Below are 1,153,433 nucleotides of genomic sequence, written 5' to 3' on the forward strand. Positions count from 1 at the left end.
CTGGTCTGCTGAGCAAGTTCCAGGACAGCCAGGGCTGCACAGAGAATAGCAAACAATAAATAAAATATAAGAAAAATAAATAAATAAAAACCAATAAAATAGAATAATAAAATAGAATACTGCCCTTGACTATGGAATGAAACCATAAAGATCTAAAAAATGATAAATAATAAACAACCAATTAATAGTCGTGGGCTCTCCCTCATTGTGGCTGTAAAGGGAGGGGGCACAGATCTAGGGAGGGCTGCTGTGAATTGGGGAGGAGTCATGTTTGAATGGGCATAGGAGATGAAGGGTTATTATGTGAGTTTGTGTGTCTTTGGGATTTCTGGAATATTCTTATTTTGTGAACAAACTTCTAAAGGGTCATGTACTTCAGTATTTATAATAATTTTGAAAAATAATAGTGTGTATGCGCCCATGCTTATTAATCATTTTGGCATGTTCATTCTCAGGGTGTGCTAAGTGTCTTCCAGGCCTTTTTCTTTTCCTTCCTTCCTTTCTTTCTTTCTTTCTTTTTTTCTTTCTTTCTTTTTTTGTTGAGTCTGGCCTCTAACTTACTATGTAGCCAAGAATGGCCTGGACCTTGTGACCTCACACCCCACACACCCCACTTCTACCTCTTAAGTGCTGGGACTACAGATGAGCACCACCGTGTCCTATTTATGGGCTGGGAAAGTATTTTAGCAGCTGAGACACATTCCTAGGCCCACTGTTTTTCTGTTTTTATTTGCTTTGTTTTTGACCCCCAAGGTAGCCTCAAACTCATGATCCTCCTGCCTCCGGGTCTGAGATTATAGGAGTGCACCATCATGTCTGACTTCTGATCCTGTTTTTGATGAGTGATTTCCCTCCTGTGAACTTCTACCCACATCCTCCCCCTTCTCTGCATCCCTGAACATTGGCATCTATTTCTGCTAATAACCCTTCTTGTTGGGTAATCCACAGCCGTGCCCCTTTCTCTCCTTGGGAACCATGTGAAGTGTCTCAATACCCCTTACCTACCTGCTCTTCATTACCGTGTAGATTCACAGGATTTCAGAGCTAGAACAAACTGAGGTCATCTGTCCCAAACTTCTCATTACATGAAAGGGAAGAAGAAGAAAAGGAAAGTCAGAGGTTAAACATCATCTTCAGCAGTAGCTGAGAGAGGAGTTGAAACAAGGCTAATTACAGGATTCCCACAAGACTGCTAATCAGGGGAGGCTCCTGGCCCCTGTCATGGAGATGCAACTGTGGTGAAGGGGGGGTTTTTGGATACTGTACTTGAGAAAAGCTGAGGAACCGCTAGGGAGACAGAAAGTGATTGGGTGTGTGTCTGTGTGTCTGTGTGTACATACAAACAACCAATTGCCACTGTGTGGATACAAGAAAATAATAAGCAAGGGCAGAGATGCTGAGGCAGAAGAGAGAAGCACTGAAGCAGATGCAGGGCAGTCAGGCAGGTCCTCACTGTGGTGGTTGGATGAGAATGGTCCCCATAGGTTTCTATTTGTGAATGCTTGGTCCCCAGTTGGTGGAACTGTTTGGGAAGGATTAGGAGGTGTGGCTTTGTTGAAGGAGGTGTGTCACTGAGGGTGGACTTTGATGGGGGCAGCAGTTATAAAAGAAATATAATAAATTAAACAATCCTACCTCAAAGGAAACAGTAGACTTAATTTATATCTCATTTAAATTAGACATAACTGTACTCAAAGGGATGAAGTTAGAGGTCAGAAATGAATAAGGGAGAGCAAATAGAAGGAACATCCTGGGCATGAAACCCACCTGGCTCTGGCTTCCTTTCTTGACATTTCCCTCTTACAAGAGCACCGCCATAGTACTATCTTGTCACTAGTCCTCATAAATAAGTCACTTTACTCAGCCTTATGTATTTCATTACAGTGACAGAAAGCAGACCCATGAACCTAGATTTTATTTTTACTTCTTTCTGATGCCCTCTGGAGAGTTCCTAAAGAAAGTTTCCTACTCACAGATTGTTCTTCATATCAAGTAATGAAGTCAATTCTGTATCATCTGGTATAAATTCAGTGGTTTCAGTATGCAAAACAACTGTTTCTGCATATTGCAAATCAGTAACTATATGGAAAGTTTCTTTAAGATCCCTTAGTACCATGAGAATAGTATATAATTCTGACTTTTAGACAGACTCATAAGGGCTTTGTTCCACTTTACTTAAATCTCTGATTTGTAACCTGCCCTTCCTAATTTATTTGCATCAGTATAGAATGTAGGAGCTCCCGTTATTGGTATGTCACACACAATGAGAGGAAGGATCCAATTAGCTTTCTTTATAAGATTAATTCTATCACTTTTGGGATAGTTGTTATTAATCTCTCCCAAAAAATTACTACAAGTTTTTCACCAGGGTTCATTTTCTTCCTATAATTTTTAATTTCATCAGTAATAAGAGGTACTATAATTTCTGCTAAGTCTATTTCTACTAATTGACAAAGTCTCAATTTTCCTTTTATAATTAATTCAGAGACCTTTTCCACATAAGATTTTAATTTTTTACTCAGTTTATGTGGTAAAAAAAAGATTCATTCTAAGATAATATCTTCCCTCAGCATTAAAGTTCTTACAGGAGAATATTTGGAGGGTAATATGACCAGAATGTAGTTAAGATTTGGATTTCTCTTCAATTAAAGTCAATTCTTTCTTAACTTCAGCTGATAATTTCCTGGGACTATTTAAGTCTTTGTCACTATCTAAGATTTGGTTTAAATAAATTATTTGATCATGTTTTATCCCAGAAGTGGGCTGTAGAATGGAAATGTCTCCTAGCAATCTCTGGAAGTCATTAAGAGTCTGCAATCAATCTCTCCTAATTTGTGCTTTTTGTGTTCTAATTTTCTGTAAACATATTTTATAACTTAGATAATTTATAGAATCTCCTTTTTGTATTTTTCAGGAGCAATTTGTAATCCCCAACAAGGCAAAACTTTCTTTTCTTCTTCAAACCCTTCCTAAAGTATCTACATTTGAATCACATAATAAAATGTTGTACATGTAATGGTAAACTATAGATTCAGGAAATTGTTTATGTATTATTTGCAATGGCTGACTTACAAAATATTGACACAGGGTGGACCTATTTAACATTCCCTGTGGGAGAACCTTCCACTGATATCTCCTAGCAGACTGAGAATTAAATTATTATAAGTAGGTATTGTGAAGGCAAAATTTTCTTTGTCTTTTTCTTATAAAGATATAATGAAGAAACAATCTTTTAAATCAATAACTATAAGAGGCTATCCATTAGGCAATAGGGAAGGCAAAGCAATTCCAGATTGTAGAAGGCCTGTTGGCTGAATCACCTTATCAACAGCTCTTAGATTTGTCACTGTTTTCCATTTCCCAGATTCCTCTTTAATAACAAATACAGGATAATTCCAAGGGCTGGTTGATTCTTCGATATGCTGAGCATCTAGTTGCTCCTGTCCCAGCTGTTTTAAAGCCTTCAGTTTCTCTATTATTAAAGGCCATTGTTTAACCCATATAGGTTTCTTAGTTAACCATTTTAAAGGTAGGGCCCTTGGTGCCTCTGAGAGTTTGCTAGTTGTTTTGTGTTTTTGTGCAGCCTGAATGATTGGTAACAGTACCTTATAATATTCTTCCCAGAAACATGAGTTGGTTTATGTTTGATTTCTGGGACTGCAGACATGTTAATCTTGATATTCCATTGCTGCAACAGATAATGACCCCATAGATTCACTGTTATATTGGCTACATATGGCCTCAGCTTTCCTCTCTGTCCTTCTCACTCTTTGCATTCAACCCATCTTGTGTTTTGTTTTACTTGAGATAGGGTTCCAATTTCTAGGAATTAAACATCTACCCCCTGAAGAGGCAAATTCAGATGCCAAGATTCTGGAGTAATAATAGTCACATTCACTCCCATGTCCAATAATCCTTCAATTATAATGTTATTTATTTATAGTCTCAGCATTGGTCTTTGATTTATTTATAGAAGCAGGGCAAAATATATGTTTCTTATTTGCTGCTGAAATTTCTGATCCATTCTCCATTATAATAGCATTATGGTTTTTTACAGCAGGCACTGGATTTTCCTGGGAAGGTGTGTCCCTCACAGTGACTGGGAATGCCTGGACCATGTTTGACCTGGGGTTCTATGAGAGGCCCCCCAAAGAGTTTCCAGTGATAACAGGTTGCCTTGTTTGTCTCTTGTTAATCTGTATTTATTGGTTCAATGTTGGCCTTTGCTGCATCTTCTATATAATCCAGAAGATTGAGACCTTTTATTTTTATTATTCTCAGAAGAAACATTATTTCTAGGAATGCCTTGTCTACAATCCTTTCTCAGATGACTTATTCTACCACAATTAAAACATTTGCTATTTTGATGTCTCTTCTACCCAAGCCTCAGTATTACAATCGAATGATTCAACATTAAATGTATGTAGAATCCATTCAACCATTGGTGCTGATCTGACCTTTAAAGGCCCAAGCTTCTTTTTGCATTTTAGTTGGCATTTTCATAAGTCAAAGATTCAATAAGTACTCGTCTAGCTTCTGGATCTGTTACCCCACTTGTACAGCTTCATTTAATCTTTGTAAAAAGTCACTGAAGGATGCTTTTGGGCCTTGTATGACTTTAGTATATGATTCAATTCTACTTCTTAGTTCTTGACTCTTGTCCCAAGCATTCAAGGCTGCTGTATGGCATAGGGACAAGATGTGTTCATTGTATATAGCTTGACTATTTAGATCAGCATAATGGCCCTCACCAAGAATTTGATCTTTGGAGGCCTCAAATGCTCTGACTCTACCTCGATGTTCCAGAGCCTTATCCTCCTCTCTCCAATAGCACTTCCACTGTATCTGTGCCCATCTTCTAGCTCAGCTGAGACTAACTGAAGCCAATCATGTGGCATTATCTTATTTCTTGAAGCCCTTGTCTTTACCAGCTACCTGACATATGGGGAATGCCTGCCATAAGATACTACTTGCTTAATATCTTTTAGATCTTTCATACATATAGGTTCCTATTTACATTCTGTATATCCTTGGGTATTGAGTATTTGCTGGCTTTTCAGATGCAGTAACAGGATAAGTAGCTAAAACTGTTGGTAAGTTATCTCTCTCTCTGAGAGGTACTGGGAATAGTAAATTATAACTATTGTCCTTTTTCTGTACCTCCTCTCCTGCTTATCAGTTCTGACAAGTTCCTCAATCGATCCAAATCTTTTTATAACTGTCTTTTGTAAAGCCTGGATCTCTTGATCTGTGAATATTTCTAATGATTTCATCAAAACAATTAATTTCTGGTTCTCATTCTGCACATGTGATTCCAAGGTTTAAAATTTTTCCATTAATGGTATCTTCTCATCCTTAGAGATTATTTGGATGGTGTATAGATTGCCTTCCTGGAGGGATGTTCTATCTGCTATCTTACCATAACTTTTTAACAGATTTTGATTGTCAGTTTCAACAGTATGAATCCTTTCAGATAACTGCTCAGTACCAGTCTGTAAAGACTGTATCATTTCTAAAAGTTTCTTACTTTTTACTCTATTATCAAACCATTTCTTTAAGGGTATAATATGAAGAACAAAACTAATAGCTACCATGACCACAAAAATATATGTACCAGGTAGGTCATACAGCTCTTGCAGAAATCCATTCATAGTAGAATAAAAAAGGTTGTTAAATTTCTGGATGGTGATATTGTATGCAATTATCTTGGGGCTGGTTTACAATTTTCAAATTTATTTTTTATTTATCAAATTAACTTAATCTGTTATAATTTTCAGAAAACCGTTGTAGGTGTAATAATCTTGATTGGCCAGCAGGTGTCACAGTTGTGGCAGTAAAGCAGGTACCTGAATTACCTGATACTTAGCAGAATTACTAACAAATTTAGCAGCACACCTGCATAGGGAAGGTCAAGGAACCCAGGGCTTGCAGGCAGTTGCAAGTCGCAGGGTTAGAGGCCAGAGCTTGGGCCAGTGGCACTTGGATCCAAATTGGGAACCCAAGTCTGTGTCCCAGGTGCAGGGTTAGAGCTCCCAGGGTCAGAGCTCAGCCTGATCAGAGCAGGCATGGCAGCAACTGGGCCTCAGGAGCCCACCCTAGCTTGGGTAGCGGCAGTGTGCCACATAGGCCAGAGGCCAGAGAAGCTGCAGAGGAGTTGTGGCAGGAAGCTGAGGGCAGCGGTGGGTAACTCAGATGCACAGTAGGGCCATGCAATTAAACTGGGCCGGCAGGAAACTGCTAAATCGTGCAGCAGGCCAACCGAGCCAAGCCATGTGCAGATGTGGGGAGGGGTAGCTCAGCTGTGTGGGGTGGGAGGAGGCCACGGTGGGTCTGCCTAGACCCAGGCAATGGCGTGGGCTCAGACCACATGAACACCAATTTGTAGTAGTACCAAAGAGTTCCACAAAAGCCCGGAATGGAGTATAACAAAGGTTTATTTATTGGGGGATAAACTCAACAGTAACTGTAGCATTCTGCAATCCTCTGCATGCACTGATAACTGGAACCGAATCCGTGCACGGATCTGCACTTAACAGTACATGAGACCACGCCCAAAGTGATATCTTAAAGACTATTGGCTGGAGGAGTTCCCACAACATCTGTCTGCCTCTTCTCTCCTCCATTCTCCTCAAGGACCCCACCTTTCCCGGGTTCGATGATGCATCATCCCTCAGTTCTCTGAGCTTGTTGATTTCCTTTATCCTCTTGCTGTTCTGTCCCTCTGCTTGGCCCTCTCTACTAATCAGTCTTCAAATTTGCCGATACTTTCTTCTAATCCATCAAATTTGGTATCAATTGGTGGGTGAGTTTTTCATTTCAGCCATTATATGTTTCAACTCTAGAATTGGTTTGGTTCCTTTATGCTATTTCTATTGCTTTGTTGTATTCTCCATTGGAGCAGATGCTGTTTGCTTCCATCTCGTGCATTAGATACGATATTTTTAGTTCTTTGAATATACTTATAATGATTGATTTGAAGTGTATCTACTAAATCAGATTTGTGCTCCCTCAAGGTATTTTCTGTTTTCTCCTGATGTTACCTTATATATCCCATGATTTTCTGATTTTTTTTTTGCGAGTCTTGTGATTTTCTGTTGAAAATGAACATTTTATTTATTTATTTATTTATTTTAACAGTTCAGTAGCCTTGTCCCCATCTGGGTCCCTGGATTCTACTTTTATTGTTTGGGGGTTTATTTCATGACTCTACTGTTATTTTGTACATTTTATATTCTCCACAGTGTGCAAGATCTGAGTTTTCTGTTAGTTTTCTTTTTTTAAAAGAAGTTTTATTTTCATTTTTAAGTCTTGTTTCCTGCGGTTCACTCCTAGGTCAGTATAATTTAGTGGTCAGCCAATGACTAGTCTGAAGATCTCTCTAAATGCCGTGTCTGTGTGTCTTCCACCCTTTCTCAAGGGGATATGCATGGGAAGGCATGCAGACGAAGCTTAGGCAGCCACCAGATGGCCTTAACTTTCATTCCCAGCTGCCTAAGGACTCAGGTCAGCCAGAGGCGACCGAGACTTTCTGCCTTGTAATGTGTTTCCTAATCATTCAGGCACACAGAACATTCTAGATCCTCAGGAATGTTAGAGTTTGAAAAATGTCCAGGGCTTGTCTATTTCTCAAAGGTCTCCCTGTAAACTTTTATTGCTGGCCACATGCTTGTTTTCTGCAACCAAAATTACAGCCTTGGGCAACTGAGATATTGCTGGGTACTCACTGTTTTTGGTGACACGCATAAGATAGTTTTATATCAATCTGTGAGTCAAACAAATTGCCACAGCCAGGCGTAGGAGTGCATGCCTTTAACTCCAGCACACAGGAGGCTAAAGCAGGCAGCGTTCTGAGTTCAAGATCAGCCTGATCTACAGAATCAGTTCCAGGACAGTCAGGGGATACACAGAGAAATTCTGTCTCAAGCCCCACCCCCAATAAATAAATAAATAGCCACAACATTCCAGGAATGGGGGGTTTGCTAATTTGGACAACATGTTGATTATTTCAATAGGATAGGGTTTTGATACAATTCTGAAAACACCAAATCTATTAGCTTTGACATTGCTAAAGTTTTTAAATACTTATTTATTTTTATTTTATATGCATTGGTGTTTTTGCATAGGTGTCAGGTGCCCTGAACTTGGATTACAAACAGATGCTGCCATGTGGGTTCTGGGAATTGAATCAACACAAGCATCATCACAACCAAAGTCAATCCCAAGAAGAAGATTTATGCACTGTATCCAGTCATTAAAAGGTCATCTGATATCATCAAAAGCAAGTGGAAAATCCATACTCTTTCATGGAAGGAAATATGTTTTTAGCGATTCTGCAGAAGACAGAGGATGTTGGGAAGCCTAGGGACAGGAAACACAAAGGATAGAGTGGAGGCCCTCAGACAACACAATATGAATGCAGGTGAACTAAACCACAAAGTACAGAGACTCTAGATAGACACAAAAAATCTAGGGGCTGGAGAGATGGCTCAGCAGTCAAGAGCATCTGTTCCTGCAGAGGACCCAGGTTCGATTCCCAGCATCCACACACTGGCTCACAACCACTTGGAACTCCAGCTCCAGGGCACCTGACACTCTGTTCTGACCTCCAGGCAGACACGCGGTGCACAAACATGTATGCAGGCCAAGCATTCACACATATAAAATAAAATTGAAAATCTCTAAGAAAATCTAATAGTACATCACTAGCAAGAAATCATTCAAGCAAAGGTAGAAAATTTAAAAGCTTTGAAAATCTAGGTATATTAAAAAAAATAGAGCTCCAGAAAAGTAATTTAAAAAAACAGAATAAAAATTAATTTAAGTTAAAAATAAGATAAAGGATAAAAAGAAAATTTATAGATTAGTAAGAAATAACAAAAGAAGAAGTAGCTATAAACATAGAAACACCCAATGAAGTAGCAGCATGGCCTCAAACTACACAAGCGACAACCAGATGAAATGGAATTGCTATGTGCACAATTGCATAGCAAACCTCTTTTAGAATATGATGGATCAAGAAGACCAAATATAGGTGCATTAGTCAGTTTTCTCCAAATATCTCAGGCTGAGAACTTACAAAGAAAGAGTTTTATTTGGCTCACAATTTTGGAGGCTGGAGTCCAAGGAACACAGGGCTGCCCACCCCACCCCATGCAATGCCATGGTGTGTGACACAGTGAGAGCTTGCATTCTGTCTGTCTGTCTGTCTGTCTCTCTCTCTATCACACACACACACACACACACACACACAGAACAGGGAGAGAAAGGAGGACGATGGAGTGGGGCCAATCTTCTGAACTTCCACTCTGTCCCGTCTCTAAAGGTCCCAGAACCTCTTTGTACCTCTAGACAGTAACCAAGGGTTCAACTCGGAGCCCCTCCATGGACACATTCAAACCATGTCTAGACCATGGCAATAAGGAAGATAGAATATTTGCATGGTACAACCATATTGTTGTGCACATATATTTTATATCTAACAGAGAAAATGTCCACAACCTACAAAAAAATAAATTACAAAGAAATGACACTCAGCCACAGTGAAACGAGGTAAAAATTTTCGTTAAAAGAGAGCACACTTAACAAAATTCTGTGTTCCTGAAAACTGGTTTGTCGGGTGGTGGTGCACTTTTTTAATGCCAGCACTCAGGAGACTGAGGCAGGTGAATCTCTGTGAGCTCCAGGACAGCCTGGTCTACAGAGTGAGTTCCAGAACAGCCAAGAAACCCTGTCTCAAAACAAAAACAAAAAACAAAACAGAACAAAAAGCAAGACTTCTGTGTTCCTGGCAAAAAAAAAAAATTGAAATTATCTGTGGGTTAAAGAGGAAATGTTGCTAATAGTATAATACCACAGACTGGGTAAGTCATAAAGGTTTATTGTAGTTGGCCATTCTGCTGGTAGTGTTCTTTTGTAAAGATTTTATTTATCACTATTTTTTTGGAGTAGTATTATATATGGGGGGGGGGTGACTCATGCACTACTGTGCGCGCACGGAAGCCAGAGGATAACTCTGTGGAGTCAGTTCTCACATTCCAGCCTTGTGTGGGTTCCAGGGACTGAGCTCAGGTCCTCAAGCTTCTGCAGCAAGTGCCTTCACCTGCAGAACAATCTCACCCGCCGGGACAGTGTCCTGTTGTCAGTATGGAGCCAGAACGGGGCGTTACTTGTGTGGGTGTGTCCTCTACACCTCCCCTACCCCCTCTATCGTTTCTCTTGTCTCCCTTCAGTCTCCTTTTTTTTTTTTTTTTTTTGTTTTTGCTTGTTTGTTTGGTGTGTTGAGACAGGGTTTCTTTGTGTAGCCTTGGCAGTCCTAGAACTAACTCTGTAGACCAGGCTGCTCTCCAACTCACACAGATCACCGCCTCTGCCTCCCAAAGGCTGGGATTAAAGACCCGTGCCACCACTGCCCAAGCCTCTGTCTCATTTTAGGGCCACCACGGGAAAGACACCTCAATAATGTTAAGTAATCCTACTCACCTCCCTAAAGCCCTACCTCTAAACACCACAGTTAGATTAAATTCCTACCGTCTCAGTGCCCACGAGAGGTATCTCATGCCAAGGTCAAGTTTGGAGAGTACAAGCCACACTGGAGTCCTCACACAGGTTGCTCTGCTGTGTCGTGCCTGTTAAGGTCTAGTTCTTAACATACTCTGCAGACACCTCTGCCTCTCGCTGTGTTAGCCCCTTTGCCGCCTTTACCCACTGAGCCAGCTCACCCACCCCCCAAGCAAGAGATTTCAGTGGGAGCAGAGAACTGAGGGTTTACTTCAATTTGTGTGGCAACAGATCTCATCTTTTCCATTTCATGGAGGATCTGTTGAACGCTTAGCGAAACCGGACTCGTTGTAACCATCATGAAGCCTCTTTGAAATCACGCGGAAAGCTGGGGAAGCTGGGAAGCCATGTTGGAGGGGAGGGCTAAGGAGCAGAAAGCCAGCATCTGTGAAACTGGCTCTTTATTTGTGACTCTGACCTCATGTGGCCCCGCAACCATCCTAGGAGACTCGTGGTACACACTGCCATTTCTCCTGTTTCTGAGCTTTTGCACTGACCCAGCCCACTCTGATCAAGATGAAAGCAGCATTGGGGTAGCCTGTGTACTCCGAGCTAGCAGAGCTGGCAAGACCAGTTTCTTCTAGGCCAATCCTAGTGGGAATCAGCATAGCAGATTTCCAGATTCCCTCTCTGACTCGCCTCTTGCTTCTCACAAATACAGCTCAACTCTTCCTCTCACGTTCTCCTATACTTTCAGCCTGGGATAGCAGGACTTCAGAGGCCAGCCCGGCACAGTCCTCTGCAACTTTGGAAAGGGACCAGGTTGCCCAAGTAAGTGAGAAGTGAGAATCCGAGTATGTTTGGTGCCCCCTAGTGGAACACTTTCACCCCTCCCGGCCCGGCTCCCTCTTTGTTTTCTGTCTTCCTTGCTTTTAGGTGCTCTTTTCAACTCAGCTCACACACTCTGACTTCTGGGGGAGAAGTAGAAAATGGTTCTCCCGGCTTGAGGATGCTCCTGTCCCTTGCAAAGGGCAGAGGACAGCAGGTGTTCGAGGCTGCAGCCAGTGGGGGTTGGTTGAATAGAGCAAAACTTTACAGAATGCTACAGGGAGGTTCTCACATTGAAGGTGCCTGTCTGCCCCTCGCGTCCCCGGCGCAGTGGTCCCCATGCTGGAGTCCCAGCCATGAGAACAAGGCATCAGTTCCCATGGGTTGCATCCACCCAAGCCATGACAGGTGACTTAGCCTGTAGGCTGAGCTTAGGGCTCAGTGTGGCTACTCTGCATGACCCCAGAAACTTGGCATCAGGCTAGGAGAAAGAAATGAGTATTTTTAAAACTTATTATCATTTATGTGTCTGCATGTGTGTACCCCAGGTGTGTGCAGTGCCCATGGAGGTCAGAAGGCATCCTTAAAATCTGAAGTTATAGGCAGTTGTGAACTGCCCAATATAAGTGCTGGGAACTAACCTCTGGTCCTCTGGAAAAGAAGCAGGCGCTCTTAGCCACTGAACCATCTCTTTAGTGACTTTGATTTTATGATCTGTCTGTTGCTCTCAGATCTCATACTGACAGCCTCATGAGACCCTGGGTTCACGGGCACAATAATAATGATTATTGAAACCTTTGTTCATCTTTTGTTTCATTATTTAGTCAGTAACCAGGGCAACATCCTTACTGTATCTGTGGGATTCATTTCCAATGACTTTGTTGCTGTTCAGTGTTTTCCTTCTTTCCGGATGCAGAGCCTTCTCTCCCGGACATTACCACGGCCAGTCCATCACAGACATCTGTATTCAGCCCTCACGGGGCTCAGATTTATCATTTACAGCACAGCCCTCAGGAGAGCCTTGAAACTGTGCTGGCCACAAGATCTCCTCCTCCCGGAGGCAGCGTCAGAAGGCTGTGGAGTTTGCTGTGCCATGCATACATCCATGCCATGGATCTACTATGTAATTATTATAATTCTCAGCAACTAAGTTGACTGCTCTGAGCCTCAGTTTCCCCGGATGTCAACTGATCATTACTTGAGGAAATTGCAAACATTATTGCATGTGGATATCTGGCACAGAGGCAAAGTTCAGCCAGTATGCACCCTTCTTTCCTTTTTTTTTTTTTTTTTTTGGTTTGGAGGGCTTATGGGATGCTCATAGGATGTAGTTATCTGGGTAGGAACACAGCAGGGATAGTTTGAGAGCGAGGTTCTCACTTCTCTGAGAGGTTGGGACTCTCCAAGGTCAGACAGGTATGGTTTGGCACTTTTCCATTCCTGAAATTTAGTCATGTCACTCATAACATGAGGCCATGGTTGTAGCTCATAACTAAATGAGATGAGCTTTGCCAAGCTCTTAGCACAATGCCCAGAGGGTTTGCTAGTCTGGTGGCCCAGATTTGTCCCTAAGCAGCAGGTCTCCCAGAACCTGCTAACTTCCGGTATGTCCCAAATGCCTTGTGGTCTCCTGTGCCCATGTGTTGTAGAGTAAAAAATCCAAATTCTTAAAACCTTTTAAATACTATATTCTGTAGGTCTTTGAAGTGTTAAAGATTATCTAACTCAACTATACCTTTGCATATCTAAAAAACCTAACTAACATGACTACAAATTTGACTATTACAAATGACTATTAATCTGTAATTTTTAATTATATATTACATTTTAAATGAGCTATATAAACATAATACCTTAAAGAGAATAGAAACAGAATAGTCCAGACCCCAATGAAGAATGTACCAATGGGCTTCCCAAGCAAGCACCCAGCAGAACCACCCTGTCCCTTGCTGAGTTGGCATGGGCATGTGTGAGACTGTTGGTAAGTGTTGTCTGGCATTGCTGTGTAGGAAGAGGCTGTGATGCCAAGTGTATGAGGGGATTTAAGACCAAACAGAGCTAAGCAGAGCTGACTACAGAGCCCTGTGAGCCCTGAGAAATAGGGGATTTCTAAGAGGTGGCAATAAATTGTCATCATTTTCTAAAGTTGTGGGGCTGCAGACCCCTTCTGACCTCACTCCCTATCACTCCACCCTGCTAGGACTACCTAGTCTACAAAACTCACTCTGGGCAAATAAGAACGTTTGTAGCAACTTGTGACTCATTCAATATTTACTTTCTGCTATGCCGGAACCAAGCCCTGTTAGAATGTCACCAGGCTTGCCATCTTAGAGAGTCACCAAGATGGGAGCTAAGGATTATGTTGACTTTGATCTTGTGACACCCACCTGACCAACTGGTTTGAGGAGCTGACAGAGTTTAAATCATAACTCAGAGTCGAGTCTGTGACTCCACACTTGCTCCCTCCATACGCCGACTTATTTCACAATCTCCATGAGGTTTTTGTTTTGCTTTGTTTCTATATTATGTGCATTGGTGTTTGCCTGCATGCATGTCTGTGTGAGGGTGTCGGATCCTCTGGAACTGGAATACTGAAGTTACAGACATCTGTGAGCTGCCAAGTGAGTGCTGGGAATTGAACCTGGGTCTTCTGGAAATACACTGCTTCCAACTGCTGAGCCATCTCTCCAGCCCTCTCCATGAGGTTGTTTCGCTTTGAACACCCCTTCACTCAGTCATCCCGTCTGCCCGTGCTTCTTGAAATACCCACTGTTTAAAAGCTGAACTTGTTCTGTCTCAGTGTTCAAGTACCGCGTCTTAGTCTGCCCTTCCCTTCTAAGTGCTCAGCTTGATTCCCAGCCAGGTTCTGCTATGGCAGCATCGTGGAGTTCAACCTTCCATAGCTACACAGATAGAGCGGCACCATTAGCTCCATGTCCTAGGAAAGCCTTGTTGTTGGTGTTACTCTGATAGACAGTGCAGTTCCCATGTTCTACCCGAACCCAGGAGCATGGCCTGGAGATGTGCTGAATGGCTAGCTTGACCACAGTGCTCCTATGTGACTTGAAATGTCCCCTCCGGCTCCACACTCTCCTCCACCTCAGCCTGTTTCTGCCTCACCCATCGTACCAAGAAGGCAAAAGTCAAAGGATCAACCAGGGAAAGTAGCACAATCAAGAGCCCTTAAGGAAGTTTATAAAGGCAAAGTGACAGACCCCAGGGTAAAGAGAAAGCAAAATTAAAAGACTTTATAATTTGAGCAACAGGCAAGATACTTGTCAGAAAAAAAATCTATCCCATGCAAATAAAATCTGCTTTATCGATCTGAGGTCAGTCAACAATTAGCTGTTGTTTGGGGGTTTGCCATTGCAGTTTCCCAGTTCATGGAATGGGCTGAAGAGGAAAACCTGTTGTGTGTATTCTATGGGAGAGCACCGGTGACATCAGGTTGTTGCAGGGGACCATAATTCTACACATGAGCAAACCAACTCTTTGGAATAGGGTCATCAGAGTGGTAGGCCAACTTTAGAGACCTAAAAGCATAGTAGATGGGTTGGCATGGTGGTGCACACCTTTAATCCCAGCACTGGGGAGACAGAGGCAGCTGGATTCTTGTGAGTTCCAGACGAGGGTGGCATAGTGAGTCCCTATTTTGTTGTTCTATTTCTTTTCTTTCTTTCTTTCTTTCTTTCTTTCGTCCTTCCTTCCTTCCTTCCTTCCTTTCTTTTTTTAAACAAAAATAAGGTCAATGAGGCCTAGAGATGGCTCAGTCAGTAAAATGTTTGCCATATGCAAATGTAGGAACCTGAGTTTAGATTTCCAGCACCTACAGAAAATAGCAGGGCATGGGGGCTGGAGAAACAGCTCAGTGGTTAAGCTGTTCTTCCAGAGGACGCAGGTTCATTTCCCAGTACCCACAAAGCAGCTCACAACTGCCTATAACTTCTGTTCCAGGGGATCTGATAGCCTCACGCAGACATTCGTGCAAGCAAAACAAAAATACACATAAAATACATTTTTTTTAAAAGGCAGGACATAGCAGTGGCAGCATGACCCACAATCCCAGCACTGGGGAGACAGAGACAGGAGGACCCCTGGGGCTCACTGGCCAGTATCTACCTTTGGCCTGATAGATGCACTCCTGCATATACAGCAAAATCTCATGTCCTGGTGTAAGATGCATCAGAGCAAGCATGGACTCAGAGAGTGAGCTGGTGACCATGCCTACCACAGGTGATAACTGTGACAAACCGCTACCCAGGTGCCAGCAAAGAAGGCAGAGGGAGTGCAGTGAGTGAGGCCACCTTTAGCAGCGGCACCCAAGCTCGAGGTGGGCAACAAAGGACACAAAAGATGCGTTTGTATTTCAGACTGCTATTAAGAATCATTCAAGGGGCCGGGCGGTGGTGGCGCACGCCTTTAATCCCAGCATTCGGGAGGCAGAGGCAGGCGGATCTCTGTGAGTTCGAGGCCAGCCTGGTCTAGAAGAGCTAGTTCCAGGACAGGAACCAAAAAAGCTACGGAGAAACCCTGTCTCGAAGAAAAAAACAAAGAAAGAAAGAAAGAAAGAAAGAAAGAAAAGAAAAGAAAAGAATCATTCAAGGAAAACCTTGTATTCTGAAAGTAGGAAATGAAAACACTGTGACTTTGGGACCACTGAAATAGAATAAAGGGGGAAGAAGACTGTGCTGCTGGCCTAGCTCAAGTCCCCATAGACAGGAATCCCTCCACTGCAGCCTACGAACATGACTACTACGGACATGGCTACTATGGACATGGGTGGCTACTATGCAGACACCATGGACCTCCCTGTAATGCTGGTAAGACTGGAGAGAGAAACAGAGCTTTGGGTCCAGGATCAAACCAACCACTCTTGGTACCCCAGGAGAACCCTTCTGATGTGACTTTTACCTGCTATTGGGGGTGGGGGAGGAAAAGGGGAAGGGATAGGGATAGGGAGAACCAGTAGCAGCTGATCCAATCAGCCATCTGCTGGCTGCAAATCCCAGCATCCCCACAACTATCTATGGAGCCAAGAGCGTTTGCACAAGACCGTAAAGAGACCAATGCGCGAGAGGAACCAACTGAAAACCCTGCCCTGGCCATCAACAGGAGAGCAGTGCCGAGTGACCCTTGGATTACACTCCCCAGCTGAGTGACCTAAGGAAGTAACCGCTCGAAAGTAAGACAAAAAGCACAGCCATGACCTCACCAGTACAAAGAAATAGCTGAGCACTAAGGAGGAAGACTAAATCCAAGGCTTGGACGTTGGAGCGTTTCCCATTATTCTTTAGGAAACGACCAGTTTTCCCCCAACAATTGGAAATCCATGAATGCTGGCACCGGTCCCCACACAGCATCCTCTCCAGTTTCAGCATCCTGCAGATCCGCTTTTCCTGCCTAGCCTCCCCTCATCCTGTTTTTGGCAATACAAATTGAAAGAAGAAATATTAGTATCACATGAGGAAGAACTCTAAAAAGAGAAATCTGATGTCTGTAATAAACTCTCTACTTCTTTTGTTCACTTTCACATGTCTGTGCGAAACCTCCGAGTGTGGAGAACGAGAGGAACGCCAGCCTCTGGACATGACGCAGCCACTGCCTTCTTGAGCCCAGAGCAGCTATGATTGTCTGCACAAGGATGGACCTAATAGCATCTGTCATGGCTCCTGGAAGATACATGGTGTTTTGATAGGTGCTAGTCGGGAAGGGGTCACAAGCCCTGGCCCTTCCCTAAGAACATACAGGTGGTTAATGGACACTGTGAGACAGTTTCTCCACTGGTGAAGCTGCTTGTAAGTTGCCCACGCTCCTGCCGACGCTCCTGTAAGCAACCCTATTAACTCTCTGGTTCACCAAGCTAGACTTGAGCAGAACCATTTTTTTGGTCTGTCATGGTACCCTGTCCAGGTGGAGAGAGAGCTGTCTGTTCATCTCTCCAGCGAGAGTTCACACAACATTTAAGACAGTTTATGCTTTTGTTTCTTTGTAGGATGAGGGAAGGCTAACATTTTTTTCTTTTCTTATGGAGCTCTTTGAAGATATATAGTAAAGAATTTCTCAAAAAATGATATTTTTTAACCTTCAAAGACAAAAAGAAGTCTCAGGTCCTGAAGCCACGGACTTCAGGGAGCTGAAGCCTGATTCTGCCACCTGCTTGCTCTGGAACCTCAAGTAAGTTACCCTCCAGCTTTGTCACTGGTAATGGTGACTGCATCCCATGAGTAAAGATTAAATGAGCTAGCACAGACGAGTGTTTGGCCCGAGATAACCAGGAAAGCATCTGGTGGTGAGCCAGATAGCCATGAATGGAGGAACCAAGTGGACAGGGACTTGGTTAACCACATCAGAACCACTCGGGGAACGCAGTCGAGAAAGAGAATTCCGCCCCCACCCAGGAGATCCTGATGGCTCACGGGAGTCCATCTTTGTCTATACACTCTCACAATCGGAAGGACAGCTGAGCTGGGGAGATTCTAGCACAGAAGCTAACACCCCAAGTTTGGAATTAGAGGATAGGGCAGTGGTTGTGTCTTAGCCATGACCCAATGTGGGACTTTCCTAAGATTCTGTTTTCTCATTTATAAAATGGAAGATTTTTTCAAACTTACTTTATGTTGTGTGAGTGTTTTGCCTGTACTTCTGTGTACCATGTGTGTGCCTGGTACCCGAAGAGGCCAGAAGGGGATGGCAGACCCCCTATAACTGCCATGTGGGTTTAGGAAACCAAACCCAGGTCCTCGGAAAGAGCAGCTAGTGCTCTTCATGGCTACCCCATCTCTCCAGCCCCAAACAGAAGATTTAACATCAATTCATTCATTCAGTTCTCGTGGGGGAACTCATGGGAAAGCTGGCTTGCTGGGATGAATAGAGCACAGACTTCAGAACGACAGGGATTTGGGTGCCTGCAGAAGACAAGCCAACTTGCGGGGACTGTACCCACCCCATCTTCTTCCTACTGCAACCCAGGATTTTTCTGAGCTTCTACTATGCCAGGATGATAGAGCTTCAGTCCCAGGTCAGGGAGATGGCTGAGTAGGCAAAGTGCTTGCTGCAGGAGCCTGAGGACCCTAGTTCAACTGCCACAATCCATGGTGAAGGAGCGTGTTGATGCTGGAAAGTTGTCCCCTGACATATACCCAAGCTCTGTGACACATGTGTGCCTGCATTCACATAGACAGTACACATACATAATAATAAACAACAGTTTAAAATATCTGTCTTCCCAGACTCCCTTACAGTTGGACCAGCCTTGTGACACAGTTTATAAAGGAATCAGCTTAGGGGTGCAGGGATGGCTTTTGCTTTCCACGCTCTGTTTCTCTCCTTATCTTGTCTTCCCATCTTCTTACAGCCTGGAAGGCAGGTGAGAGGCCTGGCGATAAGGCAGCTGTCTTCTGGCCATGAGTACAAACATGGGTGAGAACAGGCTGAGTGTGGCAGGGCCCCCAAGATGACGGGATAACAGGCTCTCTCTGCCATCACTGAGTGTGGCAGGGCCCCCAAGATGACGGGATAACGGGCTCTCTCTGCCACCTCTGAGCAGCTGTGCACTTTGGGTTTCTGTCCCCCTGGAGAGCTGATGTAGACAAATGCTTAAGGCAGAGGTGAGTTTGTGTTAGTTATCTCTACTGTAAGGTTTCACAGGAAGAACTGGAAAAAGACAGATCCTAGAAAATGTCCCCACCAGTGGGCATTCATGCATCTCCTCCTTTTCTCCACCTGTGAATCACTTGACATTTGTACAGCCAGGATCCTAAATCCAATATCTTACGTTTTCTTAACTTTAGAAAAAAAAAAAATTGTTTGTTTTGTTGCCTGCTTGTAAATCTGAGAGCCACATGCATGCAATCCCTACAAAGGCCAGAAGAGGGCATCAGATCCCCTAAACTGGAGTTACAGATGGTTTGACCCACAGGCTGATGCTGGAAATTGAAATCAGGTCCACTGAACCATCTCTCTAGTTCCTATTTTCTTGATTGTAAGGTGGAAGAATTAGGATGTAAAGAACTTCCTTTGGGGGCCAGGCATGGTTGTTCACACCTTTAATCCTAGCACTTGGGAAGCAGAGGCAGGCAGATCTCTGTGAGTTCAAGGCCAACCAGAGAGAGACCCTGTCTCAGAAAAAAACAAAAATCAGCCTCGGGAATAAAGGCCTGGGAGACAGAACAAGTTCATTACTACTACACCATATCCAAACAGATGTTAAAATCTCCATGTGCTCTCTCAGGGAGGAATATGGGATTGATTCTCGGTGCCCTTTTCCTGGTGGCACATACTTTTGGGAGTAAGAAACTTGGGGGTGGGTTTCAGTGTTGGGTGCCATTCTTATCTTAGCTCAGCATAGCTTTTATAGGATTAGTGACTCCCTGCCTCCAGGAAGGCCCAGGACCCATCTAGATCAGCTTCCCTCCCTGTCTACTGCATCCTACAGGTCCTGCTGTCTTCCTTGCCCAGTCAGCTTAAAGCCATTGCTTCTGCCATTGCCCCAGTGTGGGTCCAGTTGCATCAGAACCCTATACTGAAAGGCCTTGAAAGCCTCAAAATTAGCAAATGCAGAGGAACTTTTCTACAAAAGCAAATGTGTTCTCCCATATCCTAAAACGTTTGCGTGGCAAATAAAATAATAAAATAAACTGTTGGCCTGGGGAGACTGTCCAGCAGGTAAAGCTGCTTTTGCAAACGCAAGGACCAGATTTTGATCTCTAAAAACTATGCAAAAGTGGAAGGCGTGGTGGTATGTGTGTGTGATCCCAGTGATGGAGAGGCAGATGAGGGAGGAGAGGGTTCTGGGGGGTGCTGGCCAGTCAGTTCTTGCCAAATGGTGAACTCTAGACCAGTGAGAGACCCTGTCTCAAACGAGGTGGATGGCGCCCCTGAGGTTGTCCTCGGGTACACACACACACACACGTATACAAACACATAAAAAATAAAAAAGTAAAAACCTCCTTTTACTACAAAGTGAAATCACGCAATGAGTGGTTCCTGTTGCGCCTCTGGCATAGACACGGCTTTCCCCCTTAAGGCTCCCTGCGGTCCGGAGCAGGAGCCCTATGCCACCTCCGAGTGCTCTCCTCCAGCAGTGTGTGGTGCCCTCTCAGCCCTTCCAGTCCTTGTGCTCCTCCCTCATGGCCTTCACAAGCCAGTCCCGTTCTGACCCCTGCTCGGAGTCGCTGGCGTCACTCCCCTCCATGGCCAGCAGCTTCGAGTAGTTGATCCTCTGTTCTCGGGGCAGCCTGGACTGGGTGGACAGGAACAAGGCCAGCCAAAGCAACAGGCCCACACAGCAGGCTTGGTAGAGCACAGCTATGCCGAAGCGCATGACAACGAAGCCCCCCGCAAAGCTGCCTAGGCTGCCACCACTCTCATAAAAGTGACCTCGGAACACAGAGCCTAGAGACCTCTCCACGTCAGAGGTGGACAGGTCCTCTATGGAGACCCCCACGGCCCACCACAGAGCCCCACTGCTGATGGCACTCAGGATCTGAACCGGTAGGACAGACCACCAGCTCCAGATGAAGGAGTAGTAGAGTAGCTGCAGGGCCAGGCAGCCCAGCCCCAGACCCAGCACACCCACCCGCGACAGTTTCCTAAGCAACCAAGTTCTGAACGGATGAAACAGAATTTCTCCTAGTAAACTGAGAGCCACCGAGAAACCCATCACCAGCTCGCTGCTGCCATGGTCCTTCATGTGCCAGAACAGGAAGTTCTGCACCGTACTGGCAGTGGCTCCTATCCAAAGGACAGTGAAGGCTAGGAAGATGAGGCGGGCGTCACTCCGTATGAGGGACAGTGCTTTGGTGGTTTTGTAGCTGGGCCCCCGTTTCTGGTTGATGGGGACAGGAAAGGCTGTGCTCAGCGCTAAGGCCAGAGTACTGAGCAGCGCATAGCTGTAGAAATGAATCACGCCCCGAGGACCATTGGTCACCAGGAAGCATTCCAGATGCCCCACCAAGGCTGCGATGCCACACACACCTGCTGACATACCCAATAATCTCCAGAGCCACAGGTCTCTGTTCCGGTCTGTGGCGTCAACAAAATCCAGGTATTCGTAAAGACTGTCATCTGCTACCTGTGCCAGAGGGGCTGTCAGCAGTTCCCAGAATACCACAAACCCCAAGGAGAGGATGAGGGTCCACTGCGGCCCTTTCAAGGAGTGGCTGAGGGCCTGGGCATCCCGCTGGGCCTTTGACAAGTTGCCTGGACTTCCAAGGGTTGTACTTCCAGGGAGTGGACCCAGGGTAGCATTGCCCACTTCAAAAGTCCCTTCCTGGGAATTAACTCTCAACCCGGAAGTGACAGGATGGCGAGCTTGGGTAGTGATCCTGGCTCCTGCAACAGAGTCAACTAAATAGGCCTGCAGGCCGCCAAGTATTCCTTCTTGATCTTTACCAAATCCGTTTGGAAAGCCAGACGTGTCCAGGGCTCTGGTGTGTCTGCTGCCTGGGAGGCTGGGTGCTCCTGCCCTGTGGTTTGGGACTGATACCTGGGGGGAGGTCATGGTCACAGTTCGTGGTAGGACAGTGGAGATCACTCTGTTGCTTCCATTACAAAAGTAATTGCCCGGATTTCTGTCCGCCGGTGGGATGAGGACCATCAGGAGGCTGGCTCCTGCGGAGCCCAGCAACGAGCCAGTCAGAAACATTCTCCTTTTGTGGTAGCGTTTAGCCAGGAAGGCACAGAAGGGAGTCCAGCAGGCGGCGACCAGGTGCTTGGTTCCCATGAGGACGCCCACCCAGGGTGCGGTCACACCCAGTTGCCTCAGGTAGAGGGTCAGGAACGGGGTTACACAGGCATCCCTGACCCCGCACACCAGATGGAAGAGCCTGGCCACCCCCAGTGCCCTGGGGACGTCCCACTGCGGGTTGGGGCTCATGGCTGCGGGAGTCCGTCAGACCCAGAAGGGCACAGGACCGGGCTGGACGCGGGGCGCGCGGGACTCCATGTCCCGGGGAGGGAGGATCACGGGCTCAGGGTTCCGAGCAAATCGGACTGCGCCTCCAGCCCCCGGCGTCGCCTCCGGTCACCTGGCCAACGGCTGCTTTACTCCCCCACGTCCGGCCACCCTCCCGGAAGTGGCCCCGCCCCAGGAGTGAGGCATGGCGGGGGCGGAGCCCGCGCACCTGTTGTCAGCACCTACAGCACCTGCGCCCCACCTGCGCCACCCGTGAGTAGCATCGAGTGAGGCTCAGCGCGTTTGGAGCTTGACCGTGGGCGCTACCCGGCTCCTGAACTGCCTCAGGCATGAGAAACTGTCAGGGTCAGGATAGGGACGAGACTGGGAGAAGAATAGGGCGAATGACATCCGCACATCTCTCTTCCTCAAGTCTGTTCAGAGGAACACTGGTCAGTGGCCATCCGGAGTTGGCCCTGTTTATCTTAAGTGACATCGCCATCACCAAGACTCACACCTCCCCTCCCCTGCTTTGCTCTTATCAAGGGCACTTTTGTCTATAAATCCTTCTGTTCACCTTATTGCTCCCGGGGAGGCAGCTGCTTTGGCTCCCAGACCAAAGAACAATTGCACCACATGTAAACAGCCCCAGAAGAGGTGTGATCTTGGGTCATACTAAATATATACCTCCCCCCCTCCCCCAGGCATTTCTTGTCTCACATGAACAAAGAAAGATTCCAGTGGTTCAAATTATTTGGGATTGTATCATAGGCTTTCCTCCAAAACGGCCAATCATCTAATTACTGATTTAGTAATTTTTCTATTCTCACACCCAGGGCCTCCATGCAAGCTAGTCGAGCACTCAACCACTGAGCTACATCCCAGCCCTGACCTGGTCAGCGCTTCATTCAAGGCTTGCTCATTGTACCTAGTTTGACTGTGGATTGGAGGGTGTGGGTGTTTGCCGACCAGTATGTATGTGTGTAGCTGAATTTGACTCAATAATGGCTTTCACTGTAAACTGGTAGACAGCCAAGATCCCCAGCGCATTCACTTAACCTTCCTGACTGACAGGCTTGTAATGGTTACTTAAAAACTCGGGATTGCTCGCTGGGTATGGTGACATATACCTGTGAGTCAACACTTGAGGATGGTTCACCCTCAGCCTCAGCTGTGTGAGACCTTGTTTATAAAACTAAATAAAAACAAAACAAAAATCCAAATGATTAATGGTGTGTGGTGGCTTCGTCATATAATCCCATCATTTGGAGCTGGAAGCAGGAAAATCAGTTCAAGACTGGCTTTAGTTACCTGAGACCCTGTCTCAAAAATGTCAACCAATGAATTAACCAAACACACACGTGCGCACACACGCACGATTATTGTGAGTGTTCAAACTGGTATGCAGCTGTTCATATCACCTCAGTGCAGAAAAAAATAAAGTCCCTGCGCAGACTCAGTGGAACTGTCATCATTACCAGTTTCAAACCACTGAGATCCCCCAGCCCACCTCCTTCAGCTGTCAGACATTACCCTCACTTGCCAAACTCCACAGTCTCTCCCACAGCTGCACTGGGCTTGTCTGCGTCTGCCCACCTGAGAAAATGTTCCCTGCTTCCCATGCCATGGGGGAGCAGAGACTTCCTGGAAGCCTAGACTGCCTTTGGGCCAATCTATTAAACTAACCTCAGAGCCCTACTTACTTCCTTCTTGGTTTGAGAATGGGTCCTGGGACTTTGCCCCATTCCTGGAACAATGAGGTCAGAGGTCAAATGCCAGAGCCATCCCTCATCCTGTATTGATTTAATGAAACTGTTCCCTGTGCACTCGGATATTTGAACACTTGGTCCCCAGTTGGTGGCATTGCTTGGGGAAGCTTAACAGGCTTTGCTGAAGGAAAGTATGTCACTGGGGTTGAATTTTGAGAGTTTAATTTTGTTTTAAAACAGGATCTCATGACCAGGGGTGGTGGCGTATGCCTTTAATCCCAGAGAAAAACCCTGTCTTTAAAAAAACAAAACAAAACAAAAAAACCTCCACCCCCAAAAGAGAAAAAGTCCCTACTAGGACTCTACACTACCTCAGGCATGAGAAACTGTCAGGATCCAGAAAAAAAGACTGGGCTGTCCCAAAACAACAACCAACCCACCCAAAACAGGCCAGGTTGGCCTCAAACTCACAGAGATCCACCTGCCTCTGCCTCCTGAGTGCTGAGATTACAAGCATGAGCCACCACATCTGGCAAGGGCTTTGAGAGCTTTGATCTCTCGGCTTCTTTATTATGTTTGAAGATGTGAGCTCTTGCCTTCTGGCTGCCATGCTCGTAGCTTGTTGCCACTCCCTCTCACCATGATGGACTCATATTCCTCTGGAACCATGAGCCAAAATAAACTGTTTCTCCGGTTGCTTTTTGGCCATGATGTTTTCCATAGCAACGGAAGAGGAAGCAGTATAGATTCCCGATTTCAAAGGGATCTGCCATCTTCTCTCTCACTGTCCTCTGGGACTCTATCGAGCTGACAGGAAGGGACTCGGATCTAAGCCCCTTGGACTTGGTCTGTTTCTCTCCCACCCTGCAGCTGGTGATGGGGCCGAGGACACTACAGCTTTGTTTGTCCCTGATCTTTTGTACCTGGATATGTGTAGTGACATTTTATTTGTATTTTAATAACTAAAGCTTTCCTGAGGGTCGGTGCAAAGCAGCCACACTTGTCAGCCATACAGGCGAGGCAGTGGTGGCCACACCTTTAATCCCAGCAGCCACACCAGTTAGCATAGAGGCCAGGCATGGTGGTGCATGCCTTTAATCCCACTAGAGAGGAATATAAGGCAGGAGGAGGCAGGAACTCACTCTCTTTCAGTCTGAAGATTTCAAAGAGGTAAGAGCTCTCTAGTGGCTTGGCTGCTTTTGCTTTTCTTCAGGTTGAACCCCAATATCTGTCTCTGGGTTTTTATTATACACGTTACAGATGTGCAATTTTTTTTACTTAAAACGTCATTATTATTATTATTATTCTTTAATTCTGGTTTCTCTGATGCTGCCCTGCATTCCTGCCTCTACTTGGGAGAGTCCTGAAGTTAAGAAAAATTAGGTGATGAAAGAGTAGGGGGAGCCGGGTGGTGGTGGTGCACGCCTTTAATCCCAGCACTTGGGAGGCAGAGGCAGGCGGATCTCTGTGAGTTCGAGACCAGCCTGGTCTACAAGAGTAGGGGGCCAGACCACAGCAGTGGATATGACACAGAACTGTGGCCTGGCCTAAGAGAATCCATTCGGTTAGATTAAGTTCTGCCTTCTGATTTCTTTTGCAGTACAAATAAGGCCACAGGGATGGCAAAGGTGATTACTGTCAAGCCTGTCGACCTGAGTTCTGTTCCAAGACCATACCATGGAAGGAAAGAACAAATTTCTACAAATTGTCTTTGATATATTTATACATACATACATACTGCAGCACACACATGTGCACACACACATGTGCACACACACACACACACACACACGCAGAAACACTTTAGAGTGCTTTTATTGATGCTATCATTCTCTTCTCTACTGAGACAGACCGCCTCAGTAGGGGTAAACCGTGACCTGAGAGCTGGGAATAATGGTACAGACTCAGCAGGAAGCAGGACAGTGTCCCTTCCTTCCTTCCTGTTTCTTCCTCAGCCAAAGGACTCTGTACAAAAATTGTACCCATCAGCTCCAACCCCCTTTTAATGGTGCTGGGGTCAAGCCCAAGGCCTCCAATGTACTAAGTAAGTGTTCTACCACTGAACCACCCAGCTATACCTGTAACCATTTGGCATGGGTTTTCAGGACTCCCTAGCGAGCCTAAATTGGCTTGAGAAGTGGGAGATGAACATCAGCACAAAAATGATGTTCTGGAAGAAGCCGGGTTGTTTGAGCATGTGTTCATTTCATCCCAGCATTGTCCGGCAATCCATCAGCCTTGGGACAGGTCCTTCTTCATCACAATCCAGGATCTCTCACCTCCCAGGCTTTCCTGACTCCTGGTCCAAGCAGAGCTGCCCAGGGAGCTGTTGGTCTGAGTGTTATGGGTGGGTAGGTAGTGTTTCTTTCTTCCTGGGTCTGCTGCCCTGGATCCAGACCTTCTATTATCCTTCAGGCTCACTGGATGACGCCAGAGAATGTGTTGATGGGCATCAGAAGAGGACTGGATTTGGCTGTATTCTTTTCTCTCTCCTGCCCATGTGGATGGAACCCCGCCATCTTGGATTTCTGAGACCGTGAACATGGCTCTGGGCAGGGGCCAGCCTCAAATCTGCAGTGGGGAGAGACCAGTTTGGAAGACTACTCTCAGGGATGAGACACACCCAGCACATTGAAAAGGCAGACCAATTGTTCTCGGGTACAGAGGAAGGGTCACAAAGAGGACAGAGGACAAATCAGAGAAGGAGGTCATAGTACACCAATATTCTCTGATAGGGAAGATGCTTGGATCTAGGTCACTGTGCCTCTGTGTCTATCTCCCTGGAGAAAACCTGCCAAAGTCACAAAGTGGGGGTACAGGTGCTCCAAAAGGGGGAGCCTCTGATGAAGGGTCAGTGCCAGCAGAGGGGCTAAAACAGGAGGACTTGCAGGCTGTGCGCTCCTAGGAATCCTGGGACCATTTAGCACTAGTCATAGGGCATGGTCTAAAACCTGCCTGGCTACAGGTACTCTGATAAGTACCCTGGGCCAAAAACAGGAGACTGTGGGCGTTTCAATTCTTCCTGTGGGAACTGGAGTCCTGGGGTAGAAGCCCTCTCACCTGACCACGTCCCTGAAAGTGCGCCGGCTGTCCTTGTCCAGCCACAGCGTCAGCAGCCTCTGGTCTTGGCTCTGGACTTGGATACTGGATGTCCGAAAGGTGTTTGTCGCTGTCTACATCAGAGAAAGTTTATGTAAATGTCACCTTCGCTCAGCAGCCGGTCCTGCCAACATGTCCCACCGTGGGATCTGGTGTGTTTCCTCCCTCCATCCCAAGGGGTCCCTGCCCTTTTCCTGCTGGTGACTGAGCAGTGACTACATAAACTGCCCCCATGTTCCCTCGCATGGGATGCTGCTTCTGTTCTGCAGTTCTTTCCTTGACCTGTTAGGCTTCATTATGAATACAAAATAGAACACGTGGGCAGTACCTGGTGAGTTATCAAGCTAGAGTTTCTGCATGCATCTTGATCATCTCCTAGAGCAACCATATTGCTAGGTGGCCCTGGTTCTCAGTATTAAATTATATGCATAATTCTTTACCTGGGGCAACATAACCAGGGTGTTCAAGAAATTGTCAAGTAAAACTCTAAGCCAGTGGGAAGCAGCCCCTAGGCATCCTGACTCTAGACAAAGGGGACTTCCAGAGAGGCCCTTCCTATGGAAAAGAGAACTCTGGTCCTTGGGGTGCCAGGAGGGCCTTGCAGAGTCCCCCACACATAGACAGGAGCTTTTGGCAGTACACAGACAGCCCTAGGTGTCAGGAAGCCTCAGAATCTGTTTCTCGCAAGTGGTTTCAACCCTGCATGCTTATAAGAATCACACAAGGGGCAGAAAGGTGTAAAAGCCAGGTGTCGGGGAGAACTGGGGCAAAACAGTGTCCTCTGGATATGACAGGACCATTGTGCTCACAGCAGCTGTGGTCGCCTGCAGAAGACCTGCACAAGAACAAGTCAGTCAGTGTGTGAGCTCCGAAGCGGAAGGGGCCCGGGTCAGTCAGAGTGCCAGCACAGAAGCGGAAGGGGTCCAGGTCAATGGGTGTGCCAGCATGGAAGCGAAAGGGGTCCAGGAGCCCTGTGTGCTATAGTTTTTTTCAACTTGACACAAACCAGAGTCCTGGGATATGTGCTCAGTTATATTCACAGCAGCATTGTTTGTCATAGCCAGAACCTGGAAACAACCTAAATACCCTTCGACCAAAGAATGGCTAAGGAAATTGTGGTATATTTATACAATGGAGTACTACACAGCAGAAAAAAAAATAATGACATCTTGAAATTTTCAGGCAAATGGATAGAGCTAGAAAATATCATTTTGAGTGAGGTATCCCAGACCCAGGAAGACAATTATCATATGTACTCAATCATAAGTGGTTTTTAAACATAAAGCAAAGAAAACCAGCCTACAAATCACAATCCCAGAGAACCTAGACAACAATGAGGATCTAAGAGAGACATATATGGAGCTAATCTACATGGGAAGTAGAAAAAGACAAGATCTCCTGAGTAAATTGGGAGCATGGGGACCTTGGGAGAGGGTTGAAGGGGAGAGGCAGGGAGGGGAGCAGAGAAAAATGTAGAGCTCAGTAAAAATCAGTAAAAAGCAAACAAACAAACTAGAGTCCTGGGAAGAGGGGAATCAGTTAGGAAAGTGTTTACATCAATTGGTTGATAGGTAACTCTGTGGAGTATTTAAAAAAATTAATGATTATATGGGAGGGCCCAGTCCACTGTGGGCAGGTGACCCTGGGTTCTATAAGAAAGCAGGCTGAGCAAGCCGTGGGGAGCAAGCCAGTTAAACAGCATTCCTCCATGGCCTCTACTTCTGTTCCTCCCCTCAGGTTCTTGCTTAAATTACTTCCTTGGCTTCCCACCTTGATGGATTCTAACCTATAAATTAAAATAAACCCTTTCCTCCCCAGGTTGTTTTTGGTCAGTGTTTTATCACAGCAATAGGGATGCAAAGAGCCCCCATCCCCCACGGAGGAGGAGGAGGACAGGTGATGGCTTCTGGGGTGGTGGAGAGCCAGTCTTAACAAAGAGTGTGGCCCCAGGTAGGTCCACAAGTCTCCCACACCCAGGAGAATATGAACAGGACAGTGGGATTTCATGAGTTATTGTTTCAAGAGGGCAGGCCTGGAAAAGTAGCACAGGTCTTTAATCCCAGCACTCGGGAGGCAGAGGCAGGCGGATCTCTGAGCTCCAAGCCAGTCAAGGCTAAACAGTAAAGGCTTATAACAGTGTGTGGGACACAGCACCGTGTTAGTGTTGGATCCTCATTACTATTGCTGTTGTTATTGTTGGTTGTAATTCCCCCAGAAGAACGTAAGCATAAACAGTAGTCTTGGTGATGAAGGAGGCGCTGTGTTAAGAGGAAGAAGGAAGGGGTTGGGGATTTAGCTCAGTGGTAGAACGCTAGGCCCTTGGTAGAGTCCTCAGCTCCAGGAAAAAAAAAAAAACAAAAAACAGAGGAAGAAGGAAAACTCCTGAATATTTTTTTTCTCTGTTTGTCCCCTAACTCAAACCCCTTCTCCCTTTCCCCTTATGTGAATCTGAATAACTGATTCGCGAGTGGAGAAGAAAGAAGCCCACAAACATCCATTAGATGGGAGGGGAGCAGACCGACCCCATGACGGAGCCTGACAAAGGGAAGAGATGCCTGGTTGCGCGGTAGAATCTGAAGCAATTTGTGTCCCCTAGAGCTCTTATCTGTGATGGAGGGGTTACTCTTATCTGTGATGGAGAAGTGTATTGTGGCAGGTGAGCAGGCCATGGAGCCCACTGCGCTGTAACTAGACAGTTCACCAGATGGTTGTCTGCACTGGGAAGCCTCTAGTCACCTTCCAGAAATACCCAGAGGAGCTGCAGAGGCATGAGATCCTGCATAAAGAGGGGCCTAGGGGCAGCCAGGATTAATCAGTTTATAGGCTGTGCTCAAACTGACTGTACCTGGTGAGGGATAGGGGTCACCTAAGTAAAGAGACTGACTGAGATCTGATGAACTGGGTGTGACCTGCTAAGTATAGCATCCTGAATCAGTGTTCTTGCCCCTGGTACTTATGGGGTTCTTCAGGTGTCTGCCACGACCCAGACTCACACTCCAGGTGACCAGAGGCCATCCATCTACTAGCCTCCTCTCATACATCTGCCTGTTGCATTTGCCTCTGGGGTCTACATGCCAAGGCACACGCCATCTCCTGGGCTGTGGACCATGAAGACAACATACATCTATAATGCAACTCTGGAGGCCAGTGGCAAGGGCCAGTTGCAAGTTTTGCAAAGGATGCCACTCCGCAAGATGAAGGAACAGGCAAAACGCTCCTCTTCCCTGCTGGCATTGGTTTGTTCCACACCTGAAGCATCTTTTTTCTGTCCTTGCCTTGTTGCTGTCAGTCCTACCTATCAAGCATGCAGCCAGTCAAAGGCAAGCCCACTGAACCTGCCACGGGGCTCTTGCTGGTCCCAGCTGGGGGCACCTTCCCTCCACCTCACCAAGAGCTTCCCCTCTGTGGCTTGGTGTTTACCATCTGATGAAACCTGTGTGTGTGTGTGTGTGGGGGGGGGTCCTAGGAGAGGAAACACACCTACTGGAATTTCACTTAGCAAGTCAGCAAGAGATAAAAAAGGGAACTTGCTGGGCTGGTTAGCTTAGATATCCAAAAGCCCCTAGCCAGGTTATTTAATGAGGTCAAAGGAGCAGAGGTTAGTAGAAGGAACTGACTCCAAAAGAGAAGTTGCAGTTCAGGGTAACCAGGCCCACCTTACAGCTTCAAGCTTAAAGACCCTTCCCATGCTAAGGCAGATTCGAGCCATCAGAGCAATTTAGAGCCAACAGAGTTCTCCTGCTGTGGACAGCTCACCTTGGAGAAGTGAGCTTCAGGTGCAGGGGTGAGATGTTGGAAGCCCTGGGTGACTAGTGAGCATCCTTGAGGTCTGCTATGTGCCAGATACCCTGAGTGCTGGAAGCCCCAAGATAAGGACTCACTTCCAGAGCCCCCACCCCACCTCTCTGCCATGCCATTTACAGGGCTGCAGTGTTCCCATAACTGTCCCCAGAGTCTGGGCGAGCACAAGAGGGGGGGTACTCAGCTCACCAGGGAGTGGGGGTAGGGAAGAAGCATCAGGACAGCCTCCCCCACATCCCTCACTCACAGAGTGTATTGCAAAGAGAATGTGGGAACAAGGATAACACAGCAAAGCCCAAAGGTGCAACTTGTAGAACTCCTAGGCAGGGAATTGAAATAGAAAGGTTAAAAAAAAATAAAGAAAAAATTTTGGAAAATATTCCAAAACCATGAGACAAATAAAAGAATGATGTTCTCATCTAAAACAAGGCTACCATGGTATCATTATGAGTGGGAGCATGAACAGGATATAAAGAAAGAAAGATTATCTATAAATATGAGAAAAATCAGCTTCACTAATTTGAAGAGGCAGAAATCTAGGTTAAAACCATGCAGAATTTGATGACCAGATTCACAAAGATGAAACAGGTCAACTAGTGGATTGACCGCTTTTTAAAATTATGACCACATATGGGGTTGTGACACAGTGGGGGTGGGGTCTGGAGACCAGTGTGGTAAAATGTCCAGATGAACGGATGCCAGCTCACTAGGGAAGGTTTCAAAGGCAAAATCATGAGTGTTAGCATCTGTTTAACCCTACGCGTGTTCCCACTGGCATGCTTATAATAGTGAAAGAAGATCTTTTAATCTTACAAAAAACATTTCAAAAATCATATATGTATATGCAACCATCATTAAGAAATATTTAATGACATAATAAACAAGATCCCATCAGGACTGATGTACAAACCTTTCATATATATGAAATATATATGTTTTATATATATTTATTTTATTTTTAAAACAGGGTCTTACTATGTAAACTGGAAGTTGACCTGGAACTCACTCTCTAGATCAGGCTGACCTTGAACTCACGGAGTTAAGTAGCACTCTACCTACCGAGTGCTGCTTAAGGCATGCACCACCATTCCCAGTTGACTTCATGTATTTTTGAGCAAAAATGTTACTATAGACCACTATCCACTATATCTATCAATTATATAAAAATATAATTCATGAAAAATCACCCAAAGTATTTATACTAGAAAAAAATGTCTCCAGCTATCCTAACCATGACTCAAAATAAACACTGAAACATTTCATCTGGAGATGAAAACATGACTTTGAAACAGAGAAATGGAAGGACTGAAAAGCCCGTGGGCTTTGCAACGCCGAGGTGACTTTGCTGCAGTCGGGGAAGTTCACAGCAATAGCTGTGAGCAAAGTGGTCGTGGGTCAGACCTCAAACTCTTACAAGTATCTTTTTTAAAAAGCTTGGCTGAGACAGGAGAAAGGAGCTGGTAGCCAGGGAGAAAACATGGTCAAGGTAGAGTTTCTTGTCTGTTTCTAGGATGGAGAGGAGGCCTGGGTCTGTCTGCAGAGGAGGGAGCAGGGAAGAAGGAGAGGTCACAGGCAGAGAAAGAGAAAAGAGACTCCAAAGACCACCAGGAAAGAGACTGACTGACATCAAGGCTCCAGGTGAGGAGGAGTTTGTTGGGGTCTGCTCAGTGTGGGTGCAGAATTTATTTCAGAAGCTATCTGCACACAGCCTGTCTGGTGGGTGATGCCCAGGAGTCAATGTTGGTGTGAGCACCGTTCAGGTGGGACCGTGAGGCTCTGGGGTCAACTTAAGTGTAAGTGAATTGAGAGAAGCTGTCAGAGGGAGAACAAAGGGGGAGTCTCATACCCTTATCACTAAATATCAGTTCATTCAAGGCAAAGCCGAGGGGCGTGCGTGTGTGTGTGTGTGTGTGTGTGTGTGAGCGCGCGTGCGTGCGTGCGTGCGTCCAGAGGAACAGTGAGAGTGAGAGAGCTGCATGGGTGTCGTCTGTCCTGGAGGAGTCTGGTTGCAGGGCTGTGACTGGGATGAGACGGGTGGGCAACTGTGGTTGTCAGGGGATGCCTTAGTCCTCAAATGGGCTGCAGACGGAAGACGGGGCTCGGTGCCTTTCTTATACCTGCAGAGCCTCCCCATTTCCCACACTGATTGGAAAGTCCCACGGCAGGAGTGAAGGGTCACCAGTCAGCTCCCTTTCTCTGAATTCCTTCCCCACCCTCATCCCCCACCCCTGCAGGCTCCTTCACCAGCTGCCTGTCCCCCTCTGCTTGTCCCCCTTCCTAATCCACCCGAACTCACAGTGAACGACCTTCCTGCAAGATTGGAGGACTTGACCACCTCCGTCACACTGACATGTAGACAAGTGCAGTTTGCAGCAGAAGCAGCATTTGGTGAGGTGCAGTGGGAGAACCCTGAAACCAAATGAAATGGGGGGGTGAGTGGGAAGCTGGAGACTCGGGGTCCTAAGAAACCCCCCGTAACCCTGTCTTCTCCTCTGCTTCCAGTTCACCCCGCCCTGTGACCTTCACTTCTGGGTTCCATGTTGGTCCTAACCACGCTTTTGTTCTTTCTTCCTTTCCCATCTCCTTCCCTGGAGAATCAACTGAGTTTCTGAACCCCTGGTGATCACCAAGCCAAGTCCTAGGGCCCCATATTGATAAAATGATCTCACTGTGTAGCCCCGGCTAGCCTGAAACTCAGAGATCCGCCTGCCTCTGCTTCCTGAGTGCAGGGATTAAAGGAATGTACCACCATACTGGGCTTTCCTATCTTTGTAATTTTTTTTTAAATGCATTCGGTAGTGTTGGGAATTGAAACTGGAACCTCAAATGTACTAGATAAACATTTTATCAGCAATTCACATCCCTAGTCCCCACCCCACCCCACTTCTTAACAGTGTATCAAAAAGTCACCATGTGTGACCACTGTCAGGCCTAAGTTCTCTCTGCCAGCTAAAGATGGTGCTTAGAGCAGCGTGCTTCTTGGGTGACTCTGGTCTCACCTCTGTGATGGCTCGGGGGTAGGATACAAGTGCGAGTCTTATGAAGGAAAAGGAAGGATACAATACTTGGCCTCCCCTTTTCTCCTCTTCCCCTCCTCCCCTTCTTCTTCTTTGGCAGGGTCTCCTCTAGTCCTATCTGGCCTCAAACTTACTATGTAATCAAAGATGACCTTGATCTGAACCCTGTGCCCCCCATCCTGAGCTTGCTCAGATTACAAGTGTGTGCCACCAGGTTCACCGTGGGCAGAGCTAACATTAGCGGTTTACTATGTGCACACAAACTAGTGTCTAGTACCTGTATTTTCTATTTAAAAGTATGAAAGTGACACATCCCTTGCCCAAAGTCACACAGATAGCAAGAGGCAAAAAGGGTAAGGATTCTGCCTCCCCAGCTCTGCCCCTGCTCTCCTGGTCCACTGCTTCACAGCCTCTTCCAGACCATGAGCCCCTGGCAGGACGCTGACATGCCACAAGAAAGACTGTCTTCTAGAATACGAACGTGTCACAGGTCACCTGAGAGTTCAGTTCACTTGGACTTCTTTCTGTGCTGGATGCCTCTGTAAGAGCACTGATACAGGAGGTTGGGCGAGAGGATGCCACGTTCGAGACCAGCCTGGCCTACATTGTGAGACGCCATCTTATTTTGAGACAAATTTGTGTGCATAAACATGACTTCATTTATTCAACAAATTGTTTGTGATGGGGGCTCATGATGTAGCCCAGGCTTTGAATTCATGATCTCTTTGCCTCAGCCTCCCGAGCGCTAGGATTACAGGCCTGGGCACTGCACTGTCGTCCTGAGGAGCTGCTGGGTGCCAGGTACCTTCGAGGTACTGTGGAGACTGATGAACAGATACAGTTCTGCCCTAGGTGAGCTCTCTTGAATTCTCAGAAATGATCTCCCCCAAGTTTGTGTGGGTCATGGCCCTGAAGCCTAAACTGTGGAATTTCGCAGAGACTATGGGGCAGTGGAGAGGAGCGCTGAGTGAGGGTGCCTGGCTCAGGACTCTTGCAGGGGTGACCCTGAGAAAGTGTTTAATTTGCTTCAATTCCTTTCAGGAAGGACTTAGGAATACTGATAATACTGATCTCAGAGAATTCATATGCACCTAACAGAATGCTGCTAGGCTCCTGGGAAATATGTTTGGTGCTGGTTATCCGTGCTGCCATCTCTTCTTCCCTCCAGGGGACCAGGGAGCGCTTGTGAAGCTCATGCCGAGGCTGTCTGAGTCTATGTGAGCTGATTTCTTTACTGTTGCTCCATTTCATTTATTCATTTATTTTTATTTTGGAGCAATATGAAAAAGCCACCATTTCCCAGCAGAAGCCGCCGGCTCTGGAGGCCTAATTCAGAGTGGAGAGGCCTTCTGCCCCACTCCAGCTGTGGAGGCCCTGTCCCAAGGCTGGGATAGTCTGGGTTGTTTGGCAGTGGCCCTCCTGAGGGCAGGGGTCTGGCTTTTCTCAAGGCCTCAGCTCTTCCCAACCAGAGCTCTTTGATGCAGGGAAGTTGTGAGAGCTCCACCCCCACCCGGTTTCCCCATCTCCTGTCAGTCAACCCTTTTCCCTCCTCTCTCCCCGATTTTCTCCTCTTCCCTCCACCTCTTCACTCTGCATTCCCAGATCCTCACCTTCGGTGTCACTGGCTGGAATGGTCTTCAGGACCAGGCCAGTGGCCCGCAGAGAAGCAGTGACCTCCCGGGGCCTGTGGCTGAGCAGGGTCTGGGGATGGGAATTGAAGAGCTAAAGAGGGGGTCCTGAGAATGTGCCCTTCCTGCATCTTCAGGTCTCACATCTCCCTGTCCTGCGAGTCTCCCTGGGGTGCTGATACCAAAATGGGCCTGTGGGAAGAGGCTTAGACATCCCTAGTCCCCAGTGAGCCAATGGGTACCTCATAAGGAAGAAGTGTTTGAGCAAGAAACCAGCTTTCATTCCTTTTCTTTTTCTTTCTTTCTTTCTTTCTTTTTTTCTTTCTTTTTTTGACAAGGTCTCACTGTGTAGCTCTAGCTGGCCTCAGGCTCACAGAACTCCACTTGCTCTGTTTCTAGGCGTTACGACATGCACCGCCATGCCCATCCAACCCTCTAATTTCTTAGAGCACATTGCCGCCTTGCCTGCATGTGAGGTCAATTTCACCCTTACTCCATCCTTGCAGAATGCTCTAGAGTCTAAAAGAATCCAAGGATATCGTCAAGAAAGGGCGTGTGTGGCTTCCTTTGGCTCTGTCTACAACCCCCATGTCCCAGAGGCTGGCTGGCTTTCACTGGCCATGCCACCTGGTCCCTGCTGGCTGTGCCAATGACACCGACCTTCTGGTAGCACACAGACAGTTCAGCTCCTGTGCCTTCAGCTGTCCCCTTCCTGCGGGGTGAAGATCCCTCTGAGGGGAGATAAGAGAGTGTATAAGGTGACATTCCCTCCCCCGTGTCGTTGAGGCTTAGCTGCTGAATAGACCTGGCAGCTGTCTCTGGGTGGAGAGGTGGCATCTTGGGGAGACTGCCTTTCAATATGGGGGTGTTCTGAGGTAGAGAGGTAAGTGTGGCCCTAGCATTCAGCAGAGGCCCATGATGTAGCAGGGCGACCATAAGGGTGGCATCTGGTGAGAGGCGGGAGAGTGAGGGTAGGGGAAGCTGAGCCAGGGTGAGCTCGGGGAAAGGGAACAGAAGCTCACCTTTGGGGGACTTGGAGTCTTGGATCTTCAGCTTCAGCTCTGTGAGGAAAATCTCCTCTGTAGGGTCATGACTCAGGTTGGTGAAGATCTAGAGACAAGAAGAGGCAGGCAGGGAGGGAAAGAGGGAATGAGGAAATGAGGGGAGGAGGGAAGACGGGGGCTTGGAGAAAGCCTGAGGTGTCCCACCCAACCGCCTGCCAGCGCTAGGTTCTGAGCTACACAGAGGGGATGGCCACATCAGTCCTGACCTCTTCAGCAATGTAAGCTAACAGATGCCCCCAGTCATAAGCTGTTTTGAAAAGTTCTTGTCACTTGCATCTAAGTCCCTTTCTGAAGCAAAAGAATGGAGAGGAAGAATCAGGAGTCTCTGATTCTGATAAAACCTGTTTACCACATACCGGTAAAAGCTACCATGGGAAACTAACCTTAGGACAGAAAAGGAAGAAACCACAGCCTCCACAAATGGCTCCTACCTATCGTCATCAACTGATAAGACGTGGGTCATTTGGGAAACTGAGGGAAGGACTTGAAAGCTAACTTCTCTTCCATTGTTTAATGCTATCAAAGGCATGGAGCTTGAAAACACAGTAGGAGAGGAAATTGAGACCTGGAGAAAGCCTGATCCTTGAAGTTCAATGCTATGCACACCCTGAATGGGAACATGGACCGACAATTCATGGGTTCAGAATGTGGTTGTTTGGGTTTTAGGTGACCAAGTGTAGATGATAGAGACAGAAGTTCTTGTCTGAGAAGGAAGGGCCAGGAGAAGGGCATCAGTCTGGTCAAGGGCATAGATGGAGAGGTTCATACTGAACTGGAGAAGGTCCATGTGCACCAGGAGAGGCCCTGGGGGAACAGGAGTGGGTGTGGTGTGTTCTGAGCATGGACAGGACATTCAGGGGACCCAACAGTAGGAAAGTCACTCACTGAGGGAAAGGCTTGAGGAAAATGATGAATAGGAAGGGTCCTCTAAGTGTCTTAGAGGAAGAGGAAACTGGCCGGGGATCTCCATGGGCCAGGATGAAAGGGTGTGTGGTACTAGTGGGCTTGTGTTTTGCTAGGAAGAGAAAAGGGAAACAAGGGAAGCAAACAGAGTCGTTCAGATGCAGAATTGACGAGCAGGAAAAGAAAAGAAGTAATAGGTATCAGAGGGGAGGCTGGAGCTGAGAAAATACAGGGATCTGAAGGTCTCCAAGCAACAGAAGAGAGGATGGTGGGAGAGCAAACGAGAGTGCCTTGGGAACGTGTAACCAGAGGACGGTTTACCGTTTAGAGCAGGCTACCCCTGACTCTCAACCTTCTGCTTGAATTGGAGGGCTTCGAAGTAAATAATGACCAAAGATAAAGTTGTTAAGAGCAGCCAGGAACTGATTTGCAGCTGAGTGACCAGTATCTCCCCAGAGCCAGAGGATTTATGTGATGGTTAACAAGGTCGTGCGGGCTGGCATGGTACCCTGGGAACCCCAGGGGAAAAATGTACCTTAACCTTGTAGAGCTGAAAATAGATGGGTTGGGTGCCCATGCGAACATAGTAAGTGATGACGTCCAGGATAAAGGGGTCCACGGTCCGGGATGTGTCTAAGCAGGGAGGCTGTAAGGAGCAAGGCAGTGTCTTCAGCAGCCACTCACCTCCAGGCTGCTAGGGATGCACCATTGTCTCAGTGAGAAACTCCAAAGCCCTCACGCTCCCTGTGATCTGGCCAAATCTGTCCAATCCTTCAACATCCTCCAAGCCATCCTGGCCATCTGGTTTTTTACTTCTAACCAAAATACAAATTACCTTTTTGTTTTGTTTTGTTTTTTGTTTTTGTTTTTGAAGACAAGGTTTCTCTGAGTAGCTTTGGCTGTACTGGAACTTGCTCTGTAGTCTACAGTGGCCTTGAACTCATAGAGATACACCTGCTTCTGCCTCCCACATGCTGGGATTAAAGGCATGCGCCACCAGCATCCGGCTACAAACTACTTCTAATGAGACCACGTCTCTGGTGAGCTGGTTAATTTCATTTGCGCCGATTTACTGAGCTGTGAAGCGGTGTACTAGCTGCCTGAGGATGTAACTAATGAGGGAATTGCCTGGGTAGAAGTGTAGGTTTGAATTGGACACTCACTATCTAGAATCCTGGGCAAAAGTTATTCAGATATTTTGAGGTTGGAGTAATCTTCAAGGGAGACGTAAGAGGTTGAACTGCATGGTGGGTGATATCCCTTTGCTCTGGCCACCTCTTATCTATTAATAAACTCATTAAGGAAAAAGAATGTTGAGTTAAACTACACAGTGAGGCTCTGTCTCAATATGAGCCAACCAGCAATAGTCACTTGGTGCTGGGGATGGGCTCAGCCCCTTATCCTCTGTGGCTGTCTTAGTCCTGTGACAGCAATGTCAATGACTGTCAGACAAAGAACAGAGCATCCGTACAGAATGGGATACAGGCTGAGTCCCCTTATCAGAAATGCTCGGGGCTGGAGGTGTTTCTGACTCCATGATTTTTACCCCTTCAAATTTTGGAATATTTATGTGTAGATGAGATACCTTGGCAACGGGGCTCAAGTGTAACCATGAAATTCCTTTTGTCTCATATGTACCTCATCCTCTAAACCCAAAGATAATTTCACACATTTTTAGTGTGCTTATGTTTTGACTACGACCTGTCACATGAGGACAGGTGTGGAATTTTCCACTTGTAGAATCATGATGGTGCTCAAAAGTTTGTGTGTCAGAGTATTTCAAGTTTTGGATTTCCAGGTTAGGAATGCTCAAGCCATGACACAAGACTTGGCAAGAGGCTCAGATTTGTCTTAAGCATTCCTTATCTAACCCCAAATCTCTTCTGATTCTCACATCTGCTTCACTGAAATAGTCCTTCAAAAAAACATGCTTGGTCAGGTGTGGTGGAGGCAGAGGCAGAGGTAGGTGGATCTCTATGAGATCAAGGCTAGCCTAGACTATAAAGTAAGTTCCAGGCCAGTCAGGACTACACAATGAAACCCTATCTCAATGTTCCCCATCCCCAATTATGCTGATAATACATCCTGATAACACATCATTGCTTCACAGTGTCTTCAGGTCCTTCACATGGGAACTGCTTTTGGAAAGGCCATACAACTGATTAACTATAAGAGGAGTAGAAGGAGAAAGCAAATCTTTTATGTGCCCTGGTTGGAAGAAAAACTACCAGCAGAAGAGAAGAGCCAAGGCCTCCAGAGAACTGTCACTTATAATCTTCTCTGGCTTTCCAGGGGGAACGCATTTTAATACCCTGCTAAACAGTCTTTTGTGTATGTGCAAAAACAAAACATCTCTAGGTGCTATTCTTTTTTTTTTTTTTGGTTTTTTGAGACAGGGTTTCTCTGTAGCTTTTGGAGACTCTCCTGGAACTAGCTCTTGTAGACCAGGCTGGCCTCAAACTCACAGAGACCCACCTGCCTCTGCCTCCTAAGTGCTGGGATTAAAGGCGTACACCACCACCGCCCGGCTCCAGGTACTATTCAGAAAACAGGTACACACATCCAGACATCTTTGTGTGCATAAAACATGTAAGACAAAGCCCCCAATCAGGCAGGCAAGAAACACAATAGAGACCTTAATTCAGTGACCTGTCAAAAGGCAGATGTGTACTTTTTACGAAATGTTTTCAAATGTTATCTTTTAAGAAATAGAATAAGCCAGGCGGTGGTGGCGCACACCTTTAATCCCAGCACTTGGGAGGCAGAAGCAGGCGGTGCTCTGTGAGTTGGAGGCCAACCTGGTCTATGAAGTGAGTTCCAGGACAGCTAGAACTGTTACACAGAGAAACCCCATCTTGGAAAACAAAAATAAAACAACAACAACAACAAAAAGGGAAACAAAACAAACAAAAAATAAATAGAATGAGTAGTTTGATAACATATATAAACCAGCAGTTTCTTGTTATATTGGCAATACATTCCTTCCCACTGGGACGAGAGAAAGACACTCACCATGACAAGAAGCGCACTACACGATGTGAGGAATGAGCTGAGTGAGAAATGGGGAGAAGGAAATAAGAAAGACTGTTCAGTCCCCGAAGGCATAGAAGAAAACACTTAGGAAATTACATTGTGCCCCCAGAGAGAGACACTTAGTATGTGAAAGGGGCTGATTCTTTCTCTTTAATCAAAATGCCAATAGATTTTAAAAAAAAAAAAAATGGGTCTGGTAAGATGGCTCAGTGGTTAAGTGCACTTGCTGCTTTTTTTGGAGGACCAGAGTTAGGTTCCCAGCGTCTGTGTGAAGCTCACAACTGTCTGTAGCTCTAACTCCAGGAGCTCTGTGCCTTCTTCTGGCCTCCACAGGCACCTGAACACGTGTGCACGCATGCGTACACAAAATAAAATAAAAATAAGCTGGGCAGTGGTGGTGCACGCCTTTAATCCCAGCACTTGGGAGTCAGAGGCAGGCGGATCTCTGTGAGTTTGAGGCCAGCCTGGTCTACAAAAGCTAGTTCCAGAAGAGGCTCCAAAGCTACAGAGAAACCCTGTCTCGAAAAAGCAAAAACAAAATAAAACAAACAAAAAACCATGCGAATTCTAGTTTATCAGGAAAGATAAGCCAGCATATCCTGAAAAGTTCTGTAATAGAGAAATAATGCTGTAGGCTTACCCTTCCAGATATCAAAATAGAATCATATTAACTTGTACATGCATGAATCCATGAAAGCATAGATCCCATGTTCCCAGAAATAGCATCACACAGATGTAAGAGTTCAGTCAGGGACACAAGCAGAATATCAGATGGATGAGGCAGGATGGTTTATATAACTAACAGCTTTGGGAGAGTCTGCTAAGCATTTGGGAAAAATAAGATTACATACACACTTCAGATGAAAGGCTAAAATTATTTGTGTATGGGCTCATTATTCAGTTATAAAAATCCAGACTGTAACAGTGTTTGAGTCCTGTGATCCCAGGCTGTAAGAGGCCAGAGGCCCAGGGCTGGTGAGATGGCCCAGGGGCAAAGTGTATTGTACACTCCTGGAGTCCCAAATTCAATCCCCAGAAGCCATGTAAAGCAACAAAGTTGTCCTCTGACCTTCACAAGAGTGCTGTGGTATGCATGCCCCCTCAAACACACAGACACAGACAAAGGGAGGAGGAGGAGGAGGAGGAGGAGGAGGAGGAGGAGGAGGAGGAGGAGGAGAAGGAGGAGGAGGAGGAAGAGGAGGAGGAGGAGGAGGAGGAGGAGGAGAAGACACTTTTAAAGGCAGAGGTCATAGGGATAAAAGTTCTACATCTAACAACAGAACACGGTAAACTCTAACTAAAAAACCTAATGGGAAAACGACAAAGTGTAAAGACCGAAACCCTCCGCGGTATTTACGGCACTGAGCTGGTCTATGTGTGAACAGCAACAGGCTCTCAAGGCAGTCATGTGTCCCCTCTCTAGCCTGCCCCTGTCAGTCATGGTTAGGGATGGCAGATGCAGTCTGCAGTCAGATCCTCCGGTTCCCAGGGTAGGGCTGGGGCATCGTAGTTTACTTTCCTGCTTTGGGCAAGTTAGCTAATCTGTTTCTGCTTCAGCTACCTGGCCTGTAAAATGGAGACACGGTATGGTGACAATGGCACTTGGAGACATCTGTCCCCATCTTCTGTGAGAACTAAACGAACAAATCCCATGGGTTGATTCTGAGGTCAGGGGTTGCCTGCAGCATGTAACTGGGGTCTCCTTCTGACTCAACCTCCCTCCTCATCTGAGCTTTTTAAATATTTTCCACCTTCATTCATGCTCCTCACACTCTTCCTGCCCTCTCCCTTCCCCTCCCTTCCTCCCTCCTTCCCTCCTCCCTATCTCTCTCCATCCATTCCCTCCCTCCCCTCCCCCCCTTCCCTCGCTGCTCCTACCATCTCGGCCAGCTTGAGGATGGCGGGACACAGGGTGTTGACAGTGCTTTCGTACCATGGGTCCGCCCGACCGAGGAAGGAAGCCAGCTCTCCCAGCTCAGGCTTTCTGGATGCCTCTGGATTCTGGGGATTTGGGGAATAAAGGGACAAACACACCTGTCAGACCCCCCCCCCCCTCCTAGTCTGGGTGCCCCAGATACCAAAGTCCAGTGCTCTGTGACCACGGTCAAGTCATTTAACCTCTTGGGCTCAGTTCCCATACTGTGTGAAGACACATTAGCGCTCTGTAGCATAAACTCAAATGAAACGGAAGAGCTTTGGCCGAGGGTCACTTGTCTGTGACACTGAGGAGGAAACACTGGTGACCTTTAAAGGGCAGAGATGAGTATTGCTTGGCTCTTGTTCTGGTGAGGATGAGCGTGGATGCATCTCCCCCGCCCTCCCAACACCAGTGGACTCTGGAGATCTGCCTCAGACTTTCTCTCCCGTGGAGGGAGGGAGGGGAATTCTCTCATCAGATGAAAGCAAAGAATATCAGTACAGCTAACAACGTGCACTGTGAAGATTATCTAGAGAGAGAATATTCCCTTTTCTAAAAAATACCTCAAGCAAAGACATCAAAACGTGCTTGCTTGGGCCAGAATGGGTGTGGCCTTGAGTTTTATCTGTGGCTGTGCCTGTGATGACGTCATCTCTCAATTCTACATCTAAACAGTGCAGCTTGGAAAATCAGCTTAGAGTCTGCCTCACTTACTAGAGGAAATTCTCTAGGATTACGTAAAACCACTCAGAATGTTTTTCTTACTTTTTAAGCTTTGTGTAATTGTTTGCTTCGTATTTAAAAGCAACCCCCTTGAGCAACATCATGGGCACAGACATGGCGAAGGCAGGGCGATGCTCTCGAGAACTCTGAACCCAAGCTTTGGGTGCCTGACATCCTTGTCCTTAGCCTCCCTCTCTCTCGGTTTCTCTCTCTCTCTCTCTCTGTTTCTCTCTCTCTCTCTCTCTCTCTCTCTCTCTCTCTCTCTCTGTTTCTCTCTCTGTTTCTCTCTCTCTCTCTCTCTCTCTCTCTCTCTCGTTTCTCTCTCTCTCTCTCTGTTTCTCTCTCTGTTTCTCTCTCTCTCTCTCTCTCTCTCTCTCTCTCTTTCCCTCCCTGCCTCCCTCTCTCCTGAAGCATGTACTCTCTCGTCTCTACTTAATAAACTCACTAACCCTCCTTCACTCCGGCTCATCCTGTGGCATAGTCAAGGTCTGGCTTCACAGAGTGGAGGTCCCCAGGGCCCCTCAATTCGCTGCTCAGCACTGATAATTCCATTACAAAGACAAGAGGGGGGTCCAGCAGAGGGGCCTGCTGTGGCAAAACCTGCGTCTTGACTTCTGACCTGGAAGGCTCCTTCCAAGTCTCTCTCAGCTCTACACGCTGAGGTAATGTTCTCGACCCTGAGCCAGGGAGCTAGGCTGCCAGTGATCCCCACCCCTCCCTCTCTTCTCTGACGAGACCATTGCTCCTGACCCTTCCAGATGTTTCCATGGTCCCCTTGGCCCTGACCCTCCCTGTCCAGTCACCTGAGGTGCCAGCACAGGGATGTAGTAGAGCTGCAGGCTGAGTCTAGGAGTGAGGCAGAACTTCTTGGCTTCCCGTTTCCTGGCAACAGGCAACAAGGTAGAGTGGGTAAGAGCCTGGGGTTGGGTGTTGGCATCAAATAGTCTCGGCTTTGCTGTTTATCATGTATTGACTTTGGGTAATTTATACAAGCTTTCTGAGCCTCCGTTTACCCATTTGTGAAATGGGAACAGTTGTCATTTCCTGTCAAGCTGATGGCTGGGCACTGGGGATACTCTGCAATGTTCTCCCTTACCCACCCCGGCCTTTCCTCCTGTCCCTCTAATACCTATTTGGACCTTTTACCAGCTCATTCCAGACCCATCCACACTCCCAACAACTCCAGTTCCCAGTCCCTCCTCAGGTCCCACCTGAGTCTGTAGTAAGCCTGGGCCAAGCGACCCAACATCCTATCGTCTCCCAGCACGAGCACACGGGCTGTATGCACCCTGGAGACTCCAGGCAGTAGTTCCCCGTCCCCGCTGGGCCTGCCGGTCCTCCGATGCAACCCTGGGGGTCCATCCCAGCTGCCAGGCATGGAAAAGTCCGGGGGCCACACACGCTTCTTGATGCCCCCCTTGCGCTGCAGTGCAGCCCGCTCCATCTCTGAGCTGCTGGAATCTGGGAGCTCATCACTCCCCAAAGGAAGATCTCGCTCAATCCCACTGTCAGTGGACACCCTGGCCAAGTCCCTGTCTGGCCTAAGTCCTTGTAGATCCAAGGCCTCTAAGTCAGCACTGAGGCGTAGCTGGGAGCGGGGACGAAGGAAGAGTACCAGTTCTTTCCCTGGAACAGGAGGACAGGGGAGTGTCAGGATGGCAGGGACCCCTGGTTGACACACACAGACAGACAGGAGCCCAGACTTGTGAACACACACAGACAGATAGGAGCCCAGACTTGTGAACACACACAGACAAACAGGAGCCCAGACTTGTGAACACACACAGACAGACAGGAGCCCAGACATATGAACACACACAGACAGGAGCCCAGACTTGTGAACACACACAGACAAACAGGAGCCCAGACTTGTGGACACAGACAGACAGGAGCCCAGACTTGTGAACACACACACACACACAGACAGGAACCCAGACTTGTGAACACGCACAGACAGACAGGAGCCCAGACTTGTGGACACAGACAGACAGGAGCCCAGACTTGTGAACACACACACACACAGACAGGAACCCAGACTTGTGAACACACACAGACAGACAGGAGCCCAGACTTGTGAACACACACACAGACATACACTCAGCCATTTCTACAGGAGCTCATAGGCTCGGGCACGTACAGAGCTGCTCCTGGTCGGTCCACAGGTGGAAGGTGATGTAGGGGCTGGGCAGGGGGGTGCTTGGCAGTCGGTCTTGAAGAAGGTCACCTGAAGAAAGGGATAGGCTGTGGGACTGTGAGGAGAAGGGCTATAGGCAAAATAAAAGCCCAGAGAAACTGAGGGAAGTGAGTCAACACAGGGCTATCCTGCCCACTCTGTCCAGCCTGGGTTGCCAAGTACAAGCTTTAGTATGCTCGGCACACTGACTTCTGAACAGTTTCTAGCCCGTTTCCCTTGCACCTTGTAACTGTTATGGCTAAAGAAGCTCCATTTTGTGCTAGGCATCCATCGTGGTACCCACCAGCCATTTGTCTCTGACTCTACTCCCTGGAAGATCAGTTCCCAGGAACCCTCACTCAGTGACTCCCTCACCCAAAAACGTACAGCCATAACTATCTCCTTGTTATGATATAACTAACTGCTTTTTCTCTTCTGTAATTTGCTTACTCAGATACACAAAGATCATTTTGAGTTGCCTTAACCACCTAACTTGGCAGAACAGAACAGGTTTTACTTGCTTGCATGGATGTGGAAGAGCTTCATGGGGTTTTCCCCTTTAAAAGTCCTTCCCTCATCCCTCCTTCATGGCAGGGTCAAATTCGGCTCAGAGATTGTTCGTCCTGCTAGCAGCTAATCAATAAATCTTTCAATTATAATTGGATTGAGTCTTTGGTCATTTCCCAGGGGTCACAAACCCCATAAGAGTGACCATATGTTCTGACACTCTCAGGCTGACATGTTCCATGGATGCTTTTGGTGACTGAGCAGCAGGACACACACTGGAATGGTCCTCCCACAACCAGTACACACACGTTCTGGGATGTTGAAGCCCACTCACGGACCTTGCTCCCCTGGGGGTGTGGCACTGCCTTATCAACATTCAAATAGAAAGGTGTGCAGAGTTCAACCCCAAGGGATAAACAATGCTGACACCTAGTACATCCCATTCTGTGGAGGTGTTCTGGGGACTGAATCTGTTGGTTACTATGCCACAGCAAGATCCGAATCCTGGTTCTGCCATTCACTAGCTGAGTGACAGGCTGCTGACATTTAAACCTCTTTCAAATCAGTGTCTAAGTCTCCTCTGTAAACTGGGTGCTTTTCCTTTTTTTTTTTTTTTTTTTTTTTTGGTTTTTAGCTTTGAGGCCTGTCCTGGAACTAGCTCTTGTAGACCAGGCTGGCCTCGAACTCCCAGAGATCCACCTTCCTCTACCTCCTGAGTGCTGGGATTAAAGACGTGTGCCACCACTGCCTGGCTCATTTTTACTTCTTGTACAAATTATTTGGTTTGGCACGTCATAGATTTAAATACAGGTTAAATGTTTAGAACAGCTAATGGGATAAAGTGGGGCACTTTGCAGGTGTGAGTAATCATGATCATTGTTAACCACTTGTTTAGCCCCAGGCCTGCCAAGTCCAGACCCCAGAATCCTGGACTCTATCTGCACCTTCTGAAATCTCATTCTGTCCAGCCTAGCTCTTTGGCGCCCCTTGCGGAAGTCCCCACCGCCCCCCCCCCCCCCCCCCCCCCCCCCCCCCCCCCCCCCCCGCTTACCGACGCAGTGCCTTCTTGCGGCCGCCGGCCCTAGCAGCGAGCAGTAAATCTCCTCGAGTCTCTCCAGGTGTCCCAGCCGGCTGGGGCTGTCCTCGCTAGCCACCTGCTCTATAGCAGCCACTACAGTGTGGAAATAGTATTCCAGGACGCGACGGGAGCTGGCCTATAAGGACGGACATCAGAGCTTGAGTCCTATCCTTCAGCCCACCTACTCCACTCCTATGCCAAACTGGGGGGGGGGGGGGGAAGGGCCACCAACAGTCCCGCATGGCACGATCCTTCGGCTCCTGGGGGCTGGGCAGGAGCTGCCAGGTGACGGATTCGGGATTCCACGTCCAGAGCCTGGGTTTCTGTCGGGCTATGGCTGTGGCCCCCTGTTGCCTGTGGCTAGACAGTGGCTTCATACCCTATAATGGGGGGATAGTTAGGAAGAGTCCACCAAAATAAAGAATTCAAGATGTGGGGTTCAGACCGGAAAATTTCGGATGCAAAACTAGAACAGAATACTCCGATGCAGTTTGAATGGGCGGAGTCAGGTCTGAATAATAGGCTGGGGGGGGGTCGCTGACGTCCTCCCCACTTCCTGAATCAGGATGAGCAGGGGACACCTGAACCCTTACTCTGGGTGCCTGGTTCCTCCCCCTGCAGCAGGTCTCTCCATCTTCAGCCTGCATCCAATCCAGTCTTGCCTAGATTTCCCTGCTACGCACAGAGGGTCACTCCTAATGGCTTCAGTCCTCCCGTTCCCCATCCGCCAGAAGTTCAACCCCTGGTGCTCTTAGCCAGAAGGATTTCTTGGACTAAGGCGGACTCAGCATGGGTGGGGGGGGGGGGGCGTGGGATGGGAGTGGCGGTCAGTGGAGGGCGGGGAGGCGGGTGTGGGGGAATGGGGGGGGTGAGGTGGAGCGGCAGTGGCGGTGGTGGTGGTGGAGTTGGTGGAATAAGCATAGGGAACAGCTGGCATGCCCGACAACAGGAGTAGAACACTGGCTAAATGTAACAGTAAATGCATACTGTGTAGCCCTTACCAGTACATGTTTCCCAAGGGATATGTTTGCACAGCCATGTTTTTAACGGCATGGGAAAATACATATTATATAAAGCAGTTGAGTTTGGGAGCTCCATGTGTCAGTAAGGAGTCAGAATGGGGGCCAGACAAGGCCAGACATTTTAGCTCAGTCTCTTTGTTTCTGTGTGAGCATGAGTAGAGGACCCATTTCTCTGTGCCTTAGTTTCCCATCTATGAAGGCAGATGGTAACTGCTTTTCACAGTGATGTGGGAGAATGTTACAATGTGATCAAGTTTAGCACAGTATCTGGACCAACAGTCTATAAACTGGTTATTAAATCATCAGTGTTATCATTATTAAGGATATATAACAAATGCTCGTTTCTGCTTTTTGTTTGTTTTTATTTTTTCAAGACAGGGTTTCTCTGTAGCTTTGGAGCCTGTCCTGGAACTCACTCTGTAGACCAGGCTGGCCTCGAACTCACAGAGATTGTCTCTGCCTCCTGAATGCTGGGATTAAAGGTATGGGGCACCTCCGCCTGGCTCTGTTATTTCTAAGAAGTTTCTTTTGAATGATTTTTATTTTTATCTTTAAGGGGCTTATCTGTATTTTTTGTATTTCCTTTAATAAACATGTATGAATTGTTGATTTGTGGGGGAAAGGGTGACGTGGAGGAGTAAGAGGAGTGCCCAGGGTGGGGTGTTAAATACCTTCAGCTTCCTGTTCAGAGCACCTGCGTGGCAGGCATCCCCCAGAGCTGCCTGCAGGGCGTGAGAGACCACATGGCGCATGCAGGCCTCAGGTGTCTGCTGCTCCTGGGCCGCCTCAATCTCCAGCAGCAGGGCGCTGCACACGGAGGCGGAAACCAGCTCAGGGTCCACAAACAGGAACACTCTGGGGGCAAGAGTGGAAGGGAGGGGCTGGCTGGACATCCCAAAAGCTTGGATGGAGATCCCAATTATATAACACCATTGATAACAAAAGCAGTTTCTAGTGATTAATTCCCCTAAAAGGAGAAGCTTTGGGTTTGGAAGCCTATCATTGGAACGACAACCAGAAGAAGCGTGGACGCAGAGGCTGGCGTCTCACAGCCCTTTTAGAGCTGTGAGTTCCCTCAACTGCAAGGTTCCACGTGGGGGGTGAGGTTAAATTCTTCATCCAGGGAAGTTCCAGTCTGAGTCCTGCTTTCTGGTCTTCAGCATCCTGGTCCAGTGCTCATCACCCTTTGGGGAGACCTTAAACCTCTCCTTCTGGTAGTGGAACACTGACCCATATAAGTCTCATCTTTGCTCATCACCCCCATTAGGCCAGAAAACTGACTCACCCACACTTCCCTTCCTCAGGAAACTATGCCATGCTCTCTGCTCCAGCACTAATTCCCCTGCTGCCCTGTCGCTCCGCACCCTTCCTGAGCATAGCTCCCAAGTCTCAAACCTACATGGTGCTGCTCAGCTAAACCCACAGACTTGCCTGCAGTAGAGAGAGGCACTTATTCCCACTGCACCCTTCTTCCCCTTACCATTTTTCTTCCAAACAATAGCCAGGGACACTCTTCGTCTTATCTAATGGCTGAGAATTCATTGAGGAAAGCCCCCAGGGTTCAGTCCCTGCAGCTACCACTGATTTGATTGGATGTGGCTTCTTTGTGGCACAGAAACAGGATGTGGGGAGGCATGAAGACTGAACAGCAGCATTCCCCTGAACCACGTGGTTCTTCTGCCCAGGAGCAGGGTCAGAAAGGCCCAGAAAACGGTATAGCCACCACCCTTGACCTGGAAGTGCATGCCACTGTCGGGCCAGTATGGAAGCTCTGGTAAGATTATCTCTTTGTCTGGCCTCCTCTTCCTTTCCCCTGCCAGTGAACAGTTGTGAGGTACCCAACACTTTGAGGGAGCCACAGGGAGCAGCCATCCCCAGGCCTCTTACCTCTCCTGGTAAGGGTACAGTTCACTTATCAGGTTCTGCTCCGCAATGACAGTCCTTTGGAACAGTGTACCTGCAAACCAGACTGCATCAGTGAGCCAGCATCTGGGTCTCTGACTCCAGTTCTTTTGGAAGGAGCCGAGAGTTTTGAGCTCTTGGGCATCCTGGAGAAAACAGCCTGCTGTTGGGTGGTGCCGCGTTGCAGCATGGGAGGCCAGGATGCCCAGCAGCCCTCACCTGGGATGGCTGCCTCTGTTTTCAGTGCTATGGCACAGTCCAAGGCGACCGTCGAGTAGGGGGCGGGCAGGGTCAGCAGCCTGGTGCAGAAGGTGTAAGCTCTATGGTAGAGATCTTCCGTGATGCCTGTGGCCTGCTGAGAGGGAGGGGTTGATGCTCTGGGTCTTGAAGGGTCTGGGGGTGGCATGAGTTGGGGTGGGTGCAGAAGAAAGTAGGTTGGGACTGACAGCCAGACTGGCTTCGGGCTCTCCACATTCTCTGGTTGCAATCTCTCCTCCCAGCATTTCTGAGACCTTCCTACAATACCTTAGCCAGACAGAAATCCATCCCTGCATTCCCGGCAGCTCAGTTCTCTCCCAGCCTTAATGCTGGAGCTATGTGGCACATTTCTGGGCACCTCCGGGTTTGGAAACTTGGCGCTGCTTCCTCTCTGCACTCCCGTGAATCTCACAGGTATACGGTACCCCACAATGCCCAGAGACTTCTTTCCTCCCCTCCCCCTTCTTCCTCAATGGGCTTGATTCCTTTGCCAGAGCCCAGCCCTATCCTCATCCCAGATGCTGCAGTGACACTCCCCATATCCCCCTCTCAATTCCTTTAACCACAAGTGCAAAACATTGTTTTCTTATGTCTTGTCTCCATGTAGAGACCACCAATTATAAGAAATCAACAGTTCTGGTCCATTTTTAGGATGATGTGCAGTTAGAGTTCATCAAAGAGTCACCGACAAGAGGCAGGCACTAGGCCCCTTCTCCTAGCTTGTCTCAGACTCAAGCCCCAGGATATCCGTTAGGTAAGGCTTTGCATCCTGGACCAATAGGACTGGGAACTGGGAAGGGGCCTATGCTAGAGGAGCATGAAGATGATAACTCTATGAGGAAGAGAGGGCAGGGGTTTCTTGAAATCAGGGATTTAAAAACCTCTGTCGCGTGCCAAAAGGCCACACCAGCCCCTTTTGCCTTTTCTCTGTCTTGGAGCCCTATTCTGCAGAACTGAGTATTAAAAATGGTTTTGTGCAAGGTAGTGGTGGCACATGCCTTAATCCCAGTACTTGGGAGGCATTGGCAGGCAGATCTCTGTGAGTTCAAAGTCAGCCTGGTCTACAAAGTAAGGATAGCCAAGGCTGTTTACACAGAGAAACCCTGTTTCAGAACAAACAAACGAACAAACAAAAACCGGTTTTGTTTTCCTTCATCTCTTGAATTTGTTGCTACAGAGTGAGAATCTTGTTACTCACAATGATGACGTACAAATGAACAGCCCAAGGACCACCCACTATTGAAGATTCTCTATTTGTTCTCCACACTGTCTCAACTACCTCATTGCCTGTCCAATTTAACTCTGTGTAGGAAGGAAAGCACAGAGTGTTTGGAAAGGCAAGACCAGGCTTGCCCTAGCAGAGATTGAGCATCAACTAGGAAGACAGGACAGGGCCATGTAACTTGAAGCTCCTGTCCTGTGGGTGCTGGGAATAGAATCTGGATCCTCTGGAAGAGCAGCAAGTGCTCTTAACCACTGAGTCATCTCTCCAATCTCAGTCACTCAAATTTGATCCCAGAATAAATTATCTCTTAATCCCTTTGAGAATTGTGACTTTTTTCCCCAGCCTCACGTGAATCACCTTGACCCCAGCCCATCTCACCTTAGTGAGCACGTACATTAGCGTGAGCAGCAAGGGAATGAGGACACGCCGTACATCCTCCCTTTCTGCCTGGAAGACAGGAGACCCTTGCGTCATGCTGGGCTGGGTGCTTCAGGGACGACCACATCCTAGCTACAGGTTAGGCTGGAGGTTACAGAGAATTAGGTGGAAGGCAGTAATATATTATGCCAAGGGGAGTGGAGAGGGGAAGAAGGGAATAGGGTAAGGAGCAGCAAGGATGTAGAAGCCATCTCGGAAGAGCAGGGGAGATGGAAGAATCCTCGTGCGAGGCAGGTAGGGTGGGAAAACTGCATAGACTCCACACGGGAGCCAAAGGTAATTGACAAGCAAGGTCCCAGCTTGGGAGCCGTATTTCCCAAGCAGCAGAGTGCAGGACATGGATAATTTTAAGTAGTACAAGAATAAGACTTAACGGTTGCACACATGTGTGTGGAGTATACACATCTTTCGTTTCTGCCCAGCAATGTAGGTTTTCTGTTTATGGCTATGGTAACTGAGTTTCTTTTTGAAATATGCTGATTCAAGTAAAGACGGGATTGAAAGAATAGAAAATAGCACTGAGCTAGAAGTCAATAAAGAAGACATGGCTGGTAAAAATAAAGCCTATGGCCCCCGCACGACCCAAGTTGGAGCCCCAACCTGATGGGGCTCCTCTCTTCACTCCATCCCCCACCCCTGCTTCCCTCAAGCTTGAGCACCAACCTTCTCCAGCTCTCTGAGCAGAATCCGGACCAGGATGGAGCTCTTTCCTGGATCTCGCTCCACCTTCTTATGCAGAGACCATCTCCACATGCCTGGGCCAGAGACAAGGTCATGGCTGAGTGGCTGGGAGGCACCTAGAGGCTATCCCCCCTCCCCCCAGCCCTCGGTCCTGGAGTGTGATTGGCCAGCTACATCTGACCCTGTCATCAGAGATGACTCCAGGTACGTGTGGTGAGCTCCTCCCGTGGCTCTTTCTGGACTGTGAGCTCCCAGAAAACAAGGGGAGAGGCCACGGGAGGGGGCAGGGATGTGTGCGTGGAGCGTGGAGAAGGGATGTCTGCAGCCCAGAGTTCCAGACACCTGTGGAATGTTTCCAGGTCCTAGAGGAGAGTCTTGTTTGGAAGTAGAAGTGGGGAAGGTGACCAGGAAAGAGGTTGCCAGAGCCCGATTACTGCCTACTGTATGGCCGTCCACTTCTCTCTTTCCTGAGGCTTCAATTTTCTTGCTTTCAATCACCCACCACCAACTATGGTCTCAACATACTGACTCTAGGAGGGTTGGACCAGGAAGCAGAGAAGCATCGGGTAGATTTTCGTAAGAAGACAGCTAGGCTGGAAATCCCTCATCTGAGAGCTCACTCCAGGCCTAGGCCTTTCCTGGAATGCCTGAGGCAGCGCTGGCTGGATGGGACAGGGGAGGGGGTGGTGGTGATAGGGGTAGGGCTGGGGGTGGGATGGAGTAAGGGTATAGGGGGGGGGGGGTCAGGAGTGGTTGCTTCCTGCTCCTGCTCTTACCACGATTACTCTGGAGGGCCGGGGTCGGGGTGTTGAGCTCTCGGAGCACAGCCTGCACACTTCTCTGGAAGTCCAGCTCCACATCTGAAAGCAGGGAACCTTGAGGCCAGGAGCTGTGGGGCTCAGCCCATCTGAGCTCACTGCTGCCCTGCCCCTGTCCTGCTTTTTTAAGATGAAGTAAAGGACGTAGAGACAACAGTAAAGTCAGACATAAGGTAAGAAAAGGTAAGAAGCCCCGAGGCAAAACATAGATGAAGAGAAACAGGTTACGTTATAACAACTAGCAAGAAAATAGCTAAGCTAAGGCCAAGCATTCAAATTAATAAGTTTTTGTGTCATAATTTGGGAGCTGGTTGGTGGCCTAAAAGAAAAAGCCTGCTACAAAGGTGGGCATGTGGAGGTCAGAGGGTAACCTCCAGGAGTCTGTTCTGAGTGTCTGTCATGGGTTTTGGACATCCAGTTAAGGTCACCAGGCTTTCAAGCTTCTTCTGCCTACCAAGCCATCTCGCCAGCCTAGGTGGAGAGACTTTGTTTGTTGTAGAGACAGGGATTTTTTTTATGTAACAGCCCTGGCTATCTTGGAACTTCTTTGTAGACCAGGCTGGCCTTGAGCTCACAGAGATCTACTTGCCTCTGCCTCTGAGCGCTGGGATTAAAGGGGTGCACCACCATACCTGGCTCAGGTCAAAACTTTGATTCCTAGATAGATAGGGTCTACATCCTTGTTCACATGGAAAAAGTCATAGAAGACAGATGGGGGGCAGGGTCATCTACAATCCTTATGTAACCCTTATGTTTGAGAGAAGAAAATAAGGCAGAATAGAGACAAAAAATGACGGGGAAGCGAGATGGGGAGAGCCCTCACCCTGAAGTCTGCTTGGAGCTGAGAAGCAAGAATTCTAGCAAGAATACACACTGCAAGGCTGTCTGCCCAGACCACTATTCCTCTCTTACCCAGACACTTCTGGTTAAACCAGCAATGGCTCAGGTTTAGGATCTAAATGTATTTGATCTTGGGTGAGACTCACTCCCTTCCCGAGCCGGAGTCTAAGAACCTAAGTTAAGGTATTACCTTTGTTCCAGGTAAAGACTCCTAATCCCTGCAATCCAGACTGTGATCACAAGGAGTGTAACCTTTGAGGAGCTCCTCAGCACCCCTCCCTCCATGAGCGCTCTTAGGTTCCTCAGTCTGTGATGTTTTCCATGCTGAACAAAGATAATGGCTTCAAAGCCACCAAAGTCCTATATTCAACAGTTGTAAAGACAGTGGAGAGGGGCTGTTTGGGGGAACCTCACATCCATGTTCTTGGGGTGTCTTGTCTTTCCTTCTGAGCACCTCTTTCTTGTAAACCTCTATAAAATATCTTTATTTTTTTTTTTAAAAAAGTCAGCTGGGCAGTGGTGGCACACACCTTTAATCTCAGCACTCAGGTTGCAGAGGCAGGTGGATCTCTGTAAGTTCAAGGCCAGCCTGGTCAACAGAGCCCCGCCCAAAGTCATATGAATACTGTCCCTGGTAGTGATAGCAACATTGCTCGATTTACCCTGTCCCAGGTGATGCTAGTGACCTTGCTCCACACTCCTCTTAGTCTCAGCCTTGGCCCCTGTCCTGACTCAGGCTTGTCCATCCCACTTTCATCAAGAAACACAAATGGGCACGTCAGCTCAGAGAGAATCCCCAGCCTTCCATACCCCTTGTCCCTGTGATACATATGAACCTGACCTGCCTCCAGCAAGAGCCCTGCTGAGTCTTGGGAAGTTTCTGCTGAGTCCCCACTCTGCTCGGAAGCTGGGAACCCCAGTCTTTCTGTATTCTGAGTTGAGTCTGCTTTCTCTCCCCTGCCAGCCTTGAATGAAATCTTCCTCGCCATTTGACAAGCCTCGGAGTAAACTTTATTTTCCTTCTGAAGGCTATGCTGACATGGCAGACAAAGGAAGATGGCGAATATGCAAATGATTTAGCAAAGCCAGGAAGCCCCAGCGCCTATTTCACCGCTCCTCTGCCGGGTCTGTAAGTGATGCTGTGCTGGGAACCTGTCCAGTTCTGTGCTTGCTGGCCCTGCAGAGCGCGGCGGTGTTTTTCTCACTTGTTCCCAAGAGAGATGTCCTCTGATGGCTAATTTTGGCTCCAGGTTCCTCCACCATCACTACTACACTGTGAAACTGTCCTCCGGATTCCTCTCAGACCCCGCATGCACGCACACATGCACGCACGCACGTGCACACACACACACACACACACGTGCACGCATGCACACACACACACACGTGCACACACACCATCCCCTAGGAAGTCGGCCCTCACACTCAGGCTCTCTGCCTATTCTCCGTCTCACAGGTGTTTCCTTGAGCAAATCCTCACACATCTTGGTGTCTGCTTCCTGGAGGAGTCAGGCAGGATGGGAAGGATGGAATCACTCCCCACAAGGACAGATTTCCCTTGCTGTAACTTCCCGCCAAGACTGTTCCTGTACACAAATGATTTATCTTCTCTAGTCGACAGACAACACAAACCACACACCTCAGGGCTTCCCTTTTTGACTTGGCTGCCAAGAGCCTCACAGCTAAGTTAGAGTCCAGTCCCAAACATCAGCTCATGTCAAGGGGCTGGGGCCTCTCTTCTTGCTTCCTCTTCGCTGCCCCAGCTTTGTGTTTTGTTAGACCTTAATTGTCTCGGATTCCTTTAGCAGGCTAGGGGCTACATATGTCAACAGCGGCAGGTGGTGGCTCAAGTTGAACCACTGAGGCCAAGCTATCCTCTGCCCTAGTGGCCACTAGGCAGCCTCAACCCATGGCTTTGAGGTGGGCAAGTGTAAAGCCTGGAGATGATCACCATCTCTAAAGCGCTCACTTTCCTCCACCTCTCACTTGTCTCTGTGAGACGCTTGTCACTGTCAAGGCCTAATTCCCAGCTCCCCCCAGTCTCCCCAGTCTGAAGGAGATAATGGCCAGGGTTACCCACGGGGACACTTTGCTGAGCAGGGCCATAGCTCTCCAAATTTGTCAGGAAGCCACTGGTCCAACCTGCCCTCCCATCTAACCATCTCTACCTTGCATGAATATTTGATGAATTAATGCAAGGTAAGTTATTAGTAAATTAATTGATATTTTCTCTTTCTTCTCCCTTCTCCCTCCTCTATGCCTTTTCAATCTTTCTCTTCCTTTTCTTCCCCCCTCCTTCCTTTGTTCTTTCTTCCCATGGCTTCCTCCTGATTTCCCTCTCTTGAATTTTTTCCTTCTTTTTTCAATCCCCTTTCTCTTTCCCTCCCTCCTTTCTGTCCTTCTTTTCTTTCCCTTATTGTCCTCTTGATGTGGACTACATAAAAAAAATTAAACCAGTGATGGTTCTGATCTGTCTGTTTTTCAAGTTCCAGAGAAAAATAGAGAAGCTGCCAGTAGGCCCTGGAGATAGCTCAAACAAACGCTGTTTTGAGTGCCTTCAAAGCCCACCCAGACTCAAGCTTTGCCCACAGGTGGCTTGTTGACGTGGTCTGTTCAGGCTTGTGTGGTATTTTCTGAAAACGAAATCAATTGCTGATGTTGTAGAACCAGGAAGTTTGTCTAAAAGTTGTGTGCCTGGCATCTCTTGCAAGTCTGAAAGTCTGTTGACCCTAGGAGTGAGTCTTTCTGACATGGGGTGATGGGAAGCAGCTGGCCAGGATGTGGTGCTTTTCTCTGCTTTTCCCTATCCTGTCTCTTCTGCCTTCCCTGGTTTCCATTCTCTGCCTGACCCTGAAGACCCCAGTTAGCTAACTGAGCTGACCTGGGTTGTCCAAAAAGAGACAGAGGGAAACGTAGTGTTCTCAATTCCAAGAGGCTAAACTCCCCAAGACCAGGAAAGAAAAGGGGTTATGGGGTCTCAGGGGAAAGGGCACCTGCGCACCAAGTGAATAGTGTTGTGCCATACATAATATTGGATGCCATACATGAACCTCCTGAATCAACATTGGCCAGAACACAGGAATGGCCCCCAAAGTAGCCTTCATATCCCTTTAGGCCATACAATCCTGCATAGCTGGTTCTGGAGGCCCCAGTCAAATGGACAGATCGCAGCTCTTCCCAGGCCTTGCAAGCCTAGCTCTAAGGAGAAGGAATATGAAATAAGGGATGACACTAGAATTCATAATGATCTTGGTATTGCGGGATATTACAATTAGGCATTATTCACACTTCAAGACAATGCTAAATGTTCATCAATTCAAGAAAGATAGGAAGACTACATTTCCCAGACTCCCTTGCTGTTGGAGACCTGTGCAGCAAATTCTGACCAATGGAATGAGACAGAAGGGAAGCCTGTCATTTGCAGGGCTGGTGATAGAATTTTCTGTCAGCAGTGTCCTTACAGGATCCGTGCTGGAGATGATGGTGCCACGAGACGGAATCCTCAGACCCTGGATGACTGCTGAGAGACCAGTTTGGAGTGTGATTAAATGTGAAATGAGTATTGCGCTGATAACTGGAGTCATTTGTTACAGCAGCTAGCATTCCTTGACTGACTCACAGATAGACCGAATACTTCTCAATGTATAATTCATGTGATTCTGAGCAAAAGTCCCGTGACATTGGCAGGTACAACGTTGTTCTGTTTTATAGATTCCAGGTCTTGTCCTATTTTGCCTCTTTAACTGCCAAATGTCATATATACAGGGACCTTAAAAAATCTGGAGAGGCGGCTAAAGGATTAAAAGCACTGGCTGTTCTTTCAGGGTACCCAGGTTCAATTCCCAGCACCAGCATGGAGGCTCAAAACCGTCTGTAACTCCGGTTCCTGGGAATCTAATATCTTCTTCTGGTCTCTGTGGAACCAGACACTCAAGTGGTGCATAGATACACATTCAGGCAAAACATCCATTCACATAAAATAAAAACTTCTAAAGATTGAGAAAAAAACCAATCATCTAACTTATAGAGGGGACCCTAGAGCCTCCCCTCCATTTTATAGGTGGGGAATGAGGCTTGCAGGGGGAATTTTATTCATTCAAGGCCACAGGACTGTTAGAAATAGAACTTGCTTGGTCGTTTGCTCTATTTGAAAGTTGCTGTCTTCAAAAGAGCCAGACTCAGGAAGACAAACATTGCATGTTTTCTTCCATAGGCAGAGTCTGGATCTAAATGTGTATGTGTGTGAGAGAGATGAGTGGAGGGGTATAAGAGGGAAGGAGGACTCTAACAGGAGAGGGGGGGGGGACAAGAGTCGATAATGAAGCATTTATGATAGGGAGCAGTAGGAGGAACTTTAGGAACCGGGGATAAACACTAGCAGTTCTTTTTTAAAATTATTTTTCTTTTTAGTTTTTCAAGACAGAATTTCTCTGTGTAGCTTTGGTGCCTGTCCTGGAACTTGCTCTGTAGACCAGGTTGGCCTCAAACTCACAGAGATCCGTCTGCCTTTGCTGGGATTAAAGGTGTGTGCCACCATCACTCGGCAGCAGTTCTTATTATTCACCATTCAGCTACACAACCTGCAGGCACTTGAGAACACACATTTGTGTGTGTTTGTTACTCTCTCAAGATTTTCACACTCAGGGTGTTACAGCCCCTGGCTGGGCATATGACCCTCCGAGGCCTGGAAACGCGCTCGCCCATGGCATTGACGTTCCTCACCGAGCAGTCAGGCCTCCTGGAGATGCCCTCCCCCACCCCACACACTGACCTGAGCTCTCCATGGAGCCTGTCTGGGGTGAGGAGGATGTGGTTGTCTCAGGCAGCAGAGTGGAAAGTAGAATGGCGGTTTCTACACAGAGATTGTTCTGCAAAATAAGAGGCAGCTTGTTAGTGCGAGAGATGGGAAAGTGCAGACAGTATATCCAGGATACGTGCCTGCCAGCTGCAGCGCAAACCTCCAGGTAGGAAACATGGGGCAGCTCCAAACCGGAGGAGGAAGCTTGTAGAAGGAAACCAGAAATCAAGCAAGAGCCATGAAGCAACAAGGTTTGTTTTCCCCATTCTTCTATAACCGGCCTGGCAAGACGCCAACCCAGCAGTCAAAAGTGCACACTGAAGGCTCTTAGAAAGAGGTCAAAAGTTGGGGGTGGGGACGCCTGAGAGATGACTCAGGAGTTAAAAGCACGAATTGCTCTTTCACAGGACCAGAGCTCAGTTCCTAGCATCCATAGTGGACTGCTCACAACCACCTGTAACAAGTCAGATGCCAGGGCAGCTGGTACCCTTTTCTGGCCTCTATGGACAGAAGGCACATATGTGGTGCATATGTATATAAACAGGCAAAACACATATCTTTTCAAAAAAGAATATAGGGACATCAAATAACATTAAATAACACTACCAATCAACTGAATTTAATCAACACTTATAGAACCCTATATGCAATAATTTCAAGTGTACATAATATGTCTAGCAGGATAGGCTGTACAACAAACCTTAACAAACTTAAAATAATTGAAACCATACAAAGCAAGCTCACAGACCCTAATAAAAGTAAACTTGAAATAAAAACCATAAATATAACTTTTAAAAAGTCTTCAGATATGGACTGGAGAGATGGCTTAGTGATTAGGAGCACTGGCTGCTCTTCCAGAGGACTTGGTTCAATTCCCAGCATCCATATGAAGCTCACAATTGTCTATAACTCCAGTTCCAGGGGATCGAGTACCCTAACACAGATATACATGTAGGCAAAGAAAAACCACCAATGCAGTATAAATATATACATATATATACACACACATATATGTACATATATGTTCAAATAGTCAGGTATTGGCGGCCCACACTTTTAATGTTTTAATCTCAGCACTTAGGAGGTCTTCAAATATATGAAGCAATATATTTATTTTAAAATGTTTTTAAAAGATTTAATTTTAGTGTATATGTGGAGGGAGGGGTAGGAGCTGTGCACCTGTATGCAATGCCCACGGAATCCAGAAGAGAGTATCAGATCCTTGGAGCTGGAGTTGCAGGCGGTTGTGAACCACACAAGTGTTCATAATCCCTAAGGCATCTCTCTATCCCTCGGGACTCATTTTAAAGGTCAATTCCTCAAGGCGGAAGTGACATCCTGGTATCTCATGCAAGACAACTCTTGTTCAGACTTTGATTTCAGTCCCAGCATCAGCATTCCTCCATCTGCTCTCCTCCTCCTTCTCTTCCTCCTCCTCCGCTAATGGTTAGAATGTGAGCTAAGCACTACCTTAGCAGCACTGATGCAGGTGGACCATGGGTGTATATTACACTGTGTGATGAGTGGGTGAAGGTGGGAGTTACTGCTACAGGGCAGAAGTCAGTGAATGAGAGAACCAGGGAAGAACTAAGACCTCCGGGTCAGTTATGGTTGCCTCCCTTGCCTTTTTCACCCCTCCCTGACCCCTGCAAACCTCACAGACCCACTTTGGCCCTAAGTAAAATGAATGCGCAGGTAAGGTAAGCTTATAATGAGCGTAAGATCATTTCAAAGAAAAAGAAATCTAGGCCGATTTTCAACAGAAAAGAAACCTCGGCTGGGTGTGGTGGCATTCATCTTTAATCCCAGCACTTAGGAGGCTGAAGCAGGTAGGTCTCTATGAGTTCCTGGCCTAGCAAGCACCAGAACAGCCAGGGTTATGTAGTGAAACAAACAAACAAACAAAAAACAAAACTAAGTAGAAGAAAACAACAATAACAAATCAATTTGATGTTTAATGTTAAACATAGAGGCATTTACCATCCCTGACAAATGCCTCTTCATCTGTGTGTTTATTCTCTCAGAAGCGGGCACATCATCATTTATCCAGTGTTTGCACCTGTTTGTGTGGGTACCAGAGCTACACTGTGCTGCCCCCTTGGTCCTCCTCCTACTGAGAAACTGATCTACTTCCTGGCCTCTGTGGCAGCTGAGGTCAGTCCTCAGGGAAGCTGCTCGCACGGAACAAGAAGTGGAAACAAACAGAATTCAGTTTATTCTCAAAAGGCATCAACATCTTGTTTATCATCGTAGGAACTAAAACTTACTCTGTTACACTAACAGGTGCCTCCCATTGGTTTCTCAGGAGTCTTGATGGCAGCTGATTGGTCCATGCATGTGCTGTGAAGAGCGTGGACGCTGTTGCAGGAGAGGCCACTTCCACCCTCTCCCGAATGACTCCTGCGTGCTCTACCTGCCAGTGTGTGACTCCTCTGCCCAGAAGTGAGAACTGAGCCTTGCCAAGGGAACAAATGGGCTCTTGTCCAGCCCAGGACACCAATGGCCTTTCTGTGATTTAGCCAGGAGGAAGGTGAGGTTTTGTACTTCACCCTTCTGAAGACATGCTTGCTATAATTATCCACTCAGAAGAATGCCTTTTCTTACTTTAACAAGTGCCTTCTGTGCTGGCTACAGCCCTGCACCAGCCACTGTTGCCTTCCACCCAAGGGCCAGCCTTCAGAAGACTGGGAAATCAGATGAAAGTGTGGTCATCTTAAATATAAACTAGGGACCCAAATCAGAGATAACTGTCTATGAAAAGGGTATGACATTTCCCCCTATGGGCTTAGAACATCCTCTCAGCTGATTCAAAGGCCCCTCTGGCTCTCTTCTCAGTTTCTGAACATCTATGAAATACTATACATATGGCAATGCCCAAGAGTCAGAGATAGATGGATGAAATACAGCCTTGTTGCTAGGGACTACTGGTCTACCTTGTACAACTTTCCTTTCTTTCTTATTACTATGAGATGTGTGTGTGCATGTAACAGTGCATGTGGAGGTTAGGAGACAGCCTTGTGGAGTCAGGTCTCTCCTTCCATCTTTTCCTGGGTTCCAGGAATCAAACCTGGGCAGTCAGGCTTGAGTGGCAAGCGTGCCTTACCCACCGGGCCATCTTGCAGGCCCAGTCTATAACTTTTTAATGACCACAGCTTGTCTCTATTTGCCCAAGACTCTTCAAACAGGCTCACATACTCCTGGTCCACTACTAAGAATAATTAACAGACCTGATAACCACAGCTTGTTTGTGTTGGTTTAACTTTTATCAGTCTGATTAGGCTAAGCCATGCCCAGTTAGCCGATAAGACATTGTTTCTACGTATGTCTGTGAGGGTGGGTATTAGTCAGCCTTCCGTTACTTTCAGTAGAAAGTGCCTGAGGAAATTAACTGACGAATAGAGAAGGCTCATTTTATTTAATGATTTGGAAAGTTTGAGGCCACGATCACTAACTACCCTGCCGCTTTGGGTGAGGCAGCACATTACGGTTGAAGCAAAACACCAATTTCCCAATCCAGAGAGCAAGAGATACAGAGGAAGCGTGGGGTGCGCTGGCGCACACCTGCAATCCCAGCGCTCAGCAGGCCAAGGCAGGAGGACCACAAACTTGAAGTTAGCTTGAGCAACTGGAAAGACCTGGGAGAGGCAGGCGAGAGGAAAGAGTCAGGATGACAAAATTCCCTTCACAGAATGCCTATAACGAGCTAAATCTCTCTCACTAGGCCCTACCTCTTATAGATTCTAAGATCTCCCAATAGCACATGCTGAGATCCAAGCTTTTAACACATGAGCCTCCAGTAGACAGTCAAGATCTAAACCACAGCAGGGTATTTCTCAAAGAGACTAGCACTTAACTCAATGGACTCAGTAAAGAAGATCCACCCTCACTCATGTGGTTGGGCAGCATCTAGTTACTTGATTGCCTAAACAGAACCAAGTGACAGAAGCAGGAAGTTCAACTTCTCTGCCCTTGACATCAGTACTCCTGGTTTTCAAACCTGAATCCAATAAAAACTCACACCACCAGCTTATTTGCTCCCCAGTTCTTTGGACTCAGGCTACAACCACAGCATGAGTTTTCTTGGGTTTTTAGCTTGCTGAGTGCACACTGTGGGACCCCTTGGCTTCCACAGCCACATGAGCCAATCAAAAGGCTAGTCTTTCCACATCTGTTCACATCCTATTGGCTGTTTTTCTGCAGCACCCTGACGTCATTGGTGCTTAATCAGTTCCCCCACTTCATAGAGTCGCAGGCTGATAGTGGAGAGTCTGGACACAATGTTTTTCCTAGTTAATGGTTAAACTTCACTTTTTATATTAAAATCCCGCATGTGTTCAAAATCAGAAGGCACAAGTGACTCTAAAGCAGAAGCATCATTGTCATTATCCTCTGGTCCATCCATTCTCTTCCCCAGAAACATCCCGCAGCTTTGGACAAGCTGTATCTGTGGCCAGCACTGAAAAGTCAGATTTAATATGTACATCGAGATTTGAGCTTTTATTTAAAATAGGGGACCAGAAGATCTGACAACACTGGGCCCATAGTTCTGCACATCAACGATTAGGTGGCGTTGAAGTACAGTTGTTCCTGTTGAAAGTGGCCTCTTGACTTTTGTACCCCACAATATCCATTCTCTCTTCTGCTCACTAAGTCATTCTGGGCCATCTTTACATGCCAGAGCTGCCCCACAAACGAACAGAAATGGCGGTTTTGCTGGGTCAAGTGGCACAGACATGTAGCACCAACTGTTATGGAGGCTGAGGTAGGACGGTCCAAAGTTCAAGGCCTTGTGGGGCTGCAGAATGAGTTCAAAGCCAGACTGGAAAACCTGGTGAGACCTTGTCTCAAGGCAAAAAAGTAAAGAAGGGTGTAGAGCGCTTTCTTAGCTTATCTGAGGGCCTAGGATCAACCCCAAAACTATGGTGTGGGGGAGGCTCCGTTGAAATGAACTAGGTGGATGGACTCATCCATTCACTCAGCTGTTCACCGAGCATTGTTTGTATTGCACTGGATTCCAGGTATATGGAAACAAAATAAAACTTATAGTGGGGGTAGAGCGCCTGGACAGCAAAGTAAACAATTACATTGTGTTCTGTGAGACAAACGCAATAGAAGTGGAGTTGAAAAGGAGGAACGAGAGGTCCCAGAGCAAAGGAGGAGGGTATGAGAGGTCCCGGAGCTAAGGAGGGGGGTACAAGAGGTCCTGGAGCTAAGGAGGGGGGAATGAGAGGTTCTGGAGCTAAGGAGGGGGGTACAAGAGGTCCCTGAGTTAAGGAGGGGGGAAGCGGTTTTAAGGACTGATATTATGCTGAAATGTTTTTTATTTTTATTTTTCATCATAAATGGACAGATTGCAATAATGTGCACTTACCAGTCACAAAGTGATGTTAGACATGTGTGAAATATGGGGTGCTGAGATCAAATGAACTGACCTCCCCCATCCTGTTCTTAACATTTTCTGTGCTAAAAATACTTGTGTTTTCTCTCTTAATTATTTTTTCTTTCTTGCTCTTAGCGATCCTTTCTTCTTTCTTCCTTTCTTCCTTTCTCTTTCTTTCTTTCTTTTTTTTTTTTTGGATTTTTTGATACAGGGTTTTTCAGTAGCTTTTTGGTTCCTGTCCTGAAACTAGCTCTTGTAGACCAGGCTGGCCTCGAACTCACAGAGATCCACCTGCCTCTGCCTCCCGAGTGCTGGGATTAAAGGCGTGCGCCACCACCGCCCGGCTTTCTCTTTCTTTTTAAAGATCTATTTATTTGTTATGCTTTTTATTTAACTTATTTATATTATGTGCTTTGGTGTTTGGTTATGTGTGTTTGTATGAGGGTGTCAGATCCCCTGGAACCGGAGTTAAAGACAATTGTGAGCTGCCATGTGGGTGCTGGGAATTGAACTCAGGACCTCAGGAACAGCCGTCAGTGTTCTTAACCTCTGGGCCATCTCTTCAGCCCCTTTTCCCTTCCTTCCTTCCTTCCTTCCTTCCTTCCTTCCTTCCTTCTTTCCTTCCTTAATTCCTTCCTTCCTTCCTTCCTTCCTTCCTTCCTTCCTTCCTTCCTTCCTGTCTTGTTTTTTGAGACATGGTTTCTCTGGGTAGTCCTGGCTGTTCTGGAACTCACTCTGTAGACCAGGCTGGCCTCAAACTCACAGAGAGCCATCTGTTTCTGCCTTCCTAGTGCTGAGATCAAAGGCGTCTGCCACCATTACCCAGCCTTAATGATTTTCAAATACAAATGGTCTTCAGCCTATGATGAGATTGTATCCTGATAGACCTATCATAAGCTAAAACATGTACTTGCCTTAACTTACCCAGCTCGCAGCTCAGCCCTTTCTGTCTTAGACGTGCTTGGACTTATACCAGCTTATATACAGTAGAGCAAAACCATCTAACATGAAGCCAAGTTCATAATGAAGTGCTAAGTAGCTCATGGGATATATTCAGTACTGAAAGCAGGTGGCTGTGCGGGTGTGCTTCCATGCCCCTGTAAAGTCAACACTCATGAGCCAGGGACAATCTGTACATAAGACACTTTTGTTAACCACAATCACCATGCTTCGGGAATATCTCCAGCAATGACTTGCTCCTAACTGAAGCTTCCTGCTCTTCAATCAACATCTCTTCATTCCCCACCTCTCAAGGGTATGTGCTGCTCTTATTAAAAGGGCAATTAGAAATCTCCTGAGGGGGAGTCACATCTGGATAGAAACCTTCAGGGGACAGCCATCTGCAGCAGAGATATCTTAAGAGAACAGAGGCCAAGTCCTGAGGGAGGAGGGTGCCTAGGGTCTAAGAGGGAGTGCAACCATGGAGCAGTAAGCATGGGGACAGTGGAAGATTGAGAGTCAGTTCCCCGTGGGTTTGTGTTTATGAGTAGTTTAGGAGCTTTTGTGAGAGTGTCTCCAAGTGTACAGGAAACACAGTTGGCCTGGAGGATGATGTCTGTCATCCCAGCAATACTTTACTAAGCAACGGAATGTCTCCTTTCAGGGGAAAGGCTGCCTAGTTTACTTATGGTTACCCAGGGTCCAGGTTTTCCAAGCCCAGGGTCGCCCTTTTGTGGTTCAGTGACCCCTTTGGGTCAGCTCCTCATTAACTACGTGGACTTGGGCAGCAAGTACAACTGATGAGCAAGATACCCACTGCTCACTTTCAGGAAACCATGAGGAATAAAGTCCTTTGTCTCGGCCTGTGGAGACTCATGCCTTGTGCGGTGCCCTCAAGCGACAGTTGTAAGGACTAAACAACCCCTCACCATTGTTGGACCAATGGGATGACTCAGTGGGCAAGGGGGCTTGCAGCTAAGTCCGATGACCTGAATTTGATCCTTGGGACCCACAGGGTGGAAGGGAGAAGCAGCTCCTACAAGCTGTCCTCTGGCCTCCAGGTGCTTGCTACACACACATACACACACACACACACACACACACACACACAATCAAGGCAAAAAGATCCTTCACCATTCTTGATAAAGGGATGAGATCGGAAACAAAAAAGGGGGAGTGACAGAAGGAGAACTGGGGTGCTGGGGAGCTCTCCCTTAAGTCAAGAATCTTAGCAAGGGACAGCCCTTGGGGCAGGTGCATTCTCAGCAAGCCACAGCCTTAAAGGTGAAACAGGTGGGAAAAGCGAATGGAAGCCCCTGGGCCCTATAGCTGTCGCAAGCCTGTCAGCAGCCCAGCTCAGAGCATCTGGGCTGGGATGAGTGCCACAGCTCTGAAGGAGCCAGACCTGGCAGCCCCGTCCTTTCCTAGACTCTGCTGCAATCCTGTCTCCTAGGGCGGGTCCTGTCTCCTAGGGTGGGCTGTCTAGTTGCCCAGAGAGAAGAACGTTTTATTCCTGTACGGCCTGGTATAGCCCCACCTGCAAAGCCAAAAGGAGCGGAGGAGCTGAGACAGGGAACTTGCAGGTAGCCTTGCTGTTTTCCTATGACCCGCAATTACCCGCTCCTGCCCAGAGAGACAGAGACAGACAGAGACAGAAAAAGCCCACGGAGCCTATGTCTCCCACTTCCAACACCTCTCTCTCGCCCTTCCCGCCAAAGTGTCCTCCTCAACTTCAGGGGCCGCTCACATTTAACGGGCAACAGATCTTGCTCTTTCTTTTAACTAAGCAACAGCATGTGCTCACTGGGCACATCTCCAAACTGCAGCCTGTGATTAGTGGGCAAGCAGAAGTGGGAGGCAGAGCGCTGAGTTTCTGAGACCCCCTCAGCCCACAGCCCCACAGGGCCAATCAGGATTTTAACTATTCCTAAGGACTCGTCTCTCTGGATGTCCCTGTGAAGGCCCGCAGGCCGACTTCCTTGGGGTGTCTCTCCCAGGATGGAAGGAAACACCTGGATGGGACAGAGCAGTGAGGGCAGTAACATTGTTCCTGGGGAGCCTGGGAGAGTCTGAGGGTCCTGGATGCCGAAGGACCGCAGGAAGTGAAGCCTGACCTTCGTGTACCTTTCACAGGTGACCAGAGGTCTTGGAAACAGCGGGAGGCTGTTGTAGCAGGCCTCTGAGGCGTGCTGAGGCCCTGCATCCCGACCCCATCCTCCTGGGGTCTAACCCATTCTATCACTGGGGCTACTGGTCTGAAAGACTTACACCTCTATGCCTCCATTTTACTTTATTTACCTACTTATTTACATGGCCTCGGATGGAACTCTGGGCTTTGTGCATGCTTCGCACCGTGCTCTGTCACTGAGCTGTACCCTCAGCCCTCCTCATCTTTAAAGGAGACCCCATTGCAGCACCTGTCACATAGGATAGGGTGCAAGACTATGCCAGGGATGACACCTACCTGGAGCCAAATCCGTGAGTGAGGACAGGCCCACACCGGGCTCCTCCATGATTCTGGGCACCTTTTGCCATACAAAGTCCCCAGGTCTCTGCTCTCTCATCCTAAGTCATGCGCCCACTGTCCTGCTTGTTTGCACATTGGGCTCCTTCCCCTGGGGGTGCTCCTGGGCTCCACCTTTACACACAAGCCCTCCCTACCTCTGAAGCCTCACCCTGGTATCACCTCCTCATGGCTGACCCATTTCCCCGAGTTTTGCTTCACGACGGAACTAGTGTGTCTTACTATCTGTCTGTGTCAGACACCCAAGGCAGGAGGCCAACATCTCAGGGACAGAGGATCCCCCCCCCCCCGGGTCTGTGTGTGTGTGTGTGTGTGTGTGTGTGTGTGTGTGTGTGTGTGTTTAGTATCAGACAGCCCGGCATTACAATAGCTAAATACCCAGAAGCAAGATGGACAGATGATCGTCTGGAAGCAGCATAGCTAGGGATTCAGGAATCTCTAGGGAATCTCCCTGTACACTTATCCCTTCTGCAACCTGCTGCAGCTTGCTCCCCCTGTGACCTCCATCTATTCCTAACCTAAGAGGGGTAGTGAAGCTCTTACCCAGCTACCCTCAAGTTGCTGAGAGAATCGTGACCACACAGCATTGGCATTAGCCTCATTGTCGCCAGCAGGTACAGAGTTCAACGGACAAAACTAGGGAGGTCCCCTCATGGGACCTCGGGGTCCTCTCCTCTTCTGAAAATAGGCTGAACAGAAATAGCTGGCAGAAATCTTAGTAGTTACCACATCAGCATAAGCCTTCAAAGACTCGGGTTCCTGAGGTTTCTCTTTCTGGCATTCTCCTCCATGGCTAGCATCTAGGTTCTGTCTCTCCCAACGCCCTCCCCAAGACTCCACCCCAGTGGACACCTACCTCTGCTGGGTTGCAGTTGTTCACTGTCCCAGATCCTCCAGCCAATGGGCTCTGAGGTCCTGTCTGGGAGGCCAACAGCCCCAAAAGACCAGCTATCCCCAAGAAGCCAAGGAGAGCCTGTAGATCTATCTGATTGTGGGCTCCAGATCTTCAGAGAAAGCTCTGCCTTACACAGCCAGTCTTGCCCCTCCCCTTCCTTCCCCTTCCCCTTCCTCAGGGCCCTCAAAGCCCCTCCCAGGCATATCCTGCTGGGCTGTCTTTTTTTTTTTAAGAAGTGGGTGTGGTGACCCACAGTCCCAGGGGGTTCCTCATTTTGACTTACTACTACAGAGGGTCCAGAGGGAGGGAGGGGTATTTCCACAAGGATCCACTCTCATACTTAGGAGGTTGCAATGCAGTAGCCTAGGTTTCCCAGAGGTCCAGGTATCCCAGCTGTGTCCTACTCACACTGGGCATCTGGGCCAGATGCCCTGCAGGATCCTCCCACTCAACATGTACAAGCCGAACGATTTCACTCCAAACCTGCATCTCTGTCTCTCAGTTCAGAACAGAAACCCCAAGTCATCACAGTATCTGCCCCAATATTTGCATCTGAGCCACACCAAGTCCCCTCAACACTACTTTCCTCATCCCAAAAGCAGACACTGTGGGCTTTGTCCTGAGCCATGGCAAAACCGTTCTCCACCTGTTTCCCTTAATCTCACCGGCTCTTCCATTGGTAAACGGCTCTGGCTCTGGAGAGAGGTAGATTGCCAAGGCTGTAATTTAAGCACCTAGATCCAGTCATGCCTGAAACCCCATTGCCTCATCTAGTTCTACGCTGCTCAGCTATGTGACCCAATGAGGTCCCTGCTTTTTAAAGATTAAGTCTGTCTGACATAGGCCTCGGTCACTTGCAGCCTTGGGGCCATGAGGTTACAGGGTTTTATTTGTTTGTTTCCCTGTGGGGCCTTCACTAGGTTCTGTGCTCACTCTCATTTTGTAGAAGAAACCGTAAGAAAAACACAGTTCCATGGATGTGTATTATTTTTCCCCTCTGGCTCTGCCCCCTCCCATTACTTTCTTTCCTGACTCTTCCAGGTGACCAAGATTAATCCTATCAGAGTCTCTTCATTGGTGTTCTGAGGCCATACGCCTCCCGTGAGTTCTGGGGTAGTACCAGTCAGGTTAGTTCTTCCATTTATGTGAGAACGCATGGCTCATCCAATAGAGCAGATGGAAAATGAATGCATGAATGACAGGGAACATGAATGGGTGGAATGAATAAGCCCAGTGTGCGATAGAGGCTCCAGCCAGCAGCGGCAGTGTGGACCACTCGCCTTATCAGCCTTGGCCTAACTGAATCGGAAATCACAAGCCGGGCCTCGGTTCTTGTGGCTGCACCGCTCTTATCAGCGGCCTTTCTGCAGCTGGTGTGGGTGTGGTAGCCATGCAAGGGACAGCTTGGTGGCTGCAGACAGGCCCAGCGTTATCCCTTACACAGAGGACTGGAAGCATTTTCCGCTTTGAAGATGTGCACCTGTTAGACAGTCAGAAAAAGGACAGAGTGGAAAAGGAGGCAGAGATGAGAAAGTTCTGCCCCCAGCCCTGGCCCTGGACACAGCCCGGCCTCTTTCCAGGCTGGCAACACAGCGTTTGACCCAACCATGGGACTTCTTACTTCCCCTTAGGGTTTGTTTTATCTGAGCCTGCTAAGCCACGCTGTTCCGGGATCTCTCATCTGCACCCATCTCCCGTGCCAATGGGAACAGTGATTCCCCCGATTCCCCTGCCGCAGAATGGAGGGTCCAGGGCACAGACACCTTCAGGGGACTGTGCAAGCGTGATCTCTCTCTCTCTCTCTCTCTCTCTCTCTCTCTCTCTCACACACACACACACACACACACACACACATCAGCCTTCCTAGCATGCCTCTGGCTGTGGGACCCCTTCTCTTTGGGGTTCTATTTCTTCATCTATACCCTGAGGTCTTGGAGAATGTGTTCAAAACGGTTCTTCAATATCTCAGCTCTCCAGAGGATTCTGGTTCCAGCTCATTTTGCTCAGGGAAGACATCTGATTCCAGGCCATATAGGTCCTTTCCTTCATAGGTGTATGTGGGTGGGGGGTAGGGCTGCCCAGAGCCACCCCAACCCTGTCCCCCTACCATTCCAAAGACTTCAGGGGACTAGATCAAGCCAGCTCAGCCTGAAGCTACCAGGTTTCCTTCCTGGCTCCCTTCAGCTTGGGCAGCACAGACTTGCCTGGGGCAGGAAAAACCTACTCTACCAAAGCAAAGTTTCCCCTCCTCCACCCCTCTGCCCCCCCCCCCGCCCCGCACTGCTGATGGTGTAGAGAATGTTACTTCAATCATGAGACCAGAGCTCTCTTGAATCCTATCACAATGAAGCTAGACTCAGATACATACATAAACTTTGCTTTTCTGGGCCTCGGTTTACTCTTGTGAGATACTGAGAGGGACACATAGCTTCGTGGTTAGGTACCACGAAGATGGAGGCTACCATACTGTCTGTGGGACCTTAAGTAAGTTATTCAAGGTCTCTGGTCTCAACTTCTCTACCTGTAGAATTGGTGTAACAGTACCAACCTCCCAGAGGAGGTACATATGATTTCGCATGAACACGGGGGTCCAGAACACGTGACCCGTGAAGAGGTAAGTACCGGGTCACTGGGAGGCCCTGCTCAAGTGGTCACGACTAAGAAGCTGAGCCTTCCACACCTACCTCCCTAAATCTCTCAGGGGGGTACATGGGGCAGCTGGGGCCACAGCTGCCTTTCCAGGGAGCACTCAGAGCCTCAGATGTGCCTGCAAGCAGAACACAAAGGAAGACACTCTACCAATAGATAGAGCCACCTGCTTGCTGTGCCTCCAGTGGGGGTGGCGGACACTTTGTCCTCCAAGCAGCTTTTGCTTGGACTTTACTGAAAGGGTTAGATAGAGATTCAGATATGTGGGTAAAGGAGGAATAGACCCCCCCCCCCCATCTCCTCATCACACACAAGGAAACAGGAAGTCCCTGGAGAGGTAATGGGCCACTTGGTTTCTGTGTGTCGTGCCTTCCCGGTCCCCCGAGACTCAGCCATTGTTTCTTAGGTGCCTCCTTTTCAGGAAGGTTCCGAGGCCCTCACAGACTCAGCAGAGCTGACTATAGCTCTGGCTTTCAGCTCACAGCACCCCTGGGGACAGACAGATTTCCTGAACTACAGACTCAGTAGCACAATCCCCTTTTACATACTTCCTCTCAGACATCCCACAACACCCCTGAGAATAGACCTGCCTTGCCTTTAGGCGTAAGGTGTAGTTTGCAGATGTGTAAGGTGGCTAGGGTTGCCCACGGAGGATAGCGTGTTTTATCATACGGGTCCAAAGTGCCTGAGAAGCGCTCAGTGCAGACCTGGACTCACCCCACTGCTTGCAATAACACCACACACAGCTTAGACCCCTTAGATGATCCCTAAGTGTTTGTGTCTGCGTGGAAAGAACGAATCTCCCACTTTTAGCCCACTGAGCTCTTGACATGCTCGGCGGCCGACTGATGCCATTGCAATCTCCTTAGAGCCAAAGCGATTATTCTGGGATGCTGGAGCTGGCAGCCTCCACTGTCCAACACTCCCCTTTCCCTCCTTGCGACCCAAGTGGAAAGACCGTCCTCAGGTGTGCAGGGCATTATCGACCTCTCTTCCCTTGCTCTCCCTAGTAGGATGGATCCAGGTCCTCTCTCTCTCATCAGAGACAAGAACCTCAGGCCCATCCCAGCCCAGGGACATCAGGACATACAAGTTAGGTTTCTCAAGTGAGCGATACGGAGAACTCCACTGTAGAGATGTAGAGGTGTCTCCCTTCCGTGGGTGAGCGTGTGTGATGAGGCTGAAACGGAGGAGTGTCAATGAAAATTTAGCACAAACATGTGTTCTAAGAGTGGAAAATTACAAATAAGCAAAATAATCCCCTAAAGCCTTACTTCTGCTACATGTGAAATACTTTTAAATTTTATTTTTATTGTTTGTGTGTGGGTAAACTAAACAGTGTGTGTTTCTGTGTGAGCGAATGCCAAGTGTGGGAATGCTTTTGGAGGCCAGCAAAGGGCATCAGATCTCTTGGAGCTGCGGTATAGGCGGTTGTGAGCAACTTCAAGCAGGCGCTGAGCATTTGAGTCCTCTGGAAGAGCAGCCAGCGTTGCTGAACCATCCCTCCAGCCCTGAATTGATAAATGCAAACTCTAAACAGTTCACTGACAGGCTCCATACTTGTAGGCCATTAAATATACAATAAATCAATTTTATTTGATAATAATATTAAATTCCATTCATTGATTCATGCCATGTTGATCATATGGTAGAACAACATGTTCACACAGCAAGTTAAAGTACACTGAAATACATGGTTGTTCCAGAATCCGGCAGATACGCGGACAGCTAGGATGGAGGACACAGTGGCTCTGTCCACAATCTCTCAAGTAATGAGCACTCTGGAGTTTCACGGGCTCCTATAAGCCCAAGAGCTTTGGAGCAGAACAGTTCTGGAGGGCCAGAAGAGGGACTCTCTGCACAACTTGTTTAACTCCCAAAGGTTCCTTACCTGCCTGTGCTAGCCCAAGTCCTGGTCCAGCCTGCCACCTTATCACCCCAGCCACATTCTGTCAGCTTTTTGAGCCCCTCCAGTCTGGCAGGCTTACATTTCAGGTTCTTGGCCTATTGTGTGCCAGTCCTTCCCGGTGCATGAGTGCCCTGTCTCTTCCCTTTGATATTCACCTCTCTGCTCCTCCGAGATCTTGTCCAGAGAACACGTGAAGACGGAAGCTGTTGCACAGTTGAGAGGAAGTGAGGGCACTGGGACCAGTCTGCTAGGGAAGTGGGGGAGGATTCATACCCAGGTGGCCTTTCCTGACTCTGCCTCATCCCTAGGTGGGGAAAGGTCAAACGGGGACTGTCGTGAAGCATGAAAGTCCTTGAGGTCAAAGGTGGGGCATCAGCGGCAGAGGGCAAGGCACCAGTCTTTCTCGGGCAGCTGCTAGGAGCCAGGCTCTGGGCAAGGTTCTTCAAGGGCCCTCCCTTTGAGAATTTACTTCCCTTTTACTTTAGTACTGAGGAAACGGAGGCTCAAAGATATGTATTAACTTCCTCTGGTCGTTTAGCTAGAAAGGAACCAAGCTTATCCTGAGACTCAGAAAGGGGCTCAGAAGAGAAACCGTACCAGGTCCTAGCAATGGACCGAATATTAGTGCTGTTTTTCAAGGGAACCAGGGAACTCAAGAAAGAAAGCGTGTGAGTGCGTGTGTGATGGCGGTGGTAGGATAGAGATGGTGTCAGAGGCAACGAAGAAAGGTCACACCGGTCTTCCTCCTCTCTATGCCTTAAAGAGACTGACCTCTAGACAGAACCCCCAAGTCTTTGACAAACCAAAGACGGACCCAGCCAAGGGCTCGGAAAAGAAACCTATAACCACTCCAAGACTCAGACTTTCTTCAGGGCCACTTGGCTATGCCTCTCCTAATGCTCAGAGGACTCTCTAAGGTTAGGCAGCCAGGCCTCTCTCTCTCTCTCTAATGGCTGTTTTCTTATCAGATCTCCGAGGCTCCAATGCCACTGGCCATATGTCCCTGGCCCATGGCAGGGCCTAGAGCGGAATCCTGATGCAAGCCAGGACAATTGGGCTCTCCACAGAGAGCAGCTGTCCTGGAGAGAGGTCCAGGAGAAACCGCACTTTCCTGTGCAGGATGGTCCTGAATTGCACTAGGGCAGAGCACCACTGAAAGTCATGATGGGGAGGCAGAGAAGGGAGCACAGGTCAGGACCAGCCTGTGCTGGCTGGCTGAAGGACTGCTGGGGTGGCTGGCTGTTCTTCTCCGGCTTGTAGCAGGGTGACACTTCACACCTGTAGGGCAGGGTAGCGTAAGAACAGGGCTCCGCAGGCCTTGGGTGGCAGAGAAGGAACACCCTTCCCTTGGACCACCTTTCTCACCTGACCACACTCTGTAGGATCTTTCTCTCGTCCTGGTCTAGACACACGGCAAAGGGACAGCTGCTGGAGCCAATGATCTGCACCTTGTCCACTTTGATGTGCGATGTACTGATCTGGAAGAGGAGCGCTAGTCAGGCCTCGGAGCCCTGGCCGCACCGTTACCAGCCCTGGGGACTTCCTTCCCCTAGAGGGGGACTTCCTTCCCCTAGAGGCGCCCATAGGAACTCGTGTGTGTGTGTGTGTGTGTGTGTGTGTGTGTGTGTGTGTGTGTGTGTTTGGGACAGGACTGGCGGGCAGCTCTTGTGTGCTGACCATCAAGGCAGACTACCTTTCTGCAGTCTCTGCCTCTGAGGCCGGGGGAATCAACCTGGAGACCCCAGGGTTCCCTGACATGGCGCCCACACTGGATCAGACGTGGTGACCCTGAATGGATATCACACAACCACACAATCTTTTCATATACATGCACCGTCCACATTCTAGACCTGCGTGTACCCCCCAGTCACACCCCACATGTGCCTCTCATTTCCCAGCAATCCCTTATCTGTCTCTCATACAACACTTGGTCACCTTCACATGCAGTCCTCCCCTCACTCCTGCCAGGGGTGTGGTGGTGGTGGTGGGGACTGTGAGAGAAGCCCTTAGCCCTTACCTGGTTAAAGCCCTTTTTGGACTTAGGGGTCTGCCTTTTCAGTACTTCTGTCAGGGTTAGCGTCAGCGCCTCCATGCTGGAGTCTGAAGGTCAAGGGCGACTCAGGCCAGGCTCAGGACCTCTTCCATTCCCCACCCCCCACTCCCAGCCATCCTCTCCAGCCCGCTCACCTAACTCCTCTGGTTTCTGGCAGGCCTTGTTGAGGTTGACAGAGGTACAGACCTTCTCTAGGTTGCTCCAGCGGCTTCGCCCACTGATGGCTCCCTGGAAGGCAGCAGGGCCAGACTCTTCAACCCAGAGCCCTGGAGCCTGGTGCCTGGGAGGGTCTGGATGCTAAGGAACCACCTCTTGGTACCAAAGGAAATCTGGGGGTCACTGGAGGGCCTGAGAACACTAGAGGCAGCTCTAGGCCTGAGCTCTGGTGAGGAAGGAGACCAGCGCAGGCCTCACTTACCTTGCTGTAGATAATCTGTAGTGTTAGAGGAACAGCCTCCCGGTCATCATAAATGCCCAGCCGTTTGCTGCCCGGACCTGTGCCACACAGACATACTCTTCATTCCTCTCTTCCAGTGTCCCCACTTCCACAGGTACCCCTTCCTCTGGCCTAGACTCTTCAGGGCCCGAACTCTCCAGGGCCAGGATTCCCTCTGTACCCTACTCCTCCCTCCCTTTAGTCTTTCCCCTGCTCCCCACTCAGAGGACTCCACCTCCCACAGCTCCCTCTTCTCTTCTGACCCCACCTCCTAACAATCTCTCTAAGGGGTCCCCCGGTGCCCACCTGAAGCCTTGATAGCACGCGTGGCCGCAGAGTGACCCAGCTCCAGAGACTGGATGAAGATCTCAGTAGACTTCTCGCCAGTGACGAAAGTCAGCTGGAAGGAGCAGGACCGAGCATGTACATCAGTGTGAACTCCTTCCAGCACAGGGGTTTCTAGGGGTGAGGGTGGAGGGCTGCGGGCTCCCAGGAAGTCTGGGAGAAACAGGACGCATGCCTCACCTCGGTCTGATAGACCTGCAACAACACTGGGCGGGCCGCAAAGCGACAGTAGTAGAGCAACATGTCGGCCAGGATGGGCAGCTGGGTGGACGAGCCTTCCAGGGGCCGAGATTCCGCCTTCAGGGACTGCTGTGGTAGACGGGACAGCCAAGTCAGGTGGGAGACGCGGCAGAGTGAAGAAGCCATCAGAGGAAGGTAAGGACACACGCAGGCAGAGAGAACAATTTGGAGGCAGACAGAGCAAGAGGGAGAAGGGGAAAAAATAAGAGGGAATCTGGAGGGAGAATTGGGTCTGGAGCCAGTGTAGCCTTGGGGCCCCACCTTGCCTGGCACACATGCCTCTCGGGAGACAAGCCAATAGATAAGAAAGAGAGCTGGCACCTAAATTCCTTTGTGCCCTTCTGAGGATCTGCCCCCCTTTACCACAGTGGCCCCATCTCTTGTCCCAAGCACCCCATTCAGTCCCCATTCTGCTTCTTACATAGCCTTCCTCTCCCTTCCCAAGCCAGCTCTCATCCTCCATGGATTTCCCCAAACCCAGAATCTTCAAAGTGTGGCTGAGTGACAGCAACCAGCAGGCTCCGAACCCTACCACCAAGTCTCTCACCTGGCAAAGGACTTCAGGAGGCAAGTACATGAGGCCCAACACATTGCGTTCATACCAGGGGTCAAGCACACCGAGGTAGTGAGAAATGTCATTGGTACTGTCCTCCCACAGGGGCATGCCAAACTCCTAGGGTAAGGGACAAGAGTTAGCCCCAGACCATCATAGCTATGAGGCACAAGATTACATCTGTAACCCCGAGCTGAGTGTCTCTGTCTCTAGAGAATTACGATGACATTCCATCTTTGTCATACAGCAGAATGTCATACCCAAGTGCAGGGCAGAGACCTAGAAACAAGGGTAAGGCAGGAGTAAGCGCTCGCAGACACAGGGGATCGTTTTTGGATGATTTTTCAACCAGTACCTAGAACCCACTCTTGTCTATTCCACTTGCCCACCCCATCTGGCCCAAAGTTGGGGAACATACTGCAGGGCTGGGGTGCTTCAAGGGGTCTCCAGGGACTGGAGTTGTCTGGCTCAGAGAGGATGGGCAGGCACCGGAGCTGGCTCCATGGCTTCGCTTCACAGGTACATAGAAGAACTGAAGCTTGAAGAACCGTGTGAGGAGTGGGTGACTGTTCTCCAGCCTCCTAGTGAGGAGACAGTGAGAGGAGAACCCACAGTGACTCCAGGACTTAGGTGGGCTCTATAGTCCACCAGTGTCACAATCCTGATGCATAAGGCAGAGCGATGACACCCTGCTCCCATCCTTACCTGAGCTTGCTATATGCCCGAGCCACCTTCCCTGAAATTCGATCAGAGCCAAAGACCACAACCCGTAGTGTGGAAGCCTTGGGGTCCTCATCCCCGCTGAGGAAGGGGCGGCGGCGCTGGTGGTGTGAGGGCGGGGCCAAAAGCCAGCTGGGTAGTTGGGTACTGAGCTTGGGTTGGGGTAGGGAGCGGGAGCGCTGAGCCCTGGAGGGGAACTGGGCTGGACAGTCCAAGGGGCCGCTGAGGCTCCCTGCCCGCCGTAGGTGCAGGGACGGGTCCGAGCTGCCCTCCAGACTCCGAGAGTCCCTCCGCAGGACCAGCTGGCTGGTGCTCTTCAAGAGTTTATAGATCCTGTTGAACTTTTGCCCAGGCCTGCGGTGACCCTGGCGTTGCTGCCTACCGGGCTTCTTGGGCCACTCTGGGGAGCTTTCCTCACTGTCCTCCACGTAACCACTGTCCACGCCATCCGAGAGGCCTGAGACGAAGGTGGTCAGGACCTGGCGGGACAGCACTGGCCCTGGGGCCTGAGAGGAGCTAAGCAACAGAGTGGAGTCGTGAGACACCAGAGAGCTGGTAGAGAGTAGAGAGTCTCTCTCGGCAGAATGCCTGTCGACCTCCAAGTCCTCCTCTTCCTCCTCTTCATCATCTCCCAGGATCCCTGGCTGCAACAGCTCCTGTTCCTTGAGAAGGACTTCCTGTAGGATGTCTACAGGGAGACAAAAGCAGTGTTCAGGTTGGTGTCCTTTGAACCCTCGCAGAGGGGGAAGGCTCTGGAAGAGCAGGAGGCGTTTTGTTCAGGACTATAGAGTACCCCCACCCACTAATGGCGAGAGTAGTGGGAGGTCCCAGAGGAATGCGCATCACAGGTGCAGAACCAGACACACAAAGCTGGCGGTCTGGGTCCGGCGCCCTGGTTCTGCTTGCCCCTTACCGAAGCTGTCCTGGTTCCAGCTGTAGGTGTAGCACCTGGCAACAGGGATGGGGATCGTGTGGAGTTTCCCAGGCTTTGCAGTGTCTGTAAGGGCAGGGAAGACAGGAAGAGGGGACTGGGACGGGGCCTTGCAAAATGGCCAGCCAAGTCCCCTGGGCTTACAGAAGAGGCCACTGTGGAAACAGTGCAGAGAGGAGGCCGCAGAGCTGGGTGGGCTGAGGCCGACTGAAAGCTGGGATACCTGCTTGTCAGCTACAGGGCCGCCCTTTCTTAGCTATGTGGGCATGGGCAGTCACAGCCTCTGAGCCTCGTTTTATTGTCAGTATAGGAAAAGCATAGAAACCCTTTAAACGATTTGCTTGCGTGGTTTTTGTTTTGGGTTTTGTTTTTTGATTTTTTGTTTTTTGGAGACAAAGTTTCTTTGTGTAGCCCTGGCTGTCCCGGAACTTGCTCTGTAGATCAGGTCAGCTTTGAATTTGGAGCTCCGCCTACCTCTGCCTCCTGAGTGCTGGAATTAAAGGTGTTCATCACCACCGTCTGTCTGGCTTACACGTTTGCTTTGAGACAAGGTCTCGCTATATAACTGGCCTCAAACCCATACTTTTCTACCTTAGTCCTCCCAAGCACTGAGATTACAGGTGTGTGCCACCATGCCAGGCTCCTTAAAAGGTTGGATGGGGAACATAGTACCTGAAGCTGCCAAGCCATGCTCAGAATCTGTGCTGCCTAACTCCGTGGTAAGAGCGGGAAGGACATCTCTAACCTCCTTTAGAAGAGGAAGTGATTGGATGTTGGTGGGCCCAGGGACATGTACAGTAAAGAGATCAGCCCAATTGCCCTGGGTGAGTTCTTTTTCTCTTGCCAACACAATGGCAACCCAGCCTTGTATCTTCCCACAGGAACTCTGACTGGGGACTTGAGGGGCACCCAGATGCTAAGGAACCCAACTGGAACTGGAAGTTCCTGTGGGGCAGAGCTGCCAGGCCAATGGTGTACACAGTCTGGGTACCAGAATAGATGCAGAAAGGTGGACGGAGTGGTTGTCCCCAGCCCTTACCTAAGATGCCAGGGAAGCCAGCTTTTTCTCCCACTGCCTTCAGCTTGGTCCGGAGCCACTGTCGGGCCTCTGCTGCATCCCCAAAGCCAGACGCCAGCTCCTGGGCTTCTGTAGTCTCGGCAAAAATGTCCTCGAGCTCTTCTAGCGTCTTGGACTAACAGTGCAGGAGGAGACAAGGTGTGTTCCTGGCCCACGGCCAGGCCACCTATCTTTCCCCATTCCCAGCACCTGACCAAGGACAGCAGAGAGCAAACTGCTCCCAGCCTCCTCACCCTCCTGGTGCTTGAGTGGCTAAGGAGCTGAGCCCCCGTGATCCCACTGCCCTCCTAACTTCATTTTAAAAGTCGGGGGGGGGGGTAAGCCCAGAGGGAGCATTGCAGAGTGGGAGGAATGTACACACCCCTCGTGCACACAGAGTGGTGAAGGGTTGTTCACACAGCACAGCTAACTGGTCACAGAGTCAGGGAAAGGAACCAGACCTTTATCCAAATCTCATCCCCATCCCCATGGCATGATTCCTTCCTCTGGGACTCTCAGTACCAATACCCAGCCCAGTGCCTGGGGCGTGGCCAGATTCTGGCCAAGACCCAGCTGCACATCATGGCTAGCCCACAGCCATTGTTTAGCAGTGGCACTCAGGGCTATAGAGGCTAGCATATCCCCAGAGCAAAATGCTTCTTCACAGACCCGGGTTCCCCGGTCCTTACCTGCAGCTTGTGGTGCAGGCTAGGGAGGTCACAGTGGGCCCCAAAGGTGGCCTGGAAAGCGTGCAGGAGCAGGGTGGTGTAGGCGCCATGTGGTGAGTGTCCGGGTGCACACAGTTTGTCTGCCACAGCCAGGAACTCAGCCTGTACCTCAACCGGGTTCAGCAACAGCACAGTGCTGGGGACACAGAGGACAGGCCATGGGGCTGCTGCATCGTCCGTGCCAGTGGAACTCCAATCCACATGGGACTCCTTACAGGGAGGCGGAACTAGGAAAATGACAGCAGCCGCCTGGAAGGGGCTGGAGTGTTGGGCGTCCATTTCCTTGGGGGAATGCTTATGATTACGCTGGAGTGTTTTGCATGAAGAGCTTTCAAAGACTCTTGGAACTGAACTTTAAGCTGGAGAGAAGGCTTAGCAGTTAGTCATATACTGCTCCTGCAGAGAGCCTACATTTCCAGCACCCACGTGGTGGCTCACAACCATCTGATACCCAGCCCCAGAGGATGGGACACCTCCGGCACTTACACTCACATACCTATAGCCTCCCCCACCACATACAAATAATTAAAAATAAATGTATATATTTTAAAAACTGAAATTAAGGAGCTGGTGATGTAACTCAGTTAACAGAGTAATTATCTAGCATGCACGAAGTCCTGGTTAGATCCGCACATGAACTCTGTGTGGTGGTGCAAGCCTATAGCCCCAGCACTGGTGAGGGAGACTCTAGAGGATTAGAAGGTCAAGGTCAACCTTGTCTATATACCAGTTTCTAGGCTAGCTAGGAAGAATCCTGTAGGAAGAATCTACAAGAGATTCTTCTTCAAAAACAAACAGCAACAAAAACCTGAACTTTACTTTTAAACCCAAGTTTCACCTTGAGTTTTACTTAAGACAGGGTCATGCTATGTATGCCAGTCTGGCCCATGACTCTCTGCCCTTAGTCTACTGTGCCGTCTTGATTTCACATAGTCATTTATTCCTATTCACAAAGGATGACGACTAGTCTAGCTGACCTGAAGCACAGTGACCATTCTTCAGGGCAGAGTGAGCAAGCCTACCATGGGTTGTCATTTATTGTGCCCAGAGGAAAGGGTGTCAACTCAGGCCTGCCTCCGAATCCTCCACTCTGGGGACATCTTTCCAAGCTAGCCCAGAAGCATCAGGCTTCTAGCTTGGGGCTGGGAGAGGTAAGTGCCGGGCCACCTCTCCCTCTAGCAGGACACCTGGGGTCTGTGGTATCCATGTTCAGAGTTCTTCACTATGGAAACTTTCAAACTCATTCAAATAATCAGAGAATCAGGGAGCCTGAGGTGCCTCATAGCGGCCTTTCTCATTTCTCTGTGGATTTCAGAACCTCATGTTAACCCACAAGGGCTGGAGCAGAAACGCCCTGCATCTGCTCTCGGTCTCACAGTCCCACATTGCACTAAACTCCAGGACAAGAGGCTCCCTGGAGGCAAGGGTCCTGCCAGGCTTTGCAGGGGTCTGCCCTGGAAGGAGGGGAGCAGGTCAGAGAGGCTGGGTTATGTTTTTGTTTTCCAATTTCTCTACTCAGAATTAAAACGAAGCAGGCTCTATGGACAGTTGCCCGGCTGAGGCCCTGCTGAGGAGGGCCTGCTGAGCCCCACTGTATGCAGGACAAGGATAATGGAGCCTCTGCCCTGTCCATCTTGATTTCTGTGCTAAAGATCTCATCATTGCTCTCAGTTTACAGACAATGAAAATGAGAACATTTCCTGGTAACTTTGGTGTTGCAGTTTCCTCATTGGAGAAGGTCTTTTGCACAGGGTTGGTATGAGGTTTAAAGAAATCTATGCATATAAGGATGCTTAGGATGCTGAGGGGCTGGAGAGATGACTCAGCAGTTAAGAGCACCGCCTGCTCCTCCAGAGACCCAGGTTTGATTCCCAGCACCCACATGGTAGCTAACAACCCTCTGTAATTCCAGCCCTAGGGGATCTGATGACTTCCTCTGACCTCCACAGGCACCAGCTACACACAGTGAGCACAGACATACACACAGGCAAAACACCCATGCGCACAAAATAAAGACAGAAAGTTTAATTTAATAAGAGAATCGTGCTCAGAGTTCCAGTGACCAATGAAAAGGTATTGGTGGTTGTTCACTAGTCTACCTCTCCAGGCCTCTGGAAAGACCTATCTACTTACTAAACTATTGTACACTGCCTCCTTACCCAAGGTCTCAGTTGCCTGCAGCCATCTGTGCTCCAAATATATAAAATGAAAAATTCTAGAAACAAACAATTCATGATTTTAAACCCCAGGCAGTCCAGTTCCATTTGCTGGAGACCCAAATCTTCCTTTTGTCTGGCATATCCACCCTACACACGGCCTGCCCACCGGTCATTAAGTCAGTCTTAATGATCATATGAGTCACCCAGGCACTGCAGGTTTTGCGTTCGAGTGATCCTTATGCTTCTTAATAATTTTACCAAGGGGGCTGGAGAGATGGCTCAGAGGTTAAGAGCATTGCCTGCTCTTCCAAAGGTCCTGAGTTCAATTCCCAGCAACCACATGGTGGCTCACAACCATCTGTAATGAGGTCTGGTGCCCTCTTCTGGCCTGCAGGCATACACACAGACAGAATATTGTATACATAATAAATAAATATTAAAAAAAATAAAAAATAAAAAAAAAATAATTTTACCAAGGCACATGCTGGCATTGGGATATGCCAAAGAGACACCAAAAGTTCTCGCAGGTAGAGGATTCGATACTATGCATGGCTACAGGCACCTGCTGTGTGGCTAGGATCAGATCTGCGGCAGGTACAGGACTGACTGCCCAAACTTTCTATCTTCTCTGTTTCTCAGCATCCGCCACAGGCTTTCTGTGGGCTCGTTTTTAACTTAGAAGTGTGTTTCAAGCGCCTAAGCAGTGTGTGTTCAGTGGTGTGATGTGTCTGTGTGTGGGAGGGGTGGGGTAGGGAGAAGGGAAGGGATGGAGAAAGAGAGAGAGGTCGATCCTGGGTCCCTGGGTTTCTGGCACATCAAGATGACGCAGCATGGCTCAGTGGTTAAGAGCACTGGCTGCTCTTCCAGAGGTCCTGAGTTCAATTCCCAGCAACCACAGGGTGGCTCACAACCATCCATAATGAGATCTGGTGCCCTCTTCTGGCCTGCAGGCATACATACATACAGAATATTGTATACATAATAAATAAATAAATCTAAAAAAAAGAAGTCCTCAGCATGGGCCCATTCTCTAGTGTTTTTCCAACTACAGACCCAAAAGAGCCAGGTGTGACGACTCCTGCCTGAAGTCTCAGCACTCAGCAGACTGAGGCAGGGAACTGACACAAATTGCAGGCCAGATGGGGCTACATAGTAAACTCGAGGCTAGCCTGAACTACAGTGCAAGACCCTGTCTCAAAAATAATTCAAAACCAACACACACACACACACACACACACACACACACACACACACTGCAGCCCAGGACTCAGAGGTGGAGATAGCATCAGTATGTGGAGTCCAAGTCAAATCTTATTATTTAAATGGAATAGGATAATAGCACTTGAGAAGGCAGGGGACCAAGAGTTCAAAGCTGGCGTCTGTTACATAACAAGTTTGGGGCAATAATTAAATAAGTTAATAAGTAAGGACAGTACAGAACTTATTATGAGTGATAGTGTTAAGCGTCATGAAACTCTCCCCACTGCTGAGCCAAATGATTTTTTAAATTTAAGATAGGGTCTCATTATGTAGTTCAGGCTGGTCTTTAACTTATAATCTTCTGTCTTACATGCGAGAATTGCAAGTATGTGGCACCACGCCTGGTTTAAAGTGTATATTTTAGTATCAATCCAGACCAAAAAGAAAATAGAAAGCTTGGTTTTAGTAACAGGAGAAAGACACCATGGAAAAGGCAGGGGTCCTTAAGTAAGGTTCAGTCAAATCCTGACTCAGACACTCGCTAACTGTGTGATCCCGGGGAAATTCTTTGGCCTCTCTGACCTCCAATCTCTTCACCTGAAAATTAGAGATGAAGAACGTAATGTGTCCTTGTTCTCTTTTAGAATCTGAAGGAAGAGGACCGGAGAGATGGCTCAGCAGTTAAGAGCACTGGTTGCTCTTCCAGAGGACTCAGGTTTGATTCCCACCCACACGGTAGTGTGCAACCAATCATAACTCCAGCCCCAGGAGATCTGATACTTCTGACCTCTGTGGGCACAGATACACATGCAGACAAAACACTCATAAAAATGAATATTTAAAAAAAAATCAATCTGAAGGAAGACCCTAAGCCCGGATAAAGGAATTCAGGCACAAAACACCACCATAGCTGCCACAGTTCCCAGGAGTCCTTGTGGGTTGGTGACCCATTGGTAATGGGTGAGCGCTGGATGCAGGAGGATGGGAAAGAGTGGAGGGTCCTTGCCCTGGTCCTCCCTCCCCCAAGAACACTCACACAGTGGAACTTCGGTGGCTCCTGATGGGCAGGCCCTGCTCAGCCCTCACCAGTCGCTGGTAGGAGATCCCTGTAGACCAACAAAGAACACAGGGGAGAGGGTAGGTAGGTTAGATCCCCAAGCAATGCTCCTGGGCCTCCCTACAAGCCAGGTCTGGGCAGTCGGGCTGGGCAGTCGGGCTGGGAGGGGCCCATGGGGCTTTTGCTTATGTGGACTGGTCCCTCTCCACCTGTAACACATACCCTGTGACCTCTGCCTTCATACCAAAGCCACCCTGGGTCCCTCCAGCTGCCCTCTGCCCCTTCTTGACCACTTTGTCCAGGCCCCGCCCCCAGATCAGGAGCAGGCTGCAGGAGAGAAAGGGATGTAAGGTTAGAGTCCTCTGTCTCCCTCCTGTATTCTGGCTCTCCCATATGGCCTTGAGCAGACACAGTCGTTTGACCCTGGTCCTCAGTTCCTCCTGAAGAGACAGCTAAAGGGGACACCAGACCCATTTGAGATTCACCAGCTTGGCCTTCCTGGGAGGTGGAACGTCATGGAAGGGAGAGTTCAGGCCCAGGAGGCTGTCAAATAGTTCCTCGATCCTTGCACAGTGTGACTCACGCCTGGTGTCTTCTTGCAGCGGGGAAGGATGTGTGTGCCAGGCACCCATCAGCCTTCACACTCAGCCCCAGATTAGCTAGGCAGCACCCTTCTGCTCTCCTCTTCTCTGCCTGGCTTCCCACACCACCTCGGGGACCTAGGTCTTTCTCAGTGCCTGCTTTTTCTGAAGCTCAGTCCCCATCACAGCCTGCCCCCCTCCTCCCCCACGACTTCAAACACCCTGAAAGGAAACAACATCCAGAAATAGTCACAAGGAAGTCCCTGTTGGGCCCAGGGAACCCCTGGCGGGACTGAGCTGAGGAGCAGGAGGGAATTCCCCTAGGATGCAGGAAAGTCAAGAGAACTCTAAACAAACACAAAGGCCGTGAATTTTGTTTAATAAATGGCAGGAAATTACCAATTGTGCTCTTCTAACTTGGGACCTAATTATTTTAATTGTTGGCCTTTTGTGTGATGTTTGATTTTTGCAATTGTCACAGATGTTAAGGTTAGGTCTACTTTGCTAATGGCATCCTTAAAACAGGGGCTTCTACTTAAGTCTAAGGATTCGGGGTGCCATCTAGTGGCCCTTCCCATACTTTGCAAAGATAAATTCGACCCCACCACACCTTCTGCCAGGACGACACAGTACAGACTAACGTTCTTGCAAGCCAACAAGCAAGTCTTCTTCTGGCTTTATTTCCCTTTTCGTGTGTCTGTGTGTGCATGCGCGTGTGTGCGTGTGTTTGTGTGCTTTGCTGGAAAGAGTGTGTTAGGCAAGTACCCTACCTCCCTAGTTCTACCTAATGTTTGTTTGTGTGTGTGTTATACTTGTGTATGTGTGTATGCATGTCTGCATGTTTATGGACAGGTATGCACATATTAATGTGCATGCAGTGTATGTGTGCACTTGTGGGGGCCAGAGGTTGGCATAGGGTGTCTTTCTCGAAGGTTCTACACCTTATAGGCAGAGGCAGGGTCTCTCACTTGAACCCAGAGTTTGCTGGTTCTGCGACCTAGCCAGCCAGCTTGCCTTCGGGATTCCCTGGGTTTGCCTCCCATGCACTGGGATTGCACGTAGGCTCTCAGTCCTGTACAGGTCACATGGCACTGGTAGGCAGGGCTCAGTTCTTCACAATTGTATGACCAGAGTTTCACCCAACTGAGCAACAGTCTCCTCAGTGCTTTGTCCATGATCAGTCCACCCCCCCAGGGCTTCTCATCTTCACTTCCAGTTCTGCCTCTGTTGACCTAGGCTGGACAGCCAGTCACACCCCAAGCCATAAAGTCCCGGTCCCTGAATATAACAAGTTCCCCAAAAGCCAGTCTGTGGACTTCTGAGCCCACTGCACCCCACACCAAGTGTTTTCCCTGGCCCCAAGCCCAACTGCCCAGCCTTTCTCCATTTCCCTTGTCTATGTGCCTTGGACTCTTGGGCACTGTTGGCAACTGCAGTCTCTGTGGTCACTCTTCTGTGACATTCACGATGAGGACCACCCCCTCACGCTACTTCCCTAGGCCCGTGTTAAAGTATTTTCATCGCCTCATCTTGTGATAGAGAGTGCTGGCTGCTTCCTGTGTACTTCCCTGCTTTACTCTGAAGCACCAAGAGGGGAATATTTGGGAAACACTGGTACCTCCTGACCCAGAGAAAGCTGTGTTCTGAGCTAATGGCCTGTCTGAATAGTCATGACACCCACAGTTCCAAGTAGAAATGTGACCCTTTGATAAAACTCCCAACCCTACCATGAAGATACCTCTTCTGCCCTCTCCTGGTTATGGCCTCTACTGCATGACACGAGGTGAGGGGTTTGCGGGGTGCACTGGTGGGCTAGGGCCTGAGCTGGGAACGTCCTAGGATAGACCGACACAGGACATTGGACTTTACAGAATTCCCCAGAGGAGCATGGTGCTGACAGAAAGACAGGAACAGCTGGGTCTTCCAGCTGTCTCGATAGGAATAAGGTGTCAAGAAAATGGGAGAGGACTTCACCACGGCTTTGGGAATTAAGCAGAAATGTAGGTTCCTATACTTGTTTGTGTGTGCGCGCGGACAAGCTGCTTGCTGCCCAGCTCCTGTGTCATCATCAGAACAATTAGCCTACCAGCTGCCGCACCAAGGGCTGTTCTGAGGACATACGGGACCACACTCGCCATGCTGAACATGCTGTGAGCACATGGCATCTCTGTCATTAATAGCAGAAGTCCTCCTTTGACGGGGAGACTCCGAGGGTAAGCAACTGTGCAAGATCGTTAGCTAGCATGCGCCAAACCAGATCTCTGTCACACTATGTCCATGTTCCTTCCCTCACACTCGACTGTAGAGCCTGCACGGGGAGGGGAGTGAATTTCTCATGCATGTATATGTTGGAAATGGGTCATCTCCTCACCCATGTGTCTGTGGCCTGGTGAGACATAATTCTTGAGGTTTGTATGCTTTGAAAATTGCTGAATGCCTCACGTGGAAGGTGCTGGTGTCACCAGCCAGGATTCCAGGTCAGCCCTTGGTAGGCAAGAATAATATTCTGCATTAGCACGTGAGCAAGGAGTCAAGGCTCAATAAATACATAGGCTTCAGGGGCTGCCGCCATTGGGGATGGAGTCAAGAAAAAAAGGGAAGTCCTACTTCGATAAACACGCACTTCCTCCATACAGATGAAGACAACTAGCTGCTGTCTCCATAGCAACTGGAGTCGCTGAGACTTAATTGGGGAAGGGCATAGCTCCCTAGGTCCCTTGTCATCTCTGTTTATGACTGTGACAGGACTTGTCTCTGAAGCTATCAGCATCTAGATGCTTACTGCCCCCTGCAAGATGAAATCAGCAGAAGAAGCACTTCACGGATTGCCCCCAGAGACAGGCAGCACTGTGTGCCTATTGCTCAGATGGGAAAACTGAGATTTATGTAAGCTCCACATCTATCCAAAAGGCCTACCAGCTAGAGAGTAGCAGACTCTGAACCAGGATTTGGGATCGCAGAGATCTGGTACCAAGTTCAAGGAACCACAGAGCAATTGGCCTCTCCTTCAGGGGCTCAAGCTCCCTGGTCTCTATCCCAACCTTCTCCTACGGCCCCCCTTGGTCAGGCCTACTGAGGATGGGAGGGGTTGTGCAGAATAAGTACCACCAAAAATCACACTAAGACATTCCCTAATAAGTCGGCTTCCAGGTCATGTAGAAGAAAGTAACTGTATTTAATCCACAACTTGCTGGGAACAAGGGCTTGGCTTCTATGAAAGTAGAGGTATCCTTGCAGAGAGAAAACTCACAAGCATGTTTGCTGTTCTGTTTGGTTTGGTTTTTCAAGACAGGGTCTCTCTGTGCAGCTCTAGCTGTCCCAGAACTCACTCTGTAGACCAGGCTGGCCTCAAACTCACAGAGATCTGCTTCCCAAGTGCTGGGGTCAATGCCCATACATGGCCATGCCTGGATACTCTCCTGTCTTTCTTGAAGTCAGTTAGTTCCACTACCTTGCTATTGGCTCAGCAGCAAATGGACTCTAACGGTGATCCAGGCTCAGTATATACCTATAGGAGCCTTTGAGCTATTTAGAAACGAGTCTCGGGAGAGGCCATAGGTTCCTATTTCAGTTCCGCTCGCCCTGCACAGAGGGATGGGCAGGTCTGTGAGAACTTCCTGCTCTTGGCATCTGACTTCTTCCAGGTCCTTAGTGTGTGTGTGTCTGAAACCTCTCATAGTCCAGGGAAATACCAAGGACTCAGCAATGAGTGACCACTTTGGGGCCCTCCCTGTTTTGAGGCAAAGGGCCCAGCCTCCATTTCTACCACCAATGGCTCCTTTGCCTGGCTCTTGACTCCCAAGCTTAGCATCTCTTTATCCTAGGGTCATGGCCTCACCTCCACCTGCCTCTCCACATCTGTTTTCTGGGCAGAGGAGAACAGTGCTTCTGAACAAAAACCCACAAAACATCTCAAGTCATAGCGTGCATCCAGCTAAGGGTAGCCAGATGGTTCTGCTTGAAAGTGGGAAGCAGCCTCCCCAGAGGTGACATTTCTCCCCCACACAGCATCTCCCTGGACTACTTCAAATAAAGAAGCCGTTCAGTTCTCAGAACGCACAGAGGCCCTGACAAGGCAACCGAAGCTTAAATCCTTTCTCTCAAGATCGCAAAAGGAGAGGAAAGCTTTGCTTCCTGGAAAGGGACCCCAGTCAACAGCCAGAAGCCAAGACAGGCCCATGACAGAGATGGCCCTTACGCCGGTTGCCCATCTAGGATGCTGTGTTAAGTTGGGTCGGCAGATCGTCTACTAAGAATAGCCTGTAGCATCTTTCTGGATGCAGTGACTTCTCGGGAACTTAGAACTCTAAATTCTCCACCTGCATCCCCACCGCATGGAGAGGACCATATTATTGGAAGACTTCAGGATCCGCCAGCCTCACCCACCTGCTCTGATTATTTGTGCTGACTGGTTGTGGGGGAAGAGATGGCAAAAGTCGGGGAGCAGACAGACCACTTGACTGGCTGAGAAGTAAGTCATGGACCTTTACGATGGAATTTGAAAAGAAAATTTTAGGCCTGAGCTTTTTAGCACCCCTGATTTGGGGAATAGGATGTCAGCTTGTGTTCACTGTATATGACAGCACTAAAATGTTGCTGATACCAAACACAACCTCAAATGGGTCAATATTGTGATGGAAAAGCAAAAGGATTACAATGTACAATGTATTTGGGGGTAGATTTTTCAGTCAGCTGATGTTAATCAACATCTTTTTATCTAAGTGGCTGCTTTTAAATATCATTTTTAAAAGATTTTTATTTTACTTTTCTGTTGTGTGCATACGGTGTCTGTGTGTGATCGAGTGTACCTGTGGGTGCAGGTGCGCTCGGGGGCCAGAAGAGGGCGGCAGATCCCCTGGAATTGGAGTTGAGGTGGCTGTGAGCTGCCCTCTGAGAGTTCCGGGAACTAAATTCAGATCCTCTGCAAGAGCAGTGTTTGCTCTTAATTGCTGAGGCATCTCCCCCGTCTCCATCTTAGAACACTGCCTAGCATTCTACAAACAACTACTACCATCTGCTGGACCATGGTAATTCTTCAGGACTGAGCTTTGCACTGTTTAGCGACACGGTCATTCTTCAGGGCTTTGCACGGGTTAGTGATTAGGAAGAACACATCCGATGAATGTCCGTCTGCTACATCTTTGCACAGCCTTGGGTATTCTTCTGGACTGAGTTCCAGAATGGAACAGAGCACGAAAGGTGATGCTGGAGCTAACGCAGATCTCTTTTCCCATCAATACTGGTATTTTCAGTCTTTGAAAGCCTGCCAGTCTGAAGGGGGAAGCATGTCTCCCTCGAATTCTGCATCTGCACATTCCTAGTGTGTAGGGATTGTTCGGCCACTCAGTACATGAATCATGCATGTCCTTGATTACATGAGTCTGCCGGTGTTTTTAATTGACTCAAAAGAACATTCATAGGTCTGAAATAATTTCTATCAGTGTATATACACACACTTACATACTTTACTGTGTGGTTTATGTTCCACTGAAGAGACTTCAAGTCCATGCTTCTAGATCCTCACACTTCCCTGTGGCTTTTGTCTTAAGACTGTGTGACGGCTCTTCTCCATCTAGTCCAGGTTCAGGTACCGGTTTTCTTCTACCAGTTTTATTGTCTTGTTTTCCATGCTTGAATCTTTTACTCGTCTGCAAGTTATTTTATGTTTGAGATGGAGCCTCATTTTGATTTTTATTTTTCTTGAGACATGGTTTATCTATGTAAACCTGGCTGGTCTGGAACTCATTATAGAGACCAGGATGGCCTCAGACTCACAGAGTTCACCTGCCTCTGTCTCCAGAGGGCTTGGGTTAAAGGTGTGCACGAACAAGGCTTTGCTGGATTGCATTTTGTAGGGTAGATTTTTCAGCTCATTTTAAAAATGATTCTGGTACCATTAACTAAATGATTGAGGTTTTTATTACTGGTTTCAGGGTGTCTCTTTGCCATACCATAGGTTTTTTTTGTATTTAACTTGATTCTAGATATTACCTTCTGTTTTACTCATTTATTTCTACTCCAATATGTGCTATTTTAATAATTTTAGCATTATTAAAGATCTAGTAATGCAAATACCTCCTTATCAGTCATCTCTCTTTTTAAAATAAACACATAGCAAATGAATAATTAAATGCTTTTGTAGACTGATATTTATAATCTCACACAGGCTCTAGTTATCCCATTTTAAATGAGCTTGTTACTTTGATTTGGTTACATTGTTTTCATGATACCCAATGCTATTAGGATATTGGTTCAACTCCACAATGTATCTCTTCAATTAATGGTCTTTTATAGCGCCGACTTCTCTGTGTAGGCTGTTCACACTTCCCATTTTATATTTTTCAGATCTTATCTCAGTTGTGTTCCCACTCCCTCCCTGCTTCCTTTGCCCCTCCCTCCCTCTCTTCTCCTTCCCTCTCTCCTTTATCTCTTTCTTTTTGAAACAGAGTCTCACTCTGTAGCTCAGACTGGCTCTCAAACTTGGAACAACCCTCCTCCTCTGCCTCCAGAGTCTGGGATGTTTTCCTACTGGGTGGAGCTGGTAAATGGGGAAGCTAACCTTCTTATTTTCTCCATGTGGCTTACTCATCCAGGTGACTATCCATGGCTTAGATAAGCCATTGGGTGTTATAAAATTAAAATGCTACCTCTTCCAGATGAAGAAATAGTTTTGGTCTCTTTTTGAATAGGCAAAATACATAAAAGGAAAACCAGAAGGATGCTCAAGTTGAAAGGGAACACTTGTAGCAGTTCATCTAGGCTGTTGCCATATTAAAATCACTTCTGTGGCAATAGTTTCCATATATCGAGGGGTTTTGAATATCAAGGAGCTAAGCAAATGTTTTAGAAGCATCTACTGAGATGACTTCCCCGGCATAGACGCGTGGTCAATGACTCTGGTATGGGGCAGTCTCCCAGCAAACCAGGCTCGGTTGCTCTTCCTCTTGCTCTGTCATGGATTTCTTCTGATTCACATTTTAAAACAGCATCAGCAGTGGCTGACATGGCTCAGTAGGAAAGGGTGCTTGCCGCCCAGCCTGCTGACCTGAGTTCCATCCCCAGGACCCACGTGGTGGAAGTGGAGAATTGGCTCCCAGCGGTCCTCTGACCCCCTTGTGCACAGCAAGGCACACTTGTGCATCATCACTCCCACACAAAAGAAATAAACGTGGCTTAAAATGGCGTCCGCATTTCCTCAAGACCCCTTACTGTTCAAATCCAAACTACGAAAGACCCCAGAAGCACAAAGTCCTTGCTTGCACGTGTCTACTTGTCAGGTCAAGACAACCACCAGCCCCCTCATTCCCAGCAGCAGGCACTGTTCCTGAGAAAGTCATTCCTGCAACTACCTATCTGCTCCCAGGGCAAAGAGAGCAAATAAAAGCCTTTTGCCATTATTGTGGAGACTTCTCTGAGTGAGCTGCACCGCCCCGGAGAGCCCTGGCTAATGCTCTGGCCTCCCTGAAAATTCCTTCCTTAATCACTTCTCACGTTGACTGTTTTAACTTGTGCAGGCCCAACCATCTGGTGATGGTGAAGTACACTGTGAAGGGGGCACTGCCAGCTCCTTATCAGGGCATGGGGAAGGGTGAGGTGGCCCCTATGAGAACTGTTCAAGAAAAGCTAGTTCTCCTAGTCATGTGATCCCTGGTCCCCTTGCTCCTCACCTGGAGCCTTGAGCTCAGCATCAATGAAGGTGAGCAGCTCTTGGCAGATGCTACAGTAGGGAACCGGCCAGGTCAGGAAGCAGTGGTAGGTGCTGGCTGCCTTTAGAAGGAGGTCTGAATCCGGTGGGAAGTGTGGTGTCTAGGGTGGGATGGGACAGTAAGAGATGAGCTAGGTAAGGAAGAGTTTATTTATACTCCAGGACGACATCTACTCCCTTTCTGGAATACCCCACAGAAGACACACATTTCCTGGGAGCGGTGTCTCAGGGCAATATCAGAGAAGATTGAATAACAGATGGACAAGATGGTACCCCGAGTGTCTCTATAGCAACGGACTTGGTTTTCATCAAATAAAACACAGTTTCACCGAACACTTGAGGAAGCCTCTCTGACACGCTGTCAACTCGGAGGTCATAAATGGTGTCACTGCTTCCACTCACTTTGAGGAAGCATTTTCAGCGTGTGTGCTGTTCATATGTAAATATCCTCATGAGAGGCAAATATTTTTACTCTTAGGGTGGACTGAGGTCAATGTATAAGCAGTCATTTGGTTCACCGGTCTGGTGAAAAACAGGGTTGATCACAGCTGGTAAAGCTGATCCCTAGGGTGAAAGAGGCGACCGACATCTTCCCATGTCATTCCCATGACCATGCTATGGCATGGTTCCTCATGGAGCCCAGAGATACCAGGCACCATGGCAACCATTTATGGTGACTAGAGGCTTCCTTCCCAGGGTGAAGTTAGGAAGGGATCAGATCAAAGCCCAATGGTGTCATCACTCCCAAGTTTCTCTGTTTCTCCTTAGAGCTGTGAGGCCTGCGGCCAGGATGGCGGCCACTCCTCCCTCTCCTCCCTCTCAGCTCCTGGCCCACCTGGACTTACACAAAGGACGGTGGAATAGAAAAGCAGAGCCAGTGGGGCGAGGAGGTCATAGGTGCCTTTTTCTTGGACCTGTGGAGATGACAGGGAGGTCAAGGTCTCTTGGCTACCATGCAACTCGAGGCATAGAGAATGGCCCACCGTCTCTGCTGTGCTGACCCAGCAGATGAATTCAGACATGCCCTTCTCTCTCGCAACTACTGCTCGAGCCCTTCCACAAAGCTCCCCCTGTTGCTTCTCGGTAGTGGGTTTGGGAGTTGAGCTCTCCAGAGGGGGCATGGCTCTTGAGGCGGGTTGCTCGTGATCAGCAAGCAAAGGCACCAAGTGACTCTGATACCAGAGGGATGATATAAATGCTGCAAGAAGTAACGGACTTAAGTGATGGACTTTCTTCTAGGGATAGTCAGCTAAGAGAGAGAATCATCTTTACAGCTCAGTCATTCATTTTTAAAAAAGACAAATAACTTAAAAGAGAACCATTCGTAAAACAGCTGGAGTCTATTTTGGGAACTTGGCCCCTTCTGGAATCTCGGTTCAGTTCAGCATTCATAAAAGCCTGCACACTGAGCTGTCAGAGGAGGCCTCAGTTTCCCTTTCCAACCCGTTTTCCCTTCCTTGTTACTATTGCTGGGGATCCTTCTGAGAAAGAAGTTCAGTAAAGCCCCCACCCCACTCCTTCTAGTCCACACCTTAACTTACAAGCAGCACCTATCCTAAGAGGCAGCTTGAACTCAGGTCTTCGTAGCACCTGAGAACACCCTTCCTAGAGAGACTGGGTGCCCAGTGTGGCTGATGGGCTCCTGGATCTGAGGAAGCCATCCAGATGGTCCAGGAGCCTCAGAGCTGACCTATGTCTTGACTCTACAGAGTCAGGTCCTAGCTATGATCACCAATGTCTGGATCACCCTCACCTCTCGGGTCTTCCGTAGGATCTGTTCCAGGAGGATGAGGAAGTGGCCTGGGTCCCTGCTGACCAGCTCCTGTAGGCTCCAGCAGTTCAGACACAGTCCAGCTAGATAAGGGACACATTAGGCTGGTGGTTAGTTCCACTCTCTCTGGCTAGCCACAGGCAGGGCTGTAGAGAAAATGGGTTTCTTCTGGAATCTTGCTGTGGGAGAATATACCTGAATATTTCTAAAGAGATTCTGGAGATATGCCATCATTAAAAGTCCCTAAGGACCATCAGGACATAACAAAGCCAGACCTGGTGGCACGGGCCTGTAATTCCAGCATTTGGGAAGCTGAGGCAGTTGGATCATGAGTTAAGGGGCACAGTAGGCTACATAGTTCAAGGCTAGCCTGGGCTACATAGTGAGTTATATTGAGTAGCAATAACAATGATGGCAACAAAACAGAAAAGCCCACAAGACTTAAGGACCTATTTCTTATTCCTGCACTGGCTGGGAGCTCCCTAGCTATGAGGGTGGCTGATCCCTCAGAGGCCAGTGAATCTGCTGAGACTCTGGCACCTCGGGATACTGCAGTGGCCGCACCACCACGCTTGCCCAGCTTTCCTATAGTGGGTGCCAGTTCCTACCAGAGGCGAGGAAGCTGGGCCGGAGGTGGAAATCGCTAAAAGAATAAAGACAGGAACCATGAGGAGTTCCACCCCAGATCCAAGAGCAAAGAGTCTGCCACAGTCACTGGGCTCCCTAAGAGGGTTTGGTGGAGTAGCCCAGGAAGGGGAAGCTTGATTCACTAAGTTGAAAAGCTCCAAGCATTTGTCACTGTGACTTCCCCCAACTTTCTTAATGGGTTGCTCTCTTTCCCTGAACTCAGCAAGGGCAAACCCCTAAAAATTAAAGAGGTGGTGTGGGGAGTGAGTGCAGTGGGGGTGGACGGGGATGTGACCTTCATGCAGCTGGGGGTCCAAGCCTACTCAGGCATACGAGCAGCTTTCAAACCCCTGGAAGTGTATCCATATACCTATAGATTTTTTTTTTCAAAACTTGCGAAAGGCCTGGGGTGGTAGCTCGATGGTAGAGCACTTGTCTAGCATTCATGAGACATTAGACTCAACACCGAGTACTGCGGGAAAGAGAGGGGGAAACCAGCAATAGGAAAGCAGCCTGGCAGAAGGCAGGAAGTTTCATGCTTCTTAATTTAACGATGCCTGACCCCAATGCTATGTAAACTTTGACTCCATCAAAACCAGGGAAGAAAGGAAGAAGAAAAAGCATTCTTTACTGACCACCGACTATGAGCTGGTATGGTGCTGGGCCTTTGCACACACTCTCTCTGCCCACTTTCCCATCTTCTAGTCGTGATTATTCCCATTACCCAGACAGGAGATTGGGAGTCCCACGAAGACAAGTGGAATGTACAAGGCTGCACAGTCAGAGGGAGTTAATCCAAGTTTATCTGATTCCCAAGGACAGAGAGAGTTGTCCACAGAGGTGACATCTGAGCAGAGAGGGGGTCAGCCTCCAGGGAAGAGATCCAATCAGCAAGTCCAAAGGTCCTGAGGCAGGAAAGAAGCAGTAGAGGCTATCTGTCTCAGAGCAGGGAACTAAGTGGCAGTGTGTTCCTTCGGTAGCACAAGGCATTCTCACAAGTAGGCTCCAGCCTCCAGGGACACCACCATCTCAGTCTGCAGACACCCTGCAGTCTGGCTGAGATCCTCTCTTTGTTCTATTTAAGGAAGAGCAAAGTAGGGCTGTGGAAAGAACTAGAAAAAAGCAAACACTGTTGGGGGAGAGCTGACTGGAGTCCTGGCTTCTCTTTTGGAGATAGGGGCTATGTTTCTAGCAGGCTCTATTCTGTGTGTCTACAGATGCTAAGGAAACAAGACAATACTAAGAGAAGGAAGAAGAGAAGGAGGAGGAGGAAGGGGAGGAGGAGTAATAGGAAGAGAGAAAAGAGGAGGAAGATACTATGAGAGAAAGCAGAAGAACCTGCTAGGGGGGAATTTTAAACAGAGGCTGTGCCTGCCTCCTGCCCAGGTGAGGTGTGGGGGACTTGCTCACCTGGAACACAGGGATCGAAGCAGAATCTGCTGGGTGCCATACCTGGCCTCTGGGGCTTCACTCAGTTCTACAGTGTATCCCAATTCCCAGACCTACCTGACCAGGGTGCAGAACGGCGTCCAAGGCTCAGTCCATGCAAGCATCGCTCCAGGGCATGCTGGATGCGGTCCTCTGTGCACGTTGTGGCTGCTGGCTGCATCCTGAGTCATTGCCTGCATGGAGGATAAACACCTGTCAGCCTTCCTGGAGAACTTCAGGTAGGGGAGCAAGGCAGTGGTAAAAGTGACAGAGGCTCACAGCCCACTTGACTACTGTGGGCACTGTGCACACAAGGAGGAGGCAGCTTCCAGAAGGTTCATCTGTGCAGCAGGAGAAAGCATCTCTGTGACAGAAAAGCATGGAGTGGGAGGAAAAGAGGGTTAAAGAATGGGAACCAAGGGGGACATGGGACATGCCTGCTCACCAGGCAGTAGGGAGTGTTGCCAAGGGTCTAGCAAATGCCCAGAGATGTCCAGAGAATGAGCAAACCTCAGATGTTCGGGCAGGGGACCTCCAGGGGGGAATCACAACCATGTGGGGGGTTTCTTGTGGCTTTCCAGACCTGTGTCTTCTAGTCTACAGGGTCTCCCTCCACATCTGCGCACCCCAACACCAGTGCTAGGGCTAGAGCAAAGGTGGGGTTCTGTCCTCACACATTTCCATCCCCATCCCCATCCCATACATCCTCCTTCCTGAGGCCTAGGTCCTTCCCGCCTTAACCTCTTATTTGCTGTCTATCCAGAGCCCTTGCCCGGCCCTCTTCTGCATTTTCCCGAAACTCGGTGGCTCAGCTGGAGGGCCACAAAGAGGGCCACTTCAGAAGGGGTTTTAACACCAGGAGGGAAACTGAGAGCCTCCAACAGGGCCAACCCCATGTCTGGGTTCTGGGGAGGGCTCCCCGGGTCCTTGAGAAGTCATGGCAGGTAGCTTGGTACAGCGACTAAGCCAGGTGGTGGCGTCCATCAGAGAGTGAGACCTTAACTGGACTCTGATTTTTGCTGGTCATGAGATTTGTGGCAAATGCCTGAGCTTTCCCCCCCAAACCTCAGTTTGTTCATCTGTGAAGTGGAGACGGTGGTGTCCGGATGTCAAGAGGCTGTGGGGAGCGTGCAGTGAGATCTGTATCATGCAACCCTCTCTGCCACTCTTGCCTGCCCTCAGGGGTTCAATCTACTGTAGACACTGTCCCCAGCCTGTCACATCAGGTCATCCGGAAAGCAGGGGTTGGAACAGTTCTGGGGAATCTGAGGACCAACCAGGAAACCAGAAGAGGAAGCAGAACCTCCTAACTGAGCCATGCAAACGACATGCAAAGAGGGGAGGGATGACCCCCTCCCCCAATCGGCTCAGATCCCAGAGTCCCAACCTAGGCAAATCCTCCTGCCTCTCCAGTCTGGGGGAGAACCAGCACTCCCTGAAGTAAGCTCTTCGTGAGCTGCTCCACTGATGACCGAGAGAGCGATGCACCACGGAACTGGGATGGCACAGTGGCACCCACGTGTCTATGCCACCTTTCATTTCCTGACTGCCTTCTATGTGCCCGGGACAGAGCAGACATTTGTTCCTGGGTGGAACAGGAACTCCATCAACTATACAAGATGGGGGACTCCTGCAAGGTGACAGATAAAGAGAGTATGATACTGGGAGAGTATAATACTGGGACACTGCCCAGTCGACACTAAGTTGTTTAGGGCCTCCAAACAGGGGATTTAAAGCCAGATAGGGATACCTAGGATCACGTGAGAGGAAGGGTATTCCATAAAGATGGGATAGTATTGCCAAGGTCTGGGTGTAGGAATGAAATTGCTAAGGACAGATTCTGGAGCCATGTGTTAGGACAGTAGAACACAGCCTGTCCCAGATCCCATGGCCCTGGAGGCTGGGATGGTGAACTGGGTTCGGAAGAATTTTTGCTTAGTATTCATGACTAAGCCCCTGAATGTTAGCCTCGGTGATGCTGGGAGGCCTCAAAGTACCTCTAAGGTCTTTTCTAACAACCGTCACGCTTGCCTTTGAACCAGATATAATCCACTGCCCCAGACAGATAGGGCAATTTTCTGGGCTCGGCTCTTCTTTTATTTTGGGCTGTGCTGGTACCCAGTGTGACTAAATGATCATGCTGAGCCCCTGTCCTCAGTTACAGTCCAAACACTAGTACCTATTCAGTCTGTTCGTCAGCCCTGAGCTGACAGCACCTGCTGAAGGAGCCAGAACACCAGGACCCTTCATAAAGACAACCTTGGAGATCCACATCATGACCCAGTCTGTCCTCATAGCTGCTCCACCATCGACTGCAGGCCGAGTTCCCGAGGGAGACCAGAAGCCACCCCAGTAAGTCCTTCACTTTCCACAAGGGGTGTCTGGAAGTCGGTGTAGATAAGGAGCTCACTGTAGGCCACCAGGAGTAGGGTAGAACTAGAAAGAAGACACACTGCTCCCAACAGTTCAAGGGGGACAGGTAGGACTTTCCTTCCTCCCTAGCTGTGGCTGAGCCTGAACCCCAGGTATAAAGCGCTGAATGTCCTACATCCTACAGCTCTATGGAGAGGTAGCTCAGCAGTCAAGAGCACGTACTGATCCTGCAGAGGATCCAAGTTCGCTTCCTAGCACCCACAGCTGCAACTCACAACCACCAGATCCAGGGCATCCAACACCTCTGGTCTCTTCAGGCACCTGCACTCACACACATGTAATGTAAAATTAAATGAGTCTTTAAAGTTCCATTAGCCGGCTAGACGGGGCTGCGATGACCTTGGTACTGTTTGCACGAACCTGGAATGGCAGTGTGTGTGCGCGCGCTCATCACCGCCACCTTAAGACTGCAAAGAAGAAAAGAGTCAACCTCTCTGGAAGGTGTGCAGCCCCTCCAAAACCAAAGGCTTGAGGGATTTAAAAAGGGTATCTGAGGATGTGAGCCTCCTACCAGTTGAGGCACCACCAAGTTTACTCCCAGTTCATCAGGAGCATTGGCTGGGGGCAGGGAAGAGGCAGGAAGAACAGTTTGCACATCCACTGTGGGGGGAGGGGTCTGGGCGCCAGAAAGACAGCAGAACTTAAATGGTGTTGCTAACCTAGTCCAGGAGACCGTCATCAGGGTAGGAAAGCCCAGTAGTATGGGATGGAAGGCTGGACCATCTATGCAGGACAATAGCAAGGCAGGAGAGAAAGATGGGCAATTAGTGTCCCAGAAGAATAGAACAGCTTGCCTGAGTTAACACAGCTAAGAGGTAGCAAAGCCAGAATGTAGAGCCAGGAAGTCTAGGTTCTAAACCATGCACACACTGTCCCTTTGCAAATAAGATGCAGTTAGAAAAAGAAATGGAGGAAGGAAGGAAGGAAGGAAGGAAGGAAGGAAGGAAGGAAGCCAGTGCATGCCCCCATTCCAAGGGAAAACTCAGTTACCAGAATTTTGCTTGGCAGGGTTTATACTTCCAGTTGCTGATGATCTTAAGCCATGACATGTCTGTGTACACCAGCTGCCCAGCCCAGTCTGCCTCTTCCAGACAATGGACACTCTTATTAGCCAGAGAGAGGACATGCTACAGCATAATGGGGCTCTGGGCTCCACCTCTCTAGCCTGGAGGTTGGATAAAACTGAGTGAACTGAGAGTTACACCACCTTTCTGGTCTTGCTGGGGTGACCAGCATGAGTCGCCTTAGTCTTACATGGTCAGGATGCAAATGTGAGTCTTCTCGGCAGACACTTTTCCTGCTGTGTCCTTGTCCTTACAGGTATCAGAGCCCAGTATCCTGGTCTGCCACTATCAGCCTTTCCCCAGTGTCAACAGCATCCCTAGTACCTCTCCAGTGCCTGCTAACCCATGGCTTCTTCATCCTTCTTCCTGTGGCCTCGGTGTTCTCTGGTTCTAAGGAGACGATCAAGGTCTTCTCTTTGGAAAGCCAGATGTCCTCAGAGCCCGGGGCAGAGTTTCTGGTGTGCTGGGATCCCTGGCATACTGTGGTTATCTAAGTGTTGGTCCAAGCTCTTAAGAATTAGGATCCAGGGCTAGAGAGATGGCTCAGTGGGTACCAGAACTGATTGCTGTCCCAAAGGACCGGGTTCCAATTCCCAACACTCACCTGGTGGCTCACAACTGCCTGTATTCACAGAATCAACCTCTTCTAAACTCCTTGGACACCAGACAGGCACATGGTGCACAGACAGACATACAAGCAGACAAAGCACCCATGCACATAAAAATAAATAAATGCATTTTTAAAAGTTAGGATCTACTGGACGCTGGACCCGGAGAACCTGAGGAAAGCAGTAGAAATTCAGTGGAGGAGTCCCTTGGAGAACTACAGAGATGAGAGTGGCCTCATCCAGAGCCTCGTGGGTCAGGTCAGCCCTTGTGCTCAGTGCTGAGCCTGCACGTTCAAGACGGCCTGATGACTCAGTGACACGAGCCACTCTTTATGACTTGTGGGCAGAGCCCCATTGGCTCTGGAAAACAAGGGACAGCAGACAGTAGGATGACACCTTTTACAAACACCTGGAAAGCAAGACCTAAATTGTTCAGGCTCTAATGCCCAACCCTGGGATCCCCTCATGAAGAGGAGCCCCCATTGCAAAATGCCAGCGGCTATCAGGCAGGCTCCCCTGGTGGGCAGTGTTGAAACATTAAACAGTGGCCACTTCCATGTCCAAGTTCCTCTTCTGAGCCAGTGCAGAGGGCTGGCGACCTTCCTGAGGACCCTGAAGAGAGTCGGGAGGCTTTTCCCTGAGACACAGTGGGAGCCCGAAGCAAGAGCCCAGATAATGGGTAGTCTTGGCAGCCTTGGCATACGGGCGAGCACACCCTCCCGCCAGCCGTGAGTCATCTAGGCTCTCAGCTCTTTCCCTCTAAGTACTTTTGAATCGCTTTTCTAATTTCTCCTAGAGTTACTGGAACAGGTTTTCAGATGTCTGTTTTGTGAATTCTGCTTTGTTTTCTGACATCATTCCTTTTCATCAAGATTTCAAAACGTATTGGCAAGGCCAGGAATTCCCGTGCCATTTTGACGGTGATTTCTGAGTCTGTGGTCCTAGACCCTCTCGTCAGGATGTGTCGCTATATTATCTAGAGCATAGATTCAGATTTGCATTAAACACTTTATGGAAGATTACAGTTGCTGAAATAATTGTTTTTGACATTTACGTTAGGTATCGTAACCATGGTGATAGCATTGTGTGAACAGTGGCTGAAAGTCTGACTGTCTCATTGCTCACTATTGCATGTTTGTGTACTCTGAAGTTCTTTATTTCAGTTCATTTCTTGCTCAGCTGGGTGTTCTGAATAATTGCAGGCTGAGTGTGTGGCTAAGGTGTGAGATCTTATAAGGCATATGTCATTCAAGAACTACAGCCCTGCCAGTGATCGAGCTGGCGACATTCATCACACTTCCTCCCAGCCCCACTCAGTGCTTATAGAAACTGCAGTGAGCAACAACAAAAATGGCTGCAGCAACAAAAGGAATTAGACGATGTGATTGAGCAAAAAGTAGCATAGAAATTAACATTATCTCGTTCTAAAATTACGATACGCTCTCAGGAAAAGGCCCACGCTGAATAGCATCAAGAGAAACAAAAGCAATGAACTTTTAAGAAAAGCAGTTTTTAGGAACAAAACTCGAGAGACAGAAGAGAAGACGACAGTAAACGGAAACACGCATCCTCTCATTACGCCGGAAGGTCCACAGTCATATAGAAGCACTGCAAAAAGGATCACCGGCCTAAACAGAAACAATTAAAACTGCAAACCTCTTGGACCCAGAAGAAGAAGATGCATCCCCCTGGGTTTGTAGATGGCTCCCTGGAGATACACCTCTATTAATATTCCCTGCAGCTGTGATAACACACCATGACCAAGGCCGTACAGAAGGAAGAGTTTATTTGGGCGCATGGTTTCAGAGGGTCAGAGCCTATAATTCTGGGAACAGCATGGCAGCCATGGCAGGCAACTGGAGCGGAAGCTGGGAGTTCACATCTAAACCGCAGGCACCAAACAGACAGAACAAACTAGAAACAGGTGAGGCTTTTTTCTATCCCAAAGATCACCCCTGGTGACATTTGTCCTCTCTCAAGGCTGCACACACCAAACCTTCCCAAACAACTCCACCAACCAGGGGCCAAGCATTCAAATGCCTAAGACTATGGGCAACATTTCTCATTCAAACACTGATGGTACACACTGAAGAATCCCAGGTCACAAAGGAAAAACAGACAAATTAGACCTCAGAGACAAAAGTAAGTTAGATCTAAGGACCAAGACTGCATGAAAGGCGACAGTCAAGGGTAAAAGGCTTCTTGTCATTTGAGAGATGAAAGGCTAAACTCTAGACTAGGTATAAAACTCCTACAACTCGACCCCATCACCAGCACCACCTTCCATTCCCAACAGACAAAGGCCTTGAATAAATCCTTCTCCAGATAAATATGCAGGAGGCTAATAAACACCCGAAAGGGATTTCAGAGCAATGAGATGGCTCACTAGGTAACAGGCGATTTCCACACACACGCGTGTGACCTTTGTTCAATCCCTAGAAACCTACATAAAGGAAAAGCAGGAAAAAAGACTTCACAAAATTGTCCCCTGACTGCCCGGGGCCATGGCAGGTGCACCCCATACACATATATCATGCCCCCCCCCACCTACACAATAACGCCCATAGTCATAGGATACTTTTCACTACTGATCACCATGGAAATGCAACTCAAAACCTAGGCTACTCCAATTAGCTTGGCTATTATTAAAGGGGAGAAAAAACAACCAAGCAAAAGTGAGCGTATGAAGAAGCCAGGGTCTTATGAGATGCTGCTTTGGGGATGGAAAGCAGTGTGGCAGCTATGGAAGAACAACAAGGTCCTTCAAAAGAGGGACAGGAGAGTTGACATATGACCTGGCAACTCCACTTCCGGATTTGGGCTCAAGATAACTGAAAGCAAGTTCATGAATGGCCATGTTCACAGAGGCATTTGTTACAGGGGACGAAGAGTGGGCACACCCCAAGCATCCACGAGTAACTGAACAGACAAACAAGGTGCCTCTCTCTGTCTCTGTCTCTGTCTCTGTCTCTGTCTCTCTCTCTCTCTCTGTGTGTGTGTGTGTGTGTAGTTATTCAGTTTGACACACACTACATTGCAGATGAACCTTGAGCAAATTATGATGGGTAAGCAAGTGAGTTGCAAACAGAGGAATACATGACTGCCCTTGTGTGAGGCAGACAGAGGAATGCATGACTGCACTTGCGTGAGGTAGACAGAGAAATGCATGACTGCCCTTGTGTGAGGTAGACAGAGAAATGCATGACTGCCCTTGTGTGAGGTAGACAGAGGAATGCATGGCTGCACCTGTGTGAGGTGGACAGAGGAATGCATGGCTGCACTTGTGTGAGGTAGACAGAAGAATGCATGGCTGCCCTTGTGTGAGGTAGACAGAGAAATGCATGGCTGCCCTTGTGTGAGGCAGACAGAGGAATGCATGGCTGCACTTGTGTGAGGCAGAGCAGTCAGTCATAGAAATAGAAAGTTGACTATGGCTGCCTGAGGCTGAGGGAGGAGATAGAAGTGGTTTAATGGGTACAAACATGTTAAGATGAACGAGTTCTGGAGACTAGTAGAGACTGGGTGAATGGGCTAAGATTGCTCAACAGGGTGGGGTGCGGTTCTGCTAGTAAAGGGCTTGTGACCCCCACATCAACGAGGGTGACGGTGCACAACTGGAACTCCAGCACTCAGAAAATGGAGGCAGTGAGGTCACAAGTTCAGAGCAGTCCTTAGCTACACACGGAACTTGACTAGTCTGGGGCTACATGAGACACTGTCTTTAGAAAAAAAGGTATTTTTTAAGGCTATTGAATAGTTGAGTGAAACATGGCTAAGACGGTATATTATATGGTATGTGCATTTTACCACAAATCGAAGAAAAGCATTAATTGATGTGATATTCCACAGGAATGTCAATTCATCATGAATTTCAGCCCAGCGCAGTTCTCAACCTTCCTAGCGCTGCAACCTTTTAACACGGTTCCTCATGTTGTGGTGGGCCCAACCATAACATGTATTTCATTGCTCCTTCATAACTGTAATTTTGCGGCTGTTATGAATGGTAATGTAAATCCCTGATATGCAGGATACTGGATGTATGATCCCCAAGGGGATTGTGACCCACAGGTTGAGGATGGCTGGTCTAGAGAGGAGGAAGGAATAAAGAGGAAGACAAGAAGGAGCGGGAGGGGAGGAGGGCAGGCGGAAGGCCGGATGGCCTATGCTACACAGTTTCACTTGCTGATTCCATTTGACAATCACAGCTCCTGAAGACACAGTCATGGCTACCCACAATTTCTGCAGCTCGAGCAGGTTAAGCCATTTATTTATTCATGTTTCTGTCACCACAGTTCCTATGGCCTGAGCTGGAAGCATAGCCAAAGCTGATCCTTTCTCCACGCTGCCCACAGGACTCAACTCCATCCTTTTCTAGACACGCAGAGGTCTACCTAGGCTGTGGGCATTGGGTAGAGGCCTCAAATATGACTGGCAAGAGTTGGTTCTCCCTTCCATCATGGTGGCGCACGCCTTTAATCCCAGCATTCGGGAGGCAGAGGCAGGCAGATCTCTGTGAGTTTGAGGCCAGCCTGGTCTACAAGAGCTAGTTCCAGGACAGGCTCCAAAGCCACAGAGAAAAACCCGTCTTGGAAAAACAAAAAAATATAATAAATGATATTTCATACCTCTGTTTTGTTTTGAGACCCAGGCTGGCTTCATAAACTCCCCCCACCCCATGAACTTTTGATCTTCCTGTCTCTACTTCAGAAGTGCTGGGAGTCCAGTCATATAGCATCACACTTGGTTTGTGTGGTGCTAGGGATTAACCCAGGGAGGGCTCAGTGCACGCTGGGCAAGCCTTCTGCCAGTTGAGTTACATCCCCAACCTCGACATCTCGCTTTTCATTCCACAAAGAATGGTGTTGTACCCGTTAAAATGAGAAAATGGTTCTCTCTTGTGCTCTTCCTGTGCAGTGTGCTGGCACATTCTGGGCAGGGTATGTGATGTGAACCTAAGGATGTCTGGAGAGCAGAAGAAGCAGAGCAGCCAAGGACTCTGGGGACACAGAATGACAGAATGACGTAGCGGCAAGTTCCCAGGGTTTTCTTCTTGTTCCCACAGCCTCAGCTCCACAGTGAACAGCTGGCAACCTAGAAAGCCAGTGCATACAGACAGGAAAAGCTGACCTTTTCCCAGGACAAGGAATGGGGCAGCTGAACAAGACCCTGCCTTCTAGCCGCAGGGTCTCTGCTCTATCCGAGCTCCATGGAGAGAGTATGGTGTCGCTACCACCAGTGAGGGTGAGGGCAGGGCTTCAGTTTCTGCTCTGCCACCTACAGAGAGGCTCCCAAGTCCTCTGTCAGAAGACTGAGGAATCCAAGTAGAAAGCCAGGTCCATCATCCTCACAGAGGTCGAGTTCCCTCCCACCCCTAGTGTCAGTAGACAGTGGAACCCGGGCTTCCACCCCAGACAATACGCATCCCCACCCCCAATAGGTGGTGTTAAGGGAAGCCTAGTGCAGAGTCTGGACTCTCACTGGTGCTGCGGTAGTGAGGTCATCCTCTCTCCCATCACCATGGTAACACTGGAGTAGTAATGATGCACTCCTGCCCCTTGCAGCCAGAGAGGCCTGGGTAGAGGCCACTCCCTCTCTACCCACTAATAACAACGACCCTCCCCATCATCAGCGGGGTGGAGTATGGAACCAGGACTTCTACCTCCCACCTGGCAATAATGTGGCAGGGATCCCCACTTCCCTGACGAAGATGTATCCGAGAAGGCAACTAAAACCTACGACTGAAATAAGATTCAGAGCCTCATAACTCTCACCGTACCCACAATGACCATGTTTTAACTAAAAGAGATTGTCATGGGGCTGGGGAGATGGCTGAGTTTGTGCGTCAGCCTGAGGGCTTGGGCTTAGAGCCCAGCATCCATGCAGACAGCTGGGCACAGCGGTGCGCATTTACAACCAGGGCCCTGGAGCCTGGACAGGAGAACCCATGACGCTCACTGGACATCCATTGGTGAATCGATTAGTTTCGAACTCAGGGAAAGACTATCTCAAAAAAAAAAAAAATCGCAGGGGAAAGAAATGAAAAGCCACCTAATGTTGACCTTGGCCTTCACAAGCACACAAACACACTAATAAGTACACACACACCACAACACACACACATATGGCCATTTAAAAAATTGTCACCTCAAGAGCAAGGAAGACCTCAAACTTAATTTTAAAAGTCATGGACAGGGCACTGGAGAGAGGACCCGGCTCTGCTGTTAAGGGTGCTTGCTGATCTTGCAGAGGACCTGACTTCTGCTCCCAGCACCCACATCAGGTGGTTCACAGTTCAACACCAGTCTCAGGGATCTGATGCCTTCTTCTGGTCTCTATAAGCACCAGACAGGCATACAGTGCACTACATTACATACAGGCAAGCACTCACATATATAAAATAAAAACAAATAAATCCTTAAGAAATTTGACAAGCTGGAGTTTATAGTTTTAAAACCTATCTTCTTTGAGATTATGAGTAAATGAAAAACAAGCTAGAAACTAGAATAAAACATTACACACACATGCACACACACACAGAGCAAATGATTCCTACCCCAGAAGTGAACCCATGCTTAACAAAGGACACACAAGTGGGCAATAAACATATTAAAATATTGTCAGAACCGTTAGTCGTTGGCAAAACGAAGATTCAAAACCACAATGAAACAACCCAACACTAGAATATCTAAAATAAAAACTAACAATACCAAGTTGATGAGGCTATGGAACAATCATTCACTGTTGATGGAACTGTGAAATGGTACAAAGTTGAAAAACAGTTTGGCAATTTCGCAAAATTAACCAATCGCCTAGCCTTTAGCTCAACCAGTCCACTCCTTTCCACGAGAGAAGTGAAAACCTTTGTTGACAAAAGAGTTGCTCAATACTGCTCACAGGAAGCTTTGTTCAGAATAACCTCCCCATGACACCAACCTGACCCATCAACACAGGGATGATTTGCCACTATACAGTGTATTACTACACGACAGTGTTTCGTTATTGAGCCATACACGGAAGATGGAAGACTCGTGAACACATGTAATAGCATGGATGAAACCCCAGAACACAGTGTGAAAAGAAGACGCACGAAAAACAACAGGTACTTGTTTTTACAAGAAATTTTAAAACAGACAAAATTCATTAGTGGAGAAACGAATCAAACGGTGGTCACCTGGAAGATGACAGAGAAGAGGGCGCAGGAATGGGCATGAGAGGGTGCTCACAGTTCAAAGCCTACGGGTTTGGGAACCTGCTGGGAATCCCAGAACCCGCAGAACTGGCCTTTCAGCTTTGACTACAGTGCCCTGTTCATCCCTTTAATGGTTCCACCCCATGGCCTGACATGGGGCCTAGGCTGCTTCTTACCCAGTGATATGAGTATACAAACCAAAGCCCCACCCCAATATGGCCCCATAATGTTATGCCCACATGAGCAATAGGGGATATTCCTCAGGCCTGAGGGGAAATCACGTCGACTACAACACCCAGTGAGTCAGTCTGCATAGATGTTGACTAAGTCACTTTTGGACACCCACGGAGAGGGCATGTTGCCTGGAAGACCAGCTTCCTCCTTGATTTCCTCAGCTAGGGGCCAAAGAAAGAGGTGCAGGTCAGAACCCAAACTCCCTCAGCAGCACCCTTAAGGCCAAAGCATGAAGACAGGACCTGTCTTTGGCTCTCTCCTTTCCCTCCTCCTCACACTAACGAGATAACCACTCTGGGGAAAATCTATGCTGGGAACAGAGAAAAACTCTGAGTTCCTGGATGCTCCTGTCAGAATGGGGCTTCCATGAGATTTCAGTTAATATCTTAAAAATTCTTCACTTTTTTCCCTTCTTTTAAATATACAACTTAATTCTTTTTTTTTTTAATAGTTTTTTGAGACAGAGTTTCTCTGTGTAACAGTTCTGGCTGTCCTGGAACTAGCTCTTGTAGACCAGGTTGGCCTTGAACTCACTGAGATCCACCTGTCTCTGCCTCCCAAGGTGCTGAGATTAAAGGTTAAAGGCATGCAACACCACCACCAGGCACTTAATTATTTCTTTAAAAAAAAAAAAGATTTAATGTATGTGTGTTTGCTTGCATTGCGTGTGCTTGCGTGGGCCAATCTACACTAACCTTAACTGCCTCATTAACTAGATGCTATCGTTCATCACCACCTCCTTCAAGATTTGATGGTGTCCCAGGTGTTGCTCTGACAGAATTGAAGACCAATCTGGTGCCAGACCTACCCGATACCAACTTCCCTCTGGCTACACCCACCTCTGTGATCTCTGCTGGAAAATGTTGCCATGAGCTTTCGGTAGCAAAGACACCTGGGTTTGAGCCAGCTGGTCAAATGACGAATGGGACCCTCACTGTGGTAAATACATGGTCTGCTTGCCTGCTGCACCATAATAATTTAGTTCTCAAGTGTGTCAATGTTGCCATGGCCACCGCTGAGACTCAATTCTACATCTGCTTTGTGGATTGATGCCCCACTGACCGTGAGGTTGACATGACCAGTTTCCCACTGTGGTATCTGATGGAGATCTGGATAGGTTAGGGCAAGCTGTGTGGGTACTAAACAGCATCACTGCCATTGCTGTGATACTCCTGGGCTACAAGTTTGATTTGACACAAGGCTTGCCTTTGGTAACTAGTATATGGGTATGTTAGTCATTGCTAACCAGTTTTTAAATTCCAACTAGCTGCACCTAGAAACATCTAAAAGATAGCCTGAATTGAGGGACTGCCTTGACTAGGCTGGCCTGTAGGCATGTCTTTTGGGGGATTAACTTCATTGTTAATTGATGGAGGCTTTGAAAGACAAAATAAGTAAAAATCCATTGCCAGACTCCAAGCCATCTGGATTTTCATCATCTAGAAATTTCATTATCTGTTACTTTGCGCTTTACTTTTAGAATAATTGATTCCTTTAGAATAATTTTTATGTAATTCTTTGTGTATGAGAGAGGAAAAAAAAAGAGGGAGAGAGAAAGAGAGAGAGAGAGAGAGAGAGAGAGTGTGTGTGTGTGTGAGAGAGAGAGAGAGAGAGAGAGAGAGAACGCCATGTGTGTGTAGGTACTTTCAGAATTCAGAAGAAGGGGTCAGATCCCCTGGGGTTGGAGTTACAAGCTGCTGCCACTCTCCTCATGTGGGTGCTGGGAGCTGAACTTGGGTCTTCCAGAAGAGCAGTAAACACTCTTAACCACTGAGCCATCTCTCCAGCCCCCAGTAATTTTTTTCTATGTGAAACGTGTCGAGTTTGTGTTCCGATATCCATTGTTGTGCTATTGGTTGAGAAGATTTCTTTTCTACACGATATTATCTGGTTTCTATGGTCAGAGATGAGTTGACTGAGCACTTGTGTGGATCTGATTCTGGGCTCTTTGCTCTGCTCTGCTGGCCTACTGTCTATTTCTCCCCAGTACGCTACAGCATAACGGTATGTCTTGAAGTCAGTAGTGGCTCATAATGACAAAGTAACTTTGGATTTTTGTTTGGATTTCACCGATGCCATAAATCAATTATGGAAAAATTGGTACCCTAACCATAGTGAGGTTTCCTGTCTATGAACATGGAATGCCTCTCCATTTACTTATATTTTATTAGATTTCATTCACTGGTTTTGGGGTGTCCACATATAAACCTTGATACACTGAATATTTCATTACAGATTAGATTCTACATAAGTTCTTCATTTTGATGGCTATGTAGATGATACAGTTTTTTAATTTTTAAGATATATTTTTAATATATATATACATATATATATATATATATGAGTATTTGTCCTCATGTGATTGTGCACTACATGTGTACTTGGTGGTGAGCCTCCATAAGGGTGCTGGGAATCAAACCTGGGTCTTGCACAACAAGTGCCCTTAACCACTGAGCCAACTCTCCAGCCCAATGGTACTGGGTTTTTATTCCAAATTCCAACAATTCACTGCTGATCTATATAGGAACACAACTGACTGTTAATAATATATATATATATATATATATATATATATATAGTCACACACACACACACACACATATATATATTCTACCCTCTAACCTTGCTATAACTGCCTGTCAGTTCAAGAAATTTTGATATTGCTGCTGAATCTTTAGGATTTCATATAGACAGTCCTCTCAGCCACAAATGAGACTGGTTTTATGACTTCCTTCCCTTTCTGTAAATGCTGTATTTCCTTTTCTTGGGTTTTGCATTGGCTAGGGCAGAAAAGTACAAACTTGAGCAGGAGTGGCAAGTGAGCATCTTAATAGGGAAGTGTCTAGCTTCTCGACACTGCGCTTTTAAACACCACCTCTGTATGCACGTTTTCTCTGTCTAGAGCCCCTAGAAAGACCTGCCTCTCTAGCCTTGGTTTGTTGTGCATAGGTGCAAGACCGTTGAATTTTTTTTCTGAATCTATTGATACGATCATGACTTTTCTCGGCTAGCCTGCTGAAGTGGTGGGCTGCACGAGCTGACTTTCAGATGCTGACTAACCACCACGTGCCCAGAATAAATCTTTCATTGGTCTACAGTGTTTCTGGTTGCGGGGCAGAGCGCTTTTATGCACTGTTGGATAAAATTGCTCTCAGCTGTGCAGACCTTTCTAGACATTGGCATGGGGGATATTGACCTATATCTGCTCTCCTATTTCTCTCTCTTTAAGACAGCTAGGTAGCCAAGATTGATCTTGAACTCTTAATTCCCCTGCCTCTACCTCCTAAATTCTGGGATTACAGGCTTATGCCACTAACCTCTCTGGGTCATGATTGCTTTCCTATTAGTCAGTCATCACTAATTGGAACTTGAAGTTAAAAAACGATACATTGGTTTACATACCTCTTTCTGATTTGGGCATTAGTGTAATGCTGACCTCAGAAAGTGAGTTGAACCTGAACATGGTGGTGCACAGTTTTGATGCCAGCACTTGAAAGGCTGGGGTAGCTGGATCCCTGAGAATGAGCTCTGAGGCCAGCCTGGTTAACACAGTGAGCTTCAGGACAGCCTGGGCTACACAGTGAGCTCCAGGACAGCCTGAGCTACACAGTGAGCTCCAGGACAGCCTGGGCTACACAGTGAGCTCCAGGTCAGCCTGGGCTACACAGTGAGCTCCAGGTCAGCCTGGGCTACACAGTGAGCTCTAGGTCAGCCTGGGCTACACAGTGAGCTCCAGGTCAGTCAGGGCTACACAGTGAGCTCCAGGTCTGACTGGGCTACAGAGTAAGCTTCAGGCCAGTCAGGGGTACACAGTGAGATCCTTTTCATACAAAGAGAATCAAGGAACACACACCCCTTCATCTTCTATTTTCTGGGATGGATTTCAGTATGCTATTAGTTAGCGTTTTTCCTTAAACGATCATCAGAATTCGTGAGCGACACCACATGGGTCTGGTGCGTCCGTTTTGGAATTGACTAATTATTAATTTGCTTTATCTAATAGACAAAAGCCTATGCAGGCGATTTATTTCTCCTCGCATGAGTTTCAGTAGAAATAAGGAACTTGTCCATTTCACCCAAACTGCCACATTTGCAGGTTAGAGGTGTTCACAATCTCCCTTTTATCCTTTCACTGTCAATGGGGGTTGGTGCAGAATTTCGCTTTTTTATTGAGATATAGTTCCTGAAACATGAAAACTCATCTGTAAAGTGTTCACTCTGGATTTTAGAATACTCAGTATATTATATAACCATCACTACTGCCTGCTCTTACACATTTCCACCACCAGGAAGCCCCGTACCCACTTCCCTATCCCCTGTCAACCAGGAATCCACTTCCATCTTTATGAGCATTTCATACAAACAGAATCATGTGATATATAGTCTTTTGCATTTGTGTTTTCTCAGTTCATGTGTTTCCTAGGGTCACATATTCCATGTGGACATGCCTTAAATATATCTTCAATAACTAACTATACTTATGGATCAAACTTCAGACCTGGGGAATATGTAGACTCCACCAGAGCAAGGGAAAAGATGAGAAGCATTGTCCAGCTGTGATCCAACTGTCGCCATCTATACGAACAGAAAGGAATTTAGCCAGGTAATTCATCTGTAATCGATAAGAATCATGCTTGCATCTCCTAGGCCTAAATAAACTGCTGCGTAGCTGCATGCCACCTGCTTCGGTGGAACCCCTTTCCTGCCAGGTGCCGAAGTAGGAAGTCACTTGTACATAGAACAGCCCTTAAGGATTGGCATTATTTATTCCCGTTTGACATACAAAGAAACCATGAATCTGAGAGATGAAGCCACTTTCTCAAGACCTGTAGCCAGTGAGAGCCAAGATGAGAACTCAAGGAGCCCAACGCCTAAACTCTGCTCAACTGTCAGGGAACACCTAGAATTCTTGACCTAACTGCTCCAATAATAAACATCTCTTATGGCTTTTGTTTTTTGATTGATTGCTGTGAGCCCACCCGACAGTCTGGAGAAGTCTAGAGAACTCTCTTCAGAATAATGCTTGAAATGAACGAGATTAAATCTGTATGATTGCAAAGGAAATGCATCCCAGGTGTGATGGTTACTGCTGATTGTTGACCTGACAAGAGTCAGAATCACCATGGAAACAGACCTCTGGGTAACTCTTTGAGGGAGGTGCTAGATTAGGTTAAGTGAGGTGGGAAGAACCATCATCTCATGAGCATCTTCTGGGCTGTGTTAAAAAAAAAAAAAGAAAAGAGAGAAGCGGGGGGGGGGGGGGGGTAGAGAGATGGCTCAGCAGTTAAGAGCACCTGCTGCTCTTCCAGAGGACCCAGGTTCAGAGATCCGGCATCCTCACACAGACATATATGCACATAAAATAAAATAAAATAAAATAAAAATAAATACATTATTTATGTATTAAGAGAGAAAGAAGCAGGGGTGTGGGAGGGAGGGGTGGAGAGATGACTCAGGGTTAAGAGCACTGGTTGCTCTTCCAGAGGACCCAGGTTCAATTCCTACCACCCACAAGGCTACACACAGCTCTAATCCCAAGGTATCCAATGCTTTCTTCTGGCTCCCTGGACAGCAGGTATGCCGGTAGTGTAAAGACATACAGGCAGCTCAAACACTCACACACATAATAAAATTGAGAGGAGAGAAGAGGAGCTGAGAAACTAGAGTGACAAGACAAGGAACTAACACTCCATGGAAATACAATTGTTAATTATCTTAAAACAACCAGGTTTCTAAAGTAATAACATATGCATCCTTCTAAAGCATCGAATAACAAAACCCAGCCGTAAGTCTGGTTTCCAACACCACTCTGAAATATTAAAAAGCCTAAGTAACGAAAGCTATCTGCAACCCACTGTAGAGTGATGTGCACACATCTGGATTTCTGTTGGTGACAAAGACACAGGTGCTACTGAGATGACTGTGGCTTATTGACTGTATTCATACTGAAAGGGAACGCTAACCTTCAGTTAGAACTGAGTGACAAAAACGATGTCACCGGTCCTCCATCCACATTCGTGGGCCCCTAGGTGAGACTTTCTACCCCACCCCCTATCCTCTGTCTCGGAGCTGTGAAACCCTGAGGAATGGGGACATGGGCCCGGGGCCTGCTATCAGTTGTTGATGCTTATATCTTGTGGTCCTGGTGTGACCTTGCTGCCACTTCACGCATCCAGTTCAGAGCTCCCACAGTCTGCTTGCTTTCTGGGTACTCCCTAAACAGCCTATCACCAGCTCCCAGCTATGCTTGTCTCCCTGTGTCTAGAGACACACCCTGTCTCTAGGGGCGATTCGGTGCCTCTGCTAAGCAACATCTCCAGGGTCTAGGGTGGTGTGGGGAGTTTCTTTTTTTTTTCCTCTTCAAAGCTCCAAATGTCTTTATTTTTTTTAATTTATTTATTTATTAAAGATTTCTGCCTCCTCCCCGCCACAGCCTCCCATTTCCCTCCCCCTCCCCCGATCAAGTCCCCCTCCCTCATCAGCCCGAAGAGCAATCAGGGTTCCCTGACCTGTGGGAAGTCCAAGGACCACCCACCTCCATCCAGGTCTAGTAAGGTGAGCATCCAAACTGCCTAGGCTGTGTGGGGAGTTTCTGATCTCTCATATCAGACTTCTTATATGAATTCAAAAGGGCAGTCCCCGAGCTCAGTTCCCCTGGGATGAGGCATGGTGTCAAGACTACAGCAATAAATGAAAACTCAGGGGCAGCTATCTGCAGAGGAGGGAAGACAGGCGAGGACCTCTCACAATGGAAGGCACAGCTCATCTCATGCCCTGGGGCCCTGCTTGGAGGACAATGGGGCAAGCCACATAACTTCTGGGTTATAGCTTCTTCAGAATGAAATGGGATTTCCATATTGCCATACTATGGGGTGGATAGCTACAGCAAAGCAGCCTGATTAAACCAACCATCAGACATCCGCAGCGCTAATCCCTGACCTGATGAGACTTAGGGAAAACCCCAGAGGTGACTCTAGGAAATAGCAGCACTTTCTGGAGCTTTCCTAAAGATCCAACACACGGATAGCCACAGCCTCTCTCCTTCTTGTTTTTCCTCTTTACTCCAGGCACGTGAAGACAGTCTCTCCTCTTTCTGTTAGTGTCCCCATGAACACAAAGTGATATCTGAGAGCTCCTCCAGCTCCTCTTTTCAGAGAGAGGTGAAGGACTTCTCATATGGTGATGTCACACCATAATGGGGCAGAAGTAGGTTGGGGATAGCCACTCCAACTGCCCTGGCCACAGCAGCTGCCATAGGCAGAGGCAGCTTTATTTCCAGTCTAACCACAGTAAAAGGGTGGGGCTGGGGCAGAGGGAGGCTCAGGCACTCCATCGAAGGATAGCCTGACTTGAGACCCTTCATCACGTTTCCATGGTTACCTCATCTGACCCATCTCCATCGCAGTCCCTGGGGCTGAGGAAGGAGGCTACAGAAGCCAAAAGGAAAGCCAGGAGAGGAGGGTGGGCAGGCAAAGAATGCCAGGAGGAGGCTTGCAGGGCTGCGTTGCTTGGCAACACCCTCCAAACAACCTGGGCCTGACACAGATGAAAGGAACTCAAAAAACAAAAACAGAAAAGTCAAGATGCACACCAGCAGCCCCAGTGTTTCCTGTTTTTCTAACAAATCAATGATGATTTCCAAGAAAAGCAAGATGCGCTGCGCTCACCCCAGGCACAGCCGCAGAATTTGCACATCTGGTCTGTGCTTCGAGAGCAGCCAGTGGTGGGCTGGGGCAGAGGATGTGTCAAAACACCCCAAGACTCTGCAGCTTGAGGATCCTGAGAGGAGCAGGGCCAGGGAACCACCTGTCATAGCCAGCCCAGGAGGTAGTGACCCTTTACTCCCTGCCAGTTCACCCCAAAGCTGCTCCAAATCCCATCTGTCACACTAATGCATCAAAGACTCAGCCGTAAGATAAAGAAACCAAAAGGCACTCCATCCCTAGAGAGCCCTCTGCGCCGGGTTACATGGGGGCTTCCCCCAAGCCAGGCCTATCTATATTCCCTGGGAATTTCTAGTAAGATGGTGTAAGGGCTCCAGGAAAGACCAGTAGAGCTGTGTTTCCTTGGCAACAAGAATTTGATAAGTAGAAGCAAGGTCACACAGGAAGCTTCCCACAAGGGGTCCTACCCCACCAAGTCCCTAGCCTCCCCCTTTTCTGTTATAGAGGTTTCCCAGGTTCCTAGTCAAAACTTCCTCCACGGATGGTCAGGCCTGATCAGGGACTGAAGATAAACCTCCAGCCTTTCTCCTTGTCTCTTGGCCTCCCCAAGAAACCATGCCTGCTGCCTTCTACCTAAACCTATCCAGGAAGCTGCCATTGTCCCTAGGAAAGTCCTTTTACACCTGTCTCAGTCCTTCTTTCTCCTCCACAACCAACGCCCCCCCCCCCCCCCCGACAGTACCTCCTCATCCTTACTTGGATGTTCCAGGCTCTAGGAAAACACCACCTTTCCTGTGGGTCCTGCCAAGTTGGGGATTTCATTTTGCTCACTCAGGCTGCAGGCAATTCATGTCTAAGCAAGCTCATCTTGCTGCCCAGCTCAGTCCTCCTGCACCCAGCAGAGGTAAGACAGAGGCAGGCTGTAAGCAGGGAGCCATGGAAGGAGAGAAGGAGAGAAAAACATTTTGAAGTTTATCCTTTCTGTCTTATTCCTGTTTAGCAGGTACCTTAGCTGGGTGGATCTAATGTTCATGTTACACACAGAGACACATACACCTTGCTGACTCATAGAAAACTAAGCTGCGGGCTGTGACTATTGCGTCTTGAATGCAGTCATGGGTTACCTATCAACAAGGGAAATGCATCTTAGAGATAGACAGGCTGTAGGAGCTGGGCATGGTGGTGTACGCCTTTAATCTCACTCCGGAGGCAGGGGCAGGCGGATCTCTGTGATTTTCAGGCCAGCCTGGACTACAGGGAGAGTTCCAGGCCAGCCAGGGCTGTTACACATAGAAACCCTGTCTCAAAACACAAGCAAACAAAAGATATGCTGTAGGAAATGCATCATTAGACTATCTGAGGGTCGTGCAGACATTACAGTGCACTAACATGAACACAAGATGCAGGATGCAGGAGGCTGCTGCTGCTGGCACAACATGCTATGCAGCCCGAAGACATTCCAAACTAATATTTAAAAGCAGAATATAGTAAACACGTAAGCCAGTAACAGTGACACAGGTCACTTATTGTCATTATGAAGATACTATTACTCTACATAATGACGCACTCTGTCCTTTAAGTGATGGGTAGCATGCCAGCATCATCAAATGCATGAATGTCCCTATATGCTCAAATGTGCATCTCTTATGACCAAGGACGTTTCCTCCATTGGTGGTCATTGACTGTCACGCCTAAGAACTAATGACTACTGCACAATATTCTTCAGCTGTGCCCAGAGGACACAATCTTGTTGGGTGCCTTCTCTGGGTCTGGCCCCATACCTGCCCCCTTCTTCAGGGACCTTCTCTGGAAAGGGGGCACTCAGAATTCATTTATGAATACAGTCCTTCCAGGTACCAGCATTTCAATATTTTGTTCAGGAATGATGAGGGAGAGGTTTGCCTTCTCTAGAAAATAGGAGATGGAAACCTAATCGCTAATAATATGGAAACACAAAACTCCTGAGGCCAACCCCACTCCCATAGCTGTCTACAGGCCTCAGAAGTACCTGACCACCGCAGGAATGCGGGTACCCAAGAGAAACACCAGAATGCTCTCAGCTTGCTCAAATACAATCCTGGAGGCCCAGGAACCTGCCACAACAGCACACAGGGACCTCACATAGACCCTGTAACCTGACACTGGAGGGAAAAAATATACAGCTATTCCTTTATTCATTCAATCCCCAATTTCCTAGTAGGAGGCTAACAAACACGTATCTGTTGAGCTCCCAGCAAATGAATAAGCTTGCAGCAGAGGGGTGCAGAAGAGTCCTTTCCTTCCAAGAGTGTGAGGCTTGGGTGCAGACAGCCATGCTGTGGAGCAGTCCAGGGAGCCAGCGAGCCTTTCTCACTAAAACGGCCTGGTCTGGCCCCTATCTCTCACTTTGCAGCGGGGGAGGAGGAACATACATACCCACCCAGGCAGGCGCTGACCCTTACCCACTCAGATGGCACAGCCTCCAGGACTCAGTAGATTCGTTGGGAACCAGTCACTTGGTGTAGCATTTAGTCAGATGCCAGCTCCATGGGAATCCACCATGACAAACCGACAGGCCACTTAACCCCTGTTCTACAGGCTGCTCCTAGGGGACAGAACACTAACCCCAAAGCTATACTCCTCCCTCCCTCCCCCAACCAGCTCCTGACAGTGCTTGAGCCAGGAGACTCCAGGATGGACTCAGAACAAGCTAAGACTCTCCTGTTGGCAGGAGAAGAAAGAGAAAAGTTCCTGAAAACACAACCATAGGAAAATAAAATGTATGGATGGGTATGGTGGTGCCTGGCTGTAAGCCCAGCACTTGGGAAACTGAGGTGGGAGGATGGTGACCTTGAGGTCAGCCGGGGCTGTATACCTGGGCTGCATAGCAAGTTCCAGACTGGTCTTGTCTATGTAGTAAGGCCTGGTCTCTCTCTCTCTTTTTTTTTGTCTAAGTAATTATTTTAAACTTTATTTAACGTTATTTCATGTGCATTAGTATAATGATGTCAGATTCTTTGGAACTGGAGTTACAGACAGCTGCAAGCTGCCACGTGGGTCCTGGGAATTGAACCCCGGTCCTCTGGAGGAGCAGTCAGTGGTCTTAACCACTGAGCCATCTCTCCAGCCCCAAGACCTGGTCTCAAACAAAAACAAAACAAAATGTAAAATAACAAGAATAAGAAAATGGAAGGGTTATGATATGATTGTGGTACCCAAAGATGGCCATAATGGAGTCTCTACAGCCCAGTAGACTCTAGTTCCTTAAGAGTGGACTTAAGGAACTTAATTTTTTTTTTAATATTTATTTATTTATTATGTATACAATATTCTGTCTGTGTGTATGTCTGCAGGCCAGAAGAGGGCACCAGACCTCATTACAGATGGTTGTGAGCCACCATGTGATTGCTGGGAATTGAACTCAGGACCTTTGGAAGAGCAGGCAATGCTCTTAACCACTGAGCCATCTCTCCAGCCCAAGGAACTTAACTTTTAACTTCCCTGTTCTTAAACTGAGGTATGCCTATGACTGCGACAATCAGCGGGCTACAGTGGAAGTGGCCTGATGTCATTTCCAAGACCGGGTTATGAATGGCAAGGCAGGGACTGTCTCCTCTTCCACCAGGAGTTTGCCTTGACGTGAGGAGGTTTAAGACTCATGGGGAAGAATCTGCAGTCACTTCGACCCACAGTTCTGCTCTCCAGATAGTTTGTCTTCCCAGCTGTGGCTGCACGGAATGCTAAGCACACCACTCACACAGAGACAACACCCCACTATACCAGACCCAACCTCGACACCCCCATAATCAAGGAAGTAGCTAACATCCTACAGCACTACATTTTAGGGAAGCTTCTTTCACAACCATAGTGCGTGGGACATACACACTGGGCATTGTGACAGAAACACTGACAGAGACCAGGCCATGTGACTGGAAGCCACTGTGCCACATGTTCAGTGAAGTCTATATGGAAACCCAGAAAGAAATGGTGCTGTGCACAAGGCAACTGAGACAATGGCAGCAATTCAGAGGTAGAAGAGCCCTTAGGGATTGTCCATCCTATGCTCATGTACTCAAACAAAACCCTTTCTTTCTATCTATCTATCTATCTATCTATCTATCTATCTATTTGGTTTTTCGAGACAGGGTTTCTCTATAGCTTTGGTGCCTGTCCCGGAACTAGCTCTTGTAGACCAGGCTGGCCTCGAACTCCCAGAGATCCGCCTGCCTCTGCCTCCCAAGTGCTGGGATTAAAGGAGTGCGCCACCACTGCCCGGCTTGCAAAACCCTTTCTTATCTAGCAGATACAACCACAGGACACTCAGTGCTGGGGCAGACTCAAAGATGACTAACACATTGGTTGTCCATTGTAAACATTGAGCTCCACTGATGTTGGCATGACGTCATCGCTTTCCGAGGACCTGAACAATCACAACAGAACACCAAGCATACTCTGCCTCCAGAGCCTTCATTTGCCATTCTTTCTCCTGAATTCTTGCTGGCTCACTCCTGCTCTTCCTTCTGGCCTTTACACTACGTTGTCTGTGAGGACTCCTGCCAGGTCCCACCTCCAGTACTTCATGCCACATCTCCATCAACAAGTCACACAATAGACACTTCTATTGGTTCTCAGACAGGATCTCACTAACTATCTCTGGCTGTCCTGGAACTCACTATGTAGACCAGGCTGGCCTCAAACTCACAGAGATCCACCCGCCTCTGCCTCCTGAGTGCTGGGATTAAAGGCACACAGCACCATGTCTAGCACGTTTTAGGTTTGCACTGAGTTTTCCATCTTCCGCTCCTTGCAGCCCCATTTAGAAGAGCGATGGCTTCACCATTAAGCACATTTACTGCTCTTGCAGAGAGCCCGGGCTGAGTTCCCAGCACCCACATGGCAGCTCCCAACCATCTATAACTCCAGTTCAATGTCCTCTTCTGACCTCCACAGACACCATGCACTTATAGCACATAGACATGCACTCGGACAAAATGCCCATACATATGAAATAAATCAATCTAAAAAAACAAGTATATTTAGTTTTGCTTTTTGTTTGTTTTTTAAAGAATATAAGCACCAGGGGTTGGAGAGATGGCTCAGTGGTTAAGAACACTGGGTGCTCTTGCCAAGGACCCAGGTTTAGTCCCAGCACCCACATGGAGACTTGCAACTGTCTGTAACTCCAGTTCCAGGGGATCTGATGCCCTCTTCTGGTCTCTTTGATAATTTTGTGCACTGTGCACATACATCTATGCAGGTAAGCACTCATATACATAAAACAAAAATAAATAAATTCTTTTTTTAAAATGTTGCTGGGTGTTGGTGAGCACATGCCCTTAATCCCTACACTCAGCAGGCAGAGGCAGGTGGATTTCTGTGAGTTTGAGACCACTGTGGTCTACGGGATGAATTCCAGGACAGCCAAGGTTGGTACGATGAGAAACGCTGTCTCAAAACGTGTGTCCCCCCCCCCCACCAAAAAAGTAAGCAAGTCAGTACCAGGTGCTCTTAGAATCATGCATGACTCGTGTTGGATGGACGGATGGACAGATGGATAGAGACGGATGGACAGATGAATGAATACAATGACAAAGAAGTCCAAAGGAAAACAAAGGAAGAAGGAAGCATTAGAACTACAGTTCAGACTTTGCTTTTCTTGCCTGGGTCATAAAGCCAGACCCACAGTCTGGGGACAGCAAGGACTTCAGCTGGAATGACAAGGACCAGGCCCATCAGACTGAAACTGGATCTTCAACTCATCTCCTGGAAGATCACAGAAAACTCGGAGACTGCTGCCTTTGAATCTGACTGCAGGGCAAGCTGTACAAGGCAGAAGTGAAAGGCAAACATGGAGGACACGAGCACCTCACCCTAGAGCTTGTAGTCCTCACTGAAGACGACACAGGGCAGAAAATGAGTCACAGATTTTGAGGAAGCAGACTTCCAAGAGACCGACACTTGAGAGGAAAGAAAACTGAAAACCAAAGCCATTCATGCAGGCATGTGGTGTCGTCGGGGGAGGGGGCAGGGGAGTGCAAAGACGGCAGGGTGTTAAGTGCAGACAGGACCCCGGCTAAGAATGCATGTGTTGCATTGAAAGTGTGTTACAAAAGCAGGGCTTGAGAACGACAGGAGACACCTCAGAGGCCCTGCCAGGCTGTTATCAAAGTCCAGCGCAGGGTATGTCCACCCCAGGTGAAGGTGCTTGCATGAAGTCAGACCTCCACTGCCATCGCTTTCCTCAAGGAGACGGCTGCCCTAGCACACAGTGTGGGTCAAGAGTGGCTTACGAAGTCCATAGGACATGTGTACTGAGGGTCTACAGCAGGGGTTCTCAACTTTCCTAATGCTGTGACCCTTTAATACAGTTCCTCACATTGGGGTGACCCCCCTCCCCCGCAAATATAAAATTATTTTCGTTGTTACTTCATAACTGTAGTTTTGCTACTGTTATGAATTGTAGTGCAAATATTTTTGGAGGCAGAGGTTTGCCAAAGGGGCTGTGACCCACAGGTTGAGAACTGCTGGTCTATTACATGATGGGCCTCCCAAGGCATTAAGAGCTCAAAATTTCATAAATCTCATGGATGGGGGAAGGGTGGATCCTGAGTGGTTATCACATAATGTCACAGGAGCAGCAAGAAAAATTCCAAAAAAAAAGACAAACAAGCCTGTAGAAAAATAGGCCAAATACTTGAGTCTATACTTCGAGAGAGCAGATAGCTAGCTAACCACTAAATACATGAAGAGGCCCTCCATTTCATTAATCATGAAGGAAATGCAAATTAAAACCACAGTTTGATAGCACCACACACGAAGAAGAAAGGCTGCAAGGAATAGGGAAAGGAGGGTCTGTGGGGCCTCACACCAGCATGAATGCTCACAGCTGCTGATGGGACTGTAACCTGCAGGACGACTTCCACACAGAAACCCCCTCAGCCTGGACAGGGCTTAGGACACAGTCAGAGAGCACAGAAAAAAGCATCCAAAATGGCTTTTGAACTAGAAATAGCCTCAAAAGTTCGGTATACCAGTGGCGTCACCATAGGGGAGATGCAGTAGGGGCTTGGAGGTGGGAGAGTGGACACTGGCTAAGATTCTACAGAGGAGGAGCTTCCAGAAAGTACTGGAGTAGAAGGAAGAGCTGTCCTGGGCAGTGAGGAGTGGATAGCGGAAAGGGAGACTGTATAATTTCTCTAAGGAGCCATTTGGTCCCTTTAAAGCTGTGGTTCTTAACCTGTGTGTCACAACCCCTTTGGCAAACCTCTATCTCTAAAAATATTTACATTATGATTCATAACAGTGGCAAATTACAGTTATGAAGTAGCAATAAAAATAATTTTATGGTTGGGGGTCAGCACAACATGAGGAACTGTATTAAAGGGTCTCAGCATTAGGAAGGGTGAGAGCCGCTGCTCTAAAGGCTAACCATGGCATGGGCACATTAGATGAAGCTGTCTGGGCTGGCGTGGGAGCCTATGAATGGTCTCTGATGGCAGACTAAGGACAGACGGGCTTATACAAGGACTGTGTGGAGCCATTGCTGAAGCTTGACTTGATGAAAGACATACTCAACTGGCTAGGAGTTTTCAGGAGCCACGGAGTGGAGAGAGACTGAGGGAGAGGCTCTGATAAAAAAAAAGGGGGGGGGAGCTGAAGGGGTGGGAATGAAATCACAAGTAGGCAAACGCTCTCCCACTGAGCCTACCCCAGGGTCTACTGCTTATGTTAAACTTTGGGTAATAAGGGTGGATATATTCATCTTGGACAAATGAAGAAAAGGAACCACTTCTGAGTGTCTGTACAACTGGAGAAAATGACAGCTGTGTGAGAGAAAGAGGGGCAAAAGTGGACAGAGGGGCAAGGTAGAATCCTGGGAACCCAGCAGTCCTCAAGGTGGTTTCTCTATGTGCAGTTAAGAGGCATTTCCTAACACTAGGATACGGATCCTGGAACTCCAGGGGCTAGAAAGGGTTTGTTGATTTGTAACAAACCAAGGCAATCAGGTACAAAAACAACAGCCCTGAATTGTAGCAAGTCTTGTAACAATCTCGAGATACTATAAACATGACACTATAAATAAACATGACCCTGAAGGTAGCTCGGTAGGGTGGTTCCTTTGCAGACTTAAACTCACATAGAAGGTTTCAGCATCTTTATCTCAGGAACACCCACCATAAAATGCCAGAGACCTCTGCTGTTGGACCTGTGTGGAGTGCCATCCTTTTAAAATATGCTAAAATCTACAAAACATGAAATGTCGCTGTTCTGTACATATAGTGTGCAGCTCGGTGGCATGAAACTTCATATCACACGCAGTCATCCCTCTCCTTCATCCCTTACACGTTTTCATCATCCTGCACGGTAATAAGACACAAGCTACATGCTAACTCTGTGCCCCTCCCTCTCGGCTTCTGGCCGTCTCTAATCTCTTTTCCATCCCTCTGGCTTTGACAGCAGTGGGCAGCTCCCATAAATGGAAGCTGACAGTATCCGTTCTTCTGTGTTCGGCTTATTTCACTTAGCATTGTGAATTCAAGGCTCCTCCATGTTATAACAGGTGCCAGAACTGCATTCCTTTCCAAGGTTGAAGAGTACTCCACTGCACATATGTAGCACATACAATTGTCTACCAATGGACACGAGATGATTCTATCTTTTGGTACAACATGTCACTTTTGATGTGTGTATGAGGTATTGTGGATGTCAGTGAGCACATATGTACAAGCCACGGCACGTGTGTGGAGGTCATAGGGTAACCTCGGGTTTGGTCCTCACCTTCCACCTTATTTGAGACAGGGCCTCTTCACTGTAACTGCTGGATACACCAGGCTAGTCCCTGACTGTCTGGGTTTCACCTCCCCGTAGGGATGCTGGGATTACAGATGTGCCTGGCTTTTTGCAGATTCTGGGGATTCAAACTCAACTTCTCATGCTTAAGCGGCAAGTGCCTTCCCTGCTGAGCCATAGCCGACACACATGTCATTGTGTATGTGTAGTTTTCGGTGGGGCTCTCAGGACATGCGTGTTTCATGGCAGACGCAATGAAGTACAGCGGTGGGGAGTCACTCAAATGAGCAGATTTCAAATACCACTGAGACTCCTGCTTGCCCTTTTATCCACTCTCCTTTCTTCTCTAACAGTAACCTTTAGAAGCTTCAGGGCACATTTCCCCATGCTCTGCGGCGGTCCCTGGAGGGTGGGCAGACACTGAGGAAGGTGACTTCCAAAGCATACTACTAAAGGAATCACATCTGCCCCTTCCCAGCCCTCCTCTCAATGGCCAGATGGAATAGGTGATGATAACCACTAAGGCAGCCATCGTAGACCATCGGACGAAAGCTACACACGGAGGAAGCAAAGAGCCACAGTTTGAAGGAATCTTGGTTCCTGACCTGCGAGGCTGTCCTTAACATCTGGATTGCTCGGTAACCCAGAGCCAGAAAGACAATTATCATATGTACTCACTCACAAGTGGTTTTTAAACATAAAGCAAAGAAAACCAGCCTACAATTCACAATCCCAGAGAACCTAGACAACAATGAGGACCCTAAAAGAGACATTCATGGATCTAATCTACATGGGAAATAGAAAAAGACAAGATCTCCTGAGTAAATTGGGAGCATGGGGGCCATGGGAGAGGGTTGAAGGGGAGAAGAAGGGAGGAAAGCAGAGAAAAATGTATAGCTCAATAAAATCAATTAAAAAACATTGAAGAGAAAAAACATCTGGCTCACTCACACTCCGCTGTTATAAGAGAGGGGAATAAACTCCTTGTTTGTGTAAGCCACTAGTGGTCTGGTTCTCTTCCAATACAACAGACCAGCCAATGTGCTCATGCCTCTGTCCATGCTGAGTCAGAACTGGAGTGTTTGTTTATCTCTTTCTGTGTCATTTTGATACAAACAATGGATTTCCCCCAAATTCGTGCAGTATGATTGATGGTGTGTGACCTTAAATGAAGACCATATTGTGTGCCAGAAATTCCCTTGTAGGAGGACACCTCATAAAAGTCCTCCAAAGAAGTGGCATCAACTTTCTAGATGGGTTGCTGCCTCTTTGTGATCTGTTCTAGAGGCCACAGTGACAGGGACTCAGGGATTTTTCAGGCCAAGCTTTCCTTCCTTCCTTCCTTCCTTCCTTCCTTTGCTTATTTTTTTTTTTTTTGAGATAGGGTTCCTCTGTAGCTTTGGAACCTGTCCTGGAACTCGCTCTTTAGACCAGGCTGGCCTTGAACTCACAGAGACCCACCTGTCTCTACCTCCCCGAGTGCTGGGATTAAAGGTGTGCGCCACCATCCCCCCGACCCAGGTGAGCATTCTTAGGCATACACAAAGTTGACCAGGCAGTATTGATGCAATTCTCTGAGAGTTCCTGTTTCAGTGACAGATTAGGGACCATCTGCCACTGACCCACAAGTTTACCATGAGAATAAACAACCTTTCGTGACTACTTTTCCTCCCTCGAAGACAGCAAACAGTTCAGTGAGACAGATGGTCCTACCTTTATCTTCTGAGCTAATCTTGGGAGTGCTACAGCCCACAGGAAGAAATCCTTATCTACGAAAATGTGGGTGAGAGAGAAAGGAACGAATGACGTTCTCTCAAGAGGCCGAGCTCTAGACCCAAGATGGGAGTGTGGCCTTCATTGCATGGTGACCCTAGTCCCAACCAATCAAGTCCTTCATCCTCCCCTCAGAGGAGCCTGAGGACTGTAGAATTTAGCCTTGGCCTACAAAAGGCATTCTCAGGCAGCTACATCCACCTCAGAGGACAGCTCAGAACTTTGTGCCAAAGCGGGACATGAAGGAGTGGCAGTTGGTGACATCCATGAGGTGTCCTTATTTGGTCCATCATTGAGGGCCTATGTCTGTCCGCTCCTCCACATCACTACTGTCCTGTGCATCTGGCTCAGGTACCTTCTGGAACAAACTTTTCACACAACGCTGAATAGTTTACAAAATTTGGGCCTGAGCTTGGCCTCAGAGATTCAGAACTGTGTTTTTCTGACACCTTCAGGCTTTTTCAACGCTGCTTCTCATCTTCCTCCACGGCCTCAGAGAAGTTTCTGTCTTGATGCATCTAAAACTCACGGTAATCCTCCTGCCTCAGATTCCCAAGTACTGGGTTCAAAAGCATGTATATCATCACAGCCAGTGACTGGATATTTTTACTAGCAAATCTTTTAAAGGGCCACATCTTTATCACCGTTTGTTTTCCTTTACCGTTCATAGCAAATGTTCTGACATAAACCAATATTCTCACATCATAACCCACAATCCAGAGTGCCGCTGTCATGCAGGCTTTCACACCTCAGCCCTGAAGCTGGGTGGCTCATACATTCCATCCTTTCTCTGCTGGGTTCAGAGAAATAATGCACTTTAAAAACCGGTCTTGTCGGGGCTGAAGAGATGGCTCAGTGGTTAAGAGCCTGCGCTGTTCTTGCAGAGGTCTTGAGTTCAATTCCCAGCACCCACATAATGACTCACAGTTCCAGTTCCAGGGGGCCTGACACCCTCACACAGACATACACACAGGCAAAACACCAATGCACATTAAATATAAATAAATAAATAAAAATATTTAAAACCAATGGCGCACGCCTTTAATCCCAGCACACAGGAGGCAGAGACAGGCAGATCTCTGTGAGTTCGAGACCAGCCTGGTCTACAGAGCTAGTTCCAGGACAGGCTCCAAAGCCACAGAGAAACCCTGTCTCGAAAAAACCAAAAAAAAAAAAAAAAACGAAGCCTTGGATCTTTCAAAACTGAGCTGTGGGGTGGGTGGGCCTCTCACTCCAGAGAAATGCGGAGGGCATGCCTACACTCCTGGCCAAGAAGACCTAAAGAAACTTCCAAGATCTTTGCAGATGTTTACATCTGGGCCTGGGGACAATAAGGGGCTCTGGTGACATGGCAATGGGTCCAGGCAAATGGTTGGGTGCCCCAGAATTTGCTATGCCCCTTGAGGAGACAGGAAGGCCATACCAGCCTCCTCAGGTCATATAAGCATGGGTGCACAGAAGAGGTGACACTCTACATCTAGGTGAACCCCAAATCCGAAATGGGAGTTCTGTCTGCTGGACAGGTTTTCCCATAGACTACTCCTTCCCAGAGAGAGGATCCTTCCTCTCCAAAAGTACAGCTCTCCTTCAGAGAAAGAAAGAGGGGACTAGGCAGATGGCTTAGTTCATAAAGTGTTGGTCGTCCACACGCAATGGCCTCAGTTTGGATCCCCAGGACCCATGTAAGGAGGCTGGGCACCACAGCCTGCAATCCCAGTGTGGGGAGAGGGGATAGGGGTGAGGGGGGGGGAAGCAGGGACAGGAGGATGCTGGAAGCTCACTGGCCAACTCATCTTGCTGGATTGGGGAGGTCAAGGTTCAGTGTGAGACCCCGTCTCAAAAAGAAATAACGTGGACGACAACAGAGGAAATCATTGAACAATGACCACTGGACTCCACAAGCATGTGGACATGCACAACCCCAGACATGTGTGTAGTACACACATACAAACATGTACACATGCATATACCACACACAGAAGGAAGAAGAAAGAAAGAAAGAAGGAAGGAAGGAAAGAAAGAAAGAAGAAAAGAAAGAAAGAAAAAAAGAAAGGCAAAGGAAAGAAAAGAGAGAGAGAGGAAAGGAAGAGGGAGGGACTAGGAAAGAAAGGAAAATAAGAATCCTGTCCTTCCTCATGCTGGTCCATGGTCTCTTCTTGGAGTCAGAGAAGGAAGCTTATTTCTATTGTTGTTCTAAAGGGTTCCCATCCCTCTGCAGGGCTGTGTCTGTGGTTTTGCAAGTTATAAAGGGCAATGTGTAAAACATCATAATAGTTTATAGTATTTTCTTCCCAATTTAAGCACATGTATTCTCCATCTCCCTTGACCTATGTGGTAAGTCAAACACCCCTAGAGATGTCTGAAGAATCCCCCAGAAATGCCCCAACCATTTCTTGTCTCACTCCTGAAAACACAGCTCCCAGTTGCCCCACAGCCTACTGGGTAGGCGGGACAGGAAGCCCCTAGGCCATCTAAATACTGTGTTGCAAACAGACTTCCCCAGCCTCCTGTACACAAGCTGTAACAGACTGGCCTGTCAGGGGTTGGGAGAGGCTCCTCAGGACTTTCCCCACCCCACCCACCCTCTGTCGTTGCAGAATGGACTGGAAAAGGGTCAGCACCTGCAGTGTGCCAGAGCCCCTGGGGTCGAAAACAGTCTCAGAGGCCATCTGCCTTGTCCTGTTCAGAAGTGTCTGAACCTGTCAGTCACTCTCATGAAGCCAGTGAGATGCTTGGAAGGTAGAGCCCCTGGGGGAGTTGCAGTGAAATTCCCTGGGAGGGTTCAAAACCAAGCTTGAGAGGACGAGACTTCATAAAGAACACAGTGGGACTGTACTGTAGCCTAAGGGAGGCCAAGAACATTAGACTTTCCCCGAAGTGGGATGCAGTCGAAGGGGTCTGGCTGCAGTAAGGAAGAATATTTTGACTCTTGTTAAAGAAAGGAAGAGCCTGTAACAAAAGCCCTCCACAGGTGCACAGTGAGGGAAACTTGAGTGGATATGGGAGGAAAGGATGGGGAGGTAAAAGAGTCAGGGAGTTGGGGAGCATCATCACCACGGGACAGAGTGGAGAGAAACGGATGCTGGGCAGCACTGGAGATGATGCCAACATTTCAGAACCGGAGCTGAGCTGCAGAGGAGACAGAAATGGGGAAGTCCATAGAGGAAGTGTGTCAGGTCCCAGCTGTGTGCACAGTGACACAGTGCATCCAAGGGAAAACAGCCAATGGGCGCTTGGAGACAACACTTGGGGAGAGAGAGGACCGAGGCCAGAAGAGGACTGGCCGGCTAGAGGCATGAGCGGGAAGGGAAAAACTGCAGTTAACAGCAGACGGCACCCGACTTCCATAGAAACTTTCAAGAAGTGAGACTCAGTGGGACATGTTCGCAATCCCAGGAGGGCCCAAATTAGAGTCATTTTTGATGAAACTGCCCAGCTTTGGGATTGTTCCCTGTAGATTTAAGTCAGGTTTTCATAACGATCACTTTTTTAAAGTTTTGTGGGTTTTGGGTTTTTTTGTTGTTGATTTTGTTTGTTTGTTTGGTTTCTTTTTTTTTCTCTTTTAGACAGTCTTGCTATGTAGTCTGGAAAAGATAGCAATATTGGAAGGAAGGGAGAGAGGGAGGGAAGGAAAGATGGAGAAAGGGAGGGAGGGAGGCAAGCCCAAGAAAGACATAGGCAAGAAAGAGGTTATTGGAATTTTCCAGTGTAAAGGCAACATGACTGTAGATGAAACCGTCCAATCAAGCCTTGACGGTCAGTAAGGATTGCCACAACTGTGGCTTGAAAAGGGACTTATAGTTACAGGGAGTCTTGTCACAAGGGACACCAGGAGGGGAGGAATAGGTCCTTTCTACTGTACCGTCAGAGCACTTCCCAAAAGGCTGCATCCAGAGAGCAGCCTAGAAACTTCCTGGAGTCAACTGGTCCAGGAGGCAACAGACTGTGTACAAAGATTAACCATCACATCTCCTGTCCCCTCTAGTAACCTGAGTGTCTGTCACATCACAGCCCTATAATCCCCCAGCATAGTCGTGAACCAAGGCTCTGAACATCTAGGGTTCTCGTAACAAATCTCCCAAGATGTCAGCATAGAAATGAATGCAAAATTCAAAGCCTTCTGAAATATTGGCTTGAAAGTCCCACATTCCAGAGGCCATTCACACTTGGCTCACCATGGAGGTTGGTGGCTGGCTGTGACGGCTGGATGGAGTCTGCCCGTGGGACTTTTAGCAGAACTTGGTGTATCAGCAGAAGCAAAGAACAAAAGACCCCAAGCAGAGTTCACACCCCAGACTCAGGCTACGCGCGAAATCTCGTCTCCAGCCGCGGTCACCATGGACAGTGAGGGTTTATAACAGCCAGGGGGAACACGCTGCAAAGCAGAAATGTGGGACTTTTGAGGGAACTGCCCAGCTTTAGGATTTGCTCCCTCAAAGTCACTAAACTTACATTTGAATAATGTTTTTTCAGAACAATCGCTTGAAAAAAAAAAGTTGAGTCGTTCTTGCTGTGTAGCTTAGATTGGCCTCAAACTGGCCTCAACTTTCTCAGAGGCAGGTGCTGCCACGCCCAGACAGAACACTGGGTCAGCTGCCGTTGCTAGGAGTGAGCAGAGAGGTATAGAGGTCTTTCACACTCCACTCTCATGGCTGTAGCACCAGTAGGCATCCCTCCCCAAAACACTTCCACCAATGGGGAGAACTATCAACCTGTGACCTGTTCCGACTTTCTCTAAGTCCTTCCTTGAAGTGAGCTGAACTCGATTTCCTTTTCATCTCCTCTCACTGAGCCCATTTATATCTGATTCACCTTTTCCAAAGGACACAGCCCTTCAAACATCTGCAGAAGGGTGGCTCCTCGCTCGTCTCTATTTAGAGAAAGTTTGGGTTTTTTAAATAATTTTATATCATGTCATCACTGCCCCTGCCTTGGTTACATTTCTCTGGGCATAACATGGGCGCTTGAGCAGCATTCTCCTGAAGCTGACAGGGAGAACTAAGTTGCACTCAGAGGGAGCTGAGTTTTTTTTCCACCAGTGTCCTGTGGGAAAGACGTTCACACAAACTGAAGGATGTGTGAAGTGAAGACTCGGTGGTTGACTGTCAAGAAGCAGAGATGATTCTCTGATGTCAGTTCTGGGTGGCTAGGGATAAGAGGTGTGCCCCTAAGAGACCTAAGATGTAGCGGAGAGAAGAGCACGGAGGCCGGGGTCCAGCAGCAGAGGACCCCAGCCACAGAACAGGTCTCACAGCTGGCATGGGACAGACCAGGGTCCCAGGGTGCAAGAGATAAGGTGCCTCCAAACTCACCCTGCAAAGCAGCACACTAGACATGAGTGACAGCAGTGAGGGCAAACTCACCATGTGTTGGGGTAACTTGAACCTTAGATGTTCCCCAAAGGTACATGTATGCTAAAGGATTGGTCTCCAGTCTAGTGCTATTCAGGGGTGATGGCACCTTTAAGAAGTGGGGGGCTGAGGAGAGGTCTTTAGGTCACTGGATTGCACCTATGTAGGAGACTAAAAGACTCCAGAATGTCTTTGTCTGTCTCTGTCTCTCTTTGTATCCCCTTGTCTGTCTATCTGTCTGTCTGTCTGTCTCTCTCTCTCTCCTATCTCTCTGTTTCTATCTCTCTGTCTCTCTCCCTCTGGTTTCCCAGTCATGATGTAAGCAATTTTAGTCTACTTCATTTCAGCCACGACCTCATAGCAGCCACGACCTCACCACAGCCTCATACGATGAAGCCAATCCATCACAGATTCAAAGCTCCACAACTTGGAGCCAAAGTCAGCCCTTTCTTGCTACTACTCGGTTATTTCGGGTGTCTGACAGTGCCGCGAAGCTAGTACCTAAGTTCAGATGCAAAACTAAAGAGGCTCACACTGAGCAAACCTAGTACTGCATTTAAAATAATTACTGAATTCAGTCCAGAAATGCAAGGAAGGCTCAAGGCGAGGAAGTTATGAGTATAATGTGTCATATAAACCCATGTCAAGGTGAAAGAATACAATAAATTCCTAGTATATGTTTAAAAATGTACTTGACAGCCTTAATATTCAGTCATGCTTTAACATTCCTTGTAAAGGAGTGATTGAAGAAGACGTCTTTCAACATATTCTTTTGTTGCTGATACATCACAACCACATCAAAGAAGGAGGCTTAAAGACAAGCCAATCCCCAGGAACAGGGCTTTGGAGACAGGAGTGGCAAAGAACTGACGGTGGCCATGTCTTCTTTGTCCCAAGTCCTAGGCATAAATCCAACCCCCTGGGTGGAAAGTAGAGTGGAGGAGCTCCCGGTCATCACTCCACTGGCAAAGGCAGTGCTCATCCACCATCTTGGGAATAGGTTGAGATCAAATCTCCACACATAATCCAGAAGATGGCAACTGAACATGGCAACACACGCCTATAGTTCCAGCTCTCAGGAGATGGAGGCAGGAGGATTTCAAGTGAGAGGCCAGTCAGAGCTAGCTACAGAGTGAGGTCTCTCATTAAAACATAAAGTCCAGAAGATGTCCTTAGTGTGAGATCACGAAGTTCAGCAGTCCCCTATCACGTGCCTCAAAGTCTCATTAGAGAGTCACTAAGGTGGTTCCTCCGGTGCCCTCTGAGGACTATTACCCACTGCCACCTGCAGCTTGCCTCTGCCAACAGCTGCCTTTTCTGCAGAGTCTCACTGCACAGAAACCATTGTGTTTTCTGGGACATAGCTTACTAAGCCAGGCTCATGGCTATAGAAGTCTAAGAAGACCTTAGAGTTTCATGTAAAGAGACTGTGTATGTGCATGTGTTCACATATACATGTGTGTTCACCCTTTCACTGGCATTTCAAAGGGGTCCACTATCTAGAGCAGTGGTTCTCAACCTGTGGGTCTTGACTCTTTGGGGGGTTGAATGACTCCCTCACAGGACTCACCTAAGACCATTGGAAAACACAGCTAATTATACTATGATTCATAGCAGTAGCAAAATTACAGTTGTGAAGTAGCAACAAAAATAATTTTACGGTTGGGGGGGTCACCACAACATGAACAGCCATATTAAAGGGTCGCAGCATTTGAACCACTGCCCTCCAGAGTTTCAGACTCTTCTGGAAGAACTGTAGGTGTAGACGACGTGATCTAGCTAATGCAGAAAACCCCAAGTGGAGGTTGGCCACGTCGGCCAATTTGGGTGGAAGTGGTTGTGTGAAGATTTGTCTGACAAGAGCCCACACCACGGAGCCACACAGGAACAAACAGTCAACCAAACACCCAGTCGTATGTCCGAGTGGATGTCGGAGTTCTTGGAAGACAGCTTTCGACAGAGAAGTGGGAACTGGAAGATGGAGAAGCCGGGAGAATTATTACATAACACAGAGAATCAAGAGCTGGGTTTCTGAACTTGGCGAGAACACAGTGACCAAGAGGGGCCAGATAAGGGCATGGCTACAATGGGTAGACTTTTCTATGGATGGAGAGACTCCCAGGGCAACTAAGAAAAGCATAACTACCAAGGGTCCAGAGTGGTACATGATCTCCAGCAATAAACAGAGAGAAATAAGAGGGAGTTTCCCCCCACTGCAATGGTATTTTAAGACCTCAATGTCTACAAATTGCACCTTGGAGTAAGGGAACGGGAAGGAACATGAAAAGAATCCTTGGTCCCATATCAAGCATGGGCCCAAGTCACAATATCTAATTTCAGAAGAAGGAAACCCTCATGATCACACAGGCACCCTGAGTTGTTGGGGGACAAATTCATGAGGGAAGATATCCACAGCCACAAGCAGGTATCTGACAATTATTCATCTCATTATCATGAGTATTCTCTTCTTTTATTGCATATCTCTCTCTGGTCTCAAGTGAAATATGACATAATTCTAAACCCTAAACTTCCTTCCTGGAATCCCATAGTGGCATGTAATTCCCACACTTAGAATGAGACCATCTGTGAGTTGGGTGTCCTGAACCACTAGACCACAGCTCCTTGAAGGTAGGAGCAATGCCTGCTCTCCGTGTCTTCTGGGCCTGGTCCATGACTGTACAGCGAGCATGTTCCACAGGAAAGTGCTGACTATGGAGGGCTGGGCAGGATCAAATGCCACATTGTTGTCATGTAGACAAGGGAAATGACACTCAGAGAGGCATCTGATCGCAATTGAGGCTTTGTGGCTACAGTGAGGTAGACACAGGACCCCTAGGCTGGAGTACACCTTCAGTCCTCACACATCCCAACCTTGCCCCTGCCATGAAGAAACCACGCAAGTTCATTTGCCTAAGTCAACACGATAACAAGACTCCAGAGGACATGAAAATGAGAAGCACAACAGTCTCTAGGGACCCCGCCCTGCTGGCCCTGACACTATCCTGCACCTACGCAGCTTCTAGTGGGATGTGCAGGGAGGGCCTCTTGCCTGAGATCCCAGGAAGACTCAGCTTGAAGTGGTGACAACTTGAAGCCACACTGATCACGAACAGGCCATGGCTGTGTCAGTTCCTGGTTAGTCCCTGTGGGCCAAGGCAGTCAGTGACACCTAGGGAGGCCATGGAGGACAGTAGCTTAGAGTTGCAGGGTGACATCGGAGTTGGGGGAGACTCTGGAAGATGGAGCTCAAACTGTCCACTGAGAGAGGAATTTTCAGTTTACTAGGTGGGTAGAAAAAGGGGAGAACAGTCTGGGGAGGGGGAACGAAACAGTATCTTCAAAGTTGAGGTCAGACTGAGCTTCTCAAGAGGAATCAGAAGGATGGACCTAGGCTTGGGGTAGATTTGGGATCTTCCATCACGGTAGCAACACGAGGCAGGAGCCCCCCTGAGGCCAAGATCTACTGGCCAGAACCTGGGACCCAAATGATAGTGAGGAGACTCGTGCTCTGAGCTATGAAAGCTATCTGCCCTCTCACCTATCATCCCATTGTGATATCTATGCCTTAAACATCCAGAAGTCACCTAACATATAATCCCAATTATCCAAAAGGTAGCTGCCAGCCTAGAAGAAAAGGGGGGACTACCTCAGAAGGACAAGGCAAGGTCCATACTTGACGACCACAGGCCACCACTGGAGTTTCCCCCTCTCTGGTCAAGAGCAGATGCCAGAGTCAGCCCAGGTCTGGCATTTTCTGATTGAGTGGCTTCAGCACCCCATTTTCTTATCTGCAAAGTGGGGGTGATAGCCACAGCTATCTCAGTATGGATATCAAGACGAAAGGGCACGAAGCATTTAGCACAGTGTACAACACACCACAAAACTGCAGCCTAAGGGGGAAAAGTCACGTAGAAGGATGAAAGAGGAGTGGTGGGGAATGTATCAGAAGCAGGTCCTGGGTGCAAGAGAGGAGGGTGGGTTAGAACTAGCAGATCACATGCCGGAGAAGTTACTAAATCGGGCCTGGTGTGCATGACTTAACAAAGTAGCCAACACGGTCTTTAAAACAAGATATTATAGGTGTGGTGGTGTGTGCCTTTAATCTCTGCTGAAAAGCAATTCAAAAAGCACTTGGGAGGCAGAGGCAGGAAGATCTCTGAAAGTTCAAGGCCATCCTGATCTACACCAGTGAATTTCAGGTCAGCTAGGGGCTACACAAAAACAAACAAACAAACCCAAAAACTAGGCACCACAAAACATTTGGTGCTTATGAAGTATAAGTTCTTAAATGTATGCAGAATTGAAGGTGACATAATCTCTGTGTACTTGTTACCTCTAAAGCATTTCCCCAAATCTGTAAAATATACCCTGCATTTAACAGACTGTAAGATGCCATTGATGTCATTTTGTGCTGACAAGGAAAATTATTGGGGCTTATTATAATTATAATATGTTAACTTTAGCATTGCTACACTAGGAATGTAAAGTGGGCATAGCAGAACTGCCCATAATCTCCAAATTCAAGGCGAGTCTCAGCTACATACTGAGTTGGAGGTCAGCATGGGGTACAGACTGAGACTACCTCAAAAAACAAACAAACAGAGCAGGGGAGACGGCTTCCCTCCAAGCTTGACAACCTGAGTTCGTTCCCTGGTCCTCATCGAATAGGAGGGAACCAATTCCCTCCACATGTACCATGGCAAGCACACACATGCACACTTACACCCACAAAATGAATAATAAACGTTTTAAATAATAACTGATCCATAGAAATAAAATGTGAACACACGGACATCTCCAAACTGGGGACATGTGCTTATATGTAATATGCATTGCCATCCCGTTCATCTGTTCCAAAGGCGAGATCTCACACCAGGCTACTTACACACATACCCATAGTTCACAGTTCAGCCCCTTGGTTGGGATGAGCCCCTTTAAATAAAGGTGCTCTATGGACTTGTAAGGAACCTAAGTGGATGTCTCCTGTGTAGCTCTCATTGTATCTGTCTCTATTCATTTCCCACATGGTCCTGTGGATCAGAAGCACACAGCCCACTTTACAAATAAGGAGACTGAAGCAAGCAGGCAGAGGGATGTCATATGCCAGGGCCTGGCTGGAACTCGGGTCTCTATTACATTTTACACGTGGTTCCCACGCAACAGCGTCACCACCACCATGGCCTTAAGGACCTTATTTAAAAGCTGGTTCACCTTGGAAAGCTGTCCTGTACAGCTGGGGCCCAGCGATTCTGTTTTGGCAGGCACTGCAGGAGCGAAACACAGTTCTGGGAACCCGACCTTACCAGGTGGTCCACAGCAGGCAAAAGAAAGCCAAGCCCAAAGCCAAGAGGAGTTCAGCCATTCAGAAGGGGCCTTCAGGTGAGCCGGCCTGCTTTCAGCTCTCCGGCTGCCCATAGCCACCCCTCCTCTCGGCAGGAGTCTTAACTCGCTTCATACCACATCCTGCTGCTTTCATCTCGCCTTCCTTTTCCCTCTGAAGAGCCTCCTTCCTCCTACTGTCCTGAACGTCTTATGTATTTACCACCACTACCCTCGGATGGGCCATCATGCCGGCACTCGAGCACACACGTGTCTGCGCACATACATTCATACACTCCGACAAGCGTGTCTCCAGCGTGTACACAGTGATTCTCTGACAGTGCTCGGCGCGCAATTCCCTAGAAAAGCAGGGCCCACGCTCACTAACATTGGGCAGCCTGACACTCCATGGAGGACAATGCCCAGGTCCCGATGCTAAAGGACTCCTGCTGTTCACGCTCCCAGAGAGTTCAGAGCCAGAGGACTGCAGGCTCCTTTACTCCAGAGCTCCGGGTGGCCTGTGACCCAGAAGGAGGCTGCGCGCACACTTGGCCTCATAGTTACTTAAATCTTGATAACAGTCCGGGGACGCCCCTTTTGTCTCTGGGACAACCCCCATGGGTTTTTAGACCCGTGGCCCTGAGGTGGACTTTAACTGCGGGACTGGAAGACTGCCAACTGCCCAGCTTACAGGTTGCAGTTGGGGTACACTGCACCAAGATGGTCCCGACCCACTCCGGCTGTGCCTCGAGCTCTCACACATGCCCTTAGTAACCCCCCTGGCTGCCCAGTCACACACCTGCAGTCCCCGCCGGGCGCCGAGCCCCTTTCCAGCGGCGACTCCCTGCTGCAGGGGTAAGGCCCAGTCCACCGTGCCGCTGCTGGAGCCGGGCAACGGGTCCCAGCATCTGTCCAGGATCTATAACCCCGGGGGCGGGGCTTCGAGGCGGGGCCTCGAGGGGGCGTGGTCTGGGCAGGGCTAGCCGCCCGGCTATGCTCTCCCGCCCTCTGGTGGCCGGGTGGCTTCAGGCCGGCACCACCAGCCCTTTGTGCTCTAGGTAGGATTCAAAGCAACTGAGGAGTTGCCCTGAACTGGGACCCCACCTGCCTGGGAAGTACAGGCTCTGGCTGGTGTACCAGCACCGAACATACAGTCCCCCAAGAGTAAGGTGAGGTTCGGGGTGGGGGGGGGGGGGGCGGAAGAACTTTGTGTCTGCGCAGAAGGGGTGGGTGGGGGCTTCGGGGAAGGAGGAGAAAGAGGAAGCTCGGATGAGCTGCTTCCTTCTCGCATTGCGACCAGAGCCCCACTTCCTCCTACTACTTCTATTTTTTCGGGTGCTCTTAACCCTTAAAAGACCTGCACCCCTGCTATGCTGGATGGGAACTCTGACTACAAGGACCTTCCAAGAAACTTCCAGCCAATCCAACCTTCCAGCGCTGCTTCCCCAGCCTCTGGTGCCGTGTGCCGTCACCTCTTCACAGTACCAGAATCTCCTGTCTCTTCAGTATAATCCCCATCTTCCCAGGAGTAGGTCCCAAACAGACCACAAGGTCATACGTTATTGTTGGTCAAAAGCCACAGCCCTACCTGAAGGCTAATGTGAAAACCCTATGGCTTTTCTTTTCCTGACTCCCTAAATACCAAGAAAAAGCAACTTCCCCAAATGGACAGAAACAGAAAGTACCCTTCAGGCGGGCACAGAAGTTGGAAGTGGAGGGAAGGGGCGCGATGCCCGTCATGGACCTCTCCACAGTGGTCTTGCGTCTAACCACCCGTTTACAGAGGGGGGAGCCCAGCCCTGGGCAACGTGGTCCGCACAACTGTTTCCCCTGACTCTACTTTGCTCAGCACAAACATGCTGAGGTTTGTAAGAGGAAGAGGAGAGAGACTGAGGAAGCCGGCTCGTGGAGAAAAGGAGCAGACAAGATTGACAGTGTGCGCCAGATGGAAAGATGGAACAGAACGCTATCCACAGGCAGATAAGTGCCAGGAAAGTTTTGAGCTGTTTGACTTCTGTGTCTTTAGTGTCCCTAAAACTGAAGGCAGAATAAAACCCAAACCCCAGGAAGCTCTGAGCCTCGGAAACCCAGTGTGTTGCCCTCCCATGATGCTCTCTTTCTTACTAGCAGCTGTGGCCCAGATGTTGAGTTTGAAATGATCCTCCCTTCAACACTGGGTGTGTTGTTGTCCCTGCAGGGCTGACCACCAGCCAGACCTCAAGAGCACCTGGCATCTTCTGGACAGAAATTAGAATGAGAGCTAGCAGAAACATTTCCCGGTGCAGCTGGGAAGACCCAAGTGCCTCTGTGACTTAGTGGCACCTGGCTGCGTCCCAACCAGATCACCCCTTTCATTGTTTTGCTTACAAACACAGATATTTGCGATGGCTCTCCTCTCCTTCACTGCCTGATGTTTCCAAAGAGCAGCCTGCCCTGTTTCCACTTCCCCATCTTACATTTTTATTCCACAATGTTCTAAAAGAAGGTCACCAGGAAAACCTCAAATGCCAAATCCAGGGTGCACATTCAGACTCTACTGTTACTACCTTTCCGAGGAAACTCCCCCCTCTGGCTCCTGAACCCCTGTCACCTCAGACCACTGTGTCTTTTTCTTCAACCTCCCTTTAATGTTGGAATCATTGCATCCTTGCATGAGACTGCTTCTTTTCCCCCAGGGCAGTCTCATCCATCCTTCCATCCCACTCGAAATGGTTACCCCAACTTCTCTCTTGAGCTGAAACTCTGAGATTCGGCAGTGACTGCACCTTGGCACCGCAGTCATCAGTGCCAAGACACCTTCCCAACAGGCTCCAGCCCTCATCAGCACTGTGCAGAGGGCAAAGCTTCCAAGTAGGAAGCCTAGACAGCCGGCTCGCCTCCCAATTCTAGCCTGTGTCCTTTAAAGCTAACGTCTGCTCACGGTAAACCATACTACACAGAGCACCGGGAACGGAGTCTTCGCTGGGTTCCCATCCCTCTCTGCCCTTCTACACTCGAATTTCTATTTAGATTGCCTCCCCTCACTCACTTCCCTCATCAACTGTCCCTGTACTCACAACCAGTCAGCAAATCACTTCAACTGCCACTTCTTCCCTGGTAAAGACTGATTCCTGGTGAGCTGGGGAACAGACAACCCGGATGTCAGAGAGAACACGACACAATGAGAACCCTTAGCATCCTCTAAATGGTGCTCCCCCTACCCCAAAAAGGGGAAAATAAAACATCCTGCATTTATGTTTTCAGTGTTTGGGAGAATATGTAAGGATTGTAGACTGAATTATTAAGAAATTCCAAGATGGGGCTGGAGAGATGGCTCAGAGGTTAAGAGCACTGGCTGCTCTTCCAGAGGTCCTGAGTTCAATTCCCAGCAACCACATGGTGGCTCACAACCATCTTTACTAAGATCTGGCGCCCTCCTCTGGTACACGGGCATACATCGAGGCAGAATGTTGTATACATAATAAATAAATAAACCTTAAAAAAAAAGAAATTCCAAGACTGGGTGGTAAGTGGCGCGTGCCTTTAATCCCAGCCCTGGGGAGGCAGAGGCAGGCGGATCTCTGAGTTTGAGGTCAGGTTCCTCTGGTCTACAGAACAAATTCTAGAACAACCGGGGCTACACAGAGATGCCCTGTCTCAAAAGCAAAACAAAATGAAAGAAAGAAAGCAAAGAAATTACCAGCAGGGACCAGCAAGAGGGCTCCGAGGGAAAAGGGATCACCTCACAAGCTTGGCCACCCGAGCTCCGTCTCTGGAACCCACGATGGAAGAAGAGAACAGTCTTCTTCAAAGTTGTCCTCTGGCTTCCATAGGCATGTACCGTGGCATATATGAGCCCGCACCTGCATACACACATCACACACACACATGCATTCATATACACACATCATACACACACAAAATTCTAAAAGAAAGAAATTGCCAGCAAGTATCATCAGTGATTGGTAAATACAGTGGGCCAGAGGGCCAGGGAGATGGCTTGAGTTAAGAGCACTGTTGCTCTTCCAGAGGACCCTGGTTCAATTCCCAGTACCCACACATCAGCTCATAACCATCTGTAGTTCCTAGGGGATCTGATGCCTTTTTCTGGCTTCCTTGGCTATCAGGCATAGATGTGGTATACAACAGACATACATGCAGGTAGAACACCCATGACTGTAAAATAAAATAAAAACTAAATGTTTTTAAGTGCCAGATGTTGTGGTACAAACCTTTAATCCCAGCACTCAGATCTCTGTGAGTTCCAGGACAGCCAGGATTACACAAAGAAACTGTTTCAAAAAGATGAAAAATAGACAAAACAACAACAAAATACTCCTAAAATTTTTTGAAATTAAAAAATAAATGCAGTAGAACAACACATGATGATAAATGGTGCTGCAAACAGGTCCCCTTTTACAAAACCTAACTCCAACATGATGGTTAAGAACATGAAACTTTGTAGTTTTGATTCAGCCATAACATGATGGTTAAGAACACGAAACTTTGTAGCTATGATTCAGCCGTACTTGTTCCTCCCTGGAGATGAATCAGTGCTCTTATAAAGGGGACCCCCAAAACTTCTTTTCACCACCTTGTCTCATGTGTGGACTCACAGATGGCCCCATCTGTGAGGCACAGGCACACAGCAGGTGCTGACTCTGCCATCTCTTTCCGTCTTAGGCTTCCCAGGCTCCAGAGCTGTGAGAAACGTCAGTTGATTTTCAGCTACTCAGTGTGGGTTGTTTTTTTTTTTTTTTATATTGCAGCCTGAAGGGACTAAGAAAAACAGGCTATCTGCTTTGCCAAATAGTTCCCCATCAGATGTGTTACAGTTACAGGGAGAAAACAGAAACTTAGAGTGGAGAAACCAGACAGACACACCCTATGCCAGCTGAACAAAATTGACATCATCAGGGGTCACGTGACTTGGGGGGCTGAGAAAGGTGTGTCCTGTCTGAGGTGCTCTTGCCTCGGTCCAACCGTGAGCAAACAACATTAGACTAACCCAAACTGAGAGAGGGAGTTCGAAATACTCGCCAGTGTCAAGGTTGAGGTTCACCAAGATGGGGTGGCGGGCACTTTCATACAATAGTGTAATGAGAGATTCAGGATTGGGTCCTGGACTAAAAGAAGGACATTTAAAGGAACAATTGGCAAAATTTGACTAAAACCTTCCCATAGCATATTTGTGGCATATTCCAGTGATCCCAGCACTGGAGAGGCTAAGGCAGGAAGGTAATTGAGGTCAAACCCACATTAAGCTACATAGCAAGATCCAGTCTCAAAACAAACAAACAAACAAACAGTGTCTATACTAATCCTAATTATTTAAAGGTTTATTTTTATTTTATGTGTCTGTGTTTTATCTTCACAAATGTCTCTCCACCCCATGCATTCAGTGCTCTCAGAGTCCAGAAGAGGGCATCAGATCCCCTGGATTTGGAGTTACAGAGGTTTGTTTGTCTGTGGGTGCTGGGAACTGAACAGGGGTCCCCTGGAAGAGCATCCAGTGCTTTTAACCACTGAGCCATCTCCCCAGTTCCCCAGTCCTAGTTTCAGTGATCATATGTCATGTTTGGTCCTGAATTTAGGAGAGCTAGGTGATGCTTTATAAACACTATGTAGTTACAGCTTATTTTTACCAGTCCAAATTATTTCAAAATATAAACCAGCTTTAAAAAACAAAAATTAAAATTTCCAAGCCTTGAAAACTGCTGAAAAGTTTCTTGTTTTACTTTAACTTGATACTAAAATCTACATGTCGAACTGAAGATGAATTTCTCTATGATAAAGGTATAAAAATCTCAGATAATAAGACGGGTAAGTTGTAGTATCCAACCTCAACTTAAAACAATAATGTGAAGCAGGGACTAGAACTCCATTGGTAAAGTACTTGCCCGGCATGCGCAAGGCCCTGGGTTTGATCCCTAGCCCCACATAAACCAAGTCACCCCTGTGATCCTAGCACTTAGGAGATAGACACAGGGGGCTCAGAAGTTCAAAGTCATCCTTTTGTACAGAGCAAGTCTGAGGCCAGCCTGGGCTACATGACACCTTGTCTCTATTAAAAAAAGAAAAAAGTAATGTGTTGGGACAGAGACACCTGCTTTTGACCTCCACGGGCATCAGGCCATACACATAAAATAAGTAAATATAAAAAAAAATGAAGTAAGGTTTACAGTAATGCTGACATGTTGGATGAGCCTGGGAGGATGAGGACATAGTTGATGTCTAAAGGACATTAGACAGCACACACCTTTCACCCCAGTGCTTGGCAAGCAGAGGCAGACATGTCTCTGTAAACTCTAGGCCAGCTAGGGCTACACAGTGAGACCCTGTATCAACAAACAAACAAACAAATGGCAAAATCAAGTAGACTAGGAACACATGAACTACCATTGTGTGCCTTCTTCTGGCTGAGGCAAGGACTTGCAAGGGGGAGCTTATGGGTAGCCCTGGGATATGAGATGAGGTTTGACCAATGTGTCCCCGTTTTAAAATTCAGATTGGATGTTGAGAAACTGACAGTGGGACCAAACTGCACCTTGCTCCCAGACCAGTCCTTTGGTGTTGCTTTCTAGAAGGCTGTGACCCTCTTCCCAAGTCAACTTTGCAGGTTGATATCTGAACCTTATGGAGAAAAGGGAAGAAGGAAAAAAGATGTTTCCCTTAGGGTCACTGGGAGCAGGGGATGGGGTGGGGGACATAGAGCAAGGGTCCAAGACGGCTGGAGAGGAACATGCCCTGGTTCTGTCACCTTAGAGGGGAAAGCGTGGCTTTGAAATCTCAATGCTTTGTACCCTGGTATACCCAGAGAGACTGACTCCAGCACAGTTATTGCTGGGAAATGCCGCAGAAACAACGAAGAAGACCTGAGCCTAGATCAGAAAGATAAACATCTCCACAAGCCAGGCAGGTCAGACTCAGGGACAGACTCGGGAGATGGGGTTTCCTTAACACATCGTGACAGTTCATAACAGCCTGCTTATACTTTCAAGGCTCCCTATGTGGGCCTCATGGAAACATCTCTCTCTCTCTCTCTCTCTCTCTCTCTCTCTCTCTCTCTCTCTCGTGTGTGTGTGTGGGGGCACTTGTGTATGTGCGTGTCCCAACATCAATGCAGCTTTTGCATGTTTTTCTTGGAATGTTCTATTTTCTGGTGGCATTTTCCATTTAATCCTTTCAACGACACCCACTGTGTACTAACCCTCTAGGGATACTTTCAACGACACCCACTGTGTGCTAACCCTCTAGGGATACTTTCAACGACACCCACTGTGTACTAACCCTCTAGGGATACTCTTCGCATCCTCGGAGAAGTATGCTGCCCCATTTCCCTGGATGCACACAGCCCTCTTGGCCTCTTTTATTTCCACTACATTTTCTAGAGCCACCATTAAAAGAAATATTTCACGTTCACCTAATTCCATAATAAGAAAAGCAATTGCACAAACACAAAAACTGGTAACTGACCCTTAACCCCGATGTCTGGGAAACGATTGGATATGGAGACAATGGGGTACAGATAGATTGCTAGCGAAGTAAATGAAGAGACCTTGAAAGAGGGCCCCTGGGTCCTAGCCTCAGCCTGCTGTGACCCTGTGGAAAGGCAGGAACCAGAAGGTCCAGATCTTAAGAGATTTAAAGACAAAAAGGAAATTGGAATTCTTATCTGAAATTCCCTAATCTTTAAATGCTTGGCGACTAATTCAAAACAGTATTTTAAAATCCCTTCCTTATAAGCTAACTAGATACGACCCACTGGCATTCAGCCTGTGACATCTGTTCTGTATTACACAGGTGGGACCGTGCGCCTGTGAAAGCCGAGCTATTTCTGTTAATGTGAGCTCATTTGTTCCCACCGGAGGGGAGACAATTAGTTTATAAAAGGGGGAATCGATATAAAAGTTTATTAATGTTGTCCATCATGTGAATAGGACTCAGGAGACCCTGCACTACAATTACCCTGATAAGATGTCCCCTGATAGGAACTCAGCGGCTAGACATGCAGGGTGACTTTGGTGATGTGATAAATGGTATTTGTCTCGATCAAACTGCAGGGTGATGCCTGAGGAGGAGGAGGTGCATAGAAGAGATACGGTCTTTAATCATAAAATCATCTTGATGAAAACAAGGAGTTTTGTCATTGTAAATAACAGAAAATAATGTGGGAAGAAAACAGAGGGTTAAATTCAGGAAGGAAAAGTCAAATTTATCATTATAAACAGATTATATACATGTAATGACTACATATAATATACAATTATACATAATATATCAATATAATATATTATATAATATTATATAACATGTAGATATAATATATAGATATAATATATATAATGAGTGTCTACCTAAGAAACCAATGAGCTAAAAATATTTAGAACTAATAAGGGAACTCAGTGAAGAAACCATATGCAAAACAAACATATGACATCCAGCTACTCCCCACACACAAGCAGGCACCAAGTAGAAAGTATAATAGAAAAGAAACACAGCTATTTTATCCACCCCAGCCACAAAGGTGCCTGGGAATGAAGCGGGCAAGGGGCTCAAAACAACCAAAACAATCTGGAGAAAAAAGGTGAAAGGTTGGAGGACTCACATTTCCTGTTCCAAGATGGAGGAAAGATAGAGCAGCTGGGACAGAGATTCCAGCATGAGTGTGACAAAGGAGAGGAATAGGGCCGAGAGTCAACGTCCACACCCTCACTTTTCAGCCACAAGGGCCAAGAGCTTCCGCGAGGGAAATGAATTGTCTTTTCCACAGACGGTGCTGACGCCGCTGGGTATCCACATGCAAAGCAGTGGAGCTGGCCCACACCACACACAAAACTTAATTCAAAACAGTTGAAAGCCCTGTCAGAGATAAGACCACGGACCTCACAGAAGAAACATGGGTGTAGATTTTGGTCCTCCTCCTACAGTTATGTGGTAGCTTCTTAGAAATTATCAAAAACAAAGGCAATGAAAATGAGAAACAAAGTAGACATCATGAAAAATTAAAACTCGTGAGCTTCAAGAACACCATAAAGTGTGGGAACTCGTGCCTTTCATCCCAGCACTTGGGAGGCAGAGAGAGGTGGATCTCTATGAGTTCAAGGCCAGCCTGGTCTACAGAGTGAGTTCCAGGATAGCCAGGGTTACATAGAAAAACCCTGTCTTGCAGAGGGTCAGGATTGGTTCCTTGTACCCACTTGGTAGCTCACAACCTTGTAACCCAGAGTTAGGAGCTCTGGTCCCTTTCCTAGGCTCCTCAGGAAGCTGCATGCACGTGCCTGCCCCCAACTCACACGGATAGAGTTTTAAAGTCTTTTTCTTTTTTTTTAAGAAAAAGAATACCATAAGGAATTGAAAAGATAACACAAAATAGGAGATTTTTCTAGGTCATGGTAGGAGAAGATAATTTGAATCTGAAATAGATCAAGAATGCTTACAACTCCCAGATGGTGGCACACGCCTTTAATCCCAGCACTCGGGAGGCAGAGGCAGGCAGATCTCTGTGAGTTCGAGGCCAGCCTGGTCTACAGAGCGAGTTCCAGAGCAGCCAGGGCTACAGAAGAATCCTGTCTCGAGAAACATAAAACAAACAAACAACCAAAACAACAACGAAAGTATTCCTATAACTCAATAATAAGTAATCTTAAAATGGGCAAAGGGTCCAAATGGGCATTTCTCTAAAGAGAATGCATGAATGGCCAAGCATGTGAAAAAAGGCCCAGCATCATCAGACAGCTGCCAATCAAAATTGCAGCGAACTGTTTCACGCAGTTATTGGAGAGACTAACAGGTGTTGGCAAGGAGGGGAAAAGTTAGAACTCTCAGACTTCTACTGCTCCTGGGAGCATTAAATGGCACATCCAGCTTGGAAAATAGTCTGGTGATCCCTCAAAATACTAAAAACAGAGTTACCACAGAACCTAGCGATTCTAATCCTAGATATAAACCCGAGAGAAATAAAAACACATGTCCACCACAATATCCTGCACATGGATGTCTGTAAGAGCATTGCTCAGGATGGTCAAAGACAGAAGTGGTACATATGTCCATCAGCTGAGCAGTAGATAAATGTAGTCTGGGTTTTTTTTTTTGTGGGAGGAGGGGGTGTGTTTCAAGACAGGGTGTCTCTATGTAACAGCTCTGGTTGTCCTGGAACTTGCTTTGTAGACCGGACTGGCCTCGAACTCACAGATAGCTGCCTGCTTCTGCCTCCTGAGTGATGGGATTAAAGGCCTGTGCCACCTCCACCTGGCAATTGTAATGTTTTTACACAACGGATAGTCCTTGGTTGAAGGAGAAATGCAGTTGTGATGCTTGCTACACTACAGATAAACTTTGCACATATTACGATAAAAGAAAGCAGCCACCTTAAAGGGGCCACACATTGTTTGATCCCATTTATATGAGCTGTCCAGGGCAGACATCTCTGGAGAGACAAAAAATAGACTGATGATCGCCTAGGGGTGGAGGGTTTGGGGAGCAGGAAGTTACAACTGGTGGGTGTTTGATTTCTTTTGAACGTGTTGAAAATGTTCAAAAGTTGACTGTGGTCATAGCTAAATGATTTTGAGTATATTAAAATACACTGGTGTGTGGTGTGTGTGTGTGTGTGTGTGTGTGTGTGTGACTAGGCCTTGGGTACTCTAGGCTAGTGATCTATCCTTGAGCTCCCTTGCTTGCTCTCTATGCTCCTGCTGCTCTGAAGTAGGGTGTTACTAAGTTCCCAGGCTTGAAATCCCAGATCTTGAATTGCTCTGTAGCCAAAGAAGGTCTTGTGCCACCAGTGTGCCTCATTTTGAGTTGGAAATTTTAAATGACTGAGTTATTTGATATGTGAGACATATCTCCATAAAACTCTTATAAAAACTATAAATTTGGTCTGGGGGTGTGGTTCAGTTACTAGAGTACTTACCTAGCAGGTACCTGAGATGTCCTGGGTTCGATCCCGAGGACTGCATGAAATGAGGTATATCTGAATTCACAGCATTCAGGAGATAGAGGCAGGAGGATCAGAACTTCACAGTGACACTCAGGTACATCGTGAGACTGAGACCAGCCTGGGTACCTAAGATATATAAGACTTTGCCCTTTCGTTTATGACAGACAAAGTATCCCTGGTTAGCCTGGAAGTCATTATGTAGATGGGGTTGGCCTCAGATTCACGAAGATCTTCCTACCTCTGCCTCCTGAGTGCTGGGCTTAAAGGCCTGCGCCACCACCATCTGCCAGTTGTAAGCATTCTTAATCTACTCCAGATTCAAATGATCTTCTCCTACCATGATTTAGAAAAATGTCCTATTCTGTGTTATCTTTTCAATTTCTTATGGTATCCTTTTCTCCCTCTGCCCCTAGGTACTGGGACTGGTGCACTGTGCCACCGTGCCCAGCAACAAGACATTTTACTCTGAATTTCAAAGCGATTGTATGAAGTATGCTATTTTTTCTCAAATGAGTGTATTGTTATAGTATGGTTGCACTCAAAAGCCAACTAAGGATTAGAGAGTCAACGCAGTTTTAAGCTTCATCGTGAAACAATCTTTAAAGGATGGTCAAGAAACTTCCAGAGGACTAGAAATGAGGCAGAAGTTGCTGTCCGAGATGAAAATGTTCTAGAAAGCCCCAGAATTTAAGTACTGTGGCATCAGGCATAGGCACGTGCCTGCAATCCCAATAGGAGGGAGACCAAGGCAGGAGGGGTTCAGGTTTGTGGACAGCCTAGGGCTACAGAGCAAGCTCCTGTCTCAAAGTGCTTTTGCTTTTTTTTTTTTTTTGTCTGATTTTCTTTCTTAATTTTTCTGGTTTTTGTTGGTTTTCTTTTTGGAGGGGAGGGTCAGGGAAGAACATGAAGTTACCTGGGTAGGAAGGATCTAGGAATAATTTCATTTGTATGAAAAATTTAAGTAAGCCTAAAAAACACCCAAAATAACAGAATAACTGAGTGAATGCATGAAGTGCCTGGTTCTAGTGTCGACCGTGCAATAGAACAAGGAAGTGAAGTTTATCTGTCAGAAGCGAAGATGAAGCCAAAACATGTTAAAAGAATAAGACCCATTATTCAATAAATGGTCTAAATTGACAACTAACAAATCCTTAGGAGGAAAATTCAGTGTGGGCTACACCTCACATTGTAGACTACTAAAAATCCGTGACCGAAAACTCCGTAGATCAAAATTAAACTGAAAGAGTCTGGAAGAAGAAGGAGAAAACATATATGCGATATTGGAATGGTGGCTGACACCAAACTCAGAAATGAGGAAAGAAACGACCGATTTAAATACGTGTAGTTGTAATCGTCATAAACACTCATGAAAAGGCAGATGACATTCCGTGACAAAATCCTCACAGCCTCACAGCACATAGCAACAGTTTCCAACCTTAAGATATAGTGCATTTGACAGGAAGTTTACGTGTCCAAAATAAAAGTGAAGAGATAAGTAGGCAGTTCATCCTAGGTGTTCAAGCATCAATAAGTCTGGGAAAATGTGGATATGCTTAATGCAAAAAGGAAAAAACAGAATGCACGTAAACTTCCACCGACGATAGACAACAGAAACAGAAATCATATCATGCTGACTCTCCGAACATTTGGGGTCTGAAGTTCCCTAGGGGGTCACAAGAAGCGTAACTTTGGGGTTGTATATGTAAGCTCAGTATCTACAACACCGAGCCCACTTTCAGGAACTTCTGTGAAGGAAAGAAATATTCTCTAAAGCACACGGACTTTTTAAAATTGGTATTTATCATTATTTCAAGTGTTTATTTTCTTTTTAATTGTGTGTGTGTGTTTGTGTGTGAGTATGTGTGTGTTCTATGTGCACAAGAGAGCGGCTACCCTTGGAAGACAAGAAGGTGTGAGGGCAGTCGGGAGCTGTCATTGTTAATCTATAGAATGGTAGAGCATTATGAAAATCTAATAAAAATAAGTGTGGTTTCAAGACAGCATGGAGGCTAGAAAAACAGTACTTGTGGAGTGTACCCAGCATAGTCACCTCCCCTCTCTGGAAAATAAAGACCTTTCTAACCTAGGAACTCTGTCTGTATTTACAGAAATGTTATGAGGTTCTTTGTTTAGTGTAATTTATTTATGTGTATGAGTATTTTACCTGAATGTATGTATGTGTTCCATGTACATGCCGGGTTCCTGTGGAGGTCAGAAGACACTATTGGGTTCCCTAGACTTGTAGTTAAAGATGGTTGTGAGCCACTGTGTGAGTACTGGGAACTGAACATATGTCCTCAGCAAGAGCAGCAAGTGCTCTTACCTGCTGAGCCATCTCTCCAGGCCCTAACCTAGAAACTCTGCTTCTAGGATTCAGTTTTAAAAGTTCTAACAAAAGGATGTGTGCACACATACATGTATGCATATGCACACACACACACACACACACACACACACACAGGTTTGTAGCTAAAACGGCAAGCATTACTGATAAAACAACAACAGCAATTCCTTCGATCTTACTGTTCTCTTTGAAGGAGGGTCCCTATGTAGTCCTGGCTCTTCTGGAACTGTCTATGTAGAGCAGGCCAGCCTTGAACTCACAGAGATCCTCCTGACTGCGGGGTCTACAGGTGTGCACCAAATCACCTGGCCTTCCTTCAATCTTAATGAGGAACAGACTAGATAAAATGTGATGGTAGACAGCTTAAATGAAAAGACAAACTGGAATTTAAGAAAGGACAATTCTGCTCAAAGACCAGCATGAAGTGCAGGCTAAGCTGAAAACAAAACAGAGGGAAGAGGAAAAAGTAAACCGAGAAAGCGTTAGTTACAGTTTATTCTGTTGCTGTGACCCAAAGGAACTTGGGGAGGAAAAATTTTATTTCACGTTATCACTGAGGAAAGCCAGAGTAGGAACATGAAGGCCTGCTTGCCTTTCCACACGGTATGTTACCTCTGAGCAAGAAAGCCTGACAGAAACCATGGAGGGTTGCTGCTTGCTAGCGGGCTCACAGCTCCATGTTTAGCTAGCCTAGGATCATCTAGCTGCCCAGGGAGCGGTGCCAGCCACAGTGAGCTCCACCCTCCCACGTCAATTATTAGGACAATGCCCGTAGGCATGCCCACAGGCTAACCTGACTTGGACAGTCTCTCATTTGAGACTCCCTTCCCTGGTGTCTCTGTTTGTGTCAAACTGACAGTTAAAGCTAACTAGGACACACACAGACAGACAGATAGACAGACTGAAAGTAAAAGGATGGAAAGAGAAAAAGAAAGGCTCTGCAGATACGAACTCCACCGGCAGTGGTGAGTCAAGAAGATTTCAGAGCCAGACGGAAGAGCGGAAAAGCGTCGTGGTCTGAATATGCAATGCCCCTGCAGACTCAGGTCTTGGACTCCATCCCCAGCTAGTGGTGCCTACTTTGGGCCATATGGAAGTCTTAGGAGGCAGGGCCTCCCTGGAGGAACCAGAGCACTGGGGCACAGCTTTCAAGGTTCTGTCTGGTCCTCAGTCCCTTCTGTGTTCTCTGCTCCCTGCCCACAGTGAGGTGAACAGCCTCCTCTTCCCCCTGCCTCGCCACAGTGCCTGAATCAACAGAGCCAAGGAGTGGGGACTGGACTCTGGAACTAGAACCCAAAGTCAAACTTTCCTCTAAGTTGTTCTTCGCAGTGTTTGGTCACAGTGGGGGGAGAAGTGACAAGTATGACAAGCTTTATGAGAGGCAGAGATGGAGTTGGTGAGGTGGCGGGCATGCCTGTAGTCCGAGACGCTCCAGAGGCTGAGGCAGGAAGACTGCTGGTCAGGAGTTCAAAGTCTGCCTGAGAAGCATAGCAAGCACAACCCACCTCTGTCTGTCTGTCTCTCATTTTCTTTCTCTCTCACACACATACATATCATGCAGTAATACACTCATAATTCATGCCTTTAATCCCAGTACTTGGAGGTCAGAGAGAGTAAGCAGAGCTCTGTGACTCTGAGGCTAGCCTGGTCCACATCAGTACATTGAGGCTAGCCTGTTCTACAGTGTGAGTGCCAGATCTAACATGGTACATTGGGGGTTCCAGATCTAACAGGGTTACCTAGTGGGATCTTTTCTCCAAAAACAGAAAGGGACGAAGAAAAGAAAAATAGTAGCAACACTATAGATTTGGTTTTTTAACTAACCTGGATTTGATGGATATATATAAAGATAGAGAGAGCCCTGAACACAGTGATTAACAAATCATATTTCTCTCAAACACACGCACAGAACATTTACTGAGATGAATCATGTACAAACCACAAGGAACATCTCAGAACCTTCCAGAGAACTGGTATCATGCAGACTACATTTCTGACCACAGTGCTGTTCAGTTAAGTGTCAAAAACAAAAACCAAAAAGTTTCCAAGTATCACAAAACTGGACACTTTTAAATAGTGCCCTGTCAAAGAGATCTAGAAAGATGATGGAAAAAAATAAGTTTTATTAACTAAATGATAATGAAAATATTGTATATCAAAACTGTAAGACACTGGAAAAATTGAAAAAAAGTCCCCACCCCACAAAAAAAAGGCCCAATAGGGCTGGAGTGCAGCTCAGTAGTAGAGCCTGTGTGTAACATGCCAAGGGTCCTAAATTCAATCCCTAACACCACATTTAAAAACAGAAAAGGGGGTCGGGCAGTGGTGGCGCACACCTTTAATCCCACCAGCACTTGAGAGACAGAGGCAGGTGGATCTCTGTGAGTTCAAGGCCAGCCTGGTCTACAGAGTGAGTGCCAGAACAGGCTTTAAAGCTACATAGAGAAACCTTGTCTCGAAAAAGCAAAAACAAAAAAACATAAAAAGGGACTGGGAGGTGATGGACTTTAATCCTAGCACCCAGGAGGCAGAGCAGGCGGATCTCTGTGAGTTTAATGCCAGCTTGGTCTACAGTGCAAGAATCAGGCCAGCCAGGGCCACATAGTGAGACCCTGTTCCAAAAACAAACAACCCTCCCCAAAAGCAAACAAACAAACAAATTCTTCTATAAACAGAAAAGGAGTCTTTGAGAGGCTCAGTGGATCAGGGTGATTGCCACTACAGCTGACCATCCCAGAACCAAATAAAGACAGAAGATGGTTGCTTGAAAACACAGTCATACACCTGGGAAGACAGATACGAAGTAGAAAGCACAAGTAAATGGTATTGCGACTGAGGAGGAAGACGCGACTACAGATGAAGTAGAGGCTGGGAATTGAGAAAAAAAAAAAAAAGAAAGAAACAACAGACCCATATAGAAAAGCTGGCATTGGGTGGTAGTGCTCCCTCTGCTGGACGATAGCTGCTATGCAACCGCCAGGAATTGGGTTTGCTGTGTCTTGTACAGGAGGCTGGACAGGGATCTCAGTGGGAGGCTTTTGTGGGAGTAGGGGAGTAGTCTTAGGTCACAGTCCTCTGGGAGCAGGAAGCTGTGGTTGCTAGTTTTTGCACACACTGTCATCATGGACGCATGGGCCAGTGGAAGGCTTTACCAGTTCCTATGGTTTAGGGATTTCGGTTCTTGACATGGCCACACTCATGTCAACAGAACACATTCACTCAGCACTCCAACAGCTCCCTCAAGTATTGTAATTAACTTCACAGCAATAAATTTCAAAACTTACGGGAAATGGGGATTAAAAAAAAAAAGACAAACTAAGACCATGAAGAAATAGAACATGTCTAGGTGCCTTGTTTAACATGTCAGAATACAGGACTTGAGTCTGTGGCTCAGTGGTTAGCTTGGAACCTTGCCAAGCAGGAAGCCTTGGGTGCCAACCCTAGCACTATTCAAACAGGGTGTGCAGGCTCATGCTATAATCCCAGCACTTGAGAGGTGGAAAGGCGGGTCAGGAGTTCAAGGTCATCCTCTGCTCTGCTGGGAGAGGGACCAGAGACTGACTCAAAACAAACTTGCAGAGCAATCTTAAATATTTTTCAAAAATGGCTTAGATTCCTTTAATCCCAGCACTCGGGAGGCAGAGGCAGGCGGATCTCTGTGAGTTTGAGGCCAGCCTGGTCTACAAGAGCTAGTTCCAGGACAGGAACCAAAATCTTCAGAGAAACCCTGTCTCGAAAATAAAAAAAAAAAAAAAAAAAAAAAAAAAAAAAAAAAAGGCTTAGATTACTTTACAGATGAGTTCTACCAAACTTCCAAGAATGGGTCATTCTAGTCATGTCCAAACTACCTTCAAGAAAATTAAAGTCCCCAGGTTTTTGTTTTGTTTTGTTTTTTAAATCCTGTATGGCTTGGAACTCTCTACATAGACCAGGCTGGTCTCAACTTGGATATCTGTTTGCCCCTGCCTCCCAAGTGCTAGGATTAAAGTCATGTGCAAGCACACCAAGCCATCCCCAGCTCATTACAACCTTGATACCAGAACTAGATAAAGATAATGGAAGAGCTGGGCATGATAGCACCCAGCATTCAGAAGGTAGAAGCATCTTTGTGAGCTGAGGCCAGCTTTGTCTAGTTAGGATTTCTATTGCTGTGAAGAGACACCATGACCATAGCAACTCTTATAAAGGAAAAACATTTAATTGTGAGGTGGCTATATTTTCAGAGGTTTAGTCCATTGGCATCATGGTGCCACATGGTGCGTGCGGGCAGATGTGGTGCTGGAGAAGTAGCTGAGTGTCCTGCATCTCAACAGGAAATAAACTGAGACACTGGGTGTGGCTTGAGCTGAGACCTCAAAGACCCCGTCCACAGTGACATACTTCCTCCCACAAGGCCACACCCACTATAACAAAGCCACACCTCCTAGTAGTGCCACTCCCTTTGGGGGCTATTTTCTTTTAAACCACCACACACACACATACACACAGAGTTCCAGGCAAGTCAGGGCTACCTGGAAAGACCCTATCTTTAAAAAAAAAAAAATCATGTGAGAAAAATTTCAGGCCTATTTGTCAGCCTCCATGTAGAGATTCTGGGAAAACAAAAATGATGACACAATATGACCACTCACAGGTTTGTCCCAGGAAAAAAAACAAGGGTAATTTGACAGGAGAAAATTCCACAATATCATTCATCATGCTGTGTGAAAGGAAATACACCTTGTGATCACTTGATTGAATGCTGAGAAAGCACTGATAAAATATAATAAGTTTGTGAAACAACAAGAAGCTGTTAGAAAACAAAACTAGAACTCCCTTAACCACAAGTAAGGTATCTAAAAACACCCGTCACAAGCAACTGCACAAGATGCCTTCAAGATGGGAAATGCAGCACACTTGGTAGAGAGATGCCTAGAATGCACAAAGCCCTGGGTTCAGTCCCCAACACCCCATTAAACTGGGCACAGTGGCATACACCTGTAATACCAACACTTGGGAGGTGGAGGCAGAAGGAGCAGAAATCACGTTCATTGCCAGCTCCAATGAGAGTTCGTGACCATCTGGACTATCTGAGAACCATCTTACAAACAAATCATTAGAAGCATCCTTTTTAAGATCAAAAGCAACAGTCTAGAGAGATGGCTGAGTGGTTAAGAGCACTGGTTGTTCTTTCAGAGAACACGGGTTCAATTCCCAGCACCCACATGTCTGCAATTCTAGTCCCTCTGGCTGCTGTGGGCACCAGGCATGGTACACATACATACACACAGTTGTAAAAACTCATATTCATAAAAATAATAATAAAATAAGAACAAATCTTCAAGAATAAAACCAGAAGCCAGATACACCATAAACGAACCTTACAATTTATCCTAAGAAAAATAAAGACCCTCCCCCAAAGGTTACAATAGAGCACATATTGTACAATTTCATTTGGATAAAATGTTCAAGATATTCAAATTCATAAAAAAAGAGAGTCAATGTTGTTTGCTGGGGGAGGGTTGGTTAGAGGGACACAGTGTGATTTGGCTGCTGGTGGTAGAGACGGGATCTCTATTTGAGGCACTGAAAATGTTTATTTTGGCTGCACAAGTCTAAATAGAATAAAACCCACCAAATACCAGGATAAAATTGGGTGAATTGTCTGAGATGGGAATTTTATCTTCGTGAAAGTGTTCTTGAAAAAGCAGGCAAAGAGCTGTAGTATGTTGCCAAGAAAAGTGAATCTGGAATCAAAGCATAGAGACTCAAAACAGTCCGGGGAACGAGGATTTGAGTCTGAATTCCAAGGAACCTCATAAAAAGCCATGCATGGCTGCACATACCTCTAACCCCAGAGTTGAGGGACAAACTGGTGGATCAGGGTAAGTTCCCTGACCATCCAGCCCAGCTGAATGTCTTGTTCAGTGGGAGACCCTGTCTCAAGAGAATAAGGTAAAGAATGACGGAAGAAGACAACTGGCTTCCGCTTTAATCCTAGCTAGCCTGATCTACAGAGCGAGTTCTAGGATAGCCAAGGCTACTCAGAGAACCCCTGTCTCAAAAATCAAAATAAACAAAGAAACAAACAAACAAACAAATAAATAAAGTAAAAACAGAAATCAACAAGATGGCTAGCTGCAGGAAGGATTTCTGAACAACAAAGAATCCATTGCCATGTTCCAGCAGCTAAAAAATATTCTAAAAATTTATAACAACAACTCAATGTAAATATAAACATATATAAACTATAAAACATGTACAAGGCAATACACAGAATTAAATATGTAAAACTTCACCAGAAAACATTTAAAAGCTGAACTGGTAAGGCATTCCATTTTCATGAATAAGTTGTACTGTGAAAATGTCAGATCTATTTAAATGGATTCAAGCATTTCCAAAACGGCCAGAACCTCCAAAATGTGTTCCTCCATGAAAGCAATGGGAACCATAGCAAAATCAACAACAACAAAAACCCAGAAAACAAAGCCCAAACAAACAAAAAAAACAACAACAACAATAACAAAACCCAAACCTATGGAATCTAGCTAACCAAAAGATTTCAGTAACAGGAGAGCACACGAGTCATAGCTGACTTTCAGAAAAATGAGCTTTATGGTCTTTAGCTCCTCCATCTCTCTCTCTTTTTCTCCCCATCTCTGGCACAGACTTGAAGAGCAGGAAACCCCCTTCCTAAAAAACTGGCACCATTTGACCTGTCTGACATCCCCCTGGAAAAGCCCCATTCATAGATCTTGGGGATTTTTTGTTTGTTATTAATTTTTTTTACTTCTTTTCTGTATTTTTGAGGTTTTGTTTTGATTTGGGCTGACTGGGAGCTTGCTCTGTGAGCCAAATCCAACTCCCAGGGCCTAGAAGGGAAGCAGAGGTAATTGTTGAACAACGCAGCTGCCCCAGGCAGCAAAAGCAGCTAACACAGAGAAATGCCTGGGAAACCCGGGGAACGTGCTATCATGAAGGACACCTGGAGAGCCTTACACAGGTGCTAGGCCGTGTGCACGTGCAGAAATACTCCACATATGCACTGTCTCTCCTTGCTGTGAACACACACTGACAAGAAGCCACTTAACGAAGAAAGGCTTTGTCTGGGCTGATGTCCATCGGTCCATCCTGACAAGGAAGGCATGGTGGTAGGGTAGTCAAGCTGCTGGCCATACCACACTGTATCCAAGGCAGGAGGCAGGGTGAGAGGAACGATGTGGATTAGCCCACTTTCTCCTTTTCATTCAGACCAGGCCCCCAGCCCGTGGGACAGTGGCAGCCACATTTCAGGCAGGTCTCCCTTCTGCAAACCCTTTAACAAACACATTCAGAGCTGTGCCTACTAAAGATCTTAAACCAGCCACAGCCAACAGCAAAGATGGACCACCACATCGAGAGGGGCCTAACCTCTCACCGCCGAAGTTCTACTCACACGTAAAGACAGGTAAGGTGGGGTGGTGAACTCTCAGAGCTTTGAGGGAATTCCCAAGCACTGAAGGACCGTGCCTTTCAGCCATCAGCTGCCCTCTAAGCTAACTGAGCAGGCACTTCCTTGGGCACCTAGGACTTTGTTCTAGGCTAGGAAATACAGGCTAGAATTAGCAGGAGAGCACACAACTTCAATCCCAATACTCGGGGAGGCAGGGATAGTCTGATCACTATGTGTTCAAGGTCAACCTAGACATGGCAAGTTCCAGAACAGCCAGAGTTACATGATGAGACCCTATCTCACTAGATAGATGGTAAATAGATAGATAGAATGATCTATCAATAGATAGATGATAGATATATAGATAATAAGTAGATAGATAGATAGATAGATAGATAGAGATAGATAGATAGATAGATAGATACAGACAGACAGACAGACAGACAGATGGACAAAAGAAGTCACAAAACAAACAAGTAGTTCTGTTATTCTACAACAATAAAAACAAAAGCAATATAGGCTGAAAAAGGTGTGATTAATTTCTTTATCTAACTCTTTTTAAAGCTTATTTTTATTTTGTGTAAGATTGTTTTGCCTGCTTGTATTTTCAGATCAATCGTTCATGGTGCCCTAAGCAGTTAGAAGAGGGTGTCAGATCCCCTAGAATCGGAGTTGTAGACAGGTGTGAATCACAATGTGGGTGATGAAACAGAACCCAGGTCGTCTGGAAGAGCAGCCATTGCTCTTAGTCACTGAGCCATTTCTCCAGACCTCATTTCCAACTTTAAATGTCCTGTTGCGAGGGCTGGAGAATGTCGCTTAGCTGACGGAGTGTTTATCTAGCATGCTGGAAGCCCTGGGCTCAATTCCCAGCACTATTTAAAACTGGGTGTGGCTGTGCAAACCTGTAAACCCACTACTTTGGAGGTGAAGACAGGAGAAATCAGAGTTCAAGGTCATCCTTGGCTACCTGGGGTGTGAGCAGCCAGACTGGGCTATATAAGACCCTATCTCAAACAACAATAATAACAAAAAGAAGTCCTGTTATGAGACACTCTAAGAAATAGGATTGTAGGCCCCTTCTATGGGAAAGAAAACTGTCAATATAAGTTGCCTGAGGAAATCCAATAGTTAAAATGTCAGACTTACTAGACAGACTGTAAATATGTTTCTCTATAGCTTTGGAGCCTGTCCTGGAACTCACTCTGTAGACCAGGCTGGCCTTGAACTCACAGAGATCTGCCTACCTCTGCCTCTCTAGTGCTGGAATCAAAGGCGTGTGCCACCACCACCTTGCAACCCTACAGTTCTTATCTCCAAATATATTTTTTGTTCCAGGATGCTCACTTGATTTTTTTTGTTTTGTTTTGTTTGGGACTAGGTTTCTCTGTGTAATCCCAGCTGTCCTAGAACTCACTTTGTAGACCAGGCTGGGCTCAATATCACAGAGATCCACCTGCCTCTGCCTCCCGAGTGCTGGGATTAAAGGCGTGCACACCCACTGCCTGACTACTTTATTGTTTTTAACATTGCTTTCCACTGAAATTGTATTCATTTTGTCTTTTTATTTCCATTCAACATACTTACAATAGTCATTTTAGAGTATTTATTCCAAAGTTTGGATCACTGCAAGGTCACCATTGTTATCTGCTTCTTTTTCTTCACTTTTGATGATGCTTTCTTCCTTCTACACATGTCCTTTTTTGTTTGTTTGCTTTTTTTTTTTCTTTTGAGACATGGTTTTACTGTATTACAGTCCTGGCCATCCTAGAACTAGCTCTATAGACTATGCTGGCCTCAAACTCACAGAGATTCTCCTGCTTCTGCCTCTGGAGTGCTGGGATTAAAGGTGTATACCACCTTGCTCATATTTTTTTTTTATTGAATCCCAGACAGTGTTTATGAAAAAGTGACAGAGATGGAAGTCAGTGTTGCTTTCCCATAGTGAGGGGTTGTCCTTTCCTCAGAGACATTCAACATGAGGATTTGATCACCTTGGGCCATTCAAGAATGAGGTAGGTAGGATGGACTCAGAACACCTCTGCTGTGAGACTTTGCTGGAGTGGGCAGGGCATGTAGCTCAGTCACAGAGCATTTGCCTAGCATACACACAAGGTTTGATCCCTACACACACACACACACACACACACACACACACACACACTTGTTTTGAGTTGTTGCACAACAGAAATAACTTCCTTCTGCATTCTATTTGGAAGAAGTCCCACAGATAGAATGGAGGTTTGTAAGAATGGCCTCCATAGGCTCATATATTTGAATGTGTAGTCACTAGGGAGCAGCAGTATTTGAGAAGGATTAGGAGGTGTGGCTTATTGGAGGAAGTATGTCATCACTGGGGATGGGATTTGAGGTTTCCAAAGCATGCTCTCTCTCTCTCTCTCTCTCTCTCTCTCTCTCTCTCTCTCTCTCTCTCCTGCCTAGAGAGCAGGATGCAGAACTCTCAGCCTCTTCTCTAGCACGTCTTCTTGCATACTGTCATGCTCCCCACCATGATGAGAATGGACTGACTGTCTGAAAGCAAGCCCCCAGTTAAGTGCTTTCTCTCATAAGCATTGCCTTGGTCATGGTGTTTCTTTACAGCAACAGAGCAGTGACTAAGACAGGTTAATTTCAGAAAACAAAACCTTAAAAATATAGGCTATTTTGTATGAAATTAAAGCTGGATGTGAATGTGTTTGTTAGAGTGAAGGTTTTGCTATGTAGCCCAAGTTGACCTTAAATTGTAGCTCTTCTGCTTCATTCCCCTGAACACTGGTTACACATGTGGGTTACAACTCCTAGCCAAGGAAAGGGTTCATTTCTTTCTCCTTTTCTTTTTTTTCAGTTTTTGAGACAAGATGGCCTGGAACTTCCTATGTGGACCAGACTAGCCTCAAAGTCAAAGACATTTGTCTGTCTATACCTCCCAAATGCTGAGCCTGAAGGTAGCAACACCATACCCAGAAAGGAAAGATTTCTTAAACAAGATGCACAAGTCTTCATGGTAAAATAAGACTCAGCCATTTTAAACACTTCAAAACTAGTGATTTCTACTAATTAAAAGACACTATAGGCCTGTCAAAAGGCTCAGTGGCTCCACGCATAAATAAATAAATAAATAAATAAATAAATAAATAAATAAATGCAATTTTTAAATTAGATTAGGTGGTGTGTGGTGGTACATACCTTTAGTCCTAATACTTGGGAGGCAGAAGCAGGTGGATTTCTGTGAGTTTGAAGTCAGCCTGGTCTACATAGTGAGTTAATAGACAGCCAGGGCTGTGTAGAAAACCCGGTCTCAAAAAAAAAATCTTTTTAATTATATGTATGTGAGTATAAATATGAATGCAGGTGCCCATGGGGGCCAGAGGAGTTGGATCTCTCTGAGCTGGAGTTACAGGGGGTTGTGAGCCACCCTATGTAGGTGCTGGGAGTAGAAGCTAGGGCCTTCTGCAAGAAAAGTGCAAGCTCTTAGCCACAGAGCCATCTCTCTGGGTCAATTAAAATATTTTTAAAAAGACATTATTGTGAAAAGACTACAAACTTGGAGAACCCATGTACAACAGCCACTTAACATTTAGAATATGTAAGATTCCTCACAAATCAGGAGGTTGAATGTTTCTGGGGAAAACAAACAGCCAAACAAGGCATGATGGCCCAGGACTTCCAGTGAGCCCCAGTTGAGGGCAACGGTTGGGAAGGGACTTGGTAAGCAGGGAGTGGCCTGGCTTCCAGGGACTTGCAGAGACCTTGGGTCACCCTGAAGCTGGAAACCTTCCGCCTTTGCAGACAAGGACCTTCCCCTGTTGAGTGGACTCGGCCGTGGTCAGGCTCGCCAGTGCTAACTAGGTGGTCAATGAGGAGACTGGCTGGTCTGATGACAATGTCATCAGCATTTGTTGGCATTGGGGGGTGTCCTCTGCTGTCCTGCTGGTGGCCAGCAGTGTTCAGAGAGCTCAGATAGTCACACTGAACTACAGAAACAACACAGCATCGGACTAAGGCAAGGAGACTCGGTGTCACCCTCCATTGCTCTCCCCTTGACCTTCTCTAGCCTGAACCCACAAGCTGGCTCAAACTCAGCATCCTCCTGCCTCAGGAAAATGAGTACTGGGATTATAACATGCACTGTCACATACAGTATACCTCTTTATTAATGTGCTTAATTACGCGATTGACTGGCAGATCTAATAGTAGTAATAGAAGTAAGTGATATTTACTATTGCTTTTTTGTAGGGTTTTTTTTGAGACAGGGTTTCTCTATAGCTTTGGAGCCTATCTTGGAAGTAGCTCTTGTAGACCAGGCTGGCCTCAAACTCACAGAGATCTGCTTGCCTCTGCCTCCCGAGTGCTGGGATTAAAGGTGTGTGCCACCACGATCCGGCTTCCAACTATGTTTATGATTAAGAAAATTGCTAATTTGTCAAAATTTGACAAAAGTCACTAGTAGTGTTTTATGTCTAATGAATAATAAATTCCTTTTTCAAGGACATGTTAAATTTCAGCTGAAGTGGCCAGACCTAGTCGAGTACGCCTTTAGTCCAAGCACTCTGGAAGCAGAGGCAGGTAGACCAGTCTGACCTACAGAGTCAGTTCCAGGACAACCAGAGCTGCACAGGGAAACCCTGTCTCGAAAAAAAATTCATTTGGAGCTGAGTGAAAAGCTCAACCAGGTGCAGAACCTGCAGTGTAAATGGAGTCTGCGCCCACTAGGGGGTGCTAGTATTTTAGAAAGAGGAGTATCTGGCTGACCTCAGACCCAGCTCCAGACCATCTCTTCCCTTCCACCTCTGGGCCTTTCCACACTCTGGTAAAGAGGGGAGGTTTGGCTTTGCTGTACTAACAGCTCCCCGTTTCAGCCAGTTGGGGTAACCAGAACACAGAAGAGCACCCGGGACTCTAGTTCTGAGCCCAGGCTATGCCCCACATCTTTCTTTGAGGGATAGCCGAGTCCCATGAAGACAATTTCTGGTGAAATCTGAGGAAGGCCACTAGCCTTCTGGAAAGTTCTTTCCACTCTCTCCCTCACTGGAGTCAATGGTTGGCAAGCTACTTCCACCCTGAGTGTGTTGATGTGACAGTCAGAGCTGCCAAAGTCTGTAGAGACCTGAGTCCTCTCTGAACAGGAATCTCTGCGACTGAGCAGGCAGAGAAAGCCCAGGTCAGCCATTCCCACCCCCTAGCTCTAAGCACCAGCCCCCCAGGAGCAACTTTAAAAGCACTTGAGAGGCAGTGTGATGGGGTGGCTATAATCACGACCCCTCGGCCAAGTGCACAGTGCTTCCCCACCAAAGCAGAGCCCTGACAAGCTGTGTAGGAAACCAAGCCTAACCAACTCCTTACCACAAGGCTAGCAAATCATGGAATCCCTTTGCCTCTGTAAAATGAAGAGAGGGACAGCCTTGACCTTAGGAGGTTGTTACGTAGACGTGACTCAGAGAACAAAATGCACTCCGAAGATTGCCCAACCCATAGGAAGTACCGAATGGGGACCTACTGCTGTCACCTGTTGGCACACAGGGAAGAACTTGAGAAAGTACTTATGCCATTCTTGCCTCCTTGCTTCCACTTCCTTTTCTCATGACTCTCTGTTTTTATCTAAGAAGTTAGCCTCTTTCCCTCTTTTTAAAAGTCTGTTCTCTGGCTGAGCATGTAGCTCAGTGGAGAAATACTTGCCAGTATGCAGCAACCATGCTCCTATTGAAGGCCGAGCAGCAGCATCCAAAACAGTTGTCAACAAAAACGCCTTTGTGTGACCTTCTCTGTCCTGCCAGGCTCAACAGGTGCAGTGGGAAAGTGACTTTGTCTCTTTACATGCTTCCGACACTGTGGTACCATTGACGCCATGACTTTTATCTTCGTGGGGGCTCTGCCATAGGGCTGAAGGGCACAGTCCTGAAGTCAGATTCCCTGTGCCCAAGTGCTGGCTATGAGGTTTTGTAGCTCTGGGACTTCCACTATGACTCAGTTTCCTCATTTGTGAAATGAGGAAGTAGGCATTAGAAACCTTGTCCTGGTCCAGTTTTTAGGACTGTATGGACACATAGCAAATGATGGACAAACGCCAGCTGCTACTATGGCTCCTTGATCACACCAGGCTGCCTCTGGATCACAGCCTTCACCCGCTCTGTCCCGGCCACTGGGGAAATTGTCCTCTCTGTTCTCTTCACCCAGCTAAGACTGTCTGTCTCAAGCCTCAAGTTTCAACTTAAATGTCACTTCCTCAGTTGTGACCAGAGTCCCAGCCCCTATGGTTTCTATGCATCTTTTTCTTTTTTTAAGGTTTATTTTATTTTTGTCTCCTGTGTATGTGTGAGTGCCTACGTGTATATATGTGTACCACTGTGTGCCTGGTGCCCATGGAAGCCAGAAGAGGCCATTCATTCTCCTGGAACTGGACCTATAGGTGGTTGTGAGCCATCATATAGGTGCTGGTATTAGAACCCAGGTTCCTTTGCAAGTGCTCTTTCCTGCAGAGCCATCTCTCTCTATACATCCTTTTTATCCCCCGCTCCCCAGGACAGAGTTTCTTCTGTCCTGAAACTCACTCTGTAGATCAGGTTGGCCTCAGACTCAGAGATCCTACTGCCTCATTTCCCTACTGCTGGGATGGAAGGTGTGTGCCACCATGGCCTGGCTCTCTCTCTACTTCTTGTACTGCTTATCTGTGTCGCGGTCACACAGATGCTTATGCTACCGTTTATCAAATGTCTGCCTTTCCCTCTAGGCTTGCAGCCCGAAGAGCACACAACTATATTTGCCCAGTTCTGTGCCCATTGAGCCTGACATGCCAGAGGGGCCAATAAATGTCTATACCCTAAATAAACCGGATAGGCTTATAAACTGCTGGTGCCTGGTGGCGCCTGGGTGGGAAACCATCTGAGCTGAGGCTTGAGTAGCAGAAATGAGAGCCACAGTCCCAGTTTTCCGATCCTTTTGCTTGTTGGTGGCTCCGGTCCCTCAGCTGCCCTTTTTAGATCAGAGCGTCTGGGAAGAAAATTCTTGAACATCAGACTCCTTGCTGTGGGTGCCCAGATGGCCTCGATATGTCAACTGGCCAAAGTGACAGAAGAAGGCGTAAGGAGGATGAGAGGCACTCAGGTCTGGGTCTACTAGTGCAGTTAAATTCCAGGAATACCAGTGAGGGGATCAGGCCATGTCTTACCTGCCTTGCAAGACAAACAAGCCACGAGTCGAGGGGGGCAGCGGGCAGGGACACACCACCGCCACACGAGAAGGGAAGGGCCAGATGTACAGACCGGAAAATGCCTCAATGCAGGTGCAGGTGAGCATAAAGAGCTGTGCCCCGTGAACAAGCCTGTGCTTGCCAGCGTGCCAGAAACTTCGTCCGAGGGAGCTCTGGGCTCTCTGGCCCTGCTCCTGAGAAGACGGGAAAGAATAGCCTGTGATTGACATGCGGAGCACATAGAACACAGGAAAGTCTCCCAGGCCAGGGCTCTGGCCCCAATTGCTAAAATCAGGATTATGTCTGTCCTGATTTACTTCCCAGCTGGGTCGTGCACAAAAGCCTCCAAAAGGCCACCAGATTGTGCATGAGATTGACAGGGAGGCTAGCCTCTTTTGGGTCTCCCTTCCGGACACAGGGCAAACATGAGGGGAGAAATTCAGCTTAAGAGGCCTGCCTTCTTCTGGACTCCTCTTTGAGTGCCGGCTCAGACAACCGTGTTTGTGTAGACTAGAAAGAAACTAAATGCCTTTTACAAGTCCAGCTCTGAGCAGAGCCAATGGCACCCTAGCTAACAACGCCCAAGCGGTTTTGATCCTGAACTACTAGTGCCCAATGGAGAGTCTATGGTTGAACTGGAAATTTGTGGGGAAGTGTTTTTGGCTGTCATGGTGTTGGGGGGTCACTACTTCTACTAATCACCAGGGACAAGAAGTTCCAGGTAACTGTAGTGTATGGCAGGGAGGAGACCGTCACGCACAACACAGCGGTCCCTTTTCCCGTATCTTTAATAATACTACTCTAAACATCACACAAATTAAAAACAAAGAGCACTGGTAGGCAAAGATCAACTTTACCTTGTCTTGGAACACACATTATTTTATTTTATTTTTACAATGTTAATACTCATTAACGTTCCAAAAAAGCAATTTGACCAAACACGGGGAGCACTTTGAAAAATCAGGTTGCTGGTAGCAACACACCTCTATCAGCCTTTGGTCTCCCTGGTCATCTCACACACAGACACAAGTATTTACGCACTTCCGTATGCCATCTTGTGTCCTTGTGCCCAGACACTTACATCAGATTTTACTGTGTGTGGCTTTTTCTTCTATCCCTAGTAAGACATTTTGATTCACCTGGAAGAGGACGGTATGAAGCTCAGAAGGCTGTATCATCTATAAATTCCATTTCAGGATGCCTATGGGATGTCTGCTTATCAGATGAAGGGTAACTGTGGGAGACCTCCGGTGCGGGCGGCTGCACGGTGCTTGGGTGGTAGTACAAAGCAACCGTGGAGCTGAGCTCTGCTCAGGCTGTGAGCCCTTGATCTATAGACGGGTTTTCTCTGAATTGAATCCAACTTTTTTCCAGTGAATAGTTAGAGAAAGTTCCTGCATTATGAGGGGCGTTGCGCACATGTGGACCATAGCTACAGTACTGGCAAACCCCACATCATCTACCCAAAGCCAGAGTTTTATTGTGCTAAAAGTCCTGGGGAAGGCATCTTGGCTGCCCAAAGTGGTGTGTCTGTGCCAGCTAGCGGACTGTGGGGAAGCAGCCTGAGGTCTTTGCAGTTACTCCACACCATGATTTTATATATATTAATTCATGCACTACAAAATCTTTAGGACATAGACCCTCTTATCCTCATATCGCAAATGAGGAAACTAAGGTACATGCATGCACACACGCACACACATACTCACAAAAGAGGAAACAGAGGCTTGAGGAGCTTCAAGGAGCCATTGACAGACAAGGCTTGGGTTGAAGCTCCAGAGCAAGTTGCTGACTGCGAATAGCTGTGGCCTAACACATGGCTGCTGTCATGGGAAACAGTACTCTGCTTCAAAGATTATCATGAGTCTGTAGAGAGGCCTTCCGTTGGCCCTGGAAATCTTTGCACTAAGGTGCAAGGGTGGTATTACATTCTTCCAGAATATCATTGGACTCTGGAATGACAAAATCCACCAACTATTCTGTAAGGCTCTTGGGTCCAGAGCCTGAATCACGTCTGTGTAGCCAGCCAGTGCTTACTCTAGAACCTGGTATGGATTAAATGGAATAAGTATCATTTAACATTATATTGAGATATAATTCATAGACCACCCAACTCATCCACTGAAAGTGTACATACAATTCGTTGGTATTTAGTAAATTCAGAAAATTGTGCCACCATCATAAAAACTGCCTTTCATTGCTTCAGAGCAAACATCACACCCGCTAGTGGTCCCTCCCATTTCCTTCTGTCAGCTCCTTTCCTGAGCAACCACGTGTCTACTTCCTGTCTCTGTTGATTCACCTATTCTGAGCATCTCCTTAAAAATGGAACCATGTAATAGACATATGGTCATTTTGTGGAGGAACAGTACTCCATCAGACAGTTATATCATGCTTTCACTCCGATATTTTCTTGCTGGATGTTTGAGCTGGACTATTGCAAACATCTGTGTGCACGTTCTGTGTAGATGTGTTCTTAGCTCTCTTGGGTACATCCCTGAGACTGGAACTGCTGAGTCATAGGGCACTACTGGGTTTTCTGAGTAGCTGCTGGACCGTTCTATCCTCCTAGCATTCAGTGAGAGATTTGGATTTCTCCACATCCTCCTCAACACTTTTTTCTGTCTGTTGTTGCTTCTTTACTGTCTGCTGTCATTCTGTGAATACAATGTACAGATCCTTAGACAGTGGCTGCAGAACGAAACCACGACAACCACAAAGAAGTGTGGAGGTGAAGGGAGAACAATGGACTTGTTCAAGGCAATGGAGGCAGCAGCAACATAACCTATAAAGCTTCTGTTGGTTTGTCTTGAGACCAGATCTCACTATGTAGACCTCTCTTGGCTGGGAACTTACTATGTAGGCAGGCTGGTCTCAAACCCACAGAGATCCACCCACTTCTGCCTCCTGGGTTGCTGGGTATGTGCACCAACCTACTCTGCTTTTCTTTCTTTCTTTTCTCTCTTTCTTTCCTTTTTTTTTTAACATAATCTGTCTTGGGACTGGAGAGATGGCTCAGTAGTTAATGGCGCTCTCACAACCATCTGCAACTCCAGTTCCAGGATATATGATACTCTCTTCTGACCCCCATGGGCACCAGGCACATACATGGTGCATACATACATAGATACATGCAGGCAAAACACCCAAACACATAAAATAAAATATTAATTTTTTTTTAAAGAAAAAAAGAAAAGTAAACAATGTGAGGGGCTGGAGAGGTGGCTCAAGAGTTAGGAGTGGTCACTGCTCTTGCACAGGTCTCGGGCCCATGGCCCAGCACTCACATTTGAGTGGCTGACAGCTGCTTGTAAGGTCAGCTCTAGGAGATCCAGTGCCCTCTTCTGGCCTCCAAGGACACTGCGAACACGTAGTACACGTACAGACAAGCAGGCACCCTCACACACATATAAATAAAAATAAATAGCTGGTTATGGTAGCTCATGTCTTTAATCTCAGCTCTTGGGAGGCAGGGGCAAGCAGATCCCTGTATGCTTAAGGCTATCTCTGTCTGTCTGTCTGTCTCTCTCTCTCTCTCTCTCTCTCTCTATGTATATATATATATATGTTATACAATTATATATGTATATATAATTTTTAAAGAGAAAGAAGACAGCACTGAGGAGGCTGAGGCAGGAAGATACCCATAAGTTTAAGGGCAGCCTGGGCTACATGATGAGTTCCAGACAAAGACAGATGTATGATAGACGAAGAAAGAAAGTAAGTGAATAAGCTGGGTCTGATGGCACACAATGTAAGCTCAGCACTCAGGATCCTGAAGCAAGAATTCTAGGACAACCAGGGAGACATAGTAAGACTCTGTCTCAAATAACAGAACAAGGGGAGGAAAGGGAATGGGAGAAAACAGGGGTCTGAGGGTTTAGTTCAGCAGCAGAGCACGCCTAGCACGGTGGAGCCTTAGTAAATCCCCAGGGGGGTGGGGAAGATAAGGAGTTTGTCCTAGAAAGTGTAGTAGTGAATGCCTGCTCCCAGCACCAGCGCTTGAGAGACAGTGGCAAGATCATCCACAAATTTGAGGCCAGCCTGGACTACATAGTTCCATGGCAAAGACCCTATCCCAAAATTTTAAAAGAGTCTAATCTAAAACCAGAAAGAAATGTCTACAGCTAAAAACCGAAGACAGTGATTCAGTAGCTAGTACTGAATAATCCTGTACAGATAATCGTGCCTTGTTAAACTTCCTGGTCCTCTGCTATGCTTTGGTGTCTGTGGAAAGCACGGAAAGCACGGGCTTCAACTTCTTTCTGAGTCATTGCTAACAACATCCCTTTTACAGTGACTGAAAGGCGGAGACTCTCTCTCCCCCTGTATCTAGCTAGGGACCCGTTAACAGAGAAGTGTAAAGACTCAAAAGGACAGCAGAGGTACAGCGGCGCACACCTCTAATTCCTGCACTCTGGGGAAAGAGGCAGGTGCGGGATCCTCAAGTTACAGGTCAGAGTGGAGCTACATAACAAGACCCGTCTTTAACACGAACAAACATTGCTTCCTGAGAAGCACCTCTGTAATCCCAGCACTGGGGGAGGCAGAGGCAGGTGGATTTCCGGGAGTTTGAGGCATGCCTGATTGACATACTTACGGAACTCCACCAAGCCAGCCAGGGATACATAGTGAGACCCTGTCTCAAACAAACAACAAAAAGCTGACTATCCAAACTCCCCTCACCAAAGGTTATCCCAGGAGCATTTCAAGAGCACGAAAATCTAATCACAGTACAGAACTCCAAAATAGGAAGGCGGCTAGCGAAAGGAATGTCAATAAGTAACAAAGACAAAAAGGAAAGCGAATAATGCAGTTTCAAGTCTCAGTGAGCTGACAGCGAAGGCCCACAGTGTAAAACTTTAATAATGGCCTGAAACTCAAATCCTAGTTGAGCTATGCTGGTGTCCCGTGTGAACCGTCTAAGGTACCCAAGGTTTTGAGAATGATCAGTGAGAAGGTGTAGCGCTCTCTCGAGGAACACGGAGTGTCTTCCTCCTCCTCCTCCTCCTCCTCCTCCTCCTCCTCCTCCTCCTCCTCCTCCTCTTCTCAGATGATCTTAAATTCTTCCCTTTCAGAGGTATAAATGACCCATTTCCAGGAGTCAATGGTGACAATTCTCCATCTCTTTAGTCATTTAAATGGTAATTACCGAAGGCAGACCAGCTAGCCACCGTGCATCAAAGGTCCAGTTAGCTTAACTTGAAGTGAAGGGCTGGGCACTTAACTTCGCACGTCCTCGGACAAGCCCGTCTGCTAGCCCATGCTCACCCCCAGCTTCTAGCCAGACACCAGATTTCTCCAATTTTTCAGACCAACTCAAAGCTAAGGTGAATGGCTGGCTTTCTCTTGGGTAATTAGTGTATCTCTAATTGCATTCATCCCGTCCTCCTTGACTGTCCTAGCTGCTCCATAGCCCCCAATGTCACTGAAACCTACGTCGCAGGCCGCAGGACGGGAAGGAGTCATTGAGATTCTGGCAACGTTCACCCGGTACCAGCGTGACCCCGTGAGTGAGTGAGGAGCCTCTAGGGCCGGGCAGCCGTGACACCACCTGGCGGAACCTGGGGGAAGAGTCTCAAAAGAAGGCTCTCCTTTGCTCCCGGCGCAATCCAGCAGGATCCAGCGAGAGCTCGCTTCCCTCCACTGCCCCGCGTCTCGCACCCCCCACCCGCAGGTAAGTAAGGCAGTGGCTGGAGCTTAGCTACTGCCCCGCGCTCGATAGCTCTGGCTGGGGCTGCGGTCGGCGGGTGGCGCCCAAGTTTTTGGAAGGCCTCGGAGGGCAGCTTCGGTACGCACCGCCTGTTTGTTGGGGGGGGGGGGTTAAAGGGGGTGGCCCCAGGCTGGAGCTATCTGAAGGCGGCCACCCGGGGCGGTGCACGGAGACGGTCGCCCTCACGCAGCAGGAAGCACGCCCGAGCCACTGCCCGGTGCACTTGGTGCGCTCTGGCAACAGAGATGCCCACCAGCCTCAGCCTGCTCCCAGCCGCGACCCCGGCTCTGTGTCCGCCCGCCCGCCCGCTCTCCCTGCGGTCGCTCACGGTCACGCCGGCAGGTCGCGCTCGGCGTCTGGCCAAGCCTGCCCGAGTCCCGCCGCGCCCGCCCCTCGGGCCACCCCGCCCGGCCCTCTCCGCGCAGCGCCCCTCGCAGTCCCCATCTCCGGCCGCTCGCTATTTTCACACCTCCCAGTGGCCCGGCCTGGGCGCCTGATTCAGTGCTTAGTAATTAATTTGGCGTTTCAGAATGGTCAGCGGGCTGGATAATGGGCGCATTCATACCCCGGGCTAATCTGAACAGAGGTGGGAAGAAAGGCTTTCACAGACAGAAAATGCCATTCGCTGAGCGCTCAAAGGGGCTGTCACTCCCAGAATAAATCGCCGCCGCGCCCGCCGGCTCCTCTGCCCATTTCCATACTGCCCCGGCCCGCGCCTCGGACCCGCCGGCCTCTGTCTGCGCGCCCGGGAATCTCTCGCCGAGGGCCTTCGACGGGAAAGTCAGGCAAGAGCTAGACCCAGGCTCAGGCCAAGACGGCTCGGGAAACAGGAAGCCGGGGTTAAGGACACCGGGGACAAAGAGCTAGATTAGAAAAATCAAGTGTCGAGCTAGAAGGAGGCGCAGCTAATTGAACACAAGGATGTTAAAGCTCTAGGATCACCGGTCTAAAACCCGTTCGCAAAAGCGTCGGAGGGTGCCCGAAGTCACACCGCGAGATCCTAGGTGTCCGCAACGAAATTGCGAGTGGAATAAAAGGTTGTAGAAACGGGACCCGCCTGGTGCAACCCCGACCAGAGGCCAGACTTTATTTTTGGTTCTTTGATATATCCAGCCCTTCGTCCCGGGGGCCCAGGAATTCACGTGGCATCTGTACTGCTTGTCACTTCTGCCTCTTTTTCCTTAAATGGCTTCTTAACTCAGAATAGTTTACACTCTGACCCCCCAAAATCTGACCCCCAAAAGTCTACTGGTCTGAATGTTGGAGCCTTTCCCTGGTGGCGCCCCCTGTCTTCTGGTAGGATGGGATCCTGCACTCCAGCCACAACCCTAATGCCCACAGCAGGGCTCTGGCGAGGGCAGGTGGGCTGAGCTGGCTTTGCTCCATCCAGAGGGAAGCTCTTGGGACGATTTTCCTGAGGACAGGGCTCCTTGGGTGTCCGTCCACCTGGCTTGGCAGATTGGCCCTGAGGTGTTGGCTCCTTCAGAGTTTGGACCTGCAAAGAGAGCGCTGGGAAGGGGCTGTTCTGGAAAGGCCAGGGTGTGCCCAGGAGATGGAATTCCATGCCACTCACCAACTTCTGACTGGAAGTCACTCCTCCCTTCTGAGGCTCAGTTTCCTCGTTTGCAAAACAAGGGTAAAATGAGATCACATTTGGCCCCAAGTGCTGGAGGCTCTGGGTAGAAGGATCCCACACAGTCCTCACACCTCCAGCCACCAGCCCCTAGAGCACACACCCCTGGCATCTTCCCAAGTCTTCACCAACACCTCCTTGGAGTGTTAGCAACCCCGCATTTTCTCTCAGGGTGGTTCCACCCACCCCTTGCTGCGACTGGGTACTAGACTCCTACTCTCCTAGAAACTGCTTTCTAAGTGTCTCTAGGTATGGGGGGGAGAGCAGAGTCAGAACACTGCATTAATTTATCTCCATTTTTATACATTTATGCTTTTACATTTTTTGTTTATTTTTCGGTGTACTCCAAACACCCATGCCATAGTGAATGTGGAAGTTAGAGGACAACTTGTGGGAGTCAGTTCTCTCCACACGTGGGTCCTGGCAATCAAATTTAGGCCATCAGGGTGGGTGGTGGCAAGTGTTTTTACCCATGGAGCCATATCACCTAGACCACCACATTTTAAATGAGCTTCCCCCAAACATTGAAGCCAGCGGTACAGGGACCATATTAAAGAAATGCAGCCCACACTGGGCTCTTCCCAGAAGACCCCTCTCTCCCAGGTTCACAGCCTCTGATTGTTCTCCATAGCTCTTATTTGATCAGCAAAGGCAGACAAGCAGGCTGGTAGCATAGTGAGTGAAGCCTACTTCTAGAAACTACAGTCAAGTCCCAAGAAGCTCAGCATCCGGTTAGATGGGAACTATAGGCTGACTGGACACTGAGTCCCTCAAACCAGCATGCTTCCATAGTTGGACCTATGCTTGCACACTGCCAGCACTGCACAGACAGCACAGTTCCCTTAGCCAGGGAAACCTGTCTATAGCAGGGACAGGGCGGCCAGCCACAGTGGGACGTGTGCCAGCAATAAGCCAGGTATGAGCTCTGACCTAGAAAAATCTAGCACCCGATCCTTTACCACACTAGGCTAGAAAGACACAGGCTAGGAGAAGGTGTGAGGTAGCAGAAGGAAGGACAGAAAGAATGGGAGACAGTGAACGGGGGGGGGGGGACAGTTAGGAGCAGAGAGGGGGCAGGGGTAGGACAAGTCCCTATTTATGTAAGCCATTTGTAGCTGTGGATTGTAAAACCGGGCAGGATCCTCAGGAGTAATTCATAGTGTTTGGACAAGACAAACATTGTTCTGCTTTAAACAAACCTCCAGAAAGGTCAGCTTGGTTCATCCCTTTGCTGTGAGTTCCTGAGACTAACCAGATGATGAGAAAATCAGATCTTAGAAGAGGGGGCCCAGGCAGGAGCCAGTGGCCTCCTGAGCCCTTGGTGTGCTGGGCGATGCTACCCAGTACAAGAAAGGGGCGTTGGCTCCTGGTGGAAAACCTTGGGTCCTACTCTGGAGCCAGAGGACATTGGATGCATGGGTGCATATCACAGACGATGGGATTCCCAAGCATCATCCAGATTCTAGGGCAAAGTGAAGACTTGCCATTTGAGTGAAGAAGTGATGGGAAAACAGCTCCTAGAGGAAGAACTGAGTTAGACCCAATAAACTCAACCCCAGACATGCTACCGGACACCAGAAATTCCATGTTCCAGACATTTAACATTTAGACATTCTAGCCAGGCCCTTCTTGGTTCCCTTATCAAAGAGTGCTCCTGAGCAGCCATTCCTAGGGCTGATCATCCCAGTTCAATTTATGGTCTCCACCTCTCTCTTCCCTAAGACAGTTTCACAGCTGACTTCTCCACCACCCCCAGAGCCTTCCAAGCACCCAGGTCCATCAACAGTGAGCCAAGTGCTCCGAAAGTGTTAGCTGCCATTATAGTGGATGGTTTTGACTGCATGACTTCACCAGTGCCCAGCTGAAGACATTTTTTAAATTGTTGTTTACCGTGTAGGCTCATTGTCTTATTAATTAATAATATTTTATTAACAATGTGGGCCAATATTTCTGTGACATCTACTCTCATTTCCTCATACATGATCTCCAGTTGTTCAAGGTAATTTGTATCCCTCTCAGGACAGTGGGTCCCCTGGTGGATGGTAGAAGTAGTAGTGTCTGGCTAACTGATTCTTTATGAACTAAAATCAGCTAGTGCTTTTGACACGTCAAGGTCTTTTGAAGATGATTTTGCTTTATTGGGTCAGGGATGAAACCTAGTGCCTTCGGACTTGCTGAGGATCTCAGCAACTTCTCCGAGGCTGTGACAAAGTAGCCTGACAGAAATAATTTGAGGGAAAAGGTGTTTATTTTGGCCCAAAGTTCATCCTAGTTTGGGTATGCCCCAGCAGCAGGAGCTGGAGGAGGCTGCTCACATGGCATCCACAGTCCAGAAACAGAGGGAGACAAATGTCTGTGGTCAGCTCACTTTTAAAACTACAGGCCAGGGTCTTAGCCTAGGGAATGACGCCACTCACAGTGGGCGGGTCTTCCCACCTCCATTGATGTACCATGGCCAGAATCCCTTCTCCCGGGTGATTCTAGTCCTCACCAAGTTGACAGTTGGGATTAATCATCATTCCAGGCCTGAACCTTATCACTTAGCTTCACCCCCAGCCTCTTGATAACCACAGAAGGAAGAGAAGAAGAGGGGGAGGGAGGAAGAGAGGGTTTCTATCCATATTTTTCACAAGAGGAAGTCTGTGTTCAGGGAGGTGAAGTGCTTTGCCCAGAACTACAGGATGTTAATGCAGGTGCGCAATCTTGGGTCTGCTGGCCACCCAAGTAGCTCCCCGTGAGACCCCATAAGCCAGGTGCTGGGCCTCAGGCGTGGCAGTGGCCCCCTAGGCTGAGCTATATACATCAGCTGTATGTAGTCTCTGGCATCATTCTGAGGCTGGCATGGTGGCCCTCCTAACTGATGTCAGCTTCTGTGCCTCCCAATTCCTAGTTTCCTTTGACACCTTATTCTGGTTGAAATGTCCGTGCGCTTACCCAATCTGTTTGGAATCAGTGATCCGTGTCTCTTCTCCCATGCTGCCTCTTGGAGTTAGGTCTCTAGATTCTCTCCATGTGATATATAAACCAGTCATAGCTCATTTTTACTGACGTTTGGGGGAAAGTAAGCTGTTCCATATAATTGAATTTTGTGGTCAACAGAAGCTCACACCTTTAAGCAGAGAAAATTTCTAATGTCATCATTTTCCAATAAAAAGAACTACTTCTTTTTATTGTTCTCCATAGCTCTTATTTGATCAGCAAAGGCAGACAAGCAGGCTGGTAGCATAGTGAGTGGAGCCTACTTCTAGAAACTAAGTCAAGTCCCAAGGATTTACAGCCAATCAGAGCAGCGTAGGTGAGCTCAGCATCCGGTTAGATGGGAACTATAGGCTGACTGGACACCGAGTCCCTCAAATCAGCATGCTTCCATAGTTGGACCTATGCTTGCACACTGCCAGCACTGCACAGACAGCACAGTTCCCTTAGCCAGGGAAACCTGTCTATAGCAGGGACAGGGCGGCCAGCCACAGTGGGACGTGTGCCAGCAATAAGCCAGGTATGAGCTCTGACCTAGAAAAATCTAGCACCCGATCCTTTACCACACTAGGCTAGAAAGACACAGGCTAGGAGAAGGTGTGAGGTAGCAGAAGGAAGGACAGAAAGAATGGGAGACAGTGAACGGGGTGGGGGGGGGACAGTTAGGAGCGAAGAAATCATGACCCTCCCCCACCTAAATCAGCAGAGTAGAAGGTAGCAGGTGTTCTCTGGGTGGGGTTGGATGGGCGACCCACAAGCCATTCAGTGACTCACAGCCATCTCTAGAAACATCCCTGGTGAGGGGGTTTAGTCTCCGTTGCCTTTGTTTCCTTCTCTGCAGTCTGGGGTGGGGGAAGGGGTGCGAGATGAGGCACTAAGGCCTGCACTGAACCTTTACACAGCCACGCCTTTGGGAATTCTGACCTGCACCCTCAGGCTGGCTGGGATCCTCCACTTGGCTCAGTGCATCACCAACCCAGCAGTCTGCCAGGGCGCCTCATCTGGGAGTTTTCCGGCCCTGTGGAAGAATGGAAGATTTCTGACCTCAGGTTATAAACACCTTTGAATGAAGCGCTCTCAAGGTCCCTGTTAACCAGAGTTCCCTCACAGCAATGGTTCTCCCCGTTCCTAATGCCACTACTCTTTCAGACAGTTCTTCACACAGCAGTGACTCCCCAAAGGGGTCATGACCCACAGGCTGAGAACCACTGCCTTAGGAGGTTCTTTCTACTGCCAAATTCATTCCCTCGGGACTGGGTTATGGATCATGAAAGATGCTTCCAACTGGACTCTAGCCAGGAGGTTTACAATACTGAAAAGTAACCAACGCCACTTCCAAAGCTCAGAACTCAGCATTGTGAGGAGGTGAGGAGTCGGAAGGCCTGAGGTTGCGGCCAGCAAGAAGAGGCAAATAACTGGAGAACTTGTTAAGAGCTGAGTGTTCCTGGTCCCTCTTTGTTTCTTATATTCCCCACAAATCTTGTTTTTTAATTGGAGGGGGGTGCTTGCGTCACCTTGGTCTAAATTTCAAGTGGATGCGAGTGGGGTGGGAGTGGCTTCTCTAGGGGCAATTGATAAATAGAAGCAGCCATGTAGTATGTATGTAGATGTGTGTGGAGGGCACCACCTGGTATTTAGAGGCCATGGGTCAGAGACGTGGGGAGAGGGCCGGGCCATGCTGCTCAGGGAGTAATTATGCCAACAGGCACCTTGGTGGGGTCTGTTATTGAGGCGTTTGAATTGGGTCTTGAAGGAATAGATACTTTTCCAGTCTTAGCTAATAACCTTCCATTCTCTCTCAAATTCTTTCTACCTGCTGTGTTCTGTGTCCACCCACAGAAAATGTTTTTCTAGGCATCCTCTCTGAGGTGACATCACTCCAGAGTCCTCTCTAAGCTAGCAAGTTTGAGTCAGGGCATCCTCTTGTTCCTTCCGTTATAAATGTTAATGAGTGGAATCCCAGCTCAGGGGCCCCCTACAAGTTTCTCCACCCGGAGATCCATCCTTTCATTTACACCCTTTGTTTCCTTCCTCGGGGAGGATCTTCCATCCATGACAAAGCCTCCCCCACTGTGACCCAGTTTCTTTATTTTAGGAGTACTTAGGGTGGGGTCTTGTCAAAAAGTGTTTTTTGCAAATGAAAATAAATTACATCTGCTGGGTTCTCTTATCCACTTGCATTTTCCCTCCTTCAAAGAGCCTGGGAGATGAAAGGACTGGATGGATTTGGGGTTTGTACTGATGGCTAGGAGCAACTCAACTCAGGAATCCTCAACCAAGAAGCCTGCACCAGGGGAGACCTGACCTGAAGATGCAGATAAAGGACCCAACCCGAGTAAAGGAGTAATCTCTAGAAACCCTGAACATCGGACAGGCCTGCTCCTTACATTCTAACTTCCTTTCCAGAACCCTCCAGGCACCTGCCAGTCTCCATGCAGCCAGTCTGGTGAGCCAGACTCTAGATGGCTCCAAATGAAAAAACACCTCCAATTCTTCCAGGCTGAGAGATCTGGCAAGTAGATCTGAGGATTGTAATTATTAAAAACAAAACAGGCTGGGGCTTGGGAGGCAGCTCAGTGGTTCAGAACTATCCTAGCATGTGTGAGTTCCTACATTAGATCTACACACACACACACACACACACACACACGCACACACACATATGTACACACACCAAACAAAAGCCCATCATATATGGAACCACCACTCTTTTCAAATACCTATAGCAGACTTATAAAATGGGTGTGGTTACTTCCATTTTATAATGGCTAAAGCAATTCTTCAATGGTACAGTAACTTGTTTAAAGTCATACCAAGTGTAAGTGGTGAACAGGAATCAAGGCTTAGCCTAAGCCAACTTCTTTCTGTTTCTCAAGGGGACACGATCCATTGGGGGAGGCCATATACCTGTATGTCACCTCTGGTTACAGTTTTTATTCCACGTTGGGGTCCTGGGAACCAAGTCCTGGAGGTCTTAACTGTAGCGGAGAGGTGCTCAGAAGTGCAGCGGATCCAGGCCAAGGTTTACACTCTGGCAGACTTCAAGCTCCTCCCTTCTCTCCAAGGACTGAGCCTTGCCAAGCTACCCTGTCCGTAGGTGCTAAGATCTCTGAACTCTGGCATCAGACTTTTTAAAAAGTTAACGTTTACTGGTTTTATTTTATGTTTACGAGGGGTTTGCTTGCATGTCTATCAATGTGCCCTGTTGTGTGTCTGGTGCTTGTGGAGTTCAGGAGAGGGAGTTGGCTCTGCTATCATGTGGGTGCTGGGAATTGAGTCTGGGTTCTTTGGAAGATTATCTAGTGCTTTTAACCACTAACTTCTCTCCAGTCCCCCATAAAGCTATTTTAATTCCCACATCTGTTCTTCTTACCAGCGATGGGTTAATGATCTCCCTGTAAAATAGAAATATGAAATCCTAACTCAGTCTTAGGAAGATGACAAGCTCGTAACTGCCTGCTGGATCACAAGAGGACTATGCCTCCAGCAGGCACAGCACATGCTCGGTTTCAGAAGTAAAACTCAGTCCAGCAGTAGTGGCACATACCTGTCATCCCAGTACTTGGAAGGCTGATGCAGGAGGATCTCAAGTTCAAGGCCAGCCTGAGCTATATGGTGAGACTTTGTCTCAAAAAACCAAAACAGTAAGACCTGTGTGCTAGGATGTATAGCTCAGTAGTAGAGCAGCTACTTAGCATGAGTAAGACCCTGGGTCCTATCTCAAATGCTGAAAGAAAACTAAGGTAAATGGATAAATACATAAGGCAGAGCTCTTCGTTATTTATGAGATGGAGGCCACCCTTCTCCCTTCCCCCAGGTCTCTTGTCCTCTTCCTCCCAAGCTCTTGGCCCTGGCCTCTGGGCCCCAACTCTCGGGTACTCCCTCCTCTGAATCTTCGTCCTCCTCATTGACTGCTCTTCTCACCTCATGCTGCCACATAGCCCACCCTTCCTGGGGACCCCCACTCCCCTGCAATGCTCTTTCTGACCCATACTACATATGCATGATGCACAAGACAGGACCTGCTACCCCCTCCAGTCCACCCACAGCTCTTCCATCTCTTATTTATTTATTGTATCCATAAAGTTTGATTCAGACATAGTCATACCCATTAGTTTATATTCTACCTATGATTGCTTTTGTATGGCAAGTCAACACATTGATGAATAACTGCAACGAACCATCTGGCCTGAAAAGTATAAAGCAATTATTATATAGCTCTTTAAAATAAAAGTGTATTGACAATAGATGCTAAATTAAAGTAGAATAAAAAATAAAGTGTTCCAAGAAATTATCTTAAAATCAGCAATGGTCTATATAGATATTATTGTAATCCTTCCATCTTTATTAAAGCAACAGCGGGAACAAACCCAAAAGACTTCTGTTTCTTTCAGACTAGCATCACAAGGCTGCTCTGCTTCCTACAGCTCCCCTCAGCCCTCTAAGCTGTTCCACTCCTTCCTTGCTTTGAGACACCGAGATGGGTGAGAGACTCTCTCCCTCAGCCTGAGGCCGGGAGAGAGTCAACACCAGATAACAACACAAACAGCACCTTGCCTCCTTGTCTTGAAGCCATTGTTCCTTCCAGGGACCTCTCCCCTCCACTGGTCCTCCTGGGCCTTGTTATCCCCTCCACCTGTGGAGTCCTGATCTCTGGCAACCAGTTTGGGGTCAGAGCCTCCTCAGTAACCTCTCACCATAATTCTTTGGTCTTCCCGAATTCTCTCACTATCTCTGTCCAGAAGAAGTTTCAGAGAGGATAGAAATCGCACCTTAGCAGCATTGTCCAAAGCAGGGATAACCAAGCAATTGCTTTCAATGTCATTGGTTTGAATTTCTTGATGCTGCAATAGAAATAACTGCATATGGTTCCTGGTCAAATTATTGTACAGCACAGCTGTCTTTAGAGACTTTACAAGGCTGTAGGGGTTCTGCATTTACATGGGTGTCCCGTGACAGCAGGCACTATTATACACCGTCTTCCTTGCAAAAGATCTTCAAGCTCAGTCGGGCCTTTATTCTCCCCAGCAAGCATTGTCTTTATCTCAGGGAACAAGGACCTGTGCAGCTTTGGTGCCCTTAAAGGCCCTTCCCCCACTCTCAGCTGAATGTACCACTTCCTATTTCATTGAAACCTGGGACACTTTTAGCCACCTGACTGATCAAATTGCCACCTCTCTCTCTCTCTCTCTCTTGCTGGCTCCTTCCTATCACAGAAGGCACGTTCAAATAGCCTTATCTTACAAACAAAGGAAAGCGGGAGGGGGGGGGGCTGCCCTCTTCGGTGTCACCTTCCTGCTAGGCCCAGCTTTCTGTCCTACCGCTTGTCAGCGCACTTACTGGAAGCTGTCTGCACTTGTTATCTCTACTTTCTCACCTCGCTTTCACTCCACAACCTAAGGCAGACTGGCTTGTGTCCCCACCACTCTAGGCCAGGGCCTGTCAAGGTCACCAATGGCTTTCGCCCTTCAGATCTTATCTTGACCTCAAAGGCCTGTGGCGGTGGTGATCACCCCTCTTTCCTTTGAAACACTCTTGCTCCTCAGTTGTTAGGACACCTGAGTCCCCGGATTCTTCTTTTCAGACTACTCCTAAGTTATGACATCCCCTCTCCCTCAGCATGCTTTGTCCTTGAGCTTTGCAGGTATGGGAGGGTTGTAAGCCCAGAATGGTGGCTCCTCCCTCCTAATGCATTCCTTGCAGAAACACCTGGGAATTTGCTTTCTCACCCAAGAGCTCTACTGTTGTTTTGAACTCATTTGTACCCTGGATCCTGCTGTTCAGAGACCGACATGCCTTCATGGGGTGTATTTATAACCCCCACTTTGAGAAGAAACACTTGGACATCTGTTTTGTTCATTTGTCTCCTCAGAAGGCAGCATGCTTCAGGAAGGGGCACAGGCAACTGTAGAGTGCACTCAGTGGGAGAGGCTGCAGGCTGCTCACAAACCCAAGTTCCATAAAAATCACCAGAAGAGAAAAATGGGACCAATTTGCCTAGAAAAGAGAGAGAGAGAAAAAAAAAAAAAGAGGCTCATTTCCAAACTCCAAAGAGACAGACAGGTGAGATTTGGGTTGCTGGGCAGAGTCAAAATAGACCAAATGTAAAAGTGGTGAAAAGAGAGAAGTTTTAGCATATTCCAGAAGAGTATCCTGCCTAACAGGAAAACTAAAGGAGATCAAGTTAAACCTTAAGTGACCATAATAAAAGTGGAACGTGCTGTCTCTCCAGTCCCTGCTGAAGCTCAACGGTCTAAGCTCGGCTAGCAGTGCAGAAAAACCACAAGCCAGGGAGGGCACTTTTAAACTCACTGTCTCTCAAGCTTGTCACATAAGCCCCACTGAAAGCTCTCAGCAGAACCAGCATGGCGAACAGTCTGCAGTCCTGTCCTTTAGCTACTCCAAGATGTACCGAGAGATCAGGGAGCTGAGCACCCCAATTTGTCTCCTTCAGATCCCCCTTTTGGCAGGATGTGTTTTCCTGACTTGTTCTGCTGTGATGCCGTCCTCTTATATAGAGGGCTGATCACAGCGCCTGCCCGGTGGAACTAACTCACTGTTGTGATCATGGGGATGCTTGCTCGTTACCTCACACTGGGTCCTCTTTATGAGGCCCCCCAGGAGAAACCCCTGTCTGATTTTAGTACCAAGAAGAGTTGTAATTCTCTTGAGCAATAGATCTGTTTTTATCTCATGGACACTGGGAATTGTGTAAGGGACATGGTCTCCTTTTCATTTTGGCCGCAGGAAAGCTTAGGAACAAATTGGTTGTCCACCCGCAGGAGGCAAATAGACCATCCCAGGGTGCCTTTTGGCATTATTCCCATGTCTACTTTGTCTTTCCTTTGCTTTTTTCCTTCCTAGTTTTCCTTCCTATTGTATTATAGAAAATTGAGACTGTATCAGAAAAGATAAGTCAAAATCACTGACCTCTTCCCTTTTAGGACGTAACTACTACTAACAATGTATTCTTATAGACACATTTTAAAAGCAGAAATGACACTATATTATGCCTATTTTTCCAATTTTCTTTTCTAGTGTCATGAAATTCTTTCCAAATAATTAAATCTTCTTGAAATAATTAAAAATTTCTGTGTAGCTTCAGCAATTTAATACTGATACTTCCTATCTCTTTGTCTACTACATGGCTAGCTTTCTGTATACATATTGATATACTCGCCTAGTTGCAGTATTAACAACTGAATCAAGAGCCTTCTGCATGCTAGGTAAGCACTCTACCAGCAAGTTATATGTGCAGCCCTGGTTTTAGGTATATTTACATCTTTATATTTAATGTGACAGTTTGTGTGTTGTGTAATTACACTATGTATGCATATGTATTACAAATTGTAATATTCCTGTGTGTCAACTTATTTGATGCCCATGTTCCTATGAGATCGAGATAATGGGTATTCCCCCTTTATAGGTGAGACAGCCAAAGACTTGCCAGGGCCACAAAGCAGAAGCAGTAGTTGGACCCAGGCACTCTGGCTACAAACTGTGTTCTCCCAATGCTCTGTCGCCTTCCAGCACACCACTGAGATTTCAAAGTCCACTAGGGTTAGGCATTTCTTTTGTCCCTTTCACTTCATTCCGAATTTATGTTATTTTGCCAAGTTTTAAGTACCCTTGTAACTCACCTGCAGTCTTTTCTACCACAAGGCAAGGCATAAATAAACAGTCCAAAGTGGTAAACGACACAAGCAGGCAAAGCTAAACACAACCCCAGAGACTCGGGGTGAGTCCAGGCTGTCCCCACGATGACATGGATTTATTTCCTTGGGCTGTGGCTAGCTCCCCTCTGTGGAAGATCTGGCGTGGGTGTCCAGCTTTCAGGAAGACCAGGAGGCCTTCATCCAAGGAAAATGAGCTGGACCAGTCCAGCCCTGAGGGGCTTTCTTAGATTCTCAGAGTCTGTAACAGTAACAAAATGAAGAGTTAAGGCATGGAGCAAGAAAGCCTAGGTCAGAACCAGGGTCGGAGCTTTTCATCCAGGTCTGTTACTGGATCACACATTTTCAAAGAGAAATAACAGTAACCATGTTTCAAAGGCACAGTACTGTAGATTCTCACCCCTGAACTCTTTGGCTGTGGCTGCAAGACGGTCAAAGGTTACCATTCTTGTCCACAGTGCTTTTGTTAAGGTGACAGAGACTAAGGCCAGAGGCTGGGTGGCCCGAGGACACCTCATGAGAATGTAATTGGGTGAGATTATCCATTTGACAAAAGTGAAGAGAAAGCTCGGGATTCTTTGAGATGGGGTGTATTGCCCAGGCTGGCCTTGAACCCCTGGGCTTCAGTAATCCTCAAGCCTCAGACTCCGGAGTAGCTTAAATGACTACCCATAAGAGAACACCATCGTCTCAGTATGAGCCCAGGTTACTGTATCCAGATTTGATTTTTACTAGCCTGGAGACTTGGGGCAAGTTATCCCTAACCCCTAGACCTCACCGTCCTCAGCTGAATAATGGAGTCAATTGTCATTCTACAAACCTATTATGGGAATCTCCATAGGGACACCTTAAAAAACAGCAGCAAGGAAGTGCCAAGAAGTCAGCTTCAGGGGACCACCGGAGGACTGACAGACCTGAGTAGGCCCACCAGCCAGGTGCATTCTAGCTTCTTGGCCCTTAGCCTCGAGTCCACCACAGCTTCCAGGCCTGAAAGGAAATTTCATTCTTTACAGACGGGCCTAAGGCAGTGCCAACTCTGGGAGGTTTAGGCATTGCCCCTTGTCACCATACCCTAGGGCCTCGGGGCAGGAGTAAAGAGCAGGTAGGGTTCACGTCCCCTTCCTGTTCCCCCTTCCGCACGCCTCTGGGGCTGAGTGACCATAGGGGCACGGCCCTGTGCGCGGTGCCACCCGGGCCACCAGGCTGGGTTAGAGGAAGGCTGGACCTCGGCGCAGAAAAGAAAACAAACACAGATGTGTTTGGCTGGGACTCGGAGGGAGAAAGCCGTCCTCGCCCCCACCCCACCCCCACAGGGTGCGCGCGGGCCCTGCCCCCTCTCCGGGGTTTCCCCGGGCGCTCCTCTCGCTTTCTCTTTGTCTCTGGTGTTCTTTCTCGGGCTCCCAGGTTCCCACCCGCTCGCTCTCGCCCTCTGGAGCATCCCGGGCCGGTTGGCTTTAACTTTCTTCTTTCCCGGGGTTAAAACTTTGCTCGAGAGCGGGCGGCAGCTTGCCGACGTTATTGGCCGGCGCCCCGCCCGGCGGCCCCGCCCCCGCGCTCCCCTCCGCCCCCCACTCCCAGCGCTAGTGGCGGCGGCAGCGGCGGCGGCGGCGGCGGAGCCTTCGGGGGCGTGCGTGCGTGTGTGAGTGCGCGCCAGCGAGCCGGAGTGTGTGTGTGCGCCCCGGGCGCGGGCAGGGCAGCACTCCGACCGCGGCGGGAGCCGGGTGGCCGCGTAGTCACTCGGGAGGAAGAGGCGGCGGCGGTGGCGGCCGGGGCCGGGGCTGGGGCAGCGGCGGCCGCGCTGGGCATGGAGCTGGCAAGCCCGCGCTGAGACAGGACGAGCCTGCTAGCAGCCAGCGAGAGGCTCTCTGCCGTCCGGCGCGCGGGCTCCCCGGCCGGGGCCAGGCAAACTTTTCTTTCTCTTTTGCCATCACTTAGAGGTAAAGTCCCCTACGCGGAGTCCCTCCTGGGGATGCGACTGGGGAGGGGGCATTTGAGAAAGACCCGAGGTGGTGGGATGAAAGGGACCCTAGCCCTGCGGGATTGGGGGACCTGGAGCCCTGCTGAGCCCGAGAGATTTAGGGGGCAAGGCGGGCATGGCCGCGGATGGGCAGACGGGCGCGGGCATGCCCCTCGGTTGGTGGCGAAGCTATCTGGAGGCCGCGGAAGAAGGGAGGAAGGGGAGCGGGCTGTGTAGGCTTAGAGGCCCCCCTCGATCGCCGGCTCCCGGGACTTCGGAGGAGCGAAGCGGGCAGCTCCGGGGTCTGTGCCCCGGGGAGCCGGGCAGTCGCCCGCCACTCTGTCGAGGGCTGTAGGGCGCAGGGCAGGCTGGTTGCCTGTTGGTTGAGGGCTGCTCCCCTCTCTCCGCAGGCGCCTGGTGCGGCGTGCGGACCGACTCCTCGGCGCAGCGGGGCCGGGGCAAGCTGGCCACGGCATGATGCGCGTTGTGTGGGAGGCGCTGGCGGCGCTGGCGGCGGTGGCGTGCCTGGTGGGCGCGGTGCGCGGCGGGCCCGGGCTCAGCATGTTTGCCGGCCAGGCGGCGCAGCCCGATCCCTGCTCGGATGAGAACGGCCACCCGCGCCGCTGCATCCCGGACTTTGTCAACGCGGCCTTTGGTAAGGACGTGCGCGTGTCCAGCACCTGCGGCCGCCCCCCGGCGCGCTACTGCGTGGTGAGCGAGCGGGGCGAGGAGCGGCTGCGCTCGTGCCACCTCTGCAACTCGTCCGACCCCAAGAAAGCGCACCCGCCTGCCTTCCTCACCGACCTCAACAACCCGCACAACCTGACGTGCTGGCAGTCCGAGAACTACCTGCAGTTCCCGCACAACGTGACGCTCACGCTGTCTCTCGGCAAGAAGTTTGAGGTGACCTATGTGAGCCTTCAGTTCTGCTCGCCGCGGCCGGAGTCCATGGCCATCTACAAGTCCATGGACTATGGGCGCACGTGGGTGCCCTTCCAGTTCTATTCCACTCAGTGCCGAAAGATGTACAACCGGCCGCACCGCGCGCCCATCACCAAGCAGAACGAGCAGGAGGCCGTGTGCACCGACTCACACACCGACATGCGCCCGCTCTCCGGCGGCCTGATCGCCTTCAGCACGCTGGACGGGCGGCCCTCGGCGCACGACTTCGACAATTCACCGGTGCTGCAGGACTGGGTCACAGCCACCGACATCCGCGTGGCCTTCAGCCGCCTGCACACGTTTGGCGACGAGAACGAAGATGACTCGGAGCTGGCGCGCGACTCCTATTTCTATGCAGTGTCTGACCTGCAGGTTGGCGGCCGCTGCAAGTGCAACGGCCACGCGGCGCGTTGCGTGCGCGACCGAGACGACAGTCTGGTGTGTGACTGCAGGCACAACACAGCCGGCCCCGAATGTGACCGTTGCAAACCCTTCCACTACGATCGGCCTTGGCAGCGCGCCACGGCCCGCGAGGCCAACGAGTGCGTGGGTGAGTGGGGCGCCGCGGCGCCGCGCGCGGTGGGTGGAGACGCGGGCAGGGGCTCCTGGACCTCGCAGCGGTGGGTTTTTCGGAGCGCGGACGCCAAGCGTTCGAGCATCTCGGGATTGTGGGTTGCGGGAACGTTACAGTTGTTGTGGGACGCGCGTTTCGAGACGTGTGGGACCTGGGAGAACTGTGGTCAGGCAGAGCGATATGCCTGATCCGGCAGCACCCGGTCTGAATGCCTGAGTATGCATCCTCGTACCTATTTTGAAACCAAGAAGCCGCTAGTAGACTGCCACCGGAGGTCGGGGGTGGAGGGAGTGGTTTGGAGAAAATTTGCCGACAGGTCTTCCTAATCCCAGATCCAAACGGAAACACGTTCACTGCCTTCCTCTCAGTTTGCTCAGAGCCTGGGGTTCACCTCCGCCCCACCCCCCTTTTCTAAGGCTGCAGCTGGGCGCGCGGTTGGGGACCAGGGACGTTCCAGAGCAACAATCACGAATCCCTTGGGAGATGGCAAAGAACTCTTTGCAGCTTGGGACCAGTTGGGTACCCAGCAAATGTCACTTTTGCACTCTGCATTTATCTTTTATGGTTTGATCTTTTTCTTTTTTTCTTTCTTTCTCCCCCTCCTCGTTTGAATAGCGCGTTCGTGTTAGCAAAAAGAGAGTGATGTGATTTCAATTAATTACTATCTACAGATTACAAAGGAGACCTCAGTAACTATTTTAAACTAATTCAATCCTGATCCAAAAAAAGGAGTCTACCAGATTTTTTTTTTTGTTGTTAGCTCCGGGGTTTGGTGAAATTGAACAGTTTTGAATTAACTAAGGACCCTTCGTCTCGATTTTTAATGGAGTTTCAATTCCTGAAAGAGAAATCTGACAAACCCGGTGCTGGTGAATAAGCCCGGGTCAGAAAGGAAGCTAAGAAAGGGTGTGTTCAACTTCTGAATTCTGCAACTTTGTTGCTGCAGAAACTCCCAGGCATCAGTTTTTCCAGAGAGAAGGGGGTGGGGGAGAGGACTTTTTCAGTTTTAGATGTAAATGTCTAAATCATTTATGAAAATCATCTAGTCCGTAATATGCCATTTGGTGAGCATCTTTTGTGAACATACAGATTTATCCCCCCTCTCCCTCCTAACCCCAGAGAGCCAGTGCAAGGCTCTTCAATCGCTTCGCCGTCGGAGGCACATTGCAGAGCTAGCTGGTCCCCACAAACACACGTTTTGAAGTCTGGTTCTGATTAATTGTGTCATGTTGTTGTCGAATAGTTGGTGCCTCATGACTGTGGATGCAGACTTTTGAGCAGGCGAATGGAAAACATGTCTCGGAGGGTCGGTGCACAGAGGCCCAGGCAGGAACCCTGGTCTGCAGACGCCCGCGCCTCCTGTTGCTTTGCAGGGCCTCCCATTTAAAAAGGCAGCGTGTTCCAGCTTTTGCGGACCTAATTGAACATCCCCTAACCTTCAAGAGACAGAAGATCTAGCTTCCAGTGTGGGACTTTTCAGGCGTCTGTAAAGCAGTCGCCCCAGATTTAGTGGTCTTGGGGAATAAAATGCCTTTGATCTGTTCGGGTCCCTGGGAAATGTTAGTTTTCCCCATCTCTTCTCCTCTTTGCCTCTCCTCTTTTCTTTTCTTCCTTTTGTGTTGAAAACCCCTTTATTGGCATTTAAAGGGATTCCCAGGGTTTTGCTATCACTTTTAGTTTGTATGTGCATATGAACGATGGCTGTTATGGCCCCCAGCGGGGTTTAATTGGACAAACCTGAGTGCATACATTGAGGTGAATAATACGGATTTGTGGCAAAAATATTGCTAGCTTGAAGGTTCCTCCTGTCCTTGGTGTTGGTCACGCCTCACTCCCATCTATCCCTGTCACTTAGGCTGCGAAGACACAACCTGTTATTTGTTATAATGATAGTCTTAGACATGAAATAATCTCTCCAGTTTAGGATTTTTGTCTTTCTAACAAAGCACTAACTACGCACAAATTGGATTGACCCCCCCTCCTTTTTTTTGCGCCAAGTTGAGCAATCAACATATTAACTAATGTAATTAGCAAGTGGTTTTTGTTCAAAAAGTTTAATTAGGCCTAGTAAGTACATAATCTACATGACAAATGATCGGCTAACAATATTTCTTCAGGATTTTACTGAAGTTATTTTAATTCTTCGTAGTTAAAGTATCTTTGAATAGTGCCAATTATTCAGTCATTTCATAAAAGTCAAGCTAACTCAGCTCTGTCGGAGTTATTTACAGCTTCCTTTCCGAAGAGATGTTCTGATACCTTGTAGCTGGGACGGGGACATCAGATTGAAGTTCCCATAAAATCTTAATTGAAGTCTTAGCGATTTTTCCGTCACTCCGTTAGAAGGAAAGCCAACAAGGACAATTTAGAGGTGATTTACAGCGAGAGGCCCAGCTTTTTATGGAAAGGCCCTGTGCTGGAGATGTGAGTGAGTTAGTATTTGACAGGTGCTCTGAGATCCTGAAGGCGCTGTGCTAGGAGAAGCATTAATAAATCCTTTAGATACTAACCTATACCTTCGGCAACTGAGATGCGCCCCAACATAGCCCCACTCTGTGAATGTCACACTGTTGACACGTGAAGTGAAACTGACCAGACTGCTAGGCTGTTTACAGCTAAGGCAAAGGATTACAGTTTTTTTTTTTAATTAAAAAAAAATCAAGCACCATCACCATGCTATTCTGGTTCTTCTTTAAGAAGTAATAAGATATGATTTATAATAGGCCTAAGCGGGACAATTCTCTAGATTAGCTTCCATCCCCCCCTCAACAAACTCCCTAAGAATATAGACTACTGAATATCCTCCTCGAGGCCTAGGCACTGAGAGATTCCTAAGCACTGACTACAGCTCATGTGTTTTCTTAGGTCGAGCTTTCATTTCAGTATGGCTTCAAGGCAAGTTTCTCTGAAGAGCAAATGGGAACTGTTGTGAGGCCAGTGTTTTAAATACAATTTTGGATTTCTTCTGGACAGAAAGAGCTCTTGAAGTAATATGAAAGAGAATACTACGTATGCCCTTACATCTTGGACAGCTCTCAGCGGAATAACCAAATACTTTCTTCCGACCATATGTATCAGTGGCGTTCACATGCTTTAATACACATGTGCATTTACGTCGAGTGTGTGAAGAAGCACCCTTGCATTGTGTGTGGGAGGGGTCTACATCGGAGGGAAAAATGCGTGAACAGTTTTAAACCACCTGGATTGCTGGACCCTCCCTTCCCCCCTTCCTCCTCTTTTTTTCCATTCAAAAGAGCATCTGAAGACCATATTGTGTTTCATAAGTTACTGACATCAGTTTTAATCAGTGTCCCCCTGACGTGGGAGCTGTGTTAGTATTTAGTGCCTGCTGAAGCATGATGTTTAATCTTACTGTGGGGATGTCAGTGTGAGTCTCTGCTTGGCTTGTGACAGGTTGAGATTATGAAAACTCGTTTTGCGACTCACCTGATGGCTTTGCATTGCCCAGCCGTAACCTAAAACCCACACAAAAGGCGCCTCTGCAAGATGAGCACAGTGCTGGGCTGGCCTCCTATGGTCATGGGTACCTGCCACATAATGCTCATAATTGTTTAGACATGGCTTTGAGGAGGGGTGCAATCCACATGCTGCAAGTAGCCCTGGTGCTTGGGGGTACCCTCATCATTCGTCAAGCAAGGGAGGTTACATCGGAGGAGTTGCCATGAAAAAAATCCAATGCCCCGCTAAAGATCCATGCTATATGGATCAGAAGGCCAAAAATATTTGCTGGCTCGTCCAGTGCCTGGCACCTATCTGTGAATGAGTGTATGTTTTTAATACTCATAGTAATTATTATAATTACTGTCATTATGATGATTAACTCTTGAGGGTTTATTCTTTGCCAAGCACTCGCATTAATTTACTTATTTAATCGTTGCGACTCTGAGAATAATGGGCACTATTATTGTCCTTATTTTAGAGATGAGGAAACCATGGCCTGGAGACATGGCATGGTTTACTCAAAGCCCAGAGCTGGTAGGTGGCAAAGCTGGGCCTCCGGCCCCCTGATTACACTTCGTTTTATTGCACGCATGTTGTGCTGCTTCCGCATGGAATGGCTGGCGGGATGACTGAAAGGATGGATGCATGGGTGCTGTTTACACACAGGGCGAAAGGTGGAGCAACCTGTTACTTCTTGCTAGAAGGAGAGGTAGTATCCTTAGGTATGCTGGCTTGTAGTCTACCATACTGTTATTATACTATATTAGTGCATACTGAAACATGAAGTTGCAGATGACTTCTCTGTCATCACTGGTAGGCACGGTGTAAGAAGGGAAAATTATAATTCAAGAGGGTCTTTTTCACCCCCCTCTTCAATTTTTTGTTTGTTTGTTTGTTTGAATTGATTGAACCCATGTCTTGTTGCATGCTCGGTAAGCGCCTCATCACCAAGCTGTGTCTCTCGGCTTGTTTGCGTGGAGGTCAGGGAACAGCTAGCTGAGTTGATTCTCTTTCCACTATGTGTTTCCCGTTTTGTTTTGTTTTCCTTCAAGATTATCAGGATAGGTGGCAGGCTCCTCTACTCTCTTAGCCATGTCTTGGCTGGCCCTAATTTATTGGTGTTGTTATTTGTTTTTGACAGGGACCATCTTTGTAGCTTTTGCTGCCCTGGAACTGACTTCATAGACCAGGCTGGTCTCTAACTCAGAGATCTGCCTGCTTCTGCCTTCTAAGCTCCGAGAAAGGCATCCGCCACTATGTCTGGCCCTTCCTCCCTCCCTCCCTTACTTTCTTATTTAGATACAGACTTGTTAATTTGCCCAAGTTGACCTTAAACTTAAAACCAAACCAACCAAACAAACAAACAATTTTTTAAATGTTGTATTTATTTTTGTGTCTAGGAGTGTCATGCCTGCATGTTTACAGATGCTTTTGGACCATCTGGGTGCTGGGAATCAAACCCATAACCTCTGCAAGAATAAGTGCTCTTAACCTCTGAGCCATTTCTGCAGCACCATAGCCCTGTACTTTGGATTTCCCTGCTCCAGCCTCCCAGATAGCTGGGATGCCACCACTTGAGTGTTACCATGCCCACATGTGGCCAAGACCTGGTCTTAGGCCTGTACTGGTTCTCAAAGGTCCAGGTGAAGTGGAACTGGTAGTCAAAAAAAAAAAATCCTCTTTATAAAGCTTTTCTCTTTATACCCCAGGTCTGGTCATCTTATTGCTTCTCTGTAATATAGTGAAAACAAAAAACAAAACCAAACAAACCTAGAAAGTGGCTGAAGGTGTTGCTGCAGAGTGGAGTTTGCTGAAGAATGCAGTGGTTCAATTGTCAGTTAGATGCCCTTAGGACAGTCAGCAGCACAAGGCTGTCACTGTAGGTGTCTCTAGGCCCTAGGCAACTGGAGTGAGGTCTCAGCTGGGGTCCTCATTAGCGCCTGTGAGCGAGGAGGCTGCTCCCAGCTCTGTGCAGGGAAGGGAGGTAAGAAGTCAGAGCCAACACTCTGGGGCCAGCAGGCCTGCATTTTCAGGCTCTGCCAGCTCTCCTTTTAGCCCTGCCCAGACTCCTCTCTGACCTCCTCCTCCTCCTGGAGAAAAATGAGATCCTCGGAAAAGTATTTGAGACTTTATGTCCAGAGTAAATATTGGAAAGGCAGTGGGTTGCGATTCAGATGTTCCCTGGAAGGGGTCCCCTCGTTTGCTGCCCACAGCTGGTATCGATAATTCCTTCTTGAGATGAGTTGTGCTTTTCATTAAGTAAATTTTTTGTCTTGGGATTAAACCAACATTGTATTCTTAATAGACTTTTATGTTTACACTTCAAAAGTCCACTGGGTTGTTATTCGTGTTATCTTGATGGCTTCTACAGTGTCTGCTATGCACACTGGCTGCACCAAAATAAATGGCTCTCTGGGGAACTGGATTATAAAAGAGCCTTATCTGTGGATGCACAAGGATGGATATTTTGTGAGCCAGTATTTTTTTTCCCCCTTCCTTTCAGAAGCGACTACCATGCCTTGGGTTTCTATAGTGCCTTTTATTATGGGGAGACAAGAAGTCTTGGGGGGCTTTTGAAATGTTCAGGACTTAAGCCTTATACTTTAGAGAGTAGCACATAGCATTTTGCCTGTCTTCTAGAAGCCTCGGAAGGCAAGCACTGGTTTGGGTGGCCCGGGAACCACAGTTTAGACCCCTTCACAGGTGGTTGTCAGGTTGAGTCCTGAAGACAGACCACAAACCCCCACTGAGAAGCAGGCATTGTATGAGGTACTCTCTGTGCGCTTTGTTCAATTAATCAGATGGCCACAAGGGACAGAAGCCTTTCAGAAACAGATGTTGCTGCCACCAAAGGGCAGTTTGTATACACAGGGACCAAGTGGAGACTCGTCTGCAGGGCACATCGGAGAGAGCAGGGGGTATCAGAGGCATTTGTTTCTGAAGCTGATCACATAAAAGCCGTGTCCTATTATAACTGACTCCCAGGGATTGTTGCTTTGAATGAAGTTTGGAATAAGTGAGCCTCCCAGGCTACTCCGCTGGACAGGGACATTGGCCTCAAAGCTGTCTGCTGTCATGAGATTGGACTGCTGGGTTGGAGTGACTTTAGTATTCCCATGTTCTTATTCTTATTCCAAACGCGTAAACTCACAACTAGGTTTTCATTTTATTTATTTACTTTTGGTTTTTGAGACAAGGTCACCCTAGGTAGCCTGGGCAGTCTGAAACATCTGTGAAGCCTATGTCCCTTCTGAGTGCTGGGATTATAGGCATGAGCCAGCCATACCTGGATAAGAAGTGGATTTTAATTTGCTTCTGTTCTTTTTGAATTTCGTTTTTAAGTGTGTGTATGTATGTGTATGTGCACGTGGTGTGGTGGTGGTGTGTGTGGTGTGGTGGTATGTATGTGATGTGATGTGTGTCTGTGTGTGGTGTTGTGTGTGTTTAATGTGATGTGTGTGTGTGGTGTGGTGTGGTGTGTGTGACGTGATGTGTGTGTGTGGTGTGGTGTGTGTGTCTATGGTGTGGTGTGTGTGGTGTGGGATGTGTGGGTGTGTGCGCTCACATGTGCACGCCTGTAGAGACCAGAGGTATTGGATCTCCTTGGAACTGGAGTTACAGGTGGTTGTGAGCTGCTTGGGAGTGTGCATGCTGGGAGTTAAACTTGTGTTCTCTACAAGAGAAGTATGTGCTTTTAACCACAGAGCCATCTCTCCGGCTCCCTTAATTTGCTTTTAAAAAGTTTATGGGGCTGGAGAAATGACTCAGTGGTTAAGAGCATTTGCTGTTTCCCCAGAGGACTAGTGTTTCATTTCCAGCACCCACACCAAGTGGCTCACAGCTCTCTCTAACTCCAGCTCTAGGGGATGTGATGCCCTCTTCTGGCCTCCATGGTCACCCAATACATGTGACATATAGATATACAGACAGACAGACAGACAGTCACACACACACACACACACACACACACACACACAACTTGGGGGCTTGGAAAAGGGTAAAAGGGTAAGTCTATGATAAGATGCTTATTACACAAATTGAGGACCTGGGTTCAGATCCCTATGACCCATGTAAAAAGCTGGCCATGGGAGCACCTGTGTTCCCAGGACCGGGGAGGTGGAGCCAGGAGGATCCCTAGAGTTTGCTGGGCAGCGATTTATTAGACTTGGTAAGCTCCAGGTTCAGTGAGAGGCCCTGTCTTAAAAAAGAGGTGACGAATGATTGAGAAGGACACCCAGAATATTTGCACTTGTACTTCCGTGTACACGTGCACACACCATGCAAACATGTCTACACATACGATATACATATTTTCAGTTTATGCTCAGGCTAGGGGTGTAATTTAGAGGGAGATTTTGATTAGTGTGTACAAGCCATAGGTCTGAGTCCTCAATCTGCAATAAACCAAAAGAGCTTTATGTAAATTTCCCCTGATGTCCAGAGTCAGAGACCCATTCACTAGCCAATTCTTTTTATTTAGTTTTTTATTTTGGTGGGGAGTAAGTTCTGGGGGTCAAATCTCTGGCTTTGAGCACTTTAGGCAAATGCTCTACCACTCTGCACCCCTAATGTCAGTTTTCGTTTGTAGAAATATCGGTCCTGGCTTGGGGCGGCACTTCACTGGGTAAAGCCCTTGCCGTATGAGTCTGCTAACTTGAGGTCAGAGCCCCAGAACCCACATGAAGATAGTTGCCGAAGAATAGGTCTCTGCTAATGCCAGCGCACCCATGAGGAGATGAAGACAGAGTCAGGGAAGTCTGGTGTATAAAGTGGTGAGCAAAGTAGAGAGACCCTACCCCAAGCAAATCAGAACATGAGGATTGAAATGGTTGTCCTCTGACCTCCATCCGTGTGCTGTGGGACATGTGTGCCTGCACTCCACACATGCAGCGTGCACACACACACACATACACACACACTCACATACACACATACGCACACGCGTGCGCACACACACACACTCACATACACAAATATGCACACGCGTGCACACACACATACACACACTCACATACACACATACGCACACGCGCGCGCACTCACACACACACTCACATACACACATACGCGCACGCGTGCACACACATACACACACACTCACATACACATGCACAAGCGTGCGCACACACACACTCATACACACATACGCACACGTGTGCACACACACATACACACACATACACACACTCACATGCGTGCACACACACATACACACACATATGCACACGCGTGCACACACACATACACACTCACATACACACATACGCACACGCGCGCGCACACACATACACACACTCACATACACACATACGCACACACATGCACACACACATACACACATACACACATACATACACACACTCACATACACACATACGCACACGCGTGTGCACACACACATGCACACACACTCACATACACACATACGCACACGCGCGCGCACACACATACACACACTCACATACACACATACGCACACACATGCACACACACATACACACATACACACATACATACACACACTCACATACACACATACGCACACGCGTGCGCACACACACATACACACACTCACATACACACATACGCACATGCGTCCACACACACACTCACATACACACATACGCACACGTGTGCACACACAATACACATACACACTCACATACACACATACGCACACGCGTGCGCACATACAAACACATACAAACACACTCACATACACACATACGCACATGCGTGCACACACACACTCACATACACACATACACACACGCGTGCGCACACACACATACACACACACTCACATACACACATACACACACGCGTGCGCACACACACACATACACACACTCACATACACACATATGCACACGCGTGCACACACACATACACATACACTCACATACACACATACGCACACACGTGCGCACACACATACACACACTCACGCGTGCACACGCACATACACACATACACACACGCGTGCGCACACACATACACACACATACGCACACGCGTGCACACACATACACACATACTCACATACACACATACGCACACGCGTGCACACACACATACACACATACTCACATATGCACATACGCACACGCGTGCACACACACATACACACACTCACATACACACATACGCACACGCGTGCACACACACATACACACATACTCACATACACACATACGCACACACGTGCGCGCGCATACACACACTCACAAGGAAATATCAGTCCTTTTCCATTTTCAGCTCCTGGGTGTAGGTTCAAAGCTGTGCACATTACTTGTGTCGTCGGTTCTGTATTTGGATGGAGAGAAGGTCCTGTGGCCCTGGATTGAGAGATGCAGGATGTCTCTTGTTGGAGCCTTTTTCTCTTTATAAAAACTACTATCCCAAGCCTCCTTTCTGATGGATGTTTATTCTGAAGCATCTTCTGGCACTTCAAGCATAAAAGAAAATGCCATATGAGGGGACAGGAGGACCACCAAGGAGTTGAAAAGGGTCCTTTGCCGTGAGCTGTGTAAAATCCTCCCTGGAAGTCTCTAGGTAGGTAACTGGAGTCACACTGCAGTGCACAGAGGCTTGCAATGGAGACCCAGGAGACAGACGACTCCTCCGTGGAGGAGACGTCTAGGTTTCACAATGGCTTGACTTTTCAGAGGTCAAAGTAGATTTGTTGGGTGAGAAACTTCTAAGGGAGACAGTAATGCGCAGTACATCCCAGCATGGGCAGAACCTGGCTGGAAGGATGCTCTGCCAATCTACGAGAATGCAGAATCAGCCTGTGTGAGATCGCAGCTGTCTGTCGATGGCCACATTTTAGTTGGTGTGTGTGTGTGTGTGTGTGTGTGTGTCCTTTTCTGTCCCTCCTGGATGTTGCTGAAGTTTCTAGATTTTTTTTCCCCTGAGATTTTTTTTTTCTGTCACAGATAAGAGAGATTATTAGTTGTCGTGTCCGATTTTCACACATTCCAGAGGCTCCACACTTAAGTTAGACAATCTGTAGGACCACAGGCATCTCGAAAGGGGCTGGCTCTGGATAACTGAGTTCTAAATAAGGAAATGAGAGAGATCTCATAATTTCCGGAGGCCCTGTGTATTGTGAGGCATTTCATATTTATTCCATATTGAAGTCCCAAAGTGAGGAACACTTCCTGCCTGCCAGATTGCCGTTGTCAGGCTTCTGATTCCGTCTCTTCCCATTTGAAGTGGCTGTGGTGAGTACGGCTGCACCGTCTTATCCACAAGGAATATGTTCCAAGGCACCCATTTTGGATGTCTTTAGTTGTGTGTGTGTGTGTGTGTGTGTGTGTGTGTGTGTGTGTGCATAATACTGAACCCATGTATAATGCTTTTTTTCTTTTGTTTTTTTTTTAAAATTTATTTACTTTTGTTTATGTGGTTTGATATTTTGCCAGCAGGTAAGTCTGTGTGAAAGTGTCAGATCTTGGAATTATAGACTGTTGTTAGCTGCCATGTGGGTGCTGGTATTTGAGCCCGAGTCCTTTGGAAGAACAGTTAGTGCCTTTAATTACTGAGCCTTCTCTCCAGTCCAGTGTTTTTTTTTCCCCTATACCTACCTTGTCTATTCTGACGTTCAATGTGTAAACTATGCATCTATAAGAATATGGCATATTGAAAGTTAAGTGTGCTCTCTCATTGCCAAAATATTGTACTGTGGGTCTTATCCTCAGCATGCAATTTTTTTCCTTCTATATTCAAAAAACTTTTGTCCTTTTAAAGGAAGTGTTTCATGACATTTGGACACACCTGGATTGTGAGCATCACTTCTGTCCTTTCGGGCCATGGTTCAGTAAAGCAAGTGCTTGAACAAGGACACTGTGGTACTGACAGGACTGATAACAGATATGGCCAAGTGATCAACAAGTGGATTATACAGCCTGGATACACCACATAGAGGCCTGGTTCACGTTCTCGGCAGTATGGAGCAGGACAGCTTGGTTTCCCATCCTAGTACCCAGTTCGAGTGTAACAGTTGCTTATTTCTGGAATCTTCCATCGAATCATTTGTGACTGAAAATCCAGAAAACAAAATCTTAGGTGATGGGAGATGACGGTACCTAGCAGATGAACTACACCCTCCCTGTCCCTATCTATCTGATGGGAGATGACTGTACCTAGCAGTGAACTACACCCTCCCTGTCCCTATCTATCTGATGGGAGATGACTGTACCTAGCAGTGAACTACAGCCTCCCTGTCCCTATCTATCTGATGGGAGATGACTGTACCTAGCAGTGAACTACAGCCTCCCTGTCCCTATCTATCTGATGGGAGATGACTGTACCTAGCAGTGAACTACACCTTCCCTGTCCCTATCTATCTGATGGGAGATGACTGTACCTAGCAGTGAACTACACCTTCCCTGTCCCTGTCTATCTGATGGGAGATGACGGTACCTAGCAGTGAACTACACCCTCTCTGTCCCTATCTATCTGATGGGAGATGACTGTACCTAGCAGATGAACTACACCCCATACCCCACTCCTATCTAGAGCCAGTGCAGGCATTGCTAATTATTACAGCATGCTCTCTTTCTAGGTCCAGAAATGATCTTATAGTACCAGAGCTATATGAGATGAAAAAAACTACTTGCCTGTTTTTGTCATAGACTGTAATAGGAGGGCCACTTATTTGTCCTGGCTGCCCAGTACTGAAATAACCACATAGAAAACTATATTGATTAAATTACTGCTTGACCCATTAGCTCTAGCTTCTTATTGGCTAACTCTTACATATTAATTTAACCCATTTCTGTTAATCTGTCTATCACCATGTGGCTGTGGCTTACTGGGAAAGTTCCCAGCATCTGTCTCTGGTGACTCCATTGCTTCTCTCTCTGACTCCGCCCTCTTCCGCCCAGCATTCAGTTTAGTTCTCCCCGCCTAACTCTGTTCTACCCTATCAGGCCAAGTCAGTTTCTTTATTCATTAACCAATAAAAGCAACACATAGAAGAAAGGACTTCCCACACCAGTAGACTGTTTTCCTTGACTGTCCCTCCCGCTTCAGATAAGTATCATAGGTTGGGTGTTTTGGGAGCATTTACTGTTCAGACGGGTCTGTTGGGTCTGGGCATGTAAGGAGATATAAAATAAACTGCTCCTTGCACTATTGAGACTGTGTACATGGAGAGGGAAACACTGGTCCACATGGATTGGCTCCCTTAGAATGAGGTGCTGTGCCCCATGTCTAGGACACAGGGGAGGCACTGAGGGTCTTGAGGGGCAGTGGAGTTCAGCTTTGGGTCCCCAATCAGGGAAAGATTGAATGTGTGTCCGACTAATGTTTTCCTCCTGAACTTGTTCTTATGTAGTGTTTTTTGTTTTTTTATCATGCCAAGAATTTGAGAAACCACAGTTCCCTGAAAAGTGTGGTTCCCAGGATGTCAGCACCAAGCAGGTGCTCCCAGCCGCAGAGGCTGTTTTTGGACAAAAGCTTGTCACTGCCCAGCCCTGGTTGGCCCCAGGTGGTTGGGGCAAGACCAAGTCTGCGTGAGGCTGAGGGGCGAGGAGTCTTCAGAAGCCACAGTCTCTGCTCTTTGCTCGCATTCAGGCCGGTGCAGAGCATGCTGAACAGTAAAGCCCCAAACCCAGCATGAAAAAAGAAACACATTGTGTTTACAGATACAGAGTTTGGCATGGCAAGCATAAAAGTACCTGGGCGTACTCCAGGCAGGGCTGTTGGACACAGGCCCCCTGCCCACAGCCCTGTGGCCGATGTTTTCTCCCAGAAGCCAGACCTCAGAGGTGGGCAGATTGATAGCCAACTCTTTCTTCCCAGACACAACCCTGTCTCACTTCGTGGCTCAGTCCTGGAGAAGAATTCACTGTGAGAAAGAGCTCGGCCTCTCAAGCAGCCACGAGGAAGGAAACCGAATCTCTCTCCGAGCCACAGAAGTCAGCCCTTCGGAAACCACAGTTTCGGGCAGATTGGCTGTCATGGTACCCAAATAGGCTAGGACAGAGCAAGGCTGAGCAATCTCCTTGTGTTTCTTACCTTGGTTACCTTATTATCTAAATCAAGGGTTGAGATAAATGAAAGTTATCTGCCCGAAAAGCAAAGCTCTGTTCTTCGTGACCCACAGAACATTCTTGTTCTGAACCAAGGTCAGGGAACACAGCGTTCCATTTCATAATGTACGAGGTCTCAAGATAGACACGGGGATTTTTTGATAAAGGAGCCCCGTTCTGGCTTTGGGTGCTTGAATCTAGATCCCAGCCAGCATTAGGACCTTCAGCTCTCCGTGTTGATTGCCTGGTAGCTGGAGACCCAGTTAGAGACCACTGCATGCTGAGCCTTGGAGGGCTCAGAGGAGGGACCTAGAGGCGGGTGTCGACTGCAGACTTAGAGCATGGTCGCTATGACCTGTTCCTAAGCACCTTGTAAATAATCACCTCGGTTAAGTGCTATACCAGCCCTACGAGGCTGGCTCTGTAATTAATAAGTAAACTTCTCTGTGGCTGCATAGCACATGACCCCTCAGTGCTCAGCTCAGTGACCTGGCACGCCCCACTCACACTTGCATAACCAGTGGCCCCATCAAGACCTCACCGGCACACTGGAAGCTGCTCTGTGACCCCTTCAGGGCACCCTGCCTTCTGAAGCCCACCAAGATTGGGTTTTAGTTTGTGACTTTGTGTAGATAGGATTTTTAATTTGATACGGCCACTGAGGTGGCTATCCTTGTGTGGCAGTGATCTGTGAGCTTCACTGACTTCCCAGGATTTTGCGATGTAAGAGTATCACGGCACATTTCCCCGTTCTATATAGAGCAGTGTATGTTTGTTTCTCTGGGTATGGTCTCTTAAAAAACACACAGCCTTGACGATACTGATCCATGTCTTTTGAAACATGTAGGAATAAACTTCTGCCAGGGAAATCTGAAATCAGGACTGCTGGGCCCTGGACTCTGAGTGTCTGGTCAGCCATGATAGACAGACAGTGGCTGTGCAATTGGTAGAGAACAGCAGGACGGCTTTACGTCCGTACAGCCATCCTCTAGGTGAAGAAGCCGAGGCTAGGCACAGTGTGCCAGGCCGTAAGGTTTGTGGGATTTAGAAACCTAACCTCATGGCTCCGGAGTCTTGCTTTCTTTGACCGTGCATCCTGGCTCCTCATCTTTATCCTGTGTCCAACCTGGCAGGAGAAAATGGTCATACTGTGTAGACGGAGGCTGCTTGCTCATTTCCCGGCTACCCAGACCTGAAATAATCACACAGAAACTGTATTAATTAAAGCATGGCTTGGTCAATAGCTTAAATGTATTTCTAGCTAGTTCTCGTATCTTAAATTAACCCATCTCTACTAATCTGTGCTTCACTATGAGGTTGTGGCCTCCCGGAAAGGTTCCAACAAACTCTCGCATGGTGGTTATACGGCTTCTCTTCAACTTCGTCTACTCTTTCTCTAGATCTTTTCCAGCCTGCCTATATTTTGTTAAGCCATTGGCTGAAAGCAGATTCTTTACTAACCAATGTCAATAAAGCATATTCCTAGCATATAGAGGAGAATCCCACATCAATACTGGAAAGCAGAAGAGACTTGCTGGGGATCTTCTACTGCTGGGCCTCAATTCTCTGTCTCATAAAGTGTATCATTGGATTGCTAAAACCCTGTTTGCCTCAGACACCATAGTGTGCACAGTTGTCTGAGCCCATACCACCTCCCCAGTGTTTGCAGCCTGCCTCCCCCTCTGCCCTGCCAGCAATAGCGCTGCATTGAAATGTGTTTTCTGTCTGCTCCCTCTGGGGTTCCCTCAAAAGACTGTGGCAACCCCATTTGGAGACCTCCTCTGGCCTTCCCTGCAAGGTAGTTTCCTTCCCTGAGATTCACCCCCAAGTGCCTCCCATTCCTCGTCGGCAATGACATGGGCCTGTTCCTTCTTTACCCTCCCATGTGTTGGCTAGCCAGATCATGTGTGTTCAGCTGGCTTAGTTCTCACAAAGTGGACACACCTGAGTATCTGTGCTGAAATCAGGAAATAAGATATTTCCCAGAGGCCCTTAGTTCCCTCCCGACCACCAGTACTCCAGAACTTTGGCTTCTCACACTGTAGCATTTTGCCTGTGCTCTTATTTTGGAGGCTGGGCCTCACTTGGTAGCTAGTGAAGTCTCTCTTCAAACTCTAGATCCTCTCCAGCGCTGGGATTATAGGCACGCATTGCCATGCCAGGTTCTTGAGTTTTGCCCGCTTTTGAACTTTGTATAAACGAAATCAGACTGTGTGTTCGCTTCAATATTGATGCCTTTTGCTCAGCGTTTTTCCTGCAAATGCCTTCAGTGTGGCTTCTCCGATGGTCCTGGTTAGTTTGATGGATGATCTCAGGTTCTTGGGAGCACGGATTCTCCTCCTCATTTTGTCTGCTGACCTTTGCTCATGGTGAATGATTTCCTTATGCGTTTTGTGCTTTCTGACTGTGAGCTTATTTTTATTTCAGATTTTGTGGAAATCCCTCTGGTCTCAGTTATGAAAATGACCCGGTGTTTTTTTTTTTTTCGCAATGATTCTGCCAGAAATTGAATGGAGACCAAATTTTTCATTCATTCATTAATTAATCACCTTGGAAATTATTATTTTAAACAGGGAGGAATAAGCATGTAATCGCTAAACCTGCTCAGGCCTGATGTTTCATTTCTCCCTTTCCAAAGAGCTTCGGCAACACTGAAACTTTGAGGGATAAAGACCTTAGTATCCCACACTCAGCGTATTTGGAAGGTCCAGGTGTTTTCTACAGTGCCCACCCACCTCCATTCCAGTCTGTTCCCACCCCCAGCCAGTGATAGATTTTGTCTCTATGTCAGTTGCCCACCCGTTCCTGGGAGCCCCCAGAGCACTGATGCTGTAGGGCCCTACCTGGTTTGCACCCCAGCTTCTCTCCCACTCTTCTCTTCCAGCCAGACTCTTAATGTACGAGACAGATGCATACTTACGTTGGTGCCACTGGCACCTTTCTGTGGGCATTGGGTGTGCGTGATGGCACGTCTTCAGTCAGCTAGCACCTTGTGCTGACATTCCCCCATCTTACTCAGTATTGCGAACAGCGCCCCTATTCATGGCTGCCTGTTTGTCTTTGCCCCCATATCACCTTTATTCGCATATCTCCCTTTCTCCTATAACACTTACATCACCTTCTAGCATACAAGTTAATTTACTCATCATGTCTATTAACTGTATTCCTGTGCTTCCATTTTAAGATACACATGTGTGTATGTCTGTGTGCATGTACGTGCAGGTGTGTGTATACAGCACACAAAGTCAGCATGCACATAGAGGCACACTGATGCCAGAAGAAGGCATCAGGTATCCTCCATCCTTCTCTGGCTATTCTTTTGAGGCAAGATCTCTCCCTGAATCTTGGTCTTCCATTTATTGGCTGGTTTGGGGACCAGCAAGCCCCACTGACCTTATAGACATTTTCGGGGTGCCTGGCTTCTTATATGGGTGCTAGGATCTGAACTCAGTCTTCATGATTGTGCAGTAAGTGCTCTTTGGCCTCCTCACCCATTTCTGCATGCCCCCCCCCCGCAGTCTACCTCTTTTTGAGACAGGATCTCCCTATAAAGCCTGAGATGGCCTGGAACTTGCTCTGTAAACTAGGCTGACCTGATATAGATCATCCTGCCTCTGCATGCTGAGTTCTGGGATTAAAGGAATGTGCCATCACTTTGGGCAGATTTATTTAGTTTTTAATTATGTATCTATCAGTATGTCTCTGTGTGGTTTTGTGCGTGAGACTGCAGGTGCCTGTGGAGGCCAAAGGTATTTGTAGGTCCCCTGTGCAGGTGCTGGGAACGGAACTCAATCCCTGGAAGAGCAGCGAGTGCCCTTAACTGCTAAGCTGGGTCTCCAGACCACAACTTGAGTGTAAATTTACATGAGACCAGAAGTTCTTGGCTGTTTAAATTATGAGGGGACTGACAGAGTGTTCACCAGGTGATGCCAGCACTCGGGAGGGTGAGGCAGGAGGCCAGCCTGGGCTTCTTAGTCTCAAACACACACACACACACACACACACACACACACACACACACGAGAGAGAGAGAGAGAGAGAGAGAGAGAGAGAGAGAATGAGAGAGAGAATGAGAATAGCAGGGCTTCTCTCATTTGCAAGGCTGCCTCTCCTGGCTTGTTTGCATGCTAAAGCCCAAGACCCAAAGCCTTAAGGCCTACCTAATAATCTGTCCTTTCCCAGGTCTCTCTCCTTCCTCCTCCCAGCTACTCATCCACACCTCATGACCTCTGGGGGCTCAGTGATTCTCTGAATATTCAGATTCTCTTTGCCTCTACCCTCTGAGGGTTTCCTCTTATTTTATGAGATCTGCCATGCATCACATGTATTTTGAAATTACATTCCGTTTAGTATTTCTAGATGCTTGCGGTGGTCGGGGCTCTGTATTACCTCAGTCTACTTTGTTGCCAGAGTCTAAGATCATATATTTTCATCTCTTCTGCATCTGGAGTTATTTATGACATGCGGTGTGAGGTAAGGATGTCTATTGTTTTCGTCAGATATTTAGCCAGCTGTTCCGTGGCAGCTCTTGAAAAACGTTCTTTGTCACTGACTTGAGATGCTGCGTTTATTAAATGCTGAAGTATTATATAAACTTGGATCTGTTTTCTGGACTTTCCATTTTGTTTGACAGCTCTATCTATTTTCCTGTCTCTTCCTATCTGGACAATGCATTTCAGGATCTGGCTCGGTGCTCATTCCTTCTTTTCCATTTGTTCTCACGGTTACTGTTGAAACTGTTTTGCATCCATTTATGTATTTGTATGTGTGTGTGCATGTGCATGTGTGTACCTATGTGGAGGCATGTCTCAATGGGTGTGTGGAAGTCAGACAGATTTACTCAGTTTCCCAAACATTAATTATCTTATATGTCTATCCCACCCTGATCAAAGCCAAGAAAATTGGTGCTGACACTAGTGTCTAACCTGCAGACCTTCTTGACTCTCAGTGACCATTCTTTTCATGTCCTCTTTTGGTCCATGGTGGAGCCCACCCAGACCCTCTGTACTCAGGGCTCCTGTATCCTCAGACTTCAGCTGGGGCAGCCTCTCACCCCTTCAAGGCCTTCCCACCCTTTAAAGAGAATTGACTAACCAGTTATTTTCCAGAGTGTCTCTCTTCTGAGATTGTCTGCTGTCTCTTGATGATCAAATTCAAATAATGCGTTTTTAGTCAAAATCCCACAGAAGTGATGTTGTACCCTTGGTTCTCCTTTCCAGTGGCCAAAGGACACCAAAGGACAGAGAGTTGTTTCCTTCCTTCTACCATGTGGGTCTCTGGGACCAAACTTGAGTTCTCAGATTTACCAGCAAGTGTCTTTTCCCCACTGCGTCATCTTGAATATCTTGCTTCTTGCTTGGCTTAAAGAAATAAACTAAATTTAATTTTTTTAATAAATATTTATTTATTAATTATGTATACAATGTTCTGTCTGTGTGTATGCCTACAGGCCAGAAGACCCCAGTACAGATGGTTGTGAGCCACCATGTGGTTGCTGGGAATTGAACTCAGGACCTTTGGGAGAGCACGCAATGCTCTTAGCCTCTGAGCCATCTCTCCAGCCCCCTTATTTTAATTTTTTTACCACTCCCCCTCAAAAAAAAAAGCAAAAAAGAGTCAGACAAAGTGGTACATGCCTTTAATCTCAGCATTTAGGAGACAGAGGCAGGTGAATCTCTGTGAGTTTGAAGCTAGAGCTACTACATAGTGAGACTCTGTCTTGAGACCAACAAACAAATTATTTATCTGAGTGTTTTGCCTACATGCATGTGCTCCATATGCATGCAGTACCCAGCAAGGTCGAAAGAAGGCATTGGAACCTCCTTTAGAGTTGGGGAGGGTCACCACTTGGGTGCTGGGACCAAACCCTAGCCCTCTGCAAGAGCAATGAGTGTCCTTAGCAGCGCAACTGTCTCTCCAGCCCCTGGCTTGGCTTTTATTTGTCCTTGGCCTCAGATGAGTTTGCCCTTTATTATTTTTCAGCTATTGTGGTTCTTGCTTGACTTGGTTGATCTGCTTGTTGGCCTGTCGAGTTTGTCGAGTTTCATTGCAAGCACCACTGATAATTTGATGATGGTGTTGCTAAAATGAATTTGGTTATAGTCAATAACTCTGTAATCTTTAAGCTGTCACACATCTACCTGATAGTTGTATATAATGATCAGTCATTTCAGGGTCTCCATTGGGGCTGTTAGAGTTTCTAAAGGGGGGGTAGAGGATAGTTCTAGGCAAAATCACAAGTTGCTGCTTGGGTCTCTCCCTGTTTTTTATTCCAGATGGAATTTTAAAATATACTTGCTGAGATGTAGCTGATGTCTAATGAATCACACATATTTAGAGATTGTGATTTGGTAGGTTTGGCTTGTGTGTATGTTAGGACCACCATAGTCAAGACAAAGGAATCAGTCAGCCCCAAACATTTGCTGGTGTCCCTTGGTCATCCCTCCTCTTTCCTACTATTGTGCTTTTTGTTGTATTTTTCTTTTCTTAAAAATTAAAGAATGCATTAATTATATTTGTGTAATACTGTGGGGGGGTGGGTAGGGCATTCACAGCATGGTATGTGTGGGGCCAGAGCCTGACTCAAAGGACTTGGTTCTCTTTTTCCTCTATGTGGTTCTGGGGATTTAACTTCGATCCCCAGGTTTGCTGGTGAGTCCTTTAACCCAGTGACCATTTTGCTGGCCCCAGCTTGCCTTTCCTTAAGTTTTACATAAATGGAATCATATATATTCTGTGTGTGTGTGTGTGTGTGCGCGCACACCTGCGCAGGCATGTGTGAAGACCAGAAGTTGACATCACTGAGATGTCTTCTTCAACTACTCAATGGCTCTTTTCTCCCACCTTCCTCTGTGTGTCTCTGCTGATAACTCTCTTCCTTTGTCCCTTCTTCCCTGGCTTCCTCACCTGTATCCCCAGCATGTGGACTGCCGGACCTGACTTTTGATGTGGGTGTTGGCTACTTAAACTCAGGTCTTCGTCCGTGTGCCTGGGCCATCTCGAACCTACTTTGTATTCCTGGACTGTTCTTTTACCCCGTGTGGTTATTTGGCTACTTCTTCATCAGTGATGTATGTGTTGATAATACAGAATATGGCTATATTACAGTCGGCCTGTTGACCTCCTGATAGGCGTTTGTTTGCAGTTTGGCTGTTTGTATGGGTAAAGCAGTTGTGAACATTCCTGCACAAATTATTCTGTGGGTGTGCGCTTTCATCTGTTTGGGGTAAATGCCGAAGGATGGAATGGCAAGGTGATGCAACAGATGTAGCTTCAACTTCTTAAAAAGAAGCTGCCAGACTCCTTTCTAGATGCTAAGCCCGCAGTCTGAGAGTTCTAGTCTCTTCAGTCCCCATTTTCTAATGGTATTTGAAACAACCAGTCCTGTCAATTTTAGTCATTTCTATAGTTGTGTAGTTGATGGCTTTACAATTTTATCTTAAAGCAGAAGCATAGAACAAAGACATTTGTTTGTGTCTTTTATATACCTGTCAGGAGAGTTGATGAATTCCTTTATATTAGAATCATACGTTTAAAAAAGTTTGTTCCTGTGTAGGCATGGTAGCACTAGCCTTTAATCCCAGTACTTGGGAGGCAGACGAAGGAGGATCTCTATGAGTTTAAGGCCAGTCTGATCTAGGTAGTGAGTTTCAGGCTATCCAGGGCTATACAGTGAGATCCTGTCTCCAAAACAAAAACAAAATGCCTTGTTCCTCTCTCGTAATGCATTTGTTTGGTTTTTTTAAGATTTATTTTTATGTATACATTTATGTACTTATTATATATACAGTATTTATGTATTTATTATGTATACCGTATTCTCAGTATTTTATCTGCATGCAGGCCAGAAGAGGGCACCAGATCTCATTACAGATGGTTGTGAGCCACTATGTGGTTGCTGGGAATTGAACTCAGGACCTTTGGAAGAGCAGACCGTGCTCTTAACCACTGAGCCATCTTTCCAGCCCCCATTTGTTTTTGATTATGAAAGAAAATTTCCTTTCTCGACTTACAGGATATTAATGATGTAATTATGTATAGAAAGCTGTTGATTTTGTGTGTGTGTGTGTGTGTGTGTGTGCATGCGTGTTGGGGATTGAAATCAGGGTCCGGCGATAAGGATGAGTGTGGTGTCATTGAGCTACCCTGTCAGTGCTGCTGTGATCTTTGAACTAATATGTTCCAACCTGCAGCTGTACTGAATTCATTTAAAATTGTTTCTACAGTGTTGCTGTTGACTTCCCACTGTATAATCCAAAGGCTGGAACACTGTAGCCTTTCTTTTCCTAATGCTTGGACCTTTCATCTACTTTTCTTGTCTTACTCCTCTGGCTAGCTCTTCAAACTGACAGTATGTAACAATGTTGTAAGTGTACCCTGCTTTGATCCTGAGTGTTTCTGGACTTATTACATCATAGAATATGCTGTGTGGTGTTACTTTGAGGTAGATATTCTGCTCCTGGTCTACTAGGAGGGTTGGCCTTTTTGAAATTCAAGAATATATAGGGTATTTCCCATCCCTCCATTTTATTTTGTTTTGTTTTGTTTTTTTGAGACAGGTTTCAAGGAAGCCCAGGCAGACTTTCCTTGAGTTAGCTATGTCCCTTGAGCTCCTGATCGTCTTGCCTCTGTCTCCAAAGTGCTGAGATTCTAGGCTTATGCCACCATTCCCAGCTAAAATCATTTAGAGATGAATCAAAAATAATAAGTTTCCTGCTTTGGCTGTTAATATGATGGATTACATGAATTAACTTCTGAGATATAATTTATACTACATATATCAGCTTTTGGGTGGCTTCTTTCAATTAGCATCATTTTCATGGTTCACCTGTGTTTTAGCATAGGTCTGTGTTTCACTGCTTTGTATGTAAATGGAGGCTGCTCCTTCATTTCCCAGCCACCCAGGCCTGAATAATCACACAGAAACTATATTAATTAGATCACTGTTTGGCCAATGACTCAGGCATATTTCTAGCTAACTCTTATATCTTAAATTAATCCATTTCTATTAATCTGTGTATCACCACGAGTCTGTGGCCTACTGGTAAGGATCCAGCAGGCTTTTTTCTCCTTCTGCAGCTACATGGTGTCTCTTTGAGTCTGCCTACTTTCTCTCTATTTATCTGTTCTCATTTCCTGCCTGGCTTTCCTCCGCTAAGCCATTGGCTGAAACAGCTTCTTTATTAACCAATGGTAATAAAGCATATTCATAGCATACAGAGAGGAATCCCACATGATCTCCCCTTTTCTGTCTAAATAAAAAAGAAAGTTTTAACTTTAGCATAATAAAATTACATATAACAAAATAGGTATCACACAAGAATTTATCCTTTATTATTACTAAGGGAAACTATAACATTTTATTTTATTTTTTGTTTACGAGTTCTTTTTCAGATTTGACTTATAATGAGTATTGCTGCTGTCACACTGGTGTGAAGTTTTTGTGTGGATTTGTGTTGCTGTGGTTTGGGAGTGTAAAGCCCCACTGTAGGCTCATGAATTTGAACCCTTGGTTCCCAGTTGGTGACACTTTTGGGGAGTGTTATAGAGAACCTTGATGGAGGAACTTGAGATTTTGAGCTTCCTGTGTGTGGACGAAATGTGATCAGCTGGTCCATGATTACTAGGCATCCATACTTTCTTGTCACAGTGGGCTCTGTCTCCTCTGAAACCGCAAGCCCAAATTAACCCTTTCTCCCCAAAGGTGCGTTTGCCAGGATAACCTATTCCAGCAACAGCGAGTTAACTAGCACATATGTATTTATTTCTTTATGTACCCAAGAGTGGAATTTCTGGGTCATAAAATACCCAACGTGTTGAAGAACAGCCAAACCGATTGCTCTGCAGCTGCACCCTTCCACAGCCTCACCCGCACCACAGGGGATGCTGGTTCATCCTTACTCACCGTGTATCTTTTCATAGCCGTCCTGGTGACGTGAAGTGGCATCTTGTTGTGGTTTTGTGATTGCCCAAGTTTGAATTATTCCAGTTCAAATCATATTATTCTTTGCTAATATTTTGTTTGGGAATTTTCGATCTCTGTTTGAAAATGAGATGTAGCTGAACTTCCTTTTTGTCGGCCTTTGTATCGAGGCTGCTCTGACTTTATGAAACAGAGCAGGGAGTTTCCACTCTTCCCTTGCCCTCGGACGGTGTAAGTGGCACGGAAACAGCTGGTCCTGGTCGGTTTGGTAGAGTCGAGCCCATCTGGGCCCTTCCATTTTTGGAAGTAGTTATTTGATAACCATTTCAATTTATTCCATACTTCAATGTTGATTCAGGAATTTTCAACTGCTCTTTGAGTCAAATCTGGCCATTTATTTTCCAAGAAAATAATCCTTACCCAGATTTTCATTTTTAAGCACAGTTATATATAGTAATAGCAAAAATATATTAAAAATTTCCATATGTGGCTCTGTCATCTCTGTATGTCGAATAGTAACATTTACTCTCACTCTTTGCCTGGGTTGGCTTGCCTTCTTGACATTTGTGAGAGTGGCTATGGGGGCTTCAGATCACACTCGTGAGTATTCCTGTGTGCTGGGTCTCCGTGTTGCGTACATACTGTGAACGCGCCCTTCCGCAGATCTCTACAGCTCCGTGGATCAGGAGTGTTTCTCCGTGTTACAGATGGTTGGATAGTCAGCACATGGCACTTGTCTGGAGTCACACACAGCCTCGATCTGGAATTCAAAAAGGACCGTGTTTTCAGAACCAATGTTCTTTCTTGCTCACTAGTCTAGGCTGCTACTTGTTATTATTTTTGAACTTTTACTACACTGAGTGATTGACAGTTGTTTGTGTTTGTGAGTGTGCACACATGCATGTCCCAGTGTGCTTGTGAAGGTCCAAGAACAACATGGGGCAGCTGGTTCTGTCCTTCCACTGTGTAGACCCTGGGATCAGAACTCAGGTTATCAGGCTAGGCAGCAAGTGAGCCAGTTTGCCAGCCCTACCACTCACTTTTGAACAGTTTTTTTTGTTTTCTAATTCTCTGCTCTTTTATCTTTGCTAATTTGATACTTAGGCTACTCGTAATTATGGTTTAATTCTCAGCTAAGTTAATATTATTTTCTTATTTGTGTATATCAGTAAATCATTTAAAGCAATGACTTTTCCTCTTTACCATGGCTTTGACCACTTTTGATATATACATTTTGGTTCATGTAGTTCTTATTGACACCGTTTTTTACAAAGATGTCATTGTAGTTTTGACATTCCTTTTGTTCCTGGATATCCCACACACATACATATATGTGTGTGTGTGTATGTGTACACACACACGCGCATATATAAATATATATATATGTATATATATATATGATTTTTTTTTCAGATAGCGCCTTTGTATTCCAGTCTGGCCTTGAGCCCTCTTCTCCTGTTCTGCTAGAATTTTAAGTGTGTATCACCACACCTGGTTCCAATTTGTTTTGTTGAAGCTGGTAGAGATATTTCAGTTTTGTTTTTGAGGAACTGAGGTTTGAACACAGGGCCGAACACATGCCTGACGAGCATTATGTGTTGAGCTGTACCCTACTCCGCTTTTTACTTCCCTCCAGACAGGGTCTAACCAAGTTGCCTAGGCTGGCCTTGAATTGGTCATCTTAACCTGCATCCGCCAAGAGGTTCTGAGGTTTGAAAATATATATTTCTCTTAGATGTATTCCTGTATTTCATTAATACAGGGTGGGTGCTTAGCCTGCATGTGTATGTGTACCACATTTGTGCTGGTGCCCACAGAGGTTAGGAGAAGCATAAGATCCCCAAAACTGGAGTTGCAGGCAGTTGTAAGCCAACATGTGCTAGGAACTGAACCTGGCCCTCTGCAAGAGCAGCAAGTGCTCTTAACCACTGAGCCACCTCTCCAGCCTCTTGGAAGCCCGCCCCCCACCATAATCTCATGAGTATATATGGTCACCTTGTCAGTGTCCATGGGAACCAAAGTACTGGATTTGGCATAGCAGTTCAGTATGTTAATGAAGTCAGTCATACTATGATTGTATTCTTCACACACCTGTAACTTTTCCTTTTGTGGCCCACGGCCGAAACTCTTGTAGTGGAAGACTTCAGCGTATACGGACTCTCAATATTTAACAAATTAGTGGACAGAATCCCTTGACCTTAGAAACAGTTCAGAGCTGTGCAAAAAAGCCTTTACCAAAGAGACAAAGCCCAGGGTAGTACCAGAAGGGAGGCTCCACAAAGCCCAAAGCCTCCTGTGCAAGCCTGGTTGGGTGCTGGGGATTGAACTTGGGGACTCACACTTGTGTGTGGACTCTAAGCTTCACCGCAGCCCAAAGCTGGTTACTTCCTGCCCACACCACGTAAACGTGCTTTGTCCTGAGCTTTCGTGTAGCCTGACTGACCGAAAGACTGCTCCTGGATGAGGTGGGGTTGGGCAGATGGTCCCTCAGCCCCCTTGAGCTCTGTTGTTCTTCCATGACGGTTTTCAGATTCACTGCTGTGGGCTTCCAGGACGGCAGTGAACTGGGAGTGAAGGTTGGAAGCCAAAGAAAAAGACAAGATGATTCCCAGGCTGAAGCCGAAGCTGGAGCCATCTGAACCGACAGCTGGCTGAGTTCATTGCTTTGGCTCGCTCCTGACTTTACAAGAGCATCTGCCCCGTGGCCTTTCTGCCTGGCACCTAGAAGTCAGTCTACAAAGGGCAGGATGGTGAAGCCACTAGGACTCTTGAGACGCCACCTCCCAGAGTAAAATAATATGTCCCCCAACGGCTTGGTTTGGCTGTGGAAGTGCTAGTCCCTGGGGCTCTCGACTCTATAGCGTGTGTCCACAGTCAGCTTCCTGCGGAACGAGCAGATTCCATGCCTACCTCTATTTCTCCACGTCCTCTTGCCAAGGGGGTGATTAACTCATGGGAGGAAAGATGGGCTGTGAAAGAGAGGAGGGCGCTTCACCGAGCACAAGCAAGAAAAGGGCTGCAAATTAATGAGCTAAGTATCTAATTTAAGAAATCAGGGAAAAAAGGAACAGAATAAGGCAGAAAAAAGGGGGGGGGAAGGAAGAGATAAAAATAAGAACAGAAGTCAATGAACTAGAAAACGACTATTCAACAGGGAGGACCAACCCACGCCAAAAGTGGGTGGTTTGGAAAAACTAATAAAAATAAACAAATATCTGGGAAGAGTCGTCAAAGAAAAAAAAAAGAAGAGAAAAATAAATACCATTTGGAATGAAAAGGAGACCTAAGTACAGAGCTGGCACAGAATTAAAAAGAAAATCTAGGGTTAAGGTGGTGGTAGAACACTTGCCTAGCATACACAAGGTCTAGATTTGAGTCCCAGAATATCTTTGAAATTGAGATAATGTCACGAAGTACTTTATGCTATTATGCATATATCAATGACAGGGTCTCTGTATGTAGACCTAACTGTTGGAGCTTGCCTGTAGACCGAGCTGTCCTCGAGCTCACAGAGACCCACCTCTGCCTCTGGAGTGCTGGATTTAAAGATATGCGCCACCACACCTGTGCTACCATGTCTGGCAACGTTAATAAGTTTTGAAAGTATAGTTCCGCATTTATTAAATCATTGGAACACTTTTCATAGAGCAGTCCCTTGACAATTTGAATTAAAAGTTTTGTATGGAAGCAAGATAGAAACAGCTTAACTCGGATTTTATTGAAATTCCAAACCTGTGTTTTAAAGGACAGTGTCAAGACCATGGAAGGCAGCTTGCAGAATGGGAGAATGTAGCTGTAACTCAGATAAAGACTATGTAAATAAAATTTAGACGTGTCCTTAAAAAGATAACGGAATTTATAAATAGAAAAAAAGCCCTACAGTAGTTTTCTAAAGAAGACATGTGAATGGCAGATAAGTACATGAAAAGATGTCCAACACCATAACCTGCCAGAGAAATCCAAAGAGGACATACCCCCGACTAAAATCAAGGACGGATAAGCGGCTGAAGAGCTGGCTCAGTGGTTAAGAGCTCTTGCTGCTATTCCAAAGGACCTGAGTTTGGTTCCCAGGACCCATGTCAGGCTGGGCACAATAGCCTATAGTGCCAGCTCCTGGAGATCTAATGAGACCATGTTCAGGACTTCACAGGTACTGTCACACATACAGTTACACACACACACACACACACACACACACACACACACACACACGTATATATACACCCCCCCCCCCCCCAAGATAGACATAAATAAAAGCAAATAGGTCTGTGGCAGGGCATTGTGGGGTAAAGGAAGTGTGGGGATGTGATTTGGTGCTCAGTACCTGCATTGAAGTTGCTTGGTAAGTAACTTCCAGAATTTTCCAGCCATCCAAAAATTCAGAGAGGTTATTGGCCTCAGTTCCCAGTTCCCTTCTCTTTGCAGAGAGAGAATGTATTCTCTCTTCGGTGCTGTTTCAGCCTGGCAAGGAGCCCTCCCATCATCCTGGCCCGGTATCTGAGAAAAGGTGCATCCTGGGAGAGGTGGGGATTTGCCTGGGTTTGAGACGGTGCAGTGGCCCTGGCAAGGGCAGAGAGAACTGTGGGGGCCTCGGGAAAGTGGCCTGGTCGAGAGGCTTTCTCACAGGCTGTGCTTGCCAGGCCGCTTAGCGTTACACCAGCTTCTAAACAAAAAGAGTTTTTAGACACAAAGGAAAGCTCAACCTGGCCACTGCCAGGCCTGCCTGGTTTGGCATTTGAGTTCAGAAATTCAACTTGTCAAAGCTCACAGACAGCCCAGGCCATCCTGGGAGCTCTCCTGCCCCCACTCAAGATTGCCAGAAACCTGCTCCATTGCTGACCTGGGTCTCTTTCATCAGAGGTAGATTGGAGCCAGCGCCTGGGGCACGGATTTTGCAGACCACAGAGCCTGGGCTGCAGGCCCGGGGTGGTGGTCCTTGCACCTGTCCTAGATACAGCCTCTCCCTGCTTTGCAGAATGGGGGGTGTTTGCGCTGGAGTGGTTTTCTTAACGGATCTCTCTTCTAGCTTTATTGAAATGTATTAATTATATATATTTACCATATACAGCAGGGCATTTTGACAAGCATACACATTTTGTCCTCTGTGTCTGTGGGTACTGAATCCAGACATCAACGTGCTGAGGACTGAAGATGTTAAACAGAATGTGCTTCAGAAGAATGAGCATGTAGGAATTTTTTTCTTCTTCTTTTTGTCATTGTCCCCTAAACAGTACGGTATACCAAATGTCTATGTTTAGCATTTATATTGTTAGGTCTATATAATCTAGTTATAATTTCAAGTATTGGGGGAATGCGTGTAGCTTCTGCACACACACACGTGCGCGCACACATACCAGCATTCTGCATGAAGCATGTGCACATTGGAGGAGTACCCTAGGGAATCACAGTGCCTCAGGAGGACTGAGGAGATTCATAATACTGTTTTCCCAAGCTTTACTGAGATATAAATAACAAATAAAAGTTGCACATATTTAAGGTACACAGAATTTTATTTTGAGAGATAAATATATTGTGTGGTGATCATTGCCACAGCCAAAGTAATTAGCATACTCATTACCTTCCATAATTATTTTTGCATGTGGTGAGAGCATTTAAGATTTGCTCATAGCAGTTGTCATTATTTTGTTTGTTTTTTTTCTGGCAGGGCCTTACTATATAGCACCAGCTGTGCTAGGACTCACTATGTAGACCAGGCTGGCCTCGAACTCACAGACACCCAGCTGCCCCTGCCTCCCGAGTGCTGGGATTAAAGGTGTGCGCCACCACACCTGGCCTCATAGTGGGTTTTCAAGTATTTTAAATATTATCATTATTTTTTCTGCAAAGTCAGGCCTCATGCTATGCAAGGGCTTTATCATTGTGATATATCTCTATCCCTCCATATATTATTGAGCATTTTCAAATAGGGAAAACTAGATAGTTAACTTTTTTTTCAGCTTTCAAATATAGATTTTCTGACTATTTTTTTAAAGCCCTTTTCCTAGACCAGATGCTCATTATCATTACGTATGCATCAGGCGAATACATCACGGAAGAGTCCCTGGGCAGCCTGGAGAATGCTCACCAGAGACGAAGGAAAGCTGTTAACCAGTGAGATAACCAGATGTATGAAAAGTCAACAACTGGGCTGCCTCATGTTAGCTCGGTGGAGATCCCAGTGGGTATTCCGCCTGGTACATGCTGTTTTATGCCACATGTTAGGTTGCCATGAAAAAGAGGACAGACACCACAGTGTGTTGGGAATGAAGGGTAGACAGTAAGTGGAATTGCCTCTCCCAGAAAAAGAGCCTAGCAACAGTGCTACTATTTCCAGAGGGGGTTTTCTGTGACGGTGGCCATGAGATGGTTGTTTAGACCAGTGGGTCTCAATCCTCCTAATGCTGCACGACCCTTTAGTACAGTTGTGCTGACCTCCAACCATAAAATTATTTTGTTGCTGCTTCATAACTCTTATTTTGCTACTGTTATGAATTGTAATGTACGTATCTCATATGTGACCCGCCCAAAAGGGATCATGACCCACAGGTTGAGAACCGCTGGTGAGCGTCATGGGCCATACAGAGTGGATTCCTGGTGAGCTGAGATGTTATCTTTCAGGGTAGCCACTCTGCCTGTCTAGAGCATGAGAGCCCACACTGTGACCAGCTGCCTGTCCTCGTTTGCCCAACCTGTTTCACTGGGGCCATGGCTTCTGATTGCTTGGTGAACAGAGACAAAGAGGGTGAAGGGAAAGGGATGTGAGGGAAGGATTAATTTCTCTGTTTGTTCTGTAACGGGAATGTTCATGTTGAGGGGTGGGAGCCTTTCTTTGGGATGAAAATCTTCCTCTCAACAGTTGCCCATAGGAAGTGGTGGTGGGGTTCACAAGAACAAGAGTTGGAGAAAGAGAGCACATGCTAAGTCTTTGCAGTGAGGGAGTTTGGCCAGCTAGGAGGGTCAGGATGCAGTGTCAGGGGCATGGGTTCAGCTTCGTGGCTCTGCAGAGCCTACTGCAGCTCAGCAGGCTCAGCGGCCAGCAGGAACACAAGCCTCCAGCAGGGCAGCACAGCGAGGGCTTTGGAATGCTAATGGATCTTTGGGGGTTGGTAAAAAGAGCATTTCTGTCACCACAAAGGGAAGAAATGAGGGGCAGAAAGGAATTTTGGTTCCGAAGTTTTCCTTAGGGGAAGGCCAGACAATGTGGATTTAAATGGACAGTTTTATCTGTTGCGATAAAGGGGGACAGGGCACACTTGCTGCCTTGGCAGCTTCCTGGTGGGGTTAAATGGCTACCAGGGTGGATCAGTCAGCTTGGGCGCAGGCCCCATGGCTAAGGGCAGCCAGTTGATTTGAGGATCCGTGCTGGTGCCCAGGTAATAGGAGCCACTCTGCTCCCTTTGCTGCATCCATTTGTTCATTCATTCATTCATTCATTCACCCATCCATCCATTCAGCCATCGGTCCGTCCATCCACTCATCCTTCGGTTGCTGTGTGTCCCGGTGGTACCAAAAGGTACAAACAACAATGGACAAGGAGGGTCTCCATTGTCATGGAGTTTATGCTCCATGTAGAGAACAGGTGTGAAGGAAGGAAGGGAGGATGGAGGGAAGAGAGGAAGAGAGTGAGCTCATGTCAGTGATCAGAGGATGGTAGAGGTGGCCTTGCCTATGAGGCCGGATCTGCAGAAACTGGAGACAAGACCATTCCAGGTCATGAGAACTAGTGTGGGAGTCTGGAGGTAGGAAGGAGCTTGCTGCCATTGAGAAGAAGCAGAGTGGGGAGGAAGGGGAAGACGGGGAGACAGGGCTGCCATCCTCTGGGCATCAGGAGGGGCTAAGATTTGGTTCTGAGGACTACAGAGAATTGTTGGAGGTTTTTAGGTCAGATGGTTGCTGAAAGATAGTGGGAATCAAGGAGGGAAAAGCAAGGAAGGGTCCCTGGGTTGAGTGACCCTCAGGTCACCCTGCCCTGCTGTTCTGGGCTCAGTGCTGCTGGCTCTACCTGGAGACTGGTGTCAAAGCCAAAATACAACTCTCCCCAAAAAGGGTAAGAGATGGCTTATCTTGGAGTCAAATATGAGTGACCGTAGCCTTGGAACATAGATTCAGGTCACCCAAAATTTTACATAACAACACTGTAATAGTTCTGTCAAGTTTTATATTAACATAACAAAGAAAGACAAATTGAGACATTTTCAGATACGCTGGTGGAAACATCAGGTAGGCGGCCTATATGAAGCAGAGACATCTCTGCTGTAGGTCACAGATGTTGCCTGTTGACACTCTGAGCCTGTTGGCTGGTGGAAGCCAGTTGTCTGTTAGTTAAGAAACTCTAAGTTAGGCCAGGCACAGAGGTGAGCAAGGAATGGCTGATAAGGGGGCTAAAGGTAGCTCAAGATAAATTATAACCAGGCTGTGTACCTGCGGCATCCCTACGCCGGGCAGTCGTTGCAATTCTATTCAGCTAACCAGCCTTCCGGGAACTTTTGTTCGCATTGGCCACCCCTGGGGGAGTGTGTGATGCTCAGCTGAGGATGGCTTAGAGCAGGCGAGGCTGAAGTAGGCACAGCTGTGGTGTGGGCCACTCGTGGTCCAGGATGAACATGGTTATAGTCAGCACATTGGGAAAATGTCTGTGGCCCTGGAGTCTAGCATATGAGCATTTGGCCCAGCTTGTCCGCGCTCTGCCCTCTGAGATGTGTTGAGGACAGAGGGCCCAGGGCCTGGAGGGAAGACTTGGCCTCGATGGAGGGGAGCCATTTGTTGAAGGTGATAGGAAGGGTGGTCACACCCCTGGCAGCTAGTATAGCCCTGTACCTTTCCTTTCCTCTGGGTGTGTGTGCCCACACCCCAGTAGCTTTTTTCTTTTTTAAATCAGTCATCCACCCTGCCCTACAGGACATCTCTTATATGGCTTAGGAGCTGTAGGAACAATGGGTGAAGTCTCAGTTTGTGACTTGGGTTTAACTGAATATAGCAGGGGTCCCAGAGAAATGAAACAGTGACGTCTCTGAGTGGAGGACTCAGAATCACCTCTCCTCCTTGGCCAGAAGGCTTGCTATGGTTTGGCCATAGTTCAGATGTGTGCCCTCAAGATTCATAGGTTGGAAGCTTTGTCCCCATGTGACAGCGCTCGGAGGTGGTACCTTGAAGGTCCTCATGTCTTCGGATGTATGTCCTTAGAAGGGTTCCCCTAGCTTCTCTCTGGTGACCTGTTTTGAGAAGTGATGCCATTCTTATAACACTTCACCAGAAGCCATCTCAACGAGGCCAGCTGGGCTTGTTTGGACATTTACCCTCTAATACTGTGACCTAAATAGTCCTCTTTACTTTCAAAAGTATCTAGCCCTAGTTATCTCGTTACAATAACGTGAACTGGACTCCTGGAGAGCCGCTAATGAGTAAGAGCTGAGTCAGTAGCTCGCCCGAAGATGATTCTCTGAGTCCAGCGAGAATGCTTTCAGCTGATCGGGGAGCAGTTTGGACGAATCTCTGGCAGGGGGTGTGGATGGAGGTTGTATACAGGCTGGCAGCAGGAAGCCAGTTGGAAGGCTATTGTAGTTCAGAAGAGGGGGCGTTAGCCTGGACTGGCAGAAGAGTGAAGGGGGAAAGGGAGAGGCTTGGGGACGGGTTCAGTGCAAGGTTGAAAAGACCCGGAGACTAGAAAGAGTAAAGAGAATGCCAGGAATGTCTTTTGGTCCAGTTGAGAGCTCCACACTCCAGTCAGCAAGGCAGAGACCTCTCTGTGGTAGTGTGGGGCCAGCCTCCTGGCCTCACTTGGTTTTCCAGTGCCTCCTAGCTGCAGGGTTATTTTTGCATACAAACTTTCATCTGGAAACTCAGTGGGTAAGTCAGATAGAGAGAGGCCTAGTGAGCTGCGCCAGCTGAAGGCAATATTGAGGGGGCGGGGCCTTCGTGCATCATCCTTGTTCCCCTCCATGGGACTCTGCTCTCTGCTTTTTCCCCTTACTCCACCTCTGACATGACCAAAGGACCCCAAGACTCTCCCAGACCAACTTATGCAGCCCAGTTTTTGGCATTGCTGGGTACACTGCATCAATAGTAGGCAACGGGGAGTGTTTGCGGGAATAACTCCATCATGTAAGCCTCAGTTTTACTTGTAGCTGGCTGGCTGCACACAGATCTAGGACCCCAAAGTCTGTTGGCTAGCTATCCCAGGGTGCCTCCCGCCCTTCCTGATGATCTGCTTTCTAGGGGCAGTGGTGCGACTGGTCTACCGTTGGGCACCCTTCTTGCTGTCAAGTCAGCATGCCCAACACACCCTTGTTTTCCTTGTGCTCTCGGTTATCTTCCACCCTGCCATGCTTTGGCTGTGGTTTCTTCCTTGGTTTTATAATGCCTCTGTGTATGCATGCTTATCAAAGATCTCCATTAAACCTTCAGTGGGAAGGCTGAATTGTTAACCCACATTGAAGCCTTAAGATCGGATTTGAGAGTCCACATAATGAAGTATATTTTCCAGAAAGTTCTACCCGACTCCTTGAAGTGTAGCCTTTCTGTCTGGTAGTTGTGCTAAAGGTGGAAATCCTGCACGCTGGCCATGTCCCTACCACGGATCTCCAATACCAGCCTCTTAAGTGCAGCATGCATTTTATCTCAACCATTTTGAATAATGACTTTACTGAAAAATGCACTTTTAACCTATCTGCCTTTTAATACAGAGCGCCCGAGACAGACTCCAGCCTTTTCTCTGTGATTCATGTCATGTAAATATTAACAGCTAAGGCAAGATCTCCCTGTGCAGCCCTGGCTGGCATGGAATTCTCTATGTAGACCAGACTGGGCTCTAACTCACAGTGATCCCCCTGTCTCTGCTTCTTGAGGACCAGGATTAAAGATATTTATCATTTCAACTGTCCCAACCCTTGTATTATATTGATTGTGGCACTATATGGGAGGATTCAGGGCCCTTGTTCTGGCCCTAAATGACCCCAGGTAGCTGAGTTAGCGTTCCCTTACTTTCCTTATCCGTAAGAAGGGATAGTTACATCTGCTTGCAGGATTTTTATAAGCATCAGAGTCTACATAAGATACTTGGTTTATGGAGGAGAATTTTTTTAAACCCTCAAAAGGTACCTTTAAGGAAAAACTTGGAAATAATGACAACAGGTTAAAGATATTAGACATTTTCCGTCATGATTTTTTTTTTTCCTGAGTCTGACCATTTTTCTTTGGGGGCAGGCACAGGTATTAGTAAGTCTCCCTTAGCATTAGTCTTCAGGTGTGAGGGAAACCCAGGAGACTAGTGGTAGAGCCTTTGAAGAGCCCACATCTTGGAGCCAGATTGCCTGAGCTCTTGCACGCACGATGTTGAACTTGTTATGAAGCTGTCTGAAGTGCAGCTCTGCCCACAAATAACCCTGAGGAAAACAGAACAGGTATGAACTGAGCTCTCAGATATGACCTCAAAAAACATTATAGACCAAGTTTATTATATGCATGTATAAAAATGCCACAGTAAGACCCAATTGTATAAAATAAAGGTGTTAAAGAAAAATCAAATTAGGGTTAGGGATATAACTCAGTTGACCGAGTGCTTGCCTAGCTTACCTGAAGCCCTGGGTTATCCCAGCACTCAGGAGGTGGAGGCAGGAGAGTCAGAAGTTAAAGGCTAGCCTGGGCTACAAGAGACTCTCCTCAAACAACAGCAGCAACAACAGTAAAAAAAAAAACACCCCAAATTAAACATAGTATTGTCATATGTCATCCAGCAATTCCGCTCCTAGATTTATACCCCAAAGAACTGGAAGCTGATAATGCAAAAACAAGTAACTTGCCCAAGAATGTTCATTAGTGCTGCATTCTGTCTAGTAGCTGAAGGAAACAACTCAAATGCCTACCAAAAAAAAATAACAATATATCCACACCAAAATATCATCTAGCTACAGCGTGGATGAGCCACACAAACTCTACACTAAACAACAAAATCAGCACGAAAGCTTACTTGTATGAATGTATTTATGGGAAGTGTCCAGAATAGGCCAAGATGTGTGGTTGCCAGGGATTGGAGGAAGAGGAAAATGGGTACAAGTTATTCTTGAAAAGGGATGAAAATATTTTGCACAGAAGTGTTAGTTGTTGTGGGTTATTGTGAATGTCCTAAATGCCACTGATTCTATTTCTTACGTGGTAATCTATATGTTAGACAAATTTTCCACTGACTTAGAAGGGGCTCTTGTAAATGAGAAGACCTAAGAGGCCGTCTCAGGTGTCTGTTGCTGGGACAGACGCCATGGCCCAAAGCAACATGGAGAGAAATGAGTTTATTTCATCTTCCTGCTCTCAGATCACCCTCCATCTCTGAGGAAAGTGGGAGCAGGAACTCAAGGCAGGAACCTAGAGGCAGGAATTGATGCAGAGGCCCAACTGAGAAATACTGTTTTTCTGGCTAGCTCCTCGTGGCTTTCTTAGCCTGCTTTCTTGTACAACTCAGGACCACCTTCCTGGGGTTGGCACCGCCATCAGTGTTTTGGACCCTCTCATGTCAATTACCCGTTAAGAAAATGCCTCTCAGGCTTGCCCACAAGTGAGTCTTATGGAGGCATTTTCTAAATCATGACTCCCTCTTCTCAGATACTCTAGCTTGCGTCAAGTTGACAAAGTAACCAGGACAATTGAGCCCCTGTTAAGTTGACACACCAACACAACACTACCAAACCATAGCCTTTCATTTCTTTCTTATCCCCAAGATTATCTCATATTAATATCTCAGTAAAGAATGCAGAGGGCAAGTCTAACTACGAAGCTATATATGGTATGATCATATCTGTGAGTACTCAAGTCCTTTCCTCAAAGCAGAGGTCTAGAGCGGCAGGAGAAATTTGGGGTGACGAAGTCACCTGATTCTAGGCATGTGCGTGGAATGAGTCTTGAGCACCTAAAGGGAATGGTGGAGCTGATCATTCCAGGGGGCACTTTGGCTAGAAGTTGGCCGTTGGGTCTGGGGATGGAGCAGGAGTGTTGTGACAGATGGCAGGGAGGTGGGGCACGGCTACTGTAGTAGGCACGTGGTTCACCAGAGGCATAGGTTGCTGAACCCTGTTGTTTCCCTGGTGGCCCATGAGGGTCTGGACCCCACTGCTCAGCGGTTGGGATCCAGAACCTGATTTTGGTCTGGGAAAGCGGTGATATACTGTGACTATGGCATACAGCTGCGAGAGCGGTAAGCCTAGTGGTTTTGCTCCTTCATCCAATCTTGTGTCTCAGTTGAGTTTTAGGCCTTGATACTGACGGTTCACAAAGAGCTTTTAAAGTTGGCTTTGCATTTTGATAACCCCAGGTTTTTCTTGGAATGAGTTTCCCAACTCCAAGTGCGAGGTCATGGCCCAACAAAAGACTTTTATACTGCTTCCTGGCTAAGCAACAATCTAGAAGAATGTTGTTTCTGTGTTGAACCCAACAATTCAGGATCTCCCAGATGCCACGATGAGTTCAGGGACTCTGGGCAACAATGCTTGAACTTAGACCCTTCCTGAAAATTTTAGGCCATGTGATTATCGAGCTGGGCTGTTTCTCGGGCTTTTGGACACATTGTGTGAGACCACTGCCCAATATTCTGCTGTCGAGATATGACTTCCCCAGGTGTGCACTTAACACACGCTTCTTTACGGGCCCGGGGAACCTTCGAGGAAGGGAACAAGCCCTCCTACCCTCATTTGACAGGGTTTTGAAATGCTAATTCTCAATCTTGAAGTATTCTGACAGCCGGGAATGTTATTCAGGGCAATCAGGCACCTCGATGATTACTCGGCGTGAAAGGTAAATTGCTGCTATCCAAGAAGTCACCTGCTTTTCAAGAGAAAGCGCAGGAAAATAGCACAGAAAATTGCACTCCAGGGTTACCACGTTTCACGTATCATGAGATGGGGCGAGCTGACACTCAGTGCATCTGTAGGTGTGTCAGCTGGTAGTAGAAATTTGATGGCATTCACTAGCTTGTCCTTATGTTTAAAAGAAAAAGAAAAGAGGAAAAGAAAGAGCGGGATTATGGCGAAGGTTTCCCGGATTTGTTAGGAGCCTGTGTGGAATCTGAAAGCTCATCTTGACTTCTTACTTCTCACTGAGCGATCCTGTCCCAGATAGGAAGCTGTCAGTACCATGCCAGACGAATGCTCTGCTACTGAGCCACACCCTTAGCCTTTCATCCCTCGTTTTATAGGTGCCATTTGTAAATCTTTGCATTTTTTTTTTTTGCCACAGTTAAACACAGAAGGGCATTTCTTTTGGGTCCAGAGTGACAGCCAGTTTGTGTGTGTGTGTGTGTGTGTGTGTGTGTGTGTACACTACATGTTCAAGTATGTGCCTGTGTTCTTGAGGAGGCCAGGGGCTAACACTGGGTGTCTTTCTCTGTAGAGCTCCATGTTTATTTGTTTATTGACAGGGTCTCCATGTAACCCTGGCTGGCTTGGAACTTGATACAAACTAGACTGGCTGGCCTCTCACGCAAAGAGAGCCTGGGATTAAAGGAGTCCGCTGTCATGTCCCGCCTTCCACCTTGTGTTTGGAGACAGGATCTCTCACTGAACCTGCAGCTCAACTGATTCTGAGCAAGAAAAGCTAGGCAGAGGGCTTCGGGTCCCTCCTGTCTCTGACACTTGCATATGTGTGCCAGTGTAAGGACAGTGGATGGGGAGGTGGGGATTCCATTATTTTACCTTTTATTGTACGTTCAAAGAAAAGCAGGAAACTCTATTTATTTATTTGAGATTATTTGAGACAGGGCTTCAGATTGGCCTGGAGCTTACTGCAGTTCTCCTGCCTTTGACTTCCTGAGTGCTGCGAATACAGAGTGAGGTGCAGATAATTTCTAGGAAACCATTTTATTTTATTTTGTTACATTTTTTATTGATTTTTATTGAGCTCTATATTTTCCTCTGCTCCCCTCCCTACTTCTCCCCTACCCTTTAGCCCTCTCCCATGGTCCCCATGCTCCCAGTTTACTCAGGAGATCTTCTCTTTTTCTACTTCCCATGTAGATTAGATTCATGTATGTCTCTCTTAGGGTCCTCATTGTTGTATAGGTTCTCTGGGATTGTGAATTGTAGGCTGGTTTTCTTTGCTTTATGTTTAAAAACCACCTATGAGTGAGTACATGTGATAATTGTCTTTCTGTGTCTGGGTTACCTCACTCAAAATAATATTTTCTAGCTCCGTCCATTTGCCTGCAAATTTCAAGATGTCATTATTTTTTTCTGCTGTGTAGTACTCCATTGTGTAAATGTACCACATTGTTCTTATCCATTCTTTAGTCAAGGGACATTTAGGTTGTTTCCAGGTTCTGGTGATGACAAACAATGCTGCTATGAACATAGTTAAGGGCAATTGAGCAGCCTTTGGGTATATACCCAAAAGTGGTATTGCTGGGTCTTGAGGAAGGTTGTTTCCTAATTTTCTTAGAAATTGCCTTACTGATATCCAAAAGGGCTTTACCAGCTTGCACTCCCACCAGCAATGCAGAAGTGTTCCCTTTTCCCCACAACCTCTCCAAGCATAAGTTGTCATCAGTGTTTTTGATCTTGGCCATTCTTACAGGTGTGAGATGGAATCCCAGAGTTGTTTTAATTTGCATTTCTCTGATGACTAAGGATATTGAACATTTCCTCAAGTGTCTTTCAGCCGTTTTCAGTTCCTCTGTTGAGAGTTTTCTATTTAGGTCTGTACTCCATTTCTAAAATTGGATTATTTGTTCTTTCAATGACAAATTTCTTGAGTTCTTTGTATATTTTGGAGATTAGACCACTGTCTGATGTGGGGTTGGTGAAGATCTTTTCTCATTTTGTAGGCTGTCGTTTTGTCTTGTTGACCGTGTCCTTTGCTTTACAGAAGCTTTTTAGTTTCAGGAGGTCCAATTTATTAACTGTTCTTCTCAGTGTCTGTGCTATTGGGGTTATATTTAGGAAGTGGTCTCCTGTGCCAATGCATTCAAGTGTATTTTCCACTTTTTCTTCTATGAGGTTCAATGTGGCTGGGTTTATGTTGAGGTCTTTGATCCATTTGGACTTGAGTTTTGTGCATGGTGATAGATATGGATCTATTTTCATTCTTCTACATGTTGATATCCAGTTATGCCAGCACCATTTGTTAAATAGCTTTTTTTCCATTTGATATTTTTTTTTGTTTCTTTGTAAAAAATCAGGTGTTGGAACATGTGTGGGTTAATATCCAGGTCTTTGATTCAGTTCCATCAGTCCTCCTGTCTGTTCTTATGCCAATACTAGGCTGTTTTCAGTACTGTAGCTATATAGTAGAGTTTGAAGTCAGGAATTGTGATGCATCCAGAAGTTCTTTTATTGTACAGGATTGTTTTGGCTATCCTGGGTTTTTTGCTTTTCCATATGAAGTTGAGTACCTTTCTTTCGAGGTCTGTGAAGAATTTTGCTGGGATTTTGATGGGCATTGCATTGAATCTGTAGATTATTTTTGGTAAGATTGCCATTTTTTACTATGTTAATTCTACCTACACAAGAGCATGGGAGATCTTTCCACTTTCTGATGTCTTCTTCAATTTCTTTTTTCAAAGATTTAAAGTTCTTGTCATACAAGTCTTCCACTTGTTTTTGTTAGAGTTACTCTGAGATATTTTATGCTATTTGTGGCTATTGTGAAGGGTGATGTTTCTCTGATTTCTTTCTTCGCCCATTTATCATCTGTGTAAAGGAGGGCTACTGATTTTTTTTAATTAATCTTGTATCCTGCTACATCACTGAAAGTGTTTATGAGTTGTAGAAGTTCCTTGGTAGAATTTTTGGGATCGCTTATATAAACTATCAAATCATCAGCAAATAATGAGCGTTTGACTTCTTCTTTTCCAATTTGTAGCCCCTTGATCTCCTTTTGTTGTTCTATTGTTCTAGCTAGGACCTCAAGAACTATATTGAATAGATAGGGAGAGAGTGGACAGTCTTCTCTTGTTCCTGATTTCAGTGGGATTGCTGTGAGTTTCTCTCCATTTAGTTTGATGTTGGCTGTTGGCTTACTGTATATTGCTTTTATTATGTTTAAGTATGTTCCTTGTATCCCTGCTCTCTCCAAAATCTTTATCATGAAGGGATGTTGTATTTTGTTGAAAGCTTTTTTGGCATCTAATGAGATGATTATGTGGTTTTTATCTTCCAGTTTGTTTATATGGTTAACAGATTTTCGTATGTTGAACCATCCCTGCATCTCTGGAATGAAGCCGACTTGATCATGGTGGATGACGGTTCTGATGTGTTCTTGGATTTGATTTGCCAGTATTTTATTTAGTATTTTTGCATCAATATTCATGAGGGAGATTGGCCTGTAATTTTTTTCTTAGTAATGTCTTTCTGTGGTTTTGGTATCAGGGTAATTGTAGCCTCATAAAAAGAGTTTCGCAATGTTCCTTCTGTTTTTATTGTGTGGAACAATTTGAGGAGTATTGGTATTATTTCTTCGTTGAAAATCTTATAGAATTCTGAGCTGGAACCATTTAGTCCTGGGCCTTTATTGGTTGGGAGACTTTTGGTGACTGTTCTATTTCCTTAGCAGTTATACGTCTGTTTAATTTGCTTATCTGGTCTTGATTTAATTTTGGTAAGTGATATTTATCCAGAAAGTTGTATATTTCCTTTAAGTTTTATAGTTTTGTGGAGTACAGGTTTTTGAAATATGACCTGATGATTCTCTGTATTTCCTTCGTGTCTGTTGTTATGTTCTCTCTTTTTATTTTTGATTTTGTTAATTTGGATATTCTCTCTCTGCCTTTGATTAGTTTGGAAAAAGGCTTGTCTATTTTGTTGATTTTCTAGAAGAATCAACTGTTTGTCTCATTGATTCTTTGTTTTGTTTTCTTTGTTTCTATTTTGTTGATGTTAGCTCTCAATTGGATTATTTTCTGCTGTCTAGTTTGGTCTTTTCATTGTGTCCCGTATTTTCTGGATATTTTGTGTTAAGCCTTTGTTAGATTTAATGTTTTCTTTCACTGATGAGTCTGTTTCCTCTATTGTATCTTCAGCGCGGGAGATTCTCTCTTCCATCTCTTGTATTCTGCTGTTTGTGCTTGCATCTGTGGTTCCTGATTGTTTTTTCATGATTTCTGTTTCTATCATTCTCTCAGCTTGTGTTTTCTTTATTGTCTCCATTTCAATTTTCAAGTCTTGAATAGTTTCTTTCATATGTTTTATTGCTTTTTCTTAGTTTTCTTTAAGGGATTTGTTGATGTCTTTCAATTTTTTGTTTGTATTTTCCTCCGTTTCTTTGAAGGAATTTCTCATTCCCTTTTTAAGAGTCTCAAACATTCTTCTGAAGTTATTTTCTTCTGCTTCATCTATATTTGGTTGTTCAAGCCTTGCCGTTGTAGGGTCACTAGGTTTCACTGGTGTCGTGCGTGTTGCTGTTGGTGTTGTGTGTGTTCTTACCTTGCCTACTCATCTTTTCCTCTAAGTGGTGTAGTTGGGGCTGTCTGTGACTCTGGTGATCAGTCTTCCAGGTGTCAGTGGCTCCAAGGCTCAGATGGTTGCTCCTCGTGGTGCAGTCAGTGGCACGGTACCAGTTACTCTGTTGGTCACTCCGTGCTCCTGGAAGTCACTCCTCACTCCCAGGATTTGCTCTACTCCCATGAAGTTTGCTGTCCCAGGCCTGCTTTGGCCTAAGTTGCTGGCTAGAGACCTGTTTCTGTAAATGTCCTTGGTCTGGATCTGCTCCTGAGGAGGTCCATGGCTTGGGGTTGGTACTGCGAAGGTTTGTGGATCATGCCTGGACCTGCAGAGGTCTCTGGTTCCTGCCTATTCCCTCAGAGGTCCCAGACTCATGCTTGGATTCACAGGGGTCCTGGCTCAGGTCTACTCCCTCAAAGCTCCCAGATTCACACCTGAACCACAGAGGTATCTGGCGCTGGCCCACTTGCTCAGCAGTTGCTCCCCTATACCTGCTCCTGTGAAGTTCGCTCTTTCAGGCCTGCTCTGGCCTGGGTCACTGACCCAGGCCTGCTTCCACAAATGTACCTGGTCTGGATCTGCTCCCGCTCCCGTGGAGTTCACTGTCCCAGGCCTGCTCTGGCCAAGGTCACTGGCTCAGTCCTGCTCTTGTTGGAAAACTTAATTTATACACATGATTATAATTATCAGAACTGACCATAAATATACCACACTCTTTGTTCATCCTTTTTTTTCATTCTAGAGTCTCAGCTAGAATGCACCTGCAGCTTCAAGTATACTCAAGTGTCTAGAGGAAGGTTAAGCTCACCAAGGAGTGTAACATGTAGGAGAATGCAGAAGAACAGAGGCTCCAGTGTGGAGCACCTTGCATTGATTGCTTTCTGTATGGATCAAATAGGGATCTCTGTAGCAGGTGTATAGCATGGATGTACTGAGCCCACGGATGGCACACATCATGTTGAAATGACGTGGATGGCAGGGACTGCTCATGATAATGCCCACTCAGATTACTGGGTAGAATTGAAGCTGGGCAGTAGTGATGCACACCTTTAATCCCAGCCTACTGAGTTCCAGAACAGCCAGGACTACACAGAAAACCATGTCTTGGGGAACAAGAATTGAGTGTGATGAAGTAATGCATATTGAGTTGGAGAGAGAGAGCAAGAGAGAGAGAGAGAGCGAGAGAGAGTGAGAGAGAGAGAGAGAGAAGGATCCTGAATATTTTGCATCTTAGTTTCTTTGAGGCTCTGCTACTATGAGATAACAGTTTTCATTGTGCTAAAAAGCCTTTGTGAGTGGGATAAGGCACATTTTCTTTAAATACATTCTCTCTGCATCCATCTGCATACACAGTGTGTATATGCACTACCACCATCTTTATGATTTTGACTCTTAGGGTTCAAGCCCAAGTTCTTTGGCTTGGAAATTAAGACTTTTCTTGGTTGTCTCCAACCTTTATCAGCCTCCCCCTTTCAAATCAGTGCGGCTCAAGGGCTGGGGTCTAGAGTTCTTCAAGGCATCTCTGTCTGTCTGGTCCCTCACCAGTCAAATAGGGGTTGAGACTCCAGACTTGGTGCCAAGAGCCAAGCTTCCTTATTGTTCAGGTACTGAAGCCACTCAATTGCTTCCCCGCTAGAGCTTGGACCATATCACAATTCCTCAGTGCCTCCCAGGACTTCCAGTTCACTGGAGACACTTCATAAATGTTTGTTAACTGTATGAGTGAGTACGTAGGCAAGTTGAAAATGGCTTGTTCATCTTTGGTCAACTAGAGGGTCAGGCTATGTCCTGTTTTTATAGGTTTTCTTTTATTTCAGACCTTTAGGAGGGGACCAGGGTGGGACATAAGGCACGAGAAGAGAGTGCTGGTCTCCAAGCCACAGCAGCGGGGCAGGTGGACCACTTGTCCTCTTTGTGGCCATGGCACTCTGGTCAAGTTCCTAGCCCTCGCTGCTTTAACTAACAAACCCATCTGTGCTCCCAAGTTGAAGCTGATTTTTCTTCTCCTTGCAAACAGCTCCTGGCTTTCCAGAGGCTTCCTCTAGACTGTGTGGCTGCTCTGTCTCTGGGGGATGTGTGGACGGGTTTTACAATCCCATGGGGCAGGGGCCTGCTAAAGCACTTCACCCAGTTATTGAGTTGGAACCTCTTAGGCACCCGCATCTCGCTTTCCCTCCCAGGGATTTTCCTATGAAAACATTGGAAAGGTTTCTTCTACTAGTTTATAGTTATGGGAATTAAAAAAAATGAATGGAAATGAAGTTTCAAGGACATTTCTTTTCGGTTTTTCTGTAAAGATTAGTTTCATTCCCACTTTATTGGCTTCTGGTTATTCTAGAGCGGAAGAAGGAACACTTTTTCTCCTTCCGATTTCGTAATTAGGAAACCTCAACAGCTTCTGCGCACAAGCTATTTTGGTGGCTGCGGATTAATCACTTTCACTGTGTTAGAAACAAAACAGTGGAGCCAGCGAGGTCATTTCCTTTCCTAGGCGTTTGAATTCTGAGCATCCTCCTCCCTTCTGCTTCCCATAGACTTCCCCTCGGAGGCCTGGCCCTGTCTGCATCCCATAGATCCAATACCTTTTGTCCCCTGCTGGGATTTGAGGATGGCATCTAGCCAAAAAACGGGAGTGACTTGAAATAAGAACTTGAAGATTGAGGCTGGGGAGATGGCTCAGTGGTTAAGAGTACTGGTGCTTTGGCAGAACACCTGGGTTGGTTCCCAGCATCCACATTGGGCAGCTCACACAGCCTTCATTCCAGTACCAGGGGTTCTGATACCCACTTCTGGTATCCTCAAACACTTGCATGCCGGCAATGCACTATAGACAAGAACTCACACACACACTCTCTCTCACACATACACACAAGCAAACAAAGAATATGAAACCAGGAGACTTGCTGATTCCCGGGTGCTTATAAGGAAAGAGCTGACAAGATGGGCCTCCATTTAGTTAGTCAAAGATCTGAATGTTTAATATCGTCTTAGAGCCTGCTATGTCCTGCCTTCATCTCTCTGGGTAACTGTAGCAAGACCCAGTGTCATGCTACAGACCAAGTAAACCATTCATAAGTCAGATAAAACCATCTCCCAGGATGGGAGGTGAGTCAGGGCATTCAGCACTCTTCCTCTTAGGAGTCTCTAAAGTCTGGTGCGGCCAAAGGTTAGGTTGGACCTGCACCCCAGTCTGGGTTAAAGCCCTAGTCCTCCTCCTTCACCTTAATTTAACTCTGTGACTCTGGGAACATGTCTCAGCCACTCCGTGACTCAGTTTCTCCTAGCTATTTGGAATGACTTATTATTATGCAGCCCTGTGATTGCTGGAACAGCAGGGCTGAGTGAGTGTGGTAAATGTTGGCTGTGAGCCCTGTGGGGTAGTTTTCATGCAAAGTGTGACAGAAAGAGAAAGGTAGAACTCCTCGTCCCAGTGGTACCGTAGAGTAAGCTGCCCTGATTTGGAATTCAGTTTAACTTTATTTACTTACTTATTTGTTCGTTTGTTCATTCGTGTGTGTGTGTGTGTGCGTGTGTGTGCGTGTGTGTGCATGTGTGTGTGCATGTGTGGGTGTGGGTGTGTTGCTGGAGGTAGAGTCCAGGGCCTTGAGTTTGCAAGACCAATGCTCCATCCCTGAGTCCCAGCCGCAGCCCCTGAATCTCACCTTTAAAGGGAGATGGTCTCCAAGCTGAGACGCTATCATTTTGTCGAGTCTGGCAGCAGATCCCTAACTTGATCCTACCAAGATTTTGAGGGTAGCGACTTCGCCTCATTCTGTCCTTATCCATTGTAGCCTCCTGCCGTGTTGGTTCCTACCAGGCTTTTCTGTGTCCCCAAGTCCCCCTCACTTATTTTTTCTCCACTCTGAGAACTTTCCAAATTAAGAGAACAGCCGCTGAAGGCTATGGTATGGAGAGCCCAGCTCCCTCTTCCCTCCTTCAGTTACTTGAGGGAACCTTTTGGAGATCTCTGGGGACACAGATCCATTTTTGATATGCCATGGTGGCCTGATCCCTGATACCGTGGGATGGAGTGAATTTCTTGCCAACTTCTCAGGCATCTGAAGGCAGCCCCTGGAGCCACCATGTTAAGCCCCTGACACGGTCCAAGGTTTGCTCTAAGCCTGTTTTGATCACTTTCCTAATCTAATGATATTTCTTCACATTCTTAGTAATTAGACTCTGTAATCCCTTCATTCGACACCGTTTGACCTTTATCTTAAATTGAATTTTTTAAAAATATGACTTTAAAAGAATCCCACAGGATGTGTTTGCAGAGAAAAATAGTATATTAAAAGGAATTACAGTTTCTAAGTCTTGGACTGGTTCATACAAGCTTTGGGTAGGTTGTATAGATTCAGATAACTGATGTACCTAATCCGCCTGCCCCGAGCAGTGCAGAAACCATCCAGCGGTCTTCCAGCCTTGGAATGGAGCTGTAGTTAAGAGAAAAACAATGCCATCCATTGGCAGGTGCCCCACAGTGTTTCCCTATGCCTTAGGAATGGATTAAAGTCACATTCAGGGTCTTTTTCCCTCCAGGATTCCCGAGACACTCTTGAGTCCCAGTTTGAAATCTGAATGGATGCTGGGGTTTGGCCAGGGTCTGTGGACTTGAGAAGTTGCCTTATATTGTACCACGGTACCTAGGTGTTCCAGCCCCCATACATGGTCCAGGATCAGCTTCCTGCAGGGACAGGAGAAGCTGCAAGCCTTTGGGACATCTGGGAAAGCAGGCAGGCTTGTGTGATGGGGAGAAATCTGGGCTGGGAAACCAGCTTTGCCTTTCTCATAGCTGAGGACTGGCAACATCCTTCTGAGGCCAGAACTTCATGGGGAGCACCTTCTGTGTATAAGCCACCATTTCCTTGGGGTCCCTGAGTAGTCCCTCACCCTGGCTTTCTAGCTTCATGCCAGCACCCGCCCTGGTGGCCCTGGAGCCTGGGTTATTTGCTGTTTTTTCAAGTGTACACCACACCCTTGAACTGTCTGCCAAGAAGGACCATTGTTCGTGAGAATTCCTCCCTGGCTCCGGCTAACCCTTAGATGCACTATTCTGGGCTTGTGGTCCTGAATTACTCGCTCTCTCTTTAAAGTCTCCAACACTCCCCTCACTTTTTCTTGCCTTTCCCTAGCCCAATCTTCTCAGCAAGTTTTATCTTATTGTCTGAAAAGCTTTGAGAAGTGGGCGGGGCTGCAGAAACTGAGCTGGCATCCAAGAGGCCGCTTGACCTGGTCTCCACAGCAGCTCTTCATCCAGACCTCGGGGAGGAGGTAGGGAGGCCCCTGAGCTGTGACAGAGGAGGATGGGCAGGTACCCTAGCGGATGTGTGCAGCTGATGGGAAGTGAGTGGGAGTTGGGGTGGGGTGGAAGATGGCAGAGAAGGTAGGCCGAAGAACGAAAGCCAGTATTTCCCTCAGAAACAGCAGATTAACCTGTAGAATAGAGGTCCTGCCAAGCCCAACTTCCTTGTTCCCAGAAACCTTGGCACACGGGCTCCCTCTCTGGCAGAGGCCCACCCTCATCAGAGGACCCAGCGGAGCAAGTGCTGTGATTTTTCTTCCCCTGCCTTTTCTGGCAATCCCACATGAGCCTGCTTACTTTTTCCTTCCCTTTCCTTCCCCACCCTCCTGTAGCAGGGAGTTGGTTCTGGTTAATGTTGAAGATCATAACATGATTACCCTAAAGTCTCATGAAATTAAATCACTTTTCTTCAAAGAGAAAGAGGTTGGGGAGGGGACTGTCTGGCTGGTAGGCCAGTGAGGGACGAGCGGATATTGAAAGCAGGCTGGCAGCTGCCTGGAACTCTGCACTGCGGAGCCCGAGAGAGCCAGGGCAGCCACACATGGGGGCCGGGTTTGCCAACAGTGGCTCCGAGGCCTTGGGTCGCCCACCTGTGCCCTAGACACCTGTCTTCCAGGGTCTTGGGGGGCTGGGAGGTGAGAATCAGAGCTGGGGGTGACAGTGGGGGCAAAAGATTCAGGGAGATGGACCTGAAGGATAAGTGGTGTGGGGGGAACTGAACTCTAAATAAATGCCCTAGAATGTTCTCTATCACCCACTAACGTGGGAGTTCTTGGAGTCACAATATGAATTTAAGGTCAGTTTTTCCTACCAGAAGAATTTGCAATGCATCCTTAGCCTTTATAGGCAAAGCACTGACTGCAGAGTAGCAGGGGCATCTTCTCTTTATCATCAGATGTCCTAGGCTCGCCACATGTTAGAGCTGGAGAGGCCCCTGCCGCCCATCCTCATCAGACATCTTGGAAAGAACATCCATTCATCTCCTGTGTACTTAGCACCGTGAAAAATACCCGGCTTCAGCTCCCGTGAGCTTTGGGAGCCTCCTTGTCCTTGCCGAGAAGTGAGGATCATCATTCCCAGCTCACAAGCTCACGAGGGGGTTGTGAAAACAAGAAGTGACTTGGCTCACTGGCTAAATGTCTGTGACCCTGGCCATTGTGCTACATTGCCTCTTCATAGATCCTCTGGGTATGCTGTCTTCCCCAAAGTCCATTTCTTGTAGAGACTATGGGAATTATATTCGATAATTTGGTTTCACCTCCTAGAAAACAGTGGTTGGCTTGGGCAGTGCCCAGTTTGGAAAGTGCCAGCTATGAATGTAGCCCTGTGTACCCTGCGTACCTTACAGTGGATACATTGGTTCCGACATCCCCCCTCCAGGCCAGTTTGCAAAGGGGAACATGAAAGAGTTATAATACTGAGAAACAGCCACCAAAGATACTCTATTCTTGCTGCTGCTGACCCAACACCCTGAAGCTAGGACCCAGTGGGTCTGTGAGTAAAGATTCAGGGAATCCGACCTGCTGGTAGCAAGAGCCAGTGCCCACGCCATAGCAAGGCGGACATCTGAGGAGGCTGCTGAGTTGGTCACTTGCATTAGAAATGTAACAGGCACAGGAAGGGGACCTGACATCGGCGGGGTGGCCTCCTATGGAAAGTTCAGCAAGTGCATATTTCTGAGGGTTTAGGGATGGGATGCGGCCAGCTCCGTCTGGAGCTCTGCACAGTGACTCATCCTCACCGGGGTCACAAAGCATCTTGCTGCACTTGGCCTTGGGCTGAACTCCTCACCTGGCCAGCCTTCTCGAAAATGTGTGTCATTCCTTGCGAGGCAGAGCCGTGGAGCGGGTGAGCGAGCGTGCACATCACTGGAAACTCTTCTCCGCCGTCGGAAAAACAACTCCCAAGTTCATGAGTCGTTGACTTCAGAGGTGTGACTGTGAAGGATGGAGCCCACTTTTTTTTTGTTTTTCACAAGACAAACCCAAATGGATAGGTCCAGATGAGCATCTTACCCATGTTAGTAGCCTCCTTGGGAGCCGAAACACTTCTTCCGCTGGCCTGGAGAACTGTTTTACCAGCTCCCTGGGGGAAAGCTGGTCTTGTTACTTTATAGCTACAGTTCATTTTAATCCAAAACCAACATCACCTAAGCCTGATCCCAGAGTCTGCTCACCAGATTTGACACCCAAGGGTTGAAGCTGGATGTTAAAGTCCTGTTCAGGTCCAGGGCCCAAGAGCAGCCACCATCTGGAACATTCAGAAGTCCCTGAAGGGCAGCTCCCCAAAACAAGTCTCAGAAACGCTTTGGGCAGCCGCGGCTCTGGTGGGATCGGCGAGCAGTCCTCACCCCGCCTTCCCAGCATGCAAGAATCTTCCCTGGAGGATTGTGTAGGTGTGGAAGTGACTTGTTATGATCTGGGCTTGCTAACGAGTCAGCCCCACCTTGCTGTCTTTGGGCCTGGTTGCCTGTGCACCCAGCCTGAGTCTTGTAGCACACTCTGTGCCCTTCCTTATTGGTGACTTGATTTTGATAATCACCTCCTATGTATAATTTACCTGCCACCATCCAGGGTGTGGGGGGTTCCCAAGATTTCCTCTCCTGTGTCTGGGTTCTATGCTGCCACAGCTGTACTTTTGCTAGGTGGCTTCACTTCCTGAACTTGGATGTCTGTTTAGAGTGTCTTGGCTCCCAGTTTAGAGTCGCCAGTGTTATATCACCTACACCAGGCTGCAGTTGGAGGGAGGGGCTGTGCTTTGAAGATGAAACTTTGGCCACACAGCAGTCCTGCCCCCGTTCATTGCTTTTTTCTGAGGAAGGTATGGTTGGACAACAGGGTGAACCTTGGCCTGGCTGTGTTCTCCAGTTCTTTCCTGTGCGGGACATTTTGGGATGAATGGAGACGAGAAGAGGAAGGGATTGACAGCAGCAGGAGGTAGTGTCTCCAAGGTATAGACAACCCACCCACATCTCCAGCTGGAAATGGAAAGATTCAAAAGACAGAGAAGAAATGGAAATAACAATGTAGATTTTGGCCAGAAAGAGGGACAAGGTTGGGGCTACGTGTTTTTTGAGGACCCAGCCCAGAAGAGCAGGAGTTCAGATAAATGGGAGGTGAAAGGGAGGGCGGCCAGGAGCAACAGGATAGCGGAGGTGGGGCGGTGGGCAGAGTCCTAAGACTTGGCTTCCATTCACACCATACCATCAGCTCCTTTTAGCACTCTGAGCAAATCCTCTCAGCTTTGGGGGCCTCCTTGTCCTTGCTGAGAGATGTAGATTGTCATTCCCACTCTGAAAGCTCACAGGTGGTTGTGAAAACAAGATGAGATGTGGCTTCTTGGCTAATGTCTGTGACCCTGGCCACTGTGCTACACTGCCTCTTCAGGAGAGTCCGTGGAGCACACAGCATGGAGAACTGAGTTGTTTTTTTTTTTTTTTTTTTTTTTTTTACAAACCAGAACATTCCATAGCCATAGATTTCTTAGAGTAAAAACCGTCAAATGTTGGGAATGCAGTGTGGGGGCTACTCAATAATGTTACCATGATCCAGTCACATCATTAGATTAGTATATAGCCGGGTAGGGGAGCATCTATGACTGTCAGTTAGAGAGGTCCTAATTCTTACTCATATATAAGGAACAAGAGCTGAGTTGGAGCAATCCATTCATTCTGTATCAGTATCATCCCTGCCTGGTCCCCAAAACCACAGCAGTGGCTGCTCCCTACTCTTCCTGGAGCCCAAGCCTGAGCACCTGGAACACGGACTGGAGTGTCTGGGATCATATCATCCCTGGACTAGCAGGTACCCCAGGGATAATGAGCCAGATTCGCACCTTTTGCAGATGGAGAAACCGCAGTTCAGAGAATTGCACACACTATTCTGGGTGTTTAGAATCAGTTAAGTAGACAAAAGCCACTTGGGGTGCTCCAGTGGCATCAGTAGGTTTTTTTTTGAGACAAAATTCCCCATGTAACCCAGGTTGTCTTGGAACTCATGATTCTTCTGCCTTAGGCTCCATACCTAGCTAAGCGTCCCCCCAACCTCCTTGAAAATCCTTTTCTTCCTCTAGTACCTTCTGGCTCTTAGGGCTTCTAAAAGGAATAGTCCCTGGGGCAGCCATGTTTTCTGGGCTCCACCACACCCATCCTCAGTCTTCCCACAGTTCGCCACTGAAACTGTTGATCTGAGATATCCAGTGGCCTCCACAGCTAATCCATGCCCCTGCTGCCTTTCTCCCTTCTCCAAACTCCTCTTCTCTGGGGTTTGAGGAGCATTCCCTTTCTTCATGTCTCCCGTGAGACCTCAACTCTCCTCTTTCTTGGTATGTCCACCTTTGCTAACTCCCGGAATGGAAGTTTTTGAAGTGACCTCGGCCATTCACGAGTTCTCTATTATAGTCTCTGTGACTCAATTTACCGAGGAGTGGTGCCGGTCTTCCGTGGTCTAGTCTTTCTTGGAAGATTAAAAATTGATATCTTTAACTTAGAACTCTTGAAATTTCAACTTATTAATCAAAGTATACTCCCTCTGAAGTCTTCTCTCCATATACCCATGAGAGTAAACCAAGGGGTCCCCTCTTGGCCTGATTTGACCTCTCAATCCATTGCCTGGTGTTTATTGATTACCCCTTTGTGATGTCTCTTCGTTTTCGTCTTTCTGTTTAAATTGCCGATACGCAAGCACTGTTCATATAAGCCGTATACCTTCCAGTCGCTCTTCTCACTGTTTACTCTGGACCCCACCTCCTGGACCCACGTGCCTTCAGACCCACACTTACTGGAACATGTTCCAGCGTAACATGTTCGCTGTGAAGAAAATACTCGAGGCTGGGTAGTTTATAAAAAGCAGGTTCTAACTCCACTTGCAAGGCAAGTATGCTACCTCCCTGCTGAAGGTGCTGTTTCAGCTCATACTCGGGAGACTGGGAAGTTTAAAAGCATGGTGCCTGCATGTGCTGGGAGTCTGGCGAGGACCTTCCTACTGCCTTATAGCTTGGTGGAAAGCAGCCCACCACGGCAAGACCCAGCAAGCAAGCATTCCAGTCTCTTCGACAGCCATTAATGCCTCCGCTCTCATAACCTCGTATAATCTTAATCACACCTCAAAGGACCACCTTCACACACCATTAGCATGTGGATTTGGGGATTAAGTTTCCAATGCAAGAACTTGGGGGGGTGCGGTTGAAATCAGGAAACGTGACAATAAGGAAGCAAGCCTGTGGGTTGATGCAGAGCTCTGGTGTCAGGCCTGCCTCTTTCAATGTATTTGCTCCTTTGGGGAGGTCATTGATGGCAGAAGGTAGACTTATGAGTGACAGGAAGCTGAAGCGTGCACAGGCTAGCTGCCTACCTGGGAACCTCATTTATGTCCCCCAGCTGAGAACAATAGCTGGTTAGATAACTGAGTAAGTCAGGTAAACATTTGAATATTCAGTTTGAACGTCAGGCCTGGAAATGCACACCCATTTGCCAAGCTTTTTCTTGATCTTTGGGTCTGGTGACCAGACCAGGGTTTGGGTTGACTCTCCCATCTCCAGTTTACTTTCTTTTTTTTTTTTTTTTTTTTTTTTTCGAGACAGGGTTTCTCTGTGGCTTTGGAGCCTGTCCTGGAACTAGCTCTGTAGACCAGGCTGGTCTCGAACTCACAGAGATCCGCCTGCCTCTGCCTCCCGAGTGCTAGGATTAAAGGCGTGTGCCACCATCGCCTGGCTCCAGTTTACTTTCTTAAATTGAAGTGATTCCTTAGAAAAAACTCGAGAAGTTCCTGGGTCTAGAATCTTCTGGGTATTTGTTTTTATAACACCACAGTCTTTTCTAGAGCTTGCTTCTGCACCTCATCTGACTGTGCTCTGCTGTTGTCTCTCCTGCTGAGTTTTCGGGACTGGAATGATGGCGTTTCCCATACTGTTTTTGTTTTGTTTGTTTGTTTGTTTGTTTTTGGCTTTTTTGAGACAGGGTTTCTCTGTGGTTTTGGAGCCTGTCCTGGAACTAGCTCTTGTAGACCAGGCTGGTCTCGAACTCACAGAGATCCACCTGCCTCTGCCTCCCGAGTGCTGGAATTAAAGGCGTGCGCCACCACCGCCCAGCTTACTGTTTTTGTTTTTTGAGACAGGGTCTCACTATGTTGCACTGGTGCCTGGCCTGGAACTTGCTATGTAGACCAGGCTGATCTAGAACTTAGAGAGATCCGCCTGTCTCTGCCTTCCAATTGCTGGACTCAACATGTGTACCACCACACCCAGCTCACGCTGTTTGTGTGAGTGCACACGTGTATGCGCATGCATGTGTGTGAGTGTGTGTTTTCAGTGTTGAGGATGGAACTCACAGTATGCAAACATTCTGCCACTGAGCTGAATTCTCAGTTCTTGTTTATATTATTATAATTTATGATGTTGCCTAACTTGACATTGCTTTAATTTTTTGAGATTTATTTATTTTAATTTACACAGATGAGTGTTTTGCCTGCATGTGTATTTATGTACTGCTTTGTGTGCATGGTGCCATCAGAGATTTGGTCCCACCCCTCTTCCTGTGTGCCCTGCTATTGGCCTTGGGAGAGGTGTCATTGATTTGTATACCACAATCAAGATGGGTCATGGTCCCTGGGACATAACTGATCCACATAGTCCTTTCTTGCCTCCAGAAACTGATGTAGGAATGGATGGGACCCAGTTTGGTATGATGAAGCATGGGGGGACATTGGCTTCGGGTTTTTGTAAAATAACTCTTCTAGGTGTGGGAGAATTCTGGAAGCAGCTCTCCATCCTGCTCTTTATGGGTCTGGAGTCTGAGACTGTGGCATTCTTTTTGTCCCTGAGGGCCACTTGCCCTGATAATCAGAAGATGCATCTGCCTGGAATGATGTCATGTGCTTCTGGGCCCTGTCCTTTGAGAAGCCGTCAAACCACTGCTGAGTTGCCCATAAAGACCCTCTGGGTGCGAGGACACGGACTGATGCCTTAGAAGCACTGGGATCAGGATGATAGCTCTTTTATGACAGCATTCCTTTAAGCCGCAAGCTCCCTGAGTACGTTTCTGAAAGGATAAGCGTAGCGATGAAGACTTGTCAGCTTCTAGGAGCAGGTGCATTATCTAAGAAAAACACGTGCACAGCCTCCACAGACACATTGGGATAGGGAGACAATGTTTTCACAAAAACATAGGATGGTTTGAAAGGAAACAGCAACAACAATAAAATAAACAGAAATCAGACCTAAACAACAACAGCAAAACTCAATATGGCTGTTTTGTGTGGTCACTTTGTGAGAGGGGAAACCCCAGCTCCAAACTGTCACCATTCCACTTCAGAAACAAGTTGCTGTTTTGGGGTGGTCCTTGGAGGATGTGGGAACCTGTTACAGGAGATTCCCACCTGGAGAGCAGTATTCCAAGAGCAGTGGCTTCTTGCTCTGCGACACTCCAGGGAGGCCTCTGGACATTGCAGCGTGTAGCGTGGCTCGCCTTTGGGGCTCACTGGCTTCGGTTTTGTTCTTAGCAGGTCTGGTGCTCCGAGCAATGGGATGAAGCACTCAGCTCCACGGTCTCTACCAGAAGGCTACAGGAACAAATACAAGCCAGGCTCCTGGGTCAACTGCAGCTTAATCCCTGTGACGTAGCACCCCCAGAGCACACTGGCTCAGGCAGACGATGCTTGTCTTACTTAGTGGCGGGGAGGTAGGAGGTGCACTCGATTAGCAGGCAGATGTGTTTCATGATGTCATCCAGGACAGACCCTTTATCCTCCCAATGGCAGTGATCCTGTTTTCTTCCTGTTCACCCATCCTCTGTGAGGTGATCCTCATCTTCCTGGTGGAAGCTTATCTGCCATTGGCTGGGCTTTACTCCCACCTGCCAGAGAGGCAAGAGAAAGGAGTGGAGAGCAGTTTTCCTTCAGGGAGCAATGGTGTGTGGCATTTCAGCTTAGCTTCCTTCAGCACACGACTGAAGCTAGCGGTAGAGTGTCCTACCTGCATGGCCGTGGGTCCCAGTAACTGAGAAATGGATAGCGAGGACCGGGGGCTTCTCTGTCACAGAGCCTTGGTTCCTGCCTCTCGGAACAAGGTCCCCAGGTCCCTGACAGTTCCTCAGTCACACCCTGCCCCTATTAAGCCTCAGAGCTTGCATCTATATAGTGGAAATAGTTATAATGCTTATCCCAGTGACACAGGCAAAGGCTCTGCGTGGTGCCTGGCAGGGGTGGGCTCTCAAACGGTGGCTGTCAGTCAACCAACAAACAAATAGACTTTGAGTGCCTGCTGTATGTCAGATGTGTGCAGGGTGCTGGAGACGGAGAAGGGAACAGCTGGAACCTCTGTCCTGGGACACAGGGGTACACTAGCCCTCCCTACCTAACCTTTCTTCCCTGGCTGTCTCTCCGGCTGCACATGGCGGTGCGGGGGCAAGCCAGGTCTCTGTAAGAAGTAAAGGGCTCTTACAGGAAGTAGTAGTGCCAAAATAAGGTCCCCTCTTTCCCCAACTGCTAGTTTAATAAGATTGCCGAATAAAAATCAGGTAGCATCCCATTCATTACTTATCAAAAAGTTATTTGTTTTTTTCTGTGAAGTTTTGTGTGTGTGTGTGTGTGTGTGCGCGCGCGCGCGTGCATGCTTGTGTATGCAAGTAAAAGTAGGTGAAGAAAGAGAAGCTGTCATGCCATAAATAAAGACAAAAACAACAATAAACAGGGCCTGGAGAGACGGCTCAGTGGTTAAGAGCACTTGTTGCTCTTGCAGAGGACCTGGTCTTTATTACCTAGCATCCACGTGGTGACTCACAATCATCCATAACTCTAGTTCCAGAGGATACCCTCTTTTGGACTCAGCAGACACGAGGCACACACATAATGCACATACATACATGCAGGCAAATATACACATAAAGTTTAATAAATATAAAATTAAAAAAAACCTAGCAAAGTAATATTAAAGTCACTCAGCTAGTCAATAATGTGCTGGTCGTGGGCCAGGTGTATCATGATGGTCTCAGGAGGTCGTGTCGTGTAGTGATGATACAACCATCTTAGTGTGCTGAGGCTCCCCTCACGTTTGCCCCAGGGGGACTCAAACAGGTGCTGGGGAGCTGGAGAAAGAGAAACCAGAGTCAGTCATAGCAAACAGTTAAGAAAGGCTTTCTAGAGGAAGTGCATTATCATCAACATGGCCACCTTGTTGAGCATTGTCGGTGACATGCACCACCGCCATCACCCTCAACGTTGGTTAGTGTCGTTGATGACTGTCGTCATTATCGCTGTCACCCGTGCCACCGCTGTCATCATCACTCTCATCGCCGTGGTCACTGAGCACTTCCATGGTGACCTTTGGGAAGCATGTAGAAGAGAGAATGAGGCTCATAAAGGCCGTTTGGCCAAAGTCATTCAGTGACCATCTCAGTGAAGCTACAGGGGTCAGGCAGAGCCCTGTCCTTTGAGAGGTTGGTGTGGTGAAAGTGAGGGTGGGCTGGGTCGGATCCTTCCAGCCAGGTTGACCTTTGGGATCCATCTTGATGACAACAGGAAGAAGCTGCTGAAGTGCTTTTACCCCTGAAGGATCAATGTGGTTGCTAGGTGGACCGTGGGACTGGGCACAGGGGCACTGAGGCAGGAGTGTAGTATTTGGGACAGCAGATCTGAAGTGTCCATTGCCTCCTATGTGGGGGAGTCTTGGGTGGGGCTGAGGGAAGAAGCCCACTCCTGACCCGACTTAGACGGAGTCACCCTTAGAGCTTCCTACACGTGTTCATTTTGAGAAAGACCCAGAGGATAAAGTCACACTGGGGAGGCAGATTTCACACTCTGGTTTTTGAGGACAGCAGCCTACTCCTGGAACTCGGGGTTTGTGCTGATTTGCCCAATGGCTTTCTAAAATAGTGGTTTAGTTCATTTTACGGAACTGTAACACAACACCCGAGTTAATGGACGTCACAGGAGGGAAGTCTTGAGGTTTGCTCATGGTTGCACAACTTCAGTCCGTGACCACTTGGGCCTCTTGCAGTGCGTCACATCATGGCAGAAACACACGACAAAGGAGGCCTGCTCATGTTCCAGAGACAGGAAGGGCAAGGATCATATAGCTTCCTTCCCAGGACTACCTTCAGAAGGTTCTTCCACCTCCCACTAGTACTCCAGGCCTTCAGAACGTGGACCTTTGGGGAATCCAGGACCTAAACTCTAGCAGATAGCTTTCATCTTGAGCGAGATCTGCGTGTCCTGACCAGTTAACTGCATTTGAAGACACTGATGTACAGATTGCAGATCAAGATAGTTACAGTCTAGGTCCACCCTCAAGTGTTCCTAGCCTGTGGCCACCAAACCCAGGCTTGTGGTCCAGGGTAGCACAGTTTATCTGAGCATGCCTCTAAAGACTGAGGGTCTAACTGACCCTGATATCTCAGGGTGGGAGAGATGGGCTCCTTGTGAATCCTGTCCCCAGGGAGCCTGCTTGCTACTCATGACACAAAGGCTTGTCCCTACCAGTAGACCAAGTGAGGCCATTTTGTCCCAGGTTTTCTACTGCTGTTGTCCGCCTCTGCAGAGGATTCAGCTGGGTGTTCCTTCCATGCCCAGTGCTCAGGGAGACACTGAGTAGTAGCAGTGAGTAGACCAGAGCTGCAGCTCCTCTTAACTCAGAGGTGGTTAGGAACAGACCACTCTGTAGGGACGGGCAGGAGTGGAGAGAAATAAGAAATAGCTCAGGAGTCCCTGCGGGGTCCTGAGTGAGCATCCACCTCTGGGCTAGCCTCCAGGGTCTTTTGACTACTTCTGTGACTTAGCATCTTACACTTGACAATTTTGAGGGCTTCCTAATGAATTGGAACACAGGGTTCTAGGCCCTGGACCCAGCAGGAGTACTAGCTCACCCAGCAGCCCTGGGCCAGCCCTTTTCTGTCTCTTGGGGCTCATTCTCCTTTTGGTGTGTTAGTATTCCCTGAGGCAGCTACACCCCAGTGGCACATACTGCCTGGGGACCCCAGGCCGAAGGGCAGATGACCTCGGCACCACTTCTGGCTAGGTTGTACATTTGAATACTGAGACCTTGGGCAGACCCGGAAGCCTGGACCAAGTTCAGATGTCACAGATGGGGGATTTTTCTGCATCAATTATCTTCTTTGCGGGTTGTGGGTTTTCAGACGAGGCTGGCAGCTTGGCTGAGCCACAGTAACCATTTCCGAGCTGGCTGGAGACACAGAGTGGAGGACCTCAGGGTGGAAAAATCTGTCTGTTCCCTTCCAGTATCAAGAGTTTGGATGGTTCCAAGTACAGAGGAACAGGCGCGCTCCGAGTTCCTTATGGCGAGGCACCACGAAACCCTTGCACCTGTTCACCCCGCAAAGCACGATGTGTCTGGATCATTTAAACGGTTGCCTTTACTGATTAATTTTTCCCAGCACCATGCTGGACCACTAGTGTGGCGGTGACAGTCTTTGTGGTGGGGAGCCGAGAGACCAGGCCGAGGAGCCCACATTTTGTGCTACCTTTATTAATAATTTAACAGCATGCGTTTTGGCTGCTTTTCAGCTCCCACCTCTTTATACCTTGATACACCCATTAGAGCCATGTCCCGAATGGCCAGTTTCTTATTAATAACACACAGCGGTTTTTTTTCCCCAGAAGATGCTCCCAAATACCCTCTTTTCTTAGCTCCTGGTGAGTTTCTCACCGCTGGACAGAACATGTCAGTCACCCCTTCTGAGAACGATTCTACGCCTCCACTTTGAATTCTTGGCTTCTCTAGAACCTTCTGCTGTACTCCAGCCTGAACCCTTCAGCAGTGGAGAAGGGTCTTGTGTTCCCAGCAGCAGCCATACACTTGATATCATCTGTGTCCAAGCAAAGGTCTCATCTCCCCTGCCACCAGCCTCCCTCAGTTTACAGGGAGTCTTAACTGAGTGCCAAGTAGAATGTTTGAGAAGCATTACCAGCTGTGTGGTCTCAGTAGTGGATAACTGACCCAGACTGCTCCTGCCTGTGCCCCTGAAGCCCAGACCCATGTGCAAACCATCCTTTCTCTCCACATGGACATTTGAGGACAAGGTAGGATGCTGAGGCCCCGGGAGCAGGCCTGTGTTGTGCTGGCAGAGATGGTATTAATGCCCATCTCTTCCCACTGCCCAGCACTTGCCACTCTTCTGTAGGAACCAGGCCACCAGACTTGATTTGCCTCACTTGGCAGAGTAGGTAAGGACTCACTGAGCAAGGAACGTCATTTAATGCTGCTGGGAATCTGTAAGTGAAAAGATGGGAACATCCCCTGCTCATCGTGCCCAAAGCGGCTTTCTGGGGACCTTGTTGTGGCTGGCTTCCTGTGGCCTGCCTTTGCTGGCCCTCTCTCTGCCTGGGTACAGAAACCAGGCCAAGTGCCCAGGGAACACTTCACTTTTTGTTATGAGGAAAGAATTAGAAAGTCAAATTCTGCTCTCATCTGGGAGCCAAGAGAGGGGAGCAGGGAGCTGGGTACCTGAGGAGGCTCAGTTGTCCTTTGGGGTCTTGCCCATCCTGAGACTGCTGTGGGCCAGGAAAAGGGTGTCTGGAAGCTGGGCAGCCTCTCTGCCCCTTCTGCTTCTCCGGCAGGATGGAAGCCTCTGTCCCCGTCTGTCATGAGCCTGGGGTATGTTACAGCTGACCGGAGGGAGAAGACTGAAAAAGAGCCAGCCCGAGAAGGCCATGAATGCCAGGTGGAGATGGCTGTGCCAAATGAAATGTCCCCAGAGAGTAGGCCATGCATCACTTTCTACAATACCACCTCATCAGAGAGTGAGCTCCTTCTCACGAGCGACCTCAAAGCCGAGCTGCTCCCTCTGTCAAGCTTCCAGTTACGCTGTTTGGGGTGTGTGTGTGTGTGTGTGTGTGTGTGTGTGTTTACAGAAATTAGAAGAGTGTTGGATCCACTGGAGCTGGAACTACACAGGTGGTTGGGAGCTGCTGGATGTGGGTGCTGGGAACCAAACTCTAGTCCTATGGGTTGAGTCATCTTTAGTCTCTTAATGGTTTTTATTTTAGCTTGATTTGAGAGAGGATCTTACTATGTAGCCCTGGCTGGCCTAGAACCATTCTGTGGACCGTGCTGGCCTCAGAGTCAAAGAGATCCACCTGCCTCTGCCTCCTGAGCACTGAGATCAAAGGTGTGCATCTCCACGCCCAGCTTGTATTCGTTTCAATTGTAGCAACACACACACACACACACACACACACACACACACACACACACACACAATTTCGCACCTTCTCTGTTTTTGGATGCACAGCTCAGCAGCGTTAGTTAGAACGTTGATACTGTGCAACCACCACAGCCATCCACCTCCAGAGTCTTTCATCATCACAAAGGAACCCTAACCCCCAGGAAACACTGGCTCTCCATTCCCTAGCCCCCACGCCTACAAGCACCTTGCTACTCTTCCTGTCTGTGAGTCTGACTATTCCGGGTACCGCCTGGAATGGATGTGCTTATTTCACTGCGCAGTTTCTTCATGGTTCATCTGTGTTACGAGTGGGATGTCAGAATTTCCTTTTTAAAGCTAAATAGTATGCGACTGTGTGGATAGCCCGTGTTTTCTTTATTCATTCATCTGTCTGCGGACCTTGACTGCTGTGAAGAATGAAGCTATGAATATAGATGTACCCAGGCTTTCTTTTAAAAATAACTTTTAAGAAACATTTTCTTGTCTCAGTAGTCTATTCATTGAAAACATTTAGAAATGTGGGCAAGTTAAAAGAAAAAAAAATCACACCTTATTCCCTTACTCGGAGACACATAATATATATTCTGTTGACATTTTGGTAAACAGATTGAACATTCCAAAAATCTGAAATCTGACATGCTTCCCTGTTTGCAGATGTTTGAATGTTGACATGCCTCCGCAAGTGGAAAATTCCACAGCTGACTTCACTCCACAGGTCAAAGTCCAAATGCAGGTGTGTGGGCATGGTGGCATTGTGGTTCCATAATTTCAGCACTTTGAGAGGCAGAGGCAGGAGAATCAGGAGTTCAAGATCATCCTCAACTACTTAGTGGATTGGAAGCCAGCCTGGGCTACCCTGTCTGAAAACAAACAAAAAACAAGGGGCTGGAGAACTGGATGTGCAGTCAAGAGCGCTTACTGGTTTTGCCTAAGTTCTGAGTTCAGTTCCCAGCACTCACTTTGAATGGCTCACAACTGCCTGGATTTCCACAGTGGATCCAACACCTTCCTCTGGCCTTGTATGCATATGCATATACATATATATATACACACACAGACACACACACGTATAAAACAAATCTTTAAAAAAAAGAAACAAATCATAACAAGACAAAATGCAGGCACACTAAATATGTTGTATGAAATTATGTTCAGAACTTTATAATGTATATGTGAAAGAAAACTCAACTTTATATTTAGACTTGAGTCTCATCCTTGAGATAGTTCATCATGTATTTGCAAACATTCTAAAACCCGAATCACTTCTAGCTTCAAACTTTTGAATATAAGATAGTATATGCTTGTATATGCTCTCTCTCTCTCTCTCTCTCTCTCTCTCTCTCTCTCTCTCTCTCTCTGAGACAGGGTTTCTCTGTGTAACCTTGGCTGTCCCAGAACTCACTTTGTAGGCCAGGCTGGCCTCGAACTCACAGAGATCTGCATGTCTCTGCCTTCGAGTGCTGGGATTAAAGTGTGCCACCCCACAGAAGCTCACTTTGTTTCATTTTTTTTAAAAAAAATGGATGCAATTTGTGCATATATTATTAAGTAACCTTTTTAAAAGCTCTCTGTATGTAGTCAAGGCTGGCCTTGAACTCCTGCTTCCACTTCCCACATGCTGAGATTATATATAACCTGCTTCTTAAAAACCTCTTATTTCTCTTGCTGTTTCTTGGATTTTCTGATTTCCCAGCATTTTAGTGCATGAATGTATTACAGATTTTAAAATGTGCTGGGTCTGAAAACTGTTTCTGGTTTACTAATTACTGACAGTTCAGGGAGACACATCTTTAGAGCTGGATCACTGGGTTCCAGGATTGGCTTTTTTCTTGGGATAGATTCCCAGAACCATGGTTGGTGAATCTGCGGGTGTATACCTTTTATCGCCCCTCCCCACCTCTTTCTAGCCACCCCCCTTTTAAAAGAGAGAATCAAACTCCATATCCTATGTTGGTTTGAAATTATGGAGTAGCCGAAGTTGGTCTCGAATTCTCAACAGTCTTCCCGCCTCACCCTCCCAGGTTTTAAGAATACAGTTATAAGTTACACCAGGCAAAATCTTTTGAAGCTTTTCAACATGTTGGTGAATTGCTGGGTGGCTAGGTTTCACATCTTTGTCAGCAACAATAGAGGATAGCAGGGTTTCAAGCTAACCTCCAGCTGGTATTGAGTATTATTATGTAAAACACTGTTCATTGGTATGGTAAGAAATAGTGCCGTGGTGTGCATTCCTTTGAATTTAAACAAGTATAACACACCTCAGAATAACTCTTAACAAGCTGGGCATAGTGGCATATGCCTTTAATCCCAGTACTCAGGAGGGAGAGACAGCTGGATGTCTGTGAGTTTTAGACCAGCCTGGTCTACAGAGTGAGTTCCAGGACAGCCAGAGAGCTAGCTACCTAGTGAGAAAAAAACAAACAAGCAAGCAAACAAAACCAAAAATCTCTTTACTATTTGTGTTCCTTTTTTGGGGAGAGGGGTGCTTACTTACAATCTCATGTTTTTATTTCCATAGAGGGGCTAATGTTTTGTTGATCTTTAGAGGACAGAAATGACTTCCCAGGTTAGCCCTTGCTGCTGCACTCTGCTTCTTGCGCTTGTTGATATAAAAATCTATTTTAGCAACCAGGTGTGTTGGAACGTACTTACAACAGAGACAAAGGCAGGAGATCAGGTGTTGGAGGCCCTCCTCAGCTACATAGCAAGTTTGAGGTCAGTGTGGGCTACTTGAGACTATATCTCAAATATGAACACACCAGAAAGACAAGTGTTTAATTTTTTAGTCTTTTCTAAGTTTTTCTTTTAAACTTTTGCCTTTGGTGTCATCCTTAGCATACTTCTCAATGATGCTATGGACATGCTTCAACATTCTAGTTTATTCTAGCCACTGTACTTCATCTCTCATTCTTATACCTTGAATCCATTCCTATTATGGGCTGGAGTCCAGCCTTCCCTTTCCCTATCCTTATCTGCTCTTCCCTTCTGCTGTATGCTTGGGTCTGTTTCTGGAGTTCTTTCTGTCTAATGATAGATATCTTTGTTCTTTTGCCAGTACCACACTGTTTTAATATTTTAATTAGTTATGAATAATCATGGAATGAATCCCATGATTACAAAATTTCTTGGCTTGGCCTTTTGCATTTTATTTCCAAATGAAGTTTAAAATGATTTAGTTAACTAAAAAAAAAAAAATCCTTCGTGATTCTGATTGAAATTGCATTGTTTACATAAGAATGCTGAAGGAATGGAATATTTACAATTTTCCATTTTCTCTGGAGAGTCAGTGTCCACATGGTTTTCTGAGGTTGGTTTCTGCATGCTTTGAGGTGCTCTCATGTGAGGAATAGTGTGTTTCCAGAGGTAAACATAGGAAGGAAGAAGTTGTTACTGTATTTAATTAATGACAGGTCTGCTTGCTGGACCTACGGGCCGTCTTGAGTTTCATATTCAGCAATGACAATTCTTTCTCTTCCGTTCCAACGTTTCTGCCACACATTATCTTTTCTTGCCTTATTGCATTGGCTACATCATCTAGAACAATTTTCAATAATGGGATGATAACAACCCTCCTTGTCTTAATTTTGATTTTAACTGTGATACCTCCAGTGCTTCCATTTTTTCTGCCTGAAGAATTTTTTTCCTCAGGCTCACATTGATATTTCAGAGGCATTATTAACACATCATCTAATTCTGACTTCCAGTCATACGGTCAGGAACCAATGGATTTGCCACATGTATTTGATTTGTGGGTCCCAAACCTCTCTCTCTCTCTTTCATCCTCTTTACTTTCATTTGCTTCGTTGACTGACACATCCTTGCATCTCTTCTCTCACTCCCAAGCTGTCTGTTATCAATTACTTCCACTTCCAAGAGTTATCCTTCCCCCTGTTTCTTTTCTAAACTCTTGTGTTAATTGAAGCCATAATTCACAGACGTGGAAAACATTTCAAACACTACAGAAGTGAAAACGCAGAAGTTCAAACTCCAAATGCTGCTGCACAGTGGGAGTCCTTATGTGCCATGTGTTTTTCACCCTGGAAACAGCAACCTTTTTCCTTCTTTCTGCTGTGTTCCGTGCCTACACAGGACAGAAAGGAATCCCATATCTTTGCAAACCTTTACTGTCTGCAGAATAAGTGCTTCTTTCCCCCACATCAGTGCTTCAGTGCTGTGCCGTTAGCTTTGTGTAACAATGTATTTAAACAGTTCCCATATGGACCTTGGCTTTTTGAGGCTTTTGTTATAACAGAATAACTCCAAGGGAATATTCTTTTAAGAATAAGGTTTTGTTCTCCTTTTCCACTTTTCTGACCTGCTTAATCTATTTTCTCTGCTCTCCTCCAGACAGGAAAATAGACAGCTTTCCAAAATGGAGTTTGAACTGAGAATAAATAGGTTTCCAGGTTCTCCCTCGCTGCAGTTCTAAAGATGAGGTCGAGAGCCCTTGTCTGTGGCATGCATCCACTGTATTGCTTACTATCCTTGTTCAGTCTTATCAGCATCCTATGGAGGGTTTGGGAGTCACGGGACCCTTGGCAATGTTGTCCCAGGTGTCCTGAGATACACCTGTGCAAGCAGAAATGCGTTCCTCCCACGATAAACAGAAGGCTGTAGGGAGTGAGAGGGGACCCACGGAGGGTAGGTTGGAGGAGGACTCACTGCAGTGTGTGCTGCACAGCACAGAAGGTGGAAACCGAGTCTGGTGGGGCTGCAACATCAGGCAGGAGCCTTATTCTCCAGGTTTCATGACGTGAGACTCAGTGAGCAGCTGTCTTCCCAGGACTTGGGCTACACTGAGCGGGGACTTTGTGGGAGGAGGCTGTGGACACCCCAGCACAGGGAGAAAAGCAGCACCCTTAGTGACTAGGATATGGATGGGAGAGGCCAGCAGGATGCCGCTGGAGACCACTGAGATGGATGGGTTTACAGATGAGCAGTTTCTCACTCTTTTCCCTCAGGCATGGAACTTTGCTTTTAACCTTTGATGCTCATTTCTTTCTCTCTCTAAAAGCAACTTGTTGATATTTTTGGAATTTAAGAAAATGCAGAAAGAAAAAACTCAGAAATTTTTCCTCCCAGAGAAAATACTGATAACATTTTAGCATACATTCTTCTACTATTCTTTCTACTTTTCTTACATAAAATGGAATTATGTACTTTTTTTTTTTGGTTTTTCAAGAAAGGGTTTTTCTGTAGCTTTAGGGCCTGTCCTGGAACTCACTCTGTAGACCAGGCTGGCCTTGAACTCACAAAGATCCCCCTGCTTCTGCCTCCCAAGTGCTGGGATTAAAGGTGTGCCACCACCGCCAAGTATACATTACTTTTTTTTTATTTATTATCCTCACTAGCTTAGGAAAAAGAAATCCAAATTCAAAAATGCAACCTGTGTCTACTCAATGCATATTGTTTTTTTTTCCATCATGAAGCTGTAAACCCATAATTCCATTCATCATAACTTGGTACTGTGTGTGATTTTTTTCCCCCACAGTGTGGTGTTTGCCTTTTTAACTGTATTTATGGGTTTTGGTGTTTGGGATTTTGTTTATATGTTTGGAGACAGGCTCTCATGTAACCCAGGCTGACCTCTAACTCCCCACAACTTCCAAGTGCTGAGATTAAGGCTTGTGCCATCACACCTGGCTTTCAGGTTTTATTTATTTTTAATTTGTGAGGCAGGATCTCATGTAGTCCAGGTGTCTTAGTTACTGTTCAGTTGGAATGATGAAACATCACGACCAAAGCAGCTTATAAAAGAAAGCATTTAACTGGGAACTTGCTTACAGTTCCAGAGGGTTAGCCCATTTCCATCATGGTGGGGAGGCAGGCTGCAGGCAGGCAGGCATGGCGCAGGAAGTAGCTAGAGCTCATATCTTGTCCTGCAAGTTGTAAGCAAAGAGAGACAGAGGGAGAGAAAGAGAAAAATTGGGCCTGGAATGGGCATTTGAAACATCAAAGCCCACCCCCAGTGACACACCTTCTTCAATAAGACCATATTTCTGAATCCTTCCCAAACAGTTCCAGTAACCGGGAACCAGACTTTCCAACATATGAGCCCATTGGGTCCATTCTTACGCAAAACACCACTCCAAGCCTGCCCCAGACTCTCTCTGTAACTGAGCGTGACCTGCAGTTCCCAGAGACCTCCTGTCTCTACCTCCAGAGTGCTGGGATACCAGCATACACCACCATACTTGGTAGTCTTGTTTTGTTTTAATCTAAAGAGTGTTGTTGGTTTAAAATCTGGAGGTTGATTTTTTTTCTGTCATCCTAAGAGGTAGCATCCTTCCCCATAGGCTTTTTGTTACTGTTGAACTATTGCTAGGCTGCAACTTTCCCAGACAGTTATTTTCAGTTCGCTTGTTCTTTGTGGAGGCCTCCGTACCAGCTGCTGACTGCTAGCTGTTTCTTGGAGCCCACATCAAACTCCTTGTCATCTGTGAAGCTTCCTGAATCCTCTAGAACTAGGTTTTTCCTTTCCAGGAAGTGTGCTGTGTGTTGCCTGAATTGTGCTCAAAGCTTACTGAAGGTGTTTGTAGAATTCTGACGTCCTGTGTTCATAGACGATGCAAGCTGTCTGAGGTCTAGAAATGACTTTCTATGACTGTGAGCCCATAGTAGGACCTCTGTAAGTATTACTGTGTGGAGTCCAGTTGAGTTTGAGTAGACTAAAAGGATTGGGTCTCGTTTAGGAGTTGATTGAGGAGCCTCAGAACAAGACCAGACATGGGTGACTGTTCTTTTACCGACAGCGGAATTCTCTGAATTGTTTGTGGTGTGTGTCCTGAAGAAGAACTTGTTGTTCTAAAGAATTGCACATTTGTATTTATGACAATGTTGACTTTTTACATCAGGCACTGCCAACCCAGTGACATCTGAGACTCCTGGCAAAAGGCCTGATCCCCGGGACACTGTTATAAGCAAACACAGTGAGTGAGGAGCAGGCCAGCTGTGTCTGATCCGCTCCAGGGAACCTGACAGCAATCTGGCCAGGTAGATGGAGAATTAGCCTCATCTTATGTAACAGCTCAGTCCTGCTTCTACCCAGAGCCCTAGCTAGGCACCTTCGGAATGCCACAGCTGTAGAAGACATCGAAGTCCCTGCTCTTTGCTGTCTTGTTAGAATTTTGCAACCTGTGTCTAAATCATAGAAGGGAATTACAAACCTGACCAAGTGCACAGGTTCATTAGTCATCTGAGAAACTCAAGTTCAAGTCACCAGGCACCGCCAGAGTGCCTAAAATGAAAAAGATGGAGTATACCAAGTGCAGGTGAACTGCAGCGAAGGAAGTAGTGTAAACTGGCCAGGCCATTTTGGGGAAATAGCTTGTACTATCCCACCCCTAGATATGTATCTGTCCGGAATGTGGATGTATGCTTTTCAGAGACATGTACTGCAGTGTTTGCGGCAATAGTATTTATGACACTAGCTATAAATGCACTTCAACAGCACAACAGGAAGATACCTATAGGATACGACAGCATATCATGTAGGAGTTCCGTACAGAATGAGCCAGTGTCTATAATCTACAAGACATATCACACTTGATTCACCTAGCCATGTGGAGTAAAAGAAGCCAGACACAGGCTGTGTGGTTCTGTTGTATAAAGTGTGAAGACAGGCAAAGCTCGTGTATACTGTAGGAGGATGCTGTTGCCCTGGTTGGCTGGGGATAGTAGGGGTTTAACTCGGGGCATTGGACTTGCAGGTGAATGCTGTATCACTGAGCTACACTTCTCCCCCAGGCTAGGGTTCTGGTTCTTACCCGATGCTAATTCCCATGGATGTGTTCCATTTGTGAAAGGTCTCTGAGTAGTACACCTGGTGATTAATTTCCTGACAAATTTATATGCCAACCAAGAGTTGAAAGGTGGAGGCTGGAGACAGGTCTCATTGGTTAAGAGCATACACAGGTCCTGTGGAGGACCTGAGTTCAGTTCCTAGCATCCTCATCACGCAGATCACGCAGCTCACAACCACCTGTAACTCCAGCTCCAGGGAATCTGATGCCCTATCTGGCTTCCATTGGTAGCTGCTCTCTCTCCCTCTCCCTCCACATCACACACTTTAATTAAAAGACAAAGGTCTATGCCTTCACCCAAACCAAAAGCTACATACTTATATACCCGTATGTCCATAGCATCCTGTTCACAATACCAGAAGTAGAAACAACCTTAGTGTCCATAGACAGTAATCAAATAATCAAAATGAGGTACCAATGCACATTGTGTTTAAGACTATAGAAGGAAGGAAGTCCTGACGCATGCAATAGTGGGAACTAACCCCAAAATATTCTGCTAAGTCAAAAAAGCTGGCTGGTCACCAGAGAACAAGAGCCATCGGAGTCCACTTTTGTGAGATCTCCCAAAGACAGAAAGTAGGCATCCTAGGTGGTTGCCAGGGACTGCTGGTGGGATGGGGAAATGGGAAGGGGGTGTTAGTGTATCATGGGACAGAGTTTTATTTGCCGGAAGACAAAAGCTCTATGCAGGTGACTGTATCCAAGTGTCAGTGTGCATAATGCCACTGACCTGGACACTCAGAAATGGTTAAGATGGTAAATTTTCTTGTATATATTTGATCATAAAGACATGTCCATGATGGCAAATGATAATATACACGGGAGTCAGAGACAGGACAGCGTAGACTAGAGAAAAGCTCCAACAGCAAGTGCCACTGGGGAGCCCAAACCAGAAGCCCTGAAGAGGAAGGACCCACTAAGAGCCTGGGAGGTAACCATCCAGCCAGATCTACTAGACCAATGGATGGCCTGCAGAGCCTGGTGCTCTGGCGTGGAATGCCATACAGAATGAGTGTGTATGACCCATACTGATTTTGGAGTTAAAGGAGCCTGTCCTCTCTGGCTGCCTAGATGCTAACACCAGGACATTCAGCTCTGCCCGTCTTCTGAACTCAAACAGCATCACTGCCAGCTGCTGGAGCTGGGGAGGTGACTTGGCCAGGGGAAGGGCAGGGCATCCCCCCTGGGCTTTGTCCTGCTCGGTGAGAGGCTGGGACCGCATCCCTGAGCTGGCAGCCAGGGCTTGCTGCCTGCTGGACATTGCAGGGCTGAATTCCTATATACTGAAGGCATTCTTGTGCCAGGCCTCTGAGTGGGGAGGGCGGGGGTGACTGTGGGAGCAGAAGCTCTCTGGCTTTGTGGGGTCAACTAAGAGACCGTATCACAAGAGGGAAGGCTGATGTTTTACTCTGGCCATCAGGATATGCCCAGAGAGCTGCCCTCAGTACCCGACCTTTAGGGAGAACCTAAAAGACAGTTACTACACCTCAGCCCAGGCTTCCAGGGGCAACCGCTGGGTCAGCTCTGGCCACTCTGGCTGTCCTGTCCTAGGAAATCTGGCTTTTCTTCCTCACCACATTGGCCATCTGCTGCTCGTTCCTTTAGGCGGCCAGTTGTCTCTGTGTGCCCAGTCTCTCTTTCTCCCTCTCCCCACCCCTCCTCTCTCTCTAGGACCTCCTGTGGTCCAAGCTGAATTCAGACCTGCTGTGTGTCTGAGGATGACTTTGAACTGCGATCCTTCTGCCTTCACCTCCTGAGTGCTGGGATTGCAGTTGTGTGATAGCACACTCACGGACGTGGTGCTGCGGACTGAACCCAGGGCATTGTGCATGCTGTGCAAATACTTTGTGCACTGAGCTGCATTCCCAGCCCCTACCCCCAACTCACCATGCAATTTTTTAAAAGACATTTGCAACTGATGTGTATGAATGGTGACAGCCCTGGAAACTTAAGGGACATTTAGGAACTGAGGAAAGATAAAAGTTCCCAGGTAGATATCAGAGGAGTCATTAATCCAGCATAATCCTTCCCATTGAGATGATATTGTTAGACACCTTTCCAAGTGCAGGAGTTCTTCAGTGTTTGTGATTATCATGCCTGGTTTCTGTGGGAAGAGCAGGCGTGGGCTGATGATGCCACGCTGAGATGTGTATTTGCTCACAAAGGAACTTGGAGCTGCTCGCTCCAGCCTACTCTTTCTTGTGCTGTCTCTTCACACTGTTGATAAAGAATGGCCAGTTTACCTCTGGAACTGGGAACCTTCTCCCTCCCTAACTTGCAGTAGGATAGGAAAAGAGACTCAATGGAGGTGGGGGTGAGTGAGAAGGAAGAGTGAGTCACATGTCCTGCTTTGATCAAATCAGGCTTTCCTGGCGGGGGTGAGGTACCAAACAGATCATCTCCGTCCAATGACCAGCTGGGGCATCCCCTGGAACTTGCTGACTGTGGATTCTTGGGTCCACACCACCCTATGCCTGATTCTGCATATCAATGGGATTCTCCATTACTTCTGTGTGCACTGAAGTTGGAGGTTGCCTGGGTGGGCCACCTCTCCTGATCTAGAGTTGGCAGGTGACTTATCTGTGGTCATGTAGGTAGTTCATTGAACAGGTGGAACTTTCAGCACACTGTCTCACCGGGCCTGTGGATTTATGCCTGGCTTAATTTTATTTGCATTTTGTATCTTTGGGGAATGCCTTGGGGTTTCGATTGCTAAGACAAAACACCATGACAAAAACCAATCTAGGGATGAAAGGGTTTATTTCATCTGACAGCTTGTAATTTATCTTCCAGGGAAGTCAGGGCAGGAACTCAAATAGGGCAGGAACCTGGCCATGGGAGCTGGTACAGCGGCCATGAGGGATGCTGCTTATTGGCTTGCTCAGCGTCCTTCCTTCTTTCCCTTCTTCCCTCCTTCCTTCCTTTTTTTGGAGACAGGGTCTCTCTGTGTAGCCTTGTTTATCCTCAGACTCGCTCTGTAGACCATGCTGACCTCGAACTCACAGAGATGTCCCTGCCTCTGCTTCCAAGTGCTGGGATTAAAGACATGTGCCACCACTGCTGAGCTTCAGCCTGCTTTCTTGCAGCTCTTCGCACCTCCAGCCCAGGATTGGCACCACCCACAGTGATCTGGGCCCTCCTACATTCATCATCAATAAAGAAAATGGCCTATATAGACTTGCCTACAGGCCAGGCCTATGGAAGCGTTTTCTTAATTAAGATGACCCTAACTTGTGGCACATGACAAAACACTAACAAGCAAAGGGCATTTTCATAGCTAGATGGCAGAACTTTGGCGTAGCCCAGCCTCCGAGCTGGCACAGCATGCTCAATGGCCGAAAGGCTCTGGGTTTGGTTCTTTTCTTTTTTCTTTCTTAAAAAAATGTACGTCGGAGTTTTGCCTACATGTATGTCTGTGTAAGGGTGTCACATCTCCTGAATCTGGAGTTACAAGACAGTGGTGAACTGCCATGTGGGTGCCAGGAACTGAAAGCAAGTCCTTTGGAAGAGCAACCAGAATGGCCAGTGCTCTTAACTGGAGCCGTCTCTCCAGCCTGTGGATTTGCTCTTAACTGGAGCCCTCTCTCCAGCCCGTGGATTTGCTTCTTAACGCAGAGCAGCTCTCTGGTCCCTCATGCTAATGAGCAGTTTGTTGTTGCGTTGTCAGCATCTCAGTTCCGGTCCTGTAAGGAGATCATGACACTCACATCGTGTATTTTTCTTACCTCCATACACCGGTCCCTTAAAGTTTAAGGAGCTGGAGACATGGGGAGGTAAGTGCTTTTGAATGAAAGAAAAAGGATGGCGTTTGGGAAGGTGGCCACATGATATTAGCCTCTCACATATTCGCACTTGGGACCCTGGGTAAAATGCTAATATAATTTCTATTTGTGACACCCTAGATTCTGTGATTCTGGGGCAGAAGTTATCTTTTAGGTGCCAAATTTGTTTAGCTATTATTACCACATGTCGAAGTGTTTCGAGACATTTTGTAACGCAAACACTAGAATCTGCGTCCACTTAAGTTTCCATATGCATTTTAATTGCATTTTAATTAAAGACTGAAATGGGAATTCTTTGTGTCTCAGCCAGTTGGGAGCAAAGAATTTTTAGATGGGCAGATAAAATGTTGTTTTTTTTTTTTTTTGCTATTGCAAAATACATGTGGGTGCTCACTCACCAGTTAGGACCAAGAGCAAGCTGAGGAGGAAAGCCACATGGACATGGAGCCACTACGTTAGATTCCCAACTCGTACAGCCGAGAACTGGGCGTGGAGGCCCAGTGTGTAGTTGACCTCTTTGAAGGTCTTCTTAAGTGGAGGTCATTCGATGGGTGGTTTATTATGGTAGGCAGAGGGCGGCAAACTCTGGTTCATGAACAAAATCAAACCAGTCACCTGCTTTTTGTTAATGACACCTTATTGATATACAGCCATGCCCAATTCACAGTCCTGTGCAGTGTTGCAACATTGTGACAAAACCTGTATGTGTCTTCGAAGCAGAAAATACCTGTCTGATTCTTTAGGGGGAAATACTTGATAACCTGGCCTACCGTCCCTCTGGATAATGCTTTCTAAATTTTTAAAAATGCTTTAAAAATTTTTGTTTTATATACATTGGTGTTTTGCCTGCATATATGTCTGGGTGAGGGTGTTGGGTCCTCCAGAACTGGAGTTACAGACAGCTGTGAGCCACCATGTGGGAGTTGAACCTGGGTCCTCTGGTAGAGCAGTTGATGCTCTTAATTGCTGAACCATCCATCTCTCCAGCCCCCTAAATTTTCTTTACATATTGTAAATGATTGGAACTTATTAATTTGCTGGAGCATTCATTCACTTATCGAATATGGTTTCATCCTTGTGGCAAAGAATAGCTCAGGAGCCATGGACCCATGTTGGGAAAAATGTGTAAAAGAAGATTGTGGGCTTTGTACAAATCTTCAGGGAACTAATACAGGTATGGGGTTTGGAGTGCAGATAACAGAATCTGCTAGTTCAGAGTGCATGGACTGTGATTGAGAGTTTGGATAATTTGCTGGTGGTGGGCAGGTCTCTGTGAGCTGGAGGCCAGCCTGGTCTACAGAGTGAGTTCCAAGATAGCCAGGGCTACACAGAGACCCTTTCTCAACCCCCGCAAAAGGGGTTTAGGTAATTCAGAGAATTGCTTGAAAGAGTGAAGCAGAGACACTGTGCTGATTTTTCAAAAATGAACATTCCAAACTACTCTAGAATAAGCCACCAAGAACTGAAAAGCCAGCAGGTTACAGGCAATGGTTTACAGCTCCAGAACCTTGGCTCCTAATGCATCATCCTCCCATGAAAGGGTATCTCACATCTTGACACTCTCTGAACTAAGGCATCATCAAAACCTAATTAGTCTGAACCATATAGATCCTAGCTGCAAGGGAGTCTGGTAAATATTTCCATCTTCTAACTCATGGGTGTTAATCAAATAATTCACAGCTGCTTCCCTGGTAGTTTTGTCTTGAAAGATAGGTATAAAATATGTTCAACTCATTTATTTCACATTAATTTGGGGAACATAATCATTATTTTGTAAATATAATCAATGAACTCAGTCAAGATGGCCAAGGAAGTGGTGGTATGGGAGACATTCTGAGACTTGTCTTTAATATCTGCCCATCATCTCCCAAGGTCACAAAGTTACAGCCTCTGGGAAACCTTCCCAAGGTGGAATCGGTGCTCAGCCATCTTCCGTATCCTCAGAATGGTTTGTTATGTCCAGGGAGTTTATGCCTTTTATTGGGTTGTTATGTCCCACATTTTATCTTCCATTTCTTTCTGTGTGTGTGTGTGTGTGTGTTCATGCACATATGTGTGTTCGTGCACGCATAGGTGTTCTACTTGGTTGTATGTCTTACTTTTGTTGCTGTTGTTGTTGGAGATCTTTCCCAGTCTGTTTGAGTCCTTTCCCTGCGATTATTCACATCCTCCGATACAATCTTTGCTTCATGTGAATTCTCATGGGAGCCAGAGGCCTGCACCCATCTGATGCAGCCCAGCTCAGACTCTTCGTTCTGTGCTAGCGAACCCCCTGTAGGTGTTTCCAGGTGTGAAGAACAGCACTTCCTTTGCCTACCTAGGTATATTTGCTTTCTAGGACTGTGACAACAAATGACCACAAACTGGGTGGCCTTTGAAAACAATGGCGGTTTTAATTTCTCACAGTTCGGGAGGCTTTCAGTCATAACGGTGCATTAGGCTCTTCACTCCCAGCTGCTAGCAGCACTGGCTGGGTGGCAGGTCATTAGGGCCTCATGCCATCTCCTTCTCTGCCATCAGTTACTGGTTTAATGTTCACTCAAAGTCCAAGATTAGCTTCAGTCAAGAGCCCTACATTATATCTGGAAAGATGTTACTTCTAAAGGAAGTCACATTTGCAGGAACTGGATGTTAGGTCGAGGACCCATTTTACAGGGAGAGGGAAGGGTCATAGTCTTATCCCAACACTGCTGTCTCGGGCAGCAAAGGGAAAAGCCTAGTGTGGGGGATGGGTATAAGATGTAGATGAGGGAAATGAATTCTGGGAAAGGCAGTATATTCTGAGATGCAGGAAGCTTGTACATGTTGGGCATTGTGTTTTTTCACAATTTTTTTTTTTATCAAGTCCACATTTTGAGGAAACAGGCAGTCACCTCCTTATGGCCACCAACCTGTTGCCTGTGGTGGAGCTATGCTTGTGATTGACCCCAGGAGAAGGGAACCTTCAGCAGGATTAAGGGCTGGTTGCTGATAAGCAAGTTAAGTCAGTTTGTAAGGCCCATAGAAACCAGCAGGACCAAGGGCAGAAAGAAGACCATTGACCTTCAGCATCTGTGAGTACCACATTGGCACAATCATCTACTTGCTAAAATTTATGTGTAACCCTCCCCCTACCCCCAAATAAATATGCCCTCTCCTGCGTGTTTACAGCAACGTGTGCCAAGAGGTGAAAGATTTGAGTCATGGCATGTTCACGTTCCCAGGCGAGGTCAAATGAGGAGATGCTCTTGTCTCCGGCCCATACTGTAAACACGTTTGAGCTCTCAGACTGTAAACAAGTGTTCTCTTCACAGTCTCCCTGCTGCTGTGTTTTCACATTCTGCTGCCTTTTTCCCCTTGGTGGTTTTGTTGTTTTAGATGGCACTTGAGCATGGCGCTGACATGCTGTCTAGTGACCTGAAGTGGTGTGTCTTTCAGAGAAAATGGAGGTGTTGGATCTCACTTTGGTTTAGGCTTAGCTTACAGTGCTGAGGAATCAGCTGTGTGTGCTAAGTAGGCATCTTTTAACACACGCTCAGTGGACAAGACTGTGTATCCATCTGCAAGAATATTGCAACCAGAGGCTGCAGGAACTTAACCCAGTGTTTCTCTTCAGAGCAATGGTGGGTAGTCTGTAACTCGGTGTTCGCAGCAACTTTATGGACTGTCACTACAGCGAATAATGAGAGCCAGCTGGAGCTGGAAGAACCCACTTCTGAAAGTGATTACAGAGCAGGATTGGGGAGAAAATGTCCTGAGATTGGCAGCCTTGTGCAGTAGAAGCAGAGGTTTCTCTGGAGAGGCCCAAGACTAAAGGCGGTGGGGCAAGATGGTAGTAGAGATGAGCTCACCACGGACACTGAGAATTTGAGGTGGTAAGTGCCCAGTCAATATCTGTGGAACATACAGCAAGAGGTGGATCTTCGGGGATATTGGCCTGTGTAGCTTAGTAATTGAGTGCCTGCCTAGAATGCACGAGTCCTTGTATTCCATCCCCAGTAACATATAAAAGGAAAGCATATTCATTGAGGCGTGGTTTATGTAACAGCAGAAGTGTCCAACAATGGGGAACGTAGTTAAGTCGACTCTAATGTAGCCATAAAATGAAATATGTGTGATTCAGCTATTCAGATGTTGTGAATTATTTCTTGACTTAAAAGGAATAAGACAGGAAAGGCAGGATTTAAAATAGTGTTCTTTTATTTCTTTTAAAAATGCATATGCATTTATTTAGAAGAGATCTGTGTGACTCTGCTAAAGCATTTACGGAGGCAGTGAAAGTCTGTTAAGGGCTGGGGATGTGGCTCAGTGGTAGAGTGCTTGCTTAGCAGTGTGAGGCCCCGGGTTCAACCCCTAGCATGGCTCTAGGGTAATAAAGTTGCTTTGCATATATAAAAATGGGTCCTCTAAGGTGGACCAGGTGTCTCAGCAGGTAAAGGTCTTGCCACTAAGCTGACAGCCAGAGTTTGATCCCCAGGAGCCAAATGGTGGAAGGAGAGAGCTGAACCCATAAATTGTTCTCTGACCTCAACATGTGCATCATGAGAATGTGCACAATGACATACACACACACACACACACACACACACACACACACACACACCAAATAAATACAATGAGAAATATAGATGCATCTGATTGAATAGTGTCTGGTGTTTTAAGTAAAAAAAAAAAAAAAAACAAAACCTAAAGTGGAGACAAATGACGACCTCCTGGCCCTCCTTCCTCCCAGTTCTCTCATAGTTTCATAGTTACTGGTCTCACCTACGATGCAGTTTTAGACATGAAATCATGGTGCACCCTGAAGGGCCCCTGAAGGCGGTCCTTGCGTTTTCTAGAACTTGACATTCTAAGAAATGTGTGGGAAATGTTCCCTGCATTTTCCGTGGGTAGCTGAGTTGGGTGTGGAACTGGAGCCCCGTGCTGTACAATGGGGCTCCAACTTGATGCTCCTCCAGCAAGCCTGAGGTATCCTGAAGGTAGAGAAAAGAAGACCTAAAGAACTCGGACGCATTCGTCACAGCACTCCAGGATTTGAGGCCGATTCTACTAGCTCAGGGCAGTTCACAAACTCTTTTGAGTTTGAGGTGGGCCAGCTGGAAAGAAACGGAGGTCATCTTGAGCCTCATTTACATGGCAAACCCCCCCCCCTCCCTCAGCGCTCCGGGGTATGCAGGCATCACATGGACCAGTTATCTGTTTTCCATCTCAGAGCTTCTCCGTCCACACGAGGCCCCAGGAGCTGGACAGATCCCAGCCAAGGAGAGGGGCCTAGCAGTGCTGTGGATGCTGTCACTCCCCCCTGTGTGCCATGCGGATGCTGATGTGAAAGCCAGCTTCAGACATGCTTTGGTGGCCTCAGAAGGGAAGCAACAAACAGGCAGGAGCCAAGATCAGTGCCCTGACTCATTCTTCCACCCGGGGTTGGTGACACAAGATTCTGACATTTCCTGAAGCCACAGCCCCCAGAAACAACGAACAGACCCAGGCTGCCCGCTCTGCGTGGAGTTTACCGCTCTTGGTCTGCCCTGGTGTATCAGAGCCTAGCACTCACCCATCTCCCAAGATGGGGAGGAAGGATTGTGTGAACCCATCTCTGTGAACAGTGGGAGAATTTTCCTCTCATAAACAAAACAAACCTGAACAGAGGGGTGGCGGCCCTGGGGCAGGCTGGGTGGCCCTTTCCTTCAGCCTCTGCGTTTGTTTCTCCATGGGGCAGATTATGGAAGCTTTGAGAGGCTGGAGAGCCTCCTGTGAGCCTCGTCATCATGTTTGGTTAACTAGCACATCGCTCTAACAAGAGGCCAGGGGCTCTGTTGCCGTGGAATGGCAAACCATTTCAACCCACATCCAGGGGCAGGTGGGCCTACAGAACACCCAAGGGGGGCAGACACTCTTTCTTGGCAGGCAGTCAGGGCAGTATGGGCAGAGCCCTCACTACCATAAGGAGCGCAGTTTTGGCCTGCACCCTGTCAGCCAGGCTTTCGGAGGCCCTGCTAGCTGCCATGGTGGGAGATTCCTCCCTAGCCCCCAATCCTTCGTGTCCCATTCTCCTCTCACATCTTGCTGATTGCTCCCTGTCTCATTTACAAAGCTTTTCCAAGCTTGCTGGAGAATGTGGGGCTGCCAATGCATGCCTCCGCTAGGAAATCATGGCCAGCAAACACTCCCATCCATACATTCTCATTGTCACTCTGGAAGGCCCCAGGAGGTCAGCTTCCAATGGTTTCACAGCCCTGTCTGGTTTGTGCTGTTTGGGGCCTGACTGCCCTTTCTCAGAGGTGATGTAGCTCCTCTTCTGTCTAGAAAATACGCTGAGAAAGGTATTCTAAAGGCAGCCAAGAAGTAGGAGGTAGGAGCGATCTTGCTATTCAGGTACACGTATGGGGTTTAAACTTTTTTAAGTTGTAAGTACATCCTGTCCATCTGATGTGGGTATCTTGTCTGTTGTCAGAGAGGATCTGTGGCTGAGGAATTCGGGTGCAGCTGTGAGAGTGTGCATTCTGACCCCCTGTGGATGGGGTGGAGAGGGGTTGAGATGGCCGAGCTGGGGCTGGGTGGAGGAGGGAATCCCTGCAGAGGGAAGGAGTGCTTTTAGGACCTCCCGGATCAGACATGATGTTATAGGAAAATATGCCGCGGCTGAGGAAATAGCATGCGAACAGAGAGAAAGCCGAGGGGATGGGGCAGGGAGGCTGAGGACATAAAGCAGATTCTCATCGGGAGCTAAGCGAGATGCTGCCTGGGAGGCTCCAGGGGTGGGAAGGAAGACGATGAAGGATGGTCTGTATCCAAGGGAAGGGCCAAGCGTTGGAGCATGGGGTCATGGTAGTGGGGTGGCTGGAGATGCTGTGAGCCTTAGCAGCACGAGGACATTCATGCTGGCACTGAGCCACCGGAAATGTTTCCTGGAGGTCCCATCTATGTGGGGCTGTGTCCTCAGGGTCTCTATCTGAAGTTCCCAGCTGGAAAGAGGGAGCTTTCTTGTCTGCCGTGTCCCCTTGGAAAGGAATGAGAGGGCTGAGGTCTGCCCCTTTATGTGTTGTGCATGGTGGAAGCCAAGAAGAACCGTAGCTTGTGTGGGGTAGGACACCAAGGACCACTGCGTTCTCCAGGTATGTATGTGATTTGGGCCAGTTACTGAGTCCTCCTGTGCCTCGGTTTCCTTACCTATAGAAGGGGAAAGACAAGTTTTATGCTATGTAATTAATCATATAAAGTAGACAGTTCAGTGGTGTTTCTTATATCCGGAGTTATGCAGCCGCTTTCCGTCACCCTTGAATAAGCCTTGTATATATTAGCAGTCATTCCCCATCACCCCTGCCCTGTCCCAACCCTTGGCAGCCACTAATCTACTTATGTCTTTATGGATTATGACATTTCATAACAATGTGACCTTCTGTGACTGGTAACTTTTAACATCATGCTTTCAAGGTTTGTTCACATTTAACATACCAGGCCTTTATTCATTTTTATGGCACAGTAATATTCTATTGTAGGGATATACCACATTTTGTTCTTATCCATTTATCAGCCAAGGAACAGCTTGAGTTGTTTATATTGGATGGATGAGGCTGCTCTGAACGTTTGTGTACATGGCCTTTGTGTGGACACATGTTTTCAGTTTTCCTGGGGATGCATCCAGGATCACTTGGTATTTACTTAACCTTATGAGGAACTGCCAGACTGCTCTCCTAAGTGACTCAACCTCTTTATCTTCCTACCAGTAAGGCACGAGGGTCCGGTTTCTCCACACCCTCATCCACACTGTGGCTGGGTTATTTTCCTCTCACCATTATGCAAGGCGTGGACTGGTGTCACTGTCATTCTGATTTGCATTTCCCTGTTGGCAAAGAAAACTAAACCTATAGTTTACCATCTCCCCCTCCAAATCCTCCCAGGTTCCCTCCTCCTTGTTCTCTTTCAAATGAAGAGCCTCTTTTTCTTTAATTATGGTTACACACACATATATACGCATACATACATATTGCTAAATACATAAATATGCTCTGTCTGTATAATGTTGCTTGTTTGAATGTTTCCAGTGCTATTCATTTGGTACTAGGTAACTACCTGACATGCTCTTCTCTGGGGGAGACTCTTTCTCCCCTTTTAACGTTCCTTAGTCACCTGTAGTTCTTTGTCTAAGATTGACGCCTTGTGAGGCACACCCTGCCCCATCCACCTCAGCACATCTGTTGGCGTCATCCTTATTCAGGTCGTGTCTAGGCAGCCATGTTATTGAGACTCCATAGGTGTAGCCTCTGGCATTTCTAGGAGGCACACTCACAGCTCACTTCCTGTTCCTTCAGCTCTTACAGTCTACATCCCCTCTTCTGCCACAACCCCTGAACCCAAGGGGTGGAACTTGTGTTTGGAGTGTATCAGTTGGGACTGAGCTCGGCAACTCTGCCTTTTGTTTGACTGTGGTGTTTCTCCACCTCTTCAGCACCTTGGCTTACACTTGGTGGCCGTTGGATGTCTTCCGTGAAGAAATGTCTGTACAGAGCCTTGCGCATTTTCAGTTGTCTAAATAGGTCTTAGAAGTGTTCGCAAGCAAAGCTAACAGATGAGATTCTGTGAGCTGCTTGTCGACTCCCCAGCATTGGTGGACCAGCCTCTCTTTTCTGAGTGAAGGATTTGGGTGACCTGGGTGACCTTTGAAAGTGGCCAAACATGGGGGAGCATGGTGGTGGCTCACATTTCCTTCAGCTTTCTTCACATAGTTCTGTTTGGGGGAGGGTGGATCACTTGCTACCCTACCTCAGGCTGACTCCCATCTGATCCTTTTCCAAATACCTGGAGTGGGGCTCACCTGTAGTGCAGGCCTGGCCACTGGGGGCCACTTCAGTGCTGCTCAGAATAGCCAGGTATGGATTAATGACAAGGACAGCTGTGAATGACAGGGTGAGACCGTTTCTCTGTTGTGTGGACACTGTAGAATGCACTTGCCCAAACCTGGACAGCATAGATCAAGAGATGGTAAACACTGGATGTTGGGTTACCACCTGCACAGCACAGCACAATACAGTGAACTGGTTTTTATTAAGTAAAAGGAGTTACTCTTAAAATAGTGATAAAATATGGGGCGAACTAGAACCACATACACGTAACCAGCTATTTGTTACCTACGTCATCAGCTACTGTATTGTACTTTGCACATGAGTATGTGTTCTTCATTATACAGCTAGAGTGGAATGTATTTATTGTGTGTCATCACACATAAGGACTACTGTCGGATATGTGTTATACTTGACTTAGACATTATTTTGTACACAGACTGGCTTTCGATTCTGGTCTTCTGTAAGTACACCCAAGAGACTGCCCCAGAGAGTGTTGGCTGATGCATTTATTTCTTGGGAACATCTAGATTTGCCACGTTCTGCCCCGCCCACATCCTCCTAGCACCCCTCCCCATGGTATCACAGTGATGTCTTTGGTCCCTCTGTCACTTTCATGTCACTTGCTCTTAAAGTGGTGCTCGGGCTGGCATGAGCTTTGTTGTCCGTTTGCCTTTTTATAACCAACCCAAATCCTTTGGTATTTCCAAAGGTGATGAATGCCTGCAGGTCCAGCTTAATCCTTAGGCTTCATGTGATCCTTTGCTATTCCTCGAGACCTCCTCACATTCTGGAGAAAGCCAGCAGGGATTTGAAGGATCATCTCATGGTAGCTATCCCAAGTTTGGGAGGAGAAGGACTGTATCTTCATGCTGACCATGTGGTTACAGGAAAAAAGGAAGGAAGGATGGATGGAAAGAAAGAAAGGAAGAACGAAAGAAAGAAAGAAAACCAAATGGTCCAGTGACGGTTGGTGGAGAACTGGATGTCAGTTAAAAGCCCGAGCTGGCTACAGAGTGAGCCTGCTCCCACAGCCAGTGGTCAGTGAAGCCCTCCCAGTAGTTATACTCTCCGATTTCCTCTTCGGGGACACTTCTTTCCCTAGGCCATTGCACTGCAGTCCTAGTGCCTGAAGTTCTCCTGACTGTCACCTGGTCAGGAAGCCCTCCACTCTACTCTCCTCACGCGCAGGGGAAGTTCATGTTTCCTTCGGCAGAATATCTGGCATTGAGCCTCGTCCAATTTTTCATTTCTTTCCCCATCTTCTCATCGGTGCTATTCCAGGCGTGCTTCCTCTGTGATCCCCGTCTCTCCCCCCACTCAGCCCTATGCTCATTCTTTCCCTGGGACCTCTGTGCAGTTCTCTGCATACCTGGGTTGTTATTAGTCTGGCGCTGTGATAATTTGTGCTCGCTCACGCACTCTGCTGAGGCCCCACGGCTTCCTTCCACTCCTTTTTTGTGTCTGTAAGCCCCACCCCATCCCATAGGAATGTGGTCGGCAGAATGCTCCAGCTGGCTAGCCACACCAAGGCCCCAGCCCAGGGCTGGCAACTCTGGTCCTCAACTCATTTTTCCCTGGCAGTTGTAAGTCCCTGGGTGCTAGGGACCAGCTACCCTTTGAGCCGACAGCCCTGGATTTCCTTTCTCCCCTAGTTGATCTCACACCCCCCTCAGGTCAGTCCTCCTAGGACCTCTTTGCAGATAGCTCACTGCTGCGGCCACTTCCCTTGACACCTTCCAGTTTGTCAGTGTTCCTCTACATGTGAAAGGGCTGAATAGGATACAGTGGGTGCCAGCGGGATATTATACCCCTCTCTGTCTGCACGAGTTTTGAGGTTTAGGGTGTTCATTATAGAATCTGTCTTTATCTATCTGTCTGTCTATCTATCGCCTATCAATTATCTTTTTGAGATGGGCCTCATAATATCAGTGGACATGAACTCACTCTTTATCCTAAAATAATCTTTCACTTTTGATCCTCCTGTCTCCACCTCCCCAGCTCTGGCCTTATGAGTGTGCACCATCAAACTTGGTGGTGCAGTTCTAGGGATGAGATCCAAGGTTTTGCACACGCTAGGCAAGCAGTCAGTGAACTAACTGGACTGCGTCAGCAGCCCCAGAATTACTGTTTTAAAACAACATCTCTACCCTCAAAACCTTAAGTTCTGAACAGTGTGGGTCAAAGTGACTTGAATAGGAGTCTTGGAGATCGGACAAATGGCTTTTATTTCTTGGTGACACCACTGAGCAGACAGAAAAGATGGCAGGGAGTTTGACCAGGGGAGTTTGGATCTGGAGGGCTGGCATTAGATACCAAGGTAAGAGTGGGAGATTATTCTAGAACCTCAGAATTGAGCTTTCGTTTCTGATCAGACTGCTGTGTTGTATCTGTTATGTTGCAAAGGCAAAGCTGTTGTGAGTAGAACCAAGGGTAGAGGACAAGGTCAGGAGCATTATGCAGCGGTCTTGTCCCTGTTAATATTCCTGGCCTGTCCACTGCCGGAATGAGCCGTCTCTGTGTGCCTCCAGCCTGTGCAGCCCTGCTGCTCTGAACTTAGCACACACACTGTGTTTCAGATTGCTGGGGGCTGTGTAGCATTTTGTTTCATGGAAGTATTCTTGTACCAATTAGCTGGTTCTATTTGGAGTGGAACAAGTTTTCAGATTTTATTTTCCTACTGCAAGCTTTGTTTTGTCTTTGCATTATTCTCAGAGTTCCATTAGAATAAAATCCCTAAGTAGGAACTGGGGACCCAACAGAAAGCCCATTAAAAACTTTTTTTTGTATGAGTGTTTCCTTGCATGCATGTATGTGTGCTATGTGTGTGCCTGCTACTGTGCCTGGCATCCTTGGAGATTATGAATGGCTGTGAGCCATCACATGGTCACTGGGAGTTGAGTCCAGGTCCTCTTCTGGCACTGTGAGTGCTCTTAACTGGGGAGCCATCTCTCCAGCCTGCCTCGTCTATATGTTTAATGGTTTTGCTGCTGGTGTCATCCTTGACGCTTAGTCCCAAGATGTTGTAAGTTTTTACTTGTATCAGCTTCCAGTAGATCTTTGCAGTTTTTCTTATTACATTTCAGTGTGTGTCAATCCAAGGTGTGGAGGTAGACCACGACTCATCAGTCTCACTGGTTACGCAGTTGCCTGTGGTCTCTAATCTTTCTCTCCAGTTGCTTGTCCGCTTGTCCAGTTGTTTCATTGTGGATTTAGCATTTGACCACGGGTTTTCTCTGTCATTGTCACATGATTCTATTTGTGATCTCCTGTTATTTATTTATTTAGACAGTCTCACTGTGAAACTCTGGCTAACCTGGAACCCTGTAGACCAGGCTGGTCTTGACCTAAGAGATCAGCTCTTCTGCCTCCCGAGTGCTGGGATTAAAGTTGTGCACCACCACACTGACATCAGGATACATTGTAGGATTTTGGAGCTGGGTATGGTGACTCACACCAATGATCCTAGCTTGTGGGAAGCAGAAACAGGTAGATCAGTGAATTTGAGACCAGACTGAACTACATAGCAGGATCCTGTTTCAAAAAACCAGCTAGGCAGCCGGGAGGTGGTGACCCACACGTTTAATCCCAGTATTCGGGAGACAGAGGCCAGTCTGGTGTACAGAGCGAGTTCCAGGACAGTTAGGGCTGTTACATAGAGAAACCCTGTCGTAAGAAACCAACCAACCAACAAACAAAAAACTAGGCCTGTAGCTTTGAGTTAGAACATTTCCCTAGAATGTTCAAGGCCCTAGGTTCCATCTCAGCCTTGGGTGAGATAGATGTGGGGGGTGGGGAGGACTGTGGGAAACCTTCTGAATGGCACACCAACAGAGAGGCAAAGAATTGTTCTCCTTGTCAGGCTTCACGTTTGGGAAACACTTAGGATCCCTGGCCTCCGTGATGAGGGTTGGTCTGCACTTTTTGGAGTGGTTCTCCAGCAGTGTGGAAGACGGCGGCTTCATCTTTGCATGGAAGAACACTCAGGTCTGCCTGGCAACCTGTGACTGTCTCCTGACCCCAAGCTTTGTTAGGCACATGCCCCCCAGGAAGGGCCATGCCCCTCAGTTCCAGGACGAAATCTCCTTTACGTCCATTTTTCTTTAAAAAACAAAACAAAACAAAAAACCCAGCAACCCTGAGGTGAGGGCTACAAGGTGGACGCTGATCTCACTGGGTCACCCTTTCTTCAGTGCATCCCTGGGCTGTTGCCATGGCAGTGGGGTGGATAGACATGTCTTGCTTGGGGCCCCCCTTCCTCCAGCTTCTCTCTCTGGATTCCACTTCCTGCCCTCTGAGTGAGCTTGTGGGTGGGAACCCTGCTGGGTGGTCTGCCCAGATTTCCAAGAGATTGGTGGCCACACCTTGTACACTGCCTAATATGGGCCCAGGCTAGGCTGAGACCACACTCAGCTGTGCTTTCGTTTCCAATGATGCTGACGATGATGGTGGTGACGAGGATGGAGGATGAGCAGTTCCCATCATGACCAGACAGCAGCCAGATGATGAGCTGGAAATCCTACGCAGGCCTCCTCCCATGACTGAGTGCCAACCTACTTCCTGCCCTAAAAGAGAGATTTTGTGTGTGTGTGTGTGTGTGTGTGTGTGTGTGTGTGTGTGTGTGTGGTGCTCTTTTCGTCCTATTGGCCGTGGGAGTAGAGTTAAGTGGCTAAGCTTCCCCACCCCAAGACCTGATCTACTAGGATATTTTGAACTTTTTCTATGCTTTAGTTTCCTCTCAAATAGGGATAATACTTAATAGGTTCAATATAAGGAGTGAATAAATGATTATGTAATGATTTGCATGCACTTTGCAGTGGTGGCACACACTGTGTGTTCACAGCTACTGTTGCTGTGGGTTTTTTTTTATTTTTAAGTCAGAATCAGAGTCTTACTATGTAGCTTATGCTGGGCTTGAACATGCGATTCTCCTGCCTCAGCTCCCCACGTCCCAGGATTACAGGTCTGCCCCACCGTGCTGCCTAACTTTTTTTTTTATAAAGATAGCTTGCTATATAGTAAAGTATGACCTTGAAGTTATGATATTCCTGCCTCTGCCTACTATGTGCAGGGATTACACACATGGTTCTCTTCCTGCCTCTACCTACTGTGTGCAGGGATTACACACATGAGCCTCTACCTGCCTCTGCCTACTGTGTGCAGGGATTACACACATGAACTGACTCACACCCAGCGTATGCAGTGCTAGGGATCAAACTCAGAGTTTGAGCGTGCTGGTCAAGTACACCACCAACTGAGCTCTTTCTCCTGCTCCAAGCCCCAACTCTCTGCCCCATCCTTTTAAACAGGGTCTCGATAGAGAGCCCAACTTGAGCTCTCATTTCCCCTGCCTTAGCCTCCAGGGTGCCAAGGTAACAGGTGACCATGCCTGGCTAATGTGTCTGTTTTCTGTGCACCAGAAGTTCACGGGGGCTTTTTTTCTGCTTGTGTTCGTCATCACACAGAATGGAGTTTCGGTGTGCCTCCTACATTCTGTCCTAGACTTTTTACCATGGTACCAGATCTAACCTACACACTTAAAATGAGGTGTTAGGTCCATTTTATAGATAAGAAACCCAAGCTTTGTGCTTCTAAGGTACTTGACAGCATCATGTGACTGACGGGTGACAGGGTCAGGAATCGCTCCCACACAGGCTATCTGCAAAGCAGCGTTGAGATGAGTGAGTGAGGTGAATGGGTGAATTGAGGGAGAAGCAGGAGCCTTTCCAGGACAGTATGGCATTCTGCAAATCGAATAGGGTCCATGGTGTGGTGTGATGCAGAGCTAGTTCGAGATGGTTCATTTGTAAGGAAATGAAAAGTTGGGGTTGGGGTATAGAAATGCTTTGTCCAAGGAAGAGGCTTAAACATTCCAGGTGGACTCCCCCTGCCCCATGCTAGTGCTGTGGTCGATCCCCTTCTACCCTGATGCAGTAAGGCTGGGAGCTGCTAGGGGTGGTCCCTGGAGATAGATGGCTTGGAGTTCAGCTCTGATGGCTGGTAGCACTGGGCCAAGAGGCTATGTGGGAGCCATAGAGGCAAGCCCAAACTGGAGACACACCAGGCTCTGGCCTTGAGAGAAACAGTGGGGAAGTTCAGCTGTCAGGGACAAGAGATTGGGGGTGGGAGTCTAGGCTGAGTACGCTGTGGGGATCCAAGAGGGATGTTTTGAAGGAGAGACTCAAACTCCCTTTTAGCCCCGAGGAGGAATGTGTGGCAGTCTACCTTGTCCTTCCTGAAGAAGACCTTAGTGATGGAGAGGGAGGCCTGGGGGAGATGGGATCTGCTCAGTGACCAGGGGCCCAGAGCGGGCAAGATGAGAGAGACAGTATATATGAAAGGAAGCTAGGGTGCCTGCTGCTGATGATGCGGGGTGCTGTGATTTGGGCCATGTTTTAGTAAGATTACCCTAGTTGCTTTTGGGAAGCAAAGATGGAGAATAGACAATGGCCAGAAAGCTATGGGAGGTTCTAGGGAGAGATGGCGGAGGCTTGGGTGGGCCGTGGTGGCCACAGTGATGATCTGTGTGATAGGTACTGTCACCAGGACTTGATGAGTTGTTGCTGAGAAGAATGGAAAGAGAGCTGTGACACATGAGTCCCTCTTGAGTATTGCTATGAATCTGGAGTTTGATGTCTCTGGTTCAAGGATGAGGATGAGGGCTATTTTGTCCCCTCTTGGTGACATAGGCAAGCATGGTGTAGGGGTTGGCACAGGTAGTTAATGGACCAGGCTCTGTCTGGGATCCTTAGAGGTCCTTAATTCCTTAGATACTCTTGATCTTGGTAAACTTTAGAGGCACAAGGGGCAGAAGAAGCCAGGATCAGACACCTCAGGCCCCCTACAAGCCGTCTTAGGGACCTGGAAAGTCATCTGAGAACACGTGGGCCATTGCCAGTGACCTTACATAGCATGGGCAGAGTGACTACCAGGGTTCAGGAGGAGAGTTCTAGTCATCCAAGGACACCCCCTAACACAAGCCTTTGCTGTTTCTATGGCTCATTGGGGACGTGTGGAGGGTGTGGGAAGTGAGAAGGTGAAAGGGCGGGGTGGTAGTGATGACAATGGTGCTTGTGTCATAGGCCTTGGGCCTAGGAGCTGACATGACGGAAGACATGATGTCCCTAAGCTGGCAGCCATCTTTAGCCTGTGAGCTTCTTGCAGTTTAGAGCAGTAAGAATGCCCCCATCACCATCCACATCCCCTCCTTGTCTCAGGCTACTATTTTAGCTGACTTTCTCTGTCTGAACCTAAGGCACCTTGATGTTTTCTGTTGCATCAAATTGTGGGAGGAGGAAATCTCTTGCTTTCTTGCTATGCCTGATCTTCCAGTGTCCACAGAAAGACCTTACTCATTTTGTGGGGCCTCACAGAGTATTCTTTCCCAGCCCAGTTCGTGGGGCCATCTGGCTGGAGTTCACTTAACCCAATTACAGGGTGACAAAAATCAGAATTGCTTAGGAGCTTCAGGGATTAATGGGACAGAATAGAAGCTAGTTAGGCAAAAAGCCCATTGACTGTTCATTCATCCACGGTTCTGTGGGGCGGAAGAAAGCAGGTCAAAGAATGAATCAAGGAGCTTGCAGCAACATTGGCAATGTGTAACCCTGGCTAATGCCTGCCCCTCTCTGCTTGCAAGACAAGGGGTGCTGCGTGTTCCCCCCAAGTCCCTTCCTGCAATAACACTCCCAGATGTGGGGTTGATGCAAAAATGCAGGGCAGAAATAAACACCTTTGTTTCACTGTTGCAAAGTTTAGATGCGGGAATGTGAAAAGCACCAAGCCAGTGTGGGTAGGGCTTGCAGCAGGACTTTGGGGGTCACCATCCAGGCCTTCAGGACTTAAAAGGCTCTGCTCTGGCAAGTGGCCAGGGAGCTCAAACCTAATGAAATTTAGACATTTTACCTAAAAGCCCCAGAGAGCCAGGCCTGTGTGGAGGGAGGAGCAGCCTGAGGTGGGGACCCTGAGCTGGATGTGGAGGAGGATGCTGCAGAAGATCTCAGGACTAGCTTCCGGTCTGAGCACCGGCTTCTGGTCTGAGCACTGCTTTTTTGTTCATTTGCCCCCTTGCTCCTCTTTGGAAGGTATTCTAAGTGATGCATTGCGTTTCATCCTGTCTTGAGGTTCTATTAAGACTTAGTCTGATTGCCTATGTCAAGAGGAAAATATAAGTAAAATCAAGACCCCCCCCCCCCAAGTACCTCATATTCAGTGTTTTTGACCCCGAATCTCTGTTTGACACTGTTACCGATGCCTGTGGTGTTCCCCACACTGCCACTTCGTAGACATTTTGGAGCGCATTCTCTCTGGATCTTCTGGCTGCCGTATCCCAGTGTGCATTTGTGGGCATCCTGCTGACACAATATGGGAAGGTGTGCATCTCAGCATTGTAGGAAAGCTGACTCTAATGAAGGAGTTGAAAGGCTGTGACCTCACAGGGTGAGTGACAGTGTCCAGACCTCCTCTTCTAGCCACCTGCCTAGACACTGATCTGGAAGAAGGTGTCACATGTAGCCAGGCACCTGAGTGTTGGTACTCATGGTCCTTGAGATGTTTTATCTTAGTGCCTGAAAGCCATCGAAAGCTTGCTCACATACCAAGATGACAGTGTGGTGACTAGCGGGTTAGTGGTGGCTGGCTGCTTTCCTATCCCCTTCTCCTAGGAGTTGCCTGCAGTTCTGGGTTCTCAGCAGCCCATGCTCTGGGCTCCTCCTTCTCATCCTTTGATTGTTAATCAGCCATACCCTTCCGTGAGCATTGTGCATTTCCACCTCCAGACCTCTGCTCTTGCTGTTCCGACTGCCAGCTTCGCCCTCGTCTTTAGCCACTTGGAAGGTACTGGGCACCGTCCCCTGCTTCCAGCCAGTCCTCTCCATGCGCGCACTAAATGAGTGGCCCTCAAGGAGGGGCCTCCTTCCTCTGTCGTGCCCTCCTCTTGTGTTAGAATTTGAGGTCCTCACCGTGCCACACTCTGCTTATCTCTGTGCCTATCCCAAGCCAGTGTGGGTAGGCTTGCAGCAGTACTTTGGGGGTCACCATCCAGGCCTTCAGGACTTAAAAGGCTCTGCTCTGGTGACTTCATGTTGATGAGTCCAGGCCTCAGGTTTTCTTAGCGGTTAAGACAGCGTCCTGCTCTTCCAGAGGACTTGAGTTCAGTTCTCAGCTCATCAGACGGCTCACAGCCTTCTGCCTATAGGTCCACTTCCAGGGAACCAGATACCCTCGTCTGCTCTCTGTAGCTGCCTGCGTGTTTGCTTAGCCACACATACAACACATAAATAAAAATAGGCCTTTTTTAGAAATAGAAGTTGAAAAGTCCTACCAAACGGGGAATGAATAGAGACTCTCTCTGATTGGCTGTGAGGTGCACCCCTTTACTCAAGGGGTCTCTATTAACATTCTTCAGCCCCAGAGTGAGTGACTTCTTGCCAGTCCCTCCTCAGTGATCACTGCATGCTCGCCTTTCTCGGTGTTCTTTGTACTACTGGGGTGCTCTCTGGATCTCACTAGAAAAAAGCAAGCTTCCTATGACTGCAGTGAATACTTAAGCTAAAGATGTATCCAGGAGAAAGGTGGATCAGCTCAGTATAAGTGGCAGCCTGTGATTGATGGTCCTGTTGGGCCTGTGGAAGTCCATCCTCCTGACAGGGAATGTGAGGGGGGGTGGGATGAAGTGCTTACCTCATGGTTAGGGCTTCACAGTCCCCTCCAAGGCTGTTTTAATACTCTGAAGCCCTCCCAGAAAGTCCCCTTTGGAATTTCTACCTCCTAGTCATGATAAGCTGGGGACCAAGATTTTAATGCATGGGCCTGTGGGAGACTTAAGATCCAGACTGTAGTGGTTGGCTAGATTAGGGAATGGTGCTAGTATTAAAATCTCCTGGAGCTGGTACTAAAATCTCCTGGGGCTGGTACTAAAATCTCCTGGGGCTGGTACTAAATCTCCTGCAACTTAAAAAAAAGTGTGTGTGTGTGTGTGTGTGTGTGTCGGTTTGTGTGTGAGTGTACATTTTGCACGCGTGTGATGAGAGGACCACTCAGGTGTCAGTCCTTGTCATCTGCCTGGTTCGAGACAAGGCCTTTTTGCTGTTCTGTAGCATATGCCAGGGTAGCTGGCCCCAGGGCTTCCAGGCCTGCTCCTGCCTCCACACCCTGTCTCGCTGCAGGGACTGTTGTGACCACGCACACACACTACCATGTCTGGCTTTTGTGTGGATTCTGGGGGCTCACACGGAGGACCTCAAGCTTTCATTGCAAGTGACTTAACAATCCCCCCAGCTCCTCCTGGAACGTTCTAAGAATGCTTGTGCTAAAGGGCTGGAGAGTTGGCTCCGTGGTTAAAGAGCACTGGCTGCTCTTCTGGAGGACCTGAGTTCTATTCCCAGCACCTCCATGGTGGCTCACAACCATCTTTAACTCTAGTTCCGGGGGATCTGATGTCGTCTTTCAACCTCCGTGGGCGCCGCACGTGGCGTACATACATGAACATAGGAGAAACACTCGTACACATGAAATGAAATGCAGTTATTAAAAAAATAAAATTTCCTGTGTCAGATCTTCCCTGACTAATGAAAACCTCAGAGGGTTTCCAGGTGAGCATAGTGCACACATGGAGAGAACCGTCAGAGGGGACAGCTACTCTGCTCTAGAAACCACTTCCTTTCGTGCCTGGCCCTGTGCCCTCAGGTTCCATATGCATCAACCCTTGCCATTTAGAGCCCCGTGTAGAACATGAAGTTTCAGGGTGTGCGTGGACAGAACTGCTACAGCCTGGAGCTCACACATACCCTGCTGAGGCCTGCCTCAGGTCCGTCTCAGGGTGGCTCCTGGCTGGGAATTTGCCCACCTGAGGTGAACTCAGTCCTTCAATGCTGTCTTTTCTTGTACCTGCTTTGGTGTGCTGGGTTAGGAGAGGGACAAGAAGCCTTGTTCTTGGGATTGACATTTTAAGTTGGGAGACCTCCTTTGGAGTTCAGTACTGAACGTCACCCCCATTACACACCTCCATGTTTCTATCCCCCAAACTCCAAACCAAACCCATGGCATTCTCTTCATGGATGGTGAGGATCATAGGCCCAATGGCCTTCAGCTCCTAACAGTCTTTAGTTCCTCCCGTGTTCTTCAGTCCCATGCCTTCACCTCAAGGCTGTAATTCACTTCTGCTGGGTTTTTGCCCTTCCACCCGTGTCTCTCGCTGGTCCCACCTTTAATCTCTAGGGAAAGTCACTGTTCCGTCGAGATGGGTCTGAGGTCAGCTGCTGCCTGGGTCTGGATGGCTCCCTTCTATTCCTCCTCCGCTTACTCCTCACCTGCATCCAGATGATTCCTGTGTGGCCTCCCAGCCAGTGAGACTGCACCTGTGTCCCCACGGGCCGCTCCCTCAGGCCGCGGAGTCTTTGAACATCGTCCCCCTGTTCTTGAAGAACTCAGGCCCAGCAGCCGCTCATTAGACGCTGTCATGGGTTACCTATTTCAGGCCTTGCCACCTCCAGGCTCTGCCAACCCCTGCTCGAGTGCAGTGTCCTCCAAGTCCCACAACTTCTTCCCACGTTGGTGGCCCAACCCTGTTGCCTCAGTCCGTGCACGCAGGGCCATTCTTTCAGCAGGGACTGGACTTCCATTTCTCTGGGAACTATTAAGGCCTGGAGCTCCTGCCCTAAGGTGCAGTTCAGTATCTGCCAAATGTGTCTGCCTCCACCATTTACAGGGCATGTAGGAGACCAGAGGTCCAGGCGGGTCCTCCATTCCGCTTATGAACACCATCTCACACCTGCGCACTGAGCCCAAGCAATACTCTGAGAGCAGCAAGAATGGCCCTGGGCCCCGCACACTCCTGTACTGGCATCTTGTACTTCTGCACCGTCCTATGGTTCTCGCCCATGGCATCCGTCCTCAGTCCCCCTGGGGTGTTCTAGTCCTCTTCCTCACCTCCCCCAGTGTCCAATTCAATCTGTGTTCTGGAATCCTCCTGGAGCCAATCAACCGTCCCCCTATTTTTGAGATCATCTGCCACTTTAGCTTAGGGTAGCCCCAGACCTAAGGCAATCTTCCTGCGTCTGTCTCCCTAGTGCTGCCGAGATTACAGGTGTCTGTCATCACTTCGGATCTCGTGGTTTGTTTTCAAAGACACCAGTCTTGGCTGAGGATGTTGTGCAGTTGGTAGAAGGCTTGCCTAACACGCTTGAGATCCTGGAGTCAATCTCTAGTGCTCCATGAACAAACAGGGGGTGTGGCTACTCACTGTAATCCCAGCACCCACAAGGTGGAGGTCGGAGGATCAGAAGTTCAAGGTTATCCTTGGCTACACAGTGAGTTCAGTTTCAAGGCCAGCCTGGGCTACATGATGAGACCCATTGTTAAAATGAATAGGGAAAGGAGATAAATTGATCTGGATGCCACATCTTCCTGTCCTTTTCTTGAAAACAAGGAACACACACTACGAGACTGGGGCAAATTCAGGGGCGTCAAAGCTCTGCTCTTCCTGGAACTTAAAACACATTCTCTGACTCCTCTGTCACCCCCACTGTGGCAGAGGGAGGGAGGCAAGGAATGTATGAGGACGTAGGAAAAACATCCCGTAACTCCGACAAAGCTTGCCCCTCTTTGAGGTCTGCAGAGTCCCACAGCCCACACTTCCCCCAGGGGCTGTGTTTTTCCTGTGCCATTTTCTCCGCCTAGAATTTCTGGTCCTCTGCCACCCAGTTCCCATCTGTTGTTCAGGGCCTCAGTGAGATGACATCTCCTCCAGGAAGGCCTCTCAGATACCACCGTAGAAATGGTGTTTTCTCCCACTTTGTTGAGGACCGGGATCTGGAGTTTATTCATGCATTGCCCTTCTTTGCCTCTCAGACTCAGCCTCTGGAAGCCCCACAATGCTGGTGCTGTTTGCTTCCACCTCCTTACCTTCCCTCCTAGGTCAGTTATATGAAGCCACTGATCAGCACTGGCTGAGAGAGGGCTGTCTCTGGCTGTGTTCCCAGCACCTACATGGAACTGGCTTGTGGTAGGCACTGGGGAGATCTTTCAAGGGAACAAACATTGAATGAATGAACAAACAAATGTGTAGCATCCACTAGTCCCGGGGCTGGAATGTCTCTACCGTGAAGAGTTGGTTAGCATTTCTAGCTTTCTCAGGGTCTGATGTGGGGGGTGAGATGGATGTTTCTGGATGCCCATATATCTGCAGTGAGTCAGGCAGACTCTGTTGAAGTCAGTCATCTCTCACAGGACACATGCAACCATATTTGCTCATGTTTGCTTCCCTGCCCTGCTTCACCTTTCCCCACTAGAAGTCCAGCAAGATCTTCTGGCCTGTTGGCTTGCATAAACACTCTCTCTCTCTCTCTCTCTCTCTCTCTCTCTCTCTCTCTCTCTCTCTCTGTGTGTGTGTGTGTGTGTGTGTGTGTGTGTATGTATGTATGTATGTGTGTTCCAGCCAGTGACTTTAAACTGTCTTTAAATGATTGCTCAACTTGAAAACCCCTTCAGGCTGGTGTCTGAGGTGGTTTGGATCACTGTTGAGCATTTCATTCCTTTCCCCAAATTGCTCATTATTTCATTTGCATAAATTTTCGTGGTGAGATACTGCTCCAGGCCTAGGTAGCTCAAATAGACCTCTTAATGGGGCAGTCGAGACCAGTGGCGGGGATGTAGTCTGGGCCCAGCACACGCGTCTGCAATTTTCTCCCTGTCCTTTACCAGAACTCCGACAACTGTGAGCTCTGGAGGAGACAAGAATGTTCTACTTCCAGGAGGCCAGCTCGGGGCTCCGCAGCTGCTCTCCAGACACTGCCTCTCCCTGACCTCAGCCTGTCCCCCCTCTCTGCACCTTGTCACCAAGGGCCCTATGTGGTTAGGAGACAGAGGCCAGATGGACTCTTGCTTCCACCTGGGATCTGGCATCTCCTGCTGTCAGTCAATCTATCTGCACCTCCTCATTGGGCAAGGGCCTGGTGCACCATCGGGTCATGTGTAGGTGCTGGGGTGGAATAGGGGAGGGACATCTTGAGCTGCCAGAGACTACAGGGCATAAGGTGAGTAAGCTATATGGGTACAGGCAAGGAGACTGGCCAGCGGAGTTTGAGCACAGGCTGTGAGAGGGAGACTCGGGACCTGTGGGCTGAGGATAGTGGTCTGTCGAGGGTTGTGGAGGCTGCTCTTAATCCCTCCTCTAGAACTGAGCTTTGCACAAGGCATGCCTCAGTATGTAGTCTCATCCACAACCACACAACAAACTATCATTCACTGAGCCCTGGCTTTCAGGTCACGGGCCAGGCTGAGGGAGGACAGGCTCAGTCTTCAATTGGGCGGTCTCCACGAAGGAAGCACACTCAGCCGTCACCTGCTTCATTATAAGGTGGAGGGTCCATGCTGCCCCTCAAGACTTTGGTTTTTCAATAACTCCTTCTCTAGCCTCAGTCAGACCAGTGTCCCAGCCCAGTGAGAGAATAGAGGAGACCATGACTACATGTGGTAGTATTTAATTAAACACTTTTAGACTGTGTCCCAGTGCGTCATGACTTTGTCTTTATCTGTCCATCTACCAACCCACTCATATACCCCATCCATCCATCCATCCATCCATCCATCCATCCATGCCATCCAAGATCCATCTATCTGTCCATCTACCCATCCATCCATCATGAGTTTACTACATTCTTATTATATGTGGTGCATTTTGACACCTTAATTTGCTTCTGTTTTTTTTTTTTTAAATATTGTACGTGATTCACTAAGTTGGTCCAGTAACCTGCTAGTGAGTTGTGACCTACAGATTGATAAGAGGTCATCACACTGGAAAGTTAGCTGCTGGCTTAGGGGTGTTTCTGGAAGACTGCATCAGGGCCTATGGGCTGTGTGTGTGCTCTGGGTCACCAGGAAAGGGCAAGACCTGTGCTTGAACTGCAGACACACCAGAAGCTCAGGTACGAGAGGGGCATTGCCTTCCTTCACCCACTTTGTGCCCCTCTCTGGCTGTGCAGCAGAGTGGATGCCCTAATTTTGGGAACAACAGAAACCAACTACAGAGGAATTTTGCTTTTGAAGTCAAATTCAAGCTTGGAAATGAAAGTTCACCACAGTCCAGGCTTGTGTTGGGATCCCCCATCTAGAAGTAGAGCTCATGGAGGTGACCTGACCTCAACCAGGTTTGTATATGAGGATATTGGTCAATGCCCATAATCTTGAGGCTGGGTTTGCCGGCTCTGTGGGACTCCGAGGACTGGAGAAAAAGGCAAGGCTCCTTTAGGTAGCTAGTACCACCCCTCATAGCGTAAGAGTTTGTGAGGAATAGACCTGCCACAGAAGGGGAGCACCCCTGACTGTTTTGACTCTTGGACTAGCTGACAGAGGATCAAAAGCCCACGTTTGTGGCAGTGTACCAGTAAGGACTGCTGGACTTGGCCTAGAGACAGAAGTGGGTTCAGGAGAGACTACAGGTGAACTGAAGGTGGAAACAGGACTCAGTGAGGGATCCGGTCATTGGGCTGGGGGCAGGGAGGAGGTGGCAAAGGTGACATGCAGATTTCTAGTTCGAATGTGCGGGTAGATAAAAGACAGTGGTGGAAGGTGACTGGATTTGGGAGGGATATCATGGCTTTGATCTTGGACCATGAAAAGCTGGAAGTGCCTTTGAGCGATGTGAAATATGGAGAAGGCATTTGACATAAACATTCCAGAAGCTCAAAGATATCTGGACCGGATACACAAACCTGGGAGTCATCACTCCTCAAGAAGATAATAATTGAGTTGGGTGAGATTACCAAGGAAGATAGTGGAGTGAGAGGAGAGGAGGCCCCGCTTCTCCTAGAAGCAGTTCAGGATTACTGCAGGACTGAGCAGGTTGAGCCCCAGAGGGAGTCAGCACCATGGAGGAAAACAGGCTTGTGTGGTACTAGGATAATCAAAGGAAAAGAGTAAGGTCATCCCTGGCCATCTGAGGGACTGAGTCCAACACCCCCATGGGTAGTAAATTCCTCATGCTCAAGTTCATTACCTAGAATGGTACCCGGTTTGCACAATATAGCACTGCACACTCTCCTGTGTGTTTTACATCATCCCCAGGTGACATCAACACCGAATACAGTTTTACAAACAGCTGCATGTGTAGGCTCAGTGCAGGAGCAATTTTTTTTTCCTTGATAATTTCAGTCTGATGAGGCTGTTGTATTGGAATTTGGAACAAGAGTACCAAGAGCTGACTGACTGCATTGCCGAAGAGATGAGCAACCTCTGTCTAAACTGTCAACAATCTAGAAAGAGAGATGCAGCTATCTGGTGACTTATTGCATGGTGGATGCTGGTGACCTGAACTTGGAAGCCAGGAAGGCAGAGTGTCGTGGGTTGGGGTGAGGCAGTGAAGGCTGAGCTTTTCGGTGATGAGAGATGTCTTGTAGGGAGAGGACCAGCCTGAACATATAAATAGGATGAGAGTTGGGACCAAGGGGAAGAGATTGATTGGTCCAAGGCACAGCTGACAACCGCTGTAAGTAAGGGGAAGGAGGAGGGTGTTCGCCTTAATGGATGTGACCTTGGGGTTGACTGGCCTCTTATTAGGGCTTCCATTTACCCTGAGAACAAAAGGTGAGGGCACAGATTCCCAGGAGGGACTTGATAGGGAGCAAAGAAAGAGAAGGTTTGACCTAGAAAGTCTTTCTAGGGAGTAGAAGAGACAGTTGGTGCATCTCCAGGACAATCTTTTGTTTACTTACCGACTCACAGGTATCACCATGGACACCTGAGTTCCAGGCTGTGTTCCAGATCCCGGACAGACATCAGTGAATAGCAACAGAAGGGATGAGAAAATCAGTGGAGCTTCGAGCTAGGTCAGGAAGCAGAGTGGATGAGTCTGTATTGAAAGTGTGGCTGGCCTTCTGTGTCCAGGGGCTCTGCATCCATAGATGGAACCAGCTGCAGTTTAAAACAGTTTTGAAGAAAATTATAGGTTGGGGGACAGTATGTAGGTCAGTGGTAGAACGTGTCCTTAGCATGAACAAAGTTGTGGACTCAATCCCCAGGGCAGTGCCACCCTCCATGCCAACAAAATAAAAAAAAATAACTATATCTGTGGGTTGGATGTAGGGCACATGCCTTTAATTCCAGCACTGGGGAGGTAGAGGCAGAAGAGCTCTGTGATTTCAAGGCCAGCCTGGTCTACATAGTGAGTTCCTGGCCAGCTAGAGCTACATAGTGAGACCCTGTCTCAAAAAAGAAAAATTACGATCATAGTGCACAGATGCAGCAAAGTGTTCTTTGCATGGATCCCCAGATGATGGGGCAGAGAAGACAATACAAAAGGCTGTGTGGGAGTTCTCTGCCCATCCTGTGCCCTCCCAGGAGACTCTGACTATTGTCGCCAGGGTCTTGGCACTAATCCCCCATAGATAAAGAGGGATGATTGCACATGCTGTAAGGTGACAACCAATAAAGTCATCAAGTAAAGCGTGCAGATGCGCTAAGCTGCTAATAAAGAGTTCATGGCTGCTTCTAGATGACACGTAAGCCCGTGTCTCTTTAAAGTTATGTGTGCTTCGGAGTGCTTCGGAGAAACAGTGCCAGGCATGGATTAAGAAGACTGGGGTGGTGGGCTTGGGGTTTTTAGTAGGGAGCTTGGGGAAGGATGCCGAGGAGGGGAAGTGAGTTAAGACTTCAGGTGGAAAGAGAGTAGAAGGAAGCTGTCTGTGGACATGAGTGGTCATGGACTGATGTGTGTGTCCATCTTCCTGAGGTGGGTTTTGTGCGGAAGGACCAGCAGGGCATGGGGCAGATAAGAGAAGAGGTCATGAGGAATTGCTCACAGACTAAGGGCCCAGGGCTGCGACTTCTTTCCTAAAGCATGACTCAGAATGGTGTCAAGGCCTGGAGTGAAGAGAAACAGAATCATAGCCAGGAAGCCAGGAGGGGTTGGTGGACTACAGCTCAGGAAGCCATTTCCCCCAAAGTGTTTTCCTTCACCAGAGCTTGAGGGGTACATGACATCCTCCCTGGGGACTCTGTCAGCCCTTTGTGCAGATGCCAGTAGTTTCAGGTGCCCACAGCAGAAATCATGGAGGTGTGTGTTGGCCGTATGCTCCTCTTTGCTCTGTCTTCATCCTTGCTCTGATGTCATGGCTCACCCCTCTCGAAAGGCATTCAATCCCATGTAAACGAGTAGCAGGCTACCAGGGAAGCTTTTCTGTGTGCTTGGAGAGATGGTGTGGCTTCAGTGTTGCTCTCATTTCCAGTTCTAGATGCTTTGGGTTCTGGAAAGGAGAGGCTGTGACAGTGACAGACCCTTAAACCTATGGGTAAGGGCACAAGCCAGTGTGACCACCATCATACTTTAAACCAGCAGCTCCTTGGAGACAAGCTGGCCTCACCTGAGGATTCAGAGGCCTTGAGGCTCCCTGGTGACCTGAGCACACTGCCATTTGCTTTTTATCCAACCTCCTGTGATGGACTCCAGTACCTGGACCACCTCTGAGTCCAGTGTCTCTGACATCTCTAGTAGATATGCTGGGAATGCCTGGAACAAGTCCTGTCAGTCATGGCCATAGTAATGTCAGCCGCTGTTGGCAGATGGGTATCATCGCTGCTGTCATTCCTAGATAAGGAAGCTAATGGATGAGAGGTTAACAGACAGCCAAGTTCAAGTGTCGTGTGCTAGCCTGTGACAGATAGGATCTGACCCGGCATGTCTGGCCCCAGACTCACCCTCTTCCTTGCCTCATTAGGATGAGCTTTGCTCATCTGATAAGGAGGCTGTAATTGCTCCTTCTTTCTGGTCTGGCAAGGAGGGACTGACAGCTCAGGTGACTGGCCCAGCCCACAAGTGGGAAGTGAGACAGGCTGAATGCCTAGCTTCCTTGCACCTGTTACCTAGCCCCAGTGGTGTTTGCCAGTGATGCAGATGAACACACAGCAGTGAGCTGGCCCATACTCTGGCCCAGTGAATCTGCTTTGCAGCTTGTTTGCATTTGGTGAGTTAATTTGCTTTCCAGACAGAGCCACAGACCAGTGTCGCTGCCTCCTCAAGTGTGCCCCTCCCTTAAGGGTCCTAATGTTTGCCCCATGGCTCCCAGTATGGAGCTGCTGGCCAAGGGAGGGTCAGAGTGAGAGGCAGCCAGGCTGGCCAGGGCCAGGGGCCAGCGATGAGGCTAGCACTGCCTCCCCTGGAGGCCGGCCTGCTCTTCGGCTGCTGCTGGCGCATGAAATCCGAACTCTGGAGGGAAATTTACTGCACAATAAAGGAAGAATGGCCCACTTTGGGGACAATTAAAACCACATTACTATGGAATTACAGAGGACGCCGAGGGAATTAGCCACATGCAAAGCAGCCAGGAGTGCCAAAGCCAAGAAATGTGGGGCGATCACACAGGGCTCCTCACCCCCAGACTTGTACAAGGGACCTGTCTGGTTTTCAAACCCTGGGAAAACATTTCCAAAGACTACCTGAGGGTAGTCAGAAGATAGCCCTGCCTGGCCTAGTGTGTGCCCTTGCTACTTCTGTTCTGGTCAGAGAGCCAGCCAGGTCACGGGGTTGAGTCTAGTAGGGATGACTCTACCTTGCTACTTTCCAATAGGGACCGAGAAGTGTTGCTGAGTGCCTTCCAGTCCCTTTGCCACTGCTGTGAGCCGTGTGAACTACTGGAACCTCAACATCTTTAGCTGTAAGATGGGGAACAGTTAGACCTTCCCCACCTGATGCCTCTGATCATGTCTCTGTCCTTTTAACATTTGTGGTTTCTCTTAGTGAATGGCAGTCTGGTTGGACCTTCATGTGCTTGGGTTCCACCATGGAAGAATCAACCTACCTCAGATCAAAAATATCCAAAAAGCATTTGCATCTGCATTTAAAAAGTCTATAGATCTTTTTCCTTCCTAGCAATTTCCTTAACTATCCAATACAATCACAGTTTGTGTTGCAGCAGACATTGGAATGAATCCAGACACGATTGAAGGATTGGCAGACACAGGAGGATGGACAGGTGCTAGATAAACACTGGTGACATTTCTTATAAGGGACTTGAGCATCCTTGGATTATGGTGTCCATGGGGCTCGGGGTTGTCTTGGAACCTATTCCCCATGGACACACGCAGGACACAGTGAGTGGAGTGAGGAATCTTACAAGGTGCAGGGAAGGGACTCTAGAATCTTGGGGCTGTGAAGATTAAATGGCCCTAGGGTTCACAGAGGCACTGCGGGCACATCCCCTGTTCATATACCAGTGGACAGCGAGGGTTAGCAGCGGTGGCAAGTGTCAGCTGCCCTGTCCGTGAGTACTGACCCCCAATGCCACCTGGTGCCCTCTTCTCCCTGTTGTTGACCACATCCTTCAGATTGTGGTTTCTGATGTTTCTGTGATTTCCCATGTTCTCTGTCTTCTCTTCCTTAGACTTCCCATGAGCTCCCACCTCCTTTTAGACACACCAGAGTTCTAGGTTGGAGCTCCTTTCCTCTTTGGGGACAAGGCCTCAAGGAAGGGACAGCCTTTCTTATTGACACGCGCAGGACCTATACATAAAGCAAGCAGCAAAGCAGTTTGGCACCTTCTATTTCTTGACACAGGCTCCCCTTTCCTAGAAGGGTCTGTCCCTTTGGGGTTCTTGCCTAGAATCTAGGGTGCATCAATCTTAAGTCCAGGGGGAAAATGTTCAGGCTACTTAGCCCTGACTCTTCACAGTGCTGGCCTGACCCAGAGATGCCAGCCGTAGTAAGCAGTTGGTGCATTTCCTCAGAAGGCCAGTCAATCCTGTTGCCTTTGAAACCCCCAAATGTGGCTGCATTTATTTGTTTGGTGTATGTGTGTGCCAGAACACAAGTGTGGAGGACAGAAGACAGCATGCGGAAATTGGTTTCTCCTTCCACCATGTGAGTTCCAGGGATCAAGCACAGATTGTTGGGCCTGACAGCAAGTTCCTTTATCTGTTGCACCCTAACTCAGCCACTCCTGTTGCTTCACTACAATAAGCCAGCCCAGCACAGAACTGCCTTGGTGTTTCCACGAGGAAGACTTACAGGCTTCCGTGGGCTGTGTTTTGCCATAAAGACAACACCATTCCAGAAGGGCTGTTTGGATCCATTTTCTACAGATAAAGCCTGTGTTTGCCTCCATCTCTTTTCCATTTACACAGTGTAAGGAAATTGCTCACTGTGACTTCCAAGTGCTCACTGTAAGGGACCAGGGTCACTTGCAGATTTGACCCCTGTTCTAACTTCTGAGCAAAAATATTCACTGGGCCAGGCCAGCCGCAAGTCTGCAACAGTCTCTCACCCCTGAGGCCCAGAAATGATCTGTTTGAAGGTTTTACCTCCTCTCCGGATCGGGAACCTCCTATATCTTGTACCTCTACTCGAATGTCTCCAGGCATGGCTTTGTTCCTCACTTCCAGGGGTGGCCCATTCCAGCTCCCTTGATCAGCTGGAATCTGCTGTCCCCTGTCATTCTGTCTGCGTGGTGGGTCACCCACATTCTCTTCCAGGACATAATTTTTAATTAAAGTCTTTAATTATAATCCCATAAGCCCTTTACTGATCTCTAAATAAATTTTACCTACCGATTTGATTAAAATAACGAGATCCAGAATTGGGGCTCAGATTTTTGATGAGTCCCCTCATGAAGCATGCTGATGAAAAGCTCTTTGTTACTTATTTTGAGCCACTTAGGTCACACTTGCTTTCGTCCACCCTGCCCGTGCATAAGAGGGAGATCTTTGCGTGCGAAGGTAAGGCATTCTGGGGAATAGTAAGCTTCCTGGGTACCTGGGTGAGGTAGAGTGGCATGCTTGTTTTCTCTGTATCACACAGTGGGGACACTGTCCAATGGCCAGTGCCTTCCCTTTTCTTATACATCTCCATATGGTCTTAAGGGGTCACAAGATGCACCAGACAAGTGGCACTTTCTTTAATCCCAGCTTTTGGGAGGCAGAGGCAGAGTGAGGCAGATCTTGGTGAATTCAAGGTCAGTCTGGTTTGTGTAGTGAGTTCCAGGACAGCCAGGGCTTTGTTGTGAGACCCTGTTTTGAAAATAAACACAAACAAACAAACAAAAAGAGGTTGTAGGATTTCTGTTTTGTTTCAGCAGTGGGTCTTGTGTGCAGGGAAGGGCAAGTTGGCGCAGATCAAACAAACACCACAGAACCAGACAACCCTTTAATTTTTTTAAAGCCTCATTCTATGGGGCCCCTTTAACTTATGAGTCTCACCAGTGCTAAGACCAGTAGAGTTGCCTTTGAAAAAACTGCCATGTGGATGAAACCACACAAGAGGCAAAGGTTGGGCTTATGAGGGTAGGGGGTGTGTTGGGGATAGGGAATTGCCGTGCAAGCCTTGGGATGTATGATACTAAACATCTCTTCCTGCCATTCGTGTTGGAGTAGGCATCCCGTGCAGTCCTTGCCGGGTGAAATCTAGCAGCTCTGGTTGTCAAATGCATTTGGAGAATGAGTGTCGGCAGAGAATGGCTCACCAAAACCCTGCCTCCGTCATGGTCAGGGGACCTGTGGAGATGAGGCTCTTGGCTGTGTGCCATGTGGAGGCCCTGTAGCCGTGTAGGCTGACTCGTCTCTGGAGCTCGAAACCCAAGTCAGAGTCAGCCAGAAGGTTGTGCAGCTAGCTGGTCATGTAGAGAGGGACGCGGCTTCTGGAAGCTGCGGTGAAAGGAGGGCTTCATCCCTGCCATTGTGCATCCTCCCCACTGGTATAGAACAGAGGAGCTGCAAGTCATTAAGCCCTCAACCGATGCCAGCCTCCCCCATCACTACTGGAGTCCTGCATGTGCCAGCCTTGGTGATGGGACCCATTACAGATGGGAAATGACTCCAGGGAGCTGGGAGCCAGGCTTGGCCTGTTCCCCTGGCAAGTCAGCTCTCATACGTCCAGCGCATGGAGCCTGTGCACCACCTCTGGGGAAAGCGATTGGAAGGAAGCCCCCATGCTGCAAGCAGGCATCTGGCAGGGCATATGAGTCACAAGGCAGAGGATTTCATGGCAGTGCCTTCCCCTCCAGGGGAGGGGGTGAGCTTTTCTCAGACAACTGCCTTTGCGTTGAATATTATCTATCTGCCTTTCGGAAGGATTCCAGTAGCCAGGAGGCGGGTTATCAAGCTCAGGACCATGCAACTCTTCCCATGCAGGTGGTCTGGTGAGTGCCCTGGACTAGTTAGGTAAAGAGTTAGCCATCGCTAACTGTTGCCAGGTCCTTGGCAAAGTCTCTGCCACATTCTCCCCATCTCTCCCATAAGAGGGTAAGCTAGGGAACCTTGGAAGGCCACTCCTCTCCCAAGCTCTGTGTTGTCGTGGGGGAACATCCCCTTTCCTGTTTGGCTGACAGAGCTCCATCATGAGTGGAAGTGGACTAAGACATTTCTGCTGTAAGTCACTCTCTGGACCTCTGTTTAAAATAAATGTTTTCGGATGCTTTGTCAGCTGTGTGTCTGTACACCAGGTGTGTGCACCACCTACTGCCCACAGAGACTAGAAGAGGGCGTTGGGTCCCCTGGAACAGGAGTTACAGACTGCTGTGTGGGTGCTGGGAATTGAACCTGGGTCCTCTTCACCACGGATCCACTTTCCAGTTCCCTGGACCTCCGTTTTGAAACCTTTATTATTATTATTATTATTATTATTATTATTCCCTCGAGAATAATGGGCTTTGCATCTCTTCAGAAACGGGCAGCTGTGGAAGGTTCCAGAACAGGGTGGTGACACATTGAGAAGAATGTTTGAAGAGAGATTTGGAGTGAAGGATTGCTTGGAGGTGGGGAAGGACTAGATTTGGGAATGGGACATAGTGGGCCAAGGATGACCTCCCTGGGGGGAGGTGACAGGGCAGATGGAGTCCCACCCTCCAGCTGTTGGAACCTGGCTCTGGAGAGGGCGGATCTGAGGAGGGTTGCAGACGAAGAATTGATGGCTGATCAGGGCTTACCCAGACCTCGGCCTTTCCTCCACAGAGAGGACTGGGGAGAAGGGTGTTTGTGCAGAGCAAAGCCTGAGTGGTCCTGCACAGGGAAGGCCTGGGCCGGTTAGGAGAGGGTCATTTCAAAGCCTTAGGGGAAGGCGGAGCAGCCAAAAAAGGGCAGGGGAAAGAAAAGGCTAAGATGTTTACAGAGAAAAGGAGTCAGTGGAAAAAATGACGGCAAGGTCAAGTAGATTTGGGAGATGGCCCTGCAGTCAACAGAGGGGAGGGGACAGTGGCCTTGCACAGAGGGGAGAGTGAGCCTCTAAGCCTTGGCTGTACTCTCAGGTTGTTCCGACTCCAGGGCCTTCATACTGTCGGTGGCCCTGGCCCCAGCTTTGAAATGTCCTTTGCTGCTGCCCATTCACAGGGACTCTGTTCACTGGAGGGTCTCCCTGTCTGGTGGGAGCTGTTTCTGCTCACAGAGGGAGACGGGGCTGGCCAGACTTCAAGTTGTCTGTCTTGACCCCAAGCCTTTCTCCAGATGCCCAGAGGCTGGGCTGGGTGGGGGCCCAGGCTTTCTTGGCAGCTTCTTTGTCTGCCTGTGGACAAAGGGGCCGAACCTTTCCCAAGCCCCACAGGTGTGAAGAACTTGTGACTGTAGTGTTTGCTTGGCCCTATTAGTGGCCTGAAGGACTGTTGACAGAGGTTCGCTTTGTGATCAGACTTGGCTAAAGCTCCCTAAGCCCTCAACAAACACTGGCCACTTATCTGAGAGACTTTATCAGAAACCATCTAAGCCGGTCTTTGGCAGGCAGGCCTCCCTGGCCGCCTCACTCAGGACCCTGCATTTCCAAAGCACTTCCCACATTGTTTTCCGTTTCTCCTACCACCCACAGCATCCCTGCTATCAGAATGGAGCCTTGGTAAGTAAGGAAGAGGCAGTCAGATTTTATTTTCAAATTGGAACCTTAGGATAAAGGACTCTTTGAGCCTGTCCTCCAAGAGGATTCTCTGAGAGGAAAGGGGCTACTTTGGGATAATTTGGCTTTAGGAGTTTCTGGGCTCATAAGAGTGGAACCCTATTCACTTTGGGCTCTTTAGTTAGAACCCTTCAGCCTGCTCCAGCCTCAGAGGATCCTACAGCGCCTCCCCCCATGATTGTGTGTCTGTCTGTCTATCTGTCTGTATGGTGTTTTCCACTATGCCATGGGCTACATTTAACCACTTGTGGTAGAAGGCACTGTGAATACACATGTATTACTCTTCCTGTGTCTGTAGATTTGTAATAACTAATAGTAAGACAGCTATCGTAGCAGCAGACCATAACAAATGTTCCACATCTGCGCTCTTAAAATACCTTAGCACTGAGCCTTCCCCATCTCAGTGGTGTGGGAGGCTGTAAGCTGAGTGGCCCCGGTGCTGTGAAGTATGGTTGGACTACTGTTGACCCGAAGGGCCATATCTGCTCAGGTGATCCAGGTCACTGACCTGGGCTGGGAAAGCTCCAGGCAGTGGAACCATTCCCTTTGCTGTTTGTCAAAATAGGTTCCTTGGCCCAGGACCCTGATGAGTGGCCCCCATGCTCTCCCTCCCTGGAAGACCCAAGCATTTGCCATTCCCATTCGCCACACCTTACCCTGCCAAGACTGGCCACCTCTACCTGCAGGACCCCTCCTGAGAGCCACGGTCTTAACCCTGATCTACCTGCGCCTTCCCCTTCCCCGTTTGCTTGCTCTGTCCAGCCTAACCTATGCTACTCCCAGAGGCCTCACTGCTTCCCGAGATGCCTCTGTCCTGATCTCACGGGTGGGTTCCCATGTCTGCTGATGGCAGTCTTCAAGTCTGTACTAAGGTATAGTAAGATGCATTTCCAGACATTTAGGGGCGGGCAGGGGGGCGGGGAAGTCCACCATACAGAGGAAGGGTCAGACTGAATGAGTTCATTTTTCAGAAGAGAACATACAGGCTCAGAGGGGCCAAGTGGGTAAAGAGCCTTTCACTTGGTTCCCTCACTCTTAGTGACGGTGAATGGCTGCATGCAGGGTGGCTTTTCAAATATATGTAAGGTATGGTCCCATGTATCCTGCCCCTCTGTGAGCCCCAGGGCCTGAGGTCTTGGGCATTCTTTTCCTCCTCTTTTTCCACATTTTCAGCTCTCCTCCCCTGAGCCCTGGGGTAGCCTTGAGACATTATTCTACATTCCTTGAATTGAAAACCACAACTGGAGAGACAGAGGAGGTGCTCCTGTCTTGCGAGAGGGGAAGGGAGGTAGGGTTAATCAGGTCCCACCGAGGAGTTCTGTTAGTATCTGCAGAGTGAAATGAGTGGGTGATCATGCCAGGTGGGGTAAGTGGGGGGTGTCATCACAGCTCCCTCTCTGGCCTTAAGGTGCCTTACCTTGCCTCTCCCATTCTCTAGGATCCCCAAGCACTGCATACCCTGGGCTCTGTCCTGCCCGCTGTGGAAGGGCGTGTTGCCTGATTCTTCATTTCGGTAAATGAGTTCCCCCAGTCCTGTATGAGGATCATGTTTGCCAATGGTTTTATTAAGTTGAAATTGAGAAGAGGCAGCTTCAGTGATCGGATGCTCAAGAACCTTGACTGGCACCAGGCTCCTCCTGTGTCATGTCCCCTTCTCTTGGTGGTTGCCCGTGCCCTCGAGTTTACATTGACTGGTCTCCACTGCACTGTCTCTGGCCATTTGGCACCTCTGGGTACAATCTATAAGTCTTGCATTAGTAGTGGGCCTCAAGCTGAGACAGCAGAGACAACGGGATTAACTGACTACATCTCTGGAGGCTCTGTCCTGCTCACTGTCGTATCCCAGTTCCTTGTGGAGCTCCTGACTTTTAGAAGCCTTCGGTGTTTGTTGACTGCCAGTGCGCCTGCAACCGAACTTCCCCGTTATAAAGCAACACCTGGAATCTGCGGTATAAATGGCTCATCCGTCAGGGTTACCTTCATCTAGCTTACCTTTAAACACAATTGCCATGAGGTACCAGAGCACTTGAGCCCATCTTACCTCCGCCTCTCCTCCAAAGAGAAGCCTTTGAGAATTCAGCTCAGCACCATCCCCTGGTGCAGACAGGAGCCAGGTGTGTGCAGCCACGGTTGCACAGCTGGGTCTTTTTAGGAGTTTCCACAAACTAGACTCCAAAGACACTGTGGGAGGAATGGTTACAATTAATAAACAAGGGACAGACAATTTCCAAGTAAATAGTGTACCAAATAGAGTAGCAAGGTCATAAGTAAAAGAAAATAGGAGTAGCCTCCAACTCTTAAAAATAGCTCTCAAATATTTTTATGACTTTGCGGCAATTATTTAAGAAGTATTTTTTGTTGTTTTTGCCTTGTTTTGTTTTAATGAAGCTAGAGACCTGTCCACTGCCTCCTCATGGGTCACCTGCTGGAAGCATCACCCTCACCTTGCTGCAAGGCACTTTCTCCACAGGGTGGGTGACAGTCCAACTGGGTTCTTCTCCATTTGGTTCCATCGGGTAGCACAAGTCCACAGGCCGAAAGCAGCTGTGTGACCTGGGAGTTTGTCATACATCTCTCCGAAGGAGCTGGGGCTGTTGCTCAGTCTGTAGAGTAAGTGCTTGTTCAGCATGCAGGCAGCTCTGGGTCCCGTCCCCAGCAGTGTATAAACTGTGTACGGTGGCCAGCATCAACCTGTAATCCTAGAAGGGGGGCAGGAGTATCAGAAGGTGGAGGACGTCCTTGGCTACCTCGTGCGTTTGAGGCCAGCTTGGGCTAAACAAGACTGCTTGGGGAGGGGGTGGAGGGGTGTGGAAGAAGGGGACAGACATAGTTCTGGAACTTGGCATAGTGGGGCATGCCTGTAATCCCAGCACTTGGAGGGGCTGAAGCAAGAGGATCACCACAAGTTCAAGGCCATTCTGGACTATATAGTCATACTCTGACTCAGAGAAAGAGAAGCCCCTGAGGGAATCCCCAGCTGGACTGATAAATGCAGGTGCAGCGGGAACAGTAAGGGTAGAGCATCCCCCCCCCCGGTCTCTGGGTCTCCTTTCAGGCCCTGTCCTCTCTATCTGGTCCCAGATGGACCCAACAAGATGGCTGTCTTCTGACTGTCTGTCCCAGGAGCTCTACCCATAGCTGAGAGATCCCAGGTCTTTCATGGACCTGTCTCCCCTCTGGGAATAGACACCAGGAGGCGGGACTCTCTTACTTGCTTCCAGACATCCTAAAATCAAGCCAGAGTAGGCTTCTTTTTCTTTACATGGTACCCACAGAAACAGTGAGGGAAACCGGAAGTACTGACCATGTTCGAGTGATACAGATGCTTCGCAGTGTGCCTCCGAGGGATCGGAGAGCTCAGGGTTGGGGACCAGTTTCTTTCACAGAGAATACCTAGTCTGGTGGTGGCTCATGACCTTTAATCCCTGCACTTGGGAGGCAAAGGCAGGTGGATCTCTGTGAGTTCAAGGTCAGTCTGGTACGTGGTGAGTTACGGGACAGCCAGAGCTGAACTACATAGTGAGACCCTACCTCAAAAACAAAAACAAAGAAAGAAAGAAAGCACCGGCCTGCAGATGGTGTTTTGCAGGTTATTTTTGCCAGTCCAGAGGTAGACATGTAAATCTAGAATTCTGTTACCGATTGTATAAAGAACACAAGCAAGTTTCTCAAAAGAACTGCTCCATAGAGGAAGGATGAAATGAAGCCAACTGCCTATTCATCCGTCCATCTGTAGCATGAATAATAAAAACCCAGAGATAGATATTAGGGTTCAATTCGAAAACCAGAAAAGCAAAGCAGCCAAACTGCTAGAGAAGTCTTACCTCTACCAAGACGGGGTGACTACAGACTAACCAGACAGCCTTTCTCTCCTCTCATTTTATATTCCCTCTAGTGCTGAGATTAAAGGTATAGACCACCACCGCCTGGATTTATTTCTCCATTGATCCTTTGTAGCCCAGGGTGGCCTTGAACTCACAGAGATCCATCTGACTCTGTCTCCCAAATCATGGGATTAAAGTATGTGTCACCATTGCCTGACCTCTAGCAGCTTTAGCTTTGCCTCTGGTCTTCAGGCAGGATTTATTTATCAAAATGAAAATAATATACCACTACAACATCTCCCTCCCTCCCCCCCCCCCCTCCCTCCCTCCCTCCTTTCTTTTCTCCCTCCAATCATCCAGTCCCATGGTCCTGTGTGATAGGAGGACAGAGAAGGGGCTCTGGGTCCAACACCAGAGCTTCTAAGCAGGCCCATGGCCTGATGGCCTTCCTGTTTTCACAGACAAGCCAGAACCATGTGAATTTTGGAGAGTCACAATATGCGTTAACAATGCTTTCTGGACCTGGAATAATCTTAGTAGGTGTGCGGCTTAGTTTATCAGGTGTTTGGGGGAGCGAATCATACACCTATGTTTTCATAAATTCATCGAATAGCTGAGACTCAGTTCTCTGTGTTCAGAGCCCTAGGAAGAGTCTATAGGGTATAGATGAAGGGTCTTTTCACTAAAGTACTGAAGTCTATTTAAATGGAATTAAATTGTCTGATCAAAGCACAAAGATGAGTTTAAATTAATTCAGAGCAAGAATGCTGGAAAATTACAGGTCTATGCCTTTAGGATGAGGGCCAGACAGCAGATCCTCTTGGTCCTATCTATCTACTTTCCTGTGTGCCTGCCCATTCATATACCCATTCAATTAGCCACCCCATCCACCAACCCACCCCGTCCTACATCCTTTCCGTTCATCTAGTTCATCCACCAATCCATCTCACTCATCCATCCCATGGGTCCATCCATCAACCATTTCATCTATCTCCCCACCTCCCCCATCCATCTTCTCCATCCATCCATCTTCTCACCAATCAGTTTATCCACCCACCCATACCACTTCCTTATCCATCCATGCACCTTCTCTCTTGAGTGTGTGCTTTCTCTTAGCTGTACAATAAAAATGTAATCAAGGCTTGCTGTGGGCTAGCAGATCAAACCTTCTCCTTGTCCCCAGTGAAGCAACAAAGTTGATTAAGAACATCTGTCCCACTCGATCAATGTGAATTCTGATGTGTGTGCTCCTCCGTCTGACCATTTCCTCCGTTAAGGGAGGAGTCCCTTGGGCAGTGTGTACATCCCCTGCCTCAGTATCTCACCCAGTTCAGGTGTGGACTCGCATACAGCTAGTGTTTGTGTGTGTGTGTGCTGAATAGAGTTCCGCTGCAGGTGTCGAGGGGCTGGGTAAGTTCAGGTTGACACGAGAGATGAATGAAAAGACTTAAAGTTGGAAGTTAAGGACTCAGAGGACGTTTGGGTGGGGGAGGCAAACAGGAGTTGGCTCTTGGTCCGCTTTCTCTTTCTGTCAGGTTCCTGGTTGGAGGGGTGGAGTTGGGGATTCATTGCTCTTCTTACCCCTCCCTGCCTCTCCTCGGGAACTTGAGATACAGCCATGGGAGACAAATGTAGCTTATCTGAACATGCTAGCTAGCGGGGACATAGCTGAGTCTCTACGAGAGATGGGGGATCCCTAGATAAACTACCAAGTCTTACCAGTGGGGCAGGGCTCCTTGATCTGGGCCAGGCTGGTCCCCCAGGAGGGTCTCAGCTTCCCCCACCCCTGTCTCTCCTGAGTTGACCTCTGTTCTCACAAGGCTGCCCTTTTCCTTCCCACCGTGAAATCTGATAATGAAACTAATACCCAATATTTTTGCCTGGGAGAGAAGCAGGAGATAAACAGGAAGGCACGAGGGATTAGGGTGTCTCTCGGAGGCAAGGCCTGCGGTTGGTGGGAGTTGGGTGACACCTCTTTGTGGACCTGAGGGATCCAGATGTGAGCCACTTTGCCCAATGCATTTTTCCATTTGTGTAGAGAAAATAAAACAAAGAGAAAAGAAAACAAGCTGTAAAATACTTTGCAGAAGTCCAAGCTTGGGTAATTATCACTTGATGTTCCCTGACAGCCCAAGGAGGGGCAGGGGCTGCTTTTTGATGTTGGCCTCCGAGTTTTCTTTTGTATTAGCAGTTGTTTGGAAAGAACCTTTTGTTGGTGTGAGCTGTGCATAGAAGGAGATTCTAGCTTGAGTTTTCCAAAAGGGGGGGGGGTAAAAAAAAGGCAGCCTCACACTCCCAGAGGACTGTTGGATGCTGGGCAGCTAGAGAGCCTTCTTTACAGAGGGGACACAGGGGTGTGTCTGCTTCCACGAAGGACCAACAGATGCTGGGATGAGACCTTTCTGTGTGCAGAGGGCACCTAAGAGCAGCGAGGCCCTGGGGATCCTGGCAGATTCCTAGCCCTGGGCAGGGAGGGACACCAGGTCTTGGGGGTTCTGTTCTTGCAGGAATGATCCAAGCTCTGGTCTGTGGTTCAGGCTCAGCTGTTCTGTATGGTGATGCTGGGGTAGTCTAGCATCAGGACGACCTAACTGCTCCAGGCCAGGACTCTCCTCACTGACTTCTCAGTGCTGGGCTGGCTGGTTGGTCACTGCACATCTCTGAGTAAGTCCTGTCCCTTGTCTAGTTGAATGAGTCCACAGAGGCAGCGGCTGTGACAGTCCTCCACGTAGAGGGTGGAGGGAGATGCAGCTTCTGTGTGCTCGGTTCAACTCATCACTTGAGGACACCTGCGCAGGGACACTCCAGTTCTTGGGACTCAGGTTTGTTCTCGAGTCCAAATGGTATTCTATCTGCTTCTATCTTCAGGATAGGCGCTATCTTGACACCTCCATGAAAGCCGACCTTGTCAGCTGAGTGACTACGGGGCACATGATTTGGGGACTGACTCTTGGAAGAATATTCAAGGAAGCTTATGACACCAGAGAACAAAATCAAAGTGGCAGTTGTAAAGAAATAAAATATTCACAAGTAAAAATAGCATCCGAATAAGAAACCAGTAAAAACATTTACAGCTTACATAGTGGAGAAGGCCAGTGTTTTAAGCCAGCCATAGAGAGAGGAAAATTGGGCCATGGCCTGAGCAGGCAAGGCGTGCATGAAGATGGAAATGGAGACACAAGAAGATGTACTCCCGTCTTCTGTGATCATAGATACCGGGCGGGTATCATGTGTGGGTCTTTTCTCCAGACAGTTTGCAAACTTTTTTTTTTCAAATGCTGATACCAAATGTGTGTTGTTATTCTTTTCAAGGGTGTGGTGAAATAAGAGCTGTCACTTCCTGCTAGTAAGAGGCAAAGCCAGTTCAGCCTTTCTTGAGGGCAACTTGGCATTTTCGATCAAATGTTAAAAATACGGAAAATCAAAGCTTAACTCAGAATTCTGCCTTGAGGAATGCGCTGTCCATCAGGAGATGTGTACGTTCTAAGGTGGCTCCAGGTTTAACCCTGAGCAGCAGGGAACAGCCTGGCTGGCCAGCTTTGAGATATTGCTTGCCCAGCGTGTCCATCTCTCACTAAAGATCCATGGTGTAATACACTCTAAGAACCACGCAATCTTTAAAGATCATATTGGGTCATATTCTACCTAAAAATTGTCCATTCTGAAAAAGAGGCTTCAAAGCTGGATGCAGATAGGTATGACCTATATTTCTAGAAAATAAGAAATGGTCCCATGGCTGGGCCCAATAGAAAGCCGCTGTGGTCACAGTGGTTCGTGGAAACAGGAGAGAACTTTTCCCTTTTTGCTTTTGTTTATAAGTGTATGGCTTTAAGCATTATAGTTTTTCTTAGTTATGATAAAAAGGTAATTAGATATAAATCTTTAAACTCACCAAGATAAGATAGATAATAGAGTATTTTCGCTAAGTTTGCACAATATTAATGGAATAGGTATTGTAATTGTAATTCTTACTTGATAACTGTTTTGTTGTATGTAATTTTACTATGCTAAAGTTAAATTTTTTGATTAGACAGAAAAGGGGAAGTGCTGTGGGATAATTCTTCTGTACACTGTGAATATGTATTGCTGTCATTGATTAATAAAAAAGCTGCTTTGGCCTATAACAAGGCAGAATAAGTCTAGGCAGGGAAGCCAGACTGAAAATACAGAGAGGAGAAAGGTGGAGTTGGGGAGACATGAGCCAGCTGTCCAAGAAGCAAGATGCCAGAGGACTGGTAAAGCCGCAGCCATGTGGCAGTACATAGATTGATAGAAATGGGTTATTTTAAATGTAAGAGCTAGTTATTAGTAACCCTGAGTATAGGCCAAACATTCTGTAATTAATATAAGCTTTTGTATCTTTATTCGGGACCAGGTGGTTGGGACAAAAGAAAAGCCCCGCCTCCATTCACACATCATTTCCTTAGAAATTCCATAAACATGTGTAGAACACATCCTAAAAACAAGACAGTGTGAATGTGATTAAAGTATGCCATACACATCTATGAAAATGCCATGACGATGCTCGCGATTTTGTATGATTGATATATGCTTTTTTTTAAAAAAAAAAAAAAGTAGGGTAAGAACAAGTGTGGTTGGCTTACAGCTGACAGTGTCCTAGGGTTTGAAGCCCAGAGAAAAGCTGGGGGGGGGGGGCATGATCCTAGTGTGAGGTAAAAGGATAATCGTCCTTTAGGGGACATGCTGGGGGCCTCTGCCAAGCAAGAGCTAGAGGTGAACTTGGAAGTGACATTGAAGTCACACCTCCTGGATGACAACATGACTGCAGCCTTGAAGAAGGGTCGACATAGGGGACAGGAATACGTGCTGGTCTTGGACGAGGAGGGGTACCCCCACACTTGGAATGGTCTAGAAATTGACCAGAGCTCAGAATAAATGAAATAGGAGAAGCTAGGGAGTGAGCTGAGGCTGGGGAGTGAGTAAGTCTGACCTATGAAGAGCCTCCAAGACTATGCTAAATGATTTTGACTTCTTCCTTATGGACACCACCCTCAGGTTGGTGCTTAGAAAAACCCAGCTTTGGTCACAGTCATCTCTATGAAATGATCCCAGCACTCCCTGAGGGCACAGAAATTCCATCATGGAATCCGTTCTGTAAAGTGGCATCGTGTTTGCACACACACATCTTCCTATGTTTGTGTAAAATCCCTCATTCGAGTGCGTCTCTAGATATGTTATACTGCCCAGTAAAATCTAAATGTTATGTCAGTAAATACAATGTCATTTTTAGGGATTAATGGCAAGGAAAATAGTGCCTTTCCGTATAGATGCAGTTCTCCCCAGATATTTTTGATCCACATGGTTGGTTGAATCTTGCAGATACAGGCTGACGGAGGCAGAATGGAGAGGAAGGAGCAAATGAGGGGGAGGTGCCTCTGGAAACCCCAGACTTGGAGCTGGAAGTGAGGGTTTGCAGGGTCATGGGCAAAGAGGTAGTGTGAGAAGCAGGAGTTAGGTCCTAAGGGCATTGCGGCAGGTGGATGGCAGGGTGAGAGGTACTCACTTCCGAGCTAGAGCACAGACCGGGGAAGTGGAAAGAAGTAGACTGGCGGGGGAAAGCTGTAGAGAAGAAAGCTGGAGGTCTTCTGTGGTTTTGGATGGTGGGAAGGAGAGGGGGAGTTGGCAAAGGAATGGGAGAAAGGAGGTGTGAGTGAGGGTAGAGGTGGAAGCCAGGGCGTCTGGTATGGTCTGTTCCCACTGAGGGACTTAAACACATTTATTTCTCCCAGTTCTGGAGGTTGCAAGTCCAAGATCCAAGATCATGGTGTGGGCAGGACTTTAACACACGGGTTTCAGGAGGCCTCAGCCTGGGCGCTGTGAAGTGCGTGCAGCGAAGGAGCTAAGGACAGGATCCCAGAGCGTGTGACTTTCCGCTGGGATGGACCTCTCTCCCCAGGGTGTCGGCCCTCCTCTCCCCTTGCGCTGATGGCTTCTGTCTGTTTCCCTTGCAGCCTGCAACTGCAACCTCCATGCTCGGCGCTGCAGATTCAATATGGAGCTCTACAAGCTGTCAGGGCGCAAGAGCGGGGGCGTCTGTCTCAACTGCCGCCACAACACTGCAGGCAGACATTGCCACTACTGCAAGGAGGGCTTCTACCGCGACATGGGCAAGCCCATCACCCACCGGAAGGCTTGCAAAGGTAGGTGACCTTGGGGGTCAGGGAACAGGGATTATTTTTTAGGGATCCTAGGCTCCCTCTCTTCCCCTTCTCCCTTTCTATTTCTTCTTTCTTCCTTCCTTCCTTCCTTCCTTCCTTTCTTTCTTTCTTTTTTTTACTAGTTCCTTTACAAAGCAGAGCAGACTAAGGTGTGTGCGTCCCCCCCCCCCGTTTCTGTCAAGGCCTTCCTGGTATTTGGAGGTGTAAGCCAAAACAACTGGGCAGTGGAGACACAGCTCAAAGAAGAAAGCAGAAGGCGCAATCCTTCCGAGGGTGCAGGGCTGGGCTCCCGACACTTCCCCCTTTGCCTCCCTCCTTCTCAGCACAGGTGTGCTGCATACCAGAGGAAAGAGAGCCATGTTCACCAGGCTTACAGTCGGGGACAAAGGACCCTCTTTTCCCGGCCCCTCACAGAGGCTCTTCTCTGGATGTGTGTGCGTGAGCTGCCTCCCGTCCCACCCCCATCTCACACACAGACACACGAACACACAGTCGAGGTGAGGCTGGCAGTTTCAGGATCGGGGTCTCAGAAGGAACCTTTAATCCATCTGTAAATAACTTTACTCTTCAGGACCCTCCCCACCCCACCCCACCCCCAAAATATTAAAAGGAGACAGGCAACTATTTTTTTTCGCCGAAGCAAGCACTGATGTTTTAACTTTCTGCTGTTTGTTTTTCTCTCACCAACAAAATGAAGCAAGCAATGGTCAGATGACTCAGAGGGGCTGATGAAATGCCAGGGAGCTGAATGAGGTGGGAGGGAAAAGTATCCCCCCCCCCCATTAGCTTTGGGGAATTCCAGAGACTAAGAATCTCTTACTCCAGTATTGGGGTCTGGGGCCAGAGCATGTCTGAGCATGGCTTCTCAAGATGTTTACATCCAAGGGCTCCTGGAAGACAGTGGGCGTTTAGGGACCCTGACTCAGGAGGGTGCAAAGCCATGGTAGATATCGCTGGAGTGAGGCACTGCAGTGGACGACCCTTTCTGGATGCTGCTAGCCTCTGAATGAAGCAGAGGTGTTGTCTTCAGACTCCAGATGTTGGTCACCTATATACAGGCTGACTATAAAACTTGAGGATACGGGGTTCCTTGTGTAAAGATGATAAGGAATTTCAGAATGACAATGGCAGAGTTTCAACCAGGTGTGTGTCCTCCTGAGCATGGAGCCACCTCTGCATGTACAGAATACTTCCTTGGTAAGCAAACAGCAACAAAAATTGGCTTTGCCGACTCTTCCCTCTGAGAGAGAACTGGATTCCACACGTACAAATGAGTAAGGTGTTTCTCAAGATGCAGACGGGCTCTCATGCCATGTCTGTGGCCATCGGCTACCTTTGATGGTTGCCAAGAGAATTTGAGCATAAAGGTGGCGGGGCTATTTCCAAGTCAGAGAGACAAAAGATTTGGGAGAGAATGCTCCAGGAAACTGAGAATGGGCGGGTGGCCCAGACAGTGATGCCCAAGGAAGTTCTACACTGTTCGGAAGGTGTGAGCAGGGCAAAGCTAGGGAGACAGTTTAGAGTCTTCAGAGAACAGAGTTGAAGATACCCAACTCCTTTGCCTATATCCAAAGTGTCTGTTGTCTCTTTTGTAGAAGAAATGGAAGCCAGGATCTTGTAAACAATTGGCTGACACACATTTATTAGTCATTTAACCAGGGGCAACCACTTCAGCAGGCAGTCCTGTGCTGGAGAACAAGAAGACCCATGTTCTCCGAGAGGAAGGATGCAGGCTACTTCCCTCCCTGCTGGTTTTTCCTATTGGGGCAGAGATGCTCATCTTTCTTTGCCAGCTGGTTACAGACAGATGGGGGTGCTGCTGTTCTGTGACAGATGCTGGGGCCAGCCTAAGTGGCTGTCTTCAGTTGCAGCCGTGTCCCCAGCATTGGTGGGAACCCAGAAATAACTTGGGGGACAGAGGAACCAAGGATAGATGCTGGACTGGAAGATGTGTGCTTCTGAGTCTCTTGGTCAAAGACCCACCTCTCTGCCACCACTTGGGACCCTTCTGCCTGTCCTCTAGGGCCACGTGGCTTAAGCAATGGTTCTTTGCAGGCAAGCTTCTTGGCTCCAATCTTGTGTTCTTTTGACAGCCTGTTCTCCGGGCATCCAGAATATGGGTAACATTCTGTCTCTCACCCTAGCCTCTAAGAGTGCCCCTGGGGAGCCCCATCCTAGGCCCTCACAAAAAGGCTCCACTTCTTTGCTTTACCCTAATTTCACAGAGGAATTGGGACAACTGGCCCTCAACTCCCAAGCTGGCTCTAGAATGACCGTGGGGCCCTCTTTACCCCCTGACTTCTCAGGGCCTGGGAGGGGCCCGGGCAGGGGGCCGAGGCCACCCATACACTGCTGGTGATTGGCTGGCTCAAGACCTTGTTCAGTGTCGAGCAGGGGTGGACCCAGACAAGAACAGCTTGGAGCAAGGGCATTTGATTCCAAGCATTACTCTGCAGTCTCCCCATTTGGGAAGTTTCATAGCAACAAATTTGTTGGGGTCTTTCTCCCCTCCCCTAGTTTAGGAGCAAACCGGGACTGGCAGGGTTGGTGCATACAAAGGGCCGTAGTAAACATGTCCAGGGAACAGGCCGCTGCACTCTCGGCTATTCAGGGCGATTTCACAGCGCTGGGCCAGCCTCATTATGGTGTGGGCTGTTGTCCTATACAAAGTCAGATGAGATGAATTTCTCCCCTTTCTCTGCGAAATGGTTTGTGAATGATACTCGTCCTGGGATCTGTCAAAAGATAGGAGTTTTTGTTTACCATTTGACTTCTTTATGGACTGCGGAGGCACTTTCTTTCTATAGCCTCCAAAGAGGACGTTGCTATTTAACCATCTCAGCCATGCCTCCATTGATAACAATATTAATTTATCATTTTCCCGAACCATCTGTGATGGATAAAGACATTCCAGGAGGCTCCCGTGAACCGAATTGTGATGAGAATTAAGAAATTAACCACCACATCTAGCTTCCCCGTCACAAAGGGGCCCTCGTTCCATCTCACTGAGCAGCAGCCTGTTCTTCCCGCTCGTTGCCCTGCCCCCTTCACTTCTGCACTGAATGTGGCTGAAAGAAGGGCTGCTAAGGAGGTGCCCGGGCCTTAGGAAGATGCAATCATTAGCAGGGCAGGAGCAGGAGACAGCAGCACTCACCAGCTCTGCAATGCATCCCGTTCTGTCTTCCTGCAGCTCTGCCAAGGGTTGGGGGAGGGGGAGAAGTGAGCACCCACTCCAGCCCCCTCTGGCTTCTTGGGGCTACTGTGTGGAACTGTCCCAGTCACGCCTCTCCCCCGCCCGCCCCACCCCGCCCCATCCCCAGTTGTACCCAATAAAAATTTCTTTCGAATTTTTTACTTTCCCTTCTTGGTATCATGAGCGCATTTTCCCCGACTTGTCATTCTTGGTTGTGTGTGAGAATTACCTGGGATGTTGCAAAATGCTGCTTAGGTCCCACCCCAGAAATTCTGGTTTAATTAATGGGCTCAGATGAGAGGTAGGCACCTGCCTTGGAAAAGCTCCCCAAAGCTGAGTGAGAGCTGCTGGGGTGGTGGGGGTTGGGGTGTAAGGAATAAAGATGGCAGGTTGCTGTTGGGGTGGGTTCAGGAAAGTCTCCAGGGGTGGAGACTAAGCCCTACAGCTAACTCCTTTGAGGGGAGAGATTACTAATTGATGAATTGAAATATTTTAAAGACTTTTGATGAAAACTTGGAGCGGGCACTTAAAATTCTTTTCATTCGAAATCTTCCTGGGTGAGGCAGGGGCGTCATTTGTGTGCGCATGTGTGCAGATTTAAGTCCCTCCCACACACCTCTTCCTGATACCCCGGCCATTTCCACTCACCCCATAAAAGCCTCCGGTGTATACTCTTCCACTTTTGGGGTCCCTTGTGACAGGTCCATTTTCTGTCACAATTTGGGCGGTTTGGGGAGAGGCAAGAAGGTAGCTGCGGCTGTCCATCGCGGCTCCAGCTTTGAACACAGAGAGCCCCATCTCCGGATGACCTCCTGTTTGCAGTGAGAGGAAGTCAGGAGAGAAGATGCCAAAAGCTTAACTCAGTGGGGCCCCACTGCCATAGCTTTGCTGTGCTGTCTTAGGGGTGGGGAGGAATCAAAGCTGCAGCTTCAGGAATGGCTCCTGTCTACAGTCTACAGCGCATTGGGCCATCTCATGGCACCTTAAATCCCAGTCATTTACATGTGGATATGAAGAGAATGTGGCATTACCTTCAGGTTTCTGGCCTAACATTCCATATTCCATCTGCCATACTTGAGGAGTCCAAACTCTTTCCTCTCCCTGATGCAACAGGGGTCATTTTTTTTTCAATGATTTATTTATTTTTGTTTTGCCTGCATGTATGTCTGTGTATGGGTGTTGGACCCTGGAGTAACAGACAGTTATGAGCTGCCATGTGGGTGCCAGGAATTGAACCCAGGTCCTCCGAAAGGGCAGTCAGTGCTCTTAACCACTGAACCATCTCTCCAACCCTCCAACAGGGGTCATTCTGTATAGCAGTGTGTTTGTGATTAGGAAACGTCAAGAAATAAGGTAGGGTGATTTTGCTCAGAAGTCTCTAGAGATGGCAAGTGTCCTTGGTCCTGTGGCACACCGTCACCACTGTGGGGAAACAGCACTCCTCAGCCGAGCGCTGGAGCCAGCTCCCTGGGAATCGTTGCTAGCTCTGCCTTCTTGGGTGTACCCCTCTGGCCTATTCTCACTCCTGGACTCCACATGGACATTCCAGGGGTCCCCAGTGCTTGATCTTTGAGTTCCCTAAGTTCATGGTGCTTCTGGGCATGGTAGGCAAGGTGTTGAGGATATCTGACTTGGGAAACAGTCTCTCCTTGGGGCTTCTGCTGCAGGACACCAGGTAGACCTAGCATACTGGCTTCAGCTCAGGCTCCTGGTCAGGGCTCAGGTTCTGCTTCTGGGTGAGGTGTGCTGCACAGCCTCGGCTTTCCCATCTGGAGCTGGGCAGAATGCTTTCCCCTCCCTCTTAGAGTCGTGGTATGGATTAAGTGCAGTGCTCTACGCTGGCATACGTGCCCTCTGCACACGCTACCCGCTGTGATTATTTGAATAGCTCGTGGAAAACAGAGGCACCGGAGCCCTCGCAGTTGTTGGTGGGCACACAGAACAGGGGGCACGCCTTGCTTAGTCCTCCTGCTGTTTGCTTCCTGTCGTTATTTGTTTTGGTGACCCAGTGGGTTTCATTAGGGTTGCTTATAGGGTCCAGGATGAGGGATACTTACAGGAGCCTGGGTCCTTACCAGTGGCTATACCACTGAAGAAAATCTCTCTCCCTTCCCCAATGACCATTATTTTTTATAGCTACTCATGGAGGGATGAGCCTTGTGAGTCCCTCCCCCTAGCCATTACCTATATGTCTTAGGAAGAGGGTGTTCAAGGGGCCCTTCTTCTCCCAATGATGGGATGTTAATGGGCCCAGTCTTGGGTTTTGAGCCGTTAATCACTGCTGTGGGATCAAAAGTGCAATAGCAATGCCACATTCCAAAGACAGGACTCTATCTCACCGCGTTCCGTCCTCCAGCCCTTAGATTCCTTCTGCCCCATCTGTGATCCCTGAGTCATGGGAAGGGTGGTAGAGAAATCCCATTCATGCCTGAGAATGTAACCGTTCTTACTCTCAGCTCTTAGACCAGATAGGAATCTCTGCCATTCTTCCTACCAACTGCAAAAAAGGTTTTCTCTGACCAAAGCTGACTAACTTGTGGGTATAAATATAATTATTTACGTGGTGATTTGACGGGCATGTCATGCCCATTTAAGGCTTACTTAGCTCCTACGTAACACTTGGTCACTGGCGTCACTGAAAGGACTCACTCAACACCTGTTAGATTCTGTGGCCCATCCCCACAGGACAGAGGGCTAAGGATTTGCCCCAGTACCGTCGTGCACTGTCCATAAAGGATTTGCATGCTTCGGAAGCAGAAATGATGAATGAGCCGAGTGGTGGAGACGTGCCCAGCAGCTGCTTGTGGAGGCTCGGCGCAAAGCAGGGGACAGCTGTATACAGCCAAAAATGGTGAAAGCACCACTCACAAGAGTAGGCTGCATCTAAGGACTGCCTCACCATCCCGCTGTACCCCTACTAGGTCAGGTGCTTGGGTGGGACCAAGTTCTCAGGTCCTTCCCAGTCCAAGCCCATGTGTACAACTTTCAGCATCCGTGGCACTCTGGGAACATGCTAAGGACATGGTCTTTCCTCCTCAGCTGTAGAACAGGTGCAGGGAGACTACAGTTCACTAGATCACAGCGGCTCACATAATCCAGTTTAGAATTATGGGCCCCCCCCTCCCCCTGCACTTCCTGCTGTCTACACCTTGATCTGAAGTGTCAGAGGAAAGGCAAGGCCGTGCAACCTAAAACTTTGATTCTTCCTTGCCTTGTTAGCAACTGTTGTGGGAGAGGAAGACCTGGCTTGGAGGAGGTTGACACAGACAGCTGACGTGAAGGCTGGGGATTATCTGTGGATATCCACAGTCGGCTCCCCATGCCCCATTAGCACCCGGAGAGTGTGGCTTTTGCGTTTGCCGTGATGCAGGATGTGAGGGATTGGCATTGCCTCTCTGCCTCATTCTTCCCTCCAGATGCACAGGACAGATGAGATGATCTTTCCCCAGAGGAGAAGGCAGCAGATTGGGCCCTGACTCACGTTGCTGTCTGATAGTGAGATCATTTGTTCATTGAGTCTGTGAGTGTTTGTCGAGGGCCTGGATGTTCTGTGGGACTTCCTACTGGTGGGACGTCAGCAACAATGGAAAAGAGTAAAAGAAGCTAATTATGGAATGAGGCGAGGGCCATGGGAGAAATAAACAGCTGGAAGAGAAAGTCACCAGGAAGTCCCTGAGGATAGAACATTTGAGAGGAGACCTGGGATGTGAGGAGAAAGCACAAAGTCAGGAAACAGCAGAGGGCTTGGTAGGCCCTTGGTCTGAAGGGAAGAAAGAGAGTGATGGAGGAAGGTCATTGGCTAATAAAGGAACTGCCTTGGCCCATTTTATTGGTTAGAAGATAGGTGGGAGGAGAAAACAGAACAGAACGCTGGGAGGAAGAGGAAGTGAGGTCAGTCTCGACAGCTCTGCTCTCAGGAGCAGACGCCTCAGAGAGACGCCATGCCCTGCTCCCGGGATGAAGCTCTGACCCAGGATGGACATAGGCTAGAATCTTCCCGGTAAGTGCACCTTGGGGTGCTACACACAGATGATTAGAAATGGGCTAAATTAATATGTGAGAATTAGCCTAGAAGAGAATGGGCCAAGCAGTGTTTAAAAGAATACAGTGTCCGTGTAATTATTTCGGGGCATAAGCTAGCCGAGCAGGCAGCCAGGGTGTTGGGGACACAGCCCCGCCGCCCTAATTACTACAAGAGAGTGCAGGGCAGGGCCATCTTGCTGGCATCTGGAGAGGAGCAGATTCTGTCCCCAAAGTATGAGAGGCCAGTGCAAGACCAAGGGCAAGAGTCACTTGGGATCTGCTTGCATTTACAGAAGCTCCTTCTAAAAGATAAGCCACAGTGGAGAGACAGCACTCACGTGGTCCATATCCCACCAAGGGTGTTGTTCCAGGGTGGAAGGAACTCTCAGAAAGCTCAATAACAAGAAGGCAAATGATCCAATTAAAAACGGGCAAAATATTTGAACAGACACTTTCTCAAGGATGGACAGATGGCACATGAACACAGGAAACATTAGCTGACGTTGGGGAAATGCAAATTAAAATCACAATGAGATCCCTCTCATTGAAAATAAAAAATATTAGCCACTTAACAATCCCATATGCTTGGCCAGGACAAGGGCCTGCTGGTGGGAAGAGAGCACACTGTTGGTGGGAATTCCACGTGGCATAGCTGCTCGGGAAGATAGACCAGCACGTCCCTGCCAAGTGACACCCATAGCTGTCATAACATTAGGATCCTGCTCACAGGTATTTCTCCACGAGAAATGAAAACATACGTCCAAAAGAAAAACAAAAACAAAAACAAAAACCAAAAAACAAAACAAAAAAATCTATAGTGTTCTTATTTGTTATTATCCCAAACTAGAGACAGAACCTGAGGGTGTGCCAGTGTCTGCACGGACAGAGTGGACAGATGCCCACTGAAGAAGACGGCCCAGCGTTAGTGAAAAACAAACTGATTCTTAGCCCGCCACAGACAAATTGCAAATGCATGGTTAAGTGAGAAAGGTTGGACCCACCAGGGAACCCGCTGGCAATCCCATTTGCCCGTGCTGTAGACATTGTAAATACCGTCTAATTCCAGGATAAGACATTTTGCAAAAGGTGAAACTAGAAGGAGCGGAGGCTGACTGCGGAGGAAGGAATTCCTGAGCGAGCTCAGTGATCAGAAGAACCTGCATCTGTGATAAAAGTCTGTAGACTGTACAACCCTGTGCAAATTACAGCAGTGATGGACAAGATTCCTTCCCTAGAGCTCTAGTTTGGGTGTGTCTGCCCAGAGGTTCACTGTGGGGCGCTTGATCCTCAGCGTAGCAATGTTAGGAGGTGTGGAACTTTTTTGTTTTGCTTTTGTATTTCAAGATAAGGTTTCTCTGTATAGCCCTGGCCTGGATTTCATTTTAGACCAGGCTGGACTTGAATTCAGAGCCACCAGCCACCATCTCCTGGCCTGGAAGTATTAATAGATGGGGCCCTAGGACTGGAGAGCTGGCTTGGCTCAGTGGTTAAGAGCACTTGCCGCTCTCCTAGAGGATTTGTTTCCAGTGCCTACAGCAGGTAGTTCAGAACTGCCTGTAACTCCATTTTCAGGGGACATATCCCCCTTTGGCTTCTGCAGGCACCTGCATGCATATAGTGCAATACACATAAATAAATAAAGACAATTATTTTTTAAAAAAGAGGCAGGGCCTAGTAAAAGATGATCATGTCTGCAGGGCCATCCTCCTGGGAGAGGATTAATGTCAGTCTCATGTGGCTTTGCTTCTTGTGGCAGTGGAGAGTGAGGGGTACACAGCTCAGCCCTCAGCCCTGGGTTCAGTTCAGCACTAACAAACTGGGAAACTTGGGGTAAACATGGCCGTCTTATGTTTCTCTGGCTCTTTGTCTATACATGAAGCTGTTCCCCTTTCTTCCTCTCTATCGTGCTGTGGTCTAACCAAGTGTTCCTTTCCTGGAAGCCAAAACAGATGGGGCCACCAATCTTTGACTTTTAGTCTTTAAAACAAAATGTTGAATATACCTTTTCTTTTTTTCTTTCCCCTTCATTCTTTCTGTGCTTTCTAAAACAACATTGACCTCAGACTCCTGACTTTCCTGTCACAGCTTCCTAAATTCTGGCGCTAAATGTGTGTGCTTTCATGCCCTGCCAGCCGCTTTAAAGCAACCAGCTTCAGGGTGTTTCACAGCAACCGAGAATGGACTAAGAACTTAGGACCCTGTTCCAGGGTCTTTTTCATCCCGTCTCCTTCACAGCTCTGAAGTCATTAAGAGCTACCTCTAGCCTGCTTTCAGCATCTAATCCCCTCCCTTGTCCGTGCTCTGCTCGTCTCCTGTCTTGCTTCCGCATTAGGCTCCATCCACTGCAGATGCCCAGGTAACCTTGGCTGTCTCTTGCCTGTTTCTTCTCTTGGTTTCTCCACAACCTCCTTTGGGGCCCAGGAGAGCCCCTAGGAAAGAGGTAGCTTGTCTGGGGTCCAGCACAGGTACGCTAGCTTGGAGTGCCAGAAAAAAGCACGGTGCACCTGCTGACTCAGACAGCAGATAGTTAATCTCTCCCGATTCTGGAGGCTGGAAATTCAAGGTCAAGGTACCAGCTGGGCAGATTCTTTCTGAGGGCCAGGAGGGAGGGATCTGCTGCAGGCCTTTCTCCTGGGCTTACAGATGGTGCCCTTCATCCTGTGTGCTCACATGGCCTTTCCTCTGTAGCCATCTTGTGCCTCATCCTCATCTTGGGCGAGGACATCGGTCATTGATTAAAACCTACTCCAATGACCTATTTTTACCTAATTGCCTCTAAAGAATTCATATGTCACATGTAGGCTCTGGGACTAGGACTTCGGGGTATGCATCCTGGGGGCTTGGCATGCGAGTCCATCCTTCACATGGGGCCAAGGCAGTAAGTTTTCAGGGCTCCTGGAAGCCTAGGGGACAGCCAGATGGCATCTAGATTGGGGACTGAGGCTCTGTTTGTTCTGTCTCCCAGTTTCAAAGGGACCAATGCTGAACCACACCACTCCTACGAGCTTGTGTCCTAGATTGCTGCCTCTTGCAGGTCCTACTTGATCTCAGTCCCTGGAGCCTGAACCATACCGTTCCTACAAGCCTGTGTTCTAGATTGCTGCCTCTTGTAGGTCCTACTTGATCTCAGTCCCTGGAGCTAGGGTGCCCAGGAAAAGTAGCCACATTTCCCATAGGAGCCTCAGAAGATTTCCATCTGACCCTGTGAGCTGCTGGAAGGGCCAGACCCTTGCTTATGCTCACGCAATTGGAAGGTAAGGGTCATGCCTGAGTGTAGGAAGCCAGTGGTAAGCACCAGCCACCTCTAGGCCCTCTATACCACAGCTCCTAGAAGTCCCCTCCATTGATAAGGTCCAGGCACAGTACTAGTGAGTGTTTGAGCAAGGTGCGCCCTGCAACACAAGCCCCTCCCCCTGCCCTGACCCAGGACACTGAGATGAGCAGCAGCGGTGGGGTTAAAGTCCATACTCTGGACCCATGGAGACAAAACCTTTAGAGGAGTGTAGTCCTCTGTCCTTAGAGAGATGCCACCTGCAATCCAGGGAGAGGGGGTACTAATTCAGTGGCAGTGACAGGCCAGGGTCCTCTGTCATCTGTCTGAAACCACTTGGGTTCTCTTAAACAGTCTGTCCCTGGCTGGTGATCCAGCACAAAAACAGCCTGGGTTCTCTGCAGCCAGCCACATTCGTGGGAAACCTGACCGTGCCATGTTCTCAGGGACCTGCACTTCCTTCTGGCCTCACATTCTCTCTTCATGGAAAAACCTCTGGTAGCCTGTTTCCCATGAGCAGGTGCTGCCTGCCCCATGCAGCTTGGCGACCTGTATGTATTGGCTTCCCTCTAAAAGTCATGGCTGGCTTCCAGGGAAATGGAAGTCACCAGGAGGGCTTCCTGTGGCAGAGGGTATTCCAGCCTGGGCCCTGTTCTCAGAATTATGGAAGTTCTCTGGTGATCCCCTCATTGGAGCCTCTACAACGTCAAAGGCCCCCCCGCTTGCCTCATTCACCACTTAACTATCCTGCTGTGAGCTGGTCAGTGTGGGTGCATATGGATTATGTATGTATGCTCCCGTGAGCGTGTCCATGTGTCTGTGTTTACAGGCTAAGGGACTATAGCAGGAGCCTCTGGCTTTCTCATCCTAGGGCTTTGCCCTGAGTCTTCCCTGGCTCCCACTCTCTTTGACAAAGGCTGTCGGGATTCTGGATTTCACACTTGTATTATCCAGGGCTCTCCAGAGGAACAGAACTTACAGAATGGATGCACACACTCCAGAATCCCGAAGAAGTAGGCTCTAATGCCAGTGAGGAATGGACTTGCCAGTGAGAGTGGAGCCAAGCCGGCAAAGAGAGAGCTGGCTTCCTTTCTCTGTGTCCTTTGAATAAGGTGCCACCACAAGGGGTGTGGCCCAGATTAAAGGTGGATCTTCCCATCTCAAAGAACTGGATTAGAAGAGGGCCTTCCCACTTTAAATAATTCAATTAAGAAACAATCCCTCCCAGGTGTGCCCAGCTGCTTGGATTTTTGTTAATCCCAGATATGGTCGAGTTGACAGCTAAGAAGAGCTAGCTGTCACACCACTGTAGGGGACCTTACCTCAAGGGCACTGCCCTGCGTTGGCTTTTCTCATCACACTGAACACCCACCTTCTTTGCTCAGGTGTGATTTGAGCCATTCAACTTCCCATGTCGGTGGGGAAGACCTTACTCTGGGGCTGTTTGCCTGGGAATTGGGAACGAGTGCCGGGTGTGGCTCCATCCGGGTTGCGTTTGGCTTCAAGTAACAGCAGACCTACCTCACAGTGATTTCTACAGGGCAGAGTTAATTTCCCCTTGGAAGAAACAGATGTAGAGAGGGGGTCCTGAGGGTGAGGGGTCTGCTCTTCTCTCTCCTCAGGGCTGCAGATCCTTCCTGTGTCTCCTGTCTGTTGTGGATCCTCACCGGCCTGTTCCCTTGTCCTTCCGCAGCCATACTGTTTCCACAGGGTTGTTGTGATGTCACGGCGCTGCTGTGTCTATAGGAGTCTTGATGAGTTCACCTCTGCTGGCAGATGCTCTATTGGTGGCATGCTGCAGCCTGGTGATGGTCACAGAGGTCTGAATGTGACCTTTTAGTAACTTCCATGCATAGATAATGACTTGTTAGTGTGGAAGCATGCTACATACTGCTGCCCCAGTTAGACCAAAGGCATGGGTTTGACTTTCGATGGAATTTTGGGAGAAGGATTTGGAAAGCTAGCAGCAAGCTAGCTTACATCTCTTCTGAGGATGAACTGTTAGGATGAGCTGACCATACAGAATACATGCTAAGAACCGTCCTCCTCTGCTGCAGCAGGCTTCTTCCGGTCCCCACCCTTCCCAGCAGCGGGCCAGCCACGGAAGCTGAGGTCACAATGCATAGTTTTCAGTGCTCCTCCACCCCCGGAGTTTGTGCTGGGTGGGCTCCTGCCAAGACAAGGACACTCTGGGCCAGAGCTGGTGCCTAGGTGTGACGTGGTTTAGAATCTTCACTGACCAAGTAACCTTTTGCAACCTTCTAAGGATCCAGGAGTCACTGGCACACAGTTGTATTCTCCTGGCATTCAATGACTTTAAGGATTGGCAGTGGGCTTGCAGAGCAGGCCAAGAGAGGTCAGCTGACACAAGAACCTGGTGTCCCCACATGCCAGTGCCCAAACCCACATCTGTGGCTCATGACTGTGGGATCCTGTGCCGTGGCCCTCAACTTTCACATGGCCAACCGTGTGCCTGTATCACTCACCTTTCCTACTGCAGGGCAAGGTCAAATCCCTTCCTCACTGCCATTCTTCCCACAGACCATCAAGATTAGATCTGTTCTTATTGCTAACTTTAAAGAGGGTGCAGACTTGAATTCAGTGTACACGGATGAAGACGGCATCTCAGCAGAGACGTTTCCCCCTCTACAATGACATCTTTGTTCTTTGTCTCCTGGCAGTGACAGACGCAGCTTGAGGGAAGACAGGTTAAGTTTGGCTCACGGCCTCAGAGGGCTTCTGTCCAGGATGACAGAGGTGACATCCCCATGCATGGCGCACTTGAGCTTGAGGGGGCCTGTTTATGTGGGACGGAACGGGGAAATGAGCAGAGAAAGCTGGAGCCAGGGGCAGATAGAGCCACCAGAGGCCCACCCAGTGACCTACTTTCACCAGAATTGCACCACAAGCCACACACTAAATGCTCTAAACATGGGAGAGCTACGAGGGACATTTCAGAGTCAAGTCTAAGAAAGGACCAAGGTGGGAATGGTCCGGTGCTTCTCAGGGATCCTGTGTCATTGCAGCCAGCAAGCCGCTGGCCTGCCAGGTCTCTTCAGTCCTCCATCCTGTCAAACCCAGGCCCCTCCTCATCCTAGTGCTTCCAGAAGTTTTTTTTTTGCGTGTCCTGACGCCACGGGCACCAACATCTGCTCGCATTGTTCTCCTCTCTGCGCGCTATGGACAAGCTGGCTCGAAGGCACACATTGCTCCCCCATCTCCCGGATGCTCCTCGCTGCACTCCCAGGCTGGAGGCCTAGGGAGAGGCTGCCTGTTTTAGGGCCCATTGAGAAGGGAATTTTTACATTAGCTCTTTTGGAATCTCAGTTCTCATTTATTTTCCTAGATATTTTTGTACTCTTTGGGGACAGAAACACAGCAGCATATGGCATGAATTGAGATGGCTGTAGAATGCATTGCTGGCTCACACTGCCCTCCTGGGCTCCTGCAGCAGGGACAGGCACAACATGGCCTCCTTTACCCCCATCCCTTCATCAGCGAGTCCACTGCTCAGGCACAGGTGGGCAGAACCTTGGCAACCTCTGCCTGCCGGTGGGGGTGCGGTAAATATTGCTTAGAGCCTCGTGGTGGTGGCAGAGATCTCCCCCCAAAGTTCTGGCTGCATCATTGCGGGAACACCGTGGGAGAGCTCCCAAATGCAGTTGGATGTGGGGCCACCCAACGGCTCACTCTTCAAAACCAGGAGCAGGGGGGTCATAAGGTTCACACAGTGACCTCTGACGTGAAAACAGTTGGCCTTGCTTCACTCCCAGCTTGACTGTTCCATTCTTGGGAGGCCCCTGGGTGGTTTGCCAGTTCACCAGTTACCCATTTAGTTGGGGTTTTAAGATAAAGCGTTGTTGAGACCCAGAAGTCTGGGTTCTGGGTATCTGCCTGCTGAGCAAGTAGGGGTAGCATCCTGGGCGCCTCTTTCTTTGCCTCCCTCTGGCCAGCATCCTTAAACTTCATCAGCTAAAGACCCTACTCCACCCAGGGAATCCACAGAGAAATCTGGGGGAGATGTCAGTACCTTTACCCTCCAGCGTCCCCGTCTCCATCCCTTGACACTGTATTTGAGTACCAGCCTTCCTCCTGGGCTCTGAAGGTGTTCCCCGGCTCCCCTCTCCTGTTCCTCAAGCAACCCTTTGAAGTAGGTCCATTTTGATTTCGGTTTCCCATTTCTTGCTAGGTAGGCACTCCACCTCAGAACTTGTGGAACATGTGTGGGCTTGGTTAGGCCCACCTGTCCATCGTTTTCTATTCTTTTTCTCTGGGGTAGGGTCATGGGACACCCCTGGGTAGGGAAGGGCACTAACTGCCTCTCTGACCCTTCTGTCTTGTGTTCTTCGCAGCCTGTGATTGCCACCCTGTGGGTGCAGCTGGCAAGACCTGCAATCAAACCACTGGCCAGTGTCCCTGCAAGGACGGCGTGACAGGCATCACCTGCAACCGCTGTGCCAAAGGCTACCAGCAGAGCCGCTCCCCCATCGCCCCCTGCATCAGTATGTGTAGCTCCTTCTCCCCTCTGCTTGGGTGGGGCACCCTGTGGGGGCTGGTTCTGATGTCCAATGGGTTTAGCCGTCATCAGTGGGCATCTCTTCATTCACTGGGGCTCAGTGAGATCCTCTGAGAGACTCCAGGCCTGTAAGTTCCTTCAGATGTGGCTATGTACATTAGAGCCCTCAGTACTGACAAACACCGGGTCACTGGCTCCGGGGGGCAGCAAGACTCCAGTTTGAGCCCCACTCCTACATGGCACTTTGACCCCACCCTGTGGGGATAGGGGCCTGCCACGGCTGCAGATTCAGAAGAGAGCAGACCGAAAGCCTTGAGCCTTTGAGAGAAGTTATTCAGGTTCTTGTTCATGGCCCCTGTGGTCCCTGTGAAGGATTAATAGAGCTTTGGAGTGGGGGTCCCAGAGAAGCATTACAGGGAGAAGGTGGGCCATCCTGACCTTGGCTCTGAAGGGTCTCTGTATTTCACATCTGGTAAGTCATGCCGCTGTGACCACGGGCAGCTCTTGCTGGCAAGTGAAGCCTAACCCAGAGAGGCCCAGCCTCATCCTGGTGATTCCTTGGCTAGGGCTGGCCAAGCCAAGAAGGGACGGCTGAAGCACAAGAGCAGGAGAGAGTCACAGCAAACACACCAGAGTCCAGGGAACCAAGTAGATTCTCTAGAGAGTGGGCTTGGCGCGCTCTGCCCAGGGAGCTGGCTGCTGGCTGCTGGCTGCTTTTGAATGGCACAGTGCCTTTAACCTTTATAATGATTTAAACAAAAATCAAAGGAAGGATACTGCTTTGAGACACAGTAAATACCATGCAAAGTCCCTGGGCATGGTTGTGTGAGCTTTGTAATCCCAGTGCTTGGGAGGCAGAGGCAAGAAGAGTGCAGGTTTGAGGCTAGCCTGGGCTACCTAGGGAGACCCTGTATTTAGAAAGAGAAGAAGGAAATGAAGAAGACACACTGTCTGCAGCTGCTTATGTGGAACGGCACAGCTGCAGCGGATATTACCTATGGAGCCTGAAATATTTACTACTCGGCCCCTTTCAGAAGTCAGTCAGTCTCGTCTGCTGAGGGTTTCAGAGTTCCTCAGTGGGCTCCAGGGACTGATTAGTGATGGGAATTCAGAACGGGCCCGAGAGCCTTGGGGCCTCGGAGTCTCTTTATGCTGGGAGCCACCACTAAGTCCTAGGATGTCCCTCACAGAAGTTGCCATTGTCATCCCTGCTCCAAACAGGTTGGGCTGCTTAGACAGCCTGCATCTCACCTGTCCCACTTATGTGTTCTGACCTGTCCCACTCCATGTGGCCTCTGCTTCCAGAGCAGGTCAGCTCTCTCAGTTCCGGTGGCAATTCTGACTAGTCTATGAATCGAGAGTCCCTGTCAGGGTGTCCCTGCAGGTCCACAGACAGCAGATGACCCAGTGCTAGCCCGAGGGACTGGATCCTGCTGTCCTCCCGGGGTACAGGAGAAGGAAAGGGTGCTTAGGTGGGCTGTCACTCAGTGCAAGGGCACATGCCTAGTGTGCCCCAGGCCTTGGGTTCACCCCCCACCCAGCATTTGAAGGAAGGGGTGGAAAGAAATCCTTCCGGAGATGACATCCAAGCACCACTCTCAGGGTCTGTAGAAACCCTTCTCTGTGCACGTGCCAAGGTATGAGACGAACATTTTTAGAAAGTCAAGTATATCTGGCCTCTGGAAACATGTTCTGCCACTGCATAGCCTCTTTATTAAAGAGGGAAGGAGCTGCTGGGTCGCTCAGAAAGGCAAGAACTATCATTTCAAGATCCCTAGGAAAGAGCATCCTGAAACCAACTTTCAAAACCAGTGCCTGTGCCCGCTCCCACGCTCTGTACTTTCTGACTTGCTTTGGGGATGGGAGGGCTCAGGTTCAGGGAGCCATGGGCCGCTGTACACACTGAATTTGGGAGGCCAGCGTGCCCCATTGGTGTGATCCCCTTTTGTAGACCATTAGATCGGGCCATTTGGACGTTGTTTCCAGAGAGTTTCTGCTGGGACCAATGTAACTTTGTAGGACTAAGGAAGGGCCTGGCTTCGGTCCAGCTTCCTAACGAGCTGCTGTGACCGGACACCAAAGAGATGTGTGGATAAAGTCCCCGAGGGTAAATCTACCCCTGCTGTGGGCTGCTTCTGCTGTCTTTACCTCCGAAAAGTTACAAAGCATGGTTCCTCTAAAAGACCCAGACAGAGCTCAGGTCGAGCCTGAGGAACATCTGACCACGGACTCAGACGGTGGTACAGACAGAAGGACCAGAGGTTGCTCACAGTGTTTGTGTGCTCCTCCTAGAGCAGGGTTCTCGACCTTCCCAATGCTGTGGCCCTTTAATACAGCTCCTCATGTTGTGCTGACCCTAACCATAAAATTACTTCGTTGCTGCTTCATAACTGTAATGTTGATACTGTGACGAATCGTAAAGTAAATATCTGATAGGCAGGATATCTGATATACAAAGCCTGGGAAAGGGTCGTTCGTTCCCCCAAAGGGGTAGTGACTCACAGATTAGTAAGAACCACTGTCCTAGAAGGACTTTGGTCTTGTCTATAGAGAGGAATCCTGCACTTTTGACAGCTGGTGGCTGAATCTGTGAAGGTGACTGGCTGAACTTCTTCATGTGTCAGAGCACAGGGATAGGTCCAGGAAGTGGCAGGGTTGAGCTGCTTCTCCAGGTAGAAGAGAACGCTCAACACAAAGGCCACGCCTTTAGGAGCCCTGCCTCTTGCAGTCACATCCCTGTCTACCAGCTAAGAGAAGGCCTTAGCCAGACTGCAGGTGCATCTACTCCATAAGAAGCTTCCCCAAGAGCAGGCCCCCAGCCCCTCACACACCATCACTGCTTCTAGATCCTTCCTCCCACCTGTGAGTTCACAACGTAGGTAGTCATATCATGATGGACAGGATGGAGAGGAGTCGGACTGAGATGGACATGCGTGTCAGGTCCTGGGTATAGCATCAGCCCAGTGGACCGCCAGCCCCTCCTGCTGCCCCCACTCCTGACCCTCCTTAACAGATGGGACCCGTGATTTTTCCCATCCCAGTGAAGACAGGGGAACGCATTGAGAGCCCAGGATCCCCAGGACCCTGCTGCCAGCTCCCCTTTTCTCCTGGCTTTTCTTCCTTCAAGCTGAGTGGTGGAGTGGGTAGGGGGGAAGGAGGCTGGAAGGTTGGGAGGAGTCTGTGCTAAGATTACCCTTTTCTTTCCAAGAACAAAAATGATGTCATTTTAACTTTTTTTCCTTCCTCCCTTTTCTAAACCTCACGAAGAGATTCCTGTAGCGCCACCCACCACCGCAGCGAGCAGTGTGGAGGAGCCGGAAGGTGAGTGCTTTGGTTGTTGTATTGGCTGTGTGGTAGGACACGAGTGGGAACATGGGTGGGGACTAGAGGCCAAGCCCCTTCTGTCTCACTCACACGCTGTCAGGGGGATCGGCTTTGTGTGCGTGGTCCCCTCAGCTGTCCTGAAGAAGGAGCTGCCGGACACTTCGTCATAGTTCTGCCCCTAAGAATGAAGTCAGAGGATGTTTTATCAGAGCCAAGGGCCAAGAACCCTGAAAGTGGAAAGTGGCACTCTTCCTCTCCCTCGGAGGTTAAGAAGCTGCCAGATCGTCAGAAATACTAGGGCCAAGGACGCCTCTCCTTCCTGGGGTTGCAGAGGAAGGAGTACCTGGGCATGGTTCAAGGTCAGAATTCAGGAGCTCTGAGACCCAAGATGGAAAGGTAATCCCATTTTCACATCCACCTGGTACCTGAAGATGCAGCCTTTACTTCATGACAAAGGTAGGTTCCCTGCCACAGCTGGCAGCAGTTCTGTGATGCGCTCACCATAGCAACCGTAGCTGTGTTCCCATTACAGACTTGGTGCAGATACCATGGGATAGGATGTGTGTCCCTGGCTGCTTCACAGTTACACGAGTTCCCAGTCCCATCACTAGTTGCTCATCTGCTGTCATTGAGAAAGCGCGTATATAACATGGCTGCACCATTAACTTGGGAGAGTTTAGATAACTGGACTTCAGTAGTATTTCCCTGTATCCATGTAGATGCCCTTTGCCGTAAGATGGGGCGATGTCCTGATAAGATTATTGTGAGACTGTAAAATGCAGTAATATATAATGCAATAGTAAAATGCAATAATAATGCATAGCTTAGCAGGGCATCCTCGCCCCTCTGAGCTATGAACAATGGATGAGTGTTGTGCCTGCTTGGGTGAGTGGATGGGTACAGCTCCCTGATGCTGCCCAGTGTCACAAGAGAAGGAAAGCTCCAAGCCCGTTCTGTCAGCCCAGGGAATGACACGAGTTGAAAGCATGGCTTTACTCAGTGCATGCTGTTTTCACACTGGAGTAAATCAAGACTATTTTAGCATCAAAAATCAATTCTGAGAAAGGGTTTCCTGGGCTTCTTGGTGGAGGAGATGTTTCACGTCCATGGTCTGGGTACACAGGGAGCTAAGAGTCCCACAGGATGCTGTGCCCTGTGAGGTCTATCCAGGGCCACATCTGGAGACCCTGGTCCTGGGGTAAGAGTGGTAATGAGTGGAAGATTGACATGAGGGCCCCAATCAGTCTGGGAACTTTTCTTCCTGAGTGGCTCTGTAGGGAGCCATGGGTGAGCTTGCACACTCAGGTGGCCACCTGACTCTGGGTCTAGGGGAGGACTGTCCTGGGAGCGTGAGAGAAAGCGGTCAGGACTTGAGCATCCACAGCTCAAGTAGCCTTAGCAGCTGCACTGGGCTGCCGGAGTCCTGCTTAGACAGTCCGAGATATCCCAGGCCTGGGCAGCTGATAGAATCCCTGGTGGGAGAAGGGTAATGACAAGGGATGAGGACACCCATCGCAGGGTGCCTGGGTACTAGATACCAGAGTAGAGGTATAGAAGCTGGAATCTGCCCTTCTCAGCATTGTCTCAGAGGAGGACAGAAGCTGATCGTTTTCTATACTGATTTTTTTTTTTAAATGAAAAGTTTGTTCTCCCCAGCTTCTTGAGAAGTTAAGGCAGGAGGATCACTTGTGCTCACAAGTTTGAGGCCAAGATGGGCAACAAAGTTGCCCTGTCTCATGAAAACCACAAACACAAGCAAAAACTGTCTTCTCTTGCTGAGGACAAGGATTCTTCTTTTTAAAACACAGGGTGGGTTTTTTTTGTTGTTATTATTTATCATTAAAAATAAAGTCAGGGATTGAGGGTGTAGCTCAATTGAGCACATGCTCAGCACGCAGGTTTAATTTCTCCCATCAATTAATTAAAAACAAGAATTAGGGGACAGTAGTTTTGAAGCAAGATGTTAAAGTGGAAATTGGATTTTTTATGTGTGCATGTGTTGGCATGTTCATATGTATGTGTGTAAATGTACATGTATATATTACCACATGTTACATGCCTGAGGCTCAAAGTTGGCCACAGGCATCTTCCTAAATCGCTCTCTGCAGGTGGAGTTTTCTGTGTCCCAGCAGTCGCTCTCAAATAGCCAACACAGAGGCTTAATATTAATTATAAATGCTCGGCCGATAGCTCAGACTTGCTACTAACTAGCTCTTACAACTTAAATGAACCCATTGCTATCAATCTATGTATTGCCATGTGGTGTGTCGCTTTACCTGTCCTCCAGCATGTCTTGTCCCCTCTGTGTCTCCTGGTGACTCCTCAGACTCTGCCCTTCTTCTCCCCAGAATTTTCCTAGTCTGGCTCTTCTGCCCAGCTATAGGCCAGTCAGTTCTCTATTAAGCATTGAGAGTAATACATATTTACAGTGTACAAAGATTGTTCCACTTTAATTTTTGAGGCAGGGTCTCTTGCTGAACTAAGCTGACTAGTCTATCAAGCTAGCTTGTTCTAGGCGTCCCCTATCTCTACCTCCTGAGGGCTGGCATGACAGGCAGCTGGCATGCCTGTCCAGCTTAAATGCTTCTGGGTATCTGAAGTCTAAAGTATACATTGAGCCATTTCCTCAGTTCCAGAATTTCTCTCCCTCCCTCCCTCCCTCCCTCCCTCCCTCTCTCCCTCTCTCCCTTCTTCCCTTCCTTCTTTAAGATTTGTCTGTGTGTGGGTATCCTCAGAGTCCATACAGGGTCTTGGACTCTGGAGTTGGTTGTGAACTGTCTGATGTGGGTGCTAGGCATTGAACTTCAGTCCTCTGGAAGAGCAGAAAACGCTTTTAACCACGGAGGCATTAATTCCTTCAGCCCCCAGATTTGGTTCTTGATACTTGGTGGTCTTGTGACTAGTCAAAAGTGGCAATGACACACATGAGGAGACCTGGATGAGCTTTGGGGCTGCCCAGGGTTGTGCAGGGGTAGGGTACACAGCTTGCCTTAGGACAAGCTAGACTTCGATGGGCTGTCTGTCTCGTGGAAGGTTTTCTGGACCCTGCAACTTGACTTTGAGTTTTTCTTGTCATGATTTTTGACCTTTATCTTCTGATAGAAATGGGCAGTTGAAGGGGTGAGGGGGTGGGGGCGCTCCTGAGATGTCTACACCTACTACAAGAAGCCCATGTGAAGCATCTGAAGGTTCTGGGCTTTAACAGACAAGTCTAAACAGCTGTGGCACTGGGGAACCAAGCCTGAGGCTGTGGAGTGCTCGCTCCAGCCCCTCTGAGCCACACCCACTCCTAAACTCTGGTCGTCCTTCTAGCAGCCTTTGGTTAGCTAATTACCTCCTCTGACTCCTTTGGATTTTGTGACTGTGGTTTCTTCACTTAGAACCTTCGCGAATATGGCCAAAAGTGAACCACTCCAGTGCTTTGCTTGCAGGGGTCATGGGAAATCGGGTTTGGGGCTTGGAGCAACGCCTGGGACCTCAGCTCAATCTCTGCAGCCTGTCCTGGTGGGCTTTGCAAAGCAGAGGCCTTTGCTGTGGCTGATCTTTGGGATGTCCTATCATCCCAGGAACCTGGCTGGCTAGCTGAGACATTGAGCTGGAGGCTGGGAGGCACCTGGGAAGTGGGGGCCCTGTGCGCGCCCACATTGAGTGAAAACCCTTAGTGAGGCCACCTGTGGAAACTGCATGCAGCCACTTACTAGAGGAGAATTAGTAAGTCATGAATTTATTCTCTAAGCCGAAGGATGAAACTTCACCCTGAAGTCAAGCCCTTGAAGAGCCAGCTTCCTTGGAGAATGTTCTTTACTGCTCCCAGGCAGTGTGGCAAGGACTAAGAGGTCTGCAGCAGAGAAGGCCAGGAAGGGAGATAGGAAGCCCCCACACAAAAGGGGTGTCACGGCCAAGGCTGTTTGGGACACATCTAGTAACTGGTTAGAGGGCCCGCCACTCCCGTGGGTACAAGAGAAACACCTGCCCAGGCCAGCTCTAGGCAACTCTTGCCCTGCAGTGGTTTGCTTTTATGGACACGCGGGTCCACAGGAGGAGCTCAGGTTTGGATGGCTCTGAGGGTTTGGCTGCAACTACAACTTCTCCTCCCCCATTGAAACAGGAAGGGGTGGGGTCTTGTGCTTCTACCCTGGTGCCCCTGGGCAAGAAGGACCTTTTGCTCCTGCTAGAGCTTCCTAGAAACACCTGCTTACTCCCCTGCTGCCCCTGACAGTCAGCTTCACCTGGAATGCTTCCCGAGGCACGTGGGCCACGATGGTAGACACGCCTCACCTTGGCTCATTTGCACAGTAAGCTGCTTTCCTTGCTGGACCATCCTGCTTGCAGCTAGCTTCAGAATACCCCGTGAGATTCCTTGGGGGTTGAGGAGGAAAGAGACATGCAGGACTGCATCAAGTCCACGTGAGCCCCACCCCCACCCAACCTGGGCTGTGGACCTTCCTTCAGAGCCTGAGAAACCCATAGCAAGGGAGAGTAGCCTTTGCTGCATCCCCCTCCCCATTTCCAAGGCTCTTCTTCCTTGTGGATGCTAGACATGGGCTAAGGCCCACGAGTAGTCTTTCAGGAGAGCCCAAAGAGAAGACTGCACAGCTGGTGTGCTCGAGGATGCTGCCCCCAGTGCCACCAGGTATGTGAGGGGGTGGGAGTAGGGGAGCGGAGGGGGTATGTGTATGTAGCCTCTCCAGCTTTTTGCTAAAGAAAATGAGTTTATAGAGTTTTGCAGCATGGGCCAACCTGAGCGCTCAGATCCCAAGAGCCCTGCCGATCTGATTTTGCCATCTCTTTCTCTGTGTAACTTATCCTGAGAATCCTGTTGTGAGAGGCCTGTGGTGGGATTATAACGCAAGCACAGGTGCTTCAGGGGTGAAAGCCCCAAACAGGAATTAATAAAGCCACAAGAACAGCTGGGTTTGGAGGCACAGGCCTGTAGGCCTGTAATCCTGCGACTCAGGAGCCTGAGGCAGGAGGATCACAAATTCAGGACTTGCCTGGTCTATAGAGCAAGGTCAAAGTCTGTTTGAACAAATTAGTGAGACCTCTGTCTCAAGGTCAGAAAGTAAAAGGAGGACCGAGCATAAAGCACAGTGGTAGGATGTTTGCTTGGTATGCACAAGGTCCTGGGTTCCTTCCCCAGGACAGAAAACAGACAAGAATCCAGCACAGGGCAAGGGTGTTGAGGTGATGTGCTCGGCTTCCGTCTGCTCTTCTGTCCAGGAGGGTGGGGTTGGGGCAGAACACATATCATTTCTGTAATAAATAATATTTTAATTAGAATAGCAACAGAATGCCAAGCAAAAATAAGTGAAGCAATAAAAATCTGGGGTGAATTGTTTTTTAAATTGTCAAAATTGAACAGACAGGGAAGAACAGAAGGAAATGGAAGCTCATACCATGCTAGGGGGAGCAAGACTCAAATTGTCAAAATGCCAGTTCTCCCAGAAGTGACCCAAAGATTTAGCATAATTCTGGTCACCGTCTCCATGAGATGGGGCAAGATGCTAAAGTTCAGCCAGAGAAATCAATGTGTAGTATGAAGAGCCAAGGCTTGTACTAAAGGTGGCTAATGAGGGTAGTTAGGTCTACTGGGTATTTCAAAATATTGTAAGCAGGGTGTTTAAATGAGTGTAGCATAGGAATGCAGAGGGGTCAAGAAGGGTTTGGTACCAGGACAATGTGGCTGCGGACGAGGGAGGCAACCAGCAAATGCTGCTTCGAAAACTGGTTCCTTACTTACCAACATACTTCTGCAGTCTGTCACCAGAGGGATAAAGAGCAAATAATTAACCAATCTGTAATATTCTAAAAGTATCCACCCATGGGATCTCAGGGCAAGGAAGTCATAGGACTTTAAACCCCAGATCATAAAGGGAAAGGTTTTGTAGATATAAATGGAAAACTCCTATACTTCAGAAATCTCTCTAAGCAAAATAAAAGGTCAACTCGAAGCTGAGAAAGCTATTGTGATGTGGCTGGCCACAGGTCAAAAATCCTCAATAAATAAAAAGCACTTAGAACTCAATAAGAGAGCCTAATGAGCAACTGAGGTGAAGTGAACTAGAAACTCAGAGAATTTGTACAAAAGGCAATGAGTACAGGAAGGATTAGGCTTATTAGTAACCATGACAGTGTTGGCAAGAGTATTTGCCGTCTTAAAAACTTACTAGGTTTGGTATTTTGTGTATGTGTACAATACTAGGGGATTGAAACCAGGACCTTGCACACATGAGGCAAGCACTCTATCAGTAAGCTATTCTCTAGTCATTTTTTTCTTTTTAAGAATTTTAAGATTTAATTTTTAAAATCATTAATGCATATGTGTGTGAGTCTGTGTGAGTTTATGTGCACCAAGAGTGCAGGAACCCGCTGCAAGCAGAGGAGGGCATTAGAGGCCCTGGGACTGGAGTGACTGACAGAGGGTTGATAGCCACCACGTGGACGCTGGTTTCCTGGCCCTCCAGAAGAGCAGCAGTATGGTTCACCACTGCGTCATCTCCAGGCACCACCCCTTTTTAGTTTGAGACAGGGTCTCACCAAATTGCCCAGCCTGGCCTTGAGATTTTAGCTGGGTTACAGGCCCAAGCCACCAGATTTGGGAGATTTGAAAAGGGCTGGAGAGAGACACTTGCAAGCTTTCTGCTGGGGGCGTGACTTGTACCTTACAGGAAGAGAGATTGGTCACCATATCCAGACATATCCGTGGGCTCACCTCTGCCTAAGGAAACAGTGGTGTTTAATAGGCTTTGGTGCCAAAGATGACGATTGTCACAGTTTGTAGGCATCAAAGAGCAGTCTGTTTCTTGAGACAGGTTTTGCTGTGTAGCCCTGGCTAGCCTAGAACTCAATTCTATATATAGATCAGGTGGGCCTTGAACTTGGAGTAGTCCTCCGTGTCTGCCTTACCCTGGCACTGGGACCGCAGCTGTGTGCCAATACACCCAGCTCGAAGCACCTGGCTGTTATTCGGCGCTGTTTGCTCGTAGGATATAAGAATGGAAGGATGTTTACCATATGCTGCCGGTGACAGAGCGACCTCTGCAGCGGATTGCACGTAGCGTCAGCTTTGCTGTGGAGATGGGTTTATAGAGTATTTTGGTGAAAGCGTTTCATTATGTCTGTGTGTTTCGCTGCTTCTTAACCAGGGGCTCCTCTGTTCCCCAGGGGACATTTGGCACTGTCTGAAGACATTTTCAGTTGTCTCAACGGGGGTAGGGAGCCACAAGCATCTCATGGGTGGAGGCTGCCAGACACCCCACATGCATAGGACAGCCCCATAACAAAGAGTTCTCCTCCGTCCCTCAAGGCCGACAGCACCAGGCTGTCAGAAATCTTGCTGTATTTATACAGGACAAACCTATATGTTCTCTGCAAATTCACTGAGAGCCCAGGCTTCCTGGGTGGACTTCTTACTCGTACAGCCCACTGCTTGGATGGCACCGAGGAGTCAGAAAGCCCAGGACCATTAAGCCAGCTGGTATTCTGTGGGATTGTGTCTGTTTGCCTGCTCTGTTTTCTTCCATGCTAAAAATTCATCTTTCAAAATTTGTCTCAAGTTTCACTATAAATTGATGGATCTCTCCTTAATGTGGCTCAACTCGTTAAACATTTTTTTACATTATTTATTTGCCATGGCATGAATGTGGAGGTTGGAGGACAGTTTGCAGGAGTTGGGGTTCTCCTTCTACCAGGGGGGTCCCGGGGATTGAACTCGGGCCCTCAGGCTTGGCAGTGCCTTTGCTCTCTCCCTAGTCTGAGAAATCTCACTGAAGTACCAGGAATGGCTAATAGAAGCATGCTCGTTGTTTAGACTTAATAATTTGGTTCTGCTGTGTGTGTCAGCCTCTCTTTGATTAGAAAAAAAATACTTTTAGGCCTGGGATCAGATCCAGGGTCTTGTGCATGCCAAGCAAGTACTCTTCCCCTGGGCTACACCCTCAGCCTTACCTAAACGCCTTTAAAGAAAAATTTAGACATTATGACAGTCTATCCCTAAATATTTCAGAACGTACCTCTGAAAAATAAGTGTCTTGACTTATAATAAATTCCATGTTTAGGAATTTCTTGGTTGTCCTCCCAGTATGCTGTGCAGCGGGGTTGCTTGTGACTTATTCACTAAGCCATCCCATGATGATGCGACCCACTTAGGATCCTGGGCTGCTCTGAGAGACGATGAATGGGAAGTGTCACCAAGTGAATAGCGCTGCCAGTGTGGTCTTCACTGTCACTGGGAACCCATGTGCCCTTGAGGGGTAGCCATGCTGTGTCCCTGAGCTCAGGCCAGCCCCTGGCTTTGTGGATGTGTGAGCTCTGAGTTTCCCTCACGGGGGCACCTCAGAGAGAAATATCCAGAACCATCTTGTGTCTTCATGGTGAGTGTAGAGAGCATGGAAGCTGAAAGACTGTGAGCATTTTTTTTAAAGGGGTATCATTCCTGGGTGGGGTGTTTTTGGTTTGGTTTGGTTTTGAGGCAGTGGGGGTAGAGCTCAGGGTTCTTCACATTCTATGCAAGTTCTCTAACCCAGTCTCATACCAGTGTTTCCACCCTCGGCGCAAACTCACTTCGGGCCTGAGTGCTTGTGGTAGTGGTGAGGCTGTCTGTCCACACTGGAAGGAAGGGATGGAGCTTCTCAGGCAAGTGACGACAATTGGGTGTCTCCTCGGGACAAAGCAGCCCCTGGTTGAGCAACACTGGGTTAAACCCAGATGTCTTGACATCAGCACAGCTGCCAGAACTCTCAGCGAAGGAAACCAGAGATAGGGCCAAGGAAATATGGGCCTCTTCCACTAGCCAGTGGGACTTGCTCCTGCCTGCTGGCATGAGGCCAGACTGATCCCATAGGTATCATGGGATGTATTCTGTAGTAGGTTGAACTGTGTAGAATTATACCGACACATCACTGCTGGGGAATCCCCAAGTGGCAATGTAATATGGTGTGACCCGTCATTTTCTCTCTCCCTCTCTGAATTCCCCCTCTAATTCTCTGTTCTGTCCTCCTTCCCCCATCCCTGCATCCCTTCGCCCTTCTCTCTCCCTTCCCCCCTCCCCTACATCCCTGTCTACTACCTTTCTTGTTCTCTTTGCTTTCCCTGGTCCCCTCCCCTCCCCCTCCTTGCTCTCCTCTTCATGGGTATGCACAGAGGGCAGGGCAGAGGGCAGACTGGGTGCAGGCAAGGCTAAAAAGCATCTGTCCCCACAAGGGTTCCCTATCACCCTAGCGGCACAAAGCAAGTCACCCTATTGTTCTTCTGTCTCTGGGCCTTTGCAGGTGGAGGGGAGGACAAAGGGATGAGCTCAGAGGTCAGAGGAGCAAGTGGGGTAGAATATTTAGCCATTGGATGCATGATGGGGCAAATGACAGGTGTCAGGGAAAGAAAGAGGATAGGGGACCCTAGCGCCACACCCATGTCCCACATCCCAGAGATCTCACTGGCAGAGGCTGTGGGGGTGGGGTGCAGGCTTCAGAGCTTGACCAAGGCAGGGAAGACGACAGGACATCTCGGGCTGTGCTAGCCCGTACCTCTGCCTTGAACCCCTAAACTCCCAGTGAGTACCTGCTGGGCTAGGATGTTGCTGTCAGTGCTGCCCTTAAAAACCCCAACAGCCAGTGAAGTGGGACAAGTGAATAAAAACCCCTCCAATCCTGAGACTGGAGTATAGCACCCGTGGCAGCTTCTTTGATTAGATAGACTAGCAGATGCCACGGCACCCAGACTTAGTGATTATAACAGCTGCCAGTGGAGCCATGGATTCCACCCTTAAGAACCTGGCTATGAGTACTTGCCCCAGCCCTGTGGAAGATCCTGCAAGCCACTCCGGAGCCCTGAGCCCAGGCCTTATAGGAGCCATGGAGACGGGCTAAATGGCCCTTTAAGTACCCCTTCAGCTTAAAATCCTGCAGCAAGTATCAGACATGGTGGCATACACCTGTTATCTCAGCATTTGGGAAGCTATGGCAAGAGGGTTGAGAATTTGAATTTGAGGCCAGACTGGGTTACATAGTGGGTTTTTGGTGAACCTAGGCTGTGTATCAAGACCCTGGGGCCTTTTTGGAAGCCAGCTGTGGATCGCCTGAATTTGTTTCCCATTCTATGGTCAGCAGCTGGGTCTGGTGGGCCAGTGCTGGCCTTCTGTTCCCAGGGAAGGTACCTGGAAGTAGCCTGTGAGGCCGTTTTTGGATTATGTGGAGGTGGCTGGGGGAGTTTGCATCAAGGTGTGAATATGGCCATGGGAGGAAGGATGACAGGGTTTGCCTGGTTAGCAAGGAGACTTTCTCTGGCACACACGGCCCTTCACACTGAAGAGGGCCTGAGGTCAAAGGCTACAGATGTCCACTAAGTGGCTTGATGCGTAGCCTATCCCTGCTCCCACCTCACCACCTCTAGATTTTGAGGTGGGCGGAAGAGGGAAAGAGGATATACGGGTATATCTGTGCCACAGTGTGTTAGAGGGGTCAGGGGGTAGGTCTGGTGAGCTGGTTCCTGCCTTCCCTCTTGTGGCAGGGTTTATGCCATGCTGGCTGGCCCATGAACTTCCAGACATTCTCTTGTCTTCACTTCCTGTCTTGCCCCAGTAGCGCTGGGACTCCCGAGGTGTGTCAGAGCTTCTGCTCTTTTCACATGTGCTCTGGAGATCAGAGCAAAGCTCGGGGCCTTAGGCTTGTGTGGCAAGTGCTTTTATCCCCTGAACCATCTTGCCAGCCTTTTACCTCCCCTTGAGCAGGACATCTTCTTTGCCACTCTCTCTCTCTGGACTCTCAAAGTTGTAGGTGTGGCCCGTGAAATCGGTCCCCTCTCTCTGTTGCCAGCTTGCTTCCAGATGTGACTAAACAGCGACCCACTTCCTGTTCTCTCCTTCAGAGAAGCCAGCATTTCCCAGAGTCTGACAAGTGCGGTCATATTGTCTCATGGCCTCTGCTTAGGCGTCGAGTGCAGTTGGGTATGGTGGCACACACTGGTGATCCCAGCACTCAGGAGGCTGAGATGGGAGGATCAAATATTCCAGGCTAGCCTGGGCTATGTAGTGAAACTCTAGCCTTCAAAACAAAACAGCAGTGCATTTTGGAATCAAAGACAGGACAAAGAACCCATCTTCCATACAGAGACACCTAAAATGGACATATGGCAGTGGAACATACCTGTTCACTCTGACACCCAAAGAGGGTGAACATCCCTTCCAATGCTCTTCAGGGCATCATGCTGACAGTTTGAAATTTGCTAGGCTGGAATTATTTTGGGGATGAGCAAGCTTTACAGATGACTTCCCTGCCCTCCCAGAGTGTGTGTTGCTAACCACTCTCTGCATCCTGTTGCTCAAACAGTATCTGGGAAGTAGGATTTGTGATGCTCGTACCAGCAGGAGCCTAGAGACAGAGCAGTTTTAGGGCCTTCACATCTCTTATGGAAGAAGGCGCATCCTAGAGGCAGCCGAGACTTGCTCTAGGCCACACAGGAGGTTGGCAGTGTATAAAGTCAGCCTGCCTTCCTTGCAGAGAGAAGAGGAAGGGGTGAAAGGTCCCTCCCTCCTACTGGAGAGAGATCTGGGCTGTTTGAGACAATGGACTTCCAAGAAAGCTACGTCAAGGTTTTCTTTTTAAATTTTACTTTTATGTGTATTATTTTGTGTGCATGAGTGTTGCGCTTGCATGTATGAATGTGCACCCTCACACACCTGGTGCTCCGGAGGTCAGAAGAGGGTATCAGATCCCCTGGAGCTGAGTGACAGATGATGGTGAGCTGCCATGTGGGTGCTGGGAACTGAACCCAGATCTGCAAGAGCAGCCAGTGCTCTTGACTGCTGAGTCATCTTTCTAGCTTATACTTTCAGCCCAAACTGGTCTAGAACTCACCAAGGTAGCTCCTTCTTCCTCACCCACCCGAACAGGTAGCATAGGCCACAGCTTCCTGGCTAAGTATTTGTACTGTCGCAGGAGGCCACCTCCTTCAGCTGCAGGGATAGGTAGGCCCACTGAGCTTCTAAAGCTTCGTGGGAGTCTCCATCATTCCCAGACAGAGAAGCCTCCAGGTCTGTTTCGGGGGCCAGAAAACCCAGCATTGTCTTCTCGCTGGATGTCAAGCCTGCCTTTCTTCCTGTGTGTTAGTTAGAGACCTTAGGTGCCAGCCATTTGTACAGGTTATTTGGAGTCAAGTATCTTAAGTTCGGCTCTCCCTAGAACCTCAGGAGCCTAAGATGGGAGTTGTTGTGGGGGTGGTTTACTGAGGAGTGTTCCCAGGCAAGGATGGCACGAGAGTGTAGGGCTGAGAACATGTGGCCTCTAGACTAGATGAGGCTCCAAGGAGGAAGCCACGAGGAGACGCTCTAGATAAAGGCAGAAGCCAGGACATTACACTGGCCAGCATCAGTTGGCGATTGGCTGTGGACTCCCTACTGGAACTAGATAGACCAAAGCTTGTGCCTGCCTAGACATGGCCCAGCAAAGCAGTGTGCACCAGACAAAGGCTGCGAGCGTGTGTGATTGGCAGCCAGAACCTGTGGAGCTGCGTGTGCTGGTCCAGAAAGGAGGGGAGAGCAGGACACCCACCGCATCTGCTACCCTCAGTGACCATGGATTCAACTAATCATAGATTTCAAAGAAAACAAGACAGACGAAAAAAACCTCATCTATGCGGAACTTGCCCCAACATTGTATCTTTCCATGAAGAATACAGTAACTTGAACATCTTCATTGCATCGGGTACTATAAGCCAGAGATGATGTTAAGTGTGGGAGGATGCATACCTTACTGTCTAAGGAAGTTGAGTGTCCTCAGCTTTTGGTCCCTGTCAGGGGTCCTGGACCTCTCTGATTTTGAGGGGCAATGGTAGTCACTAACTTAGAAGGTTTTGTTAGGGACCATGTATGGGTTTCTCTTTGCCCACCCTGGCAGTTCTCCACTGTAGAAAGTGTTGGCTGTTCTCTGGGGTCCCCATGCCTTCCTCACAGCTAGCTAGTCAGTCACTCGGTCTTACTAATCTCACACCTCCTCTCTGCCATGCACACCACCGCTGCTGCTGTCTTTACCTGGAACCGTTTAGCTTCTTACGATCCTGCATTGGTCAGGCATGTGCAGTAACAAACATTTCTTGTAGTCTAGTCATTGTTTGCCCACGTAACAGCCGTCACCCACAGGTATTCTTGGTTGGATGGTTTCCTCTTGGCAGTGAGTCCATCATATGGCTCTGCCATCCCTGGGGCCACAGAGTCGCTTCTGGGAAGCCCATGGGTGACTTCCATAGGCTTAGCCTGGAAGTGTTCAGTGTCATTTGTGTTCATGTCTCTTTTGTTAGAACCCAGTCACATGACCATGCCTAACAGCAAAGGGTGCTGGGTAATGCAGGCCATATATATGCATACATGGAGAATGACACAATGGTTGGTTACCACGTACAGTTTGCACATAAATCATCTGGACCACTGTGCTGACTTCTGGCCCATCTGTGGCCACCTGCCACTGTGATGCTGTAGTAATCGGCATCAGAAAGCAAGGCCATTTTTCTATGTAGGAAGCAGTTTAGCCCAGTCTTAGCCAGGAGTGTGCTTCCTGCCTGACAGCTGCCTGGGTTTTTGAGGGACAGGCAAACTGAGCAAGGGTGCCACCGGGTTCCAAGGCATGACCTCATCAACGCTGGCTTAACCAACCAAGCTGACTAGGCAGCCAGCAGAGGTGATGCACCAGAGCGATGACCATCCCCTTCTTTCACGGCTTCCCAGGGAGCCCAGCGCAGCTCATCTGAATCCCCTTTTGGTGTTGACAGCAATTCCAGTTTGTGTCCACTGTTGGCTCTCACTGGAGAAGTATGCAGAGAGCCAACTGGATCCCTGTTGGGACAGCTTTGTTTTCCCTGCTGAACACAAAATCCCCTGTTCACTGGGAAATCTGACAAGGAGACCCCGTGGGGCAGGCCGGTGGGAGCAGATACCAGTGAATACAGCGGCCCGAATAGTTTCAGCTTATTAAAGGCGAGTACACGGGATAACTCTGCCCGCCGAGTGGGAGATAGAATGGGGGCACAGAGCTGTTACAGTGGATTAGCAGCCGCAGGCGGACAGACGGAGGCAGGTGCGGCTTTCTCTGCAATTTGGAAAGGCTTAGGGAAGGCAGAGCCTGTGCTCTGAATCCTTGTCTTAGCCTCGTTTGGGCAACAGGCTGAAAGTGGGGGATTTCTTGTTCAGCCAGGCTTGGGAGTAGTTTTTATGTTCCCCTTGTCCCTTCACCAATTCCCAGAATTCCTTGGGAATTCTGAGGAAGTTGTGCACTTATCCACTTATTCATTCTCTGCCCATTCATTCATCCACCATGCATTTTTAGGATCTCTCACGGGTACCGGGGTTACCGTGCTGAGCAGACAGGGACCCTTCAAGTTGTACTACATGAAAAAGACATGTAGGTACAGTGGATGGTTCTAATTCCATTTTTAAACTGTTAACCAAACTCCACAGGCATTGATGTCACCTTCTGTGGCCCAACTGTCATTGCTGAGAGCATGCTGGGGCCTTGCTGTTTAACGAATGAAGCCTCAAGTCCAAAGTGGCGTGCTGATCTTCCAGATGGGCTACTGTTTCCTAACGGCACAGATGGCAGATAAAAGGGGATGATCCAGTGGTCCCTGAGTATCCACGGGACCTTGGGGGTACCAGAATCTGCAGATGCTTAAGTCCTTTTCATAAACTAGCATTGTTTTTGCACACAGTTGTCCTGCATCCTTCTGGACACTTTAACTCACCTCTTGATTGCATTTGCCTAAAATGACACATGTGCCATGCACACACTGTGTATTTTCTCAATTTAATTTTTTATTTATGACTCTGTGTGTGTGTAGGTATATGCACATATGAGTGCATTACTTGCAAAGGCCAGAAGAAGGCATTGGATTCTTTGAGGCTGGAATTAACAGCTGAGGTTGGTACTAGGAGCTGAGCTTAGGGCTTCCAGAATAGCCGCAAGCCCTCTTAACCACTGAGCCATCTCTCCAAAGAATGGTTTTCTTTAGAGAATGATAAGATGTCTGTGTTTAATGTGCATGCCTTTTCCCCCTAAAATATTGTTTATAGTTTGTTGAATTTGTGCAGGCAGAGCTGTGATTATGGAGGACTCACTGAACTTGGTGTCAGCGATAGAACTGGAAATTCAGAGTCTTTGAGCAAAAGCTCTGAAATATTGGTCATAGAAGGCAGAATTGGAATCTTGGGAGAGTCTTAGGGTGCTACCTCAGGCCTCTTAGTATGGATGTAGATCTTTGTCTCTGGATCTTTTCTTCCTGGGATGGGTACCTATCCTCATCTCTCCTAGCAAACACCCCTCACCAGCTGGGTGGCTCATCATAAGCAGACAAAAGCTCTGTACTTTCCAGGGTTTGCAGAACTCATGGGGGAGGTGCGAGTTTTGAACTTGGATGCTGATGAAAGGTTTCAGAGCTCGTGAGCATGTCGCTGGGAGGAAGGAACTAGTCTGGATCATCCCTCAGAGTCACCAGGGAGCTCAACTACCAAGTGAGGAGGAGGCACCTGAGACCAGGCAGCTCTGAGTTAGTCCTGTGAGTTAGTCCCAGGGGTTGCTCCTTCCCGACTTCCAGCAGAAGTTGGTGTTGTGGGTACCAGCTAGGACTCATGCCCCTGATGTCAGAGAACTGAATGGTGCTTTATCCACCAGAGGCGTTCTGGATTCTCTCTAGAGGCCTGACCGGAAACTTCCTAGCAGGTAGTTCAAGGGTACTCATTGCCTTCACAGATGTGACTCCAACCTGGGTAAAACCCTGCTTTAAGATGAACTATCAAAGGGTTTGGTTATAGTTTGGTGGTAGAATACTTTCCTAGCACATGTGAGAGTCTGGGTTTGATGAGAGAGATGTGGAGGCAAATATGAATGGATATTGCTTTTTTTTTTTAAATGAGGGTCTTAAGCCTCTGTGGATATTGATTGGTACCTGTGGATGGTCCTAGAGTGTTTGAATCTCCCCTAGATATCGGGGTGACTGTGTACACTATGTTCATAATGTGGCTGTAAAATTTATTTTCAGTATTTGTAAACAAAGAATAATTAAGCTCTAAATGACAGCCTGAGGGGCTTCCCTTGTGGATAGCAGTTCTACCTCTATGAAAAATTTCACCATCTACCGCTTCTCCCCCGAGAAATAGAAGAGCAGCTAAGTGGCCCCCAGTGTGTGCTGGCTTCCTGTCACGCTTCCCAGGGAACCTGGAACTGTTTCTCACTCAACACAGCTAGCCACAAAGTGAAGAGGAGGTGATTCTGTCTCCTCTGCACAGCGACAGCTGAGGAACAGGGAGGCTGGCTGGCCAGACTCTGCAGGGCTTCTAAACACCACACTGGTACCTGAGGGAGTGGGCTCTTCTGTAGAAGTCTGGAGGACTCTCCCGTTGGTTCAACAGGTGGGCTGGTGTAGGCTGTTCCAGAAGGTGGACCTAAGGCCATCTGGAGGGTAACAGAAGTCAGGTGAGGCTCAGCCAAAGACAGTCCTGTTCTACCCTTCGGCTAATGGGAAGAGAACTTGAGCTAAGCAAGGATGGGTCTGCTGCTGGGGTCATGAGAAATCCTGTAGCTTGGGCACAGTGAGTTTTGGGGCCTGTGTGCATTCCAGCAGTCCGTGGAAAGTTACAGCGCGGGTTGTCGATGCAAAGATTGCGTCTGCTTATCCTTTAAACATGAAGAGTACCTTACCGAGTTCTAGGCCCCAGATGGTGCTATGGGTGCCAGCGAAGCCTGTCCTGTGTAGCTGGCCAGGGAAGCAGGTGGTCTGGATGACATTTATTGATAGGGTGTCCCTTGTCAGTCCTTATTTTATTTTCTAGAGATAAGTTATCGCAAGCAGGAGCCCCCCAGTGTCTTGTCTTTCTCGCTTCTTTCTGTGATTTTCTTTCCCTTGTCTGAGTTCTTATTCAGTGCCCATGCCAGAACTCATTTGTCATTCTGATGAAGGATTTAGAAATAGTTTGGGGAAAAGGAATTTCTTCCCTGGGTCCAGCAACACTTTGAACATGGCAGGCTGTGAAAATGGCTTGATTTCCCAAAGGCATGGCTGGTGGTCCGAAGGGCAGGGCATCGTGCGCACACTGGAGGCAGAATTCGGGGAGGGGAGTGATGAAGGATGGATGATACACAGTAGCAGCCACATAGACATGCTTGCCCAGGTTCCTTAAGCAGGGGCAGCCCTTGCACTGGACAGAGACACTAAGGGGTTCGTGCTCACATGGTTCTCCGAGTTCCCATGTCTTTTTGGACAGAGAGACCTATCTTGGGAGTTCCAGGAGTAGCTGACACAGCCTTTTGGGCCTCTGTCTTCTTACGGGTGGCATACTAGTTCTACTTCTTGGTGGCATAGGTCACACAGTGAGCAAGATGCAGAGTGCATTGGCAGGGGTCGTCCTGGTTTTCCCTACCACATCCACATGTTTCTGCTACTCGGATTGGACACTATTGCCCTCCAAGGCTGAGGCAGTATCGGCAGGTGGGGTGCGGGGCAATCCTAAAGCCTGGGGTGGTCTGTGTTCTGTCCCCTCTGCATAACTGACATTGACTGGCGACCTGTGGGAGGACAGCTAAGGGTCAAGAGAGAATTCTAGCCGTCTGGGAGCTGCTTTAGCCAGCCAAGGTGTCCTCTCTCCAGTCAGGAGGGCGTTCTGCAGCCCCAGAGGCTCTGGGCAAGAGGCTCTAATCTAATTACATGCTTTATTTGAGCCAATTTGTTTTCCAATCCATCTTGTTCAGCAAGAAGAAAGAGCATGCTGAGGGCTCATTTGCACCCTCTTGTTCCAAGGGGAAAAGAGGGGCTGCTCCCTCCTGTGGTCAGTACAGCCCCTGACCTCCTCCAGCCTGGAACCCCACCCCCAGTCAGGCCGCAGAGAAGAAGCCCGAGCCAAGCCGTCCTAACCCTGTCATCAGCCACAGGCAGAAGGGCCTGGCTGTTTATCCCACTTTCTTAAGCCCGGCAGAACTCTGTCTTTTCCTTTTGGGGGTCCCAGTGTGTTAGGAAAGATTGGAGCATGCTACCTCGAGGCCAGGTAGCATGGGACCGGGGCTGCTCCTCTCTAGGGCTCTCCCCTGTATAGACCTCCCATCTCTGGAGCGAGAGCTGCCTACAGAGTCCAATGGCTGGTATTTAAAATCTGCAAATATATTTTCATAATAAGCTGGTGGATTTCGGATCTGTGTTATTAAAGTCCAAATAAAACACCAAAGCCCATCCAAGCTCCCGGGAGAGGGAAGATTTATCGACTCCCACCCTCCTCCTCAGGCAGGGCTCTGTGTGTGCCAAGCCTCACTTTTTATGGATTGCGGTGTTTCCCAAATTGCCTTTTTCCATCCTTTGGAATCTTGCTTCCAGCCTTTACTTTTCTGCCGCTGACCCAGACTGGCTGCTTCCTGTGGGTTCTGATACTGAGCCTAGTGACTTCCGGTCTTGGGCTAAGGCAAGTGGGGCCTAGGGTCTTGGCCTACCGCATGCAGCCGCAGCCTGAACTGTTCAGCAAATACTTCCTGAGGGCCTGATGAGTGTCCTCGTCCCTGGGGACCCGGCATGCAGCCCCTGACTCCAGATAGGAAAGGAGACACAAATAAACCGATAGTCCCTTCACTGCAGTGTGAGGCATGCCCCGAGGAAACAAATCCTCTAAAGACAGCAGGACAGGCAGAGGTCAGCCATAACTCAAGGCATCAAGGACATATTTGAGCGAGAGATGTCTTTGGGCTTAAACAGAAATTGGATGTGACAGAAATCCAGTAAAGTTGGTTTTCTCTCACGATTCTTTAAGTTAGAGTCAGAATAATGAGGGCTGCAATGATCCTGGTACTGATTACATGTCAGGCCTCATCGTAGCAGGATTGTAAAAGATGACAGCCATATCTCCAGTGACCTCAGTCAGGAATCCGAAACTGTAAGGCACAGTGCTGTACTCAAGGAGACATGGTTGTGTAGGGCCCTGGCACCAGCACCTCTATGCCTCTGTAGCCCCCTCCCCACCAGCACCGCACACCCTGAGGACAGCTCACTGCCCTGCACAGGGGCTGGAGGTGCTCTTTCTGTAGATGGCAGCTCGTGCCTCAGAAGGCATCTTGGCCTCCTATCTCCTGTGCCCCCCCGAACCCGCCACCTCCATCCAGTACCAATGTGTACAGAGTACCCAGAAGATTGAAGAACTCACTAGCCAGTATCTCGTGAGCAGCCAACCAGCCATTGCCAGTGCCATAGAGCCTGTGTTTGTGGCTCTACTTATCTGGGTAGCTGTGGTCACTGCCCTTAGCTTATTTTATACTGTCTGGAGGTCCCCAGGATCATTGGTAATGAACCCTGTATCAAGTCTGGGGACACTAAGGTCTGGTTGCTAGGAGGAGGAATAGACCATTCCAGGCTGGGAAGTGGGTGCTAAGAATCAAGGTTCTCCACTGAACTCAGAGGGAGGCTGCCCACCACCTGACTAGGAACAGGCTCAAACGAGGCTCAGTGGAGTCTCAAAAGGAAAGGCACTGAGATCCAGATAGAGCTGCTGAGCCTGGAATAGCCCATTGTGTGGGTTGTCTCTCATACCCAAAGGGCACTCTCCACCCTGTACTTCCAGGTGGGTCCCCCAAGTTGCCCCTAGTCCAACTGTCATATCTAACAGTCTGTCCTCTCCCCGCTGGCCCTGTCATCCTGCCTAGATCCTGCAGTGTGTTGCTATCACCATCATTGCTACTACCCCAGTTCACTGATGGAGACATAGAGGCTCAGGATAGTCAAGGGCCACGGAGCAGAAGACACACTTGTAGGATCCATTTTTACTGACAAGAATGGTTTTTGTTAGCGCCCCCCACTCAGTTTCTTCCACTTAGAGCCGAGGTCTCCATAGTGAGCTGCTGGCAGGGCGAGCCATGTGGACAAACATGGAAGAGAAGGCCTTATTGTTAGGAACATAGGCTTTCGAAGAAAGGGAGCTTACATACTGGGGAGACTGTGGCAGATTTCTGGGAGCCCTTGTGTGACATGGTTACATTGCGTGACTTTCTGTCTACCTCACCAGGATGACCTTCCTGTCTCTGTGGGTCTCCACTTCTCCACTTGCCTCCTGACCTTCTCAACTAGTGTGCCCAGTTCACAGACTTCATTTTCTGGGTTTCGTTCTTTCATTGACACTCACAGTGAAACTCATGTGACTGGCCTGCCCCCCCCACCCCCGTGTCATTGTGCCAACTGCTGTTCTGTTTGCCTCATGATATACCTAGAACCAGAGTCAGCCGTGTAGGGAGGGCTTAGGAGAACTTCCCAAGCGAATGGTAAAATCATAGAAACAGTGTGGCTGTGTCAGAGGAGAGTGGCCTCAGGATTGGGACATTCAGTGCCAGGCATGCTTTAACCACTTGGCATGAGTGTGTGTGCACGCCTACCTTTGCTGGTTTCCTGGGCAGAAGTGCCTTCTTCCCTTGGCTAAGGCGTGCTTCTTTGAAATTTGAAATTGAAATATTTACATCTCTTCACTGCTTTCAAATTAACTCTCTTCTCTCTCTCTCCCCCTCTTTCTCTCTCTCTTTCTTTCTTTCTCTCTGTGTGTATTGTCTGTCTGTCTGTCTGTCTTTTTTTCTTTTTGTTTTTTGAGATAGGGTTTTACTGTACAACAGTCCTGACTGTCCTGGAACTAGCTCTGTTGACCATGCTGGTCTTGAACTCACAGAGATCCAGCTGCCTCTGCTTGCCAAGTGCTGGAATTAAAGGAGTGCACCACCACCGCCCAGCTTGGGTTTACTTTCTTGTGATTCACCTTTTCATCTCCTTGAAGTTTTGCCAGTCTCATTTTTATTGAGTCACAACAGTTTTTTGTGGGTTAAGGACCAAATCATTTGCTTTCTTTGTTTCAACATTTTGGGTCGTTTTCCTTTTAATTATTACATATTTTGTGCATATGTGTCTGTCTGTTTATCTGTCCATGTGTGTGTGCTGGTGCATACACCTGTGGAGGTCAGAGGACAACATACCAAAATTGGTTCTTTCCTTCTACTATGTGGGCACCAGGGATTGAACTCAGGTCACTGGGCTTGGCAGGAGGCACTATTTACCTTCTGAGCATCTTGTGGGCTTCCTCCCACTTGATTGTCACAGAGGTTGCAAAGCACAGTATCCTCAGCTCCTATGTCAGTCTGTTGCTAGAAGTGGCTTCATTTCAGGAGCCCCATGGCTCAAGGTTAAGTGGACATGTTTTTGTTAAGGGCAGAGGGACTTAGGGGAGATGAACCAGTGGGTGAGCCCAGCAGCACAGTAGAGAGATAGTTGCATGGTGGTTCAGGGCGCAGATCTTTTGGAGGAGTGGCTCATTGCTCTGACAAGTGCTTGTTGGTGAGAGGGTTGGAAAGATGGTCTTGCCTGACAGAGAGGAAATCACCTACAGTGACCAGGAGCAAGAATTGGAGTGCTTTCCCCATCGCCCCATGATAGCTGTTGCGAGCTCCCTGGATTACCCTGGGCACCCGAATGCTGACATTGAAGTTGGAATTGTTGGCCTGGGCAGAGTTCATGCTGCCTACAGTTGCAGGTCAGGCAAACTGGCTCCTCTTGTCTTTTATCACCTGCTGGGGAAAATGACCTGACCCAAACAGATAGATGCCCTTGTCTCCTTAAGCTATTTCCTCCAGTCAGAGGGAACCAAGAACCCTTACCCAGCACCCAGCCATTGGGGCCAAAGCTCACCCAGTTCCCTAGGTTTTTTTATCCCATGGTGGACCACACTGACTATGTTCCTCACTTACCCTAGCCAGCCCAGAACTTCCCAATGGCAACAGGAGCAGGGGCAGAGGTATGGCTGGAGAGTGGACCAGGGCTACGAGAGGGAGACCTTTGCCAGCTCCCCGCCCTGCTCTGAGGGGAGGTGCCAGCTGCGGTGCCACAGGCCGCCAGGCTCTGCTTGCCATATGCTTGGAGATGCGCCTGGAGCAGCGAGCAGGCTGGCCCAGCAGGGTTTTGGCACCTGGGCACAGGAGGCAGAGCAGAGGGGGGCAGCTACCCAAGGTGCAGCAGAGGCCTGAAGGGGCTTGGCCTGCGGGGCACCTCTTGGCTCTTGCCTGAGGGTTGGTCAGGAGAACAGTTGGGAGGATGAAAAGGAGGTAGGCTGCTCCCAAGAGGGGCTGGGATGCCAGCCAGCCGAGATGAGCCTTTGCAGGCTGGGCAGATGGCCCCTTCTGGGTCCCAGCAGCCCTCCCCCGGACGGATAATGTCCAAGTGGAGACCAGGTGGCACCAGGGGCCAACCCTGGCAGCCCTTGTCTGTGGTGGGGGAGGAGAACCTGGTGGAAGGAGCGTCTTGGAGCAGGTGCCCCTAAAGATCTGCCAGTGTTTACCTGGCTAGTCGCTCAGCCGGAGATCTCTAGGGTCAGGAGTGCGATGGCGGGTGCTCAGACCACTAAGTAGAGTGGGTAGGTTTCTAGAAAGGAGGCTGATGACCATGGGTCGGTAGGATCTGCCCTGTCTGGTCCCAGGTCTTTTGTATGAAGGTTGAGACACGAAACTGTGGTGTTGCTTGTTTCTTCACATCGTGAAATGATCAGTTTCAGGGCTGCTAATGCAGTCTCTCATTTAAGAGTGGTCCATCCTTTTCTGTTTCTTAATAAACCAAGCAGCGTGAAATGGCCGCATCATCGCAGGCTCCTAACCTGGCTCATTCTAGACATGTCTGTTCACTTTGGTCATTTCAGTTCTCCTGAAAGTGTGCCTTTCCTTCAGATTCCAGGACTTTCGCCTGGAGTCGTTGTACAATAGCCTTCTAATTCACAACATGTCTTTAGGTCATGGCTCTCTCATTCTTCTCAGCCTGTCTGTTTTCTTTCTTTTATTCATAATTAGACATGACAATGTTTTGTCTGGCCTTTATTTTAAAAAAAAGTTTGTTTGGAGGCATTTCAGAGAGTCAAGCTTTGGGTGTATTTGTAATTTTAAGCCCCCCCCCCCATTCTCCTTATTTCTGCTTCTGCTGTTATTAATTCATCCTCTCTCTGAGTTTTGTTTTACTCTTTTTTTTTTTAAAAAGAGTTTCTAGGGCTGAGTCTGGTTTGCTTATTTTGATCCTTTCTTCCGTCATAACAAGTATTATTAGTTACACTGTGGTCAGGAGGTGTGGCCTGTACAATTTCAGTTTCTTAGAATTAATTTAGCATTTTCTACTTACGTGTGTGTGTCTGTCTGTCTGCCTGTGTGTGTGTGTGTGTGTCTCTCTGCTTAATATATTTCAGTGAAATCTTATTGCGCATATAAAATAATCAAAACACCGTTACACTTGTTTATCGTGTGTATCTGTGTGGCTAGAGGTGTGTCATGATGCAGATGTGGAGGTTGGGGACAACTTGGAGTTGGTTTTCTTCCACTTTCTGGGCTCTGGGGATTGAGCTCAGGTTGTCAGGCTTGGCTGCGATCTTCTTTACCCCAGAACCATCTTGCTGGCCTCATAAAATGATTTTACTGGTGACCTTTTGTTGTGCATTTTGAGTGAGCATTCTTGCTTTGGATTGTGCCCTTTCTGATACGAACATTTCTACTTCTTGGCTCATTTTTTGTCTGTTTGCATTTGCTGATGTGCAGAACCTTTGTCCCCATTTAAATTATCTTTTAAGATTTCCCCTGTATCCTTGCGTACAGGTCACCTTTCTTGTCAGGATTACAAAGTGCCTGATGAAACAACTTGAAAACAGGAAGGATTTATTTTAGGACCTCAGTGGGGGTCATCAAGGTGAGGCAGGGAGTATCCAGGATGGAAGCGCAGGAGAGGGAAGGGACTGCTCTCTGACTTTTGTCGTCTCTGAGCCTCTGGCTGCTGGATGTGTTGGGTCTCCTCCCCTTGGCAGCTTCTCTGGAAACACTGGCATGGGGGAGGGGGAGCAGTGACTCTGTGGGTGTCTCCGAGTGTGTGCCACTTGAGTGCAGTGCCTGTGGAGGCCAGAAGGGGGTATCCGATCTTCTGGAGTGGGATTAACGGGTAGTTGTGAGCTGTCAATGTAGGTACTGAGAACTTAACCCCTGTTAAGTGTCCTTAACTTCTCAAGCTCACAAGCCAGCTCCCACCTAGGTGATTCTAAATGCAGTTACATTGACAACGAAGGGTAACTGTCAACACCTTCTTAAGCAGGAGTTGAGAATGTGGAATCAGGTTTTGAAAAGGAGTGGTATATCCTTCACTTTCATCATTTTATGTCAAATAGTTGATTTTTGTGTTTTTTTTTTTAATTTGTTTATTTTATTTCATGTGCATTGATACTTTGCCTGCGTGTATGTCTGTGTGAAGGTGTCAGGTCCCCTAGAACTGAGGTTACAGAGAGTTGTGAGCTGCCATATGGGTGCTGGGAATTGAACTTGGGGCTTCTGGAAGAGCAGGCAGTGCTCTTAACCCCTGAACACTCTCTAGCCAACCCCTCTTGCCCACTCCTCTTTTATGATCTTATTGTATAAAAATGCCTTCTTATACTTTCTATTTTCTCTGGCTTATCTTTTGACATAATTTTATTTGTAATTTATTTCTTGAGTTCTCTGGCATTTTGTGGTATTTCAAAAGAAGTATCTTATTTGGTAGAGTCAAGCATAAAATAACATCTTTGACATTTTTATTTAAGCAGTTTGATTCCCTGCCTTATTCTACTGGTTTTTGCTAATATGATCTAAAGTTACACCTAAATTCTTTTTTTCCTTTTTTTAAATTTATTTATTTATTAAAGATTTCTGTCTCTTCCCCGCCGCCGCCTCCCATTTCCCTCCCCCTCCCCCAATCAAGTCCCCCTCCCTCGTCAGCCCAAAGAGCAATCAGGGTTCCCTGCCCTGTGGGAAGTCCAAGGACCACCCACCTCCATCCAGGTCTAGTAAGGTGAGCATCCAAACTGCCTAGGCTCTTACAAAGCCAGTACGTGCAGTAGGATCAAAAACCCATTGCCATTGTTCTTGAGTTCTCAGTAGTCCTCATTGTCTGCTATGTTCAGCGAGTCCGGTTTTATCCCAGGCTTTTTCAGACCCAGGCCAGCTGGCCTCGGTGAGTTCCCGATAGAACATCCCCATTGTCTCAGTGTGTGGGTGCACCCCTCGCGGTCCTGAGTTCCTTGGTCATGCTCTCTCTCCTTCTGCTCCTGATGTGGACCTTGAGATTTCTGTCCGGTGCTCCAGTGTGGGTCTCTGTCTCTGTCTCCTTTCATCGCCTGATGAAGGTTAATATTCAGGAGGATGCCTATGTTTTTCTTTGGGTTCTCCTTCTTATTTAGTTTCTCTAGGATCACGAATTATAGGCTCGATGTCCTTTATTTATGGCTAGAAACCAAATATGAGTGAGTACATCCCATGTTCCTCTTTTTGGGTCTGGCTTACCTCACTCAGGATAGTGTTTTCTATTTCCATCCATTTGCATGCAAAATTCAAGAAGTCCTTATTTTTTACTGCTGAGTAGTACTCTACTATGTATATATTCCATACTTTCTTCATCCATTCTTCCATTGAAGGGCATCTAGGTTGTTTCCAGGTTCTGGCTATTACAAACAATGGTGCTATGAACATAGTTGCACCTAAATTCTTATAATCAGATATTCTTAATGTTCTTTTGTAAGCATTTTAACAGTTTTGATATTTGCTTAAGTTTTAGAACCAAATTTGAAATTTTTTGTTTATTGACTTCAGGGACATGTTGTGTTTATAGCACAACTTTCCCTTATCAAAGTCCTCAATTTTTTTATTTACCTCATAGGTGGTTGGAAGGCAAATATTGAGTTATTTTCTGAGCTCTACATACTTAAGATTGTGTGTGTGACTGTGACTCTTGTGTATGGAAAGACTGTCTAGCTAGGTATAAAATTCTTGTGTTGAAAGTTTCTTCCCTGAAGACATTGTAATCATTCCTCAGTAATCATCTACCCATTTCTTGTTATTGCTCTTTTTCTATCTATATGTATGTTTTTCTTACTGTAGCATTTTTCATGTATTTCAAAGATATATCTGGGCCTTGACCTGTTTTCCTTGATTTTGAAATAAAATGCATTGAACCCTTCCTTCTGCACATGTGGTTCTGTCCTGGACTCAGAAGTCCTACCCCTACTACTCAGAAGTCTGATTTCCATTTTTCTTGGGCCTTGGCTGAAGTCCAGGCATGTGTCAGCTCTCCCCTCCCTTGGATGCCCTTATTCTCGCTAGTCTTCCCATCTTAGCCTTTTCCTCTGCATAGCGAGAGTTTCTGCAGGGTGTGTTCTCTCTGCCGAATCCTTTTCCACAGTTTTGCTCTCCCTGCTGCTGCAGAAGTGAATTGTAATTGTGCTGCTGGGTTTCTGAATTACTTTAGTTTCTATTTTCCCAACTCTTATGTACCCTGGGGCTTTGGAGTTCAGCACCATTTCCTCCCCAGTTTCATAGAAAAGCTCTATCTTTTTAGATGTTTTTGAGCCTGTTATGTCCATTGTAAGTGATTGCTTCTGAGCTTCTGGAGAGGTTAGTAGATGTGAGGGTTTATGGCTGTCACATATTTATGGCTTGGCCCTTTGCAGAGCCCCATGTCAGACAGGTGGAGCTCTGTCCCCTTGCTACCTGGCTCTGTGGGGCTGGCATCTGCTCCTGTCACCATGTCCTTCCGATTCTCCGCATCCATGATTTAGATAAAATACAAGTTCAGAGAGTCAGTACAGATGGCTTGCAGTCCTACCTTCCTTACCCCTGCCCTGCCCATGCTTCCTATTTATTTTCTGCTCATTGTCTTGCTGTCATCTCCTCTTCCTCCTCTTCTTCTTCCTCCTCCTTCTCTTCCTCCTCCTCCTCTTCTGTGATCTTTCTTTCCATCAGACAAAGAACTGTTTCTGCAGGTAAAACCCGGATTGACTTTGCCTCATCCACCACCATCTGCCTTTAATTAATTGAGATTGCTCCCAGATTCAGGCATTGGGTCATCTATCAGTTCCATTCCTGGCGTTAGTGTGAATTTTCATCTTTTCACTGTCTTTATAGCTGTCTCGGAACAGAACAAGGAGAGGCCCTGTGAGTGGCTGCCAAGCAGATACCATGTTGTTGCAAGAATCAGAGCAGGGCTTTCAGCTGGTATTTGTCTCTAGTTGTGTGTGATGATAATGAGGGAAGCCAGCACGAGGCCATTTTCCTTACCCAAGGACCACTTGTCCAGCAACCGCAGTGATCTGAACCTAACGTGGAGTGCACAGCTCTTATGTATCCGTATTCTGAAGGTTCTTCGGTTTCTCCAGAGGAAACTGCTTCAGCCCATCCCTCCCAGCCTCTAACAGGGTGGTGTGTTTGCCTAGCTCAGTATTGAATTGGAACGTGAAAGAAAAAGGGAGATTTTGCAGAGGAGAATGGCATCTCTCTCTCTGAGTTTGAGTTAACCACCTGTCTGACCTTTCCTCTGCTGAGCCAGGCACTGGGTGCAACACCATCTCTCGTATTCTGGACCCACCAGGGAGCACTCAAAATTCAGACATGCAGGCTGCTGCTTCGGTGAAGGAACTCAGAGCCTGCTGTGGACAGATCTCAGCCTGAGTGGTGGTTGAAACCCCAGGGTATCCTACTTCAGGGCTGGCCCGGGCGACAAGGGGTTAGGCTCACAGGCTGCCTCAGGGAGGCTTTCGGAACCTTAGATTCTCTTTTGTTCAGTGGACTGGTCTACAGGTAGAGAATTCATCAAGCCACAAGGCTTCCTGAGAGCTGGCCGTGCCACCAGGGTGTGTGCAGCCTTTGAGAAATACCAAGATGGCTGGGCCCTGGTATGCAAGTTCTGAAGCACTGAAGTCATTACACAGTGGTGACTGCTGCCCATTCTTGGATAATATCTGTCCTGGGTGTACATTTAGCTCTAGAACTTTGGCTATTCCCAGGGTATGGGCAGTGATGCTGAAGGTTTGGGGGTAGTTTGGTCCTAGGACTTGAATGTTTTTCCTTTTACTCTGTAGGATGGGACTCCCCTTGGGCAGGCCCAAGCTCAGCTTTTCCACTATTTTAAGTTGGGCACCATATCTCCCTCTTACAATAGTACCCTTTCCACCTGGGTTGTTGCATGGGTAATACTTGGTGAGCCTGGGTGGAGGACTCGGGGCAGTGTGACTTCTTCATTATTGGAAATGAAAGCACTCTGTTGGGCCAACAACTTCATGAAACATTACACAACACTTCCAAGTGGACTCTAAGCAGACCCTGCAGGGATATCGTTTGGCTCCACCTGCATCTCAGTTTGCCTCCCTAGGTGTGTAGAGCACAGCGCAGGAGACTGACCAAGCCTACTCGCAAACACCGGAATGCATGCACAACCTGGTTTCCAAATCTGTTCACAAGCACCGGAACGTGTGCACAACTTGGGTTCATCCATGGAGTGGCTGCTGCCCGTGTGACGGCACAGGCACTCAACACAGATGCTCCCGGCAAGGAAGGGCAGCCGTGATGAATGATGCTGTAGTAGACGTCTGTCTGGGGGCTGCATCCTTTCCTGCCTTCTTTGTGCATTGCCACTCAGAATGAACTCCATACTCTCTGGAGAGCCTGGCCCTTGCAGTCAGCAGCCCAGCTGGCAGAAGAGCTTGACACTGTAGTCTCTTCTGTCCCTGGGCAGGGCCATCCTGAGGTGGGGCCAGAAGGATAAACCACAGGGCAAGGAGGAATAAGACATGATTTTCTTCCCTTTCTTGAAACTGGCTGCTGAATTTGAGCCCCAAGAGGCTGGCCCCCAATTGTGGAATTTGGGCCACGGCTCCTGATGGTGGATAGTCACACTGGTTAAGGGAGGCGTTGGTCAGGGCATCTGGTGTCTGGAGAGAAGAGCTACTTGCTGGGGGCTGCAGACAGGTTCTGGAGAGGTGGCCACTGAATGTGCCCTGCAGATCATAGCCACAGGCTGGGAGCAGACAGAGGTGTAGTGCACCTGTCCTCCCATTCTGCATCCCTACGTGCATCTCCCATGTTGACCTTGGTAGGTAGCGTACCTAACTCTGAGCCTCAGTTTTCTTACCTGCCCAATGGGAACAGCATGGTTAGCTGAGAGACCAACTATAAGACTTTTGGGGAGATTCAGCACATATAGCGTTGCCATCATGGCAAGTGGCTGGCAGTTTCCTGCTGGGCTATCATACAGACCTCATGAAGAGATTGTTACATCATCTAATAAGTGGAAGTCACTGGCGGGAGAGAACAAGGTTAGGCTACATTCGAGGGTGGGGTCGACAGAGCTACTTCAGGAGATGGAAACTACTGAACAAAAGCATCTCCTGTCTGCCTGGCTCTCTTAGAGCCTAGAACCCCCAAAGCTGTGGCCTGCAGGTATGGCCAGCAGCCAGTGGCCGGCAGGCCTGCCTCTCAGCAGTGGGGCCCATTAGGGCTAAACTCTTTTCGTGGGCATTTTCCTTGCACACTTCACTGGAGTGGACACCAAAGGGGTTTTCAAATGTTTCATGGACTGCTAATTTCCCCTGTGACCTCTTTTGTTGGGGCCTAACCCCAGCCAGAGGCTTCGTGCCATGAAAGCCAGCGCCTGACACAGACCCCAGCAGCAGGGCGACAATGAGGCCTCTATCTGCTTTAATCAAGCTCTGGTTGAATCTTAAGGCAGAAGGAATTGGGGTGGCACTTGGAAACCCTGGGTGGCATGATACAGTGGTCCCAAAGGCTCTCGTGGAGGCTGAAATATTTCACCAGGCTGAGGGGAGAGAGGTGGCTTTTGTCCCAATGGTCTCTTTAGAAAGCCAGCCTGTCTTGAATGGCCACCCGCTTGGCCTGGCCCATGGATACCACTGGGTATCTAGGGAGGTGGCCCACTCGGCCACCAGCCCATTCTTTAGTGGCCTAATGAGTTTCTGTCTGTGTCCTCCCCTGCAGACTGTGACTCCTACTGCAAGGCCTCCAAAGGGAAGCTGAAGATGAACATGAAGAAATACTGCAGGAAGGACTATGGTGAGTGTGTGTGTGTGTGGGGGGGTGGCTTGTCGGTGACTTGTGTCACAGAGTCCCTGGGGTCCGTGAAATCTCATGCCCAAGAATGCCTTGTCTCTTCCCAATCGCTCTGCACAGGGGCATCCAGACCAGTAGGGGACACGGAGGCTGGGATTCCTAGTCTGGACTCTGTTAAACTCTGCTCCAGAGGGCTGTGTGGCTGCAGCCCACACGTTTGCTCTCTGGTCTTCTGTGTCCTCACTCATACCCCACCCTTTGTCTCAGTCTCCTGCTTGAACGAGGTTCTCCAGCACTGGAGTGGGTGAGAGCCATGGACTGTTTAGGGGTACCCCCGGGGCGTGGCAAGATAAAGAAGAGTCTGCACTGTAAGCTATGCCCCCCCCCCCAGGACCCTGAGCAGTTCCCGAGGCTTTCAGAGGGAACCCATGCCACATGGGGGCCCACACTGGACCAACTGCTTGAGCCAGACTTGTGGTTTTCTCCTTAATCAGGCTAGTAGCCAGGGCTTCTCAGCATATAGAAATTCATGATTAGATACAAGGGAATTTTGAGAACTTCTGAAACCTCATTTTACTGTGAGCATCTACACACACACCCCTCACACTGAAGACAGAGAGGACCTCAAGAAGCCAGACAGCCCCACTTGTCACTGGCCATGTGACCTTCCCCAGAACCAAGCAAGAATATACAGGTTTTAGGTGTTGACTCACAAATTGTCAGGCTGTGGGCATCCAGGTTCAAACCCTACCTTCCACCGGAGGTCCATGGCCAACTTCCCAAAGAACAGACCCCTTAAAGAATGGGCACCCCAGAGCACTGCAGAGCTTCCAGCTCCCACTGCGGAACAAACCTGGGTTACTGCGAGCTCACTACCCTTGAGAAATACAGGAAACATTGCCTCCTTCAAGCTGAGGTGGCAGCTACAGGAAGATCTGACTTCTCAGGTTCAGCCCCCATCTCTGCCAGAGACTGAGAGAGGTAGGCCCCCAAATGTCGTTCCCTGTCCCTCCCCCAGCCTGTGGGCTGAGAACCTGCGGCTTCTGTACTCTCCCAGGCTTGGCCTTGAGGCCTGATGGCTGCTCCTGGCAAAGTAGAAGGTGGGGTGTAGTCAGGAATGCAAGGGCTAACTTACCGCTCCCACCCCATCCCCAGCACTGGGCCAGGAATGGGAGCCAGCAGGCCTGCCTGAGGAGGAGTGGGTGGGGTTCAGTGTGGAGCTCTCTGGGGAGGGTACTGAATGGGTAAAAAGGGTTGATCCACAGTGTCAGTTCTGTTCTTTAGATGGGAAGGGGAAACTCGACAGTTACTGACGAAGATGCCATGATCTACCTGATTCTTAGTCTGGTTTTGCTCTCCTCCAGGGTCACCCTGGCCTCTGATAGTGTTTTCATCTACACCAGGTTAACAGTGACTTTTCTTCACAGATTTAAGGCTGGGGCTTCCCTGACTGCGCTCGCTTGCAGTGGGTGTTCCTGTAGTTAGCAGGAGGCATTCTTCTTGGGTAGGGAAGGGCTGGGTATGGCTTCTGGGCCCCACATTGGCCTCTCTCTTCGGGTACACCTTTTCAGGGATGACAAGGCCCGAGCGTGCCTTGCCCCTAGTGTCACTGCCTGACTCTGCTTTCTCTCCTCCAGCAGCCTTGGGAGGGCCCGAGTTAGTCCATTTTCTGTTTCCCTAACAAAACATCTGAGGTATATTTTTGGCTCATGGTTTCTGATGTCCAAGAGCATGTATGGTACCTGCATCCACTCAGCTTCTAGTGAGGGCCTTGTACTGTGTCAACCCGGGTAGAATGTGCCATGGAAAAGATGAGGGGGACACAGGGAGCCAGGTATCTTGCATAACCTGCTCTCAAGGTCCTAACTACCTTTCATAGGACCTTCATGAGCATGAAGCCCTTTGGCCCCAGAATACCTCCAGAGACCCTACCACCTCTCAGCAGCCCTCTTGTGCTGGGGACGTTATGATCCATAAATCTGGCAAAGACATACCATGTTCTAAGGACCACTGTGGTTTTTAGTTTCAAGGCTCCCTTATGCAATAATGTCATTTGAAGTAAGGGTGGTCTCCTCAGTATGGCTCAGAAGAGCTAGGCACTATGGGATATGTAGTGCCTCGTGGGTGAGAAGGGAGTAAATGGTAGACCACAGGGGCTGGGTAGGGTGGTAGGCAGGTACATGGCAGTGAGTACCGCAGGGGGTTGCCCAGCAGTGTGAAATTTACTCTTAGATGGAGAAATGCCTCTCACTGGGCTCTGTTGGGCGGTGGAGACTCTTCTATGTGTCCTTGGTTGGAACCATATAGCCTGAGTTAAGTGTGTTGAGATAGCCCTCCTGCACTTGGAAGATGTGGCTAGCCCAGGGAGAAGTTGGACAGGAAAGAAGCTGCCTAAATACAGAGGAGGTGAGACCAGGTGAAGAGAAGAGCTGGCTCGGAGGCTGCCTTATCCCTCTTGCTTGCTGACTGACACTCCAGCAGGGGGCCAATTAGGAAACACATTTCCTTCCCATCTAGGGCACTTGGATGTTCCAGAAGCTGCTAATTAGAACCTGGGTTTTGCCACCCCTGCTGAGAGAAGAGCCCCTTTCTCCTCCAACCCCACCAAGTGAGGCTTGACCCGGGGCAGCTGGAGAACTCTGATTCAGGCTCCGCTAATGCTGGATGGTAGCAGTGGACAGAAACCTATAGCCCAAGGAGGCCTATGGGAAGAGACTGGCTGGGCAACCCAAGGTGTGCCAGACCGAGCGTGGGTGGGTAGATACTAGGCAAGGCAAGAAAAAAACGGGGATCAGGGAGAGCCTCATGACCGGGCCTCAGCAAGTTGCTGGCTCCTATCTAGAGAGACCCCCGCCCCCCGGGTGGGAAAGATGGGTCAATCCTTTCCTGTCTGTAAGCTTCACCAGTCTGGGCTTCCGTTTGATATCGAGGAGATATGATATCAAAGTGCCAGCACCATGTCTAAGGGGGTTATTAGTAGCCAATGGAGAGCAGGTCATCCATCACCTGTCCCCACCTCTGCTGAGGCACCTCAGTCCTCTGTTGCCCTCTAGGGGAATCCAGCTTACCTTACAGATGTTCGAAAGCCAGGGCCAAGACAAGTGTGAACCCCTACCACGAAGACGGCTTTTATTCTTCACCCTTCTTTTGTGGGATGGTCTGTGAGAGTGCACCGTGTGTGTACACGTGCTTCCCCTCCCCACCACGACTGCCATCCTCCCACCCCCCACCAGCCCAGACATAGAGGGAGCAAATCTGCCTGGAGCTGTCCTACCCCGAGACTCCTTCCCTTGGAGTCCCATTGCTCTAGAGGCCTCTATCCCTGAGGTCAAGGGCTGGGGCCCTCCACTTCGTGGGTGTCTCCTTTCCCGAGTTCCCCTGCTTCTTGAGGAAAGGCTCCTCTGACATTTGTCATGCCTTTGTACAGTGTCTGCCACTGCATTGAGCTGCTTCTCGCAGACACCACACGCATGTGGTGGTCCGGCCACAGGGACCTAGGGAGTCCAGGCACTTCAGCCCATTCCCACCTTCAATCAACATCTTCCTGCTGCACACATCCACAGAGAGCTCTCGGCCCTGTGCTGCGTACTGCACTCACAGATCTGCATGGCTCACAGGTTGCCCTCAGCGAGTATACATTTGGAAGAGAGCCCTAGAAGAAGCCTGAGTGGGGCTGTCCAGGGCCTGGCTTGGCCTTACGAGGGAGGGAGTCTGAGTGGCCTGGACCCACCAAGCAGGAATCCCTAGTAGCAGGAGTCCATGCACAGAAGCTGGTGTAAGCGGATAGAGAGATCAGAATTGGCCTGCTGGGTGAGCAGAAACCACTGTGACCCCACTGAGGGTGACGCCTGTCCCCCAGCAGCTGCCCAGGGAGCCTAAGTGTCCTCTTCCTTGTCCCTGGGATGCACATGGGCTCCTCTTGTGAAAGGTGAGATCATCTCCCTCTTGCCAATTCTTGGAAAAGTGCTTCATTCCCAGAAATGTTTATTAGTCACCCCCTTGTTGAAAGACGTTTTGGCACCACCAGATGGAAAACTCAAGATGCTTTCACACGAGCCTCAAGGGTTCCACCTGACAGCCTGGGCTGGTGCTTTCAGAGGATGCAGCTTGAGGGGAAGTGCTGTGGGCAGGCGTCTTGGCCTGCGTGGCCTGAGCACCGAGGGAGAGCTCTGGTGTATCTCAGTATACATTTGTGCCTTGGGAGCTCTGGAGTCGGTGAACTAGGGTGAGGATAGCGGACCCAGGGCTGGGCTCCCCTGATGGCCCTTGGGAACACCTGCTAGCCCTGCCTCACCCTTACCTGGTGTTCACCAGCCATGAGGAAGCGAGGAGTTCTTAGTACTCTGGTTCACCAAGACCCAGCAAGGGAAAATAGCAAGCCCAGTATTGGGTGCTCTGGAATCCCCTGAGCAATCTTCTTCCCCACGCTGGTGATTTAGCCTTCGGCAGCCTAGAAGAGACATAACCACCCTTAGAGGGCTCGCAAATTCATATCCTAGTGGAACACTGAGTCTCAGCTCCAGATCAGGCTTGGAGGGAAAGCCACAAGACATCTTGATGGGCAAGGAAGAAGGTGGTTCCCATAGCAGGGAGCCCCTGAGCTGGCATGCAGAGATGACAACGTAGTGAGGGGCAGCAGTGATGGTGGTGGTGGAGATGGATTTCTGGGGGTGAGCAGGGAAGGAGGCAGATGTGGAAGTGAGTGGATTAGGAGTGCTGGAATGGATCAGATGCTTGTTTGTGGTGACGGGACAGTCATGGTGGAAGTTCTGCTTCGAACAACAGGGCCCAGTGCTAGCTCTTGTCTCTTGTCTCAGACTGGGAATAAGGGAGTGGGGTCTCCTAGCTGTGGACATGGAGTTTTGCTACCTCGTGAGTATTGTCTCTTCTCAGTGACCCTGGGATCAAGTGTTTCTCAGCAGCCCCAGTTCCTTCAGAGAGCAGATACCTTAGCAGCCATGCCATAGAGGTGAACTTACTGCACCTGCTCCAGCAACACTGGGGATGGACGCGGTATTAGAGTGCCCCAGGGCTGCCTTTTCAAGGCAAGGCTCTGATGTGCACCAGAGGCTGCTGGTAGTGATTTCTGGGAAGAGCCATGTCAACCGGACATCCTCTGAGAGAATGGGGCGCAAACCAGACTGCAGCATGCTCTTTCAGTGGCTTGCTGACCCTCCCTGGGGTCGCTGCCCCCCTGAGGATCCTCCTGTTTCTCCAGCCAGATGTGACCCCCCCTCCTGAAGAGTGCCAACCACATCTGGCTGCCAGATGTGGAGCTGGATCTGCATGAGTCAGGCTGAGGTTGTGGAATGTGGGTGACCACCAGGTTGGGCAGGAAAGGCCAGGCAGCCCCAGTGACAGCCGAACAGCAAAGGTTCTGTGCCCACAAGAAAGTGCCCCCTGGGGAGCAAGGTGGGGGGCTGGTACAAGCAGGGTGACTCTGCAGCCCTTCCCAGCCTTGAGCCTGGCCTGATGCCACTGTTGCTGCAGCCAGTCCAGAAAAAGGAGATGGCTGTTCTGGGTGTGGGCAGCACCAGGCCCTCATCTGCCTGTGTGCTGGTCTGTCTTGTTCTTTTTTGCTCCTTGTGGTCTCCTGTGTTTTCCTAGGAGGGAGACATGGCTCAGGGGGGCTCAGAGAAACCACAGAGGTTATCTGGGAAAGGGTGTCTTTCCCGTTTTACAGAGGCTCAAAGCGGATGGTCTAGCCTGTGAGTCTAGTGAGCCAGAATGGAGCTGGGGTAGGCATCCCAGGGATTGCGTCTCTATTGCAATGACACCCTCATGCCAGACTCTGGCATTCCAGTCTCTGGTCCCAGGCTTTCTTTCCATCAGTCTTCATAGACATACCAGATTCTCCCTACTTGTCTCGAAAGATGTCCCCAAGCAGCCTTCAAGGCTTTGAGAAACATGGCCTGAGGTTCCCACATCTCCCAAGCTCTCACACTTGAGCTGCCCTTGATGAGAGAGCCCAGCCCTCTGCAGGGGTCGGTGTGTAGCCCTGCTGGCTTTGTGCTGTGCTTGCAGTAGGGCCCCAGGCACCCTTTATTTCCTGGGATAAGCAAGTGTGGAGTGGTTTGGTTTTAAGGAACTTGAGGGTATTCAGGGTCAGGGCTAATGTCTTCCTCTAAGATGGTTCTCAGATGTCCTACTCTAGAAGATGGCCTCGCCCCTCTCAAGAATGGAGCAGCAGAAGGCAGCAGCCAGGATTCGAAGGCTGTGTCCCTGGCTGCTGGGCCTGGCCGAACTGCTACAGAGTATCTTATGTGTGTGTGGGTCTGCATCTCCACAGGTGCCACCCTCGGTGCAGGGCTTGACGCTGGCCTGCGCGTGGGTGGACAAGGCTGCATTTCATGGAAGCAGCCGAGGCTGTGACATGCTCTTTCCACCTGGAGATTTACAGGGCTTTTGATTTTAATGGTTTCTGCGGGATCAGTGTCCTCCCCCATCCTTCCTGGCTGCTTTCTCTGAGGCAGGTGGGTGTCAACCCTTCCTTAGCTGGACCGGCCCAAAAGGAAAGCATAGGTGGGTAGGGAGGCGAGGAAAAGCAAGGGGCAGCTTAGGAGGGACAGCTGTGGGTGGCCCCCAGGGCCCACTCTGAGCAGCCTATAAATCTGAGAGGCAAGAGGCTTCCCCCACAGAAGTGCTGGAGAGAGGGGCACGGCCAAGGGGAAACAGTTCCTCCCTGCTGAGTCTCTGTTCTGTGGATGGCCCAGCAGGTGGCTTCTGCTGTGGTGGGCCTTTCTCTTTGGCGCTAAGCTCTGAATTGGCCAACAGAGGTGTCTGTTTGCATAGGCCCAGCCTAGGTGGGGATATTTGACCTCAGAGGCAGGTCCTTTAAACCTCTGCGCAGGGCCATCAACTCCTGTTCTCTCCTGGAATTGCCAGGTTCTTGGGAGGCCTGGAGCTCCTCGCAGGCCCTGATGGCCCCTGGTTCAGAGCTGAAGTGGGCCAGGAAGGGAGGTGGGTTTTGAGCGAAACTGGTTCTAGGGAGAGAGCAGCAGCGAGTTTCCCTATGGGGGCTCCAAGCACAGAGTCTGGCCAGGGGCTCCCTATGCGGACTTCAAGTTGCCTTTAATGGCCTGGGGATTTCCTGGACACTGGACCTTAGTAGGAAGTTGAGGCCTTTGGGAAGGGTGGCCACTCCCTCACTTTCATGGTAGAACAAGCCTGGAGCTGCAGCTTGGGATATGCGTAGGCAGGGGTTGCAGTCTGTACTCTATGCCCAAGAGAGACAGACTTCAAGGCACCCTGGCTGCCCTGGGCCTGCCCCTTAGACACTCTTCTCCACCCTTGGCCTCACATCCAGCCCCTACACCAAGAGCAGCTCAGGTGGCTTTTCAAGCCGGACTCCTGTAGGGACTGGCCCTCCCTCAGAGTCCTTCTCATCCCCTGAGCCACATCTGGACTCGGCCGGGGGACTGAACAGGTGCTCCTGCTAGCTGGAAATGTGGCTAGAATTCAGGTAAGGGAAGATGGGCTTTTTGGCTTACCCCGCCCTGGTGGCTGAGAAACAAGCTAGCATGGAAATCCATCCGGTGACCCGGTACATTGCCGAGAGGGACTGCCTGCCTCACCTAGCCACAAGGTGCTAAGCTCAGGGCTGCGCATTGGAGAGGAGTGCTTGGCTTCCTGTCTGGGTTTTAGGTAGCCCCTACCCCTCGTTAGACTTCCTCTAAGGATCTGCTCCATCCCATAGCTGGTTCCTCCCCAAGGAGCTCAGCTGGGGTTGCAGACAGCCTGGAGGGCTCTTCTAGCCCAGGCTTAACCTGGACCAAGCACTTTGAGGCACTAGGTCATATCGGCTGTTGCTAGTGAACAGGGTTCAGGGAGGGAGGGTAGGTTTGTGGTGTGGCGTCTCTTCTATACAGCAGGGCACAGGCCAGTGCTTGCTCCATGGGCCCTCCTGCCTCTTCCCCACTCTGACTCACGCTGAGGTTTTTTCCATTCCACCAGCAGCAACTTGTAACTTAAGGGCTCCCAGTGTGCTCTCCATGTCCATGGTCACCTTGCTGTGAATCATCTCCCTCCTTTCTGAATGGAGGAGACTTCATTCGAACCCCATGTCCCAAGTCTTTTGCAGGATAATATTAGAGTATTTACCTCACAATAGGAGTTTAGCAGTCAGGCTAATAGGTGGGGGCAAGTTTCGTTGTGTGGCCAATTGCAGCGCGCTAACAAAGTACAGCTGACTGTATAAAAATCTATGGATTGCAATCTGGGTGGCTAAGAATTCTAAGATCAAGGTACCAGCAGAGCCAGGATCTGGCAAGGGCTGTTCTCTGCTTCCAAAATGCCACCTTGTTGCTGTGGCGTCACATGATGGGAGGGGCAAGGGCTCACTTAAGTTATTCAGAACCCTGTGTGGCCCCAAGACTGGCAGAGCGGCTGATGAACTGTGCTCAGTCACCTGGCCACGTGGTATCTATCACATACACACATCTAGGTGTAGTCGAGAGCCTTTGGTCATTCCTGATCAAGGCAGCAGCCAGCAGCCGGTCAGAGGTGACAGCAGCCCTGGTGTGTGCCACGCGGCTGCCAGAGCACACGCTCCCTAAGCGCACAGAGCAGGTCTGTTTGAGGTCGCTGTTGCAGTGTGTATTCTCAATCTTTTCAATGGTATGTGCACTGCAGGGACTTGGCCCATGGGCTGCGTGTGCAGCTCATATTTGGTGGGCTTTGTAATGTACAGAGGCGTTGCCAAGGGCAGCGGAAATGTGGATTTTTTCCAGCATAATCACATGAATCCTCCTGCCACCCTCCCCTGCCCCTGGCCTATGCTGTCTCAGCCTGCAGCTAGGAAGGTCCCCCCGGTAGGCGGCTCATAAATGCCATTTCTTCAACCTCTTAATTCTTGAACATAGCAGTGTCTGGTGGGGACCTTCAGGGCTCAGATAAACAGGTTCTTTTGAGGTCTGTGATAGTTGTTTCTAAGGAGTGGAGGCAGGGGCTGCCTGCCTTTCCACAGTAATTGACTGGGAGAGAGAGGTCTGAGGTAAGGGTGAGTCCTGAGGCTGCCAGCGCTGCCCACTATCAGAGCCATGCTGTTGCACAGTTCCCAGGGAGAAGGAAAGTGTCCTGGGGAGTCAGGGGACCCAGGCCGAGGCTGGACCTGGTCCAGCCAGCTCTCATCTTGGGCACTTTATTGTAAAGCTAAGACCCGCTTAAGCCTGTTCATCAGGCTGAGGCCCAAGACTCCCCTGAGTACCCTAATCTCTTACGGGCGCCTGTTACACTGGAATGGAGTCACCCTCGTGACCTCATCGTAATCGTCTCTGGAAAGCCCTTGTCTCTAGATCCAGTCATTCTCTGAAGTGAAGGGTGTGAAAACTCCAACAGAGGAACCTGGGGCATCAGTGCCGAGTCTGGGATTAGTCTCCATCTCCAAGGACCCAATCAGGGAGGCCTCCACATATCCAGCCCATGTCTGACGGAACAACACTGACTGGTGGAGGGTTGCCACACAGGGAAACCGCTGTGTCCTGAGAGAGGTTCATTCTGTATTCAGCTCAGTCCCGGGAAAGGAAACCAGGGCTGGGGCGGTAACTCTTCGATCACTTAGCTAAGGGGGCACTCAGTTGCCACGGTGACCTCTGTCTGTAGTCACTTCTCTAGGTTGGGGAGGGCTTCTCCACCCCCACCCTCAGAGTTCACACTGAGTGTTGAGTCCCTTGGTGACAAAAACATGGAAACGGTTGCCATGGCAGCCATTCTTTGGAGCCCTCAGACTGAAGTGCAAAGTTCAGGATGCCTAGGAATAGCTGAAATGAAAATATGGGAAAATCCGTTACTTCCCTCACCCAGGAGGGTGAGTTGGAACATCCGGTGCTCCCCTGCCCTAGGACCTTGACCAGGCAGCATGGACACAGGAAGGGAGCAGGGAAGCCCCCAAAGACCTTGATGGGGAATCACCTGGAGCAACAGGGACCAAGGTGGGAGGTGACAAGCTGGGCTTCTCTGGGGCCATGAAACCACTGCTGCTCTTTCTCAAGAGGGCTCAGTACATTCAGTGGTAAGGTACTCTTCACTGTGGTCCAAAGAGTAACGCTTTTCTGCCATGTGGGATGACGAGCACAGGGTGTGACATATGGGGTCAGCACAGGCCCTGGCTCTGGGTTGGAAAAGATGGTTGCTTCCCTTGAATGAGGCTGAGCATAGTCGAGACCTTCTCTAGGAATCTCCTGGACTATAGAGGGAGAATGGCAATTCCCAAGTTTCTGCAGCCAGCAATGTTTGGGAAGCTAAGGTGTACACACAACATCACTTAAAGGCTCCCAAAAGCCCTGCGCCAAGGAAATTCTTGAATGGAACCTGGTGCTCCACTTATTTCAACAAAGGTCCTCCATCTTTTTTGTATGTGTATACACATGTGTGTTTGTGTGTGCATGGGTATACGTACATATGTGAGCAGACCAGAGTCGAGTTTGGGTGTCTTCTTTGTGCTCCACCTTTTGTACTGAGACAGTCTCTCTCTGAACCTAGACCATGACAGGCCCCAAGGACCCCCCTGCCCTGGCACTGCGATTGTAGGCATGCACGTTGTGCCTGTGAGTTCTGAACTCATGTCCCCAGTGTTTGTCTGAGAAATGGTTCACTGACTGAGCTCCCTCCCAGCCTCCTCCTCGTAAACATTCCCTTCTCCTTTAGAATGCATCATGCTGTCTTCAGTAGCGGCATTTATCCTCAGACCAATAGCATCAGCAGTCCTGGGGAGAGCAAGTGAAATGGGGGTGCTCTGAGCTTCACCCAGTTCTGTTGAATCAGAAGCCTGGGGGTGGAGCCAGCACTATTTTCAGAAGCTCTCCAGGGGAGTCTGGCACACTCTGATTTGAGAACCCTGTAGAAGGGAAAATACTGGCTGAAGAATTGGGGTGGGGGGTAGGGCTGAACCTGAGAGGTTCCAGGGGAGCTGAAGCCTGGTGGGAAGGGTTTGAGGACTCTGGCTACCTGGCAGGTTCTTTCGCTACTGGTTATGGAGAGCCCATGATGGGCTCTTCTAATTGTGTTGAAGTTAGGAGTGTGTTGTGGGTGCATCTTAAAGCTTGGGGTGAAGTGGTAGGAGCATTTGGGGGTATAGGCATGTGAGGTGGTCCTCTTTTCCAGACTGTGAGGGGTCAGCATTGCGGTCAGCATTGCTATCATTGAGGCCATCTGTCCTGGGAGAGGCAGGTAGATCTTACCCAGGGAGCTAGGGGTATCTAGCCCCGTTCCCCGGAGTCGTCTTTGTGAACCTCAACATCTCACAAGATGGGACTTGTCCCAAGAGGCAATATTAAGTGGCACCTTCAACAAAGGCAGGAACAACACTTCTTGGAGTAGTGGCAGCTGGGGTTCTGGGATCACCTTTGCTGCAGCTCAGCTACTGCCAGCTGCGGAGCCAGCCCTCTGCAGATACTTTCCGGTCCCACTCTTTCCTCCAGGTTCTTATAAGGCGTGGTGCAGATAGGGCCCATCCCATCCCAGGATCTGGGCACCTGGCTGCACTTCCCAACCATGGCCCACACCCCTGCTTGCTTCCTTGTAGCTGTCCAGATCCACATCCTGAAGGCAGACAAAGCAGGGGACTGGTGGAAGTTCACGGTGAACATCATCTCCGTGTACAAGCAGGGAACAAGTCGCATTCGCCGCGGTGACCAGAGCTTGTGGATCCGCTCACGAGACATCGCCTGCAAGTGCCCCAAAATCAAGCCCCTCAAGAAGTACCTGCTGCTGGGCAATGCTGAGGACTCGCCTGACCAGAGTGGCATCGTGGCAGACAAGAGCAGCCTGGTGATCCAGTGGCGGGACACGTGGGCACGGCGGCTGCGCAAGTTCCAGCAGCGGGAGAAGAAGGGCAAGTGCAAGAAGGCCTAGCGCGGAGGTGGCGCGGGCACGGTGCTGGCAGGGGCTGGCAGCCTTGGACTTGGCCCACCATGGTTTTTCTGGGAGGGGGGAGGGTGGGGGCAGGGCGAAGTCTGCATGGGGTGGGGCCCTCAGCGGCTCCGCCCCAGCCCCCACTCTCACACCCCTGGCTGTGCCCTTGTGTGCATGGCAGAAAGTACCCTGTGTTGACAGGCCAGGCCCTGGAGAAATGAGGACAAGACATAGCTACCTCATGGTGCGCCTTCCAGAACAGAGATGCGCTTCCCTAGGGCTAGGTGGGGGTCGCTGTGGAGGGGCTGGGTGCCCGAGAGGCGGGCACAGAATGGCACAGTGGACCACAGTCACTGTGTTTGATTGTTATTGAAGGGGATGTGAGAAGAACTGTGAATTTTCGGGCCTGCAGCCTGGGCAAGGGGCAACCAGCCACCATCAGACACTAGTCATGCCCCCTCTTTTCTCCATCACCTGCTGTCTAGGAATTCCCACAGGACTCCAGACTCTGACAACAGGTCCCTATGTCAAAGGGCCAGATGGCACTGGGATCAGCCAGCTTTGGGTCTCCACTGCCACCTGCTGGGCTGGTCTCCTGGGTGGAGTTTACCATCTGTAGGGAGGGGAGGCCCATCCTGGGACCTGCCCTACCCCAGTAGGGCCGACCCAGGCTTCTGGCCCATCAGAGGGCCTAGGGCCTAAGGACACCCCTGAAGCCCAAGCCGGGTGGTCATTGCCTTTGCTGGAGCTGCCTGTGGGAGGAGGCACTGCAAACCAAAACCTCCCAGAGAGTTTCCTTTCTGGAAACTTGGAAACAGCCCCTTTTATGACATTTTCCAGGGGAGGGGGAGGGGGTACCGGCGGGGTTTAGGGTAATGACACTATTTGTGTAATGACATCAGCTCCCACAAGGCCTCACAGCAGTGTCAACAGCTGGAAAGGGCCTGGTCAGGCCTGGAATGCCAGCGGCTGTAGAGGCCATTTGGGCCAGACTGAGGGGAAGGGGCTTGCTTAAGTCAGGACAGGGTTGCTGCTCAGCAGGGTGCCTGGGTGTCCAAGCTGCAGGTAGGCAAGGCCAGGACAGGTCAGGTTGCAAGGGTCCAAGGGAGCTGTGACCGCTTACTGTTGCTGCCCTCACTGCTGGCCCCCAAAGGGAAAGAACAGGCTACTAGGTTAAGTCCACCGGAGCCCACAGCTGTCTTGGTCTAGCCTGGGCAGTCTTATCCATTCCTTTCTGGCTGCTTTCTGTGTGGCAGTCCCCAGGTCTTCCGTGTGCCTAGCCCTCTTTGCTCTCAGAGGCTTCCTGTCCTCATGCAGGCAGCCCCAAGCTTCTCTGGTTTCTTCACCGTTCCCTTTGCCTGCCTCCCTGCACTCGGGCCTCCAGCCTCACGCCCCGCACACTGGATGAGAGGCCTGGCTTCCCTCTCAGTCAGGAAATTGGGTTCATTTCCCCTGCCCATTTTGGCTGTCCCCAAAGGCCAGGAATGAAGCTCGGCTCCTTAGTGACATTCTCTCTGCATCTCCCCATTCTGCCCACGTCACCACTGCCATTTACTGAGCACCTGCTTGGTGCCAGGCACTTTATGCAGATGCTCCTGGCTTGTCCTCATCACAAATCCACGAGACAGGGACTCCTGTCCTCATTTTCACCAGTAGAGAAAGGTGTATACGTGCCCAAGGTCACACCAGCTTTGGTACTCAGACCCTGGCCTTATCATAAATACACACCAGCTCTGTTAGCCCACTGGGCACAGTGGGTGGGGTTAGCATGGAGACAGGCAGCTTGTCTCTAGAGAACGCTGAGGATGTGAGCCTGGAGAGGTCTGAGACAGACACAGTACCACCTTTCGAGGAGACTTCGAGAGTGGCGGGGTACAAGGAGTCATTTCCTAGAGGATAGCCTCAGGAAGTCCTGGGGCTCAGGACAGCTGTTGGCCATCAGAGAGGGCCTAGAGAGGTAACTCGGCTGCTCCAAGTGTGGGAAGGAAGGCTGGAAGGTTCAGAGAGGCTGGCGGGGTGCACAAAGACCAGGCCTGCCTTGGGAAGGGTCCTGGGGCTTCTCTGGTCCAAGCCTGAGGTTGGTAGTCAAGGGCCACTATCCAGGCTCAGACAGCCAGTGTGGTTTGTTGGGTGCCATCTGCAGCAAACAATAGCACACTGCACAGCAGGTGTCCTGTTTCTGTATCAGCATAGCTTCTGTCCTGACCAGCTTCAAACTATGAGCCTTGAGTCCTAGTCTTGCCTTGGTGTCCACTGAAGCCCCTTAACTAGTGCTGGGGGCCAGCTGAGCAACAAGACATCTTTCTGGACATCCACCAAGGCATCCTGCCCTGCCCCCAATTGCCTGGCTATTGGGGGATTATGTTGTGAATGGTCAAATGAACCAGGTTATGGATGAGGTCAACGTTGCCATCTCTGTAACTAGCCAGAATCCAGTCCACCTCTCTGCCTGAGAGCCAGCCTTGGGGAAGCAACTGTCTTCCACCCACCCTTGACCCCACCCTAGGGAGAAGATGGGAAGGGGAAAGGAGAGGTCCCATTGTACAGTTAGGAAGGGATGCAGAAATGGAAGTAGGTCTTTGCGTTTGAGAGTATATTAACAGAGTTGTGATATGTAGGTCTTTGAAGAAAGCCGTACCAGGTTAGTCACTTACTGGTCGAGATTCCCCAGCTGTCCTTCCACTCTCGAACTGGGTGGTCTGGTGCCCCTGCCACCAGAATGCCTCATTTGCTGACACACAGTCACACAGTGATGTGGGGTAAAGGAAATGGCGTGCTCCTGGACACCCCTGTGAGCCGTGACATCTGGATCAGACCTTCTGTCCTGGAAAGCTGGGCAGGACCATGGGGCTCCTTCAGATGGGAGGGTCAGATGCCTGAGGCAAAGCCCAGGGAGGCTGGAGTGGCCTGAGGACCTTAGGAACTTTCTAGAACTCTGCTTCGGAAGTTTTATACAGGCAGTGAGTACAGGCTTAGAATTGCCCTGAGCTGGAACAAGACTGAAAAAAAAAGACCTTTTGGGACTGACTTGGAAAATGGTTCCTTTAGGGTCTCAACACTTCAAGGACTCCATCCAAGAAGCCTAGGAGAGTGGGCAAATTAGGCTCACTGATGGGCCATGGTTCACAGACAGGCATTCTTGTGGACCAGAGCCATGCCATACCCCAGGGGTATCAAAATTGTCTTTGTGGGGCCTTGCCCCTGCCTAAAACTAAGCCAGCCTCACCCCATCAGTGGCCATCCTCCCCTTTCCTGCTCTGGATACCCTGGCCTCCCTCTGTGTTACCGATTCTGCTCACTCAGAATTGTAAATGTTTAGTTGTGACCATGACATATTGTTTGGGTCAGTGTTTCTTTCCAATGCATACTAATATATTATGGTTATTATATATGAATATATTTAATGACATGGAGAAAGTTGTGGATTTTCTTTTTTTTAAGGGTTTTTTTGTTGTTAGAGTTGTAATGGACCCAGATGAACTTGTAACGTGGGCCCTACATGATAGAACTAAATTCAGATATCATTAAATAAACTCTTGTATACTGTTCTGTGTCCCAGTCTTTCTTGGTGGCCTAGTCTATGGTGGTGGCATAGGGGAGGTAGAAGGGTGGAGACTTCCAGCAACTTAAGGAGTATGGCGTCTTGCCCTAGAACACCCCAGCAAGACAAAATCGTGTGTGTTTTAAACAAAGAGCCCTAACTACCCAAAAAAGGCAGGAAAAGAATAGCCTTGCTTAGTAAGTCCTGGGGGCTTGCTGGCTCTGGCTGCTGTTCTAAGCTAACAGGCTCCCAACTGGGGCAGTCTGTATTGCAGTTCCTAAGTCACCACTGAGGCACACTGTTCCCATTCTCCGGAACTCCCAGACATGGGGATAGGGAAAAAGGGGTTTCTCCTGACTTGCCCTACTCTCATCAGCAGCATGGGATGGGGCAGCCTTTGACCTCCCCACTAGATTCAGAGCCTGCAAGCCCTTCTAGACTTTTATACTACCTCTTTCTTCTGTTCAAGATGTGAAGTAGAGATGAGGAAATCCAGGAGGCTGATGAAACTGAAGAGATCATGCAAAAAGATTTTTCCCCCCAGCCTGTTGCTGGGGCTTAGTGCCGAGTGGGTTCTGGGTCCATGCCAGCGCCACACAGCCACCAGGAGCTGAGCTCAGTGGTTTTTGGAAAGGCTATGTTTAAACTTCCAAATGGTTGTGATTTCTTTACTGAACAACAAGTCAGCCCCTGGGAGGATGTGTTGCCATGACCCTTGGGCCTGACCCTTCTACACCCAGTGATTTTGAAGACAAGACTCACCTGCTGGTCTGGCCCAACCCCTCAGCAATGTGGATTTCTGGGTGCCTTTGCTTTGAGGGCATGGCAGCCTTCCCCTGCCGTAGAGCAGATAGGCAGCTTGAGGTTGACACTGTTGGGTTGACTTCCACTGAGTAGTTAGCTCTGAGGTAGGGTTCCAGGGCAGGCAGGGACACACATGGTGTCCCAGTCCATCCTAGAAGTAGGTCCTTCTTGAATGCCAATGCCTGGTGGTGGTAGTTTGGGACAGAAAGCAATACCTGGTTGGCTGGCCAGGCTGAGGAAGAGCGAGCCTTGTCTGCAGTGTCAGGCTTCAGGGCTGGGGCTAAGAGTTCTGTGACCATTGGCAGTTTGGTCATGTTAAGCCAAGAGTTCAGTTCTCAAGGACTTTTATGATACAGCTTTTTTCTCTCCACAAAGCTCTCAGTGTCTGATGTGTTCTGGCCCCTCACAGCTGGGCTCTCAGCTGGCAGGAACACACTGCTGACCAGAGGCATGAAAACGGACCGAACAGTTCACTTACCTGCTAGGGCCTTCGCTTGGCTGGGGAGACGAGGTGCTGATAAATCTGTCCAGTGCTGAGAAAACAGAATACAAGCAGGGTCTCTGCTAAGCACTGGGCTAAGGTGGTGGGAAGAGTGGAGGAAGCCCCTAAGGAAGTTGGCAGACTTTATCAGGGGGCTGGTTCGGTATGAAGGCCAGAGGCCTACCAGGGAGGGCTCCTGCATTGCTGAGGCTCACCCATCCCATCTTTGCATCTCCCAAGGACAGGGCCCTGTAATGGGGATGCCCACCAAGGGTAGACACACCCTGTGGTCTCAGACTAAAGGAAGACAATAAGAACTTCACCAAGAAAAGCGGGAGTGCAAGAACGGCAGCCAGTGAGAAATACCGACCGCGGATGGCCTAACTCATCGCTTTATCAACTCAGAGACCTGCCAGGACAGCAAGGCATTCTGGAAGGAGATCAGAGCCTTTAGTTGTTGGCATGTAGCTGGGAAGAAGCCTGAGTAGCCCTCTGGTACAGTGAGAGGATGAATGAGTTTAGTTTTATCTTTCTTTAAAGTAAGAAGTAGGGGGATATCTGCTACACTTCAGCACGGTCCACACAAAAGCTGCTCATATAACCACCTGGGGAACAGGGCACACAGCTATTTGGCTGGCTGCTGGCACTTCTGACAAGCAGGACACAGCGCTTCTGAAGCTGAGGACCAGCTGGGACTTCTGCAAAAGCCCCGTGGTAGGAAAGCCCCAAGGATCTACACTCAAGGAGAAGGTCCATAATCCCAGCAGGCTTGCTGGCAGCAGACTAAAAGGATACAGGGGTTTCCATGTCAGTTCTGGGAAAGCCTGGTGGATGCTGTGTCTAGGCCCAGAAATTGCAGACCTGGTGAGGCGGTTATCTTGGGGCTAATGACAGCTAAGGTTCAGCGTAGTTATTAATAATCATAAAGTTTAAATGCAACAAAAGTACTGGTTGTGCCCAGGTATCTGGATTTCTTTATATGGTCTCCAGACTTAAAATGCATATAATTAATAATCTGTTAAGTTAAACAGTTCATATGCTGTTATTTTAATAAGGTTTATTTGCATTGACAGAGCGCCCCCCTCCAGGAGAGGGTGCTCCGGCTGCCTTGCTACTCTTTGTTCTGTGAGTGGTGCAAGACTTAGTCTGTAGTGCAAGGCCTACAGGTCTGAGGCTTCTAAGCTGGGAAACCAGGTCTTGCAAAATGTACTGGCAAATACCACTCTCCAGGAGCCATCTTACCTGGGTTTCGAGGCAGCAGATTCCCTGGCACACCCCACCCAGCTGGGTATGCCTGGCTACTGCTGGTCTGATCGAGTGATATAACCTCCCAGGCAGCTTCCCCTCTACTGTCCCCTGCCCATGGGTGCACAGAAGTGAAGCAACTTGTCTGGGGTCACACTGCTAGCAATGCCCATTCAGTCAGAACAGAAGCGACTGTGTGCAGGCCTGGGCCAGTGTCTTCCTGAAAAAAGGGCTTTCAGTGTGGCTGAGCCAGGCCTCCATGGCTCTGATTCAAAGTGCCCCACGAGTTGCCAGGGCTTCGTGCTGAGCAAGTCAAGAGGAGGTGAGAAAGCCAAACAGACTGTCAATGCTGCCTCTTCGGACCCCCAAAGTGGGGGGCTCCAAGGAGACACTGTTTGTACAGATTTGGGGTTTCCCACAAGACTGGATGATGGAGCTCTACGGATTCTTACTCTTCCTTTGGATGGTCCATTAGCAACCAGCCTGCCCTGACAAATGTGTCCCAGGGCACACTGCATCTGGAAGCGTGGGCCTGCAGTCCAGCGCAGCCCCTTTCTTCCCAATCCCATGCCCCTGACACAAGTCCACTCTTCTTTCCCTCTAGTCTGTTCATCACGGTACACTTCATACCCTCTCAGCCATTTGCCACCTCCTGGCATACCATGGCCCTGTCATCTTGCTGAGTCTGCTCCTAGGGCCTTCAGACCTTCAGGAACTCAAGCATCACTGGCCAATCAGCAGACGACTTCGCCCCTGCCTGGCTTATATTCCAGTCTCTGCACAGTGGAAAGCAGTACTCGGGTCCCTGAGCTATTGGCCACCGGGGCTTCGAGTGGTTTGTTCTGCTTGAGTGCACACCCAGTCCTCACAGCAGCCCTGTGGGGCACGGTGGGGCAGGGCATGGTTGTCCCTTTTTTCTAGGTGAGGCCACTGGCACAAAAAGGGAACTGCCCATGGCCACAGAGCTGGTAAATAGTGTGGCAATCCTTGGGCTGTTTGCAGTATGTTTCTTACTCTGTTTTCCATAACTTCCTGTTCACTGGTGGTGCAACAGGGCCCAGGAAGTAGGTCAGCTGAGCTGGGAGCTCAGGCAATGGGGTCTTGAGGTGACCATTTCACTGCTGGCCTGAAGCTCCCAGAGACCCTTTCCTCTGCCACAGGTGTCCAACCTGCCTGTATTCTGGAGTAAGTCGGAGTCAAGCAGGTGTCCAGACTTCTGGAGCCCAGGCCTCCAAGAGCATCTGGCCTCCTTGGTCTCAGGGTCCCAGGAAAGGGCCTGCTCTAGGTGACACCGAGGCTTTCTTCTTGGTGTCCGACTCTGTTCAGAGAAGATTTTGCCAATGAAAGTCACAGGACTCCTCCACCCAGAGCCCCTACCACAGCCTGGCTCCTCCTCACTGAAGCCAATGCCATGGCAAGCGCTATAGCATTAGTCTTAACTCTTCCTCCTTTTACCATGATAAATGAAGGCTAGCTGCCCATCTTGCTTTCCATACAGAGAGGAGAGACAGCATGCTGCCTGGGCCTCTGCACCCTTCTGATCAGAACCCAACCACCTGCGGGCCTGGTATATTTTTCAGTCAGTTCTACTTTTGGCTCATTCTCTGACATGCGTGTATACACGCCCTCATTCTGGACTTGCATGGCTGTCACAGCCAGTGGAGAAGCTGATAAAGGCAGCCCCCTCCTGCTTTTAACCACGCCTCCATCTGACTGCTCCTAGGCCAGTCTCGAAGGGTTTTTGGCTACTTAGAAAGGTGTCAAATTTGGCTTTTGTTGTTATTTTTTGAGACAGTCTCTGTCTGTCTGTCTGCCTCTTTCTCTCTGAAGCCTGGATTGGCCTCAAACTCAGGGAGCCACCTGCCTCTGACTCTTGAGTGCTGAGATTAAAGGTGTGCGCCACCACACCCAGATTTTGTTATAGGAAGGCATCGACGTTGAAGGATGAGTTTATTATCTTTGCAAAATGGAAAAGGGTGCATGTCCAGATATGAAGAAGGTCCAGAAACTCTTCAGAGCACAGCTAGCACTGCCAGGAGGCTGAGCTTTGTGGGCAATTAAACACTGCAGGCGGACAGAGTGGCTGTTCTGTACTTGACATGTCCACGTGGCTATTCCTTCTGCATGCCTCTTGTCTCACTTCTGCTCTGCTATCTGGACACCCAGGCACACGGTCACCCACTTATTTCCACATGGGCTCATGACTTCCCCTATGCAACTGGCCTCCAAAGTTATACACTACATATAACATGATATCCCTCAGGATGCCCAGCACACAGAGGGTGACTGGCATCCACTGGCAGCTGTGGGCGGTGACCACCTGAGGGATTTCTGGCTAGCAACAAATCACTGAAAGAAGAGAAGGGAGACAACTGGGCCAGTGGCTCTAGAAAGGTCTCCAGAGCCGTTCATCTCTGCTCCTCTACTGAAGCAAAGGACACCAAGAGCCTGGAGCGGTGGAAAATTTATTGAGAGCAGGTGTTGTATACCAAAAGGGTGCTGGGCTTTCATTCATCATTGGCAGGTGTCACAGCGGGTGGTCCCTTTATTGCTATCAGTTGGTTGGCCACACTGCAACGACCACAATAGCCACGAGCAGCAATAAAATCACCATTATCATCCCTGAAAAAGAGAAGCAGAACATGCCTCTTTTAATGAGCCACACCAGAAAAAAGCATTACACTCTTGAAGTACCTGGAGAGGGCAGTGGGCATAGCTCTGGCTTTCTAGGTCACTGGACACAGCAGGTGGGGCTCCAGGGGGCCTATAAACAGCCACTGCCCCCTTGAGAGCCGTGTCAGTGGTTCTGGTTGCAAGACAGAATCCTGGGAGGGCCAGGACCAGGCCTCAGCATTTGGCTCTCCTGTGCACACCAAGTTCCTAGCTCCAGCTTTTGAATCCCTCTTAGGTCACAAGCATGGTGGCTGTAGATGAAGGTCATCTTTGTCACACAATTTAACATTGCTGAGGCACCAATAAAGCACAATGCCTCATGTTAATAGGTCACTTTTGGCTGTGGTCTATTTCTGTGCAACTTATGAATGGTTAGGATAGTTTATTTTTTAAAGCAGGATCTCATATGTCCCAGGCTGATTTTGAACTCACTTTGTAGCCAAGAATAACTTCAAACTTCTGATCTTTTTGTTGCCACCTTCCAAGTATTAGCATTACAGATGTGTGTCACCACATCTGGTCTGTGTGGTCCTGGAGATTGTAATCCATGGTCTTGTACATAGTAGGCAAGCTTCTGCCAACTATGAGCTGCACCCTCAGGCCACTTGGACATTTTTAAATGGTCACCAAAAGAGTGAAGGGAGCTATGACATGCTGTCTGTGGCCTCTAAAGCCTACATTATTTATTTGTGCCCTTGTAGGAGTTGGCCAACCCCTGTTGTGGTACTGGATTCTGGCCATCAGTCTTCATGTCTTTCAGCTAGGGAGTTCCTTTCTCTCTTCCTTGTGAACTTGGCTATGCACAGCATCTCAAGGCGGGCTCTAGTGCCCTGTGCAGCTACCGTGTCGACATGTTTGCAGTAAGCAGGTATGCGCACATGTGTTAACACTGTCGATTTTGGGGCTCAGGAGATTGTTATCTTTTCATTCATTTCCATCTGGGGAAGCACTTCCGGTAGCCTGAGTGCTCCCTGTGGGCAGAGTCCCACTGCTGCCTTCATCTGCTTCCAGTGCAGCTTGTGACTGAAATTCTGCTCCTGGTTGGGGAGGGGCTACACCAGGCAGTATCAGGAGAGGGAAAAGACAGTGGGCACGATGCCGGAGGCCAGGCTGGCAGGGCCCATGGTGGGGCACAGTCTTAGGACTTCAAGGCCTGGAGTTCATCTGGGAAGAGGGGCTGGTTTTTGGGAAATATGTAGACAAGCCAGAGGGGGGCATGGCCACTCCAGCTCAGGCAGGCTCCCAGTGGTGAGACTCCGGAGGCTGCAATTGGCGGTGGTAGATCTGCCATGGTAACGATGGAAATGCCATGATAACCAGTGGGGAGGAAGGAATATAGAAAGAGAACTGATTTTCAAGGCAGAAACACCCATGGATTTCAGTCTTATGCAACTACAGGAAGAGGCCTTGAGCCCCAGCTGATCTGGAACAGTAAAATACCAGACTCAGCCTGCCTTGCTCCAGACTCAGCCAGGTCCCCACAAAGCTGAGAGGGCCATCTTTTTGGAATGTGAATTCAGTCTGGCTGTCTGTGCTCAAAGCTGGCCTGTCATTCCAGCTGAGGTCCTGTGTCTCTAGCCTAGAAGGCTGGGCGTCATCGGACTCCGCTGATCCTCCAGTTCCTTGGAGTAGCAGCCACCTGCCTCCTTCACTCCAACAGGCCACACCTGCCTGCTGGTTCTCTGTCCACACTGGGGTCACTTCCTGGTGATCTCCTTGGTGACCTGCCATCACTGGTGCCTTCTATAGCTGCACATCTCTAGGTAGGACTTAGGAGCATCACTTTTGAGGTGCTAGCTCTTATCTGTGCCCTCCCTGGAAGGTAGGTGTTACAGAAGAGACTGCTCCTTCCCCTTCACCAATACAGAGCTGGCACAAAGAGGCAACCGTACAAATGTAATAAATGAAGAAGCGCACTGAATATCTGGAAGGGCAAGAGCAGACAGTAAGACACGAGGGGTGGTGAAGAGGGAGGAGGAAGCTGGGAAATGTGTCAAATAGGAAACTCAGAAGTGGTCCATACCAACCAACAAATGTCATGGACCCGGAGACAATTTCTTGGGTTCTAGAGGTTTGAAGGGGACAGACAGTTTCAGTAGAAGGGGTGGGGTCTATGAGAACTATTATCAATATAGGTGTCTTTAAAGATGCTGACGTGTCTATCACAAAAACTGGGTTAGATACCTCAGTAGCATCATGATGGGGAACACACACACATACACACGCATTCAGGCACACACACAAATGTATGCACACCTGCACAAGAAGGAAGCGTGCTTCCTTTTTGACACCTTAGATAGTAAGTTGACCGCATGTGATAAAGTCGGCGCTTGTCCAAAGGTGAAAAGGGAACTTCAACAGCAAAGATAAATAAGACTTTTATATTTTAAGCCATTTCAGGCAAACACAGGCTCTTTGAGAGGTCATTTCAACAGGCTTAAGTAAACACAGCACTGAGTGGATCAAGGAAGCCATTTCTAGGTGAGAATAAACAGTGATAGGCACAGGCCAGCTACAGCTTTGGGACCCTTTGGGCCAAGGAGATTTGACTTAGGGACCTTATCACCACAACCGTGTCTCAAAGTGACACCCCAACTACAGCACCTTTCTGGAGACGTCCCGGAAGTGTATCCTTGCAAAGCACCAGAGCTCAGCCCTGCTAATCACCAGGTTTGGGGCTCTGTAACACGGGTGTATTACCTGGCTCACAGCTCCGCAATTAGTCATTCACCTCTCTGTTCTATATCCAGGGAGCAGAGGTTCTGGGAGGCTGCGTGGGACTCCAGATGGGTCCGCTCTCAGTTTATGCTCTCAACCCCTTCTCGTGGCTGCTCACCCAGAGGTCCTAACGCCCAGCAGAACACAGGGGACACCAGGCAGAGAGGCCCAGACTCTTGGGGCTGAAGAGCTAGGATACGATTTCTTTTCTTCATCTTCTCTTTGCACCCTCGCTCTACTTTTTATGGTGGAAAATTTTAAACACACACACAGCCAGGAACACGGACTGTCATGAACCCCAGGCTTTAACAAGGCCCAGTTCTCAGCCAGCCTGCTTTCGTCTGCACCTTCACCCGCCCCTGTGACCAGCAGTGTCCCTGGTCCAGCTTGTCTATAAACTTGCAATAAGAGTCACTGGAAGATGAGGCACGACCACATAACCAGCGAGCTTGACAGAGGCAGACCAGAGCCCCCCACTTGCTGACACGGAAAGTGGCTCTAGGCTTGCAGGACGGCCTCTGGAACAATCTGAACATACTGAGTCAAGTGTCAAAGACAGAAATTGGTTTGGTTTTTTCCCCCCCTCCTAACAGTGCTCAGGCCTCAGGGGTCTCACCATCCATCCCCAGCTAAGGAAATGTTTGACATTTCAGAACAGAACTGACAGGGGAACTCCTGGGAGCCTGCCAACTTCTAAACAATGAGCATTCGGGATTCGGGGCCCAGCCCGGCTCAGAACACCTGTGAGGCTCCGGCTTCGGGTCGCTTCCTCTGCATTTCACTCAGCTTCTGCCCCGGCACTGCAGGCACTTGGCCAGGCAGATGTTTGCTCCCAGAGTCCCTCCCAGGGGCAGGCACAAGGTGCCAAGGGTTACAAGAGTGGGGGAAAAACTGTCCATTTCCTTTGGTCAGTTTACCAGATGAATACCCAACGCTCAGGATATTTACAAGTCCTGCACGTGGCAATTTAAAAAGATGTAAAAAAACAAAAGCCCCTTTCAGACTGGGAAGGGACAGTAACAGTGTGGCTTTGGAACAGGGCATGTTTTCTGAAGATTGTTCATCTGAGTTAATGGCCCGTGCTTTTTCCAGTGAAACATGGAAACCGATGAGTTGGTGTTGCCAATGCCCCCGCGGTGGCCGAGAGTAGGTAACTGCTCTTCATGTTCACTGCATGCTAACTGCATGCTAACTGCATGGGTAAGAAGAAACAGAAGATATGGAGGCCAGCTTTTCTAGGGAATGCCAGCCATTTTACCCTGGAGTTGCAGGGTAGTGTGGGAGGGAAACACACAGGATGGGGGAGAGGTGTGGAATTGGGAGGCAGCAGGGAAAGGTGAGGCGCCCTTGTCCAGAAGGTCTTTATATCCAGGCTTGTCCCAAGGAAAGCCATCTGGACGTCCTGATACTTGTTTTAAACCTGCTCTGCGTACGACACTGTGAAGAGTCGGGTCAGCAGGCCAGCCCCGCACAGCCACGCACCTGTGAGGATGGGACACCCATGACCAACGCCTGCAGTCCACGAGCCTCCCCCACAGTTGCGCTGTCAAAGGTGACATTTGCTTAAGTATTAACCAGTTGGTTCTTGCAGTTCAAACATGGATTTTAAAAAATATTTTATTTTATTTTGGCAGCAGACTCCTGAGCCAAGGTGAGGATTGAGCAGGACAAAAGACAGACCCGGAATATTTGTTTTCAAAAGTTCATGTAAATGTCCCCTTGAATCCCAATACTAGGTAAATAAGCCAAGAAAAGAGAAGACCGTGGGGGGGAAGATGAATGTGTTTGCTTTTTGCTGCTTGGATTAATCGACAGCTGGAAAAGGCATCCTACGCGAATGCAGACTATGCACCTACCCTGTTCATGGTGTGGACACCAGTTTTCCCCCAACCAGCCCCACAGCTCAGTGGGCCAGGGAGCCAGACACCGATGGGCAGAACAGAACAGCCCCTCCCTGCCCCTGGTCTCATTTTTCTTGATGATGCCACAGGTACACCTGTTAATTGCCTCCAGTAATGTTTTCATTACAACACCAGGCAAAAGGCAAACACCTCCCCTGAGTTTGGTTTTGTCTTGTCTGACAGCCAAACCATCACTTTGAGCTTTCCTCTCTGTTTCAGATAGGGCAGGATTATTCTCCATCTTCAGGACGTGTGCCTGTTAATGTATATGCCAGCACATTTCGTCTCTTGCTGGCATGGGACTGATCAGATACGCTAGGCTGGTTGGCCTGTGGGCTTCCCTAGTGAGCCCCTGGGATTCAGTTGCCTTTCCTGAGCCCTTCTCCCAGATGGTATGATCACAGGCATGCATTGTTTTGGGCTCTGGGGTTCTAACTCACATTCTTGTACTTGCAAGGTTTTACCAACTGAGTTATCTCTCAGCTCACCCTCCATTGTCCTCATGAGCACCACAGTCTCTACCTGTTCCTTCTACCTATGGCCTTCTTCTGCTCTCAACTGACTTCATGTCTTCCACGAAGGCTGCTCAGCCCCACATATCCGCCTCTCCTCGAGACCAAGAAACATCTACAAAGCTGCATCTATACGAGGCCACTGCTGAGGAAGGACAGCCCTTTAACCGTCTTATGTTATGGATCTCCCCCCCCCCCCACCTCCGCAGGTCATAGAATCTCCTCCGAAAAGAAAGATAAGGCGCAGTCTAATGGGGTAGAGGGACACTGGTTTTATAATCAGGGACACAGGACTTCAAGTCTACCACTAAGTAGCTAAGATACCCGAGGAAACTGTCTCAACTCTGAGTTTGGTTCTACCATTTGTAAAATGAGGCCAGAAGGCAATGGCATCACAGACACGTTAAGAGGATCTGATAAGGACATGCAGTTTCCGGAACATAACCGGTTCTCAGTAAATGAGAAAACAGTGGGCATTCCTGTCTACCCACTGCCAAGAACAATGTATGGGAGATGCTCCATGTCTCTGAACGTCCCACAAGACAGCCTGTGTCAGAGTCACCGCAGAGTAACATGTCACTCATTCCAAGGAAGAGGAGCGAAGGCAGAGGAACACCTGGGTGGCATTTAGTAGAAACAGAGCCCAGTTTTCTAGCCGGGCAGGGCCACGATGATGGCGTCCAGGAAAGGTTGGAAGTTCACAGTGGAATATCTGGCAGCATCCGCCTCGGTTATTAGCTACAGGAAGGGCAGCTGTGCTGGTTGATGCCGGCTGGAGTCAAAGGCAGGCAGAGCTCAGCCAAGTGGATGCCAGGTGAGACAAACTGTGAAAAGCTGAACTGTAAAAGCCTCGGAGGAAGTGGAGGTCAGAGCTGGAGCACAGACTGAGGATGGAGAAGGAAAAGGTTAAAATAAACCGAAAGGGGACTTACTTTTAGCCTGTGGGCAATTGGGGAGGAGGTACAGGGAGAAGGCCGTGGACTAGGAAGCCTGGGAGTTGTAGCTATTTGGGTATAAACAGAAGAATTACTAACACCAGGGACACTGAGAATGACAACAGCCACACAAGGAGACCAGAAGTCACATGTAAGAACAATAAGAAAATGTACCTATGCCTTTAATCCCAACACTCGGGAGGCAGGGACAGGCAGATCTCTATAAGATCAAGGCCAGCCTGGTCTACATAGTGAGTTCCCGGTCAGCTAAGGCTACATAGTGAAACCCTGTCTAAAGAGAAAACACTGTTTTACAGTGCCTAAATCCTGCTACTCCCTCCACAGGGCAACCATTGCTGGGAGTAGAATTCTATTTCCTAAGGGAGCCCCTTGAAGGTTGCTCGCTGCCCAGCAGGCAGAGCTCGCTTTGGGCAGAAGCCCCAAATCTCTGGGTGAGTGTGTCATGGAGCTGGGCTCAGCCAACAGGAGAGGGCAGCCTGGACTGGTCATTCGAGTCCTGGGAAAGAGGCACGACATGGCTTGGGACATGTGAATGACAAAGTGGCTCCTCAAAGGACCACACGGCAAGGCAAAAATTTGGCCAGCATATAGGACCTACCTTTGTTTTGCTTCTGATTGAAAACAAACATGGGGATTAAACAGCATTTAATCTTCGCTTTATTTTGGTGTTGTGCTGAGTGAAGGTAACAAACAGGCCCTGCCTTTAGGTGACAAAACTGACTGGGGAGAGTTATGCAGAGGCAAGAAGACAGCCTGCAGATGTCCCCCTGGTCCCTCTGCAGCCTCTGCAGGCAAACTGCCCAGTCCCCTGTATACACAGCTTCCTCGGGATCAAGAGGGGACGCACACTTATGTCCCAGGCTGTATGTGGTTTTGCTGGGATCCAGAGTCTGGCACACTGTGGGTGCCAATGGTGAGTTGCCTTTCAGAAGAGCGGCAGCCCCCTGAAGGCAAGAAGCGTGATTATTCCCCAGATGGTTCTTTAGAAAGACCAGGCCAGCATGACCCAGGGGTGTCTGGACTAGACAGAGACACCTTGCTCTCTCTTCTGAAGGCCCAGTCCCACCTGAGAGAAGCCCCTAGTGCTGGCATCACAGTAGCCTGGCAGCCATGTTGACAACAGTACAGAAAGCCCTGACAACAGGGAAGCAGAAGAAAAAGAGAAGGTGACAGCAGTTACAGAGGCACATCTGGGGGCCAGAGGGAAAAACTGCTCTCAGCAGGAAGTGGGAAGCGAGGAGGCCACCTGAAGTGGGGGAGGGAGAAGGAGAACTGGCCTAGTAACAGGAAATTAAAAGGAATTAAGACAGTGAAGGAGGCGGGGCCAAGAAGCTGGAGGGCAGCCTAACAGTTTAGGGCAGGCTCTCTGGATCCAGGGCCTGCGCTCGGCCCAGCATCAGGTATCAGGTAGCTGTGGAGCAGCAGTCAGGGCCCTGGTCCATGAACTAGCCAGCAGTTGGTCAACAGAGATCCTGTGTGTGAACTCGCTTCACTGGACAAATCAAGTCACAAGAGGTGAGACTTGGTCAAGTGGTCCCAGTGTGGCACAAGAGCACTGCCAGAAGCCAGATGTGATTGGTGGCACATGCTCGTGATGCTAACACTGCATTAGGGAGGCTGCAGAAGCCAGATGTGATGGCACATGCTCGTGATGCTAACACTGCATTAGGGAGGCTGCAGAAGCCAGATGTGATGGCACATGCTCGTGATGCTAACACTGCATTGGGGAGACTGAGGCAGAGGGTCATGAGTGTGAGGTTTTCTTGGGCTACATATGAGTCTTTAGTATATATTTTTAAAGTACTACCCTAGAAAGGATTTACCTAGGAGAGTGCCATGTATCCATATCAGAACCTAACAACAAATGGTCACTAAGTGTCTACTACGTGCCAAGCCTCTTTATGGGTCTGCCAGTCTCAGGAGGGCAACAGGAAACCAACCGACCCCTGAAGAAACTAATCTGAATCCTACCTACCTCCCAAAAGGAAGCAAACTTTGCGATGATGGTGTTCCCTAGAGGGAGTAAGCAAAACATGGTTGTTATAGTTGTTTCCTGCGCGAAAAGTGCTGATGTTTCTAGGCCCTATCTGTGTTCTTAAAGCGTTGTTCACTTCCTGCCTCTGAAAGACACTCGGCACGGACTCACAGCAGTTCAACAGCAGAGTCCAATTGCAAATAGATAATCCTCATATCGGCAATCAAAAGCAGCACACAAGAAGTTGTCAGGGCAATAATTTAAAGTCTATTCTCTGGCGCATCAATACTGCGAAGAAACATCCCCTGGCTGTGCTGCGTGTTAACCCCGGGAATGCAAATCTGTCTGGCAGGAATTCAACTGTCTTGGAAAAGCCAGGCAGGAACACTGTTACAGATATCTTGTTTTGACAATTCCCTCTGGACTTTGTGTCAAAAGATTTCTGGATGGTTCCGGCCAGGTTATGGATTCCCTATAACAAACTCCTTCATTTGTCCTGCTTAGACGAAGTTGAATCACCTGGCATTAATTAGGGACACCTGGTAAGGTGACCCAAGGGCTCTGCTGCTGATGTCCTAACTCAGGGCAGAACATAGCATTGTCACCCACCCATCAGTGGTTAAAAGCGGAGCACCTGGGCAGGGGGCCAAAGGTTCTGAGATCCATGGGGAGTCCCTGAGCTCCAGACTCCAGGGCAGCACGTGAGAGTTGGCCTAGTGGCCTTGGATCTTCACCCTGAACCAGCTCTACACCCAGCTGACATGATGGAGTCCTTGGGCTGCATCTCCTGACTCTGAATGCGTCTGGTTCCAAACGGAAACTACAAGGACGGTGGCACCTTCCCCACCACCGACTCCTTCTTTCAGCCACATTCTATGATATAAGTGTTCTCTAATGGATGCTGTAGATGCTCTTTGGAAAAGTCGAGATGTAAAAAAAAGATAAGCTCCAATTCTGAAGCAATAGGTACTGGGAGTAAGTATCAGGGCATTACAGCTCAGCCTCTGTAAGTGAGGCCAACAAGAGTATGCTGGAGGAGCAGATTAATTGCTTAGATCCCTCCTCCTCCAAGGCATCCATGCACGGGGACCCCTGAGTGTCTGGTTCAGGTAGATCCCAAGCAACCACATGAAGTTCTTGCCATTACTGTGCTTTTAGCAAGGACCATATCTATTAACTTCATTAGTGCTGGGAGCTTTATATGCGCTGTGTATATGCCTGAGCTGCGCAATAAATGTCTAAATAAACACATGATAAAGGGCCTCACTCCTGACATGGCTAGGGAGGCAAAAACTGCACTGCTAGTCTCTGAGAGTCTGTATCTTAGATCTACATCAATGGATAGTGCAGCCCAGCAAACTGCTGCCTCATGACTTGGCAGGGGAGGCCAGGAAAGTGAGGCCACAAAGGCAAGTAGATAACTGGATGAGGCAGAAGCTGCTGAGAACCAGGGAGAAAAGCACCTTCTTTCTTCCGGGTGGGGATCTAGGTGGCCGCTCAGAGCCACGTCTCCTCTCTTCAGGTCTGAGGGGCACACGGGGAGGAAATACTAATACATTTTAGAAATTACCCATTCAACAGCAAGGCGTGGGAGCATTCCGCAGGTAACTCGGGGTGCCTTTCCACATGGCATCAGGAAATTTCCACCCTTAAATATTAACAGCATGGAAGCTTAGAAAGAACACATTACGAGAGTCTCTTGGAATGAAGGGTGATGTAATGACAACTGGAAGCAGACAGGGAACTTATTATAGAATGCGCCAAAGGGAGAGCTGGAGAGTAAGGCCTCCTCAATGGGTCCCAGCACTTTCCAGGATGCGAGGAGTCGGGCAAGGCGCTGGTTCCCACTTGGTCTGTGGGGGACATGGGATCTCATATGAATCAGGAAGTGGTGTGCTGTTCCTGCTGGAGCTGCTATCCATCAAGTGACCCACTTCGAGTGCTCTGCGCCTAAATGGAAGCTATACTCCAGATGACGGCTGCTTTTATTAGGAGCTGCTTTGCTTCACCGCAGCACAGGCGGAGAGCCGGGCTGCGGTGTGGCCACCAGCTGGTCTCCAAAACCGAGAGGACGCCAGGTTGAGGCTGAAGAAGTGAGATGAAGTAACAGATTCAAGATGTCACCTTCTGTTAGGAAGATCTGGGGTGAGAGCACTTCTGGGAATGTTGGAATTGCTAGCACCATTTCCAGAGCTTCAGGTGAGAGACAGTCTGTCATCCTGCAGGCCACATTGCCCCACCTAGTCTCTGCCGTCCTCTGGCCTCCAAGGTGACACGAATTACACAGGGAACCATGGACCATGGTGGCGAGGACATAAGAAAGACAACTGTTAAGGGCTATGGGAGAAAAGAAAAGTAAAGGCTGGCAAGAGAGAAGCCAGACATCTTTCACGTTAAGAACCTAACCTTTTCTCAAGTAACTAGAATTTAAGTCTTAACTACTTGTTGTGGCCGTGACTTGTTCCCGTCATGGAAGGAGAAAAACTCAAAAGGTCACTGTAGTTTTCAACTGGTCACCATCAGGCTATCCGAGCTCTCTCGTCCGTTACCTTCATGCATGGTACACAGCCCACTGGTGCAACAGAATGAGAGGCCCATGACAGGAGCACATGTGCACGATGCCAGGGCTCCGCTCCCTCTTTGCACGGAGGCAGCAGGGGAGACGAGCGAGCCCCCACCCCTGACAAGTACTGGTCAGTTAGCTCCCGTCTGTGGGCCTGACCACTCTCAGCAAAGCCAGAGCTCGCTGCCAGGCTTTTCTTGAAAACTTACTTTCTCTCATGCTTCCTCAGCACTACCATGAAAAAAAGAGTCCAAAATGTATGCTCATAAAATCCCCCAACTCTCAGCATGTGTACAGAGGTGACTAAACAAAGCCTGGAGATACAGTGGCATTCATATCTGGTCTATGGGAGGTATAAAGTTAGTTTTCACCCTCATGACTGGATTTTACACTTAGGAAACAGAAATCCATGTCTCTGAGCATTTCCAGAGATGATTACTGTGGGAGGGGGGCAGGGGTGGTTAATGGAAAGACCCACCCAGAAGTGAGTAGCGGTATCCTATGGGCCGCAGGAAAAGAAGAAGTCGGGTAAGTGTGGGCACCCTCCTTCCTCCACTTTCTGAACTGTCCTGATGTGGACTGGCCAGTGTGGACTGAAGCCTCTCAACTATGAGCCACAATAAATCCTTTTTCCTTAGGCTGCTTCCTGTTAGGCATCTCATCCTGGCACCAGGAAAAATAACTTTAATGAAAAGGGACATGTGTCTGCACAGTACCCCGAGGTCTCTTCTCCCTAAGATGTGGAACACAGCTTTAATGCTAACGCCACAGTGAGAAACTTGGTGGCATGAACGAAGTGACAACTGCACCTGGCCAACTTTTCATTAGCAGGATGAAGGCTATAAGCTTCGTGAGCTGTGGGACCCAGCACGACGGGTATGGGGAGAAGACGACATTTCAGCTGTGTTCTCCATCGGCTCCTGGGAAAATGTCTTCTATCCACAGCAGAATTCGTGCTTGCAGGCCAGTCTAGGGAATCACAGGAGCACAGCACAGCCAGGGTGCACGGCTCTCCCATGAGCATGCCGCATGAATGCAGGCCTCTCACACTACAGAGTGAAGGAACTTGTCCGTTCTTCATGGGGGACGTGCAATGATGCCACCTCCATTCCTACGACCCTCAAACACTCTCCACTACCCCCACTACTCCCAAAGACCTCCTTCTATGAATAGCATGCCATCTGTGACCCCTAAAATTTTCCCTCTGTGCAGGGAAGCTTTTTAATGATATTCTAGCAGCAAATGCATTGAAACCTCAGAGCTAGAACTGGGGACCCCCAATCACCCTTGGGGCCTGAGACACATGCCTCAGGTAAGCATTATGAGCAGACTGGACAGTGTTTCTATTGAACCTTCTAGAAACACAGAGAGGATACCAGGTCCTAGGTGCTAGAATATGATTAAACACTTGAACAAAGATTCTGCCAGGAAAGAGGATTTAAGGAGGAAGGATACACTGGATCAGAGCTGGAAGACAGGGAACAGCTATATCTGGGGAACAGCACGAGTAAGGCTTGGGCCACTTCAGAGGGCCTGGCAAGGTGGGAATCTTTTCCTCTCTCTGCTTAAGAGGTTCGGTGTGTGGGGCTGCAGTTCCTGATGATACGTGTGCTTAGCATGTGCGAGGCCCTGGATTTGGTCCCCAACACTGGTTAAACAAATTAATAAATGTAGACATTTGATGCGTAAGGGCTGAAATAGGTCAGAAATGTATGGTTACATCAAAGGTCACATTGGTAAAGGACACGTGACCAAGTGTGTCTGTCATGTGACATGGGAAAAATACAGATATCTGCCTTCTGAGGGCATGCTGTTTGCACCAACAACAAAAGGCATTTGAGACTAATATTAAGGTGGTGTCATCAATTTGAGCTTATCTGCTCTTCTGGGAAGAAAAGTAGATGATCCAGAATGTGAGATCGGGGTTTGAAATATTTGCTGGCTCACGTTAAAGCTGCTGTCAGCTATGTCAGATGTCAGTTCATAGAGCACTAAGAAGGTGAGTCGCGACACATCCCCCAAATGATCAGGTTTCTACCTGAGCTTCCCACTCTCAATATGCCATGCTTGCTTGCATCTCTGGGAATGCTCGCTTGCACCTCTAGGCCTGGTATGGCTCTTTATACTGCTCAGAACCTCTGCCAGCTTCCCTATACCCAGGGATGGCACTGAGCCAGCTCAAGAACACTTTCTCCCTACAGACTCAGACTCCTCCCGCAAGCTCACAGCATCTTAGGCCTGCCTTTCCTATGATTCTGTGCAGAGATTGTATACGCTGCAAAAAACTAACTTCCTTCCTCCGTCTGTGAACTCTTTGAGATAGCAGGCCATGCTTTTCTGTGACTGTGTCCTGCCTCTTACCACCTATGTACAGAGGTTCTATGATCCCATCCTGTAACCCTTAATGAGGCTTTCGTGTGACCCCATCAGTGAGTCACGGGTTAATATTATACAGTGCATTTGCACAGACAAAACATGGCTATATCACTCTATTACCTGATAAAATCTTTGGGGACTAGGTCTTACATTTGGTCTATCATTGACTAAAATGTCATTTTACAGTGCATGAACATACATTCAGCATTTATCTTTGCTTTGGTTGAATGGGCACAAGTTCATAACTTAGATTCACTTTCTGGAATATTAGAAGTCAGTGACTGACTTATTAGACTCCCAGTGATTGGCTCAGTGGCAGTTACCAAACAGCACCTGGAACAGAGTAACTGCTCCATAAACATGTGTTCAATAAATGGATGAATAAACAATTAAATTATGGACAGAGAAGTCATCAAGGGAACTGAAAAGTTCTGGTTTTGAAGAACTACAAAGTGGCTAAATTAATTTCCAAATTCAAAATCAGTATATTTGTTCCACATTCGTGACTAGCAACCTAGGTGTGAAATTCTAGGCAGGCATAGTCTGTTCTTGCTTTCAAGTCAGTGACTGGGCCGAGCTTTCAGTAAAATGGAAGGCTGCCCGTGAGTTTCTTCCTGAGATGACGTGAACTCGGGGTTTCCAGCCATCAGACCCTTCTCTGTACTGAACTGGACCACCCCACTTCACAGTTCATCTCTTCCCTGAACCTTTTCACCATCCTTTCTTTGAAGACATCCTTGAGAAAAAAGTTACTGAAAATTACCTGCAATGGAAGAGTTTATGCTAAAGGGGCTTTGCTCAGTATAATGGGGCCAGGCCCCTCCGACCACACCCAGGGATCAGGGTCTGCAGGTTTCTCCTAGTGCTGAGGTTTGAGAACTGCTGGTTCAGAGATTTGGATCAAAAGCTGACAACAAAATACCCACTAGTATGAAAGGAAGGTCTGTGTTCTTGGGGCACTAGATGGTAACTAGGCAGGGCCCTGGGTAGTAGGAAGGTCCCTGGTGCCAGGGGTGACCAGTACCCGGTCTCCAATGGTTCATGAAAAAGCTTCGTGGGAAATGGGATACATATTTGACACACAAAACTGACACAAGTCAACCCCCACAACATTCCCCTAGCTTCATTTCCTCCTGAGGAGGCCTGCAGGGCCCACAGCAGCAGTTGGTGGGGACAAAGGACTGCTCCTGTTCATGACAAAGGGACTCCCAGAAACATGCCCACCAGACTGCCAGACTTTCCATCTAACGTCGGGAGCTATGTCTTGTCTGCCCAGAGTCTCCACTCTTGTTCCTCACAGAGCAGAAGGTAGGGCCTAAAAGAGGAAGGGCGGAGATGAGGCTTAGACAGAAGAGGGTAGGCTGGCCTCAGTCCCCAACATGACAGCTGGACCAAGGTTCCTGGTAATGAGCTCCCGTTTTGAAAGACACCTGTATTTTCAAGCCCTTAAAGGATACATTGCAGACTCTAAGTGTACACCAGTCAAGGGAGGAGCGCCCTTCTCACTCTGGTGGAACCAGCCACCATTGCTGCCACTCCAGAGGACACCCACAGCTAGCCTCCTGCACGAGCTAGTCAGAAGGCATTCACGCAGGCCGTCTGTGAGCGGAGGCCTTCTGGAGTAGTGTGGTTAGGAAGCGGGAGAGGGACTGTCCAATGATTAGTTCCTCATGGTCCCCACATTCTTCACACGTATTGCCTGTACCCCCCCCAGAACACGCTGCATTCTTGATAGTGGGAGTGCAACCTAAGTTCTGTCCCCTCTGAGCACTCTTTATGGGCACACTGAGACAGGCTGGAGCTTTGCATTTCCTTCCTTCGCGCCCCTCCTTCCCACTGCCACACTCTGCGAGCCGGTCCTTGCTCTCTTTCTAAGAATGTAATAAACATTTCAGCACAATCTTTCAATCCACATTATTTATAATATTCTGAACATCCATCGAGCCTGGCTAGCTTGCTAAGCAATAAATCAACCTTAACAACACACATACAAAAAAAAAAAAAAAAGGAAAGGAGGGGGGTCACCCTTGGCGAGGCTTGAGCCTGAGATGTTTCATTGCCCAAAGGGTTTCGTTATGGTTCAGAAAAGCGAGATGGGATGAGCCTGGGGTTTAGGATGACATGAAGTCAGGAACTGGACTCCACAGGCATAATCATAACTTTGTATAGACCTCAGACGAGCTTACCTCTGGGGTGTCATGACGATAAATGAGATACGTGGGAAGCACTCTGAGTGCCTCAAAGAAAAGCAAGTGAGCCCAGCTCTCCTTGCTGAGTCCCAAAGGTCATCTTCTCCAAACAGAGGGGGACCAAAGGCCCCTTCCCCTCCTGGAGCTGCTGTCACTGCTCATTAATGTCCCCCTGGCTCTCAGTGAGGGAGAGTGAGGAAGCATAAGCATGTTTAGGACAACCTGGTCCCCAAGTCTGGCTCCAGTCCCTACCCAGAGCAGGGACTTCTTCTCCCACTGCCAGGGAGGGCTGTGCCAGGCCACACACAGCCAGAGAGCTCTCTGCCTGCCGAGGATTCTGCTCCTGCTGGGGTGGGACTTGGACAAGGAAATCCAAGCCTCGTGGAGCAGGCCTGTGTTTACGTGGCTACTCCTGGTAGCTGCAGGGCGTAGTCTACGTTCTGGGACCACTCCCTGGGCATCTTTTGTCAGTTTCCAGGGCCTAAGGCGCTGCTTCTCTTCTGTTCTGATGGAAGTGCCGAGTGTAGGATTAGAGTCATCCAGTGATAGCCCACACGCTTAACAAATAGAGTCTGATGCTGGCGTGCGGGAAATGGTTGTAACCAGTCCTTGGGCATGAACCTTCACCCCCTTGCTGGCTGGGGTCAAGCAACCTCTAGAGGGGATTTGATATTCACTTTGCTTTCCTCCATCACTGCTACCACTAAATATCTAACACAGCTAATGTGTGACACACATCTGTTTGAACAAAGCTGTCAAGACCACGGAGACTTCTTTCCAGTGTCTATCGTGACAAAGAACACTCCCACATCTTCATCATCACCTCCTAAGGTTGACACCTGCTTAGGTCTGCATTTCTTTTGCTCTAATAAGTCCACATCCTCGGCTGCAGCCTACCTGGATTGAGCACTTTCCCTAGGCCTCTTGGATTCCCCTTCTTCCACCATCACTCCATCTCTGAAGACATCCCTCAGCCATGGTGCTCCTCCGTTCTCCCTCTCCATCACTTCTACCCAGAGAACTTGTCCAGCTGCTGCAGGGCACCATGGCCGCCCTATGACGCCACCTTACACCCACTCCCTGACAACGGCATTCTACTTTTTCCTCTCTGGTTACAGCGTACATGCTTTCATCTCTCTGCTCAGATGGTAACAAATAACCAAGCTGTGACTTTAAAGAGGATCATTGTGCTCAACTTCTGACCTTATCCAAAAACAGGGGGACAGCAGTGTATATGTATCACTAAGGATCTGCTCAATAAACAATCGCTTTCTCACTGCAAAGGCTCTTTTATTCATGTGACGTGGCATACCCACGACCCTTCATATGGGATCTGTTCTGATCAGACTTTGGCAGAAGGGCAAGCCAAAATGGTTGATGCAGGCCTCATGGTTTACAAGCCAAGCCATGGTGACTTGGGAATACAAAGTGAAGCCAGCCACTCCATAGCTTAGCACATGAGGCTGAGCAGGGAGAACTCAGATGGGAAACAAGGAGTTTGCCTCGCTGAGCCATATGCTTCCTTACAGTGAATGTGACCCTTATGATACCCGCCTCTCCTCTCTCTCTTTCTCTCTCTCTCTCTCTCTCTCTCTCTCTCTCTCTGTGTGTGTGTGTGTGTGTGTGTGTGTGTGTGTGTGTGTGTGATCTCTGGGGGCTCCTCCATGGAAAGATTATGCAAAAGCAGGTTTAATTATAGACACGCATATCTTAAAGCACAAATTCTGACTAAAGAATAAATTTCCAGGGGCAAGATTTTTGGCCATCAGCAGGGGACGGGACCTTCCCAGCACTTCTGCAATGACAATGTTCAGGTCACTGGTGAAATTCCCGAAAGATGAATAACATTACTTGCAGTCAGGGTGACCTTTCACCATCCATCCCCACCAGAGCTTAATGCTAAGCAGGAGATAGGAAAAACATCTTCATGGCTTCAGCCAAGTACAGCGCACACTCTCTTCCGGTTAATGTCTCTGAGGTGCTGCAGAACCTCCCACAATTTCTCAAATAAAAACTTGAGGCTCTATGGAGACAGGCTGTGGGTAGAAGGATCTGGAAATGAGAACTGGCAAGAGCTGGTGATGACAGGACTCCCACGACTGTGGATGGGGTCAAGGCAGAGGAGAGGGAAGCCCATCAGCCTCCATGCACTAATCTATTCTGTCCCAGGCAAGCATCAGTTGATAGTGGGAATCAACAAGGCTTAAGAGAGACACCTGTCCCAGGAATCTGCAAGGTAGCCAGGGGTGACAGACATCAAATAATCACACAGTGAAGCAGTTAGGTAAGAGGGAACAGAAAACAAGCCATTATATGAGAAGAAATAAGACAATGAAGTTGTCAGAACAAAGGCCATCTCAGCAGGAGGGGAAGGAGTGAGCACTAAGCACCCGGACAGTCACAGAACTCAGAGAGCCTTGGAACTGGTTGTGACAAACAGAGACATGAAGGTAAATCTGGAGTCAACTCATGTCTGCAGTACCTGGAGGCCATGATGAGAAGTCACTGGGGGTAAGGCAGGAGTGGCAGGATCTCATTTATGTTACATGGTTATCTGTGCTAATATATGGAGACTGGACAGGAGGAACCAACCATGTGTGTCTGTAAGACCTGTCTGAGAAAACTACTTCAAAGGACTGCTTGAGAGTCTGAGCACAGCACCCAGCATGGCACCGGAGTGGTGGCAATACAAATGGCTTCCTTTTGGAAAGAAAGGGGGGCAGGTGTGAAGAACTGAACCCTATTTTAGCAACTGGGTCAGTGGCATGGTACTTACTAGGAACTTTAGGGGTTCCCAGATGTGATGGATCTGGGATGCTGCAAATACCAGGTGCACAGTCCAGGGGAACTCAGAAGAGAGACGGCCAGATAACAGAGGTGAAGGCACAAAGCAGCAGGGCGGAGAGAGGAGCAGCAGCAGGGGAACCAAGGGGAGGGAGTGTTGTGTGGAGACTCCCACGCCAAGGACTGGCAAAGGGGACCGAAAGAAGCCCATGGTTCGCCCACCCACTGAGGGTGTCAGCAGCAGCAGGTACCGAGGGCTGCTGTGCACCAAGGCTACACTCTTCACCTTCTATGCCTCATCTTTTAGTACACTGCTGCCTGGCAATGATGGCACCATCACCATGGTCACTGCTATGGCACCTGAAGGTCCAGAGTATTTTCTCTTTAGAGTTGGGATTTGAAGCCAGGTTTGATCAACTGCAAAGAGCTAACAATAATGTTCACAACTCCAGAAAAAGGACAAAGAAGATGATTGTGGTGGGGCCATGTGATTTTTTCCCCCTTTTTTTCTTGGTTTTTCAAGACAGGGTTTCTCTGTGTAACAGCCCTGGCTGTCCCAGAACTTGCTTTGTAGACCAGGCTGGCCTTGAACTCACAGAGCTCTGCTTGCCTCTGCCTCAGAATGCTGGGATTACAGGTATGCACCACCACTGTCTGACTTTTTTCCCCCTCCTGGCTAGGGTGGGACCTTTAAGAGGTGATTAGGACCTGTGGGCTCTGTCTTTAAGAATGGATTAGTAGGTTATCTGGAGATTGGATCTGTCATAAAAGCCAGTTTGGCTTTCTCTCTTAGGGCATCACATGGCCACAGAAGCATGTCTATGCTGCCTCAGGACTCCACGGAGACTCTGCCAGCAAAAAAAAACCTCTCACTATATATGCAGCTCCTTAGCTGTGGGTCTTCCGTCCTCCAGAAGTAGCAGCTGCATAAACCTTTATTCTCCATAAGCTACTCAGTCTGTGGCATTTAGTTACAGTAACAGAAAATTACACAGCTTCCAAACTGCCTTCTCTGCTTCCGTAGGTGGTGCCCAGTTTTGCACCAGACTACGACAGGCTTCTCATTATCTGCCCGATCACAGGACAGCCCACCATCAAACAGGTCTTTTTGTTGTCCAAGTCAAACATTTTCCTAACTGCAAATTCAAAAGCTTAATTACATCTATTCTTTGGTTTCCCCTTTATACTCAGAAGAAACAAAAATTGCTGTTTGTAGAAAACAAGAAGGTCTAACCTTGAAATAACAAAATGAAATTAACAGAAAACTGTGAACTAAAGGTTCATTAAAAATACATTGTTTTGCAGGGCACTGATGGCACGGGTCTTTAATCCCAGCACTCAGGAGGCAGAGACGGGCAGATCTCTGTGAGTTCAAGGCCAGCCTGGTCTACAGAGTGAGTTCTAGGAAGACTCCAATGGCTAGAGAAAAACCTTGTTTAGGAAAAAAAAACCCAAAACAAACAAAAAATACATTGTTTCCTTCCCCATGCCCACCCTAAATGACATCCTTTAGCTATCTGATAGGCCACATATTCACAGAACTCTTACCTGAGTCCTCCCATCATATCCCCCTGACATGAGCACATCTCCCTAAGCCAGAAAAAAAGAAAGAAAAAAGGCTACACAGAAGAAACCAATAGCCCAGAATAAAACATGCAAATAGAATAAAAACAAGAACAAAACATTCAACTCTTAATAAAAACTGAAACAGGATCTCTCAGGAACTTGTGAAGATAAGTAGAGATTTCCCCATTTTACAGATAAGGAAAACTAAGGCTTGGAGAGGTTAAGTGTGTTGAATCTCTTCTAAAAGATTAGCCTAAGGCAGAGTGAGGTACAGCAGATCAACAGTGACATCGATATGAGATTTAGAGGTGTGTGCTATATACACAGGGGCCCGAGTGTTGTCAAGATGAATGTGGGCAACGGAGAGCCTCTGAAAGGTTTCAACAAGTGACGGCAGAGCTGGGGGGGTGGGGTGGGCAGAGCAAACCTCCATTTTCCAAAGACCCCTGCCCTGACTTTTACTTCAAGAAGAGACGGGAAGGAGCAAAGCAGAGCCAGGAGACAAGTTAGGACCTGACAGGAGCAACGCAGTGGAAAGCGAGGGTGGGCGAAGGCTGAGGAGCGGGACGGCAACTACGGACCCCACAGGTACTAATGCTGAAGAATCAACAAGAACTAGAGGCGGATAGGATGTGGGGCTGAGCAGAATCAAGAATGACACTGGGGATTTGGCTTGAGACTGAGTGGCTGGTGGTCTTGCTCATCAGCATGGGGAATGAGGAAACGAGAAGCCGGGCTGGAGATGACAGGAGCCAGTTTTGACGTCTCCAGATTATTACAGCAGGCTTGGACAGCACAGTGCTTGTTTTGCTCCCACCAGGATCAGAGAGAACTTCTTTGGGGGCAGTGTTCATGTTGGGGTGGGGGTCATTTGGGGACCCACATCTACCGTGAGCACCCGAATGTGATGCCTGTTTGGTCCTCAGTCATCACAAAGGTGTTGAAAGGGCTCTGCTATGGGTCTAGCAGTGACGGCTGGCACAAGAGCCCTAGAAATGCCCTCTTGGGACCTCCCACTCAGTGGCTGAGGCAGAGGCTACTCTCTTTTCCTTCTCTTTACCCCGAGAGTCTCAGACACATATTTTTTTATATAGTTAATTTTTTTGTGGTCTGTAGATAGTTTCTTACTGTATTCCTTTCTTTGTCATCTTGGAGTACATTCTTTCACTGTTCTTTCAAACATGGGGTTTAAAGCATGGGAATATTTTCAACAGAAAAGTACTAGAAACCATCCCTTTCACTCATAAAACACTGATAAAACCTTCAGGAAGTGGTTCCTGGTGAAGTGATGTTAGGTCTCAAGGATGTACCCTTAAAGAGGACACAAGGACCCTGGCTCCCTCTCCTCTCTGCTCCCTGCTTGTCATGAGGCAAGCAGCTCTGATCTACTATAGGCTCCCCAAGATAATCTTCTGTCTTACCACAGGCCCCCACATAACGAGCCAACCAATGACAGACTGAAACCTTCTGGAAGCAGGAGCCACAGTAAACCCTTCCTGCCACAGCAGTTTTCTCAGGGGCTTTTGCCAGAGAGACAGAGAGCTAACGCGGGCGCTGCTCCTGCTGTGTTCGTCCCTTGTAACTATCACATCACCTTGTAACTTCCTCTTAAATATGCAACACAGTGCTGACCAAGGGGGAGCCAGCACTTCTTGATTAGATTAGACACGTCCCTGGCCCTGGCCGACATATACTGCCAAGAAACCAGAGACTCCCTTGCCTGGTGGCAGCACACACAACTTAAAAATTCTGAGAAGACGTTTGGGCAAGAAATGTGAGGCTAGGACGATGGAGATAAATCTTGTTTTCTCTCTTCCGTTACCCAGCTGAAGAACTGCATATACCTGCCCTCCACACTCACGACTCCATCAGTCCAGGCTGAGTGCAGCGTCATAAGCTAAAGGGAGTTAAGCAGTTGTGGCAGAACCTAGACAGGAAGCCGAGGGACGAGAGAGTCCAGGAAGCCCAGCAGGTATCCACAAGAGGAAAAACGGACCCCTCAGAGCTACAGACCCTGGATGGTGGGATCCCAGCAGGCTAGAGTCTAAGAGGCTCCACCACAGAGAGCTCGCGGCACTGTTCACAGAACATCGGAACCTCATGACCTTGAGGAGTATCACACTTTGTGTGATAATTAGAAACTTCTTTTCTTGGGCATCCCGAAAGCACTGAGCCCTTGGTCCGATCCCAGCATCCCTCCCTGACATACATAAAGAAATTACTTTTCTCAACTGAGTCTTTCCTTCCTATAAATAATCTAACACTTTCTATATTTAAAGTAGACTTTTCAGAGTTTTCATGACACTAGATTAAAACAGAAACTCAGGAAAAATGTCCTGTGACAACCGGGACTCTGTAGCTCCACAGTGAATGCAAACGTTCTTTTCACAGGCTTAAGATAAAAGTGAGTTTAGAAAGAGTCGTTCCTGATGCCTTGGGTGTCCGTGGGGCACCGTGCTTCATTTTGTAAGAGTTATTTTGTTAATCAAACAAAAATTTATCACAGTCCCTTCAGAGAAGTCTGGAAGAAACTGTAAGCCAGATAGTACTTGAGGGTTTTCTTCTGAACCTGAGAGCCGACAGTTACAGCACTGGGGAAGGCCATTTTACTGTGGTGTATTTCCTCGGGAGAGGAAATGATTTTTAGAATACTGAAGCCTTCTTTATTCTAACACAGACGAGCAACACCTGTACACAATCTTTTGAGACAACAATAAGACTTTTCTGGGGTTTTGTGTCATGACCGTTTAATTTAATAGCCCTGAGAGTTTAAACAGGACACTAATACCTCAGTTAGCTGGCATGGTCAGGGAACCGGAGATTCCAGTTAATGTAATTTTTCCATCAGCTAACAGCGACCCATCTGTGTAGTGAGATTTCCTCAGCAGGGTGAGGGGACTTGGACAGCTCTTTCCAGGGGTCACGACTGCATGGGTTGCCTCTCAGGTTTATGCTTCTTTTTTAATCAGCATTTTGCCTCTCATAAATCGTAACTAATAAACCAACACTCAACCATGTAGGGAAAGGCTTACCAATACAAACAAACAAACAAACAAACAAAAAGGCTAAGTTCAATTCATAACACTAGCTAAAGAAAAATAGATCCAGAGGCAAAATAAAATATTTCCCTCCCAAGCACGCAGCAACATCAGTTAACAGGCCAGGCACGGTCTGTCCCTGGGGAAACGGAGATAAACAATCCATATTTTTGGACCTCAGAAGCTTGTAGTTTACATACAGATGATGCAGGAAACACCAGAAGACATCAGAAATGACAATTGTTTAAAGAACAGGACCAGGCATCAGACCCCAGACTTGACACGTGCCGTGCTGAAGCAGACTGGTTTTCACCCCAGCCTCTGAAAAGTACTTTGCTGTGGCTTATTTCGGACATGGTCTCACTATGTAGCCCTGGCTGGTCTGGAACTCACAGACTTGGTCTACCCCTGCTTCCCTGAGTGCTGAGATGGCGTGTGCCACCACATTGCCGGAAAATTACATTTGCCCTAGATCTTTTAATCAAAAGAACAATGACTAACTCCATATCTACACTTTAACTTATGGGAATGAGTGAGCCATGTAAGCTCTCAGAGAGGTAACTGGCAAGCAGGTAAAATGAACAATTTCTCATTGGACTTGGTAGGGCCCACAGATCCTGGGGTCCTTCTTGATCTTCCCCCTATGTATTAGTGGTGTAAAGTCTTTCACAGTTATAGATGAGACTGGTTTTCAGCAGGCAGCTTCAGCCTCAGAATCTTGAGGATTTTAGGTTCTATTCTCCAGCTCCCCAGCCTCCATGCCTAAAGATTCCTTTTCATTGGTCCAGAACGGGGCTCAGGAATTGGGATTTTTAGCAAGAACACCATGTGCTTTATCATCAAGGAACGTCTGAGAACAGGGTGCTGGATAATGTGGTGTAGTGGCTAGTTTTATGTTAACTTGATACAACCTCTTATTGAGAAAATGCCTCCATAAGACCCGGCTGTAAGGCGTTTTCTTAATTAGTGATTGATGGGGGAGGGTCCAGCCCACTGTGGTGGTATCATCCCTGAACTCATGATCTTGGGTTTGAGAAGAAAGCAGGCTGAGCAAGCCAATAAGCAGCACCCCTCCACAGCCTCTGCATTGGCTCCTGTCTCCAGGTTCCTGTCCTGTGCGAATTCCTGACCTGATTTTCTTCGCGGACGTGTAAACCAAATAAACCTTTTCCTCCTCAACTTGCCTTTGGTGACGGTGCTTTATCACAGCCATAGAAACCCTAACTAGGACACATGGCATATCTACTAATCACAAGTTAGGGTGCGACTTGGAGAGAAAAGGGGAAAGCATATTTCCAGGCTCCAAAGCCTGGAGAATCAGGTGCAGGACACCAGGAATGTGAACTTTAAATAAAGCTCGCAGCAGTATATGGTTTGCAGAAACATGCTGTCTGGTGCAGAAAAACCACTGCAACTCTATTTTGCATGTGTTGAATATAAACTGCAGAGCACACACAGAAAGCAACAGCACTGAAGTCCTGGTTAGGAAGGGGGAAATATCTAAGGTAATCCAATAGATCCCACGTCCCTGGACAACTCATTGTCTTTGGTGCTGTAGGTTCCAATCTGAGATAAAGTGACCATTTCTCTGGGGTCTTTAGAGTTATTACCAGCCCAGTGCATGGCCAGCAACAAGATACCCCGACACAGGCATATCGGGCAGACTCAGCGTGGCTACGGCTGCAGTTGTAGTTTAAAACAAGGGTCACCTTCGTTAAGCAAAAATCAAGTGGCAAAACGTCTGTTGGAATAGTTATGGTCTGGATATCATGTCTGAAAGCTGCATATGATGCCACTACATGCAGCGTCCACTGCTGGTCTTAAATGAACACACTGTTCACTACAAATTCTGCTGAAATAAACCTGTCTTCACATACAGTTGCTAAGGTACTTGTGCTTAGGCAAACAAATAATTTAAAGGCAAACAATACCTTGCTTTTTCCCTTCCAAAGTGACGAATTTAAATACTTCTGAAGAGCTGTCAGACTTCTGCAGCGTCCATATTAAGCACTTCACACTTGCCAAGGACTATGTGGACCTTTTTGTAAAAGCCAAGGGAAATAACCAGACTGGTGAGGGTGTGTGTGTGTGTGTGTGTGTGTGTGTATGGCAAGGTCATAAATGAGATGAAAACCTGCACTTGGACTCTTCCCTGTGAAGTCAGTCTAGGCTTCACCAAATGGTTGAACTCTCAAAGCACCTTGGCCCTTGGCTGACTTGATCTGGAACCCCTGCCCATGTGGCTCAAATTTGCAACTTACATGTTCGGTATGAAAACAAAGCTGCTAGTACAGGCGTCTTCTCCAAAAGAGAAGAAGAAAGTCATACACTTTGCTCCCTTCCTCCACGATCTCCGGCTTCCAAACACAGCTATTGTGGCTTTGGAAGCCTATACTGTCTGCTCCGGAGGGGTGGGCAGTTAGACAAAAACACCACCTTTAACTCACCAGAGCCATCGGTTTTAGACATGCGCAGTACAAGCAGTTCTTTCTCATTTGGGAAAGAAAAGTACTCTCAAAAGATTTAGGGGGAGGAAGGCTGGCCGGGTTATTTCACCCCAACACATCTTTCAAATCTGATAACTTGTAAGCTCATGGCTTCCATTCTCATCTTCAAACTTCAGACGACACTAAGCTGCCCACAGCAGCTGCAGAGGGCGAGCCTTTAAATGAAATAAAGAAGTAATTGCTTCGGGGAACAAAGACAAGAATAAAAGGCCCCGTTAGTCTGAACTATGTGGCCCCATGGGACGGTGTGTGGTATTTATGTATTCCTGACTGCTATTGTCTGGCATGGCAAGAAGGAACCCCTGAGCAATCCTGGAGAACCTGGCTTAAAAAGAGGCTGGGGCTCAAACTGCTAGTCTTTCACGCCTCAGTCACCTCCCTGTGTCTTCTTTATCTGTGACAGGGAAATATAACACTATTGACCCAATGGGTTGCCATGGGGGAGGGGGCTGAATGTCATACGCTGATGTTCTTAAACATGGCGGACTGCATACCTACTGCATCTCTGTCCCCTTCCCAAGCCCCAACCTACAAGTGTAAGGGAGAAATAGCATAAATCTAAGAACCCAAACAGAATGAAAAGTCCAACCAAATCTGGTAATGAACTACGGGAAAATTAAAGGCAGACGATTATGCAATCGGTGACTCTTGGGAGACAATGAGGGTAAGGTTCGGAATGCAGACCAAGAAGTAACTGGTGCACTAGTATCCTGGAAAGGAGCAGGGACAGAAGGATGGTTGGGTTAAAAGCTGAAGGTTAGGTTAAAGAATACAGCCCAGAGAGCCAGCTTCCACATGTCCTCTGAATGTGTGCATGACACCCCCCACAAAAAAACCCAAACAAGGGGAAAAAAAACAAATCTCAACAATTTAACAGTAACTTTATAAAACTTTCCAGGGGCAATCAAAATGGTTTTCTATCCAAAAGGGGGAACATCTCAAATTACAAATTGCTACTATGTACAGAAAGAAAAGGAACAAGGCTGCTGAGAAGTTTGAGACTAGTTCAACTTAATAAAGTTTACTTGCGCAAGGAATAGGTTCTAGAACTGGACAGTACTCTAGACTAAAGATGATCCTGAATGCTCCCTGCCGGCCAATGGTTTATAACCAGAAAGATAGAAAATGACATACAAAGATATACAAAGATTACTGGATTGGTGTGGCTGGGTTTTTGCCTTATTTGGGCATAATCTGAGAGTCTTCAGCCTGGGCTCAGCTCCTGAGATTGGGTAAATTTAGTTGCTTAGTTACAAAAGCACATCTATGTTAGGCTACAACCTGCTTCCTTATCAAGAGAGGCCATCATGAGTCTGCTGTATGGTACAGCCCCTTTAAGGGCCAAAGCCATTGTCTGTCTGGTTTAGGCCAACTTACTCCAGTTCAACAGTGGTTCTGTTCTACACATTTCTGGTCGGTGGACAAACTCTCGAGTCACGTTATGAAGAGACAATTTAGTACCTGCTCTGTTTCTGTCCTGGTCATTTTTCTGTGGCTGTGATAAGACGCCATGACTAAAGGTCACTCAAGGAAGTGGGAGTTTATTTTGGCTTAGGTTTCAGAGGGATACAAATCCATCATGGAAGGGAACATGGCGGCAGGAACAGGAAGTAGGCAAGTCTATAAACACTGGAAGGTTGCCTTCAGTGATGCACTTCCTCCATCAGGGCTTCACTTCCTAAAACTCCCCAAACAGCACCATCTACTGGAGATCAAGTGTTCAAATGCCTGAGCCTATGACAGACATTTCTTATTCAAATCACTACAATGTTTGCCCATGAAAACCTCAACAAATCTGGGCAACTGGGACTGGCAAAGCAAACAGTACTAAGGAATCAAGAGTAACTAGGCTGCATTATGCTGTTCCTGGGGGAGGGGGAGTCCTCTCCTGCCCAGTGTCCTCCACTAAGAAGGACACTCCTCTCTTGAGGGTAGGATTGGGGTGTAGAGGGTCTCCTCACTTTAGGGGTAGCCTGAAAAATGAGTATAGCACAGCTATGGGGCACTGGAAAGGGTGGGGAGAAACAAGGTTACCACTCGATCTAAGAGGAGGGTCACAAACCTCGTACGGCGGCACACACCTATTAGCAGCACTTAGGAAGTCAGTGCAAGAAGACAGGAAGTTCACAGTCATACTTGGCTAAAAAGTGAATCTACGGTCAGCCGGGGCTACATGTGACTGTTAAGTGTTTTCTGGCCAACAAACCTCTCTGCTGATGCAAATAATCCCAATCAGACCAAATCAGACCGAATTAAAAGACGCCCAGGTTTAATGGATGGCAATGAATGGCAATACTTCCCAGTGGTCACAGGAAAACCCGGAGAGGGGAAGAGGGAAAAGGGGAGACCATGGGGAAACCTGGAAACATGGGGAAACCTGTTCATTCTCGGGGGGGGGGGGGGCAGCTTAAATAGCCTGTGGGAGTGATCCTGACCTTCCCTGGGGAGGGGTCACTATTTGGTGGACTTTCTTGAAGGTGAAATTTTGACCAAGGCCCCTTCCAGGGGAGGGAGCTTATGCCAGGAGCTGGGGTGAAGTCCCCAGCCAAACAATCCAGACTTTTTGTATAAAGGGGTGCCAGGAAGTTGAGGTGACACTTCCGTTCAAACAGTGACATTGTCTTTAAAATAATTAATAATAATAATAATAAAGTAGGGTCAACTCAAACAAATGTGGGCATTAACCAAATGGAAGGAGTCATGTGCAGTCTTACTGTGCCCCATAGATTACATACTTCCCTCACTGTGTGAAACAGTTGATACAAGGAAAAAGCTTGCCTTTCTTGGAAAACCATGCCCCCCTCCTTTATCATTGTGTGCACATTATATTTCCCTCTTTGATTGGTTTTCCAGGATTCTACTCTCAGTACTAGATTTAATGCTCAGAGAAGGCATCAGTCAAAGGATTTGATACATCCTATTTATGTTCTCTTCCACATTTAAACATCTTCTCTGTCTTCCTAACAGCTTTGAGACTTTATATGTATATACACATCTTTTATTATAAGCTCCCTCGTGTCTTCTTTGTAATACATAGGTTACAACTATAAATCAACTCTCTCTTGGGCTAAAAGCTGGGCTGTCTTTGAGTGGCTCTGCTTTATAGAATTCTTAAAGACTGAGGTGGGGGAAGAATTTAGACTTTGGCTAGTCTGCAAGCACTGCTGGCCAGTCTTCATCGCTGAGTCTTCTCTGCAGGCTAACCCCCATCAACTTATCCACTTATTTATGCTTTTGTGTATATTTTGCTGCTGTTTCCAAGGAAAAGTACTTTTTGAATCCCTCCAGCCTCGCCTGAGTTGAACTAAGGGGAAGCGGGGTTGTTTTCTTCGTGTGTCTGTGTTTCTGAGTGTTGGATGTGGTACTGCCAACTAAACAGAGCAGAACTAGAATTCAGGAAGAAGGCGTTCGAGTTGAGCGCAGAGGCACAGCGAGTCCAGGAGGTCCAGAACTGGCCCCCAAGTGGATGGCTGCTGTCCCTCCCCATCGGGCAAACCCTTTATCCAGTCAAAGAAGAATACCAGACCAGCAGTCACTGAACGCAGGGATTCCATAAGGGTGTCCTAAAGTTAGTAACGTGACCCCACTGGCAGTGTCAGCCATGCAGTTCTGGTGCTTGTGGGTTGGGGAGCTCCACCTCTGCAGCTTTGAGGATGGCACCCCTGCAGGCTGGAGTGGAGGGAGTAACAGGCACATGCAACCAACTGGGTCTGGGTCCATATACTTAGAGGGCTTTGCCAGCATGGAACGAAACTAAAATCTGTTTATTAAACTTGACACTTTCCTAATAGACACCAGACTTCACAACAATGGATTTCCACAGTCAAACCAAGGGAGTGTGATTATGTGCTCCCCTAGCTGCCTACCAGGCAACCCGGTGTGCTGGAGTTTTAGGCCTACAACACGTTTCCTCTTCTCACCTCCAATGGAGAAGAAGGCCCCCTCTACACTTGGGCATGGGCCCCTTCCACGGTACAGCTCTTAGCTCTGGCTCACCAGTCCTTGCAAAATCATTTCCCTCAGCTAACCTAGTCTAGAGATGACAGACTTTCCCACTAAGCTAGTGCGCCTTCCCTTCCCTGACTATCCTTGAGCTAGTTCTAGAACTTATTGTTAGTTTGTGTCCTAAATGTTAGAAACAACCGCCCAATATGACCTGTCTGTCCGTTCTCCCAAAACCCTCAGCCTCACACCAGGCCAGCAAGCAGAGGCTACTTACAAGATGAATTCAAATAACTGAATGAGAAGGGAGAACACAGGAAGTATATGAAGACTTTCATCAGGATAGTGCTTGGGCAAGCAAATCTCAATTCAATTTACGTAATTATGACACTGGCTTATATGATAGTTAATCTTCACTGTCAACTTGATTGCATTAACATCACCAATGAGACATGGCTCAGATGGTGCTGAGAAGGCGTTTCCAGAGGTTTGCCTAAGAAGAGCAGACTTAGCCTAAATGTGGGTGCATCATCCCATGGGCTGAATAAAAAGGAAGCCACTGGCTTTCATCTCTCCACTCCCTGACTGCGGATGCAATATGACCAGTGACATCATACTCCTGACACCATGGCTTCTCTGCCATGATGGGCTGTGTCTCCACGAACCATGACATAACATAAACCCTTGCTAACTTAAGTTGTTTTCGTCAGACATTTTATCAGCAGTGAAAAAAGGAACTAATGCAGAATCCAGGTTCCAGAAGTGGGAGTGCCATTGTGATGAACCTGTGCACACGGTTCTAGGCGTCTGCAATAGGTTTATGTGAAAAATGCGGATGACTTTGGAGCTGTGGCTGAAGAAACCCTGGAATTCTGTCAGCAGAGCTCAGCGGCCATTCTGGTGGGAGTCTGGAAGACAGGAATCTGAGAGAAATGCAAATAGCAGAGGCCCAGCTCGTGGTTTCAGAGAGAGGAGGGACTCAGAGGCTATTCTCATACTGCTTCTGGCAAAGAACCTGGCTGTGCCCTGAAAAACTGAGTGAGGTTGAAATCAAAAGCAAAAGACTAAGTTGTTTGGTGGAGGAAATTTCAAGATAGTGTAAGTCTGAGCTGTGCTGTGTTACTGTGAATTTTCTTCTCCCTCTCCCTTCTCCCCCTCCCTCTCCCTCCTTCCCTCTGAGGCAATAACTCACATTGGCTGGTTTAGAACTATGTAGACTAGGCTGGGATTACAGGTATGTGTCACCAAAGCCTGGGTCACTACTCTTTATTAGATCTATAGTAAAAAAGGGAACAGAAAGCCACAGATGTGCAGCTGGCAAGGAATGAGGGTGAGTTTAAAGGCGTAGAGAAAGCAGCTGCCACTGTTAAAGAAATCAGCTCTATCTGAACCAGGGAGATGGCACAGGGAGTGAAAGTGTTTGCCTTACACGCCTGATGACTGGAGTTCAAGTTCCAGAACCTGATTTGAAAAGACGGATATGGTGGTGGGCATTTTTAGCCCAGCATTGCTATGGTAGATAGGAGGCAGGGACAGAAGAACTGGCAGAAAGCCCATGGGCCAGTTAGCCTAGAGTGTGCAGCATAGCAGTGGAGACAGGGAGACCCTATTTGAAAAAGGCAGAAGGTGAGAACTGGCCCTTCAGATTTGCCCATGTACCTCCACATGCATGCTGGGGCACATGCCTGCCTGCACCCATACACATATGCATACAAACAAAATTAACTTAAAAATTGTTTTAAAAAACAAATTAGCTCTATTAAAGAGAAGCCTGGTGCCCTAAAGACTCTACCAAGTGGAGGGCCACCTTTGTGAAATGCTAATTAATTCAAAAGGAGAGAGCCTGCACTGAGAATCACACTGACAGGGCTTCTGTCTGAGAACAAGGCTGAGGAAGTGTTTCCCCAGGTTCAGCAGCCAAAGCGCACAGAGGCCACAAGAGGGGCAGGATAAAAGGGGCCAGAGCACGCTTCAAGCTGGCAACAGAACTTGGCAATGTTGACCACAAAGTGTGGGGTTTGCAGGAATGTAAGTTACAAGGTCATGGAAGTTTGTACTGATGTTCTAGAAAGTCTCTGAAGTCAGGCAATATATGGCAGAACTGTGGGATTTCCCGAAAGGAGCCCCCCCCCCCACCTTGAGGGGTCACTGCATGAAGTTGTGACGGTGAAGCAGGGAGCCCAAGAGTCAGGGATGCCAGGCATGGAGCAGAACTGCCTAAGAAAGAGGCAGAATGGAGTGCAAGCTGCAGAACTAGAAGGGTGGGGCTATGAAGGCCTGTCGGAACCTGAGATGCCCAGATACAACGAGCAGCAGGTTTGGTGGTTTTCCTCCATGGTCCTGCTCTTGTTTTGTATGATCTTTCTTTGCCGTGTCCTTGTTCCTCCTTTCTGGAGTGGGCATACACACCACTGTATAGTGCAGGCATGCAATTTCTTACCTTATAGGGGCTAACTCAGAAGACTGTCTTGGGTCTCCAAAGAAACTCTGAACATTTTGGGGGACTTTTTTGATACTGTTGAGCCTCTTGACTTTGGGGATTCTTAGAGATTAACTGAATGCACTTTGCACCCTGAGATGGCCCAAGCCTTCGAGGGTCAAGGGTAGAATGCTATTGGATAAAGTTGATGTGTTTGGGTGTCAGCTTGACAGGATTCAGAATGTCCCATGAGACACACCTCTGGGTATGTCTGTGGGAATGCTTCCAGAGAGGGCTACAGAGAGGGAAAAGCCCACCCTGAATGCGGGCAGCATTACCCCACCACTTAGGATCCAAGACTCAATACAAAGGAAAAAAAGAAGGAAGCTAGATGAAATGTGACCATTGGCTTCACATTGCTGTCTGTGCCTTCCCTGCCATACTTCACTGTATCCCCTTAAACCAAAGCCAGGAATAAGCCCTTCTCCGTAAGTTCTTGTCAGGTCGCTCTTCACAATGATGAGAAGATGAATACAGGTAGAAACAATGAATAATACTTTGGGAGATAAAGAGTCATACACTTCCATGTTTAATGGGCAGGTAAAGAAAATAAAAATAGGAGTGTCAAACACTATTCTTGAGGTTGTATGTGTTATAGTCAATTTAACCCTTCTAAATCCAGGATTAGGCAGTTAACATCAGCATCCTTGGTATTGCTAAAGAGACAGAAGAAAGGGGTGCCCAGGGTCACACAGCCACTTCAAGAAGGAACTGGATTCCGACTTAGAAAGTTAGACTTGAGGTGCCTCACACTGGCTGCTTCATTACCGCGATCCTAGGGAAGGCATTTGTTTGGCATCTCTAATTTGTCTGGGAAGGCTCAAAAGGTCTGGAATGCTAGAGGCTGCTCTTCTTTTTAAATTATTATAATTTGAACATAGGAAGAGGCAGTTCAGTTTCATGAAGCAGTTTTGAAGAACTGTCATGGGCCAGATTAATGTCTTTTGGGTACATATACACAGAAGAGGGGGGAAGAGATCGCTTGATGATCTAATAAGAAATACTGGGATAAAGAGGCCGTCATCTGCAAACTGTCTTCACATTCAGTATTGACTCTGTGCTCTGGAGTAACCCAGGGTGTTATGTCTAACTTTCCTAATGGGTTATAATTCACAGCCATGGTCGTATTTGTTTTCCATTTTACAGATGAAGTAAATGATGAAGATCAGTGTCCCGGCCCACAGATGGACTTGGGTTTGGGTTTTCTGACACCTACTCCAGTGCTGTTTGCCACCACATTCTGCTCATTTGGCCTGAGGCCAGCAAAAGTCAGGATGCTATCAAACAGGAGTGCTGGGCCGAGAGCCTAATGGTGCCTGTGGAGAAAGAGAAGCCCCTCCTTCTGAGCTTCCCGCCTCCGCTGTGTGTGGTGCACACAGAACTCCATACTGGACCCTATATAATCGATTCGGGGGGCTGAAAACTGAACAGAGTCACAGGAACAGAAGACTCCTGCATGGAAGAAAGGATCTCTATCACGGCCACTTCGGATGGTGCTACAGCATCTGAAGTCAGATGGTTCATGAAGGAGCGCGTCGGCAGCCTGGCCCGCTTCAGAACAGACGGCATGAGGCTGACTGGAAACTCTGAATTACTCAGGATTTCCTGGGTGCAAGCAGAATATGCAACCAAAGAGTCTCAAGCACAAGGGCACAGGGCACCTCAGTGGGGAGGAGTCAGGAAGAATGGGAACCTACACAGGCTGCTCTACCAAAATACATAGATGAGGTGCTGGCTGTTGGTGATACTGTATTTGGAGACGGCGTTCTTAAGGAGGGAAAGGTTAAAGGAGGTCATAGGTTGGGGCACTAAGGCAACAGGACAGACTAAAGGGTCTCTTTCTGACTGTGTAGAAAGGAGCTGTCCCGGGAACGTAACAAGGAGACACCCATATACAACCCAAGGAGAGAGTCCTCACTAGAAACCAATCTTGTTGGCACCCTGGGCTTGGAGTTCCAGTTTCAGAGCCTGTGGGAGAAGCCAATTCTGTGTGTTTTGTTTCGGCTTTAAGTGCAGAGGGTGAGCTCAGGACATACTTTATGATGGATTTACCACCCCAGCCCCCATTTCTGTTGTTTCTAAGCCACGTTTCCTGGATTTTCCAGCAGCTCAAGTGACTAACACCGTGAGCTGCGGCCTAGCCATCCTCCGGCCTTTATCCAACAATCACCAGTCAGCTTCTTTTATATTTTTTTAAATACAATATTTTATTAATTCTTCAAGAACTTTGTGTATTTTTATATTCACCTCCATTCTTACCCCTAACTCCTCGAAGACCCACCCCTCCACCTCCCAACCCCTCACAACATGGTGTTATTTTAAAAATAATCCACTCAGTCCAATTTTTAGCACATATACTCACAGGTGTGGGGCTACAGAAACACGGTTGGTTGGACCTATCAGAGCCACACCCTTAAAGAAAACTGAATCTTCCTCCCAAGAGCCATCAATGGCCTATAGCTCCTCGGTTGGGGTGGGGTTCCAGAGCCCCTCCCTCCACTACACTGGAATGTGTCGACCACACCTGCTGTGAGCACCGCACGTCATATCCGGAAGTCCTCTTTCTTCCTACCTCTTCTACAAAGCTCCCCTCCTCACCACGGCCACCCTACAGAAAAAGATTTCATCTTAGAACCCATAAGACTTTACAGACATAATTTAAAAAGAGTAAGTCTGTCTGTTCCATGGACCTTGGGACTCCTTGAAAGAAGAGAATCTCGTCAGTTTTCTGATCCTCGCACGGTACTTTCTGAAGCCTGCAGCATGGTGCCCAGCACCCACTGCGCCTCCTCACAGTGGCCTCCCCTAACTGCAATTCGGAACTGTGTTCACGCATCTTACCGTTCTGCGTAGAGCCTGGTAGTATATGCACAGACGTTTACCAAAACAAAGTGAATATCGCTCCAAAGCAGTGACATGACTACGGAAACTCACCCTGAGAACTGAAAATGGAGGTCTAGCTGCTGTTAATGGAACTATTCTTCTCCTACTTCAAATGCCAAGTAAGCTAACATTAGGAGACGCCTAAAAGGAGGCAGCAGAACGAAGAAGAGAGAGGGGACAAGAGGTAAACAGAGACGTTTTTGAGAGAATGAACACGAATACTTTCAATTTCAGGACTGTGACTGCCTGGACAAGCTGAATAGAAGTCACAGCCACAAGACTGGGCACCAGCAAGTACTCAATAAATGTCTGCCTGGTAGCCAGGGACACAATCGGAATCACTTTATAAAGAAAAGAGGAGGCTGGACATATTGGCACATTACCTGCAATCTATGTACTTAGGCAAGGCCAGCCTGGGCTATATAGTGAGTTCCAGACCAGCTGGAGCTCCACAGCAATGCCCCGTCTCAAAAAAAAGTGTGGGACGAGAGAGAGAGAGAGAGAGAGAGAGAGAGAGGACACCCTACTGTATATTAAGCAGCATGCCTACAGACAATGCTACCTTTGTATACTTAACAAGGCCAGCTGGGGCAGTCCCTTAGGCGAGGATAACCCATGACACAAAGAAGCCCTTTCTGCCCCTCCCCCCTCCGCTCTACCCAGCACAGTGCCCCTTCCACAGGTGTGTTCCTATTTGAGTCAAGGTTATCCTCATCTTTAGTCTCTGTCCACACTGGAAACATGGCTGGCTAGAACACTGTTTCCAGAGCCTGAGCAGGAATGGACTCCCTGGAGTCCTGTGCTCCTCCTGTGCTCCTGAGATGGACACCGGGCAGCTAAGACTCCCAAGGACTGGAGACAGTGTGTCCATGAGACAGTGTGTCCATGAGACAGTGTGTCCGTGAGGTGGAGGGGACAAAATTTTCCAACCTCTGCATTCCTGCTCCAGGCCTGGCACTGGGCACAGGAGACAGTTCCCGGCAGTGCAAGTAAGAAGCCCAGGTTTCCCCGGAGTGCCCTTCCAGCCTCTCCCGCCTGCTCTCTCTTAAGCATCTGTAAGCAGACACTTCAGAGACCACTAGGCCTGAGTGGCACACAGCCCAGCAAACACTCCTCTGCAGGTCCTAGCCCTTCTAAGTGGCGAGGGCAGATGTGGCTGAATGGAAAGATGCTCGAGGGGACTTAGCCTGTGACCAATTAAGCCAGATGTGCCACCCTTGCCACCTGACTTTTTCTTAGGAGTGTTCATGTGCACCCCCCACACCTGACTTTTCTTAGGAGTGTTCATGTGCACCCCCCACACCTGACTTTTTCTTAGGAGTGTTCATGTGCACCCCCCACACCTGACTTTTTCTTCGGAGTGTTCATGTGCACCCCCCACACCTGACTTTTTCTTAGGAGTGTTCATGTGCACCCCCCACACCTGACTTTTTCTTCGGAGTGTTCATGTGCACCCCCCACACCTGACTTTTTCTTCGGAGTGTTCATGTGCACCCCCCACACCTGACTTTTTCTTCGGAGTGTTCATGTGCACCCCCCACACCTGACCTTTTCTTATGTGTGTTCATGTGCACCCCCCACACCTGACTTTTTCTTCGGAGTGTTCATGTGCACCCCCCACACCTGACCTTTTCTTATGTGTGTTCATGTGCACCCCCCACACCTGACTTTTTCTTCGGAGTGTTCATGTGCACCCCCCACACCTGACCTTTTCTTATGTGTGTTCATGTGCACCCCTCCCACACCTGACTTTTTCTTCGGAGTGTTTATGTGCAGCACCCCCCCCACACACACACACACACTTCATTCAGTCTCCTTTCCTTGAAGCAGATCATTTCCCTTTGCCCTGGGGGTGGGGACCACCGTCAGAGGGCCATCCTGGGTTCACATATGCTCCTGTCTTCACACAGTACTGGTGATAAGGAGCCTCTTCTCTGGTGTGCACAGACACTGTGGCCATTCTCTTAGAGCCTGTGAGTTCCGACTGGAACTGGGGCGAATGTGGTTCCGGAAGGAAGGGATTCAAAAGACTACCTAACCAGACTGGGGTCTACTGTGTCTGCAGAGCCAGTTCCAGAGAGAAGACCACTGTGTCATAAGAAAAGGAGGGTGCCTGCTCCTGTCACCTTCTTCCTTCACTTAAGCTTGGTTGCACCCACTCTTACCTCTGGTCAGTCCCTAGATGCTGCCCGCCCCCTCTGGTACTCCGAATGCAAAGCAAACTCGGCTACATTTGGTTTGCATTTGCCTCCATCAACCAGCCTTCCCAGCTCCTGCAGATGAAGATACTTAGAGCAATTAGCTAAGTCTTTAAACTCAGGCATGCCTCAAACTAAACACGAAGCATACAAGATACCCGTCTACCTCGCCTATTTTTTTTCTTTTACAAATTTCCACATTTAAAAATTCCCCAGCTGTTTTAAGGGCCAAAGAACTTAGATGTGACACATATTTCAAAGGCAGTGTCAGGCCTCACCCATTCTCCATCCTTTGCAAGCACATGAGGACTTTCCCAAGAATGTGCTGCCTGTAAGCAAAAATAAAATCAGGAATGCTACCTCTTCTTTCCCTGGGAGAACCTTCTTCCCCCTTTAAGCTGACATCTCATGTCCGTCTCCGATTGCTCTTTAGTGTAGGTAGTAGTCTCCCGTGTGCCCAACTCATCTCTAGCACCTGAAGCTCTTGTCCAGCTTCAGTGTTCTCTACTGCTCCACAAATACCTACTCACTTAAAACCTATGTCATCTAATGCTACCTTTGAAAATGAGCTCAAGCTGGCCAGGGCCCTTCACCTCCCCACCCTTCTACATGCTTCTAACTTCAGACCAGATCTTTTTTACACCTTCTTTCTGCTCTTTTCACTTTGGAAAACCAAGTCCCCCAAACGTATGCAAGAATGACAAACTTACAATGTCTAAACCCCACCTTCGGGTAGGAAGCCAAGTGTGATAAGTGACGAGTGGGAAGCGAGGCTGTCTTTGTCTGCCGAAACCTCCTGCACAGGGGTGTGCAGAGAGCGCTCAAACACCCTGAGTGACGGAGAGTTCAGACGCTAGATCTCTGAGCATCTAATTCCAGAGCTTCTCTGGATTCTAAAACAATAACTCAGAGAGAAAAACTTGAAACATTAGGGTTGATACTGGAGATGACAAAACTCCCTCAATTTTAGTCTGAGATAAATGGCAAGATCTCATCAAGATATAATATACAAATACAATGGTTCCTGCTTGCTGGGCAGCTTTCTGAGACATTCTCATTGCATACAGGTGTTCCAGATGACCTTCAGAACCATGATATCAAAGAGTCACCTTCGGAATTAGATTGTATGAAATGGATGTATTAGTTTGGGGAAAACTATATGTCTGGGTTAGGGTTTCTTTCTCTTTTTTAAACGATTTATTAATTTATTTATTTTTGAGACAGGGTTTCTCTGTACAGCCCCGGCTATCTTCAAACTTGCTCTGTAGATCAGGCTGACTTCAAACTCACAGAGATCTGTCTGCCTCTGCCTGCCAAGTGCTGGGATTAAAGGTGTGCACCACCATTGCCCGGCTTTGGTTTGGGTTTCTATTGCAGTGATAAACACCATGACCAAAAGCAATTTGGGGAGGAAAGGGTTTGCTTCATCTTACTGCTCTCAGGTCACTCCGTCACTGGGGGAAGTCAGGGCAGGAATCTGAGGGTAGGGACCGAAGTAGAGGTCATGGCTGAAGGCTACCTCGTGGAGTGCTCAGTCTGCTATCTTAAATCACCCAGGACCACACCTGCCGGGGAGGGGGGCGGCCTATGGTGAGCTGGGCCCTCCCACATCAATCTTTCATCAAGAAAATGCTCCACAGGCCAATGTGATCAGGGCATTTTCTCAGTAGAGGTCTTCTCAGGCGACTCTAGCTTGTGTCAGGCTGACAACAACCCATCCTGGTCACTACAGATCCAGTCAGATTATCTGGGAGTGTGGTATGCATGGTAGGCCCAACATCACTCAAATATCTATTTAGACAATTCATTTATCTACCTCGCAACTGTCACTCCGACCAAGCTGCTTTATAAAATCTGGCCACAGGCTAAGCCAAACACAGCAATTCACCCCTGCCCCCTTTTCCCAAAGACAGACAGAAGATCCCAGCCAGACCAGAAAAGCCTTCACCAAAGCCTTCCTCCGTGTTTTATACAAGAAATGTCTCCACAGAATAAGAAAGGCTTGTATACAGGACTCTGAGTGGCCACGTTCCCCACCCTAAAGAGCAGTGTAGCTGAAAGAGTAAGATAATGGCAGAAATAATGTGCCATTCACTACCCCAAATGATGGAGTCTTAAGGGAATCAGAAACAAGTCATAAGATTACACACACACACGCACACTCACAAGTACATGCGCGCACATGCATGCAAACACCCGATTACTGTGGCAATGCATGGCATTCCCACATGTCCAACTTGCTCATACTCTCGGCAGCTGTACCCCACAGCACCGGCACTCAGGTTCTCATCCAGAGCCACGCTCATCCTTCCCAATGGTGACAACTGTTTCTCCTTCACTTCAGCAAGTGTGAACCAAGCTTTGACCCATAGGTATATCTGGGTTTCCATCATAGGTTCAGACACTTCTGGAGTTTTTATAGTTGTCATTGATGTGGCCCATTCTTGGTGACACTTTTCTAAGCAGTTACAAATGCTGTATGAGAACATCGTTTCCATACATTTACTTTCTATCCAGCAAAAGGCCCGGCTTTTTACTTTTTCAGTTGCTTCCCTTGGCATTTCCAGTGAGGCAATTGCAAATATCTGCAAACAACCGTTTTGGTCTCTTTTCTTTATTATTTAATATTCTGCATATGGCAGACACTTGGCTTGACAAGTTAATGATATGTGTTAGTGATGGATGACAGGGGACAATCCTACTTTGTCCATGATCCAATCTTCTAATTTTTCATCATTAAACAGAGTGGAAGCATTTAGTTTGTGATAATTATTATTTAGTATGATAATTAATGCCCTTTAATTTCTAGTTTCTAAAGAACTATTTTTAAAAGAAAAAGGTCTAAGCACAGACAGTGAGTTCTATTAAATGTCTTCTGAGTGTCTATTAAGGTGATCAGAGGGCTTTTATCCACTTATTAATGAACTGAATTATGCTAATACGTCTCCAAATGCTGACTTCTCTTTGCATTCTTGAAATTAATTTGGCTCTGGGCACCATGCTTTATTCTTTTAATAGAAAACTGGATTCAATTTGCTCATATTTGATTTGGGATTTTCCTTGGGAGGGTAATAAATTTGTAGTGAGCCTGGCCTGCAGACTTGGGTGTTTGTGTTAGCTTGGTTGGGCTCTGATATCAGGGTTATTTTAACTTCATGAAGTAAAATGAGAAGCTTTCTTTCCTTTCTGTATTCTCAAACATTTTATCCAGCATGGAAAGTATTTTTTCCTGGAAGTCTAAGAGTTTGCACCTATAAAACCGTTCAGCAGTGTATTACTGGGGAGCCGTGCTTTGTTTGCATCTCCAGTTCTCTGTTACTATCCAGGCTAAGTTGTATAGGACAAATTAAACTGTTTTGGACATGTATTATCTTCTAGAGCATCACCTTCAGTGGGCTTTAGTTAAATTAGAATAGATCTACAAACAGTATCTTCTCACCATGTCTTCCGAACGGCTGGGGCTCGACTCACACCACTGAGCTGCACACAAACACTCCTTGTTTAAAGTCCAGCCCCTCATTTTTAACGAGCACTATTCTTCTTAATTGTATGTGATACCATTCGTTTAATATCTTTTTAAGTCTTGCAGACGGTTCTATATATATATGGACAAGCCCCCTCCTCTGTTCTTGAAGTTGGTTTATTCTTTAAGTTCTGAGTTAAATGAGGAGAGAGGTAGCAAACCAGCTCAATCCACTGGAAATGCAGAAACAAAGGCCTCCTGAACACCCCCAGTAGCCCACACCCCAGTAATGTGCTGGACTGAAAGGCCCATCTCAAGAAGGCCACTTTTCTCACCCTTTTTGTGGCAAGGGAAAATATCCTGCACGAAGCAGACATTTTTTAGACTTCAGCTTTTCAAACGTGTGGTACTTGTGAGAAAGGGTGTTTTCAAGCCCCTCTTCACTTAACCTGCCAGCTCCCATGGGAGACCATTAGCTCAGGCTGCGACAATGAACTGAGGGCTTCTTCTCCAAGGCTCGCACAATCCCCAGCTACTTATCATGCAAACAACCTGGGAGACTCATTTTCCTTGCCGTGCAGGAGGAGGGGTAAATTACGGAGATAAGTAGATTATTGGGGAAAAAGTCACACTCGGAGGCCTTATGAAATGATTAAACCCTGGGAAATCCATCCCCCTAAATCCCTGGCCCCTGATAGTGCACACATTCATTCCTGGACCCGGTGATCTACAATGGAGAACCTTCTTTACAAGTGGCAAGTGCTCCCACTCGGCGGATTTTCATTTAACTTTTCAAACAGTGAATTCTTTCATTTCGATGGGTAATAGTCATCATCTATGAAGCAAATTAAAGGACAGGGATCAACTATCAGACTTGTAAGTTTTTAAAGTTTTCTGAACTAGGAAGACTTGGGAGGACAGTATGCTATGATGTGACATGCAGAGGTTAATGCGAAAGGGAGTGTCATCGTGACCCATGACCTTTCCATATTATGTTGACAATGTGAAGCTACCTCCATTTTTGCAGGTGAGTGGGTAAAACTTAGATAGGCTAAGGAACTCTCCCAGGGTCTTCTCTACAGAAAACCAATATCTAAATATTACCCTAGACTGGTCTTGGAATGCAGCAGAAAAAGATAGCTCTCGAATTGCTACACTCCATTTGGAAGAGTGTGGCTTCCTAGACATATGAGAGTTATGTTTGATCTGGTAGTGGTGCTGGGGTTTTAACCCAGGGCCTCTCAGGCAAGCACGCTGCCCCATCCTATCTCCCAGTCCAGGAATTTATATTATGAAAGAAGAGTTAAAACAGAAAAGCCGTCAACCTGACTATTTAGCTTTAACAGTATTGTACTATATTTTACAATATGCTTGAGATTCAAAGTCAGGATAATATGGGAGAAAGAGAAACAATTTTCATTAAAAAATATTTTGTGGCTATTTTAATGGACTATTGCTTTAAGAAGCTACAAAATGTAATATTAATAATGAGATATTAATTAGATTTTCAGTTAATAGGGAAATAGTTTTAATATCTGTGTAATAGTGCACACATGTTTTGGCATGTTTATTTTAATTCTGATTAAAAGAAACCAGAGGAACCCAAACAGAGTAGTGTTAATATGAACACAGATGATTTGAATCTTGGTTAAGCACTTACTGTGTGACTTTGGGCAAATGACTTAACTTGTCTGTGCTTTTAATTTCTTCATCTCTAAAATGCAGACCTTCCAAGTCCTACTAGACTGCTGTGAGGATCTGCTGAGCTAAGAAAGGGCCCATACACATAGGTTATTTTATTAATGTAGCCAATACTACATTCTTATTATTAATTATAGAGAGAAACTCATGCGGTACGGGACACTGGGGAATTCTAAGAGACATGAAGCATGCATGTAGGTCAAAGGGGTGGGGAAGCTGGGAGCTGGTAGAATGGGGCCGAGGTGATGACTGGCTTGGCGGGCTCACACGGAAGGCAAGCCCACTCCGCCAGTACGGCAGTTACTGTCACTCTGAGCTAAGGGGCAGATATGACTGAAGAGGGAAAGTGGGATGACAGGATGGGTCAGAGGGAGGAAGCTGTAGTTATGCATGGAGCAGGTCCAGAAGTCCTCATGGCAGGTTGGCTGAGACAGAGAAACGACAGCCTGCAGTGCTGGACGGGCCCTCCATCTCAAAGTGTGCGTGTCCAGGATGGTGGTAGGAAGACAGACTCAGAGAATCAAAACATTCATCAGGTAGGGATTTTTGTGGTTGTTTATTTTTAGGTTAAAGATGACCCTACTCTCGCTTACTAAATGGAAACCCTAAAGGGGCAGGAATAAAAATCTCAGGATAATCAGAAAACTAAGTTGAGAGAAAAAACACCAGGAAGGGCATAGCCAGAACTATTTCAACAGCCCCTCTGTCCAGCTGCCTGTGGGGTTACACAGGATGACAAGAATTAGATGTCAGAGTCCTCCCTGCAGAGACAGAGGAACACTTCCCATCGCCAGCTTCCAGTTCTGACCCCGCGTGCACAGCTCCGACTTCGTGCTGTTCACTTCTAGAAACCAGGCCACCTGTGGGATTCTTCTGACAAAGAGATGAGGGCAATGGAGTTTTCTGGCAATTTTCTAACCACTGTAGTTGAGGAGGGAGAATGCGGGAGTTGGAGTGGGGAAGTGAGGGAGACAATCAAACCAGTTGCTGGGACAGTAACTTGGGAAGCGATAAGCTCTATAAGGCATCGGCCTTTTAGCATCTGCTTACATCAGTGATCTGATTGTGCCCTGCAGTAAGAAATCATTTATGCACCTGAAGAGCTCCTGTACTGACCTGAAGAATATCCAAGCGACTTCTGTGTCCTTCCTAGAAACCAGAAAAGCATCTTGAACCCTTTGACAAATGAAGAACAAATTATTCTATGCTCCCACTGGCTCATGGTGATTTCTAATGTGGTGTGGGAAAAGGACTGCCAGGTGGATCTCTGAGGTTCCTTAACATACACACCAAACCTCTAAACTCTCTGTTTTCAGGCCTGCCCTACTTGTACATGTAGTGGCATTTCACTTGTATTTTAATAAATAAGAGTTGCCTGGGTATCAGGAGAGTAAAACAGCCACACTGGCCAGCCTTACACACCAGCCAGCAATTATATACACCTTTAATCCCAGTAGCCACACTAGTTGCCATAGAAACTGGGTGATGCATGCCTTTAATCCCAGTGGTGCACACCTTTAATCCCAGCCCTAGAGAGGATTATAAAACAGGAGGAGACGGCTCTCAGACACAGTCTCATTCTGAGATTCCTGGAGGCAGGGTTGCCATTTTCAGACTCAGGTCGAGGTAAGAGTCAGGGGCTGACTGTTCTACTTTTCAGGTCTTCAGGTTGAACCCCAATATCAGTCTCTGAGCTTTGATCAAGCATGCTTCAATACACGAGCTTTCCAGTAGATTATGATACTAAGAATATATCTTTTGCAGCTGTATATGCTCTGTAATGACTGATACAGAACATACTCAGAGAATACTTGTTGAAGTCTAGATATTACCTGGGACAATAAGGCAGGCCCTGTGCTCCGTGTTACCAACTGTGCTGCTGTGACTAATAGCAGGAAACACACGATTTGGTCTTCATCCAGTCTCTTGGTATTTGTTCCACAGTGATGATGACTGACTGGTAGCTGGGTACTCTTAGATGCCCTTGGAATGGCAGATGCTTACCACGGGCATTGAGCACCATGGCTAGCGAGAAATTTTCAGGAAGAAATGGACGTGGAAAGCTGGGTTGATAATCCATGGGCAATGCTTTCATCAATCATGCCTACACAATGAAGCTTCTATAATAATCCAAAGGACAAGCCTGGGAGCACTCTGGGCTGTGGGTGCTGAGTGCTCGGAAGTGCTGGGGGTAGCATGGTCAAAGAGTGCATAGAGGAACACAGACATGCAGGCCATAGCAGCAACAGAAGTGAACCGGTCTTATGGACTAAGCCTTTATATGGGGCCGTGACTCTCACTCCAGGTGGATGGCACCACAAGTGAATCAAATGGTATGATACCCAATTGGTATCAGCAGAGAACTGACATGTGGGGAAACCCCAAGCGTGTCTGGTGGCAGAAGCGAATTACTGAGAATGAGGAGACTACAGCAGGAGAAAACAAGGGGTTTCTCCCCAAATCTCAAACGCAAAGGAGATGTTTCTATAGCATTTGCTGACTCCTCTGGGATGAGCAGCAATAGCAGACATTAGATCATATGGAGTCTGTAAATATTTAAGATGCGATAAACAGAAAGAGGGCAAGAAAGGGCCATGGCTCTGTAACAGTGAAGAAAGCCAAAGAGGAATCAGTGAGAGAAAACACTCCACACATTTCCAGAAAGTAAACAGGCTGAGGCTGACTGCTAACACAAGGCAGAGGCTGAGGTCTGGAGCACACATGAGAAGGAGCCTGGCAGGAGCATAAACCTGCCCAGCACTGCCCCACAGAGGGTCCGGATAGTGGACAGCAAGAGTGAGGGTGAAGTCAGGGTTCACTGAAAATCGTCGTGCCCATCCCACTCACCATGTGACTGGTACCAGGCCCTCGTACCTCCCTTTCTGCAGAGAGCTGCAACAATTTCTGAAGAAACTGAGTCAGTTGCCCCTGGGCCTTGGAGCTGCTAGTATGGGCAGCAACTGTTGTCCTAGAGCACAGTCCTCCAGAGGGAACTCCAACCTGTCACCCAGCTCTGTCCAGTTAAAGACCAGCCCCAGGAACCTGCCCCGGACACACCTAGCACTCAGGCAAAGTCTGCAGCATGAAATAAAAAACAGACAAACAGGAAAGACTCGTTCTAGGGATAGAGAAATAATGCTAACAACTGAAGAAAATGTGAAAACCACACACCAGACAACAATCACTAGTTAGTATTTATTTTCCTAGGACTTATTTTATTTGTGTGTTTCATATGTGTGTGTGTGTGTATGCATGCTTAGTGCCAGTAGGAGTCAGAGAGGGAGCTGAAGTCCTTGAAAGTGAAGTTACAGATGGTTGTGAGCCAACACGTGGGTGCTGGTAACCCAACCCAGGTCCTCTGCAAGATCAACAAATGCTCTTCACTGCTGAACCATCTCTGCAGACCACAATCAATTAGTTGAAAATATATGGAAAGAATACTGTATCTATGAAAACAATGATTCTACTGGAATAACTGAGAACAGTGAACTCTCGTAGCTGGGGGTGTAAGCCCTTGGTAGAGAGCATGCTTAGCAGGCGTGAAGCTCTTGGCTCGTCTCCAGTACCTCTATTACACTGAAACAGAAGACTAAGAAGACGAAAGAGCTCTTAGACATTCCAAGACCCACAGTCTCATACACAGTCACACATATTTGAACAGCAATAAGATTAAGAGAAAACAAGCAATAACGACATAAATTACAAACAAACCGGAATAGCCATCAGATTTCTCATCAGCAACATTGTATCTTATTTGACATTATATTCTGAAGGAAATTTGTTTACAATTTAGAATGTTGTAGCTGTCAAACTGTCAATCAAACAGGAGGATGGGAAAGTTTCTTCCCATATACGAGAACTCACAAGGTCCACCACTCTAACCCTCCCCCCCCTTTTAAAATTAAAAAAAAAAACAAACAATAAACCCAAGGTTGAGGAGATATTTCAACAGAATGATAGGACGAAAGTGTAGCAGAATGTGGCCTTATTGACTTCTTTGAGTTTATGTAATAAATTCCAAATCCGCAGCAGCACTCGGTTAACCCACCACAACATGGCTCCCTTGGAAAAGGCACTCCCTTGCCTAGGATGGCAGCATGGGCCTTTGATCCCAGGACTCTGGAGGCAGAAGCAGGTGGATCTCTCTGGGTTCTGATTCTGTTATATTTTAAAAGCTAAAAAGGGAAAACTCATGCTACAAGAGTGGGAGGTCCGACGTGTCCTATATGTCCGGCGGGCACCTTGTCGAGAGTGTGCGCATCTGCATCCCCAGGTTTTCCTACCTGGGCTCTAGGTGGCCACACCCTAACTAAATGTGATTGGCTGAAACTATCAGTTGTTAATTTCCCCATCAGAGTTCCAGGTCAGCAAGGGCTACACTCTTGTCTCAATAAACAAACGACAAAAGAGAAATGGGAGAGTGGACTGGCCGGTTCCTCTACCCTCCCTTCAAAACCGCATTTGTGTGAAATATTTAATTATTATCAAAGATTTCTAAAAAGAAAATTTCTGTTCTGTAATCTGGACTTCTGGGCTCATGACCACAAAAAGACTAAGTGTTGACATATACTCTTGGGTCTTTTTCCTTCAATATGGTTACTATCCTTGGATGACCCAGGCATGAGCCAGCAGCACCCAGGCACTAGTGGGAAATCAAGATGGCATCCTCATAGCGCATGAGGTAAAGGATGTGAAAAGTATAAATGACGGGTTATGGGTCATCTCAAGGAAAATCTCCCTCAGGCTCACTGCCGGAACAACCCTGGGCCCTACTGGACTTCCATGGCCCCCGCTAGGCAGAATAAGTAAAATGTCTTATATTTTCCTTTTGAAAGCGCTAGGAACAGCTCAAGGATTTGCAGAGCAGAATGAAAGAGAAGCTGTCACTGAGTTCCTTAGGACTCACACAGCTTGAAAGGAAAGAGGAGGCCCACAGGGGGCCTGAGGACCAAGCCCAGCAGGGGAGACTGAGCACTTCCCCAGCCCAGGGGGTGGGACCAGAGCTCTTAAAGCCACAGATCTCCTCTGTGGGCACAGAGGCCCTCACAGCAGGGATCCATTCACACCAGTCACCCTTGGAGACTGCTATTTATGCTAAAGAAATTTATCCCACTCCATTGTCTGCTTCTTGTCCAGAGTTCTCTTGGATCCCTTGTTTACGGCCTTAGTCCTATATTGTGAGCAGTGCAATGGACAGGCCATTTCAGAGGGCAGGGATGGCTAATGATGGGTCTGTTAGCTCTGAGTCAGCCTTGCCTTTGTGAACCAAACCCAATTTGGGTACATTTGCTTAAAAAAAAAAAAAAAAAAAAGTAAAAACCTCATTTGAGGTTGAAGAACTGTGAGTTGTGCTCCATTCCTTCGGCGGGGAAAAGGACACCAGGGAAACCTGCAATCTTTATAATATTTATGCTCCCATTCTTTTGGTGGCAGAGAGACACTGCTAGCCCTTACAGGTGCAGGCACAAACACTATGGCTTCTGAAGATTAGCAAGATCTTGAAAACTCTGCAGCGGCCTTCTAAGTCACCAGAGGCATGCTAATTTTTATCTTGTAAAAACTGTGTAGGGAAGCCCCTTCCGAAATGTTTGCTTTGGAGCAGGAATTTAAACATATGGCACTGCTTTCCTGAATTCTCTGAACCAAATCCTTATAAATCCCTTGAGTTGACAGATCAATTATTCCTTCTAACAGTTAATGAACAATAACCCTTGGAAATTTCCTCCTTCCCTGAGCTTAAAACAGGGAGGAAAAAAAGTTAAAAACCTCAGAGGGGGGAAAAATCAATTAAAGACTACAGAGCAATAAAAAACAATTAAATTCATTAGTTTTTTAAAGAGCTATACTTTCTTTGAGAGCTATGATTTTTACATTAAAAACACATCAAATAACCCTGTACTTAATAACTATCATAAATGTTCCTAAATATGCCTTAATTTCATATTGAGTCCAATCAAAGGGAGGGAAGTAAGAAATGGCAGGGGGAAGAGCTGAGACAAGGACTACAAAGGCAATTAGTAAAAGTGGGGGTTCGGAGAACGCTCTCAGGGGTGTGGGGTGGGGCTGGTGGAGAAGGAAGGGAGGTGGACATTGCAGAGAGCAAGCCCCTCCAGGGACACTCACCTCTGACTACAGGGGGCAGTTCTAGATTGTTTCCTTCCTCCGCTGATGGAAGGAGGAGGTGCCAGGGGCTCCTGGATCCGACAGGCTGCACAGTCAACATGAATGGTGCACTAAGAGTCAGGGTGGCAGAAAGGTCTGGCATGATGCGAGAGCACAAGTCCCAGTGGAGCAGGAGGGCATGGGCTGTGTCCGACGGATAGCATACTGTAGCCAAACATTTTAACTGAAGAGGAAACGAGTGCTGTGTGCTTCATTTTTAACTGGGGAACTGGAGCATGGCAGTGGCCCTGCTGATGACCACTGCCCCCTCTCGACTAGTTCTTAACAGTGAAACGGCAAAGCTTTGTATCTGCCTTCTGCATCCTTAACAGCTCTGGAGGTGGATGCCCAGAGGGTCATATGCATGCCAGGAGCACCACAGACCTCTCCACTCTAAGCTCCTGGTGTATAGTGTAATGTGTGCAAACAAAGGGGAAAATGTTGCAATCATAGCTCTACTACTTGGTCTCAGTTGCTTTATCTGTAGCATAGGGATAGCTGTAATAAACCCAAAGTCACGAGTAGAAAACATAATGAAATAATCCTGATATTCCAATCTGTTTATAAGGGCATATAAAATTGTGCACCAACTATGGACCAATATGATTCTAAATCAAGGATTAACCTCACAGATTTGACCTCTGAAGGCACACAGGTTCCCACAATAAGAAGGACCCCTTGACGGAACAGCTATATTGACCATCGTAATAATTTCTAAACAAGAGACATTTTTACTTCGTACTGGGTCCTAGATAGACCTGTGTGGTTCAATGAGAGGGGTCCACGAAGCAGATGTCCATGGATGCACGGCAAATGACTCCCAGGAGAGCTGCGAGTCTACAGTAGACATAACGCAGCTTTTCCAGTTGCTTAGTGTTAGAGCCATCTCTCGCATTTGTAGAGTGGTTTGTGTATGAATTCAGGTAAGAAGCAGGGCAGTCAAAGGGGCCAAGCCTGGTCCTGCTTTCCCACAAGCTAGTACTGGGACAGTCAAGAACCAGGACTGTGGAATGTGGGACCAAATCAATTCTCCAGAGACTTCAGTGGCATCCATGGTCCCTGATGGCCAGCACTAGTTGAGCCAGCTAGTGATCTGCATAGGGCAGCAGCTGTGGCCATGAGGTACGCATTCATTATTTTTCTTGTGGTCATGACTCTTGAATACCTGGCAAAAGACAACTTCAAGGAGGAGGGGTTTACTTTAGCTTACAGTTTTGAGAGGCTACAGTCTGCCACACAAACAGGTGGCTCCATGAAGACAGGAGGACCACTGGGACTCTTCATCTCTCCACATCTTGGAGGAAGAGGAAGCAGAGTGTAGGCCAGGAGTAAGGCAAGCCTATAAACCTCAAAGCTTGACGTCAGTGATCCCTTCCTCCAGCAAGGCTCCACTTCCCAAAGGTTCCATCCACAACCTTCCAAAATAGTAGCCTAAGCTGGGGACCAAATGTTTAAATATGACCCTGTGGGAGGAGGCTCACGTTTGCTGTGGCTATGTTTCCAGTCACCTTTGAGTCCCCTCCATTTCCAGCCTGAACACCCAGCACACTCCATGCTTTCTTTTTCAAGCTACTCAGCAGCCTTTCTCTTCCCTAAAAACACCCTCCTCCTCTCCCATCCCCCCCTCCCCGGCTTGAGATAAGGTACCAACCACTACATAGTACAAACTTGGGGCAATCCTCCTGTCTCAACATCCCAAGTGCCAGGATTATACGTGTGGGTAACCACACTCAGCTTTAATATCCTTTCATAACATTCTTTAAATATCCTTCTATATTCAGCTGATCAGTAGTTATGTTGCTGGTAGCTAACCTTTTTCTGACATAGTGCTGGGCTGTTAGAGTTACTAACTCAGTAATTTCTAAGCCAGTTGACAGCAAATTGGTTCTGGGAGCTGAGGCAGGGCTGGGGGCTGTGTGTCACTGGTGCTGGGATGAAACTTCATGTACATCTCTGTACATAAGGGCCGCTGGAGAATAGCTGGTCCACACACTCTCTGAAGATAGAATCTTTCGAGAATAATGGGTGATCTAAATAATATTTAAGCAAAGATGCTAATAACCAGAGAGTGTGCTAAGCAATCTTGTGGGTAACAAGCTTGAGTCTGGCCAGCTCCCAGGGATACACTTTAGGGCCAATGTCCACCTTGGGGCTTCTAAGGATATCCCCAACTGTCATCAAATTGTCAAGGCTGAAGCTCTGGAAATTCCACATCACTCAGGAGCAGAATATGAGATGTCACTCCTCCAGGGTATGTAATTAAGATGGTGGCTGAGTCCCTAATGGATTTCTAGAGCATGATAGAGTTGAGGTGTTCTGGGATTTGAAAACCAGGGACCACTTAGGAAGAGACTCCCCATACATACGACAGCCACAGGAAAAGAAAAGCAGAAAGCCGTCAGGGTCCTGAATATGCCGGTCTGCCCCTGGGATAGCTGAATCAAGGATGCTCTAGCGAGTTACTGCTTTGTCTTTTCCAGACGTTGTACTAAGTACAGCAAACAGAATCTACATTTGACCAAGGGCTGTGTGTGTGTGTGTGTGTAAAGGTCCAGGCGAGCTCACTTTCCAGTCATACTGGACTCCTGGCTGAAACAAAATTACTTGGCTTTTGGCATCTTATCTTTATTTCTACAATGTCACCTGGCTGACTGGCTGATTTCTAGTCACTGGGTGAGGGACCGTCGGTACTGGACAGTATCAATGGCCTGTAAGAATAGAATGCCCCAATCATGAGAGTTCTCTGGAAAGCCCAAGGTGCAACCCATAGGGTTCTGAATAGCAGGCATATTGAGCCAGGGGACTGGGAGAAGAGCAAGACAGATATGGAACTGGGTTCTCGTGCAAACCATAGGGCAGTACTGAACGTGAACCTAGCACACAGGGTCAGTCCCCTGGTTGACAGGCAAATGGCAACCGCACAGCATTGGCTAAGCATTGTCAGATGCCACAGAGCAGGCAGCAAGGGCACAGACAGTGAGGAAAAAGGTCGGAGCATGCAAAATCAGCAAGGTAGGAGGGGGAGACCAGGGGTTCCCAGGTGGACAGGTCCAGGGCTGCCTTGAAGTAGTACGGAAGACCCCAGCAGTGCCTGCAGCTGGTCACTGGTGAGAAGAAGGCGAGGGTTTGCAGGGCCTAGCTCAGAAGGAGGCAGAGGGCAGAGGTATGGATACCCTGGGAGGTCCTGAGAGCTTCAAAGCAAAAGGCAGGGATGGGTAGGGAGAGAAACAGAAGGGAGAAAGCTTTCCAGAATAAAGTACTCATACCCAGGGCTTTATTTGAATTTATCACCTCTTATTAGAGTCTTTTGAAATGCGAATTAGCTGATTAACCACTGCTCACAGCCTCCCAACTGTTCTTTATTCTCTGGCATTCAGCAACTTTGTTCTAAATAGGGTAGGCCACAGTAGCCCACCAGGGGGAAATTATTCTCTGGGTTACAAGAACAGTGACCAGGCAAAACTGTGCCCTGGGCTGGAGGATCACGTGATGGGGGTGGGGGCCGAGTCTACACCTACAACCAGGCTCTGGCCACCTCTGGCTTATATCCTTAGCTCTGGCCGATCACCAGGACTTACAGGGACTCTGGAGAATAAAACCGACCCGACCCTCCCCCACCCCCTTTATGTTTACTATCTTGGTTTTCTAAAAGGTTCATTAGTCTAGGTCTCCTGGGAATGGATGCATACTTGCTGTAGCGCTGTTTGGGACATGGTTCACATGTATGAACAACAGGCTGGTCTCTGGCAGAGCCGGGCTCCCACTTGCTGTAGCGCTGTCTGGGACATGGTTCACATGTATGAACAACAGGCTGGCCTCTGGCAGAGCCGGGCTCCCACTGGCTGTAGCGCTGTCTGGGACATGGTTCACATGTATGAACAACAGGCTGGCCTCTGGCAGAGCCGGGCTCCCACTTGCTCCTGCCTCCAGTTTGGCAACACAACACAAAGGCGGCCTGGCTTGTATACACTTTCCAGGCTGAGCCCCTATTCAGAGGGGGCTGCAGTTTGTGCGTAATGGGCCCCCTACAGACAAAGCCAGCAAGTTTCTTAATTAAGTCTAAGTGAAAGACAGATCCCGCTTACATCTTCAGAAACCCTTCCCTCAGAACTTCAAAAACACCCTACACTGCCTATCAAACCCAGGCGCGGATAACTAGCTAACAATTTTTCCTCTTTTTAAATATAGAAAGCCAGGCCCCGGCGCCACTCCTCAGTCCCCTCTCACTTTCCCCGCAATTTTAGACATGCCTCTGGTTTATAAAACAGGAGACAAAGGGACTTCTTGTGTGTCAGAGGAGCCCTCAGAGGGTCTGAATTTCATTCCGGCCTTCCCCACAGCACTGCGTTGTCTAAAGAGCTCTTTACTGCTTTAGTCTCATTAACATTTCCACGAGGAATCAAAGGACGAACCAGAGAACCAGCATCCCTGTCTGTATATCACACAAGGACAAGTCCGCCACGGGAGCTTGCTAAAAAATTAATTATTAGCTAATTGCCTTCTCGGAAATATGATTTTTCACATCCCTCCCTTCCCCTGCAGCCGCCTTCCAGCCTAGCCCCAGAAACCCTCTCGCAAACAGGCCTTTCTGTTTTCTGGGCTTGGCTGTGATAATGTTCTTTGCAAACAGAAACCAATTATTCTGCAGCAGTAAGTCACCGCGAGTATGAATTGCTTTAATTTTTCCCCCTTTTAGCAGCTGCCCAGGGTGGGTTGTGAGGTGGCTGCAATAATGAATCTGGATTGAATACCAAAGCAGCACCCAGGCCGGGCGTCCTGCGGGGAAAATGATGTTAGGAAATAAAAGTGCATTTTCCTTGCGAGCTGCTAATCAATGAGTTAGACATGGCCCAGAATGCGCTTTCCACTTGGAATTTGCATTGCCAGCGCGGCTTCGTGCTTTCCAAGAGTCCTGTGCACCTGACTGGCTTGTAAAAATGTCACCTTACTGTTAAAGTGCTAAACACGCCCTGTTTCTCTTGCCTGTTTTCTCTCTCCCTCCCCCTTTGCCTTTTTCCTTCTACAATTCTTTGCTCTCTCATTAGAAATGCCCGGCAACGCCTGGCAGACAAAGACACTGCAAACAAAGTGGGTGGAAAGGGGAAAAAATTAAAAGGAAAAAAAGTGCAGAGGAATTCTTCATTCACTGATCTTCAGAATACATTAATATCTGAAACTGTTGGCACAGCCTAAAATACTTGGGCAGCTAACAATGCAGGCAATGATTCGAAGTCTGGGATCTTCAAATAAACCCTGGTGCTGTCATGGCCACCAGGAAGGAGAAGAATGGCGATATTAGCTGACCTTCGTTTTGTTGTTCCCTCAGAACTGACTGCTGGACCTCTGTTTGCTTGTTACTAGGATTTCTTGACAGAAAAATTTGAGCATTTCCCAGGCAGCACAAGAGCCAGTTTATTAGGTAAATAAACCAGGCCGTAAGCAGCTTTTTCTGCTCTATAATGGGAACTGGGCGAGGTGGAAGGAGGCTGAGCTGGAGTCGTGGAGAAAGACCAAGGAAACGAGAACATCGTTATTTACCTGCAACCAAAACCCCAGTGAACAGTGAGGACAGAGCAACAAATTATCAAATCAATGGTTGGTTAACTTAGCTAACATCCCTCTCCCAAGTTAAGGAGGACAGAGCTGACAAAACACTGAATCAATGTTCCACTGATGGTTAACTTAGCTAGCATCCCCCACCAAGGAAGGACTCACCAAAGGAAGCAGCAAACCCTGTGGCTTTCCTCAGAGAGCAGGCACTGCCAGTTCACACGCTCCGGAAGACGGTTTGATAATGCATTCAAACGGGGCTAACGGTGGAGGTCATTTACCTGTCGGGATTACTTAAACATTTTCACATTATCCAAACCATTCCCCAGTGACGCTCTGACCTTAATTAATGTAGACAAATCAGCAATGCAGAGCTGAGTCATTTTTAGAGTGTGGCGATCAGCAGGGCCTTCAGACTGTCCATACTGTGTCACAGTTGTCAATGGTTACGTATCTCTCTGTGTCTGCTTACTGCCCCCATCTACTGCGGCATAAGCTCCATGAGGGTGCTGAACACTCTTAACCCTCCCCTATCAGTGCAGCATGGAGAATCCAAAGTAGACTTCCCAATGGAGCTGATGATATTTTCTGGCTATCTCTCGGAAAATGCATCCTGTCACAAAAACGCTTTCAGCTACTACGCCACACAGAAAGGAGATGCATCAAAGCAACCGCTCAATCCATGGTGGATGATGGTCCCAGGGATATAGGCTGTTGTCATCCCCACTGCCTCCTTCCTCAAAATCCATGGATGCTCAAACCCTTACATGAGACAACAGAGTATTTGCATATCACCAGGTTCATCCTCTTCTATACTTCCTTTCTTGGTGTGTGCTGGGGACCTAACACAGGACCTGATCACCTCTAGATGAATTATAATACTGAATATGAAAATGCAATAAAATGAATGCTACACTGCATTGTTTAGGGAACAATGCTGGGAAGGGTGGTATCTGCATATGTTTGGTGTAAATGCATTTTTTTTCTCAAGTATTTCTTTTCTGTGGTTGCTTAAATCTACAGATGTGGGACACGACCCAAAGGGCTGGAGGCCGGCTCTGCTGCCCAAAGCGGTGATGTTCATCTTCACTACAATGTGTGAAACTTCCAGTAGCTCTCAGTTCCCAGCTTCAAATTAAAACATGCCTTACACTAAACCCTGGAAAAGATTTCTCTTGCTTCAAGTAGGAAGGACATCCTGCAACGAGACGCACGTTTCCCAAAGTTTAAAGCTATCCGGTCACTTTGTTAGAAAATAAAGATAAAGAAAAATCTCAGGCTCTGAAAGAAAACTTAGTCCGGTAGTTCATGTGCTAGTATCTCAAGGTGTTTAAAAGAGAGAGGCAGTTTGTGTGAATGTAGTGCGTGTCTGCACAGAGAAGCAACTGCAAAGATGAACTCTAAATCTTAGCAGCCATTGTCTGGAGGAAGAGGGCTTTCAGTTTGTTTACATTTCTCTATTTACTATTTTCTACAGTTTTTAAAAGACTTACTTAGTTTTATTTTATGAATATTAGTGCTTGCTTGTTTTCTTCCTGCATGTACATCTGTGTACCATGTTCGTGCCTGGTGTCCACAGAGGTCAGATGAGGGTGCTGCATCCCCTGGAACTGCAGGTATGGATGGATGTGAGTTGCCATGTGGATTCTGGGAAAAGAACCCAGGTCCTCCGCAGGAGTAGCAAAAGTGCTCTTAATTGCTGAGTCACTACTCCATACCCTCACCCTTTTTTTATCTGAGACAGAATCTCACTGGAACTTGCTATGTATACAAGGCTGGCCTCCAACTCACAGAAAGCCTTCTGCCTCTGTTTCCCCAGTTCTAGAATTAAAGGTGTGTGCCACCATGCCTGCTACAACAATAACTTTACAACTGGAAAAAAACATCAATAACTGTAAAAATAAATTATTACTAGTAAATGAGAAGGAGAAAGATTCCTCAAAATTTTTACACACACATATACACAGAGAGAGAGAGAGAGACACGACAGCTTCAGTAAAACAATAGGCTGCCAGGGTTTATCTAGATGAAGCATGCACACACGTGTATGTGCCGAAAGTGTCCAAGGATATACGGGAACATTCTTGGGGAAGGCGTTGGTACTATTTACTTATTTCTGAAACAATGGTTCCATAAGACCTAAGGAACTTCTTCTTAGCTCTAAGCAACCATGTTTTACATTTCTGGTCTTAAAAGAGATCATACTCAGGGATGCTCAGTTACTTTGAATAGGTGTGACATTCCAGGCTGACGGGTATTCATACCTGTCGACAGCTGTGAATTAGCATTTCAAACCCCTTCTAATGTGACTTATGAACTTGTTCTGTGTGAGGCTTCAGCACCTTGCAGAAAAGCAAACGTTGAATGCATACCAGGGGGAAAACCCTTCTGTGCTAGGAAGCAGGAGCCACCAGGAGCGCGAGGGAGAGTTCCCACTGTGGAAAGACAATGCTCGGCACCTAGAGTGCAAAGTCAAAATCACCATGCCAGAAATTAGGAATAGAAAGGGCTTTTGATCTTTAATTGGGGACTTATGGAGGGTGGTAAGCATGCTAGGGAGAGAGGCTTGAAGATAAAAGGGACATTAGTACCCACCAACAGTTGTCACCTTTAGAACTGCTTTGTGTGTTTTAGCTCATTCCTGCAAGGTTACAGCCAGAAAGGGGTGGAGGAGAAATGAATTTCAGTATATTTAAGTAAATGCCAAGTTCAGCTCAAGATGTCCCTTTGAAAGTGTATCTGAGACAGAAAATGCAATGCAGGAGCCTAAGTCACTCAAGAAGTGACAAAGGACTGATGGTCACCATCAGGAAAATTCTAGGCAATGCCTAAGAGGATTAAACACAGGTTTCTAATGCAAGCTGTTTGTACAAATGCACAGGGAAAAAAACATCTTAACATTCCATAGGAATACATTCATTTAAAAAAAGAGCCTTCAAGTGTAAAAACTGAAGTGAAGGGCTGGAGGGATGGCTCGGCAGGGAGGAACTTGCTGTCCTTCCAGTAACCTGCGTTAGGGTCCCAGCACCCACAATACTTTCCCCCTCAAACTCTGGGACATGTACATGCTAAGGAAGGAAGCATTTTTTTTTTTCCAGCTGAGCTATATCCCCAACTCTAGTTCCTTGCCCTTAATTTTACTTTTTTCTTTTTTTCTTTCTTTCTTTCTTTCTTTCTTTTTTTTTTTTAAGGTTTTTTTGAGACAGGGTTTCTCTATAGCTTTGGAGCCTGTCCTGGCACTAGCTCTTGTAGACCAGGATGGCTCGAAGCCCTTAATTTTTCAAAGCCTTAACATGGTTCAAGTATGGTAATCTCTCCCCAAGTACCAGAGTTAAAGTCTACCAATTCTACTGAGAATTCAGTTGAGAAACTGAATTAAATACGACATGAACATATGCTGAGGTTTATTTCTTTATTTATTGGACTCGTATGTCATAGCTTGAGTGTGGTAACTAGGAGACAGCCTGTGGAAGCAGGTCTTTCCTTCTACCATGTTGGTGGCAAACATCTTTACCCACTGAGCCATCTTGAAGGCCCATATGAATATATTTAATATTAAAAATATAAAAGTGGGCTGAAAGATGGCTCATCAGTGGCTAAGAGCACTTGCTGCTCTTGCAGAAGACCTGGGCTCGGTTCCCAGGACCCACATCAAGCAGCTCCAGTTCTAGGGTTTCTGATGCCCTCTCTGGCCTCAGGAATACTTGCATTTATGTGGTTTACATGCGAACACACAAACGAACATATACATAAATACAAATACACAGAAATCTTAGAAGACTATAAAGGGCTGACATCTGCACAAGGAAACTACAGAGGGCATCGGATGTTTTGAAGGTAAGTAAGAGCTGGCACCATACAGCCACTTGCCACCTGTCAGTCATGCCTTCTGAAGGCCACTTCCCTGCTGTTTCCAGTCCATGCAACTCAGCTAGGTTGCAGGCATTGATGCTAAGCAACTTCCTCCCCTCCGGTGGCTGGCCCTCCTTCCAAATGCTCCATTGTCTGATCTGATTATCTAGAATTAGTAGACATCCACCTTAGAGCTTCAAGCCAGATCTAGATGTCCAGTATTCAAAGTGTTTTTGTGGCAACTTCGCCCCACTCCGACCATCTTTCCTTCAATTCCCTCGGCTCAAGGGATAAGGGCCTCCCATGCCAGGCATTGTGCCAGTTAATGGCTTTTCTACAGAGGTGCAGGCCTGGCTTGCTTGTTTTGATCCTCCAGACTCCACCTCTCAGATAACACTATGTACCACTTCCCTGGCTTCAGGACTGGTTTGTGTCTTTAGCGTCTTGCACAGTAGACTGCACATTATAGAAGGCTGATAATGAATGAATAAACAAAAAAGTGAAAGGACCAAATGAGACAGAGTGAGGTGTGTCAGTGAAGGACACAGGTAATAGGCACCTGCCAATCAGTACATGATAGGATGGACACTACAGCTGTCTGTCATAATGCAGAAGTGGGGAATCAGGAAGACTGTCTAGTGCAGTAATTCAACTTGAATGAGTTTTCTATACCCCAGAGCAATTCAGTCACTATTTATGGCAAGGGGGAATCCAGGTTTGCCATTTGTTTAGCTCTCTGAATCATGACGGTATGTGGTCAAGGAGGAACTGTTGCTTCATGTCCTTTCTGTGAACCAGCAGGGTCTATTTCCATGTGTCCAGGAGTCTTGCCCGTACTTACTGGACCAGAGTCTGCACTCAAACAGGATCCCCAGAGGCAGGGTCCAGGCTGGTCAGAGGCTAATTGCCAGTAAAGGGAGATGAAGGCTAAAAAATGGTTTTCTGTGTAGGGGTAGGGAGACGAAGCAGGAGTTGTGACTGGCTTCACAGGCCAGATCCGAATCCCTGGGGAAGAGTCCTGGGGGTCAAGGATGCTGTGTGATGGGGAGGGGGCGAGGAGTGTGCTGGGGGTCAAGGGAGTAGTGAATGGGAGAAATAAGTGAGGAAGGATGGCTAGACCGGGTGTGGGGTGAGATCTACTTATTAGAAACTGTGCTGAGAAGGGTGGTGTTTTCATTTGCTTTGGCGTGTGTGTGTGTGTGTGTGTGTGTGTGTGTGTGTGTGTGTGTGTGCAATATTGGGTTGGATTGGGCCGTTTGTGCCCACCAAAGGGTCCCAAGCTTGGAAGTGATGAGGTGGTTTGAACTCCCATCCTTGCCTCTGTGCTTTGCCTCCTTCCACTCCCTTCCCTGAAATACCTTTCTTACCCAAACCATCAAAAGCCTCATCTGTTGACTATGAACTCACAGACCTTCAGGTAACAGCAGCTGGAAATGAACCCTTGCCGTTGAGTTCTTGCAACACTTTGGATGAACTAATCAAAGGGACCTAGTCTGGCCTCTGTCCTGCCTTATTTGTCTGCTGTCTTCTCCTTCTTCTATCAACCACAGCTCCTCAAAGAAAAGTTCCCAAAGGGCCAACAGAGATGGCTCAGTGGCTAACGGCGCTTGCCATGATGACCTGGGACCCACAGAGTGGGAGGAGAGAACTGTCTCTTGACAGCTGTCCATATGCACGGTGCCATGTTGCTCTGTATCAATTTTCTCTGAGGTTGAGCCTTCCATCCTGGAGGGAAACTTCTTGAGACATAGAATGTAACGGAAGGTGAAAGAGCAGCAGATTTTAGGACGAGGTGTTTAGAAAGAGGTGAAACAACAGAACATTGGGGGAGGGGGGTAAAGCATTTCATCCTAGAGGGAAGTGTCCTTTAGACAGGAAGTTAACAACTCTTTGGCTTCAGGAAATCCCTGAAACTGACCAGTGTCACTAGGCCCTTCCCTCAGGAGTAAACAATAAAGACTGCGAGTCATCTCGGGCAAGCTGAGCAGCCTGGAGAAAGCAGAGCCCAGTCCAGCTGCCTAGAAGAGGGCCATCTGGAAAGGACGCTCTCTAGCCTGCTGAGCTGTCTGTAGGCTGTGCAGTGTGCTCTAGGTTTCCAGCTTCGGTGGGCTGTCACTCGCGCTGGGGTGGGCTTTGGGGATGTGGTTGCCTGTGAATCATTCCTGTTCTTGTAAATAGGAAATCCAGTTGGATTTTGGTGTATCAGTAATTTGGTTCATTCGTGGGCTCCCTTTCTGGGGTGAGTAGATACATAGACTGTGTCTCCCCAGGAAAAGTCTGGCACACAACACATGCGTGTCCATATGCATACAACTTATACACACTCAAACAAACAAACAAATAAATAAATTAATAAATGCAATTTTAAAAGACCCCATTTGATACAACTTTCATGGAGTGCCTGTCTTAGGACCATCAGTAGGTACTTATTAGAATCCATTGCCCAGGGCTCCCTGAAATGCCTTTTTCGGCATGCAGGGCCTAGATGCTAGCTAGCATACCAGATGAGTACCAAAACCAGAAAATCCTGCACACGATCACATGATTTCCAGAGACTACGTTCGTCTAGCAACAAATCTTCCCTTGACACTGTACCACAGCATTCAGCCTTGGCACCCCACTGTGCAGTTAGAGCAATTAACAGAGGGCGTGAAATTCCTCTTTCTGCCAGTGTCCTGGTGCATGCCTGTAATAGCGCAGGGGAGATAGAGGCAGGAAGATCAGGAGTTCAAGGCTAGCTTGGTGACATTGTGAATTCCAGACCAGCCTTGGCTCCATGAGACCATGTCACCTAAAAAAGCAAAAAACAATAAAATAAATTCCGTTTTTAGCACTTTCACTATCAATGTATTAATCAAGATGCTTCCAAAAACGGACAAGAAAACACACAGAGTAGATCAGGTGTCCACACTCATCCTGGATCACTTCTTGGTCAACTGGCTTATGCTCAGAAAAGCCTTCCACTGTGCAGCCAGGAATGCACACTTGGCTTTTCCTTCATTACATGCCCCCTCCCCCACCAAAGACAGGGTTTCTCTGTGAGACAGCTCTGACTGTCCCTTGAACTCTCAGACATCCGCCTGCCTCTGCCTCCCTAGTGCTGGGATTAAAGGCGTGCGCCACCACTGCCCAGCCATAGTTCTTATTATATATACAAAACAAGACAGGAATCAAACTATACCACACAGCTGTTTCAGGACCTGAAGAGATGCTAAGAATCCTTCCAAAGCTGCCTGCTTTCGTTGCCACTGTTAGCATTCCCCACTGGACCCCAGGAACCAAGAAACTCTAATTTCTTCTCTCAGTTGTCCTTTGGCTGGAGCATCTTGGGATCCTCCCCTGCAGCAGAGCAACGCTGAAGGGACTCAGCGGAAATGTGGTGAGTGGATGACAGATGACTGTGTCACAGAAACCCAGATGTCATAAATAATCGCTCATGGGAATCTGCACCTGTGTGAGAGCATGCTGCACACCTGCCTGGCCAGTTCCTCCTGTTCTCAGCCCATCAAAGGGGCAGCCGCTTCATTCCTGCTCGTGACCTTCTCTCATTCCTCACAAGGAAAGGCCTGTGATGTTCCCCAACACACAGCCTCTCTCAACATTTAATAGCTGTACCAAACACACTTGCTCTTTAATGTTGGTCTGGTCAAATGCTATTTCATTTTGTCTTGCTGAACATTTTTGTAAAGGGAAAATAGGATATTAAAGACATCTGGCCACATTAATTAACGGCGGGGGCGGGGTAGTATCAAGTTCATCTGCGAAAGTAAAGCGACACTGGCACACATCCTCCTGGCTGACTGCTAGGTCGCCGGCTGGTGTTCCGTCCCTGTGTTTTCAGAATGTCTACTTGTACAGACCCCGAACTTGCCCTGATCTCCACTGTTTGGCCTCTGATAACTGACTTCCTCACTGCTTCACACCCATGACAGCCATGAAACAACCTTTAAATGGAAACAGTAAAGGGTCGTCTTCTGGGGGTGGGATAGGTTAAGGTTTCTGTCTCTTCCGAAAGAACCAGGAGAGCCTGGAGTGCTGGGTCCACACTGATGCCTGCAGGAGTCACTTGGTGGGAGGCAGGCTTTGGGGCTGCTGCTTCCCTTCTCCTTTGCCTCAGCTGCCCCAGCGAATGCAGGGCAGAGGGTATGGCTCCGGTCCCAAAGAACCTTATATTCGTTTGTCTTTCATAAACTGGTGAATTAGGAGCTCCAGTGTGATCCCAGCACTAAGGAGGCCAGTCTGGGCTACAGAGTGAGAGCCTATCTCAGAAAGGAAATGGGGTTAGCTACAAGAATCCTTCAGTGGAGTCCAAGGCAGATCTAGTGTCAGACAGTCTGGGGATTGTGAGCGAACACTGAGGAGAAGTGAGCAAGTGAGGTTTGGGTGAGTAGAAATACCTGGCTTGGAATACGGGCACAAAGGGGCAGATGTGATCAAAGGGAAGAGAAGCTGGAAGGTCTCAGACCCAGAGCCTAGGGCTGTGGCTGTGTGTTCTTCAGGTAATGTGGAGCTATTGAAAGGTAGCTGCCAATCTCTTGTCAAAATAAGACCCCTGTTTCAGGCATTCATGGGGGTGGCTGTATCTAAGATGCAAAGAGCAAGATGAGTCTGAGGACCCACTCAAGAAGGCACAGCAATCCAACCCACATGAGGACGAGAAAGGATGCAAAGGGGGCCCACTGGTGGGAAGAAAAGTTCAATGGAAAGAAACAGCAACTGGAAGAAAGGTGGTACCCAACCCAAACACTGCAGCAGACTTGGCTTTCTGTTTGTTTGCAAGCGTGTGTGGTGTGTGTTTATGATAGCTGGGTGACAGGCTGCAGATGACAGATTGAGTTTGTACTTGCTGAGCGGCAGGAAATGACAGAGTGATCTGGAGACTGATGGGCAGATAAAAGGTGCACTGAGTGGCAAGGACAGCTGAAGGCAGGGGGAGAGGGATTTGGGAACAACAAGTGCAGATGCCTAAGGATGTTATGGACCATAAAACCTAGAAAGCTTGTGCTCTGGTTAGGATATGGTGGAGGGGCTGGGGGGTGTGGTTCAGTTGTCTAAATTGTGAAAGGCCCCCTGGTATTTAACCCACAACTGCAGAGCAGGGCAGTGGTACATTAGAAGGAAGATAGGCAGGGAGGATGGAGAGGCGATCCCTCAATGCATACCCTTAGGAAGCCAACAGCACTGTTGCCCTGAGTGGCCCAGCAGTTCCATGTTTTTCCTAAACCCTGGAATGGTGGATGGGACTCAGTTTATCTATGGGCAGTAAAGTTGGATGATAAGGGTTAATTATAGTTATTCTCTCTGCTGCTAGGTCTAGGTACCAAACAGTCTTTGTGGAGCCATGAATCTGAAATAAGCAGCACATTCGAATGTCCGTCCTCCCTCCCTCCCTCCCTCCCTCCCTCCCTCCCCCCTTCTCCTTTCTCATATATATTCACGCCTTTCAAAACCTCTTTTGTAAAGAATCCAAAAGTAAAAGATGCCAAAATAACCCCAGGCCTTGATTTATCATTTCACAACTGGTTCTCGAACACTGCCCCCCTCCCCGCCCCACGCTTTTTCCACTTTTCCAGAACTTTGCTATAAATTCTGCCATCAGATCTAGGGTGGCAGGCATGGTGGTGATGGATGTCACAGTGTCAGTGGGAAAGGTGACATACAGATCTCAGCTGGGAACAGAGACACTTCACCCTGGCAAGGGGTGCTGGCAGGATTCTCACAGTCTGGCTGGGCTGTTCTATCCACCCAGCTCCTTCCCCCTGCCTGGCCCTCCCCCTCCTGAAGAACAAGCCTCCCTTCTGCCACTGATTCCACTGGTGCAGTTTGATCTGGGGTCTTTTATGAAAGGCATCAGGCTAAGTTTACTATTAGAACCAGGTGTGAGCTCATGCTCACAATCCCAGCATATAGGAGGCCAAGGCAGGGAAATTCAAACCAGCCTGGGCTAAACAATGAAACCCTGTGGAAATAAAGAAGGAAGAGGAAGAAGAAAGGGGGTAAGAGAGGGAAAGAAGACTACATATACTGAACACTATATATACTGAAGTCTCTTGTGTACCAGGGATATCATCAAACTTACATGTACCCAAGGATAACCCTGAGCATCTAATCCTGCCTCTTCCTACTTGATATGTAGACCAGGCTGGCCTAGAACTCAAAGGGATTCTATTGCCTCTGTCTCCTAGGATTACAGGCATGTGCTACAATGTCTGACCTTAAGAAACTTGATATTAGAATTGGGCAGTGGTGGTGCACGGCTTTAATCCCAGCACTCGGGAGGCAGAGGCAGGCAGATATGAGTTCCAGGCCAGCCTGTTCTACAAAGCAAGTTCCGGGACAGCCAAGGCTACACAGAAAAACCTTATCTTGAAAAAGAAACACACATACACAGAGAGAGGTGGGGGAAGGAGAGGGAGAGGGAGAGGGAGAGGGGAAGGGAGAGGGAGAGGGAGAGGGGAAGGGAGAGGGGAAGGGAGAGGGAGAGGGGAAGGGAGAGAGAGAGAGATTGAGATTAAAGGAAGAAAGCCCTAGCCCCTAGGATACAAAGGGCCCAAGGAGATGTTTGTTATATTAAGGGATATTAGTGTCCAATGATTGTTATATCCTGTTAATTTAGTTTTCGTTGTTGGTGATCTAAATTTGCGTTTTCCCCTTCTTTGGGATTTGCTGCTGTAAGATCATCAATTGTCTGTGTTTTTTTCGAAACACACATTTTTTAAAACTATGATTACTCTGTTGTAATCTTAAAGATGTGTCTTCTTGCCTGTCTGAAACTTTAGTTAAGCACGCCATCTCCCCATTCTAACCTCTCTGCCTCCAGTAAGCACCAACCGACTGTGCAGTTCTCTTAGTTTCTCTCCTCTGTGTCTCCTTGCTGAGTCTGTCATACCAGATCAGTCTGTGCCTAACCCGTGAATGATAACTTCTAGGTTCTTGTTGTCATAAGTGACAAGGCTGCTTTTGTTTTAAAGGCTGAATAGTATTCCACTATGGCTGATGTTCAAAGTCTACTTTACTGTGCATCCCGTCTTGGCTCCTGTGAACGGTACTATAGCAGCCATGAGAGGAGCAGTGTCCTCAGCACAGGGGAGGGGGCTGCTGGGGAGCCTTGCTTCTCTGAGGAACCTCCCTACTTCCCAGCATGCACAGCACATACCCCACCAGCAGTGCACAAGAGATTCTTTCACCCCTCATCTCTGCCAACACTTTACCACCATTATTTTGAAGGACAAATGTTCCTAACTTCCTGCTTCAGATCCAGGTCTTTCCAATTCTTTTGTACAGCTAAGCTGGGGCCAGACATAGTCTAGAGACATGTCACTGGTGGCCCCTGAGTTTGAAGACAAGAGAAGTGGCTCACACAGAGAAGCAGATTCCACACGGAAACATGGAGTATTCCCAGATTTCTCTGCCTCAGTCCCTCTCTCACGCCCCCTTCCTCACCTTCATCCCCTGCAGCCCAGGCAAGCACTCTCGTCTTTTGAGTCCCCTTCCAGCTTGGTCTCCATGCCTGCCCTACCATGTCAACCTTTCATACAGCAGTCTGTCTGTCCGTCCCATTTAACCTCAATCCTCAACACTGGTGTGTCATGGAAAATTAAGGGCTTTTAAGAAGAACCACAGAAAGAAAATGTTTAGCAAGCAAGACCACAAATCCCCAACCTTGGCCACATGTGGTCACTGATCTTGGCCAAATTGAAAAGCGATTGAACGCTCAGTGGGGGGCCTTCTGGCTTATGAAGGTCTGACAGCTGATTTCACATGCATGCAAATACAGCATTCGGGGGGGAAAAAGAAAACAAACTGAGAAACCAGGAGTCCAGGAAATGAGCAGACCTCCTAAAGCAGCGGTTCTCAGCCTTCCCAACGCTGAGACCTTTTAATACAGTTATTATTATAACTCATGTTGTGCTGACCCCCAACCATACAATTATTTTTTTTTTTTGGTTTTTCGAGACAGGGTTTCTCTGTGGCTTTGGAGCCTGTCCTGGCACTAGCTCTTGTAGACCAGGCTGGTCTCGAACTCACAGAGATCCGCCTGCCTCTGCCTCCCGAGTGCTGGGATTAAAGGCGTGCGCCACCACTGCCCGGCTCCATACAATTATTTTTGCTGCTACTTCATAACTGTAATTTTGCTACTATTATGAATTGTAATGTAAATATCTGTGTTTTCTGATTGTCTTAGATGACCCCTAGGAAAGGGTCATTTGATCCCCCACCCCTCCACACACAAAAAGTCATGACCCATGATCCCCACAGTGAGAATCATTGTCCTAGAGCCCCTAAGTTGTTGAGGGGAGACAGAAACATCTTGGTCTCCATGCCTGTCCCACCATCGCTCAGACTGTGGATTACCACAGGAACACACAGCAGTCTGTCTGTCCATCCCATTAACCTTAATCCTCAACACCGGTTTGGGCCCATAGGAGGGGCCACAAGTGTCAGAGTTAAAGTGCTACCTTGACTGGGTTATGACAACTTACAGAGGGACACATTCAGAGGAAGAGTCCCCCTTGCTAGCAGCTTCCAAGTCAGATGTGCCCCCAACATTAATTTACATTACCAACTAGTAAAGGAATTAGCCAAGGGTCTTGTTGGCTGAGCTCACCCTGCCCTGCTCTGTCACGCCGCTGCTCCCTTCATAGCCCACTGTTACCCTATGTGACATCTTCCAAAACAGGAAGCCTTTCCCGGCTGCTTGCGCTGCTTGGTACCATGGCACCTGGAAGAATTACTGTTTAGGAGGATTACTCCTTGTTTTTGGGGAACAGTTGCAGATGGATGGAAGATTTCTGGTTTTTGAATTGTGATAAAATGCATGAATTCATCGGTAGGAAGTAGAATCGCAATGTTTATAATGGCCACCATTACTCTAGAGCTCTTCATCGCCCCCAAAGGAAACCTCCTGACCATTAAGAAGTCTCTCCCTAAGTGTCCCACTCCCCAGCCCCTGGCGTAATTACCACTTTGCTCTCTGTGCCAACAGATTGCCCTATTCCAGACATTTCCTAAAAAGGAAGTTGTAGCTATGTGGTGCTTTTATTTAGCAGAGTATCTCAGGGCTCATCTGTATCAAGGATTTCCTACTCCTTCAGTCCTTCTTATGGCTGAATAGTATTCCCCTGCATGGCGCGTGCTAAGGCTCTTGTGAGACAAATGCTAGCGGCTGGAAAGTAAGGGCTGCCAGCTGCCAAGATGATGGGATTTATTGTGACAGATGATGTTTCTATTAATGTCCCTAGGCATTTTAGGATTGAGCAAGAGACTCAAATCCAAGAGCAGCCTGTCATCCCATTCAGAGTGTACTTTCTAGCCCTATACAGACTTCGTTTTTCTGGCTAATAAGTCTTTTTTTTTTTTTTTTTTTAAGTTTAACCCTCAGAAAATCCTCTTGTGCATTATTTAGTAGCCTTTCAAGGAAAGCCAATCAAGCTATCTTATACCAGATTCTCAGACTCACAATCCCAAGGTACAAGCTCTGCAGGCATGGTCTAGAAGAAGCTGAACCTCTGACGTTTCCTACCTAAGATGGCAAGGGTGAAAACCTAAACCCACGGTTCAAGGCCAGCAAGAACAGCAACTAAAAGTGCTCTGCAAGCCTGGCAAATAATACTCATTAGTTTCCAGAATAGTTATAGGTACAGTAGGCCTCAAGAATTTGACCAATACCTAAAGGGTGGAAAAACTGTCAGAGCCAGAGGAATAGGAAGTCTATTGTGAGACTTTGTCTCCTAGAATTTTTAGGGAGGCTACACCTATGAGTCTCACCTACACGGCTAAACAAGACATGAACAAGGACACACCAATAGCCATGCTAACATGGAAGGGGTAAGTTTCACGAGGTCTGAACCCTAGATAAAAGCACTATGGGCAACTAAGGAATGCTGGGAGAGGGAGAAATAGTCTTCTTCAGGGAAGAGCCCTCAAATTGGTTATCCAAGACCAACTGGTCAACCCTGGGATAACACACATATATACATATACAATATACATATGAACATAATATTATATGGATTTAACGGGTTGTATTTACATATATACATGCATATGCAACAACAATTTAAAAAATAGAGGCTGTGAATTTGAGAGAGAATGGGGGTGGTGTTCATGGGAAGAAAAAAAGGGAGGAAAATGAGGTAATCATATTTTAAATTAAAAAAAATTTTAAAGTTTTAAAATTAAGGAAAACTGTCTCACACTGCTAGGATTATCAGAAACAAATCTATCTCTATGGTAAGTTGGCTGTTTAGGTTTGTTTTGCAGAACTGCCTAGCTATGTTATATCACTAGGTGTTAACTGTCAAGAACAGAGTTTAAAATAATGCCCAGCCCTGGAGGACACTGAGGCAGGAAGATCTCAAATTCAAGACTAGCCTGTGCTATGTAGCAAAACTTCCTTTAAAACATGTACACATGCATGTGCACACACACACACGTATACACGTCTTTTTTGAAAGTAATTACAGAGTGCGCCATAAAAATATTACCCAATACCATTGTTCAAATGCACGTTTAGGGATTATTACTGTGTTGTTATATCCTATAACGTATTTCCAGATGGCTCCATACTCTGCAACGCATCAGAGAGAAAAATCAGCTGGCTGAGGCCGACAAAACAAATCAGGGGATGGCAGCATTTTATGGGTGCTCCTGGCTGGGCGAGTGGGATGGAGCTCGGTCGGGTGTGAGGCCTTCCAGACACGCAATCTTGACTGAGGTGATGAATAGAGAAAAGCAGGGAAGACAGAACAGAGAAAAAACAGGAAATGGGGATGGGGACTAGGAGAGAGAAGAAAGGGGAATATAGAGAATCCAGAGAGAGCCCCTGCTCACAGAGCTGGAGATGGGATCTGGGGATGGCTAAGTCTGGTTCCATCAGGTTAGTCCATGTGGACTAAGCCAGGGCTCACCAAACTGGCTCCCTCGAGGCTGCTAGTGCTTTGGGACAGAGAAACCTGGCTTGACTTGTGTCCAGCATCCTCATACACACAGCCTATATCCAAGTACATATAGACAGCACTAATTGGACTTAGTAGGTTTTACAGACATTATAAAACAATAATAATTACAGAGAAAGAGGACATGAATTTGAGAGGCATGGGAGGGGTTGAAAGTGGGGAAGGATGGGTAGATATGATGAAAATACATTGTATGAATGTCTTATATAAAGGAAAATTTTGCCAAAGACTACTTATTATTCACCTTATAGCAAAAAGGCAATTGCATAAGGAGAGAGAGAGAAATATTTAAGTCCACAATGATCATTAAACTGATAGGAGTCATCACAAGCTACAAAAAATGCAAGACATGGTTTAAAAACTCGCGTATGAGAAGAGCCATGGAAGATAGTTGGAATCAGTTTACAATAAGCTGAGCAGAACAAGAAACACAGGAGTCAAGGAGGAGGGGAGAGAGGGGGAAGGAGGAAAACAATTAGACTTTGGAAGAACTGTAAACGTAAGCTAGGAAACAGAGTCTATAAAACAATGCATCAGAGCAGGACGTGGGAACACACACCTACAATCCCAGGAATTCAAGGTCAGCCTTGGCAACACAGCAAGTCTGAGGTCAGCCAGGGCTACGTGAGACCCTGCTTCAAAACCCAACCCCAAATGAAACGCTGTAGTAAGCCACAGCACATCTTGCTGCCACCCAAGGAGGACGAAAAGCACGTCCCTGGCTCTTAGATGGAAGTCAGAGTAGTGAGAAGGATGAAAAGGCATTTTTCACTAATCAAGATATACAGAACATGCCAAGATGTCAATGTCACTGAGGCCAGACGAGGGGAATATCAGAGGTTAACAGGATAAAAAGTCATGCAGACCAAACACCCCAAGACATGAAACCCCGGACTCTAGGTTTCCTAACAAAATGGCTGATAGAGGACAACAATAATAATTCTTACTTTACTTGCATCTGTTTTGGAGATGAATTCTAGGTGTTTAAAACCTTCTTTGTTCCTATTTCTATTTGTTTAAACAAATATGTATAAATATAATTAAGATCCTATTTGCCACATTAAAAACATAGGTATAGGGCTGGAGAGACAGCTTTGAGGTTAAGAGCACTGGCTGCTCTCCCAGGGGATCCTGGTTCAATTTCCAGAACCCACACGGCAGCTCACAACTGCCTGTGACTCCAGTTCCAGGGATCTGGTCTCTCTGGACAGTATATGCACACACTGCATAGACATGCATGCAGGAAAAACACCCACAGACATAAAATAAGAATAAACTAATTTAAAGAAAAAAACCATAGGTACAGGCAGCAATGTGCCCAATATACTATGTCAGATGTCCAAGAATATCAGAAACACTGTGACCCCAGCTGTGCTGTAATTTCATGGAGTGGGGAGCAGCAAGTTACTTATTCATTGTTCAATAAGCACTTTGTTGTGGTAAATCTATATGGCATGAAATTTACCGTCCCATTATCTGCAAGGGCACAGCTGGGTGACAGTAAGAGCATTTGCACTGTTGTGCCACAGCCACCACTGTAGCTACTCACTGTCTAAAATGGCCCCTTTCATTTTCTTTGTATCATTCAAGAAGTCAAGAAAACGATGAAGAATGTTATACACCATTTTGCAATAAATACTATCTGTTATTTTAAAGAAATACAACTTTGCACAAAATCCAAAAGCCACTTTGAAAGGAATCACTACTTTAAGGGCTAAAAGAAAGATAGGCTACTGGGAGCCAAAGAATCTTTGGGGGCCGTTCAGTAGCCAGGTGCTCTCTCAAGCACATCTAAGTCACATGCCCTAGCGAGGCCTCGGTACCAGGGAGAGACAAGGTGTCAGATAACACCCACATCTGACACAAAGATCAATTTGCTGCTAATCTGGAGAAATTGGCCTCAGTATTCAGGTTCACAGGCAGAGAAAACCAATAGTGCTTTTAAATGAACCACAAATCAGTTATTCTAAAGAATTTAACATGGTTCACTGACAGAAAATTGTCATTTCTGCCTGACTCTCAAATAGAAAGCAAAGGTAAGCCCACCCCGCCCCAAATAAACCCCCAACAAAAAAACCAATTCACTGCCAGATCTCTATTGGAGCCAATTAATGGATCTCCAGAGCTGATCGAAATCTTCATTAAAATGCAACAACATCTGGAGCCAAGTTATTTAAAGGTTGATACCAGGGCTTACAAAACTGTGTTTCAAAGGGGCTTAGTAAAGGGCAAAATATCGATTTTACCCTTCCTTACTCTCTCCTTTCTTCCCTCTCACCCTTCCTCTCTCCCTCCCTCCTTCTAGAGAGCCAGAGATGGTGTTTAAGGCTCCACAAGAGCCAGGTAAGAGTCCTACCACTGAGCCCCATCTCCTGTCCCTATTTATTTTCTAACTTGTACACATTTCTTGACACTTCCCAAACCCTCCTATTTCTTTCAAACATGTGCAGTCTCAAGTGAGCGTCTGTCTATTTCAGTGCGGCCTCAGGTAAGCCGTGGGTCCTTGTGGGCACTACCTGCAACAGCTCTGGCCTCCGAGGCACAGCACTGTGGGCAGACAATGAGTGTGGCAGGCAGAGAGACTTTGTACAGAGTTGCAAATTGGCCATGTATTCATTATTATAATCTCTAAAATATAGAAATTGAAAGTTGTTGCTCGTCTCTAGGCCTTCTTTAATTGTTTCTACTTAACAAGGCTTATTACTCCTCCCAAGCAAAGGTAGGGTCTGCAGCTCATATTAAATGAATATTTCACTCTCTGAGTGTACACCAGTAACTGGCTGGGACTCAGGGCCTCTTAAACAGAGTGGCAAGCATTAAGCAGCCAGAAGAACAATCTGATGCTGGGCATCTCCTGTTAAGTAATATAGAAAGATGGTGGCATCTTGTGAACAATTGTGCCTAGGTGACCCAACGAGCTACCCACACCTAATTTAGCTCATTTTATAGTTACATGTTTTAAAGAAGTGGTGTGAGAATTTGCACCCAAAGCTTCCATTTGGGGAACTTCTTCCAGGTCACATTCAAATATGTACCTAACAACAGTTGTCTAAGGGCTATGGTCCAAGTGGAGAGAAAGGGGATTCACTGTAAACTCGGAGCCCTGGGGCAGCAGCCACCACTCCAGTCCTAACACACACTACACCCACCAAAATTCCTTATCATCTTCCATTCAAACATTGTCCAGTGTTTCTTATTCTGCATGCCTGTGAATCTTTCTAACAAACACATCATAGCATTGGCCTCCCAGTATAAAAGATGGACCAGAGTGAGCCCTGTCACAGGGCTCTGGGGAGAGGAGGAGTAGGCTGTTTGATTCTCACTGTGGGGAAATATGGAAAAGAAAACCACTCAATTGGATGGAACAATGACCACTTAGCCTAAGCCGCTGATTTTACATATGAAAAGACAAAGTGGTCCCAAGCCCCAGCCCCTGCAGCTTCCTCCAGCTTAGGTAATTCCAGCCCAACTAGAACGCACTTTTTCATTTCAATTTACAAATATTAAAGAAAGTCAACATGTGTGAGGAGTAGCAGAGTATGGGGAACTCCTATAAGGTTAGGTTGGGGTGGAAAAATCACTAAGTTTGGGGGGCTCTTTCTGTATCAGCCCAGCTCTGAGTGTGAAGGCACGCACAGACCCAGCACTACTGATACTTCTCAACCTACCCAGGAAGAGCTGCTTCCTCAGGAGAAGCAAATGAATTAACTGGTGAACAAAAATCACCGGGAACTCGCACAGATCCATATATCAGCAACATCACAATCGCCGTACAGTGCGATTAGTATTCAGTAAGAACAGAAATTGCTCTTAGAAAGCATGCCTTAGCATTCCACAACACACTAAGCAAAAACAATCTAGAAGTGATTGTATTTGTGGTCAAGTCTGACCCCTTGGTGACAGCAAAAGTCAGTGCCCCCTCAGCAGACCCTGAGATGCATGGAGGCTTCTGGGGGGCGGGGGTCATGGCGACAGCTCAGAGGCTGTCAGTCCCTATCCATCACCTCCTATTAAGTAAAGACTTTCCAATACTGTGCTTCTCTCAAGGGCTTAGTTCTGCCCAAATTCAGCTCCAGCATCGGCATTTGAACTTGGTGCCCCTATTCTCACTCCCTAACTAAATGCTGAGATAAAGCAAATAGGCTCCCTCCAGTCAGAAGATAGGGCCAAGCAGACAACAGCGAGTGGTCACACATAAAGGACAACCTGACTATAAGTAATTAACGTGCATTACACAAACTCCAGAATACCACAGGCTCAGGGCGGAGCATGTGAGGGCCAGGAAGAGGGAATGTCTGAACTGACCATTTAGCTCCTGAAATGACTACCAAGCAATACCCATGCGCACAGTGGAGTGCCACACCATTCTCTTGGGTTGAACAAGCAGGCTTCCTATTTATTCAATACATAGTTTTATTACTTGCTATTGCTTCCACTGAAGTCTTTATTTCCTTTGATTGTTCTAGAAAGGTGTGGGACAGTCTAAATTGAATGAAAAAGAATATATATATGAGCCCCCTCAATCAAATGTTTTCTTTATAAGAGTTGTCATGGCCATGGTATGTCTCCTCACAGCAATGACAAAAACCTAACTGAGACAGTCTACAAGGTATCTTTGAAAGTGTCAGTTTCATCAGGACTAAAATATTGGAAGACTTCACTTACGGGTCCAGACTTCAGGTTTCTCTCAGAAACAACAGACTGCAGTGGTAGCGCACAACAGCACTCGGGAGGCAGAGCAAGTAGATCTCTGAGTTCCAGGCTAGTCTACAGAGCAAGTTCCAGGACAGCCAGAGCTACATAGAGTATCCTTTTCTTAAACAACAACAACAAAACAAATGAAGAAACCCCAGATGATCCAGCAGCCCCTGTGTTGTCACTGGCTATAATCTCAGCCACTTGCTTCACTCAGGAAGTTCTGCTGTCTGGTAACTGAAGGCAAGAGAAGAAATGAAAGAAGTTTGGAGCCTGGAAAATAGGAAGGTGGGCAGAGTGGAACATGCCCATCATCTAAGGACTCAACTGGCTGCAGTGGGAGGATGGGGAGTCTGAGGCCATCCTCAGCTACAACAGGATGGCCCAAACCAGCCGAGGCTGCATGACACCCTACTTAAAAAAAGAAAAAGGAGATGGAAGAGGAAATGGACTTGCAGGGAAGGATTCAAGTTCATGGATCAGGGACAGGGAGAAGGTGCTGCAGGCGTCACGAAAGACAGGCTAGGAGCCAAAGACACAGGCCTGGGTGTTCAGGTGAACTTGGGTCTGAAGGTAGAACTGTTGGTTGCCTACAACCACTTGAGAATGGAGCTGCAATGGTGTGAGGACAAAGAATCAAGAAAAATGGGGGGGGGGGGGCTGGGTGAGGTGTGGGTGGGGTGGGGAATAAGCAAGAACAAGAACACAGCACACATGTAAAGCCTCATTATTATGCGGCAGAACATTTCTAGGAGACACTGAGATGTGTCAAGAAATGAAGCATGGGGTACTTGCCTTAGGAGGACTTTCCTTCACTTTTTAATAAAAGAAGAGGTGCAGGATTACTGGCAATGTGTGGAGAAACCTCAGGCCTGTCAGCAGTTTCAGCAAGGCCTGAAACTGGCTCAGCCTCCACACCTAGCCTAGCTCCTGGGCACACAGGCTTTCCCTTCCCCAGCAGGCCCTTTAGGGATCCAATCTACACATTCGGTGTGCTTTCTGTTGTCTCTCCAGAGCTGTGGCCTCTGGGAAGCCCCCGGCCCCAGGCAGACATGGGCCTGTTCTGTGGCATTCCCCAGTCGGCAGTGACTTCCTCAGGTGTCCCTCTTGCACACTCTAAGTCCTATCTTTTAATTCCGGCCTCTGGCCTGGTGCCTGGCATGCAGGTGACATCCAGCAACTGTGGAAGAGAAGGAATGAGCAGCAAAGCTGGAGGCCAAGAAGCTTTGGAGGCTGACATTCATTGTGGTGGGCCAGGTACTTCCCACATTTGTAAAGAAAGCAGAGGAATTTCACTAGCTCATCTTAGCAAACTATGGTAAGAAGAAGAAAAAGCAAAGAAACATTGGTCAAGAGATATTTCTGATAAACAGTTAAGATAAGTAGGAGAAACCACACAGTCATTCCCTACTCTAAATTAATTGCTCATGTTCATGGTAAGGGTTGTAAAATAATTCATTGAAAGAGAAAGCAGCTCTGAGGCTTACTATAAATAAGCGGTATAGCAGAGAATTCACTTTCTTATTTTCTCTGTTTAATTAACCAATTTTAATGTACATTAATATTTTACTTGTATGCATATAAGATAAGAGCACCACATTTGTTCAGGGCTATAGAGGCCAGAAGAGGATGTCAAATCCATCAAAAATGATGGAACTGGAGTTACAGGCAGCTGTGAACTGCTACATGGGTATAAGAAATGGAACCCAGGTCCTCTACAAGAGCAGCCAAGATGACCCTTAACTGCCGAGTCACCTCTCTAGGCCTCTAATGTTTTCTAAGGTTAAGAAGAGTAAATGTAAGTAAGGCCAAATATTATAAACAACATAATATAATCACTAGAGATGGGACCAAAGAATTTTAGGGCTAATAATGATTCCAGTCACAAAATTTCAAATTTCTATTTAAAAAAATTCCTTTTTTAATTAAAAGAAGATGCTAACTTCTTGATGCTACAACATCCTATACAATTGGTACTTCTCAAAGGCTTTTCTGTGCTGTTTTAAGAAAGATATAGCTGCCTCTAAGTCTTACCTATGTCACCAACCAACTTAAGTTAAACAGGATAACAGAGTTGATCCCAAGAACCAGCTAGTAACAACCACTGAAGCTCCCAACTTAACCTCGGCACATCAACAGAATAACCAGGCATATTATTGTGAGCTGAACATCCCACCTTTTATTCACACTTCTCGGAACCAGGATCTTTTCAAATTTATGATATCTTTGTACTTTAAAATATTTGCATAAACTTAATATGATCTTCTAAGAACGGGAAGGAAATTTAAATACAAAATTCATTGGTTCCATATACACTGTATGTACACAGCCCTAAAGTAATTTTGCACAATTCTTTGAAGGCAACTGTATTTTCACAGCAATTTATCACCTGAGGCCAGGTGTAAAATTTTTCCACTGTGGCATGTCAGCTTGTGGCATGTGGCATGGAGTTTGGGATACTTCACAGCCTGAAGTCTGAAGTCAGTTAGGGTTGTCCATCTGTCATTATCTCTTCTTCCCCCTCCTCCTTCTCCTCCTCCTTCTTTCTTTCTTCCTTTCTTTCTTCCTTCCTTCCTTTCTTTCTTTCTTAATATAGAAGGAAAGAGATAGAGAGGGCAAGCAGCTCTCCTTGTCACCCAGACTGCAGGTGGTGGCCACCCACGCTGGACTACACTGACATGCCCTTGACCCTGCTGAACTCCAGGGGAGCTGGAGGTAGCTGCTGTGGTTCCAGGTGAAGACAGTGTCTGTATAAGGTCAGCAGACCTGATTTTTAGCCACATCACAGGACTGCTGAAATCACAATGGGCGCGCTTAGACAACATTACGTAATAGTCAATATGCCGAGAAGCAAGGCTCCAGCCATTGAGAACCCCTAGTCTGGGCTTTCACAATCGGCTCTCTCCTCAGACTCAGACAAGGTTCTATTTTGAATTCTAATGAGGATCAGCCACACTGAATATTTAAACTGCAATTACAAAGATCCCACTTTTATGTAAATGTCCTTAATACAAGAAACAGATCTGAAAATATATCGAGGAGTCAGGGAGACCCATCAGTCTAATTTGCCTTTACAATCTAGGGAAAAAATAGCATTATTTTCTACTTGATGTTATCACGGGGGTGAGGCTGGGAAAAGAAAAGGGAGGAAAAAACCACACAAAGATCTCAGGAAAAAATTTCAAGCACAGGCTGTGGAGTGAAAGGGCCACAAAGAAGTGCTTGAGTCCTTTGTTAGCAACCCAACAAACAAATTCATCACCAGGCCCTTCTCCTGTGTGGCCCCTTGTGATCTGCTCTGTATTTATGACTAGACTTTCCCCCCTGCTCAAGCATTTATGACTGATATGCCAGGCTGGCAAGAGAGATACAGACACGTCAAGCAAACAAAAAGGCATTTCATGGTTTACAACCTAGTTTGCACTCTGAGGGCAAGAATGATGGACCGGCTGCTTGAGTGAGTCTCCCTAGTTAGGCGCAGTCCGAGAGTGCCATGTGAGCCGCCACCAAGTGACACTTGAGTGAGCTGATTAGATTAATTCCCAAGCCCTACACACCTTGCCTGCATGCATATGCTCACGTTTACACAGAAAGCTCAGCCTTGTATCTGAGAAGAGTGGGTGATTCCTTCTTTGCTCCTCAAAAGCCATAGTTACTGAGGCTGAAATGAATTTCCACAGCATTTGATACTAGCACTTAGGAAAAGGGAACAGAGTTGGCTTTTGCTTGTTTGTTTGACCTGGCTTGTCCTCTGGATGATTCTCTTTTGAAGGCACCAAAAATGTACACTTAATTCTTAGTTTCATTTATTTTTAATTTATATAAGTTCTGTTTGGTACCCTTTCCAATAATTTTGGTTACTTTTTATAGTTTCCTGTTCTGTCTAGATCTTTTCAAGTCTTTTAATTTAAAAAGCAAAATTGAGGCTGGAGAGATGGCTCAGAGGTTAAGAGCATTGACTGTTCTTCCAGAGGTTCTGAGTTCAATTCCCAGCAACCACAGGGTGGCTCACAACCATCTATATGAGATCTGGTGACCTCTTCTGGTGTGTATATAAAATAAATTTAAAAAAGCAAAAATCAAGGGATGAGAGAGAAAGCTCAGTGGTCAAGAGCACTTGTTGCTCTTGCAGAGGACCCAGGTTTGGTTCCCAGCACCCACAAGATAACTTACAACTACCTACAACGCCAGTCGCAGAGGATCTGATGCCTTCTGGCCTTCATGGGCACCACACATGTATAAGGTGCATACATACATACATACATTTACGCAAAACTCATAAACATAAAATATTTTAAAACATGCAAAATTGAGGGGTCAGGGAGTAGCTCACACTGCGTAAGGGTACCTGCTGCCGAGCCTTATGACTCGAGTTCCATTCCCAGGACCCGTACGGTAGAGGGAGTGAACCTACTCCATAAGTTGTCCTCTGATCTTCACATGCACCCACCTACCCATGACACACAAAAAATAAGGGTAAAAAAATTTAAAGTAATTATTTTTACTCCATGCCTGATCATCCTAATACTACAGGTCGATGCAGATCAACTCCATGGTCAATTGCCAGGCCCTGCTCATCCGCGGTTCTCATGTACGCTACCACGTCACCTAGGATAAATATGCTCCTCCCACAAGGCTTTTGAGTTACTTTCTCATTGCTGTGGCTAAATACCCGACAGGAAATAACTCAAGGAAGGAAAGGTTGATTTGGCTCATGCTTTGGGAGATAACTTCTATGACAGTGGGGAAGGCATGGTGACGGATTAGCTCCTGGCCATCCGTGGATGAGTAAGCAGAGAGATGAACACTGACACTCTTCATGTTTGGGGCTTGAATTGGGGGGAAAAGGCAAAAGAAAAAAAATCAGCTTTTCCCTTTTCCAGCCTGCTGTCCAGCTGTGAGCAAGCAGCCTCATGCTCTTGCACCAAATCACAAGCTGCTCCCACCATGAGCCACACCCCAGTCCCATGGGCAGTTTGCACAGCCATGAGCAAGGATGAACCCTTTCAGCCCTAAGCTGCTTCTTGTCGGTAGTGATCACCGTGGGGAGGAGCGTGGCTGAGAAGTGGAACTGAGGCCTTGACAAGCCTGACCAAGAGCTTCCTAGGCCTGGAGACTGGTGGTGAGGGGTACGTGGCAGAGTTTGGAGCTGCCAGCTAAACGCCCTAGGATGCTGTGAGCTGAGCACAATGAGCCGTCTGGTAATTTGCTGACAGAAACATGGACAGTGAAGGTAGGGTAGGGCTCACAAGGTTGTAGGGGATCCTGTTGAGACCTGCACTAGCGGCCATTCCTGTCAGATTCTGATAATGAATCTGGCTTCAGTTCTGGTTCCTAGGATTTTGAGTGAGGATGAATGAAAAGAAATTAGAATAAACTGTTTGGTAGAGTTAATTTCAAAACAGTATGACATCCAGAAAGTGGCATGGCTATTCCTCACTGCTTGTAGTGAAATTTACAGTGGGCAGAATAATGTGAACTTACAGCTTTGCAAGGAAAGAGGTCTGGACCAGTTTAAAGTTCAAATAAGGGGGCGTAGATAAATAAGCTATAACTGTTAAAGAGATAGTGCCATTAGAGAGAAACCTGGTGGGTTTAGGGAATGTGGCTCAATTGGCAGAACACTTGTCTAGTATACGCAAAGCCCTGGGTTCAATACCCAGCAACACATAAGCTTGGCTTGGCGGTGCACACCTGGAGCCCCAGCACTTGAGAGGTGCAGACAGGAGGCTCGTGAGTTCAAGTTCAAGTCCAAACTGGACTATATGATGCTCTGATTCAAACAAACGAACAAGCAAGTCATACTTCACTGTACTAGAACAAGAGGAAAACACCTCAAGAACAATACCCTACCCACCAAGGCTCCAGCATAGGAAACTACAAGCATTTGAAAAGAGAAAACCTGACACGAGAGTTCACTGGAGGGGCTCCCTGTTTAAAAACACCAAACCAAACTCTCCTTTGAGAGAGTATTTTCTCAGGCTCAGCCACACAGGCGCATAGAGAACCAGCGCAGCCGTGGTTCAGAGGCATGACACCGTAGCTCAAGCTGGCAGCAGGACTTGGCAATGGTATCCATGAGGTGCAGAGGGGGTATGTGAACCGCAAAAGGCCATGAGGTCAGGAGGCTTACACCAAGTTTCCAGAGCTGGGAGCAACACGGTGAGAGAACGGAGTCCTGTGGGACCTGCTGTGCACTGGCACCTGTGGTCCTGCTCGCCCATTGGATCTCACCAGTCGGCTGCAGCCCAGCCTGGTAGCTTCATCCGCAGTGTGATTTCCCCCTGCTTCCCGCCGCAGCAAAGCGTTCCCTCTGCCTTACCACTCCTAAGAAATTCCTGGCCACCAAGACTTTGCCCTTCACACCTAGAACCTGAAACTATGAAGATAAAACATGCAGGCTCCTTCCCACCGCCACCTCTTATGGTTTGATTCTTGCATACATCTAAGGTAGCTAGGCCTCAGTTTCCTTGTGGAAGAAGTGGTCAACCTTGACAGGACTGCATGTTAGCTTAGGGATGTTGCTGTATTTCTCACACAAAAAAATCCAAACGCCAGGTTAAGTGAGTGCCCGGGTGAGATAACTAGAAACCTCACGGGAAACCAAATGAGTCCTCTCGAGCTCTCCCCTAGACCTCCTCAATGGGAGCCTCTAGTTGGAAGCCTGGAAATCAGAATTCTAAGTCTTCTAGTGGACCCATATCAACACAGAATCCCTATTTTACAAGAGTCCAGAACCAAAGTGACTCAGCAAAGACAGCATTGCTGAACACTGGGTTTTTATCCTGGTCATACTGTGAGACGGAAGCAGTTCTTAGCTGTTCTACAGTGAGTTCACTAATTAAACTTATGGATTAAAGGGGGAAGGGCACAAAGCAAACAAAACTGCCTTGAAAATACAGAAGACTCACCTCCAAACTCTTAGACAATTCCCCAAACCATTCATGTCTATGAAACAGGTAAGATTCCCAACTTAGAGTTTAAAAGAATGAACGTTATACCCTCCAAACCTTAGGAATGTATTTTGTCGGAATAAAACTTAGCATCTTTCAGCAATTTTGAGGCTTCATCAGATGGGGCTGCTGCATTAGAAGGGCAAGCACCTCTTCATGGTAAATAGAAACAGCATGGAACACGTAAAGAAGAGCAAGCCCCAGCCAGGTAGTTGGGGCAGCTGCCATCTCTTACCACAGGAAGTTGACTTTCTGTCCACCAGGGTCACCCGCCTGGCTTCGGTGCGAAGCTTCTCATCTGTGTTCTCCACAAGGTTAGCAAGGTCATCGATGATCTCTAGAATGAAAAACAAGGGTGCTTGGTTAAATCTCCCGAGTTCACATCTCCCCAGGTCCACAGCTATGGTACTTCTGCCACGCCAAGGCATGAATTCACACATACTCTTTGAAAACTGCAATTCTGATTTAAAAGGCAAAAACAAAACCAGAAAAAAAAAGTCTCAATAAAGAGTAAACCTGTGAGGGCAAAGTAGCACTTGTCACACAAGCCTGGCCACACGAGTTCAGTCACTGGAACCCACATAAAGGTGGGTGAGACCAACACTACCAAGGTTTCCCTTGACTTCCACTTACCCCATTGTGTGTGTGATATATATATATACATATATACGCACACACACAACACATTTACAATTTTAAAAATTAACAAAAAAGAGTAAGTCGATTTGTCCTTTCTAAAGCTTCACTTAAAATATTCCAGGAAATAGAAGCACCAGCGATCGTGTGCATGTAGGAGGATACACGACAAATTTCAGCTCAGCAAGGATAGAAGACTCCAGGGCTGACCTCAGCTGCTCCTGAACCAACTGGGGACAAAACTGGCTGAGCAAAAAAGAATCAAGGGCTCGAAGCCAGAGAGTCTAACACGAGAGATGTTGACTAGGACTGGAACTATAGAAATACTGAACTGAGAATAAGCAAATATATGAATTAGATAGCACACGGGACAGACAGCATTTGACAATACAATCCCAATTAAAGGGCAACTGGGTGGGGAGGGGAGAAGTGGAAAGGAAAGCATTAACTTCTCATCCTTTACAGCAAGTATAATGCCACAGATGAGAGGAGAAAGACCACCAACCCAATCATGGCCAGATTAATTGAAGCAACGAAGCAAGCTTTTGACTCATGCACATGGCTGTCTCTCCCTAACGGTTCAGGAGATCAGCATTGGACATGGGGAAGAGAAGGGCTTTGAAAGCTCAGGAGTGGGGGGTTCCAATGGGGAGTTTGGCAGACAAATAGGCGGGGTTACAGGAGGAGAACATAAGCATAACAAGTTGATTAGCAAAACCTGAAACAAAGACATGGCTGCAAGGCTGTCATAACAAGGCAGTCTTAACACAAAGGTCTTAGAAAGGTGGTCACTGCAAGGTGGGCACACTAAGGTGGTCATCCCATTTTGAAACAAAGGCATGGTTGGTGTTTCTTGGAACAAGCAGTACAGAACCATTAGTAGTTGAGGTTACAGGCACAGCCCAATCCTTGAGAAACAGATTTAGTCATAAACAGGAACGAACCTAGTTTGTTTTTATTATAAGACGGCCTCGAAGCCCAAAATAGAGGCAGGCTGGTTTATTACAAGTCATAGTAAGCTGTAAGAGTTAAATATATAGAAACATAACTTTTAAAAATCATTAAAACCTCAATGTTTTATGTCACTTTTGTGAGCATTTAGTAATTCTTACCACTTAGTAATTACTGCCTCTTTAAAGAGCCTTTCTATAAAGTTCTTTTTTATGCTAATCTTTAAAAGGTGAAATTAAGCACATTTAAATGTATTTTAAATGACATTTAAAATAGCATATATATAAGAATCTTAATTACATGAAATTATTTCCTTCTATCCTTTGGTATTTGCATGCCTTTAGGGATACATGCAATGGTGGCAACTGAATGCTAATGACAATTGCCCCTAGTAGTGGGTATTTGTGACTGTGTTCTTCCTGTTTCCTGTATCATTCACACTAATACTGAGTACATATTATTTCTGCAGTTGAGACCCTTTCTCCTGCCCCTTATTTATTTATTTATTTGGTTTACTATTTATTTATTTATTTATTTGGTTTACAAGACAGGGTTTCTCTGTAGCTTTGGAGCCTGCCCTGGAACTAGCTCTTGTAGACCAGGCTGGCCTCAAACTCAGAGATTTACCTGCCTCTGCTTCCCAAGTGCTGAGATTAAAGACATGTGCCACCACCACCCTGCTCTGCCTGCCTATTTTTAAGGCTAATTTAGAAATGAATTGTTCAATATAAGACGCCATATTTCTTAAAGTATGAAGAAATACAAAGGAGAACGTCAAAGTTTCCAGAGTTCTGAGCAGTGCAGGTTACCATGGAAGGTCATATTTATGACAAGGTAGGAAAGGGGCAGTCTATGCAACGAAACCAGCAGGAGAGAGGCACAGGAGAGTGGGGAATTCCTTCCTCTGGCTTCTGCACATCACAGGGCCCCCCTCTTTACTCACAGAGCCCATGCAAGCTATTCTGAGTCATTTCCAGAATGAACATGACACACACTTCTATTTATCCCTTCCTCTCTCACCATAGCAGAGTGCCGAGCACACCCTGGGGTGAAAGAAATGTGAGCCATAAAGGTAATGGATGAACGGAGCCTCAGATAAAAGCATTGAATAATTTTTTTTTAAAGTAAATGGATTTAAGCCAAGTTTGTCAGTTATCTGTATGTAACACCTGCCTAAGAAAATCATCTACTATTATTTAACAATTCATTCACAGTGCTCGCCTGCATCCAGTGACGGCTCTCTCGGGCTTTCTGCCCGTTATCTATGAGCTTCACCTACGCAGTGGTTCTCAGCCAGGGGGTGTGACCCCTCTGGGTGCCAAATGATCCTTTCACAGGGGTCAAGTATTAGATATCCTGTGTGTCAGATATTTACATTATGATTCATGACAGTAGCAAAATTACACTTATGAAGTAGCAATGAAATAATTTTATGGTTGGGGTCACCGCAACATGAGGAACTGTAATAAAGGGTCGCAGCATTGGGAGGGCTGAGAACTGCTGCTCTAGAGTGTGCTCCTCTCTCATATATGGGTCATCCAAGAGTTTTGTACCTTGACTCTGTATACTGCCGTGATGGTTTTATATACCCTTTCCCTTAGCAATATTTAAACTGAAAGTCTGAAATGTGAGCTGAGCAGGGGAGCCCACACCTGTAGCCCTAGCACTTGAGAGGGTAAGGCAGGAGGAGCGCTGCAAGGTCGAGGTTAGCCTGGGCTAAAGAGCGAGCCCAAACAAACAATCCTGACCTACTTACAAACATGATTTTCTCAGAGTTTCTAAAGCTAAACTCTCCATCTGTCCCCCAACTCAACTTCCTCCCAACAGTCTCTGTCCCCATGTCCAAGTCTGTTTTCTGTTGCTGTGATTAAGACCACGACCAAAGTGACCTGGAGAGGGTTTACTTCACCTTACATTCCACAGTCCGTCATCTGGGGATGCCAAGGCAGGGGTTGGCAGCAGAAACCAAAGAGGAATGGCGCTTCCTGGCTTACCTGGCTACCAACCTTTCTTATACAGTCCAGGCCCTCCTGCCTAAGGATGGCACCACCCACAGTTAGCTGGGCTCTCCTGCATCAACTGGCAATTAGGAAAATGCCCACAGACCTGCCCATGGGGCAATCTCATATAGACAATTCCTCAAATGATGTTTCTTCTTCCCAGGTGACTCTGGCGTGTGTCAAGTTGACAGCTGAGGCTAACCATGACCATCTACCATGGCATCATTACTTGCCCAAGCCTGAACTACCAGTCACTTGATTCTCTGCTTTCCCTTTCATCTGACATTTCATTTGCTAGTATCCTTGCTGATTTTACCTTCATAGCATGTTCTAATACTATTACTTATCTTACACTTTGGTACTGATATCTTACAAAACCTTGTAGGCATTTCTAAAACAACATCCTAATTGATCTACCTGCCCCTAGTCCTAAATGCACACAATGCATATACCAAGCTGAAACATATGCTTATTATCTTATCTTTCAATTAATTACAATTTAAATATCCACAGGTGGTAGTTTGAATGTAATTGGCTCCATAAGCTCATAGAGAGTAGCACTATTAGGAGGTGTGGCTTTGTAGGAGTAAGTGTGGCCTTGATGGGGGAAGTATGTCACTGTGGGAGTGGGCTTTGAGGTCTTATATATGCCCAAGTCACAACCAGTACGTCAGTACATTTCCTGTTGAGTTCTGATCAAGATGTAGTCAGCACTATGTCTGCCTGCATGCCACCATGCTCCCTGCTATGATAATAATGGACTAAACCTCTGAACTGTAAGTCACCATCTCAATTAAATGTTTTTCTTCATAGGAGTTGCTGTGGTCATGGTGGCTCTTCACAGCAATAGAAAGCCTACCTGAGACACCATATATAACTAATGACTACTAAACAGAGCTCTTCAGGGACAGATGAATGACAGGAAAGAAGGGAGAGAGGGAGAAAGAAAGGAAAGAAACCAAAATACACATGCTTATTCTACCAAGATGAATAGTTCAAGAAAAAAAAATACACACACACACTGAGATACTAAAGATTCATGATTTATCTAAAAACCAGAAAAAATGGTGCAGAAGAGCAAAACGGACACTGTTTCAAATCAACCAGAAAGAAGAAAACGTCTCATTGTTTGAGATTAAGGAAGCACCCTTTAAATTATATACAGGATCAGGATTAAGCTACAAGAGAAAGAAGATATAATGAACTGAGTAAGACAACTTATGGAGATAGACAGTTGGTTTTTCTTTGGTTTTTTTTTTTTTTTTTTTTTTGAGACAGGGTCTCATTATGCAGAGCTCTGGCTGTCCTAGACCTCCCTACATAGACCAGGCTGGTCTTGAACTCACAGAAAGATCTATCTCCTGAGTGCTGGGATTAAAAGTCTGTGCCATTATACCCAGCTGAAATTGAATACTCATTTGCCTTTAACATCCCTATCTTTATTATATTATTTATATTTATTATATTTACTTATGGGAGCACAAAAGTGCCACAGTACACATACTCAGGCCAGAGGACAACCAGCTTGAGTTGGTGTTCTCCTTCCATCTGTGGTTGTGGGGACTGACCTCGGGTTCTCAAGCTTGACAGCTGGTATTTTAACATGCTCAGCCACCACGCTGGCTCTAAAATAAAATTATTATCATCATTATTAATAGTAGTAGTGGTTTTTCAAGACTGGGTTTCTCTACACAGTCCTGGCTGTCCTAGAACTTACTTTGTAGACCAGGCTGGCCTCTAACTCACAGAGATCCACCACCTGCCTCTGCCTCCTTAGTGCTGGGATCAAAGGCGTGAGCCATCACTGCCTGGTGATTCTTATTTTGAAATGTAGCTCCCAATGCATTATCGTTTGCAAGTGGAACACTTGGGTGATGATGAAGTCATGAAGGTGTCCTTGTGAATGAATGAAGTCACACTATACATGGGATTCATGCCCTATGAAAGAGAAACCAGAAGCTCCCTTGTCTATTCTACCAACGTCAAGATAAAAAAACATCTGTGTGTCAGTTGGAAAACAGATCTCACCAAGCATGAAATCTGCCTTGACCTTGATTTCCCAGCCCCAAGTCACCCAGTGCTTTGCTCGGCAGGGAGACTCAGCATAATATAAAAGTTGTAAAATGCAAGTAATGCAGTAACAGGGGAGAATTTCATTCCTCTCACTGCACACATATAACCAGCGATCAGACCACAGAAGACAGTCACATGATCATAACAAGATGTGCAGAAACAGAATCTGGCAAACATTCAAAGTCCAATCACCACACCAACCCTCAGCAAAATAGGACTGCAGAGGAACTCTCTTGGCCTGGCACAGAGCATCAGTGAGTGATTTTTAAAGCAGGAGCAAGGCCAGGAGATCTGCTTTGATTACATCTGTTTGCTATTTTACTAGAAGCCCCATACTGTGTAATAAGGAAAGAAAAGAGAAGGCTAAAGGATCTGAAAGGGGGATACAAAGTTATATATTTGCAGATAACATGATTGTGTGCATAGAATCTATTTAGAACATGTGAGAATTAATAAGTATATTTACAACTTAAATTTTTAAAATCACATTTATTTATTTGTATGTGTGTTTGTGTGTGTGCACAAATATGCACACACACACACACACACACACACACACACACGCAGATAGCCAATTTTCAACATAGGCATCGACAACAAAGCCAATCAAAAAAGAAAAGTACTCTTTCAACAAATAATACTGGAACATCTGCATATGTGTGTGCATAAACAGAAAGACTTTCCTCCCCCATACACACAAAAATACTTGAGACACTTCACAGACCTAACTGTAAAACCTGGAATAGAAAGCTTCTTGACAAAAAAATGCTAACAGTTAACTATAGCTCATCAAATTAGCCACCTATCTACTGCTCTCTTAAAGGTGGGCAATCTGAGTGGCTGGGCAGGCACAAGTTTCTGGGAAAAAATTAAAAATTATACAGGAAATAAAGACAAAAAAGAAAGAAGGAAGAAAAGAAATGTCACCAAATTAAAATTATTCCTCGTCCAAAAATAGTATTTCAAAAATGGAAAAACAAGCCACAGACTGCAAAGTACGGTGTTGCAGGACATGTAACTGACAAACTATTTGTATCTAGAATAAAGATCCGCCATGCTACACAGAAAAATGAGAGAGGAACCTAACATGATCTTAAATAGCCAAATACCTGAACAAATGTTTTGAAAAAGAAAATACACAAAAAGCCAATATGCACGTAAAAAGGAGCCCACATTACTCATTAGAGAAATGCGAATCAAACCACAGTAAGAGATGCTTTCCTACCCACCCACCAGGATGCTAAAATTAAAGGCTGACAATGCTAATTGCTGGGGAGATAGGGCACAAAAGGCCCCATGGAAGAGTTTATCTACTCCAGTCAAGTCAGACATCTATGTTCCTACACACAGTGTTTATGTCTAGGTATTTCATCAGGCAGAATATTTTTTCCCTCAAAAAGACCTGCACAAAAATATACATAGCACCTTTATTCATTAGGGCCCCAAACTAAAAATGACCAAAACATCCACCAAACTAAAGTGTCTCTGTAAAATATATACACAGCAATAAAAGGGATGCCCTGCTGAGAAGAGGATGCAGCTCAGTAGGGAACACTTGGCCTCACATTCACAAGGCCCAGATTAGATCTTCAGCACCACACAGACAGTATTATTAGTCAATACAACAACCATCCACATCTCAGAAGTTTTATTGGATAAAATAAAAATAAACATGTTTTATGATTCCATAGATGTAAACAACACATATGGGTGTCACAGCACATATCTTTATTCTCAGTACTTGGGACAGGAAAACATAAGGAACAGGGCTTCAAGCTTGTCTTCATTGCAAAACTAGTTCACAGACAGCCTGGACTACTTGAAATCCTGTCCCAAATAGAAAGGAAGGAAGGAAGGGAGGGAGGGAGGGAGGGAGGGAGGGAGGGAGAGCGGGAGGGAGGGAGGAAAAGAAGAGCCAGGTGTTGATGGCACACACCTTTAATCCCAGCACTTGGGAGACAGAAGGATCTCTGAGTTCCATGGAGGCTTGCATGGTCTATAGAGTGAGTTCGAGGACAACCAGGGCTACACAGAGAAACCCTGTCTTAGAGAGGGGAGGGAGGAGCAAAAGAAAAGGGAAAGAAATAAGAATAAACCTAACTGACAATATACTAATCAGAAAGTGGTCACATCTGGGCTGGTGGTGAGTGGCTAAAAACAAAATGAGGGAACTTATTAGACCAGGTTTTATGTTGTTACATATATGCATATAGTTCTCAGAAATGCATAATCTGAACACTAAGGACTCACGTATCTATTGTGCAAGTTATACCCAAACTAAAAGCATGAATCAGAAAAAAAAATCTTGAAGTTTACAATAAATGATACCAGACTGGAGAGATGACTCAGTGGTTTAAAGCACTGGCTGCTTTTCCAGAGGACCTGGCTGTGCTTCCCAGCACCCACAGGGCAACTCCCACTGTCTATGACTTCAGTTCCAGGGGATTTGATGCTCTCTTCTGGTTTCCCTGGGCATCAGGCACATATGTGGTGCACAGACATCCATGAAAGCAAAACATGCATATACATAAAATAAAAATAAATTAAAAATAATATGCTATCACTAAGATTTTCCAGTGAACAATAGGGAAGAAGTGGAGGACGGAAGGGAGGAAAAGGCACAAGAAGGAGGAACGAACGGTTTACACTGACAAAATTTTAGGCCTGCAAGTAGTCAGGCAGTGACCCCTGTAGCTTGGCCCCCTTTTTATCATGCCTCTGGGGGGGGGGGGATGGTCAACCTTTTCCTGATCATTTCATTGGTGGGTAAGACAATGTGTGGAAAAAAATCAGTCCCTGGGTTTATACATAGCAGCTTTTAAGCGAGTAGTTTGGGATCCAGGCTTCGCACTCTCACGTTCCACAGTAAAAGTCATGATTTGCACGGGTAATTGATACTTTGTTCTCATGAAGCTGGCACAATCAGATTTCATCATGTCTCACAAATATTACATATTTGTAAGATGAAACTTAGGTTTAATATCCTGTGCAGAGTCAAGGAAAGTATCCATCTCTATCAATAATTATGCCAGCTATTCTTTGCTTACTGAAATTCTAGAAAGGTTTCATTGCAAATTTTTGAATATTCTTAAGTATGACTTAAAGGTAAACCAACAAATATGTAGCAGGTTAGCTCAGCAAAAGTAGTGTTTTACACTGAAGGAGTTGATGTTTTAATGAAGAATAGATACACATATCACTTTAGTTGGTACACCTCTGATACACTTTGTTTTGTGTATGTGTGGTATATATACATGTAGATGTGGGTGTGTGCGTATTCATGTGTTTGAGGCCAAAGGTTAATACTAGTATCTTTTGAAATCATTTTCTATTAGGTTTTTTAATTTATCAGTGTGTGTGTGTGTTTGTGTGTGATGTGAGGGGGCACAACCATGTGTCGTGGTGTGATCAGAGGACAATTTCGTATCTACCTTTTTAAATTTTATTATTTTAGATTTATTTACATATATAAGTACTTGCCTGTATGTATGCCTATGTAACATATGTATGCTTCATGCCCAAAGAGGTCAGAAGTGGATAATGGATCCTCTGGAACTGGAGTTAAAGACAATTGTGAGTCACCATGTGAGTACTGAAAACCAAATCCAGGTCCTCTGCAATAATATCAAGTGCTAACTGCTGAGCCATCTCTCCAGCCCCCTTCACCTTTTCTGAGATGTCTCTCACTGAATCACTCTTGCAGCTAGGTTAGCTGACCAATGAGTTCCTGGGATCCACCTATCTCTATCTCCAGCACAGGAATTATAGACGTATACTACATACCCAGCTCTTATGTAAGTGCTGGGAACCTGAATTCAGATACTCACATTTGTGCTCTGTGTACTTTACCAACTGAAAATGACTATTTATTTTTGATTTTTATTTATTATTATTTTTGTTGTTTTTCAAGACAGCATTTCTCAGTTGATGTGGGATTCCCCTTTGTATGCTATGAATATGTTTTATTACCATTGGTTAATAAGGAAGATACTTTGGCGTATGGCAGGGCAGAATAGAGCTAGGCAGGAAAACTAAACTGAATGCAGGGAGAAAGAACGTAGAGTCAGGCAGACACCATGTAGCCACCCAAGAAGCAAGATGTAAGGTAACAAACCATGAGCCTCGTGGTAAAATGTACAATAATAGAAATGGATTAATTGAAGATGTAAGAGATACCTAGGAATATGCCTGAGTCGTTGGTCAAACAGTGTTGTAATTAATAACAGTGTTATAGATTTTGTGTGATTATTTGGGTCTGGATGGCTGGGAAATAAAAGCGCAGTCTCCATTCACACTCAGTAGATATGGAGCCAATCAGTCCTGGAACTTGTTCTGTAGAGCAGGCTGGCCTTGAACTCACAGACTTGGTTGCCTCTGCCTCCTGAGTGCTGGAATTAAAGGCGTGCACCACCACTGCCTGGCAACTATTGTATTTTAAATGTGTGTGTGTGTGTGTGTGTGTGTTTGTGTATGTGTATAGAGGGCACACAAACATGACATTTGAAGACATTTGGGGCCGGGTGGTGGTGGCACACGCCTTTAATCCCAGCACTCGGGAGGCAGAGGCAGGCGGATCTCTGTGAGTTCAAGGCCAGCCTAGTCTACAAGAGCTAGTTCCAGGATAGGAACCAAAAGCTACAAAGAAACCCTGTCTCGAAAAAAAAAAAAAAGACATTTGGTCAGAGGGTAACTTCTGAGACTCAGCTTTCTTCCCCTATCATATGGGACACAGGGATCAAACTCAGGCTGTCAGGCTTGGCATCAAGTGCCCTCAATTAATTTATCAATTCCATTTTTAGTGCATAAAAGTAATCTAATAGCAATTTATAAATCCTGATCAAGTTGAAACAGCTTTGAAACTGAACAGTGAGCAGAGGCTAGGAGAATTTCAAGAATGCTAGAAAAAGCTTAAGTTGCTATAATTGGAACATTGAAGGTTTCAGAGAAGAAACGGTAGAAAATTCTCCGTCTCCTTAGAGACTGTGTGTGTAATCATGACCAAACAGCTGGTAGAAATATGGTCAAGGACATTTGGAGGTCTCCAAAAACTGGAAATAGGCAGTAGAAACTGGATAAGCAAAGATCATGGTGATGTTGTGTTTGTGGTCCAGCCTCATAAAATGGGGAACTTGGGGCTGCTGAATGAGACTATCTGGCAGAAGAAATGCCTGAGCATTAAGCCTTCAGGTTGTAGTGTAGCTACTTCCAACCACGTATTATGGTAAAATAAGGTAGCAAAGAGAACTTAAAGAATCTATCATTAAAAGCAAAGCAGGAAGAAGAAAGCCTGTGCTGGAGAGAATACCAATAGTCCTTTGTTAAAGAGAGCACAGGGCTAGAAGGGAGTCTGTGCTAGTCACCAACACAATGGAACACCATCCAGAGATCTTTGAGACCACCTTCCTACTACAAGGCCAGAACACTAAAGGGGCAAAAGGGTATCAGGGCCAGGCCCAGAGCATCCCACTGTGGGCTCAACTGTCCAGGGCCTCTTGCATTTGACACAGTGCTTCTCAACCACCCAGTCATGGAAATGCATCCAATGCAACTAGCCCCGTTGCTATGGAGGTGCACGCAGTAAGCCTTGGCTACATCCCCATGGTGTTAAGACTACAAGCCTGCACAATGACAAAGCTGTGGGTACATAGCAGCCTCCACCTAGACTCCAAATGACATTGCAGACAGAGTATCTGAGGGCCAAGTGGAGGTTTGGCACAGAGGCAGAGCTAGTGTAGAAAGCATTCTGTTAGGGAAATGCTGGGTGGTGGCATGGGAACAGAACCATCCTTTAGACCCAAGAACTATAGATCTACCAGAGACTGGCCCCTGCCTGGGAGAACTGTCAATATGAGACACCAAACTGTGCTTCTGCCTGGACTGAGCCCAACAAAACAATGGAGATGGAAGTCCCCCAAGGTCAGGGAGGCCCAACCTCTGCCAGTGTGCCCAATATGAGGGACACGGAGTCAAAGCAGACTGTTTCCCAGCTTTACTGTGATTTTCCCAGTTTGTGTCTGCTTGAAACCAATTAACACTCCCCCACAACCCGACACCCCGTCTGCTACTTGAAATGGGAAGGTTTGTCCCCTGCCTGTCTCATCATTGCATTTTGGGAGACAGTTTGTTTAAAGTCACAGGCTCACAGCTAGAAAGGATTTGCTGCACAATGAATTGAGTCTCATTCAACTCACCAAAGACACTGGAGTCTTGAATTGGTGCTGGAACAAGACTTCGGGGGAACTGACAGCTTACTTTGCATGTGAGAAGAACATAAATTTGGAACAAAAGTTATAGATTGAATGCATTCCCAAAATTCAATCACTGGGAACTTAATCCTCAAATTCATAAACTGATTGTATTTGTGGGTGGGGTGCTGAGAGGTAATTGGGATTAGATGAGACCATCAGAATGGGGTCTCTATGATGATATTAATGGCTTTGTAAGAAAAAGGAGAGAAAAGCCTGGGACATGGTGTCATATACTTGTAGTCCTAGCACTCCGGAGACAGAGTCAGGAGTATTAGGAGTTTCAGACCATCTTTGGCAGAAGAGGGACCCAAGTTTTCACTCTTCTGTCTTGCCATTTGATGCTCTCTACTATGTATGACACAGGAAAAAGTTTTTCCAGGTGTGGTTACTTAATGGACATCACTGTCTCTAAAACTTTAAGTTTACTTTCTTTATATATTATCCATGATCTGGCATTATATCATAGTAGTATCAAATGGATACTTCCTCCTAAGAATTAATATCTAATTCTATATTTTTCTCTGGCTTCTCCTGCTTATTGAAATATTCCCCCTTTAGCTTAGAAACTCTATGTAAGCCTGCTTATAAAGATGTCACAAAAAAAAAGATGTCATAAGTACTTTTATCCCTATAGCCCCAAATGATGGAAACACCCAGGATGTGTAATGGTCTCCCCAAACAGTCACATTTCTACATTGGTAGTAACTTCATTGGGTCAGCCAGGAAGACATCTAAGAGTTAAGAACCTAGTGACTTGGAGCCTCCTCCTATTTCCCAAGGCTCAGGCCTGGAGAGGTAGATCAGTGATTATGAGCACTGGATGTTCTTCTAGAGGATCCAGATTCAACTTCCAGCACCCACATGATGGCTCACAACTGGCTGTAATTCTAGTCCCAGGGAATCTGACACCCTCTTCTGGCTTATGTAGGCAAGACTCCCATACCCATTAAAAAAAAAAAAAAAGAGCCAAGATGCCATGGGAGGAGTAAAACTCAGGGTGAGCCAGGGGACTACTCAGCACACAGACCTGATACAAAAGCAAATTCCCTGAGCTAGCTCAGAGATGCCTGGGATTCCTCATGAGAAAATGAGAAATAGACTCAAAACTCAAGGAAGGAAGAGATGTTGAAGAAAAAACTTTCAATTTTACCTTCCAGCTGCTTTTATGACTAATGACTATGGTTCAACTTCTATGCATTTGAGAAGATGGGGGTGTTTGCTAGTCCCCCATGTTTTTCATAATAAACTAGAAGACATAGGTAATAGGATTAAAGATAATAACTGGGTAGCCTATATTTATTGGAATTTTGAAATATTTAAGAAATAAACTGGGGTTACAGAGATGACTCAGTGGTTAAGAACATCAGATGCTCTTGCACTGGACCCCAGCTTGGTTCCCAGCACCTACATGGTGGTTCACAACCATCTGTAACTCCAGTTTCAGGTGATCTGACAGCATCTTCTGGTGTCCTCGGACACTAGGCATGCACAAGGTACACATATACACTCTTACAGGCAAAACGCTCTTACACATAAAAAAATGTTAAAAAAAGAAATAATGGAAAGGCTAATTTACAAAAAATTCAAGTTTCAGAAACTACCAAAATTAAAGAGAAATGTTAAAAAATAGAAAATTGATAAGAAAATTTGAGATTGTGTCAGAACTAAAGATAAACTCTGAAGAATTTGCATTTTGTTTTCATTTAAGGAAGTTCCATGTAGGTGAAATTTCTACTCATTTGTATTAAACATGCACTCTGATTTTTATTTCTGTGAAGTTCTCTTAAATAAAGGCATTTAAGAGCTAACCTGGGGCCCAGGAAATGGCTCAGCGGGTAAAGGTTCTTGCTGTATGTATGAGCCTATCAACCAGAGCTCCACCCCCAGATCCCACAAAAGAAGGAGGAGAGCAGTCCTCTGGTCTCTAAATGTCCATCAAGGCATGTGCTGCACACACATCTTACACACACACTTTAGGAAAAAAGTTAACTTCAGACTTTGGGACTGGAAACAAAAACAAAACAAACTGGCCATTTGAAAACCAGCTGTTGCCTACAAAAGGCAACATGCAGACGGGTGATCTTAATCTGCTTCATTTTATCATAAGACTTGGCTTTTATAAAGTGTTTTGGACAATAACTTATTTCTACATCTTCAGCTTTTAAGGGAGACAAAATAGACATTCATTAAACTAGTAACATTCTTACAACAGAGATAGTAGCGGTCTGGTTTGTATGTTTCCCATTGGGTTAAAGCATTCCCTAGCTAGAGAGCCACTGCCTTGTCATTAGGCAAAGTTGTAGGAAAGAATGGACCCAAAAGTAAATGAGAAACACAGAGAACAGAGATAAAACCCAGATTTCCAGCCAGTCTTTTGTTGCCTTTGAGTCCAAATGAGGAGGCAATGTTATTAGTAAAGATGGCTTCCAAGTGCTTACTGTAATAGCAGTTGGCAATTTAACCAACTGTTGTGTTAAACGTGTTGGTAAGAACTCCACCACACCCTGTAATGTCTCAAGGACTTTCAATATGTTCTGCCTGTGTTTCAGATAGTTTCTTGGGCTTTTGTCAAAGTATACAATTATTTTATTATATTAAAAATTATTTCTTAATTTTAAAATCTTGTAAAAAAAAAAGAAGAAGACAGAAAAGAAAGAGATTAATGCTATAGATTTAGACTGGGGTGCAATCTTAGCACTCCAGGGCTGGGGCGGAGGATCCTATGAGTTTTGGGAAAACATAGGCTACAGATCGAAATCCTGTTTAAAAGGAAATTATGTATATAATCTTTATAAATAAGGTTAAAGGAAAAGGAACTTTATATTGTAAAGTAAGATTTTTGTCTTTAGCAGAGGCTCTTCCAAATGAAAAGGCTATGGTGAGAACAAATGGGAAGCTAATGTGTGTCATAAGCAGGTGTGTGAGAGTTAAGAGCTGGGCGGGGGCGCAGGGGGTGGAAGCACTTGCTGTACAAGCCAGAGAGCTGGAGTTTACCCCCAGGGCCCATGCAAAAGCCAGAGGCAGCAGCCTGTGATCCCAGTGCCCCCTACTGGGAGGTGCTGGGCAGAGGTGGTAGGCCTGCCCAAAGCTCCAAGGGCAAGCTAGTCCAGCATATGCAGAAGTAAACAAGACACCCTGTCTCAGTCAGGTGGAAGGCAAGGACCCCACATCAGACATCTTCAGCAAGCTTTCTTCTGACCTTCATAGGCATGCCTCGGCACACAAGCAAGCACGCACATGCAAAAGGAATGAGTAAATACACACATTAAATGTTTTTAAAAGTTCTAAGAACGAAATTCTGTATACTGACAAAGAACTCAAGTTTGATTTTGTTTACAAGAATTTTTTTTTTAAAAAAGGGCGATCTGTTATTAATAACATAGAAGAGCACTGAACACCTGGCTTAGAGAACAAGGATTTTATGTATCTATTCTCTTACTGAACAGGCTATTAAAAACATGGTGATTACATTTTTTCCAAATGCTAAGTCCGTATGTTTTCCTACTGGGTTAAACCTTCCAAACTGGACAGCCACTGTCTAAGCAGCAGGAAAACTTCTATTAAGAAAATTATTCCTACTTGGGGCATTCTTGTGAAATTATATCATAACCATTACATTTCAGCTGACAAATATTTAAACCTATTCATAAAGTCTGACCTATTGTACAGAATCTTGGTTGTACCTACAATCTTCAGTCCTCTAGACTGGCAGTTACAAGAACAAAGAACATCACAAAACAAACCAACATGGTTAAATTTGACTGAAGCATCTGGCTTCCCTAGCCAAAGGCATTCTCATCAAGTCTTCTAAATCTGAAATCCACCCTTTTTGGGAAGTTGGTAGCCTAGTGGCAAGCCCGCTTCCCTGCTGAGCCATCACTACAGCCCTTAAACCCGTTTTGATATTCTAAACATTGTCTCAGATATTTATAATTTTCCTTAAATACTAAAAATCATGTTTTTAATGCAACTTCCAATGAGATCCTTGTTACCCTGATCTTATGTAAATCAAATCTTCATGTTCAAAAAGATTAAAAAAATTCCACTACTGTCATAGAATTCTTTCACTAGTCTATAAAATTTTGATTAAGAAAATCCAGTTTCTTTTAATTGACAGGCGACTTATTTTAAGTATATTTTTAAAAATCCATTTCTGAAATCCAGACCCTTAGAGGCAAAAATAATAAACTTACTCCCACTAAGGAAAAGGGAAGAATACTGACTGGGTTCAACCAACAGGATTACTATGGTACTAAAAACACTAAGTTACAACAAAGGTCAGGGTTCTGGGAGAACCCACAACATGGTAAGACTTTTGAATATCTCAAGCAACTTTGACTATATTGATTTTTCTTAGGGCTATCCAAAGACTTTGGGCTACCTCTCCTGATCCAAATCATACAAAAAGCAGTCAGTATCTCATGGTGTTTTATACATCACAAATCCATGATTTCTGATTAAATGTGTCAAGGTGCCCCATAGTAAAGCTAGACATGCTAAAAATAAATTACTGAATAATATCCATGTCTTACCAATGATAAAATTATTATGAAACGATTTCTAGTGGGGATCCACCTCCCTTTCTGAAAACCAATGAAAAATGCGATTTGGTTATGGCCACCCAAATCCATGGAATCTACACTCTCACCAACACGCCCTCTTTAGTCCTCATGCTGCTAACATGGGGGAGGAGGCTATCTTGTTAGGAAGGAACTTAAAGTGAAACTATACCGTTCTGGTATAATGCTACTGTCCACCTGTTTCCCCAAACGAAAAGCTGACACAATATCAAAATCAAAGTACAGATAAAATCATCAGCCGCAATAAAATATAAAAACTTAGATATTAAAGACCAAGCTTGTCTAAGACTACAGTCACTCATAAGTTTACAGGGTTTTTTTTTAATGATAGAATCAAACTGGCCTAAAACAAAACACAGATTAGAAGACAGCTATCCCCAATATTCCAAATAGCAAATAAAATATTGAGTACAGATGACGACAGAGGCAGGAGAAACATCTGACACGGGTAAGGACATTGTGTTTTAGCTGGTTAAAATGCTCATTTCCCTCACCTCTTTCCTTACTTCTTTAGGTCACACTATGGTTTTGGTTATTTTAATTGTAGGTGTGAATTTCCTGCTACATATCATATGTAAATCTCATGCCAGACACAGGGGATAAAGAAAAATAAGGCTAGTTAAGCTGACATGATTCGGGGATCCCCCATCCCTTTAATGGCTTTGACAACTTTATTTCTCCTGAAGACTTTTCTCTTGCCTACTCAGTCTTCTTTACCAGCTTCTAGAAACAAAGTTTCCCAGCACTGAGAGGCATAAACAGCATGTACAGGACTTCTACATGTACAGAACCAACAGGAAGAACTATGAACTTTCACACTTGATCCTACAAGGCAGGTTGGCTAATGAAAGTGTCCACAGTATGGGGAGGAAGAATGTTGCAGGTCCATAGCCAAGTGATTTGGGGCCATCTTGTCATTGCTTGCCCACTTCTGTTCTGACCTAACACTCTCCTGATTAGGGAGTAAAATCTGTGGGAATGGCCAGGTGGTGGTGGTGCATGTCTTTAATTCCAGCACTCGGGAGGCAGAGGCAGGCGGATCTCTGTGAGTTCGAGGCCAGGCTGGTCTACAAGAGCTAGTTCCAGAACAGACTTCAAAGCTACAGAGAAACCTTGTCTCGAAAAAACAAAAAAAAAAAGGGGGGGGGGGCTTCTCAGCTTTTCTGCTTCTAAGGTCAAACAACTTATTTTCTAGTCCAAAAAGATCTGTTGAGAAGATGGTATACTGACATCCACCATCTCAAGATCGAAGAATGTCATTAGCTAGCACCCGAGACCCGGCTTTGTGTGACTGCTGTACCTAACGTTCCTGGAGGAGTGCCTTGACTTACCACTTTCTTCTTTCTGTCCTGTAACTAAAAACTTCAGGGAACCATCTCCACATGGAGACATGTTATTTGGAGTAACCTGGACTGTATAGGATACTAAACTATCTCTTACTCTCTTTGAAGGAAAAGTCACGTGTTGGTTCTCTCCCCACCTCCCCCCTCTCCTGCCCCTCTTTCTGAACAGGGTTTCACTACATAGCACAGGCTGGCCTCAAGCTCAGATCCTCCTGCCTCAGTCTCTGAGTCTTGGGATTATAAACCCGTGCCAAAACCTCTGGCTCGGTTAAAATCTCCAGTAGTTACAAAGCATTCATTCCATTAAATAACCGTTCATTAACTAGTAGCCCATTGTTGACTACTGTGAATACTTTCCTACCCTTAACCCGTGAGTCAATGAATTATTTCCTCCATTATCATTTCATCTCTTGCATCACTTCCTTAACAAGTGTGATTATGACGGTTTTATGGACTTTGAAACTGTCTGCCAAATTACATTTTAAAAGGCTCATATTGCCAGTGTTGGTTGGTTTGATAGAATTTATTCTACTTGTCAGTTATTATGACCTCAGAAGGATATTTCCTAAGCCAGGGAGCCTAGGGGAATTCCCACCCTGCAGACCACAGCTCTTAAGGTGGGAATTTCCCTAACCACAGTCTATTAAGAACAAATTAAACACAGGTTTTGGAGTATAGGCTGGGAAACAACCAGCTGATTATTCTAGATTCCTGACAGTTGAGCCTCCGAAGAGAAATATTTCCTGGGAAGTATTTGCGTTGGTTCCGAGAGGCGCTCACATTTCTGTTGCATGTTGATTTGTGACACCAAGTGCCACTACAGCACTGGATGAACACGGACCATGTGAACGTAATACATTGGCAACCAAACACGGTAAGAAATACTGAACGATGTCGACTAGAGAACTCCAGAGTTCATAAGCTTTTCTATTCTCATTCTCTCTCTATCTCCTTCTCTCTCTGTAGCCTTGGCTGTCCTGGAACTCAACTCTGTAAACCAGGCTGGTCTTAAACTCACAAAGATCTGCCTGCCTCTGCCTCCCAAGTGCTGGAATTAAAGGCGTGCAGCACTACCGCCTGGCCTCTATTCTCGGTTTTAATGTCAATAAACTCTATATAAGGGCAGAACAAATGCTATATAATTTCAGGTGAATTTTATGTCTTTTTGTAGTCATAATGGACTCTGGAGCCGTAAAGTCTGTATGACTTTAATATCACTAATAATATTTGAAGATGTGTTGTTTTTTTTTTTAAATAGTGGACTTTTCTTAAAGTTACTAGTTTAGGGGCTGGAGAGATGGTTCAATGATTAAGCATACTTGTTGCTTTTCTAGAGGACCCAAGTTTAATTCTTAGCACCCACATGGAGGTTCCTAACCATCTGTAACTCTCTCTACTCCCTCATCAGGCCTCCATGAGCATCAGGTATGCATGTGGTACACAGATAAATAAATAGATACACAAAGCCAAAGCTGCCATACACATATTTAAGTAAATAAATAGAAATTCAAAAGTTTTTAGTTTACCTCCCATCCCCTGCCTATGGGTTCCCTCTGGCAGGGCAGCTGCTTGCAGCTCCTGCAGAGCCTCTGGGAGTCACCAGTCTCCTGTGGAGAGGCTCCCTGGCCTGCTCACACCTTACACACGGTGAGTGGCACACGGGTGGGAGTTAGCAGGGGTGTGTTAGCCAGAAAGCAAGGGCTCCTCTCATGCTTTCTTCAGAACTTAAACCAGAGCCTTTCATCTAAGTCTGAAGTGGGTAACAGAGCCTGTGCTAAGACAAACACTTCCTTCCCCTCCAAACAGATGGACACGGAACTCTGTGTTCAAAGATGAGCAATAAAAGAGCATCCTGGGAATACTCAAGATGGTCTCTCCCCCTTTAAGACACTAAGTCAGTGCCACAAGCCAAAGTAAGGTGGCAATTTCACACATTGACGCCACGACAGAAGCCTGACTGTCAAAGTAAAAACATAATGAAGACAGTCGCTGCACACTAGGGAAGAGGTTAGAAAATATGCCTCAGAAGACAGGAAAAGGGCGTAGAAAGGACAAACTACGTTAGCAAATAAAATAGAGAGATGGGAATAAAGAGCCAGGAAAACAGAAGAGTTAAGAATCAAAGGAAAGAGGGTGTCCCCTGACGTGATAAAAAATGGAGTCTTCCTGTGAGACCAACCAAAACCCAAGAGCTATGCAACATCAGTGGAAAGTGTCCACCAGCCATGAGACTTCCTCATGCAATTTCTAAATTTGAGAATAAAGGAGCAATTCTGCAAAATTCACATGGCAGGGAGGACAGGAAGTTCACCAAAAAAGGAAAGACATTACCATACAGCATCCAGTAAACACTAGCAAACAATGGGGTAAAGAGGTGTGAAGACAACTGTGATCGGACTCAAAATCTGGCAGCTCTCAGCCAGCACAGTCCCAGCTCCTTGGGAGACTGAAGTGAGGTAGGTGATTGCTTGAGCCCAGGAACTGGAGTAGCATGGGTAGCATGGGAAGGACCTGTATCCAAAACAAAGAAACTCTCTTGAGAGCCTATGGTGTGTGTTCACAGAGAAAGATGCAACTGTTCAAGGAATCAGAGTGCTCACCCATGTCAGGAATGCAGGGGATGAGGTCATGGAAAAGACACTAAGGGAGATCAAACTCCTAGGTTTGTTAAAGCACTTAGTGCCTCACAGGATGCAATCACTCACGTCTCCTGGCTGTGGCAGGCAGCCTTTGGTCACAGTGCCCCTTAGCTGCCACTCGGTCACTCCTTGGTGTTTTTTCTTCCAACGTTGCAATGAAGTTTGTGAGATCCTTGGCAGCATCAAAGAATTGCCCTAATCCGCTAACTGCCTGCCCATCTGTAATCTCCATGTACTCAAAACCATCAAGAGCTCCCACAATGCACACAGTTTCAAACTCCAGCAAGATCACCTGGCTACATTTTTTTCACAGCAGATGCTTTTGATAGCAACTACAGCATCACTTCAGAACACAAAGTAAGTGATAGAAAGACCAGAGTAAATAACACATGCTAAACTCATTCCACTTGGCAGGACTATGTGGCGGAGACCATTTGCCTCATGCTGTACTAATGTTCACCGTGTGTGAATGAATCTGCTGGGCCAGCTTCCATTTGCAGAAAGCATGCAAAACTATTCAGTGACAGAAAAAAGTGATAACAAACAACTTATCATAACAAAGAGTTACATACAAATACTTTTATGTTTCTATATCTGTTTATGCATGTATAAATCTATATATGTTAGAGGGCATATTCTAATTTTTTTTGCAAACAAACAGCATTATGTCAAAAAAGTATGTCAGAGACAACACTGTCCCCCCAAAGTATATGCATGTGCCACTCCCATGCCAAAACATTTTTAAGTGTTTTCAGTTAGGTGTGGTGGCTCATGCTGATTAATTCCATAACTTAGGGGCAAGAGGATTACTACAGGTTTCAGGCCAGCCTGTGCTATGCAGTGAGTACCCTGTCCTTAAATAGCATTTTCAGATGATGACAAAATGAATAGAAAAAAAAAAGAAATCAAATCAGTTGAGTCATTGTGTAATAATAGAAACTATAAATCATAGTAGTCAAAGATAAAACTAAATCTGAATCCAAAAATGATGCAACAATGAAACTTAGAGCTAAAATTTACATTTTGGTTGTGAAACACAACTAAACTTTTACCGTTAGTTCAGTTAATTATCACAAAGTATGCTTATTTGTGTGTGTGTGTGTGTGTGTGTGTGTGGTACTGAGGACTGAATGCAAAGCAAGTGAACAACCATGCAGGGAACTATATGCCCAACCACACAGGGAACTATATGCCCAACCACATAGGGAACTATATGCCCAACCACACAGGGAACTATATGCCCAACCCTAATTATCACAAAGTGTTCTCCCATTTACATTTACCTAGGCTAAGAAAAGAGGCTGAAGAAACCCTAATGTCACCACCTCCGTCTCATTTCCCTCTGAATTACTACTTCGTCTCTCTCTGCAAAGTATTGCTATTGTGGCTTTCAATGAACACTGACCCGGGTTTATGCCTAATTTTGTCTTCTGTAAAAGTTCAAAGATTCACTCTTTGCAACCAACTATGAAACAGCTAATCCAGGAAGGATCACTAACTGACGTTAAAAATCAATGCCATAGGGTTGTTGGGAATCAAGTGTCATAGTATCAATTTACTGGTTAGATCTCTGTAGAATCGCCTCAAGCTTCAATTCTAACTGGAGCAGAAGCTTAGAAAATCCCAAGCAAGATAAACAAAAGAAATTCACACCCAGACAAGGGTAACAAGCACTGAAACCAACCTAAAGACAAAGAAAGAAAACTTAAAACAACCAAAGATACCGACAGGTTCCTTATTGGGAACAAAGATACAAAGGCTGTGGCTTTCTCAACAGAAATCATAGCGGCCAGAAGAAAATGTAAAGACATTTTCTAAAGTGCCAAAAGAAAAGTGTTGTCGATACAGAATTTTGAATTCAGGAAAAATACCTTTTAAGAGTGAAGGTGAAATAAAGACACTCTCAGAGCTATGGGTACAAATCTGTAGCAGAGTGGGTCTTTGGCTCCATCCACTGTACTGCAGGTCCGGTGCCCTTTGAGGCCAGAAGAGGGCAGCAGATTCCCTGGGGCTGGGGTTACAGATGCTGTGAGCTGTCACATGAGTGCTGGGAATAGAATCTAGATTTTCTAGAAGGTCAGCTGGTGTGCTTAACTGCTGAACTACCCTCCAGTCCAACAAACCAGATCTTCAGACATCAGCGGGCAGTAGTGTAACGAAGCTCAGGGATGGAAAGGATGGGGAAGTGTGGCTTGCACTCACGAGAACCTGAGAAGGGCTCCCCAGATGACATTAGAAAGCTGAATGTGGTGACACGTTTGCAATTCCAGCAATAGGTGGGGACAGGAGGACCCAGTGACCAGCTAGCCTGGCCGGCCGGGTAGCATTCCAGTCCAATGAGAGACTCAGTACAAATAAAATGAGGGAGGCACCTGAGCAAGGACACCTGAGGTTGTCCTCTGACCTCCACACACATGTACCTATGTGCCTGCATAAACACATGTGTGTGCACACACAGAGAGTGTGCAGAGTGCACTTTTTCTACCAGACTGACCAGAGCAGCTGATGCTGGTCATGCTAAGAGCTGCTCTGAGCACAGGAGGAAGGGAAGGGAGAGAGCAATCAACCTGACTTGCAGCAGTGAACGTGCCAAATGTGGGAAGGGAATACAGCCAGACAAGACTAGCACATTACTAAAAGCTCAGAGTATTTAAAACCATAACAACAACGACTAATATTTACTGAAAACGTGCCATGTGCTAAGCTATCGTTTCCCAGTCTTGAGATGTAGAGAGCTACTTGTAAAGCTATAGGAAATTCTGCACTATTCATCAGCCACCATATTTAAGTTATCAAATACAAAATTAAAGCAAAAAATTAGGTTTAGGGTTATGGATCTTTAGTTTAGTAAAATATAAGAGAAATTAAAAAGCACAGGCTGAGGTAGAGTGCTTGCATAGCATGCACGAAGCCCTGGTTTGATCCTCAGCATTGCCAATAGCAGCTAAGATTCTACTTACCGGCAACATTAACAGTTAAGGTTATTTTCACATACTAAACTGCTGCATAAGACATGAATATGGCCCACAGTGGTCCCCCGAGATTTTCCTGCTACCAGCCCTGGGACATCATTTACAAGTTGCCTAGTTGACTGTCTGATCTGTTCTTGGCAGGAAATTATTACATATTAAAAATACCTTCTGCTTGCACCAGCCAAGACAGTTACACACAAATACAAACGTGGGCTCAAAGTGCAGAGCAAGACGCAATATAGGGTCCTCCAGGTTAGTGACTATTCAGATAATCTGCAGTATTTTAGGTAGGGGTAGGTGGGGGTGCCAATAGAAGCTAGAAGACCACATCTGATGCCCTTCTCTATCACTCTCTGCCTTGCTCCTTCAAGGAAAGGTCTCTCCTGAACCTGGAGCTGTGTGGTAACCAGCAAACCCCATTCATCTTTCTAACACTCCCATAATGCTGAGGCTATAGGTACATGGTCAACCACACCCAGATTTTTCCCCTATGAGTGCTGAAATCCAAACTTAAAACTTCATGCTTGCACGACAAGAACTCAGACCCACTGGACTTCTCCCCAGCCTCTAGTGCCTAGTTGTTTTTAGCTCAGTTCATGTATGTGTGTATCTAGAATGTGTGTGTTTGTGTGTGTGCAATGTATACATATGCACATTTGTGTGTGAATGTAGGTACACAATTTCTTGATGTATGTGTGGAAGGCAGAGGACAACCTTGGATGCTGGTCTTCACATCTCATCTTCTTTGAGATAAGAACTCTTCATTTTCTTGTTTTTGTTTTCCTCGCCCTGTTACTGTATGGCAGGCTAGCTGGCCTGCAAGCTTCATGGATTTGCCTCTCATCTCCTTGTAGGAATGCACTGGGTTATAGACCTGGGTGCCATGGTACCCCGGTTGACATGGGTTCTGGAACCTCACATTTATGTGGAAGTGGTTTACCGATGAACCATTCCCCGAACTCACAATACTCATTCAATTTAAAAAAATGTTGGCTGGGTGGTGGTTGCACACACCTTTAATCTCAGCACTTAAGTGGCAAAGGCAGAGGATCTCAAGGAGTTTGAGGCCAGCTTAGTCTAAAAGGTGAATAGCCAGGGTTACACAGAGAAACCCTGTCTTGAAAAATCAAAGTATGTGGCTGGAAAGACGGCTTACTGGCTAAGAGCACATACTTCTCTTGCAGAGGACCTGAGTTCAGTTCCCACCCTTATGTCAGGTGGCCACAACTGCCTGGATCTCTGGCTGCAGAGAAGCTGGCACCCTCTTTTAGACTCTGTGGGTACCAAAGTGTGCATGCTCCCTCCCCCGAAACATACACACATACAATTTTGAAAATTTCAAGCTTAAGAAAAGCATCAATATGAAAGCAACAAAAATTATTAAATATTAAGAAAACCATAGAGCTCAAAGAAGATAGTATCCACCTAAGAGTGGAGCCATAGAGCTAAGAGCATTACAAAAATTGTCTTATTTAGACATTAAAAAGCCCTAGCATAGGCTTCACTGGTTTTTAAGGCCCTTCAGTAAGATGTTTACTGTAAAAAAAAAAATGTAAGCACATCAAAATTCTTTGCTAAATAAGTTACACACAAAAAACCCCCAAACAAAACAAAACCAAGTTGACAAAGAGAGAGAGAGAGAGAGAGAGAGAGAGAGAGAGAGAGAGAAAGCCTAAAACAAAAAAAACAAAACAAAATACCCATCTTCCAACATTGAGAAGCCTGGAATCCTGAGGCTAACTTGTTCAGCTCAGACTGCAATGATTTACAGATAACCACCATATGTTTCTTAGCAACCTGCATGCATAAAAGGTGACGCTATACCGCATGATTTCAATTATATGACATCCCAGAAAAAACACAACTACAGAAAGAGTGAAACAATCGATGGTCGCCAGCAGCTGAGGAGGAGGGGAGGGCTGAGGAGGTGACTCACAGGAATTTTTAGGGCAGTGAAAATATTCTGGATGATATTGTAATGGTGAGTAGGTGGTGGTATACATTTGTCAGAACTCATCGAAGAGTTCAGAGTGAACCTTAATTTACATCACTGAAAAATGAAGTCATTTTGGAGGTTGGGGGTTTTAGGAAGTAATATAAACTGTAAAGGAGCAATGATCTATTTGATAAATGTAAGAAACACATTGATGAGAAAGTATAGGAAGAAACGCTGATCTACGTGGCTTTAGAAAGGGTGCTATCTACAGGGCAAAAGGCAAAAGGAACGGTACAGAAGCGCTGGGTTCTAGGTGATCATGCTGGTTCCCATGGGGATAAGGAAGCACTCCTCACATGGTTATACATAGCCACTGGAACTGAAGCACTAAGGACGTGGGTGGCTAATGGTGGGAGCCAGATTCTGACACGTATGTGGATATGTACAGATGAGCAAGGGGGTGAGTCTAGAACAATAACTGCCACTATGGATTAGACTAGAGACATTATTGGGAACTCACGTTTAGCCTAACAGTTATGTATGTATATGGAAACTAAATTATGTATGTATGTAAATTCACGTATCATTCTATGCTTTGTCTGTCTAGAAAACTTAAGAAAACCAACATTCTCTATAGCAACAAGAATACCAACATCCAAGCTGGGTTTCTAATAACCTTCCTCCAATAACAACAACTAGGAATCTCTAGGCAAACAACGGGCTTTTAAACTGAGGCAGAAAACACAGATTATAACCCTGAAGTATCCTGTAGTGCCAGATAAAATGGGGTCAAGAAGCCCAGTGGTAGAAGGAGCAGATGTGTCAACCACAGGCGTTCCTAAAGGCCAACTGAGAGCAGTCGAAACAGCAAAGTAAACAGTTTGGACTTAGTATACAGAGGAGAGGGGCTGGTGAGATTGCTCACTGGGTAAACCGCTCGCTGTGTGAGCCCAGCGACCTGAGTTTGATTCCCAGAACTTATGTTAAGGTGGCAGCAAAGAAGCAACTCCATAAAGTGGTCCTTTGAATGCACCACCTCACATACAATAATAAATCAAGTTTTAAAAGTCCAAAAAGTAGAAAAATAAATATCCAAGTGTTCACACTGATATAAACATATGACTAAACGAATTCATAATGGAGGGAGGAGAAACAAATCCCTTATGTTGAATTCCAAATAGTTTACACAGACACTACACTTCCAACGAGCAGAGTGTAACTCCCCACTGGGCTACAGGCAGCATGCTGTGACTGCCTCTCATAGAACAGTCTAGAAGCCAAGCAGGGGGGAAAGGAATATCAGTGACCCTATGGTGAAGAAGCCTGAAAAACACAATGAAATGAGTCACAAATTGAATTGCTAGCATGTAATCTTGATGTAATAGAATAAAAATGGCCCATCTCTGTGGATTTCTTCCCAATAACTCACAGTCCATGTTACCACAAGGAAACCATCAGAGCAATTCAAACCAAGCAAGAGTCCATAAAACACCTGAGCATGGTGTTTTATGAGATGGTCAGTGGGTAAAGGCTCTTGCTGCCAAGTCTGATGGCCTGTGTTTGATTTCCAAAACCCACATGGTAAGAGAGAACAAACGCCCAGAGGTGGTCCTCTGACATCCACATGCGTGCTGTGACATACCAGTATACACAGACACACACACACACACTAAATACACAAATAAATGTAATAAAAATTTAAAGACTTGAACAGTACTCCTCAAAACTGTCAACACCACAGAAGAAAAGGACAATATGAGAAGCTGTCACAGGAGGTGACAATAAAATTAATGTCCTAGATGAGATCATGGAACAGAAATGACACCAAGTGAAGATTCAGAAACTGTGGGTTTAATTCCTTATACTTCCACTCAGGCTCACTAATGGTCATAACTAGGCCACATCACACCAACACAGGATATTCAACAGTGAAGCCAGTGTGGGGCATGTGAGAGTCCTAGGTTCTGTTCTCAGTTTCTCTGTTGCTCTAAAAACTAGATTATAATAAAACCAAACTTATAATTAAATTGGGTTTAAGAATGACACATTAAGTAAGCCCTTGTCCCTATGATGAGGGACAATGCAGACACATTAAAGGCAGGCAAACAACTGCTATGAGCAAGGCCAATCTTCATCAGTCCTGGTGACAACGCTAGGAGGGCCAGCACTGCTGGAGGTGATGCTCAGAGGTCATGTGGTCTGTCCAAGGTCATATGGATGGTTATAGGTAAAACCATGGCTGCTTAATTCTAGGGGCTTTTTTTTCCCCCAGAAGATCCAGAAAGAAAAAAATCATCAGCTCAGATATCCCAAGCTGTCTTGTTTGTTATTGTTTGAAAGATGAGGCTGTTTAACTTTCCCTTGTAAAGATCCCCGATTGGGAAATGCCGATTACTATTTACTGAAATGAACTGTTTACCTTATTAGGCTGTTCTAGCTTCATTTCCATTGCTATGATAAAACGCTCTGACAAAGAGCAACTTAGGGGAGGAAGGGCTTACTTTAGCTCACCGTTCCACATTACAGTCCATAATAGAAGGGAAGTCAAGGTAGGTAACGGGAACCTGAAACAGTTACCATATCACATCCACAGTCAGAGCAGAGAGAAACCAATGCGTATGTGTTCAGTTGCTTGATTGTATGCAGCTAGATTTTTCCACTCTTCTTCAGCTCCTCCCTGTTGAGGAAACGGGGACACCCACGATGGGCTTGAACTTGCCAAATCAATTAACTTTACTAAGAGAATCTGCCACAGACATGCATACAGGCAGCCCAATGTAGACAATCCCTGACTAGCTTGTTCAAGCTGACAATTAAAGCTAACCAACTTAGCAACTTCTACATATTGAACAGAATTGTTCAAATCTTACAAACCTAGACACATATTATTTGTTCTCAAAATATCTGAGTAGTGCCTTTTTACTATTTTTTTGGAGAGGGGATGAGGACAGGGTTTCTCTGTGTAACAGTTCTAGCTGTCCTGGAACTCACTCTGTAGACCAGACTAGCCTTGAACTCTCAGAAATCCGCTTGACTCCACCTCCTGACTCCACATGATTGAAGACATGTGCCACCACCACCCGGCTGAGTAGTGCTTTTGTTACGCTGTGGCTGTGTTTTTGTTAGGCAAGCCCTGATTAGCAAACATCAAGTAGGAGATCAGAATAAAACTCACAACTGTTAGCCAAAGCTATTGCTGACATTTCTTCACTCACAATGATTAAAGCCATGGATAATGTTTATACCTCTATTATATTACTTAATCCTCTAGAGAGTCTTTCACTAAGTATCTAGACTGACCACCAAAGCCCTGGACCTACCAAACCTTAGACAAGCCAAACCTTGAAAGTCCTGATGCTTGGACAGAAGCGGCAAACCACACTTACTCATGCATCCTTCCACCCCCACCTACTAGAACTCTGTTCTCTTTGAAAAAGAGCCTACATCTCAAATTCTACAGGATCTGTCTAAACCAGAGACGTTTCGTTTCCTCTGGGACTTGCCCATACCAATCAGATCTCAGTCTTCCATTCCTGTACCTCAGTGTCTGCAGCATGTTCAGATTTATGTGACATGGTGACATGGTGTCCTAGTTAGCTGTTGTTGTCGTTCTTTGGATAGACTCTCACTGTGTCCCTTTGGCTGGCTGGGACCTCACGACATAGACCAGGCCGAGCCCAAACACACAGAGCTCTGCCTGCTTCTATCTCTGCCTCTAGGATTAAAAACATGCAGTGCCTTAAAGACATGGGCCCCTTAGTTTAGCGTCATCTCAGACTGGCCTGGGAAATATCTGTAGAGGCCTATCTTGTTCATTGATGTGGGAGGAGCCAGTCTGTTGTAGGAGGTCCTCGGGTGTATAAAAACTCTAGCCAAGCACAGGATAGTGAGGGAGCCAGCAAGCAGTATTCCTCTATGGTTTCTGCTTCAAGTTCCTGCCCAGGCTTCCTTCAGTGATGGACTGCTCTCTGGAAGCTGAAATAAATCCTTTCCTTCCCTAAGCTGCTTTCAGTCTGAGTATTCTATCACAGCAACAGAAAAAGGACAAGAAAACAGGGTGGAAACAAATGTTAATCCCCAAAGAGAAGGCGAGAGACTGCAAACCTCCTCAATGGCATTTCTGGGCTCACTCTTTTGGACTTTACAAAATAGACTAGCATTTCATGAAATTTGGCAAACTGTATTACTTCTAGATGAGCTTTACGTCACCTGTTTCCACTTGTTCTCATATACTCGGGAGTTTTAAAATACACGATGATGACCCCATAAAATGTTCTAACTATACCGTACCTCTTTTGGCCTCCCACCAATGAGAGTGAGCAGGGAAGCTGCGGTGTGCTTTACAGATGTTAAAACAGGCTTACGAAAGCCTGTGGCTTGTCCATTTCAGATTTCTAACATGTGCTGGGGCACAAGATGTTGGGGGGCAGGGACTCTGGATTTCAATGCAAAGGCTTTGCTCAGGGCGCATGCCATGCACAGCTCAGATTTCCGTCTGACTGCAGACTAAACATAGTCTGCATTTTTCTCATTCCTTAGGAACATCACCTTGATGTCTCCATATTTCCTCTTTGGACGCATTTCAGAGATGCCCGGGTATTTGGGTAAAAATTGGGTGCAGCCCAGGGCATCTGCGGTGGGAAAGTTAACCATCTAGTCTTTATCGCTTTTCTCCTAGAAACTCTTCCTTGTTCTCTGACGGTCTCTTTTCATACCTTCTGTTTTAATTTTACAAATGCATTGCTTTCTATCTCTCCCAGACCTGTGGAGAGAGAGAGAGAGAGAGAGAGAGAGAGAGAGAGAGAGGGAGAGGGAGAGGGAGAGGGAGAGGGAGAGGGGGAGAGAGGGAGAGAGGGAGAGAGGGAGAGAGGGAGAGAGGGAGAGAGGGAGAGAGGGAGAGAGGGAGAGTGAGGGAAGGGGGGAGAGAGTGATCAACATTTGGATAAATTCTTTCTCTTCTTCCCCATTTCAGTATGAGTATAATCTAAGAGAGAAAAAGAAGCGAGCATGTGCACTTGTGTGCATGTGTGTATGTATATGTGTGCGTGTGTGTGTGTGTGTGTGTGTGTGTGCGCGTGTGCTCCTGTGGTGGCTGTCTTCCCTCCAACTTTCTTCTCTTCATACTACCCTAGGTTTTAGTTTTAGTAATTTTTTGCAGACTATCTGTTGATTTATGGCCAAATGTTTACATTCAAAAATGAGGCACCTGAACACTGAATTTCCGAGTACTAAAGGAGAGAAGTTTTCAAAGCTGTCAGAGAGAAGGCAAAAAACCAGCTCCCATGCGGTGGGGAACTGACCAGGGAGCTCTACAGAGAAGTCTTCACAATTCAAACCAGACAACCAACTCCCAAACCTTCCAGCCTGCAGGGAAAGGACAGTGATGTTCAAACACACATAGTCTTAAGATGTTCAGTTCACAAAGCTGTCCTTCAGATGCTCTCAGAGAGTGTGTTCTACCAGAACAGCAATGGCAAGAAAGAGGAAAGATTGGGCAGATGGGGAACATGCAGGTATGTGCACTGCAGAGTCAAGGGTACTGAAGTTCCCGTGGGACGGACAGGAAGAAAGGAGAGTCCAGCAGGAGCCCAGGCAGTTGTCCAGGATTGAACCAGAGAGTTGAAGGATCCAGGAAAGCAAAGACAGGCCAATTAAGTGATGAAATTCATCGGTAAACTACAAACAGCGCACAGGAATCCCATGATCCCAGCTTAAGGAGAGGGCTAGGTGGTGAATGTGTCAACACAGGTAACTAAGCAAAACAAAACCAAGAAGCAATTATCGGCTTTGGAGGGAAAGCATATACTAATGAAATAAAGATCTAATCATAGGACACATTGTGGTTCAACCACAAACAACATTTCCACAGTCACAATGCCATCAACACTGATTTAATGGAAACGTGTGTGGAAAGAGGCACAGAGAGAATTGTGCAGGATTACTGTAAATTATGGCAACATCTCCATTAGGAAGAAATAAACATGCCCAACATGGAAAAGACGATGAAACAGCGTCACGTTCTGCAAAATATGAATAAGGCTGGGCATGGTGGCGCATGCCTTTGATCCCAACACTTGGCAGGCAGAGGCAGGCGGAGCTCTGTGAATGTGAAGCCAGCCTGGTCTGTCTAACCAGCTCCAGGCCAGCCAAGGCTACATAGTGTGACTTTGTCTTAAAAACAAAAAACAAACAAAAAAAGAAAAAGAAAAGAAATACAACAATAAAAGAGAAATGAATAACGATGAACTCTGAAAAACTAAGAACTGCGAGAACTGTTGCAAGGAGTGGGACTTTGGGGCAAGGAAGGAACTGTCACTCTTGGAATGCCTAATCTTATGTTCAGACTACAAAGTGGCATTATTTTGACAACAAAGAAAATTAAGTTTTACAAGTTCAGATCCAAAGAAGAACATTAAAAAATAAGTTCTACAGTCTCATAGGAAAAGGATGGTGTCTCAGAAGTACTGGTTAGGTCATGAAGAATGACAGGAAGCCAGGTGACACAACCAGATCACATTCTTTATGTGCATGCTGGGTCTAGCGCACACGTACGCACCGCATGCTTACCGGTGCCCGCAGAGTCAGAAGAGCGAGTCAGATCCCCTGGAACTTATGGAGAGTCATGAGCTACCACGTGGATGCTGGAAACAGAACCTGGGTCCTCTAGGAGCAGCAAATGATTTTAACTTCGGAGTCTCATCTCTCTAGTCCCCAGAACTATATATATATATATATATATATATATATATATATATATATATTTGGTTTTTCGAGACAGGGTTTCTCTGTGGTTTTGGAGCCTGTCCTGGAACTAGCTCTTGTAGACCAGGCTGGTCTCGAACTCACAGAGATCCGCCTGCCTCTGCCTCCCGAGTGCTGGGATTAAAGGCGTGCGCCACCACCGCCGGGCCCCAGAACTATATTTTTAAACAGTATTGTTGAGAGACAAAACAAAATGGAAAGCACAGAAGACGGACTAAAAGAGGAAAAGCTGGAAGACAAACATTGGGGGTTAGGATCTAAAACTTAAAGCAAGTGCTGGGCTGGCTTTGCTTCCAGGGCCTGTCATGGCCAAGAAGCACTAGAGCTTGCTAGGCAAACGTTCTCCCACGGAGCTACACTACAAGTCCCAGACTCTCTGAGATAGAATATCAGAAGTAGATAGTGTTGGCCACAGTAAGGCCATCTTCACCTCTACCCATCTAGAAACTCCTTCACGATCAATTTGCTTGCCGTAATTGGGAAGGAGACAGCCAGTCAGCAGGCAGAGTCATAGATTTTCTTGTGGAATGCCCTCTCTGCAGATAAAGAACTGCCAGGGCTATGGGCCAGTCTTCCGAGGGGCTTCACTGAATGTGTATCTTAATTATGTTTTAATCTGACCACCCTTGAATACACTGACCATCAAAGCCTGGACTTACAAGCTAAGTAGCCAAACTCTGGAAGTCAATGTTGGATGAAAGCCACTAAGTCACACTTACTCACCAGGGCTCTGGCATGTGTGTTCAGAAACACGGAAAAAGGAGTATCAGCTAATCGGCTCTTCTTCCAAACCTAGCTAGAAAAGAGAGCGGAAAAAACAAGGCAGGACAAAGCCTGAATCCTGAGAAAGCATGTAACAAAACCCCATGTCATTATCTCCTGTGAGCAATGAGAAGTGTGTCATCTTCCAGCAGACAGGGGAGAAAGAGAGAGAGAGAGAAAGAGAGAGAGAGAGAGAGAGAGAGAAAGGGAGAGGGGTGGGGAGAACTGAGGATTCTGGGAATCCAGTGAGGACATACACTAGAGAGAAAAGCAAGAGGCACACACAACTGAATGTGCTCAGGGCCAGGCTACAGATTGGAAATCAAAATTGAGTCCAAGTCCCACCCCCACATCTCCTCCTACTGCTGCATAGAACCTCCCCATTGCAAAGGTAGTCCTCAGCCAGCCCGAGCCCCTGGGAGCTTGTTAGACATGCAGAACCTCAGGCCTGACTCCATCTAATGACTCAAGAATCTTCATTTTAATAAGCTCCCAGGTGATCCCTACACCCATTAAAGTTGGAGAATCACTTATTTAAAAAGACAGGACAAGTTGGGGGTTTTGCATTGGAGCCCCCACTCCCTGCAGGTGTAGACAGAAACTTTGGTGAACCCCAGGTGTCTAAAGCTTCCTACACAGAGTCATTTATATGATAGGAAAGTCATAGCAGAGTCTAGCAACTATGTATCTTCTAGAAAGGGCAGTTATTCCAAGATGCCTAGCGATTTCCTGGGAGCTCACTTCCAGGGTCAAATAGGAACACGAGCATGGAACACAGCAGGAACCACAGATTTCCCTCTAGAGCTGCCTATTTTATTTAAGGGGAAAAAAAGGCTAAACATTAATTTTAGTTGTACTTAATTGAATAATTTCTCAGGGGAATAGTTCAGGGAGAGTTTAAAACTGCCTGTTTCCAAAAGCCATTACAAATTGGCATATACTATAATGTCACTGTGCCAACCCAAACAGTGTGCTTTTAATGTCCCCTGGGCTGCCTTCGCTCCAGATGTGTTCAGAACTCCTAGTAATATAACACAGGCAAAAACCATATTTACATGAAGCAGTATTTGGGATATCCTTTCCTAATCACCTGGAATGAGATAATAGGTTCCTAATTGGAAGCACGGGGGTTGGGGAGCCAGGTCAATGGTTCCTCCCTCCTGATGCTTTTGTTAGTAAAAACGGAAACAGTCTGTACAAGAGTAAGAGAAATCTACTTTGCTACAGTTAATCATCTGAATGTCTAGAAACTTCGAATCTGCCCTACAGTCACCTCTAATTAACTAGCTGATTTATAAAAGCCTGATCTTGTCTTTTCCTAGGAATCGTAAGTAGGAGAGGGCTGGGGTTGGGAGAGGGGTGTGGAATGAAACTGGAAGATTCCACGACAGTTCTGGTGAGAGAACAGACACAAGTGGTGAGCGGACAGGGGTCGCCCAACCCCCAGCTGCTTCAATGGAGTTTGGTGCCTGCACAGTAGTGTCGAGTCTGAAGTCATTTCCTCTTAACAGGCGATGGCATCACACAAGGGCTAGGTAAGTCACTGTAACTGATCACTGACATGTACCTCCCGGGGCAAACTAAAGCCATTCATGAGGAATCGTCTTCTGAGTCTTGCTTGAACTTAGCACATCCTAATAAAAACTGATCAGGGTAGTATATACTTTCTGCTAACATTGGAAGGCTTTGGTCCTTACCATTTATTACTGAACAGAAATGAAATTTAAGTCAAATAAGTATTTTTATGCCAGTGAGCATGGTGTTCTGTTCCAGTGGAGACCCTGGACCCCATACCTCACAGAATGCCGCAGCGCACCATGCACTCGGGCATGCTCAGTTGCTGACGTCTGTTTTCACAGATGTCACAGAGAAGCCATGTGAAAAGCAACGTACCACGCAGCTGTTCTTGGCTGGGAGCGAGATACTCTTGGAAACCTTGCTCCTTAAGTGTTCGAAACCGGACTGAGTTTTCCAAATACAAATTAATTGCCAAATTCTACGTGTTGACAAGCAAACACTCGGATGTTTATGCTGCAATTTGACAAAGGAAATTTTCACATATTACTCTTACACCTCTAAAGCAAACAAGCTCATGTATAGGATTTACTTCATTACGATTTCCCCTAAAATGTTTAAAAACATTTTAATCCTGAAATCCAACATGTAAAGAGAAAACCAGAAAATCCATATATACAGTTTAACAGAACAGCTACAAAGTAAAAGCTGTGTAACCATCACTTGCAAGACCAACTTGGCAGTGCCTTACAAGACTCATCAGTCTTATAAAGTTCGACACCCATTCAGCCAACAAGCAATCAATAAACATCTACAATATGCCAGGCGCTGTGTTAGGCACATATTTGAACACGTGGCCAATATTATACTTGCTAACATGTTCTTGACTGCTGCTTACCTGAGTTTCAAAGCAAACAAACACACAACTTTATCATACGGACGAGGAACATTTTGTCCAATAAATCTACCCCAGAGGCTTGAGCTCAGGGATGTTTGGATACATCATCGCGGAAAGGACCACGGGAAAGGGCTTGATGGTCACTAACTTTTCTCTCTGACCCACATACGCACTGACTGACTGGTTAACCCTTGAGGTTAGGCCTCTTCCTCCACAACAAAGACCTCTCCTCTCGGGAGCTACTTAGAACTTTCCCGAGCACCTTGCAGAGAGCTTTATTTATCACGCCAGGATTAGATCTGAAAAAAGGCATTTGTTCCACTATAAAGACAGCAAAAATCCCTGGTTAGAAGACTAATGTTCTTTTAACCTGGGGGGGTGGGGTGAAGGGGGAGCCAAGCCCATGACTCCGCCTGGAGAGAAACAGTTTTACCCTATTAATCACCAAGTTCTCAAGTCTGCTCAGTCCGTGAGAGCCTCCGAAGCAGTTCAGCTGTTTCCACACGCACATCAGAAAATCCCAACAGCACATAGTCTAGGGGAACGTTACAACAATATACACAGCGGCAGCATTTCCTTACTGGGCTCCATTTCTTCTGGGGAATGGGGAAATTTAAGCCAAGTGATAATTTACACCAAGAGTCTACCAAGGAGGGTGTACAAGATGAGTCACTGGAATGTGGAATCAAAACCTCTTCTAAATTCTTTTAGGATCCACACAATACACAGAGCAATATTATATATAATTTTATAAGAGCAATTATAAAGAATGATCTAGAACTTCACTCACACATATTTTTGTTTTATTAGTACTGGTGATTAAATTCAGGGCTTTGTATGTGGCATGAACACACACTATCACTGAGCTACACCCTTGGTCATAACTCAAGATTATGTCTAATGGGATATATGACTTAGATATTCTAAAGGAGATCTGAGAGCCTTGTATTTGTAAGGTCCTGGGGTACTAGTCTAGCACTGGGGGACAGAAGGAGGAAGGAGGTGAGGAAGAGGAGAAATGTTGGAGGCCCATTCATTTAGTATGGTGGAGGTTATCTAAGAAAGACTACACTACATATAGCCTAAGAGTGTAAAAGGTAAATATTTTTGTCATTATTTAGGAAAGTGTGAGTCTTAAAGTCAACAGTCAACTTGAGCTGAAGCCCATAAATATACGGAAGGCCAGACCCCCTCTCCCTCACTGCCATCTTCCTGCCAGCTTGAGCTCCCACTCTAATGAAGAGTCTCTCCGCTTGGAACTGTGCATAGTCGTTTTTATGGGCAAAATTTAAATGCACATAAAAAGGAAATGTAGGGGTATATGGAAAAGTCCAAGATCCCATCCACTTCATGGAGTGGGGGGTGTCTAGGACTTCCTCTAGAGTGAAGAGACATGACCAGACTGCGGCAACAGCTTCCAGGCTAACTGCCCCTCCCCATCCTCATCCTCACCTAATACACAAGCACTATCAACATTATCTCCCCTCCACCCCATCCCCACCCCTGCCACAGTGGGGCTGGTACACTGCCTTCAGAGCAAATCATCCTTGCCTCCTCTCAGCAAATCAAGCTTTAGCCAACACACTAGAATGCAGCTACATCACTCACATGTTAACTAGGGCTGCTTTTGCCATACCTTGTATGGGAATTGGGTTTTTTGTGTGTGTGTTTGCTTTTTACTACAGAACTTTTATTTTTCTTTACACAATGGTGTGTGGATGGGACCTAATGTTCTCACTGAATGGTAGAAAACCCAAAATTGATCATTTCTTAGAGAAATGAATACAAAACAACCTTACATAAATTAAAAGGATAAATATGTTTACAGGTATCAACGCAAATGTTCCCAACTCAAGGCAAGTAACAACCCATGGCTTCAGGAGGGAAAACGCCAGAACTAGGTCCGTAGGCTCAGACTTTCACACTCTGTTAGACCAGCAAGATAGAAGTGGTAACTGGCTTAGAGAACCTTTGCCCGCCTCAAGGAATCCTGGAGTCAGCTATCAGTTAATACTCTGCATAGATCATTCATTGCATGGTGTTCACACAGGTCCACCAGGCTAAGGATTTCTCTTCCACAGTGACGGAGCCTCTTTGGCTAAGGACTACTGGATATTAGATATATGCCAACTGAACAATTACCTTGAATATAAGGTTAAAAATCAGCAACAAATTCAACAATCCGGTGCTGATATTGGATATAAACTTCAAGACAAATTTAAGTTTGTTTTCAGTTTTGTGAGGCTAGCATGAAGTATGTACACATCAGAATCAGCTCCTAGAGTGGATGCTGGCACCTGCTCAGTCCATCCAGAAGCATTTGCAGTGGACGATGGAGGGGCCCAACTTGTCCTACCCCGTCCACATCTGCTGGAAAGAGGACAGCGAGGCCAGGATGGAACTGCCAGTCCAGACTGAGTACTTTCCTGCAGGAGAAACAATGATCTTAATCTTCACTGTGCTGGGTGCTAGGGCTGTGATCTCCTTATACATCCTGCAAGAAATGCTGGACACATGGTAGTACCACCAGACAGCACTGTGTTGACACACACGTCCCTGTGGATAGCCACATTACACTTCATGATGGAGTTGAAGGTGGTCTCATGAATACCACAGGACTCCATGGCCGGGAAAGAGGGCTAGGCACCTCTGGACACCAGAACTGCTCATTGCTGAAGGTGATCACCTGCCCATCAGAAGCTCATAGCTCTTTTCCAAGGAGAAGGAGGATGCAGCAGTACCCATTTCTTGTTTAAAATCCCGGGCAACATAGCACAGCTTCTCCTTAATGTCACCCCCAATTTCCCAGTGAGTTGTGGTGGTGAAGCCGCATCCTGATCAATCAGGGTCTTCATGAGGTAGTCTGTCAGGTCCCGGACAGCCAGGTCTAGCTGCATGATGGCATGGGGAAGATGGGTGCCGCATGTGTGGCCTGTCATCAGAGCCCATGACAATGCCGGTGGTGTGCCCAGATGCATAAAGGAGCAGCATGGCCTAAATGGCCACATACATGGCTGGGGTACTGAAGGTTCCAATCATTATCTATGTCACCTCTCTGTGACTTTTGGGGTTCAGGAGGGCTTCAGTCAGAAGCACTAAGTGCTTCTCAGGGGCTACACGCAGCTCACTGTAGAAGGCGTGGTGCCAAATCTTCTCCACACCATCCTAGCTGGTCACAATGCCACGCTTGATAGGGTAATTTAGGGTCAGGATACTCCTCCTGCTCTGGGCCTTGTCACCCCTATAGGAAGGAGTCTTTCTGGCCCAGGCCACAGTGACAGCCTGGTGTAAGGGACACCCAACAATGGAAGGAAACATAGCCCTGAGAGCATTATTGCAACAAAGCCAGCTATGCACGAGCTGGAGCCACTGTCACTGACAAGTCCTGTGATTTCTTCTTTCCTTTGATGGAGAAGGATTGGGCAACAGACCATCAAAAAGACACGCAGGCAGGATAAACCAGAAGCAGAGTATGAGGAATTTTTTTTTTATTGAAGTCAATTTAACATAGAAGTAGTACTTTAATTGTTTACATTAAACAGTTCAGTCGCATTTAATACATTCATAATGTTGAACAACCACTACGTCAGCTTCATTCTCCTCACCCCCCAAAACAACTCACAGCCGTTGCCTCTTCTTCCAGCTCCTTCTTCTTCCAGTTGGAATTTTCTTTGGGTCACCAACCAGAGTGAGTGTGTGTGTGTGTGTGTGTGTGTGTGTGTGTGTGTCTCTTTCCTACTCTATCCCTCTCACATACATAGTGTAAAAATAATCAAATGTTGTCAGGAAGAAAAATATAAAACGGTATGAAACTATGTTCAAACATGACATGAGTTACTTATTTTATGAGCTATCAGTTTTTTATTTTATTTTCATTCTTGAAGGTTGAGGACCTTCCCCAGAATCCTCCAAAGGAAAATGAAGCTGCCTGCTCAAGGTTACATTTTTATCTGCCAGGCAGATTTGAAATGTGGTCCCTGTGTTCTGTGCTGACTCTGTCCTCATTGTCCTCTGTTATTGCAAAGCATGTCATACCTGTCAAGGCAGACATGCAAAGCATGCGACACCTGTTGAGCTGGACACTGCAAAGTGTGCCACACTTGGACACTGCAAATCTTCCACGCCACAGAGTTCAGTGCAGAAGTGGCAGGCTTTAGCACATAAGTCAAACAGATGTGTTGACCCTCATAAAACTGTCACTTCTCACAGGCTGTGTGAGCTCCAAAGCAGGCTCCCCACCCCCACCCCCACCTCCTCTCTTGCTGGTAGTGGTCCCCTAAGTTTTGAAGTCTGGTGCCCTTATTTGGGTACAGCAGTTTGGTGGCAGGACATTTCCACAATCTGTCCACGTCTCACCCTGTGTGCCCCAGTGCCAGGAATTAGCCTACCCCCTGTATCTACTTTGCTCTAGATCCCCACAAGATCTCCGCCAACTTTCTGAACTGGTCTGTCTGTCTTACTGGCCTGGGATAAAATTGCTGCAACTCCTCAGGCACAGCCAGGTTGTCTATCAACCTTGAGGGATGCCCCGCCCGGGCAGCATGGCAGTCTCCCTGCTTCTGCCCGTGCTCTGGACTGCCTGGCCATCCTTCCTTTGCCAATAGCTAGGATCTCCATCTCTCTGATTCCCTGTCTTCCCATGTAAATATCTAGTTTCCAGGTCTTAAAGCTCCTCCCTATGGGCCAGGACTGACCTACTATGATAAGGCATGGGTAGATACATTATTGACTTTTCCATAGAAGCATCCTGGACAGGACACTGAGGTCTGCGGTACATATGTGGCACATTTTTCTCAAAGTTACAAATAAAATGGACTAACAGACCAATCTAAAAATTTAAGAAGTTTTTTTCTTGGTGTTGCTTATATCCAAAGTACTTCGTATATAGTGTAAACATGAAAGATACAAGCACATTCCCCTCCTTCGAGAACTCTAGAATTTAATTGAGAAAAGACAAACAAATACAGAAATATTTATAATTTCTACACAACTCAGGATACCCCATGCCACTCAAAGTGCAGAAGAACATCCCCATCCCAGAACCTACAAAAAAAAAAAAAAAAAAAAACCCTTGAGAATGGGAACAGTGGCGGCTAAGTCAGAAGAATGGTCAGGACTGCCAAGGGGGCAGATGCAGGCCATGGTTCTTCAGTAGGATAAAGGATATATTTCCAGTCCTTTCTAAGGAATCAGCCTATCTGAAACAACACCGCATCACCCAGCATTGTGAAAGAAACCTTTTAGAGTCATCATTCCACGCTTGACAACGTCTCAGAAAGCCTAGTCACCACATACACCTTTGTCCAAGCTTGTTTCCAACAGTCTGTTTAAACCATACAATTCACATACTCGTTACATTTTAAAATTACGTATTCTGTTAAGAGCTGTATGGTAAGAGACACAACTCCTCTGATTGTCTTTAAAACAGAAGTGAAATGAGGTGGGGGACCCTCCACTTAGTAATTACCCTTAATGATAATTGCTACTGAATATCGAGTGCCTGCAGAACTCATGGACTTCAAGTACCACCACCCAGCGCTTTCCACGGTGAAAAGGAACTACTTAAAAATCTTGCCTCACAACCCATTATGATTGTTTCAACTCATTAAGATATTATCTTGCAATACTGTCTACACCACTGCAGTGCAGGCTCTCATCCCTTCTTGTAGTCAAGGGAGAAGCACGCTGCACACCTACTAACATAGAGTCCTATTGCAGCAGGCTGTTTACTCCACTGAGTTTGGAGCTCAGCACAGGCACTATCAACAATGAAAAAAAGCTCAACGCAAGCTTGAGGGGCTAGACTCCCGCAGGCGGGATGGTCTGAGTCCTTCCTGCCTCCCTGACACACACATGCACGAGAAGGTTCGGGTCATATCCCTCATCCTGTAATAATGGCTCTCTCCTCACACAAAACTAAATGGCACCCTGTTGATTAGAACCCACACAAACTGCCTTTTAATTTGATACTGTGCCTAAGTAGTGCCCAAATTTCAAATTTTAATACTCTGAGGGATTCCTTTTGTGTCACTAAGGACACATGAACGTGTGCATCTGTGTAAACACAGACCAGCAAGAACTGCAGCAGAGGAGCCATTCTCGGAAGATTTGCCGAGCTTCTGAGTGAGAATGCAAAACAACTCCATGTAAACTACAGGACGATACGAGCACCGGGTGATGGCGGAGAGCCTGAAATCCCTGTTGTACCGCTGATGGCCTTGTAATATGTGACTTGTGCTAGTGTGTTCAGCGTTTCTAACTCAACGTTTCCTATCTACCCCTGGCTGACTAGTGCCAGGATATGGAGGTTTACAGGCACTTACTAACTTCCAGAAAATGGATCCCAGAAGTGGGCAAGTGAGCTGTTTACAAACAAGAACACAAAACACATTCCAACAAAACTCATCTGCTTGAAGTCTAAGGGATCTGGTCCAGTGATGCCATGCATATCCAAATCCGAGGATGCTCAAATCCCCTCTAAAAAGTGGAGCTCATATGTGCATACAACCTGCACAGAGCCTTCTCCACTTTGTCACCTCCAGATTTCTTAGAACCTCTAGTGGGATGTAAACGCTCTGTCCAGAGTCATTACTAGGTGTTATTTGCAGAATAGTGAGACGGGAAAAAGGTAACACGTGTTCATCACTGACTCAAATTGCCATATATTGAACGGGAGCTGGTTGAATTCACGATGGCCAAATCTACAGATATAGATACAGAGCCCATGGTTATGGGGAGCTGATGTAAATGGCAGACTAGTTTTCAGGTAGTCACCAGGCTGTTCTAGAACATTTTATTTATTTACACACATGTACACACTTGAGAGTACAGGTTCATATGGTTCAGACTGGAGGATCCCCTGGCACTGGAGTTGTAGATAGTTGTGAACTACCTGATACAGATGCTGGGAATTGAACCCAGGTCCTCTGCAAGAGCAGTACAAGCTCTTAGCCATGGAGTCATCTTTCCAACCCCTCTAGCACACTTTAACGTGACAATTCATTGAGCCACTATACATCATAATGTATGCAAGCTTCAGCACCCTATGATGGGAATGCATCATCTTTGTGTTTCCAGCACAAGGACCTTGGCAACCTGAGAGATTTGTCCACTGAAAAGACAGCATAAAATTCATCTGGTATTTTTCCTAAAATGCAATTCATACAACCCTTGAAAACCTCACATCTCACCAAACTGCACTTTAAAACAACAGTTTCTGGTAGAAAACACAGAAGAATGGGTCATTATAAGCAGAGTACTAACCGGAGAATAATTAAGACCCAGGGAAGCGACTTGGAGTGGCTGCCATAAGGGATATTGAATGGACAAATGACAACAGAGTACAATACTGACTCACAGACACAGCCAGCCTCTAAGCCAGAGGTATTCAGAGGTGGGCATGGGAGGGGGACTTCTGCCTCAAGACCAGGATGGGAAGCACCTACACTGGGGAGTGAGCTGTGGGCACAGGGCTCTTTAGTTTTCTTAAGAGGGAGTCAAAAAAGCTGGTGTCTGCTGCCTGTGAGGGCTCCTTTGTTTTTTACCTGAAGCTGAAAGTCTACTGCTATTCCAGTGCTCTTGCTGGATACAAGCTTCCCTTGGACCAAGCAGGTTTCCGGTAGACAAAGTGACATTAAGGTCCCTCCCACTTTCCTGCTTGGCAATTGAGCAGTGTCAGGGAGCCATGGGCAGATCACACTGTGACCAGTCTGCTCCTGGTGCTGGGTTAGAGCAGCCTTGCTTTAGGTCTGCATTTCTAAGAACTCTGAGAAGAGAGGCAGCCACCCTCGAGGAGGCAAATCCTCCAGCATGTCCTCATTCAGGACATGTGTTCTGCTTGGGGAAAATAGTCTTACTCTGTCCAGGTACATTAACCCCAGGGGACGTTCTGATTTCTAGACAAGCAAATCAAAAGGCAGAAATGTGAGCTACAGATTTTAAAAATTTTTTAAATTTTTAATTTTATCTATTTGTTTATTTATTTATTTTGAGTAGGGTTTCTCAGTAGCTATGGAGCCAGTCCTGGAACTCACTCTGTAGAACAGGCTGGCCTTGAACTCGTAGACATCCTCCTGCCTCTGCCTCCTGAGTGCTAAGATTAAAGGCATGCATCACCACTGCCTGGTTAAGCTACAGATTTTTTAAAATGTTATTCACCACATATAAATGTTGAGAGTCAAATATACCTAGTGGTATATTTTTTGAACCAAAATATCTAATATATTAACATTGCAAAACGTAGTCAGTCTGAAACTTGAACTCATGTCTTGTGTGCTAAGTGATGCTCCATCACTGGACTATGCCCCCCAGCCATCAAGAGGGAGGCTAGAAATCTTTCATGTTTTTACAATAAGCCTTCAAGTCCAAAGTTCCTGCATACTCAGAGCACATGCCAGTTCAGACTAGCCACATTTCAGGTACTCAACAGCTACAAGTGGCCAGTGGCTTCTGTACTGCATGGTATAAGAGTCAGAGGCTCTGCAGATGCCACAGTGTCATGAGTTGAAAAATACATAACTCGCCTGGTCTTCTAGAAGCAGAAGTAAAAGCATTATATATTGGAGTATTATAAGCTAAAAAATGTTTTATTTGGACTGAGGGGACTAAGAGGTGAGTGACCAGCCATGCAGCAGGACACCCCACTCTTAGGACCACCATAGTGGGACAAAACCCCTGGCCCTTCCCCCAACTCCCTCAGCTTCTCTAGACCACCAGAAGGAGAGTTTCCTGCAGGTAGGCTGCCCTAATACACAGCCACATCCACTGGACCCTGCAAGCTACTAGCCCCATCCCATCCCCAAACTTGCCTATCCTTCTGAAACGTCAGTGGAACTCTGAAACACAGCTTGCTACAAAACTGAGGGGACCAAGAGAATGAACCAGGAGAGAAGACCAAGAGAGCACGCTTAGAGAGACCTCAGTGGCTCCCTGAGACACAGACTTTAACAGTACAGAGCAGATCAAGAAGAGTTCCCAAAGATTCAGACAGCCACTGCAAGGATTACACCAAGATGCAAATACACTGCCGGCTGCATTTGAAGGAAGAGATGGGTAGGTGCCAATGCAAGAATTCATCCAACAACCTAAAAACCAACATGGTAACACCAGAACCAGAACCCAGAGGTCACACAAGAGTAAGACTTGATCATCCTAACCCAGAAGAAGCAGAAAATCACTTTAAAAGTAACTTTATGAAGATAATGAAGACATTTACAGAGGAAATGAAAAACTCCCTTAAAGAAATGGAAGAAAAGGCAAACAAAAAAATGAAAGAAATTAGTAAATCCCACAAAGACACCCAAGAAAACCAAGAAAAAGCAATCAAACAGGTGAAGCAAACAGTTCAAGACCTGAAGACTGAAATATAGGCAATAAAGAAAATACAAACCAAGGGAAATCCCATATGGAAAATCTGGGTAAATGAACAAGAACTACAGAGGCAAGTATAACTAACAGAATACAAGAGATAGAAGAAAAAATCTCAGGTGTTGAAGGTACTATAGAGGAAACAGATTCATTGGTCAAAGAAAACATTAAATCCAAGAAATTCTGAACACAAAACACCCAGGAAATCTGGGACACCATGACAAAAACAAACCTGGGAATAATAGGGAAAGAAGAAGGAGAAGAAGTCCAACTCAAAAGCACAGAAAATATATTTAACAAAATCATAGAAGAAAACTTTCCCAACCTAAAGAAAGATAAGCCTATGAAGATACAAGATGCTTACAGAACACTACATAGACTAGATTAAAAAAAAAAGTCCCCTCGCCATATAATAATCAAAACATAAAATATACAGAATAAAGAAAGAATATTAAGAGCTGCAAGGGGAAAAGGTCAAGTAAACATATAAAGGGAAACCTATCAGAATTACACCTGACTTCTCAATGGAAACTATATAAGACAGAAGGTCCTGGGCAGATGTGCTGCAGACACTAAGAGACCATGGATGCAAGCCCAGACTACTATACCCAGCAAAGCTTTCAATCACCATCGATGGTGAAAACAAGATATTCCATGACAAAATCAGATTTAAACAATAATTATCCACAAATCCAGCCCTGCAGAAAGTACTAGAAGGAAAACCCCAACCCAATGAAGCTAACTGCACCCACAAAAACACAGACAACAGATAACCTCCTACCAGCAAAACCCAAAAAAGGAAAACACACAAACACTATTACTGAAAAATACAGGAATTAACAACCACTGGTCACAATATCTCTTAATATCAATAGACTAAATTCACCTATAAAAACGCATAGGCTAAGAAAATGGATATGAAAACAGGATCCAGCCTTCTGCTGTATACAAGAAACACCTCAACCTCAAAGATAGACATTACCTCAGAGTAAAGGACTGGGAAAAGGTTTTCCAATCAAATGGAACTAAGAAACAAGTGGGTGCTATCCTAATATCAAACAAAATTCAAACTAAAATCAATCAGAAGAGATGGAGAAGGACACTTTATACTCCTAACAGGAACAATCCATCAAGATGAAGTCTCAACCCTAAACATCTATGCCCCTAATACAAGAGCACCTACATATGTAAAAGAAACATTACTAAAGCTTAAATTACACATCAAACCCCACACACTAATAGTAGGAGATTTCAACACTCCACTCTCGCCAATGGACAGGTCAACCAGACAGAAATTTAACAGAGAAATAAGAGAACTAACAGATGTCATGAATCAAATGGACTTAAACATTTATAGAACATTCCACCCAAACACAAAAGAATATACCTTCTTCTCAGCACCTCGTGGAACCTTCTCTAAAATTGACCACATACTTGGTAACAAAGCAAACCTCCACAGATACAAAAAAAATTGGAGCAACCCCCTGTATTTTATCGGATCACCATGGTTTAAAGATAGAATTTCACGATAACACTAATTGCAGAAAGTCAACAAACTCATGGAAATTGAACAATGAACTACTGAACCACCCCTGGGTCAAGGAAGAAATAAAGAAAGAAATTAAAAACTTCCTAGAATTCAACAAAAATGAAAGCACAACGCACCCAAACCTATGGGACACTGTGAAAAGTACTGCTAAGAGGAAAGTTCATTGCACTAAATGCCCATATAAAGAAAATGGAGAAAGCTCACATCTGTGACTTAATAGCACACCCGAAAGCTCTAGAACAAAAAGAAGCAGACTTACTCAGGAGGAGTATAAGACAGGAAATAATCAAATTGAGGGCTGAAATCAACAAAATAGAAACAAAGAAAACAATGTCAATGAGACAAAGAGCTGATTCTTTGAGAAAAATCAATAATATAGACAAACCCTTATCCAAACTAATCAAAAGGCAGAAAGAGAAAACATCCAAATTAACAAAATCAGAAATGAAAAGGGGACATAATAACAGACAGTGAGGAAATTCAGAGAATCATTAGGTCATACTACAAAAACCTGAACTTCACAAAACTGGAAAATGTAAAAGTAATGGACAATTTTCTAGATATATAGATACCATATACCAAAGTTAAATTAAGACCAGATGAGCAATTTAAATAGGCCTATAAACTGCAAGGAAATAGAAGCTGTCATCAAAAACCTCCCAACCAAAAAAAGCCCAGGGCCGGATGGTTTTAGTACAGAATTCTACCAGAACTTTTAAGAAGAGCTAATATCTATACTCCTCAAAGTGTTCCACATAATAGAAACAGAAGAAACACTGCCAAACTCTTTTTATGAGGTTGCAGTTACCCTGATACCAAAACCACACAAAGACTCAATCAAGAATTACAGACCAGTCTCACTCATGAACATGGACGCAAAAATACTCAATAAAATACTGGCAAACTGAATCCAAGAATATATCAAAAAAATCATCCACCATTATTGAATGAGATTCATCCCAGAGATGGGGATGGTTCAACATATGAAAATCAATGTAATCCATCATATACATAAACTGAAAGAAAAAAAAAACCATATGATCATTTCATTAGATGCTGAAAAGCATTCGACAAAATCCAACACCCCTTCATGATAAAGGTCTTGGAGAGATCAGGGATACAAGGAACATATCTAAACATAATAAAAGCAATATACAGCAAGTTGACAGTCAACATCAAATTAAATGGAGAGAAACTCAAAGCGATTCCACTAAAATCAGGAATAAGACAAAGCTGTCCACTATCTCCATATCTCTTCAACATAGTTCTTGAAGTTCTGGATATAGCAATAAGACAACAAAAGGAGATCAAGGGTATTCAAATTGGAAAGTAAGAAGTCAAACTTTCATTATTTGCAGTGATATGATAGTATATAAAAGTGACCCCAAAAACTCTACCAGGGAACTCGTATAGTTAATAAATACCTTCAGTAATGTGGCAGGATACAAGATCAACTCAAAAAAAAAATTAGTAGCCCTCCTATATACAAATGATAAAGAAACGAAGAAAGAAATCAGAGAAACATCACCTTTTACAATAGCCACAAATAACATAAAATATCTTGGGGTAACATTAACCAAAGATGTGAAAGAGCTATTTGACAAGAACTTTAAGTCTTTGAAGAAAGAAATTGAAGAAGATCCCAGAAAATGGAAAGATCTCCCATGCTCTTGGATAGGTAGGATCAACATTATAAAAATGGCAATCCTACCAAAAGCAATCTATAGATTCAATGCAATCCCCATCAAAATCCCAACACAATTCTTCACAGACTTTGAAAGAATAATAATCAACTTCATATGGAAAAAAAAAAACCAGGATAGCCAAAACAATCCTGTACAATAAAAGAACTTCCGGAGGCATCACCATCCCTGAAATCAAGCTTGATTACAAAGTTACAGTACTGAAAATATCTTGATACTGGCATAAAAACAGAGAGGTTGGCAAATGGAATCGAATCAAAGACCCGGATATCAATTTACACACTTATGAATGCCTGATTTTTTACAAAGAAGTTAAAATTATACAATGGAAAAAAAAGCATCTTCAACAAATGGTGCTGGCATAACTGGATGTCAACATGTAGAAGAATGAAAATAGATCCATATCTATCCCCATGCACAAAATTCAAGTCCAGATGGATTAAAGACCTCAATATAAATCCAACCACACTGAACCTGATAGAAGAGAAAGTAGAAAGTAGCCTTCAATGCGTGGGCACAGGAGACCACTTCCTAAATATAACCCCAGTAGCAAGACACTGAGAAAAACAATAAATAAATGGGACCTCCTGAAATTGAGAAACTTCTGTAAAGCAAAGGACACAGTCAATAACACAAAAAGGCAGCCTACTGAATGGCAAAAGATCTTCACCAACCACACATCAAATAAAGGACTGATCTTCAAAATATATAAAGAACTCAAGAAAACAGACATCAAAATTCTAAATAATCCAAAATAATCAAAAAGTGGGGTACAGAACTAAACAGAGAATGTCAACAGAAGAATCTCAAATGGCCAAAAGACACTTAAGGAAATGTTCAACATCCTTATCCACCAGAGAAATGCAAACCAAAACAACTCTGAGACACCATCTTACACCTGTCAGATGGCTAAAATCAAAACACCAATGATAGCTTATACTGAAGAGGATGAGGAGTAAGGGGAACACTTATCCATTGCTGGTGGGAATGCAAATTTGTACAACCACTTTGGAAATCAGTATTCCAGTTTCTCAGAAAATTGGAAACCAACCTACCTCAGGATCCAGCAATACCACTCGGGCATATATCCAAAAGATGCTCAATCATACTACAAAGACATTTGTTCATCTATGTTCATAGCAGCATTATTTGTAATAGCCAGAACCTAGAAATAACCCAGATGCCCCTCAACTGAAGAATGAATAAAGAAGATGTGGCACATTTACACATAAGAGTACTACTCAGCGGTAAAAACAATGATATCTTGAATTTTGCATGCAAATGGATGGAACTAGAAAACACTATCCTGAGTGAAGTAACCTAGACACAAGAGAATGAATATGGTATATACTCACTCATAAGTGGATACTAGCTGTAAACAAAGGATATTGAGCCTATAGTTCATGATCCTAGAGAAGCAAAGTAATAAGGTGAACCCTAAGAAAAACTATAGATCCACTTGGAAAATCAAAATAGATAAGATCGCCTAACAAAATTGGGAGCATGGAGGAAGGAGAAGAAGGGAAGGTAGAAGAGGAAGAAGAGGGGAGAAGGGAAGGGGCAAGGAGAACTTGAGGGAATGGGAAAGTTGAGATGGGCAAGGACAGAGATGAGAGCAACAAGAGATATCTTGATTGAGGGAGCACTATTGGGGTTACATGGATTTGGCTTCCATAAATGATGAGCTGCTGAGCATTTCAGGGGGTGGCCAAATCTAAGGGAAAGAGTAAGCACCTGTGACGATGCTGACTCTGACAGAACCCTGGAAGCTGAGCTCCCCCAATTTTATTAGCTGAGAAGAGCAAGGAAGCGGACTTATTTACCGAGTCAACACTGCACTGTGACATCAAATGTTTTGGTATCAGTACACAGTGCTGAAGCACAAGCACTCTTGGTGGAGGCACTCTGATGGCTACTCTCCACTGACAACTTGACTAGATTTAGAATCACAAAGGAGTCACACCTTTGGGTCTATTTCTACAGGGATTTCCCACCTTCAGGAGGAAGACCCACCCTGAATGTGGGTAGCACCATCCTATGTACTGGGGCCCTAAAAGGAACACAAAGGGGACATGGAAAAGGCAACAACAACACCAGCATCCGTCTCCCTCTCTCCATTCACGGCTGCAGACACAATGTGTGACCAGCTGCCTCGCGTTCTGGCAGTCACACCCTTCCCACCATGACAGACTGCGCCTCTCAAATGGTGAGCTAAATAAAATAAACTCTTCCATATGTTGTTTCTTGTAGGCCAGTTCATACCAGCAGTAAGAAAAGAGACAAACACACCATGCTTGCCCAAGCGTCTCAGAAAGTGCCTTCCTTCCCTCCCCTCAAGCAGGAACTTTCCCAGGATTACATGTGGGTTCACACAATGTCCCCAGTGCTCTAAGTCCCTTGGCACACAGTAGTCCCCTCTCATCCAAGCTCTTCACTCCCCAACAATACAGCTAAATGTTCTCTCAAATGCAGGAACAGACAAAAAGACATACAATTTCACCATAATTTCCAGATAGAAAGAAATGGTTGAAAGAATAAGTTCTAATTCTAGTGTTTATTATTCCCAAGGCTTTAACGCAACAGACACTGCATTGCAGATTCTTTTTTCACTTGGATGTTTTTTGGTTTGTTTGGTTTTTTTATTTGGTTTTTAGTTCTCAAAGAAAAATAAAGAATTTCCCATTCATTTTATAAGTCTTATTATGATAAAACAAGATGTGGAGCAAACATTTCAGAGTCCCAAACAGAGTTAATTAATTCCAGTAGAACTTCCTCACACAAGGCCAGTGTCCGCAAGCAGATGTGCTGGCTAAATGTCTCAGGTCAATCTTCGCACATTATTGCAAAGAACCTCCCATTCCTCAGAAAAAGGAGCTACGGTGAGCAGCTCAGACACATGGAAAAGTAGAATTTAACATCTCCTGATCTGGGCTCTCCACTGACTTCTAAATCTTGCATCTAAACAGAAAAACAAAGCCCCACGAGGGCTTATTTACCACACTGTTAGTCACTAAGTAGAAGACGAGGAAGCAGTTTTGAATGTGGTTACCACAAGCGTCTTTGGGGAACTTTCACCTTGTTTCTCATAAACCAGAAAGTGGACTTCATGTTCCTTTTGATTTCTAATGGCCACTGCCTTTAAACTGTTAACATTTCATTTCCAACACGTGTCTGCTGCAGCGCTGGCGGCTGGACTATTTATTTTGCTAGCTGGTGATAGAATTAAATGCAGAGACTTTGAAAACATTTACAAGCTTTCCCTTTAACCTCCTGTATACTTTCCAGATTAGACTGCTTTGATTTTTATTAGCTAAAGGTTTACATACTGCAATGCTAACACTGTTACCTTCGGGATACATTGTTTATGGGTCAGGTGTGGTTTCAAACATTCTCTTCCTTGGGATACCCGGGAGGCTGAGGACAGGAAAGTTGAGCAAGTTCACTCAAGATCCACAAGTTTTCCTTGTGAATCAAACAAGAGTAAGGCCACACAAGGAAGGGTGTAGTCAGGAAACCAGGTGTGAAAATAGCTCTAGTCTCCGACAAAACCACAGGCTTCCTCTGTGGGCTCCCCAGTGCTTTATATCACAAACGCTATCCTGCCAAAGAACTCCGAAGGTGGATTCTTTGACACCAGCATCTTGACAAGGTGGACAAGGCACGAGCTCGGACTCTAGACCGGTCTGGGTTGAAACCATGACTTCGTTGTTGGTTGTGCAACCATACTCAAACGCTTCCCTGGATCTATGGAACAGAAACAGTCATTTTTACCCCTTAGCTTTCTTGTGAGTGTTTGCCACTGCAAACAAAGCTGCTAGGTCACTAGTTTTGGATGAAGTCAAGAATCCTCTAGCATGGCTGGGGCTGTAGCTCGGTGGCAGAGTGCTTGCCTAGCATGTGGAAGGCCTCAGGTTTAATCCTAGCACTGCATACAAGTGCACACAAAAATCCTCCATCACAAGTCTTTCTCAGCACCTTCAGTTCACAGTGCCACTTGCTGAGCATTCATTGACTCCACCAAAATAGTTAGCACTGTTGAGGAGAAAAGTGAATCACTTTAGCTTCTTTCAGTAGGGAGTAGTGACAGGTTTGTGGGTACACAATTATGTTCAAACTCACTAGATGGCATGCTTTATGTATGCATAAGTTGTCAGGTGTGGGGAAAGATATATAGATATAGGTAGGTAGGTAGGTAGGTAGATAGATAGATAGATAGATAGATAGATAGATAGATATTAAATAGATACAGAGATGAAAACCCAACAAACTTAGCTCCTTTTTCTAAGGAACGCACCAAGTTCCTGGTGGCAGGGCACACAGATGCTAAAATGATGAGACCTTTCAGTTGCTGTCTAGCACATCATGGAGTGATGGAGGAAGGGCCGACTCTGCCAGGACAGTGCAGAAGAGTTTCCAGAGGAAAGACGGCAGCCAAATGATGCTGTCTCTCAGACAGAGCGAGGTGAAGATGCTGAGTAAAGCCGAACACAGGGATTTGGAAATCATGGCTGGAAGCACAGAGAGCTTTCTACAAGGCTGCAGCCACGGAAGGGATTAGGAGCTGTCAGCTGTGAAGATAGGAGAGGACCCCAATCCGAGCATGCAGATGAGAGGAAACAGGGACAGAGGCCTGCAGAGACCAGACCTCACCCTGTGAAGCTGGCTATGCTCGATGGGCTGCGTGCTGCTTTTGACAATTTATCTGCATTGTGAAAACATTCCAGTTCCCTGCCAGCCTGCCAGAGTGGGAGAGCTGTGAAATGGATTACTGTAGTCAGAGAGGACCTACCTGATGCTCACTGCTAACACCACCTAAGGCAGTAAAAGGTAAGAAAAGACACATGCGGAACTCTTTTTAAAGAGCAGCTTACGTGCTAGAAGAAAACCAGAGCTGGATTTTAAGGGCCTTAAATAATATCCTAGAGATTTTATCTTCATCTTCTATATAATAAGGAAACAACCAAAGTCTTTTCTAAGTACGAAAATCATGCAACAAGAAAAGTACTTTAACAGTTTACCTCTGTGAAGCAGTGAAGGTTGATTAGCTTGATCTATTATACATTACATAGTTATAATGTAACATATTTCAAACATGTTACATGCAGTAAATAAAGACGTAGGCAAATAAAACAATGTAAAACCTAAAATGAAATTTAAGAGTTGAGTGGTATATAAAGGGGGGAAGGGACCCTTCAGAAGTGACCGGAGGAACTGTGATTCTGGTCCAGCGATTCGTAAAGACAAAGAAGCCTTGCAGTCAAGTGCATACCGTGGATCCGAAAATGTTCTATCAACTGGTAAAACACTTGCAATTATTTTTCATTTGACATGTAACATTACATGTGATGAAGTGGTTCGTGTGTTGCTGTGATTCCTATGCCTATCAGATAGGGATAAACTCAAAATAATAAATATATCTGCCACCTCAAACTAATTACCTTAGATATACAGTGCCTTGTCATCATTATTAGTACTTTGCAAGGGTGAGGCTTAAACTCAGGGCTTTGTGTATACCAGGCAAGTATTCTAACACTGAGCTACTCTCCTGATCCCTGTAATAGACTTTTGTTAATTTTAAATATTTTCTTTTTTCTTTCGTTTTTCCTTCCTCTTTTTTGAGACAGGGTTTCTCTGTGTAGCCCTGGCTGTTCTGGAACTCACTTTGTAGACCAGTTTAGCCTTAAACTCACAGAGATCCACCTGCCTCTGCCTCCCGAGGGCTGGGATTAAAGGCTTGGCTTAGATATTTTTTTAATGTATGCCCTCCCTCTGACTTATTAAAGATGGTGAGTATGATAGCCCGAGGACTGCAGGAAAGGCAGCTCGGGAGCGGGCAGGTGCACTCAGGGAAAACAGACAACAGCTACTGGGCAGCTAAATTCGTGTTTTAAAAAATGTTTTTTATTGTATTATGCATCCATCATAAGTTATGTGTGGTCATGTGCTTGTGACAGTGTGTATGTGGAGGTCAGAGGCCAACCTGCAGGGGGAAGTTCTCTCCTACCATGTAGGTCTTGGAGCTCAAGATCAGGTGATCAGTGTTGGCAGCAAGCGCCTTCCCTGCTGAGCTGTCTGCGTGCCCAGTGTCAATACACAGATAAAAAGAACTGGAGGAGGAAAGATCACTGACATGCTTAGGACAGAACCTGGACTCGGAGCTGCTCAGGCTCACAGTCGGGACACCAGTCGGGATGGTGACCAGCATGATAGGATAGGTGCCGAAGAACTGCCTCCAAGTCTGCAGGAGCTGAAAGACACTTGGCTGGTCACCAGGCAGAGCCCTGGATAGAGGGACCCAGGCCTGTTTGTTAAAGAAAACGCAGCCTCCCACATCTGCTCTTCCCCCAAGTCCCTGGAATGAAGCAGGCTCTGGGCAAGATACTGATTCCCGTCTCTCAAGTGCCGACTCCTGGTTGGGATACACAGCTGAGGTCAGAATGCTCAGGTCCTTTTCTAGCCAAACTTATTTTAGAACAGGCAAGCAATCACAGAACGCTCTTCCGTGCAATAAATATGAAAATACTTAACTTCCTGGGGGTATTAAGAAGCATAAATCATGTCTTCAAAGGCCTGTGATGAGCTGAAATAGAGAATTCGAAGACAAGACCAGCATTTCGACAGTCACTGGGTTGTGAGCAGATTAGCTGGACTATGAACTTAATGAGTTTTATGATTTTGAAATTCAACGATGGTTAAATATCAGGCTGCTTAAGTCCTGATGACTTACTCATCTGTCTATATGTGCGTGTCCTCCAATGTTCATCAGTTTGCTCAAAATAGCCAGTTTCTTTTCTCCTCCTCTTTCTCCCCCAAACAATCTCTTAAATGAGCCAGCCATTAACAAGAGGATTCACTCCTCAGGACCTAAAATGACTCGCAGTTGGCAAATCCAACTCCAAATTGTACGTCTATCTGTGAGGATGAGAAAACAATCTTGAGGGTAGGGGGTGGAAGAAAGGAAGCCAAGATGGGGAAAGGCAAGCAGAGGTTGTCTGCTAACTGGTTTGTGAGTGAACAGCTGAAGGTAGGTCCACCAGCTCTGGCTTTGTGAATGCCAGTAATAGTAAAGACAAGTTCAAAATTAAAATTCACAGCTGAGGAGCTGGGGAAAGATGGCTCAGTGGTTACGAGCCCTTGCTGTTCCTGCAGGAGATCAGAGTTCAGTTCCCAGCACCCACACTGGGCAGCTCACCATCACTTGTAAATTCAGCTCCCGGGGATCTGACACCATCTAACCTCTGCAGGTACCCCACATACACATGGCACACAGGAACACACACACACACACACACACACACACACACACACACACCACACGTAAATGAAAAGAAAACGATCTTCTAAATCTCAGTATAACAATTGCTCTTGAAGAGCTTACTTAGTGCCAACTTAGTAGTTCCAGTAGCTTGCCATTGTGTTTACCACTGTGCCACTTGAGAGAGATGAACTATGATAATACTGCAACTGTTAGACCAAGTCTCCTGTCTGCCTTCCCATATCACTTCTGGTTGTCAATCAAAGAAACTAAGCTGAGTGGATGTGATGGTACACACCTGTATCCCAGCACTTGGGACACTGAGGCAGGAGGATTTCAAGTCTAACCCAGTCAATATATAAAGACTGCTGTGGGAAAGGGAGGCAAGAGGAAGAAACAGACACAGGTGGAAGAGATCAAAACCACCAGTCCAGTCACGCCCCCAGAGTAAGCCTCCTCTTTAAGATTCTCCAGTCTAATTCTTGCTTGTGGCCATCTTAGTGATTCTACAGCTCTCTTAAATAGTTACAGAGTTCTTCCTAACATAAAACTCAAAGCCATTGGCCTTTACTCTTCCCTTGGAAATGAAGTGAAATAAGCCTATTTCTGCTTCAGAAATTGGATAACGTGTGTGTGTGTGTGTGTGTGTGTGTGTGTGTGTGTGTGTGTGCTGGGACTGAATTTAGGGCTGTGGGCATGCTAAACATGTGCTCTACCACTGAGCTGTGCCCCAGCCTCACCCTCTGCTTTCCTCTGTGAGCCAAACGGGAGATAGAAAGATGGACTTGAAAAAGAATAACCTAATTCTGTGTATGAAAGGCTAAACGGAGTACAATAAACTGAGAAGGGAGCTGTAGAAATTTGGTCAAATGTCATTTACCCTTGTTAATCATCTGAAGCTCCTCATGCTCCTATTGGCCAGGAAGCATTACTGAGCATGTAAACAGAGTTCCCCTCAGAGCTCTGCCCTCATGAGGCTCCTCTTCCTCTGCATTCATTACCAAGGCTGTGGTTCATCCCTGAATTCCCAGGCACAGTTCTCACTTGAACTCCAGCTTCCAAAAGGAGCATATTATCTTTTAAAAGAACTAAGATGACCTCAGGCATCCCTGAACTCACTGCCTCCTTCATTTGATCTCCATGTGTTCCTCTTCCTTGGTCCCCTGGCACCGTGAACGACACTGTCATCTACTGTATCAATCAGAACCCAACTAACCACTTATTCTTACTAATTGCACCTCCTGTCAGATCTGACAGCTCTCTTCTTATTGTCTTGTCTCAAATACTGCAGTTTAGGCCAGCTCCATCTTGAACTGAACTACTTCAAGCCATCTCTGGAGAGTTTCCCCGCATTTTATCTCAACTCTACAAAATGTGTTACTCTAAAGCCATACTATCTTATTATAAAAACAAAAAAACAACACACTTTTTTTGGGGGGGGCAAGGTCTCACTATATATTAGAGGCTAACTTGGACTGCTCTATGTAACTGAGACTAATATAGAGAGCTCAGTCCTCCTGCCTCAACCTCTGAAGTGCCAGGATTATATGTGAGCCAATACATCTGGCTTTACTTATGCCAATTTACACCTTGTTTATCTTTATGTAAACTTGAGTTGTCATCTTAGAGCAAAAAGGGTGAACAATAGTGGTGACAAGTGTGTCAGCAGTGACTGTTTAGCACTTCAGACTCCTAAGGATGTAAGATACATCTCAAGACTTAAAATATTTAAGGAAGGGTGCCAAGGAGATGTGAATATATTACAACCCACCAGGCATCAATGTTAATGAAAATTCATTTACACTCAAAAGCCAGAGGGATATGGGGAGCTGGTTAAAGACTGGGATGCTTAATTTCACAACGAAAGGAGCTGATTGGTGGCCAGCAAGATGGTTTAGCGTACCACCAAGCCCGACGATCCAGGATCAATCCCAGGACCTACACAATGGAAGGGAGCACCGACTTCCACGAGTTGTCCTCTGACCTCCACACACTTGCCCTGGTACTCATTCCTCCTGAGCCTCTCACAGACACACACATAAATAAAATGCAATTTTTCTATGAAAGAGATTTTAAAAAAGAAGTGTAAACAGAGGTAGAGGTACCTACATGAGTGGATAATGCTGCTCCTGAAAGACATGGGTTGCTAAAGACTAAAAATCTTAGTGCAAGGCACTGGACACCTCTTCCTATTGGAGGTATTGGTTAGGCAGGCCCCAGAGGGCTCCAAAACAACACAGGCTATATTATTGCTTCTTGTGATCATTAGTTTGAACTGACACAACCCAGGATCATTTGGGAAGGTAATTTCACGGAAGGACTATCTATAGTGGATTGGCCTGTGGGCGTGTCCATGGAGGGCTGTTTTAATTAAGTTAATTGATGTAGGAAGACCCAGCCCATTGTAGGTGGCACCATTCCTTAGGCAAGGTGGTCCCAAACTGTTTAAGAGTGAAGAAATTAGCTGGGCAGTGGTGGTGCATGCTTTTAATCCCAGCACTTGGGAGGTAGAGATAGGCTGATCTCTGTGACTTGGAGGCTAGCCTAGTCTACAGAGCAAGTTTCAGGACAGAGCTACACAGAGAAACCCTGTCTTGTGAAAGAAATAAATAAAGGCATGGCCACTGCCATGCAACAGTCCACAGAAAAGAAGGTGCTATACAGGCCACAGAGGAAAAGGAGACACCTATGAGTTTTACCTTGTGCTTGTCCCTGAAATCTACAATACTGACCTGCAAGGCAAGTGTGTCTACTGGTACAATAGTGGCATAATGGTTGTAGGAGTAACCAACCACTTTCAGAGGCCTACACTACCCATGGGAGAGAATTCATGCCTAGTAGTGTAAACCTGGTCAAAAGCCTGTAGTTGGGGAAGTCATGGGCCCTAGGGAGAAACCTACTATTGGGTTTTGTTTTTTTTTTTTTTTGGATTTTTCGAGACAGGGTTTCTCCGTAGCTTTTGGTTCCTGTCCTGGAACTAGCTCTTGTAGACCAGGCTGTCCTCGAACTCACAGAGATACACCTGTCTCTGCCTCCCGAGTGCTGGGATTAAAGGCGTGCGCCACCACCGCCCAGCCCTACTATTGTTTTTGCTGTTGTTTTGCTAACTGGTCATCTTGTCAAACTGCTTCTGACTGTGTCTATTATACCCGTGTCTTTGTGCTTCTTTCAACCTGGGTCAAAGAAGTTTCCTTTTTGTGATAGGCAGTGGTCAATGCAGAGACTCATAACTGGTCAAAATGTTGAGAACAACTAACTGTGACTATTTAGTCCTAAATAGGTCATCCACAAACTCTCCCTCAAGGCTCAGGAAACTTGATGGAAGAGGGGATAGAGAGAATGTAAGAGCTGGAGAACAGACAAGCACTCGAAAACCTGGTCTAGACATGATGTTGCTGCTGCATTCATGAATCCACAGTTGCTCTAGTTACACAAAGACCTACATGATCAGGACAGTCAAAATTCCAACACGAATGAGGGAGAGGCTCACGGGGCCTCATCTCTAGCTGAGGAGCTACTAGCAGGTCATAGCTGCTGGAGGAGGGAAGGTCATTTTTCTTTTTCTTTGTGGGTGTGGTCACTGGTAGGTATCCCGCGCTACAAAAGATGGCCTCACACCCATTTACACAGGGGCAGCACTAGTTAGATTCAGGGGGGGTTTAAAAGAAGAGGGTGGACACTCAGAGGAATGTGTTGGAGTAGTCTAGAGGGGGACTGGAAGGAGGAGATGGAGGGGATACATTGCATATATGCATGACATCCTTTTTTTGTTTTGTTTTTCAAGAAAGGGTCTCAACTATATAGCCCTAGCAGTCCTAGAACTCATTGTGTAGACCAGATTGGCATTGAACTCAGATATCTATCTGCCTCTGCCTCCCAAGTGCTGGAATTAAAGGCATGTGCCACTGCATGTGGTGTAAAACTACTGAAGAATAAATTTAAAATATTATTTTTAAAAAGAGCAAACTGTGGCTAGAAAGAATTACTTAGATGCATGAGAAGATACTAGCAGTCATAGCTAGTAACACCAAAATAGAACCAAGCCCTTCTACAGCATGTCCTCCTTACACACCAGCCTCAGAGAGAAGTCTGAGGACTGGAAAAGTTGTATGTCTCTCTCAGGAGGACAACACTAATTCCTGAGTTGAGACTGCGTTTGGAGCTGACTTGTTAAGTTGGTTACTGAAGCAGCTGTAGAGCCTTGGGTTCTTTTCTCCATGCCATATGGAACTAGACATCAATTTGCCTGTCCATCAAATACCAACTCTTACTTTGTTTAAGTAGAGAACATTAAAAGTGGTCACACACAGTTCCTATCCCAAGGGATCTTCAAATTTAGCCATGTGGTATACTATCCTATGCATTCACAAAGTTTGATTCTGGAAGGTTCCATTAAGTTCATCTATGGAATTGCCATGGCCCAAGTGGGCCAGCTGAGCATAAGTGTGCAGTCCAAATAACTTCCTTCTTTCAGATTCAGCTGTATTCTCTCTACTGGTTCCCTCATGCACCTGGAGAGCCCTACCCCCCCCCCCCAAGGAGAAATGAGGACTTTATTTACTAGAAAAGACAAAAACTCCTGTGTTCTTTTATACTGTTCTATACTAAACGACAACCAAACAATCTGTTTACCCAGTGGGCTGTCATGATCAGAGATCTGAACCCATAGCTGTTGTTAGTAACTCCCCATCAGACTCACACTTTCCTTTTGATCGTCTAAGTTTTCTACTTTGCTATCACCTACTCCTGTTACCACTCATTCATGCCTATTCTGAAGGTGCCCCAGCACTGTACAGAGCTTACTGTACAAAGGAAACCCTCCCTCTTCATCTACTTCCTGCTGTTCCCCCCTCATTACTTCCCACATTCTTCTCTTACTCCTTCAGCACTAACAAACCCAAGTGCATCTACTGACCATGCTTGCTGAGGTGTCTAAGCCCCGATAATGAACCATCAGAAAAGCCTTCAGGGTCCCAGCTGGCGAGACCTGGAATCTGTGCTCCTTGTAGCACTGACTCGGGAGAAATAAGCAGCACAGGTCCTTCGCTCTGTAGCCTGTAAGGATCTTAAGAAGCTTCTAGCAAAGCTTAGCATATTTCTACAGCACTGCCTTGAGCACAGAGAAGTCAACCAACATCCTACACCCCAGAAAAGTTGTATGTCCCACTCAGGAGGGCAACTAGAATTGCTGAGCTGAGACTACCTGTGTTTGGAGCTGACTTGTTAAACTGGTTACTGAAGCAGCTGAAGAGCCTCGGGTTCTTTTCTCTATGCCATGCAGAACCAGACATCGAACCACTTGTCCACCAAAAACTCACCCCTACTTTGTGTAAGCAAAGAACAGTAAAATTGGTCACACACAGTTCCCTGGCAGAATCTTTATATTTACATGAGACCATTCCAGAAATGGTGCATCTAGGATTATGAACACATCATCTTTATTGAAGATAAACAGATGTTTACTTTATAGGTATGCATGTATATACATACTATCTATATTCCCCTCCCCTCCACCCCCAAATTTTGGATAACTTCCTGGCTTCTCAAAAAAAAATTTTTCATAGGATACTGGCTGTGAATCTCTGTGTAAATTGTTCAATAGCTGGGGTGTAAAGAGAGACAAGTCTTTTGTCTTTTCCCCAAAAAGAACTGAAACAGACTCTCTCTTTCAAGAGTTGGCAGAGATGTGTGGCAGAGGGCTCCAGACCGTTTGTAGAGGCAAATATGTTGCTGTCCAGCACAGATTGATTACCGGCTGGGAGGCAAGTCATTCCTCTGTCGGCTCACAATAACATTGGCTCTTCACTGCGCTGCTGACCGCCAGTGACAGATTGATGTGGGCTTCCACAGCCGAGAAGCTGGCCGAAGAGGAGGACTCGGGAAGCTAAGCAGGTTGCTCTCCCTGCCTAGAAAAACAAAGCTTCCCACCTTTCTGACCTGCGCTTGGAGAAACCTTCGGGCCTGAGCTGGCTTTGTGACTTACAAGGCTGCTTACAGCTCTCCAGAACGACATAAAAAACGAGTATGGATTGGCACTTCCCAAAGAAAGCCAAAATCCACAAAGAGAGCGATGAAGGAACTTTTCTTCCCCCTTCTCCCACTGAGAGTGAGAGAAAAAAGACACGATATTTCATGTCACTGATGCGGAGTTTGCTTTGTGAGAACAAATGAAGAGGTACAGCTTGTCACATCATTCAAGCTAGACGGTCCAGGGTCTCAAAAAATAATGACCGTTGCTGGGTTTCCTTCAGAACATGGAACAGGATGGAGACCTGCAAGGCCAGAGCTTGAAGTGCTATGCAAGGAGACGAGCCATAATTTCTTGAAGGAAAATGGTACACAAGGTACAGATTTGAAAACCTTGTAATAGGTTTTACTTTGCATAAATTTGAGCTATTAAAATTTTCAAAAGGTTGCACTTTATAATTTTTTTTCTTTTTTTATACACTTTTCCAAAACCGTGGCCTACTTTTTCAAGCACGATGAGAGTTTAAATATGCTGCTATTTCAATCCTTGCTTCTGTACTTCTTCTCCATTGCAGGATGTTTGAATCAAAGCCACTTAGCATAAGAAAGCAGAAAAATTGCATGGGGTCAGGGACAATCTTATCCACCATTCTTGGTGTCACCAAGCCTACAAGAAAATTTGCCACATAATAGATTCTCACTAAATATTTGCCTACTGACCCAAGCATACATCAGAAGCCATCTTAGCAACACCGGGTCTTTGTGTTGGAGCCTCATGGACGGTTTAGTGAGGTATCTCAGGAGCATCTACCCACATATTTCTGCCACTGCCACCTGGTTAACAGTTGAAACCATTATCACAAAGGAAAGCTGGATAGCAAGAAGAGATTTAGCCCATGGGATCCATTTCCTCAAGGCTAGTAGGTGGGGAGAGGGGAGAACTACTGTTCTCCTTGTCACGGGAGCAGCGCTGTGTGGGCTACCATCCCCGAGCTAGAAAGGGATAAATATGGAGTAGTTAAGGACGAGAGAAGCAACAGGTTTTTGGCAGCAGTACAAAGCTGGGGAATTTCACAGTTTTCAGAGAGCGGCATGTGCTTTTCTGTAGAAAGGTCCTAAGCAAGAGCCAAAGCTACCCAGAGAATGACTGAGCAGCAAGGCTTCCCCCACTGAGAGGGAGATGGGAGGCACAGGATGTTTCATGTAGCAGCTGAGCTGGTATGTTTGGTAACAATATACGCAGAGAGAAAGCTTGTTACACTGAGTGTACTATACCTATGTGTTAGCATTTTAATAGGTAATTAATCTTGATTTGATAGGGTTTAAGATTTCTATTTCTTGGCACATATGCTCAAGCTATTATGTTATAAATCTCAGGCATTTCAGCGAATGTCATTCTGCTCCCCACTGCATAAGGCACTACCAGTGAAATATTCAAGGTCAAGAACTCGGATTCTTTACCCAGGATATTCAGGAAAACCCATTTATTGTCCTGTCTCAGAAAAGAGAAGTGATTTCTTTGGGACCTATATCATATTGGCAGTCAATCTAGAAAACTTCTAATTACTTGCCAGCGGAGGAGGTTTGGAAAGTGCATTAATCTGTCTCTGAATATTAAACACATACTCTATAGCTAGTGGTTTGACAAAACTTGGGTCTCAGCATTTACATTACTTTATAAGAATTAAGCACGTGCTTATTGTGATTGCTTGACTGCCATAGAAGATCTTTAAACAGAAAGGCAAAAGTATATGTCTGCACTAGTGTGTAAAAAGTCTAAAGGAAGATTTGAAGTGAGTTATTTTGTTTGTGTTTTAGATAGCATTCTCACTATGCAGCTCTGGATGGCCTGGAATTCATTATACAGACCAGGCTAGACTTGAACTCACAGAGATCTCTTTGCCTGCTTCATGAGTGCTGGGATTAAAAGCATAAGCCCAGTTTGAGAGCTAATGTGTTTCATACAGCCTAGTCCTCACTTGGCAAGCTCATTTCCTTACCAACAGTTGGCACAAACAGAAACACAATGAAAGCAAGATTATGCATTAAATAGTTGATTAAAATGTAGGTTTTAAGAACCTAAACTTGCAACCCTCTTAAGAACAAAAGCATGATTGATGCTCACTAATTTGGTGTTAATGGAGATTTTACACAGAATAACCAGCATAGACAGTAAGAACTGACTCCAATCATCTTCCAAAATGACCTTACCACAAAATTATTACTATTTAGAAAGAGGCTGTGCTTTGGAAAGGCAAAAAAATCACTATAAAAGATCAAATATGTTTTATAGTATAAAGAGATACTGAGAATGGGGGCGGGCTCAGTCTGTGAAGTGCCTGCTGCATGAACATGAGGACCTGGGCTTGGGCCTCAAGATTCAGGTACGGTGGCTCACACATGTAATTCCGGTACTGGGGAGACAGGGACGAGTGGATCTCCGAGAGTCACTCAACAGCCAGTCTACTAATTAATGAGCCCCAGGTACCAGTGAGAGACCTGTTTTAGAAACAAGGTGGACAGTTCCCAAGGAACAACCCAGGATAGAACTCTGTTCCCCTCCCCACAAACACACACCTCCACACACACCCCACACAAACCCCTCACACATACACACACACCCCACCTTCCCCCCACAAACATGCATCCCACCTTCATATACATGCATATAAAAAAAAAGGTCAAGACATTTTTTTAAAACAAAAATACCAAGTGCTGGCAAGAATGAGGTGTAACTTGAGCAGACACTGCTAATAGGAATGGAAGTGGCCCCTCGTACCTTAGAACTCATCTGTGAAGACATTCATGGTTATATAAGCCAAAAAATCTACTCCCATATGTACACATTTGTTCACCCAAAGACCCAAATACAAATGAGTAGAAGCTTTGGTGAAAATCGCCCTCACTGCTGTTCTTTCAGTGGTGGATAGGACCCAACTGCTACAGCAGTACTTCCCTTCCTAACGTTGTGGCCCTTTAATCCAGCTCCTCGTGCTGTGGTGAGCCCCAACTGTAAAATTATTTTCATTGCTACTTCATATCTGTAATTTTGCTATTGTTATGAATCACAATATAAATATCTGTGTTTTCCAATGGTCTTAAGCAACCCCGGTGAAAGGGTCATTTGGCCCCCAAAGGGGTCAAGACCCACAGGCTGAAAACTGCTGTGCTACAGTCACCCTGTGGGAATACTCCTCACTAATAAAAATCTGGGCAAATACAAGCGACAACCTGGGTGGATCTAGAATGCAGTATGCCTAGGGAAAGCACCAGACCCCAAAGTTACAAGTTTCACAATTCTGTTCATTTAGAAAAGGCGCAACTGGCCCTATCATACAACAAAAGTATATGCTCAACTATGTTCATGGCAGCATTGTTTGTAATAGCCAGAACCTGGAAACAACCTAGATGCCCTTCAACGGAAGAATGGATGAAGAAAGTATGGAATATATACATATTAGAGTATTACTCAGCAGTAAAAAACAAGGACTTCTTGAATTTTGCATACAAATGGATGGAAATAGAAAACACTATCCTGAGTGAGGTAAGCCAGACCCAAAAAGAGGAACATGGGATGTACTCACTCATATTTGGTTTCTAGCCATAAATAAAGGACATTGAGCCTATAATTCATGTTCCTAGAGAAGCTAAATAAGGTGAATCCAAAGACAAACACATAGGCATCCTCAGGAATATTAACCTTCATCAGGCGATGAAAGGAGACAAAGACAGAGACCCACACGGGAGCACCGGACAGAAATCTCAAGGTCCAAATCAGGAGCAGAAGGAGACGGAGCACGAGCAAGGAACTCAGGACCACGAGGGGTGCACCCACACACTAAGACAATGGGGATGTTCTATTGGGATCTCACCAAGGCCAGCTGGCCTAGGTCTGAAAAAGCATGGGATAAATCCGGACTAGCTGAACATAGCGGACAATGAGGAATACTGAGAATTCAAGAACAATCGCAGTGGGTTTTCGATCCTACTGCACGTACTGGCTTTGTGGGAGCCTAGGCAGTTTGAATGCTCACCTTACGAGACCTGGATAGAGGTGGGCAGTCCTTGGGCTTCCCACAGGTCAGGGAACCCTGATTGCTCTTCGAGCAGATGAGGGGGGGGGACTTGATCGGGGGAGGGGGAGGGAAATGGGAAGCGGTTGTGGGGACGAGGCAGAAATCCTTAATAAATAAATAAATTTAAAAAAAAAAAAAAAGAAAAGGCGCAACTGTGTGGAGACAACAATCAGTAGCGCCTAGAGGCTGGGCACGGCACGAAAGAGGGATACAAAGGAGTGTGAGAGAACCTTCTCAGGAATGTAGCTGTTCTGTGTCTTGACTATAGATGTTTGTTAAGGCATGAAAATATTCATAAAAAGGATAAAATTAGTTCCAACTTCTAAACTGATACATCAAACAAAAATGATAACACTTCAATAATTTACATGCCTTTGAATGCCCCAGTGATTTTTTTAAAAAATTATTTTTCATGGGCATATTTGCAGCTAGCAGTACACAAACTGATGACTTGCTTGGGTCTCAGTAAATCTGATTGGTTTAGTCATTCCTGCAAAGACCAGCATGATGTCTGAACAGGACAGACCTCCTGATTAACTTCAAATCAGTATCTCCCCTCCATTTGTGCGGCAGGTGTCTTCAGAAGAGGCATTGTGCTGCTCTGTGGCTGTGTCCATCCTAAGTCATCATCACCAGAAAAGTCAGGCCAACGTGTTGTTCTTTGGGGCTTTCCTCCATGAAAGCTGCTATCTTCTCCAACCCCACGATCATCTGCCCAACATGCTGTGTGTTCTCAGTCCTTCACTCAGAGCCCAGAAACAAGACTGCCTTCCTGCATCAGTTCCTCCTTCTATCTTCAAGCAGTGGTATCCAATGCAAATTCCCTCCCTCAAAGCTACTGGTCCATGGCATATTTTAAAACCCTCTCCTGTGTTTATCCTAGCTGCCCCCCCCCAGTCTTTCTCTTCTGAATTAACTTCTTTCAGCCCAATCCAGAGTAGTCAGGGGTTGGTTCCACTACCTCACTGAAGAAAAAACAAGGTCACTCTAACCAGCGTCCTTTCATCTCATGCTTCATTACTAAGCGTACAATCTAGAGAGAAAATCAACTCTGCTTGAGAAGCCACACGGGCACTGTAATCTCCATGGTTAATGCAATTGTAAGGCAATCTATTCCCTCTGGGTACAGTAACTTCTTATTTTTCTAAATAGTTGTCTCTGGCAATAGAGATGGGCCCCCGGCAGAATTTATGGTGGCTTGTCACTTATAATACTGAGGATATTCCTAACTTTGCACCCAGTAAAAGCCACTACAATCCCAAAGTCTCCCAAAGGCCCATGTGCTAAAAGGCTTGGTCCCTGACCCTGACCCTGACCCTGACCCTCATCACTGTTGGGAAGTGGTGGAGCCCTGAAGCTGCGGGACTGACAGAAGGAAGTCAAGTCCTTGTAGATCTGGGAGCTTGGCTCATTTCCTGTTTCTTTTTATTCCTTTCACCTGCCATCAGGAAGCTGCGTCCTCTGCCATCGGAAGCCATCAACTATCCATAGCTGCTCAGTTAGGGGTGAGGGCTCATGAGCCACACACATCCCATGATGACATGCTAACCAGCTTGATCTTGTGCAGGTTTTGTACAGGCAAGGCAGCTACAAGCGTTTGAGCACAGAGGCCTCACATTTCCCTCCAGTCCTCTTAGATGTCTGGCCCTTACAACCCTACTCACTCTTCCACGAGGTCCCTTAGCCTGGGATACAGATGCCCCATTGTGGCTGAGTACTCCACAGATGCATATTCTCTCCACACTGACCAGATATTGATTTCTTCATTAATTATTATGTTCAAAAGATAGAAACCTTTCCGATGTGGCCTGAGAGCTTTATGTTCTTCTCTTAATCCAACTCAACTTTTCTGCCATAAGCATTTATAGTTCACATGTCAATGTACTCACTGTTTCTCTTTAGATTGCGTGCATAGATTGTTCTCTCTCTCTCTCTCTCTCTCTCTCTCTCTCTCTCTCTCTCTCTCTGTAGTCCAATAATATATAACCCTAAGATATGTTCCACGAAGTTTGGTTACTTTATAAGCAAGCTGGTGTGTGACCATATACTCAATGCCAGTAACTACACCTGGCTATGGGCTGTCCTTTGACATTTTATTCTATAAAGTCATTCCTACCCCAGGCGCTCCAAGCAAGCTCTGTGGTAGAGACTTTGCCCTACTCGTTAACACCTGAAATGAGTAGTTCTATTCTCATATACACTTCCTTTTTCTTTTGGTGCTGGACTCAAAATTAGGGCTTCATGCTCTACCACTGAGCTACAGCCTCAGCCCCACCCCCTCAAGTACAGCCCTAGTGAAGGAAATTTGGTGGGTGGTTTTATCTTTAGAAACAAAAGTAAGTACCTTATATTTAGGCATATTATCTAGATATGGGTGATGTTACTGCTGGAGATCAAATCCAGGCCTTCCCAAATGCTAAGCAAGCACTCCACCACTGAGCATATCTCAAGGCTTCAAGTATGCATTTTTATAGCGGTAGATAAATTCTATTAAAGGGCTTTGGCACGGGAGCATGAAGAGGAATGGGAAAGTCTATAATGCTGTAGGTAACTAAAATGGCAATTGACTAAAGACTAAGATTTTTTGGCTTCAGAAGGCAAAGAAAAGGAAGGTGACTCTTCAGTTTTGAACAGGAACACAGAAACACCAGAAATGCAATTGGAGTGGCTTGCAGGTGGAAGCTGGCCATATGCTCCATCATCCACAAAGCAGGCTAACCTTACACACAATCCTCTATGCAGGAGTCTCAAAAATCGCTTAACCTTTCTAACTCACTACTAGAAAACAAAGTCTACAACCTCTAACTGAGGATGTAAGAATGTCTCCTGTGAGAGACCAGATCAAATACTGAACAGAGAGATGAACTCATCACCCAGTTTGGTTTACAGTCCCCAGAGAACCCTGCCCACCCTAACATTAGAACTGTGTGGAACAGTGGATTCAAATCCCGGTAGGTACGCTTATGAGCAAGGCCATTAGGCAATGAAATTAGCTCATCATAACGTACACTACATAGGCAGTGGCTGGATCCAGCAGAAAGAGAACATGTACTTTCCCCAGGTCATGAACTAACTTCAGAAATGCAGATCTCTGGTGAAAGGGAGAGGAGGAAGGCAACAAGGCTGAACAAGTACACCTGGTGAGGGTAGGTCTGGGGGTCGGGGAACAAATGGAGGGGGTGTGGAGGGTGATTATGAGCCTCACCATGGTCACGGAACAGAAACTACAAAAATTAATTTGAACCGCAGAAGTGGTGGAGAAAAGTGTTGGAAACCAGCGGAAATAGCATTTGACCTGTGGCCCCTCTCATCTTGAGCTGGGCGGGGCCTCCAGCTGAGTTCACAGAGGCCACTGAGCAGCTGTCCATGATAACCATGGCTAGGGTAGTCAGCAGCATTTGTTTAAAGCCAGGGCTCGCCTGTTCTCACTCTGTGAAGATGGAAAAACAGCCCAGGTTTCCCTTCATTTCTACCTCTGCCTGAGTGATCCAAAATTAGGAAATCATCTGGATTTGTAAAAATAATCACTTCTTGGCATGTTCACAGGGCCTGTTGAAATGCTATTTCAGAAAAGAGAATTTGGAAGCCTGGAGGTCACAATAGGAAATGAATCTGGCAATCTTAAACTGCACCTGTTGGTGTTCCAGCCATCTTGGCATTCAAATAATTTATCCAGCATTCCAAACAGCCTTTGTGTTTTTATTTGAAAAGAGTTCTGAGTTATCACACTTCCTCTGACTCAAAAAGCACGCATGCTTCCTTAGATGAGGATGCTGGGACTCTCCTCATAACATCTAACCACTCAGCACATAAGGCCTGGCCTGTACCCAGTGCTCTACCAGACACACAAGGATCATGAGCGGGACAATTCAGGGTATGAGTAGAAAAATGCGGGATATTTGTACAGTGTGTGAAAATGTATTGCTGTGAGTGGTGCAATAAAAAGCTGAATGGCCAATAGCTAGGAAGAGGTTAGTCCTTTCAGGGGACTGAAAGGACTCTGAGAAGAAGGGCAGAGTCGCCAGCCAGACGAAGAGGAATCAGGAGGTGCGAGATGAAAGAGAGGTAACACCATGTGACAGAAGGTGGACTAATAGCGCAGCAGCAGAGGACACAGGCCGCAGGCGGCGGGAACCACCGTGGCAGCAGAGGACACAGGCCGCAGGCCGCGGGAACCACCGTGGCAGCAGAGGACACAGGCCGCAGGCCGCGAGAACCACCGTGGCAGCAGAGGACACAGGCCGCAGGCCGCGGGAACCATCGTGGCAGCAGAGGACACAGGCCACAGGCAACGGGAACCACCGTGGCAGCAGAGGACACAGGCCGCAGGCCGCGGGAACCATCGTGGCAGCAGAGGACACAGGCCACAGGCAGCGGGAACCATCGTGGCAGCAGAAGCAGGCTGCAGGGACTGCGCGCAACACCGAGAGCAGACCGCCCCACTACAATTAAATCAAAGAGGTAGGCCTTCAGTTGGGGAGGTCCCTGGCAAAGGAGGAGCCGGGTCCTATTCCTGAAGACCCTTCTGAGGGGTGAGAGGGACCTTGGCCCCCAGCAGGAACCAGGAAACAGAGCGAGGGCATTTTGTAAGAGGAGCCCCTGGCCAGCAGGGAAACCTGAACCAGTTTTAACAGACCCCTTAGATAGCATCGATAGGAGGAGATGGGCAGGCACCAAGGCAAGAATTCACCCAATAATCTGAAAAACAGCATGAAAACACCAGAACCCAATGATCTTACAACAGAAGGTCTTCAACACCCTAACACAGAAGAAGTGGAAAAAATTAACTTTATGAAAGCAATAGAGTCCCTTAAACAACATGTGAAAAATGCCCTTATAGAAATGGATGAGAAGTATAACCAAAACTTTGAAGAAATGAGTAAATACGTACATAATACCCTGGGAAACCAAGAAAGAACGATCAAACAGGTAATGGAAACAGTTCAAGAATTGAAAACTGAAATGGAAGCAAGGAAGAAAACACAAACTGAGGACCAGCTGGATATGGAAAATCTAGGTCAATGAGCAGAGCCTACAGAAACAAGCATAATCAATAGAATACAAGAAATAGAAGAAAGAATCTCAGATTCTGAGGACACCATAGAGAAAATAAACGTTCTAATCAAAGAAAACTGCAAAGCCAACAAATTCTCATCACAAAACATTCAGGAATTATGGGACACAATAAAAAGACCAAACCTAAGAATAATAGGAATAGAAGAAGGAGAAGAGTCACAGCTCAAAGGCCCAGAAAATATTTTTAACAAAATTATAGAAGAAAATTTTCCCAACATAAAGATATTCCTTTGAATATTCAAGAAGCATACAGAACACCAAACAGACTGGATCAAAGAAAAACATCCCCTTGCCATATAATAATCAAAACACAAAATATACAGGTTAAAGAAAGAATACTAAGAGCTGCAAAGGAAAAAGGCCAAGTAACTTATAAAGGTAAACCGATTAGAGTTACACCTGATTTCTCTGTGGAAACAATGAAAGCCAGAAGGTCCTGGATAGAAGTACTGCAGAAGCTAAGAGACCATGGATGCAAGCCCAGACTACTATACCCAGCCAAGCTTTCGTTCACTATAAATGGAGAAAACAAGACATTCCAGGATAAGAACAAATTTAAACAATACGTAGCCACGAATCCAGCCCTACAGAAAGTAATAGAAGGAATCCAACATTGCCAACACTGCCTACAATAACTGAGGCATCTAGCGACCCTTCACTAGCACAACTCAAAGAAGGGAGACACACAAATTCTACTTCCAAAAACAATAAGAATATCCGGAGTAAACAACCACTGGTAATTAATATCACTTAATATTAATGGTCTCAATTCACCTATAAAAAGGCACAGGCTAAGAGATTGGATACGAAAACAGGATCCAACATTCTGCTGTTTGCAAGAAACACATCTCAACCACAAAGACAGGCATCTACTCAGAGTAAAGGGTTGGGAAAAGGCTTATCAAGCAAATGGTCCTAACAAAAAAGCAGGTGTGGCCATACTAACTTCTAACAAAACTGACTTCAAACTAAAATCAATCAGAAGAGATCGAGATGGACACGTTATACTCATAACAGGAACAATTCGTCAGGATGACGTCTCAATCCTGAATATTTACACCCCTAATATAAAAGCACCCACTTATGTAAAAGAAATATTACTAAAACTCAAGGCAGACAACAAACCACACACACTAGTAGTAGGAGACTTCAATACACCTCTCTCAGCAATGGACAGGTCAATCAGACAGAAACCTAATAGAGAAGTAAGAGAACTACTAGAGGTAATGAAGCAACTGGACTTAACAGACATCTATAGAACATTCCACCCAAATAGGAAAGAATATACCTTCTTCTCTGCAGCTCATGGAACCTTCTCAAAAATTGACCACATACTCGGAAACAAAGGAAACCTCCACAGATACAAAAAAATATCAGTGTCCACCTGTGTCTTATCAGATCATCACGGATTAAAGTTAAAATTCAACAACAATCCTACCTCCAGAAAGCCAACAAACTCATGGAAAGTGAACAGTCAACTACTGAACCACACCTGTGTCAAGGAAGAAATCAAGAAAGAAATTAAAGTCTTCCTTGAATTTAATGAAAATAAAGGGACAACATACTCAAACCTATGGGACACAATGAAAGCAGTGCTAAGAGGAAAGTTCATAGCACTAAGTGCCCACTTAAAGAAAACAGAGAAAGCATACATCGGAGACTTAACAGCACACCTGAAAGCTTTAGAAAAAAAAAAAGCAGACGCGCCCAGGAGGAGTAGAAGACTGGAAATAATCAAACTGAGGGCGGAAATCAACAAAATAGAAGCACAGAAAACAGTCCAAAGAATCAATGAAACAAAAAGTTGATTCTTGAAGAAAATCAACAAGATTGACAAACCCCTGTCCAAACTAATTAAACAGCGGAGAGAGAATAAGCAAATTAACAAGATCAGAAATGAAAAGGGAGACATAACCACAAACACAGAGGAAATTCAGAGACTCATTAGATCTTACTACAAAAGCCTGTATGCCACAAAACTAGAAAATGCAAAAGAAATGGACATTTTTTTAGATAAGTACCATATACCAAAGCTAAACCAAGACCAGGTGAATGATCTAAATAGACCTGTTAGTCGTGAAGAACTAGAAACCGTTATCAAAAATCTCCCTTCCAAAAAAAGCCCAGGACCAGATGGTTTCAATGCAGAATTCTACCAGAACTTCCAAGAAGAGCTAATACCTATACTCCTTAATGTATTTCACAACATAGAAACAGAAGCATCATTGCCAAATTCCTTTTATGAAGCTACAGTTACCCTGATACCAAAACCACACAAAGACCCAACCAAGAAAGAGAATTACAGGCCAATCTCACTCATGAATATCGACGCAAAAATTCTCAATAAAATACTGGCAAACTGAATCCAAGAACACATTAGAAAAATTATCCATCATGATCAAGTAGGCTTCATCCCAGAGATGCAGGGCTGGTTCAACATACGCAAATCTATCAATGTAATCCACCATTTAAATAAACTGAAAGAAAAAAACCATATGATTATTTCATTAGATGCTGAAAAAGCATTTGACAAAATTCAACACCCTTTTATGATAAAAGTCTTGGAGAGATTAGGGATACAAGGGTCATACCTAAATATAATAAAAGCTATTTACAGCAAGCCGACAGCTAACATTAAATTAAACGGAGAAAAACTCAAAGCCATCCCACTAAAATCAGGAACACGACAAGGATGTCCACTCTTTCCATACCTCTTCAATATAGTGCTTGAAGTTCTAGCGATAGCAATAAGACAACATAAGGGGATCAAGGGGATTCGTATCGGAAAAGAAGTTAAGCTCTCGTTATTTGCAGTTGATATGACAGTATATATAAGCGACCCCAAAAACTCTACCAAAGAACTCCTACAGCTGATAAACACCTTTAGTAATGTGGCAGGATACAAGATCAACTCCAAAAAATCAGTGGCCTTCCTATACACTAAGGATAAGGAAACAGAGAGGGAAATTAGAGAAGCATCACCTTTCACGATAGCCACAAATAGCATAAAATATCTTGGGGGTAACTCTGACCAAGGATGTGAAAGATCTATTTGACAAGAACTTTAAGTCTTTGAAGAAAGAAATCGAAGAGGACACCAGAAAATGGAAGGATCTCCGTTGCTCCTGGATTGGGAGGATCAACATAGTAAAAATGGCAATTCTACCAAAAGCAATCTATAGATTCAATGCAATCCCCATCAAAATCCCATCAAAATTCTTCACAGATCTGGAGAAGACAATAATCAACTTTATATGGAAAAACAAAAAACCCAGGATAGCCAAAACAATCTTATACAACAAAGGAGCGTCTGGAGGCATTACCATCCCTGACTTCAAACTCTACTACAGAGCTACAGTATTGAAAACAGCTTGGTATTGGCATAAAAACAGAGAAGTCGACCAATGGAATCGAATAGAAGACCCTGACATTAACCCACAAACCTATGAACACCTGATTTTCGATAAAGGAGCTAAAAGTATACAATGGAAAAAAGAGAGCATCTTCAACAAATTGTGCTGGCAAAACTGGATGTCAACCTGTAGAAGAATGAAAATAGATCCATATCTATCACCATGCACAAAACTCAAGTCCAAATGGATTAAAGACCTCAATATCAGTCCGAACACACTGAACCTGATAGAAGAGAAAGTGGGAAGTACTCTACAACACATGGGCACAGGAGACCACTTCCTACATATAACCCCAGCTGCACAGACATTAAGGACCTCATTGAATAAATGGGACCTCCTGAGACTGAGAAGCTTCTGTAAAGCAAAGGACACTGTCGCTAAGACACAAAGGCAACCCACTGACTGGGAGAAGATCTTCACCAACCCTGCAACTGACAAAGGTCTGATCTCCAAAATATATAAAGATCTCAAGAAACTAGACTGTAAAAGGCTAATCAACCCAATTATAAAATGGGGCACTGAGCTGAACAGAGAATTCTCAACAGAAGAAGTTCAAATGGCCAAAAGACACTTCAGGTCATGCTCAACTTCCTTAGCAATCAGGGAAATGCAAATCAAGACAACTTTAAGATACCATCTTACACCTGTCAGAATGGCTAAAATAAAAAACACCAATGATAGCCTTTGCTGGAGAGGTTGTGGAGAAAGGGGTACACTCATCCATTGCTGGTGGGAATGCAAACTTGTGCAACCACTTTGGAAAGCAGTGTGGCGGTTTCTCAGGAAATTCTTGATCAACCTACCCCTGGACCCAGCAATACCACTCTTGGGAATATACCCAAGAGAGGCCCTATCAAACAACAAAAGTATATGCTCTACGATGTTCATAGCAGCATTGTTTGTAATAGCCAGAACCTGGAAACAACCTAGATGCCCTTCAATGGAAGAATGGATAAAGAAAGTATGGAATATATACATATTAGAGTACTACTCAGCAGTAAAAAACAAGGGCTTCTTGAATTTTGCATGCAAATGGATGGAAATAGAAAACACTATCCTGTGTGAGGTAAGCCAGACCCAAAAAGCGGAGCATGGGATGTACTCACTCATATTTGGTTTCTAGACATAAACAAAGGACATTGAGCCTATAATTCATGTTCCTAGAGAAGCTAAATAAGGAGAACCCAAAGAAAAACATATAGGCATCCTCCTGAATATTAACCTTCAGCAGGCGATGAAAGGAGACAGAGACAGAGACCCACATTGGAGCACCGGACATAAATCTCAAGGTCCAAATCAGGAGCAGAAGGAGAGAGAGCACGAGCAAGGAACTCAGGACCACAAGGGGTGCACCCACACACTGAGGCAATGGGGATGTTCAATTGGGAACTCACCAAGGCCAGCTGGCCTGGATCTGAAAAAACCTGGGATAAAACTGGACTCTCTGAACATAGCGGACAATGAGGACTAGTGAGAACTCAAGAACAATGGCAATAGGTTTCTGATCCTACTGCATGTACTGGCTTTGTGGGAGCCTAGGCAGTTTGGATGCTCACCTTACTAGACCTGGATGGAGGTGGGGGTTCCTTGGACTTCCCACAGGGCAGGGAACCCTGATTGCTCTTCGGGCTGAGGGGGGGGGGGTACTTAATTGGCGGAGGAGGAGGGAAATGGGAGGCGGTGGCAGGGAAGACAGAAATCTTTAATAAATAAATAAATTAAAAAATAAAAATAAATAAAAAAAGAATGTAGACTAATATAAATGGGTTAATTTAAGTTATAAGAGCTAGTTGAGACAAGTCTAAGCTAAAAGTCTCCATGTTGTGATTTAGAGCTGGTGGCAGAAAAGAAAGTCTGTACACATATGGCATCCAAGGAGGAGGCTTGATTATCCAAACACAGGGCCTGAGAAAGCTACAAAAAGTTCTGGACAAGGAGCCAGCCGTGGTTTCCAAGTCCTGCAGTCTCTCAGGAAAGCAAGCACATGTGCAGAGACGAGACCCCCGCTGCTACTCGCAGGCTGGAGTCGTCAGCACCAGGCACTAAGCGGAGTGCACAGCCACTGGCCTGGCAGATTTGTCTCATAGTCAGAGAACACTGCAGGTGCTTAATAGAGCCAGGGCCAGGCACAGAAAATGTCTAAAAAGGTACAGTATGTTTTAAAATGTACAATCATTTAAAAAATAAAGTTAAAAATAATAAAGTCTTTAAAGACAGAGTAAAGAAATAAATAAGCCATGTAAAGATGGAAAATACACAAGGCCCTCCTCCCTGGATCTAGGCTGAGCAAGGTACCCTTCCATAGGGAATGAACTCCAAAAAGCCAGTTGAAGCACTAGGGATAAATACTGTTTCCACGGCCAGTGGCCCCACAAACTGCCCAAGCCATACAACTGTCGCCCACATTCAGAGGGCCTTGTTTGGTCATATGCAAGTTCCCCAGCTGTCAGTCCAGAGTCAGTGAGATCCTACTAGCTCAGGTCAACTATTTCTGTGGGTTTCCCCATCACGGTCTTGACCCCTTTGCTCATATTATCACATGAAATTTGCTTTCTATGTGGCAAAGCTAGCCATCTGGGCAAGAAAATGCCCTTGCTTCAACTGCTGATAGTATGCTGTCTAAACTGGACAAGCAGGACACAAAAGAGGATGACTGCCAAAATTTGCCAAGACAAGATAGAAAGGTCCTTCAAAATTCTTGTTTCACAGAAAAGTCTCTCAGATATTCTAGGTCTGTAGGCTGAAAATGGATCACCCAACATTGCAGAGGAATCTTGGGTGACTATCCAGACACTCTCTATCATTTCTATAGGTTTAGAAGTTGTTTTCTCTGTACTTCCTGTTTACTCAGGTAATAATACATTCTTTGTGGGCCTTTGATGGAGTTGAACATGAGATAGTTATAATTTCAATTGTCCTTATTGCCAAATTCAATAAAGAAACTCACTAAAGGTGTAAAGTGTTGAGAGACAAAAAAGCTTAAATTGTTTATCTAAGAAAATGTTTTGAGGTCTAAAAAGATAGTTTTAGGATGGTAATATAAGTTATAATACTAAATGGTTTAGGTATAAAGCTTTAAACTCATCAAGATAAGATAAATAATAAATTATTTTCCCTAAATATGCCAAATACAAATGGACTGGACATTGTGACTATAATTTTTATATGATAATTAATTATTCTTATTGTATATAGTTTTATTATGTTAGTTTGTTTGTTTTTTTTTTTGAGACAGGGTTTCTCTGTTAGTTTTACTATGTTAGAGTTAAAATCTTTCCCTTTTATTTAAACAAAAGGGGGAAATGTGGGATATTTGCACACTGTGTGAAGATATATTGCTGTAATTGGTTTAATTAAGAGCTGAACAGCCAATAACTAGGTTGGAGGCATAGGCAGGATTCCAGGCAGAAAGAGGAAGTAGGAAAAGATAATCGAGGCTCAGAGGAGATGCCATGGAGATGTGGGACGAGTCAGACACACAGAATGGAAGAGAGGTAAAAGCCACAGGATGTAAGAAGTCTCCATATCATTATTTGTGAGCTGGGGGCCCAAAGAAAATTTCGACTACAGAAAAACTTGACTCAAAGTAGACTAAACATCATGCCAGTTGTTTCACATGGCAACAACACAGGGGTACCATAGGAACGACTGACCTGGGCAGGAGAGTAAAGTATGAAGTACCCAGGCTCTGTTCATCTACACTAGCATCCTCCTGCCATGGCAACAACTACCACTGACTAAATGGCTAAACCCACACAAAATTATCATGTCACTTGTCTGGAGGTGGGAAATCTGATGCAGAGCTCCTTTGTTGGCATTGTGTCTAGTGCTTCCTACAGATTCTATGGGAGAAGCCATTTCCTTCCCAGTGCCAGGTCCTAGAAGCCACATGTCCCTGAACATCTTAAAGCCAGCAGTGACTGGACAGCCCTTCTCACATCAAATGAATCTCATGCTGACTGTCCTGCTACACTGTTCCATTGTAAAAGAAGATTTTTTTTTAAGTTATGTGTTTATGTATGTCTATGTGTGGGAATGTTCATACATGAGTGCAGGTACTGCCTAGTCTAGTAGAGGGTGCTAGATTCCCTGGAGCTGACGTTACAGTTGTGTTACAGCCACACAAAATGGATGCTGGGAACCAAACTTGGGTCATCTGTAAGAGTAGTCCACACTCTCAACCACCAAGCCATCTTTCTGGCCACACCCTTTTGTAGTGTTATTTTATTTGCATTTTAATAAATAAAGCTAGCCTGAAGATCAGAGAGTAAAACAGCCCCACTGGTCAAGCCTTACAGACTAGGCAGTGGCACACGCACCTTTAATCCCAGTAGGCGTGTTAGTTTGTCATAAAAGCTCGGTGGTAGTGGTACATGCCTTTAATCCCAGCCCTAGAGAGGATTATAAAATGGAAGGAGACAGCTCTCAGTCTCATTCAGCGATTCCTGGAGGTAGGATCACCATTTCAGACTGAGGTAGAGGTAAGGGCCAGTGGCTGGTTGTTTTGCTTTTTGATCTTCAGGTTGAACCCCAACATCTGTTTCTAGGTTTTTATTAATCGTGCTATATACACCCTTCCATTTTAAGGACCTTTGTGATGGCAAATGGGCTCAGAGACAACCAAAACCTAAGACTCTACATCTCGGGTCCCCACATCTTAGCCACATAACTTTTGTTTTCTTTTTCAGATGGGGTCTGCTATGTAGTCAGGGCCTTGAACGTACCATCCTGCCTCAGCCCTCTGAACTACAGGATTCTAGTGCATATCACCACCCCTGGATGCAAAGGCTCTTTGATCATATAAACATCTGTCCATGGGTTTCAGAGGTGAGGACATGGACATCTGGGTTGCATCATTCTGTCCACCACCATCTCTGTGTGTTATGAAATACTTCTTTACACTGTGTGAAGATGTGTCACTATGAGTGGTTTAATAAAGGTGTGGTGGTGCATACCTTTAATCCCAGCACTCAGCAGGCAGATCTCTGTGAGTTCAAGGCCAGCCTGGTCTACAAGAGCAGGTTCCAGGACAAGCACCAAAGCTACACAGAGAAACCCTGTCTCGAAAAACAAAATAAAATAAAATGAAAAATAAAAGCTAAATGGTCAATAGCTAGGCAAGAAGAGGTTAGGCAGGACTTCTGGGGACAGGGAGGACTCTGGGAAGAAGAAAGGTGGAGTTGCCTTGGACATGGAGAGGAAACAGGAGGTGGAAGGTGGAAAAGAGGTAATGTCGTGTGGCAGAATGTAGGTTAACATAGGTGGGTTAATTTAAGTGTTAAGGGCTAGTGGGACCAGCCTAAGCCAATGGACAAGCTTTTATAATTAATAAATCTCTATGTCATTATGTGTAAGCTGGTGACAGATGAAAATGCACACTACATATGTGCTCCCCCCCGCTTCAGGGAGAGCTTTTCCTTCAGTCTCAGGTTTTGGTTGCTGGTTTGTAAGATAATCATTAGCTTCCAGCTCTCAAGCAGACACACCTTCCAGAAGACACGAGAACAAGCCAGTTCTTTCTTACACATCTCTCTTTGAGAAGAGAAAACTTTGGTCAGAAGCCTTAGAGCAGATTGCCTTCATGGGTAGTTGCCTGAGACGGGTCATGGCTCTTTACTAATCCATCTTTTTTAATTGCTCTGAGATAATACTTTGATCTGGTTGTTAAAGAGCTGGTCTCCCTAGAGAGCTCAGGGCAGCAAGCACCATGAAGCTCTGGGTCATTCTGCACAGGCACAGTTCTGTGCTCGATGGTGTACATGTCATCTCGCTTTCCGCAAACAGAAAGGGTGGTATTAATCTAACCAAGAGAAAACCAAAGTTCGGCTAGATGCTTTCTCTGTATTCAACTTACTATATCTATGACTAAGGTCAGCCCACAGGATCTGTAATTCTATATGCAATTCAACCCACTTCATATTGAAAATAAACTGGAAAAATGCATCTGTAATGAAGGTGTCAGGCCTTTTCTCTTGTCACTATTGTCTAAATAATCCAGCATAAAAACCACTTTTATAGCACTTACGTTGTAAATGATGCAAGTAATCCAGAGACCACTGAAAATATACAGACGCATAAGTCATATGCAAATGCATCACCTTTTTATACAACGACTTGAACATTTCCAGGCTTTGGTATCAGTGGGGGGCCTGGAAGCAGTCCTTCACAGATACTAAAGGATGACTTATTACCATATATGGAGACAAAGGCACATCCTATTAGGGACAAGAGTAAACTGAACTCTGCTGTCTATCAAAACAGAACTTGTCCATGCTATGACAGAGCTGTCAGAGGGAGTCAACACCTTGGAAGTCCACACCATGGCTCCAAGAAAACTGTCTGTCAGCATGTTCTTGTCCTTGAAGACAGACCAGCATTCCCACTGTGGCTAAGCACCCAGAAGACCAGCATTCCCACTGTGGCTAAGCACCCAGAAGACCAGCATTCCCACTGTGGCTAAGCACCCAGAAGACCAGTATTCCCACTGTGGCTAAGCACCCAGAAGACCAGTATTCCCACTGTGGCTAAGCACCCAGAAGACCAGCATTCCCACTGTGGCTAAGCACCCAGAAGATCAGTATTCCCACTGTGGCTAAGCACCCCACCCCCCGAAACTGCTGAGAAAGGAGCATCTTGCTCAGACAAAGACAGTAACAGTGAAACTGAAGCTGAAGAGCTTAAGTCTGAGTCTCATATGCTTATCAGCCAGGGTCCAGTGAAGAAGCAAAATTCCTACCAGCTACTGATGTGGGATTCCCCTCTGTATGCTGTGAATACCATCGGTGAATAAAGAAACCTCCTTGGCCTTTTGATAGGGCAGAACTTAGATAGGGGGGAAAACTAAACTGAATGCCGGGAAAAAACAGGCAGAGTCAGAGAGAAGCCATGGAACTGCCGCCAGAGACAGACATGCCAAAACTCTGCCAGTAAACCACTGCCACGTGGCGATACACAGATTAATGGAGATAGGTTAAATTAATATGTAAGAGTTAGCCAATAAGAAGCTAGAGCTAATGGAACAAGCAGTAATTTAATTAATATAGTTTCTGTGTGATTGTTTCGGGGCTGAGCAGCTGGGAACCAACAAGCAGCCTCCCTGCAACAAGCAACTTTTATAAAAGAAAAGTTAGTACAGAAAATTGCTAACCAGGTACAAAGGGTTTAAAAAAAAAGGAACCCCCACATACCCGAGGTGCAGTACAGGTGTGAGGAATGAAACAAAGGTTTGGGGTGAGAATGAAGAGCCTGAGTGAGATCTCCAGCACCCACACAAATGCTGGGTAGGTGTGGCATCCTGCCTGCAATCTAAAGACAGAGACAGGGAGTTCCCAGTCGTAAGCTGGCCAGCTAGACTAGCTGGGTTGGTGAGCTCTGGGTCTCAATCAAGAGTCCTACCTTCATACACAACCTAGAGACTGGATAAGAAGATGTTGAGGAAAACACCTAATCTCAACTTGTAGCCTCCACAAGCACACATTTGCTTAAAAAGCGAGGCTGGGCAGTGGTGGTGCACACCTTTAATCCCAGCACTTAGGCGTAGACAGGCGAATCTCTGTGAGTTCAAGGCCAGCCTCTTCTATGGAGCAAGTTCCAAGACAGGCTCCAAAGCTACAGAGAAACCCTGTCTGGGAAAAAAAAGTACATTATATATTTTCAGCATAAACACAGCTCCTGAAAATATACTAAGTTTTTCCACAGATTCAGGCAATGACCCCAATCCCAAACACAAGCTGATGTGCAGGATGCCGAGTGGGTGCCCTGCGCAGGACACTTTCTGTAGCTGGGCTAGGGAGGGCTGTGTATCAGCATCACACAGAGCTTTTGCCAAGAACATCTGCTCCCTTCATCTAGTACCATTCCTAGATCTGGCAGGGGTGTCCTAGGAAATTATTAATACATTGTTCCTTTGGGAGGTAGAGAGAGAAACCAAGTCAGAGTCGAGAAGACTGACTTGTGCTGTCTGGAAGAGGGAGTCACTGAAAGCCTAGAGGGCTGAGCTCTCAACACTCAAGTGCAAGGAGAGAGCATGAATCTAAGGAGTCCCCACTGTGTGCGAACCTGAGGGAGACACACGGCAGTGGCTGTTTCTAGAGCACTGGTTCTCAGCCTTCCTAATGCTGGACCCTTCAATACAGTTCCTCATGTTATGGTGACCCCCAACCTAGACAATTATTTTTGTAGCAACATAACACAGTAATTTTGCAACTATTATGAATCACAATATAAATATCTGTGTTTTTCGATGACCTTAGGCAACTCCTGTGAAAGGGTCATTTGACACCCCCAAAGGGCTCGCAACCCAGAGGTTGAGAACTACTGTTCTGTAGAGACAGCACAAAAAGGTCACTGGCTCAACCATGTGGACAGCTTTAAGTGCAAAGCCTTTACGTAAAGAACCCTGATGCTGAGAGGGAGTCCCAGTGGGAGCCAATGAAGACAAACCAACACAGTAGCTTAGCAAGTCTAAAATTAAATAGCATGGTTTGGTCAAGTTCCCCCCAAGTTCTGTGTATGAAAGTCCTATTCCCCAAGGTGGTAGGAAGGAGAGGTGGGAAATGCTGAGGAGATGGAGCCTATGAGAACTTGAAGACAACAGAGTTATACCTTTGGGAGGAGTTGGGGGACCCTGGTCACTTTCCTCTCACTTTCTTATCGCTCCCTAACTCATCAAGCAAGAGGTTCACTCACTCTGCCATGTGCTTGTGCCACGAAATACATTCTCACCACAGACCCAAAGCAACAACATGTAGTTATAGTTTTTTGTTTTGTTTTGCGGGGGGGGGGGGGGGCGGGCGGGATTGAGACAGAGTTTCTCTGTAGCTTTGGAGCCTGTCCTGGAATAGCTCTTATAGACCAGACTGGCCTCGAACTCACAAAAATCTGCCTGCCTCTGCCCCTCCCCCAAGTGCTGGGATTAAAGGTGTGCACCACCACCGCCTGGCTGTTTTGTTTTTAAAAGACTTCTTTAGAAGCCTCATAATATCAAAGTGTACTGGGGGTTCAAATTATGATCTTTAATACTGCCATCCAATTAGATTTTTAAAAAGACAGCTGTGACTCAAAATATGTTTAAAGCACATCCACATTATATATCAACCAGAAGGTCCAACCGCTAGACCCCGATCTTAGCTCCCAGCCTCCTACAGAGGAGGCTCAGTGACTGCTGAACGGCTGTAGGTATAAAAGAGCACAAGAAGGAATGGACAGGGATTATGAAATCATGGCATACTCTCTTGTCTAGAGTTCCCATAAGCCACACTTAAACACTGAGGTTCCTGGAGGGCTGCATGTGCTGAAAAATCTCAAGTGCATATCCTAAATGAGGAGTGTCAGAAGTGGGCATGTTATAAATGTCCAAAACAAGCCCAGGAGCAGCCCCGGGCCCGGCTACTGAACATGAAGTATTCTCCACCATGAAGCTACTTAGAATCATCCTTTCCCCCTGAGACATCCATCTTTTCCCTCCTTTCTTACCCCAAACACTTCCTTGGTTATAGGGTGAGGATTCCAACTTGAGTTTGGAGAGGGGGCTGCTCAAACCAGAGAAATGTCAGGCATGCCATTTCCAGCATGACTTCTACAGCTTCGGTGTTATAACTAAACAGAAAGAACAAAGATACTGAAATATTAATCATGCCGCCCTGCTGCCCACTGGGAGGCACTGGAAATGGCAGCACAGCGCTGGCTCCTGGCCTCAAGTGCACATTGCTGCTGTGCAACTCACAGACACTCCCCTTCCTGAACATATGGACAGACCTCAGCAAAGAATTTGCCTCAGTGAACCCTGACTAGCCAATCAAAACCAGAAGGTTCCAAGTTCAGTGACTAATATCAGGAACAAATTGTGCGTGGTGAAAAGGAGATTTTGTGTGCAGGGGAAATTTATACCCTGAGATCAGCCATGTCACAGGTGTGTGGATCACCTGGAGATGCTGAACTTTGAAAAGGCCACTTCAAACATTTCTTCCAGCAGCACGCCTGTCATCACCGAGTCTGAGAACCCAACAGTGCCTCGTCGTATCTGGGACCCCCAGGACTGACAGGGGCAGTCTCCACACCGAGTCTGCATCTTCGCCAGTGAATTTACTTTAATGCTCTCAGCCCATAAGGTAGGGATTATCATCCCCGTTCTATGGGAGGGGACCAAAGCCGGGAAAGATGAAGTCTGTTGCTCTAGAGTCAGGCAGCCGGGAAACAGAGGGGGCGGGCCCCTCTGACTCCGGAGCCTTGCCCTTGACCACCGTACATCTGGCATTCTTTCCCCTCTCTTATTCCCTAGTACTCACGGAAAGGTAAAAAATAGAAAACCGGTGGAGGAAACATTCTAACACAAACAGGCCTGGCTGTTTAAGACGACCTAGGAAACACGGGGCCTCGATTTCCACAGGGTGACCTGAACTCATTAATTGCCTTGGAAGATAAAGTGGGAACTTTGAGCATTCGAAAGCTGGAATCTGAACTTTAAAATGCCCCCTAATCCAAAGCTTTCTAAGGACTGGCTTTTTTTAAGTGGAAAACTCCACCCCTGACCTCATGTCAAAACATAGGTGCGGGTCAGTGCCAAAGCTCGCTGGGTAAAGGTGCTTGCCACCAAACTTGAGTTTAGTCTCCAGGACTCATAAGGTGCAAGCACAGCATCACTGATTGTAACATGAGGAGCCTGCTTGGGCAGGGAGCCAGGCAGGTCACAGCCCACTGCTCCATCTACAACTGATTCCTGAATTGTTCTCTAACCACCACATGCATACTGTGGCATGTGCATGATCACACACATCCACATTATACATACACACATATAAATACAGTTCTCTGCTCCACACCCCCCCCCCCCCGCATTCCAGAGACATCCCTGAGACACAATGATGGTTGGAGGGAACTGATTGGGCCATACTGAGCACCTGGTAACCAGGGCTGCCTTTAACTCTGGCAGAGTGGATACTGTTGCCATTTATGATCATTCATTGACCTCAACTGCATGGTCTACATGTTCCAGTATGATTCTACCCATGGCAAGTTCCATGGCACAGCTAAGACTAAGAAAGGGAAACTTGTCATCAACAGGAAGGTGTTCTCCATCTGCCCGGAATAAGATCCTGCCAACACCAAACGGGTAATGCTGGTGCTAAGAAGGCAAAGATTTACTTGAAGAGTGCCCCCAAAAAGGTTATCATTTCTGTTCCTTCTGCTGATACTCCCATGATGTGTGTGAATCATACATAAGACATATGACAACTCACTCAATATAGCCAGCCCAACAACTGCTTAGGACCCTTGGTCAAGGTCATCCATGGTAGCTTTGGCATTGTGAAAGGATTCATGATCACAGTTCATGACACCACTGCCATCCAGAAGACTGTGGATGCCCCTCTATGAATCTGTGCCATGATAGGCATGGAGCTGCATCCCTGCATCCACTGGCACTGCCAAAGCTGTGTGTGGGCAAGGTCATCCCAGATCTGAATGGAGGGCTCACTGGCATGGCCTTCCATATTCCTACCCCCAGTGTGTTGGTCATGAATCTGACATGCCACTGGGAGAAAGCTACCAAGTACTATGACAGCAAGAAAGTGGCGAAGCAGGCATTGGAGGGCCCACTAAAGGGCATCCTGGGCTACACTGAGGATAGGTTGTCTCTTGTGACTTCAACAGTGGCACCCACTCTTCCACCTTTGATGCTGGGGCTGGCATTGCTCTCAGTGACAAGTCTGTAAATGTCTGTAAATGTCATTTCCTGGTCTGACAATGAATACAGCTACAGCAGCAGGATGGATGCTCCGTCTCCAAGGAGTAAGAAGCCTTGGACCACCCACCCTAGCAAGAACACAGAGCAGGAGAAGTTATGAGCTGCTAAGAGTTCTGCCCCAACTCAGCCGCCAACACTGAGCATCTCCCCTCACAGTTTCCACCCCACACTCCCAAGGAGAGGAGCTTGTAGAGCCCTATTCTCTTGAATGCCATTAATAAAGTTCACTGTACCCACAAAAAATCCTATACACATAAAAAAATAAAAACTTAAAAACAAACAAAAATACTGCACAAAATTACTTTCAGGATATACACACAGGTATACAGAAAATTCAAGTGAGTTCTGAGTTTAGACTTAGTTTGCAGTCCCAAGATATTTCATTATGTAATGTCAATACTCCAAACTTTAGAAAGAAAAAGGGATATTCAGCATATACTTTCAAGACAAAGGGCTTTTGGGCTCTGGAGAAGATAATAGAATTTGAATATCAGGATGGGCAGCAGCATGGAGGGACACCTGCTAGCCCTTCAGATGCTTTGTAAGACTGTGAGGACATAGTCAGCATTAGCCACAGAAGTATAAATGGTATTAAAACCCCACACTGCCACCAGACAGCAGCGTGGCCCAATGGCTTAACCGAACATGGAACAGACAGTAGCATGACACCATGAAGGGAACACGGATCAAGCACTTGTTCTGCGCATGCACCACGCTGAGCTTCACCTCTTTTACTCCTCAACAACCCTCCCCACCCGCCCCTGAGATGGGAACCACTCTTTTTCCCACCCCCCTTTCCCCTTGGGGCTGAGATAAGTAAATGGGGAGACCAAGTAGGACGACTGAACAAACGCATTCGCAGCTGTGCTGCTGACAGAGGACACAAGGGGACCTCTGTCCCATTACAACAGAAATGGAAACCAAGATGCGAAGGAAACACATTCTCAGCCAAAACCTTCGATGGGGGGTTTTGCTGCTGATGTTTGCTTGCTTTCTTATTTTCTCTCAAGAATCAGGGAGGAGAGAGAATTGAGATCAATCCGCCCCATCAAAATCAAAAACATGCTTTTCCATGCAGGGCTGTGGGGAAGGCCTAGGGCCCATGACTTATCAGAAAATAGCATTTTTAAAAGAAGCCTCTTGTCGTGCTTTCAGGTTTTGCTCATGTAAGACACAGCTCACTGGGCATTCATTTTTGGAGATACCATGGTGTCCTCCTGTACCTGACAGACTGCTTCCGTCCTTATGTCAAAACTAGGAGGCTAAGGATGGACGCATTCCATATGCTGTCGACAGAGAAGAAAGAGGGGGACTTAACCGTTACATCGCATGAACCTGGTGCCCTGCTGCATCCCATTCCTGCCTTTTGTTCTCTACAACCTACATGCCAAGTGTCTTTAGAACCCAACCCACGAGAAGGAGGAACAGGTTCAGCCCGAGTTGGTGCACAGTGGTATTACAATCACGTAAAAGCATACCGGGGAGCAGCTGGGGACACAAGCTCGGGAGCCTGGTTAGTGCTTTCAGTCCTTGAGCGGGGTAAGCACTGTCCTGCCGGCATGATGGTGCATCAGGACCTCCCAGAGGATCCAACACATTCCATTTCACGCAAGTCTAAACCCACATCAGCCTGTCTGTCCCCACCACCATCACCACCACTCCCCTCCACCATGGGAGATATCTCATGCCTGTCAGCTTTTGCACAGAAGCCCGAGGTCCACAACCTCAGGTTACATGCATGAAAATGATGTAAGATGAAACGACTGGATGGCCTCTTCAATATCCATCCCAAACCATGCCTTCAATGTTGGACTGTCTGTGGGCCCGCCCAAACGTCTCCTCCAACACAAAACAACTCACTTCTTCCTATACCCTTTATCCATTTCCAGCAAGCGTAAGCATTATTATTGAAACAAAGCAAAACAAAAATGGCGACCCTTGGGCTCTTTGCTTGAACAGATGACAAGAGCAGTAAAATGAGAAGAATTATCCTTCACCCGACTCCCACCTCTGAGTTGGCCATATTGGAACGAGTTAAGTTGCATGAAACAGAGTCAGGACTGACGCCAAAAGCAAAGTTGAGGATTGTTTCTCGTGTCTCAAATGATCTTATCCAAAAGACCTGCCCTAAGATTGTATTCAAAGGCACACATCAAACCTGGTTAGACACAAGCACTGTATGACCAGTTTTTGGCTCTTAAGTACATAATAAACATTTTAAATTGTTTACATATTTCGAACTTAAAAAAGATCAACAGAACTATTCACTGGTGATGTCAACTTCGGTTTCCAAATTACTGTCTGAAATGGCTAAACAAGACAGAATGTCGTTGTCACTGCACCCACAATATCTCCTCTAGGGTTTCACTCTCTTGGTGGGGCAGACAGATAGAAAATGAATACCGTCATGGCTGGCCCCAAAGCAAACTGTGAAGACCGAGCTGCCTCCCAGCTCAGCTCCCGTAAGATCCCAAGCAGCATTGGTCCCTGTCTCCCTGTCTCTCCCAGCTTCAGCACTTGGCTCCAATCAGATCACCTCTATCCTGTGGCTTTGCTTTTCATTACCAGCATTGTACGATCCTACCCGCCACCTCATACGCTCAGTGAGTTCCTTCAGAACCACATTTTCTGAGGCCGGTACAGAGAGACACCAAGTCCAGCGGAAAGTCATCATTTCCATAGTGGACTTTTTTCATCTGAGACAGTGATGATCGTAACAGGCCAGAATCCACCTTCTGAAGAACACAGGTCTGCCTCTCTCAGGAACATGCATCCTCACGTCGACAGTTTCCCTCACTGAACATGTCAGTATGGCATACGTGGAACAGGCCTGCATAGAATGTGTGTTCTTCTGAGGCTGGTCTTAGCAAGTACCCTGGACTTGGATGTGGGGAAAGTCACTGCGAACTGATTAAGTGTGGCTCATGGTGCCTGGGCTGCATAACAACGCAGCTTATGCTGACCACTGGCTTTCCTATGTGATGGGTGCCTTGAGTAATGCCTGTGCACTCATCTCTATCGAGACCGCTGATCAGCAGTATTTCACACATGCTGTCCCAGCTTATTCGGGGGATTAAGAGCATCCTGTGTGACTTTACTGGCTCAACGTCCTTGGAAGGCTGCCCCTGGGTGCCCTTGGACTTTACTCGTGAGCCTGGCCCTTGGTTGATTCTGTACCCACTTGATTCCTATTGTTTGCAGTGCTAAACATGGAATTAGTGAGCACGGAACAGATGTTCATAAGGGAAACAAGAAATTTCTAGGTTTGTATTTCATGCAGATCAGAATACTTTGTCCCAAAAGGAACTCACTACAGTGATTCCATTTTAGTTATATTTCAAAAGAAAAACCAAGGTTAAGAAATGTTTGGTGACTTGCCTGAGGCTGGCTCACTAAGAAAAGCCAAGGTTAGGCCTGATATCTGTGGGTTATTTATGCCATTACTGCCACTGATACCTTACAAGAAACAAATTAAAGGAGTAGGGTTGAATTTGGCTCTCAGTTTGAGGACCCAGGCCACCATGGTGGCAGCAGGCAGCAAGAGCTTAATGGCACTGGTCACATTGTACTCACAGCCAGAGAGAGTGGGGAACGACACTGTACTCACAGCCAGAAGAGAGTGGGGAACGGCACTGTACCCACAGTCAGAAGAGAGTGGGGAACGACACTGTACCCACAGTCAGAGAGTGGTGAACGGCACTGTACCCACAGTCAGAAGAGAGTAGGGAACGACACTGTACCCACAGCCAGAAGAGAGTGGGGAACGACACTGTGCCCACAGTCAGAGAGTGGTGAACGGCACTGTACCCACAGTCAGAAGAGAGTGGGGAACGACACTGTACCCACAGTCAGAGAGTGGTGAACGGCACTGTACCCACAGTCAGAAGAGAGTGGGGAACGGCACTGTACCCACAGTCAGAAGAGAGTAGGGAACGACACTGTACCCACAGTCAGAAGAGAGTAGGGAACGACACTGTACCCACAGTCAGAAGAGAGTAGGGAATGACACTGTACCCACAGTCAGAAGAGAGTAGGGAACGACACTGTACCCACAGTCAGAGAGTGGTGAACGGCACTGTACCCACAGTCAGAGAGTGGTGAACGGCACTGTACCCACAGCCAGAAGAGAGTGGGGAACGACACTGTACCCACAGTCAGAAGAGAGTAGGGAATGACACTGTACCCACAGCCAGAAGAGAGTGGGGAACGACACTGTACCCACAGTCAGAAGAGAGTGGGGAACGACACTGTTCCCACAGTCAGAGAGTGGTGAACGGCACTGTACCCACAGTCAGAAGAGAGTGGGGAACGACACTGTACCCACAGTCAGAAGAGAGTAGGGAATGACACTGTACCCACAGCCAGAAGAGAGTGGGGAACGACACTGTACCCACAGTCAGAAGAGAGTAGGGAATGACACTGTACCCACAGTCAGAAGAGAGTAGGGAACGACACTGTACCCACAGTCAGAAGAGAGTAGGGAACGACACTGTACCCACAGTCAGAAGAGAGTGGGGAACGACACTGTTCCCACAGTCAGAGAGTGGTGAACGGCACTGTACCCACAGTCAGAAGAGAGTGGGGAACGACACTGTACCCACAGCCAGAAGAGAGTGGGGAACGACACTGTACTCACAGCCAGAAGAGAGTGGGGAACGACACTGTACCCACAGTCAGAAGAGAGTGGGGAACGACACTGTACCCACAGTCAGAGAGTGGTGAACGGCACTGTACCCACAGTCAGAAGAGAGTGGGGAACGACACTGTACCCACAGTCAGAAGAGAGTAGGGAACGACACTGTACCCACAGTCAGAAGAGAGTAGGGAACGACACTGTACCCACAGTCAGAAGAGAGTAGGGAACGACACTGTACCCACAGTCAGAAGAGAGTGGTAAACACAGTGTTCAGCGCCCTTTCTCCTTTTATCTAGGACTCCAGCCTGAAGAATAGCGTCACCCATATTTAAATCTTCCACCTAAAGCAACTTGATGTGAAAACTCCCAAACATGCCCAGAGATTATCTTTTAGATTCTAGATTCTAGATCCTGCTAAGTTGACAATTGGTGCTAGTCACAACAAAACCTTGCAACAGGACCCAGGGCCAGAACCTCCATCCTTCTGGCATCTTTGCAGGAAAGAGGAAACGGAAAGGCAGTGTGTCACCTTGTCTGACCTTTAGAACATGCTCACGGAGTGACTCAAATTCTATCACCTTACAGTCACTCAAGAATTGCAAAAGTACCACCTGTACAAACATGGGCTTACAGATCCATTTTAGTGAGCAGCAGACCTTGGGGAGGGCTGCAGGTCAGCTCCAGGCCTCTCTCTTCTACAGAGGCACAGAGGAAGGAAACTCTGTTCAGAGTGGCAGGCACGAGTTTCCAGGGTGAGGTGATGTCAGGTGAGGTGGTATAGAGCCTCCGCATTGTGCTGTGTGGGAGTGTGTGCTTCAGTTCAGTGGCTACAGTTGGGGCACTATGGTGGCCTCCTCTCTCTTAGAGGTCAACTAGGAACTGTGGGGAAGCCCAAGGGAAAGGAAGCCTGATGAGTCACCTCCCCCAGCTGTCCTGAGGCTTGAGCATAAATGTCCTTTTCTTTGACTAACATGTCATAAACTTTTCTTCTGGAAAATGCTGGTCCCACCAGTTACATGGCAAACTATGTGCAGTGCCAGGGTCAAAACCAACATATGGGCCGAGAAAGAAATGAAGAAGGTATTGGTCTGGCAAAGGCAAAGAAGTTCTTGTGGCTCAAAGAGGACCAATCCTTGCTCATCATCAGAACTAAAGCAGCAGCAAAGGCTCATGAGGAGCACCATGCCTATTTCTGCATACTCAACAGACCCACAGACACCGGCTCTGGGCTGTGCTGCTAAAAAAAAAAAAAAAAAATAGATGAAACATTTATCTTTATTCCTGGTTCTGGGCAAGAGCTTTGGAAACCCTGGAATTTCCTCATAAGACTGGGTTATTTTTTTTTTTTGTTATCTGTGAGAAGTGCTTTTAGATTTATGCGAACAAGGTAAATCATGGTAGGGCCTTTAAATAATGAGGAGAGGACTAGCCCTATGGATGATTAGAGCATTGAAAGCTGCAGGCCCAATTTCACTTCCAACGGTGAGGAAGGAGACTGGAGCCTGAGGCCTGCACCATGGCCAGTGGTCACTCAGGTAATGAAACCTCCACAAAAATCCACCAACAAGGTCAAGGCAGCTTCTAGGTCAGGGAACACAAGGATGTACTGTGAACATGGCACATGTGGGAAGGGCACGGACGCTCTGCATCACCTCACCCTGATACATGAATGTGCCATGAGCACGGCACATGTGGGAAGCACACAGAGTGAGTACCACTCACCCTGACACTCGCCCCATACATTACTCTACTTGGCTGTTCCTGAGTAGCAACTGCTACGATGAAACTCTAATCGTAAGTACGGTACTTTCCAGAGTTCTGTAAATGCTCTCATAAAGTACCCAATTCAGGAGTCAGGAGAATGCATAGCTAACCAGATGGAAGTGTCTGGCGATACCCAGGACTTAGAGCTGTATCTAGGGTGGGACTGAGTGGCACTGGGCTGGACTGAGCCTGCAGACCTGTGGAGCATCAGAAACTGCTGGATGCCCAGCTGGAGTCAGACAAGTGTTAGGACGATGGATTATCTATCTTGTTCCTCTTCACTCCCCCTCTACTAACTCCCCTCTTCCTATAGACAAGGACTGCTCACCCTCAAGTGCCTAAAACCATGACTACAAGGAACAGAATTACCTTTCTCCATCTCCCCAATTTTACTATTTTAGGGAAATTCGGTGGTGAAGACATCAGGTGATAAGCTGGTCTGCCACGCACAGAAGCCCTAGAAACAACTTCCACAGACACGATGTGAAACATTTCTTCTATTGAAGCCTCTGGAGCACCAGCTGTCTGGGTAGAATAACTTAAATCGCTACTGTTACTTCAGGAAAAACCATGACTTTTAGTTCTAAACAGTAGAGTTCAGCGTGCTTGTTGCCTCCTTCCTTCCAGAGAGCACGGTCACACTGCGGAGACAATTTTTTTAGCCTGAAAGTGACTCCATGGTGGCAGTGAAAACACAAGGGAGGGCTATCAATGAACAAGTCATTTGGAAGACTCACTCGCTTAAAGACGAGACTGGACTGTATTGACAAACCACAATGGGGGAGAAGCTCCAACTTGAAATACACACGGCTACAGAGAGAAGCTCTTTCTTCCCCAACAGAGAGTTCTGGAGAGCCGCCAAGCTTGGAGTCAATGGCTACTGGCAGCCACAGAATGTTCTACAAAGAAAGTGGCTGTACGGCAGGAATCAGGGCTCTGAGCAGAGATCTGTCTATGGAGCAGCTGGGCCCGACTACCCTGAGCCCTGCCCTGTGTGGGCTGCAGCCTCCAGGCTTCACTCCCAGCTGGAGCTCTTGGCCAGCTCTCTCTGGAGAGGAAGGGCTGCTGTGGAAGCCCATGGGAGCTAGTATCTAGGCGAGGAAATGAGTCAGAGACCCGGGGATAACTACAGGGTAAAAAGAGGTCAGTGAAGAAGTCACGTCACCCTGGGGTAAAGTTCTGCCATTTCACCCCAGGTTAAAGTTCTAACTTCACTACTTCTGTGGTGAGGGTTGCAGCAAAGGTCCCGAATCTGCTTGTGCCCTCTTTTTACTTAACCCAATGGGAAGCCTGCCTACAGTACAACCTATCTACTTGTAGATTCATGGCAAGTTATCCTAGGCAAGAAAGAAGCCTCCTGGGTAAATCAATCTACTACCGCATAAGAAGCCCATCCCAGCTGTCTATACACATCAATGTGGTCCTCTGCTCATAAGCATAAAGTGTCAATAGAAAATTTGTAGATCTGTAAGGAAAATCACAGAGACAGGGACTGTAATTACTACAAACTGCATGCCTAAAACAACCTTCATTTTCCTACAAGTCCAGAGACTATAAGAGAGCTGCTTCCTAAGGCCCTTCCTGGTGGGTCCTCCTCGTGTCTTCCCATGGCCTCCTCTCCATACGTGTCTTCTAATTTCTTCCCTTACAAAGGGCATTGGTCATACTGAACTAGGGCCCATCCAAATGACCTCATTTTAACTTAATCACTTCTTTAAAAAGCCTCTATTAGAACACCAAAATATGAATGGGATATATATGTCATGGGCATAATTCAGGCCATAACAACATGAAAGAAAAAGTCTGAGATAAACAACCCAAACCTTGCCAAGAAAAAGTAGAAATGATACAAGGCGGGAAAAAAAAGTTAAGGTTAGTACCATTTAAAAGTCTTCAAAGGAAGACCTCACAACTGGAAAAACACACCAGTGGAAAAAAGCAACCATGAACATTAAAGCTTTCTTAACAGTTAAAACTATAGCACTCCTCAACACAGACACACAAGCAGACACAGAGACACAACTCAGACACAGACGAGACATACACATACACTCAGAAACAAACACACAGATACACACTCAAACACAGGTACACTCAGACACACACTCACAGACACACAGGCACACACAGACACACACTCAGACACAGACACATACACACACAGAGACACATTCAGACAGATGCAGACACACACATACTCAGACACACACACAGGCACACTCAGACACATACACCGGCACACTCAGACACACACACACACACACACACACACACACACACACACACCAATGAGAAGAGCCATGGAGGAGGAGAACCATTACAGAAGTCAGCAAATCTACATAAAACACTGGCTCAGACAAAGAAGGGCTTCTGTTGAAAATAGCATGAAAAATGGGGAGTTTGAAGTGAAGAATTCTAAACTTGATTTATTTGGAGATACTTATTTGCTTTAGACTTTTTTAGAAGAAAAATACAAACTTAGGTATGCATGTTAAAAATGCTGTGGACCAAGGTGGGTGGCCTGACTGAGATTCCTACTCTTGGGCGGGGACGGAAGAAATTAGTTTTCCCATAAAACCGTCATCTCCCAGCTCCTAGATTTATCCGGAAGGCCCACTTCCATCTGTCACAGGCCTAGGAAGTCCAGCCTCACTCCTGGCCCCTGTATGGGTGTACACACACTTGGCACCGAAGTCCACATCTGGCTAAGTTATCTAAGGACCACAAGACATCACTGGCAAGGATGAGAGCTCCCTAGGTTGTTTCCAAGCCCAGCTAAGAATTGAAGGACTGTCTTAAAAGATGTCTTATCTAACATTTCTATATGTGAAATACAACTTATAGAAGGTCATTAATTTGGACGAGGGACCAAACCAATACAGACTGGTTAAGTAAAATGAATGCAAAAAGCAAGCACACATCACAAGAACTGAGCTTTGGTTCCTCCTAAGCAGACACCTGCCTCAAACAAGCCGAGTCAACAAGTGCTAGGCCCTCACTGATGTCACCGTACTCCTGTTCTCTGTCCACATTGTAGTACCAGTTCTTACGGGTATGCCCTTCCCCATTTATAGAATCATCCATTAAAGCTAGTTTAGAATCTGAACTAAGTTTGTTGTAATTCTGTCTGTGTAGCCTTGGCTGTCCTGGAACTTGCTGTGTAGACCAGGCTGTCCTCGAACTCAGAGATCTGTCTGCCTCTGCCCCCATAGTGATGGGATTAAAAGCATGCACCACCACTGCCCGGCCAGGTCTATTTTTTTAAAAAAAACAAAAATGTACATTGTGAAGGAGCAGTGGAGGATCCCCACAGACTGCTTCCAATGTGGACACCACACACTGACTTGTTTTATGCTCTTGATCTTGTAAAATGGGTCCTATGAATCCCCTTGATAGCCACGAACAGACACTAAAGACTGGCTACCTTGCTCAAGATCATCCAGCTAGGTCTGAGAGTCCCACCCCTAGAGAGCGTCACCACTGGTGACATTCTAGTTCCAGTGTCCTCCTGCCCCATCCAGACATGTGGTAGATTGATTATACCTCATGGTGGCTGCACAGGACAGTTGACCAGTGTGCTCAATGGGGCAGGAAACGAGCTTATTTGTCATTCTTAGGGCAGAGTATACAACTGCAGAGACAAGTGTCCAGAGTTCTCTTACTTCCTGGTGTAGTGTCCAGCAGGTTCTGGAACAGTAGCTGTCCCAGACCAGCCTGCACAAGCACAAACCGGAGAATTATGGAATCCAACTCCAGCAAACCTTCCAGAAAGTACTCATTAAATTTTGCTGCCATAATGAAGAAAAAAACTTTCTACTTGGAAAGATTTTAAAATACTTTTCTCCAACTACATTTCTATGTGAAATATATTTCACTTGTAACATCCAAAATGATGTATTGCAATGGGCCAAATGCTAGACAGAAACACACATGCTAGCTTTACTTCTCCAAACACAAAGCCCATAAAACTACAGTGCAATGTAATTCTGAGAATATCTTTTAAAAAAGTTATCTTCTATAGTTTACATCAACATATAACTCACTATCTTAAACTTGCATTTAATAACTTTTACATGTCTTTTCATTTTAAATGCAGTAACAAAAGAAATAGGAAAAAAACCTCTCAGGATTCCTCAATAATTTTCAAAAAAAATTATTTCAAAAAAAGGGTCCTAGACCACAGATTTTGAAAGCCAGTTACTAGATAAAGGTAATCAAGATTTAAGTCTATACAGTGATACTAATAGCTGAATAGCCTATAGCAAAATATATTGATGATATCAAAAAAAAAAGCCTAGGTACTCTATGTGCATGTATGAATGTGTGTCTGATAACCTCCCCTTAAACTTTATAAAACAGAACTGATTGAATCAAATGGGAAATAATAACTTTTCAGAAACAATGGAGGATATTTCATCACATGCTTCTCAGAGGATAACACTTCACATTTTCAAAAGACATATTAGTAAGCACAGTCAAATAAATACATAGAAACCCTGTGCACATCATGGCACAGGTATGGAGGTCAAAGGACAACTCTCTAGAGTTGGTTCTCTCCTGCCACCTTGTGGGACCCAGGGACTGAAAGGAGGTTAGTTTTTGGCTAAGCAAGCACCTCATCCTCTGACCCATCTCGCAGCCTAGTCTCTTTCTTTCAGCAGTTTGCTCTTCTAGCTTATACAAGCCAAGAGAATGGGGAAATCACACACTGCTATGAAATCACTGGTTTCTAACGCTTGCCAGTTTTATCTCTAACACAACAGTGAAATACACAGCCTATGACAATGGAAGATGTTTCTCTCCAGATGACCAAAAAGAAAATTACCTGAATACTGGACATAATGGAAGAGTCTGATACTGAGGCTGGAGAGATGGCTCAGTGGTTAAGAGCACTGTCTGCTCTTCCAGAGGACCTGGGTTCAGTTCCCAGAACCTACATGCTAGATCCCAACCATCTATAACTCCAGTTCCAGGGGATTCTACGCCTCCTCTGAACTCTGTGGGCTCCTGCATGTGGTGTACACATATAACTGCAGTCTGACACATACACATAAAATAAGTATTTTTATAAAGAGCTCTGACACCAGACAGGAAGAAGTCCCCCCTCTGCACATACTGTATCAGTACAAGACCAACTGTCATGGAAGCCTAAGGGAACACCTCAAGAGATTTCAGGGTCAGTTTCCTCCTGTAAAGCTTACAGAAGTCACCCCCAATGAGCTGGAGGGTTAGCTCAGGAGTTAACAGCATTGACTACTCTTGCAGAAGCCCCAGGTTCAGTTCCCAGCACCCATGTGGTGACCAACAACCATCTACAACTCAAGGTCCCAGGAATCCGACACCTCGGCACCAGGCACACATGTGGTGCACATACATACATGCAGGCAAAACATTCATACACATAAAATCATCTTAAAAAGTACTGTTTTAAAGAAAGAAATTGTCTCAAAGTATAGAATTACAGGTAACTCAAACACTGTAGTGTAAATGTGGCTAATCTGAATTATGTGGCAACTGGCAAAAAGAGTATGACTCAAACTCACTGCTACTGTACAACAGAGGCTGGCAGCAGTTTCACTAGCTTTGAAGTCAAGATGCTCCCCCAGAGAATTGAGGGGAGACCCTTTTCTGTCTCTCCCAGTTTACAGAGCCTTTGTACCCCTTTCTTTGCGGCCCCTTCCACGATCTTCAGAGCTAGAGAACACCATCTTGTCTCAGACATTGTACTGCCTTATTCTTCCTGTCAAAGCTTCCTCTCCTCTCACCTGTAACCTCTTTTTTCCTGTGGTGCTAGACACAAAACTCAGGGCGCCCAGCCCAGCTGCATCCCTTTAGGTGGACACCTCTAACTGCATTGAGGGTCTTCCTGCATAATCACAAATACCCTTCCTGTCCCGACTGACTCAATCCGACACACCTGTAAGGTCCCTTTGGCCCAGATAGGGCAATATTTTAGTGACGGAGATGTGCCTATCTTGCTAACTTTCAGAGAGGCAAATATCCAATTTTATTCTCACTTTTCACAATGAAAATTCAGCCAGGAATTCTAACAAATCAGCAAGTGGAATCCGTTGATGTGAATGTGAAGTTCTTTTGTTTGGTTGGTTTCTGTTGTTGTTGATGTTTTGGATTTTTCGAGACAGGTTTCTCTGTGTAGCTCTGGCTGTCCTGAAACTTGCTCTGTAGTCCAGGCTGGCCTCGAACTCATAGATCTACCTGCCTCTGCCTCCTGAGTGCTACCACCACCTGACAGGACATGTGAAGTTTCGGGAGCACCACGCCCTTCAATGAGCAGTCACATTTCTAGGTCTCTGAAGGACTCACTGGTTTCCTTGCCCCAGAATTGATGTTAGGAACACAGTGGCCTTCCCTGCCATCCTGCTCTTCCATTCCCTACAGACAAGCAGAGAGTGGCATATAGGCCCCCATGACTGGGATTTCCCCTTCGCTACTGCTCTTTCCCTTTTTAGGCCCGATCACTGCCCACAAACAAGCAACTGGCGTTGGTCAGATGCTCTTAATTCCCTATGGTCAGAATGAAAACTGCATTCCTAAATTGAAGGATCCTAATCTGATCCTTTGATGCTGTGGTTATGTTCTAAGTACAACATATTTATTAGGAAGGTTTGACCCTTTGTTCCAAAATTGTCTGGCTGGTCATTATTCTAGCCGATTGCTTCTCTAAGGAAAATCATAGCAACAAGTCTGCAGCTCCAGAAACCACCCGGGCATTTACAACAAGTATCTTCTGCCTGTGGCCCTGACGTCTGTGGCACACATGTCAGAGTAAAGACCCAGGTGGGCTACAGGCTTGTCCCCCTGGAGATCCCACCAGCCTTGCTTCAGTATAGCGACAGGAATGGAGGCTGACTATAAGCCTGTCATGGCCTGGTTTTGCTTTATTTTTATTCTGAGAGCGTCAATTCTTGTGAGAGAAAATGGCTGAGTCTGCCCTATCTCTGAAGAGAAAACACACATCAGAAAACCACCCATGTAAGTAACTGCTGGCTCCCTGGGAGGCCACCACAAAGAAACCCAGCTTATGTTGGCATCTCATGGGAAAGTCCCCGTGTTTGTCTAAATGCAGATGTATCTATCTGACTGTGGGATGGGGGTAAGCTATGTGGTACAGAGAGAAAGAACTGGGCCCACGACCATAAACTCTCTGTGACACACACAACTGTGAAGGTTCTGCGCATGCGTGACATGAGCACACGGGAGGCAGTGTGAAAGTACAGTAGTACATCCTCTCAATACAGTTGACACGGGCACGCTGACATGGTGAAAGCCATCTGCTCTCTCCCTCACGTTCAGACATCAAGGTCCCAACAGAGGGACCACAAGGGCTGTTCCTCCAACTGTCTGGGTGCATGCAGTGTGAACAAGAGGGTCTCCAAAGGTGCAGGGGAGCACTGGGAGCATTAGTGATACAGTATCAGCAGGATGTCTATTGCTGTTGGCTTTGAAACACAGAAGGGATGTCAGCCAAGGAATGTGGGTGGCCACTAGAAGCTGGAGAAGGCAAAGAAAGCAATCCCTCCCTAGAGCCTTCAGAAAGGAATGCTGAGCTCTTGTTGATAACATTGGTTTTTACCCAGCAAGACTCAAGTCAGACTTGTGTGCTACCGAATATAAGACACTAAGTCTATGTTATCTTAAGCCGCTACCTTTGTGATCATAACAGGAATTGGACGCTCACCAAGACACAGACTAGGCTTTGAGGGGTGTTAAAGCACCCCCAAGCAATTCTGATAGCCACTGAAGAGGAAGGCATGCTGGTATGCTTGCTTGTGCTGGGAAATATATGGCAATTTTACCTGAGAACATGGTGAGACCAACCCAAAACCATGTGTCTTTCATTCTTAGTCACGTACCCAGGGACACTGTGGCCAGCACATGCTACAAGATGACATGTTCATCAGTTTAGGTCAGACCTCCTGCCCCAGGCAAACTTCCTTGAGATAAAAAATAAACAAGCACCAGATAGCCAAGGCTGTCCTTTTAAAATAAAGATTATCTTCCCAGTGCTGTGTCGCACTGGAGGAACTGACCAAATGCCTGGATTAAACGCAGTCCATAATTGGCCTGCTCACAGCACCAGCAGAAGGAACAAACTGTCCCCCCAGTGCTAAGCTGTCGCAAACCCCATGAGGAGTGTAGACATAGAGGGCTCTCCATTTGCTTACGAGTCTGTTTGCGTGTGACAGATGCTCAACAGCTGGATTTGTTTACTTATGATAGAGAAATGAACTGAAACCATGGGAACGATGACCACATTCCTTCTCGGGATCAAGGAGGGAAGTGCCTGTTGTAGGGTTCTGGCAAGGGCGGCCTCCCAGCAGAGAGCGACTCTGTCCCCTACCAGGCCTTCCATACCCACGCACACAGGATGCTTTGCCTCCCTACCCTGTCTTCCTTGGCTCGGATGCCGGCACGACAGAGAAGTAGCCATATCAGAAAGCAGCTTCAGCCCTGCCCTTTAGAAAAGCTGTGGCGTTCAGAGGGCTCTCTGCAACTCGGAGCTTCATTTCTAGCAATGAGGACATGGCTACCTTCCTTTCCTCATGTAGGTACATGGCATGATGCGGACAAGCGTGCTCAGCAGGTAAGGAGAGCCACTATACATGCCAGTCTGTCTCCTCACTAAGCCATGACTGCACCAGCTGCAGACCGAGCCTTTCCCCTCGGCCCTCTCACCGCATCTCTGGTTGGATGCATCTAATTTGGACTCACAGTCTCGACTCACAAACCTCTCGATTTCACTGTGTCCCTCACAGTGAGAGCACTGGCTGTTTCCTGCATGCACCCCACTCTCCATCCTCATGGTTACTCTTGTTCTGGTCCCCCCCCCCCCCCGTTACATAACTCAAGCTCAAGAGCCTCCCAAGTCCTAAGACTCCTGACCACAAGTTCATCTTTCTCAAACCACATCTGTTGCATCAAGCCCTAAATAGACACCTTCAAACATTTTTGTCCTGTGGCCTGGTCATTTATGACGGAAGAAGAGCAAACCCCACTGAGTGCAGACATGATATGAGGCCCACCCAGCTTTATTATGTTTTGTATCAAAATACCAAACACTGAGCAATTTCACATCCTCCACAGAGAAAAAAAAAAGCCCTTGAAATAAATAGATCATGAAGTATTTCTCAAAATAGTAGGGCCAGGTACGGTCAGCACATGACTATAATGCCAGTATTGGGACACAGATGCAGAAGAAAGCAAGGCAAGTTCAAAGCTAGCCTGATCCACATAGAGTTCAAGGCCACCAGGGCTATAAGCACCAAAATTAATGAAGTCAAAGCAGTCACTGAGTACTGAGAAGTTTTAGTGGCATTTTTTTACACAGTACTCGGTAACTGCAATGTAAATGCCCACAAACCACCACAGCTGCAATGAACACACTGCAATAAACCACTGCAGCCCACTGACTGCAGACTCCCCTATGACGCGAATCGACAGGGAGTCAACAAACGCCTGGACCTGTGAGGCTGCTACCAGAGGCAAGCTGAGCGGCCTCGGCCTCGTTCTTACCGTTCTGTTCATCCAGCTCGTTCCCGATTTCCTGGCCCATTTGTTTCTGGCGACTGATGATGGAGGAGAGGGCATCGAGGCCTGCGTCCTGCTCTGAAAGAAAAAGAAAGCAACGGACTAAAAACCAAAGGGAAACATTTTAAAGATAGTAAAATATGTGTTTACACATGCATACACATTGACAGACATACACACAGAGGTACATGTATCCAGGCAAGTGACACTATCCTACATATGACTCAAGTGACCCCATCGCTAGCCTTACTGAAACAAAACTACAATCCTTACTTCATGCCTCACACTGAAATGACTTCCAGATAAATCAAATATTTAAATAAGAAACAGAAACTTTATTGAGTTTGGCTACACCAACATTTAACCTTCTGGCATGTAATTCAAACAGAACATGTATTAATCAACAAGAATAGGGCAATGTTCTGATTTTTAAAATGGAGAAATAATAGACAAAAACCTTACCAAAGAATTTTAAAAGGAAAATAAACACATAAACCCATTGATATCATTAACTAAAAATTTTACATTTGTTTACAATTTGAGTGTGTGTGTGTGTGTGTACATGCACGCATGCCCACAGGTGCACACATGTTGGAGCGAGAGGACTACTAGTGCAGGTGGTTCCCTCCTGCTACCACATGTGTCTCAGGGGTCAAACTCAGGTCGTCATGTTTTGGCTGCAAATACCTTTCCTCGGTGAACATCTTGCCAGCCTGGCATCACTAATTTTTTAAAAATACAAATAAAAATGAATAATAAGATTTGAGGCCTTACCAGATTAGTAAATATGAAAATGAATAAGGATGGGCAAGGCTACCTAACATGTCAGGAACCAGTAGTCCTAAGCACTGTGTAGTATGTTCAGCTCCCTGGTAGAAATCCTTCTCAGGATTTCAATTCACTCACTCCAATTAAGTCTAGAAAATGTGTCTAATAAATAAAAAGCAGAACAATAATGCATCTCCAAGGGTCTTCCTTAAAACACACCCCTCGTGCTGGCAGTCCGGTCCTTCCTCTTGGTTTATCTTTCCGACTACCCTAGAATGCTTTCCGGTGTCCTAAGCTGTTTTTCTCTGTAGTAGGCACAATGTTTGATACTGATAATCAATTTGATAGGATCTAGAATCACCCAGAAGACAAGCCTCCGGCCAGACCTAGAAGAGATTCTCTTGCTTAGGTTAAGGTGAGAAGAGCCACCCTAAAAGTGGATGAGGGTCCTAGACTGTGAAACCTAGAAGTTCCTGCCACAGGAACTTCTCCACCATGACAGACTGTGCCCTTCAATGTATGTTTCTTCTAAGTGGGCCATTGTGGTGACATTTCTGCAAGAGCCTTGTTTCTTTGCTTCTGGGCCCTGAGCAGAGACTGTGGGGTGGGGTCTACACTCGTGAGTGCCGTCTCCCAGTTGATGGTGATGGAGGGCCAGCCGCAGCTACTCTCCTTTATGTTTTTTAAATGACTGTTCCACGTAATGGCTTATCTGTTACCACAAAGGTCTTCTCCCTCAGGAGTTCACTAGTTCACTGTATGGAATTAAATCATTACACTTAGCTCTTTGATTCACCTGGAATTTATTTAAACTTAAGGTGTGAGGCAAGGACCCCTTGATGACATTTTTTTTTTTGACACAACATACTTTTTAAAACCTATAAACAGCCTGCTGTGTCTAGGGACCATTCCAAGGCACCATTTTACAGTAAAATCACTTTATAATGAGGTCCTCTTGGTCCTTAGTAACAGCTTCCTGGATGGCCTCCAAGATAAATCCATCATCAAACCTACACTTGAAGAATGTCTACACTACAGCAAAAGTCTTAATGTTTCCGAAGAACAATCCATAGATGGACTGAGGGTCAGTGAACTGTGAAACACCAGAAAAATGGTGGGAAAATGGAAGGAACTGCTGTTAAGGTTGTCCGCTAGGAAAAGACACTGAAGCCCTGACATTGCTTTGTTCAGTGCGAACACAAATTGTCAGCAAAAAACAGCTACACTAACCTTGTCTCCTAAAGGCCTCCCTAGGGCACAACAGAAAGGCGGCTGGAACTCTCCCCTACTCCTACAATGTCCCTAAGACTGGAGTGCCTCCTTTGCATGTAATGTTACAGTCAATTTTCAACCCACAACCCAGACACGGAAGATGCTGGGTAGGTCAAAATGATCATGTTAACACACTGAGATTCTCTGAGCTGCAAACTGACATTTCTAAGAGGCAATGGTTTAGCCACTTAGTAATAATCAAAATAAAAGGCTGTTTCCAACAAAAATATCACCAGGACTCACAGCAGACAATCTCCTTAGGAACAGCACTGTGTGACACTGTGAAAGTTCATTCTCCATAATCTGCCTCTCTATCACAGGGTCCAAGGCTAATGCCTTAGCAACGGTGTCAAAACAGGTCATTTGCAACACACCAAACTGAGTCATTCTTCAGCTTTACAATGGTGTAGATTTTAAGACATGATTGCTGTAAAAGAACAAAAAAACACACACAGAGACACGCACAGATAAGCGCGCGCACACACACACACACACACACACACACTGACACAACCAAGCTGTCCAAGTCCTAACCCCTGGAACCTGAGACTAAGTTACTTTCCATGGAAAAAGCGACCTTGCAGAGTGGTGAAGATACAGGAGTCTGAGGCAGGAGATGAGCCTGGGGAATCTAGGTGGACCCAGCACAATCTATTAGTTCCGAGAAATGGAGGTTGCCCTGCTGCTGCCAGAGGGAGACATGACAGAGGGTTAAAGAGATGTGGTTGCTGGCTTTGAAGATGGAGCTATGAGCCAAGGAAAATGGGGATCTTCTAGAAGTCGACACGGCAAGGGAACAGATTCTGCCCTAGGGCCTCCAGGAAGGAATGCGGCCAGCTGACACCTTGATCAGAGTCCCTGGAGACCCAAGCTGAACTTCTGACCTTTAAACTGTAGTAATGTGAGTTTTAAGTCACTACATGTGTGCTAATTTATTGTGGGAGCACTAATACAATCATTTTTGAAAGTCCCTTTGGAACAATTAGGTGTGTAGATACTTCCTATATTTAGACATCCAGGAAAACCGTCCTTTAAATAACAATCACTCAACTGTGGGAGGACAGTTTGGTGGCAGCAGATAAAAAACAAAGGGACAGTCATCAGAACACATTATGCCAAAAATAACAAGCCTGATTCTAAGTAAGTCACTAAATCTAACCAATTTACAGACAATAACTACTAGGTCACAGAATATGCTCAACAATTTACCAGGATACACACTGCAAGATCTAGCTAAGGAGAAACTACAGGGCAAACAACCCCGTTCAACAAAGAAACAGCAGAGGAAAATAAAATAGTTTCAAGGGTTCGTCCGCATCATTAAGACAGTTCTGGGATGCATCTATCAGTCACAACATATGGTCCACTGCAGAATTATTTCCAGAATTTGGCAGAACTGATAACTGAATTTTAGCCCTTTTTAAAAAAACAGTCCTGGGTGTAGAGAGATGGCTCAGGTTAAAAGTGCATACTGATTTTCAGAGGACTTGAATTCAGTTCCCAGCACCTACACGGGGAGCTTACAATCACCTGGAACTCCAGCAGCTCCAACACGTTCTTCTAGACTCCATGAGTACCCATATTCACATGTGCACATAACCACACACACAGACACATGCATATAAACATAACTTAAAAAAATAAACATATCTTTTTAAACATTCTTATATTTTATAAACATATTTTAGAGATGTTTAGATAGAACATTCTGAAGTATTCACCATTGAAATGACATAATGTCTAGGGTTCACTTTAAAAATAATCCCAGGACATATGCATGAGAATCAGAGTTCAGCTCCCAGAGCCCACAGTAAAAGCTAGGTATGTTGTGGAATATTATTTTAACTAGGCAAAGATGTATTAACATTTGTTTATGCTGCAGAATATTACTTTATGTGAATGTGTGTTACACTTGTTTCTGCTGCCTTAGTTAACAATGAAAAGATGGGTTACTTTTTTATGCAGCATTTAATAGTGTAAAGTTGTGTTGCATTTGTTTCATCTTGCCTGCCTAAGGCACTTCATTGGTCTGATAAAGAGTTAGCTGAATGGCCAACAGCTAGGCAGAGAAAGGGTGGGAGGGGCTGGATGGCAGAAAGAATAAGAAGGAAGAGAAATCTAGGCTAAGAGAGGAAAGAGAGAAGAAAGAAGAAGAGAAGAAGAAGAGGAAGAAGAAGGGAAAGAGAACAAGGAACACCCCTGGGACAAGAAGCCAGCCAGTGGCCAGCCAGCCAGAAACAAGCAGCAAGAAAGATATACAAGAGGGGAAAAAAGTAAAAAGCCTCAAGGCGAAAAGTAGATAAAGAGAAGCAGGTTAACTTAAGTTAAAAAGAGCTAGCCAGAATTGTACCTAAGCTAGGCCGAGCACTCAAAACTATTAAGAAGTCTCTGTCATGATTTGGGAGCTGGTCAGTGGCCTAAAAGAAAAAGCCTGGTACATAGGTAGGGTGGCATGTACTTATTATCCTAGCACTGAGGCAGTAGAGAAAGGAGCTCTAGATCTCTGGGTCTTACAGACCAGCCAGCTTAGGTAACTGGCAGACCTCAGGTCCCAGCAGGAGCAAACAGTAGGAATGGTAGACAGTCCGGAGGAATGATACACAAAATAGATCTTTATGATGTGGGAAGCCCCTCTGTATGCTGTGAATGTCTTATTATCATTGGTTGATAAAGAAGCTGCTTTGGCCTATGGCAGGGCAGAATATAGCAAGGTGGAAAATCTAAGCAGAGATAGAGGAGGAAATAAGTCAGAGAGATGCCATGTAGTTGCCGAAGGAGAAAGATGCCAGAACCTTACTGGTAAGCCACAGCCTTGCGGCAATACATAGATTAATAGAAATGGGTTAATTTAAGATGTAAGAATTAGTTAGGAATATGCCTGGACCATTGGCCAGACAGTGTTGTAATTAATATATTTTCTGTGTGAATATATTTGGGTCTGTGCAGTCTCTGTTTATGTCTTTAACCTACACATGTGTGAATATATGTGTTAGTGCATTACATGTGTAAACACATACACACACAATCCCGGAAATGGGTAAATGGGTATATACAGATAAAACCAAACTAGCTAGAATTACTAAAGCAGGATGGGGAAAAGAAGATACCTTACTCTATCATGTTTAAAATTTCCTATGCCTAAAGGTCATTAATATATTAATAGGTAAACAAAAAGGAAGAGGGTGGGGATGTGGCTCAGTTGTAGAACACTTGCTTAGCATGCATAAGGCCCTGAGTTCAGTCCCCAGCACCATTTAAACAAAAGCAAGCAGAGGGGCCAGAGCTAAGCATAGTCTCTGGTCTGCACACATGACAAGGATCTAAAGTTTGAGAATATCTTCCTTTCTTTAGAGTCCAGCTGGTGGCACAGGTCCCCTTTGCTGTTTAAATCAACAAGTGACCACAGAGGGCCTTTCCAGCTTTATGGAGATGGGGGGGCAAATACAGTTTCTCCAGATGGAAAGGCTCTCACAATACTGGATGGTCCTCTGGGTTTAGGAAGCCCCCCCTGGAAAAAAAAACACTTGATATTATGAGAGAAACAATGGTCACATACTTAATGTATGGAAGGAATGTTCCCTGGAGAAGAACAGACAGAATGAGGAGAAGACAAAATCAAATGTAAAACCTAATAATAAAAGAGATGAAGCCAATCCAGACAAAAGAATTCACTCATCGCTGTGTTTAGAAGACCCTCAGAGCAAGTTCTAAGAATAGATGGTTTTATTTTGGCTGAGTTTTGAGGCCCTGGGGAAAGGAATCTCCTAATATATGTGGTAGCTACAAGGAAGGCTATCTTCCGAGAACGCTGTCTGTAATGCGAACTACCCCAAGATTTCCTACTAAGATTTATCACTGTCCCCATTTCACAGGAAAATATTTACAGACTATGAGAATTGGTCCTGATTGCCAATTTGATAGGATTTAGAATCACTATGGAAACAAACCTGAGCATGGGCCTGTGAGAAGAGTCCTAGGTTAGGGTAATTGAGGCAGAAGTCCTACCTTAAATAGGGCAGCGCCATTTCATGGGCTGGAGCCCAGACTGAATATAAAGAAAAGAGGGAGCTGAGGGCAGCATTGTCTCCTATTCCTCACTGCAGACACATTGTGACCTTAACTAAATTCCTGCTGCTGAGTCTTTCCCCACAATGGACTCATCTGTCTTCAAACTGTGAGTCAACACCAACTCCTCCTTCCTCAGTTGCTCTGTTGGGCCTGTGCACCAGCAGTTAAACAAGCCACTCTCTGAGACCAGGAAGTCTATAACAAACGCTCAAATATAGAAAGAACAACACAAAATAGTGGAGACTAGGCTGCGCTAACTTAGGAACCTCATCAACAGACTCTTAATAGAGGCGGAGGAGCCACACTCCATAGCCTACTGTCTGACTCAGGGACATGAGCCTGCACTGGCCAATGTCTCCTTCCTGTGCTCTATCTCAGATCCTAAGGAGACCAAGTCACTGGCATCACCACAGTCACCTCTACTAAGGTCTGCGAATATCCCAAGCAACTGTTAAAGTATTGGGCTCGCCTTAGGTAACTGGCTGTCATGAGGCCTAGCTTCTAGACTGAGCAAGAAAGGTATTCACTACCTGCCAGTCTCTGATCTAGCAATAAGATTATTTGGGGGGAATTTCTCAGTCTTCACACTAAAGTACAGAAAGGCTAACCAACACTATGGGCCAAAAAGCAATCCGAAATGGTTTATTCTGACTCTTTCTTTATCTAGTATAGGGTCCAGCAATAAAATGGAGCCACAGCACAGGTTCCTGGAGCACAGGAAAGGCAACTAAGTATTTGGAGCAAAGATTGCTTTCACATTTGTGTTTAGCTTGAAAGGTAACAATGGACCCAGCATTTCAAATCACATTTAGAAAGAACAGGTTAATAAAATTACCCCAAACATGGGCCATTCCACTCCCTGTCCTAACACAGAGCCAGGGGGCAGCGGTCTTGCAAGGGGCAGAGAACTCAGCAGGGGAGAATATTTGGTTCAGAGATGCTGCTTAGAAGCATACAGAGCATGCGCTCGCTCACGCCCAACCTGAGCAATCCCTGAGCGCAGCATATTCTCAAAGACAGAAATGCTTTTCCTGACTGAAAACAGCTTTCCTTGGCAAGCAGCAGTGACAGGAAAATCCACTTGCATTAGCGCTAGGCAGTCCTCCCAGAAAGTATGGCTGCTGCAGAACAAAGCGCTGCGTGCGAGTTGCTGTGCTCTGCACTAACTGCATTGCTCTCCATTGTTCGCCTCCTGTCAAACACAGTAATGCGGGAGGTATGCAGAATTAAAGGCACGGAGAGCCAGTGTTTCGTTTACTAGATAATTTCATTGTGAAGAAGAGTTCAAAATAGAATTAGACTCCTGTTTATGGCCAAGACGGACTGACAGGAACCAGATTTCCTTCTGGCCTGGATGAACACGGAACAGAGAAAACAGCCAAAATATTTGAATCCACTGTTTCAAGAAATGTACATCAGCAGACAAGGCAATATCTCAGAAAGAAAAACAAATGAGACGCGTACCAAGTTTGTCCAGACTGTGCCTTGTGAATGCTCCCGTCATGGTGGGGGAGGGAGGCTGGATTCCCAGGTGGAATCCAGGGGACTTCTTGAGTTGAGTCCAAAGGGGTCAATAGCTGGAGCACTAGAGAGAAGGTTGCACAGAAGAGCCCTGTGATCTGGCAAGGCATGTGCTCCAAGTCCTCACCGAGCATCAGTCAGGGCTCAGAAAAAGTGAGAAAGAGGCTGGGCAGTGGTGGCACATGCCTTTAATCTCAGCACTTGGGAGGCAGAGGCAGGCGGATCTCTGTGAGTTCAAGGGCAGCCTGGTCTACACAGTGAGTTCCAGGAAAGGCTCCAAAGCAACACAGAGAAACCCTGTCTCAAAAGACCAAAAAAGAAGTGAGAAAGAGACACAGAGCTGAGTCACTTCAAAGGGTAGAAGGAATCAAGGTCTAACCTCAACCACAGTAAGACACTGCCCCATTCACACGAAGCACATCACCTGGGTACTCCTGGCACACCATGCAGAATAGCCAGAGTGGTGTAGGCTCAGTAGTGTAGTAAATTCCTCTAGATCGGAGGCAAACATGTTCTGGAGGGGGCCACATAGGAAGTATTTGAGGCTTTGTGGTTCATATGGTCCCTAAAGCAGTTATTCAATTTACTACTGCCAAGTGAGAAAGTATCTATGGATATTGTGTAAGTGAGTGAGCATGGCTGTGTTCCCATAAAACTGAATTTATGAGCCCTGAGCTTTTAATCAATTTTACAAGTCACAAAATATTCTTTTGATTATTTTTTACCATTTAAAAACTTTAAAGCTGTTTTTGACTTATGCGCCATACAAAAATAAGATCTGGCTCATAGGCCAATATGATGATCCATGCTCTATAATATTTTAAACAACTCTTTTATCTGTCTTTAAAAGCAAAACCCAGGGCCAGCGAGATGGCTCACTTAGAAAAACCACTTGCTTCATGGGTCTGATGATCTGAACTCGATTCCAGAGCCCAAGTAAAGCTGGAAGTGCTGTGGGACAATGGTCTTTTATCCTGTTACTTGTATTATTTTTAATAAAATGCTGATTGGCCAGTGAGTGACCAGGTAGGAAGTAGAGGTGGGGCAATGAGAATTCTGGGAAGAGGGAAGTTTATAATTCTACATTCATGACCCAGATGCAAAGGAAGCAAGATGTAACTGCCTCGCCGAATAAGATACTGAGCCACGTGGCTAACACAGACAATAATTATGGGATAATAAAAGTTATAAGAGTTAATAAGAAGAGCCTGAGATACTGGGCCAATCAGTTTATAATTGATGTAGACCTCTGTGTGATTCTTTGGGACTTAACGACTGCAGGAACTGGGCAGGACAGATAACTTGGTCAACAAAATGGTGCCCAATGTGTAGACAAACTGTATCCACAGAAAACCTGAGAGAGCTTGGGAAGAGATTCTAGACACAAAAAGAACAGATTTAAGAATGGCTTCTTGGTAGCACTTTCTTAGGTGGGCTCTGCTTGCTAGAGGCAAGTGCTCTCATTTAAGAGAGGCTTCCTGACTCAGCTTTAGTTGTAAAACATTGCAGCTCTTTTAAGAGGTCCTGCCATGAAACACTTAAATGGTGTTGATGAAAAGCTGACTGCATGGTTTTTAGTGGTGGCAGGGCCCTTGAAACGCCATAGAGGTGTGGCAATAAACATGGCTCTAGCCAGTCCCTCCACCATGAAGCTGGAATCTCAGAAAGCTAAGGAATGGCTTTAATCCTAACCATATGGCTTAGCAAACTAAAGACTCATGTGGTCAGAAAAGAGAGATATACAGTAAAGATAGATTCAAAGACAAAGAAAACCTCTAAATGGTTTACAGTGTGTTTAGGAATACATGTAGGTTTGGGAGAAAAAAAAAGGATAAAAATCCTTAAAATAAATAAAAAAGAAAAAGAGTAGTTGTGTATGGTGGTGTACACCTTTAATCCCAGCACTTGGGGGGCAGAGGCAGGCAGATCTCTGTGAGTTCAAGGACAGCCTGGTCTACAGAGTGAGTTCCAGTACAAAGATATATAGAGAAACCCTGTCTCAAAAAGCCAAAAATTAAAAATAAAAAGAAATAGAGGTTAAAATAAAGCCACATAAAGATGAAAAATACACAGAGAGTCTGGATACTGTATGTTATTATGTTCTCTTTGAATTGTTTGAATGCTGAGGAAGAAGAAACAACTGCTAAAAGATATTTGTTTATAAATGCTGCAGAATTAATCCAAGATAGGTATTTTGAAAATACCTTGACTTTAAAATTGAAGTCAAAAGATATGTTACTTTGGAGAAAAGATTTTGCTCTTGTTTCCACAGAAAATGAGAGGCTGTGGATTCATTCTGGGTTAAGAATACATACATATATACATAATACATATATATGTAATAAAAATAAAATATTAGCCGGGCGGTGGTGGCACACGCCTTTAATCCCAGCACTCGGGAGGCAGAGGCAGGCGGATCTCTGTGAGTTTGAGGCCAGCCTGATCTACAAGAGCTAGTTCCAGGACAGGAACCAAAAAGCTACGAAGAAACCCTGTTTCGAAAAATCAAAAATAAATAAATAATAAAATATTTAAAATATGTGAAAATAAAAGCACTGTAAATCACAAAAATATCCCTAGAAAATTCAAAAATATCCAATATTGGAGGAAAATCCACAAAACTTGGATCCAAATAAACATTTCCTATTAGGAGTGAAACAAGGCAAGAATATCTATTTCCAACAATGTATTAGGCTGTAGCAAGTACAACAAGGCAAGAAGAACAAATTAAAGGTATGTATCTTAAAATTAAAAAATATAATTGTCTTACTCATAGATAACAATTATTTGTGTCAAGAAAATCTACACATTCAACAAATAATGTACTAGAGCATTTTCGTGAGAGGAGGCAAAGCTGCATGATCTAAAAACAGCACAAAAATAGACAGCAGCTTTATATGTGAGCAGCAATCTGATACTGACCATTGTAAAATGGGACTAATAACAAAAGTGTGAAGTGCTTAGGGATAAGTCTGGCGGAAGGCAAAGACGGTGTGTGTGGTGAAATCTGAAAGGCAATACTACGGCAAGCGAAAGGAGAAGCGAAGGTTAATTTAGTGATGAGCTCATATTGCAGATCAGGAGAGCCTTGGTGATGGGACATCAGTTCTCTCCAAAAGAGTATTAAAAAATGTAACTGCAATCAAAATTACAAGTGTCATCATTTTCAAAAATTCAAAGCTGATTTTAAAATTCAGATATAAGTATAAAAACCCTGGGAATACCCAGAAATACTGAGAAAAACCAAAGTCTGGTGGCCTGTGTGGCTTGGTTTAGTGGTAGAAGGGACCACACAAACTACCGGAGAGGAGCAGCGCCTAGAAGCAGGTTGTACACATGTGCACCGCTTGGCTGTTGTTGACAAAGGTGAGAGATTCAGTAGTGAAAATGGTCTTTTATTGTTTAATGCCTCTAAGCCAAATAGATATCCAAATGCAAAAAGAGCCCGTGCCTATATACCAGTTGAGAAAGATCACAGGCCTAATGTAAAAACCTAATTATAAAATTACTAGAAGAAAAAGGCAGTAAATCTTGTGGCTTTCGCCTAGTGAACATTTTCTCAGATATAATCAAAACAGAAATCGTACTGGAGGAAACTGATGAACTGGACTTAAGAACTTGCACAGTGTGAGAGGCACCACTGGAAAAGAAAAGGGAAGCAAGGACACAGGAAATAGCCATAAAGCATGTGTGTGTCTATGGGCGTGAGCTTGCTACTGCCCAGCCAGCATCCTAACTAAACCTGCTCTCTTTCTAAAAACAAAACCCAAAGGTGTCTGACAAAAGAACTGAAAGGACAGATGAAAATATCTTACAAGTTACTAAAGGAGCAAACTATTTCAAAAGACATCTTGTGTGTGTGTGGTGGGGGGGGGGGATTATGTAAAGATTCACATGACAATCCAGATGCATTTAAAAATTATCCATAGAGAAAGAAGCCAGACCCCTTCCCAAGAGAGTAAATACCGTACGAGTCTACTCACATGAAACTGTGGAAAACAGAAACCAATTAGTACTGACAGAAAGCAGATCAGCTGTTGTCTAGGAATGGGGGACAGACAACAGGAAGACTCTCCAAGAGACACGAAGGAACCCTCTAAGAACCGGGTTCACTATCTTGACTATAGTGATGGCTTCATTGTGTGTATGCTGAAGTTCAAATAATCAAACATAGCAAGCACGTGTTGCTTATGATAATGCCAATTATACTCCAATAAAGCTGTCTTTACAAAGAACAGCAGACTGACATGGAAAAATATATTAAGTCAAAAACTAGGAAATGGTTCATATAGTGAGATAGCTATGTACCTCATGGTCCTGTTAACATAAAATATATGTATTTATACTAAATATATTTATATATGTATACAGAAACAAGACTGGAGACACATATACTAATCCACTTCTAGTCTGGAGACTGGAGAAGCAGTACAGAACACTTTCCATCTTGTCTGTCCCTAATCTTGTTTGAACCCATAGCAAATAGTACATTACTTCTGAATAAAAAAAAATGAAAAACCTTCAAAAACACTAATGACAACGTATGCTGGAGAGGTTGTGGGGTAAAGGGAACACTCCTGCACTGCTGGTAGGAGTGCAAGCTGGTACAACCCCCTTGGATATTAGTATGGCGATTTCTCGGAAAATTGGGAAACAACCTACCTCAAGACCCAGTAACACCACTTTTGGGTATATATCTAAAGGATGCTCAATCGTGCCACAAGGACATGTGCTCAACTATGTTCACAGCAGCTTTGTTTGTCATAGACAGAACCTGGAAACAACCTAAATGCCCCTTGGCTGAAGAATGGATAAGGAAAATGTGGTACATTTACACAAAGGAGTACTACACAGCAGAAAAAAATAATGACATCTTGAAATTTTCAGGCAAATGGATGGAGCTAGAAAACATCATATTGAGGTAACCCAGACCCAGAAAGACAATTATCACATGTACTCACTCATAGGTGGTTTTTAAACATAAAGCAAAGAAAGTCAGCCCACAAATCACAATCCCAGAGAACCTAGACAACAATAAGGACCCTAAGAAAGACATACATGAATCTAATCTACATGGAAGTAGAAAAAGACAAGATCTCCTGAGTAAACTGGGAGCATGGGGACCATGGGAGAGGGTTGAAGGGGAAGGGAGAGGCAGGGAGGGAACAGAGAAAATTGTAGAGCTCAATAAAAACAATTTTTAAAAAAGCTGTTAAAAATGAGAATCTTAAAAAATAGCACATTAAGCAAATGGCACATTAAGCAAATGTGGTGTAACCTACAAATAAAAAGGAAAAAGTTCTGATGGTCCAGACAAACTTGAGGGTAAAGGGAAAACTGATGACAGCCAAGTCAGTAGGATCAATGAAGTCTTTTCCTCAAGCATCGTGGGGCCATAACAGAAAAAAAGAATCAAGAGCTTTACAGCAACAGTCATTTGACTCGAGCTTTCAATGGTGATAAGGAACACAGTCAAGGCTAGGACCAAAGCGACAGGTTTGTGACCCACAGTCCTAGGTCACTCAGTACCTTGGATAATTTTCTGCTGCTGTTGCCGGATCTCATCAAAACCCAAACCTCTGGTCTCCTCTGGCTCCTCACAGAGCCATGGGTTGGGAGTTCCTCGCTTCGTCTCTTCGCTCATCAGGCTGGACCTGAGAACATGAGTAAACACGTTACACATCTCACAAAACACAACTCAGCTGAGAAGCACTTGCACCAGCACAGAGCTGGCCAGCCTGGCACGCTTCAGAAAGTCCTCTCCACAATTTACTGCACTCTCAGTTTATTCTAGGAACTGGGTCCGAGGCAAAGACACAACATGGCCCCTGGACAATTACATGATACAATGACGAGATGGCGGAATAACCCAGCACTCCACTGATCGTCCACAATCCCCTGGACTAAAAAAACCAGCAAAGTTGGTTCTTAAGTCTTAAAATCACAAGGCCAATTGGAAGCTGCCTGTTTATGGCAACCAAGTTTCTTTCACAGACTTTGTGCCATAAAGGGAACCAATATTATTTTTCATACAAATATAATACTGTGCTTACAGACTGTAGCATAAGAAGATAATAAAATTTCTCACCAAAGGGTGCTTGGTTGCTGACAGAAACACATGCAGTTTCAAGTCCAGTTCTATGAATGCAATCATAACCGTCACACTCTGTCGACGGTGACCAGAGGACAGTCACAGTCAGCTGTGACCAGACCCCTGGAAGTTACCCACATTGGCTCTTGCTCGACACATACTAGTCCCCTGTCTGAAAACAGTCCCTGCCTCTGCCTCCTCGTCCAAAGGATGTGAGAACCATGTTTCCCAGGAAACCACCTCTACGATTCCAACACAGAGCTGATACATTCACATTGCTGCTCGGGTGGAATCTGGGAGGGGATGATGGAGGCTCGGGAGGAGCACCACAGCAATGGCAGCTGCTGTGTGCGGGCACTCTCTGGCTGACTCTGTGTGAACTCGTTCATTTCTTCTTATATTGCCTAAGAGCAACTGCTGCCCTCCTGTCTGGCCTTGCATGTAGTTAAGCCTTCTGACCACTAGGTAGGAAGGGAGACATGAAAACCTCCTCCCCTGTGTTGCACCCTGCTCACCAGTGCAGAGGGAACAGCCACCAGCATGTCACTTACTGGCAATGTATGGACAGAAACATCTACCTTTAGATGTTTTAGCAAGGATTAAACAGAGTAATTTATGTATTCAAAAACTATTTCCTCAGTACTTTGGTAGAAACTATTTTAATCAATAGAGAAAAAAAAAACTATACAATCTGACTGAAATCATTGTCCTGACAACACACAGCTTCTCCGTATAGGAGCTGTCCTCATGCACCTGTGCGTGTGCATGTGTGTGCGTGTGTGTGCTGAAGGGGAGGTAATAGTGCGTTCAAAGGGCTCAATACAGTGCTTGGGAAATAAGACCTTTTTCAATAAATTACCCATTTTCATTATATCAGTTACTACATTGTGAGGCAGCATTATTTTTATAAATATATATTTAATAAGTATAATTTCACATTTTGTCACTTTAAAACTAAAAAAGAAAGATATCCTTTAAGAAAACCCAGGTCAAATGCAAAGACTGGCTTTTGATTCTTTGGACTAAGATTTTATGCACAGGTCTGGTCTCTTATTCAAACGCAGCAATTAACATGCCAAACACCAGTATGACTTTCTTCCAGTCTATCAAAAAGACAGACGTGTTCTTGAAGGCCTTACTTTACATGATTGGCCCCAGGAACCCGAGATGGCGAGGTTTCACACTTATCCACATGATAATCACTTAGCTTTACCTAGCTTTGAGGACAGGGGAGAAAGCAATGAAAAGGGAAGCGAAGCAGGCAATTTGCAACCCAAGCATACCTGCTAACTCCCAAGGCATCCTGCAAGTACCAGCATGAATCTCATGTAGTTGTATGTGGTTCACAGCAAAATCCTGGGTCAGAGACTGGCCAGAAAATCGCCTGAGACTCACAAGTGCATCAGGGGCCAGCTTCAAACAGTCGTTCCAAGGAGTGTATTGCAACTGACAGCGTTCCAAGATTAGTGTTAAAATGCCTTGCTTTGACATTCTCTTTCTCTCTCTGTCTGTCTCTCTGTCTCCCCCCCCACACACACACCATATTAAGGTATTAGTATTAAGGGATAAAACCCAACAAATGTGACGTGTTTTTAAACCATCTCAATAAATGGCAAATGAGGACTACAGCTGTTTATGTGTGCAGTTTGTGTGTACTTGTGCATGTAGTATGTGTGTAGTCTAAGTACCTATTGGGAATAAAAGCAAAAATGTGGACAGCAGCTATATCAGTGGTAAACATAATACAGAGGAAAGGCTTCCCAGTATGACCTAATTCCTAGAGTTAGGCTACAGCCTCTCCCTGCTCATCTCTGAGCTGGTGTTCTTATTTCACTAATGTCCCAGGTCCATCAGGAATGCGCCTTTAGTGCTCCTCCATGCCTATGTGTCTCCGTGCCACTTTTTCATCAGCTTTTAAGCTCTGCTTCGCATTTGGGTGATACATATTACTAGGCCGCACTGTTCAACAGACAGCAGGCCTTGGGAGAATCAAGATCAGACTCTAGAAGTCAGGGTGAAGAGTAGCACATGAATAGGCAAAAAGAAGCCGAGTGGTCAGCCCTGAAATTATATACATAGAGGTATGATAATATGGACTCAGCAGGTGTACTTATATACTTAGGAATATATATGATATGTGATATATGTATCAATTTTCACACATATATGTAAAACAACAATTAAAGAAAAAGGTGAAAAATCTGGGGGAGATACATGGGAGAGGCTTAAGAGAAGATTATTTGAATTTCAGAAATATTATGAAATAAATACATTAAAAAGGAAGCCCTTCAAAAAATTAAAAATTAAAAAAAAACTTTCAAATTAAAAAAAAAAGGCACATTCTCCCTCCCTTTACTCTACAGCTAAGTCCCCAAGTCAAGACTTTCCAAGGCATGACTGTGGCATTTCCCCACAGGTGCTCCGCTGCCTGTCTCATCCAAGAATCCTCAAACAGTGAGTGTATGAGAGTCAAATCCACTCCTTTGTCCTCCCCCGACTTCTCGATTCTGCTTAGCAAGCCCAGCCACCCAGAGCACTGTGCTACTACTGTTGCTGCTATTATCCCGCGGCCACATCTCAGCAATGATCAAGGTTCCCTCAGAGATGGTTCCCAAGTTCCTGTCCTCATCTCCGTGGGCACAGCCAACACGTGCCCCATGCCATCACCCTGTTGGTATAGCCGAGGTGACTCTCCAGGTCATCCTCGTCCAGATCATATTATTTACAACTTCTGACTTCCTGGAAGTAGAGGCTAAGTGTGAGCTTTAGAAGATGGTCCCGTGGTCTCAGCTCCCAACATCCGCCCTCCACACCCTTCTGCTTGAGCCCATACTGCTCACTACCACACAGACAAAGGCACAAACTTTCACACTCTCATGTTTTTGCATGAGTCTGCAGTGTCCCCACCCCCACCCCTTTGTCCATCTGGCAAAATTCTATTCATCCCTTAAGGCTCAACTCAAATGTCACTGCTGCTGCAGAGTCCTTCCTGATCCCCACTCCAGCCCCCTTCCCTCAAATCAATCACTCGCTGGCGCTCCCAGGGCGCTCCGTTCGCGGCCTCTAACGTGGCATTTATCAGGCAGGATTGTAGTTAGTTATTTACTCATCTGTCTCCCTTCCTAAATTATGAGCTCTGTGAGGAGAGAGGCCACAGGACAGTCATGTTTATGTCCCCAACACCCAAAAGATGAGGCCTCGGAATAAGCTGGAGAAGCGGCGTTCAGGAAATGCTTACACAAACAGAGCTGGCAACCCCAAGGGTTTGAGCTGCAGGGAGCCGGGATGACAACGGGGCTTAACATTCTCATCTTGAGAAATTAAAACAAAAGTCTTAATCAACGGCTACCTGCCTTCACGACTTAGCACCGAAGACTGATGCTTTCAGGCAGATGGAATTACTTTGGAAGGGAATCTGTCAGTAAAACACCTTCCAGTTCCACCTTGCATTGGCAGTGACAAGTCAGGAGATCTCTTACATTACAGAAAGGGCACGCTAATTACTGTGCCTCTCAGAGGCAACAGATTTGGTTTTCCCTTTAAATTACTGTGGATCAGACCCAGGGCCAGGCAAGGCTACCACAGAGCCTCTGCAACAGCGTCTCCTGCTTTCTTTTCGGAGCCCGGGCCAAGCCAGTCTTGAATTCTTGGACTCAAATATCGCTTCAGCTTCCACCTCTCCCAGTGCTGGGAGCACAAGCCCACCAGTGGATGATGCCTCTGTGTGTGTGTGTGTGTGTGTGTGTGTGTGCGCACGTGCGCTTTTTAATAAATCAATAAATTCTATGCATATTCTTTGAAGGTAGACCTTATCTGTAATAATAAAAACACGACATTAATAAACATGGGAGTATATTAGAGTCCTGAACATGTCTCATGATCACTTGTAAGGACATAATGGGATCGCACTTTCAGCATCCAAAGAAAATAGTGTATGTTATTAAATTATAATAACACGAGGAGAGCACACAGATACTCCATCTCCCTGCTGACAAATTCGTTTGGAACCTGTCAGAGTTCACAGGGAGGGCATTCTTATCAACTGAACAGAGAGCTGAAAAGAAGTGAACTCCAAGAAGTAGCTTTTCTTAGCATTTCAAAAAGATGTCAACCCGACTATGGAAAATGTTTGTTTTGTCTGGAAAAAAATATCAATGTTTGAGCATTCACAGGCCACAGGGAGGTTTCCAGCCGGCAGCAGCGAAGCTCTTTCTAGGGTGTCAGTGAACTGGGTTGTATCGACAAAGGTTTCTAGCTGGCCTTACCCACAGATGTGAAAACGCCCCTATGGTATGAAAGGCTAATTCCTTTTTTCAGAACGTTCTGTGTAGTCTTGTTCTGTGGATATAAAGATGCACAGAGGCTCAAATTTCAATCAGAAATGGACTCTCTGACATAAATTCTTTAGAGACACACTCTGGCAACAATGTGCAGACTGGATCACACCGACGACAGGCTGCAGTGGGGGGGGGGGGCAAAGAGGTGGTGCAGTAATTGAGGTGGGTGGCAAAGAAGTCAGAAGAAGGACAATGACAACAGGGAACGGTGAGGAACAGACAATCAGCACACTGATTTAATGCTGCCAGTCCAAGGGAGCAGACCGGATAAAGGGGGCGAACATTTCCAAGTCTGTTTGAGTCAAGAGAATCAATACACGGACTGAAATCCCAAGGTCCAAATTAGGAGCAGTAGGAGAGAGAGCACGAGCAAGGAACTCAGGACCACGAGGGGTGCACCCACACACTGAGACAATGGAGATGTTCTACTGGGAACTCACCAAGGCCAGCTGGCCTGGGTCTGAAAAAGCATGGGATAAAACCGGACTTGCTGAACATAGCGGACAATGAGGACTACTGAGAACTCAAGAACAATGGCAATGGGTTTTTGATCCTACTGCACGTACTGGCTTTGTGGGAGCCTAGGCAGTTTGGATGCTCACCTTACTAGACCTGGATGGAGGTGAGTGGTCCTTGGACTTCCCACAGGGCAGGGAACCCTGATTGCTCTTCAAGCTGATGAGGGAGGGGGACTTGATTGGGGGAGGGGGAGGGAAATGGGAGGCGGAGGAGGGGAGGAGGCAGAAATCTTTAATAAATAAATAAATTAAAAAAAAATAAAAATAAAAGAGAATCAATACAACTTAGGGAAAAGGCAATTTCTCATTAGCATTCAAAGTTCAACATAGTTTCTGAAAACAAACTCAAAATAACAGTGCTCACTCCAGACTAATGTGCCAGCGTGTGAGCATCAGTGTGCTAACAATCTGTGGGCGCAGGGTGCTTCCTTCACCTGGTACTCCACACTATCCCAGTCTGTGTCCTACCCACCTACTCACGCACCCACCCATACTGCAGGTAAGGAGGAGTTTCTGTATAGAGACGCTAATCTAGGGGCTGAGAAGTAAGCAGGACACGTGCGCCTGCTCTCATAGATGGATACACTAGGAATGGAGAATGCCCAAAACTGTGCCCAACCCGAAGTCGATTCCCAAAATACTTTCAATAAATAATGTCCAGTGAGGTGAAGGTCAGAATAATAACTCATACGCAGATAATGTTTCCTCGCCTCTCAACTAAGGACATTTCGTCATAGCACCCTCAAACCTACTGTAAGCAATTATTTTTCTGCCTGTTTGCTTTGCTTTAGTTTTTCCTTTCTCCCTTAGTGATGGGCTTTGTGCATGTCAGGTACCCACTCCATAACGGAGCTGTATCTCCAACTGTCTTCCCCAACTTTAAACCAATCCCATTTTTCTCCTGCAAACTGCTCGCCAGACTTAGCTGGGTGACTTGGGGGAACTGATACAATTTCAGAAAGGGCGGTTTTTCATTACCTTTCAAATTTCAATATACTAGCTAATAATAACTGTGACATACAACTGCTATTTTAATATCATTATCAACGGCGGGAGGCTGGCGGCCCATCTGCTAGACCATCAGCTTCTTTCCTCCCAGCAATCTTTCCTAGTCCTTCTTTAAAATCCCATAAGTTGCCGTTTTAAATATTAATAAAAGGTTCCATATTAAATGAAAATCTTAACAAAACAGTTCACAGTAGAAGAGCTACACAGAGCACTGATTGACAGGCCATCAGAGGACATTATTTTAGCCTCCAATCCAAATATCAGAAGTCAGAGTATTATCCCCAAGGAGAATCATCTCTGCAATCTAAAATCAGCACCAAAAGAAAAGTGCTCTTTGGATGAATTGTTTGATCGTCACAGGTACCTTAAAAGCAGAAAGGCAATGAGTGGCACACAAAAACCTAAGCCTTCCAGCCTAAGTACCAACCACACCAGCTTCATGGTAACTGAGCGCCTTCTGCTGGCCAGTGGGGGAAGTTCAGTTACAGTGAGCAGCCAACTGTTACTGCATTTGTAAGCCAACTGTACTTCATTACTACACAATGTGTGCTTGTAAACATGGCTAGACATAAAATGTACAATAGTGACCAAGATGGCCACACAATATGGCGAGCCACATCTCTGGACACCGTTCTCTGTTCCTCGTTCACTCGGCTCTTTACAATCCGCCAGTTTCATTATCCGGTGAGGGTCCAGATGAGACGAACAATACATATCTTGCACTTAGAAATGTCGCAGGCCTAGCATGTCAACTCTGCCTCAACATTATCCTTTGCCCCCATTCAGCCAGCCTGTTTCCACTCTATTGCTTTATAAAATAATGCTAAAATGCTCAATTAATTGCGCACATCAGCATTCTTCTGGGAACAAACATGCTATGTGTAGTGTCACGAAATCACTGGTTGGCAGGCAACAGTGGGACAAATCTGTTTGGCACCCGATGTATAAAAATGCAAATATGGCACTAAAAGACTAATTAAGGGTGTCAAATGGTAATGTATATACAATCAATACCCACAGCGCCAAGGACCACCTACATGGCCATCACTTTAACCTCAACAATCCAATTTTTATTATACTCATTCAGCCAACTCACACCTACAGATGTGAATTAATGAAACAGAGCCCCATACTTTTAACCACAGCACCCTTTTGCCTGAGGGACAGAACCCAGAGTCTGTAAGGCCCCTTGGGTTATTTTTTTTTAATTTATTTATTTATTTATTTTGTTTGTCGAGACAGGGTTTCCCTGTAGCTTTGATGCCCGTCCCGGAACTAGCTCTTGTAGACCAGGCTGGCCTCGAACTCCCAGAGATCCGCCTGCCTCTGCCTCCCGAGTGCTGGGATTAAAGGCGTGCGCCACCACCGCCCGGCCTTGGGTGATTTTTTAAAAATAATTTATTTAATTTTATTTCATGTGCATTGGCATGAGGGTGTCAGAACCCCTGGAACTGGAGTTACAGTTTTGTGAGCTGCTATGTGGGTGCTGAGAATTGAACCTGGGTCCTCTGGAAGAGCAGCCAGTGTTCTTGACCATCTGATGGCTCCGAGCCATCTCTCTGGCCCCTTGGGTGACTTTTGTGCAACCATCTGGACACCAATCTACAGACTGGTGTAAAAGCTACTGCTTCAGGGCAGTAGAATCCAGGGAAGCATAAAGTAAAGCGGGCAGGGTGGCACATGCCTATCCATATTCCATAACTTAGGACCCGAGGCAGGATTCTGCAAATCTAAGGACGGCCTGGCACATATGGCGAGTACACACAGACAAGCCCAATGGCCAGTCTGGGTTAGAGGGAGACCCTGACTTAAGAAATACAGTAAGAAGCTCAAAACACAACGAGGTGCATGATGTACTGTCCTCATCTCTCAGGACTATTCACCGCTCATGTCTTCCTGCTTTCTCAGCCTCCTTCCCCTGGCACCAACTTCTTCTAATTGATTGCAAAGCTTTTATGACCCAGGCCACACGATTCTGTACAAGAACCTCTGCCATTGTGTTATTCTCTAGACATTTTGTGAAAAGAAAGACTTTTGTACAGCATGCAATCTGCCTCCTCTTCTGCCAACATCAGTGAGAGCAAACACTCACTCCTGGTCACAGGGCGCTCTCCAGCCCACAAAGGTCCTCCGCATGGACTCATCACATTTGAGCTTCACAAGCTCCAAGAGCCATGGTTATCTTCTCAAACCCAGGTTTTCTGATAATCATTTGCTCCTAACACAATGCAATGTTAGCAATATGGTGCTGTGGGGTACCACTGTCCGCAGATACAGAGAGCAGGAGAAAGGACAGAGTACTTAAAGCTGGTGAGAAAAAGACAAGCCACAACCCTTTGTCGGGGCCAGGCAAGAGTGGTGGGAAACCAAGATCAAGAGAGACAGGAGACAAAACCTACAGCAAAGGATACTGGCTCCCTCTCTGAAACTGGTTCAGCTCCGACACAGCAGCATGAGACTCAGCATGGTCATCTGTAAACCAAAGCGCAATCCGTCTGTGTCCAAGCAAACAAAAAACAAAAGCAAAACACACGGGGTATTGCGGTACCATGCTTTATTCCTAGTGCCGGGAGTGGGGGGACTTAGGCAGGAGGCTCCCTGGTGCTCACTGGACAGCCATTCTAGCGGAATCAGTAAGATCCGGATTCAGTGAGAGACCCTGTCTCAAAATATAAGATGCAGGTGGTTGGGGACGACACCAGGTGTCAATCACGGTCCTCATGTGCACACACACAAACAGAATGGAAAAAAAAAAAAGCAAAACTTGAAAATTGCTCAATATACAACAAACAGAGCAATGAACTAAAATACAGTGTGCATAGTAATTCTTCTTCCTTCCTCCTGCTTCTTAATGGACTGGGATTTTGCTCCTTTTCAATTCCCAAATAACTTTTGTAATTTAAAATTAATACATGCAGCTGTAGAGATCTTTATTTTCCATGCCCAAAGTCATCACTACGCCATTATAATACCAAGTACTGAAATGCAAAACAGACTCATTTCTTTCACCCGGAGATTAAGAAAACCCGCCAAGTTCTGGGACACCCACTGATGGCTAACAGGTTGGGAAACAGGCCTCTCACATCCTTTAGGCAATACAACTTTTAAGAAATAGACAGGGTGGTTCCTTTAAATTCCCAGCACACATATCTTGCGGGTTCTGTGTTCTATAAGAACAGAGGTCACAGTGCCCATAGTATTTGTCTTAGCCATGTATATAATTACAGAAAAGAAAACAAAACAACCCAACAACAACACATGGACAGTGGCTATGGGAATGATGGCATATTGAAAGCTGTAAAGTACTCACTTTGCATAGAATGTGTTAAACCTATTGATTTGGAGGAATGACCAAATTTTAAGAAGTAAATTACAGAGAACTACATATATATGTGTGTGTGTGTGTGTGTGTGTATGTGTGTGTGTATGCATGTATGTATTATAATTATTTTCAGAAAAAATACATTTCTAGCAATATACTTATAATTATAAACAGCAGAAAGTGGGATTAAGAAATCTCTCCAACATTACCACTGGAGGCTGGAGTCAGGGAAGGGAGAAACAATATTAACAACCACTGTATAACCACAAGGTGTGGTATATCAGCCAAAAAAATACATTTAAAAGCCGGATAGTGGTAGCACATGCTTTTAATCCCAGCACTTGGGAGGCAAAGCCAGGCAGATCTCAGTGAGTTCGAGACCAGCCTGGTCTACAAAGTGAGTTCCAGGACAAGCAGGAGTGCTAATCAGAGAAACCCTGTCTCGAAAAACCAAACAAAAATTTAAAAAAGGGTGACAACCTATGTGATGTGGAAACTATTAGAAAGACATATTGAAAACATCCCTCCTATTTTAAAATCAAGAACACAAGAGCATAAGAGCCAGGCCTGATAACACATACATGTAACCAGCACTTGGGAGGAAGAAGCAGGAGAGTCAGGAATTCAAGGTTATACTGTGGGTGTTAAGACCAACCTGGGCTACTTGAGACTCTGGAGAAAGGGAGGAGAACAGTGAGAAAGGGAAAGAGGGAGAAAGGGAGGGAGGGAAAGAAAGGAAAATGAGGAGGAGAGGAGGAGCAGAAGGTGGGTAGACAGTGGCAGGGTATGTATGCTTATCAATTTTTTCAAAGGGAAAAAGCGATGGATGAAAAAGATACCTAAGTGAAAACAACAAACAAACAAAGAGCCAGCAATGAGCAGACTGGGCTTGGGGCAGAGCCTGGAGCCCATGAAGGAAGACATAAAAATGACCAGCGGTTTGCAATCCACAGAGGGAGGGGAAGGGCTAGAGCGAGAACAGGACTGTGTTGTGTGGTGTTTAGGAAGCACAGGCAGCTTTCGCTTTCTCTCCTTGCTCTCAGGGAAGGAAGCAGAGGAAGTTGGGGTGTGCTTCCTCTACTGTTGACTTACATCTCCACCTTGTGGTATTCTCGGGATGTCTTTCTGCTTACAAATATGCATATGTGTTAGAGCATGTATGTGAAAACATACATTTGTATCCATACACACATTTAGCTCAAGTAGCACAATATAAAATGAAAACCTGCAAGCACACAGGTCAAAAAATAGTGCAGTGACCACTTTCAGTCAACAAGAAACAGCAGCATCCAAAGCCCAGAAGCCACTTCCTTGACTTATGTATTGAATGGGAGTGTGGTGGGGCCATAAACGCTCCAATTGCACATGGAGATCAGAGAACACCGTCCAGCAGCCTCTTCTTCTTCCATCTTACCGGGTCAGGATTTCTTGTTTCTGCCATTGCATATCATACTTTAGGCTAGCTGGCCTGCAGGCTTCCAGAAGATTCTCCCATCTCTGCCTTCTATCTCGCTGTATTTTGAGATTACAGATGTGCAACACCACATCTGGCTTTTTACATAGGTTCCCAAGATCAATCTTATGTCATCAGCCTTGCATGGTAAGTGTTTTTACCCGATGAGCAGTCTCTCTGGCCCAGAAGCCCGTTTGTTCCATTCTGCTCACTTCTTCCTCCAAAAGGAACCACTTGCTTTTGTGATTCATAACACTATAAATTTCACCTTTATAGGAATGGCAGCAAACATGTGTACTCCTGTGTCTGGCTTATTTCACTCAGCATATTTGTGCGATCCATCCACAGTGTGGTGTGCACCTGTAGACAGTTCATCCGCATCTGCTGTGTAATATCAATGTCTGAATATGCCATTATACTACAGAGAACACTGGGATGTTTCCAACAGGAACTTGTGAGAACGGCCCTGCTGTAAACATCCTTTCCGTGTCCATGGGAGAGTTCCACCTGAGTGGGTGCACGGTCTCTAGAGAGACTATACTTAAGCCGTCCCGCTAATAGTATATGAGAATTCCAGCAATTCCACATCCTAGAAATATTCCATATACCTGGCATTGTATGTGAGCTGTTCTGGTAGGTATGGCGGTATGATACCATGGTTATAGTCTGCAATTTCCTGATGACTAACAAAAGTCAATGCCTCTGCATACATCAATCACACAATCTCTTTTGCAAAGTCCAGGAGATTTCACATCCTCTGCTGTTGTCTTTCTAATGGGCCATCTGCCTTGGAGAGCCTTTATTTACGGTCACTAGAGTTCCTGTATCAGATGACTATCCTGCAGACATTGCTTTCCACTCTAGTTTGTCTTAACTCTTGGTATTTTCTTTGAAAAACAGATTTTCTTCTTTTCTTTTTTTCTCTTTTTCTTTTAGAAGATTTATTTATTTATTATGTATACAACATTCTGCCTCCATGTATGCCCACATGCCAGAAGAGGGCACCAGATCTCATTACAGATGGTGTGAGCCACCATGTGGTTGCTGGGGATTGAACTCACGACCTCTGGAAGAGCAGTCAGTGCTCTTAACCACTGAGCCATCTCTCCAGCCCCCTTCTTTTCTTTTCCTTTCTTTTCTTTTGTTTGTTTCAAGACAGGGTTTCTCTGTGTAGCACTGGCTATGCTGGAACTCGCTCTGTAGACCAGGCTGGCCTCAAACTCAGAGACTGACTTGTCTCTGCCTCCCAAGTGCTGGGATTATAGGTGTGTACTACCATCGCTCGGTTTTTTGCCTTTTTTCCTTTTCTTTTGTTCTTTTTTTCAGGGAGAGCGGGGAGGGGGGTGGGGGGGACACAACAGATTTTAATGAAGATTATCCATGCACTTTCTTTGTGTTTAGTGACTTTGATGGCCTAAGAAATCTGCTCCTACACCATGGTCATAAAGATCTTGGGCTTTCTACTCAATGCTCTTGTGTGACCTCACTTTTAAGACCACAGTCCCTTTGGAATGAATGGCTTGTTACTTGGGTGGCAGCAGAGGCCAAACTCCTTTTCCCCCAGTTGACCTAATGCCACTTCCAAAAAAAGTCACCTTTCCCCTGCATTACGTCACCTCTGGGGCAGCGAGGTGACGATGTGTGTGACTGATCCTAAGCAGTCCACGTTGTCTCACTTGTCTCCTTGTGCAGCTCCACGCCGCAGCCTCACCTCAGCAACACTGCTGTACCCTTTCCTCAGTGCTGCCTTGGCTCTGCTGGGTTCTTCATGGCACATAAACCATGGCAGAAGCCAGCTTAGCAAGTGATGACACAGAAACAAAAATCCAGATGGAGACTGTAAGTGGGTTTGCTCTGGAAATACAATCCAAAGACATCTTTAAAAAAAAGATTTATTTATTTATTATGTATACAATATTCTGCCTGTATGCCTGCCTGCATACCACACTGGCCTTTCTAATCTTTGAACACATCCAGCCTTCTCCTGGCTTCCAGGTCCTCTGGAACTGGAGTTACAGATGGTTGTAAGCCACCATGTGGGTGCTGGGAATCAAACCCAGGTCCTTGGGAAGAGCAGTTGATGCTCTTAACCACTGAGCCATCTCACCAGCCCCCGGTTTAAGTTATTTTAATAAACTTTCCTGCAGGATAGTTAGAGGGCCAATACAGAGCCTTGTTGGTAACAGGCAGGGACCCTGCTACTGAGCTACACCCCTTGCTCAGTTACTTTAAGTAGCAAAATAAAGAACAACTTAAAATTTTTCCCATTTTTGTTGTTGCTCTTTGGCCTGTAAACCCTCAAGAAAGCCCCAGGTTGCTGCTTCTAATCAGTTCTCCAGACAGCTTTTTTATATTCCCCACGGTAATAATGGATATATCAGTGACTTGACCAGTGATCTGGAGCTGCAATGACTAATAGTCTGTCAAAGCCACAGGTCTCCGGTTTCACTGCTTGATCAATCATCCAAACGGATAAGGTCTCCTCACAGTCTTTCTTTGGAAGGTAACTCGAACTTGCCTTCGAGTAAAAACTCGAAGAAAAAACTAACTCACAGTAATGACTACAGAGAACCCTTCAAGCGATAACCAGTCTCAGAAGTGCATACATAAGCCAACAGCTTCAGATAGCTACTCTGCCACGTTCAGAGTTGGCTGCAGGCTGCTCAACTCTTTAAACTCTGCTCCATATTCTCCAAGGCACAGAGCAAAGACACCACACACAGCTCAGAGTACAGAGTACACATGTGTGTGAAGAAACAGAGGTTAGAGATGGGCCTGGAGGCGCGTTTGCAGCCACGCCTGCAGAATCTCTCCAGAAGGACACACACAACTGTTCAACGTGGCTGCCCCAGGGGGAAATGGGAAAGCATGTGTCAGGGCTGAGAACCCTCATCTTCATTGATAGTTCTTTCTACGGTTTGACTTTTTGTCACTTAACACAGCACTTTCAATTTTATAGGTTAATCTATAAGTGATGCAGACACAGAAGCGATAGTATATACTTTAAAATATTCCATGGAAACAAATATCTATTAAATTACCATAAGCCACTGCACTATCCTAGAGTTTCATCATTCTGCCCTAATAATCTCAACCAAATTGCTTATTTCCAAAAGGTCACGGAAGGAGGGTGTGGCTCCGCAGCGAAGACTTGTCTGGTGTGCATGAGGCCTTGGGTTCGAGCTCTGGTACAGGGTGGAAATCATGAGTCCTAAGAAGGACTTTGCCACATGGCGGATGCAATTTTTCTCCTCAAGAAAAACGATCCCTAGCTGGGGCAGTAGCTCAGTGCCACAGTGCACTTGCCTAGTGTGTGCGAGGCCCTGGACATGATTCCCAGGGGCCAAAGCAAAACAACAAACTGCCCACTGTGTACGGCGTGGCTAGTATCAGACCACTACTTAACACAGAACAACAAAAACAGGGATCCTAGGGGCAGGGTGGGGTCAGTTCCCAGATGAGCATAAAAACCTAGGCCTACTTGCACACAACTGTCACCCCAGCACTTGGGAGGCAGAGGTTAGACGTCCCAAGGCCATTCTCGGCTACGGAGTGAAAGGCCAGCCTACACTACATGATATGATGCCCTGTCCTGAAACAAAAACAAACCAGGGTTTCGAGCCCTCCCTTTTCCAAACACTCCTTCTTACGGCAATACTGTATTAGTCCACGCAACAAATTAATCCACAACATTTCTCCCACTTCTGAAGACAAGTCAGAAACTGCTGTTTCTCAAAAAGTTAAACAAGAATTAACAGCCAATGTACAAAACCATCTGCCTACTGAAGAAACCAGCACTATGAAATTGCTCACACATGTATGTGTATAAGTCTGACTGCACATATACATAAATGTATTGTGAGTGTGATTGTGCTTGTGCACATGTCTGCATGTATGTATGCATGTGTGTGCACATTACATGTCAGGGTGCATACATGTGAATGTGTACGAGTGTGTGTGCTGAAACTGGGTTGCATTGCACAAGAATTCACCACCTCTTGAGGAAGAAGTAGAAAGTGGAAACAGCTCAACTTCTTATAAAGGCAGATTCGGGGTTAAAAGCAACGACCTAGCAAATAGATTTTAGCCTAAATAAAATAACCCAAAGGGCCAGTGAGCCATCACTTCTCTAGGACAGAGCAGCAGGAGATAAATGTTCCTTCTGAAGTCAGAGAACTGGGGATGAGCCTCTGGCTCTTCGGGAAACTTCATACTCATGAGAGCTGTGCCAAGGGAGCTAGGGAGAACACTGAGGAGCGACCAGTGTCCACTAATTCACCATCCTCCCATCTCTTCCCATTTGCAGAACATCAGCTCTGGCCAAGACGCTCCCCTGGAGAACGTGACAGTCTTCATTTCAGTTCAGAATGCTACCTACCTCAAATAACCAATCAACCATGGCAATCCAGAGCCTTTTGGTTTCCATGTAACGGCTTATGGGATATAGCCTACACTGTTTCGGGTTTAAGCCAAAGCTAATTGTTAAGCTCCCAGAAAGTGATTACTACTCTTAAAAATAGTGAGAACTGCGCTGGAGAAATGGCTTGGTGGTTAAAAGCACTTACTGCTCTTGCAGAGGAGCTGAGTTCAGGTCCCAGCATCCACTTCAGTCATCTCACAACCACCTGTGTGTAACTCACTGGATCTAACACCCTCTGGCCCCCATGGGCTCCTGTATACACATGGCACACACAAAATCATGCAGGCACATACACATAAAAGAACTAAATTTGAATTAAATAATAAAAAGTAGAGAATGAGATGATGGCTCCATGAGTAAAGTGTTGGTCATGCAGCTTGAAGACTGGAGTCAGATCCCAGCACCCACCAATGCCAGACAGGCCTGGGATGCACCTTTAATCCTAGTGTTCATGAGGGAGGCAGAGACAGGGTCGGGGGACGGACAAGTTGGGTAACCAGACTAGCCAAATTGGCATGCTCTGGGTTCAAATGAGAGATCCCGCCTCCAAAGTTAAGGTGGAGATCAAGGAAGATACACTGACCTCTGGCCTACACCACACACAGACACACACACGCACACAATCATGCAAAAATAACTGGAAAATGTAAGAATCAACAGAAAAACTATTTAAAACGTGCCTATAGTATTAACAGCAGACATCAGGTATTAAAAGCTTGCATGCAAACAATCACAAGCCACAACTGAATAAAAAGCTGAGTGTTAAGACAGCAACAGATGAAGTGAGCAGGCACAGACTCAGCAGGAAAGTGTAAACTTCGCTGGAGAACATGCTACAAAAGCCCTGAAACAGGGCTGGAAGGAATGGAGGGGACCTCTGTGCTGGGGAGGGGAATTCAGCACTGAGGATGGGATTCCAAGACTTAACAGGCTCACAGTTAAAAGGAAAAGAGTTCTTTCCTCCATTTGAGTCAGATCAGCTAGTTGTAAAGTTTACTTAAAAACAAAGATGTAGGAACGGCCAAGATGGCTGATACAGGGCCCTGCTACCAAGCTTTAAGACCTCAGTTCAATCTCCAGGGTCCACAGGGTGGAAAGAGAGAACCAATGCATGAACATGGGCTTCTGACTTCCATACACGCACCATGACATGCATGCACATATGATGTGGGATGTCCTTCTGTATACTGTGAACATGTGTTGCTTTTATTGGTTGATGAATAAAGCTGCTTTGGCCTATAACAGGGCAGAATATAGCTAGGCAGAAAATCCAAGTAGAGATACAAGGAGAAAGAAGGCTGAGTGGAGGGATGCCAGCAAGTCACCGGAGCAGAAAGATGTACTAGAGGACAAGTAATGCCACAAAGCCTTGTGGCAATATACAGATTATTAAAAATTGGTTAATTTATATGTAAGGGGTAGCTAATAATAAGCCTGAGCCATCGACCTAGCAATTATAATTAATATTAAGCCTCTGAATGATTATTTTATGAGCAGCTACAGGGACCAGTAGGTAGGAGAGAAAGTGGCCCGGTGGGACCGGGCAAGACAGAGAAAAGCCTCCAGCTACAAACATACACACAAATAAATAAAAAGGCAATTTAAAAAAAGCAAAGCCTTTTTTAATGGCTTGATGGCAGGCAATGAGTCCCACTTACTGTGTGCTAACATTGGACCCACCAACAATTAGACTGCAGAGCTGGCACACAAACAGAAAGAACTGACAGATACCTACAAGGTCCAGAGGTGGCCAGAGGAACTTGTCACACAACAAAACCACCACCTCCACCCACACAAACTTAAGATGAGTTAGAGGAGAGAGGCACTCAAATTCTCCATTAGTAGATGCCAAATGGACCCAATACTTAACAGTTACAATTGTTTTTAAATTATTACCATTATTATTATTATTATTATTACTATTGTGTATATAATGCAGCCAGAGGACACTTTGTATGGTCAGTTCACTCCTTTCTCCACCTTTATGTAGGCTCCAGGATCAAACCCAGATTGCTACACCTGTCTGACAAGTGTTTTATCCACTGAGCCATCTTGCCAGCTCAATAGTTTTTAAATACTAAAAACTGCAAAACTTTAGGTCACTATAACTACATGGAGTAATTACATACAACTATACTAAGAGAGTAGTATAAAACTCTATTACTTCAGAGAAGAATACAGAATAACAACTCTCCTTGGGGAAGCTGAGTGCATAGGCAAACAGGTGTAGGAACCGAGGGCACAAGTCTAAACTGGTTCTAACCCGATGGGCGATCATTTCCAAATGTCATCAGAATTTCCAACACATATGCCCTCAAGACCCAGTCACCCACTTCTGAGATTTTCTCCAGAGACATTTTGACACATGGGCAATCTCTTGCATTTCAGAATATCTGCTCTGTATTTGTGGGGGCTGGAGGGAGACAGTCTCACATATCCCAGAGCAGTATTGAATTTCTGGAACAGAAACTATTGAACTTCTTTTGTAATTAAAAAAAAAAAGGCAGAGAACAGATGTAATCTAATATGTTAATTAGACAGTAGTTAAATTAATTATGGTATTGTGCATGACAAAATATACTAAGACTTAAAAAAAAATCAACCACAAATCTCCTGAGTGGGAAAAATCTCTAAGATATAATCAACTATAAGAAGACATTGTCAAATGGAATACATAATATGTTCCCACTTATATGAAAGACTGTAGATAATAAGAGAATATACCCTGCTTATTGGTGTAAGAGTCAGAGAATCCTAGGATATGCAAAAACAATAATTACTTTGTGTGGGAGTGTAGGACAAAATAAGAGGACCTTCCCTGAATCCTGGTAGATGCTTTATAGATTTCCTAGCCATATGGATATTTTACTCATGCAAAGTATCTTCTTCCTCTCCTACGGCTCTGCCCAGAGAGCAGCTAGAAAGTTCTGCATCCATCTGGAAACCATGAGAAGATTCAGGAAAGAAGGGGAACACTCTGAGCAAGGCAAAAGAGGCGAGCATAGGATGGCAGCACCAGGCGGCTGAAATAGTCAACTTTCTAACGTGGAGCCTCCAACATGGGAACATTTTCTTTAAGCAGCCTTGGTAGCATTATGTTCCCTGTGGCTGAAAGGATCCTAACTGCTAGACCAGCATGGTGAACCAAACTCATGCCCTCTGTGGGTACCTAAATTCACGTGCAAACACATGATTTCATTTTTGTGCAAACAGCCTAATTTCATTTATCTTATGGATTACAGTATTTAGATAGTTTCTACTCATGCATCGCCACCTAGGTGGATTCCCAAACACAGCCACTATGCACAGTGCTGGGATAACTTAGGTACACAAGCACCTAGTGTATGCTGATTGACTCCTCTGGGTTCGTCCTTAAGGAGGGTACTGCTGGATCACGTGGCAGCTCTATTTTTCTCTGAGGCACCTCCACAATGTTTTCCACAACAGCTGGAGAAATCCACCTTTCACCGGCAGCTACCGGCAGCCTTGCCAGTATTTGCTGCTGTTTGTTTTCCAGATGTCAGCCATTAGGATGAGACTGAGTCTTAATAATTTGATTTGCATTTCCCTGATGTCTAAGGATGCAGAACTTTCTTTTCTTCATGTGTTCAATAATCAGTCATACTTTTGAAAAGGGTCAGTTAGGTTCATCTGGCCTTTTATCAACAGGACTATTAGTTCTTTTGGTGTTTACAGCTCTGTCAGAAGAAAATCTGGCAGGCTCTCCCGTTCTATAGGCTGCACCACCACGGTCTCCTTTCCAGGGTGGATTTTTTTTGGGGGGGGGGGGTGTGCCAGGAGCTGAACCCAGGACTTCAGGCTCTACTCCATTCTCCTAGTCATCACCAGCCCCTAATTTCAATGTCCCCTTGTCAAACTGTCCTATCTCTGAGTCATCAGAGTTCTGTTTAGAAAGGTCTGCTTATGCCCATATTTTGAAATGTTTTCTTCTAGATGACTCAGAGTTTGGGGTCTTAAAGTTTTAGATTCACTTTTAGTTGATTTTTGTGCACGGTGAGAGACGGACATCTAGTTTCTGTCTTTAAAATGTAGTTATCCAGTTTTCCTAGCACCATTTGTCAGAGAGGCTGGCCTTTCTCCAGTCTGGAGAATCAGATGGCTGTAGATATGTGGCTTTGCCTCCGGATCCTCTATTCTGTTTCCCTGGTCCACAGCATGTCATTTTCTACACCAGTCCCGTGCTGGTTTGCTAGCGTGGCTCTGGAACTGAGGTCTGCTAGCGGAACCTCTGCTGAGCGCTGACTGGAGAAGCAGCAGGACTGCACTTATCTTCCATTCCTCGAAATAACCAGAGAGGCACGGACAAGTCCATACTTCCTCCAACCCCAGTTCAGTACCTTCTGGAGCATCCATAGGCATTATAGTCCCCAGCTTCCCTCACAGGAAGGCTAGAGCCATGTGACCACCTCTGGCCAATGGGCAGGGTGTAAGATCTTTGCAGGAGCCGGGCGGGTGGTGGCACACGCCTTTAATCCCAGCACTTGGGAGGCAGAGGCAGGCGGATCTCTGTGAGTTCAAGACCAGCCTGGTCTACAAGAGCTAGTTCCAGGACAGGCTCCAAAACCACAGAGAAACCCTGTCTTGGAAAAACAAAACAAAACAAACAAAAAAAAAAGATCTTTGCAGGACAAATCATCCAAGAGGTGTTTAGTACTCCAATTCTCTCTCTACTCCATTCCCAGGGCACACGGAGACCTGGTGTTACAGCAGCACAGCCCTGTGAAGAGATGGCCTGGGCCTCTCAGTCACTGTCTGACTAAACAGGATAGGAAGAAAACTTATGTGGGAACACTTTTGACATTCCCAGCCATTCAGTTCCCAAAGCATTCTATCACACCTTGGATCGGCTTTTCAATCAAGGAAATTTTGCTACATTAAAGTGCGCCTGCTGTATGCCCAACTCTAGGATCGGTCTTTGGGGACACGTGGGGAAGTAAAGAGGTGTTCTTTCACTCAGTAGAAACTCTTTAAGCACTGTGTAGTCTTTGGTCCCTGTCATCAGATACTTCAATTTCCATCAAGAGAGAAAATGCACACTTATTAAGAGAAAAGACGACGAACAATGAGTGCTGAACCTGCGGCCTCACTGAACCTGCGGCCTCGCTGGCTCACCAGGCTCCCCACTGGCACAAAGGACAATGTGCTTTTCTGCTGAGTTCCCTCTACTGCGGATTTTAATTTCCTACCACAGTAGGTGTCATGTCACTGTATGGGTCCCCAAGGGGGACAGCTCACTGGACTATACCCCGCTAAGCTACAGAAAGTAGGTGCTCTCTGTCTGTGCTGGCTTCAGGCTGCCTCTTCCCCAGACGGCACAGGACACGCACTAAGTGTCGTGTGCTTTAACACGGCATTCTTGCATCCTTGCCCACTGTTCACTACACTGTCAGGAACTTCAGTGTTCCTGCTGCCTTTTGTGCCCCCTTGGCTTGACCACCCTGGGTTTATTTAAACAGAAAAAAACAAAGCTTCATCAAGGTCAGGACATCCTTCCAGAAAAGCTAGGCGGCTACCATATTTCTGGGCATAAATATAAGGGATAAATATTCAGTTTACATAATGAACCAACTAATGAAGTGACTGCATATTCCTTAGCAACTTCCTACTAACAGGAGAGTTTCTGGTCTGAGTTTCTGGTCATGAGTTAACACCAGTACTATCAAGCATAAATGCATGACTCCTTAAGAAAACCATGTACTATTGGGTACAATTTCCTCTTACAAACCATTAAGCTGATACAAGACATTCCATAATTTAAAATGAGAGAGGGTGTATTTTTTCAATCCGGGCAGATTCACCCCTCCTTGGGCAACCTGGAAGTCCCTCACTACCAGGGGGTCACCAAACTTAGCATAGACACTTGATTGGCAATAACATACTCAGCCCAGAACTCCTGGACTCCAGCAATCCTCCTGCCTCAGTCTCCTGAGTAGTTGGGACTACAGGCATGTGCCATCATGCCCTGCAAGAGAGGTTATATTTTTAATGTAAGATTTAATGTAATTTTTCTTGTGCATAGTTGGGCTGCCCACACAATGATAGAATACATACTATATGGTCCATAAATTTTTAGGAGCTCAAGAGAAAAGTGTAAGTCTAAAATTAAGGTGCTTGTACTCCAAGAAAATGTGACATTTCCTTATTATCCATCGCCTTCTGATTCTAGAAGGCAGCCATCTTGTAAGCATCCCCTTCCAGACATAAAACAACCAACACAAACCCCAAATAACTTCCGCTTCCCCATAATCCTCTATATGGTTGGTGGTGTGAAGGTTTAAGCTCGGCCAATTAGCCACCCACAGCAGCCAAGTTAATCGCATAATTTCAGACTGTCACGGTGCAGTGGAGGATGCTGTGATTCTCCTTTCTCTTTACAAAGCTCTAGCTAATTGCGAAGCTCAGCAATGCTCCAGATGCAAAGGGCAGCAGGCTTTCAAGTCCGGAGCGGTGTCACTGCTTATCGTCTTCCAAGGGACATTGTTACACAGAGGCTTCTTTAACAACTGTCCAAATACCTAAATTAGCCAACCATTGCTTATTTAGAGCCAGGCTCACTGCTCTGGAATAATGATGGGCAATCTGCAGGGCAAAAATGAAGATTCTGTCACATGATGGCTACACATTCAATTATGTGATCCGCAAATTAATGTCTGCTTAATGGACGTGTTAATCCAAACTGACGGTTGACAATGTGCTTCTCTCCTTAATAAGCCCTGCCTGTGAGGTGGAGGAAGGAGACGCAGTGGGAGACTCCTGGGAATGAGGGCCAGGGGCTTCGCACAGCACGCAGCAAAGGGGGGGGGGACAACAGTGGGGGGGGACACTTCGGCTTCAGCATCCCTTCACTAGCTGCACTGCGTACCTTAAGGCTTCGGCAGCAGCAGTGGTGCCATCTCCCTGCCTGGAGTCCATTTCATAACCCGCCGCTGAGTTCCGGGACTTCCCTGGTCATATTGCGGGGCAGCTTTGATGTAGTATGCGTTTTCTTGCTGGGTGGACTTCCCCATACTGTCTACAAGATTGCACTTTTTGTATGGACACACAGAGATATAATCCTGTCAAGATGGGCACAATGGAGCTAACTAACCCCAGCCCAACAATAATTTACCAAGGAACTAAAATTAGCTTTCTAATCTTCTACCACTCTCTTTCCTTTGTTTCTTCACCTGCAATGACTTTACGTTTTCATGGTAATTGGCACCTATTTGCCACACTGATTTTATTTATTTATTTATTTATTAAAGATTTCTGCCTCCTCCCCGCCACCACCTCCCATTTCCCTCCCCCTCCCCCAATCAAGTCCCCCTCCCTCATCAGCCCAAAGAGCTATCAGGGTTCCCTGCCCTGTGGGAAGTCCAAGGACCACCCACTTCTATCCAGGTCTAGTAAGGTGAGCATCCAAACTGCCTAGGCTCCCACAAAGCCAGTACGTGCAGTAGGATCAAAAACCCATTGCCATTGTTCTTGAGTTCTCAGTAGTCCTCATTGTCCACTATGTTCAGTGAGTCCGGTTTTATCCCATGCTTTTTCAGACCCAGGCCAGCTGGCCTTGGTGAGTTCCCCATAGAACATCCCCATTGTCTCAGTGGCCACACTGATTTCTTACACAAGCCAGGGATCAAGTTCTGTGAAATGGACCACCACCCCTCAGCCATCACTTCTTGACAGTGCTTGTGTACTTTTTCAATACAACTTCTCTGGGAGCTTACTGTATGAAAGCTGTGCGTGCAAGCATTACTCTTGACTCAATCCAGAAAAAAGTTCAGCCAGTGACTTTAAATGTTGCAACCTCAAGAGGTCATTTATTGTTGTTTCAGTTTCTTCTTGGTCTGGTCTCTGGGCCCCCAAGTCACCCCAACCATTTACCAATAAACTAGTATGTAACTACGTTAGGTCCTGGTGGACCAACCCTAATGCACAAGACCAACAGGAGGCAGTCCTAATGACAGGAATTAAAAGGTCCTCAGGCCTCCAACCAAAACCAAAACTACCTTTGCTCTGAACCTGCCAAGTTCCCGAAAATTCTCCTAACAATTCATCTGCTTTGGTTTTAATCCTGAGAGCTGAGGAAGCTTTGATTAAAATATACACAGAAGGTAAGCTACTATTCAAAACGGATCCCCTCGCTGGAACTAATTGAAAACTGTCTGTTAAGGAATAAGACAACAGGCAGCACACTGGGTCCTGGAAGGGACAGTCAGGAGGGTGATTAGCAGGGACAGCAGTGGGAAAGGCTGGCTGAGGAGGCCAGGTCACTGAGAAAACAGGTGAGACAGAAGGTCCCCTAACCCGATGGAGACACACTGCTCCGGTGATGGCATCTTCTTTATAGACATTTCGCTGTCTGCACCCCTCTTACTGGCAGTCACCCCACCTGGTCCTAACAATAATAAAAACGGGCAGAACACAGGCCCAGATAAAAATCAATGAGTTTGAACCCTAGATGACTGAGGGAGACTAGTAAGCTGTCCGGTCCAGCTCTTTACAGTATGTAAAAGTTACAATTTGATATCCAGGGGCTCAGTGGTTTCAATCCTATACTGCTCTTGCAGAGGGCTGGAGTTTAGTCTCTAGCACCCACACTGGATGACCTAAAACCATCATTAACTTCAGGTCCAGCAGGCTCTGATGTCTCTGGCCTCCAAAAGCACCTGCACTCACGTGCATATATCCACAGATACGTGTACACATTTAAAAATGATAAAAATCAAATTTTTAAATAAAATGGTAAAAATAATTTGGGGGGGTTGAAACAGGATTTCTTTGAGTAACACAGCCCTGGCTATCCTGGAACTCACTTTGTAGACCAGGTTGGCCTCAAACTCACAGAGATCTGCCTGCCTCTGCCTCCCAGGGGCTGGGATTAAAAGCGTGCACGTGCCACAACCACCTGGCTAAATAAATCTTTTAAAAAAATTTATGTCTAAAATCCAACCTCTCCAACAGACCGACTTTAGACCTGACTGCCCCTCCTGCCCCTTCTGAAAGGCGACACTGCAAAGAGCGGCTGAGCCAGCAGTGTCTGTGCCCGAGAGTGAAAAGAGCAATGCAGGTGACATCACTTCACTCTGATACCTTGCGGAGCTTCCCCAGGCTCGCTGACATCTAGACCTCGGTGAGCGCATGGCAGACAGCTGCACTCCCCCTCTTCCTTTCTCTGCCTGTTTTTGGTGAGCCTTTTGGGTGGCTCTATTGCCAAGTGCCAGTCATGAACAAATGATACAAAGCTATTTATTAGATATGGTGGCACATGTGTTTCATCCCAGCCCTAAAGGAGGCAGGAAGGAGTCCAGCCTGATCTACATAGAGTTCCGGGTCTTCTAGGACTACAGTCAGATCCTGGCTCAGAAAAATAGGGGGAGAGGGCGGCACAAAGCAGTAGTGTTCAAATCGTGCAAGACCTGTGAAAACAGACACTAATGCCCAAGCTGGCTGGAGCTGTGATTCTTAATGTTAACCAAGGAGCTGCCACTCATGCTCTGGAACAGATAAGAGATACAGGGACATAGAGATGCTGAGACACAGAGAAGCAGACACACACAGACTGCATACGTAGGACTAGAAGACAAGACGGAACAGAAAGAATAAAACCCAAAGCAAAAAGCTTCCCATTCTTCAGGACACCCCTTGGCATCATCAAATGACAGTCAATGGAGAACAGTTACTATAGTCTGGAGCTTGCAGCCTCCCAAATGGTAAGGATCACTACCCCCATGACCATGTCCACCATGAATACATGGGGGAAGGCTGTCTCCACTTGGCCACCAGTCTCCACGAAAGACTTCTCCCACCAACTGCCTCTATTAACTTCTTATTGAGACGGTGTCTCACTCTGTGGTCCAAGCTGGCCTACAAATCCCAGCAATGACCTCGGTCTCATAAATGCCAAGATTACAGGAGTGAGAGACTACGCCTGGCCTATGTCTTCTCTTCCTTACGGTGAAGTTCTTACTGGAAGAAGCCATTTCTTCTCACCTTGAGTTCCTCTGCTTACCTGTCTTGGATCACCAATCTGGACCAACATCCGCATCACTTCTCCCCTTGTATCTACAGGACTGAATACTGCCCGAGAGCGCTGAGGGGCCTCAGGAAGCTAGCCCCCATGACACCACTGCATTTGAAAACCTTGCCCAGGACACCACTCAGCATTCCCTAACCCAAGCTTTCATTAGTCTCAAAACCGACTTGACTTCACCCAGCTTCACACATTTTGTAAATGCTTTCTGACACCTGGGATTCCCTGCTCCTGAGAAGCATGGGACCAACAGGAATGAACTGCTGCCCCTCCCCCAGCTCATCCTAACACAGTCGTTTGCAATCCTGGATGTTTATGACAATCACCGGGGACCACCCACCCCAAACAGCTGCACTAGGAGTGAAGTCTGAGGTGGGGCCTGGCAGTGCGGCCCTTGAGAAAAGCTGATCCCCCTGACCTCCAGTCACTGCTAAAGGACAGAAAAAGAGACTTTCTCTTCTGGGCTTGTTTCCTTCTAGGACATTCCCAGCTGTGAACTTCCAGGAGCAGGGAGAGGACAGGGCTAGAGATGTAACAATTTCTCCATCATTAGCCCCAGCAATGGAGGCTGAATTCAGGGCAGCTGTCAGCTATATGCAGAGCCAATCACTGGCTGGCAGAGAACCTGGAGAAGCCAGCCCGGGAACCTCTGTGGCCTTGCCCTTGTCTTACCAGGACACCATTTTCAACAAGCCAACCAAACTGTGGCAGCTTCAGGCGTTTACAAGCCAGAAATTCAACAACTGTGAAAGGAAATTTCTGACTGTAATCTCCATAAGAATGCCCCACCTAGCATGAGCTTCAGCTGAACACCCAGAGCTTGCTAAATCTGGAAAATTAATGAAAACTAAACTCAGTAGGAAAATACAGTCAAACACTGTAAACGAGCAGATTTTTACACAAAATGGAAACCGTGCAGAAAACAGCTGTAGCAGCTCCACGCAAGTCCTCAGGGACGCAGTGTCCCTGTAAAGAAAAGCGTCCTACCTGATCAGATCTGGCTCTGCACCCTCATTCTTAAACGATGCCAGGAGCAGCCGTTCTCGGGTGACAAGGTCATCCAGCAGGTTCTGTCTTCGATCCCCCTCCAGTTGTGTTCTGCAGATGGTTGTTAAGGTCCAACAGTGGGTGGCTTAGCTCACTTTCCCCATGACTTTATTAACTCTTCGAGTCACCTGCAGTCACTAAGGCTCCACCCACAACCACCAGGAAGCAGCTGTTTTCCTTTCCTGACTTCCGTCCTGCAGGGAAAGACTGTACCACTGCACATGGATGCATAAACACTGACAGTGCTTTCACTGAAAAGCACACTAGGTAAAGCTTTATTTCTTGTTTTTTATTTCTTTTGCCAGTGAGCAGCCAACCAGGGCCAGGGCAATCTGGCTGCAGGAGTCCTTAGGCTTAAGCTACAGGTGTTAACTTTCAAGGAAATTTGTGTACTCATCAGTACCTTAAGGTGGGGCAAGGCCTCTGAGTCTGACTCTAGTGGTGCAAAATCAAACCCCAAACACCCTCCCTGAGAAACCTAAGGTTTGGAAAGGGTGGGGACGCCCATCCTATGCAATAGCTCCAACAGAGGCTTCATGAAGGCTGCTTGGAAGTCAGACGCCCATCCTATGCAATAGCTCCAACAGAAGCTTCATGAAGGCTGCTTGGAAGTCACAGCGTCCTGTAAAAGCTGTTTCTGTCCACTCGTTAGTTAAAAGTACTATGGATCTTTGTGGGAAACTACAAACGAGTTCTATTTAATGTGTTATTCTAGCAAATGAGGCAGACTAGGGGTGCAGAGAGCAGAGTTTCACCTTTGGAGCCGGCTGCTCCTTTGTTGGTGTGTGACTGTGGGTGTCAGTGATTGTGGGAGTGGTACTCGTGTGTGACAGGAAGGAGAGGGGTTCAGGTCACAGTGTATGTAAAGGTCAGAGGACAACTTTGGGGTTGGTTCTCTTCCTCTACGTTTACCTGGGTTCCAGGGATCCAACTCGGGTCTCCAGGCGTGCACGACAAGTGCTTTATCCACTGGGACGATCCCTGGTCGTGGCTGTTTCTTTATATGGAACTCAACATCACTTACATCCTTTGGTAGGTTTTTAGTAGTGGGACTTGAACCCAGAGCCATTGGATTTACTGCTGAGCCCATCCTCACCCCTAAATCCAAGATTCCTTTTTGTTTGTCTTTCTGCAACAGAGTTTACTATGTAGCCCAAGCTGGTCTCCAACTCCCGATCAGCTTCCAGAGTGCAGAGATTACACAGTCGTGAACTGTGAACAGCCAAGGTCTATACACTAGCTTTCTGGAAACATATTAGATGCTGAGTTTCATTCCTGTGTGTTCTCAGAAATGGAGCTGAAGCAGTGGCTCAGTGGGGGAACTGCCTGCCCTGCAAGCCGGAGGACCCGAGCTTGGATTCCCACCATCTACGGAAAGTCGAGCATGGCAGTGGGCACCTGTAACCAGAGCACTGGCAGGAAGTAGGAGTGAAGACGGGTGACCCCAGAACTCCTTGGCCAGCCAGTCTAGCCAAATGCAAGAACTTGGGGTTCACTGAGAGGCCTCTCTCAAAAAAAGAGTGGGAAGCGAAAGAGAAAGATGCTCGACATCGGCCTCTGGCCTCCACATCCGCGTGTGTGCATAACCACACACGTACGCTCACATCAAACAAGAGCAAAGAAACGTGGAAGAAAACTCCATCACATTTCAGGGTCCAGGAAGTCAACAAAGAGTTTTGAGAGGCTCTGTCTGACCTCAGACATAAGAGGAAAACAATTCACTCTAAATCTGTTGTCTTTGTTTTTTTTTGTTTTTTGTTTTTATAACCAAACGGCTGAATGGCTGGCAATATGAAGCAGGACTGGCCACTGACACCAGTTCTAGCAACAGCAGTAAACATGAGAGATGGCTGTTTCAGGTTACAGATTCTCTTGTTTTTATAAAGTGATCACAAGACGGCAAGATGGCTCACCAGGGAAGGGCGCTTGCCACCAAGCCTAAGGACCTGCGTTTGATCCCTGGTGCCCATGTGGTAGAAGACGAGAACTGACCCCTGTTGGGACTAATTGAGTCCTGGCTTTCAGCTGCTTTTCCATCCTAGAACCTTCTAATTAAAGTTACTAGAAGCTGTGCCTAGCTTAGAGGATCAGAGGATGGGATTTTCACCTGTTGGCCATTGACTGCAGTGTATTTAAGCCTACATGGTGCTAATAAAGAGGGGCTTTGGTATCAGTGTTTAAAGGTCTGCGTGTTGGTCTGTCTCTGCGTCTGTATTCTCAACCTCCAGCCCCTTGTCCAAAGCTCGCGAACTGGGGTCTAGCGCATAGAGCGCAGACCAGGGCCTCAGTGAGCAGCAGACCCCTTCAAGGCCCCTAACTGCCACAGGCACACCACGGTACGAGTGTGCCCACACAGGCCTCTAACTGCCACAGGCACACCACGGTACGAGTGTGCCCACACAGGCCTAACTGCCACAGGCACACCACGGTACGAGTGTGCCCACACAGGCCTCTAACTGCCACAGGCACACCACGGTACGAGTGTGCCCACACAGGCCTAACTGCCACAGGCACACCACGGTACGAGTGTGCCCACACAGGCCTAACTGCCACAGGCACACCACGGTACGAGTGTGCCCACACAAGCGTATAACACATGCACAAATAAATAAATGTAATAAAACATTTTAAAGGGGTTACAAAACATTGTGTTCAGGCTCCAGAAGTTTCTGAGAACTTGACAGAACCAAGGATTATAATGACGGTTGCCTGAGAGGGAAAACTGCATGGTTCAGGGATCTACAAATGCGACTGTTAATTTTGTACAGAAAAGTGCTGGCTAGCTAACAGGAACAGTAAACAAATCCTGCCCCCCCCCCCAATAAACTCCCTCGGTAGCAGAGTTATTAGAAAAATCATAAATCTAAACCTAAGTCTTAGAGTCATAGTCACCCTACATATTAAAAAATAATAATGATAAATGAATTCTCTCAACATTCCCGCATGCCACACTTCCTCGGGTCCAATCACTACCATCACTTTTCCATTTTCCACTGACGGTGGCAGCAGTCACCAAGTACCCCATCTTGAAATCATGAAGTAGCAACTGTAACTAAGAAACAGAAACCTCAACTATTCTCTTCTTTAATAAAAAGGGCCAATATTAGCCTTTGAATCAATGTCAATCAAGAACAAGTATCTATGTCTCTTCAAATTATTGATAAACTGCCAGTAAAGCAGAAAGCTCTTATTCAATTTAAACAAAGTTCCTTGAGTGCTAGGGCAGGGGGAAGACAGAAACGGAGACGAGAATCACAGAGAACAAGACAAAATGGGAATTCTACATTGCAGGGCTATGGGCTGAGTCCCGATATGGCGAGCCTTGCCTACACGCTCAGCTCAGCTACCCTGTCAGCCTCCCATCTGGCAGAGATTTCAGCATCCAACCACCCAAGAAGACAAACACTGGACATACGCTGAACATAAACCCAGTGTTAAAATTATGCACAAATTCAAATGGTTCTGGAATTCAAACAGAAGAATATTTTAATAATCTTGAGTTTGAAAAATCTTTCTAGGCAAGAATGAAAACCTACAGATAATGAAGAAAAACCCAGAAGTTGTGACTATATGTGTGTGTATACATGTGTGTATGTGTGTGTACATGTGTGTAAATGTGTGCGTGTATATGTATGTGTACATGTGTGTATATACCCGTGTGTGTGTGTGATATACCTGCACCAACAGTTCATGGGCATGGGGAAACCGGAAGCCTGCCTTGGGTGCCCTCCTCTGTTGCGTTCCACTTTATGTCTGAGACAGGGCCTCTCACTGAAGCCAGAGCTCGCTGACCAACTAAATTGTGGCAGGTTTTCATGTGAGGGCTAGAGGTCTAGACTCAAGTCCCTGTCCCCATGCTCACACAGCAAAGCACTTTACTCACTGAGCCATCTCCCCGGTCCAATTAGATAACGTTGAAGTCTCTGAAAAATAAAATGACTATGGCAAAAGGTAAGCAAAGGACATAATACAGCAAAGAAAGGAGACGCTGAAAGCTCGGGTGGAAAGACAGCTGCATGTGAATAAGAGAGACACAAACTCTAAGACACACCTTGACCTACCAGACTGGGAAAACTCTGGAGAGGACTCGGGAAGTTGGTGTTTGCTTCCATTCCTGAGGGAAATGTAAACAGGTTTAACTGACTGCCAGGCTGCCTTTTATGAACCTACAGTGACATTCCCAACAACACAGATGCAGTTCACTGCAAAACTATTTAGACGGATTCTGGAAGCGTCCTAGGTATCCGCCAATAAGGAACTAAGGCATCCATGTGATGATTTCAGGCAGAGATGATTTCAGGACGCTGCTTATGGAGAGATGATGGTGGTAACTGACAATTCTGGGTACTTACAAGGGCACAAGGGAATGACTGCACATGGCATAAGCTCCAAAATGCACAGTGCTCAACCAAAATGGAGGGGAAGAGAGAGGCAGCAGCAAGCTAACCAGTGGATAGAAGTCTCATAAAGATCAGGCTAAGGAGTGTGTGTGTGTGTGTGTGTGTGTGTGTACAGAAAATATTTCAGAAATCTGTAAAATTTCCCTAAGGAAAGAGAACTGGCAACTCAAGGTGCAATAAGGACTGAATACCATCTGAATTGTTGCTGGCTTTTTCTTTTATCTGTGTGCACGTGCACGACCATGGTGAACACGGTCAAAAGGAATGAAAGATCCAGGGACACACACAAAGTAGTCCCTTTATGACCTGAAGAATTTCATCTTCATTTTTAATTAGATACATAGACAGACAGATAGACAGTCTAGGATAAGAAACTCCAGCCATTCAACATTGTTTGTGTTGAAAATGAGATGGGACAGGGTGGCATTGTGGGAGAGAAAGGAGTTCTTGGTTAAAAAATAACAAGAAGTGCATTAGTAGAAAGTATTGTTAAGACTATTTTATGTATATGGTGCTCCATCTGCATGTAACACCTGCAGGCCAGAAAAGGGCATCAGATCCCATTATAGACTGCTGTGAGTCACCATGTGGTTGCTGGGAATTGAACTCAGGAACTCTGGAAGAGGAGTCAGTGCTCTTAACTGCTGAGCGATGTCTCCAGCCCACAGAAAATATTTTATAATAAATAATAATAAGCCCTCTAAAGGTATGTTCTGAAAAATAACAGACACAAGTTACAGATTTAAAGCAATGCTCAGAATGAGCCATTCACCCCAATGTGGAGAGCAGCATGAGCTGGTGACTGGGTCTGCAGATCAGTAACTGAAGACACCTGATGCTACAGGAGCCACAGGGGTCCCCTGGGCCAGTTCTCACTGTTTTCCAACTGGAAATCGAGAGCCAGCACAATCTACCTAAGTTAGAGCCCTACTCTTTCCTCTCTACACCAGGACTTCCTCCTCGGCACCTGCTGGGCACTAAACATCTGGGCTTTCTCCAAGCCAGGGGTGTTGGCACTGCTCACTGCCTCCTTCCACTGCTTACAGCCCCACATAAAGCAATATGCCCAGTATAGCAGGAGCATCCCTAACCCAAATCCAAACTCTCAAGTGCTCAGAAATTCACCAGCTTTTGACCACTTCATCGAGATACCACAGGTGGAGAATTTCATAGCAACCAAATTATTTTAAATAGTCTACAAAATTAACTCTAGGCTACATGTAAAACAAACATACATTTTATGCTTACACTTGAGTTCCCTTCTAAGATGTCTTATCATGTACATATAAATATTCCTAGATCTGAAATATTTCTAGTCCCATGAAGTTTTCACAAGGAACACAGCCTAGTATGCCAATTCAGAATATCCCTATAGACTCCAGCTAAATCTTGGAAAACTACAATTAGCCAGCCACTCTGCCTCTTTGTTTTATGTTTTATTTTAGCAGACTGAGACAACACCCCCCCAAGGAGATGGGAGGGGCTGATCCCATGAGGCACTTAAAAATACTTCTTCAACTTCTCAAAGCAGGATTAGTCCCACCTCTGAAATATTGAAACTTGGTGTGGGACATGTAACCTTACTATGTTAAAGTTAAAACCTTCCTTTTTATTTAAACAGAAAGGGGGAAATGGTGTGGGAAGTTCTTCTGTATATGTGTTGCTTTTATTGGTTAATGAATAAAGCTGTTTTCAGGCAATGGCTTAACAGAGTAAAGCCAGGCAGGAAATCCAAACAGAGCTGTAGAGAGACAGTAGGCAGAGTCAGGGAGAAGCCATGTAGCTGCCACAGGAGACAAACGCCTCTGCCAGAGAGGGCTGAAACTCTGCCAGTAGGCCACAACCTCATGGTAATGCACAGATTAATGGAGATGGGTTAGTTTAGGAATAAGAGCTAGCTAGAAATGCAGTTACGCAATTGGCCAAACAGTATTGCAAAGAACAGAGTTTCTGGGTGATCAATCATTTGGGATCTGAGCAGCCAGGAATGAACAAGCAGACCCCCCCCCCCACCGCCCAAACAGAAACTCAAGCCCATGGAGGCTGAACTGGTCTCTGGCCTCAAGGGGCAGGGTTGGCCCTCTGCCTCAGCTGTGTGTGGTCCCCGGGACAGTGTTGATCCCTCAGCACATGGTGCCAGACTTCCAAGTCAGGAACATGGGAGAGCAGCTACCAGTTACACACGTGGCCATGTATGGACTGAATGTTAAAAAAAAAAAAATAACAACAAAACAAAACTACCTACTACTGTGGAGAAAACGACAAGACTTTAATACCAAAACCTACAAGGAGATCTAGTGACAGACAAAATGATAAAATTTCTCCAAACACAAGAACCATGTCCTTATTTTTCCCATGTTCCCAGATGCCACTGAAACTATCATGGAGTCAGTGCTGGAGAACCTTAGCTCCACTGCAGGCCCAGCTCTGCTTCCAGAACCCCCACGTCTCCCCACTCCCACAGTCACTTGGGCTTATTACACGGTGGTATCACATCTACCCATTCACCCATCCTTTTCCCTAAAACACAGAGTTGAGGACCACTAAGAGATGTCCGAAACATTTTCTGCCCAGGCCCTCTCCTAAAGCACCAAACACCTCTGATACTGAATACTTTTGAAAAGAGGTTGTTTTCACTCTCCTAGAAATTGGCAAAGGCTGGGTCTGGAGAGATGGCTTAGCAGTGAAGAGCACTTTGCTCTAGCAAAGGACCTGAGTTCAGCTTCAGGACCCACGTCAGGAAGCCCTCCATGTGCACTAGCGCACACACTCACACAGACACAGACACATTCAAAAGGAAAAGAATAAAAAGGGTGAAGGTGATGGTTTTGAAAAGCTAACAAAGGACAGGCGTCATGAAAAGCCGACTGAGAGTATTTTTAGTACTGCATGAAATCCACACAATGCCTCCCACCGCACAAGCTATTCTTGCAACCCCGTGAGGCAAGTAAAAGAAAGTCTGGAAATAGACATGACTGGCTGTGCGCGGTGGCTCACACCTATAATCCCGGCACTTACGAGGCTGAGAAGTAGAGGGCTTGCCTATAGTTTAAGGCTAGCCTGAACTATATTGTTAAGTTTTAGGCCTGCCTGGGCTACAGGGTAGATTAACTAACTCCTTTGGAAATGTATAAAGCAGATTTGAGCACCCTGACTGCAGGACTCTGTCTTGCTGATCAATCACAAGCTAACGGAGTCAAACTGCACAGCTTTACTTTTGAAAACACAACATCAAAACCACTTTTCAGGAAAGAATGTGACACCTCAGTCCTGCACTCATGAATTGAGGTGTCCTCATCTTGTACCTCCTGTAGTTTCTGGGGAACTTTATGAATACAGGAGGACAAAACCATGCCAGTAAAGTCCTGTCAGTTCTTAGTTAAGCGGCACAGTAAGAGAGCATGCCTCTCAAATGCTCACATTCCAACAGGCACCCAGTGCTGGGTGTGGTGCTGTTCATTGGAGGCAGGCAGGCCTCTGTGAGCTCCAGGCCTGTCTGATCTACATGGCAAACCCAGCCAGAGTTACACAGTGTCTCACAAAAGAAAAGTCACCCAACTTTGTTTCCTAGAACTGTATTTAAAAGTCACCCTGTGATGTGGGAGGCCCCTCTGTGTGTTGCTTGTATTGGTTAATGAATAAACTTCCTTGGCTTGATAGGGCAAAACTTGGGTAGGTGGAGAAGACAGAACTAAATTCTGGGAGGAAGAAAGCAGAGTCAGAGAGACACCATGGATCTGCCTGAGACAGAATGTTTCCTGGTAAGCCACTGCCACATGGCAATACACAGATTAATAAAAATGGGTTAAATCAAGACGTGAGAGTTAGAAAATAAGAGGCTAGAGCTAATGGGCCAAGCAGTGATTTAATTAATACAATTTCTGTGTGGTTATTTCAGGGCTAAGCTAGCCAGGCAGCCGGGACAAACAAGCAGCCTGTTCCTTGCAACAACCCTGTCCGGCTGGAGAGATGAGTTGGTGGTTAAGAGCGTTTGCTGCTCTTGCACAGGACATGAGTTCAGGTCTCTGCACACACACTAGACAGCTCACAACTGCCTACAACTCCAACTCTAGGGGATCCAACACCCTTTCCGGCTTTCGCAGGCACTGTGCACACATATACACACAAACACAAATAAATAAAATTAAAATAATTTTAAAGAGGCAGTCTTTTGATGATTTGTGGTCATTTTTTTAACAAAGGATCACAATATCTTAAGATATAACTAATACACCACAGTGAACAGAACACTGTGTCACCCTTTGTGATTAAGGCTCCTGTGGACCTGTGACCGCAGCAAGCAGTTGTCAAAGGCACGCCAGGGGACAGGGGATAGGAGACTATGTTTTCTACTAAAGAATTCAGCTTCAAGCCAGGCAGTGGTGGCTCACACCTTTAATCCCAGCACTCAGGATCTCTGTGAGTTCCAGGCGCCTGGTCTACAGAGGGAGTCCCAGGACAGGCACCAAAGATACAGAGAAACCCTGTCTCAAAAAAAACAAACAAACAAAAAAAAAACCAACAAAAAACAAAATCAGCTTCAAACAACAGCCTTGGAGCCAGATAGTCATGTGCTTGAATCTGACTCTTGTATCCCTAGCTATAGGGTCCTGGGAAAGTTACTGATGTATCCAGGATTCTTCTCTATAAGATTAAACTCCCTGCAGGAATGTTGGAATCTCTCCACCTGTATCCATGACACGAGGTGACAAGGTTGACCTGGTCAAGTTACCTTTTTCATAAAGAAGAGAAGATATTTCCAAAACCAAGCATATGCAGTGATCAGTACTGAAGAGCTTCCATCTGAAATTGCTTAAATTTGGAGGAAGATTTTAATTATTAAAAATATTTAAGAGGGAGGATGTTGGAGAAATGCCTGGGGCTAGAGTCATAGAGCATGTGCTTAGTGTGTCCAGGGCTCTAGGTTCAATCCCCCGCCCCAAACCAGCTACCAAACAAAAAGGTTGTTAATACTATTGCAGTCACTACTGCCTTTTTCCTTCTACAAGAGGCTTCCCTGAAAACAGGTTTCGGAGCGCCCCCGTGTGGTCTGTGATCCGAATGTCACCTCTACCAGCAAAGCTCAACAATTGGTGGGGAAAAAGATTATTTTTAAAAGTTTTTATAATCCAGTTGAGTTTTTATTTTTAATTTTTCAATTTTTAAAAATTTCCCTAGGAAATTTCAAATTATCAATATTTGTGTTCTTATAAATTTGTTGAATGTTTTAAATAATGAGACCAGTGTGTTTAGTGGGTAGTGCTTAACATGGTAGTCTGGGGAGTCATGCTGAGAACACAAAACCAAAAGTCCATTACAACAGACGGCCAGACTGAAAGTGTTTAGGAAAATGAAACCAAATATTACACACTTAGTACTCTCTGTCCACTGTGTAGCAGGGGCTATTAACAGGAATCAGAGTTCTTGGGTTATATATGTCTCTTGCTCTATGGGGTGTGTGTGTATGTGTGTGTGTGTGTAACTGTTATAGTGTGATATATATATATATATATATATATATATATATATATATACTGGATTATAATGAATTATCTTAATGAAGTAGCAAACAGGAACTAAAAGTACCATGAGACAGTACTTAACTACCTTTCTAACACATGTGATTTGCTTACACTAAAATGATTCCATGTACTTTGAACGCATGCACAAACTCCCCAGCACTGACTTCTGAAAGAAGAGAAACTAGCCCCGCCCACTGTAACCCACTCAGGTCTATGGATTAAGACCTGTTGACTTGGGTAAAATAAAAGCTCTTTATGTAACACACTAGCAGGCGGTAACAAATGATACCGTATGGAGGGTAAAATTACAAACCAGAATATTCCAGCTGTGTTTCAAAGAAGGCCCCATTGTTTACTAAAATTAAACTTTTATTTGAAACCTCAGCAGATGAATAATTAAACATTTTGAGGACCATGCTTTTAAGCCATGCCAACCTTCCTGCCAACATAAAAGAGTTCATTTGGGAGAAAACATATTTTTGAAACACCTTCAATTGTTTTGTCAAAAAAGCTGTATTCCTACATTCTCCCACATAAAAGCCAGTATGTGTGGTTTCCTCTGATTCCAAAAGCCAGGTCTTTGGCGTGAATTACAGACAATTTAAAGAAATACAACTGTGGGGTCAGTTTTCAACTCATTATAAACCAGGTTTAAAGACTCGGTTTAGGTAACAGGCCCTCTGTGAATTTCTTCCTAAAATGTTTGTATGGAGGTGGGGGTGGAGTAGGGTAGGGTGGCTCATTATGTAGCTCAGGTTAGCCTCAAAATCACTACATAGTCCAGGCTGGTTTTTAATGCTCTGTCTTGCCTTGGTCTCTCTGGTGCTGGGATTACAGATGTGTACAACCACACACACTTCAAAAGCAGCTTGAGTACATGATACCTCACCAGAGCTTAAGATGGCCCAGCCTGCTTTAACCAATTCCTAATACACCTTTCACCCCAAAAACTCCCAAATGAGGGGCACTTGTCTGTGTCCGTGAAAGAATGAAGCGGCCAAACCGTATCTCAGTAGCCTACGGCTAGATTTTTAAAAAGCAGAAAAGACATGTAGCCTCTACTGTTATTGGCCAGAAAGCAAGTTACTAAATATCCTGAGGGCTGAGATGTGGCTAGCAGGCCCAAGGCCCTGGGTTCCACCCCCAGCACCTCACGAAACCGAGTACACTGGAGTATGCCTGAATCTGAGTGCTCAGGGGATGAGGAGGGAAGTTCAAGTCATCCTTGGCTACAGGGTAAGCTCAAGTCCAATTTGGGCTACTGAGACCCCGTCTCAAGAAAACCAAAATGCTCTGGAAAATCCAGCAGGGAATCAGTGTTCAGGATTATCATGGAAGTCCTGCGGCTAAAGTAGCGGCTAGCCATCCTCAGGGCAGTGAACAGCAGTGTGCGGCTCTACAAACAGAGCTGAGGGAAAGCATTAGCTTCCTGCCCTGTCAAGGTTACACCCAGACAAATTCATTCCTTAGGTGAGTCTTTCCTTGCCAGCGCAGTTACTGCAAAGCGCAGTTACTTAAAACAGAATTCAAGACTACAGGCAACAGTGTGGAGACCAAGTCCTCCTTGAGCTGCGGGGGAAATGTGGGTGGCCCAGATTCCTTCCTCTCTTAAATAAGATTGTTTCTCCTCCCTCCAGGGAAGGTGGGCATGTTTACATGGATACATCTGACGGGTTGACACAGCTCTTAGCAGTAAGTCCTTCAGAGTGTCGATCTTTACCTTCAGGTTCTTCAACAAAGTTCTGATGGTCAGGGTGAGCTGGAAAGAGGAGAGAACACAGCCTGAATCCACTGTCCAGAGGGGTAGGCAGCATCTGCTAAGGAAGGAAGGCCTGGGAGACAGGCTCGGGTTGTGAAGTTCTCAATGGGGTCCTTGTCTAGCCACCAGAGCTCTGTCCACCAGGAGCGTGTACCCATGGTGCACCTGGTCCACACAGGAACACAGCTATTGAGTGGAAACGGTCAGCTTGCATTCATATGCAGCTGGAATTCTGTCCCCATAACTCCCACATACTGTATTTTACCCACACTGGACCCATGCAGGAAACTGTGTTCCCTCAGTCCTCGCTCAGCAGTAAAACCCCATGGTTCCCTCAACCATGCTTCAGATGACAAGGTGTCAAGTCCCATTAGCGTTCTGACTGGTCTCAGAACACTCTGGTATATTTATAGCCCATCTGACCACTGGAAAGTAATGCTCTTTTTCCACAAGAGGAATGTTAACCATGCATGATTCTTCTTCTAGGACTGAGGGAACTGTCTCCAGTCAGCCTAAAAGCCCAGAGGGAATGTCTGTCTGTGACTCTGAAGATGAAGAGATGGGACAGCCCCTCCCTGACATCTGGAAATGTGAAGAACAAAAGTACCCATCTGAATGAAAACATTTGACCACGGAGGAAATGGGAGGAATATTGGAGAGGCAGACTGCCACTGTTTTTACTATTGCTTGCTAAAAGTAGCAGTTAACTGGGCATGGTGGGGTACGCGTGAGATCCCAGCACTGGGGAGACAGGAGGATCTCTAGGACAAGGTCAGTGGGGTCCACATAGTGAGTTCAAGGTCAGCCAAGGCTACGCAGTGAGAGCCTGCCTGACCAAACAACAAAGTAGCAGTGTATAACCCAGAGAGAAGCAGGAGGCCCTGCTCTGATGAGCAAGGTCACACATGTCAAGCAACTGTCCGGTGCCAGCAGATAGGAAAGGCCTGGCTTTGTTCTAACACCCCAGAAACCCAAAGGAGCCACCCTTGGAGTTGAAGGGGAGCTGGTAGGAAGCAGTCTGCCACGTATTCAAAGAGTAGAGAACAGAACAAGAAGCAAAAAGTATAACCAGCTGGGTGCTGTAGTTTACACCTGTACCCCACATGAGGCTTCAGCACCAGGTCCACTTGGATCCAGGAACTCGGGGCCAGCCTGAGCAACAAAGGAAGATACCCCCCAACCTACTTTATCAAAAAAACACACACACCTAACACACACACACACACACACACACACACACACACACACACAGAGAGAGAGAGAGAGAAATAAAATGTAATTTTAAAATGTTTAAATCAAGTCATAAAATGAAATTTCACCCAAAAAGAGAATAGTCTAGAAACTTACTGCAATGTCAAAGGTAATCATTACTTAGTATTAAGATTTCATATTTTATAAGAAAATAATCTTTGCCAGGGCTACACAGCAAACCCTGTCTCAAAAAAACAAACAAACAAAAAACAAGAAAAGATAGAAAATAATCTTTTATCATCAAAAGTACCTTTGTTAAAATAATCTTTTATCATCAAAAGTACCTTTGTTATAATTAAACAGAAACTTTCAGAACAAAGAAAAAAAAATGCAAGACCCAATTCATACTTTCAGTAACACAATCCCAGACATAAGCACTGACGTAAACAACTGGAAACAGACCAAAAAAAAAAAAAAAAGAAAAAGAAAAAAACTTTACACCAACCCTGCTCGAGGATGACAAAAACTTTCCAAACATCAGCAGACTCAGAATTGCATTAAAAGGACAGGATGCTACCATGAAGTAGAATTTATTCTTGCAAGTTAAGAATGGTTTAGTGCTAGAAAACCTCAAAGGAAAGCCTATGGTGTTACTGATTTAAAAGAGAACAAACATATGATTAATACAATGTGGGGAAATTAAAAATAAGACAGGAAGAACAACTAAGAATAGACACTACAGTCTGTTTAAACTGTGAGCTACTCGTTCTTACTAAAGGAACAAGACTAAGGAAATATGAAGGGCTCAAGGGGGATTAAAGTATTAATTGCAGACAGAACAATCTACTTGGGAAAGATTCAGAGAATCAATTTAGAGCTGGGGAGATGGCTTGGCTAGCAGAGTGCTTGCCACACAAGCATGAAGACCTGAGTCTGAATCCCAAGCCCCCAGGTAAAAGGCCAGGTGCAGTGGTGACCCCAGCACTGGGATGTAGGGACAGGAGGATCTATGGGGCTTGCTAATCATCTAACCCGCCCATATTGGTAAATTCCAGGTCCAATGAGAAATCCTGTCTCAAAACAACAACAAACCAAAAAAGTAAAAGAATTCAGTACAGTGATCAAGACAGGCATGGTGGCTCACACCTATTATATCAGCATTTGGGAGACAGATGCAAGAGGATAAAGATTCCAGGGCCAGCCTGAGCTACAACAGGAATTCCAGACCAGCCTGGATATCATAAGATTCTATGAATTAATTAATTAACTAAGTAAATGACATTTTAAAAAAACAAAAATAGCAATACCAACAAAACCTAAAAAATGTGCAGACTGGTTTTGCCCCGCAATAACCACACACTAGATGCTGATGGAAGGCGAATAAGAAGGAAGCACTAAGGATTATTTAAAAAGTCAAGTCGAGCAGTGGTGGCACACTCCTTTGAACTCAGCCTGCAGGAGGCAGAGGCAGATGGAGCTCTGTGAGTTGGAAGCTATCCTGGTCTATAGAGCAAGTTCAAGACAGCTGGGGTTACACAGAGAAACCCTGTCTCGAAGAAGCTCCACACCCTCCAAAAAAAGTCAAAACTCCCCTGCTTAATTCATAAATGCACTACATGTCTATTCAAAATCTTGTTATTGATCATTAGCCACAACACCAATTTTTTTTCAGTGATATTTCCTAAGAGTACCCTGAAAGTCAAACATCTCCAATCCCAGTGCTCAGAGACTGAGACAGAGGACCATGGTTTAAGATTAGCCAGAACTACACAGCAAGTTCTAGGCCAGTCTGGGCTACATAGCAATACCCTAACTCAAACACAAAGAAATAGAATTGCAAATGACAATAAAAAATAAGACAAATGGAATATAATGAAAAACAAGACAAATAAAAATAGGACAAATGATAGATATGCAAAAGGGGCGTGCATATCTTTTGAGGGGGGGGGTTTAAGACAGGGTTTCCCTAGCTGTTCTGGAACTAGCTCTGGTTGACCAGGCTGGCCTTGAACTCAGAGAGCTGCCTCGGGAGTGCTGGGATTTAAGGCGGATTAAAGGCAAGCACCCTGTGAGACAGCCACCACCACTCTCTGCACTCTGGTTTGTTGTTTGTTGAGATAAGATCTCCCTAGGAGCCAAAACAATTGGATAAGGAGTTATCGTAAACAAAATACAAGGCTGGGGCTGGCTTGATGGAACTGCCCTCTGCACAGGCCTGAGAACTAGTGTTTGATCCCTAGCAGCTACACAGCCAGTGTCAGCCGCTGGCTTCCACATGCACACAACCATCCATGAACACACACAGGCAGATCCAAGAGTATGATGCCAGCAGCTGCCAGTGTCAACACTGCAGCTCTATAAAAAGTCAGTGAATGAAATGTAGACTATTTTATATCTTGGGGCAGTAGTCATTCATAATTTACCAAATGGGGAAAATTAGATACAACATTCTAAAACACACTCCAAAGATTTATACACATGAACTCGCACATGCACACACGTGCACACAACACAACACACACACTGCATGCCCCAGATCTAGAAATGCTTTCAAACTTCAAAGATGAGCACGTCAATTCTTCCGCGGTATTACCTTAGGTGTCTTTTCACCTCTCCTTTCACATTGATTTCGTTGTTGAATTTTCTCAGCAATTTCTTGGGCAATTTGACAGGTAGAATCATATGTGGAAAACCTGAAATCAAAGTCATACAGAGAGAAAGAGGTTTAAAGTTCTTTAAATAAAATCCTGGCCAGGGAATGGTGGTGGTGTGTTGTCTTTAAACCCAGCACTGCAGAGGCAGGCAGATCTCTGTGAGTTTAAGGTCAGCCTAGTCTACATTGTGAGTTCTAGACCAGGCTACATAATGAGACTCGAAAGAAAGAAAGAAAGAAAGAAAGAAAGAAAGAAAGAAAGAAAGAAAAGATGGAAAAGAGAAGGGAAGGAGGGAGGGAGGGAGGAAGGAAGGAAGGAAGGAAGGAAGAAAGAAAGAAAGAAAACCATAATAACAGCATGTACTAAATGGTGCTTCCTATGTACCAGGCACCATTCAGAAAGCTTCACTAACGATAACTCAGTTAATCCACACAAGAACACTGTGGGGCAGGGAACATGGCCTCCTCCACCTAGATAGGAAGAAACCAGGTATAAAGAAAAGAGGTAGAGCTGACTTGCTCAGAGGGGACAAAGGAGCAGCAACCAAGGGTGTCTGGTCCCAGAATCTGGGCTTCCAAGGACTTTACTATTATGCACAGGATAAAACATTTGCATTTGTACCTTTGGCTTGATGTTATTTCGTTTGGGTTGTTTTGTTTTGTGGGTTTATTGCTTTTGTTTTAACAGGATCTCCCTAAGTAACCCAGGCTAGCCTGGAACTCGTAATTCTCCTGCCTTCCCTTCCTGAATCCTGAATGCTAGGATTGCAGGCCTGCAACACAAGGGCTTATGCTAAACAAAACATTGTTCCAGGCACTGTCAATTCAAAAGAGCAATAAACAGGACAGAGTTCCTGTTTTTAAATGAACATTCCAGTGAAAGGAGAACAGCAGACAATAAATATACAGTTGATTTGATGTTGATTTGATCTGTGCTATGAAACGTGGAAGATGAACACAGTGACAAGGAGGTGCTGTATCAGAGGAGACACTGAGGCAAGGTGAGAACTGACAACCAAACTCACATAGCAGGGACAGCAGGAACTGTGTCTGCAGCAAAACGCTCCAGGGGACATGGAAGCCTGGCTAACTCCTAACCCCACCACAGTTCTCTCAGAACACTAGCCTTCCACTGCCACTCAACAGTGTTGGGGGCAAAACACCCGTACACTTAAAATAAAAATAAACGTCTTTAAAAAAAAAAAAAGATTTCTGGACAGTGGTGGCACAGGCCTTTAATCCCAGCACTCAGTGAGTTAGAGGTCAGCCTGGTCCACAAAGCCAGGGCTACACACAGAAACTTTGCCCCAAAAAACCAAAATTCAAATAAGCTCCTACTAGCACCCAGGGTTTTCCTGATCACAGCATTTTCGCTTTCTAATTTTCAGAAAACACGTGTGTGCACATACATCTCATCCCGTGTACCGATCTGCGCCTGAGAAGCAGGGACTCTTGTGCTCATGCGAACAATGCATTTTCCAGGACTGTCCACGGCACAATACTGAAAACTGTTGTTTGCCCTAATGTCCCAGATTTATGCATAAGAAAAGAAATAAATTATTTCTTTAAAATATTTCAGTACTGGACATGCCCATTACCCCAGCTTCTTGAGGCTGGGGCGCGAGAGTCTTAACTTCAGGGTCAGTCTACTTGAAGCAGCTTAGGTAACTTTGTGAATTGTCTCAAATCTTAAAAGGTGATTAAAGGCATAGCTCGGTGAGAAGCATTTGTGCAAGGCACTAGGCCCAATCACCAGCATCAGGGGAAAAAAAGCATCTAGCTTGGGCTGGGGATGTAGCTCCAGGTCCTACACAAAGAACTTTATGTTGTGAACTTCACAAGTACCTCAGAGGCAGTGCCACTCCTAACCCTAGACTCATACATCAATATGTACCATTCAGTACATTCGGGTATAGGTGTGTGTATGAAAAAGAGCATATGTGTGAACATACATAATTTTAAAAAGTGGGGGTAATAAAGAAAATAGTCCAAGTCCCAGATTCCCTCCATGTTCCTTGCTTGCCTCCACACTATCAGTTATGAAGACAGGGGCTTCAGTCTGGCTCAGCAAACACAGATCAAACATATCAAATCCATAAAAAAAAAAAACGTCCTGTCAAATACAAGACCTAAAGTAAGGATCTCTAGGGTTAGGGGATGGGAGAGATTACTGATGTCAGAGGTACTCAGAAGGGCTGGGCCACAAGAGGACATCTTGGGCTGACTTCAGACTCAAGCAGACGTCCGTATGGGAAGGAGAAGCAAAATCTAAACACTGTGGAAGGCACATGGCACAAGCAAAGATGAATGGAAGAAAGTATGTCTGGCCAAGTGGTGGCCCTAGTAAGAGGGTCCATTTAAACAGGACAGCTGAGTGGAGGTTAGTTTCTTTAGAGCCTGGCCCAGATCAAACTTGCAGGAGACTTGTACCCCCAAACACTGAAGCGTTTGAACTCTTTTACCGTTAGTCTCCATTGTTTAACTCAGTGGCTTTCTCATTCGACAGTTGAAAGCTTTCTTGTTTTGCTGGGGACCAAGCTCAAGGCCTTGTGTATGGTAAGCTTGACCACTGAGCTAAAGCTGAAATAAGTTATGAACGTTCAGATGATGTACTGGAATGATGAGGCATGGAAAAATCATGTTTTTAAGATGAGTTAATGATATGGAGAAATGCTCCCTGTTGTGTAAAATGCATGCACATAAAGATTCAAACAATAAATGCATTGTGGGAAAAGTTAACACTGGTTGTTTCCAAATGATAAAGATGCTATTTATTTTCTTTCCTGCAGATGATACTCAGTAGTCTCTAAATTTTCTACCAGGGATGTGGACAATTGTTGAAACTTGATGGGGCCAAAAAAAAAAAAAGGAGAAGAAGGAGGAGGGGGGAAGGAGGAGGAGGGGGAGAAGAAGAAGAGAAGGAGGAGGAGGAGGGAAGGAGGAGAAGGAGGAGGGGGAGAAGAGGAGGAGGAGGAGAAGGAGGAGGAGGAGGAGGAGGAGGAGGAGGAGGAGGAAGTAGTAGTAGTAGTAGTAGTAGTAGTTATATTCAGTAATTGGCGGGGCACGGTGGCAGCATGCAGTCACACCACTTAGGAGACTGAAGTAACAGATCAGGAACTTAAGGTCAGCTTGGGCTCCCTGAGACAACCAAAACAAAACAAACAAAACCCACGAAAATTTCAGCAACTAGCCCAAACAGCCTAGATCCCTAGGTAACTCTAACTCTAACCTTGGGATCCGCTCTCCTAATATTCAAAACTGTCTGCCATTGAACAATCATAAACTGTACCAAAAACACCAACATAAGGCATATTCTCCAACAAGAACTTTATCGAAATATAATGGTATAAATTATGAAATAGGAAGGTCAAGACTGTATAGCAATGTGTTCCTTGGATAAAGATATTTTTCATCATTCTGTCCTTGGAGCATCACTGCTGAAGAAATGGCCCTTATCGGGTGCTGATTTCTGCATTAATTCTTGCTGACATAAGTCTTCAGGATACTGACACAAGAAAGGGTAAAATGCCTACCACAAGTGCAAATTTCCCTCCCAAATTACGACAAATCTTTTTGTGAAGAGCCCATAACACCTATGCCCGGCTAACCACTAACTAGCTGGTGACCATGGAGTCTGAACCTCGGTTTCTTCCCTTTCTGGGGGTTGATGGGTGACATCCCACTAAAAGGTTTCTACTTCACTTTTACAGGACCCAGGGGAGTCTGCACAAGCAGGACGGGCGAGAAGCCCCCGCATAAGGCGGGGGAAACACTCGATTCTGTTCAAGTCTTAGCTCCCCCCAGGTTACTGTCTCCCGTTCTGACGACCGAGTTAGCACCGGGGAGGCGGGATGTGGAGACAGCAGGGGAGGACCCTCACCCGCTTTGCTCATCCCTAAAAGCCGCCAGCCTCAAGTTCAACGATGGCCAGGGTCTGTACGAGTCCCTGGGAACCACTTCCACCCCCAAGTCCCACCACGAACTACTGCCAGCACAAGCAACTCACCAGGGGTCCGGGGCCATGGTGCAGTCTCGGCCGTCAGCTGGGACACTTCCTGCTCGCACCAGCTGACTACGGCGGCCCGCGCGGCTCATTCCCCGCAGTTCGGAAGGTGCGCGACCTGAGCCCAGAGTTTGCTAAATGAAACGTGTGTCAAGAACCTCAGAACCACGCCAACCAAAACTCACCCTGGGAGGGACAGTGGATTGAAACAATCGATTTTCGTTAATTCACATGAACTGCTGGACGCAAGGAAAATGGTTAAATTGTTGAACAGACTCAAAACCTTTTCCCAGGAATGGAGGCGATCAAGACCCCTGCTCTAGAAGTTCTTCGCATTTTTTTTTTTTTCTGATTGAAAAACAACGAAACAAGCCCGATGTGATAGCTCGCACCTGAAAGCCCAACACTTGGAAGTTTGAAGCAGGAACTATACATACAAGCAACGTATATACTTACATAAAAATAGTTGCATACGATTTTAAAACTTTTAAAGTCTTTTTAAAATTTTTCTTTGACAAGGTAATATCAATTCCACGATGTTTTTGTAACAGACTACCCATCAGAGGCAATTCTCTGTGTTCAATTATTTTTAATAATCATCATAAGGCGCTTAATTTTATAGTTAAGACAAAAGTCGCTGACTCTTACACGGGAGACGAGGGAGTTCATTCTGCATATTTAGTGTTCACCTACCACCTAAATTTCTAGAATGAATAAAAAAAAAGTAAGAAGGAAGCCCCTCCTACATTTGCCAAAGGGTAAATCAATTTGAACTCAGCGGGCTGGCGTTCTGCTCGAGCGTAAACATAGCACGCATGCGTGCGCCAGTTACCATAACGACCAGTAGACGCTGCTCCTTGAAGTTGAGGAATCAATGAGCTGAAATTCTCCACGATGGAAGAACAAATTTTACCCGAGACCGACGTGGCTGAACTGGAGCTTGAGGCTGTGATCGGCTTCAATGGTGAGGTCCGGAGTATCCATGATACCTCATGGGCAGTGAGATGCTGACTTGGTAGCACCTGAGAGTAGTGGGGACAGTGGCAAGAGCCTAGCTGGGCACCAGCCGCGGGATGATGATCTTGGTCTCACTCCCGATCCTCAAAAATTGGAATGGGATAACAGCTCAGGTAAAGCGCCACATCCAGGGACCAAATTTGCCTAACTTAGTAGGAAGTATGAATAAGGCGCCTCTCTCTCTCTCTCTCTCTCTCTCTCTCTCTCTCTCACACACACACACACACACACACACACACACACACACGCACACGCACCCCTGGCAGCAATCCTTGGCTCAGGACACCACTCCCCACCTAGATCCTCAACTACTTCCACCCTTGAGTAACCACCCAGCCTAGAGCAAAGAAAAAATAAAGAAAAAGAAGAAGGAAAAAAAACCCTTTCCACACCTCTCACTGATCTACAGTTGAGAAAGGGCTGCGAGGAAACACACAATCGCTCTAGAGGTGCTCTGTGTCCTCTGTCCCAAGTAAGGACCTGGAAAGGTTTAAAAGATCCCAGGGAAGGGGGACAGTAAGGGAGACCTCCAGGGGAGATTCTGGAGGGGCCTGGTCATTGTTATTACTTGTGACTGTCATTGTAAACACTGAGAGAAATTGCTGTGATTGGGGGGGGGGGGGTGTTTGGGGAGTTGGAAAAAGGCAAGGAATCAAACTTTGGGGGGAGGGGAAATCAACTTTTTAAAAAGCACGTTGTGACGCCTGGTAGTTGTAAAGATGTGGTGCGGAATGATTACTGAGTTAAGTTTTAAGCACTTCGGGCCTTAGCTCCCAAGTCTTCATTGTACTATACAACTCTGAAAGCCAGCATTTCTTCTATCTGAGCCAGTGTCTTTAGAGATGGACAGAGATTACTGATAAGGAGTGACCCCCTAGTGAACTGCAAAACATCCTGGAGAGCCAGTGCAAAGACACCCCAAGATCTGAAACTGAATTCTTGCTAACTTACTGGGGTTGTCTGAAAGAAAACAGCACCCAAAGGGAGTGGCACTCACACTAACGGGAGGTGGGACTTGTTGGAGTAGGCGTGGTCTTGTTGGGGCAAGTGTGTCACTGTGGAGGCTGGCTTTGAGGTCTCATATATGTTCAAGCCACGCCAAGTGAGTCAGACCACTTTCTGATGCCTGTAAGATGTAGGACTCTCAGCTACTTCTCCAGCACCATGTTTGCCTGCCTGCCACCGTGTAAGCACCATGATGATAATGGACTAAACCTCTGAAAATGCGAGCCACTCCAATGAAATGGTTTTCCTTCATAAGGAAGTTGCCATTGTTGTGGTGTCTCTTCACAGCAGTAGAAACCCTAAGACTCCTACTAACTGGCTCTCAGAAGAGGGAATTGGAAATTTTTTTTAAATATTTATGTATTTATTTATTATGTATACAATATTCTTTCTGCGTTATGCCTGAAGGCCAGAAGAGGGCACCAGACCTCATTACAGATGGTTGTGAGCCACCATGTGGTTGCTGGGAATTGAACTCAGGACCTTTGGAAGAGCAGGCAATGCTCTTAACCTCTGAGCCATCTCTCCAGCCCCTCAGAAATGTTTTATTAAAGTCTGGATGAAAGGTTGCTTTTTTTTTTAACGTTGTATGAATGTTTTGCATGTCGGTGAGTCGTGCCCAAGAAGGCCAGAAAACAACATCGGATCCCCTGGAGCTAGAGTTACAGACCAGTGTGAGCCCCATGACCAGAGTGCTAGGGATCAAACCAGAGTCCTTTCAAAAAGAAGCCAATGTTCTTAACTACTGAGTCAACTCTCCAGTTCCTTTTGCTGAGACTTCTCTTAAGACTGTGGGAGAAAGCATTTATTGAAGACTTGAAAGACGTCAAGGAAAGAGTGACCTCTTTGAACTTAAATAATCCTTAAAACTGGGTAGGAATCAGTGACTGAGGATTGAGGTATAGAGGATTCCAAGAAATCAGGATAGGGGAACAGGGAGAAATAGAGAGCATAGCAAATGGTGTAGCATAAATTCAAATTGGTTTTAATAATAAAAACTCAGAGTCAGCTATTAGGGGATGAATGCTGAAGATCAGAGAAGCAGAGCAGCCAGCCACTAGGGTTCTTACCTCTACCAATGCCCAGACCAGAGGGGTGATCCTGTCCTCAGACTGCGTCCTCAGATGGCTGCAATGAGCTCCTGTCTCCTCCCTCTTCACCACCATCTGGCTCTGTTTCTCTTTTAGACTGGATCATTCTCCTGTAGCCCAGGGTGGCCTTGAACTAACAGAGATTTGCCTGTTCCCTTAGCCCTGGGATTAAAGGTGTGTGCCACCTCTGCCTGGCCTCTGTGGCTAACTAGTGAGGCGAGCTCTGCACTCTGATCTTCTGGCAAAGCTTTATTTGTTAGAACATAAAATATCACCACAAAATAGTTTGCAGGCATTTCAGGACTGGAAGGACAGGAAAAAGAACCTGGGCTCAGAGGTCAGAGGCCTTAACCACTAGGTAATGGAGCTTATAGTTTCTGTGGAATTAATCCAAAATTGAAAGCAAGCTGGATGTGATGGCCTACACCTCTAACCCCAGCACTTGAGAGACCGAGGCTAGTGGATCTCTATAAGTTCGAGGCCAGCCTGGTCTACATAGTGAGTTCTAGGGCAGCTAGAGCTGCAAAATGCGACCCTGTGCCTCCAAAAAAACAAAAATAAGTTGAAAGAAAAGCAAAGTGACAGTAGAGCTCATCGTAACTGTTATAGTGCTAAACTTGAATTTGAACGCAATGGTGCATATGTAGCTGTATTCTACAGTTCTAGGTATTGTACTTTGACATGAATTTATCATGTAAACAGACCAAATATAATCGAGTTGGATATGAAAACATCAGACTGTAGCTATTGAGTTTGGTCACATTCAACTGATTTTCCATTATGTCCAGAGCTCTTAAAAGTTAAAAACAGCCGTGGCAACAAATAGGTCAGGAATCTGCAGGCCAGATTTGATGTGGGATTCCCCTCTGTATGCTGTAAATGCCTTTGGTTAATAGAAAACCTGCTTTGGGCCTATTGCAGAGCAGAATAAGGCAAGGCGGGAATTCCAAGCAGATAGAAGAGAGTAGGTGGAGTCAGAGAGATGCCATGTAGTTGCAGGAGACAGACACACCCAAACCTTGCCAGTGACCACAAGACTCATGGCAAAATACAAAATAATAGAAGTAAGTTAAAGATGTAAGAGCTAGCCAGGAATACACTAGAGTCATTGGTCAAGCAGTCCATGTCCTTTATTTAGGTGTTGTCTATGACTACTTTCACACTATACTAGAAGAGATGAGTAGCAGCAACGGAGACTATATAATTCAGAGAGTCTAAAATATTTATTTTCTGGCTCTCTATAAAAAGCTAAACTCGGGTGGGGTGGTGGTGGTGCATGCCTTTAATCCCAGAACTTGGGAGGCAGAGGCAGGTGGATCTCTGTGAGTTCGAGGCCAGCCTAGCCTACAAGAGCTAGTTCTAGGAAAGGCTCCAAAGTTACAGAAAAACCCTGTCTCGAAAAACCAAAAATAAAAAAGCTAAACTGCTGAAATAGATAATGGCAATAATTAATAATAATAATAATAATAGTAATAAATGGCTATTTGCTAAAAACCTAAAAGTGTTATTAAAAGTGACATCACTTTTTATTTCTTCAATTGGCAAAGGCTAAATATGTGAATCATACTTATGAAGGTGAGAATAAGGAGTTTCCATCTGCAATTGCTAGAAGTAGAAATTGCAATACCTTTAGGAAGAGGCCTTGGCTTCATTGGTAAAGTGATTGCGGTGCAACCATCAGGACCCTGAGTTTGGGTCTTCAGGTGTCACATAAAAAACTGGGCACAGTGGTGGACGTCTGTAACCCTAGGACCATAGTGTTGGGGGAGGTGACAGGCAGATCCCCAGAGCCAGTCTAGCCAATCAGTATGTTCTGCATTCACTGAAAAATAAGGTGGAGAGCCATAGAAAAAGATATCCCTCATCAGCCTCAGACCTGCCTGCACACACACACACACACACACACACACACACACACACTGTGGGTGTCAAATGTTGTCTTGACTACCCAGCATTATGATCAGGAACGTTTAGATGTTTAGGTTCTGTGATAAGGTCTTGCTTTCTCATTACCTCTGTCCGCTTTTCACGTAAAATTTTCTACATTTCCTATTGATTTTGTGTTCTTTTCCTGAAGTTACTTTCCTGCTCTATTTAGCCAGAGTTGACCCTTTTTGTTGGCAACCAAGAATCTTAACTATGTATGGTGGTTTCAAAGAAAATGGCCCCCAGAGGCCCATATGGAGTGGCACTATTAGGAGGCGTGGCCTTGTTGGAGGAAGTGTGTCACTGGGAGTGGGCTTTGTGACCTCAGATGCTCAAATTAGGCCCGGTGTGTCTCAGTCTTTTCCTGTGTTGTGCCTAAGTCCTGAGACCCCACCCCCACCCCAAGAAGACTTCCACACTCTTCCAAATGCAAAAGCAAGGTTTTGTTTATTGTACACGAGCTAGCACAGGTCCTGTGCCTCACAGTCTGACTCGGCAGATGGAGGGAAAGAGGATCCCATCTACTATTGTTTTCAGAGGGGCTTTAAAAGACAGAAGCAACAAAGCAGTCACGAGATTACAATTTCAAAGTACAAAATTGCTTATCCTATATCACAATTGGCTAACGGTTAGGTAAGGCTTAGCTGTTATTTTCTGATAGGCTGTCCTTGCCTGGAGGGGGGGGGCGGTTGTTCTCCCAAAGTAACTGTCCCCTGGTCACATCCTTGGGACATCTGCTGACCCTTTGCTAGCCAAAAGGGCTGTCTGAAAACTTATCTGATTGGTCCATTGTTACTCAATCGATAGGGGACCTTAGGTAGTCAACATCTTTTGTATAACCACGGGTGGGGGTATGGGTGACAGTCAGCAGTTTCCGAGTATCTCAGGTTTTTCCATTAACTAATACTTCCCCTAGAAGGGGCCTCAGGGCGGCTCCTGGCTTTTCTCAGGGGTTGGGGTGAAGTTCGAAGTCCCAAAGGATCCCGGCACAAGAATGGAATCTTTTTTTTCAGCCTCAGTTTTTCTGGTCTCACACCTGCTGCTGTCCAATCTGGAGGTAGCGCTCTCAGCTACCTTCCCAGCCCCATGTCTGCCTGGGTGCCTCCATGCTTCCCATCACGATGACAGTGGACTGTGAGCTGCCCCTGAATGTTTTCTTTTATATGTTTATCACAGCCATGGCGTCTCTTCACAGCGATAGAAGCACCAACTAAGACACTATGTAACTGAAGACATGCACACGTGTCTTAGCTACTGTTTTATTGCTGTCAAGAGATAACTGCCAACAAGGCAACTTATTAAAAAGTAAGCATTTAACTGGGGGATTGCTTATAGTTTCAGAGGATGAGTCCATGACCATCATGGTGGGGAGAATGGCAGAAGGTAGGTAGGCACAGTGCTGAAGCAGTAGCTAGGAACTTATATCTTATCCACAAGCAGTAGGCAGAGAGAGAAAGACTGTTCCTGGCATGGGCTTTCAAACCTCAAAGCCTACCCACAGTGACACATCTTCTTCAACAAGGTCAACCTTCTAAATGTTCTAAAAACTGTTCTACAAACTAGGGACCAAGCATTCAGATTTATAAGCCCATGGAGCTAGTCTCATTCAAAACACTACATCCAGCCGGGCGGTGGTGGTGCACGCCTTTAATCCCAGCACTCAGGAGGCAGAGGCAGGCGGATCTCTGGGAGTTCGAGGCCAGCCTGGTCTACAAGAGCTAGTTCCAGGATAGGCACCAAAGCTACAGGGAAACCCTGTCTCGAAAAACCAAAAAAAAAAAAAAACAAACAAACAAAAAACAACAAAAAAAACACAACACTACATCCATTCTTTGGCCCCGAATAGACTTAGTAGTCATATCATAATGCAAATGCATTTGCATAACTCCAAAAATCCCACAGATTTCCACAGTCTTGACACTGTTTAAAGGTCCAAAGCCTCTCCTGAGCCTAGAGGCAATATCTTCCCTGTGAACTTCTGTAAAATCAAAAGCAAATTGCACACTCTAACATCCAATGACACAGAATATACATTACCATTCCAAAGAGGAGTAAAGGGGGCATGGCAAGGAAATACCAAAGCAAGACTGAAACCCAAGAGGGCCAACTTCAAATTCTGTAACTCTATGTCTGCTGTCAGAGGGTTTAGATGGCTTTTAGGGGCTTTCCTTAGCCAGCGAGGAAGGCTCCACAGCCCCTTTACTCCTGTGTTCATACTGATAAAGCCAGAACCAGGTAGTCGAAGCTGCCAAGTATTGCAGCCTGTTTGGGATAAAAGCTGGTCCCTCCTTGCATTATATTTTCATATGCTTTGACTTGTTGATGCTTTCCTTTGTGGCACAAGCTTTCCTTTTTGTGAGTTGCTGATTAGCTGGGGAGGATATTAGCCTGAAGGTACCACTCCCTCCATCCCATTTAGCATCAGGTCTGTCTTCACCTCCTTGAGCACAGGACTTAATCCAACATCCCTTTTCCTGATGCTCTTTTTCTCCTCATGTGTACATTTTGTATTTTTTTTGTCCCACTTTCTCTTTTTCTTTATAGATCTGTATAAGAGTGACCACACTAATAACAGCATGACATAGTCAATACTAAGTTGTCTTGAAATCTTCTAGACAGTCATCCAGAACTCTTCAATTTAGCCTCTGGAAGAGTCTTAGAACAAGAGCAAAAAGCAGCAATATTCTTTGCCAAAACGTCACAAAAACAGTCTCTAGTCCATTCACTAATATTACTCTCCTCTAAAAGTTCTTAAGCTGGGCCTTCATAGTTCACATGGCACTCAGCACAACTATCTTCCATGCTCCTATGAGAATGGCCCAGGAAGTCTTGCTTACAGAATGCATCTTCTGTCCTGATACAAAGTCCCAAAGTCCACATTCCACTAACAAGCAGCATGAACAAGCCTGTCATGGCAATAAGACAGTACTGTTCTGTTGCTACGATGTGACATCATGACCAAGGCAGCTTACATAAGAAAGCATTTAACTGGGGGCTTGCACACAGTTTCAGAAGGTGAGTCCATGACCATCATGGGAGGGAGAATGATAGGAAGCAGGCTGGCGTGGCGCTGACAACAGTAACTGAGGGTTTATATCTTATCTGCAAGAAGTAGACAGACGAAGAGACTGTGCTGGTGTGGGATTTTGAAACCTTGAAGCCCACACCCAGCAACACACCTACTCAAACAAGGACACACCCCCTCCAACAAGGCCACACCTCCTAATCCTTCGTAAACAGTTCCACCAATGGAAAACAAACATTCAAATATTTGAGCCTATGGAGATCATCTTTAAACCACCACATATCAGACCTCGACTCCAAGCCCAACTCCAACACCCAAATCAATCCAATCCCCAAAGCAACCCCTACTCAAACACTAATGCCAACCCCAACCATAGCACTAACCCAAACCTCAACCCTAACCCCAGCCTAACTCTAACCCCCAAATAAGAGGTCATCTTTTCACATGCTTACCCTTTTTTTCTTTGGTATAAACTTTCCATTCATGTTTCTTGCTCATTTTTGCTGCCACAATTGGTGCATGTTCGTTTTTCTTATTGCTTTGTAGAAGCTCTTTGCTTATTAATAGAGAACCACATATAATCTCTGTATATTACGAATCCCTTCTGGTCTGGGCTTTTCATTCGCCTTTTGTAGCTAGAGAGTCAGTCTTAAACACAACTGGATAAATAATCAGCCTTCGCTGGTTTTTGTGCCTGGTTTATAAAGTCATTTCCTACATCTGTGTAAACATTAGGTCCTGTTTTTCACATTTAGACCTTGGATCCACCTGGAAAGTGTTATTCATGTGCAGTGTGAAACAGTGATCTTATTTTACCTTTACCATATGGGTAGCCATCCGAATGTTTATAAAGAGCCCGAAATTAGGAACAAAATTATATGGTTTTAGCAGGAATAGATGAAAGATATTAACTCTACTTTCATAAGAACTTCATAAAAAGGGGGCCAGGGCATGGTCGCACATACCTTTAATCCCAGCCCTGGGGAGGCAGAGGCTTTAAACTCTCCCTGATCAGCTTGATCTACATGCATATCAAGTTCCAAGACACCCAGGAACAGGAATTACATAGTTTTGTTGTTGGGTTTTTTTTTTGTGTGTGTGTGTGTGTGTGTGTGTGTGTGTGTGTGTGTGTTTTAAGACAGGGTTTCTCTGTTGCTTTCGTGCCTGTTCTGGAACTCACTCTGTAGACCAGGCTGGTCTTGAACTCAGAGATTTGTCTGTCTCTGTTTCCCGAGTGCTGGGATTAAAAGCATGTGCCATCACCACCCAGCATAAGGCCCTGTCACAAAGAAAGAAAGAAAGAAAGAAAGAAAGAAAGAAAGAAAGAAAGAAAGAAGGGAGGGAGGGAGGGAGGGAGGGAGGGAAGGAAGGCAGGCAGGCAGTGCTGCCATATGGTCTAGTAATACCACTTTGGGGTATGTTTTTGTTAGGGTTATCATTGCAGTGATGAAACACCATGATCTAAAAGCAACCTGGGGGGGGAGGGTATATTTGGCTTACAGTTCCATATCACTGTTCATCATTGAAAGAAGTCAGGACAGGAAAAACAGGGTAGGAACCAGGAGGCACGAGCCGATGCAGAAGCCATGGAGGGTATACTGTTTATTAGCTTGTTCCTCATGGCTTGTTCAGCCTGCTTTCTTACAGGACCCAGGACCACCAGCCTAGGAATGACATCACACACAATGATCTGGGCCCTCCCCCATCAATCACTAATTAGGAAAATGCTCTATAGGCTTGCCTACAGCTTGATATTGTGGAGGAATTTTTTTTCAGTTGAGGTTCCTTCCTCTCAGGTAACCACAGCAAGTTAACATAAAACTAGCCAGCATAGGGTAAATATCCCAAAAAGAAATGAAATTGCATTTTGAAGTAGTATCTAAACCACCATGTTCATTGCAGCATCATGTACAGTAGCCAAGATAAAGGAATGACCCAAATGCCCATCAACAGATGAATGGATAAAGAAAACGCGAGATGCACACAGATACACTGTGATGCCGTTCAGCCTTTTAAAAGAAGGGCATCATGCCATTTGCATGATGATGAATGAGCCCGGAGGCCATCATAACAAGTGAAATAACCAAAACTTTAGTCTTCAAGTGTTTGCAATAAGTACTCACATTCTCCCTGTGTCTATGGGCCATCCCCTAACAAGCTGCCTGTGCCCTGTACACCCATGCCTCTCAGGATTAGAGAACCTACCCTAGGGCTTTGCTGTCCAAAGTGAGGTTTCCAGACAACATCAGCATCTCTTGTAAGCTGACTGGAAAGGAATAGCCCTAGCTCACTCTGAACCTGAAACTGGAATCATTTTAACTGGCCCCCTGCGGAGTTTTAGGTACATCAAAGTCTGAGGAGAGATGTGCTCCACCAGTTTCCTTGTTCATGGAATAAAATCACCTACTACTCCACATGTGTCCCAGTTCAATAAAGGTTTATTTCAAGAGTGTTGTCTTGTGTACTGTGATTAAACAACGAACAAACAACAACAAAATGACCAGCCACATCTGCACCCGGTTATAGTTATTATTGTTTATTGGCTATAATTATTTCGAATCTCTCTCTTTTAGGACACGTTCCCAATGGTCTCAAATGCCACCCTGACCAGGAGCACCTGATCTATCCCCTGGGCTGCACTGTCCTCATCCAGGCAATAAACACTAATGAGCAGAAATTCCTCCACGGGCATGGTAACAACGTCTCCTGTGTGGCCATCTCCAAGGAAGGAGATTATATCGCCTCTGGACAAGTCACGTTCATGGGGTTCAAGGTGAATAAAATGCAAAGAATTCACTGGACTGACTTTCTTAAAGGTGCCTCCCTAGAAGAGCTGCCAGACTTCCTAGCTCTGTGTGCACGCCGGTCCTCCCATCACCCTTTGCCTTCTCTCATCAGCCCATCAAGCTGTCCCTGAAAGCCTCTGGCGTCCTGGTACCAGATGCTGTAGCTGGTGACTGCAAACGCTTAGCTTAAATCTGCTTCGACTTTGTTGCTGTCTGTCGTGTTTCTACCACACGGTCTAACACGGGGCAGTGGCTTCACTGAGTATTTCTCACCAAGAGAGGCAGTCACCCCTCAGGTTCTACTAAAGTCTGTCTAGCATCTGACAGTGTATCTCGCCCCTCAGGCAGACATCATTCTGTGGGACTATAAGAAGAGAGAGCTGATTGCTCGGCTGTCCCTGCACAAGGGGAAAATCGAAGCCCTGGCCTTTTCACCCAATGATTTATACTTGGTTTCACTTGGAGGCCCAGATGATGGAAGGTAATGAATGAAGCCTACTTTTATGCTTGCTTTTTTTCTTTTCTTCTTCTTCTTCTTCTTCTTCCTCTTCCTCTTCCTCTTCCTCTTCTTCTTCGGGGAAGTGTTTCGTTTTGTTTTAGACAGGGTTTCTCTATGTAGTCTTGGCCGTCCTAGAATTCACTCTGTAAACCAGACTGGCCCCTTGAATTCACAGAGATCTGTCTGCCTCTGCCCCTGCCTCTGCCTCTGCCTCTCAAAGGCTGGGATTAAAGGCATGCACCACCACTGCCCAGGTACTTACATGTTTTCTACCAGGTGTTACAGACATCAAGTATATTGTCCCTTCCCAGGTCCTCTGTTGGTCTTCCCATGTCTGAGTATGCTGCTGTATATGATAAGTCATGAGAAAACGTGGCTTAGAAAAGTGGTCCTCAGCTCTGCCACCACGTGGACAACACCTGGCCTGCTCCCTGCTGCCAGGGCCCACCTACAGAGAGTCTGATTTGATCAGTCTGGGCTCTAGGAGTCCCAGAATCTTCCTGGATGATACTGTGTGCCCCTACAGTCAGAAACCAACGCTGTCAAAGACATCATAACCACAGCCATGATAACAGTCATTGTCAAAGGCAAATAAGCTTTGAGTAGGTCCTGTGTGACAAGTGTGTGCTGAGAACTTTCACTGCAATAGCTCACTTGAGCCTCATGACTACTCTTTAGAATGGAAGCCCCTGGTGCCCAATGGCAACTGAACAACTGAAGTCACTGGTGGGTAAGTGGTAGTGCAGGGACACAAACTCCGGTAGTGTGACTGCAGAGGTGATACTTTTACCTCCCCCACAAGTCATGATCTTTGCCCTTTGACGGACTTGGTGATATTTGACAGAGACCGTGTATAAAGTGAATCTGGAGGAAATATGCGCACACCTAAAAACATCATTTTCAGACTGACCTGGGCTATATAGAAAATAATGACATCACACTGGGAAGGGCAATTGATGAAATATATACTCCTATTTAAATGCTAAAGAATATAGGTGGTAGAGAATAATATATGATCTGTGTAGAATCTCCCAGGTGTATTTCCACAGCTGGCAGGTTCTTGGCCTTTCCCAGGTCCCCTGTCGGTCTGAACACCTCTGAGTGGGTTGGTATGTGTGAAAAGGTCATGAGAAAAGAATTTCTCAGGAGAGGTCCTCAGCTCTGGCTGCACATGGGCATTTACTCTTTGAAATAACTTTTGCATATACAGTATTTTCTTATTTGAGCTTCACAAGTGCACAATGATATTTAGTTCCATGTCCTCTTAACGTACAGAAATTCAACAAAGTTTTTCATTACTTTTGCGACTTTGGTAATCATTTGTAAGTGGTTTCCACCATCTCTGGGCCATCTCCTGTTTGACTGGTTTTTTTTCCATAAGAGATATAGTCAGAAGTTTTCTGTTAATATTCTTACCTCTGTTAAAAAGCAGCTGTTCTCAGCCATGCGTGCATACTGAATCACCTGGAGAAACTGCAGAAGTCCTGGTGCCTGGGTTCCATGCATGGAGTATCTTGGTGGCTGGCCATTGAGCCAGTATACCTCCAGAGGTCTTACGTGGGAAAACTTACCTCTGTAAAAACGGCTAATCTTTGGTTACCTTAAGCTTGCTTTTTGACTACCTAAAATTTGCTTAAAGAAAATGAGACTGTGAGGAAAGTGATGGATAAACTTTGCTGGATCAGAAAAGTGCAGGGTGACCATCCCTGGTTGATCACTGTGGCTCTGACAGTTGTCTTCAGACAATTGGTCCAATTTTAGGCTGTGGAAGGGGTCCAATTCACCCAATCCTCCCGACTTGGTGGTAGAGGGAAGACAAAAACTCCAGTTAATAGTCATGAACATTCTATGGCTTGCCTTTCTACATTCACAATTTATATTTTACAACTAATCTATTAAATTTTTATCAATATTATTGTACTATTTTTGTTACAATGTGACTCTGTCTTAGTTACTTTTCTATTGCTGTGATAAAACACCATGACTGAGGCAACTTATAAAAGAAAGTGTTTAATCTGGAGCTTACAGTGCCAGAGAGTTAGAGTCCATGACCATCATGGCAGCGAGCATGGTGGCAGGCACATGGGCAAGATACTGCAGCAGTAACTAAGAGCTTACTTCCTGAGACACAACCACAAGGCCAAGAGAAAAACTGGAAATGGTTTGAGTCTTTTGAAACCTCAAATCCTATCCCCCATGACACACCTCTTCCAACATGACCACACCTCCTAATCCTTCCAAAGCAGTTCCACCAAATGAGGACCCAGTATTTGAATATAGAAGCCTATGGGGGCCATTCTCATTCAGACCAGCAAAGGTTTTCACTCAGAACACCTATGTATACCTATTCTTTGCCATGACTGTGGAGTCATACTGTACACGTGAACCACAAATTCAAATTGGCCAACTCACTGCCTATGCAGGTATGCGCCATTCATTTAAAAACTTAAAATTAAAGCTTTATTTGACTGATATTTATAAAGAAACTGTGTTGTCCTACAATGGAAACAGATCTAGAATTCAAAACTGTAAGTCTACATGTAACTTTTCTCTCATTCCCTTACTATAAAGGGGTCTATTGGCTGAAGCCTCTAATTAAAATGATTTATGAGTTTTTAAAGTAGTGCTTGGAATGATGGGTTTCATCATGACAGTTCCATGTCTGTATCTCATTGTACATTGTTCATGTTTGTCTCCTCACAGCCTCCCTTATCCCTCCCTGCTGTCGTTATTACTTTCTTTTAAAAATTATTTACTTATCTGTTTGCTTGGTGTTTCAGCTGTATGTATTACTGTTCATGGCACAGGCCAGAAGAGGGCATCGAATCTCCTGGAACTGGGGTTACAGCCAGTTGTGAGCTGCTGTACAGATACTAGGAATTGAACCCTGGTACTTTGGAAGAACAGCCAGTGTTCTTACTGCTGAGCTAGCTCTCCAGCCCCAAGACATATTTCATATGCTATAAAATACACTCGGACAAGGTGTACAGATGGTTGGTTTTTAGTATATATACAGAATTTAGAGCCATCACTCGATGCAACTTTATTTCCAGCACCCCAGAAAGGAAGCCCACAAGCCATTAGCAGTCACCCCCTCACCCCACCCTCCTCTTTCCAGCCCCAGGCAATCACCATGCTCCCTTCTGTACCTGTAGATGCGCCTGTTCTGGCAATTCCACATAATGGAATCACACCATTCTCATTTTCTTGAGCAATTTTTTTCCCCTAAGCTCAATGTTTCCAAGGCTCACCCATTTGTGACATGCTATCAATATAAATAATATTTAAATTATATTGTATGGATAAAGCACATTTTCCCTATCCACGCATCAACTGATGGACTTTTGAACTATTTCATTTGTGTGTGTGTGTGTGTGTGTGTGTGTGTGTGTGTGTGTGTATACTGAAGGTTGAACCCAGGGCCTGAAACATGCTAAGAACATATTCTAGCACTCAGCTACACCTTTAGCTCCCAAGGCATTATTGATTGTATAATAATTATTAATACTTCACAGTGCTGAGAACATATATATACAAGCTTTTGTATGGAAATACATTTCCATTTCCATTGAATATGAAGCATTTGGGCTTTATTCTGTTTAAGAAGGGATCCATGTAGCCCAGGCTGGCCTCAAACTTAGTATGTAGTCAATGGGGCTGACCTTAAACTCCTAGGCCTCCACCTCTCAAGGTCTGGAATTACAGAAGAAGGCACCCAGTTTTAGTACCTCTGTTCTCTGGCTCATCACCTCGTTCAACCTAGAGAGTAATTCCCCTCACGTTTCCACCACCACATAGCAACTATCGGGGCCCACTATGCAAAAGAACACATAGCTTTTACATCATCTCCTCTTCCTGGTTGCTGGTGATCTGTTAGACCTGGATTTCAAGTCATGTATAATAATAATAATAATAATGCATTCTATATGCAGAAAATCAGGGCATATATGCAGGCCTACTTTTACGCTGACAAAGGCCTATAACATTCGCTTTAATTATTTTGATTCACATACTTAACATAATTCCTGTTCCTTTGCTCAGAATTCTTGATATTGTCTTGCAATATTATTCATCTTAAGGCTAAGTTGTATGATTATATCCAGGAAGATGACAATGTCACCGTCAAGTGGTCCTTCTCAAAATGTGTTTCCCAGAACAGCAGCCTTGGCATTGTTGGAAGCACGTGAGGAAAGCAAAATTTCAGCCCTTCTCCCTCAGCCTGCCTGAGTTAGATACCCAGGAATGAGGGCCAGCTGACCTCGGTTAACATGTTTATTTGTAATAAAATGTATAAAAAAAAATCAAAACTTGCCAGGCCTTGTGGTATACACCTTTAATCTTAGCATTTAGGAGATGGAGGCAGGTGGATCTTTGTGAGTTCCAGGTCAGCCAAGGCTACATACATAGGGAGACCCTGTCTCAAACAAAAACTAAAAATTAGTGGTTAAATAATTCACTGTATGCAAATGGTTAATTTTGCATATCAGACCGCTGTCTGTCTGGTTGATTCTGGTTCTGTTGTCTCTTTAAGTTTGGGAACACTACCTTATATCATCTTGTTTACAGTTGTCTTTACATTTTCTTCTTTTTATTTGTTGGAACACCTCCTTGAGGCACGAGAAGCCTTTATTGGATCTGATGTCCACACTGGAGGTGGGGTAGTATACAGGACTGAGGCTTCCCAGACTAACTAGATAAAAGGGGAACTTATGGAGCACCCCTGTGAAGACTTAAGAAATTAATCATCTGGGTTTTTAATCATGTCTATCTATGTGTCTGTCTGTCTGTCTGTGCCACGGTGCACATGTGGACATGTGGACATCAGAGAACAACTTATCCATATTTTCCTTTCACCGTGGGAGTTCCACAAACTGAACTCAGGTCACCCGGAGGCTTGGCAGCATGCACCATCCCTCCCCGAACCATCTCACACCCTGGGGGAAGAAAAGGGATTTTTGTTGTCGTTCATTTCTTCATTTGTTTTTGTTTGTTTATTTGTTTGTTTTTGTTTTTGAGAGCCAGCAGAGGTAAGAAGAGGCCATCTCAGATCCTACAGAGTGAGTTACAGGAGGTTTTAAGACACTTGATGTGGGTGCCGGGAACCAACCTGCAGTCCTTCAGAAGGGCAGCAAAGGCTTTTAACATAACCGCTGAGTCATGTCTCCAGCCCCAAGGAAAATTTTTACATGAGATGAACACTTGTTCCACTTGATGCTTGTATGCCTGAAATGCCTTGATCGATGAGTTCCCTGGCTTCCAGTCCCAGAATAATTTTCCTTCAAAGCTTTTAGACTTTTTCATCTCACGTTTGTCTTCTAGGAAGCAGTATAAGCATGGAGGAGATGCTTGTGGGTGGGGAGGGAGAGGCCAAGCGTTTCCTCACTAGGACCGTTTCATTTTGTTCTTTTTCTTTCTAGAACCATTAAAAGAGTTGTTAACGAGGAACGTCTGATTTGCCCTGTTGGTGTCTTTTCCCCTTCTTGTTTGGCAGTGTGGTGGTTTGGAGCGTAGCCAAGAGAGATGCCATTTGCGGCAGCCCCGCGGCTGGCCTCAATGTCGGCAACGCCACCGACGTGATCTTCTCTCGGTGCCTGGATGAGATGTTTGTCACTGCTGGAAAGTAAGTCTGTGCGGCGAGGACGTCGGACCCAGGTTACCCCGCCATCTACCCAGAAAACATACGCATGCCAGTTCGGGGTGTGGCAATGGGAGAAGGTTATGTCTTGCGCCCTGGGCAAAAACTACATTGTAGTTTTTGTAAGCTTTGAAAAGAAATCCTTTCAGTTGGATGCACTTTAAGTACATTCCTTTGAAAACGCTGTTGAGGTCTACTGGAAAGATTCCTCGGAATGGCTAAACCCTTCTTTAAAAAACTATTTTATTACATATTTACATATTGTGTGTATGTGTGTCCATGCATGTTCCTCAGCAAGCATATGGAGGTCAAAAGACAACTCGTGGGAATCAGCTCTTCCCTTCTGTCATAGGCCCTGAGAACTGAACTCAGGCTGGGCAGCAAGCTCCTTTATCCACTCTGCCACCTCACTGGTCCTGAACCCTTCTTAGAATTCTTCATGTCATTGAAAAGACATGATTTCCAATCTGTGCTTGCCGAGTAATTTGCACAGTTGCCTGGTTGGTATTTCTTACCACCTGTTCTTGATTTAGGCCTAACGAAGTGATATTTTGCAAAAGAACCATGTCAGTATATTTCCAATGTTTAAGCTATTAGTCAGGGTCATAACTCAGGTAGGGTCAGCTTCAGCCAGCTTAGGTCAGGGAGCTGAACGTGCAAACAGAACCTCCCCCAGCATGAACTAATTTACAAACTGGCACTCACAGCCCTGCTTGATGTCCTGAGGGGAAGGTGAAACAGACATAAAAATGTCCTTTTCCACACCCCCCACCAGCTTAAAGGAAAGACATCCTAAACTGTAAGGCAGAGGGATAAGTTCAGGGAAACTATCTTTGCAACTCAGTCGTCTCCCATCCGTGACAGGTACACGCTGTCCGCTCCTTTCTTGGCCAGAGCAAATCGGTGCTGCTCTGCCTCTGTAATGTATCCTGTCCCCACCTTGGGACACACAGGGTACGTTTGCTCCATGGCTGAGTGAGGATGGACTCACTGAGAGGAGGTAAATTCCTTGGCATCCATGAAAGCCCTCGCCGGTCAGGCAAACCACGCTGGGACCCAGACAGCCCAGACTCGGAAGCTCTTCAGCCCCCTTTGGGTCTGCAGAGCAGCTTGTCTCTTTGCTCTGCTGGGTCTGGGTTCTTTGGTTCCTTAGCAGCTGAGAGCATCAGTGTGTTCTAACATCTGTGGGCAGCGTTTCTCCAAAAGTCAAACCTTGAGTTTTATGGGAAACAATCTTTTTTCGCATCATTTGTATTCCAAATTTCATGTGCTACCTGCACTTGAGTGTCACGTGATATTTAAGAGTGCTCCACATTCTTAAGATCTCGTTTGTGACCCCAGGATGCCCTGCTTTCCCTGTCACTGTCATGGTTTTGTGTATTCCACTGTAAGTTCTCCCTGAGACTGCCCAGCACCCCAGTTTCAGCATCTACACTATACCTACCAGTAAAACCATGGGCTCGCTCCCTCTCTCTCTCTCCCTCTTCACTTTGAAAAATACATTTTAATCTTACTATGTGTACAGTTCTGTAGGCTGAAAGTAAAGAGCAACTAAAGTTGGCATGTTCTAATTAATACTGTCTGATTGAGATGTTGGCGGAACTCTTTGCAATATTTCCTTTTTTAAATAATACTTTCACTAATTCCTTGGGAATTTCACACAATGTCTTTTGAGTATATCCACCTTGGATATGCTATTATTATTACAGAATTATTGACTCGGTGGTGAAGGGCCGGCCACATAGTAAGTGTCGTTCTAATTGCTAACTTAAATTCTCACTCACTCAGTCTCATTTCTCTTTCCTTGGAGATGGGAACCTCCGAACTAAAAGATCCTCCATTAAGCAAAGATCGTATTTGGCAGGGATTTTAAGGCCAGCCTTAGTTACACAGTGAGTGAGGTCCGCTTGGGCTACATGAGACCCAGCCTCTAAAAGGAAAAAAAAGATATCACTCTTTTAAATGTTTCAATACAGCTAAACACCTTGACTTACTTTTCCTGACTAAGATGTGGTGTCCCAAGCAAACATCCTCCGCTTTCCCTCTCCCACCCCAGCCTCTGGTACATTCCATTTAGATTCCACATGAGTGAGATCAGGCAATATTTGTCTTTTCTCTGACTGGCTTATCCCAGCCAGGATGATGTTCTCCAGATGGCCACTTTTCTTAAGGCTGACAGTTTTCTTTGTATATATACACACTTTCTTCATCCATTCATCTACCGATAGACACTCCATTTGTATACCCTATGATGACTACAGTTCATAAAAGTATACGTGCACGGTATGTATTAAATAACACTGAAAGTTGCTAGGAGTGGATTTCAAGTGTTCTTACTACAAAAAGATAAGTAAAGTAATACATATGCTTAGTAGTTTAATTTAACCATTCCTCAGTGTATACATGTGTTAAAACACCACATTCTATATCATAAGTGTATATAATTGTACTTGTCAGTAGGAGGGAAAGAATAAAATGAAGAACTCTGTTTTATTTCTACATTATTTGCTTGATTATTTAATTCATTAATTGATTTATCTTTGAGACATAGTCACACTATGCAGCCTTAGCTGTCCTGGAACTTACTAGGTAAACCAGGCTGGCCTTAAACTCGCAGAGATCTGCCTGCCTCTGTTTCCTACATGCTAAGAGTAAAGGCCTGTGTCATCATTCCTGGCTCAGATGCTTTACTAAATACATGCTTGTTTTCAGTACAGTGGGAAGAGTATGCACTTAGAGCTGGGTATGAATCCTGTTCTGCTCTTATGTAGTAGGAAGCATGGGGCCCCTTTGTTCCATCCTGCCCAGCTAGCTTACACCCGAAACAAACACACAGAAACTGTATTCATTCAAATACTGCCTGGCCCATTATATCTAGCTTCTTCTTGGCCAACTCTCACATCTTGATTTAACCCATTTCCATTAATGTGTATCGCCACTTGACTGTGGCTTACGGGCATGAGTCTAACCAGCGTCCGTCTTGAGCAGGAGAATCGTGGCATCTCGACTCTGCCCTTCTTCCTCAAGCATCCCATTCTGTCTACTCCACCTACCTAAATGCTACCCTATCAAAAGGCCAAGGCAATTTCTTTATTTAACCAATGAAAGCAACATATAGACAGAAGAACTTCCTATACCACTCTTACAAGCTCTGTTTGCATCACCTCACAGGGAGATCACACAATCTACCCCTTAGGTTGCCGAGAGATTGCATGGAAAGTTCTCAAGTTGCACAGTGGGCTATAAAAATAAAAACCCTCAGAAATGTTTATCTCTCTTCCTTTCAGCTTCTACTTCAAGAGCAGGGGGAGGGAGACCTGAAAGATGTGAAGAAAGAAAAAAAAGACATAAAGGATCAAGAAACTATAGGATGAGTTATTGTCACTGTGTTTACAGTCCCAGCCCTTGTTGAAGGGTGAGAGGAGGGGTGATTCCTTCCTCCCCAGAAGAGCTAGTGAACTTACTTGATGGTGGTTAGTTGAGAGGGAACAGGTAGGACCCTGGCATACAGGAAAAGATTAAAGTGATGGCCACCCTGGGCATGTACACTCTCAGCTTGTTGAAGTGAGCATTTCTTCTACTGGCCAGATGTGGGTCATGCTCAAGGAAAAGAGCTGGTCTCGTTTTCCACCAGACAGCTGACAGTTAATACAGAGACTCCCAACGGTCCAAGTTCATAGAATAAGTGACTGTGAATGCTATTACCTAAATGGGACATTGATATCACCTTCCCCCTGCCACCAGTGCTTGGGGAACATCAGGAAAGAGGGTGTAGACAGATTGTAAGATCTAGAGGTAAGGGGAGATTTCTTTTAAGTAATGTGCTCTGGATATGACGGGGCCATTGTACTCATGAACTCCCAGCGGCTTTGGTTGCCTGCCCAACACCTTCATAAGATCAACCCAGCCACCTAACCTAGAGAAGAGCCCTAAGATGCCCTGACTGTAGCTGCAGCCATTGGCTGTGGTGAATGGGAGTCAGTTTTCTTCAGCTGTGTGGCCCCTAGTAAGCTGTCCGTGTTCTAGTGGATGGTCCACAAACCCATGCGGATATGGGCAGCATTCGTTGGTATCAATATGCTACGAAAAGAGGAGGAGGAGGAGAAGTTGGGAAGGGAAAGTGTGTGTGGGATTGGAAAAAGAAGTAAGGGTGGATATGATATTAAAACAGTGTATCCATGCATGAAATCACTAAAGAATAAATTAAAGTTTCTTCTACAAAGAGAGTAAAAGTGTTGGTTCGAGTTTTGCCAGGAGTGTTCTGACTAGGGTTTAAGAAAAGTACATTGGTCAGGATCCACAGCATTACAGTGTTGGTGGCCTCCTGGTTGCTGGGGTTTTTTTTTTTAATATTTATTTATTTATTTATTTATTATGTATACAATATTCTTTCTGTGTGTATGCCTGAAGGCCAGAAGAGGGCACCAGACCTCATTACAGATGGTTGAGAGCCACCATGTGGTCGCTGGGAACTGAACTCAGGACCTTTGGAAGAGCAGGCAACGCTCTTAACCGCTGAGCCGTTTCTCCAACCCCTGGTTGCTGTTTTGATAAGTGTGCTCCTTTCACTGCTGACAGTTTGTTATCCCTCTATGCAAAAGGATGGCACAGTTCTATCCCTAGCCTTCTCTCCCTAAATCTATTGCCAGTCTCCATCAGAGGCTATGTATCCCGGCACTGCAGCGGGAAACAGAGTAGGCTGTCATGCTGGCACCTGGTTGATGTTAAATCAAGGTCAGAATTGTGATGCAGTTCCTTGACTGCACATTCTAATTTTCAGAGTCAAGTTGCTTTGTGAATTAACGAGATGTCTCACTTAAGAACTGGTCTGAGGCCGGGTGGTGGTGGCACACGCCTTTAATTCCAGCACTCAGGAGGCAGAGGCAGGCGGATCTCTATGAGTTCGAGGCCAGCCTGGTCTAGAAGAGCTAGTCCCAGGACAGGAACCAAAAAAAAAAAAAAAAGAACTGGTCTGATATCAGACCAGTTGCAGTTGAATATTACTTTAACTGTGGAAAGATGTGTTATATTTGTTAATTATGTGAAGATGTGTTGCTGTTTCACCTTGCCTATCTAAGGAACCTGATTGGTCCAATAAAAAAAACCGAATGGCCATTAGCTAGGCAGGAGAGGGTTAGGCAGACAGAAAGAAGAGATAGGAGGAAGAATCTAGACTGGAGGGGGGAAGAAGAGAGGAGAAAGGGACTCACCTGGGGCCAGAAACCAGGCAACTGCCAGCCATCCAGACATAGAGACAGCAGGAAAGTAAGATATACGGAAGGGAAGAAAGGTAAGAATCTGCAAGACAAGATGCAGATGAAGAGAAACAGGTTCATTTAAGCTAAAGAAAGCAAGCTAGCAGAAACGAGCATAAGGCTGAGCATTCGGAATTACTAATCATCCGTGTCATGATTTGGGAGCTGGTTAGTGGCCCAAAAGAAAAAGCCTGGTATAGCCAGTCCTCTTCGTTTGGTCCTGGGAGCTGCTCTTGGGTTCTGGTCGTGCAGAGTCATCCTGAAAAGACTGCTAGGAACACACTTCTACCAGAGAGCAGAGCAACCATGGGCCTACTAGGAGTTCCATTCCAATGATGATACAGATTCTAACAGAATTGAATAGTAAAATTTCTAAGGCACTGGATGAAATTTAAGATTTTTTTTTTACTTTTAATGCAATTTAATGTGATTGTTTCATGGAATCATTTCAAACATATTCACATTCTTCAGTACATCTCAGCAGTCTCATCATTTAGATTTCAAGGGGAAAATCCAATCAATCAAGAATATGCTAGAATAAGGTAGGAATAAAAGGCCACTAAGAGATGGGACCAATTCTGTAGCTAATAATTATTTTTTGGAAAGTTTCTCAAATTACCAATTATGCATCGATAATTAGTTATCAAATACATACATAGTGGGCTATGTATGTCCCAGTAAGCTTTTTAAATGAAATTGCATGGGTAGGATGAAATAGAAAAGACAGAATAGAATATAAAAATGTCGGAGTGAACCCTCCACAGTGAGATTAAACATTACTTAACCTTGCTTTTGTTTGTTACACGTATGTTTATATGTGTCTACTGAGCTGTGAGATTCAAGGTTATTTAACAGTGAAAAAAAAAAGATACATGTGAAGCAGCATTTGAAAGGATATTCGTTTGATTCTGATTTTCCTTTGTAGTGGGACAATTCGAGTGTGGGAACTGGATCTCCCAAACAGGAAAATCTGGCCCACGGAGTGTCAGACGGGACAGAAGAAAAGAATAGTCATGAGCACTGGGGTAAGTGTCAGCTCAACCCTTGCTCCCTTAAGTGGCTAGTAGTGCAAGCACTTGCCAGCAGCCCTGAGCAGGAGAGTGTGCGCACTGGGTCGGGCTAGGGAGGACAGCCTTGAAGAATGTCGGGGAGGAGGTACAGCTCAGAGGGAGCACCACAGCTGGGAGGAGCTGGGCAGCACTAAGAGGTCCCATTGTACTGGGACCTGAGCAGTCATCAAACATCCAAAGCCTGGCCTTGCGGGAAGCAGTGTGGCAGGTGATACTCAGAGCATACAGCACGCCCCTCCCCACCACCACCACTGCTATTTCTTCCATTGAAAATAAAGTCACTGATAATAAAACTCATTGTTGAAATGCAGACTCTTTCACAAAGAGATATTATTCATAGGTTTGGGTGTGGAGTCATAATTCATCCGTAGAACTCTATGCTCCATTGACTTAGTCTTCTTTTAACATGTAGTCCTCTTTTTACGAACGTAGCCTCTGGAAACTGTGAGATAAAGGAAATGTGTGTCCTCCTAGGAGAGGCACATCTTTATCCTAGGAGCCCTTTGGAGGTGACTCAGCAGTTGGCACTGGCCATGCATGTGAGCCTCGGACCCAAACGAGTGTCAAGGACAATCCATAGCCATCTCCTCCAGCTGCGGGTGGCCCTGACTGCTCCTCTCACAGCCGTGCTGACTTAGCCTTGCGTCTTGGGAAATAGCTGTTATCATGAGCTTCTCGGACAGTCATCCCAGAATTTCATTTCCTCCCTAGCAGGGGCTCCATATACCACTAGGGAGTCTCGGGCCTTCAGGTTTCTGTTTCTGACCTCCCAGATGGCTGATGACGACAGCTTTTTCTACCTCGGCACTACAACTGGAGACATTCTGAAAATGAACCCCAGGACCAAACTGTTGGCAGACACTGGGCCTGCGAAGGACAAGTTCAGCTTGGTGAGTAGAACCTGTCAAGGTATGGTCTGCTCCTCCCTGGCGTCATTTTCTTCCCTCTGCTGACAGCAAAGACTTTCGTTAAGGCAAAGTCCATAGGGAAAAAAATAGGTCAATTAGCAAAGGCTGCGAAGCCACACCCAAGTTGACAAGCTGCACTAGCCCATTCTCCAAGCCCTACGCTCTGGTTTTCTTCAGGGCAAAGACATCCCTAGATGCCACTGTAAGGTATCAGTCAGTATCTTGCCCATTTTCCTTCTTCAAAGCACAAGATCGTCTTTTTTTTTATGAGCTGAAACTGCATTGGTTCCAGTCCAGTTGTCATCCACAAGAGATGGAGAGAGGGGTGCATTTGGATCTGTATGTGTGTGTTTGTGTGTGTGTGTGCATGCACGTACGTGCATGCATGTGTTCAACTGTGATAACTCTACCTTGGATTTTAGCCTCAGTATTGCTATAAGTTTTTCATGAGACCAAGAAGTCATCAACAGTGCTAAGTTGCAGGATTCCCAACAATTCTTGTCAAAACTCCAGGAAGCAATGCTAACACTTAAACAGAAATAAAAGACCCACCACTGAATGACGACTTTATACTAAGGACAGCTATCTCTCATGTGCCCGGGAAGTTCTGAGGACTGTTTCCACTAAACTTTGAGTTGGGAAGTTGGTGTGCGAAGTCCCACACCTGCCTGTCTCATTTCTGATATCAGAAACAGATGGTTCCTATGGAAGCACAGCTACTTTCCCACTGAACAGACATTCTCAAGAAACCGAAATACTATGCAGGCCTTGTGGGAAAATGTCAGTTTCCTTAATCATATCACCATTTAATATTCAACTTTTAAAAGAAATCCACAAAAATGGGAAGAAGCCATGATACAGGCAATACACATAGAGGACTATTTAGAAATGATTCCATAGGAGATCAAAGCGTGACCTAGATCGACCTTTCTTTTAATTATTTAAGAGAAACAGATTCTAATACTAAGCAGCTAAAACAAGGCCCATCAGAGGAAAGGGAGACATAGCCTAGAACCCTGCCAGTTCCAAGGCCTGCTGGGCCCACAGAGGCCTCTGAAGACACTAGTGGAAAAACTATTGATAGGCATAGTTCCTGTTTGTTTGTTTGTTTGGTTTTGTTGTTTGGTTGTTTGTTTATGCCTAGACAGTACTTGGAAGCTTAGTTCCTCTATGATGCAGATGCCAGTGTGGTAGTGCCCCTCAAACCACCGGCATTTAAGCCTCCTACCAATTTCTGCGCTGCCGATCCTCTCAGGACTGATGGTTCACCCCAGAAAGAAAAGATCGCTTGAGGGATGAGAAGATAAGAGGTGCCCCTGAAGATGCTTTGCTTGAAAAATCAAAGGACCTTGGGCAGTTGCTCATTTTGAAACTCTACTCAAGTGTTCTCTGAAGAGAGAGGCAAAGGTTATCATGGTTTAAAATTGGCCTATTAGATAGACATACAGTTCTACATTGGAAGGAGTTGACCGTGGTGATGATGATAGCAGTAATAACTACAAAAGGGTGTTTTACAAGGTGTCATTTTCATGTTTATGGATAGGGAAACTCACTATTGCTAAGGTGTTAGAATTTGCACTGGTGGGCTCATATCCGGACTCCCAGCACTTGGGAGATGGTGGCAGAAGGATCAGTAGTTGACAATGCGTTCAAGACCAGCCTGAACTACATGAGAGCCTTCTCAAAAACCAAACCAAACCAAACAAAATAAAACAAACCAAAACAAAGCCAAATCACAATGACAAAACATGCACACGCACACGCACACACACAAAAAGCCAGTTCTTCCAACTGGATTTACAATTTTAATATAATTGTGACCTAAACTGAGAGTTAATTATAGATGCTGAGAAACTGATTCAAACAGTGACAAAAAGCAGCAAAAGATCCAGAGAAGCCAGCATAGCACTGAAGAGCTAAGTTGGAGGAGCTCGAGGGCCCGATTCCAAAGCTTGCCCTAAGTCTAAAGTAATAAAGATGGTGTGGTTTTAATGAAAAAGCAGACAAAACAGTCCAGAAATAGATCTGCACGAACATTCTTAACGTTATCTGACAGAGGAACAAAGACACTCCAGTGGAGAAAAGACAGTTCTTGCACAAATGCTGGTGCAAGTGGACACCCGTATGTCCAAAACATGCTCCCCCAACCTTCACAACGACCCAGATACCAAACTTAACCCTTTACAGAGGAGCTCAAAATGAATCACAGAGCTAAATATAAAACATGTAACTTATAAAAGATAATCCAGGAAAAAAAATAGCATGACCTAGAGGTTAGTGATGACATTTTAAATACAACATGTAAGGCGCAATCCGGGAAAGATGTCGTATTAGAGTTCTCTAAAGCAACAGAACCGATAGAATGAATATAAATCTATAAGAGGGTGTATCTGTGTGTCTTACAGGCTGTGGTCTGAGTAGTCCAATAACAGCTGTCTCCTAGCAGAGAGGCCCAGGATCGGAGTCCATGACTCTGGTTGTCTCAGTAGTGCCAATACGGTGCTGGAGTCCCAGGGAAGTCCCAGACCGCTCAAAGCCTTCATTCTGCGTTAGAACCCCGAAGAAGTAGGCTCTGACACCAGCAAAGGGACACCTCAGGAGCAGAACAGATGAACCTGCTGGAAGAGTAAGGGCAAGCAGACAAAAAGCAAAAACTTCCCTCATCTGTCCTTTTATATGGGCTGCCACCAGAAGTGGTGGCCCAGATTTAGAGTTGGTCTTCTCATCTCAAAGGACCCAATCAAGAAAATCCTTTGTGGGCGCACGCATGGTCTTAGCGGATCCCAGATGTAGTCAGGTTGACAACTACCACAGCCATCCCAGAGTTTCTTAGTGGAGCCTCGATATCAAAGAGTTTAAGCTCTAGCACAAGACATCACCAAGAAACTGAGAGATCAAGCCACAGAGTCGGAATATGTTTCGCAAAGACTTGTGTGGTAGTTTGAATGTAATTGGCTGCCATAATCCCACCATCTCACACTATTGGGTGTGGCTTTGTTGGAGTGGGTGTGGCCTTGCTGGAGGAAGTGTGTCACTATGGGGGTGGGCTTTGAGGTTCCATATACTCAGGATACTGCCCAGTGTCTCAGTTGATTTCCTGTTGCCTGCAAGACGTAGTAGCAATCTCAGCTTCAGCACCACCTCTGCCTGTAAGCCACCATGCTCCCTGCCACGCCGATAATAGACTGAACCTCTGAAACTGGAAGCAAGCCCCCTCATTTAAATGTTTTCTTTATAAGAGTTGCCATGGTCATGGTGTCTCTTTGCAGCAATAAAAACCCAAACTAAGACAACAGGTATGCTAAATCACACAGTTGCCACCTCTTCCTTCTCATTCTCAAGCTTTTGTTTTTCTTCTCAGACCCTGTGGAATGCCTTTCAAGTAGGAACAGGCAAAACCCAGCTTCAAGAAACTTGAAAGGATGTATTTAGTTTTCGATATTCAAACCCAGTTTTTGTTTCTTATGATACTAGGGATCAGACCCAGGGCCTTGTACTTGCTGGGCCAGCACTCCAATCACTGGACTGTAAGTCCAACCTTCAAAAGTCTTTAAGACATAAGCTCATTGAGTCATATACTAGAGATGTTGGATATTTTAAAATAAAACATTAGCCATTATTTTAGTTGGTTTTGCATAGCTATAACAAAATGCTGGAAACTAGGTGATTCATGAACAATGGAAGTTCAATCAGTTCATGATCCTGGAGGCTGGGGCTTCTAGAAGCCTAGCATTCACATCTGGTGAAAGAACAGTGGGCTGCATCATCCCATGAGGGAAGGTTGAATATGCAGATAATCTACAGTGACAAAGCAAGAGTCACTTTTTACTAAGCCTGGGGACCAAGTGCTCTCCCTTTCTGAGCCTGCAAGCATCTAGGAGCACAGACAGGCAAGCATCTATGTGATCTATGTGCTGAACCACTCTTGATAACCAGTACCATCCCCATCTGTGGGGAAAGACCTTCATGACTTATTCTTTTCTTTTTTTTCTTTTTAATTTTTTTTTTTTTGATATAGGGCTTCCTTATGGATGGCCTGGAACTCACAGAAATCCACCTGCCTCTGGCTCCCAGTTGCTGGGATTAAAGGTGTATGCAACCACACCTGGTTCATGACCTAATCTCAAGGATCTGCTTCCCAACACTGTTGCACTAGGATGTAGGTTCCATCATAAACGCTTGTTGGGGGCGGCTACACTCAAACCATGGCAATCACGCCCATTTAAATTAGAACCTTATGGAGCATGTTATGAACTGTCAATCATTTCTCCATATATTTGAAGACTGTCTGGAATCTTAAATATGTTTTTAACTATTGGTAAGATTGTACACCATATGCCTTAGCTCAGAAAATACAGTCACTAAGAAATCTGTGCTGTCTTGGGATGTCACATTGAACCCTGCATTTATAGGAATAAGTTCTGGTGGAAACCATAGCAACTGAAGAACTAGCTTACAGAGGCTGTGCTTACGCTTCCTGCTGAAACTGGACTTGAGCGGATGGATAGATGAGCATTACTATATGTACGTTCAAAGGCACGGGTCATCTTAGGGAGGAAGGATGGCAAAGCTTGACTACTTCTTGCAGGACCAGGAAGGCTGTCTCCCAAGACATGAACTTGTGGATGTAACTGAACACTCTTGGCCAACCTGGAGGTACACCGTGATCTTCCCCAAACAATAAGTGCAGATTTGAGGTGACCTCTGCCATGCTCTCTTGTGTCAGGTGTTGCACTGATGTTTAATGACAAAACCCTTGGGGCCTCTCACAGCCTTGTTTCTTCCCCTAGGGAGTGTCGGCCGTCAGGTGCCTGAAGATGGGTGGTTTGTTGGTCGGCTCTGGAGCTGGCATGCTGGTCTTCTGCAAAAGCCCCAGCTACAAACCCATCAAGTGAGTTCTGAATGCAGAGAGTTGGGGTAGATAGAGACCCACTAGAGCTGCGGGTCTCGGTCTGGGTGTTGCCTAAGACCATCTGCATATCAGATACATTGCGATCCGTAACAGTAGCAAAATTACAGTTATGAAGCAGCAACAAAATAATTTTATGGTTTGGGGATCACCACAACTTGAGGAGCTATATTAAGGTGTTGCAGCATCAGGAAAGTTGAGAACCACTGCACTAGAGAAACGTTCGCTGGAATCCAACAGCTAAACACTAAACGAAGAACCATATTTGCCAAACACTTGTGACTCACACCTTTTAAGCCCAGCACTCAGGAGGCAGAAGAGACAGGAGGATCTCTGTGAGTTCCAGACCAACCTGTTCTACACAGAGTGGCAAGCCATTCAGAGCTACACAGTGAGGTCCTGTTTAAAAGGAAAAATCATATCTGATTAAAGAATTGCATCTTACTATTAAATGAGTAGCTGAATCACAAGGGTCAGTGGTTTCTTCCCATGAAAAAGTTCAAGAGAAACCAAACCAAAGCCATTCGCTGTGACCCAGAGGCACATCACCCTTTGATAAGTCACATAACTTGGTTGTATACCACAATGAGACATAACACCAGGACTATGACCTTTCCCCCTAATTTTTCAGGTTATCTTTAGAAATGGGTTGCCCTGGGCAACGGTGCCCAGGAGTCTTCCTGCCTTGTACAAACCATTTCAGGCCGCATCGCCCTGATAGACCTTCTCTGAGTGTTTAAACCTACAGTGGTAAACGCTTCCTTCCTGATCACGGGTCACCCTGATAGACCTTCTCTGAGTGTTTAAACTTACAGTGGTAAACGCTTCCTTCCTGATCACGGGTGTGCAAGATTGTGAATAACTCAGGCCTTCCCACCTGGTCCTTGAGGGCCTGTCTCATACCAATGGCTAGCTTGTGTCCTCTGCGACCAGATAAGCAAATGCTTGCTGGTCAAGTGACTCTGTTTCCCCTTTATTCTTCTCCCCAAAGGAAACTGCAGCTGCAAGGCGGTATCACTTCTATCACGCTCCGGGGAGAAGGGCACCAGTTCTTCGTAGGGACAGAGGAATCGCACATCTATCGTGTGAACTTCACTGACTTCAAAGAGACGCTCATTGCGGCGTGTCACTTTGAAGCCGTCCAGGACATCGTCTTTCCATTGTAAGTAGAAGAGGAATGTTAGAACGTAGAGGCTGGATGCAGCGTGCAAAGGAGTTTCAGTTTATTCAAGGACTCTCAAGATGCATTAGAGAATTATTTTGCTGATGAATCTTTTCTAATGTACCGAATTATTTTATAGGACCTATAAAGATTTATTTATTTGTATTTTAAGTGTGTGGGTGTTTTGGCTGCATGTATATCTGTGTTCCACATGTGTACAATACCTGCAGAGGCCAGAAGAGGACATCAGATTCCCGGGAACTGGCGTTAAAGACTGTCATGAGCCACCATGTGGGTGTCAGGAATCAAACCCCGGTCCTCTGGGAGAGCAGCCACCGCTCTTAACTAACTGCTGGCCATCTCCCGAGATTTCTAATGGATGTTTTTGGTTTTATCTTGTTTTGTTTTTAATTACCTTCATAGTTAGATTGGTTTTCCTTCCTCTAGTTTGTATTTTTATTTTTTTAATGCTGGATTTGGGGCAAATGAGATGGCCTATTGGGAAGAGGCACTTGCAGCCACGCCTGATAAGCTGAATTTAAATGATCCTTGGACCCACACAATAAAGTTCCAGAAGCTCTCCCGCAAACTGTCCTCCAGCCTTCACATATCTGCTGCGGTGCATGCTCACGCACGCATGAAAATAAATCAATACTTATTATGATTCGGAGCTCATTATTACATTTAGCAAAGTCTGTCCCATGAAGTCGGCCAGTTCTTCGCTCTCAGTTTTCTGTGTTTAGCTTGAACTGCAGACACCAGCGTCATTGCTGGTCAGATGCAAGCCTGTGTTAGAACTCAGTCCCCGGTGCAGTGAACTGCAGCTTTGGTTCCGAGTCCTTCTGGTTTAGGACTTGCATTTTTTTCTAAAGGGGGGGGGGGCTGGAAGCGAATCTTTATTGGGAAGTGGGTCACTTTCTTACTAGGTTTAATTTCTTTTCCCAAGGAGTATGGTGGACTCAATCTCTAAAAATTTCTGGTTTTAGTGCTTTTTATAAAAATATATTTAAGGATTTTTATTCTCTCTCTCTCTCTCTCTCTCTCATGTATTTGTGTGTGTGTACATGTGTGTCATGGTGCGCATGTGGAGGTCAGAGGATGACTCTTTTTTTGGTTTGTTTTTTGATTCTTTGTCTTTTTTGAGACAAGGTTTCTCTGTAGCTTTGGAGCCTGTCCTGGAAGTAGTTCTTGTAGACCAGGCTGGCCTTGAACTCACAGAGATCCGCCTGCCTCTGCCTCCAGAGTGCTGGGATTAAAGGCATGCTCCACCACTGCCTGGCCAGAGGATGACTCTTAGGAGTTCTTTTTGGCTACCTAATTTCAGCTCTGAGCTCTACTCTGAGTGTGTAGATGCGATCTACTTGGGTTTTTTTCCCTATTAATTCTAAAATGAGTAAACTTTAAAACTAGAGAGATTCTAGCATCTTTTGAAATAAGTTTAAGATGAAATGCTTGAGGAGTGTGTAGATCAGTGGTTAGCTTTGGTCTTCCCAGTGACTAAGGAGAACTTTATGGTTAGGATGGTTCTTCACCCTAATGCCACCCCCTTTCTTTTCAAAACTGGAGTCATCTGTAATCATCTGGCATCTTGATAATTTACATCCCATGCAAAGAGGCCCCTTCCCCAGCCTGACTGACCAAATTACTCAGATACTTTTTTCATTCATGATTTCTTATTTTCTCAGAACTGAACAAAAAAGGGGCAAATGTGAATTTTACTGTATTGCCATCTTCTTCTGTGTAATTTTAATAAGATTTTTCAACTCCATTGGAATCTCTTCTTTTAATAAAGATATTCCATGGATATATTTGTCTCACAACATGCTACTTGGCTAGGTGTATACAGGGCCTTTAGAGTAATCCATATCCATACCTCACATGTGTAGATATTTTTGTGTGAATCAATCATATCCCCCCGAAGTAGTTTAAAATACAGAACTGTGACCATTCCTCCAACTTATCAAGATTTAGGAAGATTTCAAGTCGACTTTTTCTTTTATATATATATATATTTTTTTTTTTAATTTTTTTCTTTTCTTTTTTTTTTGGTTTTTCAAGACAGGGTTTCTCTGTGGCTATGGAGCCTGTCCTGGAACTAGCTCTTGTAGACCAGGCTGGTCTCGAACTTACAGAGATCCGCCTGCCCCTGCCTCCCGAGTGCTGGGATTAAAGGTGTGCGCCACTACCGCCTGGCTTTTTATATTTTTTTATTGAAAAAGCTTTCCGCCTCCTTCCTGCCTCCCATTTCCCTCCCCCTCCCGACTTTTTCTTCATAAACAACTTTGCACCAACTCTTCCAAAAGTGAAAAGATGACAAAAGATTTTCCACAGAGGCTGTGAGGAATCGGTTGAGTGTCTCTCCACACAAGAGACCTCTAAATCACACCCTCGGGTAACCAGTATGCAAAGGGCATGCTGTCCCGAGCCTTATGAGGTACATTTGGTACCCACTGAACACTGCCCGTCTTTGATGGCTTGTCCCTCAATGACTTCTCCGTAGTGGTACTGCTGAGCTATTTGCTACATGTGCCAAGAAAGACATCAGGGTGTGGCACACAATGTCCAACCGGGAGCTGCTTCGGATCACCGTGCCCAACATGACCTGCCATGGCATCGACTTCATGAGAGACGGCAGGAGCATCATCTCAGGTGACGGGATGTGCATGGTGGCACACACCTGCAAGGTGGAAGCAGGAGGACCAGGAGTTCAAGGCTATTCTTGAGTTCTAGAGGCCAACCTGTGCTACTTGAGATCCTGTCTCAAACCAGCAACCAAACAACAGAAAATTTGATAGTTGCTCCCAATGGAAGTTTGGATCTAGGGTCTGGCTGGGGTTTCAATTCTTGGCATCCTCATTTTCTACTAATGTCTGAATGCCTTCTGTCATCTCTTCTCCTTCCCTTGGGGGTCTAGCCTCTCCTTGGAGTTCTGGTCTACCCAGGAGGTTTCTCCTAGATGGAAAGAACCACGCCTCTCACACTCTTTCACTTACCAGGGATGCTTTGCTTAGTAGGGAGAATAGTCGATGTTGAACTGGACTGGAGGCATAGTATGCACAGGATTGTGGACTAGAACCCATTTGTATAAGAGAGAAAAATCCAACCCAAACTAAGATGTGCTTCAAAGAATATTCCCCCCAAGACAAGGTTTCCCTTTGTAGCCCTGGCTGTCCTGGAATTCTTTCTGTAGACCAGGCTTGTTTTGAACTCACAGATCCACCAGCCTCTGTCTCCCAAGTGCTGGAATTAAGAGGCATGCACCACCATGGCCGACCCAAAAAATTCTTTTTAATTTTACATTCATGCATATACAATTCTATGTGCGTGAACAAAGTTCAGTTTTGTTTGTTTGTTTGTTCTAAGAGGGCTCCAGTAACACACACTGGTCTTGAACTTGCTATGTAGCTGAGGATGGCCTCAAACTCCTGCTTTTCCTGACTCTAATTTGTAAGTGCTGGTAAAAGGGAAAGTTTTTTTTAAACATCATTTATTTGTTTGTTTGTTTTGTTTATTTATATGTTATGGGTGTTTTGCCTGCAAGTATGTCTGTGTGTACCACATGCCTGCCTGGTGCCCACAGAAGCAGAAGAGGGCACTAGATCCCCTGGAACTGGAGTAACAGACATATAGGTACCTGGAATACGAACTTGGATCCTCTGGAAGAGCAGCCAGTGCCCTTAACCACTGAGCCATCTTTTTGGTCCCTAAACAGAAAAATTTAAAATACAATTTATGCCAAACTAATGTTCTAACGTAAGTGATAGATGCTATAAGTTGATAGATACATGGTGGGTGAGATCCTAGTATTCTGACACTTGGGAGGTAGAGGCGGGGGAATTAGGAGTTCAAGATCATTCTTGTTATATAGCAAGGTTCTTGCTAGCCTGGGCTATAGAATACCCCGACTCAAGAAACCAACCCCCTTCCAAATTATAAATACCACATATTCCTCCTCTAAATATTTCCATATATATCTCTAAAAATATTTTCCTATGAAGCAATAATTTCTTAAAATCATGAGTAATCTATATCAAATTTCCCTAGTGGTCAAAAATAAATGTATTGGTTTACACTAGGGAAAGTCAAGTGGATCTGAGTGAAGCTATTAAAACAGAGACCTAGGAGCCCATCCTCTCTTTCCTTGGCTCTGTTTCCTCCTTCCCCTGCCCCCTATGTCTTCTCCCCTGAGTGACTTACATTGTGCCCAGGTCCTTGGACAAGGGAATCTTAGAGTCATCCTTGCCTCTACTCTGTTTCTCTTACACCTTTATCAATGTGCCCCAAATGACCCCATCTCAAAGGACAGCCGTAGGTCCATTGCTGGTCATCTTCTCCATCCTGGTCCTGGCCACTGTCAGCTCTCCTAGATCGCCCCAGTAGTTCCTATTACTCCTATCTGCTTCTTTTCTTGCCCACCAGTCTTTTCTCCCCACAGAAACCAAAAGGTCTATTTTCAAATGTTAAATTAGGTCTTGCCATTTGCTGGGCTTTGCAAACCTCTTCCCCCGGCAGTCACCTGCAAGGCCCTGTAGGACCTTCACTACTGCCCTCCCCACTTCTTATCTCGTCTTCTCAACCTGCTCACCCCCTGCGCCCTGCTGGCATCCCCCCTATTCTGCAAACACACTGGGCATGCAGGTTTTACTCTAGCTGTTCAGTTGGCCTGGAATGTTTGTCCCCCAAGCCCCTGCATGGCTTGTCCCTTCATTCCCTCTGACTTTCCCATGTCTTTGCTGAAATGGGATCTACCTTGAGCAGCCTATTTAAAATTGCTAAGCTCAAGAGACAGCACTAAAGTTGACAGCAAATTTCAGCCACACACAGACCTGAGGAAACGTATTCCAGGTGGAGGGACTAGAGAGTGCAGCGGCCCTGAGGTGGAAACTCGCTTGATGTATTTAAGGAATAGCAGGAGTGTTAGTGTGTCTGGAGCTTTTTAGTTATGGGATGGGTGGGGCCTCAGGAAGACTGATAGCAGAGGAAGCTGAAGAGGTAGGTGGGTGCCACGTACGAGGTAGCGTGCAGAATTAAGAGCTGGATTTGGGGGCTGGGGAGAAGAAGAGCGCATACTGACTGGTCTTGCAGAGTTCAGTTCCCAACACCCACGTCAACCATTTATTAATTCAGGTCCTGGGGATCCGATGTCCTCTTCTGCCCTCCTTGGGCACCTGCACTGACATGCACACACTCTCACACACATTCTTTTTTTTTTTTTTTTTTTAAAAAATCAGTATATTTTTTTTTAAGTTGGATTTTAATTCTAGGACAGTGGGGAAAATATTGTGGAGGTCTTGTTCAGGAAGGGGACTGGATTTTAAGAAGTGGCTGATTGTAAGCCGGGGTGCAGGGGAGAAGCTACTGAGAGGGCTCAAGAGAGAGGAGGCTGCAGCTTGAATGGGGGAGTGCCATCAGAGGTGGGGGGAGGAGGTCAGAGCCTAGATGTTTGTGACAGTGGAGCTGAAGGGACTTCCTGATGGATTGACGGTTGAGCTGTAGGCTTGGAATAGAAAGGAATCAAGAACCAACAATGACTCTGAGGTTCCTGTCTTGTGCGAGGCTTTGGTTGAGGTGGCAAGATGGTGAGAATCAGGGAAGAGGAGTATCAGACTTAAAGGTGGGGGAAGCAGGGTGCGGATTTGAGAGGCTGAGGCAGGAGGACAGAGTTTGAACAGCCTGGGCTACACAGTGAAACCCTGTCTCAGATAACAATGAAAATGGGTGGATGAGAAGGCAGAGGTTATTTGGAACTGTGAGCCGGATGCATCCTGGGTGTGGTAACAATTACATGGGTAATGGGCAGTGGTGGAGCACACCTTTAATCCCAGCACTCAGGGACCAGAGGCAGGAGGTTCTCTGTGAGTTCGAGGCCAACTTGGTTTTCAGAGTGAGTTCCAGGACAGGCAGGGCTACAAAGAGAAACCCTGTCTGGAAAAACCAAACCAAACCAAACCAAACCAAACCAAACCAAACCAAACCAAACCATCCTAATAATGATAATGATGATGAAGAAGAAAGTGGAGTAAAACCAGGCCTCCTTCACCTGCCGTGAGATACACTTCTAGGCCAGGACACCCCAGCCTTCTTCCTCCCGCTTTCCAGGTATAACCAGTTTGGGAGGCCGGAGAAAAGGTCGCAAGGTGACCGGTCCTTGCTGAGGTTAGCCTCTCCTTCCACTCGTACCGTTTCTTCCACTTCTCACTCTCACTGGTGATTCAGGAGACTGTCAATCCACAGAGAAAGGCGGCAAATATACTGACAGTGTGCCTTTTGTCTCCTTCCTGTGCCAGCATGGGATGATGGGAAGATCCGAGCCTTTGCTCCAGAGACAGGTCGGCTGATATACGCCATTAACAGTGCTCACAGGATTGGAGTAACCGCCATTGCTACCACCAGTGACTGCAAACGGATCATCAGTGGCGGAGGAGAAGGGGAGGTACACTTCTAAATGACATTTTTTAAAAAAAGTCTTTAACTTAGAGCAACTATCTCAAAGGAGGCTATCCATTTTTCATTTTGATTTTCTTTTTTAGTTTTAAATTTTATTTATTTTTTTATGAGTACAGGCATTTGCATGTATGTACATAGAAGGAATTCTAATTGTTCTTAATTATAAAAACCCTGACTCAGATATTAGGGGGTGAAGCTGAGAGATCAGAGAAGCAGGGCAGCCTGAGGAGGCAGTGTGAGCAAGCAGTCTGAGGACAGGATAGCCTCTTTGGTCTGAGCATTGGTAGAGGTGAAAGGTCTCTCTAGTGACTGCTGCGCTGTTTCTCTGATCCTTCAGCTTTCACAGCCTGATATCCGATCTGGGTTTTATTTATTAAGTCTAATTAGAATTCGTATGTATGCCGTGTGTGTGCAGTGCCCCAAGAGGCCAGAAGAAGGCATGGAATCCCCTGAGACCATAGTTACAGGCCATTGCTAACTGCTGTTTGGCTCATGGGACTCCAAGTCCAGGTCCTCTGGAAGAGCAGCCAATGTTCTTAACTGCGGAGACATCTGTCAGCCTCTGCATTTCACTTTTAAGTGTGTACCCGCACTAGAATTCAGAAAGGGTCAAATTAAGATTTTGACGAGATCATAAAATACATCATAAATTCAAGTTCTAATGCTTTAAGCAGACATTAAATCTACTTGCTTACAGAGAGGGTGAGTAAGATACAGACAGGAAAACAGCTTGTTTGGAACCAAGCTGGGAAAGCAACTTAATGTGTTGCCCGTTTGACAGACTCGTTCTTTCCCCAAGAACCGTAGCTGAATCGGTTGTCTTCATCTTACCTCTTAAAGCAGGTGATATAGAATCAGTTCGTTAACAGGGGCATTAATTTTAACTTTTAGACAAGAGTTTACTATGTAGCCTCTGGCTGGCCTGGAACTTGTGGTGTAGTAAATCAGAGCGGCCTTGAATTCACAGAGACCCACCTGACTCTGCCTCCCAATGCTGGGATTAAAGGTGTATGACACCATGCCAGCCTTGGCTATTGTTTTAATGTTGCTACACTCAACTCTTTCTTCCAATTATTTTGAAGATCATAAAAACATTTTATTCTCATATTTACTTAGGGTCTCTCTTTCTATGGCCCCATTTTTTTTTTTAAAATCCCAAAGCCTTGTTTTTGTCTACATTTTTTTCTTTTGAATCCCAAAGCCTTGTTTTTGTCTACATTTTTTTCTTTTGAATCCCAAAGCCTTGTTTTTGTTTACGAAGGGGGTGTCATCCTCCTTTCTCTTCTCAGCTATCATAGGAAGAGTTTTTCAGAGTGGAGAAAAGACCCAGCATCTTGGGGAAACCCTTGGAAGAGTCTGGGCAAGTGAGGTGAACGGCTGGGCTGAAATGTCCCCTCTTCCAGCATGTGGCACAGACTGTGACCTCCCTGTGCCTCAGAGCCCTGAAGTATACTGAAAATAGCAACACTCTTATGGAAAAAAACATATTCCTCTCTGTAAAATGTGTGTGAGCATTTGCCATCAGGGCCCTGCTACCTGACCAGCCCATGGCTCTTCCCTGCTCTGTGCCCCCGGAAGCCTCCACTGGCTTAGTCCCGTCCCTCACCACTTCCACCATGCTCGCTCTTGTCCACATCTCCACATCCTCACTTCTCCCTCATATGTCAGGAGCTTCTGTCTTGATGATGCCCAACCTGTCCAGACCATGTGAGTTACAGGCACCTGAGCTCACTTTGGGAGAAAGAAATCGCACTTTACACTTGTTTATGCATTGTTTGGCCTGCTGGTTAGACATTCCCAGTCCCTCCCTCAACTCTTGCCCCTCCACATTCAGCCATTCTAGATCCCCCTCATGCACTTTCCAGACTTTCAATTTTTTTAAAGTTTAACTTATTTATTTATTTATTTATTTTTTGAGACAGGGTTTCTTTGTGTAGCCCTGGCTTCCTGGAACTCTCTCTGTAGACCAGACTGACCTCAAACTCAGAGACCTGCCTGCTTTTGCCTCCTGAGTTCAGGGATTAAAGGTGTGCACCACCATACCCAGCCTCTGTACTGATTTTCTAAAATGTTTTCATTTTGAGATTAATATAATGACATCGTCACCCCCTTTCCTTTCTTCCCTCAAAACCCTCCCAGATCTGCCTCCTTGCACTTTTTCAAATTCATGGCCTCTTTTCCCAGTAATTGTTGTTATATGTGTATATATATACATATACATCTATCTATCTATCTATCATCTATCTATTCCTAAGTTTTAAAATTATGTGTGTAGGCAATTGTATTACTTATGAATTTCATTTCAGGAGAATAAGCAGGCATTGGAAAATACTTACCATAGAAAATGGATATTGGGCACACCTACCACTGCTCAGGAGCTCACCCCAAGTCCAAGGAGCAGGGTGGGCTATAGAGTGGGGCTCCGTCCCCATATATAAAAGACAATGGCAATTAGATTCTCTGAGCCTGAATATCATTGCTTTCCAATGACTAAAACCGAACAGCTGATGTGAGAGTTTAAATATGGCTTTGGGGAGCAGGAGCTTTCCTGATGGCAGAAGAAATTTGAGAGCAATGCTCAGCAGAAGCGAGGAGACAGGTTCTTCCTCTGGGCTTAGCAGAAGCCCTTGCGATATTGATTCTTGTAGTGGGAGCCTGATCATTTTCTCTTTCTGAAAGTAGAAGCGGGTTTGAGATTGGCAGCAGCGCCATCCACACCTGGTGGGAGGACAGTCACATCTGGTACACGCCCCTGCCCCGAAGTGTTGCGTTCCCACCCTGTCTGACTGAAATGGGAAGAGGGAATTAAATGGTCACACCCAGCAGAGAGGGAAACACTCCCCGGGGGCTTCCTCGATCCCTTCCAAAGTCCTGGGTTTGTGTTGCTAGCCTGTGCTTTGGGGCCCACAGGTAAGGGTGTGGCAGATAGGCTGCCAGACCCAGAAGTTGGAGGAGGCGCTAAAGGAGCACAAGTCTTCTGTGTCTTGTATCAGGGTGAAGAAGAACAATGAGGAGTGCGTCACTGCCAGCACCGATGGGACGTGTATCATTTGGGACCTTGTGTAGGTACCTGGGATGGCTACGAAGGCTAACACAGCATTTACAAAGATCCCAGCATCCCTGCTGAGCACAGCAAGATCCCAGAGGAGTGTATTAGTTTACTTCCTTGCTGTTGGGACAAAATATTCTTAAGGAGTTGGGAAGAAAAGGGTTTACTTGGGCTCCTAGTTTGAGAATACTGTCCATTGTGGTGGGGAGGCATGACAGCAGGGTGTGAGGTGACTGGGCATGTTGTGTCTGAAATGCATGTGCTTTGCGACTTGCTTTCTCCTGTAAAGGCTTTTTGGAGGGGGACTGTATTTTTATTTGTTTATTTGGCTTTAAAGACAGGGTTTCTCTAGTTTTAGAACCTGTCCTGGCAATCGCTCTGTAGACCAGGCTGGCCTTGAACTCACAGAGATCTGCCTGTCTCTGCCTCTGGAGTGCTGGGATTAAAGGAGTGTGCCACCACTGCCCAATTTTGTATTTTTATTTTACACCTATGTGTGTTTTGGCTGCATTATGTCTATGTGCCACATGTATGCCTGGTGCCTGCAAAGACCAGAAGAGGGTGTCACATCTCCTGCAGTTGGAGTTACAGACAGTTGTGAGCCACCATGTGGGTTCTAGAAACTGAACCCTGGTCCCCTGGTTCTCTGAAAGAGCAGCCAGTGCTCTTAACCACTGGGTCATAGCTCCAGTCCCTCACTCTGCTTTTTAGCTAGTTCAGGATCCCAGCTCATGGAACAGTGTGCATTCAGGGTGGTCCTTCCTACCCAATTGACCCTCTCTGGAAACATTCTCACAGACATGCCAGAATGTATATCTCCTAGGTGATTCTAAATCCAGTCAAGTCAACCATCAAGATTAACTATCCCTAATAAAAGCTTCTTAGAAGGCTTTGGACTCCCTGGCTGTCCAAGGGTTATAGATGTCAGTGGGGGAAATATGGTCTCCAGGAAGAACCAAATATCAGAAGTTTCTGGACAGAAAGGAAAGTAGTTTTCCAGATACATGCAGTGAAGTGTGATCTAATGCAAATCCATTCAACCTAAATGTTGAACATTAACAAGGAAAGTTATAGGGCAGCCAGTTCCTCATGTCATCTTGCTAGGTCATAAGCCTGCCCTGGGAGGGAGAGGCATCCCCCTCATTTGACCACATTCCAGGGACTGCTTACACTATGAGTAAATCACAGACCCATAGAAGATGGCAACGCCTAACGGTGAGGGCCAAAACATGTGAACTTCATCAAAGGAGCATTCAGAGAATTGTCAAAGATGATTTTTTAAAAATTTTTTTTGGCTGTTTTGGGATTTTTGCTCTGTTTTTATTTTGGAATCAAACCTTCGCCCCAACCCCACCCCAATCTTCCTTCAACACATCACCCTTCTATCACTCCTGTGATGCATGGAATTTGCATAATTGTCTAAAGAGTTTAAATTAAGTACAGAGGGAAAAAGGTAGAGTTGGTCAAAGACTATGTCCCTCCTTTTTTGAGATGGGGTACCATTGTGATGTCCAGGCCAGTTTTGACTTCTTAGGCTCAAGAGATCCTTCCACGTCAGCCTCTCAAGTAGCTGTGGGTAAAGGCATGTGCCACCATGCCCAGCTGGAATGTTCCCACCTCGAGAGAGGAGAGTGAGGACTGAAAGCAAAGTAGAATACTTTAAACTAAAAAGTGCAAAGCAGGGCTGTGGATACAGTCTAGCTGGTGGAGTGGAAGCACAAGGACCCGGTTTCAAATCCCCAGAACCCACATAAAAGCCAGGCATGGTGGTGCATGCCTGTGATCTCAGCATTTGGGAGGTAGAGACAGAGGATCCTGAGGGTTTGCTCTGGCTGAACCCGTCAGTTCTAGGAGAGAGAGAGAGAGAGAGAGAGAGAGAGAGAGAGAGAGAGAGAGCCTGTCTCAAAAAAGCATAATGTGGAGGGTGACTGAGGAAGACAACCAATGTCAACCCCTGGCCTCCACTTGCAGTCACACACATGCATGCACACCTCACACACATGCATGCACACCTCACACACATGCATGCACACCTCACACACATGCATGCACACCTCACACACGAGCAAAGCAAAACAAAACAAAACCCTAGTGCACAGTGAGCTCTTATTTCCTAAGTGGGCCTGACTCCCTACTCGGATCTCCAGTCACTGTGGGATCTTGTTTTTATGCTCTTTGGTTTTGTTTGTTTGTTTTTTAGACAGGGTTTTTCTGTCTAATAGCCTGGCCTGGAATTTGTTTCGTAGACCAGGCTGTCCTGGAACTCAGAGATCCACCCGCCTCTGCCTCCCAAGTGCTGGGATTAAAGGCATGTGCCACCATGCCCAGCTCTGTAGACAGCTTTTCATTGAATAGATTTAGAAGACACCTGTGCTTCTGCATGTCTAATAAGTTCCCATGAGGTGTTGCTGGGCCAAGGCCTAGACCCATGGACACATGACTGTCCCACTGGGAAACTGTACTGAGAAGGGGATCTTAGTTTATTTTAGTGGCGGCTTGTGACTACCTCACACCTTTAACACCTTCCTTTTGTGCAGCAAGCATATTTAATTTGTGCCAAAAATGTTTAAAAATCCTCTGCTCAAACCCTGGGTTTGAAAGCTTCCATTATGAGAAGAAACTGCAGAAGGTGCATTTCCAGCCAGGAGCTGGGCCCATGAGACAACCACCGGCGTACCAGCTTCGGAAGAAGCAATACAGCTGTGTTTCTTGGACAGGATTAGCATCCCTAATCTTAAGGCCCCAAAACCCTTAAAACCCCAAACCTTTACATTTCTTTTTGTGTCATGTTAGTACTGACAAAAGTTTCAGATTTCCACTTCCATTTTTCAGATCAGGGATGTTTAGCCGGAAAGCCTATGCATAGTCCTGAATCCACCAAAGTTTGAAGTAGCCTAAGCTTGTCTACGGTGTCTAAGGCAAGAGGTTCTTAAACTTGTGTGCATATAACCATCGATGGGAAGGCTGGTTTCAAACACATACAGATCTCTGGGCTTCCATCACAACCTTCTGACTCCAGAACCTTAGGGGTGGGCCCAGTAATATTCATTAGAATGGTCTTTCCCCACACTTTGCCACTCAGCTTACAGGGGAACCACTTGGTCCCAATGGTGGCCTTGAGAATCCAGATTATTGTGACAGGTGGTAGTGTGGCTCTGAATTCAGCATCCTCTACTTCCTTCTCATGCTCTGTCTCTAGAAGGGGGTACCATCCTTAGCCTTTGTCTTCCGACTCTTGCTGACACTTCTGGAGGAGACGTAAGAACAGAGCAGAATAGCCAGAAGTCTACTTTAAAATTCTCTTTTTTTAAAAAAAACATATGTGTGTATACATGTGAAGCCAAAAGAGGGCATCAGATTTCCTGGAGCTAGATTTATAGGCAGTTGTGAGCGGCCTGATGCCAGTTCTAGGAACCAAACTCAGGTCCTTTGCAAAGAGCAGCACATGCTCCTAAACCGAACCTCCAGTCACCCAGTATCTGTTTTTGACAAAAACCAAACCAAACCAGGTGTTACCGTGCGAACAGCATGAGAAGTCTAAGAAAAAACAACCCCATCCAAGCTTGCCTAGCTGCACGGCGTGTAATAAAAACATTTTCTAGGGGAGGGAAAAGTTGAGTTCCAGAGTGTTTGAATCTACTTTTCAGGCGACTTAGGAGGAATCAGATGATCCTGGCCAACACCCTATTCCAGTGTGTTTGTTATCACCCCGAGGAGTTCCAGATCATCACCAGTGGCACAGACAGGAAGGTAAGCACTGATGGCCCTCCACCGTCCAGTCTCGTATCTGCAGATTCGATCAGCTGTGAACGCCTGCAAATGCTTGAAGTGGGGGGAGGGGTGGGTGGATTGCATCCTTACCGAACAATTTATTACAGTATACAGATAGAGGATGTGCATAGGTTATATGTAGATAGTGTGTCATCTCATATGGGGGCTCGAGCATGTTTGCATGCTGACTCCCATGGGTGATACTATGGCCCTACATTAACAGTCCAGAGGACTGATTCCCCATTTCAAGCACCCGTCTCTCCCAGTTTGGTGTCCCATTTCCAGGCAGAGAACAAGGTTAGGTGTTCAGTTTCTTTAAATCCCACCCTATGGAATATGTTGTCGCTTTGGACCAGAAAGACAAGTTAGGGTCTAGTGATGGATAAAGATGAGACAGGGTCCAGTCAGACTGGCACAAAGCCCCGTCCCCCAAACCCTGCCAGAAGGAACTCTCCCTCCCACCAGGCCTGCAGTTTGGCCCTCATCCTCAGCGCGCAGAAGCAGACTTCCCCAGTGGTACTTCTCTTCTTTATTTTCCATGTTGCAGCAGACTCAATCTGCTTCGCCTTATCAAAAAGTCTCTTTCTGTCACTATCCAGGTTTATGGCATATCAACATCTCTTTAAATAGCATGCAAATTTCAAAACCAATACTAAAAATAATAAAATGATTTCTCCACCCCCTCGCCATGGCCTATTTATAAATCCAACTTATCCCCTCCCAGGGTGTATTTTTGCTACCTTCTATATAAAGTGGAGGCATCTTTTGCGAGCATGTGTGTGGATGGTTCCACTGCACCGACTCCTGTCGGATGCCCTTCTGTATTCCAGATTGCTTACTGGGAAGTATTTGATGGGTCAGTAATCAGACAGTTGGAAGGTTCCTTGTCTGGGTCGATCAATGGTATGGACATCACTCAGGAAGGAGGACACTTTGTGACAGGTTAGTCCCAGTCCCAAATAAGGTAAGAAAACCCCCAGGGTTCCTTATTTCAGAGGACAAGGAAGCCTTAAGTGAGAGTCAATGAGAAGAGCCTGTAGAGGGTCTCAAGGACACCTTGGGTAACATTCAGCCCAAACAGCCCACCACCATGGCGGGAAAAGTCACACTTCAATGAGGGAAGACATTTGTACAGGGCAAAGAGAAAAGACGAGCTTGACATCGTGAGGTTTGTTCTTTGGGGGTAGAAATGAGCCTTCAAATGTCCCGAGCCTTCGAGGTGCTTTCCTCTACATTTTTGGTTGTTTTTATTGTTTTTGTTTTGAGATAGGGTCTTGCTCCCACAGGCCTTGAATTTGTGATCCTCCTGCCTCAGACTCCTGAGCGCTAGGATATGAGGTAGGTAGGCCCCCATTCCCACCTCCTCGGCTGTCTTTTTTACTTAAGTGTGAGCCACCAGTTTTTTGTTTGTTTGTTGTTATTGTTGAAGAATATGATGCCTCAACTCCTTGCTGTGAATGAACTAGTTAATGTTTTTTGGGGGCATTTACCACGGGACATGGCCACTAGAACAGCATTAATACAACTTCCTGGCAGGCTCTTTGATTCTTCAGGACATTAATAAGCGCTTCAAATAAATCAAAGTTCCATAAACACACTGACTTAGAAAAAGATATTAAACCAGACACAGTGGGATGCTAATACATACACAGGTGTGCGGCTACACCTTCTGCATTTGTGGAGAAGAGTGGAAGGACCAACAGTTAGGGTGTGGCTAGTGGTTAATTCTGGGTGGCATTTGCCTTTCCATTCTAAATTTACTACAACATACAAAGATTTTTTTTTTTTAGGTCAAGAAAAAGCTTTATATAATAATGGATTTTTCTTTCTTCAAGTTGCATCATATGGGGGACCGTGTTGAAAATGAAGCAGTTATGTGAGGTTGGGGCTGTTTCCCTGTTCGATGTCAACCATGTCATGTACTTGTTTTTCAGGGGGACATGACCATCTGGTCAAAGTCTGGGATTATAACGAGGGTGAAGTGACTCACGTCGGGGTGGGACACAGTGGCAACATCATGGGCATCCGGGTAAGTCCAGGAAACCAGTACATCATCAGTGTGAGTGCAGACGGAGCCATCCTGAGATGGAAGTACCCATTTGCTTCGTGAAGCACGAGGATTCCCGAGCCTCCACCTGTACCGAGTACAGCCCTGCCCAAGACCAAGTGTGGATCAGCCCCAGCACCAGTCTTGACTTCTCACGGCTACTTTCATTCTGTAGTCAAAATCCTTTCCTTTATAATCTACAATCTCACATTGTACGTTGAAACTGAACTGTTATAGAAAAAAATTTGTCCAGAATATAATTTTTTGAGTTTTTAATTATTAATAAATTTGAAGGTGCTGTCTTCTGGCCATAATTTCTTTTTTATGTCTCCCCAAATCCACAGGCATTCCTCCTGATCTGTCCCCAGGGAGGGATGCTATTTTCTTGTAAAAATAAAATGAGTGTGTGTGGTCATGGGGATGGGACTAGGGCCTCAGGCATGGTAGGTAACTGTGGCTCCACTGGGCTATCTCCCTAGCTCAAACTTACCCTTTAATTTATCAGTTCACTGGTGAAGCAGCGTGAGCGGTCAGGTTTGAACCCACATTTTTGGGCAGGTGTATTAGTTACTTTCACATAGCTGTCCGCATACCTGAGAGAAACAACATAAAGCATGACTTATTCTGACAGTGTTTCCCATGGTTTGATCCACGCTGGCTTTGCCCCAGGCTGGCACTTGAGTGGAGCCTCACAGTGAAGCTCACGGATGCCCATCACCGCAGGCAGGAAGGAGAAAAGAAGCCAGCGCTCACCCCCTTTATTTACTCCAGGTCCCTGATCCATGTGATGGTAGCACTCATATTTTTTTTTTTTTTTTTTGGTTTTTCGAGACAGGGTTTCTCTGTGGTTTTGGAGTCTGTCCTGGAACTAGCTCTTGTAGACCAGGCTGGTCTCGAACTCACAGAGATCCACCTGCCTCTGCCTCCCAAGTGCTGGGATTAAAGGCGTGCGCCACCACCACCCGGCAGCACTCATATTTAGAGTGAGTCTTTCCCAACTTAATTAATCCTCGCAAGAACCACCCTTGCAGTCTCACCCAGAGGCACCCTTCAGTCTCCTAGGTGATCTTTAAAAATTTTATTTCCTTCCTTCCTTCTTTCTTTCTTTCTTTCTTTCTTTCTTTCTTTCTTTATTGTGTGTGTGTGTGTGTGTGTGTGTGTGTGTGTGCATACGCCCATGCTACAGCACATGTATAGAGCCAGCGGACTGTCTGAGTGGCCAGTTCTTTCTTTCAATCACGTGGTTCAGAGATCAAACTCAGGTCCCCAGGCTTGGTAGCAAGCACCTTTACCTGCCCTACCATCCCTAGGTGATTTCTTAATGTGATCAGATTAACTATACAACGAGCTCATAAAACAGTTTCAGCTTCTGTTTTCTACTTGGCCAAGTAAGAATAAATTTCCACTCAGACCTTTATTGTGAGACGTGAGGGAGCTGAGCTGGTAATGCCCCAGCGGCATTCCCGACAGAGTTAAACACCAAATGCTTCCTAAGTTGTGTCAGCCAGGCGTGAGGGCACACACCCAGGATTCCAGCACTCGGGAGGCTGAGGGTGAAAGACTGAGCGTGCCAGACCAACCCGGGCTACACAAGCGGAGACAGACTCCATTTCACCAACCCCCAAGCCAAAACAAAACCAACAAACCCCCTAAACTGTTACCAAACACCACCCCCCCAATAAATCCCCGTGTGTTACTGAGGATCTTGGAATGGTCTCAGAAGTGAAATTCTGGAGATGACTCGTTAGAGCCGGCCAAGACCATGACACCTTCAATACTTACCATCGGCAGGGTGATGAAATGAATCTTATGAATTAATCAACCACGCGGTTATCTCTTTGGGGGGGGGGGGTAAATGGTGACCTTTTACACTTTAAGTCTCGGACACTACAGGCTATTCTTTATCCTTAACTTGTGCAGCTTTTTGGCACCGGGTAACTGCTGCAATCCTATGTGAAAGATCGAGGAGGATATTTAATAAATGATGACCACTTATTAAATAGCAAGTCACATTTCTGAGTACTGACGTAATACTGACTCCAGAAAGCTGCTGATCTCTTTTTGAGCTAGAAACTGATGAGAAATTCATTTTGCAAGACCTTGCCTGATTAATTATAAACCTGACAGTTATAGGATAAAAGGAGCCAAGGCCTCCAGGGTTACCCAGGGAATAAAGGGCGGGCTAATTCTGATTGGGTAACGATAACGCCAGGATTTTACACGGAGAAATGAAACAGCAACCGAGTAGGGGGCGCGCCTGAGACCCAGCAAACTTGCTGCCGAGCAAATTCTGGGGTAGTAAAGGGCTGGATCTCGCAGTACACCCAGCGGGGATCGAGTTCCGGTTTCTCTCATTTCGTTGCCTTAACCTCTCCGAGCTCCCTTCACCGATGAAAACCAGGACAATCAAGTCTCCCAAGTTTTTGGAAAATTACTGTATCCTAGTGTGAAAAAAACAACAGCAACAACAAGATAATAACAAACCCCAACCCACTAGTACTCACAGTTCTAGTGCAGAGACGGGTGCAGGCAAAGCCTACAAAGGAAGTGGCGCCACCTGACCGCACGCACCTGAACCTGAACTCCCTACCGGCTTAGCTACCAGCGCGCTCCTCTCGGCAAACCTGAGTCACCCGGGACACCGCTCGCCGGTCATTTTTCGTCGTCTTCACCTGGTTCCCAAGACCAGGAAAACTTAACCAGAGCCTGGGCTTTGCTTTCTATCCCCGGGTTGTCTCTGCAGTGTAGGGATGGGCGTAGAAGGCGAACAGATGGGAAAGGCCTCTTCCAAGGCGGGAAGGAAGGGCGGGCAAGTCCTCTAGGCGGGCTCCAGGGGATTGCATTCCCAGCCCGGGCCGCGGGGGCGGGAGCCCAGCGGCGGGCGCTGCCCCAGGGCCGGATTCCCGCGCGGGGCAGGGCGGGGCGGCGGCGGGACGGCCCCGCCCCTGGCTCCGCCCTCGCCCGGTGCCCGCACACCTGGCTCTCAGGTAGCCGGCGCCCCACGCCTCTCAGAGGCGGTGAGGGTCGGGGAGTTGCCGGTCCGCTTCGGACCCCGGGAGCTGTGCTCCCGGACCACCGTGCTCGGCCAGCATGGATCCCGGAGTCGGGGACGCACTGGGAGAGGGGCCGCCCGCGCCCCGGCCCCGTCGCCGGCGTTCCCTGCGCCGCCTGCTCAGCCGCTTCCTGCTAGCTCTGGGCAGCCACTCCCGCTCAGGGGACTCGCCACCCCGGTCCCGGCCCCCGGCCCAGTCCGGCCCCTACGAAGGCGATGGAGACGGGGGCTTCGCCTGCGCCCCGGCACCGGCACCGGCCGCTCCCGGGAGCCCAGGGCCGGATCGTCCTGCGGGACCCCAGCCCCAGCTGTCTGCGGGCGACGGGGCGCGGCCGCCCGGCGCGCAGGGCTTGAAGAACCACGGCAACACCTGTTTCATGAACGCCGTGGTGCAGTGTCTCAGCAACACGGACCTGCTGGCCGAGTTCCTAGCTCTGGGGCGCTACCGGGCGGCGCCGGGCCGCGCCGAGGTCACCGAGCAGCTGGCGGCGCTGGTGCGCGCGCTCTGGACGCGCGAATACACGCCCCAACTTTCCGCTGAGTTCAAGGTAGGCAGCGCCAGAAGCGCCGGCGGTCCGCAGCCTCCACCGATCCTTCTGGTTTCCGTGCCTGAAAAGCGTGTGAACCACCAAGCCGAGCCGGGTTCCCTGGCGGGTGGGAGGTGGGGGGCTCTCTGTAGATACCACTTAGCTAGTCCAGCCACCGGTTATCGCCTTTGTTTTGAGGTGACGTGTTAACATTGCCACTTGCAAATGCTTTCTTTTAGAATTAGTTTCTCCCTGGTATTTTGAGCTGGGGTGGAGAGAGCTGGCAGCCTTAAGTTTATCCAGCAGTTTTGTGTTTAGCAAGCAGTTGTTGAAGGAGTGTGGATTTGCGGGACACGGTGAATTAGAGCTTCGGATCTGGAGGGGTGCAGAGTGGGAAGTTTTGAAGGCCAAGGTTTGGGGAAGGAGGTGGTACAGGCGTGGAGAACAATGTTGAGAAGGACACAACCAGGTCAAGATCTAGGGAAAATCCAGGCAGAGTGATCAGTAAATAGAAAGGACATAGGCCTGAAGGTGATGCGTGTTGAAGGCAGGAGTGGGTCTTCAGATCATGTATGACCTTGGACACCGTGGCTTTGGGTTATTTAAGCCCAATAGCTGCCGAGAACCAGTAGGTCAGGTACTGTGACAAATGGGGGGGGGGGGAGTCAGCGAGACTGCTAATTTAGAGATGATGTCCCTTAATTTAATTCATATTAAATCCTGACAGTATGTGAGCATTTGTTATCTGCAAGATTACAGCTGGGGATGCTGTGAGGGTATGAGAATGGGTTAAAGTACAAAAGACGGATGAAAGCGTTCCTGATAATTGGTGCACAGGGCTTGCTTCCTGCTGTAAAACCGCAGCTCTGCACAGAGAGCTGAAGCATCCCGAGGACTAGTGATTGTTATTGAGGCGAGGGCAAGCATGACTGTCAGTGTTCATTCCATAAACATCTTGAGTTTCAGCCGGAGAAAGCAGCCTTTGTTGTGTCAAGGGCTAGGATGCTAGCCACTGCCTTCCTCCCCCACCTCCCTTCCTGGGAGAAGCACCGTGTTCCAGTCGTCACACGATGTCTTTAGTGTCACTTTTAGGCCACAGTTGCTTTTCAAATATAGTAACAGTGTGTAGTGTAGTGGTCTTGTAGGCAATGACTCAGTGCTTGGCAGAGCGCTTCGTTATGCAGGCTTTGAGGATATGGGTTCTGGCTCCAGAACCCAGGTAAAAAGGGAAAAAGGTCAAATGAGTGACCCAGTGCAGACCTATCATTTCCCTGTGGGCCTGTAGTTGCAGCACTAGGGGGACCTGAGCAGGTGGATCCCTGGGGCTTTCTGGCTAGACAGTCTAGCCGACTTGTGAGTTTCTAGATTCAATGATAGATCCTGTCTGAAAAAAAGCCGCGAGGAACACACTTGTTTGGTGATCATATACGCTTCAATGCACTGGTGGGCACACATACACAGAAAGATCAAGGTCTCTGGGGCTTTATGATTTTGATGCAGATTAATCTTTCCTCATCTGTAAAATCGAACTATATGACCATTACTTCATTATAAGGTAGTTGTGTTAAGTGAGCTATATATAGAGCACCGAGAACATGCCTGGTTCCTGGGGAATGTTTATTCTGGAATTACACTTCCTTCCTGCAGAGAGCCCTAGAGCAGGAAGGGAGGTGATCTTTGAGTAAGCTTGCCTTTACCAGATGCATTCCCACCCCATTGCTACAGCAATGAGAGTGGCAAGCGGCTTGGAAGAAGCTCACATTTGTAATCACGGCCAGTGACTCACCAGGAATTCCTCTCTTCTGCTGTCTGAATCCCCAGGCCCTGGGAGCACCCAGTGCCTTGGGGAAACTGAATGATAAGCTAAGCAAGTTGTTAATGAAGGAGATGTAATCTGGGGTTCCCTTGGGACTCTCAGGTGACCAGATTTGGAAGGTAGAGGAGATTTTAGAATCCCGACTTTTAAATATTGGGGATGGAAATCTAGGTGGGCTCTTATGGGTATTGAAACTTTCACCTAGTCAACATGTGCTTATTGAACGTGGAGACAGTCTATCGGGAACAGGGACTGTGTGATGAGTGGCCAGTGCAAACCCAGATCCTGGGACCCAGGGCCAAGTCTGAGTCCAAATCTGAGCATACTCCCCAGAAGTTTACTCTCTAGAGGAGAAATGGGTCACGGAGGCCCTCAATTAGAACTGGTGATAAGATAAAAGGAAAAATACAAGGTGCTCTGGATGTTGTGACAAGAGGGTATGATTTGTTTGGAGGAGCAGTTCAGCCTTCCCTGGTGAGGTCCCTTTGCCCTGAGTTGGGTTATGAAAGATGAAGTGTCAGCCAAGGACATGGAAGATGGGAGATAATGACTCCAGGCCTGGGAAGGAAAATGACAGCCCAGGAGAGGGGTGGAGCAGGAGTGGAATGAAGACCCAGAATCCTTTTGACAAATTCATCCATGAAGGCTCATGTAGTTGAGGAGGAGCGTGGAGAATTAGGGATTTGATCTTGTTAAGGAGATGGTCTTTAAAGATGATTAACTTACTTCAGACCCATGAGGGGCCCAGCATGTGGGGCTTGACCCTAGTGAGCTAGCTTCAGACCCAGGAAGGACCCAGCATGTGGGGCTTGGCCCCGCACCCACAAATAAGATGGGTTTACAGTATTCTCCCTTCTTGAGCCCAGAATCACCAGTTTCCCACACATAGCAGGACCAAGTTTTGTTTCAACAGAAAATGGATTAAATACACTTTAAAAAGTCCTCTCATCTATAGTTATTTTCTAATGATGTAGTTAAGTATGTGTATTGCAAAAAAAATTAGAAAGTATAAGAAGAATCTGTAATTCCCCAGAATCCTTATAATATAGACCATTGTAAACTTACTGGTATGTTGTAAACAATCAGAAATTCTAGTTCTGGCTGGGCAGTGCAGCTTGCACGCCTTTGATCCCAGCATTTAGGAGGCAGAAGCAGGCGAATCTCTGTGAGTTCAATGCCAGCCTGGTCTACAAAGTAAGTTCCAAGACAACCAGCAATGTTATACAGAGAAACCCTGTCTCAAAAACAAAAACCTCAAAACAAAACAACACCCCTCCCCCACCCCCAATAAAGAAATTCTAGTTCTGCATTCTGCTTGTTTGTTTTTGAGCTAGGGCTGCGCCCGACTACCTAGCCTGAAACTTGCTATATAGACCAGACTGGCCTTGAACTGATGCACCTGACTCTGCAGCCAAGTGCTAGGTACACACACACCCCTCCACACCCTACTGTGTGTGTTCTTTCTTTTTAATAATGTAAGTATTATTACAAGACCTTTTGGCTTTAGAATAATGCTCAGAACTTGACTTTTAATAATTGAATATATCATCAGATGGGCCAGTCCTTTGTGGAGACACTGTTGCTCTATTGCGTTTTCCAGTGAGCACACTGTAGTGAAAATGCCTGTATTTTTCTAACTTACTTTATTTAAAAATTGTATTTCTTTCCCTTTATGTAAATGGGTCCTTTGCCTGCATGTATGTCTGTGTGCCACATGGCACCCAAGAGGGCCTTGAATCCCTGAGAATGGAGTTACAGATGGTTGTGAGCCATTATCTGGTTGCTGGGAATCAAACCCGAGTTCTGGAAGTCATTCAATGCTCTTAACAACTGAGCCATCTCCAGCCCCAATTTCCCTGTATTTAAGTCATTGTTCTCAGCTCTGATTATTTCCAAATATATAATTCCATGAGTGGAATCGTGTTTTCAAAACAAAAGGAACAGCTGTTTTAATGACTTTCTGGAGGTGTAAGTTATATAGTGAGGTGCATCCATTTCAAGTGCTGAATTAGTTTTAGGAAGTGCAGGTACCTGGGTAGTCATCATCCCATCTTAAATGTGTACCCTCCATCCCTCCCTTCCATTTTTCTTTAGTTTTTAAGATAGGACCTCACTATGTAGCTGTGGCTGGCCTCGAACTCACAGTAACAGTCTGCCTCTGCCTCCCGAGTGCTGGGATTAAAGGGATTAAAGGTGTGTGCCTTCAGACCTGGCACCTTTCTTTTTTTCTTCCTAAATCAACTCCACTGGGTTTGATTATTATTCTTTTTTTATTATTTACAATCCTCATTGGTTATTTCTTTCCAAACAATAATGTCAGGTTGCATATACACATTTAAGAACTCTCCGAGAGCAGATTGGGTGTTTTTGTCTCATGAGCCCACTGGCCCTGGTTTTATAATACTTAACAATTGGCAAGAGAAACTCTGTGTCAATAGTGTATAGCACAATGCTTTGAGGTGTGTACACAGGGTAAGATGGTTAACTCAGAATAATTACATAATCACCAACATCAGGTACTTAACCCCTTTTCGAGGAGGGAACACATAATGTCAGTTCTCTTTGCAGTCCCAAATCTCCAGCACCTCATTACCCTTCCTGTGAGCAGGCTTGGTAATGGACCTGACTTACTTGATGGAGAACCGGCTTTACTTTTAGTCTTCAATTAGGAGTGAGGTGGAAGTACTTCCTGTGTTTCTTGACTAGTTTCTTCTACTGTTTGTGTTTCTGTTCGGCTTTGTTCTTAATGTTCTGTATACTTCCCTGTGTTCTCAGTATTCTCTACAAATGTTTTATACAAATTGTTTCTTTTTCTCCTACCCCAGTGCTGGAAGCTTTAGATTTGTTTATGCTATGTCTTTTTGTAAATATAACTTTTTTAAACAGAGTCTTACTGTGCAGCCCTGGCTGGTCTGGAACTCAGGGTTCTCCTGTCTCAGTCTCCTGCGTGCTGGAACCACAGGCATGCACCACCACACCCAGCTCCCTCAGGCTTTTTGATCTGTCTTCTATTTTGTGACATTCTAGTTTCTCTATGGTTGTACTAAGGGTTTCAGCCATCTGGAATTTCGCTTAGCTTAAAATCAAATGTAGATATACTTGTGCTTTAAATCAAATTTAGATATACAACCATTTTCTTTTATTTATTTTAACTTTTTGAGTTTTCTGTCTTTTACTGACTTGCAACTGGCGTCTGGCTCACTCAGTAGACAAGGATGACCTTGAACTTCTGATGTTCCTGTAGAGGCTCCTCTTTCTTGAAACAAAGATTCATGCTTTTTCTTTTTTTTCCCTCCTGTGGTGCTAAGGATTGAACTCAGGGTCCCTCACACACTATGAAGCACTTTACTAAATACTGAGCTGTATCTCCAGTCCCTTCACTTTTGTTTTGAAAGTTATGGACGAAACAGTAAGAGGAGAAACAGAAACATTAAAAACTATTGGGCAGAAAAAAATCTGGCTGGAACCATTAAATAACTAGAAGGAATGTTGAAAAATCACCAGTATTTGGGAGAGAACACACACTCTCTCACATACTTATACTCACACACACTCTCTCTCACACACTTATACACACACACACACACACACACTCTCACACACTTATAGACACACACACACTCTCTCACTCTCTCACACACTTATACACACACACTCTCACACACTTATACACACACACATTCTCACACACTTATACACACACTCTCTCACACACTTACACACACATTCTCACACACTTATACACACACTCTCACACACTTACACACACTCTCTCACACACTTATACACACACTCTCTCACACACTTACACACACACACTCTCTCACACACTTATACACACACACTCTCACACACTTATACACACACTCTCACACACTTATACACACACTCTCGCACACACTTACACACACATTCTCACACACTTATACACACACACACTCTCACACACTTATACACACACACTCTCACACACTTATACACACACACTCTCTCACACACTTATACACACACTCTCTCACACACTTACACACACATTCTCACACACTTATACACACACACTCTCACACACACACTCTCTCACACACTTATACACACACTCTCTCACACACTTACACACACATTCTCACACACTTATACACACACACTCTCACACACTTATACACACACTCTCTCACACACTTACACACACATTCTCACACACTTATATACACACACTCTCACACACTTACACACACACTCTCTCACACACTTATACACACACTCACACACTTACACACACTCTCTCACACACTTATACACACACTCTCTCACACTTACACACTCTCTCACACACTTATACACACACACTCTCACACACTTACACACACACACTCTCACACACTTATACACACACACTCATATATACTCTCATGCACTCACACACACTCTCTTACATACACTAACAATCTTACACACACACTCACCCTCTTACATACACACTCACGCACACATTCACATGCACACAGCGGACCAAGCTGAGCTGTGCTGCAGGATAGACATACTGAATACCATTCTCATCTTTTGTGAGTTTTTGCTCCTGCTCCATCTTGTGGTGCTGGGGATCCAACCTTGGGTCTTTCACAGGCTAGGCAAACTTTCCACATTGAGCCACACCCCCAACTCTTGGTTTCTTGGTGAAAAGGTCTTGTTTTATAGCCTAGGCCAGCCTGGAATTTAAGATCTTTCTGCCTTAGCCTTTCAGGGTCCTGGGTACAAATGTGAGGCTCCACCACTAGCTTTCTCATGGATACTTGTGGTCCACAGAAATATCCTTGCTTGTGTCTCTTATCTCTCCAAGTTACGTTCTCCAAAGTGGAATTACTGTGCATATACAGAAATACTTTACTTTTTTAAATTTGATTTTTACTTATCATTAATTGTGTGTGGGAGGGGTATACACACACATGCCTGTGAGTGCCAGCCTGTTACAGAACTTGTATGAGGGTTAAAAGACAACTTGCAAGTTCTCTTCATCCACCACAGGCCTTGGGGACTGAGTTCCAGCTGTTGTGATTGGCAGTAAGTGCATTTATCCACTGAGCCAGATCCCCAGCCCTACACAGTTTTGTTGTTAGGATCCCATCTTACCTGTCTTCTTGAAGTTGTCAAATTCTTTGTGAGGCTTTGATTATGATGTAGCCAGGCTAAGAGGAAGAGAATTCACAGTGACCCGAAGGTGACAGAACTGTGAGAGGCTAGACAAAAGTGCTGGTCTAGACCATAGACTCCAGAAAGTTTGGGGCACCTGAGTGGCTTGCTTACCGGGGGCTTTGAAACAGGGAGGTAGTAGACTTGGTGTCTGTAATCTTGTTGCAGGAGGGTCAGAAGTTCAAGGTCATCCTTGTCTACAAAGTTTGAGGTTTGGACTACAGGGCTGTAGGAGATCTTGGTGGTAGTGAGGAAGGAGGGGAGAAGAGAGAGAGAGAGAGACTAGAGAAAGATGTTAGTTTAGGATGGAACAATGAAGGAGTTTGAGCTACTGGACTGCAGGAAGATTAGTCTGGTTTCTTAGGAACCTATGAACTAGGGAAGGGCTGTGGTCCCTACTGAGATGTGGGCCGATCATCCTACACTGTTGAGTTCTGACTATTTCTGCTCACCTAGATGAGAAGATCTGTCCTACTTCATTGTAGGGGAGAGACAGAAGCATTTGTGTGGGGGGCAAATCCAGTGTCATCAATGCTAAGAGAAAGGACTGGTTTTAGAGATTCAGAGTTGAGGAAATGGCTGCACAAGAGGAAGAAGGTCAGTACTGTGAGACAGCTTTGTGGGTGGTTTAAGGGTAGGGTGGGTACACCCTGTTAATAGTATCTACAGATAAACAATGAGTAACTTTTTAGTACAGTGTCTCCTTCCTTTTCTTCCTCTTCCTCCTGCAGTTGTGGGGATTGAACCCAGGACTTTGTGTATTCTAGGCAAGCATGCTGCCACTGACCCACAGTGCCAGCCAATATGCTTTCAGTTTTGTTTGCTGAGTCAGGCAGCCCTGCCCGTGTGGGTGGTTCAGCTATAGGGAAGCTAGGGGGAGACTCCAACTGAAGTGATCAGAGTGAAGCCCCACAGCCGGCATGTTGGTGAGGGAGCTACACACGTGTGTATTTTACAGCCGGCATGTTGGTGAGGGAGCTACACACGTGTGTATTTTACAGCCGGCATGTTGGTGAGGGAGCTACACACATGTGTATTTCAGGAAGTCAGTTTTGCTGTCAGTATGGTCATTAGCAAAGACAGGGGAAGCCTTGAGAATTAGTGCTGTCAGCTAGGAGAATAGAATGAGAAGGGCGTTTCCCTGTGACCTGTGAGAGAGTGTGGAAGTAGAATGATGGAGGAAGGTCAGTGGTGCATGGTGTCCCCATGATCAGAGGACAAGGGCTTCAGGGAAGATAGATGGTCGATCGACGTTATGAAAGTATTGAGTAAAGAGCCTGGAGAGATGGCTTAATAAAGTGCTTGGCATGTGAGTGCAAGACCTGAGTTTAGATCACCAGCCCTTGCATGCATGCACGTGTGCACGAACACACACACACACACACACACACACACACACACATGCATGCATGCACACGCACATAAACACACACAATTTTACAGAGACATCCTCATGGATCTTCAAGGTCTGGAGCTGCCTTCTTTTCAGAGGACCCATTTGCTAGCTGGGGGTGGGGAAGAATATTTCTACCTATTTTGTTCCCAAGTTGTTATTTCAGGTCAAGGCTGCATGATGACCACTTGATAGTTTGGTGTTTACAGACCTTCCTTCATTTGTGTCAAGGCCCAACATGACTTTTATCTTTGTTTCCTTTCAGAATGCCGTTTCCAAGTATGGCTCTCAGTTCCAAGGCAATTCCCAGCACGATGCCCTGGAGTTCCTGCTCTGGCTGCTGGACCGTGTCCATGAGGACTTGGAGGGCTCGGCTCACGGACTGGCGTCTGAGCAGGTGAGCCACTCTCTAAAGAACATGTGTGTTGATCTTCCTTCTCCCCGTGGGCATTTACTCAGCTCTTTAGATTCCAGTGTATTCTGGTCATAGTGTACACCTTCTGGACTTGCTTGCTTTAGCTCTTGCTGGTTTTAGATAGGCATTCCTGCCTATTGCAGTATTTCTTGTCTTCCCTAATCCCAGTGGTAATCGTGAATAGGACTCCATTATGCCTCTTAATTTGGAAAACATTTTTCTCTGTATGTGCGTGCAGGCACGAATGTGAATGTCAGAGGCTGGTGCCAGGTGTCTTCTTGGATCATGCACCACTGGATTTTTTGAGACAGGATCTCTCGATAAACTGGGAGCTTGCTGATTTGGCTAAACTGTCCTGGCAACAAGCACCACGGACCTTCCAGCCGATCCTTCCCCTGTGCTGAGATTGCAAGGGCACATTGCCACGCCTAGCTCCTACGTGGGGACTTGAATTCACTTCCTTATGCTTGTGTGGCAGGCTCTTTTCTAATTGGGGCATCTCCCAAGCCCCGCCCCCAATATTTTCCTTAATTTTTTCCTTACCTATTCTATGCATTTCTCTGGGCATCTGGATCCATGAGAGTTCTTCTTTGTTATTTTGAGGCAGTTCTAATTCAATCAACTCCACTATTGCTTTCTCGGTTAATGTATTTCACAGAGCAGGTACTTTTTTTTTTTTTTTAAAGACATGAGTGTGTAATTTCTGATTTTGATGAACCCTCAGGTCTTGGGACAAAGGAAGCATTATAGTGCTGTGGGTTTGTTTCTGTTGCTGTTGGCTTTTGTTTTGTTTAGATGGAATTTTGCTGTGTTGCTCAGGCTTTAACTTGGGGCCCTCCTCCTAACTCACTCTGTCCCTGTAGTGCTGGGGGTTGGAGCTTGGTCATGTGTAGTCCAAGCTGGTTTTAAACTCTTAAACTCAAACTCCCCATGCCTCTGCTTCTCTAAGTTCTGGGATGACAGTTGTGTGCCACCACACCCCACACCCGACCACACTGTAATACTTTGTAACAGTTAATTGGCACATTGACTATGTTCTTTATGAGCTTTCCTAAATTAAGGTCAATAGTATCTCGTACTTTATTATGATCTCTTTATTGCTCAAGGAAAAGTGAGTGAAATTACATTATAAGTGGGCCAAGTTATAGTAACCAGATCCTCAAATAGTAGGTAACCTGTGCACCTTGAAATTAACCAGAAACTAACACATTTTTGGTGGATTTCACAGAAAAATTCAGGCCTAGCTCCCAGAACTGCTTCATAAGGTTTTTTTTTGCTTGCCTTCTCCCCCATCCCCCACCCCCCCTACCCCCCCCCCCCCACCCCACCTCACAGTACTGAGAATTGAACTTCAGCCTCAGGCCTGCTGGGCAAGTGTTCTACCCCTGGTGCTACATCCTTAGCCCTTCTGTTTTGTTTTATATCCGGATACCTGATTACCCATCCTTATCACGAAAACACTAACAATAACAACAAACCCCTTGGAAGTCAGACTTGATGGTGCACATCTATAATCCCAGCACAGAGAGTTAAAGGAGGGTCGGTCATGAGGCTGGAGAGATGTTTCAGTGGTTAAGATTCAGTACTGCTCTGCCAGTGGACAGGAGTTCAGTTCTCACAGCAGGCAACTCAGAAATGCCTGTAAACCAGCTCCAAGGGATCTCTCTCCTCCTCCTGACCTCTGGGCACCTAAGCATATATGCACACAGACAGCACAGATCATAAGTAAAATTAATCATAAACAAAGGGGAAGAGATTAATCAGGATTCTAGCCCAAGAGACTCTGCCTTGAAAGCCTATTTTCTTGTTTTAAAAGCAATCACTCCAATGATTGGAGAACACCAGAAAAACAAAACCAGTGGTCACCCTAACAAAACTCCAAGTAGAAGCCAGGTATGGTGATGTACGTATTTAACCCCAACACTTAGGAGGCAAAGGCAGGTGGATCTCTGTGAGTTAAAGGCCAGCCTGGTCTACATATTGAGTTTCAGGCTGACCAAACAGCAAAAACCCCAGGGAACCACACACCAATATGGTGCTGTTTCACGGCTGGGAGGGGAATGGGTGATTTTTTCCCCCTCTTATTTATAGTCATTTTTCCATGGATCTTTTTCAGATCTTTTTGTTTTATGTGATAGAAATTTAACTTCATCTGGCTAGAGGAAAAGGCACTTGTTGTCTTTCATAACCTGCAATTCTGGTTGAAGCAGCTTTGGGTGGGAATGCATCCAAGGTCCCAGGTGATGTCACCGTGTCTCTGACTCTGTCTCTTCATTCTCTTTCTGGCTCTGCCCACGTGGGTAGCAAGAGGGCCTTCTGCATTGCTCATAGAGTCTCCAGAACTGGCATGCCAGAGCAAACACTGATTGTCCTAGCGTTGTTAGCATGCTCATTCCTGGGCTTGTGGTCAGAAGAGTGGAACAGTCTGATTGGACTCCCCAGAGTCAGAAGCCTGTGGGAGAACATGTGCTAAGGGAGGCTTTTACAGAGGCAGAATTAATTGCAGATGTATGTTGTCTACTTCTGGGCCTTCCATAAATTTAGAGAACACATTTTCAAACACATACACACACACTAAGGATACTATTTACTGAGTATTCTATATTGTATATCTAATTGGACAATTTTCATTACCTATATACAGTAGGTACTCAATAAACTTATTAAATGGTTGTCTTATTTTAATATGCATAATGATAATTCGTATTTTATAGTTAGTGGAAACATAGATGTTAGATGTTTCCCAGGGCCACTCTTTGATAGTCTCATGTAGCTTAAACTGAACTTGAACTCGCAATGTAGCTAATGTTTTGAACATTTGATCTTCTTGCTTTTACCTCTTAAGTGCTAGGATTATGGGTGTGCACCATCATGCCCCTGGGAGGGTCATCGTCTTCTACCTGGTAGAATAGGACCGAGTCTGGCTCCATCTATCTCAGATCCAGTGTGTGTGTTGAACTTCCATTTTTGGAAGCCTCTGTGTCTTCTCAGTTACCTAGTAGAGGAGAGATATGGACGGGTGTCTCCACTCCCTCTTGCTGTGTAAACCAGGATTGTTCTCCTGTCCTTTCTCCTTACATGCCAGGGAGTAGATGGGAGAGATAGCTGTGTCACTTTGCTGTGACTGTCACAAAAGGCCGTGATAACCAGCTGAAGAGGAAGAAATGTTTACATTGGCTCTGGGAGCTTTCAGTCTGGATTTGGGCTGTGGGGAGCACTTCATGGTGGGAACACATGAAGAGCTGTTTATCCCATGTTGGCCGAGGAGGGCTGGATTCCTACAGTTCCCTTCCAGGGCATGCCCACAGTGACCTAGGACTTCCTACCAGACCCTGCCTCTTAAACGTTCTACCAGCTCCTAATAGTGAAAGCCTGGGACCATGCCTTAACACATGGGCCTTTGAGGGACATTCCAGATCCAGACTTCAGCAGTAGCCTTCTAAATTGCCTTTCACTCTTCCTCTCTATTCCTTTGATAGCAAGAAAAAAAATCATTTGGCTTAAGGGCACAGGGCAAGTGATGTATATCCAGGTCACATAGCTAGGAAACGGGAGAGCCTGTACACAAAGAAGGAAATCCCACTCCATATCAGACTTTCTGAACCTGAGCACTCTTGGCATCTGCGGCTGGATAATTTTCCCTTTGCAGGGCTGACTTGTGTCTTTGTGGCAGATGCCAGGGTCATTACTGACTTGTGCTGCTAAATGTGTGTGCAAACCTTGCCAAATGTCCCCGAAGTGGGGACCCAAATCAACCTTTAGTTGAGAAGCTCTGCTCTAAAAATCTTTGTTCCCTATGAATATGTGCCATCCCCAAACTGTTCTTTGAGACATTTGAATTTATTTACGTCATGAGGGCCTGCCAGTTATTCTTCATAATTTCAAGATACAGAAAAAGTAGGCATGATTAACAGTCTTTCAACTAACTTCTTTTCCTCCCTCCCTCCCTCCCTTCCTCCCTCCCTCCCTCCCTTCCTCCCTCCCTCCCTCCCTCCCTCTTTCCCTCCCTTCTTTCTTTCTTTTGGGCTGGGGATGGACCCCAGGACCTTGTGCTTGTTAGGCAGGTGACACTCCCAGGCCCCACTTCCAGTATTGTCCTCCATGGCTTTCTCCACACTGAAGCCAGATCTCTTCCGAAAGGGGACAAGATGATGTCATCTCCTGTTTGCCTTGCTCTGGTGACTTCCTAAAGACCTGGAACCAAATCCTCCCTGCCTGGGCCTGCCAACCTCTCAGTCTGATTTCAGGTTCCTCTTCTCGCTCCCTGTCCTCATGGTATCAGCTTTCGGTCCCTCTGTGGAACAGGTGTATTAGGAGCGGGGCATCCCTGGGCAAGGTCTGGAGGTGGCTGTTGGCTGGAGTAAGGGACTTACTCAGCCTCTCTCTGACCCGGTGACACCAACAGTGTCACTTTCTCAGCCCTCCTGAAGTTGCTTCTGGAAGGTGGGCTGCTTCATGGCTGGGCCGCGTATCCTGGAGGCAGTGGGCAGAGCCTCTCGGTTATTTAGCAGGAAACTTCATTTTCCCTTTCCACAAAGAAAGCTCCTGCCCTCTGTGTAACTCTGAGTGATTTTCCATTATGAAGGTCTTTCTGTACTGAGGACATAGGAAAGCTTGTAATGAGATTTGTTTGTAAGGGGAATAGAAAACGTAAGGGCCACTCTCTTTTTCATCACTTTAACGATTCTCAAATACTTCATCCTGCAAAGGCTGTATTTTCACTGCCTCCTAAACACCAACTCATAAACAATCTTTTTGATAGTTTTCTAGAAAGTGCTACTTTTGCAGAACAAAGGTGGGAATGAGTCTAAGGAGAGAAACAGCAGACATGCATCAAGAACCTATTGTGTGCTAGGCAAGAGTCTTCCCCTCCCCCTCCTTACTTTCTGAGACAGAGTTTCCTTCTGTAGCTTATCCTAACCTCAAACTCACACTGTAGCCCAGGCTGGCCTCAAAATTCAAAATGAGTACAAAGTTCCTTTCAACCAGTGATCTTCCTGTGACAGCCCCCAAGTGATGGGATTACGGGTGTGAACCTCCATGCTGGTGTGTACCTCATCTTGTGATTTGCACCACAGTTGCACGCTAGGGGATGCTGCTCAAGCATCCCTGAAACTCTGAGGTCAGCAAGGTTTGCTCACCTGGGTCCAGATTCACATTCCTCCGACCTCACAGTCCATGTTTCCTAAATGATGTCCCACTGCCTCTCCTCCTGTCTTGCTCAGCATTTTCTTTCTACGCTTCAGCCCATGTGACCCCCATCTACAGTCATGCCTAGTGTCTCAGCTTGTCATTTCTCTCTCGAACTTTCCTGTGTAAGTTCCTGGTTGCACGGAACTTAAGCCTTTCTAGGAGGGGAACGTATATCGTCAGCCAGGGAGAAGTCACGGCATTACATGGGGAAACTAGTCTAGGATGAGACAGCTCTGGGTTAACGAGGAGCCTTGATGGCAGGAACTTTCCTGTCTAGTCTGACAGCTAGAATCAGTGTTTTTAGCTTTAGTCACACTGCTCATGTTCTGGCAGGGACATCTCTGTGCAGTTTGGGTCATGGACCTGTCTCTTGGTAGGGAATTAAGCTTTTCCTGGGGAGACATAAGCAAACATCTCTTTATCCCAGCCAGGTCACTAATGGCCAGCCAAATTAACCATTCCATCCAAGTCTAGCTTGGAGAACCAATGAGTTTATGGGGCTCAATTAGAGGAGCATGGGTGAGGGGCCTAGAGATGTGTGTGACCTCAGAAGAGCTGTTATCACTAACGGGTCCTTCCCAGTGTGGGTAGCGACCTCCTAAAGTCACACACATGGAGTCCCCTGCTTTTCAGTCAGCCTTCCAGCTCCTCTATACTCTAGAACCGCCTGAGACCACTCGCAGCTAGGTTGGGACTACAGCCAGTTGACGGGACATAGGAAGTGCGGCCAGAATCTCAGTGAGGACCTAATGACCCTTTCTAGGTTCTCTTTTTATGAGGGAGCAGCAACAAGCTGGGGGTGTGGAGAGTCTTGTGTGGGTAGTCCCAGCTGAGCTCCACTCAGAGGACAACATTCCACATTTCCACCCAGGGACTGGACTCAGGGGCTCACAAAGGGTAAATCCTGGGGAGCCAGAACATCCCTGTGTCCACACAATGCAAGTTCACCCCTCTCTGTCCTTGCAATTATCCGCCACTCAGCATAGTTGTCTTTTACTCCAGCCCCACGCTGGAACACCAAAATGGTGTTGTTTTCCTCTTTTTCCTCTTTTGGCTTTTTTGTGGGGGGGCCACCACCCAGCTCCCAAATAAATCACACACAGAGACTTATTATTATTTATAAATGCCCAGATTTATCTTGTCTTCTTTCTTGCCAGCTTTTCTTAAATTATCCTGACTGCCCTTGCCCCTGGGCTTCTTCCTTCTCTTCCATCTATATATCTTATTTTCACTCTTACTCTGTGGCTGGCTGGCCGGCCCCTGACATCCTCCTCTCCTCCTTTCTCCTATTTATCCTATGTGCCTGCCAGCCCCACCTATCCTTGCTCCTGCCTTGTTATTGGCCAATCAGGGCTTCATTAGACCATCAGGTGTCTCAGACAGGCAAAGTAACACAGCTTCACAGAGTTAAACAAATGCAGCATAAACAAAAGCAACACAGCTTTGCATCATTAAACCAATGTTCCATAGCATAAACAAAAGTAACACACCCTAAAATAATATTCTACAACAATTCGAGTTCTCTGTTTGGCTGTTGAGACACCCTTGAATTTGGTATGTCTTTCTCCAGCCCCATCTCTTTTGACTTCTGTTAATGGAGCCCGTGTCCAGCCACCCCTGAGTGGCGACCATGGAGTTGGTGTTTTTATCCCTTTCTTTCTTCTCCTTGGTTCTGCTGAACTAAGAGCTCCTCACGCAGGATGTCTTGATTTTCCCCTCCCATCTCTTTTCATCTTCATGGCTTCTTCTCAGGTCACCTGCTTGTTACTTGGACACTTAAATCTTCTGATGTCCTCCTTTTCCTAGGGATGGCTGTTGAGTTAAAGCATGCCTGTAAGCATGGAGCTACCACTCTGGTTAACAAACAGATACCTAGGCTGGCACATACTGAGTACTCTACAGGTGGTGGGTGTTACATATTGAAATAGCTGATAGTTTTGTTTGTCTGTCATCTATCTGCCTACCAATCATCTCTCTGTCTGTCTGTCTGTCTATGTATGTTGTATGTATGTATGTATGTATCTATCTATCTATCTATCTATGCTGGATATGTCAACACAAACTAGAGGTGTCTGAGAGGAGAGAACCTCAAATGAGAAATCGCCTCCGTAAGATCAGACTTTGGGCAAGTACATAGAGTATTTTTTTTTTAATGATTGGTGGGAAAGGGCCTAGCCCATTATGGGTAGTGCCACCTCTTTGCTGGTGGTCCTGGGTGCTATAAGAAAGCAGGCTGAGCAAGCCATGAGGAGCAAGCCAGTAAGCAGTACCCCCTTATACCTCTGTATCAGCTCCTATCTCTAGGTTCCTACCTGGTTTGAGTTCCTGCGTTGGCTTCCCTCCGTGGACTGTGACTTTGGTTATGTAAAGCGAATAAACCCTTTCCTTCCCAAGTTGCTTTAGGTCATGGTGTTTTATCACAGCAGCAGTAACCCTGACTAACACACTATCTGTGAATGACTAACTCCTCAAGACATGCCTTCTCTCAGATGGGCGCTCTCATGACTCCCATATTAGAATTAGGAAACTGTTCGCATGCTGGAGATTTAATCCCCACACTTGTGTGCTGATGGTATTTTGCAGTGCTGGGAATGGATCCCAGGGCCTCTCACATGCTAGGGAGTAAGCATCTCCCTACCACTCAGCTCCAGCCTCAGTCCTGCTAATGGTATTTGGAAATAAGCCAAGACCTTTGGAGAATAATTGAGACAGATGAGATCATGAGAGTGGGGTGTGCCCATGATGGGATTGGTGGCTTCATAAGACCAGGACGAGATGTCTGCTTTGTTGTGAGCCCCGAGGCCCTTGCCAGGTGCTGAGAGGATGTAGTGCCATCTTCTAGCCTATAGAATTACAAGTTAAACCAGCCTTTCTCAGTATGACCAGAGTAGCGGTACATGCCTGTAATCCCAGCATTTGAGAGGTATAGGTAGAAAATCAGGAGTCTTAAAGTTGGTCATGGGTCCAGAGTGAGTTTGAAACCAACAGAGCTACCTGAACCCCCCTGTTCCCCCACACAAGACTCTACCCAAACACAAACAAACAATGACAACACAAAACAAGAGAGAATAAATTACTCAGTTTGGGTATTTTATTATAGCAACAAAAAATGGACTGAGATTAAAAGCCTACAAAGCAAGTAAATTATTTAACTGGGTTAGAAAAGTTGAATGTATTAGCCACGTGTGTTATCACTGTTAGAAAATGCTCAACAGAAACAATTTAAGAGAATAAAGATTGCTCATGGTGACACAGAAACAAAGAGAATATGTCCAAGGTCCCCAAATGCCAAAAACTGGTCTAGGAGATAGATATTCACATAACACACAGAGGTGTGCACAGTGTTATACTATAGTTTTGTGTTGGAGATGTTTTGAAAAGCATCCCTAGTTGGAGAGGAAGCTCAGTGGTAGAGCCTAGTATGTGTGAGGCCCTGGATGCAATGCCCAGAACATGTCTAAAATGACTCCTCAGGGTAGTGAGGACAAAAAAAAAAAAACCTGAGAAATTGAGATGCAGTGTTGGCAGGCAAATTATATGTCTGGTCTTACATGGATGCTCAAATATTTACTCAACACCTTTGTATTTTGAGGTACTGTGATTGGAATGGCCCCCTGGACTGCCCTATCCAGCAGCATGGATCCTGTGTAGCAATTATGTCCTCTGTGTGGTGTGGAGTGGGCCGAGAGTAAGGGTACCTAGGGAACTTGGGAAGCTGACGCAGTTCGTACTGGGAGTGATAGCCTTCCAGAGGAGACTGGGGATATTGGTGTGGACGAGAGCCCTGAGGGAGGAGAGGTGAAAGATGACCCAGAAAGACAAATTAAGGATGCAAGGATTTGGATCTGATGTTTGCAGACGTGATTAAGAGTGTTGAATTAGGGTAATTAACTTGGATTATCCAGATGGTCCCTTAGCACAATATTGAGTGTTGTTATAACAGAGGCAGAGGGAGTTTGGAGACCACAGAGGACAAAGCGGCATAAATATAGAGCAGGGAGAGGTTTGAAGATGCTGGCCCTGAGGACGGTATGGTGTGGCCACAGGATAAGCAATTCCAGCAGCACTGAATCTGGAAGAGGCTAAGAGAAGATTCCTGCCTAGAACCTCTGGAGCGGGTGGCACCTTCCTTTTAGACTATTGGTACCGATATTGGCCCTCGCAGGACATAGGTGAAAGCCCTGCCATCAACCCCAGGGCAGAGTTGGACCTGGGTGTGTGTGTGAGCTCCCCGCTATGCTTATCTTCCAGTTCTGCTTTCAGCACATGTATCTACCCTTTCTCATGGACTCGGTGGGGGAGCGGGCAGCAGGATTGGAAGAACACTGAGGGATGGTAAAAGCAGTATTGAAGATCATCACTCCTCAAGGCTCAGGAAGGGACAGTGTGGGCACTGGGGGTGGGTTTAATGGGCTCCATGGTCTGGAAGCAGCTGTGTGACATATGTGGACAGGACGTCACTGGATTTCTTTCCTGTTTCTTTGCAGCTGCCCCCAGACACCAGCAAGGCCTCGGAGGACCTCCGGCCATCTGCAGCTCCTCTCCCCCTAGGCCCCAGCTTTGTGCAGAGCCACTTTCAAGCACAGTACAGGTGAGAGGTGCCATGTTCTTCAAGTGTGGTCTCCAGGGGCTCTGCACAGAGGTCGCCTGTGTCTCATGGCCCTTGACCCTGCACGACAAAACACACAAAGACCCTTCCCTTTCCTGTTGCAGCCCCAGTCAACCTCCTGTGGACTCCAGGCCTTGAGGATTTCTTCTTTTCCTTTTTGGCTCTTGGAATGGCCCTCTGCTCCCCTTTAAAGGAAGGAAGGAGTGGCTGGGGGATGGTCCTGTAGAGCAGGGATGTGAAAGCCAGAATATCACCAGTTGAAGTCATACCGAAGCAAGGGGGGCCCTTCCTGTTTGCGCAGCATGGCTTGAGTTAGTCATTGTGAGCTCAACACAGCATGGGGGATATAGAAATCATCACATGGCCATGTGTATTTTTATAGGAAAGTAGGGAAGTTTGAAAGAATTATGGTGTTTAGCAAAAATACCTGCAGCAATGAGACTTCAAAGAGGAGACCCTAGCCCCAGACTGCTCGGCCACATGTGTCTTTTCATGGACTTTGATGACTGAGGAGGATCAAATGGGGGGGGGCGCATGCTCAACAAAGATGACTACAAGCTTCAGGGTGAGAATGAGCATAGAGGTTGAGACTTACGGAAAGCCACTGGATACAGAAAACCTCTTATGTGAGATTTCCACATCTGTGTATTTCAAACATTTTAAACTCCATATTTTAAAGACTGAAACAAAATCAAAATTGAACATGTGAATGGTATGATGATTTGACATGTGTCCTGTAATATATAATGTCATGCTAAATGTATGTTTCTTTAAACATTCATCATTGGTTTATGGTAAAAAAAATCTCATAAAATATATAATATTTAGTTATTTTTAATGATTTCACCTACATGGTTAAATACAGGACTTTGTGATACCTGTGAGCTCATGCACATTGGTCAGCATTTCTTCATCTGCCATCCCTTCTCCCTGATCTCTGGTCATTGCCATTCTATTCTCAACTTCTGTGAGAGGGTTGTTTTTTTGTTTGTTTGTTTTTTTACAGTCAATGTGTAGTATTTGCATAGGATTTGATAATACATTTTTGCTTTATATACTATTAAAATATAGTGCTTATGATCTATGTGAACTTAGAATGAGGCTATAGCTCAATGGTAAAGCACATGCTTGGTGTATACAAGGTCATGTTCTTGAACCAGTTGGATACCATACAACTGAAGTTTGATACAATACAACTCTATGGGTTTGATTCTCACTTCCATAAGATAATACATACATTCACACACACATATATATGTACATACATACACATATAATACAAATACTTAGCTAATTATTTAGAATTTTTCCCCCCAAATCACACATCTCTTGCTACCTGAGATAAATTCAGGTAATAGAAAGGTCACTCTGGGGCAGGAGATGTGGCTCAGCGGTTAAGAATACATCGCTCTTTCAGAGGCCAAGTTTGGATCCCATCATCCACATCAGGCAGCTCACAAACTCCCATAATTCCTGTTCCAAAGGATCTGACAGCTCTGTCTGGCCTCTGCAGGCACCTGCACATGCTCACATGCACACATATACATTTATAGAAAAGAAGTCAAGGTCATGTTCTTGGACAAGTTTGATACGATGCCCCTCTATGAGAGGACATGCGCCTGCTTTTGTTTTGTGGAAGCTAAAAGAAGCAAAGAGTGAAGCAGGGATTAGGATGCTTTCCAAACCCAAGAATCTATCCTGTGACCTGTTGGCACAACCTGGCACACGGTGATCTGAAGAGGTGGGGGGTTCTGAAGAGAAACTGGGCAGCAGAGGGAACCCCCACAATGCCACGCCCAGCAGCCAGCAAATGCTACAGGACACACTGCTTTTATCAAAGCACTACCTTGACTCTCCTGGGTGAGTTTAGCAGCAGTGTGAGCTGGGGACACTGGGGTGTGATGTGAGGCCTCATGCTCCAGCACTACCAGCAAGCAAGGAAACAAAAGGTCATGGGGACTGTTTTCTAAATCACTGCTAACCTTCTGGTAACTTCTCTCTATTTAGATAACTTGTATTCCCAAGGTCTAGCAATGAGCAGATGCCTCAAGTAAATCCACAGATTCATCTTCTTGCTTTCCCTATATCATTATTGTTGTTGTTGCTATTATTTTTATTGTTATTATTATTTTCTTTGAGATGGTGTCTTGCTATATAGCCTAGGCTGGCCTGGAGCTTTTCCACCCTTCCACCTCAGTTTCTCGAGTACTAGGATTACAGCTGTGAAACACCACATCTGGCTCTTGGGAAGTTTTTAAACTTAAGATGCCAGAGACCCTCCTTTCCCTCATTGAAATAAAATCCATGGCAGAAAAACCTAGAAGTCTGGACCTTGAAAAAGTGCTTGTGGGTTAGTGCAAAGGCTCAGAGTAAAGGTACTTGCTGACAAGCCTGGTGACCTGAGTTCCATGACAGAACCCTCATGGTGGAAGGAGAGTACCCACTCCAAAGGCTATTGTCTGACTTGACATGCATACCGTGGCATGCCCACCCACCCCCTATGAAATAAATAAATGTAATTTAAAAAATTTTATTTGTGTGTTTTGGGGGCTCAGGGAAGCTAAGCACCAGGGATAAAAAGACCCTGAGACCCCTTTGGCCTGAAAGTTGGTATGCAATGTTTTTTCCCATCCTTAGTATGCTGAGACATGAGACTAAACTCTCCTCCTCTCCTCAAAAGGGGAAAGTCCTAAAACATAAAATTAAGCATCTTACTTCAACAAGTATCCATTTAATTTTGTTCTTTGGTACATTCTGGTCTTGAACTTCTGGGTTCTGGTGTTCTTCCTGCATCAGCATCCACACCTAGCTCAATTATACATTTAAAATATACAACCCAGTGCCATGTATGCTCACAATGCTGGGTAGTCATCCTCTCCTTCTGGTTCCTGAAAACTTTTATCACCCAAAGAGAAAATCTGGTACCCAGGAGTTAGTCACATTCCACTTCCCTTTCTCCCAGCTTCTATAAACCATCACTTTGTATTGTGTCTCTTTGGCTTTCCTATTTTACATATTTCATACCAACAATGATACAATAAGTAGCCTTGTGTGTCTGGGTCTCTCTTGGTACTTGACGTGATACTTTCAAAGTATCAGGGCTCTGTTTCTTTTTTATGGCTGGGTTGTATTCCACAGTGTAGATGTACCACATTTTGTTCACCTCTTTTCTATAGCCAGGTAGCTTGGTTGATTCCCCTCTGACTCTTGTGAACAAGGCTGCAAGGAACATTCATATATAAGTTATGAGCTGAGCACCTCTCTTCTTCTGTGTGATGAAGGTTTGTCTCTGTTCTTTACCCTCACAGATCTTCCTTGACTTGTCCTCACTGCCTGAAGCAAAGCAACACCTTCGATCCTTTCCTGTGTGTGTCCCTTCCCATCCCCTTGCGCCAGACGAGGTACGTGAGTGTCCTGAGTGTCATGGCATGCCCGCCGTACTCGACCCTTCCCTCCTCTCTCCTGGGTACCCTCTGGTTCTCAATCTGCCATGTTTCACTTAGCGTTTCTCTAGAGACCAGTCCTGCAGTCAGGTGACACTCAGTACTGAATGGGTAAGTAAAGAGAGTCCATTCTTTAGCTGAGGAAGGAACGTGAACAGGATTCTTGTATATGTCCATGCTGTGTCCAGACTTAGGTCTTTGGCCCTTTCAGGAGCTGGCACAGGCTCCACCCTGCATCAGACAAGGGCCTCTGTTGCTGCAACCTCTTCCCCATTGTACCTCAGAATCCCCTTCCTTCTTTATAAAGGGACAGGGAATTTTTAATTCATTCATTGTTTTTTTTTAAGACAGAGACTCATTCAGTAGCTCAAGCTGGCCATCCCTCTGCCTTACCTTCCCAAGTGCTGGGTCTATAGGTATGAGCTACCACATGTGATTATAGGGAAATGATTTTATGAAGGAGCAAAGAAAGAGGAAAAACAGCTTTTTTGGTAAAGATGAGAAGAAAGTGGTGTTGGGATGAGCGAGCAGTGGGCTGCAGTATCCAAAAGCAAGGAACTGGCAGTGTGGCCCCTTTCCTGGAAGCCCATTTTGCCACCAGCACAGATGGCCAGGCCAGTGTCTTGGAAGGTTGGTGAATCTGAATGTGGAGCCAGTCCTGGCATGGAGACGGAGGTGCTTATCACTCCGTCCTCGGCCCTATCCCTCCTTTGTATTCCCGTGGACATCTTCATGTGTAGGGTCTAGCAGAGCACAAGTCCTTTTCAACCAGGCCCCACTCCCTCTGCTCAGACCTGCCGTGCTGTCTCTGCCATCAGCGCCACAAGCAGAACTGTTATCTTAAACAGTAACGTAGGTCATACTGCCACTGGCAGCCTTGGAAAATGTAGGCTGAGACTGAGGACCCTTGGTAGCACCGTGGTTAAACAGTGACCCTGAGACAGACTCACCAGGTTCTTACCCTCGCTTATGACTTGGCTAATTACCACAGCACGGCAGACTCCCCCAGGAGTGGCCTCTGAGGGCTGTGGGGGGAGTGGAAGCGGAGATTGACAAGGGGAATTCTCACCAAGGACAAGTCACCAATGCAGTTGATTTCTTTTGGAAGGAGCAGCTTGGCTGTTTTGCTTTACAAAAAACAGGTTGTTTGTGTTGTTTTTTGAGACAAGGTTTCTTTGTGTAGCCTTGACTATACTAGAACTAACTCTATAGACCAGGATGGCCAGCCTTAACTCACAGAGATCCACCTGCCTCTGTCTCCCAAGTGCTGGGATTAAAGGTGTGCACCACCCCCGCCCAGTCTTGTTGTTTGCTTTTTAATCCTTTCTCTTTAACTGTTACAGTCATGGGACCAGAGATTTTTGCGATTTGGCTTCCACTCAAAACCCTTTTATGTTCAGCCCTCTGGAAAAGCAGTTTGTGAGATTTGGCTCTTTTCTGCCACCTATTGGAAGGGTACCTAAAGTGCAAGGACCCAACTAGCAAATTGTGTATAAATGCTGTCTGTCCCCATGGTCCTGGTGCTGGTGACCATTTGTGTCACCTTAACGGACATTAAGGATTTTGGCTCCTCTTCTGTTTTCCAGATTCTTGAGTGTCACTTTGGTCTTCCCCTCCAAGAGCCAGCGGTTTCTGCGGGTTGGCCTGGCTGTGCCAATCCTCAGCACTGTGGCGGCCTTGAGGAAGATGGTTGCTGAAGAAGGAGGCGTCCCTGCAGAGGAGGTGTGCTGGAACTGCTGGGCCTGGCCACTGGGAGACAGAATGCTGACTGGGCCAGCCGCCCAGGCTAGTGTGTGGTTCCCAGATGACTCGAGCATGACTCACTGGCTTCTGTTTGATTAGTTGTCCCCTGGGTGTTTGTGGTGACCTGGCCTTGACATCTCCCTGCATTATTTATCACTCAGGGTGACCGCAAGGGAACACTTTGCCATTCAGAAGGTGATGGAGATTGCCATCCAACAGCAGCTAACCAGTCATACTTACTAAGTGAGGGGCATTGTCCTACGGCTGAGCCCTCCCTCCCTCCCTTCCTAAGATAATAGAGTCTCACTACATGGTTCTGGCTAGCCTGATACTCCTGTATATAGTTCAAAGTGGCCTTAAATTTGTAGCCACCCTTCTGCCTCCGCCTCTCTAGTGTTGAGGTTATAGGCATGCACCACTGTGCTCTGCTGTGCTCGGCTGACTCCAAGAGTCAATCTTATCCACTCTTGTAGAGAAGAAATTACAAAGGTCTTCATCTTGGAAGCAAGGAAAAAGGTTCAGAGGGGTTAAATGAATGGTCTTAGGTCATACAAACAAGGAGGTGTCTAAGCTGGGGTCTGAATGATGTGGTTTTGTGCATCTCTACTTCTGGGAATATCGACCGGGTACCAAAGGGATGCTCAGTGAGATGCAGACACTGAATGTAATGTGAGAGAAGATGGAGAAGGTGGGAACAGAAACAAGAAACAAGACTCTGTTTTGTCTTGCTTGTTTGAGACCACCTCACTGTATAGCCCAAGCTGACGTTGACCTCATGATCCTCCTGCCTCAGCTTCACAAGTACAGGGGTGAAAAGATGTATGCCACTAAGCCTCTCTTCCTCCCTCCATCCTTCCCTTCTTCCCTCCCTCCCTCTCTCCCTCCCTCCCCCCTCCCTTCATGAGGCAAGGTCTCACTCTGTAGTTTAGGCTGACTGTAGAACTCACTCTGAAGCCCAGCATGGCCTTACACTCGTGGCGGTTCTCTTCCCTCAGCCTCCTGAGTGCTGGAGGTTACATGTGTGAGCTGCCACACTCGGCTTGATTTTGCTTTCTAAGGAGTCCTGGTGATGAGCTGGCTTTACTATGCCTGGAAGACCCCTGTGACATGGTGGGATAAAAGTGATCCATTGACAAGCAGCGTGGCAAGACAAGAGAATGCATGAGTTTCCTCATTGCTGTGACCAAATATGCAGCAAAGGGCAACTTCTGAGAGAAGGAGATTATTCCTGCGCACAGTGGGAGGGCTACAGCCTGTCCTGGCGGGGAAGGTGCGGTGGCAGCTGTGTGAGGCAGCTGCTCACACTGCTCTCTGCAGTCAGGAAGCAGAGAGAGATCAACGATGGTGCTCAGCTTGCCTTCTTTGCATTCAGTCTGGCCCCAGGCTCACATTCATCATGGGTTTTCATCTTCAGCTAAACCTTTCTAGAAACACATTCCTGAGTATTTTCAGGTATGTTTCCATGGTGATATGAAATCTAGTCGAGTTGACAGTTTAGATGAGTAGGGTTCTAGCTGTGACTCAGCTGCTCTCCAGCTCTCTGGCCAGAATTCTGTTTCTTTAACTCTAAAATTTATGCTTCCCAGATAGCCTGGTAGGACCTTTTAAAGTTAAACAAACGAAAACACGTGTAACCTTTTTTTGTTAAGTAATAGTGTACATACAACAAAGAATATACATCTTACGGTTGTGGATGTCTGTGTATTTGTATAACCACCCTGGTTGCCAAGGCTTCCACCATTCCAAGGCTGCCTCCTACCTCTACCTCAGGAGCCCTGACCTCCATCTCTACCTGTAGCATTGTTATGAAACTCTCACACAGGGGGAAAATAATGCATATTTTCCTTGTAAATTCTAAAGTGGAGCTTACGAGATGGCTCAGAAGGTAATGGTGCTTGCCATCAAGACTGATGTCCCGAGTTTGATCTGCCAGCGCCTTCGTGGAGGGAAGAGAACTGACTCTGGAAAGTTGCCTTCTGACTTCTAAACACATGCTGTGGTTGACCTTACCCTTGCAAAATAAATAAATGTAAAAAATGAGTGAACTTTTAAGTGTTGTAGGGAGGGGTGTGTGTGTGTGTGTGTGTGTGTGTGTGTGTGTGTGTGTGAAGAGAAAGAGGGAGAGCAATTTGAGAGAATTGACAGTAATGAAAAGGTCGAAAGGGACAGTCTGGCAGAGGCAGAGATTGAGCAGCAGCAGGACTGCTAGCAGTGTGAAGCACCAGATGCTTTGCGAGGGGGATGGGACTCACATGGTGTCAGTAGAGCATGGGCAGTCTGACTGGAGCTGAGGCGTCCCTATTGATGTTTTGATTTATTTGATTGGCATGCTTGTGAATGGGGATGGAAGTATCTGGGCATATTTATTCTATACCTTGTGATTTATGATACATATATTAATTTTTTATTTACCAAAGCTAGTGTGAATAATGAGCAAAACCTAATGTTAAAAATTCTCGAAACTACACAGAGATCTTGGATTTGCTCTGATTCCCTTACACCTTTTTGGTTTAGATGTTAGTGCAGATAGAAGCCAGGTATTGGTGTCGCATGCCTATAATCCAGCATTTGAGCGGCTGAGGCAAGAGGATTGCTGCCAGGTTCCAGGTCAGGCCAGCTGGGGACATGTACTCAGGGCTTGTCTTGACTCTGACCCTGACCTGAGCCCCTCAAAAATAAATTATTGTAGATAGTAAGATAGTAGTTATTAGTGTTCTATCATATATATTTCCCCTCCCCTTACTTTAGTTGAATGTAGTTTTATTTGGTCTTATGGTTTAAATGTAAAGATTTAAACTCAATGTGTACTAATTTCCTTGATTCATTTCTCTTTTATAACTCAAATTTTTCTTCTCATTCATCCTTTTTTTTTAAAAGCCGGAACTATATCTTTTATAAGAGAACTTCCCAGGCAATATGTCTCAAAGGGGCTCTATGCGATGTGTATATTGAGGTGCTGAATTTGAATTGGTTTCTGGGGCAGCCGGGTCTCTTTTCTGTAGTGTAAAACCACCTGCTTCTTCCTGTGTTCCATGAACTTGTTTTTCAGGCATGACATTGTATGAAAAAAGTTAGTAACCCCATATCTAGTTCCTCTTAATTGAACACTGTTCATGAAAAACACTTTATTTATCCAAAGTGGTTTTTTTTCTACTTGTGCTGTGGTAGGTTAGCTAGGTATAAAACTTTAGTTTTGTGTGTGTATGTGTGTGTATGTGTATGGTTGCAGTTAATACATCTGTGGTTAATCTAATTATTATGTTTGCTATATTTTATGATTTAAATATGTAGGCTCTTGGAAGGAAAGAAGAAATAAGTTTTAAGACTCTGAGTTGTTTATTTTTAAAGCTTTATTGTGTGTGTGTGTATGTATGTATACACATGCACATATGTGGGGTCTAGAGGGCACCTTGCAGGATTTAGTTCCCTCCTTCCATCATGTGGGTTCAAACAGGCTCAAACAGGATCAAACAGTTCATCAGGCTTGGCAACAAATACCTTCCCCCACTGAGCCATCTTGCTGACCCTGTTTTTGGATTCTTATCTATTGGGTTCTTTTTGAGAAAATGATCCTTCTCATTTCAGGTGATCTTGGTTGAACTGTATCCCAATGGATTCCAGCGGTCATTCTTTGATGAAGAGGATCTGAATACCATTGCGGAGGGTGATAATGTGTATGCTTTCCAAGTCCCTGCCTTACCCTGTCCAGGGACACTCTCAGGTACAGTAGTGCCTGGAATAATTTGTTTTGTGGGAGTAATGGGTTTGAGGGGGTCTTCTCAGGGTACAGAGACTGCAGATCTTTAGCTTCAACATTCCGAATTGTTGGGCTCATTTCCTCTGTAATTTGATCTACAGATGATGGATATTAAAATCTCAGGGAGTATTAGAATTACAAGAAAGGCTACTTAAAGCAGACTTCTGGGCCCCTTACTCACATTTTCTGATTTAAAGATCTGAGGGGGTGTTTGAGTATATGCATGTCAATCACTGGAGCCCGAAAACCTGCCTGTCAATCACATTTCCTGAAGATGCTGAATATGCAGATCCTGGGACCATTCTCTGGGAACCACTCCCTGCTTAGCAGGAGGTCCTGCTGTCATCTTTGTCTCAGGACTGTTACAATTCTCAGTCCTTATCGGACTTCTACCAGTTGAGCTATAGATAGGTAAAGAGATCAGACAGGCAGGCAGACAGACAGACGGACACACACACACACACACACACACACACACACACACACACACACAGCTGTTGCTGTTAGCAGTTCCTATTTCCTAATGCTTGTAATTTTCCTGAACCTCTGACTGGTGAATGTGGTCATTTTTTTTTTTTCAGATGACCTTCATTGTCCATTAGTGAACATTTTAGCACAATTAGCTGGTTTAGAAGACCATGTTTTAAGACCCCATTGCAGCATGCATCTGTCATAGGAAGGCAGCTTGTTTGTTTCCTTGCCTCCTGGCAGCTCAGACCCGAAATAACCACACAGAAACTATATTATTTGCAATACTCTTTGGCCAATAGCTTAAGAATATTTTTTACTAACTCACATCTTTAAATTAATCCATCTCCATTAATCTGTGTATCAGCACATGGCTGTGGCTTACCAGCAAAGTTTCCTCATGTCTATCTCTGGCAGCCTCCATAGCTTCTCCTTGACTCTGCCTTCTTTCTCCCAGCATTCAGTTTAGTTTTCCCCACCTAGCTCTGTTCTGCCCTGCTATAGGCCCAAAACAGTTTCTTTACTAACCAGTGGTATTCACAGCATACAGAGGGGAATCCCACATCATGCAGCAGCCTTCACTTACTGGCAGATTCCCTTTTTTGAGTTTCTGTTACCTATACCCCTATGCTCTAAAAACATTAAAAGAAAAATTTTGGAAATATCTATTGCTAATGTGTGTGTATCTGTTTTAAGGTTCTAGGGAATGAAACCTGGGGATTTATGCATGTTTGTCAAATAGTCACTCCACCACTGAGCTATGCCCCAGCCTCACAACTGATGGATATTGAATAACCTTTAGGATAGTAACTTATTATCATCCTATTTTATTATTTGTGTTGTTATTCTCTTACTATATCTAACTTACAAATGAATATATATCATAGGTAAGAATGGCAGGGAAAAAGCCTAGGGTTGGTAATGTGAATGGCAGCTGCCACAGCTCAGATGAATCCTGTGCTCTGAGCATTTGTCCTGAGGTAGCCTAGGCAGTGAGCTGTGGGAAGCAGATGTTTTGATGTTCTCTGAGTCAACAGGAGAATTCTGGGCTGCATAATCCAGAACAAAACACTGATTGACCTTGACTGTTTTGCAACCCAGGGAAATAAACCCTAACTTCACATTCAATCATGGGTGACACATGTTTTTCTTGAAAAAAAAAAATCAGTATTTCAGAATTGACAGGAACAAAAGACTAGCTCAGGTCCTCTCCTTTGTCTCTGGTAGTGGGTGCTCTAAGGTTCTTTTGGATGAACACATAAAAACAACCCAAGTAATTTGAAGGTATTTTCCAGATTGCTTTTGCAAATTGCTACTTAAACCCTGGCTCATCTTTTAAAATCATTGACTGACTACAACCACAAAATGATATCATATGTATATGAATTGTATATGCCAGGTGCCAACTGACTCAATGCCGAGAGCCTCACCATCTCCCTTCAGAGTCCCCTGGTGTCATTCCCCCATGGTGAATAGATGCTCTGGTGTCATTCTCTCCTTCAGCTCATCCATCTGGTCTGTCAGTGTCACCGCGCTTGGCAGTCCGTGATAGCCAGCGGTTCTCGAAGCCTCTCCACAGTGAGAGGGTGCTCATCCTCTTCTGTAACCTGGTAGGGTCAGGGCAGCAGGCAAGCAGGTATGTGAGTCTCTTTCCTGTTGTCATGTGATGATTGGGATTCTTCCCTCCCTCCCTCAGTTTCTCCCTCCCTCCTTGACTCCATCCCTCCCTCTCTTTTTTCATCTCATGTAGCCCAGGCTGGCCTTAAACTCACAATGTACCCAAGACTGACTTAGAACTTCTGATCTTCATGTCTCTATTGCACCGGTGCTGGGATTACAGGGGTAGATCACTGTATTGGGCTCTATCCTTGGATTCTACCTAGAATAATTTTAACTGGATAAAGTTAAGTATCTATTCCCAGTGTTAATAAAGCAGATGATGAGAAAACAGTGCTCCTGAGCTAGTGGATTAGCTATAATTGCCTTGAGCAGAAGGCTGACACCGTCCTTAATTAAACATCAGAGGCTTGCTGTTAATTGCAAGAGAAATTGTGACTGCCCACACCACTATTTTACATCGTGTCACGAGGTTCTAGCAGCAGCCATGTAGTGCAGAAAACTGGCTACAAGAGGCAAGTGAGCCGTGGCCAGGCGCACCTGTAATCTCAGTTAGTCAGGAGGCTGAGGCAGGAGGATTGTGAGTTCAGCCTAGGCTACACAGTAGACCCATCCCTGGGGGAGGAAAAGGGTGGTAGAAGTAGAGATAAAAACCCCACTGTTTGTTGTTTGGTAGTCTGTCTAGAAGACATGAACTAGAAAGTGATTCAAACTAATTAAAGGGTCAGGAAAGTGATTGGCTATATTATAAATATTAAAAAAAACAGACAACTTTCTAATATAATCAGATAAAGTGTTTTGAAGGAAGCTGTGGCTGTTTGGGGTGATGGCTATTACCCTGATTTGTTCGTTCTACAATGTATACATGTATTGAAGCATTGCATTGTGCCCTGTACATACGTTTATTTATCATCTGCCAACTAAAATGCAAATATTCTGGGGACTTGAGGGATGGCTCATTGGTTAAGAGCACTTGCTGTTCTTGAAGAGGACCCAGTTTGGTTCCCAACATCTCCTGTGGCTCACAACCATTCATAGACCCATCTGACATCCTCTTCTGGCCTATACAGATACTGGGCATGCTATATACATACATGCATCCAGGCTAACTATTCATACACACAAAATAAAATAAGAAATCTTAAAAAAGAGAGAGAGAAAGAGATGGGAGTGGGGGACGGAGAGAGAACTCTAGTATGGCTCAGCGATACAGCGTGTGCTTAGCATATACAAGGCCCTGGAACTAACCTCCAGCACTGCACAAGCAATACAAAACAAAACAAAAACAAAGTGTGATTCTAGTGAGGTAGGTTTAGGTTGATAAAATAGTTCTAAAATTTATCTGGGATCATAAGGTCTAGTGAGGTAGGTTTAGGTTGATAAAATAGTTCTAAAATTTATCTGGGATCATAATGTAGTAGGAATAACCAGAAAATATTGGGGAGGAGGGAAAGGAGGATGAGAGATAGTGACAGCCACAGTGACACTGCTGCTGATTTTGTTTTTTCTTTTTGAGACTGAGGTCTTACTCTTTAGCCCAGGCTGGTCTTGAACTCCCTGTGTAGCTCAGGCTGGCCTCCAATTCATGATCCTCTGCCTCAGTCTGCTACCTCCTGGAGTCATGGATATGTAGTATGATAGACAGGTCAATAAAATTTTAATTGTTAAAATATTATGATATAGGTAAAAGAATATGAAAATAATAAACAGAACAGAATAGGTCAAAGTATCTTTAGGTATTTACTATTTGATAAAATGGCATCTATTTCATTGTCCTAGGGATGGATACATTATCCAATAATTATGGCTGAGCAAATCACTTTTTATTTTAAATCATTCCTTCCTCTTGTCATACATTTGTGCATATAAATTCCAAATTAATTAAAAAGGTAATCACAAGCCGGGCGGTGGTGGCACACGCCTTTAATCCCAGCACTCGGGAGGCAGAGGCGGGTGGATCTCTGTGAGTTCGAGGCCAGCCTGGTCTACAAGAGCTAGTTCCAGGACAGGAACCAAAAGCTACGGAGAAACCCTGTCTCGAAAAATCAAAAAAAAAAAAAAAAAAAAAAGATAATCACAGAAAAATTGCCACAAACTACCTGAAAAGCAGTGTAAGTGGCATGTTCCCCTGACTGAGTCTCTTTTTCAACAAAGCAAACAAAACAGAAAACCAACATGGAATATTTATGTCTTTGAGTAGAAGAGGCCCCTTTTGAAGCACATAAAACAAGGGACCATGAAGGAGAAGGCTTATGTTTTAAATAAATTTAACATTTTAATCTGAAACCAAATGTAAAACCTTAAAGGCAAAAGAAAATGAGGGAAAGCACATATGCCTCATGAGAGGTGAAGGGTCACCTACATCATAGAAAACCTCATTCTCAGTCAAGTGAGTTAGCATGTCTTGTACATAGTAAAAGAAGTTCACTGGATATACATAGGGGAAAAGATTCAGTGTCATTGGCAAGGCGAGAATTCTTACTGCAGTGGCGAGATTCTATTCCTAGCCCTTTAGATTGCTAGGGAAATCGGAACCCACTCATTCTAAACAAGAATAAAGCAACTTATGGGACAAGATGATAAAACAAAACAGAGCAACAAAAAGCCAAAAAAAAAAAAAAAACCCCAAAACAAAACAACCCAGCTCTTTATCCAGGGACCTGAATAAAGGTACTTGCTTCCCTAGTAGACTGACATGGCTTTTTTGTAGGACATTTTGGAGGTTAAGTAGCATTGACTTTGCCTTTCTGTTTATAGAATCTCCATTCTAGAAGAATATGTAGCTGAGGGTCTGTGCCTAGGCTATGTGTAGGTCCTGCTGTAAGTAGCAATGTTTAAACAATAACAAACTGGGAACAACTCAAACTGCATAACAACACAGGATAGATTGATGAGCTGACCCGTCCATTCAGTGGCTGCACAGGGTGCCCTTCCCCATCCAGACAGGTTCCCTCCCTGATGCTCAGTTTTAGCAATGTTGATTCAGTGGTTTCTCATTATTCAGTCAGATCGTCCCACAGCCAGGGTAAGGGTGACTGTGGCAGAGCAGGGGGCATAGGTATATCCTGTGCTTACTGCCAAGCCCACTGCTGGACATTCAGTGGGTTGGGATATGGGAAACTTCCCAATAATGGGAATATTCCTGAGATAGGACAGTGTGTTATATGGATGCTTTGCTCTGGTTCCCCTACCCCCTTCCCCTGCTCTGTGCTGTGGGAGCCTGGCCCTTGGAACAGTCTGCAAGGCAGCAGCTTACGCGTGTAATATATAAGCAACTGGCAACTCCATGTAGGCCTTGGCTCCTAACTGTTCACTAATCCGTTGGAGAGGAACCAGAGCGAAGCAAACATACATGACTCTTGTTGAATTTTCCTCTGCAGAAATAACTTATTACTTCCTTCCTTGCATTTTCAGGTTTGGGCCACCGTTCCTGATACGGGAAGACAGAACCATATCCTGGGCCCAGCTACAACAGTGTATTCTCAGCAAGGTTCGGTGCCTCATGAGGAGTGAAGTCCCTGCACAGGTCTGTGTGTGAGTTCAAGAATATGTGTGTGTGTGTGTGCAGTTTGTGTGCAAGGATGTGTGGCTTCTGATGTTTTCATCTCTCACATTAGGAGACACTTTCGCAACAATCATTGAAATAAAGAGCAGCATTTGCGTTGTTATTCTCAGCTTCATGTAGTTTTCGCTAGCTTACTCATATAGATCAAAATTTGAAGATAATTGTTAAAATTTTCTTCTCTTCTCCCCAACCTTCTTTCTTAAGACAAGGTCTTACTCTGCTGTCCAGGTTGACCTTGAATTTGCGACAGTCCTCCTGCCTCAACTTCCTCGAGGGCTGAGGTTACAGGCACAAATTACACCTGGCTTGAGATAGAATTTCTTTTTTTCATTTGTTTTTATTTTAAAAATTAAAATTTCATTTATTTATTTATTGTGTGTGTTTGTGCGCCTGTTTGTGCCGTGATGCCCATGTGGGTGTCGTAGGACTCTGTTGTTTCTCTTCTCCTACCTGTGGGTCTGGAAGGTATTGAACTCAGGTTGTCAGGCTTGGAAGCGATGCCTTTGCCTGCTGAGCCCCTTGACATGTAATTTCTGTGGAAAATGAATGGTTGTTGACGATGATGTTCACGAGTGAAGATCTAGATGAGAAAATAATTTTGTTTTAAGAAACCGAGTTTAAAAATTCAAGGAAAAATAATTTCTTATTTTGCTCCAAAAAATGTAAAAGCTTAAAAATTCACTGACTTTTGCCATAAAAGCATTGGTTTTTCGCTTCTGTGTCATGAACTGCTCTGGCAGGGAAGGTGTTGGAATTTTCAGGGTTGCATCCGTAGTCTTGAAAATCTTGTTTGAGAAACTGTCTAATAAGAGCCTTTTAATGGGTTATATCAAATTATTTCATAGATGATCTGCCACATTGCTATTTCTTTCTCTCAAAGACAGCCCCATACATTTGATTTAGGGTTCATACCAAAGAACAACTTATTAAAGACCTTCACTATATTTGTCCAAACTTTTATGTCTAAAGGATTTTGTTCCTTATACCACAGAGCCGGAATTAGAAGCTAGCTTCTCTACAAGTAGGTCAGACTCTCTAGTAATAGTGGCAGCTATCCCCCAGACTGTGCACAGGGATTGTTGAAAGGGGGGTGAAACCACTTTCATGTGGGCATTGATTCCAGATGTCTCCCCTTCCCCAGCTCCCCTTGCTCCTTGTATGTCACATGCATATACTTTTACTTCTGTGCCCGACAGTCTTTCAATGTTAGAACCTAATCAAGCCGTCTGTGAGGCTAGCCGAATTCAAGTGCATCCAGCCTCAGCCCTGCCCTGGGTCCTTTTCCTTGTTGGTAAATGTGCAGCTGGGCATGACCTGCTCCAGGAATCACGTGCTCAGAATGCTTACGCTCTCAGGATAGCCCTGCTACTTAATCCATACTCCCTTTTAAAATTTTCTGATTTATTTATTTATGTATATGTGTGTGCCTCCTTATCTGTATGTACACCACACATGTGCACTGTGTCGGGAGGCCAGAAGAGGGAATCGTATCCCCTGCACTGGAGTTCCAGGTAGTTGTGAGCTGTCTCATGTGGGTGCTGGGAATTGAATCTAGATCCTATGCAAGGGCAGCAACTGCTCTTAATCAGTGAGCCATCTCTCCAGCCCCCATCCTTAATCCTTTTAATACTGTATTAAAGATTGGCTCTGCGAGGCAATAATTTGAAAAGAATTTATTCAGAGTTCTCAAAACGGAGCTGAAGAGATTAAGCGTAGTGAACATACATTGAAGGCTCGAAAATGAATCTGTTTAGCCTAGAATAGAGGACAGGAAAGTGTTCCTTACAAAAACGAGCCATTTGCTGAGAGAATTAATTTGCATAAATTATGGAAAAAAGACTTATCACTGCAGAAACATCTTTTTATGGTCTCCATGTAAACTCGGGTGTGAGTGAGCGCAGCACTGTTTCTTTATGCGGGGTTGGCTGCCTCCACAATAGATCTTGGGCTCTGTTTAATGGATGGCCTCCCTGTGCACACAGCAGTGACAAAGGACAACTCTTTCTCCCAGACTGAAGGGAACATTCTTAGAAAGTGACACCCTTCCATGGCCAACCTGAATCAAAGCCCCTGAGGTTAGCAGGCTCCAGCCATTGATTTGCTCTTGTCAAAACTATAGAAAACTGTGGTTCGACCATACATTGTAATTGCACATTTATTGTTGGTGGATACATGAGGGGTTTTGTTTTGTCTTTTGACTATAGTCCAGGAGCTGGGCAAATTCCCTTGAAGTTCTCTGTCTAGACCACTGGTTCTCAACATTTTTAATGCTGTGACCCCTTAATACAGTTCCTCATGTGTGGTGGCCCCAACCATAATATTATTTTCATTGCTACTTTATAACTGTAATTTTGTGACTATTACAAAATTGTTACAAAATGTAAATATTTGATATGAGATGGTCTTAGGTGACCCCTGTGAAAGGGTCATTCAACATCAAAGGGGTCATGACCCACAGGTTGAAAACCATTGGCCTAGGCCCTTGTGCTGGTCAGTGTTATATCCCTGCATTTAACTCCACAGAAACTGGCTCAGGAAGAAGAAAGGCTCATAGACCTTAGAGTGTTGGGGGTTCAGAGTCACAGCACTTCCATGGATTCAGGTGCCATGAGAATGACAGGGGGTGACATGCTGTGGCAGGAACATATATGGAACAAAACCGTCACATCTCAAGTGTAGCATGGGACGGGGGAGTTGGAGAACTAAAATCTCTTTTGAGGATGCCCCAGTAACCGAAGGGCCTCTCACAAGACCCTCCCTCCTAATTGGCTGCCATATAGACGAAGTTTCAGTGAAAATAAACACGGGAAGACAAACAAGTGACATACAGAGCGACCCTTGACAGCATGGCTCTGGTTTATCCCCTGGCCAGCACATGGCTGCTGCCATAGCCACAGGAGCCCCTCACAGTTGTCTCAATGTGTTTTGGACCTCTTGGTCTTCTGAAGTGCTGGCCATTACTCTTTCCTGGAGTAATAATGTGTTCCTCCTCATCTCTTGCTAGATAGAATCCAACCTTCCCTGTGATTTTCAGATATCTGTCATCGGCTTTAATTAGAAGGAGATTTTAGTGTTTTCTCATTGTAGCCAAGTTCTTGAGTGACAGCTTTAAAAACTATACTTCCTTTATTTGAATGAACTACACTGATTTTTTTGGCAAGATATAGAACTTAACCATTCATAAGTAAATGTTAATTGCATTTGCCATGCTATGTAACTATTACTTCCATACTTTCAGCTTTTTAAACAATCCTCCTACAAAAGCTCTGTGCCCATTTAATAGTGGAATACCCATGGCATATGCTAAATTTCCCACCAGATGATGCCGAGATGGACCCCAGGGTACCTGAGATGGACCCTGAGGCCTTGGGCACAGTGAGGCTCTCTCAAGCTTAGAAGTTCAGGCTAAAGATAAGCGTGATGAATCACTAGCACATAGGTGTTAAATTTCTTATTTCTTTCCTTGTCATATTATGATCTCTGTGTGAGTGTGTGTGTGTGTGTGTGTGTGTGTGTGTGTGTGTAAGGGCATGACTTGTCAGACCCCGAGTCTGCTTAGAATGTGCTCTACCACCAAGCTACCTTTCCATCCTACTCCTTCATTTTAAAATCTGGGTGAAATTGAGTTGTGTCTATCTACCTCATTTCATTTATCCATTTATCTGTTACCAATATGTGAGGTGTTCCCATCTTTTGACTATAGGAAACAATGGTGTGACCATGATTATCCAAACATCTTTGAAGTCCCCTGTGTGTAGTCTTTTAGGAGTAAAGCTAATGGATGAGATGGTAGCTGTGGGTACAACCTTGTGAGAAACTTAGAGTCGATTGCCACAGTACTGTTTTACCTTTTCTCACCAGCCGTGCATGTGGGTTCTGATTTCTCCACATCCTCCCCAACACATATTCCTCTCTTCTTTTAAAATTAGACTATAGATAGAAATTCAGTTGTTATGGTGGCTTTAAATGACAGCTCATTGTGGTCTTGGTTCATTGGTTCTCATTTCCTGTCTACAAATGGTAGTAACCATCTTCTATTGTGCTTTTGTTATCTGCATGTTTGGAGAAGCTCATATTCAGATCCTCTGGCTACTTTTGAACCAACTTATTTGTTCCACTGACTTTTTTTTGAGGCATCTATAACATAAACATATCTTACATTAAGACTTGCTTCAATTTCAGAACTGCTAGAATATCATGTGTATATGAACTTGTTTTTGCACAACTGTCTCATCGTGGTGATGATAACCATGTCCATAAAGAAGGTTAAACTACTTACCAATAATTAATTATGAATAGACTTTACTTTCCACTTACTGTATCGGTATCTGCTCCAGTTAAACACTTGTTTCTGTGTATGCTGTGTTCATTGTGCGAGGGGTTGCATTCAGTATAGCGAGCATGGCATTAGATCATTGTATTAAGAGACTGAATCTTCAAAGCAATGAAGCCTCTGTAGCTCTCTATTTTAAATACCAGCTATTAAGAGAATATTCAAAATACTACAGGAAAAAAAATGCTTGCCCTTTTGATTAATTTGTGTGTCACAGAGTCAATTGCTCAGCCCAGGGACTATGTGATGAAGTGTCGCCTTCTGGTTTTGTCATGGCAGGACCTGGGGACTCTGTTCTCCATCCGGGTTGTGGGGCTCTCCTTGGCCTGCAGCTACTTATCTCCACAGGACAGCCGGCCCCTCTGTCACTGGGCAGTTGACAGGTAAGGGAAGGGATGGCTCGTGTTCCTACTGAGCTAGGCTTACCCAAGAAGTCTACAGAGCAGCAAAGTTATTAACAATACTAGCCATTCTATATCAGTTCCTCTCTAGTTCTAGCCACCTCATTGGGTCCTTAGACATGTTTTTCTCCTTTATTTTTCTTTTTTAACCCCATGTCCAACAATGGCCACTGAGAGATGAGGGAGCAATGAGATTACCAGAGATTAACTTGCTCGTACTTACACAGCGGGTAAATGGAGAAGCCTGAGTTTACACCCAAATCGGTCTAACAGATGCACCATAATCATGTGTTTAGGTCATACTATGGACCCCAGTGGGAATGAGTGTCCTCTCTGAGGTGGGTGAGAACGCTACAGCTGGACCATGGGTCCTAAACTGTAAAAGGTTGTGGACTACGGCTGGGGGATAAAGCCACTGTGGCACTGCCCTGTGCTTCTTGTTTCACGATGCTCCACATGTCTGTTCAACAGCTTGTCACAGTGCAGCCCCGTCTATACATCTTCAGGGCTGGTACAGTATCCACGGGCTGATTTTGCTCTCCACCAGTAATCTGATACCTTTGCTGACATTCCCATAGAGCACATTCCCATAGGCCATAGTAAGGGTCTCTGGTTTCCTGCTGGGTCAGCTTGAGGTGCTGAGTCTAGAATGTTGAGATGGACCAGAAGGCTCTCCAGCATACTTTATTCCTACCCTCCTTAGCTGCTAAGTTAGGGAGAGAGGAACCATCCATGTCAGCCAGGACCTGCTTTGGTCTGACAGGAAAAGGAAGCCCTAGGGAAGAAGGGCCCATGGCATTCCGTGGTGGAGATGACAGTTTACATTCCTCAACATGCACTCTGCAGGCTGGAACCAACCTATAGCGAGTTGTTACCAGGCCATGACAGAAACTTGAGAGGAAGCACCTAAGTACTTGAGAGCAGGAGGACAAAGCAATGCAAAATCTATTGAAAATAAGGGACGGAAATTGTCCTTTGTATGTCCGCTCTTACCGAGTATGCAGTCTCCTCTCACTTTGTGTCTTATTAAGTGAGTCCGGAACTTCCTATTGAATCATCTTGGTGACAGTCTTGTCACAAATCCTAAACAGTATTTTGGGTACTCAGCGACTACTTGTGCCTGCTCTTCTTGATTCAGGGTATAACTTCTACTCTCCACTTTATTCCTTCATTTCTCCTGCTTTTTCTGAAATGGGTGGAGCCCCAGTAGGTGGGAGGGGCTGTCGTTTGACTCACTGAGATTGTCAACACAATGAGGCTTTGGAAGCCTTTGGGTGGTATGGGTGGGTTTGCAGGGATCCTTCTGCACTGTTGTTGGGGGCGGGTGTTAGTTCTCCTGGGGTGCCATCAGTATTGGCTTTGTGTGCACAAAGCTCATCAGGGTGTTCTTCTGACTTGGTGCTGCTGTGAGCTAGTACCTGACAGGAAGACCTTGAGGGAAGGAAAGATGGACTCTGTCTCATGGTTTCAGTCCATCGTGACTGGCTCTGTTGTTCTGGGGCCTGTGGTGAGGCAGAGCATTGTATACTTGAGAATCTTTTTTTAACTCATGTTTGACTGGAAACAGAAGAGATACAGGAAGAAATCAGAGATGAGATACACCCAATGACCCATCCCCCAGTGACCTACTCCATCTAAGCTTCCCTTTTAAAGAATAATGTTACCAGCTGTGGGAGACATTTCTTATTCAAACCTTGCAATGTGTAACTTCCCTGTAAACACCGAAAAGACAGCTGGGCCTTCAGTGGAACAGTTAACTGTGTCCTAATAGCTAGAAGGACACAGCTTCTGCATGGAGCTCCCACTTCCAGGGAGGATCAGTAGAGAGTGTTAAGGGGTAGCAAAGAACTAAAGCCTTCAGCAGACTTAGAACCCTTCAGTGTGGTTTTTAGTCAATTTGGGGTGTTTTTGTTTGGAACATTTCTCCAGAGAGGCATGGGGAAGCTGACTGCTGAGCCCTGAGAACTGTGGGAAGGAAGCTCTATTTTCTGACAGGTTTCCTCATTCTCTCCTCAGGGCTTTGCACCTCAGGAAGCCAGGAGGCCCTCCTCATGTCAAGCTGGCCGTGGAGTGGGATAGCTCTGTCATGGAGCGGTGAGTTAATGGAATTTTACTCCTATGGAGCTGGGCTAGGGCATGACTCTACCCACAAACCTTTCCTGGACGCAGTGTCCCCTAGTTAGTGTGTAAGATCCTGCATACACACCTTTAGTATGATGGATCCCATTCCTCTGAGAGAACTTAGAACTGCCTCTATAAATAACCACAGTGGGCACATGATCACAGTGGGTGATCATGATGGGGACCGGTGGGGTGTTAGGAGTAGTAACCCTCATGTAACCCTCAGCCTGGGCCATGCATTGCTCAGAACACTTATTTCCCATGAGCTCTTGGCTTCATCTTCATCACACCCTATGGGGAAGGACTGTGAATTTATCACTACCATTGCCTGGAGGTTGAAACTGAGATGCACAGAGGTTAGGTGATGCACAAGTCACATAGCTCATACACACAGAGCTGGGGTTTGAAGCCAGGCTGACTGACTTGAATCCAGGCTCATCACTCTGCTTGACTGCCTCTCACAGCACCTCAGCACACCAGCCAGACTTTGTAAGAGGACTTGTTTCAATCCATCAGGTACTATGACTAGTGCTAAGTTGGGTAAGCCTAGAACTTGGTCCATTGAGGAGCTGGTAGGGGAGACAGGTGATTCTCTAAGAGTTAGTTGCAAAGTTAGGGGTGCAGGAGGTTTCAGGAACCCACAAAGAGGGTAGCTTTGCCTGTCCGGTGCCCAGCCTGGTTTCTCTGTGTGGAGACAGTGAGGTCCTTCTGGGAGGGAGAGCTCTGAATGCTGTGCCTTCTCCTTCCATCCAGCCTGTTTGGCAGTCTCCAGGAGGAGCGGGTCCAGGATGCAGAGAGTGTGTGGCGGCAGCAGCAGGCACATCAGCAGCCCAGCTGTACCCTGGATGAATGTTTTCAGTCCTATACCAAGGAGGAGCAGGTCCCGCCCTGGGAGACGGGGCTGGCTGCCTTGTGGTGGGTTGGTTGTGCACTGTGGTGGCCTTACAGTCCTGATGGCTTCTTTTGCAGCTAGCCCAGGACGATGCATGGAAGTGCCCCCACTGCCAGGTCCTCCAGCAGGGTGTGGTAAAGCTGAGCCTGTGGACCCTGCCTGACATCCTGATCATCCACCTGAAGCGGTTCTGTCAGGTCGGGGAGAGAAGGAACAAGCTCTCCACGCTGGTGAAGTTCCCACTGTCTGGGCTCAACATGGCTCCCCATGTCGCACGAAGGAGCACCAACTCTAAGGCAGGGACTGGAACCTGGTCCTCCTGGAAGGAGCCAATCTGCCTCCCTACCACCTACCCCATGGACTTCCTCTACGACTTGTATGCTGTCTGCAACCACCATGGCAGTCTGCAAGGTGGGCATTACACAGGTGAGCCTTGCCATGCCTCTCTGCATGCAGCAGCTATAGCTATGTGAGTTGGCTGTAGCCAGAGCCTCAAGATGTCCCCAGAACTGGTGCTTCTTGAAGGCTAGCACTCTTCCCATTTACTGTGGTTGGTTTGTCCCCCACTGCACACAGCGGGGGCGGGGGAGAGACAGTGCCTAGTCCCCTGGGAAGCTGGTGTTGACTCAGGATGATGGTTGCACTGGAGTTGGTAACTACTTGTATTTTCAGGCACAGCAGATATGGGAGGGTAAGTACCAGAGCCAAGACATGGTGCCTGCCTTCATTTATGATTCAACACAGAGTCTTACTCTCCAGGTTCTGCATCCCTGTACTCTGTGGGGTGCTTTTCATTTCTATTCACCTGGGGAATTTAGAAGCAGTAGACATACAGAGAGAGAAACAAACTGCCAAGTGCTTCTCTCAGTGGCTTAAAGTTGTCCCTGTAAGTATTCACAGAGTTAGCATGACTGACTACTTCTTGACCAATGCCATTCCTTTGACTTATCTTAGAGGTCACAGAAGTCTGTAGGAGAGCTGTTGGCAGCAGCAGTTCAGTGTCTAGTGGGTACACAGTTGTGGAGGCTGATCCTGTGAGCCTCATGAGAGGTGTGGGATGTGCTCTCTGACGGCGTGCACACACTGCTGGTACAGTGCCCTCGGAGAGGAAAAGAAAGACGAGGACCTTGTGGGCGAACAGAGAAGGGTTGAAGGATGGGTCTTGACTGCACATAGAAGGTTCCAGTGGACATCAGGTGACTCTTGCATTGCTCTGCTCTGCCACCGCACCCATTCTTCACAGCTGTCCTGCACCAGGTGAAGGGGCCGCCAGTTTCTGTCTGAAGGACCCTGTGGTTAGGTCCCCAGTCTATTTCTGCTGCAGCACAGATCCCGTGAGACCCATGTGTATATGCATTTGGAGAGGCATCCTTTCTGCTGTATTCACCTGGAAATTTTTTTTGTTTTTTTTGTTTTTTTTTTTTTTTTGATTTTCGAGACAGGGTTTCTCTGTAGCTTTTTGGTTCCTGTCCTGTCCTGGAACTAGCTCTTGTAGACCAGGCTGGCCTCGAACTCACAGGGATCTGCCTGCCTCTGCCTCCCAAGTGCTGGTATTAAAAGCGTGTGCCACCACCGCCTGGCTCACCTGGGATTTTTTTAAAAATTATTTTTACTATTTTGAAATTAAAATATCATTATACTACTTGTCCCCTTCCTTTTAGTTTTCCCAACCTCTCTCATGTAACCCTGCCTTGCTCTCTCAAATGCATTCTTTCTTTTTCTTTGTGTGTGTGTGCATGTGTGCATGTACACATATATTCCTAAACACGTAAATGCAATGTACTTAGTCTAGATAATGTTAAGTATATATATGATTTCAGGTCTGACAACTTGGTATTAGGTAGCCAACAGGAAGGGATGTTCCCTAGGAAAGACTATTTTTTTTCTGTTCTCAGCTTTTCTTAGTTGCTTATAGTTCTTTGTCTAGGGTTGGGGCCCTACGAGTTACTTCCTCCGCGTTATCCTGTCTGTTGGTCTTGTTCTTGTTCAGGCAGCCATGTGGTTGAGACTTCGTGGGTGTAGGTTCCCTGACATTTACATTTCCAGGAGACACAATCTCACAGCAGACTTTCTGTTTCTCTGGCTGTTACAGTCTTCTCACCCCCTCTTCCTTGATGTTCCCTGAACCTTAGTGCAGGAGTTGTGTTGTAAGTGTGCCAATTGGGGCTGGGTGCCACGTGGTCACTTGTTCTCCACAGCTTGATTGTATGTGGTTTTCTATACTCCGTCTCTTGCAAAGACAAGTTTCGTAGATGGGGGGTGAGAGCAACTTATGTATGGGTTCAAGAATAGATATTTGGATGTAGTTAACGAATTATGCTGGTTTAGTAACATGTCAGTAGGAGGTTCTCCATACAGGATATCAATCACCAACTTCTTCACTTTGAGGAGCACACCTTCTAGCTTCCTAAGAGAGGGCCTTGGAAGTGTGACATTCTGAGTCACTGCACATCTTAAATGCTTTGACTGCTGCCCTTGACTGGCAGCCTGGTTGGAGATAAAGTTCTAGGTTGATAACCATTGTCTCATCGTCTTTGGACAGGGATGCTCCACAGAGATTGGAGGTGAGGAATATGCTCTTGCTTTGGAGATGGGGTCAGCCAGTTTCTTTTTCTTTGTCTGAGATCTAATTCTTTCTGGAAGCTTTTAGGTCCTTTTACACACACTGGTGCCCTGGAATTTCACAGGCTGCCCCTTTATATGGGTCTTTTCATTTACCAGGACTCAGGAGGCACTGTGCTTGCTCTTCAGTTCTTTACTTGTATTTATTTTTAAAAATTGAAAAAATATCTTTAAAAATTGACAACATAAAGAGAGACTTTTAGGTTTTACTCTATCACTCATTTTAAGCACAAGAGTTAAATACTGTACATATAATTCTGCAGCTAGATTTTTTCACTTAGTAATCTAGCTTAGAAGTTTCCACCCTGGTATATAGAAGATTAGGGCATACACTGCTCATTCTTCTGCTTTGCAGTATTGCTTCTGTGACCTTTGACATGTGTCATTTCCTATATGACAAGCTGGGTTTTTATTATTATTATTATTATTTTTTATTTTTTGAGACAAGGTTTCTCTGTGCATCTTTGGCTGTCCTGGAACTCACTCCGTAGACCAGGCTGGCCTTGAATTCACAGAGATCAGCACCACCAATCTGAGTGCTGGAATTAAAGGCGTGCACCACCACCGCCCAGTATGTGACAAGCTTTCAACAGGGCAAAATCTCAGAAAGGCAGTAGCTAGCTAGCTGGTGTGTTTGTATGCTTGTGTTTGCATATCAAAACCAGGGCCTCAAGCATTGTAGGCAGGCTCCCTACCACTCTGGGTCTGCATATACTCTACCATTGAACTAGGCCCCCACTCTGGATCTGCAGGCACCCTAACATTGAACAAGGCCCCTGCTCTGGATCTACATTTTGACAATTTATGTAAATCCACCCTGTAGACTGGGCGTGTAGGAATTTGTTCTCTTCCTAGCAGTAAGAGAGTGCTTGCTTTTGGCTGCTAAGATAGCTCAGAGGCACCTGAGTTCAATCCCTGGGGCCCATATGGTAAGATTTCCTTAAGTTGTCATCTGACCTCAACATGTGTGCCGTGGTATGGGTGTGTCTACATGTACTCATACAAACAAATTTTTAAAAATTAAAGTGTAAAGCTGGGTGTGATGGCCCACATCTTTAATTCCAGCACTCAGGAGGCAGAGGCAGATGGATCTCTATGAGTTTGAGGCCAGCCTGGTTTACAGAATGAGTTACAGGACAGCCAGGGCTACACAGAGAAACCCTTCCTTTGAGGGAGAGAGGGAGAGTGGGACGGAGGGAGAGAGAGAGAGAGAGAGAGAGAGAGAGAGAGAGAGAGAGAGATTGCTTCCCCGGAGGAGAACTCACCACATCCTGCGCATAGACACCTTTGGAGTTTGTTTGTTTATATTTTTTATTCATTTTACATTCCAACCACAGTTTTCCCTCCTACCTTCCCCAAACTACCCCCCACCCACTCCTCCCAAAGCTTAAGGACTCCCATGGAGAGTCAACAATGTCTGGTACATTAAGTGGGGGCAGGATCAAACCCCTCCCCCTCCATTAAAGCTGAGCCTGGCATCCTACCAAAGGGAATGGACTCGAAAAAGCTAGCTCATGCACCAGGAATAGATCCTGGTCCCACTGCTAGGGGACCCTCAAACACACCAGGCTACACAATTGTCTCCCATATGCAGAGGGCCTGTTCAGGCCTATGCAGGCTCCACAGCTGTCAGGGTATGTGTGAGTTCCCATGAGCTTGGTTCAGCTGTCTCTGTAGATTTCCCCATCATGATCTTGACTCCCCCCCGCCCCCCATAAGTTACTGGATGAAGGCTCTATGATGACAGAGTATTCACCAATCTGACTACAGAGAAAGGCCAATTCAGGCACCCTCTCTACTATTGCTAGGGGTCTTAGATGGATCATGCTTGTGGATTCCTAGGAATTTCCCTAGCACCAGGTTTCTCCCTAACCCCATAATGGCTCCCTCTAACAAGATATCACTTTCGCTGCTCTCCCACTACATCCCTCCTCCAGCATGACCTTCCTGTTCCCTCATGTTCCATCCCCCATCCCCTCCTCTCTGATGCCCCCACCCCCAGTTTACCCAGGAGATCTCATCTATTTCCCCTTCCCAAGGCGATCCATGCTTCCCTCTTAGGGTCCTCCTTGTGACCTAGCTTCTCTGGGGCTGTGGGATGTAGTCTGGTTGTCCTCTGTTTTACATCAAGTATCCACTTATGAGTGAGGACATAGCGTGTTTGTCTTTCTGAGTCTGGGTTACCTCACTCAGGGTGATTTTTCCTAGTTCTATCCATTTGCCTGCAAATTTCATGCTGTCATTATTTTTTAAAGCTGAGCAATACTCCATTGTGTTAATGGACCACATCTTCTTTATTCATTCTTCAGTTGAGGGGCATCTAGGTAGTATCTCGGTCCTGGCTCTTATGAATAATGCTGCTCCTTTGGAGTTTTGCCAGTCAAATGAGCGAATGACGCCTCAGTTCTAGCCTCTCCGCTGCTGAAGAACTTTGTGCACCTCCTCTGTGAATGCCTTGCCTGTATCCTTGACTGTTTCCCACATTGGCTGTTGTTAATGGTCTCCCTGTAAGACTGTGCCTACAGTGCCTTAGGTCACTTGTCTTGCAGAAGGCTTACATTTTGTTTTTCTAGGTAGCCGAATGGCCAATCATTTCATTAAAGACTTGTGGATTTCGAGGTATGACTAGAAAGCCCTTTTCATGCAGGGCTATGAAGCGGTTGTTCTATGTTGTCTCCTGGGGCTTTTGAGGCTTTAGATTTTCACATTTAAGTCTGTGCTCTGAAGTTTCTTGATGTCCCCCCCCCCACCAACATACCCCATGTACCAGTTGCTACAAGACCATTACTAATTGAAAGATCCACCTAATTCCATGAGGCTATGTTTTTGTGTTTGGTTCTATTTCTGGTCTTTGGCTTTTTCTCTTCTCATTGCCCCAAAGTCCCAACCTTTGCTTCCTTGGCCTCCTCAAGACTGACCCTACCCTGAAGCCACTTGGAGGCCACAGTCATCACACAGATCACCAGCATAGACAATGACACTTTGGAACATCCAAGAGTTTTACGAATCATTTTACTGTGTCACAGTGGGCAGCTCCAGGCCTTAAGTTGAGGAGTAAAAACATCTCCTAGTGTGCTTTTCAGAATGGCTGTTCTGTGGATACTGGAGGAGCAATGCAAGTGAGAATTTCAGCCTGAGGTGGTTTCTGAGCCTCAAGAGAGTTCACACTGGATACTGACATGGTCTTCTAGACATAGTCTGGGAGTTCCGTTAGTAAGAACAGCTTTTGGATGGGGTATGGCAAGAGGGGAAAGAAAAACAAAGATGAACTCCTAGGTGTTTAGCTGCAATGTGTGCAAAGGTCAGCAAGCTAGAGCCCGAGGGACCTGTGGGTTTGCATAATCCGTAAATTTGAAAGGTTGTCTCCTTCCTTCCTTCCTTTTTTTCCTTTTCCTTCCTTTCAATAACATTTTAAAGGTGAACAAGAACAAGACAGATGTAGCCACCTGTGTCCTGTAAGCTTCAGGACCAGTGGGCTTGAGTGCTATGTACTGAGCTTGGAGGGCCAGGTGAAGGGTCTCTGTGGCTGGTTGGAGGCAGTCGGGAATGGTATTCATCTTTCTGTAAATGTTGAACTCCAGTCCTTAGGTGGGAAGAGGTATACTAGGGTCCCATTTTCCCTTCCATGGCCTTTTAGAGATGGTGAGCAGTGGGTTACATTACTGTCTAGCCTTGTCACGTGAGACTCTGTGTTAGAGGTGACTGTGCCTGATGAGATGGCATTGTGAATGTTCACTTTCCAGTGAGCACTCGAGTAAGATCTTACTAGCGGTGAAACTGCTGTCTTCTTCTGGTTTCCCAGAAATCAGTTCTAGCTAAAAATGGGTATTTTTGCCACCCAGCTTTAAGCATGTCCATTTTTGAATTTTGTTCATGCCTTGGGGCTCTAAGCATTGAACTTGGGGTTTGGACTTTCGCAGCCTATTGCCGGAACTCCCTGGACGGCCAGTGGTACAGCTACGACGACAGCACGGTGGAGCCCCTGCAAGAGGATGAGGTCAACAGCAGGGGCGCTTACATCCTGTTCTATCAAAAGCGGAACAGCATCCCTCCGTGGTCAGCCAGCAGCTCCATGAGAGGTGTGTGCCACAGCTCAGAGGGGCATGGGGTGTGGAGGTCACGTGAAGAGTTGAAACGTTCTGGGCCAGTGAGATGGCTCAGTTGTAAGGATGCTTACCACCAAACCTTGGCAACTTCAGTTTGATCCTTGGAACCTGTTCCTGCAGGTTTTCCTCTGAGCTCCACACATGCATTATGGCACCCATGTGCATGGGTGCTCCCCTCCCTCTCGAGTGGCTTGTGTTTTGAAGGAACTGGAATGCTCACTTGAGTATCCAGGAAGGTGGACAAGGATCCAAAAAGGAAGCTCTGTCTGCCAGTGTGAAAATTGGGAGTTGCCATACCAAGAAACGGGGAAAGAGTACATTCCTTTTCAATCTGGGGCGGCTGATGCACGTGGGAGTCTCATTGAGCCACATGCGATTAGCTGTGGGCCTTGTAAACCTGTGTCAATACTGTTAGAAAGGGAGAGGCAGGTAAGAGCCAGGGCCTTTCGAGAAAGTGTGCCTGCCTAGTGGTTCCTTGGTAAGTGATTTATGAGCCTCCACATTGTTTGGAAGTACAGGGAGAAATGTGTAACACTTTTAAGTGATTTGTCACACTCTGAAAAATAGTCATCCTTATTTTGGGGACAAAAGAGCATTACAGATATTCATCAGGACTGAATAGATGTCCCCTTGGGTAAGAATGCTTGCTGTGTTAAGTGTGAGAATTTATTTTAAAAAAGAAATCTAGTCTTGCCTACCTATGTTCCTCTGACCCCAGCACTGTCAGCAGTGGAGAGCCAGCCTAGCTCCAGGTTCACTAATTCACTCTACTCAAAGGGATAAGGAGGAGAGTGATGGATCAGGGTACTCAATGGTTTCCCCTGGAGGAGAGTGGTGGATCAGGGTACCCAATCCCTTCCTCTGGAGGATAGTGATGGATCAGGGTACCCAATGGTTTCCCTGGAGGAGAGTGGTGGATCAGGGTACCCAATGACTTCCCCTGGCCTCTGTGAATTTATAGACACTCACACCTGCTTGTACTTTTGTGTATATACCACATGTATACACTGAATTCACACACACATATGTTCTCATACTTTCTCTTTACCCCCTTCCTCCTTCCCTTCCTCTTTTCCCTCCTTTTCTTCCCCCCATTCTAAACACACACACACACTATAAACACACATACACTCACACACTAACTACATCTTTTTCCTAATTATTATTGAAAAATAGACAGAGAAAATAAAGAGTCCTCCAGGTCTGAATCAAAACGAACACAAGCCTGCTTTCCATTTTTAAAAGGCAGGCATTGAATGAAGAAAAAAACACTTAGATCCAGGCATGGTGACATATGCCTAAATCTCATCACAGGGGAAGCTGAGACAGGAGGATCATGAGTTTGGGGCCAACCTAGGATACACAGTAAGAGCCTCAAGTAATATGCAGTTTAATAATAAACCTATTAGAGAAGGCCAAAGGGAAGCTAACCTTGATGCCCCTTATGAAGATTTGGCTCCCTTGAACTTGGGGTGTGTTCACTGTGTGTTGTCCTACAGGATCTGGTCCCATGGGTCCTGGGGCTAAATGCCATCACTCTGACTATGGCTTTTGCTGTGACTACTAAAATCCTAGAAATCTGGCTCTAGAAAAATAATCACATTTAGGAAACCAGACTTGGCGGCAAATAATTTCATGAAAAACATTTGAATGTACCAAAGAACCATCTTTCCTGTGCTCACTAAACACTGTTGTTCCAAGTCACTGCAGGCTTCTAAACATAGTTGAGGATGTCACATCGTAGGTCTCACCTAAACACCATGGTTCTGAGGATGTCCCATTGCAGGCTTCTCTGGCCAGCTACCACCCCCGCCCCCGCCTTTTTTTTTTTCAAGACAGGGAGGGTTTCTCTGTGTAGCCCTAGCTGTCCTGGAATTCAATTTGTTGACCAGGCTGGCCTTGAACTTGCAGAGATCCACCTGCCTCTACCCTGAGTGCTGGGATTAATGGTGTGCACCACCACCGCCTAACTACTTTGGTTTTTATGGTTCCCCTCTTGTTCTGTTAGTCCAGGGCTTAGGGATAGAGGTCATCTTGGGAATCTTAGGACTGGCCTGGAGCCCAGTAGAGGAAGAACTCCGCCTCTACCTGCAGGTTCCTCTGGGACACGCCAGGTCCAGCTCTCTCTCTGCTTCTTCTACAGGCTCCACCAGCTCCTCTTTGTCTGACCATTGGCTCATGAGGCTCGGGAGCTACAACAACAGCACAAGAGGAAGCCTGCTGTCCTGGAGCTCAGCCCCCTGTCCCTCCGTGGCCCGGGTCCTTGACTCTCCTGTCTTCACCAATGGTGTCTGCCTCCAGGACAAGGGTATGTGGCTAGATTGGCTATCTTTTCTTTTCCTGTGCTTCTTCATTGTGAAAGTGTTGGCACCTCCTAGCTGTGAACAGAAAGAGCTGGTCCTGACAAGAAGTGTGTCATCTCTTGGGGTCTTCCTAAAGTTCACCTGCCTCCCCTCTACCCATCCACGACCCTCCACCCACAGTAGGCCCCTTTGACCCACAAGCTGCACATCAGTGGAGTCAATCAACCACTGATGGAAAATAGAAAAAAGGTCGTCCCTGGACTAAACATGTGCAGACTCTTCTCCCACCATCCCCCAACATTCACACTGCATCAGGGATTACGGACAACTGAGTGGTGACTTTAAGCACACAGGAATGCACAGGAGTATAAAACTCACGGGAGGGTGTGTGTCAGTTACGTACAAACACTGCAACATTTTCTCAGATCCCTATTTGAGCATCCAAGGCACTGAGCATCTGCAGGAGCTGATACTCATGGGCTCTGAGGAACGACTTTGCATCCCTCGTCTGTTCGCACAGAGCTTACTATGTCATGGGGCAGACAGTAACTAAGGCAGCAGTGTGGTTTAAAGCAGGGACAGAAGTAAAGAGCTAAAAAGTCAGGGAAGGAGAGAGCAGAAACCAGGGAGGGAGGTACAGAGACCCCTGTGTGATACAGTGGGTGAAGTGACATTGAAGTGGCCTGAGCAAGGACCGGGTACTCGTGCTGTGCAGGAGGCTGGGAATACGTGCATCGCAGGTGCTATGAAAGACGAACATGGCATGGTGTGAGGAGCAGAAGCCACAGCCTTCAAGCAGAGCGAGGAGGAGGAGGATGGGAAGTGCATGGTACAGCTTTTGGTATGCCATTTGGACTTCACCTCAAGTGCTGTGGCTAGTGAGGAGAATGTGGAGTAGGGCAGTAGTCAATATGGTTTACCTTTATGTTTATTTTATGTCTTTGGGTGTTTCGCCTGCATGTTTGTCTGTGTATCACAGGTGTACAGTATCCCCAGACTAGAAGAGGGTGTCAGAGCCCCTGGGACTAAAGTTACAAACAGTGTGGGTCACCTAGGGAAGACTATCTAGGTCCTCTAGAAGAGCAACCACTGCCTTAACCACTGAGCCATCTCTCCAGTCTAGGGTTTATATATCTATAGCCTGTCTACTGCATGAAGAATCAATCTGTCCTCAGGGGTGGGCTTGTGTGTCAGGTGATGCGCCCATGAGGAGATTGTTTATGGTTGAAGATTTGGAAGAATGTGTTGGGGACAAGATGGTCAGATTGTGGACAGAACTAACAGAGTTTACTGGTGTTAAAGCAGCAAAGGAAAGAAGGAAATGATCAAGGATGCCTTGACCTTTGTTTAAGGTATAACTGTCAATGGGGCTGGTTGTACTGTCTGTAGGGTGGGAAAGTGTTGGGAAGGAGCAGGGTCAGTTGGGAACGACAGGGACTAGAGCTGGAGACTGGAGAGCCACCAGCACACAGGCAAAAGTGACAGCCACAGGCTGGCTCAGCTCCCCATGGAGATTATGGAGATAGAAAAGAACGCAGATTCAAGACCGAGGCTGGCAGCTCTACTGAGTTGGACTTGAATGAAGCTGGACAGAGAACTGAGAAAGAGAAGCCAGGACCGGGGGAGCAAGCCAGCAGAGGTCATTCCCAGGTGCTGGGAGCTTCCTTCAGAAGGAAAGAGCCAACTGTGTTCAGGACTGAGGGAGGCTGGGAAGAAATGGAAGCCCAGCTGCTGTGCAGGAAATGACTGCACATACGCAAGTCATTTGGGGGCATGGTGAAAGGCCAGTAGCTGTGCAGGAAGCTCGGCTCAGAGCGAGCTTTTCCTTGGCCAAAAGAGAGCTAGCAGAGCAGGTGTGCTCCCTAATGGAGAAACTGCAGGAAAACAGGGACAGGATGGTTACAGACACCAGTCCTAAAACAAGAACTCAGTGTGTGGGTGGCTGTGTCTCTCTGTACATGGGTGTGTGTAACTGTGTAGGTGTGTTTCCTTCGGCAAAGAACAGTGGTCAAATATTTAAATTTCCAGTGGGGCGTGGTGGCTCACACCTTTAATCCCAGCACTTGGGAGACAGAGGCGGTGGATCTCAGTGGGGTCAAGGCCAGCCTGGTCTACAGAGTGAGTTTCGGGGCACCCAGGGCTACACAGAGAAATCCTGCCTCAAAACAAACAAACAAATAAATAAATAAATTTTCATATTTTATTTAGTTCCCAATTTAGGTTATAATATAAAAATCGTAGTAGAAATGTTTTATAACTATAAATATCACAGCTATAGAAACATTAAGATAACATTTTTGTTTGTGTCATTAAGATGTATGCTTGGGATGCACTTTGTCATGTATGAGCATATACATTGGCAGTGCATATTCTATAAAGCACGCAGATAGTTTTACTAATGTACTACTAATAAATATGTACATAGTCACGTGTGCACATCTGATGAATTATCATAATGGGGACATATTCATGTGCTAGACTAAGATATAGAGAGTTCTGTGTTGGAGGTGTGGCTCAGTGGCAGAGCACTTGCCTACCACCACAAAGGAAGGAAAGAAGGAAGGAAGGAAGGAAGGAAGGAAGGAAGGAAGAAAGAAAAGAAGGAAGGCAGAAAGGTGACTGGTTCTGGAATTCTCCTTCCTCATACCTGTCTCACTCATTGCTTCCCACTCTCCCAGGATCTATGCCATGTTAGTTTTACTGTGTTAAGTAAAAGATGGACAGGGGCCAACTGTGACACACCCATTGGACTTTATTCCCTGCACAGTGAGTAGCTATTGGAAAGTTTGGAGCAGGCTATCATCAGTCTGGTTTATGTTTAAAAATGTATGCTTGCAAAGATGAATTTTACCTGTGAAGCCATATGGCGTGCAGACTTTTGGTTTGGCTAATTTTGTTTACCCTGTTCTTGTGAGGTGCCTCTGGCGTACATAGCAGTGGGTTGTCCTTCTCTTTTATTTTTTTTTTTACTAGTAAATAAAATCAACTCAGGGATGCAGAGTTCTCTGTGCAGAAGTTAGCTCACGTGTGTGAGAGGAGGAGACTAAGAGCAAAGACAGGCATTAGGAAAGAGTGTGCAGGGCGAGCTACAGGGATCAACTTCTGCCTTCTGTACACTCGCTGTGGAGTAGACATTGCTGTAGAGCCTGGTGTAGAGCCAGCCCCGGAGAAATCTGGCCTGCTTCTCAAAGTGTCTTGAATGAGTACACGTTTTCAGTTTCTGAGAGACCGGTGGATTCTTTGTAAGTCCATGCACTTTCTTCGTGGAGCCCACATGGTGGGTTGTCTCTGGATGGCGTCTGCTCCTTGGCAGATGGCACTATCTCCTTCATCAGTATTTCCCACACTGTTCGGATAGGTCACTTTTTATTCTACTGAGGCATATTTAGGCACTGTCTCCAGTTTGGAGCTATCATCAGTATTATCTGATGAGCATGCTTAATCTGAAAATCCCAAGTGCTTGAGAATATAAAAGTTCTTACCAATATGATGCCACTATCAGTTGAAAATTTTACACCATGAAATCTTATCTTGTGCACTAATTATTAATTATTAGTCGCCTTTACTCTCATGCATGAAGTATACTTGATGCATGAGAGTTTTGTGTTTAGACGTGGGTTCTATCTCTAGGAAACCACCATATTCTACCTATTCCAACATCTGAAGAGATTTGAAGCCTTCCACACTTCTGGTCCCAACCACTCTGGATAAGGGATAGCACCTGTGCCACTGTGAGATTCGAGCTCATGTCTTCTGCTGTGTACATGCCTGTGTTTCCGTTGAGTCTATACCTAGGGGTGGAATTGCTGGGCCACAGTATATGTGCCCACCCGCCAGCTGCTTCTTTCCATGTACTTTAGTCGTTGTTGCTGAGAATGCAGCACAGTCCCTGGCACATCCCAGAGTTCCAGGAGATATTAGTGATGATGAAGTCTTCAAACTGCCCTCTGGTTTGTAGTTGATGAGTCATAGCTCGTGAGTTTACTCCCCCTCATTTGGCATCTGTGGCTTCCACCATTTCACCATCAGATGGAATGCTGCAGGAGTGTGTGTGTGTGTGTGTGTGTGTGTGTGTGTGTATCTATGTGTAACGTGAACTTGTCCAAGTCCTTAGAGTTCACTCCCATGGGACTGAATTGAATGCAGTGGGTTCTGGCTTGCTTTCGCCAGGTAGGTATTTCTTATTTTCTTACACTGTCCCGGCTGCACCTTTGGGAGAGTGCCTGTAAACAAGAGAGAGGCTCTTCCAGCTTGTGCATTCCTGCTGGTTCTGCTTGTGATAAGTCATGGACTCATCCCAGCTCTGTCGAAAGGCATGGCACCATGGGCCGTCTCTCTCCCAAGGGGAAGAGTTTTGGACACCCTTCCATGAGGAGGCAGCTCCAAAGAGTGATGCAGCTTTTCAGAGAAGCGGCAGGCATGACTCTAAGATGCTGTGGAGCAGACAGCAGCAGTGCAGGGGTGACAGCTGTACCCCAGGCTCCTCCAACTGTCCTCTGAAGCATGTGCCTCCCGACAACTTCGCATCCAGGCTTCTTCTGCTTGGATGTTGGAAGAGCCTTGCTATCTAAGGGAGCTTTCCCTCTCATAGTTTGGATAAAATAGAATTGGAGTTTTAAAACTTGTTCTAGAAGCTCTGGAATGGTTGTGAAATCTAGTCTTATCGTCAAATCCGAGCAGGAGCAAAATCTAGCAGAGAGGTTTCCTCAAGGGAGTCAGTCCTCTCTCATCTACGAGAGAGACTTTCTTAATCTTTCAAAATTAATGAGGGTGAGTCCTAACAGGGGGCAAGGATGCCAAGTGTCCTTCAGTGCCTGGAAATGGTCCTGTTGGTACAGGAGGGTGTGTATCAGTTTCACACAAATACCACACTTCTATGAGATTTGAGTCTCCAAGGAGCTGAGCATCTGCAGGAGCAGATCCTCCATGGACTCCGAGGAACGACTCCACATCCTTTCTCAGTTCCCACAGAGCTTACATGTCAGCAGCCATCTGCGAGAAACACAGATGGCTCAGGAATGTCATCCTTCCGGGAGTCTGGGTGTGGGATGCTGGGATGACACTTTATACCTAAAGGAGTGGGTCAGTGTCCTGGCTAGTTCTGTGTCAACTTGACACAAACTGTGGACATCAGAAAAGAGGGAACCTCAATTGGGAAAATGCCTCCAGAAGATCAGGCTGAAAGCAGGCAAGCCTGTAGGGCATTTTTTTTTTTTTTTCGAGACAGGGTTTCTCCGTAGCTTTTGGTTCCTGTCCTGGAACTAGCTCTTGTAGACCAGGCTGGCCTCGAACTCACAGAGATCCGCCTGCCTCTGCCTCCCGAGTGCTGGGATTAAAGGCGTGCGCCACCACTGCCCGGCAGGGCATTTTCTTTATTAGTGATTGATGGGGTCAGGTTCATCCCGGGGTTGGAGGTTCCAAATGCTCTGAGAAAGCAGGCTGAGCAAGCCATGAGAAAGGAGCAAGTCAGGAAGCAGCTCCCCTCTGTGGCCCCTGCATCAGCTCCTGCCTCCACATTCCTGCCCTATTAGAGTTCCTCTCCTGACTTCCTTCACTGATGGCCTATGGATATGGAAGTGTGAGGCAAATAAACCTGTCCTCCTTGACTTGCTTTGATCATGGTGTTTATCATGCAGTGGTGGCCCTGACTAAGACAAGAGTTTTACCGGGTTTATAACTAACAGAATTTGGGGGGGCGGGTGAGAAGGAGGAGGTGCTATTCAGCTGAGGGAATATAAAAAAACTTTTATTTCGTAATAACTGGAAGATGCGGCTATGAAAAAAAAAAAACCCCAAGAAGTTCTTCTCAGAGACCCTTGTGAATAAAGGGCCCTGGGGCTTAGGTTCCCCAACTTGTCAGGACAAGTCCTCCTGCTGGTAATGTCCTCTGTGGCTTTTCTTGGGCGTCAGAGGCTTCAATATGTCTTCTTCCTTTCCAGATTTTTCCAGACAGTGTTTTGTTTTAGCTTACATTCCCTTTTTGATGGTATCTGGGAGTCTCAAGTATTCAGGACTATGTGGTCACCTTTTTATTCTTTGTTTATAATTTGACAAATTGTGGTCCAAGAATGAGCTTTTCACAAATTATCTTCTTTTGTGGTAAAGACCATTTTGTTATTTTATAAGTGTCTGTGTACATATAAATTAGACGTAGTCTTCCCGAGGGCTCGAGTGCTTTGTGACATATGCGATATTAAGTACCGAGTGCTTTATTCAGCCCCCCTCTGTCTTTAAATGCATCTTTTTGTTATTGTTTTGCTTTGTCAAAGTATTATAGCCTAGGCTGGCCTTGAACTCACTACTCAGCCAAGGATTTTTTTTTTTTTTAATCCTGATTTCTGATCCTCCTGCTACCATCTCCCAAGTGCTGGGTTTACCAGTATGAGCCAGAGTCTGGCTTTAAACTCACCTCTGACTGTGCAGGAAGTCCATTGAGGTCTTCTGCGGAGGTGGGCTTTGACCATGTACTCTGTAAACGTTTATAATTGTTACCTTACGTTGTGAGCTATTTGTTAGTAGGTGTCTGAAAGTTCGTGACTATTGGATCTTTTTTATGAAGTGTGCCTTTTATCATTGTGATTGTTCTTTATTGCTCTCTGGTTTTAACCATAGACTCCACATTGATAATTTGTCTCTTCTTTTTGTCCACACTTGTCTAATATTTGCTTATGACTTTTTTTTGCTTTCTTTTTTAGTTCATTTTAAGTGGCTTTTGGCAAATAGATTGCTGTTTTAAAAATATTTATTTATTTTAATTATGTATATTAGTATTTTGTTTGCACATGTGTGTGTATACACGTATGCATTACCACTAGGTGCCAGAAGAGGGCGTTATATCCCCTGGGATTGGATGATGGTTGGCTGTCATGTGACTGTTGGGGAATCAAACCCTGGTCCTTTGCAGGAGCAGACTTAATTACTGACCTTTTAACTCCTGGCCCTTCCCCCTTTTAAGGTAAAAATAAAGAGCCCCTTTTTTGTTGTTGTTTTCAGTGCTGTGCTGGGAGGTAAAATCCAGGACCTCATGAATACTAGGCCACACTGTGCTGCTGAGCCCCATGCACAATGCGGTCCACTGGGAGGGAGGGAACGGAGTGCAGTGTTGTGATACAATGTTCCTTGCTGGTTTTCTTCCTTTCCTGCTCCCTCATCTTGGTTGACTTGGTTGCTGTTCGCTTCCTTTTCTAATTAATTTGCAGATTCTGCCTTTCTTCTCCCCTTGTTACTGTCTCCTTTCTCGCCGTTTGCAATCAATCACATTTCCCTGCCATTAGGAGGCTCTTAGAAACCAGCTGTTTCCTGCCGGGCATTCTGTTTCTTCATTGCCTTCGCTCTTTACTCCAATAACCAGAGTTGTGCTTCCGCGGCCCCCTCCCCACTGACTTTCCTCCCACAGGGAGAGCTTTGAAACCCTTTATGCCTCTGCTCTGTTGGGGAAGTACTCTCCTCCCTCACTTCAGATGGACGCTCTCAGAGTACTGCTAGAATTCCTGTCCCATGCACCCTGACTTAAGATGACCTTCTGAGACTGCCTGGCCGTCCGGTGGAGGGAGGACAGCTGATGGAATGCAGGGGCTGAGATGCACCGGGCTTTTGTGTTTGTTTTATCTGCCCTCTGCCCTGAGATCTCTGCTCTGCCGGTGTTTGTTAGCCCTTTAGGCACGCCAGCTCTAAATCCTTGCTCAGCCAGAAATTCTTCCTTTCGCCCCAGTGGGTGGCAGCCTGGCGGGCCTGGGGCTCTGCGGTTGCAATCCTTTACTTTCCTCTTTGCTGATTTCCCACGCTCTCCTTGCCCCTGGGCGGCAGGTGAGAAACCCAGACTGTTCTTTTTCACGTGAGTGTCTCCTGTTCCTTCTGGCTGGAAGTTTTTAAGATTCTCTCTTTGACCTTGGAGTTGAGAAATTCTAGCACAGGCCTGGGTATTCAGCCCCACCCGGCCATCAGGTGCCTTTCTACACACCCAAGCCTTTCTTTGGGACGATGTCTTGTGTTTCCCTTCATTTATTGTGTCTCTTGCCTTCAGATTCCTCTGGTTGTTTGTTGTGGCTCCTGGCCCCTCACTCCCCTTGTGGTTTTTGCAATTTTGTTCTGTGTGTAGAAGTGCCCAATCTTTAAACTTTGTGACATTTTTCACCTACAAATGTGTTGGGTCATATTCATATCTGTCCTGGGACAGGTACAGGCTGCAGTTAGACACACCTGCTGCGGTGAGAGATGATTCTTCCCTGTTTTCTTTCTCCTGGCTCACATGAGTCTCAACACCTGTGGGCTGGAGGGCTGGCCCCATGGGCTGGAGGGGTGACCCTACGGCCTGGAGGTGTGGTCCCATGCTACAAGCCTTCAATTTGTCCCTTGGGCTTTCATTCCTGTGGGTCACACTTTTCAGCCCCTGATGCCCTTTTTCCCTCCCTCAAGGTCATTGATTGCTCTGCTAGGTTTCATTAGGAGCTGCTTTCTTGGTTTTGATTTAGTTTTGCTTGGTGTTGTTTTTCATGCTCTGCTGCTGGGCCCTCTTTGTTGTCCTTTCTACTTGGGGGCAGGCTCTCACTCCAGAGCCAGGTTGGCCAGGGTTGTATAATCTCTGAACTTCCTGAGGGATGGGACTGTAGGTCTGAGTCACCACACCCAGTTGGTCCCTGTTGTCACATTTTTCTGTTTCTGCCCACAAGGCTCTGCTCTTCCCTCTCTAGTTTGGAATAATTTGGGGGGTGAAGAAGAGATGTTGACTTTGGCTCCCAAGGGTTGGTGGTGTCACATCCAGCCCTTCTCTTGCCCAACTTTGTCCACCTGGATCAGTCTCAGAGGAAGATGAGTAGCCTGGCTCATCTGTTGTATACTGCTGCCTCAGCTTCTAAGGAACCCAGGGAAGTTTGGAGTCGGCCTTGTTCTTGGTTGCCCTCCATACAGAAGTGGTTGCCAGGCCATCAAGAGGCATAAACACAAAATGAACAGTCCATCTAGGAACAAGGAGTGCTGAAGTTGTTTTTGACATTGGAAGATGGAGACAGAGATCTCCAAATAAGGACTGGGGCTCTGGTGCGGGGCTGGATGCCTCTAGCACATGCCCCTTTCTCCTGTGCCCCAGCTCTGGATGCCTCTAGCACATGCCCCTTTCTCCTGTGCCCCAGCTCTGGTTGCCTCTAGCACATGCCCCTTTCTCCTGTGCCCCAGCTCTGGATGCCTCTAGCGCATGCCCCTTTCTCCTGTGCCCCAGCTCTGGATGCCTCTAGCGCATGCCCCTTTCTCCTGTGCTCCAGCTCTGGTCACCTCTAGCGCATGCCCCTTTCTCCTGTGCACCAGCTCTGGTCTCTCTGCTGCTTGCCTGAGCCAGCAAGGTCACTCCTGCCCCAGGGCCTTTGCACCTGCTGCCCCGCAGTCTGGAGCCTGCCTTCCTCAGATCTCCTCCCAACTCCATCTCTCACGTCTTTCACTCAGGTCTCTCAAATATTGCTCATAACTCATGCAACACCCTTTTTTCCCTAACCCGGCCTTATTCATTGCAGCTGTTACTAATGTATTACCCGATAGCTTAGGTTTTTGCTTTTTGTCAAATCCTAAGAGCCCAGCCACTTCCTACTTGAATTTTTCTTGTTGTTTTTGAGACAGGTTCTCTCTATGTAACCTTGAGTGGCCTGAAACTTGGCCTTCCTCAAGCTCACAGAGATTCACCTGTCTCTGTCTCCTGAGTGTTGGTTCTTATTTGTATTTTTTTCTTCAAGCACTAAGAAATAACCTTTGGTGTACAGTTGGCTTTTATTAAATATCTCGGGATGAATTAATGATGGGTGGATGATGAGATGCAGTGGAAGCCCTTAGGGGATTGGAAAGATGTGACCCATTGAAGGTGAGTGAAGATGGGGAGAAGAGACCCTAAGGTCCACAGCACAGAGTAACAGCTTGCAGTTCACATCAATAGCCAAGAAGCAGAAGTGACACAAGAATTAAGGTGGCCGCACATGGCCAGGAGCAGAGGTGGCATCCCTTGAAGCAGCTGCCCTGTGGTTGGGGCTGTATCCATCAGCAGAACAGATGCCACCTGTACCACAGAGGGTTCCTGTAGACCTGAGAGGATCGTTGTGTCTGCTGCAGAGTGTGTACAATCACATGGAAGATGCAGCTTAAAATTGTAGGCCTTAGGCTGGAGGGGTGCCCCCCATTGGCTGGAGGCGTGGCTCTGTGGGCTGGAGGGGTGGCCCTATGGCCTGGAGGTGTGGTCCCATGATCTGAAAGCAAGATCCTGAGGCCTGAAGGTGTGGCTCTGTGGTTAAGAGCATTTGTTCTTTTTGCAGAGGACCTGGGTTCAGTTCCCTGCACCTACATGGCCACTCAAGTCTATCTGTAACTCCATTTTCAGGGGTCTGACTCCATTTTCTGACCTCCACAGCCCCTGGCACAAACATGGAACACATGTACGTGGAGAAAAACACGCATACAATAAAAATAAATATTAAAAAGAAACCCTATAGGTCCTTTGTGATCCTTAGACTCCCTGGATTCCACCATTCTTTCTAGCACCCTGCTCTCCATAAGAGCCATCTCCCAGAGGAAGGGCTTGAGTACTGAGAAAGAGGGGGGATGCTTGGTTAGCGAGCGAGTGGTGGCCCTGTGGGTGCTTGCTGCTTTTGCTCTGCTTATGCTGTTTATTTCTGTTTCTCCAAGGCTCTCCATCCCTGCCCACCTTGGATCCTGTTATGGGCAATAAATAGATGAAAGGACAAGTAGGTGCTTTTTCCCAAAAAGAGGTGAACTGAAGGGGTCCTTTGGGTGTCTGTAATGTGGGTTGCTGTCAGCCCTGGCCCAGGGCCCTTTCACACCAGGAAGAAGAGAGAGGTGGTTATTTACAGCACTAATCAGGTCTTCTTGCCACCTGCCAGGGCTTAGGCCACTCCACCTGGTGAAGGTTGAAAAGTCACAGCTTTGTCCTCCTGATGCAAAATGTCCCTCTCCACCCTTCTAAGGGCCGAGGATGAGGAACAAGGAAACTTCACACACACCTTCACCTCCAGAACCGTGTTTCATCTTTCCTCAGGTGTGGAGAATTCAATGGCGGAGCCACAAGGTCAATGCGAACCGAAATGACAAAGTATTTTGGGTGGAATTGGGTCTATTCCTGGCCAATATAAAAATTTCTCTAAAGAAAAAGGTATTAAAAATGACATATGAAAACCTCAGCAGCTGAGATCCCCGTGGAACCTCTGATATCTGTGTGTGGCTGCTCCCTGTGGGCCTGCTTTCTCAGCTGCCAGGCAGATGTGTACCGGTGCATTTAGATTCCTGTCCCAGCATGCTCTGTGACCTTATCTCTCGCTGACCTCACACCTGTGTGCCTGAATCTCAGAACCTCCCTACATGGGCGTTTTGTGGCAAAAGTCCTTGATTGTCTTCAGAGCTGGTCTCTGTCATAGCTCTTTGGGACTGCTGTAATAGAAATAGGCAGGCAGGGGCCTTCCCGTGACCAAAATGTACTCCTCATGACTCTGCAGGATGGGGTCAGGGGCCGGGTGGGTTGTGTTATGGGAGAGTCAGAGAGAGCTCTGGTCTTTCTTACCTCTTCCGACAAGGACACTCTTCTGAAGCCTCACTTCTTGTGGCATGAACTTGGGGGTTAAAGTTTCCACTTGTGAAATGGGAGGGGTCTAAGCCTTCAGCCCCTAACACTCCCAGTCCAGGAGTAGCTGTGTATTGTCAGCAGCCAGCTGTGAGCACCAGTGCCGCGCTCAGTACTTGACTGACAATCACGTGGCCCACGCGGAACAGGGGCAGACATGTGGGTTGTCCAAGTCAGGCATCAAGCAGTTCTGGCAGTACAGGGATATGGTGACCCTTCTTCGGGAAGCATGGCTGAAGGTTTTCTCTGTCCTGCTGTTCCCCCTGGACTGGTTTCTCTCCACCAGCCTGTTCCCAAAGCCACTTATGAAATAACCATTCTGAGGCTTAATATTAGTTATATACTCTTTGACCTATTAGTTCAGGATTCTTATTAACAAACTCTTACATCTTAGATGAACCCATTTCTATTTTATACTTTGCCTTGAGGCTTGTGGATTTTTTACCCCTTGATTCTTGGGTGGCTACATGCTATCTCCCTGACTTTGCCTTCTTTCCTCTTCTATCTCTGCTTGGAATTTCAGCCTTGCTCTATTGTGCTCTGTCATAGGCCAAAGTAGCTTCTTTATTAACCAATGGTAATAAAGCATGTTCACAGCATACAGAGGGGAATCCCACATCAGGAAAGGCATGTGATGTCAATCATGTATGCTCCCTTTAGAAGGGTTGGACTATAGAAAAGAATGCATGTGTGTGTTTGCAAGTTGGATCATGATGTCATGATGCCTTCTTAGATTCTAAATGTCTTACTTAAGACTACATACCAAAAGCACTAGCTATTTGCAGGTAATTGCAAAATATAAAAACACACAAAATGCCACTCTGTAGGCAGAAGTTTCTTGTCCCAACCACCCAGTCCCAAATAGCCACTCAGGCTTATATTAATTGTAAATGCTTGGCCAATAGCTCAGGCTTATTACTAGCTAACTTTTACATTTAAATTAACTCATATTTCTATCTATATTTTGCCACATTGTTCAAGAATTGCTAACCTCATTTTCTACACATCCTGCCTGTCCAGCCTCTGGCTGGCAGCTCTCTCAACTCTGCCCCTCCTCATCTAAGTTCTCAGTTTGATTGTTCCACCTAACCTTATCCTGTCTGGCTATTGGTCCAACAGCTTTTATTATTAATCAAAGAGAGGAATATATATTTACAGCATACAGAATGATCATCCCACAGCACAAATCTGATAAGATGAAGCCTATAATTACTTTGTTTTCTTTTGGGCCCACTGTGGGATATGTGACACTCTTACATTTTAAAGTACAAGTACTTAATTATGACTCAGTTTGAGAGACATTTGCTAATCATTCTGTCCATAGACGTAGTTAAAGATGGATGATAATGATGTTAGATATCAGGGCAGTTGACTTGAGGGAGCCCCTCAGTGATCTGGCTGCAGGGCACGTGGAGATAGTCAGCCCTTAACATGTAGGATTCCCTATCTGCTGATTCAATAACTGCAGGTGTGTGTGGGGGGGGGGGGGGGGAGGGAGTCTGTACTAAACATGCCCAAACATTTCTTTCTTGTGATTACTCCCTAAGTGATAGAGCTTGACAGCTGTTTACATGGCATTTGCTGTGTGTCTGTCTCATAAATAATCTAGAGAAGAATTAGTCTATAGAAGGTTACGTGTGGCTTATGTGTACACCCTCTGTTTTACAGAAGTGGTTTATGCATCCACAGGTTTTGCTATTGCTGGGATCCTGGCAGCAATCCTCTGTGGATACCATATCCCTTCTTTTCCCATGGATTTCCCTATGGTTTTAAATGTGTTCATGGATTCTGTGGATAGTGGATGAAGCCATCAGTGGCCTTGAGGGCAGGAACTCTGTGTGCCTGGCTCATGCCATAGTTGCTGTGGCCAGCCCTGCACCTGACACATCACTGCTTGAGGACTGGCACTACACAAACCCCTATTAGGTGTTCACAGTCTCTGTGTCTCTTTCAGGAGGGGTTGAATCCAAGCCTTTGGTTCGGAGTGTCGGTGGCCGAAGTATTAACATAAAGACACCGCCTGCTTCCCGATCCAGGCATGGGCCCTTCAAGACCATGCCCCTGAGATGGTCCTTTGGACACAGGGAGAAACGGCCTGGGGCATCTGTTGAGCTGGTGGAGTACCTCGAGTCCAGACGAAGACCCCGTTCCACCAGCCAGTCCATTGTGCCGCTGTTGACACGTGCTGCTGGCGGGGATGAGAAGTCAGCTTCGCCTATGCCAGATGGCACCCTTCCTGTTAAAAGTGAAGACAGTGGTCGAGATATCAGTCAAGGAGCAACCGGGGTGCCCCTTTCCTCGTGCCACCTCAACCACCATCCAGCCCTGGGATCCTTAGATGATGGTCTGAACACAGTCAGGACACGAACAGGAAATGCAAATCAGGATATCAAACTCCCCAAAAAGTTTGACCTGCCCCTCACTGTGATGTCCTCAGTGGGGGACGAAAAACAAGCCCGCCGCCCTGAGGGCCAGAAGATGACAACCTGGAAGGGAAGTGGTCAGGTGGGCAGCCAGAGTAGTCCACCTTCCCCCTCCACTGGGTTGCTCAGAAACTTTAAGGACAGCGGCACAGGTACCTTACCCAAGATGAAGGCTAGGGCTGCTGTGGAGGAAAGGGCCCCTGACAAAGACAAGGGACAGGGGACGTTCACTCTTCTCAAGTCTGTGTTTTGGAAGAAAGAACACAAGAAGGCTGTCAGGGCTGAGAGCTCCCCAACAGCACCCCCAGTCTCCCTGGTGAGTGACAGGCTGAGCCCTGCCATGAACGAGCAAGCTCGAGGCTCATCCCCTGCCCTCAGGATTCGAGAGAGCCCAGCCCGGGGCGTGGGCTACCACATGGAGAGGGACATCAGATCTGCACCCAGTTCTCTTCACCTCCCCCGCAAAGCCAGCAGGCCCCCTAAAGCCAGTACGGCTGGCACCTCACAAAGGACCATTCCTGGGGAACAGAATTCTTACGGCACCTTGCAGAGGGTGAAATACCACACTCTTTCCTTAGGTCGGAAGAAGTCCTTACCCGAGTCCAGCTTCTGACGGAACATTTCAGTACTGTGTGAAGATGGCATTCCCAGGCTGTGCCCTGGGAATCTGCAGGAAGCCTGTGTCCATAGTGCATTTTCTAGAATCCAGTTGACTTGTGATGTCTAAAAGAAAAAAAAAAGTTTGGTCTCTTTAACTGGACTTCCAGCCCCTCGTGTCCCAATAACCCAGTGTCAAATTGGTTGGGTTCCCCTTGTTGGATTTTGGTCAGCCTGGCCAGTAGACAGTGCTGCTGAGCTCAAATTAGCACGACAAGCTAAAACCGGTATTTGGTATATGTAAGTGGAGGGCAAGCATAGCTGTACTAAAAAGACTTTGTGGTGTCATGTTGAACATCACCAGCTGGCTGGCTCCTAACTTTATGTCCCACTCCCACCTTCCTCCTTCCCCTCCTCCTCCCTCCCTCCTTCCCATCTTTCCCCCCTTCCTTTACTTTCTTTTTTTAAATAAAGGGCTTGTAAGGAACATCTTTTCCTTTCATGCTTATCTTGGATAAGTGTCAAAGATGCCAAGAAATGAAAAGAATAAGAATGGCAGTGGAGGTAAGAGCCTATGAGAGGCGGGAGAGAGATGATTGATATTTTAGGAGAGTATTTAATATATGGCAAGATAATTGTATTACAGCTTTTCAAGGTATTTTAAAGAGATAACTATTTTGATACCAGAATAAAAAGTTTTTTTTTAAAAAAAAAATGTGAGAGATCTATGCACAATTTGAATAAAATTGTGTCTGTGACACCTGTGGTCGGCTGCTTGACTTACTGAAGTGTGAGAAGTGACTCACTTCATGCCTGTGTAGTCACAGCTTGTTGCTATCAGGAAGTAATTGCCTGTGTTCGTTCTGAAATTAAAAAAAAAAAAGCTCTTAAAAGTATTTGTGTCTCCATCTTTCCTTTTCTTTCCTTCCTTTAAAAATATTATAGATTTGTGTATATTTTTGAGACAGTCATACTCTAGCCCATACTGGTCTTGTACTCTTGGCAATCCTCCTGCCTCAGCCTACTAAGGATTGTAGGTGTGAGCCACCATGTGCAGCTTTTGATTTGGGTTTCTGACGGCCAAGTCTCTGGCTTCTTTGTCTCTCTGGAGGGCTCAGACTCCTCAGCACCTGTGAATCAGAGACTGCCTGTGCTCGCGCGTGTTTCTCTGCATTTGCCTGGGCTTCCAGATCTGTTCTAGGAATACCCTAGAGTTTCCTACAAACACTGCAAAGCTGAGACCCAGGCCTGGGGCCAACAATGGCTCATTGGCGGCCTCTCAGGTAACCATTCTCTGGAGTAGCTTCACGACTCCTGGCCACAGGAATGCAGTCTCCCCGAGACCACAGTGTGGGTTGTTGCATGTCTCTGCAGCATCTTTTTTTTTTTAATCAGAAAGAATGGGATCCCTTCTTTTCCCCAGTAAGAAAGACAATTTGCCTTTCTTCTACGTAGCAGTTGCCAGATAGAACTAACATAATCAAGAAGCTGGAAGACCCAGCTACCTGACCCCCGAGGGCTACAAGCTCCCTAGCAGGCTTGTGTGTTTACAACAGCAGCCCATGTTTCTTCAAGTCTTAAATTGCCACGTGTGGGCAGTGTGGATGTGACTGGTTGGTTACTCAAGGTGATAGGAGTTTAGGAGTCTTTCTACCTCATTTAGTCTCCTCTGTTGCCCCTCGGAGGAATTGATTTCTACACCAATCCCAGTCTACTCTTTGGTCTCTAAAATTGTGTCGTAACTCAGGTCTGTACCGGGGTCTCTCTTCCCTACTAATCTCTGAGATTATGAGAGGGTCCCAGGTGTTAGCAATGTTCTCTGATTGATGCACTACAAACTGGCATTTACTCTAGACTGAAAGTTCAGTCACATTCCTAAAGTGACCTCAGGTTTGAGATTCACCCTAGCTCCAGCAAGGATTTTCTGTGTAGTCCCAGCTGTTCTGGAACTCACTATGTAGACCAGGCCAGCCTTGAACTCACAGAGATCCATTTGCCTCTACCTCCCTTGTGCTGGGATTAAAGGTGTGTACCAACACTGCCCGGTATAGCCTTTCTCTTTTTTTCTTTTTGTTTGTTTGTTTTGTTGTTGTTGTTGTTGTTGTTTTTTTCCAAGACAGCTTCTTTGTAGCTGTGGAGTCTGTCCTGGAAATCACTCTGTAGATCAGGCTGACCTCAAACTCTTAGAGATCCCCCGTCTCTGCCTCCCAAGGGCTGGGATTAAAGGTGTGTGCCACCACCACTACCACCTGGCTCTTTTTTCTTCTACTTATCTACTAGAGGAAGGGAGGGGGAGCTTTTAGGTCTTGAGCTGGGAGGTCACACAGACAGTGCTAGAGGAGAAAGTTGGGCAGTCCAGGGGAGAATAGAGTAGGAGTTTTATAGTGACAGTTCTGGGGACCACACCATGATGCAGTGATGCACTAGCTACATTCCGTTAGAGGATGTACCTGTATTGAGCTAGAACCATCTCTTGAGGGATGGTAAGTTAGTCAAGCTCCCCAAAGATGTATTTACTTTCCTGTTAGATGACAAGCCAGTATTTATAGCCATTGGATGCAAGGTGTTCCTTAAATACTTCATTATATTAACCCATTTAACTCATAATTCTTTTAAGAAAAATTCAATTATAGTGTGTGTGTGTGTGTGTTGTGTGTGCATGCACACACACACAATGGCACCTTTATACAACAGATCACATGTGGAATTCAGGAAACAACTTTTGGGAGCATGTCTTTCCTCTCACCATGTGGGTCCGAGGGGACTGAACCCAGGTCATCAGGCCTTGATGGCATAGCAAGCACCTTCCCCCACTGAACCATCCTGCTGATCCTCATAACCCTTGGAGGTAGGCACTGTTAAACCCTGCTTTCCAGATGAGGGGACCGAGGCACAGAGAGTTTAATTCTCCTAAGAACACACAGCTAGTAAATTGTCCAGAGCCAGGATTTGATCTCAGGTAATCCTAGCTCTGCAGTTTCTCTGAATCACTAAAGGTAACAAGGCCCTCTTCTGAACTAATCCTGTCAGTTCAAACCCAATTAGGGCAGGCAAGCGTAGGGGATCGTTAGTAACCCGGACTCGGCTTGAATTATATTCACACTCACACCACTCAATGATTCAGTGGGCAGCCTAGCTCCTTTACCTGTACATAGACACCTCTTTGAGCAACGCACCTGGCAACCTCAGGTGCTCACCTAATTGAGCTACATGTCCACCCATCTCCGCACAATGGGACAAGTTTCTCCTACCCAACAGCAATCAAACTTTGTTTCTGTTCAGATATATTCTCAATGTGTCAGGAAAGAATGGAAAGGCTGATCAAGTCTGCACTGGTCTCGGGGACATGTGCACCAAGGCAAAACTGTCCTCAAGGAAACTTAGAGAGAATCCCACCATCTTAGGCCTGTGCATACATAGACATGTGTAGGATTAAAATCAGGTGTATTATGGGAAGGGATAAGCACAGTAGGAAAATGATAACATGACATAATCTACCAATCAAAGCAGAGAACCACGCAATCCAACTCTTCCCTCTCTTGAGCCCCATAAAAGGAAACCTCAAACAATAATGGGGTCCCTTGAGTATTCTGGGGTTCACTGTCAATCTTGGTAGTATCCCTGCCTAATCTGTGCTATAGCTTCACTTTGGATTAAGTCGCTTGCTATTTTCACAAATCTATATAAGCCTTTATGTCAGTCCTTTGAATAAAAAGCCAAGAACCTGGAAACATCCAGCCCAGACCCCAGCTGTGGGTAACATAATTGCTTCTGGCCTTTCCTGTTCATCAGAATGGAGACCAATTCATTTGTTAGAATCAACAGACTACCGTAGGGACCAGGGGCTCTGTGTATTCATTCCATCAAGAAGACGACATCAGAAAAAGTTGTCACTGGGCTTGCTACTTGATTAAATCCTTGATAAACTCTCTAAATCCCATTTTTTGCACCAAATTGGGGAACTGAGTGCAGACGTGATAGGAATTGGGACACGTGGAAGGTTGTTTGCCGCATTTGTGGCCTTGACTTGGAACCTTCCAGAGATGCAATTTGCTTTGATTCACTTTGATTCTTTGGCAGGATTGTTTGAGTGAGATTGGCCCGAACTTACCATAATTGACTGTGAACACCTGAGGCTCCCCTAGATAGCACATACGGACCGCTTCAGGCTGTGACAGTGGAAATGGACACAAAGTACACACACAAGCGGCTGCCTTTAATCAACCTGTGTTGCAGCTGGAAAAGACAACGTAGTGGATGTTACCAAGCTAATTTCAAACTTCAAGGACTAATCGTATAAATATATGGGTTACTCGTCACTGGGCCAAGGGAAGTCAGTGTGCTCCTTGCTGAGACTAAACAACCTCTCAGAATGATGAAATATCCCCAGGAGAGACCGAGTTTCCAGCGAGGCCGCTTGGCTGTCAAAGCCTCATAGGACTATGAATTCCACTAAGTGTCGGCCTACACAACAGGCCATCGTTCCTTTCTTTCTTTCTTTCTTTCTTTCTTTCTTTCTTTTCTCTCTCTCTCTTTCTTTCTCTGATTTTTATTGAACTCTACATTTTTCTCTGCTTCCCTCCCTGCCTCTGCCCTTTCTTTCAACCCTCTCCTGTGGTTCCCATGCTCCCAATTTGCTCAGGAGATCTTGTCTTTTTCTACTTCCCATATAGATAAGGCCACTGTTTCTTATGGGAATGGCTGGGAGAGTTAAGGCAGTTAACGTGGGTGAGTACAATAGTTCCTAGCCAGCTCTCCATTTACTTACTTATGTATTGACTGATAGATTTTTGGAACTTGCTCTGCAGACTAGGCTGATCTGGAATTCAATGAAATCCACCTGTCTCTGCCCTGCCAAGTACTGGGATTAAAGGTGAGTGCCACCAGGCCCAGTTTTAAGGCGGGTTCTTTAAGTACTCCAGGCTAGCCTAGAACTTGCTGTGTAGTTGAAGACGATGTTGAGATCCTGGTCCTTCTGCCTCCACCTCCCAGGTGCTGGGATTACAGGCTGTACCACCCACATCAGCATCATCCTAGCCTATGGAGAAGCGAGGAGAAAACGTTAGGGCTCAAGGGCAAGTAGGTTTCTGTCTTTTCCATCTCTGGAGATATTTCAGGATTCTAAGTCATTCCTAGTGAAGATGCAGTCTGCTGTCTTCAATTCTGGAGCGCTAGCTCTGATTCACGTCGTGTGTGTCTCCCACCTGGGGGAACAGACTGTCTGTCTGTCATCTGATGGCCAATTGCTTGGCCACTTGGTGCTTCTCCTGCTGCCCCTGGGATTGGGTCCCCATTTGAACAGCAGCTCGGTATGGCCGTGTTTCTGTCTGAGTATAGCCATGGGTGCATGTAAGAGAGCTTGTGGTGGGCACCACACATCTATCGATCAGAGCAAAGTTGAAAGTTTAGGAGTGTATGAAGCAGTGTGGGAGCCGCACCTTCCTTCCTGAGTGAAGAAGTTCCCCTTGCCAGGATTTGCTCTCCGTAGCTTATACTTTTCCCATACTGATTCTAATATCTCTTAGATATTTTTTTGAGATGGGGTCTCATTTATGGCTCTGACTGTCCAAGAACTCGCTATGTTGATCGGGCTGGTCTCTAACTCACAGAGACCTAACTGCTTCCATTTCCCAAATGCTGGGATTAAGAGTACTAGCTACTACACCCAGCTCTACTATGTTTGCCTATAGAAATGTAATATCTGCGATTCATTTGAGTTAGTTTTTTATCTGAAGTGATAGAAACAATACCTCCTCCCTGATCCAGCTGTCTACCTTTAAATTAATGCCGCTGTCTTGATTATTTAACTTTATAAAAGCATTGCGGTCAGGTAGTTTGAGTTTCCCAGTTTTATTCTTTCAAAAGTTATTTTGGCCATTTTAGGGTCTTTGCATTTTCATATAAAATAGAAAAATCTACTTCTGATTTCTGCAACAGTAATAAAAAGTTCCCATGGTTTTAATTGGGACGCCATTAAATGTTCAGGGAAACTAGACAGATAACCCTACTAAAAAATTTTAACAACCTGTGGATTTCCAATCCATCGACATGGTATATCTCTTTAAAGAGTTAGGTTTTTATTTTTATCTAGGTATCTAGTTACTGGGGCTTTATCTTGTTTTAATTTGTTACTATGAATGCCTTGCACATCTTGTCAAACACCCTTAAAAGTTCATGCGTTTGCAAGTACAGTGAAGAGCTATTTTAAAATTCTTTAATTTCTGGAATTCAATTTTATGCAGAAATAATTGATTTTGTCCGTTGACCTTATATCCTGTGACCTTACTAACATTTTAGTAGCTCTTGTGTAGCTTCACATAGATAATTGTCATCTGAGACTAAAGGTGTTTCCCTTTTTCCTTCTGATCCATATGCCTTCTTTTCCTTCCTTGGCATAGTGTGTTGCATATAAGCACTGGGCATACTGCACCAGAAACTCTGGCATGGTGTTGTGTGTCAGTAAGAGCAAATATTCCTACCTTCTTCCCCAGAGATCCTCCATTAGATACATGATATCATATCACATTGGTAGATACTCTTTTATGCTTTGTTTTGATGGGGACTATTTTTTTATTTAAATAGATTTAGATTTGGGCAGATATTTTTTCCTACATCTTTTGAGATGATCGTAACTTTTTGTTTTTAGCCTGTTAGGCTTATGAGTTATAAGGGTTTATTTTTGAATTTTGAACTAGCCTCACATTCCTGGAATAAATTCCACTTGGCCATCATCTACTTTCTCTTTTTATATTGTTGGGTTTGATTTCTAAATTGGTATTCTTTTTGCATCTAAGCTCCTAAAAGCTATTGGTCTCTTTCTCTGTTTCCAGTGTCTGTTTTTGTTATCATGGCAGTGAACCTTCATGGAATGAGTTCAGAAATATTTTGTTCTCTTCAGCTTTCTAGATGAGTTTGTATAGAATTATTGTTATTTATACCATAAATGATTGGTAGAATTTGACAGTGATACCATCAAGGCTGATGATTTTATTTGTATTAAGATTCTTAGCTATTATCCTAGTACCTAACAAAATAGACTTCAAGCTAAAATCAATCAAAAGAGACAAAGATGCATATTTCATATTAGTCACAGGAAAAATCTATCAAGTAGAAATCTTAATACTGAACATCTATGTCCCAAATACAAGGGCACCCTCATTTGTAAAAGAAACACTTCTAAAGCTCAAATCATACATTAAACCCCACACTAATAGTGGGAGACTTCAACACTCCACTCTCACCATTGGGCAGGTCAGTCAGACAAAAAATTAACAGAGAAATAAGGGAACTAACAGATGTTATGACTCAAATGGACTTAACAGACATCTATAGAATATTCCATCCAAACATAAAATAATATACCTTCTTCTCAGCACCTCATGGAACCTTCTCAAAACCTGACCACATACTCGGTAACAAAACAAACCTCAACAGATAAAAAAAATGGAACAACCCCATATATCTTATCAGATCACCATGGTTTAAAACTAGAAGTCAACAGCAATACTAATTCCAGAAAGCCCACAAGTACCTGGAAATTTAACAGTGCTCACCTGAATCATCAATGGATCAAGGAAGAAATAAAGGGAGAAATTAAAGACTTCCTAAAATTCAATGAAAATCACCACACAACATACCCAAATTTATGAAACACAATGAAAGCAGTGTTAAGAAAAAAGTTCATAGCATTAGATGCTCACACAAAGAAGTTGGAAAAAAATCCCACACTAGTGAATTAACAGAACATTTGAAAACTTTAGAACAAAAAGAAGCAAACTTACCCAAGAGAACTTGATAGCAGGAAATAATCAAATTGAGAGTTGAAATCAACAAAAATAGAAACAAAGAAAATAATACAAAGAATCAATGAGACAAAGAGTTGGTTCTTCGAGAAAAATCAACAAAATAGACAAACCCTTTATCCAAACTAACCAAAAGGTAGAGGGAGAATATCCAAATTAACAAAATCAGAAATGAAAAGGGGGACATAACAATAGACACGGAGGAAATACAGAGAATCATCCAGCCATATTTCAAAAACCTGTACTCCACAAAATTGGAAAACTTAAAGGAAATGGACAACTTTCTGGATAAATATCACTTACCAAAATTAAATCAAAACCATATAAACAAATTAAACAGACTTATAACTGCTGAAGAAATAGAAAGAGTTATCAAAAGTCTCCCAACCAAAAAAAATCCCAGGACCAGATGGTTTCAGCTCAGAATTCTACAAGATTTTTAAAGAAGAACTAATACCAATACTCCTTAAATTGTTCTGCACAATAGAAACAGAAGGAACATTGCCAAACTCTTTTTATGAGGCTACAATTACCCTGATACTCAAACCTTATAAAGACATTACTAAGAAAGAGAATTACAGACCAGTCTCCCTCATGAACATTGATGCAAAAATACTAAATAAAATACTGGCAAATCGAATCCATGAACACATCAGAACCATCATCCACCATCCATGATCCCAGAGATGCAGGGATGGTTCAACATATGAAAATCTGTCAACGTAATCCACCATATAAACAAACTGAAAAATAAAAAAACACATGATCATCTCATTAGATGCTGAAAAAGCTTTTGACAAAATGCAACGTCCCTTCATAATAAAGGTCTTGGAGAGAGCAGGGATACAAGGAACATACCTAAACATAATAAAGATAATATGCAGCAAGCCAACAGCCAACATCAAACTAAATGGAAAGAAACTCACAGCGATTCCACTGAAATCAGCAACAAGACAAGGTTGTCCATATCTCCATATCTATTCAATACAGTTCTTGAGGTCCTAGCTAGAGCAATAAGATACCAAAAGGAGATCAAGGGGACACAAATCAGAAAAGAAGTCAAAATCTCATTATTTGCTGATGATATGATAGTTTATATAAGCGACCCCAAAAATTCTACCAAGGAGCTTCTATAACTCATAAACACTTTCAGTAATGTAGCAGGATACAAGATTAACTCAAAAAATCAGAAGCCTTCCTGTACACAGATGATAAATGGGCTTAGAAAGAAATCAGAGAAACATCACCCATCACAATTGCCACAAATAGCATAAAATATCTTGGAGTAACTCTAACTAAACAAGTGGAAGACTTGTATGACAAGAACTTTAAATCTTTAAAAAAAGAAATTGAAGAAGACACCAGAAAGTGGAAAGATCTCCCATACTCTTGGGTAGGTAAAAATTAAATAGTAAAAATGACAATATTACCAAAAGCAATTTACAGATTCAATGTAATGCCCATCAAAATCCCAGCAAAATTCTTCACAGACCTCAAAAGAACAGTATTCAACTTCATATGGAAAAGCAAAAAACCCAGGATAGTTAACACACTCCTGTACAATAAAAGAACTTCTGGAAGCATCACAATTCCTGACTTCAAACTCTACTACAGAGCTACAGTACTAAAAACAGCCTGGTATTGGCATAAGAACAGATAGGAGGACCAATGGAACCGAATAGAATACCTGGATATTAATCCACACACCTTCAAACACCTGATTTTTGACAAAGAGGCAAAAAATATCAAATGGAAAAAAGAAAACATATTTAACAAATGGTGCTGGCATAACTGGATATCAACATGTAGAAGAATGAAAATAGATCTATATCTATCACCATGCACAAAACTCAAGTTCAAATGGATCAAAGACCTCCACATAAAGCCAGCCACACTCAGCCTCATAGAAAAGAAAGTGAGGAGGACACTTGAACACATTGGCACAGGAGACCACTTCCTAAATATAACCCCAGTAGCACAGACACTGAGAGAAACAATTAACAAATGGGACCTCCTGAAACTGAAAAGCTTCTGTAAAGCAAAGGACACATTCAACAAGACAAAACAACAGCCTACAGAATGGGAAAAAAATCTTCACCAACCCCATATCAAACAGAGGTCTGATCTCCAAAATATACCAAGAACTCAAGAAATTGGTCATCAAAATAACAAATAATTCAATAAAAAATGGAGTACAGACCTAAACAGAGAACTCTCAATAGAGGAATTTAAAATTGCTGAAAAACACTTAAGGAAGGGTTGAACATCCCTAGTCATCAGAGAAATGCAAATCAAAACAATTCTGAGACTCCATCTTATACCTGTTAAGAGTGGCTAAGATCAAAAACACTGATGACAACTTATGCTGGAAAGATTCTTGGGTAAAGGGAACACTCCTGCATTGCTGGTGGGAGTGCAAGCTGGTACAGTCCCTTTGGATATCAGTATGGCGAATTCTCAGAAAATTAGGAAACAACCTACCTCAAGACCCAGCAAATCCAAAGAATGCTCAATTGTGCCACAAGGACATGTGCTCAACTATGTTCCTAGTAGCATTGTTTGTCATAGCCAGAACCTGGAAACAACCTACATGCCCTTCAACTGAAGAATGGATAAGGAAAATGTGGTACATTTACACAATAGAGTACTACAAAGCAGAAAAAAATAATGATATTTTGAAATTTGTAGGCAAATGGAATGGAGCTAGAAAACATCATTTTGAGTGAGGTAACTCTGACCCAGAAAGACAATTATCATATGTATTCACTCATAAGTGTTTTTTAAATACAAATCAAAGAAAATCACCCTATAAGTCACAATCCCAGAGAACCTAGACAATAATGAGCATCTAATCTATATGGGAAGTAGAAAAAGACAAGATCTCCGGAGTAAATTAGGAGCATGGGGACCTTGGGTGAGGGTTGAAGGGGGGAGAGGCAGGGAGGGGAGCAGAGAAAGATGTAGAGCTCAGTAATAATCAATAAAAGTTAAACTAAAAATAAGTACCTTAAAAAGAGTTTTAGCTACAAAGTCAGTTATTTAAGAAGTCAAAGAATGACTCATATCATCTAGCTTAATATTATTACTTTAAATTTTCCATACAAGTCTATATTCTTCCCATAGCCCCTGCTCTCTCCTTTTTCTCCCCTCCCTCCTTAGTCCCCTTTGTTCCTCTAGACGGTCTCACTTCTACTTCTATATCCATATACATGGGTTTTTTGTATTATGTAAGATCTAGAAAGTGTAAATGAAAGACAACACATAATATTTGTCTGAGCCTGGCTTGATTTTCTTAATATGATTCTTCTCAGTTGCATTAATTTCCTGCAAATGACATTATCAGTATTAATAATATTGTTTTATCAGTAATTTTAAAATAATTATTTTATTAATAAATTAAATTAAAATATAATTATATCATTTGTCCCCTACCTCTTATCCTTCCAATCTCCTGCATATATCTTTCTCCTGATCTCTCTCAAATTCGTGGCCTCTTTTTCTTTAATTGTGTATAAATACATATTTTGAATATATAGATACCAACTAGATCTTCAAGGACAACCCATAACCATCACTTTACCAAACCAGCCCAATTCCTAACTACATTCTAAATATCTATCCTTACACCCACAGGTAAATGTAGCTCTCTTTCATACCTTGTCTAAAAAGCTTACTTTTGCAACAGAGGCCATTGCAGAAAACCATAACCCATCAAAATACAGAGTTGTGGAGCCCCATCTCAACTGATCCATCTATAGCATAGCTCCTCCACCTAAGATTCAGGGATCATCACACATCACAGAAGAAGATGTAGAAAGTCGTAAAGAGCCAAAGGAACAGGAAGTCTGCTGTGAGATCACCTCTTCTGGAAATGTATGGGAAGCTGTATACTAATGGTAGCTCACAAATGTGGCTGTGTATATTAAAGGCCTGAGCACAGATAATACCAATAAACCTGCTAACACAGAAGGGGCGAATCTCACAGAGACAAACAAGGAAGGCTGAGAATGGGAGAAAGAATTGTGAGTAGAGCCGTAAGCAACATTGATGGCACGTTTTCCTGCATTGTGCTGATTTGGAGTTCCTTAGATACATAACCAGGGCTGGTATAACTGAGCCATGTGATACTAATTGATAACATTATCTATCTTTTTAGAAGCCTCCATGCTGGGACCATGCTGGCTGGACCAGCTTGCCTTCCCAGCATTAGTATATAGAGGTTCCTTTCTGTCCATGTCCCAGTAACGAGCTTGGTTTTCATATTGACGGGAGTAAAATGAAGTTCATGCAGCATTTATTTGGTGGCCAGTGAGGTGGGACATTTTTTTCATGTTTATTTCTCATTTGTGTTTCACCTCTTGAGAACTGTTCGCTTCATTAGCCCGTTTACTGAGGTGAGTTTTGGCAGTGTGTATCTTTTAGAGATTTACATGGTTCATCTAGGTTGCTCAGTTCACTGGGATAATGTCTCAATATAATTCTTTGGAATTCGTTTACCCTATGGTGACATTACCTTTCACGCCTGGTATTGGGAACTTGTGTGGTTTCTCTCGGGCTACATACGCTAAATATTATGGATCTTTTCAAAACCACTTTTGGTGTCCTTGACTTTCCTAAGTACTTTTTTCAATTGTATCTCATTACTCTGTGCTCTTACCTTTATGATATCTTTTTTTTCTGTTCATCTTAGAACTAATGAGTAGCCCCCTCCCTTTGTCAGGGTGTCACTGTGTAACTCTGGATACACTGTAACTCACAGAGATCCACTTACCTCCTGAGTGCTGGGATTTAAGGTAAGACCGTTCTGGGATTTAAAAGATTTATTCGAAGATTTATCTAATTTTATTTTACCTGTATGGGTGTTTGCCTGTATGTGTGTATGTACATTACATATGTGCAATGCCCATGGAAGCCAGAAGAGGGTGTTAGATCCTCTGGAACTGGAGTTATAGCTGCTTGGAAGCCATCATGTGCATTCTGGGAACCCAACCTGGGCCTTCCAAAAGAGCAACAAGTGCTCTTAGCCATTGAGCCATCTCTCCAGCCTTTTTTCATTTCTTAAGGTGGACACTGAAGCCCCTGAAGGACCAGAAACACTTTTCCTTCTCTTTTGTAGACATGTTATGTTATGAATGTCCCCAAAGAGCTGCCTCAGTGCATCTGACAGATTCTGTTACGCTGTGTTTTAATTCACATAAAATACCATCTGACTTCCCTTTTAATTTCCTTTTTCATTCATGCATTATTCAGAAGTGTATTTTTAGCCTTCAGAGAAAGAAATAGTGACTCCAAATTCATCTGTGGTGGCAGGGATGTGAGGTTCTGATGTGAGATGGGGAACTGTGTGCCTGTAAATAGGCTTTCTAGAGTGGCAGACAAGGGGTAGGTAAGACGAGAGAGAGGTGTTCAACAGGAAGGTGTACCAAAGAGTCCCTGTGTCCTGTGTTTACTGAGCCCTGGGGGAGCAGGGTTGCCCACCCACTGGGGGAGCATCTCCAGCAACTGCACATTGGTCCCTCCAAGTGACTCTCAGGCAGCAAAGCAGGTAGAATTTGAACTTGAACCTTTTTGTTATGACTTTCACATATTAATTGTACAGAATATTGGGGTTTGTGATAACTTTTCACACATGCATATAATGTACTTTGATTGATGAATCCCTCTGCCTTTTTATCCCATCTTCTACTTTCGCACCCCTCATAGCTGCCTCCTTTAATTTCATGCCATCTCCCATCCCTGGATTCCACAAGTGAAGGAGAGCGTGATGCTTGCCTTTGAGAGACTGCCACACTTCACTTAATAGAATGAATTCAAGTCCCTTCCATTCCGAGTGAATCTTAAAATGGCTCTTTTAGGAAAAAGGCATTCTGTGCCACAGGCTCTCTTTGCTTTCTTCTTCCTTTTCCACCCCCTGGCAGTGTACAGAGTTTCCACAAGAAGGAGCAGCTTCAGCAGCTGTGATGGATGTAATTGGACAAACTTTTCAGGCTTGACATATTTCTTGGGGAAGTTTCCACGAGCTATGTCAGTTCTTCAGTCTCCCCACCCCCACCCCCGGGATATCTAGCTAAATGTGCCTTGAAAGAAGAGCATTCTAGAATCTTACTCTGAACAAAGTAAGAGGAAGAGTGCAATCTCTGCATTTGTGGTGAAAACAGATGATTCGAGCATACTACCAATTCTGCTCCCTGAATTGTGCAGAAAAGGCGCTCTCTGGGTTAACCCAGGTGAAGCATGCCACAAAAAAAAACCTAAGCAGTGCTGAGTGTCATCAGCGCTGATCCTTATGCACCAGTTTTAAACCTAGGCAAGAGAGCATAGTAAATCTCCATGTGAGTCACGCATTTTTGTTTTTCTATATCTAAATTCTGCAATGTCCTTCCCATGTATGGGGATGTTTCCTTCTGCCACAGGTTACATTTTCACCTACACGACCTTTACTGGATGTCCCCAGAGGCATGCTTGGTTGACGGCCTAATGACCCGCAATGTACTGTTTGTCAGGTCATTCCTGTGCCCTCTCATTTCCTAGTAAGGATGACATCAGGACTAGAACCGGTGTAGATGGTGTGGCCAAGGACAAAGACAGAGTCTCTGTGACTTCACAAGATGGAAGGTGGAAGCTAGGGGGAATTCTGTTCTGTAGATGGGGCGCTAGTGTTGGAGTTCTTTCTTGAAAAGCTCAAGAACTTAGGGGGCTCAGAAGACTGGACCTTAGAAATAATACTGTATGTGGCGGACAGGTCCTTAGCGGCCACACTCAGGAAGGCCAAGTGGATGCCCACGAGGCTGCTTTTCTAGGTATTTGGGGTTGGGCCCAAACTAAAGTTGTTTACAACGTGGTCCTCTAGCAACTTTCGCTTAAGTTTTGGGCTTGAGAGAAGGCCATCTAAAGCTCCAGTTGGCTCAGCCTTTGGAGCCTTTCACCCCTGACCTGACAGCATCCCTCCACTGTCTTGTCAGAAGGGATGCATCTTGAAGTAGGGATGAGAACAAAGAGGTGTTGGAGGATGTGCGTGGCTTCAATGACATCTTAGTTTTCTGCTCTTTGTTTTCCTCTCCCACTTGCTGACATTGGACCAGGTCCCCTCTAGAGGGCTTTCTGGTCCTAAAAACTTTGCATTCAGAGGTAGCCTAGTAGTGAAGGGAGCAGACTCAGGAGCCAACTGACCTATTTTTCCTTTTGCCTAGCTGTTTGTCTCTGGATGAGTTGTTTGCGTTCTCTGTGCCCACATCTCTCATCTGTGGAGCTAAAGAGAGACCCGCACCCACTCACACAGTGAGAGCATCAGATGAGTTCACCAGAAACATTCATTACTGCTATAGTGAGACTCTGTGGCACAATAGTCACAGAGGAGTCAAGTCAGTAACAATCTGAGAACCGAAAATCAGGCTTTGGGATGACTTCGTTTTGGCCTTGACATAGGGAAAGAGTTCATAAGATGTGTTCGCAGGGAGCTGGAGGGGGAAATGATTGATTCTGGAGATGTAAAAAATCTTCTCTTCCTCTACTTCGGAGAAATGGACCATCGATCCATTTTTAGAGGCCCCGTCACTCCATCTGCCAGCTTTTCAGCTCATTTAATAGCTATATTTATTTTTGTCCACAGAGAACCCAGGTGTTTCCTACCTCGCTCTTTTTAGTTAACTTTGACAAGTTAACTAGCAATTCTGTAAAAATCTTCGGAAAGGCAGTGCTCACAAAGTCATTTTGATGTTGGCCTAAATCCTAGATTCTTTGGGTGTATGTTCTTTCCAATGTGTGGTGGCGGGGGGTGGGGGGGCAGCTGTTCGGGTCTCTGAGCCATAAGTCACGGCCCTCAGCATTATGCGTGTGTCTGCACAGCTGGATTATTTTGCATAGCATGTGAATGGTGTCCCCAGTGTGCTGTCATGACCTTGGCAGGGCAAGAGCTGTCCTTTATAGGGTATTTAGGTTTTTGAAAGAGGGTCTTTCTATGTAGCCTGGGATTTCCTCCAATTTATGATCCTACCGCCTCTGTCTCCAGAGTGCAGGGAGTGTAGACTTGTACCACCAAGCCTGGCCACTCTTGGTGTCTCTAAAGGGTTTTGATGACACCAAGAAATGTGGTTATCTGTACATGTGTTAATTAGGGGTGATGGGAAGCCAGACAAGAAATAGAAGCTTCAATATGAGCTAGCTATTTCCTACCTATGTGACTCCCAGCCTCTTTGGGTGAGATTACTCTATGACTTGTCTGCCCTTCAAAGAAGTGAAAAAAAAAAAAAAGACCCCTGTGCTTTTGCAAATGGGAAGTCCTCAAATGTGAGGCATTGCAATTAGCTAGACAGATTCAACGGTGGTCACCATGTTCAAAGCCAAGTGCAAGAGGGGAGTAAAATGCCTTCTAATATCTCAGACTTGTATTTCTAAGATCTAGCCACCTTCTCTGTGGATGTGAATGATGCCCTGCTCTGTATGAACCCAGTCTGTCCTGGACAGATCTCACCTCTTTTGTTCTGGACTCCTGTCTTCTCATAAATCTTCTTTATGTACACACAGCACGCCCTCAGGTGTGTGAAACAGGTGAACAGTTCATGTGCTACACCACATCTCCTTCTTTGGGGCTCTGGCTCCACTGACACTGTCCCTGGGCTTGGGTACCCACTTCTTTGCATGGCATTTACCTTTCTTCACCATTTGGGGAAATCTAATATCACTGGTTACAAAAATAGTCCTTCCTGAGTACCCAGTTGCATCCCCTTTAATCTTCCCAGAGCTCAGTTGGCCCTCAGCACCCATTGGGGATCGGCTCTAGGAACCCTATCAGGTACAAAAGTTCCAGGACGCTCATATTCCTCCTGAAGTGTGGCTTATTATGGGCAAGTAACCCACAGTCTTCCCACATAAGTTAAGTCACAACCCAAGTACTTAAGGCATCCAGCCCAATGTAAATGCAGTGTGAATAGCTGTAATAGGAGCTGGAGAAATGGCTGGGTGGTTGTCAGTGCTTGCTGCTCTGGCAGAGAACCTGGGTACCGTTTCCAGCACCCACAGGGTGGTTCACAACCATCTGTAACTCCAGTCCCTGGGGATCAGACATGCTCTTCTGTCTTCCTTGAGCACCAGGCACGTACAGGGTCCACATACATATGTGCTGACAAAACATTCAGACACATAAAAGCAAATGAATCTTTAAGAAATAGTTGCTATGCGGTATTGCTTAGGGAATGATGATGAGCATGTTGATTTTTTTAACCATGTTTTCTATTTATCGCTAGTTGTGTCTGCAGCTGTGGCGTCCATCACTCCACTCTTTACTCTGGGCTTCTCCTCACTGCTTATCCCTTTGCTTCTTGGGAGTGTGCTCTATGAGCAAGAGGTCTCCAAGTAGCTAGGATGAAGCAGGTGCTTAGAAACCCTTATTGGCTGAAGGAGTGGGTTGTCATAGCATCCGCAGTCTTGGCCACAGTGGATCCAGTCTCGACAGTATCACACTCTCAAACTATCTAACGGAGAACCAGATGGGCCTTAAATTTTGAGAGTTCAGCATACATTAAAACAATGATGCTGATTCTTAAAGGTCAAATTTCTCTTTCTAGTCAAAGCTTAGAATAGCAGTGGGTAGAAATGAGTATCCAGCACGGCCTGAGCTTGCAACTCCCGGGAGAATTCCCAGGCTCTGGCTCTTCTTCAGCATTTCTGGTCAGATGACCCAAGCATAAGGATACCATTAAAATGAAGGATTTGGGTAGAAGGCAGACTCAGCGTTCATTTTCTCCAGAAAGCTGCTGATTCAGGGCAAGGCACATCAGGAATCTTGGTTCAAAAAGATTCCCAATAGGTCTCCCCCCATCCATCAAGAAATTGCACTCTCTCAAAAGCTAAGGAGAAACCCTGTCTCGAAAAATCAAAAAAAAAATTGCACTCTCTCACTTAAAAAGTTAAATTATGAGTTGTTGTTCACAATGAAATAGTCTACCCTGAAAACAAATAAACAAACGCATAGCATCCTGGGAGGATTTTGTTTCTTGAGTGTTTGTAGAGTGGACTTGCGTCTTACGTGGGGAATATTTTGGGAAATCATTCAGAATTGACCTTGATGTCAGTTCATGTCACACATTAGTGTCAGGTTACCCACTTAAATGTAACTACAGAATCCTGAAGACACGTTCATATCGGTCCTTTCTGCTCTCCTCTAGTGGTTAGGACGTCTTGTCCTTCTTAGTCTTTTTCCTTTAAGGATATCTTTGTAGCTACCATTACTCACAAACTTGGCTTTCTGAGATATACTTCCTTAAGTTCCTAGTGTTGGGGAATAGTTATCAGGACTGTCATAGTCAGGGTTGCAGGACTAAAGGCAACTTGGAGAGGAAAGGGTTCATTGCTCACACATGGGTGTCACGGTTCATTGTGGGAGAAAGCCAGGAGGCAGGAACTGGAGCAGAGGCCATGGAGGAGTGAGCCCCTCTCTTGCCTAGTTCACCTTCTTATACCATCCAGGACCACCTGCCCAAGGGTGGCACCACCTATAATGGTCTGGGCCCTCCCACAACAATCACTAACCAAGGCAATACCCTAAAGGACAAACTTATTTTCTCAATTGTAAGATTCCCTCTTACCAGACATGTCTAGGTTTGTGTCAAGCTGACAAAAAACAACCGGCACAAATGATGAACAAGACACTTTCACAAAGTTTATTTGTACCCACCAGCTATTTTATCATATGTTTTTGCTAATCTCTGATAATTGGCTTACCATAATTGTATGCATATAAATTAAATGCATGGCCAACTTGACTCGACTGCAGAGAAGTAAAAATAAATTGCTAGGGTGTGGATGGTTTGGAAGAGAATGGCCCCTATAGGCTCATATGTTTGAATGCTTGGTCACCAGGAAGTAGATCTTTTGGAAAGCATTAGGAGGAGGCGTGGCCTTGTTGGAGGAAGTGCATCACTAGGAGTCGGCTTTCAAGTTTTAAAAACTCATGCCTAGCCCACTATCCCTCTCTCTCCTGCCTGCATATCAATCAGGATGTAAAGTTCTCAGCTACTCCTCCAGGGCTATGTTCATCTGTTGCCTATCATGATGATCATTAACTAGCTCTCTAAAACTGTGAGCAAGACCCCAATTAAATTATTTCTTCTCTAAGTTGCCTTGGTCATGGTATCTCCTTACAGAAATAGAACAGTAACTAAGATATAGCGTAACTTCAGTTCTCTAAGGCTTTATTGGCCTGGGAAACAAATATAACATCATTGAAAATGACCTAAACCCCCATAGTATATCAATGCATTTTTCTATGTTTTTCAATCACAATGTTACAAATTTCTACAATGTGCTTTTCTAAGATTTCTGAGAGTCTGCAGGCAGGACGGGACCTCCTGGATACTGATGAGCAAGTCTGCTTTTGCTACTACGTATTTCCTCCTGCACAGAAGGTCTTCATCTCTTAGGGGAGTCTCTTCTATCAGTTCTAATGGTAGAAGGTGGTATGTGCCACCACAGTAGTAGCCTGGTTTCTTATCTTACCAAACCTTTCCACTTTGTGCCATTGGTGATTAACGTTATACAGAATAACTAGACAGAGGGAAGGCAGGTACACAGGTAAACATAATGGAGACCCCAAACTATCAAAGACTCCAACTCAGGCATCACTATGATGAGCAAACATGTGATGGAGCGGTGGGAAAGATGCAGTGGTACAGGCACTGTGAAAAGAGGTGGAAACCGAGAGACAACGGTGGTGCCAGGCTGAGGTCAAAGGTGGATCCGTGGTGGGTACCAGGGCCTGAAGCCATGTTGATGTCCCATGTGAGTGGTTTGCACTGCCACCTGAGGCCATGGTAATGTTCATGGTTCAGGCAGCCTCCGAGGGCCTTGTCTGGAGTTCATGGTCCTCCTACTGCAGCTGGGGGCCATTTTCATGGTATCACCAAAAACCATGTGGAGGCCCATGATCTGTGCTCCTGCTGACTAAGAAAAGCAAGGAGGCTGCTTTTGCAGTGGTATTGATGACTGCAGAGACACAGTTGAGAGGGAGGGACATGGAAGGCTTCTGTGACAACACCTATATCCCCAACCCCCCTAAGTCACATCCTAGACAGGAAGTCATCAAAGGGAACTCAAAGAGTAAGATAAGGATGCTGAAGCACAGCTCTCCACAATTGATGGTTTCTGGCAGGGCATGGGGTGGGACTGGAGGGGAGGACTCAGTTCTATTTGAGGCGCAGGCCACTGAGAGTTTGACCATGCTCCAGTGAGTGCACAGATGACATGAACTGGACTTTTTTCCTTACTTTTATGTTTTTTTTGGGGGGGTGTCACAAGGGTAGGGGTGGACATGGAAGGACTGGGAAGTGAATGTGATTGGGGCACATGCCGTGAAATTCCTTGAGAATCAATAAAAATGTTATGTTGAAAAATTACTTTAAAAATCAATCAAATAGAAAATTTATCAGGGGAAAAAGGAATCCAATTGTTCATACAGAAGAAGTAAAATAGATACCTGATTTTTCTTGTGTGTTCAGACTCATACATAGGCCAGAGGAGGATGCCAGGGCCTTCCACTATTGTATTTCACCTTGTGCCTTAGAGGGTTATTTATTTATTTATTTATTTATTTATTTATTAGGTTGGCAGCCAGCAAGCCCCCACTGGCCTCCTGTTTCTGCATCCCTCCTAGCTGGGGTTTCAGGCCATGCACAACTTTAATATGGATTCAGGGATCCAAACCTGGGTCCTAATAATGATTATTACTTTTTCTTCTCCTCTCCCTACCCCTTTCTCTTCCTCCTGCTCCTCCTCACCCTTCCCTTTCTTCTCCTGATCCTCCCACTCCTCTCACCTGTGTCCACAGTGTGTGTGTGGCTTCTCCTGGGTATGTACGGAGTAGAATGTTTGAAAGCTCAGAAGCACGGACCTCTGCCCCTGTGGTCAGCTGCCTCACCCACTGACAGCAGGTCTTGTGGCCACTGCTGGGACTTCCAGGTTCTTGTGTTCCAGAACAAGGAAGGAGTTAGCAGATGGATGTAGCAGTAGGGGTAATTTGTTAGATAAAAAAGACAAACTTTCCAGGAGGAAGCAGATGGATGAAAGTCTAGAAGCTCTGGTTACTCAAATGGCCCCTTTTCTTTGTTCTGTGGCTCTGGGAGGCCTGGACTCATGGCATTCCTTCTTTTTCAGTGTCCCCCCTCCACGCTGGGGTTATAGAATGTGTCACCACTCTCAGAGTAAGCACTCACGGCTGAGAAAGTGACACTGTAGTGGGGGTCTGGTGACCCAGGCTTTAATCCTGGAATTAGAGGAGTTGGAGGCCTGAGGAGGTGAGGAGTTAGTTCAAGGTCATCTTTCTCTACCAGTGAGTTTGCAGCCAGCTTGAGATTTCTGTCTCAGAAAAGCCAACAAAAAAGAAAGGAACGTGATAAGGGCCTTCTTTTGAAATAGTTCTACCTTGCGAATTAACCATTACTGTTTCCCGGGTTAGAATGCCAAGATTCAAGAGTTCCATCCATATCAGACTGAAATGCCTGGGCTGGGTCAGAAGTCCTGTAAGTCCTGACTAAAGGGACAGCGGGATCTGCAGTTTACAAAGACGGGGTAAAGAGCTTGGATAGCAGGCAGGGAGGCGGTCACAGGGACCATGAAATTCTGTTTATAACTGACATTTTATAACCGGTTGTTGTAAAACCATCTTCTATTTCCTTTTGAAACAGCTTCCTGGGAGCCCTGAGACGACCTGTTAGGATGTTCTCACACGGACTTCCCACTTTAACCCGGCAGGTCCTGGTTTGTTTAAGGATTCATTTTGTCTCCAGGGGAGCCCCTAGGTCAGTTTATAAAGAGAACTGAGGTCTTCTGGAATTCTTCTCAATACTTCTGTGAAGCCCAAGAGCTTCACATTTGAATTCTATTCACATCGGAAGCTACAGGACAATGTATAATGAAAGTGTACAATGTTTCCGCTAGGACATTGGGATGAACTGATAAGGACTTGGATAACTAAGTTTTTAAAAAAAAAAATAGAAGAAAAAGGAGCTGGAGGAATGGCTTAGCAACCGAGAGTGCTTCCTGCTCTTCCAGAGGACTGGAGTTTGGTCCCCAGCACCCACATCAGGCAGCTGACCACTACGTGTAACTCTGGTTTCAGGAAATCTAACATCCTCTTCTGGCTTCCTGGGGGACCCAGGCACAGGTGCCATATACATAAATAAAAAAGAAGTTGTTTTTTTTTTTTTTTAATAGAAGAAAGTGGGAAAATTTACCTGGAAACTGGGAATCCTTTCAAAAAGTAGTCATATGAGAACTTTAAAAGTGAAACAAAAATGTGGTACTCCAAACTAAGACCTCCGTAGATTGGGTTAACAGCAGAAGAAGATGTGAACGGTGCAACCATAGGTGTGTTTCTCAGCTTCCCATCACTGTTCCAGGCCACCTGAGATAATCAACATACAAAGGAAAGTGTTAATTTTGTCTCAGAGGTTCTGGCTAAGGGTCGATTGGCCATGTGGCTTTAGGCCTGTGTCGAGGTGGCAATTCTTCACAAACCTGGAAGCAAAAGAGAAAGGATGTGGACATCCCTAGAGATGCCTGCCAACCGAAAGTGAGGCAGAACAACATAGGAGATATTTAGTGCCTTGAGACCCCCATTTTGTTTTGGGTTATGCACACACGAGGACCACTTGACATAATGCACTTGGCAGTCAAGACCTGTACATACTATGCTTGCACACCCCTCTTCAAACAATGCACCTAGTAACACCCCAACTTTCAAAAGTTTCATAGTCTTTAAAAATTCAAAGACTTCAAACTCAATCTCTTCAAAACATCCAAAATCTCTTTCAAAGCACAAGGCTATCTAAAATACCCAAAGTCTCTAAAATTTCCAGTCTCCCCCAAATATTCTAAGTCTTACAACTGTGGGCTCTGCTAAAATAAAAAAATAAGTTAAAAACTTTCTTATTCCGAAACAAAAGAACCAGGACACGGTTGCATTCGAATCAAAGGAAAACCAAAGTCCACCCGTTGGAGGTTCAGCATCAGACTTCTGGGATTCCTGTATGACCTGTGGGCTCCCCCAAGGGTCTTGGGCATTCACCCACAGCACAGGCAGCTTGTCTCCTGGCTCAGACTGGCTCCACTCCATAGCTGCTGTCCTTGGCCATCGCCCCATGTATCAGCATCTCCAAAATGCTGGGGTCTCCACTGCATCTGTGCTGCACTTTCTCTAATAGCCTCTCCTGGCCCTCACTGTTGAGTCTGTCTAAGTCAGTCACATGGTGCCAAACTTCAGCTTCTTCCATGGCTTCTTCATTCTTAAGGTTTTCATTGTCACTAAGGCTACACCTCCACCAAGGGCCTCTGCCAGCCTCTCTTCAGGGACTCTGGTTCTACCACACAGTTCCAAGCCTCAACTTCTCCATGACACCTTTGTACATTCAAAACCAGTGTCATTTGGGTGACTCATACACATCACCAGGTTTGGTTGCCAGCAGGAGATGGATTTGCAGTCCACTCTGGACAACAGCTTCTGTGTGCTAACCCTGAAGGAACCTTTCTAGAAGAGTTTACCTCAGTGATGCTGGGCTCCTAATCACAGCCAGTTCCTCAGTCCCAACTGATGACAACTACAGATTCTTATATTTTTGTTTGTGAGCCTAGCTGAGCCATCTCTCCTGCCCAAGCACCAATGGCTACAATAGCATCTTTAAGTGACTCTCAAACTTCCCTGTCAAACTTCACAAGCTCAGCCTCCATCATCTGCATTTCAATGTTCTGACTTCCCAAGCTCCCACAGAACAATCCCTTAAGCTCTGAACACTCAAAAGCTCTTCCAGCCCAAAGTTCAGAAGGTCGTCCACAGTTCTTCACTAAACACGCTGTCAGGGTTGTCACAGTAATGCCCTATGATCTGGTACTAATTCCTGTCTTAGGGCTGCTTTTGCTGTGATAAAACACAATGATAAGAAGCAATTTGGAGAGGAAAGGGTTTGTTTCACTCCTGCTTCCACAGGATAGTGTACCATTGAAGGAAGTCAGGGCAGGAGCACCAGGCAGGAACCTGGAGGCAGGAATTGATGCAGAAGCCATAGAGGAATGCTGCCTGCTGGTATACTTTCCATGGATTATTCAGCCTGATTTTTTTTTATAGCACCTAGGACCAGCATCCCAGGGTGTTTTTAACACCCACAGTGAGCTGGGACTTCTTGTCTCAAGAGGATGCACCACTGCCCACAGGTCAGTCTGGTAGGGGCATTCTCTCAGTTGAGTTTTCCTCTTCCAAAATGACTCTAGCTTGTGTCAACTTGACATAAAACAGGCTAGAACACCCTGGCACTCTGGCAAGAATTTTATAGAACAAGCATCTTCTTTTACACTGGTCCAAAGGCCTCAGCTTCTGGTACTTTGCATCCATCATCTACTGATTCCTACATCTCTACCAAATGAGCAAGAACTACCATTATCCTTTAGATGAGACGGTAGGGCCTTAGAGATGCCAGCTAACTTGCCCAGGGTTACTCTGTACCTAGGAAACGCTCCTCGTCCAAAGCAGGTGTTCTTCCTCATTGCTAGGTTAACCAGCTGCCCCATCCCCACCCCATAGCTTCGGAGGCTTAAATAAGATCCCAGTCGTCCAGCTGACTGTGATTTCAGGCGGGGTGAACTTTAACTTCCTTCTCTAATCTTTGTCTAAGAAGTAGATAACCAGAGTCATACAGCAGTTTATTCTCTCTGCTTCCTGCTTGCTGTTTCACATGTGAGCCCTCAGCTGTCCCTGAAGCCATGCCTGCCTACTGTCATACTTCCCTGCCATGACAATGATGGACTCTTACACCCAAACAAAGCTGTCCTTTTATAAGTTGCCTTGGCCACGGTGTTTTAGCACGGGAATAGGAAAATAACTAAAATGGCATATTAACATGGTGTTCTAGGAAACTAGGTAGTTTTCTTCCTAAGACATTTTAAAGGACTTAGATTTGGGGCTGGAGAGATGGTTGAGAGGTTAAGAGGGCTGCCTGCTCTTCCAACGGTCCTGAGTTCAGTTCCCAGCACAACTGTCTGTAATGAGATCTGGTGCCCTCTTTTGACTTGCAGGCAGACATGCAATCAAAACACTGTATACATAATAAATAAATAATTTTTTAAAAAGTCTTAGATTCAGTGTACTATTTGAGTCATGTAAAAACCAGATCACACTGATGTTATTTATGATAGTTATTCATTAGGTAAGTCTGGGATAACTTTTTTTTTTTTTTTGAGTGGCGATGGTGATTAAATCCCAGATCTTCCGCAAGATGGCCAAATACTCTACAACTGAGCTAAAACCCCAGGATTTGGGCTCATTTTTTACATTTAAGAATTATTGTGCAGCAAAATCAAGTCTCTCTCTCTGTGTATGTGAATTTCAGTGGCATGTATAGATTTGCATAATCACCCTTGTAAAGTGAATACAAAGTAACCCACCACCCTAAATTTTTCTTCAGCTCTCCTAGCATAGCCTTCCCCCTCTCTTCCATGGTACTCACTGCGTCTTCTCCATTATTTTATGACATCATCACATAAGTGGATTCATATAGCATATGATTGAATTTTTTTTACTCAGTGTGATGGCTTTGAGAATCATTCAAGCTGTTGTTATATGTCAGTAGCTAGTTCCTTTTCATTTCTGGGCAGTACTTCACTGTACCAACCAATACACTCCAAATTTCCGTGACAGGAGAATTGTTGAACCCAGAACCTAAGATCACAGCCTGACCCTGAAACCAGAGCCAAAGAAACAACCTTTTGTAAATGGAGACCGCACTTTCCTTTCCCAACCGCTCAGGCCCGAATAATCACACAGAAACTATATTCATTACAACACCTTTTGGCCAATGGATTAGGTGTATTTCTAGCTAGCTCTTACATCTTAACTCATTTCTATTAATCTATATATTGCCACAGGCTGGTAATGTTCTAGCATTTTTTTCCTTTGGTAGCATCTTTCTCCCTCAGTGACTACATGGCCGTCTCCTCGACTCTGCCTACTCTCTCACTATATCTTTGTTTGGACTTCCTGCCTAGCTTTACACTGCTAAGCCACTGGCAGAGACAGCTTTATTCATCAACTAATACAGCAACACATATACAGAAGGACATTCCACATCACACTTTGGCCCTGGAACCAGAACCAGTGAAAGAAATATGCCTTATCTAGTCTGACTTCCCGATGAGTCAGGATACCTTTCCCTCTAGAGCTGCAACACTTGCGAAGTTCCGTTTGTTTCCTGTTGTAACATCAGAGGTTTGTAGATGTTGGATCCCTTTCAGCACTTGGTATCCATAGCATTGTTTTCTTCAGACATTCTAGTAGATGTGTGATGTGTTTTATTATAACTTTCATTTGCATTCATTTCTGTAGTAACCAATGACTACAAGCAACTTTCCCTATCATTTGCTTTGGATTGTACTCTGACAAAAATAGCTGTTTAAGTCCCATTAAATCGGTTTATTTTCTTACCATTGAGTTGTTAAACATTTTTAAAGATTTATTTTTATTTTAATTGTGTCTGTGTCTCTGTGTCAGTGCATACAAGTGCTGGTGCCTATGGAGACCAGAGGACCTCACACTAGGTGGCTCAAAGTCACCTGGATGTAACTCCAGTGCCAGGAATTAAACTTGGGTCATCTGGAAGAACACTTTGTGCTCTTAACCACGGAGCCACAGCTCTTACTAGCCCACTACTGAGTTATGAGGGTTCTTTATATGTTCTGCTACTTTGTGGGATATGTGATTTGGAAATATTTTGCCTAGCCTATTAATTATCATTTATTTCCTTAAAATGTCTTATATTTTGATAAACTCTGATTTGTCTATATATTTAAGTGTGTGTGTGTGTGTGTGTGTGTGTGTGTGTGTGTGTATAGGTCTTGTGTCTAGTTCCTGGGATTCTACCAGTTTTCTTCAAACTCAACATCTTATAGCTTTTACCTTTTTATGTTTAGGTCAATGATCCTTGGGCTGACTAATTTTATGACAACTCACCATAAACTAGAGTCATTTAGAAACAGAGAGCCTCAATTGAGAAAATGATCTCACTGATTGGCCAATGGACAAAAAGCTTGTGGGCATTTTCTTGATTGATGATTGGTATGTGATAGCCCAGCTCACGGTGGGCAGGGTTAGCCCTGGGTTGGTGGTCCTGAGTTGCATGAGAAAGCAAACTAGGAGGAGCAATCCTGTAAGCAGCGCTATTCCATGACCTCTGCAACAGTTCCCACCTCCAGGTTCCTGCCCTGAACTTCCTTGGATCATGAACTATAAGCCATAAGCTGGAATACACTCCCTTTCTCTCTCCCCAAGTTGCTTTTGGTAATGGTATTTATGGTTAGTGCAGCAACACAGCACTAACCAAGACAATCCCCTTTGAACTATTTTGTATGATGTGATGTTTAGATTGATTTTTTTCTTCCTCATATGGCACCCCAAGATTTTGGCAGGGTTTTTTTTTTTAATGTAGACCATCCTTTCTCCACTGAGTTATTTTTGCCCCTTTCTCAATCTGACCATCTTCTGGAGCCTATTTTTAGACACTTCTGTTTTATTATCATCTCTCTCTCTCTCTCTCTCTCTCTCTCTCTCTCTCTCTCTCCCTCTCTTTACTATCGCAGCCTTGTCTTAGTGACAATGGATGGTTTGCTTTAGTTTTTGAACAGATATTATTCTATAAATGGCATCTAGCATATCCATGCAATGCAAAATGCAGATCTAGGCTGGTCTACACAGCAGTGATAATCAAATGTCTAAAGAAGCTTCTGGGTCAAAAGCATATGCCCCCGAGACCTGAGAGTCAGGAAGCAGCCAACGGTGCGACTGGGAGGATGCTGGTCATGCTTTGTGACATTTTACACTCTGTCTCACTTCCAAATATGTAACTCCCTAAAAATAAATAAAGGAAAGAAGTGAAACATGAGCTCACGTTGGTGCTAGACGCGTGGGTCTGGGTGCTGATTACAAGGTCTTTCCCCGCTGTGAAAACGCTCTGGTCTTCCATTTTCATCTGTGGCCTTTTCCGTCCACAGGTGTGTCCATGCTTGAACAGAAACATTTACAAAACACTGCAGATAGCTCTAGGGGACTGGGACCGTGAGTCTGGAGACTAGATGAAGAACTTCCCCATCGACTTTCAACTTCCTGCTTTATTATTTCCCCTTGTGTTTTGATGTGTACCTTAAAAAAACATTTTAAGGAAGTTTTAGCATGTTGCTTGTTCCAGAAGAAAGAAGTAGATGGCTGTACATGCGCATAAGAAAGATGACGGGAAACAAGGGTGAAGTGGTCTGGTATAGCAGGCGCCTTAGAAAAGAGTGGAAAACCTACTGCCTCTGCAGCATTAAAAAAAAAAACTATAATAGGACTCCTAAGGAATAGTAGTATACTGTTGGGATTTCATTTTTAATGTTATTTCTATCTGGGACTTTTGGTAATAATTGTAGTAACTCATTCCCATTGTCCTAGAACTTGGGGCAAAGGCTAGAGGACCATGAGTTCCATAATCAAGACATCCTGGGCTACATAGTGAAGTGCTGTTTTAAACAAAACCAAACACACCTGAAACGAAGACCAGAACGAATCAAAATGACTTTAATAATTAGCAGGAGCAAAAGGGAAATAGGGATGCTGATTATTATAGCAACAGAATTAAGACGTCCTCCTGAAGACGTGTGAATACCTCTGAGATCATTGGTACTCATTCACTCAGTGCTATTTAAAATGAAGTGATTATATAATTCAAGTTATATGTAGGGAAGTTTCAGGTTTTGGCTACCTGCTTTCTCTTTTCCTTTAGGTTCTTTTTATTAATCTACTGGGATTCATTTCCCCCAGAATCTGACTTGACAAGATAGCAGAGATGGCGGAAGCCAGTGGGATGCTGAAGGGCATCTGTCGCCCTCACTGGTCTGTTTGCTTAGAGTGCTACCTTCTCATCCTTATCTGCATGGCTCCTGTGTGGCTTGTTCAGGAGAGGCTTCCCACTTACAGGATGATAAAAGAATGACAGATATGGAAGTCCTGGAGGCTCAGCCCTACCGTTTGCATTCTCTGTTTCATTATCTGCACAAAACACTTCATTTATCCTCCAGACAATGCTGGAAATAAACACTATCTTTGTTCTCATTTTATCAACATTCCCTCAGGTGTGGAGTGAAGTTCTGACCACCACCCCAGGAATCTTTGAAACTGAGGGGAGAGTCAGAGGCTTCAGGCTCAAGATGATTCTTTTAAATGATTTTTATTTTATTTTGTTCATATGATCATTTCCCCACGGAAGTCAGAAAAGGGTGTTGGATCCCTTAGGATTGAGTTATGGGTAGTTATGATCCACCACATGGGTACTGGGAATTGAACCAGGTCCCCTGGGAGAGCAACCTGTGTTTTTATTTTATTTTATTTTACTTCTGAGTCGTTGCTTAACTTCTTTTCAATTCCAGCCCATCGGCGGGCTCTAAGGTCTCTCTTCTCAGCGTTTAGGGAGGAGCATTGGCTGAGAGGGTGAGCACAGAAGCTATGGTATGTATAAGCCACAAGCAATGCCATTGTCATTTCCCAGTTTGTAAATGTTAATAAAATAGTTGATAAACATGAGTGTAAATCATATATGCAAACAATTTGAAGGAAGAGTAAACATCGGTCATGAACCTATTGCTAAGTTTAAGAAGTACCGACCTTATCAGCACCTGTGGAGCCCCTGGGCCTCTTCCAGGTCAGGTCTCCACCCCTGGCCAGTCCCCAAATTGCTGTCCACCCCTCCTTCTCCCCCCACTTTTCATTAGAGTTTCATCACACATGTTTCCGCTTAAACAGTACATTCCGTCAATGAGCTTATTTCTGAATTTTAAATACTTTAAATTTGCTCTCTGTTTCTTAAAGTCTGAAAATTTCAATTTAGGGCTGCTCATTGATTTGTCCTGTATCTAAACTGGACATGAGCTTCTGTTTTCACTAAATTCTCTCCTCACGCCTGTGGTTTGTTAACACTTCGCTTCACGGGAATTCATGTAAATTTGCCCTGAGATCAATACAACCCCACCAGAAGTTAGTCCTTCATAAATAACCATGCTTTTCTATGCAGAGCAGGAGTCCAAACACGTTATCTGAGGGTGTAGACCAGCGTATTTGATTAGGGGAGCAGAGATTACTTGGATACCCTGCCTCTAGCTCAGTAGCACCCGGCTCATCTGCCTAGCGCCATCTCATGGCCGCGAGTCATCTCTGTTTCTCTCTTAATCTTATGTCTAGGGAGCTGTCAATCTTGCCAGTTAAAGACGTGCTCCGCTGCAGCAATCTGTTTACCCTGAAAGCCACCCGACTCATTGTCAGTCATCTGGATTATTCAAAGTCTCCTTACTCATTCCTTGCCTGCTGTCCCTCAGATTTATTCTTACATATAATTCACATTAATATTTCAGAAGCTTAGCTCCCCCACTTGTCCTTGACTATTTTGTTTGTTTGTTTTTTGTTTTCTGTTTTGTCTTCTCACCCACGCCCCTCTCTTAGTGATTTGCTCTACCCGTACAAATTGGAAGAAGCCAGTGAGCAGATTGAACCAGGGTTAGAGCCAGAGATTTGTAACAAGGGGGCATCTGAGAGTTGAGCTAGCCCGCTTTGGAGAATGGAGCTGTGAAGGTAGGGGAAGAAGCCCGTCAGGAGTGCTATTGAACTGCTCAGGCCCGAGGCAGCCTCCAGGAGCGACAAACTCGCCTCTGAGACGAGAAAGGTGGAGGCCCCGCCCACAAACTCCTGCTCCTTGTTTGTGCTGAATTCTTGTCCAGGGACGTGAACGCTTAGAGTTCCAGACTGCACGTGCAATGGCTGAAAGGACTCTCTTGCTTTAGAGAATCCTGGATAGAAAAGTGGGTACTGGAAGGTGAGACGGAATACAGCTGACCCGCATGAGATCCTCTGCCATAACTGTGGCGGAAAAGTTTCTTTTGTCCAGAGAGATGGCTGCTCTTCCAGATGCCCCCGGTACGATTGCTAGCACCCACATGGTGGCTCTAAATGCTCTATAACTGCAGTTCCAGGGGCTCTGGTGCCCCCTTCTGGCCTCCATGAACATTGAGCATACTTGTAGTAAAAAGACTGCAGGCAAAACACCCAAACATATAAAGTAAAATAATTAAAAATTTAAAAATTAACTTTAGAAAGTCCCCCTTTATGTCTGTAGATCACTGGCTAGTCCAGAACAGACTCCCAGCCATGGCTTCCTAAGGGACATTCCTTGACTTGCCTTTGCCTCCTGTGACTTCCCAAGTACCACCGCGGACACATTAGAAGGATGTCTGACCTCGCTCTGCATCCAGAACCCCCACCCACTTCTAACACAGGTTATTGCTCTTGGTCTTTGTTCACTCATCTCCCTTCACCAGGCTTTTCAACTGACCAGCTACCTATCTTTGCATAAGATACCTCCTTGATGGCATGTTTTTTAGAGTTATTTGTAGCAATGGAGTCAATATTTTTTCTGGAGACTTGCTGGGAGCATCGCATGAGGTGAAAAAGATTCAAGTAAGACAGAGAATGAGTCATCCAGGTTCCCTGTGTGCTCTTTCTTTGCTCTGCTGGGCAGCCATGTATAAAGGAAGCTTACCCTGTCTGGAAAGCAAGCATTAGCCCTTCTTTTTGGAAAAGTACCTTAGTTGCAGACCCTGTGAGAAATCATCGGGCATGTGTCTTCAAAGCATGAGAGGTTGGGGCACTACCCACCAGCCCTAGCCCCCTGTTGGTGGGGGGATCCCTCCAGACACATGGACTCTGCTGCAATTCCGACCGCACCTTCAAAGGCCGAAGGGACACGCCTTGGAGAAAGCCCAGACACAACACAAGTAGCGGCTGGCGAGGTGAGCTTGAGTGCTCTGCGCATGCGTGGGAACCACTGGCCATTGCTGAGGCTGAGAGTGGTAGTTGGGAAGGAGGTGACTTGCTCCGGGAAAGGATGCTCCCCTGCTCTGCTCCTGTTCAATCAGCGCTGTCCCGAAACTCCTGCCCTAGAGAGGGCATGTGACCCAGGCTCAGGCCATGAGATATGAGTTGCCCAGTCATTTCGCCAGCCCCTGCTGAGAAAGTGGAATCTCATTTTGCTTTGCTTCTCCACCTATAGGACCCAGCCCTGGAGCCATTGGTGGCAATGGAATATGCTGCTGGGTGATAGTGGGGTAGAGGGGCATTTGGTACCCTGAATCTAAATGCTTTAAATACAACATTCTACTTACTCGGGGGAATAACTGTGTAAGTTAGGTTCTTGTTGCCTGTAAACTCAGCCTCCCCCAAGCCATAACTGACTTCCTAAGCACACTTAGTCACTTCCAGAATGCTAAATGACAGTGACTGTAAGAAGCGAAGGCACACCTACGGTCCACTCGACTGTCCCATGGTGTGTCTTCAACAGCCTTTTGATTCACTCCTGTGAAAGATGCCAAGTCAGAGAAGACCATCCCGCCATAGCCCAGGGCAGAGCTGGCAGTGGACAGCCTTGACTGGGCATGGTGCCCTCTGTTGGTTGTTGTTATTGAGGACCTGGGAGCGCCTCCTCCCTCACAGATCTGGCTCTCCATGCTGTGAGGAGAAAGAGAGAAGAATCTTGATGCCCTGCTCACTGCCCTCCTTTTTTGCAGTCTGAGATCCCAGCACACAGAATAGTGCTGTTCACAGTCACGGTGAGTCTTCCTAGGCTAAAGTCTTTAGAGACATCATCCTCACAGACAGACACTTCCAGAGGTTTGTCTCTGAGGTGATGAGGTGACCTGGGAAATTATAATGCAGAAACAAGTTATACAGTCTGGTTCAAGTTAAGAGAGAGCAAGGACCTAGGGTTAGCAGCAGCAAGAGCCATTAACCTCTCTGAGCTCCAGGCAAAGGAAGGAGGTGTATAGCCATAGTCTAGCCTCCGTGTTCAGGGCAGCCACGGCCATCCGATGGAAAGTCTAAGCAGTTGAATGCTCTGGCCTCACTCTTTTTCCTGCCAGCCTCTCTCCAGTGGCTGAGCCCCACCATTCACCAACAGCTAGGGGAACCCATGGCTGCTATCCACACAGGCCAGGCTTGGGGGGACACTGAGATGCATTCAATACAGGATCTGCTGGGGCAAATAGAACCAGAGCTCAGCCATTGTGAATGTGTGTGGTCTTTTCACTGCCATGTCCTGGTGCAGAAAACCAAGAGCCCAAGCAGTGTGCTGTTTTCCACGGGTTCTAATCTTCCCAGAGAAGGACCCGAGCGCTAAAAGAGGTTGGGAATTGTGATTGACTTATCTGTTTCTTTGTGCTTTCCTACTTAATGCATTTTTAAAGGGTTTTTACGGATTTGGGGCAGGGAGAAATGACAGGAAAACTCACAGCATGGAATTGAGAGCTGTTTCAATCTCTTCAGTGTCCTGAGATAGCCACTGTGTGGTCTGGGGCAGCCCCTGCTACCCTAGGTCCTTTATAGCATTCAATCATTCTCTATCTCGCGGGCTAAGTACAGGCCACCTTTGTTCTTCCCTGCGCAACAGCTGCAGCAGACAGAACATGGATACCCTTAGTTTCCCCATCTGTGATATGGAATGCCAGTCATTCCCGGGAACCTAGGCAGAGAGGAGGGCCATGTACACGCTATTGTGAATAGGATGCATGGACTCTTGCTGTGGTTTGTGGAAGTTCTGTGAAGGGTCTTGCGAAATGTATTTGGAGCAACAGTGACACCTTGTGGTCATTTCTCACATTGCAGACCATGTCCATTTCCACCACACCTCTTGTTTCTTCTCTACCCCGCTAACATTTCATTTATTTGTTTATTTATTTATTTATCCAGTGTTTCAATATTAATGTCGGAGGTATTTATTTACTATGATGGTGATATATACCACTCTGATAGGGTGGCAGAGTGCCACCTGAGAGCAACAAGTTGCATCCTGAGGGCGATGGACTTTTGATTATGGGTTTCTTGGGGCCAGTCAACTTTCTAGGTCTACCCAAGGCTCTGGAATCCCTGGCCAGCTGGCAGAGGATGATAGAGCAAATTCACATGCATGGGAGGGTCCTTTTTCCTTATAGCTGATCTCTCTGGCTTGCTTTAGGGGAATCTGGAAGAGCAGCAAGTGCTCTTAATCACCAAGTCATCTCCCCAGTCCACGATTTTGCTTTTTAAGAGAAGATTTACACGCACACACACACACACACACACACACACACACACACACACACACACATCTGTCTAGCTTTATATGCTAAGCTCGTAAGCGACAGATCTGGGGAATCTAGCAGTCTTTTATCTATGAATATTAGAAGGTTTGAGTCGCTGGTTACAATGTTAGTGCCAAACCTTATGCCCGTACTTCTCAAGAGTCCATGAATCGTTTCGCCGTCTGCATCAGCAGAGCAGGGAGGTGGTGCTTTAGAATAGGGTTTCGTTCTGAGAGAGCCTGGAAGACAAATGCCTGGGGGCAGAAGATCTTAGCAGCCACTGAGGATCTGAGAAGCTGGCTGTTTGTGGCTACATCCCAACTGGGGAAGGGCTGAACTGTGCTTCCAATGAGGGGTGCTTGTAATAATTTTCAGCTAAGCTTAATAAGACGTATATTATGATGTAATATTATGTATAACATAAGCATATTCTTACATATGTGTTCACAATGTTTATGTTTACATGTAATGTATGATATACAATACAATTTATACATCACATAACATACCATGTTAAACATTAACACACAACAATTATATTAATATTAGTCATTATTAATGACATAATTTAGTTTTATAAATTTTTATAACTTATGTGATATATTTATATAATATATAAAATGTTAACAAATTAATAATTTACATTCCTATAATATGTTCCTATAATATGCTTATATAATAATGTTTAAATTACTCTCAATTAAATAAAACTTAAAATTCAATTTGTCCTACATGGTTGGTGGCTGCTTTATTGACTGATCAAAGGCTGTTTCCATCCTACAGGAAGTCAGACTGGGAAATGCTGCCCTAAAGGGTTGCGCTGTGCTGTCTGGCTTTTGGAGGTGGACCGGGCCTATTCCCCTGTTTGAGATAGTGGCGGTTTTCTGGGCAAACCAGAGGCCATTGCGTGCTTGGATAATGTGATGATTTGATTCACTCCTGCTCCTACGCTTCTGCTCAGTTGTCACTCCACAAAGCAGAGAAACTTCTGGAAATGTGCCCCCGATTTTGTGTGGGAGACACTCAGAGACCCCGCAGCTCTGGGGTGTGGGAGGGTGAGAGCCTTGCTCAGGCAAACTAGTGGGTTTTGGCCTGTGGCCTGTACGGGACACCACTGGAGGCAGAGGACAGACGAGCCCACACCAGCTAGGAAAACCTTTATTCCCCTTCAGCGACCCCTTTGGCCATGCTCATGGTTAACCCTCTTCTGGGATGTTGAGCTTCTCCTTCACCCCACAGGCCACGACAGCGAAGAAGAACTCCGGGAAGAAGGTTCGGATGAACACAGCCGCCTTGGGGATCGGGTTGGCCATGAACACTTCTTGCTTCTTTCTCCGCACTGTGCGCATCACTTCCTCGGCCACCTCCACCGGGTGAACGCCATAGGCCAGCTTCCTGCAAAAGACTGAAAGCAAGGGCCGAACGGCTGCAGCCAGTTCAGATCCCCAACTATGAAGATGCTGTGTGCATCTTTAATGTCATGGCTGCCTGACACTCTGCTGTCCTCCTGCCTGACCCCGGGAAAGGCGTTTCACCCTCCAGCCTTTGCTGCTGCTCCGTTTGCTGCCTCATTTCCTCCTTGGCACCTTCATAGTGGAGGGGATGGGAACAAGCTTGGGCAATAAGAAGGCCAAGGAGGGCCTATCATTTGTGATGGCGCTTGCTTAGGGCTTCTGGTGCTCCCTGCTCTGTTCTCCAGCCCAGGTCGTGTTGATGTCTCATTGCAGACCTGGAACTTGGAGTGTTCTAAAATAATGTGCTCTGGGCTGTTGGGCTAGAACCTTCTTGGGCCTCTAAGCTGTGGCAGAGGCAAGCCTGAGGTACAGGCAGTTCTGGCTGGAAAGGCTTAGGCTCCATTCAGAGCTGCCTCCTCGGGACTAGGTAGCCGAGTGGTTGTTAAAGATCACGTGGGCTGAGGAGGGGGGGGGGGGGACTTAATTGGGGGAGGGGGAGGGAAATGGGAGGCGGTGGCGGGGAAGAGACAGAAATCTTTAATAAATAAATAAATTAAAAAAAAAGATCACGTGCCGGTTGTTAGGTCTGGGAAAAGCTGCTAAGCAGGTGCGTGTCTCGCTGCGCCCTACCAGGGTCTGCTGGGTGCAGCTTGGGTGTGCTCTCTACCTGGTACCTCAGGCCTAGAGATTTAGTTTCTCCAGACTTAGGGTTCTCCTCTCAAATCTTACGTTTACAAATGGACGACTCCCAGTTTCTTTGCTCAGGATAAGCACGGTAGGAGCGGATGAAAGTTGGGCTCACAGTGCTGACCACAACGTCGTACTCTTCGACCTCAGCTCGGAGGCAGTCAAAGAAACCCATGACAGCGTGCTTGGAGGCCGCATCTGGAAGAAAGAGCAGCCAGAGATGGGTACAGGAAGCGCTCCGACCCTGCTGCTCTGGGGTTCCACTGTCAACCAGAGGGCAGATGCTCATCTTCCTCCCAGCTCAGAGTGGAAAGGGGCCTGCGAGCTTCCTGGGTTATACTGTTACAGTGAATCCATTCACTATCTCACTGGATCTTTGCTTCTGCTGTGTCGGGGCTGGTTGTCTCCTTAGTTTATATCAGCCCTCAGGGTCCACGGGTTCCCCAACCAGGAACTGAAATACTCAGCAATTGCATGTTCCCTCAGCAGGACACTTTGGCAACTCCCCCCAGTTGTATTAGGTATTCCGTGCAACCCAGAGATGTTGGAAAGAATGGGAGAGGGTGTACACGGGTTCTAAGCAAATTCCATTTGTAGGATGTCCTACAACCACTGTTGCCATGGATACTGAGAGACCACTGTACACTGAAGGAAGAGACAGAAGAGTCATTATGCCCACTCTATGAAGAGTAAGGGGGGGAGGGATGCTGAGAGGTCATGTGATGGTGCTAGATTCCACAGCCAACGGTGGAAAAGCACCGACTAGAATCCTGGCCTCCTCTCCCCTACGACTCCGTAGGACCACCCTCAGAACTCGCAGGAGGCCAGTTCTATATTTGTGAAAATAAGGACGTTTAAACCAAAGCTATTTCTTCACATCACCAAGAGGGCTAAAGTCAAGATGGAGGAAGCACCCCTCTCTGAGGATATAGAGGTGTCTAATATATAGGTGGGGCAAGTGTTGGTTAGTAGAGGAGAAATCAGAACCCTTATGCAGTGCAGGTGGGAATGTGAAGGGTGTGTCTGCCTTGGAAAAAGCTTGGGGAATTTCGGATAGACATTTACATATAATTCCTTCCCTAGGGTTGCACTCTGAGGAAATGAAGCCATGCTCCCACAGAAACAATTCATTCGTGTCCATAGAAGCATTATTCCTAATTCCCAAGTGGTATCAATGGACAAGCATCAATAGATGGATAAATAACACACGGTGTATTCAGCAATGGAAGATTTGCCATTTTCAACTGAAAAAATGGCAAGAAAGTTTGATACATGCTACAACATTGTGCTAAGTTAATAAAAAAAACCACACACACACACACACACACACACACACACACACCTGTAAGGGCCAGTAATGGTCTGTCATGGGGTGGGTAGATCAGGAGGTACCACTCCTCTCTGAGGATATATAGGTGGCTAATTGTTGGTGGGGTGGGGCAAAGACATTTTCTTCAAAGTCTTTTATAACCACTTATAAGTTACCCACAGTCCTATAAGGTAACAGCTCCTCATCCATGCACTGCCAGTAGCACCAAGGAAACTCACTGATTCATCAAACCGAACTGGGTAAACTATGTCTTGAGTCTCTATCTGGGGTGAGCAGATATTTCTTCATATCTCCCAGGGGAAATAAACAGGGACATCACAAAGGTGGGAAGGTTTCTAGATTTCTCCAGTAGTCCCTGGGAATACACCCCTAGAGTCTCCTCCATGCTCGTCTTGCCTTTGGAGCTTCTCATCCCCTGGGACTCTCAGTGGCGATGATCATGTCTCAGATAAACCACTTTGGCTACCATGTTGCTATTACACAGAACTCCACCACTGGGTTCCGCTCCTTTTCTTTTTTCCTTCTTTCCTGAGAGCATGTCCCCTCATCCTCCCATTTTGTGATGTGATGTCCTCAGTTCTAGTCTTTGGGGACAGTTCAAAGAGGAAGAGGTGTTTGAGCTAGGGCTAAACATCTATATAAGGGTGTGACCTTTACCCATGGTGCCATGTTGAAACAACATATGTCTTTCCAGCTGTGGGAATGCACTTTGAGAGGAGAGGAACCTTGCCTGTGATGTCCCCAAATCAGGGAACTGTGACATGAAAGAAATCCTAGAAGGCCCATCTCATCTCTGGATGCGATATCCCTTATCCCATACAATCCTGTGTCTAGTCTAGACAAGATGATGCTTGCTCTGATACAAAACCCACAGCAAGGACGCCCCTCTTTTATCTTAGTGACTTACAAGCTGTGCGGAATGGGATCCCAAACTTCGCCTGGATGTTGTTTACTAACACGATCTGGCCCGTCCTCCTGGAGATCATGTTGGGAAGTAGAACTGGAAAATACGAGGAGTCCCAGTTAGAAATCCGAACTAGGCAGACAGCAGAGGCAGATCCCCACCGTCACCCCCTTTGTTACCCATGGCTCTGCTACCTCTTTGTCTTTTAGACGGCAAGGGACAGAGATGGAGTGGTTCCAGGAAGTCACTGACCCTATGCTTCCCAGGGACCAGTTGAGTGGCACATCGCTGAGTGATTTGCATGACCCACCAGTGTATGAGTTAAGTGACACAGAATTAGATAGTAGGTAAGATCTCCCACTGCACACACCCTTTCTACTCTCTCTTCTCTTCCTTTCGCCATTTCTCCTACTCCCTTTTTCTTTCCTCCCCTTTTTTTCCCTTCCCTTTCCTATTTTTCCACTTCATCCTCCTCCAGTCTAGGTCGTTGCTACATACAGCTTGGAGGTCATCTTCTTCTCACTGCCCTGATTTCTTCAACAAGACAGTTTCTGGTTGGTCCTAATTGGTCTCTCCTGCTGTTTTGAAACAAGATCTCTGTATATATAGCCAAGGCTGGCCTGGAATTTGCTGTGTAGCTCAGATAGGCTTTGAACTTGTGATCCACCTGCCTGAGCCCCCCACTGCTGGAATTACAGGTGTTCACCACTATGCCCAGCCTCCAGCTTGTCTTTTAAGTCTTCTTTGGCAGGTGTTAGTCACTTAATAAAGAGCAGGAAGAACAAATGTCCTCTAAGCTGTCAGGGAGGATGTACTTGCTTAGTTCTTAGGTGGCTTCCTGTGGACGATGCACGAAAGGTGTTTAGTGTATGCTGTTATGATAAAGATTTCTCCCTTATGCAGATTTAATATAAAGTGAAGAAATGTGGAGAAAGATGGTAAGAAAGTAAACAAAGCTGGCAGAATGGAAAGAGGTCCAAAGGAAAGGGAGTGCTTAGGTTCAGAGTCCATCCCCCCCACCCCCCTTAGAGAAGAGCAAAGGGAGGCCCAGTGCTCCCATCGGACTCTGGCCCTCAGCGTTTTTTGACAGTCCTACCCAGAAGGAACCAGCTGTGATGGTTATTTGTGGTTGTTAAGTTGATTATGTCTGAAATTAACTAAAATACAAGTGGCTGGGTATAACTTTGAGGGATTTTTTTTCCCTTAAAATCATTAAATATTTTGCAGTGGGAAGATCTACCTTTAATGTGGGCCACACCTGGTAGCAGCCTGTGCAAAGGACACAGAAGAAGCCAGCTCTCTCCCTGTCTGCTTGTCCTTTCTGGCTGGCAAGTCCTTCACTAGCATTGGAACCTACTTCTTTGGGATCCCAGCACATATTGAGACCAGCTGAGACATCCAGCCTTGTGGACTGAACGATTACTGGATTCTCGGACTTTCTGTTGCTAGACCGTCATTGTTGAACTAGCTGAACCCCGGCCTATAAGCTGCTCTAATCCCACACATATGTATACATATGAATATATATATGTATACAAATATATTCATTCACATATATGTTCCTGAGGGAACCTTGACTAAATACACTGGTCCTGGCCTTTCCTTGTCTGTCATCACTAGGTGACCCTGCCAGAGGTTGATGGAGTGACACCTTTTCTGGCCTGCTTGGGTGGCCACAAGGACAGGGCTGGGGGAAAACTGCTCTTTTTCTTTTTTGTTGAGACAGCATCTCACTATATGGCCCAGCTAGCTTCAAACTGGTAATCCTCCTGCCTCAGCCTCATGAGTACTGGGAATATAGGCTGTCACCGCTCCTGGCTGAAAATGTGTTATTTCTGGAGCCCCATTCTAGAAGCACCACGAAGTCAACTTTCTACCTCAGGTGCCTCTTTCCCTCTGTCTCAGAGTCCCATTCCTGAAGGGCTCAGCATGGGAGTCAGAAGCGAGGAAAATGACCATGGAACATGCTTTCACAACCACACCAGGGCGCCAGGTCCCCACAAAGGCACATTTTCCATGTGCATGCTGTCCGTTGACTGCTGGGAAACACATACAGGTTTTGGAGGGAAAAGGTCAATTTGTGATTCTCTTCCATGGGCATCTCCTGCCCTAATCCAGACTGCAGACCCGAGTTTGAACATAGCTATGAGAAATCTCTATCTGGATGTCTTCTAGGTCCTCAGACAGGTTCCCCTGCAGGCCCCTGCTCCACCCGTAAAGGAGCTCACATTCATACACATCCTGTTTGGGTGAAGGGGTCAAAGGATACTGTTTTTTTTTTTTTTATAGTTGGCCACTAGTCTTCGTTTCCTTTTTCTTGGTGTGTGTGTGTGTGTGTGTGTGTGTGTGTGTGTGTGTGTGTGCTCACCTGTGCATGCACACGTGGAAGCCAGAGGTTGACTTTGGGTGTTGTCTTTGTTTCATATTTTTTGAGACAGGATCTGTCACTGAACCTGGATCTTGTTATTTGGACTAAACTGGCTAGCCAGGAAATTCCCTGGATCCTCTTATCTTTCCCCTGCCCCGAGCTGAGCTTACAGTCATGTTCCAGCACACCCCGCTCTTATGTTAGGCTGGGACTCTGGTCCTCATGCTTGTATTGGACTAGCACTTCACCCTCTGAGCCATCTCCCAGCTCTGCCTTCCTCATTTCTGAAGACAGAACCTTTGACAGACTGTCACGGTTAATGAAGAACTACTGTAAGACCTATGTAACAGAATATAGGCAAAAGCTGAAGACAGTGGTCCAGAGAGACAGACTCACCGGGGAGCTACGGATTGGGTACAAAGAGAGAGGTACCGGGCAGAATGAGGATGAGGAACAGAGTTTCACAGTGAAGTGAGAATAGACCTGCAAGATACTTCCTTTCGTGACCAACATTTACAGGGGGACCTGAAAACTTTCAGTGCTCAAATTCCGAGCTTTCTTGGGTTGAAGAGTTCTGTCTAGAACCAGATGGCCACCTGGTGGCACCACAGGTCTTTGCATAGCATCTGGTGGCGCACAGACCCTGAGAAAAATGAGCCTCGCAGGACCTTTGGTGAAGGTGATGGGTCCGAAGTAATTGGCATCCATGATCTTCTTGTCGAGCTCCAGGGCAATCTTATGGGCAGGCCCCTTCACCTTAACGCTGGCGTTGTTGATGAGGATGTCCACGCAGCCGTAGCAGTCGAGGACCTCCTTGGCCACATCCTGAACACAGCTAATGTCTGAGAGATCCAAGAGGACTAGCTTTGGGGTGAAAGTCTGCGGGAGCAAGAAGAGAATCAGGACATGTTTAGGATCATCTCCTTGGGGATGTTGGGGGCCCTCAGTCACACGACTTCTCTTCTGGGAATTCAAAAATCATAGGCTAATTAGAGAAACAAACCAAGGCAAAGGGGAAGAAGTAAAACAACTCTGGGATGAAGGAGATTGCTGAGGAATCTCATTTTGGAGACTAGGGCCACAGTTAAGTGTGGATAAGCTGTAGTAAATCTGAACCCTTGGCCAGGGCCCCTCAGTTGACCCAATCATTCTTGTCAACCAGGTGACCCCTTGGAGATGGTGAACTGGCTCCGGTGTTGGCATCATAACACTGCTGCGTTCCTCTTTGAAATTGTTACCCCATTTGGTTTATAAGTTACAAGAAAATTCAGTTCAGCAGCTGGCAGTCACCCCTTGCTTTGCATCAAAATTGTATATTCCACACGGCGTTTTTGAAGCATCTATTAGATGCTAGGTGCTGTACTCAGCTCTGGACAACTGCCATCCTCAAGATGCTACAAGTTTAGAAGTAAAGATGGCTAAGCAATGCATCCCACCGTAGGGAATGGGCTCGAAAAAGCTTGGTCCTGCCTCAACTTAATGTGCTAGGCTTTGTTGACTCCCCATGGGGGAGGCCTTACCCTTTGGGAGGAGTGGATGTGGATGGACTTGGAGGGAGGTGGGGGGAAGGGTGGGAGGGAGAACTGCAGTTAGATTGTAAAATGATTAATAAAAAAAAGAAACAAAGATGGGGATGGGGCTTGATAGTACCCTGGAGCCAATGCAATTTCTGGGCAAATGTTAGTTCTGACACACACCCTTGAAGAGAAGGTTCCTATTGTGAGTCAGATTTGTTTGGAAAACAGTCACTGATCCCCAAGTTCTTTCGGGAGATACACACTCACATATCAAAGGATCTGAAAAGACAAGCTGGACGGAGCTTACTCTTTTCTACACAACTTGGTTTTTACTGAAATCCTTATAATGTCCCCCAAAAGTCTCCCTGTAGCATTCTGTGTGATTCTAATTGATCCAAATCAAGTCAATTCCTTTGAGCTGTTTGCAAATACCAACCTTATCCTCAGGAGTAAGGGTTGGATTTTCTTTCTGAAGAGTACTGACGGCAACACCTATAACCTGGGTGACTTAGAAGGGGAGTTCCTGGATTTCTTTGACGCTACTGCCCCTTGTGTTGTTTGTTGTCTTTACAGCAGCCATATTTGTAATCACAACCCACAGCTGGGACACTTGGGACACTCATTTTCTGCATTTTTTTTCCTGAGTTAGACTCACACAGACTCAGGGAATTAGTGCCAAAATTTTCCCACGAGAAATGATCAAACAAGCCAGCGCCTTTTGTTGGACAGACAGGCCTCTGTCTGGGCCAGTGCTATTGACTCATTTCTCCAGAGCTACTGCCACATTTCTCCAGAACTGCTCTTTAGCAAGGATGGAGGCTCAGGGTGTCTCAGGCTGCCTGGAGAGGGCCTTACCTTGCTGGGGTCAGCCGCACTGGTCAAGGCAGCGTAGAGGCTCTCCAGTCCCTCCCAGTTCTTTCCACACAACACCAGTCTCGCCCCACCTGCATGGAACACCCGAGCGCACTCTGTGGAGAAGAGGGAAGGGAGGCAGGGTGTACTGAGTGAATGGAGCCATAGAAGGGACTTTCCCCTCTCAGGAACTCCTGACGTCAACAGATCCTGATATCTCATCATCACCATAAGGTTCGCCTTCTGGAGCATCATTTCATTTGATCCCCTCCTCAGGCTAGACATTTTAGGGGTTCTGAGGATTGAACCCCAATCTTGCATGTGTTGAGGGATTGCTCTAGCACTGAGCTGTATGTACCCTAGACTAGGATGGTTTGTTTGTGTTGTGTTTCTAGCCTCAGCTTGGTTACTTCCCTGAATCTACTCTGAAAAGAAAAAAGGGAAGAGATAGATATGATAAGATAAAATGATAGATTATTGAATCTGCTTTTAAAAAGCAACTACTAGTTTTAAATGTTTTACATTAGATTGGACTTTTGTATATTGTATACAAATTTTGTGTATTGATACAAATTTGAGATTAATTTTTATTACAACATGCTGTATATGCATTTCTAGTCTTATTTAAGGTATTGTACCTATATAACTCATTTAACAATCTAATGCAAATTTCTAGTCTTTGAAAATCATTATTACCAACTATTTAGGATAATAAGGAAATGCAGGTTAGTAGTCAATCACCTAGTATAATCCAACTAGTAGTCACATTAGGTATGTTTTTAAGGTCAAACAAAGATATATTTCAGATAGACAGGCCATCTTCTAACACTTCAGAGATCTATAGAATATGGCCTTTAAGATGTTTTAATAACTAGGTTCTCCTTTTTTATGACAATGAGACATGTCTGTTCTTGGCAGCATCAGTCTATTCCAGAGATGATAATGGGCATTAAAGAAACTCCACATGGATTTTACTTTCTTTGTGGCAAAAGTAAGCCACTGGGCAAGAAAATGCCCTTGCCTCCACTGCTGACAGTATGCCGTTCTAATTGGACAAGCAGGACACAAAAGAAAGTGACTGCCAAACATTATTGCGTCCGTGCAGAGGCCTGGCAGCAACAGAAGAAACAGTACAGGCTGGCCTTTCCAACAGTTGATTGGGAGCATGGGTTACAGAGTGTGGGGATATAAGGAAGGGTTACCAGCTCTAGAAGAATTTCCATACAGATTCTACACTGACATTCAGCTAAGGAAGGGATTGATGTGGGATTCCCCTCTGTATGCTGTGAATATGTTTTATTACCGTTGGTTAACAAAGAAGCTGCTTTGGCCTATGGCAGAGCAGAATATAACTAAGCAGGGGAAAACTAAACTGAAAGCAGGGAGAAAGAAGGTGGAGTCAGGCAGATGCCATGTAGCTGCTAAAGGAGAAAGATGCCAGAACATTACCAGTAAGCCACAGCTTTGTGGCAATACATAGATTCATAGAAATGTGCTAATTTAAGATGTAAGAGATAGCTAGGAATATGACTGAGCCATTGGCCAAGCAGTGTTGTAATTGATATAGTTTCTGTGTGATTATTCAGGTCTGGGTGACTGTCTCATCTTTGGCTGCGGTTGTCTTCATATGCTAATGAGGTCTACTCACAGCAGGGAGCAGCAGCCTCTGCTTTGCTAGGTAGATCTGAGGATGAACATTCCTTCCTATACTGAATGGAGAGAGTCACTAGCCTTTGAGACCACAGTCAACGAGGTAAGATATTGGTAAGTCCTACCATGTCTGTTTGGATCAAATACTGCCAAGCCCTCCACATTTTCTCTGTGGATGGAGACTTTAGTTAAGGCTTTCTGCTCACAGGGCCACTCTACACAAAGAACTACAGGCAACTCAATAAAGCTGGGAGTGGGAGAGATGGTCCTCCCTAGAGAAGAGCACACCAATTGATTGTCCAGTGCCAAATGGTCAGCCCTGAAAACATACATACAAGTAACATTATATGAGCACAACAGGTTATAGTTATATACATGTATATACAAATACGTGCTTGCAATAACAATTAATGAAAAAAAGAGGCCTTGAATTGAAAGGGAGTGGGAGGGACACATGGGAGATCTTGGAGGAAGGAAAGGGAATGGAAAATGTAATTAAATTACAATCTCAAAAATAAACGAAAAGACAGAAAAAGTTGTCTTTGCTTTATGTTTCACTCTGAACTAATTACTTACTAATCTAATATAGGATTTTCCTTAATTCTTTAAAACATTTATTTATTTATTGTTGTATATGTTTGTATGTTTTGGTATGTGCATGCCAAGGTAGATATGTAGAGATCAAAGGAAAGCCTGTGGGAGTCTGTTATCTCCTTCCACCATGTGGGTCCCAGGGATGGAACTCAGGTCACCATACTTGGTGACACGCATCTTTATCTACTGAGTCATTTCTAGCAAAAGCTGACAGGCATACAACATTCACAGACAGCAATAATCCTGGCACTTAAAAACAATGAAAGCTCACATGTTTGGACAGTTTCTTTGTCCTAGGCATCATTGGGAGAGACATCCTTGTATTTGCTCAGCTAATTCTTACTATGGCCATGGGAGGTACTAGCTTAGGCTGGGTCTCTGAGGTGATTTGAATACGAATGACCCCACAGACTCATGTGTTTGAATGCTTGGTCACCAGGGAGTGGCACTATTAGGAGGTATGGCCTTGTAGGAGTAGGTGTGACCTTATTGGAGGAAGTGTGTCACTGGGGGTGGCCTTTGAAGTTTCAAATTCTTGATCTAGGTCCAATGTCTTTGTCTTCTTGCTGTCTTCTGATCTGGATGCTGATCTCTTGGCTCCTTCTCCAGCACCATGTCTGCCTGCTTGCTGGTATGCTTTCCACCATGACCATAATGAACTAAATCTCTGAACTGTAAGCCAGGCCCAATTGAATGTTTCCTTATAAGAGTTGCCATGGTCATGGTGTCTCTTCACAGCAACAGAACTCTTAAGACATCCTTCTAAAGCAGCAGCTGGCACGAAGAGCTGGCTGTCTCAATTGCTTGTGAGATGACCAGTCTTTGCGTGCTTGCATCCATGAGCTACTGGCTGCATTGTCCCCTCTTGGAGGAAGTACCTAGATGGTGGTACTATAAAGTTGCCAAAATAAAGCAAAATGTTAACAGTTCCGACATAGGTAAGAGGTATTGGTAAAAATGGAGCCAGGTATTGATGAAAATTTAGTACCCATATGGTAAAGTTATTATATTGAACTAGTGGGAGAAGAATATGTTACTTAAAAAAGATACTTGGGGGGCTGATGAGACGGCTCAGAAGAGAGTACCACTCCTGTGGGGGACCTGAGTTCTCAACACCCATGTCAGCTTGTCACCTGTAATGCCAACTCTGGGAGATCAGTTGCCCTCTTCTGATGCCCACCAAGGGAACTGTACTCAATCAATGCATACATTGTACTACACACACATACACTTAATGACAATAAAATGAACCTTTAAAAATGATATTTGGATGCCTATTTGGGAGATAAAAAGCTAGATGCAACATATTATAACGTACTAAATAGTTAAATGGAAAACAAGAATCGCAAAAGAGCTAGAGATTTATCTGCTCTCTTCTACTGGGAAAGGTCTTCTGAGCATGCCCCAAAGAAACAAATTGTATCAGAATTAATTTATAGATTTTATTCTTAAATTTGTTTTACAGCAAAGACATAAATAAAGAGCAAACAAATTAAGAAAAGTATTTATAACCTGTATGTCAGCAAAGGGCTTATTTATTTGATGTGCAAAGGACTTTTACAAATAAGAAGGACCAACTGGGAAAAAGAAAAAAAACCACAGTTAATGAACAAGAGATTAAGAGTCTACACCAAGGGCATGATAGAGAGATGCACTTTAAGCCACACACTAATTTTAATCCATCAGTTAATGAAGGACAAAACAGATCGTATTTTAGTGAGATGTAAGCAGTGGGTTTGTCCCCCACTCACTCTAGTGTGTATGAACTGCTACAGGTTTTGGAAGAAGAACTTGACTATGTCCTTCAAAGGACTTTGATACATCAATTTCATTTATGGGTATTTCTTCTAAGGCAATCATTACAAATGTCTGCATGGACACAGTTGCAACACTGCTTATCTCAATACCATGACCAACAGTAAAACACTGGAAATTACTGCAAATGTCTCATATAATAATAAGGTGGGTTTAGTCAACTACAGTACATCTAGAGAGAATATTTTTAAACCCTTAAAACTGATTTTACAAAAATGAATTTGTTGCCATGAAAAGGAATCCATATTAAATAAGTTTAAAAGGTAGAAGCTTTAGAAGCAGCTTATCAGGGGCCAGAGAGATGGCTGAGTAGTAAGAGCACTTACTACTCTTGCAGAGGACCTGAGTTTAGTTCCCAGCATCCACTTTGGGCTCATAAATGCCTGTAGCTCTAGCTTTGGGGGTATGACGCCCTCTTCTGGCCTCCTGGCTTATCTGTCCTCACATGCACACATCCACACACAGACACAGAAATCAATCTTGTTGTAGAGGTGTCAAATACAACACTACAACTTGATTGTGTGTGTGTTTGTGTGCAAAGCGGGGTAGTACTGTGCATATGTATTGCTAACAGGGCGATAGGTTGGACATTTCAGAGGCACTAAGATATAACAGATACAAAATTTCAAAGTTGCTAGTCCAAGATGCATACTTTCAGAAGAAATCACTGCTTTATTAAGTTCATTCCTTTCACCCTAAAATAAGACACAAACAGATGGAGGAGGAGGAGGAGGAGAAGGAGGAGGAGGGGCAGGAGGAGAGGGACTGAGGAGTTAGGCTCTCACTGGATGTCAGTATGAGCGTTTGGCCACAGGCCAGACTCTGGATGTTCTTCCTGCCCATCTCCTCCAGGAGAGAAGACATCTGTGGGTCCCTGGAATGGTTTGCTAAGAGTTCCTTGCAGCTGGGAATCCAGACCAGACTGGTCTCTATGGCGTTGCCTACCCCTAGACCAGGGCTCAGGGGAAGTAGAGCCATGGGAGAAATCCACATGCTCCACTTCCCAGAGGTGTAGCTGGATGTTTTGATGGAAGCCTCTGAGGGTCACAAAGGTGCCCATAATGAAAACAAAACAGCTAGGTGCCCACCTTGTTCCAGTGCTGGGGCTGAAACCAGAGACTTTGTATGTGCCAAGCAAACACATCCTTACTGAGCAATACCCCCAGCTGTGTGCCCTGCCCATATAGCTTGGAGTCTCTCAGGTAAGCAAGCAGCTCCTTTGTTCTCCTCTATGTCCTTCTCTGTTTCTTTATCCCTTGAAAGGTCAAAAACAATAGGAAGTTCAGGCCAGGGAGAATGGGGGTGGGAAAATAAATCAGAGAAAATGGGCACATTGCTTATGAAGCAGGCCTGCTGGGGCTGGGCCATGATGGAAGGATTGTGTCTGATGTGTATTGTATATAATGTATAATGTATATAATATCTATAACTAGAAAGTCAGGCGACAGCCTGGCCTTTCTTTTCCTTCCAGCTGCAGGAAGAGTTTCACATCTGGGCTGGACCTCTCCACAAAAGACTGCTTCTTGACCAATCAATCCCCACTATGGAGAAGGAAGCAGGCTGGAGTTCACTTTCACTCACCCACCCCCTTTCCTAATGGTAGCATGTGTCTGCCAGATCTCACTAAGTTGTGCAGGTTGATTTTGAACTTGCAATCCTCCTACATCAGCCTCCCAAGTAGCTGAACTTATAGGTCCACACCACCAGGTTCACTTTGAAATTTGTATTTTACTCTTGTTCTGTTTTGTCATTTTTGAGACTGGGTTGCACTTCTTAGCCCAGGCTGGCTTCCAACCGAGTGATCCTCCTGCTTCAGTGCTGAGATCGTGGGGTTGATGGTTAATCTTTTTGTCAGTTTGATTAGCTTTGGAATCACCCAGGAAATGGAGGCACACTTCTCAGAGTGTGTTTCTAGGATGTTTTTGAGAGGAACAGCTGAAGGGGACAATCACCCTGAAGGTGGGTGATGCCACCCCACAGGCCGGGGGCCTGGAAGTTGGTGGAGCACCATCATTCCTGGTATTTGCTTCCTCACTGGTGGTGATGTGAACTTAGCTCTTCTCTCTTACCTTGACTGTCACCATGAACCAAACCCTTGGAAGCTGTTGTTTCTATCCTGCCAGGCATTTTGGAGCAGTTCCTCTGTACTCTGATCCTTACATGTATTCATTCATTTATTTATTTTTGAGACAATATCTCAGGTAGCCCAGGCTGGTCTCAAACCTACTGTGTAGCTGAGGAGTACCTTGAATCCTGGATCCCCCTGCCTCCTGCTAGAATTACAGGTGACCACATCCAGCTTTAGTCTGTCATCAGCTCAGCCCAGCTCAGCCCATCTCAGCTCAGCTTAGCTCAGCTCAGCTCAGCTCAGTAACATTTACCCCCCTTCGAGCATCTCAACGTCCACTGTGCCCTTTCCAACTAATAAACACAAACTGGGCACTTCCTTACATATTTCTTCAGATCTAAGATGCCAAAGAGCGTAAAGCGATTTCTGATTCTGGAGACAGGGAAGTGAGAAAGTGGCCCACAAGGGCTGAGATTGCCGTAGACAGGTAGGTTTCAGCACCGTTTAAAGGGGAAGAGTGGAATCTCGGGAGCCATGAGAACGCAGGCCAGGACAACATCCAGTCAACTCTCCCTGAAGACCAAATCCAGGGCTTAGATATTTTGATTGACACTCTTGTTGCAGACCCAGTGGGTACAAGCTAACAGCATGGTTGACTTGTTTGGCTTGTGATGGTTTGGGGTGAAGGTTAGATGTCTGGATTTGGGCTGTGTCTGTGATTTCCCTAGTCTATAACTGCCCATAGGGTTCCCCCTGGCTCTAGAGTTCCCAGACACAGAATGAACTTACTTTTTTCTTGCCTTGAGGTTGAAGTGGAGCAGCTGGTGTCTGGGATTGCTGGCATCAGCAGCACATGGAAAGCAGGCATTTATTTAAAGTTACACACACCCAGTATCTCATGTTACTTGTACATACTTGGACTTTATTCCTTTCTGTTTGAAACAGGGTTAAGGATAAGACTGGGGAGGGTGGGAGGTGCAGAGGGTCAGTGACATGGAATAAAAGAGAATAGTGACCAAAATCTTGACAGATTGGGCCACATTTTTCTGCAAACACCTATGGTGTGTATTTCCTGGGGTCCTAACTTATGTGTGACCATAACCCAATGATATTAAACAAACAATAAGCAAGACTTTTGAAATAAATACAACATCTTCAACGACAAGATGTAGCCAACATTTCAGTATCATCTACCCAACCACAGTAGCGGACACAATAATCTCTCCCAGCTCTCTGGGAACAGATTACATGACAGGCCACAGCCACACCATATAGCAAACCTCAGCAAATACAAAAGAACGGAATCATGCAGAGTTCATTCTCTGACCATACTGGAACCAAAGTGGAAATCCATTAAACCAATATCCACAAACATACTTATCTGGGTGCCTTCCCTGATCAAATGGCCTCCAGATGTTAGTCATTCATTGTACTGGCTACAGATCCTGTCAGGAGCAATTTATGGGAACAGAGGTTTATTTAGGGCCAGGTTTGAGAGGATCCATTCTGTCAGGAAGGCACAGGACTACAGCTGGGTCTGTGGTGATTGGAGGTGACAGCCTGTGTGGGGGAGGGGAGTGGTGAAGGTATAATGCTTCGCAAGCCTGCACCTCATGACCTACTTCTGCCAGTCAGACCTCTCTTTCTGGACCAGTGGTTCTCAACCTTCCTAATGCTGCGACCATTTAGCAGACTTCTCCGTGTTGTGCAGACTCCCCTCGACCATAACACTATTTTCATTGCTACTTCATAATTTTGCTATTGTTATGAATCACATTGTAAATATCTGTGTTTTCTGATGATCTTAGGTGACCCCATGAAAAGGTCATTTGACCGCCAAAGGGGTTGCAACCCACAGGTTGAGAACTACTGTGACCTAGACCTGAAAAATCCCACAGCTTCCAAAATAGCACTCGAAAACACAAGTCTGTAGGGGGATAGTACAGATTCAAAACAAAAATTTAAAGACATGTATTGAGTGTTTACTAGATAGGAAGCCTTGAGGTAGGCATGGGGGTGCTAGCATGAAGCACGCCAGGCTGATGGTGGTGAGCATGCGCAGAATGTTAGGCTGTGGGGAGGCAGGTCTCTGGGGGCACCGGAAAGGATGGAACAGGTGTGATGTCAGGGAGGACTCCAGGGACCTGGCCTGCTCCTAGACAAGCATAATCTACTTGTCGAAAGACTGTCCCACAGCCCATGGCTGAACAACTTCAGGTGAGGCCCTCTTCTAACTTTCCCAACAGCACCACGGGCTTGCGTCTGGGCTGATGGGCAAACTAGAGTGTCCTGGCTAGCCCTGGTGAAGACTCAGTTTTGGGTTTGTGTGTCACCCCACCTTTGGAGTGCCAATCCCAACAAGCCAGGATAACCTATTTGGCAATTGCTCCAGAGGCCGCATCTACTATGTCTATGCTTGACGTCTTTATGTGCCATGGCTGACCCAAGATAAGCATTCCCTGAGACCTCTCCCAGTCTCTCAGCAGGGAAACACACCACTTCTGGAGACATCCAAGAGAACAAGCAGCAGGCTATGGAAGACACCTCAGAGACAGGGCCACAAAAGTCCTCCCAGCAGCCACAGCACGGGAGAAAGTGCCTCCCCCAGACACTCTAGAGGAAAATGTGAACCCATTGACACCTGTTGAGCCTCTGGTAGATGGCTGGTTGCCTGGGTTCTATGCTGGATTAAATAACAAAAATAATGGTAGAAATTGTCATTAATTTATGTAACAAAATTACACAGCCATCATAAGGAATAATAGAATCCTACAACCAACAGGATATTTCTGTCACAAATGCCACAAACAGAAGGGCTCAGAAGACTGTTTTACATAGGGATCACCCATGAAAGTGCCCTCAAGTCCAGGAAGTGAGATGGTGGGGAGCGGTAGCTGTGTGTGATGGAGAGTGTGACACACGGAGGAGGGTGGACTCTGAAAAATGTCTCCAATATGACCATCTCTAGCAACTCCACGTCCCATCCATGTGCACATTCCAAAGTGGAGACCGCTGTTATCCTCAGTCTACGCATGGGACATTGTAGTCATATAGGTGAAGGCACCTGCTAGTGAAGTGCTGGAACCAGGATTGGGACCCTAGCCTGGCCTCTTATCCAGCATGCAGCCCCAACTAAGGACTCGACATTTCAAGATTTCTGCAAACTCCTGAAGCAATCAAACCCAATACTTTGCCAGCACCAAGCTTGAGTTGGCAACCCCGGGGATTCTGACCCTGTCATTCGCCAGGCAAGAAAGTTTGGGTCTCTCAAAGAGAAGAGCCCTGTTGGGTTGACTCCTCCTCCCTACCAGCAGGTGTGCCCCACACCATCCTGCCTCCACAGGTCCCTTGTGGACAGAGATGGCCACACACCCAGGGGAAGCCAGCTTACCCTTTCCCAGTCCTGAGATGGCGTCCGTGATGACCACCACTTTGTTCTGCACAGCAGACTTCGACCACAGCCTGGATGCCTCCTGGTAAATGAAGAGCAGGCCACTGATGGCCAGGAGCAGCAGAGGCAGCATCAGGACAGCCATGAGCCCCATCTTGCTCTGCAGGACAGCAGGGTGACAAACAGTTGGCTTTTCAGAGGTCCTGATTGCAACACCCAGGGCAGGGGGAGGTTCAGGCTCACAGCCTTCATTCCCACCAAGGCCAGTATCTGTTCTCCAGAGAACTGGGCTCTGCAAGGTCCCGGGACGTTCTTCCCAGCTGAACAGCAAGGAGTGTATGAATCCCCAAAAGCCCAGCAATTAGAAATTACTCACGGTGTCTCACAGTGGAGGCGTTCAGGGGGCCTGCCCTCCCCTAAGGCTAATTACAAGTTTAATTAAAATGGGTCTGCATTTTTGGAAGGAAATCCTTGTGTTAAGGCCACTTGCTTGGGCCCTAATGGTTATTTATAGCTCTCAGTTGCACTAAAGGGCTTTTCAGGGTAAATATAGTGTCTATGCTGATATTCAGGGACACATGCTGGCCGGGTCTGATTTCAGAGTTCTTGCCAGGACTTTTAAAGCCTTGTTGGCTTGCGGGACCGTTAGAGTTTCCTCTGCAGTTTGGGCCGAGAGTCAGGGGTCAGTCCCTGGGATTGTCAGCACAAATGCCGGTGTCTTTCTTTCCTCTACTGAGTGAGCACTTGCAGGTGGCTCAGACTTAGGTGGGCACTGAGCCATCTGGCTGTCCCTGACTGGGGGTGGGGGATGGGGACAAGAAACAAAAAGAAGCTGGTCAGTGGAATGGAACCTGCTACCAAAACCCCATACAGGAACGGGGCATGAAAGAGTACTGTTTAGAGAGCACTCCCTGCCTTTGCGAGGCTCCAGTTCCTCTTCTCTAAAATGGGTAGTTTTATTTTGCAGATCTGTTGGTGGCACAAAATAAGATCCTGCCTATCTTGATATATATAGATTCTGAGCCTCAAGGAGGTAACCGTTGCTACCTTTTATGATTAAATATCCAAGATGTTAAATAATTTAACTATATAAGGAACTCAGCATGGCTAAAACCATCAAAAGTCCAAGGCCTGCCCCAGCATCCTGTCTGCTGTGCTTTAAGGTATACTTTTATTATTTATATGTACACATTTATATGTATGTGTGTGTCTATGTGAGTTTATAACATGTTTGTGGATGCCTGTGGAGGCCGGAAGAGGGTATTAGATCCAGTGTAATCCCCTGGTTACAGGTGGTTGTGAGCCATCTGACCTGGACTCTGGGAACCAAACTCGGGTCGTCTGCAAAAGTAGCAAGAACTCTTAAAGGCTGAGCCATTTGATCAGGCAAGAGAATGGAGCTGGCCAGAAAGTGAGGCTGGGGTGGGTAGTGGGTGGGGGATGAGAGGGGCAGAAACTGCATTTCTTAGAAAATAAGAACAATCAGGAATATTACAAACCTCATCTCTTTATTGGCATTTAGTGCACGCGTTAGGGCTGTATGGCGCTCAATGACAAACATTTGTGTGACCAGTACCCACATCAACAAACAGTACAAATATGTGTCTGTAGGTCTCTTCCGGTTCCAATGGGGAACTACTTTCTGGTCTTCAAATGGGTGTACTAGTTTGCATTTGTGTGTGTGTGTGTGTGTGTGTGTGTGTGTGTGTGGTGTGCACCTTTTCCTTTGTAGACTATCTAAATAGAATCACAGAGTTGACACTCCAGCTTGGCATCGTGTTTGTGAGATTCATCCACACTGTGGTATAAAACTGGAGCCCATTCATGCTTATTGTGTGAATCCAGCTCACACTTTCAGTTTGTTCTTCTGAGAGCGGTCATGTGCAGGTACGCGGGGGCAGGTGTGCTTCATATTCTTTTTTATTATTATTTTTTTCATTGATTTTATATACCAACCACAGTTTTCCCTTCCTCCTCTCCTCCTGTTCCCTCCCCATGGCTCCCATCTATCTGCCCCCCCCCCCCCCCATCCACTTCTCAGTCTCCATTCAGAAAGAAGCAGGCCTTCCATGGGCATCAACAAAGCTTGATGCTTCATGTTCTTTTTGTTTTGTTTTTGAGACAGGGTTTCTCTGTGTAATAGCTTTGGCTGTCCTGGAACTAGCTCTTGTAAATCAGGCTGGCCTCAAACTCACAGAGATCCGCCTGCCTCTGCCTCCCGAGTGTTGGGATTAAAGGTGTGCACCACCACTGCCCAACAATGCTTCATATTCTTGAGGCAAAGAAAAGGCACTGCATTGCAATCTAGACATTAAGAAGGATGGATGGTAGCTAGTGTTTGAGAGGCAGTCACATAGCCACAGAGTCTAAGACAAGGGGTTGAGGGCACAGTCAGGTTTGTCAGTATGGAACCCATCAGGGAAGGTTTAGGCAGGACATCCATCTGAGGGCTGTCACAGGTAGGTAGGAGAGCCATGTGATCTGAGAGCTTTGAAGGGACATATCTGAAGACCGAGCTCTGGGACACTTGGGTATTTAGAGGGTAGGGACTGGAAAAGGACTTAGCAAAGGGCAAGAAGAGAAGTGGCCAGTGTTCTTCCAGGGACCAAGAAGCCCTGTGTCCCAGGAGCATAAGAAGGCAGTCTGGGGGAAACTGCTAAATTAAACAATTAGGCAGCCACTGGCCTGAGGCTGCCTCTGTGCTATGAGTTCCTAGGTAATAAATTGGAATTGAATTCAGGAGGTTTGGGTATTGTTCTGTTTTAGTAGCAAGTGGCCAAGTTTCACCCAACCACAAACAACCAAGCTAATTGCAGTCAACTGACCAGCCCATGCCCAATAAGGCCCAACTCATTCACTGGAGCTGATCCAGTGATTTTTCTATGTGCCTTCCTGGGTCACCTGTAAAAGCCTGCTGCTCCTGTGCTGGAACTGCTACGCTGAGTCTTGTCCAATTCATGAATCATTCTTTGGTCAAGTAAGGTATTGAGGTTAATCTAGTTAATTTGCTGGATGTTTATCTTCTAACTAATTATCTCTAACTGATTATCTCTGTTGAAGACTGCCGCTTGGTCACGTGAAGATGGGGCCCGAGAAGTGACTGCACCTTTAGCAATGACTGACAGGAGCCTCTCAGGTGAAGGGCACCTTGCATTTTCAACTCTGCAGTGGACTTACTGCTGGTGGCTCTGCAAGGTGCCGTCCCTGCCTGGTGGTTGCAGATCCCCCTACGCCTCCCACCCCCAGACCATAAGCTTTGAAATCCATCATCTACCATATACCTTGATGTTTGAAGGTAAAATGGCTACAACTTTGAAAGATTGTCCCAGCCCAGCCTGCAAGTCCTTCTACAAGTGACTGAAATATACTGGGTCCCTTCCACATTGATTCATGGCTCTAGTGGGAAGGACAAGACCGCAGGTGCCCTGTTGTGAAGCCACATTCAACTCTAGACGGGGGTCCCAGGGCACCCCTGTTGTGTCGGTGACAGCATCAGTTCACTGCTTGTCAGGAGGGCATACTTTCTTTAACTTAACCACTGCAGGACAGATGTGGAGTTTACCAGCCAACATGCATTCTTCAGTTCACTGGGAAGCCCTCCAAGTATCTGCTTTACCACCCTTTGTGGGAAGAAGACAGTTTGCTGAGCTTTGAAATTGTGGGGTTCTTTTTCCCTTTATTTTTGTCACACTGGCATGGAAATCTTGAGCATGCTAGAGGAGCCCTCTACTGCTGAGCCGTACACCAACTTGGGATTTACATGTTCTAACCCAAGTGTCAAGAACAAAAACTGAGTAGTTTAGATACTTGAGCATTTGGGACCATCCTGGAAAACCTGGGTGGGAGAAGAACCCTCATCTCGCCATTCTCTCCTCTTTGTCCCATGCAGAAGTCACACCCAGCTTTAAACTGGACTCAGAAGCTTCAGTATACACTGTTTGTCAGGGAATCAGAACATAGTGCCCCTTGGCACCTTCCTTCCAGACTCTCTGACCCCTTCATTTGTCCACATAGAAAGTCAAGTGCCCTGCACCATGCTGGTTCCACCTGGAGAGGGTAAGGAGGGAGGGGGATGGATGGTGGCCTGCTAGGAGCCAGACTTAGGCCTGCTACATTTCATGCCTTTCTTTGGAAGTGGGGAATATGATACAGTACAGAAAGTCAACACAAGCACAGCAGTCCTAATGCAGAGATCGGACACTGCGAATTCAAAACCTTTCGTGTTAATGTGATACAATGGGCGGGAATACTCATCTGTGATGCTCTGTTTCATACATGACATGATTTAAATGGCAGCATGAACTCATGCTGTGTGTATAAGGGTCACATAAAACAGGAGATTCATGTTTGGCTTGGGTCCCATTCCCAAGACACCTCATTTTATTCGTGCAAATATTAAAACAAACAAATGAAAAATCTAAAAACCAGACAGAAACATCTCCGCTCCAGAGTGTCTTGGCTAGGGATGCTCCATCATCCTCAGAGCGCCACTGTGGAGGATCAGGGTATAAGACATGGGCAGTGGTTAGCACTTTGACTAAGTCTGGTCTATCATGAAGACTGTTTCTGTCTCTCCTTCCTGGCAGGTCTTTCTCTGGTGCAGAACCACTCCTGAGGACATTGGACATGTTTGGCAGAAGGACGGGTGTCATCATTATGAACATAAGAAACGCTACCTTCTGCAGGTCTTTGAGATGCGATGTATTCTAGGAGGTCACAGGTGAAGGATGAGGGATGATATGAATACCTTCATGTGTATGTATGCAATGTGTATGCATCTGCTGTTCTAAACCACGTTACCCTTAGCCTCACATGCATGGTTTCTAGGCTGACGGCAGGGTTAACTAGCTTGACTATTTTCCTTCTTACTGGAAATAAGACTGGACTTGTACAAAATGCCTCTCACGGATTCCCTCCTAGAAATGTGCGCCCCATCTGTGGAGGCCTTCATACATGGTGGATGGCTGGCAGAGAGGGAGAGACTATGGCTGGATGGACTGGGATGTTTGGACGAGTTACTCTGGGTCACTGGGTCAGACTGGTGTTGGACAAAATTAATTGTCTGGAATCTTATTTATCCTTTTTCTTTTTTTTTTAAACAAAGGGGGAGGACACACACACAACATGGGTGCTCCTTGAGGACATTCTCTTATGTGAAATAAACTGGTCACAAAACACAAATACTGCATGACCTCACTTATGTGAGGTCCCCAGTGGGGCCAAATTCCTGGAGACAGAAGACTGGTGCCAGGGGCTGAGGAGAGGGTGGACTAGAGTTTAATGGGCACAGGGTTCCACCTGGGGGAGAGGATGGCATTCTAGGGATGAACGGTGGAGATGGCTGCACTTATGTCCTTGATGCCACTGACCTGTGCACTTGAGACGGGTAGGAAGGGAAAATCATGTGATGTTCTTTAACCCAATAAAAAGACGGAAAGGAAATGGTCTTCCCTCTTTTGAGAGACAATTGAATTAGGTGGTTTCATTCCTGTGATTTTTTTTTTATTTGAGATAAGGTTTGTGTGGTTTTGGAAACAGCTACAGGGACAACCATTGTTCAGTAGTGCAAAGCAGAATGCCCGAGGTTCCCAGGTGCTACTGTGGAGAGGGCGACAAGGAAGGGTGGGGGAGGAGGCACTAGCTGTTCATCTTACATCTCATTTCTTTCTTTTCTCATAAAGGGAGAGGAGTGGCAGCCATAGCACGTACTTGTGTTAAGTCTGAGTAATGGGTACATGAGTATCTATCCCCTTTTATCAGATAATTTACACCAAAATAATTTTATAGTCGAAATGAGAAAATGAAATAGAACAAGCCTGCGAAGAGGGAGAATCGAGTGGATGCTGAAGAATCGGTCTAAATTCTCGTAGACTGTCCTCCTTGCGTCTCTTGTTTTAATTCGCCATCTTCTTCCCTTCCACCTTCCTCCCTCGCTTCATGGAACAACCCCAAATCACCCTGGCTCCTCCTGCCCCGCCTACCTGAGGCAATGCCACTAAAGAGAGCAACAGATACATTTTTGTTCATTCCCCATGGGTCCTCGGGATGTCCTTTAATCTTAAGAAAACTGAACAATTTTCCAGTCTGATCTTTCTTGCCCAAAGCACCCAAGACTGAAGTTGTTCTGTGGCTGTCTCAGCCCCACCTGTGTTACACATTCAGGACGCTATACACATGCTCTTTGTGTTTGAGGTGTCGAAATGTTTCATGAGCAAACCTGGTTCTGGACTCATTTTCCAGACTTGCTATTGTTTTCCTGGGCTCCAAAGATGTCCTTCTAAGAAGAGCTACCAGCTGCAGTTCCCTAGGGAGCTCACAGAAGCACAGCTAGCATCATCGTCTCTGGGAGACGTGGGTCATCCAGGGAGGGGATGGGCATGAGGGCCCAGTAACCAATTATGCAGAAAACCATTGACTCCTTCCCTCTCTTAAGCTGTGAACCTTGCCGATTCTTACCCCGTCACCTTTGGACAGCTGTATCCTTTTTGGCATCTGGAAAGAGTGCCACAGGACTCTTCCTCTTGAGTCCCCTGACCTCTGGTGGGGAAGGTCACCAAGGGTCAGGATGGGTTCCAGCGAAAGATCCACTCCTTGTACAGAGCATCTGTTTGCCTGGACACTACCTTGTCTGCTGGTGTAGATTCTGGCTGTGGGCCAGGTCTTCAAGCCCTGGGCCCCATTGGAATTCTAAATTCCTTCATGCAGGAGAAATGGCGCTGTGCCTGTGGCATTGTAGACACCTGCTAAAATTCACCAAGGACAGAGAGCTTCCAGGTTAAAATGGCCAGTGTGGTTTTTGTCCCTCTATCCTGGCTGTCTCTGAGATGGGACCACTGAGCTTTTTGCGACCATTCAAAGTCACACACACACACCAAGTCATTTGTTTATTCCACAAGGACCCATCCTCCAGTAGCCCATTCATGTATGAACTCATTAACTAGCCGATTGATGAGGATGGTGTCCTCATGACCCAAACACTATCAGTAGTGCCCCTAGGTCGGGACCAACTCTTTAACACAAATGTAAAATTATCCCTTTTACATCCAAACCAAAACGGGCAGATTTTCTGTGTAAGAGTTCGTGTTCTTAATTATGAGCGTATTATTTTCCCATAAAACTATTTTTAGAAGGCTATCTGGTGTATGTGTGTGTGTTGAGCTTTATATAAACACATACATTTGCAATTATTTATATAATACATATAATTGTCGGCCATTAATTTAGATGTTGGAGATATAAGGAGCAGTCCTTACCTAGACTCATAAAACAGATTTACAATCAATAAGATGGAATAGATATGTAAAGAGAAAATTGTAATACACTGAAGAACTGACATGTGGCAGTATCTGTGTTCTTGTTGAGACCATCTGGAGTCCTGGCCTCCAGCTGCTCTTCCCTGCTAGAGATCTTTACTTTCCTTCTGATTTGAGTTACTGAAAGCTGTGTCAATGTTGTTTACCAGCTCTGCTTCACGAGCACGTGTTGCCTTGGCCTTGAGGATCAGAGGATAAGGTTTTCACCTGTTGGCCCACCTGACTGTGTTGGGTAGGTATATAAGCGTCCGTGGTGCTATTGAATAAGGGGCTTCTTACCAGTGACTAGAGGTCCATGTCTCTGTCTCTCTGTCTTGTGTGTCTTTGTGTGTTTCAATCTCCAGCCCCCTGTCCGAAGCTCGCGAACTGTATGGTAGTGCATAGAGCACAGACAGGTGTTGTGCACTGTAGTTCTGGCAAAGAGAAATAGTATGTGTTTGTTTCTTGACTAGCATTAGGGTTACACTGGGGTGAATCTTTGCTTTCTGAAAATGTCTTACATTGTAAATATATAATTTAGAGACATTTCTCTTTGTGTGCTATGCTTCAATAAAGCTGACACTTGTCCTATTTTAAAAGGACCTGACTGTTCTTTGGGCTGACTTCAAACTCATGATCCCTCTGTCCCCGTGCTGAGATTTAGTCCTGCGTCACCAAACCTGGTGCACATGCAATATGTCCCAATTTTAAAAGAAAGCAGTGCTTTGGAGCTTGTTTTGACTTGGACTTCAGAGGCCCAAGGCCTCCGCCTTGACATCCATGTCAGCTGCTAGCGCCGTTGACATCCACTTGCTCACATGGTTCCAGGAGGTTCTCGTCTTCCTCGCCACCATCAGCTGTCATCTCCTCATATCTACCCAACTGACAAGCATCTTTGGGAAACATTTCTAAGGATTTCCTTCTCTCTGGGACCAGCTCAGGCTTGATTGACATTGTGAAGTCACATAGGATCTCCCCCTACACACACATAGGGTGACATCGTGAAGTCGCACAGGATCTCCCTGCACACACACATGCAGAGTGACATTGTGAAGTCACACAGGATCTCCCTGTACACACATGCAGGGTGACATCCTGAAGTCACACAGGATCTCCCCCTACACACATGTGTAGGATGACATCGTGAAGTCACACAGGATCTCCCTGCACACACATGCAGAGTGACATCGTGAAGTCGCACAGGATCTCCCTGCACACACACGTAGGGTGATGTACCTATGAATGAAGCCACATGCTGCAAAGGGCAGAGGCTACCGGGTGTCAGTCCTTCTGTGCTAGGAGGGCAAAGCACCTGGGGAACGCCAGTGCTCTTCTCCGAGATGAGAGAAGCTGGCTCCTAAACATTGTACAACAAAGAATGGGACCAATGATGCTCAACTTGAATCTGAGACAAAGAAATTAGTAGGTCTCCTCTGTCTGCTTACTCTTTGATAGTATAACTTAATTTTAGCACAAATGAATTAATGTTTCATTGATGTAGCTTTATTTCAGAAATATATTTACTAAGCACATAAACACAATTAACAACAGCAACAAAAGACTCTGAGGGGTTGGGGAGATGGCTTAGCAGGCAGATGTGTTTGCCACCAAACAGGAGGATCTGAGTCCCATCCCCAGGACCCACATGGTGGAAGGAGAGAACCAACTCTGCACGTTGTCTTTTGACCTCCACCCTTGAACTGTGGCCTATGTGCATGCGTGTGTGAGTGTGGGGGCTCCCCCCATCTCTCTCTCACACACACATGATAAACACATAGGCAAGTAAATGTGAATTCTTTTAAATTATTCTGAGCTAGAACAAATTTAAGATTCTTGGAATTTGGCCGTCTGTGGTCCTTCTACAACCTGTGGCCTAATCCCATGCCAGTTTAAAACAGGGACTAGATTGATGCAGGGTCGTAACTGAACACACCAGGGAGTCCTGAGCACAGTGCCACCTCCCACGAGGCCTGCGGGCTTGGCAGAGTTTATTTTTAGACTCAAGAATGCCTGGTGACTTAACTTAAGCAGGACAATCCAAACATTTGTTCCACTTCACTGTGATAAGATGCCATTCCATTTCTTCCTGTCACTTCACCATCCTTTCGAACTGGCTTCATTGTAAGTAGACATTATGAATTTGTTTTGAGGCTGAATCCTTTTATTACATAGCCCTAGCTGTTTTGGAACTCTCAGAGGTCCCCCTGAGCTCTGAGATTAAAAGCCTGTGTCCCCATACCTGGTGAAGAATATGTTCAGGCAACAAATTTTATTTTAAAATGTCTGTCTTCTTCATGAAAATTAGAAAGCGTAATATGTCCATATATTTCCTGTGTCAACTAGAGAAAAACATTCCAGGTTTGTCTGCCATTAAATCTGTGTGGGTAACAGATTCCACATCTGCAGTAAGGGTTGGGGACTCTTTTCCTTCAGGAGACTTATTAGACTCAGAGTCAGGGATGCCTACTTGACTTTACACTAGTGTAGCAATAGTTGATACTTTCTGTAACATTATCTCCTCTAAAGATGCTGGCATTGCAGGAGGTATGAGAGGCTGAATCCAGAGATGAGTACTGGAAGGTTTATCTGTACCATCGTCTTCTGAACCCCACTCCAGAGATATTCACTGGGTAACAAATGCCTGGCTTATTTGCCCTGCATTACTGACTAGCACATGGACACTTTGCCTCCTCTAGCTGGGGGAGGGTGTCCAAGAACATTCACGAAGACTTGTCCCACAGGGTGAGAAACAGCTCCTGTTTGCCAAACCTGCTGTGAAGCTTCAGGCTGTGGGATGTTGTGCTGAGGGTATGGACCGCCTTTCTGTGCCTTTGGCTTCTCTGCCTGGGTGACTGTGTATCTGCTCATGGTCGCCACTGACACAGCCATACAGAGGGAGAAAGATCCCCAGGCAAGGCTGCAACAGAAGGCACAGTTAGCAGAGGCCTGAAGTGGGATTCCAGGGCTGCCCTGGGGTTGGCCACCCACTTGGGATAGCAGACACTACTGCTGTACATGGGGATGCTGTTTTGTGCCTTTAGGTACCTGTTCGAGTTAAGTTGGGAGATTTCCCTTTACTGGGAGGATTTATTGTTGGAGCAAATTATAAAATTCTGCATTTCCTAGAAAAGGGCAAGGTAGGAGAGTGCAGAGTTTATAGGGAAGAATGACATCAAGCGCTCATTGCACTCCCCACAACCTCCCCGAGGGACAGCTTCAGAGCAGCAGTAGGGAGGAAATGGGAAGGGATGGCAGGTGTTTGTGAGAGGAGTGGCCCATCCATAGAAGACAGGAGCAGCACAGTATTTAAGGGGAAGGTTTCTCAGAAGACAGGAGGAAGTCTATTGCATAACCCCACTGAGTCCCTGAGAGGACACACACACACACACACACTCACTAGGACATTAGGCAAAAGTCTGACCTCAGACGTCTTCCACGCCACAGACATGATCTCACGCCCCTGTGCCTCTGAGAGCACAGGTTTGGTTCCTGAAGGCATAGGCACAAAGAGCCCAGATCCCAAGACAGAAGGATGTGTGGGAGACAGAGGGGAAGGCTGATCTGAAAACAGGGCTTTTATGGCAAGGTGGCTGTGGAGCAAAGGCTGTTTCACTCTTTTCTCACACCTGACCTCAGAATTAAGATTAGAAAAACAAGTGGAAGAAACCCCCACCCCCTTGAAAGTAAAACGAAAAGAGGAAGAAGCTAGATAAGGAAAGAAAAAGACCTTGGCTAATGAACACCAGTGACCCAACTAGGAAGAGTTCTGAGAGAACAGAAAACCATGGAGAAGAAATAGCAAAAGAAGTAACACAGGAAAAGTTCCCTGAAGTGTGGGATACAAGACAAGCAGCTCGATGGGAGGAATACCCAGAAAGCCCTAGACTACAAGTCAGAATGATACCGACCCCTAGACAGCAACGACACTGGCAGGAAGGAAACAGAATAGTGCCTTAAAAATTCCAAGGGCAAAGGCTCTTTGACAGCCTTGTGGACATTGTTTTGGGGGGTGTTGTTTTTGTTTTTTGGCCAGATGATCAAGCACAGCCACTTTTTAAAAATTGGATTTTAGGTCCCCTCTTTAAGATGGAATCCATACCTGATACAGCTAAAGTGGAAAGAACCTGAGACTAGTTAGGTCGTGGGCCTTAGGGAGGAACCCACTACTACTACTTTATGAAAGGAACACAGCAACCAAATGACTTCCAGTGACATACTGCTACACCCATAGATCAATCAACCCTGGTCAAAGAAGCTGAAGTAGATGGTAACACAGAGACCCACAGCTGATAATGTGCAGAGAGTGAGAGACTTTGGAGCACTCTAAATGAATGCCCTCACATAGACATACACACAGGTAAAACACCAATGCACACAAAATAAAATCAAATAAAAACTCAAGAAAATAAATCACAAAAACTCTTAAAAAGTCAAGGTAGGTGATTTCATTCTACCACTGAGAAAACTGGATTATGGAAAGGTTATACTACCAACCGAGTCACAAGAGTGGCAGATACCAGTCCTATGACGATGTCTATTTTCCTACAAAAATCTGTGTTCATCTCTCCTGCTTCACCAGAACTTGAGCAGGGTAACCAAGCCATTTACCAATAGGACCAGCCGTAGTCCCACGTCTGAGGCCGCCAATCTTCCGGTCCCAGGTTCACAGTGATTTGAAAACTAGTTGTGTACATCATGTGGGCCACCATGCCCAGGAGTCCTGTGTAGGTAAAGCTCTGTGAGCTACAGTTTAGAACACAACACAGGGGAAAATCTGCTCTACCCTGCCTGTGTTGGATGCTGGGAGCACTCTACCATCCACAGATCCCTGTTCAGTATCTGCACTTATACATCCTTAAACTCTCCGTCTGACATCTCATTCCCACAGTAGAAACTAAAGGGACACCAGAAACAGGCCTGATCACAACCCAGAAGAACATAGTAGATGCCAGGACCTGAGCAGGAATCGCCACAAGTCCATGGCCCTTCTCCATGCTATGGAAGATCTAGCCATCGGATTTTATCTTTTTACTTACCGGTGCTAATCCCTGGGCAAGATGTGCTACGTTCATCAAACACAGGAGTGATGCACAAGTTGGACTGCTACACATTAACAGAACTTTGTGTGTCTGTCTGGAGGCTGTAAGGAAGCCATATATTCAGGGTTCTATTTGGTGAAGACATTAACTTTAAGGACCTTAGAAGGCTAAATTAAGTTGCTCAGAGAACAGAGGTAGCATTTAAAAAAAAAATGAAAGAGAGCGGAAGGCGGCCGGAACACCGGGCAGCGGAAGGCAGCCGGAGGACGCCCAGCGCAGCCTGCGGGGACCAACTGGGACAGGCTGGAACCGGCGGGGACCGGAGTGGCAGCAGAGGACACAGGCTGCTGGTGGCGGGAACCATCCCAGCAGCAGAAGCAGGCTGCAGGGACCGCGCGAAACACCGAGAACAGATCGTCCCACTACAATTAAACCAAAGAGACCCCTTAGATAGCATCGATAGGAGGAGATGGGCAGGCGTCAAGGAAAGAATTCACCCAATAATCTGAAAATCAGCATGAAAACACCAGAACCCAATGATCTTACAACAGAAGGTCTCCAACACCCTAACACAGAAGAAGTGGAAAAAATTGACTTTTTGAAAGCAGTAGAGTCCCTTAAACAACATGTGAAAAATGCCCTTATAGAAATGGATGAGAAGTATAACCAAAAATTTGAGGAAATGAGTAAATACGTACCTAATACCCTGGGAAACCAAGAAAGAACGATCAAACAGGTAATGGAAACAGTTCAAGAATTGAAAACTGAAATGGAAGCAAGGAAGAAAACACAAACTGAGGACCAGCTGGATATGGAAAATCTAGGTCAACGAGCACAGCCTACAGAAACAAGCATAATCAATAGAATACAAGAAATAGAAGAAAGAATCTCAGATTCTGAGGACACCATAGAGAAAATAAACGCTCTGATCAAAGAAAACTGCAAAGCCAACAAATTCTCATCACAAAACATTCAGGAATTATGGGACACAATAAAAAGACCAAATATAAGAATAATAGGAATAGAAGAAGGAGAAGAGTCACAGCCCAAAGGCCCAGAAAATATTTTGAACAAAATTATGGAAGAAAACTTTCCCAACTTAAAGAAAGATATTCCTTTGAATATTCAAGAAGCATACAGAACACCAAACAGACTGGATCAAAGGAAAACATCCCCTCGCCATATAATAATCAAAACACAAAATATACAAGTTAAAGAAAGAATACTAAGAGCTGCAAAGGAAAAAGGCCAAGTAACTTATAAAGGTAAACTGATCAGACTTACACCTGATTTCTCTATGGAAACAATGAAAGCCAGAAGGTCCTGGATAGAAGTACTGCAGAAGCTAAGAGATCATGGATGCAAGCCCAGACTACTATACCCAGCCAAGCTTTCGTTCACTATAAATGGAGAAACCAAGACATTCCAGGATAAGAACAAATTTAAGCAATATGTAGCCACGAATCCAGCCCTACAGAAAGTAATAGAAGGAAAACCGCAACCCAAGGAATCCAACATTGCCAACACTGCCTACAATAACTCAGGCATCTAGCGACCCTTCACTAGCACAACTCAAAGAAGGGAGACACACAAATTCTACTTCCAAAAACAACAAGAATATCCGGCATGAACAACCACTGGTCATTAATATCACTTAATATTAATGGTCTCAACTCACCTATAAAAAGGCACAGGCTAAGAGATTGGATTCGAAAACAGGATCCAACATTCTGCTGTTTGCAAGAAACACATCTCAACCACAAAGACAGGCATCTACTCAGAGTAAAGGGTTGGGAAAAGGTCTTTCAAGCAAATGGTCCTAAGAAAAAAGCAGGTGTGGCCATATTAATTTCTAACAAAACTGACTTCAAACTAAAATCAATCAGAAGAGATCGAGATGGACACTTTATACTCATAACAGGAACAATTTGTCAGGATGAGGTCTCAATCCTGAATATTTATGCCCCTAATATAAAAGCACCCATGTATGTAAAAGAAATATTACTAAAACTCAAGGCAGATATCAAACCACACACACTAGTAGTAGGAGACTTCAATACACCTCTCTCAGCAATGGACAGGTCAATCAGACAGAAACCTAATAGAGAAGTAAGAGAACTACTGGAGGTAATGAAGCAAATGGACTTAACAGACATCTATAGAACATTCCACCCAAATAGGAAAGAATATACCTTCTTCTCTGCAGCCCATGGAACCTTCTCGAAAATTGACCACATACTCGGAAACAAAGGAAACCTCCACAGATACAAAAAAATATCAGTGTCCACCTGTGTCTTATCAGATCACCACGGATTAAAGTTAGAATTCAACAACAATCCTACCTCCAGAAAGCCGACAAACTCATGGAAACTGAACAGTCAACTACTGAACCACACCTGGGTTAAGGAAGAAATCAAGAAGGAAATTAAAGTCTTCCTGGAATTCAATGAAAATAGAGAAACAACATACACGAACCTATGGGACACTATGAAAGCAGTGCTAAGAGGAAAGTTCATAGCACTAAGTGCCCACTTAAAGAAAACAGAGAAAGCATACATCGGAGACTTAACAGCACACCTGAAAGCTTTAGAAAAAAAAGAAGCAGACGCGCCCAGGAGGAGCAGAAGACTGGAAATAATCAAACTGAGGGCGGAAATCAACAAAATAGAAACGCAGAAAACAGTCCAAAGAATCAATGAAACAAAAAGTTGGTTCTTGGAGAAAATCAACAAGATCGACAAACCCCTATCCAAACTAATTAAACGACAGAGAGAGAACACGCAAATAAATAAGATCAGAAATGAAAAGGGGGACATAACCACAGACAAAGAGGAAATTCAGAGACTCATTAGATCTTACTACAAAAGCCTGTATGCCACAAAACTAGAAAATGCAAAAGAAATGGACATGTTTTTAGATAAGTGCCACATACCAAAGCTAAACCAAAACCAGGTGAACGATCTAAATAGACCTGTTAGTCGCGAAGAACTAGAAACCGTTATCAAAAATCTACCTTCCAAAAAAAGCCCAGGACCAGATGGTTTCAATGCAGAATTCTACCAGAACTTCCAAGAAGAGCTAATACCTATACTCCTTAATGTATTTCACAATATAGAAACAGAAGAGTCATTGCCAAATTCCTTTTATGAAGCTACAGTTACCCTGATACCAAAACCACAAAAAGACCCAACCAAGAAAGAAGATTACAGGCCTATCTCACTCATGAATATCGACGCAAAAATTCTCAATAAAATACTGGCAAACCGAATCCAAGAACACATTAGAAAAATTATCCATTATGATCAAGTAGGCTTCATCCCAGAGATGCAGGGCTGGTTCAACATACGCAAATCTATCAATGTAATCCAGCATATAAATCAACTGAAAGAAAAAAACCATATGATTATTTCATTAGATGCTGAAATAGCATTTGACAAAATTCAACACCCCTTTATGATAAAAGTCTTGGAGAGATTAGGGATACAAGGGTCATACCTAAATATAATAAAAGCTATTTACAGCAAGCCGTCAGCTAACATTAAATTAAATGGAGAAAAACTCAAAGCCATCCCACTAAAATCAGGAACACGACAAGGATGTCCACTCTCTCCATACCTCTTCAATATAGTGCTTGAAGTTCTAGCAATAGCAATAAGACAACATAAAGGGATCAAGGGGATTCGTATCGGAAAAGAAGAAGTTAAGCTCTCGTTATTTGCAGATGATATGATAGTATACATAAGCGACCCCAAAAACTCTACCAAAGAACTCCTACAGCTGATAAACACCTTTAGTAATGTGGCAGGATACAAGATCAACTCCAAAAAATCAGTGGCCTTCCTATACACTAAGGATAAGGAAACAGAGAGGGAAATTAGAGAAGCATCACCTTTCACGATAGCCACAAATAGCATAAATTATCTTGGGGTAACTCTGACCAAGGATGTGAAAGATCTATTTGACAAGAACTTTAAGTCTTTGAAGAAAGAAATTGAAGAGGACACCAGAAAATGGAAAGATCTTCCTTGCTCCTGGATTGGGAGGATCAACATAGTAAAAATGGCAATTCTACCAAAAGCAATCTATAGATTCAATGCAATCCCCATCAAAATCCCATCAAAATTCTTCACAGATCTGGAGAAGACAATAATCAACTTTATATGGAAAAACAAAAAACCCAGGATAGCCAAAACAATCTTATACAACAAAGGAGCGTCTGGAGGCATTACCATCCCTGACTTCAAACTCTACTACAGAGCTACAGTATTGAAAACAGCTTGGTATTGGCATAAAAACAGAGAAGTCGACCAATGGAATCGAATAGAAGACCCTGACATTAACCCACAAACCTATGAACACCTGATTTTTGATAAAGGAGCTAAAAGTATACAATGGAAAAAAGAGAGCATCTTCAACAAATTGTGCTGGCAAAACTGGATGTCAACCTGTAGAAGAATGAAAATAGATCCATATCTATCACCATGCACAAAACTCAAATCCAAATGGATTAAAGACCTCAATATCAGTCTGAACACACTAAACCTGATAGAAGAGAAAGTGGGAAGTACTCTACAACACATGGGCACAGGAGACCACTTCTTACATACAACCCCAGCAGCACAGACATTAAGGACCTCATTGAATAAATGGGACCTCCTGAGACTGAGAAGCTTCTGTAAAGCAAAGGACACTGTCGCTAGGACACAAAGGCAACCCACTAACTGGGAGAAGATCTTCACCAACCCCGCAACTGACAAAGGTCTGATCTCCAAAATATATAAAGAACTCAAGAATCTAGACTGTAAAAGGCTAACCAACCCAATTATAAAATGGGGCATTGAGCTGAACAGAGCATTCTCAACAGAAGAACTTCAAATGGCCAAAAGACACTTGAGGTCATGCTCAACTTCCTTAGCGATCAGGGAAATGCAAATCAAGACAACTTTAAGATACCATCTTACACCTGTCAGAATGGCGAAAATCAAAAACACCAATGATAGCCTTTGTTGGAGAGGTTGTGGAGAAAGGGGTACACTCATCCATTGCTGGTGGGAATGCAAACATGTGCAACCACTTTGGAAAGCAGTGTGGCGGTTTCTCAGGAAATTCGGGATCAACCTACCCCTGGACCCAGCAATACCACTCTTGGGAATATACCCAAGAGAGGCCTTATCATACAACAAAAGTATATGCTCTACTATGTTCATAGCAGCATTGTTTGTCATAGCCAGAACCTGGAAACAACCTAGATGCCCTTCAATGGAAGAATGGATGAAGAAAGTATGGAATATATACATATTAGAGTATTACTCAGCAGTAAGAAACAAGGACTTCTTGAATTTTGCATACAAATGGATGGAAATAGAAAACACTATCCTGAGTGAGGTAAGCCAGACACAAAAAGAGGAACATGGGATGTACTCACTCATAATTGGTTTCTAGCCATAAACCAAGGACATTGAGCCTATAATTAGTGATCCTAGAGAAGCTAAATAAGGAGAACCCAAAGAAAAACATATAGGCATCCTCCTGAATATTAACCTTCAGCAAGCGATGAAAGGAGACAGAGACCCACATTGGAGCACAGGACTGAATTCTCAAGGTCCAAATCAGGAGCAGAAGGAGAGAGAGCACGAGCAAGGAACTCAGGACCATGAGGAGTGCACCCACACACTGAGACAATGGGGATGTTCTACTGGGAACTCACCAAGACCAGCTGGCCTGGGTCTGGAAAAGCCTGGGATAAAACCGGACTCTCTGAACATATCGGACAATGAGGACTACTGAGAACTCAAGAACAATGGCACTGGGTTTCTGATCCTACTGCACGTACTGGCTTTGTGGGAGCCTAGGCAGTTTGGATGCTCAACTTACTAGACCTGGATGGAGGTGGGGGGTTCCTTGGACTTCCCACAGGACAAGGAACCCTGATTGCTTTTCGGGCTGAGGGGGGGGACTTAATTAGGGGAGGGGGAGGGAAATGGGAGGCGGTGGCTGGGAAGAGACAGAAATCTTTAATAAATAAATAAATTAAAAAAAAATGAAAGAGTTCTCTGTGGAACATGTAAACCAAAGGTTGGTAATAATTTTGAAGATATTGGAATGTATACAGTAGATACACTCCTATTTTGTTTTCACCAGAGCTTAGCTATGACAGTCAACTTACTGAAATGAAGTAACTCCCCTAGAGTTACTTAGTATCTACTTACTTATATACAAGCATCCTGTACCAGAGGCCTGAACTCAGGAGGATTCCTCTGTGGATTCAAACCTAACCCCTCTGCTAAGCGAGATCATTGCTGTTCCCAGCATCATTGCATCCTCCTCCCTGCCTGTGACACAAATGGGTACGTGTTTCTCTCCACCTGTGCCCCCCCCCCTTTTTCTTTTCAACACTATTGCACCCAATGGAATTCGTTCAGTGACTTATCTAGAAGACCAGCTGTCTTTCTGAGCTGGCCAGTGACTGGAGGGAACCAGGCAGCCTATTCTCGGGCTTGAAGCATCATATCCTCTCTAGAGTGGGCTGGGGAAGACTGCCCCTGCTAGGAAATACCTGCCAGCACCATGAGGATGGCCACCGAGGCATCCACCTTGAGCCAGTTGCATCCAGAATGGCAATGACTCACACTGCAGCCCAGGAAGATGACACCTGCCAGTATCAGGAAGATATCCAAGACTTCAGCTCCAATGGAGAGCCACAACACACCTATAAACAGAAAGGACAGAAATGCTGGCCATTCAGAATCCGTAACTGCAAGGTTTGGTCCCTCGGTTTTATCACTAAGACACTTTCTGTTCTTAGAATAAAAGATGGGAGGCTAGGCATTTTGTAAACAAAAAGTTCTCTTCAGCTCCCAGTTTTGGGTGCTGTAAAGTCCCAAAGTGTTCTTGTAAAACTTCCTTAGCTATCTTGCACCATAAGCTTGGCATCATGGTGGGACCATATATGAAAAGGAAAAATCCAGGCTAACATGAAGTCAGAGGGACAGGAGAGAGGCCGGGAGAGGCCAGGCTTATTCTCTTCTAACACTCTCTCATGGGAGCTAACTCAGGGTTGAAAAGGATCGATTCCTTCTGAGCAGCAGCCCAAAGACGTAAGCCTCCCTTAGACTCCACTTTTGAAGGTTCCTATCACTTTTCAGTAACTCTACCCCAAGGACCAAGTTTCCAGTGTAAATACACCCTGTGGACACAGGTAAACGGGAGCGAGGCAAGACAGCAAGCCTTCAATGTGAAAACCAAAGACACCTTTGTTGAGTTTTGGAGAGTTGGTCAGTCAAGGGGATCCTAGGGCCTCGAGGATGGTATTAAGACTGCCCACAGAAGGGAGGGGAAGGGAAACATAAGTAAAACCCTGGTGGAAGGCTGCAAGATACTCTGGGAATGTCTACTCCCCAGCTTAAGAGTCAGCATATTTTATTACAATGGAGACATTGTCTCTGGTCTTTACAGAAAACGCACAGGGGCTGGCGAGAAGGCTCTGTGACTGAGAGCACCTGCTGCTCTGGCATTCAGTTACCAGTGCCTGAGTCTGGTGATTCCCAATCACCTGTAGCTCCAGCTCTAGGGGATCCCCACTCCTCTTCTGGCCTCTGCAGAAGAGGCGTGAAGATTCAAACACACCCCAATACTCAAATCAAAAATGAAATCTGTTAAAGAAGATACCCAAACTTAAATATGAGGGCAGAAGATTCTGAATATTTAAGAGCCTTGGGTAGGTTCCAGTTCTGCCAACATCTCTTGTTTCCATCCAAGCTGCGTGTGTACCCTCGCTGGGATCGCAGCCGGAGCTGTGTTCTGAAGTTGTGGAGTGGAGAATGGGCAGGAGGTGACAGAAGGGAAATGGAAATTTGTAAAAGTCCTACTACTGACAAGGCCAGCCAGGTGCTGGGACAGAGGAACACCTAAGACTAATGTGATCCTCTCTGCAGCTTCATAAAGGCTGTGTTCCGTCTGGGAGAGCAGATACCCAGAGAGCAAACACAAACTCAACGGGAGGTGGAGAGAAGAAAGCACACACAAGGCGAGGTATTCCAGAGCTCGTGTCTTCCGGACTCTGCCTTTCATTACCTGCAGAGCTTGAGATTGGCCACCATGGGAATATTTATGGTTCAGGAAGCTGCAGACTCCACCAGTCTCCTGTCCCCCTGAGAAGCTGACTACCATCTTTCAGCACATGGCGGGGTTATAAGGCACACAAATGGAGCCTGGGTTGACTTTGTGGGGAAAACCATACCCAACCATCTCATCCTTTCCCCATATCCAAGAAAGCAATGGTGAGGGACCCTGGCTGAAAGCACAATGCTTACCTTGTGCCTCGGTGGGCGCCACCCCCAGGAAGCATCTGCATCGCTCGCCTGGAAGACAAGGAGAACTCAGCCAAACACAAACAGACAAACGGAGAACAGAAATGTGCTGTGTCGATACGACTCTAGTCAGCTGTAAAGAAAAACGAATTTGCAGAAAATTGGGTGAAATTGGAAAAGTGATGCTCACGAGTGGTAACCCAAGTCCAGAAAGACAAATACCGTATATAGTTCCCAAGCCAGTTCTAGCATGTTACCGGGAAGCATGCATGTCCAGGTGGAAAGGATCATCCTGCTTTTACTAAAGCAGAAACTAGGAAGGATTCCTCACGGCTGGGGGGTTGGGGTGGGGCAAAGTGGCTCTAGTGGTGGGAGGGTAAAAACAGAGCCAAGTGGAGCTGAGGAGGAAAAGCGAGGAAGGGGACAGGCAGAGGAAGACGGGGCAAAGGGAGGTCGTCAGTGAGAGCAGCAGAAGACCATGGGCAGCAGGTGACAGTTCAGTCCCCGAGATGCAGCTTCCGTGGCTTTCTCTACCTCCACAGGAAGTTTCCAGTCTTCGCTGAGCCTTGCTTTCTTTATCTCAAACTGGGTCTCAGCAAAGTGTGTAGTAAAACAGTTGTGAAAACATGCTACAGAATGCCACATGCGTTTTCATGCTTGGTTATCGACAGAGGCCAGGACAAGGATCTCTGTTTTACAGATCTGAAAGTCACGCTCAAAGTAAGTTACAAAGTTGGTAGAGTAAGCGGTTGAAAGTGGGGGTTTCAGGCCTGTGGGTGTGGCTCAGTAGAACATTTGCCTAGCATTCACAAGGCCCCAGGTTTAATTCCTAGTACTGGAAAGAGAGGAAAGAAGGAAGGAAGGAAGGAAAGAAAGAAAGAAAGAAAGAAGGAAAGAAGGAAGGAAAAGAAAAGCAAGTGGGGCTTTCCTACCTGAGGAGTGATATATTTTCCCACATCACTACTTGCAATCTTTCTGCCTAATGCCTGGAGGCATGTATTAGTCTGTTTTCTACTATATAACACAGTACTGAAGCCTGGATATTTTACAAAGAAATAAGTATTTTGTAGCTCACAATTCTGGACTTTTAAGAGCAAGAAACCAGCTTCTGCTTGGCTCTGATGAGGACCTGGCCTTCTAGTGGGAGTGAGCACAAGATAGAGAACAGCCACTGTATTACAGGAGGCAAGAGGAATTCACCCTCTCAGGAATTAACCAGGATCTCAGGACAAAGAGCATAGCATCCATGATCTAATTGTTTTTCACTAGTCCTGCCTCTGAAAAATCCTACTGCCTTAAATCACCACACGGGATCAGGATCAGCAGATGAACGTTTGGGGGACACCCTCAAACCTCATCCCAAGCACATGAAAGGAGTGAATGTCCTTAGTCTGAGGACAGCCTTTTCCAGAAATAATGGAAGAGAAGCCAGGAGTAGGGCAGGGGCAGGGGAAGCTAGGAGCAGGGTAGGGGCAGGAACAGAGGCAGGGAAAGCCAGGGGCAGGGACAGGGGCAGGGGAAGCCAGGAGCAGAGCAGGGGCTGGGGCAGGGGCAGAGGCAGGGGAAGCCAGGAGCCAGGCAGGAGCAGGGCACAGAGCCTCAGAAAGCCAGCTGAACAGATTAAGAGAATTCCCAATAGCTTAGAAGGGCAAGTTTAGTTGGGCCCAGAGAGCTAGACTCGAGTGACCCCTTGATTAATGTGAATCCCCAGAAACGGTGTTCCTTCTGAACAAAGCCAGCAGGATTAAGAAGAAAAATCTTTACAAATCCCACGAAGCCAGAGAGGCGGGTGTTACATAGCTTGGCAGGGCTTGGGCGGCCAAGAGGCATGGCAAACCAGCCGTAGGAAAATGCATACAAGCCCCGGGTGCTTGACTCTGCCATTCTGCCCCTGAACCAAGGCCCCAGGGCTACCCACATGCCCCTGTCTGCGTGCTTTAAGTTCAGCAGACCAGCTCAGGGCCTACTCAAGCACATACCATTGATTTGGAGATTTGCCTAAGGAAAAGAGCATGTGAGGCTCGCCTCTACCAGGCACTTTCTTCGCAAACCTGCATTTCAGGATGTGGAGAGAGAGGCGTAGACTCCCTTTTCAAAGCTCTCAAGGGCCCACTTGCCAGGAGACAGCTGGTTCAGAGAGGGAAGCTTTCCTCAGTCAGATCCCATGGCACAAAGCTGGGGTGTTGGTTTACCCCCAAGTCCCTTGTCTGCACTTGGTTAGGAACATCTTGGGACCAGAATCCTTATTGCCTGTGCATTGAGGCCGTTCCACCCCCTCCCAAGCCTCTCCACTATTTCTACTACTTCTTATTCGTTTCTGTTCTTACCCTCTCTTTCTTATGCCCCCAATCCCACAGGTGCTTGTGATGCTAGCCCACGTAGGCAGTGACTGGGTGCTATGATCTATACTTCTTAGCAAACATGGCTTTGTTGGCCTGTGTAAAGCTCTAAACAGATTTTTTTAATTGGGAGAGAGAAAACTCCAAATAGTTCCCTTAGCAAAAGCAAAGGATCTCTTTGTACTGAGTTCCCAAGAGGACCTGATCCCAGTGCTGGGCTGAACTCTAAGGGATGACCCCTTGGCCAAGGCATGAAGTTCAAGGTCACTGTCAATCCCAAAGTCTTCATCCACTGCTGGTGCCACCTCCTGTGAGCTATTTGCATTTGTAACTTCTAATAAGTAGTTTTGTTTTGTTTTTTGTTTTGTTTTGTTTTCCAAGACAGGATTTCTGTGTGTAGCCCTGGCTGTCCTGGAACTCACTTTGTAGACCAGGCTGGCCTCTAACTCACAGAGATCCACCTGTCTCCCAAATGCTGGGATTAAAGGCGCGTACCACCACACCTGGCCTACCTAGCTTTGACTTACCCTCTAAAGTCTGATCTTAATGAATTCCTATCAAGTCAAAACTAAACACTAAACTTTTTGCTTTAGGTACATCCTGCAAATCACGGAGGTGATGATATGTCTTCAGACAGTGAAAAAATTTCTGGCGTGTGTCTTGTTTCTATTGTAATAAAAGTAACACTTAGAAACCATAATTTTCTTCTACCAGGACGAGTAGAAAATGTGAACAGAGGAGTTTTAGAGAAATGGGCAAAAAGCATTCTGGTAGTTATTAGATTGTGAGGTAACAAAAGTCAGAGTGAAGAGTGTGGGGTCCAAGTTCATCAGCCTCTCACTCTGCAGTCTTCAATGGGGTGCATACACATCTATGGCAGTTTCTCACTATAATTCTCACATATATAATAGCAACAGATGTAAGTATACAAACGTCTTCTGTGGTTGATGAATTCTGGGAAATGCTGGGATGTATTACTCAGGTTTTTTTTTTTTATTGTGGAACTTCCCAGAGATTATTTTTACATGCTGATGTACACAGTGAGTTTTCAAGAAGAAAATATAGTATGTGATAATTTCCAGTCTTGAGTATTTAGGCTGTTTATTTTCTGCAGAGAACAAGTCTGTGGGCTGAGTTTAGGACCATTCTGTGGGGCCCTTGTTGAAGGCTCCTCCCATGGTGAACTCAGAACTGAGGTGTGCAAAGCTGGGAGGGGACCAGGAACACACCCTTAATTTCTACGCAGGACTATGTGTGACTCACCAACATTAGTCTTCCTCAAAATTCAGTGTGTGTCCTGGAGGATGTAGGAATGCCAACTGGGTTGACAGGAATGCCAAGGGGGCTTCTTCTAGAGGAAGGAGTTCAAAGAGCCTTATACAGTCCTTAATGTTGCCCCACATCCCATTTTAGGAAGAAGATCTTCCCCTGACACACACATACACATAAGCTGGCTAACGGCTTTTTATCCAAAGTCTTAGGATAATTTATACCAATAGCAGCCTAGTGTTGCTATGGCAAAGGGACACACACTGCAGGGCATACAGATGGCCAGCTGAATACATGTTTCTGGGCTCCTTGAAGTTCAGTTCCTCCCTTTCCTTACATCCAGCCAAAGCAGTTTTTCTCACAGGGAGAGCTACAAGGAAGACAACTCCCAGCTCACCCGAAGGCCCTCCTCCCTCTGACATCACAAATAGCATGCCGATGCCAACACAATGCCAGTTTCTCCTGATATATAGGTTTTGCCCTGATATAAGGGGGATAACTGCCCTAGGGACTTGGACAGGCCATGTGAGCTCCATTCTGCCCTGAGTCTTCCTCCCGTTCATTGCCCGTGCTCTAGTGGAAATGCCTGGCGTGGCTGCTTTAGATTCAGCTTATTCCTTTCTGTCTGCCCAGAACATCCTGACTCCTGTTCTCTGTTTATTAAAATCCCCCATATGGGGCTAGGGGAGGACAGTTTGCTTGATAAACTGCTTGCCTCAAAAACACGAGGGTCTGAGTTTAATCCTCAGAACCCAAGAGAAAATGCCAGGCATGGTGATGTCACCTTGTAATCCCAATGCTGGGAAGTGGGGCGGGAGAATCCCTAGGTGCATTGCTGTCCGGCTGTTCTCGCTTATTTAGTGAGATCCGGGCCAAGGGGAGAGCCTGTCTCAAGGCAGGTATCGTTCCCAAGGATGACACCTGAGGTTGTGGTCTCCATATATATGTACACACACACAGCTTCCCCCTCAACATGCACATACAAACATACGTGCACCAAAACTAAAATGTCATGGCTCGGTGCAAAGCCTATCTCCTTTATGAAGCTTTGTCTATACCCAAGTAATATATGGTTCATTCCCATCATGAACAAGCTTCCATATTAACCATTATTACTCCCTTCCTCATTTTGCTTTTATTATAACCTTAGATATTTTCTGGTAGCTTTTACCTTTCAGTACCGGGGATCCCTCTCTGTTAGTCCCCCTAGCCCTGTGCCAAACACAAAAATGCTTGTTGGTGAATATACTTCATGACATTCCAACTGCCTTCTATCCAGGAGACTTTCCTGGGTCCTGGAGTGTGAGTCTCTCGCATGGCATGTACATTGTCACTAGGGAAGCTAATTAGAAATATACTCTAGAGAGAACAAAGTTGAGGGGAACAGAGATGCTAACAATAAGAGAGTGGGAAGAGAAACAGCGATTAGAAACCAGGAAAACCGTAAAAATCTCTATCAACAGTAACTGTAGTCAGAACATCCTTTCTGCTGCTAGAACGAGCAACATCTAGTCAGGATTGCTGGTTTATTGATTTCAATAAAGCAGTGATGTTATGTGGGGTATCCTCATGGAGAATGATAAATTTTATTTATTATCACACTAAGTCAATGGTGAATGTAAAATGAAAATACCCACTTTTGTCCTTCATATAGGAACAGTTTCCCCTGAAGGAAGGGACAGAAAATGTTTTTCTTATAAGCCTTTCAAAATGTGTGACTTTTACTTGTTCATAAATACTACCTTAGCTAAAACAAACAACAACAAAAAACTTACCCAACCAACCAACCAACCAACCAACCAACCAACCAACCAACCAAGAACAGGCTTCTAGTTAGAGCACCTGGGGTCTGGTGCCCGGATGTTTACACACTTCCAGGGCCAGTCTGATTCATGCCATTCTACAAAGCTGGGGATAGATGAGGTTATTCTCAGGAAGGGAGACAGACTTGGTAACAGAAGTTCTTAAGTCATTTACTTATCGATGTGGTGTCTACAGTCCCCTGCGCTAAAATATAGGACTATCTTGGTGATCCCAGAGGATGCAGGATCCATACACAAATGTAACTATGTGTATGTCGGTGGGGGCAGTCTGAGAGAGTGGACTTTATATGATAGTAGTACAGAGAGAAGAGGATTTGGAAGCGTTTAGCCTTAGTAGTCTTAGCACCAGCTACCACTGCTGTGCCTGCATCACACTCAGAGCAAAGGCCACTTAGCCTGGAGGCTAAGGTGGGACATTTACTCACCTGTCAGCAGTCTGCTGTGGGACAATGGTCTGTATTCTGTCAATTATATTATAAATAAACACTGATTGTCCAGTAGCCAGGCAGGAAGTATAGGTGGGACAGTCAGGCAGGAAGTAGAGGTGGGGTGATGAGAACAGGAGAATTCTGGGAAGAAGAAAGCTTATTCTGCAGTCCTGTCCCAGCTACAGAAGAAGCAAGATGTGACTGCCCCGCCAAATAAAGTGCTGAGCCATGTGGCTAACACAGATAAGAATAATGGGCTAACATAAGTTGTAAGAGTTAATAAGAAGCCTGAGATACTAGGCCAATCAGTTTATAACTAATGTAGACCTCTGTGTGATTTCTTTGGGACTTAACAAGCAGGGCAGAAAACTCAGTCAAAAGCAGTCTACTTGCATGGGGTTGGAGTTGGCTGTATCTCAGAGTACTGTTCCTCATTGCAGAATACTTGGCTGCAAGAATAATTTTTGACTTGCCACAAGATGGTAAAATAAACAGCTATACAAGAAATGTAGTGAGTCTGAGGTCAGAACATCAGTGGGGGCTGCTATGGTGACCCCTTCACTTTGGGGCCTTTGCTTTGAAAGCAGAGGAGCAATCTAGTCCTGAGCATGTCTAACATCAACTAAAGAGGTCGAGATTTGTCCCTCTTCTGATCTTCGTGAGGTAAAAACACTTCCTGGAAACTATGCTGTATGTCCTAACCCTCCCCTCCATCTGCTTTCTCTTCTTCCCTCACCGTTTACTTGATAAACCTCCACCTGTAATCAGCTGGAGAGAAGGCTACAAGCTGTGCTGATTTTCTGAGGCCCGGTTTCTGCTTCTGAGCTGAGAACGATTACTGCTCAGGGCTGTTTCAAGGACTGCTTGAGGTCAAGGTCCAACTCATTATGGGCCGTGATTGTGATTGTGAGAGATCTGGTAGGTGACTTGAGGCCGCTAAGGGATAGTTTCTATTTTTTTTCTAGCCTGTAAAAGCTGAGCCATCTCTTCAGCCCTTGTTTTGTTTTTCTAATGAAAACCCTTGTTCCAAGAGTCCTTAGAAGAGCTGGAGAGGTTCAGCATTGAAAAGCGCTTGTTCCTCAGCTGAGGATAGGGAACCTGAAATGACCCTATCCTAGAGCAATACTGACGAATATCTTGCATATCATCATAGAACCTTCATCTGGTGATGGATGGAGACAGAGACAGAGACCCACACTGGAGCACTGGACTGAGCTCCCAAGGTCCCAATGAGGAGCAGAAGGAGGGAGAACATGAGCAAGGAAGTCGGGACCACGAGGGGAGCACCCACCCACTGAGACAGTGGAGCTGATCTATTGGGAGCTCACCAAGGCCAGCTGGACTGTGACTGAAAAAGCATGGGATAAAACTGGACTCTCTGAGCATGGCGAACAATGAGGGCTGATGAGAACCCAAGGACAATGGCACGGGGTTTTGAACCTACGTAATGTGCTGGCTTTGTGGGAGCCTAGCCAGTTTGGATGTTCACCTTGCTAGAAATGGACGGAGGGGGGAGGACCTAGGACTTACCACAGGGCAGGGAACCCTGATTGCTCTTTGGGCTGGAGAGGGAGGGGGAGAGGAGTGGGGGGAGGGGGAGAAGGGGGGAGGAGGGGGAGAAGGGTGGGAGGGGGGGGAAATGGGAGCCTGGGAGGAGGTGGAAACTTGTTTTTTTTTTCCTTTTCTCAATAAAAAAAAAGTTAAAAAAAAGCGCTTGTTGCTCTTGCAGAGGACTTGGGTTTGGTTTTCAAGCAAGTCAGGTGTCACAAGACTGCCTGTAACTCTAGAGAGAGTACACACACACACCCACACACACCCACACACACACACACCTGTGAGTTTGAGGCCAACCTGGTCTACATTCCAGGTCAGCCAAGGTTACAATGTTATACCACATCTAAAGTAACAACAACAATGTTGAAAGAGAGAAAGAAACCTTAGGGATGCAGCTTAGGGGTCTGTGGGGCCACCTTTGATTCTTGAGAAGCCCACAGACAATGACAAGTGGGTGAACACTTGAGCTTCCTAAACAGTGTGTCAGGCACCGTTACAGGCACTTCCCATGAATCTACTCACTTCATCTCCGCGCTGTCTTTAGGAGCTAAGCACCTCTGGGTTCCTAGTTTATAGCTGAGAAAATTGAGGCTCAGAGGTAAAGGACTTGCTTAAGCTAGCATGGTCAGTCCATGGCATACACAAGATTCAGCCCCAGGCAAGCTGGCTCTGGAGCTTCTCAGAGCCACCCTGCACACCCTGCACGCACTGACCTGGGGACACAAAGGCTGCACTCACCTGTGCTGTTGAGGCTTTCCTCACAGGACTGCCAGAGCCCTGCATGGAACCCGAGCAGGAGGAACTTGTCGTCGCCTATCTCCCAGATGTACTGGACAGTCTGGCTATCATCGTGTTCCCCGCCAGTGCTGTTGTTGGCCTGGCTGACCTGAATGCAGTTCACTCTCCCCAAGGGGTCCTGGCACAGTGGTTTTGTCATCCGTCGGATGCCCTCACACCAATGGCTGCTGCCCATGGCTGTGAGGGAGAAGGCAAGAGCCAGGCAGATGGGGAGGAGGGTCAGTACTCGCTGCCACCTCTCCCTGTCCATGGCGGAATGAAGTTCCTAGTGCCAGCAGGAGCAAGGACCCCCTCCTCTCCACTGCTTCACAGCCTCCATCCCCTAGCCCTGCCATCTGGTGTCCTGACACAGCTTGTTCACTATCCCCTGGGGAACCCGAGTTTATTCCAGCATACAGCATTTATGGAAGCATTGTGGCCCGAGATAATCTTCTGTCAAGTTCAGAGTGGGCCTTTCTGTCTTCCCTAGGATGAATATGTGCAGGGGATATTGGTCCATTTTCTAAGTTGGTGGAAAATATGCATAACAAAATTTTACTACCTTAACCATTAAGTGTAGAGTTCAATAGCAGTAAGCATGGTCACGTGGCTGTGTCCTGTTCACCTCCATCTCCAGAACTCCCCTCAGCAAAATCCAAAATCAAAGCTCTGCCGCTATTAAACAATTTCCCACTCCCTCTCCTCCCAGCTTCTGGCAGCCTCTGTTGTCTAGTTTCACAGACCACACCCACTCTCACAAACCTTTGTTTGCATACGGAAGCATTAGAAGTTAGGGGCTGCATACAAGAAATATGAAAACTTGGGGGAATTTCTGGGCCTGTTTCTTGTCCAGCCATAGGAAAGAGAAACTGCGGAGGACTGGTGTTTAGCTCAGGGACTTGGAGAAGCAAAACACAGGCAGTCTGCCTCAAGGTTTGCGTATGGGCAGAGTGGGGAGGGACGTGTGCTCAGCTGGCTGCAGAAAGTCACACCAACCAGGGGACTCAAAGCCCTTGGGCAGTCACTCATGTCTCCCTAGAATGGACCACTGCTGGAGTGATGTTGAAGATCCTGTGGGAGTGTAAGGCTAGGTCCCGCCCCCTTGGTGGCCGAGTCTAAAGGGCTGGGACGAGTGTGGAGTTTCCCAAGAAACTTGTCTTCTAGTTAGGTCTGAAGAATAAAACAAAAACTAAACCCAGTGTTTTTAGGACGGGGAAAGGAAAGGCAATTAGGAGCTCCAGGAAAAGTGGAAATTTACATAAGAAACTCAATAAGCCTGAAAGCAGGAAGGAAAGGAGAGCGGGAAGAGTCTGCGTGGCTTCGGAAGACTGCGGGCGGCCTCCTCATTACGTGTGGAGCAGCACCAGAGACGTCCAGATGTAAACGGGCAGCGGTGTTTGTGCTGTGTCCCTCCATCTGTTCTTCCCTGCTGGCCAGGCCTGAGCCCCTGTGTTCTGTGCTCTTGGTAACCCTAGAAACCAGGCAGTGCTCTCACAGACAGGTTTATCACATTTTGTCACCTATGGCATCCATCCCGATAGGTGGCAGGTGGGGAAGTTGTACTGAGCAGGCCAAGGCAAGTCCTTTCAGTGGGGAGGAAAAGGAGAAATGCTTTTGAGAAACATTCAAAGAAGCGAGATGGAATATTCGTACAAAGCACGCATTTTCTCCCCCACGATGCAACCTGGGATCTCCCCTTTGATGTGTGTAGAATAGCTTTATAGCCACATTACACACATACACACACACACACACACACCACACACACATACACACACATTCATACACACACAAATCACATACACACACACACCTTGCACACACACACACCACATGCACAACACACGCACGCACACCACACACACATGCATACACATACACACACATGCACGCACACACACCACATATACACCACACACGTACATATACATGCACACACACACACACACACACACACGCTTTCCTCCCTCCTTGCCACTTTATTCTGCTCTCTGTCGTCCCAAAGAGATGACCATGCTGATTCTGGAAATCACACCAACACGAAAGCCCACCTGGGAGTCCTTTTCAGACTGATCTTTTCCCTATTAAGGTTTGAATCTTGCCACACAAGGGTTTTAAGATTTTGGGGACTTTTATATAGTGGTATTCACCTGTTTTCCCCCGAATGTTCAGAATTCACTGCTTGTGATCAGCTAATGGAGATGCGCTATGGTTTGACTTAAATGTGAAAAAAGAAAGAGGTGGAGGAGGAAAGGAGGGAGGGAGGAGGGGGGCAGAAACCTGCTTTTCTTGACTCCTGCCATTCTGACATTTTGTCTGTCACCTTCCACTTGGGTCTACAATTGGAAAAGTTGGAGAGAATGCTGGGAACCATCTAGACAGAGGTAGGATGAGGGGGCCCAAGCAGAGCCTTAGAGACAGAGAAGCACCTGCTAGAGAATGGGAGCTTGCTCTGAAGCCAGAGAGATAAAGGGCAGCCCCTGACCTGGTAGCTGAGCTTGGGAGGTTTGCTAGAAAGGGGATGGAAGGTTCTGTAACTGACAACTGAAGATGGGGTGTTGGTTAGTAAGTGGTGGGTCATGAATTCCATAAGTATCCAGGTGGTCAGAGCATCATTGTGTTCAGAACACAACGGCCTGCTCAGAACACGTGGGCAATCGGGAGGCGCCAATCTCTGTGCTTTCTACCCATTGTTTTGCTATTGTGTAGATGTAACTCTCATCACTGAATGGGCTTTGGCTGCAGACCTTGGGTCTGGAGGTGTTGTCTCTGCGACAGGCAAACTGCCCTTGTTACCTTGACACAACCAGAGCTCTGAGGTGGCTCTGCCTTTGTGGCTAGCCCCAGAGCAGTTTAGAAAAGTTTGATGCCCTAGAAAGAAATTCTGCCATAAAAGACACCGACCTGGCATCCCAGCCCATCCTCTCCAGCTGTCCGAACCTCAGGCTGGTCGTATGTGTGGAGCAGAATCCTCAGGATGGAAAGCACGCCTTGCTTTTTCTTCTGGGCCTGCTGAGGAAGTCCCAGGCAGCATAGCCGTCTTGGGGTAGGTCTGGGAAAAATCTCCTAAGATTTTAGGAGGGGCAGGCGGGGGATGAGAAACTTGGAGATTCGGTAGATCGCTGTACAGCAGCTCAGACACTCAGCGGCCTGCAGAGGACTTGTGCAAACACTTCCTCTCTGGACAAGGAGGAATGCAGGAGGCCACCGCCTGTGGTACATCTTGGAGTGCTGGAGGGATGTGCTCGCACTTGTGAAAGGGCGCCAGGAAGATGAGGCCCCAACCAAGGCCGGCAGTGCCCAGTAGAAGCAGAAAGGGGTCCCTGCCCCAGGTACGGGCACAACCGGTGGGCAACCCTGTGGCCCAGAGGACTGATCCTTTCCCCTCTCACGGGATGTGTCTGCTCTGGGGCCCTAGGAGGTCCTTCCTCACCCTGCTTCTGCTGGCTTCCATCAAGCAAGTAAGAACAGATTTTTATTCCTTGTTCTTCTTAATATTATCAGTTGTGCATGTTTTCTGATTGTAGAAGCAATTGAGGTCCCTTGGAGGCAATTTGGGAAGAAGAAAACCATATTAAGAAATGCTACTCAGCCATAACCACAGCGTTCTGTTCACTGCTGTATTTTGGCTGGGCTTTTTTAAATCTCTTGTCTGTGCATTGTTTTACAGAGCTGAAATGATGAAGCACAGATTATTTGTGTCCCAGTCTTCCCTGTACGTCTTTCTAGAAGCATCTTCCATGTCACCTTTCATGGGTGGCTTCTTGTACCCCCTGTACACTCTTAGCCCCTTCCCTGGTTTGAATGGTCACGGGGAGTCACATTTCTGTGTCTTTTCTCTTTTCTTTTGTTCCTATTGCAAATATTTATATTTTTTCTTTATTGTAGTCTGTGGTCTGTAATATTAAAAGACATCGAATCCAAAGACTTACCTATGTCCGATACAAATCACAGTGATCCCACCAAGTGGAGCTCACCCTCACTCACATTTGGGGGCTACACACCCAACACTTCATTCACATCCACGTTAAAACAGCGAATACTCATGCTATATTTAGTTTGCTATCTATTTTTTTTTTAGTGGCAAAACACACAAACAGCAGGAACACACCAATAGTCAGTGGCACTGAGCTTGGTGTCGGGTGTCCCCATTTCTATGATCTCGTTCCGTCCTCTCAGCAGCCCTGCGAGGGAAAGTCTCCCCACTTTATAGAGGGGGAACCTGAGCCTGTGGAGGGCGAGGAACTGCTCCACACTCATCAGTACCGACCCACTGTAGGAGAGCTGAGGGCTTGCTGGATGTATTAGCATGTCCCTCACAGATGCCTCAGTAGCTTGCTTGATTCTTATCCAAGGAGATTAGCCCTTTCCTTCTCCTTCCCTTCCCAAGGTCTCATTTCTTCAGGGCTGTGGTTGGAAGGGACTCCAATGTCACTCATCCAAGAAAGAAAACTCCCTAGGGACTGGCTTCTTAGTCCCCGTTTGCAGCTACACAATGAAAACACCCTGCATCCAGGGCGGGCAGAGGTGCCCCCTTTCCCAGCCCTTCTGCTAGAGACTAGACAGGACTGGCTGCCTCCAAGTTTTCCCTCAGGCTGCCTCCATCCCTCATGATCTGCCAACTTGGGGACAATTGGTGGTCTTGGGGAATCTTGCTATGGTGACAAGGTCTTACGAGGGGACTATATCCCCAAGGAGCAGGTGACCTTGGGCTGCTGCTTCTTCTATGACTGGCAATGCCATTGTAGGGAGAGTTGGTGGAATGCCATCCTTGCTTGCAGTCTCTGGGCATCCCTACAAACACCCAATGTCTCCAGCGGTTTCATTCTGTTCATTCTCTATTCATATGTGCCCAGCTGTCCAGCACACACTAGTAAGGCTGCAGCTCTGATTCCTATGTGTGCAACTGTCCAGCACACACCAGCACAACCGCAGCTCTGATTCCTATGTGTGCAACTGTCCAGCACACACCGGCACGGCTGCAGCCCCGATTCCTATGTGTGCAACTGTCCAGCACACACCAGCACGGCTGCAGCCCCGATTCCTATGTGCCCAGCTGTCCAGCACACACCGACACGGCTGCAGCCCCGATTCCTATGTGCCCAGCTGTCCAGCACACACCAGCATGGCTGCAGCCCTGGCCATACCACTGGAAGACGCCTCCTTACACCTCATCCTGCAGAATGAGAAGAACATGACTAGTGGACCCATTAAATAGATGGGCGTGAAGCTCTAGGGAGTTACAAGACTGCCTTCCCTCACGTACACTCATGAGCTGGGGAGCCGTTGTGTCGACTTGGCGGGTTGTGGCCCTGCGCCCTGTCTTCTCTAGCACTCTGGGGAGCTGCTGACATATGACTCTGTGTATAACAGCAGCCTCTGCAGTGCTTCAGGCCGGCAACGTTGACCAAATTGTACCTTAGCCCTTTTACTCTGGTGTTTCCCTATCGAAAATGCCCTTGGGCAGAGGGTCTCCTGGCCTCTTGTCACTCAGACTGTGAGTGCACACACTGTGTGTGGTTCTGCCTGTTCTGCAGCATGTGGCTGGGGATCTGATGAATCTCCCCTTGATTATCCAAATTTAACCTCAGAGCCTTTAGATGTTTATACATTGCTAGGCTTTGTGTAGACATTCATGCAGTTCACTCATACATGAGTTCCCTGCCCGGAGATATAAATGACTGTGGCATGTGTGTGCTGGCAGGAAATCTTCATAAAATTCACTTAATGAGAAATTCTCAGAGCTACGTTAGCTTCTAAACGCTGCTGGTGAAATGGCGCTGGCTCACACCCACCCACCCCTCATTTTCATTATTAGGCATTAAAAACAAACTCTTAAAGGCTCTAGGAGAAGTGGATTTTAAACATCGCTGGTTGGTGTGTGAGAGGGAACAGGGCTTAAAAAATTAAATTGGCAGAGATAAACAGTTCAGTGGTACGCTATCAAAAACCTTTAAAAATGTGTGGGCTCTCTGCCCCAGGAACTGTGATTCACACGCAGCTCCCAAAGGCCTAGCTAGGAGGATTTTCATCCTATTAGCAGCGTCCTAAAGTAACTCCGAAAGTAGTTGTTGCTGTTGTCCTGTGCTGGGGGTTTAAAAGTTAAATTGTATCACATTCGTTCACTGAGTTATATGCAGCAATTAAAAGGGGCATTGAATAATAACAACAATAAAGCAGTTTTGGGTACAGCTTGAAATGGATGAACCTTTGAGGTGAAAAAATAAAGTTTGCAGAACAATATGGCTTCCTTTGTTGGTTACAGAAAAGGAAGTAAGATGAAACCTGTGTGGAGAGAAGCATCTGGGAGGGAAGGTGCTCTGTGGGGTGAAGGCTGTGCTTCTTCTCTCCCTATTTCTGGCTGCCTGGGCCTTTCCCTTTCTTTGTTCTGTGATGTACTCAGTTCTCTAACACAGAAAGAGATTTGTGTGAGCAGAGTCAATCAATGCTCTCCTTCTACGCACACCTTCTCCATCTCTTCCCAGCTGAGCTGGTCATGGATACAGGCTGTCTAGGTAGGGAGAGAGGATGAAGGTCAAGCTGGCCTCACCGTGCATCTCTTCTCCCCATTACGCTGGAAGCTCAGCTGGGTTTGGCTTTAGACATGCCTCCCGTCTTTCCGGTGTGTTTTAAATAAGTACCGGCAAAGACATCAGTTTGTCTAGCTCCCCTAGGCTGATCAAATTCAGTAGGTTTTATTTTGGTTTTGTTTGTTATTATTATTATTTTGTTTTTGTTTTTCGAGACAGGGTTTCTCTATGGCTTTGGAGCCTGTCCTGGAACTAGCTCTTGTCCAGGCTGGCCTTGAACTCACAGAGATCGGTGATTTTTAATCTCTAGTTCATTTCCCACTGTGTGTGATTTGCGTATGTGGTTGCATGTGGTTGTGTTTGGGTGCACACTCTCAGGCCAGAGGTTGTCGTCAGGTGTCCCCCTCAGTTGCTCTCCACCTTGTTTTTTGAGACAGGGTCTCACTGATTCAGCCAGGGTAGCTGGCCTGTAAGATGGGGTCCCCCGTCGTCTCCTCTGTAACTATAGGATTTCAGGCATGTACCCCCAGGCTTGGCTTTTAAAATGGGTATTGGGAATCCAAACTCAGGGCTTTTTGCTTGTGTGGCAAAGCACTTTGCCGACTCTTTTCTCTTTTGCTATCACCATTAGTCCTGGCAAAGAGCAAGGGAGCTAGGAGAATTTTAGTCCAGAGACTGAGCTCATCTTCTCCTCCTTAGGCAGGTCTGGGTAAGGAGCCACAGGGCACAAATAGCCCTTTAGGCAAGGGAGGGTCTTACTTTCATGATTTGGAGGATTATGAAAACTTGTTGATTAGTTATTAATTCATCTGCTGAAATTTTTGAAAGAAAAATATGAGTCATTTAATCTCCGATTAGGATGTTTATTCCATGAAATGGTATCTTAATAAACTTACTTGGTTTCTCTTGGGATCCAACTCAGAAAGGGCTATTATTTTTTTTTTTTTTATTTTTCGAGACAGGGTTTCTCCGTAGCTTTTGGTTCCTGTCCTGGAACTAGCTCTTGTAGACCAGGCTGGCCTCGAACTCACAGAGATCCGCCTGCCTCTGCCTCCCGAGTGCTGGGATTAAAGGCGTGCGCCACCACCGCCCGGCAGAAAGGGCTATTATTAATGGAGGTTCATTGGAAAATGAAGCTAGGAGGTAAGTCCAGCTGTTATATTCTCATGGTTCCTCCTTATTGACTAATGTCATGGTCCCCAGACTGTGTGTCAAGGTGCCCAGGACACCTTTGGTGAATTCAGTGGGTGAATTCTATGGGAAATCTTAATTTTTGGAGGAAATAGTGATTGCATCACTGTCCAGATACCATGCCAACTCTTAGCTCAAGATGTTCATATCTTCTTCTGCTTTTGTCATGCTAGAGACAGAACCCAGGCTTTGCACATGTCAAGCCAGCATAGGGATGAGCTACATCCCAAGACCTGAATCCAATTAATTGACATAGTCTCATGTAACCCAGGCTGGCCTTAAACTTACAGTGTAGCTAAGGTTGGACTTGAACTCTTGGTCCTCCTACCCCCACCCCAGTGGCTGTGCTCCATAACACCATGTCTGCTTGACTTTACTATTAGACCATGAGAGATATGGTCTGCAGGTACTGTGCATAAACAAAAAAAGCAAGTACCAAACAGAGCAAAACCAGCCTGGAACAGGAAATGGAGGTGGTGATGTCTAATCCCATCCCAAAGTTTGAGAAATTGTGCAATGTCCGATAGGTTCAAAGTTGTTAAAATATAAATATTTACAAACTGTTTGGACTTATTTACTTAATAAACAGGGCCTAAGTTTCTCTTCCCCCACCTTATTTTGGTCTGGGAATGCCTTGGAAAATTACTGAGATAGCTAGGGGTGCCACAAACTGAAAAATTTTGGAAACCTATGGGCCAACGATGTCACCACACAAGCCCTTTTCCAAAATGTGTGTGTGGGCATGTGTGTGTGTGCATGTGTTATGTGTGTATGTGTGTGTGTGTGTGTGTGTGTGTGTGTGTGTGTATGTCCAGAACCAATGCCACCAAGGAGACTCTCGCCTGAGGCCTTTGGATATTTTTCTTTCTAATGTTGACTGTCCTGTCCTTAGAACCTCGGAGACGCAGCTTACATTTGAGGGCTTTCCCGTAATGGAAGTTAGTCTACCGGCCTCTCTCTGTGAACCTAGACCTTCTTTCCATTTCACAAGGCCTTCCCCTGCTGTTCAGTGGTGGACTCTTGCTGAAGCCCACTTTGTGTGTCAGGCCTTGTGCCGAGGAGGAAAGAGGGATATGGGATAGGAAGATGAGCAGCGTGTCTCTAGCCAGTAAAAGGGGCTCATCCATCATGTGCTAGCGATATGGGAGGTGCAACTGTGAGGTACACAGGAGCCTCTAGAAAAATGGGCAATACTCCTCCTAAGTCATTCAAATTTAACTAAACATACACAATCAGCTGCTACCCCCAAAAGAGTGACCCCCATCTAGAACTAATGGGTGGTCTCTTTTGGCCACCTTAGTTGTTAAGTCTGATCTGCCCTTCCCTCCTCTGTTAGTGTGTCTTTCCCCTAGCACCTTGTTGCTCATGCTCACACATGTGAGTGCATTGTGCGTGTGTGTGTGTGTGTGTGTGTGTGTGTGTGTGTAATGTGTGTGCCCTTCTTAATCGCGCTGTTAGGCTCCTCTCAGCAAGATGCTTTTCTTCTGGAGATCTACATGGTTCAGGAGCGCTCAAGCATTTCTGTCCAAGTGTGGAAGTTCGGCCCTACTGTTACATTCCCTTGAAATGTCAACCTTGAAGATCTTGAAAAAAAAAATCATACTTTTGACAAAACAACTATAGTTATATTATGGAATAAAGGCAAAATTCAGAATTATTGTTAAGTAGAACATGAGATACCAAGGAAATTCTGTTTCTTGGCATGGACTATTTCAGAAGGTGATTTGAGGACCCGGGTGTGAGAACATAGGCCCAAAGCTAGACTCGCAGCTTCTTGGGATTGATCTTGTGGATTCTTTGTTGTTGTTGCTTTGGTTTTATTCATTTGTTTGGCTTTGCTTGTTTGTTTTCTTTCTAAGGTAGAATCTCACCATGTAGCTCAGGCTATTTGGCCTAGGACTCACAGTTCTCCTGCTTTAGACCACCAAGTGCAGAGATTTCAGGCATGCGCCACCGTGTCTGGCTGTGACCATGCTTCTGTGTGCTTAGGTTACAGGATCTCTCCTGGAGGAGACAACTCGGAAGTGGGCTCAGTATAAGGAGAAGTGTCTGAGAGACTTGCGCAAACAACCTTCTGGTAAGCACGTGCAATAGCTATCTGTGGCTGTGTAACAAGCTGCCCTCAAACTTAGTGGCTTAGAGCCATGAGAATCCTTTACTGTCTCTCCGGGTTCATGGGGTAAGGATTCAGGGCCTCCGGACATGGATTCTCTCTGCACTGTAATATCTGGGATGTAGCTGAGAGGTTCAAAGACTGGGGACTGAAATCACCAAAGGGATGTTCATGTTCGTATCAGGGGGTTGACACTGGTTCTTAGAGTAAAGTAGTGACTGGTAGCCAGGATGCTTTCACCCAGCCTCTCTGTTGAGGCGGGGCTTCCTCACACTGTATGGCTTTGCTTCTTAAGAGTTAGCCTGACCAGAAGCCATGTTCCCTCTGTGAATTGGCCTTGAAAGTCCTGTGTCATTCCTTCCATGTTCAATTGGATAGGACAATTAACCAGGCTCAGGGGAAGCAATACAGACTCACTTCTCATGGTAAGGTAGGATGGGCTGCATGCAGGCGAAGCTGCTCTGATTGAAGTGCTCTGCACAGTGCACGTACTATCTTGCCATCTGACACGAGTGACCCCTGTAGGCTGGCCTGGGAAGCTACTTAGGTACATGGAGGTTCCCCACCTCCTGGGGGTGTTAGCTGGTTCTGAACAATAACGGAATCCCCCTTTTCCAGTCTACACTATGTTTAGAGCATTCTAGCAAACGTGTCGTAGGTGAGTCAGTCCGTAGCCTTGCCTGTCCATATGTTGACACATTAGGTGAATCCATACATACTACACACACACACACACACACACACACACACCAAACCAAATCAATGAAAACAAAATCATAAAGTGCCGTGACTCACTGCTTCTGAACGTCATGGATGGATAACAGATAAAGGCTTCCCTTCCTCCTCTTGACATCTGTCAATCATTTCATTCAGCTGCCCAGTAGTGCTAGAAGCAACTCTATTTCCCCCAGAACATGACTCAAAGCCAGCACCCCTAGCCCTTTGTGAAGTCTCCCTTGGCTCAGGCTTGATGTCAACTACAAAATCCCCTTTTCATTTCAGGGGAATACTAGTTTTCAGATCAAAGTAGGGCAGGTCATCTTCATATAGAGCTGGACTGTGAGCAGAGTGGCTACGTAAGCAGAGCAAGTGTTGTTACCTGGCAACCAGGTTGGCAGTGACCTGCAGTAGCTCAGAGATGGGTTAACCGGGGTCATTATTAAACAGGGGTTTAATGCTAGGAACCTGCTTATTTATCTCAAGAAGCCCTTGGGTACCACACTAATAAAAAGGAGATGGGAGAAAGTGATGCTTGGCTTCTGAGAAGCCCAGGAACTGCTTCCATCGAATTCCAGGAGGTTTGTCCTGCTGTGTTCTAAGTTTGGACTTTCTAGTTACCAAGAACTGATACATAAACCATCTTCTAAATTTACAGTGATCCAAACTTCTCTAATAATTTATTGAACTAACATTCAAATGGAGAGCTATAAATACATAGAATAGTGCTAAATATGTGTGACCAAAAGCTGCACCTCCACAGACCCCCTTCGATCTATCATTTGTCTTCTATACTCAAATTAGTGAACCTTGCCAATTACTTAATTATGGAACACAAGTCGCTGACTGGACCCCCAAACATCTTACCCCTGACCCTGAGTTTCTGTGAGTTCAGTTAATACAGAACAAAGCAAAACCAGTATGCTCTGTACAGTGACTGGGGGTCAGGTTGGGTAGACAAAGGCAGTGTTGGGGGCTACATCCAGCATCCCTGTGTTTTCCAGTCCCACTCCTCATTCTTGGCTGCTCCAGAGAGAAGGATATCTGTGTTGGCCTCTACAAAGGTTACACCAGCTTCCCAAGATGGAAAAGTGGGCTCTAAGCTTCTGGATCTTTCTATCTCTCTCAGAAGAGCCTGTGGGAGAACACTAACATTTGCTCCTCCTTCTTTTCTCCCCACAGGCATCTTTTGCAATGGAACGTTCGATCGGTTTGTGTGCTGGCCTCATTCTTCTCCCGGAAATGTCTCTGTTCCCTGCCCTTCATTTCTACCTGGGTGGAGTGAAGGTAATGGGTCTCTTCCTAGCCATTTCTGACAGTTCCTTTGAAGGACAGATTGTCCTGGTAGAGCAGCCAGAGGGAAGTTAGAAAGAACTCTAACCAAGAGATTCTCCTAAGTCTTCATGCTTAAGGTATTCTTATATAATCGCAGTATTGTGTCTTATTTCCTTGCCTTTGCCCCTTCTAAGCACTGGAAAGTGAACCGAGGGTCTCACACATGCTAGACAAATATTCTATCCCTGTTCCCCCATAATTTGTAGGCTCCTGTCTGCTGTCCTTATACAGTACTTTGGGCTAATGTATAGATTAGAGTCTAGATTCAACTCCCCCAGAACCTGACAGTTGTGGGAAGAACGCAAGGGTCTCAACCTTGGTCATTTGGAGGAAAAGGACGCGAGAAAGACTGGGGAGCGCCTATCTGTACAACGTATGGCTTCTTGTACAGAGAAAAAAAAATAATCTACGGCTTTCTTTACATCAGCTTTGAAAGAAGTATCATTAAATTGGTGTTGTTAATGGGACTTGGATGGAGAATTTAAAACTTTCCAGACAGGAAAATAACAGCCTTGGGGAGAAAGGGAAAAGGTTAAAAAAAAATTTGGTGGTGGAATGGATATATCAGACAGGACAGAAATGGAGGGACAGAAAGAAGTGGGAAATAGATTAGGAGAAACAAAAGCAGGAGCCTCCTCTCTTGCCCATCAGGCATTGCCTCATGTTCACCTGGCCCTGTGTTAACTCCACGTCATCTGGTTGGTACCTGCTTCTCTTCCCTTTCCTCCCCCATGGTGCTGGGGTAGCTCAGCAGCCTTGCCTCGCTTAGCTGCTTCCTGGTGTCCTTACCACCCCAGTCTCAGCCCTCACCCTCTGCCACCACTCCCTGGAAAGCTTTAGAAAGTGGCAGCCCCTGTTTTGGCTCCCTATCTCAAGAACTGAGAATGACATTTGCGACCTTTGGCAACCTGGTCCTGCTGACCTCTCTGGCATCCTGGCCTGCTTTCTCTTCTTCCTCTCCAGTCAAGATGAATAGCTCCCAGGCTGGTCCATATGTACAGCTGCCGTTACCAGACACGCAGGTCCTTACCCACTGCCTCGGTTTCCATGGTTTCCAAAAGAAAGTAGGAAACAGAAGTTATAAAAAGGGAAATAGATTGATTTACAATTTGGCCCAGCTTGGGGTGGTAGGAAAGGTCTAATTTCCTCAACACCTACAGCTTGTTGGAAACCGTGAGATGACAGCCAGAAGATACGTCGATCTGACAGGTCAACCATCCTTTCTTGGAGGAGCGTGAGCCAGCTCCAGGTGGCCTCCACTATCTCTGTTCTCTGTTACAGAGGGCTTTTTATTCAATTCAGGCCAGATCAAAGGTTTCAGGGCCTTATGGGATGGTGGATGTGAGGTCCCTGCCTGTTCCAGCTCCGGCAGAGTTCTTTGTCTCTCAGCCCATTCCTTTGTGAGGTGCTTTCTTTCTGTGGAAGCAATTTCAAGTTGCCGGTCAAAACACACCAATTTTGCAACTGAAAAGAGGAATTAGACTCACATCCCAAAGGAGGGATGTGAGCATCCCTTTCTTTCCCACCAGGACTACAACCCATGTTTTCAGCATGGGATCACAGCTACACGGTCCTCACACCATGATAACTGCACTGTACCACCCCGTTATATCTCCATCCTACGATGGCTGCGTTGTCTGTACCCCATCATGGCTGCACTGTTCCTAGCCTATGCCTATGTTCTCTCTGCTGTTCAGGATGCCCCCTTAAAGCTCTGCCTGCAAGTCCAACTTCAGCTCTCACTTTGAATTTTCCATCCTTCTAGAGCATTCCTCCAGCTTCTCCCCTGAAGTCAATGGACCCCTGTCTTTCTGCGGCCTCTCTTGTACCAGCACAGTCTTTGTCTTAGTGTTTGTAACAGTTTATGACACTTTCATGTGTGTTCCCCAGCTCAACTTTGAACTGTGCCCTCCCAGGGGCATTATGATTGGCATGGCCAGCACAAGTTCCATGTGACATTATTGCCATTTTCCCATTTAACCAATATCAAGCAAGTACCCACTGTGTGCCGAACACCATTTTTAAATGTTTGGGGGTGTATTAGTGGCCAAACTAGAATAAAATCCCTCTCCTAGGGCTTGCACTGTAGTAAGAAGGGTAGACAATGGTCACAGGCATCCTCTGTTTGTGTGGATGTGACAAAGGGCTGGAGATGGAATGGGAGGACTGGGGCAGGGGCAATGGGTGGCTGAAGGATGATTCAATGGCAAGGTGATGCTTCAGTGAAGACTTATGAGTTGGAGCCCAAAGAGGGTCGTGTTCAGGAGAGAGCACACACCATACTGTGGTGTGCAGTTGGAGAGGAGCATACCTCTGAGAAGGGGAGAGGATAAACCCACACAGAACAAGGAGGAAGAGAAACAATAAGAGGTGAGGGCCGAGAGGTGAGGAGACCAGTTCCTACAAGCCTTTGTGGACGGCCACAGAAGGACTCTCATCCTTAGAAAGCCTTCGGGAGATTTTGAGCAGAAATACAGCAACTAGGCAATCCATAGCCGTGAGGACAATACCATCAGCAGAGTTAGCAATAAACCAGGGAAGAAAGAAGAGTTCTAACTAGGAAGGAAGGGGATGTAGAAGGTAGGGTCGGATCTAGGATCTGAGTGAAAGAGAATATGACTTGCTAATGGAGCGGACAGGGCTAAGAAGCTGCAAGGGAACAGAGATGATTCTAAGGTTCTGGGTTAGGGGATACCAGGATGGGCTTATCATCCTCTGGGGTGGGTAAATCTGTGGGTGGGGCAGCTTTGGAGATGGTGAAGAGCTTGGCTGGAGCATGTTGTCTGAGATGTCAGTTGGGCAGGAGGAAGTGCTTTCTGGATAGGGTGGGTACCGATTAATTAAGTACGAGCAATAGCTACTGTTAGTGTAAGAAGTATAGGGTTGGGATCGGAACGTTATGGAAATTTCCACGTCTCATTTGTGTGTCCTACTAGATCCTCCAGGTAGGAGGACCTTTCATGGGGCTTCTAGGGTAGATGTGGTCAAGTGACAACAGCCCTTAGTGTTGGCTGAGTGACTTACCCATCGTCTGCACACACCACACACACACACACACACACACACACACACACACACACCATCTCCCTTCACATCACAGAGGATAGGCAGCAGTATTGTACCCAGTTCCTGATGAAGACATCGGTAAGACTCAGAGAATGTAGAGCTGAATCCAGGACACTGCTCTGAGAGTGAGTGGACTTACCATGTGTCAGTCCTGAGCCTGCCTGCTTTGCACCCATGGCTTTCTCTTCCTCATTGCGCCACCTGTTGGACAGTAGGGGGAGATGCATAGGTGCTCAGGTCAGCATCTCCTAGTAGACTGTACCTTACAGGGTTATAGTATCTCTGAGTCACAGGGGCCTTCTAGCTTCGGAGACATGTGTAAACACTACGGACATTAGAGGATCATGGTTAGTTACAAAATCTAGACCCTTCCGTGTTTTTCTTCCCATCCCAAATAAACAGTGGGGATGCTAATGAGCCCCCAAATGGAAAACCGAAAATCCCTTTCCCCTGGTATTTTCCACAGCTTTTTAGCCAAGGGTGAGGACCTTCCAGTGAGCTCAGGGAATGGGCTGTGTGTTTTGACCTTTCCTCTAGAGCCTTGTTTACTTTCAGAGAGCCCAAGAAGGGCCTACAGACACTGCTTGGCTCAGGGGATTTGGCAGACGCGAGAGAACGCCACAACTATTTGGCAGGATGACTCAGAATGCTCAGGGAACTACAGCTTCAAACAAAAGGTGAGTTTACCGGTTTGCTGTGAAAGCACCTGGAACAGGAACTTGGTGCAGCCCAGGGGATGCCAGCTTTGGGGGACACACACACGGGACCTCCCACCAGCTCTTCTGCTCCAGATTCCACTGGGAAAGGGCTGCAATCACCCGACAGCAACTCCCATGGCAGCCACGGAATTTATTCCTCTGTGGGATGAAACATGAAATCCCAGGGGGACTCTTCTAGAAGCATCCCAGCTTCTGCACCTGCCGTGTCCTGTGTCTGGAACAACTTCCCCAAACAACCCAACATTCATGTTTCAGTTCAGTTGTCTCTTACCAAGCAAGATGGCCCATGGCCCCATTCAGAGCAGCTCAGTGGCCACTTCTACCTCACTCCTCATTGAATTCCCCGTTGCACCAATAATCGACCAGACGCAGTTACTGATTTTAAGGCTCTTGGAGTCGCATAGGGCATATAAACAGGGTGATTAGCCGCTGGGACAAAAGTATAGGATGCTCAGAGCCATAGCAAAGGGACACTGATGCAGTCTCGGGGCAAGGAAGGCTGCCCAGCTGAGACAGAGGGTGAGGAGGAACCGGCCATGGAAGGAGGAAGCGAGAACGTCCTTGATGAGAGAAAAGCACACACTCAGGGTCAAAGAGTGGGCGGACCTCCACTTCTGAGGAGAGATGGGGAAACCTAAGGAAAGTCACTCTTGCCGCATTGCCCTTGAGCTTGCTGGTCACTGCCTGGGATGCCTTCCTCGGCTCCCATGTGGCTGGCAGCCCCTCATCATCATTGTTCACCCCACGCCTTCTTAAGAGGTGACTGGGAGTGTTTCCGTGTGGAGAAGAAGAGGACACACAGGGGTCTGGAGACCTCTAGAGAGGCGAAAAGGCAGAGTCGGCCTGCACTGTGGAGAAGATTCGCGGTGTTGCAGACTGCAGTACAGAGGGTCAACACTTAGAACCAGCCTTGATGGGATCTCTGTGCAGATTTGAGAGTGGCTGGACCAGCCGGGCTGGAGACAGGAGAGGGAGATGAGCCAGGAGCCTTATCTTCTGTTCTGAGTTGGTAGAATTCTATGTTCCCTATCCAGTTTTACCGTGTGACAAGTCTCACCTCTTAAAGGGACTGAAGTGACACGTGAGGTTTATCTCAAGACAACCTGGCTTATGCCATATGCCGAAGTTATGCCAATTGCATACTTTGAATGAAGCCTAGAAATAGCTATTTCTTATCTTCTTTCTTGGTATTGTAAACTGAGAACAATCAAACTGTCACCATCATAGATACCACTCCCAAGCCCCAGGAAAATGGAGTGCAAGATACATAGTAGACACTTAATATAGGGAGACTTCATGAATTCTGAGTCAGTGGGTCTGTAGTCGGGTCTAGGTCTCAACACCGATGCTAGGCTTCCCCAGGTAACTCTTGTATGCGGTCAGATTCACTGGCAGATGTAAATCCTGCTTTGGTCTGCTTGGCAACATCCCCAAGTCAGTGAGTAGAGAGACAGGAAGCAGACCTTTCTCTCTCAAAACATGAACACAATAAGGGTGTATACTGGTGACCGCAGCCCCTGGAAGACTTAAACTGGACGGTCTTGAGTTCTGAAGCTGCTCTCACCAGGCTAGACAGCAAGACCCCATCTCAAAAACAATATTCTCCTGCAGAGGGGGGTGGGGTGGGGAAGAAGGGTACCACTTCCTTCCTTCTTCAAGTAATATTTCCAAGAATTCAAATACTTAAAAACAAAAAGCTTCTGGCCATGTTTACCTGTGTTTCACAGAGTGGGTTGAAATTATTCCCAAAAAAGGGCAGTGTTAGTAAACCTTTGCCCTTCAGAGTTTTGGCAAGCAAACTATGTTATGTTCCGCTAACAACATACTGGGGGCCCTTATGTATGTTAAGTGCATTTCTTGGCTCTGTGTGCAGTATCCATGCACAAGCACGAACGCTATGTTCAGAGTCCTCTTGTAGTATGGGGGTCGGTTCTTAGTTCACCTTGTTTTAAACTGTTTTCTTTACTCTTCCATAGAGTGCTTTCTGTTTGCAAAGACAGAATTTAATTGTTATATATGGATCATTTATAAATTCGCATAGGGCATAATCTTCAGCATTTTTATATTTATTTGTATGTGTGTGTTATGCACACCATGGCACAAATTTGTGTGGTGATCAGAGGACAACTTGCAGAAGTCAGTTCTTCACTTCTCTTGTGTGGGTTCCTGAGATAAGACTTGGAGGCAAGTGCCTTTACCTGGGAGGCCATCTTCCTGGCCCTAGGGTGCAACAGTCATATATAGTTCTGATGGTTAAGCCTAGTGGTCACTCAACTGGATTGTGATCTCTTAGGAGGTTAGTCGGGCAGACCGCTAAGATGTGCGTGAGGATGTCAGAACGGACTAACCAAAGGAGGAAGGCACCCCCTAAGTTCAGGCTCTGTCATCCCGTAGCTTGGGAGTCCAGCTAGGATAAAAGTGGGGATGAAGGGGAAGAGGGAAGAGCTAGCCAGTGTAGGATTTGCTCTCTTAGCTCTCCAGCTGTCATGATGTGAGCTGCCCAACCCCTCACATCCTCCCCACCAGGAGTCAAGATAAGCCCTTTCTCCTTCCAAGTGTTTATCATAAACATTGTCACAACAACAAAACTCTGACACAAGAATGTTTTATTGTAGCAATACATTTACATTATTAATATAATTTAACACTTGAAAAGCTGATTGTAACCTTCCGGCATTTTACCTTGAAATATTCAATCATATACAATTGTTAAAAAATAATAAAATATCTATTACCTAGATTCTGATGTATTCACATTTGGTTGTAACTACTCTCACTATCTTTATGAAATGCTGGAAAATGCCTCTCAGACACCATGAGCTTTTGCCCTTAACTATTCATCAGATACCACCTCATATTAAGGGACTTATTTCACACAGATATGCTGCTGTGATTCCAACCATGTAAAATTAACCAACAACATTGACAGGAACTCCGGGGACAGCCTGGAGTATGTAGCAGAAAAACAAAGACCCTGTCTTTTTTTTTTTCTTTTGATACTTCTTTTTTTTTTCCGTTTATTTATTTGTTAAAGATTTCTCTCTTCCCCGCCACCGCCTCCCATTTCCCTCCCCCTCGGCCAATTAAGTACCCCCCCCCCAGCCCGAAGAGCAATCAGGGTTCCCTGCCCTGTGGGAAGTCCAAGGAACCCCCACCTCCATCCAGGTCTAGTAAGGTGAGCATCCAAACTGCCTAGGCTCCCACAAAGCCAGTATGTGCAGTAGGATCAAAAACCCACTGCCATTGTTCTTGAGTTCTCAGTAGTCCTCATTGTCCGCTATGTTCAGCGAGTCCGGTTTTATCCCAGGTTTTTTCAGCCCCAGGGCAACTGGCCTTGGTGAGTTCCCAATAGAACATCCCCATTGTCTCAGTGTGTGGGTGCGGTCCTCAGTTTCATGCTCGTACTCTCTCTCCTTCTGCTCCTGATTTGGACCTTGAGATTTCTGTCCAGTGCTCCAAATTGGGTCAAAGACCCTGTCTTAAACAAAGGGAAAGGCAGCACCCAACCTTGTCTTCTGACCTTCACGCTCATGCCAGGGATTCTCCCATCTCCTATCTCCCTGTAGGGTGCTGGGATTACCAATGCCTGCATTGCTCCTCCAGCTTCTGTGGGGATCTGGGGATTTGAACCATTACAAGTGGCATTTTATAAGCATGCAAATGACTGAAGAGTTGCCTTTTGGTACCAAGTGTGAGCCGAAGAGCAGGTGTTTTAGACCCTTCAGGAAATAGCTGGAACATGGTAGTGACCTAAATGACACTCTGTAGCATGTGCTATTGGTGCCCTGCCCGTATCATTGTAGCACGGAAACCCTAACTTCTCACCACCTCCCCGTCTTTGCTGGGTTTCTGGTAAAATACAGGGCAGAATCACCAGGGACCCCATGTTCTCAGGGGTGGCCCTTAGTGGATGACTACACAATAGCCTGACCCTCTGGTCTTGATGCGCTACTCTGAGGCCTCCAGAGTAACCCTGGGGAGCTGTCCCGTTGTGGCAACTGGCTCGATGCTGCACCCTCCATGTGTCCTAGCTGATTCCTCATCCCCCACCCGGTGGATTGCTTTTACTTTCCCAAAAGACTGAATGCATTCTGATCCTTGTCTCAGGACCTGTGTTTTAGAGACACACCGAAAATGAGCGGTTGCCTGAGGCACTCCTGCAAGTATCAAACACATGCCTCCATTTTAAGAAATAATCCAGGGATAAGTAATTCTGCTATTTGGTAAAATTGTCAGTTTAATATCCCCACTAACACGAGTGATGTTAAGATGATCCGGTAAAGTCTCCACGTGCTGCCAGAGACTTCAGGGTTGAGAAAGGTAGAGCTCTTTGTAGAAACCCATGTAGGAAAGCAGGTGAATGGGAACAAGGGATTAGTGAGCAATGTGACTGCGGGCTGAGGACAGGAGTCAGTAGGGAAAGTCCAGGCTTGAGGACCCGAGTTCAGATTCCCAGCAGCACATAAAAGGATAAGTTTGAGCCAGGCATGGTGGTGCACACCTTTAACCTCATCACTGTGGAGGCAGAGGTAGGTGATCTCTATAAGTTCAAGCCCATGTGGTCTATATAGTAAGTTCCCAGGCCAGCCAGTGAAACTCCATCTTTAAAAAAATGAGTTTGAGGATATACATCTATAATGGCAGTACTGAGGGGGCAAAGACAGGGTATTTCATTGTTGCTGTTTGTTTGGTTTTTGCTTTGCTATTGACTTATTCATCAGCCAGCCTAGCCAATTGGATAGCTGTAGCCTCTGTGAGAGATCAACCTTCAACCTTGCTTCAGAAAGTCAGTCAGAGAGTGTTTGAGGAAGATGTTCAACATCAGCATCAGGCCTCCACAGGTGCTGGGGAGTGCACTTTAGTTCACATAGCACACACACGTGTGCGCACACACACACACACATATGCACATACACAGAATAAAATAAGAATAGTAATAACAATAATAATAGTGATGCAATTAAGGTCCCAAGTGCTGTAATAAATCAAGAGAGGCATTTACAGAAGACTTTAAAGAAATTGTGTGTATATTTGTGGGTCTGTATGCACATGAGTTCAGGTGCCCATGGAAGCTGGAGTCATCAGATCTCCCTTGCCCCAGAGCCGGAGTTACAGGTGGTTCTGAGCCACCTGATGTGGGTGCTGGGAATTGAACTCAGATTCTGTAGCAAGAGCAATCTGCTCTCTTAACCACTGAGCCATCTTTCCAGCCCCAAGGACTTCTTGTAAGGAGTCAGTCTTAGAAGGGAAATCACAAGAGCATCTGGAGGCCTCACAGGTCCATAGAAAATAATTCTGGATAAAGATGTAATTGGGGTTATTTTTAAAGCTCAAAAGATTTGCATCTAGATTACCACTGTAAGAAAGAATAAAGGAAAACCCTTAACATAGAAAGGAAAACATCTCATGTGAATATTTTGATGCACACAAAGGAATAAAGATCACTAGAAAAAGCAAAAGACAATTTCCTTATCATATTTCAAAAGAGAGACTACTAGTTAAAGCAAAAGCAATAGGGATGCATCAGTAGCCTATGGGATGCGTTGTAGTAAATGGATGGATGGCAGTGACAGCAAAATGGTCAGGATGGAGGATGAGTCATTATACAATGCCAAAGTTTTTAAATTATGCATCAAATCATAAAATATGATTTCGTGGCAGACTACAATAATTTAAAAATGTTTACCATGAATTTCAAAGCCGCTGCTGAAGATCGAAAGAAGGCATACTAAATCACAGAAAGAGAAAGAGTAGAGGCAAGTCAATTCAAAATAACACAGAAACAGAAGAAAAGAGGGTAAAGAAAATATGAGACAAAGAAAAAGACCAATGGAGTTAAACCCAGCTAGATAAATAACAGCATTAAATATAAATGATCTAAACACCCCTAGCAGGTAGATTTCAGTTTGTGTTAAGAAAATGCAAAAGTCTGCAATATACCATCTCTAAGATAATAACTTCAAATACAAATCTTTAAAAATTTAAAAGATTTAAAAAATACATTGTTGTCTTAGTTACTTTGTTATTGCTGTCCTAAAACACTATAACCAAGGCAGCTTACCAAAGAGAACATTTAGTTTGGGGCTCAAGATTTCAGAGGGTTAGAGTTTGTGACGGTGGGGCAAAGACCTAGCAGCAGGAACAGCTGAGAGCTCATGTCCTCATTTGCAAACCTTGGGAGAAAGAGAAAGAGGCTGGGGATGGCCCGGGTCATCTGAAACCTTAAAGCGCACCCCAGAGACATCCCTCTTGCAACAAGGCCACATTCCCTAATCCTTCTCAAATAGTTCCACCAACTGGCCCAAGTACTCAAACACAGGAGTCTATGAGGACCATTCTCATTCAAGCCATGACAGCTGAAAACAAATACTAATTAGATGGAAGGGGGATTGCTATAGTAATATCAGACAAAGTAGATTTCAGAGCAGTGAATGTCACCAGGATATAGAGTAACATTCCAACCGGTGTGGTGACACACATCCAACTCTTGGGAGATAAAAGCAAGTGGGTCTCTGTGAGTTCAAGGCTAACCTGGTCTACAAAGTGAGACCCTGCCTTTAAATAAACAAATAAATATCATAGTAGTAAAGAGGTAAATTCACCAGGAGAATAGATACGCTAACAACAACAACAACAACAATAATAATATCAACAACCTGTTAACAGGTTCTCAAAGCTCATGAAGCAAAACCTGATTCAATTTCAAAGAAAAGGAGAGGAAAAAAAGACTACAAATTCTGTAAAAATTCCCAGAATGTTGACTCAATCTATGAGACAACTGTCACACAGATATCTCCAGACCTGTCAAAGACAACACATTCTTTATGAACACAGACAAAATTTGACCAAATCCAACCAAAAAATATTCTGAAAGAAAGAAGTGTCATGACCAAGTTCAATTAAACCGTTGATTTAACATCTAAAAACTAACAAAATTTATCATATTAACAAACTACAAAAGGTCCTCACCCTAATCGACCATGACATCCTTTGTCTAGGGTTTAGTTCCTTCCGATACAGTGAGTCCTGGTGATGAGTGCTGGGCTGTGAGTCCAGCCATGGCCTGAGACTCAGGGAGGCTCTTACCCACGGGGGCTTTGTGGCTCTGAAGTGTGCCAAGGCAGTTGGGGCTGCCTATTTGGGTATTGACAGAGTTGAGAAGGAAAGGCCTAACAGCAGGCTTGCGGCTCAGACTGTGTCTCAGTCGTACCTGGTCCCTGGGTGACTCCGGGCATGGAGCTGAGGTGAAGGTGGGGTTACAGACGGCATCCCGGTGGTCATGTCTGCTCTTCCCGTGTCCAGGTGGAGCACTATGCCTTGCTGTCCACCTTGCAGCTGATGTACACCGTGGGCTACTCCCTCTCTCTCATCTCGCTCTTGCTGGCCCTTACACTCTTCCTGTGTCTTCGGTGAGTAGAACCACAACATGTGGCCAGATATGTGTCCTGTGATTTGCTCAGGGGTCAGCACTGGGAGACAGTAGAAGACTCTGTTGGGTGAGGTCATGGGTCTTCAGAGCTGAAAGCCTGAGATTCCTGAATGCATCCATTTCTTTTTTAGATGAGAGGACAGAATGTTCCAGTGAGGGATATTAAGTCCCTACCGGTGGGAAAGGCAGTTGGATACACAGACAGAACTTGAAGTGGGACTCTGGACTCTAAATTTCTGATCATACCCGTTGCCATTACAACCCAGACAAACCACAGTCCCCCAAGGACCATTATTTGCACACAAGACCCTCTTTCCTCCCCAGAAAAGTCATGGTAGTCTTAGGGTTTGAATGAGGCCTCTGGACTCCTGCCAGCTGCCAGCCATTCTAACTCCCCTCCTCATCTGATTCAAGATCAATTCTAGTTCGAGAAGGTTACTGTTAGCTGTCCTCCTTTACAAGTGAGTCAACTAAAATACGGAAAAATATGGAAATATGGAAAGGCCATGTCCGCATGGCCTGGCATGCCAAACATGTTATCTAGGGAGCAACTTAGTGGTCCCATTTCACAGATGGGAAGGGTAAGGCACAGAGAAGTAGGAGCACCTAGACCAGCAGTCTGTATATGCACCTCTGTCTCTAGTGACAGACGCCCAAGCGACAGGTCAGGTGTGCCCTTTCAGGCACTCTTTCTGGAGGGGACATCTGGTGTTCTTTTGTGCAGAAAACTGCACTGCACACGCAATTACATCCACATGAACTTGTTTGCTTCGTTCATCCTGAGAGCGCTGGCTGTCCTGGTGAAAGACATCGTCTTCTACAACTCTTACTCCAAGAGGCCTAACAGTGAGAGCGGATGGATGTCATATCTGTCAGAGGTAATCCCCTCCCACCTGATGGGGCAGAGCTGGTGGGTGGGTGAGGTGGCGTGGATTGGTGAAGGAGACAGAGATAAGAGGAGCTTAAAGCCTTTCTGATAGAGAGGCACTGTCTGACTTAAAAAAGAACCTCCCAAGACTGGGCCCGGTAAGTGGATCCAGAGGCTGATGGGCTCACTGTAGGTGACCCCTGAACCGGAAACCAAAGCCTAGATCAATCTTTTGTCGAGACGGTCTTTCACTGTGCAATCCAGGCTGATCCTCCTGCCTCGTGTGTGCTAGAATTATAGGTGGGTGCCGCTGTGCCCCTGCATTAGTGGGCTTTAAGTTACAGGGCATGGGGAGAAGGCATTTGCTCTGCAAGCGTGACAACTGGAAGAAGCTGGCTAGCGAGGCTTAGCCAAATCGCCAAGCTCTAGGTCCAAGTGAGAGCCCCTGCTTCACTGTATACAGTGCAGCACAATCAATGAAAACAGCTGGTGTCAGCCTCTCGCCTCCACTTTCACGCACGCGCGCGCACACACACACATACACACACACACACGTGTGACCCCTTACACATGCAGGAATCCACTCATGGGAAATGCATACACACATATACACATACACACGTTATAGAGTTATAGATTGATCACAAGTCTTATTACGTTTATTTATTTATGTGTGCAGTAGTGCATGCGGGGTCAGAGCAGAGGTGAGTCGGGAGTTGATTCTCTCTCCCACCATGTGGGGTCCAGGTGGAACTCAGGTGCCAGGATTAGTGGCAAGCACCTTTACCTGCTGAGCCAGCTCACTGGGCCCTTAATCATGAATCTCACATCCAAAATTTCTATTTTTTTTCTCGCGTCTGTGTATATTTCATGTAACCTTTCAAGTTTCTTGGCATAATACTGCCCATGAACTTCTCTGTAGCTTTTTTTCATGTCTGTGGGGTCCGTAAGAGTGTTTTCATTTTCAGTATTGATTATTTATATCTTTGCTATTTTACTTATACACCTTGATACTTGTTGCTAGGAGTTTCTCAGTTTTATTGGACTTTCCCAAGAACAAGCTCTTGGCATTATTGAGCCCTTTCGGTTTATATTCTCGTGTGCATCCATTTTGACTTTCATTACTTCCGTGCGTGCAATTTCTTTGGGTTGCATCTGCCGTTAATTTTTGCTAGCTTTTCACACAAGAACTTATGGTAACCGATCTTCAACTCATCTCTTTTTAATAATTCCACTTAAGGGTAGAAGTTTCATTCCAGGCTTGTTATTAGTTGCAGAGTACAAAGTTTGGCACACTGTGTTTTTTAACATTAAGGTCAAGAAACACTTCTCATTCGTTGTTGCACCTAAGGACTCCATGGGATGATGTCAAGGCATGCGAGTATTTATTTAGCTATTGTAGTTCCTAGCCTAGCAGAACTGAGGTTAGAGAACAGACCCTCCCATGCTTTCGTTTAGGCTGTTGTTGATGGTAAACTCTCTCTGTGATTTTGTATTCTCCCTCCATCCCTCTCTCCCCTCCTTTCTTCCTTCTTTTTATTTCATTTAATTTTTTATGCATGTGTGTATACGCCATGTGCACGAAAAAGCCCAAAGAAGCCAGAAAAGGGCATTAGATCCACTGGGACTGGAGTTACACACAGTTGTGAGCTGCTAGTCCAGGTCCTCTGGAAGAGCAACGAGTGCTCTTAGCCATTGAGCCATCTCTCCTGCCCTTTGCTTCTTTATTTTTCTTTAAAAGTCTATATGTGGTGTTTTCTTTGCAGAAGTGAAGTCCTAGTTTCCCTAGAAACCATATCAACAAGACACTCACACCTGTAATCCCAGCCTTTAAGAAATAGAAGGCAGGAGGATCAAAAGTTTAAGGTTAATCTTGACTACACAATGAGTTCAAGCCTGACCTGGGATGCATTAAGACCCAGTCTCAAAACAAAAACAAAAACAATGCCTAGAATGTCAAGGAAGAGGTTGATCTTTAAAAGCTCCATGAAGCCTTCCTGCCAGCCTCTCTGGGCTTGTTAGCAAGGGCTCAGAAAAGAGGGTAGGACAGGCCCGAGCATGTGTGTACTTGGGGAGACCATGCTCATCCAGGTGTTGACAATCCCAGGACTCACCCCGGTTCTGCCCCTGCAGGTGTCTGCCTCCTGCCGGTCTGTCCAGGTCCTCCTGCACTACTTTGTGGGTGCCAACCACTTGTGGCTGCTGGTGGAAGGGCTTTACCTCCACGCTCTGCTGGAGCCCACAGTGCTTCCTGAAAGGCGGCTGTGGCCCAGATACCTGGTGGTGGGCTGGGGTGAGTGACATGACTCCCGTTCTCTCCCAGGGACCCATCAGAACATGGGAGACTGACAGAGCCTTTGGTTGGAATCCCAACTAGAGGATACAACTGGAGCAGATAATTTCTCAATGATAAGGGTCTCCGAAGAAAATGTGTTTGTGTGCGTGTACACGCATGTGCATATGCACATATATGCATGTACAAGCACAGGCCTGTATGCCCAATGCACACATGCAAAAGTGGAAAGATCTTTGGCACAACTAGCTGAAATTCTTCTTACCCTCTTTATAATTATGTTAGACTGTTCATAATGCCATAACAAAATATCTGTGTGGTTGAGCAGCAGACACTGGCTTCTCCTGTTTCTGGAGGTTGGGAATCCAGTGTGCTTGCTTTCTGGTAAGGGCCCTCTTCCTGGTGTGCACAAAACTGCCCTCATGCCCATCACATGATGGAGAGAGAGAGAGAGAGAGAGAGAGAGAGAGAATATGTTACTTCCAGTCTCTTTTCATAAGGACATCAATACCGTTGTGAGAACCCGAACTCATAACACCTTCTATACCTAGTTACCCCACATTCCCCATTATCAAATACCCCATAGTGGTGATAGGTCTTCAATCCAGGAATTTTGGGATGACACATCCATCGGTCTGTGACATTAAATCTTTTTAAAAACAAAAGTTATTATTATTAATTTTTATTTAATTGTTCCCCTTCCTTCATCCCTTCTCACCTTATTATTATTAATCTTAAAAGTATGAGCAGGGTATTCTGATCTGGAACTTGGTTTTCATAGCCTTTGGTCAATAGATGCTACAGAATTCAGAGGAAGTAAATGAACCCATGATATTCCTTATGAAAAATTTGACTGAAGTCCATGGATTTACTCCAAACCACTTAGTGACAAGTGGCAAGCCCTTTCTCCCCAGGGCACAGCTTCTCTGACAGTAGAGCCATGTTTGGGCTTGGGCTACCCTCAGCCTCACCAGTTCTTACAATAGGATTCTGTATTTGGTTTTTAACACTTTGGACCTGTTGTGCTGGGCCCCCTGAGGCTGGTAGGGAGCAGGAGGTATTAGACAAGCAACTCTGAACTACCTTCTCTGTTTTTTTATACAGCCTTCCCCATGCTGTTTGTTATTCCCTGGGGTTTCACCCGCGCACACCTGGAGAACACGGGGTAGGTAATCCACCTGGTGCCAGTCTTCCATGGACCAGCAACTCCCAGCTATGCCCAAATATAGGACATGACATCACTTTTCCAAAGAGACTATCCAATTTCTCCTATGCTGTCCTTCTAGAAAGTAACAGAAGCATAGAGAAGTAGTCAAAGGTCTTGTAGTAGCCTATTAGTCATACATATAAGTTATCAAAGATACTGTCTGGACCAGCTGTGGTGCTTGGTGTGTAAAGACAGAGGAACAGAGTAGTTTCTATAGCTTTGTTTATATGAGAGAAAGCAGCAATTTGGATGTACATTGATGGAAGAATCACGGTGCATAACAAGGCACAGCTACATTGTGAAATACAAATCGAAGACTAAAACACACAAGAAACACAAGCTAGAGTCTCCTAACTTACAGGAACCGAATCTCAGCAAGTCTTCTAAGCCTGTTCCTAAATTCTATATACTGTGTGATCGATTTTTCCCTCCAAATAACCATCATCCAGCCTTCATATTTACATATGGACATATACATATATTTCTAAGTGTGTAAGTGATATGTGAAAAAGGAAAACAAACCACGGGGTAAAGTAACAAGGGTCCGTAGCCATGAGCTTTCGTTTGCATGCACATGGGGAAAGCATGGGAGGGTCTTTGCAGTACACTCCTGATGCGGAATAGCAATTTCATGGTAGGAAGTCAGGAGTTCTCTTTTGCCCTCATCCCTCCTCTTAGGAGACTAACTGGTAGACAGGTCATTTTGAAGGCAAGCAAGCATCCTTCTTCCATAGGGCATGACTTGGGCCTTTATCCTCGCCTCATGTCTCTTCTTCTTATCTTGTCCACAGGTGCTGGACATCAAATGCAAACAAGAAAATCTGGTGGATTATCCGAGGACCCATGCTGCTTTGTGTGACAGTAAGGACCACACCATCCATCCCTTTCTTTTCTGGGCTCCGCAGCTTCAGGGAGCATCCCTCTACATCCCTTTACCCTCACCTCCTTTCTAACATCTCAGATCTCTGGTCCATGAAAGGGGGACTATGAAGTGTGAGCAGTTCCTGCTGGGTGAGAAATTAAAGATTTCTAGTTCACGACCTAAATTCAGGGTGATGTTGTAAGTCTCCATCTCTCTAAATTCGGGGTAACACTGTAAGCCTCCATCTCTCTGGATCTTTAAATGGGGGACCTGAAGGCAGCTCTTTAATCCTGCACTGAGATGACCGACTTATAGGAACTTATCGAATTCAAATGTACTTCTTAAACTTTCCCACTTGTGACCTCTTCTTTCCAAATTGATTTTTTTGGGAATCCCCCCAAAACATCTATGGACTGTGAATTTAAAAGAAATCTGTCTTAAAAGAATTCTTTGGTATGCACATGATTTGACAAGTTGACCAAAGCAAGTTGGCACATTAATGAGATCAATCTGCTTATTTATTTTTACATAAAGAATTCAATCTTGGCTCAACATTTGATGCTGCTTTTTTATATTTTTCAGAGTAGTAAGACATCATTTTTTTTAAATAATTGTTACTGTTGAGAACATCACTTCATATAAATATGTAGTTCAAAATGGCAGAAGCATGTTTAGGGACATTTTAGAAATGGTTAAAAATTATTCCAATACCAAACTGAAATTTCACATATCAAGTTTAAAATCAAAATTGAAATTACCAGCTCAAACAGAAGTTTTCAGAAAGGTTTATCTTTTAAAGACTTTTAATTAGTGTGTGTGTGTGTGTGTGTGTGTGTGTGTGTGTGTGTGTGTGTGTGTGTAAGTGCCCTTGGAGCTAGAAGAGGGGATCAGATCTCCGGGATCTGGAGTTCCAGGCATTGAGCCACCTGATGGGGGTGTTGGGGTTTGTACCTGGGTCCTCTAAAAAAGGGCAACCGCTCTTAACTGCTGAGCCACTTCTCTATCCCCTCAAACAATACTTAAAAAAAAACTCAGACATTCTAATTAATCAATCCAAAAATAAATTAACAGAATACACAATGTTATAGAGGATGGTAGGGAAAAGTGAAGTCTTTCGCTATTCTGTGATTAAATCATTATGTTTAAGAGAAGATAACTTAGTACGTAGAGTGAAAAAACTTCAATTTGTAAAATTCAAGTCGTGAACCTAAGCTGAAGTGTCTCAGGCAGCGTTCATTGGCCTGTGCAGTGGAAAGGTGCACGCGATGGCTTCAGAACCAAAGTTGCATTAGTTTCAGGATGCAACATGGGCAAATGCTACCAGAAACACATTGGACGCATGCATTTAACTTTGGACTAAGTTTTGATTGCTTCATGTTTTGGAATATTTTACTAGCGCCAATGCTTTGTGATCTTCTACATTCAGTTATGTGACCCCCATATAAACTTGTGACCCACAGTTTAGAAATTGGGGTTTAGACAATGATGTGTGGAGACGAACTTTGTTAAAGAAGCTGGAGGGGAGGTGCAGGGGTCTAACAAGTGACATGTTCCTCTGAGGGGTGGGTAGAAGGTCTCCCTGCCCTGTCTGAGTGAACCTTAGATATCTAGCTCTGTGTCCCATGTCATTGACAAGGGGTTGCTGTGTGGTCTGGTCTTTGATGTAGGTAGCAAAGGATCTTGAAAGGGAAAAAAAATAAAGTTTTGTAGAAAATTGTTGGTGTTTATCAACAACTCAAGAAGTTCCTTGCTTGACCCGCACTGTGACCTAGAGGGAAAATGTGTATAGAAATTGTAGGAACACTGAGGATATGGGACCCCCAATTGCTAGTGGTGTGCCAACTGTTGGTTATCTCTTCTCTGTCATTGGACACCTGACTGAGAGAGGATGTTCAAGTGGATGCTGACCACACATGTCTGAGCCCTCACCTCTCCAGTCATCCAGTTTCCCACTATCCTGCCCTCTGGTCACGCTACACCATGGGGATCCCGGCACCCACCTTCTTGCCCAGGTACCAGCACCACTGCCTGGGAACATTTACTGAGGACCTCCAACCAATGCCAACTCTTAAGTGCTTTGAGTATATGAACTCAGTTAACATTATCCATGAGCCTACAATGTTGAAACGCTATTATATTTATGTTTTGGTAAGGACACTGAGAAGCTCAGACGTTATTTACCTCAGTAACTTCGCAGACCAAGTTAAGTTAGATGACCAAGTAACAATTCCACTTACTGCTTCTCAAAACATATTTCATCTGAGCCTCTGCCCATGATACTTAAGACTCTTTCAGACATTAGTCTGTAGTCTCAGACACACTGGGTCTCAGTTGCTTTCCCCAACATCTTATTCCCTGGGGGATCTAGGGTCCATCTTTCAGGTCTTGGGTCAGGCACCATTTTCTCTATGCCACTGTACCAGGACACTCACCTTGCAACCTTCTGGCTTCCATACTTCCTGGCTTCTGTTCCAGCTCTAATACATTTCAAGTATTCGCTCAAGTCCGCTCGTTGCCACTGTAAACCACATTTTGTTATTCGTCCCAGCAACCAGCTTTCATATATGGTGGCCCCTTCGTAAATGCATTTAGTAGATAATTGGAATCCACCCTCCACACCCTGGGAAGTGCTTGCTAACCAGGTAGAATAAACCAGAAGTTACCAGTCCCCCCTTAGATGGAGTCCAGACTCGGTCCAACTGGACCACTGCCATCTTCTAGAAGTTTGATTCAAACATAATTACTCTCGGAATCCCCTGGATGTCTTTATTATTTCTTGTGACTCGAGTCTCACGATAGACACTTAGGTTTCTTTGGTCCCACAAGGGCCTGGGGAGTCTAATTTGCAGCAGGGGTTGAAGAGCGTTTTGCCACACCATTGCTCTTCCATGAGTAGTCCTTGAACCCATAGCATTAGCAGTCAACTCCAATGTGCTTAGTATCAATTCAGATTCTTGTCACTTCTCTCCCCCCCTCCAAGCTATGGAATCAGAATCGCTATCCTGATAGGATCCCCGGGGTTTAGATATATATTAAAATAGATGAAACTGTCAACAAATGTGGTTCTAAAAATGGGCTGCATGTTAGAAACACCATGGTGGCTCAGACCAGTCACAGTAGAAATCACGGGAGAAAGGACTAGACAGCTGATGTTCAAGTGACTCTTTTGTTGTTGTTCTGGTTTTCGAGACAGGGTCTCGTAGCTCTGGCTGTCACAGAACTCATTCTGTAGACCAGGCTGGCCTCTAACTCTTGAGAACTGAGTGCTGGGATTAAAGGCATGTGCCACCACCTTCCAACTTCAAGTGACTCTTATGCAAAGCCAGGGCTGGGCCTTGGTGCTTCTGCCTTCTACAGTGAGTTGACCAGTCTGCTAGCTTCTGTCAGTCTTTCCTGATTCCTGGAAAAGAGCATGGTTTGTTTGTTTGTTTGTTTTGTTTTGTTTTTGTTTTTGTCTTCTCAGCTTGGATAAAATGATCTTCACTTGCTGTTGTTTCTACAACTCCGGTTATGATTGGCTTCATATTGACCTTAGGTCGTGGGCTCCTCATCTTTCTGTCCATTCTTACCTTCCTCTTTCTCTCTCTATCCAGTAAGTGACTCCATCACCAGCTCAAGTCACAGTTTTCGGAGCCTTCACAGATCCTGTCTTCTTTCTTCCTGGAATATCCACTCAGACTTCAAGTTGGCATTATTCCTTGAAGTTCCTTCCAACACATCTTGGTACCATATTTACTGCATTCACTCAACCCTCATGTGGAGTCCTTTGCTAATGCCTCTTAATTGAGTCTCTTCTTTTATCCCTGGCAATCAAGCCTCCATATTATAACCAGAGTGATCACTTTGGAGAAAAATCCAATTACATCTTTCTTCTTCCCATAACTCTTCAGTGAATCAACCTAGCACTCAAGGTTAGCCCCAGACTCTATTATGATAAGTGTTGCTAGTCCCTGAGTGTTTGACCACAACACCCTGTGTTTCATCTATAGGGAGAAACCCAAGGCTCTCCTTCCACACTGGGATGTTTTCTTCCTTTACATGACCATATTTCTCCTTGGAAGTTAATACTTCACTGATCTTTCTGTTCCATCCATCAGATATGCCTGAAAAGGAGCATTTCTAGAGAGGTCTCAGGGAAGATGCAGTTGAACCACTACTGCCTGTGTCCGCAGCTATTTGGCCAAGAGGTTGACCTTGAATAGAACCTGGAGGGATGTTTCTTTGCTAAAGGGAAGACCATAGTTTTCATGGTTGGCCATATGACCACATATTGCCGTTCTCCACTAATCTGAATAGCCATAACCCCACTCTAAAAGAGGATTCATAGCAACATGGAAAGAGCCTTGGGTCCCTGAATGACTGCATGGAACATAGATCCTCACAAACCACTAGGTTGTGACATAAGCAAAAGGAAAACATTGTGCTAAGGAAAAAAAATCCCTTGACTTCCACGTATATTCTATTTAAGCTGCAATTCTGAAACAGTGATTCTCAACTTTCCTAATGCTGCAACCCCTTAATATAGTTCCTCACATTGTGGTGATCCCACACACACCATAAAATTATTTTTATTACTACTTCATAACTATAATTTTGATACTGCTACACATCATAATGTAAACATCTGATATACAAATGGTCTTAGGCAACCCCTGTAAAGGGGTTGGTTCAACTGCCAAAGGAGTCATGACCCCCAGGTTGAGAACAACTGTTCTAAGACAATAAAAAGAAACATATCTATCAAAATGGAGCTGACAGTCCTTGTTATTTAAGATTCCAGGGCCCTTAACAATTTTCCCTCATGCTTGTCATGCTTGTTCTGGAGCTCAGATTTCTGGAGCAAGGTGCAGACCTGAGGAGGAGTCTACTGGGGGTGATGGAAAGAATACTGGGACCAAAGGAAACCTCCGATCCTTGGCTCCAGATCCCAGGCATCACTGCATCCCTAACTTTGTCTGTATTTGCTGATCAACATCTGGCTTGATGAATGATGTCTTTCTGGACACGCAGGCACCTCAGCTGACTTCATCTGCTGCTCTTAGAGTTGGGATTTTCTTGTTTCAGAAATGCCCGTACTGTGACAGGCTGGGAAACCCAGATGCTCTTTGAGACTTTCACTAGAAAAAGAAACGGGAGAATTCCCAACTTTTTCTTTATAAATCTTCTCTTAAAACAGTGCTGCTCAAATTAGCCTCAAGCCCTTGACTGTTCTCTGGGAGTTGAGTCATCCTGGTTCGGGGTGTGTTCTTACATCTTAGTCACCAGCACCTGCTAGCAAATTTTTAAAGCGAAGACAGCCTCGTGAACTAATTGCTTTGAGAAAGGTCATTTGATCATTATCCTGCTCCCCGCCGCTAACAGCCTGACCAGATTAAAAACCCAGTTGAGTGAGTTGAGTAAGTTGTCCAGCCAATCAGGTGAAAGAACTATGTGCTGACTTTACAACCCCATGAAGTCCAAGCAGCATTTCCTCTCATTGGCTCCTCCAACAGAGCTGAGGAAATGGGCAGAGTTACTCTCAGTTTTCCCTTGTCCATCTTTATGCCCTCTGTCTCACCAGGCTCTAGGGATCCTATAGCTACAGGTCCCCGAGATAGCATTTCACTCCTACACTGTCGCCTGCTGCAGAGCTGACATGAGACTCTCCCTGCCTGCCCTGCCCCACCACTGTCACTAAAACCCTCTCCCAGGCCTGCAAAGTGGAGTGGCATTACTGCTTTTGCAAGTCCTTTGTCTACTCCTGTTCTAAGCCTCCACTTCTTGTCACAGGCAAGCCGCACGGTGCATTGCAGTCTGGTTTTGGGGTCTCCTCTCTGTGACATAGCACTATTAGGGAGCTCCTTGTTGCTAAATTCTTTCTTACTCCTGTTTACCTTTGCTGCATCCCAGCTTCTGCTTTTCGTGGTGAAAATTTGTGTATTGGTTCCTTTTGATCACTGTGATAAGATACAAAAGGGTCCATCATGGCAGGAACACGGCAACAGGCAGGAAGTGCATGGCAGCAGGAAAATGAAACTGTCTGACCATGCTTTCAGCCATAGCTGGACAGCAGAAAGAAACAACAGGAAGACGGGTGAGACTGTAAACCCTCAGAGCCCTAGTGATGTACTTCCTGTAGCAAGGCTCCATATCCTAAGAGTCCCATAACCTTCCCAAACAGTGCCATCAACTGGGGACCAAGTGTGTGTGTGTGTGGAGGGGGGCATTTCTCATTCAACCCACGATCCTAGGCCTTTGCCGAAGGCTTCAATGCTGTGGAAAACGAATGTATTTGGAGGAAAGGAAGGAGGCCTTCATCTGTCTTCTCTAGGCCATTCCTTACTTTCTACAGGGCGTGAACAGGACCCCTGGGGAAGGGATGCTTTGGCCTAAAGGAGAAGCCTTAGAAGTGTAATCATTTTTAAGCAAGCCAAAAGAGCCGGGACTTGGCAGATGGAAGAGATTCCTGGTGTGTGAAGCAGGTCCCAGAACACTTGTCATGTTAGAAATCACCACTGCTGACTGCAGGCCCACATCTGTGCCAAACACACGTTTACCAAGAAGGTAGCATCTGCAAAGGCAACTGTAGCGTCTAAGCCCTGGAAGAGAGTTTTATATATTTGAGGTTCCCAGTGCTCCCTCTCTGGTCACAGATTCCCAGGGGAGTGTTCCCTGGCCGGTCACAGATTCCCAGGGGAGTTGGCTTCATTCTTGACAACATTTCACTTTATCACCTTCTCTAATGGCACACAAATGAAGAATACACCATCCAAATGTGGCTGCGGACTCTAGACCTCTGGAAACCTGGAGGAGCCCAGGCTCCTTGGTAACTGGGGATGGCTATCTACTAGGGCTGGGGGGAGGCGCTTCCTCCCTGTGGCCATTGGTTGATGCCCATTTTCTCTTGTCTGGTCTCTGGGAGACACAGAGAAGAGCAGATCCCCAGGCCTCTCATTTCCTAGGAGACGGTCCGACTGCTGAGAGATTTGTCTTCCTCGGTAAGCTTACTTTGTCAGCAACACACCAGTGTTGTACAAGTTACTAGGGCAAGCGCACAGTGTTTTCCTGTTGTGATGAGAAGCAGATAGCCCATTAAAAGTAATAAATTACTTGGTTATGTTTCATTTGAATTTTCAATTTTTTCTGGTATTAAATACCTTTTGGCTGGGAACAGCATTCGTTCCTGTTGGTTTATGTTTTAGAAACTCTAGTTTTTTTTTTTGTTTTTTTTTTTTTTGTTGTTTAGCACGGAGCGTTGAGTTCAGTGGAGCACATGCAAGGTATCTATATTGCATTCTTCAGCAAGTGTTCAGTCTGTAGGGTTTTCCTTATGCATAGGAACATCTGTATTGTGCTAGATCAATGTTTGTGGAGATTCTAGTCCGTGGCTTGTCGCTTGATTGCCCCTTCCTGTCAGCTCTTTTCTGGTTGCATGGGAGTCTTATTGAACCTTTGTTATCGTAGAAAACATCTGCCAGCAAAGGCAGCACTCTAGTGGCTTCACGCTCTGCTGAGGTCTGGGCGTGAACGGCCATATGCCTTAAGGCATCTCTTCTGTTTGAAGCTTTCAGACACACCCTCCTGCCGGCATCACCAAAGCTCCTCCTCCACACGTGCTCCTTTTCTAGGTGAAGAACACTACCACACAGTAGAGGGCTACCGTGAGCTGTCAGGTCTTCTTTGGTCTCACATCCAACCAGTAACAGAGGTCATTTGAAGCACATTTAGTAGTTGTAAATGCTCCCTTCCTTGTCATCACTGAAATTCCAGGCCTGAGCTCACCTGTCATCCTCTTCCCCAGGAACTGCACACTATCTCCCAGCTACCCTCCCTCCGCCAGACTTGCCCTTACCCAATCACCTCCCCCTCGCTGCTGCTAAACATGGTCTTCCTGAAAAGCAGAAGTTCTGATCTGATCAGGTCATATACCTGCTTTAAATGTACCCCTGGTTCTCCACCACCTTCATAAGGAAACCCAGGGCCTTCGGGATGACCATGAAAGAGCCTCATTGGTCAGCCCTGCCCCTCCAGTCTCCTCACAAACTCTGCTCTCAGTATCCACATTCACACTTAGCCTACACTCAACCACTTGATTTTCTACAGTCCAGTAGACTCATGATCTCTCCCAAGTCAAATTATCAGTCAGAGATGAGGCCGTATGAAGGCTTGGTAGGGCCTGGAGGGGGATTGTCTTCCAAGGCTTACACATGTGACTGTGAAACACTGCGGGCTATTGGGAGGGAGACTTGGTTCTCCCTTGCTGGACTCTTCTCACAGTGTGGTGGTTGGCTTCCCCCAGATTGAGTGATCCAGACAGAGGGGAGGGAGAGGAATAAAGGGAGAGAAGAGAGAGAGAGAGGGAGAGAGAGAACATGAGAACTTCCTTCTGAAGTTTCTACTCAGAAATCATGTGATATAACTTCTAACATGTTCTTTTCATTAGCTGCAAGTAATTAAATCTAATGCACACAGTGTTGAGAGTCGGGGAAGACTGGGGCCTCCTTTTTAAAAGAGTTATAAGGAATTTCAGACAGATTTTATGGTTTCTGTCAAAACTGGCAGTGAAGGTCTAGATTTGCTCAGTCTGTGATAGTTATGGGAGATATCCTAGAGAGTGGAAGACATAATAAGCTCTCTAGTGAGCCCCACTGTGGATGCCGAGTTAGACACAAAGAGGACAGTTGTTCCTATAAACGGTATGGCTCTGAGGGGAAAGGCTTCCTCTATGCAAGTGTTTCAGCTCTGAAGGGAAAGGTATCTTGGCAGTTGAGTGCCAAGGAATACCACAAAGTCACACCACACAACAAACCGACACAAGAGATTTATTGGAAAAAACACAAGATGGTGGCTGCCTCTGCTTGAAAGAGAAGCAGCAGGGAACTGAGCAGGGGACAGGCTTATATAGGGTTTCTTAGGGGAGGAGTTTCCAGGGTGGGGATTGGTGAGATTTCAAGTCCTGAGCTAGAACAGCTCAGGGATTGGTGGGTTTTGGTAGGTTTTCAAACCCAGAAGTGGGCTCTTACTATTTACCCTACACTTCTCTACTGGGAAGAGTGAGTGCACTGTTCTGTTTAAGGGAAGATTGCTTTGTTAACTTTGGTCACAGTCATCTGCCCATTGCTTAGCTATGCAAGGTTCAGTGTTGCACTCATCCCCTCTGGGCAGTGCTTTGCTATGTGAACCCACAGAGTCTGTTAAAGGGTCTCAAGATATAAGCTAGGGATAAACACTCACTGATGCATGACAGATTAGATGATGCCGCTGCATCCTGAAGTTCTGACCAGGGGAGATGGGGACCACGCCTGGCTCCGACCACCTGAGAGGGAGAGTAAGAAAATGTGTGTGGCCCTCTCCCGCCACTCCTAAGCAGTCACACATGCATACAAGATCACATCCTAGGGCTCGCTGCCCCAAAAGTCATCGGCTAAATGAATTGAAATCCCACGACACTTCCCCTTTTATCTAAATAAGAAGGTTCTAATCCTAACATAAAGCTATCTACAATAAGAGCAACTATCAAGTATTGTGAAGGAGAAAGAAAAGTAATAAGATAAACAAAGATGAAACTACAACCAACAAAACTACCAAGCAAGAAATACATACTAAATACCCAGCCTGTAGGTAATTGACAAATTACAGAGATTATTCCATTAGCTGTCCTATCCTGGAAAGTCTAAATCTTGTACCTAACATGCCCTAGCTAAGATATGGGAGGATAGTAACTGTAACTATCTAATTTTCAACCATCTAAAGACCCAAGAAGGAAAATAATATTACCCAAGTAAGCAAGAAGTATAAGCAAGCGACCTCCAAAAGATGAAAGAAATGACAGAAACAGCTGACTGCTTGGACAGTCATACAATTTTTCTCTGTGATGTTGGGGCAGCCAGCTTTGGCTATAGGCCTATAATATCTGACAAACCATTTTCAGAAGCAGGAAAATTTGGAAGACTGCCTGTCCTACCCTGACTTGGCAAGATTCAGCAGTCATTTTCCCTTGTATCCTGCTCATCCTGATTGGACAACATACTTATGGTCAGAAGTCAAGGCAAGGACAATTCTTTGCCCAATAGGCTAATTTTACCAAGAGAAAACAAGCTCTATATGGAATATCTTCATATACCTATCATTCTCTCGAGTAGATTGATGCTATCAGGCGCAGTCATGTCTCACATCTACAGAATTCTAAGTTATTAAAACATTTTCTGCCATATTCTGTAGGTGTTTTATGTGCTTGAAGGTTACCTATCTATACAGAATATATCTTTGTGAATCTAGAAAGCCTAACAACATAAGTATGACAGATATGGGTGACTATTAACCTGTAATTCTTAATAATCTATATAGCTTAAAGACTAAAGCTTCACATTATAAAGATAAAACAATCTATAAACAGATACACAATAAATATATGGACAATGGCTTCAAAATTCTGACAATACATAAAAATATCTTAATCCGAGGTAGAAAAGTATAGTACAATATGACAAAAAATCCTTAATTTGCGTCAATATATAAAATATCCTAAACAGAAGTAGAAACATAAATGCAATATAACAAATATAATTTTAAATTTGTAACAATATACAGTTTATCTTAAACAGGAATAGGAAAATAATTTTACATTTGTATCAATATACAAGAATCCATACCATTGCAAATTATCTAAAACTGATAGTTGCTATTTAATTTACAAGTAGATACAATAGTCTAACTTATGTCCTGTCCTATCTGTCTCTCTGTTTTCTATTTTAAATGAGATTCTCCAGTCTAATTGTTATTGTTTCACACCTAGCCCTATAACAACTTACCACCAATTCTTACATATGACAAGCATCCATAATCCTGAAAAAAACCAAAAATGCATTCATCCCACCTATTGGAAGAGGGGACGTCATATTCTTAGAATTGTTTCCTGCTGTCTAGGGTGTGACAATATCTTTATGGGTCATACCCTAGGGCTTGCTGCCCCAAAAGTCAGTAACTAAATGGATCAAACTCCCACAACAGTGTTTCCTCAATGTTTTATGGGGATAAAAAAAATAAAAATAACTGTGACAACTTCAAAGAGCTGTTTTGAAGAGTAAATGAACCAGTGCATGCAAAGTTCTTAGCTCAATGACTGGGTGGTAAGTAATCAATACATTTTCCTTAATAATAATGCTTGTTTGTCTTTCTCAGAGTGCTGAGTGGCACCTCCCCGAGGCAGCATAAACTAAATGATACTCCAAGTTCCCTCCCAGACTTTCAGTTCTAAGAATCTCTGGGACAATGGGGCCTACCATAGACACTCCCTGTGTGACTAGCTAACTGCCAACTCACCCCTGGTTCACGTGGGTGAGGATCTGATGATGGCCATGCCCAGGGTGACCTTGAGATCCATAAACACGTGGCATCTGCTGCTTACTTACCTGTATCTGTCTTTTTGTTTTCAAGGTCAATTTCTTCATATTTCTCAAAATTCTCAAGCTTCTTATTTCTAAGCTCAAAGCCCATCAGATGTGCTTCAGAGACTACAAATACAGGTGAGTGGCCCAAGGCCAGTGCTTGGCAACCCAAGGTGATCTTGACTCTCGCTGTTGGTGTTACCCATGTGATGGGATGGGAGCAACAATGTATTCAATACTATTCTCATCCCTGTGACCAAACACTGGACCAGAAGCAGTTCATTGGAGGAAAGACTAGTTTTGGCTCACAGTTTGAGAAAGTACAGTCCATCATGGCTGGGAAAGGCTGGCAGTGGGAGCAGCTCACATCCATGGTGGTAACGGCTTGTAGCTCAACTTCCTCATTTCTCAGCAGATCAGAAAGCAGAGCATTAGGCCAGAAATGAGGCTGGGATATAACTTTCAATTACTGATTTCTTCATCCCTATGTCTGCCAGGTAGCCCCCATGTCTGAAAGGTTCTACAAGCTTCTAAAAGAGAAAGCTGGGGCTTAATTATTTCAACAGGTGAACTCATGGAGGACATTTCACATTCAAAGCATAACACACAGTTGGTATTGGTGTATTTGTCACCGAAGGTGAGGGGCTAGACCAGAGCCCTTCGGAAAAGGTGTTGGGGTGCAGGTGGGGCTTTTGCCAATGATTAAGCCCTTCTAGCCTCATGACAATGATTTAAGTGGTGAGCAGTCACAGACACATTAATCCCTCTTTCAGAAGACCTTAAAAATGAATGGCTGTCTCAGTTAATTTCGTGTTCCTGTGGTAAGTCACCATGACCAAGGCAACTTTTGGAAGAAAGGGTTTATTGGAACTTGCAGTTTCAGAGGAATAAAGTTCACGATCATTATGGCAGGAAGCATGGCAGGAAGCCAGCAGATGTGGCATGGTAGCAGTAGCTTTTTCTACAAGGTTGAGGCAGAAAGAAAGACACTGGGAATGGCACGGGCTTTGGAAACCTAAAAGCCCACCCCTAGTGACACACCTCTTCCACAAAGGCCACACCTCCTACAACAAGGCCACACCTCCTTATCCCTTCCAAGCATTCCTCTAGCAGGAGATCATGATTCAAGCAGATGATCCTATGGGGCCATTCTCATTCAAACCATCACCGTGGTTTATGGAGTTAGGAATCCTTGTATGAAGGGCAGTTTTTGCTGCCTTCCTTGTGGGAGGATTTGAAGCAAAAAAAATGTTTAGAGTTCACAGAAATGCATTTATTACACAGTTCCTTTTTTTTTGGTGTGACTTACCTTGGTGGGATCTCACGTTTAGTTCTCTGCAGTGACAACAGTCCCTATATAATAAACCAGATGATAGGCTTTTATTGAACACTGCACTTCTGTTAAAATGAATGAAGGGCCCTCTCCCTCTGTTTCTAGTTATTCTTCCAAGGTAGCAGGTAAACTTTACCAGGGCTGGAAGGGAAAATGTGTTTTAACCAAAAGGAAAGCTCCAAGTCAGGGATTTCAGTCCACACCGCAGGCCACATGCTGAGGGTGTGATTGGAGACAGCTCCAGCGGCTCACTATTTCTAAGATAGACTTTGGTGATAAAATGGTAGATCCCCTCCCACCATGTACAGGCAAATATTCCTTGAGTGCTTCTGGGCTGCTTAGACAAAAGGGGAGTATGATGTGAGCTCCACTATGCTAGATGAAAGGGGAGTATGACGTGAGCTCCACTATGCTTAGGAGCATGTGTTACTTTAAGGATGACATGGAGCAGACAGGAAGGGCTGGCCACACATCCCAGCTCCCTCACTAACCCCAAGTAAGCTAAGCCCCTGTGGTCTGTTTTCTGGTGTCTAAAATGGGAGTGTCATGGCAGACCCATCTCCTATAAATTGTAACAGCTGAAGGGCATTGTTTATGGGCAGCCAGTTTAATCAGATATGAAGGGCAGTATTTGCTCTAGACCCAGACCCCGAGCCATCGTCTCAAGACTCTTATTCTAACAGATCTAGAAGAGTAAGCCCACCCAGTCCAGGAAAGAGAATATATACTGTAATTGCTCCTTAGGGCCTTCATTCAAACATTTGGCAGAAACCCTTACCCCTGGGGAACTGACCTGGTCTGGGCCCCAGGGAGTCATGCTATCTCTCCTGGCGCCTCTGGTCCAGACTCCAAGTGGCCAGGCATCCTCTTTGGCCCATTTCCCAAGGTTCAGCCTCCTCACACCACTGTTCTCAGGGTGGAACTTCAAGAACAGGGGGGCAGAGCTGCCAGAGTCCACTCAAGGAGTGACCCCCCATGGCATGCAAGTGCTCTGACCACCAGGGTACCTCCAGAAACGACAGAGGCAAAGACATGTAGGAGACAGAAGTAGAGAAAGGTGAGTTCTGTCCTAGCTAGGGGTCCTGTAACTGGGATGGATAACACACCATGACCAAAGCAACTTGGGGAGAAATGGTTTATCTCATCTTGTAGCTGTCGCTCATTATCTGGGAAAGTCAGGGCAGAGGGCAGAAACTCAAGGCAGGACTCAGGAGGCAGAAACTGATGCAGAGGCCATGGAAGAGAGCTTCTCACTGCCTGGTTCCTCCTGGCTTGCTCAGCTTGCTCTATTATAGCACCCAGAACCACCAGCTTCAGAGTAGCTCCACCCATAATGAGCTGGGTCCTCCCACATCAATCATCAATCAAAAAGGATGCCTGCCCATGAGCCAATCTGGTGGGGGTGTATTATCAGTTGAGATTCCTTCTTTCCAAATGATCCTGACTTATGTCAAGTTGTCTTAAAACTAGCCAGCATACATCCCATGGTCCCATGAGACTGACACCTATGGCTTTGCACCCATGGCAAAGTCTACCAAGTTTCCTGGGATATATCCCCATGCTCTAGACCCTCAGTGACTCCTAACAGCTGCCCAGTTTAGCTGCTATGAGCATCTGCTGAGAGCTGGCTCTAAACACAGCCTTGTGGGCCCCACCCCTGGGTGGTTTGCTCAGAACATGTGGGATAGTCTTACCATGTGGACTTCTTAGAGAATTCCCCAGGAGATTCTGATAGACAGCCAGGGCAGAGGACCACTGATCCGATGCTCTAGTGACTAGCACATGGAGCTTCCTTCCAGGACCATGGTGAATGTGTTTCTATGCAGCTTGCTGAGCGGCACTGATATGGGGAAGGGTAAATTAAGACACTGGGGGAAACCACATGGCTGGGCAATGATCAAAGATGAATGCTTTTGAGGGAAATAGAATAACTTTGGCTGACATGTGCAATCTGTCTTTTCCTCTTCCCACCTTTGTTGGAGAAAAATGCTTGAGAAGAACCTTGGTGTGGGTCTGCCCAAAGGTAGAGGCCCTGGGGGAGAGGTCTCTCTTTGGGGAGTCAGCTACTAGACTATTGTGCATTTTTGAAGTCTGTGGAAGGTGGAGATGAAGGGAGGGTGTTCCTCTATAAGTCCTCAAGTGCTTCATAAGGTTTTCTGATCTTGAAGAAGACCCACAAATACAGAGGTTGCCATAGTAGTGTTTGGTGAGCACAGTGTTAGGGCACAGCAGAGGTGTCAACAGGTACCCAAGAATCCCCTCCCAGCCCCTACTCTCAGCTACTCTTTGGGAGGGGGTTCATTTCTCCAGTTAGCTTCCACAGAGCCAATGGGATAAGATCTGAAAATGTCCTCCTTCGGTGCTTTTCTCTGCCATTTTGGTTGGCCATGTCTTTTCTGCTGACTCACCACTTTCCCATGGAGAGCATAACCCGGTTGGTTGGCATGATCCTACTCATTTGCTAACTGTGGGACTTGTCTCTGAAGACACAGACATGCTCTCTCACTATGTCCTCTGAGCTGGAGAGCCCTGTCAGATTTGTGAGCTTCTTTGCCCATTCTGCTCTTGGTAAGCCATGGTAGCTGTCACATCAGTGGGTATCACTGTGCCCGTCCTCTTACACTGCCCTCTTCCATGCCCCCTAAATGTTAATTTTTCTATGAAAGCCCCCAGAGAGAGGGCCATGGTGCCAATGTATGTCCCTAAAGTCTAGTAGATTTGAGGCTGTCTTCAGCCTTCTGAGATTTTGAGAACCTTAAAATGTAGTGCCTGAGCATCGCCCCCTTTCCAGGAGTCTGTATTAGCAAGGTTTAAATTAAACACATGTAGATCTCACCCAAAAGGCGAATTTCTAGAAGCCAGAGATCCCTCTGTCTTCTTAGCTTTCCCCATGGGCCTCCACCCTCAGGTAAAGGAAACAATATTTGGCTCTACTATCTGACTTGAGGGAAAACTGCAGCAATGGTGAAGGGTGTGCAGATCCTCACAGGCTCACAGCCCCTTCCCCCATCACCATTCTCTGTGGTCTCCAGTAGGGAGACAGCTTTCTTTCCCGTTCTTAATGCTTTTGCTCTCTGTGTGATGTGTGCAGCCCGAGCTCACAATAAATTTATGGGGGAAAATCATTTCTTCGCATAGCTCACCCCATTCTCTTTTCTGAAAGGAGTGTTTGATAGTCAGCATGAGAGAGGGAAGGTTTAATGCAGACTCATAGAGACCTCGGCTTAGATTGAAAAATTGTATGGATTAGATGATTAACAGGAAACAGAGGCATACAGATTTAGAAGTTTTGTGCATCATGGGAGCTTTCACAAGGCCATGAAGGCACAAAGAAGTGATCAAACTTGTTATTTTAATGCTAGGTTTGGTAAGGTACAGACAGTCCTGGAGAGATATTACTGGACAAATGGGGCGTGGTCTGGTAGTAATAGACTGGGGTGTGTAGCAAGACCCGTGAGTTCACATGTTTCTCTGTGGCCTGACATCTTCACTAATAAGGCTACTCCTTTCTTGTGGAAATGGGGCAGGCACCTGTCCAAGGAGGGTCTCAGGGCATGCTTCAGGAAGAGCTCAGAAAATCCTTCCTAGGTTACATGCACTGCTATAGGAGAATGAAGCAAAGACACAATGATCTTTCATTTCGGCAGTGTTTCCAATCCCTTCAGCTTTTCCCACTCTGAGCCCCATCAGCAACAGACCAGTGACATCATGAACGGAAGCTAAATTTACAAGAATCGTTGGAGTTATAACACCTGCCCTGCCAGGGTCTTCAGCATAACTTAAGAGTGCATGGGTTGAAGATTTGGCCTCCAGTTTGTGGCACTATTGGGGACAGGGTGTAGAATGTTTAGGAGGTGGAGCCTAGTAGAAGGAAATTGCTCTCTGGAAGGGGTAATTGGAGGCTGGTCTCTTTCGCTTTCTCTTTGCCTGCTGGTCACAGTGTGCAACTTTGTGGGTCATGTCCTTTCCCCCATGTTGTGATGTCTCCACACAGTCCCCCCACAAGTGGTCAAGTGAGCATGGCGTAAGCCTCTGAAAGTGTGACCCCGAAACAAGTCTCTCCTTCCCTCTCACAAATGGCTGTCAGAGTGTCAGAGCAATGAAATGCAGACTAAACCAGATATTTATAGGCAGGTTTTTTCTTTTTCTTTTTTCTCTTTCTTTCTTTCTTTCTTTCTTTCTTTCTTTCTTTCTTTCTTTCTTTCTGATGGCAGCTGAGCATGGTGGCACAGGCCTGTCATCCTAGCTCCTGGGGAGGCTGAGGTAGAAGGATTGCAAGTTCAAGGTTAGCATGAGCTGTAGAGTGAGTTCCAGTCTAGCCTGGATGACTTCGTGAGACCCTTTATCAAAATTTTAAGTAAAAAGGGGTCTGGGGATTGTTTAATCAGGAAAGTGCTTACTGCACAAGTGTGAGAACCTAGGTGTGAATTCCCGGCCCCTGTGTGCAAATCCGGGGAGGTAGAGATAATAAAATCTTTTTTGGTTTTTTTGAGACAAGGTTTCTCTGTAGCTTTGGAACCTGTCCTGGCACTCGCTCTGTAGATCAGGCTGGCCTTGAACTCACAGAGATCTGCCTGTCCCTTCTTCCCGAGTGCTGGGATTAAAGGCGTGTGCCACCACTGCCTGGCAAGACAATAAAATCTTCAGAGGTCACTGGCCAGCCTATCCAGCTGAATTGGTGAGTTCCAGACTCAGTGAGAGAAAATATCTCAACAAAGAAGGTAAAAAGCAATTGAGGAAAAACCAGACACAGACAGACAGACAGACAGACAGACAGACAGACACACACACACACACACACACACACACACACACACATACACAAACACATAGCATTATCTATCTAATCCTTATGAGGACCCTACCCAGTCAATACTATTGTTATTATACTATTATATTATATATTATACTATATATTATATAGTATACTATATTATTATATTATTATACTATTTGTGTAATCGTCTTTCTACAAATGAGGAGACTAATGGACAAAGAGGTTGAGGAATTTGCCCAAGGCCTCGCTGAGTGGTTGGTGACATGGCTATTTGAACCTTGCCCCGTGTGCTGTCCCTATGTCCTACCGCCTTTGGTCTGAGCTCCCCACTCCCTCTGTGCCCACTCATGTACCCAGAGAAGATGAGCTAATACATATTTGTTGAACACTCACATGACTGCAACAAACTGTACCATTTAAATAAACAAGTGGCTACGGATGAAAAAGAAGCATACACACAGTCCGTAAGAGTAAACGTCTGTGACTATTTATGGCTTTTGTCTGGGCTGGGACACAAATTGTCCTTTTGTCTAAGGAGACGTTAGAAAGGCATGAGCAGTGGGAGTAACACCCTGTGTCTATCCAGGGGACTGGCAGTGACAAAAGTGGCCCCATATGCCATTAGATAAGTGATGTTTGCCTGGATCCTGGCTGTGGACAGAATGGAAATGGAAAACAGGTAAAATCTAACAACGTCTAGAATTTATCCCTAGTCTGGTTCCAAGGCTGGCTTCCTGGTGTTGACAGATAGACTATGGCCGCACCATCTGTGAACACTAGGGAAATGGAGGGAAGGGGATGTGGAAGCCCTCTATGTTCTCTTTGATGCCATTCTGTAGAAGTAAAGTCATTCCAGAGTTAAAATGCATTTTAAAAATCCATAATTGGGCCAGAGAGATGGCTCAGTGTTTAAGAATACATATTACACTCGCAGAGAACCTGAGTTTAGTTACTAGAACCAATGTCGTATGGCTTGCATCTACCTGTAAGTGGACGATCAGATGCTTCCCGCATCCATAGGCACCTATACTCATGTGCAAAAACTCAGAATTACCACAATATGGCCCAAGCAGCAATTGCTGATGAGACATGGGTCTGCACGTAAATATGTTAATGTGTGTTATTAATCCAGATAACACAGAGTAAAGAGTCACAAGTTCAGACTCTTGCCAGTGCAGAGCAAGTGACTTGAAGAGTGCAGACCGGGAGGAGGCGGGGCGGGGGGGGGGGGGAACTGCAGGTTCCCTCTAAACTTTCGAGTCGACAGGGAGAATCACCAGCTGTAGTCAATTGCCAAGCAGGAGTTTGGGGCCTGTGTCAGCAGATTGCTCCAGTTTTTAAAAGACTAAAATTTGAGCATCCTTGCTTACATCTCTTTACTAAAGATGGCTCCTATAGTAAAAATAACTCTATGACCTAAGCCAAGGAGTATTCAAGTCAGCTCTCAATCTTTGCTCTTTGTTTGGCAACCTTTGAGCCGAAGGGGTCTAAAAACTTTCCAGGACGTTCAAATCAACAAAATAACCCTGAAGCCCAGGGCATGTAGCTCGGTGACAGAGTCATGTGCTCAGCGCACGTGAAGCCCTGGTCTCAATCCTCAGCAACCAAAAAAAAAAAGGAAAAGAAAAAAAAAATTCTCCCTGGAAATATTCTTTCCTAAGTGACTCCCATGTGGGTGGGTGTGGGGGCAGAAGTAGATCTGAGCTCCCTTTGGGAAAAGCAGAAACCCAGGGTCTGTCATTCACCTCCCCAGTTGCTGGTTCCCCTGACTGTCAAGGCTCTGGGGACATCCGACCCACAGGAGCAGATGGAGTCCCTCCTGTGTGACGGCTCTAAAGAAAAGGGTTTTGCTGCATGGGTACCCGTGCATTTGAATACATCTCATAGTCTCATAGACGCAGAATAGAGTTCAATCTTTTGGAAAAATGGCATATGGACTGCTGACCATAGTGTGTGTGTGTGTGTGTGTGTGTGTGTGTGTGTGTGTGTGTGTTGAGGGTGGGCTTCCTCCTATCCTGCTCTGACTCTTTTTTTTTAACTTTTTTTTGTTGAGAAAAGGAAAAAAAAAACAAATTTTCTCCTCCTCCCAGCCTCCCATTTCCCTCCCCCTCCTCCCACCCTTCTCCCCCTCCTCCCACCCTTCTCCCCCTCCCCCCATTAAGCACTTGGGTGAAAACCACACTGCAATTAAGCTCTGTTTTTTCCAGTGTGGATTAGACACCAGTTTCGTTTTTCTCCTTTGCTAATGAGTCACCTTTGCTAATTCGGTTAGCTTCAAATCACGGAACAGATCAGTGGTGAAGCAAGGTTGTTCCGAGGCTCCTCTACTTCTCAGAGTCCCCTGTGGAGTTCTATAAGACATCACACTCTCAGGGAACAGTCTTCAGAAGTTTGGCCTCAGGGTGTCCACACTGGGACCCAGAAAGATGTTCTTTGATGGACATGGAGATCTATTCCATAACCCACCTGAGGCACTGATATCCTTTAAGTGTTTGTACATCTTCCGTACACATTTTGTAAAATTTATTTTTGTTTAGGTATGATGTATATACATCTACATCTATGTGGGTGCATGTCAGGTGTGTGCAGGTGCCCATGGAAGCCGGAGGAAGGCATCAGCTTCCTTGGAGCTGGAGTTTCAGGTGGTTGTGAGCTACCTGATGTGGATGCAGGCAATAGAGCTGGGGTCCCATGGAAGAAGAGGAAACATTCTCAACCGCTCGTCTATCTTTTTATTCCTCCCAGATGCTTTAAACCATCTCTGGATTATGACACGTACACAAAACAGCGTGAATGCTGTGTAAATAGTTGCAATGTCTAGAGATAAATAATAAGGAAACAGATCTGTGCATGCTCCATAGAGACACAGTTGAAGAGACGGTGCCAATCAATCTACAGTTGGTTGGATCCTCCAGAGCAGAACCTACACATGTGGAGGACCCGCTGTATATATCTTAAAGGTTTTGGAAGGAATTTTAAAAGCCAGCAGTGCTTGGGATTCACCAGTTTGGAGCACTGGGGCTCCAGCTGTGCACTTTGCTCTTGGGTTGTACAAAGGAATGTTTGTCTTTTTTTGTGTGTAGTCTGTAAACAGCCGCCGGCCTCCACACCGCGTACTTTATGAGGAAGATCAGTTTTCCACTTCCTGCAGCTCTCACTCTTACAGGATTGAGGGGCAGCTAAGGGCAATGGTAAAGCCCCATTTGGAATATGAATCCTGGTGTGCAGGGACAAGAACAGCCCCTTGGTGTCTATGTGGCCCCGGGCAGCTTATTTTCTTTTCCATCTGAGGTTGACATTGGAAGTCACCTACTTAGGAAAACGTGGGTGGTATCTAAGGGTGGCAGCTTCTAGCACGAAAGTGGATTATCCATCAGACACATCAGTATCTGTAGCCATGAGATCCTGTGGGGGATGATTCCTTTATTGACTCTGTAAATGCTCCCTGAATATCTGCTATGTGCAGGGCTACAAGAGTGAGGAAGGTCACAAAGGTCAAACCAGCTGTTAAAGAGTGGGAGATTTACACTACAGATGTGCACAGCAGGGCGGTAAATGCTGCCTAGTCCCAGCGAGACCCTTACAACAGCTTCTTTGGTGTCATTTGCAGATTGGCAAAGTCCACGCTGCTCCTCATTCCTTTATTGGGGGTTCACGAGGTCCTCTTCTCTTTCATCACCGATGACCAACTTGAAGGATTTTCAAAACTGATTCGACTCTTCATCCAGCTGACACTAAGCTCTTTCCATGTAAGTAACCTGACTGATGCCTTGGCCCAGAGAAGAAAAGTCCGCAGGGTCCAAACAGCATTGAGGACAGCTGTGGACCAGCGCAGTTCCCTAGCGCCAGCAGGCTTTACTGGTGAGGAGCTGTGATGTTAGAAGGGTGGACCGATGGGGAAGTGCTGCCTGGGTCCTGCCAGCACGATTCAGTGACTCCAAAGGGATAATCAGCCTTGTTCCTGGACTGTGACTCATGATTGTATTAACTGTGTCAACATGAAGCCGCTTATTAAGGGTCTATTTATTGCTGTGTTATCTGAGGAACACTGTACAAATCGAACCTTTTCCAGGCATCCTGTGACATGTATGCACACAGCACACCATACCGCTGGGGCAGGGAGTAAAGAGTCCAGATCAGGAGTCTTTGAATCCGGACAGATGTGTGTGCACCAAAACTAGAAACAGTTCAGCTCTGGTTACCCGGATGTAATGGTTAACCACCAACTACCTATGAACTGACAGCTTAGCGTGGCCCTCAATTTTATTCTTTCTCATGACTTTGGAACTCAGGCGTCCAGATAGGACTTGGGATGGGATGGCTAAGCTCTGGCCTGGTGAAGCCTGCTGGGCTCCCCCTGGCTTCTTTACCCATCTACAAACAGCCTGAGCTGGGGCTGGCTCCATTTAGGTTGAATTTCTGGGACCTCATTTTTTACTATCAACTTATGTTCCTTCCTTCCATTTGGTCTGAGGGTCTCGTGCTTTCCTCGTGCTCGCTCCTTGGGGTTCCTCCACAGGTGACTTGCTTTTTATGTGGCAGCTCAAGTCTCCTAAGAACATCAGGAACGGGGACCACTGGGCATTTTAAGTGCGTAAGCTTGGAGCTGACATCTTGATGATTCCACTGCATTCTGTGGTTTAAAGCAAGCCACTGGCCTGGCCTAGAATGAAGGAGGGTGAGATTGAAGAGGAGCATGGGTGCGGAGATGCAAGGCTCAGGAGCAAAGGCCACGAAGGCAACAGACCTTGGGTAACAGTACAGGCATAGCCAAATGAAAAAAGAGGTTGTGAATTTGAAAGAGAATGAGGAGAGGTATATAGGAGGATTTGGAGAGGGGAAAAGGAAGAAAGAAATGATGTAATTATATCATTATCCCCACACCCAAAGAGAGAACAACAACAACAAAAACCTGTAGTGTAAAGTAAGCTGCCACCCTGGCCTACAGTGAAGGGGAGGCACTGAACCGGACTTCCTTCCCACCCTTCCCCTGCTCCGCATGCTCTCAATTTACTTGGGAGATCTCGTCCTTTTCTCCTTCCTAGGTGGATCCATGTATGTCTTCTTTGTTGTCTAGGTTCTCTGGGCTTGTGGACTTTAGGCTGGTTATTTTTTGTTTTATGTCTTTTGTTTTGTGATTGAGCACACATCATATTTGTCTTTCTGGATCTGGGTTACCTCACTTGGTTTGTTTTTTTCTAGTTCTGTCCATTTGCCTGCAAATTTCAAGATATCATTATGTTTTACCACTGAGTAGCACTCCATTTTGTAAATGGACCACATTTTCTTTATCCATTCTTCGGTTGAGGGGCATCTAGGTTATTTCCAGGTTCTGACTATTAAGAATAAAGCTGCTATGAACACTGTTGAGCAAATGCCCTTGTGGTATAATTGAGCATCCTTTGGGTATATACCCAAAAGTGGTATTGCTGGGTCTTGAGGTAGATTGATTACTAATTTTCTGAGAAATCACCATACTGAAATTCAAAGCAGCTGTACAAGTTTGCATTCCAACCAACAATCGGGGAGTCTATTTAATTTGCTTATCTGGTCTTGATTTAGTTTTGATATATGACACTTATCCAGAAAATTGTCCATTTCCTTTAAGTTTTCCAATTTTGTGGAGTACAGGTTTTTGAAATATGATCTGATATTCTGGATTTCCTCCATATCTGTTGTTGTGTCTCACCCCCCCCCTTTCATTTTTGATTTTGTTAATTTGAACATTCTCTCTCTGCCCTTTGGTTAGTTTAGATAATGGTTTGTCTATTTTGTTGATTTTCTTGAAGAACCAACTCTTTGTCTCATTGATTCTTTGTATTGTTTTCTTTGTTTCTATTTTGTTCATTTCAGCTCTCAGTTTGAGAATTTCCCACCGTCTACTTCTCCTGGGTGAGTTTTTGTCTTTTTGTCCTAGGGTTTTCAGGTGTTCCGTCAATTTTCTAGTGTGGCATTTTTCCGGATTCTTTATGTAGGCATTTATTGCTGTGAGCTTTCTTCTTAGCACTGCTTTCATGTCCCATACATTTGGGTATGTCGTGCAGTCATTATCATTGAATTTTAGCAAGTCTTTAATTTCTTTACTTCTTCCTAGACCCAGTGGTAATTCAGTTGAGCATTGCTCAGTTTCCATGAGATTGTGGAATAAGTATTGTTGTTGAATTTTAACTTTAAGCCATCATGGTCTGATAAGACACAGGGGATTATATCAGTTTTTTTGTATTTGTTGATATTTCTTTGTTACCAAGTATGCTGTTGATTTTGGAGAAGGATCCATGAGGTGCTGAGAAGAAGCTGTATTCTATTAGGTGAAATGTTCCATAGATGTCCGTTAAGCCCATTTGAGTAATAACATCTCTTAGTTCCCTTATTTCTCTGTTAAGTTTCTGTCTGGCAGACCTGCCCAGTGGTAACAATGGGGTGTTGATGTCTCTCATTATTAGTGTGTGTGGTATGATATGTGATTTAAATTTTAGTAATGTTTCTTTTACAAATGAGAGTGCCCTTGTATTTGGGGCATAGATGTTCAGAATTGAGACTTCATCTCAATGGATTTTTCCTGTGATGAATATGAAATGACCTTCTTCATTTCTTTTGTTTAATTTTAGTTTTAAGTCTATTTTGTTAGACATTAGGATAGCTACACTAGCTTGTTTCTTAGGTCCATTTGATTGGAAAATCTATTTCCAACCCTTTACACTGAGGTAATGTCTGTCTTTGTAGTTGAGGTGTGTTTCTTGTATGCAGTAGAAGGATGGATTCTGTTTTCATATCCAATCTGTTAGCCCGTGTCTTTTTATAGGTGAATTGAGTCCATTGATATTAAGGGATATTAATGATCAGTGATTGCTAGTTCCTGTTATTTTTGGTTTTGGTGTTGTTGTTGTGTGTGTGTTTTCCTTCTTTGAGACTTGCTGGTGTGGGCTTATCTATTGCCTTTGCTTTTGTGAGTGTAGCTAACTTCCTTGGAATGGAGTTTTCCTTCTAGTACTTTCTGTAAGGCTGGATTTGCCGATAGGTATTGATTAAATCTGGTTTTGTCATGCAGTGTCTTGTTTTCTCTGGTGGTCAGATGATTTCTGGAGGTCACTGCTGTCACTCCAGCTTCTCCTCCTGGCAGCCTGGCCCGCCAATCACACTGCTGCTCACGCTTCTCCTCCCTGAGGGATAGTTAGTTTCAGAGGTTCAGTCCATTAACTTTATGGTTGGGAGCATGAGAGCATGAAGGAAGGCACTGATGCAGTTGCTGAGAGCTGTATTCTGGTCTTGAGCTGTTCTGAATATAGAACTCAGAGGAAACTATGACGGAGACACTTGGATTGTTGGATCGTCTGGGCCATCTGCTCCTATCAGAGATTTTTTAAAGGATCTTCCTCGATCAAACCTGATCTTTCTTAGCCCAGAATGGGTCCACAGCCTCTCATTCCCTTTTCCCAGTAAGCCATTCTCATCTTGCTTCCTCTGCATCTGGCTGGAGACTTTCTACTTGGTCTTAATAATAAAAACCCAGAGTCAGATATCGAGGGTGAAAGCTGAAAGATCAGAGAAGCAGAGCTGCCAACCACTAGAGAGTTCTTACCTCTACAGACTGTCAGACCAATGAGGACTGACCTCCTCTCTCCTCCTGCCTTATATTCCTCTCCACCCAGATATATCATTTCCTATCTCTACCTCCCAAGTGCTGGGATCAAAGGTGTGAGCTCTGTCTCTCTTTTAGCCTGGCTAAATCTCACGTAGCCTAGTGTGGCCTTGAACTCCTGATCTTCCTACCTCCTCCTTCCAAGTGCCAGAATTAAAGGTTCATGCCACCCCTGCCTGGCCTCTATGGTTAACTAATTGCTAACTCCGCACTGTGATCTCCAGGTAAGCTTTATTTGTTAGAGTATAAACAAGATATCAGACCCATTGGCAACAAACTTTTTTCCCCATCATTGAGGCATGATTAATTATTTCAATCTTTTGGGGGATTTCAAAAGCTAAGAGTTTGTAATTCAACTTCCCTGTGTTGCTTGGCTGTACGCCTCTGTAAAAGGTAATCTCAAAAGAGAAAAACAAAGCCAAAACAAATCCTTCAGCTGTTTGGTTGGTAGTATTTAGGGGCCTTTTGGCATACTGGTTAACGTAAACCCCAAATCTCCTGATATCGCACCTCTAAGGCAAGTTAAGTTTCAGGCAGTTATGCGGAGATCAGGGAACCAAATTTTGAAGGAGGAAACTTCACTTACCAGACTCCTTAGACCCGGAGGCTGCTCCGGCCGTTTGTGTAATGAGCCGCTTCTGGATTAAAGCAGTCGTCAGTATTATTGTTGATGATTCTGTGGGCTGGGCTGTCCTCCATAGACATGATCTTTTGGATGCACATAATTTTGGCTGGACCTCCAAACTTCTGAAGGCTTGATCAGGCTGGAACATCCTATCAACATGTAGCTCGTTCACATGCTACACATTGATGTGGGCCTGGAGCTCACCAGGACCACTGATAAGTGAGCTTCATTTTTCTCCGTGTGTCTTGGGCATCTCATGACACAACAGCTGGATTCTTGGAGTACACCAGGAGCAAATGTTCTAAGAGGGAGCAGGAGGGGATCTCTACACTTCGAAGGCAGAAGTTTGGAAGTAAGTAGATCGATGCTTTTACCACAGTATGCTGGTAAACAGTTATAGGGTCCTCTCAGACTCTAGAGGAGGTGAAACGGGATTCAGGTTTTGATGTGAGGAACAGCCTGAGCCTGTATAATGAGGAGAAATGCTGGGGCCTTCTTTGGAAAGGAGCTGCCAGTGGCTCCTGATCCAGCCACTAGCGAAAGCTCTGCTCACCTGCTCGTGCTACTGAGAAACATGAGGATTCATAGTGAGGATTCACAGTGACTCGTGTTCTACAGCAGGATGGAGACAGAAAACAATTGGCTGTAGACAGAGGCTCCCCTCTGTTCAGTGCACCCGATACTGCTCCCCTCCACCTCACCAAGCAGAGATGAGGATGGGGATAGGAAAGGCACATCTGACGTGGCCCATCTTAGTGACTTTACAGAAGGAATCAGTCAGAACAGGCGTTTGTCCCAGCAGCTTTCTCTCCTAGCTGCTTTGGAGACCCCGCCACTCCTCAAGCCTTTACTGCACAGAGTGCTTCACCAGCCTCCTGCTGTCAAGAAATTGCCGCACGCTGAGGACATGTGACGTGAGAACCATGTGTTCCGTGGGACCTGCTCGCTCACACCTGGAGCAGGAGCCAGACTGCAGGGCGTTCCTAAGCCAGAGAAGGGAATCCTATTTTAGCCTTTGTGCTGAGTTGGGCACACCAAAAGCCAGCTCTTCTTATTTCACATTCTCAGAGGCAATTATTACTTTCCCCTTGACCCCACAGCAAGCTCTGTTTCGATTGCATGTGTGGAAATGTGGACTGTGCTACCAAGCCCCCACTCAGAAGCATGGCTATGGACTCCCCAGGCGCACAAGAAAAGGGAAATGCCACACGTGCAGGCCGAATCTGAGCTGGGAGCCTCCTGGCCTTACTCAGTAAGGGACGTATTGATAGAGGTGAATAGAAAGAAGATCAGAGACAACATCCTCCCAGGGTCTTATTTCACCAATGTCAAAAGATATAGGAAGTCTGGGCATAGTGGCACATACCTGTCGTATCAGGATTGGGATGCTTAGGTAGGAGTTTCGGACCAGCCTGAGCTACAGTGTGAGACCATGTCTTAAATGAATAAATAGATCAGGTATAGAAAGAGTTGGCTCATCCTTGTGACCCTTCAGTTGGAGATGTGCCCTTTCCTTGTGGGGTCTGGCATTTTGAGATTTTTTTCCTTTAATAATCCTCAATGCTCAGGCCCCATACATACCTGTTCCCATATGTCAGACACACAGCACAGACTCCACAGATCTCCACAGCAGTTAGGGAAAGTCAAGACATGTATTATAAATAGCTATGAAAAAAATAGAAAGTAAGATGTCAACACAGTTTAGAAGTAGCTTGACACTGTACAAGATAAAAACCCTTCATCCCAAGTGAGAGAAGCCCAACTCATTAATTAATTAATAAGTTAATTAATTATGTAATGCATTTCTATTATGTGCCAGGTATTTTCAGGTGCTGGAGATCTAGCAGTGAATTCTATATGTGGATGCCACTCTCACTGTGCGTGATACAGAGAAGGGCTGGCAGTAGCCAAGGGCAATAACTCTAGTCCTTAGTACATTGGACAGCCCGTGAAAAACTCCTTGTGGTGATTTTGAGCTGAGATCTGAATTTTAGGAAGCCAAATTTGGTAGATATGTGGAGAGGGCATCCCAGGAAGCAGAACGTGTGAGGGGGCTCGAGGAATAAGTGAGCCGTGGTATACCTGAGTGGTATCCACACCCGTGTTTAGGCCCCAGCCATATTGAATGGCACTGACCCCCGTTGCAATTAGGTTTCGTAGAGAGATTGTATATGACATCAGAGGCTTGGTAATTCCTTGAAAGTGTTGTGACTTCTGCCTGATTCACCCTTTCTGGCAAAATCGGGTGAGCCAAGCACCAATCAGGACAGTGACCTGAGATCCGCTGCCTTCAGGCTAAGTGAATCTGAACAGAAGCAGAGATTCTGAACACAAACACCTTTGCCTAGGACACATTCTTCAAGACCCTTCCAACATTAATTGATACATAACCATTATTACGTGAAGAGGGAATCACTGTTTCTGTGACTGTGATCATGTTTTACTGTGCAATCAACAACTTCCCAAGGTGTGGACCGATTTTTAAGCTAACAGTATGAGAGCTGGGGAGACGGCTAAGAGTACTGGCTGCCCTTGCAGACGGCTTGAGTTTGGGTTCCAGCACCCACAGCACATGGTTCAGAACTCCTGTAACTCCCCTAGAGATCCAACACTCTCTTCTGACCTTTGCAGGTACCCAAATATATGTTAAAATACACACACACACACACACACACACACACACACACATGCACACATGTGCACGCACACATACACACAACTTAAAAATCTTTAAAAAATATTAATTTGAAGGAATAATCTACAACAGTATAGCCAGAACCACCAGAATAAGCTCACTAGTCATATAAGTTCCAGCCTTTCAATCCATACGTTAAGCGCCCGCTGTGCATAGTTTGGTGACAGAAACAGTACGGATTTGTTTTCATGTGCCACGCCGTTTGGATGAGGGTCTGGCAGTCTTTCACGGGACATTCTGGCTCAGGGTCATCAAGGTTGCTGGCCTGTAGTGGCTGAGAGAAAGTGGGGCATGAGATGAAGTCAGCCGCACAGAGGCCTGAAGCCCAGCTCACTGCATACCTTCCACGCTTAGGGGAGTTTATTTTGTACTAAGTGAGATGAGAAACGACCAGAGGGAAATAATCTGTCATTTCAAAGGAAATGGCTTGACAAGAGCAAAGGGTGTTTATTAAGGCACAGAAATGAAAATTTCAGGACCAGGCATAACTGGTTGCGGGTCCACAAACTATCCACGAGCAACCTGTCTCCCACCGTCATTGGTCTCTGTTGCTGGATTCATGTCCAGGAAGGCGCTCTCTCCCTGTTATGGGAAGATACCAACAGTATCTCTGAGCTTACACTGTCCATAATAATAATTATTATGTCTGACATGGGGAAATGAACTCAGCTCTAATTGATTTTGATTATGCGGCAGAGTCTGTTTGGGTCAATTATTATGGTGACAGCCATCCTAAAACACGAGAATCTTATGACTGACAACTAGGCCATAACCTCAGAGAATGAGGCAGGGTTAAGAATACAAGTTGGCAGCACTTGAGGAGGCAGACACAGGCAGATCTCTGTGAGTTCAAGGTCAGCCAGGACTGCGTAGTGAGACCCCGCGTCAAAGAAAGAGAGGAGGAGGAAAAAAATGAGCTAGTCAGTAACACCATGGAAAGCAGAAATGGGGCAGTGGCCATCCCTGTATTTGTACCATTGAGTGAATGACCCAGGGCCTCAGGAGGTCAATTACCACAGACTTAAGGGCACCCACAAGCACCCAGGAGGCGACCTATGTGCATAGTGGGCGTTGGGATAAGAAGAGACATCCATCAACATGGCTGACGCCTGTCAGTATAAGCATCACATTCGTAGAATACTCCTTCCTGGGGATTGTAGAGCATCACTGGTGACTCTCAGACACATCTTCTACCAAGCAGGACTTTACACCACATTTTCCTTCTGTTCCAGGGATTTCTGGTGGCCTTGCAGTATGGCTTTGCCAATGGAGAGGTATGTTTCCCACACTGCCATCCCAGCTTCCGGTGAGGTGGGGGCAGTAATTCTATACTCCCTGGGGGTTTCTGTTTGTGTGATTGCACACCTGTCCCTGGCATGTGTTGGTACAAATTTTCATTGTGAGCATCCATTAGAGAGAATAGGAGGCAGCTTAGACTCACAGAGTGGTGTGTGCAAAGTTCGGAACTCAGCCCCTCGGTCTGTTGGGGGCATGAAAGGGTTAAAATGTGATGGATGAGACAAGCTTGGATTGCAGGGTCTAAAAAATCCACACCTAAACATTGACTGAGCACTCAGAAGATTTGCGGCTTAGTCATTTGACTTCAATTTTCTCATCTGTTAAATATGAATAACAGCTGGCCCTGGTCCGTGGCGCCCTGGGCATACTCAGCACAAGGTAAACACTGAACATCTGGGAGTGATGCTTCTTTTTATGTTTATTGTGCTCTGTTTCCTGTGTGCTAGTCAGCTGTCTGTTACTGTGACAAACACTCAAGACAATCAACTTACAAGGAAGGAAAGGTTTATTTGGCTCATGGATTCAGAGGTTTCAGTCAATGGTTGTTTGCCTGGCCCCCTTACCTTTAGGCCTGTGGTGAGACCGTTCATAGTGATGGGACCACATAGTGGAATGAGATGCTCACCTCATGGATGAAGGAGGGAAGGAAGGAGGGAAAGGGAGAGAGGGAGGGAGGGAAGAGGAAGGAGAAAGGGGGAGAGAGAGTGTGTGCTGAGAGAAAGCTCACATTCTAAGCCTCTCCCAGAGACTTAATTTCCTTCCTTCCTTCCCTTAGGCCTCACATCTTAAGTTTCTACCATCTCCCAATAGGGCCAAGGGCTGGAGACTAAGCCTTCTATGCAGGAGTCTTATCCAAACTATCACACCTGGGGAAAGGCTTAAAGGGGCGAGAAGCAGAGGCCAGGACGCAGACGTTTCCAGCCTCCTTCCATCCTTTTCACTCTCTCTTCCGGTAGAATGTAACCGTCTCAGCAGCAAACCCCACTTCTACTTTGCCTGCTGCTGTTTCCGTGTCTCCACCTGGGAGCCCCTTGTCCATCAGGCAGGGTCCAGCTGAAAAGCCACTATGCAAAGCCCCCACCTGAACACTGTTACCTCGAACTTCCCATGTCCCATCAAAAGGCAGAAAGAAAAACAATGGTGGAAGATTTTAAACTGGCTTTCTGTGAGTCCAGAGCCAGGCAGTGTTCCATTCTGTGAAATTAGACATTCCAGTAAGCAGGGCAGAAGGGGGTTGTTTTAATGATAGAAAAGGAATAAGGGAAGCAGAAATTAAGAACAAACATGATTGTTTCAAAGTGATTTTTTTTTTCTTGGAAGACAGTGTTCTGGTTAGGGTTTCTGTTGCTACGATGAAACACTGTGATCAAAAAGCAAGCTGGGGAGGAAAGGGTTTGTTTGGTTTATACTTCCACAGAAAATCAGGACAGGAACTCAAACAGGGAAGGAACCTGGAGGCAGAAGGTGATGCAGAGGCCATGGAGGGGTGCTGCTTACTGACTTGCTCCCCATGGGTTGCTTGACCTGCTTTCTTACAGCACCCAGGACCGCCAGCCCAGGGATGCAGTCACCTATAATGGTCTCTAGGCTCTTCCCCGTCAATCATTAATTAAGAAAATGCCCTACAAGCTGGCTTATAGCCTGATCTTATGGAGTCATTTTCTTAAATTGAAGTTCTAGATGAGTTTAACTTGGGTCAAGTTGATATAAAACTATCCAGCATGGATGCATTTATGTGAAGTACCCAATGAACATGAGATTACTCCAGGTAAACCATTTTGTAGACGGGTTAAAGCAGAGGGACATTTGTTACTATACCAGACGAAACTGACCTTTTGGGCAAATTTGGCGGTAACTCTTTTAGTTTATTTTGGTAGAATAGAAACTTAGCATGGGTGGCTCCATTTTGATTTTCAGCACAGGAACTTAGAGCCAGACCATGACCTTCTATAGGGCTCATTACCAGCCTTTACCACATTCTCTGCGGCTTTTGCCTCATAGCATCTGTGCCTGCGTGTCTTTCTTGTCTTTGTTCTGCTCCACCTGTGAAAGCTAAAGGTAGCCCCGAGGTAGCCCCCAGTAGCCGTGTAACCAATACTTGCCGAATGGACATGTGATCAGGGACACCAAGATAATCACCACACCTTTGTCTCACCCGGCAGGTGAAGGCCGAGCTGCGCAAGTTCTGGGGCCGCTTCTTGCTAGCTCGCCGCCACTGTGGCTGCAGAGCCTGTGTCCTGGGGAAGAACTTTCGGTTCCTGGGGCAGTGTCCTAAGAAGCTGTCCGAGGGAGATAGTGCTGAGACGCTTCGGAAGCTGCAGTCCTCAACCTGCAGCTCACACTTGGCCTCTGAGACCCTGGGGGAGCTGGGGGCTAGGCCTATGCCGGGTCGCAGAGCTTGGCCCCGGGGAAGCAGCCTGTCCGAGAGCAGTGAGGGGGACTTCACCCTGGCCAATACCATGGAGGAGATTCTGGAAGAGAGTGAAATGTAGGCAGGGTCCATCACCCCAGCTCTGCAGCTGGGGATTCCTGAGAGCCCCGGATGTTGCTGAGCTGGGGATCTTCCTCCTGCCCACTATGCCCATTCTGATGTGAAGTCTCTCCTGGGTCATCAAGCTCTGTATAAATGAGTGTAATGCCCACAGCTCTTCCTGTCCTGGTCACCCTGCAGGCTCACCTGCCTGGTGTATTTCCCAGAATGTCCACTGGTCTCTGTGGCCTTGCCCTAAACTCAAGTGAATAGAGCCTGCCATGAAGAGAAATTACTGATTAAATAGGGTCCAGCTAGTGTCTCCTTCCTGCTCATGCTACATGGATGGCTGCCTCCTGGGTGTAGGGTGCACTGGGACCCCACAAAAAAGTTTAAAGTGTCAAGGCCTGGGATCATGGCTAACACTCTGAGAGAACAAGTCTGAGATGATGACTAAGAATTGGAAGCGTTTGCCAAGCATCTGAGGAAATTCTGGAAGGTTCGCCCTTGGCAAACCCTGGGCAGGATGGATGGAGTAGCTAATTATGCACTCACTGGGGACATACCGTGCTCCTCAGATCCAGTGTGACCCCGTGTTGAACCCAAAGCCTCTCTCCCCCCTGTTTCTCTTCCCTTCCTCACCTGTCAAACCTTGCCCCCTTTTCTCCATCTCAAGTTCCATTGGGGTTAACAGAAGATTGAATGTCACAGTACTGCATGTTAGTGTCTGCCCTTGTTGCTGGGGACAAATACCTGACAAGTAGCGGTTTCAGGGAGGAAGTGCTATACGGGCTCCTGGTTTGAGAGTGTGGGTCCATCAAGGTGAGGAAGGCACGGTGGGAAGAGGGGTTCTCATGGAGCTGCAGGATCGTGAGGTAGCTCGTGAGGTGGCTGGCCACTGTCTCGTCAGCATGCTGGTTGCTTTCTGTCAACATGACACAAACCTGGACATCTCCGGGAAGAGGGACTCTGAACTGAGGACTTCCTCTATCGTATCGTTCCAGAGGCGGATCTATGGAAGCATTTTCTTGATTAATGGCTGATGTGAGAGAGCCCAACCCACTGTTGCTGGTGCTGCCCCGAGGTCCTGGGTTGTAGAAGAAAGCAGGATGAGTGAGCCATGAGGAGCAAGCCAGTTAGCTTCACTCCTCCGTAGTTCCTGCCTCTGGACTTCACTTAGTGCAGTGTGCATGTGGAAATGCAAGCCAAATAGGCCCTTCCCTCCCCAAGCTGTTTTTTGTCATGATGTTGATCATGGCAAAATAAAGCAGATTAGGACAGAAATTGGTACCGGAGAGAGGGCTACGGCTGTGGCAGACCTGACCATGTTGTTTGGAAGAGGACGGTAGACGTGTCGGGCACTTCAGGCTGGAAAAGCCGCCGAGCCCTCAAAGGGTGATGGGTGGTACTGTGAGAGCCGGACAGTTGGAGTGTTGAGGGAAGCACAGTCGATGAAGGCCTGGCTTCTGAATTTTCAGAAGAAAGCAAAGACTCTTCCAGGTTTGTCTGAGCTGTTTTGAATTGAGCCTGTAGTTTCTGGTCAGCTGAGGATGAAGAATCCACTTAGTAAGAGACCGGCATCATTGAGGCAAAGTCTTCCAGGAAATGTTCCTTGGATCAGAAGCTGTGGTCTGGCAGGAAGATGACCAGGCTGTACACCAGGCTGGCGACAAAACTGGGTGAACCAGAAGTCAGGCACCGTGAAAGAGGGAGGCTGGTGTTCTCGCTCCTCGGCTGTCTTATTCAGCTGCGGGGACAGTGCTTCCCACGTTCAGGCTCTTCCCTCCTCAGTTAAGCCTCTCTGGAGATGTCCTAAGGCAGAGTGAAAAGTGTGTCTCCTAGGTGATTCTAATTCCAGGCAGCTGACCGTGAAGATCCATCACCACGCTGTCCTTCCTTTGGCCTCCGCTGCTGGGAGCCTTCTGAATGTCGTCATTGGTTCTGTCCTCTTCTTCCTGGTTCCTCCTGCCCTTCTGAACTCAGCTTCTACCAGCCCGCTTGTTCTATCCCTCAAGGATAGGAATGCCCTTCTTGGTTCACCATTGATTGATCCTCTGACAGTCAGGCTTCCTGCTGCAGGAGGCTGAAGTCCCGTGGACAAGAATTCTTCATCCCAGACAGGTGCTAAAAGCCAGGTGAGCGAAAAGGACTCTGGCTGGGTGTGGACTTGCTGAGGATGATCAAGAAGCCCTGGGCCCTACACCAGTCAGACTTATTGAACCTTCATGCCAGTGGGAAGTCAGCTGCATTCGACCTGACCCACGGAGGAGGGTCAGACAGCCAAGGTCAGGCTCAGTTACAGAAGCCATAAGACAAGAGCTTGCAGGATGACTGAGGGAGGAACTGATTGTAGGAACATTGTGCAGATGGCAAGGAGTGCTGCTTTTTCGTGGGCAAAGTGTGTATTCCATGGTGAGGTATGTTGCCTGGGCCAGGTATGTTCCCATGATAAGGTATGTTGCCTGGGCCGGGTATGTGTCCATGGTGGGGTATGTTGTTGCCTAGGTGGGGTATGTGTCCATGGTGAGGTATGTTGCTTGGGCCGGGTGTGTGTCCGTGGTGGGGTATGTTGCCTGGGTCGGGTATGTGTCCGTGGTGGGGTATGTTGCCTGGTGGGATATGTGTCCATGGTAGGGTATGCTACCCTAGACAGGAACTTGATACTTCTCAAGCAGGGCTGCCAGGCTCAGCAAATGAAACTCATGATATTCCATTATATGTGATCTTCAGAAGGTATCCATGGATAATCCCTTTATATAAGTTTATCCCATAATAGACTGAAATTCGAGTCTAATTGTGCATCGTGTCTTACCTGGCTGGCCACTCTCTTTATTACAAGGAGATGTGAAGACAAGGCCAGGACTAGGTGAGCCACCCAAAGTGGCTGCTTGCCAGGACAAGAGTGAACCACTGAAGGTGGTGAATTGCCTATGAAAATCACAGTGATAAAATAAATTGTAACTTGATGCAATATTTAAAAACATCAAACCCACTAACTATAGTCCGTAGGGTCACTTGTAAAGATAAAGTTTGTTGGCACCAGGGCAGGGATGAAAGTGCAGAAGATAAAGCCCCAGGATGCCATCATAGGTTTTAACCAAGACCTCGCCTACAATGTTGATAATGTGTTCATTTTATCAATAATTTTGGTGTTGATTGGTTGCATTAAAATATTATTTATCTTGACTATGGAGCTTTTTTGGTGTCCCCTTACCTTTTATGTTATCTCCAGCCCTGGTTTGCAAGGCGGGAACAGAAGCAAAGACATTAAGCAAATGCATAACAAGGGTTTTTGGTATCTAGATTTCCAGAATTCATATTCAAATACATATCCTATTTCTTTTCTTTTTCTTTTCTGCAAATGCCCTTCCTTTCCCTGCCATTGGGCAGGCAGCTCCAAGAATGCTGGGGACATCTTCCTTTCCTAGCATGTGCTCAGCCCAGGGCTGATGTGGAAAAGTGGCTCCAGACACACCGGCTGAGAGAGGGTTAAAGCGCCCCTGGGGAGCATCAGGTGTTGCCTAGAGCAGGCCGTCTGAGATCTTTGCAGGAATATGGAGACCCTTTGCCCTAAAGCATCTGTACTTGTCTCCTCTCCCCCTCCCTCTACAAACAGGGCCACTGCTTCCTTTGTGCTCCTGATTAAAACAAGTTCATTTAAGTTGGTTCTCCTGCTGTCTCTTAGTTGTTTCTCATTGACCTGGAACTCTCCCACCTGCCTGGGAACCTCTTGAACTGTTACTGAGAAGTGGGAAGGAAAGGTGTGGTCCGTTGTTTCAGAGGGGCTGGAAGCGGAGGTCAGCTGTCAAAGGGGGAAGGCCAGCGTCTCCATTTTTCCAGATCAGCCCTTAAATCACCCAGTGTTCTTGTTGCTTTCAGGTCTTGCCTGCTGCTCATAGTCCTTCTGACACTGGGTAACAAAACTGGGCCTTGTACATGTCAAGCAAATTCTGTACCTCTGGGCTCCACTCCCAAATTGTGCTACCTTTCCCCCCAATTAAAAATTTTTTTTTTTGAAACAGAGTCTTGCTATGTAGCCAAGACTGGCCTAAAACTCAATATGTAGTCATAGTGGCCTCGAATTTACAATCCTTCTGCCTCAGCCTCCCAAGGGCTGGGATTACAGCCACGTGCTATCATTACCTGCATGAAAACCTTTTAAATAGAACCATGGCTGAATCTGATTCCATAAATTCGGATGGAATATCCAATATTTAGAAGCAGGAATCCAGGTATGTCTGGATCTGATCACGGATATTCTGATTGAATACCCCAAGTCTGGAACCCAGCCATCTACTTCCATTGATAGAAGCATGATTCACAGGTGCCAAAGTTGCAACAACTGGGTGTCTATCATCCCCTGGCTCCACCCCCTGGTAGTACCTAAACCTGATGAGAGAAGCAAAGCTACCGACCCCTCTAGAAGAGCTGCGTCTCATGACAAGTGCCATTTCCACTCTGGAGACATTCTAACAAAGTCAGTCTGCAGAAGACTTCACAGCACATCAGGAGCCCTGCACCCATGCCCGCAGTGGGAAATCTGGTGCCTGGGGGCAACAAGGGCACCAGACACTGAAGAACTTATTGCTGAATCTGTGGGAGCCACAATGACTTTGTGATTAGGCAGCCTGTCCTTTTAGACTCGAGTGACAATGATATCCAGTCCTCAGATAGAAATAAGAAGACCCAGTCTCATAGTCCACCAGTAGACTTAATCAAGGAAGGGATGGAAAGAAGGCTGGAGGGAATCCCTAAATGAGCACTGCTAGGCTATTCCCTGTTCTCCTCCCTGCACTGGCTCCCAGCTGGCCCAACATTTCTATACCAGAGAAGCATCTTAATTAAACAAGTGATCTGCCAATAACTCTCTCATCCCTGAATTGCTCAGGAGATGCTGTGTGTTGTGTCTCTGTTCTACCACAGATGATAAACCCTTCTGGATTCAGGATCCTGTCATGTCCAGGACAAAAACTTCCAGAGGAACCCTGGTGTCATCAGAGAGGCGCTAATATAAATCCTAAGTCATATTCTCATTCCCTGGCCTCAGTGTTTTCATCTATATTGCAGATTGTTAATACTTCCATCCCTAAAATAATAACTATAAAGAGCCTCACACTGGGCCCGACTCACAGAGAGCATCCAGGAGCTCATTGTCTTGTTGTCTCTCTCCTAAGAGCAGTGACCCTGAGTTGATGGTCAGGACATCACTATGGCCGAATCTTGGGAACTGGAAAGGATCACCCCCAAATACCAGCAAAGGGAGACACCCCAGCCTCGGGAGGTTGTGTTCAGGTCGGTGAAGGGTCAGAGCAAGCATCCATGTAGTTCCCTGACTTCATTTTGGAACTTGAGGCTGGAGAAATAATAGGCTTTCTACACAATGAGTCTTGTGGTCTTAGGGAACCCACGTGAGGCATTCTTAGACATCCCCAGCCTTGGATCTTCAAGGAAGTCATGCATACTAATACATGTCCCTGGCTTATTCTCTTCTTTTCAGCCAACTGACCTTGGGCAAGCTGCTTCTATGACTTCTATTTCCTTGTGTCCAACACAATGGCCTTGCAGGTGGGGGGCATCCATGGCTCATTCTTCACACTATTCACCCAACCAAGCAGGCCTGCTCTTCATCCCCTGAAGTCCGTACCACCCTCAGATTTTTCTGTCTCAGTAGATGGCACTGCTACTTAGCCAGCCACAGGCCCATTGCCGTCTTTGCTCCTCTCCTTTCTCATGTGTCAGTCGTAGGATGCTACTCTCTGAAGCTGTCCTTTTGTCCCTCCTCCACTCATGAACCCTGGCCACCATTGTCCCTAGTCTTGCCCACGGATTATATCCACCCAGCTAGGAGCTTGCTCATAAAATAGACAATACTTCTGCTGGCATAGTGGCCAAGGCTGTGGGGGACCTTTTAGGATCCCAGTTCTCTAGAAACAGAGACTCCCTTTCCTGCATCCATGACTGTATCAGTCACTCTGTCTGAGGGGCAAGCTTTCCCCCTCCCCCCATCTCCCCCTATAGTCTGCCGTGAATAAGTCTGAACGTATCACTTCATTGGAATAGCTTCTCTAGTCATTACTGATAAGTCAGCCCCTCTGTGTTATGTATTCCTTTAGTGCTCTGCATGTCACCATGGCAACCTTGGTCCTGGCATCAAGCTCCATCAGCCTGGTGGAGAGGCTCATGCATGTAATGCTAGCTCATAGAAGGCTTAAGCAGGTGGATTGTCCTGAGTTCAAGACCAGCTTAGGTTCCAGGGTGGGGCTTCATTTTGAAAAACCTAACCAAAAGAAACAAGATCCAACATCTTCCCTCTGGACCGTTAACTCTCAGGAGAGCGCATGTCAGGGCCACCTGCACCTCCTTCAGCACCCTGGTGGCCTAGAGTTGCAATCACATCAACCCCTCAAGCTGCCAGGGAGCATTTCCTTTCCAGGTGGAGAATGACCAGCCAGCGGTGTGCCCAGTCCTTTTGCGTTTATTGGAACCTGCTTACCCAGCAATCCCTAAAGGAGCTTAAGCAGGGCTGACATTTGGAACTCCTATGGCCTAAGCCTGGGATTATCACAAGGCTACCTGAGCAGGGGAAGGAGACAGGTAGGGTGTGAAAGGAGGGTCACTGAAGACAAAATGAAGCTGTGTCCTGATAAGGACCTTCAGTTGGCAAGGAGGGGTCTGGTTCCCCACCTCTCCAGGCCCAGGGTGTGTGTGCATATGTGTGTGTGTGGTGTGCCCACGTGCATGCTCATGCTGACATATGAGCATGCTCACACTGTGGGTGTTTTTGTGAGCGGCGGAGGAGGAGATGAGCAGTTCCATCACTGATTCTTTTCCTTTATCCTCTCCTTCACTTTTTGCGGTTCAAACTGGATCAGTCGTAGAATTTCCTTATTGGCCAGGGTGCCCTCGATGAATTCCTTCTCTGTAAGTTTGTCTGCATGGTAGAGAAGTAGCTATCAGTACCAGCTGTCTCAAGCTGCAAAAGGTGAGGCCCAGCCTCCACGCCTAGGAAAACTGTGTGAAAATACGGAATGCTCAGCACTCCCAGGGACCTCCACTACCCTCCCAGATATCACCCTTCCTTCAAGGCTCTTGAACTCCCTCCTCAAATCAGCCAAAGACAACCAAATACCGGCATCATAGAGGGCTCCCAGAACCTATTCCTTTACTCTGTTCCTTCCACTTGGGCAGAGCTCTTGCCTTGCTGGTTATTACACATTCACATCATCAATGATTATAAATACTTCTTTCCATAAGTTTTCAAAATTACCCTACAGCTCTAGCCTAAAGTTCTAGGGGCAATTCTAGGAGACTGAGAGAGGCAGGCCAAAGTCTCATTGTGGGAGCAGGAACTGTGCCCTCAAGGGAATGCTGAGTGAGAGGTCAGGGGACAGTGGCATGCCAAGGATAGCCTGGCTTGCAGAAAAGTCACTTGTGTGCCCATAATACTCAGACAACCTTGTGACACCAAGTGACATATCCTCTGTGACTGCCTCCCCTGCTTGTAGTTCCTCATCCCTCAATCTGTTCTACCTCATTTGAGATGAGAATGGAGAGAGAGCCTTTGCCTCCAGTTAGCCTGGCTTCCGTGTGTGCATGCATGTGTATGTCTGTGCACATGCATGTATGAGTGCGTGTATGTGTGAACATGCACATATGTGTGTGTGTGTGCTCAGTCTAGTCAAATGCATGTTACTGCACCCTTCCTCTGTGTGCTTCATGTTACTGTTCTTGGGGTTACAAACATCTCAGAGAGTGGAGTGTAGCAGAAAAGAATGAGACAAAGCTCATTCTTAGGAGGTCTTGCATGAAGAAATTCCCATGTTGAAAGAAGTCTAGGATGAGACAGATTCTTCCTGTTCGTGGTCCCTCTCATGGTCCTCAGCACAGTGTGGACACAGTACTGCAGAGCTAGATTTGACTTTATTGGCTTACACTCATGGCCTCTGGACATCTTTAGTTCTTGGGATCCAGGGTACTTCTCTGCCTACATCTGGGTGGTGAAATTTGGATTTCAAAGGTCTAACTGCCTGTCCAGCCTCACTCCAAGCTCGAAAGTCCCACCTCTGGAGCCTGCCACTACTGTAACAATGCTGTCTTCAGAGGAGGTATGTTACACACACACACACACACACACACACACACACAAACACACACACACACACACCAGCAGGAGTAACAGCCAGCCTTCTAACACCAGCCTCTCCTGTGGGGCAGTTTTCAGATTAGCAAAAATCGGAGAGGACCCCTGACACTTGGACAGACCCAGAGGGAAGGAAGGGGATTCATAACTTAAGTGTTACAGGAAGTCATCTAACACAGCCAGAATCCATGCAAGTCAAGTGCTCAGGGAACAAGTACCAACGGGACTGGGTGCGGGATAAAGCCAGGGGAGTGCCGAGGCCCAACATTTAAGGAGTTATTCACTTCAGGGGGAACCAAGGACGAGGCTGCCACTTGAGAGTGAGCACCACTATGAATTGTGCACTTCACGAAGAGCCTGCTTGCCTCAGCCTGGCTCCCACCGTCTTCCCGTTCTGTCGTCATTTGTCTGTGAAGTAGGGATGGATCGTTTCCACCTTTGCTTTCTATCCTCAGGAGATGCTGCTGGTACTGGTAAGAGTGTGCCCAGGGGACACACAAGGGTCTAGCCCTGGCCACTCTGATGTGCTTGAGCCATGCTTTACGGAGCCCCTTCAGGCTTTAAACAACATAGATGCTAAAATTTCTTAAAAAATAAAACAGTTATATGAAATGGGAGCAATAAGCCCCATATTTCCCTAGGGAAAATGCAAGAACTAAAAGAACTCTTCAGGGTTGTTTACTAGTTCCTCTCTTTCAGTTGGGGCTACCATCCACTGCGCTCAAGTTCACTATCCTAGCATTGTGCGGCTATGAGCCTGTAGTCCTTGTCAGTCTATCTCTGTCTGTCTGTCTGTCCCTGTGTGTGTGTGTGTGTGTGTGTGTGTGTGTGTATGATGATACCAGTTCTTGTATCTTGTACTATAGCCTTCCCATAACAGTTGTGTGTGCCAAGGACCAACAGCTCCAGCTGCCACACTCTAGAGTTCATTCCTCTTTCAAAACTCCCAAGGCTGCTTCCAGCCAGCCACTAAGCAGAGCAGAGACGCCAAGAGGTCGAGTAAGGACACCCCACTGACTTCGCCAGCTCTGTCTTAGAGAGCCACAGCCTAGGTCTTTCTTACCTGTCCTTCCTCCCGGTCCCTTATCCCTGTACTGATTCCCCGATTGGGGCCAGGCCCTCATGACATGGGCTTTTCCAGTCCCTAGGTCCCTCCCCACTTTCCCTTGGTGGCTGTTTGCTCAATAAATTCCTGACTATGTAATTGAATTTAACCCTCTCATGGTGGGGTTTTGGGGTCACGGAAACTAACTTCCTAATTAGTCCTGAGTCTCTGCTGGGTGAGGTGCTCTCGCTGTGCAGGGAACATCCGGACAGCAAGCAGCCTGAAGAGAGAAAAGACTGCCTTCCCCTGAACTTGCTGTTGTATACACATGGCCACTGAGCCTACACACTTTACATTAGTTCTACATTAAAGAACTGCCCAAAATGACACCCCAATACTCATGAAGCTGAAGCAGGAGGACCACTAGCTTGCTGCCAACCTGGGATACAGAGTGTTTTCCTTCCTTCCCCCACAGCCCAAGCAGTGAGTGAGTTTCTGTGGGTAATAGGGATGTGTTGGTCCCCGCACCCACCCGCCATCACCAGCATCAGTCGGAGGGTAGGAGCAGACAGATGCTTCTGGTCAACCCCTATCCATGACTTTGAAGACAGTTTAGATAGTTTGGTGACAAGAAGCATTCTCCAGTCCTGCCCGGGCACTATGACTCAGAAGCGGGAATCCTGCTGGGGTCTCTAGGAGACAGCAGGCACTGTAAAGGCAGAGATAACAAAGATAAAGGAGTTCACCATCATCTTTCTTTCCAAAGAATGCCCAGATCTTCTCAGCCCGCTTTTCTGGAGTGTTTTCATCATCTGGAAGGTGTTTCACGTCTTCAGGCTTGATCATTTTGAATATAGCCTGTAGGAGACCAAGAAAGGGATCTCATCACCAGGAGTGGTAAGGGCTTGGTGGTCCTGAGAAATCCGTGTCTCACATCACACACAAATGTCTACCAGAGATGGACTGAAGACTTAACTTTCTAGTCCAAATTATATTATTCCTTCCACTTGTTGGGATCGCCACTCTGGCAAAAGCTTGCCTGGATTGTGTCTCTTGTCAGTTGGGGCTGGGAACATGGCTCAGTGGTACAGCTCTAGTATGCAGGAGGTCCAGGGTTCATCCTGATCACGCAACAATAAACACTGCCACCTCAAACACAGAGACAAGGGGCAGGTGTGGAGAGGATGTGTAGCAAAGGAAGCTCCGGTCGTTATTTGGGCCACCATATCGTGGTTTTCTTGATACCCCAAAGCCTGCAGCATCAGGTGCCCTCCAAGCCCAGAGGCTTACAGTCTAGGTGCCTGCCACAGCCCCACAGGTTCTACTGCCTCAAAATGCCTGGGGGCAGTGCCCAGGCATAGCCAGCACCTTGAGACCTTTGTAAGGGCAGAGACTATGGAGGAAAAGCTGCTCTTTCATGCACCCTTTACATTTTCTGAGTAGGCTCCATAGTCTTGTTTCGAAAAAAAAAAAAGGAAAGAAATAGAAACTTCCCAACAATAATCCCACCACATTAGCCCCGAGGTTGGAATTTGGGGGCCACTAGCACAGACCCTGCCTCCCACAGGCTTGAGAGAATCAAAGGTGTCTTCTGGGTCTGCGAGGTGTCCCAGTTCTCTAGCCGGACTGGCTCATGACCACACAGGCTAACATCTATCGGACACTTACCTCAGTTTCCATAACAATTTTAGATTAGTTCTCAAGAGAACCTTGCAGGGAGGACATTGTTGGTTCCATTTTACAAGCAACGAACAAACCCTGAAACATCAAACTTGCCCCAAGTGACCCACGACAGGAGAGATTCTATCACAGGCAACTTGGTTCCAGAACCTACATTCTGGAGTATACCTGAGTTTGCTTATCCGTTTCTGAAGATTATAGACTAGACTGGGGAGCGGGGAAGAGAGGTGTGAACAAGACATACAGAGGTTTGCTCCAGGACGTAGAGATCCCCTTAGGAATAGCTCAGGGAGGAATCTAGAGGAAGGCTGGGTGTTGACCCTTAGCCCCTTCTCTCTCCTATTGAGGACAAAGACAGAAGTGCTCCTGACCTATATGAGATCAGAGAAGTAGACAAGGCAGTCTCTATCCTTTCGAAACCAGGTTTCCAGGAGTCTACTGGCTCAGCAGCTCCAGGCTCAGCCAAGCATAAAGAGGACAGCCTAGATCCTCAGGTGTGAGACTGGCTCAGACTGCGGGTAGATACATCGACTTGAGGATCCGGGCAGCTGCTGTCTATGACCAAAGCCCCTGTCCCCACTGGAGATTCAAGGACACTACAGAAGGGTAGCAGTGTCTGTGAAATCAGCCTGGGCTTTAGGAATGTTAACATCCATACGAATGCCCTTGTTCACTGGTGCTAGGACAAGAAGGAAGCTAACCCTGGTAGTTCAGGGAACAGGCTTTATAGGGAAGCACAGCATGAACTTAAGTACAGATGACTCCCAGAATTCCTCTCTTTTGATCTACCTGCACTACGTCCAGGCATGGTGGCTAAACACTGGCTGTGACTGGCTGTGTGCGCCACCTCTCCTCCAGCATTGGACTGGTTGGTGGTGGGATGGGAGGGAGTCAAGCCTTCAGGGTTCTGGGAAAGGCCATAGAAGGCATCAAAGCCTCATTCTGGACCCGGGGAGGTTATATGCCTTTCCCACGGTTGCATAATGAGTTGGTGTCAGAGCTGGCACATGAACTCATCATTTCTGACTTCCAGACCGTGCTCTCACAATGACCTTGTGACCCGGTGACTAGCAAGGCAAGCTTGCATACTTTGCACAGCCTCGGTTTCTCCTCCCCACCTCGTTTCGCTGCTCCTTTCCCTTCTCTTCTTCTAGAAGAACATCAACCTAGCACCTTTAAGTGGCTTTGAATTGGTCCCCATCCCGTGCCATCCAGGGACCCCAAAACTAACCCAGAGGAGGTTGCTCTGCCTGCTTTGCCCCACGGACAGCGAGAGCACCACTTGTCACCCCTATTCCAGAGATGACCCAGTCTGCCCTGAGCTGCAGGCTTTGCTGTTATGTCTGTGGTTTGTCCTAATAAGGGAGGGGGGAGAATTCTGCAAGTGAAAGTATGATTACAAACACACCAAACACTGCACAAAATATGAAGAATATTGTTCCTTCTAACAGGAATGGAATTTGAGAAATACAGCAAGTGACAGGGACAGGAGGGGTTAGGAGGAAAATCAGAAGTCAAAGAAAGAGCTTAAGTGGTGTAATCTAGAGAAAACTGAAGTTCTCTGATGTCTACCTTTATAGGAATGTTTGACTGAATGACCTTATGACATTTCCACAGGGTGAATTTTTAAGTAGTTCTTAGCATGTTTTTAAGTCGGTGTGGTCACATCTGTCGCATCCCAGATACAGTGGGGACTGAGGCAAGAAGGCTGAAAACCCGAAGACAGCTGAACGGCAAAAGGGAGACTCCCACACAAAAAAAGTTTCTGAAAAATTTGTGGTGATATAGAAAATAGTCATGATAAAAGAATAACAGAAAGAGCATGGGAGAAATCACATGGAAATATGTTAGGAATCCAGAATTGTCTTAAAGCAGATAAAAACCCTGGAAAGTCGTATAGCAATGAACTGACAGTTAGTACATCGGTGATAGATTTTAGTCTGCAAGATTGCTTTTGCATCTTTTCTAAATTTCACAGACTGCTTATATAGTAGACAAAAATAGAATATCTTGTGAGACACCAAAAAAAAATACTCAGAACAAATTGTAGGCAGAAGGGAGAGGAGACAGAGGGGATGGGAACCTTGAGGATCCCTGCAGTAGGTCCACCACACTAGGATTAGGAAGAGAACCAATCAGGACCTTGAGTCTATGTCCACACTGTGGTCAACGCTTTGTAATTGAAACATATATGTTTCTATTTTACTGTTGTAGAACCTGAATGTGTGTTACTGGAAAAAAAAACCTGAAGATTTAATGGAAAAAGGGGAAACATGTGAGAGAGGAAAGGAGGAAGAGAAAAGAGAGAGATGGGAGGAAAAGGGAGGGGAGGAAGGAGGGTGCATGAGGGAAGAAGGAAGGGAAATTTTACACTGTATTGATTAGGAAACATCAGGATTGTTTTTGGGGAAGCAGATGATGCTATGGGGGTGCCATCTATTTCTCTCAGTACTTTGGAGACCCTTCCTTTCCCCACTCTTCTGGCCCCTAGCCCGGCCCCCACTGTACTGGGCTACACAGCATCTGTGTCCTCCTCCACATCACACACAGGTAGCAAGGGCGGAGACATACTGACCATGACGATCTCCAACACCTCGTTCTTGCTGATGGCACCGTTGCCATCGACGTCGTAGAGTGAAAAGGCCCACTCGAGCTTCTGCGTGGGCTTGCCCGCCGTGGTCATGTGCAGGGCGATCACATACTCCTTGAAGTCCAGCGTACCGTCGCTGTTGGCATCGAAGCTGCGGAACACGTGCTGCGCGTAGGCCTTGGGGTCGGAGTCCGGGAAGAACTTGGAATAGATGCTTTCAAACTCCCGCCTGGTGATGCGGCCGCTCGGACACTCCTTCAGGAAGGACTGGTACCAGGCGCTCAGCTCCTCCTCGGTGAACTTGGTGTTCAATTGCAACTCCTCCAGGATCTCCTTGGACAGAGCCCCGCTCTTGCTGTTCCCCATGGTGAGGGAGAGTGGGCTCTGTGAGGGCAGGAGGGACAAGTGAGGCAGCCTTGCTAGTGGGGCCGCCTGACTAGTGAGGCCGCCCTGTGCAGCTGTGGGGTGGAGACCCAGGTGCTGATGGATTAGGGGGGATTTGCAGACGGTTCCTCCCAGTCCTTGGAGGGAGGAGGGGCACAGAACCCTTCAGAGATTAAAATAAAGAGCTGAGAGTAGTCGCTCACCTCCTCTGTGCCTGCTGAGAAGAAAGGACCCGAGGGGGACCCTTGAAGCAAGCATCCTCCTGCACTCAAGTCCTGTTTGAGTTCACCACCCCAGGGGCACCCATAGGACCTTATAAAGCAAGGGGTTAGGGGCTCAGGGTTTGAGGCAGCTAGGTTTAATTCCCAGCTCTGCCCCTTAGCCTAGGGCACGCTCTTAACCTCTCTCTGCATGGGATGTCTTTCTAATCCTTCCCTCAGACACCTTTTCAGCAAAGCCTTTTATCCAGCACTCTACCATGGCACCCTCCCCCAAGTCCATTGGTAAACCCCAAACTGTCTGCCCCAATGGAAGCTCCCAGAAAGGCAAGGGAAGGACTGTGTTCCTATCGATTGTTTTCCCCATTGCCAGAACAGTGACAGAATAGCTCAAACTGACGGGCAGAAGTGCTGAACACACACACACACACACACACACACACACACACACACACACACACGGTCTCCAGACTCACCATGAGCCCACTTAAATGTTTTCACTTTACCACAGTGCAAAACATACCTCTGCATCTGTGGGAGGCGACTGCCCCTGTCTTGTGTAAGTGTTCTGAGCCGACTGGAGTGGAAAAGCCCAAGTGACAGAATTCAGTGGGTTGGGTGAACTACATGCACTTTTACTTACTGTGTGTTCAACTAAAGACGGGCCATTGAGACCTGGCCCCATGGTAAGTCAAGCACCGTTGTTACTGTTCCTCAGTAACAAGGGCAATAAAATAAAACAGGCAGACCAGGCAGGTGGCAAGGGAGAGAGGCTTGTCACCCAGGCAAAGGAATGTGTCACTTGAATGTAGGGTGTAATATTCTGTTGTCGTTGTCTTCATGTGCCATTCATGGCCGCCCCTCCCCCCACCCTCTTGCTATTTCCCATTACTACCAGCTAATGCTGGCTTTTAACCTGAACCTCTCTACAATGCGGATCCTCGCAAACCAAGATTTCTCTTTTCCAAGCATCCCCTACAAACTAAATATTTATTACCATCTTTCCTTGCTTTCGTCAAGGAATTCCCTGCCTGTCTTAGGGTTGCTACTGTTGTGATGAAATACCATGACCAAAAGCAAGACGGGGAGGACAGGGTTCACTTGGCTTATGCTTTTATCATAGTTCATCATCACTGAAGGAAGCTGGGACAGGAACCCAAACAGGGCAGGACCCTGGAGGCCGGAGCTGATGCAGAGCAATGGAGGAGTGCTGCTCACTGGCTTACTCCCCATGGCTTGTTCAGCCTGCTTTCTTATAGAACCCAGGACCACCAGCCCAGGGATGACCTCACCCGTGATGGGCTGAGCCCTCCCCCATTGATCACTAATTAAGAAAATGCCCTGTGCACAGCCCAATCTTATTGAGACATTTTCTGAGCCATAGCTCCGCCCTCTCTGATGACTCCTGTGTCATGACTAGCGTGTGTCAAGTTAACATAAAAGCAGCCAGCACACTGCTCTACCCTGTGGGATAGCTGGGTGACAAGATGCTTATTTTAGAAAGCTCTTGTTTATTATAGAGGCCGGGATAATAAGGCTGGTTGTGTGAAGCGAGGGCTTGGGAATGGCGCCCTCAACCCGTGGCATTCGACGCATTCCCTAAATTCACACTGTCAAAGCTGATTGTACCAGGGGACATCCAGCTGTTGTCCAGAGCACAATGACTGTCTCTCACAGATGGGTAAAAGCCCCACACCCCCTGGGATCCGATGGGAGCAGTGCTGTGAATAAACAAGGGGAAAATCTCAGTTGGAGTTGGGTTTTTCACTCCAGCATCAGACTGACCTTTACGGTCCTCAAAAGAAATGCTGAAATCATATTTTAAGGAAGTTTTGGTGTGTGTGTGTGTGTGTGTGTGTGTGTGTGTGTGTGCGCGCAGTGTCTGAGCATGCATGTGCATATGCGAGCATATGATGGCCAGAGAAGGATATCACACGTCCTGTTCTATCACTTTTTGTCTTACTCCTCCATATGGGGGTCCTTTTACTGAAGTTAGAGCTAGACTGGTTTCCAGCAATAGACTGCTCCCTCACAATACTGGGGGGACAGGCTCATGCACAACCACACCTGGCTTTCTCTGGGGAGTCTGAGTATTTGAACTCACATTCTTCTGCTTGCATGGCAATTGTTCTTAACCTCAGAGTACTCCCAAGCACTGAAATCAACCTTAGATCTTTCTAATACAATTTCTTAAACATACGTATATGTGAGTGTGTGTGTATGGACATGGATGTGGCGTGAATATGGAGGTCAGAGGACAATGTACAGGAGTGTTGGTTTTCTGCTTTTACCATGGGGTTACAGAGCTAGAACTTGAATTATGAGGCTGGGCTGCAAACCCCTTTATTCACTGAACCGTCTCAATTTCAGCCAACAGGAGGTTTCTTTGCAGCCCAGCATGGTACTGGGGGACGCTGGAGGCTATCGCAAGCTTGCTAAGTAAGTTATGGGCAAATCATCAGTCCAGGATAGGGAAGTCGCACACTGTAGTGGCTCTGGTATGAGCCCAGAACCCAAGGAAGGACCCTCATGGGCATTGTTAGATCCAAATCCTTGCCACCAGAGGGAAGGTGGGCAGGGGAGACTTCTGGAACCCGGGTGTTGCTGTGTAAGATGAGGAGCAGGTGCTCAAGGCAGGAATTATGAAGAGCAGATCCCAGAAGTCTCCAGGCAGGTAAGTGAAATGTACGTATAGTCTGTTTGCTAACTGGCCATTGGTGGAGGAAGCAGGTCTTCACTGCTGGCACCGTCACCTGTCAGGCCCGCAGGGAACCAGCTTTCTGTCATTGTAGCAAAGTGCCCGAGGCAGTCAATGAAAACAGAAGCTTCTCTTGGCTCTCAGCTGTTGTGGTTTCTGTCTGCAGTCAGCCATTGCTCTGTGGCAGCCTGTCCCGGTGGGCATGCTGGGTGGAGGAAGCTGCTTATCTCATGGCAGACAGCAGGCACAAAGAGGAGGGCAGGAAGAGGCCAGGGTGTCAATAGCCTTACCAAAGGCACTCTCCCATATCCTTAGCTTCCCAACAGTGTGTTATGGCTGAGGATGGGGCCTCTGAGAGGACAGTCAGTATCTAAAACATTACCCACCTTGGCACTTTTCAGGGAAGACCTAGGTCACACATCAAAGTGGTGACTTATGCCCCTGTGCAGTCAACCAATGTGTTACCAGAGGGCTTTTCAGGGAAGAGAGAGAGAGAGAGAGAGAGAGAGAGAGAGAGATCTTTTCCCACAACTTTGGAGAGGGAGTTCTTTCTCTCCTGCACTCTTCCTGCCCTTGCTCACAAACAAATCAAAACAACTCTGAGATACCGTCTTACATCAATTAGAATGGCTAAGATCAAAAACACCGAAGACAGTTCATGCTGGAGAGGATGTAGAATAAGGGGAACACTTATCCATTGCTGGTGGGAGTAAAACTTGAACAGCTGATATGGGAATGAGTATGGTGATTTCTCAAAAAATTAGGAATCAATCTACCTTAAGATCCAGCAATACCACTTTTGGGCCAGTTACCTCGAAAACCCAGGCAGAACTCTGAAAGCCTGTGCAATTGCGCAATAGCAGTGCAGCCTAACACCGCCCTGAGGGAAGGGGAAACTGAGTCCTTTCTGAGAGCTGGTTAGAAGTGCCTCCAGGTGAACTGGACAGAGGTGCCACTGTGAAAGCCTTTGCCCTGTAGGCCTGACACCTGACAGCGAATTTGACCCACAAAACCCACACCAGAGAGGGAGAGTCCACTGTCTTCTGACCTCTACACATGCACACATGTGTGCATGCACACCAATAATACATATATTTTAAAGTACCTTCGGGGCGTCAGGCTGTCTTTAGGAAGCTGGCCTCTGAAGCAAGGCCACCAGGTCACAAGTTAAAAGCAGTGGCTCCAAAGACTGTTTCCGGCCATGGCTTATACTGCTCCTGAGTGGCAGTGTCTGAAACAGCCCCCGATCTGCCAATTCTAAGCTGTGTGTATCACAACAGCCTGCTCCCCTCCTCCTCCCTCTATTCCGCTTGCTCCCTTGCTCGCTTGCTCTCAGAGAGGCTGACTTCAGAGGCCTGACTCTCCCTTTCCCTAGGTGAGGATCTGAGGTTGCCATGGCGATGGAAGAGCTGACAGTGAAGAGTCCCAAATGATCTCCAACTGGGTTGGGAGGCTTTAACGGAGACCTGGGCTTTTCTGTTGGGGAGGAAGCAGGTGGGATGCAGCTGGGTCCAGTCTCCAGTCTTCAGATTGCTGTGCCCTGGAGGCACCCCCTGCAGGAGGGGATCCCTGGAAGGACATGGGGCAGCTGTGTTGATGCTGGGGAGAGTGAAGGGTCGTGACCCAGAGGTTTGTTTGAAAACCTGCATAAACATCTTCTGTCAGAGGCTGCACTCGTGCTCCTTGGCCAAACAAGTTTGCTGGAGATGATGTACTGAGAACCGATTTGTTAAGTCTGAGCTGGGCCCATAAACTTGCTCCCTGCCCCGAAGAAAGACCAATGGGTGTCCTGCAAGGGAGAAGGCCATTTATGTCATTCCCTTTGGCCTTGCCTGGACCAAGCAGCCTGAGGTCCCTAGAGGCCACCTCTGCATCTCATCCTTAGGCAAAGCTCAGCAGTTTATGAGCTCGGACCCCAGCCCTCAGCACACACTCCTCCAGGTCTCCTGCTCTGAGCTAAGGACAAGGTGAACTCTGCCACTCCCTGGCCTGGAGTTTGGGCTTCATACAGTCTGTATTGGCAGGGGAAGGGGGAATGGAAGCAGTGGGGGATTCAGCCTGGTCAGGGCTCTCAAGCCCAGTCATCCTCAGTGTGGGAAAGGGCTGCTTGTCCCTCCTTCCTAGACCCAGATTCTCAGAGTCACCTCAGAACTTCCCCACCTGCTAAGGTATTGGCTTTACCTCCAAAGAACACCCAGGTAGACACGGACTGCCCTCCTAAACTTACCTATGGCCAACACCCCCTGTGGGCAGCGACATGCCGTGAAGATGCCTTCATCTTCTAGAGTAAACATCAAAGGTTTATAGCAGCTAGTGCCACTCTGTAGACCTTCCCTGCCCCATCCTGCTACCATTTCCCTGAGTGGATTCTCCCAACTTTCTCCTGTGCTCCAGCCGCACTGGTCTCAAACATTTAGCATGGCTTTCTCTTGATCTAAAACAGTGGTTCTCAACCTTCCAAATGCTACAGTCCTTTAATACAGCTCCTCATGTCTTGGTGACCCCCAACCATAAAATTATTTCATTGCTACTTCATAATTATAATTTTGCTACTGTTATGAATTGCAAAATAAATATCTGATATGAGCCGGGCAGTGGTGGCGCACACCTTTAATCCCAGCACTTGGGAGACAGAGGCAGGTGGATCTCTGTGAGTTTGAGACCAGCCTGATCTACGAGAGCTAGTTCCAGGACAGGCCCCCAAAAAACCACAGAGAAACCCTGTCTCGAAAAAACAAACAAAAAAAAATCTGATATGCAGGATATTGAAAGGGTCTTTCAACCCCCACAGGGGTTGCAACCCACCGGCTGAGAACCACTAATCTAGAACTTTCTTCCTTGGCATTCGTCAGGCTCCCTCCCTTGTCTGCCTGTGCCTAATTAGTTGAGACCCTCTCTCCAGGGCCACTCCAGTCACGGTGGTATAACACGCAGCCTTGCCATCCTGGTCCCTCCACACTTTGTGTTCTGCAGTTTGCTCAGAGCCGTGCCCTTAAGCAGCTCTCTGGGCTTTTTCTCTCGGGTCCTGTTATCCAGCAAGCATGAAGGCAGAGCTGTTTGTTCCATTCACCGAGGTAATCCCAGCACTCAGAGAGGAGAGTGACAGGAAATGCATGCTCAGTATTCGCTGAATCCACGAATGGATGAATGAGTAAAGAAACAACAGCAGCAACCCCAAAGGAGGAAGGGAAGCCGGAAGTCGAGGAGTGGGATGTACAAGGCTGAAACCAGTAATGCTGTGCCCATCTGGGCATCCAGGTCCTGGGGTCCTTTGTCTGTCAGCTAAGTCATCAGAACTGAAACCATCACCGGTGTCTCGAGTCCAGGAGGAATGCTGAGACTGTGTGTGGGAAGGAAAGCAAGCGGCTTTCTAGGAAAGAGGGTCTCTATGGGACCCATCGACTCTGCAGAGTTTATTTTTCATGGGACAAACCTAAGCATCTCAAGTATATACAGACCCGAAGGAGGGGGGTGAGGGAAGGATGGCACTGGATTTCCTGAAAACACTTTGGAATAGCGTGGGTCAATTACATAGCAAACACCTTCAAGGTTTAAACTCTAATTTAAACATTTAATTCTTCAGAATTAATACACACAGATGCGATTACAGGGTGGGGAAGGCGGACGGCCTCCATTGGGATCAGGGTTTTGACAGTGTTACTTACAACTTATATTACATCCATTTTACTTACTGGTCTAGGCAGCCAGAGCATGGAGAGATATACAGCGCGGAATAAACACATTCATCCCGGGCGAGGAATGCTGGCAGGAGACACAGCTTTTCAACATTAAAAATGTATAAAGTATTTAGCAAAAGTTACAGAAAACAGACCAAACAAGCAAGTTTATTTTGTTAGAAAATTCCATGTTCTTGGGGTTTGCTGATGTGCTCGGGTTGCAATGGGATGCCACTGGACATCTTGTTCCCCGGGGAAGGGGAGGGACATACAGAATTGGGCCCTCACCCAGGTTGGCTGGTGTCCCTTGGAATGTTGGTGCCTGGGTCCAAGAACCTGTCTGCTGAGGAAGCTGTAGGGAGGGACAGATGAGCACATAGAAGTCCCGACAGGGTATGACCTCAGGGTGCGGGTCAGACTGGGAAGCACGGCAGAGCCAGGCCCAGCTCTCTCTTTCTGTCCCAGTATCACCCTGTGACTCTGGCCCTTCACATTCTACCATTGAAGTCCTGTTGGGAGCTCCCCTCAGATACAAAGGGGCCTCATTTCCAATATCACCCAGGAAGTGTCTAAAGGCCATCCCCACTCCCCCAGCCCAAGCCTCCATAGTTCTGTCCCCAAGAGTCACCACTCAGCACTAGAAGGTTAGGACAGTGGAGCCTTGATCTTGAGCCCCTGTTGGAGCCTGTCCCCTGAGGAGCAGGTCCCTTACCGCAGGAACTTTCCCGCAGAAACAATTAACTAGCAATTGAGGGGTTGGACGAGTCCCTTCCTCCGGGGGTCTTAGCAGCTTTGCCTCTCATATGAGATCCTTGGGTTCTGATTTCCCAGCTCTGACCCTCATCTGAGTCTAGGAATGCCTTAGTTTACCTGGAGCTTCACAAGAGCCTTCTAGGATCTACCTTTCACTCGGTAGTACCTCACTAAGACAGCTTGGAGGAGTAGGCGCCAAGGGGTTCCACCCACAGCCTGGCCTGACCTCAGCTGGGCTAGGTCCTGTCTCTATTGGTTGTAAGGTGTAGGCTTGAGCTAGTCTGTGTGAGTGCTGGCAAGTCAAAGACACAAGGACTTGATCAGTTGGCCCCGTCTTTATAGCCATCCTAGCTCCTGTGGACAGACCCAGAAGGTACTGGTACTGACTTACAGTTTCTTTGAGGGTTTGAACTAAGTACTTCTCAGCTAGTGACATGATTCAGTTCCATTTGGCTTTACCTAGAAAAGTGTCCATCATGAGGATTCTGGCCACAGCTGTGCAGATGACGCCAGGTTACACATGACCACATGCATAGGGTACAAACAGGCCGTGAGGGGATGGGGGAGAACACTGGATCTAAAGGCTTCAGAGAGATCCTAGGACAAGCACCCTCAGTTGGCAGGTGATACATCAGATTCAGGAAAGGCTCAAGCTGTGCCCAAGAGTCATTACTCAATAAACGCCAGGCCCTGACGACTAAGGTGACAGCCCCCTGCAGGAGAGGATTTTCCTGCATGGAGAGATAGTCCGCTGCTGCAGTGGAGAGAGTGACATTCTGTTGCTACCCCTTTCTGCTTTCCGTACTGACCCAAAACTAGAATCACCAACCAAGTGAGTGCAGCAACAGAACCAGCCAAGGGCACAGCTGGGGGTCTGGGGAAGGAGTCTCTGGAATGTAGGAAGCAACGTTTGGAATCAGTCAAACAAACAGGAGATCTGGGGCTATGACTTCCAGGGCATAAAAACCTCACTTTAAAACTAAGGGAACCCTGGGGTCCACCCATGGGATGGAGTACCACTCAGCAGTGAAAGGGGACCCTCTACTGACACACACGACATGGTGGCTGACTCAGAAGGTTGTATCCGTGTCACTCCAATGACAATGGCATTGTAGGAAAAGGCAAAACTAAAGGGACAGAGCATCGATTTGGTTGCTAGGTCAGGGGCAGGCAAAGGGAACTGACATGAAGTCATGCCAGTCTTGGTTGGTTGACAAGATCATCCGTGTGAAGGTTCAAAGAACTGCGTTCCTTTAAAGGATAGATTTTACTGTATTTTAATCACACCTTGGTTACCTTGAGAAGGGGGGTGGAAGGGTACTTTTCAGAGTGTGGACAACTATGGGGTGAGGGGGTCTCCACACTAAGCCATCGGGCAGTTGACCTGCTTTCTTACTCTGTGTCTGTACAATGCCTTCCCTAGCTTCTTCAGACTCCTGCTCAAGTTCCTGTCAAGGCTACCCACAGCTGGGAGCAAGCCCTCCAACAAGCCAAATCTTTTGACACCTTTTGACTTTTATGGCTTGTGTTTCCATGAAAGGACTTTGGCTTAGCCAAGAGTCTCACACACCCGTCCATTACTGTGGTAATTGGCTGGATTTCCCAGAGGGAATCGACACAATCCCGCCATGAATTTGGATACTTTGTTTCAGCTATTAACCAACCACTGTGGAGATCCTCCCGAGACAGCAGGGTCTCGTGTGGAGGTAGAAAGGTGGCCCCCACAGCAGTCCCAGAGACAGCTCTGGGCTGCTCTCCACATCCTTCAAATGGCCTGTGCACTGTGGGACTGTTCAAAAGTACTAGAAAATAATGAAGGGTAACAAGTGTCTCTTCCTGGAGGTTGCCATGGCAACTAAACCATTTTTTTTTAACATCATTCATTTTAGAGATTTTTTTTTTTAAAAAATCAGGCATTTGCAGACAAAGCGTAAGTGCACTGGCACTCCCGAGCAAGGGCAGGTAGAAAGGGCTGTGCAGCTCGCAGCCTGGACAATGGATGCTGGCTCACCCTGAACAAACCCAGCCAAAGCCTCTCAGAACCTAAGCACTGACATGTTCACAAAAGCAAGATAACAGGGCTGGGTGTAGCTAAGTGGGGGCGCACTGGCTTAGACACACGTGACTCTGGGTTGGGTCCCCAGTACCGCAAACAGAACAAGGACCCCAACGACAGCTTGAACACTCAACCTCGGATATGCACTTTCGGTTTTCAGACACCATCAGCATCTTAATTTCACCCACAAGGTGGCTGGACACTTGACTCATAGTTCTGGGTGTCATTTCCTGGCACCCTCGTCCTCCATGTTCTCGCTCTTTCTATTTGTAGTACAGGGGAAGGTACTGAAAAGCAACCAAAACTGTTTCTGAAATTGGAGCTAGGTATGAGCTGAGAGTTCGGTAGTGACGAGACTCAAGTCTTGCTGCTGGGTTAAGACCTAGTAGCGTTAATACTTTAAGATCCCAGGGCAAAGTGGGATTGTACCTTCTCTCCAGAAGGGTCTAAACACACCTGTCCACTTGTGGATGGACAGTGTCCTTTTAGACACAGACTAGTTCCAGCACTCAGCACCCAGTTAGTTCCAAGCATTCGCTGAGAAAACGAGTGTGCAAAACGAACAGATTCAGAAAAACCACCACACAGCCAGTACCTTCGAGAACTCAAATGGGCAGAGAAGGAGAGCCGACATTATCTCGGGAAGAGGGGTGTCTACATAACGCAGGTCTGAGGATGTTTGGATGACAGAGCTGTAGCCTGTCCTCAGATTGATGACACATTGCTTGTCTATAACAAAACGCTTCCTGAATGAACAATAGGAGAAAGTCTATATGCGGATAGACTAAAATGGAGGTGAGGTGGCCATGGAGAAGGAATGGCCTCAGAATAAATTGGCTCACATCAGCCAACTGGGGTTATGTTGAAGGAAGTGACAACTTTGAACCCTCTGGTTGGGGGTAAGGGAACAAAGTCATGAGCCACATTGTGGTACCCAAAACCCCTGTGTATGACAAGACTTGGAATTTGACCATCACTCACAAATTAGGTTGCCAAACCACAGCACCCATTTTTAATACAGAAACGAGGAAATAATATCCGAATATTGACAGCTGGTGTCATGGTTCATGCCGAGTTCTGGAATACAGAGACTTTTGGTGAAAAGTCCTCATGATGGCCTTTATGGTTGAGATATTTCAGTAAGAAAAGTGACGATGCTTAGTTTGTTTTAATGTATTAGGCACCCTTCTAAGAAACATGAGAGGTTCTGTAGATGAGGTGCCAAAAAGGGTCGAGTTTAGTCAATTGTCTGCTTTTAGCACGAAAGACTAAACGATGCGAGCTGTGCTCAGAGGATTCTTCCCTTGGGGGAGACAGACAAGTCAAATATTAAGTCGCCTGTGGGAAAAATGAAGAAGGATGACCTCCCAGGGACAAGTTCCCAGCTAGAATCTGGCCCTCTGCTCACTATGTGACTTCCCAAAGTTCCTTCTCCTAGTGGCAATCACCTACAGCCTCGGAGTCTGCACTGCTGTCTAGCATCAGTAAGGAGGACATCAGTTCCTACACCATCATGTACATACAGCTGGACCCATCAGAGAATAGCCTAGGCTGACCCTGACTGCCATCCCAACAGGACCTGGTTATGTGGTCAGCAGCCTGGGAGAGCTCAGGACAAGGTTGTCATAGTGTTGAGGGGCAGTGGGCATGTTGCAGATTAGATTTTTCTGAGACCCCACCCACAAAGCCTTTGGACATGCACACAGCTATCTGAGGACTTTGGAAACATTTTCTGTTGAGTCTGGTAAGGGGTGTCAGGGTGAGAGTGGGGAGCTTCTTCCTTGAGAAAGAGGCTGAAAGGGAGGGCAGGTTGAGTCTTCCGTGGTAGACTTTACAGCCAATGTCTGATCGGAAACTGATGGGAGCCATGATCTGGGGGTGCCAACTGAGGTAGTTCTGTCCTGACCTCTCCAGAGTTGGGTTGAGAAGATACCCCCACCCCGTCCTGTGTGGGGGATGAAAAAAATAGGTACGGGCTCTTGGAATGTAATGGGGAAAAGTAGGGAGGGGTGAAAACGTTGTGGGTGTGGGCTGTGAGCTATTCTGTGCCTCCTATCCTTGATTCCGGTCCTGACATTGTTTAGGGACAGAGACCTCCCTCTCTTCCTCTTCTTGTTGCCCTGGAGATGAGAAGTCAGCTGGAGGGACATGCCCTGGATACCTGGGGCACAGCCATGTGATGGCCACCCCATTGGAACTCAGCAGGGAGATCCCAGGGCTCTAGCCTCAGTTTGTTCTCAGAGGGACAAGCACAGCGTGGGAGTTGGAGGGGAGGCTTCAATCTTCAAGATGGAGTCAGGGCTGTGAGTCCACCTTTATGGCCTAGGAATATTGGGGAGCCCATGGCTAGGCCCTCTTTCTGGCATCACCGGCTCTTTTTTTCCTTCTCTGTGGATAGGTCAGCAGGTAATAGGGCAGATCCACCCCTTCTCCATGGGACCCCCCGCCCCTCTCCTCAGCAGAACCCCCAGGACCACACAGGCAGGTCTAGATTTCCATGTCCACTGGGCGAATATTGCCTGTTTTGTGCTCTCGGACCCAGAGCTCCCTGTCTTTGGCTGGGTCCACTTTTCGCAGCAGTTGGTCCACGGGCTCGACTGTCTGCAAGGGACACAGAGGAGGGGTCACTGTCAGAGGTGGTAGCTGGACTGGGATGTCTCCTGCCTCCCACGCTGCTGCAGTTGGAGAGCCACCTCAGAGCAGCCCTTCTAGAAGGTTCCAGGCCCTTCCAGAAGGTGGTTTGAGGATGCAGAGCACTGTGAGAGGCGGAGCTCGCCTGCAGACCCCAGGCCTGGAGAAGAGGGCAGGCTGTCTTAAAGGGGACCTCTTCCTCCATCTGTCTTCCCTTGGGTAACAGACCTGCCTTCGGGCACTGTTTTAGAAGCTGTGTATTTGGTTTGTTTTCTAAAGCAAATTCACATGGAGGTCAAAGGTCTTTAGTTACTTTAGCCATTGTAAAGTTGGATGAAGTACATGCCTGTGAGACTAGCACTGGGAAACTGAGGCAGGAAAAACATACATTCAAGGCCTAGCCAGATCCAGCCTAAGTCAGGAGAAGCTGCCTCTTGTACTAGGCATGAATCATGTGAGCCTCTGGGGCAATCATGCCATGTCTGTCCTGCTAGTCTTAACGCATAGATGGGGCACTCACGCTTTGGTTAAACATGTCTGTCTCATGGCGCAGCTGTGTGTACTGACACAGATGTTGTCGGATCATCTCCACCCTCTCCACCTCCAGCCGCTCCAGCTCCTGCAGAGGAAGAAGAAAAGACCAGAGGCTCCTGAGCCCGTTTTTAACTCAGGGACCGTCCCACCAGGCAGGTGTCATGCCACCAAGTATTCTATATACAAAGTCCTGGCTGTGCATCCCCAGCCCATCTGACCCTCTGGATGCTGAGGAAGAAGGAGTCAATCTCTAGGGGGAAGAAGAAGGTCATAGGAGTGTCTCTGCCAGTTCAGTATGGAATTCTGCACCTGCAGTGTCTGAATGTCCTCACTGGGACTCAAAGAGTGGTTCTACGATTGTCCCCTTGGCCCAAAGTGTCATGGAGTTAGAGGAAGAGCAGCATTTAAGGGGGGAATTTGTGGTGTTTGTTCTCCAGCTGATGGGTGGAGTGCAGGAGTGTGTGTGGTGCTCTCAGTCTCTCAAGCTCTCTGGCTTCTACCCACTCCCAGTGTCGAGGGTCAAGGAAGACCAGGTAGGGAGCAAAGCAGGCTGGGAAATGGGGCAACCGTTGTCAGAGAAGAGCAGAGAGGCTTGTTGTTGGTTTCTAGCTGGTTCCGTGACTCTAGGGGATTAGGCTGTTTTTCTGTGGGGAACTAGGTCACTGCCCAGGTGATTAACCTGGAAGGGAGGTAAAGAAGGGGGCTTAATTAGGGGATTAACGGAGGAGAGGAGAAGCAGGGCACTGACCCTGAAGGAGGCTGGTAATCTTCCTAGGTGGGCTAGCACCTGGAGAAGGTAGCTGGTTAGGGGACGGCAAGGGTGACATTGGACACTGGGATGATAGATTGTACAATGGGCATGATGTTGTCCCCTTCTCCCACTTGTTCCAAGTACCAGTCACTCACTACTGTCCTGCCCAGGCAGGTCTGGCCAACAGTGAGAGATAATTGATCCTTTAAAAGGAATATATAGGATAGCATGCACCGTCGGCCACCATGGTTTTCCTTCACAGCCTCTCTAGAGCTCCCCGGTCTTCCCATTCATGTGTCAATTACCTGAAGTTCTGAGTGTGTGTGTGTCTGTGTGTATGTGTGTTTATGTCTGTGTGTGTGCGTGCACGTGCATGTGCGTGTGTTCATTGGGGAGAGAGTGTCGGCTTTCCATTGCTTTTCTGTCTATCATAGTAGGGCCATGGTTCACTGAGATGAGGAAGTTCCTGGTGGCTCCTGACACCTCAGTGAACAGACAAAGGAGAACTGAGCAAGACCAGGCCCTTGCTGAGTTCATAGAGCAGGGAGTGCTGGAGCAGGAGTTTGGATTCATGGGTGGATATTAGATTGAGGGCTGGACTCCAATGCTGATAGAGATCTAATGACCATCTCTGCTGTGAGCACCCCTCCATCCTCCCATGCCCATTGTCCCCTGCCCGGGGCTGCTTGCACATACTCCATCAGCCTCTTTACAGTTTGCTCACACATCTCTGGTCACATACCAGTGTGGTGGTCACCATCTCTTCAAACCACTTGGACTGGGCCTGGTTGTAGAGGTCCACACAGCGCATGAGGTCATCTCCTGGGAAAAGCCAACAGCCACCATCAAGCCCTGTTACATGTCAGCCTGTCTCCACTGTGGATGCCCTTATCTTCCTGTGCCCACGGTCGTGCCTGTTCCTCTCCCAGAGTCTCAGCGGTCATTGCAAAGTCAGGGAATGAAGGGGGAAGAAGAGAAGGGAGAGGATGACAGAAGGGGACAAACCCCAGGGACATGTCACAGAGTGTTATCTGAACTCAACTGCAGACCCCAGAAGCTCAGGTTCTCAGGAAGAGACCACACGTGACCCTGGGTGCCAAGGTACACATCTGTAATCTCAGCACTTGGCAACCTTCCATTTTATAACAGCAATCTAAACACACAACCACTACAGCTCCACGGCTAACATACTACTTTCTGGAATCACATCTGTATCTCAAACTTTTTAAAAAATTAGACTAGAACTCTGAGGTAACCACAAAATATTAGTAAGGATGCCGGCACCCAAGACCCTTGCTACGCAAATCTCAGTTGGTGCACCAACGGCATCAAGTGACCCTGGGAACTGGTGACAAGTGCAGGCCGTCAGGATGTGGCCCTAGACCTGCTGAACCAGAAGCCAAGTTCCCCCCAGACCTATGGTGAGGAACATGTCAGAGGAGCAGACACGGACTGCACGGCTCTGTGTAAATGAGGCTCTGGTGAGAACGGAGCAGCATGGGCTCTGCTCATGCTGGGAGAAGCTTATGAGTCAACCCCAGAGCCGAGTGACTCACTTTAATACATCAACAAGCAATTCTAGGAATTCTCAGAGCTGAATGCAGCCATCTGAATGGATTCAGAGTCATTCCTTTGACACAACTCTTACTCATGTGCCTTCTGGTGGGAAAGTGGGAAAAAAACGAAGAGGCTTGTCCATATTAAGTCCAGACCAGCTCTGTATCCTTAGGCCCTGACCACAGATAAACCATGAGTCCTGTGCTTTGGAGAACAGCTGTGCTAAGTGCTTTCTTCATTTCGTTCCTGGCCAAAATCAATGGCTACCCCTTGGTTCAAGGAGAATTAGTCAGAGGGAAGCGCATAGATGCATCTCACTCCTTGAATTGAATTGCCTCCATGATGTCCCCTGCTTCAGGGTGGGTGCAGCATGCTGCCCTATGAACACTCACTGTGAGGCTCCTGGTGCCCTACATGTCCGTCCTGATTCTGAGAACACGTTTCAGGAAGATCTGCAGCACCTGAGAGTGGTGTGGGGAAGGCTGCTTCCTTTCCATGGCAGCCCAGGAGATGGAGACTGGGCCCTTCCTCAGAGAGTGGGTCCTGGAACTGGAATGCCAGGGCTGCTTCGCTCCACCAAGGAGGCTGCATGACTCTGGGTGTACCAACTAAGCAGCCCATGCCTCAGTTGCCTCACCATGAAACAGGTATGACAGTTGCAACTTTAAAGAGTCATTGTGGCTGGGCAACGGTGGCCCATGCTCTTAGTCCCATCTCTGCCAAGTGGGAGGCAGAGGCAGTGGCTCTCTATGAGTTCAAGGCCAGCCTGGTCTACAGAGTGAGGTCCGGGACAGCCAAGGCTAAATAGAGAAGTACTATCTCAAAAAAACAAAACAAAACAACAACAACAACAACAAAAGTCATCTTGAAGAAGAGCTGATTGTGCAACATGCTTGGAATAGGGACTAGACAGACAACAAGATACTCCTCATGGCAGAGATGATGACTTGAAGTCAGAGCCCCCGCCTGCCCCCAGATCCAGACACTCTTCCTCCCAGGAGCATTGTGAGAGATGGGGGAGGAGAAGAAAAGAAATAGAAGGGAAGAAATATCATTGCTTCCTTCCAGGTGGAGGCCTCCCCAAGTCAATCCTCCTCAAACCCAGACCTGGCAGAGAGAAGGCCACTGTACAGAGACCTGGCAGAAGAAATCAGGCAAGGAAAAAACAAAAGCAAGCAAGCAAACAAACAAACCCCCCCAAAAAACATCAAAACAAAAAACAAAACAAAACAACAAAACCCAAGCACAAAACTTTATTTTTTTTCTTTAAAGAACAAAAGTAAAAGACAAGCGATAACCATAGGAAAATATTTGCAGCTGGGATGACCAGGAGTGACTCCCCTTAACACACACCCGACCTGTCAATCAGTCACTAAGAATGACACACAGCATTCAACAAGGATTTGAGTTTCTGGGGCAGGAGGTTGGGGGAGCTATAAAAATAGTAAGTGTATTTTCAGAATGCTCAACCCTTTTATAGAGAGAATTACAAGGTAATAGTAATATATATATATATTTACCATATATATATGTATGTATACATGTATGTATGTATGTATATATATATATACCAGCACACCGGTGATTTCAAGTTTGTTACTAGGCAGTGTGGACAAGAATTTGAGGAAGAGGTATTCACAGGTATTAACTGTGGAGCCCTCTCTGGAAAGCAATCTGGAAATATCTGTCAAAATGAATCAAACCTTCTGACCCAGCATCTTCATTCCGTCCATGAGGACCTGGTCTTCCATATGCAGAGAGTTACAGTCCCACTAACAAACACAGTATCTCTGGTCCTGGGCGAGCACTCAGAAACATTCTCTAAGTCCTACGGATATTTGGATACAATCCTGGGGCCTGGGGCTTCAGCCGGGTGGGAATACTTGCCTAGTATGTGTAAGGCCTCACGTTCTCTCATTGGCTCCACAATAAAATATAGCAATAAAAATAAAAGTGTCCGATGTGCATGACTAGATGTATAAAGAGGTTTGGCGGGAATGAGATAGGGGCTATTTCTAAGACACATTAATTGAAAAACAAGATCAAAGATAGAATATAGCATGATTCAGTTTATATGAATTCAGAGAGTGATTTGGGGATTATTTCTGGTGAATAACACACTCTTGAGCACGGATGAAAATATCCTGCTGTTTCTGTATAGCTTTGTTTTGTAAGTTAATGAATTAATTTGAATATATGTTCTCCCTCTTTGGGTCCTCTCTCCATTTACAATAAACATGTCAGGAATTTAAGAAAATGTTTCTGGACCCAGGATGTGTATCTAATTTTTGCCAACTTATTTCTATCCCACTTTATTTCATAGCACCTAAGGTGGCTACTTCATTCTAGAATGACACAAATTGTAGCAGGTTCATCACAAATCAAGAAGAAGGATATTATCTAAAGCTATCCTTGCATGGGGAAGACTCGGCATCTTTGAGAAAGTTGTTTTCTCGTCTCTTAAGAGCCTTTATTTTCTTGCCTTGTGCAGCAGCCAATTGCCACCACTAGGTGGCAGCAGAAACCCGCTCACTGGAGCAATATGGGCAAATTCTGAAATAAGGATGCCTTTAAAACTGAATGCTGGCCTCTGTCCTCAGGGCAGGAATTCACTTCCACAGTATAACTAACTTCCTGGGGGAAGTGGAGCATCTTGGATAGATGAAGGTTGTACTCTTCAAACAGGGACAGTGCCCTGAGCTCTTGGTGCATGGAGGAATCTATCTCTGGACCCACATCTGGACCCACCCAAAGGCCATGGAAGGGACAGCATGAGCTAGACAGCCCTCACTGCTTATCTGCTTCCTTCCTCTTTCCTTGAGATTCTTGGACATGGGGCAGGGAGGAGGCACAAGGGACACTTCAAGGGGGAAGATGGGAAGTGGAAAGGACCATGCCCCTGGAACGGGAGCCTGACCGGAAGACCTGTCCCTTCCCTCTGCCCTGGTATTGCTAGGACACTACTGGGCTCACCAGCCTGAGTGGACTTCCGCCGCGCCTTCTTGATGTCCTCCTCAGTCTTGTTGCTCAACTTGATCTCCAGCTGCTGGGTCTTCATCTCCAGGTCCTTCTGCCGCTCTGTGAGGGCTTTGCGGGCCTGTGGGAAGGGGTAGCCAAGCCCAGAGAGGCTGTTCATAAAGCTGCAGCAAGGCTTCAGGGTTCACCACCCGCCTACCTATGCCCATCCTCTCTGCTCATATGAATGATGGTACCCCGGCACAGAGGAGCCAGGGGGCTGACTCCTAGCTGGGTTTTTTCTTGACCTGTCGTCTTCCAGCCATGTCTGCATGTGGCTTGTCAGTCCTGAACGTGTTCCCTCCAGAGCCTGTGCTTATACTGTGATTCTAAAACCACTGGCTCTGAGCTGGAGAGATGGCTCAGCAGTTAAGGACACCTGTTCTTGCAGCTGACCCAGGCATTGATTCCTAGCACCCTCTTGGTGGCTTCACCATCATCCCCTAACCATAGTTCCAGGGGATTCAATGCCTTCTTCTAACTTCCAAGGGCACCAGGCAAGCAGGTGGTGCACAAACACACATTTGAGAAGAACACTCATACAAATAAACACATATAATTAATAAATCTAAAATCATCATCATCTTCATCACCACCATCCTCCTCTTCCTCCTCCTCCTCCTCCTCCTCACCACCACCACCATCATCATCCTCATCAGCACCACCACCACCACCACCATCATCCTCACTCAGCCTTTGGTGGAGGTGGAGCCACGTCTTGGGTACCTGCCATGATTTGCTACTCCTGTTCTATAGGACACTCAGGCCACTGGGGAGATGTCTATTCCTCCAGGGCTGGCCACCAGCAGCCCTGCCTCCCATAATATGGCCACCCACAGGAAGGTGATTCTTTGCACATCTGGGAGGGGAGATTAATTCAGGGAACACCAGGAGGTGAGGCCGAGACACAGGAGCCATGTAAAGTAGCTGTGGCCCATCTGACTTGGTGCCCATGGAAACGGGCTGACTTGCCCCATGTGGCCATCACCACTTCCACTTCACCCACAGCTTCTCCTTGCTCCCACTTGCCCTTGGGAGAGTCATCCGAGTATCCTGGGGTAGCAAGTCGTGCCTGCTGTATGGAGAGCTAGGGGTTCCTTGGACTCTCCTCACCACTCCAGCATCAAGGACAGAAGTTCCTGCAGGGACACCCACAGCTGGCTTCTGTCCTAGAGGTCCCCAGCGGTTTACCAGGTACCCTGGCCTCTCACCTTCTCCACTGAGGCGTAGCGGCTGGCCAGCTGCTTGCGGAGGTCAGCGATGTGGTGGTCACACTTTTTCATGTCCTTCTTGAAGTTCTCGCGGAAATTCATGAGTGGTTTCTCCACCTCGCTGTGGAGCTGTGGAGGAAGGCAGAGAGGGCGGGCTCAGTACCAAGGCATTAGCTGGGCAGGGTGGGAGAAGCCAGGCCCTGGGGCAGTGACCTGGATGGCTAGACCATGCAGAGAAGGCTAAAGAGATGGGCATCTTTATCAGCTGTTTGCATTGCCCCTTTAGCTCCCAGATGGCATAGCTATGTGCTGAGAGGGGAGCCCAGGATTTTCCAGTTCTCCCATTTAGCTCACTGCTGCCTTTTCTTGACTATATGGAAGCTTCTTCTCTTTCTGAAGTTTCATCTTTAACACTTGGTGGCTTGAAATAAGAAGGTCGTGCAGTGACGAAGTCACACGAAGGAACCCTCGCATGGGTACCCTCACCTGTGTTTCATGATATGTAGCTGTCTAGTATAGCTTTGTTGGCATGTCCTCTTCTCTTGCCCTTTTCAAACTGGGACCCTTTGGGGGCTAGACCATGCCACCTGCCTGTGACTGCTGTGTGAGATAACTGGCAAGGCTGCCCATGACTCAGGTGATCTGGGGTCATTTCTATTTGTTGCCCATCTGCTGCAGGCCTGGGGTACAAAGATGACCCGGGCCTGCTCAAACCTCCAGAAAACTGTGGCAGGGGCTGTCCAGGAGGTCCTTCGGGAGCTCGCAAGGACAACTGTCCTGAGCGGTACTAAAGGGAGCAGGTGCACTTCCTGTCCCAACCCTGGTCAACTGTCCTCGTGTTCCTTCTGAGGACCTGAGAAAGAGTCCTCTGCAGTGAGAACTGGTGGCACCTAGTTTTAAATCACCCTCCCCTTCCCCACCACGCATAACACTCTCTTGAGATTTCTTTTAAGATATTTGTTTTGATGGTAAGCAAGCCGTGTTTATTTTTGCAAGAACGAGGATCTGCTCAGACAAGAGGGCAGCCTAGTACTCTCCCATATTCTTTACACAACCTATACCCAACCAGGAGCTTGCCAGCCCTGCCCAGACTCAGCCCTCTATAACTCCACCACGCCTTTCCCTTGGAGACCCTCAACATGACCCACATGTCCCATCAGTGTCTGTGGCTAGCCAGCACTGTCTCCTAAACAGATGACTCCCAGATCTGAGGTTCTGTAACCTTTCTTCTCTCCTCCAGCTTAGTTTGTTGTGACATGGTCTTTTTTCCAGAGATCACCCAACACTTGAGGGTTCTTATCTTAACCCCCAGTGTCATAAGCTGTGGGCTGTGCCCCCTAATGGGGACATAAAACTGAAAGTGGGACTTCCACAAACTTAGAGACAGTGCAAGGTTTGTGAACATGCAACGACCAAAAGTTAATTCAAATTCAAAAGTGTGATGAACCTAAGCTGTCCACGTCACGTGACTTCATAGCAGCCTTGCTCTAAAAATGCATGGCACTTTGCACTGCGCAGGCCCCTCACATCACACAACACCAACGACCATGGCCTAAAACGAACAGGCCTAAAACATCTCAGCTGAAATTCAAGGCTATTGCTATGAACTGCAGTGTTTTCACCCCATACACCAAGTTTGGGGGATTTGAACTCAGGTCCTCACAACTGCACATTATTGAGGGCTTTATTCATTGAGCTATTTCTCCAGCCCATATATTAAGGACTTCTTAAAACCAACGGTTTTCTTTAAAAAACAATGGCTTGGTGTCTTAGGATTTGTTCTTAGCTCTGAAGGCTCTGCTTCAAGCATGGCATTAGTGAGCTCTCTCGAAGGTGTTTCTGGGGATGTGTGGCCAGTCTGGCCTATACTAGATGGGCTGGGCTACTGGAGCTGATTCGTGGGGGGAGGGGCATGGCTGCCCCAATACCTTCTTTTCACTTCAAACATCCGAAGAGAAGAATTCCGAGCTGGAAGAGCGTTCAGCAACTGTCTGGTCCAGGTATTTCCAAGTGGTGACTCACTAGTTTTGTGACATCAACTTTGCGGGTCAGGACTAGGTTTCTTGAGATAATAGGACCCAACTTGGGGAGCAAAATATCAGGCTCCATTTTAGGCAGAATAAAAGTAGGGTGTCATGAAACATCTGTTTTGGCTACATACGTGTGCCTCATTGAGTGGGTATGGGGGTGGGTACGCACATACACTCGGTGAACACGTGAAATGCCCCCCGTGGTCACAGTCAGGGAAGATTAAAGCCACAGACGGGGTTGGAACTCTTCATTTCACACATGAAGAAAGTCACCCGCCCATGCTCGCCAAGCTTGTTCATGGCAGTGCTGGGCTCACGTTCAGCCTCCGGAGCGCAGATCTGTCTGTGCTTGTGCCCCTACTGCATGGCCAGGTCTCCTTCCATCAGGAGGAATGTGTCTATTCTCCCCGCTTTCACGGGGGCCAGGTCTAACTGTCTTCCAATAGAGCGAGCTCATTTCTTGAGATTGCTGTTGCTATTAGCACTGGCTTGAGCTAGGAGACCGGCGAAGCCGGAGAGCTTGCCGTACGCAATCCCATTTCTTAAAAGGCTTTTACCCTCGACAGTGAGCATTCGGATGGAGAAGAATTTCAATAAACCTTTCGGAGCTGACATCAAATAGGTCTGTGCCTCAGGAACCATATTCTTCAAGGCTGACAAATCAATCCTCAGAGTCCCCTTCCTCTTAAGAAAGGAGGCTACTGGGGTAGCCCGGATTCACCAACACACCCAGGCCAGAAGCAGCAGAATAGCGTAAAGTTTGTGCCTCGTGTTTGCAGCCCCCTCTCTATGAGCCATCCTTAGTTCTGGGATTTGTGAGCTTGTGAACCTTGCTTAAAATGGCCTGAGCATTTGGGAACTCAACCTGCACTGCACCACTGGCTTTCCCTGCAAGGGCAGGAGCAAGCTTGGGTTAGGGTTTCTCCTGTGTGTAATGCCGGAGATTGAACCCATTCGCTTCTTGTTGGTGGCCTCTGCCCCCACCTCCTGTGGGGAAAAGAGCACTGTTGGGGGCTGGGACAAGAGGAGGGAGGCCTTGGAGGGAAGCTACTCATGAACCATGGCTTAAAAATAACCCACCACTTCATCTGCAGCTCTGAAGGCAGCAATTCAGGGAACTCCCTCCTCATGGAGGGAGGGGCTCCCATACCAATGTGCTGGGGAAGGGCTTGGCTGTATGCAGTGAGTGTGCTCTTATGAGCTGGGAAATTTCACTCACATGGGGATATCAGATCCATCTCAGGCACTCACCCCCTTCAGAAGCCGGGAGCCAGAAGCAGTGCCATCCCCTGTAAGGCTCTCCCATGGTCTCAGCCATTCCCCCTTCTGTGTACATTGTACATGATAGATGGAGGGCTGGGTAGAGTGACATATTCCTGTCCTTCAAGAGTGTGCATGGCATAGGACCTTAATGCAGGGAACTGACAAATGGGAACAGCATTGCAAAGAGCGGGCTAGCTAGCGGCAACTGTGGACGCTTCGGGAAGGAACAGTGTCTTGGAGAATATTACCTTCAAATGATAAAGTTGGAACTTAAACATGGAGGCTCTGGGTGTTCAAACACTTGAACAGATAGTACCTGGGGCTGTGGTGGTTGATGGGTGGTAGCAGGAAGTCAGAGGGAAGAGAGGGTCAGTCAAGACGGTAGGTGTCATTACCATCATTTCCTTTCTTTTCTTTCTTTCTTTTTTCTTTTTTTTCTTTTTTTTGGTTTTTTGAGACAGGGTTTCTCTGTAGCTTTGGAGCCTGTCCTGGAACTAGCTCTTGTAGACCAGGCTGGCCTCGAACTCACAGAGACCTGCCTGCCTCTGCCTCCCATGTGCATGCTAGTGGGCAGGCCTGTCAGTCACACAGGCTTTAGTGTGAATTCTCACTGAGGCATTCAGGTGACCTCTCAAGTAGAAGGAGCCAAGAGTCTGAGAGAAAATGTGGAGAGATAAGACAGGAAGAAGAGACAACTTTCAATGGGGAGAAATCCTGAGGCAGAACAGAGCTGAAAGCCTGGGGGCGGGAGGAGATCACCAGCAAGCCCTGCGCAGTGGTTCTCAACCTTCCTAAGGCTGTGACCCTTTAATCCAGTTCCTCATGCTGTGGTGACCCCCACCATGAAACTACTCTCGTTGCTGCTTCACGTCTGTAATTTTGGGGCTGTTATGAATTGTGATGTAAACATCTGTGATTTCTGGTGGTCTTAGCGACTCCTGTCAAAGAGTCATTGGAACCCCAAAGGGGTCACAACCCCCACTGTTGCTCTGTTTACTCATTTCTTCTGGAGGTGGCTATTAAGCGTCTCCTACAGGTGTTCAGTGTTGACCGTAGTGACGTGACCAGGACAGACTCATGCCTGAACTCGGAAAGTCCTGGTCCTAGTGTCTTTGGGATCAGATGGAAGTAGGGGACGTTCAGAAATTCTGCAGTAACAAATCGGTTTTTAAAAGTCTTCCCTTGGACATAGCCTAGTGTTACAGGCACAGAGCAGGCTACCATCTCAATCCATTCCTATGAAACCAACAAAGAGAGGCTGGGGTTCACCGAGTGAATCAGGAGGCATCCACTCTTACCACACAGACCCTGAGATCCTGCCTTCCATGGCTCCTGAGAGCTTGCTGTGAGCTGCTTGTTAAATTAGCCATGATTAAAAAAGAAATTAAATGAGCTCACATTATAGTAAGTATTAGTTATCACAAACCTAGACTTATATGTGAAAAGGGGATCCTTTCCCAACACCCACACCATGTTTTTATCTGTGCTCTTGGTGCCCACTTCCGGTCATTTCTGCTGCTGTCTGTTCAATGGAGACGGTGTCTACAGGTGAGCTAAGGGTATCTTCTACAAACTCTGAATTTAGGGATTTGGTGCCATGGAAAATGGCAAGCAATATAAGCTACAGAGAGTTGGTAACCAGTTATCAGCATGCTTTGGTCTAACTCTGGAAGGAGAGGAGGGTTACCTTGGCGGAGAACTTGAGATGAACTTCAGCCTCGTCTGCCAGGCTCTTCTTTACTTGGGCCCATGCCTCTCCCAGGGATCTGCAACAGGAAGGGGTTTGTTAGATTGCAAGATGGGGGAGAGCAGCAAGGACTCTGGTCCAAAGCTGGTCCTAAGAAGGGATGGTAGTTCTAGGCTACATATCTCGTGGAGGTATAGAACATTCAAGATTGTGGGCTTGAATAATGAGACTAGACTCAGTCACCAAGGCCAAGGTAAACCAGCCTTGTTTCTGGATCTAAGACAGCAGCAAATATCTCAGTAGCAGGAGAAATATCTGGAACCCAGAGGCACTCAAGGACTTGGGGGAGGTGTGAGAGGGTGGGGGTCTTTCCATAGCTTGTGCTGCAGCGGGGTTGACACCTGGCCATCACTGTTCCCAGTACCCTTTGACTCCCTCCACACTTTGGTTTGCTGCCAAGGGGACAAATATATGCTAGTAACTAAAGGAAGAAAACCACAATTGTTTCTGAAAGCCCTTCCTTTGCAGCCAGCACATAGGTCTCAGTCACTTGGCCTCCAGGAGAGGCACAGATGGTCCACTTGGGTCCGGGGACATCCCAGGTGCAGCCACACACTGGGAAGATTCTCCCAGCCATCTGCAGAGGCATGGCTTCTCTTTAGCAGATTCTGAACTGTGCACCTCACTGGGGCTCACAGTGCACACTCTAAACTGTACCATCCCTCTGTTCCAAAGAGATGCTCCAAACAGAAGGCATCTCCCGGAGTCCTGGAGACTTCTGAAGGCCCCAAGATACAGAATTCATTATCTGGACCCTTCAGCCCTAAGGCCATTCTAAGGCCGACTCCTTCTCCAGACTTTTCATGCAGCCAGCAAAACCCGCTTGTCTGGGGAATTCGTTAAATGTTGGTGGCAAAAGCTGACCAGAAGACAGCCTGCTGGGGCAGAGCACTGGATATGGCACTTCCAGGTTCCAAGGCAGCAGCTAGCAGCAGATTTGTCCTAGGGATCCAGTTCCCTACCTGGCTGGTGGCAGCGCTAGCCTGGCCTTGGTGAGTGTGCATGAGAAACCATCAACTGATATCCAGAGAGTTTGGAAGAAGGAAGAGTGTTGTCGGGGGTCCCATCAGAGAAAGACTAGGTGGGTCTGGGGTGACCATGCTATGTGGGTCTGGAACCTGGGAACCTGTGAGGAGAATGCACAGTCCTGAAGACCTGCATGGACTGGGCTCCCCTACCTCACTCCACAGTGGAATTGTCATGGCAGCTCTATGAGTCACGGGTGAGCAGAAGGTATCCCCTCAAACCATGTGCAGCAGACGTCATCCATGGCACGGCAGTGTGGGGACTCTTGGGGCCATAACAAGATGCTTGGGGGCCCTAGGCTGGCCGTCTTCCTCGCAGTTGACATGTGGTGGCTTCTGTCACATGCAAGGGCAGTGTGTAGGCACTCTGTAGGTGCTAGCCCTTGATCTTGGACCTCCCAGTCTTCAGAACCATAACTGATCTCTTTTCTGCATACATTATCCGCTTACAGTGACACAGAAGGCTCTCAGACACAGCCACACGGAAAGGGCAGGCTTGTGAGCCGCAGGGGCATAGCTCTGTAGTTCACTATGGGAAGGAGCCTGGGGCTTCCCACATATCAGGGGAGGGCTCCACCACCGAGCATATCCCTAGTCCTTAGGCAGCTGTTAGGAGATGATGTGGAGACAACTGGATGTCACATGGCAAGAAGGAATCTTGACTATTACTTCCTGCCACTCCCATGGGATCTCAACACTGATCCTAACTTCCTATTGACAGCCAGGAAGCCATCGCCATCACGTGCAAGGGTGCTGTCCTAGGAGCTGTGTGATATCCAGAGGGTCCTGGAAGTACAGGAGTCTGCAAAGGCCCTGGGAGAGGTTGAGCCTCTTCCAACAGGGCGGCAAGCCTGCTGCCAGCAGAGCACATGGGGTAACTGGCTAGGGTCAGGCATGGTGACCTGAGAATGTTAGTTCAAGGATATTGGGGGCAAAGTGGCACCATTCCCATCCTAGACAATGCTTTCAGCCCTACCTGCAGGACTGGTATGACCCAGGCAGAAGAGTGTCACCCCTATCTTTCAGATGGGCTCAGCCCCATGCCTATGTCCTCCTCTCCTCAGTATTCCAAAGTACTTCAAATGTACGGAACTACTGCAATCGGCCCTGTCAATATGTCTAAACGAATATATGTTAATTAAAAATAAAATTTAAATGTTTGGGAAAAAGCTATTCGAAATCCTCATTTGAAGATGGCATCCGATGAGAAAGAGATAAATAAAAACTGCCAGCGGAACCTGGATCTCAATGTGTAGTCTGAGGCATGCCAAACCACGGCACAGGCTCTTGGCAGTACTCCAGCCAAGAACGACCAACATTCCATGGCCTTTCCACACACGAGAGGGTTGAAGAAAGAGCGAGAAACCGAAGGCTGCTGCTTCGCCGGTGTGCACACATCTTGTGACATCGAAACTGGACAGCGCACCTAAGTTGCCAGATAGCTCAAGTGTCCCCTACCTGCCCCCTTGGGTTTCCAAGCTCTCAAATCCCTGCCCAACCTTCAAAGTGCACCGGGTCAAATGTCTAGAGCTGTGCTGTGGGTGCAAGAAACAGCAGCGCTGTGCCTTGTGCTTGCCAGTGGAGCAGTAACGGGGTGTGCGCGTGCGGGCGCGTGCATACACACACACACACACACACACACACACACACACACACACTCATACACACACACTCACACACGTGCGGCAGGGATAGCTGTACCTGAGCTTGTGTGGTTGACTGTGTTCATGTGTGTGGCTCTGGCATGGAGGAGCAGGCTGCTTAGCTTAGGAGCATATGCTGTGTGCTGGCAGGACAAAATGTCCCTGGCAGGAGCCCAAGCCGAGGGGGTGGAAGCAGGAAGGCTCCAGAGCCATAGAGTGATGCCAAGCGCAGGGACCCACAGGAAACTGCTTTCTCTGGTGGCAGGGCTACTTCCCGTGCACTTCCTGCCTTGTCCCAGGCTGAGGAGGCAGTAGGTGAGGCCAGGAGCTGGCTAACCATGTTCCTGTCTGGAGAGGGACACGGACCCTATTGGGTCATCCTGCGGCTGACTGGGAGGAGATGGCCTGGTTTTAGTCAGCCCCGAGGAGCCCTAATCAAAGCCATATTCAACTGGCAAAAGTCTCCATCCTAGGCAGACTCCAGCCACGAGGCAGATTATGGCCTGTTCACCATCACAGCTCCCTGCAGATCCCGCCTTCTTTCTTAGGTTCACCTCTGGAGGGTGGTGGGACAACAGAGGCAGCATTTGAGGATCCTATTGGTGCTAACTTCCCAGGAGCCTTTAACATTTTTCTTTTGAGGTGAAAACCAACTGTGACAAAATTCTCCAATTTAAGGCGAGCAATGGAAAAGTATCTACAACATCCACACTGGAGAATGGCCTACTCTTGATGGCTCCAAACCCTTCATCCCCCGTCAGAAAGAAAATTTTGTCATTCCTCCCTCTCCTTAGCCTCCTGTCATATCTTGAAACCCTGATGGGGGATAGAGGGACGGGGTAGAAATTAAGGTTAGAGGGAAAAGCCCTGATCCAATAGGATTATTGACCTTGTAAGTCCCACTTCCCGATCTCAACCTACACAGTGGATGATATGTAAGCCCACAGTGATTTTTCAGCCACCTGTGAGCCCAGGGAGAGCCCATGCCAGACACTGACCCTACTGGAACCTAGATCCTGAACTCCCAGTCTCTGGAACAGAGACAAAATAGAAGCCTTTTCTGTTCTTTTCCTTGACAGGGATCTCACTATGTAGCCCAGGTCGGCCTTAAACTCATGATCTTCCCATTTCTGCCTTCTGAGTGCTGGGATTGTGGATGTGTAAACCTCCACGCACAGGCATGTTCTTACAGTTTAAGCGACTCAGTCTGTGGAATTTTGTTAGAGCAGCCTCAGTGCACACATACCCTGAGTGCCTAGGAAGTCTCACTCCTCATTTCCCTCTTTATCACCAGCCTGTGAGTTTGCCTCTGTGTCTTTGCTTATTCTGGACACTACATATGAACGGGAGGATAGACTCTGTGACCCATGGTGGCTGGCTTCTTTTACTTAGCATCACGTTTTTGAGGTTCACACATAAGGTGGCGAGTCTCAGTATTCTATTCCTTTTTATGGGTGAATAATATCCCATTGTGCATCCATGAATATCCATTTGTGAGCACACCATGGTTTGCATACCCGTTCACCTCCTGTTGAAATTTGGGCCATTTCTACCTTTTAGTTTCTGTGAGTAGTACTACTTTGAACATGTTTGTTTGACTCCTTGTTTTTGACTCATTTGGGTATAAACCTCAGAAGGGGTGGCAACATATACTACTTCTCTGATTCTCTCCTGAGGAAGGCCATGCGATTTTGCACAGTGCCTGTGTCGTTTGCCATGCCTCGCAGTGATCACGAGGGCCCGGGCTCTGAAGACGGAAGAGAAGGCATCCATCCCTGCAGGATTTCTCTCACTGGACATCCTTGCATGGCTGGGAGGGTTGGAAGTGTCCCTTAACCCTGTCTGGACTGTCACCATAGGTTCAGGAGATGAGGCCTTGCCTGGGGCTCTCAAAAGCACTCTCAAAGGCTGGATAGGAAATTCTCAGACTTAGTTTCCCTCTGGGAAAAGGGTGACAGAGCTGGACACCTAGAGGGTGCTGTTCAGCTACAGGGCACAGTGCAAAGGAGCTCTGATGTGCTCCAGTACCTAGGAGACTCAGGTCACTGAAAAAAAAAATATTCAGGAGGGAAAACCCGTGGTATGAATATTTGGACTTCAGGTCATGGGTGCCCACGCTGAGTCAGGAGCACCAGTATTTTTGTTTGTTTATCTGAGATAGGGTCTAGATATGCAGCACAGGTTGTCCCCAAATTCTTAATCTCCCCATTCCTCAGTCACCAGCCTGCTGAAATTAGAGGCTACAACACTTAATTATGAGTACTGTCTTAAAGCACGAGTCTGAACCCTGAGCTGTGAAAACCCATCTTGAGCCATGGGTATCCACCTTGAGTTACCAGTCCCTGTCTAAGGCATGAGTGCCTACCTCGAGTCATGAGGATCTACCTTCGACTATGAATGATTCAAAGGCACCAATCCCACAGTGAGCCAGACAAGCCTACAGCAATCTCTCCATCCCAATAGGGCAGCATTGCTGATAAGTAAGGATCCCTTTCTCTGTGTCCCTTCATCCTCCCCAGTCCTGCCACTCTCCTCCCAACTCACCCTTCCTCCTGGGCAGCCAGGGAGTTCTGAGAGAGCTTAGCCAGGTTCTTTGCATACTCCTCTTCAATCTTTATCCTGCGAAGAGAGAAACCCCGGTTTATCTGCTCCGCAGTGTAGACCATAAGTTGGACCCACCACACCCTGCCGTGCCTCAGTCTTGAAAAGAGACCCTCTAACATGTCAGTTCCTGAGCCAGTAGTGTTTGCTGCTCTGTTTACACAGGGGGAACCCACAGTGGCAAGTTCCCAATAAAGGACTGGTTCAGACTTTGCTTCCCACTGCTGGCAGATGTCATCTGCACCACTCCAAGCACAAGGTGGGGCATAAGAGCCTTCCAGGAACAAGAGAAGCTTGGGATAGACTCCCAGGGATGCCCAGGATGTACCCAGCCCTTCCATCCCTTAGTTCCAGGTTCACACGCTCCCAGATGGCCTCAGCCCACAGAAGCGAGAAGAGAACATCTTCCTCCACTTTCCCACCCACAATGCCTTCAATTGCAAAGCATTGCTAAGGGTGCAAGTGTTTCCATGGAAACCAGGTAGGGTCCAGAGCTGCAATCCCATTGGATTTCCCCAGAGGGGAAAACCTTCCATACACCTCCAAGGCAACTCTCCGGGGCACATTTTGTACAGCTAGGCATATCCATGTTACGTGGGCTGTCAACAGCACGTTCACGTCTTAAGAGGCTCTTGGGGCCGTGGTGGGAGGCGGAGATGTGCTATGATAACCAGAGGTGGTCTGAAGGCAGGGCCCTAGACAGTCCTTCCAGCCTTCACTCAGTGAATAGAGGAGTCCTGGGACATGGAATTGCAGCATGTGCTTCTTGCCTGCTAGGGTGCTGAGACCCAAAGGATGCAGGGACCCAGACAGAGTGACTATTTGGACCTGCTAAAGCCTCTGCACACCTTCTCACCCCTCACTTCTGGCTGGAGCCTTGTCCGAAAGTTCCCAAGTTTCTCGCTAACCCATCTCTGTCCTGCCTTTGTCTCCAGCCCCAATAATGCGGACCTCTACCCTGCAGCAACTTCATACTGGGGCCAAGACGACCTCCAGAAAGCAGATCTCATCATGCCACAAGGCCAAGTGCACATGCCAAGAGAGGGAGGTGCACACGCCATCTGCCTCCTGGGCCTCTGCTGTGAGCCGGCTGTGTTATCTCCACCTCCTGCCCACTTCTCTCAGCCCAGCAAAGCTGCAAGTCCCAACCCCACAGCCTGATTTTCCTGCCTCAGATGGCTTCCCCGAGAGCTCCAAAGGCGGGCTGAGAAAGGTTCCAGGGATTTGAATTCCCTCCGCTGGTTCCCCGAGACCTCAGTGGCCAGAGATGACAGAAACCATTCATTTGCCAATAGGACATTGTTATGAGTGAAAACCATATGCACATTGAGGCTTCAGCTCCTATTGCTTCCTATTTGTCTACTTTATGCTTCTGTTTTCTTGCATCTGAACAAAGCAGCCTTCCAATTTCCTACTAGTTTAATGGGTCATAACATAAAGATTTGATTATACAAATGGAAAATAGGCCTCCTAAGGAAAAAACGGGCTTTAAAAATGCCAAAGAATTATTACCCAATTACTAGTGTTATAATGAAGAAATACTTTGAAAAGTTCTTTGCTATTTGCAATGGATCTTTCCAGCAAGTCTTGGAAACACTAGCTGGAAAGTTGAGCATATGTTTGTGAAAAAAAAATGTGTTGATGGGGGTGTGTAGGCACACAGGTGTGTGGGTATACAGATGTAGGGGTGTGTAAGTATGCAAGTGTGTGGTGTGTAAATGTCCAGATGTGTGTGTGTGTGTGTGTGTGTGTGTGTGATGTGGGTAGGCAAGCAAACAAACGTAGAGATGTATAGACATGTATGAAGGCATGGATGCACAGGCATGTGGGTGTGCATGTACGTGGGTGTGCAGGTATAGGCGCACAAGGGTGTAGGTATGCCAAAGCATGCCTGTGCAAGTGCCTGAACTTGAAGGTGTGTGAGTGTGCAGGCACCCAGATGTGTAGCTATCTGTGCAGAGGGATGTGGGTATGCATATACTTGGGTGTGTAGGTGTGATGTGTGGGTACCGGTACACAGGTATGCAGTCACATGGGAGTACATGGGGATGTGGGTGTGTAGGCACATAGGTATACAGGGATAGGGTAAGATGTAGGGGTGTGTGGGAGTACAGGTGCCCAGATGTATAGCTGTATGGGGATCTGATGCATGGCTATGTAGGTACACAGTTATTTCTGTGTTGGGGCATGTAGAGGCCAGAATGTGTGGGTATGTGTATGTGTATGAGCAGGCATGAGGGTATACAGGTGCATTTGTGCATGGGTAAGGTGGGATTCCCCTCTGTATGCTGTGAATATCATTAGTTAATAAAGCAACTGCTCTGGGCCTATAGCAGAGCTATAGGGAAACAGAGCTAGGTGGAGAAAACTAAACAGAATGCTGGGAGAAAGGAGGTGGAGTCAGAGAGAAGCCATGGAGCCCTGCCAGAGATGGACGTTGGAACTTTAGCCAGTAAGCCACAGCCACACGGCGATACACAGATTAATAAAAATGGGTTAAATTAATATGTAAGAGTTAGTCATTAAGAATCTAGAGCTAATGGGCCAACTAGTGATTTAATTAATACAGTTTCTGTGTGATTATTTCAGGGCTAAGTGGCCAGGAACAAACAAGAGGCCCCTCCTTCTACACATGGATCTGCATGTTATGCAGGAATATGAACAAGAGAGACAGAGAGGAGAAAGATGGAGAGGGGACTTCTCTGCAGTTCTTCATATTTTCCACAATCTGAATTTATAGGATCTTCACCTATGACCCAAGTTCTTCAGGCACGGGGCTATTAGGATCCCTAGTGGGGAGGGCAGTTCTATATCCCTTGGCCTGAGAAATGTTTTGGTTAGAAAATGGCCTGGAAGGACAGGAGTGGCACACAGTTCGAGTCCCAACACTCAGGAGGCAGAGCAGGTGGATCTCTGAGTCTGAGGCCTGCCTGATCTATAGAGAGAGTTCCAAGTCAGTCAGGGCTACACAGTGAGACTTTGTCTCAGGAGAAAAAGAAGACCTGGAAGGTAAGGGACAGCTTCAAATGAGGGTAAAGAATGGAGCGGCAAGTCAGGGGATGGTGGGAAGGAGTGGAGACTGTGGCAAACAGGACCTGTGCTCCTTCCATGGACAGCAACTATTCAACTCCAGCCAGTTGTTGCACAGGGCTGTGCAAGCATCAAGAGATACCAAGCATCCAGGATTCAATGCAATGTGTGTGTGCGTGTGTGTATGTGTGTGTTTGTGTGTGTGTGAGTGTGCATGCACATTCATGTGTCTCAATACATATATTGAGGTCTCATGTAGCTCAGATAAGCCATATTACACAACTGAGGATGACTTTGAACTCCTGACCTCCTTCTTTCAATTCTTTAGATATTGGTTCAAATCTTTAGAAACACTATCCATGTCTACACTGCATATCTGCTGGCCACATCTGTCCCAGGGCTAAGCATGACCAGCTATCCACTCCCCTGGGGTCCAGGGTTCAGAGTGGGCCTGGTGGTGGCCAGCTCCAGGGCTACACGGGCATTGGTCTCACCTTTCCCGGATGAACTCAGACATTTCTTTCTGCATCTGCTTGCCTTTCAGTTGCTTCTGCAGCAGCAGTTCAAATCCAGCCACTGTGCCATTCCCTTGTGGGTCCTTCTTATCCGCCTAGGAGGAAACAAAAGCCCAGTCATCTGGGAGCAGGCTGCATTCTGCATTTCTAGGATCCCTTGCAGATCACTGCCAGGGAGCCACTGCAGCTTGCAGAAACCCCTCTCACCGGGAAGAGCTTCATGGGCCCTCTTCCCTGTCCTGACCATGGTGACACTCTTTCTTCAGCAACACTGACCCAAAACATACCACTAACACCTTTCCTTACAGGGAGATTACCACCATGCCCGCCTGAGGCTTCTCTATGGATGCTTAAGGTGTGCTCACTTCATGCTGTGGATGCTACATCTTGATAGAATGGCAAGGAAGTCACCCCAATGACTGAGCCCAAACCCGCTTCCCTCGGGGGTAAACAGGCTGAACGACTCATTGGCTCTAAGAAAAACCTACAAGAACAGTGTGCTCCCAAGACTGTGCCATCGAGGAGATGTTTCTACTAAGAGGAAAAGGCTTTGACAGTCAGAAAAGGAGAACCACCGAGGGACCAGGAGCCAGAGTTCAGGTTAAGGTGAGAACTCTTAACTAAGCACGGCGGTGTAGGCCTGTGATCCCAACCCTTGGGAAACAGATGCACAGGGTGGCCTGGCGGTCTCAACATAACCCAAACTAGCAAAAGAAGGACATCCCCAGGATGCCAGTGAACAACAGGCAGGATCACCTGTTCTGCCCAGCTCCACCACTTTCTTGTCTCCCCCCTAGAGTCCTAAGGATGTCTTCCACACACATGACAGTCACTCTTTATTTCTGCAGCTGTCACCCATTCTTCCTGGTCCACTCACTCGCCTCTCACCCTCCATTCCCATCTGCAACAGGCACAGCACAGGTTACACCCAAGTCTTTCTCAAAACTCCTTCAGTACCTCCCTACTACAGACAGCAAAGACACGACTTCGTTCAGGCCTCCAGAATCTTCCCGTCTCCTTACTGCATACACGTCTCTCTCCTGGGTCATCTCTCACAGCCCCCAAAGCTTCCATGTCCTCTGCAGACCTCTATCTTACCAGCAGGACAGCTTGAGTAGCAGGACCGCTCTACAGGGACAAGCAGGAAGCTTTGGGTGCTGCCTAAGGGGTGCAGGATTTGGGAGAAAGTAAAAGCACTTTGGGCTAGTATTTAGCAGATATAAAAAGAGGGCAGATAATCCATTCTGTGCCATAGTGAGAAGAGGTTTTATTTATTGATTGTTCCTTGGGGTCTTCCCGAAAGTGCCTTATAGAGATTTAGTCATTTTCTATAGACGGCCGAGGTGCCGTGAACCCTCACCACTATGACTGCAGAAGGGTCAGTGTCCCTGCAACTTCAAACCGCAAGTGCTCTGGGCTAGCTCTGGCATCCTTGATGTACGGGACTGTGCATACACGTTAAGACATCATTTTAACGGTGGGAAAATATACATAATGTGAGATTTATTGTTGTCATCGTCATTTCTAAGTGCATATACAGTTTAGTGACATTAAGAGTATTAAGACTGAGGTGGTGACGTTCTGCCATCCATCATCAATAGAAACTTTTCATCTTGCAACAGGCAACTTTGTACCCACTAAGCAATACACAAGGACTTGAGAGCCGTGGGTGCTGAAAGAGACAGTTTATACATCTCTGTACCCGACTTCCTCATGACTCGGCTGGGGAAAGCAACATGCCAAGAGGCAGAGAGTGTCCCCAAGGCCACTCACAGTGGTGTCGAGCAGGCCTGAAGCTCATATTTCTTTATTAAATGTAATTCTAGTCTCCTGCCTCCATCCAGCCCTGGAGGGAGCTTTCTTTCAGCTTTCTGGCATTCTGGCCGTGTTACAGGGCAGGAAAACCACACAGATTTCCTGGGACTGCCAGAATGATCCAGAATCCAGCAAAAGTCCTGTCTGAGATGCCAAACTGGACACCACACTTTGCAGCTTCAACAAGAAAGGCCCCTTCCGCTCTTCCCAGGTGTATGCTGCTGTTGGGGTCACAGTGGAGAGAAACTGAGGCAGGACTCACCCAGAAGTAGTCACAATAGCTCCACTCAGTCGGCTTGAGCAGCTGTTGTTCAGGCATTGTGTCTGGGTGAGGGAATGTCACACAGTTTATCTGCAGAGAAAGAGAATGCTGGATCAGGTGGCCAGAGCACAAAGGACACCTCCCCGGGGCCACTTTGGTGGAATATACTCAGCAATCTTGCCCTTTGCCGGCAGCCAGTGGGTACTTTCTATAGGAGGCATTCGGCCCCCACACCCATCCTAGAGGCTACGAAGAGGAAAAGCTCTCTGGTGAGAATTTAATCGGATCTATCACAATTGTAAGTGCCCAGATCTTGCGACCCAGCCACCGTGCTTCTGAGAGACGGTGCTACAGATGTAACTGCCTATGTGTGCAGGGATGTATGTGCCTGGTATCTACCATACACTGGCTATGCCGTCAAAGGCTGGACCAGAACCACACTGTCCAATGGTGGGGGGAATTTGTAAGGAAAGCCTGAGAGGAGTCAGGAGTGGTGGTACCATTTTCAATCCCAGCACCCAGGAAGGAGAGGCAGAAGACACAGTGCCACGTACAATGAATGTGTACGTGAAAAACAAATCAGTGCTAGAGCAATAGGGTTCATTCCACTGATGAGGAACAGTACCTGGATGCACTGCTAAGGGCCGAGTGCACCTGAGTGCACAGTGGTCCACAGATGATGTGTAGAATGGTTTTAGTATCACAGTGTGCTCCATTTGTACGAAGAAGTGGGGTAATATCTGTGTGTTTGGTATGTCCTGTGTGGGATCATACTGGAAGCCAGCAACTAAATCTGAATTTGCTTCTAAGAAGAGCCAAGGATAGGGCTGACTTAGAAGCACCTGGGGGTCGGGGGTGAGAGGTTCATACTGTGGTATGAACATCCACAGCTTAAACATATAATCCAGGGTGCAGGCTTGGGGCTGGCCCTAAGGATGGAGAATGTGGTGTGGAAGTTTCTGGGTGCTTAAAGCTATTGTTTCTCCCAGCTGTGTTTGTGATCCTCCCTAGCTGCCTCAGCTTTGTTGGAGTGGCTTGCCCCCCACCCCCTTTGTGGGAGAGGCTTGTCCCTTGTGGGAGTGGCTTGCCCCCTTTGTGGGAGTGGCTTTGCTGCTTTTCTGATGGAATTGCCATTCCCCAGCCTCACACCAAGGCGTCTTCCTCCAACCTCACCTCACAGACCAGTCATCTGTCACAGTGGGGAGTTCTGGTGCTGAATGGATAAGCCAACCAGGAACCCGCAGAGGGTGGCAGATTGTCTTCAAGCTCTGACCTAGGAGGGTCATGCAGACAGCCAGGTACCCCTGTGACACAGAATCTACAACCAGGACAGGAGGGAAACAGCCTGTGCCTTGGGCAGGGGCTACAGGCTGTGGACACATATCTCATGGGCAGATTCAGATTCCTGCTCCACGCCACCAGACTATGAGCTGATTCCAGGTTAGCCAAAGAGTGGGGTTGGTATGTCAATTGTCTCAAGCTTTCAGTGATGGCAATTGTTTGAGTTTAAAAAATTAAAAACATAAACAAAACGCTATGGCCAACCAGAAAACTCCCATGTCAGTTGAATCAGACCCTGGGACCTCTGACTTAAGGGCGGGAGAGCCTGTGGTAGTCAGTGCATTGCCCTTCCAGCCTACCAGCTGTCAGGGGCAGCAGCTACCCTCACAAGCCTGGGTGAGGAGACCCGGAAGTGCTGTCCAGAAGGAAAAGGACATTGACATTGGTGAGATAAGGCAGGGGCTCCTTTGGGAAGAAGCATGATGACATGGTAGGAAGGGGGCCAGGAATGTCACAGTGCCTTGGAGTTCAACAGCACTGAATTCTGCCCCAGTTGGTTCAGTGTGAAGAAGTTCTGGCCTGCAGCTGTTGTTAGGGGCTGGATGGCGGGGGTGGAGGGCAGGGGGTAGAGCAGGCATCATCTCATGTCCAGCTTCAGGAAAAGGTCTCTCCAAGTTCTTGATCTAGGCTGAAGTCCCTCCCGGCTGTGAGGTGTCCTGATTTGAGTCTTCTTTAGGGGCCTTGCCAGCCTCCCACTGAGTGGGTGCTGCTTGGGGCCAGCATAAAAACAGGGTATGGAGGTTAAGCCATCTTGGTGATGACAGTCACCTTTATTTTGCTTCGTGAAAGCTTCAATGTAATTTAATGATATAAGATTTCTAACAGTAAAGAAATCAGGAGCTAAGAATCGCAGAACCAGGGCTGGAGAGGCAGTGGGTAGGAGCGCTTGCTGTGCGTGCATGAGGATCTGCGTTCAAACTCCTGCAACTCCAGTGACAAGTCAGGCATGGCCGCATGAGGCTCAGAGACAGGAGGATTGCTGGGAACTTGCTGACTGCCAGGCTGGCTCCAGGTTTAGCGAGAGACTATCTCAAGGAAATTTAGGCAGAGAGTGATAGAGAAAGACACACTTTCCTCTGGTCTCCACATGCATGTGAGCATGTACACATAACTGTGCACACGCAACCATGCACACACAAACACATCCATGCAAATAAATAAATAATCACAGAATCCACAGATTTAAGGCACAATTACCCCTCAGTATCTGGGGGTGGAGAGGTGGGCACTGTTTTCAGGCCTCACATGGATGGCAAAATTTATAGATGCCAAGCTCCCTTATGTAAAATGGCACCGTATTTGCATATAACAAACACAGACCCCCCTGCATTCCATAGTCTTATAATACTTAATAATTTGAGCTGAATAGTTGTTCTACCGTATTGAATGGGGAGTAATATCAAGGATAAAGGTTGTACAATTGAGTACAGATACAGTTTTCAACCTGTGGCTAGGGGATCCTCAGCTGGCTGAATTCACAGATGGGGACCTGCTGCTAGGGGCCGCGGTACTCAAAGTAGGCAGTACTGATTTCTAAGGAACCTTATGATCTCCCCTGACCTTCTTCATCAGTCTTCATCCAAACTGCTCTTGGCCTTGGCCACAAAGGAAGAAGTTTATCACAAGTGGCTTGGCCAATGATGGGTCAGGGCAAGCAGAAAATGGGTCTTGTTTAGCCATGCCTAGCATCCTCCCTGAGAGGACCCACATTCAGAGAAAGGGTGGTACTCTCTACCCCAGGATGCCCATGAAGAGAAGACAGACTCTGTTAGTCCAAAGCGGAGAGAGTAACAGGAATCCCCTCCAATGGCAATCCTCAGCTGGCTCCAAGGCACAGAAGGTCTATAGGATAGCTGGGATTTGATTATGTTCCATTCGACCCCTCCGTTGTCCTGGAGCCATGGTGTAATGTGTCTCAGAGACACCTGGACCAGCCATGAAAGGATGGGGCCTGGGCAGGAGTGAAGGTGAGAGAAGCTGGAGACTCATGATACTTCTGCCACTCTGGGGCTATTAGTTCTTGGATGCCCTGGTCAGGAGCCCTGGGGTGCCTGTCACTGCCTCTGTCAGTTCTGGTTCCTGTTACCCAATGGGACTTCCCTGGATCCTCAGTGTTCTTCTCCCCCTGGTGGTCAGGTAGAGAAGTGCACAACACTGAGGAAATCAGATCACAGAAGTGTTCAAATCCAGGTCAGGCTGGCGGTAGAGCTGAATGTTTACCGGATAGCTCCTCCATTGCATGCGCCATGTCGGGTTTTATCTGCTATGCCAGGTCTCCCCAGCACCCTGCACACATACGTCTTTGATGTACTCCTGATGGCTTTTTTCTTCTTCCTTTCCTTGCTGACAGCTTGCCCATGAGGGCAGGTGAAGGGATGGAGACCATCCTATCCTAAGGTTTTCCTAGGTCCTGCACGTCAGGCAAACAGCGGGTATTCAACAAAGCATCATTATTGCAATGACTAGGAACCAGGTCTGAGGTACAGCGTATGTTCTCAAGAGCCTGATAGTTAAGGGGTGATTATTCTTGGGATACGCCTCTCATTAGGGCAGGCATGGGATGCTGAGGCCACATGAAGGGCTGGGGTTGCTGGAATGATTCTTAGATGAAGTGGTACTTGAGGAGGATCTAGGCAAGCAGGCTGATAGAGGAAAGGGTATTTCAGGTAGGAGGAGGGCTGGAGTCTCTATGTGTGTGTGTGTATCTGTGTGTGTGTATTTGTGCACACATGTGTGTATGAGTATATGAGTGCTTTAGTGTGTGTGTGTGTGTGTTCACACACATGTATGCTGAGTTTGGCTCAGAAGCAAGAAGGACTCCGGCAGATGTGTCCAGATGTCTGTGTTGAAGACAGTTAGCCACCAAGAGTCTAGTATGAACACGAAATGGACAGGACAGCGCTCTCTGAGTGAGTTCCCAGCCCCATACGATGGAGGCTGCAGTTTGGAGAGGTGAAAGGATATGACTGTGGTCCCAGGGCAGGAAAGGCTCAGGACTGCCCTTGACCCCAAATGCCAACAGTGCCCAGGCGAGAACGTGAAGACCCTGGCCTGGCTGATGGTGTTGGGTTATAAGGAGAAAGATGAGAGGATTCCGGAGAGCAGGAGGCTTCAGCGGTAGAGGATGTTGTAAGTGCGGCGCAATGAAGCAATCAGAGCAAAAATGTCCACCTGCAACAGTGGTGCAAACACGCACAGGGGAGGAGACGAGGCACAGAGGCTGACAGGCCACTGTCACGAAGCTAGAGGGGCACAGGAGAGTGCCACTCAAGTACCCTCTCAAGTACCAGTCCATCATTCTCTTCCTGCCCCTCTGTGATGCTCAGGCCTCACAGGGACACAGGTTCTTGTGTCCCTGAACCACAGGCTCCATTAGCAGGGCCACAATACTCCAGGAAATAAGAGAAAGCCAGACATGTCTTTCTCTATGAATATCTCCGTGGGCAGGTTCCTTTCCCCTCCTGGAGATCACCAGGCAGGAGCTAGGAATGTTCAGCTGCACCCTTAGGAAAGGTGTGCCTCCTCCAATAGCCTGCTGGGAGCAGTGGGAGCCTCGGTTCCTCCTGTTGCTGCACAGGAGACAGCCCAGGGATTTACTTTATGCTCAGTGAGTGCTAATCATGTCCGGAGTCTCGCCATGTGTGGACTCATACAGTCCTTATAACAGCCACTCAAGGCACCCACCGAAGCACAGAGAGGTTAAGTCACTTAAGCCAGATCCCAGAGTTTGAATGCGGTAGTAGAGTCATGGCTTGAATCCAGACTAGGATTCTAGGTCTAGACTAGCATTTGAATCCCGTCAACACATGACTTGTCTAACTCACTGGGGCGAAGTGTAGCAAGGCCCTGCTCATGCCAAAGACGGTTGTTGAGCAGGAAACAGAGGAGGGGTGTGCCTGTCAATGTGTGTGTATGTGGTGTGGCCACTTCTACTGTCTCCTCTGGGGATCCCCAGTCTTCGGCACAGCCACATGGAGAAACACCGCTGCCCACCCCCATGGATGGAACACTTCCTATTGCAGGGGCTGTTTGACTGAGGCACGCTGCAGATCAAGAGAATTGCTCCCAGACATTTACTGAAGGCACCAAGGAGGTGGCAGCAGTTGGTCAGGCATCTGGCTGGTCCACCAGGGATGCAGAACACATGTGTGACCCACTTGAGTGGCACCTGCTCTCATTGTAGGGCAGTACAGTCTGTGTCCAGGGCAGGGTGATAGTCTCCTTCCAGCCTTCAGGTTAAGGTTACAGAGTTTGGTAACCCAGGCTGCAGCTAACAACGTTGTGTGACCCTGACCCAGGAAAGTGAGAAGACTGGAAAGGGTCCCATGGGCTTCCCTCCAGCCACTAGCTCCCTCCCAAGATGCCATGCTTCATTACGCTGGGCATCCAAGCAGAGGACCACAGGGCCCTCTAGTTCCTCCTTCCAGGAGACTGTGCCTCGGGCCTTCTCTGCCATTATTGCTCAAACCCTCTATATCTTGATGTGTCAAGTTTATGCTGAGGGCAGTAAGCGGCCATTAATGCCTGTCACTCCCAATCAAACAGTGCCCTGCCCCCACCTGCCAACCTAACACTACTGACAGCAGGAACAAGACCCAGGCATGGCTGCCAGCCCTGTATCTGCTGCCAGTGGGCCCATGTGCCTGTTCTTCTAAACTAGCTTTGGGCCACTGAACTTCAAATCCAGCTCAGTCCCTGCTCCATGACTGAGGACATGCATCCTGCCCTGGCAGGGCCTGTCAGTGGCTGCCTCCCAGGTCAGATGGCATGGAAACTGCTCACCACATTCCTGTATTCCCCCAGAACAGGAAAGTGGTGTCTCAGCCTTCTAGGTACAGGGCCGTCCCATCCCGTGAAAGAAGTGCTGAGCTCTACGGGGTTTGCACATGGAGCTAGCGGGCTGGGTGTGGAGACAGGGTACCACATGAGGGAAATAATGAGTCAGGTCTTCATTCTGAAGTGATAAAGGGTTGGGGTATCCAAGGGATACATGGGCAAGCAGCCAGGTTGCCAGTAGGGAGACCTGGATGTGATCGAGTCCTGGGTTTCTTTCTCCCTTGCTGTGTGACCTGTGGCCACTCCCTCTTTTGCTCAGTTTTCCCAGCAACAGTTCTCCAGGGTGTAAGCATTCACATCAACCCTCTCTAGTGTTGACAGAAATGCAGTTTTTGGTCCTCGCCCCCAGAGAGACCATCTACAGATGTTTTTCAGAAATCCACACCTTAAACAGTGTCTCAGGACCTTGGTACCAACGCAGGCCATCTCGGCCAGAGGGAAGGAGCAGGCAGGAGTGACAAGCAACAAAGTCAGGCCATATTCAGAAGCTCTGACTGCAAGGACCCAGCAGGGGCCTGACTCTGACTGGGCTCCATCACCATGTGCCTTTAAGACAAGAGCCAGTGCAACACGGGCCCGTCTCTTTTCACTTCGGGTGTTTGCTTCTAGAATGTGAAAATGTGTCTCCCTCTTATTTTCTCTTCTTCCTTTCTCCCCGTTTCTGTTGGCTCTGAGTAGTTCTCCTCTTGCTTCAGCATTGTGGAGCATTTAGTAGCAATGTGAAGATAGGGACCATGCCCTCCCAAGTCTGAACCTAGGTTGGCCTATGCCCTACCAGGTTCCTCTAGATTCTCTAGAAAGAGAAGCTGTGGCTGCTACAGGGTTGCAGCAAGCTGAGCCGCCCTGCCCAGTTTCCAGGAGACTCCGAAGGGTCAAGGCAGGGTGATGGCCTGAGGGACCTACACCAGCTCAGGAGGGGCACTGCCAGTGGGCACGAGCTGAGTTTTTGAAGCTTGAAGCTTCCTAGCTAGGTGACTTGGGCATGGTGCTACACTGTGCCCCAGTTTCCTTGTCTGTGTACAGTGTGATGGCCACGCTAATGCATATCAGGCACGGGGTGCATGCCCAACTCTGTTCTGGATGCTTATGATTATGGACCAAGTCACCCCACTCCCCCATTGCCGAAGCCCTCTTCCCTGCTATGTAGAAACAGGCACCAGCAGAGGCTGGGAAACTAGCTCGAACTCACAGCTTTGTGAGTGAGGTAAGTGACACTCTGGCTTCAGAGTCTAGGTGTATAATCCCCGCCTGGAGTCGATTCTGTTAACCACAGCTCACACCGCAGGCAGCAAGCCCTAGGAGCAGTCCTGGTGTACCAAGCGGGCACTAAGTTGACGGCAGGTTATTATGATTGCTTGCTATTACTGTTTGTCTGGCTCGCTCTTCCCTGCACAGCAGAATGGTCCGATTCACCCACTCAGGTTTTTATCTTTGCAGAGGTAGTCAGGGCAGTTCAGAACAGGGTGACAAGGAGCCCAAGGTTATAAGTCGTGCCAGGAACTCATGCCAGGATAGCAAATCTACACAGACCTCACTTCTCAACTCTCCGGGTTGTTGGCTAAGAATCTAGGCAGCTCCCTCCCTTAGAGGCTAGGATAGAGATGTCCTGACCACAGTACATCACGGGGTTGTGAGGGAGGAGTTGGGCCCATGCTTCATCCCCACAGAGGTATCTGGCTAGCACTGGGGAGGATCCCTGAGAGTTTGGACAGAAGCTTTTCTCATCAGGGACTCCCAGAAATGCTATTTGTAGGGAGCTTTTTCTTGCTTTTAACTTTGACATCTTCCAGAAGTTTCCCTGCACAAAAGCAGCCTTGCGGTGGCTGTAATTTCCATGTCACATTTCTGCACACAGCACACTCCACCCCCTTCAACTCGCTCCCCCACAAGCACCTTCTCCTGCCCACCACACAGAAGCAGCTTCTGTCTCCTTACAGCCTCCTGCCTTCCACCCCTTCACCGGGGGAGAGCAAGCAAAAGGGGAAATTGACAGTGGGAGGAGATGGGGGGTAACTTCAGCTAAACCCAAGCTTTGGCTGCAACTTCTCTATTTCCTAGTGAGCATCGATTCTGGGTTTGGCGGTCCACGTTGCCACGGCAACGGCCCAGTTGTGACCCAAAGCCCCAGCCCTGGAGCCCTCCCCCCACCAACAGTCAAGCCACTTACTGTGATGGTGTTTTCCTTGCTCTGTTTCTTGCTCGGCGACGAGGATCCCAGGTTCTGGTGAGAGAGGTGAGACCCATCATCAAAGCTGTTCTCCATGTTGGACATTTTTTTCCCCATTCCCGTTCCTTCCCCAGGTGGGTGGAGGGATTGGTTAAGAACCCTGAGCTGGGGAAGTTCAGGGGAGTCAGCCTGCGGTTAACTCCTGAGTCACCATATTCTGGGCCAGGGCAGGCAAGTGCATCTCAGAGTCCAAGCTGCTCCAGAGTGCTCAGGCTCCAGGCAAAGTAGAAGGAAGGCTGAGTTCAGGCTCCTGGGAACCTCAGCAAACCAGGTCTCCCCTCCTCTCCTTTTCAACTGGGATTTGGGGGAGTTAACCCCTCCGCTGCCCTCTGCTGGTAACCAGACCACGGTGCCAAAGCAGGGGAGTGGAATGGCAGGGAAACAGAGAGTTAAGGCAGATTGTAGGCCACTTTACCACCCACCCCACAGGGGCACAGGAGACTCAGCACATGACATCTCATTCTGAACCCTCCCGAGTCCGTAATAGCAAATGGTGAATGCGCGTGGAATGAGCACAGGGCGCTGCTCAGTCACTTTGGCAACATGCCACTGTGCCAGCGCTTGGGAGTCGCGGCAGTTTCTCGCAAGCAGAGTACCCTCCTGGAGTGACTTTTCATACTGTCCCCTTTGTCAGCAAGAACACTGGAGTCTTGGTTGCCTCTGCACCCACAGGTGATGCCCAGAGTCCCACTATTGTGTTGGTGGAGATGGCCAAGAATGGCCAGCTAAAAAAAAGCGTCACATTTAATACGGGACAACGCTCAGTCCTGAGACTTTAGCAGTTACGCTCAGGATTCCACTCCACCGCTTCCCCACACAGAATCCTGAGATGCCATGTCTTAGGTCCCACAATATCCTTGGAAACAGCTCCCTCAAGGCAACCATGGGTGAGCACTCTGTGTATGTTCTGGGGCTGGCATGTGTCCAAAAGTACGAAGGGCTTTACCAGTGCATCTCAGGGAAACCAGATGATTCTAGTCATACTCAAGCCCCGGACCCTGGCAAGGTGAATGCCTGTGGGGTGGGGGTGGGGCTGCTTCTGCCTCAGGAAGCCATCAGCAAGCTGGCCAACTGGAGCTCACCACAGACCCTTCCTATGGACAGCCTAACTGTCTTGCTTGGGCCAGTAAAGAGCCTGTTTGGAGAAAACTCACATCCTTAGAGGTCTTGGTGGAAAGCAACCATAAGGAGCATCCTTTCATGGATGACTAACTTTGAGATGAAGGCCATGAAACTGACTTCCTAGAACCTCAGGGTTTCCATCTGTAAAATGGGCCATCACCACCGCGTCTCACACAGCTCTAGCCAGCTTCCACCCTGAGCAGCTGGAACCCTCACTGGAGGCACACTGATCTGACCAACTTTAATTTCTTTATCCAGGCACCTGTGCTTGTGGCAGCTCCTCTGTCACCCTGACAGGTTATGGTGATGTCAAGTTTGTGGCCAGCTTCTGTATCTATTTTTTTTTTAAAGCATCATCATATCCGCCTGGTCTGGCCTGCATCCTTCTAAGCTACTATTTCTCCTCCGGGACATTCACGAAAAGTGCCCCTGGCAGACGACAAGCAGAGGATGCCCAATAAGAGCCCTGGGTACCAGTCATCAAGAAAAGGCAGGGACAAGATCTCTCCACGGGTCTTTTCCACAACCACATTGGTCAAGCCCATACCTGCCAAAAGAGGAGCAGTCCCACCTCAGGGCTAGATTCTCTTCTTAGCAAGTCTCCCTGTCAAGGACCAACATGACTCTGCCACCATCCTTGGGTGCCTACTGCAGTCCAGGATTGGTCATGGGCAGCCAGGGGTCAATGGCCTTGGCCACAGGCGGTTACAGCTGCTGTTGTTATTGGAGGTGTGAGGGACTAAGAGGCAAGAAAGCCTACAAGAGTCACCCTCTAGTGGTGGTGGCTTTTGTTATTCCCCACTGAGGGGAATGCAGGAACAACAAATACAAGAGAATTCAAATAATGATGAGGAGATAACAAAAGGGCAAAGGAGCCAGTCTAAAGATGACCCCCAAAGGCTACAGTGGGGTACCACCTGAGCTCAGTAAGAATAATGACCTCAGTGGGTTCACTCCACAGTGGGCAGATGGAACATGCCATTCCAGAAGACCCACAAAAATGTATGTAGAGTTCATTGCTCAGAAGTCCCAGGGTCGAAGGGGTTGAGACTGTGATTGTCACGGTCTAAAATCAGTCGGCAGGACAGTTACACGGTGTCGCACTAGTGCCCCGCAGGTTACTGACCAATTAGAAAGGGAAATGAATGAAATAAATCCAGAAGTTATTTCAGTGACCTGGAGCCTCCCCAGCAGTGCACAGGTCTGGAAGTGTGTGTCCCCAGAGATGCCACAGGCAGCAGGCAGCTCACCCCATACAGAGCTCCTGTCAAACCCCAAGTTGGGGTCTAAGAAGGAGAAAGCCAGCCGATTAAGAATGTAGGTCGGAGTCTTCTTCACAACATAGACTAGAAGTCAGTGTGAGGGCAGGCAAAAGAAAAACCCTGGGATATCAGCCTAGACAAAGAGATTGAAGCAAGAAAGATGACAAAACTGGCCGTATCATGGCAGACTATTCAGCCGTAGGAATAAAAGTTGAGCACACTCAACACAGACATCAAACACGTTCTGGGTAAAAGCAATCAGCCTCTGAGGACCACATACAGCTGACCTTCCTGAAGATAAAATGCCATAAAAAGACAGCTTGCAGTCAGAAAGTAGGCTAGTAACAGCCCGTTCTTGGGGGAGGCTTGGGAGTAATGTTAATTCTCTACGACTCATTGCGATAAGGGATGTGCGATTATGAGTCTGTTAAAAACAATGGATTGCCTAGTTGGCACACTTCCTCGGTCGCTCTTTTTCTTCTTTTTTCTTTTTCTTCCCCTGTCCCTCTTTTTCTTTCGCAGGACCAGGAATTGATCTCTCCTTTGTAACCTACTGAGCTGTAGCCCCAGATTGTATTTTAAATGATGGAACTACACAATAATAATAATTAGTTGTGTCTCAACAAAGCTGTGTTTGAGAGCGAGGTAGATGGACAGACAGACAAACAAAGATAGAGAGGCAGACGCTAAGGAGACAAAGTAACCAACATTTTCATGTTAAACACTTACTTGGATCCTGGACTGGGGAGAAAAGCAGGTGTAAATGGCATTTTAGGGATTACTGGAGAATTCGACTATGGAGTCTCTATGGTAATGCTATCAGACCGGTGTTTTCTTGGAGTGGTAATGGTGCTTTGATATCTTTCCCCCTTGACTTACAATTAGAAATACTCGCATTTAGAGTAGTGGTTCTCAAACTGTGGGTCGCGACCGTCAGAGAACACATCTTTCCAATGGTCTTAAGAACTGAGGCACCACTCAGTAGCCAAGTTACAGTTAGGAAGTAGCAACAGAAAGAAACTTATGGTTGGGGTTTCCTAAGACCACAGGAAACGTGCATTTTTTGATGGTGGTGACCCATAGGTTGAGAACCATTTTGATTTAGAGCAATCAGTCAGGAATTTTGCTTTAAGAAAAAGGTGGGGTGTTGAGGCAGGATGAGACCTTTCATAAACCGACACTGGCCTAATGCCAGTGACATGGTAGGTCCGTGGGACTTTGTTATGGAAGGCCCTCAACTTTCATAAATTTACAGATCCCTACAGTACATACTTTCATATTCTGCCCTTTGCCTATGATTCCAAAGAGTCATCCTTTCCACATGATGGTATCCTGACTGGCCCCGAGCAACTCTGTTGTCACCAAGAACACACACTACTTGCTAAGCCATAAGTGATGTCATGAGGGGCCAACAGCCCCTCTCCCAAGTATCTTTTACCATCCCCTCCCCAAGGATCTCCTGGATCCTGTGCCTCTGGCAGGGATTTCCTATAGGAAAACCCTCTTCATTCCCAGCATTGTTGGCATAAACCTGGGCTCCTTGGGACAGGCCATGCAGACCCCTCCAGTCCCATCCTCTGCCCTCCTATGCCCACCAACTTAAAAAGTCATGCCATGACCCATACTTGGCCTCTATGGGCTCTTTGAAAGCTTCACCCTCCTTCCTGCCTCTAGACATCTACACGTTGTCCCCCTCTGTCTGGAACATTCCCTATCCCCATCTTTTTGTCAAGCAACCCTTTTTGCTGCCTTCCCCTCTTAAGTCTGGCATCTTTTCTTAAGAAGCCTGTTACTGCTGCATTCAGCATCCCTAGCTTGGCTTCTCAGTGTGCACACTTCCTCCTGCCCTCACTGCTGATGAGATTAAACAACTCTTGACCCATTGTCCTCCCACAGCTAGGGTGGAGCCTTGCTGGACCTCAGAGCCTAGCAAAGGCCTAAATGTGCAAGGGGGTATGCATGACTGAAGTAAAGGCCTCAGGAAGGGCTGCAGAGATGCCGAAACTCGGCGCTTTCTCCAATTAAACTGCCTTCTTCAACACATGCCCTGAGTCCTGAGTCCCTCATCTTTTTCTTTGTCTCTTCTGGGGTAGTCATGAAGTCAGAATAGTGGAAAGATGGATTACAAAAAGGCTCAGGTAAAAGTGTGCCAGAAAAGAACATACACGCTAGGTGAGGTTGGCAAGGTTATTAGCCTTTGCCCCTGGGCTCTCTCCCAAACAGGAAGGTGTTTATTCTATCCAGGACCCAAGAGGCAGCACCCTTGATGACTGCAGTACTGAAGCTGTCCACTGGGCGGCACCAGACCACAACCACCTGTGCCCATCCACCCAGGTCTCGCAAGACTGGGCAGAACCCTCAGGAGCTCTTGGGCACCCTGCCATGGGTACCATTTATGACATAGAATGGTAGGGACATCAGATGCTCCTGCCCCTCCCTGCTACCATTCTTTCCCATTCACCTGCTTAAAGAGAGAGAAGCCAGCAGGTACTTTGCAAATCACAGGCTTGGTCACTGTGACCCCAAATCATGCCTCTCAAATTGTCAAGTAGCTCTTCATTCAATCATTTTCAATTATTGTCCACATGCATGCACATTCCAGAGACTGAACCCTGGGCCTTGGAGACAGTAGAGAAGACTCTACCACTGACCCATGCCCCCAGCACTCGGTTATTATCAAGAGCAATTGAGAGTTGTGATTGACAGCCTGGGATGGAGAGTAAACCCCCTGAGTATTGAAGAATGCTGTGTACGCTTAAACATCTGCTGGGCCCTGCTGTCTTTAAGGGAGATGCTCTCAACCTATTGATAGTTAGCCTTTAGAGCTCTTTGGATAATTAGCTTCAGAGGTTCACACACGGATTAAACAGTAGCAGCTACCCTATCCAAATGCTGTCTTTTCATAGCTGGAAAGAATCCTAGAGGATCTACTGTACAGTTCTGGGATGCAGGAAGTAGATGCAGATTTATCCTTTCTATGTATACTACATTGTTTATTTTTGTTTCTTTGATGAGGCTTTAACTTTTTATTATCCAAAAAGAATATTCTGCTAACCTGCCTATGTAGAATAGTCACTGTGTACCAGACCTAGGCCTTGGAGCTGGCCTTCCCTGGGAACCCAGCACCACACATCCTCAGCAACTCTGTGTGTGTGTGTGTTCATGCACACACACACACACACACACACACACACACACACACACACACACGTGAGCATACATGGATAAGGCAGAGGCCAATCCCAATCATTCTAGACTTTGTTTTCTGAGACAGGGCCTGTCATCACCCTAGAGTTCACCAACTACACTAGGCAGGCTGGCCGGTGAACCCCATCAATCCTCCCATCTCTGCTTCCTCGGATTACAAGATCCCCACCATGGCCTGTCTTTTCTCTGTGTTCTGGGGACTGGACTCAGGTCTTCAGGCTGCATAAGAAGCTCTTCACCGTCTGAGCTCTCTCTCCCACAGCCAAATTTTATTCTCTTAACCAAAAGAGTGTTTCTGCCTTTTATAGAGGTGAAATGTGTTGATCTTAGGAAACTTGAAGAAAGGAGAAACAAAATAAAAATTACTCGTGTCCTCTGGTCAAGCTTTTGCAACCTCAATGCTACTCATATATTCAAGCTAGTAACGCCTTACTGAAGATGACGCCTTGCTGAGGAGGCTGCCCTGTCCACTGTACAGTGAGTGACATCCCTTGCATCTACTCATTGAATTCATTGACTCTGCAGTGGTAACGATCAAAATCAGAGATGTCACCAAATGTCCCCAATGGAGAAACTTGGACTGAGATGTAGTTAGGCCATCATGGACTCTCTGGTCTTCCTTCCTCTCAGAAGCTCAGTTTCCTTCTTCTAAATAGAGTTGTATCCCCTTATGCACACACATGTATACACACGCACACACACATTTGCACACACACGTCCACACGCACACAATGCATGCACACATTTGCGCACATACGTATACATTTACACATATGCCCACATACATGTGCACACACATTTGCATACATGCACACGCACATATGTGCACACACATGCATACATGAGTACAGGTTCTCCTGGAGGCGAGAAGAGGGTGCCATCCCTTGGAGCTAGACTCTAGTAACTCCAGCTGCTAGAGTTACAGACTGTGGAGAGCTGCCTGTCATGGGTGCTTGGACTTGAACCCAGGCCCTCAGGAAGAACAGTACACTTGGTCACCAGGCCATCTCTCCAGTCCCTTCCACTTGATTCAAGTTGGAAGCCTTTCTCAGTCATTACATTTTCTTCAGGGGGATGCTCTTTATTGACTGTGTAATGTCACTGATGGGCTAATGTCCAGCACTGGAGGCCATTCTACCTGTCCCCTACCATTGGACAGTTAGATTGGGTCCAGTGTTCCAGGGGTATAAATAATACTTGTATGAATGGCCTTCCATAGAAATCAGAATACATATAAATCTCTGAGTACATTCCAAGAACAGATACAGGAGGAGAAATTCCTCTGTCCAAGGCCTACAGCACACTGTTAAATCAGCTTCCAGATCCTAAGCTGCCCCAGAAGCAAGCATGTACTAAATGGTTGAGTTTCCCAGTACGGGGAGTCACATCTCCTTGGGGAAGGAAGAATGGGGAGCTGTTTCCAGTTTCCTTCCTGATGGTGCTGGGGGAGCAACATGGTTTAATCATGGTTAGCTGCAGCAGGGCAGGCTCATGTCTTCAGAAATACTCTCAAGTCAGATGACAAGTCATCTTCCCTTCCAACACACTCATTGGCTCATGAAGAGCGTGGCTCAACAGGACGCACACGTCAGGGTTGATTCATGACAAGTGAAGTGAGCAGGGATTTGATGATATCAGGCTCAGCCCTGTGCACTGTTAACTAAACCTCAATCCCCACTAGCCAGACATGGTCTCCAGTAGCAGCACCTCTACTGGCGTCTTGGAATGCACACCCTGCTCACCTCAGATCGTACACAAGAGTCAAGAGACTTGAAAGGCCTGCCTAAGACTGGGCCTTGAGTTCTCTACCACAGTTTACTGATCCAGGGCTCAGTCAATGTTCGGCTCCGAGAGGACAGCTTACTAAAGTTCCAAACGCAACACCCTTGGCTGCACTGAAGTTGGCGGTCACAGCTTAGCTGAGGGCACTCACAGAGTTCAGGGTCTTTCCCTCAGTGACCACACGGAGGCCACAGCCTACACAGCTACTTTTCTCAGCAGGATTACTACTGTGGCCATCAGCCATCAATACCATCACCCCTAAGGGCTGCCGCACTGATTCCCGAGAAAGTATGGCAGGGATTGGAAGTTTCCTTAGGAATCTCTTAATTTGTAAGGAGACTACCTCCACCCCCACCTCCACCCCCCCACGCCCCTGCTTAGATGCAGCTTCCTGCAAATAAGGAAATCATAGGATATTCTATTGGGTCCACTATGACCCTCCACTCAATCTCATGAGCTTGCTCCCCTGTGGTCCCAGGCTCATAGGAGTACTAATGATTCCCATCTCATGATGTCACACGTGCCGGTTCTGATGGAGACAGCAGTTTGGGAATCTTAAAACATATTTCAGCTGGGTATGGTGTGCATGCCTGCAGTGCCAGCACTTGGGAGCTGCAGGCAGGAGGATCAAAAGCTAGAGCTACATAAGACCCTGACTCAAAAGTAAAAGCACACATTATTCTTTGCCTCCTACAGCTATGCTTACGCCATGTTGCAAATGATGGTCGCATTTTTCTGTAGACAGCAGAGGACTACAAGGACAATGGCCCGGCTGGCTCACACTGCTAACTTGACAGGAAATCTGGACTCATTGAATTTGTGGGTAGCAGAGTGGATCTCCCTGATTTGACAATTATAATCCATTAGCTCCTCTTCCAAATCTCCCTCAATTTCTAGAAAACCAATGAACTGCAATTCTGCAACCCATCCTTCATCCAAAACTGTTAGGGCAACCCTGGGCTACTTTCCACTGACAGCAGAAGAGGGCTACAGTCCCTGACTCCCAACTACATCCTTCCTGAGCTAGACACTCAGCTGCCCCTACCTCCCTTGGCAGCACCTTACCTGGGAATCACCGGTGGATTTTCGGAGACTCATGTGGGCAGTCTCTGGAGGGTGCGCCGGGGTCCCTGATGCGTGGTATCCATTCACTGTGGGGACAGAGACACAGCTCAGATGCTGCGGGGGCCACAGACAGGCACCCTGGACTTCCGGCCACAGCAGCCCTCGCTCTCCCACCTCCTCCCAGGGTTGTGGAGTTCTCATGTGTCAGGGCCCATCTATTGGAATCTGATCTGCAGCTAAGGGCTAAAAAAGAGTGGAATCCTGGCAGCCAGTGTCCTGAACTCTCAGGGGACGGACTTTCTTCTAAGGAGCCCAATCAGTAGAAGCCAAGGTCATCAGAGCCCAGCTGCCACCACAGGTGCTGATGAGGGGGCCTGTCTCTTCCTCCTGAATCAGGTGGCTCCCCCACCAGAGCCCTATGAGTTCTCTTCCTTCTCTTTCTTCCTGGGGGACTTTTCTACCCTCAGTCTCTGAATGCTGTCACGTACGTATGGATGAATATTCTTTATCAAAAATGCTAATTCAGAGTTTGGACCTTCCAGGACTTGGAAATGTTACACTAGGTGTGTAGCAACCATCCAAAGAACCAAACTCTGAAAGGCCCTCAGCTTGACTGGATTTAGAGTTACAGGGACGCACAGCTTTGACCATCACTGGAGGCTGCTTCTGGGGAGGTTTAACTGAAGAAAATGAAGTCTAAGTGTGCTTAGATTGACTAAAAGTCAGGCCAGGGGTCCTGAAAAGTCTGGGGAGCAGACTGGCTTTCTACCCCCAACTCCCCCTCTCTCTCCAGATGTAATGTGACCGGCTGCAGCATACTCCCTCGCCATGCCTTCCCAGTTATGAGGGACTGCATCCTGCCAAATAATGAAACAAAATAAACCCTTCCTTTCTCATTTGTATGTGTGTGTATGTGTGCACACACTCAAGTATGCACTCTCGGTGCGGGCTGTGTGTGTGTGTACGTGTGTGTTTTGTTGTGTTTCCCAGGTCAACCTCTGATGTTGCTTTTCAGGATCCTTGTTATTTAGGGACAGGGTCTCTCATCAGGACCAGGGGCTCATCAGTTGGGTTAGACTGATGACCATCAAGCTCTGGAGATCTGTTTGCCTCTGCCTCCCCAGTGATGGGGTTACAGACACACATGGCCTTATTGGCTTTTTTAAATGTGGATTCTGGGGCTGAAACTCAGTTCCTCACGCTGGTACAGCAAACACGTTCCCCAGTAAGCTGTCTCCCAGCCCCTTAGGTTGCTTTGCCACGTGGTTTTGTCACAGCCATGAGAAAATTACTAATACATGCTCTCACATCCAAAGCTCGAAAGTATATTAATGTTCAAAAAATTTAGATTTGGGATTTGGGGGATAGGATGTTCAACCTGGGTAATGGAAAGAGGATGGGATGGACTAGTTGTCGTGAAATTTGGCTCTTCTAATTAATAAATGACAATCAACAACATGAATTATTGAGCCTCAATTTTCCTAAAACAAAAGCAACAGGGCCTGATGGCTCACACCTGCCATTCCAGAGTGCAGGAGTTCAAGGTGGGAGTGAGTTCTGGACCAACCCGAGCAACTTAATGAGATGATGTCTCAAAATAAAAAAAAAAAAGGCCAGGCATGATAGCATACACCTTTAACCCCAGAGCCTGGGAAGCAGAGGTAGGGGGATCTCTGTGAGTTCAAGGTTAGCCTATTCTACATAGTGAATTCTAGACCAGCCAGGGCTATATAGAAAGTTTCAGAGTTTTAAGATGACATCATGAGCGGAAAATTTTATGCCATGAAACAAGGTTTAAAATATTGTGTAAAATTATCTATGAGTTTTCTATTTATACTTGGATCCCATCCCCCAGGTGGATCATAATGTATATGTGGATATTCCCAACTAGGAAGCATGTCTGATCTGAAAGCATTTTAGCTAAGGGACACCAAGTCTGGAATGGAGGGTGGCCAGGGTTGAACCAAACCATGGCAGTGAGTTGGCAAAGACAGTTCTAGGTAGAAACATTTTGCGCTGGGGATGCAGCCCATCTTCTATTGCTGGTAGCAAACAATCCAGAGTCATTTGCAAGCAGGGCAATGCTCAATAGCCCCTGTGTAGCTTTGCCTCTCCCCAACTTGTAAGGTCAGTTCTAGACTCCTGAAGAAGTCTGGGCAGGCATGTTCACACACACACACACACACACACACACACACACACACACACGAGAAACTGATACATATCAGGGTTCCATCCAGCACTTGGAGAAGAAAGTACAATAATTCTGCTTGGCCAGCTCCATAGCCATGGTCCTCACTCAGCTCTCAGATGTTTGGCCAGATGTTCATCATATTAACTCAGTAAAAAAAGCAGCCAGAGAGGAGAGTCTGGGACTCTACAAGCATCAAAGACCGAGGGAACCAGCTCAGATGGGCAAGAGGCTCTGTCAGGAAATCAGCCATAGTAGGGCACCATGTTGCCAAAGTGGGACACCCGGAAAACGTTTGCTTATCAAATAGGACAGTGTCGAAATGGAGAGAATGCAGATGCTAGAACAGGGCATGGTGAGCCACACCTGCAATCCCGGCACACACATACGAGTGTGTATACACGTGCTTGTGTGTGTATGTGTGCACATGTGTGCGTGTGTGTGCTGGGAGGGTTGAAGCAGGTGAACAACCTGCATAGGGAACACCATGCCTCAAAAAGAAAGGCCTGGAAGTGTAAGATGGAGGTGGAAGCCTTGGCACACGCTTGGGCTCTGAGACTGATTAATAGGCAGGCATAAAGACAAATGAGATCTGAGCAATTTAATTTAAAGGACTGAGTGAGGGACATGTATAAAACATCCTACCCTATAAACAAAGAGGACAGCATTTGCCAAGAAAGCCGTGGGACCTTTGAAAAGTTAACCACGCTTAAGCCACAAATAAACTGCCAGTGCACGGCAGAGGGCATGAATAATTCAGGCCACATTCTTTGACCAGGACACAATAAATGTAGATATTAATAATGAAAAATAAACACACAGGGCTTCCAACCACTGAACTTCCAAATAGTTGGAAACTTAAGAAAATGTCCTCTTAAGGACTGTCAGCCTAAAAGAGAACTTAAGAACATAATTACACATTGTTTAGAAAAGAGTGAGGAAGAATGGGTTTAAATGAATGGATAAAGCCTGCATTATAGTTTTAGGAGAATTCATAGCCTTAATTATTCTATTACTGAGCCCAAAGCAACAAAATTAAGTGGAATCAAAAAAAAAAATTAAATGACCTCCAAAACAAAGCAAGGAAAACAGGAGGCAGGCCCAGCGAGGGAAGTTAATGCTAATAGGGAAGAATGACACTGGCAACCTAGAGCTGGTGCTCTCTCTCCTTCTCCCCTCCTTCCATGTGTGTGTCATTGCATGTATAGACATGAGCGTGTGTGCGTTTAGGGTCTGGTAGGAATCATAACAATAAGAAAAGGAGATGAAGTAGCTTAATTTGAGGGTAACCACAAATGCTTAAAATTAGGAATTCAAATACTTAAGCACAACAAATACAGGCAAGAGTTTTTCTTTTTCTTTTTTCTCTTTCTTTCTTTCTTTTTTTAAACTATTTTTTTAAATGTAAAAGCACATGATTTAGGCCGGGTGGTGGTGACAGAGGCAGGCGGATCTCTGTGAGTTCGAAGCCAGCCTGGTCTACAAGAGCTAGTTCCAGGACAGGCTTCAAAACTACAGAGAAACCCTGTCAAAACAAAAACAAAAACAAAAAACACACAAAAAAAAATGATTTCTAATCGTAGATGAATCAAATCCAACCCTTCCATAAGATTCAAATTATCAAAATTACTTCAAGAACACTTGCAATGGGAGGGGAAGGAGTAGAAGGGGAAGGGGAAGGAGGAAGGAGAGAGGAAAATCGGAAGATACTGGGGAAGAAGAGGAGGGGCAGGGATAGGGGAGGGGAGAGGAGAAGACATTTGAAAAGTGCATGTCTACTAGAAGGCACCAGGCCTAGATGGTTTTAAGAGCTAAACGTGCTGAAGCTCTAAGGAAATGGCCAGCCATAAGCTATTATCCCAGACCAAGAAACATACGGCAGGTCTCTCAGCCTGCACACACACTTTATAGCACGGAGACATACCATAGCTCAGTCTGGGGATAAACCAAACATTTTCTCTGAGTAGGTAGCGACGCCACTATCTTTGACATCAGCGGGTTCCTATAAGCCCAGGTTGTTCCCTAGCTTTTTGAGGGCAGAGGCTGCCCTTCCGATCCCCACTCACTCCCTTCCCAGCAACCACCAGGCACGTTCTATAAGCTGCATCCTGTCACCTAGCCCTGGATCCCCGGGCTCATCTGGCTCCCTTGGCTCCCTGCCCTGCCAGGAGCCAGCGGATGCCCAGGCACTCTGCCTTTAATCCGGCCCCTTGTTCTTCCTTCAGTTCTAGCCTGTCAGCTGCTGGCTAATTACTGCTCATGTCAAAACAATTACTGGGAAGAAAAACTAATTTTCCATTCAACCGTTTCTCCCCACACAGCAGTTTTCTCCTGACCCCATCGTGTTACGTGTCCCTCTACTCCAGGCAGGACTGTTCAGAAAGCCTACCAGTGAAAACGAGAACGGTTCAAACCCATGAGATCCAGGACTCTTTTCCACGAGCATCCCCACCCTCTGGGCTCCTAATTCACCAGCCACTGGCCACAGGATAAATGAAGCCCAAGTGGAAGACTTCCAAGGCGTCCTCCAGCCTCTGAGAGGGAAGTAAAACTGATCAAGGACTACACAACCATAAAGAGCATAGAACAGGCTGGGGATATAAGAAAAAAGCATAAAATGCCAAACTCAGGGATTTCTATGACTTAAAAAAGGGAATGAAAATCTCCAACTGGCTGGTAACTACAGTAACTTCAAAAATAAACGCAAACGCAGGCACCCACACATTGACTTCTGCTTCACGGCCCATCAGACAGAGGGCTTGAGGGATGAACAGTGAGAAGGGGCAAAAGACACTTGGAGAGAAAGGAGAAGGAGGTTGGTGAGGGGATAGCGGTGGCACAGGGAGAGAGGGCACAGAGAGACTGAGGAACAAAGCCAGCAGCCTCTGCTTCTTGGAACGCCCCCTCCCAGAAGCTCTGCCTTCTCTTTTCAGCCCCAATTCCTGTTCTAAAAAGTTTCTTCCCAAGCCCTAGCACCCAGGGTTCTGTTGCCTAAGGAGACAAAGGGGCAAAGGAATAGCCCAGGACACCATCATGCTACTCCTTAGGCTCTCGCCTGACTTTCCATCTCTATGGCAAGAGTGCAATCATTTATCCTCCTGGTTAAGAAACCCGGGAGCTCCAGGGCTTGTTGTTCTAGAAATCCATCTACTTGCTCTTATTACTGCCTTCCAACCCCTCACATCTGTCCGTCTGTCCATTTGTCCATGCGTACAGATGTACATATATATATACACACACACATTCACTTATCTACCTAACCATCTATTCATCTATCTATCCATTCATCTATCCATTCATCCATTTAGCCATCCCTCCCTCCATCCATCCATCCACCCAACCATCCATCCATGCATGCATGCATGCATCCACCCATCCCTCCACCCCATACATTAATCATGTTGAGGCATGTGGTGTTTCCCTGGCAGTAACACAACACCACTTTTTTTTAAAAAAGATTTATTTTTTTTTATTATGTATACAACATTCCTTCTGTGTATGCTTGCATGCCAGAAGAGGGCACCAGATCTCATTATAGATGGCTGTGAGCCACCATGTGGTTACTGGGAATTGAACTCAGGACCTCTGGAAGAACAGTCAGTGCTCTTAACCTCTGAGCCATCTCTCCAGCCCCACAACACCACTTTTAAGAGAGTTCTTTACATGTACTTATGTGTGTTAAGTATATCATGGGCAGAAGTGTCCAACACACACACACACACACACACACACACACACACACAGATTCATCTAGGGCAATGACACAGGCTCCCATGGAATTCACTCTTGAGAACCACAGTTGCAGCTGCAGAAGCATACTAGAGCGGGTTCTGCGGTCTGCACCTGGTTGTAAGCAGTCATAGTGCTGCACCTTCTACCCTCAGCATGCCCCAGCATGCCTTGCAGGAGCCTCTTCAACTCAACTTCTTCAGAGAATTCAGTCTTCCTTGGACCATTCGGAAGGATAGTTTTACAAGAATAACCTTTCACTCCAGAAACTTCTGTCTGGCATGTTGGTCCTTACTACCTGTCTTGGCTGTCTAGGAGGTAGACTGTGCTCCCAAAGATAAAGTTCCCAGTGTATTTTCTTCCCTCGGCTGTGATTGGGTAAAAAAGGCTGTGGGATCAACCTCTTCAAACTCCCTGGAGGCTTATCCAACCAGGATCACAGGTCCTAAAGGAGTGCAGCCCCTTTCCAATAGGAAGCACCAGGGCCTCCTCGCCCGATGGCAACACGGAGGTGTGACTGAGATGGTGGAGCAGGCTTTCAGCTTGACCACGTGCTAATCTGCAATGCTGGAGAGTCCTGCTCCTGCATGCGAAAGCAGCATCCAGAGCTTCCAGGCTCAGGGCTGAGTACGAGGCCGTGGCTTGTAGCCACTGCACATTTCTTGCTCAGAAAGACAGAGCTGTCTGCTGTATATTCTCCAGGCTCACTTCTCAGGCTCCTGCCAAATCTTGGACCTTTCTCCTGTACCCAGTTCCCCTTGGGCTTCTGGAGACCTAAAAATGACCCCCTAAATTCGCCCAATGCCTAAGTCTGGCAAAGTCTGACCCTAAACCTTGTTTTCCCAAACACCCTCCCCTACACCCTTATCAGAGTAGCCTTGGTAAATAATAGGTGTTTCCATCTTTAAAACAAAACAAAACAAAACAAGCAAGCAAGCTAACAAACAAACAAACAAAACCAAAACAGCAGTTCAATGCACACCCCAGGCCCAGAGGCTCAGGTAGGAGCTCCCGCGGTCAAATGCACTGTTAAATGCACCATCCACTGTTTGCAGGTGACTTTTTAGCAAACCTAATTTAAATAAAATCGTAATGCAGCAGAGCTCCAGGGCAGCACCCTAGACCAGAAAAAGCACATCCATGGAAAACTTATCAAGTCCAGATAAAGTCTAGCATTCAGTTAAGAGTAACAGGTGAGACTCACTTCCTGTTCGGACAATGGACTCTGGATACAGTGGACATGCTTAGGGAGAGTGATTGGACCATCTGCAGGGCAGCCTTCAACTGCAGCTAAGGGCAGAGTGCTCACTTAGCCTACAGAGGCCCTGAGTCCCATCCCCATTGCTATCATCCTCTTCCCCAAAATTTAATTAGAAAAGAAAGGCTGTACGGGGACTTTCTGTGCTATTTTTTCTACTTGCTTATAAGCATAAACCTGTCCCCAAATATTTTTAGAGTTATTAAATTGAAGCAAGTTAAAAATTCCAGTTTCTTGGGCATACAAGACATAGGAAGAGCGCAAATGGCCCGTGGTCTCAGTATTGAGGACAAGCTACAGATTGTGTTCATGGCCCCCTAAGCCCTACAGGGAGGGACAGTGCTGCTCTCTGTGGTCCCTTATTCTTCAAGAGACTCAGGAACAGCACTCAAAGAACGCCACTCCTTACTCCAGTTCCCTGCCCTGTACCTGGTATGATCTCTCTCTCTCCACAAACCAACCCTTCAACAATCCACGCTAAACAAGCCCAGAGAGGGGCTTTGATGTTTCCAGCCGTTACTGAAATGCTCTCAGGAGTTCTGTTGTGGTCTGAATGGCTTTTCATTTAGAAAGCCTGGCAGCGGGAGGCCCTAGTAAAGCCGCTGAAACGACAGGATTTCTCAGCTCTGGTGTTGTTAAAAGAGGCAATGTAGGCCACGTCCCCGGCCCAGTAGTCACCATAAATATCACCCAACATTTCAAAAGAAGAATGTGTTCTGAGGGCTCAGGTATATATCTAGATCTCTCCTCCCCAGCCGGAACCCTGGCTGACTTGGTTAATTGTGAGAGGAATGAACCATCCCTACCCTGAGCCTGAAGACCTGTGGAAGACAGGAGGGCCCCTGGAATTAAAGCTGAGCTTCCCAACCTCACCCACCCCTGTACAGCTTAGTGGGGTTTAATCTGTAGTTTGCACTCATTGTTTAGAGTCTCATGTTTTCCTTCAGGAGGGGCCGGGGGATGTCTGTGGTCTGTGCTCAGGAAAGTTGACTTGGTTTTCTTCACTGCCCTGCACACACACACACACACACACACACACACACACACACACACGCACATGCGCACACACAGTGTAAAACCTCACCACTACTAACATAAACACAGAGCTAGCACAGCCTGGCAGCTGCTCACGAAGTCAGTACTGCTCACCCATGTGCTTTTCCCTCCTTTCCACCTCCACGTGCAACATGAAAATTAGTGCATTCCTCTTTCGGTTCACTTTGCTTGGCAGACCCGGTCCCCACCTCCCTCCTGCCCAGCCCCCTCCCCCAGCTTCTGTTTTAAAGCCCACTGATATGACTGGAGCTGTTCCTGCCTTAGGGACCTCTGACCTGATTGTTCCTGGTCAAGCTCACTGCCTCTGCCACTCCTCTCCAACCCTACCTTATCCTAAATCCTGTCCCTAAATCTTGTCCTAAATGTCACTTCTTCACTGAGGTCTCAGTCACTGTCACCTTGCCCCACTTCCACTCCGTGTTAGAGCGTGCAGGGATCGCCTGGCCTACTTCCTCTGTCCTTGCTTGTTTGAGCCCCCAAGGATGTCTGTCTACTCCCTGGGAATGGGAAACAGTGGCAGATTTAGTGATGAAGGTGGCTGACAGGGTCCACAAGATGTGGATAAACAAGATGTGGGTAAACACACTTGTTTACCAAGCCTGGCAATCTAATTATGATCTCTGGGTGCCACAGTGGAAGGAGAGAATCAATCCCCCAAAGCTGTCCTCTGACCTCTGACATGGCACACACACTGGCATTCATACTTTATAGACACACACAATAAATAAAATAATAAAAAATTAAAGAAGTTGATACCCTACCACTGTGACTTTCACAGAAACAAACAAAACAGAAAGCACTGAGATCCAGGTCCTGTAGAGTCTCCATGACAAGAGACTACAACTTCAGGAGCCTAAGGATTCGGTCCAGCTCTAAAGCAACCTCAGGTTCCTTCCTGTGCTTGTTTCTCTTCCCATAATAAAGTCTAATCTCTGTTAAACTAAAATGAGAAAAAGAGCTAGAAAAACAGCAACAAACCAACCAACCAACCAACCAACCAACCAACCAACCAACCAACCAACCAAAAACCTTGTGCCTGTGATCCCCTAGAGAGAAATAGAGTGGCCACTACTTCACTCCTCACTTAGGAGACTTGGATTCAAATATAAGGAAAGAAAACAACAGCATAACCAGACCCTGCTATCGCTGGAATGGTGCATGAGGATGGAGGGTTAATGCAGAGAAGACGGAGGACACAAGGAGGATGGAGAACGGATGGGGGAGGATGGAAGAAGGATAGAGCATAGATGAAGGAAGGGAGGAGAGTAGATGGAGCAGGAAGATGGAGAGTGGAGGAAGGATTGAGGGTAGAGAGTGGGGGTTAGGAAGAGGATTGAGGGTTAGGAGGAGGATAGAGAATGGATGGAAGTGGGTGAAGGGACGGTGGTTGGATGATGGAGGGCAGAGGATGGAAGAGGGTGAAAAAGGGGGAGGATACCGAGAAAGAGCAAAGAGAAGATGATGGTATAAAGGGTGAGAGATGGAGAGAAGGAGGGTGATGGCTGGGAGATAGAGGATTGCTCTGGTCAGCTCGAAATGTTACCTTGACACAGCCTAGTGTCATCTGAGAGGAAAAACTCAATCTGAGAGGAACTGCCCTGGTCAGATTGGCATGTAGGCATGGCTTGTGGGGACTTGTCTTGGTTATTGATCAGATTGGCATGTAGGCATGGCTTGTGGGGGCTTGTCTTGGTTATTGATCAGATTGGCATGTAGGCATGGCTTGTGGGGGCTTGTCTTGGTTATTGATCAGATTGGCATGCAGGCATGGCTTCTGGGGGCTTATCTTGGTTATTAATTGGTGCAGAAGAGCCCAGCCCACTGTGGGAGGCACCATCCCTAGGCAGGTGGTTCAGGGCTGTATAAGAAAGCTAGCTAATCATAAGCCAGGGAGCAAGTCAGCCAACAGAGTTCTTCCAAGGTTTCTATTTCAACTTCTTGTTTGAGCTCCCACCCTGACTTCCCTCAGGAATGGACTATGACCTAAAGCTGAAATAAACCACGCCCTCCCTTAAATCATTTTTGATAAGTGTTTACCACAGCAGCAGAATGAGATCAGAGCAAGGGTGGAGAGTCGGGTGGGAGGTGGACAGGGGATGTAAGGGAAGGGTAGGAGGGAGGTAGACAGTAGATGGACGGCTGACGTATCTTTGTGCTCCATAGTGACATTATCAGAGTCATGAAGCTAGGTCAGGCCCTCTGCCATGGTCACCTTCTGGGCTCCCAATATATGAATGGTGAAAAAGAGGCCCGGTGGGGGAAGCAGCATGGCTGAGACCACAGGGAACAAGTTATAATCTCACAAAGTAAAGCTGACACTGACAGTAGGCACACTTAGATTTTAAATCCCACTAAGGGAGGGGGAAAGCCTTACTTTCCCCCCCCCAACTGGAATATACTCTTCGGTATATGATACACTGGTAAGCTCCCACACTACAATGGGTATGAAACCAAAGAGTGGGCCTTAGAAGCCAAAACAGAGTCTCCCTGCCTGATATTCCTCCCTGTTATTACAGGACATGGCCCAGAGACTCCAGTAAGACCGAAACTGGTTTCTTAATTCCCGCTGTGCTGCTGTAAGCTCAGGAGTCTTTGCTGTGGCCCTCTTCTGTGCCCTGTGGGACATTCAGTGAGACCTCTGGACTTTTCCTAGAAGATGCCTGTGGGACCTTCCCCCAGTGGTAGTCCCACCTCGACAGCAAAGTCTTTCAGAGTTGAGATCAGACAGGCTGGCAAGAACAGGGTGTGCTGTGACTGAACACAGTGTGAGTCCCTATAAAGTGTGCTGCTGCATCCGGTCCCTTTCAGAACAGGCTGTGTCCACCAAACCTCCAAAGAGAGCCTGACCGCTGAGCCTCTTTGCCAGGGTGCTGGTTATGCAGTACTCTATGGCCTTACACTCGGGAAATGCCGTGATACGTCCCCGAGGTGTAAGCAGGTCCCTTCTGACCCTCTTAACTATGGCTCCAACATTCTTAATCTTTTACAGGCCTAGCACACTTGATGCTGGGCTGAGGCGTGCTCTTGACATTTTTCTAGGTGGAGGTTCAAGCCAGCTTCATTCACCAAGTGCTCCATCCTGGAGGAGAGACCCAATGGGTGACAGCACAGGGCACTGATCAGCCTGTGTGTGTAGTCTCTGTTTAGGCAACCGATGGCTTGTGAATGGATGCAGCAACAAAGCCAGGCTCTGTGTGGAGACTTAGAGGCGCCATCCCTCCCCTCAGTACGCCATGGGAGGACAACCTCCACTGGAGAGGAACTTTGAATGCAGTAAGGCCACACACTGGGATGCAGACTGAGAAGCGGAGGGTTCCAAACAGAGCAATCAGGGGAGGCTGCCTGAAGGAGGGAAACCCGGAAGAATCAAAAGCTGCTCTCCCTGCTGGCAAGCCCTGTCGCTTTTCTCGCATCTAAAAATCAGAGGTCACCTAAGATGTTTCTAGACAATTCTTATACCTAGTATAGGAATGTATACCTCAAACCACCACTCAGCTACCCAGCTACCTCTGCAGACAACTCACATCCTCACAATCCCATTTTCTTTCCAGAACATGGCATCCAGGAATTCCCCTGCAAATTTCCACCTTCTTTTAGCTTCCACTCCTCAGTGCTGATGAGAGCTATGTGGTGCTGTTCTGTTCTGTTCTGGACCTGGAAAGATCTCTGACCTCTCCCGGCCAATCCTCCTAAGTACTGCAGTCATAATGAGCCCAGAGCTGCAGGTAGTCCTGCCTGGACGTTAGCACCATGTTTGGAAGCAGGCTTCGGGGATCTGGTCTGGACAATTTCCAGGTCCAGTCCACAAGGTTCCACATCAGGTTTCAGGACCCAGGACCCACAGTCTCAGCACCCCCACGAAAGTGGGTATGTAACCCTCCCACACCCAAAATGCTGAGCGGGCCTTACCTGCTGTAGGCAGAGAGCTCCTGTGATGGCCAGGGCTGGCTGAAATCCCAGGAGAACTGCTGGGCCGTTCCCAGGTGGTCTCTAGACAAAGGAAACAATGAGATCACTTTGAGAATCCCATGGTGGTACCCAAGTGACACAGAGCAGAGAGTGCCAGAGGCAGCAGGTCACCTTCCTTTCTTACCTTAGCCCCATGGGAGCCTGTTTCCTGCCGATGACCCCTACTCTCCACCCCACCTCTCTTGGCAGAGCATCTTAGCCAAGGCCTTCTCTACCTGGTGGACCTTCTCTACCTGAGAAGGTGGCTTCCAGCTAGAATCTTCTACCCTACCCCCTGAGGTAGTTTGAAATTAACATGGTTTCATAGGCTCATAGGGGCTGACACTATTGGGAGGTGTGGCCTTGTAGGAGTGGGTGTGGCTTTGCTGGAGGAAGTACCTTACTAAGAGATGGGCTTTGAGGTCTCAAATGCTCCAGCCAGGTCTAGTGTGACATTCACTTCCTGCTGCCTGTCAATCAAAATGCAGAACTCTCAGCTCCTTCACTAGCACCCTGTTTGCCAGCACTTGACAATAACGGACTAAACCTCAGAAACTATGAGCCAGCCCCAGTTAAATGCTTTCCTTTATAAGAGTCGCTGTGCTCACGGTGTCTCTTCACAGCAGTAAAAACCCTAACAGGACAGTGCTCCACTCCCCAAGTCATTCCTCTCTGCTTCTGTCCCAGAATCCCCAGCTGCAAACAGGGCGTTTCTTCTCAAAGCCCATGGTGACCTCTAACCCCAAAGCACAGAGCAAAGAGCCTTGGTCTGCAGAAGGATGGTCTTTGGCCAACGGATGAGCCCCAGGTACCTTCAGACTCAACTGTTCTGTCCTGCTAGGTGGTTTTGTTTTGTTTTTAGTTCCATGGTGACATCATGTAGGCAGGGTGACTTGTGATCCTTCTACCTTGGTCTCCCAAGTGTAGAGACAGTCACGTGCTCCCAAGCCCAGCCCCGTTCTACGTCTTGGTTGAAGCACAGTTTTGGGTGGTCTTCCTGGCCACCTGTCCTGAGACTCAGCTATACCAGTTGATCAGAAATTAACCAAGTCTGTAGCTCTATCACTGTCCCCCAGAACTTAGGGCTGTGAACAGACTTCCTATGATACTACCTGGTGCAAACTGACTTCCTTTAGCCAGGTCTGGTGGCTCACAGTCTGCAATCCCAGCACTGGGGAAGCTGAGGCAAGAGAATCAAAAGTTTAAAGCAAGAGCTTGGCAAGATGGTTTAGCAGGTAAGACGCTTGCTGCCAAGCCTGGTGACCTGAATTTGATCCCTGGAACCTGAGCAATAGATGGAAACAACACACACACACACACACACACACACACACACACACACACACTAAATAATTGTAATAAATGTGTAATAAAGTGTATTTTAAAACTTGGGCCATAGAGTGAACTCAAGGCAATCCCAAACAATTTATTGAGGCTCTATCTGGACACAAACAAATAAAAGCCTTTCTCACTTACATATTTTGAGAATGCAGGAGAATGTTTGGAAGAAACAAGCATTATCCATAATCCCACTGCCAGAGGATGGCATTCCCTACAGTTTGGTACCCATGTGTCCACTTGTTTACTGTGCATAGGGTTTTTTTTTTTGTCATTTGGGGGATCTTTTGGTAGTTTTTTGAGGGCCTTGTCTAGTCTAGCCTCAGACTTGCAGTGATCCTCCTGTCTCAGTCTTCAGAGTGACAGATTATAGATGTGTGCCACCAGCAGCAGCTGCCGACTGCATGTCCCTCTTTGAAAGAGAACATAAGCTCCCTGCGCTCTCTTCGTGAGATTCCCTTTTCAGATCACTCTAGGGGCTGGGCATCCCTGGGGTCACGACAGTAGCAAGTGACGGGGTCTGCACTCCTGCTCTGCCACTGGTGATCAGTACAATCTGAGCGGGTTCCGGGGCACTCAGGGCTTCGGTTTCCCATTCTGTATCCTTGTGCAAAGTGAATTTCACAACAGCATCAGCACTCAAGGGAGGCACTGTTACACTGCCACGCTTCGGTCACAAGTTCATTGCTAAAATTAAACCAAATACGGACGGATATAACATAATCCAATAATAACTTCTATCGCTGAAAAGTTCACTGTTTCAGACGATGAAAACAAAAGCAACTCCCCTTTTCTGGCTACCCCGGACTGCGGATCCAACTTGGGTTCTCCCTCGGTTTCCACCTCAGCTTCTGTGGAACCCCAGGTTAGCCACACCAGCCACAAGTACTCTTGCCTCCAGTCTTGATGGGCAGTCTTAAAACTGTGTCTGTGTTTTAGGGAGCATGAATTAAGGGCTTTGGAGAGTTGATTTAGCATGGTTACGTGGTCCTTCCTTCTTCAACAGAGAGAAGCACACCAGTGGAGAAGACCAGCTAAAGAGGGAGGAGGGGCGTCCTTGAACAAGGAGAGGCGAGGTAGTGGTAGGACTCAGGCTTAGCCTATGAGGTTCTGGGTTCCACAAAAAAAGGTGCTGCAGCAGCTTCCTTAGGAAGAAGACATGCCTCTAACCTAGCTCCTCTGAAAGGAGGGCTCTCTTTCCATCTGCCTGTGGTCAGCCTGCTTGGAAGCAAACTGCTACCGGAGTCTTCAGCAACAGCTGGGGTCAGCCCTGCAGTCCTGGCCTCCTGGCTTCCCCAACCCAAGATCCACAAGCAGAAACCACCTGCTCCACCAGCCCCACCCTACTCTGCTTCCCCTCACCTGCTGCTCTGGGCCTGAAACTTTCCTCCCATCAGTGGGTCACTGTGTCCTTGCCTCTTCCTACTTCTTGGCTCTCCCATCTCTGTCCCAGCCCCAGGGCTAGCAGACTGCTGGCCCAAGAACCTGGCCCTTGCCTTGAGTTACTCACTTGTGAAAATCCCTTCCCACCCAGGTACAAAGGTGACAGAGGACAATCCAATTCTCCCAGCAAGCTGCACCAGCATTCCATCCTTGTCTGTCTGTCCAGACCGTCTTCTTAGCAGGCCCTGTTAGCCCACCCTGCTGGTTCCTGAACATGCCTCTGCTATTCTCTGCCCTGTCCCTGTGCCTCGAAATCACCACCTTGCTTATATAGGAAGTCTCAAGTGCCTCCTCTGCCATGCAGACTTCCAAGATTGCTTCCATTCTCTAGGCCAGATTTAAAACAAACACCACCAGAGTGGGTATGGCAACTTGGCTCCCCATCTCTGCAGCTGCTCACCAGTGAATTCCTCTCGGGATGCTGGCTCACCCAAGGTGATGCTGGGGTGAGCAGGAGACAGAGGTGCACATGTAGACATGAGTCAGTGTGGGGGAGTCAAAGGTCCAGCAAACATTCCGGGGTGCCTCCTCCCCCAGGACTGCAGAAGGCTTTCAGCATCACAGTACTGATTGTCTGCTGCCTGCCCCAGGGCGCCTGCCTCCCCAGCACCCTCCCTGCTGTCCCTTCTGCACAAACATCTGCCTCAGATTTGTCCAGGAACTTAAGCCAGGGCAGAATACAGTACACAAATCCAGCCCTTGGTTGGTCACTCCTCACACATGGTCCCTCGTCAGTCAGCAGGCCTGAACACAGTGACAGTATACTAGCAGCCCCCACCTGGTGTGCTCCTCAGCTGTCTAGGGATAAACCCATTCCACCAAAACCCAGCGAAAGTCCCTGGAGAACTGTGTCCCATTTGTTTGTGCTACTGACTCAGTTCCTTTGGTGGCTGAGGCCACTGACCTTATTTTAGAAGGAAGAACACCTTACCCGCTCCCTATCTTCAGCTGATGTACAAATTCCGTTATTTCATCTTCTGCCTACCACAGGGTCCTAGCTCTGGCCCTCATCTAACGGTCCTTCTGGTACCTGCTAACACAAGCCACGAACAAGCAGGGGAGACAAAAGCAGAGCCTAAGTAACTGTGGTCACTGCTGGCTCCCTCCAAGGAAGGCTGTGGGGAAAGGCTAGAGGGGAGGTTGCAACCTCTTTGGGGGCCTCATATCAGATAGCCTGCCTATTAGATATTATATTATAATTCATAACAGTAGCAAAATTATAGTTATTAAGTAGCAACAAAATAATTTTATGGTTGGGGGCCCCACAACGTGAGGAACTATATTAAAGTATTGTAGCATTAGGAAGGTTGAGAGCCACTGGGCTAGGGTATCCAGTAGCTCAGGAGGCTGTTGGAAGTGTCTTGAAAGTCACAGAGAGAAGCTGGCAGGCAGATAGAAATTTGCTCTCCTAGAGGCTCCTGGTCAAGGTTTCTGTCTCTGCACTCTCTCCCAGTCCCCTGAAAGTGCTGTATCCTTCCATTCTAGTCTTCAGCTGGACTTCGGCAAGAGCAGGGCCTCTGTCTGAAGCTACAATCCAGTCTGTCTCCTGGGCTTAGCCAGATCTGACCTATGCAAAACCTGACGACAATTGCAAGCCCGGAGCAGTAATGGAATGGAGCCAGATCATCTGGAGAGGCCGGGGCATCTGGGCAGCACACCAAGGCTCTGGCAGCATGATCACACCAACAGCAGGCCCAGTCCTACAGGTGACACCATCCAGAGGGAGTAAGCCATTTCTAGGTAATCTGCAATGAAGACACTATTCTACTTGTAGTGACTAGTTTCTCTGGCCTACTCCAAGCAATACAGAAGAGGTGATTGAGAGCCAAAGGAGCCCAGATCAAGGCTTTCCTGCATTCTCCCGGCTTTCATTGCTAGGACCCCCCAGGTCCTGATCTGAGCTGCTGTTACAAGGGCCCTGGACACCCTGTGTAAGTTGCAGTGAGGTCAGAAAGGAAGGAGTGAACCATTCCCCATGGACCCTTTTCCCACCCAACCCAATTCCCACAGAACAAACTCTGCTAATGACAACCACCCCTTCGGACCTCAACCATTGAACCGGGGGCAGCCATACACAAACAACTGGCCATGGGCGAAGCCGGCTCGGGGCGCTTGTTGTTTTCTGGTCATGCCAAGAGCCATGAATTGATTTCTCAGTAGCCTACAGGGTCTGGCCTTAGGAGAAAACTTAGAAGAGAGCACAGTAGAAAAGTTGAAATCAACGTGAATCCAGCTCTCCAAGCACAGGTGTACCTCTCTTTAATAATGATGATTGAAAGGGTAAGACAGAGAATGAGGCAGGAGCTACTACTTTGAAATTGTCACTTCTAGGCTTTCGCTCCCCTTGCTAAGACAAAGACTGTCTGCATTGGGGCACACACCTCCACCGGGAAACAACAGGTACCCCTGGACCTCACAACTGGTCCTGAGTGTTCGCCATGGGTCCTTCTACAAGCCCTTGCATCAAGTGGTTCTCATCGCACTCCCCCTCCCTGCCCAGTGGTTTAGCTCATTTTCAGGTCCCTGTGGTGGCTTTCTTATGCCCTCAGAGACCTTAGGTGAAATAACAGATGCCAGCCAGCAGGAGCAAGCTCTGAAGCTCTGACATCCTCCCCTTGTCTGCCTCTTTATTCCTTTCTCTTTCTTTAGGATTTTTCCGCCTTGAAACAAGATCCCACGTAGCCCAGGTTGACCTCATACTCACTATGTAGCCACAAATGACCTTGAATTTCTGATTGTTCTGCCTCTTCCTCCTGAATACTGGGATAATTTGCACATGCCACCATGATCAATCTATGTAGTGCTGGGAACCCGTCCCAGGACTGGGTGCGTGCTGGGCAAGCACTCTACCAACTGAGCCACATCCCCAGCCCCTGCTTAGCCTAGCATACTCTTTGCCCTTGTTCAGTGGTGGTCCCAACAGTGGCTTTTCCCTTCAAGGAGGGTCTGCCTGGTATGTGACCAGGCTTAGGCAGATCTTGGGAGCACCAAGATCTCCCTTTCTTGCCCTGGTCCCTCCTTAGGCAGAAGCAGCATTCCCTCAAGTTGTCAAGCTCCTTGGTTGTCCCCGGCACCAACCAGGAATGTAGGAGCCCCAGGAGTTGCAAGAGCCCTGATGCCCTGCCCCAGGACATCTTCTGTCCACTGAGTGTCAGATATTGGGTCTGCAACCACCACTTCCCCCAGGATGTGGGTTTGCAGCCCTGGGATGCAGAAACCAGCAGCCATTCTGGGGTGGGGAGACCTACAACCCTGACCATTCACAATCTTCTCGTTAGGAGTCTCTGGTTTCCTAACACCTAATGGCCTCTCAAATGAAGTGAGCCTTAAGTGCCAATCCCAGCCTCTGAACAAGACAGACCTCTCTGAATAGCTATCTGTACCTGGTGACATCTGGGGTCTCCCCCAATGGTCGGTCATACAACACCTGGGACAAATGCTCTAATTTCATTTGGAATGAAGGAGACCGAGGCCGCCGTAAGACAAGGCCTCTCTGAGACTAGTGTCAAAGGCCATCATCTCCCAGCTGTGCTTGTCAAGTCTGAGCTCTGTGCTTGGGCCCCCAAGCTGCAGCAAAGTGACGCTATTTAACTGCTTAACCACTCCGGTGGAGAACCATCCCCCAAATCAATATAATTAATTGGTGTCACTCACAAAACATAGAGGTGAGGGCTCATTGTGTCTGAGATTGCTGTCACTGCAGAGAAAACAACAGATTAAACTCCCTCCCCCCACCTTTGGCCTAAATTCTACTGATCATGATGTCCCTTTCTACTTTTAGGATCGTTAAAAATCTTCTATCATGCCAGGTATGGTGATGCAGGCCTTTAATCCCAGCACTTGGGAGACAGAGGCAGACAGGTGGATCTCTAGGAATTCAAGGCCAGCCTGGACTACATAGCAAGTTCTGGGCTAGCTAAGGCTACATAATGAAATCCTGCCTCAAAAGAAACCAAAAATAACTAAATACTCTATTTTCCAATTTTAAGTAAGTATGTCTATATGTACCTCAACTTATGATGGGGTTATGTCCTACTAAATGCACTTCATCACCAATGGATTTAGTACCCTCATAAACCTGCTGTGAAGTTGGAAAATCTTTCTCTCTTCTCTACATCTCTCACAGTGTGTGTGTGTGTGTGTGTGTGTGTGTGTGTGTGTGTGTGTGTATTGTGTGTGGAAATTCGCACTAATGAAAACTCTTTTTTTGTAGGGTTGGGGGAGGAAGTTGTGCCAGGAGACACATTGTATTAGGCTTCGGTTGGTCCATCATAAAGACAGTAAAACAAGGGGATTAGGGAAATGGCCCAGTGGTTAAGCACTTGCCTGCAAGCATGAGAATGGAGTTCAGAACTAGGAGGGACATGCTATCCTGTCTGTCTGTTCAGCCTCAGCAGGTGGAGACAGGATCCACACTGCAAGCTGGCTGGCTAAACTAGTCACATCAGACAGCTCCGGGTTTGATTGAAGGACCCAGTCTCAGTGAATAAGGTAGAAGAAAAATGATTCCCAACTTCAACCTTGGCCTCTGCAGGCATGCATATATGTGTACATGTACCCTTCCACACGCATGTGCCCATATGTATGCAAATACCCATATGCATGCCACACCCTCCCTGTCTTTCCTTTCTCTGCTTCCTGTTGGCCATGCTATAGGCTGCCCTGCCATGAGGGACGATGGATACCTCTGACACCAAGAACTAAACCAGGCTTTCCCTCCCTTTATGCTAATAGAGTGATCAAGGAAAGCCTTGTGAGAAAGGGATGTTTAAGGAAATACATGAAAGAGATGTATTAGGGGGCTTACAGATCATTCCTGAACCATCTAATGGCAACGCAATAAAGAGATCTCTACTTGGGAAGCTTCACTCCGGTTGTTCACGTGCCAGCTCACAGTAATCCTGTCCTGTTCCCATGCAGGTGTCGGGTCCTGCTTGCAGGAACAGACCCTTAGCAAATAGAAAAACACAAACAGTTCTCTCTAGTATCATCCCACTGGCCTATGCACAGCAAGAACGGCAGGGCCAGTTCTTCCAGATCCAGAGCTTTGTCCCAGGCAGATGTTGAGAGAAGCAAGTGTGCTTCCATCTGGCAGGGTCCTAGCATCTCCAAATGGATCCAGGAGAGTACCCAGAGTTCTGCTGCTCCTGACCAACTGTGAGCTTCAGGGGACAAGAACCATGTCTAGAACTGTGGTCCCTCCTCTGCCCCCCATCCCTCCCAGATGCCGAGCCTCTACCTCACTGCCCCCATCTTTGTTTTCATCTCGTCATGGAAAGCATCTCCCAGAGAATGAGGTAAGGAAGGGTCCCTCTTACCACACCAAGAATGAAGATGAGTTAGGACACTTCCTTTAATATGGCTGAGCTGTTGAGGTATCTCTTAGTGAGCTAGAAATGTCTTTAGTGTCTTTTCCACAACCCTTCAGCTCACAAGATCTTTGAAACAACTCTGGGATTCACAGGGATGGAGATTTGTGTTCATTTTACTGAAGACACAGGTTAAGGACAACAGCTGAGCAACTCAGCGGCTCCTCTATCACTTTGACACATCCAGCTTTGAACTGCCACAGGCAGCATGGCGGTCTGAAGATGTGCAGGATATGCAGACCTACATAAACCCTGAGGGATCCCCAGAGCATTTAACAGGGGCTTTCCTACCCTTCTTTAAGGAAGGGTCGTGAGGGCTAAGTGCAGTGTGGGAAAAGCATGCCTTGCCACTGAGCCAACAGGTGCATTCAGCCAACTGGCAGCTCACGGCTATTAGGCCCCAGGCTACGGTTGAGAAAATTGGAGGCAGATGCCAAGAAGGAAACCTTATCTAATCCCAAGCCTGATTATCCCAATTCAGACCCTAAGTGTGGTACCCAGAGCTCCACATTTCCTGGAGCCAGTTCTACATTAGAAATCACTACTGGTGTGAAGTGTTGACTTCTAGGCTCCAAGCCTGGATATTGGGTTTAGTCAGTGGAACTGGACCCCAGGCAATCTCAGTGATGAGTCAACCGTGGGGAAAACCCAGGGAGGACATAGTAAACATCATGGAATCCCATCACTGGCAGAACCAGACAAGCCCCACGGGGTGGGTCAGACAGAATCAGGTGAGATACATGGTAGAAGTATAGGGAAATTTAGGGAACCCCCAAATACTCACTGTATGTCAAATGAATACATGAATGAAAGAGCAAAAGACATATATGGGTAGTTACAGAAAAGTACAACAAGGTATAAAGACCAATAAATAAAAAAACTTATTAATCTCCCTCAGAATTGGAGAGACATAAACTAGATTAACAAACATCACAGTTCCATTCACGGGATAAGTGAGATCCTTCTAGAGTGACCACTCTTAATGCAGATCTGGAGAAGAGGTGCTGGGGAGAAGGCTAACTCTCCTGGAAAGATGGTTTGGAGGTGCCCGTCAGAATTCCTTTTCACCAAACAGCAGTTCTAGGTTCTAGATGTTCTTCCCCTAGAGCAGAACAGCTCTGCAATGCACCCCCAGTGTCCACCGACAAGGAATAATTAGGTACTGATAGAATGGCATTCCATGTTGTGAGTGAGGTCAGTCCGCTGCACTGATATGGAAAGTACATGGCTGTGAATACAAAAGGCGCCACCATCACGAGAAGGCACGAGCAAAGGTGTGTGCTTCTTTCTGTACAGGAATTGTTGACAGAACACCCCAAGAACTCATCCTGAAACTGGAATCCAGATAAAAAGATTATTTTCTCAGCACACCCCTCCTCCTTTTGTGTATGGTTTTACTCACGGTGACTTCATATACCTCAGGCCAACCATGCCTAAAAATGCTAAATAGAAAACTCCAGAAATTAACAAACCATAGGTTTAAAACTGCGCGCTGTGTTAAGTAGCATGATGTAATTACATACTAAACCTTCTGTCTCATCCAGGGCCAAATCAGTCCTATGCCCAGTGGATTCACACTGTATATACAACTCATACATTAGCAATCCCAGCAAGGGTCATCATATCATGGCGCTTCTGCCAAGTAACCCTCATTTTGTTTGACAGCTTCCCCAGTGTTCATGGGTAGTGACTTTAGAATTTCCAACATGCTACTCCTGAGCACTTTCTTTAAGTGAAGAGGTAAAATACTTGAGGGCGGTGGAAAATCTGCATTGCACCAGCCTAGGAATAAAGAAGATAGGCAACGGAAAGGACACCAGAGTCGTGCAGACAGAACCAATACGTCACAGAGTCAACAGGTGCTTCCCAGGGCTGTGGCAAGAGCTAATTGGCCAATGTTGTTTGATGAATAGGAAATAGAAAGCTATTTCTCATACATCTTTTGAAATTAATTTCCATAATTTCCTTAAAACTTTTGAGGGTGGAGGGAACAATCCAGAAGTGATGGAAAGACCTAGAAGAAATATCACTGCATTTTGTGTGTGTCTTTTAGACTACAGCATCAAAGAGAAGAAATCATAAAAAGTCAACTAATCTACATATACAAATTAAGTTAAAATATCTCAGTCAGGGCAGTGGAGAGGGCTCAGTGATTGAGGTGCTTACCACACAAGCAAGAAGAGTCTGGGTCCCCAGAACTCACAGAAATGCCAGGTGGGCATAGCAGCTTGGGTGTAGTCCCAGTTCAGAAGGTGGAACCAGGGGACCCCTGGCACTAGCACTGGGTTTAACTGGAAGACCCTGCCTCAAAGAACGAGGTAAAAGAACAATCAAGAAATACTCCAGATGACAGCCTCGGGCCTCCACATGCACTCATATTCATGCTCACCTTTACACACATGTGTTCAAACACATGCAAACAGGCATACACACATACCCACTGTACAACATACATATGAAATAAAAGAAGAAAAATCCTCACCAGAATTATAGAATGTCATCAATATTAAAACCACTTGCTATATATAATGGAGATCTTTCTCTAAGAACTCCCATGCTGCCTCATTCCTGAAGTATCAGAATTCAGAGGCTGTTACAAGCGGCTCTTGAGTATAAACCCAGAGTGCACTACACAGCCAGACCCTGTCTCAAAGATAGATAGATAGATAGATAGATAGATAGATAGATAGATAAGTAGGTAGTAAGGTGGGTGGGTAGGTAGGTAGGTAGGTAGGTAGAATCTGAGCAAATGCTCATAGATCTTGGGGTGTAGCTTCTGGGATCAGCCAAGAGTCCTACAGAGTGGAAGCTGAAACGATGACCTTCTATTGTTGGTCCTTTCTAAATGGTTCTTGAAGAATGAAAGGCAAGTTCAGAGAGAAATGGAGGGTATGCAACCCCCGAAGTCCTAGGTACAGGGCTGATTCTCCAGTCCTTCCTTCAGAGATGCTCAAAGCTTCTGTGACTACGGGTTCCAAAAGTTGCCATACGTAGCCTTCTAGTCTTCTAACAAGATCAAATTAGTCCCCTAACCGGATCAAATCCAAGCTGCACTACCCTCTGAACAACCCACTCGGGGGCATCAGACTGGTTCTGGAATATTCTTCCATGTCTCTGTCTCAGGGAGGATGTTTATGACTTCTTCATTGAAAATTACACAGCTCAACTGCTCTGAAACCCCCATCTCATAAAGCAGTATCCCAGTATCATCTACTTACACAGCACCTTATCGAGCTGTTTGTTTTCTGAGGAACACGGCCCTTATTAACTTCAGCCATTCTGCCTTGCTAATCCTCGTGTAGAGGACTTCCAGTAAAAGGTGTGACATGATGTTTATAAATAACGCTCAAAAGTGTTGAGGGTGTTTCTCTTCACAGGAAAGAGGAGATTGTTGGAGAGAACTAAAATTAATTTAGAAAACAGAAATAACCAGCAGTTATCCTAGGCGCAGCTGAACAGGTACTCGTAAGCACACTGGTTCCAAGAATGGCTGTTCCAACCGAGACACAGGTCCCCATGCTCCCTTGAGGGCAGAGGACCCTTCCTAATCCTAACCACTCCTTCAAAAGGTACAGAAATTCCCAGCTAAAAACCTCTTCTTACACTGTTTCCTAATGTCAATAAAAGGCACTGGGGACAGAAAAGACACAGCATGATGATGGAATGGGAGACTTTAGGGTTGAATGATGGAAGAGTACTCAGATTCAAAACCTTCTTTGCAAAGAGACCAGAGAAGCCTGTCCACCGGTCCCCATGCTGTACCGGGCGAGCCTGGAACAGGACTCCAGAGTTTCTCAAAGCCCAGAGCATCCCAGGATCACCTGGAACTCCAGTCATGAGACCGAGCATCAGGTCTTCCCTCCTTCCTTGGCTCATGAGTCTCAGGCGTGTCCTGCGGGGCCTGAGAATCTGCATTCTGAGAATTTAAGCAATTTTCAGGCAGTTCTGTGCCACTGGTAGGGAAGAGCTCTGTCCTGCCAAGCTCCAGCTGCAGCGGGCTCTGTCTTCATCCAGGAGTTGTCCATGCCACTCAAAAGTAACAAGGCACAGAATCGTAACACTCCAGCAAGTCCTCCTAACCTGACGGACCCACTGCTTATTCCACATCCACCTCTTCTCACAGGTGACGCTGGTGATAAACACACAAACTCCCTTTCCCTTTCAGGATCTTGTCTAGAGCCACTGCAGACCCTTGCCACACTGCCATAGGCTTTCCTATTGCATGGCCGCAACCAAAACCAGGCTGTCCTGAAGCATTGTCTTAGCCTTAGCTGGTCGCCACGTTGATCTGAGTTTGATCCCTAGGACCCACAGGATGGAAGGAGAGAACTGACTACTGCAAGTGGTCCTCTGACCTCCATATGTGCACAGTGCCACATGCTTATGCACAGACATGCACGTGTGTGTGCGTACATACACACACACACACACACACACACACACAGCAAACATGTTTTAAAACATGAGTCGGGAAAGTCCTATAACATGCATATGGCATGTGCCCAGCTGATTTCCAGGGCTCCTGTTGTGAGAGGTACAGGTCTCATGGAGCTGTCTAACACACACACACACACACACACACACACACACACACACACACACCAGAGTGGTCCTGGGCTGTTCCATGTAAGCTGTGTGTGTGCGTGTTAGAGCCGACATGTTTTCCCTATCGAGGAGCAGAGCACCAGTGTGAAAGTGTCAGAGGCACAGGGCTAAATAAGAAAATGAAGCTTTTGTAATAGAAACTGAAAGGCTGAAAAGATACAGCCAATCAACCCACCAACCAATCCACAGCAAACAAAGGACTGCAGAAACTGTCAAGTTGGCCTGAGTGACCCAGAGAAAGAAGAATGAACCCAGCAGAGAAGATCATCCATGTGTGAAAGAGAAACTAGCCAGGTCTACAAACACACAGGTCAAAGCTGCCTGAGGTTTGCATGGCTATCACCAGGACCTCCCCAAGTTCCCCCAGTCCAGTTACTTAATAGCTAAAGTTGAGCCGGTTTCAGAAGGGGCAAGATCAACTCCCAACACATTTAGCTTACGGTCCATCCAGCTCTCATCATTACAGGAGCTCTTTCTTCGAAGGGCAGTTAGCTCTGAGCAGGCAGATAGGCAGATGGCCAAAGGGCAGGAGCTTCAGGCAACAGCCACTGTTCAAGACGTAGGTTATTATCTAGCCAAGGATGATGAGACCCCGGAGGGTCTCCGTGGCCCACTGCATGGCTCAGCCCACTGCTCACGGGGAGTGGGCACACAACAAACATGAGCTCCTTGCATGACTAACTTCTCACCCGGTTTTCTTCCTCCCACACCTCTTGGAAGAGCATTCTACTTTGGAATCCAACTCAGATTGAAAGAACAAAAAAGCTGTTACCCGACTCCAAGATCGGCCTCCAACAATAAGGATCCCATGGAGGGGGAAATCGTGCCAGCTTTACATACAGAGACATACTCAGCAGCAGTTGTGGGTGCTAAACACTTTAAGATTGACATTCCCTGGTTTCACGGGATTGTTTTTTTTTTATGCTTGAAAGGACCTTCAGAAGAATACTCAGACAGGAAGGAAAATCACAGCCAAGCCACCAGGAAAATTCCCATGAACAGCTCACATGGACTCCAGGAAGCCTTCCGCATAGCCATTTGCATGGCATTCGCCCACTCCACCCCGGCAAGAAGCCATCAAGTGGCTAATTAGAGCTGGCCACAGAGAAGGCATTGAGCAAACACTTGTTGCTTGATAACCAAGTCATGTGGTCCTTGCCCACTCCCACATCAGTACAGAACCTACAGATAATGCCGGAGTGCGCTGGTTTTTTTCACTGATCCCATGACACCTCACCTTCAAAACATCTGCCTTGCTTCGAACAACCTCTCTGCTGTCCTTGGCATCTGTCTTCTTAGGGATACAGGCTTCTACTAGCCCTTCGGTCCCACTAGTCCCAGAGTGGCAATGCCCTCTCCACACTAACAAGCCAATGTATGAGAAAGCAGAGGGCAAAAGGCAGAGTATGGATGAACTGGAAAGTCCCTTTGCAACTAAGGTTCCGTTTCTATCACACCGTTTTCTTCTTCTCTTTCTTGGTCCTCCTTCATTGCCTCCTATTTTCAAGTGCATGGTAAAACATTATCCTGACTTTATGTAAGTCGCTGCTTCTGACTCTGTTTTATACTTTTAAAATCTGTATGTGTGTCCGTGTGTGTGTGTGTGTCCATGTGTATGTGTTCATGTTTGCACATGTACACACATGGAGGTCAGAGGGAAGTTTATGGGAGTTGAATCTCCCCTTCCATCATGTAGGTCCCAAGAATTAAACCAGGGTCACCAGGTTTGTCAGCAAGCCCTTCTCCTGCTAAGTCATCTTGCTGGCCTGTGATCTTTAAAACTTGATACAAAACCATGAGGCTCTGTCTGAAAACCTGGCCCAAACGTGAGCAGCCACAGAACTGGACCTAGGAAACACACACAGAGACCAGCTGGGCAGAGAAATGCCCTAGGGAACGTGCTGAGCCCCACCCATCTCCGCTATGGAATTTTGAGAGAGAAAGGGGTCCACGTGTTTATGAAAGCTCTTGAGTTGCCAGAACTGGACATCCTTGCACACTGTATGCAAGGTGCTTCTTCAGGCAGCAGCTGGTCTAAAGATCATCCAGGATGGATATCGACAGACTGTCTTGTCTTGGGGAAACAACATTTGGATTTCAGAAGTCTTGACCCTGCCTGCCTGTCACCTACTCTGTCCCTTACACCCTTGTGACAGGGCAATGCCATTCCCTTGGGAACTTAATCACAGACCAGCTCTTTCTCAAATTCTGACCCAGAATAATGGTGCACATTTTCCAGAAACAATCTGATGACTGGAATCTGGCATACGGTGCAGGATGACCGAGTGGGGGTACTGAGTGTCTCCTTTCCTTCTCGTTGCTGTTTATCATGTCTCGGTTTAGCAATGCTCTAACTTCTTACGGTTTGTTGCAAAATGTACAATATGGGCATTACAAACCATTTTCACTCTAGAACTTATTTCTCCTATATACCTGTGTCTTGGCACACCTTGCTCCTTCTGTCCCATCTCCCTCTATCTTTCTAGTGTTGGAGACTACTATTATAGTTTCTACATCCATGAAACCAAATCTGCTGGTCCCACATGTATGTGAGAACGTGTGTATCCATTCTTTTGTGACTGGCTTATTCCTGCATAACACAGGGTGCTGTGGTTTCATCCATGTTGCTATGGTAGCAGATCTCCATCTTCTTTAAGGCCAAATAGTGTTCTGCTGAAGCCATGTACCATATTATCTTTATCCATCCATCCACCGGTGGGTAGTGTGGTGGATTCTATGCCAAAGCTGCTGTGAACAATGTCCCAGTAAGTACAGTGTCTCTGATATACCAACTCCATTCTCCTTGGCTGTATACCCTGTATTGGGAATGCTAGACTAACACTTTGAAAGATGTTTAACCCAAGCAAACATCATTGGTTATGGGCACACCCTCATCCCAAACATTCTTTGCCTTAAATGACTGCATGCTGGCCACAGTAATGGTTAGAAAGGATGTTGTCACATCATAGTGAGGAGCTCTGCTAGGCTCTCCGACTGCTCACTTCAGACCTTGACAGAGCACTGGGCTTCACAGTATGGTCGATGGGAGGAACAGTATAGTGACCATTCAATGGCACATACTTTCTAGGCAAAGTAGAGGTCCTGCTAAAAAACAAAATATAAAAAACTCTTCCAAAGAGAAAAATGAAAATAGAGCCTTGTCAGACTCTAAGTACCTTGAAGTTCATCTTGTCCAAGCGTCTGTCTTGTCTCATGAGTACACACGAGAACAGTGCAAGCCCCATGTTCCTCCCCAGAAATGCTGAGCTCCAAATGATTTTTGAGCTATGGACTCGAGGGCTTTGAGATGATAGAAGCTATTACTATTTCTCCTACACAGACAAGAATAAAGGCTGGAAACACACACGAGTCAGCTACCCCAGTGACCTCATGACCATAAGCAGCAGGCAGGTGAAGGGCCTTTCCTGGCAGTTCCTACTCACTCTAAATCTTGTCACCATGAAACTGAGTTCTTTGTCTTCAAGCAGCTTTTGGCAGTTTCTGCTTTAACTTCAGTGGTTTATGGATATCTGACCTTTAACCTCGGAATGATGACAAACACTGCATTTTTTCCCTACTGTGTTTCTGAAAATGAAAAGTCAGATTTGAGTTTACTCCTCAACTTTATATTCTATTCCTTGCTACTGCTCCAGTTTGAATCTGACATACCCGTGTTCTACCCTGCCCCCGACGCACTACCGAGATTCATGTGAGAAGGCCTGGGCCACACCTTGAGGTGCTGGGGGTCGGTGGTGGAGTCTTCAGCAGGTGGGGCCTAACCTGGATGGGCAGAGGCAAGCAAGCAGACAGGAGTTCTAGGCCAGCCACAGCTATATGGTGGAACCCATCTTAAACAAATGTCTAGCAGAAGAATATTAGGCTACTAACTCACAGGGGATGACTTAGCCCTTTTCTGTCTCTTTTTGTTCCCTGGCTACCATGAGGTGAAGGTATCTCCTATACCACTGCATGTCCCCACCACAACTGTGCTCTGAAACCCTGAGTCTAAATAAACCTTTCTTTTTTTGATTAGCTCAGGTACCTCATTAGAGTGACAGAAAGCTAACACAATGCCCTTATCAATTTTGTTGTTACTAAGTCTCCTTGCAGTTAAAAAAAAAAAACAAAAAAACACTAGGTGGTGACTATTAGAAAACTCTTAAGAATATGAAGTAAAACATTTTTTATTTTAAAGTAAAATATTAAGAAAAAACTTTTTTTCTTAATAGCAGATTATGATTTCTTTTTGAGCAACAGCCCGTCGTGACGCTCTTGACATGCATCAGAATTTGGAAGCTGTGCATTCAGAATCCCCAAAGAGAGCCTCTAAGGAACTACTTCTAAAGGCAACCAAGAAAGCCACAGAGCATCCAGCATCCTCGCACATGCCTGCGTTTAAACAACACTTCTTCACTGAAATGCAATTCCCTATATTACAGAACTTACCCTGTAAGAGCATATACCTTGGTGACTTCGGTCTGCTCACGGAGTATGCAGCCCTCACCGTTACCTTATTATAGTGCATACCCATCACCTTAACCCCCTGCTCGTTAGCAGTCACTAGCCAGCCATCACGCAGCCCCTGGCAACCACTCATCTTCTTTCGGTTTCTATGGATTTGCCTAGTTAGGGCATTTCATACAAATTGAATCCCACAGCATGTAGCTCTCTGTGTCGGTCTTGACTTGGCGTGATGTTTTCGGGATCGCCCTTGTTGAAGTGGGTATCAGCCCTGCTTCTTTCTTTTCTACAGCGTTTTGTGCACACGCCTTACTTTGTTTGCCCATCCATTGGTTGATGGGCATCGGGGCTCTGGCCGTGGGTTTGGGGCTGCTGTGTGTGTGAACACCCAGGTTTCATGTGGACTTGGCTTTCTGTTTTCTTGGGCACAAAACAAGAAGGGGAACATGGCATCCCCACATTTCTTTTCGATGCTTGGTATCTGGACCATTTGTTGTTGATTGCTAGTTCCAGCTAACAACCAGTGGGGTACACAACATTCTTTACTAAATAAATCAAAATAACTTGACTTCTTAGAAGAGAATGAAGAGCAGTCTGCCTCCTTTGTCTTTGGACGTCAGCATACTGGCGCTGCGAATGGCTTTGAATTCATGTCAGCATACTGGCACTGCAAATGGCTTTGAATTCACTTAATCTCTACCACAAACAAGGGCTTATTTGGTCTTAGGAATCTGGTGGAAAATGAGGGGTGTGATATGCACTTAAGTGTGACCTAAGCGATACAAATTAAAATGGACGCTCGGGAAGAGAAAACAAAGGCTACACTGAGCCAGATTAATAGTAGCTTTCTAGTCTAACAGCTTTCTACCATGAAGCCATTAAAAAAAAACAGGGGGAGTGGCTCTGGGGGAGAGGGGAGATGAGGGGGCAGCTGGGAGGAATGGAAGGAGGGGAAACTATGGTTGGGATGTATTGTATGAAAGAATATATTTTTAAATAAAAATCATGGAGCCAAAACAAGGGCTACCCATGAGTGTGTGCCCGCGTGTGTGTATGTATGTGTTTGCACATGCTCATACACATAAGAGCACAATGCACAATTTAATCAACTAAATGTGCCAAACAAAAACATGGCTCTAGTCTTACTTTGTGTAATACAGATGGACAGAAAAAAAAAAACAGACTGGTGGTTTGGGGTGCAGCTGCTCCTCTGGGCAACTTCTATGGAGAGGGAACTGTCAGGGCCACCCTATCTAGAGAGTGGGAAAAGTATCCAATTACTTTGAACAAAGTAAAGCTCAAAGAATGGTTTTCACAATGACTAGCTTGGTGGAAATCCTACCTAGAAACTCATTAGTTCCCAGTGTAATAAAGTTGAATGAGAATCTACTCAGTTAAAGGAAAATGAAATCAAGAAAACTACTGACTATCTGGCAAATGAACACAAAACCTCAAACCCTGGCTCACATCCATGCCAAGTCTCACTCACACTCATAATAAAACATTGAGAGACACCAATTCTTTGTCAAAAAGAGGATAGAAGCAAATTCCATCTAGCCTGGGTTTTACATCACGCTTAACAGGACAAGCAGATGTCCCTTAAGATGGCCATTTCTGATGAGTGTCTTTATCGAGTATCTGTGAACTCACTTATCCTTATACCAAGTGTAGTCCCCACCACCCATGTCCCATTCTGAATGCCGGAGGCTGAGCATTAATTATAGCCTGACTCCCAAGGACCTGGTGACTCTGGGCAGAGACTTTTAGCATATGGAGGACCCATTCCTGGATATGTAAAATTGATGAAATCTGTTAGGCCAGGGATCATCTTTGGGGCTTTGCTAGTACTACAGGGAGCGTGGGGACATGACTGTGTTCCAATAAAATGTAAAGTGAATTGCCAAATTTAGTTTAGTGCCCCCTGTGTGAGATGACCTGGAAGATTCTCCCTGCCTGCCAGGGGTGCTGAGCAAAGTCATCGGCTACTGAACCCTCCCTGTGATTGACAATGATGCAGGATGCGCTATGGGACTCCATTCTAAGGTGGCCTAACACATAGACCTTGATGATGGGTCCTGTTCACATTCCTATCATAGGGACTCCTGTTCAGTGAGGACTTCATCTTGGAAATAGAAGTATCAGTGTGAAAGGGGAGGAGTTAGGCTTTCTGATAGGCTGTTTGGATTTAGGAGGTCTAATCCAAAAGGATGAAAAAATAGCTCTCCAAGCAGGGGTGGGGGAAGGGGTGGGGAATGAAGTAGAGTCTGGTCAATAGGAAATGGGAGATTTCCAAAGTGCAGTTGGCTCCTCTATAACCCTTCTAAGGAAGCCAACAGACCTCCTCCATGGCTGCTGCCCAGTCTGCAGCTCACTGCCAGACACCGAGCTGGATGGCGTGACATCTTCCCTGGTGTCCCTTTTACTCTCTTGCCATCCCTCAGTGCTCCGGGCTCACTATCTCCTAATAGAGTCTTACCACATAATCCTTTCCCCCGGCTCTGCTTTCTAGAAAATCAGGCCTAAGACACGACCTCAAATTATTCTCTTTCTTTAGGGAAAAGACACAGATAAAACAAACGGAATGACTTGGTTTAATGCATCCGAAGTTTAGTCCAATATGCTGTGAAATGGGGACTCACATAAAACAGAACCAACCCTGGCTTTCCATGCTAGGTTCAAGTCTCTCTCCATTCTTCCAATGGTAACGTATATATCAAACAACATCAAGAAGGCCAGCTAAGTGATTTAGCTTCTAACAATAAAGGGAAGCAAAGCTGATGGGCCAGGTCTCTTGAAACAGCTAGCTGATGTCCAAGAGGCTCTGCTATTCACAGCCTTCACATTGAACCTCTGTCCCCAATGTCACGGTGCTGAGGGGTGACGAGATCATGAGAGCCGTCACTCACTTGGGATCCATGTTCTTACAAATGAGGCCCCTGGGAGCTTGCTCATCCTTTCTTCCATGTGAGTGCACCAAGAGAACTGATCTCTAGCTAGCAGAGGGCAGGCTGCAATTGGACACTCAATCTGCAGGCACTTGTACTCCCCAGCCTGCAGAACTGACTGTTTTCCAGCCACCTAGCCTTTGCCCTTTTGTTAAATTGGTCCAACACAGACTCTTAACACTAATGCAGGTCCCTGAATGAATGGAGTAGGCTGCTGATAACAGTTTACCACCCGTGAATCACAGTACACTCGGATTCAGCCCCAGCCCACTCTGGAGGAGCACAGAGCATGTTCCTAGATGATACAGGAGAAGCATTTTCCTGCCACTGGTGTCCCTGCCCTCCCTGGGCTGTACTCGGGGACACTCTGAATGATGAATTACCCTGGAGAGGCAGGCAGAGCTGTGGGAAGTAGAGGGGACTTCTGAAGTTGGTGACTCACACATACCCGCTGGAGTCACTGAGGAGTCTACTTAAAACCAGCATCAGGACTACAGTAACCTATCTATTGATACTTCCTGTTGGGCATCTGGTTCATTCACTAACAGCCATCACTAAATAATCTGTATCTCCCCAGGCATTGGCATGGTCCTCCTATTGTAAACAGGATCTGTATTTGTTCCTGGGTTCCCCTCATTTCATGGCCTTTTCTTCCCTTGCTTGCCACTACCTTGTAATCTCCACCAGTTCTTCTCTGTCTCTGTGGTGCCCTCCTTAACTTTGTATTCAGAGCTGTCTTCTACAGGCTTACACTGGGCAATGTGTCCGTACCTCTGATTGAATGAGGTTTCTGTCCCACCCAATCCCACAGCCCTTCTGTCCCAAAGAAACACACAGAGGTTCTACATTAATCATAAACTAGTTGGCCTATTAGCTCAGGCTTCTTATTAACTAATCCTTACATCTTAAATTAGCCCATAATTCTTGTCTGTATTAGCCACGTGGCTTGCTACCTTTATCAGTGAGGCATTCTCATCTGGCTTCTGTGGCTGGATCACCACTGCAAACTGACTTTTCCTCTTCCCAGAATTCTCCTGTTCTTATTGTCCCACCTATACTTCCTGCTGGTCGCACAACCTATACTTTCTGCTGGGCTACTGGCCAATCAGCATTTTATTAAAATACAGCTGATAAATCTTTACAGGGTATAAGATCATTGTCCCACAGCAACCTCTATTCTAAGGAAATGCAAATTCTAAATCGCCCCACTCAGTTGTGTATGTTGGTCACTGCACAGTGGGGGCCGGTCGGAGTGGAATCCATTCTGCTCTCTGCATGCTGGGCCATGCACCCAGGGGAGTCTCTGGATGGATGTCCTTTGAACCGCAGATGCATCCATCTACGGGCTGGCCATCTCTTTCTGAACATGCAGCAAGGAATCCACCATGCAGCCCGGATTCACCTCCTTTCTCCCAACTCACATCTGAACGTCTCCCGCTCCCATTTACTTCATGACTGCCACCCAAGGCAGAAAGCCGGGAGGCAGGAAAGCTCCCTGCCACCAGCCTGCCACATCCTGTCTGACAGAGTTCAGCTTCCCTGCCTCTTTCAGGCCACTGCCACAGACTGTACTGACCTCATTATTTCACACTTCATTTAGGCTGTCTACTCCATGCTCCGTGCTCCCAAACCTTTCACCGCTGCACGAGGAGTCTTGCTGTAAGGTAGCCATGGTGTCCTGCCACTGTTTGGAGACTTTCCACGGCTTCCCGCTGCCCACTGGGTGAAGAGTCATGTCACACCCCAGCGTTCCCTCACTTCTACGTCCTTACCCTGCCAAGTCCACGGACCTGCTTTCCTCATGCCGCCTCACCCTCTGTCATGGGTCCCTCCTTAGAGCTCCTGCACCCACCGTATGCAGGTGACAGGTCCCTCACTGGAGCTCCCACTCCCCTTTGTCATGGCCTGACTGCTTGTGGGTGTTTATCTGTCTCTGACCCCTTTGGAGCTACAGTCTCTTAAAGCAGAACCTTTTCTTTATTTGGTGATGTATATCTACAGCCTGACCCGCGGCACGTGGGGGCGCAGACCCTCATCCATGAAATCCTAAATGGATGTAAAAGCAAGCAGATTATCAGGCGGCGAAGGGGACACCAGTGTAAATGAGGTTTTGCACAGAATACTTATTATGCCCAAGCGCCCTCTGGGGGAAGACAGATTAGGGATTAGGGAGCGGGGAGAAAGCCAGGCGGCTCTCAGGATCCTAGGGTTCTGCCCTGGTGGATTCTACCAGTCACAGAGGACTGAGATATGCAAGGGGAGGCAACTGCATATTCTCTGCACATGCACAGGCCTTTTTTCTTGTCACTGTTCCTTGAGCAACACGGAGTCACAAGTATTTACATAGCATTGGCATCGGATGGGTATCATACTAGAAACGACTTAAAGACTTAAAGGGCGGGTGTGGGTTCTAGGCAAACACCACACCTCCTTCTATAAAAGACAGGGGCATCTGTGGGAGGTTTTAATCAGAGGTCTTGAATGTCACCTTAAGGGGCATCTGCATTTGTAAACTATCCTCTGCAAGAACGAGAAGAGTGTACTCAATGCCTCTCAGCAGCAGGTAGTGGGCCTGACTTGCCCTTGATTTGCCACCTGGACAGATGGAGGAAGGGTTGGCATGAAGCATGCAAGTTGGGACAGAATTGGGGGGGTCCAGCAGTAAGCTACCAACTCAGAGGCCCCAGGATGGCTTCTGCTAGGTGCTCTGCTACAGACAGGCAGGAGGCTTCCAAAGGGAGGGGTGGGGGAAAACCCCAGCAGACCAACTAAACTGGGAGAGGCATTTCCCATTCCGTCCTTTCCTGGTCCTATCTATCTCCAGGGACATCCCCAGCCCTACAGGCTCTCTGTGGCACTCTCTTCAAATACCCCAGACCTCTTCTCAGTCCTTCTCATGGATAATCAAGCAGGAATCCATTTAAAAATCTGCTTCCAGGGTTAACAGTGTAGCACACCGAGACAGTATTTGCCCAGAACATGGGGTTCAATCCCCATCAGCACACACAGATACCCCTCCACTGCTCCCTCACATACACACAAAAAATTAAAATCTGCTCCCACTATGAGCAGGGCAAGGCCATTCTTTATGGTATATATTTGAGGCTCAATAAAAATACGTGTTGAATTGACCAGAAAAACAATGAATACAATAATTACCTAATGAGTGAGTAAAGTTGACCTCCATCCTGAATGCAAGACGGAGGAGTTAGGATTACTCAGTAAGAGAGAAAGTGAGAGGGGCCAGTTCTACTGGACCCACCAGATAACCCAGCAAATCAGTCCACCCTGTTACATACAAGACTGGTGAACATGTGAACCAAAGTCATCCTCTGCAGTGTTTAATGTTAAAAATCAAAAACAATGTAATTTAGTAACACATGTCAGTTACCTGCAATTCACGCTCAACTGTCCAAACACAAAGGCCCTCCCCCTTTCTGCCACACATAAAGTTTTATTAGAACGTAGCTGCATGCACTAGCTTAAATACTATTTATATTACTGCTCACGCTAAGTGATAAAGTTAAGTCTCTGTGTCAGAGACCATTACCCTCCAAATCTAAACTATTTACTGCCTGGTCTGCTAGAGAATCAGCTTACCAACCTGAGGAGCACACTGCACCCCACAACCCCAAGGAAGCTCCGTCCTATGGTATATGAACAGTCAGAGTCCCGGAAGGAATCCGTCCTATGGTATATGAACAGTCAGAGTCCCGGAAGGAATCCGTCCTATGGTATATGAACAGTCAGAGTCCCGGAAGGAAGCTGCCAGACAGTGTCTGATGATACAGAATGCGGCTGCATTTCCATTAATAAGTAGAGTAGTGCTTACACTAATGGCAGCACATTCCTAATACACCGCGATGAAAAAGAATGAGTTAGATAAAAATATTCAAAGTCCAGAACAAGGCCTATAATAAATTGTTGCCATAATTTAAAGGATAGGATGGATAACATATGTAATTTATTTTTAAAACAGCAGCATGCCTATGCTTAGAAAATAGAGGATACAAACGCCTCAAAAGGATATATGTGATAAATAGCTCTGGGAAACGTGACTGAGGATTTTTAATGTTGATTTGAATACCGTTTTTATTCAGTGGCTTTTTAACCCTGAGAATATACTATTCTTTAACTGAGGAGTGAGAGGAAGAAAGAGATAGATACATGGATAGATAGATAGATAAATAGATAGATAAGATAAGATAAATAGATAAATGGATGGATGGATGGATGGATGGATGGATGGATGGATGGATAGACGGACAGATAGGTAGGTAGATAGACAGCCTAGAAAGGCATTTTCTCTATTTCCCTTTGCAACAGACTGGCTAATTTGAGACAAGAACAAATCCACCCCAATTCTTGCTCTTGAGCTCATCCAGTCCAAACTGCATAGCACAGATGGAGATCTGTGTTCAGACACCCACTCCCCTGGGGAACGGCACTGAAGCAGCCTCTCCCCAGGGGAAGCGCATTCAAACAGCCACTTGCACCCCTGAAACATCAACGCTCCTGAGCAGGGCAAAGATGCTCAAGTGTTTGTTTTGAGGAAGTGTGAGATTAGAACAGTTAAAAACAACCCCACTTCCCTTTTCCTAGAAACCCTGGTCATAGCTCTTCAAGGGGAACGCCCTGCTGAGCCTGCAGGTTAGGGTGCTTGCGTTATGCACAGTTCAGCCAGCCAAAGAAGCAGCTGTCAGCTTCTCTGTCTCCAGATGACTGCTGGCTATCCTCTCACTGGGAGCACTCCCTTTAGTGAAGGCTCAAAATTGTAAATTGTATTAATAACATCCATGTCTCAGCTGGAGAAATGGCTTAGTGGTTAAGTCTAAAAAATGGCTTAGTCTTCCAGAGGACCTGGGTTTAATCTCCAGCACCCACATGGCAGCTCACAACTGCCTTTAATTCTATTCTAGGGGATCTGGCTCCCTTGCATGGATATACCTGTAGGCAAAACACCAATGCACATAAAATAAAAATAAATTATAAAAATAATTAATATTAATATACACGGAATATATATTCCATGTCCTGGTGGCAAGAGGCAAGATAGAGCTATGAAGTTAGATGGGCAGAAAAGACAGAGGCCAATGCTGGAACCAACAGGTAGACATTCACATTCTTGGCACAAATGTCTGAGGTGCCCAGCAAGTCTACTTTTGCTTGTGTTGTTTCTCTTGGTTTCCTCGAGGCAGAGTCCTTGGAAATACAGGGAGGTCAGGATTTCTCAGCTGGTTTGTTTTACACTTCTGCCCTCAACCTGATCAGTGTCCTGTTTAACTTGTGCCAAGACTAGCCGTACTGCACAGCATCGTAAACCATCGGGATCCTGGAGTCATTTGGGAGGTCCAGGGAAATTTAACTCTTTGGAGCATGGAGCTCCAGTCCTATTCAGCTCAAAGAGATGCAGGGAGTGGTTGGGCGGCTGGAGGTAGGCATCTAATCCTTGCAACTGGGAGGTTGTCACAGGAGAACTAGCATGCATTTGAGACCAGCAGCCAGTGAGATACTTTAGTTGAGAAAAGGGTGTTACAGTAAAATCAGGGCAAGTTTTTGCAGCCTCTGACTCTCCGGTACCATTAGAATAGTCCCTAGACAGTATAGATTACCTTGACCTGTTGAGCTGGCTTCTGAGGTCATTTACGAACAATACAGTCCTAGAGTCTAAGGTTTGAGTTCAATGAAGGTTGGTGTGAGGTGTCAAGGATTCTGGGAATCTGAAAGTACAGCTGTCCTCTAAAGCTGCTTCCAGAATGCAGAGCGAGGCCCCAACACCTAGCACCAGGAATGAGCAGGACCCTACTGTAGCCCCTGGCATATGATAAACAATTCTAGAACCGGAGGGTTAAGATGCCAGGTTACCTTTCCTTGAGTCAGATTTAGCAAGGAAAAGCCCCCAAACCAGAAGGTGGAGCGGGAGGGAGAAAAACAGCCCAGGAAGAGGCAGACATTGCGGGGTTAGAAAAGGCTGCTCCTGAGCGGGACTCACCATTGGTAGTCGTGTTGACATAGTAACGGCGGCCCTGAGGAGACAAGTAGCTGTGCCAGCCAGGTGGAAGGATGACCGTCTGGCTCTCCTCTCCCGGCGGAGGGGGGACCATCCCAGGCTTCTGTTGGAGAGGAAGGAAAGGGTCAGACATACTTGTCATTTTTCACAACTGTTTGGAACCACAAAATCACTTTGGAATCGCACAACTGGGATAGCCTGGCCTGCAGGCATCTCTTGGGACAGATGACATGCAGTATGAAGCGCCCCTCACAGAAGGCACAGCCCCACCCAGAGCAGACAGAACTGACCTTCTTCCCTAGCAGATGCTGAAAAAAAAAATCAAACCCAGGGTGCTGCGCTTGCCAAGAGCCCCTTCACTCCCCATGGACTATGCAATCTACACCCGCTGTAGACTGTGCGTTCCACACCCGCTGTGGACTGTGCAGTCTACACCCGCTGTGGTATGTACCGTCTACACTCCACAGGACCACTGAGTACAGCAGCAGACACAGCCCCAGGCCTGCTGTGCAAACCTAGCAGAAGTAATTAATGCAGGCCACGGCAGAGCAAGGTGTAAAACATTCTCTAATAATGTTGAGAGTCTGTGAGAGCTGGGTTGGGTTTCTCTTTTTTTCCACTGTCATATCACTGTGGCTGGCACAGGGAACCGGGATTGTTTAAGATGAATCAGACACCATAGGCCTGATTCCTGTGACCATGCACGGTAACATCTGTCTTAAGAAACAGAAGAATATGTAAGTCGGAGCATTACGTGGAAGGCGGGCACACACTGTAGCTGCATCTGTGATCCCTCTGGTGGGGGCTTACGGGCAATTTTTAATTCTTTATTCTCTTACTTATCTTTTCCATGTAAATCTCCAAAACACAGAAATAAAGATTCTCGGCTAAAGAACATTTAAAACTAAAAACAGAGGATAAAATTAGCCCACACACTTGCTGTGCCTTTTGGAGAAGGTAAATTGACAAAAATCAGAACTGCAACTACGGAAGGCCAAAAAATTCTCAGCCAAAGCTGTTTACAAATACAAAAGGCCACCAACTCCTTGGTGCCCTCGGTGTCCCATGCCATACCCCACAGGAGTGGCTCCTCTGGCCACCAATGGCCAATATTTAGGAAAACAGGGTAATGATTGAAACCAGAGCAATGAAGGATGTGCTCTTGATGCCCCTCTCCAGACAGCCCCAAGGGGGATTTGTCTCAGTTTCCTGTGGAGGCCTTTGTACTATAAAAGGAAGAAGCAAATCCCAGGTGCTGCTGGGAGTAAACATGGCCTCCTTCAGCCCTCTATGGAGACCTGGTGTATGCCATGAATTCCCACAACTGTGCTCCCATGTTTCTGTCTCCCGCAGGGGCACCTGCTAAGCCACAGTGCCTCTTTGATTTTGCATGAAAGGCTGTACTCTAGACAGGTGATGGCAGATACACAGCAGCCAGGCTGACGGTAGTGGAGTATCTGCCTCCTGGGAGCATAGATCATACACCAAACACAAATGAACCCGGGAGCAGGAGAGACTGGCCCCGAACACCAATCACTCTAGCGTCTCCTGGCCTGGAAGATGACCAGAATACAGGCAATACAAATAGGATAATGAAGGAGAAAGCATGAGAAAGAAGCAGATATGATGGTGTTCGTCCATGATTCCAGCGCTCAGTAGAATAAGGTGGGAGAATCATGAATCTGATGCCAGTCTAGGCCCTCGCAAGGCCCTGTCTTAAAACACCAAGGGTTAACGAATGAGAAGAGGGTGAAAAGAAGAAAGCAAGGGAGGCGTGGAGGAGGGTAGAGGGGAGAGACAGAATCCTGTATACACAGGGTCTTGGGAATAAAGTGGCAATTGGGGTTGGGAGTGGGCGGGGGGGGGCGGGGCGATGGTGCTGAAGAGGGCTGCTTTGCTGGAGAATCTTCTAGAACCAGAGGATGAGATGGCTGGTCCCTCATCTTTCCTTGAGCCTAACTAACATCAGGAGTATCAGGAGGGGGTCCATGGGAAGCTGTTGATGCAGGTTAAGCAAGCTTCTGAAGCTCACAGGAAGGCCCTGCACAAAGAGGATCCAAGGCCGCAGTGTAAACAGCCTCCGGCTCCAAGCACTCTGGGTGCCAGTCCTACCTCAGTCATCACTGGACCTCGGGCAAGTGACTCAGCCAGGCTATTTCCACATCAATGAAACAAAAGATGGTAACGTTGGCCCAGGTGTGGAACATGCTGTGGGCTGTGGAGAGCCAGAGTAACATACCCAGAACACCAAAGAGGAACCACGACCAGGGTTGCTTCAAGAGATGGGGGAATATCACCCTAAGGGGGAAAGCTCTCCCATGCTCTGCTCCCTGAGAGATAAAGTCCAGGCAGACACACAGACCTCCCCTCCACCACATCTGGAATGTCACCCTCAATGGTTGTTCTGAGGTTTCTGCTGCCAAGAAAGGGAGGTCAATGTCCCCTGGAGTTGATGATTGTTGTTGAAAAGCTGGTCGGGGAGGAGTTCTGTGGGCCACAAAGTGAATGAATTGAGTCACTTGATGCTCCAGGGCCTCAGCTTTGAAGCAACTGCCAGAAGCCTGGCTCTCTTCAGTTTCCTAGTACTGTTCTCTTCAGAATGATTCTGGTTTATCTACCTGTGAAACCCAGCGAGCTAACAGGAAGCCTCGGTTTACACACGAGGATATGGTTGACTATGAAGGAAGAGTGTCCTGAGGCTCTCCTATCTAGGGAGTGCAGGGACCTTTGGAGAGACACCATAATTCTGAGCCAGGGAGAGCAGAGAAGGGGTGGGAGAGCACCCACTGGGGGGAGGGGGCTAATTCTTAATTTGGCCAATGTGCTATGCTGAGGGTGGTTTTCACACCCGTGGAACACAGCCACCAGGCACCCTCACTGCTGGCCATATGACTGCCTTGCCTTATCTCCGGAGCCAGCTGCAACTCTCTTGTCTTTTTCTTTCCTAGGAAGAAGCCCTTGCTAGCTCACCACCCACAAGTCAGGAGATGCTGGAGACAGGTGGGGATACGGTTCTCCGCAAGACTGAAAACAAACATCCCAGCAAGCTGGATGTGAGCATTCAGGGCAGTATTCACAAGGGCCAAACATGTAGATAATACAATGGACCATCTGTGAGGATATGGACATAAATACAGAATAGCCATATGATGGAATATTACTCAGAAATGAAAAGGAATAAGGTCCCGGTTCTCATTATATCATTGCTGGGCCTTAAAGACATCATAAAAGAAGTCAGGTAATAAAGGTCACACGTGGCCTCATTCCATTATGGGACAAGTCCAGAGCAGGAAATGCCACAGGTTACACTAGTGGCTACGGAGGGCTGTGGGCAGGAAGATAAGATAGACACTGGGCTTCTCTGTGTGTGTGTGTATGCGCGCGTGCTCGTGTTTGCGTGCATGTGTGAAATGGTCTAAACTAGGAAGATGTCACGGTTACACAATATGCAGGGGGTGCATAAATGCTATGCATGGTCGATTTCAAATATATATATATATATATATATATATATATATGTATATATTCACAACAAAATTTGTCTTTGAAGAACATACAGCAAGGCTAGAAAGATAGCTCAGAAGTTAATAGCAAGCACTTTGCTGCTCTTGCAGAGGACCCAGGTTTGGTTCCCAGAACCCACAAGATGCTTACAAAACAAAAAACACCTATAACTTCAGTTTCAGGGGATCTGACGTCTTCTTCTGGACCCCAAAGGTATCGCATACGTGTGGTGCACAGAAATACATGCAGGCAAATACTCATTTGCAAAAAATAAAAATAAAACTTTAAGAAAAGATGCAAAGGCAAAACTTTAACTCATTGCCTGCCAGTTCTCATTTAAGAGTCTCAAAGCATCCAGTGCTCCTCGCTCTTATGACCTCAACGGGGCAGGAACAGGCGGCCTTCTGGGAGAGCTGCCCACAGCCACCAACAGGGTAGGTGTGGATGCCTACTTAGTAATTAAGGACTCCCTTGAATTTCTTCTCTAATTAGTTATCTCTCTAGCTAAATCCTCCCATCTGCACTGGCTAGTTTTATGTCACCTGATATAAGTTAGGGCTATTTGGAAAAGGGGCCCTCAATTAAGAAAATGTCCCCATTAGATTGGCCTGTGGGAAAATCTGTGGTGCATTTTTTTTTTTTTTGATTTATGATTTACATGGGAGCCCGTGGTTTGTACCACCCCTGGGCTGGTTATCCTGGTTTCTATAAACAAGCAGGCTGAGCATGCCATGAGAAGCAAGCCAGTAAGTAGCACTCCTCCATGGTCTCTGCTTCAATACCTGCTTCCAGGCTCCTGTCCTGACTTCCCTTCATGATGGAGTCTGACCTGAGAGTTGTACACTGAAATCAACCCTTTGCCCCCCAAGTTAATTCTGGTCTTGATGCTTCATCATAGCAATAGAAACCTAACTAAGACCCCCTTCCTTCCCTGGCCCTTGCAGCTCCTCTGCTCAGCTCTCTTGGCTCTTTCCAATGGGAAGAGGAAGGAAGAGCGGAGAGGCACCTCAGTAGGGCAACAGCACCTAGAACAGACAAGATCAGAGTGAGCAGAGCGGGCTGGTGGTTCCTGCTACTGAGGCAGGACTTAAGTCTCTGATGGATTTAATAATCCTGCCGCTGCCTCTGAAAGGAGCCATCCCTAGGCCAGAGTGGAGAGCTCTTTCTGCTCTTCCCTTGTTTGTTTAAGAAAAAACATGCTTAACTCTACACAAAAGTTCATCCTCTGAGTGTGTGAGAGAAGTGTCCGTCCTCCAAATAGGTGTAAAGATCTTCTGCAGTGTCACTCCAGGAGGCACGTTGTTTTTCTTTGAATTCTTCTGTGCAATATCACACTGTCTGATTATACATAGCACGTTTGCTTACACACGGGTTCTCTGATGGACACTTGCATGATTTCACTTCAGAGCCATTGCAAACAATGGTGCTAGAAACACTTGTCCCCTACCCTTTTCATCGGTAACATCAAGGAGTTTGTAGACCGCTTCAAAATCCTTGTCAGATGCCCACACATCTGTCATCCTGGCCCTCAGGACTCTGAGGCAGGAGGATCACCCGTGCAAGGCCAGTTTGAGATACACAGAGACTCTGCCTTCAAACACCAAAGGGTGGGAATGTAACTCAGTGATAGGGCACTTGCTTAGTGTGTGCAATAACCTGGGTCTGATCCCTACCATAGCAACAAAACAAATAGGAAAAAAAAGTAAACCCTAATGAGCCTTAGTCTAGTAGGGTTCCCCAGAAAGATCTGAGTGCAGGCCTGATTTCTATGTACCTATAAGGACTCCTATCCCTAAATGTCTTTAGTGTACAAGGCCCTGAGCTTTAAACATGTTTACAAGATGTCTGTATTAAGGACGCTTTCATTCCTATTTTATAAGTAAGAACAATCACTTAATATTGTACAGATAAGTGAATGTTAAACCAAACTACTTTAAGCGACTGCTTTTGGGCTGAGAGTATAGCTCACGGGCAGAACACAGCCTTAGTGCCCTGGGTTCAGTCCAAGCACACACAAAAACCTCACTCACTCCATCAGTCAATCAAACCAACCAACTAAAATTAGTTTGCTTCTAGAAAATTCTGTCTGGTTACCCAGTGCCAAGTTACCTTCAACCCATCTCCTGCCAGAAACCCACACTAAGCTTCTTGTCAGCACTTGTCCATGAGATATGACTCCCACAAGGGGAAAGACAGCTCAGGCCCCAAACTCTTATTGTCTCACAGTCTCCAAGGAGCATATGCCTTCTTGGGAGATGCGCAAGAATATCACCACCCTCACCCAGGCGTCACGTTCATTCCCTGGCTGTCGGCTGACTTCCCCATCTCCTTATTTTAAACACAATCAAAAAAAAAAATAAAATAAAAATAAAAACAAAAACCATTCCTTCTAATCAAGGTACTGACTCCCCTTGGAAAGCCAAGTAATCAGATAAAAGGCCATCACCCAAAACTTGAGAAGAAATGCCCCATTCAGATGGAGTGGTACAAACCTGTAACTCCAGCATTCAGGAGGCTGAAACAGGGGGATGGATGGTCAGCTCAGTGGGCTACCTCGTGAGTCTGAGTCCAGGCTAGAGTACAGAGTGAGACACTGTCTCAAGTAAACAAAAGCCCAATTGAAACATCTAAAAATCAGTCATCAAACAAACAAACAAAATAAAACCAAACAAAACACACAATACCAAAACCAAAACACAAGTGTGATCAGCTCAGCACATGTTAAACAGTCTGGGGTGTGTGACCTCTCCTGGGCCACGTTTTCACCACCAGATCTAGACAGTTTGCACCCTGAGTCCTCTGCCCACTACACTCCAGAGCTACTCCGACACAGCCATCAGTGGGAGCAACTGAGAGGAACCATTGCCTCTGGAAGAGAAACCAAGATGAACCCTGAAATTTCAGTAAATACGATTTGTAAGAAAGCAGTACTAAGCTGTACTAAGCGGTGCAGTGACTTATGAAAGGGAAGGCTCCTATCACCTAACCCGAAACCCTTTCAACAGACTATTTTAAGAACGACTACAGCCTCCCGTAAGTTCCGACCCCTCTCCTAAGCTCCCCAGAGCCTCCTCCACTCTTCCCATTCAAGTTCATCCCGGGACAACATCCACCTGCGGGATGCTCCTAGGAGCACCTCCCTCTTACCTTCTGAAGCAGAGAGCGAACGCGACCTGCAGGTGTTCACAGGTGGCCGCCAGACACTTGATTTAGCAGCCAATCAGAGAGTTTTAAGGTCCCCCCGTTCCTCGTCCTCTCACACCCCAAACCCAGCAGCAATGGGAGCTCCAAAGAAAGGCATATCCACAGGGCTCTGCACCCCCTCTCCCCCCCACACCCAGATCTATATATAACACCTCCGAAGTTGTCAGCCTAACGAGCCACTTTCTGGCAGACCCGTTGCCATGACAATGACTGCTAATGAGCCCAGTGCTGTGATTGGCACGGCTTGAAGGCTCCTCCACAAAGGACTTGCCAGCACATTCCTCCTTCCCCAACCACGGAGCCAGCTGGACATCCAGAAGTAGTCAGGACATGGCTGGGAGCAGCTTCAAGGATTCAGGCCCTAGCAATTAGTTTATTGCCAGCACACTCTGAGCAAACCTAGACACAATGTCAGGCGTGGCCTCAACTGCTATTTCTGTACTCAGCAGGGGTCATGGTGGCAAAGGAACATTAGGAAGATCAAGCCCCAACTTGGCCAGGGGTGATGTTTACACTTGGATGTAATCTCTGTATCCCGAAAGACGGAGGCAGGCAGACTGCCATGAGTTCAAGACCAGCCTGGGCTACATACTGAGACCCTTTCTCAAACAAAATTAGACTAACTGGGCTATTCTTTCTGCTGGACACCTGTTCATGGTAGGAGGGCTCCCACACAGAACTAGCTACCCATGGTGGCCCCACCTCCCTCAACGATGTCACCAGCTTCACGTTTTGGTCTACAGGAAAGCTGAGCACCCTCTCTTTGTCTGGCTGGTGAAGCTACTGTTCCTCCAGCCCTATCTATTCAGAAATTGCAGATCACAGGAGAGGGCTGTGGAGGTAGCAGTGTACATCTGACAGTAGCACAGTGTGTTCTGAGAGGGTCAGTTTCATAGGCACAGGCTGGACTAGACGGGGGCCGGAGAGCAAACAGCTCCTAAAATCAGAGAAACAAACTAGAGATGAGATCCAGGAAGGCAGTGTGACACGCTCCCCTTGTTCTCAGTTTAGTCTCACTCAGTACAGGGCCCGGAACATTGAACGATGAATGAATGAATGAATGAACGATGAATGAATAAATGAATGAATGAATGAATGAATGTTGGGAACTGAGTTTCAGACAGATGTGAGGCAGTCATTTCATCAAGGCTGAGGCAGAAGAATTGCACATTCAGGACTGCCCTCAGCTACATAGCAAGACCCTGTCTCAAACAAACAAAACAGCAGCTACAAAACACAAGCAGAGTGGATTTTAGTGGGCGATTGTGGTACAAACCTGTTAATCCCAGTACTCTGGGACGGGTAGGCAGGAAGGTGCCTGAGTTCAAGGCCAGCCTGGGCTATACATGGGACCTCTTTGTCAAAGAAAAACAAAAGAGACTTCTAGCATATTATGGGCTAGAGTTTACATGCAGCCAAGCTTTCTTTTTTTGAGGAAAAGTGACAGAAATACAGTCTTCAACAGACAAGAACTCGCAGAACATTACTCCCGCTTCCTCTATAGCAAAGGGGAAATTGTCCTTCACTGATTCCAGAACCCCACAGATACCCAAAGCCCCGGATGCCTGATGTTCATGTCTAGCTTTACATAGCAGTCACACCATAACCTACATGTATACCCTGACACTACAAACCACTACACCAGGCACGGTGGTTCATGCCTGTAATCCTAGCACTTGGGAGGCAGAAGCAGGAGTAGCAGCATGAATCTGAGGCCTGGACTACTAAAGAGGTTCCAGGACATCCAGAAGTGCAGAGGCTCAAGCAAAAACATCAGCAAAGTTGCCGTAAGTATTAACTGAGAATACACCACTGAAAACGATGTAAATGTGGTATCTTCACACACACTGCTTAGGGAATAATGGCGATAAACTCTGCACAGGTCCAGGAGAAGCACAGTTTCCCAAATATTCCCAATGGTCAGGAGTTGGGATCTGTGATGTGGGCTCACAGTGCTTAGAAGATGTTCTCCAATGTTGAAAGTTTAAGTGAAGTTACTGGGAAGAAAGAGGAACTCACAGTTAAAGGGACCTAGGTCAAACACTGAAAGCAAATGATGAAACAATGTATTAACAGGGCTGGGGAGCTGGCTCAGGGCTGAAGCGCTTGCTGTGAAGACATGGCGATCTGAATTCAGATCCCTAGGACTCGCTAAATGTCAAGCACAGCTGCTGCAGATCTGCAGCTTTAGCATGTGGAAGAGACAGGCAGATCCAGGAAGCCAGCTAGCCGGCTAACCTGGCCAACCAGTGAGACCTAAAGACCTAAAGACAAAGGGGAGGAACAACAGTATAAGGACACAACCGGGGTGGCTATCAGCCTCTGGCCTTCACAGGTGTTTGCACAAGTAAGCACGCCTGCACATGGCACATTTTTGAAAAGGCCCTGGGAGATGGCTCAATTGCTAAATGTGTTAGCCACACAAGTTTGGCCACTCAAGTTCAATCCCAGGAGCCCACATAAAAAGTTGGATGTGGTGGCATGCATCTCTTATCCCAGCATTTCTACAACAAGGTGGGAGGCAGAGACAAGAGAATGCCTGAAAGCTCATGGACCAGTGTGCTGGTTAGTTTTATCTCAACTTGACACAAGTTAGAGTAATCTGGGAAAGACTCTCAAAATGCCTCAGTGAAACTGGCCTATAGGCAAGCCTGTAGAGTATTTTCTTGATTAGTGATTGGCGTGGGTGGGCTCAGCTCACTGGGGCTGGTGCCATCACTAGGCTCGTGGTCCTGGATTAGATAAGAAAGCAGGCTGAGCAAGTCATGGGGAGCAAGTCAGTAAGCAGCACCCCTCCACGGCCTCTGCATCAGCTCCTGCCTCCAGGTTCCTGCCTCGGGTTCTACCCTGACTTCCTTTGATAATGGACCGTGCAGCACAAACAGAACATGAAACAAACCCTTTCCTCCCCGAGCTGCTTTGGGTTATGGCATTTTTAACCACAGTAACAGAAGCTCTAACCTAGCAACAGTCAGCCTGGAGGATGCAGTTCTGTGGCCAAGACAAGAAAAACCCAGCCTCAACAAGGAGGAAGGCAAGAACTGACTCAGAAAATACACCCTCTGACCCCCCTACATACACACACACACACACACACACACACACACACACACACACACACACATATATATATATCACGCGCGCACACATACATACACACAGACTAACTAAATAATTAAATATATGCATAATTATAAATTCGGTTACACAATTAAGTCTGCAAATTGTTGTTTATGTAGAGGGTGAAAAACAAGTGACAAACAGTCTAAGTAATACCACAAAATATCAAGAGGCAAGAGAAAACCAAAATGAGGATAACCCTGTGGGGACAGAAGTAGACTCTTTTTCTTCTCTCCCATCTGCACTGGTTTGTTCCCTAAAGAGTCATTCTCTGGAAGCACAGCCCCTCCCCCAATCAGAAATGATATTGAAAGGTGGAGGGACCTTTAAGAGGTGGGGGTGTAGCAGGAAATCATTATGTCTTTGGGGGAGGCACCATACCTGTCTCCTGGGACTGGATTTGGTACCTCAAGATTGGATTGGTTGCTATAAAGAGCTCAGCTTTCTCAGCTAGCTCATCTTGTTTCTTTCAATGGGTGACAAGTTGCTCTGTGTCTTTGACTCTGTCTCTGTCTGTATGTCTGTCTGCCTCTCTATCTCTCACACACACTCATCTTCCACACGACATCCTTTGTATTATGATTTAGCATAAGGCCTTATTGGAAGCTAATGCCAGCACTGCACTTCCAGGCCTCCAAAACTGTGAGATAGATAAATCCTGTCCTGTTTCCTTTATTCAGAAACCAGTTACAGCAACATAAAATTAACTAAACAGGTTTCCAAAAAAACAAAACAAAACAAAACTCCTTCTGAGACATAGTGAGTGGTACACACCAGTAATCCTAGCACTTGGATGTCTGAGGCAGGAGGATCACAAGTTCAAAGCTGGCCAAGCTAATGGCTAAGCTACACAGTGCACTCCTGCTTCCTCCTGCAAAGTCAGACACTGCTCAGTTGGTTCCCTCTTTCATCCCTTGGCATTTATTCATCTGGATGTCTCTTCCTGAATCCCGAAGTGTCCCAACTACAGTGTGGACAGGCAGTTTCTATAGGAGATTCCAAGTCCAGGAGTCCACTGAGGTTGGACAAGCTGGGCCTGAGGGAAAACCCAGCAGGAAGCCAGGGCTCTCAAAACACCTCATCTGCCACTCCTGTTTGCTTCCAGTTTTTACCACAGAGACCATCAGTCTTTAGGGTCATTGAACCAGCAGATGTACTATGCAAGGGTCGATTAATATGGGTTCTGGGCTAATTAATAGGCAATGAAAGCTATAAATGTCAGGCTACTCTTGTTAGTCCTTTCTGCTGCTGGCGCCTGCACAGTGCCACCACACAGGGTAACAGCAGATGAAAGATACTTTTTCCATTAATCCTTCTTCTAGCAGAACCTCAGCAATGACCAACGACAACTCTGCCATGTAAGACTTGCTTCTGCCTCTTCCAGAGGCTGAGCGCTACGTGAAAGCACAGAATCTGCGAAGAGGAGGCAGCCAACAAGTATTTCTGAAAACAGAGAACATTCCTTAGCAGTAGGATTGACTGTTTCCCCATCCTGAAGCCTTTGCTGCAGGGACCCAGAGGAAGCATGTCTGTGTGGTCCTACTGCTTATGTCTGTGTGGTCCTGAAGTTTTAGAACAATTTATATAAGCAAGGAAGTCTGCTCCTAGCCGACTGGTCCAGCTTCTGCATTTCAGCGGAGGAAACCTGAATAATGCTGTGTACCATTTTGTATTGGCATAACAAAATACCTTGAGGACAGGTATTTAAAGAAGAAAGGTTTATTAGCCTTTTACGGTCTAGTTTCTTGAGTTCTTTATATATTTTGGAGATCAAACCTTTGTCAGTTGCAGGGTTGGTGAAGATCTTCTCCCAGTCAGTGGGTTGTCTTTTTGTCTTAGTGACAGTGTCCTTTGCTTTACAGAAGCTTCTCAGCCTCAGGAAGTCCCATTTATTCAATGATGCCCTTAGTGTCTGTGGGGGGACTTGATCGGGGGAGGGGGAGGGAAATGGGAAGCGGTTGTGGGGACGAGGCAGAAATCCTTAATAAATAAATAAATTAAAAAAAAAAGAAGAAGAAAGGTTTATTTGGCCCCCAGTTTTGGAGGTCAGAGGACACAGCACTGAAGTCATAATACAGTGGAGAAACAGAAAAAGAAAGGGCAGTGTGCAGAAGGGACCAAACGTGGAGCATCTCAGCATCATAGCAATAGTATTTAGTGAGAACTAACTTGCGCAGTGAGCCAAGTGTGTCCCTGTGGTCTAACAATCTTCCGCCTCTCCAGGCTTCCTTCCTTCACCATGTCCACATGCACTAACAGACGAGCCTTTGTAGGTCCCACTCAAACCACATCTAAATCACTGCCCCAGCAGTTAGCAGACTTCTAGATCCTAGCCTGTGCAGATGGGTGTGTTCTCTTCTGTAGTCAACAGCATCAAAAAAAAAGAAAAAAAAAAGGCTGGGTCATTCTCATTGTCCACCTCCAATTGCAGATGACCAAAGCATCAGTGGAAATCTCAGTGGTTCAGGTCTAAAGGGACAGTGCTCCAAGATGAGTTCAATGTGAATGCTTTCAATGCCTTTGGTTTCCTTGTCTATAAACTGAGATGGTCATAGCCCTTAAGATGACGGTTTTAGGATCCAGGAGAAAATCGTTTGCAATAGAGTCCAAAACAAACACCAGTGACTTCTAAAGGCATCCGAATGTTCAGCTCAGTTTGCAAAAGCAACGACCACATTAACAGAAGAGGCAACGGAGACCTCTGGCCCAGGAACATGGGTGTTCACAAAACATTATTTTTATTATCGTTACCTTCAAATTTGTTTAGTCTCTTATGAGGAGAAAGTTTCAGATCTTTTCATATCTACATCTGACATCTGTCTGCTTCCTCAGCCAAATCTGTCTTGGAATTGCTGGGAGGAAGATGCCACATGTGGGCTGAGAGAATGGCTTTGGGGCAGCACATCTGCCCAGCACCTGGAAGGCCCTGGATTCAGTTCCCCTTGCTGCCCAAAACAAATCTAAAAACGCTCAACAAAACAGTACCAGAGTTGCCAATAAAGTGAAGTGATGTCACAAATAACTATAAAAGAAGCACATGACCGGGGCACTAGACACAGGAGACTGAATTCACCACCCTGGGTCTGAGATCGCCTGGGGGTTGTCATCGACTGTCACTGTCAATGGCCAATCGGTGCTAAAGATGCCCTGGTTTGTTAAAATAAAGAATGGGGTTAGACTTTAACACCTCTCTTCTTGAAGGTCAATGACCTTAAAGTGCATCCTAGATTTTCTGTCTCCAGCCCTATAGGGTGACTTTGGAGGACACTTTAGGAACTGCTTGCCTGGTAGGGAAAAAAAATCTATTTTTGTGATTCCTAGTTAATTTTCCTTTGTAAAAGGGGGTAACAACCTGAGAGGAGCCAGCGAGCCTGGGCAGCACTTAGTGTTGGGGAGGAGTAGATAGGCATTACATAAGACTCACCCCGCCCTTGTCAGCCCTTTTTTATTACTAAAATTATAATACTCTGAAATGCTTTTTGCTGCTGTTTCTGGACTTTTCTTGAGTAGTTATGCCACACACAAAAAAAGCCCACAATCAAATTTATTAAGCTCTCACCTTCATTTAAAAAGGCTGTAAGAAGGTCAGAAACATATAAAAAAAAGCTAAAAATTGATTTCAAAGTAGAAAAGGAGGTTCTAGAGCCTGGGAAGAGTGTAGGGAAGTGTGGGGGCATGGCAAGCAATGTCAAGAGGAACTGGGGGTGCAGCTGGATAGAAGGGGTGCCTTTTAATGGACCAAAGCACAGTAGAACAGCTATGGTCGACAGCAACTAATTGAATATCTCAAAACAGCTGACAGAGAGGCTTTTTAACATTGCCAACACAAAGAAATGATCTTCAGCGGGGTTGATGGATAGGCCAATCACTCTGATATGATCGTTAACATTATGCCCCATAAATATGGACAATTATGTGTCAATTATAGAGAGGGCTCAGCAGGCAGAGGAGGACACCAATCAAGCCTGACAACTTGAGTTCCACCTCTGGGATTCTCACAGTGCAAAAAGCACGAGAGACTCTTATAAGTTGTCTTCTGTCCTGCACGCATGCCAACGGTACATGTGTGTGTGCACACATATACACGCCATCACACACACACATAAAAGAAATAAAATCTAATTTGTAAAATTTGAACGTGTTAGATAGGAGGCTAGAGAGATGGCTCAGGGGTTAACAGCACACACTGCTTTTGCAGAGGCCCCAGATTCAGTTCCCAGAACTCACATGGGGCAGCTCACAGTCACTTGCAACTCTAAGCACATGGGAACCCAGTATTCTCTTCTGGCCTTTGAAGGCACTTTGCACTCATGCGTACATAACACCCTGTCCCATCCCTGCACACATATCCACATAATAAAATAATAAGAATAATAATAAAATCTTTTTAATGCATTAATAATAACCATAACCAAAGAAGTTGTGGAAAGTAAGGAAGACAGTTGGAAGTTGCTTTCTCCTTTGGTCACAGGCCCTGCGTCGTATGCTAATAGTTGCCCACTGGAAAGGAACTTCGAGGGCAAGGGGCTTCTCCAGTTCCTGCAGATGTTCTGGGGACAGAAGGAGGCCTCTTCAGGGAGCTGGTGCCATTTTAACGGCAGGCCAACTGTGCCTCATTAGGGAATAAAGGTGGGTGCCACTGCCTGCCAGCTGTGGCCGCCATCCAGCTGGCCTGACCTTGTGGTCACTTCTTGTGGGCAGCAGCAGCCCACAGGCAGCTAAAGAAAACGGAAGTAGCCAGCCTCACCATGGAGGTGCGTTCTAGTTACTCTGCAGTGCCAACTGCTTGTGCTCACAGCCGTTCTGTTCAAAGAGGCCTGACTCCCCTAATTGGTTCAGAGACACTAGCTTGCAGGGAGATGAAAGCCAACGGGCAGTTTCCAGAGTCCGTTAGGGTGCGATCTTACCAACCCCACTGGCTGTTCTTTTAGATCCACTGCTAGAGATGCATAAAAAGCAGACAGGTGGTAACTGCCAAGACCTACCGGGGAGGTTCTGGCCACACCACCACACCACAGGAACACGTAAAGGGGCACGCAGAATGCGATCTGGGTGTCCAGGAGCCATGTTTGAAGCTGTAGCAGCCTGGTTTTGCGAGCTGAAGCAACCCGCCTCATCTCTGCTGGGAGGCCTGGATTTCTTCATTTCTCAAATGTGGAAGTTGGACCAGATGGTCTGTGAGGGCTTATTTTGAGTAGACATCATCTAATGCTCAATGATTCTAAATGCTAGCATATCTGTTTTAAGGATGTGCCATTTGTGTAGAAGGGAAAAAAGTCACACTCATGTACAGACATGTGACTCAGAAGCACGGACCTCTTCTTAAAGGCTGTCCATGCCCAGCCTCCTAGGATTGCATCTGTCACCACACTGAGTCCCCTGTGAAAGCCACACTCAGGGACCCAGCTCTGTCTGCTCTGCAGTCTCGTTTGTCCCCTGGTATCTTGGACTTCTGTCTTTGTATCCCCCATCAATGTGGCACCCAGAAACCAGAGGTCATCAGCACACACACATCCTAGGTGGGCTCCAGTGCAGCTAGCCTGGCCTGTCAGCTAAGAAATGGGCACATCCGGTCCATCACATGACACCCCAGACACATAGTCCATTTGTTGGGGTACACCCAACAATGGTTCTGTGCCTTACATGTCCCACATTGCCACAGGCTTGTCTTGAGCTCTTCCTAGCTCTCGGCATACACATGGGTGCCCATCTTCTCTGCTAACCCTCCCTCCTCCTCAGCCCTCAACCAGATCCAGTAGGATCTCCCTATCATCTCACAGTCTGATTCTGGGCATCCTTCACTTGGTTATAACATGATGGGCTAGTCTGTGGTCCTTCCAGCAGTAACTCTCTAAGGATGGCCCTCTGTACTGGCAGCACAAATATCCTTTGGGAGATAGCTAGAAATCAGAGTACCAGTTTGCCTCAGCACTGGATCTGTGGATCAAAGCCCTCTGGGCCACTCAGACACCAGCTTATTAGTACAAAGTCCCCTTATTCATAGTCTTAGGAGGTCAAGAGTCCCAGTTAGAGGACACCCTTGGATAGCAAATTTTATTGCCCTCTCCCAGAAACAGTTAAGGTTTCTACGAAAGAACACTAAAATCAGGGGTGCTTAGTGGCCCAGTGAGGAAGTGGCTCAGGAAGATTCCATGCAGAGAATGCATAGGCTTGCCATACCAACTGGACCTCACAGCTGCAGAGAGCACAGCAATGGGGGTCACACAACATCTAGGCTAAGGGGTGGATCATAGGAAAGGTGACCTCTTAACATTCAGGTTCCAGGGCTTTCTATCCCTGTATCTCCAAAAAGCTTCCATCAGCAGCTGAACTGGAAGCCGAGTTAGGCATTGCTGGTGCCTAACCATCTGGGAAGCTGAGACACCCAAAGCCCTCCCCACCTTACCTTCCTGTAATGCAGAGATTTATAGTACTTCCCTAGATCTTGCACCTTAGAACTTTCCTGGTGAATCTGGGACATGGGGGAGATGCCAGATGGGCAGGAAGAAGCCATGCTTTATATTTAGAAAAAGTTACAAGAGGAACGTTATCAAGAGGATAAATAAATCCACAAGGGCTCTCTTTATTACATGCTACCTGTCCCAGGTGAGCGTCCCCTCTACAAACACTCCTTCCCATCCCTCCACACAACTCCCCACCCCCACCTCCACCCCAGCCACACCCCCAAGCCTATCACTTACTTGGCCCATCGCTCCTCTTTCTGCTCCTGTCTGGGGCACAGGAACAATGCCTCCTGGCAGGCACGCGGTTTACAGACACCCCAGACACACCAGGCAGAACCCGCATCCCACAGGGGTTTCAGAACAACCTCTCGGCACTATTGAGGACATTTCCACGATACACAGGAAGGGCAGGTCAAGCACACCTCTTGCAGAAGGGGTTCTTACCATTTGTGGGCAGCTGGTCCTTAAGGGCAGCCACTATAGAAGACACCCAGGGGCTGCTCTAAGGTCCCAGGCTCAAGACCAGGCTCCGAGCAGCTGGCTCTGCATGGCACCCTCTGGGGAAAGTGAGGCTGAAGTAAGCAGCTGCCCCGGGGCCAGAGCTCTGAGCACCCTGGGGGATGTGTCTGTGGCTTTTCTCATCGCTGTCATCACGGTTCTTTCACAAAGAACCCACTACATTGCACAGTTCCTCCCAAATCTGCTCCAGTGCCTGTTGGGAAATCAACAATTCACGCAGGCCTTTCCCGATACAGTTTCTAGAGGACTTCTTTTTTTTCCTCTTTCCCCTCCTGTCTCAGCTTTAAAAAATGGCTGAGGTCACAGCATACAATGGCCAAGCCTGTGTCACTGACCAGATGACTCCCACCCCCAGACCTGATAACAAGGGCACCTTTGTCTACTGAATTTTAGGCAGGACTCCCTGGGCCTGCCTTATCCCTGCTGAGAGAAGTTTCAGCCAACTTCTTCCCAAACCTAAGTCAGGGCTCTGGCCGGGGCCCTGGCTCCAGCTGTGTGAACCCAAGGCCTGATAAAAGCCAGCACGACAAGAACAGAGAATTTCTAGAAAGGACCATTGTGTGAAACTCTTCTCCGGCCTTGGCCTTCAATCGACATTCACCACTGCTGAGGCTGAAGTGAAGACAGGGCTGGACCCAGGAACAATACTGTATCCGCCACCTAAATAGGTTAAGTAGGAACCTGAATCCCCAGTGAATCTGATGTTCCATTTGGAAGCTTTCTGGAAGCTGGGGAGTCACGCTACATGGGGTGAAAGCTTATTGAGAACCCGATATTAGATCCCCAGAACTCAAGAAAGCCAGATACACATGGTAGATATGTTCATAACCACAGAAGTTGTAGGCAAGATAGAAGGCAGCAGAATCCCTGGGAGCTCCTGGGCCACGTAGCCTCAGGCATGGAATGACAAACAAGAGATACCATTTCATCAAGGGAAAAGGCTCATATTTGAGCTTGTCCTCTGACTTCTGCAGGCATGCCATGTCACACAGATGCCTGTGTTTACACATATACACACACACACGCATACACGCACACACACATACACATACACAAGTATGCACATGTGCACATATACGGAGAAAAACAAATAAATAAATAGAAGCCTTCTGGAGCTGTTGAAGATTTAGCATTTAAATTATCCATTTCTGTGTTCACTTTCTCTCACAAACTGTGGGACTTTAGCAACTGATTGTGTTTTCCGGGCTGGGGATCGATCAAATTCAGGGCCTTCTGCATGCTAGACAAGCATGTACCATGAACCTGCATCTCCTGACTGGTTCTTTATATAGAACTAAACAAATCAGACCATCACCCAGGGATGGGGTTAGACTGGGGTCTCGCTGCTGTTATCCCACTACGCTGAGATCTCAGGCAAGGCAGCTAAGTTTCATTTCTTTTTCAGATGCTAAGTAAAGACACTCTCACATCTTTCTAATGGTTGAGGGGATCGAGGAGAAAATAAGCCAAGCATGCAGGGTGGTGAGGATGCTGTTGTGACGTTACTATTACCAGTGGGTGACAGGGAGGGAGACATGCAGCTGTCCTGGGCACGAGAAAAAGTCTACATTTGACAATGAAAAGCACATGAGCTGAGTGAAAAAATGCATGGGTCATTTTCCAAAGATATAAAAATGGGCAGTAAGGAGACAGAAAGATGCTTAACATCAGGGAATTATTAGGGAAATGCTCATCAAAACCACAGTGAATTATCACCTGGCATCCCTTAGGACTGGTTACTTTTTTCTTTTCAAGAACAAGGGTTGACGAGGGTGTAGAAGAATTGAAAACCCTTGTGTGTATTTCGGATGAGAATATAAAGTAATAGCATTCTTAGGGAAAACAGCATGGCTACTTCCTTAAAAAACTTAACAGAATCACCCTAAGATCCAGTCACCCTATATCTGGCTATATACCCCAAAGAGCTGAAAGGAAGGTTTTGAAGAGATATTTACACATTCTTGTTCATGACAAAAAAAAAAAAGTCCAAGTGCCGATTGACGGATAAATGAATAAACAAAAGGTTGTCTAGGGTCTGGTTTAGTTGGCAAACCACCAAGATGTGTGTAAGCACGAGGTCCTGAGTTTGTATCCCCAGCACTGGTCACACATGTCGGTAACCTTAACACTGGGGACAGGAAGGCATGAGGCAGAGGCAAGTGGATCCCTGAAGCCTTCTAGCTAGCTAGTCTAGCCAATCAGAGAGCTAAGGCAGGAAGATTGTTTCCAAGCCAGGCTGAGTTATCTCAGAAGCAACGTCTCAACGACAACAAATAATAAAATGATAATAATAAGAATGATGCCAGCCTGAAGACCCGACTTTAGTCTCTGAGACACAGTTATAAGCAGAAAGAGAGAACAGGCTCCGAAGGTTGTTTTTTGACTTCTAGGAGTGCCATAGCAGGTGCTTCTGCCTTTATAAAGCAAACAGAATTAATAAATGTAATTTTAAAAATTAAACAAACTAAACAGACGCAGTGATAACAGCAAAAAACCCTGCAGCTGTCTAAGGATTCAAATCAGTCACTAAGAGGAGAGCCTTATTGGGAGGCAGAACCCCCATTGGCCGCAGTTCATTGCATCATCTCTGGGAAGTATAGGAGACAGGTTGGTGGGGCTCTCAAGTCCTCACCTTTCTGGCACTCATGCACACATAGGACCAAGGTGCTTCCCTGCTCTTGGAAGTCAGCCCTCCCAGCCACTGTTATTTAAAGCAAAACTGCATTTTTTTTTGGATGGATAACACCTTTTCTACTTCTTCAAGTTTCATGGAATCACATGGCCACGGAAGTTGCTGTAGCCAACGGCTTCTTGATCTTAGCAAAGAGAGTGGTTTTAAGGCTGATCAACTAATAGTTGTCATCAGTACCATCTTGGCCCCGTGTTACACAGAGAAGCAGATACATCCACAAGGAACAGTGTATCATTGACCACGCAGACTACTGACTGCCCTTGCCAATCCACTGTGGCCACCATCTCATAGCCAGATGGGCCATCATAAACCAGGAAACAGGCTAAACCTGGGCTAAGCAGAAGCTAGTCCTGAAGACTTTCTTCTTTAGGATTTCCCTAAGCTAATCTCTCAGGATCTGAAAGACTCAGGGATAACCTGGTTATCCATAACTGCGTAATAGATTCCGAGTTTCATTTGGGAAGTCACTTGAGTTTTGTTTTATTAATGGTCCTCCTTTCTTCAGAGTTGGCTCTGAGAAAGAAACTAAGGAGCTCTCCATCTCTGTAATCAGGCCGATGTCTACATCCAGGGCCATAGGTGCAAAGGAGAGGAGCTCACGATTGAAGGGCAAGAGACTGGTATTCATTTTCATAGAGCCAGACACGACTGACCCACAGGCATTATTCTTTGTTTCAACTGGGTTGAAAACTATCAACCCAAGCTGGCCGCTTTGCTGCAGGCCCTGGTCCTCTGCAGGATGAATCGGGTTGTGTTATAATGATAATTAATAAGAAGGAACATCTGGCTATGCTGATGACTCACTTTTCCTAAATGCTTCATAGTTATGAAGGGAGAAGTTATTCACCCCCGCGCAGTCTCCAGAGGATAGGGTATCAGGCATCCCCTTCCTCACGTGTGGTCCCTGGGTTCCGTGATCAATTAACCAGCTAATAGTTACTAATCATCTTTTCCTGTTGCTATGGAGGACGCGAGCACTATTACAGTAATGTCCAGCTCTTAAAATTTGGAAGCTAGAGATAAGTCACAAACGGGGGGTGGAGGTGGGGGAGGGGAGAAACAGCTTTCAAGACAGACTGTAGCCATGCCAAAAGGCTAAGTCTGGAGACAATAAGTGCTTTCAGAATCCAGGGAGGGCGGGATCCCTGTGGGCTGGGAGGATGAAGGGAGGCTTCTGAGAAGATAAAGAATTTGCCCCACAGTGGGGATAAAGAGGAAGGGCTTAACCCAAGTGCCAGGGACATGATGCAAGAAGCACAAAGCAGCTGGGTATCCAATGGGACAAGGGCAGTGGGAGAAAGTGAAGCTGGTTCCAAAGAGAACGGGAAAAGCCAGAACCAGATCCTGGCATCCAAGCTGGGATGGGAACCAGTTTAGGGGTGAGGCGTAGAGTTTATTGGCTCTAGATCCAAGTTCAACCCAAGTGTGTTACCACGACTTGAGGGCTGTGTCCGTGTTTCACATGGGCCGTGGAGGTCAGTATGGCCCTGGATATGTGGAGCTGGTGGCCAAATCCTGTAGGTGAATTCAGGGTTCATAAGGAAAGATGGGGGAGCTGAACTCCAGACACAGGAGAACAAATCCTCTCCTGACCCATGCTCTCTGAACTCAAATTCTCCTCCCCCATCCCCTTTATTGGTATACACTGTTCCCCAAGGCCTTCTCCAAGCCTCTTTGAGGAAAGAATCAGGTCCTTATCCCATCTTCCTTTGTCCTCACCCAGGAACCAGTGTTCAGGGTTCCACAGGGGACTTAATACAATGTCTCACACATCAAACTAGGAAGGGATTCCAGCATGCCAACACTCCTCAATACCTAGAGGGCCTGACCCCTGCATATCTTGGGAAGGGGAGGATGGATTAGGAGCTGATCCGAGGCCCAGGAGGAGCTGGTAGGTCCTGAGCTTGAAGAGAAGATGCTAATATGAGCTGCTATTGGACAAAGAAAAAACACAGCCCCAAGGAGTGGCAGCTCCAGCCAGGTCTGAGGGTGTGCAGGGCAGAGGTTAAGGGACAGGCAGCCAAGCTCCAGTATGCAGTATGTAGAAGGTTCTATATGTCCACACCACAGAAAGATCCCCAAGACTGACTGAACAAATCAGAAATGGTGTTCAGTTTTTAAAACCTTTTGAGAGCTGGAGAGATGGCTCAGTGGGTAAAGGAGACTGCTACGAAGCCTGACTAATGCCTGAGCTAGGTCCCCACGATTCTAAGGGGTTCCCCAGCTCAGTGTCTCCCAGGTTCAGTCATTCTTAGTCTGCTGCTACAAATGATCACACCCCTGTGCCTTAGAACCATTATTATTTTTAATTTTTTTTAAGCAGTGCTGGGCATGGAATATGGGGCCACATACATGTTACTGAACCATAACCCTGGCCTACTCAAAAGTTTTGAACTAAGAGCCAACTTAAATTAAGCCTCGGTCTAAGTAATAACATCTAAGAAATCACAGGTATGATTTGGCGGTTTTATTTTTATTTTTCTGTCATCTACAAAAATACACTTACTTGAAAGCTGTCATCTCCACATGATCTAAAATTACCTGGTGGATCTTTCATTATAAACATTCAGGTTGCGTAGAAAAGCAGCCTGGCACATCTAGAAAATGGTCTTGGGTTTGCTTTTGCAATCCTAGAAAACCAAACCTGAATTCCCTGAAGACACACAGCTCTGACTCACTATGGGGAAGAAAAGGGGCAGAGAAAGGAAATAGAAGTGAGGCCCATGGTAGGGGTGCTGGAAGCTCCTCCAGAGATGCCGGTCAATTTGCCACTGACTCACTATTGAGTTAGCAAAAAGAAGAAAAGAAAGAAGGAAGCACTTACTCAATCTTGGGAGAGACAAAGACAACTGGAGAAACCACTCAGGAGTTACAAGGTCAGCAGAAGAGTGAAGAAAGATGTCTTCCAGAGCAAGGGTGGGCTGTGGGAGGAGGAAGCCACATTTGCGCCCTCACCACCTGCCCCCTGAGTAGAGATGCATGCAAGCTATGCCTTCGCCAGTTCCTGTTTCTAACTGGAGGGACAGGATTGGCAGTGATCTCATCCCCCCTCTGGGCACTCATGTATCAAGGACCTACCCTTCCTTCTACACCTGCCATTGAAGCCTAGAAGTTGCCAGCAAACCGGGCAGCAGGGAGCGCAGGGTGATGCGAGGGGCTTGGCAAGTTGCTCACCTGCTCTGAAAGCCACTGTGAAACTGGAACGGGGAACTGGACAGAAGCATGTGCACGTGTGTGCGTGTGTGCATGTGTGTGTGTTAGGAAAACCATGGGATAGTCGCTAGAAAGGCAGACAACCTTCCTGCAAGCAAAAAAGGCACAGAGGTCAAGAGGTGCTGTATTTGGAGGTATATGCCACGTGCGTTCTGTGTGCTAGCACAGGTCCCACGAGAATGAGAAGAAAGGAGGCTTGGATGGTAGGAGAGGTGGCCCCAGATGAGGAAATGCCAAGCTGAAAGCTCAAAGGAAGAATGCATCTCAGAAAACAATTTAGAAGAAACTCGGGAAACTGTCAGAAGTCGTGACCTCGGAGAGAGGAAGAGAAAGTTGGAGTGGAAAAACACAGCTGAGATCAAAGGGATGACCTAAGGATGGAAACGCATGAGTGGGGGCTCACGACAGGAACCTGCTCACTCAGATCCCCAGCAGGAGAGCGGTGGAGAAGCGCTGCTCCCGAAATACGGAATTTGGAACTGAGCAGGGTGGCACATGTCTGGGAGGACTCAGGAGGTAGCAGCCTGAGGACTAGACGCCAAGAGTCATCTTCAGCTACACTGTGAGTTTGGAAGCTCTGTTGTCTCAAAAACGATAAGGAAGGAACAAAAGAAATGAATGGGACCGGGAGTGCGGCTCAACTGGTAGAGCACCTGCCCAGCCGGCGTGGACTGGACCTCCGGCATCACTTAACCCTGCAACCCCAGCCAGCACTCAGGAGGCAGAGGTGAAAGAACCGCGAATTCAAGGTCGTCCTTAAATACCTTAAAGTTATATTAGATTGCAATATAAATATATGTATGCTCTGTTACTGTTTAGCAAGCTGCAAATGGGACCCTCTTTCCCAAAACTTTGCAATCACAGGCATACCCAAGCATGCTGTGCTAACATCTCGTGTGTGACAGAAACAGGAAGGCTTGTCTTGGGCATGCAAGGGAAGACACCACCCACTTAGACTCTAGGCACTGACAGTGAAATCTACCTCGGAGAGGTGGCGTTGGGGAAGTCTCCATTCAGGTGTGAGTCATTTCTTGCTCTGTGTAGACAGTGAGCGGTGCTGTGTGGCAAATTTTCAATATCAGGGATAAAGACTGTCCTTTCGACTCTCCATCCCCTCTGAAGGGATCCATCTCGGATCCAGACCGTGGTAGTGGGAGGCAGTGCATTAATGTTCCCTTGATTCCATCTTGCCATTTTACAGATGGGGAAGTTGAGGGCCGGAGACTAGGAATGAACACCAAGCCTCCCAGGTCTCAATACAGAGTGTCCTCTGGTTGCCCTGATCTTAATGTGAGCATTACAATATAACCACTGAGGCTACAGAATGATCTGCGGTCAGATGGTACAGCAGCAGCCAAAGCCTGGCTTAGGACCTTAGCGATCCTCGTGGAGAGGTGACACTGACAGCCACTTCCCATTTATTTGTGGCCAGTGAGCCCTGTGGAGGAAGAGGCCCGGGGAGGAAACATCTGTGAACACAGAGTGATGTCAGGAGCCCCTTGCTTTTCCCTTTGTCAAATCCTCTTTATCTATCTTCCCTACCCTACAATTCAGCACTCCAGCCAAACAGGAGGGCCTGGAAGATTCCATGGCTTCTGGAGAGAACATCCTACAGAGATTTCCAGCATGAGATGTTTGTGACTACCCAGGGCTGGGAGCAGGAGTATAGGCAAGCAGAAGCCCCACAAACCACTCACCCAGTGGCCTGCCCCAAACCCAAACCCAGCTTCTGGTCTTCAGACGACCCCAGAAAAAGCACACACTAGGTTCCAATCACATTCTGCTTGAATAAGCTTAGAAAACCACTTCCCTAAGTGAAACTGGTCTTTTCTCCCCAACACATACAAATGAAAATACAAGCCAACATGATGGCACACGGTAGAACTCGCACTGAGTCTGGGGCCTAGCTTGGACTACACAGTAAATCTCTATCTAACAGAGGTTTGGTGATCATTCAGCCAGAGGGTAGGGAAGCTGGTAGAAATGGGTTAGCTTTGCAAAGCTTTCCATCACCTGCTAAGTCTCTGAGTGACCTTTGTAAGCTGCCATCGTCTGAGGACATCAGGGCTCACTGGCTGATGCTGCCTGGGCCTTCCCAGCAGACTGTGCAGGATTCCCCAGAAGGACACTGTCTAACCTTCCTGACACTGACCAGGCTGACTGGGAACAACACTGTCTAACCTCCCTGACACTGACCAGGCTGACCGCAGGAGCAGGAGGAAGGACACGGAAATGACAAGAGAGGGATTCCGAGGACCACCACCTGCTGTTCTCACGGATGTAGGACTGGCTAAGCACACTTGAATTTCCCCTTTGTGAATCCCCACCTGACTATTTCTCTATCACCAAGACTCAATGCTCTAGCCAGACAAGAGGGCTGGAAGACACAGAGATTTTCAGGGCAAGGTATGTAGCGCCCACTTCCGGACCTCCAACAAGAGGTGCAGACCATCATGCAAAGGCCCTGTCACCCTTCCTGAGATGAGCCACGCATGCCTTCGCTTTTTTCCTATAGGCCCTTACCTCAAAAGGAGACAGATTAAATAGGGGGACATGGGGACCTAAGTTTCCCCATTTCCCGCCCATTGGAAAACTGCAGCCAGTTCCAGTGCCTGGGTTTTGTCATGAGATCTGATGTGTTTGCTGCCCTTAGGTGCTGCACAATGTCTGTTGGGCGCCACGAGGCTGATATGTATTAGCTTATTTGAGTCTTGGGGGAATTCTTATTTTCACTTCGTAGTGTGGTTTGAAGCTGATGTTCTGTCTCTAAGCCTACTACCAATTCCTCTTCACCCCAGGCTGCCCCTGGTTCCCTGTACTGAACCTCTGCTGCCTCCCTTCCTCTAGTCTGCAGAGGAAGCCAGGCAGCCAGCTGCCTCATTATCCCTTTGACTCTGGGAAGGCAATGCTAGTAGGGAGGCTAGTTAACTGGAGAGAGAGGCAGCAGCAGGGGGAAGTGGACTGTTAAGAAGGTAAGTAGCAAAATCACAGCACATGCATTCCTACAAGCGAGAGCTCTTACCAGCATCCTATGCGGTGAAACGTCTCCCGGGAGGTGGCCACTGAGTGCTGAGCAGCTGCGAGCAGTTTTGTGTGGACTCTGACAGAACGAGAAACTCTCGCAGGGAGCTTCTACTCATCCACCAAAGCAAGAGGCAGAAGCAGCTAGAGATGAGGCTCCCACACTAACCCGCTAATCACACAAGCCTCCTTCCCTCTACACTGAATTCTGTAAACCTGGAAAGAAACCGTCTCCTGGGAAAGAAACCCCCACCCTGCTTAACTTCTCCACCCAGGGCTGCTCTGGTTGAAGTGGCCTGGGATGAGCACTCATCAGCTACTTACAAGCACAAAGAGAGTCTTTTATTCAAATCTGTCTCCAGACACAGATGTGCATAAGAGATGCATGAGATGGTGTTCAATTGACTGAATGCCTACCCAGCATACATGAGTTCAATTCCCAGAAGTCATCAACTGGCCATGCTGATACAGGCCTGTAGTCCCAGCACTCAGGAGGTAAAGGCAGAAGGACCAAGGAGTTCAAGTTGATCCTGGTTTATCATAATGAGTTTGAGGCCAGCCTGGACTGCATGGAACCCTGTGTATGTGTGGCGTCAGGGGTCGAGTTGGCTTCTTCCCAGACTCTGAGCTGTGCCTGTCAGCTTATCTGCATGTGGACATCTCTTTTTCTGCAATGACCTGTGCACCAAGAGCAAGAGTAGAGTGAGGAAGAAAAACTGGAAGTCCAGTGGGCAGAGACAGCAGTGCCCATGTGCCAGTCTGCTCTGCCATGGGAGGGCTCTTATATTTAACCCCAACCCCAGTTCCCCAAAGCACATAGAAATGAAATGGGCCAGGGAGACAAAGTCATCCGTGGTTTGGCTAGAGCCTGTGAAACAAGGGCGTTGGGTCAATTCTCCAAGCAATCCATTTGGAAAGGGCTCACATAGACTGTCTACTGCAGCAATCAAAGCCCTTAGCCTGAAAGGCAGCTGGAAGTGACCAAGTGATTGTGAAATGGCATGTGAGTTACCAGCAGGGGATTTGAAACCAGCATGTGGTTGACCCTTGCCTAGATGCTATAAAGAACCTGAAGGTGGTGGCACATGCCTTTAATCCCGGCACTTGGGAGGCAGAGGCAGGAGGACAGTTGGGGCTACACACAGAGAAACCCTGTCTCAAAAGTAAATAAATAAATAAAAAGAATTGGTAGTGCATTTTCATCCAAAGACCTCCAGCACCTTCAATGCCTGGTTATCCTTGCTAAGTCTGAGCAGCCCACCTGGTCCCTTGGAATGAGACTCAATTTCCTGAATGTGGAGCTATGGCCATATACTTTCCCTAAAGGTCAGCTGAAGGTGCCAATCTCGTTTGTTTTTTAGGTTAGAATACAACCCTGAGTTCTCAGGATGGAGACTTAATATTCAATGCAACAATGTTAGGAGTTGGGCCCTTTAAGTGCTAATTAGGTCAGGAGGGCCCTGCCTTCATAGGTAGATTAGTGTTGCTATCTCTGGAGTGGCTTAGTCACTTCGAGGATGGGCTTGCTAACAAAACAAGTCTGGCCCCTTTCTGCATGTGACTCCCTTGGACTCTGTTCTCTTTCTGCCTTCCACTATGGGATGCCACCCCGAGAAGTCCCTCCATTAGATGTTACCACCAGGGTTTCAGATTTCCCTAACTCTACAACTATGTATCAAGTAAATCTCTAGACTTTGTAACTTACTTAGTTGTCAGTATTAGGACGACACAAAACAGACTAAGACATCCATCAACATCGTATCAATGAATCTACAGGCGGAAGAGTCAGAGGTCAACCAAAAGGGGACTCGGTGGCTAAGAGCATATACTGCTCTTGCGGAGGATTTGCTCTTCATGTACCCATGTCAAGGAGTTTACAAAGATCTGTAACTTCAGCTCCACCGGCTCTGACACCCTCTTCTGGCCTCCAAGAGGCAATGGCACTCCAGGGCACAATCCCAAATGCACCACACACCTGGCAGGAATAGACTCTTTAACAATTACGGTGGAATGGGTGCACGGAATTTTTCACACACACATCCCCACCTACGTGAAATAACAATGACCACATGCTGGCCTCAGGGATGGTGATGAGCAGAGGCGGGTGGGGACTGGGGCACACTGGAGAGCACACCGGAGAGCCAGCAGCAGCACATCAGAGCCCCAAGAGACAGCAGGCTGGGAGGAGCTGGAACTCTGAATTTTTGTTCTTGAAATGTGCTGATTTAAAGATGCTGATAATCAACTGAACAGTATTTAAATGAAACGTCATGGGGGGGGGGAGCAGTAAACAGATATAAAATCACAACGAAGTCACAGATCTCACTGTTCTGCTTTGATTTTGCCCACTGGTCACCAGCTGTGACTGCTGGCTTTATCTGTTGGCTATCTGCATACCCTGTCATGTGAAGAGGGGCTTTTGGTTTTAAAGAGCTGAATGACACTTCCCCAGGCTGCCAGGCAGCAGATCTGTCCAAGCTGTCCAGTTTAATGGACCTCTTACCACTGACCCTATATCTCAGTGCTGGTTTCTAGGCTATCTTGGGAAGCCAAGAACCGCACTGTGGCCACCTCCCTGCCTACCTCCAGAGCTCTCTCCCCTGCCTGTACTAGGCTTTCCTCTGTAGTAGCACAGATACATTTTCTTGGACAGAAGAGACCCTGGAAAATCTGTCCTACTTGGCTTCCTACCCATCAGCTGGAGAGAGTGTTGGAGAGGAAGGTGTGTGAAGATGACCAAAGAGGTTAAGGATTTGAGCCTGGGTTAGGACGGATGCCTGGAGAGCTGACTCAGTCATCACAGTGTCCAGAGAGTCAGCACCTGGGGACATGGAGTCTGGTGGGAGGAGGGTGGGATTGGAGCCTCCCAAGAGGTGTGAAGAATTCATTGCTGCAGGCCTCAGGGACACAAGAATGAGTGTCCTGGGGCATAGAGTGACAGTGATAGAGGTCTCCATTAACTTGGGTCACAGATGTCTTGCCCGAGGCTGTTAGATGGAGCTGTCCTGGGGCCTGAGCACAGCACCATAGGTGTTTTCTTACTCCTGTTTGCTTGTCAGAGAGAAGACAACAGCTCCATCCTTGTCGCCAGGCCGGCCACTTCCCAATTAGGCAGCTTCACACTGCCTGTGCTTCTACAGGGGCTTCTCAGCGCTGCACACTGACCCAACCCAAGCCTGCCCTTCTCCCTCCTGGGGAGCCAGAGTTCTACTGGAAAGGGAATCCACAGCCATTCTGTTGGGATCCTGGGGTCATTGAGTCACCACTCTACTTGAGGCCGACAACTTCCAAACTTCTATTTCTTTTGAAAGTTTGATAAATGCCAAAATAAGCTTATTTTCCTTAATGGTCTAAAACCTACACTGACCCTTGCTATACGTAGGCACCAAGACATTTTGTTTATCGTGCTAGACACTGATGGCATGGAATGTGTGACTTGGGACTCAAGTTTCAAGAAACACTGATCCCCAGATACAATCTCATTTTACTGAATCTTTTCCTTTAGAACTAGGTGGGGTAGTGACGACATCAGGCTTGTGACTCTAGCACTTGGAGGGCAGAGGCAGGAGGATTGTTGATTCCAGTCTCGCCTATATTTTGAGACACTGTCAGAAAGAACGGGAGGGGAGAGGAGGAGAGAGTTAGACAGACAGACAGACAGACTGATTGATTGTAGGGTACAGTAGCATGCACCTGTAGTTCTTTTATCTATTCAGTAGGATGAGGCAAGAAGATTGGACTCTGGGAGTTCAAGAGCAGCGTGGGCAAACTAGTGGGACCAAATATCACAGCAGCAATAGAAAGAACAGGGTCGATGTCTTCAGACATACACCCTTGAAATATTCATAATATGCCTGATATTATAGGAGAGGACACTAAAATGTGATATTCTAACAATATACTTGTCCTGTGTTGGCCAAGATCCTCTAACACCAGCTTGCCCTTTCCCAACTACTGGAGAACAGAACAGCTGTCTGACACTTGTGGATGCTCGCAGTTGGCAAAGCATGCTGTCCTCAAGCAAGTCACCCCCCCCCCACTACATCCCAAAGCTGTCCTCTGTGGGATCACTCCAAATGTGACCCTAACTCACTGCAAGGCTGTGGGAACATGGTCAGCATCCTCTGAGTGTCCCAAGGGCAACAAAGCCTCAGGAAAACTAGGAAAATTGTCCCATGGGTAGAAAGAGCTCGAATCCATATAAACACAAGTTTTCTGCACTTGAACTTTATGCTTGTTCCCAAAGCTGTCTTCTGGGTCTCATTATATAATCACATGCCCATTACTCTTCTCCAGCTCGAACACAGAAAGGCGTACCCCTGACCGGGCTTCCCTTCTGCGGCTCCTCTGACTGATACATGCCCTCCGTGCCCTCCGTATGCTGCCCTGCCCTCGCAGCAGAAAATGCACAGTGTGGCACCTGGGGGTCAGAAGGTCCATAGGGAACTCCCATTTTCCTGCCCCGCTTGCTGTGTGACCTCTGCCAGGACATGTCACCTGTCTGTTATCTCCAATAGGAGAAAGATACCAGTTGATTCCCACAGACCTTCCCAGGTTTCTCCTAAGAACTCCAGCACATCAGTTGGAGCCTCTACAGAGACTCGCCACATGGTGGAAAGAAAACAAAAATCAAAACCAAAGAAGAAAGATCCAAATAGGAGCACTGAGGTAAGTCCACAGAAACCAGGAACACCTCCTTCTCAGACACCTACCCCATCCAAGTCGCTTCCTTTCCTTTTTGGAACCTTGGTTACCATGCAACCCAGACTCTCTGAAGTCATGAGGACCACAGAAAGCAGAGGCACCAGAGTCGCTCGAAAGCAGCATCCACCCCTAACCCAAAAGGCTATTTAAGAAATCCTTCCCTGCCTGTAGGAGTTGGCGGGTCAACAGTCGAACCTGTTCCTCCTAACCTGGGGCATCTGCATGAGAGATGGCCAAAGTGTCAGGGTCCCCACTCACCTTAGCCCTGAAGTTGATCCTCATATAAATCTGACAGGCTGGTCATTTTTATTTTTTTATTTTTTGCCACAGTTCCCACATCCACTTCTTCCCCGTGGCATCCGCTAATTCACTGTGCAAAGCAGCATTTATATATAGAAAGTTGCAACCACGCAGGTTAGCATTAAAATAGAGCCTTGACGTTGCCATGGCAACCAAACAAATGATATTCAAAATGAAAGCGAAGTATTCTGCAATCGGAAAAGCATGTCCACCGCCTTCCAGGACAGCTGGGCTCCTTCCCCTGAGCGGGGTGGGACGGTCTCCAGAGGAGGACTCTGTTCTTAGGAATCTCCTCCATTATGTCACCCTCTCTGGTTTCAGCTGAGGCCTCACTGGCTGCACAGGTTCCTTCTGAAAGCCAGCTCCCGCCTGAGGTGGATCCAAAGCCAAGCAGCTAGGTTTGTGTGAATATCCAGTTCAGGTATGCCATACTACAAATGTTCAACCCATTAGGTTCCACAGGGAAGCAGCCTGGGTGTTAATACAAGAATGTCTCTAGAAACAAAGATGCCACTGCCTGCCTAAAACAGAGAGCCAAGAGGTCAACTGCCGGGTGAATGACACTAAATGGATCCTCTAGCTTAAAATAATGTGTGTGTGTGTGTGTGTGTGTGTGTGTGTGTGTGACAGAGAGAGAGAGAGAGAGAGAGAGAGAGAGAGAGAGAGAGAGAGGAGCTGTCTAGAACCTTCTGTGATGTGTATCTTTCCCCCTTGTTTCCTTGTTTAGTATTCCTCCTGGATAGAGCTGAGCACCCCCCACCTCCAGCATACAAGCTCCTGGTTCCTAGATTCAGCATGTGGAACGTGGAATGAACTCCCTGTCACTGAAGCCAACCAACCCTCAAGAATGAGCACAGTCTCCAAGTCAGAAGGATCCTAGATAAAGGCCGGTGCCTTGGACCAGTCTCTGATCCTTTGTGAGGCTCATTCTGAACTCAGGTGTGGTCTGGAAAGGCTTGAATAAGGAAGACTGTCGGTTCCAAGTGCTGTGAAGCTGCAGTTGCAGAGTACTGGGAACTCTCAAAGGTGGCCGAGGGCACGGAAAGCAGTGTGCCCCCCCACAATGAAGTGGCAGTTTGCCATGATGCTAAGCACACACTTGCCATCAGACTCGGCACGCCTACTCTCAGGGATTTGCCCATGAAAACAAGTGTGCACACACAGTCTGACTCACAACCCTTCAGAGCAGTGACTGGCAGTTGGATCTTAAATGTCCACCAAAATCCGGAGTGTTCGGGGTTTGGTCTCCTACCTGTCAGGAAATGATAGGCACTTTAAGAAGTGAAGCCAAATGGGAGTTGTTCTGGTCACTGTCCTTAAAGGAGACAGTGTACATCTCAGCCTTGAGGTGAGCAGCTTGGCTCCAACCATCCCTCATCACCGTGGTGCAATATATACCTCACCACAGGCCTCAAGCTGGCAGAACGCAGACATCACATGCTAAAACGCTGGTGTCAAAGGTTACATAGTTTGTTATTCTATTCATGTGACATTCTCAGACAAAGCCAAGAAGATGGAGAAGGCGCCAGGAGTTTGGGTGGGGAAGGTATGAATGAAAAGGGCATGCAGAAAGAAAAAAAGTTTTGAGACAGGATCTCACTATGTGGCCTTGACTGGCCTGGAACTTGTTATGTAGACCAAGTTTGTCTGGAACTCACGGGACGAACATTTTGTAAACAATGGAATTTCTATATCCTGATTATCGGGGTGTCTATATGAACCTATATGTGTTAAAATTCATAGAACTACATGCCAAAAAGGTTGCTTTTACTATATGATAACTGGAAAAATGTATTATTTCACCTTGGGATAAAAAAAAACAACAGTTGATGGTCAAGAGTATTCAGCTCAAACAAGGGGTCTTCACCCCTACGCAGATGAGCCCTGTTTATATTTATTACCAGTATTGTTTTCCATTTGACATACACTATTTTGATTCTGGATCAACATTCTGGAAGTGTGATTCTTGGACGAGCAGCCGCAGCCGCAATGGTACCTCACCTGACAATCTGTTAGAAAGTGTTAGACTTCCTACAGCAGAAACTTCTAGGTGGGGCCTATGTTTCCATAACCTCTGGAGCACGTGCTTCAATGCATGCTGGACGGGTGGGAACTACTGACCTTGGTACAGTAGCTGGAACCAACTAGGAGTCAGCTTGCTCTGCTCTACACACTTACCTTGAACTCCGTTTCTTCCTTTTCTCAACCTAACCCTTTACCCACCTTTAGCTTGCTCCAGATGTGGCCAACCGCTGCCCAGCAAAGAAAGGTCAAGCCTATAGTTCTCATGTGACCACCATGAAGAAGCAGGGAGATACAGGGATGCTTGAGATGCAAAGGGAACCAACCCTTGGTTATCTACAGCACACTCAGCAAGCTCCTCCCATCAGACCCAGCCCTGGGGTCCTTTGCCAGAATCAGAACCAACTTCATCCATTTTCCTCCCTCCCCGAACTCCTGGAGAGGTCCCAGGAATCAGATGTGGGCCTCGTGGTTACCCCCTGAAGCCTGGAAGAGTACAGCTTCCCACCTTCTCCAGAACAAATGCAAAGGCGTTTTTGCGTGGTTGTTGGCTCCAAAGCGACGCCAAGATGATGGCTACAAGGATGAAATCAGAACCATATGGATTTCGATGAAATAAACAGAATTACAGCACAGGGTTGGGCCCAAGAAACCAGGGGCTATGTGCCTGGCCCAGGGCCCAGGCTTGGTGGCCTGCAGCGCAGGCTGGGCTCTCTGGCCTCTCCCTTCCACCGTGACTCCCACAAACAGTCCCAGGGGCATGCTGCCTGCTCTCTGGCTTTCCTTGCTGAGGTCTTGACTGACATTTCAGTGTTTTATTGGGGCTTTTTATATATACACATATATTCTCTTTTATAGGACAGTTAAAGACGATTTGGCTTCTTTTCTACCCCCATCTGAAGATGTACAAGCTCAGACAGGAATGCCGTCCCTGATGATAGCGTTGCAGCTCCAGAGGCATGGGGGTGGGGGTCAGCTTGGCATCCACCCTCTTTCCCACCTTACAGAGTTAGCTGGACTGGGTGGGGACACCCATTTCCCCTCATACCATACATGGCAAACTCCTTCCTTTCCATTCCTAGGGAAACAAGACAGTACTCTGTATAGCTAGCATTTCTCAATCAGGGTAGTTCTTCCCCTCCCCCACACCCCTACCTCCCCAGTGCCATTTGGCACTGTTTGGACACATTTATTAGCTGTCACAGTGGGGCTGGCTGGGTTAGCTCCCATGGCTGCTGGAGCAGTCTCCACGTGTCCTGGGACAACACTCTTCTATCCTCTGACTACTTTGAAGGTCATAGGTCAAGGTCATAGACTGCATTCCTCCTAGAGATCGTCTTGTCTTTCACTGCTTCTGAACGCTGCCCAGTGCCCAGCCCTTGGCCAGGGACTTTTCTCTACATTTAAAACCATCCATGTCAGAATACTCCCTGTTAACACTGTCATCTTTCTTCCACATGCAAGGACCTTGGTGATCAAACTGGGCCCGACTGGGTGATCTATAGTACCCTCCCATCGCAAGACCAGCTTACTTGTAGCTATAATTCTACATACAACATTTAGTTTCTTTTCCTGTAACCCATGGCACACAAGTTCCAAGGATTGCCATGTGCCCACGGGAGTAGAAATGAAGGTGCCTAGCACGAGAGGCTGCTGGCTTTGCTGCTAAACACCCTACAGCTATAGCTGGGTATAGTAGCATATGCTTGTGATCGCAGCTCTTGGGGGACCAAGGCAAGAGGAGGGAGAGATGGGAGGCTAGCGTGAGCCTTCTCAAACAAAACAAAACAAAACAAACAAAAAAATCCCCAAACATAATACCTCATCATATCCTTCCCAGAATAAATAAAAAAAAACCCAAACAATCCATCAACACAGGTAGACCCTATCCCAATTATCAACACACCAAGGTGAAGAAGCCCTGATGCTGCCTATCACCTAGATCAGAGTTAGCTTCCGGTGACCCTAACTCAAATCAATTCCCCCAGAGAGCTCACCCTTGGAACTTTTAAAGACTTTCAGAGCTTGATCCACAGTAAAAGAGGAATGCTTAATAATATGTTAAGAATTTTAAAGTGGATTTTGTAATTGGTCAGAATATCACTCCTGAATCATAGAGAATATGATAATTACTTGGTTTTGCTTTGACTGTGTGTGTGTGTGTGTAAGGGAGGGTCCACATTGGGTGTATTGATCTAGCACTCTTTGCCTTTATTGACAAAGGTTCTCCTATTCAATCAGAAGACTAGTAGCCAGCAAACCCAAATAATCCTCCTAGGGTTGCAGGTATGTACTTGGGCAAGAATCTACATGGGTTCTGGGGATTTGAACTCACATCCCCAAGCTTTCAAGGCAAGTACTCTTAGCCATTGAACCATCTCTCTAGTCCAAGGTTTTGTGTTTTTTTGTTTTTGTTTGTTTGTTTTTGAAGTGGGGTTTTACTGTGTAGCCCAGGCTGGCCTATCTCAGCCTACCAAATGCTGATGTGCTCCACGATGCCCAGCATAAAACTTGAAAAGCCCATGAAAGGCATCTGATGTGCAGAAGCCACATACATACATATAGAATCCATGCGACTTCAGTAACTTCAGGTGACACAGCTAATTCTGCTTGGCAGCTGGATTAGCTGCTTCCAGAGTCCCTGAATTCTGGAAGTAGCCGGCTCGAGATGCTCCTACCCTCAGTACCTGTCTCCCTTTCTTTCCTCTTGCAATCATGCTGCGCTTCAAGAAGCTGACGTTCCTTTCTAGTGAGCTTGGAGATATCAGTCCCCACAATGCCCACTGGCCCCCAGGATCCTGAAGGTGGCCTGCAGTCCTCTATGGTGAGACCTATAGCACAGTCTGGGAAAGGGCCAGGGCTCCAGGACATCCTGTGCTTTGTGAAGGTCTCAGGAGAGCACCCAGAAAGGATATACCTTCCCTACCTAGCAAAAACAAACCATTTCTGTGCCTCTCTCTCTGGCCATATTTTCCAAAATAGGCCAAGAAGGGGCTGGGAAGGGTGACTAGTTTGGTTTCTGAGCTGTGGTAACACACTGACCAAAAATAACTTGGGAAGGAGGGAAGGGTTTATTGGGCTTCCCCGTAACAGGGAAATCAGCACAGGAGCTTAAAGCAGAAACCACGGAGAAGCATAGTTCACTAACTCACTTAACTACTTTATTACACACCCTAGGTATTGCCCACAGTGGGCTGCAGCTTCAACATCAGCAAGAAAATGCCCGCCCCCCAGACATGCCCACAGGCCAATCGGATGGAGGCAACTTTCCAGTTGAGACTCACTCTTCCCAGGTGATTCTGGGTTGTGTCAAGTTGACAGCTGGAGCTAACTGTGACACAATGTTAATGTAATGGGGTTTCCCCTAAAGTAACAGCCAGGCAGAGCCTACTGATGCCACCACCTCCTTGTCATCCTGATGAAAGCGAGTGTCCACTCCCTCCACCCTCATCAAGAGATACGCAGAAGCACTGAGATGCTTCTGTCTCGGTCTTTCTCGCTGTCTCTGTCTGTCTTTCTTTCTGTGTCCCTAAGATCCCCTACCCCAGGAAGGTCCCTACAATCCTCTTCCATGTCCTCTGTAGGACACAGTGAAACACTTACTTGACTTCTCTGCAGCAAATTCACAGCAACTCTGCCACCACCACCACCTCTGCTCTAGGAAAGCCTGACACAGCTGGGATACCCTGAGACTCAGGATCATACATACCAAGGTGGGTGCCTGCTGCTGGGATACCCTGAGACTCAGGATCATACATACCAAGGTGGGTGCCTGCTGCTGGGATACCCTGAGACTCAGGATCATAAGTGCCAAGCTGTCTGCTGCACAGGCACTGGGAGTTTGCTGTGTATCTGCCAGGTGGTGCTGGAAACTTTTCCAGACCCTGATGTCAATGGTCCGCAGGTGGCTTTAGCTTGGCTTCGGGAGGACAATAAGCCATGTGTTATCTCATTTAGTATCCATGTCCTCCCTTATGGCAGGTCACCTGAAGCCATCTAGGTTCTGTGGTCATGGGTTCTCGCTGAGAAATCGGCTCAGATTCGATTTAACTGCTCAAGGACATGAGGCTGCAGCTGGGGACAGCAGCACCTGCATGGAGACCTTGGTGGTCCAGGGACTTTGTCAGAGTCATAATCTTCCCCGGGTGTTAACCAGGCACCACACCGAGGGCTGAGCCTTGTGCATCTGGCTCTGAAACTCTGGTCACATGGCTTGTTCAGTCCCTGTTCACCATGGCACCTTCTGGCCCACCGTGGAACAGGGTTTGACAAGCGGTCATCCTCCCTGGCCAAAAAGCTAAAGCTTCCTTTAGACTCCCAGGATCAGGGTGCCTGGTTGCAATTGAGATGAAGGGGGGCAGGAAGCCTTTTCAAATTTGTATTTTTCCCATCCAGTCACAGCAGTTCCTTTGTGGCTTCAGTGCCTCCAGTGAGTTGCCCCCACTCCCCACAAAGACGCTGACAAAGAAAGCCCCATTGTAGGGGAGTGCTGGTCCACATTTCCTTCTCCTATTTCCCAGCACGGGCCTCCCTCCCCATATCCAACATGAGTCACAGAAACCCAACGGAAAGTTCAAAGATGCTTTGATAATGGGGCTTTCAAATGGATGGTCCCAGCAGGATGGCAGCTGCAACTGCTGCAGGATTCCCCAACCGATGAAGGGAGGAGATTCCTGTGCCAGAGGCTAGGGTAGCGGGGAGCTTGGCTTGGCATCTCCAGAATACCCAGAGCAATCCAATGGCGTAGAAGCCACTGTGGGATCCCAAGGCATCATATCAGTTTTTGCATGCACCAGGATGGAAGTAGCTTTCAACATCCAGATCAGTGCAGCATATTCCTGCCACTGGCGAGACATCCCCAAGTTTCCATTTTCCATGCCCATGGTTTATGGGACAAATTATTTCAGTCTGGCTAGTTAGCAGATCTTTTTCCCTGGCCAGAGTGACTAGTTCAAAGATGGGCACATGACCCAAGACAGTCCTATAAGAACAAATCCTTAGATTCTGGTAGGAAGTATTAGGGGCAAGAGGTACTATGAGAACAGAATGCAAGCCTGATGCTTTGGGTGGCCTCTGGACAAGTCACCTCATGGAACATGGTCAATGCAGAAGACATAATGGAGAAAAAGAAAAGGAAGCAGAGGCAGAGAGATGTCACTGTGCACCGACATTCACAAAGCAACCCGATCAAACCTTTTCTGAAGCTGAACTTTCTGGGAATGTTCAGTTACATCTATCTAGAGAATCCCTTTTCCTTTGAAGTCAACTTGAGTAGGATGTCTGTAAGAAGTAATAGAAACAGTAATAGAAATAATAGAAATCTTCCCTTGCTTTGCTCAACTTCTGGTAGCTGCTCACTCCCCTTATGGTTGGGTTGCTTCAGCCTTTGCCTCCCTGGGCATGCCCGTTCTCAACCACGTGAACTCAGATCTCCCACAGCCCCCTCATCAAGGATACATGTAATTTGTATAAAGGCTTATCCAGATAACCCAGGACAATCTCAAGATCCTTAATGTAGTTATAGCTGCAAAGGACTCTTCACAAAAGCCATTCATGCTTCTGGGGATTAGGAAAAGACAGATCTCTGAAAGGCGCTATCAGATGCCCCCAGCCACAAGACGTGAGGCTGCTGGCTGCATGAAGATCAGGTGTGGTGAGCTCAGCTCTGAGAAGAACCTGAGGATGTGTGTGTCGGTTTCAGGATATACATGATCTGAGAACAGAAATGGCTTTGGGGAACAGTGGTGCCAAAACTGGACTGATGGCGTTTCGCTGTGGTTTGTATACCCGGCTCAAGAAACAAGACTGTGAATTGGGGTTTCCCAAAGTGTAGAAAACCAGGGGGTTTCCAGAACACTTGCAACACCGAAATGAGGCCTATATGGGTGGCCTAAAAGGTTCACTTTTTCAGTGGTTCCCTATTTATTTCAAGGTCTATTAGTGAAAAAAAGTAATGATGAAAGCCTATGACATCACTACCATGGAGCATGACACTGGTGACCTTCATCTACCTTGCTAGTTTACCAAGCCCACACAATCACTATATTAAACTTGGGAGCTGAGTTCAGATCTATACCCGGTTTAATCTAGCCACTTGATCTCTCTGGACAATGTCTGGAACAGGTAATCCCCATGGAAACGGAAATAATAATGATGCTGTTATTAATAGCCATACATTTGGTAAGATGGAAATGAACAGATGCACACAAAGCATATAGGACTGACCTGTGCTCGTGTATCCTGCTGTATGCCACAGCCCCTTCTCTCAACTCTGTGGCCCAGTATCATCCTTACTAGAATGTCCTAGAGAGAGCTGATAGAATCAAGCATCCATTCCGTGTCAGCTGGGTCTCCTCTGCCTCCGATTTTATTCTAGTTCCCCCACTCCTCCAACTAGTCAAATGGGGCCTCCATTTCTCGGAGCGTACTCCTGGCGGACAGGAGGGGAGTCTGAACAGAAGCTACCCTGCCCCCATAGAGGTCTCCACAGAGCAACCCAGCCATTGAACCTCCGATCTTAAGGCAAGGGTGCTTGCAAACGCTCCTAGTCCGGTCCTTGTGTCAGAGCAGCTGTTTATCAGTACAGCTCGAGTGTTCTGCTTCCAAGATCCTCTACCCTTGCTGGTATTCGGAGCCCCAGCTGAAGGCACACTCCTTAAATGAGTCAGGTCTCCCAGGGGGAAGCAGATCTTAACATTCCTTCACCCTGACACTATCTCAGAGGGTGGCCGCTGTTACAGGCAACAACTGACCAGGGTGTGGTGTCTCTGACACCACCTTCACCCCGGTCACTAATTTGGGATTGTTCTCAGTCCTTCAGCGCTCATAGTTGAGTCATAGTTGAGGCGTAAGCCATGTGTGAAGATTCCCAACAGGGACTCCGGAGCTGTTTACCCCGCTCAGTGAGAAGCAGAGCCATATCACACTAGTCCTGCAAGAAGGCAAGTCCCACCCTACATGCTACTGAGAGACTGGTTCTCCTCAGGAGCAACGCCTGTCTCAGTCTGTCTCATAGGGCCTCTTCCTGCTTGGTTTTGGGAAGACTTTTGCTGGTGCCATCCCTGGTCTCCTTCCTTAATCTGAAGACAGAGACAGACTACTGGGGTCCCCCAAGACCAGTCCTAGGTTTTCAGGTTGGCTAAGAGAACATGTAAGGCTCAGGAAACAGCTCTCGGTCCTACTTCAGCAAGAGGAGACAAAGCAAACTCCATGAAGGGCTATGGAGACAGAGATAAAACCCTGAGTAAATAAATCATGTTGCAGAGTCCTCCTCAGGGAAATCCTCTCCAGATGGAGTCACACGGGGCATGCTGAATTCCTCCAGCGGTGACAGTGGCAGAATGTGTAATCATAATCATTGTCTACCAGGGAAGCTCATGAGTCCTCAGATCTAGAGTTTGCCCCTGCCACATACACACAAACGTGGACTTCAAAAAAGGACATCGGGGTCCTCCTTTGTCACTCTCTGCCTTACTTCTTAGAGACAGGGTCTCTCACTGGGCCTGGAGTTCAGTTGCAGTTGGAAGCCCCAGATATCTTCTGGCCTCCTCCTCTCACAGAGCTGGGCTTACAAGCATGGGAGTGGTCACTCTTGGCGTTTTCCAGTGCTGAGAATCTGAACTCAGATCCTCATGCATGCCTGTGTGCAGTGTTCTCTGAGCCAAGGGCCCAGGATTATTACTGGGGACTGGTTACAGGCATGGCGTGCCTAGCATGCGGCCAAACTTCAGGTTCCTGGATGAGAAGCAGGCGTTTGACATCAACCACACTATATACAGAAATGGTTTAAGACATGGGCCACCATCATCACTTAGGAAAGCGTGGGAACGTCCCAAACCCAGCTGTGGGGTGACATTACAAACTGGCTTGCTAAAGAAAGCAGATCATCTATGCTATTCTTTTTTATTTCATTCATTCATTAATTCACCTAGTGTGAAGGGTGTGCGCGCCATGGCATGGCAGCAATAGCCATAACCTACTGAGCCATCCTGCCTGCCTCTGTGGCAGCTATTCAAGCTCCCTAGCTGTAGAATGCTCATCGGAATGGCCCTCCCTAGCTGTCTAGCCCAAGTGGCAAAATCTTGACACCGAATTCTAGACAGATGATATCTACTGGAATGCTGTTGACAGAAAGCTTAGTTCCACAGAGCTCCCTGGTCCATGGCTGGCCTACGGCTACTGTTAGCCCAGGAATTCCAGCCTCTGGGGTCAGTATGTCAAGCTGATGAGGATTTCATATAACAATAACTACCCCTGACAATGACTGCCAGGCATTGGGCCAAACATTTGACACCCAAGAAACTCACTATTAGCATCACTGTTTTACGATGGAGTCACCCACAGCACAGAGACATGAAATGACTTGCCCAAAGTCACTCTGCTAAAGGGTTTGAACTCTCATCCACTTGGCCCTGCAGCCAGTGACCTTTAACCCCCATACCCAGTAACTCCCTAAAGCCTGTCTTTCCTTGACCACCATTATAATTTCCAGAAAACTTAATATAGCTTTTCTTTTTGTTAATATTTTTAAAGGACTCACTTTCTTCCTTTAAAAATGGCTGAAAAGAAAGTGTTATATTCATCTTCAAATAGGAGATTATTAACATTCGCTAGGAAACTATGGCAATCCTAAAAATGGTCACAATGAAAATCCAGCAAGGATATTGGCCTTAGGTGGATGTTGCTGCCTGAGGAGCATTCTCTCACCCAGCCCCAATCAGAACCCTCTTCTCACCACAGTTATGAACAGTAAGAAGAGCAAAAGGAAAAGTCTTCTCTCCATAGGACTGGGACTGAATGTTTTGCCCAGAGATGATTCTGTTAGCTTTCTGACACTCCGACAAAATAATTGTGAGGAAAAGACATACTGGCTCCTGGCTTGAGAGGTTCTTACCCCATGACTTTTGGTCCCGTGGAGCAGACAGCATCTTGGCAGGAGTGGTGGAGAATATTGCTCGACTCGTGGTCATTAGGAGACCAACCAGGGAAAGAGGAAAGAAAGGCTAGAGTCTCAGTATCTCCATCCACAGTATGGTGCAGCGACCCAACTCCTGTTGGCTCCAAACCCTGAAGACTTGACCATCTATTAATAGGAACACAGCCTAAGGACTAAGCCCTCAACAGGAACTTGAGAGAATATTCCAGATCCACACTGTAGTACTCATCTAAGTGTGTCTTGGCCTAGCACTTTGGGAACTCTGGTTCATTTGGACAAAGCTTCCATTGGGAGAGGAAAACTGCAACATACTATAGGTACTATTCAGCCTGTCCGGTCTGGCTCAGTCTGCTCCCTGTGTGCCCTACTCCTCCATTCCAGACCTCAAGCTTGTCCCAGCTCCTACCTTCTCATTTTTGTCTCCAGCTTTGGGGACTGTAAAATACCACCCATCAGTAGCCTGGGTCAGAGGCCCCACCCTCCTAAAACACCTTCCACCCCAATGTGTTGTTGCTCACCCCTAAATCCTGCCTTCTTGGGCTCTGCTCTGCATGCCAGACTATCAGCTAAACTTTTGCAGAGGAAAAATACTAGCAACAAGGCCCTCCCTCTTGCTCCACTTTGAATCTAAGAAGTGATTAAGGAGAGAGAGACAGAGGCAGAATAAATAAATGTGATCTTGGAGATGATGGGCATCAAGATGGTAGAAGAGCATAAGGAAGCCAGAATTACACATTCGCTATAAGAACCAGGGACCTAATTCTAGATTCCCACTTCTCCATGCCAGTTTGACACCTTGTACAATCCTCTAGCCCCTACTTTACCCGAGGTCCCTTGCAGTATTGGCTTATAAGGAATAAGGACTTGGTGTCACAGCCCTCTCCCCTTCTCTGACTGTCTCCTAACACTGCAAACCCTCTGCTTACCCTGAAGTAGCCACTGCTTCCATTGGCAGAGTGTGGCCAATGAAGAGCCAGGATAGGTTTCCTTGCTCAGGGCTTGGAGACAGCCCCAAGGGTATTCAAATGACAGCTTTACCTGCCATGCCAGAGAATTCTGTGGTGGAAAATAAGCTTTCGATGAAGCCCCAGAACCAAAGCACCGCCTCAGAAAGGCCGGTTCCATCACTTTCCGACAGAAGCCTCTTTCCGTCCTTATGCTCAACACCTGTCCCACGCCCACTCCACAGGGCCACAGTGGATAGAAGAGACTGTCTGCCAATGCTGTTCCCAAGCAGGAGCCACAGTGATGGTTGGCAAGGCCCAGAAAACAGGACTTATAAAGGCAGGTGCCTGTGGCCCCAGGATTGATGTATCTGTGGCCCTGCCATTGAAGGCACTTCCTACCGGTTCTATGCCATGGTCTAAAACCAGGGAACTAAAATAAAAAGAGGAGAGTGAGTGTCAGCCTTTGATCCATGCCACCATCCCTCGTGTGCCCAGAACAGGTGGTTGACACAAAAACAAAAAGGTGGTATTCCTGCCTGGGGACCAGAGTGACAACAGGGTAGAGGGAGCTGAAATGAGACAAGGAAATGGGATTTTGATTGTGTGCCTAAAGTGTGGTGGAGCCAGAGATCAAAGACAGTGACATATGAATCACAGAGACAAGGGCTTCCCAGGAAGCAGCATGTCCTGACAGGCTGTGCCGCTCAGCCTGAGAAACAGGAAAGCGAGGGAGAGGTGGTCACTGTGCAGCCACCTAAGGAGTGAGTCCCACCCCTTGCAGTCCCAGGAAGAGCCAGAGCAAGCTGGATTGCTAATGTAAATTTTGAGGCCGAGGAGGGACCCCCACCCTGGCCAGTGCAGCACTGGATTCTATACACACCCTAGCCAAGAAGTCAAAAAACTTAAATTTTAACTCATTGTCCTTTTTTTTTTTTTTCCTTTTTGGTTACTGAGTGCCAGGAGGAGCATCTGAGTGTAAATGACAGCCTGAACCTGTGACATAAAGCATAGCCATAGAATGGCCACCACTGAGCCTGTCATAAACGTCACATTCAGATCACTCCAGACTCTTCCATCATCAGGTTATGACAAGTGCAGCCCAGTGACCTACGAGCACATTCATGCTTGAGAAACACCAATGTCAGGTCCATGGGCTATTTTACCAATGCAGGATACCTTCCAGGGATGTGCCAATGGAGTGTGTAGCAGTCATGCAGGCAGCTGCAGGGCTTGCCAGCGAGACGTCTCACACCAACTCACTTCCCTAGATGAACTCAAGACTGTGTGTACTTCCCCCGTCCCCAGCTCACTGATCCACCATGACATTAAACTGCCTCTTTGGAGTAGGTCAGCCCCACTGAGCAGCCTTTCAGGAATTAGTGACATGTCTCCTTATTTATTCATGCATCATGTTTATTCAAACAGTTACCGTGTCAGGTGCCTTGAGCACACAGATCAATGACCCAGCCTGGTCTTCTTGCAGGAGGGAAAGACAGCAAATGGGTAGTGCATTAGGGACTTGAGTAGTGACAGGTGCTTAATATGGGCGCCAAGGGAGCATCCATCAGTTCTTCCTCAAAGGGGTGCTGCCCAAGAGCCACCCTGAAGACATACTTCCTTCTCACCAGGTTTCCACGGCATTGTCTGACCCTCTTGCCTTGCCTTACATTGACTATATTTTATTTCCCTTCTTCCTTGACAAATCTGGCATTTATAAAGTCCATTTGTACTATGTAGGTGGTTACACTGATATTTTGAACAAGGACACTTGACTTCAAGTACAGCATTAATCAATAGCTTTTTCTCCTTCTGAATAATACAAATTCCCAGCATGTTTTGCCTTTGATCTTTCTCCACATTCTGAGTGCTGGCAGTGGGGATGAGCTAAAGATACTATTTTTTCAACAAGTCCCGGAACTACCTGTGTGTTTGTTATCTCTTGCCACCAGTGACAACTTTTGAGAAAAATAAAAATATCCAGATTGATTCAAGAGGAATTAGAAACCCTGTAGAAATCGATAACCTTCCAAGGAATCAATTCAAGGGGTCAAAAATCGATGTTTAAAACCTTAATAGCCCCGTGTGGTTTTTCTGCTAGGTTCTCACAAATGTTTAAGGAGTAGACAATAGCTAACAATCTTGCTCAGAAATTAGGATGAAAACATTTAGCTCCATTTATAACACCCCAAGAGAAACTTCAGACAACTTCAAAGGAAAATAACACAAGAGGGAAGGAATTTAAAAGCCTGCCTCCTAACCCCACTTAGCTTGGAAGTGTAAAAATTTGAAATAAACATTAGCAAATTTTAGACACGCAGAGGTGTGAAAAGCATCAGAAAACTCAACAAACTCAACACACTAAAAGATTACAAGGGAAAAACAAAACAGGCTGGGCCACTGAGATGTCTCAGCAGCTACAGGCACTTGTCACATAAGGCTGAGGACCTGCGTTCAAAGCCTGGAACCCATGTAAAGGTGGAGGGGGAACTGACTCTACAGAGTTTTCCTCCGACCTCCGCAGGTATGCACAGCACACACGCTCACACACATAGCATATATCCACACGCAATGATGATAAATAAAATGCTTTAAAAGCACAGGCTAACTATGCTAAAACTACAAGAATAATTAGTTCTTTAATCAGATAATGTACTTTTTTTTTTTGGTTCCAGAATCCCTGCCGCTAGCCTACTAGCTTACTGGGCCACACACTGCCATGCAGCTTTTCTAAATCACCTAGAAAATCGTAACTTCTCATTCTCTCTCTCTCTCTCTCTCTCTCTCTCTCTCTCTCTCTCTCTCTCTCTCAAACATGCTTTCCCTCACACTCTGGGCTTCCTTTCTCTTCCTGTAAAGGTCCCCTCCCCACCCCATGGCTGCTTGTCCACCATGTGTCTGACCTCTGTGCTGGCTCAAACAGCATCACTTTTTCTCTTCTCACCTCGATTCTCCTCCTCCAGTATCTGCTGAGTCGTACAGCCTGCCTACCCTGGGTGTGTGCACACACAGCCTAACTAACCTACATACAGAATGAACACTAGACATGCCAGAAGTCAGTACCCAGCTGGGGTAAAAGCTCCTGCAAATTAGGAATAGTAGGGGATTTTTTTAGTCTCGTAAATTATCACGAGAAAAATCATAATTACTTTATATTTAATGGGAAACAAAGGATGCTTTTTCATTAAAATCAAGAATAAGAAAAAAGGCTATTCACTACTATTGATTTTTAAATACTATATTGAAACAACAACAACAACAACAAAAAGAGATAGGAAATAAAAGGACTATGAAGTGAGAAACTGCTGACATCCTCCTGCATTAGAATTGTTTGCCTCTAAGATCCAAAAAAATCATACAAACAATCAGAAGGAACAAGCAGCTCAGGGTCTATTCGTAGAAACTACCAGCATTCCTATGAGCTGGCAACAATGAGAACACATGGTAAATACTCAGGGTTCACATGGCTGAATGAAAGCAGTTTGTCTCCTCCATGCTCCCCTGATACTCGGTGAAAAGGACTCGAAAAGAATTGGGTACAAAGCCCCCAAGAGGAAAATAAAATAAAACAGGAGCTGACAATTAATAGGATGCAGAAACAAAATCTCAGAGAATGGAAGGCAAGTGGGTAATTGGCTGATAGCACATGGAGGAGGAAGCTGGAACCTGTACACTGTGGGGAGAGGAAGGGAAATGAGGCTCAAAGGCACGTGTCAGGTTGAGGTGAGAAAAGTATGTCCTAGAACCCTTCCACCCATGGCAGCCAGTGACCCGCTCTCCCCCAATGGGGAGGAAGTGGCAGGAAGGAGTCCAGAGCCCTCTGTCTCAGGGACACCCAGAGGCCAGGTGACAAGCCAGACTGAGATATGGCATTTACGGAATATGTTTACAGTTGCAGGTTCAGGACAGTTGCATTTCCTTAGCAGAAATTTACTGCGGGGGGTGGGTGGGAGAGCTTTAAAAATGTCAGAAAGTTAAGGAACTGGAAGGAGTGGGACCCAAGAAATGGCTTAAAAAGCAAAAGAGAAGCAAAGAAAACTAAGGGTAGGTTCAGAAAGAAGATCCCAAGATGGCAACTGTTCTACAGACCAGCCTGGGGTGTTCCTTCCATCACGGTGAAAGCTGACAGGGGCTGACAGTATGTGAGGACAGATGGAAAGGCAGAAGGAAACATCTGGAAGGACCAAGGGACAGAAAAAACGGACTCCTCCAATTGTTCTCACCACGATTTACTCTTTGTTGCTGTTTTCCTATCAGAGAAGCAGAGGCCAAGAAGAAATCCAGTTGCAAGTTTTACAGGGAAAATGGATGTCGTAGTCTCCTATAACCAAACATCACTGTCACGGTGGTGAATGGGCATGCCGCCTTGCAGTACTGAAGGCGGCTGTGTCTGGGGAATAAGAAGTATTTAGCTAAGACTACTCCACTAATGGGGAGCAGGAAGCATGATAGGGGGCATATCCCTCTGTGACCACCTGCCTCCAGTTAGGCTCTCCCTTCTAAAGTTTGCAGAAATTCCCCAAATAGTGCCATCGCCCAGAGAGCAAGCCTTTAACTATGGACCTGGAGGGGAGATTTCCTATTTAGACCATAGGATTCTGCCTCTGTGCCTTGAAGGTTCACGTCCATATCATGCAAAACACATGCAGCTCGTCTCCCAGAATCCCCATAGCTTCGAAATTCTATCATTGTAAAAAGCCCAAGTCCAAAATCTCTTGTGAGACTCAAGGCAAAGTATTAGTGGTAAGCACCTGTAAGACAAAACAAAATAAATTGCATACTTCAAAAACCATGGCACAGTGTAGATAGTCCCATTCCGAAAGGGAAAAGGGGAGAACAGCAAGGAAGGATCAGACCAAAGCTGGATGAAACCTACAGGAAAAATAGCAAATTCCACGACTCCATGTGGATCATCTCAAGCTCGGTGGGATGAGCTCTGTCAGGCTTGCACAGCTTCGTCTATGTGGCTTTGTCTGTAACAGCCCCTGTGACTTCTTTGTGGGGCTGGCAGCTTCACCCTCATCCCTTCACATATAGCCCTCTTTGGAAGACAATACGAGACAAGGTCCTGATCCCTGCAGGCACCTTTCCTAATGCTGCGACCCTTTAATACAGTGCCTCATGTTGTGGTGACTCTCAACCATAACATTATTTAGTTGCTACTTCATAATTGTAATTCTGCTGCTGTTATGAATTGTAGTGTAAATCTCTGATAGGTGATCCCAGGGTTTGCAACCCCACAGGTTGAGAATCACTGTTCTAAAACCTTTCTTTGAAGTCTGAGTGGAAGCCTCTGTGTCCCTATAAAACCCTCTCATTCAGCAGGCTTGCAAAACCAGCATCATGTAGACAATGGCAACTCCTCACACCAGCTTGAACAACTACTGTTGGGCATCTTGAAACAAGACTGCACTGTGCTCTCCATGCCTGAGAAGCTGGCCAAGATGCAATGACGCATGGAGAAACATTTCCTAGGTGGCCCTTTGTCAGTAAGGGGCCCCAAAAGTGCCTTCTCATGGGAAGGGAAAGCATTTTTAATTAACTTATTCTTCCAGACCCTTCAGCCTGAAACGGGTTTGGCTAATCCTGAGGTGTTCTCAAGCTGTCTTCCCTACTGTCAGGACAAAATACTTAACGGATTTTTGGTGATCTTTTTCAGAAACCATGTCATCTTAGCCCCAACTTTACACCCATGTTGCTGGGCAACTTGCGGTTATTTAAAAAACACCTTCTGCTTTCCCTTGTGCTTCTTAATTCCCACTGAGAATTTGGTGAAAACCAGCCAGAAATGATGATACTACAGCCTGGACTGCCTGATACAAACATTTGTGCCAAATTAATTGGCACATCACCTTTAAACTCATCCTCCTACAACGTCTTAGGGCATGGACAAAATGTAAACAAGTTTTATACCAGAATGCAACGTGAATGGTCTCTGGTCCAGTTCCTAATGGATTCCTCATGCCCATATAAAAGCGCCTGCACCCCCACTGCTTGCATACTTCCTGCAGGCATTTGGCTTTCTGAGCTCTCGCAGAACCACCCATATAGTGGTTATAGTTAAACCACGATAACATTTTTCTGCTCTGCTCCTTCAAGTTTTTCAAATTCCCCAACAAATTTCCCTGATACCAATTTCTTGAGTTAGTTTATCATCGCTGGGTACAAGATGTATATGGAGAATGACTATGTGCATATACATATGTATGCATAGACATATGTGTGCATATACATATATATGAACCCACAGAGTTGGGGGGCTGAGGGAGACTATGAGGAAGTATTAAGAGACCCCAAGGTTGGGGGACAAAAGAATTACAGGATATATGTTACATGAAAGCAGAATGGGGGGTGTCTTTGCGTGGAGGGACAGGGCCACCAGCAAGGGGGAAGGGAGAAGAAGAATAAAGGATAGTCTGAGATATACACCCTAAAACACACTACTTAGTATGGTCATTTGAAAAACTTGATTTCAAAATACCCAAGTGAAACAGCATAAGGGAAGGACCTATTTGCTCACTGTTTTTGAGGTTTCAGTCTGTCGTGGTGGAGGGTGTGTCAGGGAAGAGCCAAAAAGCTCCTACCACAATAGCCAGGAAGAAGAAAGACAATGCCTGTACTCACCAGCCTTCTCCACCATCCTCCTTCATTGTATCTGGGTCCTATGAGATGGGACTGTCCACAGTCAGGGCTTATCTTTCTCCTCAGCTGTTCTCCCACAAGCCAACCTTCTCTGGAAATACCCTCTCAGCTAAGCCCAAGGATGTGTCTTGCTAGATTCCTAGGCATCTTTCAACCCAGTCAAAAGGACAATCAAGATTAACCATCACATCAAGATAATCACAAGACACAGTGCCAGCCAGGTATGGTGCTGTACACTCGCAGGAGGCAGAAGCAAGAGGCTTACCTACAAGTCTAAGCTGGCATGGTATACACACTAAATTTCAGGCAAGCTAGGGCTGCACAGCAAGATGGTCTCAAAAATAAATAAAGAAGTGAAATATAATGCCATTTCAACATCAATCCCAAAGGTTGTTCCTGGAACAAGATGCTACTTCTAGAATTCAGTGGAAACTGTGAATGTCACAAATACCAGAAACATCTGAGAAGAGTAGGGACCTGTTCCTTCAAAGAATTCTTATAGCACCATGATAATTAAAGTGATGAGCACCTGATTCACAAACAGTCCCGCCCTCCAACCAGAAGAACCAGCTTGGGAATAGAACACAGACATGTGAAAAATATGGCAAAGTACCCATCAACTCAATGAAAAGAGCCAGGGGCATGGCTCAGTGGTAGAATATTTGCTTACCATGCACAAGGCCTGGGTTCAAACTCCAGCACCCTTCCCCTAATTATTTAGAGAAAGTACTTTAGGCCATATTATAACCAAGGGATAAAAAGATATTTCCTAAGACATAAAAGACAAAAAGTGTAGGTTAATAAATTTGATTAGATTATTGTGGAAATTTCCATGAGAAAAATATCATATCACAGTGAAAATGCATGATAAAACAAGGATTAAAAGCTAGCATGACAGTTAAATTGAGCTGCATAGGCTGAAGGGATGGGACACGCACATGGGACACCAACATATGAAACATTCCCAACAATATTAGCAACAAAGGACCCATAAATGCAGGCTAACCCAAGATGTGGCCCTGTAAACCCTCAGTGGCAGAACCGAGCCTGATTGCCTTGAAATGGGAATTGGGAATTCTGGCACTCGGTGGGTGGCAGCATGTATTTTTGAAATCTCTTTGAAACCACTTGGCACTATCTAGCAAAGTCCAGATGCACCTCTCAGAAGAATACGCTCCTTCTAGGCACTAGCCCCAGAGGAACGCGCACACAAGCCTACAAGGAGACTAGCACAGGCTGCACATCAGAACACCAGTCTGTAGGGATACAGGTAGAATCTGCGCGATAGAGAACCCTGCGATGGATAGAACAAACTAGGTCCGCCTGTAGCAACACGGGTAAACCTCAAAATTGGAGAGTGGGGGAGCAAATTGCAAGAGTGTAAATACAGAATGGAGCATTTTGGGGAGGCTTCAAAACACACATGACATTGCTTAATACTATTTTGTATACATACAAATGCTAATGAAAATTTAAAACACATTCGTGGAAAAAGCATACTAACCACAGACCACTGATTACCTTCAGGGAAAAAAAAAGGGAAAAAGGGAACAGAACAGGGGGGACAGGCAAGGTCTTTGATGCCAGCAAGTACTGCATTCTTTCGGAAGGGCATTTGGCAGTGTCAGTACCCTGTCAAATCCAGAAAAGGCGATGATTGCATGGCAAATGTTCATCATCCTTCGTTTTTAGGAAAAACACGGGACCAAACTCACTGAAATGGTCAGGAACAGAACTGCCTTAGAGCTGGCGAGAAGGTAGTATAATTAGAAGTTCCTATCTGGCAGCATGTGATGAGCACATTGAGGCCAACACTTTTCAAAACCATTTTCACCATTTCTTATGAAGTCAAGCACATATTTACGGCGCTGTTAGCAGTCCCCTGCCAAAGTATTTGTGCAAGGGGAACAAAGCTGTGTCCGACAGACGTGTACACAAATGTCCACAGCTATTACCCAGAAGACATAAGAGCTGGAAAGAACCCAAGTGTTCCCTAACTGACAAGTGGATAAACAGGCCGAAGTCAGTTCAACCAATGGGACTCTACTTAGTATGGAAAAGAAAAAAAAAAAAAAACAACGGCAGAAAATTCTCAGAATCAATTTTGGACATTGTCTAGTGCAAAAAGAATCTAGATTCAATTACACAATCTGTTTCTATGAAATTCTAGAACAGACAAAACAAATCCTCATGATAGAGGTGACCTGGGCAGGCAGGTGGGAGCAGAGGAGATAAAAATGACAGCAAATGAGAACTGGGGAAGGCACCTCAGATGATCAGTTACTCAACAGGCAACCAAACAAGGGCTGCAAGTATGAACGGAACGTGCAGGGTTTGGTAATTGTTCCCTGAACAGTGCAATGATTTAGAATATGCTAGCAGATGTACCAAAATTATGTGCAGATACGGTACTGCTTTGTATAAGGGACTTGAGCATCCGCAGATTTTGGAGCTCTGGGGTGCATCTAACCAATGCCCTGTGGATACTAAGGGGTGCCACATCTCACATGCTGGTTATGATGGTGTAGTCACTCGCCCAGCCACTCATCTATATGTGCATGTCTGCTGTCTGGTTTTCCCAGGTTAGCTACAGTTCCATGACCTATCTCCTTCAGTCTCCCAAGTGCCAGAATTATAGGCATGAGCCCACCAGACCCTATCTGTACTCGTAAAATAATCTTTCTTTCCTTGCAAATGTCAGCCCTAGAAAGCTGATCTTAAAAATATAAGTGGCAGATACACTGGTTGACTCTAATTTTCTATAACTATTTTATTAAAAATTAAACATATGTTGCAGCAACCGGGGGTAGAAAGTTTATGGAGTCGGGCGGGCGGTGGTGGCGCACACCTTTAATCCCAGCACTCGGGAGGCAGAGGCAGGCAGATCTCTGTGAGTTCGAGACCAGCCTGGTCTACAAGAGCTAGTTCCAGGACAGGCTCCAAAACCACAGAGAAACCCTGTCTCAAACCCCCCCCCCCAAAAAAAAAAAACAAAAAAAAGAAAGTTTTAGGAGACCAATGAGAAATGGAGGTGACTAACAATGTTAATTCCTATTTCTTCTCGGGGAAAGAGTTGTCCCCTTTAATAATTAGTGTCCTCCTATTAGAACAGAACCGTCTTCTAAGTGCATCTCATCCAAGTCTCTCGCTCTCAGAAAAGAAACCCAAATCTTCCATCCAAGATCTCACAGTCATCTGCTGCCTCTGCTGCCAAGGACACTTTCCTCATTCCTTTTTTAGAAAATTATCTCTCCCCCGTGGGCTATTTCTCTGTGGTTACGGTTCCAGGTGCCAGCTCCAACCCCCACAGCTTAGCCAAAAGGGGCCCTTTAGGGTCCCAGAGTGAAGGCATGTGTCCTGTGCCTCTGATGCTCTGAACCATGGGCATGGGCAAGGAAAGACGGGCTCAGAGTTCCGCCAGCCAGTCAGCAATCCTGACCACACTGTCTTTGCTCTGAGTGCCTGCTCCTGTCATACGCACTGCCCGGCCTTCCACAGCTGGGTGAATGGTTTCTATCTCAGTAGCTCTATCAGCACCCAGGCTCTGCCCTGAGCCTCCAGTTTCTGTGGAGTAAACCCCACTTGCTGATGCCACCCAGAATCATCTCCTGAAGTGTCTCCCCAAGGCTGCTGTGTGACACATTACCCAATCAGCCAAGGTTCATGAGACCCACAGCCCAGAGCTCAGAATTCTAGGGAGTTGTCTTGGGCACAGTCATCTCTTGGGACTGTTGACATCCTCAGAACTACCTCCTCCTGAGCTATGTGCCAAGCACTTAAACACACTTGAACTTAGTCTTTGCAATAGCCTGGTGAAGTGGGGTCTATTCCAGTTCACTCGGAGGGATGCTGCAGCTGAGGAAGAAATACATTCTCACATGTGACAGAGTCGGAACTTGAGCCAAATCTGTCAAACTTTGAAAGCCTAGTTCTTTGTCACCAAGTCATCCTTCCCTGCCTGGGGAAAACATTCAGTTACTGAGTTTGCACTGGCATTCAGGGCATGAGATGCTGGCTGCCCCTCTGAAGTAGCAAAAGGGGGAAGCCATCTGTATGTAGTGTGATAGGACAGCCATTCATTCAGGTGGCAGTGACCGGAACCGTGACAGTTTGCTGCATGAGGAACAGCCTTAGGGAGAACAGCTGTGGGACAGTGTGGGAAACATCCTCGTTCCAGAGGACTGAAAGTAGATTTCTCCTGGTTTGAGGCAAATACAATGTTCCCGTTACCGTGGTGACGGAGCATGCTCATTGTTGTCTGCACCTGTGATGGAGTGACTCACGGTTCTGGCATTGCGTTAGCTAGCATTGCATTAGCTAGCACAAAGTTGTCAGCTAATCGCTTTAGAATGCGTGGATTCAGCACTGATAGTATCTGTGGGGCGATAAGTGGGATCTACACCCGTCGTCCCTCCGAGACTCAGAGAGCCAGATTCTGCTTCCTTCCTTTCTACAAAGAAGTCCCAATACCTGGCACAGTCTCCGTTATGAACCGGAGTTTGTCCTGGGCTCCCTAGGCTTAGGGCCAAGGGTAGGGTAAGAAATGGCAAATGGCCTGAGGAGGAAATAAACCTATATTTTACAAGCTGCTGAAATCAATAAGAACTGCTGGGACCTGCAGAAATCCCACTGCAGACCAAATCAATCCGAAAGGGTGGCATTTGTAAAAAATAATACTGGCGGGTTCCACTGTAGTCGAGGCCACTCTCAGACTGACTGGGGTGCAGTTGTACACACGCCCAGAACGGAGCAAAAGGAATCTTGGGGGAGTCCCCACAGAGCCACTAGCTCTTGGGAATACATCCTAGTGAGTTAAAAGCCTAGAAGAGAAAGCTAGTGAGGTGGCTTAGCAGGTAAAGATGATGGCTGCCAAGCCTGACAACCTGAAGTCAGTCTCCTGCATTCATAAAGCAGAAAGAGAACCGTCTCCACAACCCATCCTCCGACCACGGCACCCTCCATCTTCCTTCTGCCACCCACCCTCTGACTTTCTACACAGAAATAAATAAACGAGTGAGTTTAAAAAATGAGATGGGGGAGAGAGAGAGTGCGCTCATATCAGGGCAGCGGGAGCTACGCTGGGAAGAAACAAGGAGGCCAGAAGCTAAGGCACTGTAGACTTCCAACTCTCTTGAGCCTCTGAACAGCCCCAATTTCCCAGAGGGCCAATGCTGGGCCTCAGCATATACTTCTGCTTCCCACTGGTAACTGGTAAGAAGAAGAAGAATTTCTGCTATGCATAGGAACAAAACTGCCTGAAACATCAAGTAAGGAGATAACCCATTGTCCATAACTATAGCAAGGCCATCCCAGGCTCCCCAGGGCTGCCCAGGACACAAACTCACAAGAGCATCCTGTGGCTTCAGCTGAGCAGGGCACCATTACCACAGTGGGAATCACTATGGAGAAGTGGACTAGGATGGTTTCTGAGGGCATGTAGTCAGCACCATCTCAAGAGCACAAAAACAGCTCCCACTGGAAGACGGTGTGTGCTCTGCCCTAGTACAGTTACTATGAGTGGAGCTTGTAAGTTCCTAGGACACAGGGGCAAATTTTTCCAGGTGTCTGTGTTGCCCATGGCACCCAGTAGACAGGCATGTATCCTGGAGGGAGCCCTGGAGGAGCCGGGGATAGAGGAAAAGAGGAGAGGGCTGGAGGGAAAAAAGGAAGGAAGAGAGGAGAGAAAAGGGTACAGAGGGGAGGGAGAGGAGGAGGAGGGGAGAGGGGGAGGGAGCAAGCCTGCTTGTGCCCTGGATAACCACAGCAGTTTGCAGACTTCTTCATTATAAAAGACCCACCCATGAGCCCTAAATCTCAGAACACAGCTAATTCATAACCATGAAGCTTTGAAGCAGAGACTGCGTGGGGTCCTATGGGAGCTTTCACACTTTGGACCTGTTGATCACAGAGAGCAATGTTGAATTCTAAGACCCTACAGCATTCTAAAATCCTGTGGATCTCCAAGAACCCTGTCCTAGCATAAAAACAAACAAACAAACAAACAACAACAACAACAGAAAACCATCCAAAGGAACGCCATTATTCTGTGAGGTCCTGAACTTACTGGCAGGGAGACATGGAGGGAGGCCTATATTGTACGCTAGGAACAGCAAGGAAAACCTCTGGGGCCCCTCCATCCCTTCACTCTGACCAGTCCACAGCCCAGATGCCTTCACGATACGGTGGGGTGCTATCAACTTCTGCAGAGGTGGCTGTCTGTATCCCCAGGGCCTGGGACCAGAACATTCTGCATCGGATGCTGCTCAGTTGCCACCACACAGTGAGATGGCTTGGAGATGCAAAACAAGCCCAAACATGAAATTCATTTATGCGCTACACACATCATATCACACATCCCGAAGGGCAATTTATGTAGAATTGCCCATGGTTTTGTGCACGACCCGAAGTTTCACAATGTGGAATTTTCCATTTGTGGTGTCACATCACCCCCAAAAAAGCGGAAAATGCTTGAATATTTTGATTTTTTTCTTTTTTGATTGCTAGATAAGGGGTGCTCAAACTATAAAAGAAAGGACTGGCCTTGTGTTGCTTTTAAAAACCAAACACAGAGATGAATAAAGGGAAGAGAATCGGCACCATGGTGGCTGTTGGCGGCACCAACAAGATGGGTCGCGGTAGCCTTATAAAAGTAGAAGCAGGCTCAAGATCCCAAGCCACCTGTGGGCAGGTGACCATCCTTGCTCCACCACTCCCATTCTCTGTCCTCCAAGCTGGGACAAGGAGAGCTCCAGGAGGGAACCCGATGGACCTCCATGAACTGCGGCTCCCTGGCTCTCATGAAGCTTGTGCAGGCCCGGGCTGGAGAGCGGCTCCACGCGGCAGTAATTGCCGGGCCTTGTTTTACAAGGCCCAGCCCTGCCATCTGAATGGACTCGAGGTAAATCCTCTCACGGCCTGGTGTCTTCGGCAGCAAAAGAAATCATCTTTAATCACACAGGGCACGCTGCCACACCAGCCTATTCTGGCTCAGTGCTTCCCATGCTGGAAGGGAAGGGATGTTGACCTTCCCAAGTCTCCCTTGCAGGCTGGAAAGTGGAGGCAGGTCACCCTCACTGAACCCCAGTTTCTCTGAGACTACTAGAACGAGAGGCGAGGAAGCATCCTGTTCTATTACTCCCCAAATCCAGCCCCTTCGAATGCGGAGCCAGATGAAATAACAGGAAAGAAATGAAAGGAAGGAAGGGGGCAGGGTATGCCCTAGAAGATGAGACCTTTTCAGTCCTGTCTTCTAATGCAAGAGGCAAGACTGGAATCTGGTGAGGCACTTTACAGATACTGAAAGCCACAAGCTTGGCCCTAGGGTCTCAGGAATCCTAAGACAATTGAGACACCTAGTCGGGAGTACAACTATTGGATCCTAACATCAGAAAAGCAAGAAGGGAGGGAGGGAGGGAGGAACAGAGAGAGACACACTTGGAACATAGTATAAGTAAGTAGCTCCTTGTCTGACACAACAGGGACCTAATGGGTAGTGTCAAAGTCCACAAAATTGAGAAACAACATGTAAGTGTTTCATTTGAGGTTCTGTAGGCTAACTACCAAGAGAACTGAAATAAACTCTTAGGCGTGTGGCTCCAGGATGAGGAGTGGGCTGTGACGGCTGAACTGGCACTCGGAGCCTGCAGGATGATCTGATTTGGGTTGTAGCGATTCTTCTTGCTTACAGTAGAAATAAAGAAATAGAAACAAAAGTCTAGGTTTATAGCATGGAAAATGAAGAGCGAGCCACACAGTGCCAACAGGAGGATGAGAGCCTGTGTCGGGAAAGCTGGGAGTTCCACGGCTAATACACAGAAGAAGCTCTGAGGAAACAGGGTCATTAAAAACAGAAACTGAAACTGACGAGGCCCTGCCTACCTTACACCATCATGGCTGAGATCTGCTGATCCCTAAAATCCAGATGCGATGAGAAAGGTTCCTCACACAACGAGCTGACTTTCCAGAAGATTCTAGTTGCCAAAGAACATAAATCTACTTTCAAACTCAGCCGTACTTACTCTACCTGCACCGTGTTATACAATCACACAGCCCGCCTCCGTCCCTCTGGGACAGGCGCTTACCAAAGAAACCAAGTCACTAACCGTGTGATCTCAAAGCCTGTCAGCACTTGCAGTGTTTAGATGGGGATGTCGAAGGCCCAGGTGTGAGGTGATTGGGTCAGTGTGTCAAAACAATACTGCAGCAGCCTGGGGGCACAGTGCTGAATTCCAATCCTGTCACAGCCGTAGAAACCCAGGAGCACTTGGATAAGCTGAAGAGCGCTTCGAGGAAGGTTTCAACTGTCTAGTCCAGATTATACCAAGTCAAACAGGTGTTGTCTTAATCTTTTGCCTGTTCCTACAACAGAGTATATACCGAGACCAGATCATTTATAAGGGACAGAGATTTATCTGGCTCATAGTTGGAGAGGCGGAGAAGTCCGAGTGTGGGAAACCACATCTGGTGAGGGTCTCATGGTGAAAAAAGCGGGAGGGCAAGTGTGTGCATGCCGCAGAGACGGCACACAAGGGGCAGCCTCACTTTAGAAAAGCCCGCTCCTGTGGCAACCTCTTGAGAAGGACATTAATCCATTCGTGAGGGATCTGTCCCCCTAAGTGTAAAACCTCTCGTTGAGGCCCACTTCCTAACACTGAACATTTGTGAAACAGTCAAGCCACAGCAGGCTTCCTTACCACAGGGCTTCTCAGCGGTGACCATGTGACAGAGCCCAACCCCAAGGACCCCTGACCCTCTTATACCTGTGATGCCCACAGTATAGGAGACTATCCTGCTACCTACAGCCAGAAGCAAGACCCTGATGGTTGCCTGTGTTTTCATGGTATTTCATATTCTCCTACTCCTTCTCGACCCACCAGTCTTACTATTTTTCTAAGAGCATTTGAAGGTCAAGTCTAGACAGGCAAATCCACATTCAGTAAATCAGACAGGGAGATGTCAAAGGCTGGGAGAAAGGAAAGTGGCTCTTTATTGGTGCTTTCTCTTAAGAGAATGAAAGCATTTTGGAAACAGCTAGAGACGACAGTTAGTTACATGGAGTGTTTTTTAACCCTAAGAGTACACCTTAATGTGGTTAATTGTATATAACATGAATTTACATCAGTTGAAAAATCTAAAACATCGTATCACCCCCTGACTCAATCCTCTCCAGTGGACGTGCTCTTTCCTTGGGGTAAAATTCCATTATTTATGGGGTCTGGAGAGTGATAGAGAGGAGCAGCTCAAAGAGTAATGGGTAGGGTCCTCAGGGCAGGCAAGATGGCACAGTGGGTAAAAGTGCTAGTCCCCAAGTCTGATGACTTGAATTCCATTCCCTAAACCCTCACGGTGGCGAGAATCACTCCTACAAGCTGTCACCTGACCTCTGTGAGTGCATGGCAGGCGCGTGCACACACATATGTATTAAGTGAATGAATGAATGATTACAGGAAAAGGTACAGGGATTGAGTTCCTATGATCCCATCACTAGCTTTTCTCTTCGGATTCACTGTGCGGTGGATGATGTCTTTTCTATCTCTATTACATTCTTCATTGTCTGCGGTTCACACCTCACGTTTAAGTCCGTGCTGTTTGGCCTCAGCCCTGAGAGTGTATACGGATCCATTCCTCTCGGAAAGACTACGTTAAGGGAGAAGACACGTGAGCCCATGGACTGAGTGATGGGCATGAGACTCATCCAACAGCTATTGAGTGTTAGGTGATACCACTATTTCTCCTTCTATTTCTTTTCTTTTTCTTTTTTTAAAGATTTATTTATTTATTTATTTATTTATTTATACAGTATCCTGCCTGTAGGTCAGAAGAGGGCACCAGATCTCATTATAGGTGGTTTTGAGCCACCAAGTGGTTGCTGAGAATTGAACTCAGGACCTCTGGAAGAGCAGTCGGTGCTCTTAGCCGCTGAGCCATCTCTCCAGTCCTGTCCTATTTCTTAAGAGAAAAAAAAAGGACTTAGATGGGAAAGAAGAAACCAAGACCCAGGGTCCAACTACCACCTTAAGGCAATGACCCCAAGATCCACAGCTCACACTAAGTACTCAACCAGCTCTAGCAGGTACTAAGTGAATACCCAGAGTCAGAGCTGCTGACCAAGGACCTAGTGTGCAGCTGGTATCTCTCAAACATACAGCTCGGGCATTCCTGAAGTCTCAGCTTCCAGATACCGAGGAAACAGCATCCACCCAAGAGCTTGTAAGGTCAGTGCTCCAAGCCCCTCCTCTAGTTTCCTTCCTCTGCCTGGAAGTAAACCTAGGGGAGCACTCTGAACGGGGTGTGCTAAAAACTCACCTGACAGTGGAGTAATCTAGAAAGTTAGAAGCAAAGGCTGTGATTCGTGTTGTAATTACTATAGCTTTCTCCCTGTTAATTTGGCATCTGTCAAGAGAACTTCAGGCCCTCGCCGTTCAGCTATGCCCCACTCAAAGATCATCCAGACCTGTGTGTGGCCTGAGGCCAAAGCATCCTCTAGCCTCACATGGGGGGGGGGGGGGTTAGGAGCTGGTCAGCAAGCTGAGTCACAGGGATACTTGTGACTGTGTAATGTCACATGTCTGTGCCTCATTTTCCTCACTCACTGAGGAAGAGAATAAGACCCTCTTTACAGGGTAATTGTGGAGCCTGTGTGTACTCAGAAGTGTAAGGCACACAGAATCACACCCCACCATATAAAAAGTTGTCCACACAGAGGAATGGTTCTCAGTGTCTCTCGTTTTACGCTTTTTTTTTCACACAATATAATCACAGCTTTCACAGAATACACATTTGGTATAATCATTTGGGGAGGGAAGATGAGGGTGGCAGTGATAGAGAATATAGACCATATATGTATGTATATATATATGTAATATATATATATGTATATACATGATATATACATGTAGGGTTTATATCATGATATAGATGTAACCCAGGTTGTCCTTGAACTCCTGATCTTCTTGCTTCTAGGATTACGAGGGGTGCACTACTTTGCCCAACTCTGGTATAGTGGTTATAAACACAATGAAGCCACCAGAGTGTCTGGTCTTGATCCAGCCCCTCTATATCACCAGAACAACTCTTTTGGAAAAAATAAAACCACTTCCTGGCTCTTTTTTACAGTTTGGGACACTTATGAGCATATCCCTAGACATGGTACTTATTAATTTTGCATGTTTTAAACTTTATAATAATTTAACCGTACTGGGATAAATAGATACATGTTCTGAGCTTTGCTTCTTTCTCTGAATGCTCAGTAAGATGAATTTGTATAGCTGCACATCTCTCTAGTTGCTCCTTTTTCATAGTTTTTCTTTACTGAGTAAGATCTCATTGTGTGCACAGAAGACAATTTATTTCTTCATTATGTTGTTCCTGGATGGCTAGATTGTTTCCATTTTGCTGTGACTCTGAACTATGTGGCTATGGGGATTGTTTAAGTCAGGTTTATGGGGGGTGCAATGTCTATACAATAAAATGCATTCTTTGAATGTGCGGTCCCCATGATGCTGGCAAATGGAGCCAGTATGGCCTCTGTCTGTGACACTGACCATGTGCCCCAGCTTCTCTGCACAGCACATTTCCAATCCCTTCACCTGCAAGAGGAAGGATTCAGCACAGCCCTCCACCCTCTGCCCCATCCACTTCATTGCACCCAATTCCACTCATCACAAGAGTCCTGGAGATTCCATCCAGCCCTGGTCCCTGACCCTAAAGTGTCTCAGACATCTTTCTGCTTAGTGTAATGCCATTATCTCCTTAGTGTAATGCCACGGTCAGTATAAAGGCCCCAGTGTCTAAAAAACAATGTAAAGTCTAATAATCATAGGCCAATGTCACTTCAAATTTCACACACCCCAAGACAAATTCTTTTCCACAGCCACCACTCCCAACCACATGTACGCATGTACGTATGTGCATGCTAATGTATACATTCCTTGTATATAGGCTCTAGAAGCCCAAACCAAGCTTCCCATCACCAACATTCCCCAAGTCTCCCTATTCACTGTCAGACTTTCTCAAGTCCCCACCCCTACTCGTCCCTCTGCCTCTGAACACCCTCTGCATTCATTAGCAAAGTGACAGTCATCTCCTTAGCCTGCAATGGGCCCTGCAAGGCATGCGAAACACCCTGGTGCTTCAGGAGAAGTGAAGGATCTGTAGCACCAGTGGTCCAGCTATGGCTTTCATCTGCTCAGCATCCAGTATCCTTCTTATGGAGATGGTACCCACCTTCCTGGGGGAGTCCCCAAACCCTTACCAAAGAACCATCAGCCAAAACACTGGCACAGTCACCCTCCAGGCACAGAGTCTGCTTCTCAACGGTGCCCCGTTCAATAGGACTTAACTCAGGAACATTTAGGGAGAACAGCTCATTGGCTGGTAGTTTCCGACAGGAAGGATGTCAATTTAGAGTTGCTAGTTCCCATCAGCCAGGGGCTGCCTCAAGTCAGGGGGAGGCTGGAGGTGAGAGAAATACATCCTGGCATCCCGCATTGTTAGAATCAGTGAGTCCTGTGGCCGCTCTACCTGTGGACCGGATGGTAGAGTCTGAAACATTCCCCGTCTGCTCACGCCATGCTGGGTGTTCTGCAACAGGGGATCCCACCAGAGGCTTCGACTTCCTTCCTTCCCTCGTCCTCTCACCCCAGCTCTACCCCTCAGCCAGACAGGAGGCCATCTCTAAGTGGAGGACAAGAATGAGTGTGGGTCGCCAAGTACAAGACTCTGGGTTCTGTCCCCAGCACACTGTGGGGGACGCATGAGACTTTTCAGGGAATTTTCAAATGCTCTTTGGACACCTCTGTGCCTTTGCCCCTCCTGATCTCTGAGCCTCGGCTGCCTTCATTTTCTGGTCTCTGGGAACACCATTCCTCTTTCTGGGCCAATACCTTCTGTTCTGTGAAATTTCTACTATTCCCCCAAGTTTTGATCCCCTAGAACATTCTAAATATCCGTACTCCAGTTACTTGTTCCCTAGTAAGGCTACAAGCTACAGTGGCAGACCAGGCCACTCACTGTCATCTCTGTAGCTTACTCGGGTGTATAATTTGCTTCTCTATCATCACAGAACACCAAAATCAACTTGGGGGGATTTATTTCAGCTCACAGTTTAGAGTTGATCATTGAGGGGCATCAGAGCAGGAACTCAGAACCTGGAGGCAGGCACTGAAGTGGAATCCATGGAAAGACACTGCTCACAGGCTTGCTCTTCATGGCTCACCTAGCTTTCTTTCTTTCATACAACCCAGGACTAAATGTCCAGATTTGGAACAGCCCACAGTGGGCCAAACCCTTCTGCATTGATCATTAATCCAGACATAACCCTACAGGTTTACCTACACACCAGTCTGATGGAGGTTTTTTCTTTTCTTTTTTATTTTGGGGATTTTCGAGACAGGGTTTCTCTGTGGCTTTGGAGCCTATCCTGGAACTAGCTCTTGTAGACCACGCTGGCCTCAAACTCACAGAGATCTGCCTGCCTCTGCCTATCGAGTGTTGGGATTTTTAATCCCATGTGCCACCACCATCCGGCTCAGAGGTGTTTTCTTAACTGAGCCTCCCTCCTCCCAGATGACTCTAGCTTGTGCCAAGTTGAAAAAAAAACCAAAAAAACAAAAACAAAACAAAACAAAAAAACTAACTTGTATAAGACATCACTCAATAAACAATATATCTATCTATATCTATATATATCACTATGTTACCCTGGCTAGCATAGATTCCTGGGTCCAAGTGACACTATCTCAGATTTGCAAGGTATGTGCCGCTGTGCCTGGCAGTGTTTTTAGAAATGAAAGGAGAAAGATAAGAGCACAGAGGCAACTCTTCCCTCTCTCTTCTCAGTCACTCAGGTCCCTGCCAGGTACAGGCCTCACACATCCACACTCCCACACTCTCAGACTGAGAAGGAACAACACGGAAGCTGCAGGACACCCAGCTCAACCCCATAATCCAGGGCAAGCAGAGCAGACTGGATATGTCAACAGATGAGGCTCTCATAAGTCCCCTGTGTAAGTGCTCACTCCAGGCTTCCTGTGTGCCTTGAAGACAACTCCCTCCTGCCTTGTCCCCACTCCCATACCTTCCCCCTCCCACTCCTGCTCCCTTCCAGAAGGATCTGTCTTTCAGGAGTCTGCCAGCCCATGGTCTCAGAACCATCAGAACTGGATTGGCCCTGGGACTTCATTTGAATCTTCAGGCAAGCATACTAGGGCAAACCTGGCATCTCCTAACCATGAGCCAAGAGTGGAAGGGGATTAAATACACAATGGGACCCCTTTGGCCTAAGAGGACTCGGGGTGCCATCAAACTCTTGGGTTCCTGGTTGTGAGCATCCACTGCATACTGTCTCCGCTCCTCTTTCCTCTTCTAAGTGAGCTCCTGCTTCTTTTTTGGTTATCTGTTGTTTGGCTGGTTTAGTTGATTGGTTGGTTGACTGATGGATCAAATGGCTTTTTGACACAGAGCCTGTCAGGATAGCCCAGGCTGGATTCAAACTCACTATGCTACCTCCATCCAGCATCGCCCTGAAGAGCTTGAGGTGGTTTCCTCAACTCAGGTGAAATGATACAGCTAGTCACACAAAGGTGTGGCTGCCTTTGTCCTCATTCAGTGACTTCTGCCCAGATATTTAGTCTGCGCTCACCACAGAGAGTGAGCCTTAACAAGAGAAAGTGGACTGGTGAGGTGGCCTTGGGCAGTCCAGGCAGCAAGCAGAAAGGAGCATCCATTTGCCAGTAGTGGACCAGAGCTTCTCATTCCAGCGGCCGAGACGGCAAAGGAAGGCTGTACCTTAGGTATAACAGTAGGCAAAAGGGTCTGGTCAGGAAACTGGGCACACCCCAGCACCAGACACCTTCTGAATACAATAACTAAAATCCCAAACCAAGATACCTAGTGGTGGAGGTGAGGAATACCTGCCTGATGCCCACTTTAACTGGTTCTTCCTTAATTCCCATGCTCTCATCTTCTGATTATGTGGATCATCAGAACACGAAGAGAGCAGGTACACACACACCCCGCCCCTCTCTTACCAAACACAGCTGGCTCTACTGGCCCAATGAAGATCTGGAGTACGTGCTGGAGTATGTTCTTAGGAAACTCAGGAAAGGATTCCCCATGGCCCTCCTGGGCTCTCACCATAAACACCGAAGCAGGCAGCATTGCCCACAGCTGAAAACACTCCAAGTAGGCGGGGACTTTGCAAATCTTTTCTAAAGCTTAAAACTGGTCACAGTGTTAAGTGATGTGAGAGAGGCATCTTTCTAGGGCACCAAGGTGACTGTGCCAGAGGTCTGCTTCCTACCCTAGCACTGCGATTTCTCAAGGTAGGGAATGAACTACTTTCTTTACTTCTTCCTCGTGTGTGTGTGTGTGTGTGTGTGTGTGTGTGTGTGTGTAAGACACTCCATACAGTTGACAGAGACAAGCAACACAATAGGAAAGAGCTTCACGCCAGGCAGAACAGAGTCAGTCAGAACAATACTAACACATCTACATGTCAAGCCCTCCTTGCAAAAAGGAAGTGGAATCCCCATCACTTTGCAAGATTAGTCATTCTGGGTACACCACGTCAGTGTACCAGGCCCGGTGCCCTCTGCAAATCCTGCCTTCTCAAAGATACACTCTTGCTAACCTAAGGCACCTCTAACAGTCAGTTTCTTTGCTTCCAAACTCAGGAAGACTAAGGCAGCCTCCATTTCCCACCTGGAGGTATAGAATGGGCACAGTGAAGGTCCAGGCATCTCTTCTCTCCCACCGAGTCTCTAAAGATGCTGTGGCTCATCTGTCTAGCAGCTAAGTACCAACTCCCTCATCCCCTCTCTCTCCATCTTCCCAGGAAAGGAAAGAGAGGCAGGAAAGGAAAGAGCTCAAATTTGTCTCTTTCCTCCCTTGTGGGGAATGCTAAAGGCTTAGGAAAGGGAAATTGGAACTTTGGGTTAAAAGACGATGTGGTGGGTTTAATTCACATTCAACAGGGAGTTGAAATGAGCAATGTCTATGGTTCCTTTCAATACTGATATTTTGTAGTTGATTTCTTATATCTAGCCTAACCTGCTACTGGCCTACTTACATGGGAGATCAAAGCATATTGCTACCTACTCAAAAAAAACAAAACAAAACAAAATGGTCAATATTTGCTTGCCTTGGGTTCCTCCCTTCACTAATGTCTTTGCATGGGTATAGTCTCAAGCAGAGTCACACACAATTAAACACTGGCTCCTACTGGTCAACTTGCAGCTTCTGCCTCTGCATCTCAAGGCTTCTCCATCTACTTCTGCTGTGCTAACCACACCACTTCCTCTCTGCCTGAGAGTCAGACTGACCTCTCACATCCCATCCGCTGGACACTGACAGTCAAGGATCCCATCCCAAACACACCTCACCAGTTACTCTTGTGTTCTCTCTAGAGTCAGTGCACATTGGTTTTTGCCATGGGTGTTACCTACGGGCTTTTCTCATCCTGTGAGAGAAGGATGGGGCTGAGCTACCCTCCTAACCACACCACGTCGGGCTTAGTATGCAAGTTACTGAGTAATTTTCATGTTTTCCTTTTAGAAATTGCTGCCACTTTTGGAATCTTTAAGAAAGGGCTACAAAACTAGAAAATGGAGCTGATATCAAGGAAGGCAAAACCAGGCTGAGGAGATGGCACAGTGGACAGCACACTTACTGTGCAAGCTCTGTGTTCAGTAAGAGACCTTGCCTCAAAAAATAGAGGGCACCTGAGGAAGACACCTAGCGTCAGCTTCTAGCCTCCAGAGACACATATGTAATAAACACGTGCATTTGCACACATGCAGTCACACACATATGAAATAGATCTACACATGTAGTCCACTTTATACATATACTTAAATTAAGCAAAAAGAAAAAAAAAAGCAAAACTTGGAAATGAAAACACTGCATAACAAATTAACCTCAAATGCAGTCATTGAAAACAATCATTGCTTTAGTTTAGTTTCTGAGGACTGGTTACCCGGGCCCAGCGTTCCAAGACCTCAAGCTTCACTCAGAACCCCTCACAGGCACCACAGGAGGAATCTTCTACCAAGTACATCATTCACTGGCTTCTCACAGAACTACAGCTAGGAGGAACTGGTCCCCTGCCACACAAGCATCTCACAGCATGGTGCACAGTGCCCCTTGTGATCAGTTTGCAAAGAGCAAGGGAGTAGAAAGAGCAAGCTTGATGCCAAGGTCATTCTGTGGCCTATTCTCAAGTGACAAGTTTCTTCTGAAGCTAGAAACAAGTCACCAAGTCCTGCCTGCATTCAGAGGGATGAAATTATACACAGGAATGAACACCAGGGGACAGGTTTCACTGGAGGACTTCGGTGAGGTCACCTAACAAAACTCCATGAGCACCAAGCCTCTAACCACAAGCCTGCTGGCTTTTCACTTACATGAGTCAATTAAGCAATTAAACCCTCTGCCCCACACTTTTTATTTTTGCTGCTCAGCCAGTAGATATACCATAACCTCCTGTGTCCAGCCACACTGATTCTTCCAGACTCCTCTTCTCATTTACTCAAAGGATGCTTTACCCTTGACCTTTATGCTCTTATGAGTTTTGACAACTGGGTGAACTTACCATTATTTAAGTTGGGCTCTCAGTTTTTTAATCTTCTTGCTCTTGACCCAGCTGGGTGGCTTAAGGCACCTCAGACCATTGATGGCCTTCTTTGAAACTTTCTAGAGGGCCCAGCACTGACAGAACCATCTGAGTAACCTCTTCTCTCATAAAGCTTGTACATACGGTAGACCAGATGTCCCAAGCAACTCTGACCTTGGGTGCAATGAGATCATCTCAAGGTCCATGAAGGGCACACTACTCTTACCAAGTGGCATGGCATTTCTTTGGTCAAACAATGTAAGATTAGGCAACTAGAATGGCCTTCTCGTGCCCATTTTGAGTGACTCACCTTGTTTATGTAGACCAGAACCCACACATCACGGGGCAACCCTGCCTCCACCCCATCTTTGCTACCTCCTCCCAAGGTCATTCCTGTGACCTGGTATTTTACACAGGTGCCTCTCATGCTTGTGTTAATAGCAGAATAACCAGGGGAGATTTTAAAAAGTAGGGCACCACCCACACTAAATTAATTCAAATCTCAATTACCATCTTAATATCCAGGCTCTGGGTTTTGTTTTTTACTGTTGTTCTGTTGCTCCCCAGCTAAGCCTAACTGGGAGGAGAAAGGCTGTGGCTCGATGGCCGCACTCTCAAACCGACGGTATTCCTGCTCAGTCTACCTGTCAGCGAAATGGGCAAGCTCTGAGACTAATCTTGGAATCCTGTTTAGAAATGGCGTATCTTCCTAAGCGTCCCCTTGATGAAACACTGTGGAATCTTGCTGCTCAGAGTGGGGTCCAGGGGCCAGCAGGTTCAACCCTTCCTCAGGGAATCTGCCTTTTAACCCAATCCCTAGTAATGTATTTGCATTTTGGGGCTGGAGAATAATTCAATCAGCCCAGTCCCTATTACAGTCATTTCACGGGTTGTTTTCCATTTTTTTTAAACAATTATTTATTTCTCCTGTGGTGGCCTTTCCTCACACTTAAAGTAGAAAGACAGGCATCGTCATCAGAGTGACTGTTCCTCAACCACCCACGCAAATTCCATCCTATCCACATCACGCGCACACACACATCCCAGGGAACCAAGTGCCTTCTACCTGCCCTCCCATCGGCCCTGTAATGCCCATCCTTCAAAATAATCAGTCTATCCTATGCCCCCAGGCTTCCGGATTCCGCCTTCTTCTTTTGCTTTCCAGCAGCAAACATTTTCACTGAAAACATTATGAACCAGTCACAACTTCCACTTCCTTATCTCTAAGTCTCTCTTACCCAGTCCCCCAAACTCTTCTTTATGCCACCAATGACCATAGCATCCTCGCCAAATGCGTCCTCGACAAATCAAAGGGTACTTGTTTTCCCTACAGTCCTGGGATAGCCAGCAGCATTTAGTGTTCCTTCGGTCTGGACACCATGGCTTCTGGCTTCCACAGTGCCTTTTCCCCAGGCTTGGTCTTAGTGGCCATAGTACCCTGTGCTCTCTCCTGCTTTTCTGCATAGTCACTCTCTTTGGTGACCTGACCCCAATTTATAACTTGACACATTTTCTATTCTCTGATGACCCTAAGCTCCAGTCTCAAGCTCTAGCTTTTTCCATGATCACTTGGGTTTTTGTCATCCCTACATTGATGCTCAGGAGGAGCCCAATGAATCTCTTCGCTTCCAACAAAACGACACAAAAACCCTGCTACTGTGGCACATTTGGCTTGCCTAGCATGTACCAGACCCGGTGGAGCACACTTGTAATTCCAGAACTTGGGAGGTATAGAAAAGAGTATCAGAAGTTCAAGGTTATCCTTGGACAGTGACATTCTTCTGTAAACCAAGCACTGGCATAACTCAGACAGGCAAATTCCTAGATTTTGTGGGCCAGCTGGTCCAACTGAATTGGTGAGGTCTAGGTTGGCAAGTGATTGAGAAAGACACCAGTGTTGACCTTTGGCCTACACATGCCCAGGCATGTACCTGTGTGCGTGTGTGCATGCACATGTACACACACACACACACACACACACACACACACACACACCACGCACAAAGGAAGGGGGGAGGGAAGGAGGGAGAGAGAGAAGGAGGGAGGGGGAGAGAGAGAGATGTTAGGCTCAGGAGTTCAAGGTTAGCCTGGGCAACAGAGACACATTACCATACAGATAGATAAATAGATAGATAGATAGATAGATAGATAGATAGACAGACAGACATAGACACACACATACACAACAACAACAACAACAAAAATCCATTGATGAGATTATGTATAGATAGACACACACACACACACACAAAAAAAAACAAAAACAACAAACCCATTCATGAGAGTATGTCAAACTTCTAACTAAAACCACCTGAAGGACTTTTTTTTTTTTTTAAATTCTTATTATGGGGCTGGAGAGATGGCTCAGCAGTTAAGAGCACTTGCTGCTCTTGCAGAAGACCCTGGTCTAGTTTCCAGTGCCCACTGACACCATAGCTTACGACCATCCTAAACTCCATTTCCAGGGAATCCACTGCCCTCTTCTGGCCTCCTTGGGCACCACGTGTGCATGCGATACACAGGCATACATGCAGACAAAACACCCAGATGCATAATATAAAAAGAGAGCTTTAAAATTTCTTACTATCTAGCATAATTCGCAAAGCACTGAGGACTGACCGCATCTCTTGCCACTCTAACCTTCCCACCACCAGCTTCCCTGACTTTCCCGCCCCTTGCTGCCCAATGCAGTAGAAGCTGCTCACAAGCAACTATTTACAGTTACAATTATGTCAGGCTCAAATAAAATAGAAAAACCAGTTCCTCTATCTTACTGCCCACCATGCCAATCAGTGTCCCACCATCATGTGTGACCAGTAGCTGCTGTGAGGCCCCAAGCAGATGGAGATCACTCTTGTCACTGCAGGAAGTTCTAGCATACTCCACACCTCTCTGTCCCTCAGACAAAGCAAGTTGGATCCTGTCTCGTGTTATTTGCATTGCTCTCTCTTTACCTGGAGTGCCGCTGCCATCTCTTCTCAAGGGCTGGGTCCTTCTTGTCATCTAGACATCAGCTTAAATACCACCTTCTCAGAGGGGCCTTCCCCAGGTATTCAAGCTAAAGAAACCACCCACTCACTCCCAATCCGGAGTCTGTGGAACTCTCCAGATCACTCGTCACCTGCTAATGCTCTCCTTGTTTATTTGTGCCAACCTGCTAGCTGCCTAATCTTACCACACCGCCGCGCCACTCCACCCCAAGGAATACTTCTGAGATGAGGGCGCTGGCTGATCTCACTCACCCCGCAGCTCCTCATCCCTGCACCTGCAGACTTTGCACTGTGCTCTATCGGTAAGCATCCATGGGGTGTTAGACCTGTGTGGACACACACCCAGATCAATCCCCTCTGGAATCTCTCTCCTCCATCCTCCTTTTCTCATTGTCCTTGCTATCTCCTTGTCTGGTGGCAGCCAGTCAGTCAGAGGGACTACATTTTCCATCTTACTTAAGCTCAAATGAATTCATCCGTTCCACCTTCTGACCTCAGTCCACACTGCAAACACCAGCAGATCGCTCCTGCTAATGGTCCTCTTACCAAATCAATTATCTGTCCCCAGCTCTTCTGGTCCCAGACTGCTTCCAAGTCTCCAGAGGTGACATGCTTACATTGGTGCTGCCTCCTCCTTTGCTTAGAACACTTGCCTGGCTTCTGGGGAAGCCACACCTTCTCTGGCCTGGCAGGTGTGGTTCAGGTGAGAGCTTCACCGCAGGCACTGGCCCCTCCCAAATCCTCCCCAGCACTTCCTGTCTGCAGCCTGGGCTTCACACTTCTTCAGCTCCCACTGCAGGCAACACAGGTAACCTCAGAGCACACAACAGTCTTCAGACTTGTGGACTTCTCTGAGGATCACAGGCTGCAGGGGCGCCAGGGAAACACTCACCCATCTAGAAACACAGGAAGTGACGCTCTGAGCCCTGCCAGGCATGGTCTTCACATTATCTAGGTGATTTTGGACACACAGCAAATTTGAGATCTGCTGTTCTAAAACATCAGTTGATCTACAGGAATGACCAAGGGATGCCCAAGTCCACCGACCCTGTCACTCACTGCTTAGAACAACTCTCTAGTACCAAATTGTTCCTATTCAACAGCTGAAAGGCCTCTCCTGGCCAGCAGGAAAGAAGACCCCAGACATAGTCACTTCCTTTTCTTCTTTTCTTTATTGAGACAGGGAATCATATAGCTCAGACTGTCCCCTCAGACTCATGTACAAGGAAATCCTTGAACTCATGGTCTCCCCACCTCCACCTCCCATATTACAGATCTTTACTCACCTCTTCCTAACCAGAACCTTCTAAAATTACCTTATATGGTAGAAAGGACTTTCAAAAGGTCTATATAGTTAGGTATTCTGAGTTACAGTGGATAGTTCCAGGCAGGTTCCAGAAAGAATCCTCCTAAGGGGGATTGGGAAGCAGTACAGTGGCAGAGTGCTTGCCTAGCACCTAGAAAGTCGTGAGTTCAAATCCCAGCACCAACATGAAACAGAAAGAAGAAAAAAGTTCTGAGGGGGAAGAAGCTGCGTGACATAGCAAATGAGAGCAAAGACACACATGGAGGAGTCATGAACCAAGGAAGGCGCCTCCAGAAGCCGGGAAGGAAAGGAATGGGGTGTTCTCAGAGACTCAGAATGAGCCAGCCTAGGCCACGCCTGGATTTTTTAGCCTCCTTAGACTCATTTCAGACTCCAGAGCTTCAGAATTGTGAAGAAATGTGTTGCTTAAGCCACTAAGTTTAATGGCCTCCCCCCCCCATAGGAATTTACATAGCTCCTCATTTAAAAAAAATGCTTTTATCATATTTGTTTGCTTTGGGGGGGGTGGTGCATGTACCAAAGCATACATGTAGAGGCACAAATTCAAGATCACCAACTACATGGGAGTTTGAGGCCAGCCTGGACTACATGAGATCACTATTTTTTTTTTTTAATTTTTTCCTTTTCCTTTTTTTGGGGGACAAGGTCTCACTAGGTAACCCTAGCTGGACTAGAACTTCCTATATAGATCAGGCTGGCCTTGAGTCCACCAAGATACACTGACCTCTGACTCCTAAGTGCTGGGATTCAAGGCACATACACGCCACTAACACCAGGCCCCATTAAAAGGGTTTTTGTGTCCTAATCTTATCTCTGAAAGTATCTACCTTGGAGTTGCGCTATCTGATAGGGCCTCTTCTGGGCACAGGCAACAACTTAAATCTAGGTTTATTCAAATTAAATACAACGAAAGACCCCAGTTCCTCAGTTCCACCACAGCCCACAGCCCAGTGTTGTCAAGTGCGTGGCCTTATGGAACAAACAGGAGGCTTCCGGCACCACCAGAAGCTCTGTTGGGCTGTGACAGCTGAAGATGTCCCTCCCAGCATTCCAGACTCCACTCCCAGGACTAGAAAAACTTCAGAGGACAGAAATGATGCCACCACTCCCGAATCCACCCTGGAATTCATCCTTGGGAGCCTGTCCCAAGGAATGGTGTCAAGAGGTATTTACCAGAGTCTGGCTTTTACTGAAAAGACGAAATCTTTGACCTGTGATGAGCTGAAGACACAGGGTGGACACTGTAAGCAGGGACACTGGGGTGGGGGTGTAAGCAGGGGCATTGGGGTGGACACTGTAAGCAGGGACACTGGGGTGGGGGTGTAAGCAGGGACATCATTGGGGTGTGGGTGTAAGGGATACTAGGGTGAGGGTGTAAGCAGGAACACTGAGGTGAGGGTGTAAGCAGGGACACAGAGGTGGGGGTGTAAGCAGGGATACTGGGGTGGGGGTGTAAGCAGGAACACTGAGGTGGGGGTATAAGCAGGGACATCATTGGGGTGGGGGTGTAAGCAGGGACACTGGGGTGGGGATGTGCAGATAGAGATTGGACAGAGGAGGAAGCAGGACTGATAAGGGGAGCTGCACATAGGAAATGACATCTAAGGATGTGTCTTGGTGTTATCACAAGTAAATGGAAATGTTGGAAAGGGTCTCTCCTGGGGCCAGGCAGCATGTGGGAGTGTCCACTGAACCACAGATGGACTCATCAAGTCTGCAGAATACTACAGGACAGAGGGGCCTCCGAGAGTCGCTGGGAGCCAAGCAGGAAGAGAATGATAGCGTGGAGAAACATTACAGAGGAACTGAACAGAAGCAAAGCCAAACCTCGGTGAATAGATTTTGACACCTGAAAATTGACTGTGTTGGCAGGACTGCGGGGACAGGGGTCCTTCCACATGCTGCTGGCGGCATCACTCACGAGAATTGTCTTATTGGAGACAATGGGCCCTTCCTGCCAGAACTGCCAAAACAGTCTTGGCCTCAGAATTCACCCCACTCTTCCCAGAGACACTCAGCCAGGTGTGGATTGATGGATGGATAAAAGCTCTCTGCAACTGTTACAGGGGAGGAATTAAAGGCAACTTCCTTGTCTGTCTATGAAGTGGGTGGGGAAGGCATTGAACAGAAGTTTGGTAACTAAACTCCAAGACACATTGTACAATCTCAAAACTGCAGTAGCTACGGAGGACGGCGGCAAATGCCTATCTCAGCCCTTGGGTGGTGGAAGTTAGAGGACCAAGTGTTCAAAACTAGCCTCAGCTACAAAGTCAGTTGGATGAGCTTAGCTCACCTAACACGCTCAAGGCCCTGACTTTGGTTCCCAGCAGTGCAAGTAAAATAATCAATCACCACAATTGCAGCAGAGAGGCAGCACCCACGTTAAGGAGATAGACACCTGAGCTGAAGTGAAGAAAAAAACATAGACATTTACAAATGCCCACACTCAGTACGGAAATCTCCACAAGAGATCAGTAACTTCATCCAGCAAGATTACTCAGCAAGTACTCCAAGCCCGATGATCTGAGTTCAATATCTGGGACCTCCATGGCAGAGGGAGAAAACCAGTCCCTGCGAGTTGTCCTCTGGCTTCCACTTGAGTACCATAACATGTGTGCAAATCCTTCTGCCTTGCCACCATGTACAAGCAAAATGAATAAATAAAAACATAATTTGAAATTACGAAAATTCAGACTGGGTGTGGTAGTGCATGTCTTTTATATTACCCAGCACTCAGGAAGCAGAGACAAATGGATCACTGTGAGTTTGAGGCCAGCCTGGTCTACATAGCAGGTTTCAGGACAGCCAGGGTTACAGAAGGAGATCCTGCCTCAAAAGTAAATAAACAAATAAATATGATAGAAAGGAAGGAAGGAAAAAAGGAAGAAAGAAAGGAAAGGAGGAAGAGAAAGGAAGGAAGGAAGAATGAATGAATTTAGGCCAAGGAAGGGGCGGGAGATTGGAGAGACAATTCAGCTGTTAGAGCCCTGGCTGTTCTTGCAGAGGACGGGGGTTCTGTTTCCACACCTACATAGTAGTTTACAACCATTTTAACTACAGTTTCAAATGATCCAGTGCCCTCTTCTGGTCTCCATAGGTATTGCACACATTTGATATGACACCCTTACGTATATGCAAACACAGATAAAATAAAAATAGTTTTTTTTTTTTAATTTGGAGGGAAAGGACTAGAGAGATTGCTCAGCAATAGAAGGTCTTGCTGTTCTTCCAGAGGACCTGCATTCAGTTCCCAGCATCCATGTAGGTTGGCTCCAAACCCCCTGTAACTCTAGTTCCAGGGGATCCAGTGCCCTCTTCTGGCCCTATGGGGCATGCATATGTACACACACACACACACACACACACACACACACACACACACTTTTTAAGTAAATATTTTTTAATTGAACAATTTAAAGTTAGAAACAAAGAGATCAATGACTTGTTTGGCTCTGGGAAGGGAAGTGACAGGTAGGGACAAGGGTTGGAAGGAAAACAACTTTTCATTCTACAGAGTTTGGTTAGTTTTCAAATATCGAATGTCAAAAAATACTACTGTTCAATAAGCGCAAAATTAAACTAGATTCAGTAGCTGCAGTAGCTTATACCCGTGGTCCCAGCACTCTGGGGACTGAAGCACAAACGGTGTTATGAACTCAAGGCCAGATTAAGCTATATAGCAATTTCAAGTAAGCCTAGGTTACTGAGTGAAACCATGTCTCAAAACACACAAACAACTGGGGCTCGAGAGATGGCTCAGCGCTTAAGAGCATTGACTGTTCTGCCAGAGGACCCGGGTTCAATTCCCAGCACCCACAGGGTAGTTCACAACTGTGTGTAAGTCCAGTTTCAGGGGACCCAACACCCATTGCAAAACACCAATGCACATAAAATAAAAATTAAATATATGCACACACAACAACAACAAAAAGTGCAAAAATAACAAAGGTATAGGACCTATATCTACATTCTTTATGGTGGTATGTGGTGCTATACATCGAATAGAAACTGTATCCAGAAGGCCTTCACCTTGATCTTTTCCTATGTTAGTAGCAATGTGTAGTTTGATCCTCTTTCATGCTGGAGAACAGTGGGTGGTAGCTCCCTGTCAGCCCTGCAATTTCAAGCGGAAACAAGGGAGTCTCTATAATACAAGGGGTTGCTGCTGATGGAAGGCGTAGCTCAGGTAAGGTGTCTCCCGGTGTATTTTCCCCTTCACAATCTTTCCAGGGTAGGGTGAGTATCAGGACTGACACACCCCCAGGAGAGAAACATCAGTAGGCTCCTGGAGGTGTGTGTTTACAGACCCACGCTTGAAACCCACTTCTCCATGAAGACCGTTGTTGTCCCACCGGGAGGGCAGTCAGGACCTCCACACCACCCTGCACCCTCAGGATGCTCGGCGGATGGAAGATTTCTGTCTCGGCTTAAGATGCCATTTCCTTATTACCTGCATCCCCCAGATGGCCAGGCGTTCCCTGATACCTGGCTTCCCATTCATCTGGACTACGGTCCAGTTTTGGAAATGACCAAGGAATGTTTTTTCCCCAAGTTGAATCCAGCTCTGTGGCCCTGTTGACAGCCACCCCTGAATGATCCCCTGCCATCCTCTCACTCCAGAAAAGAAAATCAAAGTGAGTCCCATGGCTGCCATGTGATAGTCGCTATGGACACCAGACACTAGACAGCATCAGATGGGGATGCATTCAATTAGCCACCCCTGCAACAGCACCATAGCAACAAAGGTAATATGGGTTCTTGAAAGAAGAAGTCACACTCGCGCGCGCGCGCACATACACACACACACACACACACACGCACACACAATGAGTCGTGTGACAGTTCTAAAGCCACAGAGATAGCATTTTCCACACCCTCCAACTGCCTTTCGCTTCCTGACACAGGGCTTCTTCAGTAGGCACTCTCAGGCTTGACGCAATTACCTCTCTACACCCTTGCGAGATGTGTGTGTGCCCTTCAAGGGAAAGAAACTGACAAGAGAGTGGGGTCCCTGGCAAACACCATGTGAGGGCCCTATCTTCCCTGGGCTTCTGCCTTGGAAGTGAGGCCAGACTTGCTGAGCCAGCTGCAGGCCAGCTTGGGGAGTGGAGCTTGGGGAGTGGAGCACCAAGCTGTCTTCTGCCTGTCTGGTTGCCTTCATTTTCTGTGCCAGACCCACACTGGGCACTAGGTTTCTCGCGGTTGTAGAAACCGGCCCCACGCTAATCTTCAGACTTCAATGTGGAAAGCATTAACTCAAACGAAAAGGCATAAATCAGGGCCTCGAGATGATGGTTCTGAGGAGAACAGAGTTTCTCTGAGAGCAGGAGCTTGGGCTGTTGTGCAAAAGCAGAGCCCAGTGAGTCAGCAGCTGGCAGAGGAGAGGGAGGGAGGGGGGAGGGAGGGGGAGGAGCCTCGTGGGAGTGGCTGGTGTACTAGAGGGCAAGAGTGGTGTAAAACCACAGCTGGAGGTTCACTCTTAAGCAAGAGGCTTCAGGGCAGGCTGAAGGAGGGTGTGGCAGGGGCAAGTGCTGGTGGTGGCTGCAGTGGGGAGGGTTATGGGGAGGGGAAGAGAAGGGGATGTCACCTCCCTCAACTCAGTAGGTAATTCCTAACCTGTTCTTTCCAGAGAAGACAGCCACTTCACAGCTGCAACTGTGTCCCTGGAAGCCTGTCTTTCTTGGCTTCTCTTGACCATGTGCCAAGGACTCTATCGGAGTCCCCAAGACTGAGGTGCACACTGTGAACACACAACTCTTACCCCACATTTTGATCCATCCGCACGTACCTGTCTTATCTTCTTTCCTTCTTATTCCACATACCACGTCCTCCACACAGACTATCAGCAGGACAGACCACGGAAGTCGCTTGTCCCTCATTCCTGGGGAGAACCCCCCCGTTATCTCACTGCACTGGCAACATCGACTCCACACGCTCACCTTCCACACCGTCTCTGAGTACCTGCTGCGGTCATGGAGCCATGCTGCTCCTGGCTGTGGCTCTGGGGGGAAGGGCCCCCAAGTGGACAATTCGGCGGGGAGTAGAAGCGAAGTGGCAGGAATTCTCAAGTCTGGAAGCTCTGGAAATCATAGGTGACCACCAAACTGTGATGGCTCCCTCTCTCCTTTAGGTCTTTGTTGCTCTGATGACATGAGGCTGGGCTCAGAGATCAGCTGGGTCCCTTACATCCTGACAGTGACCCCTTATGAGACACACATGGAGCAAAAGAATCCTTCGCCTAATCCCTAGGGATGCGTTCCAAGGCCTGCAGGGAACAGCTAAACATACAAGTAGCACCGAACCCCTTCTATACCATTATCACTCAGCATCTGTAGAGGATAAACACCAGGCTTCCCCATGGCTACCGTTACCTGTGGATGCTCAAATGCCTTACACACACACCAAAAGAGAGGGAGATATTTAATTAATTAATTTTGCTATTTTGTGTGCAAGGGTATTTTGCCCACACGAATATCAGTGTACTGCATGGGTGCTGTGCCCCTGGAGGCTGGAAGAGGGCACTGGAGTGACAGAGGGTTGTGAGTTGTCAGGTGGGTGCTAGTGAATGGGTCCCAGGGCCTCTGGAAGAACAATGAGTGTTCTGAACTGCTGAGCCATCATTCCAGTCTCTCGAGTGCCTTATGTACAACGGCTTAGCACTTGTATAGAACCCACACAATCTCCTCTTGTACTTCACTTTGAAATGCAATTGGCTGCCCTGTGGTGTGCTGGGGGCACACACACGTGCTTACATCCAGACTAGAGCACAACGTTCAGACCTGGTTCTCTCCTTCCACACCCTGTGGGTGGTTTGGCAGCAGGCCTCTTCATTGGCTGAGCCATCTCGACAGCTCTTCCTGTGCACTTCAAACCACCTCTACATTACTTACGATACCTAACACCATGCAAAGGCCGAGAAAACTGTCGTTAGGCTGTGCTATTAGGGGACGACGACGAGGAAAACGGTGCTCATTACAGAGGCCGTGCTATTTCGTTTGTCTCTTGGGCCACGCTTGCCTCCGCTCTTCCTCTGCTGGCACGGGAGCCTCTGGAATGTCCTCGGTAGAAGTGTGACATGGTCAGAAGCAGAGTGGGACAGACACAGTGGGGCTCGCCTTTAATCCCAGCACGCATGAGACAGAGACAGGTGGATCTCCGGGAGCTCATGACCAGCCTGTTGGACATAACGAATTCCTAGCCAGTCACGGCTGCAGAGTGAGAAGAGCCTGTCTCAAGAAGAAAAACACAAGTAAATAAAAAGAAGAGACTGGGTGACGACGGTGGAGCCAGGTCATCAGATGGGGGGCTCTAGCTCTAACCAGCAGTACGGAGAGGGTCTGGGAGATCAGGGCTGTGAAAATGGTAGAAATATAACATCAGTTTTGTAGGAAGAGCCCCTGCCTGATTTCTCAGCATATGTGGAGAGAAAGAGAGAATTTTCCCAGCATATGTGGAGAGAGAGAGAGAGAGAGAGAGAGAGAGAGAAGGAGGAGGAGGAGGAGGAGGAGGAGGAGGAGGAGTCAAGGATTTTGAGGACTTTGATCAGAATAGTTGTGAAGACACATCTGTCATTCTCTGACATCAGAGTCCTAGTTTGGGGAATGTTGTGTGGGAATGTCAAGTGCATATCTGGACGCAGGGCTCCATGCAGAGCACCTGAGTCTGTGCTCTACCAAGAGGACAACAGGAAGCAATGGCCCTGTAACTCCCTAGGTGTGGATGCAGTGACCACCCAGATGAAGCCTGGGAGCCTTATCCTAGTTGCAAGGCAAGACAATGGAGACTGAATAAGCAGGGATTTCGTCTGCACCCTGGATTTCTCAATCAGGCATTTTTCCACTTGCCCCAGCCTACAGGGTGGGAACCGGTGTGGGGGCAGAGCAGGAGAATGCAGTTCAACCACAGGCTCTAAAATCCTGGCTACCAATATCCTGGCTCACTCACTACCTGTCAGCTTCCCTGGCCTGCCCTAAAGGCCCCGAGCTCCCTGCCAAGAGGTTCCAGAAAGCTCAGTTGTCTGTGAGTTGTGAGGGATTGGGGTGGTCCTACTTCAGGGCCAAGTAAGTCAAGAATACAATGAAGGGCCAGGGCAGGCACCTCCCAGAGAAGTGGGGCCTCCCTTCTTGTTAGAAATCAGCATTACAGTATGTTGAAGAGACTCTCAGCGTCAGATGGCTGCAGCTAAATATTGCCTGGCCCATTTCCTCCATGAAGTATAATTAAGTACAAGGCCCAAGTTTCCAGGTATTCCTGGCCCATCAGTGAACAGGAGAGAAAGGGGAATGAACTTCTGCCTTCCAGGAACATGCATCCCAGCAGGAAGCAGGGATGGTTTGGGTGAGGGAGTAGACACCAGTCACAATGCAGAAGTAAAATACAGAGACTATTAGAAGGAAGGAAAAGGGAAGGGAGGAGCAGGGAGGGAAGGGCAGGGGAGAGAAGAGCTGGGTGTGGTATTCCACACCCCACTCCATGAGGTTGAGAGATGATGATCACAAGTTCAAAGCCATCCTATAGTGCATAACAGGATAGAGTTCCAGGCCAGCCTGGGTTATAGAATTACAGAATAAAACTCCACCTGGCAAAACAAAACAAGCAAGCTGGGAGTAGGATGAGGGGACCGTTGGGTGCTCGGGTGGCCTAGATGGTGTCAATTATAAGAGGTTCAAGGTGTTACCATTGCTTTCACATCACAGTTCTAGATATCTTTAGAGCCCTCTGGACACTACATTCACTTGGTCCTTCATCCGGTGACAAATGACTCATGAGGGCCACCAACAGCCTGTCAGAGCCCTCTTCTCGCCAAGGAGATGTCTTATTTGGAAAACAGAGGATAGGATGACAGATTATGGGAGGTTCATGAATGAGCTGGCTCTCTCTGCATCACAGGACATCATAAAGAACCACAGAGCATACTGAAACGCAACGCCTCAGGAGTCGCTGGTTCTTGAGTCCTAGGTCCTACGGACCCAGCCTCTTTCCCACTAATGTCATACCACACCTTCTCGGCTACCAGACAAAACCACAGTGCAGTGGTTCACTAGAAGCTAAGGTGCCCCCTTACTGCTTGCCTGGCCACCGCCTCACAAGGCACTGCTTCTAGGGCCATGTTAACTAACTTCAGCAGTCCGTATGGTAGAACCAATACTTTCTCAAGAAGAACAGACCCCAGTTCTAAGTGAGCCCTGCTGGCTACCATCCCCAATTAGTGCTGGCAGGATACGTGTTAGGAAGGCTTTGACTCTTCTTGTCTAGCTGTGTGCCTCTCCCCAAAGCCACAGACTGACGACAGAGGAGGATGTCACACCTGGATACACGGAAGACCAAAACTCAGGCCTCTGACCACAAGCCAGCGTCCCCTTTTTAGAAACGTTAGCCACCTGCCGGGGGCTGCTGGAGAGCAGAGTGCAAGGTACTTCCTGTTGGGAGCAAAATCAAGGCTGTTGTTGTTGAAGGCCCTTTGTGGTCTCCCAGCTCTTGGCCCTTCCAGCTTTCTCTATCCCACATGCAGCTATGAGCTGGCTGGAGCAGTGCTGCTTCCAGACCCCAGGAGAAGACGTGGCCACTGACAACAAAGCAGTCACCAAGAACTGGTCCAGACATTGTCTGCTAGAAACTCATCTAGCTGTCTCCTTTGATAAATCTCGGGGTCTTGAGAGTAGTCATGATGGGTCAAGGATGGTGGAACACATAATGTTCTCTCACACAGTGTGGGAGGAGAGAACTGATTCCTGAGAGCTGTCCTCTGAGCTTGACACACAGACCATGACATGTATTGTAGACACATATACAAAATACATAATTAAACACAAAAATCAAAACAAACAAAAATCCCTCTCTCCCCCAAGATCTAGTCCCTCTCAGAAGACCTAACTAACCAAACCTCTCTCTCTTGAGAGAGACATTAGCCCATCCATGAGGTTAATGTCCCAGTATGTCCCCACACCGTTACCCTGGAAACCACACTTTCATGTGAATTCTGGTGGGGCTAAGTCATGTCTAACTAACCAGCAGACAGTACAGAAGGGCAATCTTAAGATGGCAGCTAGGAGTGAGAGAAACGGCTCAGCAGTTAAGAGTATGTGCTGCTCTTTCAGAGGCCCCAAGTTCAGTTCTTAACATGCACCCATGTCACCAGACTCTCAACTGTCTATAACTCACGCACCAGAGGAAACCAGTGCCTCTGGCTTCCTCAGGCCGTTGCACGAGCACACACTAAAAATAAAGCACAATCCTAAGAAACAATAGAACTTGGGCTCTGAAGAGAGATAACCTAAATATAAGCCCTGGCTTTGCCATTTGCTCACTGGATAATGTGGAGGGATATTTGACTTCTCTGCGACTCAGTTTCCCCATATGTAAAATGAATATTAACCACAAGTGTATAGATTAAATGAGAAAATGCAAGTCAAGTGTTTCCAACGATGCTCGGAAAATAGTAGGACCTAGATAAATGCTATTACTCAATATTTCTGAATAGGTGTAATTTAAAACAATCTTCCTATGTGTGAAGAGAATGGGTTGAGAAGCTGTGGCAAGTATAAGCTGGGTAGGGTGCTCTGAGGAGTTAGCCCCAGACCTCTTTGCTTTGCATCAGCCTCTCCTATATCCAACTTCATTCCTCCCCACCGAGTCTCAGGAGTCCAGCAGGTTCCCGACGCCCCAGTACAGGCTTTGGTAGTCTACACTGACCTCAGAAGTCCTGACTGTCTCATGGGAGAGGCTTTGAGTTGTCCCACAGCTGCCTAGAACCTCCCAGGCCCGTCACAGAGTATCCAAAGCACAAGACAACTGTGTCACCTCTCGCCAATGGTATGGAGACGTGCCCAGAACCTGGCCATGCAATAGACACTTTAAACAGCAGCAGACAAAGCCCTATATTTATAGTGGAGTGGACACCATAGCCCTTGGGGACAGCAGGAAGAAGGAGGACAGCAGAAGCATGCCCAGTGTCCAGAAGCCCCCCAGGCATCTCCTCCCTGTGTAAACAGGGCTGTGCTAGAGCATCACTCCCAGACCCATCCAGGGCAGGGATGATACCTCACAGACTCCCAAAGCCTCAAAGGCACTGGTCACTGTACTTTAACACATCCCTCACCCTTGCTGAAGGCTCACCAATGGCTCTTTCTTTCTCCTTGGAAAGGTAACCAAAGTCCAAGCCTGCTCCTTCCAGAATCCTTCTTTTACCAGGAACACATTTACTAAGAGACAGCTCTAGATACTGTTAATTCAAGATACCATCCCAGAACTAACAAGTGGGGTCCTGTTCAGATATCCCAAAACATATGTGTCCTCCTAACTCACGTGAGACCACTGGTAACCTCAGCTATGACTCCCACCAGAAGGGTAGCCTCAACCTGACCTAGGATCTGAATGCTGAGGTAGTAGCAGTACAGAAGGATAAGCAAAAGCTTCTAGAGTCGAGGTGAAGATCCCAGATGGCAATCACAGTTGTCCAACACAGGAAAACACGGACCTCTATAGAGCCTTAGTATTTGCACTGATAAAATTCAAAAATCCATCTCACATGGATGCAAACTAAACAGAAATATGTAAAAAAAATCTGTAGGGTAAGCTGGAATATAAGTAAGTACTATGTTTGTATTCTTTTATTGATGCCTGCGGATATCAACAAACCTGCCAACCTGTCTGACCCAAGGTAGCATTTTGGGGTCTTTTTGGACATAAATCCTGCTTAGATCCATATCAGAGTCCCCAGGGGTAAGTAATGCAAAAGAGACTTCTGAGGTCTATTCCAGGATTTGGATTTGGCAGTTGTTGGTGGGACCCCCGAGAATGTGTGACTGCAACCACTAAGTTTCCTGGAGCTGCTGGTGCAGCCTGCACAGGGAGCACACTTGGAGAAGCAATACTTTGCTGTCTAAAGGCTACAGCATGTGCTAAAGATCACCTGGGATGACCCCGGGAGAGTCAAGGAACACTGTAGGAACACTATATGTTTTTTCTGTTGCTGGCTATTGCCAGACTGGAGATCCAACCCAGAGAGCCTCAAGCATGCTAAGCAAACACCCTACTGTTAAGCCAAAGCTCCGGCCCCACTCTGAGCCTCTTGCTGGGTTAATAGAACCTTTTGGCTATTAACCTGTCCAGAGGACTCTTGGATGTTGCATCTCATGCCTCAGATCCAGGCAGGGCAAAGTGTGGAGGCTCCAGGACCCTATTTATCACATCTGCCTTCTCTAATCTCCACAGGGTCTGGCATCGTCCTTTGAAGTTGCAATGAAGGGCTTCAGGAGTCCCCAGCTGCTTAGCAGCCTTTAATAGCCAGCCTCCAGCTTTTGCTAATGTGTGCTACCCTTCCCAAGCATGATTTCCTGTCCACCCTTCCAGAAGCCTCGATAAATCCTGGACACATCAAAGCTGGTAACAGGAGGGACACTGCAGAGCCCTAGACCAGATAATATAAAGACAAGTTCCTCTCTACTGGGCAGAGCCTAGTCATGGTGGGTTCCTGGAGCTTGGACAGGCATGCACACTGGACCCAGTGTCTCAGCCACACAATGCACAAGAGGTTGGTGGGGCAGGCAGCCAGGGCCCACTCATGCCAGTACCATCTGGGAGCCCTTGCCAGGCCTCGAAGGGCCGGTTGAAGAAGCTGGACTCTGTCCTGGGGCACAGTTGGGCTCTGTTCTTATCTCAAGGGGGAATGTGTGACTCTCCTTCCAGTGAATGGGAGCCCCTGACAAGGCAGAGGAGGAAACAGAGCCATCACTGTGCCCAAGAGGGCTCCCCACGCGGCTCCCGGCTCCAACCAGCCCCTCGTGGTGGGGCCTTGCACAAGCCTCCAACAAGAAAAAGCCAAGTTGAAGGCAGACAGGGAAGTGGACAGTCCACAGCCCAGCCCAGGCAGCCCAGGTCCTACTGCCAGACCTGGGTCAGAAAGACCCGAACCAGAAATGTGTACCCATGCATCCAATGAGACCTAGTCGGGCAGGGACAATACAGCCTCCATGACATAATGCCCTGCCTCCTGCCAGCTTTGATGCATCCGAAGTGAAACCAAACCAGTCTTAGTCCTGTAGGGTGGAACACAGCTCATGCTTAGACAAGGTAGCACACACTAGCAGAAGCTGCATGCTGGGTTTAGAAGGCTGCTCAGAAGCCGGGGACCCCTACAGTCTTTGCCTGCAACCCCAGGAGGGCTCCCAGATATCCAATACATGCTGTGCATGAGCACAAGTCCCCACTGGCAGCTAGGCACTGTGCCTCTGGCCTCCCATAGGATCCCTTCTACAGGCAGCAACGGTATCAGTGGTTCTGATATGTTCACAGTGGTCTGGAAGTGCCTGTCTTGACAAGCAAACAAGGCACTGGGCACTGTAAAAGGCCACCAGTTGGCCTGACCTTTCTAAAGAGCAATGGGACAATACTGGTCCAACCACTTACATGAAACCCAGAAAGAAATATAGCATCACAGAGCTTGCTTCCAGAAATTTTAATAGAAAAAAATCTAAAAGGAAGCAACTTCAGTATCCATCACTAGGGGACTTTAAGTAGTAGTAATTTGTTGAAATATGAATTAATAGTAAAAGGTCGGAATTGGCCGAAGACATTTGTTGATAGAATTACCCTGCCCCCCATGGCAAACAAAGGCTCTTTCTGTGGCCAAGGCTGGCCTCAAACCCATGGTTTTCCTGCCTGTATCTCCTACATGCTGTGTTACAGATGCATGTCACCACACCTAGCTTGATAGAAATACACTTAAAGAACTGGATGGTGGTGGTGCACACGTTTAATGCCAGTATTCAGGAGGCAGAGGCAGGCGGATCTCTGTGAGTTTGAGGCTAGCCTGGTGTACAAAGAGAGTTCCAGGACAGCCAGGGCTACACAGAGAAACGCTATCTTGAGCTCGCCCCTGCTTAAAGGATATTAAGTTAAGGGACTGGAGAGGTGGATGGCCCAGCAGTCAAGAGCACTATCGGCTTTTCCGGAAGACCTGGGTTTAGTTTCCAGTACCCACATGGTAGCCCACAATAGTCTGCTCATTTTCCAGAGGATCAGTGACCTCTTCTGACTTCCAAGGGCACTGCATACACATGGTGCACAGGCACACATGTAGGCAAAATATCCATACACATAAAAGTAAATAGATATTAGAAAAATAAAAAATATTACAAGGACTGTTAAGTTGAAAAGAATGTTGTACTGTGATGTATTTAATTGGGGGTGGGGGTGGGAGAAGGAGCCTAAAAGAGGGGAGTGAACTGTGTGTAGTGGGGGAGGGGAAGGCATGGGTGGTACTAGGAAGGAGGACAGGGTGCAAGGGGTTCAGTTGAGGGTGGGAGCCACTGAAGGCACTTCACTAAGCCCCATCACCTCCCCCCGGATTAGCCTTAAAGAACTGTGAAAACATCCGGAAAATATTTAGCTAATAAATCGCTCAGCAGCCTCTCCACCCTGCCTTGTTTATTAACACTTCCCTTTCACTCCCAGACCTTCGCACGCCCAGTCCTATCACACACTTGGGAACCCACAGAGCCAGAGACAGCTGGATGGGGCTGCACTGGGTGGGCTGTGCCCGTAGTGAATGCTGCCCATCAATGCCAGTCCCTCTGCTCAGAGCAGCCTCTGGCTATGCGGGAGCTGGATGGCAGCACTGTTCCCATAGCAGAGCCATCTCACAGCCATCAGGGAATGGCCCAGGATCTCAAGGAAAAGCAAAGGTTAAAGGGTCCCTTTTTGGAAAGGGGAGGTGCTTCTCAGATGGGGAATAGTCTCTATTCCAACTGGCTCCTTGAAGTTCTCAGCATGGATAGTCTTGAATAAGGAATGAGTGGGAGGAGTGCACGAGGGAAAGAATTCACATCCCAATGTGAGGTGTCAGGAAGGGAATACACTTTAGGACTAACCGGCTCAAATTCTAGTTTCCAAAAATAGCAGGGCAACCAGACAGCAGGTTATGGGTTCAAATCCCACCTCTACCACTTGAGCTGTATGACCTTCCATAATCTATTTCCTTACCTGGAAATCTGGTATCATTGCAAGGAGACAGCACCGAGAAACTGAAGCTTAAAACCTCAGGTATGTGTGCAGATCATGTACTAGATTTTCCACCAATCTTGTATGTGCTTAGGATTTGATTTCTAATCTAATAAAACGACGAAAGCCCAAAGCCCAAAGGCTGGACAGGTCCAGTCCAATGAGGTGTTTTTGTTGACTTTCGTTTGAATCAACTGGCTATCTTTCAAGATTGGGAAATCTCAAGTTTCCAGCCTGGCACATGTTTCAAACAACAGGCTAGTGCTGTTTGGGATGGGATCCAGTAGGTGCTGGGCCCTGGCACTTGCACCTGTAAGCCCCACTCAAGACTAGCCGACCTTCTGTGAAGGCAGGTATCAGTCCTGCTTTGAACAGTAAAGATAACAAGGTAAGTGATTTGGGGAGTCCTAAGAAGACTCACCAGTAACCCCATCAGCCCTAGCTTGTCTATGTCCCTCAGTTTCCAGGCACCACTATGCCTCTCGCGTCTGCAAAGCCTGTAGCGTGAACCTGAATTGAAAACAGACAAGAAGGCATGTCCGCAGCTGGGCTGGCCAGTGCCAGGAACAGGTGCTTTTCGGCTTGGTCCCATGGACTGAGATGCCATAGAAGGCTCAGTCAGCATCCATCTCCCATCCAGCAACCCCGGAAAGAATTCCAGTGGTGCTCTCCCCAAGGGACACACTCCTACCACAAGCCAGGTGGAAAGGCACAAATGCCCTTCGAGAACTTTGACCTTGAAGATGTGAGCTCGAACCAGGGAAACAAATGCTTGATGTGCGTTTTCCCCTCCTGATTCCAGGGTGATAATGAGAAAGTAGAAACACTAGGTCCCCTCCAAGAAGCAGACTAACTGCAGTCTAGCCTGGGCCAGTTCCAAGCTGGCTGTGTATGACATACCATCACCCTCTGAACTCCCATCCCCCTTAGCCCCACCCCCTCGGTCCCTCCCTGTAGATGCTGATTCAACACTAGAACCCTCGCAGAGATCTGAGCAAATTCCATGACCACCTCTTGGGCCACATAAGCTCTCTGCAGAGCACAGGCAAACACTGACTCAGACATCTAAACATCTGGGGCTTAGCTAAATCCTCTGCTCTCTGGGTCAGCTGGGTGGACTCTGAGCGAGGACCGGTGGGAGACTGGTGGGATCCAGTTTCCAGGGAAGCAGGCCAGGTCTGGGAGCCAGGTCCTTGACCCTGTCCTGGACCAGGTTGAGTCATACAAGAAGCCAAGGCAGTCGGTGCAGCCTCACAGCCCATACCAACAGTTCCGGGGCAGCTCCACACCCAGCCCATATGTAGGAGGGAGACGCTCCAGGATTCCATTCTGTGGTGGAGGAAACAGTTCCCTAATCCCTTCCTAAATCACATCCTTGCCCAAGAGTCCGGAGGCCACTACAGGCTCTGCTGGGTGGTTCCTGTGCTGACCTCCTGCTGTGTGAAGCTTTGACGAGTCAGGGGCGGTAGGGGACAGAGAAGAGGTGGCAAGGGGACATACAATCCCTTGCATGTACAGACCCAGGGACAGGGCCCCCACACTTGCTAATCTCAGCTTTGATTTTCAGCCCACAGCCCATGGAATTCCAGAGCCAGCTGAAGCCAAGGGCCTCCCCCTTTCCCTTCTCTGAGCCAGAAAACAAAACATGGTGTCTCCCTGCTTATATTTAATTTACAACACTTGTTCTTTGCCTGCCTGCCTGGTAATAAAAATGTGAAAGTTATTTTTCTTTTTAATTCTAAACAGAATGGCATTATAAATGCAAATGACGCTTGATTGATTCCTCCCTGTGGGTCAGCAGCTTGATCTGTCATCCTTTGATTCAAATGACACAGGCACAAAAGTGTTAACCAAAATGCAGAGGTCATTCAAAAGCAAAGGACAGTCTCGCCAACAAAGGATGTGGGACAATAGTTATCCACATGCAAACCAATAGAGCTGGACCCATTCCTCACACCGTTAGGCTCAAAATTCTAAGTGGCAGAGCTAAGGCTACAAAATTCTCTCCAAAGGGCTGGAAAGATGGCTCAGCTGTTAACAGCACTTGCTGTTCTGTATTTCCAGCCCCAGAGGATCTAATGCCCTCTTCTGGCCTCTGTAGGCAACTGCACTTGCAGGTACAGGCATAGACAGGCATGTACACACACACACACACACACACACACACACTTTTACAAATCTTAGAATTTAGGTGTGATTCTTCAAGGCTAGTATTAAACAACAGTTTCTTGGGACAACAAAAGTCAGTTGACTTTCACCAAAATTAATAGCTTTTATGTTCTAAAGGACAAAGGGAGGAAGAAAAAATTCATAAATCATATAGCTGACAAAGATCTTTTAAAAAGTATTTGAGTATTTTTTCATATGTATGGGTGAGTTACCCTCACATATGTCCATGCACTATGTTCGTGCCTGGTGCTCATGGCAGCCAGAACAGAGTGTTAGATCCCCTAGAAATGACATTACAGACAGTTGTGAACCGCCATGTGGGCACTGGGAACCAAGTTTGTGTCTTCTGTGAGAGCAAAAAGCATTTTTAACTGCTGAGCTATCTCTCCGAGCCCCTGAAAAATGACTTCTATCTTCAGTATATATAGAATACTTACAACTCAGAGATATTTGCTATTTAACTCAACTTTTAAAAATTGGCAAAAGCATGCGAGTTGTAGTGATACCTGGAACCCCAGCACTCAGGAGGCAGAAGCAGGTGGATCTCTGTGGGTTTAAGGCCAGCCTGGTCTACACAGTAAGTTTCAGGCAAGTCAGGGTTGCATAGTGAGACTGTCTTAAAACGGGGAAAGGGAGGCAGGTTTGTTGATGTAGAACTTATTTTGGGTCTGGAGAGGTAACTCTGAAGTGGCTGCCCCTCCAGAGGACCTGGGTTCGATTCCCAGCACCCATGTTCAGTAGCTCACAACCACTTGTAACTCCAGCTCCAGAAGATCTGATGTCCTCTTCTGGCCTCCTTGCCCCATGTCCCCCCAGCACAGCAAACATAGACACACACACACACACACACACACACACACAAATACATAAATATTTTAATTGGCAAAGGCTCAGAATAGACCTTTCTCGAAAGAGATATGAATGGCCAACAAGCTCATGAAAAGATACCCATCACAATTAGTGTTCAGGGGAATGTGAAACCACAGCGGACAGCATACCACACCCACTAGCAATGGCAATAGTAAAGAAACAGAGACAGTGACAAGTGTTGGCAAGGATGTGGAGGAGTTGGAGGCCTCCTAGACTCCTGCTGGGACTGTAAAATGATACAGCAGCATTGGAAAACAGCCTGGACAGTCCTCAAAGGTTAATCATCGTTACCATAGGACCTCACAGTTCCATTCCAGGTATTTGTCTAGGACAATTGAAAGCATATGTCCACAGCTACATCCATCCTAAAGGCCAGAAATGTTTGAGTAGAAATGACTCAAACACTCACCAATTGATGACTGATAAAACAAAATGCAGCCTAGACACCCACACCCCACTGGAACATCATCCCTAAGTCAAGGAGAATGAAGTCCTGCCACAGACAAAGCACAAGCATACCCTAAGTGAAAGAAGTCAGACTCAAAAGCCACACTGGCACCATACCACTCATGGAGAACAGAAGGGGGGAAGGAGAGAGAGAGGCAGGGGAGAGGGAGAGAGAGGGAGAGAGAGAGAGAGAGAGAGAGAGAGAGAGAGAGAGAGAGAGCGCTGATTGTCAAGGTCTTCGGTGGTAAGGGACATAGGGTGAAACTGCTAAGGAGCACACTTTCTTCTGTATTTCTTATAATTTATTTGTCATGTATGTGTGTGCACTTATTTATTGTGTATGTGTGTGCATGTGCACACATGTGTGTACAGATGCAGGGCCCCACAGAGGGCAGACAACATCAGCTTCCCCTAAAGCTAGAGTTACAGGCTATTGTGAGCTGATGGAACCCAACTCAGGTTCTCTTAACCTCTGCGCCATCTCTCCAGCTTCTCACAGTTTCTTTTAGAAAAGATAGAAGGTTGAAAAATCGATTATGGTGGTGGTCACACAACTATGTGAGCGTACGAAACCCCCCACTGAATCACACACCAAATAGATGGGCTGTCTGTGGATTAGATCTCAATAACGTTGCTATCAAAAACAAAGCTCGTTAGTCATGGTTTGACTATGAAACATCCTCCCCAAACACATGTTAAACTACCTTGGTCCTTGGAGTTCAGAGCAGGGCTCCTGGGAACAGGAGGACCCTTGACCTAATCAAGGGATTGATCTATTGACTGACTCATAATTTAACAGCATTCGTGGAACGAGGTGAAAACTAGGAGAAGCCTAATCAATGGAAGCCGGCCATAAGGAGGTGTCCTTGAAAAGTGTACCTTGCCCCTGGTCGCAGCACACACACACACACACACACACACATACACACACACACACACACACATCCCGCCCTTCCTGGCCACCATGAGATGAGCAGTTATTCTTTGCCACATTCTTGCCACCATGACGTTCTGCCTCTCCACCAGTCAAGGAGCAATGAACCCAAATGAACCTAGTTTTACCCCAAGACTGCGAGACACAGTGGAGTCTTCTCCCCTAAGATGTTTCACCGAGGTACTTTGGTTTGTTGGTTTAGTTTCTTTTGCAGGTATGTTCTCACTTTGTAGCCCAGGCTGACCTGGGGTCTACTATGTAGCCCATGTTGGTCTCGAGTTCATGATCCTCTGGCTTCTCTGCCTGACTGCTGGGATTACACGCATGTATTTTTGTCACAGAAACAAAGACCGTGTGAGTCTGGGCATACTGGTTCATGCCTTTAATCCTAGTGCTTGGGAGGTAGAGGCAGATGGACCTCTATGAGCTCAAGGTCAGCCTGGTCTACAGAGTGAGTTCCAGGCTAACCAGAGTTACACAGGGAAACTGTCTCAAAAACCAACAAACAATTGATTGACTACCATGGTGTCCTGAGTTTGTTATTATTTCTGTACCCAAACAGGCTCAGGACTAGCTGAGACACTATTTGCTGACCCCTACAAATTGCTCACACTTGGTCTCCTCCTCAGCCCCTTGCCTCTGCTTCCTCTCTGAGGGCAATGCTTGGTTGTCTTCGGACTGCGCACAATTACTTCCCCACCTGACTAAGCTTCTGAACTGAGAATAGCCTGGGCATGACAGCCAGGCAGCAACAGAGCAGGAGAGTCCCTGATACTTCCGTGTTTGCGAATGCATGCTCTCTGCTCACGCATCTTGCTTTCTTGTTCCTCACATCCCCCTAGCGAGTCAGTGCGGTTAACCACCCTGCCTCTAGTCAGCCTCTCCTGAGTCGTGGCTCAGGTACCATGACCCTTAACTTCTTCCCTCCAAAGAAACCCACATGCTTTCCCACTGGATACAGAACTCCTGACCTTCGACCCCACCCACCCTCGTGCACAAGAGGCTGGCTGCCACAACCCCATCTCTGTGTTGTGTCACTTATAAGAACTTCACACGTAGGCATCCATACCTTGTTTTTGCTTTGTAGACTTTTAGTTTGGGTTTGAGGTAGGATCTTGCAATATAGCCCAAGGCTGGCCTGGACATCTCTGCCTGAACCTTCTAGGAGCTGAGATCACAGGTGTTTACCACCCTACCCGGATCTGATTTAACATAAATAAATAGATAAAATAATACCAATAATCTTTAAGCCTCTTTTAAATGAGTAGAGTCTTCAATCTTAACATCTAGCATCTAGTCAAACTTCTGCTCCCCCTCTCTCATCCTGACTCACAGGTTCAGCAGCGACCATCCAAAACCGCTTTCAGCCTTTTCCAGAGGACTCCCGGTGTCTTTCAGGCCCCTGTGACTAGGGTCTGTCCAAGAGCTGGACTCTTCATCTACACATGCTTCTCCAGAGGAAAATACTTCCTGCCTTCCACTCCCTGCAACTTTACATGTTTGTTTAAATGTTAAAAACCCGTACGCATCGGTCACAACAGACAGCACGGTGTTCTGAATTTTGTGTACATTGTGGAACCACTCCATGGCATAAACATGTATGACATCAGACATTTACAATGTTTGACACCAGACGTTTACAACTTGTGGAAAGAACACAAAGCCTACTCTTGGTAAGTTTCAAAATACCATATATTCTTGTCGCCTATAGACACCATGCTATTCAACTGCTCTCTGGAATCGACTCGGTCCAGTAACCTAAGTTTTGTGTCCTTGGATCACTATCTGCTCAACTCCCAATTCCCCGCCATCCTCGTCCCCAGTACTCAGCATTCTGCACTCTGCTTTGTTCAACTTCTTTTGATTCCACACGTGACTGAGATCCTGTTGGATATGTCTTCCTGTGCCCAACTTACGTCGCTGGGCATCAGGTGGCTGCAAACTCCAGGACTTCCTCCCTTTCCTTCTAAGGCTGAATACTATCCCACTCTATACATATAGCATATTTTCTTTCTCCAGTCGGTCATCAGTAGGCACCGAGGTTATTGCCTACGTTGGCTAGTTGATGAACATAGGGGTGCAGGTGGGTCTCTTCAACACAGACCCCCTTTCCTTTCGGGCATATCCAGTAGTGAGTGCTGGAATGCTGTGGTACTTCACGCCCTTACTCCGTGTGCTGGGGTTCCCTCGTCTCCAATACGACCACCCCGTTCTTCTTCCCATGTCGAGCCTTCCAGATTGCAGCAACATTGTCACTCTGCCCATCCCAGGCTGACCCCTCCACTACTAAGACCAGGGTCTGAGCTAGCTGGAGAGACTTCTAGTAACACAGTGTGCTGAGCTATGCCTGTCTTGGCACTCTGCTGGTCTATACCTGTTTAAGCAGATTATCTCTTTAACGTTGATTTTACTGTGTGTCTAACCTTCTCCCTGTGGTGGGAATAGCTAGGCACGCAGACTCCAACTTGCTTTTTCTTTCGTAAGCATCCAGAGTTTGGGGATCTCATCTGAGTTTTGTGTTCAGTGAGCCCACAAGACACCGGAGCCTCAGAAATGAGGGATTGAGTGCTGTCCTCAATCCACAGCCTAGATATCTAAACACTCAGAAAGGAAGAAGCTCCCAGCAGAAGTGCCAAGTGTGCAGGCTCACACCTGTAGTCCCGGCATGCTTTGGGCTGATGATGCAGAAGGACTGAAAGTTTAAGGAGCCCCTGGGCTACAAAGTGTGTTCTAGGCCAGGGAGAACTCAATGGTGAGACCCTGCCTTAGAAAACAAAACCAAACAGAGGAGGAAAATGGTGAGGAAGAAAAGAATAAGAACAAGAAAAGCGGGGAGGAGATCTCTGGAAGATCCAGGAAGGATGAAGCTATCAGAAAAGAGCGAGAGACAAGGGAAGTTTGTACTACTGAGAAGCAATGAGAAGTAGCCCCAGTTCAACGTTGAGGGGAAGGTCAAGTTTAAAGAGTTAGGCATAAATTGGTAAGTTGGCTGCCAGGGTTGAGAGGAGGATCAAGCCAGTACCACAGGGCTGCCTACAGAGAACTAGAAACACCGAGGAAAGGCAAATGCCTCCCAACGCCGTATCTGGCTTTTATTAACTAATCACAGTGCTGCCCTTGGCGAGCATCCCACGGCTCACACCAAATGTGACAGTGGCAGCTAACGCACTGGCTCATCTTCCCTCCCACCTGACTGCCCCTCAATCCAGGGATCACACCGAGAGTGTCTGAGTCTCAGGATGGAGTTTCCCTGGGGCCACCAAACACTTTGGCTGCTTTCAATCCCCAGTCCAGAACACTGGAAAGCTGCTGGGGGTGGGGGTGGGGGGGGATATTGGGTTTTCCCTGACTCAGCAAGGCAGTGCAGTAGAAAATGCAAGCAGATTCCCAGAGTGAAAAGCAAAGCAGAGGACATGTTTTGATCTCACAGGAAAAGTCAAACGGTCATCTCCACTTTGTCAGGAAACCCTGTCAGCACTGCCTACAAAATGTTCCCTGAGTTTACCCTCACTGCCTCCCCTGTATACCACCCCAGACAGAGTCACCATCCCTCCGTCTGTCTGTCTCGACTAGAAACCAGCTCCAATCTGTTTAGCAGTTAGTATAATCCTTTAAGACAGAGAACCTGGCTGTGCCACCCACAGTTCACAACCCTCCAAGTGCTTCCTTAATACTTAGAAAAGAACAGAGTCCCTGGGATGAGTTATGTCCTTCTGCAGCAGTTTGGCCTCTGGAGCTCCTGGACCTCAACCCTTCCCTCTTTTACCTGCTTGACCAACGAACTCTTCATGCTCTATAAGCATAGCTGCCTCAGGCCCTGCACCCTTCCTATTACCCCAGATTTCCATAAAGCTCATTGACTTTTTGTCATTAAGTTCTCTGTTCAACTGCCACCCCAGAGAAGTCTTCTCTGGTCATGCCATGTAAAGCCAGTCCCTTGTACAATATGTCACAATCTCCACTCCAATCCCTTTGTCAGTTTCACAGTATTTATCACTTAGCTGACACACATGAAGTTTTTGCCTATTGATCTATAAGCTATAGTGTGTAGAGAGCTGGTTTGCCTAGTAAGTTCTGTCTTCCCAGTGTCTACAGCAATATCTAAAACATTACTGGTCTAACATAGGTACTTACTAGATAGGTGGATGAATGAATGAAAGAATTCTTAGTTGACTATATGCAATAATTAAGGTTATATTACTGATTTTAAATATTTTTATGTTTTTCATGGCTCTTTTACAGCTTGGAAACCATTTAATTAAATACAAAAGAAAGCAAGCACCATTGACTGCTCTTTGTCCTTGTAACATAGTAGGAAGGAAGGAAAGAAGGAAGGAAGGAAGGGCAACCATGGCCACCCCCCAATGAACAGGTGAAGAAACACCAAACAGGGACCGTCCATTTAGCAGGACAATGAAGGTCACTGGGTTGTCCAAGGTCAAATTTGTAAAAAAAAAAAAAGAACCAAGTCAGATAAAAATCATAAGTTTCCAGACACTCTACCCTCTACTCTTTCCAGTGAGGTGCCTCTGACGTCATCATTCTGTCCTGCTAGAAAAAAATTATTATTTATGCTAATCCTATTAATATCTAAAAATGAAAGGAAGTATTGGGAGAGGATGACAGGCCCCATCTGCTGATGTTCCACATCTGTCTGAAGCTTTAAAAACACCTCCTCATGGTACTAAACTGGGGCTAATCTCAGACTCTCCATGAAGTCACTGAAAAACAGACATAAAAAGGATATTAAAATGCTAACTAGGAAATATGAATGCTAATCTAAAACCAACAGCCAGCCTTGGAGCTCAAGAAGATTCCAGAGGAATTCCCACTGAAGATGGAAGGAAGACTTTTTTTGACAAGCATCCTTCTGGAGCCCCATATCAATAACCAGCTGGAAACTTAATTAAATTTCACTCAAAATAATAAGAAAAATATCAACATGCTAGATATAAGCCTAACTTAAGGAATGTTCTGGCTCTTTGAGAAGAAAGCATTTGTCCAGGGACAGAGGCCAACTTAGTTACAGCGAGACATCGGGTTCCTTTTAAGCATCAAGAATAGTAAGAGGTCAAAGATTAAGAAATCCCCTGGGTCTAGGAGCAGGACAAGGAAGCTGATGGTCTTAATCTCCTAACTAGTAAGTCTTTTCTATAAAGAGGGTATTAGAGTAGTATTTCTCTCTTAGCAGAAGGGGCACAGACCAGAAAACTTACTGGAAGCTGAGCAAGGCAGTTGGGGTTGAGGCTTTGATGGTTTTGACCCTCTGACCTACTGTTATTCCACTGACTCATCCCATCTTCTAGCTGTGTGAAGGTGTCTGTTCAAAGTCCCTGTCTGTCCTGGGTAGGCAGACCATTGAAAGGGGCTTGGGAGATGAGAAGGAAGCAGATTGTTTTGTAGCGTTGGAGTTGGTCATCAGACACAGAGTCTGACAGATTGCTCATGTGGCATAAAACCAGTCTCTCCCTTTAAAACTGTGTGAGTGTCTATGTGTGTCTCTATGTCTGCATATGCTTAGACATCTAAGGATATATGTTTTTGATCCTGTCTGTCTACATCTGGATCTAAGGGTTCCTCCCAGTCACTCTGGTACATTGCCTCATGTAAGATGTACCTTAAGAGGTGGCCCAGAGGACAGGTGTCCATAGAATGGGAGTATCACAAGAGAGGCTGGAGGTGGGACATCAAAAGCCATCATGGTGGAAAGCAGCAGTGACTCCAGTCTACCACTCTGTGCCCGGTGCTTCCAGCATAGCCCCTGCAGACACAGTGCCCAAAACAAAGGGCTAACAGTGGTAACCATCTCGTTGGACCTTTGCAGCTCCAAAAGGGGAGGTACACAGACCTGGAGGAGTCTGTCAGCACCACTGGGTCCAGGAGACCTCATGGGCCCTGTACTCATCTGTTACCCTCAGACAACAACAAAGTGACGACTTCTGGAGAGTCAAGAAGGCTCAAGAGTCCGGCCCCACTCTCCGCCACAATCCCCTGCAATACAAGGGTACAGGTGCAGGGAGGTATAGCCACTGCTTGGATGAGTGCCCAGGAATGCCTCATCACACCCCTGAATCCCAGAGCAGGTCTGGATTCTTCCACCTAGAGCTCCGTACCACTCCTTACAAAAAGTCCAGCTCCAAAGATGTAAAAATGAAGCAGAAGGCAGGGGCACTGGTTACTCCAGTTACTGATCCACCTGAGGACCAGGAGTCTCTGTATTCACAGCCTGCAGGCTAAACAGTGTCTAGCCTGAATTCCAGCTTCCTTAGATGCTAACCCAAGGGGCCTTGGGAAAATTTCTGTTCCTCTCAGGCCCTTCAATTTCTCATCTGTAAACTATGCATAGTAGATACCTTGCAGTATACAGGTGTGTATGTAAAGGGTCAGAATGAGATATAAAATATGCTGTTGTTAGGGTTAACACCTGTAGGGCAATGATATGGTTCAACAGAGAAAGGCACTTGCCACCAAGCCTGGCAACAACGGAATTGTATTCTTGGGACTCATGTGGTAGAAGGAGAGAAAAACTTCTTCAAATTGTCCTCTGACTGCTATACCTGTGCCATTCCACATACCTACTTATCTATACACACACACACACAAACACACACACACAAATAAATGAATGTATTCTCTTAAAAGACTGACAATCTTTTGGAATAATAGTATCACTACTCATTAGCAGAGATACAGCAGACACTAAGAAATCAGGACAGGCAATAATATAAGATTACATTGTCATTACAAAGAAAATGACTAAAACTAAAATCAGATTATAAACCTTTCTAATCACCCAAAGAAACGTACAGAAAATGCAGTCAACAAAACAGGCCAAATAGTAAGCAGTGTATTTTAAAGCTTAAAGAGCAGGAGTGGAAGAATGGATGAAGAAAGTGTGGAATATATACACATTAGAGTACTACTCAGCGGTAAAAAACAATGACTTCTTGAATTTTGCATGCAAATGGATGGAAATAGAAAACACTATCATGAGTGAGGTAACCTAGACCCAAAAAGATGAACATGGGATGTACTCACTCATAATTGGTTTCTAGCCATAAATAAAGGTCATTGAGTCTATAATTTGATATCCTAAAGAAGCTAAATAAGAAGGTGAACCCAAGGAAAAATATATAGCTATCCTCCTGGTTATGGGAAGTAGACAAGATTGCCGGGCAAAAAATTGGGATCTTGGGGGTGAGGTGGGAGGGGGGTAAGGGGAGATGGGGAGAGAAAAATGAGAAGGGGAGGATGGGGGGAACTTGGGGAAACGGGATGATTGGGATAAAGGAAGGTTGGATAGGGGAGCAGGGAAGCACATATCTTAATTAAGGGAGCCATCTTAGGGTTGGCAAGAGACTTGGACTGAGAGGGGCTCCCAGGTGCCCAGGGCGATGTCCCCAGTTAGTTCCTGGGGCAGCTGAGGATAGGGAACCTGAAATGACCCTATCCTATAGCCATACTGATGAATATCTTGCATATCACCATAGAACCTTCATCTGGCGATGGATGGAGATAGAGACAGAGACCCACACTGGAGCACCGGACTGAGCTCCCAATGTCCCAATGAGGAGCAGAAGGAGGGAGAACATGAGCAAAGAAGTCAGGACCACAAGGGGTGCACTCACCCACGGAGACAGTGGGGCTGATCTATTGGGAGCTCACCAAGGCCAGCAGGACTGTGACTGAAAAAGCATGGGATAAAACCGGACTCTCTGAACATGGTGAACAATGGGGGCTGATGAGAAGCCAAGGACAATGGCACTGGGTTTTGATCCTACTTCATGTTCTGGCTTTGTGGGAGCCTATCCAGTTTGGATGTTCACCTTCCTAGACCAGAATGGAGGGGGAGGACTTTGGACTTTCCATAGGGCAGGGAACCCTGACTGCTCTTCAGACTGGAGAGGGAGGGGAAGAGGAGTGGGAGGAGGGGGAGGGAAATGGGAGGCTGGGAGGAGGCGGAATTTTTTTTTCAATAAAAAAAAAGTTAAAAAAAAAAAAGCAGGAGACAGAACATAAAGCAAGACCACTAACACCAACCATAACTGTCAGAGTAAAGATTCTTGATGTCCCCACTACATGGAAAGCCTAAATAATTTTTCAATTATTTACGCATAGTTCATTAGCTGTATAGATTTATATGGAGATTTGTACTGAATGCAGGGAGTTTTGGACATGAATATCAGGGCAAGTGTTCTGGTCTGTGTATCTTCCTTTTATCCCTTCCAGCCACATGCAGTACCTCAGGATATGACTGTACTTTGTTTGGTTTTTAAACCTTTTTTTTTGCATATTTTTGTGGTGTGTGTGTGTGTGTGCATGCACACTCAGGAATGTGTGTATGCTTGTGGGGAAGGCAGAGGTCAATCTGATTTCTTCCTCAATTGCTCCTTAGTTTTTCTTTTGGGGGACAGAGCCCTCACTAAGCCTGGGGAGCAATGATTCGACAAGCCTAGCTGACTAGTGAGCATCAGGTGGCCTCTGGTCTGACCCCACAGTGCCGGGGTTGCAGGCTCGTGCCTCCATGTCGAGCTCTTACACGGGTGCTCGACATCGGAACTAGGTCCTCAAGCTTGCACAACAGGCACTCACTGACTGAACCATCTCCCAGGCCAGTATGATCATGTTCTGAGAGAGGCTCTTTACAAAGATAAATTAATTGAGTGAAAATGAAGTGCCTAGGTTAGGCCCTAATCCAATATGACTAGCGTCCTTGAGAAGAGATTGATTGCTTAGGGATGCAGTTCAGTAACTTGCTCAGCATGCATGAGTTCCTGGGTTCAGTTGCTATAGGAAGAGGGAGTGGGGAGATTAGGAGCCCGTGGAAATCGTTCAGTTTCCCAACTGTTTGCCATGCAAGCTGAAGGAACCTGCGTTTGAATCCACAGCACCCATCTAAAAAACCAGATGTGAGAGCATATTACTAACACCAGCGTTAGGGAGGCAGAGACAGGAGGGTCCATGGTGCTTGCTGGCCAGCCAGTCCAAGCTAATCAGTGAGTGCCAGGTTCAGTGAGAAGCCTTGTCTCAAACACTAAGGTGACTGGTGTTGGTAGAGTTGGTGGTAAAGCACTTGTCTTGCATGCATGAGGGATTCAAATGCCAGCACCACTAAATAAATAAATAAGTAAAGTGGAGGGTGATGTACGATTAACAAAAACTCAGGGTCAGAAATTGAGGTTCAACCTGAAGATCCAAAAAGCAAAACAGACAGCCACTGGCTGTCATTCTGATCACAAGATCCACGGCACTAGCCAGAAAGTGACCAGCGGAACAATTAGGTGGGTCTCCCCTCTTTCAAGTTGTGTTGGGCCAAAGATAACACCCCATGTGATGAGAACACAACCCAAGTGCACCTCTGGGACCTGGCATTCTGGTCAGAGCTGACAGATTAGCCTCCAGGCAGAAGCCAATCTCTACAGATGACCAGCACCACACAGGGAACAATGGGACCAGTTAGTATAGATTGAGCATTCCTCAGACGCAAAGCCTGGGACTAGAAGAGTTAAGGATTTCAGATTGGGGTAGGGGGAGTTGACAATATTTGTATACAGGTCACTAGCTCTTTTGGGGATAGAAACCTGAGTCCAAAACCCAAGCTCACTTATCCATCATATATATATATATATATATATATATATATCCATCAATATATATTTTCATCATATATATTCACCACATATATATCCATTGTATATGTATACACACACACACATATATATAGAGAGAGAGTGTATATATATATATATAGAGAGAGAGAGAGAGAGAGAGAGAAAGCGAGCTTAAAGGTAATTATACAAAACATCAAACTTTATAACAGGTTTTTTTTTTCACTGATGATAATGTCACTGTTCAAAATGTTCTGGGGTTTGGAGCCTTTTGGATTTTAGACATTCAGGTCAGCCTTGTTCAGCCCGTGTTTAAATCTTTATGGATGTTGGATTTCTCTTAAAGGATGAAAATTTCATTTTTTTAATTGACGTTTGCTGAGAATTCCATGACAGATATTCAGCTGGCCAGATTCATCATTCCTGCCTGTCTCTGCACAGAATCTCCTGGCAACCATTAGACAAAGGACAGCAGGATGCGGACGGAAGGAGAAACACACGCAGAAGCCTCTTAGTAGTGAAGGCCAGGGGTGTTCTCCAAAGATGCATGGCTAATTCTCAAAAGGGAATGCTCTAGTTGGCAGGGCCACACTGCGGAGCTGCCTGCCAGTGAAGGACCATGGACCTTCTGATAGTTTCTGCTCCTCTGCCCAGGACCACCATGGTCCTTCACTGGCAGGCAGCCTGCCTCAGATCAGGCCTGTGAATGTCCTGGTGTCTGGGACTGACTACCAGGGCAAGGAGTGTGCTGGTGGAGAGCACACTCCAGGGATGGGCAGTAAATGCTCAAATGCACATCAAAAGGAAGGAAAACAAACCATCCCTGCACATCAAAGGCACACTGGGAAAGGTAAGTAAGAGAATAGAGCTCCCAGGTTCCTCCGGAGCACAGCACTCCAGCTTTGATAAAAAGGTTACTGGGAAAGCCCAGGCAGTTAACATCAGAAGGGCTCGCAAGCTTGCCAAAGCCCAGCTCAGGTTCTGGTTGTGCATAGTACCGAGGATAAATGGTACTCAGAAACGCTGGACCAAGACTTGAGGTCCTGCTGGCATAGCAGCATGGAGTGCAGATTCTGGCAGAGAGAAAGGACACATCAGCAGGTTCTCTGCTTCAGCTAGGGACACCACCAGCCTGCTGCTGGGCCAGGATGGCAGAGTGGGCTTTACTGGTCAGGACATGGTGTAAAGAAGATAATATCTTTACGGGATAGGGAAAAGGTACAATAGTAAATTTGAAGCTATCCCAGCCTCAAGATGAGGGATACCTCTCTGCCCTGAAAAGGGGACTCAGTGAAGTGGAAAGACCCACCATTTTGTTTCCATGAGAGCAAGAAACACCTCAACAATGAGGACTTGACCCTGGTGGTCCTGAGACAGGGCGAGGACCAGAGTAGGACCCAGAAGATCCTGACACAGAATAATGCCCATGCTGATGGGCCACAGGAAAATGGTTACCATAGAGGGCAAATCCAGAAACAACAACAACCACACACACACAGACGGGGGTAGGAGCGAGGTTGGGGATGTAGCTCAGTGGTAGAATGCTTGTTTAGCATGTGCAAGGCCCTGGGTTTGATCTCTAGTACAGAAAAGAAATAGAGGACTTTAAAGGGAGAAGAGAGGAGAGAAGGAGAGTGACTTAGGGAGAGGAAAGAAATGAACGTGTTTACCCTTTATAACTCAGTGTGTCCACTCCAGCCCTCCGAACCCACTTTCCAGAAGCAATTCTAGAACAGGTCACAAAGAGATTGCTAGGGAACAGGTCCTGGCCATGTCTTTATTGACGAGGCAAGCTCCTCTGGGTAGACAAGGTGTGAATTCCCTTACAGCTTTCTGTTCAAAGTGTGGAACACAGACCAGCATTACCTAGGAGCTCATCAGAGACACAATACCTTGGGTCCTGTTTGTGAGTGTTATGGCTTAAATACAAACCACCCTTCCACAGGATTGTATTTGTAAGGACTCAGTCCAAAGCTGGTGGTTCTGTTGTAAGCAACTGTAGAACCTTTAGGAGGTGGAGCCTAGATGAAGGAAGTAGGTTGCCGGGGTACAGGCACTGAGGATTATCACTTGGCCCTACTTTCAATCTCTCTGCTGCCTTGTTGACCAAGGTATAAGGAGTGTCAGCCTTGGGCTCCCATTGCCATGAGCTCTACAGTACTTTCCCTACCCTTATAGACTGTGTTCTCGCAAGCCACCAGCCAAAATGTCTGGTATCCTGTCATGGTGAAGAGGAAAGAAATGACACAGAGAATCAGTACCAGGAGTGGGGTCACCACTGTGATAAACATGATCACCCAATTCTCAGGCCTTTAGAACCAAAGAGGGATATGGATGTTTTTGGAGCAGTCCACTAGGGAAGCCTTGATGAGCTGGAGACAGAGCTTACTGTCATCCTGGAAGCATCACAGTGTGCCAGAACACAAACCTGAGTGGTGAAGACTCAACTCATGAGGTTTCACAAGGAAATGAGGGCTCTGTGGGGAATTCAGTTAGAGGTCTCTGGTGCATTTTGACATACAATCCGGATGTTCTGCCCATGTTCTAAAATTCTGAGTAAGGCTGAAACTAAACCAATGGACCACTTTGTTTGGCAGAGGAAATTCCAAGGCGAGTTAGCATTTGGCGTGGCATGGTTATTGTTCACTCTGGTTAGCCACGTTTACAGTGAGGAACCTCACTAAGAGGTGGGAAGAACGAGGCAGAAAGATTGTGGTTTAGTGAGGAAAGGAACATGGAGGAGTTTTAAAGTTGTGGACAAGGTAGGTGCAGACAAGCTAAACAATGTGGCTCTCATTGTTAAAGAAACTGGAATTATGAAAACGAAACCTTCCAGGTTGTATTGCTGGAAATGGGAAAGGTACTTTGAGGCCACTGAGGCTGCCAGGAGGACCAGATGCCAGGCATAGAGCAGCAGGGCTTAATGTTTCCTCTGGGAATTTTGGTCTTGCTTGGGTCCAGCCTTTCCTTACGACGCTACCATCCCTCAAGGTTACCACGGTAATGTCTACTGTGTGCTGTCGGACATTGCAAGCATGTACAATAACTTGTTTGACTGTATAGGGGCTTACAGTTAAGTGCTGCCTTGAGTCTCAGAAGAGACTTGGGACTTTTGTGAACTGTTGGGACAGTCAGGACTATGAAGGACTTTCGAAGTTGGGTTGAATACATTTTGCATTATAACACGTGAGGCCAGAACTGAGATGTTACAGTTTGAAAGTGAAGTGCTACCAACCTCATGCCTTTAAACACTTGATTCTCACTTGGCGGCCCTGTTTGGGCAAGCTGTGTAGCCTTTAGTGGGTGAGCTACAGTTGGAGGAAGTGGGCCACTGGGTGAGGCATGGGGCAGGAGATAAGCATTGAGATTAGTCAGCCCCTTCTAGTCCTATCTCTCTGCTTCCTGATCCTCCTGGCTAATTTTGGTTGTCAGCCTGACTACATCTGGAATCAACAAAACCCAAGTTCCTGGGTAATTTTATGGAGGGAGGTTCTAATCAGATTATTTGAAGCAGGAAGACCCACCCTAAATCTGGGTCACACTTTCTGGTAGTAGCCCGCATAAAAGATTACCGAAGATGGAAACTTCGATTTTTGCCGTGTCCTCACTCTCAGAGGCAAGCCCAGCTATCATGCTGCTGTGGTATTCCTCCACTAATATGAGAACAATTCCTTTGGGATGCCAAGGCAGACTGAAGACCCACAACTTTCTAGGAGTCCTCAAGGATTCCAGTGTCAGATTGGGACTGGTGAGCCAGCTAGCATTGCCGACTGAACAAGTCCTAGATCCCTGGCCCTCCTGCTGCAAGACAGCCGTAGTTGGGTGACCTAGTCCTTATCCTATGAGCTAGTCTGATAAATCCCCTCTTAATATACATACATGTTCATATGTGCTCTGTCAGTTCTGTTCCTTTAGAGAACCCTGACTAATACACTAATCAGGAAGATGGGAGGGATCCAAGCCATACACTCTGCCATGATAAACTTTGCCATATCACCATTGCCATGATGAATGGTAGCCTACAAACTGTGAGCCAAAATACTCCCCCCCCCACAAGTGTTTCTATCATGTATTCTGTTATTCTACCACAGTGACCACAAAGGTAATTATCCAGTGAGGGATCTGAGTTGGAGCCCTCTCTCCAGAAAACGAGAGCTTGCTCAGCTTTAAAACACCATGGCTTAAAACTGACCACCTTGGGACAGAACAGACCCAGTCATCATCGAGGGCTAAGAGCTGAGAGGGCGCTGACTTCCTGCAGTTAGATTATCGCAGAATCTGTGCTTTTACCAAATTAAGCCCTACCTGTTAAGTCGAGATTTATAGAAAGTAAAGAGGAAGTCAAGAAACTCCAAATGCTTAGCTATCCTGCTTTCTCTTTCTGAGTGTGCTATTTTCCCATACCTATCTAATCAGCTTTAGAACACTGTATTGAGTTCATTTTCAGAAGCTCCACTATGTGGTTGGTTCATGGCTCATACATACACAGATAAGTATTGTCGCACTTCCAGGAAAAGTCACACGGTGGGGCTAGTGGAAGGTGAGGGCGGTGTGTCTGTGTCTATGAGTTCAATCACATCACAGTGAACTGTAAACACACACCACATCGGTGAAACTTGCTGAAGCCACTCAGACAAAGAGAACACCCAGTAAGGTTTTGCAAGTTGGTTTTGATCCCACTGCAGAGCCTACCCATCACATGGGGATTTACTCAGCTTTTAAAGGAACAGAAGGATCCTAGTAGTTCCTGCTATAGGTCAAAAGAGGCTTTTGGATCAGCCAAGTTAGCTAAGATTCTTACACATATAAATGCAGAAAATGAACTTGTGAATACAGGGCAAGAGAGGTAGCTCAGTTAAGTGCTTGCCTAGAACACACAAAGCACTGGGTTCCATTCCCCACACTGTCTCAAATTAGATGTACTGGTACACATCTGTAAACTGGTAATGCAGGAGGTTGAGGCAAGAGGATCAGAAGGCAGCCTGAGCTACAAGATCCTGTGTGAGAAAAACACACACATATATACATACACACATACATATACACATACACACATACACATACACACACACACACACACACACACACACATATATATATATATATATATATATATATATATATATAAAATACATCTCTGCCTTTCTTCTCTCCCAGCCCTCATCTGTCCAAAATTCATGCTTTAATGATCTCTCCCAACTCTGTCCTATTTAGAGCTCAAAGGATCAAATATACTTATTTATACTAATGTGTAATGGACAAAGCTCAAATAATTGCCCTGACAACGAATGATTAGTCTTTGATTAAAATTGGTGCATGAGGTCAATGTCCTTGGTTCATTCCCCGCTGCTGTAGGAATCCATCTGGACTGAGGTTTCCCTCACCCACTGATGCAGACTATTCTTCTCTTTCTTCTACCCACTCCCCACAGCTGGACCAGGCTGTCCTGTTCAGAGGCAGCGTGTGCAGTGGTGTCAGAGGCTAAACCCTAAATGACAGGTTTAAGTTTCATATGCCTTTACCATAGGGACCTGCGAACAGCCTCAAGAGACACATAGTACACCAGTCCTATTTCGAGAAATCTGAGACATGGAGGCCAAATCATTTGCCCACAATCTCACAGCTAGTACATGACAGAGCCAGTATTCAAACCTGGCACTCTCTGAACTCTAAACCACATCCGACCACTCTGTGTGGCCCAGCCTGTTTCCCAGCTCTGAGATGACACCTGTCATCTCTGACTCTGCGTCACCAAAACCATCACAATTCCACTTCCTCCATCTTTTTGGTCCCGGATAGCATTTCCTTAGAGAGCAGACCTCTCCCATGCCTGCTCCCAGTAAGTTGATGCTGCCTTCTCTGCCCTCACAAGCTCCAGTTCCTCTGAAGCACCCATGGTGGTGCTGTGCCCTGCAGGTCCTCCCTCCACTTCTGGGAAAGATGTCTTTGCGCTGTATCCCATAGCCTACAGGACCTCATGCAATAGGTTCTCAGGTCACAGCTCCCTTCCAAATCCAAGAGATTTTTGAAATGTATACTCTAGAGTAATATGTTCATGTTGTAACATGAGATGAAGGTCCAGGAATAGCTGGACATGGGCTGGTTACCTTGTCTTGTGGGTCATGTACCCATACCCTGTATGAGAATCATGGAAAGATGACTTCACCCTCTAGTCTGGTGAGCTCAACCTATGGGTGACAGGGGTGTGTCTTGCCTGCTCCATCTCTGTGGACTGCTGCATGGCAATAGACATGTTTTTCTTTTTTAGGGGGAGGGGATTCAAGACAGAGTTTCCCTGTAGCTTTGGAGCCTGTCCTGGAACTCACTCTGTAGATTAGACTAGCCTTGAGCTCACAGAGATCCACCTGTCTCTGCCTCCTGAGTGCTGGGGTTAAAGGCGTGCGCCAGCACCATACAACCATGACTTTTTGAGCAATTCACTGCCCCTGGTCAGACCTTCCTCTTGCCCCTCTGGTATCCACCATCCCTGCTCTGACCCTCAGTGTCTAAGCACCCTCTCTTCATTCAACTCTCCTGCTACTTCTGCAATTGTTTCCCATGGACTTTTATTGATACAACCCCAGTGACGGTATTTATACATAGCAGCCCTGGGAACCTGTTACCAAAGTTGGGGGTCACAACCTGTGTCGTAAGTCGGGTCTGGCCGCTCTTTCTCAATAAACCAATTAAAAGAGCCAAACTAAAAGTTGAAAGCCGACAAAATAGATGTACTCAGTATGGTCGCATGGAGAAAAGGGACTCTGTCTTCGGGATATGAAAATAAAATTGAAGTTTGAATAGAGAGTCAGGGATGTACTCGTCCTAGCTGTCCTGGTCAAGTCGTGGTTGGCCCACCACTGACCCATCATCACTTGGGCTTCAGTCCCCTCCTGCAAGATGATCTGACAAGCCATTAGAATTCTGTGAACACTCATCTGAGAGACAAGTTCCCCCATGGTTGGTGCTTTTTCTGAGGGGACTCCCATTTCACTGGGGGGGTCTACCGTTCCAACGGTCTGATCATCCTATTGAGAGACACAAAGTGTATCTTCAGACTATTGTTCATTTTTGCCAGGCTGGTAACAAACCCAGGACAGGATGACATTTTGCTGACCACTTCCTGCTAGCATGGGCAGTAGCTCCTTCCCCAGTGACATCTGATAAGAAATAAATAGCTAGATGGAGATGCAGGAGACAAAGCTTCTACCTCGACCCTCGCCCATCTTGGTGACAGGTCTCCTACGCACAGTCGCTATATGAGACAGGCCCCTGGAAGAAACAGGAAACGCTTGCAACTGATGAAACTACAGTGTAGCCACCTCCTCAGTCAATAAATGGCTGGGGACAGGCCTCAGTTCTGAAAGGCAAAGCCTGCCATCCCTGAAGGCTGACAGGAGATGTCACCTTTTCTTTTCCCCTAAGTATCCATTTTTTTGTCAGTTGCCCTGAGAACATTCTCCTTTGTCCCAACACTTTGTCTTCAGTAGGAAGACACATCTGCTCAGAGCCATGCTTCTCTGGCAGCTGCTGGCCAAATCTCTTTCAAAATCTGCTAATGGCTTTGTGTTCCGTTGGTGCCTGACACGCGTCAGGAAGAAACTTATGTAACTGGAGATGATCAGAAGGCAAGGCTTCAAGCAGAATGCTTCCCAAAGTTCTCTGCTCTGTCCAATTTGGAGCTAAGTTTTCTAACAAATCAGCATTTCCTGGCTCCTGATGATGGGAACTTTCGCAGGTGTGAAAATTTGCCTTCAGTTAAAGGCAGACTCTTCGGAACGGCAGCAGGGATCGTTGGTACCTGCCAGTCAGCTGCCCTCATTCCTTCACATCCCCTGCAGAAGAGCTGTGGGGAATACAGTGGAAGAAGGGAGGACAAAAATGGGGGAAGCAGAGGATGAAGAGGAGCGCTGGGAAATGTCTCCTGGACATGGCATGGCTGCTGTGCTCATGAACTCAAAGCAAGTATGGTTACAAGCTGGGGCTTGTCAACATCCCATCGCAGGGTAGGATGGGGCTCCCCGAGACCCCACCCCTCCTTGAGGTGCTGTTGGTTGCTGCTGGTTGTCGGAGGAGGGAAGACTCATTTTCTCCAGTGGTGTAGCCACTGGCAAGCTGCCCAAACCCTCGTAAATAATCTCCCACCCATGTTCATGCAGGCAGGCACCTCTAATTAGACAAAGTGAGTTCCCCACCTCCCCGTGTGCGTGTGTGTGTTGGGGTTGACACACACAGAGACTGACAGAGAAAAAGTGGGAGTCAGCTGGGAAAAGACAAAGGGTTCAGTGGCTCATGGAAAATGGGAGGGGGATGAGAGAGGGTAATGAGGATGTGGACATGGCTAAAATACATTATAAACACGAATGATCAAATAATATGTTTTTAATGTAGGAGCCATCCTTGGACATACGATGATGACACCTAAGTAGCCAACAAGCACATTTAAAGATATTCAGTCTCAATTGTCAACAAGAAGACGTAAATTAATCACAACGGGAGGCCAGAGAGATGGCTCAGCAGCGAAGAGCACTTGCCGCACAATTATGAGCATTGGAGTTAGGATCCCAGCACCCACAGAAGAAGCAAATGTCTCACAAACACCTATAACTTTAGTTTCAAGGGATCTAACACTCTCTTCTAGCCACAATGCGCGTGTGCAAGCAACACACACACACACACACACACACACACATTAAATATTTTAGGAGGAGGAAGGAAGAGGAGAAGAAAGGGAGGAAGAAGAGGAAAAGAGAGAAGGAGGAGGAAAAAGGAAGAGGAAGAAGGGGAGAGAAGGAGGAAGAGAGGAATAGGAAGAGGAGTAGGGGCGGAGGAGCACCACCACAGGGACACGGAGTAGAAAGTCAAAAGGCTGCTTATAGCAGTCTGGGTTTGGGGCTCGCAGGATGGCATGGTGGTAACTTCCTGGAGTGAAGGCGATGCTCTTCATGCTGCCCATGTTTGACCCGCACAGAGATCTGCATTCGCCAGAACGTAAGAAATCGTCCTTGAAATATGTGCACTTGATGGTGCAGAAATAGCGCGGGCTGAACACCCTGAATCTGTGACTCCAACCCCTGAATGCTCCAATTTCTTCAATTTTCTGAGCAATAACATGATGCCACAAATGGAAAAAATTCACACAATGACTTTTTTTTCCATGTACAAAATTCCTAAAAATTCTTGTAGAAAACTACCCGTAGTCAGCTGTGCATACAAGGTACATTTGAAGCAAATGGACTTTAGGCTTCGACTTGGGTCCCACCCTCATGGCATATCATTGTGGATATGCAAATATTCCAAACCCCAGGGGAACTTGACAAGAAAAAATAAGGAAGCATAAACATTACACTACAGTTGACCTCTGAGTTCTCAAGTGTCTGAGGTGAAGGGCATGGCTGTTTTCAAGTTTGAACACTTCAAGAAGCAAGATAGAAGGGAAAACACATTAGAAGCAGGTGCAATAAAATGTTCTTGGCATTGTCCAGATGATGAGTGTGTGAGCGCGTTATAAAATTCTTTCAACTTTCCCACTGTTTTAGACTTTTTTTCATAATAAAATATTGGAAAAATATTGAAAAGACAAAACAAAACACACACACAGAGACACACACACACACAGACACACACACACAGTGAATCATTTTAAACTCAACTAAAAGACCAGGGTCTAGAGATGGCTCAACAGTTAACATCATTTGCTGCTTTTGCAGAGGACCACAGAGTTTGGTTCCCTGGCCAGGGATTTCTGCAGTGCTATAAGAGTGTGTGTCCCTGTGTGGACAGTTAGCAGAAGTGTTCTCAGTCTGTAAAAACACCTCAAAGTACACAGTAGGGTTTGATCTGTTTTCTGTATGTAAGCTATACTTTGACTTAAAAGGTCACGAAGTGAAGAGATAGCTCAGCAGTTAAGGCACTTACTGTTCTTGCAGAGAACTTGAGTCTGGTTCCCAGCACTCACATGGTGGTTCACATCCACCTGTAATTCCTATTCCAGAGGATCCAATATGCTTCTCTGACCTCCAAAGGCACAACACCTTTACACACACACACATAGACACACACAGACACATACACACACCATAAAATAAAGTAGAGAAGTATAAAAATAATCAAAGTTATATAAAAACAGTTTGAGATCTTCAAACAACTTAAAGAGTTATGGAGTTTAGTTTTTTTTTTTCTCCTTCTTTTTAGACCCAGACAACCTAAAAACATGGGCAATCCATTGCAGAGAGCTAAAAGTGACTTCACTAGCACCTGGTTTAATAGCCACAGTTTCTAGGCAGTAGGAACTAGGGCTCAAAAAGGTTAAAAAACTTGCCCAAAGCACCCAGCCAGTGAAGACAAAGATGCATCAAGGCTAGTATACCCAGCTCCTTGTGTTGCGGTATGCACATGGCATGGCCAGCCTCTGCAGCCTAACTGCCTTAATACTGGTTCATCCTGAGCAAACCACAGCACAGGGCACAACATGCTATCTTCCTCTATCATATGGACTACCCACGATAAACTTAATTGTTCTGGAAGGGACACAATAAGCTGGGAGCCATAGAACTCATCTCCAATTGCTTCTAATGCATATACACCCCCAAAAAATGAGGAGCTGGAAATACCTATTGGCTCATAAAACTTGGAAGTTAAGGAGTGTAATGTGGTGTTCAGATACTGATGTACCCAGATCCTCAAACAATGTTGCCTCCCCTGTTTTCTTTCTGCTTCATTCTTACATGCTACCATGTATTAGCAAAGGTATTCATGGCAGCTTAAGTTCATAGCCTTTCTATTTAGTAACCCAAGAGGGAAAGAACCTCTTTTTCAATTGCACAGGGGAGGGGAAAGGAATTTTGTGAACCAGCTCGGGTTGCATGGGATTATGTGGATTTGAGTCAAGCCCAGGTCCAAACTATAAACCAAAGCAGCCTACCTCAATCCACACATTCACTTTCTGTGTCTCCACAGGCTTTTTTGGTCTCCTAGAGGGAAACTGGAATTTTATTAGTAGTACAAACTGAATAAGATACAAGCAACAGCTGGGCATGGTGGTGCACGCCTTTAAACCCAGCATTTGGGAGACAGAGGCAGTCAGATCTCTGAGTTTGAGCCAGCCTGGGCTAGAGAGCTAATACCAAGTCAGCCAGGGCTACACAGAAAAATCCTGTCTTGAAAAACAGAAACAACAATGCTGGGAGGTGGTGGCACACACCTTTAATCCCAGTACTCAGGAGGTAGAGGCAGGCAGATCTCTGTTAACTCAAGGCCAGCCTGGTCTACAAGAGCTAGTTCCAGGAGAGGCTCCAAAGCTACAGATGAAACCCTGTGTCAAAAAAAAAAAACCAAAACAAAACAAAAAAACAAAAACAAAAAAAAACTCCAACAACAACGAAAATACAAGCAACAAACGTCTTCAGCAGGTTTCATCTTGCTCCAAATTCAAGCAATATAACAGTTTCCTACCATGCCAACAAAAAGAGAAGGCTGCAGATTTTAAATCTGAACTTCCTGCAGGCTCAAGTTCTCTCACACTTCAACTGACCACGCAGCAGCTAATCTCCCCGATCTGTTGTTCCACTCAGTCATGAAATATTACAGTGAAATCAAACACGTCTTTCAGTCCCAGCCAAAAACATCCAGCAAGAGATGAGGGAGCCAAACTCTAACCTCGATCTGACAATCCGTCCCTCATAGGCGCCTTTGCAGCATCCTAGCAAGACCCTTCGTGGGCTCTAGCACAGAAGGTGTCCATATTCCCCAGTCAGAGGCCAGGTCCCTCTTGGAGATGTTCGGAGAGCTGTGACAGGGTTTGGACCACTCTTGTCCTGGCATCCAGGCCTGAGAAACCAAAGCTTGTGCTCGGTGGTGGTGGTGGTGGTGGACCAGTTTTGGGGACTGGAAATCACTCCCCTCTTCTGGGAGGGCGACACACATAAGCTGCTCCAGCCATCACTTCCTGGAGTCCTTTACAGAGCTCCTGGGTCTCCCACACATTCCTGACAAGCACTCTTAGATTTTCCTTTTATTGCAGTGTTGGCAATTGAACTCAAGGCCTTGCCTGTGCTAGGCAAGCACTCTGCCACGGAGTTACATCTCAGCCCTGACATTTTAAATAAAAATAAGAAAGCTGAGAATGGGACCCCACTGCTAGGGGGAGGGGCTGTCTGGCATGCTCAAATTCCAAGCACCATAAACTGGGAGTGATAGAGCATACCTGTAACCAGTCCCCAGCACTTGAGATATTATGGAAGTTCAGAAGTTCAAGGTCATCCTTAACTACTTTACAGGTGTGGCTAGCCTGGGCTAAATAAGACCTTGTCTCAAAAATAATTTATTACTATTGTAATATGCTCAGCCAACAAAGCCTATCAGAGAAAGGAACAATATTAGGATTCCACTTCTGTGATGCAGAAGAGTGAAATCTGTAGAGAGAGAATGTTGGTCAGTAGCTGCCAGGGCCTTGAAGAGGTGGGAAATGGGCAGCCAGTGTTGAATGGGGCAGTTTTGGTTTTGCAGGATGGGAGTAGCTATGGAGATGGGTGGAGGTGATGGCTATAGAACAGTAGACATGCTCTGTACCACTGTACTCTCGGAAAAAGCTAGGATGGCATATTTGGGGTTATGGCTGATCTATCACGATTTTAAAAACAAATAATAATAAGTGGGCAAGGCAAATATGTTTTGGAAAGGGAAATAGAAAAATGGTGAAATAATAACTAGGAATATCTGGGTATGAACATACAATAGGGGCTTGCATGGCTCAGTGGGTAAGGGTGCTTGCCACCAAGTGTGACAAACTGAGTTCATCCTTAGGCCTTACATGGTGAGAAAGGAGAGCCAGCTCCTAAATCTTGCCCCTTCACCTCCACATGTGTCCATGGGTCCACATGTGGCTTGGGGAGCCACACTCGTATGCAGATCCACATGCGAATGTCTGCCCGCCCTACCACATGGATACATTTTCAAAAGCTAGTTAAGACAGACAACACTTTAAAGTGCTTTAGAGCGGAATCTACAGATTAAAGGCATAAGATATAGAAGCACCAGCTAGACGTCCTTCAGGCTGTGTCGGGAGTGTGCATCACGCTTCCTCCTGTCTCAGCTTAGGCACAGGGTGGACTCTGCGTGCCCACCAGCCCTTGGCTTCCATCTATCCTCTCAAGGCCCTGACATCCCCCACAGCTTCGCCACACTGACAGTCAGAGCCCATGTGAGTCACACAGGCCTGGGACCTCAGGTAGGTTTCTCTACTCCTTGTTCAATGAGCAATTCAGACCCCTCCCTCTGAGGACGAGAAAGCCAGAGGAGTGCTCCCACAGCACGCTGCCTGGTGCAAAAGGCTTGCTTGGACGTGACGCGTGTCATGAACAATGCCCAGCCTCCAAAGCTGTCCATCACCCTCAGGTGACGAACTTGACCTAATCTGACTTTACTGGCCTGGGTGAGGTGTGGGCATGGCCCGCACATCCCCTCCGACTTATGATTCACGGTACCCAGTCAGGTGCAGAATCATGGCCCAGACGGGTGTTTTTCTTAGAGAAACCTAGAAACAGTTGAGGTCATCTCTCCCTCGAGATGTACCATGACTTCATCCCCTGATGCTGAAGCAAAAGGAACCAAACATATGCACTGCTGGCAGCACCCAACCCTCTAGGAGCTTAGGGAACCTTGGGCCTCCCAGACTGGAGAACTCTTATGGCACTCACGAGGTCCCCTCATTGATCTCATTTGGCAATGCCTCTTAGGCGTCTGGCTCTGTGGCCTTCTTGTTAGATAGGCAAACTTCACCCAGTGGTTAAAAGCGGTGTTTTTGCTATCACAAGGACAGTCAAACCTTCCTTTTCCCTCTGGACATCTTAAACTAGAATTATGCATGGTGGCCCAAGCCTGTGATCCCACCCAGCACTGGGGAATCTGAGGCAGGAGGATCATGAGTCTCATGCTTGCTTGAGCTACATAGTGAGTCTCAGGGCAACCTGGGCTACACAAGGGCACACACACACACACACACACACACACACACACGAAAACATAGACCTACCTATTATATTAAAAAATGTAAGTGAGTGGAGGGCCCCCTGCTTGCTTCCTCCTAGCCTGCACACCCTCCCCTTTAGGTTAGGGCTCCCATGCAGGTTAGGGCTGAGCCTCCTCTGGTATACTAGCTGGAAACAGGGCACTCTGAGGAGGGCTGGTTCAGACTGTCTTTCACTTTGCCAGACCCTAGGGCCCAGCTGTGGCCCCAACATATAGCAGTATGACAGAGGAGGTCATGCTACCCTTAGCCAGGCTCAGAGCTCCTACAGCCAAAGACATCCAGGGCCATGAGGTCCCTTCCCTGGACAGGGGCCATTCCTGGGGAGCAGTCAGCTTAATATGGGCACCAGAGTCTGCACAAAACAAGCCAGGAGGTGCCTCTTCCTTTCTAATTTCCTTCTTCTTGTTTTTAAATAAAATATCCATTGCTCTTTGACAATAGATTATGGTTGGGTTTTTTTTTTTTCTCCTGATTGCAACATTCACTCGGGTCTTCTGAAGAAAAGTGGAGGAGAAGTTAACCAGGAAAGCTCTAGAAAGGAAATGGTCCCAGAACCCCTAGCCCAGCAGCAACAGCTGCCATTAGCATTTTGATGAATCTCAAGTCTCTTTCACATGTATGTACTCAGGCACTCTCGGCAAGCTGGGCACCTTTATATTCATGCTATTCTGTAGCCTTTTCACACCACACCTACCCCCTGCCCTCCCCCCACACACTTACACACAGTTGCACCCTCCCATGGGCTATTAAAAGCCCGATTTAAAAATTATTCCTATTGTCGTTGCATATGTGCACAGGTGAGCGTGTCTATGTGTGTTTAACTGGGGAAGGAGAGCATGTGGGAGGCCAGAGGACAACGTGGTGAGTGAAGTGCTTGCCACACAGGTGTGAGGACCATCGTTTGATAGCCAGCGTCTGTGTTAAAAGCTGGGAATGGAAGAGTGTGTTGTAATTCTAGTATCCTAGTGCCCAAGAGGCAGAGACAGGAGGATGGCTGGGACTGGGGCGCATGGGCCAGTCAGCCTCGTCTAGTTAGTGAGGCCCAGGTTCCAGGTTCCTGTCTCAAAAGACAAGATAGAAGGTTCTTTTTGTTTACTTGATTGGCTGGTTGGTTGGTTGTTTTTGAGGGGGCAGGCAGGGTATCTCTATGTAGCTCTGGTTGTCCTGGAACTTGCTATATAGACCAGGCTGGTCTCAAACTCATGGAGATCCTTCTGCCTCTGTCTCTCAAGTGATGGGATTAAAGGCATGAGCCACCATGCCCAGCCCGGTGGAGGGCTCTTGGCATGGAGTGTTGACTTCCATATCTATGCACACAAGTGTGCATACACAATCCTGCACACACCCACATACAACAATAACAGCCACACGTCAGGGGTCTATTTTCACAGAGAACCAAGAAGATAGTTCAAGGAGGTTTTAAAATAATTCTAGATTTTCACCTTTTTTTTTTCATTATCACCCTTTCTAAGAAGCTTTTTAAGGTACTTCTTTCCTAATCATGATCCACTACCATGAAATTTTAATGCCACAGACGTACCATGGAACTGTTCACACGGCATGGCCCATTGGAGGACCATAAACCACTGCTCTTGCCAACCAAGAACCAATTTCCTTCTCCTCTGGGTGATAGCCTTATTCAAGATGCATGATCTAGTTCATATATTACTTGTGTGATTAAAAATTAATAAACAACATAGAGCTGGTGAAATAGCTCAGCGGGTAAATTCACTGCCTCTAAGCCTGACAACCTGAGTTAAATCCCTGGACCCCACATGGAGGGAAAAGAGAAGTGGCTCCTGCAAGCTATCCTCTGATCTCCACACCCATCACGGCATGTGCATATTCACACACGCAATAAATAAGTTAATGAGGATAACAAAACAATAAATATTTTAAAAATCAATTATTCAAATAAATGCATATCTGCCCTCAGCAGAATGTAAAACCTTGTAGACAGCCTCTGTGTAGATTAGCTGAGGGCAGAGCCTGCCCGGGAGGCTGTGTGGGGTTAGGGGAAGCGCAAGCCACCTTATCCATGTAGAAGTGTCTCTCTCTTTTTTTTCCAATATATATTTTTTATGTGCATGAGTATTTTGCCTGACTGTATTCATGTGTACCATGTGACTGTCTGGTACCAAAGGAGGCAGGAAGAAAGCGTCAGATCCCTTGGAACTGGAGCTACAGAGAGTTATGAGCTGACACGTGGGTGCTGGGAACCAAACTTGGGTTGTCTACAAAAGCAGCAAGTACTCTTAAGAGCTAAGCCACCTCCAGCCCCATGCTGAAATTTGTGCTTGTACCTAAAAAGGTTCTGAGAACTCGATGGTCACATGACCCTGGGCCTGTGATCTCATTTTAGAGATGTGTGGGTTGTGCCTGGCTTCTCCATCTTTCCAAATCTTCTGGTGTAGTCAGCATCCCAAAGAACCTGGTGGCAAAGCCCAGGTAGGATGAGCAAAGTAGGCTGGTGTGGCTGGGGTCATGGATGGTGGCTGGAACACGTAGCTGCACAGCTGTATCAGCAAGATATCATGTGACCAGTCAAACAGTAAAGACACAAGGTTACTTACAGTCAGACTGGACAAGTATAGCCCACTAAGATACTGATGTGATCCTCTTCCTCACTATAAGGCTATCTCTGTTATCAGCCTTGCAGGACTTCCTGACACCATCACCCATTATCTCATGCTGTGACATACTCAATCAAAAATAAAACTCTAGAGGCTGGAGAGATGGCACACTGGTTAAGAGCTTGTACTATTCTTGTAGAGGACCCTACTTCAGTTCCCAGCACCCAAGAAGGTATCACAAAGCCCTATAACACCAACTCTAGAGAAAGCAGATGCCTCAGGTCTCCAAGGGCCCCTGCACTCATGAACATAAACCTATCCACATATACATAATTTTAAAATAAAAATAAATTTTAGAAAAACAGGAGATAGACCTCTGTGATGATTTAAATGAGAATGCCCCCCATAGATGCATAAATATGAAAGCTTGGTACTTAATTGACGGAACTATCTTGGGAATTAGGAGATGTGATCTTGTTAGAAGAGGCATGTCACTGGTGTGGGCTTTGAGGTTTCAAAAGCTCATGCCAGACTCAGTCTCTCCCTCTCTGTCTCCTGCCTGTGGATAAGACAAGCTCTTAGCTACTGTGCCAGCACCATGCCTATCTGCCTTCTGCCATGGTCTCCACCATTATGCTAATGGTCTCACCTTCTGGAACTGTAAGCAAACTCCCAATCAAATGCTTTCTTTTCTAAAGTACCTTGGTCATAGGGTCTCGTCATGGGAATAGAAAAGTGACTAAGACAGAAACTCTCCTCTGGAAAAATCGTGGCCTATGTCTGGGATGCATTACAGAAACTTGTGAATAACCCTCTCCTCTACTTGGTTTGGCCAGGGAAGACGTCTATCCAAAATGATGCCAGCAGCGAGGCAGCATCTCCAGAGGCTGCACCACTTTTTGAGTGTGTGCTTTGTCTGTAATAAGACTTCCTTCCGGTTCCTCCCTTCACCTCACCTGCACTCCTTCCCTAGGGAAACAGGAACTTGGGAGCACTTGGAGAGGCCTCGACCTGGTCTCTCTGCCTCTATGAATTCCCAACCTCTATTGCTGTAACCCTGGTGCTCATCCAGTTTCGTAGTTTTCCTCCCACTCCCCAGTTGTTCCTTCTCCTTTGCAGGTCCTTGGTTTTCTCCTGCCACCCTCCAGCCTATTCCCTCATTGTGAAGGCACCCAAGTTGGGTCCTCCAACCAACTCAGTCCCCTCATTCCCTGTGCCATGCCAGGTGATCTGAACCAACATGGTGGCTTGAAGTCCATCTACACTATGATGACTCCAAGTTCATACCTCTAGCCTCAATTTAGTTCCTCCCTTATACTCAAGAATGATCTTTCCAAATGCCTACTCGAAACAGAGGCAGTAGCTCAGTGGTAAAGCCTTTCCCTGACATGCACAAGGCCCTGGGCTTAATTCTCAGCACTCTAATGCCTACACAATATTGTTACTTCAGTGAATACAGGAATCTCAGGCTCAACCTGTCCAAAACAAACTACTAATCTCCCAAATCTGTTATTTCTGCTCCTCACCACACAGTACCCACTCCTTCCTTCTTATTGCTTAAGCCAAAATCTTTGGAACCATTCCTCAGTAATCTCTCAAGCTTTGTCCATTCGACCCATCCCAAAGCCCACAGTCTTACGTTCAAAATTCCAACTCTCAACATCTGCTATCCTCGTCAAAACCCAACATCACCTGTTGTTTGCATTAGTGTGATGAGATTTATCAGTCAGCTCCCTCCTTTCGGTCCTTCTGCCTTGGTTTCCCGCATGGTCTGACCTCACGAAGCAGCAGAGTGTCTCTTAGAAGATGATCATTTCTCTCCTCTATCCAAAATTAATCTAAAGCCAGGCATAGTGGTGCACACCTTTCATCCCAGCACTTGGGAGACTGAGGCAGGTAGATCTCTGTGAATCTGAGACCAACTTGTTCTATATGGTGAGTTCCAGGGCAGCCTTGCCTACATAATGAGACCCTATCTAAAATAAGTCATTTTTTTAAAAGCTGCTCTAATTAAATGTCAGGTCTCCATGGTCTTCATGGCCAGGGCCCCTCTCATCTCTCAATGCCCCTCAATCGTCTTCAGCCCCACACATTATCCCAGGATGATCAGGCCTCTGGGTCTTTGCACATTCAAATCTCAATGGGGGGAGGAGTTTTTTTTTTTCCAGAAATCTACACATTTGTTCCCAAGGCCTTGGGGACATTTCTCAAAAGTCCTCTTTTAAACAGACCTTGTTTGCCCACCTATCAAAACCTACAAATAATCAAGCAGTTTTACCTAGTTTTCAAAGCTGTTTGCTATTTCTCACTAACACATATAATCTGGGGCTGCAGGGCAAGGACCCCGTAGAAGCTGCTCCCAGGGCTCTCCAGCTCCCAGGCTCTTCCTCACATTACGAACATCAGTTCCAGCAACACGTTTTCTGTATTCTGTTTGTGTGTGGGTTTTGTTTTGTTTTTTGGAAAGGGAGCCGCAGTCCAGGTTGGCCTTGAATTTGAAATCTTTCTGCCTCAAGCTCTGAGCACAAGGATTAAAGTCGCGAGTCAAGGCTAAAGAATCCCTTATTTTATCAGATGTTTAAGAGATACTCAAAAAGGGAAGGAAGCTGGCCGGTGGTGGTGGATACCTCTAATTCCAGGTGTGCAAAGGTGGCAGAGGCAGGCCTATCTCCATGAGTTCAAGGCCTGTTCGAGGTCTACAGAGGTAGTTCCAGAACAGTCAAGGCTATACAGAGAAACCCTGCCTCAAAATAATAATAATAATAATAATAGAAAGGAAAGGGGTAAATGCCCTTTAAACTTATACCTCAAGTCACCTCAGGGGATTTCTTCCCCTCAGAGCCCTCCCAGCCCCACCAGCTCCCACTCACCCCACTCACACAGTACCATTCCAGATCTTAGCAACTCTGAAGCCATTGGGCATTTTCTGTTGTTGGGGCAGCAAAAGCCACTGGCAATCGACTGTCTTCTAAGCCTGGGGCCCAGTCAAGAGAAAAGATCCTCCAACTCCCAGGCATTTCCCTCTCTAGCTTTATCCCAGCCACAAAGGGCCTAGGATCTGCCCTACTCGGCTCCATTCACAGAAAACCCTAAAACTTTCTTTAAGAATCTTTTCCTCTTCCAGTTTGGAAGAAGACCAGAGGTGTTAAAAGCGAACATCTTGACCGAATTTCCTCCAGGCAAGCTTTCCCTGGGTTCTCCCTCCAACATAGCAGCCTCTCCTGCCAGATGGAGCCAGAGCCAGGCTGCTGGAACTCTGTCCAAAGCAGAGCTCCCGCGGAGCATCGGGAACTCGGTCTTAGGCTGCAGAATCCTCCACAGCTGGCTCCACGCCCGTCACCAAGAAACAGGGACAGCAGTTCCTCAAACCAGACCCTTGGAAGCAAATGAGGAACACACCAATTTAGAGGGAAATCGGCTTGAACTTTGGCGAAAAAGAGGCCTCTGCATTGGTTGAGTCATAGGAAAAGCCACCTGCAACTTGCACGGAACTTCTTCCTGACTTAAAAAAAAAAATCTGCAATCCCAGCACTTGGGAAGCAGAGGCAGGAGGATTGCTCTGAGTGTGAGGATCAATCCTTACTGCCACCCTGTGATATGCAGTAAGTTCCAATCTAGTGTCTCAAAGAGAAGAAAGGGGGAGGAGGAGGAGAGGAAGGAGAAGGAAGAGGAATCCCGAAATGTTAGGGGAAAAATATTCTCCAAAATGAATGCAGACGAACTACAGGACTCATTTCCCATCTCCCTAAATAAACCCAGCCACATGGTTCTTATCTGCTATTAAAACCAGACAGCCCGTGCAAGGGAGGATAAAACATTGAAGAATACTGGTTCCAAGCAGTGTTGGAACCTCTGGCTGTGTGGTCTGAGTAAGCCCCATAGCCTCTCCCTGGGCCTTCAGTTTCTTTATCTGAGACCTGGAATCCACTTTTCCAGGCTGTTTGGAAGATTAGATGAGAAAGCTCCCTGAAGTCATTAGGGGCTAAACAAATGAAGCCTTTGACATCTCATGGTGACTTCCGCACTGCTTATATTCACAAGTCTACGAGGGGCAAGCTGGCTATGATGGCTAACATCTGTAATCCCCTCCTTAAAGTTTATGGATCGCCAGACATCACCAGACATTGGAGGCCAGCCTGGGCTACACAAGGAGACCCTGTCTCAGAAACAAGACAAAGCAAACAAAAAACTCAAGTGGGCTGGGGGTATAGGTTCACTGGTAGAATGCTTGTCTGGCATGCACAAAGCCCTGGGTTCAGTCTACAACACTGCAGAAATCAGGCTTGGTGGTACACACATTTGAGGTAGAAGCTGGGGCACCATAAGTTCAAAGTCATCCCTAACTACATAGTAAGTTCAAGTTATCCTGGGCTACATGAGGAGGTAAAAAAAAAAAAATCTGAGAGATACCATGAACAAGCATGCTGGGAGAAATCAAAAGCTATCACTGTCACATTCCAGAAGCTTCAGGACACAGCAATCTCAAAGCAACACACACATCTGCTACTCTTAAGTGTTCCTCGGGTCTGTTGGCCTTGCATTCTTCTATATGCCAAATGCCCATCAATCTGCCTCCTTCCGGGACTGCAAAAAAAAGGCCCAAACTTGTCTGCAAACCAAGCCAGACAGGATGACATCGCCATGGCCCACATTCCCTGTCCCCAGGCCAAGCTGTGGCTGAATCTGTGCCATTGCCACCACTCAGGACTGCTGAGCGTGGCTGGATGCAGAGACAGCCCTGCACTCTATTTCTAGCTGCATTTGCTCTGAATGAAGCACCCTGTAGGCAGCCCTGGACCAGCTAAAGACAGGAAAGAAGAAAGGAAAGCGGAATCAAGATGCAGCAGATAGCAACCACAGATGAGGAAGTATCGAAACAGAAAGGGAGAAATCAAAGGAAAGACGAGGAACAAAAACCCCAACTGGCATCTGACATCTGACGGTATTGCTGGAGAGCTCAGCCCTTACTCACTGCCTGTGCCCCTTACGACATTCTCCAAGACTAAGTGAGTACGGCAAGAAGCTGAAGACCCATTAAGGGAATGGGCAGCTGAGGATGGACAGACCTCAGGACTAGGCCAGAGCGCATCTGTGTCTGCTGTCTTATTCCTCAAATGCTTTTTCTAGGGCCAGCAACCTTCGGCGCTTCAGCGACAGGCCACCGAAGAGCCAACGTGGGGAGGCAGAATTAACCACCAAAAAGTGTCGTGCAGGGTGCTGCTCCCAACAGCCCTGCAAAATACCAACCCAAAAGCCTATCCGCTGACAAATCAAGGGAAATAGAAAACTATTCAAGTCATAGAAAGAGATGAGGTACTGGCACAGACATCAATGAACCCTGATGACACCAGAAAGCAGCCACCAACTGCAGCTCTATGACACGCCTACAATAGGCAAATCCACAGACAGAGAGACCATACTAGGAACGGCCAAAGGTTGAGAGAAAGAGGAGAAGGTTGAGGGTGGGAGGGAGATTACTTACTAAGTACGAGGTGTTCTTGGGGCAGGAGGAATAAAGAAATCTCTCAGACTTAAGAATCAGGCACAAAGTGTCATGTCTGTGATCTCAGCACTTGGGAAGCCGAGGCAGGAGGATCATAAATTTGAGGCCAGCCTGTGCTACACCGTAAGACCCGAAGTCAAAAGCATCAAAGCAGAGACCTTTCTGGAACTAGACAACGGGAATGGTGGCACCATTCATGGGACACAGCAGGTGCCACCAGCCGTGTCTATCAGAACAGGATCTAAGGCTGTGTGAACTTGACCCCCACTTTTGAAAAGGGAGGGCAGAGAAAAATGAAGAGAAAACTGCCAAAACGGAGAAGGATAAAGCTGGCTCCAGGAACACTGAGGTACCGAAGGGGCCTGTCTCCTCTCACAGGGAGAAGTCCATAGGATGTCAGTGGAGGGGCCAGAGGTTGCCAGTTGACACTTAAAATGGCATCACACAGAAGAAGGAACAGTGACTGAAGCCTGAAAGGGAAAGGGGGCAGTTAGCAAGAGGAAGAGGGGGAGTGGCAGGCTGACACCCCCACAGAAACGCCCTGATGGCCCTGACCGCCCTGGCAGGACCTTCTTTGTCATTTCCTAAAGATTAGCCCATGTCCAGCTCTGGGCCAGGCCATGACACAGGTGTCAGAACACTGTAGACACCCAATCCCTGGCCTCAGGGCTTTACCCCTCAGTGACTGTGACCTGGTTGAATAGAAGCCAAGGCTTGGGCCACCAAGAGTAAATTAAATACTAAGAAGGGAACCTTCTCTCTCACTTCCTTTCACATGGGGTGTCTAGGTGGGAGTTAAAATTAGCACAGCCCTAGGAACCAGCGGTAGGTCTCCTGCAGGGTGAGCTTTAAATGGAGATCCTGAGGGGGTAACACAGCTGCTTTAATTTTTTTTTTTAAATCTAGATTTTAGTCCAGACTGAGGAGTGTAACCTTCTATCCTTATTTTAGACAGAACTCACCTTGGACATACCACACATGTGTCCAGGACCCCACAAGCCTCTACTTGTGTTAAGTTGTGGGATCTCACACCACATGGAGAAACAGACCATGTCTTAGGGAGCTTCTGGTATGGTGAAGACAAATAGGAGACAGGTGAATGCGAAAAATACTGGGCTGTTAGTTCAGAGAAGAAAACAGGACAAACAGGAGGATCCTCTGTGTGTACATGTGGGCGTGCTCGTGCATGCATGCACGTATTTGTGTGAGTACTTGTGTCTGCGTGTTTTTATGAGTAGATGTACATGTATGTGTGCATGTGTGTATGCATGTATGTGTTTTCATGGTTTCACCCCAAATAAATAACCATCTAAATAAGACACCAGCCCAAATCCACTGAGGCTGCTGCTGTAACAATGCACCACAGACTGAAACTTAAACAACAGAAATTGATTCTACAGTTCAGAGCTACGAGCTCAAAATCAAGGTGTCAGCAAGGCTGGTTTGCTTTGGTTTGAGGTGTGTGTGTGTGTGTGTGTGTGTGTGCGTGTGATGTGGGCAAACAGCACACATGAGGTGTTCAGAGGACAATGTTCAGAAGTCAGCTCTCTCCTGCCAATGTAGGAAGGGGCTGCTGGGGGCTGAACTCAGAACTCTGGTTGTCAAGCCTACACAGAAGTGCTGTTCCCTACTGAGTCATTTCAAGGTGGTTTTTAGTTTGTTTGTTTATGCAAAGTCTCACTTTGTAGTCCAGCCTTTCCAATCCCCTGACCAGAGGACAAGGAGGTTCCAGGAAGACACTCCAAAAACTACTTTAAGGGGATCAAAGGAGAACGGATGATTATAGCTGGGACAGGAGAGTCAGAACAGAACATCCAGCATCAGAGCCTACTTCCTGAACTGCCCCTCATGGTGATAACATTTATGTTATCATCACTGGTCCATGTATTTCAAACCATATCCATGCTACTGGCTCCATGAGAACCTTTCCAAGTACCCTAAGAGGCAGTGAGTCCTCAATATTACCCACTGAGGAAGAAACAAGAAACCACTCAAGTGTAGATGGACCAGGGCCCCAAAAGCAGAACCTAGAGCCTCAGTTTCAGTCCCTACAGCGGCCCTATTGAGAAGCAGGGGTGAGGAGAGAGGAGTACCCCAGGGGTGCCAGCTCTGCTGTCATTCTTCACCTCCCATGCCCTGACCTATACCTAAGGGGTTTTCTACCCCGGGACCCAGTAGCCTCACAGGATATTGAGACTACTGAGATATTAGGACACACACTTTCCATCAGTCAGCATTCTGTCAGTGTCAGAATCCCAAATATGAACATCTTATAAGGAAAAAAGCTTTATTTTTGGTTTGTGGTCCCCCAAGTCCACAGTCATCTTGGCCCTGTGGTATCATCAGACATCAAGGCATAACACAAAATAGGGAGAAAGAGAGGGAAAAGGAGAGGGGTAAGATGAAGAAGGTGGAAGAAGGAAGGGAGAGAGGGAGGAAGAAGGAAAGAGTGGAAAGGTTATGGAGGGCGATAAAAAGAGAAGAGCCATGTTCTAGCGGTTCTTTTGAGGGCAAGCCCTACCAATCTAATCTCTCTCTACTCTCTTGACTCAAACTGCTCAAGTTCTCACATCAGGCTGAGCACCAAGTCTCGGACACACGGATCTTTGAGAAACATTCCATATCAAACCATAACTAGTCCCTGTCAACCTTAGTTTTCAAAAACCCCAAGCTTCACATTACCAAAGCGAAACACGAATTAAGCCATAAGCCCAAATTCACTAAAAATGTGTGCCCGGCTCTCACAGGTAAGCTCTCCCTCTATCCTCATTAACCCATCCATCTAGACCTCCCACCCGGCCAGTCGCCAAGTAATTATTGAATCAGATCTGTTCAATGCCAAGCCTTATGCCAGGCCAGAGCTGCTACAGTTTAAGACACCCTTTCCCAGCCCTGAGGAGTTCAGAGTTTAGTGGGACAAAGATCAAACACACCAGCCACTGTCATCCCCAGTGGGAGGGGGGATTTCACAGAAGGTGGAGAATGAAGAGATAGACTGGGAAAGGTCAGACCCTGCTGGGCAAGGAAAGGTCCACCTGGGAGGATCTTGACTGGGATTATCATTTCCAAGTGCATACATCGATTTGCAGTTACTATAATAAGCTATCTTAGGCTGGCCAAATCTATAAAGCTAAAGGTTTAGATCCAGGCATGGTGATACATATGTATAATCCACAAAAGGGAAGCTGAGGCAGGAGAACCATGAGTTCCAGGCTAGCCTGGGCAATTATAGCGAGATTATACCTCAGGAAATATTAAAGAGAGAGAGAGAGAGAAAAGAAAGGATGGGGGAAGGAAGGAATAGAGGAGACAGGAAGAGAAAGAAGGAAAGGAGAAGAAGAGAAGATGAGAGAGAAGGGGAGGAGGAAAGAAGGAGGAAGTCTAGCTTACTCAGCTTGCAGTTCTGAGAGTCAAAGGCATGGTACCAGCCATGAGTGTGCTCTGGTCAATGTCCCAAGGCAGAAATCATCATAATGATAAAAGTACAAAAAAGGACTCTGACATGTTGGTGCAAACCTTCAATTCCAACACTTTGGAGGCAGAGATAAGTAGACCTCCGTGAGTTCGAGGCCAGCCTGGTTCACAAAGTGAATTCCAGGACAGCTAGGACTGTCACACAGAGAAACCTCTCTCAAAACAAACAAACAAACAAGTACAGAAAAAAAGAGAGAGAGAACAATAGCCAGACAAGAGGCTGGAACAAGAAAGGCAATGCTTGCCCCCCTATCCAACAATATCTCACCTAAATTAACTTAGGGGTTTCATAGAACTAATTAATTCCTTCCAAGAGCAGCACAGCCAATAACCTAACAACCGCCTGCCAGGCTTCACCTCCTAATGGTCCTAGGGCTTCAGCACTTCCCATTGAGGACAAGGAGGAGACACTTGGGCCACATGCACACCAGGATGCTCAGGCAGGGGTGACGGGAAGAGCCTTCAAACACAGGCAATCACTGAGCCAAGGAAGGGTGCATAGGTACCAATGGACCTGGCTCTGCCCAGTACAGGCGAAGAGGAGGCTGGAGAACAGAAGAGGTCAGGTGACATTTGTTCAGGGCCCCTACCTGTCTGCAGAAGGCCCAACAAGAGGCCTTTGACCCTCCAGGCCATGAGAAGCCATTTTCAGGGTTAGATTTAAAACTCGGGGAGGACACTGCTGATGCTTTGCAGCCTAAGATCCTTGGTCCAAGAGTCATATAAGAGACCATTACTAAGGACCAGGTGAACAGAGAAGCTGCCACTGCTACCGGGATGTCAGAGTCCTTCAAACCATCCCCTGCAACCTTCTCTCATGAGGTACAGCCTGTCAACATGGCTGTTTGCCGTCTCCCTACAAATGACAAAGAGCAGCAGACGGGTGACCTGTCTGTCGCACCGCTGCCTGTCTGTGGTCACCCTGCATGTCTCTCACATTGCTCCTCATTTGCAGAATTGCAGCCGTAGACGTTTTTTTTTTTTCATGATTCACAGGGAAGCATGATTTACACCTTCAACTGCTTCTTGAGAAACCATCTTCCCAAGATTGATAATAAAGCAGCCCAGCCACCAGGATGAACAGAGCACCCCAACTACCCTCCAGCCCTGCCACCAACTACAACCATGAGCAGACAGCAACATAAACATGATGCCAAGAGGCACAGGCCTCTGAACTGGGTCCTACAGTGACCTGGAGATCCTGAAGGGAGCCATGTGAGGTCTGCATCACAGTCCCCTGGGGAGGGAGGTTGATAAATCGGAGGAGAAGTAGCTGTTATGGCCAGGTCCCCCGGAAGCCAGCACTGGGGAGTCTAGGCCTGGGAGATGGAGGCTTTCAGGCATGTGTGGCTCCCTGTCCCTACATAGATTCTCTCATCACTGGATTCTTGGGTATTATGGATCGAGTTTGAACTGTTCCTTCCCCACAACCAAAAACTCATGTTTGAACCGTTACTCCTCAGCTCATGATGTCTTCCTGAAGCTGTGCAGTCTTTTAGGAGGTGGAGGTCCAGATGGCAAAAGTAAGCCACTATGGAAGGTACATTGGTCCCGGGTTCTAGTCCAACTCTCTACATCTTGATCAGCCATTATGTGAATGGCCTCCACTTCCCAAGCCTGTTACACGTATAGAATTTTTCTGATATACCTTCCCCATCACAAAGGACCAAAATACTCTAAACCGTGAGCCAATGCCAACATTGCTCCCTTAAGGGGCTTCTGTCAGGTACTGTGATCATGGCAAGACAGATCACTAATACACGGGGCTAGAAGCCAGGCCAGAGGCAAAGGGCTGAGGCCAACACTGCTTCCCCAGTCCCCATAGTGTGCTTGACTGTGTTCCAGCATCTCCTCCATTGACTAGACTCTCCTCACCCCAGGAAGTACTCAGCATGGCTCTACGAGGAACTGTGCTACCACAGAGCAGCTAGCTGTAGTTCTTCACTCCTCCCACCTGAGACCCCGGAAGCTCAAAGTCCCTTAGGATCTCTGACAGCCACCCCCACTGCCGGGCTTTAGCGGGCAGACACAGAGCCCTCTGTGTGAGCATCCACAAGAGCCAACCCCACATTCCTCCTGAGCAGCCGCTGTCACCATCAGCTCGAGGGTCACGCCCTCCCTTTTACTGTGTACTCAAGACAAGATATTTCCTGATGTTTTCCCTGGAGTGTGAGGAGGGTCCTCTCTGCCCTCTTGCCCAAACAGCTGTCATAGGCTCAAGTCAGACATCTCTGTCTTGGTGACAGAGGAAACTGAAGAAACAGGATTTACGAGGGCCTGCAAGTGCTACCATAAAGGTCAGGTGGCAAGGACAGGATTGACATGGCCAATCAGGACTTCAAAGACTGCATCTGAGTGGCTAGAAGAAGGTATCAACATCCTTTCTGCCATGTTCCAAATGAAATACATTCATCTGTCTTCTTCTGGTCTCTCTAACAAGAAAATATTTACCACAGCTAGCCATGGTAGTATACGCCTGGAATCCTAAGCACTCAGGAAACTGAGGCAAGAGGACCATGGGTCTGACGCCAGCCTGGGATATGTGGACTGGCTGTGTTTAAAAAGAAAAAGCATCTGAGGAGGAGAAGAAAGAAAAGAAAACCAGGTATAGTGGCATGCATACCTGTAATCCCTGCATGAAGAGGTAGAGGCAAGAAGATCAATAGTTCGGTGCCTTTCTCGTCTACATAGCAAGCTCAAGGACAGGCTGAGCCACACAAGACTATGTCTGAGAAAGACAACGAGATCAAGAGAATTTACTCAATTCAGGATTCTCTCCTGGACAGAGAAATATTTCGGGCACCTGAATCACCTGCTGTAGAAAAGTCCGTCTCTAAGATGGTTTGTCACCTGCTCTAAGATAAGACTCCCCTTAATTATTGACCTGCTGTTAAGATTCTAATCTGTGCTGCATCTTATAATCCCAAAAGAGGCTCTGGATGAGAGGAGACTGCAAATGGACTCCAGTTTAAGTTAACAATTCAGATACACCTTGACGGACTTGAAGGGCCACAGAATGGCCATGAATTTCTTGGGCCAACTCACTTTCAGTGATGATGCTACACACAGACAAAATGATGGCGGCTGAGAGGTGCAGAGGAACACTGAGGAAGCAGGGTTCTCTCACCAAGAAAAAGCACATACATAGATAGCCCTGATAAGAAATAAGCAAAGCCGAGACTAAGAAAGGAAAATGAAATAAGGAAAGCGACAGCCGTCAGCAGGGAACCAGACCCTCTGCACAACACCCATGACCCAAGAGACAAAGTTCACTTTGCACAGGTCTGTGCCTCACTGGACCTATTCAAAGACATGGAAACTGAGGCACAAGGCCAAGGATGCACGTGCCCCAGGTTTCCTCAACCAGTGCCTGCACTGTGGTGGCTCAGCTAAGCATAGCCATGACCATCATCATGACAGCAGACTGTCAGCAGATTGCCTAGCCAACAATATAGCCGAGCACTCCCATCCCGCCTGGGTCATACCCTCTGACAGCAGTGTGCTAACGGCCCGTGCTGTTGTGGGGAGTTAGTAGGTTCTAGTAGGAAGTTAGAACTTTGCCCCTGGTGGAGACAACGGGATCCCACTCTCTTTTTGCAGCAGCTGGCCTGCCCACCGTGTGCACTTGTCACGAATCAATATGCCATCACAGGCTCAAAGCAACAGGCCAAGACCATGGATTGGAGAAAGGATGATCCTGAAGAAATGGCCCTTTAGTTAAGGTGACTTTCTCAGGTGCTCTGTGATAGCGATGGAAACTCCTCCCTTTGTAGGAATGACCTGGTAATCAAGACAGTCCCAAGAGAGGCCATTTCTTTAGTGCCAGTTTTTCTCTTCAGGGGTAACCAATAACAACTAAAGCCCTTACAGACACGAGACACAACTCCCATCCTGGAGGCTGAGTAAGCGGGTTCGCTCCTTGACAGACATGATTTGCCTTGAGTCACACACCATCTTCCCGGTCTGCTGTGTTAATCACAGCCTGTGGGTGTACAATGCCTGGGTGGAAGCAGAGATTCTTACAAGGGTCATCAAATTCTTTGTTATTTTGTTTTCTTTGTGTGTGTGAAACCAAGGAACCGTCATGGTGGAGGATAGTCATAGTCACCTGCACTGTCAAAATGAATGATCCTTCTTGGTCTTACTACATCCCCAGTCCTGTCTATGAGCTAGACATTGGGTCTATGAAGATGGGACCCCAGAGTGTAGAGGGGCCCAGGCCCACAGGGTGAGTGGCAATGTGTCAGCAAAATCTGTCGAGGACCCAAGTCCAAGAAGTAAGAGCAGGCTAGGGAAGCTCTGGGCTATAAACAAGTCTCCAGGCACACAATTCTTAAAATCCTCGGACTTTCCAAACTGTTGTTATTTTGTTCACACTTATCTAGTAAAGTGACTGATGGCCTGAAGCTCCTAGCTTCGGGTTAGGGACTAATCACAAGAAAGATCAATGCAGGATCAGGGAATCAGGACTTTTCAGCTTTACTCCCAACTCCAGGGAAATGGGGATAAGAATTGAGTTGATCCCAAGAACCAACAATGTAATCAATCATGCCTCAGAATGAAACTTCCACAGAACTCCAAAGGTCTGGGTGAAGCAGTTCCTGGAAGGTGAATGGAGAGGCCACAGCATGCCCACTCCTTCAACACCTGATGAATGGCATCATTGCAACCCTTCAAATAGGGTATGTATTTGCCTCTCTGACTTCCAATGCTGTAGCAAATCAGCCAAACCCAATGATGGGAACCCAGGACAGCAAATGCAGCCAGCAGGTTGAAAGTACAGGGTTGGGATTGACACTAAAATTTGGGGCTTTCTTCTAGCACTGCACCTCAACCAAGGAAGCCTGATACCATCCCCAAGTGATGTCAAAATTGGCCCAAGTGTGAGGACACCTAGGGGACCCTTGTGGTGAGGAGAGACCCCTGTGGCCATCTGCACAACCCAAGAAGAAGTCTGTATTGTGAGGTCAATGTGAAAGCAACTGATGTCCTCAGGATGTTCATCTTGATGACGAGAAAAGGGACCCAAGCAGAAAGACAAGCGTGTGCCAAGGGACGATGCCTCTGGCAAAGATCTTTCTCCAGAAAAGATAGAAAAGCTAATAAAATGTGGAGTGGGGTCATGGGGGGTGTTTCTATAATCTCAGCACTGGGGAGATAGAGATATGAGGATTTGGGGTTCAAAGCCAACCTTGGCCACACAGTGAGCTTGAGGCCAGCCTGGGCTTCACAAGGCCAAATTTCAAAAACAACACAAACCTGTGACATGCTGCCCAAGGTGATGGCTCCTCAGGTGAGTGCAGCCACACCACCAAAAGAAACAGTGTCTAAGTTTAAGACAGGGAAGGACAAGTGTTGGTGAGGACCTCAGTATGCTGGAACTCTCTTTCATCACTGTTGGGGAAGAAGTTTTTCAACATGCCAGAAGTAGAAGAACCATGTGATACTCAAGCAAGCTAATACTCAACACAGTGGAAACACAGATGCTAGTTACACAGATATCCATGGAAGCAACATTAACAATGACCAAAAAGGAGAAACCACCCAAATATTCACCCACTGGCAAATGGGTAAGTCCAATGTGGCGCATCTATTTAATGGAATATTAATTGGTCATGAAAAGTAAGAAAGTGCTGATACTAGCTACAGCATGGACAACTCTTCAGAACATTTGCTATCTGGGCTGAAATGCTCCCTCTGAGAACTAAAGATCACAAAAAAAAAAAAAAGGAAACCCAAAAAGCAAAACCAAAACAACAACAAAAACCCAACACCAGGCATGAGAATCCCTTGTTACGGGAGGTCCTCCCACTCCTCCAGCCTATCGCCGCTGAGAGACCACCCCCCAATGGGCTGGAGGAGTGGGAGGACCTCCCGTAACACCCCCTCTTTTGAGTTGTTGGTCAGGGTTGTATAGGAGACTCCAAAAACACTATAGGCTATTGCTATTTCCCTTGGTTGCTGCCAAGAGGTCAAATTGTTCCCTATTGCTGAAGACACCATGAACTTCAGACCCAGGGCCCAGAGGTCTGAAACTGAACTGAACACCTCTACCCTGAGGACTAGCTTTCATGGAACAAGAAGGCAGGGAAGCAGTGGGCAGTCCTACCAGCTATGACACCTATGAACCACGACAATGACCAGCACGGAGAAATAACCCTAAGTGGCACACATACCTTGGCAATAACCAACAGCCTTCTAATTGGACTGAAGACCCAGCCAACAAGAGGGAAACCATGCCTGCTCCTGGAAACCTAGTCAACTACCCAGGGATAGTGAAGTGCTGGATCCTGGAAAAGAACCTACAACCAACACTTCACTAAGGCAGCACAACCCTAGCTGCAGTCTAATTTTGTTTTTATACCTATGGGTAAGTGTAGTGCTTACCCTTGATCAGAAAAACTTCTCTTTGCAACAGATGGAGACCATTAGAGAAAACCCTACCAATCAAAATGCAGCATTGTGATGTCTAGTCCCAGCAGATCCATCCAGCACTTCAGAAGAGGGGGCAGAAAGATTGCAAGAGACACAGGATCAAGGAGCTTGCTGTGAGAGCTTGTCTTCTAGTAATATCAGAAACTATACCTGTCGAGTGTCACCAACATGACTGCATAAACATGGACTGAACAAGGGTGACAACAGACATGCTAAAGTGCAAGGCAAAAGACCAGAAGGCCTTGCCCCTACACAGAGAACTACAGGCAACCGAAGGATGCTGAGACTGGGACCAGAAGGCCTTGCCCCTACACAGAGAACTACAGGCAACCGAAGGATGCTGAGACTGGGAGAAGCAGCCTTCCCCAGGGAATAGGTTACCAAGACAAATGGTCAGCTCTTAACACGTCTACATGCAAGTAACATTATACAGACCTACAGACTAAGAAGAGGAATATATATATACTAGACATATATGCATGGTAACACCAATTAATGAAAAAAGAAGCCGCGAATTTGACAGAGAGCAAGGAGGAGTATTTGGGAGGGCTTGGAGGAGGAAAGGGAAAGGGAAAATGATGTAATTATACTATAATCTCAAAAATAATAAAACAAGAACATTACGCTAAGTGGAAGAAGCCAGGTATGACTTCATTTATGGAAAATCACCAGAACAGGAAATCTACAAGCAGTAAGTGTGTGGTCACCTGAGGCTGAGGTGGTGGGGACTAAGGAGCAAGTGAAGTAACCATGGTAACAGATCTACAACTCCATGAATGTTAAAACAAAATTAACACGCATGGTTTTGTTTGCTTCTAATGGATGTTATATCTCAAGAAAGCTGCCCAAAAGGGAAAAAAAGAAGAGGGAGTAAGAGCGAGAGCAAGCCTGGGAGGACACTGCGGGGAGACGAAACTGCATAGGGAAGAAGAAAACAGCATGGAGAACCAAGTCCCTGCAAGACTTGATGTTCCAGGTGTGTCTGATACGGCAACACGTGCGGAAACAGCTAAGACTACATCTGGCGGCAGACAGGGCTGGTCTCGAAGAAGATTGCAGATGGAGCAAGCTCTACAGTTGCACTTCCCTATTCTAAACGCCCAGAATCCAAAATGCTCCACCCACATGATACCCCAAATGGAAAATCCCACACTGGATTCCTATGCTGAGTCGTGGAGAAGACAAGCAGATTAAAAATACCGTATGAGCTGGGCACTGTGGTGCAATCCTGTAATCCCAGGCACTTGGGAGGGTGAGGCAGAAAGATCGAAAGTCCAAAGCCAGGGTTACAGGGGGATTTGGAGGCCAGTTTAGACAAGTTAGTGAGATTTAGTTTTAAAATAAAAAGATACAAGTAGGCCTGGGATGTAGCTCGGTGGTACACCAATGACACTGGCACTAGGATACTAGCCCAACATGTGTAAAACACTCAGTTTAATCTTCAGTAGCATCACACACACACACACGCACGTACGCATGCACGCACGCATGCATGGACATACTTCTGCTTAAACTTCGGTCTGATACCCAAGATGTCTCATTATGTATGTGCAAACATTCGGAAATCTGAAATGCTTTTTGATCCAAACATTTTGGATAACTCAACTGTATTGTTGTGGCAATGAAATACCCCAGAAACCTTAAACAGGAGAGGGCTGTGGTCAATCAGCCTTAAAAGTCACCGTGGAATGCAGCCAGCAGCCTAACCAAAGGCACCGAGCAATAAAGTCCAGGATAGCAGGACCTGCAGGTCCCACTTGGGATTAGGGAGATAGCAGTTTGGTGACATCATCTCTCCTTTGGACCTCTCAAATGCTGGCCTGGGACTTGATTCAGAGCCCACAGAAACGCTTTAGAAAGGTCCTTTCTGCCCACATGGCCTGGTCCACCCCTGTAATCTCAGCAGTTGGGAAGCTGAGGAATTGCCATTTTCTCAGCTAGCCTAGGCTACAGAAATCCTGCCTCAAAAGTGTATTGTGTATGTGTATGGAAACAGATAGACAGACAGAGATTACTTAGCATGTACAAAGGACTTGGGTTCCATCCCTAGAACTAAAGGAGAGGAAGGGAGGGGGAGGGAGGGAGGCAGGCAGGGAGGGAGGAAGGGAGGGGGAGTAATGCGTGTTCCATTCACTCTCTTGGGATCTTTCCTTTGCTCCAGGAACAGACAAAGCATGAGAAAAGAAAATCTGACATCCTTTAGTAGTCTCTAGAACTTCACCTCTCCCACAAACTAACCTTTTCCTCATTACAAGAAGAGTCTCTTCAAAGAGTCCAGAAAGCCAGAAGCTCATCAGGCCAGGTAAAAAAAAAAAAAAAAAAAAAAAAACAAACAATTAGTCCAGCCCTAGCAACAGGGACTCTTATGTAACAGTTTCCATCAAACTAAGGAGAGCTCAGCTGCAGCTCTCTGAGGCTTTGGACCAGCAAGACCTGCGTATACCCCAAGGCTAATAAGAAAGTGTTCTGCACACATGGGACTCCAATGGGTCTCTCCAAGATCCACAGCATCCCCAGAAGCTTGCTAAAAGTGCAATCTCACCAAGTGTGGTAGCATACACTTGTAATGCCAACACCGGGCAGGAAGGAGTAGGAGGATGGAGAGTTCAAGGCTAGCTTGAGCTGTGTGCTTACCCTGTCTCTGGGGGGTGGGAGCAGAAGGTGCAAAATAATGCAGAATCTGGGGCTCCACCCCAAGTCCTAGAATCTGAACCTGGACCTCCTGAGAACCCAGGAGATCTGTCTTACCTACATGCTGCACCAAGACATCCCTGCACAGTGAGCTCAGAAGGGCAAGGGAAAGAGATGTCAGCAGTCCTGCAGTGGAAGCCCCAATTAACAGGCTTAGCTGAGTCCAACTTGGCTCAAAACCAGGGCATGCAGAACCCTGAGTTCTACTAACAGGGTGTGTGCAGGCATCCAGCTATCCCCTGACCTCACAGGAGCTCTATAAAACTCAGTTCTGCACTTGCCTGGAGTAAGGCAGGCAGCAGCAGCTGCAGAGAGAGGATCCCTAGCTGCAGAAGCTAGCCTCCTGCCCTGCACTCTACTGCCCACATCTGGGAGGTGGCCCCACCACTGGCTACATGCTGGATGGTGGCAAGGGGAACAGCAGCAGGGCTCCCATTGCAGCCCCCAACCTTGTCCACACAGAATGTCAGCTTCCCCTTGGAGCTAAAAAAACAGTCTCAGGAGGTGGAAGCCATGTCTTGAGTTTATGAATTTTCAAATGTTGGGGACAGTGAACAAGACCCTCCTAGGCTTGCTCCCCACCACTGCAGCTCTTCCTGTTCATCCGGAGTGGGCCTGAGTCCTGCCACTCATCACCCTGGCTGCCAGCGGCCTAGCTGTGAGCTGAGCCTTGTGCTTTTGTCCACTGTTAGGCTTTTAGCCCTGCCTTCACCCTGTGGTCAGGGATCTGCTGCGGACATACCTCTTTCCTCAGATTAAATATACTTATAGAGGTCTAATTCCAAAATTGGTTCTTTCCATAGCTCCACATAATCCACTTAAAAACATAAATCCAATATCCAATCTAATTCCAGGATTTAACATATTTTACAGATAAAATAAAACTACCCCCTGCATGAATCCATACGCCTTGATGCTCAGACAGGGGCCCGAAGGCCAGCAATGGCATCAGCTCTGGGAGCTGGCTGGAAGTGCAGCCTCTCCATGACGCGAAAGGCAGTCAACTGCTAGGGCACAGGTGACATTGCTTGGCCTTGGCCTGTGCGGCAGGGAAGTCTCCTGGGACTGAGTCTTTCACCGGGCAAGCTCTCCCTCGTACCATAAAGCCGGCAGCATCAGGCTGGATAGAAGCAGAGCAGATCCGGTTGGTATCAATGGAGAACAGCTTGAGGGAGAGAAGGAAACCCCTTGGGGAAATCCCAGACATGTTCCACGTGTCTCATGTCCAGTGAAGGGCTGGGAGTGTAACTGGATGCTGAAAACTTCCCTAGCAGGCTTGAGACTCTGTTCAACTGTGGTACCCGGTCCCTTTGTTTATAATACTGGACTCCTAGACTGGGTCCTAGATTCAATTTTGTGCTGAGCACCGCCCTTGATTATCGACTACTCAATGGAGCTGTATTTTTTTTCCCTCCGTGCACAACAAACGCTGGAAGTTATTTATCAATAAAACACTTGCTAAACGAGAATAGTAGACTCGAACTAAATTTAAAGTTCCACTTTCCTACTTCTATTCCTAAATTCTATTACAAATCAGCAGCAGATGCCTCCATGACGGCCTTCCAGGAGCCTCTGCCGAAATAAGGACGCTTTCTCTGATGATTCAATTAGGACAAGGAACCGTTTCGGTAGAGTTTTTAAAATAGCATCTCTGAAGAATTTTTACAGCTTAATTAGTTTTCTTGTTGGTTAACCCTGGCGTTCTCTGCATGGGATGGGCAGAGACGAAGGAAGAAGTCTCGAGGTACGTAGGCAGAGCAATGGATGCTAACATCTGGAAGGACTTTGAGCCAAGTCTCTGTGAACCCATAGTCTCTCCAAAAAGGTTGCTTGTTAGTTGTGTGGGATGGGAGAATCCCCAAAGACTTCTCAAAGGAAGTTTTTTATTTTTTGCTTGTATATTTATGTGGGGGTGTGCTTACGAGGGTATGTGTGTACATATGTATGTGTGTGTACGCATATGTGCAGGCACAGGTACGTGTGTGTGTGTGTGTGTGTGTGTGTGTGTGTGTGTGTGTGTATAAAAGGCCAGAGGCTGATGTCAGGTGTCCTCTCCAATTGCTCTCCACTTTATTTACAGCAGGAAGGTCTTTTGATGACCCCGAGGTTTTCCCATGAGACTACTCTAGCTAGATCATTCCCCAGGGATCCACCCTCTACTTCCCAATCCCAGGGATTCACAAACAGGTGCTGGGGACCTGAACTCAGGTCTTTACATTTGTAGGAATTACATTTTGTAGTGATTTATCCCCTGAGCCGTCTTCTCTCTCCACACTACCCCCGCGGGGGAGTTTATACTTGTTAATTCCAGTGTACTGCCTTGGTTGTATCTGCATAGTACGTGCTCACGTAAAAGAGAGAAACAAAACTGCAGAGCCTAGACTCGGGAAATGAGCATGCTTATGCCAAGTGGACCAAGTGGCTACTTGGTGTGCTCAGGGAGCACCTGATGCCGGGACAGCTTATGAAGAGGAGCCTGCAGGAAAGGAGCAGCCCCACTCCAAGGAGGTTTGGTATTCTGAGTCCAAAACAACAATAACAACAAAAAGACAATAGATAAATTAATGACAGGGGGCATATAAATTTAGTAACATATGAAGACTCTGAAGTCTCTCTCAATGAAAGACTACATGGTTGAACACGTACCACCTTCTCAGGGAAGAGGGATGTGGAGCCTGTAGAGTTGGAGGCAATTTTTGAGGAAGGGTGCTTTTCAGGGGGAATGAATGGGTCTGGAAAATGGATAATAGTTTGGGACAGACTTCAGCTGGACTCAACAGCGTGTCAACTCTTATAATCTGAAGGAGTTACTCCTTTAGGTGAATGAGGAGTGTCTCAAGATAAAAGTCTGAGCTCAGGAAAAAAAATGGTGGAGACAGGGAATGGAGATGGGAAAGGGGTCGGGCAGACCTCCACTTGCCTTCCGTTTAAAACGTTCAGAACACTGAAGCCATCCCCAGGCGAGGCTCAGGGTCCCTGAGAGGCTTGTAGCACCAAACTTCCTTGCTACAGACCTTCAGCACAAGCAAGAGGCAAATCCATCTTATTTTAGCCGCTGAATTCCCAGAGCCTTTTGTTACTGTTTGTCCTCACCTGTTCTGACACCCTACTAGCTCATAATGCGGCCATCACCAGAATATCTCTCCATGGCAAACTGCTCAAAAAACACCATTACCCAATGTGAAACAACATTGTTTGCCCCTGGGAAACATGATTCGTCTCGGTCACCCTCTCCACTCTTCAGCGGTCTTTATCCCACTTCCCTTTCTTTTTCCTTTTCCCAGGTTTCCTCGTGTATTTGTGATTTTATCTTATTGTGCCATACGCTTTTTGGTAGGATGCCTTAAATGCTTTCTGCGACAAGGTGACAGACAGGCAGTCACATGCACAGACACACTAGACTTGGCTGCAGAAGAAATCTAGCTTTAAAAAAAAAAGTCAAATCTACCTCACAAAATGCGAAGATTTGCTATAATGGGTTATTTAAAAGAATGTGACCTGAGGTCAGGGCATAATCCTTTAATCCCTTCTAGCCACAGTGGCTACTTACATGCGCAGTCCCCGCCATCCTGACTTTTTTACTTTAATTCATTTCTGGATGCCACCAGCCCCTTTCGCTTCCTTGTAAGAAGTACAAACTCTGCTAACTTCATGGAAATATGAAATGTCGCTAAGCAACATTTTGAATCTAGAAATTCCGGTTTGGATTAGTTCTTGAGCCTTCTGCATTCCTGGTCCTGGAGTAAGCATGGGTAAGCCTCATTTTAACCAGTTCCTCTTGGGGATTTAGATGGGAGTTAGGCTTGCTCTTGCTGAGAAGTGCTGTGTAAGAAGGCATGGTGATGTTCACACCTTGTCTAACAGAGGCCTCTGGATTACAAGTACAACTCGGGTCAGAAGGCGTACACACACGCTTTTCAGTGACACAGCGCTGTGGTGTTGTGCTCCTGTAATCCAGCACTTGAAGGCTGAGACAGGAAGATTGTTCAAGGCCAGCCTGGACTACATAGTCAGTTCTGGGCTACAGAGAGAAGCTCTATCTAAAAAGAACAATGAGCCTAGACATGATGGCACACACCTTTAATCCCAGCACGAAGGAGGCAGAGGCAGGTGGATCTCTGTGAGTTCTGGGCCAGCCTGGTCTAGGAAATGAGTTCCAGGACAGCCAGGGCTACACAGAGACATCCTGTTTCAAAACAAAACAAAAGGCAACAACAACAATTAAAAAAAAAAAGCAACAATGAAAAAAAAAATCTTTTGTTACTTTTTTGTTAAGGCTGTCTTCTTTTCAGCCAGGCATGGTGGCACATATCTGTAATCCCTAGCAATAAGAAGCTCAGATAGGAGAAGGGTGCCAAGTTCCAGGCCAGATCAGGCAAGTCCAAGAAAGTGGACTTTGTCTCAAAAAACCATAAATAAATCTTTGTAGTTATATTTACAGCCCCTGAGTTATAGAGAGATGGGATCTGTCGGTGATGTTTTGTGTTCTCTATTAGAAAGGGTCTCCTCAGATATTCTGTTTCTTTGTCTATCAATCTTTTTCTCTTTAATTTGGGGAGTACCTGTTTTGAATGTGTGTGTGTGAGTGTGTGTGTGTGTGTATAGGTGAGTACGGGTGCCTGTGGAAGACAGAAGAGGGCATCAGGTCTCTTGGAGATACAGCTACAGACAGCCATAAGTCACCCAACATGGGTGCTGGGACACTGAACTCCCATCCTCTGTAAGAGCTGCAGGGGTTCTTCATAGACTAGCTATGTCTCCATCCAGATCTGGATACGTTTTGAAATAATAGCCTATAAAAATGAACTTTGTGCATTATGAACATTAACTTTGCACATGGTGCTAACCTATGGCAGCACATGTCACTCACGCAGGGCTGAATGTGGGGGCTTATGTTTGTAAGTCCAAAACTTCGGAGATGGAGATAGAAGGATCACCACAAGTTCAAGGGCAGCCTTTGGCTGCCTGAGGAATTCCAGCCAAGCATGGGCTATACAACTCGATGTCCTGTCTCAAAACAGAAGTGAAAAAGACTGGAGAACATGCCCCAATAACCTCAAGACCTCCCAAAAGGCTCCACGTTTAAAAAGTTTCCCTGGACCAATCCTTTACTCCATCCATCTCTGAGGATACTTAAGATCCACAGGGAAGCTGGTGTGGTCCACACTTGAAATCCCAGCACTTGAGAGGCTGAGGCAGAGTTCAAGGACTACTATGAATTTAAGGACGGCCTGGGCTATACTTCTGGGGTATGGACAAGGCAAGAGTTTGAGGTCATCCTCAGCTTCATCATGGGTTTGAGACCAGAGTGGACTACATGAGGCCACATCTTAAAACAGCAACAAACCAAAATTTTCTCGGGACGTACACACAAGCTGATTTCTGAACTACCCCGGTAGCTTTTCTGCCGCCACAGCAGCCCTGTGAGGCGGTGAGAGCACATATGGCCTCACCTCGCACTGCCTCCCGCACCAGCTTTAATCTCATCTTGCCTCTTGGCCCACAAAGCCTGGAAATCGTTTCCTGGCCTTTGCTAGAAAAGGTTTGCCAAGACAAGTGCAGAAAGAGAAGCTCCAGGAAACCTTCCTCAGGGAGGATAGGCAGACTTCCTAGCTAAAGCATAGGGCAGGAAGGGGAAGAGCCTCAAGCGTCCAGACCGGGCAGACAGATGGAGGTGACCTTCCTTCAGCCAGAAGGGTGGGCAGAAGATGGAGGAGAGAGCAGAGATTATGGGCTTAGTTGTGACACGTGAGATCCCAGTGCCTGGGAATTGGATCTTGACTCAAATTTGTAGCTTGAGAAAGGAAGTGAACCAGGAAGTGAGGCAAATAAAAACAAACCTTTATCAGGGGGCACGCAGAGGAGATACCAAAAGGGACAGAGGGAAATAAGCAGATCCTTATGATACTCTATACTGGGATGGAGGCCTGTAGCTCAGAGGTCGAACATTGGCTCAGCATGTCCAAGGCACTGAGTTTGGTCCCCAGAACCAAAACAAAAAACAAACAAACAAAAACAAACAAATAAACAAAACAACAAAAACCAACCAATACAAAAAAACCAAAAAACCAACTTCTTACCTTTTAGGGTTCACACACCCAACTACAAAGTTACAATGTTACCTCACGTTCTACTCTGCCAAAGGAAATGCCAGGCACACCTGCTGGCTACCATTTCTCCTCCCTGTAGGTATAAACACCACCTCAGCATCCTTGCCTCTGCAAGAAGAGAGAACTCTACTAATTTGTCAGGGGGATCCATTCCAGCATTCTATCAGAAAGATTTGTCATTTTGACCTCGCTGCTGTGGGTAATAAGGGAGACCATAATAGGAATGCTGTCCCCTGGGGGCCTAGTAAAAGTCACAATACCACGTATGTTCACAGGGCTTCCTGGTTAACCACACACATCCTTTCACCCGTGGGGGCCAGCACAGCCTTCACAATGAGGGTCTACCCAGCCGCCAGACACAAGCTGGGCCTTTTTAGGCTGAAAATACAGGAAGGTAGGTGGTAGTGCATTCATATTTCTAGGTGGAAGTAGATCTCAGGGATTTGCCCAGTGGTTAACAGATGTCGGGGATTCCTGCCGACTTGTTGCTAAGGGAACTTTTGTGAAGATGCCTGGAGTCCACAAAATCCAGAAGCTCTGTTGGATGCTTTAAAGCCTTGCGAGTGGCCTCATGGCCAGGCCAGTGCATGGCGTTTTTGCAGGGTGGTTCCTGCTGGGCAGAAACAGACAGTGCTGTGGCCACAGATAGATGTTCACACAGCAGCAGCTGCTGATGCGGGCCCCCTAATTGAATGGCAGGATGATGGCACAATTACATACCTGGGGAGCCACCAGCCCTAATTGTGAGCAGAGTCAATGACCGCCCCCAAAAAATATTGGCGTGAAGGTCAAAGTCACACCCATTTTAGGTAATTTTCATGTTACAGGGGGAAAAGGCCCCAGATTAAAATCAATTTATGTACCATAGCAAACATCTCCTGAATGTCAGGCAGCTCGGAGACACTGTGTCCATTAATTATCAAAGCTCTGGCATGGAAAGGCTGGCCTGGTATGCTGATGGCTCAGCAGACAGGCCAGGCTCTAGGGCCAGGAAAACATTTTTTTCAGAGTCCAGTAGCATCATTTACTATGCGCCTCTATAAAGAAATCGCTGGAATCTTTTTTAAAAAACGTTTTTTAACTCCTAGGATGGAAAACAGAGGAGTAAAGAAGTCTCCAAATCAAAAGGCCACGTCCATGACACCTTTTCTGCTTCTAGGGGCTCTCTCTCTCTCTCTCTCTCTCTCTCTCTCTCTCTCTTTCTCTCTCTCTCTCTCACACACACACTGGCCCACAGTTGAGCTTAAGCCTTGTGACCCCTTTCTAATGTGTATCACGTGGTGTCTTCACCATCCTTGAGAGGCTGGAAACGTACAAATGAACCCTGCTCCTGTTTCCAAGCCTGAACCTACCTCCCCTTCCATGCTACTTCTACGCTATTCCTGTGACTCACGTTGCCAACAGCATGTGGCAGAATGATGTGCTCAGCCTGAGTCAAAGCCTTAAGAAAGTCCAGCAAGTCATCCCTTTGTCTCCTTGGAGGCTGGCCACTGACTACAAAAGAACTCTAACTACCCTGCAGAAGAAAAGCCATGTGACAATGCTCTGAAGGAGGAGACACCATGTGGAAAGAGGCCAGACGGAACAACCAGGTGAGTGAATATGGTCCTTCTACGAGTTCAACCCAATGGAGTCTCCTGGACTCAATCCTCAGCTGCCACTTGACTTCAACTCTCTTGGCAAAGGAGTTTGCCAAGGTGAACCAACAGAAGAACCGCTCAGCTGAGCTCTGTCCACTCTGAGTCACACAGGATGGATTCCCGGGGTGCCTTGTTACCTAGCAATAGAAAACCCGCCTCTTCATTGTCCACAGCACAGCCCGCCAACTCCCACAGCTACCCCATCACCTCCTGCCACACAATCACATGAGCCCAGACTGAGGGAAGAGGAAAAGGAGAGGACGCGGAGTTCAAGAATCTCCCTTTGCACCGCCCCATCCCACTGACAAGCACTGCCACAGTCTGTGTGTGGCTTACTCCACTTTGAATGGCTATGACAGAATACACAAGCTGGATAATTTATGAAGTGAATTTATTTCTCGTGGTTCTGGAGGCCGAGGAGTCTAACATGGAGGTGTCAGCCTCTGTTGAGTTCTTACAACATCATCCCATGGGAGAAGGCAGAAAGCAAAAGGGTGAGCTCTCAAACTATACATCGCCAAGCCTCTTTATAACTGGTGTCAATCTCTCTGTGATGGTGGAATCCTCATAACCTAAATACCACCTGATAGGGTTGTGCTTCAGTGGTAAGTCTTCAACACATTCTGGGGAAACAGCACAAGCAGTACCTGTCAGGACTAGACAGACATGCTGGCATGGACCTTGGCACCACCTGAAGGAAAGCTCTGGCATGCCTGTATTCCTTCTAAAACCTCTTCCCCAAAACTCTGGGTGCTTCTACTGAAGTATTATACCACCCTTTAGGTCTCTGATTTTCCCCACAGGAATTCCTGAGTCCAGTTAGGCCTTCCAGATTGGGCCAGACCGGCCTTCGTACCAACTCTGGTACCATGCCTGACTCTCCAACTCTTCCCTGGGATAGAGAGCCCACCTCTATCTATCTCCCTAGGAGTTTTGTCTGTATCCTTGAGGACTGGTAAAAAATTGCCCTTCATGTCCGGTCCCCAAGACTATGGAAGTGATCCAGGACCTGACTTGGAGCTGGCCAGTACCCCACAGCCTCCAGCCTGGCCTCATCTCTTCTGTCTGCTCACTCTTCTCATGTGTCTCTCAAACAATATCAGTAGAGTTCTCCGCTGCTCCCTTTCTTCGTGGCTGAAGGAACTACCAAAAAAGGCTTTTCCAGCCGGTGTCATCTCAGGGCCTTTATACACCACAGCCAGCTTTGGGTGTCGCCTGTTAAGCCTGGTTATGGTTGGGCTCTTAAAGGTTTCCCAAAGTCTCATATACTAAAGATTCAGCAATCAACCTGTGGCATTCCTAGAAAGTGGTGGAACCTTTGGGAGGTAGGTCCTAGTTGGAGGATGGGGTAGCAGGGAGCTGGGACACTATCCCTCCTTCCCGCCCAGTATGAGATGCTTCTCTTTATCACATACTCAGAATTTAATGGACTAAGAATTGGCCATAAACTGAAAACCCCAAACCCAGGTTCAATATACACCCTTCTTCCTTGTGAATTTGATCCCAGGTGCCTTGCCACAGCAATAGGAAGCTGACCAGCATGGCTCTCATACCTCTGGAGAGAATAGGTCCCCTGTGAAGGGTAACCCCTTAAGTAACCAGGACCCCTGTGGCCAGCGTCCCCAGGTCCCATGTTTCTCTGTGTGGGCCTAGGTCGTCTAGAGTCCATCTTCCTAAGCCAGATATTCACTTTATCTTTTTTCCCCGTTCTTAGGAGTCTTGACCAAAGAGACTGCCCCAATGACCTTGTCTTCGAACCCTGCTTCCATCTGAGTCAGCCATCCCCAAGGCAGAGCTAGCAGGTCTTTGGGGGTCAGCTTGCAATGCCCCCTCCACAGTGTGTGTTTCCTGCAAAGGCGGACCTCTGGCTTCCCTTTCTTTGTCTGAACCAGGAAGAGATTCCTGGGGAGAGTGTACTGTGCACATTCTTGTCAGTGTCTCACACCCTCCGCTAAGATACTTCCTGTTGTCCCTCTTTCCACCAGAGGGCAAAAGGGACACTGGGAGGAAAACCCCCATTCTTTTTTTTTTTTAAGATCCATTTATTTATTATGCATACAATGTTCCGTTAACATATATACACCAGAAGAGGCACCAGATCTCATTATAGATGGTTGTGAACCACCGTGTGGTTGCTGAGAATTGAACTCAGGACCTCTGGAAGAGCAGCTAGTGCTCTTAACCTCTGAGCCACCTTCTCCAGCCCCCAGAAAACCCCCATTCTTCAGCAGGGTGCCCATCACCCCGTCCTTCCCCAGGAGGTTTATGGGGCCCATTTTGTTTCGATTTCTTCCCCTACAGCAGGACCCTCTTCAGAGCCTATGGGTTCACTGTCTACTTGCTGCTGCTGGGCTTCTGCAGTCTCAGGATCCATACATTTCACACTGCACCCACTGGCTGCTCCCCAACTTACCCTAGTCTGCCTGTGAGTATTCAGCCCGTCCCAGGAGACTCCAGGGCATACCTCCTTTCCCAGATCTCTGCCTAGTGATGCAGTTTATTCTGATAGGAGGGTGCCAGCCACCAAGAACTGGATCCACGAACCTCCACGCACAAACCTACATGCTGGTGCTGAGAATTCTAGTCAGTATGTGGACAGTGGGGCCAGGTCCACCCTTGCCTCCACCTCAGCTGCTTAGAGATGAATTTAAACTTCAGGGTTGGTAGCAGGGGTGCTCCAGTGTGTGTGTGTGTGTGTGTGTGTGTGTGTGTGTGTGTGTGTGTTCAGGTTGTAGCTATCTTCCTTTTGGCCCCAGGATTGCAGGTCTTATTAAGGATATTGTCACCAACAGACATATCAACCCCAGGGGCATGGCCCACCCTTCTTCACATCCTCCACTCTTTTACTGACCTTTGAGTTTTAAAATACTCAAGGAATTGAGTCAGTTACCCAAGTTGTTAGTCTAGTGTGCAGATCTGACCCCTTGGAGGACACACTTGCCTTTCTCCTGCTGCCATGCCTCCTCCTGTCTGTACAATGAGGACAGTGCCAGGTATTGTGGCACAAGCCTGGAACCCCAGCACTCAGAAGCAGAGGCGAGAAGACTGAAAATCTGAAGCTAGCCTGAGCTACGGAGCTAGACTGTGGCTCAAAACAGGGCTTCCTACGTGGAGGACAGTACCCCACCTTCACAGAAGGGTCAGGAAACTGGTGATGATGCGCATGCCTTGTGTAGGTGTTCCTGGTGGCACCGAGTTGCTATTAATAGATGGGAGGGGTCTGAAAGGTCCCTAAGGACCAGAGACTTCCCAGCTCTCTAAGTGCAAAGGGGTGCCACGGGCACACCCAGGCCATCCCAGTGATAATTCGGCTTTGTCTCCTGGGCCTGTTCATGCTCCCCACCCCCACCCCGCCCAGGAAAAAGCAGGGGCACTCTGTTCTTACAAATCCCCACCCAAAAGAGCTGGCTGAATCCAGCCAGGAACACTCCTCACCAGACAGAATCTCAACATCAGTATTTCCCTGGGAAATGTGGCCACCAAGAGAACTCAAACGTCTTTCAGAAAGCTTTTTGTCAGGAGGCTCAAGGTTTCCCTGTCAGATGACGCTTATTATTGTTATTATTATTATTATGCCCTTAGAGATGGACCTGGGAAATGCAGAAAGTCGAATCTGAGGCTCTGCAGAAACAGGTGCTGGGAACACACCCTAAGTTCCCAGAGACACCTCTGTTAAGACCCCACGAAGCTCATTCCAGCCTTTCGCCCAGGAATACTATGGTCCGTTTAGAGCGAGTCTGTTTCCTGGACCTGAGAGAACTATCACGAGCTTCCAGAAGGCTGCCACAGGACACTTGACAGGTCTGCCCAGTCTACAACCATCTAACCCCTATCTCCCCACCTCACCCTGGCCTCAGTCACATGTAACATTTTTCATTCAAAATTTGCTACTTTGTTCTTAAGTAGGTCCCAGGAGAAGATAAATTTGGTTCCTTATTTAGGCTAGTTCCTACCAAAACCTAAGATTACCTACATGACTGAGGGCAAGGGTTAGTTTAGTCTTTATGATGACCCCGGGGTCAGCATCTTCTCTGTAAGGACTGAAAAATACCCCTTCTCTCTCTCACACACAAAGGACTTTAGAAACTTAGGCTCTCACTCAGACTGTGACCATGAGCTCAGTGATTAGAGGCCAGAGAGGCCTTGCAATTGTCACCCAGACAATAAGCAGCCAGCTGACTTGGCTCAGCTGTCCTATGTAGCCTTGGGGCCAAGCCAGATCACCAGGAACAAGTCACTTTAGGGTACTGAGCCTAAAGGAGGGGGCGCTGCCTGAGGTCCTAGCTGTATCCTCGGACAAGCTTGCTGCTCTGCTCAGACTCACTCACTGCTAACTGGTGCACCTCAGCTGACCAGTAAGTGGGCGGCCCGGGGGAAGCCGGGCAGTCCGCCTCCCGTAAAGAATGACTGACCACTGGTTCGCGGGAAAGGCGGGGCTGTGGGGCCACCTTTCCGAGCCCCAATCATCCATCCGTTCGCCTTGCCAAGACCACCGAGCTCGGCGGCCCCTTGGCGGCCCGTGTCATCCGCGGCAGCGCGCCCGCTTGCTTCAGAACTCGCGCAGGCAACAAGTTCTCCCTTCCCCCGAGCGGCCACGACGTGCTTGGGAGGCTGGGTACGAGGGGGAACACTGCCCACGCCCCAGGGCACCCCCGCACCCTTCATTCCCCAGAGCACCGAGGTTGGGTGGATAACAGGTCTCGACCCCAACCCAAGCCTCTTACCTCCAGCAGCTGCACGTAGCTGGCGGGGAACCAGCCACGGAGCCCGTCCTCCTTCTCGCCTTCCCACCAGCCTCCGTCCGGGACCTGGAGCAGAGTGAGCAACTCGCCCGCAGCAAAGCGTAGTCCCTGGCTGTGCCGCTCCCCGGAGAAGGGGTACAGGGTCCGGCAGCGGGCGCCGGCCATGGCCCTGGCGCCCGGGCTCACAGTGCAGCCCGCATCCCTGCCTAGCCCCGCGGGCTGGCCAGAGGCTGCGCGGGGTCCCAGGCGCCCGGTGCTACGGGCTCCCGCGCTCTGGGCGCGCGCCGTGGCTGGGGAGCGCAGGGGTCCCTGGGCCTCCGGGCTACAAGAGCTGCTTGCAGGGAAACGGACACTCGCCGTCTGCACTGGCTCCGTGGGCTCCGCGGGCTCGGGAGCGCTAGCGGCGACGCCCCCGGTCCGGGCGGCTCTGCGGTCCCCGCGCCGGGCGGGGGGCGGGGCTCAGGGGGAGGAGAGCCAGGGGCCGCGGGCTCACAAGACAACTTCCCCTGGCTGCTTTGGCCGGGGACGTCCGAGTGCACTGAGAGGCGCAACTGCCCCGGGAGGTGGTGCTCAGAGCATCCCCCTCGGCGGGGCTCGTCTGAGGTCAGCGGAGCCCGGGAAGACACTGAGCGAGCGCGCGCGCTGACGGCCGGTGGCCGGGCGGAGACTATCTCGAGGCGACCAGGGCGGGCAAGGGGCCGGGCCCGACCGGCCACGCCCGCGGAGGGCCGGGCACTCCCCAGCAGAGGGGTTCCCGGCGACCCGCCACCCTGAGCCGCTGGAATGGGAACGCCCCTCGATTCCTCCGGTTTGGATCTGTGGTGGGTGACAGGCGGCGCTGCCTCCCAGGTGTCTGCTAGGGAATCTGTTTGTGACCATCATTGCAGTGCATGAAGCCTGGTTGAACTTGACTCACAGGAAACTGAACAATGGATAAAGACAGGTTTGAAGGCTGGCGCCGAAGCCGGGAAGCTCGGTGACAGCATGTAACACCAGAGCGGGGGCGGGGAGGGGGGCACGACTCGCCATGCAGATATGAGAAGTCCGAGTTGGTAGGCTTGGAATCCGACCGAAGTGGCTAAACATTGCAAAGGCTAACTAAAAAGGAGAGCAAACATCTTTTAAGCTTTGTGGGAAATGGTTAGCGGGCGGGGGTGTCATAGTCTAGCCCTCCTGAATTCCAGATGGGCCTGCTGAGGAGCATCCACCAATTCAGTCAGCTACCAGTTATCAGTAGGGGCTTGCCCCGTTCCCTGAAGCATCTGGATAAAACGCTGCCCTTGAGACTCTAGTTAACCTCAGGTGCTGAAGAAGTGTACCTTAAGTCAAGAGTACAGAAGGAAGGGGCCTATTTCTTTGCTAAACTTCAAAATTAAAGTACATTTCCTAACCTGTGATAGCTGGACCCTTCACTATCAATGTTATAATCAGTTGAGCAACCCTAATCGAAAAATCTAAAGTACAAAATCCAAACATTGTCACTGCTAACAGGATGTTACAGTGGAGAAGGCCACGGTCACAGAAAACGGCAGTGGAGAAGGGTGATGGCGCATCTGTAACCGCTGCCGGAGAGGTAAAATCTAGATGATGAAGAGAACTCCAGGTTAGAGTGGCCTGAGAGGAGAGAGAAGAGAGGGACAGAGGAAAAGGGACAGGACAGGAAAGAAAGAGAGAAAAAATATAGCTGAAGATATTGTATAAAGTTACATTTGAGCTGTGTGTATTAATTTAATGTTAGACTTGAATCACAGTCCCAAGACATCACATTACATATTTGCAAATGCTTAACGTTTTTGATCCCAAGCCCTTTCTTTATCTTTACTTTCCTTCTCCCCTGCCTTGAGACAGGGCCTTAATATGTAGCCCTGGCTTGTCTGAAACTATGTAGACCACGCTATCTCACGCTAACTCACGGAAATCTGCCTGCCTTTACTTCCCACCAAGCTTTTCCAATAAGGCTATTCAGCTTATAGTTCTTACCAACTATTTTCACTCCTTGCTCAGTAACCTTGCGTGGTTTCCTGTGGCCTATTCAGCTGGGCATAAACCTCTCAGCATTTTAGAGTAGGTTATCCATGACCAAGTCAGTTCTGTAACAGGCACAGAAAGCTTTAAATTCTTGCATAGCTGCCTGGGCTTTGAATCAGGTCCCTTTAGCTCGGTGGTTCTCAGTCTTGCCAGGACACTAGAGTCATTCCTGTAGGTTTTCAAAACCCCTCACCTGGGTCCACTCTAGCTTTGAGAGGATCCCTTGAGCCATAGTCTGCACTGAAGCCATCTCCCCTATGTGGAATCCCCAGCCTGGTCATCATGACATGTGCTCCAATGCTAAAGTGCACGGTCTGATGACTTCTGCTTGCCCAGGACTTATGGGGAGCAAAGGCTGCAGCCTAGCTGCCATTAAGACTCCAACAGAGAAAACAGTTGCTAAACTGGGCGTGAGGTCTTCTGCCTGTAATCCCAGCATTCAGGAGGCCGAGGCAGGGGGAACCACCAAAAAGTTTCCAGTCAGCTTGACTGACATAGTGAGGTCCAAGCCTGTGTGTGGGCTGCAAGGTGTGAGTTAGTCTCAAAAAGGCAAAACACAAGACAAAAATAACAACAAAAGCTTGTTAAATTTACCAACTGCACTAACCAACTTTCAAAAAAAAAGAAAATTTAAACGCGTGGCTCAGGCACATGCTTTCTGCAAACTGTCCAGATTTGATGATATGGCCTGGTTTCGTAAGAAGAACTGACTAGTTTATGGCCATCCTGCAAGGAAGAAGTCTCTATTACAGAAAACCGAGTCTCCACAGCATCCAGAATTCTTGGGCACCAAAGGACCTATCTCAGACACTGCCACTCGTGGGTGATGTGAAGATGTACACATTAAGAGGGAAGAAACTGAATTCAGAGGGTGTGATTTGCCTTTGGTCATATGGTTGGTCAACCACAAAACAAGACTTTGAACTGGGGTTTGGCTCATTATACCTGGAGTGTTGCTTCTTCTAGCATGCTCTGCCTATCAGGCCATGGATGGATGGGGTTGTAGCTCAGTGGTCCAGTTGCTTAGCATGGGCAAGGTGCTGCGTTCCATCCCCAGCATCATGAAAAATCAATGTAGATCCCAGAGTCCACATCCAGGAGTATCTTACCAGCTCTCTAGACCTGGGTGTGGTAAAGCAGACTCAACACTTAGGAGTCTGAGGCCAGGCTGGGCTACATAGTAAGACAAAGAGGACAGGAAGAGAGGAGAGGCAGGGGTGGGGATAGAAGAGGAGAGGAGAGGAAGGGAGGGGAGGCATAAAGGGAAAGAAAAGAGACAGGAAGGAAGGGTTCTGTGGGGGCAAGACTCTGAAGAGAGAAAATGCTGGGCAATGTGCTGTGTCAGTCAGTATAGAAATAAGTCTAGAATGGCAGAGAGTGGCACTAATGTCCAAAATAGAGGTGGAACAGCCAGGCCTGGTGACACAGCCTGAGACGGTATAATTGCCTGTAGTTTGAACTCAGTCTGGGCTACAAAATAAGATGCTACCTTCAGAAGGAGAAAACACGAGGGAGCTGAGACAGCAGCTCAGTCGCTGAGGATACAAAGTTGATAGGGTGCTTGCCTCAAATGCACGAAGGCCTGGATTCCACCCAGCACCTCGCAAACCTAGTGTAGTGAGTGGCTAGTGGTGCACACTTGTAATCCCAGCCCTCGGGAGGCAGAAGCAGGAAGACTACAAGTTTGAGGTCGACCTGAACTGTAAGGTGAAACTGCTTCTGGAAGCCAATGCCTGCAACACTCAGCATGGGCAAGGGCCTAGACTCAATCCCCAGTGCAAAAGAAAAGGGGAAGGAGGAAAGGGAGGAAGGGAAATGTACACCCACACACAACCTGTGTGATATCATAGCAGCCTAAGAACCGAATGTGGAAGTGACCCAAACGCCTGCTGCTTCGTGCCAGACAACTTTCGGGGACTCTATCTACACAACACGCCACAGAATGGTTACTGAGCTGTGAAAACAATGGAGGACCGGTGCGTGCTCCAGCAAGGACAAACTTCAAAGCGACTACGCAAAAGCTTCCAGATGTGAAAGGCCATGAGTTCTATGATTCCTTTATATGAAGTGTCCCCAGAGGCAGATCCATAGAGGCAGTAAATAGATTGGTGGTTGCCTGGGGACAGGAGTAAGCAAAGAAACACAAGGTTTCTTTTGGGGTAGTGAAAATACTCCCAAATTAGATTATGGTAATGCTTGCACAATTTGGTAAATCGCTGGATTGTACACTTGAAACAACTAGAGTTTTGGAATGTAAAGTACACCTCAAAACTGTAACATAAAACAAAAATAAATACACATCAAGGCCTCCTTCACCTAGTCAGTATATTTTTCTCCACCTCTGCATACTAGTTCATTCAGCAGCGGCCCAAGGACTTGTTGAGTCCACACTGTAGCTGGCATTGTGGGGTGCTCCGTAAATCCACTCTGTGAGATGGGGACCGTGGGACACTCCTGTAAATTCACTCTGGAAGCTGGGCACTGTGGGACACTCTTGTAAATCCACTCTGTAAGTTGGGCACTCTGGGACACTCCTTTATGTCCACTCTGTTAGCTGGGCACTGTAGAACACTTCTGTAAGTCCATGCTGTAAGTTGGGCACTGTGAGACATTCCTCTTACATCCAGCTGTTAACCAGGCACTGTGGGACACTCCTTTATGTCTACTCTATAAGCTAGGCACCATGGGACACTACTCTATGCCCACTCCGTTAGCTGGGCACTGTGGGACACACCTGTGATCACAGCACTTGGTATCAAGAGGGCAGATGATCATGAGTTTGAGGACATCTTGGGCTATATTGCAATGTCAGGTCAACCTGGCCTATGTAGCAAAACCCCACCTCAAAAACAAACAAAACAAACATGTTATATATTCCTGATCTCAAGGAATAGAGAGATCTAAGAGGAACTGGGCAGTGGTGACATAAGCCTTTAATTCCAGCACTTGGGAGACAGAGGCAAATGGGATCTCTGTGAATTCAAGGTCAGCCTTGTCTATGGAGTGAGTTCCAGGACAGCCAGAGCTGTTACACAGAGAAACCCTGTCTTGAAAAGTCAAAGCCAAAACCAACCAACCAACAAACAAACAAAAATAAATAAATAAATAAATAAAGAGCAAGGCAAGAAGAATTTCTTTAGAACCATTAAGGAAAAAGATGGATGACTGTCATAGCCAGTTTTGCCTTACTATAACAAAGCAACAGAGTCTTTATTTTACAAAGAAAGTAGTGAGGATGGCACACACTTGTTATTCCAGCACTCAAGAGGCTGAGGCAGGAGGATTGCTATGAGTTTGGGGCCAACTTGACTTATATAGTGAGTTTTAGGTCAGCCAGAACTACATAATAGAACCTGTTTCAAAAGGAAAAGGAAGATAAGAAGGAGGGGGATCATGAAGGAAGAAAGAGAGAGAGGAAGGAGAGAGAAAAAAGAGACAAACAGACTTACTCGGACCCACAGGTCTTCCCATAGCCGGGAGACTGCATCTGGTGATTTCTGGTGAGAGCCGTTGCTTCCCAAGCAGGGAAGAAAGGATATGTGAACTCACATGGTAAGAGAAGGTGTCCGGGAAACCAAACTCAGTTATAGCAGCAGTCCTTGAGGTCTTGACCTGAATCACCTCATCTACTCTCAACAAACCTGTATTGGGGGGTGGTGAGCTGACTCAGCAGGTAGAGGTGCTTGCTACTAAGCTTGACTACCCAAGGTTTAATCTCCAGGATCTACATGGTAGAAGGGAATTGTTCCCTGACCCTCACATACTCATGATGACATTTGAACATCCACTCACAATGAATAAATACATGTAATAAAAACATACAACCAAAACTTGTGTTGAACTGGGGCTGCTTCTCTGTAGCAGAGTACTTCCCTTGCAGGCATGAGGCTTAGGTTCCATTCCTAGGTGAATATACTTACCTGGTGGGGGAGAGGGGAGATACTATGAAAGGTGGTTTCCCACAGCAATTTAACCATTGCATTCCAGAAGCACTGACCATTTTCCCAAACGAGGGAAAGTGAGTTACATTTTGTGGTAGTGAACTACTGTGTTTACTCTCAAATCTTTTGCAGTAAAAGAATTTAAGTTAAAAGAATGTTAGCTGGAAATAGTGGCACATGCTTTTAATCTCAGCGCTCCAGGCAGAGGCAGGTGGATTTCTGTGAGTTCCGGGTTAGGCCAATCTAAGACCATCCCTGTCTGAGAGAGAGAGAGAGAGAGAGAGAGAGAGAGAGAGAGAGAGAGAGAGAGAGATTTTGACCCTTTAATCATCAAGAAAGCAAAGCGCAGTCCCAGGAGACTCCAGTATACATCCATCTGTAGCAGTGATGGTAGAAATAAAGCAAAATGTAGATGGATGTTTCTGTCCTACCCAGTCCCACAGCCGTTCAGTCCCAAAGAAACACACAGACGCTTATATTAATTATAAACTGTTTGGCCTATTAGCTCAAGCTTATTATTAACTAGCTCTTACAACTTAAATTAACCCACAATTCTTGTCTATGATTAGCCACGTGACTTGGTGCCTTTTCTCAGTGCAGCATTCTCATCTTGCTTCCTCTGCATCTGGTGTTGACTGCTCTCTGCCTTCTTCTTCCCAGAATTCTCCTCATCTGGTTGTCCCACCTATATTTCCTGCCTGGCAACTGGCCAATTGGCATTTTATTAAACCAATATGAGTGACAAATCTTTACAGTGTATAAGAGCATTATCCCACAGCAGCAAAATACACACACTGGGATAAAGTGGTCTAGGTGGGATTCCCACACTCTAGTCACAGCCCCTGGGAAAACTGATAGTAGTTCACAAAGCTGAACAGGACATCCTGTATGGACTATCATGCCCCTTTCCAGAAGACATTTGTCTGAGCTGTGCTCATATACTCTCCAAGATACATATATTAGCGAGGTTTGTACTACCTGAGATGGTGAATCTCTATGGAGAAAAGGATTCTTCAACTCATAATTTCAGTCTGTGGTATGCTAGTATCACTGCTTTTAGGTCCTCTGGTGGTGCCACTCATCCTGGCGGCAGGGTGTGATGGAAGAGGATGCTCACCAGCATCTAGGAAGCAGAGGGGCAAGGGAGAAAGAACCAGGGTGCCAAAACCCCCATGAAGGTCTAACCTCTTCCCAATAGACTCATCTCTACAGTTTCCCCAACTCCAAGGAGTGCCACAGGTTGTCACCCATGGGCCTTTGGGAGATATTTACCCAAACCATGACATGACATGGGTCATGTCAGCAACATTTGCAGCAGGACCACTCATGCTTGCTCCAGACTGGAAACAGCCTGACCTCTGTTTACAGTTGGATGCGTACACTGGGATGAGTTCAGAGAGGAGAGAACTCCACTCACTGAGAAAGAACAAAACACTGTCATGGGACTGAAGGAATCCCACAGATGGACTATGGGCCAAGGGAAGCCACGCGTTCAAGAATGTATACGGGGTGGCTCGACTCATGAAATTTCTAAAAGTCAGGATAGTGGTGAAGTAGGAGACAGTTATTGAAGATGATGGCACCACTGCAGGGCGTTCAGGAAGTGTTCTGACACAGCTCTTTTCTTGCATAGATCCCAGGCCAATTTCTAGTTCCTGTTTTATTTCCCTCAGCTTCCCAAGTTCTGGAATTACAGGGGTGCACTAGCACACTTGGCTGATTGCCTACTTTAAAAACTAGTACATTTTATTTATGTATTTATTCGCTAGCTTGTTCTTTTAATTAGTGTGTGTGTGTGGTCATGTGTGTGTCTGTACATGTGCACGCAAGTGTATGTGAGTGAATGCTGAGGCACAGGTATGGAGGTCAGAGGACAACTCTCCACAGTCAATACCATGTGGGGCTTGGGGATTGAACTCAAGTTTTCAGGCTTGGTGGCAGGTGCCTTTACCTGTGAGCCATCTCACCGGTGCATATATAATGTACTTCTTCATCCATCCTATCCTCACTGGTACGTTCTTTTTGTAGATGTTTCATTTTTAATGCAGTGTGTTAAACAAACAACAAAAATACTGTCCCTGCATCAGAGAACTTAAAATGGTGTCATAGTTTGATTTCTGTTGTTGTGATAAAGACCATGTCGAAAAGCAACCTGAGGAGGAAAAGTTTTATCTCAGTTTACAGTTTATAATCCATCACTGAGGGAAGCCAGGGCGGGAACTCAAGGCAGGAACCTGGATGCAGAAACTGAGGCAGAGGTCATGGAGAGTGGTGCTTACTGCCTTGCTCAGCTTATTTCCTAATTCACCCAGGACCACCCACCCTGGGCAGCATCTGCAGTGGGCTGGGCCCTCCTGCCCTGCACTAGTCATTAATCAAGAAACCGTTCCACAGATTTGCTTACAGGCAGTCCTAAAGAAGCATTTTCTTTACTGAGAGTTTCTCTTCTCAGATGGCTCTAGCTTGTGTCAAGTTAACATAAAACTAGCCAGTGTAAATGGAGATGGCTGTCACCAAATGTGTTTTCTGTGTACTTCTGTCATGACGACTCCCAATATCACAAGCAACATAATATGAATGGATTTGTACCTATTAATCCCATTCTAAGCACAATGCCACTATAAACATAATTTCACTAAGACATTAATAGGAACAGATATTTCTTTCTTTAAGATTTATTTTACTCATTTGAAAGCAGTGTAGTTTGTTTTGTTTTGTTTTGATGTAGTCTCAACTATGTAGCAATGCCTGGCCTGAAACTCACTGTTCCAGACGATGCTGGACTTGAACTCACAGAGATCCCCTTGTCTCTGTCTCCAGAGTTGTGCTTACCTATCATGTCCAGAAACCACGATTTTAGGGAAAGTAAATGAAAATGGATGTGGTGACTCAGGCCTATCGTTCTAGCCCTTGGGAGGCTGATGCAGGAGGACTCCTGCAAGTTCCTGGCCAGTCTAGGTTACACAGGGGCTCTGTCTCTGAAAAGCACAGTGTGAAGCAAAGCGAAGCAGAGGGCCTGGTTGGTTTCCTATTTGGAGTGCAGGAGGAAGTTGGCACTGGGTGTGGTAAAGAAAGCAAAGTGCCCCACCCTCAATGCTTCCACTGGAGCCTCAGTCAGACAGCCCAACCCAAGATTCCCAAACTTATGTGTGCAGGAATCACAGTGCAGGACCCGAAACATGGCTTAGTGGCTAAGAACCTGCTGCTCTTCAACAATAGCTCCAGCGCCAAGGATTCTAGTGTCCTTTACTGGCCTATGAGAGCACCCAAATGCGCGTGTGCGTGCGTGCGCACACACACACACACACACACACACACACACACACACACACACACGACACCCTCTTCTGGCCTATGAGAGCACCCACATACACTTACACACACACACATACGCATGACACCCTCTTCTGGCCTATGAGAGCACCCACATACACTTACACACACACACATACGCATGACACCCTCTTCTGGCCTATGAGAGCACCCACATACACTTACACACACACAAATACGCATGACACCCTCTTCTGGCCAATGAGAGCACCCACATACACTTACACACACACACATACACATGACACCCTCTTCTGGCCTATGAGAGCACCCACATACACTTACACACACACACATACACATGACACCCTCTTCTGGCCTATGAGAGCACCCACACACACTTACACACACACACACACACACACACACATGACACCCTCTTCTGGCCTATGAGAGCACCCACATACACTTACACACACACACATACGCATGACACCCTCTTCTGGCCTATGAGAGCACCCACATACACTTACACACACACACATACACATGACACCCTCTTCTGGCCTATGAGAGCACCCACACACACTTACACACACACACACACACACATGACACCCTCTTCTGGCCTATGAGAGCACCCACATACACTTACACACACACAAATACGCATGACACCCTCTTCTGGCCTATGAGAGCACCCACATACACTTACACACACACACATACACATGACACCCTCTTCTGGCCTATGAGAGCACCCACATACACTTACACACACACACATACACATGACACCCTCTTCTGGCCTATGAGAGCACCCACACACACTTACACACACACACACACACACACACACACACACACACACACACACACAGTATCTCCGTGAGTTCCAGGCCATCAGGCTGTGCACCGAGAAAACTGCTATTTGTAAGCTGGTGACCCTTTCTATTGGGATCTTATTTGGCCAGGTCCACCACCCTTTAAAATAAAAAAGTCAGGCTCAGTGGCTGAGTCATGTGACCCCAGCACCCAGGAGGCTGACCTCGAACACCTTTTTGTTCATGCCTCCATCTCCCAAATGCTGAGCTTACACAGGTGTCCACCATCACACCAGTCTTGGTGAAAATCTTACTTGGCTGCATTTGCAGCCTGGGACGAGCCACCCTTTGAACCTTGAATACGTCTATTCTTCCCAAATCTTGCCTACGCGTGAAGACAGGAGGCCTCGAAGTTGGAATTCCAGCCGTGACTGGACGGATCTAAGGTGGCTGTCCTATCATCTGCATGCCAAATGACCCCCACCACTGCCCCAGCCTCCATCAACGGTCAACAGTGGCCTTGGCAAGAGCTGAAAGGAAAATCAGAGAAATGAAGAGCAAGAGTCTCACCATCTCTAGAAAACACATGAATATTCTTTCCCTTTTTAAGCCCATCTCCATCTCTCATTTCCTTTACTAGGCACACATAACCCAAATCTCTAGCCCCAAGGATTGAGAAGTTGATCCCCCCCCCCATTTTATTTTTTAACTTTGTTTTCAGGTGTTAATTTGTCAGAGTCAGGCATGAGACTGTGTATCTGTAATCCTAGCACTCAGCAGATGGAGGCAAGAGAGTCAGGTGTTCAAGGCCATCCTGGGCTATGTATCGATTTTGAGGCTAGCCTGGGCTACCTAAGCATCTGTTTAAAAAAAAAGTGATTCATGTGTCTGTCTCTCCTTGACTTCTCTTATTCTTGGAAGAATTAAGGTCTATACTTCTCTCTTGGCTCTGTGGTCTTACTGGTTTCATGGTTCCCTGAGGGAAGAAGAGCCCAGTTGGAGAGCAAAAACTGGTGATTACTTCACTCATAAAACAGAATATGTGTTCAATGAAACCAGGAGAGGCTCCTGTTGGTTTATAGATAAAAAAGAGGCAAAAACAAAAAAAGATTGGTGGGGTTGACCGAGAGAGTGCTTGCCCAGCAAGGGCAAGGGCATGGCTTTAGACCCCAATACAGGGAGAAGAAAACAGAAAGAAGATTGGGTTTTTGATGTGGGAGTGATTTCTTATTAATAAAGAAACTGCCTAGACCCATTTGATAGGCCAACCCTTAGGTAGGCGGTGTAAACAGAATGGAATGCTGGGAGAAAGAAGCTGAGTCAGGGAGTCGCCATGATTCTCCCACTCCAGACAGACGCAGGTTAAGATCATTCCTGGTAAGCCAGCTCGTGGGCTACACAGATTAATAGAAATGGGTTAGATCAATATGTAAAAGCTAGCCAATAAGAAACTGAAACTAATGGGTCAGGCAGTGTTTAAAAGAATACAGTTTTCAACAGGTTTTTCAGTTACTTGCTTTTTAAGGTGGCGGCAGAGTCAAGACAAGAGAAAAAGAACCTGGAGTCGCTTGCAGCTAAGTGTGGGTCACTCCCTGTGGTTAAGGTCGAGAAAAAGCCATTATCTTTCTGACTGAAGATGTTTGGGACTTTAGCTGTTATCACTCTGATTTCTGAGGTCAGTTAAGCATCTGGAGGGTGGTGGCAGGAACTTTAGCATGAGTAACTCCATTTTGATTTCTTTAGGGCGAGGGGTGGTCTGTTGGGGCCAGTACAAAAGACTAACCTAAAGCAATGGCTTGGGAGTAATATTAACAGATAAATGAAGAAAGAGAAAGAAAGGAAGGAAGGAAGGAAGGAAGGAAGGAAATAATAGGAACCGGAGAGACAGAAAATAATAAAAAGTGAGGAGGAGGAAGAGGAGGAGGAGGAGGAAGAAGAGGAGGAGGAAGAGGAGGAGGAGGAAGAGGAGAAGGAGGAAGAGGAGGAGGAGGAAGAGGAGGAGGAGGAGGAAGAGGAAGAGGAGGAGGATGAAGAGGAGGAGGATGAAGAGGAGGAGGAAGAGGAGGAGGAGAAGGAAGAGGAGGAGGAGGAGGAAGAGGAGGAGGAAGAAGAGGAGGAGGAAGAAGAGGAGGAGGAGGAAGAAGAGGAGGAGGAGGAAGAGGAGGAGGAGAGAGGCCCACTTTTTCATTGCCTTCACATGAGGACTCTTAAGACAGAACGAATTTTAGCCTCAAGGCTTCTTTTTTTAAAGGGGGTGATTGAGGCAGTACTTGGATGAACTAAATTAGTTGTGGGGCCAAACATCACACTTAAGTCTGGGGATAAGGGTGTAGCTCATTAGTAGAGACTTGCCTAGCATGTCGGGGACCCTGGGTTCAATCGACAGCACTGTCAGAAAAAAAAAGGAAAAATAAAAGGGGAATTAAGTCTGTCTTTTAAGTAGGGGACTTCTCAATCCTACCCTACTCAGCCTGGAAAGACAGAATTTAGACTGGCTCCTGGGGAGAAAATAAAAACAGACTATTCAACAAGGCTCAGAGTAGACAGAGACCAAGCCACAGAAAAATCTCTAGTGTCCAGATCCAGGTCCACCTTAAGGGCGTTCATTAGCATTACCTAAAGCATGAGAAATCTGTCCCCAAGATGACTGATCCCTTAGAAGCATTTGGGACACTTGAGCAGGTCTTGAGTTGCCCATCTCAGGACCTACGGCAGACGCATTCTCAAATCTCGCAGACCAGCACAGAACAACCTTGTCTATTTGTTTCAGCTTGCTCCCCTGTGCCTCTCAAACAGACCGTTCCTGATTCCTTTCTGAAGTAGCACTGGGTGGAAGTTGCCGTTTTCATTTGTAGAAGCTTCACCTCTCCCGAGGGGGTGAAAAGTTGAGCAGCTTGGTGTCTTAGCTGGGGTTTCTATTGCTGTGAAGAGACAGCATGTCCCCAGCAACTCTTATAAATGAACACATTTAATTGGTGTGGCTCACTTACAACTTCAGAGGTTCAGTCCAGTGTCATCAAAGTGGGGAGCATGGTGGTACATAAACAGACATGGTACTCAGGAGACGTGGCTGAGAGTCCTATATCTTGTAGGTAACAGGAAGTTGACTGAGATGCTGGGCAGTATCCTGAGGCTAGGAAACCTTAAAGCCCAACTCCACAGTGACACACTTCCTCCAACAAAGCCACACCTCCTAATAGTGCCACTCCCTCTGAGATTATGGGGACCAATTACATTCAGACTACCACACTGGGGTTAATATAAATCCCTGAAGGTTCCAAAATAAAACTTAAAAACCTGGAATGAATGACCCGGTCATAGGTTCTCCACTTTGTCTATGAAAAGGGAGCTGGCTGAGGAGGATTGTCAGAAATAGACAGGCTCTTTCTCTGAACAAAACCCCACCACAAGGCTCTATTCTTCTGAAAGCTAAAAATAAATTCAGAATTAATCACAACAGAGAATGAACCATCTCTTCAATGACTATAATTAGCTCCATTTTTTTAATGAAGATTCAAATAATGAGGCCCATCCGAGTCCCACATTTTTTGCTTACTAATCACATGCCCATGGTAAGGGGCTGTACCCTTCCTGCCTCAGCTCCCCCAGCTATAGAATGGGGTTGGGTATCTGTTGTCCAATGCCATGGATGAGATGCAGGATCCCGGTGGGGAGGTCAAGGATTGGCTTTCTGGATTGAACTGGCTGGTTTGGGGCATCAACTTGACACAAGTTAGAGTTATCAGGGAGGAAGGAACCTCAGTTGAGGAAAGGCCTCCATGAGATTCAGGTGTGAGGCATTGTCTCAATTAGTGACCAATGTGGGTGAACCCATCCCATAGTGGGCAATGTCATCCCTGGGCTGGTGATCCTGAATTCTATAAGAGAGTAGGCTGAGCATGTCCTGTGAAGCAAACCAGCAAGTAGTAGCCCTCCAAGACTTCTGCATCAGCTTCTGCCTCCAGGATCCTGCCCTGTTTGAGTTTCTATCCTTACTTCCTTCAGTGATGAACAGAAATATGGAAGTGTAGGCCCTGTCCTCACCAACTTACTCTTTGGTCATGGTGTTTCATCGCAGCAATAGAAACCCTAACCAAGACATAGATCATCCAGGGTGTGTGGAGACAGATGCAGACCAGAAGAAATGTCTTGGTTAAAACCCTCAAATTAAAAACCAAAACTGTCTATTAAAGCTTCCAGGCCTGGCAGGTAAGGAAAGTCAACAGTGCAAAACAAGTCTTATCTCAAAGGAGATAAGAGGTTGTTTATTCTGGAGCCAAACATGAATGGCCATGGATGGACTGGGAACAGAGATTTCGGTTACCCACAATTCTATGTTCCATCATGGTAACAGTTTGATTAAGCTTTTGTAGTACGGAACAAAGAAGTCCTAAGTAAAGACACTTTTAAGACATACTGGTGAAGGTGGTGAGCTAAAGCAAGGTGGGGGATTTTGCTTGGCAGGGGTAGGTAAGAAGGTCTATTTATAAATTCCAGAACATGTACCTATTGCTTGCAAAGCTGTTAACTCACACACAAAGAAGCAATGAATGTCTGTGAAGAAGATTAAAAATGCCCCCGGGTAGTTTGGTCCTGGACTTGAAACATTCCAACCTCTCCTTGCCACAATCATTGACTCCCTAATCGTTTGGTCAGCCTTGCCAAAGGGTTACTGGGAAATGTAGTTTTTTTTTTTATTCACAAGCATCTTTACTCTTCTGTGCCTTTGAGGGCCAGCTGGGTGAGGAAATAAAATGTAGCTTGACATTCGCCTTGGCTCCCCCTCAGGTTTCCTTTGCTTAACAAAGGTTTCCCAAGTCCTTCCGTGGTCACCAGTGTAGTGGTATTTTGTTTGTATTTTAATAAATAAGTTTGCCTGAAGATCAGAGAGTAAAACAGCTGCCCTGGTCAGCCTTACAGACCAGGCGGTGGTGACACACACATTTAATCCCAGTAGACACACTAGTTTGTCATAGAGACTGGGTGGTAGTAGTGCACACCTTTAATCCCAGCCCTAGAGAGGAATATATGGCGGGAGGAGACGGCTCTCACACAGTCTCATTCTGAGATTCCTGGAGGCAGGGTTGCCATTTCAGACTTAGGTAGAAGTAAAAGCCAGTAGCTGGCTGTTTTGCTTTTCTGACCTTCAGGATGAACCCCAACATCTGTCTCTGGGTTTTTATTAATCATGCTACACACCAGAAGGTAAGACTGTGAGTTACAGGGGCTACCACACAGGGACCTGTGGATTGGGGACAGCAAGCTGCCCTGAGCCATGGTCACACCATTTTGTAAAACTCTCCCATTTCATTCTAGTTTAACGGTGATAATTCCAGAAACTGAACTGGGCTCCTAGAATTGAAAAAAACCTCTTTCCTTAGATTCCTAGCCACCCCCTACCCCACACCACCACTACTGACCCAGCTCCACACTGGCTGCCTCTAGAAATGTGTATCAATCACCCACACCCCTTAGCTCACTGCTCCTTAGTTACCTACCTCTAAATACCCCTAATAATAGCAACCACAGCTCCCCAAGGAAACCTTTCAACCTTTTTCCTTTTCTTTTTCCACCCTGTAAGTAGACAGGAGCAGACTCGGATTCCTACACCAAATGCCTCCTCTGCCCTGTTTTCTTTCAGAATAGAAGTCAGCATTGCCCTCACATTGCTGGTTTCCTGTCCGTCTTTCCTTCCTGCTGGCTGACCATGTATCAGCCACTCCCTTAGGTTTCTATGGACACCATGATCAAAAGCAACTCAGAGGTAAAGCTTTATTTACCTTACAGCTTAGAGTCCTTCATGAAGGGGAGTGGGGGAAGGAACTCAGGGCAGGAACCGAGAGGCAGGAGCTGAAGCACAGACCATAGAGCAATGGTGCTAACTGACTTGCTCAGCCTACCTTCTTATATAACCCCAAACCACCTGTGTAGGGGTGATACACCCTCAGTGAGCTGGACCCTTTCACACAACAGCCCTGTTGCCCTGTAGAGTAGCCTACAGCCAGTTTAAGAGAGGCAATGTCTCAGCCAAGGTTCCTCTTCCCAGACAACTCTTGTGTCTAGTTGACCAAAGCCAATCAGGACAGTGGCCCTTTCGGAGAATCAGAGTGTGGACTCCGCAGTAGGACCCCCACTCTGCTCCTTTCTCTCTCCCACCTTTCTCTACGCCCCCCCCAACCCCACCTTGAGGAACTCAGACAGAGGCCATCTCATTGCCTTCCTGGTATCCACCACCAGCTGATTCCACTTTGAGGGAGTTTTGAGGTTTTTCTTCCTCCTTTGGAAGATCTTCCATCCTGACCACCCACAAGATGGACTTCTCAGGAACGCTGGCACTGAGTGGAAACTTCCACAGTTCATGCAGCAGGTCCTTGAGAGAACCAGGGAAGACACCCCACTTCCTTTCAGGGCATGACAAACCTCCTCAGAACACGGACAACCTTCCTCCACATCAGTCAGAAAGGGGCACCTTTGACTGCCAGATTCAAAGAGACTTTGAATTTTTCCTCCAGTGCAATGGAAAGCGGGCTGAGGCTCCACGTGCAAACTTTTATCTGCACCCCGCCCCGCCGCCCTGTCAACTGTGGCCCCTCTCTTCACTCACCTTGCTTTGTCTTTCAAGTTCTCTTCTCCATGAGTAGCCTCCCCACCAGCCTCCTAAATATGGCCCCTCTTCTGCTAAATATGGTTCCTCTTCTGCTTAATATTGCCCCTCTTCTTATTTACCTTCTTCCTTGGACTTTGGTTCCTCCCAAGATAACCCTTCCCCCAGCCTCTGCTCCTTCTCCTCCTGGTCCACCCAGACTTGCTCCAAGGATACCATCTTCCCTACCTGGCCCCAGCCTTTCCCCACCTTCTGCCCACACCCCTCTTTCTTCAGTACACCCTCACTCTCATCCATTGCACCTTTCACAGACTCCCACTCCAAAAGACTCCTGGACCAAAGGGCCCCATGCACAGCCGTGTTCTCCTTTCCCTTGTCAATCTCTCTCAGAGAGGAAAGCTTCTGGGCTCTCTTGTCTCTGGTTCTAACATTTATTACAAAGAATCCCAATGTCTCTTCAGTCCTATGACCAAACTTGGCATGGCAGGTCTGTCACTTTGACATCCACCCTGTCTTCTGAGGACAGATAGCCATATCTGGATGGCAGCTCAAGTACACATCAACACTGTTCTATACTAGAACCGGGATCATAACCCAGCCTGTGCTCTGAAGCTTCACCCAGATCTCCACTGGAATAACCAGCAGTTCAAAAAATCTCCAAGGAAGACTAGAGAAGGTAATGGGTGAATAGGACCAAATGCATTGCACCTAGGTATGAAAATGTCATAATAAAATTCATTATTATATATAATTAATATATATTAATAAGAGAGGAGGGTTTTGGTTTTCGGTTTTTAGAAAGGGATTAAGGTATAAGTTGGTGATAGAGCATCTGCCTCAAAGCCCTAGATCAACCTAAGGCCTGCAAAATTAGTTGATTAACTAATTTAAAATATGGTGGTTAGAACTGTATCATTAACCTCTTAAGTTATGAGCAATAGCTGCAGACGTAGAGAACATGCATAACATGTATGAGGTTCTGGGACTGACTCCTTGCACACATACAAAAATTATGAACATAAAGGTTGGTAGTATGTGTGATGGACAAAGCCATGAGAAAAGCGGGGGCAGAGGTGAGCAAGCAGGAACCAAACTGAGCTTCTAAAATAAGTAACATTAATACCGATCCTAGCTCAGACTGCTTAGAGAGAACCTCAGTTTCCTCATTTATAAGTGGGAACAAAACTCTGGTCTTTACATCCTACAGGCCCACCGACAATCAAAGTAAACACTCCAGTGAGACAGACTGTTGAGGGAAGTTATTTTCGGGTGTGTCATTTTGTTTTTTACATTGCATTTGTTTAACTCTGTGAAGCTCTAATTCTTTGCCTGTCTAAAACACCTGATGGTCTAATAAAGAGCTGAATGGCCAGTAGCGAGGCAGGGGCAAGGATAGGCGGGGCTGGCAGACAGAGAATAAAAAGAAGGAGACCCGAGGGAAAGGAGGAGCAAAGAGAGAACAAGGAGTGGAAGTTATCAGAGGCCAGCCCCCCAGTCAGTCACTGAGTAAGAGTGAAAGCAAGATCTACAGAAGTAAGAAAAGGAAAAAGCCCAGAGGCAAAAGGTAGCTGGGAGAATTTAAGATACATTAAGAAAAGCTGGCAGAAAGCAAGCCAAGCTAAGGCCAGGCATTCATAACTAAGAATAAACCTTCGTGTGTGATTTATTTGGGAGTTGGGTGGTAGCTCCCCTCTAAAGCCAAAAGAGTAAAACCTCACACAACAAGAGGCGTGCATACCATGCAACTTTATTTAAATATCAGTATTATGAATGTACACAGAGTCAAACAATGGCCTTGCATCCATCCTGGCTTCGGTGCCCGAGACTGAACCTAGGACCCCAGGCATGCCAAGTATGTACTCTACCCAGTCCTTATTTATTCCATTTCCAAAAGTCAACTCATCATTGAAGAATATCTTAAAGGACCTTCCTCTACCGGGGGTAAGAGACTCCAAGTTACTAGCAGTGTTTGTGAGTCAAATGGACAATTTTGATTATTGGGCAGATTCATTTATGTGGGAACAGCTCATTCCCTAACTGAAATTAAATGAGATGATTGAATATTTGTTACCTGGGAGAAGAGGCTGGGAACAGAGCAGGAAGGTGGGAAGAGAACTGGTTTTCTTTATAAACCTTGGCATTGACTTATTAGCTACAGTGAGCTCAAATTACCTTTGCAACCTGAAAAAGAGATTAAAAAGAAAATGAAGTATTCATAATACAAGGGAAAGAGAAGCATAGATGCTGCGCGCCTTTGCCAGTCTCTTAGCAGATCAGAGCCTTCAGCCTGCGGCAGGTTTCTCCCAGCACTTTGCCCCTCACCGGGGGCAGAGGCTGCTGGCTAGCTGCCTGGTAGCCTCATGAGGCTACTTAGGACCTTGAACTCTGTTCTCACCCCAGTCTTGGTGAAAAAAGAATCTTACAGCCTCTTGTGACCACCGATATTAGACTGAACCATCCAAAAATATCCATGCAGGCTTGCTTTTGGTCCACACAAATAATTTTAATTTAATATCTTCAATGTAGCATTCTAGTCTAGATCCAACCCCGAGGGTGGGGGATGTAAATGAAAGCCCTGGCAAGCCTGCAACCCCCTCCCCCCATCCTGACTGTCTATTCTTTCTACAAAGCTTTGCCTTATTTATACTGGGGCTGGGGTACTCACACCTCAGGTTTGCTGGAGAGCTTGTAAAATTGGTCAGTAGAGCACTCTCTCCCAGTGTGTGAGACTATGGGTTAGAACCCCAGCACCACATAAACCCCGTGTGGTGGTGCCTTTAATCCCAGTGTTTGGGAGGAAGAAACAGAAGGATCAGAAGTTCAAGGTCCCATTCTGCCCGGTGAGATTCTATCTCACAGAGGGGAAAAAAGACACCGGGGTCAATTCTGGAGCTTGTGAACTGAGGCAGACCTGAACGCTCCATTCTTTCTTAAATTCCCCAGGTGAACTCCCAGGCACAGATCTGACTCTCAACTTTGACCTTTCACTGTCACTTCCCACAATAGGCTATACTTTAGAACAGTGGTTCTCAACCTGTGGGCCAGGACCCTTTTGAAGGCTGAATGACCCTTTCACAGGGGTCACTGAAGATCAGACAAAAATAAAACCCCAAACAAACAGATATTTACATTACAATTCATAACGGTAGCAAAATTGAGTTGAGAAGTTGCAGCGAAAATATTTTTTTGGTGTTGGGGGGTCACTGCAACATGAGGAACTGTATTAAAGGGCCACAGCATTAGGAAGGTTGAGAACCACTGCTCTAGAATCACCTGGAGATATTTCTGGAGGTGGGAGCTGAGCATCACCACCTTAGAAAGTTCTCCAGGTGGTGTTCCTGTACAGCCCAGCTTGGGCACTCGGGCATGGCTGATGGAGTCTGTTAATCTTTGTTTCTAGAAGCTGAAAGTTCACTGTAGCCCAGATCTAATCAATGTCACCCAGAAGGACCCAGAAGTGCCGACTGGGATTAGATTTGCTCATGGGGGTGACTCTGGTTAGACCCAGAATCAAGGGCACTCTCTTCTCCACGACCAGGTCTGTCACCTTTCTTCTCCTGGCCATGGAGTTGGGATACTGAGTAAGCCTCTGATCTTAGCCCCTTCTGGTTTCTGGCAGCCCCTCCTTCAGATGCCCACTTCACTTGGGAATCACTTCCCTTGCATGGGAGTTCAGCCTGGACCCACCAGGGAGCTGTTGCCATGACAATGGTGGCATACTGTTCCGTGGAATTCACAAGACTCTTCCAACTTCCTTGTTGTGGAGAGTTCCTCTCTGCTTTGGGAGGATGGGAGAAAACCAAGCGACACCAGAATCACAAGGGAAACAGAATCTTCCTAATTTCTTGAGGTACTGAAAGAAACCAGTTTTCATGAGTCAGATGTGGAGCTGTGTACCTAGTCTGCCTGCATTGAGGAGGCAGAAGCAGGAGGATCAGGGCTTCAAGACCAATCTCTGATACCCAGTGAAGTAGGCTGGAGGCCGCTAGCCTGGGCTGCATTAAACCCTTCCTAGAGGAAAAAAAAAATAAAAACAATAAGAAAGAAACCAGTTTTCGTGAGGCAGGTGTGGTGTCTCACAACCACTTTGGAGTTTGAGATTAGATTGTCCAGAGTTCGAAGCTAGCCGGAGCTTCAGAGTGGGACCCTTCCTTACAAAGAACAAAGCAGCCAGCTTCTCTGGGAGCAACACTTCAGTGCCATCCTTTCAGAGAGATGCCTCAGCAGGGAAATGCCAGCAAGAAGAATGATCCCGAAGAAAGCAGAAGGCTGGAGTGCTCATCTGTCGTCTATTGCTGTATCGCCAACCCTGCGCCAATGGATTATTGGCTCCGAACACTCTAGCAGGCAGGGCTTCGCCAGCAGCTGGGAGCTTCTGGCTTGAGATTGTACACGAACTTCCAGTCAACAGTTTAGCCCGGGCGACAGTCATCTGGGGCCAGATTGGAACTGACAGATCCGCTTCCAAGATGGCTCGCTCACAGGGCCGTTGGCCCGAGGCCTCAGTTTTACATGTGGCCTGGTCTGTGGGTCTGTGATAGGATAGTTAATCTCAGCTGTCAACTTGCTGAGAGCTACGCTCACCTGGTAAGTGGGTCTCTGTGCCTGTCTGTTGGAGATTATCTTGACTAAGTGAATTGAGATGGGAAGAACCACCAAGTGTGGGTGGCACATTCCCCAGGCCGGGACCCTGCATAACTTAGGAAGGAGAAAATGAGCCTAGCATCCATGGATCTCTTCTTCCTGACAGTAGATGCTGCTTCAGAGCTCTTTCTACAGTATGCCTGTCTATTAAACCATATGCACGGTTCCTACATAAGCACAGTCTGTGTCTCAGCCCCCAAATTATCAGGGTACTATAACATGTGTAGGAATCTAACTTTAAACAAGGTGAAGTATTGACCCATATAAATGAAAAATTCAGGAGGAAGGTTCAGGTATGGCTGGGTCTCGAAGCTTTAGCAGCGCTGTGGCCTTTCTGTCTTAACTTCATGATCCTACTCTGCATCAGAGTTACTCTCCTTCAGCTCTCTTGTTACCATGGTACCCAGCTGCTCCAGTCCTGCTGATTCCAAGGATCATGGAAGTTTCCAGAAGCATTTGAATTTTTCTTTCTTTCTGCAGTACTGGGATTGAAACTAGGACCTTCTGCATCACAAACAAATGCTCAACCATTGATATATTTTTAATTTAAAAAAATTAAAACATGAGTTAGGGAAAAAATGGCTCAGTGGTTAAGAGCATGTCCTACTTATACAGAGGACTTGAGTTCAGGTCCCTAAGACCCACGATGGTGGCTCACAACCATATAAAACTTCAGCTCCAGAGGATCTGTAATTTAAAAAAATAATTTTTAACAAAATTTAATTCTAGCACTTGATAGCAGAGGCAGGCAGATCTGTGTGAGTTTGAGGCCAGCCTGGTCTACATAGAGTTCTGGGCCAGTCAGGGTTATATAGTAACCTCAATTTTTTTTTTTTTTCATTTAGAGACAAGGTCTCATTAAATTGTTTAAACTGGCCTTAAATTCCCTGGGGAACCTAAACAGACCTTGAACTTGTGAGTCTTCTGTCTCATCCTCCTCAGAAGGTGGAATGATAAACCTGTGGTACGTGGTCTTTCTCCAGGGTCCTTAGAGAGAGGTGAGTAGCTTGTTGACCCTTCTCTGGGAGTTTGTTTTGAGACAAGGTCTCACTCTGGAGCCCTGGCTCTACTGGGACTCACTGTGTAGTCTAGGATGGCCTTGAATATACAGAGATCCTTAGGCATTGCTTCCCAAGTGCTGGGGCTAGAGGTGGGCACCACCATGCCTGGCCTTGCAGACTTCTTTGTTTTTGTTTTATGTGTGTGGGTGTTAAATGTCTGTGCAACACATGTGTACCTGGTACCCATGGAGGCTGGAAAATGGTATCAGATCTCCTAGACCTAGAGTTACAGACAGTTGTGAGCCACCATGGGGGTGCTGAGAATTGAACCCGGGTCTTCTAGGAGAGAAGCAAGTATTCTCTCCAGCTATCCTTCCATCCTCCCCTTGAACTTTTATTCTGACCAAGAATATATAGATATACCGGTTGCTTTAGCCTGCAATGTATGTTCATTCTGACTCAGTTCTATCCAAAAGAATGAGAGGAAGGCAGATGATAGTCCTTGGGCGTCCATTTTCACATTGCACCATTGGTTCCTGAGATTGACCCTAAGCCAAGAGGCAAGCCCACTAAACCATCTGGCCAGGCCAGCCACTGCATGCGTCTGCAGCCTTTGCCATATGCCATGATGCCTTGCAATAAAACAACAACAAAATAACAAAAAAAACCCTGTTCATCCTTTAATCCCAACCATTGGAGGCTGATTGCAAGTTCAAGGTCAGTCTGGTTTACAAGATGACTTCACATCAGCCTGAACGAACTAGTGCAATGATGTTTGAAAACAGGTGTTGACGATATAGCTCGGAGGTGGAGTGTTTGCTCAGCAGCGTGAGATCCTGGATTCAAGCCTCAATACTGCAGGATTAAAATTAGAGTAGAAGAGGAAGAAAGAACAGAGTGAAGGAAAGAGAGAAGGGGGGGAGGGCAAGGGAGAAGGGGAGAAGGAAAAAATAGTTTCAGTTCCGGGAGTATCTTCTTTTAGAATCTAGCCGTCAGGAACCAGTCATTTTAGTAGCTTTGCTGTTGCTACAACAGAACACTTGTGACTTGGTAATTTATGAAGAAAAGAGGTCTTGGTATCTGGGTTCATCAGAGGATGTTGGCTACAAAATTTGTGACTTGGACAAAGATTGAAGTCATAGAGGGTACATAAACTAATGGTCAATTTCAATTTACTGGTGTTAAAAAAATATTTCAACTCTTATATACACCCACAGGTAAAATGAAAATGAATTGTGTGCTGGCCACATACAGTGACATTGCTTTGTTGGTATTATACTTCAAGGTAAAAAAAAACAAACAAACAAACAAACAATGACAACAACAGCAAAAGTCCAAAGCAAAAAACCCTCAACCAACCAACCAACCAATCAAACAAACAAACAAACCCTCCAGCTGTGAAATCACCAAAGTGGATTCGAAAACATCTGACCTCACCTGTTACATCTCATGGCTGAGGGAGCTGATGCCAACTCATCAGGCAATACTCAGCTTGTTCAGTAAACTGTGGATCTGGAAAAGAGAAGAGAGGTCTAGTTAGCTCACAGTGGAGAGGCTGGGAGGCCAAGAGCATGGCCTGTTACCTGATCAGACCCTCAGTGCTTAGAAGCCAGTCCTAAATAACACATCAATTCTCTAATTCGTTCTGGATTTAGCCATTCATGAGTCACAAGGGCAAAACTCAAGACCCACTCACCTCCTAGAAGTCCATCTCTCAAGACAGCTACATTGGGTACCAAGGTTCCAGCATATGGAATTCCTATGGGGGCATATTCAAATCAGAACCCATTGCTTAATCAATATCTCCTGCCAGGTTTACAGATGCCTACTGGGCTGGGGTAGAGAATGTCCAGGCTTGGTCCATCTTGGAATGCTTTAGTCTTGGACAATTTAAAAAAACTTAAAAATTTTATCTTATATGTATTTTTTCTATTTAACTTTATGTGTATGAATGTATGGCCTACATAGATGTCATATACCATGTGCATGCCTGGTGCCTGCAGAGGGCACAGGATCCTCTGGAATTTGAGTTACAGTGTGGTGACGAGCCACCATTTGGGTACCGGAAGTCAAGCTCGGTCCTCTACAAGAGCAAGAAGTGTTCTTAACCACTGAGCCATCTTTCCAGCCTCTATGATTTATTTCTGAGACAGGGCCTCCATATACAGGCCTAGATGGACTGGAACACACTATGTACATTAGGCTAACCTCCAATTCAAAGAGAGCCATTTGCTTCTGTCTCCCAAGTGCTGGGATTAAAGTGTGTGCCACTACTACCAGCCTAAAGTGTTTTTTTTAATTATGTCTATATGCATGTGTATTTATGAACATGCAATGCCCCTGGAGGCATCAGATTCCCATGGAGCAAGAGTTAAAGAGATTTTTGAACCCCCTTGATATGATTGCAGGGGAACTGAACTTGGGTCCTCTGGGAGAACAGTACATGCATGCTCTTAGTGGTACTTGGGGAATATTTTAACAGTCTGCATAGTCTCCTCCAGTTAGGACCTTATCAACTACCATATGGTGGTTCTTAGCAGACACCCCTTCACACAACCCTTCCTGTATTACCTGTGGGTAATTCTTCAAGACAGCAGAGAGAAGTCACTGGGATCTGTAATTATGGCTCGGGCTGGGTGAATAGGCTGCTCTTAGCAGCACGGCCCGCCAGATCCAGCTGCTTGCTGGCACCCGCTGTGGCTCCCTCCTTCCCCTGTAAGAGTCCGTATCTGTATAGTAGTTACTCTTCCAAGACTGATGAGTTCGCTAAATTCTGCATCTTAAAATCTGGCTCTGTGGAATTTTGCAGGAGCAATGGCTTCTATTTTTAAAAGAGCTGGTTTTTGTTTTTTTGTTTTTCTCTTCTAATCATTTTCACGTGAAATTTGTACTCAGTGCAGCCGTTTGGGAAGCCCAGCTGTGGTGTGGAGACTTCCTGAGCCATGTGGAATGAGGTGAGGGTTGCCCAAGAGGGATCCCGTGTATAGGTGCTCTGGTGGTCCCTTAGATAACTGAGGGAGACACAAGCACCCAAGAGAAGGTTAGGTTGACTATTTCATGTGTAAGAGACCCATTGATTCAGGAATATAGTTGCTATGACAAAACATGACTAGATAGCTCACATTGGCTCTACACTGGATGATTCAAGGAAAAATATTCCCTGTGTTCAGATTAGGCTGAAAACACAGTCTTGGTTTGATTCCCGTGATTAGTTATAATGGGCTAATATAAACTTGGTGGCTGAAAACAAAATACAAGTATTCTCTTGCAGTTATGGAAGCCAGATCATTAAAACCAGTTTGTCCTGGTGACATCAAGCTGTTGAGACATCTCTGCTCCTTCCAGAGGCACCATGACCCCTCTCTCACATGCTTCCACAAAGATACCAGGAGCCTGAGCCATGCCTCCTCCTTCCTGAATGCTTTACTCCTCTAGTATCTTCAAGGGAATGTAGGCTGCAGCAGATGGCAACGCCAGTTCTCTATCAGGCAGTCGAGAGCCCTAAAAGAAAGTAACGTGTATCTCTTGGCTTCCCGGGAGGCTACCAGCATTGCTGGATGAGTTGCTGCAAGATTCTGGTCTATGGTGTGTGTATTGTGTGTGTGTGTGTATATTTTATGAGCATTTGTTCAAGTGCACTTGTCCATGTGTATATGTGTGGGTGTGGAGGCTGGAGATTGACACAGGGTAATTTCCTCAGTCTACTTTTCGTTTTGAGACAGAGTCTCTCACTGATCATGGAGCTCACTGATTCAGCAAGGTCCAGGCTTCTACCTGTCTCTTCCTTTCCACAACTGGGATAACAGATGGCTGCAGCCATGCTGAAGATCCAAACACAGGTCCTAAGGCTTGCGAGACAGACACTTTACCCACTGAGGCATCTCCTCAGGGCATCTCCTCAGGCCCTGTCATCCCCTACCCCACCTGGGGGGGTGGGGGGCGGGGCTCTTTACCTCTTTATTGTGAAAAGGCAGGAGGATGGTGAATTGAAGGACAGCTTGGGTTATACACTGATACCCTGTTACCAAAAAACCAAAAAGCCCAAACAAAGCAACCCAAGGGCTGGGGATGTAGCTCAGTGCAAAAGCAAGGCCCTAAGTTTGAGCTGTAGTGTTGCAATACAAGGCTACCAACAGAAAGATACACACAGTGGTCTTTAGGACCTGCTCCAATATCCCAGGGCAATCTCCATTCTAAGACCTCATGGCAATCTCATTTCCCAAGGTTCGCTCCTTCATCCTTTCTACCTTCCCACATAGTGAAGCACATGAGTAGAATTAGCATCCTTTCTACAGGAGTCCAGGAAGTTTGCATGGCATAGAGCAGGTTAAGAAGACTTGAGCGGCTACTGTGGTATGCACATGCAGTCCCAACCCCTTGGAAGGAAGACACAGGAAGGTGGCTTCAGCTTAGGTGTTCACGGCTAGCCTGGGCCTCTTGGCAAGATCCCATCTCAAAAACAAAATGTTTAACTTTTCATTTTTAATTTTCTATGTGTAGGTGTTTTGCCTGCTTGCATGTCTGTGCACCAGACATGCCTGCAGAGACCAGAAGGTGTCAGGTCTCCTGGAAGGAATGCTATGAATCGCCACAAGAGTGCTGGGATTTGAACTCAGGTCTTCTGGAAGACCAGCCAGTGTTCTTAACCAATGAGCCATCTTTCAAGTTCTAAACAAAATGCTTCTGTATTTGTAGAATGCCTACTCCTGAGGGTCTACCAACTGCTGTCGAGCGGGTTTTACCCTTGGATGCAGCCTCTAATTCCTTGAAGACACCTGAGGAGAGGGACTTTGGGCCTCAGGGTTGGGGTCCTTGCAGAAGGGACATCTAGGGGAAGAGTCTGGCATCCATTCGCCATGGCCTAGAATTCTCGGATGTGGTTTGAGTAGCTGGTGCATACTTTGGTGCCAGGCAACGCAGAACACCGAGTATCACCATTTACTACTATACTATGTTAATCATGTTGACTTTTCAGACAGGATCTTGCTATGTAGCCCACATTAGCCTCAAAACTGAGATTCTCCTGCCTCTCCTCCCTGCGGGCTGGGATTTCAGGTGTGTAACACTGAAGACATTTGGCTGAAAACACGACTTTGATGTCGCCAAGTTCAAATGACTGCCTCACTCCATCCAGATCACTGCCTTGGGGCCCCACCTCAGATTCTCTCTGTATTTATTTAAATTGCTTTTGAAATGTTAATCACCGCGTGTTAATAAACAAAGTAATTATTCTTGATGTTCCATGCGGGTGCCATTTATTAAAGGGAGACTGATATTATTCCTGATTTCACCAGGAAACTCGAGATCTATGAGCAGGCTAATGTGCTCTTCTTATGAAATTACCAGGACATTTTCCTGTTGCATAATCAGTAAATTAGAAGCGGGATTATCACATTTCAGGGAAGGTGAGGGAGCCACTTCTCCCGGATCTGATTAGTGCATTCACAGCGGGAGCTTTCTCTTGCAAGGCTTTCTGGGGGTGGGAATGGGGGTGAGGTGGGGGCACCTCTTACCAACTGAACTCTGTGTATCTTGGCAAGTTGTGGAGAAGTGTGAAAATGAAACGGGGGCGGGGCGGGGCAGCAGCCGCGTTTACAGGATCTGCTTTGCTGAGACCTGGGTTTGTACTACTGCAGGCCTCCTGCACCCACCTCCCGCACCTCTGCACAGACGTCCTGTTGCTCTCGTTTTATGGACCCCAGCCAAAGATGGCTCCTCCAGCTGAGCCATCTGGTTGAATGGACTAAAGGAGCCAGAGAGCCAGGAGGCCTGATAGACCCTCGGCAGGGTGTGGAGAGGCAGGGAAGGCCGAGTTATCAAGACTGAGGCAGGACAGAGGAGCAGATATGAGTATCCCCAAAGGTGTGGCCTGCCGATCTTTTGTTTGGCTTGGGATTTTGTGGTTGTTGTTTGTTTGTTTCCTGTTTGTTTGACGCAGGCTTTCATGTAGTTGAGGCTGGCTTTGAACTCCCGATGCTCCTATTTCTACCTCCCAAGTGCCGGGATTATAAAAGTGTGCCACCGTGCCCAGCTTTTGGTTTTACTTTTATCAGACCAAGTATTTGACTGTAACCCAGGCTAGCCTGGAACACACTATGTAACCCAGACTCATCTCAAATAAGTGCCAATTCCCCTGCCTCAGCATCTCTAGCACAGGATTACATGTACAAAGACACCCAGCCCACCAGTCTTTCTTTTGACATTTTAGTCCTGAGCCCCGCTAGGCTGAGAGCTGCTGGCTGCCTCTGCTTTCCTCACAAAAGGTCTCTCTCTGCATTCCTCGCAAAAGGTCTCTATCACCGCCAGGTTGGTGCCTCTGCCTGCTTTCTGCTGATTCTTGATTTGTTAAAAGAGCTTCGAGGGCTCCCCTCGTTTCTGCAGCAGATCTGTTATGAAACAGCAACAGGGAGGGAGCCCCAAGGAAGGTGAAGGGAAACACGACTTATTTGGATCATGAGAGCTTTCCGTCTGGGAGTTGGGAGCAGGGAATGAAGCAGGGTCCAGAGAGGTTCAGACTCAACCACCACAGCAGTCCCCTCTGGCCTCCACGGGGCTCGTTTTGGCCTTTTCTCGTTCATAAAGGCATTCACTCTTAGGCAAAGCAGAGCTAGACTCATATTCCGCCACCTACTGCTGTTGGCGTGGCTTTCCCTGTGATGGTGTCAATTGTCAGCTTGGTGGGATCTAAGATGGCCTGGGAGATGGGCCTCTGGCTATGCCTGAATTGATGTGGTAAGACCTATTTAAATAATAATCTAGATTTATTTATGTTATTGTACGTATATGGGTGTTCTGCTTGCATATATGTCCCATATATGTGATGGTACCCGTAGAAGTCGGAGGGCCAAGAAGCCCCTAGAGCTAGAGTTACAGGTGTTTTGTGAGCCACAGTGTGGGTGCTGGGGACTGATCCTCTGCAAGAGCAGTGATGGAGGAGGGTCATCTTTCTATCTGTTGTTTCATTGGTTAAAGAAACTGCCTTGGCCCTTTAATAGGACATAAAATTAGGTAGGCGGAGTAAACAGAACAGAATGCTGGGAGAAAGAAGCTGAGTCAAGGGGTCGCCATGATTCTCCTACCGGACACAGACGCAGGTTAAGATCTTTCCTGGTAAGCCAGCTCGTGGGCTACACAGATTATTAGAAATGGGTTAGATCGATATGTAAGAGCTAGCCAATAAGATGCTGGAACTAATGGGCCAGGCAGTGTCTAAAAGAATACAGTGTCCGTGTAATTATTTTGGGGCATAAGCTAGCCATGTGGGCGGCCGGGTGTCGGGGATGCAGCCCCGCTGCTCCTATTACAACAGAGCAGCAAGTACTTTTAACCTCTGAGCCATTTCTTCAGCTGGAAGATGGAGAAGGACGACCCATCTCGATTATGGGCAGGGCCAGTCACTGGGAAAGGGAGGCTGGACTGCAGAGAACAGAGCCAGCTGAGCAAGGCTCGCTTTCAGCCCTCTCTGTTTCCTGGTTAGAGATGCTATCTCACCAGCTGCTTCCAGCTCTTGCCTGATTCTCCCTGTCATGATAGACTTTCCCTTTGAACTGTGAGCTGCGAGGAAACCAAACCCCCCACCCTCACAACTGGGCTTTCGGCCTTTAGTTCTTAGTGGATGGAGGGTAAGAAATGAGGTGGGTGGGGTGAAGGGTGGGGGTTTGGAAACCTTGAATGCCCCCTGCTGGCCCTGACTGAGTATGTAAACAAGGGACCCTTAGTAAAACTAAACATTCTACTCCACTCCCTCAAGGCTCTGGGCCTGCTCTGCAAACCTGGTCAGGGCTCCTTCATTTTGTTTGGGCCTCTGAGAAAGATGGGGCCCATTTGTTAGAGATCTCCGGCCTCTGGTGTAGGCTCCCAGCTTAATGTTAAAAGGAAATTATTATTAGTAGTATTGTTATTCATTTTTATTGTTATTTTGTTTTTTTCGAGACAGGTTGTCCTGAAACTCTCTCTGTAGACCAAACTGGCCTCAAACTCACAGAGATCCACCTGCCTTTGCCTCCTGAGTGCTGGGATTAAAGGCGTGCCCACTACCACCTAGCGTTAAAAGGGAATTTTATTACTTGTCAATACTTAACTATCTGATTTGACATAAAAATCTAGAGATGGGAATTCTCTTTAAAACTGTGCTCTGATGCCCAGATCCGGCTTCTGTGTGGCTACATGAGCTGCAACCATTTAAGACTGATTCATTATCAATCTACGAGTGTGTGTTTGTGTCTGCACATGTGTGTATACTCAGAGGCCTGACAAGGATGTTGAGTATACCCATCTATCAGTCTCTACTTATTCCTTTGAGGCAAGGTCCCTCCTTGAACCCAGGGCTCACAGTTTCTTGGCCACACTAGAAGCTAGCAGGACCCAGCCATCTTCACGCCTCTGCTTCCGGTAGGAAGTGAAGTTTCAGGCGGTATGCCAGGTGAGCAGAGTGTTATGTGGATGCTGGGATCCACACTCCAGTCCTTGCGTTGAGGAGCAAGCACTCTTATCCACAGAGCCTCTCTCCAGTCCCAGCTGGAGCAATTTATGAAATATGGAAAAACTCACAGCCTTATGATGCTTATGGTCTGACAGGGTGGGAGTGGAATAGAAACTTGCAGTAAATTATAATATGTGGGTGGCCGGGACAAGTCAGAGGAAGATAGGTCATGTGATGCTTATAAACTGATCAAAGGGCATTAGCTTTTGTCCTAAGTGGATGGGCTTTGAGGAAGCCAAGGTCACAGTCACTTTTTTTTTAAAAAAGATTATTTTTATTTATGTGTATGTGTATGTGTGCATGAGTTTGTATGTGCCATGTGTGTCTAAACGGTCATGGAGGCCAGAGGGTATCAGATTCCCTAGAACGAGAGTCACGGACAGTTGTGAGCCGCCTGATACAGGTGCTAGGTGCTGGGACTTGAACCCAAGTCCTCTGCAACAGCAGGAGGAGCTCTTAATGGCAGAACCATTGCTCCAACCCCATAATTATATCTACTATGTAATAAGTTGAAGGTAAGGGCAGAACCATGGGTCCCATTAGGCTATTTTTCTAACTAAGATGAGAGATGAGCAGAGGATGGGCCAGAGAGATGTTACCACACAGAAGGGAGGCCCTCTGTTATGAACTGAACACCTCCTTTCTCTCTGACTTCTTCTCAGGCCTAAGCAGGTGATCCTTGGTCACACCCCCATCAGCTGTAGCTTCCGCCACCATTCACTAGAACTGAGGGTTTTTTTCAACTTCCTCTCAGAGGGGTTCCTCATTCCCATCCATGGACCTCAGAGAATTCTCCACCACAACCTTATACCCTCACTTTAAGGAGCTTTGAACAGACGCTAGACCTTGGTATGTGTGACAGAAAACTCATGATCTGTTAAAGGGATTTCTGGTTTTCAGTCCTGCTAACGAGTCAGGCTCTGGAAGGTCTGTAGAGCATTCTGGATACTCTTCTCCTTCCTTAGAATCTGTTCAGTCCTTCTAATCCATGAGGGATGTTTAGAAACCAGTGAATTCCTGAAAGCAGGGGATGAGCCGGGACTCCTCTCTATTACATATACTATTTTCTCCCTTCCTCCCTCCTTTCCTTCTCCTCTTTCTCCCCTATTCCTCCCCTACACTTTTGTGTTAGGGATCCAGTTCAGGGCCTTGTAGAGTCTAAGTAAGAACTTCACCACTCATCTGTACTGTCAGCCTTCCTACTTCTTCTTTTCAGACACCTTAGAATATGATTTTTATTGTTGTTGCTTCTTTGATAAGTCAAGAACTTCTCCCCTCTTCACATAAAGAAAGTACCTCATAGCCTCCCTTTGGCATGCACTACTCTTGGCATGGAATTTTGTACTTCAGACAGATTCATCATAAAGTAAAATAAAGGTTACTTGAACGTGATAGCAGTGCCTCTGATACCCGAGATAATTGCTAAGTAAGCAATGAAAGGGTAGCATATACACTGTGGATACACTGGACGAAGAGATAGTTCATAATCTGGGTACAATGACAGAGTGGTATGGTATGAGATTTCATGTGCTACTCAGAGTGGTATGCAAAAGTGAATCATGGATAACACCACCGTGCATCAGGGCTCTGAGATTAAAAGTGAATCATGGATAACACCCACCACCACCCAGGGCTCTGATATGATGGCTCAGAAGTTAAGTGAACTTGTTGATCTTGCAGAGGACCCAGGTTCGATTCCCAGCACCCCATGGCAGCTCACAACCACCCATAACTCCCGATTCAGGAGATCTAATTGTCTCTTTGGAGCGCTGCAGCTCTGTATGCATGTGGTGTACACACACACACACACACACACACACACACACACACACACACACACCAAATAAATCTGTTTTTAAAAGAAATCCACACCAAGTCTCCAGTAAAACAAAGTCTACTTTACACAGGACTGACAGGAGGTTGCAACCCTGTGGGAGGCACCTGTGCTCAGAGTTATATGAATGTAGAGCTGGTTTTGGAGTATTCCCTTAGGTTTTGTACCAGGAACCATCCTTGCCTGAGTCCCAGCCCTGAGTGTGGTCTAAGACACATGGTGACACCACAGAGTGGCACTGAGGTAGACTGATCCCATGAGAGGCTCTTGTGTGAGGCAGGGAAGGGAGAGAAGCAGATGAAGCCAGCACTACTAACTCAGCTCATTGTTAGCAGTCTTACTTGTCACCAGATCATCCTAGGCTCACCCGAAAGCACCTGCTCCTGCTGCTGCTGGGATGCCAAAGAGGCCCTCCCTCAAGATGTCTCTGACTGTCATTTCCACAGCAGCCTGCCCAAGTTGTGCTTTCTTATAAGTGTCTTGACTCCATCAAGTGGCTTTCACTTTCTAGGCTGAGCCCCTACTGACCCATACCCTCAGACTTCCAGGAGCCTGAACTGATCATCTTCCCAAGCAGGTGGCAGCTGCCATTTTATTCTCTCTTCCCAGGTACCCTGCCTCCCCTATCCAGAGAGGCCCTGAAATGACTTGAAGAAAGATGCCCCGCCAGCCCCTGCTGCATCCACTTTGACTGAAACTTCCTAACACTGGCCAGAACCTCTTAGTTGGAACCCTCCCAAAGTACTGACTCACAAAGATAACAAAATATGATTGAATGATAGGTTTTGAAGTAAATTACAATACCTTTTGGATTCAAGGAACTTTTAAAAATCTATTTATAAAGCCGATAATTAGGTAAACTTACTTTTCTATCTTTTCACTTGTTGTTTTAGACGGGATCTCACGTAAAGTGAACCAGCTGAGGTCAATATTGAACTCCTGATGTGCTAGGATTACAAGTCTATATCAATTATTTCCTAATACCGTGACCAAAACACCATGACCAAAGGCAACTTAAGAAATGTAGCGGCCAATCTTGACTGTCAACTTGACCACATCGGAAATCAAATTCTGTGAGGAATTTTCTTGATTGGATCATCTGAGGTGTGAAGAACCACCCTAAATCTGGGTCACACCTTCTGGAGGCAGACTGCTTAAAAGTACGTGGAAAAAGAAAGCTTTGACTTTTCGCCTGCTTGCCCTCACTCTTGCTGACAAGTTCATCTATGTGCCAGGCCACAGCCTCTTGCATAGCTTCCCCCAACAGCACCACCATCTCGGAACCAAGTATTCAAATACATGAACCTATGGGGAACATTTCTCATTAAAACTAACACAAGGCCCGTGCCTCCAAAACTGGTTTAGGTTTTTTGTTTTTTGAAACAGAGACTCAGGTTGGCCTCAACCTCACAGTCCTCCTGAGTGCTGGGATTACAGTTACCACGCTCTGTTAGAAAGAAGTGCATTTAACCAAGTTTAGTCAGTTCTTATAGCCTCTGGGTGGCAAATCTGTAGATGGAACTGCCCCACCTTTTGCAAATATGTAAATGCACCCCATCCTGTCTTCTTCATTCCATCCATCCATCCATCCATCCATCCACCCACCCATCCATCCCCATCCCCATCTTCTCAGCTCGCCTTGGTCCTTCAAAACCTTTTCCCATCACATGTCTGCCACCCACTTCAGGCCAGAGACTTCCTCAAACCCCGAGCCTGATAGAGCTTTAGATTCACAAGCTACCTGTTCTCCCGAGTCTTGCTACAAAAATATTACAGAGTTGAGCCAAGGATGTTTGGACTACAAATCCCGACTCCTGGTTCCAGGATCCTGGCGGCAGTCATCACATAAATTTCCCAGTAAGAGGCATATCCGCATAATTAAGCCAACGACATCGCAGACTCAGACACATGCAAAGAGGGCAGGGTTGAAGGAAGGGTACTATTCATCAACGCCTCATTATAAATTCAAGTGGAAAGACGGAAA

The 1,153,433-nt window shown here is 46.7% G+C and overlaps 12 protein-coding genes and 1 pseudogene across 22 annotated transcripts; 4 read left to right on the forward strand and 9 right to left on the reverse strand.

The window, feature by feature from the left end:
• Window positions 1–20,264: 20,264 nt before the first annotated feature.
• On the reverse strand, window positions 20,265–22,381 carry Mfsd6l (major facilitator superfamily domain containing 6 like). The gene has a single exon (XM_041665068.1). It carries the CDS (start codon window positions 22,199–22,201, stop codon window positions 20,423–20,425), a length of 1,779 nt encoding a protein of 592 aa, XP_041521002.1. The 5' UTR covers window positions 22,202–22,381; the 3' UTR covers window positions 20,265–20,422.
• Window positions 22,382–25,775: 3,394 nt separating this feature from the next.
• Window positions 25,776–58,840, reverse strand: Pik3r6 (phosphoinositide-3-kinase regulatory subunit 6). Of its 2 annotated transcripts, none has more exons than XM_041665170.1 (19): window positions 58,828–58,840; window positions 53,175–53,258; window positions 52,381–52,472; window positions 51,658–51,726; window positions 50,016–50,148; window positions 49,782–49,851; window positions 48,566–48,749; window positions 46,846–47,008; window positions 45,252–45,338; window positions 44,326–44,740; window positions 43,918–43,996; window positions 42,352–42,474; window positions 37,976–38,086; window positions 36,496–36,583; window positions 36,134–36,204; window positions 35,458–35,546; window positions 33,125–33,245; window positions 26,989–27,101; window positions 25,776–26,499 (listed from the first exon to the last, which is right to left on the reverse strand). In XM_041665170.1, exons 1-19 carry the CDS (start codon window positions 58,838–58,840, stop codon window positions 26,346–26,348), a joined length of 2,259 nt encoding a protein of 752 aa, XP_041521104.1. In that variant the 3' UTR covers window positions 25,776–26,345. The 2 variants fall into 2 exon arrangements, with proteins under 2 accessions (XP_041521104.1, XP_041521105.1); XM_041665171.1 differs by having other exon boundaries at window positions 42,352–42,473; window positions 43,905–43,996.
• A 14,025-nt stretch (window positions 58,841–72,865) lies between these two features.
• Window positions 72,866–138,075, reverse strand: Pik3r5 (phosphoinositide-3-kinase regulatory subunit 5). Of its 3 annotated transcripts, XM_041664785.1 has the most exons (19): window positions 137,945–138,075; window positions 96,820–96,935; window positions 94,669–94,769; window positions 93,761–93,829; window positions 92,878–93,016; window positions 84,609–84,678; window positions 80,175–80,349; window positions 79,468–79,621; window positions 78,411–78,494; window positions 77,483–78,185; window positions 77,196–77,358; window positions 76,772–76,897; window positions 76,165–76,293; window positions 75,946–76,039; window positions 75,622–75,698; window positions 75,338–75,431; window positions 75,168–75,250; window positions 74,516–74,628; window positions 72,866–74,428 (listed from the first exon to the last, which is right to left on the reverse strand). In XM_041664785.1, the coding sequence occupies exons 2-19, from the start codon at window positions 96,920–96,922 to the stop codon at window positions 74,287–74,289; spliced, it is 2,619 nt and encodes an 872-aa protein (XP_041520719.1). In that variant the 5' UTR covers window positions 96,923–96,935; window positions 137,945–138,075; the 3' UTR covers window positions 72,866–74,286. The 3 variants fall into 3 exon arrangements, with proteins under 3 accessions (XP_041520719.1, XP_041520718.1, XP_041520720.1); XM_041664784.1 differs by lacking the exon at window positions 137,945–138,075 and having other exon boundaries at window positions 96,820–96,952; XM_041664786.1 differs by lacking the exons at window positions 75,168–75,250; window positions 137,945–138,075 and having other exon boundaries at window positions 74,289–74,428; window positions 96,820–96,952.
• A 46,498-nt stretch (window positions 138,076–184,573) lies between these two features.
• Window positions 184,574–365,641, forward strand: Ntn1 (netrin 1). Its single transcript, XM_041664620.1, has 7 exons — window positions 184,574–184,939; window positions 185,370–186,451; window positions 301,850–302,038; window positions 316,896–317,045; window positions 320,327–320,380; window positions 350,179–350,253; window positions 361,772–365,641. Exons 2-7 carry the CDS (start codon window positions 185,434–185,436, stop codon window positions 362,098–362,100), a joined length of 1,815 nt encoding a protein of 604 aa, XP_041520554.1. The 5' UTR covers window positions 184,574–184,939; window positions 185,370–185,433; the 3' UTR covers window positions 362,101–365,641.
• Window positions 365,642–370,618: 4,977 nt separating this feature from the next.
• Stx8 (syntaxin 8) lies at window positions 370,619–611,630 on the reverse strand. The gene is made up of 8 exons (XM_041665805.1): window positions 611,570–611,630; window positions 607,504–607,603; window positions 603,625–603,719; window positions 591,979–592,089; window positions 565,336–565,460; window positions 552,163–552,255; window positions 451,001–451,102; window positions 370,619–370,793 (listed from the first exon to the last, which is right to left on the reverse strand). Exons 1-8 carry the CDS (start codon window positions 611,584–611,586, stop codon window positions 370,726–370,728), a joined length of 711 nt encoding a protein of 236 aa, XP_041521739.1. The 5' UTR covers window positions 611,587–611,630; the 3' UTR covers window positions 370,619–370,725.
• On the reverse strand, window positions 488,433–489,514 carry LOC121456132 (annotated as a pseudogene).
• Window positions 611,631–612,444: 814 nt separating the features above from the next.
• On the forward strand, window positions 612,445–657,460 carry Cfap52 (cilia and flagella associated protein 52). Its single transcript, XM_041665269.1, has 14 exons — window positions 612,445–612,530; window positions 622,204–622,403; window positions 622,761–622,897; window positions 628,407–628,535; window positions 634,731–634,830; window positions 635,649–635,765; window positions 640,574–640,674; window positions 641,684–641,854; window positions 644,355–644,503; window positions 648,142–648,287; window positions 651,212–651,363; window positions 654,998–655,100; window positions 655,952–656,063; window positions 657,056–657,460. Exons 1-14 carry the CDS (start codon window positions 612,461–612,463, stop codon window positions 657,229–657,231), a joined length of 1,863 nt encoding a protein of 620 aa, XP_041521203.1. The 5' UTR covers window positions 612,445–612,460; the 3' UTR covers window positions 657,232–657,460.
• A 2,496-nt stretch (window positions 657,461–659,956) lies between these two features.
• On the forward strand, window positions 659,957–726,227 carry Usp43 (ubiquitin specific peptidase 43). 3 transcript variants are annotated; one of them, XM_041665525.1, is made up of 15 exons: window positions 659,957–660,768; window positions 669,409–669,540; window positions 679,239–679,342; window positions 682,669–682,761; window positions 684,390–684,525; window positions 688,132–688,267; window positions 690,275–690,407; window positions 693,803–693,914; window positions 698,566–698,669; window positions 700,704–700,781; window positions 701,562–701,688; window positions 701,778–702,111; window positions 708,243–708,401; window positions 710,572–710,736; window positions 724,294–726,227. In XM_041665525.1, exons 1-15 carry the CDS (start codon window positions 660,259–660,261, stop codon window positions 725,373–725,375), a joined length of 3,405 nt encoding a protein of 1,134 aa, XP_041521459.1. In that variant the 5' UTR covers window positions 659,957–660,258; the 3' UTR covers window positions 725,376–726,227. The 3 variants fall into 3 exon arrangements, with proteins under 3 accessions (XP_041521459.1, XP_041521458.1, XP_041521460.1); XM_041665524.1 differs by having other exon boundaries at window positions 660,018–660,768; window positions 701,778–702,126; XM_041665526.1 differs by lacking the exon at window positions 659,957–660,768 and adding an exon at window positions 668,253–668,347 and having other exon boundaries at window positions 701,778–702,126.
• A 34,225-nt stretch (window positions 726,228–760,452) lies between these two features.
• On the reverse strand, window positions 760,453–778,451 carry Dhrs7c (dehydrogenase/reductase 7C). The gene is made up of 7 exons (XM_041665481.1): window positions 778,331–778,451; window positions 777,955–778,114; window positions 768,440–768,552; window positions 766,736–766,946; window positions 763,703–763,795; window positions 761,508–761,663; window positions 760,453–760,729 (listed from the first exon to the last, which is right to left on the reverse strand). The coding sequence occupies exons 2-7, from the start codon at window positions 778,106–778,108 to the stop codon at window positions 760,521–760,523; spliced, it is 936 nt and encodes a 311-aa protein (XP_041521415.1). The 5' UTR covers window positions 778,109–778,114; window positions 778,331–778,451; the 3' UTR covers window positions 760,453–760,520.
• A 9,462-nt stretch (window positions 778,452–787,913) lies between these two features.
• Gsg1l2 (GSG1 like 2) lies at window positions 787,914–807,055 on the reverse strand. The gene is made up of 5 exons (XM_041664074.1): window positions 806,746–807,055; window positions 798,598–798,645; window positions 796,842–796,994; window positions 789,855–789,966; window positions 787,914–788,163 (listed from the first exon to the last, which is right to left on the reverse strand). The coding sequence occupies exons 1-5, from the start codon at window positions 807,053–807,055 to the stop codon at window positions 787,914–787,916; spliced, it is 873 nt and encodes a 290-aa protein (XP_041520008.1).
• A 3,109-nt stretch (window positions 807,056–810,164) lies between these two features.
• On the forward strand, window positions 810,165–867,399 carry Glp2r (glucagon like peptide 2 receptor). The gene is made up of 13 exons (XM_041665838.1): window positions 810,165–810,245; window positions 816,495–816,582; window positions 818,518–818,622; window positions 822,292–822,413; window positions 829,758–829,864; window positions 830,609–830,762; window positions 832,886–833,045; window positions 834,150–834,210; window positions 835,044–835,113; window positions 846,530–846,618; window positions 856,201–856,339; window positions 864,782–864,823; window positions 867,011–867,399. The coding sequence occupies exons 1-13, from the start codon at window positions 810,180–810,182 to the stop codon at window positions 867,338–867,340; spliced, it is 1,533 nt and encodes a 510-aa protein (XP_041521772.1). The 5' UTR covers window positions 810,165–810,179; the 3' UTR covers window positions 867,341–867,399.
• A 6,479-nt stretch (window positions 867,400–873,878) lies between these two features.
• Rcvrn (recoverin) lies at window positions 873,879–881,139 on the reverse strand. Its single transcript, XM_041663862.1, has 3 exons — window positions 880,759–881,139; window positions 877,250–877,361; window positions 873,879–874,249 (listed from the first exon to the last, which is right to left on the reverse strand). The coding sequence occupies exons 1-3, from the start codon at window positions 881,137–881,139 to the stop codon at window positions 874,134–874,136; spliced, it is 609 nt and encodes a 202-aa protein (XP_041519796.1). The 3' UTR covers window positions 873,879–874,133.
• Window positions 881,140–887,626: 6,487 nt separating this feature from the next.
• Gas7 (growth arrest specific 7) lies at window positions 887,627–1,119,477 on the reverse strand. Of its 6 annotated transcripts, none has more exons than XM_041664089.1 (14): window positions 1,118,801–1,119,477; window positions 971,367–971,487; window positions 945,175–945,255; window positions 933,032–933,117; window positions 924,534–924,587; window positions 916,190–916,279; window positions 914,092–914,207; window positions 910,511–910,585; window positions 905,239–905,317; window positions 900,259–900,387; window positions 899,006–899,129; window positions 895,218–895,297; window positions 893,711–893,809; window positions 887,627–893,160 (listed from the first exon to the last, which is right to left on the reverse strand). In XM_041664089.1, exons 1-14 carry the CDS (start codon window positions 1,118,981–1,118,983, stop codon window positions 893,047–893,049), a joined length of 1,431 nt encoding a protein of 476 aa, XP_041520023.1. In that variant the 5' UTR covers window positions 1,118,984–1,119,477; the 3' UTR covers window positions 887,627–893,046. The 6 variants fall into 6 exon arrangements, with proteins under 6 accessions (XP_041520023.1, XP_041520025.1, XP_041520026.1 ...); XM_041664091.1 differs by lacking the exon at window positions 1,118,801–1,119,477 and adding an exon at window positions 1,002,084–1,002,156; XM_041664092.1 differs by lacking the exon at window positions 1,118,801–1,119,477 and adding an exon at window positions 978,036–978,221.
• Window positions 1,119,478–1,153,433: the final 33,956 nt, after the last annotated feature.

The sequence above is a fragment of the Microtus oregoni genome, unplaced genomic scaffold (assembly GCF_018167655.1).
Source record: "Microtus oregoni isolate MIOR12 unplaced genomic scaffold, Mior012 000015F_ref0000493, whole genome shotgun sequence".
NCBI classification, from domain to species: Eukaryota; Metazoa; Chordata; class Mammalia; order Rodentia; family Cricetidae; genus Microtus; species Microtus oregoni.

Excerpts from the sequence above, each read along its gene's own strand:
- Mfsd6l (XM_041665068.1), bottom strand. The coding sequence starts at position 22,201 with ATGAGCCCCAACCCGCAGTGGGACGTCCCCAGGGCACTGGGGGTGGCC.
- Pik3r6 (XM_041665171.1), bottom strand. Across the intron at positions 48,750-49,781 it reads CTGTACCCTTACCAGGAGAG|AGTGTTCCTGTTTGTGGACC; the intron begins GTAAGAGGCCTG and ends TCTTGCCCCCAG. Across the intron at positions 27,102-33,124 it reads TTGCAGGAAGGTCGTTCACT|ACAGCGACAAACACCTTTCG; the intron begins GTGAGTTCGGGT and ends TCTCTGATGTAG.
- Pik3r5 (XM_041664785.1), bottom strand. The coding sequence starts at position 96,922 with ATGCAGCCAGCAGCCACAACGTGCACAGAGGACCGCATCCAGCATGCC. Across the intron at positions 78,186-78,410 it reads CTGGAACCAGGACAGCTTCG|ACATCCTACAGGAAGTCCTT; the intron begins GTAAGGGGCAAG and ends GTCTCCCTGTAG. Across the intron at positions 75,432-75,621 it reads TACAGATTATCTACAGCAAG|GGAGCCATCAGTGGGCGAAG; the intron begins GTAAGTGAGGCC and ends GCTGCCTTCCAG.
- Ntn1 (XM_041664620.1), top strand. The coding sequence starts at position 185,434 with ATGATGCGCGTTGTGTGGGAGGCGCTGGCGGCGCTGGCGGCGGTGGCG. Across the intron at positions 186,452-301,849 it reads CGAGGCCAACGAGTGCGTGG|CCTGCAACTGCAACCTCCAT; the intron begins GTGAGTGGGGCG and ends TTTCCCTTGCAG. Across the intron at positions 350,254-361,771 it reads ATACTGCAGGAAGGACTATG|CTGTCCAGATCCACATCCTG; the intron begins GTGAGTGTGTGT and ends GCTTCCTTGTAG.
- Stx8 (XM_041665805.1), bottom strand. Across the intron at positions 592,090-603,624 it reads GCTGTGTCAACCCGTCAGAT|AACACAACTGGAGGGGGATC; the intron begins GTATCCATGTAA and ends AACCATCTGCAG. Across the intron at positions 552,256-565,335 it reads GCAGCAGAAAATTATCCAAG|AGCAGGACGCAGGCCTCGAT; the intron begins GTACTGAGTGAC and ends TTTTTCTTTCAG.
- Cfap52 (XM_041665269.1), top strand. The coding sequence starts at position 612,461 with ATGGAAGAACAAATTTTACCCGAGACCGACGTGGCTGAACTGGAGCTT. Across the intron at positions 634,831-635,648 it reads GAATAGTCATGAGCACTGGG|ATGGCTGATGACGACAGCTT; the intron begins GTAAGTGTCAGC and ends CTGACCTCCCAG. Across the intron at positions 655,101-655,951 it reads CCAGTGGCACAGACAGGAAG|ATTGCTTACTGGGAAGTATT; the intron begins GTAAGCACTGAT and ends TCTGTATTCCAG.
- Usp43 (XM_041665524.1), top strand. The coding sequence starts at position 660,259 with ATGGATCCCGGAGTCGGGGACGCACTGGGAGAGGGGCCGCCCGCGCCC. Across the intron at positions 690,408-693,802 it reads TCAGGGCAGCAGGCAAGCAG|GTTTGGGCCACCGTTCCTGA; the intron begins GTATGTGAGTCT and ends TTGCATTTTCAG. Across the intron at positions 710,737-724,293 it reads TGTCTGCCTCCAGGACAAGG|GAGGGGTTGAATCCAAGCCT; the intron begins GTATGTGGCTAG and ends TGTCTCTTTCAG.
- Dhrs7c (XM_041665481.1), bottom strand. The coding sequence starts at position 778,108 with ATGGGGCTCATGGCTGTCCTGATGCTGCCTCTGCTGCTCCTGGCCATC. Across the intron at positions 763,796-766,735 it reads ACCCATCACCTTCACCAAAG|TTCTACTTCCCAACATGATC; the intron begins GTCCTGCGAGGC and ends CGTATTTTCCAG. Across the intron at positions 761,664-763,702 it reads GATCCCATTCCGCACAGCTT|ATGCGGCCTCCAAGCACGCT; the intron begins GTAAGTCACTAA and ends TCTTTCTTCCAG.
- Gsg1l2 (XM_041664074.1), bottom strand. The coding sequence starts at position 807,055 with ATGGACAGGGAGAGGTGGCAGCGAGTACTGACCCTCCTCCCCATCTGC. Across the intron at positions 798,646-806,745 it reads GGAAAGCCTCAACAGCACAG|GCGAGCGATGCAGATGCTTC; the intron begins GTGAGTGCAGCC and ends CTTGTCTTCCAG. Across the intron at positions 788,164-789,854 it reads GACTACGGCTGGTCCTATTG|CCTTGCCTGGGGATCTTTCT; the intron begins GTAAATGGCTTG and ends CTTCTGTTGCAG.
- Glp2r (XM_041665838.1), top strand. The coding sequence starts at position 810,180 with ATGTGTCTGCTCTGGGGCCCTAGGAGGTCCTTCCTCACCCTGCTTCTG. Across the intron at positions 829,865-830,608 it reads ACACTCTTCCTGTGTCTTCG|AAAACTGCACTGCACACGCA; the intron begins GTGAGTAGAACC and ends TCTTTTGTGCAG. Across the intron at positions 835,114-846,529 it reads CCATGCTGCTTTGTGTGACA|GTCAATTTCTTCATATTTCT; the intron begins GTAAGGACCACA and ends TTTGTTTTCAAG.
- Rcvrn (XM_041663862.1), bottom strand. The coding sequence starts at position 881,139 with ATGGGGAACAGCAAGAGCGGGGCTCTGTCCAAGGAGATCCTGGAGGAG. Across the intron at positions 877,362-880,758 it reads AGGTGTTGGAGATCGTCATG|GCTATATTCAAAATGATCAA; the intron begins GTCAGTATGTCT and ends GGTCTCCTACAG. Across the intron at positions 874,250-877,249 it reads CTTTGGAAAGAAAGATGATG|ACAAACTTACAGAGAAGGAA; the intron begins GTGAACTCCTTT and ends TCTACCATGCAG.
- Gas7 (XM_041664089.1), bottom strand. The coding sequence starts at position 1,118,983 with ATGGCCGGCGCCCGCTGCCGGACCCTGTACCCCTTCTCCGGGGAGCGG. Across the intron at positions 971,488-1,118,800 it reads GCTACGTGCAGCTGCTGGAG|AAGCCTGGGATGGTCCCCCC; the intron begins GTAAGAGGCTTG and ends CCTCTCCAACAG. Across the intron at positions 899,130-900,258 it reads GCTACGCCTCAGTGGAGAAG|GCCCGCAAAGCCCTCACAGA; the intron begins GTGAGAGGCCAG and ends CCCTTCCCACAG.